The sequence below is a fragment of the Pipistrellus kuhlii genome, unplaced genomic scaffold, assembly GCF_014108245.1.
Source record: "Pipistrellus kuhlii isolate mPipKuh1 unplaced genomic scaffold, mPipKuh1.p scaffold_m20_p_12, whole genome shotgun sequence".
Taxonomy (NCBI): domain Eukaryota; kingdom Metazoa; phylum Chordata; class Mammalia; order Chiroptera; family Vespertilionidae; genus Pipistrellus; species Pipistrellus kuhlii.
In genome coordinates, this window is record NW_023425427.1 from 45,052,599 (window position 1) to 46,206,031 (window position 1,153,433).

Genomic DNA, 1,153,433 nt, shown 5'->3' on the forward strand with positions numbered 1-1,153,433 from the left:
ATTCCTCAGTCTTCTTCATGACTCAGACATAACTGGACAGTTAATTTGTAGAATTTCTTTCCATTTTGGTTTATCCGATGTTTCTTCCTCATTGCATTCAGTATATACCTTTTTAGAAGAAATACCGCAGAAATAATGATGTGTTTTTCTTAGTGCATTATTTCAAAAGGAAAATGATATCTGTTACCTGTTACAGGTTATATTAACTTTGACACTTTGGTAAGGTGGTGTCTGTAAGGTCCTGTGCTGTAAAGTAACTTTTTTCCCATTAGTAATTAATAAGAGTTTGGTGGGAGATACTTCCAGACAAAATAAAATTACTGTTTCTTATCAAACACTCACCCATTGGTTTCAGCATCCTGATGATTCTTGCCTAAAACAATTATTACTATAGTTGTTGCCAAATTATTTCCTAAGTCCATCATTCCTTCCATACTTATTTCCATTATTTGTTCTGTAGCCATTAATTGCCATTCTACTACAAGGAAGAGATTTCCCTTATTTCTCATTTATTTATTTCTGTATTTACTAAGTATGGGCCCATGGATTCTTAATTGTATTCTGTGGGTTATAATCTGTATTGTCAGTATTTATTTTGAGACTCCAAGTGTCCTAGATGGAGTCTCTTCAAGTTGGCTCCTTACGCATATTCTTTCAGAGCATCTCTACTTCCTGGCCCGGCAAGATGTTCCAGGTTCATCTGGTTCTTTCCCAACTCCATTCCTGAAATCAGCCCTTTCTCCAAAGAACCCTGATTCCTTTCCGTGGGGAATGGTATTTAGATTCCATGATCTGGACACTAAATTAGCTTATTTGTACTGGGATGTCCTGAGTAACACTTTTATAAACCTTGCTTTCAGCATTTCACTTCTATGAGTCTCGCTGGGCCTTTCTGCTAGAGGAGACTAGGGTCCGCTCTTCCCATCCCAGGCCAGCCCTGTTGCTGCCTCCTGTCTTCCAGGAAGAAACTCCCTCCTGCTTGTTCTCATTTTCATAGTAACACCCCTTCTCCTGGTGGCTACACATTTGGATGTCAAGTCCTCTGAGTCTTTCTGTACAACCAGTCTCTACAGCAACCTTGTATTTTAAGCCTTAAACTAAGAACATGCAACATATGGCCTCCTAAGCTTAAATATACTCGTGGGGAGAATGAATGGGACAAGTGATTTGAAATCAGGAAGTCTGGAAATTTTATCCATCAACAAATACAAATATCTCACTCTTCTTTAAATGGGGGCATAGGTGTGAAGAAACAAAATGGCAAATGTGGTGAGAACTCAACTCTCCCAAACGTTGCTCCTGTGCCTGTAGCCTGTTCCCTGGTCTACGTTTTCCAACCACTCTTCCGAGAAGGAAGGTCTTTGCCTTTTATGCCTATCTAATTCCGGGAGTAAAGCTCATAAGTTCTTCTCTCCTGTTTATCCTGAGTATCTCAGGACTCAATAAGGCCCCTGTCAAAGCATTTACTCTCCATACAAATTTCCAAATGCTCTGAATATCAGCCCTCCAAAAGAAGACCAAGTGCAGTGAGTGGTGGAGGACATGAAAGGCAACTAACGAACATGCTTGTTTCATTCCTGAAAGTTTTCTTTGGCCAAGTTTGGTATTTTTATTGTCTTAAAGTTGTGCTTTGCTATTATGTTATTGGAAAACACATGGCTTTGTTTAAAAAATGTGTGTCTGTTGACGCAGGGTGTATGTCCGGAAACGTCTTCCTGCAGTGATAGTAGTTTGCATTAATCTCAGAAACCGTGGCCTTTTCTAATGCAGGGGAAGCAGAAGCACAAAGGAGGATTGTCAGAGCTGACTCCCAGCTCAGAGCTTGATTTCATTTTAATCTTAGAAAGTCATGCATCTTGTGCCCCATTTCCACAGCTGCCTGTAGCCCACATAGTTATTTAGCACAAATTAGCAAAAGGTGCCTAGAAGGTCTCATACTCACAAGTAATCAGTTGTTCACTTTTATGCACAATTATACTCTGAGGCAAGCTAGTGTTAGTATTTAGACCCAATTCTGATTGCGACCTGGCTGGACTCTCCCATGAATGTACAACCTTGACCGTACACCTGTTTTGCTCTAGCTGCAAATGCCCTCACTAGCCAGCAAAGCATCCTTTACCAGCTCCCCATGATAATACTGAGTAGGCTGTATTTCCCCCATTCCAGACTGTTAATGAGCTTCTCCTAAGGGAGAGTCCAAATGAGAGAGAGGCTGTCCCTCTTGCTCGATGAAGCTTTAAACACCGTGCAGGGCTTTGTACCTGCTCTACAAAAACAATAACACTCTCCCTACAGACCCACCACAGACATGCTGCCCTTGCACATTATATTCCAGCCACACTAAGCTTCCTGCACCACATGCTCTTCAATGTACCAGGTTCTCTCACGCCTCAGGTCCTTACACAGGTCCTTTGTTTAGAGTATCAGCTGCATCTTGCTTAGTCCAGCTGATTCTTCAATATCAGGTCAAAGGCTGCCATCACTTCCCTCCACCCCCAGACACTTTCCCTGATTTCTTCAGCCTGGCCCACCCTCTGTTCCTCTAAGACCCCGCTACAGTTCAGCCAAGCCAATCTAATCATTGTATCACATTACCGTTGTCTGTCTCTTCACAGTGAGCTCCCAGGAGGCAGGCGCCATGCCCTTGCATTTCTGTCTATCTTGTCTGGAGCACAAAGCCAGGCACATTATAAAGCTCCATAAATGTCAAATGGATATAGGTCTTTGCTCTTGATGAAGAGCATGGTAAATCCATTACCAGGCTGCAAGCTGGAAGGCTCCTGTAGGGACTTCTCACCAGAAGTAGGGGTGATGATGCATGCATTTCAGCTTTCTCAAGTGTAGTGAGGAGTGGGGAGGGACCAGCAGTGATGCCAGGGAGGAAAGATGGACTTCTCTCAGGCTCCAGTATGCTGAGGAAGAGCTGCAGAACCGAGGCCAGAATCACAAAAGCCTCAGCCTATAAAAGACAACTGAGTGGCCACTCTGCAGCCATAACCTCACTGATGAGCACCAGAGCTGTATTCCCAGCTGCCCACTGGGAATCTCCTAGAACCCGTGGGATTGGGATACCCAAATCTAGATCCTTCATCATCACCCTCTCTACTTCCCAGACTTCCTTCTCAGTAAGGGTCCCACCATACATCCAACTGTTTGAGCCAGGAATCTGAGTACCATTCATGATGCTTCTTATGTCCTCAACTTCCCACACCTGACACACCATCAAGACCTATGAGTGTTTTTAACTTAGCATCTTTGGATTCTGCTTACTAAGTGCCTCTTACTTCCATCTCCTTATCTCCATGTTTTAATTCAAGGTACCAACCTCTTCTAGACTTTAACAGACCTTTCTGCCTTTAGTGCCTGCACTATGCTGTGAGATACTTTCCTCCTTTTTGAAATACTTTGGAGGCTACTTATTGTCAACAGAATAAAATCTTATCTCTTTCAGTTGCAAGTAGCAAAAAGTCCTGATGCAAAGCATGAAAACAGTGGTCTTCAGAGCAGTAGACACATATCTAGAATATGTACAAGGTGACCAGCTGGAATACAAGAAGAAAATATTGGAACTTTCTATCCTTTTCTAAAAGTAATAAATCAAAGTTTACTAATATTTAATATGAAAATTGACACTGATTAATTCACTCAGTACTTATTCTATATAATACGAGTGGCACAGAGCTACAGGAGGGGGGCAGAGAGCTACTGGTACACTGATTCATGCGCAGGGCTACTAGTAGTAATATTTACTTTAGCCACATAATAACAATCACATATTTTGTAGATATAAGAGCCTAAGGGAAGAGGTAAATGTAAATCAGGGAAGAGTTGACAAATGCAAATAGTACATGTGTGCCTGGTTAAAAATTCAAAGATCATACTTTTTTTTTTTTTTTTTTTTTTTGAGGGCTGAGCAGGATAGTGAAGATAATGAGATATTTTCTCCATACTTTTTAATTTAAGTATAATTTCTAAAACTGAAATACAGCAGAGATGAGTTTTGCCTTCTATGGAAGTTCTATAACTACTGGAATCAAACAGAATATAATCTTCAGTGTTTGGCTTTTTTCCATTTGCTTACAATAGAATTTTTCAGATTCATGTATAATGTGAATTGATTTATACTTAACTTCCTAAGAAGCTGACACTTTGCTTTCCAAAGTACACTATTTTATACTCCCACCAGTGGTTTATGAGAGTTCAGGTTGCTCCATGTCCTCGTCAACATTTTATGTTTTTAGACATTTTTATTTTAGTCATTTCAGTGAGGTATTCCATGAGGGTTTACATTTGCATTTCCCTGATGACTAATTATGTTAATCACCTTTTCACATGCTTAGTATCCATTTGTACATCTGCTTTTGTGATGTGTCTAAGTCTTTTGCCCTTTAAAATTTTTTATTGACTTGTGTTATTAATTTCTAAGGAGTTCTTTATATAATATACCTAAAAGTACTATATGAAATACATTTATTACAGATACATTTGTTTAGTCTGTGACTTGACTTTTCATTCTGTTAGTAGTATCATTGGAGATCACCAGTATGACATGTTTCCTACCAAGTGGTATGTGAAACAGTGGGGTCATCCAACCCTACATTGGAATCCCAACTCTGTCACATGCTCATAATGGAAAAGTCATTTGTTATGATCTGTGAGCCCTATTTTCCTCTTCTGTCAAATAAGGAAGATGAAATCCCCTTATTTTATAGAGTTGCAAAATGTAAATCAAATAATACATTGAAAGCTCCTATCATATGCAGGTGTTACCTTATAGATTCTCTTTTCCCTCTTCTTTAAATCTATTTCTTTCTGTTAATGTTCCCCCCCCCCCCCCCCGTTTTCATGCCTTGTTTGCCAGCTCATAGACATGTCTCATACTCAGAACAAGGGTGCCCACAGGATCTCAGTTCCAGACCAAGTTTTCCTATTTCAGCATGTCCCAGCTGGGTGGCTATGTGATGCTATACACAATATGTTCTTGTGCTGTAAACAGCAGTGTGCCACACCCAGGGTGTCCTGGAACAGGAAAAATTGATGTTTTATGCAAGAATCAGGATTTAAGATGGTGAAAGCATATTGCCTGAGCCTGAGTAATGTAATCTGTGAGAGACAAGCTGTGTCTGGGCAGAGGGAGAGGGACTAAAAGAAGGAAGACAGCCCTGGTTGGTGTGACTCAGTTGGAGCATCGACCTGTGCACTGGAAGAGCATGGGTTTGATTCCCAGTCAGGGCACATACCCAGGTTGCAGGTTTGATTCCGGTCAGAGTGGGTACAGGAGACAACAAATAGATGTTTCTCTTTCACATGGATGTTTCTCTCTTTCCCTTCCTTCCTCTCTAGTTCAACAAGGAGAGAAAAGAAGGAAGGGAAATGGAAGGTGAATTGGGACTGGAAAAGGACAGGGACAAGGATGGGAATTGAGCCAAGGAGAGGGATGGAAATCAAAAAAGGGAAAGTGGAGCTGAGCTGCCTTCCTCCTGACAGGCCCTGGAAAGCCTGCCTGTGCCTCACAGAGACAGCAGAGCACCTGTCCCTGTGCAGAGTGAACAGCAAATCAGCCTGTACCCTGTACGTCTACCAGACCATTAACATGCATAGAGAACTCAGAAAGCCAACCTGCAAACTAACTGGCTCCTTTTGCTTTACCCAGGGTCCTTTTTACTTCATCCCAAATACTAATATTCTGTCTGCTCCTCATCGTCACTCAGTCTCCTGTTGTTAGCTCTGCTCCTGACCTTGGTGTTCATTAACTGATTTTGGTTTCTATGGCTTGGCTGTGATGCTTGCTAAGAAGGCTTAAAGTTATCCCTCCCTTTAGCTCCTGACAGTAACCGCATCCCAGCTTTAGCACCTGCTCTCTTAGAATGGAGTTTGATCATTAGTCTGGCTACTAAACTATTTCTTTTTGTTGTACTTGATTATATCTCCTCTATCCTTCTATGACTTGGAAATGTCCTTTTTTTTTTTTTTTTTTTTTACTTTAAATAACTTTTTATTTTTCAATTACAGTTGGCATACAATATCATATTAATTTCAGGTGTACACCTCAGTGATTAGAGATTACATAACTTACTAAATGATCATCATAAAGCTTATATCCTTCTGACACCATACATAGTTATTCAAATATTATTGTCTATATTCCCTATGCTGTACTTTATATCTGCATGACTGTTCCATAGCTACCAATTTGTACTTCTTAATCCCTTCACCTTTTTAACCCATCCCCAAAATCCCCTTCCATCTGGCAACCATCAAAATGTTGTATCTATGAATCTGTTTTTGTTCATTTTTTTAAGATTTAGTTGTTGAGAGGTAAATATGTATTGCCATTTTATTATTCATATAATTAATCTTTTCCTTTTTTTAAAAAAATCTTTATGAAGATCCTTTAACTGGTTTTTGGTGGCTATGAATCTTTCAGCTTTTTCTTGTCTGGGAAGCTCTTAATCTGTCTTTCTGTTCTAAATGATAGCTTTTCTGGGTAGAATAACCTTTGTTGTAGGTCCTTGTTTTATATCATTTTGAATATTTCTTACCAATCTTCTATAGCCTTCAAAGTTTCTGTTCAGAAATCAACTAAGTTTTATGGTAGCTCCCTTGTAGGTAACTGTTTTTATCTTACTGTTTTTAAGATTCTCTCTTTGTCCTTAGATATAGAATTTGTCCTTAACTTTTGCATATTAATTCTGATGTGTTGTACTTAGTGCCTCTTTGGGACTCTGTTCTTCCTGGACTTGTATGTCTGTTTCCTTCACCAGGTTTAGGAAGTTTCCATTTCCCCCCACATAGGTTTTCATTTCCTCGCTCTCTCTCTTCTCCTTCTGGCACCCCTATGAATCAAATGTTCATACACTTGCTATCCCAGAGGCTCCTTACACTATCATCATTTTTTTTTAATTCTTTTTTTCTTTTTGCTGTTCTGTTTGGGTGTTTTCTGCTTCCTTAGCTTCAAAATACATGATTTTATCCTCTGATATATTTACTTCACTGATAATTCTCTGTAATGTATTCTTCATTTTAGTTCATATATTCTGTATTTCTGACTGGTTCATTTTTATGTTTTTTAGTTCCATTTTTATATTTCCTACCTTTTTTTTAAGTTCTCACTACATTCATCTACTCTTCCCATAAATTCATCAAGAATGCCTATAACCAGTATTTTCAATTCTGCATCTAATAGATTGCTTGTCTCCATTTTTCTTTAGTGATTTTTCCGGAGTTTTGTTCTGTTGTTTCATTTGGACAAGTTTATTGGTCTCCTTATTCTAACAGCCTTCCTGTGTTTCTTTCTATGTGTTAGGTAGAGCTACTACATCTTCCAGACTTGGTAAAGTGGCCTAATGTATCGATAGTAGGTGCCCCATAGGATCCAGTAGCACAACCTTCCTGTTTACCTGAGCTGACCATTCCATGAGAGGCCCATCTTCCATCTGTGCTGTGTATACCCTACTATTGTAGTTGAGCCTTGATTGCTGATGGCACATCAATGAGTGCAGGCCTATTGGCTGCAAGGACTGGCTGTGACCACCATGGAGGATCATATGTGAGACTTGACATTACTTCTCTGGTTTTGCTGCTTTTCTGGGCCTGGAGCTGAAATATTGTACAACTATGGCTTCATGTTATATCTAGGGAGGAAAGGTCAGGGAGTCCAAACCATATGCCCAGCAATATGCTTGGGAGTAAAGCCACCCTATGAATGATGTCCCACACTACAATTGTCCTTTGCTAGGCACCCAGGATTCTCTACCCTGGTGACCTTCTATACCTGGCCCCTTGTCCTGCTCTGTTCATGTCTGTCTAACTGCCTACCACATCCCTGCCCTCCTACCACTCTTGATGTTGCTTCTTTATATAATATCTTTGGTTGTAGGACTTCTCTTCAGCTAGATTTTAGGCAGCTCTGCATGTTGCTTGTTCTGTAGTATAGTTGTAATTTTGGTATAGTTGTGGGAGGAGTTAAGTACTATGTTTACCTATGCCACCATCATGACTGGACGTTCTGTCCTTACTTTAAAGTCTAATTTTTCTGAATGATACTTTCTTCATTGTCTACATCATCACCATTATGAGAGTAATTACATTAGCATCTACTATTTATTGATCATTTACATGTACCATTCATCATGTACAGCACTTAGAAAAATAATATTGCATTATATAATCAGCAGCAATTATTCAATTATATTAGCTAATCTATCAGTGTAAGTAAGTGAAAAGAGTTCAGAATGTAGATTGGAAGTGAAAAGAAGTTCCAAGAAAGATGACAATTCACTTCATTTAGGAAATTCAGGGTTATTATGTAAGAGAGTGGGCTAGAGATTAACCACAGCTAAGTTTTTTACACAATGTTTTCCTTAGGAAAGGCAAAGTTGAGGGCTGGGGGAAAACTTTTATTTTACTATTGTCTGTTTATTAATGATTATTAAACAATTCTTATTAGCTGGTTATTAAACTATTCTGGATAAGAAGTTCTTATTAACTGATTATTAAACAATTCTCCCAGCTAAGTTACTAAGTTTACTAAAATCCAAGTTATCCAAAATACAATTTGTCTTAAAAATCACTTTTTGTACCCCCAAGCTTCCACCTTCAAAACTACACAGGGGGGAGGGGAGGAGTGAATTAAACCCAAAGTTAGTAGAAGATAGGAAATGAAAGATTAGAGCACACACAAATTAAATGAAAAACAAAATATAGGTAAAAAATCAATGAAAACAAAACTGGTTATTTGAAAAAAATAACAAATTAAAACTTTATCTAGACCAGTTTTTCTCAATCAGGAATTGCTTTGTCCCCCACCCCCACCCCCAGAGGGGCACTTTTTAATAACTAGATAATTTTTTAATTGTCACACTTTGGTATATGTGTGTGTGTGTGTGTGTGTGTGTGTGTGTGTGTGTGTGTATGTATATGTGTGCATGTGTACTATTGGCATCCAGTGGGTAGAGGCCAGAGATGTAACATCCTACAATGCATGGTAGCCCCATCCATAATAAAAGTTGTTGGGTCTAAATGTCAATAGTGCCAAGGTCACAAAATCTATTTAGTCTAATTAACAAATAAAGAGAGGATAGAAATGACCAAAGTCAGGAATAAAAGAGGATACATAACTTCCAGCCTTAAAGAAATTGAAAGGGTTTATAAGAGCATACAGTGAATTACTTTACGTTAACAATTTGGATAATTTAGGTTAAAAAGGGGGATTCATGCCTGGCTTGTGTTGCTTAGTGGTTGAGTCTTGACCTATGTACCAGGAAGTCACTGGTTCAATTCCTGGTCAGGACACGTGCCCCAGTTTTGTGGTGGTTGTGGGCTCGATCTATTGATGTTGATGTTTCTCTCTCTCTCCCTTCCGGTCTCTCTAAAAATAATAAAAACATATTTTAAAGGGGGCAGGGGGAGTCATATAAAGTTACAAATTAATGAAACTAACTGAAGAAGAAGTAGGAACTCTAAATAGAGCCATAATAAAAATAAGAATTTCATTTAAAATGGAAATTTACCCTCAGAGAAACCTTCTCGCCCCCAAGGTAGATCCAAGAGCATGAAATAGGGTGCCAATCTGTCTGCCACCTAGTGGTTGGAAACATAAGTGTTGTAGATTGAATTTCCTGAATCTAGATAATTGGGAAAATTTACATTTGACTATAAGGGTAATAAAAACCCTAGTACTCATGACTAATGGGAAGAATATCTGCTATTTATTAAGCACATTGAAATTCTTTATAGGCATTAACATGTTTATTTCTCAAAACAACCTTTTGGGACAAGCACTGTTATATCCATTTTCTTTCTTTCTTTTTTTAAATATATGTTATTCAGCTTAACAATAACCCACAACCTTCGGACCAACTTTGTTATTAATTTGTTACAAAGAGGAAGGGAAAAGGATAGAGAGTTAGAAACATCCGATGGGAGAGAAACATCTATTCAGCTGCCTCCTGCACACTCCCTACTGGGAATGTGCCCGCAACCAAGGTACATGCCCTTGACGGGAATCTAACCTGGGACCCTTCAGTCTGCAGGCCGATGCTCTATCCACTGAGCCAAACCAGCCAGGGCACTAACTCCCTCTTAAACTGTGATATTTGAATCCCCTAACACACATGTGTCAAACACAAGGCCCGCGGGGCCAAATCCGTCCCGCCAGGCCTTGCAACGTGGCCCGCACCGCGCTGTCATCACTGCACTCCGCTGCGTTTCCATCACAATGACAGTTTATGACTGTTCAGTAAACCATTCGGCCCGCGATTTAGGCTGGATTTTAGATTTTGGCCCCTTCTCTGATTGAGTTCGACACCCCTACCCTAACAGAACAAAACAATAACATCACCTTCCTCTTTCTACTCTCTATACTTCTTTTAAGGCTGCCTAAGCCTCCCTTAGTTTTCGGTGGTCACCTTATTTTGGTTAATTACCTTGCAAAATCCATTTTCATCCCTGTATGGTTCAAATTAAAAATATTTAGAAGTCGCAGCTCAGTACACAGTTCTGGCTTCAAGAAATACTTGTTAAATGATTTAAAATATTCATTTAGTTTCATTTTAGATTAGTTGGTTACCTTGTCTATTTTACTAAGCTTGCTGATTATTTTATTTTTTGATGTTATAATTCAAATTTGGCCAAGAATTTTTGCTGATTTTTGTTTGTTTGCTTGCTTGCTTGCTTTTAATGTTCTTTCCCAGAATGAAAGAAGAACCCAACAGATCCTTCTTATTGTAGAGAGCCTGGCTGAGCCTCATGACTGAGCTGAAGGGGATGCATCCTCTGCTCATTCCTATCCTGACTGATCACCAAGCTGCATTTTTTACCACAGAAGATGCTAAGGGCCTCTGTCCACTCCCAAGTTTAGCCTTGATCTTGTTAAGTAGCAAAAATGTCTCTGTGTCGCTAAAATTCCTAGTCAGACTATCTCCGCTCTGACCTGCATTTTATATCATCTGTTTATTTGTAGTGGGGAGAGATCATCTTGCATAGTGAGCCAAAAGCAGATAGAGTCCATTCTACCCCCTATGAAGGCACAATGATTTTCTAAATCTTCCTGGAGACTCCAATTAGTTCTGGATGCCTTCCTGTCACTTGGGTGGAGGACTCGTCCCAGCATTAATATTGATGGAGATAAAAATTGTTGGTGCCTATCTAGTTTTCAGGCCAGTGCTTAAAGTTGAGCTTTAAAGGCCCACTAAGATTAAAAAAAAAAAAAGAGCAAGGCTTGTCAATTTCTAGAGTTCTTGAAGTGCTCAGGCAGTAGGTCCTCTCGAATGCCCTTCAATTGCAATTGCAGGAACATTTCCCCCGCCAGGCCCTTGTCCTGTAATTCTACCTGAAAGCAACTTAATCTGCATTTGAGGTTGTTGCCTTCTTTCTTAAGGACCAAGGCAGAAGGTGATTCAGTGAGATGAAATCTGAGCTGGGCCTGGCATGCCTGATTTTTAACACATGTCTAAAGCATGCATTTAGCTGTCACTGAGAGATCTGACAGTTTGTGGGAGAGGTGCTATGTACAAAGGACCAGCAGTGGGCATTCCCAGGACACACCCACTTAGAGCATGCTGTGATCTGAACTTCCCCTTTCCCCAGAGCCAAACACAACCACTGTAACCCATTTACAAGGTACCAGAATAAGCCACGGCCATGCTTTTCTTTGGGGGATACCCTACAAGGGCAATGCTGCAGGTAGAAACAAGTATCCAAAAACAAGTTTGCTCATCAAAAGTACATTTTTCCTTCTTGGATTAAAATAGTACAGGGAATGTTTAATTCTAGCCATTGCCAGCGATCCTGTAAATGACTGAATATCTTAGCACTGAAATTTCTCATTTGCTGGGCTGCTTCTAGATTTGGCTCCTGAAATACTTTCCCCTGTCATCATCAAACACTTATAGCACCCTCTAAACACAAGGCATGCTCTTCATTATCTCATTCAGTCTTTACAAATATCCTGTAAGGTAGGCATTATTAGCCTCTATTAGAGATGGGATAAATGAAGCTCAGAGAGGATAAGGATCTGTTCTCAGACCACACAGCTAATGAGTGAGAAAGCCAACTAAGTGGTGAAGTAGCTAAATGAGCTCAAGATCTCTATCTCTAAGGCTCATTTTCTTAACCACTATGACTAACCCCACCCTCACTTCCATCCAAATTGTATTATGATTATCCCAAATCACCTAATGCTACCTCATGGAAACTGAATTCTTGAGCTTAAAAACAAACAAACAAACAAACAACAAACAAAAGACACCTACCATTTTCTTTAAGAAAGGATAGGTCCTATTAGGGGATGGCAATCACTAGCCATCCCAACCTAGGTATTTACCCTAGCCCCAGCCTGCCATCTAACCACAACTGCATGAGAGAACCCAAGTGAGAACTGGCCATTTGTGCCCATCAGCCCTACAACCATGAAAAAGAAAATTAAATTGTTGTCTTAAGCCACAAAGTGTTGGGAAACTTGTTAGGCAGCAAAAGACAACCAGAATACTATAGTCAGTGAACTAGTATTCTCTTTAATTCATTCAATATCTCATAGTACCTAATGTCTAATGCAGAAGCATCTCTCACTAACCATACACATACTGAAGCCAAATGGGTTCCAACCTCATGAGGACCACTGGCCACTCAATTAAATTCTATTGTCATTGAGCTGAAGGGCTAATTGTAGCTATAAAATAAGTCCCCATCAGCCTTTTACTCTTATGTTGTCAAATGATACAACAGAGCAGATCTTGCCAGGGAAAGAGCAGAAAGAATTGTCAAAGCTCAGTAACCATTTGTGTAATTCATTATGTGACTTTTATACTTTTGACATGTATAACGCCCCTTTGAATTTGATTTTCCAAATGATTTACTGGGACTGTGAAGAGTACTTCACATCAGAATGGCAGGCAGGGAGTGAGTAACCTCTCTGAATGACCAGATGGGTCACCAGTAGAAAACAGTCATATTTCATACATGTTTTCTATATGTCAGAGACTATCCATGAATTATCTTGTTAGATCACCATTCAAGTACTCAAGGAAGTTACACTTCTCCCCATTAGGAAAAATGGACTCAGAGAAGTTATAATTTTGTAGTAGCTGGAAGAGTCCTTGAACCTCAGTGTGATTCCAACATCTATTCTCTTTTCATTCAGATATACACAGCCAATCTTGTGACTTCACTGCAGATGTCCAAGCAATGTGAATGGAATCTTTGCTGCCTCCTTCTGCCCCTCTCTGAGTCAGGGGCTGTTCTTTGACTTCTCTCCAGGAGTACATAGCCGTCCTTGAACCAGATGTGGCCTGTGTGGATGAGCTTGTGCTATGTTCTGTTCTCTCCTGGATCCTGCCTGGCAGGGCACAGGTACCCCCTAGTGTTGGTGTTCCCTGGGGTGACATGACTCAGGGTTACTGGCTCTTGGGCCACCATCAGTTTCCAAGGGTTTGGTCATTCAGAGCAGAGTTCTAGGTCACCTTATTTCTTCATTGGAAGAGCACATTATTGTGAATATCCTAATCTTTATCGTGGCTCTAATCTCTGCCCCCTCAAACCCACCCCACACTTATTCATCATAGAAGAAAGGTCCAGTCATAGCTTAGATGGACAGTTAACTACCTATCATTATTTATTTATTCCATAACTGGACTAGAATTTCTCTCAAACCCCCTTTTACTCTGACGATGAAGTATACTTCTTTTGCTACTTTAAGATTATGCAGTCACTTACAATTTGTAAGTAGATAATTTATAAGTTTATATGGCCAATTTTGATTTAATTATTTCCATCAATCTAAATTTGTGGTAGCTTTCATTAGCCCAGAGTAGATGCTCCTGTGCTCTGCTGTCTCACGCACATAGGCAGTGGCCATGGCCTCTGTGCTTTTCACATCCTCTTCTGAGCAATGTCTGTGGCTGGTGTGGTGTGTGGATCTCCTCCTGGACCTCACCCTCTCTCAGCTAAGTGACATTGCTACTTTGAACCTCAGCTCTGTCCCTGTCAACTTGTTCTGTTGTTTCCTCTTCCTGTACTGCACAGTGCTGTGCCTGGCACAGTGCTCCCTTTTACCAGGGGAAATGCATACTCATTAGTGCTGCTCACCAAACATCTCTGAATTAAACTTCCTGGGCCCCCTGTGGGTGGCCATGGGGCCACGTGATTCATTTGAACCATAAGAAAAAAACCTTATCAAAGTAAATTTCTACTTGTCTTGGTGGATCCCCCAGAATCCTCTTGCCTTTGCCAGAGCAGTCCAGCCACTTCCAGGATGGCTTCTGTCCCATCATTCTGGGTTCCCTGGTGTCCAAGAGCAGCTTTTTCCCCTGCCAACTAGTGATGGTCATGTAGTATGGGCAAAATAAATAAATAAAGAAATAAATAAAAATCTGTTAAATGTCTTAGATCTCAAGGCTATGTGTTACAGGAATTGTGTTTCATATTCCCAACCCCCCTTATCCTCTGGAATACTTAGAGTAGGTAAAGGGAGCTCTTTCAGGCCCTTCCTGACTAATATGCTGTTATATCACATTTTCTCTACTCTGACTGCCCCATGACTGAGGCTTCATGAGGTCATTCTGTTCCCTAAGCCTATCTGGGTATTTCTATCCTGACCCTAGTGGTTTGGTTTTGACCTTAAGGAGTGAAGCACAGAGCAGACTCATCTTGGTGCTCCTTTCTCTTAATCCTTTCCATGGCTTCCTCTCAGTCAGGTGTGGGTGAAAAAAGGGCCACATACTAAACCTGACAAACTCAGGGGAGACCAGGAGGGTGGGCCCTGCAAACTCAGAGACTGAAAGTAACCACATAGGATTGTCTGAACATAAAAATTCCTAACTAAAGGCAGGTCACGGCGAGTAGTCATGCCTTAGGCCTGTAGCTTCCTTGAAAAGGTCAGCCTTTACCTCATTGAGTCTTTGAATTGTCCTTTTGCATCTAAGATAACTTACCTTTGGAATGTTAGCGTCATCTTCTTTTCCAGACCCATCAGAACACAACCTCCCAGCACCAGAGCATGAGACCATAGAACCTTGCAATGTTATCTTGTTCCCTGCATTCCATCTCTATGTGCTGTAAATGTTCATTATTAACCATTCTGTACCCACCAATGTAAAAAAAAAAAAAAAAAAAAAGTATCTCTTCCTTTCATTTTTTATTCATTCCCGGAGATTCTATCCCCCTTTGCTTTCTCCTATCCCCTTAATCGACCAACAACAGATTTCCTGCAACCTTCCTTATGTCCCCTCTTTTCATTCTAAATGTATAAAATAAGCTGTAAAACTGCCATTCATTGGAGCATTTTCTCAGTCCATTGAGATTCAGCTTCTTGGAAGTTGTCATTAGTTTGGCTAAACCCATAAAAATTCTCTACAGGTTTGGATGTTTCTTATGTCAACACAAGGAAGGATTTTTACCTCTTTCCTATATGCTGGGAGAACTTACTTTGACATCAATCCCGCCTTCTTCCTACGGCTGATTTTATAAGCCAGCACTCTTGTTATGGGACTAACGGAATCCATTTGCCTGCATGTGTCAAAGCCCAATGAGACACAAACAAGAGATTGCAGAAAAGAAAGGATTTATTTTTAGAAAGTGGCCCACCCCCAGAAACACAGGTGAGCTAATGCTAAAAAACCTGACCCCCCCAATGGCTTCCAGCAGGTGGGTTATATAAGGAAAACACGTTAATCATGGCAACTAAGGGAGTTATGATTGTGGCTGACCATTGTATCTGGTCCCAATGTCAGCCATGGTGCTGCTTCATCTGGTTTCATCACTTTTCTGGGCCGGGAGCTGGAACACAACTGAGGCCTCCATGTTGTCTCTAGTTTGACCAAAACTCTATCTTTTGAGTCAACAGACTTGAGGCTTTTTCCTTAAGATTATTTGATGCCAACCAGAACCTCATTGTCCTGTGGGCTTAATGATTAAGGGAGTGGACGTTCAAGGGAGAGGGACGTGGGTGAGTCAGGATGCTGGATGAGGCCAGTTTGAATCAAAAGGAAAGGAGAAAAATGTCATATTAAAGAAATGAAGTTTCTATGTGGTTACAATTACCCTCTTTTTTTTTTTTCTTTTTTTTTTTTTTTTTTTTTTTTTAATCATTCCTCAATCTTGAGGAATATAGGGCAACCTGGTCCAGATTCAATCAAGAGGGAGGATTAGCTCATAAGATGAAGTCAGATTTGTCTGGCTATTGTGCCCCTTTCATCTGGCTCTTACACCCTCCTGTTCTTCCGTGGTCCCGAGCCTTAGAGGGATATTGTAGGTGTTCTATTTACAAGCAGGAATCACAGCAATGACAGAAAAAGCTGTAAGCCGGGAGCTGTACTGGAAGTAATGACCAGGGCAAATCACAGTCAGCCTCTGAATATTCATGACCACCAGTTGAGGAGACCTCGAGATGAGAGGCTCCGAGATTTATTTTTGCTGGAACGAAGGCAAACAGTGACAATCCAGCAGATTCCCCTGGTCTGACGTTCAAACATCCCTGATGAATTTCCCGACACGAATTCAAACAAGCTCTTTGTGTGGCTTACACAGTATCACTCACCAAAACCGTCCACGTGTGAAGTGTTGCTGAGGATTTCTCTGAAGTTTTCCTCATGTTGTCTAGTTGGGGTCTGCAGTTGCAAGGCTCAGGAAAAAAGTTTTAAAGGATGGGAGGAAAATGAAATGCTATAATAGTTAAGAGGACTGTAGCTAAACACTTTCATTAGGAAAAAAAAAAATCAGGAACCAGTCCAGTCCATAGGTGAAAAATAAGATTTTAAAGACAATTAAACTAGAATCTAATATCCACAATTGGGCATTATGGTTTCTATTGAAAGAATTTTTCCCTTTAAAATCACACTCATATTATCAAAGATGGTCAAATTAAGACTAATTTATTTATAAATTCAGTTTCATTTACTTTAGCCTGTTATATGCATAAGTATGACAAGAAAAGTAACTGATTATATAGGCTCACTTAAATTTGCTTTGCTGGAATTTCATATGGAATATCTAGATTTAACTTTAATTAGACTCTCCTGGCTAGGAAGCCAAGCCACATAGTTGCCATCATCACTTCTTTGCTATACTTATGGAAATTGGGCAACGTTCTCAGGTTCTCCAAGTTCCCCCAAATGTCTTGAGGTTCTTCTTTTGACATCTCTCAGGAAAGCAACCTGCTTTGGACCATCTAAGTAAGGTAGCAGGTGATTTCTCCAGTAGGCTTATATTGCTTGCAAAATCAGGAGAGTCAGAGTGCTGGGTGATAGAAGAAAGGAAAGAGGGTTATATTAAAGCAGTGTTTCCCAAACTTTTCTCATGATGAGAATCACCTGGTGGGGTTGTTAAAATACAGATTCCTGAATCCCAACTAAGAAGTGCTAAACTAGAATTTTAGCTCTATACAATTTTACCTATATGTTCCCAAAAATTCTAGTTTAGCACTTCTTAGTTGGGATTCAGGAATATGTATTTTAACAACCCCACCAGGTGATTCTCATCATGAGAGAAGTTTGGGAAACACTGTATTAAAGAAATAGAGTTTTTACTGGTTAAAATTTCATCTTCCAGGCTTGCCTCTCATCTTTCATCCCAAGCTTTTCCCATTATCAGCCTTCACTCTTACAAATCAAAGCACTCAGCCTTCAAATTTGCCTTAGCTGGGACTTGAGGAGCTCTATTTTGAAACTGAAAGTTGAGTTTTTCCTCTGAGGACAGTGAGTATAGATAGCCACAGCTGCTGCCTGGAAGGTAGAGAGCAAGAGAAATAGAAAAGACACTTAAGAAATATACCATCATTCATTGCAACCTCCTGTCCTACATCTGCTCACTCACACCCCTGCCTCCTTCCCCAGCCTTAGAATGCTGTTCCAGGCCTGGCTTTTCTTCTCCTCCTCTTCTCATATCTAATTTTCACCCTCTTTACTTACTTCTATATTCTCAACATGTAACCACCTTTATGGTTTCCCTGGTAAATTAATTAAGCAAGGAGACCATTAGACTAATGTGCTTCTAATGACTTAGCAACCTACTTAAGAAAAATAAAACCTGGGCTTGTAATATCTCAAGGTTAAGAAATTGAAATCTAAGGACAACTAATTACAAACAGCCATCAGGGTCTTTCCCAAATGAGGCAACTGTTGAAGCCAATCAAATGATTTCATTGCTTTGCCTCTCTGGCTGCTACAGGAGTGTTGCCCCTGCTCCTGTCAGTGGACCTCTCCTGACAGTTCCAGCATGGTGCTGCCCAATTCACATAGATTTTTGCTCAAGTAAAATTTCATATGTCTCAGTTTATCTTTCAACATCTCCTTCAAAACACATTTACAAACAAAAACAAGCATTCCTACCTAATTGCATTTCTTTCTATTTTCTCCAACAGTTTCATGATATCAAGAAAAATATCATCACCATCCACTATTCACTCCCAACTCCTTCCATTTTGGCTCCTCAATCCTGCGGGCATGTGTCAGCCTCGTCTCCCTTAACCTCTCTGTTGGATTGCTCTCAATGACCGCTAGCTTCTTAATGTTCTTTCCTTCCCTGACCCAGGCTCTCCTGGGCTTCCTCCCACTTCTCTGCCTATTTCTTAGCCTTGTTATTATTTCCTCTGCCTCTGGCCATGCCTTGGAGGGTGCTATAACCTGGTTCTGCCTGTGCTCTCTTTTCTGGTTACATCTCCTCCAAGGCCATCGAGATCACCAGATGTGCCCTTTGCATCTGCTTTCCAACCCTTTAGAATTTCTTCTTTGCTCCTCTGGGAACTGGCCCTAGACACATACTTCTTCAGCCTCCCGATGGAAGGTGGGGTGTGGGGAGGGTGCTCCTCCTCTGGACAGGGCCCCACCTTCTGTTTGTTCTTATATCCTGTGGGTTCTGGTGGCTGGGTGGCCTCTCCTTGACTAGAGCACACCTTGGGCCCTGCCTTTTCCAGTCCACATTTTCCTGAAAGAGTAATCTGAGAGTAACAACCCTGCTTTTTCCAACAATGAGAGTTCTCCATCCAAAAAGCTGAAGAGGTTTTGCTTCCTAAGGTCTCAGGGTTGGGATATCTGCCTGGGGGTATAAGATGGAGGCAGAATGCTGCCTCAGTTAGACCCTTCCCAGGAAGACTGGCTGCATTTGGGTGATGAGGATGTGTGGGGTGAGGTTTCTTTCCAAGGACATCATCTCTAGTCTCTAGGAACCTTCGCGCTAGCAGTTTCCTCTGCCAGAAGCACTCTTTTTCATCCCTTCCCAACTTTCTCCAGGTTTCTGCTCAAGAGTCACCCTCTCTCACCACCTGTGTTACTTAACAGTTCTCCGTCACTCCACCCCCTTATCTGGCTATCCCCCTTTTTCCTCTGGGCAGTTGTCAACATCTGACACATTCTAATATACTTGTTGGTTGTCCTTCTCTCTACACATCCATAGTGGCAGGAATTAATACAGCTTTGTTCAGGGCTGTGTCCCCAGTGCCTCAGACAGGGCCTGGCGTGTTCCTAGTGTTTGTTGAATTGATGAATGAGTGAAGGTGATGCCTCTTCCCATGAGAACGGGTGATTTGGGGCAGATTTTAAATTGTACTAGGTAAGCCAGGTCAGAAACCTGAGGTGTTTCCTCTTTCCTCTTCCCAACATCCAGCCTCACTCAGGTAGTTCTCCCTGTTGGAAGCCTCAAAACAAAGTCCCCATCTCTCTGCCCTCATTCCCAGGCCAGATCCACCCCATCTTTCACCAAGATACAGGCAGCTCATGCGTGTTTCCCCGACTTTAGTTTCTCACCATCAAAATCATTTTCACTGTAGCCAGAGGGCGTTGCCAACATGCAGAGCTACTAATGGCACTCCCTGGATTAAAGAACTTCAAAGTCTTCTCATTTCCTCCAGGGTAAACCCAACCTCTTTTGGCTATAGTTTCAGATCTGACTTCCATATAACTCCACAGCTTTATCTCTAATAGATCTTCCCCACCCCCACCCCAACCCCGAAATTCAGTGCTCCACCCACTTGTTCCTCAGTTCTGCACAGCCACCCAAACCCCACCACCTGGTTCTTTAACCAGAACATTCCAGACAGGGAAAGGGGTGTGGCTTGGGTGGGGCCCTTCTGACCTGAGTCCTCACAGATTCCAAAACAGACTTACAAACAAAACAGGCAGCTTCTGCTTCTTCCTACCCTGTGGAAGAAGGCCCCGTGTTTCCCTTTGACAATTTAGGTTAGCATAACACTTCATTTTCATTGCTTATTAATATTTCTTCCTTAATCAGACTGTGAGTTCCCGAGGACAGGGTCTTTTTACATTTTGTTCGGATACTCACTCTCAAAGGGAGGCTAGCACATGGTGGGCCCCGAGGACATGGCTGAGAAGAGGATGAATGAATAGAATTTTATTTGTGTAAATTGGAAGGAAAATGCAATGGTCTTTTGAAATGGGGGGGGGGGGGGAACTCAAATTGTGTATAAATAAACTATCTTCCTAATGAAACAGTTTCATATTTTATATACTACTTTCTCTAGAGGGTGTGGTGCTATGGAAAGCATTGCTTTCCATTTGTGTACCTACCTGCCACTCCCAGTGACTATTGCTGGTACAGAGTTGGGAAAGTGAGGCTGGCCATCCTGAAAGCCCTCATCAACGTAATGAACAGGCACTTAATGTTTGAGCTTTGAAAACCGAAGTGTGTTTAGCGTACTCCTGGTGCAGGTGCGGGGCCAGTGGGGCAGCCCTTTCTCAGGGCCACCTCCCCAGCATTCCTCCTTCCTGCGCTGGGGCTGACGGCACTTGGAAACGGAAGTGGTTGTATGGCCCCCAAGGTCTATTTAGTCTTTGGCCTCATTATTGAATTTGCCAAAAAAAAAAAAAAAAAAAAAGAGGCCAATTAGTTCCAGGTGTGATGCTGGGGTCTCTGAGGTGGAAGTCCCCATTGGGAAGCTGGCTCGCACCTGCCCGTAAATGGCTCCAACATCATTGCCAAGCCCCTCTCTGGCCTGTGAGGTGGGGAGGGAATTCTGTTCACTTGTTTGATTTTAAAGTCAGTGTCCCATATCTCCTTGAAAATAAGTATGCATTTGGTAATGTTCCTTTTATAATGTGAGCATTCAGTGCTATTTAGGTCAGACAACTTACAAGCGAGAAATGACCCTCTGAAAGATTAGACCTCAAAGCTCACTTTCATTGAAAAACGAAGATAAAACAAACAAACACACATTTCCCTTTCACTAGTTAAAAAATAAAAAATAAAATAAAGACATCTGTGCTGATGAAACTGTTCTTGTCCCTCATTCATGGTATGGCTCTTTTTGCCCAAATGGGTGATTTGTCCCCTGGGAGGTGATGTAACAGTTTCTTTCTCCATAAAAGAGCATAGAGTAAAACGTGTGCGGATTTCAACGTACTGTAACACCCTTCGCTTAATGCTTTTCAGTGTAGAGCGGTTATCTTATACACCCCTGCAGTGTTCCCCATTTCAGTGCTCCTTTTCATCCGACCCCTGGGAAACCCACTTTCACTATTAGTCCTCCACTCTTACAGGATCCGTGTTTGCACTCTCAACCAGGAATCGTGGCAAATTCTCAGCAGTTGAGTATATATGGGGAATTAACATTGCTCATTCTTTACAAAGCTCCCTGTGGTATCAAATACAATACAAAATTCATGAGGGGGCAAGAAGGCAGTCCCAACTCCCTACATGCCTGTGGCTCACTCAGTTCATTCCCCAAATACTGCCAGGCCTTCATTCCCTGTGGTTTAAACAGGCCTGTGACCTCAAACTTGAACTTTGGGGAGATTGTCCCCACCCAGATATAAAGAGCATCTATGAGCAGAACATGAGGATTTGATTAGGAAAATCGGGAGGTTGGACGGCTATGTACCAAGAAATATACTCTCATTCTTATGTCATGTATAAAACCAGCAAACAATTTAGGGTTAAGACATATTGCAATTCTGTAGCTTAGAATGTGAACTCTTCAAATGGAAAGAGAGGAAGCAACTTATGTATAGCACTGGAGTCTTACAACTCAGACACATTGAAGAGAAAAATCAGGTAAGTGTGCATTTTCTGCTCCAGAAAGATCACAACTATAAACCAGGTACAGATAAACTCCAAGGACCATATTCTTTTTTTCTTTTTCTTTATTGATTAAGGTATTATATATGTGTCTTTGTCCCCCCATGTACCCTTTCTCCCAACTCATACCCTCACACCCCTGGTGTCTGTGTCCATTGGTTAGGATTATACACATGCATACAAGTCCTTTGGTTGATTTCTCCTCCTTCCCTCCACACTCCCCTACCTTCCCTCTGAGGTTTGACAGTCTGATCGCTGCTTCTCTGTCTCTGGATCTATGTTTGTTCATCAGTTTATGTTTTTCATTATATTCCAAAAATGAGTGAGATCATGTGATATTTATCTTTCTCTGGCTTATTCCGCTTATCATAATGCTCTCCAGTTCCATCCATGCTGTTGCAAATGGTAAGAATTTTTTTTACCTCAGCATATTATTCCATTGTGCAGATGTACCATAGTTTTTTAATCCACTTATCTGCTTATGGACACAGTCTCTTTCCAAATCTTAGCTATGGTAAATTATGCTGCTATGAACACAGGGGTGCATATATCATTTCTGATTGGTGTTTCTAGTTTCTTGGGGTATATTCCTAAAAGTGGGATCACTAGGTCAAATGGGAGTTCCATTTGTAGTGTTTTGAGGAAACTCCATACTGTTTTCCACAGTGGCTGCACCATTCTGCATTCCCACCAGCAGTGCACAAGGGTTCCTTTTTCTCTGCATCCTTGACAGCACTTGTCATTTGTTGATTTGTTGATGATAGCCATTCTGACATGTGGGAGATGATATCGCATTGTCGTTTTGATTTGCATCTCATGGATGATAAGTGACTTTGAGCATGTTTTCATATGTTTCTTTGCCTCCTTATATCCTCTTTCAAAATGGATCTAAATAGATGCAACAGCATGAATGGAATTAGAGAGCATTATGATAAGCAGAAAAGTATCTATTTAGGTCATTGCCCTTTTTTTTTTTTTTTGATTGGGTTGTTTATCTTCCTTTGTTAAATTGTATGAGTTCCCTGTAAATGTTGGGAGATTAAACCCTTATCAGTGATAACATTGGCAAATATGTTCTCCCATGCAGTGGGCTTTCTTGTTGTTTTGTTGATGGTTGCTTTTGCTGTGCAGAAGCTTTTTATTTTGATGTAGTTTCATTTGCTTATTTTCTCTTTAGTTTCCATTGCCTTGAAGACCATATTTGTCTTGGAGCTCTAGTACAACTGGAATATTTTCATAATACTAATAATGAACAATGTAACTATTAAATCACATTCTCAAATTTTTCCCTAGGTGTTTATATTGGGCATCAAATTTTCTAAAATTCCCAAAGATCATTGTAGGAACCATGCTTCTAATAAAATAACTCTTAACCTTTAGAACAGAAGACAACATAAAGCATAAAACAGTATGGCAATATTTTTGAAAGAAAGGAACCCCTGTACATAAAACAAAACAAAACAAAACAAATCTCACAACAACAAACACACTCCAAAACACCAAAACTTAAAGGTAACCAATAATTGATAAGTTGCTAAATAAAAACATGATCTCCTGCTTCAAGATTAAACTTATTCAGGAAATTTAGCATTTGGTCCTTTGCAAACTTTAGATAACTCTAGTTCTAAGTAACACAATAAAGCTATTTTTTTCCTAGATGTTACTGAGATTAAGGGCTTATAGCAGATTGTCAATGTAACTCTGAATCCACAGGAAATACTGGGAAGAAAAGAATCAAAAATAAAGATTCAGAGCCATTGCAACATCCTCTTTCTTTGAAAGGCACATGAAACTTTAATGATAACTCATTGTACTCTTCAACTAATTTTTTTTTTATAATTGCTGTTCAGGAAAGACTTAAAATCAATGCTAAGATACATTTCTACAGTCTTCCTCTGACAATAACAGAAGGCCTGCAATTCAGTCCATAGGGGTTACTGATTTTGAAAACTTGACACTCTGGTCATGTTTTGACACTGTTGACACTCTTCAAGAAGAGTGAGGCCTACACTGTGGGAGATTGCCAATGTCTATGTCACAACTACTTACATTGTGCATATCACATATGTCAGATTCTTTTGGAATGAGGCAGAACATAGCATTTCATAAAATGCATAGGCATAATTGAGCAAAGATTTTTGTTTCAAACACATAAAACTGGTTTTCAGAAAACAAACAATATTTCTAGATTCCTACTTATTTGTAAGCTTTGTTTATTTTGAGATCTTTTTTTTTTATTACCACCTTTCTTATTCTGGCTGGATTAAAACCATCATTACTTGCTTGGGAAATGTGATATGCTATAGTGATGCCCTGTAGGAATACAGAAATTGTCCCAAGTAGTTAAGCTGAAAGATGCCTCATTGGGGGCATATGAGCTCTCCATGGACCATGTTGGATATTCATGTATTTGAGCAGATGTTCTCTTAATTTTAAATGTTCCTATGATTAATATACCAGTAGAAAGCAAAGGTGTTTTCAAAATTCTGTATGCATTGTATGAATCATCCTGTATGCATCATGCATGTATACTTTTTAGTCTCATGAAAGATGTGGACATTTTTTATTTATCCTGCATTATGTACACTTCGTAGTCCAGAGGGATATCCTCAAATTCAGATCTTTAATTGCCTTTTTTCTTCTTTATTAACACATTTCTTTCATTCCTTTTGCTGTATTGTTGGTGCTTTTCTTCCTTTTGCCTTCTCTCTAAATGAGTCTGTCTGACTGTAGTATCTCATTAGCCATAAATCTTCTTGTTGGCCTGTTTGAATATCCACTCACTCCCCTTTCCAATATTTTAGACCCTTCGCCAGGGTTCTCTTAGTCTGTAGAGCCCTTGGCTTCTTGGAGAAAAAAAAAGACAAAGTACACTTCTCTTTATTTTTGGAGTAAACTAAGAATTGTCTTCCAAACACACTTTTGCTCTCAACCTCTTTTTCATAAAGGATCTCCTTTTCAAGTGCAAAAATGTGAGTCCACCATATTTGAGATCCCAGAGTTTTGAGTTAAAAGTTAATACAGTTAATATGGCAAAACTTAACTTAAGAGTTGTTAACCAACATCCCTCTCCCCTGCTGCCCCCTCACTCTCATTTAGGAATTTCTTTCCCCCTTTCCCTCACTTCCATTCAAGAAGCAGATAGCCTCAGAGGAGGGATTCACTAAGGCTGAAAGCTTTCCTGGCTATGGATTCCAAACTCCTAAGCACATTAATAAGACTATGGTAGGAGCCTCTGAGAGGAGAAGGAGCATCATGCAGGAGTCTCAGATGATACCTGCTTCAAGAAACAGAGTGGCTTCTTTCGTTCTGGGTCCCTAGGTTGGAAAGCTTGCCCAAGAATTAGGATGGGGCTAGAGACTGGGATGTTATTGCCAGAGCTTAGAGTTTCCTGATCTGTGCTCAGGGAAGGGAGCAAGATGCAGGCCTCCTATTCCTGTTTGCATGTGTTTATCTACATGTGTCTACCAGTGCTTGCTGGGGGTTCTCTATAGGCTATCTTCACTCTGTCTCCTGAATCTAGAGCAGAGTATCAGGGAGCTGTCAAGATACCAAGAAGGTAACTGTTCCTTGAGGCATTCAGGCAGATGATGCCATGGTCAGCTTCCCTGAGGTCTGTGTTGCTTCATATATGTAATGGAAGAAGAGGAGAAAGCCACCAGTTTACAGGGGCCATGGGCACATGAACCAAGTCCTCAGAAGGACAACCAGCAGAGAGAGATGAATCATAGGTCAGTGTTCCCACCCTCCCCAATACAAAGGCTTTCCCTGTCATATTCTTGTTCATGAAATAATGGGAGGCTGAGAGGGAAATTAAATTTGTTAAATTAAAAATATTTTAGAATTTCTGAATAGTAGATCCATTAAACAATAAATCCTTATTCCTAGCTGCACCCACCTCTAGCCACTACCATTATACTTTCTGTGTCGATGAATTTGACTTTTCTAGCTATCCAATATAATAAAAGCTGAGGTGGTAGCCCTTGTGTGACATTGACACAAGATGGCTGCCACAATACCATCACAAGATGGCCACCACAGATGGCATCCACAAGATGGCCACATGCACAGTGAAGGTGGGGCCTGGTGGCTGCTCCATGTGGTGAGGCCTGGAGGTCCTGCGGTTATGTGTGGCATGGAGGAGGCCGGTCCCAGCATCTCCACTGCCTCTTGTGCAGGAGGTGGGTCCCAGCGGAGGAGTCTGGTCATGGCAGGGGAGGACAGTTGTGGGCAATCAGGTCAGCAGGGGAGCAGTTAGGGCTGATCAAGATGGCAGGCAAAAGCGGTTAGGGGCAATCAGGCAGGCAGGTGAGTAGTTAGAAGCCAGCAATCCCAGATTGTGAGAGGGTGCAGGCCGAATTGAGGGATCACCCCTGCACAAATTTCATGCACTGGACCTCTAGTCTCATATATGTAGAATCATAAAATATTTGGCCTTTTGTGACTATTTTACTTAGCATGTTTTGTAGGTGAGTCCATGTTGCAGCATATAAGACTTTCTTTTCAAGGCTGAATACTATTTCATTGTATGTATATATCACATTTTCTTTATATCTTGAAGAACACTTTGGTTGCTTCCACATATTGTTTATTGTGAATGATACTGCGATAGGCATATCAGTACATATATATAGGTACACAAATATCTGTTCAAATTCATGCTTTCAATTCTTTTGGCTGTATACATAGAATGGAATTGCTGGATCATATGGTAATTCTTATTCTACTTATTTATTAGATATGCTGTACTCTTGTTTTGGTAATCCATTAGTTTCCTGTTAGCTTTGCAGCATGTACTTTTACTCTATAGTTTTGTTTTCTTCCTGTATTAAATTCAGACATTTAAAAAAATGTTATCTCAGAGCTTTCATAGAATATCATTCTGTTTCTTGGTACAGATTGTCTGAGATTGGACTTAACATCTGTCTTTTGTGTTTCTTTGTCGTCATTCCCCCCCCCCTTTGGTATGTTTGTATAGTTGCTATGCCACTTCCCCCTCTTGTTTATAGTTAACATATAATGTTGGTATTTCTAATCAGTCTTCTCTTTGCTCTGAGGGGCTGAGTACATGCCCCTACTACTTTTCCTTCTTCTCTCACATCCAGTTTGAGAGGTAAATGCAGATTTAGGTCCATTTTTCTGTAACCTGAAGACATTGCAATGGGAAAGGTAGGCAAAATGACCTGGTAATAGATGCATTCTTTGTCAAAGGACCTGAATTCTCTTTGTTTTAGGGAAGGCAGGGGAGAGTGGGTGGGAAGAGATCAACTAATGAACTTTTATGCATATATGCATAACCCCCACTGACAATGGGATATTGAGGGCCTGGGGGGGGGACAGGAGGGCGAGTATGGGAGTAGGCTAGAAGAGGTTAATGGGGGGGAAAGGGGACCTATGTAATACTTTCAACAATAAAGATTTTTTAAGTGCATAAAATTAAAAAAAAGAAGAAGAAGAAAGAAAAAAAAGAAAGAGAATCTATTATGCTATATCATTGGGCCCATTTCTTTGGGATTTCATGCTTTTGGGTTGTTCCTCAATGAGCTCAGATCCCAATCAGCACCCTTTGCCTGAGACTTGGATCCTTCAGGCAAGTATGAGATTCTACCCTTTAAAATGAACTTTTCCTGAACTGCCTACTTGGTTCCACAATCTGCTTCTGTTCAAATTGGGAAGTATTTTTACAAAATACAGAACATTGTCAGTTCTCTTTTCTTTAGTATAATTTCTGAAAGGGTGGAGTTCGAAAGCAAGCCACAGGGGAGTTTTTCATTGTCTTTCTTTGACATTTTCTTAACATTCATATCATTGCCTTATTCTCTATTTTCAGTTGTTTCTGTTTCTTTACTAATCTTTAAAAATGTATCTTTTTTGTTCTCTCCAAACCCCCCCCCTCGCCATTCACTCCCTCAACCCTACTCCCATTCCCCCAGGCCTTCCCTGATCTTCATCCCTTCATTGATGCATATTTGCATATAAATTGATTGGCTAATCTCTCCGCCCCTCCCCCCACTCCTCTGAAATACATCGGTCAGTCTGTTACATGTATCAGTGTCTCTGGATCTTTTTAGTTCATTAATGTTTAATGTACTTTGTTATGTACCAAAAGGATATTTTGTGATAAGGATTTGTTCTGCTGTCTTTTCTTGAAATCTAACAAATCTTTTGAATTTCTGCCCCAGGGCTGTAAAGAGCCTTACTTGCTCACAATGGAGAAGGGAGCTTGTGGCTCCTTACCCTGAGGGGGTGTTTGTTAGAATAGGTGCCAGCTACACTGACCTTGCATTTTCACCTAGTGTGAACTTCAGAGGACCTTGGAACCTCTCCATCAGTGGCTCACTGGAGCTCCAGCCTTTTTCTTTTTACTCAATACATGCTGGCCTCTCCAGCTTATGTGGATTTCCCTGGCTGATAACTGAAACTCCACATTTCTGTTGAGGGGGAGAATTGGACTGAAGGTGGAGACAGGAGGAAATTTAGCCTAAAGGGGAGGGAAGAGAACAACCAATGAACTTGTATGCCTATATCCATAACCCATGGACACAGACAATGGTGGTGAGAGCCTGAAGCAGGAAGGGTGGACTGGAGCAGTCTGGAAGAGGTTAACGGGGAGAAAAGGAGGACCCATGTAATACTTTTAATAATAAAGATATTTTAGAAATTAAAATTAAATAAAAATTTAGCCTAAAGTGCTAGAATAGTTGGGACAACTAATCCCCTAGGTGAGGAGTGGGGCAGCTGCCCCACAGGGAGGGAATGCATCGGGGAGAGAGGGACAACTGATCCTCTGCTGGCCCATGTTCTGTTTTACTCGCCTCACATCTGCTGCAGTAGCCTCCTACCCCTGTACTCTACACTTCTGCCTCAGCCTAGGTCCAAGGCCAGGTGAGGTTGTAACACGGCAGTAGAAACAGAATAGATCTCTTTTGAACATCATTACATTGCTCTATTTGTATCTGAACATATACCATTTATATGCATTATTTAAACACGTGACAGACCTTCTCTTCCTCTCTTAAATGAATGGTGATATTTGGATCTGCAGGTCCTGTAAACAAAAAAAACAAGACTGCGTGTTTTTGACTCATGGAAGTATCACATATGCCAAATAGCACCAAGATTTTCATATTGATCCAGAAAGGAATGTTAAAAAGTCTTTCTGATATGTGAGAAAAATCATACTATACCTGGCTGATCTACCATGTTGGTATTATCTATACCTTTGGGGGTCATAAATAACTAAATTTTGAACATACTGGAAAAAAAAATTAGAATCCTCAAAATTCACATAGAACCCTGGGAAAGAGAATAATCCCAGATCCCACATGGCTTGCTCTGCTGCCGCTGGCTGGGGCTTGCCGAATTTCTGCCCATCAGATCTGGCCTTCTGGGATTGCCTTTCAGACTTCCCTTCATCACTTCACTCACTCGACTGCAGTTTGAGACTTTCCCCTGGATGACCTGAGTGACTGCACAGGCAATATGTGCTAGTGTTTCCCTTGAAGCTTGATTCTGCCAGGAACTTGAATTTCAGTGGTATTCTCGCCTCTCAGTGATAGAAGCCTAGAGGTCCCTGATTGGTGCTCAGGGCCAGTAAGGAGAAGGGTCTCGGGCGTTTAGCCACTTACCTGTCCTCTGTGCTTTCTGAGAATTCTCCCAGGCAGATCTGGTGGCCTGGTCAGGTTTAATGGATTACCCCTCACACAACATCATTTTGTATCCGAGGTTCCTTTCTCTTAAAGGCTAGACTTGTGTCATGCCAGGTACTATCAGCATGACCATGGCACAGTTAGTGGTTCGGGAAAAAGTGTTCAGAGCCTCTTGTGTCATCATTAGATGAGTAATTCACCTCACTGTGGCTAATATTTGTAAGCAAATATATATATATTTTTTTGAGAGGATGGACATAGGATAAAGTAAAGGCCTGATGTCTAGACCAATTTTCCCTATGATTCTAATAATTATTATTGTAATAAACTAACCCAGTAAGTAGGGCAAAGGTGTTGGCAGGAGCCTCTCCTGCCTCTGCAGCAGTGCTAAGGATGTCTTAGGCATGCTCCCCACCACTGCCATTGTGCTTTCCACCATAAGCCCAGCTTCTGGCTGAGCGGCACACCCCCGTGGGAGTGCACTCTCTACCCGGGGGCGGCTCCTGCATTGAACATCTGCACCATGGTGGTCAGTGCACATCATAACGACAGGTGGTTCCTCTGTTTGGTCAATTTGCATATTAGCCTTTTATTATATAGAGTAGAATTATATTGTATTATTATATATTCATGTGTTAAAATGCATATCAGATTATATAAATGAAAGCAAGTTACACTTACTAATGATTTTAAATATTATAGTTGGTTTATGGAGTACTATTGATGTGCCAGGTATTACACAGAGCACTTTACAAATCTCTCATTTAATCTTACATCAAGAGTAGAAAAGTAGGTGCTACTATTATTTTGGCTTTATAGGAGAGGTGATAGACGTGTGTGTGTGTGTGTGTGTGCGAGTGTGTGTGTGTGTGTGTGTGTGTGTGTGTGTGCATGTCCGTGTGTGTTTGGTGGTACCTTAAGTATCTTCCCTGCACTCATGCCAGGTTTGAATCTAAGTGTGTTAGACTCCAAAGACAGAGTTCTGATTCTTTAAGCACCACTGTTGTTCTCACCATTTATTTGCTGAGCTGTTCCCCTGGCTGCCAGTTACAAGCTCTTCACCCCCTCCAAGGGACTTGGCTATTGACTGAATGGTAAGTACTTGTCTTCTTTGTCTTATTTATTCCTCTCAACAACTCTGCAAGGTGACTACTCATAATCTCATTTGCCAGCTGAAGAACGGGCTCAGGGAGATGAAATTACACAACCGTTACGTGGCAGACCAAAACTGACCATGAGTCCAACTCCAAAGCCCTTCATATTTGTTCCTCTTTCCCACCCCCATGCCTATCCAACCATTGCCCACCCACTGACTCAGAAACCTCTCTCCTGTGCAGGCAGCAGGACAGCTACTAGGGTGAGGCCATGCCAACAGCCCAGCCTCCTGGCCATGCATGTGTTGGAGTCTAATTAAAGGGGAAGAGGACCAGCCAATGACTCAGTGGCTGAGCTCTTTTGGGAAGCGTGCCTTTGGCCTTTTGCTCCAGCCCAGCCCTTCTGAGATGATGGGGCCTGACAGACACACAGCTGGGGATGTGGCTGGCCTTCAGTGCTCTGATTGATATTTGTTACGGTTCTGATACTGGATGTCATTCTTTTAGCACTTCGTCTATTTGTCTTTAGAAGCTGGTGGTAAACGTTTTCATCGTTGTCTTTTGGTTAACCTCAAATAACGAAGTTAACAAGCACCAAACATGTTTGGAAGGATTTCAACCTCAATTAAGTGTGTACTGTAGCATGATTTGATTTGTGGGAGAGGCATAATAAGGAGTTCAGAATAAATCATATCTAACATGAAGCCAGAACTAAACACAGATACGTAACAACATGGAAAGTGTAGTTGCTCACCCAGGAACACGGCTGTCCCTGCAAATTCTAGCAGGCTGCTTGTGCTGGTTGACTCACCAGATGTTCATGGATATCCTCCAAATATTTTTCTTATCAAACCATGAAGTGGGAATCACTGTTTGGATCCCCTCACTGCCACCACCACTACCATTTGCTAAGAAAATTGTTATAAGGTGCTGCCTCAATGGAAAATAAGTGCCCCATTGAGCATAACCTCATTTCCACCTGGGCCTGGGAAAACAAACTGATCTGAAACTCACTAGTTAGAGAGAGGGGTGTCTATTCTAGTCATCCTGTTTGCACACCAAGTTGTTTCTTTCTGTCTCCCTCCTCCACCATGAGTATCCATACAACATTCACCAAAAGGGAGGGCAAACTCAAATAGCTATTGAAGAGTTTATTTCTTTCCTCCAGTTAGTTCCACTGAGTGACCTGAGTTTTTGGAGAGGTCATAACTAAGTCAGCATTCTTTTGGACCTTTCTATTGCATGTGCAACCAATATCTACTAGGATTGAATAGTTGATGCTGTTTTAAACAATTTTAGTTTTTGGTTATTGCCAACTTTTTATTTATTTCTAATATATATTGAGGTTTTGCTATTCAATGTTCACTTCTTGGCAGTTTCTATCTTACTTTCTCTTCATTCATTTCCTCTCATTTGATGGATTATCACTTTTGCCAGTTTTCAATGAGTTTTCTGCTCCTCTGTATATTCTTACTGGGTATGGAGATGGTTTTCTAAAAATTCCTTCTGGTTGTTATATTAAACTAAAGGCCTGGTGCACGGATTCATGCACATTGAAAGGAAATTAATTAGAAGAAATATTTTAGAGGCCAGGGAGGGACCTGGGAGATTGGCCTTCCAGGGAGGGACTGCTGGAGGTTGGCTCCAGGGTGTATCTGGCTCATCTCACCCAGTCCCTATCTGCAGGACCCCAGCAGCAAACTAACCTACTGGTCAGAGCATCTGCCCCTGGTGGTCAGTGCATGTCATAGCGACTGGTTGAATGAATGATTGGACACTTAGTGTATTAGGCTTTTGTTATATAGGATCATTTTCAAATTTTGGTTCATCCTATATATCTTTAGATTTAGGATTCCTTTTCTCCTTCTGGTATTTTTATAGCTCTGATGTTAATAATTACCTCCCCCTACCCCTTTCTCATTTTTAAAGAAATATGCCATTTCTCAAAGACAATGTTTGTGGTTTTGCCTTCGACCTCATTCATCAAATGGACAACCGAATAGCATGTTAACATGCATAGCTTCTAGACCCATTCCCAAACTCTAGCTGAGAAAGCTCAAATGTTCCTGTTAGATCAACACTTCATCACATCTCACTCTTGCCTGCTAACACTGACCCTGATGGAGATCCTAAAGTGCTATACTCCCAAGTACGCACTGTTCCTGGGGACTACTTTTGGGATGCCACACTACCTGTTGTACCTCAATAATTTACTTTGGAGGTTTGCACCTTCCATACATTTTTCTGGAAATTCCCACCTATGACTGGATATAGAAAAAAGAGTGATGGCCGGGATGAAAAGTGGACTGAGGATGGCACCAGACCTCCAAGAGTATCACCCACATAGGGAGATAGCCTGGGTTATCCAATCAGCACATAGCTTTCATTTCTGAGCTAGGGACTGAATACTGAGAAGGGTCAGGGCTTCTTACCTACCTCTATCTACTCTTCCGGTGAGCAGGGGAAGCGAAGAGAGCTCTGTTTCTGGTAGTTAAAGCCCAAGGAATCATGGCTTATGTGTTTTTTTTTGTTTGTTTGTTTGTTTGTTTTAATATATTTTATTGATTTTTTACAGAGAGGAAGGGAGAGAGACAGAGAGTTAGAAACATCGATGAGAGAGAGTCATCGATCAGCTGCCTCTTGTACACCCCCTACTGGGGATATGCCCACAACCAAGATATATGCCCTTGACCGGAATCAAACCCGGACCCTTCAGTCCCCAAGCTGACGCTCTATCCATTGAGCCAAACCGGTTTCAGCAATGGCTTGTGTTTTTAATATCATTTTGCCTTCTTGCACTTAATAGAAATTGGTCCTAGATTCTGAAAATAAGTTATTTCGTTCCAATTTGGGTAATGGAATGTTTGTATTTTTTTTCTGTGTCTTTATAGGTATTTTGTTGAATTGTTGGGAAAGATTGAATCAGGGCCTCTAAGCCAGATGCCACATTAAACTCGACTTTCTCCCAGTCCTCACTCCTTAAAAGTAAAAAGCCCTTTAGTCTAAAATATGGTTATGTTGATATCCTTGTAGATAACACATCATGTACCTAACAGGAAAGAAAGGTCTATTCAGCTGGGACTAGTTCTCCAAGGGAGGGAGACTCTAATTGAGGAATAGATTTCCTGTAACAAAGTTTCTCATTGTCTGGGTAGACTGCATTGACAAAAAGACTACATTGATGAAACCATCTGATCTTTCAACCCATTCACCTACGGAGGGAGATTCTGTAAATTATAATGACCTAATAGCAGAGCTTAGAAACACCTGAATGGAAAAGGCACACAATCCTGAGAGCAGATTGTGTTCTCCCTGCCCAGGGCCAGTTACTGTGGGATGTGGACCAGTTTCCCTGTCTCCCCCGAGCATCAGCACCGGAGCTCACTTCAAGTGTGTGTGTCCAGGCCTCTGTGCCTTCATGACCAGGGACACTGCTCCCATGTGGGATGGGAGGAGGAGTGCCTTCCTCTGCGCCCCGGGATGTTGACAGAGCTGAGTCTTCACTGCATGGGAGCGGAGTGTGGACAAATATTTGGCACTGGGACAGGGCTTGGCCTCCAGCACTTGAGCTGCTGGAGCCCAGCAGAGTCCTGCAGCCAAAACCGCAGTCCTAACAGCTTCCTTTACAAAACCCAAATTTCACAAGTGTCAGTCTCCTGAGCATTGGTGATTTCAGGATGCGTTCAATTGGGTGGAATCAAAAGATATGTGTCAGTGCATTTGTTCCTTTTGCTCCACTTCTCTTTCACCCAAACATCGGTCCTCTGTTGTTTCAGTGGAACGGCACAGTTAAGAAGCAGGATCAAATAAGAAGTATACAATATGTTACATTTTATTTTTATTTTGCTGAGATCATGGACTGATTTCTATTATTATTTTTTAAAAATATTTCTTTATTGATTTCAGAGGGGAAGGGAGGAGAGAGAGATAGAAACATCAATGATGAGAGAGAATCATTGATCTGGTGCCTCCTACACATCCCCTACTGGGATCAAGCCCTAAACCCAGGCATGTGCCCTTGGCCGGAATCGAACCTGGGACCCTTCAGTCAACAGGCTGATGCTCTCTCCACTGAGCTAGGGCCACAGACTGATTTTTAAATGCATTATAAAGTAATTAGGTTTTGGGATTGTGCTAATGAGAAGTCAGTGGTCATCTGACTGCTCACTGGGACTCCATCGTCTACAAAATTCTCAGTAGAGAATATGGCAGGATGTTAATTAGACCTTGTCATGGTTGGCATTGAGATTGTGTGGCCAATAACTGAAACAATGTTCTCACAGAAATCATTTGTAGGACTGAGAATGTGTATGCTTTATTCTCTCTCTCTCTCTCTCTCTCTCTCTCTCTCTCTCTCTCTTTCTCTCTCTCTCTCTATATCTGTGTGTGTTCAAAAGTATCACATACTCTTATTTAGAACCTGGGTGTCAATTTTATGAACTGCTTAAGAGATTTCCATTTCCTGATATTTTCCTGTCTTGTATCCACCCTACTTCCTCCACACTGAGAACGAGAAAGGGAAAACTCGCCATCAAATCAGATTCTTAAATTTAGTGATGACTGTCTCATCAAGCACATTATCCTCAAATGACATTTAACCTTCTGCTATCTCCCTGGAGGCTGCGGCCTGGACTACCAGGATGGAAAAGAAAGAGCCAAGAATCCTGTCTGATCTGTGTTATTCCTGTCTTGACGCAAGCAGGTTACTTTAGTTTGGTTTTGGAATTTTCTTTGACATCATTTGCTTTTTTTTTTAATGAAATTTTTTAATTTATTGATTTGAGAGAGAGAAAGAAGGGGGGAAGAGACAGAGGAAGAGAAAGAGACATTGATTTGTTATTCCACTTCTTTATGCATTCATTGGTTGATTCTTGTTAAGCGCCTCTGACTGGGGATCAAACCCACAACTTTGGTGTATCAGAACAGCCCTCTATCTAACTGATTGACATGGCCAGGGTTCATTGTTATCGTTTGAGTTTCTCTGGTGACTCTTAGACTCTTGGTTGGTTTCAAATTCTTGATGCCATGCTTGATCAGCTATCAAAAGTCAGGGTTTTCTGTGGTAACAAACAACCTCAAAATCTCAGTCACTTACCACAGTAAATACTTAGTTCTAACTCACATCTCCACTAGTCATTTGAAGCACTGTTGGTTTGACTGTGCTCAGCTGAGATTGCCTCCAGGCTTCAGGTTGGGTTCATACCTGCTCCATATATCTGCTCATTCTGTGATCCAGCCTGAAGGGGCAGCCACTGTCTACAGCAGAAGATGAGGAGTATGAGAAAATTTTGCAGGATATGCTCTGAACTGGCACACTGATATTTCCAGAACAGTCTATTGGTTAAAACAATTACTTTAAAAGGCCAAAGACAAGGTCAATAGGATGGAGATGCTTACTCGAAAGTATAGGCAACTCACATGAAAATTGACATTATCATATTACAGGGAGAGAGCAGAACGTTGAAAACAATAATTCTGTCCTACTGTATCAAACTTATAATGGTTTGAAAAAAAATCATCATTCATACCTATTTTTACTAGTTGTCCTCAGTTTATAGATAGTACAATAATAATAGAGTACCTATCTTAATCATAGTCTCATTCAACTTAATTTTTCTCGAGAGCTAGAAAGGAGTTTTATTCCTCACCCCCAATCTCTCCATCAGATCATGTCTGCACACTAGAGGACATAGTCACTAGATGACAGAAGATTTACTGTCTCCCTCCTCAATAGAGTGTGTAGTGGAAATAGCTCAGGATTTGTTTTCAAACAGACATGAGTTTCCAGCCAAGTCAGGAACTAATTAATTAGCTGAGAGTAACCTTGGGGAATTTATTAAATTTCCTCAGTCTCTCTTTCTCTAGCATGAGGGACATGGTACTTTCTTCACTGAATTATTCTGTTGATGAAATGAGATGACATACTATGTCTCTCATAAAGATTCATTTCCTTTCCCTTCTAAATATCATCTACCATCCAAGGTAAATTTTAAATCCCAGTACCTTTCCTAAACTACATTTAACTTCCTCTTGAATTAAATGAGCTCCTTCTCCTCTGAACTAATATATTTCTTAAGAGAGAGATCCATAAACTGCTCTTGCATTCATGAATGGATTTCAGGAAGTTCATGGACCATATCCCTCCCCTTTGGAATCAATGTGAAATTTTATTTGTATGAACCATGTGCAGATTTTGGGGGAGGAGGGGGTGGTGGTTGGAGGGGAGACGACAGAGCCTTCATCTGAGCTTTAAAGTGCTGCTGAGCCCAGAAGTTCTGAACCATTGATACTAGATGAACTGAGTAACTTGACCCTCATAATATAGCACCTTATGTGCAGGTGTTGCTTCATGCTGTTAGCCCTTTTTCCTATCTTAATTATGAACTTCGCAAGGGGAACAAAAATATCCTCCACGGTTAATATATTTCCTACAACTTGTAGCACAGGCTGAACCCTGGGGGGAATTCAATAAATATTTACTGATTAATTACCCAGGTAAGGGTTTAAAAAAATACCACCACAACCAGCAAAATGAATCCAAAAAGTTCAAATGTTTAACAACAATGCTAAAAGCATGCAGAAAAAAAATAATAATCAATAAAAAAAAAAACCTCTGTTGGTAGCAGTTTGTCTGTGGCTCATTCTATCATGTGAAACATTGCATTAAATATGATTAAAAAACATCTTCTTACTGATTAAAACCCGTCTCCTTCACTGCCTAAAAGAAATGTGGAATATTTCAGTGGTCATGGGTGTGGCTACAGGTTATTGCTGGAAGAGGGAGGCTGTAGGTGAGGTGACATGTTGACAGTATGTTGGATGTAGCACAGTTCTGTCAGAGAACACGTAGCTGTCTTTGCAAGGGGCTCCTGCTAATCTACAGGTTGATGATTTAGTCCAAATATAATGAAGAAAAGGAAGAAGAAATAATTATAAATAATCTTGCTTGTGCTTTTTCTTTCTTGCTGAAAGAAGTAAAACAAATATAGGATTAAGATCATTAGCAAGAACCATAAACACCACTCAAAGATATTTTTAGAAGGCAAATTTCTAGGCATGAAAGAACCTTCAGCCCTTTAGCAGTCCCAGGTAGACTTGAAGGAGAAAGGATGTGAGGAAAGGATGTTAGGATGTTGTCAAAAGTCAAAGAGCTCTTCCTGCTCCTATGGTTCTTTCTTATTGATTATGGCAGTGGTCGGCAAACTCATTAGTCAGCAGAGCCAAATATCAACAGTACAATGATTGAAATATCTTTTGAGAGCCAAATTTTTAAACTTAAAATTGTTCTAATGCCACTTCTTCAAAATAGACTCACCCAGGTCGTGGTATTTTGTGGAAGAGCCACACTCAAGGGGCCAAAGAGCCGCATGTGGCTCACAAGCCGCATTTTGCCTACCACTGGGTTAGGGCTTCCAAGATTCCAATCTTTGATTCCCCCAGATTTGCAAAGTAATCTTAAGGGACACCACCTTCCAGTGCAGCACGGTCATGGAATTCTCAAGACACACTCTCCATATAAAAATTCACAAGCATACATTTTCACAAGTCAATCCTCTCACACTTTCAGAGGGCCAGATTCTGTATGCCTAGCAACAATTCTATTTTTTTGTGTGTTTTATCCTCCTTCTCAGCTTCCTTGCTAGGCTTTAGGGAATTAGCAGGACTTACCACCAATTGGATTGCAGAGCTTCTTGGACCACAGTGAGGCTTGCTATCATCAGGTATGTAAAATCTTGCCCAGTGTAGTCAGAAGTTAAAACCAAACCATCATAAACCTGCAGGACTTATGACCCTTAAAGCCCTGGGGGAGTTTCCTGGATGAGACCTCAATGGAACTTTGCCCAAAACCACAAGTGGGAAATATATATGAACTGATTTTGTGCAGTGTGAAGGCTGAGGCAGCAGCAGAGTGCTTTTCTTGACTGATACAGTGATAGATTAGTACACATTTAATCTTAGGTTAGGGGGTTGGAGGAGTCAGTCTTCAGTTAATGTTAACAGTCCAGAGTTTAAGTTTAATGGTGAGGGGAATTTTTCTTTTGTGACACAATTATTCTATACTTAAGCCAATTAGAAAGTTGTTATATAAAGGAAGAGAAATGCCAATGGGATACCTGTGTGTATTGTGGCTGAGATTTGCTATGAGATTTTGAACTAGTTTAGTAGGGATTTGGGGGATGGGGGAAGAGGGAAGGAATCATGGGTAGTTTAGTAATTATTTAGTGACAAAACAAATAAATAAATTTCCACATTTTAAAGTATTACAGAGATTATTGACTTTATTAAATTATGCTTACATGCAAACTTATAGAACCAATTATTTATGTGTGTGTGTGTGTGTGTGTGTGTGTGTGTGTGTGTGTGTGTTTGCTAGGGTTTCCATAAAGAGTAAGTTTCCTGGTTACATTAAATACATATTTGATTTGTAAACACCCAATGGGTATATTGATTTTCTGAGTCAACTTATTGTGAAAAACAAGATGTTTTGCAAAAGTATTTGAGCAAAAAAATGCCTGTTGGAAAATACTTAGGATACAAACACAATGTTTTTGGCCATAGTTTATGCAGGAGATAAGGGCTGTCTTGTGAAAACCTGAAGAAATAGACCATGTGGCTGAGCTAGTCCTTCTGATGTCTGGTGGGTACACGTAATGAGGTACTTTGATCATGGAAATGATCTAGCTGCACACCCTACACAAAAATCCAGATGACATCAAAGCTGGGCTTATCCATCTTTGTTAGATTCCATATCAGATTCTGCATTCCATCAGGGCTTAAGCAAAAAACAAAAGCAAAAAAAATTTAATTACAAGTCCCTGAATGAGTCTCAGAAATCTTATTTAGATAAAAGATTTGTCTCTGACAATGGAGAGAGTTCCTTGCAGTTTGATATGTGTGAGACACCCAACACACCTTGACTTCTAGAAGTTTTTGGTTATCTGACCTGTCAGAGGCTCTAAATATCAGCAACTGTAGCTGAAGATTTCTACATCCTATTGCCTACTAATAGGAAATAGGAAATAAATATATTTACATATCCAGTGGCTCTGCCAGAACTAGAGGCAATAAACTTTTCTCCCTGAAGTATTAGGGGAAGCTCCTTAATAGAGGACAGTTTGCTGCCTCAAGGTCCATCTACTTTTTTTCTAAGACTTTTCTTCTCATCTCTCAGAATCGCTGTGGAGGGCATTAAGAGGAATGGAGTAAAAATAAAAACCAATGAGGATTTGGAACTGTGCTGTCCTTAGAGCGGCAATGAGATCAGAGTACAGACCCAGATTTCAGCTACTCCTGGCTCTGTCCAAGATCTCCAGTTGTTTGGGCTACTCCTTTTAAAAATTGGGTACAATTGGTTTGAACCCCATGAAATATACAGTGGTACATCTGGTGTTCTTGGTGATGATGACAAATGGTGACGATGGTGGTTGTGGTAAGGAGGAGAGAAAGAGAGAGAGAGAGAGAGAGAGAGAGAGAGAGAGAGAGAGAGAGAGAGAGAGAGAGAGTGTGTGTGGCTTTCTGTTAGTGAGCTTTGATTGTGAATTCTTACGTGCGATGAAGTTTTTAGGCCATCCTGGACTTTCCTTCCTGTTCCTTTCCAGCATCATATTATCCCTCCAGATGTGACCCTAATCTCCCCCCCCCCTTTTTTTTTTTTAAGTATATGGACTCAAAACTGTGCATGGCAGTCTTCATTGAAAGTTTGGGATTAGGATTGTGCAATATAAAATCTAAATGGGAACTTGACATGTTTCTTCTAAGGTATTGTGTTGATTCCTGAAACTACAAATTTTGCTCCCCCATGTTGCCATCTCCAACTCATTAATTGTTCTTCCCTCTCCTCTCCAGATTATGTACCTCTAACATCCTTTCCCCCCCACCAAAAAAAAAAAAAATTCCTATTTATTTTCATACAGACATCAGCTTAGCTCTCTCTATGCCTCAATTCATATCCATTTCAGTTTGCTTGTAACTGTTATCCCAAATAAACCCATTATGCCTAAACAAAGATGGTTCGTACCCTCAAAGGAATTCTATTAGTTAGTAAGAATTAAATAACCATGTTCAATGAATTCTCACTTTACTCCAGTGCTTCACTACACACCTATCACTCAATAAAAGCACCTTTTGAGCACTTTAAACGCTTATTCACTCCCCCTGTGGGCATGTAAGAGCCCCTCTTCATTGAACCACACCAGCTCTGGAGATGGAATTATGGAGGCCCTGGGATTTCTTCTCTGCCAACTCACCCCCTTCTGTGCTATAGGGTAGAACTGGGAAAAATATATAGGCCCTTCTTTTCAACTCTTTTCCTAAAATCTTCTTATATTTCCAAGAGACTTTGTTGTCCTTATAGTTTCCTGTTCCTTCTGCTCTGTCACGCCAAAACTGGGGGCCCAGTACCTTGCTGAGAACTGGCACTGCTCTCATCCAGATTGGGATTGACGTCTGCCTACAGTGGACCATCTCCAGTTATGACCTTTATTAGAGCAACAGGAAAGATGTGAAAGATAGCTTTCATCCATCCATCCAGATACATCTACTTTCACAAAGGATGTGCTCCAAGTGGCTGTTCCTAAGTCCGTCGTGATTAAGAGTTTATTTAAACTTCAAAACCAGGCATGCGATGTTCTTTGTGCTAATGTGTGCTCTATTGGGCATCGTTTTGAAGTAGTAAACCAGTTTTACTCCTATCGAAATTCTGTTGCAGCATGACCATCCTCCATGTATGCCCCACCTTCTCTGACCCCAGGACCTCTGCAAGTGAAGTCAGGAATACCTTAGCAGTACAGTATTCACATGGGCGGCCTTTTCAACACTTATTCTGACGTAGTGCAGACTTGAATAGGCCCGGAAACAATGGAACCGTTGGAAACATTGAAACAAAAAGTTTTATGCAGCAGAATTTCATAGCTAAACTCTCTAAAACCCTCGTGGTCTTTTTCTGAATTAATATTAGGCTAATAGGCTTTTAATATTAAGGCTAACTATTCTATCTCATCAATCACTTTTCCTTGTCTTTTTCTGATTATTCTCCTTTGCTTAGGCCCAGAAGCATACATTTTGCATGATTTGCTGTGTATCCTTCAAAAATGTTTCTACTGATGAATGATTCATCCAACAAATCTGTGGTCATCTGACATCCTCTTGCCACTTTGATATATATATATTTTAACTTTTGAATTTGTTCCATTGTTGTTTTTACCTCTTATTAGTGGTACTTTCAAAGTTCTCAGTGTCTTTGTACTCATCAGAAATTAAGCACTTGTCAGAAATAATAGAAATAGAAACAATCACAGTGTAGACTAACAAACCAGATGGTTGCACCTAAAATGACCAACATGACCAATAACATCATCTGTGGTGGCAGGCAGTATCCACAGTCTTTTGCTTTGGGGCATCACTTTGTGAATTTGAAAGTACAGAAGTTGAAAGTTTGTACTTAGATGATGTCTTTCTTGCTATAGAGGAGTTTATGCTAGTTTCTCCAGAGGCCGGTTCATGGTGCAGTATCAGCCTACGAGACATAAATTCCATTCCCAACTGAATCTCTATTCTGCAATGTGCTTAGTAATCCTATGCCTTGGTGCAGCTAGTCTATTTCTCAGGGACTTCCCTCTCAGGAGCTGGCAAGGATTTACTACTCTGCCTTTCTTTGTTCAAGAGTGAGGAAGGGGGGCCCTGGACAGTGTTGCTTAGTGGTTAGAGCATCAGCCTGCGCACCAAAGGATTGCTAGTTAGATTCTTAGTCAGTGTCATGTACCTGAGTCGAGGCAACCAATCAATGTCTCTCCCACATTGATTTCTCTCTATCTCTCTCTTTCTTCGCCCCCTCCCTTCCTTCCACTCTCTCTAAAAATCAATGGAAAAAATATCCTCAGGTGAGGATTAACAACAACAACAAAAAGAGTGGGTGGAGTTGACATGAGCATTATGAATATTTCTCCTGAAGTTGCTGTTCTGCTCCTATTTTTCCAGGAGGCAGAAATGTCTCATGTACACAGTTTTTTTGTTTGACAAACTCTGTATTCCAGAGTTCTCAGGAAAACTTTACAGATTAAGTGCTTCATCATGAACCTTGCTAAAGAGGTAGGAATTAATATGAGGACTCCTAAAGAAAGTTTTTCCTCTGTTCTCCTCATGGTGAACTCTATGCTGATGATTCAGTGAAAACTTTGCTGTTCCACTGCCTCTCCATGGCAGGGTAATCAGAGAAGGCGGGAGTAGAGGGGCTAGTAGCAGTACCCAAGCCAAAGCGTGGCTTGAACTGCTTGATATACTCAAAGACATCAAAAGAGCTGTGCTCCACTAATTTTATAGCATTCTGCCCTATAACTTAACCCAAAAGATGCCAAGACTTTATAATAAGTGGTTACCTGGGAAACCCAGAATAAACCCAAAGTATGAAATCATTTTTCAGAACGTCCCTGGCCTATTCTTTCTAATTCTCAGTGAACACATTTTGGACAGGCTCTCTGTTGCCAAGGAGGAGGCCTGAAACGGCCTCATATACAGATAAGAGATCAAACTGCAGAGGCGTAGGCCCTTGTTTTGAACACCATCAGAATGTCTCGTTTAGCTTGAATTTCATGCCAAATAAAAGGCAAACCTCTGCCTGTCTTTCCATGTGTAAGTCTACTAACATTCTTTTTTGCTCAGTTTTACTAGATAGTAATAGTGGCACATGCTCATCTGATAGACCCGGCTGCTTCTAGGAATTACTGCACAGCATCACCTCATTAAAAACACAAGCAAGCAAAAACAAATAAGATGTTTTCTGTCATGATCAGGGTTAATGTTTTTGTGGTGTATTCCCCCCCATCCTTTTACATTAATATTTATCTTTCTCATGGACAGTACATAGTTTCTCTTCCCTTTCTTTATTATAAAAACCTTTGCTTTTGTTGTAATTTACATCCTTCACAATTAAGATGATTATTGTTCTGGTTGGTTTTAAGTCAACCATCTTGCTATTTTTAATATATTCATCATATCTCTTCTTTGTTTCTTATTTCCATTTTTTTTCATTAATTGAGGATTTTAAAAATTAAATGTATTGTGGAAACCTTGGTTAATAATATTATATAAATTCATGATTTTATTTTATGGCTGCTATTGGCTTTAAGCTTATTGATTTAGTTTTTAGTGGTTGCTATAGGCTTACAGTATTCATCTTTAAATTTGCACATTAAAAATATACTACTGCATCTATAATGAAAGAAACATATAGCAATTTTAATTTCTATCATTCTGTCCTTTGACTCTTGTGTTGTATTATAATCTCAAAATACATTGTTAGTATTTTACTTTATAAACAGGCATATATTATAAACTCCATAATACATTGTTACTAGTTTTGCTTTATCTCTTAAGTAAAATAAAAATCCATACATTTAAAATATGTATCTACATACTTGCCATTGCATTTTTTGCTTCTTTCCTTTAAGAAGGTCCCAGGTTTTCTCTGATATCTCCCCCCCCCCCCCCCCCCCAACAAGGAAATTCCTCTCATAAATCATGTAATGCAGATTGATTGGGTAGAAATAAATTCTCTCAGAATTTTTGTTTTGCTGAAAAAGCCTTGATTTTTTCTTCATTTTTGAAAGACTCCATCTTGTTTCTTGAGAATCAGAACACCACCAAGCCCCATGTGAGCTCCATGAACCCTTTAGTCCACAGCTTCTGAGGTGCTGCTTGCTGAGACTTGTGAATTTCTGCCCTATGGGTGCAGACCTTAGTATTCAGCTAAGACTCAACGGGACTCTGAAGCTATTTTTCTGTGCAGGTCCTTGCTCCCAGAGCTTTTCCCTGTGCCTTCCAGTCGCTTAAGTCTCCCAGAAATCTGATCTCCCTCCTTGACTGAGCCAGTCTGCCATGCTCTGCCGGGACCGCTGCCCTCCTAGGCAGTCTGCAACATGCGTTCAGGCAGAAAGCAAATATGATCCTGAGAATCATCTCTTATTCCCTTTCTCTCAGGGATTAGAACCTTTCCGTACACACTGGCCAATGGCTGAAAATAGCCATTTCACTCCTCCACTCTCACTTCCTGGTTTTCAGTTTGGGGAAGATAATGAAATCTTTGATTCACCTTCATGGCTGGAAGTAGAGCTGCTCAAATAAGTCTTTTTACACTTACTTTGAATCAGGACCTAAAGGAGGTTCACATATCACATTGAGAGGTTTTATCTCTAAAAATTACTTTTGTTCAGTAACTCATCCCCTCTCTCCCCCCCTCCCCCATGCCATTAATTTCTGAGGTAAATTTAATAGGTTGTACTTGAAATTCTGATTTGCCTGATATCTTCCCTGTCCTTCTGTTTCTAGAGAACTGTAGTTAGATATTAGAAATTCAGTGGTCCCTGTGAAATCTTTTTAGGCAGTAATATTTCAGAGGTTCTGTTTACACTCCTAATACATGACATCATGAGACAACTAATGTCTGGCTTTTCCCTTTCAGTAATGCTAAGATTAATCATGGGGTACAGGTATGACCATTCCAATCATCATTATGCATTTCGTCAATCAGAAAGCTCCCATTTAACTACTATTGGCATTTATTAATGATATTTGACATTACTTCATTGGGATTTTAAATCAGAATGCTTTAATTTTATCATTTGTTTTGCATTTAGTTAGCTAGCATTCTACTTTCTATTAGGTGCTTCTCAATGAAATTTCTACACTGTTCTGTCATTTTGAAGAACATCAAGCTGGAGTTTGGGAAGGGGGTTTGTACAGAAAGACATATATGGTATTATATGAACCAAGCCATTGATTTTAAATTTTAATACCATTTTAGCAGCTAGAAAGGACTGGAAGCAGGTATAGTCAAAGGAAATCATATTATTTTTTTCATTTCTTTTTGCTATCACCAGTGATAACTTAAGTCATTCCAAGGACAACCATGAAGGTTTCATGTTTTAAAGCCATTTGAATGTAGACATAATGATATTCCTCAAACTGGAAAGGACCACAGAGATCACCTGCTCTTTTCCTTTCATTTTTTTTTTCTTTCATTTTTTGCTGTTGAAAAATGAAACCCAGTGATGTTCAGTGAAGTAGAACAAAATAGTAGCAACAACAAAGGCTCTGAGATCATTACAGGTCTGTGTTTGTTTCTTAACCACAACTGACCATGTACGTGACCTTAACCACTCGAGTCTTTAACTCCTTCATTTGGGTTTGAGGATGACTACCTGGAATATCGCATGAACATCTTGTAGTACAGTCTAGAAATATCTTAGACACTTAGAACAACAAAATCACTAATGTTGGCCCTTAATTCAGAGGTTAGAGGCGTTGACTCCTTGTATGTCCAAAAATCCACATGTAATGTTTAACTCCCTAATAGTTTATTTATTTATTTATTTTAAATATATTTTATTGATTTTTTACAGAGAGGAAGAGAGAGGGATAGAGAGTTAGAAACATCGATGAGAGAGAGACATCGATCAGCTGTCTCTTGCACACCCCCTACTGGGGTTGTGTCTGCAACCAAGGTATATGCCCTTGACCGGAATCAAACCTGGGACCTTTCAGTCCATAGGCCGGCGCTTTATCCACTGAGCCAAACGGGTTTCGGCCAAACTCCCTAATAGTTTAATAATAGCCTCCTGTCGACTGGAAGCAACAGGATCAATTAACACATATTTTGTATGTTGTATTTATCATATACTGTACTCTTACAATAAAGCAAGCTAGAGAAAAATAAATGTAATTAAGAAAATTATAAGGAAGAGAAAGTACATTTACACTATTTATTGAAGAAGAAAAAAAGAATCCAGTTTTTTAAGTGGACCTGTACAGTTCAAACCTGTGTTGCTCGAGGGTTAACTATATTTTAAATGTATTTAACGGACATTTTATTGAGTGCTTGTGCTGCACCATACACTATACTACATACTAGAGATATGTATGGGGTGAGGTGAAATAATGGCCCCCAAAAATGTCCACAAAAAACCATGAATGTGAGAAGAGAGAATCCAAGATGGCTGCACAGGTAAATACCTAACCACAGCCGCACACAACAATTTCAATAAAATACAACTAAAATATAAAATGGACATTACCCAGAACTACAGGAAAGTCGACTGACTGGAAATTCTACAATGAGAAGGAAAGAGAAAACCAGAAGGAAAATCAGAGGAGCTCTAAAAGCCTAAGGTACAGAGACACGCTGCTTGCTCACAGAGGAGGAGGAGGCTGAGTGCCTGGCTGGCATTCCCTAGCGGGAAGGAGATAAAAGCTCTGGATTGTGCTGGACCCCAAACCCGAAAGCGCTGAACCCCAGTTCTAGGCCAGACCCTGGGGACCAGGCTCAAACAGAGGGAGCTGGGGCTGTGAGGCAGAATCCCAGGGAAGCAGCGAAGAGCAGAGCCCCTGGAGGTGCGCACATTGCTCGTAGAGGACAGACTGTTGACTCTGCTGCTAGATTGCCCTAGCGGGAAGGAGACAAAAGCTCCAGACTGTGCTGAGCCCCAGTTCCGACTGCTCTGAACCCCAGTTCTAGGCCAAACCCCAGGGACCCAGGCTCATACAGAGAGAGCTGGGCTATAAGGCGGAAACCTGGTAGGGCAGTGAAAGGAGGTCCCGGAGTCACACACATTATGCACAGAGAAGGGAAGGTTGGCTGTGCTGCTGGATTACCCTGGCGGGAAGGAGACAAAAGCTCCAGACTGCTCTGAACGCCACCTCCAACTCCACTTCCAACTGAACTGAACCCCAGTTCCGGGCTCATTGGGGGAGAGCCTAAACTGTTTGGTAGCAGGCGAAAATTGAGGGCACCTTTCTCTCAGAGGTGCTTGCAACAAGTACTGAAAGACCCTGAGTATTACTAAGACTTAGGAGCCGCATAGGGCGGGGCTGAGGGAAGCCAAGGCTGTAGGCTCCACCCTGAACTCAGCCCCATCTAAGCAGAACACAGAGACTTTTAAGGCTACCAACTCAGGGAAGCTGCGAAAATGCCAAGACAAGGAAATAGATCACAAACGAAAGAAATGGAGGACAAAAAGTGACTGGATATAGAGTTCAAATCTACGCTTATAAATTCTTTTCAAGAATTTCCTAGAAAGGGTCGATAAGACCTATGAGGATATGAAAAGGGATCAACTAGAATTAATAAGGGATCAACAAGAAATAATAAGGGATCAACAAGAAATAAAGAATACATTGTCTGAAATAAAAAATATTATACAGAGTCCTAAAAACAGAATGGAAGATCACAAGAATCAAGTCAAAGATTTGGAACAGAAAGAGCCAGAAGACACTCCTCCGCAGAAGCAAGAAGGCAAGAGAACCCAGAAAATTGAAGGTAATGTAAGAAACCTCTGGGACAACTTCAAGCGAACCAACATCAGAATTATGGGGGTCCCAGAAGATGAGAAAGAGCAAGATACCAAAAACATACTGAAAAAAATAGTGACAGAAAACTTCCCCCACCCGGTGAAAGAATTAGACTTTCAAGTCCAGGAAGTACACAGAACTCCAAACAAAAGGAATCCAAAGAAGACCACACCAAAACAAATCATAATTAAAATTCTAAGAGCAAAAGACAAAGAGAGAATATTAAAAGCAGCAAGAGCAAAGCAGGTAGTTACCTATAAAGGAGCACCTATACGATTGTCAGCTGATTTCTCAACAGAAACCATGCAGGCCAGACGGGAATGACAAGAAATATTCAAGGTGATGAATGGTAAGAACCTACAGCCAAAAATAATCTACCCAGCAAAGCTATCACTCAGAATCGAAGGCCAGATAAAGAGCTTCACTAATAAAAAAAAGCTAAAGGAGTTCATCACCGCCAAACCAGAATTATATGAATTGCTGAAGGGGGCTCTTTCAGAAGAGAAAGTAAACAAAGATAAAAATTATGAACAACAAATACGTAACTATCAACAAGTGAATCTAAAAACCAAGGAAATTAAAAAAATCTGATGAACAATATTAACTGGTAATATAATAGAATCAGAGGTTTGGAAGGGGAGTGAACTGATGATTCTTGGGGAAAAGGGGAGAGGGGGGTGTGAGAAGAGACTGAACATAAACTGTGCACCTATGGATGAGGACAATGGGGGGTGGGGAAAGGGCAGAAGGTGGGGTGGGAACCTGGTGGAGGAGAGCAATGGGGGGGGGAGAGAAACATTTGTAATAATATGAACAATAAAGATTTATTTAAAAAAAAAAAAAAAACCATGAATGTGGCACCTTACATGGTAAAAGAGACTTTGCAATTGTGATTAAGTTCAGGATTTCGGATGGGGACACAGCTGTCCTTAAGAGGTGAACGAAGGAGGCAGGAGAGCCAAAGGAAGAGAGGGAGATGTAATGATGAGAGTGATGTGGTTGGAGTGATGTGGTCAAAGGGATGCAGGCAGCTATGGAAGCTGGAAAAGGCAAGAAACATATTTCCTCAGTGGTCTTTAGAAGGAACAAAACTTTACTGACACCGTGATTTTAGCCCTGTAGGACTATTTTCTCACCTACACAATTGTAAGACAGTAGATTTGTGTTGCTTTAAGCCATTAAGTTTGTGATTATTTGGTATAGTCACAATAGGAAACTAATAAAACTTAGAAGAACTCAGAGCCTCTATCTTTAAGGAAACTATTATTACTGCTTAATCATTCTTAATTCAGTGCTCTTTAAGCTACATTAACTTTTCCCAATTGTCAGGCATCGGTGCATCACCATCATGACTTTTTGCTCTAACCTCATATCACCTGACACCTCACCTGTGATTTTTGGTGCTAGCATACAGTGGATTACCATGTTTCTTTTGGCTTCAACCTCTCCCTAAGCAAATAAGTTTGTAAAAATCACACTTGATGTACTAATGATATTCTTTTTAAACATGCATTAAGCTATGCCTATATTCACTAAAATTATTATTTCACCTCCCCTGCACTCTGGCAAATTAATTTACAAATCACCAGTGATGCCCATTCACCATTCAGCAGGATTTTGGGACACCTAGCTGTACTCCATCCAGCATTTAGCAGAATTTATTATTATTATTATTATTATTATTATTATTATTATTTTATCTTGGAGTGTTATGTTGGGGATTGAGGTTTGCTTCAATAAGGTGTGGGTTAACCAGGGTAGCAGCAGGGGTGGAAAGATGCCAGGAACTTGGTTCCTTGCTGATCTATGATGTTCTTAGGCATCAGTCTTTAATACACTCTCCTGAGAGCTTGTAGATTGTGATTTTGAAAAGGAGCAAAGTGGCCTGAACTATTTTGAACATTTCCTTCACACATGTAGCTCTTCTCAGTAATGCCTTTACTGAATGAAGAACATTGAGAGGGAGAGACAGAGAGGAAGAGAGGGGGGCGGGGGGAGATTATGTCAGCATTCAAACCTTTGAAATTTGGTGTTGATTTAGGTAAATTTGCCAAATTTTTATGTGCCCTTAATAAAACAATGAGCTAGCCTGCCTAGTGTGGCTCAGTGCTTGAGCTTCAACTCATGAAGCAAGAGGTCACTGGTTCAATTCCCAGTTGGGGCACAGGCTAGGTTTTCAGGGGCCATTAGGAACTGGCCAATCAATGTTTTTATTTCTCTATCCATTTTCCCTTCTCTCTCTCTCTCTCTCTCTCTCTCTCTCTCTCTCTCTCTCTCTCTCTCTCAATAAAAACAAACCACACAATGAGCTAGGGACTGGGGAAGATGTAGAAACAAATCCTCTCTGAATCCCCTGCAGTTACAGGAATAAATAAGAAGAGCTGGTCTGACCGGGACTAACTGAATTTGGCCTACCTTGGAGGGCTGTGACTTTTTAAAAAATTTCCCCTCATTATGGGATGAGACTCAGACAGTCTCTCAACTGCATATGCACCCTTACTTTTCCACCTCAGGAACACAGGCCTCTTCCTCCTCAGACCGGTGAGGGAGGCATCATGTGTCCCCATCCTGTCCCTCTTGGTCCAGTTTAGCAGAAAGGAGACCGATCCATGCCTGGCTTGGCCACATACTAACTCTGCCACCTCGAGCAAGACCTCAAGTTTTGGGAATCTCTGTTCCCTTATTTATAAAATGCCAATAGTGATGCCTTATGCTGTGGACAGAGGACATGTTCTTGTGAAAGTTATTTGTGAAGTGCTTCTCTTTGCTCCACTTTAGGCCTTGAAACACAGTGTCCCCTAACAAACACCCTAATCAGTCATTCCTTTACTCTCACAAATGTAGAGGAGCAATGGTACCAGGTCCTGTGGTTTCCATCTTAAATCCTTAGAACGTTTAACGTGGTTTCCCATTTTCACTTTGCATCACTGTCATCCGGCCACTGCTTGCCTCTATAACTTTATTTCCCTTTGCCTTATACCGCTCTAGCCACACTGGCTTATGGGTATTCCTCTGCACATACCACGTTCATTTCCATTTCATCCTCAGACTTGCTTTAACTAGAACTCTCCTCCTCCTGCAGAGCTGGCGGCTGGCTCCACACAGGACTGACCTTAAACTCACATTCTCAGAGACCTTTCCTCAACTGCCTTATCTAAAGGGATCCTCTTGCTTCACAATCCCTGTTCACAGTGTCCTCTGTACTTCCTTCACAGAGCTGATCAGAAACTGTAATTGTTCTGCATGTGAACTTGATGGCCAGTTTATTGTCCATTGTCAGTAAAATGTAAGCTCCATGTGGGCAAGGGTCATCTCCTCTTTAGACATAAAGAATAAAGCTGGACAAAATAGGCACTCATTCAGGCAAAATCCATGTCAGTGCTTTGTGTAGGGCCATACGGTTGTGGTGGGGATCAGCTGAGCAGGAAATCTGAATCCTGGGCTTCTGTTCAGGAGGTGAGGTCCTTTAGGAAACACAGCTCAGACTTGGTTCCTCCTCAGCACCCTCAGCAGCTGGCACAGAGCCTGGGACGTGATGAGGCCTTGGAATGCTTTGGTTTGGGCAGTGTGCAACCTGCCTCTTTTTTCTGAAATGAATTGCTGGTTGAACATATGACTGTTTCCTTGACGCAAGAAAGCTGGCATCTCAGTTGACCTCGCCAATAGCCTCAGCAACTCAACCTTTGATTCCAATGATGTTCCTGGAAACACCTTCTGATCCCCTCACCCACCAGCTTGAACACAACCCTCTGATTCTGTTGATAGACAGGAGGGGCTTTCCAACTTCTATACTACTCGCTGAAGGGAACACTTCTGAGACTTGTTAAAAATAAAAATGATTGGTGATAACATTCAACAATATAACTTAAATAATTGATGATAGCACTCATAATAATATGAATTAGCATAACATGCACCAGTCACACTTCCAAGAGTTTTGCATATTAGTATTTGTATGTTAACTCATTTAAGACTTACAATAATGCCCTGTGGATGGTTACAATTATTTCCTCCATTTTTATAGCTGAGGAAACAGATATTGTGGGGCCTAGGAGCTGGTCAGTGACAGAGCTGGGACATGAGCCTGGTCAGTTTGGCTCAAGGAACTCTGCTTATTTGTCTAGCTGTCAATGTGGCAATCCTTAAGTACAGACTTTCTGTCCCTATCATTAGCCTTCCTTAAGATAGATGGATTATTTAGTATTTAATTAATTGTTTGATGTATTCTATAATATATGTCATGTGTAAAATAAATTTAGCAATTAATACATTCAAATAAAGTAAAAGTCCCCCTTTAACTTCCTTTTCTAATGCTGAACTACTTCTCCCTTTTCCGGGGATGGCCTTGTACCCAGTTTTGTCTATGTCTCTCCCATCCATTGATGTATCTGCCTAAAATGGGCCAACTTTCTCATATACAGTGGCAAATATGATCTCTCCATTCCTGGGGGTAGCAACCCACAATCCTTTGCAGCTAGTGCATGTAGAGGTTATGTTACAAATCCAAGGCTCTTGGAATCACCTATCTTCTGGTGATGTTTGTTCCTGAGTTCAAATTAACTATTCTAAAAATGATTAACTAAATGATCAACTTAACTACCATATGTAGAAAGAAAAGAATAAAGTAGAAATGTTAAGTATATAATCAGTCTTTGTATGTGTCAGCAGCAAACATGGAAGTATAAGTAGAGGTTATGTGACATATTTCTATTACTTGTCATAAGACTCTGACTGTTTATTTATTTTTACAATATAAAAGCACCATTTATTCAGCATTTACTTAATGTGTTAAACGTCTTATATGTTTTGCTGCATTGGTTTCTTAAAACAGATCTGTGATGATAGTACTGTTATTCACCACATTTTTACAGATGAGGAAGCTGAGGCTTAAGAGCTTGACCAATACCACACATCTACTAAGTGGAAGGGTCAAGCAGGTCTGACTTCCAAACACTTTGATAATTCAGCCTTACACTGTGTATGGCAGGCCACAATAATTTGGACTGGAAGGGAAGGAAATCAAATGTCTGGCTGGTATTTTCAGTTCGAATAAATTATACACTAAAGAAGCATCCTGGAAAGCCTCCCTTGGAAACTTTTCAGCTTTATAATGAAAATATTAAGGAATCCATGGCTTTCTCATACTTGGGATGCACTGTAATTTGGATTCTGAAGCCATCTTTTTGTCTTGGTTAATAGCTTGAAGAATCACTAATCTTTTTACTGTCTTAGGACCAAATCAACAAAACCTCAGTGATTGCTGTGAAAATCTGTGGTTTATTCCGAGGCACTCAATCAGAAAGAAAGGTGGACTGATCTGACAGAGGAGGCTCCGCCTCCTCTGACCTGTGGAGAGACCAAGCGCTTGAGCTTTACGTTTATGGGGTTAATAAATCAAAGATGAGAATGGGATGAGCATTTAATAAAGATAGAACTTTATTCTTTATTATAAATGAAAACCTGAGAGAATGACTTAAGCTGGCTTTAACATACAGCTCAATGGAATTGTTTTATTATTTACCTATAGATACTTGAACCATATATTTAAGAAGAAAGCAAATTATAAGATAAAAACTTGCACTTAAAAACATTTATAATCTGGTAGTCTATGGAATCTGTAACTTAACCAAGAACTTGAATATAATTTTTAAACATTTACTCAGGCCATTTTTTATTCTGATCATGAGCTGTTTATATACACAAAAATAATATGTTACAACAAGAAAAGAAAGAAAATCCCAGATTGCCCCCACAACACAGATGGGACCAGAGAAGTCTCTAATGAAGGCCAATGTTGTAGGATAAAGTCTGGGCGGAAGTGTTCTTGTTTGTTTTTCCATGAGGATAGAGTGAGCATGGAGTGTGCGTTACATTATTCTAAGACCACATGTGCTTCAGTGACTTGGCACAAGGCAGCTGGCCTACAGGTGCTCTGGCAAGTTGTGACAGGAAGGCTTCTTTTCCTTTTGTATTTTTAATATCATGTGTATTAAATGATTTTAATGTGCTTTTCGGTGCTGGGGTAGATGTTGCAGGCATTCCCTTTGGGCTGAGAAGTTTGTCTTTGAATGAGGTTCCCGGGAATAGGTGACAATCCTAGTTCCTCTCTTGAAAGGATGCTTTGCTGTGGGTTGTGAGGGATTGTTAGCTGGAGCAGCTCAGTTTTCCTCTCCATCAAAATTGAGGAAAGGAGCCTAGGCCGGTTTTGCTCAATAGATAGAGCATCAGCCTGCAGGCTGGGGGTGGTCCTGGGTTCAATTCCGGTTGGGGACATGTACCTTGGTTGTGGGCACATCTCCATTGGGGGGGGGGTGCAGGAGGCAGCTGACCGATGTTTTTCTCTCATTGATGTTTCTGGATCTCTATCCCTCTCCCTTCATCTCTGTGAACAATCAATAAAATATTTTTTTTTTAATTGAGGAAAGAAAACTTAAAGACAAAGTAAAGCAAAAAAAAAAAAAAAAAAAAATCACATTAGGAAAGACAGCTTCAGCAATTTGGCTCTGGTGAGATCAGCCAGGCCAAGGCATGTGGGTCATAAACTATTAGCAAAAAACTTCTGTAAACAAAGGGCAATTATGCACTTTTGTATTAGTCTAGAAGTGCCCCGTGTTTGCTTTTGAGTCAGATGTACACAGCTCTTGCTCCTGGAATGCAATCAGCCTGCCTGGAAGAGGCAGGTCTTATAATGATACAGCCAGGCCTGACCTACTGGGAATGCCCGGGAAGGCATGTGCCTTACCTAGAAGTCTCACTGCCCTGCCGGGAATGTATCTGCTCTTGGACCATAGCCGTTTAAGGGCTGCTCTCTGAGCACATGAAATAAAGAGAGGAGGGAGGGGAAAAACAGCCACCCATACAACTGTGCTGAAATAAAACTGTTCTTCGTTAGATTCTGACCATTCCCCGTTGTGCATTCTCCTTCGATGATGTAAAGTCGTTCGGGTGTGGGAAGCCATACCATGAAGCACAGGAAATAGTTTAAATCTTTGGAAATGTTTTTAAGGTTAAATAAATGGGGAAATGACTACAGCTGAGGTTGCCAACCACTTCAGAGTAATTTTAATTTGTTAATGGTCAGTGTTCCTCTGAAAACATACACAACCAAGACGTGCTAGTGTAGCCTGCTCCGTGGGTGCAGGGCATGTTTTTAAAGAGGCTGTGGTCAGTTCATTATTTCCTCTAGGACTCAACTCAGGCTTAGGCAGACTTCTGGAAATTCTTTGGTGAGTTAGGTACATGTAACTGATGGGATAGTATGACTGGGATTTCTAGGTGGACGATGACAAGCAGATGAGATGTTAAGGTTTTTTTTTGTAAACATTTATCATTGCCTTCCGTAAAACTAGTAGACACATGTCTAAGTCGCTTTCCATTTTGATGGAAATATTGGACCTATTTAGTCAACTGTGCAGATACAATGACTGCAAAGAAATCATGGAATATTGGTTTTGATGATAACATATGAATTTAAGGCAGAGGTTGAAGTTTATTTACAGCTGTGCTGTTCTCTAAAGCAGAAGTAGCTGACACGCTTACTTGACTGAAAAACAGCAGTTTGTATGCATATCCTCATGTCCACCAACTACTGATAGCGTCGATCTGGGAAAACAGGCTTCTTGGCTTCTTGTTTCTCTTCTGTCTCTGCAATTTCCTGACATTTGACTGCTTGATCTCCAAAGACTATGGCAAAGAAGGCAAAGGAATTAATTTCAAGATACCCTTTTTCTACAGATTAGATCCTTAGCCACTCCTCAGTACATATCATTATTATGGCTTATGGCACATGTCATATAGTATTAAAACTGTATGATGTTTATAGTAGCCTCACTAGTCTATTTGTTCCTTAACTAGCACTATAGCATGTTCAACTCTCTATTCCCAGTACTTAGAAGATTACCTATAAATAGCAGACTCTTCATTAATGATTGTTGAAAAATTGAATAATAAAAGTTAAAATATGGTCAAGTAATTATGTCAACCTATTACTGCATCTAAGAATGATTTTTAAAAAAATACACAGCTATATTGAGATATGATTCACATATCATAACATTTATTTTTCCAAAATGTGCAAGTCAGTGGTTTTTAGTGTATTCACAATGCTGTGCAACCATTATCACTAATTTTAGAATATTTTCATCATCTTATAAAGAAACATTAAAAAAAAAAAAAAAAGAAGAAGAAGGAAAGAAAGACAGAAACATTATAGCCATTTAGCACTCATTGTCCAAACCTTCCTCCCCTCAGGTCCTAACAACCACCAATTTACTTTCTGTCTCTATTGATTTGCCTATTCTGGACATTTTATGTAATTGGAATCATGTGATGTATGGTGCTTTCCAGCTGATTTCTTTTAGTTAGCATAATGTCTTCAAGGTTCATTCATGTTATATCATGGTCAATACTTCATGCCTTGTATGAAGGTTAAAATTTTTACACATTCTCATCAATGCCTGTTATTATCTACTACTAGTGGCCTGGTACAGGAAATTGATGCAAGGGGGAAGAGGCCTGCATCCTCTCCAATCTGGGACCCCTTGAAGGATGTCCTACTGCCTGTTTACAGGGATCAGGCCTAAACCAGCAGTTGGAAATCTCTTATAATCTGAGATTGCTGGCTCCAGCCACTCACCTGCCTGCCTGCCTGCCTAATTGCCCCTAACCACTCTACCAGCCTGCTCCCCCACAACTGCCTTCCCTGCTGACCTGCTCACTCCAAACTTCCCCCTCACTGTCCCGATCACCTCCAATTAACCCCCAATGATGGCCTTTTCACCCCCAACTGGCCCCCTCCTGGTCCGCTTACCCCCAATGGCACCTGCCATCCCATCCTGGCCTAATCACCCCCCAGTGGCCCAAGGTCCCAGCCCCTTCTTTTTTTCTTTTTCTTTTTCTTTTTTTTCAGTACCTCCTTGAATGGAGGCCATGGATGGCTAGAAGCAAGTGTCTAGGATTTATTTATCTTCTATAATTGAAACTTTGTAGCCTTGACCGAAGGCCAGGGCTGGCCTGGGTGGGTGGGAAGCTTGGCTTCTTCCATGGCTGGGGGCAACCCACGCCTCCTGCTTAATCCAGTTCTGTGGCCTGCCACCATCTTGGTTGGGTTAATTTGCATACTTGCTCCTGATTGGCTGGTAGGCATGGCTTGGTGTAGTGGAGTGTTGGTTAATTTGCATGTTTCTTTTTTATTAGTGTAGATCTTTTAAAATTTAGCCATGCTAGTGTACTTAACGTGTTATCTCTTTGTGGTTTTGATTTGCATTTCTCTGTTGATTAATGAGGTTCAGCATCTTATTAGGTACTTTTTGACCATTTGTATATCTTTGGGAAAATGTCTATTGTTCATCGGAACAATGAAGCAGAGTGAAGTACATTGTTTAAATTGGGTTGTTTTTCCTTTTATTGTTTAGTCATAAGAGTTCTTTTTATATTCTGGATGCACATTTCTTATTAGATACATGATTTAAAAATATTTTTTCCCAATCTATGGGTTTTCTTTTTACTTTCTTGATGGTATCCTTTGAGGCACTGAAGTTTTTAAATTTGATTGCTTATGCTTTAGTTGTCATAGCTAAGAAACTATTATCAAATTCAAGGTTACCAATGTTTATACCTATGTTTTCTTCTAATACTCACATAGTTTATCTCTTAAAATTAGGTATTTAATCCATTTTGAGCTGTTTTGTAGTTGGTGTGAGGTAGGGGTATAAATTATTTTTATTATTTTTTTTATTTTTTATTTTTTGCATGTGGTCATCCAGTTGTCCAAGTATGCTTTTAACATATAGTGAATGTATAAGCATAAGTTTAGTGGTGTTTGTGAACATAATAAATTTTCAATAGCTCACACTCCATTCCACTCAAAACTAATGATAATTTAGATACTGACTTTTGTATTAGTTGTAAAGAAAGGCTTTATCATTAACTTTAATAAAAAAGGAGTTTATTGGAATGAATCTGCAAAACTATTAGATACTAAGTCTGATACCACATCAAGAGGGCTCTTTGTCATTTCCTTCAAGTTTAAGAAAACAAGGAGGGTTTTTGGTATAATAGGATATAAAAGCTACTTAGGAAGGAGATGCATTCCATATGGTAGAACATCCTCTTTTCTTTAGATAGCTTATCCTGAAACGAGAGTACCTTAATGCCCATCCTCTTCTCTCCCTTCTCAGCAATAAAATAAACGTTCCTATTTCAGCAATGGAAATGGAGCACAGAACGTAAGCAGGACTTTTAGCTTACAAGGTGTGTGCTTCCTGAGACAAGAAAAAAGTGATGAAAAAGACCAACGACTGTTGAGTGGGTCCAAAGATGTTCTTGCTTTGTGAGTGAACATGTGGGATACCTTAAAGACAGAAACTAGAGTGTTAAGTTGTAGAAAAGAAATAGAGCCCTAGGCCTACTCATTTTCCCAAGTCTGTATGGTTCAATATTACTATTTGACACCATGGTACAAATTTGGAGGTTTTGTGTGTGTGTGCCAAACCTGGTTTTTTGTTTTGTTTTAATATACACATAGCTGTGGGAGAGGGCCAGTAGGGTGGGTGGTAATGTACCTTCTTTCTCTGATCAGATTGGATGCTTGACCTACATCATTGGATTATGCAAAAAGTGTCATTTTCCACCAATTAAGCTTTTTGTTTTTCCCTTGGCTATCCTTTTTGTGGTTCATATCACTTGTTTCTGAGTCAACGGGGCACTATGCCAGGTTACACCAAGACATCAGCGGAATTGACTATCCCCTCTGTAGCCTGCATGTTTGATTCTCTCTACACTGCCTCATTTTCTTCTTGCTTCTGACAGTGCCTCCTCGCCTGTCCTCGATGCAATTCCTCTAACTCAGATTTTGCATACTTAGGGTTATTAATTCCTCAACAGCATGACTTGCTATCTGTTGTACTTCACTCTGCTTCATTGTTCCGATGCTTGCTTTCAACTTTGGGTCCCATGGCTTTTTTTTTACAATTCCTGCAAGAGGAAATTGGGTTGGTGCAGCTCAGTCTTGCACCAGACCGCCTCCTGTGTATCTGACCATCTTTGAGATTGTTTATTTTTGGTCTCTTGCCTTACCCTGATGTGGCAGGATCTCAGACTCATATGACTTACAGTTGGCCATCTAAAGGCCATGGGGGTAGGTTAGTCACGTAGAAACCGTGGGCATGGAAAGACCTATGATTTTCAAATCTGGAAATTGCCTCATATGGAATGGAAAATAAAAATGTTTAACTTCTGGGTAAAGTGTGTATGAATAAAAAAAATTCCGTTTTTTTTTTTTTAATATATTTTTATTGACTTTTTACAGAGAGGAAGGGAGAGAGATAGAGAGCCATAAACGTCAATGAGAGAGAAACATCGACCAGCTGCCTCCTGCACACCCCCCACTGGGGATGTGCCCGCAACCGATATACATGCCCCTGACGGAATGGAACCTGGGACCTTTCAGTCCGTAGACTGACGCTCTACCACTGAGCCAAACCGGTTTCAGCACATTCCGTTCTTTTTAAAAGAAAAAAAAAATCAGTAATTTGCTCATTCAAATTCACTGATTCAAAGATTTCACAAAAATTTCAGTGTCACTCAGTATTTTTATACCTTAAGAGCTTTGTAATTTTAAGCAAGCATATTCTTTAATATTCAAGATAACTGGGACTCTGTGTTTTGATATTTTACTCTAATTTTTTTATATAAAAGATCACTTTTCTACTCGCCATCATCATGCCCTCCCTCACCCCCACCCCACCAACCCCATTTTGGGAAGTCTTTTGAGGGGCCAAGGAATGTTATGGACTTAATTGTGCATTCCTGCCCCCTTCATATGTTGAAGTTCAAGCACCCATATGACTGTGTTTGGAGATTGGGCCTTTACGGAAATAATTAAGACTAAATGAGGTGCTAAGGGCAGGGCCCTAACCTAATAGACTAATGTCCTTATTAGGAGAGGAGAGACACAGAGCTCCCTCTTTCCCCATGTATACACAGAGGAGAGACAATGTGAGGACACAGCAAGAAAATAATATCTACAAGCCAGAAAGTGGGTCTCACCAGAAACCTACCCTATGGCCTCCAGAACTGTGAGAAAATGAAATTCTGTTGCTTAAGCCACTCAGTATGTAGTATTTTATTGTGATAGCCCTAGAAGATTAATACAAGAAGTGAAGCAAATAGGGTAAATCCTATTGATTCCTAATATAAAACTCAGTTTTATTTTTGTCTTAGTGCTGTGTGAAATGAGCTTAGATAAGCACTCATTTACATGTTTACAATCTTCTTTTCCCTTTTGCTATGTAATCTGCACAAAGGAAAGACTTACCTGTCTTGTTCACTGCTGTACTCTCGGGCACATAGTAAACAATATGTATTTAAGGAGTAAATGCATTAATGATGAATGCATTAAGATTTGATTTAGCTGATCATTCTTGTTTTTTCATGGTTTTCTCTACATTTGGCTCTTCTGATTTGATCTTTACTTAAGAGCTTCTCCATCACCATCTCCTTTAGTAGCTCCTCTTATTTGTAGATGTAAAGGTTGGAGCTTTAGATCTCATTTTTGTTCCTCCTCTCTTGTAATGGAAGATGCAGTATTGAATGGTGATGAAGAGTATAGATTCTTTTTTTAAAAATATATTTTATTGATTTTTTACAGAGAGGAAGGGAGAGAGATGAGAGATAGAGAGCTAGAAGCATTGATGAGAGAGAAACATCAACCAGCTGCCTCTTGCACACCCCCAATGGGGATGTGCCCACAACCAATATACATGCCCTTGACTGGAATCGAACCTGGGACCTTTCAGTCCACAGACCGTCGCTCTACCACTGAGCCAAACCGGCTTCGGCAAGAGTACAGATTCTTAAGCCAGATTGGCTGGGTTCAAATACTGGCTTCACCACTTAAATAGTAGCATGAGTTTGGACAAGTGAATTAACCTCTTTCTGCCTCAGTGTCTTAATTTGTAAAATGGGGATTACAGGTACCTCAAAGCGTTGCGGCAAGAGTTAAAAGAGTAATACGTGTAAAGCACTGAGATTGGCACCCAGCACATAGAATGTATACTTAGCAAGTATTACACAAGGCGGGCAAAAGTAGGTCTACAGTTGTGAGTATACAAAACACAGTTTATTCTTGTATTATTATTTGTTAATTACTCTATTATTTTTATATGAACAACTCTAAACCTATCTTTTGCCCACCCCTATATATAATTATTTTTAAATTAGTATTTTTTTTTTTTGTCACCTACAATCTCTCTCTCTGGGTGATTTTATATAACCCCATGGCTTTAATAGCCATGAAATATCACCAAACTCCAGCTTACATAACTATCACATAGCCAACTGTGGTACGCAGGATTCTAAGGTGGCCCAAAATTTCCTGTCCCCTGGTATGTACAACCCATGTAATTTTACCCTCTTGGGTTTGGGTGGATACTATGAACATGATGTGATATCACTCCTGTTCTTGGGTTACTTACTTGGAGATCATCAAAAGGGAGCTTATCTTGAGTGGGCCTGACCTAATCAGGTGAGCCTATAAAAAAAGGTGAAGCATCAGAGAGACTCACTCCTGTTGCCCTGGAAGAAAGCAAACAGCTATGGTGTGAGGCCTCCATGGGAGGCACATGGCAAGGAAATGAGAGCAGCCGCTGGGAGCTGAGAGCAATCCCTGACCGATAGCCAGCAAAAAAAAAATGAGGACCTCAGTCATACAGCTGCAAGGAAGTAAATTCTGCCAACAACCAGTGAGTTTGCAAGAGGATCCTAACCCTCAGATGAGAATCACAGCCCTGGCCAACACCTTGATTTCATCCTGGTGAGACCCTGGCTAACTCAGACCTGTAATTCTGACTTATAGGACCTGAGAGATAATAAAGGGGTGTTGTTCTTAGCTGTTAAAATGTGGTAAGTTGTTACACAGCAGTAGAAAACTCATATACCAGTTGCCAAGTTCACTTCGCGACGTTCATGTGGAAGAAGAATCTCACACATTACACATCCAAAAAGCTCTTGATTTCTTTCCACCATCCTGCATTTTCCTGTCCCCCTCTCAATAGGTTGCTGAGGGCTAAAACCTAGAATGTTCTGAATGCCTCCCTCTTTTACATACAATTCACCAGCTAATCCTATAGCTTCTGTCATAAAAGTATAGCCTGCATTTGACTATTTCTCACTACCTCCACTGCAGCCATCCTGGTTCAAGCCACTACCATCTTTTGCCTGGACTCTTGCAATAGCCTCAATCTGCTCTCCCCATTCTATGCAGTTAGCTCTGCAGTCATAGTAAGTTTTAATATAAATCAGGCCATGCCACTCTGTGCAGGATCCACCAATGACTTCTTATAATCCTATCTAATAAAAGAATAATATGCAAATTAACCGTCACTTTGTGATAAAGATGGTGGCACCCACAGCCAGTAAGGAGGGAATGTGCAAATTGATGTGGCAAAGATAGTAGCACCAGCCGGAGCCACAGTGCTGGCTGGAGCAGGTGGGAGGCTTGGCTTCCTTGGTCACCCCAGCCAGCTCCATGTCCACTGCCCAGACAAAGCCATAGTGGCAGGGCCGAGGCAGAGGCAGTTAGGATCGATCAGGCCAGGAGGGGAGGGAAGTTGGGGATAATAAGGCCAGCGGTGGGGAAAGTTGGGGATGAGCAGGCTGGCAGGGGGCAGTTGGGGGCAAGCAGCTTGGTGGTGGGGGGGTGACACTTGGGCATGATCAGGCCAGCAGGAGGGGTAGTTTGGGGCAAGCAGGCCGGCAGTAGGGATAGTTGGGGGTGAGCAGGCTGGCATGGGGCAATTGGGGGGAAGGAGGCTGGCAGGCAGAGTGGTTAGGGGTGATCAGGCAGGCAGGCAGGTGAGCAGTTAGGAGCCAGTGGTCTGGGATTGCAAGAGTGATGTCCGACTGCCAGTTTAGGCCCAATACCTGTGGCAGGTATTGGGCCTAAACTGGCAGTCAGACATCCCCCAAGGTTGGAGAGGGTGCAGGCTGGGCTGAGGGACACCCTCCCATGCACAAATTTCGTGCACCAGGCCACTAGTACTCATAATAAAATCCAGAATCCTTACAGTTACTTCAAGGCCCCACATGTCTTGGTCCCTACCTACCTTTGATATCACTTCTCATCAACATTCTTCAGCTACACTGGTCTTCTGATTTTCCATTATGATGGCAAGCAAGATGGCATTATAGGACCTTTATCCTTATTTTTCCCTGTGCCTGGAACATTCCACTCATATCTTCCATGACTCCTTCACTCACTTTATTAAGATTTCTGCCCAAATGTTACCTCCTCTGGCAGACTTCCCTGATTGTCATATCTAAGAGAGCCAACCTCTCCCTTCCCCTATCATTGCCTGTTTGTCTTCACTGCACTTAGCATTCCCGACATTGTTATACTAGTATACACTGTGTTTTCTCGTGATTTGTTTCCTTATTTGTTTGCCGCCTGTCTCCACTGTTAGATATAAGTTCTACCAGGGCAATACTTTAATTGGATCATCACTCAATCTTCAGGACTTCTCCCAGTGTCTGGCATACATAAGTAGGCACTTATATAAATGTTATTGAATTAAGAGCATAGAGAAATATTTGATAAGTTGCATTAAAAGCAGAATTGAAGCTTCATCTTTCCCAAGAATGTGCTGATTGCGATACCTGTTTAAAGCAGTAATTGAGTAAACATACTTTATTGAATTGAGAAATATTTGTGCTATTGAATTACGTGGTGTTTTAGAGAAGTTTAATGCTATTAGAACATTACCGGCGACATTGCTGATGCCATTTTTTGCTGATGTAAGGTTATGGGAGTTAAACTTCAAGACAATTTTGTTCTCATGATGTTCTTTCTCTCCTTTTTTTTTTCTTTCTTTTTTTCTTTTTGGCAAGGAAGAGGTGATTTTGATAATCCAAATGTTGAAATATAAATTGTAGCCCTGATCAAGACAGACATGAAAATGGGACTGTGATGAGACCATGTCCTGGGTCAAACATAAACCACCTTACTAATCAATGGGGGGGTAAAAAAAAAAAGGTTAGAAACTATCCAACATTTATAACATTTATGTGACATGGAAAATGGAGTTGTTTAGAGCTCATCTCATGTTTTAGATATCTGGATGGATCACAAATTAAAGTTTCAGCACAACAAATAGATGTCATTACAATGAAGTTTGAGACATTGGAAAGATTTTCCCAGTATAAGAGGGACTTAAGTGATCCAAGATGTATTTTAATGCCAATATTTTAGGTTTATTTTACATGTAGAGATATATTTATCCCCTTTCTTCCTTTTCGCAATGAAACTTATATTAAAGATGTTGGTAAATGGTCATCATCAGGCTAATAATAGCTTCTCTGCAATTTAAAATATGACATATTGATTATGAGAAAAGCCAATGCTCTTTTTCATCTAATATGTTAGGTTTCTACTCTTTTAAACAATTTTATCTGCTCAAATAATATATTTGTTACTTTTTCCCTAGCAGTTCATCTCTTGACTGAGTGGATACTTTTTAAGCCAAGTAAATATCTCTTAATTTATGAAAGAAATGTTTATTGTGATTTAGAATGTTTTAATCAAGAAAATAAAATTCAGCTTCCATCTAAATTGTCCTCAAATTAAAAAAAATACAATTTAATAATTATTTAAGATTTAAAGTAGATATAAAAATATTTACTGTTTACTAAAAAGGGCCATTTTTTTAAAACTCTAGACAAGTATGGAAGTATGCTGGGAATTAAAAATATGATATGATAAAATGACACATAAATATTTTAGCAGGAATTTTGATCCTAATGCCCAGGAGATATCTGTAAATCTGCCTATAGTACAAAGCTCTCTCATTTGACAACTTCGGAGAGCCAACTATTAAGGTATTAAAAACTCTTGCCCAGATTACTATTAATGCTAATATGAATGGAATTATTTAATACATATGTTATAGCTGTGTGATTGTTACATGCATGTCTTCACTTTGACTGCATTCTGGCTTCTTCAGTTGTGCACATGGATACAAATTATGGTCTATTTCACATGAAGGTAGCTTTAGTTCTAATTGAATGAATATTAAAAAAATATTTCAGTAAATGTCAGTGTTGTGCCAATGTCCTATAAAAATCCCATTTATTTAGTCAGAGACAGGGCAATATTTTTAGATTACAGAATTCATGATGAGCAGAAACAGACTCAATTCAAATAGTCAAAGCATTAGTCAACAAAGTGATTAAACGGCTTTAAGAACTCTCTCAACTGCACTTACACCACACAATAACAGTTGCTTTAGGAGAGGTGGAAGCGATACAATCTTCCAGGAGCTAACTGGCTGGGAGGAAATGGTCACAGATATACTCAAGAAGATTACCAGTAATTTTCCCCTCATCACCTTCCCACTCCTACACATTTCAGGGATGAATAAAGTAGTGTGCTATTTGTAAAATAAGGAAAAACAAACCAAAAAGCCCTAGTTTGGTCACAGGTCATTCTGCAGATAAATAACCATAGTAAAATATGTCCATATAGGATGAGATACAATGATGGCCATCCACAGTGTTCAAAAGAATCATTGGATCAAAATGCCTCAGAACCCAGCACTTCTCTGTATTTTTCCCATTAGTCTTCATACTACTCCTGTGAGAGGTGGATGCCATGATCTCCATTTGACAAACAAAAACAATGATGTAAGCAGAGAGCTGAAGATTTCCCAAATGTCTCAAAAATATCCAGATGGGAAAATGGCAGAAGAATATAGATTTAAAGACTTCCCAAATATTGTTAGCCCACAATGGCAATCTATCTGAATAGAAATGGAACAGACACTATGGATTTATGTTGTCTTCTTTTATGAGAATAAACTTTTTCTTTCTATTCTTTACAGGGGACCTGAAAGGTTTTTAAATGAAATTTGGTTTTTAATTATGTAAAATGTTAGCTTTTAGAATTAAAATTTGAATAGTTGGGCAATGTCAATTATTAAAGTGCCACCATATGCATTTGTGGTTATCTGAGTCCTCATTCTCACACCTAGACTGATCTCAACACGTAGAGCACTTGCAGCTCCTCCAATCATTCCTCTTAGATAATTTCTGAGCTCAAGGCCTTTCATAGTTGGCTTATTGGAAAATGCCATGTTTTAACTAATACGTTTGGCCATCAGGACTCTTCACTACCTCTCATTCATCAACATCCATTCCCATTCATTCACCCAGTCAGTAAATGAATATTCATTAGCTATCTATGTATATGAGGCACTGTGTTAGTTGCCTGTTATCCAAAGTCATATAAACCACCATCTCTATCCCTTAAGGAACTCACACTCAGTAAAAGACTAAACAGTTAGTTCACAATGTAAACAAATAAAATAATGAATTGAGATATAATGAGAGGGCTGTGTTTATATATAATGAAAAAAAAAAGAGAATTAGAGGTAATTAGCATGAAAGGAATTTAAATATTAAAGAGAAAAGGGATTTGGATAAAGATTTAGGTGAGGGTTATTCATCATAGGCTGTTTATCATAGAAAAGAGTCAAAAATATTTAAGCAAATATCCTAGAATGGGAAATAAGTTAAATAATTATGATACATTCATAGATTGGAACATTATGCAGTTTGAAATGCACTGTTCCTAACCTCTTCATGGCCTCTCTAGGAGTGAGATGGAATCTTCTTCCTCTCCACTGGGTGCAACATATGGAGTGTCTGAGAATGGATTTCTGTGGGACCTCTTCCTGACATGGTAGGTAGAGCCTTTCACAATGCCTCTACTTCCTACTTTCTTCCCAGATGCTTTCTGGGAGTTGTAGTTTTTGATTGGTAGAGAGAAACAGGGGAATCAGACATGCACTGTTCTTTGCACAAAAAGTAACAACCACTTGGAACAAGTATAGTTACTAAATTTTGTGTTTGGAATATGCATTAGAGCAGACCGACAGTAGAAAACAGAAAAGGGGATCTCTTATGGACTCCTAGGTAGGTATAGCTTGATTATTATACCATCTAGATTCATCATTCAGTCTTCTAATAAGTGGAAATCCCCCCCCCCCCCCGCCCTAAATTCTGGCAATAGCTTGAATGATAGTACTGTTTTTCACCATCATTGTTGGAGTTCTACTTTTCCCCTCTTCTGAATCTTTGTAGGTATTTAATGGGAGGTTTAGGATAACCTTTTTAAGGACCCATGCCAACAATATTTAAAACTTACTATTTTATTTGGTTTTCAATTTTTAAAAATTCCTGCAGGTTGGACATTTATTATCCACCTTTTCAAAGTTTCTAGTACTTCCTACTATCTTAAAATGACTTATTCACTTATTTAAATTACCTTCCTGGCCATTGATGTTATCTGTGTTTGCTATCCCATCCTTGTTTTATAGGCCTAACAGAAAAATTGGAGGTGAGTTGGGGAGGATCATCTGGACAGATATTTTTCTGCTTTCAGGGATTTCTAACATTTCCAAACAGTAGAAATCAGTAACAATTAATACAGGGAACTCTTAATGATCCTAGCATTTTCCATTCATTCCTAAATAAAGAGAGGGAACTTCCTCAATACCTGTAGAGTCTGTCTTTAGTCCTGAATGGGAGAAAGGAATGTGAGGCCTTACAGAATCAATGTTTGAAAGGACTAGGAAATGCAAACTGTAAGGGGTGACATGTAATGGGAATCTTGCCAAGTCATAAAATATTTTAGGCCAGGCACTGGGCCCAAGTCAACTAGCTGAATCCTTCATGGTTCAGATCCTCTTCATTTCTAACTCTCCATCCTGCTAGTCAACTCTGATGTGTTCCAAACTTCCTGAAACTGAAATGGAATCACAGAATGCGAGGGATTTCTTATGGGCACCACCCTCATTTTGGAAAGAAGCAAGATTTCAGATTCTACACCCTCTCCTGGAAAGACCATTTCAGATTCCTTTCTAATAGCTTTGGAGATGCAGGTGACATTAGGGAAGACCTAACACATCAAGCAGAGGAATCCCAAACAGTGAACCCTCTGGTCTCTTTTGGTAGAATTCATATTAGATTGAAATATTTTGAGGTATAGAAGAATCTATTTTTATAGATCAAACAATTTGTTTTTACCTAAATTATTAATCCCTTTTGTTTAAAAAATATTAAAACAGAATGGAGATTCGGATCGGTATTTAAAAACACACACAAAGATTGGGATTTTTAGGTATTTGTTAGGATCTGGTAATATGCACTTTCCACAAGCATCTCAGTTTATTCTGATACAGCTGGTGCACTGACCACACCTTAAGAAGCACTAAGACTTTATTCACACTTGAAATGTGTCTGCAGACTTTCCACTGGGAACTTAAAAAAATCTTTATTGTTGAAGTATTACATATGTCCTCTTTCTCTCCCCCTCCCCACCCCTCATTGACCTCTTCTAGCCTGCCCCATACTTCCCCTCTGCCCCAGGCCTTAAGCACCCTATTCAGGCCTTCAGCACCCTATTGTCAGTGTCAATGGGTTATGCATACAGGCATAGAAGTTCTTTGGTTGATTTCTTCCCACTCACCCACCCTTTCCTATCTTTCCTCTGAGGTTCCACAGTCTGTTCTGTGCTTCTAAGACTCTGGATCTATTTGGTTCTTCAGTTTATTTTGTTTATTAGATTCTACATATTAGTGGAATCATGGGACACTTAACTACTTAACTTTCTCTGACTGGTTTATTTCACTCAGCATAATACTCTCCAGCTCTACAGGTCCATATATGCTGTTGCAAATGCTGAGTTCTTTTTTCTCTCTCTCTCTTTTTTTTTTTTTTTTTTTTTTTTTTACAGCCATGTAGTATTTCACTGTGCAAATGTACCACAGTTTGTTTTTTTAATCCACTCATCTGTAGAAGGGCACTTGGGCTATTTCCACATTTTAGCAATTGTAAATTGTGCTGCTATGAATATAGAGGTGCCTGCATTCTTTCTGATTGGTGTTTCTGATTTCTTAAAATATATTCCTACAATAGAAGTGAGATCACTGGGTCCAATGGGAGCTCCACTTTTAAATTTTCATGGAAACTCCATTGTATTTTCCATAATGGCTGTACCAGTGTGCAATCCCACCAGCAGTGTACTAGGGGACTTTTAATTGTCCCTGGTTATAAGGGAACTGGCTAATGTAAATCTTATAATAATTCAGAACTTTTATCTTAGCCATTGATTCCAACATTTTCTCAAATCTCCACCTTGACAGAAAGGGTTCTTCACTTGAACAAGGAGCAGAAGCAGGTATCACTGATCACCTATCAACTGCACAGTCAATCCAAGTTCAATGATGAGATCAGTTAGGCTTCTTCTTTCTTGTTAGAGTTTCAAGGGTACAAAAATTTAGAGAGAAAAATAGTTTATTGAAAGTAATTTGTTATAAAATTAGAAGAGTAATAGCAAGAAATATATTATCTCTCATAAAATTTGAGATAGAGTAAATTAATTAAAATCACTTACAGAAATGTAAATGTGCAGTTGCCAAATGTATTTACATTTCCGTGAAATTTGTATCAGTCCATGTTAAATAAAACAGCATCCTAAATGTATGTATATTGCCTATTAAAATAATATAAACATTGCCTTTATCAAGGTCAGTAAAGGCTGAAGTTTTGAATATATGTGATATCAGTATGATGTGGGTTATAATTAATAGTCATCTTTGGAGATTTTGCTCAGTTTGTGTATTAATTTTGCTTGCAGTCTTAAGGACTGAGTTTAGAAAGAAGTGGAAGGAATCCTGTTCAAATGCATGAGGAAATATTTAGGAAAGTGCAACTGTTGCATAAATGAACAAATTCCTGAAATAATTCACAATTTCCCCCCCTTTATAAGGATCCCTATAAGCCTCATACCTTATTTTCTCAAATAAGTCTTGAATTCACTTAAGATGACTGTTAGTAAGGAGATTTATACTCTCTGATAAGACTGTTTAGACTTTGAAAAGATTCCAAAAATGGCCCCATCAATGACTAAAGTAATGCGCCCTTGTTTGCACAGCCAACACTGTGACTTGCACATGTAGCCGGGTGAATGCATTCATGTACTCTTAAGTAGCAGTATCTGAGGCACAAATGTTTCACAAGGTGCTGTTTGCTCTGCATATTTGCTCACAGTTTTCTTTTCTTACCCGTTTGAAAGAAGATGGAATCAGACACAAGTAGCATTTACTCCCAAAATAAAGTTTTTATATATTAAATAAAGATTGGCAGTTTCATTCTAATGTGTTCCCTCACTATATGTTCAAGTAATTTTCACAAAATGGCATGCAGTAGAAAAGCTTAAAAACAAAAATGAAATCTAGTCTGTTCTCCCTCCTCCCCCAATCTTCAGGCACTTAAATGAAAAAGTTAGACTTGTCCCATTTCTGTGATTTACTTTCTAATTAATTCACTTTCTTCTTATGCAACTAAAAGGTTATAGCTAGTCTTTACCTTCTAAGGTTTAAGGACTTTCTGAGTTCCTGTGCTTTTCCTCTCTCTCTCTATGTCTCCTTCTCTCCATCCCTCCATCTCTGCTTCATTGAATATGACTAAGCATCTACCATGTGTCAGGTACGGTGCTGAGCTCTGGGGATGCAAGTGTGAGAAGCTACAATTCTTGCTTTCTTGCGGGCTTATAGCCTGATTGAGAGTGAAAGGAGAAAACAAAACAATTACAATATAGAGTCTGATGGGCACTATGACATGGCTGGCTTAGGAGGGGAAGTGTGCATTGAGTGGGATTATCTGGGAAGATGCCAAAAATTGTCTTGGGGCAGGGTAGGCCAAATAATGGTTCCTTGAGAATCTCCCTTAAGCTGTTGTTAATTAAAAACTACTTCAATCTTTTAACTTTAAATGACATCATCCCTTGGTCTTTATAACAATGTTTAATTTTCTAAAAGTTCCCTTGACCTTCAGAAAAGGTTTTTCACATATCCTAGCCACCATGTTATTAACCAAAGTTTACCTATTTATCTTAAACAGCTCTTGTGTTGGCTGTTGAGATGTGAGGCTCTCTCTGTTATAGCAGTTACAATTAGCCATCTCTTCCTCAAGCTGTAGGATCCCCATAATACCCCTCTAGTGCTGAACACAGTGGAAATCCTATATGAAGTCCTAAGTCCTAAGCCTCTCGATCCTTTCTATTACCTGTCCCTCCATGAAGTAACAATTTGTATATCTTATTTAACCTATCTACTCCAAATCTTAATTCCGCATTTCTTCCTGTATTCCTTTTAATGTATGGTCTTACCTGTTGAAAAGCTTTAAAGATACAATTTAAAGAAGAAACATACGTGCAGCAAAATTTTTGAATCTTGTAGCAAATGTTTAAAAAAAAAATTGCTACAGGAGGTGAACACTCTGAATCACAGTTATAGTTTTCTTTATTCATTATATCACTGTATCATTTTCTGCTCATAACTATGTGCTAATAAACCTAAGGGCGTATGTCATTTTCTCAAGGCCTGAAGTACTTTGTCTGTGCAACTGGTCTGATTCCCCCCACCGACATATGGGCACTGCAATTTATCAGGTTTCATGACTGCTTGAAAGCTGAGAGCCAAATCTGTGACTATAGCTCTTTATGGAATGTACATTTGTATTAACTCCATCCCTGGCTCCGTTTTAAAGCCATATCCTTGTTTTTCTTTCTCATCCAATTTTTTTTTTCCCTAAACGGAAATATCTTTATCATTTAATTCAATTATGAAGTCAATTCATGCTCCAAGTAACAACACTCAAACAATATTGAAAAGCAAAGTAGAACCTGAAATATCCCTATAATCCCTCCCTGACCCTTCCTCCCAGGGAATGTTACTGTTCTCACCTAACGTTTAGTGAGAAATTTTGATTTCTTTTTAAAACATCTATCTTAATAAGCTGCCTTAAATTCTTTTGGAACATAGCATGCACCACTAAATAAAGAATGGAAGTGCTTTTAATAGTGCTTCACGATTTACAAAGCACTTTCTACAAGCTTTAGTTCATTTAATTTTATAAATAAAGCTCAGCAGTTTCTTTTAAAATATGTTCATTTTATGGTTGCCAAAAATCTTGTTGATTTGACTGAATTTCCTTTATTTGCTAGTACATGGTTTTTGCAAGTCCAGAAAAATAAAAAACCCTGTAAGTCATTTTTCAAACTTTGTTTACATTCTACCCAGTAGACAGTTGTATCTCAGAACAGGAAGGACAACATATATGAATACATTGAGCAAGGGAACAGGTAAAAAAAAAAAATCAGCCATTGATTGGGGGTCCAATGTAACAACTGCTTTCAAATCATGCTTTGTATCACAATTTGTTTTAATTCTGCTTCTATAAGGAATTGTTTTACTAAGTCATTAAGGAGAAGCAAACAGAATTCTGTGTTCCCATGTGTTTATTTTCACTGTATGATTTTCCAGAGCTAACCAGACACTCAGTATTGGTTTTCCAATTTTCCTAGTGAGCTGAAAGGAATCGTGTCCGTATATACATTAATATTTCTTCCAGAATGAACTGAATGGAGTTCTAACTTATACTGCTGCCTTCTATAGGTGCCTCTAGGGAAACTGAAGATGATAACTTTGTCCCCGAGAAAGGGGTCTGCTTTCCGGTGACTATAAAAGGCAGAAACTCTTAATGTCCAGTCATAGGCAACAATAGAAGAGTGGAATGTTGTTTAGTACATAGACGACAGTACTTTGCTTTTCTTGTGTTTGGTAAAGTGATTTTATAAGACATGGAAACCAGCTCTCGGACTTATTTGGGAGGTTTTATAGCACAGGGAACCTAAGATGCTGAGTACAGGCTAAGTACTCTACTTCATCTGCCAACTTTCTAGAATGCCTACAGTGCCTGGGGGCAGAGAGATGACTGGGTGACTATGTAATGAAACAAAACATACCCTGACACACAACATACTTGGATTCCAAATGGCATTATTTTAAATGTGAAACTTTTTTGAAATATATTTCTTTTTTGAAATATATTTTATTGATTTTTTACAGAGAGGAAGAGAGAGGGATAGAGAGTTAGAAACATCTATGAGAGAGAAACATTGATCAGCTGCCTCCTGTACACTTCCTACTGGGGATGTGCCCCCACAACCAAGGTACATGCCCTTGACTGGAATGGAACCTGGGACCTTTCAGTCCGCAGGCCGATGCTCTATCCACTGAGCCAAACCAGTTAGGGCTCAAATGGCATTATTTTATGTGAGCACAAACTCCTATAATAAAATATTAAAAACTGACTGAGAATTACCTACTAAACCACAAGTACTTTCTGTATAGTAAATTATGTTTCAGAGCCTGCCATATCAGCACTTCAGAGAAATAAGGATTCTGATAATCAAAATACTCTGATAAGGGCTGTAGGAAGCTAATTATCAGTAGAAAATCAGTGTTTGCTTCTCATAGTGCTCATCGATATGGTTTGTATTAGAATGTGTTCAATGCAGTTCATCATTTATTGAGTACCTACTGTGTGGCAGGTGGTAGGGATACAAACATGCCTATAACGAGATACCGTGTTTTCAAAAGGCTTATGAAATAACAGAGAACAATTATTTTGGAGATATAAATTTCTTTCATAAATGTATCTTTTTGTGTATGCATTTTGAGAGAATAGGGATCATATTTTTTTCTTTTTTTTTTTTTTTACATATTTTTATAATGGCTAGAACAAAATGGAAACTGAGTATTATTGTTGACAGACTAATTGACTTGTGAAAAAATTGTTGCCAAGTTCAGGTAAACAGTTTCTGAGGTCCCCAGAGAAGATGAATGGAATTAATGTTTGTTTCTAAGTGTAATTTTTTGATTCCTTTATAATCTCTGTTGTCCTTTGCTGTATTATTTGGACAAATCCTTCAACACATGGAGAAAGAACGACAATTTTTTGAAAAGGTTATTATTATATAAGATTTTCTGTGTGATAAAAACCACACCCAGTGGGCCTCACCCGGAGGAGCTCATATATGTTATTAGACTCAGGAATGTTAAGTGTGTTAGTTTCGGTCCCTGTTGGGCAGTCATATGACGCAAACGGTGACTCTGAAATGAAGCCATAATATATGGTTTAACCTCTTAACAGCTTGTGATGTCATTTTTTATGTGGTAAGAAAAACAAATGCTGTCACATTTTATATTTGAGACTCCCGCAAGCCAACATCAAGAGATTAAGTATGTACATTACTAACACACTATCATGAATGCAGTTAGATGTATGCCAGGAAATCAGTGTGACCTCAAGCACTCCTCAGTAACTCAGTGTTATAGAATGGAAAGATAAGTCTGCTGATAAGTTATAACCCTCATGAGACACTGAGTTTTCCCCTTAGAAGGAAAGAGGTAACTTTAAATATTTTGATCTCAAATGTCAATTTATAGAACTCTGTTCATTCAGTTTCAACTAGTTTTAATGCTCATAATTAAAAATCCCAGAAAGAAAAACTTAAAAAATAAAAATAAAAAACAATAAGAAATAAAAGTTTAAAAACTCAGTAGCTAAAACGAAATAAAAATCAAAATGTTCACAGGAAAGACAAAATTAAGACAGGAATTAAATCGGGGCAGGGAATGAGACTGTGGACTTCCAGGGTTTGCTTTCTGCAAATGTGGCTTTAAGTCATTTCTGTGAGATGTAAACATACTACTTTATGTTTCCTATCATTTTTATTATGCACATAATTTAACAGTTTGTAATAGTCAAAGCCACATGTCCCCATGGACTGGAGTACTGTTGAAACAGCTTCGCTCAAGCGAGGAGATGTTTAACTGTATAATTCAGGTATGTGTATTTTCTTTGAACAGAATTTGTGATATTCAGTTTGTCAAAAAACAAACCTTGTGCTTGACTGAACAACTTTGTGCAGCGTTTTGCTTGTCTATCGAGGCAAATAAAGGCTGACAAGAAGGGCATTTCTAGCTAAAGAACAACCAGAGAATGAAGCAGGATGTGAGCCAGTTATCAGAAAGTGCCTTTCTTGCTGGACATTTTAGAATGTACACGCCATGCTAACTAGAACTAATTTAGATCAATCTTAACTCTGCATAACATGCACCTCCCCCTTCCTCTTGTTTCTCGATATTTAGGGGAAAATGTAACTTGCATTGTGGTGGATGTTCTGTATGTATTATCCGTTACTTACTTTTTGATTTGGGGAAGCTTCAAAGTGATCATAAGTAACATACCAGCCCTAATCCAAACTTCATTATATTTTTTAGAAGAAGGAAGGGGTACTGTAAGGTTTTATCTTTTAAATAATTATATGATATATGAATGTTTACTTGAAGTTTGGCTAGGAATTTACATGATTAAGGAGTTTCCGATTCTGTTAATGGATTCTGTCCATTCAGTTAAACGGTCAGCCAGTCATTTATTTTGTTTTTTATTTTTAGTAACTTCTATGTTCCTACCTAGGACATTTGTAGAACTTGGATGAAAGTCAATAACATATGATGTTTGTTCCCAAAGAGTTTGTAGTTTGCGATTACTTGATGGCTAAGTGTCTGAATTGGCTCACAAAAAGATATGGAGTCTGATATAAATTCACCCATATATTAACTCAACAAATTTTTATTTTGTTGAACATGATGTACTGGGCATTTGATCTGGGCAGGCATTGAATCCACAATGGTGAACTGCCCCTGTAGAATTTGCAACCTAGTGGGAAAGGGAAAGACATTTTGGTGAGTCAATCACATTAATGAAAACATGATTACTAGTTAGAATCAGTTTTCTGGAGGAAAATAACACAGATACATAAATAAGAAATCCAACCCAGATATGGGAGCAGCTCAGTAGTTAACTAAATAAGGGGGATAGGAGGGAAGAGGGTGGCATGTATAAGAGTATAGTGTTCCTAAGAGTAGCAGGCCAGTGTCTGAGAAGCATCCAAAAAGGAAGGAACGATTGACCATGACACATGGTTTTGCTAGGTCGGACAAGGAAGAAGAGGACCCACCATGTTTATTGGAGATGACAGTGTGGGGGTAACTGGTGACTGGGGGGAATAGGTTCTATTTCTGGAGAGTGATGGTGGCCAAATTTTGAGATGAATGTGTTAAGGGTGAATCAGGAAGGGAGATAGGTAATTCAGAATATAAATAAACCTTCAAGAATTATGCTTGTGAAGGAGAGAGGTACAAGTGGTTGAAGGAGAGATATTAATTTGTTAGTTTATACATGGGGGATGCCGGAGCATGTCTGAATATTGAAAGATAGGATAGAGTTTACGGGGAGTTGTGGGCCATAGAGCAGAGAGAAGGGAAAATTTAGTAAGTTTTCTAAGTAATTGAAGGCAAGAGAAGATGATTTTCAAGGCATGTGGAGGAACTGGCCTTAGAAAACAGAAGGACAGGATGGTTGCGGATATATTATAAGTAGATTTGTTGGAAAAGGTAAAGTTGTAGTTGTTCCCATTTAGCTGATGAGGTTTTCCCTGAAAGGCAGAGTTCTGAATATCTGATAAAGGGGAAATGAGTAATGGAGGAGCTGCAAGTTTGGAGAAAGTGCAGAAGGTGGGGAACCTTCTTTTTGCCAAGGGCCATTTGGATCTTTATAACATCATTCACAGGCCAGACAAAATTATCAAAAAACTAACTTAAAAATTAGCTTGCTACATTTGGTCTAACATTTAATTAACTTACCCCTAATGCCTTGGCAGGGACAGACCAAATGATTTTTGTGGGCCTTTAGGGCCCTCGGGCCAGAAGTTCCCCACCCCTGTTAGAGGGTCAACAGCAAGATGAGTGAATGGACCAGGGAGATTGAGGCTGGTGAAAATTAAGTTATGGTGACTCTTATCTGCCCTGTTGTGTGGCTCCCCCTGCAGCATTTGGCTCCTGCAGGGCAGGTACTGAGAAAGCACATAACTTGTTTTGAGTTTGACGTGTCAAGAAAAGATCAAGGCACAAGGGAGGGGAAGGTATTGGAACAAGTGTTTTTGAAACGATGAGCTCTGAAAAAAGAACCCAGAACATTCTGGATAAAAAGGGACAGGAAGAGTGAGCAGTCAATGGAGTAGAAGTGCCACCGTGACCAACAGTTAGAGGTAGTCTCAGAATGATGTATTTTAATGTGTCAATTGAATGATTCTTTCACAGGTCTGACTCCCAATGCCAGTCTCAGATGAAAGGGGTGGTGGCCCCAAGCAGAGGCTGTGGCAAGACTGGGCTGGGGTGAAAGGAAGAGCCATCAGTAGTTGTTGGGCTCCTTTGAAACTCCATGTGGATCCTAGTACCTGAGGAATGTGACATTTCTTAGTCCTTGTGTCACAGTGAGGTCATGAAGCTGTTAAGTAAAACCATCTGTTTTAAAGCATCCTCCCTGTATTTTTTTGCAGCATCAAGGAAACTTGATCTTCAGTGGATAATGACAATACTTTCTTTCACCTCATTCATTTAGTTCTTAAACTCTCAGTGATGTATATTATTTGGAAATTAACTTAAGACTGTAGATTTGTAAGCAAACAATGAATAACCAACTAAATCAGACAAATTGCTAACATTTGAATCTGATGCCAGACACAAGGATCTGGAGCTGGACCTCTGGTAAGAAGATGCTCTGAGGTGGTGCCATCTTCCCACATTATGCAGAACAAATAATGCTTTCTTCCCTCTCTCTGGTTTTCCCAGTACCCACTTCTTTAATTGCTGAAGCCCATCTCCAGTAATGAACTGTCATCACCTGGCTGGTTTACAGCCGCATCTTCTTAGCTGGTCTTCCTCCTTTAGGGCTTTCTACCCCTTTTTATCCTACACTTATCTAAGCTTTAAATTCTTTTATTAAAAAGTATATATATTTTATTATTATTATTATTTTTTTTTACAGAGAGGGAGGGAGAGGGATAGAGAGTTAGAAACATAGATGAGAGAGAAACATCCACCAGCTGCCTCCTGCGTAGCCCCCACTGGGGATGTGCCAGAAACCAAGGCACATGCTCCTGACAGGAATCGAACCTGGTACCCCTCTGTCCACAGGCTGACACTCTATCCACTGAGCCAAACCGGCTAGGGCAAACCTTTAAATTCTTCTTTCCTTCTGTTCACTGATTGTTCAAAGAAGAGAAGCTCACTCTTTCCTCGCTGCCTTGAGGTAGAAATCAATCACTCTGCATCTTAAAGTATGAGACATTGGGCAAGTCAGGTAATGCTCCTAGGCCTTAGTTTCTCCACCCATTTGTAAACGAAAAGGTGGCTATTGAGCTATAGATGGAAAAGTTCTTAAAGGTTTGGAGTATGTGGTTGGGCTGGAGTTCCCTTTCAACCCAGAAATTCTGTTACTGTGTTCCCCACCTGGGTCTTACTCCAATTTTGGGAGGATAGCCCTTGAGCCTCAGGATTCTCAAGTGGACCAGGGAGATTGATAAGTAGTGGTGAGAGCCCACTTAAGGCTGGTGAAAATTATGCTATGGTGACACTTACCTGTCCTGTTGGGGTGATCTGTACCTAGGTGAGGGTTGTTTGAGGATTTAATTCAGTTAATACTGCCTAGCACTGACACCTGGCACATCCTTATGGGTCCTTTCTCCCAGCCTGTGCTTTACCTTCCTCCACCTCACCATTTAGGAGCACCACCCACCAAGCCCAGTATTGCCTTTTGTTGATCAATGTTGTGGCTCAAATATCCTAGCACAGTGGTCGGCAAACTCATTAGTGAACAGAGCCAACTATGAACAGTACAACGATTGAAATGTCTTCTGAGAGCCAAATTTTTAAAACTTAAACTTCTTCTAACACTTCTTCAAAATAGACTCGCCAGGCTGTGGTATTTTGTGGAATAGCCACACTCAAAGGGCCAAAGAGCTGCACGTGGCTCGAGAGCCGCAGTTTGCCCACCAAGGTCCTAGCAAGAGGAGCCATCTGCAACTCTCCATAGGAACTCTTGTGGTTTTTGTTTGTACATTTTTGTTTGGTTTTTAATATCTTAGGCTTTCTCCTTTACCAATTCAAAAGGAAAAAACTGGCCTAAAACCCCCTCCAAAAAAATCTCCCTAAAGATTTTGACTTTCCAATTTTTATTTTCTGGGACTCTTAAGATCAAAGGGAGATTTTTTTTTTTTTTTGCCTGCTTCTATTTTTTGTTTGTTTTTGTTTATATCTTGGCAATTCAAAAAATATGCACACAATGAGTAAACAGACTAATTCTGAGAAGCAGCTCCGTTACCATATACAAGAACACACCCCCACTCCCTCCCTCCCATTCTGGACACGAATGCTGCTGCGGGCACATATATTAATACATTCACTTCCTAAAGGCGCTTCTGCCTGGCCCTGCCTCTCATTGTCAGCAGTTTGTGTCTGCTCTGTGGACGCAACTTAACTGAAACAGGCAGGATCCACCTCGGTCTAGGTCACTGATGGGCTGCAACGTTTAAACACAGCCCTTGGCTTCGGGACTCTGGACTGAATGAATGGTTGCTAGGGAGTATGGCGGCGTCTTCATTTTCGGCTGGGCCCGCTCCAATGCTTGCACGTGGGAACTTCACAAAAGTTATTTCACCAGCGCTGCGCTGAATCCTCTTATCGTAGGGAGCTTACTGAAGTGGGGCCAGCTCCCGCCTCTGCTCGCTTCCCTGCCAAGGCTCCAGCGGGGTGGAGTGGCCTGGAAGGCGCTGGAAGAAGGGTGGGGTATCTGCTTTCTTATAAAGATGCTTTGGGAAACCGGCTCCGGAGCGCCAGGTTTTCAGGAAAGAAATGAGCCTGGATCCCCATGGCACTGAAAAGGGCAGAAAGAAAGGTAGGGAGGAAGCTTGCAAGTTCAAGTGTAAGGAATGAGGGCGTGGCCCACACCCGGAGAAGGGGCGCCCTGGCTTGCCCCCAGAAACCCATTGACACGAAAAGACAGCCAGTGAAGTCAGTCTCAATGAACTCATTTCTTGGGCTCCCTGTGCGTGACCCTCACTCCAGGTTCATTGCGTCCATGCTCAGCTGCCCCCTGGGTTCCCGCCGATCTAGAGCGAATCCTCTTTCTCTGAACTCAGGTTGCAAAACAAATGAGCTCCAAGGGAGGATCTGTCTGTGTCCCCAGGGGACGGGTCCCCAGGGACAGGCTAGCACAGGGTAACGTCCGGTGCTGCCCCGCCAGTTTCTTCATCATCGACGACCCTCTCTCCGCACACGCACCAACTCTCCCCTGGTCCTCGGGGGGGACCCCCCCACCCCCCCTCCGTGGCTTCCAGGGCTCCGAACTCCGGGCAAAACGCACTCCTTCCCAAGAAAGCGCCAGCGTCCCGAAGCGCTTTCCCTTCCCATCCAGCATTCAACGCAGGGCGGGCAGGATGGCATTCCAAACGCGAGCAAGATGTGTAGCGCCGCCGGACCCTCCCTTAAAAAAAAAAAAGAATAAATAAATAGATAGAAGCCAGCAGGTAGCCCCGCTCCCGCGGAGGAACGCGCACCGCGGCCGCTGCCCCGGCGGCTGGGAGTCTGCGCTCCCCGCCTTCCCGGGCTGACCCGGGAGGGGAGGAGCAGGAGCCGGAGCGGGTGCTGGGGGTGGGGTGGGGTGGGGTGGGGTGGGGGTGGGAGCGCGAACCATCCCGAGCCAAGACAAGCAGCACATTCACAAATAAGGCCCCCACCCCCGGCGCACGCGCTCCCATTTAAAGCGGCCGGGCTGCGCGGCCGCCGGAGGCTCGGAGGACGCGGCGGTCCAGCACCGCCCTGCCTGCCCCGCAGATCGCGCCGGGAGTCCGTCCAGCCTCCGTAGCCCGCGAGGGAGAGGCGGCTACCGCTTCCGAGAAGGGGGTCTCGCTTGGCACTGCCCACTCTTCCCCGCGCGGGGAGCACCATGGCACGCCCGGCGGCGCCCTGGCACCCGGCGCTCCGGGTCCGCATCCTCGGCAGCACCTGGTGGCTGCTGCTTGTCGCCGGACAGGTAGGGCGGTCTGCGCGCCTGGCGTTCCTCCCTCCCTCTCCTGGCATGTTTTTCTTTCCAGGCTGAGCTCCGGCAGGCGGGGAGCGCTCTCTCCAGCCCGGATCCATCCTGAGGCTGCGCTGCCGCCGCCCGGGCTGGGACAGGTGGCGCGGGGCTGGGGCGAAGGCGGCCCCTCGCGGCGAGCTCGGGGCTGGCGGGGTTCGATCGGCGGGCGCCGAGCCTCAGCCCAGCCTCCCGGGGGCCCTCTCCCCACTTCCCGCCCGCGCGCGGGTCCTGCCTCCAGCTGGGCAGAGTCGGGGCGAGGAGGAGGCGGCGCCTGAGCCTTCTCCCAGGGAGCCCGGGACCCTGCACGCACCCCCTCCTCCCCCCCTTTGGGACGATCCTTCCTGGCGGAGGCTCAGGCCGCATTGGGAGGATCGGGCGCTGGGACACTCCTGTCGTCCTTGCTTTGGCCGGTGAACTTGGGACATCGTCTCGCAGTGGACCCCCCGGGTCCCTGGGGCGCAGCAGAGCGGGGTAAGAGGTGCGGACGCCGGGCCAGGTGGGCTCCCGGTGCCTCTGATTGCGGCGGGCGCGTCCTCACCCACCACGCCCCCTTCCAATGTTCCTGAGTGGTCTCCGGGGCCAGGAGGGGTGTAGGGTTTGGGGACTTCTCCAGGGTGGGTGGTTGGGACCCGGAGGCGGCACGGAAGGGCCCTGGGAGAGGGTCTAAGTCACAGTCAGCTTGGCCACGGTTTATTCCTGAAGGACCTTGGAGGGAGCTACTTAGGGAAGGGCGGGTGTTAGTCAAACCATGCATGGTGCGTGTAGTGTCTTTGGCATTCCGGCTTCCAGAGTCAGGTAACTTTTGATGAAAGCTCAGGATTGAGGCAGTTTGTACATAATGTAGCCTACGTAAATTTGCTCTTCACAGTATTACTTGGGTAATTCTGGGAAAATGCCCAGATCCTCTTGGCCCGAATTATCGCCAGCTAGCCTCCCTTTCCTCTGTTTTGCTTATGGAGACTTGTCCAAATCGGGGGATTTCCTTCTCTCGCTTTTACTTAGACGTTAGAAGCTTGTTTCTGGGTCTTTATTTTAATGGTCACTTCGATTGGGGTGGTGCACTTTCTGGGGATGAGCAAGGGCCAAGAATGATGGCTAAAGAACCGCCCAGGGCAGGCTGGCCAGCAAGAGCTTCCCTACCAACGGGTAGAAATTTTCAACAGGGAACACCTGTTTAGACTGGAGTGTTAAGAAAGGCATTGCAAAAACGTGCCTTAATTATCAGCAAGCTGTGTTCCCAACATGCTTTGCTCCGTGGCTGCACAATTGGGATTGCCTGTGGGAGCTCCTGGAACTCCCTGGCTGGGACCACACCCCAGCAAGATTGCATCAGAACCCTTGGGGGCATGGGGTGAGGCTTGGGTATCAGAATTTATAAAGCTCCAGGTGATTTCATGGTGCAGCTGGGTAAAAACCGCTGTGCAAAAATCTGTTCTTACAGAATCAGGATCCCAAAAGGAAACTCAAAGGAGAGCAGTAAAGAGGGCCTAAGAGGTTCCAGGCCGCATCTTTATCTTGGAGCTTCCAGCCCTGGCTCTGTCTCTCACTAGCTGTGTCATTGTGGACAAGACCCTTAACTCCATTTCCTCACCTGCGCAGGTTGACACCTAGTAACCCAAATCAAGACAGAATGCCTTGTCTTATTTCCAAATATCCGCAGGGGTAGAAATTCTTACCCCTGAAATTTTGGTAAAATATCTGAGAATGTTTGATTCCAGCAAAAATGCATAATGAGTTTCTTTGACTTATGTTTGTTTTTTGTTTTTTTTTATCTGTTTTGTTGGTTGTTTTTTGTTTGTTTGTTTTTATTTTTACTTGCCACTCTGCCTTTTCAAACCTATTTCAAGTCCATTGGTGCTTTTTGGATGTTCAGGATTTTCCTGACATTACACACCTGTTCCTCCTTGCTCTGCTTGTTAACTAATTATCTTCTGGAAGAGGATGATGAAAGCAGATTTGAGCTTGCGCTCGTGGTGCGTTTGTATCTGCGTGTGTATGTGTGCTTCCGCGTGTGCTCGAGCCTATGCTGGAAGTGCTTTATTGTTTAACTCAAAATGACTTTTTCTAGTTCCACTTGGCAGGGCTGCTGTCCACATGTGAGGAGCCTGACTAAACGTCAGGGAAGGGGGAAAAAAAGAGGTTGAAGTGGTAGATGGTCCTGTCTCCTGTTAGAAAGCAATACTTTACAATTAACTTACTCAGGTGTTGCTCAGAAGCAGCTGACCTTGCACCACTTTCTAATGTCCTCACTTAATTTATTTGAAAACCACATGGGCATTATGTCTAATCAGTGAATACATAGACCACAAATTTGAGGGTACATAATATCAAGAAATCATTCTATCACCAATAGCCAATACCAAGTAATTTGAAATTGTTTGGAACTTATACATTCCTTAAACAGTTTTTAAATCAACACTCATCCATGAAGGCATGACTACCAGAGTTATCAGACCATAAAAATATATTAGAGGCCCAGTGTACCAATTTGTGCATGGGGGGGGGGGGGTCCCTCAGCCTGGTCAGCAATGGGGGCCATGGAAGGTTGGCTGTAGGAGCACAATGACCACCAGGGGGCAGCTCCTGTGTTGGGCACCAGCCCCCTGGTGGTCGGTGCATGTCATAGCAACAGGCCCTTCAGTCGCTTAGGCTTTTATATACATAGATGAGCCAGAATAAAAGGAGGACCTATGTTCAAGAGCTTCTGGCTCCCTAAACTGAATTACACCTGAGCTTTTTTCTCCAAAAGTTCAAAGAATGACTTAAATGTAAATGAAAATTATTTGGAAATCCTACCATTTTTTTTTTCTTTTCATGGAATTTCTGCTTTTGGTCTAATTTGCAAGATTGTTTTCTTTCCTTGTGAAACTTGAAGGTAGCTCATTACTTAGGTTCACAATGAAACTGATTACTTTACTGATACCACTTTCAGTTCATCAGCTGAACCCAAATTCATCCCATTGCCCAAATTGCTCCCGGGTAAGGAAGTAGAGTATGGCTGAGTGGTTTTAACCACTAGGAGCTATCATTTACTTATTGATTCCTACTACCTACTATAGCAGTCCCTGTAAAAATAAACAAGATTGTGGCTAGATCAACACAAATCTACTGTTATTGCTTAAAAAATCACTTAATGGCAATTCATGTTCTTTCGGTGACATATCAGTGATAGCTTATTCAAACACTAAGGTTGAATATTTTTATTTACTATGTGTTATAATTGCATTCTTGTTAGGAATTCAGTAGGAAGTAAATAGTTCCAGGATGGCTGGAGAGAATTTGTGCCTTTATGGGCACTTGATTTTCAGCTAAAAGTTTTGAAGAAAAGTGGCCTTGTTTTCTTTTGTTATTCCTTTTGTATGTCCTTGCTCTTGTTTTAATTTTAACATGATAATAATTTTGCATAGTTAAAAAATTATAAAGGTTTATAAGGAAACAGCAACTTCTTGCCCCAGTCTTTTTTTGTTGTTGTAGTTGTGGTTTTATGTTATTTTGAGGTATAATTTACTTACAGTAAACTGCACATCTTTAAAGTATACACTTTGATAAGTTCTGACATATGTGTACACACAACATCATCATTGTAGTTTCCTCATTACCATTTGCAATCCCTCCCTGCCCTTCCTGGCACCAAATGTCACCAGGGAGGCCGTGATGTACTTTCTGTCACAAAAAAAAATAACGTATCTTCTAGAATCTTGTGTAAATGGACTCATACAATAGGTACCCCTTTTATTGATTTCAGAGAAGGAAGGAACAGGGAGAGAGAGAGAGAAACATCCATGATGAGAGAGAATCATGGATCGGCTGCCTCCTGCATGCCCCCTACTGGGGATCGAGCCTGCAATCTGAGCATGTGCCCTTAACCAGAATTGAACCTGGGACTCTTCAGTCTGCAGGCTGGCACATTATATATTGAGCCAAACCAGCTAGGGTGGTACCCCCATTTTTTAAATGTTTTTTTTTTTTTCATGCAGCATAATTACTTTGAATTATCCATGGTGTAGCATGTTTCAATTCATTCCTTTTTATTGCTGAGTATTACATTGTATGGATACACCATGGTTTGTTGTCCACCAGCATTCCCTTGTTGGTATACACTGTGTTTCCAGCTTTGGCAATTACAAATCAAATTGCTATGAAGATTTCTATACAAATCTATATGGAAGTGTTGTTTCATTTATTTTAGGTAAGTGCCTAGGAATGGAATGGCTGAGTCATTGGTGTATTTTTAACTTTTTAAAGAAACTGTCAGTTTTCAGAAGGTTGTATCATTTTATTTTATTTTTTTTATTAAATTGATTGGGATAACATTATTCAATATATATATATATATATCTCAGGTGGACATCTTTATAATATTATATCTATGTACTCCATTGTATGCTCACCAGCTGAAGCTTAGTCTCCTTCCATCACCATGTATTAAAACCCCTGTATTCTCTTCATACTGCTCCTACAATCATTTCTCTAGCAACCATCATTGTGTTGGTGTCTATAAGTTTTTAAAATTGTTTTGTTTGTCCATTTGTTGCTTCCTGTTTTATATCCCTCATATGAGTTAAATCTTAGGTTTCTTATTCTTCTGATTTATTTAAGTTAGCATAATACTCTCAAGATCATATTGTCATGAATGGCACTATTTCATCTTTTTTTATGGCTGAGTAATATTCCATTGTGTATACCAGTATATGTACTATATCTTCTTTAATCATCCATCAAAGGGCACTTAGGTGATTTCCATGTCTTTGCTATTGTGAAAAATGCTGCAACAAAAACAGGGGTAGCTACATCTTTACCAATAGTATATCAAAAATTTTCAGGTAGATACCCAAAAGAGAGATTTCTGGGACCTATGGTAGCTCTAGTTTAAATTTTTTAAGGAACCTCTACATAATGTTTTTCATTGTGGCTGCACCAATTTCTCATTTCTGACAGTCTGCCAGGGCTCCCTTTTCTCCACATCCTCTCCAACACTAGTTATTCCTTGTCATATTGATAAGTTACTCTAACAGGTGTAAAGTGGCCCATTTTACATTCTTGCTGGCAGTGTATGAGATTTCCAGTTCTTCTGCATCCTTGTCAACACATGGTGAGGTCAGTCTTTTATTTAAATAGTTATACAGTTAAGTCTTAAACTCAAGAAGTGTGATTCTTCCTATTTATTCTGTAATTTGAAGGACATTGATTTGGCTATCCCTTATGAGTTTTAGAATCAGTTTGCCAATTAACAAAGATATGTGCAGGAATTCAGTTGGGAGTGTATTAATCTATAGATTTATTTTGAGAGAAGTAGTCTCTTAATGTTGTTTCATAATTCCTGAACATTATGTAACTCTCTGCTTAGGTCTTTTTAAATTTCTCTTAACAATAGTTGGTTGTTTTCAGTGTACAGGTCTTACATATTTTGTCAGAGCCTATGCTAAGAATTTCATATTTTTGATGCTCTTTTAAAATGGCACTATTTTTAAAATATTGTATCTGATCTTTGTTGATTTTTGTATGTTTGTATTTTCTTCAACATTACTAAAATCACTTACTAGTTGCAGTAGCTTTTTGCTATATCCCACCAGTTTTCTACACATATAACCATGTCATATGCAAATAAAGACAGTTCTTTACCAATCAGGATGCTTTTTATTTATTTTTCTTGTTTAATAACACTGGCTAGCATCTACAGTACAATAATGAATAGAACTGGTGTGAACAGATATTCTTGCCTTGTTCCTGATCTTAGGAAATTATAATTTTTAAAAAATATATATTTTTTATTGATTTTTTTACAGAGAGGAAGAGAGAAGGATAGAGAAATAGAAACATCCACGAGAGAGAAACATTAATCAGCTATCTCTTGCACACCCCCTACTGGCTGACGCTCTATCCACTGAGCCAAACCTGTTTCGGCAGAAAAATATAATTTGATGTTTCACCATTAAGTATGATGTTAGGTGTAGGTTTTCTGTAGATGCCCTTGAGGATATTCTTTTTATATTTTTATTTGCTGAGAGTTGTTATCAAATATGGATGTTGGCTTTTGTCAGATGCTTTCTCTAGATCTAATTATTATGTGTTTTTTCATTTTAGTTTGTTAATGTGGTGAATTACATTGATTGATTTTCAAATGTTAAACTCACCTTGCGTTCCTGGGATAAACTCAATTTGGTAATAATATATTATTATTTTTTTTACTTTGTTGGATTCAATTTGGTAAGTTTTTATTAGAATTTTTACATCTTTGTGAAGGCTAATCGTAATTTTTTTTCTTCGATGTCTTTGTCTTTAGTATCAAAGTAATGCTGGTCTCACAGAATAAGTTGTGAAGTATTCATTTTTCCATTTTCTGGGAGAATTTGTGAATTATTTTTTCATTAAATGTTTGGTAGAATTTATTCGTGAAGCCATCCAGACTTTGAACTGGCTTCATGTGAAGATTTTTAACTACAAATTTAAATTCTTGAATAAATATAGAGTTATTCATGTTATCTATTTTGTTTGGAGTTAGCTTTGGTAGTTTGTGCCTTTCATGAATTTGTCTATGTCATCTAAGTTGTTGAATTTCTTATCATAAAGTAGTTCATAATGTTTCTTTATTATTTTTTCATTATATAAAACATATAATATCACCTATTATTCCTGGTTTTGATTGTTTATTCATTCTTTTTCCTGATCAATCTTCTAAGAGGTTTATCAATTGTATAGATCTTCTCAAAGAAATAGCTTTTGGTTTCATGGATTTTTCTCTATTGATTTGTTTCCTATTATTTTCCTCATCTTTATTTACTTTTTCCTACTATATGTTTTATTTGGTCTTATTTTTCTAGTTCATTATGCTGTGGTCATTGAGACATTTAATGTTTTCAAATATATGTGTCTAATGACATTAATTTTTCCTCAGTACTGTTTTAGTTAAAAAAAACACATTTCCTTCTGACTTCCTCTTTTACCCCTGAATTCTGAAATGAGTTGTTTAGTTTCTAAAAATCTGGAGATTTTCCAGATGTCTTTGTGTTATTCTTTTCCTAATATAATTCCAGTTTGGTCAGAGAACTCATTTTATATAACTTGAATCCTCTTAAATTAATGAAATTTGCTTTATGTCCCAGAATATGGTATAATAAGTGTTCTATATATATTTAAAAAGAATTAAATTTTCTACAAATTTGTGTCTTCTAAATTTTTCTGATCAATTTGTTATTAGGTGAATTATTTTGTAAACATCAATTAAGACAAGTTGGTTGAGGGTATTATTAAAATATTCTGTATTTTTACAGATTTTTGTATATTTACTGTATCAATATTGAGAGAGGGGTCTTGCAATCTCTATTTATCATTGTGGATTTGTCTATTGTTTCTTGAAGTTTTTGCTTTATTTATTTTGACTGTAATTGGATGCATAAACATTTAGAATTATGTTTTTGGTGAATTGGGCCCTTTTGTCATTATTAGATGACCTTCTCTATCCCTGGCAATCATCTGTGCTCTAAAATCAACTTTGACTATATTAATATTAGATAATGATTTTGACATTTTTCTTGTTAGTTACTAGTACTTCCATAGATCTTTTTCTTTTGAACTGAGGTAACGTTGGTTTATAACATGATACAAGTTTAAGCTATACAACATTATAGTTCAACATCTGAATACACTATAGTGTGCTTACCACCAAAGTTTCCATCCACTATCACACAATTGACCTCCCTTACTCATTTCACCCTCTTTTATAGTCCTTATAGGATACCTTTTATGTGACTTATTATTTGTCATTAGATTTCGATTATGATATGATTCCCTAATTCTCTTTCACATCCTACTTTGGCAAACTTTCATGATCTTCTACCACATTTTAAAGACTCAGTGGTCAGTATTAATATATTGTAATGGCTACAGTGTGCCAGGTGAAGTATTATTCCATTTTTTTCTAGCATATTTTCTTTTTAAAACACACAAAAACTCATAGACTCAGCCCTGGCCAGTTTGGCTCAGTGGATAGAGAGCATCAGCTTGCTGAGTGAAGGCCCCAGATTCGACTCTGGTCAGTGGCACGTACCTCTGTTGCAGACTCGATCCCCAGCCCTAGTTGGGCATGTGCAGGAGGTAAACAATTGATGTATCTCTCTGACATCTATGTTTCTCTCTCTCCCTCTTCCTTCCACTCTCTCTAAAAATCAATGGAAAATATCCTGGGGTGAGGATTAACAAACAAACAAACAAAACGTCATAGGCTCAAACATGGTATTGTTATTACTGGAAGGAAAGGGGAGTGAGGGGAGGAAATAAAGGGTAAAATGGGTTAAATATATGGTGATGAAGATAAATTTGGGTAGTGGACACAGGATGCGGTAAACAGATGATGTATTATAGAATTGTACATTCGAATCCTATATAATTACATTAACCAATGTCACCCCAATACCTTTAATTAAAAAAATTAACAGCTTTATTGAAATGTAATTCATATATCATACAATTTGTCCATTTTAAGAGCACAATTCAGTGGTTTATTATATTCTCAGATATGTACACCCATCACCACAGTTGATTTTAGAAATTTTTGTTACTCCAAAATGAAACATTTACTCTTTAGCTACTACACTCCTATTCTCTACCCACCCCTGCCCCAAGCAATCACTAATCTACTTTTAAAAAATACATACATATATATATATATATATATATATATATATATATATATATTTTTTTTTTAATTTTCATTTTTTTATTGATTTTTTACAGAGAGGAAGAGAGTGGAATAGAGAGTCAGAAACATCGATGAGAGAGAATCATCGATCAGCTGCCTCTTGCAATCCCCCACTGGGGATGTGCCTGCAACCAAGGTATATGCCCTTGACCGGAATCGAATCCGGGACCTTTTAGTCTGCAGGCCGACGCTCTATCCAATGAGCCAAACTGGTTTCGGCACTAATCTACTTTCTTTATACATTTTAATACCCTGGATTTTCATAGGAATGGAATCATAGAATATGTGAACTTTAGGCATTGGTTTCTTTCACTTAGCATGTTTTCTCAGTTCATCCAAGTTGTAGCCTATAGTCATACTTTATGGCTGGAAAATATGTTATTGTATGGATGTGCCACGTTTTGTTTATCCATTTGTCTATGGATGGACATTTGGATTGTTTTCACTTGGGGCTGTTCTGAGTAATGGTGCTATGAACATTCATGTGCAAGTTTTTGTGTGAACGTATGTTTTAATTTCTTTTGGGTAACTATCTTGGGCTTTGTATGCTCTAGTACTGTATCTGTTGCAGCTACTTAACTTTGCTTTTATAGCACAAAACAGCAATAGGCAGTATGTAAATGATTGAACTTGGCAGTATTTCAGTAAACTACAAAAATAAGCGTTGGGCCAGATTTTGGCCCCGTAGCCATAGTTTGCTGACCTCTGAACTGAAATTGCATGATGATGTGCCTTGGTGTGGGTGATTTCAATACAGCGTGGTAAGTTCTTTATGTACTTGCAATAGATCTACGTCCTTTAGTTCAGGAAATGTTTATTTTCATGTCTGACACTTTCCTTGCCAGCATGTTATGTGTTTGCTCTTTGTGGAACTTGTCAGTCAGTTATTATGCGTCCTGAATTGGCCATCTATCTTTTAATATCTTGTCCTTATCCTTATAGTTTGTTGCACTCTCTAAAATATTTTCTCAGTTTTATTTTTGAAGTGTATTTTGGATAGATTTTCAACCAGTGTTCTAGTTGTAGGCAAAGGGTCACTACCCTCCCCCACTTTTGCAACAACAGGTGCCTCAAGGTCTGAAGCCTTATTGAAAGTCAAGGGCCAACTGGTCTTGCTTCTCACCATTGTCTCCTGTGCAGGCACAGCTCTGTCAGTTACACATCCTCCACCAGTTTTCCAAATTCAAACAATTTGGTGGCATCTTTTCCCTGCTGTTGTCTCTGTTCCAGTTCTCTTGCTATCTTTATTTACTTACTGTTATTTAAACAGACATTTGGGATGTTCAATCTGCCACATTTAACTGGAAGTTAGCACTGTTTATTCTCTCATTCTTTCTATTTTTCTGTCCTGATTCATCTCCAAATCTCATTAGCACTGCGTCTGGTTATTCATCCTTTCCAGCTATTCATGCTTTTTGTTTCTCAGAGTAAATATAAACATTGGTCATTTTTACAAAAAAAGACACTAAACTTGAGGTTTGAAGACCGTGGTTCTAGTTCTGGATTTACTGACCTGAGCAAGTAAGAGAGTCATTTGTTCTTCAGGGAAGGGAATCGATGTTAGCTGACTTCTAGTCACCAAACATGAGATGTACTTCCTCCACCCCCAGTTTTGTATTATGTGTAAAATCTTTCAGTATCTGCTTTCTATTCCCTGCTTCAGTAAATACAGTCTAACCTATTTGCTCACAAATGCAGCACAGACACATTATTTTACAAATTTTGAAGTTAATATTCGGAAACAGTTTTATGAGAGAACATGGAGTCAACATAATGTAAAGATCTGGCCGTAAAATATCACATGTGGAATTAACATTTATTCTCTATGGTGTGATTGAGGTTTAGGCTTTTGTGTGTGTGTGTGTGTGTGTGTGTGTGTGTGTGTGTGCGCGCGTGTGGTGGAGAATGAAGATAAGGTGAAATGAAGGAGGAAATACTTTTGAATAGTTTGTCATTTTTTATCTGTTTTAATATTTTATTTTGCACTAGGATGACCTCTAAGTAGAGAATGATGCATTTTGGGGAGGGGTGGGGTGGGTGGTGCAGGAGCCTTGTATTTCTGTTCAGCTCTGTTCATGACGATGGGGTTCTGTAGCTGGGAGGAAGCTTAGAGAGTTTTTAGTCTTATGCTTCACAAACTTCATTTTATGTAGGGATGTGTTTGGCCCTAACACACAATTCCAAAGGTCACCCAAGATAGAGCTGTCTAGCCCTAGCTGGTTTAGGCTCAGTGGATGGAGTTAGCCTGCAAACTGAGGGGTCCCAGGTTCGATTCTGGTCAGGGGCACATGCCTGGGTTGCAGGCTCAATCCCCAGTGGGGGGCGTGCAGGAGGCAGCCAATCAATGATCCTCTCTCATCATTGATATTTCTATCTCTCTCTCCCTCTCCTTTCCTCTCTGAAATCAGTTAAAAAAAGAAAAAGAAAAAAAAAAAAAAAGAAGATAGAATTGTCCAACCAAAAGCTGAGAAGCTTTCAAATGGCCCCACTCTTAGGGATTTGAACTCAATAGGGAAATAATGGGTCTTAGGATACCCCTTCCCTCATCCACATATCCAAGAGGATTTGGGCACAGTTGGACCAAAGGACACCTTTTGAGAAACACTGATCTGATCCGTCTAATTTATGGACGTGAGAAATAACATGTTGGGAAGCTGAGTGACAACGTCCCAGTTTGTTAGTGGGAGAGGCGGGAGTGGACCACGCGTCTCATAACTCCGCTCGGTGATTTTTCCCTCCAGAGCATACACTGTTATTTTAGTGTCCAGTTACATCATGAACTAAAGATATGAACCACCAGTTTAAAGTGTCTTTATTTGTAGTAACCTCGGGTTTTTTTTTATAAATGGTTTTCAGATGTTTGGGAATCGCCTTAGCTCTCAGTCATACTGCCTTCAGCAGAGGAATGATGGGAGGAAAAAGGAAGGGAAAATCCTCAGCCCGGCCCTCCCCGCCCCTCACATAACCTGCTGGAAGCCGGCTTCTGTGCATTTTCCTCTCGAGTCATCATGCCCCCGGAAGATTAGCAGATACTTATTTAGAACACTGTCCAAGGCGCCGGGGAACTTGACATTTGGTGAAAGGGAGAGTATGTGCTGCTGAACACCTCCTCCCTTCAAGCGTGATGTAGCAATGGCTGCTACGCTCTTGGAGGCGAGCAAGGAGATGTTTGGTGCGCCTGCTATTTAGGATGTCCTCCCTGTCTCCGTCACAATCCAGCCAAACCAAAGGCACGCCCTCCTGTGAGTCATGCACAGGGCACGATGCAGTACCGTACGTGGGGAGGAAAGACACTTTCTTTCCTGAGAACAGTCATCGTTCACCGTGTACACTGAATGAAGAGTGGTCATTGTGAATTTCCTTTCAGTTGCCGAGACATATAGGGTCTGGACTGTTAAAGAGTGTTTATTGACGTGAGCTGAGATTCAAATCCTCATATTGTAATGTTCCTTTCAAAACTATACTAGTCAGGGGAGGCTAGGTTATACTGTGGTAACAAATAGCACCTCCAACTGTACTGGCTTAACAGAGGTGTGTTTCCCAATCAGGCCACACCTTCTGTGCGGATTGTCAGGAGGCCTGGGCTCACTGTGTGTACTAGGGAGTCCGTGTTGACAGCAGCTCCGTCTCCAATGTGTGCTTCCAGGGCTGCAGGCAGGGGAAGGAGAAGGCCGCTGCCTCCCCGGCTGCTAAGCGCTTCCCCTCACAGTGGCAGGTGTCAGGTCTGCTCCCATTGTATTGGCTAAATCGAATTCAAGAGGGTGGAAAGTGTACTGATATCCTCAAACCCAGAGTTGTTATTTGATGGCTATTGTTTCGGTCTTGCAAAATGAAAAGCTCTCTGGAGATCGGTTGCATAACAATGTGAATGCATCTTAACCATTTTACGGTACACTTAACATGGTTAAGATGGTAAAATTTGCTTTAGTTTAAACCTCACTGGCTTTTCCAAACCTCCCAGCTTCCAAGATGTGGCTTAGATGTTAAATTTTTCTGACTCTGTTGTTTATACGTGAATAGAGGTTCTCTGACATTACTGTAAAACCACTTCACATTATCTTTGACTTACCATTTAAATTTTTAAAAAAATTATAATTGGCAAAATACACACAAACTTTACCATCTTAACCATGCTAAGTGTACCGTAAAATGGTTAAGATGCATTCACATTGCTATGCAACCGATCTCCAGAATGCTTTTCATTTTGCAAGATTGAAACGATAGCCATCAAATAACCACTCTCCATTCCCCTCACCCCTGGCACCCACCATTCTACTTTCTGTCTCTCTGAACTTGACTCTTTTAGGCACCTCATGTAAGTGGGATCATTCAGTATCTGTCCTTTTGTACATGGCTTATTTCTCTTAGCACAGTGTTCACAAGGTTCATCTACGTGGTAGCATGTATCAGAATTTCCCTCCTGTTTAAGGCTGATTAATACCCTTATTTGCCACAATTTGTTCATCCATTCATCCATCCATGGACACGTGGGTTGCTTCCACCTTCTGGTCATTGTGAATGATGCTACTGTGAACAGTGGTCTTCCATTTTATGTTGGCTTCTTTTTCTGTATAAAAGAGAAGTAGCATCTTCTTCTCCATACATCTAATTTACTGTTTGAGAGGCCCAGGAAACAGTAAATTTAAACAATGGGCTAACAGGGTCACTTTGGAAATCTTCTGCAAATGGTTACAAAAGCTGAGCAGTATACCACTCACCTCCTCTGCATATAACTAAACCAACAGAGCCAGTGGACTCTTGTGTTTGGTCTTGTATGTAACCTGCAAATTTTTTTTTTTTATAAATATATTTTATTGATTTTTTACAGAGAGGAAGGGAGAGAGATAGAGAGCTAGAAATGTCGGAGAGAAACATCGACTAGCTGCCTCTTGCACATCCCCTACCAGGGATGTGCCCGCAACCAACGTACATGCCCTTGACCAGAATCGAACCTGGGACCTTTCAGTCCGCAGACCGATGCTCTACCACTGAGCCAAACCCGTTTCGGCATAACCTGCAAATCTTGACATTTTCCAAGATAGGAGACAATATGTGGCTAGCACATTATTTTTTCTCTTAGATTCAGGAGCATGGCAAAAATAAATTATTTTCTTTTCATACATCTGACTCAAATACTGTGTGAGGCGAGGTCAAATATGAAACAATATGTACAATGGAGGGATGCAAATTAATTGCATGCATAGCACAGTTGCTTGGAGGGGCAGGGTGGAATTTTGGGAACAGTGTTGAAAGGAAAGGAAGTAGACCAGGATCCAAAAGCTGCTTGCTACTTGCTAATTGCATGATTTTGGATAAATTAGTTACATAGCCTTGCTGAGTTTCATTTCCTTCCCCCCTCCCAACCTCTGGAATGAAGAGCTTGGATTACATGCTCTTAGTGGGTTAATACCACTTAATCATAACTTCTAAAATGAATAGGAGTTTCCAACCTTTTTCTAATTTTTTTTCAACACAGAAAAATATTAATAGTTCTCTCTGATGGATTTTTTTTTAGAAATGAAGTCAGAGTATGGCAGCTCCCTTTCTTAACAAGTTCAGTGGCTTTATGTTGCCTTTAGACTAGTATTTCTGAACTTTTTTTTCATTATCGACCCCCGCCTTCCCCTTCTAGACATTTTCCTCTAAACCAACTCTACCTACATGAGATTTTAACATCATAAACTCTGTATCGGTGCTGTGGCCCATTGAAGGGCCTCAAACCATTGTCGTTATTTAAGTTCTCTTTCCGTTGAACCAATTTTTCAGTGCCTTGGAGCCACGATTGCCCCCATTGAGAATGATGCTTTCCTGGGGTGGGGTACCTTTTTCTGCCAAGGGTCATTGGATATTTATAACATCATTCGCAGGGTATACAAAATTAGCCTGTTATATTTGGTCTAACATTTAATTAACTCTCCCCTAATGCCTTGGCTAAGCCGCACCAAATGATTTCGAGGGCCTCATATGGCCCCCAGGCCAGACATTCCCCACCTGCTTGAGATTAAGATTGAACATCTTTACTGGTCTCCAAGGCCTGGCATGACCCATCACCTGTTTGCTCTCTCCATTCCCCTCCTCAGTCCCTTGCTCAGCACTGTCTGTCCAGTCCACTGGCCTCCTTTGGTCCCTCGAGGGCATCAAGTTTGTTCCTTACTTCTGGGTCTTTGTACAAGCTGTTCTTTTTGCTGGAGGGCATTTTCTGTATTTTTTAATTAATTTGTTCATGTTCATCCATCTGCTCAGAAGAACCAGTCCCTCCAGCTCACCCTGCCCAGTCTGTATTAGATCTCTTCTGCTCTTTGCTCACAATGCCCTCGTTCCTTCCAGCACTGGTGATTTGTAATGATATACTTATTTGTGTTTTTTATTCTATGTCTGCCTTCCCTAATATATTGTAAGCTTGAGGCCAGAGACTGACTTATTTGTTTCTGTACATGTCACATCTAGCTCAGAGCCTGGAATTGCTGTGGGGGGGAAAAAAGTGAATGAGGTGTTTTTGAGAACATAGGCAGAGACAAAACTTCTCTGAATGTGGTTTTGCTTTTCAATGAATACACGCACTCATGGTAAGTGTTCTTAACAAAATAGACGTAAAAGAAAATAAATTTATATATGGCTGCACAGTAGCACCTGCATTAGGTAAGGAAACACTAGCTGCCAAAGCAGTGCAATCCTGAAATATCCGTGTTTTGACAAAATAGTTTATCTCATGGTCACATGGAAGTCCCATTGGCAGCACTGAAGTGTGAGTAGAGGCTCTGCTCCTAAGGGCATTCAGCGACTAGTCTGAGGAAGAGAGTGCTGTCTTAGAGCATGGTGCGATGTTGGGAAGCCAGGAGGAAGAGAATGTTGGCATTGCATGGGAGGTTCTCTTGGGGGTGGGATACATCACTTCTGCCCACATCCATTTTCTGCATTTCTGACCAGACTCAAATCTCCAGCAGGGCTCCAGTTTCCATGATCCCATCATAAGAACTCAGTCAGAGGGCCACAGGTCCTAGCCGGGGAGACTGGGAGGACAGCTGTGAACTCGGGAGATAAGCTGGCCTCCTCCATAATACACACAGAAAGCCACACGTGCAGATGTATCTGGATTTATCGATACTTGGACTCTTGTGGAGTCCAAGACCCAGAGGATGGGAACCACTAAAGGTAGGCACATATGAGTTTTATTTTAGGAGAGGTGTTAGTCTAGTTCATCCTTTCAATATTAAAAGGAGAGAGAAGGGGGACTGGTGTGGGGGTGGGGAATGGGCTGAGCATCGGAAATGCACTATATTTATCCAACGGAACAAACTACTCATTGCCATTAAACAACTAATCTTCCCAGGCTCTTCTGGTGCAGCAGTGTACGGAGTTCTGATTAGCATCTTTCCACCTGAATGTTAGCCCCATTGAGGTTTGCTTGGGCTGCTGGCAGCATTGTCATTAATGAAATGGAGTCTTTTTTTAGCCAGTGAACTGTTTTCAGTTCCCAAATCACCTGATAAGCCTTATTCTTTTGATGAACTACAAATAAAAGTGAGTCCTCCATCCCATGGGGCTGCTAATCAAACAGTGTCTGTTTAAAGATTAAAAAAAAAAAAAAGGCCTCTTGTAGGTCTGGCTTATAGGAACATAAGGCAGTTGTAATTGAGCTACGAGATCATGATACTGAGCTTTTATCTGGGCCGGAGCTTACCTGGCCATCCTCCTGGTTTGCCATTCTTCCCCCCAGCCCTGGGATGGGAGGGGAAATCTGAGCCCGGGCATTTCTTTTCTGCGTACTGTGAGCCTTCTCAACTCCTCTCCTCAGAGAGAGAAACGTTCTGAGCGTGGCTTGTCAGGTGGGCTGGGCTACATCTAGTACTTCATCACCTTGAGGTGCTTTTGAGACTTGGCCCTCTTTCCACTTCTGCCTTCCACCTCTGTAACCTAGTGATCCCTTTGGAAAAGCGGAGGGAAGAAAACAGGGTTTGGTGACCAATGGTAACCTCATTGTCCATTTTATTTTATTTTTTAATACATTTTATTAATTTTTATTTGTTTTACAGAGAGGAAGAGAAAGGGATAGAGAGTTAGAAACATCCATGAGAGAGAATCATCGATCAGCTGCCTCTTGCATACCCCCTACTGGGGATGTGCCCGCAACCAAGGTACATGCCCTTGACCAGAATCGAACCCGGAACCCTTCAGTCCGCAGGCCGACATTCTATCCACTGGGCCGATGCTCTATCTATTGAGCCAAACCGGTTTTGGCCCTCATTGTCCATTTTAAATTCTAACATTTCAAACAGTTAATTGTCAAATTGGATGTTTTGCTTTTCCTTTTGCCGAGGAGGGTACCATGTAAGGTCAGTGCTGGCCAGCTTTCTGTGCTTCTGATGAGGCGGAAAAGTGTTGGGTTGACATTATCTGAAAATTGTGGCCTTTGGGAACATAACCTCCAAGTGGGCGGGTGAGGACTCACTGCATCCTTTTCGGCGCCACAGTAGGATGGGTAAGAGGTTTATGCTAGTTCCAGCCAGGGCCAGGGCTGCCAAAGATCTCCCTCTGCAAGGGTCTGCGGCGTGGCAAATTCCAGAGTGGTGCTTCTGCGAGTTACAAAGCATGGTTCTTATTCTGAGCAAGCTGGCAATGCAGAAGCTGGGGAGAATCCGCTCTGCGGGATCCCTGCTACAGCAGAGCCATCGGAGTTACATTTCATTGGATTGCTCCTCTGAAGGACTTTAGGTGTCCCTGTATCTGGCAGCCTGCCGCTTCCCGCTGGATTTTGTTCTAGGTCTTCCCCCAAGTGGAAGATGGCTGTTCAGAGGAATGCTTAGTGAGTGGGAATGTAGGAGCCTGTCAGCCAAGCATGAGCTCAAGTGCTTCCCTTTCCCTGCAGCTGCAGTCGATTATGTTTTTAGCTGCCACTGTTAATGAGTCAAGAGCAGCATCTGTGGAGAGCGGGGTTGGCACTACCAGGGCGGTCCGCCACTTTGCCATCAGCCGCTGCAAAGCAGGTCAGCGTGTAGAGCCCCTAGAACGGAATGTTGGGTGGGTGGTTCTTGGATACTCTTTTTGAGGGAAAGTGGGAAATGATGGAATTTGACACTGAATGACTTGCCAGTTGCAGTTAATGTCACTTATGCTTCTTGTGTTCTTGTTGCTTTTAATCAGAAGGCCGTCTGGCGGTAAACAGGTTTGGTTGAAGGTGCAGTAGAGTTCTCTCTGAATTTTAAAGGCTCCTCCTTTATTCATGTACTTATGAAGCTGAGACTTTGGAACAGATGACAGGAAGTCCTTCTACTCAATTTATTTCATTCACTTTGTAAATCTTTTCTCTGTGCTGGGTGGGAATAAACGTATTCCCTTTAGTGCAGGCTATCCCAGAGATATTTCCTTTTAAACACAGTGATCTAAGCATTCAGGTTATGACTACAGATTACTCTCCATGTTGTACTACACACACACACACACACACACACACACACACACACATAAACACACACACATACACAAACTCACACACACACACACACATAAAATGCAAGCTCTTTGGAATTTCTTCAGGAATCCATGGTCTGGATCACTCTTTTTGCATTGTAAGCTGATGTATGATCTTTCCCCCTATATTTTAGGATGCATTTCTTCAAGTGGTTTGACTTTATTTTCTGGATTTGATTGATAATTTCATTCAGATCAATTAAACTGGAGAGCTAAACCCCTCAAGGAAAGGACCAACCCCTCTGCATCTTGGGTGCTCCCTGAAGCTCAGCATAGCAATGAGCATGGTAGACACTTCTTAGATTACGTGGCATGTTCTCCTGTGGCTGCGTAATCAAGTGCCACAAGCCAGGTGGCAACTGAAAAAGAGAGACAGTCATTCTCTCTCATTTTAGGAGGCCAGGAACCAAGGTGTCTGCAGGAGCATGCTCCCTCCAGGGGTCTAGGGAAGGGTCTGTCCTTTGCCTCTGCTAGCTTTCTACTGGCTGCCAGCATTCCTTGGCGTCCTCAGCTTCAGTCTCTGCCTCTGTCTTCATATGACCTTCTCTGGGTGTCAGACCATTCTATGCCTCCCTCGTCGTGGCCTTTAGGACACACCTGGATAATCCAGGATAATCTACTCCTCTCAAGACCCTTCATTTAATCACACTTGCAAAGAGCCTATTTCTAGATAGTGGCCCTGGCACATCTTTCGGAGCCATGATCAAGCCTATGGTGCCCATGGTTTCTGTATATCCTTGTGGCCAGTCACTGAATCTTCACCTAGAGCAGTGCTAAGCAAACCGTGGCTCGCCAGCCACTTGCATCTCTTTGACTCTTTGAGTGTGGCTCTTCCACAAAATACCATGTGTGGGTGAACATGTACAATGCGATTGAAACTTCGTGCACAGAAGCCCGTTTTTTGGCTCTCAAAAGAAATTTGTCATTGTACTGTTGATACTTGGCTCTGTTAACTAATGAGTTTGCCGACTACTGATCTAGAGCACAAAACTGCAAGGATATTTGCTTCTGTTTTATTTTTGGTGGCTGTTTACTTCAAGTCACTTCTGTTTTAATACCTTCTTGTTTTTATTCTTTTATCTTTAGGATATCATGATTTGCAGTGCAAATGGCTTTCACTGCAGTGAAAATGGCTTTGGTCTTGGCAGTCTGTCATTCATCTTGAGTTTCACATGCTGTTTGGCACCGAGGATAAAGCATTATAGCTGAAACGAATGAAAAGCTAGGGATGGTGTCCGCAGCAGGGCTGGTTAGAGGACATCACAGTCTTGTCATTAGCAATATGTGTAATTTCCCCATAATCTCAGTTTGGAGCATTTTATTCTCTGAGATACATCCCTATTTTTAAAAATAATTCACTTCCTTTTGAATACCCAACTCCATAATTTTTTTAACTCTACTGGGACCTACAAGTCCTACCTTTTTCACTTACGCCACTTACCTTCTTTTGCTCTGTGGCCCCTTAAGAGCCTTGGCCAACCATTATCCACTCTCTCAAGTTCTTCCTTCCCCTCTCTTTGGTGCCCTGACTTGGCTAGCCCTTAACCCGAGTTAATCCCAACTTGACAACTGACTGCAGTTGCTCTAAGTTCATGATCAGTGTCCTTAGATGGGCTATTATACTGCTCAGCAATCATACTACGTTCTTCTACATCAGTGGTCGGGAAACACATTAGTCAACACAGCCAAATATCAACAGTATGATTAAAATTTCTTTTGAGAGCCAAATTTTTTTAACTTCTTCTAATACCACATCTTCGAAATAGACTCACCCAGGCCATGGTATTTTGTGGAAGAGCCACACTCAAGGGGACAAAGAGCTGCATGTGGCTTGTGAGCCGTGATTTGCCAATCACCGTCCCAGTGCATGCAGTCTCCCTCTCCAAAGAATGTTTTCTTTCTATTCTCTGATCAAAACTCCCATTCACAAATTCCTACTTGAGAAAATGAAAGTATCAGATATCTGCACCTAGTTCACATGCTTGCCTTCTTTACAGTTATGCTAATGATATTCTAAGGATGTTCAATGGCTTGCTATGACATGCACTGGCCAGCAGAGGGTAGATGGTCGACCAGTCACTATGACATTCACTGACCACCAGGAGGCAGACACTCTGAGAGGTAGGTTAGCTGGAGTCTGACTGATCAGGACTGAGCAAGATGGGCTGGATATGCCCTGGATCCTCCTCTAGTCTCTCCCTGGCTGGCAACAACCTCCACCTCCCTCCCCGGCCCTGATAGTGCACTGATGGGGTCCTTCAGCCTGCCCTGCACCCTTTGACAATCCGGGAACCCTTGGGCAATATCAGACAGCTGGTTTCGGCCTGATCCTGGCCAAGATGCCACTGGTGCACGAGTTCATGCATCGAGCCTCTAGTTTACATATGAAGAACCTTGAACTTTATGTTATTTTACAGACTTGTTATCTCTCACATTGCCTTATGCATTTTTTTTTTAAACCACTGTGACTCATTTTTATGATTCTTTTATCTCTAACTAATGTAGTTCACTCACATTGCACCATAGACTTAGAGGACCAAGGGAACCCCTAACATAAATAGACATTCACAGATGACAGAGGCCACGCTTACGACAAGTCTTCTCTGATCCGGGGCCTACGAGGGAAAGAACACAGGCTGGGTGCTGGCTCAACCACATGACTGGTGGTGCGACCTCCAGCAAACGTCATCTGCTCTGTAGCCTTTGTTTCCATCTGAAAAGGGAAGGATGTGGAGCCAGTTACTCTCTGAGGTCTGTAGACAGGGCCAGCACTCAGGCCATAAATACCTGCTAGATTGTATTAAGGTCTTTCCCATTTCTTACATGTTTTTTTTCTTTCTTTCTTTTCTTTTTCTTTTTCTTTTTTTTTTCTGCCAGCTTTCAAGTTAAAATTTTTCACCAAACAGCTCTACCAAAGGCAGAGGACTCACAGAAAGTACCACCCCTGCCGACTGCCAAATATCTCCCCAGCTTAGCCACTGCCTGCATGGATAGACTTTTGCTAGAAGTTGGCCAGCATTAGTCCCCTTCCACAAATAAACTTTCAAGTACTCCCTTGAAGAGTGAGGAGCTGCCAGTGGTACTGGCAGTGAGATTTATAATTATGTTTTGATGCTTTCCATGTGACTGTTGGTCTGAGGGCTTGCGTTTGGTTGGGTGGTACTGACAGATTTCCCATGGACATGCTATACACCTGCTGGCCGTGTGGGTAGCTCCTTGTTCCTCAGGCCCTCCACGAGCCTCTGACTGTCTCTGTAGCTGTAACCTTTGCCAGCCTCTATTCCATTGTGCCTCCTGCATGGCTGCTGCTGAGGAAAGGCTGGGACTACTCAGCTTAGACGTGCTGAGTCCTGTCTGGGGAAGCATTTTCCTGAAAGTATTGTTGCAGATGATGATGATGATGATGATGATGATGATGATGGATAACCACACAAGCACATTGCTCTGGGCTAGGCTCTAGGTTGGGTTTATCTTGAAACCCCTCACAAGAGCCCTTTCAAGGAGCCTTTCTTCCATGTCAGGAATGAGGAAGGTGACCTAGGTATTCATTAGCAACCAGTAAAGAGTTGAGATAAATTGGAACCCAGACCCTTTTGACTTTACAGCAGCTCTCTCTGCTGCTCTGACCTGTCTTAGATACGGCTCGTGCTACTCTTAGGTCCTGTAGGGTTAAGTGGCTTTTGATGGCTTGATCATGAACACAGATCTCCAATCTGTATCATTGTTTTATTGAAAAAGATGAATTCCTATTTTCAAACAAACTTTAAAAACCTGGGTAATATTAACCCTTCTTAGGTTGGGGAGCTTGGTTTCATTGGTGATGTAAGTGCCATTTTTTGTATCTACTTGGGTCTCTCTTCTGCTAAAAGATGAAGAGAGGTTTGTTGAGAATTGCCATACTGTATGTTGTTGTTCATGTTATGTTTTCTTATCTTACAATAAAATACAGAAAAACAAACAAACAAAAAAAAACAAACCTCTACTAACAATCACACAACTAGACATTAGGAAAAAGGAAGACCCGGATGCTTTCTCTTAAAACATGCATCTTGTGGTTTGAATAAAAAAAATGATAGTGTTTTATAGTTTAAACACAGTTTAATTGTGACATGGTGCACCTGCTTGCTTTTAAGAAGAGAAGTCAGAGAAGTTTAAGGAGGAGGGAAAGTGACGTGGATACCCAATAACTCTTCAGTGATATCCTGATGAGTTAAGCATAAATGAATCAGAAACAGATGGATTTTCTTTTCTCTTAAAATACACATAGGTTTAAAAACCAAGGAAAACTATGCTTGGGGGAAAAATGTTTTTTGTTAAAGCCCAAATGTTTGAATTATAATTTGAGATCTTCCTAGGATCCAGCTAGTAGTTGTGTGCACTCATCTCTAATTTGGATGGGTGTGTGCATAAGTCAAGCGCTTAAACTATTCTGTGGGGCTGCTGTCAGGGAGGCATAACAGTCCCGTAAAATGACATCAGGCACAAGGGCCTTATGTGCAAACTCGTTTCACATGGGTTCTTGGATATTGAGTAACACGAACTTCATGTAATTTGACTCTTGAAAATTTCATAAGGTTTACCTCAATCTCTGTGTGAAAGTGGAAACAGTTTCAAAGGGATACCTCCAGGTGCTGTGCTGGGCATCTCTCCTCTCTACCCTTCTGCACGGCCTTGTGTCTAACTGGTTCCCTTGCCTTCAGTTGCTTTGGTTGTTGTTCCAGGTTTAGCTGGAGTCAGGAGTCCCTATGATTTGTTCCACTAGCTTCAGTTGTTCCTGTGAACTTTGACTTGACTTTGACTTGACTGTAAACTGGAACATTGCAGCTAGGTGTCCCTTGGATATAGGGAAACTCCTCTGCCTCACAAAAGCTGAGTGAGGACTGGAAGAGGTTGCCTGTCCTCCTCTTCTGATAAGATCCTCTTTGTTGACTGGCTTCACTTGCTGTGCTGTGTGGGATCCCTTAATACGACCTGCATGGTTCAGGGCCCACGCAGGGTCTGGTTTCTGGAGGAGGCTGCACACTAAAATGAAGAGAGAATTGGAAAAGAGTTAATTTGGGAAAATGGGGGGGGCCAGGTGGGAGTCAACCTCTAGTGGGAAGACTCCACTAGGCTCTGGCCTTGCTATCCCTTTTATTGAGGCTATGGGATACACCCATTACCCTTAAGCAGCTTTGGGAACACCCATAGCTCTTAGTAATAAGTGGATTATCATATCAGTAAGGATTTACATGATTACAAGATGGAGAAGTTGCCTCAGTTACAATTGTCTCAATTAGATAGGAAGTGGTTGGCTCTGTCTTTTCAGAGCTTCAAGGTTGACCAGTCTCTTTCTATTAGTGAGACAATGATTGGTTTCCAGCAGTGCTGTTTTGAGGAACTGTGGGAATGGTGACCTTTTAAGAGCACATTTTTAAAAATTAGGAACCCTTTAAGCCGATGGCCACATCTATTGCTTTCCCCAATATCTTCCTGGGTTTCTTAACCTGGACATGGAGAAGACCCATTCATGTGGCAAATTATATCTCTGCTTAATGCCTCAGTTCCTTCGAGAAAGAAAAAAATATATTCTTCTTTATACTTATGCTTGCTCCACACGGGACTTGCAAATCCCCCCCACTACCTTCCTCTTTCCATCCCCTCCCCACCCCCGCCTCACAAATATCCATCAGTTCCCACTTTTACTCTCCATTTGTAGCCCTTGGTACCTTCTGTATATAGATTAGTGATTTGTTTTCACTAAGACTGCTTGGATTTCCTTCAATCTCTAGAAAATTCTATGTCTCCAAAGCATTTTTATTTTATTTCTTAATTGGTTCCTTTTCTCTGGTGAACCTTTTGGTTTTTCAGCATAAACATATTACTTACAGTTGTAAAGCCTTCTTTCATTAGATTTTTAAGAACAACTATAATCTCCATTTGGTTTCCAGTTAGTTTTTTGGTTCTAATCAAGCTATCAATAGTCTCTTCTTGGGTGCTCTTTATTTCTTTGCTTTCTCTGATTTATGTCCTATGCTACCTCCAATGTCAAGCATACTATTTTTTTTTTTTTAACATCACTATGTTTTCATCTCATTCAGAAATCTTCAAGATTCTTTTTAAAGAATAATATATACTTGACTGGTAACAATCACTCATGACTATTGATTTATAAATTTCCATCTCAAAGGAAGCTTTCGCTTATTTAATGAAAGCATGATTATAGTGTTCAAAATGAATCTTGCTGGAATTCCTATTTTTTCACTTGCTGTTTGATGTTCTGCATCATTCATTCATTTACTTACTTAGAGCACGTATATTGGACACACACCATATTCTCCTACTGTATTAAATACTGTGGATAAAAATGTGAATAATATATCACCTTGCCCTTGGAAAGTACATAATCAGAGGAAGACAGACACATATAAATCTATAAATTACAATATATTGCGGTAGACTATATTGGCTATGATGAATGTGAAATAGAAATGTTTAGGGGTGAAAAAGGCATATTTAGAGAATTTTTAAAATTAAGAGGGTCCATGGAAGAAACACAGGTTACAGAGCCAAGGGAGAGGCAGCAGTTACATTCCATAAGACAAGGGAACTGGGAGTAGCCAAAAGTCTATATTTACAAAATAAAGGAGTGCTTCACATGTCCCGTGTGAGGTTTGACCTTTGAGCTCAGGAGTTGCTGTAGTGACCAAATCAAAGGGGAATACTGACCAATCAGAGGGGATATTGAGGCATAAAACTGCAGTCTATATAAAGAATGGGGGTGTAGAGGGGGAGGGAGAAAGGAACTCCTCCTCCCCACAATGGGAGTTTGTACTTGTTCTTCAATAAATTTCCACCTTTGCTATACAATCTTCCTTCCCTGGATTCATTCTTCGACTCCCACGGACAAAGAATCTGGGGAAGCCATCCTGCCCAGGGGACACTGTGTGTTTGAATCCAAAAAATCTCATATCAAATGTTTGAGCTCTGGGGCACATGGAGGAGGGAGTAAAAAAGTTGGCTGAAGTAGGAGAGAGTGTCAGCAAGAAAGTGACAATGGACTTGAGTCATCTTGGCTGAGTGGAGGAATGGGGAGAACCAGGGTTTTGGTAGAGATTAGCATTATAGAGGCATGGAAGCATGAAAAAGAAGGGTATGTTGGGGTTGCCGTGAAAGCATGAAATAATAAGGGTGACTAAAATGTAGAGTGTAATAGGACCAAGAACAGGACATAGGCAGGGTGGTAGGTCAGACTGGAAAACTCTTTAAACCTTGATAAGGAGTTTAACGTTAGACCAGTGTTATTGGGGTTTGTTCCATGCTTGTGTGTGTTATAGCATAATGAAGTGATCTAAATTGTTCTTAAGATTGTATTGCCTGTACCATCTGGAAGATGGATTTGAGAAGACGTAAGACTCCAAATGGGGAGATGAATTGGCATAAGTATTCCAAAGAATTGGGTAACAGCTAATGAGGGCTTGAGCAATAGGTTGTAAAGGACAGATTTCTTGCAATAGGATTTGGTAGCAAATTGAATTCAGCAGCCAAGTAGAGAGGGAGAAGCAGCTGATGAGCTGATGGCTCTAACACAGTGGTCAGCAAACTCATTAGTCAACAGAGCCAACTAGTAACAGTACAACGATTGACATTTCTTTTGAGAGCCAAATTTTTAAAACTTAAACTGTATAGGGAGGTACATTGTTATTAACTTAATTAGGGTACTCCTAAGCTGGCCTTTGCTAAAAACTCAAGGAGCCAAAGAGCTGCATGTGGCTCACGCAGTTTGCAGACCACTGCTCTAAGAAATATATTGCTTATGTAGATTGCCTGCAATTGACTGAGAAAGCAGTAGAGAAAGAAAAAACAAAAAACAAACAAACCAAGCAAACAATTTTTCGGGGTGGGGTGGGGAGTAGATAAAGAGTTTAGTTGTTTTGTGAAATTGGAATTTGCTGGGGGCCATCCAAGTCCAGCTGCCTGGTAGGCCTGTGGGAATGCAGGATGGACCTGCCAAGAAAGGAGTGTGCAGTAGAAATAGCAACCTGTCCTGTCCTTTGACTTCCACGATCTGAACAATGGCACTTTTTATATACACTCAAAGTTTGTAAGGAGAGTACTGCTTATGCCTACGTTGCTCTTTTTGTTCTCTTGGCAATTTTTAAATTTTCTTGATAAATTGTTCCATGAACATCTCTCTGTGACTCTAGATTTTCATGCTGATTTTTTTTTGAAAATAAGTTGTTATTTTTGGTGCCAATTTCAGACCCTTCGCAAAGATAACAGTTTCATTTCTTTATGCCATTTTGAAGCTGTAGATCTCAGGCCGACCATGTGATTTTCTGTATCAGAAAAGGGAGAAGCCAAACATATTTTTCTTGGTTTACACATGTCAGACAGGTGATTTCCTGGCTGTTGATTCTTGGAAATCTTTCTATTGTTTTCCTTATCTCATTAAGCAAGATGAAAAATTTCAAGGTCTGTAATTTTCAATTTGTAGTTACAGATATTCATGATTTGGTTGCCAACCAAAGCAGCTGGTGCTATACTGGTAGTTAGGCAGGGTGCTTTAAAAGGCTTCAAACATTAATCTTATTTTTGGATACTTGTAACTTATTCCCTAATTGAGGAGTGGCCAGATTATTATTCATTCAACAATCATAATAATTTGGCCACTCACTGTGTGTGTGTGTGTGTGTGTATACACATATATATATCACCTCAACTTCATCATTTTCTCCTTCATTAAACTTTGAGTTTCTTCATAGCTCTTGTTATTAACTGGCATTTCTTTATTTTTTAGTTCTTTTCCTGCTTCAACACACTATAATTTAGGTCTATGACAGGCGTTTTGTTTATTTACTGTTGTATCTTTACTACATAGATCAAAGACTGGCACAGGATAGGCTTTTAATAAATACTTGTTTGAGTGACTGAATAAATGAATATAGCAGCTTTGCTGAATTCTCTATTAGAAAGTCTAAGACAAAATATTAGAGCTCTGTTGACAGTCTGTAAATCATGACAGTATTGAAAGAGACATACTTTTTATTATGGCCCCTTGTCTCCATGACTAACGGTGTGAGCATACATTATAAGTGGGCACATCATGTTTCTCCTCCATGCTTCCTCTCTGAAGTCTTTAAACCTTTCTGTGTACTCAAACCTTTTCTTCCCATCCAGTGAGTTGTCTCCTCTGAAACCCTCAGCACAACGTATTAGGCAATCCCTGGTGAACTTAAGTAATTCCCTTAACTGTATATTGGAGTTTCAGCATCTACTAAGATTATATTCTTTATAAATATTGAGCTTCTTGGCAGTTTGGCCAAGAAACCAGAATTGGCCTTGAGACAAAGCTTTGTCAGATGAGTTGCCACATGGCTAGAAGTTCAGCTTGGTCTTACTGCTGCTATTGATGCTCACAGGACATTTGTCACAATGGACACAAGTGCACTTGTCCATTCATCCATTTACTCATTCATTCATTTTATAACCTTTTATTGCAAGAGCATGCTTAAGGCATTCTGTCTGATGGGGAGGTTGCATGACGACTGTGGCAAAAATATTACTCTTGGGGGGTTTGTACTCTATTTGTTGAAATGTATGTGCTCAAGGATATTGGGGAGTGGAGAAATTCATCCTGCCTGGCAGAGTTTTGGGAGATTTCACAGAGAAGGCAGCAATGGAGCTCAGCCTTGTTTATTAAAGGATGAAGTTGCCAAGGGAGATTGGAAAACTGGCTTTACAAAAGCAAAGTGCTTTTGATCTAGACATTTCACTAATAGTAATTTGTCCTACAGATTTATGTGAGTAAAAGATTTATCCATGAGGATGTTCATTCAGTATTGTTCATAAAAGCAAAATAATGAAAATGATTTAAATGACCCTTATTACAGGACTGGTTAATAAATAGTCTACATGCTTTAACAATGTTAAGAAAGCCTGAGTGCACTGATTTAGAAACATAAAATTAGGGGAAAAATTTCTTAAGGCTCAGAATAGTACACATGCTTATACATGCATAGAAAAATTCTGGAAGGACACTGTTTTATTTATCTATTGCTGCACAAGCACTTCAAGTCTTAGTGGGTAAAAGCAACCAAGTTTTTGTTGTTGTTGTTTGTTTGTGTTTTTTATGCTCTTGACTTTGTGCATGAGAAATTTGTTCGGCATACAGCTGGGAATGCTTACTTCTGCTAGAGAATAATTGGGTCTCAGGTGAGGTAGTTTGAATGGCTGGAGATGGTTGGATTGCTGGAATGAGCCATATATCTGGCTGTTGGTTGGTTCCTTGTTCCATTTCCACATCACACCTATATTTCCTATGACTTCTTCAGTCCCAGGTCTGGTGCCTGGACTGAGATAGTTAGAATATCTGGGGCTAGTCAGGGGAATCTCTCTCTCTCTCTCTCTCTCTCTCTCTCCTATCTCTGTTTCTCTTATCTCTCTTCAAGTGATATCTTCATGTGCGAGCCTGTGGCAGTCTCAGGTAGTAAGACTTACAAGGCAGCTGGCTTCTTCCAGAAGATCCAGGTGGAAGGTGGTAGGCTTCTTACAGCCTTGGCCTTGGAGGCTGCAAACATTATCTCTGTTGATCATGGAAGTCACTAAGACCATCTCAGATTCAAGGAATTGGGTGCCACCTCTCAATGGTGAAACAGCAAAGAATTTACAGCTGTCTTTAATCTTTCTTAAATCTATATAAATTCAGATATATCAGAAGTTAGTTAATAGTAATGACATAAGAAGAGGGACTTAAAGGGTTATTAGGAAGACTTATAATTCATTGTATATTTTCCAGAACTGTTTAATAGAAAAACACCCCACATTATTATATCTATCTGATGTATGTTTTCAATGAAAACAAAAACAAAAACAAAAACAAAAAATAGCCCCAAACCTAGTTATTCTTAAAAAGCTCAGGGGCCATAGCATTGCATGACTTGTGGAGGCATGGGGAGGAGCTGTGCTCAGTTGTTCAGACTGTCCCTTAATGTGTCCACGGAGCGTTTGCTCTCTTGCATACATAAGGGAGTTAGAACCTGAGACCAGGGGAAGCAGAAGGCTAGGGGTTTAGAAAGGGAAAAAAGTCAGTCACAGGTCTGTTTAGGGTTTTCACTTCAAATGGTAATCATTCTGTACAGGAAAGGTTCATGTTTCCTCTAAACTTCCTGAATTCCCTCTCCTCCCACTTCGGCCATTTAGGGGTGCTGGCCCTGGAGTCTGTCAAGCCAAAGGTGAGAAGGTACTGGGCTGCTCTTGAACTCCTGCGGCCCCTTAGGAAGTGTGGCAGTGGCATCCTGGGGTTAGACGCAAAAGGATATGGCCTCAGTCAAAAGTAATGAAGAATGGGTAAATATACATATACATCTGTATATTTTATATCACGTGTGTATGTTGCATCATGGAGACAGAAATTATAAAAATATTTACTCTGCCACCTTGCATATACATGCCATGGCTTTCTCAGAATAACAGAGAAGTCGCCTCTCATGTGACAGGTAGGCCTGTTCCCTGTGGCCCTCTAGTCCTTTGCAACCTTTGAGGCTGTTTGCTCACCAAAGTGGCTCATTTCTTCTTGGGTCTCAGACTAGGACCAGCCAAAGTAAAGGAAGGCTTTCACTTTCTTAATGTGCTTCGTTTGCTGAAGCGTGAGTCTTTTGAAAAAATTCCAAATTTTAGAATTGTGGTTATCATGTCTTGTGGGCGTCTACATTTATGTTTATTTATTCAATTTTATTTTGGGAAAATTTTTTAAAATTTTGAAGCTTTCAAAGGAGAAAAGAACTTGAAAGATATTTGCTGAAGTTCTTACAAATGACAACCAAACACCATGGAAAGTCTAAATATTTTATTTTTTCATTCAAATCTGCAGCTATACATGAGACTAATATTGCATAAATCAAATATTATATGGAACATAAATTTACATTTTTCATGAGTACATTTTAACCTATGTATAAAAAAAAAACAGTTTGAACACGCAATTCTGATCTTGCTTGTTGGGCTGAACTGATTGCTACAATTCATACTGACAGTAATATTGATAGGTCATTGGTAGTATTGCTAGAATTGGCAATATTGTTAGCAGTGTGCTCTTCTTTTGCTATAAAACAATTAGAAACTCTAATGAGTTTTATGTGATGTAAGCCAGTGGTTGGCAAACTCATTAGTCAACAAAGCCAAATATCAACAGTACAAGGATTGAAATTTCTATTGAAAGCCAAATTTTTAAAACTTAAACTTCTAACACCACTTCTTCAAAATAGACTTGGCGAGGCCATGGTATTTTGTGGAAGAGCCACACCCAAGGGGCCAAAGAGCTGCATGTGGCTCACGAGCCGCAGTTTGCTGACCACAGACCTAAGCAAATAAAATACTTAAAGATTGCAAAGAAAATTTCAAATGTATGATGGGAAACCTGATGACGGTAATGGTTTCAGTAGGTTTAGATAAGCGGGCCTTTGTGTTTGCAGCCTGACTCAGTTTCCCTGACCCCTTCCTGCATTTGGATGTGGAAAATCTCTGCAGTGCCACAAGGAGCTGGTGTCCTTTACTTGGCTCAAACATGAAAGTTAAATACTGAGTTCACTGCTTTTCTTTTTATTATTCATCTATAATAATTAAAGTCATCCTACTTTAGTTCCCTTAATTGGTAGCAATAACATGCATAACTATCAGATGATCTAGAACCTATATTTTATTTTCATAAAAATGAAAATAATTAAAAATGCTCCAGTGTTCTCAAGAAAACCAGTATTAGGATTGGTTTAAATCCATAGATCAAATGTGTGTGTGTGTGTGTGTGTGTGTGTGTACATATGTATATAAACCATACACACATATATGTTTAAACATAAAACAATAAATGTAATGTTGCAGAGGAGCTCGCACACGCACCCTCAGTTTAAGAAATGCTGGGATGCCAAAGCCGGTTTGGCTCAGTGGCAGAGCGTTGGTCTGTGGACTGAAAGGTCCCAGGTTGATTCCGGTCAAGGGCATGTACTTTGGTTGCGGGCACATCCCCAGAAGGGGGTGTGCAAGAGGCAGCTGATCGATGGTTCTCTCTCATCAATGTTTCTAACTCTCTATCTCTCTCCCTTCCTCTCTGTAAAAAATCAATAAAATATATTTAAAAAAAAGAAAAGACAAGAAATGCTGGGAGCATAGAGTAGTATACTGTAATCTCCTTAGGAGGTTGTCCTCACCCCCTTTCTGCCTTCCAGATACTGCTGTTGCTTCTTTCTTTAACCCCATCCTTGTTATTATTGCTGATCCCTGTGCCTTAGATCCATGGTCAGCAAACTGCAGCTCACAAGCCACTTATGGCTCTTTGACTCCTTGAGTGTGGCTCTTCCACAAAATACCACAGCCTGGGTAAGTCTATTTTGAAGAAGTGGTGTTAGAAGAAGTTTAAGTTTAAAAAAAAATTGGCTCTCAAAAAGAAATTTCAATCGTTGTAATGTAGATTTTTGGCTTTGTTGACTAATGAGTTTGCAGACCACTGCCTTAGACACTAATGGACTCTGATAGATAATACCACTTGGGCAAGGCTGCCACCATCATCCTTACAGCTTTGGGGTTTCTGACTTCTCCATCCTCAAGTTTTCTCATCAGTTCACTGCTCCCACTGCTGCTCTCTCGCCAACCTAACTATTGCCTCTCTTATGGCCAGTCTCCAAGGGAAGCGAAGCAGATTTGGCCTTGGTTTCCAACTGTAGTAGGTTGAATAGTGTTCCCCCATCAGGTCCCCCTAGAATCGTAGCATGTGGCCTTATTTTGGATGAGATCACACTGAACTAGGGTGGGTCCTAGACCCAATGACTAGTGTCCTTAGAGGACACAGGAGACACATGAGAGGATGGCAGTGAAGAAAGAGGTAGAGTTAGGAGTGAAGCAGTTACAAGCCAAGGGACAGACCTGGGAAGGGACAAGGAGGGATCCCTCCCCTACATCCTTCAGAGTGAGTATGACTTGCCAACACCTTGATTTCAGATTTCTAGCCTCCAAGACTGTGAGAGGATAAATTCCCATTGTTTTAAGCCTCCCGTTTTGCAGTAATTATGGCAGCCCCAGGAAACTGGTATATACCACCTACCAAACGATGTTGATGTCTCACTTTTCTCCCACTGCTTTGTTTCCTAATCCTCCTTTCAGCTGTCTCTTCTTTCATTCTTCCTTTTTGTCTCAAGTCCTTTCTCCTCTTTCCTTCACATCTGCTATGTAAGAAGGCATGAGTAAGATTTCACTACAGAGGGAAAGCCATCCTTTCAAACAAAACTCCATACCTAGATCCTATTATAGACAGTGTAGACAATAGAGCCACAATAAATGGTGTTAAGATTTGTTTTTCCACTAGACATTCAGATGAGATAATAGGGGAAAAGAAGCAACTTGTAGAAACATTCCCTCCTTCTTGGGAAACACTTAGCAGTCTTGTTTTCCAAAAGCTCAAGTTTTGTGAGCAAGTTTATCGCATTAATTTTTGTTACAGGAAGATTACTTTAGCTGATGTTTTGCTTCCAAGTAAAATTCGTGGAGTGCTAACAGTATCTTGGGCTGGATCCTAGGCCAAAATGGTTTGCTTATCCCTAGATGAAGAATAGCTCATTAATTGGGCATTGGACAAAATGTTCTTTCCTTCTATTTGTCCTTTAATTGCATTAATTAGCTGCAATTTCTATGGCATTGTATGCCTGGTGCATAACACATTCCAGGGGCAGTTCAAATAAGGTGATTGAGGAATTGGATTTGTGTATCAAAACCAAAAGCCAGAAACTAAACCCAAACCCACATTTCTGCCATGCCAACGAAGGCAAGAAGGACAATTACATTTGAGAACATATCAGATCTTGTCTGCTATAAACAGTGTGTACTCTTATAGAAAGACAACCCTAGTAAGTTCCGTAAGAAACTTGGGTTTGTCATAATTCCAGGCAGTAGTTGAGAAGAAAAAAACAAAAAACAACATATCAGTTTGGTATTAACACTGTCAGATTTTAAATCAGGGCTAAACAAAATTCTGATAAGGCAGAAATTTAATGTTTTTGGTTTTTTTTTTTAGACCCTAAAAGTATTGAGTTGAGTACAAATAGTTCAAAGTTTAGAGACTTCATTAAAAAAGCCTTTTTAAATTACTCTGAGGTTTTCTGTCTGTGGGAATAGTAACATAAAGTAGTTCTTACTATAGTGCATTATAACATTTAAGTGCTAACAAAAATTGTATGCATAGTTTAAAATGTGAAAAGTAAACTTGAAAGGGTTTCTAAATATCTTGAATATATTTAAGTTCTCAAGGAAGGTAAAGAAAGAGTTAAATTTGTGTCTAGGATTTTGCCAAACATTTGATTTTTAGTTATATAACTAATGTTATTTTTCATTTATATGATTTAATGTCATACTTTTTCTCATCTTCTACTCCAAGGTTTGTTATTTTTGGCTTTTCTGTATGATTATTTAATTAATCTTGTAGAACTAAATGAAGTGTTTTCTTCTCTTTCCCTACCCACAACTTTACTAAGTATTTGAACTATAGCACAGATATCATTATATTTTAAGCTGGCTTGTTCTCTTTTTTATTTTTTATTTTTCCTTTTTCGACCCCAACCCCTGCATCTAGAGTTTGACTTTCTTAGTTTGATTGTCCAAGTCCAACCTAACTAGTTTATGAAATGGGTCTTTATGACTCTGCTAACAATGGTTTGGACACTGCTTACATTGCATGTCTAACACAGAGGTCACTAAGAGATAGAGGGGATGTGCTTGTTAGGGCTAATTTCAGTGGTGACAGAGAAACCCAAGTTACAGAGCAGTAAAGAAGATGTAAAATGCATTTCTCTTTTTCATCAAACACTGATGGTCCAGGCTGATTTCTGGTGTCATGATTCCTGGCTCCCTCTTTTCTTGATGGCCTTTGTATTGGCTTCAACACACCATCTTCAGGTTTGGTCCAACAAGGCTGCTCTAGCTTCGCTCTCATGGCCACATTTCATCCAGCAAGAAGGGATAACAGCACCTCCCCTGAAGGAACTTGCCAGAAGCTCTATGTGTCACCTCTGTTTGCATCCTATTGGGCAAACCCTAGTCACACGAGTACACCCAGCTTTGAGGGAAAATGGGAAATGTTGTCTTTCCTCCAGGTAGCTATTTGCCCAGCTAATTGGAGTTCTATTACTGTGAAAGGGGAGAAAGAAAACTAGAAAATAACTAGTAGTCTTGGCCGGTCGCTGTTCAAGACAGAGAAGTCAAGGGGCTTTAGAGAAGGCTTCATTCTGTCATTGACGAACTGTGTAACCTTCTGTACGACAGCCACTCTGGGTCTCAGTTTCTAATCATTATTTATTTTATAAACATTAATTGGTCTTTGCTTCCTGTACTGCACTGTGCTTAATACGAAGTAGTTAGGAAAGCACATAGAAAGCTGTTCTTTCTTTTCCCTCCCTGTGCTCATCTCAGATTTCTAAAAATCTCCCCTGGCGATGCATCACCACCTCCACCTGTACCTTATAGACTTCCTTTGCATGTTCACGGAGCCCTTCATTTCCATCCTACATCAGGAGCTTGCACAGGGTCTGGCATGTAGTAAATGCGCAGTGAATGGTAGTTATATCAGGTACATGGGCTATTTTCATCCCTTCCCCATTCCTGATCCCAAATTATCATGATTCTGGTTAACTTGTAGAAATCTTTACTAAGTTATATCATTCTAGAAATAAATATTTCAACCAGGCTAGAAAACAGTTTTAAAGTGCACTTTAAGTCTGTGGTGGGCAAACTGCAGCTCATGAGCCACATGTGGCTCTTTGGCGCGGGGGAGTCTATTTTGAAGAAGTGGTGTTAGAAGGTGTTTAAAAAATTTGGCTCTCAAAAAGAAATTTCAATCGTTGTACTGTTGATACTTGGCTCTGTTGACTGAGTTTGCCGACCATTACCTTAAGTCATCTATTTTTCCTGTGTGTATTTTAGGCAACTTAGCAAAATGCATCAAAAGTGACTAGAATTGTATGGTCCCAGGTATGTCCTTGGGCTCTCCTAATTTCTCTCTATGTGAACTTGGACTTATTTTCACTTTCTCTGAGCTTCTGCATTTTCATCTTTCTAGTGGATATAATAATGACTTTGCACGGATGTTGTAACTACTTATAGGGAGATAAGAAAGGATGGCGATGACCTACACTTGCTATTTTATTGTTTTGTTTCAGCAATGATTGCATGAAGCCTGCTTATTTGGTTTCAGCTTTAGATACATTTTGATCTGGAGTGCCCTTTGCCACTGTGTGAAGCGCCAAGTGTGAGAAGGAGCCTGCAGTGGGAACTCCCTCCAACACCCCCTGACCCTTCGGAGGCCATTCGCATTTCTGCCCAGTCTAAGGGGGATGCAGAGTGGAGCAGCATGGGTGTGGTTACTCTGGGTCTAGACCATCCTGAGAGCCCCAAGAATTTGGGTTCCTTTCCAGCACTTCCTGGAGAAATTTAAAGTAAAATTCCCATGCTAATCTTAGAAACACAGCAACTCACTTTCATACAGGGTTTCATGTATAGGGACAGGTCCCCTTGTAATGGGGAGATTGGTCATCTTTCTATTACAGATGACAAAAAGTGAGAGCTGTAGCAGTTAAGGGAGGTAGCCAGAGGTCACAAAAACAACCAGGGGCCTGAGCTGAGCATTGATCCAGGTGCACTAATTCCAAGTCTCAATTTATTAGGTGTGTCTTGATCTTCTGCGGGTGGACCAGGGTGGAAGCCAAAACCTGGGTGAGGTCTTAGCAGCCATAGCTGTTACCTGAAAGGCTATCATGAGCCCACACTCTGGGGGAGGGCAAGGAGAGCTTGATCCAGAAATGTACTCGTCACATGGATTTCCTTCATTATGAGCATCACAGTGATACCTTCTGAATACTTTTCTGTCAGTCTTTTTACGTTTTAACTTCTTCGTCTTTTGTTCCATATCAACTATTACGATCTTTGTCTATGGAAATAAGCCCTGGTTAGCTTCAATGTTGTGACATCTCCCATCTCTTTTAGTACTATGCTTTACCATATACTTCCAATGTTAGAGCAAAAATCTGAGACCTACTTTATATGTGGGAAGAAAACCTCCTCTAGAACATCCTACATAATAAAAGGGTAATATGCAAATTGACCCTAATGGCGGAATGACCAGAACAACTGCTTGAACAGTCACTATGAGGCTCACTGACCACCTCTCGGTCCCTCCCCCAGCCGGCAGGTTTCAATCACCTAATGGTGAATGGAAACCAGGGGTGGGTGGTAGGGGATGCGGACAGTGCCAGTCCAAGGCCCCTGCCCTACTGGTCACCTCCTCGACCTGCAGTGGAGGCGGGGCTTGTGAGTGGGTAGAACAGTTGGCCTCTTGGTCCTTCCCTTCTCTTCCCCCGCCCCCTCCCAAGCCGGCCTGTAGGCTCTGAACACCCGATGGTGAATGGGGAACCGGGGTTGATGGCGGCTGGGGGTGGGACCCACTGCTGGCAGCTGGGGACGATGGCCCTGATCACAGGCCAGGCCTAGAGACAGTGTCTGCACACATTTTGTGCGCTGGGCCTCTAGTGTTATCATAATCACTAATGCTGTAATGGTGACACAGCAGAAAATGAAGAGGTCTTGGCACAGGTAAGTGGTTAAAGTTCAGAAATTCCGACTTCTAGGTCTGTTGCCAATCCTTGAATTAATTACACAATTTTCCCCAGGTGTTATTTTTAAAAATTATGATTCTTGATAGGTGTATATTTTAAAATTTTAAGTATATTCTTATCTTTTTTAAAGAAATATGTTCAGTTTTTTTTTTTGTTTTTTTTTTTCCCCTTTTGAAGACAACCTTGCACAGCATGTAATTTCATTGGCTCAACAGTGATGTCATACTGAAAATACACTGTCTTGTAGCCAAGTTTCCTGGTGAAGTAATGGTTGGTTGGTATTTTAGAACCCACATCAATTGAAACAATTTCTCATGATGTCACCCTTCATCAGGGCAGGGGTCCCGGAGATAGGTTTCCCTCTGACCTTCAGGCCATAGAAACATGCGATTAGCTACCCTTTGGCAAACTATTCTTGGAAATAAGTAAACGATATTAAGAGATCCATTTGAACAATTCCATGAAAGTATTTTTTTAGTTTTAAATTTAGGATGGTATTTCCAATTTCTATCCAGCTTCCTTTTTGAAGCTGAAGATTTTTTCCCCCTTTTATTATAAAACATTTCAAACATAAAAGAAAATACTGTGAAAACCCATACACTCCTGTGTAGATTCTACAAATTTAACATTTTAACATTTTGGCTGTTTGCTTTACCACATATTTTATTCATCTCTCCTCCTAGATAAATAGTGTTTTTAAACATCATTAAATATTAAAGAAGACTAGTTTTTATTTTAGACTGTAGAACTTTGGAAATTAAAAAAATAATTGTTTTCTATTTTTTAATTTACTGATTTTGAAAGAGAGAGAGAGAAAGGGAGAGAGAAAAAGTCACCAAATATGTTGTTCCACTTATTTATGCATTTGATCGAACCTACAACCTTTGGCATATTGGGATGATGCTCTAACCAACTGAGCTATCCAGCCAGGGCCCCTTGGGACATTTTAAGGGGAAAATTAGAGAATGTCTACAGGTCCTTTAAGAAGATATTTCATTAAAGAAAGAGTGATTTAAAGATAATTCTTGATTTTTTTTCTCATCTCTAAGATTGCATTTATTTATTTATATTAAATTATTATCTGTGTACATATCTTACCATTCCCCCCCTCCCATACCTACCTTCCCTCCCCAGAGTTTTGTGTCCATTGGTTATACTTATATGCATGTATACAAGTCCTTTGGTTGATCTATTATCTCCCTCAGATCTCCCTACCCTCCCTGCTGTAATTTGACAGTCTGCTTGTTGCTTTACTGTCTCTATATCTACCTTTTGGTTCATCAATTTATAATGTTCTTTATTATCCATAAATGAGTGAGGTCATGTGATATTTCTCTTTCATTGTCTGGCTTATTTCACTCAGCATGATGTTCTCTAATTCCATCCAGGTTGCTGCAAATGATGAGAATTCCTTCTTTTTTATGGCAGCATAGTATTCCATTGTGTAGATGTACTATAGTTTTTTGACCCAATCATCTGTTGACAGGCATCTAGGCTGTTTCCAAATTCTAGCTATTGTAAATTGTGCTGCTATGAACATAGGGGTGTATATATCCTTTATGATTTGTGATTCTAGTTTCTTGGGATATATTCCTAGGAGTGGGATTACTGGGTCAAATGGGAGTTCCATTTTCAGTTTTTTGAGGAAACTCCACACTGTTCTCCACAGTGGTTGCACCAGTCTGCATTCCCACCAGCAGTGCAAGGGTTCCTTTTTCTCCACAACTTCGCCAACACTTGTCGTTTGTTGATTTGTTGATGTTGGCCATTCTGACAGGTGTGAGATGGTACCACATTGTTGCTTTGATTTGCATCTCTCGGATAATTAGTGACTTTGAGAATGTTTTCATGTGCCTTTTGGCCTTCCGTCTATCTTTTTTTGAAAATATTCTAGTTAGGTCCATTGCCCATTTTTTAATTGGATTAAGGGATAAAACAGGGCAGTGGTATTATTGAAATTGAGATTAAAAGGTGGGAAAAGTTCCGTATGAAAAATAATAGGGAACCAAATGAAATGAATGCATTTGTAGTAAGTCATAATATTCTGATTGTCTGCATGTTTTTTATTGTAAGGTGATAGGATGCATGAGTTCTAATTGCCTCCCTCTTTTTAACAGAAGTCACCTCACTGTGGAAACCAAGTAATCCAGATTGAGATCCAAGTTGAAGGACACTAACTATTGTGGCCCTTTATCCCTCTAGTTTTATCAGAATCCTAGTTAGTAGATCCCCTCAATTTTATTGCTGAAGTCTTCCCAAGAATAAAAGAAGTTTCTACTCTATCTCCTTATTTTCCTATTTATGAGCCAGCATTTTAGGAAAGAAATCCTCAGTGATACCGTGTTTCCCCCAAAATAAGACATCTTCCAAAAATAAGACCTAGTGCATGGAAAGATAAGACATCCTCTGAAAATAAGACCTAGTATAACTTTGGGAGATAAAATTAATATAAGACACTGTCTTATTTTCAGGAAACAGGGTAGCTGGAATAGTCATGCTGGCTCACACTTTTCAATTCCCCTCAGTCATATTTAGCTGTGCCTTTGACATGCTAATAGATATATGTCACACAAATCGTTTAGTGGAACATACAGCTTACAAATTAAACAAACTTTATACAAAGTGTGGTTTAAAACAATTGAAAAGAAAACTGAAAAAACATGTCTCGAGTTTGACTGCCTCGAACTTAGAAAATTGATCAAAAAGCCATAGGTTAATTATTAGTGACACATTATGCATAGGAAAGGTTAATTATTAGTGCCACATTATGCATAGGAAAATAGTTCTCCTAGGGTAGTAAAAGTATTTTGTTGGTTTCTTAATGTAACCCCATATACTCTGGGTGCTTTCAGTTAAAAATGGCGGTCTTGTTCATAAGATATGCCATCCCTGTATCTTTCTTCCATAGATTTTTGCCTATTGTCTTTAAAATGATTTAATGGAACCATATATTCTCCAGACTCTAAACATGGTATTCCATATGGTATAATTCCATTTATATAAGATTCTTGTAATGCCAAACTTTAGAGATGGAGGACAGATTAATAGTCTTCAGGGGTTGGGGAGAGGGAGAGAGGCAGGAGGTGGTGTGGTTATAAAAGGACCACACAAGTGATCTTGTGTGGAAATGAAAGTCTCCTGGATCTTGACTCTAGTGGCGGCAGATGCATGAACACCCACATATGACACAATTGTATAGAACTAAATACACACATACACACAGATGAGTGTGAGTAATATTGTGGAAATCTGGATACATGGATTGCATCAATGTCAATATTGTGGTTATGATGTCATACTATTAAGATAAATTGGTCGATGGGTACAAGGAATATCGATGTATTATTTCTTATAATGACTTGATTCTACAATATGCATTCATAGAGTTAAAGGTATTTGGGTTGGTTTCAATCTGTTGAAATTTATTTTGTTGAAATTCAGATTGACTGAATTCAGATAGTTCTCCCAAAACCACTTTTAGTGTGAATGATATGTCAGGACCATCATAGAGCCATTAAGGGAAGATTATTGCTGCTGGGTTGATCATTTTCTTTAAGATTTTCAGTAGACATAGGAAACAAAAAATTAAAACTCACATACATATTCATTCCTAGAATTGAATTTTTGGGAACTCCTTGTATATTCTATTTTAAGGCATTTTATTTTTTTGTGTGTGCCAAATTTTTTTCTAGACAGCTTATACCAACTTAAATTCCTACTATCACATTATTTATAACTCTATTGTTAATAAGTTTTAGTCCTTTTGCCAAACCAATTTACTGTGATTTGCTATTCTATTCATATGTTCTTAATTTAGTTTTGTTTCTAAGTTGCTTAGTATATTTGTACATTTTTAAAGATGGATAATATCCTACATATAAAAGGGTAATATGCAAATCCACTGGATGCCAGAAAGACTGGTTGCTATGATGCGCACTGACCACCAGGGGGCAGACACTCAACACCAAAGCTGCCCCCTGTGCTCAGTGCGCTCCCACAGGGGGAGCACCTCTCAACCAGAAGCTGAGCTCATGGCTGGTGAGTGCAGTGGTGATGGCTGGAGCCTCTCCTGCCTCCATGGCAGTGTTAAGGATTTCCATAAGGATGTCCCTCAAGGGAAGCAGGCCTAATCCCCTGAGGGCTCCCGGACTACGAAAGGGTGCAGGCCCTCTAAGGGACCAGCGCACCCCCCAACCCCCAGCCGGAGTGCACGAATGTTGTCACTGGGCCTCTAGTTAGTAATAATAACATTGACAACTAACTTTTCTTCAGCTACTACTATGAGTTAGGTAGTCTGCATTAGCACAATCCACACAAATCCTGAAAGCAATCTAATTAGTTAAACATACAGGGTGGGGCAAAAATAGACTTATAGTTGTGAGTACACAGAGTTTATTCTTGTATTCTTATTAATTATTGTAGAATTTATATTATAGCTGTACACCTACTTTTGCTCATCCTTTCTCTCTCTCTTTTCCCCCCCCCTTTTATTGACTTTATTGGGGTGACATTGGTTAGCAAAATTATGCAGGTTTCAGTGCACAATTCCACAACACATCATCTGTACACAATATTGTGTGTTCACAATCCCCAGTCAAGTCTCCCTCCTATATTGTCTTTTTTTTTAATGAGAAAAATGAAAGTTAGGGAGGTTAAGTACTTCCCATGTAGATTAGAAATTTATAATTGGATTTTTAGTTTTCTTGTTACCTACTTGATCCTACAATAGTTTACTTTTTTTTATCTCAGCTTTTTCTTCTTTTAGAGATTTCAGTTCCTGACTCATAGAGATCTTCTTGTGTTCTGTTGAGGATATCAACTGGTTTTCTGAAATATTATTTTAGTTCCTGTAGTAAATAATTTTTAAATGTGTGCACATTCTATATTCTCCCTGATGTTGTCTAATTTTACTTGTTTTGCCCAAGTTTTCATTATTATTTTTATTCATTTCAGGACAATGGAAAAATTTATCCAGACTTGGTATCTGCCACCAATTGGTTGTGTAGTTTGCTCTCGGCCTTGCTCATTGACTGCTCTCGAACTGTCATATCTCCTTTTTTGTGTATAACCTGGGGGCAAGATGTTATGCACTGCTCTTCCTACAATCTTTGTTGAACAGACTTTTGTTTATTATACCTTTGGTTTTTTGAGGAGGGATCTTCTCTTACTCTCTTCCTGGTTCTCTGAAACTAATCTGACTTCATTGAAGATTCCAAATCTTACTGTGTTTTGAGTCCATTGTGTCTCGGTCCTACACTATCGTGTTGTACATGTCAGTTCTATACCTCCCAGAAGGCATGTACCACCAGCAGTTCTGACTTTTTCCTGGAGTGTGTGTATTCTCTGTGTGTATTTCATTCCTGAGTTTCTGAATCCTGCTTCAGTTCTGTATGATAAAACTTGGTTCCTCCACCCATAGCTGCAGGCACTTATCTCCTGATTGAATTATATTACTCACTGAATTATATTATTCACTTCCTACAAATATTTTCCTGATGTGTATATATTAAGCCTAATTTTGATAATTTGCATAGACATTAACTCTGCATGAACATCAAAGAACAAATAAAAATTAACTTTCTCTCTTTTATCAGGAGAATTAAGCTTTTCAAGAGACAGGAAGAAGAGGTGATGTTAGGGGATGATACTTTTTGGATAGTTTTTAACTCTTCCTCAGCATAAAAAACAATAGTGTGACAATGGTTTCAGTGCTGGTAAATGAGACTGAATTATGTGGAAGGAAGCTCTGAGACAAGCTGACTTTACCTTCATGAGGTATCTGATTTCAGACATACCCTTTAGCCATCCTATATGATAAAAGGCTAATAGACTGAACAGTGCAACAACCAGAACTGGAAAACCAGCTGTTATGACATGTGATGACCACTAGGGGGTGTGTGTAGACCATTGGTCATAGTGGGATGATGGAGCAGGTAAGCAGAGGCACCAACCCAAGGTGCGGCGCCAGTTGCTGTCATTGGAGCGAGCCTCTGGTGAATACTTTAAACTTCTTTGCTCCCTCATGCCGTGGTCCCACCTGGTGCTCATACCCACTGCTAGCGCCAATCCCGCTTGTATCTGTGACCGGAGCCCAGCGCTGGTCCCAATCACTCAGTACCATCAGAGGGTGCGAGTAGTGGAAGCTGCCAGGCCCTGATCACCTGTGAAGGCTTCTCTACCTCCCCCTGCACCTAAGGGGTGAGCAGGGCCGGTGCCATCAGTGGTGGGAGCAGCAGTGGGAGCAGGGCTGCCAGCAGTCAGGGGAATGGGGGTTGTGGCAGGAGGGGCCAGACAGAGGTGCAGAGGATAAGGCAAGACCTGCCCCTGTGCCTACCGCAGCCTTGTGGCCCACAGTTCCTTTCAAGGTGCACAAATTCATGCATCGGCCTCTTAGTATTGTCATAAATAAAAACAAATTAAGTCAGTAAATTAATAATCTTTGAAAGCACATCTTTTTTTTTTTTTTTTTGAGCTAAGGCAATGCACATAAAAATTTTCAAGTATTAAATGCTGGTTATTGTCTAAGAAGGAGTTCAGAAAAAATACTTGAGTAGTATATACTAAACAAAGTAGAATGCCTGGTTCTAAAATGTATGTTTTTATTTATACATAAGAAGTTATTAGAGAGTATTTTTAAGAACTGATAGAATTTTCTAAGGCTAATATTTGTAATAGTAACAGAGTAGAAAATAATTTTATAAGTAAGTTATTTTAGCCATATGAAAACTTCTGTTGGTGTTAAGTGTCCTTATTACATGCTGTGTTAAAAATCTAAAGAATTCTTTGTAAAAGTAAAATCATGAAAATCATGTAGCACAGCAGTACGATGAAAAGTCACAATGCTGTATATTGGCTTATATATAATATATATACTTCACCCCATGAACAATTTACATGATTTCTGATAAAGTCCAGTCAGGGCCCCAGTTTTATTTGTTGAATTAAAGGCACAATCACATAAACTCTTGCATATGTACTTCAGAACAATAAAACATTACAATAGAGGATCATACTATGTTATATCACACTATTATATTATCAAGTACTGTTTAAATAGAATATTGTTAGATTTCTATCTCCTCCAAAGTCTTTCGATGAGGAAGGTCATGTTAATCCAAGGATCTGCTTAGCGTTTCCACAGAATAGGTACACATAATCAAAGAACACATAGTTTTCTGGACTATGGAATGAAATAAAGGACATGGGAACATATGAAAACAAAGGACAATTAGGATTTTCAGCAGACAGCATTAGTGGGAATGTGTGTCCACATGTGTATGTGGCTTCATACACAAAAATTGAGTGACATAGGGTTTATCCTTTGTGACAACACACACGTAATTATAAATGTTAGGTTTTTCATTTTCCTGGGGGAAAAGGAGGCATATAGTAAAGGAAGACAATTTTTCCACATTTCTCTCATATGTTCTAGAAATGGTTTACACGCAGAGTCAAGGACAAGGCCACATATTTCTCAAGCAATCTGGCCAGGCTGTGTTTTAGCTGCTCAATTATGTCAATGAGTTCTAAGACCCCCTGAGGTTTAACTTGGTTTCAATTGCAAATGTCCTTGTAATCTGGTGCTGGTGCCCTACTTTACTTTTTACCTACCTACCTCGAGAGAAACAGTGAAATAATATATCACTCTAGGAGCCTTACTCTGCACTTCTGTGCTGATCTCTTTCATCAGCCTCCAGCTCTTGGCTAACCTCCCAGTAGTGTATTCAGATGCCTGCTATGCATTTCCATGTGGGTTTTAAGACTGTTTTTTCTTATTGAATCTGTCTCTATAATCTTTCTCAGCTCCCATTTTAGGCCGTCAGTGTGTTCTACTTCAATTAATAGTCTGCCATCTATCTACATAAATCATGGGAGCCATCTTAGACCCTTTCTACATGGGCTCAAACAAGCCTTCAACACCATCCTCTCCTCTTTACCCTGACTGCCTTGTTAGCTATTACTTAGACAATGGTGATGTCCTCTTTACCTGGTCCTCTTTACCTGGTCAAAATATTCACAGAAGCATCTGTGCCATTTTACTGTTTTAAACCCATCAGTGACTTTTCACTGTCCTCAGGGGGAAATCAGCTGGGCATGGAATATAGTTCGTTTACCTGCCTTAAGCCTCCAGGACAGCCTGTCCCCTTTCCCTTACCGCCTTTAATCTTATGCTGCCATGATTCTGAGCTGTGCAAGTGTTCAGGCTACTGTACTGTCCTCCCTTCTGGCCATGGCTGTGCAAAGAACCAGATTCTCCTCCTCTACCCACATGCTCTTCCTCACCTTTCACATCTCAGCTCCTGGTTCATCTTCTCCAGGATGTTGTCCCTGGTTTCACTCCTCTCCACCCCTGAGATCGGATTGGGTACCTCTGTGTCCCACTGATAACACATGCCTCATTCTGATTTGCAGTTGCCTGGGTGTACTTATGGTTATATTATTTGCTTATGTGTCTGGCCTGTTTGAGTGTTGAAATGAAATCTGGCATGCCTAGTACAGTTTCTGAAACATAGAAAATGATTAGTACATTGAGTGATATGTATAATCTTAAATATGCCATGCTTTGGTTATTGGTACATGTATATCTGTTTGGACACATGCAAATGTACACATCAACAACTAATTCTGTATATATATATATATATATATATATATATATATATACACATATATATATATACACACACACACACACACACACAAACACACACACACACAAAGACTTTGATTTTTTGAAATGTGACCATCAGGCTGTTTGTGAAGGGCAGTCAGGTATGAGAAAGGCAGTCAGGTATGAGAAAATGAAAATATACCATCAGAAAACTATTTTCTATAATTGATTATTTGGGGTAATGGGTAAAGGTGCAAAAATGTAGTCCAACTGTCAAGTATCTTTTGATCATTAAAATAGCCTTCTTTTCTGGGAATAGTGCTTTGTCTTCTCATCTGACAAGAGCACATTCCTTGGGATCCCCAAATCAGTGACTTAAATTTGTTTTGGCTTGTTAGCCTCCAAATGCCCAAGAACTATCAATGCTGGTTTAACTCTGACTTTATGTAGGCTTCTAAGTCTAGGATTCACACAGTCTAGTTAATTATAAGTCTCAAGAGTCTTAGAATTGGTCAAAAATTAGGTTAACCTATGAGTATAAAAGTTAAAAAAAGGAGAAATTTGTTAATTCACAAGATACTTGTGCTGTTACTGGAAATGTAAATATTTATATGGCTTTATTTATTCAAGTAATTTTTCCATGTCAGTGGCTGTTTTTAAAGTGTGGCCAGTCTTAAGTACTTCTACAAATTGAAATGGGGCTTCTATTCAAGTTTATCTTATAAAATTCACTTATGTTTTAGTGTTGTTTTTTTCTAACTGCATACTTGAATCTGCCTGTCCAAAGGATACATTTTAACTACTTAAATATGGACATTAGTCAGGAGAAAAATCATCCTTTTGTAGCTCATTTTATGGGGGAAAAGCCAGTTCAAACTGTTATCAGAGACATTGGGGTATTCCCTTCCCCATTGGATGCTGGAGGTGGAGTCCTTACATATCTTGAGAAAAAGAATTTGTTGATACTTGTACATGAGGACCAGTGATTTTTTATTTTGGAATTACATCTTTGGTTTCCAAAGTCCCATTCCCGTCACAGAGGCAGTGTAGCTGGGGCTTCAGTGGAGCTATAGAAGTAAAGCCAATGTCCAGAGCTTCCATTCCATGTCGCAGCCAGGTGTGTCCAGCATCTGTTGAAGAGCACAGGAAAGCAATTTGCCAACAGTTAATCAGTTACTAGCATACAGTTTTGTTGATTCGTGGCTATTTCTTAGAGGCCCCGAGTTCTTGAGTGCGGAGAGGTTTTCATGGGTGTATTTTAAGGAATATTAGAACACAAATCTCACATTCCCAAGTGTTTCAACTTAAGGTCACTTGGTCGGTAAGAGAGACACATTTCTTGAATTGCCAAGCTTCAGCGACTATTGTCCTTGGAGATTCAACTGCCTGCCTCTCTAGTTGTCCATGTAAAGCAGGGGAGGTGAATGTCTGGCCTGTGGCTGTATAAGCCCCTCAAATCATTTGGCCCTACCAGGGCATGAGGGTTGAATTAATTAAATGTTTGACCAAAGATAGCAGGCTGATTTATAAGTTGATAAGTCTCAATGATGTTGTAAATATCCAAATGCCCCTTGCCAATAAGAAGTTCCTCCATCCCTGAAAAGGCTGAACCATTCCTTCAGGTCAGGTGTCCACATGGCTGTAAGACCAGGAATTTGGGAAGAGATACCCAGAAGAGATAGTTCTGAGTACTTACCCAATAAAGAGGCACCAGACGTAACTGGAAAACTCACAGTGAACAAATATCAGAAAGCAAGAATGATCTGAAATCCACCTGATAGGAACGTCCTTTAGACTTCTTTACTTTCTATCATCTGGAATTTTCAAAGATAAGATACGTGCCCGAGTTAAGACTACGTTGAATATAAAGAGGATTGACAAGGAGAGACATTTGAAATTCTGCTCATTGTCTCTACATGGTTTCAGGTGAGCCCTCCGCTTTGCCCGTGCCAGCAAGCCCTCACTGAGAGAGGGGTATTGCGGCACAGTAACGTATTTCAAACTCCAGGTGTGTGTGCAGAACCTTAAAAAAATTTTATTACAGATGTCTGGAATTGAAGACTTGACTAGCTGCAAACATTACCTCATACTTCATTTGACACTAGCACAGTTGGAGGGAGATTATAAAGGTAAATAAAAATGTGCTAAAATGTAAACGTGTGCTATTTCTTTAGCAAATTGGGTTTTCTTGTTATAGCCATGTTAGTGTTTTATGAGTCAGATAATAGAAATCCTAAAATTAGGTACAGATTTACAGCTTGTTAGGGGAACAGTTCCCATTAATCCCTTGAATATTTGATACTCATACTCTCTTTCCCGGACTTAATGAGAATAGCTTCTTTTATGTCTGTCTTTTAGAGTTTTCAGAGTCTCTGCAAACTTTGATGACAGACAAAAAATGGGCGGTCTTGCATTGAGAAATCGAAAGCAATGGCAGTGGAGGGTGCGCCAGGGCAGTGAATGCAGGCTGGCGATTCTTCCTCCATCCATGTCATGTTTTCCCGTCCTCAAGGCAGGGCCCCAGCTGGTGAGCACCGCATTGCAGTTACTTTGGAGAACCACGGAGGCAGAGCACAGAGAACAGGCAACGCTATGATTATTAGCAACAAAAAAGTGGCTAATGGGGACTAAATGCCCCAGCAATCTGACCCTATGGTCATATTAAACAGGTTGAAACATGACATGGGGATCTGATCTGTACAGCAAAAGCAATCAGGATTTAAAAGAAATATTTATAGATGCAGGAGGTGCTTGGACTATCTGGACCATTTTGGATTTGTAGACTTAGCATGTTTGTAATAGGCTCCTAAGCAGCCTTTTTATAATTAAAAATATATATTATTGATTTTTTTACAGAGAGGAAGAGAAATAGTCAGAAACATCGATGAGAGAAACATCGAGCAGCTGCCTCTTGCACACCCTCTACTGGGGATGTGCCCGCAACCAATGTACATGCCCTTGACCGGAATCAAGCCTGGGACCTTTCAGTCTGCAGGCCGATGCTCTATCTACTGAGCCAAACCACTTTTGGCAACTAAGCAGCCTTTTTAAAGGGCTGGGCTAGGAGTGTATGTCTTGGCCAGGGAAGCCATCCACCTGTTCCTATAGAACAGTATTTCCCAAACTTTTGACATATGTATACCCCTTCTATAATTTTCGTAACACTGAGTAACTCTCATACTCATGAGAACATAGAATTAGGAGCAGCTAAGCACGGTGCAGTGCATATCCCCACCCAACTCCAGTGCAACGCGTACCCCCACCAAACTCTTCCCGTACCACTGGGGGTACGCGTACCACACTTTGGGAAATACTGCTATAGAAGAACCTGGCCATGGAAGAATTGATTAACCATCAGATCCTTGTAGAAGTCGGCCAGCCTTTCCAAAGGTCAGTAGAATCAAATTCCCTAAATGTGTTCCTTGACTGATGGAATTGAGCAGACCAGTCATCAAGAGTTGAGGCAAGTGGCTCTTGCAAGAACTCCAACATTCATGTTAATCTCTGTGACAGTCCAGGGTGTACCTGCTTGTCTGTGCTGAGACTCCATCCCGGGATCCCAGCTTATTTTTGTATCTTTTCTTTTAACGACACAGGCTGTGACAAGTATGCTTTGTTCCACTAAAACAGTAATTGCAAACGTGCACTCTGAATTCAGTTCTGTGGTTTTTGACTTTGCGTTGCCTGGTGTTAATCACCAGTTCCACTATTCTGACATTTATGGCTGCTTTTCATCTGGGAAACCATGTGCAGTTGTAACGGGGAGTTGGCAGGTGCAAGAAAAGTGTAAGTGAAGCTTTATTGGCATTGTTTTATTCTTCAAGATTCCTTTCAGAAAGTGAAATAAGAAATATTGACTGAATTGGACAGACTGGCATATTCGAGCCTGTTAAAAGCGGGGCCTGATTCTGAGTTCATATGTTACTCTCTATTGACGTCATGGCTGTATTTGAAACATTGGGTTTCAAATAATTAGTTTTTATTTTACATAAATAATTATTCTTTTCCATAATGAAGAGTAAATAACCACTTAATAAAGAAATAGAGATCAGATGGCCCTTAACCAAATTTATCGTAAATTTCCCTAGGGATTATTACACTGATGTGAAAATTTACAAGGGTTCACACCAGTACAGGTGTAATGAGTTATATAATTGTTTTATATAAAAATCCCTTATCAGTCTTAAAAAAAAATTTAGTTCACTGAAGGAAATGGCCATCGCTTTACTAGGTGTACTGGTTAATAATGCGGATTTTTTTCAATAGATGGAGTTACACATATGTTGAAAAATATGCGATTTAAAATGTATGCTATTTTGTTATATTGACAACAAGCTTCAAAACTTCATATATCAAATTTGTTGAAGGTGTTAACATCATAGATAATTTTACACTTAAAAATGTCAAATTTTGTGCCAAAAAAAGAGCAATTGTGAGAAGTTTTAATTCATTACTTTGAAGAAAAGAGCTGCTGAGAGTTATCGTATACTTCGGGAAGCTTATGGTGAACATTCTCCATCTTAAGATACTTGTGAGCACTGGTTTAAATGCTTTAAAAGTGATGATTTCAATGTGAAAGACAAAGAACATCCAGGCCAACTGAAAAAGTTTGAAAACCAACAGTTACAAGCCTTATTGGATGAAGATGAGTGTCAAACTCAAAAACAACTTGCAGAAAGATTAAACTTGCTCAGCAAACAATTTCTGGTCATTTACAGCAATGGGAAAGATTTTAAAAGATGGAAAATGGGTGCCACATCAACTGAACGGAAGACAAATGGAAAACCAAAAAGTCATCAGTAAAATGTTGCTTCAATGGCACAAAAGAAAGTCTTTTTGCATCGAATTGTGACTGGTGATAAAAAGTGGATTTATTTTGAGAATCTCAAATGCACAAAATATGGGTTGATTCAGGTCAACCATCAACATCAACTTCTAGACCAAATAGCTTCTGAAAGAAGATAATGCTCTGCGTTTGGTGGGATCAGGAAGGTATGGTGTATTATGATCTTCTAAAACCAGGTGAAACAATTAATACTGATCACTACTGACAACAAATAATCAATTTGAACACACTTTGATCATGAAATGACCAGAATGTGCCAGAAGACGGCAAAGTAATTTTGCTTCATGATGACCCACCATCACACACTTCAAAACCAGTTAAAGACACGTTAAAAAATTTTAACCCACTTGCCATATTCACCAGACCTTGCTCCTTCAGATTACTACTTATTCTGATAGATGGCACTTTCTGAGTAGCACTTCAAAACATACAAAGAAGTGGAAAATTGGGTGTCTGCTTGGTTTGCCTCAAAACAAGAAAAGTTCTATTGGGGAGGCGTCCACAAATTACCGGAAAGATGGGGGAAATGGGCAGTCAGTGATGGGCATTACTTTGAATAAAGCACTTTTGATGTTTCTCTTGAAATTATCGTGTTTTTGATGATAAAATCTGCATTATTAACCAATACACCTAGTAAAGCAAAAGATCTGACTACACCTACCAACAGGAACCAATTTGACATTAAAGTCGGTTAATGATTTAACTTTTACTGATTTCAGCAAGAGTGTGATACTGTTTTCAATGATCAGTGAGATCTTTACTGTTTGTAGAGGAAGAGAATATATATATATATATAGGGCCCAGTGCATTAATTTGTGCATGGGTGGGATCCAGCCATCCTGGCCAGGGGCAGGGGACATGGGCAGTTGGCCGGCCTGCCTGCTGGTGGAACTCCTGGTCAAGGGGACAATTTGCATATTAGCCTTTTATTATATAGGATATACACTGAGTGGCCAGATAATTATGCATTCAGAGATAATAATAATCTGGCCACTAAATGTATATGTTAGAATAATAATTTTTGTTTTTATTATAAACTAGAGGCCCAATGCACGAAAATTCATGCAAGAGTAGGCCTTCCTTCCCTCAACTACTGGCATTGGCTTCCCTTTGGCATCTGGGACCAGGCTTCCTTCTTCTGTCCACCAGCAGGAACCTGGGACCCGGGCTGGCTTTCCTCCAACCCTGGCCTCCTCAGCAAGGACATCAGGAATGACATTGGTCTAATTAATATATTATCCTTTTATTATTATAGTATTTTGTTATTTTACATTTTGGTGGTTTTAAAAATCAATGTGTTGGTTCAAAGTCATTTAAAAAGTCACCACATTTTTTTTTTGTAATAAAACTTTTTTCACATTAGTTTCTTAAGATTCTCAGAAGCAGAATTAAAAGCCATGCACACTTTAACTTTTTTTTTTTGCAATAATCATGCATCAGTTTACATTTCAACCAGCTTTGAGTGCCCATTTTCCTGCACCTTAACAACAACAACAAATTATCAATTTTTAAAATATTTGCCAATTTAATAGGTAAAATATTTTATTTTATTTTATTTTATTTTTAAAATATATTTTATTGATTTTTTTACAGAGAGAAAGAGAGAGGGATAGAGAATTAGAAACATCGATGAGAGAGAATCATCGATCAGCTGTCTCCTGCACACCCCTTATTGGGGATGTGCCTGCAACTGAAGGTACATGCTCTTGACTGGATTTGAACCTGGGACCTTTTGGTCTACAGGCTGACGCTCTATCCACTGAGCCAAACTGGTTTCGGCAAGTAAAACATTTTAGTAGGTATCATTTTATTTCTAGGAAGGATGGTCATTTTAAAATATCTTTTTTGGCCATTTGTATTTTCTTTGCCTTTTAAAATTTTATTTTTTAACTATAATCAATATTATCTTGTATTAGTTTCAGGTTACAGCATAGTGCAGAGATGTTTCACAGGTGTATTTTGGCACACTGGTGTGGTGCAAGAATTTTTACAACATGCAATACCTGACTGTTTAGTTAGGGGCACTGACCTCTTTTCTCTTAGACTTAAGACTGTCAAATAAAAAAATGACAATAGACAACAAAACAAGAACAGACAGGTGAAATGAAGCAAAATTATACCTATTTTTGTGTGTGTGTGTGATCGGAAAAAAAAAAAAATATATATGTATATATATATTTGTGTTAGAATTTTAGTAATTAGTTTATATGTCATGAGATAAAAAAGATTAAGTATTACTGGCATAGTGGTTATGTTTACCCTTTTTCTAACTTAAAAAGTGAGTACCTGATTTTTTTCTTTAGCATGCAAGTGTACAAGATCAATGTAAAATTTTTCTTGTGAGAATAAGCTATTTCTGAATGTAAAGTCACATTAAGGCAAAACAGCTATTTGTATTTAAGACACAGATCTGTTCAATGCAAAGTAGAATTATGTAGACAGGACCTTCTTTGGGATAGGAGATGATTATGGGGACCAAGCAAGAATGACCTTCAGATTTAAGGTTTATTAAGTATTTTTCCAAGATGTGGACACCTTATAAGTTGCTAACATAGCACAGAGAAATTATCTTCTGTCATATGTCCATAAGCCTACCTTTTATGTGACAAGCTTGAGCTTTTAAAAAGTTTGAGAAAGTTCTCTTTTATTTGGGAGATTATGTGCATGGCTACTTATGTAGTTTAGTCCACATCATTGATCTCCAAAAGTTCATATACTTTATCATTCCATTCTATGCTTATTTAATTTGTTTACTCAATGAACTCAATTAATTGCCATAAAACAATAGCTAATTTATCTGACTCAGTGGCCCTGAACTTTATAAGAGGAACCTCAAGATCTATGAATCTTTCTCACATTCTTTGCAGTAAATTTATGTATCAAAATATGTCACTGCACACATTTTATTGACCTCATTTTGAGTTAAACTCATTATACTTAATCTTCTGATTGTCACATTTAATTAGTAAGCCATGCTATCACACACAAAAAGAACCCAGAAAGCCAAATGATTTAACAAATTTTTAAAATGTTTTATTGCTTTTAGAGAGGAAGGAGAGAGAGAGAGAGAGAGAGAGAGAGAGAGAGAGAGAGAGAGAGAGAGAGAGAGAGAGAGAAATACCAAAGATAAGAGAGAATCATCAAGCAACTGCCTCCTGCACACCCTGTACTGGGGATCTATTCCACTACCTATCATGTACCTTGACCTGGAATTGAACCTTGATCTCCTGGTTCATGGGTCAACAGGCAATCACTGAACAACACTGGCTGGGTGCCAAATTATTTTTTAAACGGAAATATTGAATAATGGTTATAACCATTGCTTATTTTTGTAAAACTTATCATTATTGTTGAAAGTATTACAGATGTCTCCTTTTTCTCCCCCATTTACCCCCTCCACCCCAATCCTGTTCCCTCCCCACCATTGTTTATATTTTTATTGATTTTAGAGAGAGGAAGGGACATAGACAGAAAGATCAATGTGAGAGAGAACCATCAATTGATTGCCTCCCACATGAGCCTTAACTGGGTATCAAACCTAACCAGAATCATACCAAAGACCTTTTGGTGTATGGGATGATGCTCCAACCAACTGGGCCACCCAGCTAGTACACAGTTACTTATTTCTTTTTTTAAAATATATATTTTTATTGATTTTAGGGAGGAGGGGAACGGGGGAGAGAGAAACATCCATCGGCTGCCTCCTCCATACCCCCTCCTAGGGATTGAACCCACAATCTGGGCATGTGCCTGATCAGAAGTTGAACCAATTCTTTTTGATGCCTGGGACAACACTCAACCATCTATGCTACACCAACAAGGGCTCACAATTGCTGGGCATTTTCTCTTGATAATACTGTTTTTCTTTTGAAATTACTCAATATCAAAAGATTGGTAATTGTATTATTTCTGACTCAAACTATGACAGCAGTTCTTCACTCTCTGGCACGTTAGATCTTAACTGCTACACCAACTTTAGCTGGTATGAAGGCTCTGGGTAGAAAGAAGCATGGCCTTTATTGAGGGTCAGGACCTTTTATCGAAAATCTCAGCAACAAAGTAGAAGATAATACATTGCAGTCAAGGAAATAATAACTTTTTTATGGAAAATCCCAAATACTTAGCTTCATTAAACATTTTGCCAAGACTCATTCTAGTATATAGTAAAGAGTATAGGCAAAGTGCATATGGAATTCCATGTGCTTTATCTATCTCACTGTGTTAGGAGTTAGCTGAGTACATTTTATGTTTACAACATTATGGCGCCTATTTAAATTATGCGGAATCCAAAAGTTCAGAGAGGGTTAATAGCTTCCTGGCTGCAACTGGTATGGAACAGTAGCGATATCATTGCAAACTTTTCCCCTTGCCATGACTATCTATGTAAATACACAGAAATAGAACATTCTTCTAAAAGCAATGGTAAGTGTTACATGGTTACATACATAGGCAGGTGGGTCGGAGAAGTCCCTGGTAAAGAGGTTCTAAGCCTCTGATTGATTCAGGGGCAATGGAGTGACTACCTCAGGAGCCAGCTGAACTACTGCTGAGGTCTAAGTTGCAAATACCTGTACCTTTCTTCAGAATTTGAAAAATCCAAGTGTCTGAAGGGGTGAATGGTTATGGCCCAGCACATATCTCCCAGAATCCTCTCCAGATGGCCCAATTTCCTACTGCTCTGCCTGAGATTCTTAATGAAGAATGTAGGGAGCAACCTGAAAACCTTGGATTTTACTAATACAGTTTTTCTCTGGTAGGAAAGCTGGAAAAGTGTTCATCATTACATCTGAGTTTTGCAGTTGTCTTTTCTATCCTGAGCACATACATACATACATACATACATACATACATACATAGATACATACTTGTGTGAGTTATGCTAGTTAGCTTCACAGATACCACAGTGTGAACCTGCGTGGATTAGAGGGGAGTACACTTGACATTCATTAAGTCTTTCTCCTCCGCCAGGTGCTTTCATTCTCGGGTACTCCTGAATATGATTTCACATGCATGTTATCCTTTCATGTAACTTCAGGATTTCACATGCATGTTTTCTTTTCATGTAACTTCCTTGACTAAGTGACAGCTGGTCTAATGAATTTCTTGCTTTCTCTTGGAGGTGCTTCCATGGGATCATTGACAGACCTTTACATTTCTAATGCCCTATATCCGTGGTTGGCAAACTGTGGCTTGTGAGCCACATGCTGCTCTTTGGCCCCTTGAGTATGGCTCTTGCATGGCTTGGGTGAGTCTATTTTGAAGAAGTGGCATTAGAAGAAATTTAAGTTTAAAAAATTGGGCTCTTAAAAGAAATTTCAGTCGAAACCAGTTTAGCTCAGTGGTAAAGCGTCAGTCTGTGAACTGAAAGGTCCCAGCTTTGATTCTGGTCAGGGGCATGTATGTTGGTTGCGGGCACATCCCCAGTAAGGAGTGTACAAGAGGCAGCTGGTTGGTGTTTCTCTCTCATCGACGTTTCTAGCTCTCTATCTCTCTCCCTTCCTTTCTGTAAAAAATCAATAAAAATATATTTAATAAAAAAAAAAAGAAATTTCAAACGTACCATTGATATTTGGCTCTGTTGACTAATGAGATTGGCGATCAATGCCCTATATCACCTCTCTCCATACCATTTCTGCTCCCTTTACCCCAAACCATCAAGGGTGCTGTGCTTGATCTTTCATACCAGGAGAGGTCCAGTTGGTTATGATTTCTTCCTTTACCCAGCTTCCAGCCCACGAACTGATGTTGTTTCTTGCTCTTTCTGTGGCCAGAGGCCCACATGTTCACAAGATGAACAGAGCGGGCATAGAAAGCACAAGAAAGACGCCTTTCCTGCACCCTGTTCTAGGCTATCCTTCCCTGGTTATGTACCAGACCCTGTGGAGAGGTGGAGTGGGGGTTAGAGGTAATGGCTGGAGTGGCACCTTCCTGGGGACCAGCATCCTGGGAAAGTTTATCTCTACCTGCTGTGTTTGGATATGGATATGTCATGGTAATTCTCATGTGTTTAAGGGGAAAAAAAAAAAAAAAAAAGAATGCCTTCTAGTATTTGATGCTTGTAAAATACTTTTAATGTCATTTATACGGTTTAATCTCAGGTCTCCTCCTCTTTCTTAAATTATTTAAGAAATTTTCACCAGCAGTGGTTTTGCTAACTTTGTTCATGTCCAGAAAAAATATTAGTACTTGGTTTCTTTAACCTGTGGGAACTACATGCTACTTTCTTGTCTCTTATGATTTATAGACTGAGAAGTCACACAAATAGGGAGTGAAGGCAAGGTTTGTATAATTCCAAAAGTCCTACTGGTTATGTTATCCCTGCTGTTATCCCCCATTATACACAACCCATGACTGAATTTGAAAAATCAAATGGAATGGAAAATGGCAAGTACGGAGGGAGGAATATTTATTTGAATTTACATATGATGATAACGTCACTACAGTGAATGGCCAACTAAAGGCTATAAGTAATATCTTCTCTACGAGTGCTCTATTCAGAAGATGACAGAGGCAAATTATACGTTCTTCCCAGCACGGGCCTTGTTTCTCCAGAGATTTACATAGAGGCTCTCCAGGGAAAGGAAGAAAGATCATAAAAATGTGGGGAGGTTATCTCGTCGGGTGGAGTTGTAAGAATTATGAAATCATGCAGAAGGGTGTAGCACACATCTGGCCTTTTATGAAGTTAGGGGAAAGTGTGACACTCATTCCTATTCAGCATGTTAAATCACATATTTGGTCATGGATTATTTCTCTTTCATTTTAAAGATTTTTCTCCGTGTGTATTTTCTAAGAATAAATGGTTACCTGGAAGACTCTGGGGAAGTAATGACTGAAGTTCATGCTTTTCAGAGTGTCCATAAATAATATAACTGGAGCCTGTCACAGCTCAGAGTACTGTTCAAATAGGAATTCTTTGGCTATTGGAAATGTGTTACATTCATGTGTATTGGTCATAAATTTCCATTTTGGGGAAATCTGTTCCAATCTAGTGACAAATGACAAGATTCCATCACTGTCAGCGATTTTAACTTGGTCACCATTAGCCTTTCTCTTAGTTAATTTTGTGGCAGGAATAACATCGTGGTACTTATTAATGGTGGTAATTTGGGGTGTGGTTGATTCTTGAAGTTTTCGAAATTGAAGTACTGTTGGGCTCCTCGTGTCAATTAATGAAATGGAGTATGGCAAAATTTGTTGTGCATTTTCAAGTTTCTCTCTCTTCCACTTCATGGTTAGAATGGGACAGCCGCGCCTGTGGGATATGGATACTCCATTGTTGAAGAATGGTTGTATCTAAGATATGCCTTAAAGCCTCGTTTAAATGTTATTAGGAATCACACATGATCATCCTATCTTTACTTTCAAGAGCTCAGAGAGGTCTTCAAAACAACTTACATTTGGATGAATTTTTAAAATTTGATATATTTTGGTTTCCATTTTTAGTCCAACTTTGATATTTTTTTTTGCTGTGCTTCCTCACTTGATTATTTCTCCACCATGGCAGAAGTAGCCTTTAAAATTTCTAGAAAATTGTCGTCATTCTATATGGTTGGCAGGGGTGGTACTCAAAATAGTTAGCCACTGGTTCATCAAATCACTCACCAATTTGCACAGCCACTCTGGCCAGCTCCCAGGGATGCTGACTATGAACAGCCAGGGCGGCCTGTGTTCTGCACAAGGACTGGGTAGTGGCTGCTTGAGTATATTTGCGCAGCATCTGTCTCAGCTTTTCTGTCTTTTTTCTTTTTACTCACTGTGGGGTCAGTATCATAGATCATCTAAAATGTTGACCGAGAAACCATGGCAGTAGTCATTTAAAGTGACACTGATGAAAGAGCAATTACAAAATAGCCTCTATGTCATTTTCATGTGGACTGGTAATAATTAGGTCGTTCAAGGCAATTAAAAAATACACTTATTAGATTTTTTGATGTGTTCAGTTTGACTGTTGTTTCATCCTTCTTCTGTGACAGTAACATACTTCACCAATACTAATTTCCAGCACTTATACCCACTGTATGCAAGTGAACTTCCCTGTATTTAAAATAAAGTTAAACAAAGCAGGGAGATTACATCCAAACTGTCAGGTCAGCGGTAAATTCGGGGTCAAGGCTCAAAAGAGAAAGTTCATTCACATCCCTGATATTTCACGTTCCTCTGAAGTCCAGGCCTGGGCTCTTCTAGGTAGACGGGGATGTTTGCTTAAATGTTTGAAAGTGATTTATTAAAGTGGACATATCAGCATTCTCTCTATGCAAGTGGAATCCTTGAGAGATTACACAGTTAAAAAGGAAATAGAGGGGACCTCGCCCTTCACAGGACCAAAATTCCCTTCAGCTGAAGGCACACTTGGAGGAAGAGATTCACCATTTTTAAAGGGGAATGTAATATGTTGATGTTTGTCTCCTCTCTATACCAGAGATTCTTTCTGACAGCAAGAACGTGTTGCTTAGCACTGCCTAGGGAATTGCAAGCCCCTCTCCCTCCAGAGTCTTCTTTACTTAACACAGAATGGAGGCGGAAGTGAAGGGCCAGCAGTACCTTTTAAAAAAAAAATTTTTTTTTTTTTTTTTAGCTACACCTTACATTCGGCTTCTTTCCCATCTTTTCTTCCTGAGAAGATGAGGAGATGAGAAACATTGTGTTTTTCTGTTGGGTCTGCCGGAGGCATGGCACACAGAATGGCATTCTTTAGCTATCTTTGAATACCTGCTCTGACCAGAGATTGCCTGTTGAGAAGAAGAAGCTGTGCCCTCTGTGCTGGCAAAAGGGGGGCAGACAGGTTGAAGTGAAGAGTTAAATGAGCCAAACACTCAGTGAGGTAGAATTGGCATTTTTATTTTATTTTAATATTTTTTAGCAAAAGGATGTTAAGTGCTTAACTATTATAGTAGTACCACAAAACCATTTTATTTTAGATTGATTTGGAATAGTTTGGTCTGCAGAAATGAAAAGACTGAGGATAAAACATTTTAAGTACCTTCAGCTTTATTATTTAAAAACATGGCCATAATGTGTTCTAATTCTAACGTTTTATTCTGCTAATTCCTTGTCAAATTGTTTCTTTATAGAAGGCATTCATGAGAAGGCCTTGCCAGGCATTCTTAACTAAATGAAAGATATGCATTTATAATGAGCAGTATTTATATCCGAGGAGTTGGGGTGCTAAAAATTTAAACATACTCTATCATGGATGGCATAGTAGGTAGAGGTGCCAGTTCTGGAATTAGATGATCTAAGTTTCAATTCTGGCTCTCCACCTTTTGGACGTTGGGCACCGATTTAACCCATTTCTGCCTCAGTTTCCTCATCTCTGAAATGACATAGTAAGCAACTATTATTAAGTCCCAGGGTGGAGTGAGGAAGTGCCTCAAAATAGTGCCCAGCCCAAAGTAAGTGCTAAAAAAAATGTGGGTTGTTATTACTGAGTAAACATCAGCCTTTCTGGACTGCTAATAATTTTATCACTCCCTTATGGGTAAACATTAGTCTCATTATATCAAATTATCATATACTCAATTACCTGTTTCCAAAGAGTCTTTTTTCCTTTTTTTCACAAAATCTTGTGCAAGTTTTTCCACTGTGTTTCGGGACTCTCTCCCACTCCCCACCCACCGCAGCGCCCCCAGCCTTCATTAAGGGACCGAGCACCATATTAATGATGGTGATGAGCACAGACCTTGCCTTGTTCTTCACTCGATTGCTTTGACTTCCCTGGCTCACAAACCAAGATGTTTGACAAGAAGGGTGTGGGGATAGCAGAGACCCTTTTAGTTTAGGGTGGAGACCATACTGATTGCACCACAAAGAAGTAACAGCCTCTTTTGTTACTTGCTCAGAGTGAGCACGGAGGTGAAGATTAAACACAGGGATCACTGGGCAAGGCAGGATTAATTCTTGGAGAGCTAGACAACACGCTGCACCATGGTTCTGGAAGGTCATCACAGTGCTACTTAATATTGTTCATGTTCAGGGGATTGTTTTCCATGGCGAGTCCCAAACTGCTTTCAGCTGCTTGTTAGCTGCCAACCCCCTTTCACCCAGCGTGTTCTGTTCCTTCCCCTCCCTCTCTGCCCCCACCCACCTCCTCCTGGATCTCACCACCACCCCTGTGGCCTCTTCTCTGGTAAATAAAATAATCACCCGCTGGGGTAATGTGACATTGGGTTTTGCGTATCTTTTCTCGGTAACAGGAGCCAGAGAAGGGCGGCGAATATTCTCTTATTTACAAACAATATACACATAATTCCACTTCACTGGAGATAACCGTGGAGGCTGCCTTCTGATTAGCCTCCTTGCAACTCCAGATAAAGAACCTCCACAAGCTTTCATTTGAGCAGGCATTGTGCCTAAACATTGACCCTTTGATAGGGAGCCTGGCAGGGCAGCTCTGCATTCCAGTGGTGCCATTAGCATGTGGAGAAGGAGCTTACAGAGTTGGATTTCTCCCAATCAGTTTAGAGTCTAGCTGAAACTTGCACCAAGTATGAAAGGAAAGAAAGAAAAAAAAAAAATGAAGCCAATGGGTCTAAAAATAGGTTCCCCAGTTAGAAGGTGCAGGTTTGGGTTAAGGGCCTTTTCTTGCATTCTGATTTTAACTGGAACAAACTAGGGTGTCGGTTACAATTTTATAGAGCCCAATTATCTTGTTGAATAAAGAACGGGCTGATACTGGCTGTGATGAAGAATTTTTGTGTCATATACATGGGTGAGAGAACACATTGCCAGATTATAAATGAGAACATTTGTCCCTCCTAAATAGTCTAGCCAGGAAATTAATTCATTGGAAATCTTATTTACACATATGCTGGTGATGTGTACCACTTGCTAATTCTCTGTAAGTGGCTCTATTTTTATTCAAGATAAGAATCCATTGGGAAAGAAAAACAATATTTCTCAGCAGAGTCCTCAACTCGGTGATATCCGCATTACATGGAGCTTTAAAAACAAGTCCTGGCCCTTGAATTAATAAAGAGCAGTTCTGCAAAAAAGCTCTAACCCCTTCAAGGGTTCTCCTGAAGATCATGTGTGTAATGCATGGTAAAGGCTGGCAAGTCACAAATGGTAGTATTATTTTAAGAAAACAGATTTTCCATAAAGTTGAGACTCATGTGTCGACATAAGAAACCTGTAGAGTATTTTTATTAAGAGTTCATTTGAGCCAAACTGATGACATGTGCTGGGGAGCAAGATTTCAAATGCTCTGGAGGATAACAGTTCTACAATTTCTTTTGTGCATTTGAGGTTAGGGAGGCAATGCAAGGAAGATGACATGGAAGTGGGAGAAAGTAAGGCAGGGGTTGCATCACAGGATAACAGGACAGTTAAGACAAGATGTTAGACAAGACTCTCCTGAGGCTGCTCACGGCTTATTTCCAAGGTGTGCTAACCTAGATGCACAAAAACAATGGACAGGACTTGCTTAAGGTGAAGATAATCTGATACTAAAAGAAAAAAAAAAATCACAATGCCTGGAGCATGATTACCCACCATGACCTACCCAGAGAGTAATTTATGATCAGACCACCCTGTGAGGTTAGTTTCCCTATAACCGCCTTGTTTTTTCATCCATACATAGAAAAATCACATCTTTTATTCTGGATCTCTTGTTTTCCAGTTCCTGATGCTTCATGTTAGCTGCTGCCTCCAATTACTATTCCCTACTGAAAATGCCACACTGGCAGCTATGCCTTCATGCTCCATGGAATGACTGGCCCCATAGTATTCTCCATTAGTGATAGAAATAGTATTCATCATTAATAAAAGTTGGACCACTTAAACATCTAAGATTGTCTCAGCCTTTCCATTCTTAACAAGGTAAAAAAGTCAATGTGACCCAATGAATGGAAGTAGATAATTATTAAAAGAAGAGTTATTTAATATATATATGCATGTATGCTTACAAACATAGGCCAACCCACATCCACACAGACTTCTACTTGTGGGAATTCAAGTACCGACACCATTTATTAATGGAGACCAATATCTCCAGAAAAGGAAGGCATAGCACTAAACAATTGGTAAAAATGAGAAAAGATGGAAAGAATACAGCTAGCATACATACTTCAGAAAAATGCTAAGGGAGCCAGGAGCGGTGGGGGGGAGGGGGGACAGACAACGGACACACAAAGCTAGATACAGAGGGAAGGCTGAGGAAACCTGCGTGGCTTGCCAGCGACGTAACCCAGGCTGGTCCACGAAACCAAGAAAAACGTAGGCCTTGTCATGGACTGGCAGATAAAGCCGTGTTTATGGAGTGGCCTATCTAGAAAGAAAGGAAACAGAGAAGGAAGTGTCTTCTACCTGCTGGGAGAATTTCAGTGACATCAGGGGATGCCGTGCTATGTGCTTTTTCCTCTTAATAATAACCTGATATTCCCAGGTCATCTGGGAAAGGAAGTGCTTTGGAAAAGGAAGTGGGCAAAGTCTTAGAAAGTCAGACTGTGGAAGGGGTGGGTGGGTTCATTATAAATACTTAATTTCCGGTGTAGAAGGTCGAGTTCTGATTCTGGGTCTTATGAATGAGGTGACCTAGCAGGCCGTGGCTGTGACGTCGGCTGCTTTCCTGCCTGTTTCATCTCCTGGATGCCTCGAATAATCAGAGAGGAGACACTAGAAAGCAAGCACATGTTTCCTACAAAGGCTTCGTGAAATCTGCGGGCCTGCTGTGCATCAGGGCGATGTAATTCATTTACTTTTTTAAAGGGGCGATGATACACTCTTTCCTCTGGATGACAAATTACAGAGCACATCTGAAAAGCCCTCTCTCTGGGGAAAACATTCTGCTTTTTTTTTTTGCCCTGAATAGCATCTTTATTATGTATGACGAAAAAAAAAAAAAAAAAAAAAAAAAAAAGCAACATTGACTGGGTAGCACTAAAAAGAAAAGAAGAAAAAAGAAAAGCAGTAAGTTTGAATATGTGATTGTAATAACGAACACAAAGATAATACACATACTATGTACATAGCTTTGGGCTAGGAGAAGCGGTCCCTTTATAGTTTTTTGCTACAGTCTTAAATATGAGATATGCTTAAGTCCTTGTGTCTTCTACTAATGGGATGAGAGACTAGAACGTGAACTGTTGTAGCAGGGGCCACAGTGAATGTTTATCTTTGTAGGATCTAACAGATTAGCTGCAAATTGTGATAACTCCCAAGAAATATACCAAGAGAACTGCTTTACTTTCCTCCGAGAACACTTTTGCTAGTTATTACAAAGTCTCTTGTTAGTCACTGTAGATTTCTGTGGTGCTCGAAATGGAATACCTGCCACCACATACTGGTGTTTGTCTTCCAGCTGCCTGGCAGTCCTCATAGGCTTTCATTAGGTAGCGCTCTCCCCAGACCCCATTTCAGATACGTTTCTTGTCTCCTTAAAAACACCTGTATTCCTCTCTCCACATAATTATCTCTTTCTGTAATAAAAATCAAGGTCACTCTCATCTGCTCTTTTCTTTAGGTTAAGTTCTCTCTCCTCTGGGCTCAGAATTTGAGGAAAGGGAAGGCACCTCTCCTCTGAGCCAGGACCCTTTTGTCATCCACATCTTAGGTCCTCTTGCCACCTGTCTCAGGGGTCTTATATGTGCATCATCTTTTTTCCTGGGGTATATACTTCCTTCCAAACTATTATGCTCCTAGGAATTCACAGCTCCCTTTTAACTTGGGAAAAACATTCCTTTGGTTCAAATAGTCATTCAATCATCATCCTCCCAGGAAACGTTTGTTGGATACCTATGTCTCACTTAGTGCTGGTTGTTTCAAAGAGACAGAAATAAATCTCGGTTATCTTGAACAAAGAAGGACCACATTGGAAGGTTATGATGTTGATCCATGAAATGGGCGCAGAAGTGTAAGAATCTGGCTTTGGAGATGACCTGGGTCAGAACATCTCGGGGGGAATTCAGGTGGCAAGGACTTCAGACAAATCTCTTCTTTCACCTCCGCAGCTTTTCCATCACTCTTTCTGAAGTTTACATTCCAGAGAGTGGCTGTCTGATTGGCTTGGCACACAATCCTATCCATAGACCCGAGAGAAGTAGGAAAGCTGGGTTGACAGTCTCACTAGACTGCACTCAGTGCAGGTGAAGGGAGGGGCAATTTCAAGATGCTATTGCCAGGAGAGAGAGAGGATGTGCATCCATGGGCGAAGACAGCCATTGAAGCCTACAGTATGTCAGGCAGCCACCAAGCTGGCCTTTAGAATAAAAAGACAGCTGAAGGAAAACTGGCTTTACTAAAAGAAAGATAACGTGAGGAAAGGAGTAGAATTGAATGTGAGTGTGTAATAATGAGTCTAAAGATGAAAAGATATTGTACACGTATCATGAGATACATAGGAGAGATAGTCCCTTTTTGAAGATCAAGGAATTCAACTGCCAAAACAGGAATGATGGCCCAGTCACACTATCTTGTCCCACTGAGAAGATGAGATTGGAACTGGTCCGAGGTGATTAGAGTTCCTATCCCCAAGGAGCTTAAAGTCGGTGTGGAGTGGAGTGTAGGAAGAGGTAATTTTAAGAACATGTACAAAGCTACTTCTATGGAAATGCTGAGAAGGTGCATCTAATCTTAGGATGGGCTGATTCTGAAGAGGTTGCCAGGAAGAAAATATCTCAGCTAGAATTTAACATCAAGTTGTCTGTGGAAGATGGAATGGTGCAAAGGTGGGAAGGGCATTCGGGAGAGAATAGCTAGAGGAGAGGCAGGCAGGTGAGAAACAACATGTGTGTAAAAGGAACTGTGGTGGTTGTGTGGAGGAAGAATTGGAGGAGAGGTTGGAGGTAGGATCTTTGTGTTACAGGGTCAGCGAGGGACATATTAGAGAGGACCAATGGGATGAAGCTTGGGAAATGCCTGTTGGATTTGGTAGGTAGGAAGCCAGGGGGAGCTGGGAGAGGGCAGGTTTGAGTAGAGCAGGGCAGGTGGAAACCAGATGTGGTGACCTAGGAGTGAATTGGAGGTAAGGAGGTTGACAGGAAATGGCGGCTACTGTGCAAAGAGGTGTAGATGAGAAGGAACAAAGGCAAGTTGACTCCACAGCTGGAGAGGATTGTGGAGTGAAGGCTGTACTTTTATGCACTGTGAGGATGAAGTCAGTAGAGAAGAAGAAATTGATGATGCAGAGGGAAAGTGATACTTAAAGATCAGAGAAAGAGGATGGAATGTTGGCTTTAAATAGAAGAAATGACATCTGATACTAAAGGTCAGAGCATAAGAATAGGTGTCATAAGGAAGTATGTGAGTAGGAGGATGAGGATTTGAGGGAGGCTTATATGGATAGTGGAAATAGGGACTAGATGTTGTTTAGAATTAAAAGAAAACCTGGATTCAAAGTTTGGTTCCAAAACCTAATTGGGTGACCTTTGGTAAATGATTTCACTACTCTGAGCTTCAGTAAGCTCACTTGTTGAATGGAGACATTAAAAACTATCTCACCCCTAACCCGTTTTGCTCAGTGGATAGAGCGTCGGCCTATGGACTGAAGGGTTCCAGGTTCCATTCCAGTCAAGGGCATGTACCCTGGTTGCGGGTACATCCCTAGTAGGAGGTGTGCGGGAGCCAGCTCATCGACGTTTCTTTCTCATTGATGTTTCAAACTTTCTATCCATCTATCTTCCTCTCTGTAAAAAATCAATAAAAATCTATTTTTTAAAAATCTACCTCAAAGGGTCATAACAAAATTAAAACATTGAGTATTGTCCTTGGTATCTAGTAATTATTTTATAGTGGTTATTATTATTATTATTATTATTATTATTATTATGAGTATATATGAGCAGAGCATTAGTGAGTTGTCTTATAATATACATGGTCTCATGTTTAAGAGTACTCTGGAGCCAGTGAGTCCCAGCTCTACCATACATCAGGGATGTGACCTTGAGGATATAACAGTATTTACCTTATAGTGTTACTGAGATGATTAAATAAATTCATTCATATAAAACACAAAGGATTCTATAAGTGTAAACTGTAATTAGTATTTTAATTTTTATTAAAATTAAAACAACACTCCTCAGTACTGTTATCCCTATTTCCTGAGAGAGTGGCTCAAAGTGCATAAGACTTACATGACTTAGCAGAGCCAGATAACTAATGCATGGCAGAGTTGGACTAAAACCCAGATTCTTTGTGTCTCCACATTCTCTCCACTTGGCATTAATGCTGACTTCTGACCTACTCTCTACCTTTGATCTTCAATACCTGCTCATCTGTTTTCTCAATTGCTTATCATCACATACTCTATGAGCTCATCATGAGATTAGCTTCTAGACTCATCCTTGGGTCTAGCCAACCAACTTGTCCTGCCCGTGTGACCTCCTCCAACAACTGAAGGTAAAGAAGCCTGAGGCTAGTAAATATAAATGTGTTTCACCCAAGGGTTTTCTAAAAGTACGCGAGGTAGGTTGCAGATTCTTAGGAGAGAAGATGCCATAACACCTACAAATAGCAATGCTCCATTTGTTTCTGTGAGTGGAGCCAAAGAGGTCTGCCCCTCCAGTCCCAAAGATGGTGCACATCTGTGCCTGCTCTCTGCGTACACATGTCTGCCTCTCTTTCCCAGCAGCACGGCTCGTTGTTTTACTGCAGTACGAGTCAGCACATTGGAGACACCCAAAGCCTTACCATTTGGATTGTAGTCTGACCCTGTTTCTGCTCTTGTAGCAAATCTGATGGGAATCTCGGCTCTAAACGTTCTATAACATCATGCCCTTTCTTTGATGTACCGTGGTGTGGCGGACAGATGTACTTAAGCATCAGCATTCGGAGTATTTTAAACTACCTTCCTTCTTCATAACAGGATTAGGAGGGAGAATGGGCCTTCTGTGCAGTCCAGCTTTACCATATGAAAGAAAATGTATGTAAAAAGCAGATTCTCCTTATTTAGAAATGAGGTTCTTTGAGGGTCAGGTTTTATTTAATTTAAATACACTTAGGTTTTTCCATTCACAATGTACCCCCACTTCATGGCCTGAAAGAGTCAAACATTAAAGACTGAGAGAAGAATTCTAATAGCATTTTAAAACAATTAAGCTGCAAAATGTCAATATTTGGACACCTCAACAGAAATATTTCTTTTAATGAGTGTTAATGTAATCACAATATACTAAAGGAAGGGTTCATAGGGATCATTGAATTCACTAATGTTTTAAAGAAAGGCAGTTTTAGTTCAACCACTGAGGCAATGTTTTATTTCAACTAGGAATAAAGGGTTTTATATACAAATGAAATGATTTTACAATATGGGAAGGATTTGGAGGGAGCAGGAAAAACCCTGAAGGATCAGAAATGTTAAACAGGGAATGTGGAGGAAGGACAAGAATGAGAGGGGGGAAGGGAGAGGGTGCTGCCTGCAGGGGCTTTGCTATAGATCTCTGGCTGCTTCCACAGACTGTAAGTTGGATGCTTTTGCTGTTAGTGGTGAGGGGACTCTCACAGGTGGCTCAGGGCCACTTCACACCTTAGTGTGAACCTCACAAAAGAAGCATAAGATGGGAAGCAGGGCAGGGGACCTGCCCCATGCCTTCAAGGAAGGAGCATAAAGGTGCACAGAGGTAAACCATACATGTACCACACAGAATGTCTCTCTGATACTCAGTTATCTCACACCCATAGGATATGTGCCAGTTGGAGGCCACATTTACTTCGACACTAGGTGTCAAAGTCCTAGGATTTTTCGACACCCTTCTTATCACAAATAGGGAATTTTGATGTTCATTTATCTCAGAGGGGCTATAGAAAGGCCCATCTGGTGGATTACATAGCACTTACTTTTTTTTTTTTTTTAATGTGGGAAATCAGTAACATTTGTAAGAAGAAGAAATATTGAGACAAAAGAACTTATAAAAGCGTTGCCTAAAGGAGAATACAAATAGAAACTTGGGTGCCCCAAAATTGAAGAGTTGTACCAAATGCAACCAACTGTCTAAAAATTTCTAATAAGAGCATTCATTACATAGCATATATTTTTAAAGCACCTACTATGTGCAAGGCACTGAGCAGTGTGCTGGGCCCTTCATAAGCAATGGCAAGTAAGATAGGCATAGTCCTTGACCTCATGGAATATATAGATGAATGCAGATGGTGATAATGAAGTTTGGTCTGTGTTCTTTTATATTTTTAATCTGCGTACTTTTTTTTTTTTTTTAAATATATTTTATTGATTTTTTACAGAGAGGAAGGGAGAGAGATAGAGAGCTAGAAACGTCGATGAGAGAGAAACATCGACCAGTTGCCTCTTGCACACCCCCTACCGGGGATGTGCCCACAACCAATGTACATGCCCTTGACTGGAATCGAACCTGGGACCTTTCAGTCCGCAGACCGACGCTCTACCACTGAGCCAAACCGGCTTCGGCTAATCTGCGTACTTTATTTTCATTTATTATTCTTTTAAAAATCCTTGTTTTTAAGAGTATTATGGATGTCCCACCCCCAGCCCCCCACTCCGCACCCTCCCCCTACTTGCCCTCCTCTGCCCAGTTCCTGACCCAGGGCTTCACCACCCTATTGATTGTGTCCAAATGTCATGAATGTATGCATATAAGATCTCTGGTTAATCTCCTCCTACCCCTCTACCCACTTCTCTCTGAGATTCATCAATCTGTCTCATGTTTCCATGCCTCTGATCCTATTTTATTCACCAGTTTATTTTGTTCAGTAGAATTATTACTTTTTATTTTGATATTTAGATTCAATTGTTGATAGATATGCTTTTATTGCCCTTTTTGTGTTCATATTTTTTAAATCTTTTTTTTTAATGATGGGAAATTACACCATTATGAGGCAAAGAGCTAGAATACCTGAGTTTACAGTGTGTGGAGATGTGACAGTTGACTGGTAACTGAAGGGGAAAAGATGGCCAGGGGAAAACAAGCATACCTGGAAGACTGAAAGGCTGAGGCCGAGAGAGCACCCAAAGACCGCACAGCTCACTAGAGAAGTTGCCAGGAAAGGTGGACCGTAGTTTGAAGAAACGGAAGGGTGAGGTAGCATTTATTGAAGACTCACGATGAGCCAGGTGCTTTACATAACCATATTTAATCTTCAGGAAAGCAGATTTTGTTTTCATTGTACAGATATATATATTTTTAAAAGTATACAGAGAAAAAGTGCCTTGGTCAAGGGCACGTAGCTTAGTGCAATCCCATCTTTACAGCTTCAACCATTGCTGTCATTTAACCTCCGTGCTTACCCTGTCTCCCTTGGAGTTTAAGGAAGCAATAACCTACCACATGAAGATGGCTATTTAAATGACAAACCAAATAGCTCTTAACCTTTAAATAATACCAAATCCTTTTTTTTTATGTGTGGTACACAGTCACACAACAAATGAGTGATAAGAATATGGAATATATGGGTAAAGAGTACAAAGACAGGAATATACTGGAAACCAAATTGTCTTTAGTTTCCTTGGATCTGCAGCTATCGCCTCATCTTTAGGTGAATTTTCTAAATCCAGATCACACAACCTCTTTTGCACTCTGTTTTCTGCCACACAGAATTCATTGCTATCTGCTTAGTACGCCTTGTGACATAGTGATTTTGCTTTTGTATTACCAGTAAGTTTTGCAGAACTCTGTGTCTTCTACAGGTCCTAACAGCTATCTCATAGACTTGGAAGGGTGTGTGGGATTATGAATATGTGAACTCCTAGTCATGTGAACTACACACCACAGTAAAGCAGTAAAGTACACTCCATGCATTAGTTGAACGTAGTGGTGAAGTGGTAAATATGGAACAGCCCACCACCTCTTAGGAAAAACAATTGCTAATTCGTAGCATTTGTGTTCATCTTTGTGTTTCCAGCATTTGATGCATGCCCTGGAACTCACAAGATATTTGGTACATTGATATCTGAGTTTAAAAAAATGAACAAATATAAAACCAAATTACCGCTTTATATAAAAACTAGAGGCCAGGTGCACAGATTCATGCACTGGTGAGGTCCCTCAGCCTGGCCTGCACCCTCTTGCAATCTGGGACCCCTTGGGGGATGTTGGATTGCTGGTTTCGGCCCAATCCAGCAGTCCAACATCCCCCAAGGGATGTAGTAGTGTGTGAAGTGGTAGGTGGTTGGGGAGGAGCCCAAGCCCAGGTCAGGTGCCATGCCACTCCCACTCATCCTGGCACTAATGTGCCTCCTGCTGCAGAGGTGGGAGAGGCGCACACCACCATAGCGGCGCTCATCAGCCATGAGCCTGATGTCTGGTGCTTGTCAGTCAGTTGAACAGTGCACCCACTGTGGGAGTACACTGACCACCAGTGGGAAGCTCCTGCATTGAGCATCTGCCCCCTGGTAGTTGATGCACATAGTAGGGACTGGTCGACTGATCACTTACACTTTTATATATGTAGATATTCTAAGATGTATCTCAAAGCCTCTCTTGGCCTCAGTTTCCTCTTTTTTTAAAAAAAAATATACACTGAGTGGCCAGATTATTATGATCTCTGAATGCATAAAATATGGCCACTCAGTGTATATCCTATATAATAAGAGGCTAATATGCAAATTGTCTCCTCGACCAGGAGCTCCACCAGCAGGCAGGCCCGCCAACTGCCCATGTCCCCTCCTCCTGGCCAGGCTGGCCTAACCCCATCCATGCACGAATTCATGCACCAGGCCTCTAAAACACTCACACACATACTCTCTCTCTCTCTCTGATTGGCCAGATTATTATGCGTTCAGAGATCATAATAATATGGCCACTCAGTATATATTGATTTCAGAGAAGAAAGGAGAGGGAGAGGGAAACAGAAACATCAATGATGAAAGAGAACCATGGATTGGCTGCCTCCTGCACACCCCTTACTGAGGATTAAGCCTAAAACTCAGGCATGTGCCCCTGACCAGAATTGAGCCCTTAACCCTTCAGTCTGCTGGCTGATGCTCTATTCACCAAGCTAAACTGGCTAGGGCTTGGCCTCAGTTTCTTCTTCTGTAAAGCAAGGGGTGTGGATGATTTTGACTGGATCCCCCTGGCTCTCACATCCTACATGTTCTCATGACCAGAAGCAAATTCTGAGATTATGTCAACTATTTTCTTAGCTGTATGCTTATACCATGATGACAACATTATAACTACCTCACTTAGGACCTGAGCACCAAGTGAATGGGACATTCAGAGCTTATTACTTTATCTTGAGCAGAAATTGAAGGCTACTTAATTTGCTTTGGTTTACTGTTGAGTCATTAGGGTATTTGTCTAGAATTGCTGTAATAGCATTGTCATGTGCTTTTTAACATTTGGATATAATTCTAAAAGTGACTATTTGTTTAAATGACAGAAAAATGAAAACAGAAATGCCTCATTTTCAAATGTTTCATAAGGCTTCAGTGCTAACGTTTCAGAGCCGTGAGCTTAAGATTAATTTTGCCAAGCATTTCCTTGAAAGAGGAGATCAGAATAAACACTAAAGATAATGTCTTGAGCAGAGTGTTAGCCCTGTTCCTGAAACTCATCTGATCCTAGAAACCCTGTTACGTGGAAAACACAGCACCACCTCATATGACATTGGCGTTCATGGAACCCAGTTGGAAAAAATGCTGCTCTTGGTGCTTCTCTCTGATAAATAGCCACGGATTGGATCAGAGACACATGCCTTTTTATATAGGTTGAATTATTTATAATTTTGAAGCTTTATGTTTTCGTTTATTAATTTAGAAATCTACCTTTCCAAGTGTCATATTGTCAAAGCCATTAACATGATGTGTAGTACAAAACAACAACTGATGCTATACTCTGATGTCAGAGTGCAGGTAGAAAGACTAAGACATTTCATCCTCCAGGTTTTCTGAAGATGTTCAGCATAATTTGCCACCTCAGTCACCTTATTCATCAAATGAGGCAGGTGCATTAGATGAGCCCCAGGGTCCATGGTTTATGCCATTAGCCCATGTAACCACTGCCTGGGGAGCTCCAGCAAGGGAGAGAATTTTGGTCCTGAAGATTTAAACACATTCACAGAAGTGAAGGGGAAACTGGAGAGGAGGTTAATTAAGCTAAATGTTCTGATGTTTGAATGTTGACACACTCCGTCATACTTAGGTCCAAGAGAATTTTCAAAAATCTCCCCCATGGGAGAATAGACTTGATTTACATGGGAGTCCTTTCATTAAATTCAGTGAAGCCTGCAGAACTTGCTAATGAAGGAAAATTATGAAGTATGCTGGCTCAATTTACTTGCTCTTTCCATAATAATTTGGCCTCAAACCATCTCACAAAGATTCTAAAGCAATCAGATTTCAAGGAAATTTGCCTAATTCTGTAGCTGAAAATTCAGAGAAGTATGTGTTGCTCTTATCAGGAAGATTATGAAGATATGGACAAATGGATATGTAATTTCAGTTCATTATAAGTTAGGTTATGTCAGACATGGGATTTTTAATACATTTTTAGATGTCTCCATAGAGCTATTCAAGTTTTCTGAGATAAGTTAACTGCTTTGTCAATTCTTAGAAAATAAGTCTGGACTCTGGCCAGGTACAGTTGGTTAGAGCCTCATTCCGATACACCAAGATTGCAGATTTGATCCCTGGTCAGCAAATCAATCTCTCTCTCTCTCTCTCTCTCTCTCTCTCTCTCTCTCTCTCTCTCTCTCTCTCTCCTCTTTCCATTCCTCCCTCTTTCCCCTTCTTCTCTCCCTCCCTCCCACTTCCCCCTCCTTCCCTCCTACCTCTTCCTCTTCCCTCACCTCTCTTTATAAAATCAATAAAAAATAAATTAAAAAAAGAAGATAGGTCTGGAAGAGATGGTCTTCAGAAATTAGAGATTTTCATGTTGCCCACTCTAAGACTTTGAAGTCAAAGTGATCGATATGAACATGCAAATTTTATTAAAACTTTCCTTAAATCCCTTTAAAGGGCTCTAGTGCTCTCAGCATAAGATGCAAGCTCCTCAGCACGGCTGGGGTTCTTGCATGGTACAGTGTTTGCCACTCTCATCTTGCATACCTTAGGAAGGCTTTGTTTTGGATGTTGGTTACTCTGTTTTCAACAACCAGCAGACTCAGAAGTTGAGCACACACAGATGCTTTATCTACCAAGAACAACTCAGGTTAGCGGTGGGGGTGTGCTCATTGTCCAGTCAGGGACTCCATCAGCCTGGGCATCTCCACCTGGAGGATGGCTGGTAGTTCACCAAAGGGAAACAGCTCTGGAAGATCCAACCTCAGCAATTAAGCTCTGGCCTGGAAGGGGCACTACTGAGAGCCAGGAAGACTGCCTTGCTGTGTCCACGGGGAGAGAGAGGTGTGTATATTGGTGAGTAGCACGGATGACTACCCCAGCTTCAGGCCCTTGATGTCGGCCCTCCCCTACAGAGCTACACTCCAGCTCTTTTTATGTTGTTAGAGCATCATTCACATGGTCACTCATCCCCTCATTGTGTCACCCAATCTGTCCACTCAGCCATTTCACTCATGCAGGGTTTTTTTTTTTTTAATTTGTTTATTGATTAAGGTATTACATATGTGTCCTTGTTTCCCGTTTACCCCCCAATTCCCATTCATGCCCCCACCCCTCTGTTGTCTGTGTCCAGTGATTAGGCTTATATGCCTGCAGTTTTCTTATCCATTCTCTTTTTCTTTCTCCTTTACTCTGCAATGATGCTCAGAATATTCTCTACTTTTCCTCCCTCATCATTCTCTTCTTTTCCAACTCATTGTTTTCATCGCCTTGTTCAGGAGGTCTCTCTGTCAGCACCCTGCAAGACTGACTGGCGGGGTCCTTTCTCTGGCCTTATGTAAACCTTGGCAAACACATTGTGAACACTTAGGGCCCATCTCTGCCTCGCCTCAGAGTGTAAGCTTCCTGTCTTACTCCCTGTTACAGGCTGAGGATATTGCATGGGGCCTGGCAAAGAGTCAGTCAGGAACAACTTAATTGCTGTTTGCTGTTTGAATGAATTTGCAAGAGCTTCTTCCTAGTGAAAAACCTAGTATCATCTAGATACGAGAAAATCCTTTTTGTCTGTTTTATTTTTTTTATTTTTTGGACTGGTGATTTAGTTTAAAAAATTATGTGACTTTAGGTCTGTGATTGTATTTAATGAGAACAATTCAGAGAATGAGTTTTAGATTTCTAAGTGGCTAAGACTGTATAACTAGCCACTGAGGCTAGTGGTATAGGAAATAAGGTTGAACAGCAACACATAAGACTGAGTTTAAATTCTAAGGAAATGTTCTAACTTAATGGCCTATATGAACATAAGGTGGAAGGTCACCAAACAATTCTGCTTGTTATTTAAAAAACACACAGACACACACATGTGTTTATTAATTTAAAGAAAAATGGAGAAGGATAGAGGGACAGAAACATCAATGAGAGAGACACATAGATTGACTTGCCTCCTGCAGGTCCCCCACTGGGGATCCAGTCTACAACCCAGGCATGTGCCTCAACCAGGAATTGAACTCGGGAGTTCATGGTTCATGGGTTGATGCTCAACCATTGTCCTACACCAGCTAGGCTCTGCTTGTTCTTAAAACCCAGCCTGGCAAATACAAGTATTCAACACAAGCATTGCTGATTTTCTTGAAATACATTATTCTCTTTCTCTGAGCATGTAGAAAATAAGAGATAATATTTAACATCTCCCTCTCTCTCTCTCTCTCTCTCTCTCCCTCCCTCCCTCCCTCCCTCTCTCTCTCTCTCTCTCTCTCTCTGAACTCCACATTCTTTAGGAGAAACTTTCGACCTGTGCATCAATTATATGGGAAATTTAAACTCAAACTAAGTATAATTCTCTCATTCCAGGATGGATACTGTGTGTGGTTAAACTACCCGAGGGGGCAATTCAGAACACCAATCATTGTCCACTGGCCTGTTTTTTTAAAGTTCTGTCCCACAGTTTGCCAGGTTTCTCGGAGGAAGCTCAAGCAGCTCTGAGATTTAACACAATTGTTAAGGCAGACGCTTAAAGTAAAGCAGTAGGGATTAGCTCTGAGCCTTATGTAGAAAACCTGCCAGAAAAATAAAGGGATAACAGCATGCTAGCAGAAAGTTTTCTCACTGCACACATACCCCTGCATAATCATTTGCATATAATATTATATGTCTTAACGTCTCGAGAGATTTTTACTAAAGCTTTAGTAAACCCTCAGGGAATTAATTTTATGGAAAAGGATCACATCCAAATAAAGGCTTAAGCAACAAACAGTCTAATTCTGTTAAGTATTTTAGTCAGACTGTGAGGACCTATACCGGTTTCCCTCAGAACTAGAACTGAGAGCAATTAATGGTAAACTGCAGTGAGTAAGCTTGAGGCCAACATTTAACATCTGCCAAGGAGAGGTGTCCATTCCAGGGGATCCGGTGGAAGAGGAACCCCTGGATATCTCCAATCTGCTGCTCCACTTCCTCAACCCAGGAAATGCACGCAACCCCAACAGAGTGGGTGGAGAGCAAGCTTCGCCAAATAGGACTCCCAGGTCTAGATTTGTTGCATTCGGTCAGCGTAATCCTAGACCTGAGGGTATTCTCTGTATAATTACCAGATCCAAACACCACTTTGCAATGTACCCAGATTCTTTCAACTTTATATGCCATACGTAATAACGCACAATTAACTTTGCTCAAGAATTTTATGCGATCATTGTATCTTGATATGTAGTTACTTTTGTGTCTCACATTTGCTTAGATTATTTTATGATTTCTTTAGTGGGTTCTTGAAGACATGGAACATGTACAAAACGAAAACCCTAACATTTTTTTTATAACATAGTGTCAGATATCTTATGAATGGCAAAAGCATGCTTAAACATAATAATGAGAAAAAAACTGCTGAAAAATGTCATGAAATTGCTGGAAAGTTCTCAAAGAGTTTATAGCTAGCTTAGAGTTAATGTTTGATTTGGGGACAAAAAAGAAACAAGTCAGAAAAAAATATATTTTCTAACTATAAACTTAAATTGAAAGTATTATTTGGGAGGTCATATTTATGAAAAAATAATACCTAAACTTTTGTCTAAATCATTGTTCTAATATAATCCTCATCTCAGTCAAGCATTATGTAAGGATTTCAACAGAAAAGTGTTCAACAATTTAAATAAACTCTTATTGAGCCAGTGAGTAGGACAGACAAATAAGGTTTACACCCAGGGCTGAGAAAGGGTATAGTTACCTCCTGAAGGGTAACTTTCATGCCACTGGGAGAAGGACGGAAGATGGCAGGCAGCTGCCCCTAATGCTGGAACTTGAATTCTCCCAATTTCCAACAGGAAGGTCTAGATGAAGTCACTGGCCCTGGAAATCAGCCTTCTCCCTCTCCTGACTGTTTTGCTAGAGAGGTCCTGAGCCTGCCAGAGGCCAGGAACTAGCTGACACTGTCAAAAAGGGAACATACATCACAAGGCCTCTAAAATTCAGTGTTTTATTCCTCCAAGGAGTAGTAAAGTTCACTGAGCCTGACTCTTTCATTTTACAGATGGGAAACCTGAGGCCAGAAGGGATTCTGTGACTTGCCCAAGCTCACACAAGTAACACAAAAGCCAGACTCTTGACTTCCAGCCCAGTGTATTTTCCGTGACACAACACAACACATGAGTCATCTGGAGAAAGGAGCCTAGAATTATGAGGGTGGGGCAGCAATTGAAGAGCGATTTAGGTATGTAGCTTTGGCAGAGGTCTCCCTCTTAGACAAAAAGGCCATTCTTGAAAACATGTCCCCAGTGTTCACACTCAGAAATATAAAATGCCCATTGGGATCTTTAAGCCATCAGGGTAAGAAGGCTTCCTTCTAGAGAAAGAAACAAGTTTGCCCTGGCAAGCATCCCAGCATTGCAGGTGCTCTCCATGGGCCCACATTCCCGGAAGCTTGCCTTGGCTTGTCAAAGAGAACCCCGCCGTTCAAGGGTCTCCCCAAGATCTCTGACCTGCAGGCCCTTGTGGCAAGCAAGAAGGGTGGCTTTGGGAAGGGTGGTGCCTTCTAACAGATGGCTCCCATCTGACCACCAAGTCAGAGCTGCTTTTGTGAAAAGGCTGCTGCTTTCCAGGGTTTCTAGCGTGTGCATTCCAAACGGGATCAAGAACATCTGCAGAACTTGGAACCAGAAACACACTGAGGTCATGGCCTCTAGGCAAGCGATCAGCAAATTGAGTCACTGAAATCTCTCTTTTATGAAGCATTAGCTGTAGGTCTGGAAACAGCCCATGTGAGTGGAATCGACTTACCTCCGCCCATTTGCCTGGGTTAGGCTTGTACCAGAGCCCAAGTTTCATATGTGAACTTTGCTTTCCAACTAAGGAATTTAAAAGCATGAGGAAGGAGAGTAGTCATGGATTCATGGGAGATTCTGAAACAGGTGGCAGAAGATGGGACCCAAGAGCCCTTACAAATGTCTGTGGTGGGTATTCAGAGTGAAAATGTGGGGTGTAGGTTTCTCCCAAGAGATTGAGAGACCTGTGGAATACTTTGATCTTTCATAGCATCTTCCACAGTTGATTGACCAAATATCATGAAGTGGGAAATTTGTTGTTCTTTCTCCTCGTAATTTCTGTGCCTGGAAAGAAAGGACAAAAGAATGAGAGGAAACGTAACGTGTATAACATAAATTTTACTCAGAGATGGCATTTGTAGAAAAGTATCTCTATGGTTAGGACTTAGAATTCAAGATGGGTATCTTACATCCAAGCCAGCTCCCTACCACCAGCACCATGTACTTACATGCCAGTTCATGTCAGCATATACTTCTTTGTCATTTTTTAGTTTATTTTCTTGTTTCTGTTACCCTTAGATTCTCAGGGGCTTTATTCCATAATCCATCCATCCTGTGTCCCCTCATCACCTGGCATTATACTTATTGAAAGACCGGAATTAATGATAGTAACAGAGTAATATTTGTCCGTGATGGTCACCATTAAATAACAATTATACGTGTGCAGCATTTTATATGTAGCTTGCCAAAGGATTTGCATTTTCACATATATTATATCATTTCAAATTTTAACTGAGCCTGTGAGGCAGAGCAGGATGGTTTCCTTTGAGGAAATTAAAAATTGGGTGGAAGCTCATGGACTCTCCGGTGGAACTTTGATTCCAGCCCGTCTTCTGACTCCAAATCAGATGCTTCTTTTAATGGCCAGGTGGAGATCTAGATTTCAAAACAATGTGTTTATCAGAGTGTAGACTGACCATGGCTGATAATTTTTATGTATGTATCATGAGAGATGGAGTTGTCTACAGTCTTACCTTGAGTGTTTAAGTAAAATTTAAGAGCAACAAAATTTGTAAGTTTTTAAATTCAAGACCTCTATAATGGTAAAGAGCCAATTAAAAAAAAATGAGAAGCAAAGGGACTCTAAAACCTTCAATGAGGAAATTCTTGAGTAAAAAAAAATGTTTTTCAGTCCATACTTTTGGTGCCACAAGCAATTAGTCTGTAGTCATATCACTTTAATTTTCCCATCTGAAAAATGATGGAGTTGAACTAAATGTTACCTCCTTCACTTTATCTTTTTGTGTGTCCAGGCTGATGTAACACAAATATCACAGGCTGGGGGACTTAAACACCAAACATTTATTTCTTCTGGTTGTAGAGGCTGTGAAGCCCAGGATCAAGGCACAGCAGATCTGGTATCTGGTGAGGGATCTGGATCGTAGACAGCCATCTTCTCATTGTGTCATCACACATTAGAAGGCAGGTGAAAGCTCTCTGAAAACTTTTTATAAGGGCACTAATTTCATTCATTGGACTCTGCCCTCATGACCCGATCACCTTCCAAAGTCTAAAGGCTCATGTGTAGACTTTTGGGCAGAGGGAGAGACACACAAACACTCAGTCCATAACACTTTCCATGACAAAATTCCATGCTTCTGTTACTCTAATTGTAAGAGTTGGAAGGCAAGAATTTAAAGCTGCACAAAACATAGCCCTCCTTTCTAGTAGGGGAACTTACCTTGCCACCTGAGCACAGAGTTACTAGAATACTGCTAGTTAGGTCTCAACAGGTAAATTTTTTCATTTATAAAATGGTTAAGAATTAGAAGCCAGTTTTTTTTTTTTTTTTTTTTTTTTTGTGTGTGTGTGTGTGTGTGTGTGTGTGTGTGTGTGTGTGTTTTAAATATATTTTATTGACATTTTTACAGAGAGGAAGGGAGAGGAATTTAGAGTTAGAAACATCGATGAGAGAGAATCATCGATCAGCTGCCTCTTGCACAACACCTACTGGGGATGTGCCCGTAACCAAGGTACATGCCCTTGACCGGAATTGAACCTGGGACTTTTCAGTCCACAAGCCGACGCTCTATCCACTGAGCCAAACTGGTTTGGGCCAAAAGCCAGGGTTTGATTGATCACTTTTTATCAGTACATAGTTATGGGAAAAGAGAAAAAAGGGGGGAAGGGGGCATGTTCCTTTAGTCTAGCATTCAAAACTCACATCTCTGAAAAACTTTATGTCAGCTGCTACAAATTACTATCACTCAAGGACATTTGGTGAAACTGCAGTGAAGTTCATATTCTACAATTAAGAATTTCATTAAATACTAGAGTCCTGGTGCACAAATTCATGCTGGGTGGGGTCTGGCTGACTCACCCCAATGGGGGCCAATCGGGCTGGCAGGAGAGAGGAGACATGGGAGGTTTGTATGCTGGCCCCACCCATGATTGGGGTGAGGGGGCTGATCAGGGGCTAGGCCAGCTGGGGGGAGGGGCATGCCAATCAGGGCCCCTATTGGGCCAGTTTGTCTCTTCAGTGCCTGTCATAGTGACCATTCGTTCTGGTCATTTCATTGATCCAGTCACTTGGAATATATATATATATATATAAATAAAATCTCCAAATGGCTTATATATATATGTACTTTTTTGCATTCTGTTTATGCTGTTGCCTCTCCTGAACCTCAGAAACTGATCCTACAGAGCTGTGTGCCACCACTTGCCAATCACTTCCAGGATGCCACTTCTAAGTAGGACCAGGGCTTCATTGGCATGATGTGGTGCTAATAAATCACATGCAGCACCTGAAACCTAGTGTCATGTAAAAAGCTAGTACTGTTTCAATAACTTCACAGACTGGACTTAGAGCAAAATCAAAGCATAACTTGGAATGGAAACCTTGGTTATTTAGGAAATGTAAGCATTGCAGTAGTTCTTGTTCACTCAGAGTATTTTCTAAAGGGTATTTATTTAAATCCTCTGGTGAGAAAACTCAGAACCTAAAATTATTACAAATACAAAACATTAAAATATCCTAGTGAAGATGAATTCACTGATGGCTCATACCTCGTGTATTGAGAACTCAACAATTTTAAGGCAAGCTGGGTACGCGTGAGAGGCCCAAAACCTGCAGGCTGAGATATTAATAGAGTCATCTCTGTACGCAAAATTGTCTGAACGGTAGGTTCCCCAGCAAAAGCTGTTAATGCTGGAGGATCATGTGGGATCAGGGGGAATTGCTTGCAGAGGAATAGCAGGGAGGCCAAGGCAGTGGACAGCTTGAGTCTGAGTCATCCAGAATGACATCAGCTGATGTACCCAAATAACTCAGAGCCATTTTCTCTGATTTTCAGAGTCATTTCTAGGAGTGTGTGGAGCTTGTAGAAAAATCACTCATTCTGTAGTGCCTTACCTTCTTTATTAATATCCTAATATATAAAATGCCAGAGGCTGTCATAATTAAAACAACTGGACGGATGACTGAATAGCAGGCTGCATGGGGTGACCAGGTCGGCAGGGGGTAGTTTGGGGATGACTAGGCTGGTGGGGGAGCGGGGAATTGGGGACCAGGCCAGCAGGGAGGGCAGTTGGGGGCAACCAGGCTGGTGGGGGAGGTTAGTAAGGGGCAACCAGGCCATTGGGTGTGCAGTTAGGGGTGACTGGGTCTGCAGGAGGTGGGTTGGGGGCCACCAGGCTGGCTGGGGGCAGGCAGTAAGGGGTGACCAGGTCAGCAGACAGAGGCAGTTAGGGGTGATCAGGCTGGCAGAGGGGGCCATTAGGGGTGATCAGGCAGGCAGGTGAGCAGTCCTGGATTGTGAGAGGGATGTCCAACTGCTGGTTTAGGCACAGGGAACAGCCTATAGATGGTCACCAAAAGAATAAGAGAAGCAGCATACAGTGAATATTTCCTATGTGCAGAGAGTTATTTAATTTAATGCTGAGCTGTTATTTAATTTAATGCTAAGCTGTTATTTAATTTAATCTTCACAACATCCACATGGGCTAGGTATGAAGGCTCTAATTTATAGAATGAAGGAAGGGAGATGGGAGAAAAGCAGCAGTGTGCTCTAGACCACATGCAGGTCAAGCTTGGAACCCAGATGTGTCTGTGTTCATGTTTTCTCACTCTCTTTGCTGGGAGGAATATACCCAAAGGAGAGTAAACAGCCTGTGGAATTTTTTAGAGGAAAGTGAGGGATTTACATGATAATGATAATCTCATGTTGATGCATCGGATTAAAGTTTTGCTTCTACTAATAGCCCTCTTTTCTCCCTATTCCTGCCACCGCCTTGGGGTCCCCCAAAGCTTGGGCATTAGCTAAGGAGCAGAGGCATGTTGACCCTAGAGCACATTTTATGTAGTGCTATTTAGTCCAAACTGCTGGTGGCTCAGGTACTTGTCACCCACTTGACCTGCATTGTTGCTGAGAGTCTCACTGTGATCCAGCAAAATGGGTATGGTTCCCATTTTACAGTCCACAAAACAGTCTCAGTTTAATATTTCTAACATCCTGCTGTTTAAGCAGTGATGCAAGGTAAGAACTGAGGGCTGCCTGACCGAGAATTTCCCCATAAGACCGGGCTGGTCTTCTCAATGCAGGCTACACATTAGAAACACCTAGTGTTACAGAAAACAGGAGAAGAACAAAGCAACGCTTAGAGAGATGGAGTTACATTTATTACATGTGGGCCCAGAGGAAAATGTCTCTCAGATTCTGGGCCCCAACATGGAGGAATTTTCTCTATATGTTTTTACCTTCTTTGTCTCCCAAATATGGGGTGTTTCCAGTTCCCTTTGCAAGTTCTTAAAGAGCCCCTATGTGCTGGGGCCTTGAGACCTCAACCAAAGGCCTGGCCTGGTGCCAACACTGATAATTTCGTCCGGGGAAGGTTTACTGGCCTCTCTGAAGTGGGAGTAGTATTATTTTCCTTATTATTTAAGTAAGCAAGCATTTACATAAGCCAAATATCAGGGTTAAAATTTCAAACAGCAGTTTTTATATAAGATGTATGCTTTACTGGGATTTCAATCAGAAGATCAGATGAGGGGGGACCTGTTTCTCAGTATTTCCCGAAAGAGATTCTAATGAGAGTTTGAACTTGAGAACTATTGTCCTTTGCAGCCACCAATGAAGTTATTTTGTAGAATATTCTCATATCTCTTCAAAAAGTACAGTGGATGAATAGTTAGCTTTTTTAATTTTTTAGCTGCTATGACAGATCTAATCCCTTTTGCATTGCTTTGTATGCCAGGTGAACAGTGCCTGATAATTATATTATCTAGTTAATCTGCAACTATTTGAATAGGCAGGCATTTTCCTGGTGTGGGGTAAACACAGAGAGGAGTCAGAAGAGGCACAATGGATGTGCACCCATGCTGATGGCTGTGTCATCTGTCTAGTGGAAGTAAAAGGCAGTTATTCACCACTGAGTGCAGGACTCATGTCCCTGTGAATACCAGAGTATCCAGCCCTCAGGGCAGCAGAGGGAGGGGGGAGGAGGGTTTGTAAAACCTTAGGTGGGCTTAGGAAAGAGTTTCTGTCCTTGCCCTGGCCTTTGCATCAGTTGAGTTCCTATTCTTGATGTCAGCAGACACAGGTAATTCTTGTCATAGTTTCAGTATCAGCCTTCCTTCCGCAAGACGGGCTACATGGTATGGCATAGCATAAGCTCTCTTATACTCAGGAGATTTTTAGAATCATGGAACAAAGAGGCCTTTGGGTAAATAGTGTCCCCCAACAATCTTTGCAAGATATGCAGAGAACCTGATGCGCATAGTATTGCTGTTATAGTTTCCTTCCCATCCCTGACTCCCTTTACAACTCTTAACACATAGTGAGTAATTACAAACTGGAATAAAAATTCTGGGATAAAACTACTCCAGAAGAGACCCAGTTGTGTGTGTGTGTGTGTGTGTGTGGTTAAGTATTATATATGTTTTATTAATTTCAGAGAGGAAGGGAGAGAGATAGAAATGGTGAGAGAGAATCATTGATTGACTGCCTCCTGCATGCTTCACACTGGGGACTGAGCCCATAACCCGGGCATGTGCCCTGACTGAGAATAGAACCCTGACCTCCTGGCTCATAGGTCAACCACTGAGCTACACTGGCTGGGCCCCAATTGTACTTGTAAAGATTCCTGAGATGATTTTCCCATGTCCCATAAAAGTGCCATGTACGAAAAGTACCTCATGATTTCTGTTGTTAATTATGATGTTAAAATTAATTTCAGATTGCTTGATAGTCACCAGAATGCGGTCTCTGAGTTTAAGTGATTGGTATTGTGTGTCAAATTTAAGTCAATATACTCAAACTGTGAAAGCTGGCTTTGTAGTAGAGTTTGTGATTGAAGCAATAATTATGTTTTTCATGAATTTAAATATGCATATGCATAATAACAGTGCACTTTTGCATTTTGTGTACTAGTTGGATAGCAGACACCCAGCATGTATATACTATTCTATTTTCCCCTGCCCCTGAAAGATGCTACCAATTGATCATGGAACTTTATATCCTTTTTTTTTTTGTTAAGCATGAATATGGACGCAGAAATTTTGATAACACAGTGACTGCCAGTCCATCAGACTTGACACAAAAGATAAAACCTATTTTTCACCTCTGTTAGAGCAAGCTACAATTTACAAGTGATATTCTTGCCCACTACCTTGTTAATGTTGCTCTTTGCAAAGTTAAAAGTAGGATATAAGGGGGTGACGATTTTTTAAAAGACACAGAGTTCCTCACAGTGGTTCTGAATGATGGGTAGAAACTACAGGTTTTCTTGCTTTGGAACATGTTCCTAAATCCAGCAGGGGGAGTCTCCTGCTTTTCGAGGCCCTGCTTTTAACACCTGCTTAGTTTCAATGCTGACAGTTTATTTTATAATCCCCTAAAATTGGAAGAGCCAGTTGGGAAAAATCACATTTAGGCCTTACAGAATAGAGCATCAGGGAAAGTGGGGCTCAATCCTCCACAACGCACGGAGTCCTACTGCGACACCTCTCGCTCCTCTCTTGGGTTTGGCACCGAAGTCACATGCAGGTCTAATGAGGTGGGCTGCGAGCATTTTTGTTGGAAGTCCTGTTTTTATAACTGAACATGAAATCATGGTCACATTTTGTCTTGAGTCTAATAGGTTGCCTGACATTCCCCCCAATTCCCCCGCCCCACCCCCTGTGCTGGCTAGATTTCAACTTAGGTAATTATATTCAACTTCCCAAATTCCAGTATAGTTTATATGGTTCTGTTTCTTCACTTGTTCCCATTAAAGCTGTATTGGCAAGGGAAGACTGTGGCATTCCTTACAGGAACCGGCTGGGCTGCCTTTCTCTGGCATGTGAAGTAATGTCCCTTTGCTAAATGGCATCATACCTGTCAGATCAGTGCACAGGTAATGGCATGCCATATAACATAATCGCATGTGGTACAATAGCAGTCTCTGTTGCCTCAAAATTGTGCCTTGATATCAGGAATTAGCTAACGATGGCCCATGGGCTAAATGCTGCCTCTGACCTCCTTTTGTGCAGCTCTCAAGCTAATAATGGATTTTATAATTTTAAAACATTATTTTAAAAAAACACAGTGCACATAAAGAAGAATATGCAACAGACTATATGTGGCCTGCAAAGCTTAAAATGTTTATTAACTGACCCTTTACAGAGTTTGCTGAATCCTACTTAAGATGGCCATCATCATCAAAATATTAGTATGAATAACAGTCCACTTATAGAGCACTTATTATGTACTATCTTAAGCATTATTTTCTTAAAATAAATTTTTTATTGATTTCAGAGAGGAAGGGAGAGGGAGAGAGGCATAGAAAGATCAATGATGATAGAGAATCATTGATTGGCTGCCTCCTACAATCCTTCTACTGGGGATGGAGCCCACAACCCAGGCATGTGCCCTGACCAGGAATCAAACCATGACCTCCTGGTTCATAGGTCAATGCTCAACCACTGAGCCATGCCAGCTGGGCTTAAGCACTCTTTGTTTTAACTCATTTAACCTTTATAGAGACTTTGAGATAGTGTTGGAGGTAGACAACCTTTAAGAATGTCTGCAATATGCCCTAATTGGTTTGGCTCAGTGGATAGAGCATCCAATTGTGGACTGAAGCACCTGGGTTCAATTCCGGTGAAGGGCTCATACCTGGGGTTGTGGGCTCCATCCCCAGTAGGGATTGTGTAAGAGTCAGCCAATCAATGACCCTCTCTCATCATTGATGTTTCTCTTTCCCTCTCCCTTTCTCTCTGAAATCAATAATATATATATATGAAGGATGTCTGCAATAATCCCTTCTTCTACATTTATGTCCTTTTTGAGATCCCTCCCCTTAACTAGGGACTATATTTAGGGACTGCCAGACTGCCTTCTAATGTATAGTGATTGTTTTCTAGTGGAATATGGCAAGGGATAGAGAATATATACTATATAAGCAAAATGTTGAAGATGCTGCCTCATTTCTTCTTGATAATGATAAACTGTGAGAGGAGCAAAATAAATTAGAAATAAGCAAAAAGGAGTCAGTACTTGATGGTTTTGAAAATTCCCAATCTCTTTAAATAGCACATGATGTTCCAGTTAAAAAATGGCATCTAAGCAAAAATCAAACACAGGTCAGGAAATCATCTTCTAAAGATGAAGCTGAGGGTGTGACCGTCAACCTTTTGCTAAGACCTCAGAAAGATAAAAGGTTGTAGCCTCTCCTAAGTGTACTGTTCAGCTTCATGGAAGGCTCCTGAAAGAAATCAAGGGTGTACCTAACACATCCTCTCTATGCAACAATAGATCCTCTGGGAAATTTAAGGTAGTTGTGTCTTAGCCATTTCGGTATCAGCCCAGCATTAGAAAAGGACTAACTTGGAAGAGATTTGTAGGTGTGGCTTTTGTCTCAGGGAGTGAACTCAGAGCCACAGGAGGCTCACTAAGGACTTATAACAGTTACATATGTGGAAACATGGAAGCTTGAACTAAACGGAACAGAGACTAGGCAGAACAAAGAAAAGCTTTTGAGTCCTCAGAATTCTACTGGCAGGAACCGGGATGGGTGAGCTGTTCAGCTGCACACACGTGCTGCCTTCCCTTAATAAGAGGAAAGATGACTCAGAGTAGAGCGAAAAGCCCGGGGGACATAGCTGAGAGCCATGGAGAATTATTCTCAGGCCTTGAGACCCAATTACAACATCATCATTTTTTTTCTGATTATATTAGAATTCCTACAGACCAGTGACCCCCGTGCCTCCAAGTTATCACCCTTTGAACAGGAGTGGGGACCGTGGTTATCCTATGCATGCCTCACCACTGCATTTTGGATGTGTGTGGAGAGGAAACTTTTCTCTTTAGTCTTGCAACTACATTTGAAGAGCTGTGCTCAGGACTATATCTGCACCTGGCCCTGATTTAGATAAGATTCTGGGCTTGAATTGATACTGTCATTAGGTGAAACTTTTGGGGACTTTGGAAAGGGGTGAGGTATAGTTTCCGTGTGGAAAGGACATGAATCATTGGGGGTCAGAGAGAGGGCTGTGATAGGCAGCATCTAAGGTTGTCCCTGACACTGGTATTCATGACTTTGAGTGTGAACAGGATTTAATGACTTTTTAAAATATATATTTGTATTGTTTTTAGAGAGGAAGGAAGAGGGAGAGAGAGAAACATCAATGATGAGAGAGAATCATTGATAGGTTGTCTTTTGCATGCCACCAGGCTGGGCATGCGCCCTGAACAGGAATTGAACCATGATCACATGGTTCATAGGTTGATTGAGCCACTCTGGCCAGGTAGTGACTCATTTTTAACAAATAGGACATCATAGAATTCAGGAGGTGTCACTTTCAGTGGGAGGTTATGGAAAAAGATTGTTCCTTTTTTCCTGGGTGCTCTCCTCTCACTCTCCCTTGCATCACTGGCTCTGGGGAAAGGTAGCTGTTGAGAAGGAGCCCTGTGCAGAGGGACTGAGGCCAGCCAACAGCCATGTGACTGAGTCTGGAAGCAGATCTTCCCCTCCCCCAGGCAAACCTTCAAATGGGATTGTAGCGCAGGTGCAGGAGTATTATACATAGCTAATACAGATAGATACATTTATCATCCACATTTTGTAGAAGAAATTGAGGTGTAGAGGCCTATCCAGTGCCATACCATTAATGAGGGGTAGGACTCAGGTTTGATCCTAGTCTGTCTCTAGAGCACATGTGTCAAACACAAGGCCCGCGGGCCAAATCCGTCCCGCCAGGCCTTGCAATGTGGCCCGCACCGCGCTGTCATCACTGCACTCCGCTGCGTTTCCATCACAATGACAGTTTATGACTGTTCAGTAAACCATTCGGCCCGCGATTTAGGCTGGATTTTAGATTTTGGCCCCTTCTCTGATTGAGTTCGACACCCCTACTCTAGAGTCTGCCTTTTGAATCACAGAATCCATAGAGACTGAAGTAGATGAGACTGTACGTTTGCTAAATGAATGGTAAGCATTGAGTCCTTTTGCTGATGTGTGTATGGGTAGTGAGCTCATGCATGCATGCACACACAGGAACACATATAGACATTCACTGTGAATATTCTTAGAAAGCTGAATATTCTGGGAACTTCCTTTGTGGTTCGGTGATATTGGGTACAAGCAGATATTTTTAAAATGGTCCTTTACTTACAATACTTACTGAAAGCTCAGGCTAGCATTCTGCTGCAACCTGGGGTTCCTGAAACAAGTCTTTGGCCTCAAAATTTAGGTAGATTACATGAGAATAAAAAAGCTTATGACAAAGGGACAAGCCCTATAGCTGGTCTCCCCACCATACCACCATGAACCTTTATAACGTTGTATGCATTATAAGGAAGATATGGATTTCAAATTACTAATTTAAGTAATGTAAGGAAGTCACAGTGTTAATCATTTTTGTGTTTAAACTAATAGCTTTAAATATTTTATCAGTAGGCTTTATTGTTTAGAGCAGGTCTAGATTCACAGCAAAACTGAGCAGAAGGTACAGAGATTTCTCGCTCTACCCCTCACCTAGCTTCCATCTAATACCTTTTAAAACTGAACTTGAGTCACCAAGTTCTCGCTAAGAAATCTCCAGTGGTGCCATTGCATGTGAATAATTTCATCAGTTTATCAGGCATTAATATGCCAGGGACACGTGTATTCTCTTTGGTTCCAGGGCTGCCATAAACTGCTAGGTGATAACTTCAATTTGGAGAATTTAACAAACCACCCTCACTGCTTTAATGTGCACATTCTGTGCGTTTCCTCTTTGTACAAAATACTACCAGGAGTCCCAGATTTTGTAGACATAGCTCAAAAAACACACTCCCATTTACTTCTCTTCTTCTGTAGAGGTTGAGGAGGGGGTGGTGGGACCCTGGATGGGAATCAGGGGCACATGACTGTCTGCTCTGGGAGGCTGTTCCTGTCTGACTTCTGTGTTATATAATATTAAAGGCATCTGTCAGTTGTCAACATGCTTTCCTTGGTTCCTTATAATGCGTGTTGACTGACATAGAACGGACCTCTGGAAATGTGTGTCCAGGGCATTGCTGCTGGAGACAATCTCGTGTGTGTACCCTTACCAGCTCCTGGTGAAAGAGGGAGCGAAGAAAGTATGGGAATCTCTGGATCTCATCTGCACTGTTACTTTTTCAACGTCATTATATTATGGAGAGAGATACAGATGCTCCTGGCAGTGTACTGTGGACCACAGCTTGTCTTCTCAAAATGCCTAGGTATCAGGGTCTAGGTCCTGTGATGCTCAGAAGGGGTCCCATACATTGGAGTGCCCACATCACCCCTGAGATTATTAAAAATGCAGATGCTGGATCCCCACCTCCCAGGTGTGATGAGTTGGGATCCCGGGGTCTGGGCCCAGCAAGCTGAGCTTCAGCACATGCTCTACCCAACAAAGTCTGAGAAGCAAACTAGTGAGTCTGGACTGTCGGATTGATGAGCACTGTCACCGTTCTCTGAAATCGGAAAAGCACAGTTTGAGCTCTTCTGGCAAGCGCTCCTTTGTTCACAGTAAATTTTTATCTTAACACCTCATTTTTTCTCTCTCCTGGTAGTAGAGGGATATGTAAGATGTGGTTTGCAAGACATCATTAAAAAAGGGGGGAAAACGCCTTAAACAAGTGGATACTCACACAGCTCTATTTTCCCCTGTAGACCATCCTATAATTTTTGTCTATCTACGGATTAATTTTTCTTTTCATTTGAAAAAATGCTGCTCACTTCTCTAATGGTAACAGCTTTAGAATTTAAGTTTGTGGTGAGAACTGAACTATCTTATCCTTAAATCCCTTCTTTACAAAACAAGCGATTGTTGTCATGGTTCCACGGGACAAGCATCAACTTTCAGTGCCATTAGAAAACAATTATTAGCAAGCCCTGATAACTGTTTGTTAGTGATAACAAGTTATTTAGTCATCTAACTCCTCAGATGACTCCATTTAAAAGAAAATAAATATCTCTTAATCTATCTGGGGGTCTTCTCATTAATTGTCGGTTGAACCGTGCCAGGAACTTATCCTGCCATTTCCATACTATTTTAAGCCCATTGCAGATGTGGAGCCTCACGCCAAGGCGGGAACCTTCTTAATCTCCCCTGTCTCTTCTGAGCAAGAAGATAATAAACATTTCTGACACACTAATCAGGCCCTGGCCTGGTAGTTAATGAATAGGTCAGAGGTGGCCATCAGGGATGTTTCTTCAGAATGTTCCTAATGAAAGCTTTTGGCCTGGACCTCCGTCTCCATAAAAGTGGTGATAAAAGGTTTTTGGGGGAGGATTAAAGAGGACAGGATTCTACATGGCCTCTCCGAGTCATAGGCTCACTTTCCTCTCCTGTTGCTCCCCTAACATTTCAGTGGGTTTGGGACATGTCTAAACCACCCATCCTACCCGATCACCCCTGTGGAGTGATAGGTTTCAGCACTTCCTCTGTGGCCCTGCAGGAAAGACCACCACAAACCAGGAAAGAATCAGAGGTTGGGTTGGATGTGGGCACTGCCTCTGCCTCAGAGTGAGCGTGGGGGAGTCATAGATGTCTGAGCAGCTGGCTGGGAGGCATGGACGAAGAGCTTAGGCCCTGCAGGGGACAAGAGCATCTGTCCTGTGTTCTCCCTTTTGCAGTCCCCCCTGCTGGTCTCTGAGGTCCGTCCTTTAACAGAGGCATATACCTCCACCATGTTTGCCTCCTTTGGGCTGGGAGGTCTTCAATCCTGCAATGATTCCTGCTCCTTTCCCCACTTCCTCCAAATTGTAGCCTAAGTAAAATGTAATGTTACTATTGAGTTGAAGAAGAGTGTTTGTATGGTTAAGCCTGAGTACATGCAGAATCTGATTTTTACCTATGTCATACAAGGCTTGTGAATTTCAAGCATATGACATAGAAACCAACATTCATTGGCTAAGGGACACCATAACAGAAAACCAGGTTTTTGTATTTTTTGTTTTTAATATATTTTATTGATTTTTTACAGAGAGGAAGAGAGAGGGATAGAGAGTTAGAAATATCAACGAGAGAGAAACATCGATCAGCTGCCTCTTGCACACCCCCTACTGGGGATGTGCCTGCAACCAAGGTACATGCCCTTGACTGGAATCGAACCTGGGACCTTTCAGTCCGCAGGCCAATGCTCTATTCACTAAGCCAAACCAGTTTCGGCGAGGAAAAGCAGTTTTTAAAAAGCTAATAGACTTTATAGCCAAACTGTGTACAGAGCGTGATTTATGTACATGCTTTAATATTGCTCACTGTGAACATGAAACACAATTGTCTCCTCTATTTATATTTAGTCTGAAAAACTTTATTGAGCACCTACTGTTGGACCATTTTGGGTCTGGGATGACCATGCATGATTTGATCCCTTGCCCTTTTGGGAGATGGAAATTGACCAAGGGCACCCGTTTCCAGTCTCCCCAGCCTCCTTGCCCTTCCTCAGTTTCTTTTTCTGGCCCTCTTTCCCTCTGTCTGGGTCACCTTGTGTCCTTAACATTGTTTCCTGTGACTTAGTCAGTCAGTGGTCTGACTGGTTGGAATTCAGTCTCAACTGGCTGCTTCCTAAAAGTAGTTCTGACATTCATGGGTTTCTAGATCTCTCTGTCAGGGTAATTTAATATGTTTATAAACTGGCAGTTTTCCTAGGATGGTGGCTCCCTGTTTGTGGGATGCATTAAAATCACCTGGAGGGCTGTGAAAACAGATGTTGCTGTGTCCCACTCCCAGAACACCTGACTTAGTGGGTCTGGGGAGCAGCTCAAGAATTTGCATTTCTAATAAACTTCCAGCTGATGCTGGCACTGCTGGTCCTGGATCCACTGATTTAGGAAATGACTTTGGGAGTAGTTTGTGAATGTCTCTTTCTTTGTAGAATAATTTTTTAAAAAAAGTGTAGTATGACATTTTCTAAGAATGATTGACCATATGTAGAACAATATGTAGTTAAGACCCCGAGGATCCTCTACTTTCTCCAGACTCCCCTTAATCTCCAGGAAATGCACTATATCTGGCTCATTAACACTTACGTTTATATTCCTGTTGGTGGATCCAGGGTGGCAGTTGGCTTTTAGGTTTTATTTTCGTTGGCTGAAAACGGACTGGTGGTATGGAAAATCATCTCCCCCCATTTCTCCTGCTGGGGGGATTGTGGCTATTTGTGCATAACATTGCAGTTTAGGACACTTGTGTACTTTTTCTGTGTGTGTGTGGTTTTTTTTGTGTGTGTTTTTTTTTTGCATAAAAATTCCAAATAACTGTACTTAGTCTTTAAAGACTATTTTAATTATTTGCAACAAAAGCAATCATGAAATATGCTAAACAATTTGGACATTCAAACATGTAGTAATATAGAGACTTCAGAAGAAGTCACATTTTGCTCTTACTCTGTCCACCTTAGTTCCATTTTGTACTTTGTACTGTGATTAGCAGCTTTATTTGAACCCTTTATGCATGCTCATTAGCTTAAGTTCCTTTAAGGGGACTGTCTTTAAACATGTCTCTATCCTCATGCAACACATGTAGTGGGGCTTCAATATGCTTTTATTAATTATTTTCTTTTATTTTTTTTACTTTCACGATGTCATAAAGTCCTTTTATCCAAATCATGGTTTACCTGTGTTTTCACTCTTTGCATTTCTCTCTCAGAGTGAGAGGCTGAAAATCAAAGCTAATAGCTCTTACAGCGCCTCTCCAGTATTTTTTCCTCCCTCTTCTTCAATTATGTCTTTATTTCTTTCATTTCTTTTCTATAAACATATTTTTGTATTTCCTACCTTAAAACAACCTCAGAAACTTTTCTTTGAATCTCTAACCCTTTCAATTAACACTCCTATTTTCACCCCTTTTACTACCAGCCATCTGGAGAAAAGTGCCTCCCCTTTCTTATTCCTGACCCTCTGGCCCGTCAGCATCTGCCACATGCCTCCACTAAAGCTACTCTTTTTACACACTCTTCTTGACTTTCTCATTCCCAATGCAGACTCTCCCCAGCCTCTTTCTGTCTTTCTTGACACTCCCCTCTCTCAGCTCTCTGGCCAGGCATCATCTTGATTCTGTTCCTGTTTCTATGGACGATTCTGTCTCTCATTTCATTGTTGGTTTGTTTTTCTATTATTTAAATGTAGATATACTTCAAGCTTTTGCCTCCCATCTATTTCTGTTGTTTCTTTCTCCTCTCTTTCTTCTATTCATTTCATATGCCCCCATGATTCAATGTTCACCTTGGTACCAATAACTTCCGCATATTTATCTCAATCCCACAATTTTCTATCAAGTTTCTGTTCTATGCTTCTATCTGGCTTGTAGAAATATCCATTGGAGTTTGTCAACAGGATCTTCACATAAGCATATGTAAACATAAACTCATTATCTTCTTTCCTTTCTCCTGAACCAGTTTTTCCTCTTGACTTTTACTTCTATACATCTATGAATAAACCATCATTCTTTGAGTGACCTTAGCTAAAAACTTCAACACCGTCTTTGACAATTTCCTCTCCCTCTTCATCCAAATCATCAAGTCCTGATATTTTTGCCTCTGTCACTCATGCCTTCACGTTCACTCCCACTCCAGGCTCAGTCCTGCCTTAATTCACACTTGATCTATTGCTACTAAGATTGCATATGTGTTTTTTTCTTCTTCTATCTTTCTCTATGTTATACTCATTTGAGCCATCCTGAAGACTTCTCCTAGTCTTACTTTTTGTATGGCAAAGGTAGAAATTTATTGAAGAACAAGTATAGGCTCCCACATGGGGAAAGGGAAAGAATCTCACAGCACAGACTCCCATGTGGGGAAGAAAAAGAGTCCCACTGAGTTCTTTTCCATCTTTTATAAAGGCCGCAGATCTTTGTGCCTTGATATCCTCCTAGTGTCATTTTTATAAAACGACACAAACATTGTATTCTTTGCTGCTCTGAAAATTTTACTCTTTAAAGACCTGTGTTTAAGTGGCCACCTTCTCAGTTATGCCTGCCAGGTCATCTTATTTAAAATTGCAGCCTCTTTTCCTTAGGTACTCCTGTTCCTTCACTCTGCTCTATATTTTTCCCTATGGTGCTCTTCACCTTCCAACATTAGTTACTGTTTACTTGCTTATTCTATTTATTGTCTGCTGTCCCCACGGATATTTAAGCTTTATGAAGATAGGTGTCATTGACTGTCTTATTATTATCAATATTATGATGCATCTTGAATGATGTGTGACATCTAGTAGGTGCTCAGTCAATATATGTTGCATAAGAAAGAAATGTACTTATTCAACAAATAATTTTTGTCATGCCAAGTACCTGCTAAGAATTATTCTAATTATGGGGACCTATGATGGAAAACAACATAGACTTGGTCCTTGCCTTCACCCAGCTTACGATCTAGTCAGGAAAACCAACACCAATATTACAATGAAATGATATGAATGTTTTGCTCTGAGAATACTGAACTACTGAAGGGACCTTGTTTGGGAGGTTTCCATGAACAAATGTTGGCCCAAGCTATTACCCGAGGACGATTAGGAGTTGACTATGTAAAGAATGGCATTTGAAGGAAGAAACCTATTTTGGGCATAGTTTAAAACATGACTAGCTTAAGGAAGAGCAACAAGCAAATGGCTGAATTATAGACAGTGGAAGGAAGGCTGGTGCTAAAAAGAGAAGCAGGTAAAAGGCTGAATAGGTCTTTTTAAGTTCGTCTAAGGAGTTTACTCTTTTCCCAGAGGCCAGTGGACTCTCCACACACATGCCATTTCCCTTTGCAATAAAATGCATTTCTGAGTATGAATGTCTTCCAGTTGACTTTCCTTGTCAACAAATTGAAAAAACACTTTGTAAAGCAGCATGCACTTGGTCACAGCAATTCTAGGTATAATATTACATTTTTATTTTTAGCATTTGTGACAATAGAAAAGGCACAATTCTGGCCGTGGTATGTTGGGATTGGCATTAGCCATCAACTTGTTTAAGTAATATTAACATCTTGCTCTAAACAGCATAGCACGATTTAACATAATTCTCACGAGTAGTCAGTTCAGTGACATGTATTGGGAAGGCAAATAAAATAGGTTTAGGAGGCATCAAATATCTTTCTTGGTAAATATTTGCTGTGATATAGGTCTCCTCTGATTAATTTTGTGTTAAAATCCTACATTCAGTAGAGAGGCCAAAACCCAGACCATATTATTGACAGGAAATGAGGTTTGCTTTATACTTTTTTAATTGCTTTCCTTTTAGACCCTTTCTCTTCTTTTAGAATTCCCTTATGGACTCATTAGTATCTTTCTCTAACTTTCTGGTTACCTAGAGGGACACTCAATCCCATCAGCACATGGCATTGTTGGTTGTTCACCTGACTACCAGTCTATATCTCTGCCACTAAGAACCTTATACATACTCCTCTGTCCAATCCCTTTTGAGTCTTCCTAGATGATTTGTTAACTGGAGTTGATCCTTGAATAACTCATGTTTTAGGGGTATTAACTGTCCTCAAATTGGAAAATGCATGTGTAACTTAGCCAACCTCTGCTGATCCTGGGACAACATGTGGCTCATGTTGAACTCAGTGGCTCCGTTGGAAAAAAAAAAATAAAAATCTAACATTGTTTAAAGGTCAATTGTAATCTTTAACAATGTTCATTCACTCCGAGGCCTTTGTGGCCACTCTACCTTTTGGAAGTACAATGTTTACACTGCATACGATGAAAGATGTATTAAATCAATTCGTACTCATGAAATTCAAGCTTCAGTGCAGTTGGGCAAATGTTGTTTCTAAGGGAAAAATAAGAATACAAGGTGGGACTTGTTGGACGCTCTTTAATTTGATCCTTGCGTGTCTGATAGTTGGTCTGTCTCTAAGACCTGCCAGTTTCCACAGACCATCCAGGTGATAACATGTCATAAGAGCTTTACTGCTTCCTGAGTGTTTGCGGCAGGCTGCCCTGCACGGGGCGAATCTGCTTAGCTGTGTAGAGTGAGAACATCAGTGTTAAAAGTGGAGGAGCCGCAGTGCCTGACCATCACAGAAAATGGACTTGTTCCCTAACTTCTTGGAAGCTTCTTAATTTTCCCCTCCTTTTCTCAAATGCACTTCTTCCGCAGAGTATTAAATAATTCTTAAATGATTGTCAAAGTGTTTCAAAACAATGAAGTGTATACAACAAGGAGGTGTTATCTAAATGCTTTCTTTTAGAGGTCCCAAGATTTTATTTGTATAAGATTTAGTGTGGCTGTGCAATGAAGAATTCAAACCTATTGAAACTATGTATGTAATAACATTTTAGAGGCTTATATTTTTATTTATTTAAATGGAACTCACAGTTATAACTCCTTATTTGATTGAAGTAAAATTCTTTCCTATAAGAGAAATATACTCTCTCTAAATAGAATGTGCAGAAATAGCATCTGAAGATTTATAACAGAAACAAAACAAATGGTGCACAATGAAAATGTGCGTGTCCTCCAGGAAAAATGTCCCAGGCAGGCCTCAGAACCCTGACTCTGCTTTTGGATTTGTCTGATGTGGCATATGTACCAAGAATTTAAAGTATTTTTGGGTGATATAATCTTTTATTTTAATGATCATGTTATATGAAATCAAAGGGAACTTGGGAGAGTGGGATTCAAAACCTGGTCCAACAAGAAGTAGTGTTCATGGGCGTCAGTGACCTGGCCTGACCCAACTCCTGGGTTGCCACCATCCTGGCATTAATTATGCATATCCATCATTGGATGTGTCAGCCACACCTCTGTCATCAGGTAGACCATCTGCTCATGCTCCTTACCCATGGGAGCCTTGATTGTTCATTCCAGGGTGGTTATTTAATGGGATATTTCAAAATAGTATTTTTGGCTGTTGCCCTTTGCTAGGCTTCTGGGGATCTTAGAATAGTTCATTCTCCATATACACCAAAGCCCAAACCAACATCAAAACTAAAACAATTCCTGCCAGCATTTCAATTAATTAGGAAAGTAAGAAGGCCCTAAGCTCCCTGAAAGATCAACTTGCAAAGAGTTTTTAAAATAAGTCTGATTTCAAAAGTATTAAATGAATTGGTAATTAAATAGCTCTCAACCTGATGGCAATTTAATATTTTATTGTGACCTGTCACTTTTATATCTGATATCTTACCTACAAGATTTCAAAGGGGAGGGTGTAGAGAGATGACAAGAGAATAGAGAAATCTGCATGAACTGGTGGAAAGAGAACTGGCTTGCACTCAGCCTGCCTTGGGTTTGAATCCCAGCTCAACTAGTTCCTCGTTATCTGACTTAAAAACATTACCACTAACTTTTCACATAGAGTTTTAGGAGAGGATTGATTAAGTAAGGAACATAAAGCACTTAAAAACAAGGTGCAGAATACAGGTTACTTTTACTTCTTCATGGGGATAAAAATGTTATGGAGATACCATTGGCTAAAATATATTGATATCATAGCTTTCCACACAGCAGGTCAGATTTCTGACAGTAACTACCAATGACAAAGCTGTGAACACTTAAATAAGTTAAAGAGTACACAGAGCATCTGCTATAAAACTTAAGAACTTCTCTTCATGGGAATAACAAAGCACTAATGCTGTAGCCTAACCAAATACTTGTGAAAAGAAAGTAGAATCCCAAGGCCTCCAGGAGAACAGCAGCAAGGAAAAGCTAACACCAGCTGAGAAATAACTTGACAGAAGAAAATATGGCACTATATTGCCTGGGTGATCATTTTAGGAAAAGATGCTGCTAAACTTAACATAACATAATGGTTATCTCATGTCATTAAGAGAAGACTGAACTGTGGTGTATTTATTTTATAGTATATATCATGCAATGATTAAGATTTGAATACAGGATGAAGCAAAAGTAGGTTTACAGTTAATATGGAAAATATGCAATCATCCTTTCTAATTAAGAGGGAACATGCTAATTGACCTTCACACCCTCACAAAGATGGTGGCACCCACAACCAATAAGGAGGGAATATGCTAATTGATTGTCATGCGTTCAAAGATGGTGGAGCCATAGCCACAAGATGGTGGCACCTAGTCCCCACAGCCCCACTAGGGTGGCAGGCCTGCTGCATGGCCTGACAGTTACAGCTGCTCCACACACCTGCCTCTGGAGTCCCCCAGTCCCCTCAACCCCCCAGCTGCCCAAGGCTGGCCCAAGACACAGGCAAGCCTTGGATGTTGGTTGCCCGGCCACCTGAGATTCAGGTAACCAGAGCCAGCTGAGGCCTGTGTTGCCAGCAGTGGCAGCAGCAGAGGTGTGATGGGGGCATCACTTTCTCCTGATCACTGGGTTGCCTCCCATCCCTGAGGGCTCCTGGACTGTGAGAGGGGCAAGCCGGGCTGAGGGATGCCCCCCCTCCAATGCATGGATTTTCATGCATCAGGCCTCTAGTAAATGAATAATATAAGAATAAACTTTGTGTTTCACATACTCACAACTGTAAATCTATGTTTGCCCTACTCTGTACATAGTTTAATTTATTTTTCTAGAAAATGTCATGATGTATAACATAACATGGACAGACTAATTAGATGTTACTATATTTTATTTTTTTTCTTAATAATAAATAATGTCTTCTTATAGGTTATGTAAAAGAAAATATCTCCCTCAAGAAATCAAGAGAATGTTCCAATAATTTTTGGGGGGTTTAAGAATTAGCATGATAAAAATGGAACTCACATTTGACCCAGTAATCCCACTTCTAGGGCTATATCCTAAGAAATCAGAAACACCAATCAGAAAGGATATATGCACCCCTGTGTTCATAGCAGCACAATTTATAATAGCTAAGATTTGTAAACAGCCTAAGTGCCCATCAGCAGATGAGTGAATTAAAAAGCTTTGGCACATCTACACAATGGAATACTATGCTGGTGTAAAAAAGAATGAACACTTACCGTTCACAATAGCATGGAGGGACCTGGAGAGCATTATGCTAAGGGAAATAAGCCAGTCAGAGAAAGATAAATATCACATGACCTCAACTCATTTGTGGAATATAATGAACAACGTAAACTGATTAACAAAAATAGATCCAGAGACACAGAAGCATCGAACAGACTATCAAACCTCAGAGGGAAGGCAGGGGAGAGTGTGTGTGTGTGAGGATGTAAGAGATCACCTAAAAGACTTGTATGCATGCATGTAAGCATAACCAATGAACATGGACAGTAGGGGGTTAGGGCATGTGCTGGGGGGGGAGTGACATGGGAGAGGTCAATGGGGGCAAAGGAAGACATGTAATATTTCAAACAATAAAGAATTTAAATAAAAAAAAGAATTTTAATAAAAAAATTAGCATGAGTGTATTATATTTTATAACATTTTTTGTTATGGGATGGAGATTTTTCTGTAAAACAAACATTTCTCACAAGGAGCTTTTCTTCTTATAATACATTGAGCTAACTTAGTTCCAAGGATATTTCTGGTGGGAATTTAAAAAATTTATACTGGGAAAACTGTCAAGTTAACCCTACGGAGACACATACACATAAACACCCAGAGAGAAACTTGATCATTCATCCCAATTTTTCTTAATGATTATGATGGATCAAATATTGTCAAAATTAAGATTTTAGGATGACTATTTTAAAAAATTAACTTTATTCCTGAGTCAAAGTAAAGATTAGGGAAGGAAGGCTGATTGTGAGGATATTGGTGTATTTAACTAGCTAATCAGATGTGAGAATCTGATTTTTTTCTCTTCTTGGCACATGGAAACTGGCAATTTTCCTCTTTAGGAATAAGCTGCTACATATGACAAAATATATATGTAAAGGGTAGGGTTACCATATTCTCCATTTCCCAAGGGCAGTCCTGATTTATGCCTCATGCCTTGGCATTTTGTCCGGGTTAGTGTTTATCCAGTATTTACTTTATTTTTTAACTAAGTGTTATTAATGTTATATTAAACATAAACCAGGTTGGGTTCTACCACAGTCTCATTCAGCAGTGCATGAGATGTATTTCTCATGTGGAAGGAGTTCTCCCTTTAAAATGTGATTAATTCTGAAAGACAACTAGAGAGGACCTGCTTCTTTCCCAAAGCTCTTTCAGAAACAGGGTAAGTAAAACCTCCCTTTCAATGACAGCATGATCTCTGATATAAAGTAAAAAAAAGCACTCCTGAACATGAATAGATAGGGAGAGCTAAGGGCTTCTGCTTAAGCTGTGATGGAAGAAATTCCTTTATTTATTTATTTATTTATTTATTTATCTATTTATTTATCTTTTGCTTTATCAAAGACAATGTCAAAGACAATGTATTGGCAAAGTTGAAAGGAAACATTTAAAGTTTTCCCACTCCTTCTGAGTATATTGTAATAAATAGTTTGTCTGTGAATGAAAGGATAAGAGGAAGTCATTCTTTTGTTGAAATATTAGCATACTTTCATACTGGTTTGTAATTATTTTTTAAATAATATTTATGATATTTTTAAAATTTCTTTATTCAGGTATTATATATATCTGTCCTTATCTCTCAATTGCTCCCCCACCCGTTACTCATGCCCTTACACCCGTGGTGTCTATGTCCATTTGATAGGCTTATCTGCATTCATACAAGTCCTTTGGTTGACCTTTATCCCTTTCCTCCTCCCTCCCCTACCTTCCTTCTGAGGTGTGACAGTCTTCTGATCAATGCTTCTCTGTCTCTGAATCTGTTTTTGTCCATTAGTTTATGTTGTTCATTATATTCCACAAATAAGTGAGATCATGTGACCAGCTTATACCCTACACAAAAATATAAACTCAAAATGGTTAAAGGACTTAAACATAAGATGAGAAACCATAAAAATCTTAGAGGAATCCACAAGCAGCAAAATCTTAGACATATGCCAAAGCAATATCTTCACCAGTACAGCTTCTATGGCAATGGAAACTAAAGAGAAAATAAACAAATGGGAATACATCAAAATAAAAAGCTTCTGTACAGCAAAAGCAACCATCAATAAAATAACAAGAAAGCCCACTGCATGGGAGAACATAGTCGCCAATGTTATCACCGATAAGAGTGTGATCTCCAACATCTATAGGGAACTCATACAACTTAACGAAAGGAAAATAACCCAATCAAAAAATAGGCAATGAACCTAAATAGTTACTTTCAAAAAAGGACATAAGGAAGGCCAAGAGACATATGAAAACATGCTCAAAGTTACTAATCATCCATGAGATGCAAATCAAAACAACAATGCTGTACCATCTCAACGTGTCAGAATGGCTATCATCAACAAATGACAAGTGCTGGCGAGGAGGCAGAGAAAAAGGAACCCTCATGCCCTGCTGGTGGGAATGCAGACTGGTGCAGCCACTGTGGAGAACAGTATAGAGTTTCCTCAAAAAACTCCCATTTGACACAGTGATCCCACTTCTAGAAATAAATCCCAAGAAACTAGAAATACCAATCAGAAAGGATATATGCACCCCTATGTTCATAGCAGCATAATTTACTTTAGCTAAGATTTGGAAACTACAGATGAGTGGGTAAAAAGCAGTGGAACATCTACATAATGCAATACTACACTGCTGTGAAAAGGGAGAAATTCTTACCATTTGCAACAGCATGGATGGAGCTGGAGAGCATTATGCTAAGCGAAGTGGAAGAAATTTAAAAACATATATTTTATTGATTTTTTACAGAGAGGAAGGGAGAAAGAGAGTTAGAAACATTGATGAGAGAGAAATATCCATCAGCTGCCTCCTGCACACCGCCTACTGGGAATGTGCCCACAACCAAGGTATATGCCCTTGACCAGAATCGAACTTGGGACCCTTCAGTCCACAGGCTGATGCTCTATCCACTGAGCCAAACTGGTTTTGACTGGAAGAAATTCTTGATGCTGCTGTCTTTGCTGGCCACGTGGTTTCCCAGCTAGTTGTGCTGTGGCCCAGGCATGCAAATTGCACATACTTGTAGGCATATCGGTACTCCAGGGTAGTGGGAAACAGAGTAAATTAGACATTAGGGGTATATGAAATATGTGTGGGAAACAGAGATTGAGCAGTCCTGTCATAGTGCTTAGAGAAAAAATCTGAATACTTTTGCAGTAGTGATTTTTTCTTCTTGCTATGGTACAAATCTATACCTAAATATTTATTCTATCCAGATAGTTAGAATTATTTCAGAGTTATCAGAAAAAGTTCCTACAACCTGAATGGTTCATTGTTTTCATTCTTATTTGGTTGATGTTTCTTTGTGGAAATCAGGTGAGATGGAAAATTAATTTTGGGGATTAGATTCATGAAAGCCTGAAAATGTAATTTCTATGTAGGTGTCAAAGGACTGCCCAGTATGATATCCCAAAAGTCTGAGGTTCAGTTTGAAGTTGTCATTTTGTTATTGTTTTACAATACTTTTATAAATATAAAAAAACACTGTAATTTAAAACATTTCAATAAACCCATTAGACTCATTCATTTTAAGTGTAGTGTAATGAAAATATCCATTTCTCAAGCAACTGATAATGAATGAGATATATTTGGGAAATGATTATTGATAATTACTACCCAGTAGGGTAGTGATATTAGTAACCACATGGAAACCAGACACCAATCTGCTGAAGGGCATTAGAAGCTATAATATTTCAGAAATTCTTAGCTATGCTAAGAAGATTTAACAGAGCTGTGGAAAGTGCTTTTATCATCAGTCTGTGAAGCCTGTGCTGTCATTTAGAATAAATGGCTGTTTACCTAAATTAATTTAGCTTATTTATTTCAAACTTACTTGGGCAAAAAATGAAGAAGAAAAAAAAAAACCACCCCACACAAAACTTGATAATATATGAACTCATCAGCAGGAGAAGACTGTGCAAATATTACATGGTGCAAATTTTATCCCAGTATCACCAGTTGCTTCCAATAGAAAAATATCAAAGTAATTCCAGTAATGGTTTGCTTATTTTTATTTAATTTACTAGAGGTCTGATATACAAAATGCATGCGAGAGTAGGCCTGAGCATACATGGCTACCGTGGCTGGCCCTTGCAGCCCCTGGGTTGTCTGGAAGGCATCTGGATGATCTTTCCAATGTTCAGCCCTCCATTTGATTTTCATATTATGCTTTTATTATTATAGATGGAATAGAGGTAACTATTTGGAAGTCCATTCTGTTAAAACACTTGACACTATTGTAATTGCTGTTGTAGATCCAGTTAAAAATAAAAACATAGTGATGAGATGATTGATTTTTGCCATCATAACACCACTACACATGTCATTGGAGGACTGAATCATCCTCAGAGTGGCCTTGTTATAATCAGAAGCCTATGGAGCAGATAATTACTTGGAATTAGTTGCATGTTTATATAATTTGTAATTATGTCCAAACAAGCTGTTAGTCTACCAGCTGTGAAGGTCTACCAATTGATGTGAAAATTGTAACTATTATGATTTATAAATATTCTGTCCATACGGAGTGAGAATACCTGTTATACATAGGCAACTAATGTGGAATATAAAAATGAAACAAAACATTTGGCATGGTACTGCATGCTTTCTCTCTTTGCTGTCCATAAACTGGATTTTAGGAGTGTTTGAAACTTTGCAGAAGCTCTTTGCATATCAACGAACACCACCTTGACATTTTTGTAAATGAGTATTCTAAATTTGGGTTATATTTTGTTCAAAATCAGTTGAATGAAATATTTGATCAAATTATTCAATACACGAAATGCCTTTTTTTAACCTTTAAAGTTTTTAATGTATTGCCATTATTAAAAAAAGCTTGTGAACAGTAGGAAATTTTAATTTATTTTTCCACAAACCATGAAAGCTTAAATGATGTACAAATTATAAATTATAGAAATAGTTACAGTTTGTAGGCAAAAGTCTACCTCGCTTGATTTAAAGAAAATTGCATAATATAGCAGATACTAAAATATTAGAATTCTCATTCTGATTGAACTTAGCAAAATTAATAAATTGCTGACAGAGGAAATTACAAAATAACATTTACGTACTGATTATTCATGGACCAGCTCATTAATCCTCATGACAGCTCTCTGAGATGGGTTTAAATGATCTCTTCTCTAGATAAAGACAAGGAGGGGTTGAGAAGTCAAGTCACTTGTTCAAGACCATCACTGATATCTGGTGCCTGAGACCGGATGTGTTTGATAGCAAAGAACCTCTCTTCATTATTTCCCTCTAATACTGCTGCTGTGTAGTCAGGATTATATTACAGAAAGATTTTACAACTCCAGTGGTTCACTGTTGCAGCTCTAATTTAGTATGTATTTCTTTCTAGAAGTTATACTATTTTGGAGAGATTAGACTCATGAGAGGCTGGAGTCATAGCCTATTTAGTTGTCAAAGGAGTGGCCAATAAGACATACTTAAAAGTTTTGTAGATCAGTTTAAGTTATGGCTAACATGTAGTAGAGAAGGAGGAGATTGTCAGGTGGCATCTTTCCAAGTTTGTGCTGGTCAAGATCTCCCTAACCTTAGAAATCTGCGAACTGGGAGCACAACCTCACAGGGAACCTGTGTAAATGTTTTGCGATAAGGAGTGATTGAAGCCAACATTCCTAGCTGGGTAATTAAGTGAGAATTCCTTCCGTAAAGCAAAAACAGAAGAAAAGAAAGTCATGAAATGAGAACTTCTCCAGTCTAGCAAATTTGAGAGGCGGAAGCTGTGTGATATTGGCCAGTCTTTTTCAAACATGACATAGGTCAGAATTACCTGGGACACTTAAAGTAGTATACATTCACATGCCACCCCCCCCAAGGAAGATTGTATCTGAACTCTGTCAGTGGAGTCCATGTATGTTTTCAAATGTTTCTAAGGTGATTCTTTCATCCACCAGGACTAGGAACTATTAAGGCAGAATATTCTCAAACTGCTGCACTTTGGTTATTTGAAGAAAAAAAAAAATTACCCTGGGGAAGTAGTTCAGTTCTTCTAAAAAAAAAAAAATGTATAGATTTTGGGGATATTTAGAACCAGAGAAACTTTCTAAACTAACTAGACAATTCAAATTATTTGGCCTCTTTTGCTAGAGCAAGCAAAAGGTAACTTGGATAATTCCAGATTTTAGTTCGTTCGCCCAAATTATACATTAGGATGATAGGTATTATAAGAAAGGAATATAATACCAATACTAATAAACTTGATGGTCATCCTCTTCCTTCATCCCCCTTCATCCAGTTTCTAGTGAATTTTTACAACTCTATGAAGCCTATCCTTATGTATGTACCTCCTCCCATGCAGTAACTTACTTTCTACCATTTCCTTCACTTGTCACCCTTGGGAACCTTTGTCATCTTCATGATCAACAACAAATATTTATTAGGCACCTGCTATGTGTAGGCTATTGCACAAGGTATAAAAATAGGTCTAGTCATTTCCTGTGGAGAGTGGACTTTGATCTAGTTTGGGACAGAGGTTATTCACCAAGACCAAGTGCCAAGTGGCTAAGGACCAAACAGACAGATGGTGAGAAAAAAGAGGTTACAAAGGAGCAGGCAGATGCTCTGTGGAGTAGCTGGGGCTCAAGTTGGGCCTTGAAGGAATTATCAGCTCTCACATTGATGGAAATGAAGAGGGTATTCGGCAAAGACCAGGAAGCAGGGAAATCTATGGTTCTCTATAAACAAATAATAAGCCAGGTGGTAGGATGGTTTGATTGTTTTCCTTAAGGTGAGGGTCTCAGCTAGAGGGTTAGAACTAGGCTTTATAGCTTCTGACCCGTGTTTAGAGGCAGGGAGTTTAAGGTGGAGGACAATGTTAATAATAGATTCAACTAATTGGATTGGCTTTTTTTATTTCTCCAACTATTTTCTTCTTATTACCAAGTAGTGAGAGGACAGGGAAGATGGGTAAATTTGAGTTCAAACTGCCAAGCCAAGTCAAGGTGTCCAGTGAAGTTTCTCCCAACTCTAGAATCAAAGAACCAGAGCATGTTAGGGGCCTTTAAGAACATTATTCTCTCCTTTCATTTTACATTATTTGAATTGATCTAAGTCAACATAGAAAGTCATTAGCCAAGTTATGCCTGGAATAGACATTGAATGGCTCACATTTCAAGGTCTTTTCCTTTGCAAAGTGTGGCTTTCCTCAACTAGGTAACATTAGAATGTTTTATTCTTTTTTAAAGTGCCAAATTGTGACAAATCTGAAAAATTCCAACTCATTTCTACTCATTGGATTTCTTACTTGATCTCAAATGTGAAGCGGTGGGGAGTAGAGGTGTGACATGGGAGGCTGGGTTCCGCAGCAGGCTCTGCCTTCTGCTGGCCTGCAGTACCTAAGGCAAGTTCTTAGAGCCGCAGAGGGCTCATCAGTAAAAAAAAAAAAAAAAAAAAAAAAGGAGGTTATATCAGAAAGGTGCTAAGTACTAAAGTCTTTATTTGTTCTGAATTTAATAATTCTTTCTCATGTTGGAAGTGTCTCTTGCCAGAAAGTCGGACTGCGCCACCATTGAGTATATGCAGTTTAAGAATTGTGAGATTTATTCTCTTGCTAAATATATTCTGATGTGGTGGGTTATTCTACTACTTGTCAAGTATTTCTTAAGTCAGCAGTCGGAGTTGGCATTAATGAATGGGGCACCAACGAGTATGGCTCTGAAGCCTCAGCACAAAGAAAGCGATTTTGCCTCCTTTTGCTGACTCTAGGCAAATTCAGCAAGAAAGAAAAAATCTGCAGAGATGGTTTTGACTAAAACTTGGCATTTTGCTTTATTGGTTCACAAAGATACCCATTCATGATCAATGAATGCTTATTAAATTAGATGAATGGTTAAGTCTAGAGGGAATTTCATTGCCCAAATACAAAAGCTCTACCCTTCTCTAGACAATCTCATGTATAGTGATAGGTTGTAACTTTGTGGAGTAAATTTAACTTTATTTTACCATCATACCTCTTGGTTTTTATATTCTATGAATCAGGCTATCTGCCTTTTTCTAAATTGTATTGTTACTATTTTTTTAAAGTTATATGGTCCTTTGCTACTCTAGGTCCTGGAACCTTTATTTTCTGTGTGATGAGTACAAATATGTTAACATTTCCAACTTAATTAAGACATTTAGAGCTAAAAAATCCTTGTAAAGAGAGGAGAGAATGAAAAAGGAGAGATGGAGATATTGGAGAAGTGGTTTGTAACTAAGAGAGTTATAATACCTAATAGCCATTGTGAAGAGAATCATCTTGTTCCTGGATGATGATTCCTGGATAATTCTTTCTTAGGGTTTAAATCCATGAACAAAACCAACATGGACTTTTAAGGAAACGGGAAATTGAGATACATTCTGGGAGGTGCACATTGTAAAGGAAATGTACTAGTTGAGATACAGTTCCGCTGCAGTAATGAAGAGACTCAAAAAGTGGCTTAAAGTAATGGCTTATTTATGTCTTACATAATAGTCACCTAGATGGTTTCAGACTTCTGTGGTGGCCCCAAAGTCTTGAAGGACACAAGCTTTTTCTATCTTGTTGATCTGCAGTCCTTAAGGAATGGCTTCGATCTAGTGGTTCATGATGGCTGTTCTCATTCTTGTCATCACATACACACTTCAGTTAGCAGGACAAAGACAAAGAGATAGATAAGCTCTTTCCTATAAAGGACATGGCTCAAAAGTTGCTGCTCCTCATCTTAAAACACACAAATAAGCTTCAATATCAAAGATATATACAGGCAAAACATCAGTAGTATTAGGTGCAGACACCCTGCTTTAAGGTAGCAAGAGGTAGTGAATACAGAAAGCAGCTCCCACCAATAGGGCTTCAGAAATAAGTGGAAAAGATCGGGATTATTGAAATTAGGAGATTAGAGAATTGGCTTTGTGGTGCTGAAACTTGGACCTCTGAGGTGGGGGTATTGGTTAGATCATGTCTTGCAGTGCAGGTGGGACCATAAGGCTAGTTTCCCAAGTGTCTGAGAAAATCCGAATTGAATCCAGCTGAACTGACAGAACTAAAACTGGCACACCAGTATATAAACAGAATCAGATGCAGGCAAAGAGGAACGAAAAATGACTTTGAGATCTAACATTCTATATGACTAACACCAAAAGAAGTATTTCCCTAACTACTTGATTTGGGGGGGGGGGGGAAGATGAGTTCAGTTTTCAGATTGCTGATTTCCAAGAGGAATCATCCAGCAGGCAGTAGGAGGACCGTGGAGGATAGAAAATGAAGATAAAGACATGAGTCCTCGAGTAGAGGTCAAACTTGAAGCCCCAAGAGAAGATGAGATCAGAAACTGTGTGGCAAGAGGAACAGAGTGTGGAACACATAATTGTCAGGATTGCTCCATTCAGGAACATCATGCTCCTAGCATCATCATCTTGGAAGAGTTGTTGTATTTTTTTGTTTAGAAATGCTGCTGCTCTGATAATGGTTATTCTATTGTATCATAGTATTTATCAGGGCATTAGGGCTCTTATCTTTGAGTTACTCTTGGAACAAAAGTTTGTTTTTATATCCACCCACATTTTGTTTATTTGTAGTATGTACAGTCTTTTTGTTTCTCTTCTTTTGCTTTTGCAAATCACTAGTAATTTTAGTTTTAATAAATTAATTTTGAACAATTTTATATTTATAAGAGAATTGAAACTATATTACAGATAATATTGATTTTCAGGCTAGTTTTATTTTGTTTCATTTTAAGGCTGATTATATTTTATTACTATTGATATTATTTACTGATTTCAATTTATTATTGATTAATTTTAAATTTTTATAAAAAGAGAGGAAGGAAGAGAAAGAGAGAGAGAGAAACACTGAGTGAAAGAGAAGCACCAAGTGGTTGCCTCCCATATGCACCCTGACCAGGGATTGAACCCACAACCTGGGTTTATGCCCTGACAGGAAGTGGAACCAACTGCCCTTCAGGCAGGGAAGGATATTTCAATCAACTGAGCCCCACTGGCCAGGCCTTTATTACTGATTTCCTTGATGTAAACTTTTTGTTAGTGTGACTCTTTTCTAGGCTCATAGGAATATCTAAAGTGATATTATCACAGGTGGCACAGGTTAGAAGCCCAGGTCACCTCGGCATCAGGAAGAGAACGAGAGGCGAGGGCTGCATCACCATGGGAACATGATTGGGGTTCCAGTTTCCATGTCAAAAAGCTAGTTGCAGTAAAACTAGGAAATCCTTTTGTAATCCAGGTGTTAGTAACATGACCATTGCACATGAAGTGTGATGTGACATTCCTTTCGACACACTGGAACTTTACACCAGTGCTTTTAGAATTCATTCTAATAAGTGAAATCACTTTACTTAATCCTTAAAATATCCAGACTATAAAGATCAGTCGTCATTTACTATGTTGCTTTAGGCTGGAAGCTGATGGACACATGGGAGGGAACAATTAATGAAGGCAAAGGTAGGAATACTTGGGACATCTTACCGGGGGGTGGGTCTCAGGGGGCCATTTCAGTGGCATGTGTCCTGTTGAGCTGCATGGCTTCAGGCCCAGAATTAGGTTCTCCCCAGAGAGTGAGAAAGGTGGAAGGATAGAGACAATGGGTTACTTTTTATTTTTATTTTATTGATTTTTCACAGAGAGGAAGAGAGAGGGATAGAGAGTTAGAAACATCGATGAGAGAGAATCATCGATCAGCTGCCTCTTACACACCCTCCACCGGGGATGTGCCTGCAACCAAGGTACATGCCCTTGCCCGGAATCGAACCCGGGACCTTTCAGTTCGCAGACCGACACTCTATCCACTGAGCCAAACTGGTCCCGGCTACAATGGGTTACTTTTTTTTAAATATAGGAATTTCCTGGATTGAGTGGACATTCTTCAAATATAATTAGGCTTTTTACTCTTTGCATTTGTAATCAAATGGCATGTATCTATGAAATCACTATCAATATAGTATGGCAGAAATAAAATAGATGAGAAGTTCTTGTTTTGAAGCTTTTTGAAAGACAAGGGAACTTGTCAGAATTTTGATTCACATCTATATTCTAAGACAGCTATTCTATTTCTGTCATTTGATTTGTTTATTGTACCTTGTCTGCTTAAACAGATGCTGGGTGAGCCTAAGCAGATTTCTTATATATCATTGGTTGTATCTGTTGATCTAGGAAAGTATATAGAATAGCATCTTTATGCTAAGTGAAAGATACCAATTACAAAGACTATATGTTGTCTAATTTCATTTATATATGTCCAGGATAGGTAAATCCATAGAGACACAAAGTAGGTTAGTGGTTGCCTAGTAGGGAGGAGGAATGTAGAGTGATTGCTAATGAGAATGCTTTTTTCTTTAATATAAATGTTCTAAAATTGATTATGGTGATTATTGCACAACTCTGTGAATATATTAAAAACTACTTATTATAATTGCACAATTTAAAGTGGTGAATTGCATTAACTGGACCTCAGAGAAGCTACTAAAAATGTAAGGTATTGGAAAATAATAAATTAAATACAGGTTATAGAAAAGAAATAGAATAAAACAGCCATTCCCAAATTTTTCTTTTAACAACGCTTTGTCTAAACATCTTACAGGGTAGCTCAATATACAGAGAAATGTGGAGCTCCTGTTTATAGGACAGATGGAGAGCAAGTGCCAGTAGCTCCTCACCTCCACCTGTGAAAATTATTCTCATGCTTATTGGTTTTAGCCTGTGAGTCAGACAACAACTATTTACTTCATAGTTATATTTGTGGACATGGCCCTTGCCAGTCTGGAGCTTAGCGTCTAGATCACAAAACAGGCCATAAAAACATAAGCCCCCACATGAATACATATTTTGCACTGATGTAAATGTCCTGAAGGGGCGAAACGAGGTGCTAAGCAGGAGAATAATGGGCTACTTGCCTTAGGTGGAGGGGAAGGTGAGACCGTGGTGTTTGAGTTGGACATTAATGGATGAGTGGGAGTTGGCCCAGTGGAGAGATGGGGTAGAAGTTCCACAGAAGATCCAGTATGTGTAAAGCACGGAGCGCAAAGTTGCTGGACGTAATAGATTTGGGGTCAGGGGGTCTGGTTTATTAGACTTGGGGTTCTGGGTCTGTGCTCCCAGCTCTGTGATGCTGATGAGGCAGCTTGCCTTCTCTGTGCCTCAGGTGAAACGTGAGACTGGTAAGGCCTCCTTGTAGTGCTGTCCCGAGGATTAAAGATGATCCCATAAAGCAGTTTTCCCAGTAGAAATTGTATTAGCATTCTCATTGTCATCAGTACTTGTTTTACTTCACCTTCAGAGGAGCTCTTTACTTTGTTTCCTAACTAACTCAGTCATGTTTTGTGCTGAGGTTGGGGAGGTGGGGTGTGTGTCATATTCTTAGACATCAGAGCAGGACATCCTCTCTGCATTCTGAAAACGATTAGAATCAGCACAAATCAAAGTAAAAATCATTACAGCTCCGTCATGGATCCCTTTTAGCAGCTAATAGGTTTGAACATGGGAATCTAATTCAGAAAGGAATTGTCTTTCTTCCAACAGCATTGCTTCCGTTCTGTCACTCTTATTATTGCTTTGATTTTGCCCTGGTTACTACATGATCAAAATGAAAACCTATACAGCTAAGGCAACACCACATATGTAATTCTGTCCTTGCCCTTCTGAGAGGAAATGGGATCTCGGACTTCTTGGCTTTGTTGGCCCAGTGAGCAGACTCACCTTGGTGGCGCAGGGTCTGCCGGTGGGCAGTGGCACCGGCTGAGGCTGTTCTGATGAGTCCAGCCCTTGCTCTGGGTTTTGTCCTAGATCTTACAAGGAGATGGGGAGGGAAGGGGAGGGAGGAGGCGTCTACTTCAGTGCTCCTTATTTTGCCCTTCTATTGTTCTAAAATAAAAACGTCTTTTTGGGAATTATATTTTTTTCATGGTCCATCCCAATTAAAGAGATACATTTGCCGAAATTATAAGGATATTGGTTCAGTATGTTTCATATGTGATGCTGTATTTTAAAAAAATATTTATTGACTTTAGAGAGAGAGAGGAAGGGAAAGGAAGGGAGGGAGAAATAGTAATTTGTTGTTCTGCTTATTTATGCCTTCATTGTTTGGTTCTTGTATGTATCCCGACAGGGATCAAACACTCAACCTTGACACATAGGGACGACAATCTAACCAATTGAGCTACCTAGCCAATTCATGGGATATTTTCTGATTTCATGAAAAATTGTACATTGTAATAATCACAGAATGTACTCCACATTTTTTAATTGTCACCCAAGAATACTTTTTATTGATTTTAGAAAGAGAGGAAGGGGGAGAGAGAGAAAGAGAGAGAGAGAAAGATACATCGATGTGAGAGAGAAACATCTATTGGTTGCCACTGTAACATGCTCTGATTGTGGACTGAGCCTTCAACCTGGATATGTGCCTGACTGGGAATTGAACCTGCAGCCTTTTGTTGTACCTGATGGTGCCTGAACCAACTGAGCCACCCAGCCAGGACTCCACGTTCTTATCAACCATTCTAGACTCCTTCTGAATATATTTATTTCAACATTGCTTGTCCAAGGCTTTTTGTTACCAAGAGAAAAACAAAACCCAACAGAAACCATGAAGGCCATTATGATTATCCATCACTCTCATGCTGCATCCATTTATCAGTTCCTTGAACAAATATTTACCAAGCACTTACAATGTGCTGGCTCTGAGCAGGCTTCCAGGGTGAAACCAGGCAAGGCTCTGGTTCCTCTGGTCTGTATCTTTCAAGCCATAACAGTCATCAGACAGTGTTTTTTGAAGTGAAGGTGTCTTTTTACTTTTTCTTTAACTGTTGGTGCTCAGCCCTCAGTATTTATGACATTTGGACAGCGTTCTGATGTGTTAAAAGTGTGGAACATTGGCATGCTATCTTTTTCCCCCAGTGTTTCAGTAGCATATATATTTCCAGATATAAAGGGATATAGATATTTATAATAGAAACTATTTGTCTATGTCTTTTTTAAAATTTTATTTTTTAAATACAATTGACATACTACAATATTATATTACTTTTGGGTGACCAACACAGTGATTAGATATGTCTATAGTTTATGAAGTGGTCTCTCCATTAAATCTAGTAGCCATCTGACACTGTTCACAGTTATTACAATATTATCGACCATATGTCCACATCTTTTATATAGCATATTTTTTTATTGTACAGATATATACCTTGTATATATGTTGACAAATGTATACAAACACACACACGCATTATAGATGATTGAGATACTCTGGGAAATCCCAAGGAATAAAATTACATGCAATCCTATCTCCAAAAGATACCCTCATTTAATATATTGGATTATAGCCTTCACATTTCATTGTATACATATGTGTCTATGTGTTGTATGTGTGTCGGGGGAATGGAACTACTCTTTACTGAGTCTTTTTATATTTTAGGTGCCATTATGCATGCTCAGTGCACAGGTTTTCTCACTGAATCATCCCAGTGACCTTGGGAATAGAGGAACAATTTACAGATGAGTGGACCTTGACTTCCCCATAGTCTTTCAGCTGTTATGTAGAAATGTTGGATCATATTTTATAGAACCCCTTCAGGTCAGGCTGTTTTGTAATATGTGAAGTTAATTTTGCTTTTTTTTTTTTTTTTTTTTTTTTTTTTTTAACCAAGTCTTTCCATAGGAAAAGTAACTATACTTGTTCAATTGTTACTTGGAATTTCCTACATAGTTCTGCTGAAGGATGTTTATTTTGGTATCAGGGTATGTGCCTGGTCCCCGCTGGCACTGCAGAAGAGAAAGGAATGGGTTTGGGGTGTGTGGGCACCATGCATTACTGGGATGGAGTCAGCTCAGGTAACCTGCCTCTCCCTGCCCCTTAGATGCAGCCCAGTGTATCCTGTGAACAGTCTCTATTGCAAAGTTTTGCTAAAATGCGGAATAAAAGGATAAGACTTTTCATATCTCAACCCAAACCTGAAGGTACTAACAGTGTTCTTTTTAGCACCTATTCATAATTAGTTTAGTCAAAGCAGTTATGTAGCTGCTCTTACAGACTGAGTTGTAAACTATAAGACTTTGGACCTCACAATCATAGGCAGTTTTATTGGTTCTATTTTCAAAGCATTTGTGTATCATCATTGTCCTTGCATTTCTTTTCCCAGTGTGCTAAGTGCCGCCACACCCAAGTCAGAGTGTGTAAAAGCCAAGTCAGCCACCTTGTGCTTTCCTGGATTAATGTTTTCTCATGGAAACTCTAAAAGCTCATCTTAAAAACCCTTCTATAAACCATGAACGATCCCCTAAGACCCACTTGAATGACTACACACTAAACGCTTAGTGAAAGCACAAAGGCCAGAGTGGTTTTTGCTTTTTCCAGGGTTCCCATCAAAGAGTCAGCCAGGTCTTTCATAGCTACAACCACAAGGAAGCTAGGTGCATGCTCCCATCATCTGCGCTGTCACCTAATCGCTGGGGGCTGTCACAGAGCCAGCGAGCATAAAGTCAGTGAGTCCACACGTGCCCCTGGCAGCTCAGGGCATTTACGACAGAGAAGAATGAAGAGGTAAATTAGGATGGAGCTCTGGCTTTGGTTTTACATTTCCCAGGTTTTACAAGCCCAAGTGACTCTTTCCCCATCCCGACAAGGTTTACTATTCACATATTAGCTTGAAGCCCTTGTGAGGGTAATCAGATTTTATACCTATGCATTCATGTTTAGTTCTTTTTCTAAAACAAAAGTCTTTTTTTTTTCATGTTTAGTTTTTAAAGAGTTTAAAAATACACCCACTGATCTGAATGGCTCCTGTAGCAACACACAGTTTTTGAGAATTTCACTGCCTGAGCTATTGAGTAGACAACACTGGCAGGGCCCAGGTTTCCCACGAGCAGCTGCACATGTCATCCTAGGAGGGGAGAGAGGCCTGAGGAACTGTTGAATATTTAGGAGGAGGGGGCATTCTTTCCTTCTCAGCCAGAGAAAAAACCCTTTTCTCTTCTTTGCTCTTCTCCTAAAATATCAATATCAGTCTCTTACACTTAAAAAAAAAAAAAAAAAAGAAAAGAAAAAAAGTAAAAGTTTCTCAAAGTGGTGAAACTGGTTTGGCTCAGTGAATAGAGCATAGGCCTGCAGACTCAAGGGTCCCAGGTTGGATTCCGGTCAAGGGCATGTACCTTGGTTGCAGGCACATCCCCAGGGGGGTGTGCAGGAGGCAGCTGATCGATGTTTCTCTCTCATTGATGTTTCTAGCTCTCTATCCCTCTTCCTTCCTCTCTGTGGAAAATCAATAAAATATATTATTTAAAAAAAGTTTCCTCAGAGTTATGACTGCTGATATGGAGGTGGAATTATTTCATTATTTTTTGTTTTTTAAATCTATTTTTTTAATTGATTTTAGAGAGAAAGGGAAAGGGGGAGAATGGTAAAAACATCAATGATGAGAGAGAATCACTGATCAGCCGCCTCCTGCACAACCCCCATTGGGAATCGAACCGACTTCCTGGCCCATAGGTCACTCTGAAGCACCCAGCCAGGCTGGAGGTGTAACTTTTAGTGGGGAAAGTATGACCATCTTCTGTGAGGAATGTGGAGGCGGGCTTGGGCGCATTGAGTGTGCAATGGCCTGGACAAGGGCTTGTTGCAAATCCTTGCCTCCTCAGTGCGGGTTCCATCGGGCTGTCTACAGCATCTCAGAGGTTAATGCTCCCACAGCTCAGCTCCCTGCAGAAAGCAGATGAGTAATTCCACTTTCAGAGGGTGACCTGCTGGCACTTCCTCACACGCTCTCAGTATAAACAATGCGCAGGGAGCTGGTTATTTGTTGGAAGGTATATTTCTGTGGGAGGTAAGGAGAGCGAAAGGAGAGGCAATAAAAAGAGACTTAGATAGTTGAAAACTACAAATCTCCACGTGGCAAGCAATTCAGAGCAGGATCGCTGGCCAAGAGGAGGAATCTTAAGTGCACAAACACACATCTAATCTCTGGGACCCTCCAGGTAGATCTGTAGTGGGGAGAAGTATGCTGCATTTCATCTTGTGTGTCCTCTGGACCCCACAGGGGAACCACGTCTGGGCTGCCGCTCACATTGCTGCCTTCACTTCCTCTCGGCCCTTTCCCCAGTTGCCCCTCTCCACTTTTTATCAGTCTCCCTATACATGCTTCTTGGAAGACTGGAGCCTGACCTAGACAAGCCATTACTTTGTAATATGTCTGACTCTCTTTTTCATCAACCAGGAAGATCTCAGGATGGACCAGCTTTAAGGGTACCTGGAAACACCCAGCTCTGCTTCACACTGTCCTCATGCCTGGGGACCTTTATGTCCATTAAACTAGAGACCCCTCTGTTCCACCCAGTGAGCAGGCATGGCCTCTGTGGAGGGCGATATATTTGAGAACTCGTAGGCTTGTAGACCACAGACTTTGCATTTCTCCACACAGAGTTACTCTGCACTTAGTTATCCTGTGGGTGGAACTGATGTGCTGTATTGGGTCAGGTGATTTCTCCATTCATAAAGGGAAATCTCAAAATATCATAAAGGAGACTTAACTATTTCTCTAAGTCATTTTTGGGGAATTGGCTCTAGGGTGTCAGTCTAAGGAATGGGTTTACAAACATCATGCATGAAGTAATAAATATGTTCTTTTAATATGTTTTATTGATTTTTTACAGAGAGGAAGAGAGAGGGATAGAGAATTAGAACATCTATGAGAGAGAAACATCCATTAGCTGCCTCTCACCCATCCCCTACTGGGGATGTGCCCACAACCAAGGTACATGCCCTTGACCAGAATCGAACCTGAAACCTTTCAGTCTGCAGGTCAATGCTCTATCCACTCAGCCAAACCGGTTTCAGCAGTTCGTTTATTTTTAAGTGCAGAGTTCATTCTCTTCCTGACATGATGGTGAGAAGCATGTTGCTTACATGCCTGGGAAGATTCGGGGAAAGTTGGCTACAGGTAGGTAGCTTTGCAAATTTCCTTACCCCAGCTGAGGGTTATTTGTGATCCAAGTGTTATCTTGGATATTACTGAGTCTACAGCCCTACCCAAGTTTCTCTGTAGCTCAGATTATTTGCACATGCTGTTTCTTTGTCCCTGATGGTCTTCCCAGCCACTCTTCTTTGCCAAATTCTTCCTCACTCTTGAGGATTAAATGTTAATGTCACCTTTTCAAGCAGGCCATCTTCTTTGAACCCGTAGTCTTATTTAGATTTCCACATTATCCATCTTCATTGCTTACAGTATTTGTTCTCTAAAGTATTTATCAAATGTGAAGGCATAGCCATCTGGATGGTTGTTTTTCTTTGTTTACCTTGCTGGGCTATACATTATGATTCCTTGTCCACCAGTGTAGCTTTAGCAGACAACACAGAGCATGGTACACAGAAATATCTAAGTAAACATTTCCTGGGTAGAGGGGTTGAAGAATGGATAGCTGGAAGAATGGATTGTTGAAAGGGCTAATGAATGGAAGCATGGGTGAAAGAATAGGAGAATGTTGAGAACAGCAATCTATCTAATAGAATAATGTTTTTGTTTCTGCCCAATTAGCAGTTTGAATACAATCACCTTAATTACAGTTCAGGAAATACTCTCTCATTCCTAGATGCCAGATGAATTTATCTTTTGGGTGCCTGAATATGACATTTCTATGAGGAAAAGAGACTAATGGGGCACAGTGCGTTTTTGGGAATCTTGGTTTAGTATATATAGGTCCTATATTATTGTCCAGTCATAAGATTGACCATTGAAGAGAGAATACCGCATCTCATTGGTATGCATACCATTTGTTGCATTTCAGCATGTATTGCCCCTACATTATGTATGCTATGAACATGACTTTTTTTTTTTTCAATGAAAAGAACTATAAATGAGGATTTGGGGATGAATGGTCTTTCAATGATACAATATAAATACCAACATTGCTCATGTAAGGAAACTATGTAAAATCCTATACATTTCATGGGTCTCACTGATTCTTTCCAAAACAGAGAACTTGCTTTGTCCTTATTTGTTGTAAATGCACAGAGAGACTATATGAAAACATTTTTGTCTGCATATCTATTGTATTTCTACACCATTTTATTTTATGAATAAGCCAAGGAGGGATGTTGGCCTCTCATAAATCTTTTACAAGAACAATTCCAGCAAAAGAAACTGCAGATGTAACTGCCAGTTTTAAGTTTCTAACAAATTACTCTGCCAGCCCCACATGAGCTTCCAAGTTGAAAATCTGCAATGCTGGGAAATCTCATAGAGATTCCTGCATTTCAGCTTTGGGATGAACTTTGCCAGTGATAAAATCATGTTCTTATTTAAGCCTAAGGAATGACGGAGTTTAATGTTAAGATTAACCTTTCCTACTTTGTCCCTGTCTACTATCTTGCCTTCCTTTGCTTCCATCTCAAACGTCCCAAGTTTTCCATTCAATTCTGTGCTTCCTTCTCTTGGTGGGTATCACAAACACAAACCCTGATGACAAATATAGCACTCATCAGAGAATGTCCCCAAAGTTAATTTTTCTACTATCCTTGCAAAGATAAAATATACATCACCTTTGTACCTCTCAGGCGGGACAGTGGCTGGTATCTTAAGGATGATCAGTAAACATTTGTAGAATGAAGCTAAATTATCTTTTTTTTTGGTTGGGTCATTTATGGAACTAATTTTGTGTCATATATTTTGAAAAATTTTGATGTGTATAAAATTGTTACCTCTTAACATAGTACAGATGATGGTGATATAGAAGCATGTATATTCAAGCCTGGTAACATTTATATACACTGAGTGGCCAGATTATTATTATCTCTGAATGCATAATAATCTGGCCACTCAGTGTATATCTTATATAATAAAAGGCTAATATGCAAATTGTCTCCTCAACCAGGAGTTCGACCAGCAGGCAGGCTGGCCATCTGCCCATGTCCCCTCCCCCTGGCCAGGCTGGCCGAATCCCACCCATGCACAAAGTCATGCACTGGGCCTTTAAAAAAAAAAATAAATATATATATATATATATATATATATATATATATATATATACACACACACACACACACACACACACACACGCACACACACACTGAGTAGCCAGATTATTATGCATTCAGAGATTATAATAATCTGGCCACTCAGTTTATATATTACATACAATATAATTTTTGTTATGACTTCGATAAGCTTCAGCAGAACATGGCCTTTTTTTCTTCACAGACACTAATAAAGAATTGTCTATTTTTTACACATACACGCACAAGACATTAAGTTCAAAGACTATGTATAAAATAAGAACAAGGTCTACTCTTAAATGATTTCTCTTGACCTTGTGAAAACTTACCAAGTGATATTTGTGTCCCATGTTTTTATACTTTGTAAGCTATAAACGTGGATTTCTACCTCACCTCATTAAATTTTGAAACATTACAGTTTGGAATTAAATAAAAATACAGAATTTGGCTTGACTTTTTAGCCTGTATTATAAATCTTATTTTGGTACCATTTTAAGTCCTCTTGATATGCATTTTTTTCCTCCTAACTCAAAGTCCTTAGCAAAACTTCATTTTAAAAAATTACTTCGATTTTATTCATTGAATAGGTAATATAGGTAATACAATCCCATTGCACAAAATTTAAGAGGCTTAAATAGTATTTAATATGTTTCTTTTCCTCTGTTGACCCCCAGCCACCCAGTTTAGCTTTTTTGAATTAACCAATATTGTCTATGACTGTATATCTTTTCAGAATTGGTTTATGCTCACACACACACGTACACATTCCATATATACAAGTGTGCGTGCATGCATGTATGTGTATTTTAAAAAAATGCAAGCTGTGGCAATACCGTATGCCCTACTTTACACTTGGAGTATGTGCTTAATCCTTTTTTTAACCCAGGGTCAAATCTTTGTGTTTACAATGACTTTCCATTTGTGGGTTCATGTGAATGTGTATTGCAAGTCTGTTCAGTTCCTGTTGTGTGTAACTCAGGCAATCTGTAAAATGACCCTGGACTAAACCACCTGCAATGTTGTTTTCTTCACTTCAAAAATGGAAAAGAACCTGGCTTCTGTCCATTGAGGGTCACAGTCTCTGTGATATCCTTGTTAGCTGCTTCAGCTTTGACATGTTGGGCAAGACTAAACACAAAACTACTTGAGTAACCTGCCTATAGAAATTTGTCAAGGAAACAAGACATGCCTATTATTTATTTCTTATTGTAGTCTACCTCCTTAAAAATATCTCCTTTAATTTTTGCCCTGACCTGTCTACCCTGATTTTAGTTATCTGACTAATTCTTTTCTCCACCTTCCCCCCAATTTTTAGAAATTCTAAGGACTTCTCCTTGTGTGCTTAGAATCCCATTGCTAGCCTTTTCACACATTTAGTATGTGTACACATCACCTTATTTATTAACTTCCTGGCTTGTCCTTGCTGGACTAGAAAATGTCAACGACGGAAAAAACATGTCTTTTTTTTTTTTTTCTTCTTCTTTAAATTTCTTTACCACAGAAGTTAAACAAGGCCCTGGCCAGTGTGGCTTAGTTGGTTGGACTGTGATTCTGTACATCAAACTGTCACAGGTTTGATCCCCAGTCAAGGCACATACCTAGGTTGTGGGTTCAATCCCTGGTTGGAGCACTTGCTGGAGGCAACTGATCAATGTTTCTCACATCAATGTCTCTCTCGCTCTTTCTCTCTCCCTCTCTCTCTGAACATGTCTCTGGGTGAAGATTTTAATTTTTAAAGTCAATATTTTAAAAAATATATATTTTATTGATTTTTTTACAGAGAGGAAGGGAGAGGGAGAGAGTTAGAAACATCAATGAAAGAGAAACATCGATCAGTTGCCTCCTGCACACCCCTTACTGCGGATGTGCCTGCAACCAAGGTACATGCCCTTGACCGGAATCAAACCCTGGACCTTTCAGTCCGCAGGCTGATACTCTATCCACTGAGCCAAACCAGTTTCGGCGAAGACTTTTTTAAAACAAAGTTTACAGATGGTATTGTGTCACCTAAGAAAGTGACTTAAACTAGAGCAAAATTCTGGCTATTTAATAATAATTAACATAATAACAATTCTAATTATGCAAACACTTTTGCAATGAGGGCATTAGTATCATGTATCCTAAGAGTGGTTTTCAGATTCCCCCCCCCCCCTTGTTATTGTTCAGAAAATCCAAATCCTGTACCTCACAAGGAAGAGAGTGAGAGTAATAGAGCAATGACTTAACATCAGAGAGTCTTGATGAGATCTAGATCATTGCCCTTAACTAGTTGTGTGATATTAGGCTAGTCACTTAGCATCTCTGACAACTACTACATTCAGAAGAGGGGATATTAAAATGTTTAGAAAATGCTTTGGTGGTGAAAATTGGGTAATTTTTCTTTCATGAAGCCTTCATATATTTTCCATCAATTTTTCATTTTTTAAAAAATGATATTTTGCTTGCACCAGACATTGGGTTAACTTCAGTTTTTACTCCCATATAGAGAGATACTCTGAGCCCTGTCCCTGACTATCTCATGGGATTACTGTAGAGATCAAATAAAGATACTATCTGTGAGATGGTCCCACACTCTTGAAAGTTCTCCATCATATTTCATATATAAAATATTACTGCTGGTATGCTGTCTCCCTACACGTGGACTGGAACTGACTGCTCCGTGCGGACAATCTTGCTTCCTCCATGAGGATCAGTTAGGCGCCTCCAGAGGAGCTGGGATTGTGCTGCATGCACCGAACCCGTTGCGTTCAGTATTCTTTGAAGTGAATTTGTCTGAAGTTGGTGTCATAACATTTGAAAACAAGTTCTGGTTTCCAGTCTCGTATAAGTCATTCCGTTTTGTATTTCATAGAGATCTGTTTGGGGTCAGTCTAGTTGAGTCTGTGCACTACACAAAACGCAGCGACTCAGTACCTCTGAGAGAGAAATATTTTGAATGACCAAGTGGTGTCTTCAGTTTTCAATTGAAAATGACCAATTATTCATGCCCAGAATCTGAGGACCAGCAAAAAGCTACACATGTTTACTCTGCCATTTAGCAGCAGACAAGGCTGAGATGCACAAGGCACAGCGCAGTGGGTCAGGCCAGTCACAGGCTCCACACAGAAGTTCGATTCCCTGTTTTAGGGACACCTCCATGCTCAATGGCAGATTTCTAAAACAGGGAAAGGGGGCATTCCCCAAAGAGAGAGAGGTGAGATAGGCCTAGAGAGAAGCTAGTAATTTAGAGTAACATATATTATTCCATCTTTATTTTCTGAATAGTTTAGCCTAATGACTTTTTTTTTCTGGAACATTTCAGATTTATAACATTTTCTTTCTGAATGAAAAATGTCATGATTGACTTGTGTGTGGATGTTAGAACAGAATACATTTATTTTAGGTAAGTTTTTTCAGCTGAAGTTTGCAGAATATCATAGCATGTGCTTGAATGTTGTTAATGTTTTTGAATAAATACATAATATAATATAAAATAAATAGAATAAAAATATGAGGGAAGTTATATAATAGTTCTTTTATTCTGCAAGTACTTATTAAACATTTGCTATGTATAAGCTACCTAATGTGTCTTAAGCCATCTACTCTTAATTGTAAATGAGTTAAAAAAGAAAATAAGAATCTTAAATATTTGGAATTAAGGAATTACACAAGATTCTAAAAATTTATAGTGCCTAATTGAATAATTGTATTTTAGCAACTCAATCTGTGGTGTGCAGTAATGGCGCCTAAAAGCAGTTCCTATGATTTTAGAGATTCAGCTTTTTTTTAAAGTTGTTTTTAAAATTTTCTTGTGACTAGTGGTTATTTACCCTGATGAAACCTTCCATTAACATATACTTGCTAAAGTTACTTCCTCCTTGGTTTTGCTAATTTTCTTAAATTTAGTATCATTTAGCTCCTTACGTTGCTTACAAGAAACTATTTTGCATGGCACATTCTTCCAAGAAGAGTTCAATTTATTAAACAAATTCAAGTAATATACCTGCATTCCTATTACTTAAGATTTCATATTTTAAAAAAAATAAGTTGATGTGTCCATCCTTTTAATTTGGAATAGTTAACTAAAGGCAGCCTTTACAAACCAATAGGAAAATAATTGTATTCTGAAATAAATAACTTACATCTAATTTCTCTTTTATCTAAACATGTTGGTGAGCTATGTATTTCCAGTCCTTGAAGAGGCCACAGGGACATGCAGTGTTCAAACCAGGAATAATCCATCCTCTTTTCTGGTATTGAAGCCAGTCCAAGGGGAGGGCCACGCTGAGTGGGACATGTCAGAACCATAGGCACATCACTCCGGGCAGGACAGTAGCCCTTGTTCGTTGTGCCACGTGAAGCACTTGTGGGCAGTGCACACAGATTGCATGTCCTGATCTTGTTCACTTAGATAAATAATTGGAAAAAATGAACTGGAATCATTTTTTAGTATCCACCCAGGCATAACCTCTTTGGGCTGAGTGGTTTGGCTGTCACAAAACACCCTCGCTTCTCGCAGTGTCTGCCTCTTGCTGTTGCAGACACACTTGGCTCTGCACCTCCTTTATGAGCGGGTGTTCCTCACCGGAGCCAGGACTCCAGTTTCCCTCCGGGTTCAGAATCAGCAACTGCAGGACTCACATTGTATTCCTCCATCACCTCTCTTCTGTCCTTTCGTTTATAGCATCATGGGATATTTTTACGAATCCTTTCCCTTTTACAAAGTAAAAAAGAAAAAAAGAAATAGGTAAGCAGAGATGCTCTTGCAGTAACTCCATATGGAAACACACTTTCTAAATGAGCAAGTTGTAGATCTAGGAAGTGCACTGAGCTGTCTCAAGCTTTTCGCCCTTGGGAATGTGCAGCTGGAGGGGATTCTTAATTCAAAAAAAAAAAGCAAAGGAGTTGATGTGCGTTGCCGTGGAATGATCAATGTTGTCTGTAGGGACATGCAGGAGAAATCTGCAAAATGTTCACCTCCTCCATCCCACATGGTTCTCAGCCTGTCCAGTTGTAAGTGTACAGTAGTGTTCTGGAGACACTTGGAATTGGAGCAGTCACATTGAAATGAGCTCTGTTTCTTTTATAGTTCACAGTTTATAAGCCCCGTTTCAGCAGCATTGATTCCAAAAGACTACCTGTAGAAACAGAAAGTGAAAGTTGTTAGCACCTCCATGATCTATCATTGCTATGTTCACTTTTAAGAATCCAGTGTATTGATAAGATATAAAATCTTTGAGAGCAGCAACTCTCTTTCCTTTTTATATGCCCTTCAGCATAAACCTAATACTGTGAACAGTCATGAATGAATAGATGGGCTAATGAAAAATTATTATACATTGCTTAAAATGAATGATCAGGCTAGATGTCTGTGAAATGTCATTGGCTTCTTTTCATTTATAGATTCATACCCTTTTTGAGGTTTGTAAGTGCTTAATTTAAAATTATATAATTTCAAATATGTATAATATACATACATAACTTCAAATATTCATACACACACACACACACACACACACACACACACACACACATATATATATATATATATATATATATAAACACTTCAGATATATATACATATATATTTGAAAACTTTGTGGACCATTAGGCTAATATTTTCTGACGATATCTTTGAGTCATGACATTGGAACAAGATACCAAATAGAATTGTTGCTTGTTCTCAGCAGAATCACACTGGTATTCAAAGGTTGATTCGTAAAAGATAATTATTGGCTATTGGCATCATTTGGTGGGTTCAGAATAAATCTGGGAACAAAGAGAGGGTTGATAATAATAATGAGGTTTTTTGTTTTTTTTTAGTAAATATGTTTGAAGAAATTCAGTACCTTGGGGAAAAACAATTTTAAACTTTCAAGAGCTTCTCTGCAGCTGGGAAAGTAAATTCCTATAAAACCTTTTCACAGTTAACTCCAGCACATGGAGGCTGGCTCTCCACACTGCACTGACTCATGTCTTAGCCAGAGGGACAGATTCCCCTCCCTCGCTGTGGAGACATGCCTGCAAGGATTTCCTGTGCACAGAGATGGAATAGCTATTGCCTTTGCTGGCAGTTCTAATCACAGAGTACGGAGACTGTATGACTTTAAGGATTTAGGTTTTCATCTTTAATTACAGTGGGTTAACCCATGCTCTTCATCATTGCCTTCTCAAAGTTCAACCATTTGCATGCCAGCTTTATAATTATTGCTATTTTCATGTACCATTGTAATTTTGATATATTTCCTTAAATCAGATCACTTTGCAAATCAATGAACTTAAAAGTAAACTTTATATCACTACTATAAATGGAAACTCAGAGCCACAGGCTACAGATCAAAGGTAATTATAAAACACACAAAGAAAATAAAATGATGTCATTAAGTTCTATGTGCTGTTGGCTGTTCATGTCTCTGTACTTGAGGTCTGGTGTGTATGTGTGTGTGTGTGTGTGTGTGTGTGTGTTTTAGGATAAAAACATATTTACTAAACAATGAAATGTCCTCTCTTTGTTAAATGTAAGATTATCAGTGTTCGAGAAGTTAATGATTAAGACCACCACAATGACTCATTCAGCTTCATTTAATCAGAATGACCAAAATAGATAAAAAAGAGATGTCTAGCCCTAGCTGGTTTGGCTCAGTGGATGGAGCATCAGCCTGCGGACTGAAGGGTCCCAGGTTCAATTCTAGTCAAGGGCACGTGCCTGGGTTGTGGGCTTCATCCCCAGTGGGGGACATGCAGGAGGCAGCCAATCAAAGATTCTCTCTTATCATTGATATTTCTATCTCTTTCCCTCTCCCTTCCTCTCTGAAATCAATATATATTTTTTTAAAAGAGAGATAAGTCTAAGTGATGTTATTTAATACAGTTTCACAATGTCCTCCAAATCCTCTTGTGCATTCCACAGGACATCCTGAACATGCCTGAAGTCCTGGGTACCATCAGCAGTGTGACATCCCACATCTTGGGGAAAAACCATTCTATAATAAGGATTTCAGCACAGAAACTGAAGCAGCCACAGAAAAATTACTGAGTGTACTTTTCGCATTTTCTGGGATGCTAGCATCATTAGGTAACTAGTTTTGAGATGCATTGGGACCGATAGTTACATGCTCATAAACTTAAGTTTCAGAAGGTAGGATTATTGAAACATGATTAACTTTAAGGTGGCTTAGCATATATAATAATCATTTTATCTTAATCCTTTTATCTATCTATAATCCAAACTTTTTGAAAATCAATATGGTGCCTTTATATAATGTGTACCTATTGTACAGAATGCATATGATTATTAAAATACTAGCTCTTTCTTGAAATGTGGTGTCTATGTTTTTAGGTAATTAATGACCGCTATTCTTAGTAGTTATTTTGTTGAACTATTTTGTTAGTGTTTATGCCTTTAATTTCAACAAGTCCTGGAGATAACAAAAAATTATGGCTTTGAGGCCCTAATAAGTATACAGCAGTAGGGTCAGTAAACAAGTTATTAGAATAGAAATCAAATTGGTTCAGAGTAAGCCAGGCTCTTTAGATTCCAATCCCAGCTCTACCCTTTACTTACCACATAACTTTGGTCAGTTTACTTACTCCTTCTGTGCCAATTTTCTCATTGGTAAGGTAATAACAACAATAATGATTTTAATTGGTTCTACCTTCCTTGTTTTAATTAGAGAGTTAATACATTCTAGTATAATATATGGAACAATACGTGGCCTGCAGGAAACATTAAAAAACTATTTGTTATCACTACTGCTACTGCTATTATTCATCCTAGCTGGCTCTTTTCCATAATATCAGGTTTGAAATATGACAACATAAATGCCACACATCTACAACTGAAACCATAATCACTGTCATCCCATTATTGTCACATTTTAGTGAGTCTAAGCAGCAAGTGATTTAGGTTAAATATGAAATAAAAAAAGTAAAAAACCTGTGCTTTTGAGAATGACTATCATGCTGGTTCAAATTTTCTTGCGGGCATTCCATAATGTGAAGGGATGTTATTCACAGTAGGCTGGAGTAATACTCAGCACATAGAGCTGTCGGCAGCGCTAAGCTTTACAACAGCAGTAGGACATCGGAACTTGGAGAGTCTAGTCTGGAGGCTTGCCACGGTGGTGATTAAAGGCTTGTAAAATAAGATCTATGGAGGAAGGCTAAAGAAATTTGGATTGTTTACCCTGGAGAAGAGAAGACTTAAGGGTGATTTAATGCTTTGTTGAAGCGTAAGAGGGTCCTTTTTCAGAGTCTCAGGGTGAGCTCTTCTGGAGCTCTCCTGAGATCCAAGCAGGAGGAGGTGGGCTGACAGTACAGCATGAAGGAGTTAGGGTAGGTACGAAAAGCTTTTCAATGGACAGATTTCCCCCCCCCCTAATAATCTGAAAGGGAGACTATGAGTTTTTTTCTAGAGATTTTAATAATCATCATCTAGAATGGCTCGGTGTGGTCCTGCCTGAGGCACAGTAGTGGGATATATTTCTAGAGAAGGCGCCTTTTGCAAATCAGTCAAGGGCTGGCCCACCTGACTCTCAGAAATAGCTACTTTGTTAAGATAACTGATCTTCCCCTCAGTAAGAGCGTGAGGAGAGCCAAAGAGTGAAGCCCCCAAGGAAGGTCAGCAGCCCAGGTTTGTTAAGTAGGAATACAAACATATCAGTCCCAGGCACTCTGCCTCTCAGTTCGAACCGTGGCTCCCTGTGTGTTCCTCTGGAACCTTCTGTAAGTTTTCTGTGTTGTAAATCTAGAAATTTGAGTATATTTAACACGTTTTCACTGAACACCATCTGTGTGGCAGTAGCTGTGCTAAGTTCTAAGGATTTTTATAAAACAAGGAAGACACACTCAGCCTTCGGGAGCTCAGACTCTAGGTACGACAGCGTGTAAAGGGGCAGTGGCAGTGTAGTGAAGTATTTACTGTCTTAGGAGCATTTCCCACCAGGATCCCACAGGCGAGAGCCTAGCTTTGCCTTGTTGGGTTGAGACATTTCTAGTGGAAGTGGTCCTTAAGGTAAATCTAAAAAAGTGAGTAAGATCAGCCAGATGGGTTTAAAAATCAAAAGAACAACATTTAAGGAGATTCCAGGCACGAGGAATACCATGTGCCAAGACATGAAGGGTTAGGGAAGACTGGAGGTGACTGTGTCTAGAACCGTTCTATTAGTACAGCACTCACTCATCACATGTGGCTAATGAGCATTTGAAATGTGGTGTCGGAATTAAGATGTGCTTGAAGTGTAACACACACACAGCTTTCAGACTTAGTAAAATAACATATTTCACTAATTTTTAAAATTTATTATGTGTTGAAATGATAATATTTTAGATATATGGAGTTAAAATATGTCATTAAAACTCATTTCACCCATTTCATTTTACTTTTTTTTAATGTGGTTACTAGTGAAATTTAAATTACACATATGGCTCACATTGGTGGTTTGTATTATATTTCTGTTGGAGTGGCCTGGTCTACAATGTAAGGTTTTGGAAGAAGTAAGGAAAGCGGTGAGAGCTGGAGCTGGAGAAGTATCCTTTACTCAGATTACTATAGAGCAGTAGACTGAAATTTTTTTGCTGTATCCTACACTGTAAAGTACTTATTACACCGCAACCTGTTAGCCACATAGATACACATACATACTCAAACACACCCATACACAGAAACATGCAAAAACTGAAAAAGTTTACAAGTTTACCCTTTTATGTTGCAATGAACTCTGATGTTATCTATCCTATTCTGTGTCATATTATTTTATTTTTATCCCCACCTGAGAGAGAGCAGAAAGGGAGAGAGGAAAGGATAGAGAGGGAGAAATAGATAGATAGATGATAGATAGATAGATAGATAGATAGATAGATAGATAGATAGATACCAGTGTGAAAGAGATGTGCCCCCACTGGGGATGGAACCTGAAACCGTTACGGTGTATGGGACAATGCTCCAACCAAATGAATCACACAGCCAGGGCTCATATTCTTTTCACGCTAGTAGAAACCTATTAAATTGATTTTAAAATCCACTACTGGGCCATAGTTTAGTTTAAAAACACTGAAACAGAATCTTACCCACTAATCTGGGTTTTATCTTTTGGTTACTAAATTATTTTTATCACTATTGCGATGTTAATGGATTTATCTCTAGAGTTTGTTCATATATGTAGGGTGTATTGTGTAGAAGTGAGGAAATGACCAGAATGCAGCCATGACATTGGTGGTAAAGATAAGGGGAAAGCTATTTAGAAGGCATATAAATTTCAGGTTTGGTGAGTGATTGGATGTGGAGAGGAGAGCATAGGAGTGTACAGTTGAGTCTTTGCTTTCTGGTTTTGAGTAGTGAGACTTAGGTGGTGCCACTTATAGTGAGAATATAGATAGAGCAAGTTTGGGGAGGGTAAGGAGTTCAGGTTTAGACACATTTATTGGAGATGTCTGCTTGACATCTAGAGTAAACCATTGAGCAAAGTCATCAATGTTTAGCTTTTATATGAGACTGCAGGGATGACCTGAGGACAGTGTGTGGAGTGAAAAGAGACTAAGGTAGAGGACTGAATTCTGAAAAAAAATATGAATATCTGAAAAGCCAGAAGACCCATAAAAAGGACAAAGGAGAGCATGGACTAGTGAAGTTAAGAAGGAGAGAGCACCAAGCAGAAGTGGATAGCTAATCATTCTACAGAATGGCCAGTGTGAGGAAAGGCTGGTCTGACTTGATATAGGAAGCTATTGATAAGAAATGCTACCATAGAGGCATAGCATGGCACTCCAATTGGTTGAAAATTTAAAAGAAGAGATATGATAGACTCTTACATAGTTTTTCAAGAATTTTGGCTAGGGAGGGAATGTGAGATTAAGGAAAGGTGAGGTAGGAAATAGGAATGCATGAATAAGTATAAGAATAGAGAAAGTGGAAGATGCAACTCTGGGCAAGTGTTTTAGCTATTATTATTATTTTAAGAAGGGAAACTTTTGAGAATTCTTATAAGTTGAAATAAATGAATCCATGGAGAAGGAGAATTTGAAGATCAATCATGGGAGAGGATAATGTAGCAAAGCCCCCTCAGAAAAGAGAGGGGTCTTATCATTAAATTAGAAGCAATGGCATTAACTATAATAATAAAAGCTAATATGCAAATTGATCAAACAGCCGAACAGTGAGTGGAATGACTGTCCAGGTCTTTCAGACGACCTTCTGGAAGAAGCCGGGGCTGTTAGGGCCAAGGCAGCTGGGGCTGTGAAACCCTACCTTTGCACGAATTTCGTGCATCAGGCTTCTAGGAGCTAAATGAAGAATGAAGGCAGCACTAGATAGCAAAACATGAGAATGTGACGTTTGTGGGGATATGTGATGGGCTGCTGAATAGAATAGAAGGACCCCACCCCCACCCTTAGAATCAGACATTCTATACAACTGGTGGCACTAGAGACAAGGATGTGCCTTTTTTTTTAAATATATATTTTATTGATTTTTTTACAGAGAGAAAGGGAGAGGGATAGTGAGTTAGAAACATCAATGAGAGAGAGAGACATCAATCAGCTGCCTCCTACACACCCCCTACTGGGAATGTGTCTGCAACCAAGGTGCATGCCCTTGACCAGAATCAAACTTGGTACCTTTCAGTCCATAGGCCACTGAGCCAAACTGGTTTGGCAGGATGTGCCTTTCTTTACAGAACTCATAGCCCAAATTCAGGGCTTGAGAAGAAAGGTGGTGGGTGGATTCAGGGTGAGAGTCATGTCAGAGCTATAGCAGCTGAGCTAGACAGGGCCGGAAGGAAACCAAAGCAAAAAGAGAGATGAGGGGTCAAGGGCCCAAGGTTCTTACTGAGGTCAAAGATCAAGTATATTTGGAAGAGAAAGGAATGGACAGGAGATTGTAGTCAGAGCTTAAGGTTTTAAGATTCATTTTCTGAGATAGAGGCTTTATGGAGAATGGCATGTACTCAAGTGAGCATGACAAGAACCATAGTTTTTGTTTGTTATTGCATGTTTTAGGCCTAAATTATTTAAAAATTTGGTCACTTCAGAGAACGTCCCTGGGAGTATTTTAGAATTTATTTGGATATCGAGAATTGTGATGTGTGTGTGTATGTACTCATCATTCTGTCCAGATACTTGGGATGACAGAAACTTCTGCCTTATACAAAAAATCTCCATGGTGAAGACACAGTGAACTGTAGTTAAGGATTCAGTTAAAAGATAAGTAATGGTTATGTTATTTTTATAAATTCTCAAAAATGACAAGTACCTTGTAAATTATTAGAATATGATGCAATGCAAGGAATGCTAATATCCTCAGAGTAGTAATGCTAATCCTAGTGGCAGGAACAAGTGAAGTACCATTTGTCAGTTGAATTCTGCTGTTATCCATTCACCTAGCAAGAGCACAGATGAACCCACAAAGGGCATCGGTTCTATCAAGAGGTTTTTCTGTATCACTTATCTGCTTCTTTTGCATTTGGGAGCTCAGATGTCAGTGCTGGGGAGGTCTGGTAAGGCGCTAAAGAGTGAGATTCATCAGCCTCACTTCGATGTACTCCCTGCTAGAACATAATCCCCAACTTCATCCCCATTTGAGAAAGAGGACTCTGAATTCTGTTTTAATATAGAACAAGATTAACAGTGCCAAGCCCTGGACAGTGCCAGAAGCTTCCTAAGCCTCTCAGTTATTCTGGCAACTGTTAGAAGGAGAATATTGCCCCGCATGTTGGCAAGCTTGTGTTTTCTGGGTGGTCCAAAAGTCCTGGGCCTTGGAGAGCCCACTGTGGTGCTGTTTTTGTCATTGTTTCTAGTTTTTCAGGGAAATGATAGTGCAAAAGCAAAAAATAAAATAAAATAAATAAAAAAATGACCCAATGAAGATATTTTCCTGAGTATTTTTCATTTCTTGCAATGGCAACTGGTGGGTTTTATGTTTCTGATTACTATTGTGCAAAGCATGATTTCATGTGATAGTCATGTTCCTGAATTTGCAGCAAGAGGAATACAATAAGTGTGACCCCCAAATGTGAGTGGCAATAGAACAACATAAGCCTGGCATATTACACTGTGAGATAATTTGCCCCAGTCATGTAACGGCCGTTGGCTTTCTATTTGAGGAGCTAAGTCATGCAGATCTTGACCCATTTTTCAAAACTAACGCAGTTTGGTAGGGCACAATGTGAGCTGTGTGGAACAACTCAGCTAGAGTATCTTTTGTTTTTAAAGTAGAGAATGTTATTTTCTAGCTTACAAATAATGTGCCTTACACATTGGTCATCCTTTGATCCCTCAGAGTCAACATTGCTTAGACAGGGGGAAAAAATCTGGGACCATCTGTATTTTCATCCAGACATTTGTGTGAAGTCCACTTCTCTTTGGAAGATTGGTAGCTATTAGGCTGACAATTTTAGTCCCTACTAAGGGCTGGGAAGGGTAATAAATAGAGCAGTACCCAGTTCACTTCTCTGGCTTAGATAATATCCTTTCTTTTTCCTGAAGACGAAAAGGTATTTTTCCTTTTTAGTAAAAAACGTTATCCATTTGCAACTTAGGAGTGACATTAACATTATTTTGTGTGCCATTCCGTTCACTGTTTCTTCCCAGTTTAGGAAGTGAGGTAAGGAAGGTGATGTATAGATCTTTCTCTCTGGGTAGATTAATAGAGTTGTCATCATGATCATTGTTATCTTCATCAATGAAGTACACAATATTCATGATATTATATAGGAAGCATAGAATAGGCAAACCTTGCATGTTACCATATATTTCTCTTTCTTCTAAATCCCCAAATTTCTTGGAATATACAGGCCAAATATACTGCCTGTACACATCTTGAAGGTAACTCCCAATGTCTGGAACATACAACAATTCATAACTTGAATTGTATGGAGAAGGGTGACTCAGTCCAGGGGCCTCCCAGATTGATGAACATTTGCATTTCAACTGGTTTTGCTGCCTTCTACTGGTTCCATGAAGTCTTTGGAAGAAGTCCTTTGTCCATCTAGGTGATATTGTTAGAACCATTAGGATCTAAATGGTTCCTAGGTACTTTTCATTTGTATTTTACACATTTGCAAAGGAAATTAAACACCAGGGTGGCATTTACGACTGGGGTATTGTGCGTGTCCAGAAGCAGCACTCTTCTGAAGAATGGAATTGTCTTTTTCCTAAGTAAAAAATAGGAGTGCTTTACCCATATCAAAATTACGCTATTATATTTTTAAAACATGCATGCATTTTTTTATACATATTGAACTGCACTGAGATGTGAGATGGTATGGTATACCTGAACAAGCCCTGGCAAGGAATCAGAAAGAACAGTGCTGATTCCCACTAAGTCAGTGGCATTGAGAAAGTCATCTAACTTCTAGGGTTTGGTTGCTGTCATTTGCTAAGAAAGGTGGTTTTAGTGTTAACTTCAGGATATACTTGGAGACTAAAGATTGTCCATCAGTATCCTCAAACCCTATTCTAGGTTAATGCTCTGGGGTGGCTTTGCACAGGAGAGAGCATGATCCTATCTTATGCCTGCCTCATAAAACCCTGAATTCCTTGCATTAAAAGAGATGAGGCTGTAGCCGAAACCAATTTGGCTCAGTGGATAGAGCATCAGTCTGCAGATTAAAGGGTCCTGGGTTTGGTTCTGGTCAAGGGCATGTACCTTGGTTGCGGGCATATCACTAGTGGGGGCTATGCGTGAGACGGCTGGTCGAAGAATCTCTCTCATCTATGTTTCTAGCTCTATCCTTCTTCCTTCCTCTCTGTGAAAAATCAAATATATATATACATATATACATATATATATATATTCATATATATATATGTATATATATATAATTTTTTTTTAAAAAAAAAGAGGTGAGGCTGTAGGAGGAAGAAGGCTTATTTTATATATATATATATATATATATATATATATACACATACACACACACACACACACACACACACACCCCGTATTTTCCGGCGTATAAGATGACTTTTGAAACGAGAAAAAGTCAACCAAAAATGGGGGGAAAAGACCAAAATTGCACGAAAATTACCTGCAGATCTTGACGGCAAAATAAGTGTTTTCTTTGAAGTGGGGGGTAGTCCTGTAAAATTAGGGGGTCATCTTATACGCCGGAAAAATACAGAGTGTGTGTGTGTGTGTGTGTGTGTGTGTGTGTGTGTCTATATATATATATATATATATATATATATATATATATATATAGTGAATGGTGTACATTTCTAGATTCCTTTCTCATTTCTTGAAGCATCTCATTTCTCTGAGCTCTGGGACCAAGAGATTAAAACTCAAGTCCCTCTGCTCTGATGCAGGTCCAAGCTGCCCACCTGCTGACCCGTGCCACACACACTCTATTGAGAGGCAACTCAGGTTCCCCTTCTGGTTGATAAATATCTTCTGAAGCTTCTGGAGTCGTTTCCTTTTATGACACAATAAACACAACGCAGGAAGCACCATCCAGGATGTCCATGGACTGCCAGAGAATGTGCTGTGGAGATGCTTGAAAATAAATGTGACACGAGTAGAGAAACAAAGAGGCTGTTGTCCATTCTCAGGTGGCCACAGAGGAGAGTGCTCAGCAGTGGCTGTAGGTGGGGGGGAAGGGGTATATGTTGGCCTCTGGAGGCCACATCTCATGCTCCACCCTGGACCTTACTTGCTCTGGAGTCATCCCTGGGCCCTGAAGCTTCTTGCTCAGCTACTTTCATGGCAAAAGCATCAGAAACCCAAAGCTCTCCATGGATCTGCTGTCTTTTCACAAGAAAGATCTAAGTGTGGCGATTAGCTTCCTTCCTCTGTAAACTTTTCCCTCTTTCTTTGGCTGTTTTTTTCTCTATTTTTTGGGGAGGTGGGGCAAATTTATTTATTTCTCCATTTTATCGACTCCATTTTGTGTTCCTCGTCTTCAGAGAGGAATAGTATTCAGCCTGGCAGAATAAACTTATTTGAAATGAATGTATATTTCTTAATTCTCTTCCACCCACCCATTCCTGGCTTCCTTCCTCCATAAAAGTCCTGTGAGGAAAAAAACAAACTTCCTCCTGAACTCTGGTGCAAACATTATATTATGATAGCAATTGGCATTTGTATCATTTCTTACTCTTTTTGAAGAAAATATTTTTTTTTATTGATTTCAGAGAAGAAGGGAGGAGAGAGAGAGAAATATCAACGATGAGAGAGAATCATTGATCGGCTGCCTCCTGCATGCCCCACACTTGGGATCCAGCGTACAACCCAGACATGTGCCTTGAACAGGAATTGAACTGTGACCTCCTGGTTCATGGTTGCTGGTCAGGCTCTTACTTATTCTAATGAAAATATTGCAGTAGCTGTTACTAATATTAAGTAAAAATCCTATCACATGATGAATGATTGTGATACAATTGTATGTATTTTTAAAAACTATGTGCCTAATCTGAGGTCATTGTCAATGCCCAAAATTTTTATTTGATGTACAAGGTCATGTTAGTTTAACCTGAATGTCAGTCTCTAAGGATCTGGGACTCATTCCACCCTACCTCATTCTTCTCAAACTGTGTGGTTTAGTTACTATATAATAAAACTGGTTTAATGTGTGTAGTTTGAAGAAGTCAGTTTCAATATAAAGATTTTTATGAATGTCAACTACCATATTACTTTATAGCCCACCAAAATCATGTAGCTTTGGCATATACCCGACTGACTGCTCTGATTTATTTAAGAAGGAAAAATAGCTTCATTTCTAACGGAAGGAAAAGCAAAATCATAGCCAATATCAGAAAATGGATTAAGGGGAGAGGGCAGCATCCTTGGCTCTGAGCCCACCTTGGGAGGCTTGTGTGACCTCCCCACTCCCTCCCCCCCACCCCAGGAGGCCACAGCTCTGCAGAGCTGAGCCAGCCTTAGAGGCTTTTCCAAGCTGAGGGCTGAGCTAATATGGGAAGTTCCTGCTGAGGGTATCCTGTGCATAGCAAAGGTGCTGATGGAATCTTTATTGATCAAGCTATTAATTAAATTCTAAGAAACCAAAATTGGCACTCAGTCCTTCTGAATTCCAGGGGAAGTAGTACAAATGTTCACACAAATAAACTGACCTAAGTTATGAGCAAATAAAAATGTTGCACAATTTAAACATCACCTCAAGTTGAATCCCCAGTTCAAGAATGAGGCTATAAGGTTTTCTTTTTTATTAGGTTTTATTTAAATGCCTAAACAATGTGGCATTTAATAATTGCAACTTCCTCAAATCCTTCAAAACAAAGGTCTGTTTTTGTGGTTTGGCCTTTTGTTTCCATTTCCCTTCTTTGTGTGGATGGCTGAGTCCTGATAAAATCATTGCTTAAGGTAGGAAATACCTGGACTATTTTATAAGATGTTGACCATGGCCATGCTGATGTGTTGCCAGATCAGTGCATGAATCTGAGTATATCACCGAGAGCCTTCTGTAGGCTGGTATTGTTCTCCTTCTTGGATGGACACAGGCAAACAACACTGACATAGTTTATATCTTCAAGGGGCTCAAAGCTTGTTAAAAAAGGTAAGTAAATATATGCTTGCCTGGGTACATGGTGGTAAGTGCTACAGCAGAAATGGTGAGGACACGGTGATGGAAAATAGTGCCTGGATGCGGTGATTGGGAAAGGCTTCTCTGAGAAGCTGCGTGTTAGGCTGAGTCTTCAAAAAGAATCAGAAGCAGCCTGTGTTCAGACATGAATGCCTTGAGGTATGTTGCAGTCAGAGAACAGAACATTTCAAGGCCTCTGAGGCATGTACAGGCAACTAAGGTTGGCGGTGTGGCTGCATTGTGTGAGCAAGAATCTGGAGTTATGGCTGGAAGACAGCATTTTGTTGAGTAAATTGAGAGCCTTTTCTGTGTGGAGATAAGTTGGAGATATGTATGTTGTTGAATATCACTTGACAATATGTAGAGTGTGGGCTGATGGAGAATAGAAGGAATATGTAGAGAGAATGCTTTTGCACTAGTCCAGGTGAACCATTTGATCTATAACAGTAATGGTCCATGCAGATGAGTGGTTAGGGGACTAGAGTGATGGGTGAAAAGCAGAATGGATAAGAAAGTATAAATTTCTAGTTATAAAAATAATCATTTGCCCTAACCAGTTTGGCTCAGTGGATAGAGCATCAGCCTGCAGACTGAAATTCAGGTCCAGGTTTCGATTCTGGTTAAGGGCATGTACCTTGGTTGCGGGCACATCCCCAGTGGGAGGTGTGCAGGAGGCAGCTGATCAATGTTTCTCTCTCATAGATGTTTCTAACTCTCTATCCCTCTTTCATCCTGTCTGTGAAAAGTCAATAAAATATATTTTTTTAAAAGAAAAAGAAAAAATAATCATTGGACCCTGACCAGTAGATCTGTGGTTAGAATATTGACCCGCACACTGGAGGGTCTCAGGTTCAATTCTCTATCAAGGTTGTGCAAGAGGTAACCAGTCTATGTGTCTCTTACACCCATGTTTCTCTCTCTTCCCCCCTCCCTTTTCTTCTCTTTCTCCCTTCTACTCCCTTTGCAAAGCAATGGAAAAAATATCCTCAGGTGAGGATTAATAAATTAATAAAATAAAAATAGTCATTGGATATAAAATACAGCATAGGGAATATAATAAAAAAAATTTATAACTATGTATGGTGCCAGATGGGTACTCAACTTATCAGGTTGATTACTGTGGTAGGTTCTATAAAGGTCTAATCATTATGCTGTACATCTGAAACTAATATAACATCATATATCAACTGTAATTGAAAAATAAAACAATATTAATAAAAACAGATATACTTGGAATTACCATCTGATAGACTAGCTAGGAAAATGGGTAAACAGGAGAAACACAGAATGACTCCCAGGATCCTGGTGTATATAAATGGTATTGACATTTACTGAGGTGGAAAGTGTGAAACAGAAACGGTCTAAGTGGAGGAGGAAGGTAGAGGATTGTGGTCTGTTTAGGACAAGTAGAATTTCATATGGCAGTGAAACAACCAAATGGAGATATAAGTGGTTGCATATAAAAGTTTGAACTTTGCTGGAGAAATTTGGGATAAATGTTGTAGTTATCATTATACTGATGATGTTTAAAGCCAAGGAGAGAAAGAGAAGACAAAGAACAAAGATACAAAGTCCTGAGGCAAGCTCTGAACTGGACTCTCCCACATTCAAAGGTCAAGTAGAAGGAAGAGGAGTTTTCAAAGAAGACTGAGAAGCATCAGCCATAGGGTGAGCTGAAGAAAAGAGAATGGTGTCATACAGGTGAAGAGTAGAAAGTGTTTTTAGATTAGAGAGAGAATGCTAATATTGAGATATTAGAAGCCTGGTGCACGAAATTCATGCACGAGAGGGGGTGTTCCCTAAGCCCAGCCTGCACCCTCTCCAATCTGGGACCCCTTGGGGGATGTCTGAGACTGCTGGTCAGACGTCCTTCTCATATTTTGGGACCACTGGCTCAAAACTGCTCACCTGTCTGCCTGCCTGATTGCCCCTAACTTCCCCCCCTCCCCCCCACTACTGGTCTGATCATCCCCAACTGCCCCACCTGCTGGCCTGGTCACCCCACACAGCCTGTTGTTTAGTAGTTTGGTCATCTCTCACTAACTTCCCTGCTGACCTGGTTGCCCCATGCAGCCTGCTGCTCAGTCATTTGGTTGGCCCTCACTAACCCCACTGCTGGCCTGGTCGCCCCATGCAGCTTGTTCAGTTGTCCGTCCAGGTGTTTCGATTGCAACAGTCACTTAGGCATATATATATATATATATATATATATATATATATATATATATATATATATATATATATATTTCGGCAGGATGACTTTACTGATGAGTCTCATGACTGAAAAAAATCCCTTGGATTTAACAAGGTGAAGTCAGTCACAGTGACCTTATTGAGCTGTTTCAAAGAAGAGAATGGTGGTCAGAAGCCAGAGGAGAGTGGCTGAGGAGTAAATAGGAGGTGAGGAGTGTAGACATCAAGTAAATGGCACTTTTGTGAGAAGATAAATTATGAAGAAAAGCCAATAAATGAAAAAAAAAAAAAAAAGCTGAGACGTTATGAGGATTTAAAAAATATGTTTGCCTTCAATAGGTAAATGGATAAATAACTTGTTGTACATCCAGACAATGGAATATTATTGAACACACACACACACACACACACACACACACAAAACAAAAACACACACAAAAAAATATAAAGCCAGGAGAAAACTTAGAGGCACCTGAAAGAAGCCAGTCTAAGAAGGTTATATAGTGTGTGACGGGTGGGTAATGTCTGGCCCTGCCAAGGCATTAGGGGTGAGTTAATTAAATGTTTGACCAAATATAGAAAGCTAATCTTTAAGTTGATGATTTTGTATGGCCCACAAATGATGTTATAAATACCCAATGGCCCATGGAAGAAAAAGGTTCCCACCCCTGCTGTATGATTTCAACATTCTGGGAAATCTGAAATTATGGAGACAATCAAAAGATCAGTGTTTCAGGTGGGCGATTTCAGTGTTGTAGGGAACCCTAGAACCCCTTCCTTTGGTGGTGGGTACTAGGCTGAGCATCCCAACAGTTCCCACCAAACATATCCTCTCCTTAAAATGTATTCTGTCTTTTCCTACCTTCCTCAGAGGCATTTAAGTGTCATGAAATCACTTTCCCTCTTTTCTTTGAAAATTTGCATAATGGTTAACATTTCATTCTGGGATTTTCAGTTCTATAATTTCCTAGTACCTCAAGTTGAAGTTCCATCAAGTCAATATTCTTTTTAATCTGCTTGTATAGTGTTTTACATGAGCCTTGGTACGTAACTGAGGAGCACCCAGATTTAGATTTATAAGTAATTAGTGTAGGCACTGAGAGTTGGATATGTTCCCAAAGGGATTACTTTATTGAATGACCCCTGCTGGACAATAAGAACCACTGAAGACATGGGGAAGACTGAGGGGTAGGGAGAAAGTAGATACATTAAAGGTCACAGTGAATTTGAAGACTATTGTAGTGGAAGTATTGGACCAGATGAGCTAGGCAGAGAGGAGATAGTGGTTAGAGTGAATTGTTTACTGTTTACAATAAGGGTCAAACGATGACCCTAGGAGGCATGGCAGGGCGAGAAAGGAGAAACAGGTCAAGCAATGAGAAGCCAGATGACAGATGGCTCATCTTCAGGTTGTTGCAGTTTACAAGAATGCTGAGTTGGAAATAGATGGGAAGACTGAACTGAAATGTCCTATGCGAACAAGGGGTAGTGACTACAAAGTTGGTAGAAGCACCATAGATATACAGAGTGTAGGGTAAACTATGTGCATGAGGGGAGGTTAAAAGGAGCAGCGATTTTTGTAATACTAAAAGGGAGGTATAGTAAACGTGAAAAAGGGAGATACCAGCAAGATGCCTCTGAAGAAACATTTTAAGATGCCACCATGCAATATACATTCTGAAATGAGTACACAATACAACAGAAAAAGGTATACTGCAGTAGCAAGGGCATAGACACAGCCAGGAAACCAAATTGCTACAAACCATACTGTCACTGCAAATAAAACTGGCTCTGTGATCTGGGACAAATCACTTAAAACCCTGAATGCCAAACCCCTACATCGAAAGAGTAGCTTACGGAGCACTTTCACAATCAAGTCATCATTTTGCAGGGATAACTTCCCTATGTGTTCAACTTTACTTTCTCCTTTATCACTGTTAAGAAATTAAGGTACAGAAGCATTAACCAATTTGAATGTAGATATTCTGGTACCAAGTCATGTGCCATCCATTTCTTCTCTTTAGCCATCCTGCATCTTTTACTCTGATTCCAGCATTGCCCATCTGCACTAGTAAAACTGGTCTTTTGAGTAAAAACAAACAAAAACAAACAAACAAACAAAACAAAAGCAAACTTTTGTCTGTATATTGTTAGCCCTAAAAATATTTTAACTGCAGTTCAAAAATATTTATTAGTATTTAATGTATTTGTAAGTGAATCTTTTTATATTCATGATATATCTAGTGATACGGTCCCTAAACCTATATGTGCCTCACACACATAGATAACTTGGTATCTGGAACCGATCACTCTCCTGGAAAAAAAGAAAATGTTGTACAACTTGTTAAAATTTCTACACTTGCAACTTGGAGTGTGAAGGACTTGGGAAGTCTAGTCCACTGGAATGAGTAGGCAGAGAATAAATGTGGTCCCAGAATTTGAACTGAAGAGGACTGAGATGCCAACTAATGGAGTCCTTGTGGCTCTGTGGCCCAAAATATATTTACTATTGTCTTTCCATGTTTAGTTATGCTTTATTGTGAGAGAGTACCTTTTTTTTCAAGCTTGTAATGCAAATAATTCTTTTCCATTGTTTTATTCTGCCTTGTATTACTCTCACTTTATAAAACATTCCCAATCTCTATGAGCAGCTAACCATCCCACAACTGACCTTGCACATAAGAGTGCTCAGTAGTCCTATTAAACATTTAACAAGCCTCTGAGAAAATTGAATGCAGGTGGATCAGATTGAGGCTCTTTAAAATCAGTGTATCTGAATGATAGTTTTGCATATTTTCTTAGATTCGATGCATTGGTCATTTGGTCAAGCTCAATTTCATAAACTAACCAAAATAAGAAATAAAATTAAAAAATGAGAAAATGACTTCCTCATTTTGTTTCTATCTCTCCCAAACTGAAGAACAAAAGTAGAATCGCCATTTTGTTTACTTGCATTTTATCCTTTAGTTTTTAAATATTATGAAATAAGATTAAGTGGTATCTGCATTATTTTAACCAGTTGGTTTAATACAATGGGAAAAAAAATACACATTTGTGAAAATACAAGAGTGTGGTTGTCATTGATAAACTCTAGATAAACTCTGGATGCACTTACTGGGTAGGTACCTGGTTAAAATTATTGATGAGTTTATTATTTGATAAAGGTTACAAATGAGTGGCTTAATATATGTTAAAGTGTTGTTTTCACTTTCTTGTGATCTGAATCACTGTTTCTGAATATATTCACTGAAGAATTTTGACAGTTATTTTAATGTTAAATTTGAATTCACAAATTTTTAGGACAGCAGGCTTATCATAGGGACTAGATATACCTTTATTTTGTCAAGTGAGATATAGAAGAGAAACAGGGTGAAACATGTATATATGTTCATTGCAAGTTTGAAGAAGTAGAAATGCATTTTGATTAATCCTCTTTACCTAGATTGCACCCCCCCCCCCCATTTTTAGCTTCTCGAGTGCACCTAAGACACATACTAGCCTTCACTTGCCCACTCTTGAAGCCTCCCCAAAGCAGATGACCCTCAAAGTTGCCCCAAAACTCTGTACCTCAATATGTGAGGTTTTAGAACCACTGAAATAGTGATAATCTGAGGAGCCTGTGAGAATGGGAAAGACAGTGGTGAGAGTGGGTTTAGGCACTTTAAAAGCAGGTTGTGTGTAGCGTTAAGTCTCAAGATAAGAACTTTCTAATACTGAAATGATATCTCAAGATACTCATCTAAAATTCTCTGAAGTCACCGAAGAAGAAAGTTATTGTGCTACGAAATATTTCAATGCCAATGAGACTAGGTTTTTCTGGATAAAATGCCCCTAAGCTTGACTATGGCATACATCACCCAAGAAAAATCTAGGTCTGGTTTCAATGTTGATATTTAGCCTTTGGCTTGGTTCAAATGCTCTAGGTAATTTCAGGCTTAAATCCTCACTTGTGTAAAGCTCTGAAAAGCTCACAGCACTTAAGAGTTATATGAGAGACAGACCTGTAGTCATCTGGAATTCTCATTCCAAACCTGGGACAACCAGGGCTCTTTATGAGAATCAATTTGCTGTTTTGTGCCTGCTCTTTAGAATTGTGTGAATAACCTTGTCCATAAGACATTCACTAGAAACCATGTTTCTGGATATTTGGAATAACTTGTAAGTATTATTCCTGACATTAAGGATAGCTTCCCTTCCCCCTCCCCCTTCACCTGCCCTCTGCTCCCAATACAACATTCTTGCACTATCCCTGAAAATTAGGTCATTTAATCCTCTTTTGTAAGGTTCATTACCTTAGAGCACATGTGTCAAACACAAGGCCCTCGGGCCAAATCCGTCCCGCCAGGCCTTGCAATGTGGCCCTCACTGCGCTGTCATCACTGCACTCCGCTGCGTTTCCATCACAATGACAGTTTATGACTGTTCAGTAAACCATTCGGCCCGCGATTTAGGCTGGATTTTATATTTTGGCCCCTTCTCTGATTGAGTTCGACACCCCTACAGTGGTCCTGAATTCCCTATACTCAGAGAATTCTGCCTGGGAGTCCATAAAGATGAAATAAGGTATTCTGAAAATTAAGGGGGACTAATTAAGAGATTTATCATGGAAACACACTTGATTCTGATTCCTAAGGAGAAGACTACTCTCCTCCCATTTCCCATCACCCACAAACTCCCCTGTGTCCTACCCACTTCACAGGGTGAGCTCCAATTCCTTGCCTCCCTAACCCCTTCTTTTTGGTGGTGTTTGTTGATTTATTCATGCTGACCATTCTGACAGGTGTGATGTGATATCTCATTGTGTTTTTAGTTGAATTTATTGGGATTACATTGGTTAACTAAATAAATTTCCGGTGTACATTATCTGTTTATTGTAATATGTTTAACACCCATAATCTAGTCTTATTCTGTCACCATTTATCTATCCCCTCCTTTACCCTCTTCTACTGTCCCAAATCCCCTTCCCTCTAGTAATCACTATCCTGATATCTGTGTCCATGAGGGTTTTTTGTTTTGTTTTTTGTTTTCTTAATCCCCTTCACCTGTTTCATCCAGCTTCCAATCTCCCTTCCCCCAGGGACAGCTGTCAGGCTGATCTCTGTATCTATGAGTCTGTTTCCACTTGGTTTGTTTACTTTGTTCATTAGATTCCATATATAATGCATTATATCTATTTGTGGTTCTCTAACCAGCTCATTACACTTAGCATAATAAATACCTCCTAGGTCCATCCATGCTATCTTGAAAGTTAAGTTTTCCTTCTTTTTACAGATGAATAGCATTTTATTGTATAATCTACTTATCTATTGATGAACACTTAGGCTGCTTCAAAGTCTTAGCTATTGTAAATAATGCTGCAATGAACATAGGGGCGCATATATTCTATTGAATCTATGTTTGGGGTTTCTTCAGATATATCCGTAAAAGTGGAAACCCTGGGTTAAAAGGCAGTTCCAATTTTATTTTTTTGAGAAAACTCCATACTGTTTCCACAGTGGCTACATCAGTCAGCATTCCCACCGACAGTATAATAGGGCTCCATTTTCTCCAAATCCTAGTCAACACTTGTTCTTTATTGATTTATTGATGATAGCCATTTTGACAGGTATGCAGTAGTAATAACTCATTGTGATTTTAATTTGCATTTCTCTGATGATTAGTGACATTAAGCATCTTTTTATTTGTCCTCTTTGGAGAAGTGTTTAATCAGTACCTTTTCCCACTTTTTAATTGGATTGTGGGGGTTTTGTTTGTTTGCTTGTTTTTGGTGTTTAGATGTACAGGTTCTCCATAAATTTGGATATTATCCCCTTATCAGATGTATCATTGGCAAATATGTTCTCTCATTCAGTGAGTTGTCTTTTCATTTTGTCGACAGTTTTCTTTGCTATGCAAAAACTTTTTAGTTTGATGTAGTCCCATTTATTATTTTATCTTTTGTTTTCCTTGCCTGAGGAGGTATATCAGGATAAAAATATTGCTACAAGAAATATCTGATATTTTATTGTCTATGGTTTCTTCTAGGATTTTTATGGTTTTAAATCTCAACTGTAAGTCTTTTGTCCATTTTTTAGTTTACTAATGTGTATTAGAGGCTCCAATCTGTGCACCAGGCCGGCTTTGGCCCAATTGCCATAGGGCAGGCCAAGGGATCACACCGTGCACCGGGCCTTTAGTATGCCTATAAGATCTTTGGTTAATCTCTTCCTGCCCTCCCCCCTCTCCCCTTCCCTCAGATAGTCATCAGTCTATTCCATGTTTCCATGCCTGTGCATTGAGTGTCTGCCCCCTGGTGGTCAGTGCACATCATAGCTACTGGTCAAACAGTAGTTCGGTCACTTAGGATTTTATTATATATATATATATATATATATATATATATATATATATATATATGGTGGAAAGAGATGGTCTAGTTTCATTTCTTACATGTACCTGTCTAATTTTTACCAAACCATTTATTGAATAGACTGTCTTTACCCCATTGTATGTTCTTGTCTCCTTTCTCAAATATTAATTGACCATACAGGCATGGATTTATTTCTGGGCTCTCTAATCTGTTCTATTGATCTATATGTCTGTTTTTATGCCAGTACCATATTCTTTTGATTATATAACCTTGTAGTATAGTTTGATATTAGGTAGTATAATACCTCCAACTTTATTCTTCTTTCTCAGGTTATTAATACTATTTTGGGTCTTTTGCAGATACATATAAATTTTTGGAATATTTGTTCTAGTTCTGTGAAATACGCCATTGGTATCTTGAAAGGTATTGAGTTGAATCTATAGATTGCTTTAGGTAGTATGAATATTTTAATTATGTTAATTTTTCCTATCCATAAATACGGTATATACTTCTACTTATATGTATCTTCCTCAACTTCTTTTTTCAATATTTTATAAGTTTCTGAGTACAGGTCTTTTACCTCTTTGGATAAATTTATTTCTAGGTATCTTATTTTTTTGTTGCAGTTGTAAATGGAGTGGTTTTCTCAGTTTCCCTTTCTAATAGTTAATTACTGGTATATAAAAATACCACCAATTTCTGAACATTAGTTTTGTGTCCTGTTACTTAACTGAATTCATTTATCAGTCCTAGTAGCTTTTTTTATGGAGTCATTAGGGTTTTCTATATAGTATCATGTCTTCTGCAGATAATGACAATTTTACTTCTTCCTTTCAAATTTGGATGCCTTTTATTTCTTTTTCTTGTCTGTTGCTGTGGCTAGAATTTCCAGTACTATGTTTACCGGATCCAGCCGGTATCACAGGTCCTGAAGGTAGGGCTAGGAAGTTTAAGAGAAATAAAGACAAGAGAAAGCGGGGCTTCAGGAGGACTGCTAGTCCATGGTGAGACTGCAGCAGCTTTATTAATTGCAGGCGTACATTTATGCGGCCTTTCTTGGCGTTTCTCCAAGTGCCCTTTTCCCAGGACAAGGCCACCCGTCAGCTCCTTAAGGCGTTCTTGGAAAAAGATACATAGAGCAGGCATCTGGCTAGATATCATTGAGAACAGCTTAGCTGAGAACATCCAGAACAATGGGGCTATGGTCCGCCCTATCCCTAGTTGACCCTGAAGGCTTAGGGGAGAGCAGGTAGGCGTCCCTACCCTATGCTCCATCCTTGCCCTCGGGCCCCACGGAACACAGCTTCCCAGATATGTTGAATAACAGTGATGAAAGCAGATACCACTGTTTTGTTCCTGATTTTAAGGAAAATGATTGAAGCTTTTGCCTGTTGGTATTGGCTATGGATTTGTCACATATGGCCCTTATTTTGTTGAGGCATATTCACTCTATTTCCACTTTGCTGAGACATTTCTTGTGACACTGCTTCTCATACAGGTTAGTGTGATCTAGTGATGGGATTTTCCTAGCTTCCCATTAGTATTCGCTTCATAGACACATTGAAGCGGCGAAGAAAATTGGTTAGTTACAAATGTATAGCTCAAACTATCTGCCTTGCTCACTTATCCCTCTCTTCTTTTCTCTTTCTTCCTGCCTTTATTTATTTATTTATTTATTTATTTATTTATTTATTTATTTATTTTCATTCCAAGTGCCAAAGACTATTCTAGGTGTTCTTGACACAAACAAAACATACAAGAATTCTTGCCATCATGAAATTACGTTATGGTGGGTGAGGCAGAAATATACACAACTAAAATATGTATCTTTTCAGGGCATGCTAAGATAAAAACAAAGCAGGCAAGAGGTTTAGGGCATGAAGGGAGAAGTGGACTGCAATTTCAATCGGGTAGTTCACTAATAACTTGACCTTTATTTATATATTTATATTTTTATTTAAAAAATATATTTTATTGATTCTCTACAGAGGAGAAGGGAGAATGACAGAGATCCAGAAACATAGATGAGAGAGAAACATCAATCAGTCGCCTCCCACACACCCCTACTGGGTATGTGCCTGCAACCAAGGCACATGCCCCCAACCGGAATCAAATCTGGGACCCCTGAGTCCACAGGCCAATGCTCTATCCACTGAGCCAAACCAGCTAGGGCATAACTTGACATTTATGCAAACCATTTGGGTTTCTGGAAGAGGATGGTTCAAAGCTGGGGAAACAGCACCTGCCTGTATGCTGACCTAGGAGCATGCTGGTGTATTTGAAAAAGAGCAAGGAGGTGGTGAGACAAATGAATGAGAGAAAAATAATAGGAAACATGTTGAACAAGGGCCCGACTATAGTTTTTATGTTTTTATTCTGAATAAAATGAGAATCCTCTGGAAACAATAGAGGAACTACTACCCAGACTGTCTGGGTTTCAGTTCCAGCTTTGCCACTCATCAGCTGTGTGGCCTTGGGCACAATACTTAACCTTTCTGGACCGCAGTTGTCTCCTCTGGGGTGCTAATAATATCTTCTTCATATAAGTATGATGATGAAATGAGTTCATTTAAGTCAAGCACTTTGTACAGTCCTTGATAGATCATAAGCATTCTGTTTGTGTTAACTAGCTACTTGGCCTCTGTAATCATCAGATGCTGTTTGAAGAAGTGACAGTAAGGGGAACCAACACAGGTGCAGGGACAGCACTTAGGAGACTGTTTGTGTGATACAGATAAGAGATGACAGAGGTTCATACCAGGGTAGTAGGAGGGGGAGTAGTAAGAGATTAGATTCCAGGTATTTTTGAAAGGAGAATCAGTGAGATCAGCTGTGAGATTGGCTGTGAGAGGAAGAGCAGAGTGAAGGAAGGCTTCAGGCTTTTGCCTTCAGCAGACTGTCATTTACTAAAAGGGAGGAAGAATAATGTGAGAAGCCATCTTTTTTTGGGGAGGTGGGGGGCGGGGTGAGAGGGATCAGCTATTATTAAGCAGTAAGATAAGAACATGTTAAGTTTGATGTGCTTCTTGGTTATTTGAGCAGAGTTGATGGGGCAGAGGCTGCCTTTGTTACCAAGCAAAGCAGGCATCGGATAGAGCCCAGACTGGCGGAAGGGTGGATCCCTCAGAGAGAGGAGCCACTGCAAGAGAAAGGAAGCCTTCAAGCATTTTGAGAATTGCAATTACAGTTTGGAGGAATGGAGCCTCACCTTAAGTAACCAGAATGACCAATGGCTTGAATTCTATTGCCTTTGCAAAGCAACTTAGAATGAATAAAAAAGCAAATAAACAGCCAAAATCACTTTCTTTAAGAGCCATCATATAACACTAAGTCTCTTTAAAAGTTAGATCAGAATCTCCCTAATGCTGCCTCTCTGAATCACACGAATTTTAAGATAACTACATTCTTGTACCTTCTCCTTTATTGCTGTAAAAATAAAACAGATATTATTAAGCAGTAAGATAAGAACTTGTACTGTACACTCTGATACACAGCACATTAAATACAATCTTCAGTGATTGGTAACTGTTTCTTAAATGATGTATGTGTATTTTAGAAAGCCTTTAAATACTTTTGTATGATAAGGATAGCTATAGTTGATTAAAATGCTGCATATGACACTTTCTATGAAATGTTGAAAATTGGACCTTGATTAGGGCTAAGTTATGGTTTAATTTTTCCATGTATTAGCTTTATCTTTTTAAAATTTGACTTCAAGCACTTTGGAAACATTGTATATTTACTTTTTTTTTTTTTGTATTCAGGACTCAAAATTTTGATGATTTATAATTGCTGATTGCTTGCAATTTTAAGAAAACTCAAACACTGGCCTATTATATAACTCCATAATCATCTCCCAATCAAAATTCTCTTGGGGTTGAGTTAATTTTGTTATTAGATACTTAATTCTTGCTTTGCTTGATTTGGGTTAGATAACTACTTTGTTATGTAAACATTATTATTTTGCTTTTTCTCCATCACACACTATAGTTCATTTCAGTCATAACTTGCTCTTCACTCTCTTCTTGAATAGGTTTAAAAAAAAAAGAAAAGAAAAGAAAAAAAAAGGCTTTTAACCAGAAATTTTTATGCTTAAATTTATCTCAACACACTCTTTTCATGAAAGTTTTAGCTACATATGTTTAGTAATGTGTCTATTTTATAGAGGAAATAAGCTTTTCTAAACTTTAAAAATTTCAAAGCAATTAATTTTGTGCATGGATAATTCTTGAGTTGATGAACTATAGATTGGAAATATCCATGTGTTAGGTAGTTTTTAAATGAGGAATTGTGGATCTTTTAAAGCAGAATAATTTGAAAGTGGTGAGTTCTACAAATCAGCCTGAAGTCACATACATTTTTTTTAATTATGTGTTTTTATAAAACATGCTTTCTTACTAATAGTTGTAGAACTATATTGTTATGTGGTTTTATACTAGTATTTTTGATAGAAAATTTAAAGGAATGGTAGCATTGCTTTAGAGCATGGTATGAAAGTTTATAAAAGCAAATTAAACATAGAATCACCATATTATCTATCAATCTACTCCTGGGTATATACCCAAAATATTTGAAAGTAGGACTTCAAATAAATGTGTGTACACCCTTGTTCATGGCAGCATTATTCACAGTAGCTGAAAGGTGAAATCAACTCAGTGTCCATCAATAGATGAATGGATAAACAAATAATGGAATATTATTCAGCCTTAAAAAGGAAGGACATTCTGGCTCAGACTACAACATATTTGAAGACATTCTTTGAAAGACTAGAAGAGAGAGATATTATCTCCCTGAAAAGGCAGGGAAGACTTCAGAGAAGTGACATTCATATTTGATCATAAAAGGCTGAGTGGACCTTGTCAAACAGATGATAATGGAAAATCTTCCAGGCAGAGAAAGTGGCTTAAACAAGAGTTGAGTAGGGGAAGTGTGTGTGTGTGTGTGTGTGTGTGTGTGTGTGTGTGTGTGTGTATACATTTATTCCAAAGTCAAACCTGAATAATTTGGAGATTGTCTACTATCTTTGGTCCACACCATTACTTTTTTCTTAATGAATGTCATTGAAAAATTATTTCAATGATTATTAAAATAAGCCTTTATGCGTGGCATTTGCACATTGGGCTTTTCCACTCTTTCCCCAATGCTCATGGTCCTAGGGACTCCGAGTAAGGAATTTTTCACTTGCTCTAGAATCACCCAGTTCCACCTCCCACAAAGATAGTCTGGTCAGAATACTTTGGGGCCACCAACAGAATAGCAAGTTGCCAAAATAAATGTTTTCCATCAAGATTTCACACTTGCACTTAATGAAATAGACATTTTCCAAACAGTTTCTTTAAAGCTAAGTTTTTCTTTAAGATTTGTAATGAAAATATTTCATGACCTGTTGACATATTCATATGGTGATTTTCAAAAGGCAGATTTCGTTTACAAAATGGACTTGGCAACAAGTAGGAATATCTGGGAAGTTGAACAAGGCTGTTGACAGGGAAAATTAGGGCTGAATCATAACTGACATTGTTTTGCAGCTGTGCCATTTTTTAAGACTGACCAATGAGACAGGCTGTATAGAGTCCTCATGGTAATAATGCCTAAATTGGCAGCTAATGACCATTTATAATGGAAATGCATAGGTAGTAGCTGACAAGTACAGAAAAAATTAGTTCCTGCAGCTGATTTTTCTTGGTAAGAGCCAAAGCATAAATTATGCCATTTAGAAGAAAGATAGTAAAGTATAATTTTTAAAGTATTTTTCAGAGGAGCAAATTAAAAAATCAGAAAATTGTCTTTGTATTCTTTGGTATATATATGTGTGTGTATATATATATATATATATATATACACACACATATATATATACATATATATACATACACACACACACACACACACACACATATATATATATATATACACACACACACACACACACATATATATATATATATACCAAAGTAGGCATCCGCATGCATCATATATATATATATATATATATATATATATATATATATATATATGTATATTTGATTGCCAAAATAAATGTTTTCTCATTGTTCAAATATATATCTCATTGTTAGCTCTCTTGGTGGTTGAATATTTGACTAATATATCTAATTTAAATTTATGTTTTCAATACAGTTTTCCCTTCAATAGTTGAAGATTAACAAATAATATTCAAATTCAGATGACACAAAACAGCTTTGATAAAGTTCTAAAATTTAGTTAGTTCCAGCTATTCTTCTAAGTTTATGAAATTTACATTAGATCTAGTTCATTTTTTTAAGTTCCTGCTTTCCATATCAGTAGACTAAGAAGATATAAATATACTTACAAAAATCTAATAAAATTCTTTAGAAACTGAGAAACAGGTGTGTGTGTCTAATGCTTTTAGCCATTTCTGGAAGTGATATCATAGTCTTTGCAAAGAGTGTAGTATTTGAGCTTTGGTCTTGGAAGAGAAACATGGGACTTATTGGAGAAAGTAGTACTTGAGTCAGGCTTTAAATAGAGAGGGTAGAATTTCAGGTCTGTAAGTTGATATAGTATTTTATTTTGTCAGATACTAGGGAATCATTGATGTATAGTTTTCATTGGATAATGTATCCATAATATATTTTAGACATTAGAAACTAGAGGCCAGAAAACCTTTGAGTAATAGTTACCATTTTTGGTTGGCTATTAAATACTACACACTATGATACAAAGTTTGGATGTACTTTTAAAACTCTTTAAAGAATGTAATTTTTATTTTATAGATGAAGAAATTAAGGCCTAGGGAGAATCAATCTCTAGTCTGTGGTCACTCAGCCAGTAGGTGACAAGCAGAGATGACAGCTTTATCTGACCCATCACCATGCTCCTGACTACAAAATACACTGCCACAATGAGAGGTGCTTTGTTATGAGCTGATGTTATACTTCTTGGTCAAGTACTTCTTTCTTCTTTCCCCAGACACTTTTTACCTATACATTTTATTTTTGTCTGTCTCATTCCCCCCCCCCCCCCCCCCCCATCTCTTTTGATATCTAATTGACATATAACATTATGTAAGTTTAAAGTGTACAACATGGCCCTAGCTGGTTTGGCTCAGTGGATAGAGCCTGCAGACTGAAGGGTCCCAGATTCGATTCTGGTCAAGGGCACATGCCAGGGGTTATGGGTTCCATCCACAGAAGGGGGTGTGCAGGAGGCAGCACATCAATGATTCTCTTACATCATTGATGTTTCTCTCTCTCTCTTTCTCCATGTCCCTTCCTCTCTGAAATGAATAAAAATATATTAAAAAATAAAGTGTACAACGTAATTATGTGGCACATATATATTGCAAAGTTATTACCATATAAGATTAGTTAACTCCTTCATTATGTCATGTAATTACATGTGTGTGTGTGTGTGTGTGTGTGTGTGTGTGTGTGTGTATGCTTGTGTGTGTGTCTATGGTGAGGACATTTAAGATGTACTCTCTTAGAAAACTTAAGGATATAATGTACAGTCTCCCTGCTATACATTGTATCCCCAGAATTTATTCATCTTCTAACTGGAAGTTTGTAGAATTTGACTAATATCACCTACATTCCTCAGCCCCTAGCAATCAGGATTCTACTCTGTTCCAATGAGTTTGGTTTTAAATTTTTTTTTATAGAATTTTGAAAGCAACTTTATTTACAATAATCAGAAACTGGAAACAATACAAATGCCCATCAATCAGTGAAAGGATAGTCTAATTGGAGTATGTGCATACAATTAAATATTCTTCAGCAATAAAAAGGAATAATCTATCTGGACACACCACAACATAGAAGAATCTTAGAAATATGTAGAGTAAAATAAGTTGGATAGCCAAGGAGATTAGGGTAGAGTAAGTGTTCTACATCTTTTTTTTTTTTTAATTTGAATTTATAGAGGTGACAATGTTCATAAAATTATGAACCAATGGTTCATAAAATTATGTAGGCTTCAGTTGTATAATTCTAGAATACATCATCTGTATATTGTATTCTGTATTCCCCACCCCAAGTCAAATCTCTCTCCATCACCATTTGTCCCTTGACTCTCTTCTATCTCACCCCATCCACTTTTCCTCTGGTGATCACCCTACTGTCTGTGTCTATTATTAATTTTTTTGCTTAATCCCTTCACTTTTTTTGCCCAGCCTCCCAAAACCTCCTCTGACAATTGTTAATCTGTTCTCTGTATATATGAGTCTCTTTCTATTTTTTAGTTAATTTTGTTTCTTAGATTTCACATATAAGTGAAATCATATGGTACTTTTCATTCTCTGACTGGTTTATTTCATTTAGCATAATACTCTCCAGGTCCATCCATGCTGTTGCAAAAGTAAGATCTTCTTCTTCTTCTTCTTCTTCTTCTTCTTCTTCTTCTTCTTCTTCTTCTTCTTCTTCTTCTTCTTCTTCTTCTTCTTTTTCTTCTTCTTCTTCTTCTTCTTCTTCTTCTTCTTCTTCTTCTTCTTCTTCTTCTTCTTCTTTTTCTTCCTCTTCCTCTTCCTCTTCCTCTTCCTCTTCCTCTTCTTCCTCTTCTTCCTCTTCTTCCTTCTTCCTTGTTACTCTTACTCTTACTCTTACTCTTATTCTTCTTATTCCATTATGTAAATGTTCAACAGCTTTTTTATTCACTCATCTGCTGATGGGCACTTGGGCTGCTTCTAAATCTTGGCTATTGGAAATAATGTTGCAGTGAACATAAGGGTGTACATATTCTTTCAAATTAGTGTATAGAGTTTCTTCAGAAATATCCCTAGAAGTGGAATCACTGGTTAAAAAAGAAGTTCCATTATTAATTTTTTGAGGTAACTCCATACTGTTTTTCATAGCGGCTACACCAATCTGCATTCTTACCAACAGTGCACAAGGGTTTTATATTCCACACACAAGTGAGATAATTTGTATTTGTCTTCCTCTGTTTGACATACTGTTCTCAGCATAATACCTTCATGGTCCATCCATGTTGTTGCAAATGGCAGAATTTCCTTCTTTTTATGGCTGAATAATATTCTGTTGTATATAAACACATTTTCTTTACATGTATATTCATTGTTGATGGACAATTAGGTTATTTCATGTCTTAGCTATTAGATTGTATTTCTTGTGCTTTTAAAACCATATGCAAAACATCATTTCCAAGACCATGTCAAGGTGCTTTACCCCTATTTTGTCTTATAGGGGTTTTGTGTTTCAGCTATTACATTTAAGCCTAATCAACTTCAAGTTAATTTTTGTAAATAGTGTTAAGTTAGGAGTCCAATTTTATTCTTTTGCATGGGATTATCAAGTTTTCCTATTGAATATCCTTGGCTCTCATCAAATAAGTAGGGTTTTATTTCTGGGCTCTCAATTCTGTTTGATTAGACAATGTGTCTTTTTTATGCCAGTGGCATACTGTTTTGATTACCATATGCTTGTAATATATTTTGAAATCAGAAAGTCTGATGCATTCAGCTTTGTTCTTTCTGAGGATTGCTTTGGCTCTTCAGGTTTTTTTGTGATTTCATATCAATTTTAGTATTATTTTTCTGAGTCTTTGGAAAATGCCATTGGGATTTTGATAAAGATTACATTGACTGTTAGAGGCCCAGTGCACAAAATTCATGCACAGGGGCAAGGGGGTGTACCTCAGATTATATCCCTCTCATAATCCAGGACTGCTGGCTCCCAAACGCTCGCCTGCCTGATTGCCCCTAACTGCTTTTGCCTGCCAGCCAGATCATCCCCTAACCACTCTCCTGCCAGCTTGATTGACACCTAATTGCTCCCCTACAGGCCCAATTGCCCCTAACTGCCCTCCCCTGCTGGCCTGGTTGTTCCTAACTGTCCTGCTCTCCCAGCCTAGTCACCCCTAACTACCCTCCTCTGCAGGCCTGATCACCTCCAACTGCCCTCCCCATCTGGCCCAGTCCCCAAGAACTGCCCTCCCCTGTACGCCTGGTTGCCCTCAACTGCCCTCCCCTATTGACCATCTTGTGGTGGCCATCTTGTGTCCACAGGGGGGGCAGCCATCTTGTGTGTTGGAGTGATAACAATTTGCATATTAGGCGTTTATTATATAGGATACAGATGGCTTTAGGTTGTATGGACATTTTATCAATATTAATTCTTCAATGTATATATACAGGGTATCTTTTCACTTATTTATTTTCAGTTTCTTTTATCAGCATCTTATGGTTTTCAATGTACAGGTCTTTTATCTCCTTGATTAAATAAATTTATTTCTAGGTATTTCATTTTATTGGTGATATTCTAAATGAAATTGTTTTCTTGATTTCTTTTTTTAGATAATTTATTTTTAGTGTATAGAAACACAACTAAATTTTTTATGCTGCAACTTTGCTGAATTTGCTGAACTCATTAATGATAATAGGTTTTTTTGTTTGTTTTGTTTTTGTTTTTTGGTGGAGTTTTTTTCATGCCATCTGAAAATAGTGACAATTTCACTTATTTTTTATTATTTTGATGCCTTTTCTTTTTTTTCTTTTTTCCCTAATTGCTTTGGCTAGGACTTCCAGTACTATATCAAATAAAAGTATAAGAGTGGGCCTCCTTGAGTTGTTTCTGATCTTTAAGGAGAAGCTTTCAATATTTTACCATTGAGTGTGTTAGCTGTGGATTTGTCATACGGCCTTTATTATGTTGAGGTATAGTCCTTCTACATACAAGCTGTTGAGAGTTTTTAATCACGAAAAAATGGGAATGTTCAAAAGCTTTTTCTACGTCTAGTGAAATGATCATATGACCTATCTTTCATTCCATTAATGTGGTGTATCACACTTATTGGTTTGCATATGTTGTCTCATCCTTGTATGCCAGGGATAAATCCCACTCAATTATACTGCATTATCTATTTAATGTGCTGTTAAATTGTGTTTTCTAGCATTTCATCAACTTTTCGAATTTATATTTGGCCTGTAGTTTTCTTTTTTTGTGGTGTCCTTATCTTGTTTTGTTATCCAGCAATGCTGGCCTTGTAAAATCAGTTTTGGAATATTCTGTCCTCTTCAATTTGGGGGAAGAGTTTGAGAAGTATTGCCATTAATTCTTCTTTAAATATTTGGTAGATGGGAGGGATGTAGGGTGCAGGGGGTCATTGGGGAAAAGAGGGGACATCTGTAATACTTCCAGTAATAAAGATAAAATGTTTTAAAATGTTCGATAGAGCTCACCAGTAAAATCATCTGGTCCAAAGCTTTTCCTTTTTGGAAGGGAGTTTTTAATTACAGATTGAATCTTCTTACTCATTATTGGTCTGCTCAGATTTTGTATTTCTTTGTGATTTAGTCTTGTTAAGGTGTATGTTTCCAGGAATTTATTTAAGTTATCCAATTTGTTGGAGTTTCATTGTTTATAATCTCTTATGATTCTTCGTATTTCTGTAGTATCAGTTCTATTTCCTCTTTCATTTCTGATATTTATTTTAGTCTTCTCTTTTGCTCATGAGAACAGTAGCTCATAAGATTTTGTTAGGATTCATCTTTTTCTGAAGATAACATATAAAATGCCACATTAATACTTCACTTTAATGGGTTTTGACAAATGTATATATTAATACTATGTAATAAAGAGGTAATATGCAAATTAACCCTCACAAGATGGCTGCCTACAACCAGGCTGGCAGAGAGGTTAGAGAGGGACAACCAAAGGACTGAACAGCAGGCTGCATGGGGTGACCAGGCTGGCAGCGGGGGTGAGGGGCAGTTGGGAGCAACCAGACCAGCAGGGAGGGTAGTTAGGGGCAATCAGGCCAGCAGAGGTGGGCAGTTGGGGGTGACCAGGCCAGAAGGGGGGCAGTAAGATGCAACCAGGCCAGCAGGGGGGAGCAGTTAGGGGCAACCAGGCTGGCAGAGGTGACAGGGCATTTAGGCTGGCAGAGTAGGTAGTGAGGGGTGACTAGACCAGTGGGGGGGCATTGGGGGTGAACAGGACGGTAGGGGGGGCAGTATGGGGGATGACCATGACAGCAGGGGGGAGGGCAGTAAGGGGCAATCAGGCTGGTGAGGTGGGGGGGGGGGGGGAAGGGAGGAACAGTTAAAAGCAACCAGGCAGACAGGCAGGTGAGTGACTAGGAGCCAGTGGCCCAGAATTGTGAGAGGAATGTCTGACTGCCTTGGATCAGGCCTAAATCAGCAGTTGGACATCCCTGAAGGCGTCCCAGATTAGACAGGGTGCAGGCTGGGCTGAGGGGCCCCCCCCACCAGGCCTCTAGTATTGTATAATCACCACAAAATCAGGGTTAAAACATCTTTGTTACTCTAGAAACTTCCCAAGTGCCTCTTCTCAATTAATTTTCTTTACATTTGCTCCAAATAACCACTGATATTATTTCGATTACTATAGATTACTTTTATCAGCTCAAGGAGCTTATATAAATGGAGTAATAGAGAATGTACTTATTTTGTGTCACCTTCTTTTACTTGTTTGTAAATCAACTTTGTTGAGGTATAATGTATATATAAAAATACACTCATTTTAAGTATACATTGTAATGCATCTTAAAAAAAATATGTTTTATTGATATTTTAGAGCAAGCATGTCAAACTTAAAGGCTAACATGGGCCAAATAAGTGATGGGGCCTGTGGGCAGGGAGTATGACATGCTTGTTTTAGAGCGAGATGAAGGGAGATGGATAAGAGATAGATATATCCATGAGAGAGAAACATCATTGATTTGTTGCCCCTTGCATTCTCTCTACTGTGGATTGAGCCCACAACCTAGGCATGTGCCCTGACTGGAAATCTAACCTGTGGTCTCTGGTTCCTGGGTCAACTCTCAACAACCGAGCACCCTGGCCAAGCATTGAGATGAGTTTTAGCAGATGTATCTACTTGTGTAACAGATATACTATGAAGATGTGTAACATTTCCAACATCATTCCTACCTAAAGCAAACACTGATATGCAATTTCATTCTAAACTAGATGTGCCTTTTCTTAAATTGTGTATACATGGAATCATGTGATATGTCTACTCTTTTAGGTCTGGCTACTTGGGCACAGCATAACATTTTGAACATTTTGTCTGTCAGTATTACTATGTAGTATTCCACCGTAGGCATATATCACAGTTTGTTGATCCAGTCACTTGTTTGTTTTCTAGTTTTGGGCTATTATAAGTAACACTGCTCTGAACTTTCCAATATTTTGATTGACATATATTTTCATGTATATTGAGTAAATTCTTAGAAATAAAACTGCTGGAACTTATGAAGATTATGTATTTAACTTTATGAGAACTCCCAGACTATCTTTAAAATGAGTGCACCATTTTATGCTGTTGTCGGAAATGTATACAAACACTGCTAATATTCTTACTAACACTTTATGTGGTAACTCTTTAAATTTTAATAAGGGCTGTGTTTTGGTATCTCATTGTGATTTCAGTTGTCATTTTCCTGATTAATGATGTTGAACATCTTTACAAATGATTATTTGCCATTCATATATCTTCTTTTGTGAGTCCTTTACAGCTTTTGTAAAATTTAGTTGTTTTCTTCCCATTACTGAGTTGTAAGAATTCTTTACATATTCTGGATATATCCTTCATCAGACATATGTTTATAATTTTAATTTATGGTTAGAACATTTTTGCTTACTAAGAAATCCCTGTATCATTTCAAGATAGAGAAGAATTTATCTTATACTTTTTTCCAGAAGTGTTAAAATTTTAGCTTTTAGATTTAGGTCTATAATCCATTTTGAATTAATTTTTGTATGTGATGTAAAGGTCAAGGTTCATATTTTTCTTAAGATTGATATCTAATTTTTACTGGGTTTATTTAAAAATTATCTAATCTGTTATTGATTTGTACTAGTACCTTTGTAAAAAATTGTGTGGGTCATTTTTGAAATCTATTTTGTTCTATTTATGTATATGTTTATCATTCTAATAATAAACTGACTTGTTTAATACTATTTTACAGTAAGTCTTTAAACCAGGTATTATAACTTCTCCAACTTTGTTCTTCCCTTTTTAAGATTATTTTGACTGACCTAAGTCCTTTGCATTTTCATATGAGGTTTAGTATCAATTTATCAATTTATGTAAGTCCTGCTGAGAAAATAATTGAGATTGTGCTGAATCTATTGGTAAATTTAGAAGGAAAGTTGATGTTAACAATTTTGGTTCTTCCAATTCATGAACATGATATATCTGGCTTTTAATGTAGGCCTTCTTTATTTTCTTGTAGAATTATATTGTAGTTTTCGGTGTAGAGAGTATGGATATCTTTTGATAAATTTATTCTTGATTATTTATCTTCATCGATGCTTTTATAAGTGGTACTGTGTTTTAAATGGAATTTTCCAGATGTTGTTGCTAGCCTGGAGACATGCAGCTAATTTCTGTATATTGACCTAGTATGATGCAGCTTTGCTAAGTTAGCTTATTAAATTGAATAGCTTATTTTTATAGATACTTAGTTTTATTTATGGAGACTGATGTTATCTGCAAACAGTGACAGTTTAACAATGTCTTTTCCTATATCTGAGCTTTTTGTTTCTCCATCTTGCCCTATTGCATAGGTTAGATCCTCCAGAGTATAGTGTTGAATATTAATGGGGGGAACAAATAATTCTTGCTTTGTTCTTTATTGTAGGGGAAGGCAGTATTTCATCAAGTATGACATTAGTTGGTGGTTTCTGTGAGATGTATCAGGCTAGAGGAAATTTCATCTATTCCAAGTGTGCGGTGGTGTTTTTCATAAAGGGACATTTAATTTTTGTTACGTTTTCTCCTCTGCAACTGTTGAGGATACTCTTTTGTATTTTAATATGGTGAATTATCTTAATTTTTAATTACTTTAATTTATCTTGCACATTCCTGAGACAAACCTAATTTGGTAATGATGTATTATATATATTCTCAATTCTATTTACTAATTTTTCAAAGAATTTCAGCATTGATGTTCATGAGGGATATTGGTCTGTAATTTTATTTCTTTGTAATATCCTCCTCAGATTTTGGTATGGGGATTTTTCTGCATTCATAAAATGAGTTGGGATGCATCCCCTTTCTGTTTTCTGGAAGAATTTATATAACATTTATATATTTGATCACATTCACTATTAAAATAATCTACACATAGAGTTTTCTGGGGGAGCTCTTTGATTATGAATTCATTGTTTTTAGTACCTGGGGTTCTTGACATCTAAGTATTTTGTGTTTTCTCTTTTTTTAAATTAATCTTGCTAAGGTTTATTAATTTTATTAATATTTTCAAATGATCCACCTTTGTTACATTTCTGCATTGCTTTCCATATTATTGAGTTCTGCTTTCATGTTTATTTCTTTTCTTCTTATTTTAGTCATAATTTGCTCTTTATTTTCTACCTTTTTAAGGTAGCATCTTAAAAAATGAACATAAAGGCCGAAACCGGTTTGGCTCAGTGGATAGAGAATCAGCCTGTGGACAGAAGGGTCCCAGGTTCGATTCTGGTCAAGGGCATGTACCTTGGTTGCGGGCACATCCCTGGTGGGGGATGTGCAAGAGGCAGCTGATTGATGATTCTCTCTCATCGATATTTCTAACTGTCCCTCTCTCTTCCTCTCTGTAAAAAATCAATAAATATATTTTGAAAAAAAATTACATAACAATCATTAATTTAAAGCTTGCTTTTCTAATGTAAGAACTGAAGTAGTACATGTTTTTTTTTTTGCCTGGCTAGTGTTGTTCAGAGATTGGGTGTTGACCTGTGAACCAGGAGGTCATGGTTCAATTCCCAATCAGGGCACATGCCCAGGTTTTGGGCTCAATAATGATTCTCTCGTCATTGATATTTCTATCTCTCTCTCCCCATCTCCCTTCTTCTCTGAAATAACAATAATAATAATAATAATAATAATAATAATAATAATATATTAATAAAGCAGTACATTTTTCTACATACGCTTTTAACTGTGTCTTATAAGACTTGATGTTTTTCATTTTCATTAAGTTGGAATATTTTTCAGATGTTCCCAGTGAATTCTTCATTAACCCATAGTAGAAGTATGTTATTTAATATCCAGACATTGAACATTTTCTAGATACCTTATTTTTGTTGTTTTCTAATTCAGTTCTATTGTGATCAGAGAATGTATTGAGATTTATTTTAAGACTCTGGTCTATTCTATTATAGTATACACTCCTGGGCAAGACTCATATAGTTTCTCTCTGCACATACATAGTCTAGTCCTTAGTGAAGAACTCTAGAGGACCCCCCTCCAACACACACACACACACACACGTACACACACACACACAAACACACATACACCACATTTACAGAATCCTGGTCACCCTCTGTGCCTCTTTCTTCTTTCTGGTGTTCTGCCCTATGGATTTCAGCCAGTTCACCTGCTTTATACTCTGATCCATGCCTCCTAATCTCTGCAGGCCCACAGTACTCAGTTGGGGCTCCAGCTCACTGAACTGTAATAGGGAATTGAGACGTGTTTCTAAACAGAGTCAGGTCCTCAAGGATCACAGTTTTTTGCTGTTTGCTGATAATATATATTAAAAAAAACACAAAACAGTTGCCTTATATATTTTGGTTCTGTTTTATCATTTATAGTGGAAGTACAAATTCATTTATTCCATCAAACATGGTAGTAGTTCATTCATGGATGTTAACAATAGTTTTTCTGTGTGCCCTTTATATTTGGAAGTCAGTTTTGCTGGATATGAAGTATTTGGCTCATATTTTCTGTCCTTGAGTACTTTCATATGTTACTCCACTTTCTTTTGGCATGACATGTTGCTCTTGAAAAAGGTCTCATGATAATTTAATTTTCTTTCCCATGTAAGTCACTAGATGCTTTTGCTTCGATGTTCATTTACCAGGAGGGGCTAACTTGAGCAAAGGTACTAAGGAGGGAAGCGTAGGGCATGCTCAGGCAATACCAAATGGACAGTTTGGCTAGAATATAGGTTGTATATAAAGAATCTGTGAGAACTAGCCTAATATTCATATTATCAAGGGCTGAATGGCAGGTAGAGGAATCTGTACTTAATTTTGTAGGTAAAGGGATCCTTCCACAGTTTTTAAATAATAGATTTATGTGATCAGAACTGTGTGGGTCAGAGAGCAGAGAGAACAGAGGTTAAGAGCCCTCAGCTCTGATACCTTTGGACTTGATTATGATCAAGCTGGTTGTTTTGGTTTAAATCTGAATTGATGCCCATGACTCAGTGTTCTCTTCTCCCTATGCCTATGCACATATGTCACTTTTATGTCTGAAAAGTTGACTGTTTAGTGAGAAACTGTTTCTCTATATTCCTGGGCCATTCTGTAATAAGTAGAGATGCCAAAAAATTTCTAGGATAAAGAGGTCTTTAATAATATATAACAAATTAGATTGTGGGAAGGTCAGGAAAATACCCTTTTTTATCATTGAGAATTAAAGACATCTGGGCTTTTCATTGTAAATATTTTACATGCTTACGACTAGACTAACTGATGATTTGGGGGACAATTTGAGGTAGCTCATGACTTTTAAGCTCATTACATGCTACATATATTTTAAAAAATCAGAATTGGATACCTATAACTATGTCCTCTCAAGAGATAATCTTCTCTGAGGATTTTTATGATGTTGAGAACATGAATGTATTTTAAGAACGAATCTTAGAAGAAAATAGAGTTCAACTTTTTTTTTCTGTTTTCCCTCAGGTCAATGCTATGAATTTCTGAAACAGATACAAGACCATTCTCAGATTTCCATGGAATGTGGGCATTAGTGGAATATATTATCATGCTTGACGAGTAGTTTTAAAGTGGGAGAATTGCATATTTTAGACTTCTCAGCTAAAAAGTATTTAGCATTGTAGATTTATAGTAGCATATAAGTGCCCATTATAAAAGAGCAATGCTATATGGGTGTGGGCATTTTTAAAAAAATGAAATTTAGATTCTTCAACCTACATTACACAGAATCATATTTGAGAATTGGTATGATCCTGGCCAATAAGGCTGGGTTGGTGGAGCATCATAGCATCCACCTAAAGGTCGTGGGTTTGGTTCCGGGTCAAGGCACAAACCTAGGGTTTGGGTTCAGTCCCTGGTTGGGGTGCCTATGAGAGGTAACCAATCCATTTTTCACTCTCACGTCGATGTTTCTCTAACATCAATAAATATAATCTTTCTCGAGTAAAGATTAAAGAAAAAAATTTAAGAGCTGGAAGAGACATTATCGTCTAGACCAGTGGTCGGCAAACTGTAGTCAACAGAGCCAAATACCAAAAGTACAATGATTGAAATTTCTTTTGAGAGCCAAATTTTTTAAACTTAAACTTCTTCTAATGCCAATTCTTCAAAATAGACTCACCCAGGCCATGGTATTTTGTGGAAGAGCCATACTCAAGGGGCCAAAGAGCTGCATGTGGCTCATGAGCCACAGTTTGCTGACCACTGTTCTAGACCATTGTGTGAAATACCATTCCCATAGCCTAATAGTCTGTAAACAAGAATTTCTGAGAGAAATTACTACAAACTACACCCCTTAACTGGGAGATGAACATGCTGAGTGGCATATTGAAGCCTCCGGGATTTTTCTAGTGATGAAGCCAGTTTGATTTTTATAATCTAAAAGTTCTCAGTCTTACTTGATTTTGTTTGTGTGTGTGTGTGTGTGTGTGTGTGTTCAGTAAATATTAACATCCTGTGGAACTTATATTGCCTAGAAGAATAAGCTTCTGGAAATAATTGTTAAATCTATTCATTCTGGGGGAAACTGAAACCTAGGAAGATTTATTCACTCTGCAGGTCACACAGCTCTTTATAGTGCTGTGCACCATCTTTCCCAATTCCCATACAACCACTTCTCTCTCTCTCTCTCTCTCTCTCTCTCTCTCTCTCTCTCTCTCTCTCTCTCTGATCTCATTGATCCATATGTGATGTGCAATTAACAGTGTTATAATTATCCTTTTATATATTTTTAAATCTTTATTGTTGAAAGTATTACACATACCCTTTTTTCCCCCCACCCAACTTTCCCTCCCTTCCCTCTGAGGTTCGATAGTCTGTTCCATGCTTTTATGTCTCTTGATCTGTTTTGCTCATCAGTTAATTTTCTTCATTAGATTCCACATATGAGTGAGATCATGTAATACCTTTTCTCTGACTTGCTTATTCTTTTCACCTAGTTCAGTGGTTAGCAAATTGCCACTCTGTTGACTAAGTTTGCAGACCACTGATCTAGACTCTCCATTCCAATATCAGGCTGTTGTTGTTTCTTGTGATTAAGCTCCTATCCCAGTGGTTGGCAAACTCATTAGTCAACAGAGCAGCAAACCGAAGCTCGTGAACTGCATGTGGCTTGTGAGCTGCAGTTTGACCGACCACTGCCCTAGTTCATATAAACGTACCTTTCACAGATAAATTTTTCACTTTAATAGATAACTGGATTCAGGGATGAGCAACTCCATCATAATTACACAGCCTTTGGCTTGATTCCACAGTGCTTAGTGCTAAGGATATTGGAGTCTTCATCATCTCCATTTTGTTTTTTTCCATGATTTTTTCCCTCTTCCAACTACCACCTGTATTCTGCATGTGACCTCTTTCATTGCTGAAATTAAGGATTCATACCTTGCATAACCCCTTTGTGAATTACTATTACTCTATGCCTTCTTTATCCTACTGCACCTCTTTGTCATTTTGTTACTTACATGATGCTTCAAACTAAGGGAGAACAGGAGCAAACTAAGGCAAATTAGATTAAAAAGGGTGTTTAGTGCCGACTCAGCAGCTATGCCCCTAAGAACTTTTATTTTTGGGGGAAAGAGGACAAGGTTATATGTTAAAGTGAATGAGTGACCTGTAAAAATAATTAATGGGGGAACATGAAAAGAGAGACATGAACTGAGGCAGAAACTCTGTTCTTTTCTAGGCTCTACCCCTAATTAGGTATGTAAATTTGTTCAAGACACATAACTTTTTTGTTCTTGGTTATCCCACCTTTAAAACAAATAAATTGGACTAAATGTCCTCTGACTTCCCGTCTAGCTCTAAATTTCTATGAGCCTATGATCTGCAAGTGTTAATTAGCCATGACTTGATTACTATGGATAATCAAGATTTGGCTGCCCTTGTTCAAACTGACAGCATCCTGATGGAATGGTCTGGAAAAAAGAAAGAAAAGTAGAATCTGTGTTCATGTTCTCACAGCCTTCCAAGCGACACATTTTGATATTTCGCTTAATATTACAAAACTAAAAATCACCTCCATGTGTATGATAGACTATTTCAAGGCCTTTATTTTATAAGACATCATCTTCTTCATTGGTCTCATGTTCTAGCCTAGAGGGACAAATCTGGTACTTGAGAGGATATTGTTGTATTGGCGAAATCACATAGCAACAAAAACTGGCCTTGCGGAGAGTTCTCTGCAGACCTCGCCCATAATGCCAAATGCAATAAAGGACATGGACTGTTTCCATGGGGAAGATGTTGTAGAAAGATACAACCCTATTAGAATGTATACATAATCATAATTCTATTTAAGTTAGTGACATCTTATACTGCATAGTAATTTTTTTTTTTTGCGGGGGTGGGGGTTGGGGGGGGAACTACACTGACAAATTAGTCAAGCAATCCTCCCTGGAGATCAAAACAAAAACACAGGCCCTCTGGACCACATCAGGGTTCTTACAATTGGGGGAGTTCATCAAACCAGTTGGCTGGGGGACAGGTTTAGTATAGCAGTTGGATGCTCATTTCCGTAACCGAACTCATGCTGGATTCTGTAACATCCATCAAGGAGGTTGTTGGCTTATTCTCTGTCCAGATATTGCTTATCTTTGAAGTCCTAAGGTGATGCTTATCACCTCTTTTTTCCCCCACAGGAGCTCCTTGAAAGCGCTTGTCCAAAGCTATCCAGTCTGTCGCAGGGCAGGCCAGTGGGGAGAGTCTTGTGCTTGAATGGGCCTGGAATCACACAGAGTAAGGCTAGCATCTCACTCCACATGTAGTTTTCCCAGTTTCTGGATGAAAGCAACTAATTAGGAGAGAGAGAGTCTCACATGAATAGGCACTTGTTTTCACAGAGAATGCTAAACTGGAATTGCTAGCCCAGGCTGTTTTGTATCAGCAGATGCTGTAAGAATGCAGTGAAAACATCTTATAAAGTGAAAACCTATCATTTGTAAAGCTGCAAAGAGAGAGCTTTGTTTGCCCACACAGCATTTCTCAATGGAACCCCCGAGGCCATGAGTTTTGCAGGGCAAGTTTCAACTCTGCTGAGCGCACACTCATTGTGCTCAGGAGAAAAGGCCAAAGAAGCAGGGCTACTCTTGTGAATGTTGTAAAGCCTGCACGAGTTTAAGATCTCTGACTGTCTGTCTTTGAACTAAAGCCAAATTATAATTACCTGTGATCAAAAAGAGTGGAGACAAATTAAAATGGAATCCACATAATCTCGTCTTGACTTTGCAAGTGCCACCCTCCCCTTCACTTGTTTCGTTATTTGCAACAGAGGAGCTTGCAGGTACTAGTAGCAACAATTGCACATCTGAGCTTTTGGATGAGGTTCTAGCCAACAGGGAAAAATGGTTTAAATTTAGATAATAAGAATAGGTCTGGGTATCCAATCCAAATATAATCAATTTGAATGTATATGGCCTTTTTTTTAAAGGAAGAAATCTCACAAAGGTCTGATAATATCCACATTCAAATGTTCTTGATTGACAAACAAAAATAGGCTGTAGACTACATAGATTTGGGTCTTTTTAATGCAACATCACTTTCTTAAGCATTTCAATACTACCTTTTCTTTTAAAATGTAAATTAAAAAATTATTGAATGTTTACAAAGCAACTCCTAAAAGATTGGCTTTCCCAGAAAATTGGCTCTGCAATGCATTGTGTCTATCATGTTAAAACACACATTAGATCCCATTATAAAAGTCATAAACAAGCCACCACTCCTCAACAATCTGAGCATAGATAAAATTCCTATGGAATACTGTGGATGGCCTGCAAAGGATATACTCTTTACTTTAAGAACCAATTTAAAAATAAAAAAAAAGGAGCACAAATGGATCAGTATGTTCAGTTATATACATTGATTTAAACATTTGGCTCTCGGAAGCAGAGCATTTTGTCCCATAGCATTAACAAATATAAAAGTGTGCAGTGTCAAAGGAATAGGGCCACTAGCATTCAAAAGCAGCTTTGTCAACGAGGCAATAGAAGGCTCCACGGTATCTCTCCGTTGTTCATTAATATATTGGTAGCAACTTTGAAAAGGAAAAGAAAAGGAGCTGTACCCCCCTCTTTTATTATCTGCTTATAAAATCAAACAGAAAACAAATATCAAGTCTTTTGTAAAAGAGAAGGACTAAGAACAGAACTATGTTACAGAGATCCAAACTTAAGCGTAAGTAAGCGCCTCATACAACTTTCCAGCGGTGCTCAGGCGGCCCACTTCATAATCCCTAGCGCCTAAGTTGTAGAATTCTTTGTCAGCTATTTTAGGAAATTATTAAGTTAATTCAGTGATACAGTACAACTCTTCTCACCCAGGGTTTTTTGGGCCTGCATCACTCCATTGGGTACAAATAATCCCAGTAGATGTGGCGCTCCATGCATCTAGGACAGGGGGCACCAGGATGATCTCCAAGGATTTCAGTTTACTGCCATCTCTCAAATTTGTAGAGAAGCTGAGTGCTCAACATTGTGTTGAAGTACTGCTTTATCCCTGCTACAACTTTGTTAACAGCATACCCCTTATTATCTGCCTTTCCTTCCAGATTTCTTTTTAAAAAAATATTGTTCATTGATTTTTTTACAGAGAGGAAGGGAGATGGATAGAGAGCTAGAAACATCAATGAGGGAGAAACATCGATCAGTTGCCTCCTGCACACTCCCCATTGTGTATGTGTCTGCAACCAAGGCACATTCCCTTGACTGGAATTGAACCTGGGGCCCCTTAGTCCACAGGCCAAAGCTCTAGCCAAACCGGTTAGGGCTCCTTCCAGATTTCTTATAATTTGCATAATCCTCCAGAATGAAATTCACATTCTTCTTGGCAGGAAGATAAAAGAGCTGTTTCTGTCAGGTAATTAAGTCTCAGCCATCAGCAAGCCATGGTTCTAACTTTAACTGTGCTCATGAATGTTTCCTCTTTATCAGCAGTAAGACCCACCAGAGCTCTTTTCTTGAGAGGAGGCTGAGGTGTCTCACAGGTACTGCCACCAGTTCCATTTCCAGGTGCTTTTTGTTTGTTCTTGTATTGTTTTTGCTTCAACATTTTTCTGTTGCAGGCCAGATGCTTCTTTCCTGGGTAGCCCCTCTCAGTCTCCCCTCTGCATATTGCTCCTGGCTGGCTCTTAGAAGTTCTTGCTGTTTCTGCAGCTTGGTGTCCAAGTATTTGAGTACTCAGCACTTGCAGTTTAACTCACAAGTAGTTATCCATGGATGCATTGGTATGTGCAAGTGGGTGAGGGGATACATTTTCTTTTTTTTACCTGAAAGTGGTATAGAATTATTCAAAGTTTGGAGCCCCAATTAATTGATAGACAGTATTCAACCTAACAGCCTTTTTACAACCCACCATCAATCTCATAAAATGACTTAAGAGGAAGTCTCATGAAAGACTTTTCTCAATTGGCTACATAGATACCAGTTTAGGGCTTATTGAACATGAAAAAATATTTTTGGGCAAATTTCTATCCCTCACTTAATTTGTAATTTATTGAAAGAAATAAATTCCCATTATAATTGTCTCTCCCTTACATTCTTAGCTGTTTATTCCTGTGCTTTGTACCTTTGTCTCTGTTCTCCTTTCTCTTTTTTAATTGCAAGAGGCCAGTGATTCTGTAGATGTGTAGTGATTAGAGGGACTCTGGTGCTCCAGAAAGCATGGCTAAGAATCCCTTGGAAACAGTTGTTTCCTCCTACACAGCAGGTCATCCAGGAAGAATTTGGACCCAGGGCACATTAGCCCGGGGCACATTTGAGTGCTGTGCTTACTTGGATCATATGGTTGGTCAATTTGGGGACATTTCTGAATAATGGTGGCTCCTCGGGCGATGAATCTTCCTTCTGCCTTCTTTCAATTACGCCACTTAGAATTCATGCGTTTCCTCTTTTCTGAGAATAAATTTAAGGCATAGCTAGGTGGTCTCTTGACCAAGTCTTTAAAATTCAAAAGGTGTAAATAAAAGGATGCCTTTGTCTCAGAACTTGGAGTCCTGGGACAAACAGATCCATGATAATAACATTAAAAAAATACATTTGAAATTTATACTGGACAATCTTTTTGCCCCCTCCCCCCTTTACTAAAAATATGTTGCCAATTCTTAGGCATGGTGAAGCCCAGGTCCCTCAGAATTCTTAGCTATTGGCAGTGTGGTACCACTCTTGCAATTGCACAGTGCCCACATTCCTCTGACATGTATGTGGGAGTGACTTATAGTTACACTTACTACCACTTGTCCTGTCCATAAAACCAAAGAGCAGAGAGAGTGACAGATTGATATCATGTTCTTTCATGAGCAGTTTCACATTCCACTGCTCTGTGCAAATTAATTTGGTTTATGAAAGGAATAGAGAGTGATCTTGAAGAGAGAAGGAGGGACGGGGGCAAGGGAGAAGGTTATGCTGTTCCCTACTCTCAAGGCAGACGAGGAGTCTTGGCTACCAGATGATTTTTCTGTATTCATTAATGCTTTCCTTCCCTCTTTCCCTAAAGACTACTTACAGTTACTCGGCTTTCCTTGAATTGTGTTCTCCTCATTGGTGCCTGAGGGCTCTATTTCTTTGAATGTTTTCCACAGGCATCTGTTGTTTGTTTTTAACCTGGATCTGAGGGCAGTTGGCTATAGAGTGTCTAGTTCTCAGCTCTCAGGCATCTCATGGATGATGTTGGCTATCCACAATCTTCAATCTTCTTCAATTCACATTGAATCTGGATTGGTCAGGGGATCCTGAAGAATGAATTAGTGCTGAGAACTATGGCCCAGAGAATGCTGAAGATAGGGAAGGCATAAGACTAAGGCAGTGGCTGGCAAACTCATTAGTCAACAAAGTGGCAAACTGACCTAGACTCTCGATTTCAATAATTACAGGCTGTTATTGTTCCTTGTGCTTAAACCCTTATCCCAATGGTTAGCAAACTCATTAGTCAACAGAGCCGCAGTTTACCTACCACTGGACTAGGGCGATGTAGAAAATCTTTGAAAAATTCAGGCCACTAGGGTCTAGGACTAAAATTAAGATTCTCAGTTCAAGGGATGAAGCTTAAAGGTAGATGATTTTCTTGGACTCCCTTCTTTTGGGTGTTTTTGAAACAGATACAACTCCAGCTGGAACATCCTAAGTCAGAAGCTTTTAGAGGCCCAAATTTGAGCCAGACATTCATCGTGTCTTTTGCAGGAGAAACACTGATTGAATTGTGGCAGTGGCCATATTTTACCTGGTGACTACAGAGCTTTAGCTCAAACATGAGGAGTCTCCAAGGTAAATGGAAACAGGCTTTTTATGTTTACTGAAAAGCTACCAGTTTACACAAAAGCCACTTACCAGTAGATAAGCCCAAACCCCAGTTTCTCTTTTGATCTTACTTTGGTATGTTTACTAACTAGTATAGCTGATAGTTAAGGTGCAAACTGAGTCTGGTTGCACATGAGCGGGATAAGTTAGCCTAACCCAACACTCCCATAATATGTACCAGTTGACTTGGGGTGGAAGGGATTAACACCTAGTTTTTGTTCAATTTTATTTAACAAACTTAAGTGAAGACAATCCCCCTTTCATCTGCCTCTCAACAATAAAGTGAAAAGGGTAGCAGCAATAACAATTGCATTCTCTAAAATGATGCCTTTCCATGTGTTCATTTTTCAGAGTGAAGTACAAAAATATGTTCCTTTAAGCCTCCCTTGCTAAAAATAACAGCAACAAAATTGACCTTTTTGCCTTTAAATGAGACTGAGGAATTTTCTCTATCTTAGGTCAAGGTTGAATTCTCATAACTGTCTATTGATGCTATCATCCCAATCATTATATGACAGGCATTTTTTTTTATTTTTTATTTTTTTAAGAAACCGAGAGCTTATACTCATGCTAGACACATTGAATTGTAATTTGTTTTAACATCCAAAACTAAAAATAAATTTGCAGTGGGCAAAACCCCAGATGTGTTTTGTCAGTCTCTTTTTCACTTAATGTCTAAAACTTTATGTTTTTAAGGAAAATGTTATCCATGTGTTTCTCATTTATTTACACTTAACTAATCAGTATGTTTAGTATGAGTTATTTGATGTCCAAGAAGCCTTTTTAACTATTTTATGTGCTTATTTTATACACCTATGAAATGGGAAGTTACTTATGCCAAGAAGGCAAACTGTACAAAGCCTATTACCATCATTGTCAACAAATATTTATCCTTAAAATGTCAAGATTTGTTTGAAAATCTGAAAAAGAGATTTCTTAGAATTTCTAGACAAATCGACATAACTTAGAATTCTTTCCTGATATCATTGGTTGGTCACTTCACTGGAAGCAAGAATCTTTTCAAATGTGATTGTCTCAGACAGTTTGGGCTGCCATACCAAAAGTTTCCAGAATGGGTGGTTGAAACATCAGAAATTTATTCCTCTCAGCTATGGAGGTTGAAATGTCCAAGATCAAGGTATAGCAAGATTGGCCTCTGATGAGGACCTTTCCTGGTTTGCCAATAACTGTCTTCTTAGTGTGTTCTTACAGCTTGGAGCTTACAGTGAAAGCTCTCTGGCATCTCTTCTCATAAGGAGGCTAATCCTACTGGATCAGAGCCCACCACCTTTATGACCTCATTTAACCTTAAGTAACCTAGAAAGTTATCATCTACAAATAGAGTCACTTTGGGGGTTGGAGCTTCAACATACCAATTGCACAGGGAGGAGGAGGACATTACACAAATATTCAATCCGTACCAGTAGTCAATGATTAGAAAGAAAGAAAGAAATATTTTCAGGCTTATAATGAAGGAGTTTCATATCTGGTTATTTCACCAAGAAAATTGTTCTCTCAACTGGTGCCTCCTCACTTGTACCCTCTTAGCCTTCAGTGTTACAGAGCAATAGAAAAACTGTTGAAAAGATTTATTTTACTCATTCATGTAATGAAGATTTGTCTTTTTAGTCAATACACTTTCTGATTGGATACTCTGCCCTGGGCACTCTGGAAAGTCCTATGATTAGGAAGATGGGTAATGTATACTTGCTGGGATGCTCAGGTTGGTAGGGAAACTGGACAGTGTAGTAGATGCTATTGAGGTCTCACCCACTGTTGCCTTGGCCCATCTCAATTGACCCACATGCAAATATAACCTGGAAGTGCAGTGAAGTTAATGTTTCCAAGGGGCCACACTGTAGTGATAGTGATGAATAAATAAGTTATCACTCCATCTGGTGTGATGATTCTGAGATATGCTCCACACAGTTCCTCAGAGAGATTTCAGGGCATTGCCCTTAGTAGCTGGCTACTCATTAACATACCCCTTATTCTATCTCTTCCCTTTTTTATCTTAATTATCTTCATCTGTGCTTCCTGAGTTCATCCACCAGATAAACCATTTGCACTTACATTCTTATCATTTTTTTGAGGACAAACATAAACTAAAACCCACAGAAAACCAGGGGACTTGCAGTATAGTGATATGATCTGTAACAGAAGTATATACAGAAGGAAGAGGCAGCATCAGAACACAGACCAGTTATTTCTTTGGTAGAGATTTGTGGGAGTCATAAATCTAGCTCAGAGTTAACAAGACAACATTCCCCCTTCAGTATAAGACTTACAAGGGCAGGAGTACCATCTGTTCAGTGCTCTATCCATAAAGTCTAGAGCAGGTCTGGCACAAAAAGCTTACCACTACTTTGTTGACTCAATGATCCTTCTTTGACAGAGTTTGGAAAACTGAGGGGTTTAAAAGGTGTTGGATCACACTTGTTCTAATGTCCATTTCAGGGCTTGTCCCTCAAAACAAATTTAAAAGGAAAAAGAGTTATCTAGAAAAATTATGGGGATTAGGAAATGGGGTGATGTGTACTAATGCTGAGTTCTAAGAAATTATGGTATGCTTGGGGAAATAGAAGTCATTTAGATATGGTTGGATTGCAGAAGGTGAATGTTTGCTCAAAAAACAAAGATGAAGGACAATAAATAGGTTAAACAGGAAGATATGATTGACCATGCTAAGGCACTTGGGGTCTTACTGAGAGATGATGTTGATGGAGGTAGGATACCATGGAAACATTGCCATTGGGCACAATATCTGATCAGGAAGAAATTCTGGAAACAAAGTTCTAGGTTTTCTTTTCTGCAGTGAGGAAGATGTGTGGAGTTGTGCAAGATTGGAGATACCAGGATGGAGCCCAAATATGTGTAGGACAGTGAATTCACAGCATCGATGGTGAGATGTGTAGGTTGAGATAGAAAATATAATCAAGGACCATGTCCTGGCATGGGCAGTGGGGTAGTGCCAATTCTTGAGACAGAGCAGTTGCCAAGATAGAGCTGATAGATCTTGAAGTATTCATGGAGCCTCCAGATGAGACTATCTGGCTTCTAAAGAAGAAGATCTTAGGTGAAAATATAGGTCTGAAGAGGCAATAGCTCATGGGAGATAATTTGAAGTCATGAGATTTAATGAAAATAAAAATTAAACACTTAAATAGTGCTTGCTACATGCCATGAGTACTTATAAATATCAACTCAAACTATTAAGTATATTTAATATTAACATTAATATGAAGTATAAAGTAGCTCTACTTAACTATTTATTGGTATATCTATACTTCAGGATTAAATTACTAAATATTAAGTCAGTATCTAATTCTACCTTATGAGGTAGATACTGTTATTCCACTTTGTAGGTGAAAAAAACTTAGGCACAAGGAAGCTAAATATAATAACTTTCTCCAAGTCACACAGCTAATGAGTAATGGAGCTGGGATCACCCAGCACAGTGAAATGAGCAAGAAAAGACAAATGTCATAACTCTAAGGCAGGGGTGGGGAACCTTTTTCCTACCAAGGCCATGCAGATATTTATAGCCACACAACATTATCAACTTAAAAATTAGCCTCTTATATTTGGTCAAACATTTAATTAATTCACCCCTAGTGCCTTGGCAGGACCAGTCCCAATGTTTGTATAGCCTTATACAGCTTGAGAGCCAGATGTTCCCCACCCCTGCTCTAAGGAATGAAATAGGAACTTGAGATCAATTATGACCAACAAAGAGCATCAAGATAGCTAAGAATAATACCAGGGAAAAGGTGGAATTTTAGGAGCTTGACAAGGAGAAGGCTTTACTTGGGTCAAATGCCACCGGGCAGTCAAGTTACAAGAAGGCTAAGAAATATTCATTGTTTTTCACATTTAAAAAAGTCACTAGTGATAGAATTTTTAATGAAATAATGCAGGTTAGTCTTTCAACTCAATTACTCTTCCTAGAGGAATCAATTCTAGAGAATGAGTTTGCTCTGACAAATTTGTGCTGCAGATATTGAAGGAGGAAATTTAAAAGAGCCAAACTTTCGACCTACTCTGATACCAGAATGGGCAAGTCTTAAATAGCAATAATGCTAAAATAATAATAATAATAATAATAATAATAATAATAATAAAGGAAGGAAAAACTTTAGTGAAAAACACAGTAAAATATGAAAATTGAAGAAGATCCCCCCCCCATAACGAATATTCTCAAAATTAAGATTTTGAAGACCCATTTTTTTTTTTTTTTTTGCATTTGATGTTGCTCATATGTGAAGAAATAAAAGTGTTACATCAGACTCTGGAACTCAAACTATCAAGAATACAAAGAAGATTCATATTAAATCCCTTGCTGATGGATATTGGCAGCCTGCGAGAAACATGTGGGAGAGAGTTTTCAAGCTTAGAGTACAAGTGGAATGACTTTTGCACATATCATTTGTCAAGCATGTCCGAAGACAGTGGTGAAGGCTGAGGGGACTGTGGGAGTTGGATCAGTGTAGGCAGGCCTAATGAGGTGGAGACAATTCTTTCTTCAGTCATGTTTTAAGGTAAGTCAGATGTGTTCGGATGTACGTTGCTGCGGTCAAGTTTGTCTGTAAGGGACTTTTGCTGGTACCTACAGTGAATTCATTAGTTGTCAATGATAATTGAATCAATTTGGAGTGTTTGCCTGGAAGAGACTGTCTCCTTTCATTCCGACTTGCCAGGTTTTAAAAAACGCAGCTTTACATCAGTCAGCTGAAATTGGTTTATGAATTGCTGGAAATCCCTCGGTGAATTTCCATCAATTCAAAACATCACAGACAATCCTGTATTTGCAGTGGGCTTTGAGTTATTCATGAAATCCTATTGAACATCTTTTTTGCATTAATTTAGTGATATTTCTCACTGACGTCAAGGTGATGAAAAATAACACTAAACCTTACTTGGCTGACTGCAGAGAACTTGGAACCCCACCAGGCATGCTGCAGGCAATTTCTGGAAGGCAGGCAGCGGACCGGCATGCCTCAGAGAGGAGGCGTGGAGAAGAACGAGTCTACAATTATGGGAATAAAATGCAAAAGTATGTGACTGCTGCCGGCAGTTTCTGAAAACTTACAAAAATTATGAAAAACATGCACCAATGGCAGAGGCAAGCAGAAGGAAGTATACTTTAAAAAAAAGAAAAATCAGCACTTTACCAAATTATCAAAAACTTCTTTAGGGTTTACTATTTCCAGGAACTTTTTATTTTATTTTTTCAAAAAAGTTTAACCATTTTAGCTGAAGCCGGTTTGGCTCAGTAGTAGAGTGTTGGTCTGTAGACTGAAAGATCCCAGGTTCGATTCCAGTCAAGGGCATGTACATTGGTTGCGGGTACATACCTGGTAGGGGGTATGCAAGAGGCAGCTGATCAATGTTTCTCTCTCATCGACATTTCTAGCTCTCTATCTCTCTCCCTTCCTTTCTGTAAAAAATCAATAAAATATATTTTTAAAAATGTATAACCATTTTAAATAATTTTATCAATATTTTTCATCTAATATTCCTTTAAAAAATTATATATATATATATATATATATATATATATATATATATATATATATATATATATATCTTTATCCCTCTCCCTTCCTTTCAGAAAGGAAGGGAGAGGGATAAAGAGAGCTAGAAACATCAATGTTGATAGAGAACCATTGATCGGCTGCCTTCTGCATGCTCCACTCTGGGGATCAAGCCTAAACCTGGGCATGTGCCCTGACCGGGAATCCAACTGTGGCTCAACCGCTAAGCCATGCCGACCAGGCTCATTTAATATTCTTGACAACATGTATGAGATAAGAATACTGTGATTACCTTAATTTTGCAAACAGTAGAGACAGAGAGGTTAGGTAGCTTGCTGATGGTCACACAGCTGGTATTGAGCTGGGATTTAAACATAGGGAGTCTGGCTGAGAGTCTCTATTTGTCGCTACCATGCATGCTCCCTCTCATTCAGGAAAGCAAAAGAAACAGCTTTTCCTTTCAAGAGTCTAAAACTGTTTTCTGTAATAACATTCAGAGTGACTTTCACGCATGGTAGCTTCCCCTTGATTGCAGTTTTACTGCGCTGTGCCTTATAAAACTGTCTCTTCACCATCCATGATGTCATACCGGCACGGTTACAGGCAGCAGAGGCATGACGCTGATACTCCTGCATAGCAGGGTTTGGGCCTTCCTTCCCTGTGCAGTTGAGATCCTGACTATAGCACATGTGGTAAGATTATAAATAGGAATAATTTCCCCTGCATAAACTGTGAACACAGACATTTATGGACCATTTATGGACTACATCGTTCTACCAGATTGCCTTCAGAGGGTCGGAAGCTTGAAGAAATGGTGAACAGCAGAAATCGAGAGTGGAGAAATGTAAATAGCTTCTGCACAGCATTTTTCTCTTGACACATACATTTTTTCCAAGCACAATCACTACATTTGCATCAGTTCTATTGATTATTTTGAACAAGTTTTGTGTTTCTGATGTAAAGATGCCTGGTTACTGGGTTTTTGTTTCATACACACATCTGGCCATCTGATGGGAACATGGCTGAGAAACTTGGGTCTTTCCATGTGTTTATGAAGTCTATCAATTCTATCCAGCGTGGTTTGCCCAGGAGTCATGTGACTTATATGGAGGAGACTTACGTTTTTCATGGTAGATGTTTTATTAGAATAGCCTATCTCCAGTCTAGATTTTTCTTCTCTAACTATGACATCCAGCTGTCTATTTAATTCCACGTGGACTTCTAATTTATATCTCACATTTCAAATGTCTAAAAGTGTCATCCTTCTACCTGCAGCCTTCTCCAAATATACTTACAACATTAAATGCTGTTATATTTACTACATTATATGTGAACTTCATTTTTTAACTCCATTGCTGAAACCTAGAACCTGAGATTATCTTGATTTCTCTTTTTTCTCACACCCATCAGTCAATGCTGCCTCTCCTTTCTGAATGTCCAAAGCCTACTCAATCTTTCCTCTGCCTCGTGTACCACCTATTTTGAGTCACTGTCTTCTCCAACATTGATTATTGCAATAGTGTGCTAATGGTCTCTGTGCTTCTTGTCCCTGCTCAGCAGCCACAGTGATCCAGTAAAAATATCAGTTGGCAAAACCCTGTAGGAAGTCCCCCTTCAGAGTGAAGGTTGAAGTCCTTTGAATGACCTCTGTTACCTCCTCTCTGACTGCTTTCACCCTCGCTTCTCTGCTGCAGCCACTCTGGCTCACTGCTGGTCCGCATACAGGAAGCACACCCCTGCCTTGAGCCTCGAATTGGCTGTTTGCACTGACTGGAGAGTTTTTTTTTCCAGCTATCCCTATGAAAAAATGCCTTCAGCCTCTTAAATCTTACCTGAAACGTCACTTTCTCAATGAGGCCCACCCTGACTATCTTATTAAAGATAGGACTCCCCCCCCCCTTTTCCCCCATGGCATTTGTCACCTAACAAGTGGTAGGGTGTACCTATTTATCATTTAGTGTCTGTATCATCTGACTAGAAAGTAAATTCCTGGGGGCAGGGATCCTTGCTGTGTTCACTGAAACCACCAGTGTGTCTACAATAGAGCCCATTAGTAGATATTCAATTATTATTGCTGAGTCACTCAAGGAAAGAGTGAATGTGAAAATGTGTACTATGTGGGACCTCTCCGATGAAACCATCCTTGGCTACCCGGCTTCTGCGTGCCCCCATGGTGAGCCACACCAGCGTTCCAAATATGCACCAACCATACATTTTTCTTTAAAACTTGACTATTTAAAACATTCCATTCTTTAAACTTTCATTTAACGTGTTTACTTACAACACAGTCTTAAAATAGCATCCACAATTTTAATTAAATCCATCATGAGTGTATCATTATCGAAAACACAAAAGTAAACTCTCAGGGAAACATCTGGTGGGGAGGGCTGGGTTTGCTATCACTACATGAGTTTCCGAAACTGTCTTTCCATTCTCAGAGTCAAAAAGGATCATTTGCCCTTTGATTAAAATAAAAAAAAAATAAAGAGAGAGAGAGAAAGAGAGAGAGAGAGAGAGCTGAGAGCTATCACTGTTGTTCAGAAATGGAGAAGATGGGCAACAGTTCTGGCTCACTCAATGATTCTTATGTTTTATTCCTTTTTAATCCTCACCTGAGGATATTTTTTCCATTGATTTTTTTTTTTTTTTTTTTTTTAGAGAGATTGGTAGGGAGATAGTGAGTAGAGGAAGAGACATCGATGTGAGAGAGACACATAGAGTGGTTACCTCCAAAATGACGGATTGAGCCTGCAGCCCAGGTACATGCCCTTGATCAGGATTCATACCCGAGACCCTTCAGTGCATCAGTAGACACTCTAACCACTGGACAACACCGGCCAGGGCTCAGTGATTCTTACTAAAGAACAGATTGGCTGCAACATTATTCTCCCTTGCCTGAGGAGATGTGCACTGGAAACAGAGGACCCAGGGTGAAACCTCCTTCTATTTTGATTTAAGATGTTGAGCCATAAACAGTCCTTGAAGCTACCAGTATCCAAGGACACAGATCTAGTGTTTTCCACCTTGTTTGAATGTTCCGTTTAGGCAACCCATGGCAGCTGGACTCAATCTTGTCGTTGGGAGCATCCCTAAAGGAAAGTGCCCAGTCATTATTCATGATGCGAGGGATATGCTCACAGAGGTGGGCCAGCCAGTTTCAGTCTGAGATCACCTTGGATGGGGGGCGAGGCAGAAAACAAAGATAAAAACATAGAAACAGCGTGGTCAAGTGTTAACACCCCCAAATGCAGGTGGGGCAATTTTATCTTTCTCTGCTCAGCAGTTGGGATTAGCGGGATTCAGAGAGCCGCAGGCAGTAATTGCTCATCAAGCCCTCTGGACCCATGTCCCTTTACTCCACATTGCAGTTGATTTGAAGGCAAGATGTCTGGAATCCCTGAGTTTCTTAACTAAGAGGTTTAATAGTGAAAGCATGTCCCTTGGTTTTGGAATTCACAGCTTTTCGTGTAGTAAATATATGTGTTACTTCTGAGGGCCGGTATACAGGGGTGGAGGGCATGGTCTCTGAAGCCTGACTGGCCCCATCACCTAAACTGGCCGAGTGTCTTTGAACAAGTTACTTCTCTATTGTTTCCTCCCCTGTAAAGCGGGAATTTTCACTGTCCCTACTTCATGCCTTTGTGAGAATGACAGGAGTTAATAATATATACAAAGGAGTCAGCACTTAGGGAAGCAGCTGCTGTTATTCCAGAGAACAATCATTGCCATCACAATGCTCTTACTTTCAGTGTAGGCTAGCCATCATTTTTACCCAAGACTTAGTTCTTGCCTTTCTGGGTAATTTTAACAAGAGGTGGTTTTCTTTCCTCGGCATGATATGTTACAGATACAGCGGAGTGCTGCTTCCTACTTCTCTAACTGTTGAGCTTCCCACAGAGTTAGGCCTGGCTGCCGAGTTGGGAGACTGCACAGTGATAGGGCTGCCAGGTATGGAGCTCAGGGCATGTGTGTGCGTGCATGTGTGTGTGTGTGTGTGTGTGTGTGTGTGTGTGTGTGTATAGAGGGGCTGGCTTCACTCTTGCCTTCTTCCAGCACTGCTCTGCTGTGAGGGACAGAGACAGATAGAAGGAGATTGATGATTCATCCTAAACCATTATACAGTAGTTGGTTGTTTTTAACCATGGGAGGTCAAAACATCATGAAACAGAAACAGACCAATTTTCCATGGGTTCATTACTGTATACATAATATTTGCCCATGTGTTTGTTAGCGATTGCTATGTATGCAGCCCACAACTTGGTAGCTTAAAACAACAAATGTTCATGGCCCAAAGAAGTAACTTGTTCAAAGTCACACAGCCAGTTTAGGTGATGGGGCCAGTCAGGCTCCAGAAGCCATGCTCTCACCCCCTCTATACTGGCCCTCATAAGTAACAAATATATTTACAACATTCTCTGAGGGTCCAGAATCTAGTAGTAGTGGGATGACTCTCAGACAGATGGTCTCTGTGGTTGCAGCCAGGATCAGGCTGGGGCTATAGCCATCTGAACCCTTGACTGGCTGAAGGCTCTTCCTTCAGGTTCCCTCACTGGCTATTGGCAGGAGATCCTGGTTGCTCAGCATGTGGGCCTCTCCCTAGGACTGCTCACACCAAGCCAGCTGGCTTTCCCCAAGGGGCGTGATCCAGAGAGTATGCAAGAGAGCCCAGGATGGAAGCCACCGCGACTTAAAACCTAACCTCAGAAATGACAAGGCAGCTTTGCTCAATTCTAGTGATCCTATAGCAACCCTGGCACAGCATGTCAGTGGACTACAGGAGGGTACCAGAGGCAGGGGTCATAGGGGGCCATTGTGGAAACTGCCTGAACCAGCCACATTTAACTTTTGAAGAGGCAATTACCATATTTTTCGGACCATAACACGCTCCGGACCATAAGACGCACCAGTTTTTAGAGAAGGGAAATGAAGAAAAAAAGATTCTGAAACAAATAGTGTCCTAAAATATTTTATGTGCATTAAAACCCAACATCACAGTCATAAACACATGTAATCAACCCTGTAAAGTAAACAGCAGCATTTAGAACCATTTTAGAGCCGGGCAAGCACACAGACCACACAGAGCCGGGCAAGTAAAAAAACTTTTTTTTTAAAGTATATGTGTAGGCTATATTTGGACCATAAGACGCAGGGACTTTTCCCCCCCACTTCTGGGGGAAAAAAGTGCGTCTTATGGTCTGAAAAATACGGTATATCTCCTTTTTTCATGAAGGAGGCTATAGCCAGAGAATATTCTGCATTAAACACAAAATGGCAAAAGTTATATCTAATACAGGTATTCTACATTGGACATTATAACCTTGTCTGTATATGTATGGCATTATGTATGCACACACACAGTCACACAAATTAGGAATGCAGATTAGCCCTGCCCAGACTGATTGACTCAGAATCTACATGTTAACCAAAGCCCCAGATAATTTATAAGCACATTACATTTGAACGTAATGTAATTATACATAACACCGTATAAGACATATATATATTGTGTGTGTGTGTGTGTGTGTGTATATATATGTGTGTGTGTGTATATATATATATATATGTGTGTGTGTGTATATATGTCTGTGTGTATATGTGTGTGTGTGTGTGTGTGTGTGTGTGTTTTCAATCATAAAACCTAATATATCCTAAAAATTAGTAATGTAATGGAGCTAACAAAATTATCTATTACATCAGTTTTTGATACTAGTGCTCTCTGTTTTCTCTCCCCTCCACTCAACCTTGATTTCTTTCTAACACACACTGTACACAGAAATGCAGTCTGGCTCTCCAGAATGTGGAGTCAACCAAAGCTTTTCTTCCTCCCCTCACAAGAAAATAGGTGGAGTACTGCAATGACAATTTCAAACAACCATGTTTTGAGATAAGGTTTGTTTTTATTGATGGCAGATGGGAACAGACTTCCAACGAATACAGTTGGCTCTAGGAAAAAGAAATAGTTTTGAAAATCATCAACTTGTTTTTTCAAAATGTCATCAGACTTTCTTTTCCCCTTGCCTAAAACAAATGCAGACAATTCTACATAAAGAGCAAGCCTGTGTATAAAACTCAGCCATGTGTTTGAAATGATTCCATTATTAGAAGACAGCTCGAAGTATTATGACATTTGTGCAGACAAAAAACTTAAACTAATTTGTTTTTTGTGGTATTAATGAATTTCTATTTGTCTTGTTGCCATTGGTGTTAATACCCACCCACTAGTAAATTACAGGGTTGGTCTTTAAAAGGGGAAACCTTGAAGTAAGAGTGATTATGCATCCTGAAGCTTATTTAAAAAAATCATTAAGGTATATTTTTCTCAGATTACAAAAGCAATACAAACTCATTATAGAACATTTGAGAAATACCAAAAGCTATAAGGAAAAAAACATTTTTTTTTAAATCCCACTGAAAGATAACTACCAGAAAAGAGATAACTTCTGTCCTTATTCCCTACAGTCTTTTCCTATAAAATACTACATATATCATATGGATGACATATATACAGTATATACACATATCATATAAGAAGGAAATAAATGTATAAGACTCCTGCTATGGGGCTGGAGGGGAGAGGGTGGAGGGAGACAAAAAGGATAGTATATTTTTACCTCTAATACTGTGGTGAGTTGTGAGTGACCATTTCTTGTTATCTGCATGCTGCCAAACTACTACAATGTTTGCAACCATCACCACTCTAAAAATTCTTTAGAACATTTTTATCACCTCAAAAAGAAATCTCATACCAACTCACAGTCATTCTCCATTTTCTCAACTTCCCAGTTCAAAGTAGCCAGTAACTTACTTTTTGTCTCTATTGTTTTGCCTATCCTGGTCATTTCATTTGAATAGAATGGTATCTATAATAATAAAAGCATAATATGCTAATTAGTCTGGATAGCTGAACGACTATCCAGACAACCTTCTGGATAAAGCCACAGTGGGTAAAGGTGGGGGTAAAGGTAAGAGGCTGTTAGCAGCAATAAAGCAGGCAGGTGAGTGACTAGGGGCAATCAAGTAGGCAGGAGAGTGGTTAGGGGTGACCAGGCAGGCAGAATGGTTAGGGGCAATCAAACAGGCAGGCAGGCGAGTGGTTGGAGCCAGAGATCCCAGATTGCGAGAGGGTGCAAGCTAGGCTAAGGGACCACTGTCCCTCCTGTGCATGAATTTTGTGCACCAGGCCTCTAGTATATGATAAATGGTCTTTTGTAACAGGTTCCTTCAATTAACATAATGCTTTCAAGGTTTATCCATGTTGAACCATGAATCAATACTTCAATCTCTTTTTTGTTGTTATTGCAATAATAGTATGCTGTTATATGGATATACCACATTTCATATGCCATTCATGAGTTTGTCGACATATGAGTTATTTCCACTTTTTGGCTATATAAATAACAATGCTGTGAACATTAAGTTATAAGTTTTGGTATAGACATACATTTTTAATTCTTATATTTCTGTAAGTATAATTACTATGACATATTAACTCTATCTTTAAAGGAACTCCCTGTTGCCTGGCCAGTGTGGCTCAGTGATTGAGCATTGATCTATGAACCAGGAGGTCACAGTGTGATTCTGGGTCAGAACAAATGCTGGGGTTGTGGCTAGATCCCCATAGGCAGCCAATCAATGATTCTCTTTCATCATTGAAGTTTCTATCTCTCCCTCTCCCTTCCTCTGTGAAATATATATATAAAACAAAATTAAAAAATAAAGGGACTCACTGTTAAACTTCATTTTTAATTTTTTAAGAAACTGCCAAATTGTTTCCCAAAGTGACTGAACAGTTTTGGTATATGAAGCTTCCTGTTTCTCTTCATTCTTGTCAAGATTTGTTATTGTCTGTCTTTTTTATTTTAGCCATTCTATTGGGTGTGATGTATCCTATTGTGGTTTTGATTTGTATTTTCCTAATGACTAATGATAGCTAACATCTTTTCATGTGCTTATTAACCATTTGTATATTTTCTTTGGAAAAATATTGATTCAATCTTCTGATGAATTTATCTTTTCATTGTTGACTTGTACTAGTTCTTCATACTCTTTTTTGGATACTAGACCCTTATAAGATGTATGATTTGAAAATATTTTCTTGTATTATGTAGGTCTTTTTATTTTGATAGTGTCCTTTGCACATTTTTAATTTTGATAAAGTCAAATTGCATTTGCCTGATATCTGTGATATAGCATATGGATGGCATACATACATGTGCTGTGCATATAAATTTAGGACCTTTCAGAAAAGTATTTATTAGAATTGAATTTCTGAGTGGTCAAACTTATTTCAGAGGAAAAAGTAGAAAGCTATTATAAGGCAAGCAATACTGGAATCCCTTGTAATGCAAAAGGCAATTCAGAAAGTTCAAACATTTCCTAATGATTTCAAAAACTAGTTTTCTGAACTTCTCTCTAAATATTATCTCCTTTGAATATAAGTACTAATTGTTGTTGTCCAATGCCAAAAACAGTTGAACTCCAGATAGGAAATAGGACTTCCTTCTTTCTTATGAATTTGTTGGAGGGACTCATTATCCAGTTTGGTATTACTCAGAGAGAAAAATGTTTCTCATTCTCAGAGTAAGCTCTATCTCTTGTGTTTATTTTATTTATTTATTTATTTATTTATTTATTTATTTATTTATTTATTTTATCAAATGGAAGTGCAATTTATTTATTATTTCTTTGGTTGTTTGTGCATTTGGTGTCATATCTAATAAATCCTTGCCTAATCTAAGGTCATGAAGATTTAAACTGTGTTTTCTTCCAAGAGTTTTATAGTTTGGATTTTTGATCCATTTGAGTTAAATATTCTATATGATAAGGCAGGGTTCCAAGTTCATACTTTTGCTTCTGGATACCCAGTTTTCCCAATACCATTTGTTGAAAAGACTGTTCTGAACCCATTTGTCTTGACACCTTTGTTGAAAATCCATTGTTCATACATGTAATGGCTTTTCTATATTGAATCTTTTCTTCACTCTATTGCCAGTAGTTATTCTAAACTGTAGATGTGATCATGTATTTCTGCTACTGAAATGTTTTCAATAGCTTTCACAGGTCATAAGAAAAAGACCAAATCTAGCTGTGTGCAGTGTGCTAGAGAGAATATGGATATGGAACAGGCATAGTTCATTTTGAATCTCGCTCAGCCTTTTATGTAAAGTTAAAGTGTAAAACTCACTCTGGCAGGGACCTTGCCTGAACTGCTCACCACCAAAGTCTAGCCTGATCACAGAGCCAAATACATTGCCAACATGCAGAAAATATCCATTGAGCAGTGAATGAATCTCAGTTTCCTCATCTTTAGAATCAAGATTATTATAACTATTTCATAAGGTTCTTATCAATGTTAAATTACATCAGTTAGCCATTATTGTAGGTATTCCATAAACATTTGGGGAGTGAATAAGCTGATGTCACTTTGAGCCTTGTGTGACAAAAACCACTTAATTTTGAGCTATTATCATAATACTAGATAGAGGCCAGTTACATGAATTCGTGCATGGGGAAGGGGGGGTCCCTCGGACTAGCTGGCAATAGAGGACAATCAGGGCTGGCTGGCCGGGGCGGGGGGGGGGGGGGGGGGGATGGGAGGTTGGCCTGCTGCAGGAGGTTGGCTCTAGGAGTACACTGACCACCAGGGGTTGGGTCCTGCGTTGTACATCTGCCCCCTAGTGACCAGTGCTCATTATAGCAACTGTATGACTGATCATCTGGTCCACCAGTCGTACTGGTTGCTTAGGCTTTTATATATACTGGTATAGATTTTAGAAAATGTAAAGCAAAGGCAGTTTGTCAGAATGACCTAGGCATGGAAGATGAGTGGATGAACTAATTATTTGGGTAAATCGAATATTAATTAGTTATCTCTGAATCTTCAAAAAATGTATCTATGGCGATGTGTCTGGGTGCAAAAATAGCATGTTGAAAACCCATATTGCAGCAAATAGTTGTAGTGTGAGAAGATGGAGGGAGTTTCTTACACAAGCAATTTCAGTTTATCAGCCCTGTGGTTTTTGCCAACCTAGGTGGAGATGGAGGAGTGATAAGGGAGATCTTCTAAACTGTGTGCTCACCAAAACACAGTGCAGCCAGCAGGGCGGTCTCTCTGGGTTGTAAAGGCAGTATTTCAGTGCATAACCATCACTGTGCATGATGTGTGACACCTGACACAGCGGTAGCAGTTTTGTGCCAGGCAGCGTGGGTTAGTGGGAAAGTGTGTGGAGAGGCCTGGAGAGAATCCCATGCCGTTTGTAGGAAAAAGCGGTGGTAAAGCCATTTGCCTGGATAATATGACAAAATCATGGTAACTCCCTATCTGGGCCACCAGGCAGTGCGTGTTGTCCTTCTTCCTGAGACAGCATTTTCTGATATAAGAGCAATGTGAACAGGGTGTGGGTATATGTGAATGAAGTGGGAGTGGGTCGAGGAAGAACTAAAGGGAATTCTTAACAAATGAAGGGTGTGGCGTATGTGAAAACACACACACACACTTTAATAGAAGGGGAATACAAACATTTTCACCAGAGCCAAAATGTTCCTCCAGCTTATGGGCTTGAAAAGTAGTCCGCCCGCCCGGGTTAGGTGCTTGGCATGCTGAGTGTGGAAAGCTTTTATGTTGAGGAGTCTTCACTGTCAGCACCAAGAGGGTGAGCGAGCTATTAGCTGGGCAGGGAGAAGGGAGAGGTGCCTGTCGTTTTGTCTGCATACAGAGAATATGGAAATCTCAGGAGTGCAGTTTAAAGCAGAGTCTAAGCACACCACAGTTTCATTTTCTCTGCCCTCCTCCCCCTCACATCATATGTTCCTCTCAAGTTTCTATGGCAATAGTGTAGCAATTCAGTATGTTAGAATTGGACCTTTACCTTTGTTTAGAAAAGGCATCTGCAACCGGATTAGGGCTGCAGTAGATGATCAGGCTGAGATGTTTTCATTAAGAGCTGACAAGGTGCCTGATGATTGCTGGGTTTTATGTAAATTTGTGGTCTAGCTAATGACTAGATACATAAAGTTGTCCAGAGGTTTGTGTCATGGGAGAGGTTGAGTTCAGTAGAAAGACATCTAAGTACACAGAGTCTCAGATAGAGGTTAAATTTGGGGAGAATTCTGTTAGGCTATGATTTTAGTTGGTTGTGATCATGGAAAGTCAGAAAAATTGCTTTATATTTCCCATTAAGCTATTAATGGGCCCCGGGGTAATGAGATACGCATTTATAAACACAGCACCAATGATAGTGTTTCTGGATGTCTTCTGTGATAGTAGAAACACCCTCACGTTGTAGAATTTGAATTAAATTATTGAACGTATTATATAAATCACCATCTCATGAAATTAGGAATCACTAGGATTCCACAAATTAAGCAATTCAACTATAAACAGAAGTTAAGAATCTTGATCTCTCTCTCTTCCCCTTCTCTACCTCCCCCTCTTGCTTACTCCCTACTCCTTAATCCTAATCTCTCTTCCTATATTGCCCCAGAAAATGACTAAAAAAGTAGATATTTTAAGCTATAGGGTAACCATAACATAGAGATGACCTTGACAAACAAGAGCAGAAGGAAGGTAAGCCTAGAAGACTGTTGGATCTTATTTAAAAATACCAAGGTACAAAATTATTTTTAAAAAGGAGAGAGCTATATTTTGCACGTATTATAATAAAAACATAGAGATAATCTATAAAAGTTTTTATAAATACATCAGGATTATAAGTATGTCTCCTTATTGTTTTTTCCCAAATTTTGTGAAGAAATTTCTTATTTTAATAATGCATTATTTTACTAGTGGTATAGCCTGTTTTATATCTATATCTGGGGAAGAACAAACTCTGGTCAGCCTATCATAGCATTATGATTAAAGGAGATAGGCTCAGCTGCTAAATGTATTTTTTAACGTAGTTCTTAATAGTTCTAAGCTATGAAATCCAAAAAGCCTCTGATAAAAATATGCTTTCTGGAAGTTCATGTCATTACAGGAGTGAGGTTCAAAATCATAGACTAATAGGGCTGGAGGAGAATTCAGGAGCATTTTTGCTCTACACCCATTTTACAGATGGAAATGTTGCAGTCCAAAGGAGAATAAGGGTTTATCCCAGGTCACATCGTTTTCTGGGGCAGAGCTGGGACTGGGCAAAAGTTACCTGAAAGAACTCAAGACACCCATAGAGATCTTCTGTCCTCACCTCATGTCTTCCCTCCTCACCTTTTCAATTCCATCCCTTTTCTGAAGGCATTTGTCTTTTGTTTGTATCAATTCATAGTTGAGGGCTGTGCCCATAAGAAGAAGACGTAGGATGGGTACATTTTTAAAAAAAAATTCTATATTTTTATTAAGTTAATCATATTTATAGTAAAACCACGGAGTAGTAAATGCATCATAAGCAGAAGAGCATCTGTCTTTCTTATAGCACCAACCTTTTATAAGATAGAGTGGATGACTCTGAGTTCCTTTTCAACCTTAAGATCCTGAAATTCTGAGTCAGAGCAGGAAAATGGCTCAAGTACGGGATGGAATCTGGTGTGTGGCTCACAGCCAGGAGGAACTAATTTGGGGTTTATAAACCTTTCCTATTTACCCCAGGAAACAGAGAGGAACTTGACATTTATCTAAGCAGGTACTTCCAGGAACTGTCTCTTGTCTACACTCATTACTCTCAGTGACCCCTTTGCAGGCCCACTGTGGCTACTTCAGGTCCCCTGCACTGGGCCTTTGACAAGGCAGTGTGGCCCTGAACTTCAGATTCAGCACCCTCATCCCACTGCGGGACACTGGCTCAGAGAGGAGTGTAGGGCCCCACCTCCCATGGAACCTACGGTTTCCTGCTAACTCCTTGCCATCACAGTAATCTCTAAGCTCCCATCTCTCCTTGCTTGCCAGGCCTCCTGCCTCCTCAGCCTTATCTTGACTTTGTGTTGCCTCTGGGAGAGCAGGAAGCACCATGGCCACAGGGAAGCTATTGCTTTCTGAAATGGAGAAAAAAAGGTTTTCAAAGAGAACAAACGGAAAGTAATATTTGATAAGTGCTGCTACTGCATTCTCTTATTCTGTGGCTTTTATTTCCGTAACCCTTTTAACCAGTTGTCCTGCTAATGTTTCTTAGGAAAGCTTAACCAATTTTATATGTAGATACATTTTTCATGCTCTACTGGGTGGAGAGGGGCTGACAGGAGCAGGAATAGAATGTTCATTCAGTGGTCCAGTAAGGGTCCAGACTTTATTAGGCCTCTAATTGCATGGTGTGTGTGTTTTTTTCCTATTTCACAACTTATGTTTACAGAGAGAAGTTAGTAATTTTTAAAATGACATTGCTTAGGTGACCATTTTAGATCACTAGGAAAATATATTATTAAAGGATTTAGAGCCCAGCTGATTGGTTGAGTGTTGACCCATGAACCAGGAGGAGGTCATGGTTCGATTCCCAATCAGGACACATGCCTGGGCTCGATTCCCAGTAGGGGGCATGTAGGAAGCAGCCGAAAGATGATTCTCATCATTAATGTTTCTATCTCTTTCTGTCTCTGAAATCAATAAGAACATAGTTTTTTTAAAAAGTATTTAAAGAAATTGAGGAATACAAACTACGAAATAAGATATGAAAACCAGAATTACCACCAGACACATGGGGAATTATCCCCCTTCTCCCCCCACTGCCAATAGACAGTGATCTCCTCCAACTCCCTTAGGCACAAGGAATGGTCAGTTTCTCTACCACAACCTCAGAACATGAGCAGAGATAGCATGAATAAGGGCAGTCCCCCTATAGCAGCTTATGTGTCCATCATCAAATTTTTTGGACTTCCTTGAAAAGTAGTTGACATTCCTGGCTCATGGTTTTCCTCAGTTTCATCAGAAACTAAAACCTGGGTGGCCTGGAAGCCTCCTGAGCATGATAAGAAACCAAAGAAACCAACGTGGCCAAGGTGTAACCAATCATAGAGCTAGAAAAATGCCTTCCAAATGGGAGTTTGGCTGGAGCCTTGCTATCCTCAAGAAAGGCCCCATTTGGCTCTAAATCCTGTGTGCTTTCCACAACACCACTCTACCTAAGGCCTAAGTCTTCATGTCTGGTCATTCTAGGGTCTTATTTATTTTTACTAAGTTATTTAAGAACGTTTTGATGAATTATTTTCACTTTTCTCCCCACATTTTATGGTGCAGAGGTCATTTGGGGATTCTCCGGGAACAAAACTCAAAATTATACCAGTATTTCTATGGGAAATTGGTCTTTGAATAATATTGTTTTACATAAACTGACATCTCCAAGAACATGACTGCAGCATTATTGAAGTAAAGATTGTATGAGAGCTGAGGGATCCTGAGCAGAGGTGTGGTCATCCTTCTTGAAGGCTTCTTGGAGAAGGTCAATGTCACGTGATGTGGGCAGGCTTCAATTGACTCAGGCGTCTTCAAACTACGGCCCGCGGGCCACATGCGGCCCGCAGAGGAGTCTGATCCGGCCCACCAGGTTTTTTGGGCAGTGAGCGCAGCCGAGGTGTTACAGTAGGAATTAGTAGTTCATATAGTCTGGCCCTCCAGCTCTCTGAGGGACTGTGATCTGGCCCCCACTTTAAAAAGTTTGAGGACCCTGGAGAGGGTTAGTAGAAAGGAGGCAGGACGTTCTCTTCTGAGCTTTCACTCTGAGCTGCCAGGATCACTCTCTTCTTGATGTTCTCTCTGCTAGTTCCCCATAGATTCTGTAGGGCTTCTTATTTCTTTTATTTCAGGGGACCCTGCCATGGCCATTCTGTATAGTAATTGTCACCCCTCTCATCCATTCCCTTTATCATCGTTACCAAGGAGTTTATGTTTTGGGCAAATCTGAGATGATCAGTCCTGAGTAAATAAAATGAAGTAGAAAGATCAGTCCTGAATAAATAAAATGAAGTAGAAATACTATAGAGTTGGGCTTCAGAAAGCCTACTTTAACCTCTGGGTGGACTTGTATGAGCTTGCTCATGTCCCTCAAGTTGGTTTCTTCACCTACAAAAACTGAACAGGTGAGATTAGATGATCACAGTGAGTTCTTTAGAAGGAAAGTGAAGCAACACAATCTTCAGGCTTGTGTTTTTTAACTTCAGTGATAATATCTAGAACCACTTCTGGTCCACATTTTCATCTACTAAGGAATAGGCACCCTTTTCCTATGTGTCTTTCCAGCCCTAAAGTGCACAAAGTTCACCTTAGCAATCATGGTCTTTCACACAAAACAAGATCTTCCTATTTCATTTCCCATTCCCCAAAATTGCTGCCTCCAGGCACCCAGCATAAATCCTTATGGTCTTTTCTATACCATCTTTTTCTTTTATCAGCCGCATACTTTTTTTTTATCAGTTACCAAGTCTGTCATATTTTCTTTTAAAATATCTCATATGTTTATGTTTATTTGTTTCTATTTACTGTGTGTGTGTGTGTGTATGTGTGTGTGTTTGCAAAAAATATACATGACACAAAGTTTACATTTTAAATCCTTTTATTATTTTTTGTATTTCAGAGAGGAAGGGAGAGGAAGAGAGAGATGATGAGAGAAAATCATTAATCAGCTGCCTCCTACACACCCCCTATTGTGGACCGAGCTCACAATCCAAGCATGTGGAATCAAACTGCAACCTCTTGGCTCATAGGTCAATGCTCAACCATTGAGCCACATTGACCAGGCTTAATTAACCCTTTTTAAATTAAATATACAATTCCCTGGCATTAAGCACGTTCACACTATGTGTAAACCAAAAGAGCTACCCACCTCCAGAACTTTTCCATTGCCCCAAACTGAAACTCTGTGACCATTAAATGATATCTGCATGTCTATTTTTAACTTGCATGTTAGAGCACCTTAGAATGTCAGAGCAAAATGGATTCTTTAAGATCATCTACCACAGTCCTTTATTTGACAGCTGACATATGGTAACCACAGCCCAGATGGGCTAAACCACACAGCACTAGGCTTTTATTCTACTCCCCCTGGATTGCATAACTCCTCTCCTAGCTGGCTTCTGTGCCTCTGCAACTCCAGCTTCCCATCTATCATGTTCATTACTTCAAACAGATTGTACTTACTACCCTCTTTTTCCCGCCCTCTCCAAAACAAAAGCTGCAGAGTCATATCTCACCCATATATCCAGTCTCATTTCCAACAATTTTTGTTGCACATCCTCTACTAGGCAAGTTAGTGGGTCCTCCACGTGTGCACATGCATGCATACACACACACACACACACACACAAATACACTTTTTTTTTGTGCGTGTGTGTGGACATAACCTGTTTGTTTTCTGTCCTCTTAGACTCAGACAGGTTCAGGAACTTGCCTGGGACTTCAGATCCAGGGCTCCAACTGTCTCCCAGAGGCCCCGGTTAGGTCAGTACCTCATCTGATGCAGTCAGGTCCAACCTAAGATAGCAGAGCAGGGCCAGCTCAGCCAGCTTTGCTCTCCCTCCAGATGGTCAGTCCAGCTCCAGCCACTGCTCCTTCTCTATCTTCTGCTCTAGCAACAATTACTATTGAGCTAGGGGTCCATGCTAACCCTTTATCAAATATTTCATTGAATGCTCATAGTTTTCTCCACTTTGCAAGTCCAGCCACTAAGTATTGCACTAGTGATTTTCAGTCCTGCTGCACATTAAAATCACCTGGGGTGATATTAAAAATCACTGATGGTCAGGCTTCATTGCTTGAGCTTTTGAATCTGTTAGTCTGGGATGAGACCCAGAAGCAGTGTAACTTATTCAAGGTCACACAGACAGTACATGGTGGAACTTGCATTCAAACTCAGGTCACACTATGGCTTCAGAACTCAAGCTCTTAAAAAAAAAAAATAAAAAATAAAAAAAATATATATATATATATATATATATCAGAGAGAAAGGGAGAGATAGAGATAGAAATAATCATGATGAGAGAGAATCATTGATTGATTGCCTCCTGCATGCCCCGCACTAAGGATCAAACCCATAACCCAGGCATATACCCTGAGGAGGAATTGTACCATGACTTCCTGGGTCATAGGTCAACAAGCCACTGACCCACACCAGCTGGGCAGAACTCAAGCTCTTAATCCAGGGTTCTCAGCCCTAGTTTGGATCAGAACAACCTATGAATCTGTAAATTGCATATATTTGGGGAGATTTTGATGAGGGCAGGATTAGAAATACTTATAAGATTAAGAAAAGAAGCAAATTGGCAAAAATAACTCCTTAGGTGACTCAAAAGCTCAACTAAAATTAAGAACTTGGCCATAGTCATGATGTAATATTACATCTCTTTGGATCTGATTCAGCAAATGCATGATGCCCTCATCTATGAATAAAAAGGCATTTGTGTGCAGGGTGGCATGTTGGAAATGTTTGGAGAAGATGGAATAACAGTATTGATGTTGTATTGTTGAATATTAAGGAATGAAAATGGGACATGCAATTCTTGAAGTAATCTACATTTGCAAGCCATTATTTGAAATAAACTCCCATTAAACCATATCTTTGCAAGTCTAATTTGGCACAGCGCAATTCTGACCATTTACTAGGAACTTCACATATGGAAGTAAGTATCCGCAGTGAAAGGAAATAGGTCTATGACCATAGAGCTTTAGTGTAAAGATTTGTGACGCTCAGAATGCAAGAACTGACAAGGACACCCAGTGTCCAACTACTTATTTGAACTTCTACAGAGGCAAGTTTGTTGCTGCTGCCTGTCATGGGTACCACCTGAATATTAATATCATTAAGCTGATGTCTTGGCAGCTCAGCCATTATCCTATTTTGGCTTCACGTTCAATTGTGGTCATTGACGAATGGTGGGATGGGAGCAGAGATTGACTTTGCTGCAAGAAACAGGCTGTAAGAGTATGATGTCTCCAAAGGCCCTGTAAAAAGGGCAGTTACATAGTTTGTTGAGATGAATTAAGTGGTAGTCATCCTAATGTTTGGCAATTACAGATTCTTCCCTTAGTACTAGATATTCATTTGAAGCACGTACTTGACACTGAAGAGGTACTGTTCTATGTAATGTACTCAAAGCTTGTCAGTGGGTGTGGTGGCTTTTTCCTTAAAGTAAACAAACAAACTGAGATTTACCCAAGTCATTATAGAATAGAGGGAAATGAATTCACTAGAGAAATGAAGCCAGAGCATCAGAAATAAGACCTTGGTCCTCAAAATAGGAAGCAGAGAGACAGGGTCTGTTGTGGAGACAGACACCTCTTCCAGCAGAGACAGCAAGGACATCAGAGAGAGACTTGTGGAGGGCGGCCAGAAAGACTAACCATGCCACTGCCTCACCAAAACCTGTAGGGAAGAAGGCAGTGTCAATACAAAATCAAACCCCTACTTCACCTAGTAAATCACACTGGGTTTTGTATTTGTTTGTTTCAGGGGAAGCAGTGATGTTTGTTGTTGCCTTTGCTCTTGTCATGGTTGGGAACACCTGGTTTTCACCTGGGCACGTTCTGTCTCTGTTTCTTGTCTGGTTAAATGAGATATTTCAGTATTGCTGATTATAAACATCTGACTTGAAAGGCGGCCTGCATGTGTAACTCCATATATGGCATCTGCTCTGGTTCAGTGATGAAAATAAAACAGCACAGGAGGGAAATGGGTCACAACTGAATTGTTTTAATGGAGCACTTCATACATATTATACATTCAGATCAAGTTTTTTTTAGTATAAGCTTCAACACAATAATAGCGTTTAATAAGATTCTTGAGAATATCAGGAAAGCAACTGTTGCAGAACACATGACCAGCGACTCAAAGTATTTTAAAGTGCCTTAGAAAAAAAATCTGATTCTCTAAGGAACCAGACTCCAGGAAAGGAAGATGAGTAGTGCTCACGAGTGAGGATCTTACTAAAACAGTCAAACAAGCAAATACTTGAAATCAGTTGTTAGCGAGATGGTTAGAAAGGAAACCTAATTTTACAACAAAGTGGTGAACATTTAAACATGGACCACAGTTAAAAAATGCATTGCTTTTTAACAGAACCTTACTTGATTTTTTTTTTCCATTGAGGTGCAAAGCACTGAGTCATTGTTTATAAAATTAAGATGTATTTCAGTTTGATCCAGGTGGTTAAATTTCAACTTGTCATGTGGAGCCTCCACAGGTTACTGATGTGTGTTTACTTGAGCCTTGATTTCCCTGCAGTCTTAGCAGTAACTGTGCCAAGATGTTTATGCACAGGCTGGGGACAGTGGCAGCTGGGAGACGGTGACAATATGGTCTTCCTCTCCCTCCTTCTTGTCTCCCCCCACCTCTTCTTTCTCTTCCTCTTTCACCATTATCATCACTGCCTTTGTTCCTTCCAGTATTGTATACAATTTTGTCAGATGTTACAGAAAACATTACAGAATGAAACTGTCAGGAAAGCAGCTATTATGGGATATAAGACCAGTGATTCAAAATTCCATGCTTTTGGAAAATAAAGTATTTACTATGAACAGTAATGCAGGAAGGAAGTAGAGCAGTGCTCATTGGCCAGAAGGTGCACAGAGGTTCATTGGTTACTCATCAAGAACGTAGGGCTATCTTTTATAGAGAGAGAGCTTTCATATAAGTATAACCAGCACCCATCTAGGGAGCGGTGGTGGGCACAGCTGGTGCTAAAGTAGCATATCTCTAAAAGGTCATTTGCAAAGTATGATGAAATAATACATTTGAAAGCTCATTATGTTTATCCATTGGAAAGGTTAAGGATATATTGTTGAGTAATAACTTCCACTCTCTCTAACTGTAGACATGTAGTGCTGTCAGCCTAAGGAGGGACAAATATTGTCACCACAGCTCACCTGTAAGCAGTGTCCTCCATTCATGAGGTGCCACACTGCAGGCCATACCTCACAGTCTCCTGAGAGGGACAGCATGTCTTTCTTTAAAACAAATAATCAAAGGCAAAGATTAGTTCCTTTATTTGCCCAGGATCATGTAGCTGGGATTGCAGAGCCAAGATTCAAATAGTCTTACTCCATGATGCATGCCCTACTCTGCCTCCCTCTCAGCATGTAATACTGATGTGGAAGGATGTAATAAGAGCATACAAGACTGAATCAAGTAAGCTGCACAGTAGTTCACAAATCTGGCTCCATCTGAATCACTTGGGTAGCTTATTAAGAATAAAGATTTCCAAGGAACACCCTTAGAGAGTCTGATTAAGAAGATCAGACATATGCCTTGGGAATCATTTTCTTAACGCCCCCAGGTGATTCAGATATAGACTGTCAACAACGGTCAGAAAGCACTGGGTGAAATAGTACACATATACAAAGTGCATTTAGACAAGAAGCTTCATTCTCTAAAAACATTATATTCAAAAGGTATGTTGGTATTGGTGGTATAAAGTGAATACTGAAAACAGTCCCTGACTTGATGGCATGTAAAGAGAGACAGGTAACCTGTCTCTGAACAGGTAACCAGAGTGTACAGGAAAAGTGCTTTCACAGAGGAAGGCAACAGGAAGGAGAAGGGCAGCCTCTAGGTGTGGAAGTCAGCAAAGGCCTTGCAGAGGAGATAGATACCATGTAAGTGGAACTTTGCAATGTCTCTCTAAAAAGAAAAAGGGGAGGACAAGGGATGGCATTCTGAGCAGGAGGCTGTGAGATCAAAGGCTGGAAAGCAGATATTTGCAGTTGTAGTTGCCCCTGTGGTTGTGGCCAGGAGTGAGAACTTGTTGAAGTAGCTGCCAACCACTGGTACAGTTAAACAAGGTTGTGAACTTTTGCTGTCTATGGTTTCTTCTAGGATGTTTTATGGTTTCACTACTTACATTTAAGTATTTTATCCATTTTGAGTTTATTCATTGTGTATGGTGTAAGTTGATGGTCCAGATTCTATTTTTGCATTCCACTGTCGAGTTTTTCAAACACCATTTATTGAAATGACTGTCTTTACTCCATTGTATGTTCTTGCCTCCTTTGTCAGATATTCATTGAGGGTAATGGCTTTGACCGATTTCTGGGACCTCTGTTTTGTTTCATTGATCTACCGTATTTTTCAGACCATAAGACGCTCCGGACCATAAGACGCACCAGTTTTTAGAGAAGGGAAATGAAGAAAAAAAGATTCTGAAACAAATAGTGTCCTAAAATATTTTATGTGCATTAAAACCCAACATCACAGTCATAAACACATGTTATCAACCCTGTAAAGTAAACAGCAGCATTTAGAACCATTTTAGAGCCGGGCAAGCACACAGAGACCACACAGAGCCGGGCAAGTAAAAAAACTTTTTTTTTAAAGTATATGTGTAGGCTATATTTGGACCATAAGATGCAGGGACTTTTTCCCCCCACTTCTGGGGGGAAAAAAGTGCGTCTTATGGTCCGAAAAATACGGTATATGCCTCTTCTTGTGCTAGCACTAGGCTGTTTTGATTACAATGGCTGTGTAGTATAATTTGATATTTGGTATTATGATCCCTCCAACTTTGTTTTTCCTTCTCACAATTGCTGCACTTATATAGTCCCATATAAAATTTTGGAATATTTGCTCTAGATCTGTGAAATATGCAATTGGTATTTTAATAGGGATGGAGTTGAATCTATAGATTGCTTTGAGTAGTCTTGACATTTTAATGATGTTAATTCTTCCAATCCATGAACATGGTATATGCTTCCACTTGTTTGTATCTTTCTTTATCTGTTTTTTCAACATCCTATAGTTTTCAAAGTACAGATAGCCCATGGTCACAGGTAGTGGTGTGGTGAAGGCCTGTATGGGGTGGAGGAGGGCAATGGAGGAAAAAGAGGGGGACGTCTATAATACTCTCAACAATAAATATTTAAAAAATAACTATTTTGTTTTTCCATGTCCAATAAAACATTCATAATAAAAGTAAAACAGAAATAAAAATAAACAAGATTGTGAAGCAGAAGGGCACATTTGAAAATGATCACTGGATGAAGTATGAAGTGGCTTAAAGGTGGTGAGGAGAGGCAAAGCAGTAGTTAAGGTAAAATAGGATAAGGCTCTAACTGAGGCAGGATGAATGAATGTAGAGAGAAGGGAGATGGTTAAAGCGACTTATATGAGACAACATATGCAGATAATGAAAACAAATTGGGTGGGGTGGGAAGTGGGAAAAATAAGAAGGAGTCGAGGAGGAGGCAGGGATTTCCAGATGGGTCAAGGCAGTGATTTTAGCCCAGGTTTCTGGGAGGCAATCCTGTTTTTGGAGATGCTAAGTCTAATCTACTTTATTGGCCAAGTCCATAATTTTAAATAGAAAATAAGTTAATCTGTTTGAAGACAAATGAAAAAAAGTAAACAATTTTTATTATAGAAATAATTATTAGAATTATAGAAAGAGAAGTGTGGTTCTTTTAATTTTATTCATGCTAAATTGGGGCTGTCAAAGCCTTGGCCTTTAATATTCATCTTTGAAAAACACATGGAGATCATTAAAAAATTTAAAAAATATTTTCTGATAGATTAATATTGAAAGCCCAGGCTCCATTAGTCCCAGTGGTCAAACTTAAAATCTCTTAATGTATAAGCCTTTCTGTAGTTGCTTTCCAGTAATAAAGTGGGTGATGGAATTTTTAAGAAAACACTTTATGGCTCTGCAATAGATGAATTTTTCCACTGGGGTTTATATAATGACTTTGGAGAAAGCTAAAACAATGTATAAAATAAAACCCTGTGGAAGAAAAAATAATTATAAAGAATTCCCACCTGAAATGATGGAATGCCTATAGTTGTAGAGTTCTATATTTTGTTTCAATATCTATTTAATAACAAAAGGACCCTTTAGTAACCAAAGTCCCATTTTAAAGCACTTTATTCTAGGGTGCTAAGAATTCCACTGGTGGAGAGCAGTAACTCTTTCCAAATGTTAAAAAACATGCAAAAGAGAGAAGCATGCAAAAGAGAAGTGTCTTTGTTCTGAGACTCACATAAGTGAATAGAGATTGGGGGATCTTTCTTATTAGGTGGAGGATTTTTGAGGTAGGATCACTTGGACAGCTAGACCAAAAACCAAGAAGTTCTGCCTGACCAGTGTGGCTCCATGGTTGAGCATCAGTTTATGAACCAGGAAGACAAGGTTCAATTCCCTGTCAGGGCATATGCCTGGGTTGCTGGCTCAATCCCCAGTGTAGGGGATGCAGGAGGCAGCTGATCAATGACTCTCTTATCATTAATGTTTTAATCTCTCTTTTCCCTTCCCTTCCTCTCTGACATTAATAAAAATATACTAAAAACCAAACAAACAAGAAGTCCTGACATGCAAAATCTATGGCTCTGTTTTGAAATACTAATGTTGGACTTGAGTCCCTGTTGTGCCACTTGCTGGCTACATGTTCTTAGGCAGCCACCTTAAATTTTCTAACCTCATTTTCTGCCTCTGTAGGATAGGGGAGATAAAACTTAACTAATAGAATTATTGTTAAAACTATTAAATGGAATGAGGTAATGTGTTCAAAATGCTTTGTAAATCATAGACTTAAGTAATTGTAATTATTATAGTTTCAGAACTTTCTTAAAATCAAATCAAATCATGTGTTAAAAAAAGACACACAACTTACAAATATTTTTTTTCCAGATAGATATCTTTCTAATTATTTCTTCTTCACCCATTAGATAACAGCGAATGTGTTAGAAGGATATGCTACATTTAGGGAATAATGAAAGTGAGCAGGCTTTTGGTTTGTGTTATTTGCAATTTTAAATACAAATAGCAACTTCCAGCATGATGATATACAAACAACCAGGTGTCTGGCTACTAATGCGGACCATAGCTTCTCCTGTGAGGCCCCACCTATGGAAAACTGACCTTGAGAACAAGTGTTCTTATATTATGTTTTCAATGCCCCCCTAAAAAACACTGGAGGTCACAGCAAGCCAGTTAAGGGTCCCAGAGAAAAGAGGAGTGTGGGATTATGCTTTCTGCAGTATCCTCATTAACTTGCCAACATCCCAGTGAGATGACTTAGTTCTGTGGTCAGCAAACTGGGCTCGCGAGCCACATGCAGCTCTTTGGCCCCTTGAGTGTGGCTCTTCCACAAAATACCACGGCCTGGGCGAGTCTATTTTGAAGAAGTGGCATTAGAAGAAGTTTAAGTTTAAAAATTTGGCTCTCAAAAGAAATTTCAATCATTGTGCTGTTGATATATGGCTCTGTTGAATAATGAGTTTGCCAACCACTGATTTCATTTAAAGTGATCTTGCTTTGGGTGGTCAGATCGCCAAAACCTAGATCTAACACTCTGCCTCAGATAGTTTACACCATAGCCATGAGCCTCTTCTATATCCCCATGAGTATGGCATGTGTGTAGTTGAGAGTGTGTATGTTTGCATGTGTGTGTATTTATGAACATGTATGTGCATGCATTGGAAGGCTGAAAATCTAGAGACATTGGTCCTACTCTAATACCTGTCACTATGGAACTATAAGACCTTCAGGGAAATCACCTCACCTGTCTGAATCCCATTTCATCTCTCACCTAGAAGATAAAGGGCAGGATAAGATGCTCTAACATTGGATGGTCTTGTGACCAACCGACTGGCTGACTGATTCAGCATGCCTTGCACCTTATGGTATTTTCTTTCTAAATATAGAGTTGAGAGGGCAAACGTCTGTCAACCTGGTTTGGGTTGAGCATTTAGAAGGCATAGACTGTTCCCTAAAGGTATTAGAGCCTGTGTTTTCCCTCCTAAGGCAGTAGCGGTCACACCAAGGCATATATACCTGATTCTACACAGCCCCCTACTGTAAAGCAAAACCAATGAGGGCACTTCTCAGGAGATTTAAAAGCATCAACAATGTGTGCATTGTGGTGGTGGAAAGCTTCCAAACTTGGCAATGGAAAGTAGGATCAAATAATGGTGAAGCCAACTTTGTTCTGTTGCCTTCTGGTCATCGCCCCATATTTTGATAAACTCCTTGAAAATTCACAGAAGAGATTTCAATGTCACTAGGTCAGAACCCTCCTAACAAAGGAAATTCTGTCCACCTTTTACATGACCAGGAAATCACGAATTAATACATACAGAATATATGTCACATAACCCTTGTACAAAATGAGAAATATAGCCATCTTATGTAATTGCTATGTGTGTACTGCCTTAATCTAGTATAGCCTTCATGACTCAAGAAAAGTTCTATGCATGAAATCACAATTTTTGCACATTGAGATTGGATTGAAGTTTAAAACTTGAATTCTACATTAGAAAATTTCAAAAATATATCCTGCTTTCCTTCCTCTACATTTAAATGTGGTTCTTCCTTGTTGGATTTTTATGATCTTCAGCCAATTACAAAAGTTTGTATCTTTCTCCAGAGACTTATGGAATTTTTAGTCTTGGAAGTTTAGGGAATGTTAATGATCTCACATTCAAACAAGATCAAATAAATATATATGTTATTTGAACCAGGCATTGTAATTGAGAGAAATACCTAAGTGGCATTTATCTATTCATGTGCCAACTTTTTATAGGTATATTCTTTGTCTAAGGCACTAGGTGACACAGAGCTAAATCAAGCCCAGCCCACTCTTAAGGAATTAACAACCTTACAGGAAGGTCAGACTTGGACAAAAATGACCAAAATACAAAGAAAAAGTGCTGAGGGCCCAAGAGGAGCATAGTTGACTTAGGAAAAGTTTCCAAGGTTTTAAAAGAGAGTTTCTTCACCCTGTGTATTGGGGATTTCCAAGACCACTCTCAGATTTGATGATTTCCTAGAGCTCACAGAACTCGGCATTTGGTCATACTCAAAACTGTACCACATGTAAAATTAACAAGGAGAGAAGGTACACGCGGCAAAGTCCAGAGGAAGCCAGGGGCAAGCTTCCAGGAGCACTCCTCCAGCAACAAAGAGTGAAGCACGTGAAATGCTGTCTGCCAGGAAAGCCCAGTAGATACTCAACACCCAAGGATTTTTACTGGGGGCCAGTCACATAGGCTTCCTCTGCCAGCACAATCTAGAATTCCAGATTCCCAGCAGAAAAGCAGGTATTCAGCATTAATCACATTATTTGTACAAACAATTGGGGCACAGTACGCCCTTTTTTTTTTTTTACCATGGTGGGGGTCTAGCCAACGACATGGTGAAATCTTGGATGGCCTCACTGTAGATGTAACTCTTCTCCATCTTGCAGACACTATAGCTATGGTGTTCTCTATGGCTCCCATCCCACACTCCCATAAACTGCTGGAGTTGTTTTCTGCCCCACTTACCGCCAACATAACCAGCTGTCCAGCTGTTACATGAGCCGGGGTGTTAACAAATGATGCAATCCTAGTTCATTTTCCCTCCAGTGGTTCTCTGCGTAACCCGGAGAAGCAGGTTGGATCCTTCAGAATGGTTCAGGGTAAGCATTCTTTTCTTCTTTTTGTCAATCCTCACCTGAAGATATATTTTCCATTGATTTTTTAATTTTTTTTTTTAGAGAGAGTGGAGGGGGGAGATATATATATCAGTGTTAGAGAGACACTTCCATTGGTTGTCTCCTGCACCTGCCCTGACCCTGACAGAAAACCAAACCGCAACCCATGTATTAACTCTTGATGGAAATCGAACCCAAGACCCTTCAGTCTGTAGGCTAATGCTCTAAGTACTTAGCAACACTGGCCATGACTCTGTGTAAGCACCTTTAATCACAATTGTTGTTTGATGCAGGGAGGGTGTTGAGGTGTAGATGGCAAAATGTAGAGCAAATACTAAGTTAAAATACTGGTAATATTTAAGAGGCTGCTTGGATGTTTATTTTGTCTTGATTGTGGTAAAATAAATTAATAACAATCTTGCATGAATTGCTTTTGGTTCATCCTGACTCAACAGGTATATTTTTATGGAAAAATGTTCCCTTCCCCTCCCCGCAGCGATTTGAAGTGTGGCTGACTGACTGTTCTCAAACATAGCTCGGAATGCAGTCAAAAGAGAGGCATGACTCAAGAGGAAGAGGAGTGATTGAGCATTGGGAATTATGGGTTGTGTTTAGTCTAACTATTGATTTAACCTCTGAGCAAGTTACTTAGCCTCTTGTCCTCGGGAACTCTTCCCCATCTCTTGTATAATAATTCTTGACAAACAGATGTTTTAACAACAACATAAAATAAATTGGCAAGAGGATTGACTGACTCCAAATTGACTGGCTCTGTCCACAAGCACAGCTCAGGACTGTCAGCCCTTCAAAGCAATGTCATGACAGGACTCAGAGCTGATGCTAGTTTTTTCCAACTTTCTTGATGAAATCTAGGCTTTCTTTGTAATACATTATGCTTCTCTCTCAAAAAGCTCTGAGCATCAGGAGTGATTTCTCTGCTTTGCTTTGACATGTCCCTTCTTCAGCAGACTCATGTAAGGCAAACAATAAGAATAATCACTATGTGAGTACCTTCTGTATGCCAAGTGCTCATCCAATAGCTCACAATTTAGCCATTCATTCCAGCCTCATATACAATTTATGAAATAGGTGCAGCTAAGGAAACTGAGGCATAAAGAAGATAAATAACTAGCCAAGATTATTGTGAGAGAATATAGCTAGTAAGAGGCCAAGATAGGTTTGAAACAAGGAAGTCTGGAATCTATAAACTTACAACAAAGTCACATCACAAAGTCACCTTCCCAACAAGTGACCAAGGCTAAGTGTTGATGCTATCTATATAATAAAAGCCTAAGTAACCATTACAGCAGAAAGACCAGAACAACTGGTCACTATAATGCACACTGATTACCAGAGGGCAGATGCTCAATGGTCAGTGCACTCCCACAGGGGGAGCGCTGCTCAGCCAGAAGCCGGGCTCATAGCTGGCGAGTGCAGTGGCTGAGTGGTAAGAGGTCAGCAGGTGGGCGGTAAGGAGTGAGGGGTCCAGGACTGTGAGAGGGATGTCTAAGGAGTCATGGACTGTGAGAGGGCACAGGATGGGCTAAGGGACACCCCTTCACCCCACCCCCACCCCCGCTCGGTGCACAAATTTCATGCACTGGGCCAGTAGAGTATACAAGTGCAAAAAACTCCAACCTTTGGAATGAGATATGCATGAGTTCAAATCCTGCCATGCCCAATTCTCACCCTAGATTTTCTGAGCATCAATTTTCTCATCTATGAAATTGGGTGAATAATGAATACTTTCAGTACCATTTTTAAATGTATTTTTTTATTGATTTCAGAGAGGGAGAGAGAGATAGAAACATCAATGATGAGAGAGAATCATTGATTGGCTGCCTCCTGCATACCCCACACTGAGGATTGAGCCTGCAACCCTGGCATGTGCCCTGACTGGGAATCAAACTGTGACCTCCTGACACTCAATCACTGAGCCACACCAGCTAAGCCCAGTACCATTTTGAAGATGAAGTGAGCTAAGGTCCATGAAGCACTCATCTGCATTCTGGAACCTACAGGGGCTCAGTAAATACCGGCTGGGATGAGGATGAGGATGGTCTGTAAGTGGCAGTTTCACTTCAACTTTGGGTGGCATTGAGCCTGGATAATGTAGAACTGACTGTGGTCAATCAAGCTTGCCATTAGAGGGTTTAACCACCATCCACCCTCAGCTGCCATCTAGGAGAATGTCGCCAGAGCCACAAGGACACACTCATTATTTTAGTGCCCCCAATTCGATTCCATCTCCCACTTACAGGGTGTGCCCAGAGGAATCCGGAGGTCTCTGGAGCAAGTCCCCTCCTCTTTCATTTAGCAACTACTTATGCATTGGGGTCAGCTGGCTCTAACTGAAGGATTGTAAAGAGCAGGTTTGGCCGAAACTGGTTTGGCTCAGTGGATAGAGCATCAGCCTGCAGACTGAAAGGTCTCAGGTTCGATTCCTGTGAAGGGCATATACCTTGGTTTTGGGCACATCCCCAATGTGGGGTGTGCAAGAGGTAGCTGATCGATGATTCTCTCTCATCGATGTTTCTGACTCTCTATCCCTCTGTCTTCTTCTCTGTAAAAATTAATATATACATATGTGTGTGTATATATATATATATATATATATATATATATATATATATATATATATATATATGAGCAGGTTTGCAGCTTATCTCCATCCTGAATACATCTTCCTTTCCCAGCAGTAACTTCCACTTCACTTTATTTTTATGGCAGTGGGGGACAGGGGCTGGGGGAGCAGGACAATGTTGCTTAGCAGCGAATCTCGGAGCTGCCAGGTGCCTTTGTGTTTTTCCAAGCCAGGGTTTTGTCACCCCGGCTGATGGAATTATATAGGCGTTCTCCCATGTCAGAACCCAAGGGTCAAGTGTAGGCGTGTGCATGCTTTAGAGAAGGGCCCCATTCCTGCCGGGTGCCTGCTCAAGAGGATGGTTGCTGCTGGTTTTGTTTAACAGACACTTCATGCTGCAAATTCTCAAGTGCAAATCACCTTTTGTTTCTTTTATCCCCGGCAATAATGAAGGGCTGAACTGGAGCTTAAATAATTCTTTCAATGAATACATTAAACAGACTCTTTCATTATAGAAGTTAGAGGAATGAAAATAACCTGCACAAAGCCACATTTCCTTCACAGAGTTTTAAAAGAAGCGAGGGAACTGCCATTGAGGGAACAATTAATTTTGTTTCTGTAGGAAAATGGGGGGGGAGGGGGTGTTGAAATATGTTCCAGGACTTTCAAAAAGATTTCTGGTGGGAACCTTTAACAACTGAGTCAAACATTCCCTGGGGAAAGACGATGCTGTTTGGATCTGTGTTTGGGGGCAGTTTCTTCTTATCTTGTGAGCACACGAAGAATAGAATCCCTCCCGCTTTTGAGAGTTAAAACTTAAACAAAGACAAATTTTGAGAATGGTGGTGTTTCTATAAAGGCTGTGGGAGCAACATGTCAAAATATTGTATGTATCTCTTTATGGTTGCCCTTAGGTGAAGTTGACTGCTGAGTCTCTTTTTCTTATTTTAATGCTGCTTCATCCTTCCTACTCTTTTCTTACTCCCTGGGTGCTTTCCCATTATTTGCTTTTATTTTTAACTGATTTAAAATGAATTCTTGCAAGTTTACAAGCTTTTTTTTTTTTTTTTTTTTTTTTTACAAACAGAATTTGAAAGCTTTATCCTAATGAATGAATTAAGACACATAGGGATAAATGACTGCCATCAAATCACCCAGCTCAGACTGGGATCTGGGTATCTTTCGTTTAGTCAGTGCTCCTTCCAACCTTCCAAGGTACCTGGCCAAGGATGTTCTCTGTGTTTAAAAATGATGGGACTTTGGTGGCATTGCATGGAGACAAACTCTGACTCAGTATGATAATGAAGGTATCCCCTCCTAATATTTGGAGCTGTCAGGTCAGCAGGAAACAAACCCATAAATAATGGGGATGTCCCAACAGAGGCTATGAGAGCTGCTCTTTGAGTTAGGGAGGGCATGAGCCTCATTCTAGTTATGGGTTTACAGTGCTAAATTATTTAGGTTTATCCTGATTATTCCACCAACCAAAGAGGTTGAATGACTCTCAGTGGTATGTGTATGTTAAAAGTGAACTGTTGAAGACAGAAAAGATTCTAGACGCCAAAAGAAACCATAAAGTATAGTAGTAGCAAAAAACTGGAGCCTTTTTTATATAGTAGTCTATAGGTATTATATATTATGCACAGTTAATGCCACCATATTTTTAGGTTCTTTGGGAACCAGGTGTGGCTGACTTTAGTAAATTACTATATGTTTCTTTGAAATGGCTCATGTAATGCCTCCTAGTGCTTTATAAACTCAATGGCATTTCATCATGTTAGTTTTACTTATTAATCTATTAATAATCACGTATAACTTACAACAATTTATTCATTCTACTGAGGCTAAAATTGCATGATGTGGCACTATAACAATTATATGTTCTTATGCAGTCAAAGGAACCCAGATACAGACCTCACAAAAAATTAACGCTAAAAAGGGATTATAGACCTAAGTGTAAAAGGCAGAACTGCAAATCTCTAGATTAAAACTTCTAAGAAAATCTGTGTCCTGTGTTTGGTGATAAGTTTTTAGATATAACACAGAAAGCGTGGTCCATGAAAGAATACATGAATAAGCTGGGCTTTGTTAAAACAAAAACTTCTGCTCTGCAGAGAATACACTGCTAAGAGAATCTAAAAGGAAGCCATCGACTTAGAAAAAATTTTTGCAAAACATACATCTAATAAAGGACGTAAACCTAAAATATGCAAAGAGCACTTAAAACTCAAAAAATAGGAAAACAAATAAATGAGCCAAAGCTCTAAAGAGACAATTCATAGAAAACATATACAACTTGCATAAGCATATGAAAAGATGTTCAACATTATTTGTCATTGGGGAAATGCAAATTAAAACCAAGGATGTACCACTACACACTTATGAGAATGACTAAAATCCCAAAATTTGTCAAGACCAATTGTTGAGGAGGATGCAAATCAATAGGAACTCTCATTCTATGCTAGTAGGAATGCAAACTATCACAGCAATTTTGAGAGAAACTGGCAGTTTCTTAGAAAGCTAAAGAGTCTTACTGTATGACCCACATATCATACTCATAGATATTTACCCAAACAATTTGAAAATGTATGTTCATATAAAAACCTGCAGGTGAATCTTTATAGCAGCCTTACTCATAATTATCAAAAAGTGGGAGCAACTGGTAAGTCCTTCAATATGTGAATGGAAAACATTTCAGCAATAAAAAGATATGAGCTTTCAAGCCACGCAGAAGCATTGGTGACTCTTAAATGCATAGTACTAAGTGGATAAAACCAATCTGAAAAGGTTAAATATTGTATGCTTCCCATTTTATGGCATTCTCAAAAAAAAAAAAAAGTGTAAAGGCTGGTAGACAAATCAGTGGTTACCAGGGGTTTTGTGGGGAGAGGGGGGGTTGAGTAGGTGAAGCAGAGGGAGTGTTTTAGAGTGGTGTATTCTATATAATACTGTAGTGGTGGGCACATTACATGGAGAGCAAATATTTTTTTTGATCACATGTTATTTGCAAAGCATATGCTCAAAAATATTTATTGAACATTTTGGTTTTTAGGGAGTGTGGTGTGTGCCCTTATAATGAAGATATAAGATGCAAGCCTTGAGGAAACTTTCATTATTTACTCTTTAAATGCTTCTATATTATTGAAAACAACTGATAAGAATGTCTTCATATAGTATCTATATTGAAACATAAAATTTAATCTTTAGCTTTTTATGGTGATTTAGTTGAAATGGTTGTGCTTGACTTTCACAGGTCTCATTTTCCTAACTACCCAGCTCATGGAATAGGACTTTCCATAGAGTCTATACACAAAGTGGAGGTTTAGTTGGTATTTGTTGATTGACTCATAGCTGAGATTGTTTTAAAAGACCAAAGCAACCAAAGAAATTGTTACTTAGAGGCTTTCTACTCATTGTTTGGGCTCCAGGCCTACTCATGATCAGGACTGAAAATGACCATTAGTGGTTGGCAATTCTCAGAGCACATGTCATCATCCTTTAAATTAGTATGTTTCATTATTTTACATAGATCTAAGGCATGGTGCTTATATCTCCATATAGCAGACACGCCCCCCCTCCCCCCCCACACACACACCTTTTTTTCTGACATTTTGTTATTACTACTCCTAAGGGAATGGAAATGAAAACCAATGAAGTACCACTGTGCACCTGCCAACTATGGTCACCTACCATTCTCTTTCTTCTACTAGACTGTAAGGTTATAAAGATCATGGTCCACCCCCTCTAGCGCCTGGCATAGCTCTCACAACATAGAGGAAGCTAAATAAATATTTGTTGAAATAAAGTAAGGTAGTAAAGAACCAAAAGCTATTTCATCAATGGAATGAAGGCTTAAAAATCTTCCGAACTAGTAATATTTTCACAACAGAAAACCTGACACACTTTGAGTTTAAAAAATAGTTTTCGAAATGAAGGGAGTGGGCTTTTTGAAACTAAAAGGGGAGAAAAAAGCTCACATTTTTTCATGTTTACATAGTATAAACAAATGGAACATCCTATTTTCAGTTTGCATTTGAAAAAGAATGTTTATTTAACATTCAGTCACCCACACTTCACTGACAGAGAAAAAAATGATTAACAGAGCACAGGAATTTATTTGGTGGTTATAAAACAAAAATGCCTCTTAAAGTCAAGATCAGATATGAAAGTTAAGTCAAATGGGAATCTGCAAAAATACAATTAAAATATGCAACATTTATGAAGAGTGAGCAAAATGTTGGAAGCATCCAGGAGTTTCTTCTAGGAAAGACAAGAGGGGCAAGTCATGAAATTCTAAGGAATCTTATTTTAATAAGTAAATAAATATTCCCCCCCCCACTTTTTCCAGGGTATTGATAACAGTTGATGGTTAGGTTCCCGGCAGTGAGGCTATAACAATTAATATGCAGAACCTCCAAATGACTCATTAGCTAATCCTTTATTATTATCCATTTTGTAAAGGGTGACACATTTAACACATTTAGTAATATACTCAGGGGACACATTTAAATGAAAGAGTTTGGTGAAGCAATTTGAAAAACATGAAGGTATTTTTATTAGTGATAAATTTGTCTAAATTCCAGTTGATTTAATGTAAGATAAGATGTAACTCTGTGCGCAATGTGTAATGTGTGTTTATATCATAGACCTTTTCTTCAACTACTCCCACTTTAGAATTTGTTTTAACATCGAAAAGGAAAAAAAAATTATACTTATCTCATTGGGGCTTTTGGATCATGACTATTAGCCAACATGTTCTCGACTAAGAATTATTTAAGGAGCAATGGGAATTTTAAGAGGCTTCTGCTGTATACAAATAGATTGAGTAATGGAGACTCATGCGTTTGAGTCAGGATCTCTAGTAGGTTAGGACCTTGGATATGAACCAGACTCCTCTCTCAAAGATTTCATGATCTGGTGGGGAGATAGACCTGCCAAGTTAGAGTTGAACTAAGTAGGAATTAACCGATGACTATAGGTGTGCATGCAAAGCAGATGGAACAGACAGTGTAGAGGCATGGAGGAGCAGATGATCATGGTGTGTTTGGACAGCCAAAAGCCATTCAATAATGCTGGAGTATCAAAGCAAAGAAGAAAAGGCATGGGGAAGAGGCTGCAGTGGTAATGAGAGGACCAACAAGAAGGCTTTGGGACTATAAAAGGAGGTTGTGTTATAATCTGTAGAACCTTGCTACTGAAAGTGTGGTTGCTGGACAACAGAATCGGCATCATCGGGGAGTGTGTTAGAAAAGAAGAATCTCAGACTCCACCTCAGAGCTCCATGAAGCTCCTATATTATAATGAGACCCCTGATTAACATTAAAATTTGAGGAACTTCATGTAGAAGGTAAAGAATTGTGAAACATGACATGCCAGAGAGAGAGATGCTTGGAATTGTGTTTGTTTGTTTTTTGTTTGATTCTTTGTTTGTTTGAGTGTGTGTGTGTGTGTGTGTGTGTGTGTGTGTGTGTGTGAAAACTCACTCTAGCAGCAGTGCAGATGTTGGACTGAATAAGGGATAAGATTATAAGCACAGAGACTACTGAGAAGAGTGCTGTGGTAGTATAGAGGACAGGGGACAAATCTGGAGATGGAGAGGCCAAGTAGGGAAAGAAAATCAGATGAGAGCAATGTCAGAGTTTGCTAATCAATGTAATATAGGGGGGTGAGGGGCGCGGAGACAGATTCTAGGCAGACTCAAAGGTCTCGGGCTTGGGACATATGGGAGGAGTGTATTTGGAAGAAGTGAACACAATAATGAATTCTCTCCAAATGTACTGGTGGTACATTTGGTTGAAGATTCTTAATTTAATAAGTAAAAGGTGCATGAGTCTGGAGTTGGGTGTACAGATATATTTAAAAGTTGTCATCTCATTAGTGCTGCCTAAATTCATGATCATGGAAAAGATTTCCAGAAAAAATTTGTAGAATAAGTGGTGTAAGGTCAGAGCACTAGAGAACACCAGGGTTTTAGGGATGGGCAGATGAATATCAAAACATGGGGGAGACCGAGAAGACCTTGAAGGGTGTGTTGTCATGGAAAGTAGAGCAGGAGAAAGTTTTCGTCTAACTAGGTCATGATTCTTGAATGTAAGATGAAGACTGGAAAATGCCTGTAGTATTTGGTACCTAGGGAGTCATTGATGAAATTAGTTGCATAACATCAAAGGTCAGGGTTACTGTTTGTAAAGCTTGTGGAACCATTAAGTGTAGTGAGGATTTATTTATAGAAAAGTGGTTATGAGAGGAATTAAAATCTTGGATACTACATATAAGAGCACAGAATCAAGAAGAGACATATTCCTTCCTCTTTCATTCTCCCTCTTTTTCCCTTTCTTTCACTCTCTCTCTCTCTTAAAACAAACAAACAAACAAACAAAAAATATATATATATATAGATGTGTGTGTGTGTGTGTGTGTGTGTGTGTGTGTGTGTATGTATGTAGAGAGAGAGAGAGTCAATTGGAGAAAATAATGACAACATATGGGGAATAGGGAAGAGGAGAGAGTAATAGCTAATGAAGCACAATCCCTAAGGGGACATCAGTAGATGGAATGAATTCAGAGTATAGGTGGAAGAGAGTCCGGTTTAGCCAGTAGGAAAGGGATGTGAATATATGAGACCAAGGGGAGCATGGGGACAGAAGCATGTAATTGTGGGAAAGCAGTCATTTTAGAGTAATCACATCTAAGAGACTTAATTTTTTTCTGTGAAATAGGCGACAATGATATTCACATAGAAGGGAAAGAGACTGGTAGAAATGGGAGCCCCAGAGGAGAATAAGATAAAAAGCTTATCAAAAATGAAATGTGGGCTTAGGTGTCAGCATTAAAATCACCCAATTCAGATTCTTTGAGTATAGAAAATGTATTATGGTAGTGTCTGCATTATTTAGTCCATGCATTTCATGGATAAGCAGATTCAAATGTATATGAATGATCTGTGATACTAACGCATGTTTAAAGAGGCCATTATTGAGATGCCTCCAAAGATGCAAAAAACAAACAAAAAGACTTTTGCACAACTCCTGTATATGGGAAATAAATGTTGCCACCAATTGCTGAACATCTATGCTACTATTATAGAGGAGGTGGGGAAGGACAGCAGGAATAACAGCATACATTTTAGCTAATTTATCCACATATTCGCAGAGGTAGAATTCATCTGAATGATCTCTTTAGCTCCTGAGTGGATGCTTACAGTGTGAGTCTTTGTTACCTACTAAGTAGCCAATGCCATGCTCAACACAATATTTAATTGTTTGAAAAATCTATTTATTATGCTAAGTTATGACTTAATTTCACTTTTCCTGAAACTAGATGTGCCAAATTTATTTTCATTCAATTCAACAAATGGTGTGCACATACTAAATTTAAGGTATTGTTCTTAGACTTGCAGGATGCTCAATAGGTCAGGATCCCTGACCTTGATATCTTTAGCCTTGGAGAGGATGTAAGATAAGTTCCCAAATGACCATAAGAGAGATGAAAATGCATGTCATTACAGAAGTAATAATATGCTTTTTTTGTTTAAAAATGAGGTGCCAGGACTCATATCTCAATAAATTATGACATGTGTCTCCTACACCCCCTCCCCACTCCTGTTTATATTGGAATGTCCACATGTTTTTCCAGCCAAGTGAGTCAGTCAAGATGAAAATATTAATTTATTTGATTGGACATACTCTGCTAGTTCATACTGTCAAAAAGAAACCAAAAAAACTCCCTTTAGTAATGATACTACCAAACTCTGTACAGCAATTTATAGTTTACAAATCATTTTCCCATGTAATCATCACAATTCTGTAAGGTAACTAGTAATGTTCTTCCCTTTTTATACATGAAGGACCTTAGTTCCAGATTAAGTAATTTACCCAAATCATATAGCAGAAGAGTTAAGCTAAGACATCCAGGCCCCATGATTCCATATCTAAACTACAAGAGCAGGACCTCTCTAGATTCAGTGGGATTATAGGTATTTAGAGGGGATGACTCCATAAAAGAGTGAGTATTTAAGGATTGATGCAATTTTAGTACCAGGAAATGGAAGGAGGGCATTCTGAGCAGAGGGCATGGCAAAGTTTAAAGTATAGCATGCAGTATGGAACGTGCTTATGTAACAGCCATATATGGGTTTTAGAATCATCTGTCCAGAAAGGATGGCTGACTCTCTGAGAGCTAACCAGAATCCCAGGATAAGAAACAAAAGCGAGAAGAAGAGATACCCATGAACAGAGCCCTGGGACCACCTATGACTATTGGGTGGGAGGCACAGAAGAAGCCAACAAATAAGAAACCAAAGGAATGGCCAGAGGGGTAAAATCATTCCCAATTATTACAGAGACCAAAGGAAGAGAGTTTCAGAGAGAACATGTGATCATTTGAGATGAGGACTAAGGACTAATGGATGAAAGACCAGTCTTGGTGAGCTTGGTGAGAGCAGGAAGTCTGATGTCGGAATGTAAGGAGCAAGTGCATGGGGAGGAAATGAACCTCAGGAAGGGGCTGAGGAGGGCTGGACCTAGGCAAGTAAGTTGCCTCTTTCTCAGCAGTCACCCTTCAAGTACTTGATGACAGCTCTCAAATCTTCTCCTTCCCTTTCTCAGGCAAAAAGCCCTTAACTAACTCAGCTGATTGTCATATGCTTTCCAGATAGTCACCACCATGTACTCTTTCTGAAGGAATTGTTGGTTTGTCAGCTGTCCTCTTAAATTTAGCATCTAGAAATTAACTCTGTACCCATTTTTAATGGTCGGTTGAGTATGCATGGGAAGAAAAATATCATATGTTTTGTTTCCTGTGGTGTATTTTTATTAGCAGCCCACATTTGAAGTCACCACATTTCACTGCTGGTTCATTGAGCTTGCAGTCAGTTTTGATTCTACATGATTCCAGTACGCGCCAATATTTAGGGAGACAACTCAAACAGGGGAGAAGGACACTGGAGCCATGAAAGGGATAGGGTGCCAGTCTAGCATCCGGAAATCTACAATTTTAGTCTGGGCTCTGACACTTACTAAATAAATGTTCTTGGGAAAGTCAGTTTGCTTCTCTGTGGGCTCCAGAGGGGGTGAGATTGGATGATTTCTAAGCTGCTTTCTAGCTCTAAAAATTCTGAAATTAATAACTTTTTTTTAAAAGGCCTTCATTAATTTACTACTCAGATATTTATAGAACTCAATGCTGTGCCAGGCATGGCTAGGATTTCAGGATAGAGTAGAAAATAAAACAGAGGTGGTTCTGATCTATGGGGCTTAAATGGTGACATTTTCAGGCTGAAAAGTACTTGGTTAAATACAGAGAAGAATGAATGAAGAATGAAGGCACAGATAGTGCTGTCAAATTATTATCTGCCAAAAGGTGTGTGGAAGGGCAGTGGTCTTGAGGACTTTGAAAATATGGAACGAAAGATAAAGCCTCTGCAATTTGTAATATATCTAGAAGTAATCACTTTATGTCATTTCATAGCTATAAAAATATGTGGAATAACACAGTGAACAAGAGAATAGAAGAGTATAGCACTAAAACTTTTCCCAGGGACCTAGTATTTATAAGAACTATAGTTATTTATATTAAGGAATAAAGTGTTAATAAATATACTACCCATGATATGGCAACATCATTATATGGTTTTGATATTATTGACTCTAAACATAAAATTAGTGAAGCATACAAAAAAATGCTAGCAGAGAGCAATTATAGCATCAGACACAAAATTAGACGGGTCTACTAAGTGATCATTGTTTTTTTTTAAATATATTTATTGATTTTTACAGAGAGGAAGGGAGAGGGACAGAGAGTTAGAAACATCAATGAGAGAAACATCGATCAGCTGCTTCCTGCATACCCACTACTACTGGGGATGTGCTTGCAACGAAGGTACATGCCCTTGACTGGAATCGAACCTGGGACCCTTCAGTCCACAGGCAGACTCTCTATCCACTAAGCCAAACTGGTTAGGGCGATGATTATTATTTTTCCCAGAGAGTGTCACTGGTTATCAACACCTATGATTATCTTAAAATTCTATTTTCAACAGATATGGGCAACCTAAAAGGGAAAACCACCTACTTTATGTGCTTCTGAAAGCAAATATGGGATGTGAAGATTAATTTCTCTCTTTCCTCTTCAAACTATGCTACCACAGAATTTAAGTTACCTCCTGTTAGTATAATAAAACTAACTCAAAAGTTAATGTTTTAAAACAACTATGTCAATATATCTTCTCATAATTTTGTGGATTGAGTGGCCTCAACAGGATGCTTATTCAACTCCATGTGACAGGAGCTGGGGTGGTATTTGTCTGGGAGCTTAATTGGACTAGAATGTCCAAGATGGTTTACTCACATATCTTGAAACTTAGCAAGGACAGCTAGAAGGCTGGGCTTAGTTGGGACACTGGAACACCTAAGTCTTTCTACATACAGCCTTAGAACTTTTCCAATTCCATGTGGTCTCTCTCCTTGGTTGCTTCATGTAGCCTTTTTAACTGGGTGCTGGAAACACTTTCTGCTTCATGCCACTGATGCTCCAAAACTTGAGGAGTCAGAGCTCCTACCTCATGAAATGAGAAAGCATTCTTCCATGCTCCGTTACAGGGGTTTTTACCTTAGGTAGAATCTGAAAAATAATCACTATGCTGAGAGGGTGATTTTGATATCCAAGGTTTTTGGACTAGACCACACTGGTATAACTTCTCTGTTGAGGATCCTTCTCATAATTTAGGGCCACATTGGAATTTTCACTATTCATACAAACACACATATATATATATTCATGCATCTATATATATATATATATATATATATATATATATATATATATATAGACACACACACACACGTGCCTATAATGTTATTTCATTCTATACAAAGATAATTTTTCTTTAATAAAACAAATTATTATTAATGTATTATTAATATACTAGTAAAATAATGACTAATAATACAGAAATATATTCAGCATTCCACTTCTCTTCCCCACTCCACCCCCCCAAAAAAAATACCTGATCTAAATTTCAGAAATAACTTGGGAGTTAAAAGATAAAAATGTCTTAAAGAACTATCTGCCATCTGTATGAAATACATTGAGAATGACAGAAATGGGTAAGGAGAAAAGAATGGACATTTAAGAATGCTTGCTATGCTTTAAGTATAAACCTCCCCACTTCTTGGGAATTTTCTTGAGATACTGAGTAAATATTTGAAATTCTTTAAGTTACATATGAAATTTAAATACTGATTACATTTCTCCCAAGTTTTTATGTTTACATTTTTCAAAGACTGGGTCATGGGGTATGTGTGTTAGGGGAGGGGCAGTCATGGTGAACTTAAACATATCTGAGTAACACTACCGATACTATTAAAGCACTCTCTATATTGTTGAAGGGGGAATAAATTTTCAAGGGCCCAAACTATCCTTTTTTTCCCTCTCTGGAATATTGGCACTTGTTGGTAAGATCTAGCCAGGAATAAGAGAAACGTCTAGAGTTTGTAAAACAATAAAAGCTAACTTGCTAACTTGCCCACAAAATGATATAAATTATTACCTTGGTTCTTTTGTATAAAACCATTGAGCCAACTGAATAGAGTGTGTGATGGACCTCTGCATTTCATTGGTACTCTGAAAGGGCATGCTAGAATAGGGGTAAACTTTGATCTAGGTTTGGGCAGTCTTGGTGAGAATCATGGGGCATAATCAGAGCCATCTGTCATCCATTAATTCTTTTTTTAAAATATATTTTATTGATTTTCTATAGACAGGAAGGGAGAGAGAGAGTTAGAATCATCCATGGATTCTGATCACCATTTCCCAGTACTGTGGAGATTAACTGATACTTCAGTGCAGAGAGAGGAGAGAAAAGCCCTAAGGGTGTTCCCACTTCTTTGACATCATGGAGACTGTGTGGCCCACATGCCAATTATGCTCTCTGCAGCAGATCTCATTGGCACACCATTTTGGCCCTGAAGGAGCTAATATATACTAATGAAAGGTGATGGGAAAAGGCTCAGCCCTCATTAATTTCCATTCTAATTCAGAATATGAGAAATATCCTGATTTCCAATTCCTCTTACTAAGTAACTCACTTTGGAAAAACATAAATAATAATACTGATCTATGTAAACGTTTGCCAACTGTACAATAAAAAAAAGTTGATTTCTACCACTGCCTGTGTGCCTAGACATCTTTTAAGTCCTTCCACTTTTTTCTTCATCTTAAAATGTTCTAACTGCATAACTCTCTTAACTTTTGACATTAATGAGCGTTTTATGTGAGTTTTAAAGCTCCCACACACGGGAGCGATTTAAAGACCATTTCTGTTTCTCCTTGTTAATGGAACACGTGACAATAATGTGCTCATCCAACTACAGCAGAGCAAAAGGGATTCTACCTTTTTTGTTTCATGTGTTCCTTCTTTGTCTACGTGGGGATCTGAACCGCAGCTGTTAGCCGCTTTCCCAAGCCGAGTGTCTTTAGAACTTTGGAATTGTACTCTGTTCCTCTCTTAAAAGGAATGGTATAAAATGTGTCCTAAAATATTTGAGGAAGATAAGGAAGAAGAAAACTGGCTATATATTTTTGGTAAAGTTGCCGCTTTCCTGGATTTAGTTGGCTGTTTTGCTATCTTATCAAGGTTGACGTCTTAAAACACATATGTTTCTCTGCTCTATGCCTAGGAAGGTGTTTTTTTGTTTTCGCTCATCTGAAAACATCAGAGCTTGGTGAAGATGGCCTCAAAAGTTCTTCTGAGCCTGTGTTTATAACAAGCTATGGCAATGCCACAGCTTATCTCTCATTAGACACAGTGCATACCCTTTGATAGAATTCATTTTGCTACCTTTTCTTTATACATTGTTCTGCTAGGGTAAACTTCTCTACATGTTTTATTTCATTTCATTTTTTTAGTATTTTTAAAAGAATATTCTTTCTTGTCCAGGTAGGTCAATCTACTTTGAAGATAAAGTAGATATTTTTTTTTTAGGCATGACTCCATAAAGGTTATTTTGCTGGGGTGATGGCATTTCTTTTCATTGACATTCTGGGACATATCTTTAAATTCAGCTACATCTGGTCACCTTCCCTGAAACCATATTATAGCTGTTTCTCTAAATCAGATCTGAACTAAGCAGGAACATCTGTACCAAGAATTATGAGGCCCAGCTGAACATTTTGGACCAGCATGTTCCATCTCACTTCTTTCTGCTCTAACCTTTTAGCAATTATCTTTACAATCCTTAGAAATGGTAATTAAAGTTGGGAGGAGAACAAACAGAATGCTGAAATGTTTTCAAGCTCCAAACACCAGGTATATAAATGTCAGTGGCTTAAATATGGTTATAAGCATGTTTTTATGAACAACCCCCACCCATCTTCTTGAGGATCACATTTAGACCTTCCTTCGGGGAGTCTAACACTGCTAATCAGCTCGCATAGTTGGCAGCCATTAGGTGGAGGTAGCTGAAGCTACTTCAGAAATCGTTTTATTATCCCAATCAAGCCTGCTGAAGCAGTAGGTAAGGCTAGGTGTACTGGCATTGCATTGTCTCTGTCAAGAAAGGTTTAGTCCCTCACCAGTACAATAACCAAAAATACTTTCATCAGTAAGCAGAAAGTCTTCTAAGTGGATCCATTCAACATGGGTAGCAGTTTATTCAGAGGATCTGCTTCCTAGATCTCTCTAAATTTGTGAATGTGTGCAGACAGATCTGCTGATTGTCACACTTGATAAGCTGATTGAACCTCTTCTGACTGGTGACTGAGTTTGGACACATTTATAAATATTATTTTGATACTTATTTTCATAAAGCTCTGACATACTTCTCTTTTTCCATTATGAAGACATTTCTTTTATAGGATTATATGCTCATAATTGTTTCCTGTCATTTACAACTGAAATGCTGTTCGCTTGTTTGCCCATCTCTCTACATTAGAATATTCCAAGCAGGAATGGGGTTACTGAGAGTAGACTGGCATTTTGTTTTTGTTTTTTCATAGCATTTAGATTCATTAAAAGTATTCTACCAGGAACAGGCTATTGATATGATTAATTCCCTTCTAAAAACTAGAGACCCCTTTTTATTGCCAAGTATAATTTACTAACTTTAGGCAAGTCATTGTTGCCACCAAATATTAGGGCATTTAGTAAAGTAAAAAATATCTATATGTATTATTTTTATTTAGACTTTATCTTTAATTGACTTAGGTAATTTTTTAAATTTCATTTGGGACTATTCTCAGTTTTGGTTTAGCATATAATTATTTTAAAGGGCTAATGATAGCATATTGATTCTTTGGCTTGCATTCCTTCAAACCAGAAGTTACTTGTGCTTTCACCTTGGAAACTGATTTTTCTCTTCCTTCCCTTGGTTTCTGAGTCACTTTGATTGTTAGGATCAGAAGATATCGAATGTTAGGGCTACATAATTCTTTGAATCCATGTAAGTTCTCCTCAATTCCTCTTTTTTTAAAATTTTATTTTATTGTTTAAAGTATTACAAATAGTAGTACATATGTATTCCTTTTTTCCCGATTGACCATTTCCTCTTATTAGTAGCAATTCTCAGAACTGGAGCTAGAGATTTCTTTTTTTTCCCCCCAAGAGAACTTTATATTCAGCAATTTACTCAATAAACATTTGAGTGTTCTCTTGAACTCATAACTCTGACATCAATCATTCCAATTTCACTTGTATTTAAATATAGATTTATAGTCAGACTAGAGGCCCAGTGCATGGATTTGTGCACTGGTGGGGTCCCTCAGCCTGGCCTATCCTCTCTCGCAGTCCAGGACTCCTTGGGGGATGTAGCAGTGTGCGAAGCCACAGGTGGCTGGAGAAGAGCCTGAGCTGGAGCCAGGAGCTGCTCCCATTCATCCTGACACTTTGGTACCTGATGCTGCAGAAGTGGGAGAGGCTCATGCTGCTGCATACTCGCTAGTCTTAAGCCCAGCTTCTGGCTGAGTGGCGCTCCTGCTGTGAGAGCACACTGACCATCAGGGGGCAGCTCCTGCATTGAGCATCTGCCCCTGGTGGTCAGTGCTCATCATAGCTACCAGTTGACTGATCTTTTGGTCTTTCAGTCATTTGGTCACCTAGGCTTTTTTTATAGATAGATGATAGATAAATAGATAGATAGATAGATAGATAGATAGATAGATAGCACAATGGCCAATTATTTAGGTTGTTAAAATCATTTTTCTAATCTCATGAGAATTTGCAGTTTTAGTGTCTTAGTACTTAGTAAACTATGAACCAAAATATGGGTATAAATATACCTTTCAAAATCCTAAAAAAAAATTAATGATGTGATTTTCAACAATACACTTTGTAAGTAATATAAAAACTGAAATCCTACCCAGGATTTGCTACATTTCAGTTTTCATGGAAAAATTAAAGGAAAAATGAAGAACAGTGAAATCATTTGAAGGCAAATTTGTTATGTTTAAGTTTCTATTATTTCTACAACCCTTTCACTCAGCCTAGCAGTCAGTGGTCATCTCACCCAGAGTAATAAGAACATTGTAGCTGCTTGAAAGAGCCAGCCATAATCCACTCCCATCATCAGAATTACAATTATGACTCTTCTCTAATGATGGCAGAGATTCCAAAATATGAACCTGTTGCTTCATATTTTAACTTTCCAAATTCTAGTCACGGAGCAAACTTGTAAGTGGGAAATTCTGAAGAAATATTTTTATCCTTTTTTGCATCAAACAAGTTCATTGTGAGCAGGTGCATCAGAATCCTAACCAGCAATCTCTGAAGCCACTGAAAGTTGGATCAAGGAGGGAGCCAGTGTGAAGTAGAAGACCATATTATAGACATAGTTTGAGGTTCTGACTCTCCTGAAGGCCAAATGCAAAGGTTTTTCTTGTTATTCAGTGGATTTTGTGTTTTGTGTGCTATGTGTTGTGGGGTGTGTGTGTCTTTTAGTTTTAAAGTACTTTTTACTGCTAATGGGAAAAAGAATAGAGAATTATTTTAAAGATTCCCTTGTTTCCTCTACTTACATAAGACTCTCTCCAAAATCTCTATATGGCTGATCACTTTGCTCCATTAGAGAGAACATATACAGTACAATAATTTGCTCCCATGCCTTCCAGGAGCTGATGAGATTTATTCTGAAACTGGGTATTTCTTTATTTCTGGGCTTTCTAAGGAGCATTTTTGGTGTGCCTACCATCAGGAAGAGGATCACTGGTTGAAGCAGGACATCAGACAATAATCAGAGAAGCAATCTTCATCAAGGGTACAAATTCTAGCACTTTGGTCTGTGATTCTTGGAGAGCAGGCCTTCTCAAATCTAAGAATCCTGTAGGAGCAGATAGGTATCTCAGTAATGACTACTTGATTCTTGCCCTGCTCCTGTAAATGAATATTCAGGTTTGAATTTAGCAGAGATATGAGTTTTTAAGAGACATTGTTTCTGGTCCCAAATAGCCACTGGCCATGTACAGAATTCCACTAGTTTCTCTTTTCCTATCTGCAAAACTAAACTCCAAAACAAAAGACACAATTGTGAAGTGTCAGTTTTGATGCATCTTTATGATATACTAAGTACCATATTAACTGCAAGGGAAGTTTTGATGTATCAAATGTAAAGTAACCATGTTTTTCAAACCAAAAGTCAGGAAACCAGGGAAAAAGTTTTTGAATCTGAGTTATCCTGGAAAATTTCAAGTTTTAGTCCAAGTTTAATTGAATTCAGAGGCTGGGACTTGATAGCCCGACGAGCTGTGGTTTCTGTCTTCAAGGAACTATTTGTCTGTAATAAACTTGATATAATGCTGTCATAAATGTATTTTCATAGAAAAACAATAAAAGGAAGACTAAAACTGATGGAAATCAGTATAAGTCTGGGTTCTCCTTGTTAATATGTTCTGTTGGCATAAATGGGTCATTAGAGATGGCTCCATGTTATGTGTTAAACATCAATGCTCCCCAGGGTTCTTATCTCAGCTTCCATATCTTCTTATCTTTTTCTTTTTCTTAGCAAACTTATTCATGCCAAGTATCATCTACTTCCCATGTGTTGTCAATACTTACATATCACTTCCACATTCATCTCTTTTTTTATGCATGAAACTCATCTTTTTATGCCCAGGACACCTCAGACTCCACTTCTCTGGAGCCAAACTCCTTATCTAACCTATATACTTGACCTTCCTCCTGTATTTTCTTTTTTTCTTTTTTCTTTTTTAATGTTTTTTGTATATTTTATTGATTTTTTACGGAGAGTAAGAGAGAGGGACAGAGAGGTAGAAACATTGATGAGAGAGAATCATCGATCAGCTGCCTCTTGCACACCCCCTACTAGGGATGTGCCCCCAACCGAGGTACATGCCCTTGACCGGAATCAAACCTAGGACCTTTCAGTCCGCAGGCCAACGCTCTATCCACTGAGCCAAACCAGTTTCGGCCTTCTTTTTTTAATATATTTTATTGATTTTTTACAGAGAGGAAGGGAGAGAGATAGAGAGCTAGAAACGTTGATGAGAGAGAAACATTGACCAGCTGCCTCTTATACAACCCCTGCCAGGGATGTGCCTGCAACCAATGTACATGCCTTTGACTGGTATCGAACCTGGGACCTTTCAGTCCACAGACCGACGCTCTACCACTGAGCCAAACCGGTTTCGGCTCCTCCTGTATTTTCTATTTTGTTGAATGCACTACTCTTCACTTTGTTCTTTTCCTCAAATCAAGGCAGACATTATAGACATAGCCTGAGACTTGTCCCCTGCATTCAGTTGGCCACTAAATCTTATAATTCTCTTCTTCCCTGTCAGTCCCTAGGGTCTTCATAAATTCTCATCTGAATAATTGCAGTGATCTGAAAACCAGTCACCTCATCCCCAATCTTACTGCCTCAGAAACAGAGTATTCTTCCAAAATCACAAGTCTAAGCAAGACTGGTTAAAGTCTTTCAGTGACCAGGATTCATCATATAGCTCCTTCCACTATGCAAATTCAGTTCCCATCACTTGTTCTCATGCACTCCACACTATTGCTTTTTTTTTTCTTCAGGCTGTTACTTCTTGATCACTCCACAGTATTAGGTAAATCATTTATAGGTCATGGGATGGCTTTCCTGTGTGCAATTATTCAGGGAGCCAAGCTAATGGAGCCTCTTCCACCTATAACAATTGATTCTAGAATTTCCCCGAGGCTTTTTTTATTCCAACAGACCTGGGGGCAAAAGAGGATGCAGGAGGAGATATCTGAGATTTTTATGGACCAGGCCTGGTGGAAGCACCAGTTATTTCAAACAGCTAACACTCAGTCTTGAACACCTTAACTGGCAAGGAGGCTTAGAAATTTACTCTAGGTGTATACCAAAGATGATGAAAAAAATAATGGCTTTTGGTGAACATGTAGAAATATGTCCTTTCCTGAAGCTCCTGGCAATTGATAGGACTTGAGTAAATGTGTATACATAGGAGTATAAAAGAATGAATGAGTAAAAGTACTACTTTGGATTTAAATAGTTTTTAAAAGCAGCTTGAGATAGAAGTATAAGATTTATATATTTATGTATCTTGATATGACACCTCCATTGTAACAGTGTTTCTAAAACACTGTACTATTCCTGGTTGATAAATATAGATATTCAAAATTAATGTAAAGTTGACCAAAGCAATTTGGGTATTTTAAATTGCCTAATTAGTAATAGTGTTCATGGATAAAAATTAAATTAGAAAGATATGTACAGATATCTAAAGGGGTAAAATGGTTATAATTATATTCATTTAACTTTCACATTCTTATCTGTTCTCAGGAGTGAGTTGAATTTTAGTTTAATTAAAACCTTCTGCTTGATACCACACAAAAATATTTGATAAATTGAGCATCTTGATGAGAATTGTAAGATTTATGTCAACATTCTTGAGAAAAACAAAAGGCAGAAAAGTATTTTTTAAAGCAAATACACAGTATGATTGAGAATTAAAGTATATATTCCTTATATTTGACATCTTACTGTCTCTTCTGGGAGAGATTTGAATCATTTTTATCTATGTCTCTAACTCAACAAAAGAAGTTTCTTCTGTCACACAAATTTTCACAAAGAAAACAAATAGAAGTTTATTAGTCTGTTTTTCATGCTGTCTCTTCAAAGAACACCAGGACTGGATGACTAAAGGTAACCACCATTTTGACTAATAAAGTTAGAATTAAAAATAGCCTAGGATTTTTGGAGAAATGATTCATAAAATGTGAGATTCAGTAGCAATCACTACACATTAGTTCTTTTGAAAACAATAAATTAAAACGCATCAATTCCAGATCACTTTAAACTCAGTTCTTGGTCATTTTCAGAGTTCCACAAGTGCAACTCCTCCTCATTTAGGACTGGAAGAGCTGTGAGTGGTTTGACTACCGAGCCCCTGAATGTAGAATGTATTCAGTGGAAAGGAAAATCCTGAAGGTGTCTGAGCAGGGAAGTAACATGTTCTAGACAGGTCATGAGGTGTATTTAACTACACACTTAAGGGATGATTGACTTTGATGAGAAAGAAGAGAAAGTTAATTTTAAATGTAACAGGAATAAGTTAGGTTAGCTAAAAGGATACATTTCCAAAAATTAGTTTTTGCAAATTCTACCTCTAGTTGTTTAGTGCTAGTCAATTTATAGGAAACTTAATGTAGGAGAAGAAACAAGATAACCTCTGTTACTCTGCCTCTTGGTGATTATATCAGTTTTCTGTTGTTGCCATGACTACCACAGATTTAATGGCTTAAAACAAGGTATTATCTCACTGTTTCTGTAGGTCAAAACTCTATCAAGGCCTGGCTAGATTCTCTTTTCAGAGTCTCATTGGGCTAAAAGCCAATTAATGGCCTAAGGTACAGTTCTCATCTAGGGCTCAGGTCTTCTTCCCCATCGGCAGAACTCATTTTCTCCTCACATTTCCGCATGCCCTACTCCTTCTTCAAGCCAACAACATAGTGATTCAAGTCTTTCTCATTGTACGAATATCTCTGACTTCCTCTTCTGCCCTTATCTCTTTGAAATTTCTGCCTTTAAGGCCACATGTGATTATACTGAGCTAACCTGGATAACATAAGAAATTAACCCTATCTTGAAGTCAACAACTCGGTAAATGTAATAATATCTGCAAAGGGGGCCCAAGGTTCTATGTACTACAATGATGCTGAGCATACTGTATATCTATCAGCAGAGGCCACTTACATGTGAATTAAAGAAAATTATAATTGTTTCCAAAAGACTTAGGGCTTAATATGATTTTCATTATTATGGAGAAGTGCAGACTTTCAAGATAGTATAAATTAATGTGATAAATACCCATATAGTCATTACTAATATTACCAATACCATATAAAGTTATAAAATTTAAAATATGTAAAAGTTAAAAGTTAAAACAATAGAAAGATCATGTGAGGGTAATATAATACCCATTCGTAATGTCTATTACAAATATAAATATTGAAGTATTTCACGTATGTTAAAAGGGCAGATTTTTCCTTGAGCAGAATGTGCTTTTGTTAATGATGACTGTTTATTGAATGCTTACTATATTCGAGTCGCTTCATAAGTACTTTGCATATATTATCTCATATTTTCTCAGCAATTCAATAATACTGATATCAGTCCTGGGCGAATTGATTACTCTTTGAATTTATAGGAGTTATTTGATAGTTTGTCCCACGCCGGAGGAGGTCTGAGTGGTTCAGTAGTAAAGTGATATAATTTAAAAAAAAAAAAAGGGTTTTAGAGTCAGACCTGTATTTGAGTCCTGATTTCAACACTTACTAACTTGGTAGCTTCCCGAAATCCTTTGTGTCTCCAGTTCCTAATTTGTAAAGTGTGGCTACTAACAGACACCTTCTGGGGCTGGTACAAGATAGTAAGTGTAAAGAACCTGGTATGTGATAAGCTCTAGATTAAAGTTCTCTGATACCTCCCTCCAGAGTAGCTTAAGTGCATTTTGGTTCTAAAGCTCTTGATTAACTCAGGAAGTCAGTCCTGGGCTCAGGCCAGCTCCTATACCAGACATTCTGTCCTAGGTATTTAATAGGCCATCAGGATCCACCTGATGCTCAGATTGATGGGACTCAGATCTGTGGCACTAGGAATAGATCCCTGTGGGTCCAAAACCCTGAAGTGACACAAACATACACATGGGTTGCCCAGTGGAATGAGTCTAGGAGCCTGACCACACTGGAGCTGGCCACAAAGATAAGCTATAATCCCTGAATTCTGACATGTGCACCGGTCAACTAAGAGGCACCAATTTAGTGGGGGACTTTCTGGCATTCAATCAAGACTTAGCCACATGTCAGAATATTTTAGTGTCTCTCACATTAATGTGTATTTGTGTGCCTTGTTTTTGATGGCTCTAATCAGACTTGAAATGAATCCAAGAAGTTTCTACAACTCAGAGATATTATTCCCTCTGTGCCCCCACCCTCCAGACTCTGTCTGAAGCCTTAACTCAGCTCTCTTATCTCTGTAGGTATGCGGAGACCAACATGACGGGCTTGTTTTCCTGAGGGAATTTCCCCTGGTTCGAAGAGTGGAATATTACGAAGATTTCCTGTCTGACCTCCTGAATAGTCACAAAACTGAAGACCCGGTACAGTGTCTCTCCTATTTATTCTTAGAAACACAGAGGTTTCATTGCTAATTCCCATTTGCCATGATTGTTGGTTTTAGCAAATCTGAAGAGGATTGGATGGCAGTTCTCATATCTGTGAGAAGGAGAGGGGAGCAAAGTGATAGATAGGGCAGGAGACAAACTGTACGGGGCAACTTTCTGACTTTCTCTGTGTCTGGCAAGCTTCAAACCTCTTCCTCAAGCGTTCATGTTTGTTTGGGGCAGCATGTGAGGATTCACATGAAAATAACTGATGTTTTGCCAGCCAGTCCAAACATGAAATGGTAATAATTTAAATGAGTGAAGAAAAAAGGAGGTTTATATTTAAAGCTCAAATTGTTTTATGGGTCAATGGAAATTCCACCATCTTCCAATCCTAGCTTCTCTGTGGATATTTTTACTTCAAAGTGTTAGTCATATTTATGTTATGAACGTTTGTTTCTCTGGTGGTGGTTTTGAGGGGGGAAAATCTAGAAAAATGAGCTCTCAAGTGAAAACAAGTAGTATCATTGACAGGAGAGGTCAAGTTGCAGGTTCCTTTTGCTTGCAAATCAAGCTGTGGTTGGTAATTGTACTTTAGGTGAAAATTAGACTGGTGACTTCAGAAGGTTCTAAATGTGGCTCTTCACGGTGATGACCTTGTGCTCAGGACTCACATTGCAATTAGAGGATGCTATATGCCCAAGACCATGGATTTCCCGTCCAATCCTAAAATGGTAGGATCACAGAAAAGAATGCCTTCGATCACCTTCAAAGTGAACATATGTGTCTTTATTTCTGCCTTCTCCACTGCCTCCTGGAAGAGTATTTGTTTGCATATTTGTCTCATAAACTTCTCTTGTGGACATTGAGTAAATTAGCTTTCCAAGCCACTCACAGGCCCCTCTCACTGCTTTTGTCATTCCCATCCTCTCTGTGATGAACATCCAAATCCTTCTCAGAGCTTGTGCCCCAGTCCTGGCAGGAACAGGGGCAAAGGTTCCAAGGGAACTATAATGAATTTTCATATGGTGTGTGTGTGTGTGTGTGTGTGTGTGTGTGTGTGTGTGTTTCTCAGTGAAATCTGAATAATGCAGAGCCTACCTTTTAAACTTTGTTGTTTGCTCGAGCTTTTATTTGTGCGAGTGTGATCACACACATTGCCACCTAAATTTTATTCCTCCTTTCCGTGAACAATATTTTGTAGGTGTATTTTAATTTTGACCCATTTGATGTTATGCAAAATCTGAAATACCTATGTTAGCTGATTTTGGATTTGGTTTATTCAAAGTCCTGGAAAGTGCTGCTATGTGGATACTGCATTCACATTTCATAAGCAAGTCTAATTATTACAGAATTTATACTGTAAAGGAAATTGACTAGTATGAACTCATTATGAACATAATGGAATTGTTATAGTAGTGTCACTAAAAACAAGTTCTGTCACTTGGCAAGCATTGAAAGTGTCATGAACATCATCATTACATGGCATTACATTGATTTACATCATAATAAAACGGGTGCATGCTGCTGAATTTCCTGAAACCTACTGAGCACATGAGTCAGGAAGTAGGTTGAAGCACTAAACCTGGAAGAGGAATTGCCTACCAACACTGTCAGAACCTGGTTTACCTGAGAAAATATGAGGGGGAAAAGAAAAGATCAAAGCTTCCTCCTAAATACCAGAAGCTAATTCAGTCTCAAAATACATTTGTGAAATTCTAACAGTTTCTGTGTAAGGTGTTTCTTGCTCTGTGTGAGCACTTCCTTTGGGCCAGAGGACATAAAACCTTAAAGTGTAACTTTATGTTCTAAATAGACATGAAAAGGTGAAATCACCATCATCTCTGTATTTGTCTAAGGTGAAAATTTTAAACATGAGTTGTTGCATTAATAGCCAGAAAAGTAGAAATTCCTTTTGTGCCCCTTATTTGTGAGTTTTTGCTCTACTGGGAGGAGGCTCTTCAGCAGAATGGGAGAATCCTCCAGAGAGCTTCCTGGTATAGGTCACAGATACCACTTGGCAAACGCAGGTGGGTGAGAGGAAAAATAATTGAGCAACATAATCTGTTTGTGTAATTCTGTTTGCTTTCAAGTAAGTCCTCTCTAGTATCCTAAACATTTATTCACTTATTTCACCTCTCCTACTGGACTTAGGAAGGCTGCTCCTTGAGGTGGGGATTCATGTTGATTCTCATCTCCCAAGCATCCAGTCCTGTCCTTGAAAATAATAAATGCTCAGTTATTATAAGAGTTTGTTGATGGGGAAAAAAAAAACCCACTGTGACTATTAGCTCTTGCTCTGTTGTTAGTATTTTATGTTGAAAACATTGACTATGCATGAAAAGGGCCTTATAAATGTGAAAATCCTTCTAAATGCAAATTAATGTTAAAACAGTACAAATATCTTGTTTTTAATGAGGTGAGGAAAGAATATTGAATAGTATCTTCATTAGATCCGTTTAAGTCAGTGTGTAGGTTTATAGTAAAGAATGTAAATTTGTAATTGTGGAACTAACAAATTCATCCCCAATACATATAACATTTTGAACAGAAGTAACATTAACCACAGAATACATCTTGTTACATTTGAGTAAAACTATTGTTATCTTTTTAAAAATTTTTCTTCTTTATAACCTTTGTTCTTTCAAATAGTTTTTGTCAAATAGAACAGCCTAACTTATTTGTAGAAACTCTTTCACCTAAACCTTTCATTTGGGAGTGGGGGCTGCTTTTTGACCTTTAAGTAACATTTCCTCAACTCCCTCTCAATTAGGGCCTTCTGGCACAATTAACTTTTACATTGCATTCGAGAAACTCTCTAGTTAGCTTCCTCTCTGAGGGCTAATTCCATTCATTCACCAGGCTGTGAACAGCAATCCAAGGGAGCCATTTGTCTAGGATCCACAGCAGGCAACCAAACTTGGAATCATTGCCTGCAACTCTGCATGTATATGATTTGCATTGTTTACAGAAATAGGATGTTTGTAAAAGGCTGCTATTCATTCTTGGAATAGTCCGGGAACAGATCACAGTTGTTTTTGGTTGTCAGCCAGACACAAAAATCATGATAATAATTAACATGAAATTCATTACAGAATGGGGAGTTTCTTCAGTATGTAATTAGTGCACACCTCATTTGTCAATAGCTTTGTGGTTCACAAACCGGTTATTGAAGCCACTATTGTGCTGTGGTAGAAAAGAGAAGTAATTTAAATGTTTATTCCAATTGAGGATAGAATGGTCCCTTTAATGCCTGGTGTCCTTTGTAGAAGAGAGGTAAGCTTTCAGGCAGGCTCCGCAGAAAGGCTTGTCTGTAAAGATTGCCTGTGAAAAGATAGAGTTTGTTCTCTAGGTCAAGTCACTAATTTTCTGAAGCTCAACTAAAAACAAAACATGCAATTTATTAGGAATGACTCTGCTTTTAATCCATTTTTTTCTCTCAGTTTGGCAGGGGTTGAGGAAGGTTGGGGGCAAGTATTATTTCCATGAACTGAAAAATTAGTTCACTCAACACACATACACTCATGTGAAATGGAATATAACTATTTCCATATATTTTCAAGGTGTTCACGAACTTCCTCTCCAATACTGCCAATGGAAAGGAAACATTAGAATTTAATTGATAAGATCTGAAGATAATAATTTAATTAGCTTAATTATACTTCTATGTTGGCTACTACTGTGGAGTATTGAATGGACTTAAATACAAGTAACAGTGTGTGGAGAACATTTATATTACTAAAGAATGACCTTCATGCTCTCTCATTAGCATCTTCTCATCTGAATTCAATAGCACACTCTTGACAGAATTACACAACAGTGTGATCTACTTTTCTTCCTAAGTGTTTGTGGCATAAAGAGAAGAGGGAATTAACACTTAATTGCAGAAGCACACTTGCTCAAAATTGCTTATAGCTTCATAAAACATCACTGATTAGTAACCACTGTATTTTTATTTATTGACTAGAGGCCTAGTGCATGGATTTGTGCACCAGTGGGGTCCCTGGGCCTGGTGTGTGCCCTCTCACAATTCAGGACCCCTAGGGGGACGTCAGAGGGCCACTTTCAGCCCGATCCCCTCAGGCCAGGCTGAGGGACCCCACCTGCTGGAGGGACCGCACTCACTCTGCAGACACCAGGGCCCTCCCTTGGGAGGTTGGCTTCAAGGCATGTTCAGCCCCATCCCATCCAGTCCTGCTGGCCAACTTCTAATTAATTTCCTTTCAATGTGCACAAATCTGTGCACCGGGTCACTAGTTATCTATAAAAATGGGTGGGGAAAATATGTTCCAACTTAGTAACATTGATTACTTAATGGACTGGTGGAAAAGAAGGGAAGTTGGATTGGGGAGATGGACATAGTGCACTTTAACCATATCTATAATATATATGATTAAATGTTAATATGTGCTTACATAGCTACTGGGTTACAGGAAAATTTGTTTACTGAACTTTTTATGATGGAAACATTCTTAAATACATACCAAATAAATGCTATTTTTATTAGCAATGATTGAATTGGCATAAAGCAACAAAGTCAATGCCCAAGATTTAATATATACACTCTATGCATTTTTGCCTCACAGTATAATTAGGAGTAGTCAAACGTATGACAACAGAACACATGATCATGGGGCCTCCTATCAGTTCATGAACTGCGACTCCAGTAAATAATGTCAGGATGATGAATCTCAGTCTTTAAGGAGAGGGACTACTTTTTTACACTTGACCTTTGGAATTTACAGAGAAAACCATTATCCTTTAAGGGTGGGGGATGTGTGTAACATTTTTTTCCTTTATCAAGTTCTAATTCCCTTACAGCTTCTACAGTTCCTATCTGTTGTTTATGAGATGTCCACTATTTGCTAAGATTCTGTCATTTATTCCAAATAACAAATAGATATCAAGATTAATTATTTAAAAGACACTGGAAGTAATAAAATGTGAAACATTAAAAATTCCAGCACTCATGAAAACAGATCTTTAAGGTCAAACAACCTCTCAAAACATATAATTCTGTTTTAAAAAATTTAACATCAGTTAGAAATATTTGCAAAACACATGAATTTAAGGACTCTTTCTGAGCATATTTCAGGTTTCACACTGTTAGGTCCTGCCCAAAGAGAACGTTGTCAGTAATGGTGAAATCTCAATACCAAATAAATTCTTCTTAGGCATGAACTCTGACTTTGTTCCTTTAAGTTACCATTTACATTCCTGAGATAGTCTCCACTTATAGTGATCCTAAAGTAAACTAGCATACTTAGAAATGAATGTCAAATATCTTTAGCAAAAGTTATAAATGTGAGGAGCGGACTATTTGCTGCTTAACTTTCAAACTTTCCTAATAAGCATAAACTAACTCTGCAGACTGATTTAAGACTCATGCATGTTTCTCTCTGCTTGTTATCCTTGGATAAAAAGTCCAAAAGGTAAAAAAAAAAAAAATTAAAAAAAATTACACCTCAGAAAATCACTTGGGGCACCAGAGAATAACTTATTGCTTCCCTGTGCTAAATATTTTTAATATAAAGAACTAACTCATCTCCTGGAAAGACAAATAACTTTCAAAGCAACTCCTTAGTTGTTTGTAAGGCAAAGCTGAACAGATCAGCTTCCGTGAGAAATTTAAATTCCGTGAGGAGTTTAATAGGCATCTATGGCTTAGGTGTGTATGGAGGTGCTGACCATCAGTGGTTGAGGCAGATAGAGAGAAATGGTTGCCCACAACTCCAGCCAAAAACCAAGGTCATTTGGCACTGAACTCTTGTAACTTGAATTTAAGAAAATGTAAGAGAACACTATGGATTGTAGGCATGGGCACAGTGTACCTTTGAGGCAGCACATCCTCTTAGAGTTTATTTTTTAAAATCTAATTTGGATAGTAACATTTTTTAGATTAAGTGTTATTTCAAAGTAGTAGAAATTTAGGCCTTTAAAATTGAGGTTGTAATCAGATTGGCAATTGAAGCAAAACATTAAAAATTCATATATACCAGTATAATATTATCAAGTGGATATAATATATACTAATACAAGGGTAATATGTCCTTCTGGACAAAGTCGAAGCAGCAGCAGTGTGATGGGGGCAGCCCCTTCCCCTGATCAACTTGGTCACCTCCTGTAGAGGGAGGCCAGAATGTGGCTTAGGTCATCCCCTGAGAGATCCTGGACTGTGCAAGGGGACAGGCTGGGTTGAATTTTCATGCACTGGGCCTCTAGTCCCTAAATATTGATTTTAGAATTATGTATACTCTCTTACCTTTGTTAACAGTAACTTTTAAGGAAGAAGAAAAATGTCATATTTTGGTTCAGGTTAAAAAGTAATAGGATTATGAGCAATGAAAAGTTTTGAGAAGGAGCACTTTTTAGTTGTTTTTTTGTTTGTTTGTTTTGTTATTTTATTAAGTTTGATTTCAACTTGATGTTGGCAAAGGAAAATGAATATCAAAAAGAAAGACTAAATATCTAGATTACTTAAACATGCACATGTAACTTTTGCTAAGAGAAGATATATTTATCTACAATGAAAAGGTTTTGCCAGTACTAGGACTGTGGGATTTGATGGAACAGTGTCCTTTGTATAGTCTAAAACCAGGGAGGGTTGGTGTCAGGTTGAGGCTTTATCCCTAACTGGCTGGGAGACATCAGGCAAGCCATGCAACTTTCTGAACCTTGTTTTCCTGAGCTTTAAGATAAACATGTTCTAGATGATGTGACAGACCTAGAATACTGTTTCAAATTAGATATTTAGTGAAAACTCAGATTCCTTATTATTTGATGAACTTTTTAAATTTCTATTCAAATTATGTTTTATGTTAAAACCAATTTTGTGTTTCTGAAGTTAGGTCTTCCTACCTATAGTAGACTCACTTTCCTTTCCAATTCTTCACAAACATCAATTGGCTGCACAATCATTCTATCTGGACCTGTGTTAACATAATATTCCTAAAGCTCCACTTGGCCCTTCATTCAATGAGTATGTGTATGTCAAAGCCAACTAGGTGTTTCTGTAAGATCATATCCCTCAACACAATTTACTTTAGTCAAAACCCCTTAATCTGGCCCCTCCTTAACTCTAACCTTGTTTCTGACATCCAGTTAGATCTTCTTCCCTGCAGACTGCTGAAAGATCACCCTTTGTTCCCATTTGAAATTATCAGGTCACAGGGCCTGGTCTCTTCTGCTTGGCAGGTCTTCCTTTTCTCTACAGGCCCCAACTCAAGACCCACCTGTTCCAGAAAGCTGCCCTCAGGCTGGTCCTTAGAGTGAGCTTCTCTCTTTGAGCAGTCACGGGCTTTGCTCATGGAAGCAGTCACTGCCCTGCCTTTCCATGCTGCTCAGAGGACCCACCACAGATGTGGAGAGTCCATGACTGGGCTCTAAATCTGCAAGAATGGCAAGCGAGGAGTGGAATATTAGAGAAAGTATGGGAAAAGAAGTGAGATCTCAGAGGCTGGAATGGTGAAGGGAAGCTAGGCAAGTAAGGGCGTGGATAGAGCTACAGTGTGGTATAGACAGTAAAAAAATCAGAATAGGAGTTAATTCTGGGATTCTGTTCCAAGAATGCTTTGCATTTCTTGTGGCATCACTCCTACTTTGTATCTTTATTTATCTTTTTCTACATATTGTAGACCATCTGCAATAGCTATTTTAAACAAAAACTATGTTTTATGATACATCAACAACGGTAGTAACAAGAATAGCAACTCTCACATATTGTCTCTCTTCTGTAACAGGTGCTGCTAAGGTACTTTGCATACATGTCTCGTTAATCCTAACAAATGAAGAAAAAAAGAAAAAGAAAAGGAATTTCCCAAGGTCACAAAAATGATCTTTTACTTAAATGATTAAAATGATATACATTTCAAAAATACTGAGTCATCTCAGCAACAATTTTCTGAGCACCTACTATATTCAACATACTAGTCCAACTTAAAGATGAGTTAAGCAATCCTTGAGTTTAGAATATTAACATTTTAATTCTCACTGTCAAAATGTGTGTGTGTGTGTGTGCGTGCGTGTGTGTGTGTGTGTGTGTGTGTGTGTGTGTGTGTGTTTAATGTAAGATTACCAGGGGAATGGCAGAGTATTTAGATTGTAAGTATCATTTTTGGATAGCTCATTCTTTAATAGGAAAGTCTTCAAACATAGCACTTGATTTATTTTGTTGTGGGTGTTTTTTTTCTCAGACAAATTCGATTACACATGAAGCAGGTTCAAAGGTGTTGCTAAATACATTTCAGGTGGACTTTACTTTAGTTTTCAATTAGATTCCCACATGAGTTGTTGCTTTGTACACTCCATTCAACTTTAAGGAGTTAAGTGTGGGTATATGTGTATATAAATTATACTAGCTTGAAAGTACAATTTAGTAGATTGTTTTGAAAGTATGATCAGTTGCTCCTGTAGGTAAGTGTCCGGAGTTTCTATGGAGATGATTTACTTTCATGTATTGCATGTACCCCAAATTATAAATGAGTGAGTGTGTGGAGTATATATGTAGAAAGCTAAGTTAAATAAGTTGCTACAAACTATGGTGTTCTGTGATGGACTCCAATTTGATATAATTCTCAAGGTAGTAAATTGGTATCAGCTTTTCAAGTACTCTGCCTTCTTGGCAACTCAAAATGCATGGCAATGATGGGAATATGGCTGCAAGGTTATGCTGTTTAGTATTAATTCCACTGTATGTGACTGAAACCTCCCCAAATGATGACACAAACAGAGACTGTTGTCTTGCTTCTATGTAAAAGCCACTTTCTAGAGATGGAAATTTCAGGGCCAGTATGATCAAAGGTGCCCAGGACTAAAGCTCATTCTCATTTTCTCCTAAATCATTCTGGCCTTTGATTCCCATTCTCAAGGGCTCCTTGTGACCCAAAATAGCTATGAAAACTCCAGCCATTGCAATCCATGCTTTAGGCAGCGGGATGGAGAAAGGGACAAGCAATAAGGTTAGTAATGGAGAAAAAGGCATGCATCAGTTGGTTCATAAGGAATGTCCCAGAAGCTGTCATTCAGTATCTCTTTTAATAGTTTATTGGCAAGACCTTAGTTACAGAGTCATGACTAGGTTCAGGGTATCTGGGCCATGCAGTTTTTATACTGGGCAGCTACTTACATAGTTTAAGAGAGAAAGCAGAATAAATTTTGGAGCTAACAGTCTCTCCCATAGGGATAACAATAACTGCCCTAAATCCCCAAAATGTGTATGCCGAATACAACATTCATTTCCCAGTGGTTTTAAGATTTGATATACACATACTCATTGAATGAAAATGTTCTAGAAATGGATAGTGGTAATGGTTGCACAATATACTATGATACATTAAAGTATATATTATAAAAGGGTGAATTTTATGGTATATGAATTACATTTCAATTTAAAAAAACAACAACTCTGTAGTCTATGAGGTGTCCATCTAAGAGAGGACAAAGATGCAAAAATCTTTATTACCACTAATGTAAGGAGGGTAGCTCAAAAGAGAGAGTGAAAGTCATCACAACATATCTCAGTGGTTCTCTTTTATATGAAGAGAAATGCCCCATACCAGTGCCTCTGATGTGAGGGGAATGAAGAATAACTGGTTGAACTGTGGAACAGCTGATGACAAGCATTTATAATCTACCTAAATTTGTTGCATTGATGATAATGATAATGGCAATATCAGATAATATCAAGGAAATTTTATGAGAAAACAGAGGCATAGATCAGTTAACTAACTTTTCAAGCTTACACCCTTTGTATAATAAGTAGTAGAGCCTGGTTTTGAATCCAACAGTCTGGCTCCACAGCCCATGCTCCTACCTGCTACAGTAACAGGCTTTCTCTTGCTATCAAAAGTGATCATCTGGTTTGGAGAAAAAAAAAAGTCATCTATAAAGGATTTTGTGTTTTTTATCCTATATAATAAAAGGCTAATATGCAAATTGTCCCCTCGGGAGTTCAACTGGAAGACCAGAGTTCAATTGCTCACTATGATGTGTGCTGATCATCAGAGGGTGTGCAGAACATGGCAGGGGACAAGCGGTGGCTGTGGGGCACTGAGGAAGCAAGGGAAGGAGGAAATGGAGAGGCAAGAGGCAGGGAACCTGATATGCCCTGATCGCTGGCCAGGCCTAGGGACTCTACCCGTGCAAGAATTTCACGCACTGGGCCTCTAGTAATACATAAATTAAGTGTGACTATAATTATTCATGTCATTTTATGGAGTAGGACTGGGTTTCTTCTGTTTCAGGACTGCTTCTGTCATTCATAAATGCTTTTCTATACTAATTGAAAACATGATGTCCATTATCAAGACACACCCACATCCACACGCACAGCTAAAGAAGGTGACCTCCTTTATTAAGCTTACTTTTATTTAGATATTTAAAGCACATATTTCCTTTGTGAAACCCAATGGGATATAATAAAACAAATTTATTTTCACTTTTCCCTCACAGATGATCCCATATGGTCCTGGTAAGCATATGGCTTGCTTTAAGAGGGGTAGCATCTTTCTGAAAAACTGTATTGAAATTATTTTCAGTTTTTGACCATTTAGGAGTATAGATGTTTATTGTACTCTTACTGTTATTATTAAACAATAAATATGGATCTAAAGAGTTTATTTTTCAAGGCAATTAAAAACTCAGGCAGAAATACTCTCTTTCAAACTGTGTGTGCATGGAGCTCTGCTGTGCATGATCAGTGTATATGATATGTGCAACATACATTAAAGCTGGGCCACATTTACATAGGGTTTGTCTGAGTTTCCTCTTTAAACAAGTTCTGACTTATACCCATGAAAATAGAATGTTTTGTGTATTTATGGCATATCTGATTCTATACTATAATTTTACCTACTCTGTGACTATATTACAATAAATATTGGGGCAAAAAAACAAAGAAACAAACAACTCCAAATCTCTTAATTGCAAGACCAAAATTCACACAGAGGAACATGTGGTCTCAAAAGAAATATAGAAAAGGCTGGTTTTAATGCTAAAACAGTAAGAATCTACTTTGCTTCTTAAAGCTTCTTAAAGTTTAATGAATATCCATTATCTCCAATGAGATAGAACTGTTATTATACAGTTTAAAAAGTACTTTTTAAATTTGTGTTTCATAGATATGGTCAATATAAATGTCACAGTCACACACTTAGGTGATTTTTAAGTGACTTTGGTTCTTTTTTGTAATTGAATATATTTTTGTTTTATATCACCCCATCTCATTTATCCTGATGCAGGAAGTTACTTTAGTTCCCTCCAGATAAATTTAATTCATTAGTTATTCGTATTTATGATTGTTTATTGTATGTGCTCCTCACTGTCCTTTGCCCCTTTCCTCCCCATTCTCTGGGAAGCATATGTAGATGCCACCTCAGAGAAGAGGGGAAAGCTGTATAGTTTTAATCTGGCCTCTCTACCAGGGCTCTGGATCCTTGTTATTACCCACCTGCCAAGTAGCAGTCTCTTCTATCAGATTCCGGCTGGGAATCTGCCCAAGCATTTTCAGTGATGAACATTCTGGCAGACAGACCATCATTTTTCTCTTTCTTTAGTAACTGCAGAGTCCCTCTGGAATCCATAGACTACTCTCAAGCTAAGGGAAACCAGAGCTGAGGGAATAGACATGTGCGTTTGGAGTCTCTTTCATGCTAGACTTGTATGTCATGCCACCAGGATACCATAAAGGACTTATCTCTGAAGCTTGATTTCCCTTTCCACTAAGACAACATAGACAATGTCTTTTCTTCTCTAAGATCCCAAGACATGAAACTTAAGTAGAGGTACATGCTTCCTTTTTTTCCAAGCAAGACTCTTTCTGGTGATAAGGGCATGCAGTTTCTAGTCATGTCCATCATGAATTCTCTCCATTCTCTACCTCCTCAGCTTCTGTAAGGTCATCTACTCTGGAGGTAGTTAGGAGAAGTGTGCATGAGAAAAAATGGTATGCTATCAAATCATGTCTACTATAATATTAAATATGATTTTTTAACCTTCCTCTGCATTACTGAATTATCAACTTCTCTGTACTCTGGCCTGGTCTGATAATCTCTCACTTGTGGTTAGTGGTGACAACCCCATATCTTGTGGAAAAAATGAAAAAAAATCAGTTTCTCTCTCAAACAATTATTCTACCAAACTAATTTATGTACTACATTCAGTAAATTATACAAAAATGAATAGTCCAGGCTTTATTTACAGATTGAATGAGCTTGGGCATAATTTCATTGTTGCAGTTTTGAAGATTCATGTACTGCGAAACTTTTTTATTATTTTGAATCTGCACTACAGAATTAAATTTTACATAGTTATAACAAGCACAGGGTCATTAAATACCATGACTGGGCAAACAAGTTTTCATTGTGATTTAAAATAAGAACTGTTGTCTTCCAGGCAGGATTTGGTCATAGAATAATTTGCCCCATTGCCTTATTTCCCAGGGCTGTCTAAAAGAGAGAGAGATTATTTCATCACCCCAAAAAACAATTCCTAAATGTAACAAATGCTGACAGAAGTGACAAGCATTTGATTTCCTTTGAATGAATTCCAAAGTTCATTCCACTTGCTGCATACATTTTTTGTTCTCCAAACAACGGCTCAAAAAGAATTTAAATTCTGATTGCAACTGCCTATGACCCCTACTTCATGGTACTGAAATAAATTTAAACAAGCTCCAGACCCGTGGATATAGTAAGGACATGACAATTACGTTCAAGTTTATCTAGGATTATGGAAGTATTTTCTAAGTAGAACTTTTACAAGGATTTAAAAGCACACACATCAATATCAAACAGCACAGGGCTTCAGAAGATAAGCTTCCTCTCTTCCTGGAGTCTCTTTCACTTTGCCCATCATCATGGGAATTTCACCAGAGAAAATCCATAGACCTGGCCTTCTCCAGGGGTTAGGCACTCCAGTTACTGAGCAGAGACAGTTACTTAATAACAAACTGCTTTAATGCAGTAATGACAGTGAATTGACCAGCATTTTAATTCTTTTCTTTTAATCCTCATTTGAGGATATTCTTTCCATTGATTTTTAGAGAGAATGGAATGGAGGGAGAGAAAGAGGGAGAGAGGGATGAAGAAAGGGAGGGAGAGAGAGAGACATCAATGTGAAAGAGGTGCACTGATTGGTTTCCTCCTGAATGTGTGCCCAAACTGGGCCCGGGATCAAGCCTACAACCAAAGTATGTGCCCTTGTCTGGAACTCAACCCAGGGCCCTTCATTCCACAGGCCAACACTCTTTCCACTGAACAACACCAGCTAGGGTTCTAGTAATTCTTTGAAGTGGAATTCATTCCTCATAGAAGATGGTAAAAATATGTTTTTTATCAGTGTCTCTGGAGTCTTGAAGCTAACTATCATTTAAAAAATTGTTAACTTCATGAAAAACTGCATTAGATTTTAAACAAAGAACAACAATTTAAACACAACCTGTCCATATGTTCATATTGGGGATTATTTATTCCTTAACTTATTTATTTAAAGATCTAAAGGATTTAAATAACAATAAGAAAGAAAGATGGATGGATAGAAAAAATGAAGAGAGGGAAGGAAAAAGAATAATCATTCTCACAGTTGACATGGTCCTCATTTGCTAACTCAAAAACAATTTATTTTGTTTGTCATTATGAAGAAAATAAGAATATATTGTGTACAATTAGGCAGTGTCTTTATCCTGTACATCAATACATTTGCTAAATGTCATACATTTTCTGTGATATCTATTGCTTGTGTTACTGAACACGAGGTTTTAGTGGGTATTGAGGAGTATGTCAAATGTACAAAAAGCCATTCATTCATTGATTCTTGCAGCCAGTTGCAAGGAATACAGGCTGAACACAGTACAATCCCAGCTTTGGGTGGAGGGGCAGGGAAGACCTCGAAGAGCTCATGGACCTTTTAACAGGGATTGTGCATAGTTGGCACTCTTACCACCTCCGCACCCCTTAGCCCTCACATAAAAGTCTCTAACTGACTCTGTTCCTCTTCACTACTGAGCCAGAGCATCCTTCTGGTTCTTTGTCCCCCTGGGCAGGAGGAGCCATTAGGACTTGGTTGGCATCAGCATTCACTCTGTTGCAGAATTTAAAGTTCTCTCGAATTTACTAGTAAAGTCTACAGCATCTTTCTATTTGTCTTCTCACTCGTGTTTTCTCATGGGCACATGAAAATATAAACTATATAAATGGTCTTCCATGAGAAGATATCTGGGAATGTAACTGTCGACCACATAGCTGTAATGTGGAAGAATTTGACATTACTGGATGAAATGAGGATGAGTGGGTAAAAGTCAATGGAAGATTACTTTTAGACAAATTTAAGATTTTTTTTTTAAAGCAAAATTGTGAAACACTTAGAGCTGGCCTGTGAGGTAGTGAGGTATCTTTTTTGTTTGTTTGTTTGTTTGTTTGTTGTTTGTTTTGTGTTTTCCCCAAAGCTATTCTAATGGATTCTGGTGGTGAACTGCCAGGGAAGTTGTAGCGATGACTCATGGCTTGACCCTCCTTGGTGCTTTCCCTGTATCTGGCACATGCCCCTTGTGGTTTATTTTCTTGTTTGGTAGTTAATTGCTTATCTGTTTACTCCACTATTACATGATAATGATTCATTCATTAAACACTCATGGCATACTTCTTTCACTTAACATTTATAGTAGGAATATGAAACAGAAATGATTCCTAATTAACAATCGAGGAAACTGAGGCATAAGATAGTTAAGTAACTTAATTAGCTCATGAAGTTGGCGGACTCTGTGCTCTTGAACACCATGCAGTATTGCTTCCCAAGACAATTAGTGTCTGAGTGATGCTTGGATGAGAATGGTAACAGGCTTGAATAAGTGGGAAAAGCTGTCTCTTAAGTAAATCATTTCTATTTCCCACCAGCTAATTGGAGACAGGCGTTAAGAGGAAGGAATTAGTTCCACTCCACAGTTCCAGGCTGAGCCCTCTATTGCCTCCAACAGAGGGGGGTGGGATTGGGGGCATGAGAACATTGTTCTAATGGAGATCCTAGAGGAAATTGCTTTAGAAATGGCTGTGAATAGCAATATTGAAAACTATTTTGGTATAATTTTGTTAATTTACAAAACATAATTATTAGGTAAATTTTGCCATTGTAAATCACAAAACAGCAAACTTCCCCATTGATCTGTGCTTGCTGTACAGTAGGCCAGGTGATGTCTATAGAGGATTTTCCTCTAGATGCCAACCAAATACCAGTCTTTACATCATTCCAGATCCTGCAAACTAAGGAATCTTTTTATACTACTCCAGAGGGCAGGATTTGAAGGTGTTTCCCCCCCAATTTTATTTTATAAATCAATAAAAAAGGTTATGGATATGACATAGTTCAAAATATGTATGCCCTGCTCATTCCCCCTGAACACAGGTCCCTGCAACTGGACAGAGGAAAAGCCTGAGGGAAACTGTTTTTTTTAGGAATTAAATTTTGGTTCCCAGAAGTAATTTCATTCTATTATAGAACTGTTTGGCAAGATAAGTTTGTTTGTTTTTAACTTCTCAAGTTACTGTGTGTGTGTGTGTGTGTGTGTGTGTGTGTGTGTGTGTGAGTATGTGTGTAATACAGGCTAGTTTTGCGGACTTTTAAACTCTCAGAGACCTGCCCTTTGAAAGGGTTTGTACTTTCTATCAAGTATTATTCAATAAATCATTCTCAACAAGTAAGTCAAATAAGCATAGTAGTCTGTGTGTAGCACTGAACTGGGCCTGTTAAACTTGTTGCATTTTGGCAGTTTGCCCAATTAAAGGCTGTCATGATGCATCTACCTAGAACAGGAATGAGCCTGGTCAGGTTTCAAATGAAATGTACATTATTGGGTAAGTAACCTGCGGTGGGGGGCGTGGGTGGGTGGGGGAAGTGGCTCCAGGGCTGCAAATTGTAAAACATGATACAATAGTCACAGAAGCTCAGAAATCCAGGGCAATGAAGGGCAACATAGTCTTCCAACTATGTCATATATTAATCACAATGGTTTAGTGTCAGCTTTTGCTTTCAAATTCCAGTGACTAAGAAGACAGCTTATTTTCATAAGGATCTCATGATGTGTATGTGTATTTTAAGTGGAATGTTATATGAATAAGTTAAGCTTGTCCGACCAATTCCTTTTAATCCTCAACCATTTAAATGGACTATCCATCTAAGCTGACTTTATTACATGGAAGTCGCTTGTCAGTGGGGAGGATTAGGGACTGTCATTGTGACCAGCATAGTTTTGCACTTTAAACAGAGAGCTGTTACTTTGCTTGCCTGAATTTTATCCTTTATTTTGTTCATTAGAGCAGCTATTTTAACCAGATTTCAGGCCAGGCTTTTATTGATTGTTCCAAAACAGGGAGAAAATCCAGCTATTTACAAACTAAGAATTAATTTCTGGCTCAAAGATAGCAACAACTTTCTCTAGATGGGACCTCATTAAATAAATTGCGGGGGTCCGGATGAAGAATTACAATAGTTATTTGAAATTTGGCCCAAAGAATTTTTATTGAATGTTAATTTTTTAAATTAAGCTTACCCTATTCGGTTTTCCCAACCCATCTCTTTGGTTTAAACAGACTTCTGGTTCTCATCAGTGTTCTCAAATTCCATGGCCAGACTGAAAAGAATAGTTCTGATAACCTACCACGAGGTGGCGCTATGTCTTTGCCATTCCAGGGAAGTGGGTTTTGCTCTAACATGGCCCCTAGGGCAAATGAGCCTTCCTGTTTTCTCATTAACCTGCCTGCAGGTGTCAAAATAACCCAGATTTCCACATGAAATCTGAGATGATGTTACAAATAAGCAGATGAAAATTATCCTCTTATAATCGTTTTTACAGTGGTAAAGGAAACAGGAGAGGACTCCAAAAGAAATATTTAGGTCATCTATTTCTGCTGGAAGGTGCCAGTTGGGGAGTGGGTTCCTGTGAGGAATGCTCATGAGTAGGCCCTGGTAGTTTGCCTGGGTGGCTGCCCGCCAGGCGGTCATCTGGCCTGACAGATGAGGGTGAGAGGAAAAATAAATTAGCTTGTCCCTGCCTCCCATGAACCCTCTGAAAATTGCTAGAAGGAGCTTCTGTTGATAGGCCTTGGAGCTTCAGATCCCCCGCCCCTAGAGCCCCAACTACAAGACTGGAGATGGTGGCTTCTCTGGCAACAGAGTGCATTCTTCCAAGGCCACTGTTTCCCTCCATCCCTAGTGACACAAACCTCCTGAGGGAGTCTGGCAGGTTAGCCCACAGCCTGGAGAAAGTGGCCTGCTACCTGGGACAGAACAGGTGCTATATCATATTATATTAATTATATTATATTAATTTATTATATTATATATATTTGATTTTTTTACAGAGAGGAAGGGAGAGGGAGAGAGAGTTAGAAACATCGATGAGAGAGAAACATCCATCAGCTGCCTCTTGCACATCCCCTTCTGGGGATGTGCCAGCAACCAAGGTATATTCCCTTGATCAGAATCGAACCTGGGACCCTTCAGTCCGCAGGCTGACACTCTATCTTAAGAGGAAGGAATTAGTCAGGTCAGGGCAGAACAGGTGCTCTTAGCTGAGCATCAGGTCACCTGGATCTGGAGTTTAAAAAAAATAGCTCCTTCAAGTCTCTGCAGGAAGGCTTCTTGCTTGAGTCTAATTATCAGCTGAAAATACACTTGCCAGCCCGAGACCAGCTTTCATGAGTTTCCAGGACTCTTATTAAGATGTCACTTCAGACTGCAAATAACTGTGGTAACTGACATCGATTCTTAGAGGGCTTTGTGAAGATTATTATTCCAGAGACTTGTCTTACTCTGTTTCCTGACAAATTTTATTATGCTCATATTCTCTCCCCATTTCTTTAGGTTATAACATACCATTTCAAGGGAGGCTTTGAAAGAGAGCAATAAAGAGGATTCTTAGGCTCTTGCAATGAAAACTTTATTGTTATTTTAGTGGTAATTGCATACCAGGCCTCTATGATGACTGCATTAAGGTTTGCTTGTGATGAAGCAAACTAGTATGTGAGTCAGGTTATTTGATATTGATAGTTTAGTCTTTCCTGAAAAAGATATATTTGTAATGATCATTTCCTTTTCTTGCTGTCCTCATGCTTAACATTAATTAAATCTGCTTCACTTTTCTAATAGGAATATTTGTATTCTTGGTTGCTGCCCTTTATACTCTTACCACGATTTAGTCTATAACATATCATCCTTCTATATTTTAGTAATTCAATAATGGTGTTCCAATAAGATCTGTTTCCTTGGACTTTGTTTTATGCTACCACTGGGTGCCTGTCAAGGAGACTAAATTCTAAACTGAGTTGCCCTCTGATCTGGGCAAGTACTGTTTATACTTCAGTTTCTTAGGTGCACTAAATAAATAGTATCAAGTTTACTGCCTGAGTTATGATTACTAACATAACTCATAACTAACATAATGTAATACAACTTGAGCATATCAATGGGGGATGCCCAGAAAGTCATCTTGTTAAATGGGTCTAATGGTCTACTGTTGAGTATGAACTTGCTGAACCCTTTCCAAATGTAATCTTCATAAAGAGTCTTGGAAACAAGAGGTAAGATTTTGGAAGCTATCATATCCTCCTGTGCTCTCCCAACCATACATGACAGCAATCCATGGTTCTTGGATAAGACATTTCTAAATTCCTTTCATGGTATAACTTATGCTTTACTTCTCAAATATTCAGTGCTACATGTGTGGTGTTTTTTTTTTGTTTTACAAGACTAAGAAGATATTTAGAGTACTGTTTGGAAGACTTGATACTGAAGAAAAAAATGGAAAGAAATAAAACTACTCCTTATAGGGTTTTAAGGAAGGAGGAAAGCTTGACCAACTTAAAATACTCCTATAACTCCATTTCTAAGAGCTTTATTCATTCAGTGTACATTCATTGAGAAGCTTTTACCTCAAGCACAAACTATAAAAGTAGCTTATTCCTGGTTTATAAGGTTCTTATTTTAATGTTACATATAATAGACATGAAAATTGTCTAACCAGAGACATAAAAGATATAAAGAATATCTAGACAAAATGTGCCAAAGAAACTACACTAAAAGTGTACCAGATCTGGACCGGCTTTTCCAAGTTTTTATTGGGCAAAATAAATAAAGCTACTGTTGTTCAGGTTTCCTATTCCTCTTACAACACATTTCCAGTGGCCAAACTAATGGCAAAACTGTATTCTAACCTCACCAGTCACTGCAGACTTCTCAAGTCCAGATTAGAATGATTTTAAAGGTCTTAAAAAGGCTTTTAAAGGTTGAACCTGCCAGCCATGAGATGAAGCTAGACCAAGAATTGATAGTGATCTTTCTCCAGTGGGTGAGGATAGTGGGGAAGAATCATATATAGGTGGGGCAACACCATTGAAGAGTTACTGGAAAGCTCTTACCCTTTGAGACAGCATGGAGGGACCTGGATAGTATTATGCTAAGTGAAATAAGCCAGTCAGAGAGACAAGTATCCCATGATCTTACTCATATGTGGAATCTAATGAGCAAAATAAACTGATGAACAAAATAGATCCAGGAACATAGAAGCATGGAACGGACTGAGGAATCTCAGCGGGAATACAGGATTGGGGGAGGGAAGAGATTAACCAAAGAATTTATATGCATATATGTAGAACCCATGGACACAGACAATAGTGTGGTGAAGGGCTGGCAGGGCAGAGATCAGGTACAGGATGGAGGGAGTCAGCGGTGGAGGATGGGGAAAGAGGACATCTGTAATACTTTCAACAATAGGATGCACTTTTTAAAAAAGAGTTACTTGAGAAACGGAAGGAAAAACAGAATTGCAATCTGTCACACACATCAAAAGAAAAGAACAACAGGCCTAACTATCTGGACAATCCTGTTGCACAACTTTCACAGGTTCTCTACTGTTGCCTGGGGACCCCCATATGGGATATGAACAGCAGCTTGCTCTGTACCATAACCCTACGGCCAGTGATAATGTTGATGTGTTTTTGCTTTCTTGCTCTGCCTATCCCTGTCCCCCAACCCAAGTGCATGGGGCATGTTGATGGGGACAAAGCATTAGTTCAAGGAGGTCAGAGATTGCTGAAGCACAATAGTGTTGCTGTCCCTGCTGCAGATGTTACCCTCTCTGTGTTCTTTCTGCCCCAGGCTTTTCCATCAGCCCTGGCAGTGTATACTCCTCATGGCCCAGCTGTCAAGGATTGTACAAAACCGATGTTACAAAACCCTGACACCTGAGCCCAACTGGTAAAGGACAAACAGTGATCCTCTTTGTCCCCCACCCCTCTCCCATACAAGGCTGCCCACTCAGACTCACCCAAGTTCTCCGAATTGTACTCTGATTACTCCCTGCCAAGTCCCAGTTTCCTATGACTCCCTCCGTGGGATGTTATCTGACACTAGGGAGTGAATGCCATCTTAATCTTTTTAGCAGTGATTGTCTTCAGGAAAAAAAAAGAAAAAAGGCCATTGCAATCTCTTCACAGTGTCCAATTTAAAAATGCATGGATTACTAGTAACCAGTTAGTCCTTGTTTAACTATTATACCTGTAAGTTGCGAGGATTCAGTTAAATAACATATACAAACACCTAAACTGCTGCCTGACATATAGTAAGCACTCATAAAAAGTTAGCTGTTATTATTTATGTTATTTTTTTCATTTATTTTTGAAAGGGAGAGGGTTTTAGCCACCCATGTCCTTCAAGGAGTAAAATACCCAGAATATTTGAGTTCACCAGTTCTTCACCACTGAATTGGTTAGCCCATCTAACAGCCTGTCTCTAGTCCTTTCTGTAGTTGAGATAGACAACATTCAACCATCTTCCTGGGGATGTCTCAGAATGGTTCCTACCATCACCTTGTCTATGATGATCAGGATCAAGGTCGCCCCTGGGAAGTCTGCCCATGTGCCAAGCTGTGCACCAGGCAATTGCACCCTCATGATTTCATTTCATCCTCCTGCCAACCACAAAAAAACAGGTCATCTTAGCCTAATTTTAGGGATGACGAACTAGGGTCAAAGGGCTAAGTGGCATGCTAGTAAGTGGCAGGGCTGGGAACAAACACAAGTTCTGACTCCAAGTTTGATGCTATTTCTAAGCACATGGTTAAAAGTTTGAAAATGGTTCTGAAGAAGTAATGATGCATTCTCATGGATACATTTGTCTTCGCGGTGTTTACTTTGGCTTCATAATCTCAAAAGGGCTGGTACATGTGGATCTTTGTTTGATAGTTTAAAATCCATCACTGTGAGACAATTTATGTACAAGCAAATGCCATGAGCCGTGGGCCTTATTTGTAATGGGCATAAGACATTAGCTTCACACTTGAAAACTTGTTTATCTCAATACCCTTTTAAGTTATTTCTATTTCCTTTGCAGAAATGGAAGTCATATGTTCATTTGTCAAGATGTTTAACAGATTTTTAATTGGATCTCTATACAGGGTGATTTTTCCCATATATTTTTGTCTTTATTCTTGGAAACAGTTTTAGCTGATTCACATTGTGCCATAAAAAAAAAAAAAAAAAAAAAAAAAAAAAGTTAAAAGCACATTTTTGAACCTTGGGAGAAAAAATAATTCATAGCTTACTTTTCATTTTCTATTTAGGACCAGACAAGTACATTTGTGTATTTTAGGACATTGAATGGAACATGCTCCGGGTGGAAGTTTTGTTGCAAAACCCCGATCTCAGGGACATTGCCTTTCATCCTAGTAGAGCATAGAGCTTTGAGTTGCATCGTGTGTGAAGTTGGAGAGCTCTCCAGGTTTGCATTCCTTTTTCCATAGCCTACCCACCCTTTTAGGCCAACTGCTTTTACATAAATTCAGCAGCTTGGGAAATAAAGGAGCTATGGATGTGAATAATGTAAGAAATAACATGAGTTTATTTGCATTTTCAGGGGTGTGTGTGCATGGGTATTATTTTATTCTTTACTTTATCATGAAAGAAGAGTTTGTGGAATTAGACTTCTGGGAAGCTAAGTTTAGAGATGTAACTGGAATAGAAGTAGTCAAGCTCAGTTGTAGAAACCTGGCTGTTAAAGCAAACCAAACTGAGTAGGTGGGCCTCCTTGGGGATTCATTGATAAAATTTTAGGAAAAGCAAGCTGGTGGGACAGAGATGCTGAACTCTAAGATTATGGAAAATATCTGCATGAGTGATTGTGAGATGGTGTTGCTAAATCTTTTTTATAAAACATTAGTGTATGTTTAGCTTCAACTTCTTCAATGGTCAACATCTCTTAGGTTCTGCTTTTTAAAAAGTTTGACAGATGTCATTGAAATATTGGTTAGTGTTTATATATTTTAATAAATTTTAATTTTATGTTGGGAAGTTAACCATGCTGAGAAAAAATGATCAAAACCCCTAAAAGTTATACTAAGGAAAACACGCCAATATGACTTACTTGGTCTGGACTAGGATTTCACTGAGAAACAAAGATGGCTTCATGTGCACCTCACTTGACTTGGAGTGATACGTTCTGGTAATTGTTCACTCAAGTAATATAACTACTTCTCATGCTTTTGGTCTTCAGGGGAACATTGCAACATATAAATAAATATAAATTAATACAGTATTGCTTCAGGGCACAGTTTCCAACTGAGTTATGTTTAAGTTGAAAACTAATAGATTTAATATATATAAGTATTCACATATCTCTTTTTTCTCTTCTTCATGTGATCCTAGCAATAGAATAAGAAAGTAAAATGGAAGAGCTAATTAAGGAGGTGTTGCATGATGTCTTCTTTTAATATACTTTCCTTATTCTCCAGAACTAATCATGATGGCCCTCAGAACCACATAATTCACATGAATTAGGAACTGTGCTCTCTCTGATGCTAGATTTCTAGTCGTCACCTCTGCTGATATTTTTCAACACTGAGGAACTTTATCAAACTATGAAATATTTAATCTGGAAAAATTCCTGATTATGTCCCTGGGAAATTTCATCTATGTTGCTTGATGTACTATAACTTAAGATGCCTTTTTTTTTTCTTTTTACTGAAAGCATAGACAGTTTATCAAACAATGTTTTGGAATTTGAGGAAAGACATTGATTTCCCACAGAGAGTAAAATTTGTTCCAGAAATGAATTCAGCACATTGGCCTTGTTAAGGAAATGCTTGGCTGTATCCAACTGGGAATTTCCCTGAGCAATAAATTTGATGATTTAGCCATGTACCTTCCAGTATGTCTACTGTGCTGGATGATGTTGAGTTATCTCTGATTAAGGGGAACATGCTTCGTTATGCTAAGTTGCTTTCATAATCATTCATTTTTTAGCTGCTTTCATGTATTCTCTTGACGACATTCTCTCATTAATAATAAGATTCAACTTGGATTTCACCAGACATTTTTGGAAGGTTCCTAAGAACATTCCTCCTTCACTTTTTCTCTGCCCCACCTTCTCTACTGCAGAATATACAATATCATGTTCTTAGAAAGCGCGGTGGGCTAACAAACTTTTCATCTTCCTTTATTGAGATCAGAACAGGAATTTAAGGAACTAGTCCAGGGCTCTCCTATATAAAACTAATAAAAGGAAGAAGACAAATTTACTGTGCCCTAGACTTGTTCTTATAGTGTAATAAATATGTAAATTTATGGGATTTGATATCTTGAAGATATCAGTTTGAATTCTGGCTTTGCAACTTAATGATTGTATGTTTTGGGAAATGTCATCAAACTTAATGATCCTTAGTTTTTAGGATCTGTGAAATAGGATTAATAATATACATATCACTGTTTTGATCTGCGAACTTATTGTGGAAAATATAAAAGTACCTAGGAATACCTGACATATTAATTTAGCAAAAGTGAATTTATATTTTTTTACATCTCATACATTAAATTGATATAGTTTCTAAGAATATTTTATAATAAAATCATTCAACATGATTTGTTGTTACCTTGTTATCAGGACTATGATTTTGATTGTTATGATGGCTGAAATAAAGCAGGTTATAAAAAATTTGATAAAGTCCATCTGTTTTCCAGACAAACATGAAGTTATAGAAGGAAAACATGACTGTAGATAGAACTAGATTAAATAGGTTTATTGAAAGAACAACAACAACAAAAAAAGATAAAGCCATATAAAATTCAAAGAATTGGTTCAAAGATAACATATGTTAAATACTCAATATTTGAATGATGTTTGGGACTTTACATAGAACTCAGTTAATACTACTATCGTTTCAATACACCTACTCAATCTTCAGTGGAGCCAGAATTTGGTCCTACTGATCATAATCCCTGAAATAGTTTAATTATCTTTCAAGTTGGTCTCATCATTGGACTTGATATATTGCTTTAAACCCATCTAGATGCCCTCCAGAATAAGTTCTGTCTTCCAAACCTTTCTTCATTCCCAACCTTCAGACTAAGGCTTTCCTGACTCCCACTGGAATGATGTCTCCTCAAGGCCTTCACTGCACCCTGAACACACCCATAATTATCCTAGCACTTTTGTCCCCTTATTCATTTGCATATATGCTTCCCTCTTCAGGGCCAAATGCATTCCTTGGAGGCTAGGGTCATGTTTTGTCTGGTTTTCACTCAAGTGCTTAGCACAGAGTAGACATTCACTCTTCCCTTGAGTGTGTTAAGAGGATGAATGAAAAGAGAAATAAACAGGTTGTCAGACAAATGACCCCGGGAGCTCTTTTTAGAGTGCTTAAGAATTAGCTGATTGGAGCTAATTCAGGATGCAGCCTCCCAGCAGGAGTGGTTATACCCAAACTCAGTTCTCATGGTACATAAAGTTCTAGGACTGCCAAGGTCTCCAGCTGTCAGTTCTCCCCTAACCAGCTTATATCTAAGCTGAGACTTTGGTTCTAAAGCAGTCTATGAATTTCAAAAGGCCTTACCTATTCTTGCCCTATACAGAGAGGGCAGTGAACTCAACTGGAGGCCCCTTCTTGAAACCTAGTGCCATGGTGCACCCAGTGCTCCTCAGCCCCAGGCACCTCTAATGCGAGGCCAGAGAGTAGAGGAAACAATATTTTCACCTGCCAAATACTTCCTGCCAGACATGAGTTCCAGGCTTTACTAAGTGATGCTGTTTGTGCTCTCGCCAAGTCACTTTAAAGATGGGCAAGTTGGACATATCACATTGGTTGAAAGACAATGAAAGATTATAGGGGGTATGTAATTAAGGAGTTGAGGGATATAGACAGGCAGATAGATAATTGTACTAAAAATTTGCATAGGCTCAGGATAAAAAAAAAAAATGGATTGGAATAGAAATATGAGCATTGGGATTCCTAAAACATAGCATCCAACACCTGAGCCCTAAAGAAAATAAAACATATTAAATTATATACTTACTGGAGGCTTGTTGCCCGAAATTCGTACACTAGGGGGAGCAGGGGAGAAGGGTCCCTCAGCCTGGCATGCACCCTCTCACAGTCAGAGAGCTCTCAGGGGATGTCTGACTGACAGTTTCCCATGGGGAGCAAGCCTAAGCCAGCAGTCGGACATCCTTAGTGCTGCCTCGGATGTGGGAGAGGCTCTCCACCACCAGCGCTGTGCTCTCCAGCCAAGAGCCTGGCTTATTGCTGGGTGGCAGTCACCCTGTGGGAGCACACTGACCACCAGGGGGCAGCTTCTGCATTAAATGTCTGCCCCCTGGTGTTCAGTGTACCTCATAGCGACCTGTTGTTCTGCCATTCGGTCAATTTGCATATTCGTTTTTAATATTATATAGGATGCATATTCATATGTATTCACAAAGAATTTGAGGAAGTTCACAAGTTCACATAGAATAAGATAAAAAACCATGAAATAATAGAAAACCAACAGGAAAAGTACAGACTGTTCTGAAAGGTAAATCTGGAAGAAATAGATAATAAAGTTAGGCAGGCCATAGAATCAGAGGTGGTTATTCCAAGTGTGTGTCATATTTGGCCCAGCATCACATTGTCAGAGAAACAGTCTGGTCTACAAGGAGACATTGTCTACACTTACATGCTAGAAACACAGTAGAGCGGGAGGAAGACCTGTGTGTCCTCCCTGGTTGCCACATTAGCAAAAGAAACACGGAATTGTTTTGGTCAGGAGGGAGGGAGAGAAGCATGACTCACTGAAGTGTTCCATAGATGTAAATAGGAGAATCTGAAATCCTGTCATCTTGAGATGGGCACAAGTATTATGTCCGGTTATTTCAAAAGTTATTTAGAACTTTTAAGGACATTAATAGTTACTATTTAGTGTTTACTTCAAGCTACCTGCTCTTTGGGATTTTCCTCATGTATTCCCTAAGCAGCCCTATGTGATTGATATAAGATCAACTTGAGAAAATTGAGAAGTCCAGTGACTTCCATGCATAGCAACTAGATGTACAGAGATCTGCAAGACTCATAAGCCTTCCTGTTCACCATCATATCATACTGCTTCCAGTATCTGAATATCTAAAGATTGATTTGCCAGAAGCCTTATATTGCTCAGCATGATGAATTTGGGTTCACCCAGAAATTCTCAAGAGAGGAAGAATCTCTGGGCTGTGGTAAAATAAATGATGTACAAAGCCAGCAGTCTAATTATTCTGGGCAATAACTTTAACATAAGAATTGTGAAGCACCATCTGTTCAGAGTTGTTGGTTCTAGAACAAGCTTAGGAGATCATATCTGGTCGTTTTTATCTACTGTGTATTATGGCACTGGTAAGAAGTAATGAATGTGATTAGGTTGAGATTAGAATCGGGCATCACAACAGTCAAAGTGTCACAAGCACAGCTACACCAAAATCTTCTTGTGTGAGGTTTCCACAGGCTGAGGAGAGGACCGGATCTGCAGTGGGGCCACTGACATGCGTCTCGGACCTGCCTTGTGTCTCATCACAGGGCTTTCTTCCAAGAAGAGATCAAGCTCAGTCCTGTTTTGCTAATGAGGTCTGACAGAATCATTGCCTAGGGTGACATATAAACACTGATTTTATTCTTTTGAAACAATTAAAAAGTCATCAAAAGACTTTAAGCATTAGTTATAATTATATACACTGTAATGCTCTTAGAAATATGAATTACCAGTTTAATTGATCTCGGAACGGAGGAAGGTGAAAATGAAAATACACAGTAACTTCTGAGGATATGACTTTATAGTTCCCAGAATTTGTATTTTCAAAACAAACTTATCTTTTATTGCTAGTTTTAAATAAATACAATAATGGATTTATGTTTGCCTTTTCTGTTTTGAGTCAGCCTCAATAAAATGTTCTAGCGTCTCTTACATTTCATCTCTATTAGATGATTTAGCATTCCTGGGCTTAATTTAACATCAACCTTGAGAAATCTGCGGCACAAAGGGGTCAAGAAACATGGTCAAAGTCCCACAGGAAACAAACAAACCCACTTCTCTATGGTTCCAAAGCTTGTCCTCTCCCTAGACTCTGTTCTCTCTTGTGTAAATTCACTCACATTTTTCTAGAGCAAGTAAATGCTAGCATTCACTTCTGAAGTCATAGTCTCATGAGACTTGGGATCAAGAGGCTTCCTCACGTAAGCTAAGTTCTCACATTGTCCCATGGAAATGTCCCAGCATTAGTTTTGTGACACCTCAGTTGTCCGCTAAGGATCATCTTTACAGTGCAGAAGCCACAAGTTGGGACCTCTGTCCAGAAAAGTGTTTGTTAGAACACACTTTTTTGTCCTTGACCCCTGCCACCTTTGTCTGGAGGAATTTTCCATGTACATTATTTTTTTTTCCCTTTCTCAGAGCTGTGTGCGTGATTGACATGGAGCCAAGGGGACTGGGAGTCCTGGATGTGTTTGTGGGTCCTGTGTTACCCTCTTCCCTCCTCTCTTAGTTTCCTTCCCTCCTTTCCCTTTAATGAAGTTCTCAAAGAAAATGCTATTCTTTGTTCTCTGTTGAATTCATTGAGTTCAAGTTACTATATTTTATTATTACTTTATATTGCCCCTCTCATCTCCATGGTCCAGAAACACTGTGTGCAGAGTCCAGCCTGTGTTCACCATATTGTGCTGTCAGAATGGTCCATTCCCTGGGGAATCTCTTTACACTGCTGTATCCATTCTCATGTCCCCATATTTAGGTTGTTATCCCCACTCTTTGTTAAGAATGTTAATTTTTTTTTTTTTTAAAGAAGCCATGTTTGTTTATTTTGCATCCCAACTTTTCCTTAGCTAGCACTTGGCTGTATTAGGTAGCGCTCTAAAGTTGGTCCCTAAAATATCAAGAATCTCTTCACTTGGATGGAATTAAAATGAGTACTGTAGGTGAACAGCCAGGAAGAAAATGGATGTAAAAGGGAGAGAAAAGAAGAGGGGAAGAGAGGAAAAAGGAAGGGAGGAAAAAAGGAATTGCAAGAATTATCATGGTAACAATAGCTGTCAAGCATTGATTTATTTTTTATTTTTTATTATATTACTTGTTAGAAAGTGTACTTTACAATATGGTATCTCATTTAATGCTCCCAATCACCATGTGAGATAAATACTATTTTACAGCTGACAAAAAAACTAAACTTTAAGTTCAGAAACTTGCTTCCCTTTTTACTAACCAACTTAAGATTAGAACTCAGGTTTGTTTGGCTAATTAATGTTAGTTTCTGAATAGTGCTATACCACTCTACTCAATAGTAACTAATATGTGCCTAAATTACAGTGGGGCTGTGCATAATCTTAATATTGTATGATTTTCCTCGGGTATTTAACAAGAAGTTAAATACATTAGTGTTGATGAGAAGTTGAATTCCTGGTCCGATGCTAGTCATTTTACATCCCTTAGAGCATGTGTTTCTTTGGTTAACTTTTTTTTGTTGCTATTAATCCCCACCAAATATATTTGTTCCAATGATTCCATAGAGAGGGAGAGAGAGAGAAAGAGAGAAACATCCATGTGTGTGAGAGAAACACATTGATTGGTTGCCTCCCTCAGGTGCCCTATTGAGACTGGGACTGGGGATTGAACCTGCAACCCAGGTACATGCTCTTGACATGGAATCAAACCCTTAACCCTTTAGTCAGCAGGCCAGTGCTCTAACCACTTAAATACACCAGCGAGGGCTTTGGTTAACTTTTTATCGGGCCAAAACTCTATTTTCTCTTTCCTGTTTTTTGTTCCCTTAGAAAATTGTTATTTCGTTTATATATTTAAGAGGTCTCAGTTTGTGTTGAAACAATATAGAGCAAAACAAACAAAAGATAAATCAGGTTTTGTTTCAGGCTAAAACACTATGGGATAAATAAATATTGTATGAATGGGTCCTAGGAGGCAGCACCCTGTGATGCCATGGACCCAGGTTTTGGAGTTAGACAGCACCTGTGAACCATTTGAATGTTGCGTTTGCAACTTGCTCTGTGTCTTTAGATAAACTGACCCCTCAGAGTCTCACTTATTAAATGGATGTAATGATTCACACTTTGTAAGGAGTACAAAATTTGCTGAAAATACTAAGCACAGGGTTTTTGCACATAGTAGGTGCTCAATAATTGGCAGCTGCCATTATTTACAATAAATGGAAATGTAAAAGAATGTAGCTTCTTGAAATATAATATATAATTATTACCTCAGGTTAGAGAGAGACTATGACTCCCAGAGGCAGAGTTTCTCTGTGTCCTTGGGTAAGATGCCAGGAAATTGCTCTGTGAAATGGAGAGAAGGGAGCTCAGAGACCCCTGCTGGCAGGATTCCCCGGGGCCTGTGCGGGCATGGGTGCTGGAAGCTCTGTCCTAAGAAGTGTGGGTTACACCCGCAGCCCATGAATCATCGGATGCATGGCCATCAGCTAGTGCCGAGGCCAGCAACAATGCCCTCAGGGCCAATGTGTTACTTTGCTATGCTGTAATTTGAAGGATTTTACCCTTATTTACTGTGTGGCAGACAATGATTCGTGAATATTTAAATCCATATGACATTGCTATGAGAGGTGATGTTAGTATCTCCAGTTCATAGCTGGTGAAGCAGTCACAGAGAGCTTAGGTAACATGACGAAGATCACAGAGCCAGTAAGTGGTGGAGCGGGGACTCTTTTTCAGGCTGTGTGAGTGGTTTTCACTGCAATAGTGGGTAACATGTCATAATAATTTTTGTTTTACCTGGATGAGTTGTATTTAGAGAATAAAACAAGAAAAACGGAAATGGAAGACCTTCATTGATGTTTAACTTTTGCTCCTTTTCAGTTCTGTGGTCACAAACCAGACTCCTAACTTTGACTTTATCATCTATAAGATAGGGTTGATAACAATGAATGGATTGCTAAGGAAGTGAGGAAGATAATGTTTTAAAACTAAAAAATGTTTTCTGAATTGTGACAAGCTGTATAAAGGAAAGCATTACTTACTACATATAACTTAGGTTTATGTTATGCAAAGATGTGTGTGTCTGTATTTTATAAATTCAAATATGCATGGTGTAAACTTGTAGGAACTTTGTACAAGTTCCTTATGCATTTTGAAATGTTTGTTGTTTTTTTCCAGTTGAAAAACATCTTTGAGATAAAAATGCATGTAAAATTCATGCCAGGCAGACTTGATTGTGATGACTGTGAGAAACCAGTTCAGTTACTGTCATGCATTATATCATCATTAGAACTTCACTATTGTTCTGCTGAATACGGCACACTTCAGTATTTATGTTACTGTTGGAACGTGCAGCATAAGGCCTTCTGTTATTGAATCAATTCCTATTACTGACAGGTATGTGAATACTCATTTGAGACCTCTTATAAGTATTATATTTAGACCGTGGAACCAAAACCAAACTGCTCACACTCTGTGTCCAGATTTAGTACATGAAGCTTCATTTTATAAAGCTATAGAGCAGCCCTGATGAACTTAATTCTTGAATCTAAATAAACCACCCAAATTCACTTTAATGATCTTAGCCATTATAATTAAAATAGAATAGTTTGGTGATCTTTAAGAAATGCAAGTTTTAGCTTGCTGATGTAATTTTTTCTTATTGAAAGATATCCTTGTTTATTGAAACACACTTGCAACTACTTTTTTTTGGCTGAATAATGCTGATCTTTTCCACTCTATTACTTCCTCTTTGCACTACTTGAGTGACATAAAATGGATAATTGGTTCATTTTGTTAGTTGGTGATTTTGATGGTAACTGCATAGGACATGCCAGTGTGCATGTAGGCACTGGGAGAAGTGGAACCATCCTGTGAATTATCTCTCTGGACTTGTGTCAGGTTCTCTAAGCTGTGATCCTAACGATGAAAAGTCCTTGTCAGCATGGAATCTGTGGAAAAAACATGGATCAATTCTTACATGTTATGTTTATGTCTATATCTCTGTTTAAAACAATCTTTGTTTTTAAAGAATGCTCTGTTGCCAACTCACCTTAGGCTTTCAAAACAGGTCTTCTTTCTGATGTCTTCCTTCTCTTCCCTTTGTCTGATACTTTCTCTTAACATAACCACAGCCCAGTCGAATCAGTCCTCTGGAATGGGGCTCCATTTTCTTTCTTTCCTCCTATTAAGATATACATTTTTAGAAAGATAAAATCATGATCCTTAAAAACAATATAAAATTAATGAGAGGAACTGGTTTTTTTTTTGGTTTTTTTTTTAAATGTTACAATTGGTTTAAAAGAGAGGACTTCAAAATGCTATCAGGAATACTGAGATGAATTTGTTAATAGATGCGAAACTGCTCGATGTCCCTGGGAGTAATAATTGCTTATCCATCCAAACCATTTGCATTTTATGGACGAGACTCATTTACAATATATCAGTTTCTACAACTTATAGAGCTGAAAACAGTGCAGACACTGAACCGCTTAGAAAACCTCGATGGTGCCCTAGACACAACACCCAGGACTTTCTTTGCTCACCTTAAAATCTTTCACAAGTTTTTCTGACTCTCTGTTCCTTAAATATTAATAAGTGCCTGGTCAGGCATGATGGAGCAATCAAAGACAGAAGTATAACTTGCTACTATAGAGTCTAAAGCCAATCTAGAGATAGAGAGAACACTAGAGAAACAAACACAAATAGATAAAGACACATTGTGGTAAGTGTTATCAAGAAAAAGTGAAGGACAAAATGAGAGATTATAGCAAGAGGAGTGCAAGGAAGGTCTGTAGGAGCCACTTGAAAGCCACTTTTAGGGTGAACCAGATTTGGCTGGGCAGAGCCAGACAGAGGTGAGTACAGCCAGCTTCATAGCCCAACACTGTTGCATCAACTCCAAATGACACGTCTGAACCCTGAAATAGTACTTAGTGGTCCAAATCTTTAAATCATCTTCAATTCGTTTTTCTCTCTCCCTTTTTTCCCCAAACAGTGAAATGTTCATGGCACCAATATCGCTTTATTCTTAAAATGTCTTTTACTTTCTAATTATATAGCTTTTTTTTTTTTTTTTTTTTTTTTTTTTTTTTTTTTTTTAGTTAACTTCTATGTCTATATTTTTTCAAAAAATTTAAGACCATGACCATTCACACAAATGCATTGCTTCCCTAGCCTCTACACACACAAATTGAAATAGGTATTTCACAAAATGACACCCTTAGTATGTGGGATATTCTCAGATACTTTCTTTTTATTTTGTCCCCACCCCGACTATATTTCATTCTAACCATGCCAGTTTAAAGACCTACCAAATTGATTTAATAAACCAAATGGGCAGCCATTTAAATTTTGAAAGCCACTATTCTAAAATAAAAGTTTTATTAATGTAGCTTCAGAATCTCTGTCGGGTAATGTCTTACTAAAAAACAGCAAACAAAACAAAAACCTCTAGGATCCTATTCAAATTCTGCCCTCTGGTTCAGGAATTGAGAATCTTTTGATCCTTCATTGGCTGTTGTTCAGCCAGGATTTCCAAACTGAACATTGAGGTATACATCAGTTTTATACCCTGAGACTAAAAATCTAACCCTGATGTTAAAAAAACCCTCTTTTAACTTTAATTCCCTAGTATCCATGTGTATTCAAATATCTGTGCTTTTGGACATGCCCTTCCGGTCTCCTTGACCCTCTCTACCTGTCATTCCACTGGGCAACTATTCCATCCTTCAAGCCCCAGCTCAGGAGACGCTCCCAGCAGGACTTGGGGCTCCCACCCGGATGCTTGTTCTGCCCTATTGTAATAGAACTTCAGATTCACCTAATCTTGTACCTAGAATGTCTGTGGACAAATTGTCATCCTGCTAACAATTCAGCATTTCTGAGGGCAAGAATCAAATTTTTCTCCCAGTATCATGGGAAAGAGATGGGATGAAGTACCCATTTTCAGGGACTGAATTAGAGTTGATGCCTGTCAGATGGAACACTGGGTGTTGTTGGCTGTAAAGCCTTTAAGTTGCAAACTGCGGGCGCCCTCTAGTGTTACTTTCTCTCAGAACTCTGCAAGAACTGAAACTTGTTTTGAAAAGATTCTGAAAAGGAGATTCAGGCTCCAACACTTGTTTGCAGAGATTTGACAATAAAACGTAAAAGTGTCTTCTAATTTTCTGCTCCTCTCTGTATACGTATGCAATTATAAATGATGATATTCTCTGTCCACTTTTTAGCAATGTTAATGAGTAAAATAGTCATTATTTTACTTCTACAAAAACTTAAAGGTTTTAAAGAGAATAGATAGGAGAACACCACAGTTAGAGAAGGTTGTCCTTGAGAGATCTAAAATATAGAATCTGGGTCCAAGGAAATTTAATTGTAATTAAAAATTTTAAATGTATGCAATATATTTAGATAATGCTATAAGAGACATAGTTTGCTTTTAGTGATCTATAGGCTAATTTTTCATGGTCAGATTATCAACCCATACTTCCTTGTCCTCTTTATAACAACCAAATTATTCTGTTATTTTCATCCAACAACCGCAAAGTATATTTACAAAGCAGATTTTAAATTTTCTTTTTAAAATGAAATTAATGTTAAGCCATAGTTATACTGGCTTAAATAAAATATATTCAAACACAATTTATTTTCAAGTAGCTTATTTGAAATTTCTTAAGGTATTTCTTAATGGGAGGTTTGGCTCCTAACATGCTCATAGTGATATTTTTTGGAATAATATGAGATTATGTCTCATATTCAAATACAGAACACCTTGATGAAATGCATACCAAAGTTGACTTTATAGCCATGTTTGGACACCTGATGTCTGCCAGCACAACTCAGTGTTATTAAAATATTTACATTAAATCAAAATATTTACATTAAATTCAGGAATGGTACACTGGGACAGTTATGTGCCATCACAAAAATCCATAAAAGAATAGTGAATCATGTTCTTTTATAGAAAGCAATTTTGAATTTGTACTGCCCATGACAATTTGGTGTGAACTGTTGCTTGCTATTAATAATGTTTGCAAAAGTTTAACTTCATGAAAGCCCATTAATGTCAAAGTTTGGTTACTTTATTTGATAAAGGACTTAAATATTTTAAGACATTTTATAAAAAATGGTTTTAGTAAGTAAAAAGAAATTGGGAAGTAAGCAACAAAAGTGGCATTCCAATGATGTCATAAACACTGGAAAGGAGACCATTTATGTGTATGTAATCCTGAAGCTAATTTCTGTAGGTATGTTTTTCTGCCTACCATGGATCAAGGGGTAGTCTTTATTGAAAGATGATTTTAACAAATTGAGTAATATACTGCTCTTTTGGTTTTCATTATAATAATTCCTCATTGAAAAATTTGAAGAAGTCCTAAATGCTTTCCATATCTAAATAATGCATTCAGAGGTAGTGAAAGTTGAATATAAGACAGTGATTTGAATTATGAAATTAAAACACTGTTTTTCTAGCAATATAAAACATTTTTATATGGGAGTCCATTACATTGTTTGAACATTAAGGTAACATGTAAAATTAATGGGGCATTTTATGATTTGTTTTACTTTAACAATTTTATTGATAATTGTAATACTTATTGCCTCAGCAAAAGGAAGTTTGTCTAAATTAAAAGTAATGACAAATATATAAAAACTATGATGATTTAAGAAGAAAGATGATCTAATTTAATATTACTGTCAATATAAGAATATCGATGAGAAAATCTTAACTATATTATTTTACCAAAATGAAGGCAAGGAAAATTACATTTTATGAAATAAACATATTCTGTATATCAATTATTTATGTGTTTATTTTATGGGTCATCTAAACATTGTAGGTCTATCAACAGAACTCTGAGACATTCACAATTAATATTAGTCATCTATGGTTCATTAAAAAATAATAGCTTTATACCTTTTTCAATTTTGTTGTCATGGGGGCTTATTTATCAAGATGAGAAGGTAGAATATTTTATTTAATAATTTATTAGCTTGACTTAAAACTTTTGGACCATTTACATTTCTGATATTTCTGATGTGAGAGTGCCCATGAATTCCTTTCTTCCTCCTCTTGCAAATGCCAGAGAGGGAGTTATGACCCCAAGGTAGGGACACCTGCACCTGCTGTCTCCACAGAGAATTTTGATTCACAATTTTCTGCTTGGGAGAGCCGTCTCAAGAATGAGAGAGACCCACAAGTCAGTGTTGTTAGTTCACTGAATGTTCAGGATTGTGAAATATTTTCTTTCTGAATGAGGGAATGTTAATCATGAGAATAGAGTTAGGGCCTCAAACCTTCATATTTACTAGGAAAACTCTCTGGCAATGTTCTATGATAGGTCCTCTTATAACACCACCACTCCTGGTAGCACATCCTAAATTGTATTGAAATGCATTTCCCCCCACATATTCCACTGATTGCTTGAACCAAGGTTTATCTCTCTAGTAAAAGGATCTTCAATGCAACCACTTTAAAAAAAATAAATACTAGGCTTGTGCTGAGTGGGGAAAAAAAATGAGATCCAACTTTGGTTGTTCCTTCTAAGAGCTCCACACACACCCTTAGGTGTGTCCTGTTTTGAAGAAAAGGTTGACTTTACTCTGAGATGGGAACACAGCATGAGGTATAGTCCTATAGTATTTCATTTTAAGTAATTGGCAGGTGGGGCTGGAAATAGAAACTCTGCCAGGTTTCTCTACTTGTTGATGGGGCAGGCAGTTTTCCTCACTACTAATTCTTTTAACACTTGAGTCACATGCTTCTAAAAGAAACACATAAGTATTAATAGGAGATGATATTAGTGAAGGCTCGAGAGAAGTACACACCATGCTGATTAGAAAGTTGGCTGCAACATCAAGTTCACTTTGACAGTTAAGACTCTAAATCCAAGACAGTGAAGCTGGGACAAGCCAGCACTCCCCCAGACTGATTTGGGCATGAATCAGCAACACACCACGTATGCCCACAGGTGCTGAGTCCTGTGTGCCCTCATTTTCTAAAAAAAGTTTGTTTTCTTTCCAGAAAAGTGTTTCATAATTCTCTTCCTTTTTCCTTTATTCAAATTCTACTCACTTCTATCCCACCCTCTCGTGAATGATGAGTTCAGATATTGACATTTGTTGTTGTTATTAATTGCCATTTTTAATTCAAATTCTAAATCATGTAGTGTAGCATGGGGGTTAAGAACAGGGTGCTGGAGCCATACTGACTGACTTCAAATCATGGCTTTACTTACCCCTTGCTAGATGCATGCCCTAACTTTTCTTGGACTCAGTTTTCTCACCTGTAAAATGGGAGTGCTATAGTACCACCTCATGAGATTGTTGAGAGTTGAGATAGAGCAATGTGAAAAACAGATAAAATGCCAGGTAGAGAATAGCAGACACTTATTCTAGGTAGGTGATTAGGAGGACTCTAGGGAAATGACATTTCAACTGGGTCCTAATGGGAGAGGAGAGAGGCCAGTTACTAATCTTTCCTGAGAGGCATTCCTGTCACCTCGCTAGGGTTTTTAAAATTAGAAAGTTATTCATTGAGCTCCACAGTCATGAAAGCTATTAAGGCGTGTTTACATATTATACCTGTGTACCATTTGTTCTTCATGACCATCCTGTGATGTTTACAGAAAGAAACTGAATCTAGGAGTGGTTCATTGTTTTGCTCATGTGTTGTTTCTATGACATCCCAGTGGTTCCTCATTGTGAGTGCTCTTCTGCAAATGCTTCTTCAAGTTCTAAAGAAGCAGCCCCATCCTCACTCCCCCTCTGCTTTCTCTCACTTTTAAAATCTTGGGAACTTGCCCAGCCAAGGTGGCTCAGTGATTGAGCATTGACCCATGAACCAGGAGGTCATAGTTTGATTCCCAGTCAGGGCACATGCCATGTTTGTGGCCTTGATCCCCAGTAGGGAGCATGCAGGAGGCAGCCAACCAATGATTCTCTCTCAGCATTGATGATGCTATCTCTCTCTCCTTCTCCCTTCCTCTGTCTGAAATCAATAAAAACATATTTTAAAAAACAAATCTTGGGATTTTACATTCTCTTTCCAGTTTGGGGGAACCAGTGAGGGATCCCTTGGGTTCATTATTTCAAAAGACTTAGTTGATCTCCAACACCCTGCTTCTCACCATCACTCTGAGGAGATCTGTGGACATGACTGATGATGTCTAAATTGTAGTTTGGGTTCATAGTCCTTCAACTCTTGCTTTCTTGCATAACCATTTGCACCTGACCCTTTGGTCAGTGCACCATGATCTTAGCCAAGATGGATGTTGGCTTCACTAGAAAAGGTGAGTTTTCCAGAAAATGTGGCTGATGACTAAGTTCTTCACCACTGAAAACACTTCCCTTTGATATAGACCCAGGAAAGTTGTCTTTCCTATTCCCTGAGGAAATGCAGTGCTAGGAAACTTGTGGAGACCCTCAACTTGTGGAGATCATAATTGTGAATGGCTCGAATTTGACCCTCTTTTAGCAACCAGCAAAGTAAATCATAACCAGCTCTTATTATTGAAATGGGCAAAGGAATATAGTTTGAAGAAATTAGAAAAATTAAGAAAGTTTCACCTTGTCTCTTTCCTGATATTTTAAAAAAGCTGGCTTAACAGAAATTGAACATATGGTGTGTGTTTTTCTTTAATCTGTTCAGCTACAGTTGTCTTACAATTATTCATGTAAGAAAAAGATTCTTATTTTCATTTTTTTCTGACATATCTAATTTTATAGAAAATACAAAAAGTCCTCCAAAATATCAGTGCCTTTCTTATTTCATAATTATAATCTATCAGGCATCACCACTTCATTTAATTTTGGATATTAAGTTCATGCTATTTGGATGCTAATTTTATAGTAAACATTTTTTCTGTCACAAATATATTGAGTACTTGCTAATTTTGTGATCAAATTAATGGTTCTTGCCATTTTAAAAAAGGTCCAAATATTATAAAAATGACATGAAATGAAAAGTGCCACTGTAAAGACTTCCTTTGATTATATATGATTTGGGAATATATACCCCATTTCCATTTCCCTTCTTATTGATTGCTTTTTTGTATCTTTTGCCCATTTTTAAAATTGGATTGGAGGTCTTTATCTTATTGAGTTGCATCTATTCTTTAAATATTCTAGACATCAATCATTTTTCTATATATGAAAATACCTTCCTTTAAGGCTGTAGCTTATTTACTTTTGTCTTTGTAGCATTTGGCTATGCAAATATTTTTAAATGTATGGATTCCATTTGTCATTTTTTTCTATTATGATTTATGCTATTATGTCTGGTTTAATAAACCCTTCTCTGATTTGGCTCATAAAAATATTGCGAATTTTCTTAAAGTAGTGATTTTCACATTTTTGATGTTCAATTAATCTAGAATTTGTTAATGAAAAATTTTGATATAAAGGTTTAATTTTACCTCTCCTAATATGCATAAACACCTTTCTCATTAATTGCCCAAGTTGATATGTGATTCTACAGCTATCAACAATCAGTTTTATATATATATATATATATATATATATATATATATATATATATAAATATTGCAATTATATAAATATAGCAAATATATATATATATATAGCAATTAAAGCAATGTAATTCTGATACAAGTATAAACTAATAGATTAATAGAACTAGAGAATATAAAGTCCTGGTATATATTGTATATATATTTCCCCCTCAAAGTTGACTCATCTCTTTACTGTTCAAAATGGAGTAGATGTGGCTTTTCAAGTCCCATAAAAAACCTATATGGATAATTCATATCTTAATGACATTTATCTTTTTATCTATTAACCTAGCATGTATAGTCCATTAATAAAATAATTTTGTATTTTATTAACATTTTTTGTTTTTTCCCTGCAATGACTTTGAAGGACTGATTATTTTGAAAAGAAGAAAATAGGTTGCATTTGAAATGTCAATTCCCAGAAATAACCATCATTTATCCTCTGATGAGGTCCTCTCGCCTTCTGTCCTGTGTGTTCCCCAATCTACATATCATTGACCTCTTGGATGAGCAGAAGGGAAGGGAGAGCACTTCACAGAGCAGGCTGAAGAGATTACTCAGAGCTCCTGTCAACTAACAAAGGGCACCAGGAAATGGAGCTTCTGTACTTTCTGAAGCCAAGGTTCTTTCCAGAAAGCAATCATCATAACATGTACAAGTTAATGGGAAAATAATTCAGTAGTAAACTATTATGCTGGCAGATTAAAAAGTTCTTTTTATATTTATTTCAAATTCTCCAGCTTTCTTACATCATTCTTTGTAGTCTACATAAACTCCAAGATCTTCCCCTAGAATAGGCTATACAGGACAATCACTGCCTCATTTGCATATCATTTTTCTCTTTGTAGTATGACCATAGGTTGGAATACAGTGCATGCATGGTCACATTCCTACTATTGGACACTGGATATAGTTGACATTTTACAGCACGATAGTCTTTTAACCTATTTTTATAATTAAAAAAAATATGACCTAAGACTATTATATAATTATTTTGACAAACATAGCATTATGCTATATTGCTGTTCTGTAATTTATTTTCCTCTTTCTTTTTGTTGAATTCCCCCCATTTTTTTTTTTTTTACTATTTTAAATACCTCATTTTGAACATGTCCATGCATACAGCTTCCTCTAAATTTCTGATCTGTAGAAAAGCACATAAAACAGTTCCTATAAACTACTCATTTGTAGTTCTAAACTGCCCTGGGATAGGAAAGCTGATGAAGAAGCTTGTTAGAAGTAAACCTAAGTAAAAGTTAATAGGCTTTGCAAGAAGATTAAACCCATGAACTTTGTGCATTTTGATGTCACAGAAGCCGTGTGTGTGTGTGTGTGTGTGTGTGTGTGTGTGTGTGTGTGTGTTTTCCCCTGCTTTCAGCCTTTTCCACATGGTGAGTGTGTCCTAAAATATCTTCCTGAAAAAGGAGACACTGAATTGCTGTACACCTGGTTGAAAAACAAATGATATTTTGTAGTTTAGATTGTTAATTTAATTTAGTAGAAATGTACACATAAAGTTAAACCTCATTTGTGGAGATCCTATTAGGATATATTTATATAGCATTATGCTAAGCAAAAATGTGTCTGTCCTAACAAATATCTTCATCATAGAAATTGATATTGTAAGTAACCATTTCTAAAACTTGGCATTTGCAAAAGGTACATACTTATCTCTTAGATATATCTTTGATAAAAACCTTCTAGTAAGCAGTTATTTGTTAGCACAATTTGAATTATTCTTTGTATTTGAGAGCAATAAAATCACATTTTCCTAAAATATTAAAACATGCTGAATTATAACTCATTCAGGTGATCCTCAATTATACTAATTACTGAGTTTCTATAGTATGAGCTCAGTAGTAATATTACCTTGTTCCAAACCAGTTTTAATAATGTTGAGAATAATTAATGGAGAAAAAAATCTGAGTTTGGCTCCCAGGTAACGTTAAATTTGATAATTTATGGAATAATTACTATCTTGCATAGTTTAACTAAAATCCCTAGATACTTAAATTGTTCCATTCTTGCATGAGGTATATATAAAAATATATATTTGTGAATTGGAGAAATATATTTCAGTTCTGTTTATGGCTGATTAATCTGCTTTCTCTCATTTTCTCTCTGTAATTACTTACTATCCCAGACAGGTAGGTGCTGATTTTGTAGTAAAATTTATGTTTTGAGAGTAGAAGTTGATGTATGGTAGGCACAGAGCTATGTTTTCTTTAGTTGTGCCTGCATTTTATAAAGAGAGTGGCAGAGAGGTCAAAGTAAAGTAGCAGCTGAGAGCTAAAGAGGGTTTCAATTTTAGGGCAACATAAAGTAATACTGTTTTGGATTTGAGAAATAAATTTGTGCCCTGTATCTTAGCAGATCCATCAAATCCACTCATCCACTCGTCTGTCCCGTCCTGGACTTGCCATTTTTCTGGTCACCCGGGTTTTAAATGACAATTATTTTCTGTCCCTCTGCCCTTCCTCCCCTCATTAAATTGAGCTTCAGTTCTCTCAGATTCCATTTCCTTCAGAACTTCTGTTCAACCCCTTCATACTGTCTGCCAGTGAAGAGTCTTTTGCATCTTTCCTGGTGCCTGCAATCCTATCCTCGTTAGTCTTTTTGTTTCCAGAACCTCCTATTTTCTTTATTCTCTTTCTATATATTTTCATCTTCATCCTTTCTTCTCATGGCTCTGATCATTTCACTCTCCTGTAATTCTTTACCTGCCTTCTTTTGACCATAAGTGGCATTGGGCATTCGGCCTTTCCCTGTCTTTCCAAATTTATCTTCTCCTGATCTATTACTCACAGGGCCAACTTATCCACCAGGTACAATAGCACAGTGCCTGACACCCCAGATATTTTTAAGAACTTATGAAAATATTTTTTACTTTAATAACTTTAAAATCAGAAGGAAAAAGTGAATACAATGATAATAATGAATGATTATGAGTCCAGCCTGAATGTATATAGCTTTATACCAACGCAATTTTTAATATGTTTTAGTGAAGGAAGGGACTTACAAATAGGTTATAATGCATCTCTACTTCCATATGTTAAATTCGAGCCAGTTAGATTTCTCGCTGTTATTTACACATCTTTCCTGCTTCCTTGTTTTCATCCCTGTTGCCCCCTTTACCTGGAAGTCATATCCAGATTTAGCCTATCAAATTTTTCCTTATCTCCTCTAATCTCTTTCCTGTTTTATATCTATCCTAAATCACATATATTCTTCGTTGTCATCCATTTAACTCTGCAATTATTTCTTGAGCACCTACTATGAGTCAGGCTCTACGCAAGACTCTGCAGTCCAAGAGGAATCAGCCAGCCAGTTCTCAGAGGTTCCTCTCTAATGGGAGCAGAAGGACAAGAAAATAGATAATTATTAGATCATGGGATAATGCCAGAGTAGAGATATGTTCAAGGTGTTCCTCTTATGCTGTCTGTAGATTGTAAACTCACTGGAGGTGAGCCTATCTTATTCATTTGTGTGGAGATGGTCCTTACCCTGAAACAAGCTATGTTCTAGGTTACTTTTAAGACCAGGTCTCACTCACCTACTAGGCCTGACTCTATGCAAGGTGGCCATCTATCTCTTGAGTGGGCAGCAAATGTTCCTATGCATTCAAACCAATGCGTCTTTTTTTCATGCAGGAATTTATACCTAAGATACTCTTTAGGTCCTTTGCTGCCTATTAAAGACTTAGCTTGAAAGTCTCTTTTGAAACCCACCCTAGAACCCCAGGTAGCAGTGATTACCTCCTCTCCTTTATTCTCATAGCATATTATACAGCATGTATTATAATACAACATAACAGAACTGCTTCAGAACGAGGAAGCAAAAGGAGTGGTTAGTAGTTCCTTGGGACTAGTGTGTCTTCCTTCAGCTTTGAATCACAAAGCCTGACCTATAGAAGGTGCGCAAGGCATATTTATTCAGTTGCCTAAAGAATAATAAGATCAGTTGTTTGGAATTCAGAATGTATTTTTTCATTTATCCAAGGAAATGGATATTATGCAAGGAGTTAGCTCTTTCAGCCCAGTTTACAAGCAACTAACCAATAAAATAAAACTACTGGAAATATCAATCCAGTAGTCACATTCCACCTAGATACTATGGATTATATAATAACTAGAGGCCCAGTAACCAGATTCGTATGCTGGGGGGGCCCCTCAGCCTGGCCTGTGCCCTCTTGAAATCTGGGACCCCTCAGGGAATGTTGGACTTTGGTTTCAGCCCGATCTCCAAATGGGACCTGCGGGGGATCGGGCCTGAGGGATGTAGTAGTGCTCGAAGCAGCAGGCAGCCAGGAAGGAGCCCAGTCCTGGGCCTAGCACTCCACTACTCCCCCTCATCCCAGCCCTACTGTGCCTGCTGTGGGCTCATACCCAGTCAGTCCTGATTGGGAGAGGCTGGTGCTGCCACAGTGGCGCTTGCTAGCCATGGGCCTGGCATCCGGTGCCCACCTGTTACCTGAACGGTGCTCCTGCTGAGGAGGCATACTGACTATCAGGGGGCAGCTCTTGCATTGAGTGTATGCCCTCTGGTGGTCAGTGTGCATCATTGCAACTGGTTGACTAGTCTCTTATCCAGGTCAAATCTGTGTTCTCCTATAGATGTTAATTCTATTGCTTCCATCCTTATTTCTCTCTCAAGAAACAGATGTATAATGATACTTGAATAATTTTTATATATTTTTTCCATGCTTGCCTTAAGATTAAACCAGAATGCTTCAAACAGAGAGCATTTGCCTCCTTACTAGGTTACTTCCTTGACCTCCTCATAGCAAATAAAAACTTTTGAGTGTTCTTAGCACATTTTTTGCAAATCTTAGTCCTCCTTATGGGCCTCTAAATTGATGTCCTTTTTTATATATTCATCCTTGATTATGCAACCCACCTTCTATCTTAGTAATGTCCCATGACAGTAGGCAGTGACTGTCATCATTGTGATCACTATTAGAGCTATCATTTATTACAGTCTGCTAGATGCTAGTGCTTAGCACAGTGCTCCAAATGTATCATCTCATTTAATCCTCACTTCAAAGTACAGGAAGTTGTCAATTTCCCAGACAGATGTCAATTTCCCTCCAAACTTTCCATAATCCCTCACCTGCTTTCTAAATTGATTTTTATTGAGATGTAGTTGACATATAACATTATATTAGTTTCAGGTGCACAACATAATGATTCATTATTTGTCTATCTTGAGCACCACAATAAGTCTAGTTAATATTCATCACTACATGTAGTTACAAATTTATTTTTTTTTGTGGCAAGAACTTTTAAATTTTACTCTTTTAGCAACTTTCAAATATATAAGATGTACATTACTAACAGTAGTCACGATGATGTACATTACATCTTTAGCACTTATTTACTTTGTAACTGGAAGTTTGAACATTTTGATCCCATCCTCTGCTTTATATTTATCCCAATGCATTTATAATATTCTGCATTGTTCTCCATCTTTGGAAAGCCTTCCAAATATTAAGATTTAATGTGGTCTGGATCTCAAGCTCTAGAAAGTTTGGTTATGGCTATAGAAGGATAACTAACTCCAGAGCCTTGGAAAGGAGGAAATAAAGGAGACCAGGGCCTCTTGTTGGCTTGTACCCTCATTCCTCTTCTCTGTGCCAAGAACAAATTCTGTCATCCTGAATGAAACTTTCCCGGGTGGGTGATGTTTTTATAGAGTCCAGAATGACAGCTGGAAGCTCACTGGGAGAAGAAGGGAGAAAGGGCTCCCAGGGCTGAAAAATGATGTGAGGAAAGGTCCAGAAGCCACAGAGATAGCATCGTGCTTGGGGAGCTGCCCTCACATGGACAAAGGTAGAACCCAAGGGAGAAACAGATGGCTAGAGTTTTGGCACATAATGGGTACTCAGTGACTATTAATATATGAGCATGGATATATGAGCATATGAATGAGAATGAAGAGCGACGACATACCATAAAATCTACCTTCTAAAATCTCAAGAGGAATTATTGCAAGAGGAATCCTTAGAGTCATATGCATACCAAATTACAGAAAAGATAATACAGAATGTCTCAAACATAGATAGACTACTTTTTTTTCCCAAACAGCATTGTGTTTAATAAAACACAAATTCAAATGGGATTACTGACCTTGAAGTAGCTTTTGCCATAAATTTTTAGGCAAATGATGTCAAAATTATATCATTTACCCTCAAGTGACTGGGGCTATATTCTGTGCTAAATGAGAGTTGAAAGGCTGAAATGACTAATCTATCAAAATAATGTCCTTCTATTGCTAGTTTGTTGAAGGTTTTAATGGTGAAAGGATGTTGAATTTTTGTCAACCATTTTTCTGCATTTAGAGATTATCATGAAGTTTTTTGGTTTTTCATTCAGTTGATTTTTGTATTTTGATGAAATTCGTTAACCTGGAGTACACATTTGTGTCTAATACTTTCCTTCGTTGGGACATTTTCTTATTATTCAATAGGACATTATTTACCAATTTTTTTAAAGTTGCTCTCTGCTTAATGTACCACTTCCTTTCTTAAACCTCCTCATGATCCTGGGCAGAGCTTGCTCACATAAGACTTCCCATCACCAGCTCTCCCTTCCTTTATGCCTTTTTGTAACCCCCAGACAACTCTGTTGCTTTTTCTTCTTCAAGAGAACTATTTGGAATCTACCATGGCCCACTCCACCTCCTGTCTACTTCTCTATACCCTTTGATACCAAACCTTCCAAACATGTTCTGTACTCGCTATTTCCACTTTTGCTTTTTCCCTTTTCTCTTCATCTCATTTCAGTCAGGCTTTCACTCCCACCATTCCACCAAAACTGTCCTTGTGGAGTCACCAATGATCTGCATGCTGTTAACCCCAGTGGTCAGTTTCAGGGCTGTGTCTTCTATGACGAGGAGGCACCCTTTGGCCAGTTGACCAATAATTCTTCCTCCTTGGAATCCTTTCACACTTGGCTTCCAGGTGACACTTTCTCAGGGGTTTTCTCCAACATCTGGCTGTTCGTTTGAATTTTCCATTGCATTTTCCTTCTCATATCCAGGGCTCAGACTTGGATTGTTTCTTTACTCTATATTGGCACTCATGCCTTTGGTATCTCAGCCATTCTCATGTCTCAATATGATCAATATACTGAGACTTCTAAAATGTCAGTCTGTTCTGGACCTCTCCCCTCAACTCCAGACTGATATATGGACCTGCCGACCTGCCTGCCCATCTCTGCAAGCTCTCCAGGTAAGCCAAACCTGAACCCCTGGACATCTCTTGAGGCCAGTTTGTGGCTACTTCTTCCAGTTACTTGGGCCAAAATCTCTCAAGTCAGCTCTGGCTCTTCTTAGCCAAGGCCATAGCAAATCCTATTAGTTCTACCTTCAAAATATGTTCTAAATCTTGCCATCTTTAACCACACCACTACCACTCTGGCCTAGGTCAGCATCACCAGGAGGCAATAGTGTCCTAACTGATTTCCATGCTCCTACCCTCACCTTTGCCCCTAAAGCTTGTTCTCAGTTGAGCAGCCAGAGAGTAACAGAGAGCTGTTGTCAAAATACAAGTCAGACCATGGCTCCCTGAGCCTCTCCAGTTCAATCAAAGTAAAAGCCAAAGTTGAAACAGTGGCATTAGGGGCCCTAAGAGGGATCCCTTTCCTATTTTCTCCCTGACTATTTTGCCTTCTTGTTATTCATCTTGCCATGTTTTGGGCAGCAAACATGTCGTTGTTTCTGAATTTACATGATAGCACTGCCGTTGGTATTTATTTAGAGAAACAACATTTTGCTCAAATGATACAAAAAGCTAATATGTCTACAAAGAAAAAAAAAACTGCTTTCTTTATATTTCAGTCTATGGATCTATTTTATACATAGAATGTCTTCATATCTTCTGGGAGGTTTTGGTAGCACAGACTGGACGAGAGGAGGATTGTAACCATGCAATTTTGTTGTATTTTATGATTTACCAGAGACATAGATAGGGTGGGCATCACTGCTGTTATCTCTATCTCACATTCAAGGACACTGCAGGTTTCTGATGGTCCAACACAGAGCTGGTCAGTGGTGGGAAGTGCTCTGTGGTGGGAAGCCCAGGGGAACAGCACTCCCAGCAGAGGGAAAGGCACTTGAGCCTGAGAAAGGTCCTTGTGGCACCAGATGGTGAGCGGGAGGAAGTGAGCTGTGCCAGGGTGCAGGGGTTTGACTTTATTCCAAAAATAATGAGAAGTCCTTGAAATCTGTTAAGAGGGGAAATGACAAGCCCTGGTGAATGTTTGTAAAGCTGTGCCCTGGCCAATGTCTGGAAGATTGATGGTGAGAGCAGAGTGGAAAGGAGCCCCGAGAAGGCACCCATTATATGGAGTCAGCTGGTGGCAAGGCAGATGGAAAGAAGGGGCAGATCTGAGAAATATCTCCCAGATAAAAAGGGCAAGGCTTACTGAGGGGTTGGCTGTGGAGGGTGAGAGTGAGAAAAAGGAAGGAGTCAAGGATGACTCCTACATCGCTGGCAAGAGCATCCGGGTGTCTGGTGGGCCGGTGGTGCCACCGAATTGGGGAAGTCAGGGGGAAAATGTGTTGGCAGGAGAAGGAGTGTGTGAGGAGGTGTAAGATGAATCAGGGGTTTAGTTAAAAATGTGTGAAATGTGAGATATCTGGAAGACTTCCAGGCAGAGAGGCCGGCGGAGGGTAGCAGCTGAAAATAGAAGTGGAAAGGGAGGAAATGGACATTTTTAGAGCATCTGCAATGCTATAATAGATAGTGTGTGTGTGTGTGTTATTGAATACTCCTCTGGACCCCGGCAGATAAGTAAACCTGTTTAATAGACAGAAACTGAAAATCAGAATGGTTGACTTAACATGTATAAGTGCCAGGGCCAAGACTTGAATCCCCATGTTCCTAGGTCCAAACCCACTCTGATTCCACCCTACCAAGATTGGCAATTGTTTTTATTTGATTAGCATTGACTTTAACTAGAACTGGCTATAGATGGGCATTCAACTAACCTTGCTTTAGGAATCATTAAGAATACAGCAGTGTGTTGACTTATTTCCTACAGTGGATTAAAGGTCTGCCTGGGGATGACCTAGAGACAGACTTGTCCTTGGGCAATCTCATCATTGTATTTTCTGCTCGTCTAGATGGCAACTATGTTGCTCCTATAATTTGAGAACCAAATTGTCCATGGACTCTATTTTAAAATAAATGCTCTAATTTAGAATAGTTTTACATTTGTGAAAATATTACAAAGTTCACACACAGTTTTCCTCTACCTCACACCCAGATTCCCCTACAGTTATTGTCTTACATGAATCACTATGGTGCGTTTGTCACCAATAAGGAACCAACATTGGTTTATCATTATTAAACTAGTGGCCCAGTGCACGAAATTCATGCACCTGGGGGGGAGGGGAGTGTTCCTCAGCCTGGCCTGCATCCTCTTGCAATCTGGGACCACTGGCACCTAACTGTTCACCTGCCTGCCTGCCTGCCTGATTGCCCCTAACTGCTTCTGCCTTGTTCCCGCCACCATAGCTTTGTCTGGAAGGACATCTGGAAGGTCTCCCAGAAGGTCTAATTAGCATATTACTCTTTTATTAGTATAGATTCTAAACTTATTTAGCTTTCACTAATTTTTCACTATTTTGTTTTTCTGATTCAGAAACCCAGCCAGAGTACCACATGATGTTCAGACATCCTATCCCCTTTGCCTTCTCTTGACTGAGACAAACTCTCAGACTTTCCTTGTTTTTATGACCTTCTAATTTTGAGGAGAAGAGTCAGGTATTTCATAGAATTTTGTCTGATGTTCTTCTCATGCCTAGACTGGTGTTGGGGTTCTTGAGAGAAGCCCACAGAGGGAAGGGCCCTCTTCATTACATCATATCATGAGGAACCATTATCAACAAGACCTTTCATGGTGATGTTAATCTTGATCACGTGTTCCAGGCTGTGTTTTCCAGGGTTCTCCCCTGTTAAGTCACTACCCCCAGCCCACAGGGCATATGTTTATTGTTTTTTGGATTTTCTTCATGTGCTTCTGGATGAATTTTCTGTTAATTATTAGAGTTCCATAGGTATTAGCTCTAATAGTTAATAGGATGTTGAGTGCTTGCCAAGTACCAGGCATCAAGATAAGGACCTTAGAATAAGCCCTAGGTGGTATTAATATTTTCATTTTGTACATGAGGAGAATTACCCACCCAAGCTGGGAGAAGCTATATAACTTGCTCACAGTTGCTCAGCTCAGCTAGTGGGACTTTGTACCGTCTTGCAAGGGTGGGGCTGGCCCCTCACTCTGCCTCCTCCATTGGTCTTAACAGAGCCCAGGACAGCATGAAAGGATAAAGCTGCAGGCCCTGATGACTTTACCATCTTCCTGTTGGGAATTTCTCCTATTGCTGGGGATGCCTTAGCATTAGTTGTTCATGGGCACATGGATAGAAAGTAACAAAAAAGTACACCCATAGGGGAGGTGGTACTTCTGCCAGGTTACTGCTCTTGGTGATTGTTGTCTTTCTATTCAAATCCCTAAGAATCAGTCTCTTATCCAAAATTAATCTGTGGTGTTTTGACGTGTTACTGACAGTCTTGTGCATAGCTATTGAATATATCCATACATGCCCGATTTCAGGGCCCTGTCAAATGTCTATGAATGAATAGGCTCTGCTATTCACACCAATGCTATTTCACCCTTAGCAGCATGCAGCCCTGCTTCCCTTTCCTGTGAGAACCATGGAAAATGTGTTTGCACTTTTCATCAAACACAGGGAGAAATTCCACCCATTTGTTATTTTTAGGTTGCTAAAAGAGATAAGGTGTATAAGACTCTCTATTACATTCAATACCTCCCTCATACGGCCAAGATTGGATCTATTAATTTAATTTATCTCAGCAGCACAGGAATTAAATTAAAGCTCTGACATGTTTTCAGGGTACTATGGAGACAAACACATCTCATTTATATATACCCTTTTGGAAAATGCAACGCAAGTAATCAATGGTCTTGCCATTCCAGTGCTATTCAGTTTCTCATAATGTAATAAATCTCTTATCTTAAATCGTGATAAAGGATGTGGTTCAGAAAACTTCCAGGTTTACATGCCTCTACAATTACAGAAATAATCAAGTGTTGTTAAATCTTTCATATCTTACTCCCATGGGAGGGGTAGAAACTTCACACAGTTTATCTTTCTCCCAGCTGCTGACTCGTGCCTATACATTTTTTAGCTGCCTAATAAATGTTTAGTATCATTTCTGTTGTCTCCGAGTGGATATAGATCCAGAAAATAAACAAATATTGCTTTATGTTCACCTTTGACTTTATACCCCTCTGTCATGTGTCAGAAGGTATATCCTGCACCGCAAACTGTGCGCCCTCTGAAGTGAGTGATGAGTCACATGCCCATTTAGGTCCTTGGAAGTGCACCATTTGTCCTGTATCACTGCACAGCCAGGCAGAGTTATCAGCTTGTAGTATCCATTTACTAGCTCAGGAGTGACAACATGACAGTGGCATTCACAGACACGCGGAGCACCATGTGTGGAAATGGTTCATTTATTCCCCGTTGGCATGGTCAGATCTATTTGCATCCACATTTCTGTTCTCGTTTTCTCACTGTTCTCATATTACGGGCTCTGCTGTTTACCTGAGTTGCTTTTGGCATTTTGGGAAATTTTTGGTATTCTGTATGTAAATGTTATGGATAAAGAAAGCACTTTGAGTTCTTCAGAGGAAAGTCACTATATAAATCTAATAAGTCTAAAATAGCCTCTTATGCAGAAACCTAATACAGACCACCTCTGAGATGCATATATTTGATTTACTTCTTCTATGTCATATCAATGAAACATGGGTATTTAGAAAAAAATAAGTAATCAACTGAATCTTTTTTTTTAAAGATTCCATAATCCCAATAACTTGTTCTATTCCATTTTACATAGAGCTTTGATACTTAATGGCATACCTTTTACTTCCTTTATTAATAGTTCATTTTTATTTGTGCTTGATGAGTCCTTTGGTTAAGATAAAGCAAAGTTAAATGTAGTTGTTTTGCTAAAATCATGATTTCCCCCCATTCATTCTTTGAACCTTTCATGCAGGAGGCTGTGAGCCAGGCACTAAAGCATGTGCAGGATGTAGTTAGAATGCAGGATTGGGCTGCAGCTCGCACTGTACCGCCCTCTAGGGGCCAGAGGAAGGAGCTTTAGTCACCTTCCCTGAAGAACTACTTTTTAATCTAGGTTCTAAATTATTTCTCTGAAGAAAATTGCTTTTTGTCTACAATTCTGATTTACATTCAGAGGTCTGGGAAATGGTGACGATAGCCCTGCAAGTGAATAAAATTCACATCTTTTCTTAAGGTATGTAAAGTGAATGGGTTTTAAGATTGTGTGGAAATTCTCTGAGATAGTCAATATTTTTACATATAATTTTGAAATAGGGTGAATGTAATAGAACAGAAAAGAATTAGGACCCTGTCATTACACCTACAGTGATTCCATGTTCTATTATTCTTAGTAAGCGGACCATGTATAACACAGAATCTTTGGGTGGAGGGGAGGAACATATAGAACCACACCCCTTAGTGCAGACAGCAGGGTCCAGTGGGAAGAGCTGGGCTTTGGGGTCACACCTCAGTGCAACTCCTGTCTCTGCACTCTGTCTGGTACTCAGTCTCTCTGAGTGTATTATTCCATCTGTAAAATATGGGGATGGAATTGGATTATTAGGAACGTTAGATTAAACTGGTCAGTACAGTGCTTGACTTGTGATAGGTACCAAAACATTGATAATTTTTTCCCCTTCCCTTTTCTAATATTGTAGAAAGAGGAAAGTAAAAGAAAGACAATGATATAACTCTATAGTGAAGAGAAACACGAAAAAAGGGGGCAAAAAGCCCCGTAATGTTTGTTTTGAAATTACCAAGCCTAGACGTGTCCAGTGAGAGGCAAGTATTTGGAAAGAGGTTTTGATTACCTCAAGTGATGGAAAATATTTGTTCCAGAGGGATTAAGTTTATCAGAATTGTTTCCTGATAACTTGTTTGTGTTTCAGAACCGGTCACATAGTGTGAAATAATGAAAGAATGCTTTGAGGAAGTTTAGTTCTTTAATTCATTGAAACTTTAACATATTTGACTTATTAAAATGGAGGCAATATTTGCTTATAACATTATATAAATTGCAGGTGTACAGCCTTGTAATTTGGTATCTGTAAGTACTATAGCACGTTCAACACCAGAAGTCTAGTTTCCATTATTCACCATACATTTGACCCCCTTTACCCATTCTTCCTTCCCCACACCTGATATTTTCATTCTCAATAGAGATAAAAACCAGATAGGAATAAACTAATATTCTAACCTAAAGGAGACATAGAGGAATGTTCTGATTGGATTTAGAGGAACATTCTGAACATTGATCATGATTTGGTAATTGTTAATGGTTTTTAATACATGAGTATGTTCTCCAGAAGAGCCAAACAGTCACAATAAAGTTGGCTTAGTGCCACAACCTGCACAGCGGGTCCAGGAGGCCCTGTAGGAGGGCCGATGCACAATGAAGATGTTGCACAAGAAATAAGTTTTTAAGCATGGGGGCCAGGTGGAACCTCTTTTGGGATGAAGAGGAACCAGGAGTCTAATATTGTAGAAATAGGAGAAGAGTAAAATAAAGACAATGATATATTAATAACTCTATAGTGAAAAGAAATATGAAAAAAGGGGGCAAAAAGCCCCACAATATTTGTCTTGAGATTACCAAGGCTAGACGTGTCCAGTGAAAAGCAAGTATTTGGAGAGAGGTGTGATTACCTACTTTTATTCAACTTGGTTACATGTTTGCCCTTAGCAAAGCAGGTGGGCAGAGCACATAGCAAACAGATAGTATCAAAGGTCAGTAAAGCTCAGTGAACATTTATTCAGAAATTATCAGGTCAGGAAATGTATCAAGATCTTCAACCTCAGCAAGAGCAAAAGGTCCATGGCCTTTCAAGTCCCTAGTTGCAATTTCATGCCAATGCTGTGATGAGGTGGTCTCCGGCAGTTTAGGTTGGTCTTAAGCTTTACTGGAGTTAGTGATAATCCTAATAGTAAGATTTTAAGAGGACTCGATATGGCCTTTTTTTCTATTATCTCCCCAACTTAGGTATTTGAGTTATTTCCATTAGAGAGGAATTCCCAGAACTTTTCCCTTTTGAGCATACATTAAAAATGCAATGGTTCTCATGGGCATTACTAAACTAGTTTATAGTCAGATGTTTGTATTGGTAAGGATATTTCCAACTCACCTTCTTCTACACAGTGAGATAAGGGTTGAGAGTGGTGCACAAGAGAAACACTTTATCAAAAGGGAGAAAGACATCAAGATATCAAAACCAGAGTTCATTGTGAGGCAACAGAATGGGTTCCATATAAACTTACCTGTAAAAAATATAGCAAATGACTTCTTACTCATGCTTTACACAATGTTTTTACTGCCAGTGAATTTTGTTGTTTTTACTATGAATAAAATAGTGTTTTGTTCCAATGCTGTTTGTAAATAGAAAATACTTGGGAGAAGAATTAAAGAAAAGTCATTCTTCTATAATGTTTTAATTAAGCACTATTTAAAACACTTTTTAACTCACAAATTTTCATTTTCACCATCCACCCTTAGAGAGCTGTATAACGGTTTCGTTGGCATGAAAACATGGTTAGTTACTGATATTGAAATAAGCTGGCCAAATAAATACAGTGGTGAAGGATAGATGTGCTGAATGAATATTGAGCCTTTTTTTTTTAATCCAAATTATTATTTAGTATTACAGACAGTACTTTAATGTCATATATATATTTTTAAAGTTCAATAAACTAGTCTATCTTTTTGCCACACTTTTAAGCCCAGGCATACATGTCTTTTAATGTAATAAAAGAAATTCAGTAAGTGATCATATTAAAGGTTTCAGGGAACTTAGAACAGAGAATAATTACAAGAGAACTTGGCCAAATCTTTAATTCATTAGTTGACTTTTAAAGGAAGGAAGGATTCATGGTCTTGAATAACTACTTATTTTTGTTGCAGAGGTACATTTATATATGATTATAAGTCAGATTAAGGGAAAAGAAAAGTCATTAAGGGAAATGGAATTTTTTTCTAACATTCCTTTCTTCCTCCTATCCCCTCCTGTGCAAGGGAGTGAACAATGTCACCTCCATAAGGACAAATAATGTCTGTTCTGTTCTTCACTAAGTCTCTGAGGACCAGATCAGTGTCTGGCACAAATAAGAGAACAACCTTTAAAAAAAAAAAATATATATATATATATATATATATATACACACACACACACACACACACACACACACACACACACACTAGTATATATAATAGACTAGAGGCCTAGTGCATGAATGCAGGAATTTGTGCACTAGTGGGACCCCTCAGCCTGGCCTGTGGGAGTGGGACAAAACTGGCTCTCCAACATCCACTGAGGGTTCCTGGGTTGTGAGAAGGTGCAGGCCAGGTCAAGGGACCCATCTGATGCACGATCGGGGCCAGGAAGGGACACAGGAGGTTGGCCAACCAAGGAGAGACCCCAGGAGGGCTTCAGGGTATGTCAGGCCCTTCTTGGTCAGTCCCAATCAGCCAGACCCCAGCAGCAAGCTAACTTACCAGTTGGAACATCTGCCCCTTGATGATCAATACATGTCATAGTGACTGATTGACCAGTCAACTATCTGCCCCCTAATGGTCAGTGCACATCATAGCAAGCAGTTATGTGGCCTTTGCATATCATTAGCATATTACACTGTGATTGGATACTTAGTGCATTAGGCTTTTATTAAATTAGGATTATAGATTGTATAATTATATATAATTTTTTCAGTGAATGAAAACAAAGCAAAAAATCTGGCCTAACATTTCTCCTCAGGACACATTTTGACATTTTGAATAGGCTGCATAATTTATCATTCTGGGTTTTTAAACTGTGAATTGAGCATCTGCAAGCAAAACTTCTCTTTCTTGTCCTTTGACATTAATTAGCACTTACCTTAGAGACCTGACTGTCACCATTTTTTGTTGATGTTTTACATGGAAATCTTAAAATCTCTTTAGACTATAATAAACCCAGACTTGTGTTCTGAAAAAGAATGGCAAATTATTGATATTACCATAAATTAAACTGTCTTTCACTCCTGTGTCTTTCAATTGGTTGCTGTGGTAAATTACAAATGCAGATTAGACACAGATTTTGCCCTTGGGGAAGCTATAAACAATTGGGACTTTATTATTTTTTTAAATAACCATGTCACCCTAGAGCCATCTGGTGTATATTTAAAGTAATGTAATTTCTACTCTTGTTTGATGATACTGATGTTATGCAGCAAATATATTGCCATTTTGAAGGATAATTGGGTTAATTTCTGCATGTAATCCAACAGTGATTTAATCTTTCATTCTGCGTGAACTGCAATAAATTCTGAATTAGTTCCATTTTTAGAAAAGTCACGGAGAAGAGGGTACACTGACAGGCCAATGCATATTACTATATGGAAACACAAAATGATTTTTAAAATATGTTCACTTAGTAGGCTGGTCTGAGGGTACCCATGTAAGAGGGAGATGAGAATATGAGATAGAAGAGAAATGGAATTAAGCAAGAAGAGTAACAGTTACCTTTGCTGTGTGCTCACCTGTGTCTGCTGCTTTACCTGTGTGAAGAGACTTTACCTGTGTCTTCTTTTTTTCCTTATAACAGTGTTGTCATGCATATGTTATTTTCCTCTTTTTAAAGCTAAGGAAAATGAATCAGAGAGAAATGAAGTTACTTGCCTATAGTTTGACAGCTGCAATGTGACATAACTGACATGCCATCCAGTTCATGTTACAGAGTCCAGCTGCAATATGACATAACTGATATGCAATTCACATATGTTTTAATATGTGGATCCTGAACACACACATACCAGCACGCACTATCACTACCAACACCGCTGCCACCAGCAACATCCACAGCAGATTTAAAATAAGACCTCCAGAAAAGGAATGAGTAATCCAGCAGGTTCAGTGTAAGGAAGATATGGTTGTGGAAGAAAACTTTCTAGTTGATAACTCTGCAGGACAGTACACGGTGGGTAAAAGTAGGTTTGCAGTTGTTTATATGGAAAATAATAAAATAATAATAATACAAGAATAAACTCTGTTTCCTATACTCACAACTGTAAACCTACTTTTGCCCTATCCTGTGTATAGCTCTTTCTAAAGTAACAGAAACTTCTTACCTAAGCAATGAGTTCATGAATCCACACATTTTCTAGAGAATGTAAGTGCGGATGCATTTTTTTGAGTTTAGAATCCTATAGATGTAATCAGGTTTTCAAAAACATACAGGACAACAAAAAGGCTAAGAACAGCGGTATTCACAAACATAAAGGATAGAGAGCATTATAGGCATCAGCTGGCTTGTATAGCTTCTTCTTCTTCACAAGTAATAAAATATAATATCAGGTATCCCATGTCATATTAGTAGTAACTAGTAAAAGCAGCTGTAGCATGTACAGCTAAAGCTGACATTTATAAAATCTATTAAGGTGCTCTAATGAGAAACAAGATATAATAATTATATTACTCACCTAAGTTTTGAAGCAACAGGAAAAAAAATGCTTTTTATTCATCCATATTTCATTATTTTAACAAACACACATTGAGTGCTAATGTCCTAAGTGTTTGGAGCACAGCAATACTCTCAAAGTTCTCTCTCTTGTGCAGTTTCCTGTGGAAGAAAGGACAGGCTAAAATAATACCCAACTCATACTCATGTGGTGAAAACTGGACAGTGAAGAGCAGAATGCGATGGCTAAGAGTGGCTGAACCATGGTGTGAGGCCTTGCAGGCTTGGTGATAAATTTGCATTTCATGCTGAAAAGACAGGGGATGGAGAGCTCTGTACAGAGGATGACCTGACCTGTCAGCCTAGGTAGTAATTTCATTTTTCTTCTCCACGGACATGCAATTCACAGGGGAAGGTACTCCAAAGATGATTTTCTTTTTGTTTAAAAAAATATATATTATTATTGTCAGCAGAGAGGAAAGAAGAGGGTGGGAGAGATAGAAACCTAAATGATGAAAGAGAATCATTGATCAGCCGCCTCCTGCATGCCCCTAATAGGGATCGAGCCCACAGCCCAGGCATGTGCCCTGACTGGGAATCGAAACATGACTTCCTGGTTCATAAATCAACGCTCAACCACTGAGCCAGGCTGGCCAGGAAAAAAAAGGTAATTTTCTTACAGGTGGGTCATTTCAAAGGTTTCCCATGTGTTTTGGCTACAAGTGAGAATCTCCTTAATGTAAGCCTCAGGTTAATTGGTAGGAAATCTGAGGGAGGCAACTTTGAAAATCTCTAGATGCTGTAATTTCAGTATTTTCAAAAGTAGCAAATCCAGGCACTCACAGGGCTCACTATGGTGGCAGTGCCACAACAGAGCTACCACTGCAGCCGCTGGGCGGGCGGAGGCCAGCAGTACCCAGTGCCTTCCCTCTCAAAGCACACCAGGCAGGCAGAGATGCAGGACCATGGGTTGTGTCATATATCGCAGCTGGGCTTCCACGCTGGCTGTTCTCGGTGGTGCAGTGGGACCAGTAATTGCAGGTGCATCCAAACAGCCCAGGAGCCTCCAGGCAGTCTCTGCCTTACATTCAGCAATGCCACGTCTGAGCATGAAGTAATGGCCTGAGTGACTGGCGTGGTGACGTTTAGTGTACAAAAGACAACAGTGGCCTTTAAACTCTTTCATCAAAGAGAAGGGAAGGAATGAAAGTGAAGCAGTGGAAGGTAAATCTCAGTTCTCAGTCAGAAGGTTTCAGAGCAACTACAGGGCTTGGAGTCTGAGCATTGCTAGGTCCTGAGCTGCAGCAAACTCAGCCTCTATTAGGGGGTCTCATAACCCACTTTGATCAGTGTGCCTTGTCATTACAGAGATTGATATTCATTCTCTCTCTCTCTCTCTCTCTCTCTCTCTCTCTCTCTCTCTCTCTCTCTGTCTCTCTCTCTCTCTCTCTTCCTCCCTCCTTCTCTCCTCTCTCCCTCCCCCCCTCTTTCTCTCTTGCCCCTCCCCCCCATTCTCCCTCTCCACTTTCCAGTTTCTCTCTCTCCCTTTTTCTTATTGAATAATTAGGTTAGGAATGTGTTATGTGTATGTTTTTTTTTCTTTCTTTTCTGCATGGTTGTTTATAAACTTTTGAACAAAGAAAAAGTACAATGTGGTACAGCAAGGATAAATTGTGAATGTGCCACCTTTACACAGTCTAAACCAGGTGTCGGCAACCTGCGGCTCCGGAGCCGCATGCGGCTCTTTTTGTTAAGTGAAAAAATCCTTTTTCTGCACGATCTGGTATATAGCATTAAGGTAAGAAACAATATATGCAGTGTTATATTTGTTTTAAATGTCGCAATGGTTTTGCGGCTCCCAGGTTTTTTTTTTTTCCTTCGAAAACAGGTCCAAGTGGCTCTTTATGTCTTAAAGGTTGCCGACCCCTGGTCTAAAGAAACATTGATATCTTCAGCGTTGGCACAGTTTCTATGTGGATTGAGAGGTGATGACCTACGCAGAGGGTATAAGAAGAGAGCTCCTTGTAGTTAAGGAAGAGAGCTCTTGGCCCCTGGAGAGGCCTGTTAATAAGATTAACAGGGCCTACTTTACTCCTTCCCCACAGAACAGGCAAGCCTACTAAGTGGCTGTTTCATTAACCCTGAGATAAGAAAAAATAAAGGAAATGATAGAGGACAGGCAGGACACTGAAAATATCCCTATTTGCTTACATCACAAATGCACGTTCTAGACTTGCCGAGTAGAAATTAGCAGCTTATAAATGCATTTCTAACAGTTCGATCTCAGCTTATCGCTTGGTTCTACAGAAAGGCATCACTTCTCTCCATACTGGCCTTCTAACTTTAATACAAAACACTTTAAACCTACAGAATAGTACAGAGGGACATTGCAAGTGCCAATCTGCCTGTCCTTAAATTTAATAAACCTTAGCATTTTGTCATATTTGCTTTAGGTTCTCTTTTAATAAGGCATGGTTTCCAGAAAAAATTGAGGCCAGTTTGGCCTACTATTAATGTTTCATGCCTAGTTAGAAGATTTTATATTTACTGGAAATTCTTATGTGGTATTGCTAAGGCACTGCGAATCAAGAGTAATCGAACATGATATTTCTTGAAAACCCTAAGGATATATAGGTCTCAGGGCTCCTCATGTTACCCTTAACCAAAAGCCAAAACCAAAACGCATGCCTCAGAAACTATTAGACTGAAATATTCTTTGGAAGGAACAGTTCAGGCAGAGAGGTTGGCTTGGACTCAGGGACTAGCGAGGGCGTGATTCACGGTCACGGACGGATTCTCTCAGGGGCAGTTGCTGAGCTATTTGGAATCTCTGATATTTTCCCTGACAGAACCATGTATTGTGAGGCTTCTAAAACATATACATTTCTTACCACTGAAGCAGCACACCCAGGTCTATCTACATTAAATACTTAGTATCCACTCTCTGCCCCTTTGCATAGAAACCGTCCCGCAGTGGAAAATGTTACCAGCTTAGACTTTATGAATTATCCTTCCCCTTCCTATTCTCTGAAACTGGAAGACAAAGACAACCATCTGACAAGTAGTAGCACAAGTGTTCAACTCCATGCTCTGTTCAAATCCAATACTGGGAAGGGGGAGGAGACAAGTGAATGCCTGTTCCTGCCTCTCTCTCTCTCTCTGCAGGAGGGCACTTAGGAAGGTGTGGTTTTCTTAGGCTCTGCAGAGACTAAGTAGGTAAGGAGGGACTCAGTTGTTCCTGTTGCCTACTGAGCACTTAAAAGAAAGGATGCAGAAGAAAAGGTTGCCCTTTCCCAAGACAAATAAAAAAGAACAGCTTTAGACACTACCTCCTGATTCCCATGAAGCCTGAGGATGCCTTCCCTTCCAGAAAGATCCTCTGTTCCATGTTGTCAATGCCAGAGGTGACTCCCCCTGGCAGGCAGAAGTGAGCCCAGGCCATGCCCCTGGAAAGAGGGCTGCTTGCTTGGGGAGGGTGGGGCCAGCGTGGCAACTCTTTGTGCCCCTCACAGGGTTGACAGTTTGAGAGCTGATTCACTAACAGAAAGTAGGGGAAGAAGCTACCTGTCTTCCAGACTTTGGCTGGTTTGCCCCTGCTCAAGAGACTTTAAAAACCCGAGTCCTGGAGAGCTGAAAGAGCTCAAAACCCTGGTTAGGAGAGAGAAAAGTGGCAACTCACCAAAGAGAAATGGAATCTTGAAAGCATGTGACCATCTTAGGACTGCAAGTCTCAATGAAAGAGAACTAACGGGAGAAATAGAGAATCTTAACCGAAAAACAGCAGAGAACTGTCACTGGAAGATATAATTAGGACACCAGAATTAAATGTTAAAACTGAAAAATAAACACATAACCTCATAAGGAGATTGATTAGATGATCAAAAGGCAAAAGTAACTTGATATGGAGTGAAGACCGAAAGAAATTAAAATCATGAGGAAACAGATAGAAAAACTTGGAGGACATATTTAAGGGACATAACATGCAATGATAGAAGTTACGGAACAAAAAGTGGGGGGTAGAAGGAGAAAAATAATAATCATGAAAAGGTTTTCTGAGCTGAAGAATGTTTTGAACGTCTAGACGAGAGAGGTTTTGTGAGTCCTTAAGGGAGATACGTTTAAACATTTGTTAGTAACTTTCTAAACTCCACAGAGCATTAAAAAAAAAGTCAGAGTTTTCCAGACAGAAATCATAGGTTACTACCAATAGATGTATTCCTAAATACCTGCTTAAAATTATTGTTTAAATTGAATTCGTGTTCTAGTAGTATATCAACCGGAGTTTTGTTCTGTTTTCTTTGTAGAAAGGGACTAAATGATTTCAAGGCTTGCATAAAAGAAAAAGGGTTTAAGAAGAACCAAGAAGTGAGAGAACTTGGTCTTACTGGACAACAAATGTTTCTGTAGAGCTACTAAGAATGAAATGGATTTGGTGCAGGCATAGACAGAGATGTTAGTACAATACAGTAAATGTCCAGAAATAGACACAAACATATGTGAGAAATTATTTTTGACAACGATGGCATTTCAGTTCAGTGTGAGTAGTTTGGTTCAGCTAAACAAAATTGGATATCATTGCTGACATAATTAACTATCCAGCACCAGAGAAAACAAAAGCTAACTGTCAATCCAATTTATAAAATGAATTCCAGATCAATTAAAAATATAAATATAAAATAATTAAAATGTTAGAATTTTTTCCTAGCAAGATGGGAAACAATAAAGCCAAAAGGAAAAAAGAAAAGTAGGCTGTATGACTTTCATATTCTCTGCTAAAAGCTATTATAAGAAGAAAAAAGAAAAATGAGAGACTGGGGGGAAATGTTTCAATGTATATGAAAGACAAAGGGTGAATATTACTAGTATTAAAAAAATTTCTAAAATTAAAAAAGTCATATAACAATAGGAAAAATGGTCACAAAATAAATGGATGCAGAATCCAAAGTCTGTAGCTAATAGCATGCCCAACCTTGTAGAAGAAAAGAAAATTGAATAAAAATTGAAATACTTTAAAGTCTATCACTTTGACAAAACTAAAGAGTAAAAATTATCTATCACTGTCAAGAATATTAGGAAATCGCAGTCTTACACAGTTCTGGTTGGAGATTCGGTTGTCACCATTTTTGAGTTACCATGCAATATCAAATAAAGTTTAAAGTATACATATGCTTTGATGAAAGCATCCAACTTTGTAGAATCTCCAGAAAGCAAGAACCAGGCGGTAAAGATCTTTGCTACATGTCAATTGCCTCAGTGTCTTCCAGTGCTATAACCTGGGAACAAAATCAATTTCACCAGCAAAGACATATTAGAACTACTTATGGCATGTCCATACTGTGGAATATTGGTCATCTATTTTAAAAGTGTCTTTTATTGATCATTGTCCACTCGGAGAGATACCCATGATGCAGTGATGAATGAGAAAAGCAAGTTGCACATTGTGGACTGTAAGTGCAGTTAGCGAACACTAGGGGGCGCTGCTACATTTTTTTACCCTGTGCTGTGTGCCTGTTTCAGTTCCAGTTAGCTAGCATCTCTAAGCTTCAGGCATGATGTGTGCACACACATTCTTAGACAAAAAGAATGGGGCTTTCAGAGTAAAAACAGATGAAACTCTCAGCAGGTTTCACATGTCAGTACTTAATTTTTGCAGAGTCAGAAAGAAGGCTTTGTGTTTTAGGCTGTCCTCCTGTGACCAACTACTTATGTTAACTTCTCCTAGAAAAGCTTTGAGCTTTGCTGAGAATCCCCAGTGCATTTAGCATTTCCTATGTAATAAGAAATAGGCCTTTTACATTACAGGATATGTATGAATAAAGGTGTGAAATATGAACCAATCCTAACTACCATAGTTTCCCCACTAAAGGAAATATCTATGTTTGCAAATCCAGGGACAGGTGAAAATGAACACTTTGTCTTTCCATATTCTGTTATTATGTCTTATTTATTTGGATGCAATTCATTGTTCTGTCAAAACCCCACCATCCCCCTGCCCACTGCCTCACACTCTCTGACTCTTTCCTGATCTCCACCAGGCCCTGGGGAAGCCTGGCCATCTACCGAGTTTGTCAAAAGACCCCTGGACTCTTGGACAACAAAACTGAGGAGAAACAATAATCTGTTTCTGTATCTGCTTGTGGACCCGTTTCTGAGATTTCACTGACTTTCATTTCAACAAAGGGCCCTGCTTTTGATTTTTCATGTCTGGAAGTCTGTAACATTCTCTTTGGCAGCCTTACTTCTCCCTATGCTAAAGTGCTCTTCCATCTAAAAATAAGATTTGTTTTGCTCTTACCACTAGATTCTATTTTTAAATCTTTTCTGGTGATACTATACTTCTCTGAGCACAGTCTATCAGGGGTCAGCAACTGGTGGTCCACAGACCACTGGTGGTCTGTGAGCTCCGAAAGGTTGGCAACCACCGGTCTACATGCTGCACTTTCGTAATTGAAGGTCCTGCCCCCTTCCAGCCTCTCCCAGTTCCCATGACATCTCATAAACGGCCTAGAGGGTGGTTTTGTTGAGCTGGGACAAGGTCAGACTGCATCATGCAGGCCAGAAGGTTTAGCTGAGCCAGGGGAGCCTGATAAAGATGGAAGACACTAGACAGGCAACAGATTAGTCCTAATAAGAAGGAACAACTTGAGCCCTTAAGATCTTGACAGGCTTTCTAGGAATTCCTCAGAGGCAGGATGTGCATATAAGAAGGAAGCCAAGTGCTAGGTCAAATGTCAAATGGGCCCTAAGATTGGAGTATATAGGTGCTGGAGAGGGCTTCCAAAAGTTCATAGAGGACCCTCTCTGCCCAAAATGCTCTTCTAAATGGTGGGTGATGTAATGAAAATGAGGTGGGTACAGACATGAAGAGAACATGGTCCCTGACTTCCAGGGAGTTAACAGCCCAGTGGGGAAGACCAGAAAGTCAATATCAATACAGTGTGTGTGTGTGTGTGTGTGTGTGTATAGCAGTGGGGATGGGACGGGGAGGGGGGGCAGGGTGGCTTAGAGCTGATTCTGGAAGTTACCAACCTCAGGCAGTTTTACTTCTAGCCCCAGGATTCATTGCTCCCATGTGCACCAGATGAGCCAGCAGAGTTGCCCAGCAACCACAGTAATATACAGCCTGGGGGCTATGATGGTGACATCCCCTGCCAGCACTGCCTATTCCCTGGGAATATTTTCTTTGATTCATTTTCCCAAGAAATTTCATTAAGGCATTTTCAAAGTAAAGGATCTAACCTCCCACTGACTTTAACCCACTTCTGATCTTATGCTGTATCTGCATGAGAAGTCCCAGAGACAGCTGTAACCCTATGACAAAGCATTTTTTTTATTCATTAAAAATTGGTAGAAAGAACTTAATAGATTGTGAATAGGCATGCGTTAAGAAAACTTAATAAAATATTAAGTACAGAAGCCAGGTGTTAGGTATAGTGATGTTTACAATGTACTTGATTCAACTTTTCTGAATCTCTGAAATTTTTTATAATGTCTTGGGGAAAAAATATTCTTTAACTCTTTCATTTATCAAGAGCACCTTGCTATGGACTTAAAAGGATTCAAAAGAAAGTGCAAAAGGCAAAGATTTCCACACACACAATTTAATTCAAAAATGGGCAATGGACTTAATAGATATCTCTCTGAAGAAAAGATATGCGAATAGGCAATAAATATGATAAAGATGGTCAGCATCATTAGCCATTCAAGAAATGCCACATGAGATACCACTTCACACTTAGTACTATAGCTACTTTCCAAAATAATATCTAACAATGATGAAAGAAGTTTTGGTGAGGATGTGCGGAAGTTGAGAGTTTGGTGAGAGTACTCACACATTGCTGGTGGGAATGGAAAGTTGGTGCAGCTACTATGGAAAATCATTGAATGGTTTCTCACAGAGTTAAACAGAGTGCTCCTAGAATCCAGTTGTTTCCCTCCTAGGTGTATACTCTACAGAACTGAAAGCAGAGATTCAAACAGATACTCTACATCCACAGCCATAGCAGCAATGTTCATAATAGTCACAAATGGGAACATCAGATGAGTAAAGAAAATGTCGTGTAGGCACACAAGCAAATATCACTTGAATGTAAAAGGAATGAAATTTTGATATATGCTATCATATGCATACAATTTGAAAACATGATGCTAAGCAAAATAAGCTTGATATAAAGGGACACATATTATACGATTTGGTGTATATGAGCTGCCTGGATTAGCCACCTTTTGAGGGACAGAAAGTAGAATGGAGGCTACCAGGGCCGGGGAGGGGGAAAGGGAGCTAATTGTTTTGAGAAATTTCTGGAAATAGCGGCGATGGTTGTCCAACACTTTGAGTGAATGTGCTTAATGTCACTGAATTGTATACTTAAGAATGGGTAAAACTGTAAATTTTATAGTATGTATATTTTACCACAATTTGTTAAAAAGGCAAAGAGTTCCTTCCTCAAACTTAATATATACAGAAGAAAAAAGTTAAAAAAAAGATAAGGCAGTATGTTCTTATGCAGAATGAGGTAAATGAGTAATCACCTGTAAGAGAGAGAGAAAGTAAGTTGGAGACAAAACAGAACACCAAGAAGGAGGCATTCCCACGCCAGATACCTCAGCACAAGGACGGGCTTGGGAAATGCAGGGAGAGCCGTGCCAAATAAGCTTTTCATCTGCAGCTCTCCCAGGATGCTGTTCTCCCCCTCATCTGCCATCCGTGCCTCTTGCCATCCAGAGCAGTGGTCCCAGCTGGCAGACAGAACATCCTTCATGTGTGGCCTGGATCTCTGTCCACCTTTTGTAGGACCTTGGACCCCAGCAATGCTTTCCCTCATCATCAGTCTCTCCCTGGCTCCGGGATTCTTCCAACTGAAGCTTACTAAGGTTACTCTCTCAAATGAACAACCCAGCAAAGCCCACACATCCATCCACATGGTTCCCTCATCTTACCCTCCCCTTCTTAATGAGGCTTGCCATCTATACTTGCCTAATTTTTATGTAGTCCTTAACCTATTCTAATTTGGTTTTTTCCCTGATCATCCAGTGGAATACTATTGCCCAAGTCAGCAATGATTTCATTTCACTAAGTGCCATGAAGACTCCTCAGTCCTTATTTTATCAAAACTGCCAAGAGGGGTCAACACGGTTGATAACTTCCCTGCCCTTGGCTTCCTGAAAAGTCTCCTCTCCTTTCACTCTGGTCTTCTTTGCTGACTTCAGTGTTTGCACAATTCTCCTGGCTCAGTATAATGTCCTCTTCTTTCTATTGTACATTCACCTCAAAGGCAATTGTACCCCCTCACCTGGGTTACAGTACATCCATGTGCCTGCCGAAGTCATAGTCCCAGACCAAACCTTGCTAGGATATGAGCCCAATCATCAAACTGTCTGCTGCGCATCTCTCTTTAAATTGCTCCGCCAACACCTCAGATTCCGTGAGCTCCAACAACGAGGTTATGGGGCTTTGTGTGAGCACAGTCCTACCCTTTCAGCCCAATGCCTCCTTTGACTTCCTGAGCTTTGGCTGCCATGCCCTCTCTACTTCCCAAATGTGCCAGACTCTAGTTTTCTCAGTAAACAGGGTCTAATAACATCTACATTGTGAGGTTTGTAAGATGAAATGAGATAATCTGAGAGGTGCTTGGAGTAGTGGGACACAATAAAATCATTACTAGTAGTATTCATGCTGGTCTATTCTGGTTAAAAAAAAAAAAAAGAGGAAAGCAGAGAAATTAGCATACAAATTCATAATTATGGGTTGCTTTCTAGTCACTGAGAGAACAGATAAGCTTTATAATTACTTGGCATTTTAACCCATTCAAGGAGTTGGAAATAATTCGTTCATAGTACCCCTTCTGGAAATCTTGGAAATAAGATTTTATCCATACTTTAAAATTCAGAAAACGGAGGGTGGCAATTAGGCCATCAAAGGAACCAGCCAATGCAGGGCAAATAGTCACGCTATTATGTATTGTCTAGCCTTGGGAAAGGCGCTCGTTCTGTTTCAGCCTTCCAGCTAGCAATGCTGGCATTGTGCAGCCACCGCCCCAGATGCTGCAAATGGGGACTGGCCAATGAAAGCCCCCCGCTGAGGCTCCCACCCACTGCACTGGATTCCTTCCTCTTTCATGCAGCACAAAGCAAGAATGTTTCAAGTATCAAATCATTTTGGCAGTCTTCAATGGCATAAAAAACAACAACAACTGTTTGTATAGCCAAATATTTTCCAGAGCTAGAAGCCCATAAAGATTATTGCCTTCTTTTTAGTACACAGAAATATTCCACAAACATAACTCTCTCGGCTTTCTGCAATATGGCACCCAAAAGGGGGAAGTCCCTCTCCCCCTGCCCTGTGGCGATTCTCTCCTTTGTCATCAGCTCTTGGGCTATGTGGGTCCAGGACCCTCCACGCTGCCTGCTCGCTCTCAGCCCATCCCCCACCCCTTGGCCTGGCCTTTGGTTATCCCAGCTCCAGGGGAGAGAAAACCCAAGTTGGCTAGGCTGGCCCCTCCCTGCTGGTGCCGGGGCCTTGGCACTGCTTTTGCTGCCAGTCTGGTTGCTTCCTTGTTGCCTTTGGAAGCCTGTACTTTCTCTGTGGCTTTTGTGGTCGTTTCCATCCGCCAGTGTGGTCCCTCTCAGAGGCACTAGCGTGCCAGACCAGCCTATTTGAATTGGTGCCAGGCCACTTACTGGGGAGGTGAAGCCAAACCCCATATATTTAAACTGTAATGCTTTGCTTGTCCACCTAGCTCCTGTCTCCTGAAGCCATTAGTTGTGGTTTTACTTTACTGTTAAAACACTCTTCTCTTTTTTTTCCTTTCTCTCAGCTCTGGCTATTTTCAGCTCTATATATTGAGCAAGTTGTATGTAGGTAGAGATTCTGCTGTTCTACTTAAATCTCTTTATTTTTTTCCTTTCTTTCGTGTGTGTGTGTGTGTGTGTGTGTCCTAAGGAAAAAGAATGTGTTTCTTATTAAGTGAGGAAGGGAGGGGGCAGAAGATAGAGAGAGCTGATGCTGGACTGGAATAGAAAGTGAGACAACAGGGGCAGCCTGTCCAGTAACACAGGAGTGGGGGAAGCCCATGTTTATGATCACGGGACAGATGTCACACTTTCTCTCGAATGTCTTCAGGAAAATCAACTGTGGTTGCTTGAGAGAGAAGTCGTTTGTGCCTCATTGTGCTCGGCGTACTTTAAGACCCTTAAGATGTTCCGGGATTTCCTTTGCATCATGCCATGTCTGAGGCTTTGCAAAGATTGAGCATGATTGTACACTGGAAGGCAGATAAATAATAACATGTCCGTTCTGCAGCTGAATGAGGGAAGTTAAGTGATTTTCCTGAAATCCCCGAGGAAGCTAAAGATACATCTAACAACACACCATGTGAAGTCTAAGTCTCAGACCTTTCAGCTGTGGCCCCTTCTCCCTGTCTTTATTTACTCTAGAAATCAGCACATATGTTTTTTCAAGTAAATATTTGGTTCTGGGGAGACTTAGGGTGGAACAATCCCCTAACCTTCGCCAGTGAAAGGTGCTGGATTAACAGTGCTGGAGACGCGAGTCTGCCATCCATCAATCTGTAGCTGCAGTTTGACTCGCAGCTGTCCCCGCTCTCCGAGGGGCCTACCCTGCAGTCCAAACAGAACACACATTTACCAAAAGCAAGACGCGTTTTCTGGAAGCACCACAATCAAGAATGGAACTCAGAGGGTGAACAATCTTGGATTAAAAACAACAACCCAACGTACCCAGGATGGGCAAATGTGAGCATTCCATGCAAGAAACCTGGATTCCTGGGTCTATAACATAACACCTATGAAATCTACCATCAGAAAAGAGATGTGAATTTTCCATCTTGCTTGAAAGATGCCATTACAATATATATATGTGGCAGTTTTAGACATGCCAGAATTTGTGAAAAGTGAGACTTTGGCTAATGTGTTGCATGATAGATATAGTCTAGCAAATCCTATAACTTCATTTTGGATGAGTCCTTCTAGAATGAGCATCACAAATCCAAGTAGGGTAAAAGTCCAGTGAGAAACGACATGAGCGTGGTGGCTGGTGGCGTCGAAAAGAGCTGTGAGCCTGTACTAGGGAGTGGAGAAGACCGTGGCAAACAGTGTCCACAGTTCTAACCAATGCTTGCCAGGCAGGACTGCAGACACTGTGTGGTCAGATTGTTTGATTTTTTTCCCCCAAAAGAACATAGAAATTAGATTTATATGTTGATAGTAAATTAGATTTCTATGTAAAAAGATCCCAACTTTTAAATGTTAGCAATCCAATTTTCAAAAAATTTACACCACGGTGTTGGCCAAAGAAAGCATATTCTACAAGACACAGTCAGTGAGTAGGCAGCCAGTGAATTTCTTTTTACTCTGGAAGGTGACGATTTATGTGATGAAATACGGGAGCTTGGGGAAGGGGTTAGTAGAGAATCTGCAAGGCAGGGGGGAAATGGATGCTTTGATACAAACCAGAGATTCTCATTTGACGCCTATAAGAGCAGCACCTTGGCGCACAAATAACAAGTCCACAAAAAAATATTTTAGGTGGAAGAAGAGAGGAAACGCAGGAGAGCTCATCAGAGCATGCAGGCTCAAAAGACAAACTGGTTTCAGGTCAAGTTCCACAGGTGGGAGGGTGAGAGACCATATGTAGTATTCAGGTGACTACAGAGGGAGCACTTTTAACTTGGGTACACCTGGGACCCATACTGAAAGCATGTTTTATTTGAGCAGGTTAAGAGCGAAACTTGGAACTAGGAAGTGAAATATTAGTAACAGCTTGTTACACATCTGATTAACGAGTTAGGCTGTGCCAGCCTAGTTAAACCAAAGGAACTGGGTACACATAGTGCACCAGCACACATGGGACACGGCGCCCAGAGCTTTCTGATACCAGTGAAGAATTAGGTGTTTCACTATTAAGATCTTTGAAGGCAGATGGTGTTGACCTTTTTCATCCCCACCCCAGCACAGTGGCTTGGACAGGAGTAGCTCAGGAAATTTTTTTTTTTTTCCAGTAAAAAACCATAACCACATGTGCTGAAGGGGACACAGATTACTCATGACTCACTTGGTACCAGATTTAGCGGCCACTTCTCATGCACATCCTACTCAGAGGAGTTTTAACATGGTTTAGTCCCCAATCATCTTCTCCTTGGATGTCTTAGCATCCCTCTCTCCTGATCTTACCTTCGCCTTGCTGGGTTTTAAAATGTTTTCCCCCTTAGTCCAATATACGGGCTCCTGCTTCTTCCTCCATGTGCTTCTTCCACGAGGGTGTCACCTGAGGTTGTAGCATTTATCGGCCTTACTCTTCCTACCGTGTGTTTCAGGAATCCCATCAACACTTAGTTTGGTTTCCATGTGAATGTTGACATTCCACATTTCAGCCTGAACTCAAATTTCAGGTCCAAAGTTCTAACCCCAATGCGGCTGTTTTGGGAGAGGAGGCCTCTAAGAGAGTAGTTAAGGCTAAATAGGTCATGAGGTGAGTCTCTGATCCAATAGAATTAGTATCCTTATAAGAAGAGACACCAGAGAGCTTGCCCACTCATGTGTGTTCACTCTCTCCCCATCCCCTGCCCTCTCCTCCTCCCTTGCACACATGAAGGAGAGGCCAGGTGGGCATGAAGTGAGAAGGTAGCCACCTGCAAGCCAAGAAGAGAGCTCACCAGAAACCAAACTTGCCGTAATATTGATTGTGGCCTTCTCACCTCCAGAAGGAGGAAATAAATGTCTGTTGCAAGTGCCACCCAGTCTGGTATTTTTTTTCTTTTTCTTTTTGCAGCCCCCACTTCTCCCATCTATAGTTCAGGTTTCATTACTGCTAGTCTGAGATTTCTCTAAATTGTTCACTAAGCTCCATTCTCTTCAGACTCAAGTTTGTCTTCCACCTTGTCTTCAGAGGAACATTTATAAAACATCTGGTCATCTGCCAGTCCTCTTTAAAACACTTCCATTTCTGCCTAAGTCTTCATCCCTTGGTGCAATTTAGGAAAGCCTTCAGCTACAGAGGTGTCACCCAGAGGGAGAAACTGTGGGGGTGGAAGTGACATCCACAGATGGGATGTAGAGGGAGTCAAAAGCCGGGAGCACTGCCTAAGAAGTCCCCTTACCAAAGACCCTGGGAAGCTGAACATTCCCCATTTCTTAGCCAATGGGTGTGAGGTGACAGACGTTAGAAAGTATGGCAGTTGAATAACATGGAGAATTTCCACGTCTAATGCAGTGACAATATTTGGGGATTTAAAAAATATATATTAATATTACAATATTTTTTTGGTATTTCAAATAAGTAAAACTTTTTACTAACTTTAAAAAAAAGTGTATTTTGTTGTGATAAGAACAATTATTTGTCAAGAGATCTAACCTCTTGACAAATATTGTTAACTATAGGTACTATGTTGTTCAGTAGATCTCTAGAGTTTATTTATTTTGTGTAGCTGAAAATGTATGCCCCTTGATTAGTAACTCCTCATTCTCTCCTCCCCCAGCCCCTGACAACCACCATCCTAATACTTGGTTCTGTGATTTTGACTATTTTAGAAACTTCATGTAAATGGAATCATGTCGTTTCTCTTTCTGTGGCTCCCTTATTTCAGTTAGCATAATGTCCTGTAAGTTGATTCATGGTGTTGAATATTGCAGAATTTCTTTCTTTTTAAAGGCTGAGTCAGATTCCACTGTATGTACCACATTTTCTTCATCCATGCATCCACTGATGGACATTTGACTTAATGTTTATTACAACTTTTTTCATGATGATTAGAAAATATACATACCAAAATTGGCCTTGGAATAAAAGGTAGAAAGTAAATTTTGAAACCTCTCTCTCTCTCTCTCTCTCTCTCTCTCTCTCTCTCTCTCACACACACACACACACACACACACACACACCACAAACAAACACACACACACTTACGTATAGGATATTCATTAATTCAAATTAGAAACTCTGGAATCAGATTCAGACTACCTAGGTTTAAATTCTGTCCCCAGGACCCAATGTGTGAACTCAGATAAGTGGCTTTATTTGACAAACCTTTCCTTCTCTATTAAATAATTATTATAATAATATGTTTGATAACAGTAATAAGAATTAAATAAAGCAAAGTACTTAGCATAGTACCCAGTTGATAGTAAATACTCAGACATGTTAATGTGATATTAGTAGCAGCCACGGTAATACTATTTCCTAATAATCCTTTAGTAAAAGTGCTGACAAGAGACATGTTGTAATTCCAGTGCTTAAGGAACCTCGTTTAAGAGACATTGACTTGAGCTCCTCCTGCCCTTTGTCTGTGCCAGATCCGTCCTCCCTCAGGGCCTTGCCTCTAGCTGTTCCTTCCTCCTGGATGCTCTGCTGCCAGCCTCTACATTCCTTCCTCTCTCACTTCTTGTCTTTACTCAAGACTAACCTTGGGGAGACCTGCCCTGACCATCTCACCTGAATTGTAATACCACAGTCCAGCATGAAGCTTTACGTCCTCCTCCTCCTGGTTCATGTCTCTTGAATACTCATTATTAGCACATCATGTATTTTACTGACTCATCCTTTTTGTCTCTCCCACCACAGGAAGCCAGGAATGTTTATCTGTTTCCTTCCCCAGCATGAACAGGTTCTTGGTCAATATCTATTGAATGAATTAATAAATAAGCTCTGGTAAAATATTTGACATAATTTTGTATACTCTGTGAACATGATATCTTCATTTAACATTCTGCTAAAATGAGGGTTTTTACCACTTATTTTTTTAGAAAGAATATGCTAGCTTTTAAATTTATATGAACATTAAGAAACTTTTGACAAAATGCCTTTTAAAATAATCTAATAGAGACTATTTTCACATACATCATACACAATTCTACAGGGAAAGAGGACACTTAAATGTTTAAGAAAATAAAATGATGGGGGAAAATTAGATTAAATTACAACTTGTGATTAAAAGTTTTTAGATACGGCACAGGACCAATCATGCCACCTGAACCATAAGCATCAGCCAGAATGAAAACCCATACTGTGAAAGCTAGACCTGCCTGCTGCCAGCTAGGCGGCCAGGGAGCTCACTATATTTTTAGAGCAATGTATTTGACATTGAAAGGAAATAATTTAAATTTAAAATAAAAAATAATTAAAACTTAAAACAAAAAATAATATACTCATTTTATTATTAAAAATTTTTTAAAAGAAAACAGCCCTAGCAGGTTTGGCTCAGTGAATAGAGCATTAGCCTGTGTACTGAAGGGTCCCAAGTTTGATTCCCAACAGGGCACGTGCCTGGGTTGCTGGTTTGATCCCCAGTAGAGGGCATGCAGGAGGCACCTGATCAAAGATTCTCTCTCATCATTGATATTTCTCTCTCTCCCTCTTCTTTCCTTTCTGAAATAATAATAAAAAAATTAAAAAAGAGAGCAGCTTGGCTTATCACATTATTTTATTAGGCATTGATATTGCGGAAACATAATTGAAAAGGAGAGTGTGAGCCACTGCCGTCTCCGGTTGTGCACTTCTGATTATCTTGCCTTTTGCCTAGAAAGCATTGTTCGTTTGCTCTTTGGTATTTCTTTGCTGGCGTCCTTTTACGTAGGTCAGTGGTGGTTTGGTGGGAAGGATATTACAGTGAGAGGCCAGGGCTGACTTTAGTGAGGTGACCTGGGACCATACTCTGATCCTTGCTCCGAAAACAATTGTTTCTGGTAAATAATTGTGTCTTGGAGTCCATCATCCAAGAGAACTGACTGAGGCTCCCTAACCATACGGACTTAAGTAGACAGAGATGAATGTGGCCCTCTATTCAAAATAAACAAATGATGCTTCCTAAGTTCCTGGTGTCATATAAACTATCAAGTGGAGGTTAAGCTCTCTCCCTGTGGGTGAGCTCTGGGAATGCTGAAACTAGAATGGGGAATTTTATTTGTGTGCCGAGTTTTTACAAACTAAGAAGCCAGAACAGAAGAATCAGTTCTCGTGAGGGAGGACAGCGTGCTCCTCCCATGGTAATGAACTCTTCTGGCCATGGCTGAGCAAACATGACCATCCTCGCCTCTTTGGAATTTTTTCATTTCTATGCTCCACATCACAGGTTCCTCTTCTTTTCTTTTTTTCTTAAATCTTTCTCTAGACAAGAGGAAGAGAGCTGATTAGTCTTGAGTTTGCCAAATTGCTCTCACACTCCAGACCCAGACTCCTGGGTCCTCACCATCAGAATTGGATTGCCTCTATCTTTTTTCAGTTCCTCACCTGCAGACACTTTGCACATCAGAGATGAGCTTGCTCAGATATGGGATGGTTTGCAGGCTGTGGCATCTTGCCATTCCTTCACTCGATCTGCTTCCTACGTACTCTGCCTAAAAAACCGCAATGGCATCTAGCAGGCCTTCCATGCAGGGCCTGTGATGTCACCTTGTAACATTTGTCTCCCAAGGGCATTGGAGCGATTTTGCATCATGTCTGGGCTCCCAAGGCCAAGTTAGGCGCAGTGTCATTTGGGGACTATTTTCAGAGGCAATATAGTCAGTCATGCAGTGATTTCTTACCTCATAGTATGGGTATCAGCCAAGCTCAGTTCCAGATGGTATTTAAAAGGTAACGTTTTGAGCTTTTATCTTTTATGGTTCTTACAGGTGAGAGAGCCGGTAAACAGGAGACCCGAGTCTATCAAGTGGCCAAATTGAATTCAGATTAGTTCAGACTCAGAAATTTATCAGAAACACGTTTTTTCTTGCCACCAGAAGAGAGGACAAATAGCAGGAAATGTAAAATTTGTGCATTACCATGCTTCAGCGCATGGCTTGTAGAAATGAACCTGTCATTGTATTCAGTTCCACAAGGGTTCTTAGTTAAGGGGCAACATTATATGAAAGCTAACAGAAAGGATAGACAAAATTCAATCTATAAATGTTCTAGAAGAACTCAATTCTTAAACCATCTTTGTAAGCGTGGAAAAGTAGTTGCAAATTAAGTTATGAATTATAAGGAATGTCGCCTTTTTCAAATTATTCAAAAGCTATCTGCCTCCCCCTTTAAAAAAAGTCTTAATTCTTGAAAACTAAGATGCTGAGTCCTGAAGCCAAGATATTTCTTGTGATGTCTTTGATACATTCATTCCTCTTTGAATAAATTCTTTAGAAGTTTTTTTTCTTCTCTGAGTTCTACTTTCTCATAATCTCACTCATCTCTCTGAAAGTAAACTCTGGAATCAATTTTATTTTTGAACAATTTAGACCTAGCAATTTCTAAGCTGTATTTTACAAAACAAATGTGCAGATTCAAAGAATGTACGTATTGTGCTGAGAACAAAAATCCATTTCAATAGGAGAGTTGTGATTTTATTAAATAAAAAAGCCAAAAACACGTGAGCCTTCTGTTGGCATAACTTGCCATGTTAAATTATGTCTCTGGCCATAAGCTTTGGAACTGAATATTTGCTCAACATTTGCCATGTGGATTACCAGATGGGGTTGGTCACTGTGTTTATTTCGATCTCTCTTATTTCCTGTCATCGATATTTAAGAGTTTCAGGTTGGAGTCCCTGGTACCTGTACTGGTTATAAGATCGTACCTAATGAACCAAAAATTTTTTTTGGTGTGTTTTAGTCCCAGGATTACTGATTTCCCCCCCTCTTGCTAGTTTCTTTCTACTTTGATTTAATCAGTTTCAAATGACAAAATCAGAGCAGCTCCACAAAAATATATAAGAGAGGGTTTCAGAACTGCTCTTTCATGTCATTTGGTAAGGTATCAGTCATTTTAAAATATTTGGGGGGAGGAGGTGGAGCGGACATGGGCATTGAAGCTATGATACACGTGTGAAGCATTCCTCCCCTCTCAGGGCCAGCAATGCCTCCATTCACTTCTCTGGGCCCTAGAGATATGTTCTTCCTTTTTTTTCCTGGGGCTGTGGGCTGGCCAGAGAGAAAGAGGAAGAGAGGAAGGCAGCTGAGTCATCCCTAAATCACCAAAATACCTTTACAACTGACAGACCAGCTCATTGTCAGCATGTACTTCAAAAGAAGGAATGCTGAAATCGGTTCTTTATACATAGCACACGCTGATGCCTCTGCTAGTTATGTCTTTTGTCTGTTCTTGACATTGGAATAGGAGGCAATTGGGTGATAGTTCACTGGATATTTTCTTAGGCTCTTTTATTCCAGTGGTCTATAAAATTGAATATCAAAGTCCTTCAGAATGAACATCTGTCCCTCAATAAGCGAAACTTTCAGTACCACTTAAAATTTCCAAAGACCCCATAGTCAGAGATTTTTCACCTACAGAAATGGTATTCTTTATTTTTCTGAGATTATATAATGCACTGTAATATCTTCTAGGTTGTTTATGTTATCACATACCATGTTTCCCTAAAAATAAGACATCCTCTGAAAATAAGACCTTCTTACAGGTTTCCTTCTGCGTGAAATATAATGCATCCCCCGAAAATAAGGCCCCCCTAGGCTAAACATGAGAAATTTGGTCCACTGATTCTGAAAGAAATAGAGTCACAAGAAATTCACCAGGAAATTCAGAAATTGGATTGTTATGATGATGTTCCAGATGATGATGACATGATTGTCACTGAATAAATGAGTAAATTCTTGATACTGTAGGATTCACAGTTTGTCTGGTTTGTGTTGACAACTACCGTACTACCGTACCGTATACAGGTAATAAATTTCCTTTATTTTCATTTAACAATAAATGTGTACCGTATTCTTCATGGAAAAATAAGACATCCCCTGAAAATAAGACCTAGCGCATCTTTGGGAGCAAAAATTAATATAAGACACTGTCTTATTTTGGGGAAAACAGGGTAGATGTAGGAGAGGAAGAAAACTAGATATGTGTTAAAATGTTTCAGGTCAACATTTATATGACAATGATAAATAACCCTTCTGTGCTGTGGAAAATATCCTATAGAATGAGGTAATGTGATAGGATATCATGCCAAATAAAGTTTGTAGACTCTGCTTCACAGTTATTCCTATAAATATCACCGCTCTCCAGCTATATTGTAAATTTCTTGAGAGAAGGGGGTCAAGTCAGTTTTGTTATCTTTCAGAGACCTTAGCATAGAGTTTCTGTCCTAAGTGCTCAATAAACAGGTACCGAGGGAAGGGATGAAACTGTAGGATTCCTCTGCATGGATTTCTTGAGACCTTCTCTATAGGCCCTTCAAATAAACTTGAAACTTGGAGTTCTAGGAAAGTACATAAAACATCAAATAAAAATACCTGACAATTTAATACCAGAAAGACACACCAAAGGGAGACTATATTATGGTTTTCTAAGAACAGATAGATGTGGTCTCATTATTGATAAACTTGGCAGTAGTTTTCCTTTAAAACATAGAAACAATTAGAGCATAATCATCTTGGTCACTAATTGGTTTTGAAAAATGTCTCTTTTCATTTTATAATTGAGCTACTTGAAAACGTGGTGAACCATAAATGGCCATTTCCTTGGAAAAGTGTATGGACAAGCCCCTTGCAGTTTTGTTTGGGTGCCTTTCAAAGCCAAACCTTAAACCTTTCCCAGAATTTGAAACAAATGTAAGTGCTGGCACAAACCAAAGTGAGAAAATTTGAGAAGAGATCCTTTCTGCTTCTCTCTCTCTCTCCCTCTCTCTCTCTCTCTCTCTCTCTCTCTCTCTCTCTCTCTCTCTCTCTCTCTGTGTGTGTGTTCAAGCTGCTTATTTGTATGTCTCTTGCTTTCTCATGGATGTGCTGCTAGCTCAGGGATCAGGATCTCAGAGCAACAACTTTGGGGCATTTTAGATTCTGGAGCCGTCTGTAAGAGACTCCTTCCCATAGGAAGCCAGATGGACTTTCAATGGGACAGTTCCACTGAATTAATAAAATCGGCAAGCTCGAAATTATCTTATTCTTTGCTAAGATCTTTATAGGGTGTAGCTGAATAGAATGAATGCTAAGAAATATGAGTGTTAATCTAAGAATGACTGACTCCTACATAGGCCTCATTATTATTTTTATCACCCAGTTGACCTGTTATCTTATTGGGCCTTTTATCCAAAACCACAAGGTCATTATCATAATGACCTAAACCAGTGGTCAGCAAATTCATTAGTCCACAGAGCCAAATATCAACAGTACATTTGAAATTTCTTTTGAGAACCAAGTTTTTTCAACTTAAACTTCTTCTAACGCCACTTCTTCAAAATAGACTCGCCCAGGCTATGGTATTTTGTGGAAGAGCCACACTCAAGAGGCCAAAGAGCCGCATGTGTCTCGCAAGCTGCGATTTGCAGACCACTAACCTAAACCATATATCCTTTGTAGAGGGACAGCATGGACAAGGAGCTGACCATCGAGTTTATGGTTCTCCTTCCACGCTATGGAGTTAGAATTCACTGTCTGTGGAGCCGGGAACACATTTCCCAGCTTCCTTGCCCCTAATTATGACACCATGCCTGTTCTACTGAAAGGAAATGTGAGTGGAAGTGACACCTGTCATTTCGGGAAGCTGAAGAGGCAGATGAATCTTTCCTGTGGTCTCTTTCTCTGTTCTGAATGAGGAGGACTCCAAGACCTAGAAGGGGGTGGGGGCCACAAGATGGATAGAGCCCAAGTTTCAAAATGGCATGTGGTGGATGTGGGGAAGACCGTCCAACTTGGAGCATTGTAAATAAGACATAAATGTGTATTGTGTTAACATTTGGGGGTGGGGGGCACATCTTTTCCAGCATCTAGCACTACTTTAACCAACAGAGGAGATAAATAAACATGTCCCCAGAAAAGGTCATTATAAAATGGCAAATGTGTTCCTATTCTCTACTTATGCTTAAAGTTTAGGATTGGGTTGGGGCGGGCTGGAGGGATCAGTGCGGGGCAAAACAGAAAAAAAGTGAATAAAAAAAAATAAAAATTTAAGATTTGTGCAAGTGATGGCATTTGCTGAGAGTCCTATCACAACTGCAGGATTCATAGACAGAGGAGGCACACTCATTCCATGGATACTGACCTATCCCTATCTGCCCCTTCCCAGAAAATGGTTTTCCTGGAAATCTGTAAGGCCAGCCTAGATGCCCATCTGGCTTTAACGTACCTGTCACCTTCTTACCCATATTTCCACTCAATTCCCATCTCCTCCATGAAGCTTTCTCTTACCAGTAAATGGACTGTTCCTTTCTTTGAGCTCATAGCAATTAAAATCTAGACAGATCTTTGTATTGCCTCATACGCTGCCTAGGAAGAGCACTTATTTTATTATTAATGAATAAACACATCATTTGTCTAAATTGTAAGTTAATGGAGGGGAGAGATAAATAAAAATTTTAAAAGCGGATCTAGGATATTAAAATAGATTACACTTCTCTTTTTTGTTTATAGCAAGATGATTGTGTGTGTGTGTTGGGGGGAGGTTCCAGGACATATACCTCACTGTAATATTGACCTCCATTGGAGAACACTATTTGTCTTATATTCCAGAAAGGGATAGAGCAGTTACTAAGCCTTTGACTTTCCCACAAAAATTAAGACATTTATTCATAAACAGAGAAGTAGAAAATTGCTCAGCAGTAGTGTAGGCATCTCTAGTAATTTTGGTTCTGCAGGCCCCCTGGTCACAGTCATCTTACAAATTTGAGAGCATATTTTTAGCTAATTTGGTTCTTGGCATCAATCTTATTCTACTATTGAGAGTGTCAATTGCAATACCATTAGGATGCCAAGTTTTATGTGTTGATCCTACCTGAAAGTTGAAACCAGATTAATTCTGCCCACAGTGCCAGCCATGTGGTAAGCCCCATCAGTTCCTTATATGGGACCTAGATTTTAATGGACAGAATGTAATGTGAACACTCCACATCCTATTACCCAATTCTGGGTAATCAGTCCTCATGGTTGAGTATCAGATGTCTACATTTATCATACCATATCTTAATCATTGTCAACTGTGCAGGGAGACCCTTAGAGATTTTCATACGCACTATGTTCAGGAAGTTCTCAGGTACGCTTCTCCCAACAGTGTAAGCCAGGCCCCTTGTGTGCACACATACAAATTGTAATTTCAAAGGCAATTTTACACTTAGACTTAAATAATGTGGAGGAGGGTGAGTCCAAGATAAAGCCATGGAAGAGAAACTTGGAGTGGAGGGTTTAAAGTATCTCACACTTGTATTGCAAAAGTAAGAGCAATGCCTCACTGGTGTGGCTCAGTGGTTGAGCGTCAACCTATGAACCAGGAGGTCATGGTTTGATCCCTGGTCAGGGCACATTCTGGGTTGTGGGGTGAATTCCCAGTAAAGAGGATGCAGGAGATAGCCGATCTATGTTTCTTTCCCATCAGTGTTTCTTTCTCTTTCTCCCTGCCCCTCCTTCTCTCTAAAAATCAATAACGTATTTCAAAAAAGCAGTAAGAGCAATTAATTCTCTTCATGCTGGTCCCGTTTTTTTCAAGTAGTTATGGAAAACTTGAATTGTTAATCCTATTTCTAGGCATGGTTTATTTGAGGCATTTAAAAATGTACATATCTAGTGCTCTTTCCTCTCACATAGTGAGCTTCAGTTTAACATATGGTAATAATGCAGCATTGTTTAGTCATCCAATTCTTCATATAGCATGAAATATGGAGTACAAAAGCACATATGTGCAAACCGAGCTAATATTTCTTTCCCTGAAATAAGTAACAGTTATTCATCTAGATTATTTTCAATTATAGAAATTGATGATATCTTCATGAAAGGAACTAGTAGTTTAAAAAGAATTCTTCAGTGTTTGATTTATTTAATAGGACAACAAAAATGGGGCAAAATGAAAAGAAAGTTTTTACTTGATGTAAAAAAAAATCATGCCAATGTAGAGAGAAAAAGTCAGAAAAGTTTCAGCCCCAAGGTTAATTTTGATTATATAATGCGTGCATAAAACAGAGTTTGGAAAAGATGTGATTTTTCAGCCACTTTTCTAGTATAGTTCTGCTGTAACAATAAGAAGTAAAATGGGTTGAATTGTTGCAAAGGAAAGACACTATCATAGAGATAGTAAGGAGATTTGCTCACTAGTTATTCTCTCATTCTGTTTTCAGTGCTACATTTCAGATTGTGTCAGTACTTCCATTATAAGCCTGCACTTTAAGGAATTTGGAATCTGGCCAGTAAAAGATCATTCTGAACTAAAAGTTGGCACAGAAAGTTTCCTCCCATGAGCAAAAGTTGTTTTCATTATTTCTTCATTGTTGTCTTCTTCCCCCCTCTTTTTACCAATTCCATAAAGCTTCATCTGGTTGCTTTTAAACCTGGATATCTGAGGAAAAAGTTAAGTATAAGGAGCCAACCCAGTGGTTTGAGGACAATACATCTTTTGTCCATCTGGGCAGAATTTGTATTTGGTATTTTATATGAAGGAATCGATACTATTCAGTTGGGAGTATTTAGAAAAAGAGTAAAAATTAATTTTAAAAGACCTCTTAGTCTCTAGTAGTGAAGTTAAAAGCAACGAAATGAATGTAAGAGAGGGCTTAGTCATTTATTCCCATCATTGTATATATTACTTTATAGCTATTTATAAAAACCGTTCTTCACAGCACTCCTGCATAGTTTCATATACATTTCTTTTATTGATGTGTAATTTATGTAAAATAAAATTAGCCCATTTTAATGATAAAGTTCTGTGAGTTTTGGTAAATGTATGTAGTCCTTCAGTTACCACTGACCACAATCATTTTTCAGAACAATTCCATCACCATCATTTTCTTGTTCCACTTGGCAGTTGTTTCCTACCCCTAGCCCCCCAACCCGTCCCAGACAATCACTTCTTTCACTATAGATTTGCCTTTTATAGAATTTTAAGTAAATAGAGTAAAATGATATATAATTTTTATATTTATAACTGATTTTCACATAGCATGATTATATATATATATATAATTGATTTCAGAGAAGAAAGGAGAGAGAGAGAGAGAGAGAGAGAGAGAGAGAGAGAGAGAAAGAAAGAGAGTGAGAGAAAGATCAGTGATGAGAGAGAATCATTGATCAGCTGCCTCCTGCACGCCTCACACTGGGGATCAAGCCTACAACTTGGTCATCTGCCCTGAACAGAAAGCAAACCATGACCTCCTGGTTAATAGGTCACTCAACCACTGAGCCACACCAGGCTGGCCGCTAGATGTTTTTCGGGGCCATTCATGTTCTTGCAAGTATTAGTAGCCCATTTTTTATTGCTAAGTAATATTCCATTGTATGGATATACCAGTATTTGTTGGCATTCTTTGTAGTTACTTAGTCATAGTATATTTTATTCTTTAATTCTTTGAGCATATTTTTCTTTCTTTAAGTCTTCAAAAATATTTATAACAGCTACTTTAAAGTTTATGCTAACTCCATCAAAAGGGCCAGTTTGGAGTCAGTTTCTATTGACATTTTTTCCCAATGAGTATGAAATGTTTCTTATGTTTTCTTTAGAATATATAGTGATTTTTGGTTGGAATGTGGATGTTGTGGGTGATGTGCTATGCAATTCTGAATTCTACTTTTGAATCAGTAGGATGGAGGAGATGGGTGGTTTTGCTTTGCTTTGTAGGTACTTAAATTTCCTGGACTGGAATATGTCTGAAATGAAATATGTCTCCCACATGGTACCAAGTTGTTGATATCTTTACCCTGTTTCTTTCTTTCTTTTTTTTTTCTTACTTATTTTTTTAGCATGATTTCCTCAGCATCTCCCTTATAAGTGTGTAATTTAGTAGTCATCCAACCAATAACTGGGCATAGATTACATTCACACGGTCAGTCCAATAATGTTTGCATCCTTCTTATGAAGCTGTGGGTGGGTTGGAGAACACACTTAGTGGCACAACATATTCTGATGTTTTCCTAGGCGTTTAATTTTGTCAGGCATGTATAGTTCAGCAGTCAGCCAAGTATGTATGAGAGTAAATTATCACAGCACTTCAATAGCTCTCCCACTTATAAAATCTCCTTTCCTATAGATTTCCACCTGCTGTGTCACCTGCCCTAACTCAAATCCATCATCTTCAACTAGTAAAGCTAGGGACTTTTAGCACCCTATGGTATGCTAGTCACTGTTTTAGTGGAAGATACTAGGGATTATCCTTATCAACTACTATCTTGAAATATCTACTCCAATGCCGAGTACCTTGACCCATTTCATGAATAGCTTATGTGGACTCCCTGTTTCCTGTCTTCATACTCACAACTAAATATCTGTCTGCTAGATTCTTGCTACTGGTGTGACCAAGTTCAAAAGACAACCTCTCCCATCCTCAACACACGGTTGCTTCATCTCTGAGGAAATTTGTTTAAATTCTGTTTCATAGCCCCAAACACATACCTCTAGAACAGGGATGGGAACTTTTTTCTGCCAAGGGCCATTTAGATATGTATAGCATCATTCATGGGTCATACAAAATTATCAACTTAAAAATTAGCCTGCTGTATTTGGTCAAATATTTAATTAACTCACCCCTCATGCCTTGGCAGGGTCAGATCCAATGATTTTCAGGCCTTTTATGGCCTGTGGGCCATAGTTCCCCACTCTGTTCTAGATATGAAGAATTACTACTTTTTACTTCAAACTCTTGTGATTCACACAGGATGGGCCTTTATTTTTTATGGACAATAAGTATTGGTCATACAAGATCTTACACTCATATTTCAAGATACACATACACAATATAGTAGTAAGAACTATGTAAGGTAAGATGTGAGCCCAGAGAAACTGGAACAAATAAAAGAACAGTAGGGCTGAGAATCATTAGCAGGGCTTGGTCTGCATGGGTAAATAGCCTGGGCTAGGCCAGTGCAAATGACCAGTACCCAAAGCAGGAACTGGTCATTTGATATGGGCTGTTAATATAGAGGGAGATCAGGATTTAGGTAATTGGTCTCTAAGGAAGCTTTAGGTAACTCCCCAAGAACCATTAATTTAAAAGTTCAAACCAAGGTCAGATCTTGAGCAGGGCTAGAGCAGGTGAACAGCAGGTCACCAGCAGAGGTCTTGCCTAGCTTATTATCTTCAGGGCTAGAAGTAGGATGCATAGCAGTATCCTCAAATGGTAAGCACAGCAGTTAGCAGGAAACGAGGGTAGCAGGCAAGTGCTCAGTCTGAGGAATTCAAGGCCAGTCATGGTTTCTGAGGAAGGGAAGGTGTCAGGATTAGAGCAGAACCAGCTGGGGAAAGAAGAGAAAATGTACTCACTGAGAGAATACTAAGTGCCAGACATTCACTCCTAATTTACCTACCTTTTATCTCTCAGCAACTCTGTAAAGAAAGGGCTATGTTACTTTTACACATCCTTTCTCAAAAATGGCGTAACTACTGCCAAACACTTTCTTTAGGGACCAGCAAACTGAGGCCCAGATAGGTTAATAACTAGCCAGCAGAAAATGATAGAGCCTGGAATAGAATTCTGGTCATTATGACCCCAGAGTCAGTTTTTGCCAGTAGGTTTCTCATTCTGCAGAAAGATGAAAACAGGTACTGACTACCCCATGGATTCCCATTCTAGATGGATGCCAATGGCACCCAGAAACAGGGACTAGATCACAGGTGCAGTGGGTAGGTTCACAGGACTACATGGTCAGGAAGCAGGCTGGTTATTATAGTCCTGTTATCACACTAGCCTTAGGAGATGCCTACCGTTTCTACCACTGGAATGACACCTTTGAGTTGAGATATGGCAGGTGGTACACAGATATATTAATGGGAAGGATGTCCCAGGGAGGACAGAATCAGCTGTAAGGAACAAAATGACAGACAGCTAGGGTATACCATAAAGGAAGAGAGGCTGTTGTTTGGGCCACGATCAACAATTTCTTTTTGTAAAGGAGTACGGAATTGGTATTTTAAGTTTTGTAGGCCACATGATATGATCTGTGACACTCATCCCTGTCACTGTAGTGTTTAAGTAGCCACAGCCGAAACCGGTCTGGTTCAGTGGATAGATCGTCAGTCTGTGGACTGAAAGGTCCCAGGTTCAATTCCTGTCAAGGGCACGTACATTGGTTGCAGGCACATCCCCAGTGGGAGGTGTGCAGGAGGCATCTGATTGATGTTTCTCTCATCAATGTTTCTAGCTTTCTATCCCTCTCCCTTCGTCTTTCTCTCTCTCTCTCTAAAAAAAAAAAAAAAAAAATCAATAAAATATATTAAAAACAAAAAATAAAGTAGCCACAGACAGTTTGTAAACAAGTGGGTGTTCCAATAAAACTTTATTAAAAAAAAAAGCTGAAAGCTGGATTTGCTCCACACATGGTAGTTTATAGCTTCCTAATCTAGAAAGCCTACAGTGTCTGCCACAGTGGAAATAGACACGGTTAATAACTAGGGACTAGTTAACTTGTAAAGTCATATTAATTTACTAGACAGGCAGCCATCATCTTAAAAAAATGGTTGAGTGAGCCAGGGACCCCAGGGACCCCAGGTGCCTGGCTCAGAACGAAAACACTGAAACCCACACATAAAGGGCTCTGGGGCTGAGAAGATGAACTCTGCTGACCTCACAGTTTTTCTCAGGTGGTGCCAGAGCGAGCAAATAAAGGATCATGGGAAAATCAGATACTGAGAACCTCATGTGGTATTTGATTTTTCTTCCCCACTGCAGGACTGTAATATGGGCTCTGGTCCATGTAGGAAGGGAAATAAACCTCTGCTTAACTAGTTATTGTCAGGAGGCATTACCTTTTGCCCAGAGGGTGGGTCTCAGTTCTAGACACTGCATGAGTTACTTACACAGACTATATAACTGAAGGATTTGCAAGTACTAAAAACGGAATATGGTGCTTCTAATCGGCCCAAAATGGGTTGGGGGTGGAGCGGAGGAGGTGATATATTGTAATAGCCATATTAAACTGTACTAAACTTGAAATAACAGAGAAAATATTTCCTTAAAGCTAATAGGAAAAATCAGTTCCCAGACTGAGAACAATGAATCTAAGTTGTCATCCAGCTGCATGGGCTTGGAGGAGAGTTCCTGTGCTGAGGTTTCCATTATAAAACACAGAGGCATTATTGGGGATAAATGAACCAATATGAATGAAATTCCTGGAATTGCCAACCTGAAATTTCACGCCAAAAATCCTCTGATTCCCAGGTTGATGTGGAATGGTGATTTTTTTTTTCTTTCTGAAAGTTCAAAAAGAATCCACTTTATTAGTGGAATGGGAAACTTAGCAGGAGTATGTTTATAAACTTGGATTCTTCAGGTTCCCTCTAATATTGAAAACAGAAGGAAAGGGAACTTCTTCCTTGAATTTCCCCCCTGAATCTACTCAATGTGGCCTTTGGGTAGGTATGCTAAAAATAGCAGTAATGGCGTGTAACCTCCCAGGTAAGGAGAGCCAAGATCCTGCCAGGATGTGGTGGCCAATCTGGGAGCCAGTGGGACTGTGCCCAGAAGGGTTGGCTTTCTCCACATTTGCACGAAGGAGCCTCATAGTCACATGGTAGCTCTGCCTGGTGGTGACTGTTGGAAGGCCCAGCCCATCTCGGACTTGTTGGGAAGGGAGAAGACTGTGGGAATGTTTGAGGTCTTTGGAGTGAAACTTCCAAGGAATAGTCAGCTAGATCCAAAGGGGGATCAGAACTGAGCTCTGCACCTTCTACTCCAGCATCCCAAGAACAGAACCTTGCAGAATGGAGTCACAGGATAAATAAGACCCAATGGAAGACTAATGATGGGATGAGCTAAATAAGTATGTTTTGGGTATCCCCTTCTCCCCTTTTCCTCTACTTCTCCCTTCCCCAATCTGTACCAAGATCAGCTTAGATGACAATATTTGGCTGACTGTCTCTCTTCCCAATGCCCTCTTTCATGCACTCAGATCTCCTATTTCCCTTTGGTGCATAGTGTGTCATATTCCTGAAAGTTTTTCAAATGTTGTTGTAAAATGTCAGCCAAAACACTGTATTTATCATAGTCACAATATGAATGGGTCACATAGTTTATAGTCCAAATGTGATAAATTCATTAATTTGGCCATAAGGCCACATCAGTAAATCATTAGCTCTATTGAAAGGTCCCAGTGTAGGGAGCATCAAGTTGCCAGAGGAAGGAGAGGGCAAAATGAATGGACGTAAAAATGCATTCAAGAAAGAAGGTTTTGACTTAGTCATTCTTAGTTAACAATACTTTTGGGTTTTCACCCTTTTGAAAACTGCATGGATTTTATTTTTCCTAGGCATAAACATATACCCACATAACATTTTGCAAGCAATTTTAAAGAGTTCATGTACGATTCTCCAAGCTCATCCATGGATTTGAGGTTGAAGATTCTTGAGCAATATGAATCTATAATGACTTATGTACAATGTATTAAGTCACGTCAGAATAGATACAGATTTTAAATGTAATAAAAAGGAGATAATATACTTATGGGGAGATCTGTCACTTATCACTTAATTAAATGGTTAAATTTAGCATCAATAATAGTGATTCAACCTGACATTATGTGTCTCCTGATAACAATGCAATATAAAGGCTATTGCACAATTGGTGGGGAATCCCAGCCAAAACTGTTTGTTTATATCTAACCAAGCCTTTAGACGTAATGTCTAGTTAACAGGAAATAAAAAAGTTAAAGGATATTTATCTCAAGGAAACAATCAGACAAATTCAAAATGTGAAACATTCTAAAAGACAACTAGTTTAGTGTCTTGAAACAGTCAAGATCTTTAAAAACCAAACAAATAAAACATCTGTGAGGACTGTTCTAAATTAAAAGAAACTATAGAAACATAACAACCAAATACAAAATATGAACTTTGATTGGATTCTGGTTGAATAAATAAGCTTTAAACAAACAAATAGTTGGATGATAATTATGAAAAATTTAATATGGCTATATATTAGTTGGTATTAGGGGTTATTATTTCCTTAGGTGTGACAACAGTATTTAATATATCTTATATGTATTAAATATAAGTATGCATATTTATATTTTTAGTATATATTTAGTATATGGAAGCATTTACAGGGTGTGGCAAAAGCAGGTTTACAGTTATTCATGTGGAAAATAATATAATAATTGATAAGTAAAATAATACAAGACTAAACTCTGTGTTTCATGTACTCCCAACTGTAAATCTCCTTTCTCCCTACCCTGTACATAAAAATAAAGCACATATGGCAAAAATCTTAATACACCATGTCATTCTTTCAACTTCTCTCTATATTTGAAATCTTCAAAATAAAAATAGAAAGGGAAGATTTAGCCCTGGCTGGTGTGGCTTAGTTCATTGAACATCGCCCTGTGCCCAGAGATGCCACCAGTTCAGTTCCCAGTCACCACACATGCCCAGGTTGTGGGCCCAATTCCCAGTAGGGGTCTTGCAGAAGGTAGCCGATCCATCTTTCTCTCTCTCTCCCTCCCCTTTCTTCTCTCTCTAAAATCAATAAAAAAAAAATAAATAAAAGAAACGTGTTTTTTTAAAGTAATATCACAGGAAATATAGTTCCTAGTCATGTACTTTATCAACTTAAAGTTTTCTGCAGGAATAGCTGGTCCCAAAGAGCTTGGCCTCACCAAGCCAAGACCAAGCATTTCACAGAAGGTCATCCTTGACCACCATGTCCCCTTGAAGCCTCCTCTTTATTCCTCTCAGTCTTACAAAGGGAAATGTGATTAAGAATCTGTATGTTTAATATAAAAGGCAGCACTGCTTTGGGGAACTTTGTACCTCAGAGGCTCAAATAATGCTTTCTGGCAAACGTTGAAATTGAGTACTTTTTAAAAGAAAACATACCAGAGCTGCCACTGGCCACCACCTCCACCACCAGCACCAGTCTCCTCTGATGTAATAAAGGAGATACGGTATACATAAAAGTCAAGGAAATGTTATCACCTGAGATCATATTTTCCAACTGGAATTCATTGAGAAGTAAGGAAGTTGGACTTACAGAGTCACGATTTACCGGCATCACCAAGTCCAATTAAGTCAGTCCATATTATCTCATGTCCCGTCCAGTGCAGAACTGTGTAAGGCTGCAGATTACTGGGGATTGCCAAGAACTTACTGCGCAGAATTAAATTGTATAGATAATAGCTTTTGGCATTTTTGTTACAAGGGACTGGTTTCAATATAAAAATAAGGAAACATCGTTTTACTCTCCAATGGTTAGTTCATCACCAGCTTTTTTTCTTTTTCTTTCCTTCTTCTTCTTTTTTTTTTTTTTAAAGTCCTGAAAATAGCTTACCAAAGATTTGTCATTTCCTGCCTGGAGAAAGTTCTGGAGCATTTATAAATATCAGATGTATAATCTCAGACATGAACTTATTATAAATAGCCCCAAGGCATCATGAGCTGCAAGTTGCCACACGAAAATGAAAGGGGTAAAGTTCAAAAGGGGTGTGTGTGTGTCAGAAGGCTCTGGAAAAAGGGCAGGAGCTTAATGAGCATCCCTGAGATGAACCTGTGATGGTCAGGGAACCTGCCATCTGTCTTTTGCCGTTGGTTAGACTCCCAGGTATCTTTTATAGCCCCCCAAAAGTGAAGAGGGTCCCCTGGGCTCAATTGGGAGAAAAACATATTAAGTTGGCTCCTGTTAACTGAAGGGGAAGGGAGAGAAGTGTTTAAGTGACTTACTATCTCCTGGGCTCTATTTATTCTGTTAAAAATATTGTACCTAGTATTTCAGAAATGGCAACTCTTTGAACCTCCGTGAAAGTCTTGTGGGGGTCATTGGTATCCTTTCAGAGCAGGAGACTTGATGCTATTGTTTTATTGGCAGCATTTATCATCCTGGGCCCCACTTACCATTTTACCTTTTTTCTGCAACAGGGGATGATAAAGTAGCATCATAAAACCAGACCTGCAGGTTTGAATTAGTCTCCATTCAGCTAACCCATTGTTTCTCAGTTGGAGTCTGCTCCAACCAGGGGCAGGATATATTCCCAGGGGAGTGAAGAGAGATGATTTAACAAGTAGGTGATTAGAATAAAAAGTAAAGTCCCCAGGGGTTAGAATGGAAGTCAGAGCCTTGAGAACAGCCATCACTTACATGAAGGGAAAGGAGAGGCCAAATGCCGAAAGGGTCAAATACAAAAACTATAAAAATAAAAATAAAGACGTATTATAGATGACTCATTGAGAAAAACAGATTCCTCATTTTAAGGAAAGGGACACCAGAAAAAAAAAAAAAGATGACAAAAAGGGGTCTTATCCAAAATAAAAAGGAAGGCAGAGATATTCTGAAGCCAGTAGCAATGACCCTGGGGCACATGGCACAGAATTTAGACTCAGAAGCCCAATCTCAAGTCCAGGTAGGTCAACTCAAAACATTTGACTGAGGAGTGATGTGTGGGTGCATGCAAGCAGGTAGAGCTAAGTAACTTTCACTAAGAGCTTACTAAAAGTGCAGGCACTGAGCAAGTGCTTTATGATCATTTAAATGTTTGTTCCTCAAAATCGCCTTTTGAAGCAAGCACTTTTAAACAGACTCATTTTCCAAATGGAAAAAACAAACACACACACACACATACACACACACACCCCAGCATACAAACAGGGGGCAAGCAATTTGCTCAGTTGTGTGATTAGTAAATGTCAGCTAAGGACAATGGTGATAGCTTCTTTTTGTACATACTGACCTCTTTAGTCCACAGAATATTGCATGGTAGTAAGTACTATTATCACCATATGACAGATGAGGAAACGGAGGCTTAGGGGAGTTAGTAAGTTTCATGAGATCCTGCAACTAGTAAGTGTGAAAGTCAGAACTCAAACCCAGGAAATTTGATAAGAATGCCTGGCCTCTGAGCCACCACCCCATCCTGTGTCTTTCTGTAGCTTTAACTGTATAAATTTGAACTCCTTCCCCTCCCCTAGCAATATCTGTGTCTTCTCCACTGATAGAGAAAATGACTTTTGAATAAGGGTGTTGATATTTTATGTCTCAAATTACTTCAGTTTTAAGGGAATACTATGAAATAACTACTGTCATCATTTGGAATGGAAATTAATGCTGCTGATCAGATCAACGTATTGATAAGTATTAAAGGTATTAACAGTCTTCATTATTCCTTGGAAAATAACTTTGAAAGTTCTGAACTCCATAGATGAGAAAAAGGATTTCAGAGAGAGTGTACTGGCTTATTTCTGACTCTTGCCATATTCATAGTCTCTTTGGGAAAGACAAATCAGGGGAGCCAGGGTATGTATTCATTGTTGTTAAACTTGGAATTCTTTGTTTGCATTAAAATCGGCTGAAAGCTGAGGCTGCCAAACCTGGGTGATGGCACAGAGGCCAAGTGTGAGCATCTCCAAGGTTCACGGAGGACTGACTAAAAGCTGCAAAAACAGGTCTGTGGACCCAGACCCGGGCCAAGAGTCTGAGAGTCACAGAAATCTAGAACCCGGGAAATGGGAAACAAATCCCCAGAGAGACACACTATCCAGTGATATTTCAAGATATAGAGAAATGGGAACAACCATAAAGTACTTTACAAAGTGGGAATCAGAATTATTTCGGTCCTCTTGTTGACAACATTAGAAACTAGAAGACAGCAGAACAATGCTTTCAAAACTCTAACTGAAAATGATTTCTGAGCAAGCTACTAGTGTATATATGCCACCAAGAAAACTGACATGAGTCCATTGAGCAGATGACTTAACACAGGAGAAAGGCAAAGAAAACTTTTCAGATGAAGTCAAAGAGAAGTCCCCAGATGAGAGTGGAATAGGTAACTCTTGCCCAGGTTGGAACAGAAGTGTACAGGGTTCCAAAGGGAAGCTTACCAACCAACCAATCAATCAATCAACCAATCAATAAATAAACTAAAAGATTATCCTGATAGTTTGGGGCCACTTAGGAAATGATATTGATGGACATTTTATAGTTGTTTGGGGTTACTTAACTGTAGGTTAAAAATAAGGGAACAGAAAAAAAAATAGGACAATTATTCCACGAGGGAGAAAGTTATAGAAGACACTATCATCAGGTCACTACTTAGCTTCATAGCAAATACTATTTTTATAGTCATAATAAAGAAGGACTGAATATGGATTTCATCAAAAAGTATTTTATCAATCCAACACACCTTGTAAAATGCACCATTATTTTAATGTGCATATTTTATGTGTGAAAATATATGACACACATTCTTTATAAACTATATATCAAGTTCAAAGATATTAAAATGTAGAAAAACAATGCATTGTAGAATTGATGAAATGCAGTTTATTAGAATAATAAGGGGAAGGAAGTATAAACTCTTCCTCATCTACCATGATCAGAATCCAATATATATTATTTTAATTTGATGATTCCTGGAGATTGCAAAAATGCATACCATTTAGAAAAATAGAGCAAATATCAGAAGAAATTGTTTAAAAATAGTGGTTGCCTTATTTGGGGAAGATGGTAGATGAAGGGAAACTATATGGTTTCAGGTTTGGGTTATAAGTCTTAGAACACTTTCTATCTTTTTACATGGTGTGCGTAGATTATAATTATAAATATAATTTAAATATTAATTGCTTTATATTCCACATATCTGAAAAAATGTTTCTTGCTCTGTGGGCTCTAAACTTCACACACATGATCACAGAGGCCTCAGATGATATTCCAGAGGGAAAATATGGAAGGTGGCATTCATTCTCAACGAGTTAAGGCTGTACCCATCTTTGAAAGTTTCATGGAAGTCCAATTTCATTAAAGTTTGTCAAAATGTTGACATCATGTGACCCCTTCATTTTCTGAGTCCCTGCTGTACCTGGGCCATTCCAGCAATTCTCCGGGGCAGTGGGGGAAGGGAGAGTTTGGGCAAAGGCAGAGGGAGCTCATTCTGCTGGTGGCAGCTGTCTGATTGCCCAGGGAGCATTTTCAAATTATAATACTACCTGGATGAGATAGTAATACCGGTACTTTCCAAGGGGAGACTCTCCACCTCATCCCGTCAAGTGCCTGTCTGCAGGCACTGCCACCGTTACTGATAAAAGTGTCTCCTATTCCTTTAGTAGGTTAGGGTGGAAAAAAAATTGAGAACCATACCACTTAGCTCTTCAGTATGTGGGTTTCCTTTGTATATATAGGAATAGGGAATTATTTCTACTTTTTCCATATGTTGAGGTCTTACCTCTGCAACAGAACAGTAAAGTACTTGAGGGCCCAGACTCCTTAATGCTCTGATGCTAAACAGAGTGGTAGCACATAGCAGGTACTCTATAAATATTTACTGGTTGATTTTAATATGATTTCAAACCCCCCCCCCCCTTTTTTTTTTTGCTTGAGGCTGATAACAGTTAACTGCATATATAATAGTCTAATAAACTATTTACTTATATTGCCTTTTAATGCCTTTGTATCAAGTTTATTGCTAATAATTAATGATGCCTTAGTTTTTTAGGCATATTCTAAATCCTATATTTGGAAGGTTTGTAATATGAAAATGTTCTTTGAAACAAGGCAATTTAGTTTTTAACTTGAGAGCTCACCAAAGACTTTTGTATTTGGGTTCTCACTTTTGTAATTGAGTTTGTGCTGGGTATGTTAAGGAGATAGATCCAAGTTAATGAGAGGTCTTGGGCATGAAGTTCTTCAAATACTATCCCCATGGTAGAAAGTTGAGTTAATAGGGCAATTTAATACATGAGGAAAGATATGTAGAAACTCACACTTTGTCCTCTCCATTCACCAAATATCCTCAAACAATTAAAAAGGATAGAGCATGGGAAGTGTCTAGCATGATCCAGGTAGTCAATAGGACTTATTTAAATAAAAGCAATAAAAGCTGAAACTGGTTTGGCTCAGTGGATAGAGTGTTGGCCCGCGAACTGAAAGGTCCCAGGTTCGATTCTGGTCAAGGGCATGTACATTGGTTGTGGGCACATCCCCAATAAGGGATGTGCAGGAGGCAGCTGATGGATGATTCTCTCCCATTGATGTTTTTAACTCTCTATCCCTCTCCCTTCCTCTCTGTAAAAAATCAATCAGATATATTTTTAAAATAAAGCAATAAAATAGATGTTGAATACCTGGTTTGACATCTAAAGGAACCAAAAAACAATCAAGGAATGTTCATGTGCAAAGGTTAAAAGAAAAAAAAATGTTCATTTCTTCTTTTGGGAGAGTTACCCAGTTGCCAAGGTCAAATCCAATTGCTTACTTTAGAGACCTTCTCATATTCACTCCTCTCAGGAGGCAGAGCACTGGCATTCTAGCCTCTGCCAAAAAATGATATAGGCACCTCTCCCTAACTATTTCCTCCAGAGCCTCCTCCATCTGGGACGGTCCACAGTGACCTGTGAGGATTGGCTGCTCCTTTTTGCAGCTTAAGCAGTGGTAGTTTGTTCTGCTCAGCTCAGCCTGAGGCCCAGGACAGATTTCTCCAGTTAACAGGGTTAACTAACAGTCACTAGTAGAAGATTTTACATTTAAGCACCTCTATGTACTTCCTGAAATGTCCAGCTGAGGGCGCAAAAGAGCCTATAGGACCCAGTGAATGAGGAGGAGAGACAATATCAGAAGAGGAAGAGAGAACTCCAGAGACAAATGGGGGCTTGAAAGAGCTGACATTGCTGATACTAAGGAGAATAAAGAACGATCCTGCAATGAGGAGAATTGTGATGTCTTTATGACCATTAATGGATTTAGCAGCAAGTCTTTACTTTTTAATAATCATGGGGTCCGCTTGCAATTTTGACCTGGGCTTGGAATATCCAGCTCTCCTCTCCCGCCCCCTGCTGAGCTGCCTTCCTTTCATCCCACAGCTTTTCAGTTCTTCCTTCCTCTGTGGCCTTCTAGGGGAGATCCATGGAGAGGTGACAGCCCGCTTCCCACAGCTCTCCATTGGGTCAGACATTTACATTGCTCCACACCAATAAAAGGCATTTAATCATGGCCTGGGGGGAATGTAAATCTTTCAGGATCTATTTATGTATCAGTTTAATATTTTTATTTTCCTGTCTAGATGTCCACTCCATATCTGTCACTGTTGTAAAGCAGCGGCTTTCCAACTCTTTCCCGTTATAGAACACGTTGTTCCAAGTCGTTCTCACAAAGAGCCCACTTTGTTTGCGAAGGGATGCTAACCTAAGATTCCCTGGTGTGATGGTGGGAAGAAGGGAGGCTGGATGTTGACCCACTTCTCCCACTCCCACCCCTACCTCCAGCAGGTCCTGAGTGGCAGCAAGGAGCAGAGTTTTATAAAACTGCCATTTTTTAAATAGACAATCTTACGGTTCCTGGACACTGGGAATGTCTTAATATCACATCACAAACAACTATGCCCAGGGTTGTTTGTGATGTGATATTAAAAATAGTGAAACCTTGCCCTGGTCAGTGTGGCTCAATTGGTTGAGCATTATCCTTGGCCTAAACTTTTGTTTTTGAAGACTCTTTGGTATGCTCATTATAAATATTTTAAAAAGTGAATAATATAATTTTAAAAGACTTGTCTTTATCGCTTATGGGGATTTTATAAATATTTTGTAAATCATATTTGCATTAATTCAAAACTATTTTCTCATGAGTCTAAATTAGTGAGTTCTAGTGTAAATTACTTTTATAAGAAAGATTCAGGAAAATATTTATCTTTTATACATAAAAATATACATACTAAAAAAGTGTAATCCTCCAAGGATATATCAGTTTTATTGGTCTCTTCTTTCAGAACTGCTGAAATCAACTAGCATATCAGTGTGTTTACCAATGCAAAGTATCAAAGTACATAGGGTAACAAGTACTGTACCTACCATTGTGCCGGGAAATAGAGGATGCTTTCAAATGGTAGCTCCTGGCTTTCCCCTCAGTTCCCACCTAACTCAGTGCCCCCATGTTAATTCAATGTTGATCTGTACCCCAAAGTTTCCCCAGCTCTGAATTGCTAAAATACCATAGCCAGTTCAGAATCTTTCTGAGTTCCCAGGAAGACCACAGACCGTAGAATCATAATGGAATCCCATGCTGGAGTCATTCACTTGAAGGTATCATTTTCACAAAGAGTTGGTCCCTGCCTTCAGACCCTCCCAGTCCAGTGAAGGAGATTAAAATGTGAATAGGTATAATGAAGCTGCAATAAAGAGTTCCCTCTGCCTACAGTGGGCTAGGAGTATGATCTAATGGCCAAGAAGACATTGGTCAAGTGGGCCAGTGAACAGAGTGCATTCCTGGGGCAGAGTCGAAAGTGGAAAAGCACAGAGAATTGCATATTTATTGAGTGCTCTAATACAGAGCAGCCATTAAAACCAAGCTTTAGCTCAGGAGACTCATGCCATACTAGAATGAAGAATGTGCAGTGTTCAGGTGGTGGCAGGTTAGTGTAGCTGAGGGAAGTGGTGAAGATGAGGTTGGTGATAAAGTTAGCTTCCATTTGAAGGGTCTTCAAGGACAAACTTAGGAGTTTGAACTTTAAGTTATAGGTGGTTCCACAGGGTGTTAACCAGTTTAGCCTCTGGAGGACAGGATTGATGATGACTTCCCGTGGACAAAATTAAAACCACATGGTGTGTCTAAAAACTCAGTAGTCTTCAACCTTGCATTTTGCTTGAACAAAAGTCCATGAGGTTATTTCATATCCTTTCTTGGGTGGGTACTAAAAATGCCACACCATTGCCTATAGGAGGATTTAAAAAGGAGAAAAATTAAAGTGAGAGCATGAGTCCTAGGAAATGGCTTCAAAGTGGTGGCCTTATGCACTGGCCTTGGATTTGAAATTGCATTCCTGTTGCCTGCCAGTGAACTGGAGTGTACACAGGGTTTCACCTGAGGTAGCCAGATGAGTAACAGTGAATGCTATGCCAAGATGTTCCCTCTGGTACTTTAAAGGTTCCTGGAGCAACAACACAAGGCTTCTGTGTGAAGCTTGACAATGTGTAACCTGGGAACCCATTTTTCACCCTCTGTTTGAAAACAGGACTCAAATCTGTTACTCTCTTCTGCCCCCACACTGCAGCCTCTCCTGCTGCCTTAAAGTTCTTTGAAAGTGCCTCGCATACAAATTTTGCAAGGATGATTGATTTTTTTAAAAAAAAAATGGCAGTCACTCTAATAGGCTAGCCTCTAGAGAAAAGAGCATTTTTAATGATGTTTATATGAGCAGTGTACTGCTTCTGGCCACCACTCACCAACGCATGCACTTCCTTTCTTTAGAGTAGCAAGAAGGAGCACTGATTCATTCAGACTGCTTTCCATCAAAAACCTGGATTAAGAATATAACCTTGGCTCAATTGGTTGAGCATTTTCCTATCCACCAAAAAGTTGCTAGTTCAATTCCCACTCAGGGTACATGCCCAGATTGCAGACTAGATTCCCAGTAGGGGGCATGCAGGAGGCAGTTGATCAATGTTTCTCTCTCTCTCTCTCTCTTGCTTTTCCTTCCCCCCTCTCTAAAATATACATTGAGTGGCCAGATTATTATGATCTGTGAATGCATAATAGTCTGGCCACTCAGTGTATATCCTATATAATAAAAGGCTAATATGCAAATTGTCCCCTCCACCAAGAGTTCGACCAGCAGGCAGGCTGGCCAACCGGCCATGTCCCCTCCCACTGGCCAGGCTGGCTGGAGCCCTCCCATGCGTGAATTCATGCACCAGGCCTCTAAACACACACACACTGAGTAGCCAGATTATTTATGTGTTCAGAGATCATAATAATCTGACCACTCAGTGTATATATTTATATGTATGGAATATAACCGATAGCAGCATAGTGAAGGATCTTGTCTGTTTTGTACAGATTGACCCCATGACTTTTACCTGACACAGCTCCCTAACAGTGGGTCTCACATTTTTGGTGTGCATCAGAACCACATGGGACTTTCTAAAACAGATTGCTGGCTATACTCCCAGAATTTCTGACCCAGTGGGTCTGGGGATATGGCCTAAGACTACATTTTTAACAAGGCCACATGCTGATGCATTTCTATGTGGCCTCAGTCTACTGATTTTTGGGATGAATTTATTTAAATTTAAAATAACCTAATTATTTTATCAATAATCTCACTACTATGATTTATAACAGTAATATTTCTCTAACTTTAAAACCGTCAAGGGAAAGGGGAATTTCCAGCCCTGACAATAACTGACTCTTCCAAAGATAACTATATAAATCAACAAATATTTTTAAAACCAAGTAAATAGACTCCCTCCAAATTATCAAGGGTTTACAAGATTTGATCAACACTATCAACCACACATTTAAGGAATACCAATCTTGAAAAAAAATCCTTCAGAAAATAGATGAGAGAATATTTCCCAATTTGTTTTGAGAACAGCATATCCTTGATATTAAGACCCGAAAAAAATGCATTATAAGCCGAAGCCGGTTTGGCTCAGTGGTAGAGCGTCGGACTGCGGACTGAAAGGTCCCAGGTTCGATTCCGGGCAAGGGCATGTGCATTGGTTGCGGGCACATCCCCGGTAGGGGGTGTGCAAGAGGCAGCTGGTCGATGTTTCTCTCTCATTGACGTTTCTAGCTCTCTATCTCTCTCCCTTCCTCTCTGTAAAAAATCAATAAAATATAAAAAAAAATGCATTATAAGAAATGGAAATTATAGATAAATACTTTTCATAAATATCCATACAAAATTCCCTAACAAGGTATTAGCATATCAAATTGAACAATTATCAGGATGATTAATATAATATTAGCATGCCGAAGCTGGTTTTGCTCAGTTGATAGAGCGTCAGTCTGCGGACTGAGGGGTCGCGGGTTCAGTTCCGGTCAAGGGCTTGTACATTGGTTGCAGGCACATCTCAGGTGGGGGTGTGCAGGAGGCAGCTGGTCGATGTTTCTCTCTCATCGATGTTTCTGGCTTTCTATCCGTCTCCCTTCCTCTCTGTAAAAAATCAATAAAATATATTTTAAATATATATATATATATATATATATATATATATATATATATATATATATAATATTAGCAGGTACATTTATCCAAGTAATAAAAACATTTAAAATGAATCAATGTAATACACCACAATTACAGAATATATAGAAAAATTATACAATTGGCTCAATAAATTCAGATAAAGCATTTAACACAATGCAACCTCATTCGTGATCAAAACATTTAACAAAATAGAGAGAAGGAAACTTCTCTAATCTGATAAAGGGTATCTATTGGAAACCTAAAATTAGCATAATTCTATATCCCAGTAACAAAAAAATTGGAAATTAAAATATAAAAAATAATTTACATAATAGCATTAAACATATGAACTACATGAGATATATTTAACAAAATAAGTCTAAAAACTGTATACTTAAAACTGCATGTATTGCTTAGAGAAATAAAAATGGCCTAAATAAATGAAAAGACACACTATGTCCATGGATTGGAAAATTCAATATTGTTAAAGATGTTGACGCTCCCCAAACTGATTTATACAGGGTGGGACAAAAGTAGATTTACAGCGATAACTGTGTGAATCAGTACAACCACTTTGGAAAAGGTTAGGCAGATTCCTATAAAAATCAACACACGCCTACCCTATGACCCAGTGATGTTACTTCTGTGTATAATATTTACCTGAGAGAAATTAAAATATCCACAATAAGGTATGCACAAGAATGCTCCTATCAGCTTTATTCAAGCTCACTAATATTGAAATCCTCTCAAATGTCCATCAACAGTAGAATGGATAACCAAATTGTGATATATTCAAACTATACAGTACTGCTTAACAATTTAGAAAAATAAGTCATATTACATACAACCATGTGGATGAATCTCAAGCATTACTTGAATGAAAGAAGTCGTACATAAAATAGTATCTACCATGATGTACAAGAATAGGCAAATCTTATCTATTGTCATAGAAATCAGAATAGTGGTTACCTCTGAGAGGAGAGGACAAATGCAAGGAGGCACAGAGGACTTTTCTAGGGTGATGGAACTTTTTATATCAATTGTGATGTTTATATGGCATATGTTTTTATCAGAACTTACCAAATTATGCACTAAAGAAGTGTGCATTTTTCCTGTATGTTATTTTATATAAAACAGAGAGAGAGAGAGAGAGAGAGAGAGAGAGAGAGAGAGAGAGAGAGAGACAGAGAGAGACAGAGAAAGCCAACAACATGAGACTGGTTGCTAGATAATTACCAAAAAAAAAAGTTCCTAGTGTACTTGAAATTTTACTGGCTCTAATAAAATACATTTTATTGCACATTGGCTATTTAATATAAGTCATGCATCTTACACATTAATCAAAAATTGGTTTAGAAGCATTAGCGTGTTAGCACATTCCTCCTGTGTAATGCATTTTCACACATTGGCCCTACCTGGTTCCACTCATGCCTTCCACTTTGGTAGTAAATAAGGGAAGGCTATTGAGGTATTTTTCAGCTTAGAGCTCCACTTGCAATATACTACTTGATCTCTTTATGGTGGTCAATTATTTCCCAGAATGCATTTTCCCTAACCTGCAATGTTTATGTAAGAATGTTTCTAATATAGGGCTACCTGTCATTATTTAAGTGAAATATGACCTGTTGCTTGCAGTTGGGTTTAAATGCAAAATCAACCTTGAACACAAAAAACTGAGACCAGTTACATTTCTTTCAAAAGCCCTATTTTTGCCAGTACAAAGGGGATGAAATGAGCCAACAAAATGATATATTTAAGATCTGCTTAGTAAATAAGGAATCTTTGTTTGGTTTGGAGTAGAGAGAAAACTTAGTAAAAACTGATTAAAAAAAAAAAAACACACACACAAAAACAAACTTCACGTTACTGCTCCTCCGCTTTTATTGAGTTTCACAGTAGGTCATTTTTAATTGTATGCAGCTTCTTTCTAAACAGCAGTGACACTCCTGTTTCTGTAACAACTGATGGGGCAAAAACCTTTGCTGTCCTGGTATTACACTTTACAAAATTGACTGGAACCTAAATACAATTAGACTTATGGGTGTTTAGCATGATGTCATAGTGTGGTTGTGTTATTCTTGACTTAAGTGACCTGTTCCAAAGAATGAACCGAAGAGACCTGTTAATGACCCCATGTAGAGTTGGACCCTGTGGGCATGCTTTCTCTTTTTATTCTGGGGATTTAGACACTAACCCTCCAATTCAAAGCATGGGAGTTGGGGCTCTTTGTTCGGCAGAATTGAAAGTCAGCCCATGCAAGTGTTTCCCTCCATCTATGGGAAGTAAGAATGTGTCAGAAGTTATCTTTCTGTTTTATAGATGCACATACTAAGGGGCCGGCTGACAGTGAGGGGTATAAAAAGGCAACAATTGCACTTTATCTTCCTGGTTCTTGTTCAATATTTCATTGTTCATTTTCTTAGACAAATGTAATATAGTCCATTGATAGGAATGCTTTTAGGCTAATCTTAGAATCATTATAAAAGGTTCTGACCCTGAGACTAAAAGCTAATGAAAAGAGGTGTATTTCTATCCAAAGAACTCCAAAGCAATGCAATTAGAACAATACATGATAGAAAGAAAGAAAACTTTCTTACCAATCTAACCAAGTTGACTTCTCATGCATTCATTCAGCAAGTACGTATTTCCCACATGGCTTTAGATGTGGGAGTTCACAGATATTTAAGATGATTATTCTGTTTTAAGGTAGAATCTAGTTGTAAGCACAAAATATACACACTGGAAATCTTGAATAAAGTAACAGTACAAGACTCAAATAACAGAACACATATGTAAAAAGAGGTGTTCCAAATGAATGCATGTGCAAAAGATAGTCACTGGTTAAGATGATCATGTGAAATTTGAGGAGGAATCTGAGTATCTGGGAACAGTTGAATCTTTGTATCAGCAACTCTCATCTAGTCATGATCCCAAGGGCTCTGCCCAAACCAAAGCTTTGTGCATTTCCTTTCAATATGTTGATCATTAATTCATTTCCTTGTTTGTATATATACATTCACTCCTTCAGAAACCTTCCTGTTCTTTGCCTCCTGTTCACCCTAGCAGGCCCTGGGCAGGGTACGCAGTGGTGAACAGTCTGGCTCAGGCCATGAGGTCTCGGAGTTTAGAGTTTAATGGTGTCAATATATAAACGTGTCTTAGTGAATATACATCTATGTCACATGTGATTCTTAGCCATGTAACTACGGAGTTCTGCTCTCTCATCTGCATAACAGGGTTAAAAACTGGGCCTGGCCTTTCTCACATGATGAAATGAGACAATGTACACGAAATCCTCATTTTAAGTGTAAAATTTAACTCCGAAATAGAATGCAATTATTTGGTCAGTTAACAGAAATAGATGATGGTGACAGCTGGAGCAATGGAATGTTCCACAGGCATTTGGAGGCAGTCTGATATGGTGCAAGGGGCCTGGATTTCCAGGGAATGACAGTTGAGTTTGAATTCAGAGGTCACCACATACTAGCCATGACTCCTTGGGCAAGTTACATAACCTTCTTGGGCCTCAGTGTCTTCCTCTTTAAGAAGAGGCAAATCAGACCTATTTTGCAGCATACTGCTGAGGACCAGCAAGAGTTTGTAAACCACCTGACACAGTTCAGTCTTCAGTAAATGCTGGCTGCTATGTTCAGAATCTTGAGCTATCCAATAGTCCATTATGAGGACACATTGCTTTCCTTGGTGTCCTCCTTTCCGTTCCTCTTTTCTCCATGGTCCTGCCACTCCCTGCATCCCTTGCCTTACTGTCACCCATCACAGATCAAAAGAGGTGTGCCTTCCCAGGTAGTATTCCACACTCCATCAGTAGCCTTTTTGATTTTTCCAATACAAACCAATGTCTCTCATTCCACCCGCTTGGAGTCCTATTTTCTTTGTGGGTGGGGAGGCCTGATATTTTTATCCAGAATAAACCCTATTGGTTTATTTGTTGAGCACCAAATACACACCAAGTATTTTATCCCCACAATAGTCTTACAAGGCAAATGTTCTTTATACTTTATAGACAGATCTGATATCTTATGTGGTGAAACTGGCATCTGAACTGTTTCTGTTGAATCCAACATCAAGTGACTCACTGCAAACAAGGTGACCTGGTTATAAAGAAACACAACTCTGAGTTGTAGCTCTAGCAAACAAATTATTAGGAACTGTATTTTAATAAATGCATGACTTTTCTAGAAGTAAATTCATAAAGTCAACGATTAACCGGCATCTACTGAACACCAGTTGCATGCTGATGACTGTTCTAGATGTTTAGCATACGGAGATGGATAAGCATGATCTTGCCCAAAAGTGTTCATGTAAATGAGGAAAGGAAAGTAGGGGGAATAGCAGGTGATTATGAATAGAAGGAAGAAATACTGTATTTTTGGACTGTGGTTGGGAATGCAAGTACGTGGAGGGCCAATTTAAGTTAGAAGTGGATTTTATACCACATGGGTGGTCTGCTTTCACGGATCAAGAGTCAACCATAATTAGTTCAGCCTGGAAGAGGATGGCATAGTCAGGACATATTTACATGTAGGTTTTGAGACAGTGTGCTCACAGGCAGATAAAGGAGGAGAGGTGCATCACATATAAACAGCATTATGAGGTGACAATGCTATGAGAACATTGGAGTTATTTGAAGGACTGCAAGAAGGAAGGAGGCCTAGATAAAACAAAATATTAATGAGAAGAATGAAAGATGAAGCTAACAGTATTTTGGGGTGAGGCAAGATGGTTGAAATACCTTTGATGCTATTCTAAAACATCTGGACTTGAGTCTATAACCGGTGAGAAGCCATAAAAAGTCAGTATTTTGCCCAGCCAGTATGGCTCAATACTTGAGCTTTGACCCATAAATCAGGAGGTCACAGTGTTAAATTCCTGGTCAGGGCACACGTCTGGGTTGTAGGTTCGATCCCCAATAGGGGATGTGCAGGAGGCAGCCAATCGATTATTCTTTCTCATCATTGATGTTTCTTTCCCTCTCTTCCTTTCCTCTCCTCTATGAAATCAATAAAAACATATATTTTTTTTAAAAGTCAGTGTTTTCAAATAATGTTTCTGGTGATGGATATGCTAACTTACCTTATTGTGGTAATCATTTTGTGATATATATCTATATCAAATCATCACATTGCATACCTTAATGGTACATGTCAATTATAGCTCATAAGGCTGGAAAAATAAAATGAAATAATGACTCTGTGTAAGTATCATTTATCTTAGTTGTGTTAGCTTATGGTTTCTAAGATATCACAGATCAAATCATGCCTTTCTCTGGATCTGCCATAGGTGAAAGCTTGGGATAACTCTATCCAAATGAACTACAGGACTTAGCCTGAACCATGGGTTAGTGCTATAATATACTACATATGTTGATAAAGAATATCTCTCTGAGGACCCATAAATAATATGAATGAATTATTGAGGTCCCCGTGCTAATTTTATCTATGATATAGAGGTTGAACTATCCATTGAAACAGTCCTAGAAAGAAAACCAAGAAAGCCTCCTTTGCCACAAGACACCAAATTTTCTCCCACAATGCCATCATTTCCCCCCCTATGATGAGATCTATTTTAAGCTATAACATTCCTAAATCAGATGCTAGAGTTTTAGGAGCTGAGCATCAGTAGCTCTGGCATGGCTTGGAGTCTTCCTCCATCCAGTAATGGAACTGAAATGAAAACAGAATTATGGAAAGGGCAGATACAGTATCTTATATCACTTTTATTACATTATATTTTAGCAGCTGAAACAGGAGGGGAGAATATTATAGAATCAGCTTGCTGCAGTCGCGCCTATAATTATATTTTTCCTTGATAAGGCATTGGCAAGGAGCCCACCAAAATATTGGTACGAAACTTGATCTCCCAGTGCTGTGGAATTTCTCCAGGCCTGGGATGGAGACTGAGAGGTTTTGGAAGTGTTTGGCAGCTGTAGTAAATTCAGGAGCTGGAGGCAAGGAACAATTCCTCTAGCACAAGCCCAAAGTCAATATATTATATAACTCCAAAAGGCACATTCCTCACTCTACTCTTGTACTCTTGTTTGGCTCTTGTCCAGCACATGTATCCTATGTAGGTGTAAACATACACTTTACACAATATTTGGGGAGAAGGTTGGGAGCCCTGTAAAGTTTTCATGGTTTTATATTCAGGGGTGAGTGTGTTCCTTATAAATAGAGATGCTTATTCAAAAGATCTCCAAAAACAGGTGGCGGTAATACCTGCATGTCCCATGCCTTCACTTATGTGGAGTTTTTCTCTCTTTAGCTATTTTTTTTTTTTTTTTTATAAATACCAGCCCAATTGAAAAAAACCACCATATTTGCTGTAATATAGACATAGAGCATGGTGTTTGCTGAAGGCTACATAAAGTTATTTTACATTAGCGCCTAAACAGCTATTTTCATAGGCAAAGCTATAAGACATTGTATGCTTATGACATCATCTGACCCGTAGGAATACCCGAATTCATTGTGACTGTCAGGAGGACGCTGGCAGAGTGAAAGGAGTGTAGCTTAAGAACCAGACATGCCTGGATTTAAAATCCTGACGCTGGCACATCTGAACTGCCTGAGCCTAGTGAATATCTGAGTCTCTTTCATCATCTGTGAGAATGTGTGAGGAATAAAATAAAATTATATACATGAAGCACCCAACCATAGCTGGCACCTAGCAGGAGCTCCATAATACATTATTTCTACCTATCCTCCTTTTTTCCCACCTGAAGATATAATTACTTGTGCATGAGTGGACAATATGCCAGGAAATTTACATCACAAATTATCTAGCAAGTAAGGGACTTGGTTCCTATAGTTTATAATTAGCTTCAGGTGTGACTTTTTAAAATGTTGCCATCTAGTTATACCATGCCACCTTTGCAAAAATGACTCGAGACAGCTTTTCAAATAAGACACACAATGAACTTGATAAAATAATAGTAGAGAAAAAAGATAAGGAAGCACAGACCAAATAGTCTAATCCTGTGTACAATATTCGGCCAGGAAAATCCTCGGAAATTTCCATTGTAAGAAAAAAGAAAAAAAGAAGGAAAAAAAGAAAAAAAAGGAAAGACGAGAATCCATTGGAGAAGACAGAGTTTCGCCTGGCATTTAAAAAAAAAAAATATTTGGGTAATTATATTGGGACTATTTGGAGCCATTATTGATTTTAATGTGATAGCTGATCATCTTAATCCATACCTTTGAGACCCCAACTAGTGCAGTTAGACCAAACCAAGGCAGCAGGACCTGTAAGTTCTATGCATATTAGAGAATCAATTAACATCATAACTAACTGAGGGAAGGCACAATGGTGGAGTGGAGATTTCCTATGCTTTGAAGTGAAACCTCCTATGTTCAGATCCAGCTCTTGAAACCTTTGGCATGTTTGCTTAAGCTCTCAAAGCATTATAAACAGGGAATAATAATGCCTACTTCTTAGAATGTTAGTGAGCATTTAATGAAACAAATTATATGAAAGGGACAGACTGTGCGTACATGATCTGCCTTCTGGTGTGGTATGCCTTATCTGCACTTGTATCAGAAAGCCCTGAAGGAGGCTCCATATATCCTCCTGTTGGAGATTCCTCAAGACCAGTGCTTCTGAGCTATCGCCTCCTTAACAAATCTGTGTGCATGCATGCACACACATGCTCAGGACTAGTCCTTGTATGTTCATGAATCATGAAAAATGTATATCCTGCCTGTTTAAAGAGCTGCTGTTTCTACCTTAATTCTGAGGTTATACCCTACGACGTTATTGGCTAGTTTGAAGTTTCAGGTTCTCATAGCGGCCTTATCCAGTCAACATTTTGTTTGCTTGCTTGTTTTTTCAGCATTTAACAAACTTGCAGATTGTTTTCTAAATAAATGAGTTCATCTATCTAACGTCTGCATTTCTTCTAAATTCACAGGGCAGACTGAATAATCTGTAACAAATAGAGTCTATTCTCAATTTAGGTCACAAGACGAAGGGTTGGAAAAACTGAAATCCAGTAGAATTATATGACCCCGTTCTTTTATTTTTATTGATTTATTTTGCTTTCATTTCAAGTTACCACTGCTAAATGTTCTTTTCTCTAATTCTTTATTTTTTATTGTTCCATTAGCTAAGACAAGTCCTCATGCCTAGAATAGATTTTACAGAATTACTTATATATAATATATAATAAAAGCTCTTGATAACTTAAATCCCTTAATAACCTCGAGGTTGTATAACACGTTGTAAAAATATGTCAGCATCTCAGTGTAATGACAATCAAAGGGACAAATGCCATAACAGAACTATGGAAGAAAAATTGTATTCCTGGAACTCTGGTTCTAATGGGAAAGGGGGTATATATTTACTTTTTTTTTTGTATTGATCATATCTCTAGAATTGTTGGATTAAGATGGGTTACTGCAGCACAGTGAAAATATTTTAAACAGATATTCAACTCATTTTACCCTGCTTCTTTACTTATTAAAATCCTACTGGTTATTGATTTGTTCCAAACTGGGAATGCAGTACTGTATTTTTCTGTATATAATACACTTTTTTCACCTAAAATAATTAGACTGAACATCGAGGGGGCATCTTATACACGGAAGTCAGCCAAGGAGGGAGCCACATGTAGGTCCATAGCTGCCCATACCTTGTCAACAGGCTTCCTCCAATCACGAGCTTTATTGTTATTGGAGGTTAAGGTGGAGAGTGTGCAGATGCAGCAGGGACCAGAGTATCCTGAGTCCATAAAGATGTCAAAAAAAAAAAAAAAAAAAAAAGATAAAAACTGGTAAGCGATTGTTTTACTATGCAAAATTCAAAGCTATGAATAAGCTACGCAAAAAATCAAAGCTGTAATAAACTATGGAAAAGAGCATGGGAATAGAGCTGCAGAGAGACAATTTGGACCTCATCCCACTAAGTGTATGATCAGACAGTGGAGAAAACAGGAAGAACGACTCCTTAAGATGTCAAGAAAAAGAAGGCCTTAAGAGGGAAGCTAGCAAAATGGGCAAACTTGGAGCAGAAGCTTACGACTTGGATTATGGAGCAGCGCCAGAGTGGCTTATGTGTGTCAACCAAGCTTATTCAATGTCAGGCAAGAATGTTTGCAAGCAAAATGAACATTATTGACTTTACAGGAAAGGCAAAATGGTGCTTCAATTTCATGAGGATAAAAGGGTTGGACATGAGAACACACACAGTTAGCTCAGAAAATACCACCAGTTTATGAGGATGATCTCACATATATAGACTGCAGTGATACAATAGAAGTTGAAGAAATTAATTATGTCTGGAACTAATAGTTGAAGAAGAGAGCAGTGATGCAACAGAGGCTGAATAAAGTGATATGCTGCATAATATCATATTAAGATATGTAAACATTACCCGTGGTAATTGCTAAAAAAAAAAATGTGTTCTGTTTTATGTCTAAAATATTGATTTCTTAATTTTGAATTGGAAAACTGGGGGGTGTCTTATACATGGGGTGTCTTATACATGGAAAAATATGGTCATTCCATCTTCATAATGGAGTTGTAATCTATGCAAAAGTGTTGTGTAGGTTTGGTTAATGTGACCAAATTTTTAGAGGGCAGATGACCCTGTAATAGAAAGAACACATTCTGGACCTTTTACACATTGTAAGACATAGTTTAAGACAGCCTTCCTGTTCACTATCACCGTTAAATGCTCTCATAGTTTTCCCATTTTAGAACCAAGTATTCTAAAGACAAACCTTCAGCCTGGCCTGTATGGTTCAGTGGTTCAGCGTCAACCTATGAACCAAGAGGTCATGGGTTTCGTTCCCCAGTCAGGGAACATGCCCTAGTGTGGGTTAGATCCCCAGTAGGGGGCATGCAGGAGGCAGCCAATCAATGATTCTCTCTCATCCTTGATATCTCTCTCTCTCTTTCTCTCTCTCTCTCTCTCTCTCTCTCTCTCTCTCTCTCTCTTTCTCTCTCTCTCATCTCCCCCTCTTTCCCTCCCTCTCTTCCCTTCCTCTCTGAAATCAATAAAAATATGAAAACCTTCAAAAATGAAAATCTGAATGATTTACGAACTGATAATACCTCTATTAATGGGCATAAAAAATGTTACTGCTGTTAGACTTTCAAAGTATTTAGATGTACTGCCATGCTTTTAAATATACATTTTTAGTACCTTCAGACTTTTCTACAGTACCAGAATAGTTGATGGGAAGGTTTGCTTAATTAAATTTGGGAAGCTACAGAAATTTTTCCACAATGAGAAGAGAAAATTCTGGTCCCCTGATTTCAGCATCTGCAACAATGACTAAATTGACTATAGATGTGTAGTCGATATGGGAGACTAATCAACCTAGCGTTAATGGGAGTGTCTCTGAAGTAAGTCTTCAGGCACAGTCTCATGTGATAAACAGGTTTGGGTTTTATTACCTCTTACATACCACAATTAACTGGAATTTAACAATTTACCTAAACCTTATACCAAAAGTTATGTTATAGAGTTTAAATAAATTCTTGTGAGATGCCTAAAAAATTTATGTTCCAGGTGGCTGGACCTGGGAAATAACTTAGAGTTGCCTTTGGAGAGAGATTGTTTTATTTTTTAAGACAGGCTATAGGAAATTTTAAGCAGCTTATGTGGATTAATCACGATGTTTAAACATTTGCTTTTAAGAGGAAGTCATAACTTCACATATTTTACCATAAGCACCAGTTTTTCTGCTCAGAAATCTCAAAATCCTTCTGGCCAGGGCAAAGTGCTCCTTGGTTGGTTTACCCAGGGGGCACTGCAGTGCTGCTGTTACTCACCATCCCTTCATGTTGCTGATCACTTCCGTCTTGAAATTTATCAATGACCTTGTAGGATAGACAAGTAAACGGGAGTTTTAGACCTAAGCTGAAATGGAAAACAAGTAGTCTGGATAACTGAAGTTACTCAAGAAAGATACTTAGATAGTTCAAATTTTTTTAAAAATAAAATGGCTCTAGAATTATTTTCAAAAGTACAGTATTCAAGAAATGCTCTGCAGGGCTAAATATTTGAGAGCAGAACCATGTGGTTTATACCATCGTTTACATCATAGGAGTTTTAATTTTTAATGTAGTCCATGACCTGTTTTTATAGATAAGTGAAGTGATTCCATCCAAGTTGCGAGTTAATGCAAATATTGGACTAGCTTTTAGATTTTTCTTGGTCTATTTGTTCACAAACAAGTTGAAGGCTGTGTTTGTAGAGATGTCCATCTTGTCAGGAATGTGTAGGAGCAGAAGAAACTCGGATAATGGTTAAGATCACACCACCACTTACATAAAATTCACTTGTGCCAGGCACCATTTCAAGCCCTTTATTTATAGCACACCTCTGATGAGTTAATACAGAGGTTATTATCCTCATGATTTCTCCCCTATTAGTGTCCTCATTTTACCAGTGAGGAAATTGAGACACACTGGTTATATGGTTAACCCAAGGTCACACTGCTAAAAAGTAATAAAATCAGAATTTAGACTCAGACCTGCAAATTCTAGAGTCTTCTCTACTCTGAACTACCACACAATGAGCCAAAGCTTAGAAACTTTGCTTTATAGAATGAATATACTTACCAAGTAGGTTTTAGTATGGTAGCAATCACTGGTGCTGCAGTTCATAATATAACTTCCCTCTGGGTGATGTGCTATGACTCTAGTATCTTAGAGCGTCATCTGAAGACATGAATGGGAGATGTGCTGAGTATATTATTGGACCTTGGGAAGTGGCCAAACTCCTTTCCAGCCAAAGGGGAAGGTGGACTCCTTCTGGGCTGGGGGCTCTAGAAGCTCTGATAGGTGTGGGAGTGGGTAAGACTGATCAATTTGTGGATTGGGGCAATGGTGAAGCGACACAAGAAGAAAGATTCCTCAGGGTACGGAGTCCCAACAGCAACAACCATACAAATATGTGATTACTTTCCCTAGCACTGTGTGGTCGACTCCCTCGGCAGGGCCGTCAGTGCTACCTAGTGACTCTCGATTTCCATCTTTGGCTTTCCCTTCCTGGTGTTCCACAGTGAATACTTTTTTCTTTTCCTGATCTCTTCAAACTACTGACCCCAACTCCTCTACTTTACTCTCAGCACAGAGACAATAACCATCAGCCCGAAACTCCCTTGGTCTCACACCACCAACCCCCAGATTTCCTGCAAGAACATTCACCTTTGGCTACTCCCCTGTCTCATTATCCTCCCCCGTCAGCACCTGGCTTTCGACTTCCACTCGGGATCCTACTCCTTCCTGCCTCCTCAGAGACCTCCTGTAACTGATTATCCATTTTTTTCTTTTATCCTAAATCTCTACTCTCTGCTGGCTCCTTCCCATCAGCATTTAGTGATGTTCATGACTCTCTGGTTGTTTAAAGAGCCATTCCTTCTTCCACTGCACAGGTTCCTCCATTGTATGCCCCAAAGCTTGTGCTCCACATCAGACATCATCAGAGAATTGTCCTCACCCACTGTCTCCACTCCCCCATTTCCTATCAATCATCAGCCCTTTGAAATCTGGGTTTTTTCTCTCCCACATGACTGAGATCCTCCTGGCAAGGGCAGCAGTGCTCCTGGTTGATTAACCCAATTCAGTGCTTCTGTTACTCAATGTCCCTTCATTTTGCTAATTACTTCAATCTTGAAATATATCAGTGACCTTAGAGGATAGATAAGTAAATTGGGGAGTTTTAGGCTTCCCTAGCATCACTGTTTTTTTTTTTTTTTTTTTTTTAATTCGGGCTTTCTGGCTGCTTTTTTCTTTTTCTTTTTCTTATCTTATTGGCAGTATTTTTATCTTTGCCCATTTCTGGAAGAGTTTCTTATATTTTTCCTCCGGTCAATTTTCATTATCATCTAGATGCTGTTATCCTTGAATCTATATCTTTAACCAAGATAAGTGTCCTGAATTACAAACCTAAACATATTTCCAAGGGACTCAGTTCTAGGTATATACCAAACTCACAAATCCCAAGCTGAAATTGTAATCTCTTACCTTTTTAAATCTTCTTCCTCTTCTGTGTTTGCTATAACACAAATATTCAGCAAGTCTGTCAAGTCTACTTACCTATATCTCAAATATGTTCACTTTTTCTTTTTCTTCATATCCCTGACTCTGCTGCAATTACCCTAGACCAGACTCCAACCATCTCTAAAGTGACTGACTACTATAGTCCCCTAACCAGTCTGATATGGTTGGAGTCCATTCCAACACAGCATCCAAAATGACCTGTCTGAAATACAAAATTGAGCACTTCAGTCCTTATATCAAACATGTTAGAAGCTCTAGGTTGTCCTCTTAATTAAACTCAGATCCCTTATATAATGTGCAAAGCTTCTTACAAGTTGGTCTCTGCTCATCTCCCACTTCCATTCTTAATACTCTTCTCTCAGACTCTGTGGTCCAACTTTCCATCCTTGAAAGTTACATTCTGTTTCTCTTTTCTAGGCTTTTGCTTGTGCTGTTCCCTTTGCCTCTGCAACACTCTTCCCCATACTCTTTTATCTTCCAAATTCTCACTCATCCTTCAGGCTAAAGATTCCAATGACTTCCTTTGAAAAGCATTTCCAGGCCTTCTACATTCTCCATAGCCCTTTTGACTTCTTGTATCTTGGCATTGTGCTTCAATAAATGATTTATATATTTAATAAATGCTTAGCATACCCTTTGTTGATGCCCATTTTGGTTCAGTTAATATTTATAGAGCATAAAACCATGTAATCTCATGTTCTTTATACTGAACTTGTTAGCGTGAAATACATATTGTATAACAAATAATGAATTAGGTAAAATTTCATGCTGCCATACTTTTCTCCTCACTGCCTACACTCAATCTTACCTCCATTTGCTTCATTCCTCTGAAAGTGGTGTTTTTTTTAAATTACAGTATCTATACATAAGGCTAATCCTCAATAAAAACAAGAGAGGGGACAAAGCACAGACCTAGTGAAATTATAAGCTAATTACAACTTGGAAAAAATAGGATTTTTTCCTTTGATCTTCCTTTGAATGATTTTTATAACAATATAGGCAGTATATAGATCATTCCCTTTAACTCTTATCTCATAACATTTATGATGGTATAATAAATATCACCTCAAATGGTAGTGACCATTAGGACTATGGAAATGCATAGGAATTAGAGTTTTATAGCAAAGGGGACCCAAGGAGGGGCCATTCATTTTTGTAGTTTATCTCATTTTCTTTACTTACTTACTTACTTACTTACTTACTTACTTAATGAACAACAGAAATTTGTGTTTCACAGTTATGGAGGCTGGAAGTCCGAGGTCAGGTTGCCAGTATGGTAAAGTTCTGAGGAGCCTAGAACTTCTCATTTTACCCTCATATGACATGTTGTAAAAGAGGGAGCATGCTCTCTCCTGAGTCTCTTAAGGGCACTAATCCCATTCATGAGGGCTCCACCTCTTGATTTTATCTAATCCTAATCACCTCCCAAAGGTTCTACCTTCCAATATTTTATTGAGAGGTCAGTTTTCAAAATAAAAATTCTGTTAGGGACAAAAATGTTCAGTCCATAACACAGATGAAGTCTGAAGGCATTCTGTTGGCAGAATTCTCTCATGCCTTTTGGGGAAGTTCTATTCAGGCCTTCAGCTGATTGGAGGAAGCTTATCCAATTTGATTTATTCAGAGTCCAATTTAAATATAAATCTCATTGGAAAACACCCTTATAGAAACATCCAGAGTAGTGTTTAAGTAAATATTGGCATTATGGCCCAGCCAAGGTGACACATAAAATTAACCTTTACAGTTGGGAAGAAATTATGGGATAAAGCTACCATACAGTCTATAGTTATTTAACTTAAATATTTATATTAGCCAAAAACCATTACTTTTTACTTACTAAATTATTTTTATAGACTTTATAGACTTTAAGCTTTTAACCTTTAACCTTTAACAAACCTGAACTATGGTTTAGTAAGATATTTTGTGGGATGGAGGGGTGGCAAACATGACCAGTCCCAACTAACCATTCTCTTACTGATATTTTTTTTTCTGAGCCTTCGTTTGTTTTAAGTTAAAATACTTGAAAAATTCTCAGGCCTTGACCTACAAAAAGTTCAGGACTGAGAAAAACTGAGCATGAGAGAAAGAGCTGCTGTCTTTTAGGATTTTCTAACCCTAGTACTATGTCCAGTATCAACTAAGGATCAACATCTTCCCTATCCTGAGTTTAAAAAGAATTGGACTCAAGGAAGATAATATCCCACACTTCTGATCTCTTAACTTCTCTTTAGCATATCAATTACTTTCTGTAATGTCCTCACTGGAGCAGAGATAAACTACATTTTAATGAAAGTGAGTATAATTCTTAGTAGAATGAACAACATTTTTCATTCTTTTTTTTTTTTAAAAAGTTTCTTCTTTAATACATACATTAGCAGGGTGGATGGATTTGTAGGTCTTATGAATTTTGGTGCTATATTAATAAAGTTGCCCCCATATAGATTTTTAAAAAAATGTTCCTTCTCCTTTCATGTTTCAAACTTGATCCTAAGATTTATTCTTTGCCCTCCTTCCTTTTTCTCCATCTCTCCTTTGCATGTTAATATCTAGAAATGAGGTTTCCTGCTCCTCAATCTGAACCCCAGCGGTGATCAATGAAGAGAGTATCAATTACAAGCACTCATCCAGCAGGGAGCCAATTTGGCTTAAAATCAGCCTCCCTGGGTAAACCAAGACAATATATAATCCTGATTGATTACTCCCAGAGAATATATTCGTGTCACCGATAGTCTGTGTAGTTGAACTAAAATCATTCTTAATTCTAAGTCCTCCCTTGGATTTTTACCTTCTCACATGTCTATGCCACAGATAAACAGTTTGGGTAAAGAATGAGGAGATGAAAGTTTATTTCAAAGCTTTGTACAGTAGTGAATAGGTAACACCCTCTGAGATCCTTAAGCTTTTGATAATTTGTCTTAAAATATGTAATAAACTGTAATGCATTCTATTTGACCCAGGATCCTTGTTCATTGATGCTTGAAAAAATCCCATTTGTTGAGACCTTGTCTCTAATTCAGGCATTTCCAGCTCAATTTGTTACTGAACAGCTTTACCTCTGAAGAAAATAAGTATGGTTTCTCTTTGGGGGAACAATGTTCATAGTTCCTTGTATGGAAGCCTTTCTTGATGTCCAGCAGAGAATCTCTTACTGTCATCCAACTTTATTTCTTCATCTTTAGTACAGAGTACTAAACTATCAATTTCTGCCTAGAATTATTTCATATATTTTAAGGAAACATTGGTAACACTCTTAAAGAGTATGTATGCAATGTAGAACCTACCTCTTTATTATGAGAACAGAAGATGTCTTAATTATGAAAATTTAGGATTTTTCCTCAAAGCACTGAAGTTATTTGATTCAACTAAAATCTATTAAGCTATAATGATTTATTTTTCACGTGTTTCTTGCATCTTCATGATAACTCTTTCGATCCTCAATGGAAAAATCTAACCTTTCCTGACTTCTATTTTATAACATTTTAATTATTTCTATTAACATCTTCTGGACCATATCTGTATACCGTATGTCTTAAATTTGGAACCTTTTAAGTGCATGATGTACATGTGAGATTCAAGATAGGTTTTGTTGATGTTAATCATAAAATAAATTCTGACATTTGATATGGAGGGAACCAATGCTGAATACTTGGGATGATGAGAAATGGTTCAGCTTGTTGTTGAACCCTAGACTTCCCTTTGGCCATTAAAACTGATAGAGAGGTAGCAAGATGAGAGCCAGGGAAAACAGAAGTGGATTCATAGCTCAGATAAATGAGTAACAGTGAGGTAGGGATGGGAACTATACCAATAGCAGCAGGTGCCAAGTTTGAGCACTCAACATACTTGAAAACTAACATCCAAAACTTGATCTGAGTTCAGAACCCAGGCGGTTGAGGAGGAAGCTTAGCAGGGGGGTTGGAAGTTCTCTAGTCATGCTGATGGAGTTGTTTGGACAGAGTTCTCTTCTGAAGGACCTCTTTTGAAGGCCTGGAGAACATGTCTTCTCTAACCTCAAAGCCATGGTCCTGGCTCCTGACAGCATGATGAGAGTGGCCAGGTGACTTAGACATTCTTTCCCCATCCCTGAAGATTTAGTCTGATCAGCCAAAGACCGTGCTGGATTTCCTCACGTACAATTTCAACCTGACCTAGATTCCTATATGGATCTGGGTTCCCATCAATAATATTCATGGGTCAGGTGGCATATTGGCTACTTCTTAAATAAGGAGGACACAGAGGTGAAAGAAGCTGCTTCCATATGGGATGTATGCATAATTGGCCCCTTACTATATCTACATACAAGTGGCAGATGATACTACAAGTCAATGATGAGGAAAGAAGCAAGGAGACCCATCCAAGAACTACATATCCAGAAGGAAAAAAAAAAAAAAAAAGTAAGTCAGGGACTTCAGACCATTTGATAGCAGTCTGGCTGGTCCTCTCACTTTGCTCCTATCATAGCTGCCTTGTCCTGCCCTTTTCTTGCATCCATCCAGCTTCCAATTCCCTCCAATTGCTCTATCCCCTTTGGCTCTTTAAGCCTACACATCATTAGCCTTCTCCTTCTTACTTACTTGATCTAATTCAATAAAAACACATCTGCAGTTGTTACCATGTGCAATACCCTAATCTAAGTTCTTTACAAATACGTACTACTACATTTAAAACAGTCATCCTATCATTGCCCCACTTTATAGGTTTGTTCTCACTTTTAGTTTTCATGTTCCTGGGCATTGCATATGGCTAGCTCATTGGGGTCCCAGCTGGGCCAGGATCAGCATTATCAATACCTTGTCAGTGCCTCTCTTAGAGCAGGGGTGGGCAGCGACCATTGTCTGGCATCCAAAGAACTTGAGCTTTGGAGATGGACAATTTGTGTTTGCATCCCAGGTCTGCCACTTACTAGCTGAATGTTTCTAGGCAAGTTAGAGTTTTCTCATCTGTATCATGGGGACCGTATCTACTTCAGAGAATTATTGGGGGTTAGAGATCACATAGGAAACTCTAGCAGAGTGCTAGAAACAGATAGCATTTGGGAAGTAATAGCCACTGTTCATCCCCCTGATTTCCCTAAGAATATAGGAAAGCTCTACTTGATGAAACTGCATCCAGAAAAAGCTTTAGAAGTGAACATCATCTTCAATTTTGGCCATTTGAGTGAGGAAACTGAATTCCAGGAAGCTTCAGATTATCCTGAAGTCATCTAGTTCATTAGCAAAAGAACAGTCAAAGAACTGACACTGCTTGGTTGCTACCTGAGTCTTTAACCACAACCACACCCTGCTACTGCCTAGGTACTTAAGAAGCTCGACCTAATGCTGACAGAGTCTGAGACTGGAGATGATCTGTCAGGACATGGAGGCCCCAACACATTCTTCTACTTCCAGTCACTTCCAGTAGAAGCAACTTTTTCTCTCAACCCCCTCCCTTAGGCTTTCTGGAATAAGAAAGCTATTGTTCAGAGGCAAACACAGAGGCCCTGCTGTAACAGCCTGCTTTTCAGCACCAGTGATTGCTTTGATTCAGTTCTTCCAAGCTTTGCAGAGGGTCATCTGATTTGAAACAGAAACACACTCTAGGCTCTCCTGTCTTTCCCCCACAACCTCTTGTCTAGGGCAACAGGGTACATTCAGTAGAACATATTACATTAGCTTAGATCACATCGATTCTCTTCCGATAATGTGGAGATTGAAAGTTACTTCTTAGAAAGAAGAAACTATCCCTGGGAGTGGGGCTGAAATTGAACTATTTGATGTCTCTGGTAGCAGGAATTCGGTCGCGGTGATATTGTTACCATATGGATGGATGTGTAAGTATTGAAAACGGGGATGAGAATTCCAGGGCATTTTCCTGGGACCACCAAGATGATGAATGACACATTTGATTCTAAGGAACTAAGGCAAAGAAGAATTTCACATTTTCAATTGAAGTATCATGTCAAAATGAAAACCTTATTATAAATAAATGCATAGGAACAAAACCTCTTTAGTTCTGGGAAGGATCTACATGACACTGTCACAGTTAGAATGTTTCAGAATTATAAAAAAAAAAAAAAAAAGAAAGAAAGAAAGAAAGAACGAAAGAAAAGAACCGGCATAGCTGTCACCATCATTTATTCTTTTCTTCCTCTATGTTGTAGCACTGTTCTTTTTCTTTCCCTAGATGAAAATCAGTTGGCCCTTTCTTGAAATATTGGACAATTTGGGGGTTTTCAGGTCGTTTTGCTCATGATATTTATCATCGGGGCTACTGATTGGTGAGCTGGACCCATCATGCTCTGAGTAGCTTTTTGTTTCAGACCTGCTTTGTTTTAAGTTAGGTGTTGAACACAGCATCAAAGGTAGGCGAGCAGACATTCAAAGGCAGATGTGGGCACATTCCCAAAAGTTCAGTGCCAAGGGCCTTGTGTTTCTTAACAGAGGTGACCTGGAAAGACTCCAAAAACAAGATGAAAAATACAAAGTTGAATTTAGTTAAAGGGAAGGAGAAAGGAAAGCATTGAAAGCTCGAATCCCGTTAACTTGAAAAGTTGAATTCTGGCCTTTTAAAAGCTTCCTTCCAAAACAGACCTGTGTTAGTTTAATCTCTGGCCAATTGTAGATTTAAATTGAGCTTCTCACACTTATTAATCTTTTAGGAGTGAAAATGGCCGTTATTGCTAATAGGGAACTGATTTAGCATTTTCTGTTTATAATGGACTTTTACTTACTTGGATGGTTAAAACAGGGACCATTGTAATTGTTTTATTAATGGGTCCTGGCCAAACAGATCAGGAGTGGAGCGCAGTGACTGGGGCCAGCACCTACAGCCAGCAAGGCCTGAGCACAAACTCCAGCATGGCCACCTGGGAACCTGGCATGGCAGGCTAGTTGCTTACTATCTCCAAACCTCACCACTGTTGTTATCTGTAAAGTGGGAAAGTTTTGTGACATTTAAGTGAGCAGATGAGTATAAAGTATAATGCTTGCTATATACTAAATTCTGTAGGTCATGGACACATTAAATTGCATATCATTAGAAAGATTTGGAAGTAGTACCAAGTCCAGGGCTTACTTTGCCCTATGAGAAAGCTGAGAGAGAGAAGGCTGCCTCTCCTGGTCTGATGTGGCCCATAAGTAGCAGAGCCAATGCCAGAACCCAGATCTTTGTCCTCTCGCCATTGAAGCTACTCTGTGTAAATAGAAAAGGCTTTTTAAAACTTAATTACTATAAAATAATTATTTCATAGCTATAAGGCTATTTTAAATTTAATTACTATAAAATAATTATTTTATAGCTATATAAAATATACATTATAGCTATATATACTATAATAGCTCTATAAAATAATGGTCTTATTAAGCATGTATTGTTTGCCAGTCATTCCATTAAATCTTTACATATATTATCTCTTAATGAGGTAAATGCCACGATTGCACCTATTTTTCACAGCTGAGGAAAGCCTAGCACAGAGAGTATAAATCACTTGCCAAAGTCCTGCATTTGCCAGTGGCAAAGGCAGGGCTGGAGTGAGGAATTCTGTCTTTGGAGTTTGCCCTCTTACACCCCATGGTGACAGTGCTTCAGATAACTGTCCTAAGTCAACGAGACACACATGAGCAGTTATTGCTCCTCTCTTCATTGGCAACTTGAACATTGATGAGACCCCATCACAAAGGATGCTGAACTTGGACGGCCACATCTTGTTCATCACAATTTCATAGGTCTAGTCAAATGACTGCCTAGAACCGTGGTCAGCAATCTGTGGCTCAGCCCCTTGAGTGTGGCTCTCCCACAAAATACCACGGCCTGGGTGAGTCTATTTTGAAGAAGTGGCGTTAGAAGAAGTTTAAGTTTAAAAAATGTGACTCTCAAAAGAAATTTCAATCATTGTACTGCTGATATTTGGCTCTGTTGACTAATGAGTTTGCCAACCTCTGGCCTAGAATATATGGGTAGCTATAACTCATAAGAAAAACCCTAAGTTTTGGTGTCAAAAGCTGTGTATTCAGGTCCCATCTCTGTATCTTTCTAATGACTGAATGTGCACACTTCCCCTTGCTAAGCCTCAGTTACTGATTTTGTTAAATGAGAGGGATGACCCTCAAGGTATTATTACTTGGTTGTGAACATGTAACTACCTGGTGTATAAGAGGCCCTCACAGGAGGCCTCCGCCTTGGTGGGAAGTACAGATCGTGATTTTTGGTACACTTTTCTAATTTCCTCTTCCAGCCTTAAAAAATTAAACTTTGCAACACATTTGCCCTTTCCTTCAGGGTAGAATACATTCATGGTAAAGTGGTCCCTGGGTCAGCCTGCCCTGTGCGCAGGCCCCATGCACAGGACTGCGGACCTGGAGCACTTGCTTGGTTGACTTAACTCGGAGCATTGCTGCCTACAACCTCCTTGGTGCATTGAGCTCCCAGGAGGACACTGGGCCCAAATTTAGTCTGGAAGAAGCTTTTGAACTTTCTTTGAGCTTAAACCTCTGAAGACAAAAAAAGCACAACGTGGGTGTTAGCTTGCAGTAACCTGGGCCCCAGCACAACCTGAAATGGAAAAATACCCCCAAAGAGTTGAAAGGGGAGAGCAGATTTGCAGAGGGTTTTAAACGAGTGTGGCAAATGGTCCGTCACACACTCTCCTCTCCTGGTTTATTTTGATACATCCCCACCTGGACCCCAGGTGTGCCAGAACCACACAGCGCTGTGCATGGCGCTCTCGTGGACAGACTTGTGCGATGGAAGCTGGGCTGTGAATTTTGCAACAATGGCTTTATTCTTTCACATGCCCGAAGGACCTGCTGCTGCAAAGGAAGAGGGGGGAGGGGAGAGAGAGAGAGAGAGAGAGAGAGAGAGAGAGAGAGAGAGAGAGAGAGAGAGAGAAAGAGAGAGAGAGAGAAGACAGAAAGAAAGAAAGAAAAGAAGAAAGAAAGGAAGGAAGGAAGGAAGGAAGGAAGGAAGGAAGGAAGGAAGGAAGGAAGGAAGGAAGGAAGAGGAAGAAAAGGAATTGTATACTTTGAGGAATTGCTCTTGATGGGGGAAAATCAGAAAGTAGACAGAAACTCTACTGGGAAAATGGTGGGGAGACAATCCTTACCATTTGTCCCCTCAACCTGCGCTGCAGGCCTGAGATGAATGTCAAGGTGAATTGGCTGCATATTAAGAAAGGAGAGGAGCAGGGAGAAAACTTTTTTCTTCGAAACCTAGGAGTGTAAGTCTAGAAATACAAGACATTTGCCAGAATGGAAAGTTGGGAGTGCTCTTGATTACACATATGGATTTGTAGGAATAGAGAAAACTCGGGAGAGTTTGTTTTGGCGTTAATTATCTCACACTGGAAATGATCGTAGCAGAATGGTAAACTCTGGAATTTCCACTTTCTCTTTACCTGAAGAGGGTATACATTTTTTGCTTTGGCCAGACAGAGACCTCACATTATTAGAGACACGAGTGAATTGGAAAGAACAGTTTTCCACCTCACTCTTTTATGGAATTGGCAGGAAAACTTTATTAGTCTCCAGGCAAAAATGCAGTCTGTGATATTCTCAAATTTTTCTATAAGGAGGAAAGGTGGTGAGAACTTCATAGAATATTGTCTGAGGAGAATTGGCAAGGAAATTATATATATATATATATATATATATATATATATATATATATATAATTAAATTTCTTATATGTGATTTTTAGCAATGGAGAAACAGGTTGTATATTGCTCACATCCATGGGATGAGATTTATTAATCCATTTGTTACTTCATTGCCTTGAAATAACTAAATTGTGGAAAGACATTAAGTAATAAGCATCCTGCCTCTACACAGATTTTCTGGTTTGAATTGAGTGCCTTGCATCGAGATTAATAAGGTGATGCAAGACACTACATCATCTGGCAGAAGAAGATTTAAAGCAGGTCAGGTTCCTTGAGAGAAGGGAAAAATAATTTTTAAGGTGAAACACTGAAAAAAAAAAGATCTGTGTGTGGTCTAAAACCACATCTATCTATCTATCTATCTATCTATCTATCTATCTATTTAAAATAATTTGCCAAAGGTGTTTAAGCTTCATGGTGATAGTTTTCTTAAAGTTTTAATGATTCACTTGTAATGTGTGATTACTCATATCTTTGACCAATTGTAAAAGACATAAGAACTTCTTTATCATTATTGTTTGCTTCTAAGAGTATTGGAAAATTTGATAAGAGAAGCTATACTTAATAATGCTTATTCACTAAGCAGGGGCAAGGGGGTGTTGGCATGAACATTATACTTTTAAAACATTTTAAATACTTAGTAAGGTTAGACCAAAAGGAGAAAGAAATCTGGCTGAAACAGGGGTCAGACCTTCCTGAAAACTTATTCTTCCTTGCCTGATCTTTTTAGATATAGACTTCAAATGGCTATAGTGGCTAAGACTTAACCTGTAGCTCAGTCAAATCTTCTAAAATATGTGTGGTACCCTGCTGGTGTAGCACAGTGGTTAGAGTGATAGTCCATGTACCAAAGGATTGTGGGTTCGATTTCCAGTCAAGGTCACATACCTGGGTTGTAGGTTTGATCCCTAGTCCTGGGCAGGGCTGGTTCAGGAAGCAGCTATTCAGTGTGACTCTCACATCAAAGTTTCTCTCTCTCTCTCTCTCTCTCTCTCTCTCTCTCTCTCTCTCTCTCTCTCTCTCTCTCTCTCTTCTCTCTCTCTCGGTGTCTCTCCCTCTGTGCCATCTGCTCTCTCTAAAAATAAATGGGAAAAATATCCTCCAGTGAGGAATAACAAAATAGAAATAAATTTTAAAAAATTATGTGTGCTGATCTTCCTGACACCACATTCTTTGAACAACGTAGTATAGCGTATCTTTGTCATAAAAAAAACTAGTGAGATTTTTTTAAAGAAAGAAATATATATAAATATTCTTTTATATTTCACTTGATAGTTCAGGGTAATAGACAATGGCTTCAAATATCTAGGACTATCTACCGGTAGTTATTCAGTTATAATCATTCTGTATTCATAGCGTCTGTGAGAGCTGTGGAAAATAATGGATGGGTTTCTTGTCCTAGCACCTCTGTACTTGGCAGGGTTTAACAATGTCTTTTTGTTTATTAATATGGTAAGAACATTTAACATAAGATCTACCCCTCTTAAAACTTTAAGTGCGCAATACATTATTGTTGCCTATTGGTGTAATGTTGTAGAGCAGACTTCTGAAACTTACTCAGCTTGCTTAACTAAAACTTTACTGATTAGTTACTTCTCATTTTGTCCCACCCTGGTCCCTGGCAACTACCCTGTTTCCCCGAAAATAAGACAGTGTCTTATATTGATTTTTGCTCCCAAAGATGCGCTAGGTCTTATTTTCAGGGGATGTCTTATTTTTCCATGAAGAAGAATACAGTACACATTTATTGTTAAATGAAAATAAAGGAAATTTATTACCTGTATACAGTGCGGTAGTACAGTAGTTGTCAACACAAACCAGACAAACTGAATCCTACAGTATTAAGAATTTACTTATTTATTCAATGACAATCATGTCATCATATTCTGGAACATCATCATAACAATCCAATTCCTGAATTTTCTGGTGAATTTCTTGTGACTGCATTTCTTTCAGAATCAGTGGACCAAATCTCTCATGTTTAGCCTAGAGGGGCCTTGTTTTAGGGGGGATGCCTTGTATTTCACTCAGAAGGAAACCTGTAAGTAGGTCTTATTTTTGGAGGATGTCTTATTTTGGGGGAAACATAGTACCATTTCAGCCTTTGATTGTATGAATTTGGCTATATTATTTTTATTTCTTTCTTATTGGATTTATTAGGGTGACATTGGTTCCTCATGTACGTTGAGTCAAGCAGTAAGTACCTGTCTTTCTGTGACTAGCTTATTTCACTTAACATCATTTCCTGAAGTTTCATCCATGTTGTTGCATATTGAAGAATTTCCTTCTTCTTAACGCTAAATAGTAAGTACTCTGTTGTATGCGCAGACCACATTTTCTTTGTTCACTCATTCACCAATGCATATTTAAGTTGTTTTTACATCTTGGACATTTTGAATAGGGCTACACTGAATATGAAACCATTAGAATCTCTTCAAGAACTTGATTCTAATTATTTTGGATAAATTAAGAGTGGGATTACTTTATCATATGACAGTCTATTTTTTGAGATACATCTATTCAGTTTTCTATAGTTGCTGTACCAATTTTCATTCTTACCAACAGTATGTAAGGGATGTAAGGTTCCAGTTTCTCTACATCCTAACCAGAACTTGTCTTTTTATTTTCTTTTTTCTAAAAGCCATCCTGACTATTATATGCTGATATAGCATTGTGGTTTTGATTTATATTTCTGATCATTGGTGAAATTGAGCATCTTTTCATATACCAACTGGCCATCTATATGCCTTATTTAGAGAAATGTTTATTCAAGACCTTAGCCAATTTTTTAACCCAGTTATTAGTTTCTTGCTATTGAGTTGTAGGGGTTTCTTATATATTACGAAGATTAAACTCCTTATCTATGTATATGGTTTACAAATATTTTCTTCTATTCCATAGGTGGACTTTACATTCCATTGATTGTTTCCCATGCTGTACCAACAGATTTTACTTTGATGTTAATCCTACTTATTTAGGCTTGCTTTTACTACTTGTGCCTTTGGTGTCATATCCATAAATTCATTGTCAATATCAAAGTCATAAAGCTTTTTCTGTATGTTTTCTCTTAGGAGTTTTATGGTTTTAGTTATTATGTTCAAATCTTTAAGCCATTTTTAGTTGATTTTTGTGATTAGTATAAGGAGAAGATCCCATTTCATTCTTTTGTTTGTAGATATTGGTTCAAATGGTTCAATTTTCCCAGAACCATTTGTTGAAGAGACTAACCTTATCATTAATTATTATAAATGTAAATAAATTAAACTTCCCAGTCAAAAGAGATAGAATGGCTGTATAGATTTAAAAAAAAAGAAGGGAGAAGAACCAACAAATAATTTTTTAAAACCTCAAGTTCAAAATATATAAAATGAATTTATTCTCTTTATTCGTATTTTCAAGTACATTTATATCTACTATGTTATTGTCTTTAGTGCTTCCTTAGAGAAACAAGTAGCATACTATAGAGAATGATGCTAACCACATTCTCTTTTAAAATTGTAAGAAGTGTTTGGAAGAGGAAATCACTGTGATTTGATGAGATTGCAGGTTTTAATATGTGGGAGAAATGGCTCCAAAGGTACCTACTGTAAGATTATGAAATTATTTATAAATACTCTATAAGGGTATGGTTCTGTTTCTTCTGTCTACCCATATCACAGATCAATATCCAGAGAACAGCATCCAGGTGCCCAGTCAGGTGGTTCTTCAGCTGTACCAGCCTGGCTTTCTGGAGCATAACTATCGCAGTGTCTGCCTTCCCTCAGACGGCCAATTGCTTTGGTCAGAAATGATGTTTAAATGTTCTCTATATCCCAATACTTGGGAAAATTTTACATGCAAGTGTTCAAGTCCCTTTTGCCTTTGTACTTTGGTATTAGATTAGTTTGTTGCTGGCTATATCTAAAAATGTACTTCATATTAAGCTGTTTCTATTTGTTCCCTTAGGACACCTTGAAAAGTTTCTATTTTATTTTTGAATGGTAATAAATACACAGGATTAAAAAAAAAAGTTACAAAGGGTATACAGGAAAAATAAGTCAGCTTTCATCCTATCCCTCAATCACCTAACTTTTTTAGTAGTTTAGTTTGCAACCTCTGTTGGATGTCTCATTTCTTGGGAATATTTCCATGAGACATTTTATGTATACACTAGAGACCTGATGCACAAAATTAGTGCAAGAATAAACCTTCACAGCCGCAGCACAGGCATGGATCCCCCCCTTGCAGCCAGGGCATCTTCCTAAGTCTCAGCTTCATCTGGAAGGTCATCTGGAAGGACATCCAGTCTAATTAGCATATTATGCTTTTATATTATTATTATAGACTCGTGGCCTATAATAGGTGCACAAAATTCATGCAATGGGGGGGGGGGGGATGGGTAGAAGGGGTGTGCTCCTCAGCCGAGCCTGCATCCTCTCCAATTTGGGACCCCTTGAAGGTTTCCTACTGCCGGTTTACAGGGATTGGGCCTAAACCAGCAGTCAGACATCTCTCTTATAATCCAGGAGTGGCTTTAGCCACTCACCTGCCTACCTGCCTGCCTGATTGCCCCTAACCACTCTGCCTGCTGGCCTGCTTGCCCCCAACTGCCCCCCTGCTGGCCTGCTTACCCCCAATATCCCCTGCCATCCCATCCTGGCCTGATCACCCCCCAGCAATCCAAGGTCTCAGCCCTCCTTTTTTTCTTTTTCTTTTTCTTTTCTTCTTTTTATTTTTTTTCAGCGCTTCCTTGAACAGAGGCCAGGTCTAGCTGAAAGCAAGTATCTAGGATTTATTTATCTTCTATAATTGAAACTTTTTAGTCTTGATCAGAGGCCAAAGCTGGCCAGGGCAGGCAGGAAGCTTGGCTTCCTCCATCGCTGGAGGCAACCCATATCTTCTGCTTGCTCCAACTCCGTGGCCACCACCATATTTGTAAGGATATATTTGTCTTCTATAATTGAAACTTTGTAGTCTTGAGCGGAGGTCAGAGCTGGCCAGGGCGGGCAGGAAGCTTTGTTTTTTCCATCTCTGGGGCAACCCAAGCCTCCTGCTTGTCCCAGCTCCATGGCCGGCTGCCTTCTTGGTCGGTTAATTTGCATACTTACTCCTGATTGGCTGGTGGGCATGGCTTGTGGGTATAGTGGAGTGATGGCTAATTTGCATGTTTCTATTTTAGTAGTATAGGTAAGCAATACATATATTTAAAGTCTATGAATAAGCACATGATAGGCCTTTAATGCAGGGAGAAATAAAACATGGAAAGCTAATATTTCTTATATGGATGTGGCATTTACCCTTGAGTATTAGCCTAAAGTGTCCACCAGGCATTCTAAAGGAAGTGAGTCTTCTATTCTAGGTTCCTCTGATGTAGTGACATTTCACTCATGTGGTCATCCTTGACCACAGACTATCAAGCATGCTTATATAGGGGGATAGAGATACACCAAGGAACTCAACTCATTTAACTTATCTCATGGAAATCCTTTGCAGTGCTTCTTGATCAGAGAGGTAAAGATAGTAGTAGTAGTAAAATGGTTAATAGTTACATAGCACTGCTATATATCAAACATGGTTCCAAATATTTACTTTTTGTTAACTAATTTAAACTAAAGTAAAATGAAACTTAAACCTGCATTCAGGTGTTCTTTCTCTTCTGTGATCAAATCTGAAGTAGACCTGAAGTTCTAAGATGCTTGCTATAAAGAATTTACCCCCAAGTGATTAGGATGAATAGCTTCGCATGAGTCTTAAGTTAGTTCATGGATATTCATAATTGTTCATTGAGGATAAGGGTTAATCAACCTAATTAGGTTAGGATGAAAATGGGCAAGCATGCCCTTGGTCATAAAACTATCACTTATCTGACTTCAGATTTTAATATTTCCTTGGTTAGCTTTAGCTAGTAAGGATGCTCATAAAATTATTATCTTGCTCCACCAGGGGGCAATGGAAAGTCATAGTCATTGCTTATATTTTCAGTTTGTAAAGCATAAACCAGTGGCTGCCATCTTTGTGTGTGTGTGTGTGTGTGTGTGTGTGTGTTGTGTGTGTGTGTGTTGTGTGTGTGTGTGTGAAATTCAACCTCCTTTTCCTCTAAAAAAGAACAGCCTTACTATTTTTTCTGATTGTAAAAGTAATATATGCCTATTGCAGAAAAATTTAGAAGGTGTAGCCAGAGATAGAGAAGTATTATAAAACAGTGATGACTAACCTCATAAAAATAGAAATCACTTTAGTAGTTTAGAGTAGCTATGTTTTTCCAAATGTTTTTCTGCACATATCTATACCTATAAATATTGATTTCTCCTTTGGCTAAGATAGAATTAGATTTTTCATTATTTTCTTTTATAGCATATATCACATACATCTGTTTCTGTTATAAATAAATATTTACATCACCTTTTAATATAGTTATATAGTGTTCCCCTGTATGGATGTACCATAATTTAATAACCAATCATCAACTTTTAGATATAAAAGTTTGATAATATAAATAAGTATTGCGATTCATACATTTTATCCATATCTCTTGTAGTTTTAAATGCACTTGGTTAACTTGTTAGGTAGGTTCTTTAACAATGGCTAAGCAACCTTTCCCGTAAGTAATTTTGTATTTCCATTTAGAAAGGCAGTTCAGAAACTTTGCTGCTATGATGAATGGTTACTTCTTTCTGTTTTAAATGAGAATCCATTCCTCCTGGCACAGTGAATTATTGTTGTGTCATAATATTCAAGATCTCACTGTTCCTGTCTCCATTTTTGAAGAGGAATATAGAGGATCAAAAGATATCTCAAAGAGGAGGCAACACAAGTGTAGAAGGTAGAAATCGTTGTGTGTCTAACCTGATTTGGAGTTATAAATAGTATTTAGAGTAGGGAAAGAGTCAAGCCCCTTGTTATTGCTCCCCTCTCCCTGCCTGGCTCCCCAGAACTCCAGGAAGACCAGGTTAGGAAGTCCCTGGGTTAGAAGTTGGCCTGGGGGACCCTCACTGGGGAGATCCCTGAATCAGCTGTTTTGCCTCTTTGAGATTGCTTGTCTCTTTTAATATAGTAGCACTTTGTCATCTTTCCCTGGTGGTGCCATAAATAAGAACTAAAATGCAGTTATTTGAAGATCCTTAAACTTCTAGAAGCATTTTTAATGGTAGAAAGATGAAATGTGAAATATATACACATATACATTTTTGTACTTTTATAAAAGGTCTAAAATAGGTTCATCAAATGACTTACTACTACATCTCATGTAGAGTTTAGGAGTTCCAGTACAACTTGAAGTTGCCTTGTAAATTGGAGGTGATATATTCATCCCTCACAGTTGTCATCCCATTGCAAGAAAGATTCCTAAAATTATAAAATCACTTTTCAAGTATAATTGATAAGATTGACCCACAGTAGGGTTAGGAGGCAAGGAATAAGCTCCATCATCAGAGAGATAAGGCAGCAAAAGTGTATCTAAATGGATGAAGAATTTGGTACAGCTACTAATTGACCTAATAGAAGTTTTCACAGAGTGCATACATTGCAGACATCTGAGCTGAGATGTACTCTGGCTTTAAAAATCCACCGCTTATAACAGAATTTGCCTTGGTGTTTCCTGCAGCAAATTCTTAGTAATGTTTATATGGAGCTCTTTGAATACCCATTAAACACAATTACCAAAGCTAAGAGACCTTAAATTTGTCATTGCCCAATCTCCCCAGCCTAAAAATATATCAACCATACCAGGTTGTTTTCTATCCAAATTAACCAAAATTTATGGGGTGTCTGAAATGTGTGAGGGAATGTGTTTTAAAGAAGGGACTCTAGAGTATATGCTCTAATGAGAAACCTCACCTTTGGAGACTTTTGATTGAAAATATAAGTAGGGCCACACAGAGCAAAGATATTTTTGGCCAGTTAATTCAGAAGAATCCTGTTGAGAAAACGGAATGTTTTGATTAAGAGTATTAATTAAGAATATGTTGAAGTCCAGCCCAGCTGGCATGGTTAAACATCCACCTATGAACAAGGAGATCACGGTTTGATTCCCAGTCAGGGCACATACTCCAATTGCTGGCTCCATCCACCGTGGGGGCATGCAGAAGGCAGGCAATCAATGATTCTCTCTTATCATTGATGTTTCTATAGCTCTCTCCCTCTCCCTTCCTCTCTGAAATCAATAACACACACACATATATATATATATTAAAAAAATAGATAAGTAAGATATGTTTTGAAGTCCACAATTGGTAATTCCTGTGGTAGAATTATTATTAATATATTCCACTTTACTTCAGCAGAAAATTTTAAAAAAGGATGAGGATTGAGTTCCCATGCCCTACAGATTCCCAGAGTAAAGGAGTTCTAAATCAGGGTTTTCTTAACTAGAGAATATGGTAAATGCTTCCCAGAGTTCTTTGGGGTATTTTGTAACCAGATCCTATGACATTACTGGATTTTTTTTTTTAATATTTCAAGTTTCCATAAGTATAAAATTTCAGAATTTGATTATAACTTTCATTCTTTTGTCCTTAAGTTATGTATATGTTCCTAAATTTCTACCAAATATAATGATAATAGCTCAAAATGTAAGTATTTTCAACTATAGGTAGAATATACATTTCATTTGTTTTCCCATAACCTAGAATAGGAAACACAACAATGAAGAATTGTCCGTACAATGTTGCAACTTTCATCTTTAAATTTGTTAATCTAGTAGAAGAGTATTGCTATCATCCAGTCCCTAAAGCCTCTTCGGGCCCTACCGTTGCCCACCCCCAACCCATTAGACTCCAAAGAACATATTGTCCTTTATGGTTGCTCAGTCTAAAGCTCCCTCTCACCCTGTTTTCCAAGGAAGATGTATTGAATAGTGAGTGAGAGCCTTAGGCATGGGATCAAACAGACCTAACTGATACAAATGCTAGCTCTGCAATTTACTAGACATATAACCTTGGTCAAATCAGTCCCAGCTTTTTCATCTGCATTTTGAGTGTTTGCAAGAATTAAGTGAGAAAGGTCTTTGGTACATTATAGTGCCTGGCATAAGAAAGAGCTTAATGAATGCTAGTTAACCCCAGAACAATTTTTCCCACATATTAAAGAATAGGATATGGAAGAAATGATAGCTGATTTCAATATTTTTTTTTTCTTTCTCTCTGTTCCTGGTTGGGGAAATTAAGACCATTAAAAATATTTTTTACAATTTTTTATGGAGATAAAATTCACATAACATAAAGCTTACCGTTTTAAAGTATGAAATTTGGTGGTTTTTAATATATTCACAATGTTGCATAACTGTTACCACTAACTAATTCCAGAACGCTTTTATCACCCCACAAAGAAACCTCAGAGCCATTAAGCAGCCACTCTCAGTTCCTCCCCTTCCCATCCTTCAGCAACTATTAGTCTGCTGTTAATAGCCTGTCTCTAAGGGTTTGCCTATTAGGACATTTCCTTTAAATAGAATAATGCAATATGTGGACTTTAGTATCTAGTTTCTTCCACTTAGCAGAATGATTGCAATGTTCATTTATGTTAGATATAGCATGCATCAGTACTTCATTCCTTTTTGTGCCTGAATAATATTCTATTGTATGCATGTACTACGTTTGTTTTTCCATTCATCATTTGATAGACATTTGATTTGTTTCTATGTCCTAACTATTAAGGGGGAAATGCTGCCATGAACAGTCATGTACAAGTTTTTATGTGAACATGTTTTCAATCAAGACCATTACGAATGTGCTTCCCAGTGTCACATGCTTAATAGTGCAGTTTATTGTAATTGTCTAAAGCAGACAGTTAAAGATGGAGGGGAGGTATATTAAACTTCTGTTACCTCTCAATCAATATAAATTGGTAAAGTCCAGATCACTCACTATTTAATTTTTATAATAATTACATACAAGTATATGGAATATGTACCCCTATACACACATCTATTAAGATGTAGCAACCTTTCTAGTACAAAATAAGGCTGGACTTGGGCTGAGCTGCTAAGGAGTTTCCTATGAGAAAGCATCCCCTTCTCTCAACTCCATCTTTTCCCTTCCTCCACACCCATAATCCAATGCTGACCTAAGAATGTTTGCCCTCCTATAGCCTTTGATGAAATGGTATGTCATTAAAATGGCCATCAGTGATTTATGGCTTAACAATGTGCTTCTTGCCCCAGACACAATTCTATGTTAGAGGGGAACAAAGAGTAGGAGAGTATTTAACACGAAAGATGTAAAGCAAGGTTGAAATAATAGTAACTTGAAGAAGTATGATCTAGGACACACACAAAAGCATGTGGAAGAAGTCAGCCCTTTTATTTTAATTTTATTTTATATTTTAATTTTAAATATATATATTTTATTGATTTTTTACAGAGAGAAAGAGAGAGAGATAGAGAGCTAGAAACATCAATGAGAGAGAAACATTGACCAGCTGCCTCTTGCACACCCCCTACCAGGGATGTACCCACAACCAATGTAAGTGTCCTTGACCTGAGACCTTTCAGTCCACAGACCAACGCTCTATCCACTGAGCCAAACCGGATTCAGCTATTTTATTTTTTAAAATATATTTTATTTTATTTTTTTACAGAGAAGAAGAGAGAGGGATAGACAGTTACAAACATCGATGAGAGAGAAACATCGACCAGCTGCCTCCTGCACACCTTTTACTGGGGATGTGCCCACAACCAAAGTACATGTCCTTGACTGGAATCAAACCTGGGACCTTTCAGTCTACAGGCCCACGCTCTATCCACTGAGCCAAACTGATCAGGGCAAAATAAGCCCTCTTAAAGATCCCTCTCATAGTATCTATAAAACTTGGGTTCCAGTCTGGTCCATTTCCTAAATAATAAGGTTCTGAGCAAGATTTTTAAACTCACTGTTTTCAGTTCTCACTTCTGTGAAATGGAATTAATGCTATTGGTACTAACTACTTCATGTTTTGGCATTGGTGAGTGAGAAACTCTATATTAATAATAATCAAAGGGAGGCAGCTGTAAAATGAGTGGGAAGATTCTGACTAACACTGTGATGGGGGAAGCATCACTGGCTAATTTAGGGTGTAGGAACAGGAACACCCAACACTCTGCAGTGGGTCAGTCCCATGAAGCAAGCAGTTGTCCCATCCAAATGTCAACAGTCCTACTATTGAGAAACTCTGCACGTTATGAATATGTTTAGAAAAACATAACACAATAAGGCATACCATAATGCCCATTGATTGATATGTGGATTGGAGTGGCAGGAAATGAGTCCCGCTTTCTATGTTCTGTGACTAGCAAGTCTTGGGCATAATCCTAAACTCTTCATTTTCCCTGAGGGGGGAAAAAAAAAAGGACAAGAAAATATCTGTTCCTACATTTCCCATATTCTGCTTTCTGTACCACCAAATAAATAAATAAATCTTAATCTGGGTAAATCATAGCAGTTAAGAGTTGGTAAGAAATGTATCATCTCAGAAAAAAAAATAGTGATTGGAATTTTAAAAGTAAGCTTCTTGAATGTGTGTTTTGGCCTTTGTAATGCAGAAGTTTCAGAAAATACAAGATGGTATTGTTTCCCCCCAAATTTAGTTGCCTGCACAAGTCATACTGTCGACAGGTTTACATTTTACAGCAGTATGTGAATGGCATGAGAAGAAACAAAACCATCTGTAAAGTATCTAGAGTTCTTTTCCAATAAATGTATGTTTCTATTATAAAGAATATTAAAGTCACTTTAGAAGATTTGGAAAATAGAGAAAAGAACAGAGAAATCATCTATAATCAGTCCACTTCCAAAATAACCACTATTAAAATGTTGGGGTATTTCCATTTCATGTTTCTTTACTTCATGTATTTTCCATTTTTCACCGAACATTATATCTAATATTTACACAATTCCTTTTACATTTAGAAGTTATTTTTGATAATTTTTTTGAGGTTGTAAGTTTTAGGGAGGAATATGGTAGGTTCTCCCATTTAGATGACTTTGAACTTAACACTGTGCTGCTCCTTGAAGCAAATAATAAGAGAAATTTAATTTTTCAGCATCTAGAGTTGTTTGTGTTAGACTCCAAAGCCACTTCTTTTTTCCAACTTTTAATCCCCTAGAGTACTTCAAGGAGCATAACTCTGAAGAGCAACATCAAACTGATTTAGTTTTCGTGCAGAGAAAGATTCTAGTGCTGGATTCAGATATTTTTGTGTGCAAATAAAAGCTCCAGAGACTTTGTAGCTTAGCGAATAAAGGATTGGCCTTCAACCAAACTCAACTAAATGATTTTGGTGGTCTCAGCTGAGTTTCCAGCAAGTTTTAGCCGGTATTACAAATTCATCATGCACAATTATGTGCAATTTGGCACAATTTCCAATCCCTGCTTAGGAGAGGCCCTCTGTTTGGGGCTGAAGAGGAGAATAAAATATTTTTTGTGCCTAGAGGGAGCAGTTCTCTTAGGTCAAGGTTATGTTACAACTGGAAAGGAGAGGGGTAGACGTGTGGTCAAGCCCAAAAATTTTAGGGATAAACAGGCACTGGACGTCAACTGTACTTAGCATTGAAATTCCTCACTCTAAGAGTCTTCATTCAAATGGAAGATTTTGATAATTCCAACACTGATGGGCACATGGATTCTCTCCCACCCGTAATTGGCTCAGGTGAGTTAAGATCCAGGAAAATGTTCTACTCTCTTAACCCTGGAGCATAGGGAAGGATGAAAAATTAGTTTTGAAGTTAGTTTGGGGGGAAATTTCACAGACTTGATGAGGTGCCTAATAAGTTGGAACAAATACATTATGAACCTCTAGAAATCTCAACTATGTCCAGTATTGCAGTAATGCACAATAATTGTTTGATTGAACATAGGCCAAATCAGGAAATGAAAATTCTAGCAATTAACTTTTTCTTTCCATGGTCCATTCCTCTTACATTCCATATATTCAACTTGGATTTGTTTTAATTATTTGGAGGAAAGTATGCTGAACAGCAAAATGTGCCTTGCTTTGTATTCTAGTTGTTAAGAAGTTGGCATTTTACTGGCAAGACCAGTATGTATAAGACTAAATAATTGGATTCCTGAACAATAATTATTATCCATAATCACAGATTGGGCTATTATAATCCATCCAGTGTTATTCAGTAGTTAGGAGTGGGCAGCAAGGTAAATACAGCCTGGTAGTTGTGCTATTGATAAGATAATTTCCTTGCCTGAATAAGTCCTGCATTGGTGACTAAATTAATAAAAATGCTAAAACTAGAGTTTGTTCATTGTTGCATATAATCTAAAAGAGCCCTGAGTTATTGCATTATCACTAATTAAAACTTAAATAGTAAAAGCCAACAAAAGGTTGATTAACCTGAGCAAATAAATCCAACGTAGTAGTAGCCAAAAGAAAACAACCCAACTGGGCATGATGTTGACATTTCCACTTATTTCAAGAAGCTCTGGCGTGGATGCTAAACAGATTGTCTTTCTAATTAAGAATCAAAGGACTCAAGTTAGCCTGGGATGCATAGGTTGCTAACAGAGCTTCCTCTCTTCAGCCTCCCAACTGAAAGTAATATTGAAGACACAGCAAAGGAGGATGGGAATATCCCATCAAGAATATCCCAAGGCAGTTGGTTGAATGAACAGAGCCCTAGCCATCTTCTTCAGGGAAGTCAGCACCCTTCCTGTCTAGATGAGGTGTTGACTAAGGGACTCACACCACTCTCACCAACTCACTCCTCAGGCATCCTGCCACAAATTGTTGGCAAAAGCTACTGTGATTCTTCTGAGGTCTCTCCCAAGTAAATGGTCATAAACTCAGTTTTGTAGGCACTCCAGTTTCTTATTTGCCTGTTAGAAGCCAACCAACATATACAGGAATTAATTAATTTTTTTGGAGGCAGCATAGAAAGAACCTGGGCTTAGAAATCAAATTAACATTTCAGTTCTGATGTGTTTCTTCCAAGCTGTGTGATTTTAAATTAACTTAAGATTTGTGGTTTGGTTTATTCATTTGTAAAGTAGGAATAGATAATACCTCATGTTTTTAATATGGCATGCTGATGAACCTATAACATAGAACTTGGCACAGGGCTGCAATTAACTACGGATTTTTAAAATCTTACTACAGTGCTTGTGGGAAATCTGCGTTATAGGTAAGGTAATATGTAACGAAGTCCTCCCAATTAATGTTTGCAGAGAAGATAATCAGAGTTAACAACTCCTTTTTGGTAACATGTTACACCTCCAAGTAATACCTAGCTGCATTGGTTCAAGATTAAATGAGAAAGGAAACTTAAAGAAGGAAGATGTGAAGACATGTAAAAAGCAAGGTAAAGAGTGCAGTGCTGTCTTCTAGAAACCACAGATAGAGGAAAAGCAGAATCAAAACCACTAAAAATAGGGGGGAAAGTAGTTTCTAGCAACATGGTGATTTAGACAACCTAGATAAAGAATGCCCAACAACACTAAAATACTAAAATGACATTTTTAAAAGCATATTTGACCTGGAATTAAAAGTTTATCTATAAAAAAGGACACTCTTGCCTTACTTGATTCGGCTCAGTGGATAGAGCATCAGCCTGTGGACTGAAGGGTCCTGGGTTCAATTTCCATCAAGGGCACATGCTCAGAGTTGTGGGCTCCATCCCCAGTAGGGGCATGCAGAAGGCAGCCAATTAATGATTCTCTCTCATCATTGATGTTTCTATCTCTCTTTCCCTCTCCCTTTATCTCTGAAATCAATAATATATATATATATATATATATAAAATAAAAAGGACACCCTTAGAGGTTAAAGATGAAGATAAAGCTTTAATCCAGAGAGGAAAGCATGGGCTATCCTCTGGCAAGTGCTGATGGTCATATAGCTCCTGGGAGGCAGGAGAGAGCCTGAGAGGAGATGGAGGTGGAAATAGTCTTCAGGAATCTGAGCTCCCCCAGCTCAATCCCCAGTATGGGTCACGCAGGAGGCAGCCAATCAACGTTTTTCCTGTCTCATTGATATTTTTATCTCTCTAGCCCTCTCCCTTCCTTTCTCTCAAAAGACCCAAAAGAGCAACAACAATAAAACTCAAGTGACAATTTAAAGTGGATCTATGCTGCCCTAGCCCATTTGGGTCAGTGGATCGAGCGTCAACCCTGGAACTGAAAGGTCCTGGTTCCATTATTGGTTGAAGGCTTTCAGAGCACATGCAAGAGGCAACCAATTGACAGTTCTCTCTCTCTCTCTCTATCTCTCCCCCTTCCTTCCATTCTCTCTAAATATCCTTAGGTGAGAATTAACAAAAATAAAATAAATATATAAAGTGGGTCTGCTGATAATTCCCCAGAGGTAGAATCAAGGCTAAATTCTCTCTGAAATGATAAAGTATAGTCTCTGATCTTAAAGAGTCTCTAATGAACAAACTCCAAGGAATATGAGTTCATAGGCAAAGCTCCCTAAACCCATGTATGTGTCCAGCAAGTATAATAAACAATAACAATCAACTGTATGAACAGACCCTTAAAACCTAGAGATATTGGAAATTATCAGGTGCAGAATAACCGGCCCATACTCTGTGACCTAGTTATATACTCTGGATAGGCACTGACATATACCCCCAGGATGTCCAAGAATATTAATAGCAATTTCTTTAATAGGTTTAAACTGGAATCAATCTAAATTTTCCATCAACAGTAGACTAGGTAAATAAAATGTGGTATATTTATTTAATGGAACATTTACCATGAGAGCCCTTAAATATGAATGAATTATAGTTATGCTTATCAACATAGTTATATAACACATTGAAAAATAAAGGCAAGTCATAGAAAACTATTATATATCAAGTATGTTTCTATTAGTATACATTTCAAGAGCAGAACATTATGTAGGAATGCATTTATATGTATGTTAAACAAGCAATGGCTTGATTTAAAAAATGTTGGTAGGGTAGAAGACAATCTTGGAGAAGCCTGTAGGTCTGAGTGGAGGTATAGGGCTGTTCATTTCTAAAGCTTTATTTAAAACATACACACACATTATATACATTCTTTGGATGTGTACTAATTTCAAAATAATTAGCAAATGCAAATAGCAATTAGAGCCAATAGAATCAAGATTTAGGCTGAGTTTGAGGAATAATGAGAATCTTGAAATGAAAAAGGAAAAAGAGTTTGAGAGAGGAAAAAGTGGGGTTTGATTTAGGGTATTGCTATGTATTTTGAATGTAATTTATTTTTAGCATTTTCTTGGAAAATAATAATAGTGATGTAATCTACTCTTTATTTATTTTTGGATGCCAGATTGAAGTTGCTTTGAATGCAACCAAGTAAGAAACAAGGGATTCAGATTTATATGGATTTCTTTTTTGTACTTTTTGTTTGCATAAATGTTTCATGATAGGAAAAAATTGAGCCTCCATCAGCTACTTACATACACATGGCTGAAGTCATCACTATGTTCCCTCATTTATCATGTTTCTTTTTCTTTTAAGTCTCATTTCTGTTCTCTCCTCTCAGCCATTCCATGTACTATAAGCTTACATTATATCCATTCTGAGTATTATCATCTACTATTTCCTCCTTTCTGAGACACAGATTTTTCATATTATAACTCTTCAGAATGTTGGTGGCACTGCCATGGCCACCGTGGCTCAGTTGGTTGGATATCCTCCCATGCACTAAAAGGTTGCTGGTTCCATTCCTGGTCAGGGCACATGACTAGGTTTTGGGCTTAATCTGTGCAGAAGGCAAAGGATTGATATTTCTCTCTCACATTGATGTTTCTCTCTCTCCCACTCACTTCTGCTCCCTCTCTAAAAATCAATAAAAAAATTTTAAAAAATTAAATAGAGAAAGTTTTTGGCACTGTCTAATACACACATACTTTAATTAAGGCATAGTGCTTTTCCTTCAAAAACAAAAAAAAACTCTCTCTTTTTAAAGTGATGATTGTGTCTTTTAAATCAACAAACATTGAGGATAGAAAAAAATAGGAAAATTAATAATTAACTCCTATTCCTTTGTCTGATTCAAGTGTAGATAGATGTATTTCTCTCCCTGGATTTACATGAATTTCATGCACCAGGCCTCTAGTCCATTTATAATGAAACATAATGATTGTGTTGTTGAATTTAAACTATTTTGGATAACTGGATCTTTGATATAATAGAAGATGAGTTGTTGTTGTTTTTCAAGGAGAAGGCATTACATTATAGGAAGAAATAAAACTTGGCATGCAAAATGCTCCCGGGTCTTTTGAATTGCCAGTTATTAGCAGTGAAACTCTGGGAAAACCAGAATATCTGAATATGTGTTTAAATCTCTGGTAACTAATACATTCAAACATTAATAACAATGAATAGTTACAAGATACCAATCACTATTGTTCTAAGCACTTGGCATACATTAACTCTTAATTCTCAAAATATTCCTAGGAGTTAGGCATTATTATTAGCCCCATTCTGAACAGATACAGAAGCAAACTCACAAAGAGAGTAAAAAACAAAAATTTCTAAACACAGGTGCTAGTTTAGTGTCAGAGCCAGGTTTCATATCTAGGCAATGAGGGTGGGTGGGTTGGTGGGTCAAATTATGTATGGATGGATAGAGGATGGATGGATGGATGGATGGATGGATGGATGGGCAGGCAGGTAAGGGGGCATTGATCAGAGGAAGTCTTTCTAAACGGTATCACATGCATTTAGATGTGAAACATCAATGAATTTTTAATTTATACCTTCCCAAGACTGTCACTATGAGGCATGCTATTGCACACTGCTACCATAGCTCTGCTCTCAATGGGGGCAAGATGGGAAGGGCCTCCTAATTCCCTGCTCTCTGCTGTGGTTCTTGAACATGTCTTTGTCGTGATACCTGCAGACCACGACTTGGAAAAAGGGCAATGGAACTTATAGTTGTTGCATATGTACAACATATATGGCAGTGTGACCACTTTTCTATGTATTTTATTTGGGCAGACTTTATTATCATCATATTATACAAGAGGAAATTGAGATTCAGAGAGGCAAAGAGATTTCCCCAGGTTTCACTACTGTTAGGTGGTGGAGACAGGATTGGAGTGCAGAATTGGCTGCCTCCAAAGTTTGTCTCCACTCTTCAGACACACGTGCTGCTTTCTGGGATGAGGCCAGGCCTGTGGATAGAAAGAGAAATTCCAAATGACGAATGTGTTTGATTCTACTAACGATCAGTGTGTGAACCCCTGCTGTATAGTATTTCAGTAACATTCATTTTGTACATATATAATAAAATTATACACTTCAAGTAGGATGAAAAAATAATTACTACTCAGACCTTAGGATACTACTACTTGGCCCAAAATTCTGTAGGGAAACTCAAAACAATATTTCATTAAATGGTTGAAACTGGTGTGTGTTCTTTGTACTATGCCTCTTGACTAACTTTGTTTATTCCCAAAATAACAATTCCACTTTATAGTTGTTGGAAAAAAATGTCTAAATATGATTATGAGAAGAAGTGAAACTGTGTAATGTTACAGGGTATTTAGAAGCTGATCAATTAACTATAGGTTTTGTAGAAAAGAGATTTGCTAAATTTAGTGTTTTGTTGTTGTTGTTGTTGTTGTTTTTTAAAGAGAGTTTACATTTCAGGGAAATTTCTTACTCTGTTCACCAGATAGTAGCTGGGGCCTTTGAATCAGATACCATGGTTGAATTCTTACTCTATTCTTGAGTCCTTAAGCAAGGTAATTAGCCTCACTAAACCTCAGTTTTATTATCTGAGGCACATGTGTCAAACACAAGGCCCGCAGGCCAAATCCGTCCCGCCAGGCCTTGCAATGTGGCCCGCACCGCGCTGTCATCACTGCACTCCGCTGCGTTTCCATCACAATGACAGTTTATGACTGTTCAGTAAACCATTCGGCCCGCGATTTAGGCTGGATTTTAGATTTTGGCCCCTTCTCTGATTGCGTTCGACACCCCTAATGAGGAATGGATATGATAATTGTATCTGTGTCACAGGGCTGTTGTATTAAATGACATAACTGATGTAAAGCACTTAGCACAGTACCTTCTACATATTAAGGGCTCAATAAATGATAGCAGCTTATACATACACCAGTCGCCCTGCGCACAAATCCCTGCACCAGTAGCTCTCTGCTGCCCTCCTGTAGCTCTCTGCCTACTGCCCTGCCCTCCTGTAGCTCTCCTTGCCCTCCACCCCCCTTCCCTGTCATAGCTTGCTGCCCTGCCCTCTCCTGTAGCTCTCTGCTGCCAGTTTGTAGTTCACTGCCCCACCCTTCTGCAGATCCCTGATTCAATCTTTAAGCGGTGGGTCGTTATGCCTCAAAGCATAATGGATAATTATCATATCCCCCTCTTGTTATATAGGAGGATTGATAAGGTTGATAAAAGAAAGTATAATATTCTTTGTTTTATTTGTTATTACTATTATATATCTCAGCAATATTTCCTCTTTGTGTGTGTGTGTGTGTGTGTGTGTGTGTGTCAGACATGAATGAGGTGTGTTTGTAGAGCGTGTTTGTTTCAAAGAGAGGATAGCACTTTCACATTGAGTCATCAATGCCCATGTGAGTCAGACACCGTTTTCTAATTGGATAGATGCTCTTGTTTTTATTTTCAGATGGAGAAATCAAAGTAGAGTGATCTCAACTTATGTCAAGTCATAAATTTAGCATGTGAGTTGAGGGGACTATTTAGATATAAATATTCTAGATAGGGCCTTTTTAAATGGACCTTGGTACATGGTCAGGTTGGTACAGATGCTACACTGAAGGCATTGCTTAAGAGAGCAAAAGCTTTTTATAGAAGTTCCTGGTTGACCTTCATATCTGAGTTTTTTCATATTTGTTATACTTGGGTAACAACATATCTAAATTTGGAAAAGAATTTCTTGCTTTCAGCAATACATTTCTCAGATGAAATAAGAGCATTAGCTTTTCAGAGCTCATAGAAATTGTACTCATGTTCTGATGCTTTGTATTTGAACTATATATCTCTGTATGTTCATTATCCACTCAGACCTTCATTAAAGGTCTTGATTTAGGTCTGCTTTTTGATATAAAACTCAGCATAGCTATCATGCATTCCATCATTAGAATAATACTTTATGATTATACAACAAATCTCTTTCTCCTGAAGTTAGTGTTTTAATAAGGGTGGAGTGCATCTGAAACTTATATCACATTGCAAACTGCATATATTGCCAAACCTTAAAAACACACTAGGCACAAGAGGGAGGTTTTTCTTTTTAATAGAATCTGATATTATCTGCGTTGTTACTCTTAGGTTGACTGGGTATTTTTATTTGCTCTATAAATATATGTTTGCTAAAGCATAATAGTCTTATTATTGTAATAGGTTTATATAGTTCTTTGAACATACATTGTTAAACGCAAAAGGATAATAAAGTTATATTAAATAGGGTTTGAGAATCTGAAATACATATAAAATTTATCAAACTTTTTGTATAATGTTCTGAATTTTGGAAAATGTATCTCACAAACACAAGTACATGTGGCCCTTAAGATGTGAGGGGCAAACCTTATTCTAGTTTAGAAATCTCTCTTCGGAGCCAGCTGCAGTTTTGACAAAATCCTGAATTTGAAGGGTAGGTTATGTAAATAAAGCTAAGTTCTTTCCCATCAGGGCTCTGAACTCAGCTCTGAAATCTGGACATGCATGACCCATTCTCAACACCAGGTACCACATAGGGAGTGAGATCACAGGTAATACTAAGATAGGCAAAGTTACCTATTAATTACAATGTAGAATTGTAATCAGTGCAAGAGTAGGCAAGGACAACAAGGCAACTTAAAAGTCAACAGACTGTGGAATCATAGAGGAACTATGGAGGTGGGTTGGTAGGTAGAGATCAACCAAAGATCTTGTATACATATATGCATCCCCCATGGACACAGACAATAGGGTATTGAAGGCCTGAGGTAGGGAGCAGGGATAGGCTAGAAGAGGTCAATGGGGGAGAAAAGGGGACATATATAATACTTTCAGCAATAAAGATTTTTTTCAAAAAAGAAAAGTACAAAAAAAGTCAATAGCAAATCCTTTAACTGCACTTTTCCAATGACTGATTCAGAGAGCAAGAGTTGAAAATTTAGAAGTAGCAAAATAAAATGTATCTGTCAAACAGCATCTAAAACAATAGAGCATGCATAATTAACCAACCTGGAAACTGATTTAGAAATGGCAGCTCAGAGGACTAAGGAATGCCAGCAGGAAAATTACTAAACTTCATCACTGTCATGTTGCAAGGATAATAATGGATAGACCAAAGGATAAATAACATGCCATGGCCCAGACTCTTTTGGAATAATAATATTGCATGTGTGAATAGCTCTTTGTCGTTTACAAACCCCTTTAAAGTAAGTATCTCATTTGATTGTCATGATTAACTTAAGGGAAGTAGAACACATGAATCATCCAGATTTTAAAGCTGAGGAAAATATTGAGGGGGGGAAAGAGGTGATATAGGCTGGCTCAAGGTCTTAATAGTGAACTTAAACCTAAGTCTTCAGTCACCCTATTCCAGGGCCCTTTCCATTACCACACATCCAAATTTCAAATTTCACAAGTCTCATTTTCCTATATTTAATGTGTGTTCCCCAACATTATAAAAACACATAATCACTAAGCTCTATTATCAAGGTTTTTTGGTTTGGCTCTCAATGGAAGGCTTGCTCCCATGTATTACAGATATAATATAGTATGGAAGGGTTCAGTTACATGTGGAGTTCTCCAAAATATATGCTTTCTGTACCCACAGCCACTTCCTGATTCCAGATTGAAATATGGAACAGGTCACAATGAAACTATAACCATAAAGAAATAACAAAATGGGGCAAAACAGAAAACTACAGAACCATCTCACGTCTTATTCCTCTTGCTTGGGTCAGGAGCACATGCTAACTAAGGTCCCATATGGACGTGTTGTGGCTCCTGAAGGGAGAGCGGACCTTGCGTCAGGAGGACCCTGGAGGCCATCTGCATGGTCCTCAGGGATCCTTTACCTTCTGGACTTGCTGCCGTGATTTCTAAAATCCCAGGATTAAGTTGGATTTCTAGACTTCCTTTCCATCCAACGCGAGGATTCAATTACCTTTAGTTGAGCCTCTCATTCCCCCCAAATTGATCATTATTTACTATGTCACAACATGACTTCTGAATTAACCGTCTCAGCTGCCATTTATTGAGAACTGGCTGTCAGCTAACTACTGGCCGGAGACCTTTCCCGTTTTGTGTGAGGTCGAGATTTTAACCTAGCGTATCCATGTGAAGAATATGTAGCATCATTTTATAAAATTATTTAACCTTGGTAATAAGTCCCTCAGTCTGTTGGACTGAGGGAATATATATGTGCCTTATGGTATTCTAGTCATCTTTCAGTTTACAACTTTAATATCTTCTCTCTTTTTCTTCCCCACATCATATCTAAGTGCAAAATAATTTAGCTCTGTCTTTGTGGGATTAGCAGAGGGGTCAGATATTCAGTTCCCCAGAGTCTTTTGTTAGCAACCTCAGCTCTGCCAACAGGAGTTGGTCTTCTAGACACAAGGGAGAATTTGGAGGTCAACACTCAACACGCCTCCCAACTCCTTTATACCCAGGTGTGCATGGACACCCTAGCCATGAATTCCATCCTTGTGTTCATAAGATAAGGTAGACAAGATATTTCTTAGCACCCTGAAGGCTGCTGGGGGTGCCCCCAACAGCATTATGGCACTCGGTCTGCCCAATTGAATACAAACAGGACTTTGCAGCAAAGAAAGTAAAGATTAGTTAAGGAAATGGCACCGAACCCAGAGTTACAGGTGAGCTATGGCTGTAACACTTGGCTCCCCAATGGCTTCTAGGGTATGGGTTATAAAGGGGGGAATCATTAATCATAGAGACTAAGGGAGTTAGGGTGGTGGTTTCTACTGATTGGTTCGCACAAGGGTAGGGGACTGTTGATTAATGAGTGCATCTGGTCCTGATGTCAGCCATGGTGTCACTCTATCTGGTTTCACAAGGTTGCGGTTGGTGGGCTCATTCCACTTTTCTGGGTTGGAGCTGAAATACAGCTAAGGCATAGAAGTTATCTTTAGTTTGACTATAGCTCTCTTTCTGTGACCTACAGACCTGAGGCTTTGTTCCTAAGATTATTTGATGCTGACCAGGACCTCATTGTCCTGAGGGCTTAATGATTAAGGGAGTGGCTATGCAAGGGAGAAGGAAGTGGGTGAGTCTGGGTGCTCTTAGCCTGGACAAGGCCAATTTGAATCAAAAGGAAAGAAGGAGTAAAGGTCAGATTAAAGATATAAAGTTTCTTCACCATTACACTCTTCTGAGTAAAGGTGGTGGGAAGAGGTGATAAAGACTGCATTTGTATACTTATATCTGCTGGTTCTGCCATATCTGCACAAAACCACTCCATTAAAGGCGAAAGGATCTGCTTTGAGTTCTGCCTTTTGCCTAGGAAATAAGTCTTTAACCAAATAAAAATGTGAGGCTTGTTATTTGAGGACTAAAGGAAATAATGTGTATGAAGCTCAGGTGTCAGACACGTAGTAAACACTCAATAAATAGTAACTATTTTGAGCTATTTTTTTTTTTAAATAGAGCAAATAGAGATTTTGAATAAAGAAATCTTTCCAGAATCTTGGCAATACAGCCAGAGAGGGATGTAGGATCAAGGAGGCTTAAGTGTAACTCTGTGGAAGCCACATCTCACACACCAACACATTGCTTGTTTTATGTCACAGGGAAAAACAAAAAACAAAAGAAAAACACACATCCAGAGAATTATGTCTTTCTTGACATATTTTCCATAATGCTAAAGCAGACCCAAATCACTCCCCTGGTGCTCTCTCATTTCTCACTCCTCATCCTCTTCAGAATAAACGTCCCTCTCTCTTCCTTTACCTTCTCCTTTAAGACTGTTTCTCACTTTCCTTTCTCTCCCCTCTTCCCCCCTTCCCCTGTGCTTTATTATGTATATAACCTTCACCTCTTTTTCATAAAGTCCTTCCCTCCTCTTCCTCTCTGGTCAGGTCATCCTCTGACCAGTCCCTATATATTACAAAGGCTAATGGGATCAAGACAAGGGGGGAGGGGAAGAAATGGATGGAGCAGGGTCCTTGGAAAGGATGGGATTGGGAGTGCTGTGTGGGAGGAGGAATAAGCTTTGTCTGCAGAACACTTGATCCTCTGAGACAAGAGAAAAGCAGGAAGTGAGGTACCAGCTACTCATGAGGGGGTTGGCAAATTGAGGGAGCCCCCTAACCAATACCTTTAGTTTTTTTTCTGTGAAGTTAGAGGTAGACTCATCTTCTGAGAGTCACGATGGGGGTCCCTGAGGTGAGGATCTTGATGTAGATGAGTTAAAAGTAAAGTACAGCCAGATAGAATGTCATGGAACCAAAGAGAAAAGGCATGGTTATTACAAGGAGATGTTAATGTGAGCGAGGAAATGGGCAACATTGCCCATTCTTGGGCCATTTGTAGGTTAGCTTGCTGCTGGGGTCTGGATGATCAGGACTGAGCAAGATGGGCCAGACAAAACCTAAAGTCCTCCCACAGTCCTTCCCAGCCTGGCCAACCTCCCACATCCCTCTCTGGCTCCAAACCCTGATCCTGCACCTGAGGGATCCCTCGGCCTGGCCTGTGCCCTCTTGAAATCCAGGCTGATCCCTTCTTTCCCCCCTCCCTTCGAGTGCACAATTCTTGTGCACCAAGCCTCTAGTAATTATTATAATATTATTGACTATATAACTTATCCTGTACTTTATTTACATCCAAGGACTATTTTGTAACTACCAATTTGTACTTCTTATTCTCTTCACCTTTTTCACCTGATCCCTCTGCCACCATCAGTCTGTTCTCTCTATCTATGAGCCTTTTTTCGCTTTAGATTCCAAATATAAGATAAAACATGTGTTTTTGTCTTTTTCTGTCTGACTCATTTCACTTAGCATAATACTCTCTAGGTTTATCCAGGCTGTAACAAATAATGAGTTCATTTTTTATAGCCAAGTGTTGTAAAACAATATAGGTACTGTTATGTTCACTGCAACATTATTTACAATAGCCAAGCTATGGACACAACCCAACTGCCCATCAGTAGGTAAGTGGATAAAAAAGTTGTGGTGTATATATATAATGGAATATTACTTGGCTATATTCTTACTTCTTTATCCATTGTATCTGTTTTAAGATTTTACTATTCATTTCTCTAACAGTTTTTCTCCATTTACTCATTCCCTAAGCTCCTCTTTTTACTTGAATTTGTTAGTATTAGGATTCAGAAAGAGAATATGGGGAAGAATTATTGCAAAAGACAAAAGTTTTAAGAAATTGTCTAATTGAGAAATGGGAAGTTTTAGAATGAATGCACAATTTACAAAACAGAAAGTAGGTGTATACTGAATTGGTGTAGAATTAAAATGAGTATAATATATGAAATAAAGGTAGAAATAAAAAATATATTAGGAAAATAAAGAATGAAAAAAATTAAAGAATATGTATGTGTTAAATGGCTACTATAAAGCAAATTTGGGTTTTATGTTCCTTTCCTCCATCTCCTTCCAATAAACCTAATAGTTATTTTTGAGTTATAAATACTTTTTAACTTGTGGACTTTACTTTTCTGGTTATCCCTTCTGGGAAAAGAACATAAATGTTGTTACTTTTTACATTAGGCAAAGAACAGTTTAATGAAAAACTTGGGAAAGGAAGAAAGTGTATATTTTCATGTATAAACTTCCAAATGACTTAGCCAATGTGGAAGGTTCACATTTTATATATTAGCGCTTCATTTAAAAATAAAAAGAATTCTCATGTTTTTCTCATTAAGGCTAAGTTCACCTCCATTACTATTCATCCTGTTTTCCTCACTTATTACAGGGCTTCAGGTGAACACACACCCCAAACAATGCAGCCTGAGCTGTTACAAAAAGGAGTGAGGGGGACTGTTATTATTTCCACCAAGAATAACCTTTATTCTGTAACAGCTATAGATACCCCCGCCCCCCTCAGACCTGAGGGAAAACCCAGGTGGATGGCATGTGGTTCCTGATAGTCCAGCTCCTTTGTCCCACAAGCCGTGCTAGCATGTTTGCATATTTACTTGGCTTTCTCTGTCAGTGTTTCCTAAAGTGTGGTAGGCGTACCCCAAGGGGTACGGGAAAAGTTTGGTGGGGGTACGCGTGGCACCGGAGTTTGGTGGGGATATGCACTGCACCGTGCTTAGCTGCACTAATTCTATGTTCTCATGAGTATGAGGGGTACTCAGCGTTACAAAAATTATAGAAGGGGTACACATATGTCAAAAGTTTGGGAAACACTGCTCTAGACCATTCAGCTCTCCACCTGGCTCAGGTCATGCCAGTGGAATGCATTTGCATGGGTGGAGATAATTGAAGTGAAATGATAATGTGCATATGTTGACCTAAATAATGAAAGCTTACACTAAGCTTAAAGTGGCTAAACGTTTTTCCAGAGCTTGACCGTCAGGTCCCCTGCTGACCAAATGCCAATTAGACCGCCTTCATAGAAGTAATTTTAATATGTGTCAAGGACAGAATAAGTGTTTAGGCTGATCAATAAACTGTTATTTTTGTTTATCCATTCATTTTCTCCTCTTAAGTTTAAAGATTAATTTCTGCTACAAAAAATTGTTAATAGCACTTTTTAAAAGTACAAGAATAGTATTAATAATAACTACAAATTATTGAGTGCCTATTTTGGATGTCTTATGTTTACTTTTTTAAAGCAAATTTTTAAAAGGTGTCATTAGTTTTGTTTTATAAATTATAAAGCTGAAGCTTGGGGAAGTTAAGGTCCTTGCCCAGGTCACCTGGAGTATAGCCATACTGAATCTAGAAGATTCTCACTCCTCTCCATGCTGCTGCTCTCTGTGGAGAGGGGAGAGAATCTTCGCTGGGTGATAGTGAGAATAGGGCATAAGGCGTCAGGTGGAGGAGAAAATATGTTCTTTTCTCACAGAGAATGAGGAGTTTTCTTTAATTCAGTGTATGCAGGAATCTGGAACTTAAACTTGATGAAGGGCCATGCTCCCATTGGCTCTCATTTAAACGGAGCCCCTTTAAAAACAAACAAACAAAAGCTGTGCATCACAGAGAGCTTATGGAGAGCAGGGGAGGAGAGAAAGAGACTTGGACTCGCTTTCCGTTCTTCCGGTGAAGTATTCCTCCATAATCGGTGAGGATCTTTTAAAGACAGCCAAAGGATGAAAGCAAAGAAAAGACATCAGTGTTTGCACCTTTTATTTAAAACGTGGTGGGTTTTGGATGTTTCCGTTTTTCCCTCCCGTAGCCTGTAAAATACTATTTCTAGACAGCTCAATGAAATATTTTTTCTGCTCTGGACCTTGGCTGCTTCCTGAGGGCCTCTGCTTTTCCAGTGATTGCTGGCGTACCGAGGCGATATACCAGATTGAGCGATGACTGTGCGGATTCTCGACCCGGCTGCCAGAGATATCTGACAGGTGGCAGGTGGTTAGCTCCTCCTTACCAAAGGGCTTGGGAAAGGACCAGCTTTTAAAACCAAGAGCTTGCCATGACCACGTTTTCTAGGCTGGAGAAGACTAAAGAGGTGCTCCAATTCAAAGCTCCATTCAGAGCTTCTTTAAGAAGCTACTGAAGATGTCTCCCTGCTGTGACTTCAGCGATGCTCATGTTACCAGTGGCCATGCATCCTGCCACATAGCTCAGTCTTCCCACACGTGGCGCTCTGATTCAGAATTGTTTGGAAATTTCAATTATGCCGGAATCCTGGCGGGTGACGCGACTACAAAACTTGTGTCTAAATTTAGCCACTTTCCCTTTCAACTGTGGTAAGTTACTTTCGCCCTTTTTTTTTTTTTTTTTTTTTTTTTTTAATAGCAAAACCTGCTTTAGGTTGGGAAGAGCAGGAGGAATGTTTGTTTTGGAGAACCGCTCCAGGCACATGGAATTTCACAGTGCTGAGAGGAAAGAAATATCAGTATCTCCAAACACTCACAGGAGCCATAAAACCCAGAGCCTGTTTAGTGATACGTTAATGTCAGGAAGGAGACCAGTGCTTCAGGACATATCCTGGATATGTGTGTGCCCCGGTTGTGAACAGCATCCCAGTGCACTTCCTGTGGTTTCCTTGAAATTACCTCCCAGCTCTGCTGAATACCTACTGGGAAGAGATTCCTGCTAACGAAGTTCTATGTTATGATGAACAATGCTCATAACACAACTTCTGATAGGCTGGCCCTATTGGTGGGATAGGTTTCCAGAGGATGGTCAGGTGCCAAATAAAAGAATGGCAAAGGCAGGGAGAGAGTATGTGAGGCTATGGTGGGCATGTACCAGAAAGGAAAAATCAAGCAGTTGAACATGACTGTAGGTAAAAGCACAACGATAACCCTTGTGTTTTATCCTTTAGTATGTCCTTAAATGCAGTAGAAAAAGACATCTCACCTAGGTTTTGTTTCTGGTTCCACCGTATCCATCCTGTTACTGTGGGAAGTTATTTAGCTGCATGGAGAGGAACTTTCCTCATCTGTTAATACCTACAGAATAAGGAAGTTTTTTTGTGAGTTTGTGAGTATTAAATAAGATGACTTAAATTACAGATTCAATGAGACATTTTTAAATATTAAAATATTGATGCTCTCCTATGCTTTCCCTCACTCTTCAGGCAGCTTTCTGTAGACACTGCTCTTGAAGGGCGGGGAGGGCTGATGAGAGGCCATAACCATCTTAGAATAAAGACTTTTTTTTTTTATACTTTGAGAGCCTGCTTAAGGCCTTGAAATTCTCTCAATTGCAAGGCCTAAGCCCAGGAGGAAGAGGTATTTCTCTGACCATCAGTTAAGCCAGTCTAGACCAGAACTGCCCAGTTGACTGAGAGAGTCATTAGAAAGTATTGAAGAGTAATAGTTATTTTAAGCCACTGAGTTTCAGGGTCATTTGTCACTGAGCAATAAATAATGGACGTGAGATTTTGAGACAGTGGAACTACCCTGATTGACGGCCCCATTTAACTGAGGTCACATCTTGTATTAACCAAATATTTGCTGCCAGGAGGACTGTTTTCAACTGGAAAACACTGTTCCAAGTGGAAATGACACATAAACAGTAGTTATTGTCCCCACCAAAGGGAATTTGAGAGCTTGAGATGCAGCTGAGTTCATGTATGGGGGGAAAAAAATTACGTCCCTGAGCTCCTCAAACTTTAGTGGGCACATGAGTCACCTGGGATCTGGTTAAATGCAGATTTTGTTTAAGTAGTTCTTGGTCTCTAGGTCACACTCCAGATTCCACAGTTCTGCCAAGTTGCCAGGCAGTCTTGAATGGAATTTGAGTAGTAAAGCTTTACATCACCAAGTGCCTGATCATGATAAATGATAGTCAAAAAATGTTAGCTCCTCCCTCTTTCAGTGCTGTCATCTCTTCCTATCTTACCTTCCCAGGAAGTCTTAAAGGAAGATAGCTGACCCCTGGACTCCCTCGTGTCCACTGGGAATGGGTTTCCACCACTGCCACGGGTTTCCTTCCTCCAGCCTCTGGAATCTTAGGAGCTCACTTGCCATCCCCTGACCTGCTTGGGTCTCTGATGTTTGTCTGGTCACACCCAAAGGATTATTTTCCCACGTCTCCCTCTCCTTGACATTTCTGCTCCATTTGTCACCACTGACCATTTCTCTGCCCTTGGAATGTTCTCCTCCCATTGTTGGGCTGTCTGACATCTCCTGTTTCTGCTCACACATCTCCAGGATCACATTACCCTCTCCTCATCTTCTCTGCTGTCTTCCCTCACTCTTTGTAAACATGTTGCAGAGAACCACTTAGATGCACATCTCTAAATCTTGTTTGGGGCTTTTATCCTCAAAACCCCCCCCCCCTCCTTTTTTTTTCTGCTCAGCAGCAAACATCCATTGAATCCCTCCAATTGTGCCAGACCCTCTGGGAATACAGACACAAATCTTGGAGCACACGGTCAGATGGGGACAGTCTGTAGGCAAGAGTTGGAGGGACAGGTTGTTTAAGTGATGCTCTTATGGAGATGCTGGGCTATTTTTCTCTTTTACCCACCATAGAAAATATAACCCAATACATCTCCACCTAAGTCCTTCCTCAAAATTGACCCCTTGCCCGCATTTCTTGGCCAATTCCCTAGGCCTCTGGCTTTGTCATCTATCCCGATTCCCACATTTGCCTCCAAGATGTAGTGTTGCCAGACATCAATTGAGGGCAGGATGGTATGACTCGCTCTATGGTGAAATGAATTAAGTGTCTCCTCTGTAAGTAATGAGAACTTCTCTTTCCTGTGCACCTAAAGGATTTTGCCTTATTTTTATGCTACTCTTTGAATGTATTTTGAATCATGCATTAGTTGTAATGAATTTTTAAATGTTCAAATATCTTATTTGAATAATATGCAATATTAAAGAACGCCGCTTCTTTAAGTCCCTCCCTTTTACAATACCTTTTCCATACAAGAATCCCCAAAGCTTTGAGCAATGTTAACTATAAAATAAATGTTAAGTTTTAACTTCAAGTATGAAAAGAATAATAACCTACCTTTAAAACTTAAGCCCTCTTTTTAAAAAGCACAGAATTAATTGTTAAATCCTTGACAGATGATGAATTGTGGTTTTTCCCTACCCCAGTCCTATTTGGCTGACATTTCACTTTATGCTTGTCACATTTATAGTCCCAAACCAGCAACACATGCTGCAGGAAGGGAGTTATAGGCGATTGGTGGCAGGATTTGTTCTAAATGATGTGAGAATGTCAGTTACTCATTCTTATTTCTCAGGGAGCTTTCCCCCACCTGCATCCCTTCTATTCCAGGCTAAAATGATAATAATAATTTTATGGCAGCACATAAATGCCAGGGAAGTCAAAGAATGTACCATAAAACAAATGTCCGAAAACCATTAATTTATAATATATGTGCCTCGCTATTACATTTTTTAAATCAGAGAAATGTTATTTTAGTTCTACATGCTGTCCTCTTTGTTAGAGGAACAGTCTTCTTATAAGATTCACTGGTCTAACATGATTGTTTGATAAAGAGTGCTGGAAAATGTTATTTTAAACGAAGTTGAAAATACCACTGTTGGCTCATGGGAGATGATCACTGGTTCTACCATTTCACAATAACGGCAAAAAAAATGACACATTGCTGAGTGTTGAATCCTTGATTTGATATGGTTCCGTTTTTAGCCCTCAGTGATTTCTCAACTGTGATGGTTAGTGGTGAGGTAATTACTGGAGCCAGGCATATGTAGGGACTATGTCACATTCAAGATGCTGGGATGCTGGGGCTCCGAGTTCTTTCTCTGTTTCAAGGTAGCAGTGCTCCTCCCCACAGATTTCCTCAGGCTTGCTCAGGCCAAATTTTAAAATCTTTCTCAACTTTCAGAGAATATTTGGATTCTTGCATTTAAGAAAGGGTCTCTCTTTTCTCTTTTGGCTTTTTTTTAACCCTTTGCACTCCGAACCATTCTGGACATTGGCTACCAGCTACTCGACGCTACTTTGTGGCGGACACGTGCGTTGAATTAACTCAATTCTCCGTAATCACTAATAAACTGCAATGTCCCCCCTGAGAGGGGACATCCGAGTGATATGCTAGAATTCCGATGTCCCCTGAGAGGGGACAGCGGAGTGCAAAGGGTTAAATTTCTTTATTGGTTAAGGTATCACATATTTGTCCTCAATCCCCATCCCAATCTCTCACCCCCCTATTCATGCCCCCACCCCCCTATTGTCCTTGACTACTGGTTAGGACACTCATACGTATGTGTGCACATAAGCCCTTTGGTTATTCTCTCCCTTTTGGACATGTCTACTGGAGCTTACCTAACTTTATCTGGAATTGCTTTCATTTCCTATGTGCCTAGCTCGCAACCTGATCTAGTTCAACACTTCTTCTTCACTGTCTGGCATTGTACAGTGAATGGTAGTGTACTCTGCATGCTGTCATTTGTGTCTCCTTTTACATTTCCCTTGTAATCATTGTGGGACCCTTCCAACCGACTTCACAGGATTTCTTTGATATTTCACATTTCTTCTCAGTAATCTTTCTCACTAATGCTTGAGTATGATGAGCTGAATTTATTTGAAATTATGTTCTTTAGTCCTCACCTTTCTTTCTCATAAGCCACAAAGCTACCCAAAGTTACAAGAGTGGGATTCCTGCATGGCTGGTGGGAGTGAGGTTCTTGGGAACCCCTGGAATGAGCTCTTCGGGAGGCCCCAGGAGAGGATGCGACGTGGTAAGAGCCCTTGTTTTTGTGGAGTTATGTTTCTCGGGTTGTGAAGTCCCATATCCCTTATCCCAGTCCTGGAAAAGGGTGCAGCCGGGGCTTTAGTAGGGCTAAAAGCAAAGCCAGTGTCCATGGTTTTTGTTCCATGGTTAAACTGAGTCTGGTCTAGCTTTAGGGTAATCACAGTCCATTAGTCAGTCCATCGTGTGGGGATCACATGGGCGAGTGAAGAGCGTGCAAGCCCCAGATGCCATGAGTCCGGGAGAACAGTACTAGGTAAGAGAGAGCAAGAGGGCTCCATTGTTCAGGAGTTCCATATGGCATTCAAATGGATAAATATACGGTCGTGATTTATCAATTATCTCCTTGACAAGCATTTGGGGGCCGTTTCTAGTATTGTGTTAGTTGTAAACATTGCAAATGAGGTTTGTAAATTTCAATATGCATTTTAATGATCTTTTTATTATTGATTTTGTGTTTAATTGCATTGTGGTCAAGAGAACATTATCTGTACGATAATAATTCTTTTGATTTTTTTTGAGCCTTGTTTCATGATGACTTCTGTAATTATTCACTGTAGGCTTGAAAAGAGTCTGTTCAGAGTCTACAAGTTGGGTGCAGGAGTACAAATCGGTTGTACACATATTCCCTCTTCTAGTTTTTTTGTTTGATCTGTCAATTAATAATATGTTTTTAAACTTTCTCCTAAAATTCTCAGTTTCTCCTTATAATTTTGAAAACGTTTGCTTTATATTAAGTACTTACACAGTCAGCATGGCTGTATCTTCCTGCTGAAAAACTTACGCTGTTTTTCATGTGTAATGATCCCCTTCATGCTTATTATTGCCTTTTGCTTTGTTTTGTCTAATATTTAACATAACTCGGCCTATCCTATTTTGGTTAATATTTGCCAGCTAGTTTTTCATCTCTCTACTTTCAATCATTCTATGTCCTTGAGTTTTACATATGGTTCCTGTGAACAGATATCAGGATTTTGTTATTTTTATCTAATTAAATAACCTGTCTACTTAATAAATTAGTTTGTTTGCATTTACTTCATTAATGACTTATCTGTTTCTATCTGTACATTCTTAATTTGTGCTTTATCTCTCACAAGCTTTTTGCTTTGCTTCCTTTTCGCTTCATTTTCAGCCTGTTCTTTTTTCTGCATTTTCACTATTCTTTTTCCTTCCCCATTGCTTTAGAATTTACATTTTTTATTTCAATTTTTATTGAGAAACCTTAAATTTTAACACTATATTTTATTTCAAAAGTTAAAATTAATCACTGTTTTTACACTTTTCCCAAGCAATATGAAGACTTTACCCTAAACTACTGCTGATCTTTTTTGTTCTTCTCTTTCTTCTTTTTAAGAAATTGAACATAGTTGTGATATTTTTGCTTATTTACTGGAGTATAAATACCTTTTTTAAAAAAATAAAAATGTTATTCCCAAAAGTGTCTTCTATGCATCTTCTGTTTAATTTATATAACCCAATTTTAATCCAGCCACCAAATTAATCATTTTTTATTGAGGAAGTGTACCAAGATATGAAAAAAAACAAAACAAAAACTACCCAGTTTCCTCTTATATGCTGTCACGATAGTTGTCCTACATTTTAATTACTGAAATAATTTCACACAGACTTATTACAGCCAGTTAGTATTATAGTTCTTTTATTAAAATATATTTTATTGATTTTTTTTTTTTTTTTTTTTTTTTTTTTTTACAGAGAGGAAGGGAAAGGGATAGAGAGTTAGAAACATCGATGAGAGAGAATCATCAATCAGCTACCTCTTGCACACCCTTTACTGGTGATGTGCCAGCAACCAAGGTGCATGCTCTTGACCAGAATCCCAAAATTGAACCTGGGACCTTTTAGCTCTATCCACTGAGCAAAACCGGTTTCAGCAGTATTGTAGTTCTTGTTAGGAATCTTAGCTCATAATTTTTATGGTTTCCCTTGTGTCATACATCCCAAGTCTGAGAGGTTCATATGCACTCAGTAGCAATAAAACTTTGATAAGCCACTCATAGGAAACCATTCTATATTATACACAAGAGGCCTGGTGCACAAATTTGTGCAGGGGTTGGGTCCCCCAGGGTGGCCTGCAGGAATTGGGCCCCAGCTCACACCCCCAGGCTTGCAGCCCTGCAGTCCCACCTGACACCCCACCTTGGCCTGGCACAACCTGCTCACCTGCTTCACCATCCCACCACAGTCCCACTCTCATTGGGGCCCATTGGGGCCAGCAGTGCCTCCACTGCTGCCCACTGCCAGTGCCACGTCAGCCATGCCGGCCATGTTCTACATTGCATCACCCACACCCCCCATGTTCCCCTGGTGGTCAGTGCACGTCATCGTAAGCGGTAGAACTCTTCCTTGAACTCCCGTTCAGACAATTTTCATATGAGGCTTTTATTATATAGGATTCTCCTCATCAATAGATTAGCTTTTGAACATAGGATTTAGTTTTTAGTGAGTACTTTGTGAACATAGATGGAGATGAACACCACATCATTATAAGAATAAGAAGTACATACTCAGAGGAGAAAACAAAATGAAATTATAATCCCATATGAAGTGGTTTTAAGAGCATGTATTTGGAGACAGATATAACTAACGACTGAGAGGCACAAATTGATTCTTCATAGCGATCGCTCTGATCTTTCATGTTCGTGCAAAGCTTGCATTGTTCCAGAAAGGGCTTTTGAAAAAGAATTTAAAGGAATATATGCAGTGAGATAAAATAAATGATGAATAAGTAGTATTGAAATCTGGGTAAGTTAAACATTTATTAAAAAGCATTTAAGCCAGAATTTAGTAGAATTTCTGCTATGGGCTCTTGCATATTTATTTGAGGTGGAATACAAGTGTGGCCCTCTGCTTCTTAGCAGCTCATATACAGTGGGGAAGGCTGATGGTTCTCTGATTCACAGTGTCCAAGAGATTTCTTTTTTAAAATTGCTCAAGGGGAGCAGATCATTTCTGACACAGAGACCAAAATGTCATGTCCCTGCTGGACAGTCACTGAGCCTGAAATGCAGGGCTAATAGTCGTGACAACAGCACAGTGCGTTCTGTGATGAGATGCTCAGGCATTTCCCGAGCAGACAGGTGTCATCCTAAATCAGCAAAGGCAGTCTGCAGTATTGAGTTCTGAAGCGATCTCAGTTTTTTGAGCTATTGTTCGTGCAACCTAAACGTCATTACTCTGTCAGCCTTTGTGCACGTTCTGTACAGCAGTAAGCCTGGGTTCTTTAGCATCTGGAGAGCAGCTAGTCCTGCCTGTTAGAACTGCATGCCGTAGCAATCAGCCGCCTGGGTCTGGTCAATATCCTCTCAGAAGTGTTGACAAACTCCCAACAAGAATGCCTGAGAAGTCTTCCTCACTACCCCCTGGAGAAAACCCATACCTGTGTTCAGGACCAACATTTTCTCAGGAAGCAGCTTGGCGCTCATTTTAGCACACAGGTAAACATAGACAAACTTAAAAAAATTCACATGTGAAGCACCCACAGAACTTTAATCTTCAATGCAATTAAGCCAGTCCCAGGGAGCTCAGTGAGATAAACAGGACTGCATGAGGGAGGTGTTGATATGTTTAGAGTTATTAACCATGGGCTAGATGTTGGGGTCATCTAGTGAAAACGATTGCTTTGCCTATGAAATGAGTGATCTACATGAGCCCTTCTTCCTGGCACTTCTGAATGAGTGGACTCCTTCATCCATCCACACCGTAGCTAATTAATAACAGCAAAACCATGCCCTGAGCCCTGGATGAGGGTCTCATTTATTCTGTTGGATCTAAAACATGTTGTGCCCTTTTGATATTTAGACTCATATATAGCTTTTCCCTAACAAAGCTCTGATATTTAAAAAATTTTCCTGACTCAGATTTTAAAAAGCCCTTTCAATATATAATATTTCTTACCAGAAAAAATAGAGAATTTCTTTTTATTGCAAATGGCATCTTTTTTTTAACCGTAGCTTGCTAAATTTTATAAAGCATATTGTATTTATTTACTTTATAATTCTATCATTCAAATTAGTCCAAATTATTAGTACTAAGCAAGTTGCTACATAGTATAGTTGGTGTTGTTGTTGTTTTTTTTTCCAACAGAGATGCTGAATCCTTAGAGTTTTTAATTCCCTATGAGAAATTATTATTCCTCATTATTTTTGCGTGATTCATTGTTAATATTTTATTTATACTTGGATGAACAAAATGGTTTATTAGGGCACCTCTATCAAGATATATATTTCACATATCACTATTATAATTTAATGAAACTTTTAAATTATATATAAATAAATTAATATAAATTATATATATATATATATATATATATGTATGTATAAATTTATTTCAGAGAGGAAGAGAAAGGGAGAGGGAGAAAGAAATATGGGTTTCTCTGACCAAAATATTCATTGGCACGGGTATTATTTGCATATTTAATCTTTATGCCTCTTCCCAAATGTATTCTTGGAAATAAATTTCTGTCTTATAAAACAATTTTCTTTAGTTCTTAAAAAGAACATGTGATTAGTAGGAGTTTGGTTTAGCAGAAAAGATGGTGACTAAAGACTCAGGTGATTTTGGTTCAAGTTCTACATCAGCTACTTCCTACTTACCTTGGACACGTCCCCACAGTTTGAGTCTCAGTTTCTTTATCTGATAACATGTTGTTGGTGATACTGGTCCCACTAACTTGCAGGGTTGTTGCAAGAACCAACGTGATGCAGAGTGGGTGAAAACAGTTCATCTATACAGCGCTGTCCACATGTCACTCTAATAGCATGTAGATTGTAAGGTGGGGCTCACTAGGCCAGTGTTGTGGTACAGGAATAAAGAAAGTGTAGGAGGTTATTTAAAAGCCTTCTGAGATTTAGGACTTCACATGCAGACAATGACATCTTCGTGTCTGCTCTCAAACAGGCATCGCTGCACTTAACCTACACCTTGGCTTGGCCTGGAGTGCCCTGCAAAAACACAGTCAGTTTCCTTGCTTTTGCTTGTTATGCTGACAACAGTTTTCCATGCTGTTTGCCTTTATCTTCATCTCTGCTATTCACTAGTTTTGAAATTTACATCATTGGCACCTGCGTTATGAGCTTCTACTCCAGGCTTATTGTGTTTACAAAGCTACAAAAATAGCATATATATGTTAGATTAACTAAATTAAGCAATGATCTAATTTGCAGAATGATGCAAAACAATCTTCACATTTTAACCTTAAAGAATACTATAAATTTAGTCCTATTATTTACGAGTCAAAGTGAGAAATATCAGCCTTCTTTCCTTTTTTTTTTTTTTATCTGCCTGAATGCTAGTGCCTAACTCTTACCTTTTCCAGTAAAAACAAAACAAAACAAAAAACACTTCCAATATTTTTTTCCAGAAGAATAAAAAAACTTTCCTGCTACTTTTAGGCCACATCAGGGATGGTTCATAGGTAACTCAAGGCAAGAACATGGTTTACCTTTACATCTGACTGCTCAATTCAGGACAGTATTTACTGAGCCCTTGTCATGTTCTAGACTAGGGGTGTCGAACTCAATCAGAGAAGGGGCCAAAATCTAAAATCCAGCCTAAATCGCGGGCCGAATGGTTTACTGAACAGTCATAAACTGTCATTGTGATGGAAACGCAGCGGAGTGCAGTGATGACAGCGCGGTGCGGGCCACATTGCAAGGCCTGGCGGGACGGATTTGGCCCGCGGGCCTTGTGTTTGACACATGTGTTCTAGACCTAAGACTATATGCATAGGACACTTATTTGCTCTGAGTATTCTACTCAGTTTGTTAAATAAAAGAAAGAGTGAATGAATAAATGTGTGGGAGAATAAACAAAGAATCTCTAAAGGTTATTCCAAGTCACAAAGGCTATGAGTCTGTGATATACATACAAAATATAAATATTATTACAGACTAGAGGCCCGGTGCACGAAACCAGCTCTCTAACATCTCCCAAGTGGTCACAGATTGCGAGAGGGCCCAGGCCATGCCTAGAGATCCCACTAGTGCATGATGGGTGGCAGGGAGGGCTGCAGGAGGTTGGCAATCCAGGAAGAGACTGCAGGAGGGCTCCACGGTGTGCCTGGCCCGTCTTGCTCAGTCCAGATCAGCAGGACCCCAGCAGCAAGCTAACCTACCAGCCAGAGCATCTGTCCCCTGGTAGTCAGTGCATATTTTAGCAACCAATTGACTAGTCAACTCTTTGTTCTCTGGTGGTCAGTGTATGTCATAGCAAGCAGTAGAGCAGCCTTAGCATATCATTAGCATAATATGCTTTGATTGGTTGAATGGCCAACCAGACAACCAAACATTTAGTATATTAGACTTTTATTATATCCTATACACACATATAGGATGCTTTTTATTTTTTACTGGAATTATAATGTGAACATTAAGAAGTGCTGTTGCTTTTGCATTCCACTTAAATACCTGGGAGTATATTATTTTCTTTACTTGTTCAGGACAGGTCATGTTGGCTTGAACCTGGTAGGAATTAAAGCACATGTGAAGCAGTAGCAGGGCATCCAACCATTTTGGCTTGCTCAGGAATCAGCCATGTGTAGCATTGAAAGCCCCACATCTTGGGAAACCCCTCAGTTCTGGGCAACCTGGGATGTCTTATCCTATAGGTAATTGTCTGGGTCCTATTTCTCTTTGTATCTTAATCATTCAAACTTAGTGACAATATTAGGGAAACAATGAGGTTGACTCCCAATATCCATTTCACCCCTTTTCCAGTGTTCGGTTAGAGGTGGAAATGTCTAAGCCAATTTGGATCAAAGAGACATTATGAAAAGTTTGCTGTGGGCTTCTGGAAATGGCAATGTCTCCCTTCTAAGGGAGAAACATGGAAAAGTAGTCTCCTCTGTAAATGCCCCAGTGTTCCTAGCAGCCAATTATCACTTGAAGTTTAGACAGATGAAATGGAACTGTGTCCTTAATGATATTGCTATGTTGTCAGATAAACCAGCTCTATACCTATCCTACCACTGTCTACTGTCAAGCAAACACATAAATACCCTAATGTATAAGCAAGCATGAAACAGGTTTCTGGTTTGTTTTTGCCAGCTGAAGGAATTGCATATAATACTCGAGGAAAGTAATACAACCTTTAATTAGTGGCTGCCCCAATTAGATGGATGAACAAAAATTAGCTCATTGTAAGGAAACAATCATGCAGGGAAAACAGAGCAGCCATATAGAGGTGATTTCTTCAGTTTTAAATGTACCACTAGGACAAATTATTAAAAAGAAGAAGAAAGTGGCTGAAAACAGTTTGGCTCAATGGATAGAACATCAGCCCGCAGACTGAAAGGACCCAGGTTCGATTCAGGTCAAGAGCATGTACCTTGGTTAAGGGCACATCCCCAGTAGGGAGTGTGCAAAGGCAGCTGATCAATGACTCTCTCATCGATGTTTCTAACTCTTTATCTCTCTTCCTCTCTGTAAAAAATCAATATAATATATATTTTTAAAAAAGAAGAAGAAAGTTAAACAATTGGATAGACCACTGAACAATAAAAATCAGCTGGTGTTGCATTTTACATCTGCAAACTGAGTGCTAAAAAGAAGAAAATGCTTATAAAGTTTATATGCTGGAGCTAAGATTCCGAGTCCAAGAGCAGAATCTATCGACAGCATTCTTTTTTAGTCCCACACCTCAGTATTACATTGCTTCTCAGATGTTACTTATTGAATGGCTATAATATCCCTGACATCAGAAATATAAGACAGGATCAAAAAAGATAGAAATATAAATGAAGGTGCTCATAGTGTTTGTGTGTGTGTGTGTGTGTGTGTGTGTGTGTGTGTGTATGTAAAAGAGAGAAAGAGAGAAAGAGAGAGAAAAAGAGCAAAAATGAGTTTATAAACTATCCTGCTTTAAGCTTATCACAGGAAATCCATTTTATATTTCAAGCTACCAAACCAATAGGCTAAAATAATGGCATGTAGGTAAGTGAAAATTGACTAGAAAGTCAATATGAATCTAACCATTCTATATCTCTAGATCACATTTATCACAAAGACACACAAACCCAGAAAATAGTTACCAAATCTTTTTTTAGACAGCATGAGACAATAGGAGAACAGCAGTCTAAAGCTAAAGAAAGAATTCTTTGCATTACACTATTAAATGGAACACTTAATCAGCTCTTTTGCCAAGAGAGAACTTCCCATTATGTTCAGTTATAAATAGGACTGTGGGAAAATATCTACAAACTAAAAAGATGTGGACCTGTGTCTGTTAACATTGGTTGTTTCACAAAGGATTATAGACTCCATACTTGTCAGAAAGAGTAACACGCAAAGACTTTTGGAAATCTTCGTTAAGTAATTCTTTTCATCACTGAGTCTAAGGTTTGATGCACTGACTTGGTAAATAGTGCATTTCCCAGGTCAGGTCTCTCCGGATGTTCCCTCTTACCACCCAACCCCATCCCTCCACTCCTGCTTTATCCATAAGCCATTTCCAGCTTATGTGTGTGAGTATTATTTCAGCTCTACCGCATTATGACATAGAAACGAAACAGCAAGATTTGTAAAATGCACCTCAATGTAGTACTCTCAGGAAGCCAGATTGAATTTACTGAGGTAAAAAAAAAAAAAAAAAAAAAAAAAAAAAAAAAAAAAAAAAGGAAGTACACTTTCAACCAGTTGTGGCTTTATATCCTCCTTATCCACTATAGGTAAAATGAAAATGAAAAACATGAGTTTGGTTGTTGGTAGGCCGGATCTTGACCTGAAGTGTATTTTGTCCAGGATAGAATTAACTTCCCATGCTTTATTCAGAAATCTTATCCACTGTGGAATGAGTGGAGTTAGTAACAGGACTGGTGAGTTATACCCATTTCTTCCTCAAAGGAAGACTGGCGTTTGCACTTTGAGGGACATAATGGAAATGGACTATTTTTGACAGGGCATTTATTTGGCAACGTTAAATAAATAGATGGTTAGATAGTCCATGCAGGATCAATTCTGGAATTTCTAAAGTAGCCCTAGACCAAATGACATCCTGAATTGAATTCATCCAATTTGGTCACATTTCTCAAGGGCATGTGACCAAAGAACTCTGAGCCTGACTCATGCCGGCTTATACATTAGGATATTTATAGGTTTTCGAATGGTGGTGAGAAGGGCAGTTTCACTTGTCTCAATTCAGCCTGCTTTAAGTGGAACACATTTTAGTTTCTTAGGGTCTGTGACACAGATGCCTGTTAGATGCATGATATGTTAGAAGCTACATTAAAATTTACAAATGTGCCATTTCTCTGAGGAGGTTATGTGTACATCAAAGAGGAAATGCAAGAGCCCAATATACTGTCTTCTGCTCTCCAGATGTTCCTGAGTGACTCCCTTTCACAGTGGCCTTTCTCTAGAAGGAAACCTTTGATACTAATCAGCATCAGAATTAGACCGTTGAAACTGAGAACTCCTAAAGCTGGATCTTGCCTCCGAGGAGGTCACTTATAGGTCATCTACTCTAATCTATACTGCTTTGTCCAATCCTGAGAACACTACTATTATTTTCATTAAGCTATTGTCCTGCTTCTTGCAGGATCTCAGGTGCTGCTAAGGCAGTTGGTGCCTATGGCTGAGAGAGTTTAGCTCAATATGGCAGTAGCCAGGAGGTTGACTGAATCCTAGAATGCCACCTTAGTCCCTGACATAAAATTAGATTCTGGCTTAGATAGAGGAAGTTTGCTTTTATTCCTTAAAACTTAAGCCTCTAATGCTGCAGTGTTTAGTTTTATGTTATCACTGGAGGCCCGATGCACGAAATTCGTGCAAGAGTAGGCCTTCCTTCCTCATCCTGCTGGCACCTGCTTCCCTCTAACACCTGGGACCCGGGCTTCCCTCTAGCCCCGGCTTCGTCCAGAATGATGTCTGGTCTAATTAGCATATTGCCTGTTTATTATTATAGATTGCTCTGTGAAAATACAGTCATGCTCCACATAAAGACATGTTGGTCAACAATGGACTGCATGTACAACTGTGGTCCCATAAAGTTATAAAGTAGCTGAAAATTTTATATTGCCTAGTGACATCATCATAGCCATCATAATAGCATAGCAAAGTGCATTGCTACGTGTGTGTGGTGATACTTGTGTAAACAAACGTACTGAGCTTCCAGTTGTATAAAATATACAACAATATAGCACATATGGTTATATATAGAAAATAATACTTGATAATGAATGACTATATTACTGGTTCATATATTATCTATACTATACTTTTTTATTGCTATTTTAGAGTGTACTCTTATTTATAAAATGTTTGCCTTAAAACAGTGTGCAATGTTATTCCATCAGCAACCTCATACATCACATCCTCCCCCAAAACTCCACCTGTGGGGTGGAGGGAGTTTTGGGTCATTCTTGGCAATGGTTGCTTCTATATTTAGTTGTAGCTTTGGTGTGTCCATGGGAAAAGGTGAGTTCAGTTTCTTCCTACTCCACCATCTTGACCCCTCCCTCCTGCCATAATATTTAAACTAATTGACAAGGTTTTAATCATTCACATTTTTCAAAACTTTTAGCTTACTTTGTCATTCAAACTCTAAGCATCAGATCTCAGCACATTTCTAAAGCAGGGTCTTAAGAAATACATGTATTACTTCTCCATGCACTATGCCTATTTGTATCTTTTTAAAAAACTCTTATAAGTTCTAACAGAATCCCTGATAATTTTTATTTTCTGGGCATGTCATTCACTGTGATATTGGGATCTCTTCTTTTTCAACCAGATGAATAAATTCGACATTATCACTGGGTTCAGGTTTGTTTAGATTTCTTATCTAATATTTATTTCTCTCCTCTCCCCAATGTTTTACTCTTATTCATAAATGTTGTTCTTGAATGATTTCCCAATGGTCTATGAGGTTAAATTATGAACTTAGCCCATGTTGTGAGTGCCTTGCTTCCTGTCCAATATGATGTTATCCTCCCAAAAGGAAATCCTGCCTTTGGAATTACTCTTTCCAGGAGGAGAAAGGAGAAAATTTCCCTGAGATTTTAAAATATATATATTTAATTATTTTTTTTTTTTTTTACAGAGAGGAAGGGAGAGGAATAGAGAGCCAGAAACATCCATGAGAGAGAAAACATCGACCAGCTGCCTCCTGCACACCCCCTACCGGGATGGGCCCACAACCAAGGCATATGCCCTTGACTGGAATCTATCCTGGAAGCTTTCAATCCACATGCCAACACTCTATCCACTGAGCCAAACCGGTTTTGGCACCCCTGAGCTTTTTAAGTATTATAATCCATGATGTTTTTATGAGAAATACACCATTATTTTGTGTGCACACCAAAAGATAAAAGATCAAGACAATGGATCTAATATTAATATAATATACTAATCTAAGAGAATCTAATCATACAAAGTCTATTATACATGAGGGATACATCCTTACTGTGTAAGTAAATGAAAAGACAAACAAATAAGCAAAAGCTCCATATAGCAAAGACTAGATAAAAAGCTTGCATTTCTCCATATTAGCACTGAATGGGAGAAGAGAAAAGTTTCCCCTTGATTATTTGAACCAAAACACAGTGCAAACACAGTTTTGCCATCTGAGTTCAGAAAAGTGATGGGAAGTTGCTATTGGTTTATAAGACATGTCTCAATTTCAAATATGTTAAAATCTGTTTCAAATGTTTGTTGTTGAATCAATGAAAGGAATTCATTTAAATTGTTTAGAAATTAGTGTTGTTTATAGACTTGCCTGTATTTTCTTCTAAGAGGTTTGGATAAGCATCTATATCTATACCTCATTGTTATACAAATTGAATTTCCAGATGGCTCAAGGTCATTTATCACTGGATAACCCTCTCTGGGTTCAACTTGATGTTTTCTCCTATCCTCCATAAAGATGGAACATTTGAGAGGCTAATGTCCATAATGAAGTGTGTATATTTTAAAGACCCTTAGAGCATTGCAGTATTGTCTTGCTCAAGGTAGTATACATCTAAATGCAATTGTCAGATGTAAAATAACACTGAAAATATCTTCAGTTTAACAGCTGGCTTTATGGCATTGGTTTTCAACACTCTATTTCCATCAGATTCACAGTAGACTATCATCTTACTAAATATCTCAAATTGAGTAGCATCATACTTCTCATTTCCATTGAGTGGTTGACTCTCAAGGAATACCCTGATGCTTCCTGTGACATATGCTCAGTGGAATTACATTGTTAATGACTCATATATCCTCCCATGATGTAAGAAAAAATAATGTTATGATAAAATAGGAGTTTGAGATTATATAGTTAAAATAATTTTAAAAAATTCTTTTTGTACACTAAAGTGACCTGGAAACTATGTTCATATGCAGAGTTTTCTCAAATTTGATTTTGATTTCTAATCTGGAACATATTTGGAAAATTCTGCACACCCTGTCCCCCTCTTTAAAAACCACAATACAGCCCTAGCCAGTTTGGCGCAGTAGATAGAGCATCAGCATGCAGATTGAAGGGTCCCAGGTTTGATTTTGGTCAAGGGCACATACCTGAGTTGCAGGTTCGATCCCCAGTAAGTGGCATGCAGGAGGCAGCCGATCAATGATTCTCTCTCACCATTGATATTTATCTCTCTCTCCCTCTCCCTTCCTCTCTGAAATCAATAAAAATATGTATTTTTTAAAAAGTCACAATGCACATTTGAAAATTAAATGCTATGAGAAGCCTGGGCAGTGAGAAAACGTAGTCAAATTTTCACAGCCATTTACCAAGAAACCACGTCTTTCATATAAAATATATTCTCCTTTCCATTGCACAGTTTAAGATGCTAGAGAGAACATTGTCATTTTAACTCTTTAAGTGCTGATTAAAGAGGCAGATAGGACACAGAATGGACTTTATGGGCTGTTTTAATAGTAAGCTTTTAAAAGGTTTTAGGTAAGAGAGTGATCTAATCTGATGTGCTATAAGGCTAAAGAAATCAAATCCTCTGTGTCAATAATTATTCATTCATTCATTCAAAAATATTTAATGAGTGTCTATTATAAGCTAGATATTGTGCTAGATGCTAAAGAGTAATATTCAAGAGATAGAGTAGAGCTGAAATCGGTTTGGCTCAGTGGATAGAATGTCGACCTGCAGACTGAAAGGTCCTAGGTTCAATTCTGGTCAAGGGCATGCACCTTGGTTGCGGGCACATCCCCAGTAAGGGGTGTGCAAGAGGCAGCTGATCGATGACTCTCACCAAAGTTTCTAACTCTCTATCCCTCTCTCTTCCTCTCTGTAAAAAATTAATAAAATATATTTTTTCTTAAAAAAAGAGAGATAGAGCAGATGTTAAATTGTAAATGTTAAAATGATGATCATCTTCAGGGCCAGAATATTAAGATACTGTGTTGTAGAAGTATCATGGTAGGGAAGTATTATAATTCAATTAAACACACATTCACTGACCACTTATGTGTTAGATAGCTGTTCCCTCCTGGCATTTCAGAGGTGAATCTAGTGCATTCCACGCTGCTGGGGATCCTATAAGCTTCTGGGTGCAGCCACCTCTCTTTGGTTGCCAAGGGTCAAACATTTGTAGAACAAGATGTAAAGAAAGCAGAACAGTCTTTTCTTTGTCCTGAGATAGTTCATAAACTTAAGGATGGAAGGAGAGTCTGGTTTCACTGTCCACTCACAATTGACCTCATATTTTTAAGTTTCCATTTTAGAATATCCTGTGACACAACTTTCAAAAATAAAGTAATATATTCTTAAAGTTTATAGAAAAAAATACATCAAAAAAAGAAAGTTTAAATAAGTCATAGCTGTGGAGCTGGCTTGCTCCAGGACAGAGAGACCAAGATTCCCTGGGGGTGTCTTGCTTCCTGACAGATTCTTAGTTTTGGTCCCAGTCCACTTAGGTTGTTACAGTAGTCTCTTTAATAAAAGGAGAAAGGTCTCTATTCATGGCAATCACAACCACAGCAGCAAAACCGAAAAACCTAACTAGTTGTGAGGGCTGATCAATAACAATGCTTTACTTGGGAACGTGTTGTTCAGTTATTAGTGCTCAAGATGGTGTTTTCCACTATGTTCTTTTACTTAAGTCTAACCCTCGGAGCCCCCTCTTTTCAAAGCCTTTAAGTAATGACATTTTTTTATGACAAAGAAGTAACAATTTTATTGTTTATTGACATATTTTTATAAGACTTTTCCCTAAATGTGTGAGGTATAGCTTCTTTGATCACCATATTGTATTTCAACGAGTTGGTCATATCATTTTTTATAACAAGCGCAGAAACATGACTTAGTCTTTTCCTCAGTATTGGTCAATCAGAACAATTTTTATGGATATTTTTAAAAAGCTTCTTTTAACTTTAGTTCTCAGTATTGGTAATGCCATGTAAGCTTTTGGGATTGCTGTCAAATTTGGAAAACCTTTATCAAGTTTCTTTTATATTATGCTCTTTACAGAATACTTACTATAGCTTTCTGCCCTCCAGGTACAGGAATTCAAATAAAGTCTATTTTGTATTTCTCATTAAAAATATATGATGTATTTTTAATTGTGTGTAGAATGTATTTCTAACAGGAGTGAATTTTCATTTTGACTTGCTGTCAATGAAAACCAAATTCTTACCTTAAATTTTTATATGTCTCATGAATGGAAGAATTTTCCATAGACAAGCTTCTTGTTGCATACATTCCAAACCTGTTTCTACTCATTATCCACATATTTCTGGTGGTGAGTGCCCCTTTCATGAGAGTAAATCCCAGTAAGGCCTCTGGCCTTCAACTTATGTGTCATGAGACTGAGTGAGTCAATACAGTGAGTAGTCAGAGTATTCTTGGAAGCCACGCTTATATCAGGATAGCTAGCAAGAAAGGAGCAATAAACAACACAAATACTCCTCACTAAGTACAAACTAAATCTACCATAATTTCAATTTCTCCTTAACTGAATCTCAAAAATGCTCTTGATCACTCCAGTGAAATTTGACCAGAGAGAAAGTATAATGAAGGGGAAATTGAAGCGGAGGGAGGCAGCAGGCTTAACCAATTGTGGTTTAAATATTTTATTTCTGTTTTTTGTTTGTTTGTTTGTTTGTTTTTGTTTTTTATAAAACATAAACTCATATGAGCACATTGGTAGGGCCCCTCCCAGGGTCTTGGAAGGGGCTTATGAAGCTGAAAAGTCTGAGACTTAAATTTCATTGGCTTTCCACATCTGAGTTTTAGTTTTCTTTTGTTTCTAACCGACTTAAGTCTTTTTCTACCCCATTATACCTTCTTCTATTGTTAGCCTTCCTCTTACAGTTTGTGTTGACTTCCATGGAGCCCAGTTCTACTTTGTAACTTCTTTTCCTGCAGCCTTTCAGGTCTATCGTTTTTATTTCCTTTCCCTCCAGATGTGGTTGCTTTTGGTTTAAGTAGCAATGCCTAGAACTGTTGCTTATACTGGGTTAGGGAAGAATGGGAAACAGTAGGACATGATTTAATGGGACTGCCCTGTGGTATTAACAGATTCTAACATCAGGGAAGTAGAAAGTGAGTCAAGGAAGTAAGCCTGCTGAGTGGTCTTGATTGGTGGTGGATAGAGCACAGTTAAAAGAATACTACTACTTGATTATTTTGCTTCATCCATGTTTTTACATGTGTCAGTAGCCCAGTTTCTTTTTATAGCTAAGTAGTATTCCTTTGCATGTTACACACCATATTTTAGTCATTCATTCACCAGTTGATGGACATTTGGATTGCTTTCACTTTGGGAGTGTTTTGAATAATGCTTCTATGAATATTTATATACCAGTCTGTGTGATTATATGTTTTCATTTTTTTCTCTCTCTTTTTTTTTTTTGCAAGTACAAAAATACATAACATAGAGTAGTAAAATTTGTCAAGGTATATCATACAATTCAAAGCATTTTAAGTAAAGTGTCAGTCTAATATGATATAGGTTAGCAGTATAATAAAATGACATTCTTCACATCATGCAACTTAATACTTTATAGCAATAATAACAAACTACTCACATTATTACAGATGTATCTAAGGGAAAACAGAGCATAGAAATAGTTATTCAAGAATCTCAACATCTATTTTCTTCTATCCTTCAAATTGGGTGCGTACTTTTCTACTCATCAATATGGGAGGCGTGGGGATGCTAGAACTATTATTTTGTTGACTAGAGAAGAAATTTCTTCCTGACAGGCACTGCAGCTTGAGAGATTCATTCACAACTTGAGGTTCAGACAGTAGCAGTGCCCCAAGGATAAGGGAAATCCCTGTGGCCTTTATAAGCCACAAAAGATGCATATGGACACTCAGGAATCTAACTGTAGGAGTGGTCGGTTACAAGTTGACATCTACTTCGCATCTGTGACTGAGATAGCCAGGCCATGAAGGAGTCCTTTGGACCCAGAGTTCTAAAAGCTAATGACATGGGGCAAAAAGGTTGGGCAGCACCAATAGCTAATACCCAAACACTTACATCTCACCGAAAACATTACTCCCCCCCCCCCCCATTAACTGAAAAAATGCAACATTTAGAACAACAGGGAGAGAACATTTGACACAAAAGTTTCCTGGTGGCTCAGAAAAACAACTTGTAATAAGCTAGTTTGTAGGAGAAAGGTCCCTCTGATGGTGGGCAAGCGAGACCCAATGGATTCTAAGCAACTTCGTTTTCTTTTTTTTAAAATATATTTTATTGATTTTTTACAGAGAGGAAGGGAGAGAGATAGAGAGCCAGAAAGGTCGATGAGAGAGGAACATCGACCAGCCGCCTCCTGCACAACCGGTAGGGACCGGGGATGTGCCCACAGCCAACATACATGCCCTTGACCGGAATCAAACCTGGGACCTTTCAGTCCGCAGACCGACGCTCTACCACTGAGCCAAACCGGTTTCAGCCTAAGCAACTTCTTATAAGTTAAAATGAAGGAAGATATATATCCATTTCTGATGTTATCCCTTCCTAGTGCTTGGCAGGTGATCATCCAGGAGATGTACCAGTGAAACCTTTAAGGTAAGAGAGGAGAAATGTCCATGGATATAAAACAAACTTATGGGGCATAAACTATCTGTAAATCAAGAGTCATTGGGAGGAAATAAATGCACAAACTTCTGGAGGTGAGGACATTCAAATCCAGTGATTGCAAAGAAGGCCGGCCTGACAACAAAGACACCTCCTCTCTCTGCTAGTATCTGTACAATCATATGACAGGACCAATCCCATCTATAATACAGTAATAGAAGCATAATATGCTAATTAGACTGGATGTCCTTCCACACGACCTTCCAGACAAAGCCAGAGTCCCATGTCCCTGCCAGTGGCCCAAGAGATGCCCAGTCCTGGGTGCCAGAGGGAAGCCAGTGCCAACAGCCAGGGGAAGGAAGGCCTACTCTTGCGTGAATTCCCTGCATTGGGCTTCTAGGCCTCTAATAAGGAAAAGCCTCCCAAACACTTAGGTGATGCAATTGTTTAGTTGAAACATTTTGCCAAATGGTCTCAATAAAGAGAATCATTTTTGCTTTCCTAATTATTAGCAATGATTAATTATCTTTATGTTCCCTATCCCAGGTATTTTATACCAAAAAAAAATCAAAATTATTATCTTGATGTCATTATTAGCCCAATTTCTGTTCTTCCGGGCACCAGCTTTGTGTGGTTAAATGGCTTTGGTTGAACGTCTGTTCCCAACATCACTAACTACTGTAGGAGCTGAGTCTGGGCTGGACACACCATTCACAAGCCAAGAGCTGGTGGGGATCCCCCGCATGGTGGAGTGCCAGGAGGGCACAGCCTGCGATGCTTTCCTTCCTGGTGGGTCTTCGTACAAAGCGTGAGGCCGGCTTCCTCCAGGGGCAGGTCTTTCTGTTTCTCTCGCAGGGAGCTGGCTTCTGGAACACCAGAAGGTGGGGGAGGTGGCTCCGGGGTTCTTTCAGAGAAGCTGTTTTCTTTTCCTCCGATCTGGATGCCCTGGCTTTCTTCTTGAGGGGCCAGTTTTTCAAAGTGGCCAAACCATTTCTCCACCACGCGCTGGGTGAAGAGCTGAAGAATGCATTTGTGAATGACCTTCTGCAGTGTCATTTTCTGTATAAGCTGGGCAGCCACTGGGCTTTTTTTATAAGTTGGGCTCCGAGCAGTGCTGCTGCCTCTTTGAATTCTCGAGGGCATCCGGGCATCCGCTGTGTGCAGAAGGGCATCTCCAGATGTATCTGAATCGAAGAGCTGCCTCCTGGGATGATCATGTGAGGACATGTGACTGCAAGATGCCACACAAATGTCTGTTGGCTTGGATTCAGGGAGAAGCTTCACAGGATTTCCACCATTACCAAACAAGTTTTCCTTCTTAGCATTTGTGTTAGTGGCCCTTTTCTTGATATCGGTGCCTGTAACTAAACTGTTTAAAATGCATCTTACTCTGTTCCTGTAGGGGATGATTCTGCTTCAGATGGCCCTCCTCTTTTTGTGAGAGATGAGAGAATCGCATCCCAGCTGGACTTGCATAGCCTTTCCTGCCTGAGAGAGGAAAGTTTTTAGTCTAGATGGCTGGTGTGGGCTCCAAGCAGTGCTGGTGCTGCCTTGGGCTTTCTGGAGCATCTGCTGGGTGTGGCAGTGCCAGACAAAGGCCCAGCAGGGGCCTGCAGTGTGGGCTTTCTGTGCAGTGCCATATGGTGATGGGCTTGGATTACGGAGGCCGAGGCCATTCCTTTTGAATGTCTTCATGTTTAGAATGGTCTAAGTCAAAGTCTCTCAGAGTTAAAAGACCAGCCCTCACAGGCTGGTCAAGGTCATTATCACCAGGGGTCCAGGCAGAGTCCATGCTTCTACTCCCCTGACCAAGGTTCGTCACCAAGTCACCACACTCGGGGCCTCAGCATCCGCATCCGCTCACCTCCCAAGCTGGCATTACAGAACTCAGTCATTTGTAAGCAAGAGATGTGGGAGGCATTCTGCTTAGTATCACATCTCCAGGAAACCTCTCCTGGAAGAAGAGGGAAGTGGTTTCTTCTCCAAATATTTGACAGAAATTTTCAATCAGAAATGGAATAAGCAGAGTAACCTTAATATATTTATTTATATACATATACATATACATATACATATACATATACATATACATATACATATATATTAAGGTTACTCTGCATATATATATATATATATATATATATAATAAGGTTACTCTGCATATATATATATTGTATATATATATATATTATTGATTTTTTTTTTTTTTTTACAGAGAGGAAGGGAGAGGGATAGAGAGCTAGAAACATCGATGAGAGACAAACATCGACCAGCTGCCTCTTGCATACCCCCTACTGGGGATGTGCCCACAACCAATGTACATGCCTTGACCAGAATTAAACCTGGGACCCTTCAGTCCGTAGACTGACGCTCTATCCACTGAGCCAAACCGATTTTGGCAGTATCCTTATTTAAAAGTTCATTTTCTAGTTCTAGGCTGGAGGAGATAAAGGCCAATGGATGCTAGTAGCGGGCACACTGCTAAGTTAAACGCTGTCACCTGATTGCATGAGGAGTGCTGCTCAATGTTGTGTAAGATCCCGAAAAGGTACCGGAGAACAACATTGGCCCTCGGAAGCTGGTCGAACAGCCTTTGAGTTGTATTTATTTTCTCTTCATCATTTCCTTGATCCATGACCCAGACCTAATGATGACAGAGATCTGATGAGAAAATACTACCGGGAATATTTCATAGAAAATCCTTTAAAACGGATGCTATCTCAAAAGTAGACTCAGTTTCTCCTTTAGCTCTGCAAGATTTCACGTGGGCTGACAGACTGAAGATGCCTTTCACAAGGGGTTCTTTTTGATCAAGAATGAAAAGCATATCTGAGACAGGTGTGGGCAGATTGTCCATTCTCACAGATACTTGGCAGAGACACTCCAAAGAGCTGTCCCGGCGTAGGAGAGGTTGGTGACATGAGCAAGTTACCCAGGCGAGTGCCAGAACCCCGCTGTATGCTACACCTTCTCCTTTTATTTATTTTAAATATATTTTATTGATTTTTTACAGAGAGGAAGAGAGAGGGATAGAGAGTTAGAAACATCTCATTGATAAGCTGCCTCTTGTACACCCCTTACTGGGGATGTGCCCACAACCAAGGTACATGCCCTTGACCAGAAACAAACCTGGAACCTTTCAGTCCGCAGGCCAATGCTCTATCCACTGAGCCAAACCGGTTTCGGCCTTCTACTCGCTCAGCTGGTGGGCAGCAGCCTGGTGGCTGGGCTGCAGGGTGAACTGGCTCTCCCGGGGCAGCTGTTCCATGAGGAGGAGCTCCAGGAGGAAGTGAGGGCTGAGTTCCTTGTGGTTACAGTTTTAGAATAGGCACAGTCCCCAATGTCCTAGGTGATAATTTTGAGGGCAATGCTCCTCAGGCAAATAGTGAAGTAGGAAGGCAGGATTCAGTCCTAAGCCAAGCGCCCTCCCATCTGTTTTCATTTCTTTTGGGTAGAAATCTGAAAGTGGAATCAGTGGGTCTTATGGTAAATGTATATTTAACTTTTAAAGAAATTTCCGAAATATTTTCCAAAGGGATTTACGATAAAATCTGAAACTATATGTTGGCAATGATGGGGAGCCATTAACAAGATTAAGATGGGGATTATCACAGCTGATTAATTCTTAAATCATCTACTTACACAATGAAGACTGACTTCTAAAAACCAAGATTAGAAAGGTCCCAGTTAGAACATTACTGTAACCTTCCAGGCTGGAGATGTAGGCGTGAACCACGAACTCTGAGAGGAAGGATGGACTCAGTAACTATCCAGGACACAAAATAAACAGGACTGTGTGAGTGGTTTGATAGATAGTAGTGAAGCAGAGAATTCTGTGACCCTTACGTTTCTGGCTTTAGATGAAAACTAAGGAACAGAACTCTAGGCTGAGCACTGAGCGGTGCACATTCTGCTTCCACCTGAGCTGGGAGGTCTGCTGCCTGCACTGCAGCCAGTTCCCCCTGGACACTCAGCTTGCAGGCTCATGCTGAAGTCAGGAAGGAGAATAGGTGAAAGCACATCCCTCACCCCAATCCTGGCCCGGCCCATTCGATAAAGTCCGCCTTCGCTGTTTCACTCACAGTCTGGTCCTCAGCCGTTAGGACCTCTCTGCCCACAGAGATGTTTGTAACAGAAAAGGCTGCTGCAACCCCTGGAGCGAATATTCCAGGAATGTTACCGCAGCCCACACCATGGAAGCGCTAACTTGCTTCCTTCCCAGGATGCTTTCAGGGTGTGCAAAGAAGCCACTGCCTTTCCCATTCCATTTCCTGTGCCTCAGTCAGCTCTGTAACAAGAGCTCTATCTCCCACTCCTATGCAGATATACGGAGCATTTGATAAACAACAGGTACAAGTTCTGGCTTTTCTGCAGGCTTAGCGTTGCTCAAAGTTGTGCATTAAGTTAGGGACAGGTTCTGTATATGATTCTAGCATCATTCCAAACTGGCACTAATGGCTTCCTTTGCCTTCAAGTTTCTGTCTAGCGCTTTTCAACCATGTGGGAGACTTGCTCTTGACTGACTTGACTGCTTGCAAAACTGGAATGAAACTATGTCAAAATATAAAATATGGAAAGAACACAGGAAAGAACATTCTCCTTTTAGTTCTGCACAGGCTTGCTAATGCGCTGCTCATGAGTAGGAGGTGGTGAATCCAAGGAATCTAAGAGGTTGTCCTCTTGTTTGTTCAAGTTGGACAAGAGAGGAAGGAATGGAGGAGTGCTCAGAGGAGATGGACTTTTTTTTTTTTTTTTTGAGAGAGACTTTTACGAAGAGGTGGGTACCTTTTCTTATGACAAGGGAATGGTGGAGTCCAATATGTACCAAGAAGGGAGTCCAGTGACAGCTGTTTCAAATTCATTTGTCCTCAAGCTCTGGGATGTAGAGAAGAGAAGAATGAATTAATTTTAACAATTTTATTGAGATATAATTACTATGCCACAAAGTTTACCCATTTAAAGTACCCATTTAAAGTTTACCCATTTCAATGATTTTAGTGCATTAACAGAATTATGTGATCATAACCTTAATGTACTTTTTGAACAGTTTCCTCATACCACAAAGGCACTGTGCACATTACCAGTCCCCTCCCACAATTCCATTCAATGCTCCACTCCCTGATAACCAGTCTCCTTTCCATCTCTCTGGATTTATCTATTTTAGACCTTTCCTATAAATTTAGTCTTATAATTATGTGCTCTTTTGTTTCTGGATCCTTCCACGTAGAAAAATATTTTTAAGGTTCATCTATGTTGTAGCATTTATTGGTACTTCATTCCTCTTTTCAGTTGAGTGACATTTCATTGTATAGATAGAGTATATCCTGTTTATCCATTCATAAGTTTATGAACCTTTTGTGCTGTTTTCCAGGTTGGATAATCTGGGACACATCATTTTACCTCTTAAGTTTCCTGACTTAAGAGGTTGATCATTTAAAGCTACCTCACAGGAAAGTTGTGAAGAGTGTGTTAGATAACTGAGCAGGTGCTTTGTCAACTGTAAAGTACTTCACCAACACAACACTAGTCATTTCTCCACAAGCACTACTGCGTGACCCTGTTACGGGACAGTAACAGCGACATGGAAAGTCATGGAAGTGGTGACTATAAGGTGGAGGCTTCCAAATTGCTTCTAACCAGGAACAAATTGTAGCAGAAGGAAGAAACACACACAAGTTCTAAAATCCAGGCTGGTTTGAGGTCCAGTAACATATGAGACATCATTCCAGATGAGGATCTTTAAGAGCAAAACAATGTACCTGTGGTCACTGTTACTCCTTAAAGATGAATTCAAAGTTTACATTTCAAAAAGCAATGCTATGAGGTTTCCAGAAGTGACCTCTTAAGTTTTCCTATCAAGTCAATTTATGTTAATAGAATTGTGAGCTAGCAAGAAAATGTGTGAAGAAAGGGAAAACAACTTTGGCCATGTTGCTCAGTGGTTACAGTGTTGGCCCATGCACTGGGGTAGTGGATTTGATTTTTGGTCAGGGGCACATACCTGGGTTGTGGGTTTATTCCCTGGCCCTGTAAGAGTGTATGTGGGAAGCAACCAACTGATGTGTTTCTCTCTCTCCCTCACACTCTCTCTCCCCCTTTCCTTCCTCACTCACTCCCTTACATTCCTTCTAAAAAATAAAATCGATTGAGAAAGTATCTTCAGATGAGGATTAACAAAAATACAAAACAAAACAACAACAACAACAACAACAACAAAAAAGGAATAAAAAAAGAAAAGGGAAAACATTCATGAACCTATGCAGTGTAAATTTCTTTCTTTTTCTTTGTTCCTGCAAAATGAGGGCTTCCAACTCAGATTTTGGGTGGAGATTGTAAGAAAGGAAATCTGGTCACCCATCAGAAGAGAATCACAAGAGTAAATTTGTTTTTGATGAGAACACACTATCCAGTGGGTACCTGTGTGTGCTGGAGAGCGGGGAGAGGAGCAGTGATGGGAACACTGAAGAAGTGGGGCATGAACACAGGTGATGGTCACACAGCCCGGGGGCACCAGAGAAGGACGGAAACCCAGGACCCTTAATTCTCAGTATATCTTCCTTTCCCAGGAAAGGGTCTTCTTGGGCTGGCTGTGACCAATAGATGTCAATCAGCAGCACTGGGGGATACTTCAATGTACACAGATTCCTTAGAATTTTTAACTTACTTTCTATAACTCTTTACATTGCTAAGAATTATTGCTAAACATTTTTGGTAAATAACAAGCACTGATTAAAATCCATTAAGCTTCAATAATAAATCCATTCCTTTTTTTCTCTGTCTATATGTCTACTGAATCCTATTTTCTCTCAGTCAATGGTACTATTCTCTGTGAAGACAGCCAAACCCCTCTGTGCTCCCACAGCTCCTGGGCCTAACTCTATTCAGATATCTGTTGGATTGTATTTTGCACTAGCATCATTCATTTTTTTAAAATATTTCATCTTTTATTTTTATTTTTTTACAGAGAGGAAGGGAGAGGGATACACTGACAAGAGATAAACATTGACCAGCTGCCTCTTGCACAACCCCTAATGAGGATGTGCCCGCATGCCCTTGACCAGAATCAAGCCTGTGACCCTTCAGTTTGCGGGTCGACACTCTATCCACTGAGCCAAACCAGTTAGGGCAGGATCATCCATTTGAATGTCTCTTTAACTTCTCAAAGTTCCTGAAAAGCATTGATTTTTATCTTATTCATCTTTATTTCCCTGTGCCTAGTTCCATGCATAAGAACTTTCATTAGATTATTGATGTGTTACCCTTAAAATGCTTATAAATATACTATGTCAGGATCATGTGGTTAAAGAGAGGATCCTCAGCTATGTTTCTGAGGAGCTTCCCACAAATGACAGGTAAAGGAAGGGTATTCTCGCATAGAGGGAAATGAGTGGCATTTTTGGAACAATATTTATATTTTTATTTTTTTTAAAATATATTTTATTGATTTTGTACAGAGAGGAAGGGAGAGAGATAGAGAGTTAGAAACATCGATGAGAGAGAGTCATCGATCAGTTGCCTCTTGCACACCCCCCACTGGGGATATGCCGGCAACCAAGGTACATGCCCTTGACCGGAATTGAACCCGGGTCCCTTCAGTCCCCAAGCCGACGCTTTATCCATTGAGCTAAACCGGTCGCGGCTGGAACAAGTAAATATTTAAACATTAAGTGTGCTCAGGTAATACAGAACTCATTTTGCAGAGTTGGTTACATTAAATGAAATCAGTATTACTGTGAGCTAACTGGTGCTAAGTGAAAAGTAATTTTCTTCTTGTTCATATGGCTCATCACACACATCTTTGCCTCCACCAAGATCTTCCTCCTCTGAGCTTCTCATGAATCCATCCCGAAAACTCATTTGTCTGAAACCATGCTTATTCCAAATCTGCTTTTGCTCCACTAATTATTTTTACAGTAAGTAACACCACTTTTCCCCTATGCCAGCTACCCAGGAAAAAAAGAAGTTCTTTGACCTTGATTTGCATGTTTTCCTTCTCAATTAATTAGCCACTAAAATTTATCAATTCTAAGTTTGAATATCTCTCAAATCCATCCACTTATCTCCATCTCACTCTCATTAATATGGCCTCATTGTTCCATGGTGAATGAAGGTGTCAGCCCTCTAAATGGCCACTCTTTCACTCATCTTACCTCCCTCATTTATGGTCTAAATCTTTTTAAGTTACTACCTACATCATGTCTCTAAATCACTAATTTCTTCTTGTCCCTCCTCTGCTTAGGGTTTCTCAGGATAAAATTTTAATCTTTTTATGATCTCTGTGATACCTCTCATTCCTCCCTTACCAGCATTCTCCAGCCATTCTTAACACCTTTCAATTCATTAAGCATGCCATGCCCTTTCTCATCTGTAGGCCTTTGCATATTTTGCCTATCTCCCTCCCTCCCCCAAAAAACAACAACTGCAACAACACTTTTCTGTCATTCATTACTCAGCGGAGGTGTCTTTTCCAGAAAGCCTACCCTGACTTTAGACCTCATCTAGCAGTCTGATGTAGAGATTCCAGACCATCCCTATGCTTGCCCATACAATGACTGCCATTGAGCTATAATCACCAGCAGAATTGTGGTGTCTATTGGCAATAATACTTAGACATTCACTAGATGCTAGTTTCTATACTTGATAGGCATTCTTTCATTGATGCCTCACAAAATGTTATGAAGATTACTTCATTAATTTACCTCCTTTACAAGTGAGGAAGCTGGGGATTTGTGAAATAATGCACTTTCCCAAGATGGTACAGCGGGTAAATAATAAGTGGTAGAGCTGTGATTTTGGCTTGTGTTGATTTAAATAATCCAAAGCTAATACTGTTAAATTCGGCCTATCTCCTGCCCATTCATCACATTTTCTTGTAATAGTTTTTTAAAAGTTTTATTTGTAATAGACTATATTTTAGTTTTATGTTCACAATGAAATTGAGGGGATGGTATAGAGCAGTGGTTTTCAACCTTTCTAATGGTACGACCCTTTAATATAGTTCCTCATGTGGTGACCTCCAACCATAAAATTACTTTTGTTGCTACTTCATAACTGTAATTTTGCTAATCTTATGAATCATAATGTAAATATCTGTGTTTTCTGATGGTCTTAGGCGACCCTGCTAGCGGGGTCTGGACCCACAGGTTGAGAACGACAACCCACAGGTTGTAGAGCCTAAGACTATTGGAAAACAGATATTTACATTACGATTCAGATTAATTAGCAGTAGCAAAACTACAGTTATAAAGTAGCAATGAAAATATTTTTTAGGTTGGGGGTCACCACAACATGAGGAACTGTATTAAAGGGTCGTGGCATTAGAAAGGTTGAGAACCACTGTCTTATAATTTATTTTTTTTCATTAGAAGGAAGTGGTAAAAGGGATCACTGTCAATAGGCCTCTCATGGTGTGGGGAGAATAATTCTGTGATTTGTCCCTGTTTTGGTGAACCAGTGCCTTTGCACCCCAAACTTCACAAATGCTGCTCACCCCTCCCCTACTTCATGGGAGAGGATAGTAGAGTGGGTGGAGCTGGGTGTTTCCCTTCCTCCAGGTCAGTTAAGCTCTGATAAAACCCCAGTGGGTTAGGCTCTGATTAAATAGTCCCTCCTAAGGGCAGAATTTATTAAGCACAGAAAAGATGCATTTTTAAATGGCTTCTTTTTGTTATTCTCCCACCTATATAAGCATGAGATTTTTTTTTTTTCCTCTTCATTGTGAGAACCTAATTAAGCTCCTGGAAAGAAAATGCACAAAAAATGCTGGGACCACCCCATGTCTACGTCTTCTTGGGGGTTTTGACTGTCAGACTTATTCACATGGAGGCTGTAGTCATTCATCAGTTCCAGTTCCGGTTGGTACTGGTTCCCAAGGAGGTTTCTGCTAACAGAGTGCTGTCCCAGTCAAGTGTGATTCTCTGTGTTCACCCGCCTCTCTTTACTTTGGGGTCAGTGTTTGCCCTGTGACTGCATGTCTCATGCATATCTAAGAAAAGTTGTTGATTTTTCCATTTGTACATCTTTTTACTTTTAGGATGGAGTGCCAACCTCCAAACTCCATACTTTGAGTTAGCAATACAATAACCCAACACATAGAAAGCTATTGCTAAACGTGCTTAATGCCCGATTGGTAATAATACATTAAGGAATTGATGATGTTTGTATTCTAATGATGTTGGCTTATTAAACATGGAGATCCGTAGTAGGTGCAGTTTACCTCTCTTTACCATGCTGTCCCTCCACCTCAAATTTCCATTTTCCAAGTCCCCTGGCACAATTTCACCGTTGTGTTGCTTTTGCCAACTTACTTTCTTTACCTAAAGTTTAAAAATACTTATTAGGTTACTCAAAAAGATTTTTAATCAATACTTTTATTTTTTACATATATTTTTACATGTATTAACTTAGAGCGGTTTAGGTTTTTGTTGTTGTTGTTGTTGTTGCCATTGAGAGAGTATGGATGGCTGTAATATATGACCCTTTCATGTAGATATAAACTTCCAAGGAATTTCTTGAATGCAGCTCCACATGAAAAGATCAATAGAAAGGAATAATGATGAGGTTATGGCCTTCTGTTCCATCATTTTATGGGTTATAATAAAATACTGCCATATACTTTTCATAAGGGTGAGGTTATTTTATTCTGTTTTTTTCTCATAGGAACTTCTTTCAAGAATACTATTTTACTCCACCACAGTCTAGTTTCTCTAAATCTTTAGTCAACTAACTTTTTTTTTCAAGTATCTGAGATGAGTTTATGATTTTTTTTTTAATCGTTATCATTTTATAGAAACGTTTTATCTTTTTGCCTCATCCTTCTTTTTTTTTTTAACTTGGTATGATTAACTCTTGAATATTTCAAAACCTTTTTTCCTCTTGTCCTACCAAACAATGAAGTATAACCATGACAGCAGTTGTGACTGGTTTTATGAATATTTGAATCTAAAAAGCTTCATTCTCCCGTCGCTCAAAGAATGCAGATTTAGTGTGTTTCTAGCTGCGGGACCTACAGGAACGTAGATCTAAATCATATCAGGGTTTGGTTCGTCAGGCTCCTCTCGGCCTTTGAGGAGGTGCCCCGGGTAACCTTGATCTTTCAGAGTGGCTGGAAATGGATGTACCCAGGCTTTCCTTTGAAGCCACGTTTCTTCCACCTGAGTGTTTTTCAACAAGTGGACTGAGTATCTTCATCAGGTTTTTCTCCTCTCTCGTCACGTCTCCAGCCAGGATCCTGGAAGTGTGCCTAGCAGAGGAAATAGCAGTACATTTCTATGTAAGCTCATCCGTGGGATTTCCATTAGATGTCTAGGTGCCACCACTGGGAGTCACCAAGTGTCCTGTTACAGAAGCTGAGCAAACTAGGTGTTTTCGGCATTCCTGACTCGCTGGAGTGGAAAACCATCACTCACCTCTTTATTCCATTTTCCCTTTTTCCAGACTTTCTCCCCATTGTTCCACCGTTCCCTCTCCTGCCCTCTTTGATTCATCTCTCTTCCTCTTTCCCTTTGGCTCCTGGATTTAATCTGCCATCAAGTCTTGCCAGCTACTTTCTGGACTAGACTTTCCTGGACCCTCCCGGACCCTTTATTTCAAGAGCTCGACTTTCCCTCCAGCCCCTAAGTGCCTATAGAGTTTGTCTCCTCCTAGCCTCATGGTGAAATAGTTAAAACTCAACTTGCAGAGGTGCATGTTTTTTTCTTATGGTACTGTATACTTCCAACTAGGTTCAAACCATGGCAAACTTGTTGTTTTCACCTGAGGGCAAACATGTCACCTGGTTTTCCCATCGTGTCAGGTGCACCAAACACCTTCTAGTCACTCTCCTTCAGCATTTTTCTCTCACTGGCAACAGACCTTCTGTGTTTTCTTCATTTGTTTAGGGAGGCAGCAACTCAGGTGTCTTCAAACTCAGAAACCCGTGAGAGGATGGGTATGGAAGAGCATAATGGTGACACAGGAAGGTCAGGCAGCAGGTGGCAGGGACACTTTTCCAAACCTCTGTGAACATCTACTACAGTTTAAATTCCAGAATTAACTTCAGAGATTTGGCCTTAGAACACCCTGTGTGCTGGGAGTGCAAGGGCCAGTCAGGCCAAGCAAAAGCTGAAGTGAGAGGGGGAGGATTCTTCTCAGAAAATAGGGCAGAGAAAGGAGTTACATGTTACTCAGTTTTCTTTAAAACTGTAGAAGGGTAAACAAAGATCATTTATAGCAGTGGCTAAAATGTTTTAAAAGAGTGCATTATGTTTCGATAAAGGAGACTTAGAAAGAGAGAAAGAGGCAATATAAAACTGTATCAATTAATATAATATTGTGAGTATTCTTTGTTGCCTAACAATTTCATGGCCTTGAATAGCTTGGTTTGGCTCTGTTTCTTCTTTTGAAAAACAACTTTTGGGAAATGTTTCTGTGCTTTCTCGAAAGGATAATAAGCAGGAAAACTTACAGGGAAGTTACCCAACTAATGTATCATAAATATCTTTAAACCTGGTTGTTTAGCTCTTATTGGGAATGTTAAGTCTTGAAAAAATTATATATCCATTATCAAATTGGCAAGACATACAGATTGAATCCAATCCAATCATGTTTTAGATATTCCCCGAACACATCTTTTCCTTGCCAACTCATGCAGGTTTAGGTCTAAAGAGCAATCCCCTTTTCCATTTCTGAAAGCGTGACTGAGGAGAGAAATCTGACAGCCTTTGGTGGAGAATATCCTATTCAAAGAACTTGCTCATGAAAGTAAAAGTAGAACCGGCATGGTCCACTGTTAAAAGGAACTTTTCCATCTTTAGTAAAAAAAAAAAAAAACCCAACTCATTTATTCCTATAAATTAATAGCCTTTACTGATCCAATAGTCAAAAGTTGTTAACATGAGTGACTCTGGTATTCTATTCAGAGTGCTCAATAGTATGCAGACTGAAGATGTGGTTTCCTATACCTGAGTCTGTCATTTAGTGAATTCATACTTTCATAGTAATGGGAAGGTGTTTCTTCTTTGGAAAACAAGAGTCATACAATAGTAGCTACTTCTCAGGGAGCTGTAAAGGTTGAATTGGAGGAGGAAAGTGAAAATCAGATTTAAAACAACAGCAAAAGTTTTATCTATTTTCCCAACATTCATATTTAATGAGTTCCTAATAAGTATCCAGTTTTGACCTAGATACTGGGACTATCAACATGGAAATTGAAACCCATTGGTTGGACTCTTGTTCCTACAAAAGAGGCCATATCCAAACATCTAAACAAGGAGACACCTGCTTTAATTAAAGTGCACACAAGGCACAGGAAGAGCAGAGGAAAAACTCAAGTGTGACTGGGGGCATGAAGAAGGGCTTCACAGAGGAGAGAAGCATTCAGGCTAACTTGAAGCCTGAGTAAAATGTTGAAAATTGATCAAGGAAGAAGACCATGTGCAAATACAAAGGCATGAGGGAACATGTCATATTAATCTGGAGCTGAGGGAAAAGAGCTTAGCTGCAAAGATAGATTTAGGAGTTCTCATCTATAGGGAATAATCAAATGAGAAGTAGCAGCCAGAGAAGTAGATGGAAAATTAGAAGAAACTAATGTTTTAGAAATCAATGGAGGAGATTATTTTAAGAAGGAAGTATGGTAGCAGTGCCACACACAACCGAGAGATTAAGCAAGAAATGGACCAAAAGGTATCCACTGGATTTAAAACCCAGAGATTCTTAACCTTAGCAAGTACCAATGAAGAGATAGATGTGAAAGCTGTATTGCCATGTTTTGAAAAGTGAATAGTGTTTTCTTCTCAATGGTTGAGAAGATGATGAGAAGAATGAGAGGGTCAAGGATGTTAGGGAATGTTGACTCTTATTCCTAGCAACTAGGCTATAACTATTATATATAGAGTTGTAACTAGGGAAAACAGAACTTTTGTAGGGAATATTTTACTTCAGATATAAAGACTGGAACATGTCTTTATGTTTTACATATATATATATATATATATATATATATATATATATATAGCATATATATCTATATAATTGATAAATTTTTAGGGTTTTGATTTTATCAATTAAAATGTGAGTATACTTATCACAGGATATAGCTAAAATGTAAATTCTAAACATGGGTAATTGTCTTAAGTTGGGATGAATAGCTGTTCATTTCTTCATTTAATAGCTAAATTGAGTATCTATTATGCTTCATTCACTGCACTAGGCCCTTGTGACACAATGTAGGCAAGGAAGCCATGGTTCCAGCCATGCTAGAATCAACAGTCTAATGGAGGAGGCACGCACCAAAATTATAAAAACAATTAAGAGAGAACATATTTGCCAGTGACACATCTAATAAGAGATTAATTTCCTCAATATATAAAGAACTCATACAACTCAACAAAAGGAAGACAATCCAATAAAAGAAAAATTGGCAAAGGACCTAAATTGACAATTCTCCAAAAAGGACATATGAAAAAGACATATGTCAAGAGACACATGAAAAAATGCTCAGTCACTAATCACCAGAGATGCAAATTAAAATGACAATGAGATATCACCTCACTCCTGTCAGAATGGCTACTATCAACAAATCAGCAAATGACACATGCTGGTGTGGAGGATTTGGAGAAAAGGGAACCCTAGTACACTGTTGGTGGGAATGCAGACTGGTGAAGCCACTATAAAAAACAGAATGGAGTTTCCTCAAAAATTAAAATTCAGACTCCCATTTGACCCACTGATCCCACTTCTAGAAATATATTCTAAGAATCCTGGAATACCAGTCAGAAAGAATATATGCACCCCGATGTTTTCAGCAGTGCTATTTACAGTCACTAAAATCTGGAATAGCCCAAGTGTCTATCAGTATGAGTGGATAAAAAAAACTGTGGTACATTTACACAATGGAATACTGTGCAGCTGTTAAAAAAGGATCTCTTACTGTTTGAGACAGCATGGAGGGACCTGGAGAGTCTTATATTTAGCGAAATAAGCCAGTCAGAGAAAGACAAGTATCACATGATCTCACATATATGTAGAATCTAGTGAACAAAATAAACTAATGAACAAAATAGAAGCATGGAACAGATGGCAAATCTCAGAGGAAGTGGGTCAGGGGGCAGGAAGAGATCAACCAGATCAACCATATATGCATAACCCATGGACACAGACAATAAGGAGGTGAAGTGGGGGAGGAGCGCAGGGAGGGGGAGGGGGAAAGAGGACAGGGTGGAGGCAATCAATGGGGATAAAGGAGGACATCTATAATGCTTTCAACAATAAAATAAATTAAAGCAAAATGATTATTGAGACATAATTGTGTTTAATTCTTTCCTAGATAGGCAACCTCATGATTTAACCTTTCAATTTTCTAATACCATAGCCATCCACAAAATTTTCTCACTTTATTCCAACAGGCATTTATTGGGCATTGAATGCAATTGACTAGGCATAAGAGGAAAAACAGGGCTTTGGAAGGGCTACATTCTGCCATGATGAGTTTATAATTAATTTTACAAACTGGACCTAAACCTTTCAAGAATAAAACATGATAAAACAACACATATAAGTTTAAATGATGGATAAAACACTTTTTATAGTAGTTTTAAATTTGCTTTAATTAATTAAAATCATATGAAGTTACAACTATAAGGAATGCCCATTACCAGTAATCCATAAATTTATTTTATTGTACAAATGAGAAAACTAAGAGCCAGAGAAGTGAGTGCCTCATCTAAGACCCCCACAAACCTAATTTAAAAATTGTAAGTCTAATCAAATGCTTCTTTGTACAGTCATTAAACATGAATCCGAAGATATTTATGATATAAGATTAATTTTTTTAACCAATTTGCTGCAATATTCCTGGTCCAAATATGTTTTGGTGTTTTTTTTTGTTTTGTTTTGTTCTTTGCTATTGTTTGTTTATTATTGTTTTTGCTGTACTCCTAATATCTGTGGCAGCTAATTTGGCGGTTTTCTAAGTAGAGAGTGATAATATAGCACATAGACAATAAGAATTTATTTATTTCCAATTCTGTATCTTCATTTACTCTTTTCAAATTGTAGTAAGACATGTATTATAAAAAAGTACTAATAACAGGAACCCATCCATGATTATTGCCAATATGTATTATTTCAATAATGATGATCTATTTCTATCAATATTTTTGCAGTTGTTAACTAAAGTATTTTTCATAGAAAATTTTCTTATCAGCCTTTTAGATACAATTAAATAGAGATCATACCAAAAATGTCAGGCTTTTTAACTTTATTTATGTATCAATTTTGAGACTTGGTCTTAACAACCACTATTGATGATCAATGGGATAGATTTGTTTTTGTTTTGATATTTGCAGTGTCATTGTGGATCTCTGGGTTTTGTATTTTTGAAGTGTTTCAGTCTAATATGGTTATTGTCTTTATTCTGAAATTGTCCCATATCAGACCAGAGAGAGCCCTCCACATTTTGCACTTTGTCTTTTTAAATATATTTTATTGATTATTTTTACAGAGAGGAAAGAAGAGAGAGAGAGAGTTAGAAACATTGATGGGAGAGAAACATCAATCAGCTGCCTCTTGCACACCTACTACTGGGGATGTGCCCGAAACCAAGGTACATGCCCTTGACTAGAACTGAACCTGAGACTTTTCAGTCCACAGGCCGATGCTCTATTCACTGAGCCAAACCAATTAGGGCACACTTTGTCTTTTTCTGTCATGATTCCATTCATCTTTAAAAGCCTCCTTGCTTTCAGTCCCAAGATTTCCCAAACTAAGCTTACTTATTTCCTTCCCTACACATTAAATTAGCTATTTCTTCAAGAAGCCCTGGTTCCTTCTTCTGGGTAAGATTTGTTAATATTTTGAGTATGATTTTTGCATCCATGTTCAGGAGTAAAATTGCTCTTTTTAACACATGCACACTACCTTGTCTTATTTTATTATAATTTTAGTAGGCTCACAGAAAATTGAAGGAATGAGTTCCTTTTTTTTTTTTTCAATATTGGGAAAGAATTTGTGAGTTATTTGTTCCTTAAGTATTTGGAATACCTTGCAAACCTTCTCAGGATGGTCGTTTCTTGGTAAAACACATTTATCTACTAATTCCATTTATTTGATAATTAGTTTACCACCAGTTCAACTGTGATTTAAAGTAAAAGAAGTGTAATTTTTACTATTTTTTCATAGAATTTTTAGATATTTTCTATTGGCAACATTATCTCAGCACATCTAGCATAATATATTGACTCATGATTTTTTTAAGGTGAGGAAAAGATGGAAGAAAAAGTTTCTATTACCCCAGAGTCTAATTCTTCATCCCCTTTTATTATTGAATTGTTGTGGCTTCAAAGTACTGGTTGTAAAGTCTCTTTCCTCACACAACTTCCCGTTCCATTTTTCTTGCTTTCCATTATGGCAGAATTATTCAGGACATGTTTATGGGATTTCCAACAGAGCTTTAAAATAGAAGATTGGCCACAGTGTGATATGTTGGCTAAATTTTCTGTTTCTTAGATACTATTAAAAAAAATGGCACAGTTCTCTCCAACCTACTAAATCTTTTGTACAATTATAGAATCTGAAATGTTGGAACATTACAGTGAGTGGCAAAAAAGCAGAAGGAGTTGCCAGTGGATCAAAGCAGTGAGATGTGGATACAGTGGGTATTTTTAATTGGTTTTACAAAACATGTCTTCTCTGCAGTGGACTATTCAAGTATGAGTGCAATAAAGTCTCCAAAGCTTGTATCATAAAATTCTATCACTTCATCAATTTCAAATTCTATTTCTTTAAAAGAACTTTCTACTTCAAAGAAGCCAAATCTGAGATGTCACATAAAATGTGCTGATTCATGCATTTATCGACATCTGGAATATATTGACTATTCTCCCTATTGATTGGTTCTAAAGAGTTAACTGTAGTCAAAACATAACTTTTCACTGCAATGAGAAATTTCTTCATTATATTCAGATAATAGATTGACTTTAACATATTTCTTTAATATAAACAGCTCATATTAAACATTAAAAAAATATGGGCTTCCACTTCTGGCCAAAATGAAATGATAGAGGCTGATTTACTCTCATGCCTGTAATAACCCCAAAACAGACAAAATATATGAAATAACTATTTTCAAGACTGAATATCAGATAATAAAGGACAGTCAAGTCTCAAAGATGGTAAACAAATTAGTTTTATTGGAAGGTGCTCTGGTTACCTCCTTGAGACAATTTCTAGGCTGAAATGCAGGGAGGAGGAACCAAGGCAAAACCTGGGAAGTCCTCTGACTCGACAAGATGATCTTTGAGTTGGGAAGACAAAGTTGAAGTGCACCAGACAGAGCACTAAGGAGGAGAAAACTACACAGAGAAAGAACTCCAGAGACCTGTAGAGCATCCCCCTGGAGTATCCAGCAGAGTAATGATCAATGCATGCGTGTGAGAAAACTGCTCGCTGGTGGGAAAAGAACTCTGAAGGGATGAGAGAGAATCCCTGGCACTCACATAAAGCAGTTATTAGTCCCACAAGCCACACTGAGAAACCTCACCCTTTGTAAGGTTTGGGGTAGAGTGCTAGAAAGGTCGTGTCTCAGCAATGGAAATAATTAGCCTTCATCTGAGCAGAGCTCTGGTTCCCAAATCTTAAAAGCAAGACCCAGAAGGATCTTAAACCCAGAACAAAGCCTAAGGATGTTTGTGTAAATACCAACATTTCCAGCAGCCAGCAAGGTAACAGTCACAATGTCTGGTATCCAATAAAAAATTAGCAGGTGTGGAAAGAAGACGAAAAATATAACCCATAAAAGGGGAGCAAAATCAATCAATATATAAACCAACAGAGAATTTACACAGATGTTAAAATCAGAAAAAAAAGTCATTACAAAGGTTATAATTTTATCCCATGTGTCCCAAAGATACAGCAGAGACACAGAAGATAAAAATGAACCAAATTAAACTTCCAATGAAAAAGGCCATAATGTTCAAAATATAAGATTCCCAAATGGGATTGGTAACAGATCATATATTGCAGAATAAAGAATTGGGTAGAGGTAGGGTACAGGGAAGTGATTAACCAAATAATTTATATGTATATATGAATAGCCCAATGACACAAACAGTAGTGTGCTGGAGGCCTTGGGACGGGGGCAGAGTGGGGAAGAGAAAGTCAAGGGGAGAAAAAAGGGGAAACAACTTCTAATTGATTTCCCCTATGTATATGTTCATCTATGCATGTTTCACAAAATAAATGGGATTAAGTATAGGTTATTTTATAATCTGATAATGCAACAATACATTGCCAACATCTTTGCTTATACACACTTAGCTATCACAAAAATATTTACCAAATTGTAAATGTTAAAAATGTATAATGTCCCTAGACCTCAGAAAAGCTACAACAAAGAAATAAGACTAATGCCATAGCTAGATATACGCATGATTCAAAGAATGATGCAATAACATTTTTATTTCCCTTCCCAAATGAATGGTTTAGATCCCTGATTGGCAAACTGTGGCTCCCAAGCCACATGCGGCTCTTTGGTCCTTTGAGTGTGGCTCTTCCACAAAATATTTTGAAGAAGTGGTGTTAGAAGAAGTTTAAATTTTAAAAATTTGGCTCTCAGAAGAAATTTCAATCGTTGTACTATTGATATTTGGCTCTGTTGACTAATGAGTTTGCTGACCACTGGTTTAGATGTAGCACATAGAGAGGCACTTATCCATATGTGAGATGATAAGAACTAGAACTAGAGTAGTATATTGACCATGACAAGAATACTGTAGACTCAGGATTGGCATTAGACATATGTGGGTAGGTAAGGAATCATTTATACAGGGACAGGGTGGACTCCTGTGTGCTAACCTGGCCTCTCCATAAACCTCGGTAAGAAAGGCAGCAAGCTGCTAGCTCTGAGTTTCTCTAACTTGGAGGGTTTCTTCTCTCTCTCAGGCTGTCAGAATCCCCCTCCTTTGGACATGCCTCTGCAAGGAACCAGGGCAGCCCTCAGCATGCATCTACTCACCTGTGTTATTTGGTGTATGTTCTTTCCTTGCTTTTTGCTGGAAAACATTGACAGCGATGGACATGTTGAGTGGTTGAGTGGGAGAGGGTTTGAGAGAGAGGATGTTGGATTCAGCACTCAGTACACAGGAAGTTCTTTGCAGTTTGCTGAATGAATGGAAGATTGAAACCTTTTTTAGTTACTTAGTAGTATAATGGTGCATTCTTTAAGCTGCTTCAAAAGAAAGGATAGCCTCAGGAAAACAACAACAACCACAAAACCCCCTTCTCATCCTGAATGCCTACTCTGCCTGGTAATGACTGCCTGGAGCTCAAGACTGAGCGAGAACTTGAGGTTGTGCCTGGGTTCTATAAGAAAATCTGCTGAACATAATCATCAATGTCTACCTAGCTCAAGGGAGAAAGAATGGCCCAGGGGGTGAGAATAGAAAGGTAAGCAGAGGTTGAGGAAGCAGTTAGACTGGGGATAGGGACTTATCAGCAGAGGTGAGGCTGAAGTCTTAGCAACAGATGAGCACCTGGAAGAGAAAATGCAGGGAGTGGTCACACATCCTTGAGGCCCTTCCCCACCCTCCTGCCCAATTCCCAGCCACCTCTCAGCTGGGAAATGTGGCAATAGCTTTCTGTATTTAGACATTTAATATTATGAGCACAGATTGCCATTGATAATAGAAGGAGCGTGAATTTAGCAGTCCCAGTTTTGAATCCTAGCTCTACCACTTAACTAGCTGTGTGATATCAGACAAACTCCTTAGCCTGTTGGAGCTGGTTTTCTCACCTTTAAGAATAGAATGACAATAACCTGTAAGGATTTTGCAATAACACAAATGAAGTATACAATGAAATCCGTGTTCAATAAATGATACTTATTACAAGTACCCTACTTACCATTAGAATCCTGCTTTATTATGGAAGTAGAATATTATATGTGGTCAATGATTTAAGAAGGCAACATTTACAAGATGTTCCTTTCATTTGAATTTACTATGCAATACCAGCAGGGTAATTTTAGTATTAATTAGCTGAATGCTGGGACTGGTGATCGCTTTGTGATATAGAACTAAGCATAGTAACGGTAGCCATTTAAATGGGATACTGCCTCTATCTATTACACAGTGTCATTAAATTGACAACTTATAACTGCATCCGGCTCATCTCTATTTCATTTCTCCCTGGTCTCCTGTAAACTCTCCCTGGTGGATTTTTTAGTTAAAAGAGCAATATATTCTGTCTATTTAATGAAATCTTATATACATACAAGCAACCTTAAGCACTGAAAAATGCTTTCAGAATATTTGCCATTTTCTGAGTTTTGGTGAGGGTCCTAAAATCTTCATTCATATCAAAATAGTCTCTCCATTTCTCTCTCTCTCTCTCTCTCTCTCTCTCTCTCTCTCTCTCTCTCTCTCTCCCTCCCTCCCTCCCTCCCTCCCTCCTTCTCTCTCTCCTTCCTAATTATCTGCCATGAATTCTTCACATATATCATCAAATTCCCTTCTTCTGGATCAGGAAATACACATTTACTTCTCTCTGAGTAATGTTAGGCCATGTTCCTATGACATTCAGATGCATCCTTTCTATGGTTTCTTTACTATCCCTCTATTTAATCTATTTAATAAGCTAAGCCACTATCTTTCCTCTGCTTTCCTGAAGCTCATTTCTCATCCACATGTACCAGCTTGTCCAGCTACTTGGACCTCATGTGCAGTGTGTCCCCTTGTTCTTGGGTGCCATTTCTCATTTTTCCCTGCTACAAAGAGTGTCATTGAGTATCATCATGTGGCTGGTCTCCCCCCTGGGAAGCCTTCCTGGGTGTTCATCAAAGGAATGAATCTTTCTTTCCCTCTGTTCCCTTAGTGTATGGTACAGCCTCTATCATATTGCTTAGCAACTGGTTGCTTTCTTGTCTTCCTTTCCTTAAAGATAATCTCCTTGTGACTAAAGGCTTTATCCCTAGCACCTATGCCAGTGTCTTGCATGGAACAAATAGTATTTACATGCTCTTGAGAGACCAAATGAAATACCTTGCCCCCTAATAGTTATTTCTCGGGGTTGACAAGAGCGTGAAGATGTTAAATAGTGCTAAGTGGAGAATCTTCTGGAAGATCCCACTTGTGCTCTATAGACTTTGATGAGTCCTGAGTGTAAGACGTCTATATCAGATACAACATTGCTTCATGTTGTGGTGGCCAATTTCTCTCATTTCCCCTCCCCTTCCTGGAAATCTCTTTAATTAAATTTTCCGAGTCCTTTTGCTAGTGACCTGAAGGCCCCAAGGAATTACATACACAGAAACTAACCTGGCTTTGAGCCTAAAAATGGTTTATTACTTTCAGGGAGAGAAATTACTTTCCAGACAATTTAAACTGGATTTTCTTTCTTGTGTGTGTTTTAAATAATAATGGAAAAAAATCCTAAATTACCCAGAACTTAGCTACAAGGGCTTTTAACTTGTTGCCTGGCATAAGTCACCTGTGAAGGAAATGTGCATTTTTAAGAGATGCCGACAAAGAATTGATTAGTGTAAATGTGGTCTCTGGTTTGATTGACACCTCCTGAAGTCCTTATTTCCACTCCCATTAATAATTACACAGGTAAATGCAAGCAATCTTCCTCTTTCTGACATTTCTTGAGAGAGAAGTAGCATATGTGAATACATTATTTAGTCATTCAACAAACCTTAACTGAGAACTCGTTAGAGGTAAGGCCCTGAACTAGGTACTCAGAGGACCTGTTAGAGGTAAGGCCCTGTACTAGGTACTCAGAGGAGTGCAGTACCTTGAGCTAGACACAGTTGTAGGGCAAGATCAGAAATGTTAAAAAAAAAAAAAAATGGTGGTATGCCTTATGAGAAGCAAAGGGATCTGCTTTTAGAAGTCAGGGCAAGAGAGAGGCTCATTTATGAGTTGCATCGTTGGAGATGAGACGCCAAAACCAAATCTTGCAGAATGAGTAAGAGATCCATGACTTATTTGCAGTATAGGGACAAAATCGGATGGTTTCCATGGCCTTTTAAAAGAATTTGAAGATTTAAAATATATACATAGCTCCAGTATTAAATATCCTATCTTCATTTTTTCAGGATAAGGTTATGATAAGCATATCCTTAAAGTGCATTTATCCTCAGAGTCTTTATCCCACAGGCTATGGGTACAGTTTTGGTATGTTGATAACGCTTCTGAGTAAAGGGCAAAAATGTGGCTCAACATGAGAACATTTGAGGTCCTTATTCAAAGATTTGCTAAATTTAACCTCAAAGAGGTTATTACTTCATTGGTATCTCTGGATGTCTTCTAAAATAAGATCAATTTCCCTCAGTCTGGGATGTCTGCGATATGGCCTTGCTTAATGGTGAGGGAGTGAACAAGCAAGTGAGCTATTAATGAATTGCATTTCCAAGACTCTCTCATGACCCTTTCATCCAATCAAAGCACAAGCAAGAGAGGCTGAGAACAATTGCCCTGTTGAACTCCTGTTATGAGAAAATTCATGCAGCGCCCAGCGACACATTCAGTGACTACTTGGAGCTGAGTGCTGTGCCGAGGGTCTGGAAAGATGAATCTTGTGGTCTCCATGAGAGCATTTAGAGCCTAGTGGGGCACCAATGAGCATACATTACCATAATCGAGAAATAATTCAATAAACTCTCAAGAAAAAATGAAACAATTACTGTACGTTGGGCAAGTCTTTGGGAAAGTTTGCACAGAAATGATATCATTTAATAATATTGAATAAGGAATCTTAATGTCAGAAAAAAATGGAAGAACCAGAACACCACATTTGTATCAGGGAGGAAAGTGCTACCCACATTGCTGTACTTAGCACAAAGAATTAAGATGATTCTTTCACTATGGCCTTGAAAGAGGTACTTTAGGTCTTTCTAGTGGTAGTTTTCCTGGAGCCTTTTGGACACACCTACGCAGTCTCAAGCGGGGCCAGGGTGGGTCCTTCTTTTCAAGCAGCATCTGGAGGTTTCTGTGAAGTGTTTTGCAGCTGTCCTTTTCTGACCCATCACAGTTCTCCATCATTCAAAGAGTATGTCTTGTTCTTCAGGTGAATTCATATCTTAATTTCCCTTCAGAAAGTACAGTCAAACCTTGTTGCTCAAAAGTCTCCCATCTGGAACAATTCACTTCTCCATCAAGTTGTTCTGTTCCAGGAAAAAAAAAGTCTCAGTTTTCTGTTTTCAAACTGACAACCCTTTCAAGCTGATACCTCAGCATGACAAAAAGCATCTCTCAGGCAGCAAAGGGCAGAATACTTTTGTAGATGGGGTAGTCAAGGATTAGCACAATTTTAAAACATAAAGAGGCCATCAAGAGTGCTAATGTTGCCGAAACCGGTTTGGCTCAGTGGTAGAGCATTGGTCTTAGGACTGAAAGGTCCCAGGTTTGATTCCAGTCAGGATGATGTACATTGGTTGTGGGCACATCTCCGGTAGGGGGTGTGCAAGAGGCAGCTGGTCAATGTTTCTCTCTCATCGACGTTTCTAGCTCTCTATCTCTCTCCCTTCCTCTCTGTAAAAAATTAATAAAATATATTTTTTTAAAAAGAGTGCTAATGTTGCTAAGAGTATGAAAGAAACAAGGATAACAGACAATGGAAGAGGCAGAAAAACTGTTGTTGATTTGGATAAATGAAAAGCAGTTAGCCAGTGACAGCATTTCCCTGCAAACAGCTATACAGCATATGAACAAGGGAAGATGCTGCATATTACTTGAAAGACACCCCTGGAAAGAGTGCTAAAAGAAATTCCCTTAGAGCGAGTAGGGGTGGTTCAATGAATTTAAAAAAAAAGTGTTTATTTATAGATTAATCAGTACATTAGACATGTACTGTATATAGGAAAGGTTAAATCAGAAAATCATTTGAGGGTCTGGAATGGATTAATCCGATTTACATTATTTCTAATTGGAAAAAAATGATTTGGCTTTTTCACAAATCGCTTCTTTAACGGCCTTCCAGAACGGACGAAGTTTGAGAACCTATGGTTTGGATATTAGTAGGCAACTACCTGAAAACAAGGCTCATGAAGACAATAATATTAGAAGAAGAATTGCAACCTTTAAAAAAAATCACTATAGTGTACACCTGAAACTGATATAACTAACATACTATTGCATGTCAACTAAGTAATTAACAACTGTGTGCACTGGGTTTAGCTGGTTTTATTTAATTGCAAGTTTTTCCAATTTCCTTCAAAATATGTCAGAGATGACTGGACTAGCAGGGAGAAGAAAGCCATCAGGGAACAATAAAATAAATAAACACATTTTTTGCTCCTGAGGTAATATCAAATGATGAGAGGTTAGGTAACCTGCCCCAGGTCAGAGTTAGTGCAGGTACATAGCTCTGAGCCCACACTCAGTCACGCAGCCATGCTGTCTCTCCTGAGGAAACAGAGGCCCAGAGACCCACTTGCCCCAGGTTCCTTGGCTAGCTGGTTTCATTCTCAGGTCTCCCCCCCCACCCCCCGCCCTCTCTCTCTCTCTCTCTCTCTCTCTCTCTCTCTCTCTCTCTCAAATATATTTTTATTGATTCAGAAAGGAAGGGTGAGGAAGAGATAGGAACATTAATGATGAGAGAGAATCATTGATCAGTTGCTTCCTGCATGCCCCTACTGGAGATTGAGCCGCAACCAGGCGTATGCCCTTGACCGGAATCGAACCCTGGACCCTTCAGTCCGCAGGCTAAGGCTTTATTCACTGAGTCAAACCAGCTAGGGCAAGCCCACTTTCTTAATTTCTGTGCTTTTAGTCTGTAATGGGCAACCCCAGAGCCTAACCAGATGAAGAATAGAGAACGATTTTTCTCTTCATTGTTTTCAAAGAGGCTATTCCTTAATGAACCCCATTAATGCGACAACAGGTTTTATTACTAGGCTTGGGAAACTGTAGTGTTTTGGAAACATTTTTATCACTTGATGTATATATCTCATATATATCCCTTGCACTGAAATTACAATTCTCTTGAAACACTTTAGCAGAATGGCCCTGTTGATGCTTCCATGGTTATTGTTCCCAAATGAATATCTTCCAGCCATCTAAGCCATATTTTAAGTTAGCTAAACCCCAGCACACACAGTTCTTAATTACTTAAGAATGGATTTGATAATGATCGGTTTTGGTTAGTGAAATTTCAGTTCAGATTTGCATCAGTTGAGATGCTGAATAGGGACATACTCAATTAACTTTGCTTTCAATGAATGTTCTGTGGATCATTTTAGGGATAATTTCTATGTTGTTGGATGAAAGCAATCTGATATGCAGCAAAAGCAGGTTATCCAGATATTGCATAAATGTATGTTGCTAAAATATTAGAGATGCTACTTTTATATCAAAGTAAATAATAACAGTCACCACCATCAACAGCTATGAATGATGGAAAGTAAATGAGACAGTATACAGACAAGAGAAAGGTGATTTTTAAAAAAACCTCCACAATTTTTGTGTCTGTGGTCTTAGAAACCTGTTTCTTTTGGCGCAGTTAAGTGAGGGTAGCTAACTGGCTTTGCCCACATTCTTCTCTTCTCTTCAAATCTCAAAGGATGTTTATGCTCTGGCAGGACCCCAGGACCTGCCATGAGGCTCAAGGCTTCAAGAGGTAAGCCTTCCAGGTGATGTCTCTGTTAGCTGAAAAGTTTTGCTTAGGCTTTGGGTAAACGTTGGCTCTCCATTCTGAAGCAGGGGTTGGGCCTGCTATGCCATTGCAAACACATTCAGAGATAATGAAGCCTTCTCATTTGAGTCCCCACTCATTTCCCATGACTGTGTTCAAGGGGATGTGGCTGGCACGTAGAACATTGTAGTACATGGCAGGAGAGCAGAGCCCCTTATTCGTCTTCTGCGTCTCGTTCAAGTCTTTGATGTCTGACATCGCAGGAGCTGTCAGGCATGTTGCCATCCTTCTCTTCCACCTGCCTGTCCCCCACCACACTCCATTGCTTCCTGAGGCTTACCTTTTGTTTTCAGCATCTTACAGTCATCCAAGCATGGTAAAGCAATTTCAGATCATTATATAATTTTTCCACTAAAGTCAATAGGCTTTTCTAAAATCTGTTCTGTACCTGGCATTGTATTTGGCTAAAGAAAAATACATAAAGTTATGGAACATGGTCCCGGCAGATTGCAGGGATTTCTCATTTGCAGAAGAACAAAAGGCATATGTACACAACAATCGTTAGACAACGTGAGTCAGAGCACAATCAAACAGTAGCGTGTAGAAGGTAAAATGTGCTAAATCTAAAAATGAGGCAATAGACATGATTTTTTACCGTTTCCACTGTACTTTTCTCTAATGTGCATAAATAAAAAGCCTCGTTCTTTTGAATGCCTTCTTTCTTACTCATTCTGATCTTTAGCGTGTAATCCATAAAAGGCCATTGCTCTCTCCATAAATCTTCTTTAATTCAAAGCATAACTCTTAGAGTTCCAAAAATGAGCAGATTAGCTATTGCTGCTCCTCACTGAAATCGTCGGTACATAAACATCTCCCTGGAGTCGCAACTACAGTTGGCGTAAAAATAAATCAAGAGTCAGCTCTAAGTTCCAATGATTTATCAATGAGTTTTTTAATGGTGTGTGTCTGAATTATAGCATTTTTGCGAACCTACCACCAATTGCTGTTTTCATTACTTCATAACGTTTTTAGAGTTTACGTATGTACATAAATATACACACACGTGTGTACTTGCATCTGTAAACTTTGCATTTCATAATGGCATATTCTTTGCCACTAGATCAGCTGTGCTATTTTTGGAAACATTACTCTCTTTGCTTGGAAATCAGAACTTCTTAGTCAATCTAAACATGACTTCATAAGTTTTATAGCTTTCACCCCATGCTTTTGCAAAACCTTTGTGTGTGTGTGTGTGTGTGTGTGTGTGTGTGTGTGTGTGTGTGATTGCAAAAGAGCTCTATGTGGTTAAGAAAAAAAGGAGGAACCTCTCACAAGATACTCTGGGTTTCTGTTAGGTGTTGGGACCCTAATGTAGATGATGTGCTCGTGTATTCGTGTGTGAGCAGATAATCTAAGAGGTTAGATAAAGAAATGTGTTTTTTTAAAATATATTTATTTATTGAGTTTTTACAGAAAGGAAGAAAGAGGGATAGAAAGCTAGAAACATCGATGAGAGAGAAACATCAATCAGCTGCCTCTTGCACACCCCCTACTGGGGATGTGCCTGCAACCAAGGTACATGCCCTTGACGGGAATCAAACCTGGGACCTTTCAGTCTGCAGGCCAAAGCTCTATCACTGAGCCAAACCGGTTTCGGCAAAGAAATGTTTTTAAGTGAAACTGGCATTTTGACTCTCTTGCTTCTTCAACCACTAAGTACATTAAAGTTGAATCACCCAGAACAATGCTTCCAGGATCCTCTCTACCCTGGAAAATATATTAACATTAATTCAAAATGCAGAACCTCATTAATTTTATTCATTAGGCATAAGTAATTCTCTTACTAATTCATCATTTCACTTTAGGGGGAGGAGGAGGAGGTCTAAAAGTTCTGTTTCTGTTTTGCAAACACAAAGGCTGTTTTGTTTTTAAAGAAAATGGAGTTCATTTCATTTAAATCCTCTATTGATCTGATTGCAGTATGTTTTAAACCAGGGCTTCTTGAAATGGTATATACATGGAAATCCTCTGGGGATCTTGTTGATATGCACATACCTGTTCTGAGGGTCTGGAGTGGGCCTGAATCCTGTGTTCTTAAAATCCCCATGGGATGTGTCCCTGTGGCTTTTTTGTAGACAATGCGGCAAGATTTTACTGTATCGTGAGCATGCATCATTGCAAGGAGTCATCAATAGTGTTGTTTTTCTATAAACCACAATGGAATCCTAGGGTATAGTTGCCTGGGTTCTCCTCTGAGGCCAAGCTCAGCATTTCTTATTCTTCACAGTGCTCATATTAGAGGCTGCCAGTCCAGAAGGACATTCCTGTAAACTTCTTAGGAACTTGGGACTGATCTGGGTCTAACCTTTTCCAGGTGTGCTTTGGAAATGTTCTAGTTGCGTGTAGAAAACGAAAACAAACTTCAGACATAGGACATTTCAATGAATTTAATGTGACACCCACAGTCTCATTCCAATCTGACCTCTGCTGTCTCCCTGACCTCCACGCATCACAGAACTAAAGGCAGCTCTGCAAACTCCTCTCTAACAGGAAGACTGAGACTAGGCCAGTCCATCCTCTTTAGCTGCCCTAGTCCCCAGAAAGCCCCTTGGACCAGATCACACCCCTCCGGCTGAAATGAAAGCTGTACATATCAAAGGAGGGAATAAATGCTTGTTGAATGAACTTGAATAAGAGAAGCAAGAAGTTGATGCCACTTGTGCCACTAAACAATACTTATAAGTACTCTGTGTCAAGGAAGGAGATAGGTTAAAATTGTGGTAACCCTGTGGTGACTTAACTCTAAATTATCTATACAGAATGGATCATGTGACATTTGCATATTGTAGATCCCCACCAGGAAGGTGAGGAAATGGTGCCAAACTATACAGATGGGTGCACTCATCATTGAATGCCACAATGGTGTGGGCCAGAGATGCAAAAACAATGTAACATGTACTTGAATGGGTGTCACATCTAGGCCATTGTCCCCTAGTCACCTGTTGGGCAATGTCAAAGAAGTAGATTTCAATCAAGACAGACTTAAGGGACCAGCTCAGGTTCAGAAATGTCCTGGAGGTGTTTTTATTTGTTGAAACATTAAATTTATAAGTTCAGAATACAAACACAGAGGAATGCTGCTTAGATGACTTTCAAGAGTCTGGCACTGTCAGAGGCAAATCCCATAAAATATCCCATTTGTGGAAGAAGCCAAAAGTGTATCGATGTGGCTCATTATTCACAGTCTCTTTTGGATTAAGCTTGCATATGTTCATTCAGAGACCATTATGAACATGCTCTGAGATATTTAAAGACTCAAATTCCTGCAATTTGGAACAAATTTCACCGGGTATAAGAATTTCTGTATAAGACACTGTTCTAAAAACTTCAAATCTTAGAGTTGGAAGCAGCATTAGAGGTCATTAGTCCAAACTCCCACTCAAAGTTGGACTCCTCTCTGCCCCATTTCTTGGCAGATGGTCACCTAGCCTCTGCCTGAATATTTCCAGGGATGAGAAACATACCACTTTTAGGGAAAAACCATCTCCTAATGCTCAAGCATTCTCCCTAATATAGAGCTCAAATGTGATTTTCTTAAATTTCCACCCATTGGTCCTATTTTAGCTCTATGCAGCCATAAAACACAAACCTTGATGAAGAAAGGTTCTCAGCTGCCCCAGAGTGGTCGCTGCTTCATTTTAACAGCCCTTAGACCAACCCTTGACCAGCCCTTACCCGCCCAAATGAACAGATTATCAACATGCTAAAAATGTGACCCCTAGATCTGAACACAGTATTAAAAAAAAACAATTAAATAAGTGCAGATACAGCAAAAGTAATGTCTTTATAAACTGGAGTTTTATTATTATTCACATGGCATAAAATTACAATGTTTTTCCACAGCCACATGACCCTGACATACTGAGTTTATAGAGAACTAAAAATCAACACTTCCACATAAATAATGAATGGTAAAATACTGGTCACTTTTCCATTCCATGTTGGATGGTACATTTTTCCTTTTAATTAAATTTAGAATTTAGCATATGTCCCTTTAAGAAGGCCAGCTCAGTAACTTTGGTCTAGTTGATCAAGATTTTTTTATATCTACTCATCACAGCTGGGTATTAACCACAGATTACATAACAAATATCTTCAAAGCATTGATGAAAATGCCAAAGATGACCATCTTTCACATCTCTTTTTATACTGGCATTGGTTTACTAGTTTCACACCTAGCAGAACACCCAGTACATAGTAACAGCTCAATACATGTTTGTTAAATTGAATGTATTGGTTATCAACTATCTGTATATGCTTCCAAGTAGAATCTCATATGGCCCATGTTGTTCAATCTTGCCCACTGAAAATGATCAAAGATTATCAAATGTTTTGCTAAATCAAGCACAGTCATGTAACAGAAACAGGCACAAGACTGAGTAAACTTGATTCTAGTACTGGCTTGCTGTGGGCCTCAGATAACCTATCTTTGTCTTTGTTTCCACTTTGTTTTTAGATGGGAATTACTATTATCTGCATTGATACTCATACAATAATTGTAAGGTGCAAATGTAACAATATACATGAAAATAGTGTATAACTTACTAAGTTCCAATTACACAAATGTTAGGGCTCGTGATTATGTACTATCATTCCTTTGATTTACTAGTCTCTCTAGTATTACTTAAATAAAAGAAATAAGATTTGTTTAATGTCCCTTGTTCTAAATGTGCTAGGGATCATCATTTTATTTTTCTACATGCTCTCAAAGAACCCTCAGATATAATAATTCTAGATCTGTAGCTACTTGTTATTTTTGCCTCAAGGCTAATTTTGATTCTATACCTTTTCTTCTTAGAGTCCTCCACTGATTTTATCCTTTTTTAAAACATGTGGCGAGGCTGACAATTAATGTGTATACTTATTATTTATTTCCTCTTCCCTGACCTAAAGAATTTAACCCATGGATTATAATGTAAAATTACTGGGATTTATCAAGGACAGCAGTGAATTGATTTAATTTAATACTACCATTTAAGAAACAAACAAACAAACAAACAAACACGTTTTGAACTTTCTTGATGGTGCTACAATTGGGGAAGCCAAATCACTTTTAATAGATCTGGTCTGGATGTGTGTAAAGATGGTGATACTCCTCAGGAAAAAAAAAAAAAAAAAAAAAAAAAACTGGGCAGCTACTCATACAGGTCAAATTAAAGTCTCAATTTGAAAAGGAAGCCATGATTTTATATAACCAGTTTTATATTAATCCCAGAGATCTGAACAGAAAAGTCAGTATATTCACACAGAGCTAATTAAGCCTAAATTCTGGCTTGAATCTGAACTACACACTTATTAGTAGGCTAGAAGAACTTTCACAAAGTTCCACAAGTTTCAACAGAATAACTCATAAAACTTGAACAGACCTGGACCATAACTTGTGTTATGTCCTAACATACAGAACACAGAATTTCCACTAGATTCCACATGAAATGTGTCCACATCATGCTTGGCTGTTTACAGGAATGTTAATTGCAATTCTCATCTCTTTCTGCCATACAAAGAACTGTTAGAATTTATAAATGTTAGTGTTTCACACAGGTTGGTTATGGCAAGTTGTCTGGCAAGAAGACTCGGGGCCTTTATGTAACTTTTCCAATGCAGGAAAGGTAGTTGATAGATCATCGCTTCCGTAGCTTAGAAAAACTTAATCACAGAGGAAGAGTAAATTTATATTTAGTCCCACTCTTGGTTCCATAAAGATAGAGCTATTAAGAGGTTTGCAAAATCCCCTTGTTTAAAAGAGGTTAGTGTCATAAAAGCTTTTGGCCAAGGTGCTATAAGCCCATTTTCATGGAAAAGAAGACAGAAGACTATGATAAGTTGGTCAAGAAGAAATGGTATTATTACCAGAAGCCTGGCACATGTCTCTTCTGTACCTACTTCCCAACAACAGAAATAAAAATCAAAATTGCAAATACTCATGGACATATGTGCCAGGAACTATTTTTCACATTCCATAGTAAAGAATAGGATAAACAGCATTCCTGGCTTGCATGGAGCCTTCAGCCTACTGCATTAGTAGGCAGATGGGAATATGAAATTAGAAGAAAAACAATATGTTCACTTAGTGATAAAAGGTTTTGTTGTAAATGTAAAGGGTAATATGATGGGAATGACTCGGAAGGTGGTCAAAAATATTCTGTGAAGGGGTATGTCATTTCCAATCTATTCTCCTTCCTGAAGACAAAATGATATCTTAGAAATGCAGTTGGTTAATGTCACTCCAACCCTGAATCAAATGATTTACCTTTCTTTGTTCATAGGACCAAGTCTATATCTTAACATGACCTTTTGGATCTGTAAGGTCTTATCCTACCTGCCTCTTCCATCTTATCTTGTCTGCTGCCTTGGTTTGCTCTCTTCACTCCATTCTGTACTCAGCTCTATGTGTTTTCATAATCACACAGTTGGAATTTTTCATCTGTTGGCATGATTCTTTGATTGGTATCAGAGTCCACTATTAGATTTGAAAACCCATGAAGACTGGGGCTCACCACTGTATCTCCAGAACCTGGCACAATTTATGGTACATGATAAATGCTAAATACATGTTTTGGAATGTATGAATGCATGAGAGTCATACAGGTTTCTCATATATCCTGGCACAGCCATTCTCAGTATCAGTCAGCTCCATGATCACATAGTCTAAGGATGCTTTCAAGTATAGCTAAAAACTATTGATTGTTCACTCAGCTAAGGTATATTGAGTAATTACCTATTATATATGGGGACCTGCACTAGATATTTAGGAAGTAAAAAGAGATGAAAATGCATGGCCTCTGTCCTTATGGCATTTATATCTTGTTCAGTCTTTAAGATAACCCTAATGTAGACTATAATAAGCATTCATTTATTTATGCTACCAAAAATAATGTGCCAGGCACTACTCCACCATTAGTCCCTGACTTTGCAAAGTTATAGTCTAATGAGGAAACCAGACTTAATCATATATTCACTTAAATGTATAACTGCCACTGTGGTATGTGTTATGAAAGAAAGCACTACTATAGAATGTATACTAGGACTTGGGAGTAGAGGATCTGACCCATTTGGTTAGGTAGGGGAATTTGGTTAATCCAGGAAGGTCTGAGGGGGAGCCTGTTAGGCAGAAGTAAAAGTGAATTTTGACATGGGAAGAGGTCTAGAAGACCAGGACAGAGAGAAAAGAGGGGTGTGTTAGATAATATTTGATCTTCTCCTTTAAAGAATATGTGGAAATTTAAAAGTAGATACTTGTGGGTAAATCCAGAAGTGCAGGCTAAAAAAAGGGCAAGAACAAGGTCCAATGGTAAAGAATTTGGTGAACCTTGAAGGATTTGCAGTGTGGACTTGTGGAGAATTGTAGGTCTGAAGGAAATTAGTAGGAGATAAAAAGTAGAAGTTGAGATTGTGCGGGACCTTAAGCACCAAGGAGGGAATGGGGATGTGATGGTGTAGGAAAATGCTCACCTCTTTATCCTCCTCCACACCTCCCTGTAGCCAATGTCAGAGAAAGATGTGGCCCCAGATCTGATCCTACCCCACCTCCTCAAGTACATCACTCTTTTAAGGTTCTGCTCTTTCCTCAATATCATCATCCTCTTTCATTCCATTGGCTGTTTCCACTCAGCCCAGTTCTTTTCTGTTCAGAGGGCTTTGGTCTTATACCCTTCTTCAAACAATAGTCTACATGGACTCTCCACTTCCCCATGCTGCACACTGAAGCTTCAGCCCATTGAAGTCTATGCTATCACTCCTTTAAATTGCTCTTGTCAACATTACCAGTGGCCTACTTCCTGGTAGTTCAATGGACACTTTTTAGCCCTTATTTTACTATGTACCTCTCTGTGGCATTCAACACTATTGACTCCTGCCTGCTCCCAGGAACTTTATCTTTTCCTATTTTCTTAGCCATCCTCATGGAATCCTTTTCCTCTAACCCTATCTTCTATTTAGAGTTCCTTGGGAACAGACTGTGGGTTGAGAGTTGCCTGAAGAAGGTTTGTTGGGTTGTGCACTTGAGAGATACACAGGAAGGAAAGAAGAAAGGAAGGAAGAAGGAAGGAAGGAAGGAAGGAAAGAAGGAAGGAAGGAAGGAAGGAAGGAAAAAAGGAATGGGCAAAGGGAAAAGCTGACCCACAATGAGGCTGCAGCTGAGCCTAAGCGGAGCTCTAGAGTCAGAGTAACCCTTCAGAGTTGTACCAGATTGAAACCAGGGAGCTGGGCCTTTGTATCTGGGCCTCAGCCAATCACTGGCTCTGGGCCACCATCTGGGAGGGTTGTAATCTTGGACAAAGCAATTCCCTGTGGCTGAGAGGGATTCCCATTGAGGGACATTGGCTGTTATGGGGACCTCACACTCTGCATGTCAAAACTGAACTCAGCACCTCTACTCCGGTCCTCTTGCAAACCTATTTCTTAATTCCCCAGCTTTTTTTTTTTTTTTTTTTTTTTTTTTTTTTAATGGCAGCAGCATCCACAAAGCTAGGTTTCTAGATCCAGAAAAGTTCTCCTCCTTGTGTCCCATTTCCATATAGTCGTCATGTCCTGTAAATTTTACTTCATGATTTTTTTTTTCAGTTTCTGCTGCTGATACTTTAATCAGACCCTCATTTCTCCCTCTCATTTCTCCCAAGGGACCTCTTTTTGCAGTCATGACTGCCTGAGGTCTATTACTCTGTTTTGTACAAAGCTTAAAACCCTTTAACTGCCTTCTCACTGCTACAGGATCAAGTCTAAGCTCCTTAGGATGTCACAAAAGTCCTTTTGTGATCTGTACTCCCTGTCTTCTCCATCCCTCTCTGAATTCTCCTTGAATACTGTTTGCAGCTCCCTGGTTCTAGGGTCTGCCTTAGAGAAACGACTCTTAAGAGTTTGGGAACGCAACGCACAAAGCTAGATCACATATTTAGCAGGGATTTTGTCTCAGTCAGAAATAAAGCCCTTGGCCCCGAACAGTGATAAGCAAGGCATTTCATTAAATGCCAGTATTCATTCCAGGGGGGTCATGTGACCTTTTGAGCTGCTCAGCCTTGGCAGTAAGAGAGTGCCCGCCTGCTGGCTGGGCTAATCTGAGACTGAATGTTGCCACTAAATCCTTATTGAGCATGATTTATCCACCCAGCTGTTAACACTACGACTTGGCAATGCTGAGACCAGGCCCTATTCTGGGACACTTATCCCCCCTGCATGCTAACGCAGCCTGCAAGCCAGGGTGGGGAGCCGAGAAGCAAGGTCACCCCCAAGTCAGTAAGGGACAGTGGCACTCCTGCTACCATGCGCCTGGCGGTGGCATGCTCTGTCTTGTTTATTCCCCACATCACGCCAGGCAGCATGAAGCAGAAGATAAATTCTCTACGTTGGCTTGATGTGACAGGAAAGCATTCCTTGCACATTGCTGGTCTTAATTGTGGGTGGAGAAAACAGGAGGGGGTGCATGGGGGGGGGGGTTGTGGGAGAGTGGGGGGAGAGAGAAGAAATAGGCTATCACTCCAAACTTGCTATTGTTGAAAAATAACTTCTAGTGAAAACAGACCCCGCTTTGAGAAGCGCATGCCAAGTTTCGCTGCTGGAGGAGTAGCAAGCCCTCCTTTTGATCTTCTGTGAGGAACCCAACACCGCCAGGGCAGCCACCCCCGTGGACAGCTGGACTCGCCTCCCAGCCCCTGGGGTGGTGAGGGATGTTTTTGCTTTGGTGTCAGCAGGGCCCAACAGCAGTCTTTGGGAAGCAGGGCCGGCTTCCTCCTCCTCTCTGCGTTGCAAGGGGTCCCTTCCTAGCTGCCCTCTCTTGCATCCACTTTCCCCGGGAGCTCCTGAATGTTACCCTAGAGGGGGCTGCAGCACCGCAGGCTTCCTCCTGGCCGCCACCCGCTGCTGTTGTTGGCTGCACATCCCGCGCCTGGCGCCAGCGCCTCTGCAGCCCCAGGACCTGCGCTCCGCTTACCCAAACAGACAGGCCCGACGCGGCCAGTCTGTGCACTCGGCGCCCCTCGCCCGGACCCCCCTCCCGCCCCCGACCCCCCCTGCATTCTGAACCCGATATGTGCATTTCACCAAATGTGCGTTTCACCGAGTGTGCTGATCCGTGGCACCCAAGCAGCCATGCAGCCGCCACGGCGCCCCGGGGACCCCAGCCCCCGTGCTTCCTTCCTGCATCCGTGCACATCCTCCTGCTGTACGTGATGAGGGCTTGGCAGGTCTTGTTCTTCTTTCTTCTTTTTAAATGGATCCATATTGTTGTGCTGCAAAGCTCCTTTTGGAAGCTCCATGGGCAAGGCGTTGGGGAAGCATCTTTAAGAAACACAGCGTCTTCCTCACTAGGTCATGACCGCCCCCCCCCCCTCCACCCCTGTCCAGCACTGGTGAACCCCATGTCCCTTAGGCGACAGGATCACTGGGGAGGAGGGGGGAAGGGGGGAAGGCATTTTCCTTTTCCTTTAATGATCTAGTCCAGCAAAGCAGGAAAGAATACACTTTCCTAATGGTTAAATTTGCTCCTGGCTATTTCTTACTGAAGAAACTCAGTTTTTAGAGATATATACCAGGCATTCGTAAACGAGAAACACATCATAAGAGCTAACTTTTTAGGAAACTGAAGAGCTACGCTGAGCTTTGTTTGAAGCTGTCTATTCTCAGGCTCTCCCGCAGTGCTGGGCTCCCAGGCATTCCATCCGGGCTTTCAGAAAGGAGCCAGGCAAGAAGTGAGGCACTTGATGCTATTATCCAATCTCATCTCCGTCTGCTGGGCCTACGATGTGATAGACAGTGAAATGGAGATGAGGAGAGGAGACTCTGTGTGCCCACGGTTGTATCATGAGAAAGCGGTCCACCCTCGGACCCCCAGTGTGGTTGGAGCCTAGACGTTTAATCATTTCCATGTGCTGCTTCATACCATCCTGTGGCATGCTATTTGTATTCCATCGCAAAGCTTCCCTCACATCCTGAGATATCGTCACTGGAGCATTGGCTCGCTAACCACTGCCAGGCATGCTCAGAATCCTATTGTTCATAATATATTCAAGTGGCCTTCTTCCCCTTGCACTTGTTATTATGTTCTGACATTTACAGGCAGTTTTACTAAAGAGTGATCGACATTTCTGAAAAAACCCTGCATCCTTGGAAACATACACTAAAATGAGCACAATTTATAAGAAAAATGTGATCAGGCCAGTCACTCAACACCCAGGGAAGGTTGTGATCAGAACACCCACAAAAACAATAACAAACCTGTAAAAACACTAACACCATTTCAAAGGTGTGTTAGATTTCTAACAAATACTCCTATAAATATAGGCCTTTACCAAAACAAAAAGTGAAAGTAGTTGAATGGAAAGGGAAATGTGGAAGGGTTGAGGCTGCTGAGTAATGGAGAAAAGGCAGAAGGCACCAAGCTGAGGAAACCAGCAGCAGTCGCTCCCTAGCAGAGCTCATGGCCAAATAGCAGAGAAGAGAAAATGAGGAGAGTGGCTTGAAACGCTGACCTGCTGCCCTCCCGGCAGGCCAGCTGCAGCTGTGCTGGCACACTGTGGATAGCTAGGGTTGGGGAAATCGGGCATCAGTCAACCCATGTCCACGTCATCCTGACATCATTCTTCCTCCAAGCAGAGAAACATGTCTTACAGCAGAACTCCTTTCCTCTCCAAGAGGATGCATTATTAGAGGGGCACAGAGCATATCTTATTCTCCCCATATTCCCAGTGGCTAGCACTTACTACCTTACTAAAACTTGTTATTGTGCATTTTCCTCTATCATTGAAGAACAAGTGCATGTCACTTTTATATAATGACTAGAGGCCCAATGCACTAAATTCGTGCGAGGGGCTAGGTCCTTGCAGCCCAGGCTGCCTCGCGGCCCCGCCCACTGGTCATTCTGGAAGGTTGTTCCGAAAGGTTATTCTGCCATCCGGTCTAGTTAACATATTAGCTCTTTATTATATAGGACTAGAGGCCCAGTGCATGAAATTTGTGCATGGGGGAGGGGTAGGGGAATAGGGTCTCCTCAGCCTAGCCTGCACCTCTCCAATCCAGGACCCCTTGGGGGATGTCATCTCTCTCACAATCTGGACTGCATTCCTAATCATTCACCTGCCTGCCTGATCACCCCTAACTGCCACTCCCCCCGCCCCCTCCCTGGCCTGATCACTCCCTCACTGCATCTGCATGCTGAGCTTATCGCCCCTTACTGCTTCCTCCACTGACCTGGTCACCCCTCACTATCCCTCCTGCCAGCCTGGTCACCCCCAACTGCCCTCCTGCCAGCCTGGTCACAGCTCACGTGCCCAACCAACCCTGTTGGCTGGCCTGGTTGCCCCATGCAGCCTGCTGTTCATTTGTTCATCCCTCACTAAGCCCCCTGCCAACCTGGTCATAGGCAGCTTTCTTGTGAGGGTTAATTTACATATTGCCTCTTTATTATATATGGATAATAAAACCATATATACATATTTTACCATATATAATTTATATAACTGTCTCTGATAAATATTTGAGTTCTAGTTTCAGAAAGCATACAAGTGTTAGCAGTAGAATATATTTTCCTATATATTTTTAGTGTCATATTTTTTTATATAATGCTACTTAAAATATATTTCAAACCATGACAGAATGTATTTCATATTATCACTAGAGATTACTTAGTGTTAGAAAAGGACATAGTTTGATTTTTAAATCATTATCCATCATGTATCCATATATCCATCCATTCATTCAACAAACACTGACTGTGGGCCAGACACCACACTGAGAATTAGGATATAGTGATCAGTTTAACAGACTTCATCAAAAACATTTTAGGTTAAAAGTTTTAATGAATAAAAATGATAATTTATGTTAGTAAACAATAGATTGTTTCAAAGACATATCCCTTTAATTCAAAGTCAAATATTTCTTACTTATTTTGTAATTAGAATTTCCTAAAAAATACTCAAAACTTAATATTATGCATACCACTTTGAAGAGATTATCATATTTTGGAGAATTTTCCAGTGAAAAGTTTTTTTTTCAAATGGTCATTATTGAGAAAGTTCAATCAAAAGAAAGTTTGATTTTTATTTACCAGAATACCAGTAGTTTTTAACTTTAAAATAAATTTGATTGAACTATTAATATGTTAGCATATAGTTTTAATATTCTCCTTGAGACAATTCAGATACCCAAATTGGCAATTACTCATGGGCAATTAGAAAAGAAAATGTTGGAATATTAGTATTGAGACATGAAAAAGGAGAAAGTACTGATTATGCTACAGTATGAAAACACTGTGCTAAGTGAATAATGCCAGACATAAAAGGCAACATATTGTATGATTCCACTTACATTTAATTAGAGGCCAGAGCCCTCGGCCTTACAGCCCCTTTACCTCACGGCCCTGCTCCCCATCTTGGCGTGGCACTGCCCATGTCTGCCACTACACACACCCAGTTCTGCAGAGGCCGCCCCCCCCCTCCCCCCAACTATCGCCCCATGATTGATCGTGCCCCACAGAGGGAGGTCCTGCCCACCTGCTGCAGCCCGCTGGGCTAGTCCGTGGCCTGAGCTTTCCTATTTGGGGCAATTGTGGAGCCCCCAATTGATCACCCCACTGGCCGATGGCCTGGACCTCCCTCTGCCGGTAATCATAGGGCGATGGCCAGGCCCCCAACCAATTGTATAGCACCCACCTTGGATGGCCTGGTGCCAGTGAGTGTCATAGTGTGGGAGTCTGACCTTCATTCTGCTGTTGGGCCGTTCAATCTGCATACTACGCTTCTATTATTATAGATGTCCAGAATAGGCAAATCCAGAGGGACAGAAGTACATAATGGGGTGGGTGGGGAGGAATGGAAATAAGTGTTCATGTGTATGGGGTTTCTTTTGGGGGTGGTGGAAATATTCTGGAATCAGATGGTGATGATGGTTGATCAACTTTGTGAACATCATCAAAACTAGTGAATTATATGCTTTAAAAGAATGAGTTTTATGTGTGCAAATGCTGTCTCAATCTTTAAAAAGAAAAGGGAATGCTGACTCCATTCATTCTTCTAATAGTTAAACTTTTCTGTGGGGAATTCCAGACTAGAAAGAGGCTCGTGTGGGCTGGCAGATATTAGTTCTTAGTCACAAAGATGCTATACATGCCTGACTTCTCATTAGTTTTAAAATAAGACAGCATTTCAGATCCAGTCTTTTCTTTCTGTTGGGGATAGAAAGGAAGATCTGGGAAATTCACTATGGACTGGAAAGGAATTCAGTGCAGAAAATACAAACGAATCTAAAGCCTCATGTGTAGTGTCAGAAGATGAAGAATGGCATGATGCATCTTCAAAGACCTGCTTAGTTTGTAAAAGAAACCTATTTTTTTCTATAATAGGAGATGCTCAGAAGACCAAAAAATAAATAAACTTGAGATATGCGTGTCCCATGAGGCTTAGAGTGGAATGATCTCAGCCTGGGAGGGGTCGCATTTGGAATACAATTTATCCAAGTGGTTGAACATATAAAGCTTTGAGCTAAGTTACCTGAAACAAAAGATCCTCAGTTCAATTTTTAACTAAGATTTTGGTAATGCTCAATTATATAAAACATCACCAGGCAAAAATATAATAACAAATGTTGATTGCACATCAAAACTCACTCCAGTAAATGGCTACTTTGGAATTGCTGGGCCATAATGAACATTATGCTAATATATACCATACACCAGTTGTGAATGAAGGTTTTGGTATAGGAAAAAAAGTTGCTGGCTTTTGTTATGGCCTTGGGTATTAAAAATGTCCCTTTCTTTCATGCCCTTCAGACATAGGACTCAAGATATCCTTTGAAGACATAAACTAGAGTTTTATTCTAAAAAAAGCATTTTATCCAAGAGCTTGGTTTAAATTTTACTGGGACTGTTATACCTGTTAAGATGTGTGCACTTTTTTTTTATCTACATAGCAGACTTTGAGCTTAAGTCTTTCAATAGTAAGATTTCCAAAGTTTGAGGAAAATATGAGAGGGAGAAAACAAATATAATTTGCTATTCTCTGAAATCTCGCCAAGTGTTTATTAAAGGTTTAAGTCATCTCTTCTATGGAGATTTTCAAAGGAAGTTATTAAAGTTCAAAGTTGGGAGACACTGTGTTTTCAAATGACTACAGACATTTAGCAGCTCTGTTGAATATGTGCTTTGTACTCTCCCAGAAGGAAGAAGAAAAAAAAACAAAACCCTCACTTTAGTTATCTTTTTTTTTTAATATATATTAAATCTCTCAAATGTGTTAGATATTTGTTTTTACAGTCTCAGAAGAGGAACTGAGCTACAGAATTCCAAAACGGGTTTAATAATGTACCTCTAGCTGCTGTGATAAGGAGAATAACCTGACACTTGGTTCTTTTCTTTTTAAACATTTTAATAAGTTGGAGCTTCTGACAGGTGGCTTTGCCATCACTGTAAACTTGGTAATACAAAGGCGCGCCCCCTAGTGGCCTCCCGTCATTTGGTTGTTGCTGTCCTACTGGAGAGAGCTCAACCTGGGAGAAACAAATAAGAATTGAGCTTCTACTGGGCTTTCCACTATATGCCACAAGTCAGCCAGAGTACCTGGTTTTATAGAACCCAGTGGTGGTTCCGGCTGCCTTCATGCCAGCCCCTCCCTAGTCAGGCTGGTGTTTAACAGTGTCTTTACAAGCCTGCGCTTGCAATTTCTAACCTTGCCGTTGACACGGCCATCTGCTTAAAATGAAGGCTTTGAGGGCCTGGATATACCTCTTTCCACATAGCCAGCCATGCAGGGCTTTGAAAATCTGGCCTTTGATGTATTTTATAGGGATAAGGAAACATATATGAAAGTCAGCTCTGCTCTACACACTAGGCCACATAACTGAGTCAGTACTAAACTTGTAATTTCATCTTCAGTATTTTGTGGAGCTTAACTGTTCTAGCTTTCCTGTGGCTGATGACCTCATAGGAAGTCACTGATGAGCTGACAACCCTTTATGATCTATCTGAGGATATATTTCTTTTGTCTTTCTCCTCGGTGTATAATGAATACCAGGGCCTGCATACATGTTACAGAATTATCTGCAAAAGAAGGCTGCGCCTTCCTAGATTGACGGGAGAGCCATTGGGGATTTCTTCGTGGGGTTTTTGCTTTTGCTGTATAACCAGCCATGGAGGTTCTAAGTATAGAACTCACTCAGAGTTAGAAGGTGACTTGAGAGAATGTTAGTAAGCAGATGAAGACTGGAAATAGCAGGAAAGAAAATGACCTTATCAATCAGTTTGGGTTGAATCAAAGGTCTAGTTGATTTGAAGGTTTGGTGTTATTTTTTTCCCCCCAGCTTAAGTGTGTACTTATTTTGAGTTTGCATGCCTTGTAGCTCTCTATCATCTGAATGGAAAACTACCACCTTAGATAAGAAAAGTTAGGACTTTCTCTATATAAAGATGTCTGAATATCACCAGCATTCAATTAAATATAGTGGTCTCTATATGCTGCCAGTAGATATGACTCTGAAGTATAAAGTAGCAAACAATTTTATTTTCATTAATTGATTGTGGAGTAGAAATAAGTGGTTGTGAAATGGAGGTCATTTTATGTTCTAATGGCAGAGATATATTTTCAATTTAAGTAAGAATATAATTGTGTGACCTCTACTATAGAAATGATATTCTAATGGTCTATGTCCAGAAGCTATTCTACTAAGAGAATGAAATGGACTAATGAAAGCTGGCAAGGTGTTGCCTATGGTATCAATAATACATGAACATGGCTTCTTGATTTTAGAGAATCTTAGAATCTTTATTTTCTTCGTTATACATTTAATACAGGAAGAAAAATTATTAAATATCTACTAAGTGTCAGGTACTCTGCTAAATGCTTTGCAAATACCATTACCATTCCATGTAACATATATATATATATATATATATACATATATATATATATTTCTCACAGAAAATTAGAACACAAAGACTAATGAACTAGCCCAAGTTCATGTGGTTACTAAATGTGGAGATGGGATTTAAACTCAGTTCTTTCTGGTGCCAAAATCTATGCTCCTCTAACATTGACATAAAAGCAAACAAAAGAAAAAAAACAAAAGAATAATACTAGATAGATAGATAGATAGATAGATATATGTAAAAGTTGAACAGTCTTCACTATTTTGAATTTTAGCCTTAAAGGGTAAAAAAGCAAGCAGATTCCCAGAATTTCATCTGTTGAAATAATATTCACTCCTTGAGAACAGGGTTATATATTTTGATTTTCTTAAATAATTGATTAAAATAAAAAAGAATAGATGTAGATAATGATCTGAGTGATGGCCAAATGAGGATAGAAAAATATCCTTAAAATTTTCATTCAAATGCTAAAATGCCATATTTAATGTCTTTCCTTGTATGTATATACTCTACTTTTCCTTAGTGGGGGATAGTTTCTTCTCAAGATTGAAATTCTGATGGGATTTCTCTGACAGTTGGTAACCAGATTCCTTTTTCACTGCCTCAGTTTGATGCTTCTTGAAAGTAGAAATTTGGTTCCTAAGCTCACCAATCTGTCACTACCAATAAGCATTAGATGTTTTCTCCTCAGAAAAAAATAATTCAAATTATTAATAATGGATGCTTTGACCATGCTTCCTAATATGCAAATGTGTAAGTTGAAGGTTGGAATTGATAAGATGATGTTTTCATTCTTTTACATTTTTAGATACAAAAAGGTGCCCTTGTAGTGCATCTTTTAATCAGTTTATGTAAAATAGTTCTTCAGCATCCCATCATTTACAAAATGGACATTTAATAGTAATCTTTTGGTATTGCTTTATTCTAAGGTTTCAAAGTCTTTCTGTCATTTCATTGTAATGATGAAGAAACTGAAAAATTAAGATTTTTTTATGAACAAAGAGTTTACCTCATGATACCAAAGAAAATACTAACTCAGAGTCATATATTGAAAGTACTTGATGCCCTATATGATTAGAGACATTTTTAATTTTTTTTTTGCATCAGTTGAATTTTATTAAAACATTGATTGGCCATTATCTTCATTTATGTAGAAAGTTAAATGTTTTCCAAAATCTGCATTAAAAAATACTTTTATCAAAATGATCCAAACAATGTACTACTACTAATAATAATATGCCTTACTGTACACCCAATACTGTGTCAAATGCTTTTAAACTTTATTTCATTTAATTATTTTAGTTGCCCTTGTGATATAGATATTATTTTCCTTATTTCATGGAAGAAACTGGTTTGGGAAGGTTAGTAATTTGTTCAAAATTATACAACCAGGGAATGTTAGAGCCAGTGTTTGATTCCAGATCTGATCTCAACGTCCAAAATGTTTTTCTCCTAGTGTACAACACTCAGATTAGCAAAAGTACCTCTAGCAGGAAGGCTGAAGATTTATGCTAATGTCCTATAAAGTAAAGTAAGGAAAAAGCAAGGCCAACGTGATCTGTTGGATTAAAGTTCCAGAATTCTAGATGTGGGCTTAAGTCTAAGAAACTAAATCTCACTCCAAATTCTCAGTGGGAATGTATGTCCTAGGGTTGAAGCGGGAGGGAAAGGTTGACATAATATTAATCTGGATTTGTGCTATGTAACATGATTATCTCAGCATTTAAAGATGTTCTGCTGCTCTGAATTTATTTTTCTTTCTGTAAAAATAAACAGATACAAGGTTTATAGGTGAGATTTAAAATCCATCAAAAGTCAACCAAATTACCAAAAGTATTAATCACAAAATATCAAAGGGCAAGGGTACAGATGCAGACATCCTGGACTGACATGTTTTTATAATGTGAATATGCATGCACTAGCTCTCACAGAAGGCCAAATGGGTCTCTCTTAAGTCTGGACAACCTTTCAGAGACCATTTAAGTACACACAGGGCAGGTTGGTTCTGGGACTAAATGTAATCAGCAAAGCCGGTATCATATATCTCCAAATAGATAAATGCATCTGGGTGCACACATATTTCCACCAGCACATGTTCTTACCTATGTCATCTAAAAAATAGCACTCTTGATATTTGGGGCAATACTATTCATCTTAGAGCAGAATTAGGCTTGCCTTGGACCTTCTCCAAAGAAAAGGTTTAGTTCCAGAAGTACCTTGAAAAGACTGCATTGTGAAATGACTCCCCATAAAAGGCAATCACCAGAATGGACTCAAGACAGCACTGAGAGGGGAAAAGTGGCTTTCAAATTTAAAATTGACATGCACTTTAAAAAAAATTTTTTTTTTTTTCCTTTTTGCTGGAGAGGGAGGTGAGGCAATCACAAGATCTGGGCCACACAATCACTGCGCTGACTGTTTACATAGTTTTTGACCAGTTTGGAACAATGGTAGTAGAGAGTGTTTTTGAACTTTGTTTACCGCAAGTAACAAAAATCAAAATAAATATTCAGTTGGCTTCATAATGAAGCAAATATTTTCTGTATTATGTAGTAATAAAAGCCAGTGCGCACTGTAAATAAAGTTTGCTCAAGGGCTCTGTGAAAAAAAGCCAAATGTCTAATGACAGCCAGAATTCTACTACACAGCACAGAGAGCTGAGAAATTAGTCACCATCCCTGAAGCTGAATGTTGCCGCGTGTTTGGTTTGGTTCTTTTTTATTTTGTGAAAAAAAAGGGGGAAAGTGTAAGGACCCGGTAGGATTGGCTTCATGCCCTTGGTGTCATTACTCATTGAAATAATGGGGAAAATTAGAGCCAAACCTACGGGGAGGAGGGGAGGACGGAGACGCCACACAGAGCTCAGTTCGATATTTAACAGGAAGGGGGAAAACACAGCCCAGGAAGGCAAGAAAGCAGTGGCCTTGTCCTGGGGACCATCGGTAGAGGGAAGAGGCTGATGCAAAACAACATGACCTGTAATCCTAAGTGTATGTTGGGGGGCTTTGCACGTCACAGGGTGCATGTGCCCTCATGAAGTGCTTTGCTGGACCCTGTCTGAATGTCTCTCCGCTCATTCCTTCCTGAGATGGAGCGCCTTGCTGCTCTGGGTCTGACACACCTCCCTGCCAAATGAGCTTGCTGCCTTTCTCTACAGTCATGCCCTTCGGGGGCTTGATGACAGGCGCTCTTTGAATGTAGAAAAGGCCCAACTTTGATGTATAAAAAAATTGCAGGTGTTGAGTACACATGGTTGTGCGTTTGGGGGTTGTGAGCAGTTCTGTTTGGTTTATAGGTTTTAGTCCAAAGCTTTGAAAATTTTGGGGGGAAAATTTTCAGGATGCCAACAAAACAAGATCTCTCTCTCTCTCTCTCTCTCTCTCTCTCTCTCTCTCTCTCTCTCTCACACACACACACACACACACACACACACACACACACATGCACGCACACACACACAATTTGACACCAAACAAGAGAGAATAAAAGTCAATCAATAAACAAAACTCCAAGCGCTTTAGTTGAGCTGCTTGGGAGGAATGTGAGGACTAAGCTCTGGAGAAAGGAGTTTGGCCGTCGTTCAGGGTCTGCTGCCAGTCCACGTGGGAAGGACACAGGGCACTGGATGAGCTGGCCATCCTCTCAGTGTCCAGGGAAATTATTGCTATTGTAATTGCAAACTGAGAAGCTTAAAAACTAGAACAGTGAGATCAGGGCCACATGTCACAATTGCCAGGAAGAAAATGGAAAAAATTATAAAGTTCGTGACCTATCTTTCAAAAATGTTACTTTCAAACTCCCTAAAAGAATTTAGGAAAAGGACATTTTAAATCAATATTTAAAATTTGTCAGCATAAGTTAAAATAGTTGCAAAATATGTAATATTTGGAGAATTCTAAATATTGGCAATTCTATACGTTTCTACTGGAATCTTTATACTAAACCAATTAGAGATTCATAATTATCCATTAAAATACACACTGAACATTTATTTCATTTTCTTTTGTCTTTGAACTCATATTATTTTAATGTAATATAGTTTATGAGAGAAAGTTTTCCCTTCCTGCAAAGTAAAAAAGTACTAAAAGTATGGTCATCAACAATCATATTTTCTGCAAACAAAAGACGTATGTTAATAAAATGAAATTTAATTTTTGTTAAATATTTATGTTCACATGTCTGAGTTTTTAAAAAAAGTTTTTCTAGGTGATATTATTTAATTTACTATCAATACTTTAACAATGACACAAATAACATGAATTTTGATAAGTAATACACTTCACTGAAATTTCTTCTCAAAATAAAACATAGGGGCTTTTCCCCCAAAGTAGTCATCTATCATGCATAAATGTTATTTATTGCCAGAATGAGACAGAGTTACTCATAAATCCTACTTCTAATTTTCACATTTATTCATGTAACTGCTAAAAAATGGTGATTACATAAAAGAAATGAATTTGTGGGTAAAGGGAAGAAGTTTTAAAATAGTGTAACTCTTTAACTTCTTCTGAGTTACATGCCAAAAATCACTTGGTGATTAACCATCAAAAATTATATTTAATAGTTCATCAGCTAACAACTCAATTATATCACTTAAAAGCAAAGAATATAAATGGGTTGGCCAACAAAATGATTTGTAACACAATCATTAGAGCCATTTATCCTCTTGGTTTTTGCTTTACCAAAACTTACCAAATGTCTACTGATACCTCACTTAATGTTTTCAGGAAGATTTAGGAAAATTGGAATATAGTTCATTTAATATACCTTTGCTAATACAATATATTTCAATAAAATGGTATTATAAATATATTTTTGTCAAAACCTTGTAATTGCAAAATGCATATCTGATAAAGGACTAGTGTCCAAAATACAGGGTGTCCCAAAAATGTATACCCACTTTGAATAATTATAAATGTTTATTAAAATACATTTCATTTTCAAAATGTAATGGGATCTACAGACATTGTGTGCATCCATTTTTGAGAACCTTATATGTATAAGGACCCCTCACAACTAGGTAATAAGAAAATAAACAACTCAAATAAAAATCAAACAAAAGATCTAAATAGACACTTCACCAGAGAATAGGTACAAGCAGCAAACTGGCACATGGAAATATGTTCGACATCTTTAGTCATTAGGGAAATACATATTAAAACTGTAATGTTATATTACTTCATACCCAGTAGAATGGCTAACATTGTAAAAACTGACAATATCAAGTACGACAAAAAAAAAATGCAGAGAAACAAACTCTCTTACATTGTTGTGAGAATGCAAAATGGGGCAATCACTTTGGAAAACAGTTTGACAGTCACATGTGTTAAATTAAATATACACTTACCGTAAAACCCAGCAATTCCATTCCTCAGTATTTGTAAGAGAAATGAAAATGTATATCTAGACATATGCATAGGAATGTTTGTAGCAGTTTTATTCTTAATCATCAATAACTGGAAAAAAAAAGCAAATTCCCCCCAGCCAGTATATAAACAAATTATAGTACATTCATACAATGGATGGATATTTAGTGGTAAAAAGTGGGGCAAGGATTAACTACAACGGGACATAAGGAAACTTCATGAATGATGGAAATAATTATATGTCTCTAGTTGACACGATGGTTACACAACTGTATATATTTGTTAAAACTTTTAGAATTGTATATCTAAAATGCATAGTCATATCTCAACAAACCCAATATTTAAACACACACACACACACACACACACAAACATTTTGTAGTTGCAAATTTAACCCAATTAATGGAAAATATTTGCCATATAATTTAATCAGTAAATAAGTCAGAAAAGGTCTGGCTTCAGTGTGTGTGTGTGTATGTGTGTGTGTGTGTGTGTATAGAAAGAGAGGGAGAGAGAGGGAGAGAGAGAGGGAGAGAGAGGGAGAGAGAGAGAGAGAGAGAGAGAGGGAGAGAGAGAGGGAGAGAGAGAGGGAGAGAGAGAAGGGAGTTGTTGGTATGGAAAATAATATAATTAATAAATAATAATACAAGACTAAATTCTGTTTTGTGTACTCACAACTGTAAACCTACTTTTGACCTACCCCGAATATATATTTTTTAACCCAGCTCATCATCAGCTAGAGGTGATTTTATGTTTGTGATTTCCATTCGATTTTACACCTGTGAAATGAAGTACAGCTTTAACTGTCTAAATAAGTTTGTGCACCATATGATGGTGATATGAATGGGTAGAAAAGAAGAATTATATTACTGAAACCATTATTTGTGCTACTTTCAGAAAACCTATTGCCACTTAGATAAGTACTCGCTTAAAATTTGTATGATTCAAACAGCTCTTGTGTAAATATATTTGTTTATCTAGCCACCCCAGAAATGAAACCTTAAAATTTCCAGCTCCATGTGTTATTAATTTACTGTCTGAACTGGTTGTTTCATTGCATGCAGTTCTTCAAATCTGAAAAAAATGGAGTCCAAAGAGTTGATGCTAATGCCCCAAATATGCCACGAGAACATGCACCTATCCCCTCGATTATCAGTCTGTCAACTCAGCCTGGCATTCTGTGCTGCAGGCCAAGAATCCAGAGAACAGAGCTGTAATCCCATTTTCTCTCTCCTTGTTTCTGGCTGTCAATTTTACCACTGGTTTGCTCTCTTTCCCTTCCTTTATAATAATGAAACCAGAACTAATGATAATTTAAGATTCCATTGTGTTTTAAAGGAATAATTGCATACAAATGAAATGATTACTGATGAGCAAATAAGAAAAACCTTTGCAAATTTATGCAAAATCAACTATATTTACTCAATAAAGATCCAAGTAAGTTTTTAGACTTTACAGACTTTCTACCTTTTATCACTGATTGAATCATAGTGATAAGAACAGAATAAAATTTTGTGTTTCACGAATGCTACAATTTTCCTTGTTGGCATAATTCATAGGGTGTGGATGTGTGTGGATATTATCTATATGCCCAATTGATTAGGATTTTTATGCTATCGCTTCCTGTGCATCTCTGAAATCTGTACTATATTGAAAACTGTTTAATCCATCAGGTTAAAATTACTGTTCATTGTAAAGTAAGCTTTGGGTAAGAGAAATTTAATATGGGACCTGATAGCCTCCTACTTATTAACATTATGATTTCTTTCAGTGTTTTACTGCTTGCTTATAAATACATTTTTGTTAAAAAACACACAAAGAATAGTGCATTCATAGTCACGATTGTATACAGGTACAAGTTGTTCACTTTTTTCAAACATTTGGAAGAAATACAAACAAAAACCATATGTTTTAAATATTCCACAGAATACCTTTCTCCCATTTGTTCATATGTTGCAAGTGTTTTTTTCAGTTGGTACTATTCCCAAGGAGTACCACTTACCCTCAAGCTTTATGACAAGAGGAGATATATATATATATATATATATATATATATATATATATATATATATATATATATATATATATTCATAAGTGCATTTTTCACTTAGAGGTAATTTTTTAAATAACCAAACATTAAACTTCTAGTATACATTTTCTTAATCCTTAGAGCAGGTCTCAAAGTCTCCTAAGTAATGTATAAGATACTAGGCAAACTTGAAAGGGTGTCTAGTCCATTCACCTTCTTTAGACCAAAGTGTTCTTCAACTGATCCAGATAGATGAAAATACAGTTGTTTCTTAAAAGCAGCAATTTTAAAACATTTTTTAGGCATGGACCCAATCTAATAAAAGTTGCCAGTTTTCTTCCCAGAAAAAAAAGTACATGTATCCACAAAATTCTACATTGAACTTGGTAAGGATCATGAAATCCATCCATGTGGAAGGGGTCCAGAGATCTTCATAGCCCCTGTTTTTAAGTTTAAATGCTTACTAGGTAATTCACTCTGTTTTGGATACTTGATAATCCAAAAATTCTTATCTCTAACTAAGAGTCCTCCCATTTCAACTTCTTCTCTTCATGGAGGTCAAAAAGAACAGTTAGTCCCCACTACCTTTCATATTCTTGAAGGCCATAGTAAGCCATGCCTTGGATGTGTCCTCACCAAGATAAATAATCCTAGCTAAGTAATTCCAGTTTGGCTATACCTTTTCTCAAAGGCCCTATTATTCAATTCTTAATCATCTTTGTTGACTTCCTCTGAATAGTCTTCAAGCTTTCTATCGTGCTCTGAGGTTACAGAGCCTATAATTTTTCCTTATAATGCAACAAAGGTCCACCAAAGTAGCCTTACAGCTTAACAAGCCTTGTGTAACCCATAACCTGCTTTTTTCCTGTCATATTGGAAATCCTGAGCTAACAAGTTGCTGCACATTTTGTCACTCTTATTCTTTTTCTTAAATATTTTTATTGATTTTTTTACAGAGAGGAAGGTAGAGGGAAACAGAGTTAGAAACAGCAATGAGAGAGAAACATTCATTAGCTGCCTCCTGCATACACCCTACTGGGGATGTGCCCACAACCAAGGAAAATGGCCTTGACCAGAATGGAACTTGGGACCCTTGAGTCCGCAGGCAGAGGCTGCATCCACTGAGCCAAACCGTTATTCTTGAATGCTTGGTCTACCAGATTTTCCTTTGAGACATGCCATTCCCAGAACTCCACGGCTATTATTTACAGCCTATGGGACAGTAAGTGGAGGCCCTTTTCTTAGTTCCTGATGGTAAACTTTGACTTTCCTGGATTGCTTTTTCTTCAGTTAATTCATCTTTATTTCATTTTCTTTTCAAATTAGGAGATTTTTAAAATAACAGCTAAGTAAATACCAGTGCTCATGCCAATCTTTTTTCTTTATTGATTAAGGTATTGCATATGTGTCCTTATCCTCCCATTCCCCCCTCCCCAGCCTCCTGCTCTCCCCCCCTGCCCCCCCCAGTATCTGTGTCCATTGGTTAGTCTTATATGCATGCATACATGTCCTTTGGTTGATCTCTCCCTCTTACCCCCACCCTCCCCATAAGCCACTCAGAGAAAGATAAATATCACATGATCTCACTCATTTGTGGAATACAATGAACAATATAAACTGATGAACAAAAACAAATCCAGAGACAGAGAAGTATCAGACCTACTTGCTTTTTTTAAAAAAGAAAGTAATATTTTTATTGAATTTATTGGGATTATATTAGTTAATAAAATTATATCAGTTTCAACTATATAATTGTATAATACATCATCTATATATTATAATGTGTGTTTACCATAGTCAAATGTATTTCCATCACCATTTATTCTCCCTTTACTCTCTTCTATCTGCCTTACCCTCTAATAATCTTACTTTTTGCTACAGCATGGATGGCAATGGAGATTATTATGCTAAGTGAAATAAGCCAGTCGGAGAAAGACAAATACCATATGATTTCACTTATATGCAGAACAAAATAAACAAAACAAAATAGAAACAGACTCATACTAGTAGATACAGAGAACAGACTAACAGCTTTGGGGTGAAGGGTGGGAGCATTGGGGTGTAGGTGAAATAGATGAAGGGATTAAGCAAAGAAAAAAATACAGTCACAGGAAATGCCAACATGTTTTAATTTCCCTGGAAACTCGGTTACTTTCTTCCTTTTTTTTTTTTTTTTGAAATATTGGTTCAAAGGCTACCAATATTCAGTGACTACCCCAATCTCATTTTGTACCTCAACCCCACCTTGAGGTCACTCCCGTTTCTCTTTGTTATAATACTACTATCTGAAGTTACCCTGTTCAGTTATCTGTTTAATTTTTCTTCATACCTTACCCCCAACTAGAGGAAGCACCACAAAATTGGAGATCTTATCTGCCTCTCTCATTCATTTCTGCCTTTTTAGAACAGTTCCTGACATGCCAGCCACTCAGTAAATGTATATATTTTTGTACCTGGTTTTTTAAAAACAAAAACAAAAACATCTTATCTCCCATTTATCAGACTTCAAAACCTTTAAATCCCATATCCTTATGGGAAAAAATTCATTTTATGTACATCATTACTGATTATGATAGAGTGCTGTGGACTATCCAGTTATTGAATTAACTGTCTTGATAAATAAAAGAAGACGGAAATATTGATTCATCAGCTAAAGTAAATTCAAATTACTTTGGGGAAAAAAGTTTTATAGGCATTCTCCAAGAAGAGAGAGGAACTTTTATATAAGGTGTTTCCACTTCTAGAATATCCCCTTCTGTCCTCCAGAAGCCACAATGGGTCCTGAGAAATCCCTTAGTCAGAAATTAAGGCGGGATTAAGACAGGAACCCTTTGCACAGGGTGTCAGAGGAGAAAGGAGTTGGAGAAAGCTGCAGTGCCTCTCCTTTCCTCTCAGGACATACTATACTTGAATATTTTTTAATCCCTTGCCAGGCCTATATTCTGTCTTAGTTCAGGCACAATCTCACTTAGGTGTAACTGACATCAGGATCAGAACAAATGATGTGCCTGTGTCTCCAATCAGATTCATTACATGGGCTCAGTGATCTTGGCTTCTGCTGATCAAAATCAGTAGGTGAGTTTGTTGCTGCTTTCCTTTGATGAAAGAAACACTTCCATTCATACCCTATCTCTTTTTTGTAGTTGGATAGAATGTCCATGAGGTCTTTTGGATTTCATAGAAGGAATTATAAAGTTTGAAGGGATTTTGAAAGGTTGTTTTAATTTTAACCAATGGTTTTCAAACTTTTTTGAAAGTGTCCCACAGTAAGAAATAGATTGTTCATGGTGAATGGTGACCTAGTATGTGTACACCTACACTGAAACACACACATACATACATACACACACACAGAGACACACACACACACACACACACACACACTCCTGAAATAAAACTTATGTCAAACAATATTTACCCTTACTATGTGATATACCTCAATATTTTCTATCCTTCCTACTGTTTAGGGACTATTACCTTTTTTTCCTTTTGTTTTTAATGTTAGTTGTTATTCACTAAATTGATTTCAAGACCTGTTAGCAGGTGACTACCTGCAGCTGAAAAATAATGCTTTAACCATTTCACAAAGTGGTGAATGTGAGAGCTGGGAACTTCCCTCATTTTGCTCAAACCTCCCAGGACACTTGGTCCCTTTCCTCATTGAGGCATCAATCCCCAAACTCAACTATGGTTCATGATAAGCTCTGTGAGGCTTATTTTGCAAAATTTCCAGAACATCTTTACCAGAAACAGACTTTATAGAGGCTTACTACACTATGAACAACATTTAGCCCGAATATGCTGAATCAGTGAGAAGTCTCTGTCCAATGGCAGTGAAAATTCTGAGTTACAAAGACACTGCTTCCCCATGGATAGATTTTTTTTTTTTTAAAGCCAGAGTCATAAAATTTTAGAGCCAGAAGAGACTTAAGCAAATCTAGTTCAGCCCTTTGATTTGATGTCAAAAATATTCCCAGGCACTTTCTGAGGAGTTCAGAGCATGAGTCTCGCTCCCTTATCAACAGTATTTTTAAAAAGAGCATTTGCTGCCATGAACAGATATATTTTAAACAAACAAAATGTTTATGCTGTAAGAAAGAAAGAACACAGGACTAAAGATGTTTAGCATTTTAGAAAATATTAGAAATATTATTTTTAGTATTTAAAAGGGAATAATGTTGGTGTCTTGGCTCTGTGTTTTAGAAATGGTCATAATAGCTGAGTTGTAGAAGCCTTATACTTATGATCCACACATCTGCTTCAGAAAAATACTACTATAGCATGGATTTTCCATTATTTAGACATTTAGCAAATATAATTTGAGAACCTAGTATCTGTTCTCAAGCAGCTTATATTATAGTGAAATATAAAATGCTTGTTTTTTATATTAAAAATTATGTTATCCAGGAAATAATACATCATAAACAGTGTGTATTTCATGGTCAGACTTTATGGGTGTTTTATTTGACATATTTGATCTACCACTCTGGATCCTAGTTTCCGGGCCAGGATCTAAACTTTTTCATTCCAAGTCCTCTTGTACTCAGCGCCCTATCTCACTAGTTATTTTATTTATTAATCCAACAAATACTTTTTTACTACCTTAGATCTATCAAGCACTATTCTAGATCCTGGAATTATAGAAGTGACCAGGAAAAACCAAAGTTTCACATTCAGGGAATTTACAATATACTGAAGTGGCCCGTCATGAGTATAGAACCCCCCACCAACAAGCTTAGTTAATCAGACACTTTGGAAAGTGTTGAACTATGTCAAATTTTACAAATATTGATGCCCCAATCTCCAACAACACAATGAAGATGTGTTTAACGAGTGGAATTCATTAGGTTTTTTAAAAGTGAGCACATTAGCCTACATTGCTGGATGTTTCAGAGAGCAATCCCTAAATAGAATTTTTCCCATTCGATTTTAACCACCACAGTAATAATGTTATTCACCAACTGTAACTGGCAAAGACACGGAGATGGAAAAATGGATAGAAGGAATGTGGGAGGAAGGTAGGCTACAGGGAAGGAAGGTATACTCAGAATGAGGGAGCAAGCAAGTTTAAAATTCAAGATGTACCCATATCATATTCAGTGTCATGACTAGACAGAATAATGACAAAATCAAATTTTCCCAACTCCAGTAAGTAGAGTTGCATCTAGCAGAAGTGGAAAAAAGAAAAAATAACACCACAAAAACTGTTGGCACTCTGCTTCCAGAATTGCATTGTTTTTGATGTTCTGACTCAAGTCTTAAGCATGACATTTCACGATGGGCTAAGCTGTGGAGCAACCACACCCTATTCTTGGCAAAAGTATATATCATATTACATTACCAAGGAGAGAACAATGGAAAGTTTTTAAAATAATAAACAAACACCAAATCTTATTTATAAATCTTGTCAAGATATTCAAGGTCTTGCCTTGCTCCACAGCGAACCCACTGTTTGTTTGCTGCATAAGACACCACATGCAGAGTAAGTGCTTGAATAGCAAGCTCCTTTTCCATTTCAGCTTCTTCAGCCCTAGCCATGGGGGGACCATCCTCTTTCGCAGTAAAAGTAGATCCAGGTTTTATGGCTGGACAGGGTCCAGGGCATTCAAAGAGAAGCAGACGGTTGTGAGGAGTTATTTATGGCAGATTGTGTGATGCCTGTGTCGTGCTCTGATTTAATGGGGGGGAAAGTGAAATCTGAAGCAGAGTGAATTCAATTTCCAAATTTTACTACGTGTACACACAGATTTTTATACTGGGATACTGTCGCTGCCCCCAGCTTCTTTTCAGGGATTTCATTCTTTGCAAAAGTGAGTCGCTTCTTGAAGAGAGCCATGAAAAGCCAACATTGGATCATCCACAAGAAGTCTTCCAGCTAACACTTTTCAAGTCCACCCAATGAACCTTTTCTCCTGTGACACACAGTATATGACATCTCTGTCTATGATGAGCAAGCTCACATTTCAATGGAAATCACCCTTCCAAATGAAGAGAAAGTAATTGTAGAATCCTTAAGCAAATGACATCACAGATGACTTTTGCTGGTTGTTCATAAAAACAGTATATTGGCCTGAGATAACATGGGCCATTTAAGAACATCACATCATTGCCATTTTGCAAGGAAAATTAAGTTCAGTGTTCAGTCTAATTTTAATAAGTGTAACTATTAAAGCAAGTCTTCATTATATTTTGTACCTCATCTTTAAAGAATATCCAAGTCGAACAAAGTTGCACAATTAAAGAATAAGCAATATAAATCTTAGTTAAGAGACATAATACATGACTGCATAGACAAATAAATACCAGTATCAAATTTTATTATGTATCCTATTTGAACATATACCCAAGTATATTATTATTGATAAGAATATTTTGTGTGCATCATCTCTTTCCCAAATTATATCATATGGTTCTTAAATCATTGCATATAAGTATTTGAAATATATCACTTTTGTTCATATGTGAAGTAGATGTGGATGCATTTCCCTGGCATTTTTACTTAATCTACCCAAACTCTGTCATTATTAGACTGGTATCTCAAAATAACATTTAAAGAAGAAATGAAATTGCATGTACTTGCAGAAGAATAAATTGCTTGCCATTATCTGTCTACCATAGACCTTTGGAATGAGAGAAGGGAAAAATAGAACAAGATGCTGAACCAATAATGATCTTTGAAGAAATAGGCAGGAAAAGGATTAGACATGAGGAAATAACATTTGACTTCCTTGGTCCATTCATTAACAGTTGGGATATGAATATAAATACTATTTATAAACATATATACATATAATATATGAATATATATAAATATTGAAGTATTTAAGGTATACATAATACAAATTATATATATCTGTATGTATATGTATAAAGTATTTTAAAAATAACAAAATGGCTGTGTATTACCCATTACCCAGCTTAAGAAATTGACTGTTACCAAAGTCTTTGAAGACTTCTGTTTAGATATTAATTTATTCATTCAACAAATATTTATTGAAAACACACTATGTGCTTAGTTCCTGTGCTAGATATTGTATACAGTGGTTAACAAAACTAGAATAGTTCCTGCCTCTATAAATCTCCAAGTCTAATGGGAGAGAGAGAGAGACACTGAGTATGTAATCATACAAATTATTCATAACTATGAGCTAGGCTTGATTCTGTACAAGAAGGCACTGAAAACAAATAACAGGAAAGGCCAGTTTAGATGGACAGATCTGGGGAGCCCTCTGTGAGGAACTCCTAAGATGAGGCATGAGCCGGGACTGGTTTGGCTCAGTGGATAGAGTGTGCCTGCGGACTGAAAGGTCCTGGGTTCGATTCCGGTCAAGGGCATGTACCTTGGTTGCGGGCACATCCCCAGTGGGGGGTGGGGGGTGCAAGAGGCAGCTGATCAATGATTCTCTCTCATCGATGTTTCTAACTCTCTGTCCCTCTTAATTCCTCTCTGTGTAAAATCAATAAAATATATTAAAAAAAAAAAAAAAGATGAGGCATGAGGCACTGCCAGAGCATCGTCAGTAGAAGCATGAGAGGAAGAGCATAGCAGACCGCAGGAAGAGTGAGTGCAAAGGCTTGGGGAGCACAGCCTCATTTACATTTAAGTTGAAAGAAAGACATCCAATCTACATATGTGAAAACTTAACCCAAGAAATAATTCTCTAACATTTGTTCTCCTTTTGCACGAGGGTGGCATGTTGACATAACATGGTAAAACTTGTGCTCCCTGTATTTATTTTTAACTGGTAAGAAATGTAGTAATCAGACGTGGCAGCATGTCCATTATTATACTGAGTCCCACGGTTATTTGGCACAAGAATTAGGAGCTCACATTCGGGGCTTTCACTGGGATTGCTTTTACACAGGTAACTTATTTTTTTATTTTATAATCTTTTTTCCCTTAAAATGTTGTACTGTGTAAATATGTAGCTCATAAAATTTTACCATTTTAACTATTTTAAGTGTACAGTGCTGTGGCATTAAGTACATTCAAATTATTGTGCAACCATCACCACCATCCATCTCCAGAATTTTTTAAAAATCCCCCAACTGAAACTCTGTACACATTAAACATTCATTCTTCATTCCTCCTCCTTCCCCAGCTTCTGGCAACCACCATTCTACTTTGTCTCTATGAATTTGACTAATTTAGGTATCTTATATAAGTGGATTCATACATGTCCTCAAGGTTCATGCATGACATTGCGTGTATCAGAATTTACCTCCTCTTTAAGGCCTGAATAATATTACATTGTCTGTAAATCTACATTTCATTTATCCATTCATCTGTCAACAGACTCTTGGGTTGCTTCTACCTTTTGGTTAGTGTGAATAATGCTGCTGTGAACAGGGGTATCTAAATATCTGGTTGAGTTTGTTTTCACTTCTTTTGGTATATTTCCAGAAGTGGAAGTACAGAATCACAGGGTAATTCTATGTTTAATTTTTTTTAAGAAATCAAGCTTGTGCTTTTTCATTCATACTTGCAACAAATGTTACATGTCAGGTGGCCATGCCAAAGGTTGGGAAGGTACAGACAAGACACAGACACTGCCTTCAAGGCTTCCAGGCTAATGTTTCAGTAGTTTGTTGTTCTTATTTTTGATGGTAGTGATGATTTATAACTGATTCATTTACTCCTTTTCTCAGTCTTCTTGAGATAGTAATATATGTGTACAGTATACAGCTAGAGTGCCCTCATGACCCCAAGCTTCAGTAACTTGAGGCTTTGAGTAACTGAGTCAATTAGAATCAGATGGGAACAGTACATATACGTTGTCCTGTAAATCAGATGACTCAGGAAATCACCAACCCTTCTCCCATGTATACCTTCTGTAATAGTAGCTTGAAGAGAAAATTATTTCAGCTAACTTAGAAACTTGATTGCTAGAACCCATACAAACAAAATTCTAGCATTATATGTAATCATTCTGGTCACAATAAGGAGGAAGAGGACATACCCTCTTTTTTTTGACTTGGAATTGCACCTAAACCTTCACTTAAATCTCCTTAGGAAGAACTTTGTCACAGGGTCATCATACATAGCTGCAAGAGAGGCTAGAAAATGTCTCTTTTTCTGGATAGCCATCTATGTTTGTTACCCAAACAAACAAATAAACAAACAATGATAGATATTTGGAGACCTTTAATATTTCTGCCATGGGTATGTTGTTTAAATTTTATTGCCCTTAAAAATGCAGGCATGGGTTTAAAAAACCAAGCTATTGAGAGCAAAAGTAAAAGCATATAAGTAAACATTCTAGGTACAAGGCCATTCTGAGGCTGACAGGATCATTTCTGTCTCAGTCTTGGAAAAGTGAGGCTGCACAGAGGGAGAGATGGGGAGGTGCAGAAGGAAGATAATGTAACCAAACATTGAAACCAAATGTGAAACCTGTGATCTGGACCAAGGTATACTTCTCTAAAGAAGACCATGAGAAAACCATCATAGTCACGTGCCTTGGACCTTACTGCCTATTTATTTTGTGCACTGCAGACATGCCTCCACTAGTATTCATCCTAGAAGTCTGCTCAGGTGACACATTGAATTTAGCTTGCTGAGTTTAAATGCAAGAAACCTCCAGGCTAGGATTGTATCCCATCCAGCTGCTCCCAAAGGCTTTTGTGATTGGCTCTGCCCATATAATCAGATATAGGACCAGGGGTCCCTTCATCATTGGGACCTTCTGAATTCAATAACTACTAGTTTCTGTGCTATGAAACCAAATTAGATGTTAACTTCCAGGAAATGCACATGTTAAAAAAGAAATCTCTGCATTCTTTTACCTATTTCTCCCAATTGTACTCCATATTTCACTGTCAAAACACCTGCATATTGGTAATGTTCTTGTTGTTATCTAATTCTTTATGTTTTTATTCTGTATAATTTTTCCCTTTTGCCATACTTGCTAATTTCAAATTTTCTTCATGAAATTTTTTTTTTTCAAAACAAAGGCCCACCACAGTTTTGAGTAGGAAAGGTAAAATATCCAGTTTTACCTACCAACTCCATGTCCTTTTATGAAATCTAAAAAAACCCAACCAAACAAAAAAATCAATATAAGTTATTTTTAGTTATAGGTTTATAGGTGTTTTTTTTTCAAGATTTCATTATTTGACAGTGTTTTATAGTTTTGACAGTATTTATAATTGTGATATGAGATAAACTTTCCAACTTAACAGCGAAACCATTCTTCCACTTGGTGTTAACAAATACAACCAACATATAATGGGAATAAAATTACAGGCTCACAATGACCTATTTTATTTTAGAGAAAGAGAGAAAGAGAACTCTGGTTTTCCGTGATTTAATTGCTATTTTGAAATTCAAATTTTATTCCATTTTAATTTAGATTTGCCTCCGTTTTCAGAGGCTATGTTTTCTTTTGTAACTCTCCTGGGTGCTTTTTTTTTTTTCTTCTGCTGCCATATTGGTAGACATAGCATATGTTCATTAACTCCTATGTTACTTTGACAAGTATTTATCTAATGTCAATTAGGTACTAGGCCTTGTGGAGAAACTGACATTAGGGCTCCACTTTTGAGGCAGTAATGAGAGAAAGGGCCTTCCAGGCAGAAGGGACAGAAGGGACAAATGTATGGAAGTGGGGGAGCTGGGAGTCCTGGGCAATAACAGGTATCTCACTTGGGCCGGAACATGGCTTTCTGTTATCCTGGGACTGGAAGCAGAGCAGGACATCTTTGAATGCCAAGCTGAGGAATTTGGCTTTTGCACGCTAATCCCACTTTCTCTGTATTGTCTATAAATCTGTTAACACCCCTTCACCTTATTGTCTGGCTCTGGTATAATTATTTTATCTGTAGAGGATGATGTCATGGAAATTGTACTGAACTAAGAATCAAGGGTCTTGGATTTATATATTACATTTGGGTTTAATATATGAATATTGCAACCATAATTCAAATGTCAGCCATTAATGTGGTGTCTCTCTATGTCAAAAAGGCTACAACAGGCAGTCTCCCTATTGCCAGGTTCTCTACTTATCATGCCTTGCACACAGTAGGTGCTCTATACGTGTTTGTTGAATATAATTCGACTAGAGGCCCATTGCATAAAAATTTGTGCACTCGAGGGGAATCTCTCAGCCTGACCTTCACCCTATGGCAGTCCGGGAACCTACCATCTACCATGGTAATAATTTTTTTTTTAGCTCTTTCTTGGCATCAGGCTCTGAGCTAGACTGCAAATCCCTCACTCCACTGCCCATAACAGCCCTATGGTGCTGAGTGCTACTCTCATCATTTAACAGCTTAAAACAAAAACAAAACAAACACAACTGAGCTCAGATACTTTAAGCAGCCTGTTTCATTGATGTGTTTTTGGTAATCAGTGGACAGCTCCAAAATCTGGGTTCTTTGCACTACACCAATCAGTCTTTAGAATTCCTCTCTGCCACTGACTGGGGTCACAGATTCAAACCATGTGAGAAGCCCTGAATTAAGCATTGCAGACAAATAGGAAAAAATGTGAGCTGAGGCTCAGTGTTTTGGGTAGCTAGAAATAAATCAAACCAAATTTTAAAATGTGCTATGTTCCTTCCATATGGAACATGCAGTGCTAGACACTTTGTAGGGGAAGGGAGACTGTGGGATAAAGAATTTAAAAACATGTTTTCCCCCTTTAAACAGTCTAAAGTAGTGTAGGTCAGGGTCAGTAAAAGCCTATGTCTCACATGTTCCTGTCTTCTCTCTACGTACTCTGTTCTCACCTGCAAAAGGCCCTTTTCTTTTCATCTCTTAAAGGACTCTGTATCTCAAGGTCTTTTTCAATTTCTATTTTTTCTACTTGGGTACTCCTCACTGAGTACTCAAACTGGCAATGACCTCTCTCTTCTCTAAATTCCTATGGCCCTTTGATCTACAAAGGGGCTGTGTTGCTTACTGGTTAGGAACACTGATGGCATGGTTTAGATTTTGGCCTTTCTCCTCTCTGGATATGTGATCTTAGGCAAGTTATTTAATTCTATGGGCCTTACTCTTCTCCTCTGTTAAAGGGGATATATCAGTCAAGGATTCTGTTCCAGAGAACAGAGTTTATCCTTGCTAATCATATATAATAAAAGGGTAATATGCAAATTGTCCACTCAACTGGGCATTTGATCAGAGTTAAGAGGGGGCGGGGCTGGTGGGCCTACCTCCCAAGTCCCCACCTCCCTTTCCATTCCCCTTCCTGTCCCCAGCCCCAGCCAGCAGATCAGGGTGGCCAGCCAGACCCCACCCATGCAGGAAATGGTATTCTGGGCCTCTAGTCTAAGCATAAAATGTTATCTTATGGGTTGTTAATCAGCTAACAGAAAATTGGAAAAAGTCTCTGGTTTGAACTTTCTGAAGACTCCCATGCTACCTACTCTACAGCCACAGATCACCACAGGAGCAGCTGCCTCTTTCATAACCAGGAAGTCCCCTACTGAATGGAAATGCAAGGGCTTTAAGAACTTTGCCCACATTCTTTGATCCATCTAGAACTACCTCTTGCCACCTACAATTGTAGTGAATGGCTTGCATGGCTGCAGACAAAGCACATTACTCTGTAGTCATTTTTCAAGCAAAAGAGCAAAGTGTGGTCTCTACCTCCCTCACTCCCACCTTCCAAATCTTATGGAAGTGTTTCTGAGTGGCCAAATCTAATGTAGTACATCCAATGCCCTAGCTGCAAGGGAGTCTGGGAAATGTAGTTTCTTGGTTTCTGGCCTCTGTTTTAGGTAGGCACTGGTTGGGATGAATGTGGATGCTGATCTGCCATAAATAACATCCATATGAGGATAAAAAGTTATAATATAGAGTTGTTGTGAAAATTAAAAGAAATAATAAATATAAAATTACAGCAGTGCCGGGCATGTGAAAGACCCAATAAATTTAACTGTTTTCATCAACTTCTCAGAGAGTTGTCCAGGGCAAAGTCAAACCACTCAGATACAGTCCAATTTTTCACCTGCTAATAAGTAACTTTGATGAACCTACTTATTATAAAAGCACTAGTTTCCTCATCAGTCATTGAAGGTAATAATTACTCTATCTTATAGAGTTTCTGCTTATATTACTCTAGGTTATGTGTGAAAGATGATTTGAAGATTTTTAGCATACACTCCAATTGCTAACTGGGTATTAGGTGAATTAGAGAGCTATAGTCACCCACTCAAATTCTAGCTCTGTCCCTGAGACCAGCAGTCAGCTTCTTGTAGTTTTGTCTTATTCATTCACACACCATTTTTCCTCCCTTTAATTTTCAGAATTAGCTAGGGACATCACACAACTTCCACACTTGCCCGTGAGGACAGTAAGGCTCAGGTGCCACCATAACCACCTCTTTCAAGAGGGTAGATGAGGCCTTACCCAGGTTGTCTATGCTCCTACCCCTGAGTTCTTTCCAGAAGACCCTCTGCCCTTTTTACCCCAGTTCCTGCAACTGGCAGGCCATGCGAGAAGGCCCAACCTCAGGAAGAGACAGGTGGCTCCAGCATGAACACTGTAACCTACTCTCCCCAGGGAGAGAAATTCCGAGAGTTTAGCTCACTCTTTCCTGCCATAAAGCACACTGAATGTTAACAGCTTGCTCCTGTCCAAGCCGGTGTTTTTTAAATTAAGTATTGTTAAATCCATACCATTTGGAATGATGCTTCAGACAGCCCTGACACTCTTGCTTCTGCTTTCATTTCACCTAATATATTGTGCAGGGAGCCGGTAACCAGTATTACAGCAGCCGGGGCTGCCGCTGCTGCTGCTGCGGCTGCTGCTCAGACACTGGCAGACGGCTTTAATTTAGATACCTGAAGAGGAAAAAAGGAACGCAGCCAACGCCCTGCTCAGATGCCATAAGAGGCCTTTCCCAGGCTGCCGTCAGCATGGATCTAGGTTACCCAGGGTTTGATGTCATTTTTCCTTAGCTTGGATAAAAGCTTTAGAAATGACGCAGATAGGAGGCAGAGAAGTTGTACACTAATATGAGACACTTTCCACTGTCAGGTAGCATGTACCTATAGTAAACCTGGGCAGCCTGCCTCCTGCTCCTTTGCCTTCACTATAAACAATTCCCTCCAACCACTATGACACCACTACCAACATCTGAAAGTGTGTATGTGTGTGTGCATGCACGCACGCGCGCGCACACACACACACACACACACATATATGGATGAGTATATATAAATGATGAGAGTAAAAGTCAGAAGACCTCTTTCAAAGTCCAGTTCTAGCCAGTGGTGCCTGAGGCAAAGTCACTTCACTTCCCTGAGCCTCAGTGTTCAGGTAGTTAAAATGGGTGAGTTACTTAACCAACTTCACAGAGTAGTCATAAAGGTCAGGTGAGATTGTGGGTATAAAATAATTTTGTAAACTTTAAAGATATCACATAAACTTAACTAGTTATCAAAATTAGCTCATGCCAAAAATTCACCTCCATCACTCTAACCCATCTTGGCTTTGTTCTCCTGTTTCTGAAGTTACAGTAAGCTTGGAGTTTGTTCTACAGTGCTTAACTCTTGACTATGCAACTACTTTTTCTCATTTTTCTGGGCATCCCCCAACAGGAAAGGAAATGATACAAGTATAGGGACCAGAAGCATGGGACACTATGGTGGGCATCCTCCTGACAGTCAAGAAATGGTTTAGAACTTGACTTAAAAATATTGTGCTATAACTATAAGGTGAGTGTTGTGGTAACCATTTTGCTCTACATTGACACGTCCATCAAAGCTTCAAAGAAATCTCTGACTCAGCCATCGAGACAATATTTATTTCCAAAGCAGGAAGGCATCTAGATTAGCATATGTGGCTACCAGTTATTCTCTTATCAGACCAATTTTTTTCTATTCTTCTACAAATGGTATTGTACCTTTCCCATTTTTGCTATTATTTCTTTTCTACCGCCTCCTCTTTCCTATTGACCTGCCACATGAGTGAAGTTTAGGTGTGAGATAAAAGATTCCTTTTTTTTTTTTTTTTTTTTTTACAGAACTAGTTGGAACTCTACAACTAGTAACTCTGATGAAAGAAAAAACCTGGTGGCAGAAAGCTCTAATGTGTAAAAAGAGAGAGATGTAACACAGCTTCATAAATGAAAGGTTTATTTCAATCAATCCATTTGTAATACGATAAAGACTTCAGATCACACCCTTCAAGTATTATTACAGTTACTCATGAGTACTCTTCAGCATATGAGCCTTCACTGGTTTTTGAGAGATTCCTGAAGCGAATGTTTGTAGAAGAGAAAAGCACACTTTAGGAACAGGGCCTCTGTGGTATGGATTAGTATTATCCATTTTCCCAGGTGAAGAGAAGGTGGATCCTTGTATGCCCTGGACTTTCCTCACAGGTTAAAAATGGGAATTGCAAAGCTCTGCTGTCTTTAATTGATATATCATACGGAGTCAGTAGCCTGAAGTTGAACAACCTGCTTTTCCTCACCTTTCTGAAAAGCAGCACTGCAGACCTGCCTGTATTCACATGCCTACTGTGGCTTCATCAGCTTTTCCATATTTGTGTGTTTCATGCCTCTTGTCGATAAATTTTTTTTTTATTAATGAAAGAAAAGAACATTAGTTCTAAGTGTCTTCTCCCATAAATAGCCTATCAAGAGATCTACAAAGGAAAAACTTCCTGGCGACACACCTATGGGAATGTAAAGCAAAGTTTGCTATTTCATTCCCTCAAAAACCTGGTGATTTCCTTAGCAGATAAGAGAAAGACGTCCTTGTTGGACACTTGACACTTTCCTAAAACTGTAATAAAATCCCCTGGGGTAGAGAGGAACCTGCTCACTGGTGGATTAACTGGACTCAAAGCTTCCTGCCCTGCCCTTGGCCTTGTCACCATTTCACTGCTTGTTAGCACTTCCTCCAGGCGGTGATGGACCTGGAGGGTCATCTCTCCATCCTCTGCAGGAGGGAGAGAAAAAGGAGGCAAGACTCACCTCAGCCTTTCCTGCTGCATCCCAGCAGCTCTGATAAAGGACGCGAAGGAGGAGGCTGAAGCTGTCTGTCGGTTAAAAGGTTTGGGGATTAACTGAGGATTTAATTCATCCTTTTTTTCTCTCCCCTCCTAAGGCAGACAGTTGAGCGTTGGCCATGTGTCAAAAACAGGCAGTTCTTCAACCTCAAATTTCAGTGCCAGTCATCCCTGCCTTTGTTAAGGACTTCTTTTTAAAGGAGTGGATCTACATTTCTAATTGTGCCTTTAGCCTTAGTAAATCTTGGGTGTTTTAAATTGTCACTTTACAAAGAACCAACTTCCTTTTCTTTCTTTTTTTCTTTTTTTAATCAAGTCATTAATACACTAAGTAAAGTATGCCACTCTTTAGGTTCCGTGAGTTAACTTCCAAAAATTTATATAGTCTTCCCTTCTCCAAGTCAAGGGGAAAAATAAAGAACAACTTTATGGAAGAGGAATAAAGCCGTTGTACAGCACACATTTAAAGGGCACAGCAAGTCAGGTTTTGTCTGGGATTCTCTCTCCCTTCATGGCATATGTTATATATTGACAGGGATTAAGTTTCTCTCCTGAATGAAACAATACAGAGTCACAGGGAGCTACTGTATTTTACAAAGCAGCAGGCATCGGCACAGGCAAGTGGCAAAGAGCAAAGCATCTCACAAAGAACTAACCAGGTTAGCTCCTAGCACGGGGCTTGGCATCATCGGTTTGCAGTTCTGCATCTTTTGCATTTCTCTCCTGGCTCTGCTGCGCGCTCTGCTCTCCTTTCTTTTTCGTGCTTTTCCCCTTCTTCTTCTTCTTCTTTTTTTTTTTTTTAACTAGCACTGTTGCACTTTCTCTGTCCCCCCTGGCTTTGTTATTCAGCATGTCTGATTAGCAGGAGCCTGATTGGCTGGCTGCCTGCTCCAAGAGAGATTCCATTCAGCTTACCCCCCACCCATCCACCTACCCACCCACCCCTAGTCAGGAAATGTGAGCGGGGCTGATGGAAGCTGATAGGCAGGGCTGGAGTGTGAGCACCGGGACTGGATGTGACAGCAGGCAGAGGAGCACTTAGCAGCTCGCTCAGTGTCCGAGATCCAGATTCCGGCAAGGATCCAAGCATGGAATGCTGCCGTCGGGCAACTCCTGGCACACCGCTCCTCTTTCTGGCTTTCCTGCTCCTGGTAAATGCCTTTTCCTTTTTATACGTTGCTATTGCCATGTAGTCTGGGTGCTGCTGGGGTGCCGTGTGGTGTGTGTGTGTGTGTGTGTGTGTGTGTGTGTGTGTGTGTGTGTGTTTTGGGGGGGGGGGTGTATCTTGATCTTCAAACGCCAGGTAAAATCATTTACGTGATAAAAAAAAAATTCTTTCAGAACTTTAACCCCAACTTCTCAAGCAAAGTTAAGTCTGCCAGACGGTGTGGGATCAGTGAGAAGTCTGTCATAATATCGAGTCACGGACTTTGGGGTAGACTGCCCAGAGTTTGCGAGCTGGGGACTGCGTGAAGAATTGTGTGTATGCTTGGAATTTGGATGACAGGCATCCTCAGATCAAGCTCACTCACCGCCATTCCTGGAATTTTGTGAAGGATGGGCTCTGAGGGCTTCCCCCGCTGCTTTTTCAGAACTCTTTCCCCTCCGTGGCCATGTGCTGGGGAGCCAGGTAAAAGGGAATGAGCGCCTCTTTGCAGCCAACCCAGATTATAACTCATAATTACTCCACGTCATGTATGGATACACGTTAATGCCGCTCTTTATGAATTGGGGATTATGCTCTTTGATCTCAGATCTGCTTTTGAAGAAGAAGAAAATGCTGACTTTCCGTACGGCTGCTCCCCACAGCCGCGGTGATAAGATGCTCTGCTCTGGAACATCAGCACACACTGCATTTTTGACTCAAAGTAAATGTTCCATTGTGACTCATACTTGGTTTTACGGGCAGAAAATGAACATTTACTGTCCAAAAAAAATCTACACTCAAAATATTAATAGCAATGCACATTTTTTAAACCAGAGTGTTCTGGGCAGGCAGCTTAGTAAACCTCATCTGAAGGTTGGATTCCAAAATGTGCACACACTGGTTCCAAACGAACGTGAGTGTAGCTCTCTCCGTGACATTTATGGATGCCCGCACTTCCTCAGGAGGCAGCAAGGCCAGGGGGGCACAAGGTAAACAGGCAGCGAATTATGGGGGTTGCACTGATTTGTCGATGGTGAAGGAATGTTTTGTTCTGATTACACTCTGACAAATTTGATCTGCACTATAATTATGAAGGAGGGAAGTAAGCCATTTGGTACAAATTGAAGATTCATCAGATAATCAGACAGCGATTAACCATTTTATACATTTCCACTTATTTGCATCATTATAGCCAGGAAACCATAATGCTACCTTGCAAAGGCTGTACATACAGAAATGTATTTTTTAAGATTTCTTGAAAATGTAAAGGCGAACTGAATTTTAAGCATGAATGCACTGTAAGTTTTAGCTGTGTGGAGGAATATAAAAAGCAGAATGTCTAGGTGTGCTTTATGACTACTGAAGCAAGCAATTTATGAAGGTGTCTCATTTTTTCCATATGGGAGGTGTTACTTACATACACACCATTAGATTGCCTCATCTTTTTATTTTATTTTTTTCTTTGTGATTTTTTAAAAGCATGTGTCTGTTCCCATCTAATTATATCATAAAGCAAATTACCAGTACACATTACTTTTTGGTATCTTCCATATGAAGTATGATCTCATTTCACATTGGAAAAAAACTTTCCCATTCAGAAGTAGATTGTTTTGCTACCCATTTGGTAAATGCATTATATCCCTCTTTGATATCTTGACTATTCATCTGTATAGTTGAGCACATAATGAGGCTTATTTCAGGCTTAAAACATAAAACATATTTTGTTTCAATTGCAATAATTGTATTAAGGATAAAATGAAATCAAATCCAGGTTTGTTTCGTACCTGTATTTAAATGAGGGTACAAAATCCAGGGCTCCTTAGAGTTATGGTAGAAAAAAAGAGAGAACTGATGAGTGCCAAGATATGCCCTTGTGCCGGGTACGGTGTGTCTGAAGGGGTCAAACTCTAGGCCGGGTGTTTGAAAAACATTACAAAGCATCCACACAGTCACCTTGCCAATAATACATTTTAAAACCCACTTTAGAGATAAGGAAATAAGCTAATATTTGAGTCCCCAAATCAAACACATAATGAAGAGAAAATAACTTGTTTGCTTTCTACTGTGGTGATAAATTATTTAGTAATGATGGGATCAATGGCATAGGTTAGCCTGGGGACTTTGAGATATGTAGGCATCTTGCGTCATCTTGGCCATTAAGGATGTGTACAATATTATACATCGTTTTTACATTTGCTCATTAATTGCCCCTTTAGCTTTGTGACCAAAATTAAATTACTGGCCTAAGAGAAAGTGACCTTTAGACTGATCTTTAGTTGACTTAGAACTAGAAGTGTAACATCGTCAACTCAACCTTCAGTCTAGATAGAGAAATTGAACTGGTTGCCTTGTGTGTTGTTGTTGTTGTTGTTGTTTTCTGTAGTTCTTTTATACAAGAGTCTGTCTACTCTTAGAATTCATTTAAGCAATTTTGAAAGATGCCTTTAACTTAGTTGGAGAACACTCTGTTTTAGCGGCTAGCCAGTTTCTACTTCAAAACAGCCTTCATATCACTGGCAGCTGAATCACCCGTATCATGCTGTGGTTTGTGACTGTGTACAAATCTCCAATGTGGCTCACCAAAGCCCTTTTTATCTGGAGCATTGTTCCTGAGAGAATGCAGTCCCTGTGTCTATTGTATCTAGTTTAGGTTACCACCCACACTTTCGTGCGAAGCTCATGCACCATAGACTTCATTTTTATTCTGGACACAATGGGACAGTGGTACTGACCAAGAGGTTTTCATCCTGATATTCAGGTCAAATTAAGCCACATAATCCAACTTCCCACCTCCTCCCACCATGCTTCCCCTTTTGCAATCTCCTTTCTCTATCACAATTGTTCAGCTCAAAAAGAATGTGGCAGAAACCATGACCAGCCATTGACATATGTGTCCATCCAAACTCGAAGTCAAATCACTCCTTGTCAGAAAGGCATTTAGCCAAATTTGCATTTGCTTTTTGTTTCTTTTAAGTGGTTTTAAGCACTTTCGCCTGCTATTGTGGGAGTTGCAAGAGTAACACTCAGAATTATAATAAAGTACATGTGTTTTTCTGCTGAATTTCTTTCTCTTCTCAGCGCTAATTTATACATGGAAACTAGTCAAACACAATAGCCCATTCCGTTCAGTCACTCTGGCACTCTCCTCCACTATTATCTAAGTGGATCTATCTTGGATGGCGAGAAGCACCATTAGCCTGTGGAATGAATGTTAAAACCCTTATTTACAGCCGACTGTGGCTTGCTTCAATAAGAAGTGTGTGTGTGTGTGTGTGTGTGTGCGTGCGCGCGCGCGCGCGCACGCGCACAAACACCTTTTTATATCTATTGTTTATTATCATGTCTAGATTATCTTTAAATTAAATGTAAGGATTTTTTTACAAAAATCTGCAAAACAGTGAGGCATTTCTTTTCACATTATTTTCTTCATGTTTTTGCAGAGTTTCTTGTCTAGACATGGTCAGCTGCATTCTTGTTTTCTCAGGCTTCTGTTTTTAGTGTCTGGTCTGTTCAGGACCACTTTCTGGCCTCCGTTATTATTTTCATGTGAACCAGTCCGATTGCTTTATATAAGCTGAGGGAAGTATGTCCAATAGTGGTCACTAGTGAACTACAAAAGAATCCTGTTACACCAGGAATTTTCTCCCTTGAAAAAAAAGCCGACATGGATGTTGAAGGCTTGAGAGAATGAGTACATAAATGTATGTGCATTTCATCAAGTGTTAACACACATTGATTCCCCCTTTATCCATATGCATGACTAAGCCAGAAAGCACTTCTCTAGCATGTCCACGGGGCAGGCTGTTACTCAAACTTAGGAGCAGCACAAACTTCATCCTCACATCCTTATAACAAAATTGAAGTAGATTTAATTTGTGCAATTTTAATCAGCAAAGTGTGGTTAACCCTTAGACTTGGAACTCATTTTTTTAACTCGGTTTTCATTGGTGCATTTGGCACAGGGTCTATATTTGGATGAGACGTGATCTGGTGTTTTGATTCTCCCCTTTATAATAGCTTAATCAAAATATAATTTAAAGCTATTTCAGGAAAAAATACAGTGTCCTGTGAATCTCTGCATTTTCTGCAACAGCTAGTCGAGTGACTCCTATATACAGGCATTCTAACTGGTTTTGAACTAAATTCAGAGAAGAAAGAACTTATAGAGACTATCACACAGACCTCCAATTCTCCATACGTATGTGGTGTTTTCTAACTTTGTATGTATAGTCCAGTGACAACTCTGCTTTAAATGTGTCTATTTCCGGTTCTGGGTCTGATTATTTAAGTTTCTACCATCTAATTACTTAAGTTTTATTCTACCCTTCCCTCATTTTGCATATTCTGTGGGTTCTTGTGTTCTCATGAGCAGAGTGACTCAAAGAGACCTCTTCATAGCATGAAAAGCAGTCTTTTTTTTTTTTTTTTTTTTTTTTTTTTAAGTGAGAGCATTCCTTGAATCATCATGAGTAACCTACTGGTTAATTGTGTTGAGATAATCACAGGAAAATGTGTCTAAATTGAGTTTTGCAGCCTTCTCATTTTCACTGGCTTCAGACTTTATGTTTTCCCCAGAATGAGACAAGTCCATGTCATTTTCTGTCTACATCATAACAACCATACCATGTGGTTGAATTTGGGCTTGATTGGCAGTACTGGCTCATGAGTGGCTTAGGACTGGCATACCAGGGGTGATCTCAGTCCTAAAGGATCCTAATTGAAATAGGCCAGCACAGCTGTGTGAGGAGCCTGTCTGCTAACTGGGGTGAGCTGTCGCTATCAACCCCTTCTTTCCATGAGCTCAAGAATAAATGACTAAATCTCCCCCAATTCCCAAACTTCATGCTTGAAACCTACATTGAATAAAGCTTAGCTGTTCTGGTTTCCCCTCCCCAGGACTTTTCTAACCGGAGGAACCAGCATGTAAGCCCATTAGACGTTTTCTGGCCATGTCATAAAGATGTCCCGACGATAGGAGTCTGCAGCCAGCAACGACCTCTGGCTTTTTATTTGATGTATTTCCAGAAGCTCCGTATTTATAAATCAGTTGGAATATGTTCCTATATTTATTAGTAGTCTCTATTTCAGTCATAGGAATAGGTCTTATCTCATTTAACCTTCTTTAGAAGAAGTACTGTACTTTCTCTATTTGACTACCCGCACCCCAAATTCCACCAATATTTAGCTGCATGTATAGACAGCATTTAATAATTGTTTTTCAGAGGCATAAATACTTAATTACATTCTCCATACTATTTTTAATTGTAACTTCTAGCTCTTGTGCTTCCTTGCATTTATCACTGACTTTCTGAATCTCATATTGTACTTACATGTCTGTCTACTCCACAAAGATGTGAGTGACAATGGAAGGGATGACTTGTTCCTCCCACTCCTCTCAGGATGTCTGGTCATTAGATCCTAATAAGTGTTTTTTAATGAATGAATAAATGGATGAATAAGAATGACTTGGCAAAAGAAGGTGAAAAGAAAAGAAAATACATGTAAAAAGAGAAAATGTGAACATCCACCTCTGATACGAAGCACTTCACTAGTTCTGATGTTGGTAGGACCAAGTCAACAATCGTAATAAATGCCAAGGTGAAGATGTCTATTTTGTTTCTCTCTCTCTCTTAAATACACGAATAGCAATGGAACAAGAATCTCTTCTGCTGTTGTTAATTAGAATGAATGTTGCATGTTTCATATCTTCTATAATTCATTTAGTTTTCAAATATTTTTTTTTAATGAAATTGATCCTCAGGAAGAAAATGACATTTACATTAGCCACAGTTTTATAAAACTGGAAGGTAGTTATAAACTCTAATTTTAGCAGAGATAATGCTATGGAGTCACAAAAACTCATTTCTTTTTACTACTTGGCACAGGATAAACTGTATTTCCTAGCCTTCTCTGTGAGTAGATGGAGCAATATGACTGAGTTCTGGTCTACGGATTATAGTTAGACATGAAATATGGCACTTCTAGGCCTGGCATCTCTCATGTAACCCTCTAAGCACCAAACACTTTCTCCTTTCCTGCCTGCTGGATGCTGAGAATTCAGTAAAGAACTTCCAGAGAGTAGGGAATGGCAAAGCCACCAATCGAAAGCCTCAGTCCCTGAATGACTACATGGAGCAGAACCCCAAACCACCACCCCGATAGAGGCACATCTATGAACATTCATTTAACCAAGAGCAAGAAACAAACCTTTGTTGTGCTAAAACATGGAGAATTGCAGGAAGGTGTTATTTATTAAACTAAAAATCTGTTCAATTAACATATGCTTCTAATTTAGATGATAAGCAGAATAATACTCATTGATATGTAAGTACTAATACTACTTTTGATATATTATGCAGAAAAATTGAAAATAAGATGCCAAGTCATCCTAATGGTGATTCAGTCTGTTTAGCTTGCACCTTATTACAGACTCAGAATGTTCTGAGTACTTGGTGGTGTATATGTGCCAGTACTGCAGGAAAAATGGGTTCACATCCCTTTTTAAACATAGGATCCAGGAGCGAGTGGAGTGGTAATAAATGAGGAGAGGAACCAAGACAACAGGACTGTGGTCAACAGTTGGGGTCTGGCCTCCTAGAGCAGAGCAGAACCAACCAACCTGGTCCAGGACACAGAGCCACACAGACTCAAGGGGCAGTCAAAGGGAACAAGGAAAGGTACCAAGATGCAGACACAGGCCTAACACCAAAGCAGTTCCAGAGGCATGTGTCAGAAACTCAAGGAGTGCACATGTGACAGAGAGGAAAACAGACATATACACCCACAGAAAGCAAATGTGTCACATTGCAGCATAGGAAGTAAAATGTAGTTTTGATGTATACTTGGCCTCAAACTATCTTGGGTACATTTTTCTAGAGGTCACACTTTTTCTGTGTGTAACCATCTGGGCTGTAATGCTGATTCCATCTCTGTGATCCAGTCACATAACTCATTCCAACTTCTGTCCACTCATCATACACTCTTGCCCATCCCACCAAGTTCTCCAGTGTGCCACCAGAGGCAAATCGGCATTAGATGTTGAAGTGTTTTGTAAGCTTCGAAGTACTATAAAACTTTAAGCGGTTACTTTAATTCATGTAAAAATCATTTATCTGTCACCAGGCATATACCCAACACAAAGCTAAGCTCCATGGAAAACAGATAAAGGCACACACAGTCCTTGCAATGAGGAGCTTGGTAGTTAATTGGACATTGAGTTGTTAGAGTTATTTTTTAACTATTTCAAAAAACTTCCACAGGCAGTGGTCCTGTGATGAATATTATTATTTTCAGTTGTCCCTCATAAAGGCTCATTGAGTAACTTGTCTGTTACTGCATAAACTCTATCTTTTTAATTCTCTTATCCATGTGTAATTACAAATTATGGCTTCCTACAGATTACTAATGTGTTATTTTTATGGATATTATCAGTCGCTATTTGACTTCAAATGTTATTTTCCCCCAACTTCCATAGTTGAGAATAGCAATTTGTGCAATAGAACACATTAGAATAGTTTCTTTATTTTACTTCTTTTATTTTTGTGAGTTTATTTGAGCTAAACTTTTAGTCAACAATTTCTGGGAAGCAAAATCTCAACGGATTGAGATAATGGTCCTAGCATAGTTTCTTAGGTAAAATAAATTACTTAGGGAAAAATTATTCTCAAAGCAAATTCTTATCATTGTGAGAATTACCATTAATTATGTGTGACCAATATCTAGAAAGTTTCCATCTGCTCCATTATCATTGGAGCATCGTGCTAGCGGACTTCAATCTGACATAGTAGTTTTCGCTACATCGTATGTACTTTGTAATAACTGAACCATGAAAAAGACCACGCATTTTCCATTTGACATCATATTTCTGTGCGTGAAGTTACTACAGTAGGTTGCATCTCCCTTCCTCGAGTACATTTTTCTCTACAGTTCTCATTAAAAATGAATTAATTACAAAAAAACCCAAAAGGCCTTGTGCATGGAAAGGGGGATAGCGGAGAGAAAGGAAATAGTAGAAAAATCACACATCTGAGCATACGCCATTTATAATGCAAGAGATTTATTCCACTTCTGAGGCAAGAAATTGCAGGACTCTAATAGTTTCACCACCTGTGAATTATTTGGGTGCACCTCATAAGCGGGTTCTTTCTTCTATTTGTTTAAAGAAATAGGTGGTATGTTCGCCAATTCTACACTACATTAATTTTCACAGAGTTTCCATTTTCATCTTCATTGCTTTTTCAGATTTTTTTCCAAACCTTCTGCCATTCTTCAACTAAAGCTTTGGGTATTTTCCCCTTCAATTTTTGTCCGGGGATTCTGTCTGCGTCAATTCAGTCTGTTGGCATACATGTTGGGGCAGAGGAGGGAAGGATTGTGATAACCTAAGAGATCCTGACATAAACTCCAAGAGCCCTGAAGAAATGAGACAGGAAATTATGAGCAACCTATCATAAATTCAAACGGTCCAATAAAATAAATACACCTGACTTTGTTCTCAGAGTAAGGTATGGTAGGGTGTCCGATTTCTTAATCTACTTTGCCACCTGTAATCTCAGTCTTTATTTGAAGTCTGCCAGCGTATTGTTCAAATATTGTACTTCATCAGTACAACCAGAACTGAAAAAGAACAGAAGTGGAATAAATCTCCTGCATTATAAATGGCGTATGCTCAAACTATAAGCACTCTTACTATTCAGGTGCTGAAGTGAGACTTAGAGGAAAGTTTCTTAGAAATAGTCTGCTTTTTTCATTCTGTTTGTTATAACCATTGATCATTCAGATCCAATATAATTTCCCTCATGTGCCACACACTTTTATTTGGGGGCTTGTGGCTGGTCTGAGATAACAAACACACACTGAAATTACTGTTACAGAGTTAGTGTAGTTGACATTTGGAACTCCATATATAGATTCATAGTGTTTCAGAAGTAAAAAGCATATTCGAAGTAGCATAAAATGTGGCCTTAGTTGACTGTGATCCCTTTGAAGGCAGGAGTTTGGTTTTAATTTGTCTTGGATCTCTTTATATTCCTTGTACCAGGCAAAAAGTTGAATATGTGATTTAATTGCCTGGTCCAGCCCCTTTCTTTTGCAGGATAAATTGAATTTAAAATATAAATGTATGCAAAAAAAAATTGAGATGTATTTTCCTGAAACACCTGCTAGGTAGCATCCAGATCCTGGAAGCTGTATCTCTTTCCTTGGAGTCCATACTCCCTTGAAAAAAAGAGTTTATTATCTTTCATTTATACTGTGTGGACTCTGTAAGAGTCAGGCGAGCTGGCCTTGGTAGAGCAAGGTTGCAAAGTTGAAATGTCACACACAGAAGAAACAAAGGAACCAACGAAGCTGATGAAAAAATCATCTTAAGTTAAAACTCGGCGATCATTGTTGGTTTATAAACCTCAGAGTGACCTAGCAAAACAGGGGACTCAAGTATATAAAGCTTGTCTCTCGCCCTAGACTTTGTTATGTCAATAGGCTTTGTTTCTCTAGCTTTCCATATCAATGAAAAATATGAAAAATCTTGGTGATATGTATGTGAAAATAACTTCATGCAGGATATTGCACATAATAGGTCTCCAAGAAGTATTCACTTCGTTCCAGCTGTGCAAAATAGCATATTTATTGAGAATCTGCAATGTTTGAGGCACTGAGTATACCATGTTGACTAAAACAGGCAGGATTATAAAGACAGGTCTTTTATTTAAAAATATGTTTTTATTAATTTGAGAGGGGGGGAAGGAGAGGGATGGAGAGATAGGAACATCGATCAGCTGCCTCCCCATCCCCAGGGGATCAAGCTCACAACACAAGCATGTGCCCTCACAAGGAATAGATCTAGTGGCCTCTTGGTTCATGCGTAATTGCTCAACCACTGAGCCACACTGGCCGGGCAAAATGGGTCTTTTCTACATATAATATCAGAAAGCACTTGGGACAGGGGAGGAGGGAGGAGGAAGAATTAATTGGCCGGTACTTTCCATTGGTTTTATGTTGCTGTCATGATATTATTTTCTTTAAACTGTATATTTAACTATTGCTGATGTAAGGGTTCTCTGCCTAAAGAAATAGACACATTAATTCCTTATTTATAGTGATTCAAGAAAGAATGTGTTAGAAAAACTCTAAAACTCTAAAGATTTATATTTAAGGTCACTCCTTCAAGTTATGCCCTTTTTTCTTTTCTTTTTTTCTGGAATCCTCTTTTTCAGCAACACTGAAATCTAAGCTTAATGAATGTATTACGTTGCCTCTGTTTATTTGATACTTAAACACCTGTCTTTTCTATTGTAGTTTGCTTAAGCAGTGAAACCTTTAAAACAGCCCCTCATTCAAGAGAATAAAGGGCCTCAGTAGCATATGGAACACTGGTGAAAGTAGGGTTTTCCTGAAAAGGTTTAGTTCACTCTGTGGAACCATTAGTATGTAGGACTTTTACAATCTTTGAGCATCATCATGGTCACCGATCTGCTAAGAGAGACTCTGATTTTCCAACACTTTTGCCAGGTCTCTGTCACCAGCCCCAATGTGCCTCAGTCCAAGGCAGACGTATTTCCCCGGAAGTTCCACTTGGCTAACTTCAGTCCAGCAGTGCTGGGACTCACACTGGTGGGACTGTTTTGGCTGTGGACTCCTGGATCTTGATTTTTTGTGAACCCCATTTATGTTCAGAGTTCTGGATTATTGAGAGCAGTGGCTCCTGGACTTTTGGGTTTAGCAGGCCATTAAATTTTCAAAAGTAAATAAAGACATGTTTGCAAGTAGATAGAGAGTATGGAAAACAGATACGAAGCTTCGTGTGTTTTTTTAATATTATGTTGAGACAGTAAAATACAGTTCTATTATCATAGTCATATAAATCTATCTGTAATAATAAGAGCATTATATGCTAATTAGACTGGATGTCCTTCCAGATGATCTTTTGGACAAAGCCGGGACTGCAAGGGAAGCCTGCTGGTTCCAGGTGCCTGCTGGTGGCCAGAGGGAAGCCCAGGCCCCAGAGAGAAGCTGGGGCTGACAGCTGGGGGAAGGAAGGCCTACCCTTGCATGAATTTTATGCATCAGGCCTCTAGTATATATATAAAAGCCTAAGCAACTGAATGACTGGTTGCTATGAGATGCAATGACCACCAAGGGGTATATGCTCAATGTAGGAGCTGCCCCCTAGTGGTCAGTGCACTTCCACGGCCCCCGATATTATCCCTATACACACACATTGGCCCTGATCACAGGCCAGGCCAAGGGACCCCACCCAGGCATGAATTCGTGCACGGGGCCTCTATTAAAATAATAATAGTTAATGCTTTAGAGCACATGTGTCAAACACAAGGCCCGCGGGCCAAATCCGTCCAGCCAGGCCTTGCAATGTGGCCCGCACCGCGCTGTCATCACTGCACTCCGCTGCGTTTCCATCACAATGACAGTTTATGACTGTTCAGTAAACCATTCGGCCCTCGATTTAGGCTGGATTTTAGATTTTGGCCCCTTCTCTGATTGAGTTCGACACCCCTACTTTAGAGAGTGCTTGCTTCAATGTGAGGTGCGCTCTACATATATAAATTATCTAATTGTCATTACAATCCTGTGGCATTATTATAACTATTCTCCTCATTGTGCAGATATGGAGACTGAGGCACAGAGAGACTGCCTAACATGCTGCAGGTCTACCAGCTAGTGCCGATTCCAACCCAGGGAGCTAGCATTCATTCTGATCCCAGCTCTGCCATTTTGTTTCATTGCTGCAAATGAAAGGCTATTTGAATAAGCCAGAAGTTTCAAGTATGTCATGTCAGAGGAAAATCTAACTTTATGCATCTAGCTTTATGAGAACTAAGTGGTATCCTTATTTTCCTCTTTATTTCTTCTTTGTATCAGTGAAAACTTTGTCACGGTCTGGTATGCCTGATACTTTCCTTGGGGCACAAAGAGATACGACACTGTCACAAATAACACCCAGGAAGCTCAGCGATTCTAAACAAAGTTTTAAAAAGATAGCACAGAAGACGAGTGGAGGAAATAAGATGCTGGAGTAGCACAAAGAAGGATACAGGGGAGGGAAGCTGGCATCTATTATCTGCAGTGTCCTGGGCTCTGGGCTAGGCTCACAATAGCTTGGCCTTGAGGTGGGTCACTGGAGGTAACACAAAACAAGGGATATCCAAAGTGAGTCTCACAGGACCCATGGAGATTCACCCAGCAGACACAGAGAGAAAGGGACCTTCCAGGCAGAGGCACAGAAGAAGAAAGGAAGGGGATGGCGGATTGCTGAGTAAATCCCGGTGGCTGCACCCCATGCCCGGGGGCTTTGTCCCGAACTTGTGTTTAGAAAGATTGCTGTGGTGAACACGTAGTGGAGAGGCACCGAGATCGGAAGGCCAGTTAGAAGATGCTTGCTCCTCTCCTGGCCAGGCGCCATGAAGGCAGCAGCTCTGACAGAGAAGAGAGGACAGGCCTCCATATACACATGGCCACAGAGTTCTGGGCAGGAAAATTCCTTGGTGTTACATCTCCCAGCCTCAGAGACTCTCCAAAAGCCAGCTGTGTGCTGGGCCCTTCAGGCCCCACTGCTGGGCACACAGCCTGCTCCTGGCACTGAGTAGGTGCTCCAATATTTGCTGACTGAATGTGTGAAGGAGTGAATCCTTTTCTTGAAGGCCTCCTTGTTTGAAATTGTGACATACAGTCAGAGATTTTGTTCTTTCCCCCACATCATGGCAGCATATGGATCACTATCCTAAAGAGTTAAGAACTTTTTCTCTCTCTCTCAGGCCCAACCCTTCTACAGAGATTGCCATAAGATGTGACCTAACCTTTTAGTAAATCTTTCAAAAAATAGAGGCTATTGCAAGTAGGCACTGCTGTGCTTTTTGGGAAACTTTGTCATCCCCAATGGAAAGCAGACACAGAGCCCATACACGGGGTCATTTGGGGACCTTGAGTGAGTATTGTGATCAGAGAGTGTGGTGTTTTCCTATGGTTGTTTATCTGTTTTCTCACCACACAGTGCCCTATTCAGCTCTTTAGATTCATGTCATGGTTATGACTCTTTCCACGGGAAGCCAGCAAGGAGTATCTTTGCCCCAATTCTCGCAGCCCACCGCATGATCTAATATGGACTCCACATGTCACGTTCCCTTTGAAAGCAGCCGAAACTCCAATAAAAGGTGCAGCCTTGAAGGTCTAAATTTGAGTGAGCTGCCCCGATGAAATATTAATTGCGGTCTTCTTCAGAAAATAAGCCATATCTAAAATTCATAAATTCGATATTTTATATTAAAAAATACACTGTGACCCCCCCCCAAAATAACCCCCAGGTTTATTAAAGAAAGTGTGAGTTAAATGCCACATATCTAATTTTTAGTATTTTCCTTTATGAATCCAAATGCTCAGGTCAGATTTTTAATCAGGCATGGGAATCCTGTGGGTCTCTGATTTCTTCATCCCCTAATTATACGAATAGTCTCCAATGTGCACGTAGCTCTTTACTCAGCATTAGTACCAAATTGATTATAGCTTGGCCTCACCTCATAAAGTACATTTGCCTTGGAACAGCATCAAACAGGTATTTGTGTTTGAAATCATATGGTCCTTCTGACTTTCATTCTAATGTTGGACACCTACCACTTTAACTCTCTTCCCTCCATCCCCCAAGTGAACTGCGCATAAACGTAGAAATTCCTCCAGACTTAGTGGAGGGCTGGGGAGGGGGATGTGATTTTCAGACTTTCCCTATGTGCCAGGCACTGAGCTAGTTATTGATGATGGATGTGACCTCAGATCAGCCTCACCACAACCCATTTCACAGATAAGAAATCTGAGCACCCAAACCTGAAGGGCGGTGTGAATTCCTCTACTTTTAGTGTATGTGTGTATTCAATTTTCTTAGCAAACAAATCATATTAAAATATGCAGCACAGACTATTTTCCATGTTTGCTGGAACTATGTTATTTGGACTCTGTCAGCAGGAGCCTCCCCAGCGTGCTGAGTGATTTCCACAGTTTCAGAACCAAGTTCATTAGAGTTCACTGCTTGTACCGTATTTCATCGATCCTAAGACACACAATTCTCTTCTGATTTAGAAGTGTGGATGCATGTTATAATCGATAGCAGGGCACAGTTTCATGGGTGGCTTTTGCTATTCTTCGTGGTACATAAAATAACATAACTTCATTCTATGGCATCTTGGATTCCGTGAAATACTGCGTCAGGGTCTTTCCCATATCTAACCAATGGGAGCAAAGGTGGCTTGAGATTCAGATGTGAAGTGCAATTTATGGACTTCTCTTCTTTCTCCTCCAGCCAATCACCATCCACTGATACAGCTGGCCTCTCCCTTTGTTTACCAATCTGTGGCTTTTGGGAATTTGTACGTTGAGCTTGCTTACCTTACTTCCGGTCTGTCCCATACCAAGGTCAGGACTCTCTTTCTCCTTCCATTTGTGTGTGTGTGTGTGTGTGTGTGTGTGTGTGTGTGTGCACGCGTGTGCATGTGTATACAGCTTTCTTATCTATAAGCAACATAGTGGTGGGCAAAAGTAGGCTTACAGATGCAAAACAGTTTACTCTTGTATTATTATTAATTTTTACATTATCTTCCATATAGATAACTGTAAACATACTTTTGCCCACCCCATATATTGTACTGCAGTGGTCTCCTGTTTAGGGCAGTATGAGAACCAGCTGAGAGCTTGTTACAAGTAGGAAGGCCCAGGCTCCTCCCACTTCGCAGGCTGAGCCCTTGGACTTTATTGGCTCTCCAGGTGACTCTGATATTCGCCAGGTTGAGAGCGTTACTGGTGTGGTTGTTAAGAGCAGGAACTCGAGCCAGACTGCCTGGACTCAGATCCTGGCTCCACCAGTGTAAACTTTGTGTCTCAGTTTCCTTGTCTGCAAACCAGGGACCAATAATAGCATCTACCTCAAAGGATTATTGTGAAATTTAATAAAACGAGTCATGCAACATACTTAGCACAATAGCTCACACACGCAGCAAGTGCCCAATAAACATCAGCAGTTATTATTACTCCCCTCCTACAGCCTGACATTCCTCTATCTCATTCCCAGAAACCCATCTGTTGTCTTTTCCCAGATTCAAGGCAGCCGATAGCCTTGCCGGGGTCCCTTTAGTCTCCCATGCAGCCCCAAACAAAGGGGCTGGGAAGAAAAATGGGGGTTTCTCTTTAATCCGGGTGGGTGGGAAGGATGGTCAGGAGCCTGCTGAAGTCAGGGACCCTAAACAGATAAAGGCTAGTCCAAAAAAGTCATCCGGTGAATTCACTCATAACCATTGTCTAATTCGGGGTTATAACTGTCCTCTGCATCAAAATCACCCTTAGAACTCAGAACTAAAAATGTCTGGGCAGCACCAACCTCCTCCCACAGCACAGGCCCACACTGACAGTTTTCCTTGAGTTCCCAGGTAATTTGAACATGTAGCTACAGTTAATACCACTGATAGGATAGAATATTTAAAAGATTCTATGTACCTCTCACCTGGTAGAGATTTGTCTTATCTTTGAAGATGATGTATAGAACCCTTCCCACCTAAAAACAAAACACAGGAGCCCTTTTTTCTTATAATAGAAATACTACTATGCCAGTTCTAATAACTCACAGTTGATGTGACTACACTTGTAATTTTAAGTGTGTGTGTGTGTGTGTGAGAGAGAGAGACAGAGAGACAGAGGGACAAAGACAGAGAGATGGAGAGAGACAGAGACAAAGAGAGACAAAAAGAGGAATAGAGGAGAAAGGGAGGATCATAATGCCTAAAGAGAAGGTGATTATCCTATTTGTTAGGTAACATTCACAAAGGGCCAGGAACTCTGCCAGGTAATAGGATGCAATGTAACCTGAGGTATAATCTACCAGCCATTTACATGTATAAGGTTTTTACTTGACAAGAGGAACCATGCACATTTTATACAAGATAGGAATTAGAAGCTTTCTGAGCCTGGTTTGAAGAAACAAAATAAAACAAAACAGATACTCTGAGAGTGTCCGGTCTTCTGCATATATGAGTCATCTAATCTTTTATTTTCTTTACTCTCAATTCTTCTGGGTGGCGATTGTGTCAGATTGAAAATTTGGCCTTATTTCCCCGTTTGCTCAGTCAGCCGAGTTTAATTTCTCTCCAGATGACTGACGCTCATCCCTCCTTATCCCATTACTTAATTAGACATAAAGAGATTCTAAATCCCTCTTATCTGTTGGGAAGTGGTTGTAAGGTGAATTTTCTCTTATCCTTTTTTACAGCCACACTGCATCCCCCATCCTTACTAGCCCCCTTTTTTCTAAAATGCCCATAAACCTGCTGTGCTTCATGGAGATCTCATGGGGATCAGATGAATGGGTGCAAGTATTTGAAAGCTGTAAAACTCCAATCCTACCATGCCCTGCTCCAAAGCCTTCATAGGCTTCAGGTGTCCTTCAACTCAGCTTGAACTCAAGCCCTGATCTTTCCAGCCCAGTCCAACCTCACCTGCCGCTGTCTTGACACAGTGAGAGCCATGCTACAGAGGAGCATACCTCCCCAGAACCGGAAGCAGAGGGGATACCAGTTGTGTATCATGTAGGTGAGACTAAGAAGAGTCCGATTTAGGGGACCAGGTGGAATGAAAACGAGGGAACAGGAAGCATAGCCATTGCAGAAGTAAACTACAGTATCTCCTACAGGCCCTGGGTATGTGTGTATGGATGGATGGGGTGGGGTCAGCTGGGAGGACAGAGAGGTTGGAGGGAGGGGAAATGTTTTCTAGAAATGTTTTTATTTTTATGACTATGCTAAAGGAAGGACAGCTGAAGGGCTGATGGCCCAACTATTGAGTTCGGTTTTGGAAATGTTGAGTTGAAGGTTCTAACAAGGCATTCAGGCGAATGGATGTAGAAGTCTGGAGATTGGGGTTGCGGTGTTTTTGTACATCATCTACAAAGACAAGCGTTCAAGCCAGGGGGAGAGTAGGTAAGATCAACCAGACAGCAGAGAGGAACAGGAGCCCACGGATAGGACGTGCAGGATTCCAGCTCGTACTAGTCAGGATGAGTAAGAGAAGGCAGGGGCGGAACAGGCCAGGAGTCACTGCCAGAGAGGCCCGGGAAGCACATCCCACAGCAAGGTCCGAGGGAGGTCACGGGATGTGGTGAATGACAGGGTCCTGATGAATTTCCCAGGAACCGTGTCATTCAAGGGCTAGGGCAGAAGTCAGATTGCAAAGCGTTGAGGAGTTTGGGGGCATTAAGGAAGTGTGGGTGCAGGGGACATGGATAATCATCGTCCTGTTATGTACCAGATTTCCAGGTATATTTTCAAACTATTAAGTCCTTTATCAGTAACATTTGAGGGCCAGTTCTGTTAGTAGCATCGCTTTTGCTGTAACTACAGGAATCAGCGTAAGAATTCTCAAGAGGTTTAGAAGCTAAAGGAAAGGAGGCAGGAGACAGTTTAACCTCACCACTGACAAAGTGGGAAGTGGAGGCAGGAAAGCACAAAGCAGGAGCTAGGAGATAAAAATAAGTGAGCTTGGTTTTCAGAAAAAGAGGAGAAAGTGCTCTCTTCCTAACAGCTCAAAGAATGCTGATAGCAGCCGTGTGTGAAATTGATTTCTGAGGCCCGGCACCAGAGACAGAGAGGCAGTGAGGCAAAGGAGGTAGTAAACCATGATTTAGCACCTCCACTTTCCCTGCTTATTACAAAACAGGCTTTAAAAAAGACCCCTGTGGCGTGCCTCAGCAATCTTGATATTGTCTGTGGCCAGGATTCACTTTCATAGATTCCTGAGGCGTTTCAGTGATTATAACATTGCTCCAAACAGCAGTCAGTTCACTTTTCTCCTTGCTAAGCTTGGTTAATGGGATGCACAGAAATAGTATTCCTACCGATAATATTGAGTGATTCTGAAAGAAACATTGTGGAGTTTGTCTGGGACAGGATCAGACTAGTGAAAGAAAACAAGATTATTTCTTGCTAAAAACAAAAAGGAGACAGACTCAATAAGCTTGCACATTAAAAGCAAAAATTAAGTTTTATCAATTCTGGAAGAAATAGTATTTGATTCTACTTTATCCAGCACTGAGAGTCAAAGAAGAGCTCACCAGAATCACAAGAAAGTATTATATTTCATATGCTAATGAACTTTTAATAAGTGGTTTTTTATAATGGCTCTTTAACATTGTCATTTAATCTACAAATGGATGGAAGATCATATTACTGCTCATATGTACAATACTGAGTGATATTTTTCAAATATGATTTTTAAATGCTAACAGTATAGGAAATTTAGCAAACTCAAAAATATAAATATTTCTCATGAACTTGACTGAGAGATAAGAAGAGATGACTGGTGATACATATGTCTCTCTCTCATCACCAATATTATTTCTTATCCCAATACAAGTAGATCTGGACTGTTCACAGTAATGATGAAAAAATATAATTGACCAGGAAAGATAAAATGTTACTAGAAAACCAAAGTCTTTCTTATAGTGCTTTAAAATAAGGAACTTATACTACAATTTATGCTGCACAATATTAAAGAAAAATTGTAGGCTATTTTATTTGTGAAATGAAATAATTTAACTAGAGAATTTTTACGCTGATTCCTGTAGTTACAGCAAAAGCATTGCTACCAAGGAAACTGGCCCCCAAATGTTACTGGTAAAGGACTTGAGAGTTTGAATATATACCTGGAAATCTGGATTTTAAAAAAAATAGCTCCTGTAAGTTTTATAAGAACCCTATTAGCAGAGTTTCTGTTTTGATACAAAAGAAATTACACGATGGTCCTGGTCAGGTAGTTCAGTTGGGTGGAGCATCATCCTGATCTTGTTGGAAGCGAGGTATCCTTTTCCCTACTGAGTGCTGGACATCAGGTCCTTATGATATCTCGAGAAGAATTTCCTGAGACTGGAAAGGGAGCATGAGTGATTTTTATTTGCATAGAATTACAACTCTGCATTTCTCAAGTTCCACTTCCCTTAATCCAGTCCTGGAAAATGTGCAGCTGGGGATTCACTAGGCTAGAAGCAAGCCAGCATCCAAAGTGTCCCTTCTATGATGGAGCTGGTCTGGTTCATCATCAGGCTAGTTGCAGCCAGTTGTGTGGGGTCCACATGGCTGTGAGCCAGGTGGGCAAATACAGGAGCACGAGGGCTCCACAGGCCAGGAAGGAGCCACGAGCACAAGAGGGAATGCCTTTCTTTAGGACAGGGGTGGGGAACACTCAGTCCACTGGTCTTATAAGGCCCATGAAATCATTCGGCCTGGCCCTGCTAAGGCATTGGGAGTACGTTAATTAAATGTTTGACCACATACATAGGCTAATTTTTAAGTTGACAATTTTTTATGGCCCAGGAATTATTGTTATAAATATCCAAATGGCCCTTGGCAGAAAAAAGGTTCCCCATCTCTGCTTTAGGAGCTTAAATATTCCAAATCTCCCATGCTTGCAGTGGCCATGCCTCTTCTGGCCAGTGACTGGTTTCCCGGTGTGACTGACACACAGTACCTTTCCTCTGTTACCCAGACTTTACTGGGCATGTGTCCATTCTCTCCCTGGCCAGTCCCTTACCCCAGGGGAGTGTTAAACTGCAGCTCCCTGGCAAAGCTGCCAAAGGCATGCTTATATTATTGTTCCTTCCCTGTAATAACTGGGTTAGATAGTTGGCTATCGGTCCCATCCACCAAAAGGTTGTGGTTTCAATTATTGGACAGACCACATACCTGGCTTATGGGTTCACTCCCTGGTCAAGGCATGTAAGGGAGGCAACTGATCAGTGTTTCTATCTCACATTGATGTCTCTCTCTCTCTCTCACTCTCCCATTCTTTAAAAATCAATAAAAACATATCCTCAATGAGGATTTTAAAAAAAGAGAATTCTGTCATGAAAATTACTGATATACCTATTAGTATAAACATCATAAGAAGGTAAAAACATTCTTAACATAAGATAGGAAAATAAGCTAATAAAGAAATTGAAAACAATCATATAAAGTGAACTTTTATTTATCTCTTGATAAACTGTTGCTTACAAGTATTTGCCCTTTTTCAAAGATTTAAATAGTACACACTGATCAATAAAAAGTACAGAGTATAATTTAGCATTTCTTTTTTTATTCCTAAATACCTAGAATTTGACAGAGCTTCTGGATGCTGGCAATTGTTTAAGTAAAGAAAAAAAGAGTCCTGCCCTAACTGGTTTGGCTCAGTGGGTAGAGTGTCAGCCTGGGTACTGAAGAGGGATTGAGGTTCCATTCTGGTCAAGGGCACGTTCTAGGATTGTGGGCTTGATCCCCAGTTGGGGGGCATGCAGGAGGCAGCCAATCAATGATTCCCTCTCATCATTGATGTTTCTATCTCTCTCTCCCTCTCTTTTCCTCTCTGAAATCAATAAAAACATGTTTTAAAAAAAAGAAAAGAAAGAAAAAGTTCCAATAGAGAATCTCTGTTTCTAGAATTTTTTTTTTAATTAAACAATTTTTAGAGCTGAAGCAATAGGATCATCTCTACTTGAATTTCACTCAACAATTGTACAGGTCAACCCTTTCATATTTTAGCACTTTTCTTTTTAAAATAATTGGCCCACCAACCTTATGAGTTAAAATTAAGCAAATGTTCATGTCTCATTTTATAGGTTAGAAATTGATATGTTAATATGCTCTAATAAGATAGGGTAATTTAGAATCATGGACTTTTTATGACTAGGGATGTCTTTGGAAAAGATCAGGCCAAAATTTCTCCTTGTGCAAATGAGTGAATTGAGCTATAGGAAACTCAGTGGCCTAAAATTCCATGATGGCCAAGTCCAGCCTGTGTTCCTGTTTAGAAGTTTTTGCCATTAATATTATGCATGTCCATTTAATGAAACATTTTAAAAGTAAAAGTGCTCACAAAAGAATAGGTTAAACACTGAACATTCATTGAACAATGATCTCTATCCGGCCCACGTTAGCCATCAAGGGTGTAAGGGCTAATCATCACATAGTCCCTATCTTCCAGCTTTTGTCAACATTTTGCCTCCATTAATTTCTTTCAAACATCAGAGCACTATGATTTGATTTTTTAGATTTATCTTCACATGGGATCTAATGAAAATATACTCTCACCAGTCCCACACACTTACTTGAAAACCTGAATCAAAACTTGTTTCTATCAAGTCATTTTTTTCCTAATTACTTAAAGTTTTCTGTGATCTGTGAGTATCTGTTCTGTTCTTATTTTTTTCATTTATGGGAATATGGTTTGATAATATTTGACAATTTTATTGTTAGTGGTCTATGCCTTTAAGTCAGGCTCCTTTACCCACTTATCTTCATTCCCTCCAAATTGTAGCACACACATCTCCACAAATCATGCTTTCCAAATATTGCAGAAGAACTGACTATTGTTTACTCAGTGATGAGGGCTCTTTGGCAGATAGACATATAGGACTTGGGTTAGGCTAGATTAAGGCAAGATGTGACAGGTTAATAATCATTTTTCAGCTTTAAACAGTTGGACAAATTTAAAGCTGGAATAAAAAGACATGAATCAGCAGAAATATGATCTTTTGATCTGATGGATCTGATTAATTTTTTCTCTTCCATCTCCTGCTTATCTGCATCTTATATATCTATATATCCATATCTATATCTATATATCTGTATCTACCTATATTGAGAGATATATAAATATATGTACATATATATACATATAGATATATACAAAGGATATATATATATATGTGTGTGTGTGTGTGTGTGTATAAATATATATATATCCTTTCTGTCTTTAGAGAATCCGAATGCATATGAACTCTTGAGAGTGAAAGCTGACAGCCATTATGAATTAAGTTACAACTTGCCTGAGCCTTTCTGTGTTAATTATTCATTCAGTGACTATGCACTGAGACTGATTACATATCCGGTGTTCTACAAAGCTCTGAGCACATCTTTGTCATGGCCCCCAAGAAACTCACAGCCCATTCCTCAGCATAGATGTGTAAACAAGTAACTTCAGTACAGTGGCTGACAAATTATAAAACAGCCATGTATATAAAGTCCTAGCTCAAAGTACACAAAGATGACTTTGCAGCTGCATCTTAAAGCAGGAGCAGGGGTATACAAGTCAAAGATAGTAAAAAGATGTGAGGAGGACGGAGAAGAAGGAAATCTAGGCAGTAGCAGGATCAGAATATCGAAGGTCTCCATGCAGGCTGTTTTTTCTGTTTGTTTGTTGTGTTTTTTTGTTTTGTTTTGTTTTGGTTTGGTTTTTTAAAATGTATTTTATTGATTTTTTACAGAGAGGAAGGGAAAGGGATAGAGAGTTAGAAATATCCATGAGCTGCCTCCTGCACATCCCCCACTGGGAATGTGCCCACAACCAAGGTATATGCCCTTGACCGGAATTGAACCTGGGACCTTTCAGTCCACAGGCCAACACTCTATCTACTGAGCCAAACCGGTTTTGGCCCTATGCAGGCTGTTTTGCTGAGCAGTCCCCCATCACTGGAAAGTAGAGGACATGAGTGATCGGGAGCAGCAGAGATGAGTTTAAAATGTTAATTTCAGGACTGGTTAGGAAGGGTGTTGTATGCCACACTAATAACTTGGACATTATCCTCTACTCAATAATTCTTAACCTTTTTTGGAGAATCTGACGAAAGCTATGACTCCTCTTTTCAGAAATATGATAATAACACACATACGCCCAAATGTTGCACACAGTTCCTGAGTCCTCACAGTCCATCTGGAATCCATTACTAGATGCTACCAGCTATAGGGAGTGGAACCATGGAGAGTCTGTTAGGGAGTGAACAGGTTAGCTCTGTAATCTATTGTAGAAAGATAACTGGCAGCTATATGGAGGGCAGACTGGTAGAAGGAGAGGCTGGAGGTAAAAAAAAAAAAAGTCAGATGGAAAGCCTAGTCTGCGAAATTCCAGCAGGAAATCCCAGAACCAGAATGAAGGCAGTGAAAATAAGGATGGAGAGGATGGGCATGGAAGAGAGAAGCATTTTGAAATGGCATTGATAAGACTTGGTGTCTGATTAAAGAGAGAGGACACTGAGCAGTCAACTATTTTATTCTTCTTCCCCCATTAAATTATAAACTCTCTGAGCAGCATTGCTGCACCAGGCAGGACTCAGGGGAGTGAGCAGAAGCAGAAACATAAGCATTGAAGTGTGAGACCTTAATATTCACAAGAAAGCAACAGACAGGTCCCCCTAAAAGCTGAGAAGGAGACTCTTTGGGGCAGTGAGCTCTGGAGCTGATAGACAATCACTAGTAGAAACCGAGAATCTAAGAGGAGAGCTATTCAAAATAGTAAACCTGGATGGGAGATCATCCTTTCAAAGCAGCAAGTCAACTTTCTGCTTGTCTTTTGTGCCTTTCTTACAAGGCTTTCTGCCCCGGAGCATTTAGCAGGGTATAGACCCTAAAGAAATCTGTTGGTTATCAGCCTGAGTCTATGCTAGACAAGCATGGTGCTGCTGGATTCCTGGGACTCTTGAAGGTTTGCTTCACATTGATGAAGGAAAAGTATCAGGACCAGAATAAATCCTCAAAATGATTTCCTGCCTAACTTCAAAACCTGGAAAATGGTTTCAGTTTGTCAAGCAGTAGCGTACAGCTACAAGTTACAGGTTAAAACTACAGGGAAATGTTATCTACGGAAGAGACTCAGATATGGTAATCGAAAGAACTATTGCTTTTTGACAAAACTGATATCCTAGTAAGAAAGGGGGAAGGAAGGGTGATACAGGTTAGAACTGGAGAAAAGAAGGAAATTCCAGAACTTGAAACTACTTGCTTCTTATATAATAAATAACTAGATTTCTCTCCCTCCTCCTCTTCTTCTAGTCTCTCTCTCTCTCCCCCACCTTTTTTTTTCATTGCCCCCCTGACCCTACTACACCCATGTGTATTCCATGCCCTATATATATATATTTGAGAATCAAATGACAAACCTCAAAGCATTTCACCATCTACTATATGCAGGGGTGGGCAAAAGTAGGTTTATAGTTGTTCATATAGAAAATAATACAATAGTTGATAAGTAATATAAGAATAAACTCCATGGCATACTCACAACTATGCCCTACCCTGTTTTGTCCAAATCTCTTCACTTTCTCTTAAATGACATACATAGGAGTTATTTCAATTAGACAAGAAAATTCATGAGAAAGCAACTATAAGGAGCTCAAAAGTAGAAAGCATCATCCTTTTCCTCATAGTTTGCAATGTAGTTGGGGAGATATTTGTTACTTGCAATGATAATTCTGGAGTGCTACAAAGTGTTATTCTAAGTTTCATTTACTCTGGACTAAACCTTGCACATTAATAATGCATGGATATGACATCAAATGACTACAGATTAGACAAAATATTGAGAAAGTAGGAGCTAACTTGAGATAAATGATTTTTTAAATTATTGCAGATTCTATAGGATACAATTCTCCTATTGCACAATTTGCCTTTGTGAAAGTAATGGAATTACTGCTTTGAGCTTTCTAATTGAGCAGCCCAGCCCCTAGGTACACATGTTTGGCTGTTATTGTTGTTATCATTGAGCAAATGATTCTAGAAAAGAAAAACCATGCTGACAGGCTATTTCTAGTATAAATCTTCTAAGATAGAGAGATAGATAGTCTATAAGAGGTACCCCACCAATATGTATATGTATACACATATATGTATATATGTTTTCATCCAAACTTAAAATTTCTATCAGAAAAAAATGCATGGTGATATTTTTATTAATATCCTATTAGCATTACAACAAAGCAGAGTATTTCTATTTGTTAAGAGTATGCTTTTAAAGTAATACAGACAGTGATAGAATGTTTTACTGTGCCTTTCCTTGAGATAAGCTGGCTCAAAATATTCCACAACCAGTCGCAAATTTCCTGAATTCTAATCTTTGCTTATATTAGCAATTATAGATTTTAATTCAGCTGGCTGTGAAATTGTATTCTGGTGGAGTGCTCCAAAACTGCCCAGAGGTTTCTTAGCACTTTCCCAGATGAGCCATAATCCAGCCTTGCCCTTGGATAGAATGCAAAAAAATCAATTTATCAGCATTCTGAAATGAAAACCTTACTGAAGCATTTGACACTGAGCAGAGTCAGGTTTTTGTTTTCTAAAAAGTCATGAAGCTGTCTCAATTCCATGTCCAAGTTGTTATTCCTAGGTTTGGAAAGAATTCTGAGGACAAAGTAATTTTTAAAAGAAAATCAGCAACGTTGGTTGTTGTTGTCCTTTAAAAAAAAAAAAAAATCCATGCACTGATAAATACTGTTTAAAATGGAAAGGAAGGTCAAAATTTGAAGCTAGACAGCATGGAATGTTATCAGATATGCATATAAAATATGTTTGCACCAGGTACTAGCTATGTGACAGGTGTGTGTGTGTACATACGTGTTTGTGTGTGCATTTGCAACTTGAGTAGAGAGAGAAAATAACACTAACATACTAGAAACTATATACTACATGTGCTTTATATACGTTCTCTTGGTAAACCTTCATAAATCACCTTGGTATTTCTCTTTCTAGTAAGAGAAATATCAATGTTCCCATTTTACAGATGAAGAAACTGACTCAAAGAGATAGGATGATGTACCTAAGTTAAGTTCACTAGAACCGTGGTCGGCAAACTGTGGCTCTCGAGCCACATGTGGCTCTTTGGCCCCTTGAGTGTGGCTCTTCCACAAAATACCATGACCTGGGCAAGCCTATTTTGAAGAAGTGGCATTATAAGAAGTTTAAGTTTAAAAAGCTTGGTTCTCAAAAGAAATTTCAATCATTGTACTGCTGATATTTGGCTCTGTTGACTAATGAGTTTGCCGACCACTGGGCTAGAATATGACTAGTCTGTCTGACTCCCAAGTCTGTGCTCTTTCTCCTGCACCACAATGCAGGTGGTTCAACTTCTGTGAGCCTCAATTCTCTTATTTGTAAAGGGGGGGTGAGGGTTGGGGGGAAGGGGGATTCCTAACTTGACATGGCTCATTGTGAGTATTAAATATGATCATTTGTGTAAATTCTGGCATCCTTCCTGGCACATAGATACTGAGTAAATCCCGGCATTTTTCCGTCATCACCAATCCTCTAAGCTTTGGTGCAAAGTAGGTGCCCTACCAGGAATGTGAAAGGGCTGTGTGTGTGTGTGTGTGTGTGTGTGTGTGTACACACTCACAGTGAAAGGAAAAGGAAGACAGGTACCCGAGAGGCCTCCAGTGCCCAGATAGCTTTTACACTGTGTTACGGGATTGACTTTTCTCCTCGGTAGCCAGGGACAGCTTCAGGCAGTGGCCTCCGAAAGACCGTGTGCTGTGTCACTGGCAGTTCATCATATTCCCCAGCAGTGCAGCTGTGATAAGAACCAGATGATCCGAATTTCCTCAGCAAAGCCAGCAGCACATATCTGGGAAGGCTCATGCCTCAGTATCCACACACCCCGCTCTTTAAGAAAGTACATCAAAAAGCTAATGGACTTTTACAAGAGCCCGGTTACTACTTAGCGTCTGTGAGCCCTCAGGAGCAGGGAAGCACAACCCCTACCACGCACGGTTGGCGGCAGAGCCAGTATTCCGCATCGTTGGAGAAGCCAAGGATTAGATAAGATTTATGGAGACCTGATGTGTAGGGGAGCTAAAAATGGCATCTGCACATTCATTTCCAGAGCCTGGTCCACGGACAGGATGTTTCTGTATATAGATTTCTCCACTTTGCACGGTCACATCAGGCGAAACACGGTTCTCTCACCCATGGGGGCCTCGCCCCCTCTTTTTAATGTAGAGGTGTGTGACATCCACTTTATACTGTCCCATACACAGCTCCAGATGGCTTATGCTACATGCTGTCTGTCTGGGAGGAGAGAAAAGCCAGGGACTCAAGTGCCTTCTTGCTGATCTTGAAAACAGTAAGAACCATTCCTTGCCTCTTTCCGTGATGCATGTTGCTACCTTTGAGGATCTGTCGATGTCTGAAAAACACTTTGCTTATAATAGAACGTCATCTGTTGTATGATTTCAGTTTTACAAAAACCTATCATCCATTTCCTCGGCACCTACTTTCGTTTTCATTTAGCTCTGTGCATCCTGACCTCTTGTTATAACATTTGGAAAAAATATTTTTCCAAGATCTCTGTGTATGTGTATGGGGGAGCAAATATAACTCTAGAGTCTTTTTATTGCTAATTTGTGCTTCATCCTACAACATCTTTCATACGTCCTTGATAACCTGTCCAGGTCCCAGGGAAAGCGGTTTCTGGATAAAGTGGTTCAGGGGAGGTCATTCTAAGGTTAAGTGTCTGCTGGGCAGCGAGATGCAGGGAAACTATAGCTTCATGTGATTACTCAACGTGTTTAACTACTTGTAGCTGTCAGGCTTGAAGCTGATCACCTGAGACTTGGTTGCTACATTTGGCCCTGAAGTCAACCGCAAAACTATCAGCTGCAAACCACATTTAGATAAGCCAGTAATGGCGAGGAAATGACACCATTCTGAGGTCGATGGATTTAGAGAAGCTCTTTTAATTTTCTTCTGATATTCCTAGGAGGTATTTAATGACCTATGGCCACAATCTAGAGGCATACCTCAGAGATATTGCAGGTTCTCCTCCAGACCACCGCAGTAAAGAGTGCATGGCAATAAAGCAAGTTGTAATCTTTTTGTTTGTGAAGGGTTTTTTCTTCCATTTGCAAAAACACGTCTGTGAAGTGCAATAAGGCAGAGCACAATAAAATAAGGCATGCCTGTACATTGCATGCAATTGGCCTTGCCTGAGGTGTAGAGCCACTTAACTGACCAGGAGCAATGGATGGATGGAACTGGGGAGTTGATGACTTTTTAATAAGTAGTTGATTTAGAAGTCGTCATCAGTACTACATTCGAAGATCATCATGTGGCACCAAAGATTTAGAAATAGCTAGAATTTTTTTAAATTGAGTAACTGGGGTCTGTTAGGAAACCTTAGAAATTTAAGCTCAAAAGGAATCATCATTGCTTTTAGGAAAGTCATTATTTCCCTCTGCTTCAGTTTCTCTTGCTACATGCAATTCAAAAATTTTACTCTTTAAAACTGCTTACTGTGGAAGGAAGAGGACTGCACAGTCTAAAGTAAGAGAGAAATAAGCACAGGTCCCACCTGAAGCAGGCACAGACATTGTTTCTATGGAAGGCCCTCTTAGAACTGTAATAAGCAAATACTTCTGGGTCTTAAATGACCTGAAAGGCATTGCTGAGATGCCATTTTGGATTATAGATGTAAAAAGCTAGCACAGCTAAAGATGAGAAAAACCACTTTACATTTTCTAACATGGAACCTGGGTCCAGTTGAAATGAATCGTTCGTTTCAGCTTGAGAAATAGGCTCATGACCGGCTTCTGGGATATTGTGCAATCTCTTTCCAAGAAATGTGTGCACTGGGCATGTCTAGTCATGCTGAAACTTGTGATGAGGGAAGATGGTTAGCCAGTGAGATCTCACCTCCGTGCTCTTTAACAAGGCACATGAAAAAGATCAAGCAACTTCCCCACAGAGTATGAAACAATTTGCTTATCTAGAAAACCAAAATCTCAATTCCACATTATTTCCTAAATATCTTATACACAGAGCAGCCAAAGAGAAACCTCCCCAAGATTTGGCATTCTGGTGTTCTTATCTCACATGGGAATGGAGTTCACAAGGGAATGTCTCATGTGGATTTTTTAAATGTTTATTTATTTATCTTGCAGCTGTAGTAATTAGACATTATCATTCATCTTGGTCATTTTAATTATTTCATGAATCCTAGCATTTGTGATGATGGTTTTTATCTCAGTCATATTTAATTTTAATAAAATGAGGGAAACTGGCTTGTACGAGGTATGTTTGTCACACAAATAGTTGCTGTATCAGGCAAGTATTGTCTCAGCAGAGCCATGTTCCAGTCACACAGAGCAAGCAACCAAAGAGTGAGGAGATGCAGCACAAACTTTTTTAATATCCGAGGGATGATTTAATAGGTGTATGGAGAAGAGGCTTGGTATACTTCAATGGCCAAAAGCTTTCTTTGCCTCACTACTTAATGAAGCTCTGGAAACAGAGTACCCCACATTGCCAAGAGTAGAGACTGATTTTATTAATCCTAAACCTCAATAAATACTTCCTTTAGGAAGGCCAGGCTTTGCAATAACCAGTGTGTTTCTGCTACCCATTCTATGCCACCTCAAACTCCTGGCAGGTCAGGTTTCCAGGCCAAGCAATGTGGTAGGTCTCTGGGAGGTTCTGCTGCGGGAAAGTCAGGATTTTCAGAGATGATCCCTTAGGAGTAGTGTCTCAACTAGACTCAGGAAAAAGAAGAAAAATACGTATACCTCCTAGAGCCTTTTTGAGCCCAAATATGTTTATAAATTATGTGAATAAGTAATATATATATATATATATATATATATATATATATATATATGCCTAAGCAATTGATACAACTGAATGAATGACTGATCGGACAGTCGCTATGACACACATTGACCACCAGGGGGCAAACACTAAATGCAGTAGCTGCTGCTCAGATTGTCAGTATGCTCCCAAAGCCAATCTTCCATGGCCCCTCCCACTGCTGGCCAACCTCCAGCAGCCTCCTCACCCCCTACTCCCCACTGGCCAACCTTCCTCGGTCCCTCCCCCCAGCCCACTGGCCCTCTCCATAGGCCCTGATCTGGGGGCCAGCTGGCCTACCTCCCGGGGTCCCTCCCAACACTGGCCAGCTCCCCCGCCCCCTATAGGCCTCAATTGCCAGCCAGGCCAAGTGATGCCACCCTTGTATGAATTCATGCACCAGGCCTCTAGTGTCAAATGATAATAGCATCCAATGCTTATACAGTGTTTATTATTTAGTTCCCATGAGCTTTTTAAAATATATGTGTGTATTTGCTTTTTTGTTTTGGTATAATATGCATAACATGAAAGTTACAATTTTGATCATTTGTATATAGTTTAGTGGCATGAAACTACATTCACATTATTGTGCAACCACCAAGACCTCCTATTTCCAGAATTATTTTCATCTTTTCAAACTGAAACTCTGTATCCATCTCCTTTCCTCCATTTCTCCATCCCCTAGCAACCACCATTCTAATTTTTTCTCTATGAATTTGACTGCTCTAGGTACCTCATATAGGTGGAATCATATCATATCTGTCCTTTTGTGTTGGGCTTATTTTCACTGAGCATAATGTCCTCAAAACTTCAATCATGTTATAGCATGTGTCAGAATCTCCTTCCTCTTTAAGGCTGAATAATATTCCATTATATGTTTATACCACAATTTATTTATTTATTTATTCATTCATCTACCCATGGACATTTGGGTTGTTTCCACTTTATGTGCTTTTTATATATTTTTTAAATGTATCTTTATTATTGAGAGTATTACAGATGGTCCCCCATTTTTGCCCCATTACCTTCCTCAACCTGGCTCCTTCCCCACCCCAGGCCTTTAATGCACTACTATCTGTGTCCATAGGTTATGCATACATGCATATAAATACATATTAACTATTTTAATCCTCATAATGTTTCAGGGATGTGAGTATCTTTATTATCTCCATTTTATGATTTAGAAATAACTGAATCATAAAGAGACCTCAGGATTCTCTAGATCAGTATTCTACCCCAGGCTGAGCAGGCCCACTATCCCTGCTCTCAACCACTATCTATCGGCCCTGGAAATGACTTAACAATCTAAATAAAGCACATGCCAATTAACCAACCCTTGATACAGCACTCTAAGGCCATGTTCTGGCTTAATTTGAAACAGGTTTAAAACTTACAAGAAGTTATCAAGTTGGCACCTGAGCCCCACAGCAACTGATTTAGTTTTCTGGAGAGGAGAGGATATTCTTTGCTTTTTCCAGAGGCCTCTCCTGCATACATAACCCTAAGTATGACTAGGCAGGGCATGAGAAAATAATTTAAACATGCTAATAAGAGCTATCATTTATGAGCTTGCTGTGTGCTGGTGATGTTGACTTACATCATGTCAAGTTTTCAAGTGCTTTATGAGCAGTTACCCTTCTGTCACTCTCTGTCCCAGGCTTTCCCAGTATTCTACACTCTTTCTTAAGGGAGAAAAAAGAACATGAAATTGCCATATTGCCTGACATGCACATTTTCTTAATGATTTGGTTTTTATAAATATAGTTTTGAAATTTCAAATATTTGTCCTATGTATGTCTTTGATTAACATGATAAGCTACCACCTTTAATATTCAGTTATCAAATTTATTCAGTAAAATGATTTGGCCACAATTTACATAGCTATTTGTAGAACTGTTGCTATGGATTGAATTGAGTTTGGTCTCACCCCCTCATATGTTGAAGTCTCAATATAATGATATTTGGAGATGGGTTCTATGGGTGGTGATTAGGGTTAGCTGAGGTCATGAGGGTAGGGCCCTCATGATGGGATTAGTGCTCTTTTCAGAGGTAACACCAGTGAGTTTGCTCACACTCCATTGTGTGAGCACACAGTGAGAAGTCAGCCATCTACAACCCACAAGGAGAGTTCTCACCAGGGACTAACCATGCTGGCATCCTTGTCTTGGGCTTTTATCTTCCAAAACTGTGAGAAAATTAATTTCTATTGTTTTTAAGCTACCCAGGCTGGTATTTTGTTATTATAACCCAGAAGACTAGCATAACTATGTAAATACATATGTGACATTCTCAATTTATAATAACACGGGTACTATTTATAATTGATTGCTTTACTCTGGAACTAATTCTAGGCTAAGTTCATTTAGCTAATCTTCCTATTGTGTGTGTGTGTGTGTGTGTGTGTGTGTGTGTGTACATGGGAGGTAGTGTAGTTACAACATTATCACCCTTTTCTAAAAAGAGAAATTGAAGTGTAGGGAAGTTCAAGGACACACAGTAAAAACCAGAATCCATATTCAAACTGAACAGTTTTAACTCCAGAGCCTGTTCTATTTACCATAGCGCAGATTTTATCCTTGATTCTTCCGTGTATGAAACGTGAAGCACAACATTAGGCCTGTGTGTAACAACTTTCCTGACAGCAGATGAAGCTTTCATGGGGAAGTTTGTCAGTAACAAGTGTCAATCTGTCTGAATCAGTCTCTGCTAAAGTCACTGCATGCAGTTACTTTCATGAACAAATCTGAAAACTGAGAATAACACTGCTTCTTTAAAAAAAAAGACAAAAAAACACACAAAACAAACAAAAAAAAAAACACTGTCAGTTGCATAAACAGCTGTTCTGGAAAGCAGTGCTGGTATGCACATGCCCAGTTTCCCAGAGCAGAAGCCTCCCTGAGAGCAGCTTCTCTCCTCACAAAGAGATGAAAAGTTGACTCATGAACTCTGGCCAAAATTGTGACTTTCTTGCAATTTACCTCCCACTAAGCCAGATTCTTCTTTTTGGCCCCCTTTTCCATGTACTCTATTAGTCATTACCTAGGGTTCCTAAGCTGAAATAGTCTTCTCCCCTAACATACATACATTACTACGTCGGAAAGAAGCAGATGCATGCTTTCCTCCCCAGAAAGCCCACCATGTACAGGCGTACAGGCCACCAGCGTGTGAGGTCATGTGTTTCAAGGTTCGTTGGGGACCTGAGACTGATCATCCTCTTGTTTCCCACAGAGCTCCAGAACAACACGCTCCGAGGAGGACAGGGACAGCCTGTGGGACGCCTGGGGCTCATGGAGTGAATGTTCACGCACCTGCGGTGGGGGCGCCTCCTACTCATTAAGACGCTGTCTTAGCAGCAAGTAAGTCCTATACCCACCGGGGGCCTTTGTAAGGCCCAGAGGCAGCAGGCTCAAGACCTGCTCTTGTGGTTGGGGTTACGCAGAGCTTCTTGTTGCAAACAAATCCAGATGAAGGGGTGGAAAGAATGTACAAATAATTAAATATGTCTATCTTCAGCTAGGTATTTTATGCACTCATATAATAAGCAATACACAAATTATCCCGTTTACCAAGCAAATTTTGATAATGTTGAAGGTTAGAACTAAGAGGAGAACTTAACAGAAATGGACCTAGTACCTTTAGCTCTCTATTATATTTTTTTGCTGTTTTAATCATAGTGACAATAATAGCAACGATATGAACATAAATAAAGTGTACGTTGGATTCCAATGTTACCAAATTTTTTGCAAATGAACGGTATATTGGTTTAGTGTTTTAGATATTGGAATGGCCAAAAATTTCCCAAGGTCATTCATTTTCATGGATTTTGACTACACGGAGTTTTGGAGGAATAAATAAGCAGTGGGAGTCGGGGCATGCATAGTGAGAGTTTGGATGAAGGTGGAAGTGAGAGTGGTTAATGGCTTCTCAACTGAAAAGAAAAGGCCCAAGGTGTTACAGTGGAAAGTCTTTACTTACAATAATAATTCATAGCCACTTCTTGAGTTGTGTGGTCTGTGAGTAGATTTTTCTCCAAACTCTAAAGTATAAAGTACGTATCCTGGTAATATTTTTCAAAGAAAGGTTTTATTCTACAATGAAAAGTGTTATATGTGGCAAGCAAAAGGTGGTCAACATTATTACATATTATGAAGCATGAAACAGAAGAAGGAAAAAACATACACCTCTGTTTCTTCTAGACTTTTCATAAACAGGAGAAATTGGTGAGGTGTAAGTTTAGGAAAACGTCAACTTATTCTAGCAGGAGTAAGAATTTCTTGAAAAGCAGGGTCTAGTCTTATTCCTTTGTAGCCCCCAGTCCTGCACAGGGTCTGGCAGATATTAGGAGCTCAACAGATGTTTCTTCACTGGATCCAATGATCACTAAAGACTATTTTAGTTCTAGACACAGGTCCAGTGGACATGATATACCCTGGAAAAAAAAAAATGGCCAAAGGGGCTATGTTGAAGGAAACCAGAGTTATTCTGGTCTTTAGCTCTTCTGATGTTTGGGTCTGCATGGAAGATGGGTCTATTGGGTTGTAGCCAAATTTGTTTATCTTCTTTAGAGATCAGCTTCATATCAAACCAGATCCCTGAGCTGGGAAGAATAGACCTTTCCTTTTTTTGTTTCACCTGTTCTCTTCATCTGCACTACATGATGCTACGTGGTGATAGCACTCTGAGGCATAACTGATAATAAGCATCCACCAGCAAGGCCAAAGCGTACAAATTTGGAATGTTCGTATTATGCAGCTTTATCAAATTAGCATGCTTGAGTGTTCTTTAGGGATGAGCCAAAACATGTGTCTTACAAAGCTAGGAAGAAATGCATGGGAACGTTCATGTTGGCTCAGCGAATGTAACGCTGTGAGAATATTTTATTGAGTGAGAGGCTGAGAAGCCACTTAAGGAATAAATTAATATCACAAGTAAAACTCTGTCATTCCACATTTTACCAAATATTGGTGTTATGTGAAATGGAATATGAATTCTAGAATTATAAATTTATGGAATACATATCTCTAATTGACTTTCAAATTACATCCATTAAGCACATACTGGGCTAGAAAGGAAGGTATAAAATGGGAGTGGAGTGGACCACCCATTTTCTAGGGACTTGATAAAGGGAGGAGCCGCCAAACAGATGGCATTTCCAAATCCAGTAAGAACATAAAGAAATACGAAAAGAACAGACTGAACGACTGAATTGACATATGTGTCGTTTGACACAGGAGAGACAGAACCATACAGCTGAGTGTAAACTGACCTCACAACACAACCCATATTGAAGAATGGTGTCAAAACATGTGCTGGGTTACAGATAAATAATCCTGTTATGATTTGTTTAAATGCACGTTGGTCAAATAAGTCATCTGCCAAGACTAGAGTCAAAGCGAGAAAGCAAAATTATTACATGGAAAGCATGCCATGTAGGGAGGGTGAAGGATTGAGATCATTTTTGCAATCTACCATGATGGTCTATGGCAAGCGTGTCAAACTCAAAGGCTAACACGAGCCAAATAAACGAGGCATGCAGCCCGTGGGCCATGAATTTGGCATGCTTGGTCTATGGCTTTCATATTTGTTTTATAATGGCTAATGAACTTAATAGCTTTTCGCTCATCTCTGCTCCACAGATGTAGGCATTTAAATTTAGTTCAGTCAACTTATACGAATGGGAAAGATCAGAGACTATGAATGTATGTGTTTCTAGAACCCAGCAGGTAACTGGGTTATGTGTGTGCCGTAGTCTAATGGTACGCAATCAACTTCAGCTGAAATAAATCCCATCCATCTGCTGGCCAAGTTTCTTAGCCCTGGTCCTATGCTCTCTTAGGGCACATTTAATTGTAATATTTTTAACTCTACCACCTAAAAACTATTCTACTACCAACATGGTAGAATTGTAAAGAGAGCTACAATACCCAATTTTATTCAATAGATAACTGCTCAATTTCTGGAGTTCATGATGTTTCCTATGGACTGGGAGCTTGTAAGGAGGCTTGATTAACCTTCTGAGCAGATAACATCTTCTCTGATTGTTCTGTGGATACAGGGATACAAAAATCAGTGGAGGAAAAACAGAGTGAAAATGCAGACAAGCGTTAAATATTAAATCCTTCACTCTCAACGGGCAGTCTTTAATGCTGAGGAAACCTCTGACCCGGGAGATACTGAGCAGAAATCTTCCCTTGGCATCTCCCTCATTCTTTCCCCAAGGCTCACAGAAAGTAAGCAGTGCTTGATATTCCTAATTTCTGATTTTGAAGCTTTGCTAATTCTCTTTATATGAAACCCTGTATTGAGCACTGAAGAAAGGCACTGTATCAACTTTTTTCTACAGCATATACTAATTTCTATAAGATTATATTATGTTTTATTGAGTAACTCTGCTAATGTATAACCAAGTGGCACTATGTAATGTCTGCTTTTATTTTAATTGGAAAACAGACTCTATCTACTTGTCCTTTATGATGGTTCTTCATTTTATTTCAAGTGAATTAAATAATGTATCCACAACCAGAAAAGCTGCTTCTTCTCTTTCCAGTTACTCACCTTTCCCATTAAATACTCTGAAATAACAGTTTTAGCAAATTCATTTCCCTCGGTGACCTACCTAGTGTATGTTCTTTAGTGGAAACAATCCTCCTTCAACCTAAATTACTTAAGCATATTTTTTAGAATTTGATACTGGAGATCTGTCTCTGAGAGCTCTAGGTTTGTCTTCAGCCAGTTAATTTAGTTTTGCCCGTAAGGAGTTCCAGATGCATAAGGCTCTTAAGAACAGTGTGTTTTAATGTGATATATACCACTGTAGTAGGTCTATGCCAAGACCAAGGTCAATGGGGGAAACTGCTCCTTATCTGAGATGGCAGTGGGTCAGATAGCTGATGCTCTTAAATGTGATATCATCCATTGCACTGGTGACTGAAGAAGATTTAAAGGTCTTTTATGACCTTTTTTTATTTTATGAAATGCCACATTGATATGCAGGTTAGTTAGTAGGGTGGCTTAATGAATGAATTAATATATTAAAAATGTAAATATTTTATTAAATCCCAACGGATTAAAGGAAGGGCATGTCGAATTCCTATATATCCAAAGAAGCAGCCTATCTAGAAACTATGAAAGCACTTTTTAAAAGTTAATAAATTTTGAGTTGAATAAAGTTGTTAGATAAACAAAAGATAAAATCATCACACCATAGAGGTGCCTAAAAAAGTAAGATTATGATGTTATTCCAAAGGGATATGGCTGCTACAATGGTCTCAATATAAACACAGAAAATTAAAATAAATAACTTCAAGGAGTCTTATCTCGCAGGAATGAGGAAGATCATTCTAATCACCTCATTTCACAATAATTGAGCTAAGGGAGAGAGGGCTAGTTTTTTTGGGTTGTTTTTTGTTTTTTGTTTTTTAATTGCAAACCATTTTTCTCCAATAAAAATATTGATAGTTAACACTAACATAAACATTAGTTAGCAATTAATTTCTATACCACCTAATAATAAACAGCAAAAGAAAAAAGTTAATGTTAAGTTTAGCTTCTTAAACAAATATTTTTTTTCAAGTTATCTCATCTCTGTCATACATCTAATTAAGGCTTGTTTCAAGACATTTCAGAACTTTCAGTTCAAGTGAGGCCCAAAGCAGGATTAATCTGTTTTTCTTCATCTAGTATTGCATGTTATCAGCCTTGTTTTCCTTGGAAATGTCTGAGTTTTTGTTTAAAGGAAAGATATACAAGTTCAGAGTGGGCCTGACTCTTCATGTCTTTTATACGAGGTGGTCTTTTCCTTGTGTTAAAGGAGGTTTCACATTTTGGGATTTATGTTTGAGAGTTTGCGGTTGCCTTCCTTTTACTTTTTGAGGCCAAAGCCTATTCTAAATGTATTACCAAGACTTCTAATATTCCAGGTCATATATCTTAGAGGAATGTTTTGTTCCAAGATCTGATCTTCTTTCAAGGGGAGAATCCACGAAGGCCAATGACTGAATGTTTGGGACCAATTTATGGCTTGGTTTATCCCATAAACCTGTTTGTTGGAATAAAAAATGTTGAAAATGTGTTTGGTGTCCATACCCTTTCCTAGCCATGCTGGGATTCTGTAACTATTGGCTAACTCTCTTTACTTAAAAATTCTTTATGTGGTTAGTTCAATTGCCTTTCTGAAGTGTTTATTCCTTCACAATTTTCTTTCACTGCTTTGTTGTGATATCTTTGAAATGTAAAACATATATATTAAAGGTATACAACTTGATGTTTTGATATGTGTATACATTGAGAAAAGATGAACACAATCAAGCTAAATAATTTATCTATCACCTCTATATAGTTACTGTGTGTGTGAGTATATACTGAAAAAAATTAATTTGAAATCTGTTTGTATCCCCCCACCCCGCAAATTTCAAGTATACAATACAGCATTGTTAACTATTGTCACCATGCCATCTGTTAGATCTCCAAAACACTTTCATCTTCCTTTGACCAGTATCTTCTAATTTCCCTGGCAAACCACCATTCTACTCTCTGCTTCTGAGTTTCATGATTTTAAATTCCACGTATAAGTGAGATTATGCAGTATTTGTCTTTTTGTGTCTGGCTTATTTCATTTAGCCCTCCAGGTTCCTCCATGTTATCACAAGTGACAGGATTTTCTTTTTCATTAACACTACATAATACTCCTTTGTGTTTCTCTCCCTCTCTCTCTCTTCCTCTCTCTCTCTCTTCACACACACACACACACACACACACACACACACACACTATTCTTTATCCATTCATCTGTTGTCAAAGTACACTTAAGCTGCTTCCATGTCTTGGCTAATATGCATAATGCTGCAGTGAACATGGGTATGGATACCTCACTGAGATAAAAATTTCATTTTCTTTGGACATATTTTGCCAGAAGTGAGGTTGCTGGGTCATATCACAGTTGTATTTTTAGTTTTGGGGGGAATTTCCATACTGGTTTTCATAATGTCCTTAACCAATTTATATCTCCACCAACAATATACAAGGGCTCCTTTTCCTTTACATTCTTACCAACATGGGTTACCTTTTGTGTGTTTTTTATAATAGCCATTCTAACAGGTAGGAGCTTGTTGCTCATTGTGGTTTTGATTTGCATTTCCTTGATGAACAGTAATGTTGTGCACCTTTGCATGTGCATATTGGCCATATGTACGTATTATTTCGGAAATATCTATTCAGGTCCTTAACCTATTTGTATTGGATTATTTGATTTTTTTTATTATTGAGTTGTAGGATTTTTTTTTTTTATATTTTGAATACTAAGCCCTTATCAGATGTATGGCTTGCAAATACTTTCTTCCGTTACGCATGCTGCCCTTTATGCTGTTGAATGTTTTCCTTTGCTGTGCAGGTTTTGGTTTGATCTAGCTCTGCTTGGTTATTTTTGCTTTTTCTTGCCTATGCTTTTAGTGAGTGTCATAATCAAAATAATCATTGCCATGACCAATGTCAAGAAGCTTTTTTTCCTCTTTTCTTCAAGTAGTTTTGCATTTAATTTTTTGTCCATTGTTAGTTCATTTTAGTATTTGATGTGAGATAAGGGCCCAGTTTCATTCTTATGTATGTGGATATTTAGTTTTCCTTACATCGTTTATTGAAGAGGTTACCCTTTCATACACCCTTGTCAAAGATTAGTTAATGGATTCATAGTACTTAACCTAAACATATTTCAGGACTCTCTAATCTCTTCACTGATCTGTATGTCTGTTTTTACATAATACCATACTGTTTTGATACTATAATTTTATAACTTAATTTGAAATCAGAAAGTGTGATTCCTCCAGTTTTATTACTCTTTCTCAGGATTGGTTTGGCTATTTGGGATCTTTTGGAGTTCCATATGAATTTTAGGATTGTTTTTTTCTATTCCTGTAAATAATGTCATTGGGATTTTGAAAGGAAGTGCATTGAATTCATAGATCACATAGGGAGTATTAACATTTTAACAATATTCACTCTTAAAATCCATGAACACATTATTTATTTCTATTTATGTCTTTTTTAATTTCCTTCATCAGTGTTTTATAGTTTTCAGGGCAAAAGTCTTTCATCTCACTGGTTAAGTTTATTTCTAAGTATTTTTAAAAAAATATATTTGTAAATGAGATTGCTTTATTCATTTCCTTTTCAGGTAGTTTATTGTTAGTATATAGGAACACCACCAATTTTCTTATTATTACTGTTATTAGGCTGAACTAGGAAAAGAAAAACAAACAAATCTCACAGATAACAGAAGGAAGAAAATAATAAAGATTAGAAGAGAAATCAAATAGAGATTAGAAACATACTTTAAATCAACTAAATGAAAAAAATTGAGGGTTTTTAAAAAAGATAAACAAAATTAACAAAACTTTGGCTAGACTAAGAAAAAAAGAAAAAAGATTCAAATAAATAAAATCAGAAATGTAAAAGGAGACATTGCGATGGATAACTCAGAAGTTAGAAGGATCACAAAGGACTATTATGACAATTTTACCCCAACAAATTAGATCACCTAGAAAATACTTAGAAACACACACTTTCTAAGATTGAATTATTTCAATGTTTTGTTTATTCATTTAATAAGTATTTATTGCACATCTACTATGTATTAATTGAGTTACTAGTTATGTAAAGATAAAAGTCCAAGGGGCAAGCTTCTGCTCTTGTGAATTTACCAAATTATTAAGTTTTGATAGATTTTTCTGAGTTTCTACTAATGATAATTACAATAAATTTTAAGGACTAAAAGAGTTTTCTTCTGCTCTCTAAATGGGTAACACATCTATAGCAGTGGTTCTTAACCTTAGCTCTACTATAGAATCACCTGAGAAGCTTTTTAAAAAATCAGTACAAATATCTGGGTGCCTCTGAAAACCAATTAATTGAGAATCTCTGGAAGTGGAGCCCTGACATCCAAGCTTTTTAAAAGCTCTCCAAATTATTTAAATGTATATCCAGTGTTAGAACTACAGTTCTATTGAAGCAGATAATAGTGAAATGATAAGGTTTGTCTCCAGAGATTTAGAGGTTGAGATAATGAAGATAAAAAGAAGCTTTCTGGTTAAAAAAAAAATTGACATTTAATTTCTCACTTAAATGATTTCTGCTAAAATGATCCAGTCCACATCACGGAACCAGCATGTCAGGATATAGAAGTGGCAATTGCCCCCGCCCTGCAATGAGCCAAGGCAACAACTTTTCTGCATAATAATCCAGTTACCCAGTATTAGTCAAGATCAGCCCTGCCCAAAGTGGCCAATCGACTGTAATTTCTGAAGCTTTCTTCCATTCCGTTATTAAAGACTATATACAGGGATTGGTAAAAAAAAAAAAAAAAAAAAAAAAAAAAAGTAGGTTTAAAGGTGTGAGTATGTGAAACACAGTTTATTCTTATATCATTATTAATGTATTCATTATTGCATCATCTGTGTTACAATTGTAAACCTACCTTTGCCCACCCCCGTATATGACCCTTGAAGCCTCCATGTTGTTAGTATATGATTAAGTTAATGCCCAGGATCTGGGGTGTTTTATGCAAATTCTCTGGTATTCACTTCTCTTCAAATGTATTAAATTTCTTATCCACAGAATAAAGTTTAACTTTTCACCTTCAATTCAGCATCTGCCATTGCCCCTGTCCCCCTAAAAAAAAAAAAAAAAAAAAAAAAAAAAAAAAAAAAAAAAAAAAAAAAAAAAGAAGAAAGAAAGAAAGAGGCTTGTTAATACTACTTGAATTCTGTTATTTTCTCTGTTAAAGCCCAACTTGTATAATAGAAGAGGAGATTTTATCTAACCTAACTGTGTAGCTTGGTTTAAACCACTAAGGTGGATTATGGTGTGTGTAGGAAGGTGGAGGTGGGGAGGGGGAAGGGTGTGGAGATTGAAATTCAAAATTAAAGGGACACCAGATACTAAGAGCAAAAAAATGGAGGGATACCAGAATTGCATACATTAGGGGGTGGGTCCTTTACCTGGAGGCAGAAAGAGTAAGTATAGAATGCTAAATAACATCCTATAGCTTACCTGTGCCAACCTCAAACAGCTGCAGAGTCAACCCCTGCCTCTGGGCTTTGGTGTAGGACTCACTGGTCAAGAGGGCAGCGCCTAGGACACAATAGGTGCTCCCTAGATATTTATATTGGACAGATATTTAAGGTGCCCTTCAACTCTACAATTGAATGTGTGACCCTGAGGGAGAGGGGTCCCTTCTCCTCCATATGTGCACTCAAAACCCATTCTGCTGCCAGATAGGAAGAGGACCAAAAGTTGCTCTTCATGTGAATGGTTTTAAAGAAAAAGTGAGATTCTCCAGGCTCCCATTTTGCAACGGACATCTGGACGCTATGGGCGGATTGAAGAACTTTTGTCTCTAGCCAAAATAATTCATAAATTCCCAGCTCCAGGGTTGTACGGGGTGAGGTTGTGAGAGTCCTAGAGTTTCATAATATACATTTTCCTCATGGGGAAGGAGGAAAAGTTGGACTTGATGTTGCTAAAGCACATTTGTTTTTATTCTCATTCTTTGCCTCTTTTGGCTACCGAGCAAATGTAAGATCATTTGCAGACCTTATGGCATGTGTGTATGTATTAGAGAGTGCATGTCCTTCCTGCTCGGGGATCTCAAGCCAAAGGCAGCAATCTCTGGGCCCTGACTCCTCGTCAGCTTTCAGAGGGACCAAACACATTGCAATGACAAATACAATTTTGAGTAAATATGGGAAAATAAACACGTTCACAGCAAAGAACCAAGGTTTTTTTCCTTTGGTGGCTATTTGGTTTCATTTTAAACTTTTCATCTTGGGTTTATTATAGAAAGATTTTAATCCAGTTTCAGGGTTTAAAAATTAGAGCAACTGGGAGACCAACGAGTCTTCGTGGCCTGAAATTATTCTTAGAGCGTTTTCTTCTGTTCTACTCCTTCCTTTCTTCCTTTGACCCTTCCTTCTTTCCCTCTCTCCCACCCCTCCTTTCCCCCTTTTCTTCTTTTCTCAGTAAATGGTTGTGGAGGGCTAAAAGGCACTTTGCTGGGCACTGAGGCTCAAAGATCAAACACATAGACCAGTGGTTGGCAAACTCATTAGTCAACAGAGCCAAACATCAACAGTACAACGATTGAAATTTCTTTTGAGAGCCAAATTTTTTCAACTTAAACTTCTAATGCCACTTCTTCAAAATAGACTCACCCAGACCATGGTATTTTGTGGAAGAGCCAAACTCAAGGGACCAAAGAGCCGCATGTGGCTCTCAATCCGCAGTTTGCCAACCACGGGTATAGACTATAGGAGAGAAGAGCAAATAAAGAAGCAAAAATATGTTTTCTAATAATCACCATTCTTGGCAGGGTGGCCTTATGTAGTAGGTGTCCTGTGGGTGCTCTGGAAGTCTGTTGTGTGAACTGTGACCTTCCTGTTGTAGTTGAGCCTTGATTGCTGTTGTCACATCAGTGGGTGGGGTTGACCCTCAGGCTGACTGACTGTGAATCCTGGCCATGACCTCAGTAGATGTGCTGCTGTGCAGAGGCTGACCCTACAGAGCAGGCTAACACCCCCTACCCCCAGCGGGACTCTGGCTGCCTAGACCAGTGTTTTTCAACCTTTTTTTGGCAAAGGCACACTTGTTTCATGAAAAAAATCACGAGGCACACCACCATTAGAAAATGTTAAAAAATTTAACTCTGTGCCTATATTGACTATATATAAAGTAATTCTCTTGAATAGGAATCAAATAAACACAAAGAAAGTATTTTATAATTACTTTATTATGAAATATTAAGTAAACAAAATAGTGAAAAATTATAAAATTCTTGTCTTGTCTGCACCTACGGCACACCAGGCAACATCTCGCGGCACACAACAGCGGTTGAAAAACGCTGGCCTAGACCACCTTTAGGTGTGCTGTTTGTGAAGCTAATTGGGTAGTGCTCTGTAATTGAAAATTTTTAAAAAATATATTTTATTGATTTTCTTACAGAGAGGAAGGGAGAGAGATAGAGAGCTAGAAATATCGATGACAGAGAAACATCTACCAGCTGCCTCTTGCACACCCCCTATGGGGGATGTGCCCGCAACCAATGTACATGCCCTTGGCCGGAATCGAACCTGGGACCTTTCAGTCCACAGACCAACACTCTACCGCTGAGCCAAAAACGGTTTCAGCTGTAATTGAAATTTTTAAAAAATTAAATTAAAAATCTATAGCTGTCAGCATCAGATGGCATGAGAAGGGTGATGAAGACCTATCTATACATTCTGGCCTAAACTGAATTTTAAAACTCATTGTTGTGTGTGCTCACACACATTTTGCTAAGTGAAATAACCCTTCCACAAAAGAAATAAAATGTTTGCTGAAAGGGAAGAGTCCAGGGCAGCTGCTGGACTGTGTCTTAGTCTGTTAAAGCACCAGCCATCTGCAGACTCTGCCTCCTCATCTACAGTGGCTCTCGCTGCCCATGTCCCCCTGTCAAAATCCTAGGTGTCACTTAAACTTATATCCAGCAGCGGCCCTTAACGTCACTGTGCTGTGTTTACAAGGCATTATAATCACATTTACATTGTCTGGCTTATGTTAGAATTATTTATATGACACCGGCCCCATCAGACTATCAGCACTGTGGACCAAGGTTTTTCTTGCTTTGTTTTTATATCTTCTACCTTACATATAATAAGTCCCCAGTCAGTGTTGAGTGAATTAATTGAAGTGACTATTAGAGCTAAGAACCTGATGTAGTACTTTGGGAAGCAGGAAAAAGGAGGGAAGGCTATTTTTTTGAATTCCCCTTTTTTCTATCCCAGGCTTGGATACCCACCTAAGATACATCTTCATAAGTTACTTCCCGCCATATACCTGCCTCTTTCCTCAATTCCTTCTGTAATTAGCATCCAGACCACATCCATTAGTTGTTGACTCTGCATTATACTGTTGTGTGTGGTGATTTTTTTTGGACTCATGTAAACTTTTTCAACTAAATTTTAACTTTGGTAAGGGTCATGGAAGTCATAATTTTTGCATCTTTCACAATGCCTTGCCTAATACTGGTTCAGATTGGATGCTCAATAAGTGTAAGTGACTGTAAATCAGAAAGCATTATACAAAACCTTGTTCACCAGGAAGCCCTGCCCAGGGTTCATTTTCACTTCTACATTGTGTACTATGCTTGTCTCGGTCGATTGTTCGAGCGGGATACTCAGAACAGGTTCTGGCTTCCTTAGATGCTGGGCATGAACGTGATGGTTCACCAGGTCATTGTTCTTTCTTCTTTCCTTTTTGATTCCAGGAGCACGCTCCTCTTTTTCATAACTCCAGTCCATATTTATGAAAACACGAGGCTTTGTTGCAGCATGTCTGTCTTTGAAGAACAGGCAGAGATATGTAAAATCATACTTGTTTGGGGGGGAAAATTGGCAGCGAGTTTTCTAGTTGTAATTTAAAACATACCAAACACTCATAATAGCAAATAAACCACTCTGAGACTTGCAGGACAAACTCCAAAATCCAATATGTAATATCCTCACATGGGTCTAAATTTTAATTTAACAGCTCCGCAGCCTCTTAGCCAATGCAGAAAAATCTGTAGAAGTACAGAGACACTGTCTTCGGTGACCTATGGTCGAGAGAAGATCAAACAACCAGAGGAGATGTCATCTTAGAACATTTTCCCTAAACCTACATCATTTCCATTTATATTGAATTTGGGCTCCACATTAACTCTCTCTGTAGACATAAATCAGAGCCTCCAAGCTGGGACAGAATTGAGAATGTTTTTAAAATAAGATATTAGTATAGAACAGAGGTGTTGAATTATAAAACTGGGGTTACAAAAATAAGTTACCTGTGCCAAAAAATCACTTTTAAGTCAAGGCCTCAATTCATGGCACTGTTTTTCAACATGGACCGCCACTACCTCATATTCTGTTTAAATTGCTTTGAAAATGCAGCTTTAAGGCTCTCTCTCTCTCTCTCCCTCTCTCTTCCTCTCCCCCCACCCCCCTTAGGCCTCTGGCATATTACGAGGAGCTAGTGTGACACCAGGGCTGTGTCTGTTCCCAGGCAGCTCACCTACTGATGGATGAGGCCTGGCAGCATGCCTCCTTGTTGTTTGTTGTATTATTACAACAGAAAGCATTTTCAAAAGCTACATTTATCAAGTTGTCATAATAATTTGGCTTGTATATCTATCTACCCAGAAAAAAAATAAATCTCTCCCTCAGCACTAATCTGAGCCACGTGATGCATCACATGCAGAAGAGGCCGTGCGAAATGAATGGGCATCCTGCTCGGGGCCCAGGGTCCTTTTGACTAGACGTTTAAGGAATTAGAGATATTTTTATGTGCACATTGGAGGTCCCCTCACACCAAAACCCCTGTCTCCTCATTTCAAGCTGTCTTTCCACTGGCGGTTGTGTGTTGGGGGTGCATTATTCCTAGAATTTTGGTGTCTTGGTCTAAGGAAGGAGATTTAACTTCAAATGGGGAAAACGGTGAAGTTTGCCAAGAAGAAGACACCTTTTAATATTAAAGAGCAGGTTTAACAAGGTTGAATCAAGTGTTACCAGATTCAACATTGCTTGTTATGGATAATATTGGAAGCAATTTTGCTTGTTATTTATGTTAGGTGCCTGTCTGGTAGCACATGGCTATGTTGGGGGTTGGAAGGGTAAAGGAGAATTCAAAGTCATCATCCATAGTAATATATACTCATTAAATTTTTGTTTAAAAAATTTTTAAATCTATTTATGTTAATAAAGTTAATACACACTAAAATATCTCCAATGATATAGAGACTAGAGGCCCAGTGCATGAAATTCATGCACTGGTCGGGGGGGGGGGGGGCGGGGGGCCCCTCAGCCCAGCCTGAACCCTCTCCAATCTGGGACCCTTCGGGGGATGTCTGGATGCCTCTTGTAATCTGGGACTGCTGGCTCCTAACCACTCATCTGCCTGTCTGCCTGCCTGCCTGATTGCCCCTAACCACCTCTGCCTGCCTGATTGCCCCTAACTGCCTCTGCATGTCTGCCTGATTGCACCTAACTGCTCTCCTGCTGGCCTGATCACCCTTAACCGCCTCTGCCTCACTCCACACCTGGGACCCAGGATTCCCTCCTCTGGCCAGTCACAAGCAGCTAGGATCCAGGCTGGCTTCGCTCAGGCCAACCACAGCCCACAGGGGACTTTGGGCAGGAGGTGGCACCTGGCTGCAGCTGCAGGTGCCCAGGATTGTGGGGCAGGTAGCTTGTCCCTCTCTTGGGCCACAACCCCAGCTGCTGGTGCCCAGGATCTCAGAGTGTTCAGCTTGTTCCTCTCCCAGGCTGCAGGCGCAGGTGCAGCCACTGAAACCCAGGACCACATGATAGGAGGCTTGTCCCTCTCCCAGGCCGCAGCCTGGCTGGTCCCCATTCATTTCTCAAGAGCTCATTTGTGCCTGCCTGGTCCCCATTCCTCACTCTCCAGTGTTGAGTGAGCAGTTACAGTGTGAAGGTATGAAGGCATGATGGCCATTTGCATATTAGCTCTTTATTATATAGGATGTAATGAATATATATATTAACATTTTTATTGAGAAATAATCGGCATATAACATTCCATAAATTTAAGGTATACAACATGTTGATTTGATAACACTGATATATTGCAGTATGATTATAACTTTAGTATTATCTAAAACCTTTATCATGTCACATAATTATCACTTCTATTTTGATATTGGTAACAATTAAGATTTTATCAACTTTGAAGTTTATAATACAATATTGTTGTCTATTATCAATGCATTAGGTCTTCAGGACTTATCAACTAAGAGCAAGTTCATTTAAGCAGCATCTTCCCAATTCCTGCCACCCCTCACCCCTGGTGACCATGCTGTTTTTATGTAGATGCTTTTTAATAAAGGGACAGTGGTGAATGGACTGCTCTTGTTAGGACCAACAACCATACAAGTAGAATTTCCACATGAACAAGGCTCATTTGATTCTGATGAAAGGCACACTAAATTAGAATTAAAGAGTAACTATTTTAAACAGGGAGAGAATTAAATTAAAATGCAGAGAATTAAAGAATGACCTTTTGGAGCAAACAGTAAAGCAGAGAGCTAAGGGAAAGATGAGAACAAGGGACTTATGGAACCCACAGGGATGGCATGTCATTTAGCTCCTCTTTCTCCCCCACGAGCTAGGCAAGACCACCATCACTAACCATCTGCTATGCATGGATGCCAGCTCTCGCCCCTAGTTTCTCAGCATTCAACCTGACCCTGGGATGAGGACAGTGAGCATCTGGGGATAGCTTTACACTCAGGGTCCGGAGGTTTATATAACTTCCTTTTTGATGGCGAAGTTGATTGGCATCAAGTGTTGTTTCCTGAAAGAACTTCTCACAATAATGTGTCTGTGGAAAATGAAAAGCGGCCCAACAATGTGTTTGCATTTGGTTCGCTCAGGTGTTCTCAGAAGTCACTATTTCTCTTGAGATCTTTGTGAAAAGCCCAGAAATGTAGACGTGTTTTTCCTGGCTCATTGGGGACGTCCTCCTGCTAGATCACTCCCCTGAGGACTGAGCCGCTCATGTGAAGTGAGGGAGGAAAACAGGGCTCCCGGGCTGCAGGGAGGCCTGGCTGTGGCTACAGATGCATTTGTCTTGTCTAATCCATGGTCGTTTCAGGACCCACTTTAAAGGACTCGGTGTCCTGACACAAATTGGTGCTGTGGTTTTCTGTCTCCTCTCTTGCAAAGAATTCAGTTTCCTTTTGGATGACTAAAATGAGAGAGAGATATAAGCAGATGGACTGTCCTATTTTAAAATCCCTTGCCCAATGATTTATATTTAAGAAGTAGAAGGTAGCCCTGGCTGATTTGGCTCAGTGGATAGAGCATCAGCCTATGGATTGAAGGGTCCCAGGTTCAATTCTGGTTAGGGGCACATGCCTGGGTTGCAGGCTGAATCCCCAGTGTGGGTGTGCAGGAGGCAGCCAATCAATGATTGTTTCTTATCATTGATATTTCTATATCTCTCTCCCTCCCCCTTCCTCTCTGAAATCAATAAGTATATATATATAATATTTTTTAAAGTAGAAGGTATTCAGCCCAGCCAGTGTTGCTCAGTGGTTGGGCATCAACCTATGAAGTAGGAGGTCATGGTTTGATTCCCAGACAGGGCACATGCCTGGCTTGCGGGCTTGATTCTCAGTGTGGGGCTTGCAGGAGATAGCCAATCAATGATTCTCTTTCATCATTGATGTTTCTGTCTCTCTCTCCCTCTCCCTCTCTTAAATCAATAATATATATATATATATATATATATATATATATATATATATATATATATATATATTTAAAACGTAGGAGGTATTCAGAGAAATACAAACCCCATTCTTACTTAGCTACACTAAGTTGCTTTTCTGAATCAAAGGCAAAACTTCCTGAGCCTGATGCAACTGTGGGCTGAAGACCTTCATGGTTCAGGTATTCAACCCACAGTTATCAGACTTTCTTGGAACCTTTCATTGACACCCACGATGCGTCTGGATCTGTCACCAGGAGAATGACAGGAGATGAGAAGAATGTTAAGGTAAAAAATGAATGCAGTCGACCCAAATTTTTTATTCCTAATGGGAAAAAATTTTTTTAAATATATATATTTTTATTTCTTACAGAGAGGAAGGGAGAGGGATAGAGAGTTAGAAACATCGATGAGAGAGAAACATTGATCAGCTGCCTCCTGCACACCCCCTACTGGGGATGTGCCCGCAACCATGGTACATGCCCTTGACTGGAATCAAACCTGGGACCTTTCCATCCACAGGCCATGGCTCTATCCACTGAGCCAAACCAGTTATGGCCCTAAAGTAAAATTTTTTTTAAATATGCCTTTCTCTTTTAAAGACTTAAATTATATAAGCAGAGAGGGGAAGCCAACACATTGCTAAAGCCTGGAAAGCGAGCTTTTAACTTTCCACTCATGTCTTCTCAGGCCGTCACATTACGATCATTGAAATGGAGATCATATCAGGATCTGGGTTTGGGTAGCTCATTATGTGCTCACGAGAGACAAAGAAAAGCATGCCACAAGCCTATGCCAATCTTATCAAGAGTGAATTAAAGTCTGAATAATTTGGAAATAACTTGTGATGGAGGTGATTTCCACGTCTGAGAGAAGGAATTAGTCCACATTCATAAACAACGGGCCCGGCGTAAAGGGCTGAAATAAATAAGGAACTTTCTGTACAAGTTTGGTTTGGATATATTTTTGTTTATATCTTGCTCTTTCATACTTGGGCCAGTTTCTGAGTCCTTAATTGGCACAGTACTTACCGCCCTTGGCACGGGCCTCTCGCTTCGTCGGAGTTTTCGTGGAGAGGATGCATTGACCCGCGTTCTCTATGATCAGGGCTCTATAGCTTTCCTCAGACACCCTTGTGGACTAAAAGGTCTAACATTTGTTTTTATCCCAAGAGGCAGATTTCATTTTGTTTGAATGTGAGGGGAACTATTCAGCTGTTTTATATTAACAAACTATTTTTTTTAAAAGGAGAAAAAGAAAGTATATTTTACTGTTTCATTCTCAGACTAGGCTTCTGTGCCCAGACAGGTGCCTTGAATGAAGAAATTCACACTTGGCAAGAATTAAAATTGTTGTGGTGGAAGAGTCACTTCATTAAGTAAAATTTACATTCAGGTTTAGTAAATTTGAATTTTTAAAAAAACGCAAGGTGCTCTGCCCTGAAGTTCTTTCACATTGCATTTAACTGACAAGGGTAGTTGCCTTGGAGATGTTCCAAGCGTACAGTGTGTGTCCAGGTACCCTGTACTCTCTAGAAGTGGATTTACCAGAATTGAGATTCGGCTGATGTGTGGGTGTAGTAATGCTAAAGCACAGTTAACCCCCAGGCCAACTCTCTGCTTGGCTTCCCAGCTTTAATCTCCTGTTAGTATTCTACGCATCTTAAGCATATCTGGTTCCTTTACTTTTGTTATTGTTTCATATGCTTTGAAGTGAGACAAACCTGGGTTTCCATCCCTAGTTCTCTCTTTTCTGTGTATATGACATTAAGCCTCCTAATCTTTCTCAGCCTCACTTTCCTCATCCATCTATTACAGAGTTGTTGGAAAATTAGTGATAATGTACACAAAATACCTAACAGTGAGCCAGATAGCTATAGCAGACACACAATACATAAGTAGAGGCTGGTATCATTCTTATTATTCACAACTTGATAATGTTTTTCAATAGTAAGGATCTTTCCAAATTCAGGGCTTAACCACCTTAATAGCATATTTCAGTCAATTAAACTAAAGAAGCTCTCACTAAGTAAGTAGTAGGTTATACAAATGGAATACTTAATTCAGGGATAGAATTAAAGTATTGGCAAATTAATATAATTGATATTAGATGATCACAGGATAGTCATTGGAAATTGCAACAAGTGTGTTTTTTCCCCCCCTGAAGCATTTTAAATGAATGTTTTACAGTATGTGCTTACATCTCCTATTATCCGAAGGTGCTTTTAAAACATGTGTGGGAATTTAAATTTGAAATACTTGGAAAAGGCTCATTTAAATTATTAACGTAAGTAATTTTCTGCTTTTTGTTTTTTTGTTTTGTTTTGTTTCTAGCAAACAATATCTCTATAATAACCCTTTGGCATGTGGACAGAGCTTTTGTAAGTTATCTCAGTTGGTGATCATAACTGATCACTGCCATTCCAATATCTATTTGACAGATGGAAAAGTGAAGACCCCCAGAGAATATAAGAGGTGTACGCAAGGCAATGAGCAAAGTCCAACATCCCGAACTCCAAATCCCAACTTCAGATGTGTTTCCATTCTCCCGTTTAGGGAGATAACGTTAGGAAAAGAAAATAAAAGGAGATGAAAAACAGTGGTTTTTAAGGTCTTAAAGATTAACACCATATTTCACTTTTTAAAAGCAAGAAGTCCACATTGTATTCTCTCTGTTTTAAAACCTTCAATGAGTTCTCTTTGCCTGTTGCCAAGTTCAAATTTAGAAGGTATTTATCTCATCTCCTACAGTTCCTCACATCAACCCAAAACTTCAACAAAATAAAACTGCTTGAAAATTTGCACATATAACATATTTTTATATCTCTGTGCCTCTGCCTACAGTTTCTTTTCCACACATCCTTATCTATTATAGATTTGGTATCTATTCTAGTTACCCCTATTATGCATTTAATTGATTTATCAAATTTCTACATCGTTTTTACTTATGTGCTAGGCATTGTTGGAAGTGCTTCATAATATTAACTGATAATCTCCATGATAATCCCAGAAGATAAGTAATAATATCCCAGTTTACAAATGACAAACTGATATATAAAAAACTGAGGAATAAGGCCAGGATTCCAGAAAGAGGATTCTGGTTTCAAATGGGGTACTCTTATCCATTACACTATATCACATATGCACTTGGAATTTCAAAATCGAAAAACATCTCACATTCTGCCAATTTTGATGTCTCAGTGGCACACTATCAAAAACCTCTGGGTTGTAGAATTCATTACCTTGTAAATGTACCATCAACTGGAGTCTCGCTCACATCTTTTTAGACCCAGAAACCTGATATTTTTCAGTGATCACACCAAGAACGGATCCTTGTCTGGGAGGTGGACTCAGTGACTTGACCCAGGAGATTAATGTCTGAAACTAAAATGCCAATTTATTAACCTACAACTAAAAATAGAACTGTCTCTCACATGGACCGGAATACTCATGTCAGCATGACCAGCACACTGCGCAGTCATGAAAAACCAGATCACTCTTGGCAAGATGTTTGGTCAACATGGCATCAGATCCAGGGTAATTCCTGGGAGGAACGGAACATTCATTGGCAGCAGCTTGGTTAGTGGGAGACATCCACATTGTGATGGCAGCAGCCTTGCCAATGGGACATGCAGGTTTTCAAGTTTATGAGTCCTTTCCCTGGGACATTGTGAGGCTGGGCACCGACAATCATGTCTCTGGCATTCTCCTCTTTTCTGTGATTCTAATGCTTGGCCAGCTCTTTCTTTTCTTGGCCACATTTTCTTGTTAATTCATATCAACACAGTCAAGTGTTTAAGTCTAGGACTATTCTGTCTCTTTAAGAGAGTCTTTGTGTAATTGTATTTTCAGATGACATTTACTTCTTGATAACATTCTCAGACCCAGCACATGCTATTTATCATTCCTTTCACTAAATTATAATTGAATGATTTTCTTAGTAGCAAAAACCAAGTCTTCTTTCTTCCCAGAAGTAAGTGCATTGCCCACCACATAACAAGAGCTCATTGGACATTTGTCAGACAAACAAGTGAATTAGGAGGCAGTAAAGCATCATGGTTATGAGTGTAAGCTCTGAAACCAGATGGCCTGGTAGCAAATCTCAGCTCTATTACTTAATAGTTGTGCAATTTTGGCAAGTTAGTTAACCTCCCTAAGTTCCAGTATTCTCATATGTAAAAATGGGTAAAATGATAGTATCCTGACTCCCAGGGTACCTGAGATGATGAAATAAATTAATATAATATTTGTTAGTTATTAGTATAATCATTCTCTCAGAATTTTATATTATACTAGAGACCTGGTCCTCGGATTCGTGCACTGGTAGGGGTGTGGCCTGCGGGGATGGCCTACTGCAGGAGCACTGCTCATCATCCTAGTCAGCCAAGTTGCTGTGGGCCCACCCTCTAAGCGTTTGCTGAATGAGGAAATTAGTCTGAGCTGATTATTTCGGGGTAATGTCTTGAGTAAAGGTGTGTTCTGTGTCCTGGAGGAATCTGGCAGAGAGCTAGCTTTGTACCCGAAAGCCACTGGGTGAATGTCCTTGATGTATGATGCCAGGTCGGTGACATTACCAGGGATGTTCCTGGCAGCCATGCTCCAGGATCCTCAGCCATCAGGACAGCCTCCCTGGGAGGTCCACAGTCTCGTCCCCTCTTGCTATCCGTCTATGCCAGCTCCCCGAACTCTTTCTAGAACATACCCTAGAGGGCCTGCATCTGCTGGTGGGGTCAGGCCAGAGACTGGATTGTCTCAGGTATTTGATAGGTGCAGATACTCAGCCTCACCCTGGGCCTGCTAGCAGTTATCCATTTGCTGGGCTTTTATATAGAGAGATTTTTACTTTTTTTTTTAAGTGTGACTTTTTTAATGAATTTATTGGATTTTATAGGTTTCAGATGTACATTTCTATAATACATTATTTGTATATTTTATTGTGCGTTCACCACTCCAGGTCAAGTCTTCTTCCATCACCATTTATCCACCCATTATCCTCTCCTCTCTCCCCCACCCCCTTTTCCTCTGATAATCAACATACTGTTGTCTGTGTCTATGATTTTTTTTTTTCTTAATCCCTTCTTTTTCATCAATCTACATTCCCACCAACAGTGCATGGCTATTCCCTTTTCTCCACACTCTGGCCACCACTTGTTTCTTGATTTATTGATGATAGCCATTCTGACAGCTGTGAGATATTTCATTGTAGTTTTAATTTTTATCAGTCTAATGTTTAGTGACTGAGCATTTTTTCCTATGTCTATTGGCCATCTGTACATCCTCTTTGGAGATGTGTCTATTCAGATCCTTTGCCCATTTTTAAGTTGGATTGTTTGTTTTTTGGGTTTTGTTGCCTTGTATGAGTTCTTTATGAATTTTGAATATTAACCACTTGTTAGATGTATCATTGGCAACTATGTTTTTTTTTACTTCAGAGGGTTGTATTTTCATTTTGTTGATGGTTTCCTTTGCTATGCAAACATTTTTTAGTTTGATGTAGTCCCATCTGTTTATTTTTTCTTGTGTTTCCTTTCCTTGATGAGATATATAAGAAAAAAATCCTGCTACAAGAAATGTCCAGGATTTTACTGCCTATGTTTTCTTCTAGGAATTTTACTGATTCAAGCCTAACATTTAAGTCATTGTGACTTATTTTGAAAAGAGCAGAGAACCGCTGCTCTTGTGTCATCACTGAATGCTTAATAAAAAATGGATTATTTTTGTCCACAAGAGTTCAGTAACATGAAAACTCCCATGTATTGCTAATGGGAGTATGTAATGGGACAAAGTTTATGAAATGTAATTTATCAAGAACTTATAAAAGTTCATTCCCTTTAGTCCAATAATTCTTCTAGAAATTTATCTACCCTAAAGACATAGTCAGAAATTTAGGTAAAGCATATATGCATGGATATGGTTCATTACACTCTTATTTATAAACCCCAAATTGGACATTACTTAAGTAATAGAAGAATGATTATACAAATTATATCATTTGATGGAATTTTATGTAGCTCTCAAAATGTTGTCAAATTGTGGAAAAATACCTTCAAAAATTTATAAGTGGAAAAAACAAGCTGCAAAATAGTATAAGTGATGTGATTTATTTCCTCACTGGAAAGAAATTAATAAATCAAAATAATAGTGATTATCTTTAGATGAGGCAACTATGAGGGAATTTTTTTACTTTTAGGTAATCTTTCTTTTCTAAAATCTCTGCAATGACCATATATTTTAGAAATAAAAACAATTCTTTAACCATTATGACTTTTTATATCCATTTTATAATTTATAAGACACGTTAAACAGTAAGTACAAATTTTATCATATTCACAATTTTAAGTTTTTTTTCTGTGAAATATCTCGTGTCATACCAGAAATAATTAAGATCGGATTCACTTAATATTAATACTTTACAGAAAACCTTGCATTTATATTTATTTGGTTAAATAAGAAGTATAAGTACTTATTTTAACAACCAAATGCTTAGGTACAATTCTTAAATGTACAACTTCTTTAGTTCTCCTCAATTTAGTATTTGAGTCTAACTCCACTAAGAATATACTCAAAAAAAAAAAAAAAAGAGAGAGAGAGAGAGAGAGAGGCTTTTATATGAGTATTAAAAGAGAATTATTTTTATAAGGAAACTAGAGGCCTGAGTAAATGAAAATTTGTGCACTCGGAGGGATCCTTTAGCCTGCCTGCACCTTCTCACAATGCAGGACCCCTTAGGGATGTCCAACTGCCGGCTTAGGCCCACTTTCCAAGGGATCAGGTGTAAACTGGCATCAGACATTTCTCTGGCAGCCCAGGAGCCCTCAAGGGATGTCTGACTGTTGGCTTAGGCCCACTCCCTCTGGGACATCCTTAGTGATGCCGAGGAGGCGGGAGAGGCTCCCGCCACCACCTCTGCACTTGTAGCCATCAGCCCAGCTTGTGGCTGAGCAGAGCTCCCCTTGTGGGATCACACTGACCACCAAGGGGCAGCTCCTGCATTGAGTATAGGCCCCCCTGATGCTCAATGCATGTCATAGCAACCGGTTATTCTCAGTTGTTCTGCCATTAGGGTCAATTTGCATATTACCCTTTTATTATATAGGATAGTTCAAATATTGAGCCTTTCATAGGTAGTAATGAGGTGTTTGTTTTTCTTTTTGTCTCCTAGGAGCTGTGAGGGAAGAAATATTCGATACAGAACTTGCAGTAACGTGGTACGTATTGAAATTATGTGACTGTGATTATGTAATTATTAAGCACTGAATACTGCTAAGCAGTTTTATGTATCTTGAGCAGAAATCTATCAATTATAACTTGACAGAAAGTGATTTGTCTCACACCACATGGATTTTGCAGCATTGAAAAATAAGTATTTTTAATGTTCCTCAATATAAACTTTTACAAGTGTGGCCATATTGAAACTTACTAGACTATTTCATATCTAGTAAGTTTTTATATCTAGGTCTCAAGATAACAAATAAAAGGAATGACAAAAGGGAAATCACCTGCAGATCATGAAATAAATATTAACCAACTCAGGTTTAATAAATTCATTTCATTCCTTCATTCAACAGATACTATTCAATGGCATCAATGTGAGGCATTATACTAGTACAAGGATAAATAACATGGTCACTATCTTAAAACACCTCTTGATATAGTAAGAGATATAGAGAAGGAAGACAAATCAAAATATGACAAATGTTGGGAAGAAGTCCTTTGTGGGTTGAAAACAGAGAGAAATATGAAGGGTCTTCAAGGAAAAGGTTATTTGAGGTAGGGCTAAGAGGGGTGTGGAGGAGACATAATGGGGAATTTTGGAGGCAGGAAATTCTAAGATGGCTCTGAACATTAATGTGTTTAGCAGTGTGGAAGAGAAGTACTGTAAGATATTTTGAGGTTACACCATGAACAGATTTTAATGTTAAATAGTTCAAGGAATAATGGGGCGGTGCGGGGGTTGTCACTAGAGGTTTTGGAGCAAGAGTACAAATTATAGTTTTACTTTAGGAAGTTTAACTGTGTAGTGATACAAGGAATGCATTGGAAGGTGAAATAGATGGAGAGTGAGAAGTAATGAAAGTTTAACCAGGAGAAATAGATACAAAAGAGATAAAAATTGAGGTAACTCTCTAAGACTTATGCAATTAAAATCAGAGTGATGCGTTGAAGTGGGAATAAAGAAAACAGGCATGTGCTCATTTAGAGCTCTTGCACTGGCTGATCTCAGGTTAGAGGATCTTTTCCTTCAGTATCTGCATGACGGTCATTCTTCGTATTGTAGTCTCATCTCAAATGCCATCTCCTCAAAGAGGTTTCCTGGACCATTTTATCTACAGCCCAAACTCATCCCTCACAATAGTCTATCAATTGCATTTTACTTTTTAAATATACATTTTTACTAGAGGCCCAGTGCACAGAGTAGTGCACTGGTGGGGTCCCTCAGCCTGGCCTGCGGCGATCTAGTGGGCTCTCTGACATCCCCTGAGGGGTCCTGGATTCAGAGAGGGCAGTTCTGGGGTGACACTTTCCAGAGTCAGGCTTCCTCCTCTGGTTCCTTGGTGAGTCACCCAAGAAACACTGGTGCCAAATCACCACAGCTTGGCAACTCCTGCATTGAGTGTCTGCCCTCTGGTGATCAGTGGGCGTCATAGCTACCAGTCCGAGTGGTCTGCCACTGTTGGTCATAGTTACCAGTCGAACAGTCAGACCATCCCGTAGGCTTTTAAATATATAAATTAATTTCATAGAGGAAGAGAGAAATAGAAACATCAATGATGAGAGAGAATCATTGATTGGCTGCCTCCTGCACGCCCCCTACTGGGGATCAAGCCCATAACCCAGCATGTGCCCTTAATCGGAATTGAATCTGGCATCCTTCAGTCCAAGACTGATGCTCTATGCACTGAGCCAAACTGGCTAGGGCACATTTTACTTTTTAAAAAAAATAGCATTTGCCTCTACCATATTTATTTTATTTAATTACTTGTTTGTTTTCTCTTTTCCCAGAATAGAAAGTAAATTTCACAAAGACAGGAGCCTCATTCACCCTGTGTACTCCTGTATCCCCAATGCCTAGAACTTATGACTTACATATTATAACCATACAATAGATATTTGCCAAATGCAAAAGGGTTTTTGGAAGAATGGTAAATGTCATTATCAAAAGTAAGAAAGTTGGGAGAAGAATTGGGAAAAGACAATAATAAATTTGATTTAGGGACACCATTGAGTTGGGCATGAAGGCTAGACTTGTACATGGTATGTTCAATGAAGCAGTGGGGGTTTGATCTAAGGAAAGAGATCAAGATTCAAACCATAGAAACACAAAGTAAGAAATAAAAAATTTGAAAATTTGGTAGCAGTTTGTTTGGTAGAGTATACAGAATGATGAGAGAAGAGAATCTCAGATCTTTGGTAAATATCTGTATTCAGGTAGAAAGAGAACATAGTAGCAAGTAAGCAATCAAAGTCACCATGAGAGAAGTAAAAGAAGAAACAAGAGAGAGTTTCTGAAGGTGTTCAGTAGGATAAGTGCTGCCAAGAGGTTGAAATAGGCAAAAAGGCTAATGGGGAAGTAATTTCTATAGTGTGTTAGGAAATCAAGATTGCAGGGGATTAGAGAAATATGTTCATATTTGGAAATGGAGTCTGTGGGTATAAGTTATTCTTATAAAATGTTAACTGAGACATCTCATCATTTGCAGAGTCCCAAAACGAGTGGGTGGTTTATTTGTTTACAATGAGGGACTCTTGAAAGGTGAGTTGATCTAGAGGGAGAGATGGGTGATAAGTGGAGATCAGGATATATTTTATGTCAAAGGAGACAGTGGATGAAAGAAGAAAAGGAATCTTGATTAAGTAAAAGGACGTGTATTTTTTCTTAGAAAACAGACACAAATTGAGAAAGAAAGGATGACAATATAGAGAGATTTCTGAAAAAGAGAGTAGTTGAGACTGTGCATGAAGAGCAGGCTCCAGTGTCTCTGCAGAGATGTGTTCTGAGTCATCTGCTGAAAGTGAAGGAGGCAAGCTGGACTTGGGAAAATGAGCATAAAGGCCTGGAAGAACCACTGGGCAAATTGAGTGGAAGCCAGCAAAGCCAAAGGAAAGGATTTTGGAGTAGCAAAGAGGGCTCGACTGAGGTTAGAGAGCTTGATCTGACAGAGGTCAGCAGGGGTAAGAACATAGTGTGACAATTTCTGCATTGAAGCAGTAAAAGAGAAAATTTACATTGGAAGTGCCTATATTCAGAATACAGATGAGTTGAGACAGACTAAAGTGAATGAGAAGTATAAATTTTTAAATGCCTGACCAGGTAGAGTATAGGAACTAGAAAGCATGATCATTGGAAATTAAGAGTAATTATTCAATGGAAAATTTTGCCTAATTCATTTCTCCATTTTCATTAAGAACAGAAGATGCCAGATATTGTGAGTTATAGCATTGCATTTAAAACACACACACACACACACACACACACACACACACACACACACACACATACTCATGTGCACATACAACTGCTATACGTGTGTGTGTGTGTGTTTTAATTTTTTTAAAATGATACTGACTAAATGAGTTTTAGAAATTTTATAAAATTTTTTTCAGTGGAAATGTACTTTAGATTATTGGTTTTCTTTACTATCCCTTTTATTGTAGTGATATCGTATATATCAGTTAAAAACAAAAAAAACAAACAAACATGCACCATGATGTTATTAAAGAATTTTCTTACCTTACCCTTTTCTTTCTAATTTTTAGAATAGTGGAAAGGTCTATCCCAAGTAGATGAATGCCTAAAACAACATGAGCAGATGTCTGCTTGCCCTTTCCTTAAAGCTTTTCAGAAACAGCCCACAACTTCCTTGCTGTCATTATGAGCATTTTCACGGACAGATGCAGACTAAGACTCTGACCCAAAATGACTTGAAATCCAGAGCATTGTATGAGCCAGCTTTTTATAGCTTGTAGAGAATCAAACTGACACTGAGTTTTTTATGAGAACCTAGAGTATTCAAATAATTTGAAGCTTATTCCCCCCCCCTCCCCCTTTCTGGCTTTTGGCCATGACAGAAGCAACATTGCCAAGAAAACAAATAAAAACATCTCATAAGAAAGGATCTTTTCATAATCACATCCCAATTTTTTTTTTCAAACTAACAAGTTCAGAAATATTCAGTTAAGTCAGTTAAATATTCTCCTTTCAGATACTTGTTTTGGAAAACTTGAGGGTCTCTTGTTAGCTAACTCTGCAGGGTCACTCCTTAAACCCTGGACTGCTTCCTGGGGCTCTTCTGAACCAGGTCTCTTCCAAAGGCGCACACTTTTTCTATTCTTTGTAGAGCTGCTAATATAACATTTCTTTGGGTTTTTGTTCCCCACGGCCAAGGAAGAGAAACTGTCTCCTCAGTTTCCCAATTTTTCTGGCTTGCCTGAAAAAATTAGTGCATCAACAGCAGTAGGAAAGTTCAAGTTCCCATAATGTTTGCATAGTTCTCATAGCCAGGATACCTTCTTACACTAATTCTAGTGGGTCCCAGTAGACTCTTTTCATTCTTAAGGACATAGTTCATCTAACCTTTCTGTATTCACACTCCCTGCTTTTCTTCCAGGGAAGTTGTAAGGCTCTCTTTCTGGAAGGAAAGACTAAGGATACTGTTAGGAGTCACAGTAGGTATGGACTGGCAAGCCAATCAAGTGAGTCATTTTGGGCTCAGAGCTCTTCCCTGCGGCCCCTCAAAAAGGTCTCCTTGGGTCACATCATCATGTTTATTCAAATTAAACCTCTAACCTGAACCCCTTGATCTTAATTAGGCATTTTAAAGTGTTTAGACCAGTGGTCGGCAAACTTCGGCTTGCGAGCCACATGCAGCTCAGAAGCCATGGTTTGCTGCTCTGTTGAGTTTGCCGACCACTGACCTGAACTCTCGATTCCAATAATTACATGCTATTGTTGTTCCTTGTGATTAAGCCCCTATCCCAGTGGTTGGCAAACTCATTAGTCAACAGAGAGGCAAACTCGCAAGCCGCAGTTCGCTGACCACTGGTTTAGACTAATGCTGTTATTCATAAACTGTTGTATGTATTTGAGGGTGTTTTGGTTTGTTTTTTTTGTTTTTTGAGTTTTATTTATTTTTTATTTTTTTGTCACTATCCTTAATCTTAACAACATTTGAGATTGAGGAGATAGTGACCACAATTAGCAACACAATAGGCCAAAGTGCCTGTGGTAGCTGATGGTGCTCTTAAATCCTTTATTAAGATATTATTGCTCCACTGCCAAATGTTACTGTTCTAAAGAAGAACAACAACAACTGTAAGATTAAAGTTGTGAAGCTGTTTTTCTGTATCTCTCCTAGAACTCCTAGGGAGGTGAGTGGGCAAGGGATTTCTGTCTTCCAAGGAACGATTGAAACAACTAAAAATGCTTTTAGCACATGAAGGCAAAACAACCTCCATTAATTCAAAAAATAATTGAGCGCAAGAATTGTTCTCTGTCCTGGGATATATATACTCTGGTGAAGAAGACCAAGCTCTGAAGCTTTATTCTAATGAAGGAAACCAGATTATAAACAAACATGAAGCTTTTATTCTAATGGAGAAAATCAGATTATAAATAAACATGCAAACAAATCATATAAGTAGTCACCAATCACCAATTCTCTGCAGAGCACTGATCAGATGGTGCCTTCCTTGGTCAGAATTTGGTGGGGGGGGGGGGGGGGAGAGGGTAACCACCCAAAAACTTAAAATCTGCTGGAACAACCTTCAGACTACTTTGGAATAAATGGTCTGGGAAGTCCACTAGCAGAGTGACATTTGAGAGTGACCGAAAGGAACCAGCTCTGTGAAGATCAGAGAAAGCCATCCAGATCGAAGGGACAGCTAGTACACAGGCTCTCAACTGTGAAGGAAGTTGGTGTGTGAAAGCTCAGTGTGTCTAGTGGATAGTATGCATGGGGAAAAGTATTAGAAGATAAGAAGACACACAGCTGGAGGCAGACTGGAGTGGATCATGCAGATGTTGTAGAGTATTACAGTTTCAGGGCAAAGGGAAACTACTGGAGAGCTTTCAGGAGTGGAGATGAGAGTTGGACTTGTGAGGATGAGCAAAGATAGGTTTGGCTGCAGAGTTAATCTGGAGATGGGTGGCAAAGAATGGAGTGGAAGTAGAAATGCCAGGTAGGAGGCCATTGCAGTAGTTCAGGTGAGTGCTAATGGTTCCTGGACTAGAGTGGCACTGGTGGGAAGATTTGAGGTACATTTTAGAAGTAGAATCTCTTTTCCTACATCACCTTGCTTCATCCTCAATTTAATTCATTTTATGGTCTAGTATTGTTACTATGGAACACCTTAGGTCTAGCATTTCAACAAGACACAAAGGCAGTGGCTATATGATGAGTGGCTATATGAGGCAGTGGCTATATGGCCAGAGAGAATAGAATGATTCTGGGCAAATTTATAGTGTTTTGTTTGTTTGTTTGTTTATTGGAGGTGGAAGGGGAGTAGTTTATGTACCCAGACAATGAAAGGGTTGAACTGAATGATTTCAAAGGTCCCTTCCAGCTCTAAAATCGTGTAATTTTCAAAAGCATTATGTGTAGGCTATACTGGATTTGGATCTGAATGCAGACCAGTGAAGAGAGCTATGATGTTTAGCAGTACTTAGTAAAAAGATTTACAGCCAGCAATAACATCCAAGTGAAAAGAGCCAATGAGGACAGTAGAAGCAATGTTCCCATCCATGCTACAAAACTTGCCCATCCATCTTAACCTGTAATTCTCATCATCGAGGTTGTAAAGGTTCATGGCATTCATTGAATTCATCACATTGTTCTGAATGGTTGATAACAGATAAATTCCCATTTGCCAGACATGTCCATTTTTCTCATAGGGCCTTTGTGCAGCATAAACTCAGGGCACATTTCTGCTTTATGTCAAGAGTGAAATAGAAACAGGAACATTCAGCTACAAGCCTTCCTTGGTCAGAATTTGAAAAAACAAACAAACAAACAAACAAACAAACAACCAGAAAACCTTTTGGAACAACATTCTGACCAGTGAAAATACCCCTGGAGTCTCGACAGATGCAGTAAATACTAATAACAGCAGGAAGCAGTAAGGGAGGCTGCATTTGGGCCGCTTTCCAGCCAAGAACCACGGCTACAATGGGAAGGAGGTTAACTTTCCCATAATCGAGCCTTTATTCTGATAGCTGAAAATAAGCCATTCTGCTACCTGTCAGGGCCATTTGTTTGTTCACTTGTTCACTTATTCATCCTCCTCTTTATTTCTTTTCAGTTATTTACCCAACACTTATTGAGCAATTCAAGTCTTGTTCTGCTTTCAGGACGTGAGGAACAGCTGTTGGTATCGATAAAAGAACAGGGGACCATTCTTCAGGGGAATCAGAGTCTAGGAGAAAATACAAATACACATCACATAATTAATTAAAATGTTGTAAACACTTTCAGCCAAGCACAAAGTACTTTAAGCCAAGCACAAAGTACTAAATTACAGACGGACCACGCCTGATTATCTTACTCCAGGACACCCAGTGCCTGTCACCAAGTGTCTGACACTGTGTGTCCAGACTGTGTCCTGGGAAATACAGCAAACACACATGGCAGCTGTGGGATATTTTAAATAGTCAAAGGTAACACAACAATACTTGCATCTGTTAGACACTATATGAACTCCTACATCATGCCTGTGACACCTGTATGAAGTTGGGTTTGCTTTAGTAAAAAGGAAATACTCTGAGAAAATCTTTCTGGGCCCTAGCTGGTTTAGCTCAGTGGATAGAGCATCAGCCTGGGGACTGAAGGATCCCAAGTTTTATTCTGGTCAAGGGCGCATGCCTGGGTTGTGGGCTCCATCCCCAGTAAGAGGCATGCAGGAGGCAGTTGATCAATGATTCTCTTTCATAATGGTTTCTATCTCTCTCTCCCTCTACCTTCCTCTCTGAAATCAATTTTTTTAAAGTATATTAAAAAGAAAAAAAAGAAAATTGAGGGTGGCATTGTTCAATCTGATTTCATGAGTAAGTAAATACGGTTACTTATGAGTAAAAGAAAATATCATTTTTCTCTCAAGTTATATGTATTTTTCTTTCCAATTTCTGCTAAGTTATTAGAACACAAATACCTATTAAACTCTTTGGACCTAACTACTTGATAAATGATAGACCGAGGGGTGCTGTGAGAAAAATTACTGAGACATTAAAGGGCTGTGAACAACTGAAGTGAGTAACCTCTATCACAGGTAAGCACTCGGCACATATGATGAATGCATGAGTGACATCCTAAGTCAGGTGACATTTGAGACAAGCCTTTTTAAGTTGATAGAATTTTTTTCCAGGCTGCATTGAGAGTGTGTGGTATGAACAGTAGAAATGGAATTCATGTGACCTACTATGTACCAGGCACTTTTTCTAAGCACAGGGCTAATGCTGTGGTGGAGAAAGAGAAGGTCCTGAAGAAAGTAGTTTATGTTCTAGGGACAGAAGGAAAATAACAAACAAGAAAAGTACGACAATTCAATAGCGGACAATTATGAAGGAAATAAACCAGGATAATGGGGTAAAAAGTGACCCAGGAGAGCTTGCTCTGTATGGGGAGGTCAGGAATTCTCTCTGGGGCCACCTTGGGTCCAGTTAGTATGTGTGGAGGCTGAGGCCATGAAGCAGTCTGGCTTACTTTAGGCCCTGGTGGATCAGTTTATGAGGTGCAGTGTAAGGTACGTTAAGAGGAAAGAGGTACTTATGTATGTCGAAAAGACTGAACTTAACCCCAAGTGCTATTTTGTAAGGGGCATTCTCAGCCTCTCCCTATGGGGGGATGGGCATTGTTCTGTTTGTCTTCCAGTCAAAAGGCGGGACTGCTCCAATGGCCCCCTTCTGCGCATTTCTCTTCTCCCAGTTCCACAGCCAGTGGGCCTCAGACTGAAATGTGTAAAAGGCAATAGAGGGATTTCTTAACCTTAAGTAGGAAGTCTCTTAAATGGGAAAAAGATTCTGAGGGAAAGACTTTGGTTTCTTCTTACCACATGTTCAAAAACCCCCAGCTACCGAAGGGGGCTTTAAAAGGGAGCCTGGGCAGCCTGGTGGTTCTCCCTGAGGATGATTTAATTCTCTGTTAGAGAACCAAGGAGATGTGCTTCTCCCCAGTCCCATCCATGCTTCTGTCCGTATTGACCCATCCAGCTGAACAACATGAATTTTTCCTATACTTTAATTTTCACCGAGAAAGAGAGTGTTCTCCTTTTACTGTCTGGTAGGACATCTTTCCCAAGTAACTTCATTAAGGCTTCATTTGCACATCCCTAACACTCATTCATGGAGCAAAATTGGGGCCAGGCTCTCCTCACTGAATTCCAAGTGCACTTTGATGCAGGCAGTCTCTGAGAGGCCATCCAGGCATGTGATGGGAGGCTGAGTGATTAAAAGGGCACACTCTTCATCTTCAGTCCTGGACACGGAGGACTGAAAGCAGTATCGTATGGCAGAAGGAACATAGGCTAATCTGAGGCCCAGAGCCGCCTGTCAGTAATCATGTGCTTTTAAACAAAATGTATTCACCTCTCTCAAGCTCAGCTTTCTTACCTGTAAAAATACCCTTTTCTTATATATGTACGAAGAATGTTTGATAATTGCATATTTATGATAGTTTAAAAACGGGAAACAAATAGAAGGGGACTGGTGAAATAAATAGTGGTATGTCCATATCATGAAACACTCTACAATCATTAAAAAGAATAAGGGATCTATATGTATAACCTGTAAAGTTCTTTCAAGACATATAAAATACAAAAAAGAGAGCAAGTTGTGGAGTGATATATTTAACATTATCTCAGTCTGTTTTTAAAAATCCATAAAAAGAAGTATGAGTGGCTATGTGACATATAATGGATAATATTTATTTTTTAAATTGAAATGAAATACCACCTGTCTGGGTTTTTATGTGATTAGACAATAGATGATAGATAGATAGATAGATAGATAGATAGATAGATGTATATATACAGATATGAATATGTATTTGTATATGTACATAGTGTTAGGTCAATCTGGTGACTGACTCAGTCCCTTTCTTCAACGTCCCCCTTTTTATGGCAAAATACTCTTTCCAAGAGAATACACTATTTTTTTACGTGAAAACTTGATTACTATATTTCTGAAGATCAGCCTTACTGTGTGGCACCCTAGGGCACCTCTCCTGACTGTTTTGCCAAAAAGCAGATTGCAAGTATTCTGGAACAAGATATCATCTCTGGCAGACATGCAGACTTCTAACAACCCTTCCTTTGGGTGAACTATAGGAAAACAGACTTTCTATCCAATGCCTGGTCCGTAGGTCTCTGCAGCTACTAAGTTTCGCTGTAGTTTGGCCAGACAAATCCTTGGTCAGAATGGCTGTATATTCTCAGAAATGTCCCAGGGGCCCAATCAGTGTGCCCCAGAATGAATCTAACTTACCACGCAGCCAGACTGAATGAAGGTAGAGTGGTGGCTTCACCACTGGGAGAGCTTTGTGGTTTGTGTGCGTGTTTCCCCTTTCACCTTGGAGAAGAATGGCTGTTGCTGAAACCAAAGGATGTGCTTAGGGAAGACATATTCAAAAACATCCCAATGTCCCTGACTTGGGCCACGATTCTTTTTAATCCATGCTGAAACTAGACAATAAAGGGAAATAATCCGTAGGAAGTAGGAAAGGACAAATGAGTAATTGTTTGTCGGAGGACAGAGTTCCTCGCCAACCTGTGATAGCACTAATGCTCACGAAGCTTGAACCATCTCGCAAATGAATTAATCACAAAATGCAAGGACACAGCATGCCTTGTGGATAATGGGAGGTTGATTTTGGTTCAAAACCTATTATTTCTTCTGTAATAGCTCAACACTGAGTATTCAGAATAATGGTTGAAAAATATTTCCAGCAATTATTCTGGGAAAACAAAAACCCTCCTATTTTTATGACTAACTGTTTTATCATTTGTGGCATAAAGAAATAAACATTTTTTTAATGATTCACAGATTCCTGCATTTGGTGGATCTGGTGGATATAGATCTCTCTCGGCCGTGCTGGCTGCCAGGCAGTGGGCCAAGATCTTTGGGTTTTTCCTCCCCAGTGGGTTGGGCCCTTCTGCTTTTCTTCTCCCCTCGGCCTTCTTCTGACTGCTGCCCACATTTCTGTTTTAATGCTTTTTCTGACATGTCTCTATCAGACCCCTCCTATGTCCCTCTACTTTTCCTTTCTCCTTAAAATGTTCTCAATTTCTTATCCTCTGCCTCTACATCTTATTCTCTGGGAGTGGTGCGTTGTGAGCATGATTCTGTGGAGAGGACGCAGGCTTGCAAGGTCTGCTGCTCACTCACCTTGTGGTTGGGCATGCGCTCTAACTTCTCATCGCCTCCATTCCCTCCACCGTGAAGTGCAAGTAAGAGCAATACTGACATTACAACATTCCTGTAAAGCAGTGTTTCCCAAACTTCTCTCATGACGAGAATCACCTGGTGGAGTTGTTAAAATGCAGATTCCTGAATCCCAACTAAGAAGTGCTAAACCAGAATTTTGGGGAACATATAGGTAAAATTGTATAAGTATACAATCTGTAGTTTAACAACTCCACCAGGTGATTCTCGTCTTGAGAGAAGTTTGGGAAGCACTGCTTTACAGGAATCGGGGCAGTAGTGCAAACACCTGGGGACACAGTATCTTTTCGTTTCTTCTTCTGCCTCCTTTTGGCAAAGGTGAGCAAGCGATGGTCTTCCAGAAAAGCCAGCTTCCCCAGCTCAGGACAGTTCCACCCGTGTCCACTGCTCAAAGTAATATGAAGAACTCCAAATTGTTGGGGAAGACAGAAAAGGAGATATACTAATACAACTAGCATCTGCTCATTGGCATCTTTTCGGTATATTTAAAAGTTCACAGGGAACTTTCCCCCCCTAAGCTGATCATAATTTTTCCTAAGCACACATCACCCCATGGAGAGTGACTATCACAGGGCATGTTGCAACACTGGGAAATGGCCTCTGAGTGATGTGAGCTGACCTTCCTGAAATGAAGAGTTACATGGTCCAGTTCACTCATGTGTTGCCGAGTGATAAGAGATCAAATTGTCTCACACAGCAGTTATATTCTTCTCTTGTGGGTTGTTAGCTAATGTCCAGCAACTGCTTTCCTGAGGCTGTTAATATGATGGGAATGCCTAAGTGGTCAGCCCAGAACTGGTTTTCTTTAATGTCATGACCATGGCTATGTTGACACTCTGAAGAAAGAAGCTCAGCTAGACCTTCACTGAGTGTGTCTTCTTATTAATGGCAAAGCATGAACTTGGTAGACTTTTGAAGAAGAAAAAAAAGAAAAACAACCCTTCACTGATTCAACTGATAAAGATGATTAAGAATGAGTCTTCATTAATTCAACAGATAAAGAGGATGAAGAATCATTTTTTCGAGTGTTGGGACTTATTCGATTGAGAAAAGCTGAGAGAAATCCCATCTCCCAGCTAACTCCATGACCTTGGGCAAACAGCTTGCACCTCTGTGTGCCACAATCCCCCTTATTGAAAATGACTAAAACACTGGTCATATATCTCAAAGGGATCCTGGCAAAGTCATGGACTTATAGAATATTAGATTTCCAAAGGAACTAGTATATTTTGGGTTTCTGACATGTGCCAGGCATGGTGCTAATGACTTTTTAGTCCCTAATTCATTTAATTCTTACGACCAGCTTGAAAAGTGAGTATTACCCTGACTTTATAGATGAATGAATGTGTACATTTAAAGAGATGAAATATTTTATCTAGGTTACACAACTAAGGAGTAGTGTTGCGAGACTTGTGTAATACCCAACCAAGGTCCATACTCATTTCTCTATAACACAAGAGGGTGTGTAGATGATCTAAACTAGGGGTGTCGAACTCAATCAGAGAAGGGGCCAAAATCTAAAATCACGGGCTGAATGGTTTACTGAATAGTCATAAACTGTCATTGTGATGGAAACGCAGCGGAGTGCAGTGATGACAGCGCGGTGCAGGCCACATTGCAAGGCCTGGCGGGATGGATTTGGCCCTCGGGCCTTGTGTTTGACACATGTGATCTAAACAAACCCCCATTAGCAAATAACAGAACTGAGATACAAAAAAATGTTTAAGGCTCAAACATCTTTAAGGCTTTTTTATTTTATTAATTTTTTATTGATTGATTTTAGAGAGGGTGTAGGAGGGAGAAAAGGAGAGAGATGAGAGAGAGAATGAAACATTGATTTATTGTTCCACTTATTTATGCATTCACTCATTGGTTGATTCTTATATGTACTCCAACTAAAGATAGTACCCCCAACCTTGGCAGATGAGAGCGACACTTGAACCAACTGAGTTACTCAGCCAGGGAGACATATGCCTTTTTAAAGAAATGAGATACCCATGTGAGTTTACTGTAGCAATTATACTTCTTCACGTCTAGAAGTACATGAACTGCTGAAATGTTTAATTGTGCAAATTAAATACCACAGAAATGCAAGTATCCTTGCTCAAAACATCCCAAATCCCCTCCCCTCTGAGCTTCTTCACCTGTCAGGAGGATGTAAATATACTGAGTTCAAGAGTCCTCCAAAGCTATTTACCCAAGCCCTCATTTTTGAATTGCATAAAATGTACGCTGGCCTTGGTGACCCAGATGGAAGCTTGAAGCAGGCATCTGACAGTGACTTCGAAAAAGAAATTACTACTGCCGATCTTCCCTTGGCAGAGCGCCTCCTGGAATGAAACCAAACAAGCTGCCTTGAATAGGTTGCTAACGTGAAAATACTTGTCTACGCACAGCCTTTCTTCTATGAAATTGCTAATGATCAGCAGCATCAAATTGTCCGATTAACATCAAGATGTGTTGAAACTCAGCAACATAAATTCTAGAACCTCTCTCTCTCCCCCACCCCCCGACATACACACTTCCTTCCCACCCTCACGAAATCACTCCCAGATCTTTGTGCTGAGGCCTATGAGCTGGAGCCATTATTGGAGCAGTTAATGCACTTTTGTACTATAGTGTACTTCTAGGAATCTGGTTCTTCGTGTGTTTTTCTTTTCATTCTAAACATTCTCTTCCTTCTCAGGGAAGATTGTAAACTGTAAAAGAGGTTATCTTTGAGGTTTTGGCTGTATTTTCTTTATAGTTTTACTATGAGCAGAAGCTACACATGACTCAGAGTATATTCAGTTGGGGTTTCACATTCAGTTTAGAGTTTTGAGTGAAATATGGTCATCACAGAAAGAAGGGCAAAGAGGCATCGTTTAGGTTTCTTTTCCTTTGAATCTTCATTGAGCAAATATGCTTCAAACTCATTCCAAACCTGCCTTATATAAGTAGCATCATACTGATCCTGAGCCACATATTCATCCCAAACACTCTTTCCCAAACAGCAGTTCTTAAATGATAGATTACTACAATTCACATGTAATTTATAACTGGTCAAATTTTCTTTTTCTTCTTTTAAAATGTTGCTAGGAATTACTGACTCTGGATTTTTATAGATATTAAAATTATTCAGACAAACCTCTCAATCCTTATTCGACTTAGTTTGAAAACCTTTTTCAAATGACTCTGCGGAGCCACCCTGACATCATTGCTGGGTGAAGATTGCCAAGCAGCCAGGTGTAGGCATACCACTGCTATTTCACCCAAAACAGCTCTACTTTTACCTGATTTATTAATTAACATCCATTAACAGTATTTGGGGGAGAAATAGTTTGGCAATAAAAAACTTTTTTTAAAGTTTGAAAACCCCTGCTTTATCTTATCCCTTCTAAGGTCTTCTAGGTTCTGCCTAAATATTTCTAGGGAAGAAAATTCTCCACCTTATTTCTTAGAATAAGTTGATGTATTCTTTCCTCTTACTATTTAATTTGATTAGGCAGTTATTGACTATATGTAAGGCAAATGAAAATAAAGAGATTTGTATAAGACAGTTTCTACTCTCAAATGTTTTGCAATTGAAGACAGGAAAACAAGAAAGAAAAAGTAGCCCTAACCGGTTTGCTCAGTGGATAGAGAATTGGCCTGCCGACTGAAGGGTCCCAGATTCGATTCTGGTCAAGGACATGTACCTTGGTTGAGGGGTGTGCAGGAGGCAGCTGGTCGATGTATCTCTCTCATTGGTGTTTCTAAATCTCTATCCCTCTCCCTTCCTCTCTGTAAAAAATCAATAAAATATTTTTTAAAGAAAAAAAATACTACAGATATTTCTAATCAAATGCAGGATCTATATGCTGGGGTGGGGTGGAAGCATAAGGAAAGTACCAAGAGGACTTTTAATCAATCTATGATTCCTCTTTCTATTTCTCTATTTCTAAACAAGCTGCAATGTCAGATAAAGTATAAAATGATAAAAATCAATGACATAGCCAAGTTCAGAAGCAAAATTAAAATATCCAGGAACCAAAAATGGAGCATAAATGCAAGATGGAGAGCGAGGCAGATATCATGGGCTTTTTGGCTCCAGAACTGGAAGTAAGCAAAGATTACAGCAGCTCAACTCCTGTGGGATCACCAGTGCTAAACTTCGGGGCACCTAAGCCATGCAGAAAACTCATCTCACAGGCTTAGATGGGGCTCTCTGTGAGGAGAGAAGCTGAAGGTTGTTGCTATTGTTGTTTAAATAATGACCTTTTGCCTGGAATGAGAGCTTTATCTGAAATTGGGACTAGGGAGGCTGGTGGACATAGTACATTATGGACTGACAGACTTGCAGTTTCCTCATTATGAATTAAAAGTCAAAGTTTCAGTGTAGTAATCTGATTCTGAACTGGGAGCTATGGGAGCCACAAGGACATCATCACAAAACTATTAGATGAGAGACGTTAAGACAGGGAGAGAAGCCTAGATTACTAGGAGGGCCCGATCAATCTTGTGGTGCCTTAACAGCAGAGAACTCTCTGCAGCTGGCAGCAACAAGGTGGTAAAATAAGTTAGACTCTGAGCACAAGAAGACTGTCAGGCACTATTACTGGCTAGAAGGGCCATGGCCAAGGAGGACCAAGAGGCCTGTAGGAGCCTGGTGGTCTCCAGCTGACAGCCAGCAAGGAAAGAGGTCCATCATCCTACAACCCCAAAGAACAGAATTTGACCAAAAACCCAAATGAGCTTGGAAGTGGATTCATCTCCGGACTCCAGGAAACATCCTCGCCCTTCCGACTCCTTAATTTTGAACAGCCGTGTAAAAGAAACACTAGGGGAAGGACCTAGTTGAGCCAGAGTGTACCTGGACTTCTTTCTGTCTTTCAGTATTGTGAGGTAATCTATTTAGCACCTAAGTTTATGGTAATCTTTTAAGACAGCAATAGAAAACAAACAGTGAGTAGTAAACCAACTACTGACCATAACTTCGTTTTTATCTGATGTATATACATTAACAGCATCTCAATGTTTAGAATGTATTAAGATCCATATTATATTTGGGAAGAGGGTAAATGATAAAATTAGATTTTTAGAAATTTTAAAACATGTATTTAAAATTTTAAAGTATCTATTAAAGAATAAAAACACAACCTATAGTTTGTAGTACAGGGAATACTAGAAAGTAAGGACAATCTTACCAATCCTATATAATAAAAGACTAATATGCAAATTGACCTAACGTCAGAACTACTGGTTGCTATGATGCCCACTGACACCAGGGAGCAGACACCTAACGCAGGAGCTGCCCCCTGGTGGTGAGTGCACTTCCACAGGGGAGTGCCGCTCAGCCAAAAGCTGGGCTCATGGCTAGTGAGTGAAGCAGTGGTGGCAGGAGCCTCTTCCAGCAGCCTAAGGATGTCCTACTGATGGCTTAGAAGGCTTAAGCCATCAGTCCGACATCCCCCAAGAGCTCCCAGACTGTGAGAGGGTGCAGGCTGGGCTGAGGGACCCCACCAAGTGCAGAAATTTCATGCACCGGACCTCTAGTTTACTAGAAGTGGACAAAAAAAGAAATAGGATCGTAAATGCAAAATAAAATATTGTGTGATCAGACTTCACAAGGTAATGCCAAAGTTTTCTACAGTGATTGTTTCAATTCACATTTCTACTGGAATTATACCTGTTCTCTTTGCTCAAGAATTATACCAATGCTTGACAGTATATGACTTTCTACATTTTGTCTGATCTTGTTGGTGCACTATTGGAACATACTCCTCTTGGTCATATATATTATATTATATTTTTTTCATAAAACTGGTTTTGGTTTGCCAATATTTTGTTTAGGACTTTTGCAGTTGTGTTGATGAGTAATTTTCTTTCTTGAACAATCCTTACTGGTTTTGATAGGATGAACTCGGCAGTGTTTTATCTTTCTGCTAGTCTTTGGAAGACTTTAGATTGGTATTATTTAGTGGACTTTGCTTATAAAATCATGAATGAGGTTTAATTTATTTTTGTTTTTGAGGAAAACCTTTTAATTACTCACTGGGGTTTTTATAGGGCTATATATACACAAAGAATAGCATAGTGAACAAGAGAATGAATTTTGAGGCCAAATTAACTACTTCAACCTCAATTTAGATTTAGTCGCTGTGTGAAAGTCATTTAACCTCACTATGTTTTAGTTTTCTCATCTGTAAAATGGAACACATAAGGTTGTTGTGAGGATTACATTAGTTGATATATACAAACCATGTAGCACTGTGCCAGGTATGTAATCACTTCTATGTATACATTAACTTTTATTATGGTTACTTCTGTTTCTTTTTTAATAGTTTCTTACTTTCTTTTGAATAGTTTTTTTTTTTTTTCCCTAACACTGTTTTCAAATGCATTGACAAAAGCTGGTCATATTTTCTGTAACTATCTCTTTAACTCTGACTATAGCCTGCCGATGTCTCCTCTTTTGCATCACTAGTAGTATTTGGGATTTTTTCCCCTTAATATTATAATTCAATAAAGTTTGTCAGAAGTTTATTTTAATAGCCTTTTCAAGTATCCAACCATGGGCTTTGTTGAGTCTATGATTTCTGTATTTTCTGTTTCATTGATATTTGTATTATTTTCTTTCATCTACTTAAAATTTATTTAATTATACTTTTTTTAATTTGTTAGGTTTGATGCTTACAGTATTAAGTTTCAGCCTTTTTTTTTCTTTTTTTGCACATGTAAATGTTCAACTAAGTGCAGCTTTGTTTGATTCCCATAGTGTGATAAAGAGCATTTTTTTAAATTATTTAGTTCTAAGTATTCTAAAATTTTCATCATGATTCCATCAGGTTATAACTTATTTACAAGTCTGTTTAGTAATATTAAAATAAATGGCAGTTTTAAAATGACTTTTCTTTTTTAATCTCTAACAATTGCATTGTGATCTCTTAAAAAAGGATCTTTCAATTCTGTTTCTTTGAAGTTTGTTGATGCTTGCTTTATGACCTAATAGCCATGTGTTCTTGGAGAGAGCATGAGTATAGCAAGTGTTTAAATGTGTTTTCGAAACGTCCTACTTCTTCAGTGATTTTTTTTTAATCTGCTTAAGAAAAGCATTTAATTTGCCAATTTTACTTTGTGGCCTTTTTTGAACTATTTAAGCCTTATTATATAGACATACATTCTTAAATAATTTTATATTCTTGGAGAATTTAACCTTTATTCATAATTTAGTGACCATCTTTGTTAGTAGCTTTTTGCCTTAAAATCTGTTTGATCTGATATTAATATAACTAATCCACGTTTCATTTGGTTAGATTTGTTTAATACATCTTTTTGTTTTTATTTTCAATCTTTATCAACTTTATGAGTATCTAATACAAACATTTTTTTTATTGCTCTCTGATAATCCTGACTTTCTTCAACCTGGTTGCAATCATGATAATGATAAAACTAGATTTATTTTTACCATTTTATGTTGTGATCTATATTTGTCCTGTTTCTTGCCTTCTTTAAACTATTGAGGCTCTTATTTTCTTATTAGACTTTTCCCTCTCCTAATTTTAAACTTATATATCTGCTTCTATTATTTTAGTGTTTACTTTAAAGACTATACATAAGTAATATCTATACTTGAATATCCATCAATTCAAGCCTGTTAAAACATTTTAATTCTGATTACCTTCCTCCAGACGTATGTGCTTTTATTGTCAAGTGTTTTAGCTTTATTTTTATTAATCCCACAAATTATTATAGATATTTCACATAGTCAATGCTTTCAGTATTTTAAATAATAGAGGCAATGGGCCTCTAGTATTTTAAATAATTTCTTCAATCTTTATTCCATTTAACAATTGTATTGTCCCACTTCTCTAGTATGCTTTTCTTTCTACCTATTAGTTTCTATGGACATTTATATGTTTTATTCATCTAAGTTCTATTTTATTCTTTTAAAAATACATCTGATTAGACTTCTTTTTTTATTACACTTTCAACATGCTCCAGGTTTGAATTATCTTCTTTTTTTCTGTAATCCTATCATTAGAATAATATGGTCTCAATACCTGTCTTTTCTCTTTAAATTGTAATTATCATGATGGCGGAGTATATCTGACTTTGCACTATAGCCTAGTATTTGACAGTATGTGTCTCTGTTTATGAACATCCTTCCTATATAATAAAAAGGTAATATTCAAATTAACCATCATACCCTCACACAAGATGATCAGCCCCACGTGGTTACAAGATGGCCACCACAAGATGGCCAGCAGTGGAGGGCACTTGAGGGCGATCAGGCCAGCAGTGGAGAACAGTTAGGGGCGACCAGGCCAGTAGGGGAGGGCAGTTAGGGGTGATTGGGACAGCAGGGGAGAGCAGTAGGGGGAAACCAGGCCTGCAGGAGAAGGCAGTTAGGGGTGACCAGGCAGGCAATGGAGAATAGTTACAGGTGACCAGGCTGGCAGGGGAGAGTAATTGGAGGCAACTGAGCCCACAGGGGAGAGCAGTTGGGGGTGACTGGGCTGGCACAGGAGTGTTTAGGGGTGATCAGGCTGACAGGCAGAAGCGGTTAGGGCCAACAGGCAGGCAGGCAGATGAGTGGTTGAGAGCCAGCAGTCCCAGATTGTGAGAGGGATGTCCAACTGTCAATTTAAGCCCAATCCCACAGGGTTCCCAGATTGGAGAGGGTGCAGGCTGAGCTGAAGGACACCCCACTCCCCAGTGCACGAATTTCATGCAATGGGCCTCTAGTATATAATTAAAACTGAATAAGTAGAAAGCATTGTTAGTCATTCAAACCTTGTTCTAGATAAGTTGAATCAGTGTCCTTTCCTCCCTATTCTTACCTGGTGCAGCCCTCTCACTGGAGGAAATGGATGTTTTATAGGAACAAGAAAAGAAAATCAACTTTGGAGCAAAACGCTCTTCAGAATGAGGCTGGTGCTCAGAGGCTGTGTGTTAAGTTTCAAAGGACAACCTGAAAACACTGAGTTTCAGGAGTCAGAAAATATATTTCTCTAATTCTGTTTTGGTTTCTTAAAATATGTCTGTAGTCCAAGATCAACAAACTAAGAAGTATGAGCGCATATGAACTAAGTTGAGTGTTGTCATCCATTAAACTTATAACCCAGTAAATTTGGCACATGATCTTGTTTGATTAGACTCATATGGTAAGACATTAATATAAGTCACTTTAATTAAAAATATGTTCAGACAACCAAGTAAAGTAGTTCTGGAGGCAGCAAGGCAGTGGGAAAGACGAAGCAAATACCGTCTCAGGTTCCTCTGCAGCCCACCAGAGCTGTATAACTCCAACTCCCCCCTCTATGGTGTTGGTAATAATAGTAATTCCTAACATTTATTTTATTGAGTGTTTACTACGTGCCAATTCTGATTTGAACATGTTACTTACATTAACTCATATCCTATTTGTCCACAGAGCCAGCATATGACAATACCAGCCACCGTTAGGTCAGGATGACTGTAGAGGCCCTAGAGAGGGCTTTTTGTTTTCTTAAAAGTTGACTTCTTTTGCTGTGTCCAGAAAGTAATGCCCAGCAGTCCAATTTATCGCTGTTGGTTGAAAGCTGGTAAGAGAAGCATTAAAGGAGCAGTTATGGATCCATGCCCTTGTGCAGGGTAAAGTGGAGGTTAGGGATGTGGAAAAAGTAGGTCCTAGGCCCCTAGGAAAGGAAATTTAGAAATGGAACTGGGAAAAGGTAGCAAACAATGTCTAGGTCCTACCCAACCAGAAAGCATGAGTAAATGGAAAGGGGACTTCTTTCTCTGGTTTTATAAAGGAAGCTTTTACTCTTTCCGGCAACAAACCTATAGAGGGTCTTCATTAGACCCAGGGCTACAGCCTGACCCCATTGGAGAAGAAGCTCCCTCCACTACTTCTTTGTTTTACTTGCTGCTTTGTTCTGGTTCTATGGCTATCAGAGTTTTCTAAAATAACCCAGTTTTCAACTATTCTTCTGAGGTTACCATAAGTAACCTCTAATTTATCAAACCTGAGTTCTAATGTTTGGTTTGGAAAGGATCATCGCCATCCCCATAATGACGCGTCCAAAACCTGAGGATACTTCTTTTACAGGATCGGTTTATATAGAATTAACAATTAAGTTGGTTGTTGGAATAGGAATTTGATCTAAAAGTTGAAAAGAGATGAGACAAGAAAGAGAGAGGAGGCCATCTCACTCTCCATTTTATCCACGGTAACCATACTTCTTTCCCTCATTCTAAAGTCTCTGAAGAAATACCCAGCAGATATTTTCTGATACCGTGGACAGTCTGAGAACACTTTATTTCCTCTCTTTGGAAGATGTCACACAGAGAGCATCACGTGTCCTGCCAGGGTGACTCGCATTCATAGTCATGGTCAGAGTCCTCCATCCAGAGAGGAGTCCTGCTAAAAGGAGAGACTATTCCATTCCATTGATTGAAGAACAGATGGTTTTCTCCTTCACTCCCTGACCTGCTATCTTCTCCCATTGGAGAGTGCCTTCAATCCTAGTATCATTCTTCAGGAAACTGCCTGGATAATAATTTAAGTAGAAGCTTGACCTCTGCTTTGCAGGAACTAACTGGGGTGAACCTTAAATATGGTACCACAAAGATCTTCCCAAAATAGTGCTCAGATGTATCTCAAGTCATTCATGGGGACTATATTGCATGCCTCCAAAAAGGAACATTAATTAGACACAGTGCCAGGAAAATAGACAGTTGTCAGGATTCAGGGAAGTTAAGCCTACAGGCAACATCGGGTGGTTAGTTATAGACTAAGGGGGAGGGAAGGTGAAGAGAGAATGCTGGGATCCTCTCTGAGTTGTTTGACATGGTATTTACCTTTGAATTGCTCTAGACAGTGTCTCTTTCCATATTTCTTCTAAGTGATTGGCATCAGCACCTCATGTTCCAGGAGACAACTTCAGTCTACACATTTGTCCTTTTGTAATATGTCCACCCTTATTATCCTTTCCCACGTATAAATGGAAATATAATGAACTTGTTATGCAACAGATCTAAGCAGTAATAACAGTTTAAGTATGTATGCACTAAAATGTTTTTCCTATACTAGTCCTTCCTTCTTCCAACCTGACTCTCCACAAATACTTTGGTAAATGCAGTCTGAAAACAAACAAAAAAAAAGTGTATAATTGTGTGTTTATAAAATGAAATCATATGCCATGTTCCAAAAAGGACTACAAATTACCACTTTAAATATGCTAATTTGGGGGAGGGAGGCAAGGGGATTTCTTTAAGACTAGGATTAAAAATAGTGAAAAGTCTGAAATGCTGATTTAAGAAAAGATATTGCTAAACTGGAGCCAATTCAAAGAAATGGACTAAAAATAATAAAAGGCCTCAAGGAATGAATATTTTCAAAATTGAGAGAATTTAAGATTCTAACATGACAAACTACAACCAGTCCTACAAATACCTCTGGGGAATTGGATTCCAAAGTCCGCATTGTTCAAAGGGGAAAAAGTAAGAGCTCTGAAAAAAAAGCTACCCAAAGAAGAAAAAAATGAATTTTTAAATGAAATGTTTTAAATGTTTTTACTTAGACCAATTTCAGATGCCTGGAGACATTTAAAAAAAAAAACTAGCCAGGCAAAACATTTGTTTTCACATAACAAGCTTATCGAGTAAGGAGGGTGGGGTCAATGATTTATTATATCATGCATTTTGAGTCTCTGATGTCTGGACCTGAATAAACATATTGGAATGGTCTGGAGCTGTTTAATATACCTGTTACCAGTGTTCACTTAGTAGACCAAATTAGGACACCCCCAAAGCCTGAATAAACTAGAGAATTCCATATTATTTCACAGGGTCACAAATCTGTAAAGACGTTATTTTATTGAGTGTGAACCTGATCCATAGTCGAGTGTTAAAATGGCTAATGATTAATTTTCATGGGCACTTATTTCCCTTCAACATATTAGTTTCCAAAAGTATTGAAAGTTTAGAAGGAAAATTTGTGAACCTCTGATACCAGGAGAAAATAAAGCAGGAGAAGGACTCTTTCATATGTCTTGTAGACATGAAAATGGAGTGTCCCAGAGAAGTCTGTGGGCATCTTACAAAAAGGAGGATAACTGAGCCAAGAATGACTGGCACCATCCTCCAAAATCGACCCCATTTTCTGTTTCTTTGCACTCATAGTGATGTGTTAGAGATTTAAATATTATGTTCTTGAAATATAATAGAGTTGTCTACACACAGACTGTCTAGACAGGGCAGGGACTATGTCTGTTTAATTTCATTTTACATAGCAGCTAGCAGTCTTGCACAAATAAATGCTTTTGATGATGATGTTGATGTTAGCATAAGCAGGTGGCCAAAATTTGGGGGGTGGGAGTGGGGATAAAGCTTGATACCTTAACATTAGTGCTTTATAGAGCATGCATGCACTGAGTGTTACATAAAATTTACAAATGTCTGGCTATTTATTGAATAATAAATTATTTCAGCACATTTTATGTTTCTTAATATTGCCCTGTTAAATTTGTTTACATGGAGGAGGAAATATCAATCTGCCTATTCAGAAAGTAGGCAAGAATCCCTACTCAATTTTCCTAGTGTCTGAAATGAAAAATATTCTTGTAAATCTGCATTTTAGAAAAAGTAGAAAAAACACTTAGATGCTCCATTAAGATTTTCTAAGATTTCTTGATTAGAAAGCTCTCAAGATTCAGATTTTCCTGCAAGATTCAAGGAAAACAGAATTATACAATGGAAACCATGACTTGTGTTTTATTTATTCAATGTGTTCATTGTTTGTTTTCAAAAACAAGTATTTGAGTCCTTGTATATAATAGCAAGCCAAGCAGCCACAGATCCCTGACCTTCTTAGCTTATACTTTAGTGGAAGGAGACAGACAATTTTTTAAGAGAGAGAGAGAGAGAGAGAGAGAGAGAGAGAGAGAGAGAGAGAGAGAGAGAGAGAGAGAGAGAGAGAGAGAGAGAGAGCATTATAAGTAAATTATATGGTGTCCTTGAGGGTGATTAAGTGTTATGGAAAAAAATAAAAGTTTAGAGGATAATAAAGAATCAAGAGTGGGAGTGGTGTTGCAATTTTTCGTGGGGCAGTCAGGGCAGGTCTCACTGAGGAGGTGATGGTTGAGCAAAGACTTGATGGAGGTGAGGCCATTAGCCTCTTGGATTCTGAGCAAAAGAAATCCCAGGCAGAAGGAAAAGATAATGGATGTGTCCTAAAGTGAGTATACTCCTGGGATGTTTAAGAAGTAGCTGGGAAGCCAGCGTGGCTGAAGCCAAGTGAATGAAGAAGACAAAAGGCGGGAACGGGGCCAGGTCTTTACCTCTACTGGAGATGAAGGTTTTGGCTTTTCATCTGAGTGAACTAGAGAGCATTACTGAGTTATAAGAGAAAGGTGACAAGATTTCTTCCTGCTTTAATTAGATCATCCTGCTGCCTTGTTGACAGAAGTCTATAGGAGAGCAAGGGCAGGAGAAGGAGGATCAGTTAGGAGACTTGTAATAATGCTGGCGAGACATGACAGTGGCTTGGACTAGATTATGGTCAGGTTCGGCACAGTTCTGCATATAAAGCCTACTACCTTTTTTGGTGGATTGAACATAGAAGACAAGGATCACTCTATGGCAGTGGTTTTCAAAGTGTGGACCCCAAACCAGCAGCATCAGCAACATCTGAAAACTTGTTACAAATTCAAATTCTTGGATCTTTCGCCATGTCTACAGAATCAGAAACTGGACTCTGGGGCCCCAGCAATCTTGTATTTTTAACAGGCCCTCCAGGTGATTCTGATACACACACAAGTGTGAGGACCCCTGCTTTAAGAATTGGGGCCTGAAAGATAGAGTTGGCATTGACTGTGTTGGTGAAGACGGCAGAGGGAACAGATCTGGGTGGAGGGAGAGGAGCAGAGGTTCAGATTTGGACAGGATGAGTGTGTGATGTCTTAGATATCCAGATGGTGAGGCAGCATTTGTGTATTATATATGAATCTGTAGCTCAGGATAGAGTCTGAGTTGGAAATAAAAACGGAAACATCACTTACGTTTGTACGAACAAAACATTACATCTGTGAATATTGACTCGTCACTGATTTTGTCTTCACTTTGAATAAAAGAAGCAGAAAGACAAGTAATAAAGACCAAAATATATAAAAGATATATTATAGCTACCATCTATCTATTCCAGTGTGCTAAGAGCTTTGAGAGCTTTAGGGAGTCTATATTCTAGAGCCCTCTTTTATTTATCGCAAAGGAACCTTTTATGGTAACCTTTTTTCTATTTTGCTGTCCATACATTGAGGTTCCTAAAACTTTGAAGGTAAAATTTAGAACTAATAATATTTGATAAAGTCACCAAATAGCTGATAAATTTCTACACATGTTTACATCATAAAGTGGCAATCCAGACTTGCCGAAGGTACAGGCCTCACTAAATTATTCTAATTTTATTTTCTTTCACAGTAACTTATATGGAGGGAGAGTTATTAAGATAGGGAGAAAGATAGAATTTAGAAGAACAGTTGCAAGATATGGAAATGCACTGAGAAGGACATATTCTTCAGTTACTACATGTGATTACCTAATATATCATTCGCAGTGTTTTCTTAATACTATCATATATTAATATTGACTCTACAAATAAGACTGTAGAATCAGAATATGACATTTAACCAAGACACTGATAATAATTTCAATGAAATGGCAAAATTATCAGAAAAGGCAAACCACTGAATATTTCAGAAGAAAGGTAAAACAGAGGGATGTCCCTCAGGAAGCAGAATGGCTTTTTTAAAAAGGGTTTCTTCTGACTGGAATTTATATTTTGTATATTTTTTCAAAATCATTTGAAAGGCCTTTCAGATGCTGCCACCTTAGCTGCTGAGATATAATCTTTTGCATTTCACCCTGTGAGTCCCCTTTTTGTCCCACGGTGTAATCTGATCCACCTGTCACCATCAGGGGACATCTGGGATCCATCTTATCTTTCCCACTAGCTAGCTGATTAACCAGAAAATGTTTTGAATTCGACTCTTATATGGCAGGACTCCATGAACTTTATGAATTATAATAGAAACATATAAAAGGCCAGATTTTATTTTTGTGCTTTTAAAGAAGAAAACTCTTAACACTGTTAGGACTGAATGCTTAAAATTGGAGAGAAAAAATATATTGTATTAAATGGCAAAATACAGTAATTCATTGGATTATCTATTTTTAATAAAATACATTTTTTCAGAGTGAGAAAGTCTTAGCTCAGTAGCCTGACCCAGAGTTGCCAATCCACAGATATATTACTGTTAGTTGAAATAAACAGAAGGACAATAAACATAATTTTGCTCTCTCTTGCTTTATTTCTGCTGGATGGTACATCTGGAGATATATGAGAGGCTGGAAGGTGGGGTCTTTAGTTCAGTGCATCCTTCCCAGAGCATGTTTTGTGCCAGGTCCTTGTGCAGGGGGGGTGTGAGTGGGGGAAGTCAAATAGCCATTAGACTTCCAGAGATTTTAATTGTCTTCATCATTGTTACGTACTAGAGACCCATTGCATGAAGATTTATGCAAGAATAGGCACTCCTTCCCCTGGCTTTGCTCCAGGCCACCTGGGAGCCTACAAGTCCTCACTCCCAGCTGAGCGCTGCTCCTGTAGCTCCCTCCACCCCTGCCCTCTCCCTCATAGCAGGCATCCCACCCTGCCTGGCTGCTCCATGCCTGCATATGTAAATTAACCCACCATCTTTGCTGGGTTAATTTCCATATTCACTCCTGATTGGCTGATGGGTGTTGTGGAGGTATGGTCAATTTGCATATTTCCCTTTTATTAGTATAGATGAGCCAAGTTCAGTGCTTAAACATATACATAATTATTTGTTTTAATTATCCAAATTGAAAACTCTTGATTTCCTACCACTAAGGTTTTATTGGAACAGAAATCTCACATTGTATATATTCTGTACTTTCTACATTCAGTATACCCTAAGGGAAACCAGCTGTCTTGGTCAGAACTAATGATTTGTGTGATCATAAAGCATCTCTTCAGAAGCTGACATTTCAAAAGTGATGCCCATGATAAGGTGCTAAATACTTTTCAAAGCAGTTAGAACATCAGCTTCTAAATCTGACTTTTAGGAGGATCAGGAAGCACATTGTTTCCACGGACTACATTATAATTTAAAACTTTGTATGTGGTGAATCTGTACAAAGAAATTCTGCTGTGATTATACCTGTGGGACAAGAGTCTGTGATGACTGCTTGGGTTTCCACTTCTGCAGCTGGGTGATCCCAGAGGCATTGGGAGTTCAGCGAGTGTCTTGAACTATGCTTGGGATGTTTTGGATTCAACAAAAGAAACTTTTGCCAAACCCTTCTTTCCTTAATTTTTAAACGTGTATTTCAAGGGAAATTTGATTCATATGTTTCTAATTCATTTACACTTAAATCATCAAAATGTTATTTTGTAAGAGCCACTTGATGTCCAAGAAGCTTTCTAAACCTGTTTTATAAGTCTTCTCAAGTCCTTTTTCTTAAAACAGGAAGTAGCATTTTGCCAAGTACAAATAAACTCAAACATTAAAAAGGTTCAAGTTCAGTTTCTAACTCTGAACTCCAGGCTTTAAGTGCATTCTCAAATTAGCAAAATATAGTTACCCACCCCTATGGGAAAAAAAAAAAAAGAGGTAGAAAGAAAGGCAGTAGTGATAAAAATTAAGAAAAGTTATTCACATAAATTATTCTCAGAGATGTATCTTCAGTTGTGAAAGTTCATAAAACCTATAAAAACAGGTTATGGCTAATATATGAATAGGTGCAGGTGAGTTGTGAACAGGAGTCATTGTCTGCTTGTTGGTTCTCTGTGATGTGTCTAACCAAGTTTACTGCTTCTGTCACAGAAAAGAAAACCTAAAAGTTCAATTATTTTAATTTCACTTTTTACTAATTATACCTTTGAGTCTTATGTATTTTAGTAAAGGTGGGAAGACTCACATATTTTGTTGGACAAAAAGGACTCATGAGAGACACTATGGGTGTTTTATGTCTGCACTAAGATGATGTAACATCAAATTAAAAATGTAATTGATACTGTTTTCTTGGAATTGGATAAATGCAGAAAATTCTCTTTGTGCATATCAAGACATCTCTTAATTAGAGATTGTCCATATTACTGTAATGCAGAGGTAATTCAGCCTAACCCAGAATTCCCTGTAGTTGATTCACTTGTATTTATAGATAAAGAAGGCAAAGGTAATTATGAGAGGGGCTGGGGTCCATTCTAAACAATTTCCTCTATGTTATGTTTTATTGGGGCATTTCAGTATTTCTTCTGTGCTACAGAGTAGTCAAGTGATTCTTGGGATGAGAGGTAATATGCAACTGAAAACACTTTATTTAAACACTAGAGGCCCAATTCTTGCAAGGGCCTTTTCCCCCCCTCCACGGTGGCTGTCTCTGCCTCAGCCCCCACCTGCTGCGGCTCTGTCTGGAAGGAAGGATGTCTGGGAGGATGTCTGGTCTAATTAGCATATTACACTTTTATTATTTTAGATTATTAATTAAACTATCAGTTCCCCGTGGAAGCTCTCATGCAATGGCCACCAGGGAAACTTGCCGACTGTACGAAGTTGGTTTTATTAAACTTGCAAGGCAAGGGGCCCTGTAGTGTCTCAGATGAAAATTTGGGGACAAGGACGGTAGAGTTTGGGGGCTGTAGTTAATCATAGGATTCCTTTAGGACAAAAGCTAATAAGTGATGTTTAGGCAGAGACTGGTAGGATTTGTCATCTAAGAAAGTTGCATTCTTGTTGTTGGAACATCAATCCAAAGAGTTAATGTTAAATCCTTTTGTTTGTACTTTTATCTTGGAACACATAGTCTGAAAAGAGTTGGTATTGAAACACTGAAGTTCAGCTAGTTGTGTTACTTGTCGTACAAAATACCTGTGTTGTGACTCAGAGCATAGTTATGCAGGTTGTGGTTTTCATTTTATTTCTCACAACAAACAAGTAAATATCACACAATGTGTAACACACATTTATCTTTTTTAAACTTTTAATATGTAGATCATCCTGTATGAAATTAATAAGTAATGAATTTTAATTTTACTTTTTTCAGGCAATATTCAAAATCATATATACCTTGTTGGGTATCTATATCTATATTTATACTTATATCTATATCTATATCTGTTTCTATATCTATGTTTAAGAAATTCTCTTTTAATACTATGTATTAACTCTGAGAATTTATGTAATACTAGCAATAATATGCCTTTGAGAATTTATATTATATTTTTATCTATTTTTGTTATGCCCCCCTCTTGTCAAAAAAAATTATGCTTCCCCAAATATTACAGCCTACTATGCTATTTAAATACCACTAAAATGTGTTTAAGTGTCAAAAATCCCATTTTATAGATTAATGCGAATCTCAGAATGCTTATTTAAATGTGAAGAGTTTTTCACAGAAAGAAAACTTGTGTAAAAGAACTCTCAAAAATGATAAAGAGCACATGCTCATTCTGTATTTCAGATACAAACTGGGATAAAAGCCTTTCCACAGATGGATAGTCTGTGTAGTTCATCCTATTCTGAACACAAGGTGAAAAAAACGGAGCTATCAAAAATCCTGTACAAGAGATAGCCAACATTTGCCTTAAAGTTAAATCATAGTTGCTTTCAAGTTTATAATTTACTAGATAATAGGGATTGCTATAGTTTTACATTTTAAAATGCCCTTTATAAAATGTATATTGAAACATTCTTGTTTTCCTCTGGTCTTTGCCAGCATTATTTAATACTCAAATTCAGAAAAATCTCATTCTCCAACTCTTTCTCTTCAGTGGCTTCATTAAATAGTATTAGCTACCATGTACTCTTCCTTGTGCCAGTACTTGAGCTCATGAAATGCTCACAATGAATGACCTTGAGAATTGAGTGCTATTGTTGCCTCTGCTCTGAACACAAGGAAACCTAGACTCAGACAGTCCCATGCTATGTAGCCACATTCTCATCTGAAGAGGCAATCTGTACTTTTCCACTCTGTCATGCTGTCTTAAGCTAAAGAAATCCATGTATACATGCTAGTTTCGCTTTTTTGTCCACCATGTTCAACTGTAGATACTGTGCACCCTAAGTTTTAGAAAGAAAACAAAAAACAAAAAACTCATGAACAACCCACAAAAATTTTTGAGTGAAATTATAACTTTTTGCTGTTTTTGAGCTAAAATATTGTCATAGCTCTTGATATCAAGAGATGCTTTCAGCTAACTCTCTGATTTTACTAAATCCTAGCTAAGTTATAAGGAAATAAAAATGATATTATAAGATAGAAGAATCCATGGGACCACTAAATATCTTTCCGAAAATGTTTCAAGGTGGTTACTTTCCCAACTAATATCAATCAGATCTATTTCAAGCTGGTTTCTTTCCCATTTAACTTCAGTCAGAAAATGTATTTCAATCTGATTGCTTTCTCAAATCTACACATTCTTAGGGTCAAATAATCATATGACCTTTTGGATGATATAACCAGAATATTTGCTTTGTTTTCTAAGACTTTGAAAGACCACATGTGTGCCTTTCTCAGCCTGTATTTGTCCTTTTCCACTGTCTTCTCCAGGACTGCCCACCAGAAGCAGGTGATTTCCGAGCTCAGCAATGCTCAGCTCATAATGATGTCAAGCACCATGGCGAGTTTTATGAGTGGCTTCCTGTGTCTAACGACCCTGACAACCCATGTTCACTCAAGTGCCAGGCCAAAGGCACAGACCTGGTTGTTGAACTCGCACCTAAGGTCTTAGATGGGACTCGTTGCTACACAGACACTCTGGATATGTGCATCAATGGTTTATGCCAAGTAAGTACTGGCTTCTTTTCATTCTTTTTCTAGAGGGTTTTAGTGTCTTCATGTAAATACATTTTCTATCGCCCTGCTATCTGGATCACTCAGCGCTGCTTTTTTATTGCCTTTATAAAGACTGACAGATTTGAAAATTGAGGTTTAATTTCAGTTAAACTACCAGTGTATTTTGTGTTCAGAAAACATAGGCTAGAATTTTGTTTATTTCTTTGAGTCTCACTTGAATATGGAAGAACAGAAATTCTTTAGTATTGTATATCATTTTTGGACTAGACTCTGAAATTGTCGATACTTTGGTTGTCCCTAAAATATGTTTCATGTATGAGTATTTGGAGGCATCTATTTTCATTGACTTAGAGCTTCAGAATAACGCAGATGAAGTGGACTCTATAATCTCCAAAATGTAGAAAACCTTGTTTCTTTATTGTAACTGTAACTTTGTTGAAAATTCAGGCAAACTGTCCTGAAGAGCTTGGCAGTGTCAGCTAGGTCAGATGTCATCCAGGTAAATCTTTAAAACAGGATGGCAAAGGAGTTTGATTTCTGATATTGATGTGTCAATGTCTACTTTAGGAGGGGAGTTAGGCAGGTGAAGGAGAGTTAGTATGAATGCCATCTCGATTTTAAAAGGTGACTCTTCGGATTAGGATGACCAGCCTACTTTTTGGACAAAGCAGTTGCTGTATTGTCTTGTGTGATATATATACTTCACTATACAATTTCATATCTCACAATATAGACATTTTGAGAACCTTTATCTCTCTCTCCCAGGAAGACATGGGTGGGAATTTTTACTCTTCAGAATCTCTAATATCACAAGTAGCAATACAAGAATTAACATAAAATATGTCTCCTTAGTCATTTGTTGTTTCAAATTCACAGGTTTATTTAAAACTTAAATCTATATTCAGATACAAAAGGAATAACTGTAGTGTGAATTACTACAAGAGATGTGGAGTGGCCTGCAAGGTATCATGTCTATGGGAGGGAAATAGACAGTCCAAACCTTCATGAGGTCTAGAATCCTGAGACAGGGATATGTTGGCATATCTAAACACTTCTCAGGAGATGGGGGTGTTGTTTATATATTTGAACTTTTCTTTATATACAAGAAATATGTAAAATTCAGATATAAATTTGAATATAGAACCTTACTATTTTAAAGCTAAGAAAAGCCTGTAAGTTTATCTAATGTAAAAGGCAATATATTTGAACATCATTTCTTATATTTGGTGTTTGCTTCCTTCTCTAGAATTCTCAATGTTATTGAAATGAAATTATGCTATCTAATAGAAGAGTAATATGCAAATTGAACATCACTCCAACACATAAGATGGCTGCTCCCATGTGGACATAAGATGGCCACCACAAGATGGCCAGTAGGGGAGGGCAGTTGGGAGGGAACAGGTCTGCAAGGGAGGGCAGTTATGGGCAATCAGGCCAGGACAGGAGGGCAGTTGGGGATGATGGAGCCTATAAGGGAGGGCAGTTAGAGGTGATCAGGCCAGCAGAGGAGGGAAGATGAGGGCGAACGGCCTGCTGGGGAGCACAGTTAGTGGCAATCAGGTTGGCAGGGGAGCAGTTAAGAATCAATCAGGCTGGCAGGGGAGTGTTTAGGGGTGATCAGGCTGGCAGGCAGAAGCAGTTAGGGGCAATCGTGAAGGTAGGCAGGTGAGCAGTTGGGGGCCAATAGTCCTGGATTGTGAGAGGGATATCCGACTGCCTGTTTAGGGCAGTAGGATCTCAGTAGGATCAGGCCTAAATGGACATCCCTCGAGGGGTCCCAGATTGGAGAGGGTGCAGGCTTGGCTGAGGGACAATCCCCTTCTGCCCCTGTGCATGAATCTCATGCACTAGGCCTCTAGTGTGGTCCATAAAAGCTTTGAGAATAATGGAGAATTGAAAAGCATATAGAAAAGGAGCTATGTTGTAGGGAATGGCAAATAAAATAGTGACAATTCCTTATGTATGTATATTGTTTGAATAAATCAAAACAGATTCCAATTTTGTAAATAAAAAAAATGAGGACAAGAGAAGTTGTATGATTTTCTGAAAGTTACATAGTTGGGCATGGCAGAAATGGGACTAAATGTTAAAGATGTTTGAGCTATATTATGCTGAAGAATTAACCAAAATAAACAAGACAGGTCAGTAAACTAGGTTTCATTTGTTTCTATTTGCCTGGGAGTTCAACGAGGTATGTCTTTCCCCTAGTCCAGTGTTTCCCAAAGTGTGGTACACGTACCCCCAGGGGTACGGGGAGAGTTTGGTGGGGGTACGTGTTGCACCGGAGTTTGGTGGGGATATGCACTGCACTGTGCTTAGCTGGGAGTGATTTTACGTTATCATGAGTACGAGGGGTACTTAGCATCACGAAAATTATAGAAGGGGTACACATATGTCAAAAGTTTGGGAAACACTGTGCCTAGTCTAATCCTGCCAGCTGGCTTCGTTAACCTTGGCAACTGAAAGAAAATCTTATATCAGCAGCAAAAAGAATGAATTTTATATATAGTAAATATGAAATGATAGTGCTGGACTTTTGGTTATAAATATAAGCATACCTCCTTAACTTAGATTCTTATGAGTGTGACTTGTTAGATTTAGAGGAGAATGTAAACTATACAATAACTGTAAAGAATTGTGACATACATAGTATTTATATTCAGTTATCATTATTGTCTTCACTTGTCTTATTAGAGGTGATGAATGGTGATGGAAAACACAGGTTTCATTGAGTCACTAACAAGCCTTTTGGCTAGGGAGCAGGGTGTCCCCAGGTACACCGGGAGAGGAGAGTTGGGGAGGAAATCGAGGATGCACACAGGACTCTCATACAGTGTGCGGGCAGGAAAGAGTGCTAGTAGAGAAAAGACATACTCATAGCTCAGCTTTAGAAAAATTAATATAGCTGCGTTTATGGGATGCTTGAAATGGAAGGCCCTGGAGGACAAGTGAGCAGCTGAAAAGGATGCTCTGAGCAGCCGAGGTGAAAGCAGGCAGGAGCCTCAGCCAGGGCAGTGACAGCAGGTGCAGAGAGGAAACTAAGTCTCAGGACAGGAAGGCATTTGCCTTTTGATCATATCTAGGGTGGAGGGTACAAAGCAATACATAAAATCAATCATGCTCAGGGGATCAAAAATTACAACTGTTATGAATCGGTAATGGACACAATTTTTAATCCTTGATCCCATTACCATAATAGTCTTGTGTTTTAGTTATTAAATCATACTTGAATTCTATAAAGTGAAGGAATAGAAAACAGCAAGATGATTGTGGAATAAAGGTATAATTTTGAGGTAGAATACTGCTACCTCAAAAGAATTTAAAAATGTCCTTTATTTAAATGTTATCTGTTTATTGGTAATTAGTATGTTCAGGCTTTGGTAAGAATTATTAAGAAAAAGCCATATTTTCATATTTTTAAACAGTCAAAAATCGTAATGCTGTCTTAAATATGCAGTTTTTATAAACAGCTTTTCCTAGTTCCCTGAAAAATTCATTTTCCTGAGCTATTTTTCCATCTCTTCCATTTCTACCCCATTTTTTTGCTCTTTCTGGTTTTATTTTAGTCGTATAATTTTTTGTATATTGCCTCAGACATTTTTTAAGGAGTATACAACACAGTTTTTCTTTTATGAATAATAAGTGATTGAACACACTCATAAATTAGCACAGATTGAAACTTATGGGAAAATTATACTAGGCTGTTTGTTTGTTTTGATTCTTTATAAGAGTATAATAACTATGGAAGACAGTTGACCTGTTGACTTTGATAGTAGTACTTGAAGAATACCATGGTAAAATACATGTGTTAATAAATAAATAAACAAATAAAGCACATGTGTTTGTGTAACTACACATAGAACAAAATCTGGAGGAAGATATTCCTGAGTGTTAGTAATTACTTCAGAGGCATTTGATATCTTACATTTATTCATTTTAATACTGTTTGCATTTTTTTTTTAGGCTAAGTAGATAAAAATTTAAACTGTAAAGAAGCAAGCATTTAGCTTTGGACATAGTCTGACATTGATAGAAAATGACAGCATAATTGTAGATATCTTTCATTTATAAGCACCAATTATTTCAATTATACCTGTTTAATACTCAACTGAGAACCACTTTTTCAAAATTGGGCTTTTAACACAACCAAAACTATGGAATCTTAGCCGTTTTGACACTTTAGCAGTGATCAGATATAGCTATTTCACAGAGAAGAAATTGAGGCGAAGAGATACCCAGAGTCATGAATGAGTGTATTACTTATATTTTGTTGTGAATGTGCTTCAGGAACATTATAGAATCATTCTTATTTATAATTTATACCTTATTTATTATTATTATTATTTTTTTTTAGAAAATCATACTAGACAGTAAAATACCACCCATTTTGTTTTTATTGACATATCCTATATAGTAAAAGTGTACTATGCTAAGGGTCTGACCTATTGGTTGACAGTTTGGCCAACCCCTCAACCAGTTGCTATGACGCACACTGACCGCCAAGGGGCACACCCAATGACCGGTAGGTTAGCTTGCTGCTGGTGTCCAGCCGATTGGGAGTGGGAAAAACGGCCGAAATCGGCACCTATCGTGGCCAGGCCAAGGGACACCAACCATGCACAAATTCATGCATCTAGCCTTTAGTAACATTATATTAGTTTCAGATATACAACATAATGATTCAATAAATGTACATGTTGCAAAATGATCACCACAATAAATCTAGTTAATTCTTCGCCACACATAGTTGCTCATTTGTTTTTCTTGTGATGAGAATTTTAAGATCTACTCTCTGAGCAACGTTTAAAATATGATCAAGTATTGTTAGCTATAACCATCATGCTATACATTACATCCTCAGAATTTACATATTTTGTAAGTAGAAGTGTGTTCCTTTTGACCACCTTTATCCATTTTTGCCCTACCCCATCCACCTCTAGCAGCCTCCATACTGTTTTCCATAGTGGTTGCATTAATTTACATTCCACAAATAGTGCACAAGCATTCCCTTTGCTCCACATCTTTGCTAATACTTCTTGTGTTGAGCACATTTTTATGTACATGTTTGCCATTTGCATGTTTTCTTTGGGAAAATGTCTGTGCAGCTCCTCTGCTCTTTTTTCAATCATATTGTTTGTTTGCTATTGATTTGTATGAATTCTTTATATATTTTGAATATTTACCTTTATTAAATATATGATTTGCAAATATTACCTCCCATTCTGTAGGTTGCCTTTTCATTTTATTGATGGTTTCCTTTGCTGTGCAGAATCTCTTTAGTTTGAAATAGCCCCGCTTGTTTATTTTTGCTTTCATTGCCTTTGCTTTTGGTGTCAAATCCAAAATATCATCACCAAGACCAATGAGCTTTTCCCCTATGTTTTTTTTATTTTATAGTTTATGGTTTTAGGTCTCACATTCAAGTATTTCATCCATTTTTATTTTATTTTTGTCTATGGTGTAAGACACAGTCTAGTTTTATTCTTTTGCATGTGGCTGTCCAATTTTCCCAACCCCATTTATTGAAGAGACCATCCTCTCCACATTATATATTAATACCTCTTCTGTTGTAAATTAGTTGACTGTATTTATGTAGGTTTATTTATGGGTTCTTTATTTTGTTCCATTGATCTATATGTTTTTATGCCAGTTTTTTTGCTTTGTATTATTATTGCTTGGTAATATAGTTTGAAATCAGAGAATATGCTGCCTCAAGGTTTATTCTTCTTTCTCAAGAGTGCTTTGGCTATTCAGGATCTTTTCTGGTTCCATACAAATGTTAGGCTTGTTTGTTCTATTTTGGTGAAAACCTCTATTTTAATTTTGATAGGGATTGTATTAAATCGTAGATCACTTTAGGTAGTATGGACATTTTAACAATATTAATTCTTTCAATCTATGAGCACAATATATCTTTTCCATTCATTTGTTCCTTCTTTGAGTATTTTGAGTAAGGTCTTTCCAGTGTACAGGATTTTCACCTCCTTAGGTATATATTTTTTCTAGGTATTTTATTCTTTTTGATGCTATTGTAAATGGGATTGTTTTCTTAATATCTCTTTCTGGTAGTTTGTTATTAGTGTATAGATTTTTCTATATTAATTTTGTATTCTGCAACTTTACTGGATTCATTTATTAGTTCTAACAGTTTTTGCTGGAGTCTAGGATTTTCTGTATATAATATGTCATTGGCAAACAATGATAATTTTCCTTCTTCCTTTTAGATTTGTATACATTTTAAATTTTTTTTTTTTGCCTAATTGCTCTAGTTAGAACTTCCAATAACATGTTAAATAAAAGTGGCAAGAATGTGCATCCTTGTCTATTTCCTGATCTTAGAGGAAATGCTTTCAGCTTTTCACCATTAAGTATGACGTAGCTTGTCTTTTATGGCCTTTATTTATGTTGAGGTATATTTCCTCTTTACCCACTTAGTTGAGCATTTTTATCATAAATGTATGTTGAATTTTGTAAATGCTTTTTCTGCATCTATTGTGATGCTCATAAGATATTTATCTTTCATTTTGTTAATGTGGTATATCTCATTGATTGATTTGTGGATGCTGAAACATCTCTGTATACCTGTAATAAATCCCACTTGATCATGATGTATGATCCTTTTAATTGTATTGTTAAATTCAGTTTATTATTTCACTGACATCTTTTCATGTACTGTATTTTCCGGCGAATAAGACGACTTTTGACAAGAAAAAAAGTCAACCGAAAATCGGGGGCAAAAGACCAAAATTGCACAAAAATTACCTGCAGATCTTGATGGCAAAGTAAGTCTTTTCTTTGAAGTGGGGGGTAGTCTTATACAGCAAATATAGGCCTAAACTGTAAAATGTTTTAACTGTAAAATTAGGGGGTCGTCTTATACGCCGGAAAATACGGTATGTTCATCAGAGGTATTGGCCTGAAATTTTCTTTTCTTGCAGCATTTTTGTCTGGTTTGGGTATCAGAGTAATCTCGCCCTATAAAGTGAGTTTGGAAGTGTTCCCTTGTCTGTTTTGTGGAAGAGTTGGAGAAGGGTTGATATTAATTCTCCTTTAAATGATTGGTAGAATTCACTAGTGAAGCTGACTGGTCCTGGACTTTTGTTTTTGGGGACAAATAGCTTCCAATTTGAATGACTACCATATGTGGGACCTCTACAAATATTTTTTCTAATACTTACAACTCTCACTTATTAGGCAACATTATCCTCATCTCAGAGATGGAGAACTGAAGCTCAGACAGATTATAGGACTTGCCCAGAGATACCAAGTTCTGTCTGATTCCAAAGCTTCTATTCCTCCTACTGAGGCTGGATGGACAGAGTAGTGTTTGGTGTGAGTAGTGGTCCCCAAACATGTCTGCATACCACCTGGAGAACTGTTAAAACTTTACCCCATCCCCCAGAAATCAGATTCATTAGTTCTGTGTTTTTCCAACACTTACCTTATGACCCTTCTGTATGGCCCAATTCATGAACCACTTATAGATTAAAAGGCAGACAGGATTTAAAGCCAAATGACACAGATTGGAATCTGGCTGCTCTTTAATAATCTGTCATCTTGACCAAGTTACTTAACCTTCCTAAATTCTGTTTTTCAATCTCTGAAAAATGAGACTGTTTTATAAACTATAAAGCAGCAAAAGAGATAATCATATGCAAATGCTTAAAAAAAAAAAACTGTAGTGCACATATAAGAAAAGCCTGATCATTTTGAGTTCCAAAATATATTAAAGTAGTGGTTCCCAGTGTGGGATTTCATAACCCTGTAACAATTCAAAAAAGTTTATAGAATGAGATAAAGTTACCAACTTATTCCAAGTAAGGACATTGGAAAATAAAAAGACCTTCTACCAAGTACTTTCACCATCATCATTTTGTTATTGAAATGTTGTCAAGAAAGTAGTGAGAGCCTGATTGCAGCATAAAGAACAATTCTTTACATTGGATATAGTCCGCCTAATAAGAAAGTTGCAACGCTATACTTATTTACTCCCCCCCCCACCCCCCCACCCCCCCAGAGCACAGAAATTGTCACTAATCATGTTTCCCAGCATTTGGAAAGCAGTACCTTTGTGATCATCTAGTCCAGCCACAGGAAATATTGCTGTACCAGGTTGTGCCATTTTCCCAGACTTTGCACCTAGTTAACGGCAGACTCAAGGTCAGAGGATGTCAATGTTCATCAACACTTTTTAACTCTGCCCCTACATTATTTCTTCAGCAGTGCCCATGGGATGAAATTTTGCCCAGCTTTAACTCTGTCATTTACATATAAAAACAATAGGTTTGGTGAATATATCTTTTCAAACTGAATTCTCTCCTTTCTCTCCCTCTTGGGATCTGCTCATTGTTCCCAGAAGATTGTTGTATTGGTTTCTTTCCCCATCACTAGCAGCTCAGACTAAAACACTGGGAGTTTCATTTGCTCACTAGGGGCCCGGTGCATGACATTCACGCACAGGGGCAGAGGGGGTGTCCCTCAACCCAGCCTCTGCCCTCTCACAGTCTGGGACCCCTTAGGAGATGTCCAACAGGGAGCATGCCTAAGCCAGCAGTTGAACATCCCTCCAGAGGTCCTTAGCACTGCCACAGAGGTGGCTTCTGACTGAACAGCACTCCCCCTGTGGGAACGCACTGACCCCAGGGGGTAGCTCCTGCATTGAGCACCTGCTCCCTGGTGGTCAGTGTGTGTCACAGCGACCCATTGTTCAGCCAATTTGCATATTAGCCTTTTATTATATAGGATTATGTTGTCTAGAGTAGGGAAGGTTGGAGACTAGGTAGAGTGAGGGAAGCATGCATAATTAGGAGCAAAGGCTCTATAGCCACACTACCTGTTTGGAACCTAAGCCCCACCACTCATCGATAGGTGATAGGTGACTTTGAGCAAGGTCGTAGGCATCAGTCTCCTCGTCTTCAAAAGATGGTTAATATTTGTAACTACCTGAGGATTCATGTGAGGGTTAGGTAACCAAATGCATTAAATTGCTTAGTATGAGCTTGATAAATACTAGCTTGTAGTAATAGTAGTACCCAAATTACTTCTTCTCTTTGTTCCTCTTTATGGCCTTTTTGAGTGAGTGGTTTAATGTGGTTATACATTCAAAAGTGGATATTGGCTTCTCAATGAATGAACAGACCTTCTGTTAATTTCCTATTGAAACCTTCCTTTGCTAATAGCTCCATGATGTATCATTATTAACCCCTGATCCAGAGTAGAATTGCATCCTGTAAAGTTAATGAGCCATCACAAGTAGGATCAGCTCTATTAGTACTGCTACTATTCATTTATTTTCATTATCCAAATTGCCCCATTTATATTTGTTGTAAAGCACAAAGCTGGTTTCTGTCTTATATGTATATGGGGAGAGAGAGAAAAGCATACATTTATAGATAGAACATGTGCTGCTGTTAAAAGTAATTTTGAGATTACTTTGAAGCCAAAATACAGAATAGTGTGTTTTATTTTTATAATTAATGAAACTCATCAATTGATAGCTAATATACATTGATGAAAAAGACCAAGTAAAATTATAAACCAGCTGTTTTTTAATGAATCTGCATATTTGTAATATTACTTACTGCTATTTCAGAAAATAAGACATTTCAAAAAAAGGAAAAGTAGAATGCCTTTCAAGTAATTATGTAATATTGTTTTTAAATGAATAATACAATAAAGTAATAAGCAATAAATTGGATCATGGAGTTTTGATGTTAGTACTGTGGAAACATTAAAATGAACCATACTACTAACAAAGAAGGTCTTTCCATTTTTAATAATTTCTGTGGTGAGTAGCTTGAAAGGAATTGAATGGAATGATTATTTCTCCATCTCTGTCTGTGACTTAAGTCACTAGTATCAAATGTCTACCAGTTATTCTAAAGGTGGTGATGTCAGAAACAAGGAGTTGGCCATTTTTCCTCCTGTGTTTTGTAATCTAATTCCACATGGAAGCCTGTGTTGCTTAAAAGATTTAATGCACAGTCTTTCTTTTCCCCCTCTTTGCCTGATATTGTAAAGATGAAATGAAGTACAGCTGAATTTTGGCAAGTTAGTTTCTAAACATTGTTTATTCTCTCAACAATCTGTTATGTGTTGGATACTGAGGATACAAAGTAGAATAAGATCTCTTTTGTCAGGAATCATACCTTTATTATGAACGAATGAATGAATGAATTCATTCATTCATTCAGTTAAAAAATATTTACTTAGGGATTAGCAGTGTACTAGATACTTACACTACAAGAGTGAAGAGAAAAATGCACAGTCCCTACCCTCTCAGAACTTAACCTCTGAGGGAATATCTGGCAAGTATAAAGGAAAGTATACTATCTTCATTAAACTACATTTCCTCACCCTAATAAATCAAGTACACAGTGTAGTCACTATACTGTATTCTCCTTACTGTAAACAGGGTGTCTTTTTTCTAAAATACAGATTTACCTTATGTCTTATCTGCTTGAATCATTCCAGTAACCCTCTTTTGGTTCAGTGTAAAGAAAACCCACATTTCTTTATATGATATGTGGGATGACTTAAAACAACAGACATGTATTCTCTCACATTCTGGGGGTTACATGTACAAAATCAGTGTGTCTTCAGAGCCATGCTTCCTCTGGGACTCTCACTAAGCACTTTCTTTGCCTTGTTTTAGCTTCTAGTTGGAAGCATCAGTCTCTACTTCATCTTCACATGGCTAGCTTCCCTCTGTGTCTGCATTGCTATGTCTTTACATGACACTTTCCTGCCAGTATCTCTCTTTTCTCTTCTTATAAGAAAACAGAGGTATTGCATTACAGTCCATTCTAACTAAGTAAAACCTCATCTTAACTTGATTATGTCTACAAAGACCCTCTTCCCAAATGAGATCATATTCACAGGTACAGTGGGTTAGAATTTCAACATATCTTTTTGGGAGACACAGTTCAACCCACAATAGTATGCATCCCTGTTTATTTGCATATAGTACAAACATGTGTGCGTGTGTGTGTGTGTGTGTGTGTGTATTTCAATATATATATACCCTGTTTCCCCAAAAATAAGACAGTGTCTTATATTATTTTTTTCTCCCAAAGTTGCACTAGGTCTTATTTTCAGGGGATGTCTTATCTTTCCATGCGCTAGGTCTTATTTTCGGAGGATGTCTTATTTTCGAGGAAACATGGTAGTTGTATGTAGGAGTCACAGTGGGAGAAAGTTAGACTGTGTTAAGTCATAGGACAGTTTAACTAAAACCTGGAGTCAAAAATGTTCAGAGAAAGAGAAAGCTGGAAAAACCCAATTAGTTCATGAAATTGAAGAAGAAAGTGAAGAGAGAGAAGTTGTCAGGGCCCATATTATGAGAAGATAGTAAGAGGGTTGGTGACTTATAATATTTATTGAGGTCAAAAGAGTGCTGTAGAAATAATTCAAGAAGTTGAATCTAGTAAAACCATTGAATTATATGCGTTAAATGCATATAGTATATAGCATATGAATTTTATTTCAAGAAAGTTGTCTTTTAAATGAAGTACAAACTCTGTGAACTAAATTAAAGACTGTGTTAGCTCTAAGAATGGCCTGATCTCACCCTTTGACAAACTTAATGTGACTAACCCATTAGTCTAGTTGAGTGTTCCCTTCATTTATTATGTTCTAAGAAGTCATTTCTGACCCTAAGTATCTGTATGATTAAAAGCAATTGGAAACCAGCACACAATAGATATTCAATGAATATATGCTGAATGAATGGATAGTGCTATCAGGCGGAAAATTGAACATGTCTCCTTTTCTTTTTGTTTAAGGAAAATAAGTTTGAGTTTGAGAGATCTTTTCCCAAGTATAGTAAATGCTCAATAAAGCATCATTTATTTAGCCACAATATATATTAACTCTGCACTTCATTCATTGAGTGATTTCACAGAAGACTGTTTTAAAAGAGAAAACGGAATTTGAAATATTGCAATTTAATGTTATCATTTTATGTTTGAGATATATGAAGCCAAGATAGTTTTAGTCAATTTTTAAAATAGGGCAGCCATGTGGTACTGAATTGGGCTCTATGGGGATCTGAAAGTAAATGTCATGCTCACTGTCTTTAAGAAGCCTGCAGGCTTAGTACTATGGGGTTCAAACACAAGTAACTCCATATAATCAGCAGCAGCATGAGATGGAGAAAGAGTTTGAGTTTTGGACTCAGTTTGAAGTCTGACTTCTAAACTTATTGTGTGATTATGGACTATTGGATTCTTTAAGCCTCATTTTTTTAATGTGTAAGAAATAGAGATAATAATGCCTAATAATAATATCTGATCTTTATTGAGCACTTATGTGCCAGGCACTGTGCTATTGCATTCTACAAATATCATCTCCTTTAATCCTCACATTAATCCATTTGGGATTGTTATCATTTCTTTAGAGGAGGAAAGGTAGGTTTATAGAATTTAAGTACTGTAGGTTCATTCATTCAACAGGTATTTATTGAGCATTTATTTTGAGGCATTATGCAAAATACTAGGAATACAACCGATAGGAAGGCACTGTGATTTGGTTGTGGGGAGGTTGGAAGGCTTTCCTGTCCAGCCCTCAGGTCTCCCTCTTCCCCTGAAGGCACAGCTTTTCAGTGAAACTCCCAGGGGAACTCATATTCAATTCCATCTCTTGTACCTATTTTTCTCTGGTTTCCTTTGTCTTATGTTCATTTTCATAACCATCTAGCCCAGTAGATTGAGATGTCCTTACTAGCAGAGACCATATTTTACTGATCTTTAGTTTCTTTACGTTGAGTTGTGTATTAAGACTATTGTATGTATGGATCAACAAATTAATAAATCTCCCTGTTGACTTTTTAATCTCTTAATGACTGATCTCTAAATCACTTAAAGTATTCATCCTAAATATCTTTTTAATCATTTTATCTATTTGGCCTTGTTCTCCTTTCCTTCAGTCCATTTAAGTGAGTGTGATTTTGTTGTTGTTTTTTTGTAGTTGATACTAGGCCAGAAATAATTTAGAAGTTGGGATCTCTTGCCATCCACTTGTGTGTGTGTGTGTGTGTGTGTGTGTGTGTGTGTGTTTAATTTTATTTTTCAATTAAAGATTACATTCAATATTATATTGCATTAGTTTCAGGTGTACAGCATTGTGATTAGACAATCAGATTCTTTACACAGTGGTTGCCAAATATTTTAAGTACCTACCTGGCACCATACATAATTATTGCAATATTATTGGCTGTATTCCCTTTGCTGTACTTCACATCCCTGGGACTATTGTGTGACTACCAATTTGTAGTTCTTGACTTACTTGGCATAGCAAGTGGTGCAGATTCACCCAGAACCTTCTCCATCAAGATAGCTGTTGGTTTGCTCAGTATATCAACCAGATTCTCTGGATGAACTCTCATTGCTGATGGTTGGATTAAACTAGCAAAATGAAAGGTTTCCAAAGGCCATAAATATCAATCAGTATTCCAGTGTGATGTAGTTTCTTTCTTAATTGTATATATTCCAATGGATCTGGAAATTGTTTACTCCTTCAGGATGTTCCATGGTTAAATTAGATGATTTTTCAGACATATTTCTAATGAGTTCAACTCACTCCATAATTAATGTGGTTATCAAGTTTGGGGCCATAGAATGCTAGTCTTCCTAGAAACTTAAAATGAAAGATTTAAATGTATCAGAAATAGGAAAGATTTGAAACTTTGCTTTAGGTTTAAAAATAAAATTGTTCAATTAGCATGATAAAGTAGAATTGAGAAAGCCTCTTTCAAATTGATTATCTTAAGTCACTTCACATAATTATTTTAACATGTTAAAAATCAAATCTAAAAATGAAAAACAATAGTAAGTAATTATACATTGGCTGATTGGCATATTTCAAAGGGACAATCATTTTAAATGTAGCTACTTTCATTATCAAAATTGTAATAAAAACAATTTAAAACATCAGGTACCTACCAGATTTTGAGCCATGAGCATAATTTTACCCACGTTCTAATACATTTCACGGTTGCCAAATTCTCTCCTGGAACACTCTGAGGAAGGGCCTCTTGCCAGCATCAAGAAAATCTACCAAGCACCTAAAATAAGTATACTAAACCCCACCTGTCCTTTCTATTGCCTTTTGGTTAGACTCCCCTGAGGAGCTAAAATCAAAAAGGAACAAAGTGTTTTTGCTGTGGGTTCACTACTTGTGATCCAAGAAAACACTAAAGAACCTGAGACATCTAGAGAGAAAAGCAAGCATTGATCTGTGTGGTTAATAGAACACAGAGGCCAAGACAAATTCAGAGGCCTCAGGAGATATTTTGAACCTCTTTCAAAGCTAATTCTATATAATAAAAGCCTAATATTCAAATTGACTAAATGGTAGAATGACCTGCAGAACGACCTGTTGCTGTGATGTGCATTGACCACCAGGGGGCAGATGCTTAATGAAGGATCTGTCCCCAGCCCCATCGCCCCACAGTCACCCCACAGAGGGAGGTGACCGACAGCACCAGGTAGTAGGAGGCGGGGCCAGCCATTGGTCAGCACCAGGCCAGCCAAGGCAGGTGCCAGCGGGGCCTCCCAATCACCCCACTGGTTACCCTACAGATTGGCTTTGATCACCAGCCAGGCCTAGGGACCCTACCCATGTACAAATTTCATGCACTGGTCCTCTAGTCACAAAATAATGGCTTTGAAGGGACCTCGAAGATCACCAGCTGAGTCTCCTCATTCTATTTCTGAAGACCCTGAACCTAGGAGCAGGTACTCAAGGTCTCTCATTAGCAAGTTGCAAAGCCAATAAAACACAAATTCAGCTCTTCCAGTGCCAAGTCCCGTGCTCTTTAATCTGTAATAAGTGCAAATGCTTTTTGTATGTGTGTTTTTAAGAACTTTTAAGAGGAGTTTTAAGTTATTTTCTCTTGATTTGGATTATTTATTCATTTTGTTGGTCTCTTTCACCATTACTAAGTGCATTTAAGTCCTTGAGCTAGATTCTCCTCCTCTGAGGCTAAATTATCACAAAGCATTCCATTAAAAATAGGTGTCCTATACAAGAAAATACAAGTGAAGAACCTTGCCAACAATAAACATTCTAAGAAACAATGTACACCATTTCCATTCCTGCAGAAATGCCAAGTGCAGTTCTACTGCACCTGCAAGCAGTAGGGATCACACAGTGGCAGGAGCTGGTGGCTGGCTAGCCAATGTGCACTAGGTGCATACCTGCCCTCAAGTACCAGTTAAGTTTCTTTGCTAGAAGAGACAGGTGATTTAAAGAAACAAACAAATATTTCACAGAAAGGGGGAGAGCATCTGGAAGCTGAGGAATAAGTAGCCAATCATGTTAAAATGAAAGAACATAGCCAATGTTTTGTTTTTCTAGTTCTCAACTGTACTTGACTGCTGTCCCCCTATCTGTCCTCTAGGTTCTCCTGGTGGGGGAGAAACTCTTCCCATTGGGTGACTCTCAGCTCTTCAGGCAGAAAGCTCAGTATTGCTGTTGACTGACAGAAAGATATGTCCATTTGCTTATTCATCCATCTACACAATGTTCTTTTATTGAGCTACATGATATGATGTCTATGCAGCTAGATCCACTCTTGATTTTTATGTGATCTAGTTCGGGTGTGATTTCTCTTTACTTTTTTTTATTATTATTATTTCAGGGAGGAATAGAGAGGGAGAGAGATAGAAACAGCATTGATGAGAGAGAATCATTGATTGGCTGCCTCCTGCATGCCCCACACTGGGGATTGAGCCCACATGTACCCTGACTGGGAATCAAACCATGACCTCCTGGTTCATAGGTCAGTACTCAACCACTGAGTCATGCCAGCCAGGCTTCCCTTTTCTTAAAATAGGGGTAGCAATCACTTACTTTGCTTGGGTAAAGGATATAATCTGGCTAGTTAAGGTGAAGACACCCTCAGTGATGAAACAGGGGCAGCTCTTTTGGCACCTGCATTTCCCTTCCCGACAGTGTGTCACGAGTCAGCTGTAGCCACATGTGGTGGTGTTGAAGCCAGGGATATTTGGAAGGGGTAGAATAGAGGAGCGCCGAGTCCTTTTGTACATGGGCTTCTGGTTTAGTTCAGAGAAATATTTTTATGCTCACTTAAAACATAGCCTCTTAGGCAATGTATATGTAGAATGTCTTCATTGAGGCTATGTAGGTCTTAGTTTCCCAAACTAGTCTTCAAGTTTCTCTCTCTAATTCAGAGTATTTTTTTTTTTTAGCTTTCTCCCCAGATGTCTTTCATGGCCCTAAAGCAGAGGTTACAAACTAGCAACCAACTAGCTAAATACATCCCAGTGACAACTTTTGTTCTGTACACATAGTGTGTGCTTTTGTAAAATTTTGAATTAGTTACTAGTATTTAAAAATAATATTTCTAGTAACAATTCATATTTATGACATATCCTTTTAAAAAAAATCAGATCTGCAATATTTGGTCTGCACTTCAATACAGCAATCATATGATAGAGCTGAGTAGAGTCGCTATGGCCTTAAGTCGGTGTAAACACTTACAAACCAACATCGTTACCTACATAGCCTGGACTTTGTAGCTATTCGAATTTCTGACCCTTCTCCAAAGGATGTGTAGGAAAGGTATTTCTCAGGGAAAGGAGGAAGATTTAAAATTATCATCACAGTAATAAGAATAATAAAATAACCCACCTCATATATTGAACATTAATCATGCCAGGCACTTGATATACCTTTTAAACCTCACAGGGATTTCATCTGCAACCTCAAAAGTTCAATTTGTTTGCCAGTCTGATATCTTGTGACTGGCTGAGTTAGAAATTGAACTCCAGGCCTGTCTGATTCTAAAGCCTATGCTTTTTGTTTTATCATCCTACCTCTCAGAATCAGACATCCCTCCCACAAAAACCCTCCCTGAGTGTTAGGCCTGTAATAATCCATGCATGCCAAGAACTAGGGGCCCTATTAGCCATTGGTGTTTCAGTTTCTCTCAGGAGGAGGAGGAAGGCAAAGCTTGGCTTTCATTGGTGAGGCTGCTCCTACTGCCTTATCCTCTGGCTGAAGACCTGCTCTGGGTGCTGATCATATAGCCACGTTTCTGGGGGAAAGGAACTCACCTGAAAATTTGTTCTAAATCAACTGGATGCCACATAAAAGGCTTCTAAAAGAACAGCTGAACAAATATCGGGCTAGGAGTAACCACTCCAATTTTTGTAAATCTTAAGCTCTGTAAATATAAAATCTTAATCTGTGCAGGTGGTTATAATAAAAGGAAAAAAGTGAAGTGCTTATTCTTGAAATTACATCTCCTACTTATGTAATCTTTCTTTCCGTCGGGCCCTGCCTCATGCCATCTTTCAAGCCTACTGCTTTTCAAACCCAGACTCTTGTAGACTCACTGTTGGTTTCCCGTGGCATTCCCTCTTTCACTTCTGTTTCTTTTCCTCCAGATTTCTCAAAACCTTAAACTAACTCCTTTGGTTTTTTGGTGTGTTTTTTTTTCTATCTCTTTTAAAAATGCTGGGAATACAAATAATAACAGAATAATACAAATAATAATAAAATAATAAAATTTTCTTCTATACATGTAGTTTTTAGGGTAGAAAAATAATTTCTCCTCCTGGCAAAATACATGTGCCCTACTATGTTAAGATTCTTGTGGTTGAAAGCAATAGAAATACACTCAATTCAAAGGGGGAGATTATTGAAAGGATAGGGACCAATGATAGGAACATCAGCTAATTGTTTAGAAAACACTTATTGGGTGGCTGGACTCAAGGAACAAGCTAATGAACCAGGCTTTGGGAGGAATAGGAGCTAGGGTGGCTTTGAGGTCCTCAGCTACAGAAGAGCCTAGGTCTCCAGTAAAGAACTTTGCTCCAAGAATATTCTGTTTATCTCTGTCTCCAGTCAGCTTTCAAATCCCAGGGGAGACAATCTGGCCAAGTTTAAGTGTCTCTATTATTGAGCCTATTAGCCTTGGCCAGGGAATGGATCAACTAACACAGTCATGGCCCCTGGGGACTTCTCACTGCTATGCATGACTATGAATATGGTGACAGGTTTGCATTTTTTTAATTTTCTTGTATGTTTATTCCTAAATCAGGCCTTCAGTCCATCTAAAAATATTCAGTGTATGTAGCTTCCATGAAATATAGTAAAATTATTTGACAGAGGCATTTAGAACTTCTAAAAGTCCAGAATTTTCAGTTCTTTGGAGATTTAGTCTGAGAAATATCCCAGATCTCTTTCTGTAATAGGAAATAATTCATCATGGCAATGTTTTGCAAGTTGCATTAAAGTTCTAACATCTTTATGATTATTAATAATTGTAGCAAGGCCAGTGCAGTATGGGCTCAGGCATAGGACATGTCTTCCTGGTTAATAAATGGAGATGATTCTGCCTGCTGCCTATGAGAAAGTGCTCACATCTTGAGTGATTCTTCTGTTCCCTGGACAGGGAGCAGCATCTTTCATCCTTTGGTGGGTGAATCCAATGGCCTGGAAATGCTCAGAAGTTAATGCTGATAGACAAGCCATGGAGAACCTCTGTCTTGGTTCATACTAAAATCTTTTTGTACTAGGACAAGATGAACCTTCTGCTGCAAACATGAGCCTCCTCTCTTCTTCAGCCAAAAGTTCACCAGGGTTCAAACAATGCCTTAATGGATTCCAGCAAGACTTTGTGGGGCTGTAAGGAATCAGTTTCTGGTTTGCAAGCACAGTACCCGTTCTAAAATGAGGACCCACCTGGATTCAAGCCCCAGGCCAGCCTCCTAGTCTGCTTCCGATTTGGGGTGACTTGGCAGCCTGCCTTTATTGTTCCAAAGTATTGCTGCCGTGCTTTAATTGACAGCTCACATCTCACCTCTTCCATCACCCCCTCCCCAGGCTGATGAGAAATCAGCCCCATCTGTACCCCAAATCTACTCCATAAGACCCTTTCATTCTTCCATTCAAGCAAATAGAGGCAGACAATGCTCAGTTGTTCATATTGATAAAGGAGTGTGTTCTTATAGATAATATGTTATTATATCTAGTCTGTCAAGACTTTTCTTCTTCATCAAGAGGTGTGTGATACATGGAGATAAGTAGTTCAGACACTGAGAAGTGGCAGGAAGGCCAACTGAGGGCTCAACCCATGTATTCGTGATGGTGAATTCTCGCTGAATTTTTTATGCCTACTCTCTGAGGAATCTCATTTTCCTCTCTTACCTTATATCAGTGGGCAACTTCAGAGAGGGCAATTAAGTTATTTAAATAATGAATAATAATTTTTTATAAAAATAAGAATTCCACTTTTGAGTCTCGAAGAACAGCAGAGAACAATTTTTAAAAATATATATTAGCATCCACTTTCTTTCCTTTTTCATTTCTTCAACTTGCACAGTTGTATTTTTTGTTATAATTAGAGTAGTAGTAGCTGTTCCCATTAGTAAACCTAAGAACATTTGCATTCTCACAATGAATCTCATAACATTGGGAGATATGCTTCATACTATGTTACAGAAGAAGAAACCAAGACATCGAAAAATGTGGTAACATGAACAACGTCACTCAGCTAATAAGTAACAGAGCTTGTATTCAAATTCAGATCCATCTGACTCCAAAGCTGTTCTACTCTGCTATGCTATGCTATGCTATGCTATGCTATGCTATTCTGTGTTATGCTATGCTATGCTATGCTGTGCTGTGCTATGCTGTGCTATGATATGCTATGCTGTGCTATGCTATGCTATGCTGTGATACACTACACTACACTACACTACACTACACTACACAATGCAGTATGGTCATAACACTATCAATGCTGGCTCAGTGGAAGAGAGTTGGATGTGTAAGCATTGCCATCATGCATATTCATCTCCAGGGCACTTTGTCCACGTCCAGATAGAAGGAGGCCATAGGAACAACTGGTAGTAGAGTGATGATGTAACTACAATAAAAATCAGAGCATATGTTTACTTATGTATTTCTTTATCCAATTTCATCTATGTGTAAATTATTGGTATCTGTTGCTTTACTACCTCCTATTTTTTATTATAGTAAAATATTCATGACATGAAATTTAGCATTTTAACCACTTTTAGGTATACAGTTCATTGGCATTAAGTACATAGACATGGGTGTGTAAGCATTACCATCACTCATCTCCAGAACTTTTTCTTTTTCCTAAATGGAAAGCCATACCCATTAAGAAATAATGCCCAATTCCTGCCTTCTCTCAGCCCCTGGTATCTATTTTCTGTATCTATGAATTTGACTATCCTAGGTATCTTATATAATTTGAATCATGCAGTAGTTGTCCTTTGTGGCTCATTTATTTCATTTAGCATAAGATCTATGCCTGTTGTATTATGCACCAGAATTCCATTCCTTTTTAAAGCCTGAATAATATTCCATTGTATGAACTATTAAAAGACAAACTGAGGCATATTACAAATTTTAAGACAAATTTGAGCACTTGTCAACTAGAAATGAGCAGCATCAAAATGCAATGGTTAAAAATAGAGCCAGAGAAAGAACAAAGAAAAAAAAAGAAACAATATTTTAGGATAAAATAGGAATAATCCTGTTATTTGCAGATTTTTAATATTTTCTACAACTTTTGTGATATTATACTATGTTTGTTCAGTTTTGGTAATATTATTATATTTAAAATCTTGTTTTCCTTGAAATATTAATGTTTATTGCATATACATGGCTAATTATTTTGTATCTACAATCTGGTAATACACTTATTTTGCATATGATAAATAAAATGCAATGGTTCCAGGAGAAGGACTTAAAGTGCAGAAGCAAGGAAGGAAAATTATTTGATTGGCAATAACGTAAAGCCTAGTTGGTTGGTTGTGATTGGTTGTCCTTACTGTTTTGATTTTGTAACCTTGAGGCATTTACAGGCTTAGATTTTGTTTGTTTATGTAGACCACTATGGCATTAGAGCCACATCAGTCTAATGACTTCCTGTTTAATATAACAGTATGTGACATATTTTATTCATCTGCTGATGGACACTTGGGTTGCCTGTTGTGAATAATGCTGCTATGAACATGGGCCTACAAATATCTGTTCACGTCCTTGCATTCACTCCCTTTAGGGTTATAGTCAGATCTGGAATTGCTGGATCATATGGTAATCCTTAGTTTAATCTTTTGAGGACTCTCTATACAATTTTTCCCAGCAGCTGCACCCTCTTTCTTTCCCACCAGCTCTGCCTCCTACTCTTACAGCCATACTTCTAGGTTATAAAGCCAGTTAGAGCCTGGCTGTGACTTCCTCAGTCTTCTGTCCTTTAACAACTAGTACAATACCATTCACGGGAAGGGTGTTGAGTAAAGGACTTGCTCATTGTGATGGAGATTGTGGTGCTGAAACCTCTTCAGCAACTTGCAAATGTTTGGGCATGAATTCTTTAGCCTGTATTCTTCCCTACTCTTTCTCCCTCTGCTGCTCCCAGCCTCAGAGAAGAGCCATGAAAATAGTGAGGTGCTGTGTGCAGGAAAGAAATAAAAGTATCCCTGTGCCTCTTTGCATACCAATGAGGTGTTTCAGAGAGTGGCAGCCTGGTATTCGAGTGCTGATTCATGACTGCAAGTACATGCTTGGCAAGCTGAACCCACATCTGCAATTTAAATGACCATCTACAAAATAGAGCCTTTCTTTCCTTATTATCTAATTAGAGCCAGTGGCTAGCATTGTAGTTGAGAAAGCAGTTGTGTCTAAAACAAAGTTCTTATCCCTTTGCAAAAGAAGTTGTCACTTTCAGAACTATCAAAACATGCTTAGTCCCAGAATGCAGCCTTGACAGTATACACACTGCAAAGCGACGCATGCTTGTGTTTGGCAGTGGACTCTGCCCTCACTGTAGGGAATCTGAGCAGAAGTGGGTAGGCTGCTTTTGGTTCAGGCTGGAGCCAGAATAACACGTTCAAGGATGCGAGTTTCTCATGTAACTCTTCCCATGATCCTCAACCTTGAACATTTTTTTGGAGCTAAAGCTGCCAGTTTCCCTGCTTTTTGGTATAATGTGTTTCTCAAATAAAAACTAATATGAAAATATTCTGTTCACATGCTTTCCAAAAGTTTTTCTTTTACTTTTTAAAAAATATCCATAGTTTTATTGTTGATAGAATTACAGATGTATCAATTTCTCCCTACCCTTTTAAACTCTTCCTCACCGCCCCCACCCACCCTCTCAAGTCTTCACCACCCTATTGCTCACATCCATGGGCTGTGCATAGAAGTATATATTGTAAGTTCTTTGGTTAATCTCTTCTCATCCCCCCCAACCCCACATCAAAGTATTTCACTCTTCCATGCCTCCATGCTTCGGGTCTTATTTTGTTGGTCAATTCATTTTGTTCATTAGATTCCAGAAATAAGAGAGATCATGTGATGTTTGTGTTTTTAAGACTGGTTTATTTCACTTGGTGTAATAGTTTTTAGGTCCATCCATGCTGTCCCACAGGGTAAGAGGTCCCTCTTCTTTACAGCTGCATAGTATTCCATTGTGTAAATGTCCCACAGCTTTTTTTTTTTTTTTTTAATCTATTCATCTACTGTTGGGCACTTGAGCTATTTGCAGATCTTAGCTATTATAAATAATGCTGATATGAACATAGGGGTACATATGTTCTTTCCGGTTGGTATTATGGTGTTTTTAGAATATATTCCTAGAAGTGGGATCACTGGGTTAAATGGAAGTTCCATTTTTTAATTTTTTGAGGAAACTCCATACTGTTTTCCTTAAGGGCTGCACCAATCTATATTCCCACCAGTAGTGAAGTAGTGTTCCCTTTTCTCCATATTCTAGCTAACACTTGCTGTTTTCTGATTTTTTTTTATGATAGCCATTCTGACAGGTGATGTCTCCTTGTGGTTTTACTTTGAATTTCTCTGATGATTATTGACTTTGAACATTTTTTTCATATGTTTCTTGGTCATTTGTATCTCCTCTTTGGAGAAATGTCTATTCATGTCCTCTGCCCATTTCTTAAAATTGGAAGGTTTGTCTTCCTTTTGTTGAGTTGTGTGAGTATTGATGGAGAGGTTCAGAGCTGAGTGTAAAGGTGCTTAGATATTGGACCACACATTTACTGCCACTGGCCCTGACCCTTGACCCAGGCTGGGTGGGGAAAGCAGAGGCAGGTACTATTGGTGAGAACAGCATGTCCAAGTCAGCATGCTTTGTAATGGAATTGACAGTGTGTCTGTCATTCTGGGTTTTCTTCTCCTTCCTGACAATGAGTGGTACAAATCAAAAGTTCACATGGAGGTCATGATCACAGGCCACTGGCAAGGTTTGTGAGGTCTCTGCAAGGTGAGGCTGCCCAGATGTGAGCTGTGCTTGGGCTGAGTTCAATTTGTGTCCACTCTTTCACTCTTCCCTCCTCCTTCCTCCCTCCCTGTTCCCTCCTCCTTCCTCCTTCTTCCCTCCTCCCTCCTCCCTCCTCCCTCCTTCCTCTTCCCTCTTCCCTCTTTCTTCCTCCCTCCTCCCTTCTCCCTCCTCCCTTCTCCCTTCTCCCTTCTCCCTTCTCCCTTCTCCCTTCAACCTTGCCAAATGCTACTGGGGATGCTTATTACCCTCTGCTTAAGGTAATAACTGACACCAAGCTACAGGCAAGCAGTGAAAATAAATTTGCATGGGTGTTATTTTCCTATTAGAAAAAGTCTTAGAGACTTTTTTGGAAGTTCTTATCTCCCAAGAAACTGCTTCAGGAGCATCTTTCTCTCTTGAGTGTGCCTAGATGGATACTAAGACACACGTGGTGAGAACATGATTGAAGTATGTTTGTAAGCAGAGTGGTACAAACAGTCCCTCAAAAACTATTTCTTCCAACAGTGTGCTCTCAGGAGAGTAGCTGCTGCATATATGTAGTGTTAACTCCACTCTTTTGAACATCATACTGTTCAAAATCATCTGGTGTGTTAGGCGACTCAGAGTAATAGGGATTACTATGGTTACAGAGGTTAGAATTTAAACTATGTCATTTTTTAAGTAGGTGACATAGGAAGTGGTTTTGGTGTTGTCGTCTGTGCAGTTAGAATTTGTGTACAGACTGCAAAACACTAATAGCACCTGGCCCATCGTGAGTGCTTTGGCAGAGTCACAATTCCTTTCCTCTTCACTGTTTGTTTATTCTTGCCTCTTGTTGACATCAGATTTGATGAGTGAGAATTGTCCATTAGCACAGCCTATAATTTCCTAATACAATTTCCCACTCTCAGGATATCTGTGACTGACTGAGAGTATCTATTTTACACCTTCCTGCCAACTCAGGTACAACTGTGATTCACTGGCCACAAAACTGGAGGCTCCGAGGACTTCACCTGGAAAGAGCACACCTCCCTAAGACTAGCAACCAGTCCTTGCTTGATATATTCACTAGAAAATTAAAAAATCATGGTTGGATATCAACTGAGAACTCAACACATGGATTTCTGGGGAGCACTATGTTCATAAAAATTCTCATGCTGATACTAACAAATGTTTTCATCTTCTGTTTTCATTGTATCCTAGAAGGCAATTTCTTGTAACACACCTACACCAGCAGCAAATAGTTCAACTTTAAATGGTGGAATTTTAATGTAGAAAAAAAATGGCATGAAGACTCGGTCAAAACCATGCAAAAAAAATACATTTGAAGTGACAACACTTAGTAAACCTTAAAATTAATAGTTCAATCATGTTTTTCTAGCAAATGTAGTGTTGATAGACTCAGCCTTATAAAATTGGGAACTTTTCTGTTTAGATTTACAAAAATTCTAAATTTATATTGATAAGGACATGTTGCATATTTTAAAAATATAAAACACTTATCTCCAATTACAGCCTTATATATAACTCATGCAAAAAAATCAAATTTGCTTTAGTATGGCCAATTATGATTCTTGCATCAACCATAAAAGTGTCTTCTCTTTTTTGCTTATGGTAATTTGGGTTGCAATAGAGTGGTAGAAGAGAGTATATACAAAAGCTTTCTGAGTTAACTCTTTTAAGTAGTTTTAGAAAACTGACTAAAAGCCAATTATCCTATCTAATAAAAGAGTAATATGCAAATTGACCATCACTTCAACACAAGATGGCTGCCCCCATGTAGACACAAGATGGCTTCCATAAGAGGCCTGCAGGGGATGGCAGTTGTGGGCAATCAGACCATCAGGGGAGGACAGTTAAGGGTGACTGGGCCAGCTAAGGTGGGCAGTTGGGAGAGATCAGGCCTGCAAGGGAGAGCAAATGAGGCAATCAAGCCTGCAGGGGAGGGCAGTTAGGAGTGACCGGGTCAGCAGAGGAGGGCAGTTGGGAGAGACCAGGCCTACAGGGGAGGACAGTTGGGGGAGACCCAGGCCTACAGGGAAGGACAGTTGGGGGGGATCAGCCTCTAGGGGAGGAAAGTTGGGGGTGACCAGGCCAGCAGAGGAGTGCAGTTGGGTGTGAACAGGCCTGCAGGGGAGGGCAGTTGAGAGCAACCAGGTCGGCAGGGGAGGGCAGTTAGGGGCAACCAGACTGGCAAGGAAGGGCAGTTAGAAGTGGACAGGCCAGCAGGGGAGCAGTTAGGCATTGATCAGGCTGGCAGGGATGTGGTTATAAGGTGATCAGGCTGGTAGGTGGAAGCAGTTAGGGGCAATAAGCAGGAAGGGAGGCGAGTGGTTGGGAGCCAGCAGTCCTGGATTGTGAGAGGGATGTCTCAGATTTTGGAGAGGGTGCAGGCTGGGCTAGGGACACACACCTTGCACCATCCTCTCTCCCCCATGCACAAATTTCATGCACCAGGCCTCCAGTATCTATTATAAAAACTTGAATTTTCAAAGATTTTTAAATTTAAATGTTAACTTAATTTTATTTCTAAATGAGATATATACTGAGTCTTAAATTCTCTCAGATTTGAAATTTGTAGTTTCAGCTGGTTTTTAACTAGGACTACAGTAGGGAAGAATAAGAATTCACTTCTATGTATGTGAGTGGGTGGCTAGTGGAATTTTCTCATCTTTCTGAATGAGAAAAAAATGTATGCAGTCTTTGTCTTTTATCACAGGGCCTTTGAGTGAACTTGTTGTTGTCTAAAATGAAGGAAGCAGCAGTTCATTTTGCCACTGTCAAGATTTCAGTGATTCAGCAAAATGCAGCTGGTTATTCTGCACGCACAAGCTTGGAGATTGAAAGGGTAGCCAAGTTCATCACCATTAGCCTTCCTCCAGCCAAGTGCAGTCACCATGTTCAAAAACTAACCTTTCATCTGGCTTAGGAAATGGTTGGCCCGGTAAAAATCATCCAGCCCATTTTTCTGTTCGGACTTTGTGACTTGCTCTGACTGGTATATTGCTAATTCTGGTTAATAAGCAATTCAGGTTTCTGTTTTCAGGAAGGCTACTTTTCCTCTTTTAAAAAAGAACTAACTGATTGATTGTTGGCTTACACATTCAAATTCAAAGTTTCTTCCCCATTAAAAAAAAAAAAAAAGATTTTGAATATTCCCTCTAAGGAAGATGGATATACTGAATACTAATTTAATTCTTTAAATTCATCTATCATATCAACATATTCATATGGGTTCAGGCACCCAGGGAGAAAACAGGACCCCAAGTTCTTGCTCCAAACCTAGAAAGATTATATATATCTTTCCTTGGATTTCAGATTAGAAGAATGACTTTGAGAAATCTTTATCTTGTGTTGGCATACATTTAGTGATTGTAACTCACTTATTCATATTTGAAAGTGGCCCTGAATGAACTCTGGATCAGTGGTCTAGAATGGGAGCACTAAGGAAGGACCTTGTAAGAATCCTGAGCACTCCTCTCTCATCTGAATGTGCTACAGAGGAGATGACTTGCTAGCACATAGCAGTTTCAGAGAGGTTGTTTTTCATTTCTAACAGAATCCTCAAAAACTCATGGCTATCATTTCCCAAAGAGCACACCAGGTGAACTTCTATTTCACTGGCTACTTTAGCAGAATAGAGGGAAGTTAAAAACCATTTTCCAATGAGGCTACATCTGCTCTGCCCTCTAAAAAAGTCTATTTCTTCCCTGGGACTGGGATTATAATCTTACTTCATATTTGCTGTTGTAAAGTCCAGAGGAACTGAAATGGATCTGAGCTTTTGCAAACTTGACCCTGTAGTAGCTGGAGCTGTGAGACAAGTCTATAGGTACTCAGATCACGAAGGCTTCCTTTATAGATTCAGAGACATTTTCATGCTTAGGGGGAAATACCTCCGATTTGTACAATAACCACATATCCCCCGAAGTAATCAGCATCTAGTTCTGATAATTATGGGAACTATGAAGTAGATCTGAAATTAAAAATTCCAGAGTATGTGGTGAAAGTTGTTATGTGCGAGGCCCTGTACTAGACTTCTTATATAAGCTATCACATCAAATTCTTACAAGAGTGTATAAAGGAGACCTGATTATCCTCTTGTAACCCATGAGAACTAAATTTCCTTCTGAGGGTGTCTAATGCATTCAAGCAAGTGATGATAAATCATCACATCCAGGTTGAGTTGTTTGTTCTGCCCACATTTCATGTGGCCTCTTTCATGGCCTAGGCTAGGGCTTTACAGCAGGCAGGTTCTTGGAGTGAGGAATGTCATGCCAGGTTGAGAAGTGGTCAGGGAGGTGAATGTGTGGTAAAGGCAGAGATGGGACACTAGTTGGTCTTAAGTGTAACATTTGCAGAGGGAGCAAAAAATACTTTTAACAAATATAAGGCTCTTGACAGAGCCTAGGATCATATCTGGCTTTGCTTATTCTAGGGCGGGGAGGGGGGGTGTCACATTTTTTAAAAATAAAAGACCCATCCAAATATTTTATGATATGACTTATTCCTCTGGGAATAGTGTTGAATTAAACCTTTAGTTTCTCAAGTTGATGTGAAAATGTTCTGCTTTGTGCAGGCATTGGAGCCATATGGAACAGAAGTTTGGAGTTATTTTACAGATGATATTTTTGCATAAATTCTGTTTTGACAATTTTTTCAGGCTGTTTTCTGAGACAGAAATGGCAGTAGAGAACCCAGAAAAAGAGAAGAGAAAAAATATATATCAACTGAGGACATCTTTGACTGACTGAATCAGAATAATAATAGCATCACTAGCTTTATTAGTATAAACTGATCAGTTTTGGGAAGTCACCAGGAAATGACTTTGGAGCCAGGCAACAACAGAAGTCCTTCTGACTTGGGGATCTGAGACACTTGACCAGTGATAGTGGGAGGAGAAGTGTCTTGGGACAGATAATCCCATTTCACCTTTCCTTTTTCTTCACCTCTGGCCTTGGCATTCACATGCAGCCAGCATACTACTGCTTTTGGAATATTGACTTCAGATGATATATTCAGACATGTAAGTGAAAGCTTTACTGTACACATAAATTTGCTGACTTTTGGCCCATCTCTGAATTTTGAACTCTTTAGATATAAATTTTCCCAAACTTTTCCAGGGCCGTGCATGTGAATGAGTTCTAGCCATTGTAGCAGAATGGTGACTTTGTGGTAACTTACCAGACACATTCCGTACGATCCACGTTCATACCAGGGCAGAAGACCAGCTGCTATCCTTTCTTCTCAACAAAGGACTCTTGTGTTTGAACAAAAACGATGTACTGTATGCCCAGGAGCAGAGGGGAGTCTGAGCAGTGATGTCAAAGTATACCATGATGTCACCACAATTCACAAAGAATTACAGTTAATGCCATGTGAAGTAAGGCCAATTTCAACACTTTCCCTCTTGGGTACTTCACAGTCTGAGAGACAGAAGCAAGGCCAGAGGTCAGGCCTTTGTATAATTTTGTTTCACATTCTCCAGACACCCTAATTTTGGAAGCAGGGAAGGGAGAAGACGGCTTGTTAAAGAAAAGTCCCCGGATCACGTGCTGAAAATGAATTCCAGTGTCTGTGTGCACACTTTTCTATACTAGGTTAATTCTTAGGATTTCTGCTGAAGACAACCAGACAAACACATTTAACTCAAAACAGAGCCTGAAATAAATAAGAAAGGCAAAGTAAATCAGGGTGGGAGCACCTGAGAAATTTCATATGTGTTGGAAAAAAGAGCCATTCTCTTTTTCCTTTTCTGGGTGTTTATCCAGCCATTAATACATTATTATAGATTCTTCTTTTTTTATAAACAGACATTGTCTTTTAAAAAAAAATAGGTTTTTATTGATTTCAGAGAGAAAAACAGAGAGATAGAGATAGAGATAGAGATAGAGATAGAGAGAGAGAGAGAGAGAGAGAGAGAGAGAGAGAGAGAAACATTGATGAGAAATATCAATCAGTTTACTGGGGATTGAGCCTGCAACCCTGGCATGAGCTTACCTTGCTGGGAATGAACTGATGACCTCCTGGTACATGGGATTTCCTTCAACCAAGTGAGCCACACCAGCCAGGCAAACAGATCCGATTATTGATGCCCAGAAAGGCAGCTCAGGAAAACCTCTTAAAAATGTTTGCAATCAAATAAATTCACCCCTTTTTTTTATCAGCTGTCTCATACCCTAACATTGATATCTCCCTTCCCTTCCCTTTGCTTTGTAACATAAAGAGATAAGCACCACAGAGCCCATGGCGATCCCTCAACATCTCCAGAACTGCAGAATAAGCACGCTAATGCAGAACACAAGAGACCATCTCTAGCTCAAACACTAAAGAGGATAGAAATGGGGCCCTTTTAAAAATCGCCTGACCAAATCTCATTCCAATAGAAACAGGGCCTCCTTTAGACTAACCATGGAGGTGCCTGAAGTCCACGCTTTGATGGTGGTGGGGTTAGGGATGGGTAGGTCCGAGATGCAGGAAGAGTCCAGCTCTGGTCCAGCCCAATGACCAGCCAAAGGGCTAGAGCTCACACAGAGGACTGGGAAGACTCAGGCCAGGGGGCTATCTAAGCGAAAGTCCCTCAGGAGGAGCCAAGACTCAGGAGCTGAGGAGAGCATGTACAGAGCGCGTTTCCAGGCCCAGGGTTGGTGTCAGGCCTGGGCGTGATGCCCAAAGCCCTGTGCCCAGTGGGAAAGAGGTCAGAGGGAGACTTGCTTGGAAATACTAAGCAGTTATGCCCCAAGGCACTTCTTAAATAATGGATGAAGGACTGGAGATGTAGCAGGCAAAGTGACAAGTAGAAAGTAAACTCTCAGATTAAAAAGTGATTTCAAAGTGATTCCAACAGAGAGATCCTTTTCCCTTGGACAGAGCTCTGTTTTGGTCTTTGGAACTAGAGGCAGAGAGTTTAAGTGGTGGAAGCTGTTGTTATGTGCTAGGTTGGGACAAGGAGGACAACTTTTGAAATCATAATATATCCCTGTCCCTTATAGCCTGGCCTACAGAGTAGTGCCCCCCTTATCCAAGACCCCACAGTGGATGTCAGAAACTGCAGATAGCAACCATCCCTATATGTACAATATTATGTTTTTTTCCTACATCTGCATACCTGTGGTAAAGTTTTATTTATAAATTAGTCATAGTAAGAGATTAACAACAGTAACTGATAATATAATAGCATGATTATAACAATACACTGTAATAAAAGTTATACAAATGTAGTCCCTCGCTGAAACCGGTTTGGCTCAGTGGATAGAGCATCGGCCTGTGAACTGAAGGGTCCCAGGTTCGATTCCGGTCAAGGGCATGTACCTTGGTTGCGGGCACATCCCCAGTAGAGGGTGTGCAGAAGGCAGCTGATCAATGATTCTCTCTCATCGATGTTTCTAACTCTCTATTCCTCTCTCTTCCTCTCTGTAAAAAATCAATAAAATATATATATTTTAAAATGAAGTCCCTCCTTTCAGGGGATTCCTTGCTGAAGTCCTCATAGAGGCTCAGTGCTTTCTGGCACAACATTGTCGTCAGTCAAAACACATTTTCCGTTTTCTCTTCTATCCACAAAGTTAATGCCTTTTCCATCTTAACTGAGCACTTATCACACTCTAGGGTCATAACTTCTGCAGTCTGAGGTGCAACAGCAAAATGAGCACACAGTTCTTTTTCCTCCTTCAGAATTTCATGAATAAAAGACTCGTTCTTATCATGGATCTTATCAAACTCAGCCTGTGATTTTTTTTTCTTTCTTCTCCTTATTAAGTCTAGAACATTCACCTTTTGTCTTAAAGAAAGCACTTCATGGCTTCTCTTTGGCATTTCTGAGTTGCTAGCGTTGCGCTTTGGGGCCATTATCAAGTGAAACAAGTGTTACTTGAACACAAGCACTGCAATATCTGGACAGTTGATCTGGGAGCTGAGATGCTGCTAAGTGGCTGATGGGCAGGGAGCACTGACAGCTCAGAGACACAGGACAAAGGGATGATTGACGCCCCAGGCAGGACAGAGCGGGTCCACATGAGATTTCATCACGCTACTCAGAACAACAAGCAATTTAAACCTTACAAGTTGTTTATTTCGGGAATTTTCCATGTATTGTTTTCAAACCACAGTTGGCTGCGAGTAACTAAAACTGCAGAAAGTGAAACTGCAGATTAGGAGGAGCTACTATATACTTCATTCATTCACTCAACACGTTTATATTAACTACTTGTTATTAGATACTTTGTGGTTTATGTCCTTTTAGGAGATATAAAATAAACATCAAACTTAATAAATAAGTAAATCATACTGTATTATAAAAATAAGTGTCATAGGATAAAGGGAAAACATGGGACAGGGTCAGAGAACTTGGCTGTGGGGAGGGAATCAGCTTTAAATAGTCTGATCAAAATACACCTTATTGAGGAGGTGGAAGTTTCCAAAAGGCTGAGAGCTGCTGTAGAAGTGTCTAAGGAAGAGCGTTCCAGTCAGAGGTAACAGATGTGCTGAGGCCAGAAAGTGCTTGGTGATGGCAAGGAGAGTGAGCCAGAGGGACCTGAGGTCAAGAGGTCATTAAGTCCAGTGACACCGGTTCTTGTGGACTATTGGAAGGACTCTGGTGGACCCAGGAGAAAACTGAGCAGCCCCCCAGTGATAGGCAAACCCAGTGGGTAATGCCATATACGGGAAGCATTCCTTTAAGAAATCTTTGCCTAAGGGAAAAGGAATTAATGCTTTCACATTTTTTTCACATAGTTGTACATTAGAATGTAACAGAGCTACATCTAATCATCTATGATAGCCTAATAATCTAAGGTGTTTACCAGAATTTCCCTGTACCATGTGTTTGTAGCTATTGAACAAAAGTAACTGATTTTTTAAAAAAATATATTCATTTGCCCTGGCTGGTTTTCTCAATGGTTAGAGCATCAGCCCTTGGACTGACAAGTCTAGGGTTCAGTCCAGTCAAGGGCACATACATGGGTTGTAGGCTTGATCCCTGGCCCCAGTGAGGACAAATGTGAGAGGCAACCAGTCAGTGTGTCTCTCTCACATGGATGTTTCTCTCTATCTCTCTCTCCCCCTCCCATCCACTAACTCTAAAAATCAATGGGGAAAAATATTCTCAGGTGGTGAGGATTAACAATTCACTTGCTTCTTAAAAGAGAAGAGAAACAAAACAAAACAAAAGGCTGGTGCTCACTCTCAGTACTTAGAGCTGCAGTCAGCTGTTGTTTTTGGCAACAAGGTGTGGCTGACAATAGCATGTTCGTCCTCCTCTCCTTCTTGTCTCTTCACCGTCCTCTAACCCCCAAGAGAAACATAACTCATCACATAATTGAGGGATCACTCATCTATGACATTGCCTGGATTGCGACTCCAGCAACACCAATTCCTAGCAATGTGATCTTGGCCAAGTTGTTGAGTCTTTCTGAGTCTGTTTTATTTTTGTACAATAGGCATAATTTTAGCTAACTTTCAGGGATATTACAAGAATTAATTAGGAAGCTGTATGCTGAACCTAAATACGGTAAGCATTTGGCAAATGCTAATTTACTTTCCCTTCCCCAGGTGGCTTTCCCATCTGCTTTCTCCTCCTCCTGCCTTTTGACCTTTAGTTGGAGTGATTTTACTCCCTTTCTGTTCTCACCTGTTTTGAGGAAATGATTGGATTAAGCCCTTTCACCCTAGATGGGGACCATGCCTACTACCACTTACGTGTATTCCCCACAGCGCCATAATAGCCAGCACAATGCCTTATACTCCATTGATTTGGTTTAATTTAGGTATAATCAACAACTTCATGTGTTAGTCCTCCCACAGGTATGTAACAACAAACAAAGGACTACACCAGTGGTTCCCAACTTTTTCAAACAAAGGGGTCCTTTATTATTTCCCCCACTGTGGGCCTTGTGTTTTGGAAGTTTCCATTGACGCAAAACACTAACTGTATTAAGTAATAATTTGTTTTTCCCTTTTATGACTTAAAGACCTGAGTACAATTAAGAATAAATGCAATAAATATCAGGATTCAGCTTATTTGTATAATGAGATGGTTAGCATTTGGGGTGACCTTATGTGGTTTTATTGCTGGTAAATATATTTCCATTAGGCTTTTGGAATTACTAAACATAGCTCATGGACTGCTATTAGCACCTTTGTGAGTGACCAGGGATCTTGTTTCCTCATATTGAAAACCATAATTGAAAAGAAAGAAGTCTGTAAAGGAGGAAATTTGGGCCCCGTAGCAAGCCACGGGAGGTGTTGGGTATGTACACGCATATGTATGAAAGGCTGGGGGAGGGGATAGTCAAGGAGGTGTGAAGCAGAGGTATAAATGGGGAGTCGTTATTTTCTCATTTCTTCCAGTATGTGCTCCTACATCACATAGTAGTACAGATGAAGGCATCTGTTCATCTCCGTGCAGAAGTCTGCCTCTACTGGTGGAGATCTTGCTAGAAATATTCAACCTTGTAATCATGGTTCATTGTTGCCATCATAAATACTCTATAGTGTGTATTTTCCTGGTTCGTAGGAAATTTCCTAGCTTAGGAATCCCGAGTTGGAATTTTGGTTTTGTTAGTTACCAGCTATGTGACCTTAGGTTAGCTGTTTATCTTTTCTAAACCTCAGTGTTATAATCTGTACTCGAAATCACTCAACGCTTAAGAGAATGCTAATCTTAAAAGAAATATCTGAGGAGAATTTCCTGAAAGATAGTCAGCCAACTCTTTTCTCTGACCCTGGAATGGTAAATTGGTCTAGTCTCCTTGCATAACAGCCATCGTCGGCTATTGGATTTGGCTTCCTAAGCACAATGTCGTAGGGGATCTGGGACCACATGAAATCTCAGTGGCAAAGAGTACTGCTCTTGATTAGCAATGTCTGCTGTGGATCCTGGCAGGAAAAACAGCTGTACATGGGCCATATTTTTGCCAGCCCAGCGCTGTTAAATCAGACCATCACAGTGCTCTGTGCCTGGACTATTTGTTTTGGCTCCTTAAATTTGCTTTTACCAAATGTTCCCTGACCATTAGAGGTCATCAAAGGTAACTGAAAAACCACTTCTTTGAAACTCCTTGTATTTATGTGCGCAGATGTCATGGGGACATTGTTACACGGCAGTGTCTTTCAGAAAACTCACAGCAGATGTATATGTAGGATTTTGGTACTCTGAATAATTATGGTTCTCCGAAGGCAGTTTGTCCTTCATTTATTATATAAGTATTTAATATGTATCTATAATACTACCAGGAATGCATTAGCCCATGCATTTTCTAAAAGATTCAGTGGATGCTGTCACCCTTGTAACTTCTCGTGTTTTTCTCATTTCTAAGAAGCTCACATTCAGCTATGTGACCCCCCTCTAGCAACTGTATAGGACTTTATAGTGTGCATTCTATGTAGTTCTCTCATTCCTGGCTTTATTCATCTTTCTTGTCTTCCTGTTTTTCTCTTTGCCCCATTTCCCTTTTTTTTTCCAGCCATTACATTGTGTTGTATCATATGTATATGCTAGACATCTTCTTCTAATAAGCAAACGCATAAACAAATCAATCAATATCTAAATCTTTTGAAGATAATGTTGGAGATATCCTCTCTTCCCTGTTAACATAAATAGTAAATGAGTTATAATGTATGTAAAAGCACACCCTTCCCCATAAAGTTCTATCTGAATTAAATAATTATAAATAAGACCAGCTGTGATCAGATTTGCAGAGTTTAGTTTTCCATATTTGTCTTTCCCAGTGCTGAAAATAAAGGGATTTAAAAGTTTCTTACCTCATGGTGTTGGATCAAGAAAAGCTTGACATCACTGGCTCAGTATTTAATGCTAGAAGTTGAGGTTCTTATGGGAAACCATTTGAAACGTGGCCAGAATGAACCCATCTAAGCATGTCAGTCTGGGGCATGGTATCTGCTTATGGATTGTGTTTATTTACATTCTCCCAGTTATTTACATGGTGATGTTTTTTTGGTTATTCTCCTGTGGCTCCTGGTGAAGACATTTTATTGTACGTATTTAGGTGTCCAGAGAGTTTCATTCGTGTTCTGCCTGCTCACTTGCTATCAACTCTGAGAAGTGAAGGAAGAAGCCCCTATCAGCACACACTCTAGGCTGGATGCCTAAAATCTGCACGACAGGCTGCTAGTCCATGAGCCAACTTGGACTGGATGCTATAGTCCTACTTTTTTGTTTAGAAAGAGGTTTTTCTCCTATATTTAGGGAGCCCTGAAGGAGACTAAGGAAAATCAGCCCTGCTGAGCGTGTGCATTCTACTCAGAAGACGAAAGACTGCATGTCTGTATGCATGTATGCATGGGTGCCTGTATGGATGCAAGAGGCATATATTCAAGACAGAAAAGCAAAAGATGATGACCTCCCTCGTGGTGTTTAAACAACAAAAACATCTTGGAGTTTCTCACTCTTTATGTCACCTGAGACAAAAGCTTTATTACAAAAGAAGAAAAGAAAAAAGAAAAGAACACAAGAAAAGAAAGGAAATGAAAAGGAGAAAAGAAAGAAAAGCAACACTGTGGAATCATTTTAGATGGTGGGGGCACAGGATTGAGCTGACACTTCATAGCAGCATACTAATAAGCTGCTTTAGGCCAAAATGTCCAGTTAGTTTTCCATCCCTTACAAAAAATGCTCTGCAATTGCCAAAGTTATGAGTGGCCATTATCTCACTTTAATATTTTGTCCAGAATGGGGGGTGGGTCTGGGAACTGAATGACCGGAACATTACCTTCTGTGACATTTCGCTAATAAGGAGCATTGATGTACTGGGAAATAGTCTCTTTAGAAGGATAGCCCATTACAGTAATTCTTGTTCATACATCAGGACAGGCGATTAACAGTATATCTGTTCCTCTGTGTACACATATAAACACACACATGCACACTTTGTATATATGTGGGTCATCAATGACTGCAATCTCAAATTGCTTCTCTATAGCCTGCTTTTTTTTTAATCCTCACCCAAAGATATTTTCCCATTGATTTTTAGAGAGTGGACGAAAGAGGGAAAGACAAAGAGAAATATCAATGAGAGAGAAACACATAAATTGGTTGCCTCCTGCACGCACCCTGACCAGGGCCTGGGCTGGGGAGGAGTCTGCAACAGAAGTACATGCCCTTGATCAGAATCAAACGCGGGACCCTTCAATCTGCAGGCCAATGCTCCATCCACTCAGCCAAACTGGCTAGGCTCTATAGCCTACATTACAATATTAGCAAATCATGTTTGGTGTTACGTGTTTCACTGATTCCCTAATATTCATTGTCCATCTCAAATGTCAAACACTGTTAACTGGCAGAAATAACAAAGACTACTAAAACAGAGGCCCTCAAATAGCTCACGATCTGGTGAGGAGACAGACATCTTTAGAGTAAACTCAATATAAGGTATATAACTATTTGAATTGAGAACATATAAGAGAAACCCCAAGATAATATCGGTTAAGCACATACGGGATTTACTTGCTCACAGGAAAAACAAAAACAAAAATAAGATGTAAATCAGTCCAAGTAGGATCCGGAACCAGCTCTTTCTCTTTCTGCTCTGCTTTCCTTAAAGCAAGGTTCCCATCTCAGAACTGTCCCTTCTTCAGGACAGCAACTGGGGCCTACAGGATGGCAGGAAGGCAAAGACAGAAGGGACCTTCCCCGGCTAAGTCAACTTGTTTAAGTAGCCTTCCCAGGCGCCCCGCACACTTCCACTTTTATTTCACTAATTATAACTTGGCTACATGGCATATGAGAAATGTATTCTTTTCACTGGATATATTGCCACCAAAAAAAATTTGAGAAAACTAAGGAAGATGGATATTGGGTGGCAACCAGTTATCTCTGCCCCATGGAGTTATGAACAAAAGGCTGAGGAAGCAAGAAAGCAGTTAACTCTGGAACCTGGGAAAGGCTTTTTTTTTTTTAGAAGGAGACAATTTGGTTTTTGAAGGATGAATAGGAGTTTGCCAAATAAAGAATTGGGAAAGTTTGCCAAATAAAGCTTGCCAAATAAAAAATTATTTCCAGGCAGAAATAACAACATGTGCAAAGACACAGAGGGGTCTGACATTATACCTGCCAATGAAGCCCATTTCTTATTCCTAATTTTCCTCTGTTATTAATAGAGCTCTTAGAATAACAGTTTAACTAGTTTTTAATTAATCAAATAGTTATAAGAGATCAACAGGTTAAAGTATGTCAACAACAATTTTCCTGATAACTGCAAATACTTTTCCACTTGGACCAAAATAAGAACATTTATCTGATGATAAAGTATTCCACATTTTAAAAATAATTGAGTTAGAATACTTTGGCATCTTAAAAAGGAATTGATACGGAGAGAGGGAAAGCAGTTGTGTCAGGGCGATGTTTGTCTTTTCAATTCTGAAGTTAAACAAAGCCCATTTAGAACTGACTCGGTTCATATCTCGGGGTCCATAAACGTACACCGAGAGCTTTTGGTGGTCTGCCCAAGTCAGCCTGAAAATATGTCACCTTCCATTTAGCTATTCCTAACATCACTGTTATTTTGGATGTATGGAGCTGGACTGTTCTTTTCTTTAAGTGGCTGTAGAACCATAAGAAATATTTAGGATTAGGGAGATTTTCATGATTATCTTCTTTTTGGCCCCTTGAGAAACATCAGAGCCTATTAAAAATTTTCCCAGAGAAACTTAAATCATTTGAGAAACCTGAAATTTCTTTAATTTGAGAAATAAACCTATTTAGCTTTGAGATACCTGAGAGTGTAAATTCTCATGCCCACTGCCCACCTTGTCCTTCCACCAAGCTGAGTATCTTCCCAAATCCAAACAAAAGCAGCAGAGGCAGCGATTCTTTGAATACTGCTTAAATTAAGATTGCCATGTTTCCTCAAAAGATTCAGCCCTAAGGAGATCAGATGATTTCATCTTCTGATATTTGGATGTGTGGTTATAGTTTGTTTGTTTTGTCAACTTTGCTTTTTGCTTACTTTCTTTTTTAAGTTTTTATTTATTTTAGAGAGAGAGAGGAAGGGAAAGAGGGAAGAAGAGAGAGAGAAAGAAAGACATTGATTTATTGTTCCACCTATTTCTGCATTTCATTGGTTGATTCTTATAGAGGCCCGACCGGGAATCAAACCCACAACATTGGTATATTGCAGAGGTTGGCAAACTCATTAGTCAACAGAGCCAAATATCAACAGTACAACGATTGAAATTTTTTTTGAGAGCCAAATTTTTTAAACTTAAACTTCTTGTAATGCCACTTCTTCAAAATAGACTCACCCAGGCCGTGGTATTTTGAGGAAGAGCCACACTCAAGGGGCCAAAGAGTCGCATGTGGCTTGCGAGCCGCAGTTTGCCGACCACTAATATATTGGAACAACTCTCCAACCAACTGAGCTACCTGGTCAGGGCCTACTTTTTGCTTACTTTCTAATTAGCTAGTATCTAGGCAAGACTAAAGTATTCTGTAAACCCCACAGCAACACATCCCCTTTTCCTAGTTAATCTGAGTCTTTATTTTTATCTCAGCTCAAAAGATGCTTCCTTAGGGACATCATCTCTGGCCTCTCAAACCAGATCAAATTCTCCATAGTTTATGCTCTTGCAGTCCTTGTATCTGTGTTTTATAGCTTGTATGGTGATTATCATTGTACAGTATTGTATTTGGTAATTTGAGTAATTGATGCCTCCACCACAAGGCTCTAAGTCCCATGAGCTTGGACCCCGATGTGCTTAAACTCCCCATTGGATTTTGTTCCTCACACTGGGCCTGGCCCATAGCAGATCTTTGATCATTGTTGGCTAGAATGATTAAATGCCTTTTTGATAAATAAATTACGTCTGCACTCCCATTGCACACTGTGCTCAGACATGAGAGTGAAGACAGAAGTTGTTCAGCTCAGGTGTGGGTTCCTTTGGAAAGTAACTTTGCTGCAGTCGAATAGAAGCACATTTAAGAAATCTTAAGCCAGCATGTGCTTGGCTCTGCATGGACGGCAGTTGGTGGAATGCTGACAGGGTCTCCCTGCAGCCTCTGAAGCTACTGAGGATATGGCTGCTTCACAGTGAACCCCTCCAGATGGAGTTAGCCTACCTTTGCTTCCCACGTAAGAGCCCAGCACTATGTTTTCTAAATGACATCTTTGCATTTCAAAAAAATGTACAACTGTTGAAGGAGTTGGTGCTTTGTCATCTATTTTAAAAGACACCTGTGTGGCCTGGCGGAAGTGGCTCAGTGGATTGAGCATAGACCCATGGTTTAAGACAGTGGTCGGCAAACTCATTAGTCAGCAGAGCCAAATATCAACAGTACAGCGATTGAAATTTCTTTTGAGAACCAAATTTTTTAAATTTAAACTTTTTCTAATGCCACTTCTTCAAAATAGACTCGCCCAGGCTGTGGAATTTTGTGGAAGAGCCACAGTCAAGGGGCCAAAGAGCCGCATGTGGCTCTCGAGCCGAAGTTCACAGACCATGGCTATAAGCTATCCCCTGTTCGATTCCTGGTCAGGGCACATGCTTCTAGCTCTCTCCCTCTCCCTTTCTTTCTAAAATCAATAAAAATATATTTTTTTAAAAGGTGCCTGTGTTTTTAATAAAAAAAATACACATTAACACCTTTAAAAACATAGTATATTTATAACACAATGTTAAATAATTATATTTTTCTAGCCTTTCCCTAAACATGTGTTTGCTATTATTAATTAAAGGTAGCATGGGGAGAGGTGGGCAAAATGGAAGGATAAGAACACATACTGATACTTTAATCAATAAAGAAAAATAAATAAATTTAAAAAAAGAAAATTGGGCCTCAAAATAAAGTTTTGAAAGACAAGACAAATTGAGGAGACTGTGGAGATAAGCCCCTTCAAATGTCATCACAGTTCTCATTTGAGTTTGTCAAAGACTGAGGTTGCAATCATTTGGGAGTGGAATATGCCTTTTGATATTAGATCTACTGAGAACTATAAATATACAATGGTGGAATTAAGATTTGAATCTTTTTTTTTTTAACTTGAACATTGGAAAGGAAAGAGTAAAAATACAAATGAGTTTGCCATATACTTGATAAATGTTTGTAATTTTGTTAAACCTGACATGGACTAAGCATAATATTTTGATAGATACATTTAAAACTGGGCTACTGATTGACTAAGTGACCTTGGCAAGACTCATGACCTCACCTATGAAATGGGGCTATCTCGCGTGATTGTTTGGAGAATTACTGAGTTATGCATATTGTGCCTGGCACAGGCCAGGCCAGGCACACAGCAGGCTCTCGGTGCTGGTTATCTCTGCTACCCTGCTGTCAATCTTCCTCTCCCACCACTCACACACACATGAGCCTTGTTTCTGTCGGCTGATTCTGTGATTCCCCTTCTCTTCTCATAGCTAGAAAAATAAGGATTTTCATCATCATTCAGCAAGTATTTATTGAAGTCCTACAACTTGCCAGGCACTGTTTTAGTTCCTTAGAATACATCAATGAGCTCAAGATACAAAACCCCTGCCCTTATGCATCTTACATTCTAAGGAACATATGGAGCATATAGATTATTCGTTATATTCCTCTTGTTACAGTAACCTCATGGTTTTGTGTGTGTGTGTGTGTGTGTGTGTGTGTGTGTGTGTGTGAGAGAGAGAGAGAGAGAGAGAGAGAGAGAGAGAGAGAGAGAGAGAGAGAGATTTAAGGGAATCGTAATTATTGACAGTGAGAATTATTTTTGAATGAAGGTTCTGTAATATCAATAGTGCCAGATCATCTTCTTACTCACACCTTTCCCCCTTCCTCCTTCCCTGCCTCTCTCTCCATCCCGCTTATCTTTGGGTTTGTTTATTTGAGCTATACAAACATCTTTACCCATGTTGTTTTTTTCTTCCTTAGCTTGATTCAAATTCCAGCTGAATTCAGTTCCCTAAATAGGAATCATGTTTTATGCCTCCCCAAAGACAATGGGGGATCCAGGGTCCAGCAGTAGGTACCTGATTAAATTATACATCTCTCTTTCTTGTTAGATTGTTGGCTGTGATCATCAGCTGGGAAGCATTGCCAAGGAAGATAACTGTGGAGTTTGCAACGGAGATGGGTCCACTTGCAGGCTGGTCCGAGGGCACTACAAATCCCAGCTCTCAGCAACCAAACGTAAGATGCTACAGAGATGGGGCAATCTGTGGGCCTTTCGACTTGTTAGCTCCTCCCCCTCCTGCTCCTGCTTAGTTCTCCTCAGCAGCTAATGAATAACACCTTCCCCAGAATGAAGACAGATCTGAAAATATTGTGAAAAGATTCATGATCCAGCTCTGTGGGTTAGTTCAAGTGGGAGAAATCAGGTCACCCATTGCAACCCCAAGGAGGAAGCCTTCCCTTTTGAGATACCTTAGGAGCATCTAGACATGAGTCTAGATACATTCTATGCACAGGCCTGAGCTTGTTGCCCAGCCTGAGGACAGACTGCATCCCTGTTGTTCCCTCACATAGTCAGATGTACAAGATGGAATATAGCAGCGAGCATGAGTAGATCAGAGCAAATCCACTCTCACATGGTGAAATCACATGGTCTTCATTTACAAAGTGACTTTTGATCAATGTTGATCACAGGTGGGGTTTTGTTTTTTTTTTTTCTTTTCAGAATTAACATCAGGCAGCAATTATGTGAAGCCATTCGTTGCCTTTTTGTCCTAATCTCTCTGCACCAGCCCAATAAATGTATGCTTACTATATACCTGTGTGTGCTGGGAACTTTACATGATCATCTCACTAACCCTTACAGCAATCTCTTAGCATGATGCTGTTTGTCTCCATGTTGTCACCTGAGGCTTAGCCATGTTGTGTGACCTGCTCAGAGTGACACAGCCATAAAATAGCAGAGCCAAGAGCCCAGGGTCTGATGCTAAAACCTAAGCATGTATTCATTCCTCTGCACTGTCCCATGGGACACAATGAGACCTTTGTAAAGCAGTTAGATGGATCAAGACAAGGAGCCTCAGATATCTGCCTCGCTGGGTCCTGCTAGGGGAGGTGGTATATGTTCTCATAATATCTAACCCAACAACAGAGTCACACATCAGTGTCATTCTGTGACAGTCATTCTGCTTAGTACTGCAGCAGAAGTTGACATAAATAAGACAGCCCTTGGACCCAAGGGCATGCCATGTTTGAGTAATTTGCCCTTGCTTGGCATATTGTTTCCAGAGTTTGCCCTTATCCAGAATCCTTCAATAGACCCTTGATCAAGTCCCCTCTGGCTTGGAAAATGAGAATGAATATCTTTACTAAATGTGGTTTTGCTCGCTTGGTGGAGGAAAACAATGGACATATGAGAGGCTTTAACTGGACTTGCAGGTCAAGAAGAAGGTAGTGGGTACCAGAGAACTATTCCGAGAAGTCGGGAAAAACCAGCTTGCCAAAGACTTAAGCTCTAAAGGAAAGATGGTGGCCAGAAAAAAAGCTAGGGCCTTTAAACACATGAAACGTTGGAGGTGCCAGCTTGGGGAACTCTCCACATTCTAATACCCCTGCAGGCAGTGAAAAATGTGATTTTGAAAAAAAAAAATTTTTTTTTTTAATATTCTGGCAGAGAGAATGAACGATGAGGTAAGTTAGACATTGATATAGTACATTCAGGCAAGATTTTTTTTTACTTTGGTCATGTTTGGTAGCATTTCTATAAGTGAAAAATTAAAGCATTTAGACGATGAAAACCAGAGAAGAATAGAAAGGTAGAGGCATAATTATTTTGTAAATCTCTGAAATCACGATGAGATACGTATATATTGGGGGGAGAGGGGGGTGCGAGAAGGGAAGGTACATTTAGAAGGTGCCTTTAATAGAACTCTAAGGAATACAAAAGAGTTAAAATCCTTTTACTTGAGTCACACCACTGAATCATGCTCATTCTCTAGGAATCTAAACATTTCTATTTGGCACAAAAGGATGGCAGGCATGTGTGCAGTACCTGCTGTATCACAGCAGCTGAGGGCACGTTTTCCCTCCCTTCCTTCTTGTGTCCCAGCCTTCCCGTCTCACAGAGGAGCTTGAACACGCCCTGTGGATAGATGTTCCTCTTACCCTCCTGTTAAAAGGTGACCCAGGGCCTCTGGGGCCAGAATCACCGAAGGTAGAGAGACTCCGAAGAAACAAACTGGAGCAAAATGAGAGCCATAAGTCATCTTGAGGTCTGCAAACAGACACCTTGGTGCAAACCGCTCTCTTCGGAAGAGGCAGCGGGTAAATTACATAATGCACAGCCCGATGATTTCCCATAATGACAAAACACAATTGATTCGTTTACCTTAGCGCTGATGATGCCTCCTGACAAAATGATTTATATCAATAAAGCCCAGCACATGCGTGCACCTCACCACAATCTATAGCAGATGCGCAGCAAACTGCCTCATTTACGTTCTCCCCACCCCAGAAGGACCTTCCGCCCAGATTTACAGGCTGCGGGGTGACCCCCGGGCTGGGAACAGGAGGCCGCGCGGCGGGGCCAGCGCACTGGCCAGGTGAGCAGCTATCCACCCGTGATGGCCCGCACCCTGCTGCCAGGTCTCTCTCTGGGCTCTGCCAAAAAGCCCTGGGAGCCAGCCGCATGCTCTTTCGAACTCCCAGCGCGCAGATTCCCCACATTGAACTCATTTTCTTCTGAACTTACATCCAACTTTTATTTTTTTTTCCTTGTGTTATCAAGCCCCGGGGGAACAAAGCAAAAAACAGGAGAGGGAGAAAGACCATGGTGGAAAGGGCTAGAAGGAAAGGGAGAGCAGGAGGAGCTTACCAATGGCTTCCCTTAGCTGGCAGGTAGAAAAGAGACCATATGTGTACTAGGAGACATGATTTTTATTTTTCATTATTATTAATTTTTTTGCCTAATACAAATGCAGGCAACAGGGAAGGAGCTAGGTCAGGCTCTCCTTCCCCCTTTTCAGAAGAGAAAGCTGTCCCCTGAGACATCCTGGTCACTTTGCTTCTATTTCCCCAGCCCAACCAACAATAATAAGAGTTAGCTCACACTAACTTACCTTTGGTTCTTGGTATTAAAGACCCATTTCCCCCAAAATTTGACTGGCTCGTGCAGTATGATGTATTTCCCAAGACTGTTCAGCCTATTGGCTATCAGTTTGATGTCTCCAGCTTTGCAAACCTCTGATATGTGTCTGCGTGTTTTGAAATCTACTACCCATCTACTACTATCCTAAAGCTCTCTCCACTTCTCTTGAGTGGCAAGAGCTGGATACACCAATTTATATCAAGATCAAATGAAGATCCTAATGCTTGGCTTCGCTTCTCAGACTGTGGCTTATGCTGATTTATGATAACTATGGGTAAATGTTTTCCTGGACTGTTATTTTGGCTCAAAGATTTTGAGGTAAAGGATGTTCATAATAAAACACAGATCTATATATTTTCATGTGAATAATACATAGGAATGTTTTAAAGAAAGCCCAGATTTTTAAAGAAATTTCCACCTTGAACTTCAGGTTATACTCACAACCTACTCATTCATTCTTTCATTCATCATTCATTCATTCAGCAGAAGTTCACTCATTTATTCCACAACAAATATTTCTTGGATACCTGCTATGTGTTAAGGAACTATTTTAGTACTAGAAACATAAGAAAGAACAAAACTGATGAAAATCCATTTTCCTCAGGGGGCTTATATACTAATGTGAGGGACAGGCATGTATAGGAACAAAACGTATAATAAATAAAATAATATATGTGTCATATGGTGATAGGAGAATAGTAAGGCAGGAAGGAGATTGGAAATAAGTAAGGCAGGGAAGGAGAAGAATTGGAGATTGGGTTGCTAGTCAAGGGTGCTGGAAGGTTAAAAAGGTTAGTAAGAAAAGATTCACTGATAAAACAGCATTTGAGCAAGCATCTAAGGTAGGTACAGGTGGCACACCACACACAAGTCAGGGAGGAGAGAATTCCAGGCATAAAGAACAGCAAGTGCAAAGGCCCTGCGGTAGATGCATTCTTAGCATATTCCTTGAAGAGCCAAGAAGCTTGTATGTGGTGGAGAATTGTCACCGATATTGCAGGATTTTATAAGGACTCTGGCTTTTAATCTCAATGAAATGAGAAGTCACAGGAGGATTTTTAGAAGGGAGAAGATTTGTTTTAAAGGGATCCCTCTCTCTACTATGCTGAGAGTAGATTAAAAGGAGTCCAACTGTGAAAGTAAGGAAAGCAGTCAGGAGGCCACTACAGTGAACCAGGCCAGGGATGATGATGGACCATGGTAGTAGCTATGAAGGTGCTGAAAAGTGTTCCAATTCAGGATAATTGCATTTCTTTGAATATAAGATATCATTGCTTAAAAGATGTGCCATTATTTTATTTTAAAATATATTTTTATTGATTTCAGAGAGGAAGGGAGGGATGGAGGGAGGGAGAGAGAGAGAGAAAGAGAAAGAGAGAGAGAGAAATCAATGATGAGAGAGAATCATTGATTGGCTGCCTCCTGCACACCCCACACTGGGGATAAAGCCTGCAACCCAGGCATGTGCCCTGACTGGGAATCGAACCACAACCTTCTGGTTCATAGGTCGATGCTCAACCACTGCATCATGCCAGCCAGACTGTACTATTATTTTATATATCACTGAGAGAGAAAAAAAGCTGCCATTGAAATTATGAAACTATGACACTGCCTTCTGCCCACTTAGGGCTTTTATTTCATAGCTACTACGAGGTCTATTTTAAACTTAGATATATTTTAGCCTATACTATATTGCACTTATACATTTGGAAAAGGAAAATAAAACTGAAATACATTAATAATTTGATTTTAAAAATTAAACTTTCTCTCAAACTTCAATTATTTTTAACCCCTTTAGACTCAGTCAATTTCCACATTATCAGGGTACTTGTGATTCAGTATTTTTAAAAGAATCCAAAAAGGAAATAAAGTCTATTAGTATCAGGCTCTTTTATTATAAATGATATATGATAAACTAGATATTTAAAGCATACAGTTTAGTGAGTTTTCACATGTACATACACCTGTGAGACCAGTACCATGAGCATACCCATCATCTCCAAAGTCTTCTATCAATAGTTCTCCTTGTAATTCATTCCTCCTTCTTCCTCCCATCTCATTTCCATCATTAGATTTCATTTTGTAGAAATTTATAAAATAAAATTATACAGTACATACTCGTTTTCCATCTGGCTTTTTTTTTCTTTTCATTCAACTTAATTATTTTGAGATGCATCCATGTTGTAGCAGGTATCAGCGGTTTATTTTATTTTATTGCTGTAATAATTCCACTGTATGGTCAAATGCTTTCATTTCTCTGGGGTAAATTCCTGGGATTAGAATGGCTGGGGTTATATGGTAGATGTATGCTGAGCATTTTAAGAAACCACTAGACTGTTTTCTTGAGTGTCTTGCTATTTTGCTTTTCCCACCAGCAATATGAGAGTTTCACTTGCTAAGCACTCTTACCATAGCTTGACATTGTTAGCATTTTTTATTTTAGACATTGGAATAGGTGTGTCATGTTATCTCATCATTGCTTTAATTGGCATTTTTCTAATGACTAATGATGTTGAACCTCTTTTCATGCTGTATTCCAGTAGCTGCTGCAATAAATTGCCACAAACTTAGTGGCTTAAAGCAACACTCTTACAGTTCTGGCGAGTCAAAGTCTAAAATGGGTCTTGCTGGGCTCAAATCAAGGTGCTGGCAGAGCTGTGTTCCTCCTAGAAGCTCTGGGGAAGAATGCCTTGTCCTTTAATTTGATGTTGCAACTTCTGGAAGCTACCTTCTTTCTTGGCATCTTCAAAGCCCAGCAGTGGAGCATTTTCGGATGTTAATGACTCTAACCTCCTCTTCTGCCTCCCTCTTTTATTTTAAAGAATGCTTGTGATTCCCATTGGGCGTAACCAAATAATCTAAGATAATATTTTTATTTTAAGGTCAGCTGCTTAGCCACCTTAATTTCATCAACAACCTTAATTCCCCATTTCCATGTAACATAATATGTTCATAGGTTTAGGGTACATCTTCGGCAGGAGGAGGAGGGAGAGTGGCAATTATTCTGCCCATTACAAATGTGCGTATTTCCTCTTTGATGTAGCGTTAAAGTCTTTTGCCAATTTTTAAAAATGGTTGTTTGCTTTCCTACTGTTGAGTTTGAGAGTTCTTTTTAAAAAAAACAAAAACAAAACAAACCATATATTTTATTGATTTTTTACAGAGAGGAAGAGAGAGGGATAGAGAGTTAGAAACATCGATGAGAATCATCTATCAGCTGCCTCTTGCACACCCCCTACTGGGGATGTGCCCACAACCAAGGTACATGCCCTTGCCCAGAATCGAACCCGGGACCTTTCAGTCCACAGGCCGACGTTCTATTCACTGAGCCAAACCGGTCCCAGTGAGAGTTCTTTATATATCCTGAAAATAAGTCCTTTGTCAAATATGTGATTTGAAAATGTTTTGTCTCAGTCGGTAGCTTTTTGTTTTATTTTTTTCCAAAATTGCTTAATGTTATCTTTAAGATAACATTAAAAGTTAGAACAAAAGCTCTAACTTTTTATGAAGAACAGTTTATCTTTTTTTTTTCATTCATGAATTGTATCTACATTTAACGTCGTGTCCAAGAATTTCTTGCCTAATCCCAGGTCACAAAGTTTTCTCCTGTTTTTTTCTAAAAGTGTTAGAATTCTACATTTCATCTTTAGATCTATGACCGAGTTCCGGTTAATTTTTGTATAAGGTGTAAGGTTTATATCTATAATAGGTTGATTTTTTTTAATTAGGATGTCCAATTTTTTTCAGCTCTGTTTGTTGAAAAGATAACCTTTTCTCCTTGAATTGCCTTTTCAAATGTCAGAAATTCATTGGCATTTTCTGTGTGTGTATGTTTCTGTATCACATTATCTTGGTTACTAGAGCTTTAAAGTAAATCTTAAAATCAGGTAGCTTGATTTCTCCAACTTTACCCTTCTTTTCAAACTTATTTTGGCTATTCTAATTCCTTTGCCTTTCCACATAAATTTTACAACCTGTTTTTCTCACATGTACCAGAAATCTTGCTGGGATTTTGACTGAAATTATTTTAATTCTACAGATTGATTTAGAGAGAATAGACATCTTTACTATGTTCAGTTCAACCAATGAACATTTCATGTCTCTCCATTCATTTAGTCTTCTTTAATTTCTTTCATCAGTCTTTTTTAGTTTTAAGCATACATACTCTTTATGCTTGAGTTGGATTTATACCTCATAAATGACATTGTATTTTTTATTTCAGTTTTTGTAGTGTTGCTAGTTTATTTTTGGCCGCGTATTTTGTGAACTTGCCAAACTCATTTATTAGTTCTATGACTTTTGGGATTTTCTATATAAACAATCATGTTATTTACAGATCAGGATGATTTTACTTCTTCCTTTTCAATTTATAAACCACTAGTTATTTTTATGGCCTTACTGCACTGGCAAGGATGTCAAATTCAATGTTGAACAGAAGTGGTGAGAGTGAATAGCCTTACCTTATGTCCATTCTTAAGAGGAAAACATTCAATCTCACTACAGAGCATGATGTTAGCTGTAGGGTTTTTGTGTGTATGTTGTTGTTTTCATAGATGCTCTTTATTATTTTGAGGAAGTTCTTATCCATTCCTAATTTGTTGAGAGTTATTATCATAAATGGATGTTGATTTTGTCAAATGCTTTTTTCTGCCTCAATTGATATAATCAGTGTTTTTTCAAAGACTTTTGTGATGGATAATATTGATTTCAAAAAGTCTTGCATTCCTGGAGTAAATTCTACTTGTTCATAGTGCATTATTCTGTCTATAGATCACCAAGTTTCATTTGCTAACAGTTTGTTTGAGGGTTTTTCTACATCTCTGTTTATGAGAGATCATTATCTGTAGTGTCATTTCTTATGCTGTCATTGGTTTTGACACAAGTGTAATATTGGCCTCAAACAATGAGTTGAAAGTGATTTTTTTTCTTTTCTGTTTATGGAATAGTTTGTATGGAATTGATGTTATTGCTTCTTTAAATTCTAGGGAGCACTCACCAGTGAAATTCCCTGGGCCTGGACTTTTTTGTTTTGTTCTGTTTTGTTTTTACATTTAATTTTTTTATATATGGAATATAGTTATAGAAACTATTTTAATGTCTTTTCTGTGTTTTGATTCTATCTTTCTCTTCTATATAGATTGTATTTTGTTGTTGATGTTATTGTTTAATTTTCATGCATGGTCTTTTTTTACCTGACTCCGGATATTGCAAGTTTTATCTTGCTGGATACTAGGTATTTTTGTATCCCTAGAAATATTCTAAATTTTGTTCTGGAAGCAGTTCAGTTACTTAAAATCAGTTTGATCCTTTTAGATCTTAAAATTTGGTAGCTGGGACTAAATCCATGTTTGGGCTAGTGCCAATTGTGCCCTGGCATTGAGGCAAGACCCTCATCAGTGCTAACTGTCCAATGACCCTGGCATTGAGGATAAGACCCTATTCAGGCCCTAGATGTGTGGCAGATACTCATTCCTATACTTCTTTTACCAGCCTAGTTCTTTTCTTGGCCTCAGGAAGCTTCACATCATGCAAGTCTGATTGATTGGTATGAGTGTGCTGCTAGAATAACTATAGGGAGCACCCTTAAATCTCTTGAGTCATCTCTCTGTGTAGTTTTCTTTCTCTGGTTATCTATCTGTCCTTCAGACTCTCGCCGCCTTGATTTTGAACTTTCAGCTTTGACTCCTCAACTCAGGGAATCCAGTGGGCTCTGAGTCCCCACTTCCTGAGCTCGCTTAGAAAGTCTCTTATGGCAGTAAGGTGAACGATGTTCTCACTTACCTACTTTGTTTCCTGACTCTCAAGGATTGCTGACTTTCTTGTTTGATATCCTGTATCTTGAAAGCCATGGTTTCTTTTTTTTTTTTTCTTTCTTTTTTCTTTCTTTGGTTGTTTCAGACAAGAGATTGAGCCTGAGCCCTACTATTCCATTTGGTGCTGGGATCTTAATTCAAGGTCCAATTATGTACGTAGAACTGGCCAGATTTTGACTCCCACTTTGAAGATGTTCTTTGGCCCTTCTGATTCCTCATCTCCCTACTACCTTCCTAACCATTTGATTCCCAGAGGGTAAATGAATGTGTTCAACTATTGGAATTTTCTTTTAAGCAGCTGACACTCATTTTGCAAGTTTGATACTGGCTGTTTTGATATGAGTGTCTGTGCGGACAAAGTATGGCAGATGACTGCCTCCCTCGGGGAGAATGAATATAAGGCACCAGAGATTGTGAAATACATTCTGATTTCATGTAGATTAAAATATGAAATATTGTAGAATCCATGAAATATGGCTTTTTAACAATAGGACTTCCTAACTGATTGGATGAAAGCATAAAATCAAGGATAGCTCCAAAGTTTTTGACCTAGATAAAACAAGGGCAGGGGAAGGCCACATCTTGTTTGGCCTGTCCAGTATATACCCCACATTGTGCAATCACTGATAAACTATGGGGAGGAGGCATAAGAAGGGCTCATCTTATTTTATTGGGTATATGTTGTGAGTAATAAAGTTGGCATGAAGATGAAAAATACACTATGAAAACCTCCTCAAGACTGGCAGACTATATGTAGCCAGCTGTATTAACAATGGCTCTTTCAACAAAAAAATAATAATGATAAGATTGAGTGTCAGCCCCCAAAGGCTTAGAGCAAAGAGCTTTTAAAAATATGCACTTATCAACAGGTCTAAAAATAAGATAAACTCAGATATCAGAATAGGAAATCCTGTCTTTTCAAAACTTATCATTTTTATTATCACCTTTCTCTGATATAGTAATGAATTATACAGAAAAATTCACACATGAAAGGATTAAAAATTAATCTAAAATGCTAGAAATGTGTAGAATATAGATGTATATGGCTATTATTTATTTGTTTTTAATCTTGACTGGAGGATATTTTTTCCATTGATTACTAGAGAGAGTGGAAAAGAGGAAGGAGGGGGAGAGAGAGGGAGAGAAACCTGGACAAGAAAGGGGCTCACTTACATTAATTAATTCACATTAATTAATTAATAAGTCAATTAATTAATTGACTTATTAAACTAGAGATTCTTCAGTCCATGGGCTGACACTCTAACCACTAAGCCAAAAGGGCCAGGACTAGCTGTAATTTTTTTTAACTTTTAAACTAACCCAAGGATATGTGTGTGTGTGTGTGTGTGTGTGTATGTGTGTGTGTGCTTTTTGTTTGTTTGTTTGTTTTTGTTTTGTTTTGTTTTAGAGAGAGAGAGAGAAAGAGAGAGAGAAACATTGGTTGGTTGCCTCCTGTATGCTCCCCAATCAGGAATAAAACCCACAAACTAGGTATATGCCCTGACACAACCTTTAGTAGTATAGGCTGATGCTCCAACCAACTGAGTCCCGTGGCCTTAGCAATAATTGTAGGTGGGGTTTTGTTTTGTTTTGTATTTTTACAAAATCTTTTAGGTACAGTTCTTGAGAACAATTTTCTTGGAAAAGGGTATTTATAACCCACTTATGAGAAATAATAACACTTGTGATTTCCATGGAAACCTTGTTAACCTAATGGGGAAAGAGGTTGCCTGATCTCTGAAGCAGGTCTTTTAGAGCTGTTGATTAATAACCTGGAAAAATGTCCTGAAGACCAGCATCGTGGTTGGGTCAGACGAGGTTAGGGCCAATGCACTTGATGATAGAGCAGTGTGCCTTTGGAGGAAAGGTCACTGCCAGTGTTGTGCAAGGAGAGGATATAGCCACTGGTTCACCAGCCATACCCACTGAATTTATCTCTGAGGGGCCGGTGATGAAACTGACAGCTCACACATTCTCAGAAGTCACACCTCTCTGGGCCCAGTACTATCACAGATACCAAACAGTAGCACCCCCCAACCCATCCCTCATCATTGAGAATGTATTGTAAAATGAGACAAATATTAATACATTAACAACTCAAAGACTGGCTTTTTATCAACATGCAGAAAATGAAATTAATTTTTTTCCATCTTGTTTCTTATCAAATTAAGAACATCATGTATTAAAGTGTATTGTGAGATGTAACAGATAAGACATAGCAAAAGCTTCCTTGCATGAACACATTGGGGACACACTGGGTTACACACAGAGCGAAATGGGCTTCTCTGGTCCAGGGCTCCTAAGAAACTAACCAATGTGGGTATTTTCCACACTTTTTTTAATTTTAGATCCCATTTTCATGGACCATCACTGAATCTCTGGTACCTAGCATGGAACCTGGCACTAGGACACAGTCAAAAAACATTTGTGTAATATAGTAATTAATTTGCTGGGTGCCTGATAACCTGCCAGTTGTCTTTTAGCCCTTGACAGAACCGTAGACTAGGCCATGGTGCTCCTATCTCTCTAACTGTGTGCTGCGGACAGTTCAAGTTTGCACCCGCCTGAGTTGTCCACATTTCTCTTTGACCAGGGAAGAGCAGAGGGGAATCAGCTATTCCACTCTAGTCTGTACTCTCCACCTTACCTTCTTCCCCCAACAACTTGGAGGTCCCTCTGCACCTTCCTCGGGGAGCACACAAAAGTTACCGCATCAGCCGAAGCTGGGCCAGTGCCCCAGCACGAGGAATGTGAGTCACTTCTCAGCAGAACAAGAGGGAGGCCGCCGGAGCAGTGTGTGGGTCAGAAGACTGCCGCCAACGGAAAGCTTCTCTTTGGCTTGCACTTTATTTGACCTGTGGATAAACAAAGACTTTCTATTTCTAGAAATCCCATTGTTTTCACTGCTTTGAGTTTCTTTTGTAAACTTAAACATCCATGTCTTTATGTGAGGCGTGGAGAGCTCTGGGGGCCCAGGCTGAACATTCTTTATTCCTTTTCTATATTCCCTCATATTGTTTTGTTCTTATAAGCCACAATCTTGAAGCTATCCAAAATTCAGTCTTCTCTTTAACAATATATGACATTAGAAACAACCAGAAAGCTGTAGTGTGAGTAGAATATTCAATATTGCAGAGAACTTGATAATTGTAACCTCTTTGGGGAAGAGATTGACGGCTTGTAATTCTTTCTCATTCAGATGAGGTAGGGGCTTTGAGGCATTTAAAACCATAAAAATAAAGAGAAGGAGCAATCAGGCTTTTAAACCTCAGAGGGCAAGTAGAGGAGGGTGGGGGTAAGGGGAGATATCAACCAAAGGACTTGTGTGCATGTATATGGGCCCAGCCAGTGGCCATGGACAACAGGGGGGTGGGGGCATATGTGGGGAGGGGTTTGGGATGGGAATGGGGTGATGAGGACAATTATGTGATAACATAATCAATAAAATTTAAAAAAAAAAACCTACAAAAGAAAAAGAAAACATAAAAATAAACATGTTTTATTCATGTTTTTTAGGAGATTTGTAATAGAGGGAAATGAATTATATTCACAAAATACTGTGTTCTAGCCTATACATCTGTATATCTATATCTATATCTATATATCTATATCTATATCTATATCTATATCTATATCTATATCTACCTATTCACAACAATATTATAGGTAAGTGTTGTTTTCCCAACAAAATAACTAAGGATCAGAGAAGTTAGGGAACTTCTGAGATTCATTTACTAAAATTAAATTAACCCAAAGACAAGATGATATGTTGAAGTGCAGAGAGATTGGCTACCTTTTGAGCTTCTTTTATTGAAACTAACTTCTTCCAGTGATAGAATGATAATGTATAATATTGAAACAGAGAATCCCACAGAGCTTCCGACTATGCTGCTGAGTTCAAAACACCTGCTGTCCTTGTTTTCTGCTCTTTGACCTTGAGCTACTCATACTTCTCAGAGGCCTCATTTCGTCGTCATAATGCAGGGGTGGTGACATCTTCCTGGCCTATGTTAACAAGTTTTGGGTGAAAGAATAGGTAGTATAATTCAGGTGCAAGTGGAACTCCTCAGTGTTGTGTAAATATAAGGTGTTGTTGTCACAAGTGAAGTTCTAAATAAGAAGGCCAGTGAAGTGTTTGTACCATGTATTGTACCTTCAATTTTTTAAAATGTAGATTTTGGCACTGCTTCCAATGAGGTTAGGTCCAATTTCAAGCAATGTAAAAAGTAATCCATTTTGCTGAAACTGGATTGGCTCAGTGGATAGAGCATTGGCCTGCGGACTGAAAGGTCCCGGGTTCGATTCTAGTCAAGGGTATGTACCTTGGTTGCAGGCACATCCCCAGTAGGAGGTGTGCAAGAGGCAGCTGATTGGTGTTTCTCTCTCATTGATGTTCCTGATTCTCTATCCCTCTCTCTTCCTCTCTGTAAAAAATCAATAAAATATATATATTTTTAAAAAGTAATCCATTTTTTAAATGATCTGTAATTAAGCCTTACAGAGAGGGTGTGGGGGAAATGTGAAGACCATTGCTGGAACACTCAGTATTGCATGCAGAGAGAGTAAAGGATATTGAAGATCTGCAAGGCCTGGTTTCTGCCCTAGAGGGGCTGAAAGAATGTAAACAAACCTTTATTTCCCCTATTCTTCACTCTGTTTTGCTTATCCAAGACAGTTACGTTGCTGGAGAGAAATCCAGATTTTGATATAATAAAGTCACCCTGGGTACATTAGAATTTATTTTTCTTTTGGAATTGAACACAATTGCTCTAATATAGGGGGGGCAGGGAATGGCAATATAAGACCAGGATTTAAGATTAGAAATGAAAACTTGCAAATTCATTTTTTCATATATCAAAACTCACATATTTTTTAAAGGTCATATCCCTGTGAGTTAACAAGTCAGTAGCTTTTTTGTCATATTTTATTTTGAGGAAAGTAAAAATTTTGATTTCCAACTATTGGTGTTCATATTTCAAAGATTTAAAAAAAAGAGAGAGTGTGTCATTTTGCCAGGAGGTGGCAGGGGAATGTAAGTTTGTGCCTTAATAGGAGACAATCAGTAATTTTGTATCAAATTATGTGCTTTTAAGACCTTGTTTTGTTTCTCTCTAGTGGATGACACTGTGGTTGCCATCCCCTATGGAAGCAGACATATTCACCTTACCTTAAAAGGACCCGATCACTTGTGTAAGTAAACTTCATTGTTTTCCTTTGGGGATTGGGAATTTTAGGCATTATTATTTATTTTTTGTTCCCAGAATAGATTAAAATACAGTACAAATCTTCCCACTTTATCATAATATGATATTTTGAATGCTTCTGTTTATCTTTTGGTTGCCTAATTAGATAGCAAAAAACTCTTTGGTAATCATCTCAAACCACAGTCATCCTGAAAAATACAAAATAGATGCTCCCATAGTTTGTTCTTGAGGTAAGCAGATGTTTATGCTTTTGTGAATGTTATTTCTCATTTTCTGCCTTCTTTATTTCCAATAAATTCTTATCTTTTTCTTACCTTGCCTGTTGGTGTTTTTTCCTTCTTCTTTCCAAACTTCCTTCTCTTTCCTTCTTTCTCTTTTTTATTCTTCCTTTTCTTGTATTTCATTACTGTATCAATTCAGAGGAACATAGAAATCCCAAACAGCCTTAACTCTGTGGCATTTAAAGAAAACCATTTTGGGTAATTAAGCATCCCATGTATTAAAGACAATATAAGGCCTTAATATCTTGAAGATACCAATTGGATTCAGGATTGCTAATGGGGTGATCATGTACAAACTTCTGGTGGGACCAAAGATCAAATAGTAGCATGGCCCCAGTGTTTGTACAGAAACTAACCTTTACACATGCCATGTCTTTTTTTTTTTTTTCCTTTCTTTTAATATCATTTAGTGCTGCTTAGATGCAGACCTCTAAGTTACAAACAGAAAATGATGGGCTGTGAATCAGGGAACAGAAAGAAGCAGATATACTAGTGTTTTCTGCAAAATTCAATTCCCCTGGAAGATTTCACTTCAGTTGACCCCTCAGGCATTTCTGATCTCCACTTCAATTGTTCCCTGGTTCCTACAAAGTCATCTATCATTTTCTGCTTTTTCTCCCCACCCACACATATGCCTAAGAAACTAATTTAGGTAGCAAGCACTGTCTTTTGGCAATTGGATTATGGCTGAAATCGTTCCAGAAAGACAAACAAGATGAAGACAAATTGGAGCCTGTGAAAGTTCAGATAGCCTACTATAGTCTTTCTAAAAATAAAAATAAGTACATTTTATGGGAGAGGCGGGATTTGAAGGGTCATGTGAAGTAAAGGTACAGTTCAGGCAAAGCCAAAAGATGCTGATAAGACACCTTATATGGGTCCAAGTTCTTTCCCTTGCCCTGAACAGCCCCCAAAAATTTAGTGTTCACATGTCAAAGGATGATATATATGTGTTCACATTACCATTTAAATGATTTGTTTTTTCCTTTGAGACAGAGGTAACTGCTGGTGAAACAATCCCACTCAAAAACAGTATTTTTCTGAGCAAGGATAGGCAAGAATTAAACATCAGACCAAGACCATCACCAACCTGGGGACTAACTCCTCACTGTGGAAGAAAGAATCCAAAGGAATATAGTCATAAGAGGAAAATATATTTTTATAAATGTATTAACCTCCCAAATTCCCTAATTATGTGATCACTAAGAAGAAGCTGATGAATTGGCCCTTGCTTTAGCTGTCCCAAGGATTTGGTGGATAAAAATTGCAAATGATATTTATGGATGATGAAAAGCAAAATGGAATCTTCATTATCCCTTCCCCACCCCGCAGTCAGTATACTATTGATAACATATGTATAACTAATGAAGTTTTTGCTTTGTTTTGTATTTGGAATATAATTCAAAATGAATATGTGAGTAAACGATGCCCTATTTCTCTTGCAACCCTTTGCCTTTCACTCCCAGCAGCTGCTCCAATATGAGATCAACCTTAAAAATGTGGGGCCAAACTAGAACAAGACTAAGCAGTCTGGTCCAGCCAGCTCATCTTTCATCAGAGCACCTTGAGAAGGTTACTAGGAGGCCTGGTGATAAAATTGAACCAGATGCTCACATTAGGCTTAGAACTCCCAAGATTCTTCCAAAACTAAATGAACTTACATCCTGGAGATATCTCCATAAATGCATGTAAACACATGTAAGGCAGCTGGGAGAATGAAGGCTAGAGGAAGGAGATGCAGTGCTATTACTCTCCTCTGATGACAACTGTGGTTCCCACATTCACGTATTTTGTTGGGTGCCTTATGTTCTTCTGTGAGGGCCTCTTCATGCTGAGATAGGGGAGGGCAACCTGACCTACTTCCAGAGACTTCACCTGAGGGTCATGGGCATTTAATTGGGCACCAACATTTCCCCCTATTGGTATTCCTGTAGTACAGAACTTGACTGAAACAACATCTAGAAGAACTTAGTAGAAATACTTTAGGCACTTTAGTATATCCAGGCAGCTTCAAATTATGCTTAACCACAGAACCCCAATCTGTAAAACTTTCAAGAGAGGAATTGGTCTGGTGGAATGTAGGGTAGAAGACCTAGAGCTTCACTCAGGCTCCCCATCTTTCTTCTAAAGAACCTCTGCCCAAACCAAACCTTCTTGTTAGATTTAGCCTATCTATGTTCGCTTATGCAGCGGGCAGTTACTCCAAATCCCTCTCAATCATGTAAGAACTTCCCCTGCTCTGAAATACATGTCATAATTACCATCTTCCCCAGCAGGCTTTGATTTCCTACAACAAAACGTGATTCACAGACTTGGTCATTGGCCAGATTCAGGTTGGAATGTTCCAGGAATCAAGAAGTTCTTCTTCCTGGCCTAAGCTCTTACAAAATATCATATATAGTACACAATACTAACCGAAGTACCAAGAAGGATTTTAAAAAGAAAGAGAAATACAAAGGACAGTTAGTTCCCTCTCCTTAAGTCACTAGGCTTTCTTCATTTTTAACAATAGCACACATAAAATAAATAACCAGAAAGTATATAAGTAAATACAAGGTAATTCGTGAATATAAAGTCACACAGGTACTGCAGGAACTCAGTGAGGCACCCTGGATCTTATAGAGTAAAATCAAAAGTGGTAGGGTATTCTAGGCTGAGGGCCATGGATACTGAAATCAATGAGTATGCATGGGAGATGGATTAGTAAAAGGAATAGGGTTGTGATAAGGTAGAGTGCCCAAATGAGGTCATCCAGGGAATCAAAGATTGTTTTGGAGGGAGACTTGGATGTTTGAATAATGAGTTTTAAAGTAATTTATTTGCAGCACAAACTCCTATGTGATCCAAGGTGCCTATATATTTTGTTTATATTGTAATTGTAATTGTGTCAGTCATCTAAAGAATGATACTTCCCCCTCATCTAGCTCTAGGCTCTGTTCCACGGAAAGTACTTGCATGTGGTCTGCAGCAGCCCTGGGAACATCTTTCTCTTCTCTTCATGTGTTTGATTCTGTAGATCTGGAAACCAAGACCCTCCAGGGGGCTAAAGGTGAAAACAGCCTCAACTCTCCAGGCATCTTTCTTGTGGAAAATTCTAGTGTGGAATTCCAGAAATATCCAGGCAAAGAGAACCTGAGTATCGCTGGACCGCTCACCGCAGATTTCATTGTCAAGGTAAGCCCATTTAGGTATCTTGCTTTCAAGCCCCCTCCAAACTGATGATATTTACAATCTCCTGAAGAGAGAGACTTTAGGCTTTGACAGAGATTTGGAAGGCCAATTATCCAAGAGATGTTTAATTCAACAGTGTTGAGCTACATCCTGGACTTTATAAGAACATATGATTTTTTTTTTTTAAGAAAATCGTGTGTGTGTGTGTGTGTGTGTGTTTAATTTAATAAAAAGACCCCACTCACAAAGCCAACACATCATTAGTTAGAGGATGTAAACTGTTTTTGAAACAAGTTAAAATATAGTCACTGAATCATATAAGGTGCCCTTAGTCAAAGAGAGAGACAAACTAATGATCCATAGACTTGGTCATGCTTCCTTCCAATTGCAAGTTCTGTTTTGCCTTGTACTGGCAAGAAGACTAAGTTGTTTCCTTCTATCAGAGCTTCCCTACTCTTCCAGGTAATATAAAACACATTGCTGGAAGCAACATACACATTCTGTAAGAAAAATGTACACACTGGAAGAACATTTGGGAATCACAATAAAATAAAACATATTTTTTCCTTCAGTAGGTCAGAAGGACCTGAAGGATTTCAGCTGTAAAGCTGTAAAACTTGTAATGTGTCCAGGACTCCATAAATTTTTCATCATGGGACCTGGAGCCAGAGGACATTTGATTTAAGCTAAGGCTTCGTGACCCCAGGGCAGCTGAAAGTAAGAATGCATATAGGAAAATGTGATAGGCAGGGAGGTTGGATGGAAGAAGGGTTCCAGAGTACTGTGCTCTCTCCATCTGCATGGTAGCTTTCTTAAATCCAGTCCACCTGCCAGCCACATGAACATGAGCAAGAAGCTATAAACCATAAGAGATAGCTCACAATAGAAATGATGCTGTAAGTAGTTAAACAAGCGAATACAGGCATGCCTCAGAGATATTGCAGTTTTGGATCCAGACGACTGCAATAAAGTAAGTATCACAATAAAGTCTTAATCCTTTCACTGAGGGTCTTGCCTTCCATTTATAAAAAAACAAAAACAAAAACAAAAACAAAAACGCAACACCTGTGAAGCATAATAAAGTGAAGCGCAATAGGACAAGGTATTCCCGTACAGTAAAAAATGGAGAGATATCTTTATATTTTGAAGATCTTAGAATACTGTTGAATAAACCATTTATACGAATTTCCCTGGAGGCGTTGAAGAGTTAATACACATACTGAAAATATAGACTATGATTCAAGTAATAGTCACATTTGAATAGTTCACGACATTGTTGAACGCATTTCATATGTCCAGCTGCCTTCTGCACATCACCACTTGGATGTCCAACAGAGACAGTGAGCTCAATGTGTCCAAAACTGGACCCGTCTATCACAAATCCTGCTTAAGCTTCTTGATTTCTTATCAAAAGAAATAATACAATGTTTTCCCAACCCACTTGGAAAACTTTAATTCATATGAATTTCCCCATCTCCTAGACCTCTCATTAGACATTACACTTTGTTAGCTCTACCTCTATATCATTCTTTACAACTATTCTTTCTTCTCCTCCTTTAGTCCTTTGAATTTCTCACTTGAAGTAATATCATTGCCTCTGAATTAGTTTCCAATCCTCTGATTCATTACCCATGTTGCCTTCAGAATGAGTTTTCTAAAACCAGAACCCCTCTCTTCATAATGCTCCATTGTTCCTCACCACCATCCCCATTGCTTTGGGGTTAAATTCAGACCCATAGCATGTGTAACTCTCAATAATCTGGGTTCATCTACCCTTCCAATTTCACCTTTGAGTTTTGCTCTTCTTTTTCAACCAGCTGAAAGGCTCACAGGTCCCCAAATCTTGCAATCCCATAACTGATTACCTTTGCTTAATGCTGTTCCCTCTGTCTAAATGCTATTATCTTTTCTTTTTCCATTCACTTCACTAACTTATAACTGTTCTTCAGTATTTTCTCCAACCAGAAGCATTCTGTGATACAACCCAACATTCCTGTTTACATTACATCTTCCTACTTTGTATTCCTTGAGGGCCAGGGAATTAATTATATGTCTTCATATCTCCATAAGAAAACACAACAAACCCTACCAAGAGTTGGGTGAATAAAAGACTTTAGCCACGTGGCAGTAGCTGAAGTGGGACAGATGCTGACATCTTCATGTTACCTACAAGGAAACTGAGCTTTAGGGAAGTTGAAGGATGTAACTAAGCTCACCCTGATGACAAACCACAATAAAAAATAACCTCTTTTCTTCTGGCCCAGAACCCTTTTCAGTATTCTCTGTTGTTTCTAAGACTATTTTTTTTCTTCTACATGTAAATACACATATTTAAGGGGGAAAATGGACTTTAAAGAAGTCTTGATATTTTCCTAGATGCCTACAATCTATAAATGTGTTCATTTAGAAACAAACTAAGCCAGTGGTTGGCAAACTCATTAGTCAACAGAGCCAAAAAGATATCTAAAATACAAAGATTGAAATTTCTTTTGAGAGCTAAATGTTTTAAACTTAAACTTCTTCTAATGCCACTCTTCAAAATAGACTTGCCCAGGCTGTGGTGTTTTGTGGAAGAGCCACACTCAAGGGGCCAAAGAACCAAATATGGCTCTCGAGCCTCACTTTGCCAACTATAGAACTAAGCTATCATTTCAGTGATTTTTCCATTATATATCCTATTTGCAATTGAGTTTCGGTTGCAACTGAGAGAAAATTTAGGTTTTATTAGAAAATATCAGGATCAAATAAATGTCAAGTTATTCTAAAATAGATTATGTAATTTTTAAAATCAGCTTATTTAAACTTGAAAATGAGTCATATAATTTAAGAAGATATAGAGAAAAGAAGAAAATTAGTTTTTTTTCCAGTGACTCATAATGAAGAAACTTTTCTTCCCTAATTTTCCTCTAGGAATAGCTGACAACAAAAGGTTGCCATTTTATTTTTATCATTTTTCATTATTTAGGTGCTTAAAAATTATACACATAATTTGTCATTCATCCTCAGTATCATTCAAAGTGCAGTCTCTTTTGCATTATATATTTAAGCAATGACTTCCTTTTTGAATGAGATACATAGGAATCAAAATGGAAATGGTTGTCAACACCTTTATGGAAACTTATTGCCAAAACAAAAATTTTGTTTATTAAAAAGAAGAAAAAAAAATATTTTTTTGCATGGAAGGGAAATTTTCTCACAGTGAGAATCATCATGGATTGCCATTGGTTCCAAAGTTATATTTTGAAGTCTCTTTTAAAGGTTAAAACCAGACTGAATTATCACCTTGCTTCTTAGGGAAGCATATCTTCCAAAAATTTAAACCTTATGCATTGGCTGTACAACATTTTGGCAATGCTCGTGTAGAGTGGTACAAAAGATATGCTTTCTAAAGTTTGGTATAGTCTCCTACTCATTGGATACACAGCCTCATTCTGTTATTTGACCTTCTCAAGCCTATTTACTCATTTGAAAAATGGTAATAAAATACTCTCCATAGTCTTTGTGAGGAATTGAATCAGATAGTGTGTATAATAGCAGATAGATCCAAATTACTGCCTTTCCATCTTTTTAAAATGCTTTAACTTCCGATACAACTTGCCCCAATAGTCTGTATACTCAGAAAGCTGCCTTTCTGAAGATGGTCAATTTACAAATAACTGGTATACTCAGGAACAACTTGGCAGGTGTAGCTATTAAGACACATGGATGTGAGAGCAGACTGGCTGTGACAGTAATTGTCAGGGACAATTGACTATTGGCTAGATGGCTGCCTGGTTTAATATCCCCTTCCTCCTACCATGCCATTTGCATCCTTTCTCAAGCTGCAGACTCAACAGAAGATAATGACTTTCCCAGATACTAGATGGTCTTTTTCACTTATGGTTTATCCTTTACTAGAGGCCCAATGCACAAATTTGTTTGGGGGGAGGGGGGTAGTGGAGAGGGGCAGCGGGGTATCCAGCCAGCCTATCCTGATCAGCCCTGATCAGGCAGGCTGGCCAGGGGAGAGGGCACGGGAGGTTGGCCAGCTGGCCTACCTGCTGGTCGAGCTCCTGGTGGAGGGGACAATTTGCATATTAGCCTTTTATTATATAGGATTAGAATTTACAACTTAGTTCTACTTGTACAAGAAACTTAGTTATATTTATTCATGTCAATGTGTGCTCATTTTTAAAATTTAAGAATAAATCCATATTAGATAAAAAAGAGACTGATGAGAGTGCCCAAGCCACCAAAAGGGCAGAAATACACAGCAGAATAGTAAACAATAAGTGCACTTAGAGCTAAGAACACTGACTCACAGTTCATGCATTGATAACTAAAGACCAGTTACTTTCTACAGAGGATAATTTACTAAATGCATTACATTTTTATAGTTGGAGAATTTGGGTTAAGAAGATTGACTTCATTCTAATTGCAGCCCAAGAAGCTTGTTTGAGTAGTCTAGGAACTAGAAATACCATGGTTTCCATTTGGAGTATTAGACAGAGATAATGCCTTCATATTTCTTTCTGGACATCCTTGAGCATAACCCTGTACATAATTCCACACCCAGATGTATTATCAGCCCTTTCCCAGGTTATAATGTCATTTGAGAGATAACACACTGGATAGGAAATGTTGAAATAGTGATGCATATAATGAAGTACTAAACTAAAATGGACAGAATAAAAGCTGTAGTTACTTGCTACCGGCTAATGTGATTAAGGAAGCCTTTGTAGCCAACATTATACCCATTATTCCCAGAGAGGCATCTCTGTTCTGCTGCCTTACTCAAGGACTGTGGGCCGCCAATCCATAACCGACATCTCTCATGCAACCTTGGTCCAATATTGAGGACTGGAAATGTAGGAGGATTAGAGAACTCTATAAGAAGTGGAAAGGTAAAGTTGGAAGCTAATAATTTTTTATCATTATTTTTACTGAGTAATTCCTAATCTTAGTATTTCCAGTTGTTGAAGTTGTCAGGTATTTCCAACAATGGAACGATTGAATTTATATTTCACTCCAAATGCTAATAATAATTAGCCTTTTTGCAAGTCCTTTGCACTCTGCCATATTACTGTATTATCAAAGGACAGTGGGGAGTGCTGTTGGGTAAGGGTTGTGCTATAACAATACTGCTTCTTCTCGTGAACTTTAGCAACATTTTATCAACATACATTTTGTTAACAAGAAATGATCAATAACATCTTCAATAAAACTGGTCGATATACACATATAATGATAATTATTCTAAGAATTTACCACAGAGAGAATCTAAAACAATCATGATCATTATGTAATTCATTTATTTGTTCACTCATGCATTCATTTGTTCAGCAATTGGTTGGTTGCTTAATATGTGCCAAGCGTTGTAGATGATGCTGAAGAAAGAGTGCTGAGCAAGATAAATGGTGCCTGACTGCATGGCATTTATAGCATATGGAGGAGAAAGGCAATGAAATAACAATTGCATCGATATCAAGTGCTTGTAAGCATTTAAGTGATATAAGGAAGATCTTGTTGCATATTTAGAAAGCCCAGAAAAGCATTTTAAAGTATTTTTACAGTTCCCTGAGGATTCACTATCACCATTAACCAACAGAACAGTCCAAAATTGAACATAATAGACTGAAACATTTAAAAGATAGAGTTACCTATTTTTCATTTTATTCCCTTCTTAGCTGACATAGTGATGTGTTTCTACCACTTTCAAGCACAGCCTTGTCATGATACCCCTGGCTGCCCTGAGACTAGTGTGGCCAAGTTGAATGCCATTGTGGGTTCCAGCTCAGAGGCTCATGGGAACAGGCCTGCCCACGGCTCCCTTTTGTCCTCCTCTCCTCAGGCCAGAACAACAATTCAACTGCAGCCAAGGTGTGTGGGGGGACTCCTGAATGCCAGCCCCCCTACTCATCTGTCCGGAGGAAAAGTTTTCCTACAACATCATAGAAAGAAAGGAGTCTAGTTGAGGCACATTCCAAGGCTCACAGCTAACCCTCCTCCCAAATGAGAAGCAAGTGGTGTGGCATTTCTCAGTGCTTCATCTGGGAAAGACTTTGTGTATCTGATGTCTTTTATTTATTTGAAATTGCTCCTAATTCTTTTGATTTTACAGGCACTTAAAACTCAACTGCTACCCACATGCCATTTGTACTTCCCTGCAGCTCTATTATGACAGTGCAATCAGTCGCTATGGCAAGTGTCCAGTTTTGTCTCCTTTACTTTCAGTGTGAGAAGTCATTAAATTGAATTAGAAACACCGAATCATTGTAATTATCGGAAGAAAAGCATGGTTCAGAACATTCTTTTTGCTTATTAACTTAAGGAGGTCAAAATTACACATGCCAGATGTATTTAGCTCCTTTAAACGAAATTCTAATGTGTCTCACTGAAGCGTTCATACTAAGACCTGAGTTTTAAGGATTTAGGGTTTATGACGCTTTAGGGCAGATGATAACAGTGATCCAAATAGCCTAGAAATAATAAAACCAAAAAGGAACACAGTGGTTCATCTCTGTAAGCAACAGTTAGGCCATCAAACAATTAGGACATCAGGTTAGCCCCTTCTTTTTATTTGAAACATTTTTTCCTGCTTTAAAATGAAAAAGTAAGAAGATACTGAAAAGAGAGGTATAAGAATACTGCTAAAGATGAATACCTGTATCTTCACAGCACTAACAAAGATTGCTTGATTCCATGAGAAGAATGGCAGCTTTAGGACCAGGCACACCTGAATTCAAATCCCAGCTTGGTTTTTTTTCCTAGCTGGGTGGCCTTGACAAAAATACTTAATCTCTCTGTGCTTCCTTTCTCTCATTGTGATGCTAACGTGGAAGATAATGCAGGAGGAGTTTTAAGACCTACCTGGTACAGGACACATAAATAAAACAGTGTCCTGCACCAGGTAGGACTGTAGTACTGATTGCCTTGGGAATTGTACCAATTCAATGACAGAGCAGAGAGAAGCAGGAATGTTATCAATATAAATAAACAAAATACCCATCTAGGGATGGAACCTCTTCCCCATTTCTTCCCGTTCCTGTTCTCCTCTGGCATCCTAGGTGTTCAATCCAGTTATCAATCTCTTCTCAAATGTGGACATACAGTCTCGGCATTTTTTGTCATTACATTTTGTGCTTTCATTGAATTCATTAAGGACAGTATTCTTTCTAAGCTGCTTTTTCCCCCTTCAACATGATGTTTAGTAACCCTCTCACTTGACACCAGATTGCCTTGACACCATGACATCAAAGTGTCCAGGTATTTTGATGTTATATTCCACTAATCTTGATTCCCCAACCCACCCCCTACTTACTCGGTACTCAGATTAATCTCTAGCATCCCAAAAGGGACCCCTGCAAAACAATTCATTTCTCAGGATCTAAACAGATTTTCTGGCCTTTTTATTTTTCATGGAGTTTTTGTTCAAATCAGAGCCTTCTTCTAATAGCTTTCCAGCATGATAACCGCACATCCCCAGAGAACCATAGGCTTTTGTGAGCTTAAAAAATAAAAATAAAACTTTCCAAAGAATGTGATTAATACTGCATCCCTAAGCAAGCAATTAAATATCCTGTATTTGACACACTGGACTGAAAAATATTCATCTGTAGGCCATGCTCCCCATTTTTGAAAGACATTGTATTGCTTCAGCTGTTTTTGCTTTAAAGTAGGGAATCATATCACTGTTTATTCTAATCAGGAAAGACCTGGATGCACCATGGGTCAGAATCCCAGCATGACATGAGATAAATGATAGTTTTTCTCTTTTTCTTCTTTCTCCTTTCCAGCTCTTCCAGATTTTCTGAGGAACATTCCCAAATTCTCATCCAAACTCCAAACACCCATCTGGGGGTCAGGACCTATTCCCTGTTTCTTCAGTGTTCTTGTTACCCTAGATGTTTAATCCAGTTAAATTCAGTAGCAGAAGAATAAGGCTCTTTTTTAAAAATCTGAAGGCCGAATCTATCCACATATCTGAATTACAAGGTAGTAAGCCTTGAAAACATTGACAAAGACTTTGGCCACAAGATTCACCTGATGACACTCATCATTCCTGTAATGGAGTTGGAGTAAGAGGTGATCCTCTCAGTTGTCCATAGAACTTCTTTTACTATAAAAACCAGTCCAAGCCTTGCCCTCTAAGTGTTGTATCATATGTCATTCTGTCTTCACCAAATCAAGGCACCATTCCTGTTTGGTACCTTTTTCTTCTCTTTCAGTGTGAGTATGTTCTCTCAACCTTATACTTTTAAGAACCATTAAGGAATGATTGCCTCATATTCTTTCTTTTTTTTAAAAAAGGGGTGGGGTGGGGTGGGGGAGTTGTCATTTCCATAAGCACATATTTTATTTGATGTATTTGCTTTCAATTCTGTAAGTTGGTGTTTTTCAAAGTTTTGTTCTTGGACTATGCTACATTCGAATTGCCTGGATCTCTGGGCTTGAGCCCAGGAATTTGCATTTTAGCAAACTTCCAATTGGTAACTTTGCACATTAGAATATATAAATCACCAAATTGTCAGGAAACTCCATGTATGTCTCTGAGTGGGAAGAGCTACTTAGTACTTTGACTCTTATTTTTCTTAACCAAAGAAGTATCTTTCTGTCTTTCTTTTTTTGCAGCAAATGACATTTAAAATTTTCTTAGAACAAATTGTCTTTTTGTGATCTTACATTTTAAAATTCACATAATTTTACCCATTATACCTGAGAGGATGGAAATAAAAGAGAGTGAGGGACTAAGTAGCTTTGGATAAGATCCTATGGCACTTACAAGGGAACTGGGAAAGTGATGATTGACAGTGGGTATATGCAAGAAGCATTCGTTGGTTAAATGGTAAGACGGGCGATGGTAAGTGGCTGTTGCCACTTCTCTCCCAATGCAGCCCTTTACACAGCCTAAGGCCATCAGCACTCCCACACTTCCTTGTTCAGAGTGGCAAGGGACCCAGAAAGCACCTGCCTGTCACACTAGCACCTCTACATTGCTGTTGTCTCCCACAGATCCACAATTCGGGGCCTGCTAACAGCACAGTCCAGTTCACCTTCTACCAGCCCATCATCCACCGATGGAGGGAGACGGATTTCTTTCCTTGCTCAGCAACCTGTGGAGGAGGTAACAGTGTTGTTCATCTAGCCTAGAATCCCCTGGCGTCTAAGAGGGAAGACTTGGCTATTGGAAGAGTAGAATCACTTCAGCAAAGAAGAAATGTAGTGCTGTGGGGTCAGATCCTTTCTTCTAAATGGGGCCAAATCCTGAAGCCCTCCCACAAGGCAGATGCTCTCGTTTCTGACTATGGAGTCCCATTAGAGGAAACGCTCTTCACTCCTTTCCTTGAATCCATGGAAGGCCAGGGCAGGAAGTGTCAGAACTTGGCATCAGTGTGGTCTGAAGGCGATTCTTTTCAGTTGAGGAAAAACTATTCATCTGGTTGGAGTGAACTTATTTATGCAGGAATCAAGTGAAGAGTATTCATGTGGCCTATTTGATAGCATGATGTGTCCAAAAAGAGATTAATTTAATTAAAGGTAGTAGTCTATTGGGGAGGAGGGGAGAGGTAATCACTGGACTGCAGACTTTGGCTCAATTATTTTTTATTTTATTTATTTATTTATTTATTTATTTATTTATTTATTTATTTTAATATATTTTATTGATTTTTTTACAGAGAGGAAGAGAGAGAGGGATAGAGAGTTAGAAACATCGATGAGAGAGAATCATCGATCAGCTGCCTCTTGCACACCCCCTACTAGGGATGTGCCCACAACCAAGGTACATGCCCTTGATTGGAATCAAACCCAGAACCTTTCAGTCCACAGGCTGGCACTCTATTCACTGAGCCAAACAGATTTCAGCGGCTCAGTTATTTTTTTTAGCTCTACCCCATAATCTGTGCAGTAAAAAGAATGTCACTGCCTTATCTATATACATAAAAGCCTAATATGCTAAGTGCCCAACTGAGTGGTTGACCAATCGGTTGCTACGACATGCACTGACCACCAGGGGTCAGATGCTCCAACTGGTAGTTTACCTTGCTACTAGGTGAGATGGGGCCAGACACGCCCTGGAGCTCTCCTATTGTCCCTCCTGCAGTCCCTCCCTGGCTACTGGCCCCAATTGGCCCTGATTGGCCCCAATTGCAGGTGGAGGGACCCCCCCATGCACAAATTCATGCACTGGGCCTCTAGTTTATTCATAAAAACACATCTCTTTTGAAAAGTCAACAAATGAATGTCTGTCTTTGCCCCATCACATCTGTAGTGTGGAGCATTTTGTGCCACTGGAAAAGGTTTTTCTGCTCTTCATAATTATACGGGTTACATAATAATTTCTTTGAAATATTTTATAGTTGATTTAGCCATATCCCTTTAGAAGAACATTTAATCCATTTAAAATTCTCTATTATAATGTGATGGATAACTTGATACCCAAGTATTTTTTTCTCCTTTGAAATTATTTCCTTGAAATAAATTCTCCAGAGTGTGTTTCAGAATTTTTGTGGCCATTGGCATGTATTACCAAAATTCTTTCCAGAATATCTTAGTTCCATTTCTGACTGGGCCAGCCATTTGTGGATTATCACTTTATAAGCTTTGGTAATGTAATGGATGTAAAATTGAATATATATATATATATATATATATATATATATATATATATATATATACTCCTTTAAAAATGAGGACATCAAATACATTCTGGCCCTAGCTTCATGAAGCCTGTTAATTGGTTGGCTTTAAGTAACTAATCCACAGAGGTATTACTAGATTATTTTGACAAGAGAAAAGAAGGATGGTACCTCAAAATGAAGACAAATGACTATCCATTAATTTTTGTAAAACAGTTAACATACATAATTTATCTTTGTTTCTGTTATCTACGTCTACATAATGTGAACAAATCGCTGAATGTGAGGTTCCGTAGAGTAAAGTTAGATTTTAGTTTAAAAGCAATTAACCAAAAAATACATAAAAGTACTTTTAACTTGATTATTAAAGAACTATTCTCTCAACATCTTAAGCATTTTAATAAAATAATCTTTGCAGTTGCTCTATACGCCCTGAATAGAAAATTACTTGGTTTAAAAAATAACTGCCAATTTTGTTGATGTTTCATGGGGAATATGGCATTTTGATTTACCTGTTAATGACTAACATAGAGAGTGGTTTTAAGTAAAGAAATCACAGGGGGGGGGGGGGGAATTCTTTTTAAATTAAACTGGGTTTTTAGAGAAGTAGCAATTCAATAATATGCCCACTTTGTGTTTCACATACAACTGCTTTTGGAGTAACCTTGACAGTGGCTCCCTATATGAGTCAATTAATGTTAGACTCATGTCTTTTCCAGCCCTTTGGCCTATTTTCTTTACATCTAAGTGAAGAAGTAGAACCATCAGTGGTTTTCAAATGTTTTGAGCTATCAAAGCCTTTTACAAAAAAAGAAATCTTACTTGGAAGTAAAAGGAATACATACTGCTCAGAGCAAAGTTGTGAGGAATATAGAAACCAGCCTTCATGGACCACAGTTTTAAAATTACTTAAGAAATGATCTCTAAATTGCCTTTTATGTTTCTGGCTCCAGATTCAACTGGTGAATCATTGTGCTAAGGGTAAAGAATTGCTATTCCAAAAACCTTCTGAAACTTTAGAAAATACAATTATCTGGCCATTTTGGTCATTCATTTAATTTTTTATCTAAACTTCCATTTCATATACTCTAGAAAGTTTCACAGCAACATTTTATGCTGACAAATTATAATTTTTAAAAATCATAACCTCAGATTTATAAGTTGTTTTTGCTTGTACCCACACCTTACTATGTGATAAAGTCTGTACTTGAGTAGAAATTATTTTTTGAAAAATTATAAAATGATTATCTTGTCATAAACTTATCAACTTTTGAGTATAACATAATTGACTACTAAGATATATTTACTTGAATAAAAATTTTGCTCTTTGATTTTTCTTATAAAACAAAAGATTAAATGGAACATGTGCTTTTACCCATTAACTCAAAGTGCTTTTCATCTTTACAGTAAAATTGTTAAAAGATCTTTTTTTAGGTCTTAAATGAACAATTAATTTTTGTGGGTGGTCTGAGAAAACAGCCTCAAGCCAGGAATTCTGATTTATAAACCTCTGTCTGATTTCCTAAAAAATTTTGCAAGACTTTTAAGTACTCTAAATCTGCTTTTCTAACATGTATTTAGCAACAACAATATTCAACCACTGCCAGAGAGAATATATTTTGGAGTTAGTTAGGGTTAGAATGATGCAAAAAAAAATCTAATTTTTAAAAATTCTCTATGTACATTTTATTTCTAACCCCAAGAATCTACTAGTAAGTCCTCATCAGAACTGTACCAAAAATTCATAGGTCAAGAAAGAGGCAAGTTAAAAAAGGTAAAACACATTGTCAGTAGAATTTCTAGTAAGTAATACTCTGCACCACTTTTTTTTTTTTTCAAGAGGATTCTCTAAGAGTGGAAATTTGTACATAGAACCTAAGAAATATTGGCTAGAAACTTAAAGAGAAATGACAATGGATTTGAGGTGAAGCAAAAATTATACAGTAGGAGGCTTCTTGTTTTTATCTGCAGGAAACCTTGGAATTCACAATAGCCACTGTTAAGGTTTTAATCATCCATTTACTCCATTTAACCCAGCCAGATTGATGATCTCTTTGGGATACAGAATCTGTGTTAGAATTTTAGATTATGTGAAACAAATAAATAACAATAGTTCTTATGACAGAATCTTATAAACTGTAACAAATAAATAACAATAGTTCTTATGACAGAATCTTATAAACTCAAATCTTATGCCCTCCTGTAGTTTAGGACCTATAGTATGATTTAACTATTAAAAAAGTTAATGAGCCTTCCATTTATCTGTCTTTGGTCCTGGAAATGACTGGCACATCGGGGAAGAATTTCCTTAACACGAGGATGGCTAAAAAGCCTGAATAAATATGTTATACTGACCTGTGCCTTTAAACTCACCCATATGGTTTGATACTGCAGGATACCAGCTGACATCGGCTGAGTGTTACGATCTTCGGAGCAACCGCGTGGTTGCCGATCAGTACTGTCACTATTACCCAGAGAACATCAAGCCCAAGCCCAAACTTCAGGAGTGCAACTTGGATCCTTGTCCAGCCAGGTCAGTGTATTGACCAGTTCATCTATTGTAAACATAAAGTTTCAAATAAGTTTCCTAGATTAAGATGTATTACTTAAAAATAAGTAAGAGTTGCTGTCCAGTATCCATTCTTAACCTGGTGTTATTAGTGCCCAGGCCCCTTGTTCTTGCTACTATGATATCCCAGGGTCTACAGATTTTCCATTCATAGAGCTACACGTGAAGCACTCACAGTCACTTATTTTCTCTTCTGATCTTTGGTTCATCATTGTTACTTGTTTCTCTCCTTAACAAGGTCCAGGTTAATAGCCCTAACAAATATGATGGCACAATGTTCTAAGTATTCTTTCTGTTTCAACTCTGTTACCTAATCAGTGACATGATGATAGCATAACCATTCAGGGTCCCAGCTGACCCATTTTCCATCCTGATTGACTGGACTCAAAACCAGTCTTACAACAGTCTTAATCCTATATTTGAATAAACTCAGCCCTTATTAAAGAGGAAGCAGGACTTATTTCCAATAGTCAAATATTTTCAAAGGTCTTTTTTAATTAGTAGCTTTAAAGAGACATTTGATGCTGTCACATATCATTGTTTGCTTTTTGGAAACCATAATTGGCCCTCAATTACTTGCAGGATCAGAAATGAGACTGACAAATGAAACATCTCAAATGAGGAGTAGTCATAGAAGTGCAAGCTATAGGTGTAGTATTTATAGTTGCAACACTTTATATTCAATCTACTTATGAACTTACTCCCAATATATGAGGAAGGACATAAGGAAACTCTTCTACAAAATTAATCATGAAAACCGAAAGACAAAGAAGTCTTTTGCAAGCTTCTTCAATTTCTGAGAACCACCTCGTTGTTACTTATTAAAAGCATAGTTTACCAAATATATGTGCATAAAACCAAACTTTGAATACTTAAAATATCATATGAGCAATGTGGATGAAAGTCATCCTATCTTTGAATTGGAGGCAATACAATTTTAGGTTTTGCTGTTAACTTTTTAAAGTTTACTTGGACTCTTTCTGCCTCATATTCATGAATTCTAAATGCTACATGTGATTTGGAATTGCCTATTTCATATACCTAGCTTATAAAAGTAAACTCAGAATGACAGGTTTTTATGTAAGAAACAGAAATAATAGTATTTTATAATTATATCATTCAGGTGAAGCTTAGGGTAGCTTCATATTACAGCAGAAAATTCTATATTAAAAATTATATATGGCATAAATTTGAATGAGGTGTCAGAATTTTGCTTGGACGTCTTTATTTTGGAAATATTAAGGTATGAAGTATTATTAGCCAAGATAATTATACCTAATGTAATTCAACCCCATTTTAAAATTATTCTATTATTAAACATCTTTATCCATATCTATACCAGAAATTCCATTCCATTGAAAAGCATAGTTAACCTAATTCAGTCAAGTTGGCTCAGCCATAGAGAAACTTTGAAAATCTTAAACATATTTCCATAAAATATATATATATATATATATATATATATATATATATATATATATGTATGTATTTCTAGGAGAAATGAAGGATTCACTCCCATGACTACATAAAGCTTTTCCCCACTGGGAAAAACTTGAAAAAAGATGGCTGTGGAAGACAGTTGTAAAATAAAAGTATTACGTTAACCGTCTTAAGAAAATGTTTACAATCAGAATAAATTTATGCAATTTTTTTTTCTGGCTTCTAATTTTTACCTACCTCCTCTGTTGGAATCATATTCATGGCCTATGTCTTATTATCCAAAAGCAAAAGGTCATTCTATATCAAAAGGCATTTGCCCATGAAATGTGTGCTTTTTCTGCATCGTATGTTATTTTAAAACACCTAATACAGCACATGTTGGGACAGGTGGCTATTTAAAAAAGAAAAGGAGGAAGAAAAAGTAAGTTAGAGGCACATACCAGGAAGCTTCTTTTTTTATTCCAGAAGTAATTAAACAAAGCTGTAAAATTAATACTGAGCAGTAGGAGAGGTTTAAGAGGAATCTGCTTTAGGAACTGTAGATACGCTGCTCCAAGGTTAAGATACTTCGGATTGCTGGGAAACTTACTGAACTCATTTGCATGCCTAGGATCAAAGCAATCTTTCTGAATTCAAAGAGAAAATAAGAAGTGATGGTCTGAGTAAGAATAAACAGACTGTAGAAGAGCTTTACCCTCCCATCAGACAGTGGAACCCATCCTAAAGGAACTGTTTCCTAACTACAGACTTAACTGTCCAATAGTAAAATCAGGAGTGGCACAATAATATTAAACCGATGCCTTTGTGTGCAAAACTAGCAACCCACAAAAGGGAAAATAATAGACAATCTTAAAGTCACAAGTTTTTATTTTATCTAGCCAATGAGATATTTGTTTACTTTATGTGCCTTAGACTAGAGTTGACCTATTGTATATTATTTGAGAACAAATTCCATTCAGATAGCCACATTTATTCCTTATTAAGATTGGAAAGATAGTGGACAGCAAAAAGATCACTAAATAAGTTTGTAACCCTAAGCTTATTACTTTACCCTCTGGACCTCAGTTCTCTCCCCCACAAAATGGGAGTGAGATGATTATTTGTTATATTAAATGAGTAGTTTTCAAACTGTGCCTACAGACCTGTTGCTTCTCATAGTTGCTTTGTTAAATTTCATTTTCTATATTTTTAACTATCTAAATAATAACTTAAAATGTATTTAAACATGTCAAATTAATTTCAGCTTATTTGAACTAAGCTAAGTTATAAAAATGTGGTAACAGTTGTAAAAATATTGTACCACCAAAGTAAATACTTTTTGCACTCTCATTCATTTATTCAATTATGCCAGCTTAATTGGAAAATTAAATTTCCTAAGATTGCAAGGTGAGCTATGAAAGCTGTTACCATTAGCGACTACTTCTCTGTGATGAGGAGAATTTTTCATTTCTATATGTCTACAACCAAAACAAATAGGATATGACAACCATTAATCATAATACATGATATCCAATTTAGGATTTGTTCTCCAAAGAGCATCACTGTTGTCATTAATTTGCTTTAAAATAAGTAATTGTTATATATTTGAATTAATGAACAACATTACTTGCTCATTTCACTCACCAACAGTATCTGCTGGCTTGCATGGCTGAGCAGTGGATCTCAACCTCCTTAATGCCGCGACCCTCTAATACAGTTCCTCATGTTGTGGTGACCCCCAACCATAAAATTATTTTCGTTACTACTTCATAACTGTAATTTTGCTACTGTTATGAAACGTAATGTAAATATCTGTGTTTTCCAATGGCCTTAGGCAACCCTGATAGCAACCCATAGATTGAAAATCGCTACTGTAGAGCCTAAGACCATCGGAAAACACAGATATTTACAGTACAGTTCATAACAGTAGCAAAATTACAGTTATGAAGTAGCAACAAAAATAATTTTATGGTTGGGGGTCACCACAACATGATGAACTGTATTAAAAGGTCACAATATTAGGAAGGTTGAGAACCACTGATTTAGTGGTTCTTGGGGTTTAAAAAGATCATTGGCATCTAGCCTGTTCTTTTCAAAATAGCTTTTATGTTTTTAGGGCTCTTCTTCCGATTCTTAATATTAACTTAGAAATGTTAATGAGTTAAAAAGCTATGATGAAAAAATGAAACTCACTAATAATCTCTAGTACTCTCAGATAACTTTGTTAATGTTTTTGCTTTATTATTTTATCTTGCCTATAGCTCATAACACAGATGAAATCATACTATATACAATAGACACTTGGATATCAGTGACTTAATGTTCTTGGTGTCTACTATTCTCAAGGAAGCTTGAATGTCCATGACTTGTAGTGACTTGACATTTGGCTGAGACGGGAATTAGCATCCCTTACACTATAAGTGCGTCTACCTGGAGGCCAGCAATTCCATCCCGAGAGAGCTTTGTTGCTCTTTGCTGGTGTCATTTATGCCGTCATTTTTATGAAGTGATAAAATGCTTTGTGTCCTAGCCAAAAGTGCCCTCAAGAGGAAAACAAAAACTTAATAGTTATAATGGGAGGAAAGATGTATTGGCTTTCGGCTAAAATTAAGAATGTTTTTCACAGGTGACTTGGAGCTATGACATCACTAATCCCATCATATGCTCCATATACACAGGACAGTATATATTCTGGTGGCAGTGCCAATGTGGGCACTCCCAGAAATCCAGTGGCAAGCCCCTCCTGGATGTCAGGGATCTACTGCATGCTTAACTTGCTTTCTGCTTCATTCATTTAACACTGCAGGAGAAACCCTTTCTCATGTAGCTGAGACACTTGAAATCTAATCAAATGTAAAATTCTCTTGCGCTTGCCATGCTACAGCCATAATTCTGTCTTACTCTTTGAGATTTTTTTTCTATGCAGTGCCTGCTGGTTTGTGCATTGATTTGTGTCATCTTTGCCTCTTGAGTGAAGGGTAAAGGCTATCATGTGACCAAAAAGTCTCAAAATGTATGCCTGTGCTTCACCAATGACAAAGGAGGCATCGTTTTGGGTTAGCTAATGAACACCTTGTATTTCTGGAGTGAAAATAGGCTACATTTGGCCTTACATGTCTCCTTCTATGAGATTAGTAAGACTGTTAAGGCTTCCTGGGAGTAATTGTACAAGACATTATTCACGAGAAGATCACAGAACCAGCTTTTCAGACTTGGTTTGAAGAAGCTTACCTTGGCAAGGCTTGGCCTAATGAAAAGAGCTCTTGTTAGTCACACTGTCATGATCACAGTCGTTAACACACAAATGTGTTTGTAGCAGGAACTGCCTCCAGGTTCCCCTGCCCTCAAGGAACTCAGAACAAAGGTCCTAAACAAATGTCCAAATTTATATGGCCCAAGTAGCAGTCATTTGGGAGTTCCAGCAGACTATGATTGTCCAGCTCCATTTAATTTGACAGAAAGTTGTGTAAATCATCCTGGCCAGGCACCAACTTGTGAACAAGATCTCAGAATTGAATCCAACACAACTGTAAAGAAATAATCTACAGCGGAGAGGCAGGATGTGTAGTGGGCACATAAAAACCTGGTCACACTACCTTGGTGATGAATCCAATAGCCATGCAGCCTGGTGGGGCAGCAGGGAGCTTTGGAGCACAGCAGCCTGGCCTGGATCCTGGCTCAACCACTTACTGGTTGAGTTGCCTTTGGCAAATTACTTCTTCACAGGAAGCCTCCATTTTTTTTTTTAATCCTGTGAAGTGAGGATAATAACAGTACTTACCTCATATAGTTGTCATGAGGAATAAATGGCAGAATACATTTAAAGAGCTTAGCAGAGGGTCTGACATAAGTACTCAATACATGTTAGTGACTGCAACTATTACCACTAAGATCATGACTGTGATAATGTTAAAATTGCATTAAAGAAACTCTTAAATTCTAGTAATCAGTTTTCTCCTCCATGAAAGAAAAAGATAAAACTCTAGAATTATCCATGTATCTGAAAAGGTAATTCTTTATTTCTTATCTTTACAATAAAAGATACAAATCCCTAGGAAATATCTTCAAGAAAGTAAATCACATTTGTCAGATTTTTAAAATATAATGACCATAAGAAATTAAGATCATTAGCATCTCCTGATCCCAGCATGCAGTTGTCTAATATCCCTCTTCCCCCTCCCACACCACTCTCCCTGCTCCAAGTCGCTTGGAGACACTGTCATTTAATTCACACGGGATCTATGCCAGGTACATCTCCAAAAAAAAAAATGAGAATGCAATATAAGAACTAGAAAATGTTTTCAATTAAAGTGTAATACAATGTTTTCCTAATCACAGCAGCCTTTTTGTTTTATTATAATTATAATAGGTAAATGATTTAGAAAAGTAATAACTTCCTCCTTTTGATCAGCCTCAATATACTGCTTTGAGCAGCTAGTGAGCCAACAATTAGAAAGATCACCACAAAACCTCATTTCCACCTTCATGCGTTATTTATAATGTGGTAAACAAAGCAGAGTTCTGGTGCTTTGTAGAGTGCATGGTCATATCTTTCCCACTTTTATAGACATTTCCTACAGTAACCGATATATAACTCAGTTATTGAGGCAATTCAGTTCTTATACTAAGCCTCTCATCACTAGTAATAATAATCACTTGCTAATTCACATTTAAATTTTTACATTTAATTAACTGCAATTCTTTTAATGAACTTGTAAGTTAATAGAAAGGTATTTATCATCATCCTCATTTTTTAAATATAGTTTATTGATTTTTTTACAGAGAGGAAGGGAGAGAGATAGAGAATTAGAAACATTGATGAGAGAGAAACATCAATCAGCTGCCTCCTGCACACCCCCTACTGGGGATGTGCCCACAACCAAGGTACATGCCCCTGACCGGAATCGAAACTGGGACCTTTCAGTCCACAGGCTGATTATCCACTGAGCCAAACCGATTTCAGCTCATCATCCTCATTTTTAACCTTAATCTATCAGTTTGATTTTACTAGCTAAGTAACTTCTTTTTTTCTTCTTCTTCTTTTAAGTAACTTCTCTACTTGACTTCTCTAAGCCTGTGCCTCGCTTTTATAAAATGAGTCAGAGAGTAGCTATGAGAATTAAATGAGATAATGCGTGTAAAGCTTTAGCAAGATGCCAAGCACTCAACAAAAGCCAGCTATTAGTCTTCCATTAGAGTCAAGCCTGTAAAATGGCTTTTCCAATGTTGCTTCTATCTGAAGCTTCTAAAGGGCTTTTGCATCCATTATCTCAGTTTAGTTTTATATTCCCTAGGAAGTTAGCAGGACAGAGACCATCCTGCATAAGTATAGGTGAAGATACTGAAGCCCAAAGAGGTGAAGTGACCTGCCCCAGGTTCCGGTGGACAAAAGGGATCTGGGCCATTAATCCTAGAGCCTCCAATTCAAGAATATGTCTGATGCTACATGCACTTCAGGGTACTTTATCCCTAGTGCAGCATTTGTGCCATCACTGCAACATGTACCCTTGTTTTTCATGATGGCTTCAGCAGCCTGTGAGATCTGATTTAGACCCCTCCATGGCCAGCACAGAACCATATCAATGAAAAGCTGGGGCCCTGAGTCTTTGAATTGACCACACACCCAGGTTAAGCAAGCCCCTTTCATATAAGTATAAATACAGTTGTCTACTCCAACCAAGCAATGACGGAAGCCCAAGGACACCTTCATCCCAGTTATTGGAAAGCAGTTCAGAAATTGCATTCATTAGTATCAGGGATGTTTGACTTCAGAAACACAGGTGTGAGGACATTTTAATATTTTGTGTCAGATTATCAAAAACTCTCCAGTAGTTAGTTTCATAGCAAAAAAAAAAAAAAAAAAAAAAAAAATGTGCCTTAAAAATGTTTTCAAATTCTAGACAATGACACCGGATCATTTTGGTCTGGTTCCAAAAGATAATGAATGTTGCCCAGTAGGTACTATGGTTTGAAGAAAAAAAAAAAAGTGTGACTTATTTACAGAATATTTTCTCATTTACTGGATCCCAACTTGGCTCTTTAAGTAACAGGGAAACTTACTGTTTCATCAAGTCACCAAATGTTAGAGCTCCAAGTCCCTCCCTTAGCAGCCCCTAGGAAAGTGTCATGTAAGATAGAGCTCCAGGAGGTTGGGTTCCAGGCACCCATTCTTACTTCATCTTAAAACTCCTGATTCCAGCCGATACTTGCATTTCGCAGTAGACCAAAGAGAAAGTCCCAATGCACTATAAGTCACACAGCAAGGGAGTGGCAGAGAGGAGAACTGACCTTCCATCTCCCAGGTCCTTGGGGGGGCCTGTACTCATTATGCCATGATCCTCTGTGCTCTGCCCCTCATGGAAAAGGAAATGCTTGTGTCTCTTCCAGCTTTTTCTTACCGATCTCTTCCCCTTTCTGACTGTTGCTTCGGAAGAGTCTGGTTCCTATTGCTTCGGAGCTGTCAAGAGAAGATGAACTACTCTCTCTGTACCTGAACTCTTTCCACCACCCAGTTTCATTCACTTTTTTATTGCATATATAACCTGTGCCAAGTTCTGTCCTTGGTACCACGGCAAAGGCAAAGAAGAATCAACTTGAGTCTCAGCCCCAAGACTGCCCTGGCGGCATTGAGTTGTACACCTACAAAACAGCATGGTATCTGAAAAACTCATGAGACAGAAAGGGAAGAGACAATTTTTTAAAAGCCATCGTGGCTATTTCTGGGAGATGTCCAGTGGAAGAGATGCAGAGTGAAGCTGAGCAGGCTAGAAGCACAGCTGCCATTAATCTGCCTTTCTCAGCCTCAGATCACCCAGTCACCTCTACCTGCCAGAGCAATCTCCCTACACTGCCCAACCCACTCCCCTCACACAGATGGCAGAGATAGCAAAAGGCCAGGAGGGGGGCTAGGAGGTGCACATTGAATGGCAGTTGGGGGGTTTCTTGAACCGTGTGTTTGTGTTGGTTTGCTTCAGTTCGGGTTGGTAGTAGTACTGCTGGCTTTGCACTTGCACACTAATTGCATGATTTTATGGAACGAATATTTCCTCATTGCCTCTGTGCAGAGCAATGTGTTATGAGATATGGTAAAGAATCAGGATGGATTCTGTCCCTTGATGTTTTAAAGAACACGTATGCATGCGTGAGCTTTAGTATAATATATAGTTCAGAGTGATGAGAGGAGGTGGTGCTATGGGTATTTGGAAAGGGAAGAGAGCGTTTCTGGCTAGCTGTTGAAAGGGAAAATAAGGACAGGCTTTCAAAGAGGTAGCACTTGACTAAGACATTTCCTTGGGCATTATGGAGCCACGGAAGACTTTGGCGATGGGAAGCGAGGTATCGGTTGCTATAACAGCAGAAAGTGAACTAGATTGGAGGCAGCAGTGCCTGCAGGTAGAGAGACCTGTTAGGACACAGCTGCAGAAGGGCCCAGACACGGGGCAGCTAGAAGGGAGTCAGGGCAGATAAAAGGCAGGGATGTCCCACAGTATCTGGCTGGCAGTGCTCTGAACAGTGCAAGTGACCGCAGGAGAAGCAGCAGTTTGCAGGGGGAGATGATGAGTTGGCCGGATGCTTTGAGTGTGACCTAGAGAGCATCAAGCTGCCAGGAAGTAAGGACAGAGGCCCTGCAGCCCGGAGGAGAGGCCAGGGGTCCTGAGAGAGTCACCGAAAGGGACAATGGAAACCAGGAAAGGGACTCCTTATAAAAAGAACCCACATGTCAGGCAGAGTTAGTTATAGTGAGATTTTTTTCTTGGAGAGACTTATCACTCTATGTAAATTCCAGCTGAGGAGTGTGAACCTGCATATGGCTAGATTTTTCAAGTCCAGGAAAGTGTCTAAAGTCACTTCGATGATATTAGGACAAAACCTCAATAATCTTTAAACAATACCTGTGATTTGAGGTGATGAACTCATTTATATTTATATTACATTTTCCAAGGGTCTCTGACTTGTTTTGTTTTTACTTAAATGTTCTAATTCCTCTGACTGTACATTTTTTTTTAAAGTTGGAAAACAGAGAAACGTTAAGAAAATAAAAAACAAGAAAGAAAGGAACACCAATAACTTAAGCACCAGAAACAAATAACTTTTTGGTATTTTTATTATATATGTGTGTGACATATATGCACACACATATGTACTCACTACTCACAAACCCATACACTTTATGAAAATGATTGTATAGATGATATATGAACTCATGAATTTTTTTAGTATTATGGATCCCATTGTACATACTATTTTACATTGCATTATTTTTTAATTGACATTACATTTGAACATTTTCCGTGTCTTTAAACATGGTTCCAAAGGCTCCAGGTTCATAGACTGCTTAATATTTCATGACGTGAGCCTATCAGACTCTGAAGCACCCTCCTATTGTTGGACAGTTCTGCAAGAGTATGCTTTGTGTACTCTGACAGGATCTGGTGTGATGGCTTTCTTCACATGAGTCTAGAATGGCCACTTACCCTTCCTCATCATCTTCTCTTCTTCCCACCACAATCCCTGAAGTTGGGGTTTTAGGAGGGAGTCAGCTTACTCCCCAGGAGAAGAGGTACTTAAGGGGTCAGAAGAGTTAATGCAACGGAAAATGAACAGATTTACCCACAAACCAACTGTTTCTTATGTCTTCTCTTCGTGATTCTTTTTTAAATCATTTTTTTCTCCATCACCACACCCAACACATTCATACACATGTAAGAGTACATACATGTGTATACACATACTATAAATCAAGGCCTAAACATGGGAAGTCTTTAACATCCCTAACTGAGATCCTTTTTCATCCTTCTTCAATATATACACTTTGTCTAAGATAAAAGTCCAGTGTCTCAAAGGTGAGCAATAGAAAGTTAAGTTTCGGCAACAGAGCCTGCCCCTCAGTGACAGTGTGCTGAAAGGCCAAGGCCATGGCATGAACCCCAAGAGAGAGCAGAGCCCCTGCACAGGCATATGCATGAACAGGACTGGACAGAGCACCATTGTTTTGATATCCTTCTGTTTTCACAGGTGCCATAGAGTCATTTTATGAGTCTTCACTATGACCCATGCCATAGAAAGACAAATATAGCTATAGTTTTGCTGAATCCAGGTTTAAAGCTCCTTGTTTAAACAAAAACGTAATTTCTAAATCAGTTGAAAGCAAAGCCTAACCTCTCAAATTCTGTACATTCCCCCCTTTTATTCCCTCTTTTTCATTTCTAGCCTGTCTCCTGCAACATTACTGCCTCCGTTTTAAATATCATCAGCTGATAAATCAGTTGGCAAAGAGCTGCAGCAGCTCATTCTAATACTGAAGAAGACAAATTACACCTATAAATTTTTTCAGGAGAGAAGGCAGCGATATGCATTTCTGCAATTAGAAGTTGATGTGGGCATACTAGGGTTAGCTAAAATATTACTGCAAAGTCAATTTAATTTATTTCCTAATTACCTACTATTAGATTATGTTCCAAGTTATTAGAAGAACTTTGGAAGGGTGCATTTCATTAAAATACAGTTCTTTTAGAAAGAAAATGTCTAAATTATTGGACATAAGATTTATTGTAAAGATATCACACTCTTCCAACAGCAGGCAGGATTAGCATTTCATATCCAATTCCTTGTATATTAGAAGGCAGAAAACAATAGGAAGTTTCTCTAACTTGGAAAAACAGGGAGAAGAGCTTGATTTTGACATTCATTCCATTCTTGTGTTACATCTGTGAGATTTTGTGCTCCCTCAAAAGGCAACATTCAGTTTCATGAACACTGTTACTTAAGGGTACTACATATCCATACACCATGAAAATTGATTTATACAAATGAGTTTTTAAAAAAACTTCATTCATGCAAATAAAAATAGAAATGTAGTAATGTAAGATAAATGAGTAAATTAGTACCCCAATTGTTGTCTCTCCTGGGAATAGAAATCTATCTTCATAGCTTTGTTTCTCATTTTCTTTCAAATTTAAATTATCTCATACATTCCCTTACTTTTCAGTAATTTCTTTAGCAATTACCTCTTTATTACTTCCTCTTTGTTCCTTATAATATTCATTTCCTCATGATTGCCATTTAGTAATTTTTTTAATATTCCTGATCCACAGTATAACCAGTTCACTTTTTCTACCCAGAAGCTTTGCAAGCCATATATTTAAAAAAACAAAAACACTACATCATTCCATTTGAATATTTTCCATGTCTTTAAACTAAACCCTCAATTTATTTATTTAATATAAATATAAACATGTATATTGAATGTAGATATAAATATTTACATTGAATACAGATATATAAATATATACTCATCCATCCAGGAATACATATAGAATACATGAGTTCCTTCAGGATTAAAAAAAAGGGATTCTCTGTCATTTGTCACTTGCAAAATAAGCACCTGCTGCTCATATCCAATCAAGCTCTTCCCCAAGGTAACTCTGTCTCTCACTCTTGATGGAGGGTCTGTTATACTTGCTCTTTCATCTAAGATCCATGAGTCATATATCTTCCACAAGCTAGGGGACTCAGGAATAAAAAAGTCTTGCTAATTGGAGACTTGAGTTGAATTCAGTGAGGTAGATTAGTGTCGTTTCTTGGAGTCCTGAAGGCCTCTGGGGCCTTCCACACAGCCTATCATATCATTCCTTATAAACCTATTAGCCATGCAGACTATTGTGTCATTTCTCAAGGCTTCTTTAGTCTCTATCTGTAAGCCGCACAAGGCTCCTAGGGCCCTAGCTATACTAACAACACTCGTCACAATCGCAACCACCACTATAATAGCAATTAATACTATATCACACACACACACAAAATCTTTCGTACTTATTATCTCATTTTAACTGTCCTGCCTGGTTTGGTAGGGATCTTGCTTTTGTTGCTAGTTGCCTACTTTACTCACTACTTCTCCTCCCCTTTATAAAGTAACCAAGTGGCTACTTTCTAGACATTACTAAAATCCTTAGATCTGCCAAGAGAAGAAACCTATTTGCTGGGTTATGTAGCACATTATACAGCATTGTCAACTCCCAGGTACATACTGTTCTATACTGCTTTCTCTTTCCTCATAAGTGATACAGTTACTGAAATTGTTTGGTGAGCATCTGGAAGTAACATTAATAATGATGATAATAATGACCTCATAGGATGTATAATTTGGGGGATTAGACAACATTTACAAGCTTATTGTGTCATAGTTAATGATGAGGTGCCAAGTTTTCTTGCCACCACCCTTCCCCATGGTATTTCCTGCTTGGCTCAGAGAACTAATTATAGTCAACAGTACCCTTTCAAAGAACTTGCCCCATTCAAAACCATATGGTAGCATAAAGATATTGAACTGTTTTTGTGTTGTTTTCAAGACAATTTATTAATGTTGTTTTGCATTTGTCTTAAAAATGTGTATAATGTAATTATTTAGTGTTTATTTTATTGTGTGTACCTTCTACTCAGAGGGTTGGCATTATTGTTCCTAACAGTGGCGGATACAAGCAGATCATGCCTTATGACCTCTACCATCCCCTTCCTCGGTACGTAAATCAATCATCCTGCTGCTAGAACTAGTCAATCCATCTGCTTCTTTCATATGTGCATAGATATTTTGTGTGGTTTTTTTTTTTCCTGTCAAAATAAAATGGTAGATAGTATGTTTTGCAAGCCATCCTGAGCTCTGCTTTTGAGTAATCCTGGCCTGCTCAGACTGAAGCCTGTCATTCAAAACCATTTTAAGATAGGCTCATGTTACATTAGAGTGGACACAGTAAGTCACTCTGATTAGGTTCAGTGGATGGGTTTATGTTATGTCTCTCTTTCACTCCCTTTGTCCTTTTATGTATTTCCTCTGCAATTGGACCCTAGTCACTAAAGCCCTGTTGCTAACTGCTGCACAAACACTGCCTGAAGTATTACACAATACCATCCATGTGGAACTCCAGATGTGGTACTTCTCTGAACAGGGGCTTCAGATATCCTCCTTTTGATTCAGAAGAATTATAATTAAGTTTTTTTTTAAAAAAGGCAGTTTAAAAAAAATATTCTTATTGTTCAGAAAACTTGATGGGACTTTGTTTTTCAAAACATTTTAAAATCCCATGTTCTGTGTTGCTTTTTTGAAGCTATAGTAGCTCTGGAAAACTAGGAAAAATAATGAAATTTTTAAAAAGAACTTGTTCTCTTTATTAATATATTTATAAGAAAACAGGAGAAGCTGAAAAATATGCTAACCACTGAGGGTATTATTAGCCACACTGGAACCAGCTTCCCAGACAGCAGGAATTAGCACTGGGTTTGAAATACCCACCGTGCGAGGAGAGACCTGTGCTCCATTCTTGGGGCTCACTGGGACTTCAGGGAGTCAGCCACTTTTTAGAACCCAGATTGCTTAACACAGATTGCAAACATAGTAGTTGAAAATAATCCACAGTAGTTTGCTCAGTCTCAAACTAAACAAAACCTGGAATATAATTTTATTGTGAACTATGAAATAATAGACAAAGTTTGCTTGAAAATCTCCAAATACTTCATGAATTGGATTCCCAATAGAGGCATTTAGGGGCATCTAGTCCAGCTCTCCAATGATGCCTCATTCTCCCATTCCTTACCCAAAATCACACCAATCGTATATAGAGGCATATGTTTACACAAATATGCATATATGTGTATCTAATGCATATGTATTCACACATGTATCTACACACCAGTTGTGAAGCTACCTCAAGAGTACACCAGTTTCTCATACACCAGTGCAAGTGGTCATCCAGTCTCTACATCAGAACTTCCCGTGATTGGCAGGGAACTCACTTTCCACCATTTAATGGTAGCAGGAGAGGAGACTTTATATTACATATAATTGTTTGTTTGTTTTTAAGTTCTTCCACTTACTAGTCAGCTCTCTCCCACGTTCCTATGACTATATTGATAAAGATGATAAATGACTTTAGAATGTTACCAATGTATCATTTTTGCTTGTTTGATCCAGAAACTAACTTATATAGTAAATCTTCTTGGGAAAAAAAAATAGAATGAAAATATAAAAATATTAATTTAGCTGAGCCAAAACTTCATTTTATTTCAATTTCTGTATCTGTAAAGCAAGACACATGCATGTGCTTATGTGAAAGCTGTCTATTTCACGATAAAAGCAATGTTGGGAGTCAGTGAGCAACATCAAGTTTATATTTTCCCTGTAATGGCATTCCTAAATTTCTTCAATATCTATGATTTCTTTTGTTTATATTTTTCTGGTATGCCTAATACCTGTCTTAGGTTAAACTTGATTTCTTCTGTATTTGGCTTTCCTCCAAACATCTGCAGCCAGCAGCCTCAGTAACAGCTTCAGATGAGGCTTCCTGATGTCCGTTTGCACCTGCCCTGTGCACACATTGGCCTGTCCCTGCATCACAGGGAAAAGACAATTAGCAAATGGACTCTAGTTCTCATTTCTTGCACTTTGGTTACTGAAGTAATTCTAAAGTTAGATATTCTGCTTTATTTATAAAATCTTAGTAAATGGAAGTAACAGTGTGTTTTCATTTCATCAGAAGAATTGAGGCTTAGAAAAATCTCTCAGATGGAAGCAGAAGGCCTCACTTATTGGAATTATTTAAATGGGCTTAAGACCACACTGTAAACACAAAACACAGTTAATGAATTTTTATTGTTTTGTTTTTACTTTCAGTCTTTACTATAACACGTATCTGAGCAGAATATAAAAATGTAACCTGGTAAATTATTCTTCATTCATAATTACTATGTACAACTTGCTCACATCATTCTTAATGTTGAGAATTTCTTAAACTAAACACCCTGTGTGTTTAAAAATTAAAAGCCAAAGGAGTTAAAATATATGATTTATCAAAATTCATTTCTTATTTTTTCAGGAAAAGATTCTTGGACATGCTTTTCTTTTTCTTTTTTAAATATATTTTTATTTATTTAAGACAGGAAAGGAGAGGGAGAAAGAGACAGAAACATCAGTAATGAGAGAGAGTCATTGATAGATTGTCTCCTGAATGCCTCCTCCTGGGGATCAAGCCCACAATCCAGGCATATGCTCTGATCAGGAATCAAGCCATGACCTCCTGATTCATAAATTAAAGCTCAACCAACTGAGCCACACAGGTCTGGCTTTTTTTTTTTTTTTTTCTCCAAGCACTTAAATGGTCCCTGTATACAAATACCTCTCTCACCTATTGTTATATATTCTTTAAAGCACCCAGACATGCTTTGCTTTGAAATTCCTCCTAATACTATTGTTAAGCAAAGATTCATTTGATAATTTTTCCCATATAGAACTACGGTTGCATGCTGTAACCATACTATAAATTCTTAGAATAATATCAGCATCATTTGTCTTTCTGTGACCACTGACATGGAAAAGGATACTTATGACTGTTCATGAAATTACACTCTGGATCAGGCCCCAGGGCTGAGACAGAAATTAATCACTCTCTCTTTAGAAGGGTCAAGTTTAGGGATGTTGAAGTACCAATTAAAACATGTGCTCCTTTTATGGCATCTTAATGTTCTAAGAGATTAAAGTACATTCAATAACATATTCTCACTTCACTGTCAGGTCAAATCCAAGGCGAGCATGTACTTAGATATGCAACCCAGTTTCAGTCTGAATCAGACCTGTTTCTCACCTCCTGAGGGAAGCTCTCCAGAGAGCTGTGGAGACAAATGAGGATCGGACTTACCTTTCTGCAAGAGAAACACTCCACAGCGTTGCTTCATTCTCTTGAAAGGGATCAGAAAGTTTCCTTAAAGGCTAGACAAAGGGCCTCAGTTTCCCCGTAACAACATTTTCTTTTGAGTCTCCTGGGGAAACGTGCATAGGAAAATATTGTATTTGGCAACAAGTTTAGGCTGTTGGCAGTGGAGATAATAGTTGTTGCCTAGACTTGAGCAGTACAAAGAAGATGTGGAGGGAAATTCTCTAACTGTTAAACACACATTATACAGTCTCATGCACAAGAGAAGTCAGGATCGCGATGTGTGTGAAATCCTACTTAGAGAGTGATTTCTGTCTCCAGAATGTACCTGTGCAATATTTTGTATTTTTTAAAGAAGTTTTATTTATTTTCAGAGAGAGGGGGAGAGAGAAACAGTGGTGTGAGAGCAAAAGATTGAATGGTTGCTTCCAGATTGACCCTTCGGTGCACAGGACATCACTTCAACCAACTGAGCCACACTGGCCAGGGCTACTTGTGCAGTATTTTTAAATTTAACTATTCAAGTGGATTTAACTTGGTGATACTTTGTGTTGCTCTCATTAAAATGATCTCTCTCCTAATTCTAAGAGAAATCTGAAAGTTCCTCAGCAATCCTCACCAACAAGCAGAATACATGCAAGAAAGACAAGCTCAGTTCCAATGTTTTTATTTTATTTTTTTTTTAATTCTATACTCTCTATGTCTACAGGAGGAGAGAAAAGGATCAGGCAGATACCTCTCTGCATCTGCTCCCAAATGCTTCAGAGCTTTGTGGAGATCTGAAGAATCAATGAGATTCTCTTAAATGTTATGGATAATATTGCTATTTTCTCCATTACTGAAGTACATTTCTAGATTCCAATGCCATTAACCTTCCAACCAAAACCAAACTTCTTCACAATTCCAGGAGTTCTTTATTGGGGGAACACTAACTGCTAGTATCCCTCAATGGGACAAGTAGGTAATATCTGTGCAAGCACATTTGCTTCTTACTGTAATGATGGCACAGTTTGGACTTCAGAATTGTGCTGAATCCATGTACAAGGTAGTCCCAAAGCTGATGATTGTAGAAGTAAGGTGGAAAAGTGTTCATTTTACCTTGATTTTTCATGAGCTTCTCATGTAAAAGAATCTGGAAGCTAAGTAATAAAGTATTGCATTGAAAATAAAAAGTATCAGCCCAGGTGCAAAGTATTATATATATTGTTAATTGATTACCCAATTTTAATCTTGACATAAATATTTAATGATTTAATAATACTGGTATATATTTATATATTTAGAATATATATTTATAAAACATAATATACACACATATAAAACATGTATATTAAAACTAGAGGAAGAAAGACTGAACATCCCTCTTTTCTTTAAAAATATATATTTTTTTATTTCAGAGAGGGAGAGAGAGAAACATCAATGATGAGAGAATCATTGATCAGCTGCCTCGTGCATGCCTCCTACTGCGGATTGTGTTGCTCTCATTAAAATGATATCTCTCTTAATTCCAAGAGAAATCTTTAAAGTTTCTCAGCCCTGACCAGGAAGCGAACCATGACCTCCTGGTTCATAGGTTAACGCTCAACCACTGAGCCTCACCAGCAGGGTGAACAGCCCTCTTTTGAGTAAGTTACAGACAACACAGATATCTCCGTGGACAGGTCTCAGAACAGTAATGTCTTACATTTGTGTGGGGCTTCAAGGTTTACAGAGCACTTTTGCCAACATTGACTCCTTTTCTCTCACTTATCAGATTTCAGGCCACAGATGGCTTTTAGCTCTTTGGACCATAGCTTCTCTGAGCCCGATGGCCCCCATAGGCGCTGGGAATGGGGTTGGTTCAGAAAGGTCACTAAGGAGGTTTGGCAATGTGCATGTCTGCCCTGATAACTCCCCTTGTTCTGTAGGTGGGAGGCCACCCCGTGGACCGCGTGCTCCTCCTCGTGTGGGGGGGGCATCCAGAGCCGGGCAGTTTCCTGTGTGGAGGAGGACATCCAGGGGCATGTCACCTCAGTGGAAGAGTGGAAATGCTTGTACACCCCTAAGATGCCCATCGTGCAGCCCTGCAACATTTTTGACTGCCCTAAATGGCTGGCACAGGAGTGGTCTCCGGTAACTGTGCCTTCTTTCTTTGTTCATTAAGAGAATAAGTCCACTCTTCCCTCTCATCACTGTGCCTTCACCGGGCTACCCTGTGCAGCTCCCTACTTCTCCTCTTAAGGTGTCTAGAAATCTACTAATTTTCTTCTGGAGTAGGCATGCGCCAAAGCCAAGGAATGAGTAAATCTATATCCATACCTTTCTTCAAGTTTCTTCAAAAAGCCTCTACCACCTCCATGTTCCTTCAAGGACAAGGAGGCACATGTTTGTCAAGAGTAAGTGAGGCCAAATGACTATTTCTGAATCAGCGAAAGAGCTCAGTAGACCTAAAGTTTGGTTTCTTTTTTTATTTCTTATCCTTTCTCTATTACTCAAAAGGAGATTGAGTGGATTGAAATTAAAGCTATGTATATATCATCCATTGAAAAAAATACAGTAAAAATCACAAAATAACTGGAAGAGATAAAAGTAGAATAGCTAAAACAAATACATTCTAGATGTTAAGAAAGGTGCTGCACCAGCTTAAACAAAATTATTTGGATTTAGGGTTTCCTGGCTGCCAATGCCAAAAGGTCTGAAGTAGCAAGGGAGATAGAAAGATGGGGGGACAAACCATTATGCCCTCAGCCACAGAGATGGCAAAAGACTTTTCATTTTAACTAAGTGGCTTCATGGCAGCAGATCCCAGCTGTGACATTTCTCTTTTTCTGTCCTTGCTCCCAGGCATAGAACCACTGAGGTGTTGCCTACATCTGGCCATTGAATCCGTTCCTTTAAACACTTTTCTCCATGTCAGTATAATCAATTGGATCAGCCATGCTGCAATATAAATCAGCAGAGATGACAGTTAAAAAAAAAAAAAACTTTCTATGTCTATGTTAGAGCTAGCATTTCCCATATTTCGGACCTAACAATCATTAGCAAAGGGACTTACTAATATTAAAATGCATTGTTAGTCATCAAAATTGAGCACACTCTCTACACTTCTCTAGTTTCTTCTCTCCTTTTTGCTGCTTGGTTCGGGACTTTGCACACAGTGGGTGTTGAAGGAATGCTGATTGAGTAATCCAAAGCTAAGTGATTGCATTTTCAACCAGCTGCACCCTAGATAGCCCAGTAGCATAAAGACCCCATGATGGGTAAGAAGTGGTATAAATTCATCAGGAGTCCTTATATATATAATATACAAGCAGCCCTTTGAACAACCTCAGTGGGGGATGCAGAAGAGGAAACAAAGCTTTGCCTGTGAGTCTTCTCTCTCTCTTGCGTTCTCCTTTCAGTGCACGGTGACATGTGGCCAGGGCCTCCGGTACCGCGTGGTTCTCTGCATCAACCCTCGAGGAATGCACACGGGAGGCTGCAGCTCCAAAACCAAGCCCCACATCAAAGAGGAATGCATCATACCCACCCCCTGCTATAAACCCAAAGGTAACTTGGCAGGTGCTCTGTAATCAAGCTTTTTAGTCTGTGTACTCGGCTGCTGTCTTAATCTCCTTAGAATATTGTTAAGTATCCCACGTGTTCTTAGTAACTATGCTTTGTAACTTAGACTCTACTAAATGGGCTTAACTTAAAAAAAAAAAATCTTTCCAATAGTCTTGCTTGCAAATTGTTATAAAGCACTACATACTTATATAATGCTCTCCTGAGTCATAGGTTGTTTGAAGACTGTTGCTGAAGAATATCAGATAGATCTGCATGCAAGGAGATATTATAGAGATATTGTAGAAATATGCGTCTTTTACTGTCCACATTGTTGGCTGTTAAAAGCAATGCAGTGAATTCTAAGTGTCCATTGTGCTAAGCAGAAAATACATTGGGAAGCCTCAGACTTCAAACAGATGAAACAGAAAGCTATTGCTTTTCATATTAAAAAATCAACACATTATTAATGTAATGGACTTCAGAAACATAATTTGAAATGAAACATTGAAATAAATTAGAATTTAATAGATACTGCAAATAATTTTAAAAAGTAGGCTTTAGAACAGTTCTACCTAGTGAGCAAGATTTATTACAGTTATGCTGGGCTGCTCAGATTAGCTTGAATATTAATCTTACTTCTCTGCCAATATTGGTAGAGTCTATGTCAATGAAGTAGACAATTCCAAAGTCACAAACCATTCAGAAGTAAAGAACTTTTTATTGCAAGCTTCCTCCTATTTTTAATATTGAATAGGATTCCCATTTTCTTCTTAATTTGTTTTCTTAAGCCATTAAATTTCTCCAAAAATCAGCCACTATAAAGCTCTTTATTATACTACAGTTTGCCCTTGGTAGGAATGAATGGCATAGTGAAATCTAAATTAATGATATAAAGGAAAACCAAAAAGCAAATGCAACCTGGAAATCCTGATCAGTTTTAATTTATCACCTCTCTCTGTAAGCCTTAGTTTCATCTGTAAAATGGGAATAATAACAATAACCCCCTCAGGATCATATGGAGATTAAATGAGATATAGTGCAAACAGGATGCTTAGCTCACTGCCTAGGATGTAGTAAGTGTTCTATAAATGTTATCTTGACTATCATTAGCATCCTTATATGTGGGAGGATGTGGCCACTGGTACATCTGACAGGATTCAGTTCAAATAGGCAGTCAAGTATAACAAGCCCACTATTAGTGCCAAGCTGAATGCTTCATTATTGAAAGACAGGGATGGCTCATGCTGTCAGAGATGGCATCATCGAGTCAATTAGCTGGAAGATTGGACTGGTTGTTAAATGATGGTTAAACCCTCAATTTTGCAGACCGCCATTTAAGAGACAGAATAACAGTCTGTAAGTCATATGTGAAATTAACAAACTGTTAATTTAAAAATGTTTTAAATCAATATTTGCTTATATTTAAGTTAACAGGTTATTTTTTGCTATTGTTATTCACTGTTACTTTTAACAAATTTTAAAAATTTGTTGGGGGAAAAACGCTGTAGTAATTTCACCAAATGTAAATAAATATTACATATCTATAACTGTAGTTTACATATGTGAATGCAAGGATCACCGCTCATAAACAGTGTTTGGTAAACAGTTAGCATGTGATCACACCGTATCACACAGGGTAATTGGTTCTGTTGCCATGTGGCGTGACTTTTGCAGCAGTTTTAACTGGTGCCAGCCCAGGTGCCCACGTGTGCTAAGTCACGTCCCAGCCGTGTGCATTCGTTAACTCACAGTGACTGGTGAGTGCACACATTTACTAGACCTATTCAGAATACATTTAAAATTACAGTAATACATATAGAAAACTTTTCTGTGAAATTGAACTTTTCACCCATACTGAATTTTTATTACACAGATGTATCTACATAACTAAAAACAGGTAAATTAATTGGCCAATTTTTTAACAGACAGATTCAGAAAAACCTACTTTATTATATTAGGGGCTTTTTGCTTTAACAGACACCCCCTTGCCCGAATTAGTCTGTTATATCAACGTTTTAGGATATATAGGTACCATATTTCAGAATCTAAGATGTTAGCCAATCTTTTGGGCTATGAAGGTTTATATTTCTCACTCGCTTTGTTTTCTGACCATAAACAATTGCTGCACAAGAGGACAAGAAGGGATGCCCTAACTTAAAATAGTCAATTAGTCACTAGCTCTGTCTTTACCAAACCACTTCAGAAAAAGAAAAGCAGTTTGTGGTTAAGTATCGAAAATAAAATCTGGATTTTCACAGCTAAGTAGTGAGTCTGGCTCTACTTAAGCATCATTAAAATGCTATATAATTCTATGGTGTATGCCCATATAGACATTTCTTTCATCTTTGCAATTATATGTTATAAAATGGTGATAGAGCTTCACTGGCTTATACTATAAAGCAAATATGCCTATAAATGACCCTAATAAAATATGTCAGAATGGAAATCTTGGCAGTTACTTCTGTAGGAGCAGTTTTAATCTTCCTCTTTCTTTTTCTCCACAATTTCTCCCCAGGAAGTAGTTAGGAAGCTTGTTCTGGATTGTTTGGCCAAAGCTACAGAAATAGGTGAAACAAGTCAAAATTATGGGTTATTATCCTTCAGCTGCTCATATTCCAATTGTCAGTGAGCCTGGGGGTGTATAGTGAGTGAATCGGATAGCTAAAGCAATGGTTTGTAAATATCAGAGTGGCAGTGCTGTTTGGCTTTGACAATATGGCATAAATCACACTCAGACAAAGGCAAAAGAAAAGCAAATTAGAATATATGAAAGTAACACAGTATAATTTTTTGTAGTTTATTTTGTTTTAAAAGGTAAATATTGGCCAAAACCGGTTTGGCTCAATGGTTAGAGCGTCGGCATGTGGACTCAAGGGTCCCAGGTTTGATTCCAGTCAAGGGCATGTACCTTGGTTGCAGGCACATCCCCGGTGGGGGATGTACAGGGGGCAGCTGGTCAATGGTTCTCTCTCATTGATGTTTCTAACTATCTCTCTCTCTCCCTTCCTCTCTGTAAAAAAATCAATAAAATATATTTTTAAAAAATAAATAAAAAATAAAAGGTAATAAAAATAAAAGATATTGCTCTATCTTTTCAACGGAAAATAGTGAATAGATACTTTGATGATATATTGAGTTAGTGCTCCTAGAGTTACAACTTTCATAATTAAAAAAAAAACACTTTTTTTTTTGCTCTTCATAATAAGGAAGAAACATACACAGTGTTATTAAACGTGTTAAAATCTTTTTTTCTTGATATAATCATCATCAGAGGCAGAAATTTACCTAAAAACATTATTTGCCGTTATCAGCAGAGCTTGTGGGTAGTGCAAACTCAAGAGCTAGTGGGGGGCAGGGGAATGCATTTCCCTGAAATCCCAAATGGGTTCTAACCTCTTCTCTTTTATGTTCATACATTTAATTTTCAGAGAAAGTTCCGGTAGAAGCCAGGGCGCCGTGGTACAAACAAGCTCAAGAGCTAGAAGAAGGAGCTGCTGTGTCAGAAGAGCCCTCGTAAGTGTGAAAACCACAAGTTGTTTTGCTCTTGAGGCCAGTGGGGGGGAAGAAGGCCATGCCTGGCTGGCTGTGGCTTTCACAGGTTCTGGACTAAAGTGCAGCCCTCTCACCAAGCGTGAAATGAGGCTCTGGGCCTGTCAGCTTGGGGAGCCATCAGTTTCAAATGCTTCTCAGAAGCTCTATATACTTTCCGTTTTGAAGAAAACAAAAGAGTAGTGCCTATGCTATTCTCCAAAACCTGACCTCCTCTTTCCCAAGAGGCCAAAAGTGACAAGGCCCAGCTGACGATGACATAGATTTGAGGTAGAAGCCTGGGCTGCTTTCACACTCCTTATTGCTCAGCTTTGCAGTGTAACCACTCACAAAAAATAAAAGGCCAAGTGACATGTATCTGAGAGCACAGGAAGTTTATTAGCATTTCCTTTCTTTTTCCTGCTATCAGATGGATACCAGCTCTTTGCCTCACTTGATCACAGTGTCATTCCTGCTCAGTTTTATCAAGGCCATGACATTTATGAGACCACTAGGCACAGATTTTTCACAGAAAAGGAATGGCTCATCCATCGGTTAACACATTTCATACTTCTCAGGACAATAAGCAAAACACAGATTCCTTCTGTACTACAGAGTTACTACAGCACCTTTTTCTTCTTCTCAGAGAAAAGCCTATAAGAAAGAATGCCTAGCCATTGTAGAGTTTTGGAGAAAAGGCAAAGGCTAAAGGTCACAGGGCCACGTTTTTATTTTCCTTTCTCTCCTGCCAATACCTGGCTTGACAGGCCTTCTTGCTGCTGAAGAGGGAGAGAGCAATTCATTTTAGATGAGTATTAAGTCTTTAATCCACGAAGGTCCTAGCTAAGACTCCATGTAATTGGAGCCAGTTACTTTTTAAATATACTCTTCTGTTAAATGTTGAAAACCAGGTATGTATTATTTTACATAATAATATCTGCTCTTCTATTCACTCTATTTTGTCACTTAGACAAAATAGAATACATGGAATATTGCATCATGACCCATGTTAAGTAGTACAACAAAGTTAAAATTAAATCCAGACGTCTTGCATCAGTAATTAAACATCCTTCTCATTATTAGATACCTCTCAAATGCAGGCTGTAAGAAGCATTACCTATGGTCAACCATATTTTGTAGTGAGTATTTTCCACTAAAGGCCTGTTTTAAGATGCATTACATTTAACTTTCATCTTAATAAAATTCCTAAAGTAGTTAAACATATACTTTTAGCCACTGGAACTCCAGCCATATATTGGATTATTAAATTTTACTCTCAGTGTAATGGAATTGCCATATTGGCATGATTAATCTGAACTGAAGTCGATTGTAATTGGAGTGCTGGTGCCAGGTACAGGAAATGTATACTGTTATGCTCAGAACAATTACTTTTATGCCAAAATGAAATAAATGACAGCTTTAGGATAATGTAGTGAAAGGTATATGGTTTCCACACTTTAAATACTTTACATGTTCAGTGCCCTGAACCCTAGGAAAGGCCCAATGTGTCACATTATATTTTTTTTATTGATTTTGAATTTAAAAAACATAATTTTGCATGGGCTTAATTCTTTCTCTCTCTTTTTTGACCACATGACTAGTTTCTAACTGTATGTAGCAACCTATAATTACTCTCCATAGTATAATGAAAAAATGACATACTGTCAGCAAGTCTTCCCTCCCCACACCAATGAGACTCGCATTGCTTAAATTAAACTGTAATGTTCAGAGGCTGTGGCTGTCACTTCTGCGACAGAGATACAGGAACAGTGGCCAGAACTATTATCTCTCACACCGGCTCCAGTTAACCTAGACAATTCTGTAGTGAAACAGCAAATATCACTTATTTCCCCTTATTTAAAATAAAACCAGTATCACTAGCCTGTCTCATTAAATAATGTAGGGAAAGTCTTCAGTATATGAAGATACAATTATTGAATGTTAGATATTTTGGGTAACCCCCAAATGAAAGAAAAAAAAAATTGGTTAGCACTCTGGCCAGAAATATGTTGGAAAGCAACCACTGTAAGATATGACCTGCCAAGGAATAACTAAAATTTTCTAGAACAGAGGTTTGTGCTGGTGGTGCTATTTCACTAAACTGACACTCTGCAAAAGATGCAAATACAGATGTCAGTCTCCTGGGAAGGCTGAACTAAGTACTGAGATTGGTTCACATTGTGGCAACGTACTTAATATATTGAGATCCCTGTTGTCAAGCTGCAGCCTCATTCAGAAATTCTTTCAGGCATTGATTGCTTTTTCTTCAGCAACAAACTGGTTTATTTATGCCGCACTTGATTTATATGGTCCCAAGGTAGGAGTGTAGTAACGAATGCATTGCCTTGACAGAATTGATTTCCTAACCCACTGTGGGAGTCAGACCCTCTAAACTGATTTTTCACTGGTGGCCATGGTTTCCCTTGCCTCAGGCACATGTTTTTATCAGGTTTGCCTGGCAAACATCAGCAAGCATGTTTCAGCAAGGTAGTTTTGATTCTCTCCACTGAACAGGACAGTGTGAACAAAGTCCAACCCAAACCAACCCTAAGCAATGTGAGATGTGAGCCAATAAAGTCGGTCAAGCATAGACGATCTTATAAATAAGACGTTTTTGCTTCTGAGGATGTCCGCTGGAGAATCTATAGAAATCCCTGCTACCCGATTCACACAGAGAGAATTGTGATTAGAGTTCTACAACTAAGCAGATTTGGGAGTGTTGCATTTTTCTGAAGAGCAGAGGGTGCCATTCTAGCACTAGAAAGAGGGAGATGAACTATGACTAATGGACTTCTCCTCTGCTGTGATTTGAACTCTTTCTGAATTTGCGTCCAGCTGATGAGAGTATTGTTAGGTTTAGAAGCATGTCGTGTAAAATACCAGATTGAGCCCAGCTGATGGCCTCCTCTGACAAACATGTGGGAGTTGCCTTCTAGGGATATTTTTTTTCAAATCCTCAAAATTTTACTTTTATTTGGTGAGGGATCCGAACTACAGATCTACTACTATGTGGTAGAAGAGTTATATTTATGAATCAGATTGGAGATAAATAAATTATCGACTTAAGTTCTGACCTTTTTTCCCCCTTACTTTCAGTCTTTGTTGAGATGGAAGTGTAAATTTCACAACCACCTCAAGCCAAGTGAATGTTATGAATATTTTGACAGCTTAATTTCTTTTTCCTTATTTTTAATCCTTATCCAAGGAGTGAGGATATTTTTTCCATTGATGTCTAGAGAGAATGGAAGAGAGGGGGTCGGGGAAAAGAGAGAGAAAGGGAGAGGGAGATGGAGAGGCAACACATTGATTGCCTCCTGGGTCTGTGCATTTGACCAGCAATCAAACCTGTGACTCTCTGGTGTGCAGGATGATACTCTAATTACTGAGCAATGCCAACCAGGATGAGAGCTTAATTTCTTGAGCAAAAATGACACTATGGTGACCTCTAGAACATGAAAAGATACAGTCGTCTACTATTGCTGTACAGGGAGTTAATAAACTGGCCATTTTAAAAAGCATAATATAACTAAAAGAAATTATTCATTTCCTTAACTCCTCAGGCCACTAAGGCCACCAATGCCCTACACAGTGTCATCTGTTAAGGAGGCAGATGTAAGGAAAAGGTATGGCCTGGATACTCCAGATGCCCAGCGTTCTCTCTCCAGGCTTTCTGCTCTCCCAGCAAAGAGGCAGGGAGGACTGACTAAGTGGGCCACTAGGTATCAAGGTTCCTCCAAGAATTACTAGTATTTCGATGCTGGGAGTTCTGCTTAGGTGGCTCAGAACAAGCAAAGGTGATTCCTTTGGGCACTACATGATCAGCACAGCCATTTATCCAGCCATCCCTCCAGCAAACCCTGGTACACAGGTAGAAGGCCATTAACGGTGCCATCCTCTTGAAAGTAGGATTGAGTGGTCCCATGTGCCTTGAGCTTGCATTTAAGAAATCTTGAAATTAAGAAATCTTGAGTTATCTTGCTCAATTTTCAGTTAGCACTTTACTACATGTTAGGAAACATTCAGCACAGTGTGCAGGCCTTACACATATTTCCAGAAATAACCGTAGTGTGAGCCATTCCAAAAAAGCAGAGGAAGGAGGCAAGTGAGCAGGCAGAAGGCAGCAGTAATATCTGGATGCCAGATGGCATCAGCTTAGCGATGGGGCTGATTCAGTAAGAAGCAAAGGGAAATTCCTGCCATGCTTCTGTATGAACAGAACCCACAAGGAATTGGGCCCAGAAAGAAAAGCTGATAGAGTCACCATGGTGATCCTATAGTCCTGAAATGCCTTGTTTGCCTTTTTAGAAATACATTTAGATGTATAATATTTAAGCATATGTTTATATTAATCTGTATTTGTATCCGGTGAGTTGTCTGAGAGTGTGGATGGTTTAACTCGGTAGTTGAGAATGTGAATTTATATTTTAAGAGGAAAAAAATGTGCCTAGAAATGTTAATTATGTGACATGTGTTTTTCCCTCAAAAAATATTTAGGGAATCAAACATCCATAATATATCCAAATAGTTTGGTTTTTTTTATATCCTCACAAGGTGCCTGAATTACATTCTCTTTGTGGATCTCAGGCCACAGAAAATAAAAGGACTATTTTATATATATTTCTTAGGAATCAAGAGTCATCTCACCTAAGATCGAGAAATTTAAACACTATTTGCAGATCATTAAACCAACATAAAGTAGGCTTGAGCAGTACAGTTGTGCATTAGAATCACAAGATTAAAAAAGCACACAAAACCATTTTATTTTGAGGACTGGCATGTGGCAGAGCTAAAGCCTCCTCCTGGCCAGACAGAAGCAGCCCTTACACCTGCAGTAGTAGTGACCTCTCACTTCCAATTCCTTCCTTCCTCACTGGCCTCCTCCCCGTCTACCCAATCTTTCTCATCCAGTATATCCTCTGCAGCAGTAGAAAGTTTAATGTAAGTTTTCTGGCTGATTATGTGTTTTAGATGACTCAGGAGAGTCACTGGACCTGCTAATTGTTCATACCTCCTGATTCTGGGGTGCATCATCCGAGAACCACCCTCTCACCATCCTGGAACCCTAGAGGGATTTGGGAGAGCCAGTTTTGGCTTAATTCCCACAGGCCAGGCCGAGGGACACCACTGGTGCAAGAATCCGTGCACTGGGCCTCTAGTTTGCTTATAAGTCACATGCTCTCTGCCATTATTTGTGCCAGGTGCAGATCCTATCAAAATATACCCAATAGTCCTTGTCCTCAAGTGCATTCTTACCACAGAATAAGAGGGTTGTGATCAAAGTGTTGATTGTTGGCCAGTTATCTACAGATTGAACAAATGAGCTAGTTGTTTTTCAAGAAATGCCATTTGATGTTTGAGTATGCACAGTGTGATAGTGTTATGGATTTAAAAAAGAATGGTGGTGAATTATTTATTAAATTCCCAAATTACATTCTTCATTACGGTATGTCCTTCTGAGCTAAAATATCAGAAAAGTCAAGCTAGGACATGGTAATTCATGCATATGAGAAATAAATGAAAGTAGAATGTAATATATAGTAAAAGGGCTTGGAGAGGGGATGTTTATGAGAACTGATGTTGGGAAGATTATGATAGAATTTATTTGACTCTGACTTTGACTCCAAAACTAGAAAAGTTTTTGAGGAAAGATTATTGGATCTTGTTATATGTAAATGACCAGATATTTTGTGTAAGTATATGTACCACAGTGATTCCTACCTTTATGTTGATCACAAAGACTTTCCTAAAATGTGAATTTTTTTTTCAGATACACCATGCTGCCAACTCTAGGAGTTGGTGAGGGATGAGTCTGTGTATTTGTGTGCTCAAACAAGGATACAGCCTTACCGGGATCAAAGTAAAAAAGCAATTTAATTATTGGTCATACTTCCATGCAGAGCAGCAGTGAGTGCAGTGGTGAGAAATATGGTTCCACCACCCAAACTCACTCCTGCCACCACCATACATGGCAATATTCAAATGATGTGTCATCAAATTGTGCACTTGCAACGTATATGATTTTATTAACCAATATCATCTCAAAAAAATTTAATAAAAATTTTTAAAATGATCATATGCAATATAACTAAAGCATTTAGATATATAATAAATTTCTACCTAAATAAATTATTATTTTGCTTGGAAAAAGAAGTGTGGGCTCCAATGACAGACTGCCTGGGTGTTAATCTTGAATCCCCCACTAACAACAGGGGACCCTGAGCAAGTCACTTAACCCTGTAGGCTGCAATTTCCTCAGCTGTGAAATGAGCATAATAATACACATATTGTGAAAATTAATATATGTAAAGTTCTTGATTTGGAGGAAGCTCTCTATATATGTTAACCATGGTTATGATTGAGCCCTTTTCAGCATCATTCATCTTCCTAGAGAACTTTTAAGGGAGTAAAAATGTACAATAGTTACCATTTACAAATAGCTTCATACATGTCGTATCTAATGGTTGGTGAGAGCAAGAAGGTATAACTTAACTCCACATTAAGCTAGTGGTTTCCCAGCTAATACCACCTGCCTCTCTGCTATACTTCTGAGGTTCTTTGAGGACTTACTTTTTAAGCATCACACTTCGAATTTAGCTCATGATTTATTCTAAAGGACAAAGGTTAGTTGCCTTTAATTGAATAAGAAGGGATCTATAGGGAACAGCAAACATTAATAATAAAAGTTTAGAAAATTCTTAAGTGGAAAAGCATCCTCTCAACTCTGAGTGAAATGCAGTTGATTTCTGCAGATTGCTCCCAGCATGCACCAAGACAGAAAAATCAATCACAAATTCAAGAGAACAGACAGAGCCATTTTTACATAGTCACTGAAAAAGCCTTTAATGCAAACCAAGAAGTTCTACATGTGTCACCTCGCCTACTGTCTCCACTTATTGCTCATTCTTTAGCTACTTTCAGAAAGCTAAATCTGAACTATTGCTCAGCTGAGCCCTAGAGAGTGACAAAGACAAATGAATGGGATCCTTGTGTGCCAAAATAAAGTATGGACCCTGTCACCACCAATATATGTTACGTCCATTAAGGTCATTTTTAATGAACTGAACTTTTCATTGCAACGCTTTGCCAAACTTGTTGAATTAAGGGAAAGAAACCTTTACAAAATTGCAGAATAAACTAATTTCACTACATGAGAAGAAGAAATGGTTCGTGAAAAGATTTCTGAGTGTACAATATTTTAGATTTTTATCCCCAAAGTCAGAGGAAATGATATGCACCTAAAAACTACATTGTGGGTTCAGAAGATGGTGGTGGAGTAATTGGAAGTTACATTCGCCTCCTCCCAGAACAAAACTGGAATTGCAACTGAAATATAGAGCAATCAACCTGAATAACCAACTGAAGCCTTGCTGAAGAGAAGTCTTATAACCAAGGATTATAGCTGAAGCCACATCGAGAATGATAGGAAGGGTAGGGACATGAAAAGGGCTGGCCCTGCACCAGGTGCAGTGGTAGAGAATCCACAAGGATATCTCAACTGCAAAGGTTCCTCCTGAGGAGCAGGGGGTCTCAGTACCACACTGGGCACCTCAGCCGAGAGCACCAGAGCCAGGAAGAGGTGCCCATATAACATCTGGCTGTGAAAAGCACATAGGTTTCTGTCTGCCAGGGAGAGACAGAAGTCTATTTGAGATACAGGTAACCTCTTAAAGAGCCAGTGCACAAAATTTTGTTTGCAGCCACTCACCCTGGGCTCTGGTAGAGGGAGGGTAGAACGAGGAAAGATGAGTTTGTGACTCTAGAGAGAGAGCTGCAGGTACAGTCACCAGGATCCCTGGGCTGAGTGCCTGCTCCATACAGCAGATACCATCATTCCCTTCCTTACAGCATCAGCCTGGGAGAGCACAATACACCTACCCAGCAGACTCCCTATCACCCAACCCTGAGGAGCTCACACCTTGCTGAGCTAGCTGTCTGGGCCAGGGTGTGGAAGTCCTAGCAGTCTCAGGAAGTGTTAGTGACTGAATTGTATGGCTCTGTAGCAGGGGCCATCACCCCCACTTTCCTGTAACCCTGACTGGCTCCTCCCCTTCATGGGAGATCATCTAGCCCCACCCTACAGACTCAGGCAACCCTACCCCCTGTGTCCCCCTCCCCCCCACCAGCTGAACTTGGGCCCTCCAGGAGGTTTAGGCAGAATCCAAGACAGAATGAGCTTGTGGCTCTAGAAGAGAGCCATTTTTCCCTCGCACACCATTCGCATGGCTAAATATTGGTCTACTTACACCTGATAAACTCTTCCGGCTTCACCCTGATGATTCTGAGAACCAACCCCACCACAAGTCTATAAGCACCTGGCAAATGGCAACTAGACTTGGTATGCTCTGGAACTTTTGCTGAGTGGCATCAGACCAAGCACTGGCAGTGAGTTTGAACCTGTATAAGTCTGGTGAACACCACTGAGAAACTCTCATGGAACTCTAATACCACCAGAGGCTCTTTCAGTGATGGAACCTAAGAGGCAGCCAGCAGGCAGAGGCAGATCTCAGGGTGCCTTGGGATTTCTGCTGTATGAATCAGTGCTGGTGGAAGCTGGTCTCTGTACACAACTTGGTCCTTCCCACACACACCCAGTCCCAGCAGAGGCAGCCACAACCTGTGGATCACATTATAGGTCTAAACAGGTTGCCCAGGGCCAATCACAGGCAGCATCTGATATCAATATGCTCCAGGAATCCTCCCAAGAGGCCCCAGAATCAACATATCCAGTGGTGATCTTCAAACAACATCAGAGAAGGATTCAGTAACCTTCACAAGCTGCCCAGCCAAAGGGAGATTTTGGCAGGCCTCAGATCCTGCTGAGGCAAATTCCGCTTCATGTGGTCAACACTTGGACAGCAGCTCATATGCTATGGTCATGGTTAATCCTCACAGTCAGCCAGCCTGAGAATTGACCCCATGCACAATGGCGAATAGCAATCAAGACTCGATTATAACAATACTGCTATGGGTGACAACATGGGTGCTAAGTGAAATAAATCAAACAGAAAAAGTTAATTACCATATGATTTTACAAATGAAGAATAAAAACAATGAAAGCAACAAATGAAAAAAACAAATAAATAAAAACTCATAGACACAGGCAAACATGGTGGTAACCAGAGGGAAGAGGGGTGTGAGGGGGTAGTAAAGGATAAAAGGAGTCCAATATATGGTGGCAAAATACTTGACTTTGGATGGTAGGCAAACAAAGCAATATACAGATGTTGTATTATAGAAATGTACACTTGAAACCTATATAATTTTATTAACCAATCTTGGGCCAATAAATTTAAATAAAAATTTAAGACTTAATTACAACAGGATGGCTTACATAACCCAAACAAAAGACATTCCTGGAGCACCCAGATCAGGTGATCAAAAATACTGCACAATTGTGTCCCACATAACACCTCTGCATGACGTCACTCTACCATGGTTGGGAGATTTCAGATCTATCTCGTACAAAGAAACAAACAAAAAGAGGCAGCCAAAATAGGGAGACAAAGAATAAATGAACAAGGAGAAATCTCAACAACAACAAAAAATAGCTAAATGAAACAAATGGAGGCAAGTAATCAACCACACAGATTTTTTTTTTTAAGTGATTGTAAGGAACTTAATGAGAATTTCAACAGCATGAAAAAAAAAAGACATAGAAACTATTAAAAAAAATAACCAGGAATAAATAAAGAATAAAAAATCTGAAATGAAAAATATACTAGAAAGAATAAACAGTTAGGCTAGATGAAGCAAAGGATTAAAGAAGACAAGGTATCAGAAAATACCCAGTCAGAACAGCAAAAAGAAAAATGACTGTTTAAAAATTAGGATAGTTTAAGAGATCTTTGGGATAACATGAAGCATAACAACATTTGAATCATAGGTGTACCTATGAATAGAAAAAGCAAGAGATTGAGAATTTTTATTTAAAGAAATAATGACTGAAAACTTTCCTAACCTGGTGAAGGAAAATAGCACACAAGTCCAAGAAGTGCAAAAATCCCAAGTAAGATGAACTCACACCACGATATATCATAAATAAAATGCAAAAGTTAAAGTCTAAGAGAAAAATCTTAAAAGTGGCAAGAGAAAGACAGTCAGGTACCTACAAGGGAGCTCTTATAAGACTGTCAGCTGATTTCTCAACAGATACATTTCAAGCCAAAAAGGATTTGCACAAAATATTTAAAGTGATGAAAAGCAAGGATCTACAACCAAGATTACCCTACCCAGCAAGGCTATCACTTAAATTGAAGGAGCTAAAAAGAGCTTTTCAGACAAGAAAAAGCTAAAGGAGTTAATTACCACCAAACATATTACAAGAAATGTTAAAGGGTCTTCCTTATTAAGAAGAAAAAAAAGAGGAAAACAGTTATAAAGAATTAAAAGGCAATAAATATCCACTTATTCTTATATAATAAAAGCCTAATGTGCAAATCAATGGAATGATGGAATGATGGGTGGAATGACCAGTCGCTTAATCACATTGACCACCAGGGGGCAGATGCTCAATGTAGGATCTGTCCACAGGCCCCAGGCCAGCCAAGGTGCATGCCAGCACGGGAAGGGGAGTCCAGATTGCCCCACAAGTCACCCCACAGATTGGCACTGATCACCAACCCAGCCTAGAGACTCTACCTGCATATGATTTTCATGCAGTGGGCCTCTAGTCAATAATAACTTTAAATGTATGCCTTAAAAAATATAAGGTAGCTGACTGGAGAACAAAACAAGACACATTGAATGAAAGACACAGACTAAAAGTAAAGGGATGGAAAAATATATTTTATACAAATGGAAATGAATAAAAGCTAGTATAACAATACTTATATCAGAAAAGATAGATTTTAAAACAAAGGCTATAAGAGACAAAGAAAGACACTACAGAATGATAACAAGATAAATCCAACAAGAGAATATAACCCTTATAAGCATTTATGCACCAAACATAGGATCACATAAATATATAAAGCAAATATTGATTGACATAAAGGGAGAGATTAAAAGTAATACAGTCTTAGTGCGATTTTAACACCCCATTGACATCAATGAATATGTCTTCCAGACAGAAAATCAACAAAGAAACAGTGGCCTTAAATTACAAACTAGATCAAATAGATTTAATTAATATTTTCAGAGCATTTTATCCTAAAGCAGGAGAATATACATTCTTTTAAGTGCGTATGGAACTTTTCTAGGCTAGACCTCATGTTAAAACACAAAACATTTAAGAAGATTGAAATCATGTCTAACATCTCCGACTCTAATGGTATGAAACTAGAAATCAATCATGAGAGGGGGGGAAAAAACCCTGAAGAACACAAAGACATAAGTCAAAATAACATGTTACTAAACAATATAAACAAGGAAGAAATCAAAAGATAACTTGAAACAAATAAAAATGAGTACACAACAACACAGAATCTTGGGGCACAGTGAAAGTCATCCTAAGAGGGAAATTTTTAGCATTACAGGCCTACCTCAAGAAACAAACAAACAAAAAATCTCAAATAAACAATCTAACCTTACACTTAAAGGAACTAGGAAAATAAAAACAAAGCCCAAAGTAAGGAGAAGAAAGGAAATAATAAGTATCAGAGCAGAAATAAACAAAATAGAGTCTTAAAAAAATAAAAAGATAAATGATACTAAGAACTGGTTCTCAAAAATAAATAAATAAGATTGTCAAACCTTTAACCAAACCCATCAAAAATAAAAATAGAGGGAGGACCAAAATAAATAAAGTAAAAAATGGAAGAGGATAAGTAACAAATGACTACAGAAATACAAAGGATTATAACAAAATATTATGAACAACTATGTGCCAACAAACTGGGCTATCTGGAAGAAAGAAGTTAAATTTCTAGAAAGACACAATCTCTCAAAACTGAATCAAGAATGAAAAGAAAATCTAAAAAAGACCAATTACTACTAATGAAATTGAAATAATAATCAAGACACCCAACAAATATCTGGACAGGATAGTCTTATGGGTGAATTTTATCAAATGTTCAAAGGACTAAAATTCAACTGGAGACAATACTCTCAACCTTATTTTATGAGGCCAGCATTATTCAATTACAAAAATCAGATAAAGACACGACAAAGAAAGGAAATTATAGATCAGTATCCCTGATGAACGTAGATGCAAAAATCCTTAACAAAAAGTTAGCAAACCAAATCCAGCAATACATGTAAAAAATCATACACAAAGATCAAGTAGGATTTATTCCTGGGATGCAAGCTTGGTGCAATATCCATAATCAATTAACATGGTACACCACATAAACTTACTGAAAGATAAAAATTATATAATCCTATCAATAGATACAAAAAAAGCTTTTGACAAAACCTATCACCTTTTTATGATAAAAACTCTCAAGCAAGCAAAGTGGGAATAGAGGGAATATAACTCAACATAATAATGGTTTTATATGACAATCCACAACTAATATACTCCATGAGGACAAACTAAAAGTATTTCCCTTAAGATCAGAAACATGGTACTGGAAGCTCACCACGGCAATCACATAAGAAGGAAAAATAAAAGGCATCCAAATAAGAAATGAAGAAGTAAAACAGTCATTATTTGCAGATGACATAGTACTGCAAATAGGGAACCTTAAAGTTTCCACCAAAAATGATTAGAACTAGACAATGAATTCAATAAAGTAGCAGAATATAAGATAAATATCCAGAATTTGGTTGCATTTCTATATGCCAATAATGAACTATCAGATAGGAAAACTAAAACACAATCAATTGCATAAAAAAAATAAAATAAAAAAATAAAAATAAAATAAAAAAATAAAAAACCTTAGGAATAAACTTAACAAAGAGGTTAAAAACCTGTACTTAGAAAATTCTAAGACACCGAAGAAAGAATTTTAAAAAGATACAAATAAATGGAAGCATATCCCATGCTCATAGATAGAAGGAATTAACATCATTATAATTTCATACTACCCAAAGCAATCTACATTTACAACACAATTCCTATCAAAATACCAATGGCATATTTCACTGAACAAGATCAAATAATCCACAAAGAAAAACCTTAAAATAGCCATAGCAATCTTGAGAAAGAAGAACAAAGTTGGAGGGATTATTCTACCTGATATCAAACTATACTACAAGGCCATAGTAATCAAAATAGCATGGTACTGCTATAAAAACTGACATATAGTCAATGAAACAGAATAGAGAGTCCAGACATAAACCCACACCCATATAGGCAATTAATATTTGACTTTGGAGGTAAGAACATACAATGGGTTAAAACAGTCTATTCCCGATGGTGTTGGGAAGATTGAACAGATATATGAAAGAAAAAAAAAAAAGAAAAGAAATTAGACCACCTTCTTACAACATATACAAGAATAAACTCAAAATAAATTAAATACTTAAATGTAAGACTAAATACCATTAAAACCCTACAAGAAAAGATGGGCAATAAAATTTCAGACATTTCTTGCAGCAAAATTTTTTTCTAATATATATCTTTGGGCAAGGGAAACAAAATAAGATAAGAACAAATGAGCCCAGCTGGCATTGCTCAGTGGTTGAGCATCAAGCTATGAACCAGGATGTCACAGTTTGATTCCCATTCAGGACACATGCCCGGGTCGTGGCTCGATTCCCAGTGAGCATACAGAATGCAGCTGATCAATAAATCATTGATTTTTCTATCTCTCTATCCTTCTCCCTTCCTCTCTGAAATCAGTAAAAAAAAAAAAAAAAAAAAAAAAAAAAGGTTTTAAAAAAGAACAAATGGGACTTCATCAAACCAAAAAGTTTTTACATAACAAAGGAAATCAACAAAATGAAAAGACATTTCACTGAATGGGAAAACATATTCACCAATGATAGATCTCAAAAGGGGTTATATCAAAAAAATTTTAAAGAACTCATACAACTCAACACCATAAAATAATCTAATTTTAAAAATGGGCAAAGGGTCTGAGTAGACACTTCTCTAAAGAGGGCATTCAAATGGTCAATAGACATTGAAAAGATGCTCAATGTCACTATCATCAGAGAAATGCAAATTAAAACCATAATGAGATATAACCTCACACCTATCAGATGACTACCATCAATAAATCAACAAACAAGTTCTGGCAAGGATGTGGATTAAAGGGTACACTCATGCAACTGTTGGTGGGAATGCTGATTGGTACAACCACTATGGAAAATGGTGAGTTTCCTCAAAAATTTAAAAATGGAACTGCCTTATGACCCAGTGATTTCACTGCTTGGAATATATCTAAAGAAACCCAAAACACTAATTTGAAAGAATAAATGCACCCCTCTGCTCATTACAGCATTATTTACAATAGCCAAGCTGTAGAAGCAAAACAAGTAGATTAAAAAAAAGTAGTGGTACATATATACAATGGAATATTACTCAGCCATAAAAAAGAAGGAAATTTTACTATTTGCAATAGCATGGATGAATCTAGAGAGTATTATGCTAAATAATATGTCAGTCAGAGAAAGACAAATATCATACGATTTCACTTATATGTGGAATCTAAAAAACAATATAAATAAAACAGAAACAGACTCATAGATACAGGGAACAGATTGATGGTTGCCAGAGGAAGTGGATGCTGGGAGACTGGGTGAAAATGGTGAAGAGATTGAGAAGTACAGATTATAGTTACAATATAGTTACGGGATATAAAATACAGCATAGAAAATATAGTCAATAATATTGTAATCTATATATATATAAAAGCCCAATCAACCATTACTACCAGTTGCTATGATGCGCATTGTCCACCAAGGACCAGACGCTTAATTGACCACTAGGGGGCAGCTCCCACAGCCAGTCTCTCCCCCTGGCCAGCTGGGTGGTAAGTGTGTTCTAACAGCCAATCTCCTGCAGTTTCTCCCCCCAGCTGACCAGCCCCCATCAGCCTGATTGGGACTGGGCGAGAAGGCCCCAATTGGCCCTAATTGCTGGCCAGGCCAAAGGAACCCACCAGTGCACAAATTCGTGCACTGGGCCTCTAGTATGTGATAACTATATATGGTGCAAGTTAGGTACTGAAATATCAGGGGAAGATTTAGTAGAGTATATGATTGTTTAACTACTATGCTATATATCTAAAGATAATACAAATTATTAGTGAATGTAAACCATAATTGAAAACATTTTTAATTTTAAAAAGATTACTTTCTGGTATTAAGCTGAAGGCTACAAATGTACTAATAGTATTGTAAGCTATAAAGGCATTTTAGTCCATGGGCTATGGCTACGCATTCTTCATTTGTGAAGAGAGTAATTTGGCTCCATTTCCATCTGCTACATACTATTAGTGATCTATCTTCACTTTCTCCCAAAACTCTGTGATGTGGAGTTTTAAGGAGTAGGCAGAAAAATAGCTCTCCTCAGGCATCTCTAACCTGGAAGCAACTCCAAACTCTCCCTAGCCTTCACTGCCTAGTCACTGCTGGCCTGATAAGGCAACGTTAGAATAGTCACATATAAATTACAGGAGACAGCCTCTGGCTCAAAGTTGTCCAAAAATCATTTTCTTTTCTAAAATATCATTTTTACAAATATTACATTTAAGTGTGATATACACAGAATTTAAACTTTCACCAAGCTACAGATTAACCCAACACCCCATCACGATATAAGAAATATAAAAGGAATGGTGCCCACTGCAGCCACTTAATTCTTGCATCAAAAGAAACTCCTACAACAGGAAAAAGTTTTTGTTTTTTTTCATGTCAATACCTGGAACTGAGAGGCATGGTTTAATTTCTTTGAGTTTCCAGGCTATTGCCTCCTTAGCTAAGCAAGCTTTCAGTCTTCAAGCCCAACAAGAAGCCCAATACCAGCCACTCGTGTCACCAACTCTTGCCCTACTATTTATCCTTTTCAAAAAAAAAAAGCATTTATTGCTTTGGCCGGGTAGCTTAGTTGGTTGGAGCATCATCCTGCACACCAAAAGTTTGTGGGTTTGATCCCCAAACCAGGTGGCAACCGATCGATGTTTCTCTTTCATATCTCCCTCTCTTTCTCTCTCACTCTCTCTTCTACCCACCCTTCCTCTCTCTAAAAAATAAGTAATAAAAATACTCTCAAGTAAGGATTTTTTTAAAGTATTTATTGTGTATTATGTGAAATTCTGCCTTCATAGAGTGTTTGTCCAATGAGGGAGACAGTTCTTACAGAACTATTCATACGTGATTCTAAAGGCTGATTACAGCTATGAGAAAATTAAAAGGTGTTTTAAGCGAGTCTGACAAAGATCTCAAGAGGTGTCAAGGTCAGGGAAGTCTTTTTTGAGAAGAAGCATGTCAGCTAATACCTGAAGGAAAAGTAAGAATCATTCCAAACTGCGAGCAGGGAGGAGATGGACCTACACCTGACAAAATCTTGAGTCAGGGGAGAATGACACATATTTCAGGACATGAAGGAAGACTAAAGTGGTTGGAGGTTAGTGATTAGAGTAAGAATAGTGGGAGACATAGATGGAGAGTGGCATAATGTAACTTTGGGAAGAAGTTTGGCTTTTTTTTCTGGCTATAGTAGGAAACAATGAAAAGCTTCACATTTTAAGACTCCCCTGGTTCAGCATGAAGAATGGATGGACAAGGGCTAACAGGAAGAACAAAAATGGGCAGCTGTTGTAGTAGTCTAGAGAGAGATATGAGCTTCAAGGATCACAGCTCATGTGGCACCCTGAGAGCCAGGACGGTGAGGTGGTGAGGAGTTCAGATGCAGAGCCACCACAGTTAGAGTCTGATTCTGCCAGTGTGACCTTGGAAATCTTTATATCCCAATTTTATCACCTAGAAATTGGGAGGAAAGTAATAATGTTAAAATGTAATTTTCAAAAAGGTAAAATTATGACTCAGAAATATAAAATAAACACAGGTTATAATTTTTATTTAACTCATGAATTATTGAGGGAACCAGTAAGATGTTAAAACTAGCTCATAGGAGAATTGTATTTAGAAAAGTGTGTATTTTCCACCAGACAAAATCATATCCACTGGCATGCACAGAAAAACATTTCCATCACTATTGACAAGGAACATTTGTATCATCACCATCCCACTGCAAGGAAACTTCTTTCTCTATGGAGCTGCAAAACAGACTAGCCAAAGGCAAAGACTTACACTTCCATGGGTCTGGACAAGCCTGAGAGTCTGCCAGGCAATGCCAGCCCTCCAGTGTAAAGGACAATTAATCATCTCTTTTGCCCATTTCAGGATGTTTCCGACAGTACCCACTCCTAATAATGGTATAATATATAGGAAGTGCTTAAAACACATCAGTAAACATTAACTTTTATTGTTGCTTTTTTTTTTTTTTAATCGGTGTGGTGGTAGTGAAGATGGAGCAAAGTAAATGAACCTCTGATACATTTTTTAGAGAGAATTTATAGAATTTAGGAATCATTTAGAAGTGAGCAGTCAGGGAAAATGAGGGGTCAAGAATAACTTCTAATTTTTTTACTTGAGCAATTGGATGGCCAGTAGAGTCATGTGCTGGAATACAATACTGAGGAGGGAAATCAAGAGTTCAATTTTGGATATTTTAAGTTGGAGAAACCTTTGAAATATCAAATTAAGAATGATAGGCAAGAGAGAGAACCATGTGTAGTGGTTAAGGGCATGAAACTTTACTAGCTGCGTGATTGACTTATACTTCACTTTCCTCATTTATAGATGAACTGGAGATAAAAATAGTTCTTATCAGGTTGTAAAGCTTTAACAACTTTTATTTATAAAGCACTTAAAATAGTACCTGGCACATAAGAAGCCCTATGTAAGTTTTTGATAAATAGAAAATTACATTAGATTAGTGTTTACTCTTTTTCAAGAGTAAAAGAGCTTCCTAGCCCAATCTTAACAACAACAAAAAACACACAACAATAACAACAAAAAGAATGTTTGGGTATAAAGCTCAGACAAAAGGTCTAGACTAGATATTAAATACAGTTACCCCTCAGCATCCATGGAGGATTGATTCTAGGGCCCCTCACAGATACCAAAATCTGTGGATGCTCAAGTTCCTTATATAAAATGGCATAGTATTTGCATCTAAGCTACAGATATCCTTCTGTATCCTCTAAATAATCTCCAGGTTACTTATAATACTAATACAATATAAATACTATGTAAATAGTTGTTATACTATATTAGTTGGGGAACAAATGATAAGAAAAAGTCTGCACATGTTTAGTACAGACATAACCATTGTAGGCCTAACTACATAATACATGTCAGTAAAACTTAACTTTTTTTTTTCAAATATTTTCTATCTATCCTTGGTTGAATCCATGGATACGGAACCAGTGGAAACTAAAGGCTGACTATACTTAGAAAGTTACCCTGCCTTGGTTGGATGGCTGTGTTGGTTAGAGCATCATCTCCTGCACCACAAGTTTGGGGGTTTCATCCCCCATCAAGTCACATATGGCAGGCATCTGACTGATGTTTCTTTCTCTCAGATCTATAAACATATCCTCAGGTGAGGATTTTTTCTTAAATGTTACACTCACATTGATGGTAGTTGAAGTCAAGAATCATTGATGAACACATCAAAAGACTATACCAAATTGTGCTCTGGGCACTGAAATATTTAGAGTTTGAGGATGGGAGAAAGATCTAGAAAGGGAGGTTGGTAAGGAAATGACCAGAAAAGAAAATCAAGCAAGTTTGGTGTCATGTAAATCAAGAGAGGGAAATAATTCAAGAAGAAAGGTCAGGTCTGTGGTGTTGGATACCACTGGGAACACAGAGGACTGGATTTGTTGGGGATAGTAGACAACGTGGGGCCACTACCCTTAGAAACTGACTATCAGCTATTCTGTCACCTTTTCTCTTACTGGTAAAATATAACAACCTTCTGATGGCCAACTCTTTTCCTACTAATATCTTACCTGGAGCTAGATCAGAACTGAAAGGTGAGTTTAACAGAGACTCAAATATGAAGTGCTGGCCCTTAAAAGAGCCAGTAGTCTGACTCATTAGAACTTTGAGAGATCTCTGAACCCCCACAGCATTTCCTGCAGGGATAATATCTCTTTGAAAGGAAAATGTGGTCTTTAAGGCATTCTGCTTTTCCTCCCTTATTTCTAGCACTGAGCATTCTGCATAAAACCACTGAGGCATTCTTGCAAAGGCGAGCTGCCCCTCAAAGGACACAAAAGAGCATCTCTACCATGAGAAAACGAAGTCTGCTTCTTGAAAATGCCACTAAAATATAGCTCTTCCAATGCTGCCCTAGTGGGTTTTGGACTTGTGTCCTTCCTTCTCATTTATTTATTTATTCATTCATTCATTCATTTGTTACTGGTTAGTGGCATTATACAGGGCAGTCAACTAAGTTTTTGTTTTTGTTTTTTTTATCAAATAGTTATGTTGGTGGCTGCATCAAAATTGTCATTTGTTTTGCTACTCTAACTCCTAGGATCATTCTGTTCTTGGTTAGATTAATAACCAAGGGCTCTCAACAGTGCTGAAGACTCGCATAAACCGGCATGATACTTAAGGGTTTGAGAAACCTATGAAAAAAAAAGTGGTATTATCAGATATCTAGTGCCATGGTGTCCTGGATATTTTTGAATATTTTTTTTTCTTGAAGACTTCAATGTGTTATCTAACTAGCATGAATTGTTTGCAGCTCCAGAGAGTTGTTAGCTAACAACAGCAGTTGGGAAATATGTTCATAATTCTGCATTAAATCAAGTATCTTTGACTAAAGATCTTCCATAATAAGTGAGATTCTCATTTATTTGGAATGATTTAGATGTTGTGGAGGCATATTTTGGATCAATGTTCTCTGGAAACTTGAATGCTTTTGTCATATTTTTAATCATTTTAAGGTCGGCTTGGTATGATGGGTTTTACAGTTCTAAAATTTCTCAAGGGATTCAATTAAAGAGTTGCTTTCCATTTGTAGCATTCCAAAGGTTTTATTTGTTTTCTTATTTTAGAGAGATTTTTAAATCTTCCCTTTTAATTTCATTGAGAGACATTAAATAACTAAAATGTTTTAGCTATTCAGGATTTTGATCTCCTATAAAACTGATACAGATGGGAGATGTTTCCCTTGCCCTTTTCTAAGTTTCTTTCCCACACAGCAGCAGATTTCTTTCTCCTGTCTCCAAATGCTCTGCATTCCATAGGCCAAATGTCCAACTTGATTTTAAGTAACTGCCCCTTTTCCTAAAGATTTTACTCATTAATATCTCAAGGATGTCTCAGAACCAGAGAACCAACTTTTCAAAACTAAAGAAAAAGAATAAAGAAAGGAAAATCAAATTAAAAATAAGAGAAGGCAATATGGAATAACATCATTACCAAAAAGTATGGTGATTTTTTTTGTCCCCAAATAACATATTTATATAAAAAGACTTTCTGTTTAATGTGAGGTGCAGTTACTTACATAATATTTTACTTTTCCATTATGCTATCTTCCAGATACCTCCGTGGCCACTAGATAAATGATAAAATTTTATAAAGAGAGAGGAAAAAAAACATCATTCTCATGCAGATATAAAATAAACATCTGTTGAAGATTTTCTTTACCTCATTAATGTTATAACCAATTCAAAGGAAATTTAAAGAACCATGTGCATATAGGCAAATAAGATTACAGAAATAAATTTACAAATAAGCACAAAATGGGTCAATCCACAGAGCAACAATAAATTGCATTTCACTAGACATAATTAATCTGCATTTCTATGGGAAAATCAGTCTTTTGCAATTTGTAGAGTGATAAAGTAACTCACAGTCAACAAATGATTGGGGAAAAAAACTAGGAAAGATCCACTTAAAAAGATATCTGATAATCTTTTGGGTCCATTTTAAAGTGATTTTTTCTTTATTTTCTTATTAAATCTATTGAGGTAACATTGGTTAATGACATATACATTTCAGTTGTAAAGCATTATCACACAATATATCAACCTGTATACTTCATTGTGTGCTCACCACCCGGATTCTAGTCTCCTATAACTATATATCTGACTCCCTTTATCCTCTTTGTCCTCCCCACACACACTCCCCTTCCCCTCTAGTAACCACCAACTGTTGTCTGTGTCATGAGTTTGTTTTGCGTGTTTGTTTGCTGATTTTTGTTTTATATCTCACATGAGTGAAATCATACAATTCTTGTCCTTTTCTGTCTGACTTATTTCATTTGGTGTGATACTCTCAACACCCATCCAGTTGTGGCAAATAGAAGTAGTTTCTTTTTATATGGCTGAGTAATATTGCATTATATACACATCACATCTTTATCCAGTCATCCATCAAAGAACAATTAGGTTGTTTACATGTCTTGGCTGTTGTAAATAATGCTGCAGTGAACATATATATATATATATATCCATATATATAATATTGTTTTAATATTTCAAAATTTTTCAGGCAGATACCCAGAAGAGGGATTGATGGATCCTTGTACCTATATTCTTAATTTTTCGTATGGAATATTGTACCTATATTCTTAATTTTTTGTATGGAATATCCATACTGTTTTCCATAGTAACTATACCAATTGACATTCTCACCAGCAGTGTGCATGAGTTCCCTTTTCTCCACATCCTCTCCAGCACTTACTTCTTGTCTAATTGATAATAGCCATTCAATCAAGTGTGAGGTGATATCTCATTGTCATTTTTATTTGCATTTTCCTTATAACAAGTGACATTAAGCATCTTTTCATATATTTGTTGGCCATCTTCTGTCTTCCTTAGAAAAGTTTCTACTCAAATCCTCTGCTCATTTCTTAATCAAATTATATGTTTTTTTGTTACTGAGCTGTATCAGTTGGTTATATATTTTGTTATATTAGCCCTCATCAGAAGTATCATTTGTAAATATTTTCTCCCATTTAGTTGGTTGATGTTTTGTTTTGTTATTGATTTCTTCTGCTGAACAGAAACTTTTTTGTTTGATGTAGTCCTATTCATTCTTTATTTTACTTTCCTTGCCTTTGAGATGAAGTTCACAAAAACCTGTCAGAATCAAAGGTCCATAAGTTTACTGCCTATGTATTTTATTGTTTCAGGTCTTATATTCAAGTCTTTAATCCGTTTTGAGTAATTCCGTGTATGGTGTCAGATAACCATCTAATGTCATTCTTTCACATGTGGCTTTGCAGTGTTCCCAACAGCATTTATTGAAGGGACTTCCCTTTCTCCATGATATATGTTTTTGGCTCCTTTGTCGAAAAATAGTTGCCCTCATACACGTAGATTTATTTCTAGGATCTCAGTTCTGGTTCCAATGGTCTATGTGTCTATTTCACTGCCAATACCACATGTCTTTGATTATTGTCACCTTGTAGTATAGTTTGAAGTCAGGGAGTGTGATACTTCGGTTTTATTCTTTTTTCCCAAGATTGCTTTGACTATCTGGGGTCTTTTGTGGTTCCATACAAATTTGAGGATCTTTTCTTCTGTTTCTGTGACGAAGGCCATCAGATTTTAACAGGGATTGCATTGAATCTGTAGGTTGCTTTAGGTAATATGGACATTTTAAAAGTGTCAATTATTCCAGTCCATAAACACAGGATGTCTTTTCATTTCTTTGCATTTTCTCCAATTTCTTATAGTTTTCAGAGTACAGGTCCTTCACTTCATTTGCTAAGTTTATTCCTAAGCATTTTATCCTTCTTGTTATATTGTAAATGGGATTGTTTCTTCCTTTGCTTTTTCTTATATTTCTTTGCTATTATATAAAAACACAACAGATTTTTATATATTGATCTTGTATCCTGCAACTTTAATGACTTGTTTCAAATAGTAGTCTTATAATTTTTAACTACAGTTTATTCCCTCCTTTCTCCTCACTCTGATATGTTGCCACCACTTTTATACTCAAACATTTGCCAACAGAGAGAGGGCAACAAAATCCACAACCTCTTAAAATCTAAATGTAATAAGATTGAAAAGTAAACCAAAATTAAGTATTCCTAATGTGATTTCCTGCAAGTTTCAATTTGCATTTTGAAACCAGAGCACAAAGCAAGCTGGTCACAGCATCAAAATGTATACTTTAAAGCTACACTTATTTTGAATAGTCCCAATTATTTTTTAAACAAAAATATATGTGAGAAAGAAGGAGAGAAGCAAAAGGAAAGTAAGAGGAGAAAAGCAGGTCAATATCTTCACCACAAACTATATAATAGTGTATCAAATTCAGAGCCTACCTCTGGCTAAGATTTGCAGTGACATTTGACTAATTAACTAAAAATGAATTGGTTCTGTTTAACTGAATTAATAAAGCAATTTCTTTTTTATTGTTTTAGTCCATGCTCTGACTCCATAATAGCTACTAATAAACTAAACCACTTTGGGATTTTACAAGTGAGTTTCATTATCACTGTTTTTTATTCCATGAAAAGGACTATGGTAATAACTATAATAAAAGACTAAGCTTTTTGTTAATAAAATGAACAATTAAGCTTGGAAATCAGTGGAAGACTAGACAGAAGCATAAATCATATATTCGTTGGAATTCTTTTTAATTTTCTGGAGATGGCAATATTAAATGTGAAATCATATCAGTCCTTCCCGAACTTAAAGCCTATCTTTTAAGAAACTTACCCAGCCATTTTTTATTCATCCCACCATAGTGCTGCAAACAAAAAGAATTTTTTAATTACCCAAATTAAACTTCAATAATAAGAACTTTTTCGTTGTACATTTGTACATCAAAATGACTTTTTAAATGCCTATTGACTCTGTTCTAAAGATCCCACTTTAAAGGTTCTAACTCAACAAGTACAATTCTAATTGAGTCAGCCACACATGACATTTAAACCTCTTAGCTCACTTGCCTGCCCTCTCACTGACCTTGCTTCCTCCCACTTGTGGCCAGAAAGCTCAAGATAGTAAATGCAGAGTTGAGAAATCTAGGGGTGTGGGGGAAAGGTTCGTATGAAAAAGTTATTATTCATTTGGCCATTTGCACTATTATGTATTTTTCTTTTGAAATATAATCTTCTGCCTTCAACAAGAGAGGATATATTATATCATACAGTGTATGCATTAGAGAAATTAAGATGACTGCTAGAAGACAGCACTACTTAAAAGCCAAATTGTTTTTAATTGGTGTGAACTTGATGAAGACCTCAGGATAGTGGGTTGGGAGATAAGCCAGTAAAGCTATTTGATATTTGATAAGACTCTCACTTGGGAGATATAAAATAGATGTTTATTGGTTTTGCTATTAACCCTAAATGTCCAGATAGTGAAAAATACGCACACGCATACATGCATACTTATTTTCATTTTTCATTTGGTTGCTGCTTTAAAATAAATGTTTCCGCTATTTCATAGAGTTCATGGGGCATCAGTAGCAATGCCCTTTCTACTCAGTGGGCTTCTTGGTCCTGGAAAGAGACCAAATGCAGAGTGATCCACATTATAGGCAAGGAGAGTTGAATGTTTAATTTGCTCATCATTTATATTCCCAGAATTCATCTGGGACTCACTTTGGAAGATAAAACATACATCAATTTAGCTACTTGTCATTCTTATAAGCTTTATATATGTGTGTGGGGGGGGATAGAAAGTAAGGCCTAAAATAACTTTGGAGATTATTTGCGAGTCTCAGTGTGTTTGGTATCTTCACTAAATGTTCTGCAGCAGGAGTTAGAAAACTACAGCCCACAGGCCAAATTCAGACCCTTTCACTACCCTGTCCACCTGATCCCCAGTTTTTATAAAGTTTTATTGGGACACAGCTGAACCAATCTGTTTGCATGTTGTCTAGGGCTGCTTTCATACTATGTTGGCAGTGCTGAGTAGTTGCGACAATAAAGACCTACAAACATAGCCACAAAATCTAAAATATTTTTTATCTGGCCCTTTCCAGAAAAAGCTAGCTGATCTTGTCTTTTCACAACGGTCACTGCAGAGGGCTGTGACAGGTGACAGCACAGTAATCCTCATTGCATAGGGAAAGCTAATAGGGTGCCATTCTTCTTGGGAGCTTGTCATCTTTTCGCATTTGAAAACAAAATTCAGCACCACATTATTAAACAAGCATTATTCATTACATTATGCTCCAGTTGGCAGACTTACCATTTGCTTTTGGGTTTTTTCCCTGTATATGAAATTGTTTAGCATCTTGCATTAGTTTTGCATTTTCCATTATGGCTGCACCTGGAGTGCAATATTCAGTGTCTGTGTATTTGCTGTGATGCTTGAGTCAGGAGCCAGGCAGATGTATAGGAGCATGAAAAAAGATGGTTAAGATTATTTTGAGTTCAGATTATAGTTTTATTTTTCTAAAGAGTCTCCATAGGTAGCATTGTTTAAAGACGGAGAGACTTTTTAATCTTTTAGGACACTGTTTTCCCCCCAGCTTCTCTAGGTGTCAGAAGATGAACTCAAGAATTTGAAAACAAGAGAGGGAGGGAGGTAACATTGAGAGGAGAATTTCTTGGGAATAATTCTGGGTGGCCCTTCCTCCCTCATCCACCTTCCTGACAAGGTTGCATGTGACTTTCAATCTTTCCGATGGGGGAGACTCCTTAAGGATAACAAATGTCCCTTCCTAAAGGGACTCCTTCCAGGCCTGAGACACCATGCCAGGTCCCCCTACTCCGTGCACAGCCCAGGCTCAGGCCCAGGATGCATCCTTGTTGTGTTCCTTCCAGTTAGAAAACTTGGATTGTTTTACTGTGAGAATTTCAATTTCCCTTAAACTAGATATGAACCATTTGCACTCCTAGAACCTTCTTATCAGTTCTTTCCTTTTCTGCCAAAGTCAAGGTTAAGGAGCCAGATTTGCATGCCTCCTCAGCACAACTCCCTGTGAGAAAGCAGTAGGATTGTGGAAAAATAAAAAAATGTTTATTCCGAAGTTCTGGCTCCAGATTATTTTACTAAGTTTTTGAAAATGTTAGCAGTTCCCTCTGGGCTTTTTTCCCTAGGCCCCTCTCAAGGTCATTGCAGGCATAGCCATTGTTGATTAGTGGAAAGGGGGAAAAACTTTTAAAAATGTGGATCTTGTTCTACATTCTAGAGAAACTCGGAGATAAATCAGGTTCTGGCTATTGCGGCTTCTCTCTCAGGAGCTGAGGGGTACAGGACACTCTTGTAGCAAAGCACAGCCTCTTTACTGTCACATGCCTGTGGATTTAAATTTGTAGCACAGATTTTTCTCTGTGATATAAAAAGAACTGCAGTCCAGACTAATTCAAAGAATGTGTGAGCAGCAAGACGGCTCCATTCTTGGAAACTTACAAAATACGAAAAGAAAACAAAAAACTTTTTCTGCATATAAATAAATCTTGGGAAGCACATTTGTGCAGAAAAGCAAAGAAAATTAAAGAATATGAGATCCAGACTAAGAGAAATACTTCCTTAAATATCTCCACGGGCTTCCTTTGTTAGAGTTTTTAGTATCAGAATTAGCCTGCTGTAAGAATAGCCAGCATCCTGCAGCAGGCACAAGTGCTGGGATTTAGAGCCAGAGAGAAGAAACCATCAATTCCCTCCCTGTTCGGAATCGCTGCCCCTGTGGGTGCAAGGCAGGCAGAAAGCAGGTGGTCTGCGGCTGGAATGTCTTCCAGCTGGGAGTTCATATGACACTGGAAGAGACCAATCCAGAAACAGTGGCAAGTGAGCTGATGAACTAAACGGAAGCGCCCGTCAGAGGACAGGGTGGCAGGGCCCTGAGCACATCCTGAGAGGGCACTGGGCCATGGCGGCAGGTGGGACGCGGCCCCTCCCGGTGCCCAGGCTCTGCTGCCTGGGGCTTCTCACCCTGTCCTCTTGTTTGCTTGCCAACTGCAGGTTCATCCCAGAGGCCTGGTCGGCCTGCACGGTGACCTGCGGTGTGGGGACCCAGGTGCGAATAGTCAAGTGCCAAGTGCTCCTGTCTTTCTCCCAGTCCGTGGCCGACCTGCCTGTGGACGAATGTGAAGGCCCCAAGCCGGCCTCCCAGCGAGCCTGCTATGCGGGACCCTGCAACGGGGAGCTGCCTGAGCCCCACCCGGGGGAAACCGGTGGCCTACAGGACTTCGATGAGCTGTATGACTGGGAGTATGAGGGCTTCACCAAGTGCTCGGAGTCCTGCGGAGGAGGTAAGAAGGGGGGATTCTGGCTCAGATCCCCACCCTCTTCTTGTCCTTTATGTGTGCCCTCTCTGCCTGTGTGCAACTGTGTCACGTGACTGCCTCCGGTCCAGGAATGATAAGCAGGGGGAGGAGGGGAGGGAGCCCTTCTAAACAGAAAGCGAACTGAATGAAACCCAGAGGTGTCTCTCCTGGGCTGGAGGAGCTCTGAGATTGTCAGCTGGGAGCTCTGAGATTGTCAGCTGGGAGTGGCCAACACAACTTATTCTCTTACTTTCCATTGTCATTCTGATGTTTTTGCACAATATCCTGGTGGATCCGCCTGAGAAACACGGTGGACACGGACCCAGCAATGCCCCCAACTTTCAGTTTTATTTATCTAGGCCAGTGTTTTTCAACCTTTTTTGGGCAAAGGCACACTTGTTTTATGAAAAAAATCACGAGGCACACCACCATTAGAAAATGTTAAAAAATTTAACTCTGTGCCTATATTGACTATATATAAAGTAATTCTCTTGAATAGGAATCAAATAAACACAAAGAAAGTATTTTATAATTACTTTATTATGAAATATTAAATAAACAAAATAGTGAAAAATTATAAAATTCTTGTCTTGTCTGCACCTACGGCACACCAGGCAACATGTGCCGCGGAACAGCGGTTGAAAAACGCCGATCTAGGCCCTTGCCTTAGGGCACATGGGATGAACCAGAACCCAAGACCACAAAACAGCCTGCAATTCCCGAGAATAACTTGTAGTCCCTCTGATTTACTCAGCGGATTTCCCAAAGTAATATCTGTTTCCAAAGGGAAAAGGTGTAATAAAGGACAATTAACAGGGTGGTTACCTGTAACTGGAGGGGAGTTTAAAGATGGGAGTATGATCCCACCGCCATTTTACAGATGAGACAATGAAGATATATAGAAGCTGAGTGACTTGGGCAAGATCACACAGCCTAGTGCATGACAGCTGGGACAAGGCTTGCCATTTATTTATGTCTCTGTCTGGAGTGCATCATGCCACACTTCTTTAAGCACCTAGAGAATTCCTAAAGCTTCTTTGTTATGAATATGATTGAACTAGTGTTAAATGGCCCATGTATATTGACCTGGTTCCTAGGTGTATTTCAAGGTGATCAAATAAACTCAGGGATTCTTTATTTCAGGTGAAATTTGAATGGGATTGTGGTGGGAGAGGAAGGCATTTAAATCAACAGCTAATTCATCGAGATTACAGTCTTTCTTACCATTATAGACAATACATTACATTCCTATTGCTACTGCCTGCTAAGCCTACTCCCAAATGGGATTTTGATAGATGAGGAAACTGGCTGATCTCCTGCCAAATCTCCCTCTCTGGCTATCAGGACCCCTGGTGGCATGTTAAGGTTTTGCATTGCCAGCAAAGTTTCTTAAGTGGTGTGTGTGTATATATATATATATATATATATATATATATATATATATATATATATATATATAAAGATTATCCCCCCCCTCCCAACTGCATTGGAAACCATGACATTTTGAAAACTCTTTTTAAAAGGCATGTTTTGTCCTGGCCTGCATTGCTCAGTGGTTAGAGTGTTGGCCTGAGAACAGGAGGTTCGAGGGCTTGATTCCTGGTCAAGGGCATGTACCTGGGTTGCAGGTTCATTCTCTGGTCTCTCTCTCTCTCTCTCTCTCTCTCTCTCTCTCTCTCTCTCTCTCTCTCTCTCTCTCTCATTTTCTCTCCCGCCCTCCCCTCTTTCTCTCACTCTATAAAAATCAATGGAAAAAATATCCTCACTCCTCAGGTGAAGATTGAAAAAATAAGGCACTTTTGGTCATCATTGAAAATGTAAGGATAAATGTGCCCAAATTGTTCCCATAGAGCTGAAAAGGAATGCATAGTGAAACAAGTACTAGCAAAGAATCAATTTTCTCCAACACAATTTTTTAATAAGCGTTTAATAGCTTTGACCTTGAGTTTTTGTTTGCTTCTAAGCCTTCCAATTTGAAACTGTGAAATTCTTAAGCGGTTTAATGGAGTGCCCTCTTCTTTTAAAACATAAGTTTTTCCATCTGATTCTGGAAGAGTTTCTTGGAACTCAACTAATCTATGTTCTTATGGTGTTCTTCCCTCACACTGCGTACATCTTTACGTCCCTAACGAGGGAGAAGTGTTAAATAAGCTGATGATCTCTTAGCCTAGGAAGGAGCTAGGAGGTCATGTGGAAAGGCCACCGCCAATGGCTATGGTGGCTTCTTTCCAATATAAGGAATGACTCAAGAGTTCAGAAGGTGTGTGTTTATCCTCAATTTCCATGATCACCTGAATTGAAGGATCATTATCTCTAGTCTAAATCAACTGTGCTTTGAAAAAAGATTACTTATGGTCTCTCAGTGATGGCTCTCAGTTACAGGTCATGCCTGGAACTTGAACAGATGGAAAAAATAGATGCAGTAATGGAATATATAAATAAGCAGATACCTTTATGTTTAAGAGTCTATTTTGCGGATCAACCAAGGGCATAAAATTCAAAGTGGAGCGAGTATATGGAATGTTTTTCATGTAAAACGTTTTCAGGAGATATTGAGTTAGAAATAAGATTTGGATGTTTGATGTGCCATTGATCTCTGCCTGTAGGAACCTGAGCGACTTTGTGTAACATAAATTGTACATCCTTTCTGTCCAAGGCAGCAAAGTTAATGAAATGCCTTAGTTCTTAACTGTCAACAACTGTGCAGACTTACCTATAGTTATGTCCCTGTGCCAAGGTCATATATTTTCGCCTAAAATGTTCGAGTTGAAAACTCCAAACTGGTGAAAATAGGCTGGGAATATATGGGCCCATATGATGCTCATATGCACTAAAAATTATTTTGTCATATGGGACAGGTACATTTTGAAGTCAGGGTTTGGCAATAACATTTTATTGTATTATCAACTTTGATCTTTCACCAAAATATAACCCACAAGGTTACATATATATTTGATCATTCTTGCTGAAGGCAACCAAAAACATACAAGATTAACAGGTTTTGGTCTTGTGTTTTTTGTGTGTTTTTTTTTAAATTAATTGTGGGCTGTGAGGCCAGTCGAGCTAATTTTATTGTTTTTGTAATCTCAAGGGAGGAAATTGGATAGACACAAAAGTAACCTTTCACCTAGCAGAGGTAGTGACCAGAAGGAACTAGTTAGTAATTTAGGCGATAGTAGGTGACTACGTTTCCCCAAGCTGTCATCAAATATCATGTAACAATTAAGCTATTCTGAGAAACAATGAAAATCTCATTTTCTGGAAGATTCGAAATGAGCCTAACCTGTTTGTGGCTGTGTCCTGTGCCCCAGTATCATCTCCTTGTTCTATTTTAATTTCCCTATGTGCGGTATTAGGTGTGGTCAAGGATTTGAACCTGAACAACTTTCTGACATTGAACTCCTAGATGCTAAAAATCAACATTGAACTCTAGCTGAGGGAAAACTAGAAATTTACTTCAGCAAGAATGAGGACATCTTATACCTGCTGTACCCTTTTCCTTATGAGTCCTCTCTCCTTTTGCTTCTGTCAAGAAAGGAAAACTCAAAATCATAAACTACTGTAATTATGCATATGTTCTGTGTTGGTTTAAAATGTCCTTCTCAGGGCATATATTAGCCTGTTTGGAAAGAGCACAAACTGGATGAGCTAACTTCTCACTTCCTGGCCTGACTCCCCTGGGCCACGGATACTGTGAACTTGAAGGTGAAGTCCTCACATTTCCTCCCTCCTCCAACTTCCCGCACTTCCAGGTCCAAGGCAGCTCCCTCACTCCATGTTCCTCCCTCCAGGCATCCCATCCCCACCTCCCCTTAGCTGTAATTGCACACTATGCTTAGAATGCCCTGCCCTTTAGGCATTTCATTCCATTCATCAGGCCACAAAAATTTATTGTGTGTTGACCACAGGGTTGGTCCCAGATACTCCTTTCTTATGACAAAGCTCTGTCCTTCCTTTCCCCCACCATGCCGAGCCCCACCTTAAAATGCCGAGGCAACTGGCCACTATCTTTAACTCATAGTGTGGCCCTGTACATTGTTTTAGAATACGCTAGATTAGAATCAGGTAACTCTAAAATGCTGCTTAGTCCCAGCTCTTAACATTCCAAGAGGTGATTTTGATCTTGAGCTATGATTATTGGTTTAATGTAAATTTGTGTTCCACATATCCAAGAAAGGAGACTACAGATGTCCTTGTGGAATCTTAACCTTTATTACATCTATTGTTTGAAATCTTAGAAGGACCTAAATTCTATAAACAAGAAGTTCACACAGTGAAAACAGGTCACTTTACTTATACACGCCCACCCCCCCACACACACACCTGAAATACTTGCAAATAAGGCAAATGATAATGTATTTGTAGCTGAACAAAGCCAAAGTATATTTTATTTTAGAGAAACATTTAGTATCTCTTAAATAAATTGAAAACTTAATTTCTAAATGTGTTTCTTAATATAATGTAAGCACAGCTCTGGGTTCTTTATGGAATTGTTAACCTCATCCAGCGCCTTGTTGTCAGTACCTCAATAATGCCAGACTATTCCAGGGGGAAGGCTCAGTGATGATATCAACCATTTCTTGTGAAATGTGTTGCTGAATCACCATTCCATGGATTTCAAATGGCTCATTCCAGCTGGAACCAAGAGAAACACCCTGTAGTCAGCATTACAGAATACGATGAAGTATCTTGAATGTCCCGTACAAATCCCAAATTTTCCTCTCTGAACTAGCCATGATTTATTTAAATTAAAATTTTAAGTTTATTAAAAACTCAGGGGGGGAAAAAAATTTACATTCATGACCGCAGAGTAAATATTGTGACTGATTTTTTTTTTTTTTTTTTTTTAATATTTGATGTATGAGACTTACTGGGAAGGAAGAAATGTGATACTGATTCTGGCTTTTAAATGTCGCTTTTTGACTGATGGTCTTGTTGGGTGACCTAAGCCAGTATAACATCACCCTAGGAAGCATTAGCCTGTTGATTGGGGTGATATCTTCTTGGAGAAATATAGGGTAGATAGGAGGAGGGAAACAACAGGCCTAAGAAGCGATGGTCAGTGCCCTGGCCAGTGTGGCTCAGTTGGTTAGGTGTCATCCTATGCACCAAAACATTGCCCATTCGATTCCTGATCAGGACACATGCCCTGGTGGCAGGCTCTCTCCCTGGTAGGGGGTGTGTAGAAGACAGCAGATTGATGTTAAGCTCTCACACTGATATTTCTCTCTCTGACCCTCTCGCTTCCCCTCTCTCTAAAAAAATAAAAAAATAAATCAATAAAAATATGGTGGTTGTTTTTTTTTTTAAAGAAATGCTGAGCCAATTGAACTACATCAAGTAATAATTGCAAAGCAATGCAGAAAATAAAAATAAGAAATACAGGGGTGGAAAAAGGAGGCTTGCAGTTGTAATACAAATAAATAATACAATAATTGATAAATAATAATATAAAAATAAACAATGTTTTGTGTACTCCTAACTACTATAAACCTACTTTTCCCACCCCTGGATATGTGTATTTATATATAACACTAATTCAATGGATTGTCACACATTCTGCTTTAACTACATACAAATATTTAACTACAGATAGGTATCTTTAGATATACAGATCTTTATATACATAGCTATGTACGACTGGAAGCTTATTATCGAGAATGTTTGGTCTCGCCTGTTCTTTAAACTAAACCCTGCTGAAATGAATCCAGACAAATGTCTAGGCTATTCCTGAAGATTACCAGCAGATAGAGCAGCCTCTCAGTATTTTTAAATGTTAACGCTGTCAGCATTAAGGCTCCAGTGCTGAGGCACAGCTTCATGTTTGTCAACTGTGTGCCCTTAGCAAGTCTTTGACCCTTCCACGCTTCAGTTTTCTAAGCTATAAGCTGGGCCTCCAACTAGTGCATTCCTCACGGAGTTGTTGAGAAGACTGAATGGTGCATGTAACTCTCTGAGCCTCATACCTGGCTGACCATGGGCAACCAGTGGATTTGAACTATTATTATGACTGTGGGCACCAGAATGAAAAGCCTGGTCTGGGAAGATAATGACCTTACCCAGTTCCATGCCTCCTTGCTCCGTGAAAGTCTCCACGACGGGTCCTGCCCACCACCTTGGACCTGCCAAGTCACCCGTGCCCATCGCTGCTCAGACTCCTGTTCTACCAGCCCTGCGTCAGGGGCATGCAGGCGTTCCCGGGAACACTGTTTCCGTGGATGCAGTCATTTTGCATCTTGTTCTCTTTCTGTTTAAAGAACTGCCCTGGCTCACTGAGGAGAGGAAGCAGCATCAAAAGAAACCAACAGAAACTGGAGCCCTAGATGTGAGGCCCCAGGAGAACAGCAGGCTACAGATCGCTGGATATTAAAACGTGGCTCTGGGCCTCCCTTCCAAACACAACAATCTCCCGTTGATTAAAATGTAACGTGCGAAGGTCTTGGGGCCCTTTTTTTTTTGTCACCCTGCTCTCTGTCTGCATTAAATTGTCATGTCTCCTCGTTGGCAGCTATAGGGCCTGGTGGCATTTTTTTTTTTTTTAAAGCCTTTCAACATCCTGGTAGCAGCCTGTCCCCTCGGGGGACATGCCCGGAGACACGAGCCTACGTGTACTTTCTTTCTCGCAGATCGAGCGATGCTTGACAAGATGAGACGGGCAATCCCGGGCTCTGCACGGCTGTCTCTGACATGCGGCGAGCATCCCTCCAATCCTAGAGCCCTCCCACCGGCTGCCTTGTCCACACTTCATCGCCCCCACACGCCCACTCGGCCTGACAGTGTGATTTGTACACAGGTGTCCAGGAGGCTGTGGTGAGCTGCCTGAACAAACAGACGCGGGAGCCTGCCGAGGAGAACCTGTGCGTGACCAGCCGCCGGCCCCCGAAGCTCCTGAAAGCCTGCAGCTTGGAGCCCTGCCCGTCAAGGTAACAGGCATGTGGCCTGCCCCGCGTACCCTGGAGCTGGGTGCGTCCGGCTGTGGGCAAGGCCAGAACGACTTATTGTTACCCAGTGTTTTGAAAAGCAATTAGCATCCGTTCAAACTGTGAGTCGAATCCACTTTGGTTTAATTGAAACCAGGGCTCTGGCATTCCAGCCCAGCGGTCGTGCTCAGGGCCCAGAAGGCTCTGTGCGCTGGAGTGGTCCTGTGGCGAGACCACTATGTGCACATGCCACATGGCAGCTTTCTCCCAGAGGGAATACGAACGGACCACAGACTCCGTGGTCTCTGCCACCCTGTAGCCTGTGTCCCCAGGCCTCACACCACAGCGGTGGGCTGGCTCATGGGGCATCTGGGTGGTGTAATTGACCCACGGTAAATCTCATGCACACAGCATGTAGATTCATTAGAGCATGCTCTGGGGTGTCTGTGTGTCATTTCACATGCATCACATCAATTAGAGCGTTTTATTGTTCAGCCCTGCCTGGGTCCTGAGTCTCAGTCAGTCAATCCAAATCACTGCCTTCGTCCACACAACGTGACTGTGTCTTGAGAGACTTGCCTCCTGACACTTTTTTTGAGCAAATCTCTGTAGGAGCTAACCCGTCTCATCTACTAGTCTGGTTTTAAAGGGACATGTTTACGGAACCAAAGCCAGACTTTCAAGACGGCTGATGGGATGCAGAATGTTACCAGATAAGGTCATATCCTAGGCATGCAGGGGAATGCTGTTTCTGAATGGTGTCTCTTCTCTTTCTGCACAGTATCCTGTAAGAAGCCATGTGTTGCTTTCAGGAATTAGCAATGATTTGCTACTCAAGTTGATGCTACTTGTCTTGGGATGTAGAGGGTACGGATCATAGGCCTCCTCAGATCAGATCAGGGCAATCTCACAGTGACACTTCTGCTGGTCACAGAATCACCCCATGTATTGATCTGAATGGTGAGCCTGGCTTCCCCTTTCGAAGGCAGAAGTGAGGAGGGCCACGAGGGCCATATTCTCCAAAGGAACCAGAAGATCAGTCGGCCGCTGCTTAGACCCACACTCCACTCGGTAGAGTGGTAGCCAGGGAAGCAAAGCCGAGGGCTGGCCCCACTAGAGTTAGACCCAATGCATGGACTGCTGGAAACCTTTCTATTTCTACCCGACCTCACTTTACATCTCCGTCCTAACTTCGCAGCTCTCCAGTTGGGTGAATCGAAGACCTAATTGCATGGGCAGGGGATACAAACCTCTTCTACTTGACAGTATTTCCCCCGTGTAGGAAGAAGCTGAGTGGTTTCAGCATGAACAGCCAACTAGGGCCTTGGCTAGGAGGCCCAGAGGCCTGGCTTCCCATCCCAGCTCTGTCACTACTAGCTGTGCAGTATTGGGCAAAGCGCCCGCCCTTTCTGTATTCACATCTGCCAAATGATCGGAGGGCCCCACCTCCAGCTCAGATATCCCCTGACTCTTCATTCTTCTGGTTCTTCTGTAGAGTGAAGACTACTGCTGCTGCTTTACTGTGCTGATCATTGCTGTCACTCTGTCTGCTTATTTACCCTCACTTTAAAAACAAGCAGAAATGTCTCCCTAACCACATCCAGGGCTGTAATGACATCCAAATGCTGCGATGAGCTGAGGCAATGTCCAGGAGGCAGTACCTGGAACTAGCTGGAAGTCTGGGATCTGCAGCCACTAAACCCGCCCCTCCCTGGGGCCGCAGAGGGAATAAGACCACAAGATGTTACTTTTCATCCTCCCGAGTATTAACGATGGTTAAAGTAGATGAGCTTAATTTATACTGACTTCAACAAGGACTTATGTTCCACTTAATTTTATTTCATTTGCCCCAGAGACACTAGGGACCTTGATTTTTTTCCCACTAGTCCGTGGTCAGACTGACAGGCCAGACCTCTCTCGTTGGGCATAGCCAGGGGTTTCATAGGCCAACCACACACAGATGAGCATTTGTAGTTTGATGCTTATTAAAACAACAATGTGGACACGTGTACAGTGGGCTGGTATGACTCGCTCTCTTCATCCCATCAAAGAGCCAAAGCAGATTTTTATCTTTAAAAATGAGAAATGTATGAAGGTAACTCATATGGAAGATTTCACTGTGACATCCGGGGGGGGGGGGGGGGTCTCTCTCTAAAGGTTGGTGTAAAATGTATATGAAAGAGGAAGTATGTTTGGCAGGGGCGTAATGGTGTGGTGGTGCTTTCTCAAGCACCTGTGTTCAGTGGGAGTAATTTAAATCTTTAAATCACAGAATTCTTATCGTGCATAGATCAGTGTTTCAGGCACACTTTAGGGTGTCCTCTCCTGGGCCCCAAGTTTCTGTACATTGTCTTTTGGGCTTCTTGGTCTGTGTTACTGTCCATGCATTCAAAAGGCCATAGCATTTTCTGTGGGATGGATAGAAATGACGTTTCAAGTCTGGGCCACTGGGCCGATGTCTCTGAGAGGAGGCCGCTGGTTAAGCAGCTTTCCTAGGGAATTGTCAGTGCTACTGAGCTCCAGTTAGGAAGCCAATTTGCTCTTGTGTGTGCTCAGAGTTATCAGATCTCAGGGTGTGTACCAAGGCCACAAGACATGTCCTATCTGGGCAGTCTCCCTAAGATTATACCTCCCTTCCCCTGACTTCCTCTATGTGGATGGCAGAGCTGATACAGAGGCAGGTGTCCAACTTTCACCAGGTCCGGGCAGATACGTTCTCACATCCAGCTGTTCGCAGCAGCCAGGCTGTATTCTCAAACGAGAGATACTGCCTGCTATTCCCACTTTCGTGTGTGTATATGTGCATGCACACGAACTGCCTGCGTTTTGAGGGGCACTTTAAAAAATAGTAGTTGTCTATTGAAGAGAACTATATTTTGAAGTCCTTGCTGTCAGGTTTATGTCTTACTCTTCCTCTCTCTGCAACAATGCCTAGCATAATGTCTGACACATACCAGGGGTTTATTAAGTGTTTACTGAATAAATGTGTATAAAGGACTAGGAGGAATTTTATAAGTGGTAGGGTTTATACCCTATTATTAATGCTAGCTGGGAAGATCCCAGAGCTGCCTACTCTCAATCCACCTATCCCTTCCCTCCCACGTACCAAATGGCACTTAATTGACATTATTTAGAGTCCCTTCCCTACGTTAAAGGCTTTAAATGTCAATTTAAAATATAAGTAGCCTTAAGATAAGTAACCCTGTATGTTAGCAATTACATATGGCAAAGTATCCTCACAATAAGAATAGGGTCCTAACAGGTTTGGCTCAATGGATAGAGTGTTGGCCTGAGAACTGAAGGGTCATGGATTCGACTCTGGTCAAGGGCATGTACCTTGGTTGTGGGCACATCCCCAGTAAGGGATGTGCAGGAGGCAGCTGGTCAATGTTTCTCTCTCATCAATGTTTCTTTTTAAAAAAAAAAAAAATATATATATATATATATATTATTGATTTTTTTACAGAGAGGAAGAGAGAGGGACAGAGAGTTAGAAACATTGATGAGACAGAATCATCGATCAGCTGCCTCCTGCACACCTCCTACTTGAGATGTGCCTGCAACCAAGGCACATGCCCTTGACTAGAATCGAACCTGGGACCCTTCAGTCCACAGGCTGACGCTCTATCCACTGAGCCAAACTGGTTTTGGCTCTCATCAATGTTTCTAACTCTCTATCCTTCTTCCTTCCTCTCTTAAAAAAAATCAATAAAATATATTTTAAAAAAAATAAGAATAGGAAGGCAAGCTTTGATACAGTGGATGTGGATATGGCTGTTGAATGAGTGGTTTGCATTGTCCAGAAAGTAATTTGCTCATCGGAAGAGAGAGAAGGTAGTATGTATCATGAGGACAGGTGTTAATCCCTTAACAGTCTTGCCTAAAATTGCCCAGAAGAAATTAGGATTATTTTTGCTTGTGAGTTTGACAGTGAGAATTTTATATCAAAGTTGGTAGCAAAAAAAAGTTATTATTACAAGGCAGAAATATCACTGTAGGTTCCTTCACCGTCATCTGAGTAATTTGTGTCCTGAAGCCCCACCACCTTGCCAACCTTCACTGGTGGCTTAGACCAGCTTATGGCAGAAATATCCAAAAAGGGCTAAGCTAGTCATTAGGAAAGAGGTCAGCCTGCTGCTCCCAGTGAGAAAACTTTCCGAGTACTATAGAACCTGTACAGGTAACACATGAATAGTCTCATTCTTTAAAAGGCCAGCATAGCAGAAGCGATCCAGAAAGGCATACGCTTCTCTTTCTCCATCATACTCTCCAGTTCCACTCCATTCTTCTCCCCAGAGATAACATGGTTTGATGCATGCCTTTCCAGACCTTGTTCTATGAATTTATATGCACATATGAACACATACAAATATACAAGGTTTTCTCCCCTTTGTAAATGAGATCCTATTTATATGTTTTTCAGCAACTTGTTTCTCCACTTAATTAACGTGCAGTAAGTATGGTCCCTATCCCTGAGACCACCAAAATGAAAACCCGCGGATAGATGGACCCTATGCTCCAATCTGCTGCGTCACGTTTAGCTGTGTGACTTTAAAGAGGTCACACATCTTTTTGGATCCTCAGATTCTTCATCTCTAAAAGAGGATTGCTGTAAGCACTCAGAAAAAAAAAAAAAAAAAAAAAAAAGAAAGAAAGAAAGAAAGAAAGAAAGAAAGAAAGAAAGAAAGAAAAAATACTTTTCTTCTTTTTTTCCCTTTTATTCCTGGTGAGAAATACTTTATTTTTTAATAAAGCAATGTTTTGCATTCAGGACTTAACTCAAATTTGACTAGTTTTTTCTCTCTTATTTGAGAAAAAGGCCTCACTGGCCATCTCCCTGGGTTATACTAGCAATGACATGAGCAGCCCAAGGAAAGCCAGAAACCACTACCTTAAAGAAAAAAAAAGGGGGGTATGACTGTTATTAATTATAAGCATTTGATAGCTCGGCCAGTGTGTGTTGAAAAGATTTGGTAAACGTACCTGGAGGAGGGGCAAGAAGTAAGCAATGAAAGCCAGATGGCTGAAAATGAAGGAAATTCCAGGCAATTTCTGCAGCTTTGTTCTGACATACTTTTTAAACTAAACTTTTATTTCTCTGCAACACAGAACAGCTGAGTGGTACTGAACAGATAAACAGTAAAGCAGGGGGTGGGAGGGGGCTTATAATTCCAGGGACATTGCTTGGTTTCTGCCCCCCACCCCTCGCCCCCAACGCCCACCCCAACTCCTTTTCTCAGACCTAGGGTGGTTCCTAGAGCCAGCAAGACCCACAAAAGAAGTGTGAGAATCCCTGTTTGAGATGCGAGAGTTTGAGAAAAACATCTCAAAGGTCACGGAGCCTCCTCTTTAGAAGCACACTGCAGAATGCCAATTTTATTGTACACTAACAAAAGCCATGCGCACCGGCACCGAATGATTTCCAATTTCTGATTCTCTTTTATATTGGCCTACACTGGCTCGAGCAGAAGGTGTTGCCTTTTTACACAGCCACGCTTTAATTTATTTGTTGGAGCTTTCAAAGCTTTGCAGCCACCTTCCCCTTTGACAACTTACTTTAAGGTTTCTGTTTCAACATGCTCTCTAAATATTGGTCTATCTTCTGCTAGGTTCCCAAAGTTTCCATATGCTGCCTCTTGGCTCTGTCCATACTAACTCTTTAAGTGCTTAAAGCGAAAGCACACCAAAGCTCACTGGCATTCCCAGAAATTAAGTCCAGATCTGGAGGCCATAATCAGGCGCCTTCGGAGAACTAATGCTATTACTGTTGTCAGTCTCCTTGGTAAACCCAGATGCGTAATTACTCTGTCTCTCTTTTCTTCCACGGATGGACAAGTTACAACAGAGGAACCCGCCAAGACCTGTTTCTTCACAATGGGACCCGATTGGCCTGGTGGCAGGCTCTGATATTGCTCTGCCCAGGAATGTGTTGGCCCAGTGATCAGAATTGTCCCCAGCAGCATTTTGACATCAACAAGAGTAACTGTCACATGCATACTTGCCTTGGGGCTGAAATGTTCATGTCTCCTAAAGACAGCGCTTCCCCTGGTTACACATCACCTGTCCTATCCACCTCGAAACTAGCTTTGATCATATTCGAAATCACTTTGCATGCATAAATTCAGTTGTGGCATGAATCTGGGGTAAAAATCAAAGGACTGGGTCTACCTTCCCATTATGTCACCTGTTCTATAAAGGTAGGCACATCAGCTTTAGGCAAATCCATTCAGTGAAGTCCTGACAGGGCAGCTTTCCTGGTGTTTAACAACTATGTCATTGGACGGACCCTTAAACCACATATTTCTGCCTGAACTCTGGGAAAGTCCTTCTATAGACCATTGACTAAAGTTAACCGTATGCACACACACAAAACAAAATGGCAGAAAGTGTTTTATTCAGTAAAAAATAAAAATGCACTCGGCATTTTCATGTACACAGTCTGCATTTGGTCCTCAGAGATGACTAGAATACAAAACTCTGCTCTAAACGAGTTATTATTTAATGGAGGAATGCGATTTCAAAACAGTAGCTACTGTAAATGAGGCAAGCACAGGCTCTGGGGTAGCGTGAGGCCGAGAGAAGACTTCTTGGAGGAGGCAAGCCTGTACTGAATGGTAAAGCATGAGTAGGAGTCACCCAGGTGAAGAGAGAGCAGACAGATGTTGCAGGAGAAAGGAAAAGCATGAACGCAAAGCAAAGGACAAGAAATGGAAGATAGTCTTAGAGGGTGGGTGAAGGCCAGATCAGGATAGCCCAATGTGCTAAATGAAGTTGTGGAGTTTATGTCCTGCAGTCAATGGGGAACCATTGAAGGGGGTTAAACAGGGGAGTGGACAAAGTATATTTGCTTGGAAAGTATATTTGCTTGCCTCTGGCTGCTCATCCAGTAGAGCTAAAGTGGTAATGATGGCTAACATTTTTATATTACAGGCATCTACACTTTTTTTCACGTAAAGTCACAAATAAATAGTGTGCTCTGTGGGTTGTACACCATTATATTTTCATTGAAATGAATAATGACTCTTGCCCTAGGTATGTTATCACTTTGTATGCTCCCACGATCAACCAGTGAGATTTGGACTTATTGTCCTGGCAGAGAATAGAGCTGCACATATGGTATCATAAAGAAGTCATAAGAGGTGACCCCTGAGGCCTTTCTAGCTCTAACATTCTGTGATTCTTTGAAGGTTATAATTATCCAGAGTTAAAGCTTTTCAAGAAAGAGATAAAAAGTAAATTCTATTAAAAAAAACAACAACAAACTACTGAATTAGATTTAAGTCCTAAAGACAAAGCACATCTATTCGTCACAAAACAGGAACTGGCTTTAACTATAAATCAAGGAACCATGAGAAGTCTACAGGACTAGACTTACATTTTCATAAGAAAAATTTAAATGAGAATATTCAGGCAGCAAGAATGCTAAAACACTGAAATGAAGAACCTATTTATATATAATACCTTACTAGTATTTGTCCATGTGTAAGAGGATACAAAATTGTCTGCATCCCTCAATTTAGACTTTTATAGTGCCCTTTAATATGACTAGAATTTCTCTTCATCCAACCTTCATTGAACAAATACTTATTAAATGCCTGCTTTGTGCCAGGCATTGTACTGGGGATTCAGTAATGAAAAACCTTTGTTCCCTGAATTAGGGTTTGGGGAATGTCATTACATTTTTTAAATATATATATATATATATATATATATATATATATATATATATATAATTGATTTTTTTACAGAGAGAAAGGGAGAGGGATTGAGAGTTAGAAATATCAATGAGAGAGAAACATCCATCAGCTGCCTCCTACTGGGGATGTGCCCGCAACCAGGGTACAAGCCCTTGACTGGAATCGAACCTAGGATCCTTCAGTCTGCAGGCCAAAGCTCTATCCACTGACCCAAACCAGATAGGGCCCACTACATTTTTTTTTTAATCTTAGATACTGCCTCCTAAAGATAGTTATTAAATCGAACAACCCACTGTGTTCCTCTCACTGTTCCAAGTGCTAACATAACTGCACCAATCATGTAAGCACCAGGGGAATGGAAACACACCACCTGATAGCTTTATGCTGTGAATCTAGTGAGAAAACACTGGAGTTTTACAGTTCAAAAACCTTCCAGCTTACAAATAAATCAATAGAAGTGGAGTAGAGATTCCCAAAATAAATCTATTGTTTTATTTTACTTTCCCCATAATCCAATGTTTTTCAAAAGTCCTAACGTAATGAGTTAAGGGCAAGCAATGATTTGGCCGAAGCTTTGAGATGAAAATTATTGCTGCCTAAGTGTACTCAGTGACTCCTTTGGAGATTTTGAAAGCCCTCATGTGCAATTTGAGATGAAGAGCTTTTCTCTGACTATAGTGTCAGGAATCCGCCGCGTTACTATGTTCCTTAAGCTTGGAAAACAAAGAAGTAAGAAAAAGACTTGAGAAAGAGCTGGAGAAAAAAGGAAGCAATGGGAAAATGAGGGAGTGAAAGGAAATGCTCTACAGTTCATCTTTCCAGAGACAGTATTACTGTCCTGACACCAGCCCAAAGTCAGGCTGCTCTTAGGTCATCTGCCACAGCAACAGAAAGATCTGTCACAGAGCATAGCCTGGCCAACCTCTGCCTTTCCTGTGGTGAATTAGTGTTGTTCCTGACTTTATTGTTGTTTTATCTTCATCATTCTGTCTAATTATCTTTCTCAGAGCTACAGGACATTTTGGTGTTTGGGTTAGTGACACAATGAAGCTTAGCGTGATTGCTATTCAATGAGCACAGCTCCTAGACCCACCAGATGCTCTTGGCTTTCTCATGGAGCTGTGATGTCACTTGGGGAGGGACTATCCTTACAGCCCAGACAGACACTCTGGCCAGAGTCGGTGTGCCAGGGCAGGGGATGCATTTGGTAACCTCCTGCTGTTGGCTCTGGTTCCTGAATGGACAGACATAACTGCCTTTCCCACTGACCAGAGATACACATAGGACTCAAGCACCAAACAGGACCCTCTGCCCAGGAAGCATAGGACTTGACATTTATTCCACTATCAGCAAGAGTGTTAGGTGCTGAAGCCTCAGTTTACTTTGATGGTGTGCATGCCTCTGGGAGAGGGAAGTCATTATCATCTTAGTATGATTTTTTTTTAATCAAACACCATATATTCCCTAACAGAAATCTTGGCAACACTTGGAAATGGGGAGACTTTAGGTTAAGAGCCTAAAGGAGACTTGGCAATGACAAACCTAAATATTTCTCACCAGGTATAGGAACACTGCCTGGAATAAGGGAGGAATTGTGGGCTTTGAAGTCACAATTAGGCTGTCTACGTTGGCCTCTTTAGGACTCAGTTGTCCTCAGCTATAGAGCAAAGATAATTGTTCCAACCATAGAAAGGGTTTGTAAGGGTGATCATATACAAGGTGGGGCAAAAGCAGGTTAACAATTGAGAGTACATGAAACACAAAATTTATTCCTGTATTGTTATTAATTACTAGTGGCCTGGTGCATGTATTCATGCACATTGAAAGGAAATTAATTATAAGAAATATTTTAATATTGCTATTTGCCCTCTCTATTATATATATAGAATAAACTTGCTTAATTAGACCTTCTTTGTGATTTAGCTAAACTTTTTCCAACCCAGTGAAGCACCACAACTTCTCTTTCAGGTGAAGCAATACAGCAGTAAATATCAACATGAAACAGATTATTATTGTAGATCACGCAGAGAAAACAAAGGGTAAAATGGTTGGAACAATTTAACTGCAGCAGTGTTTGACTATATTCTATGCAGTGAGAAGACCTAAAGTCACTTTCAAGATTCACCATTCCTTATTTCTTTTCAATCTGGTCAAGTTTCTAAACTTTCTAAATCTCTGTTTTCTGGCTAATGAAAAGAAAATAGGATTCCATTGAGTCTCCTATCTACCTACTCCAGGATTTCTGTGAGCATCAAATGAGATGAGACACAGGGAAATGCTTCACAGACATTTGGTTACAGTGTGACTATAAAGCAAGTCGGGTTCCTGGGCTGAAGAAACTACAAGGAGGCTAGTGGTCACTAATGAGAGGAAGCTGGGCATTGCTATGTGATGTCATTACCTGGAAGACACTTAGCATATTAGCCTTTTATATATATAGATTGTATTATTTTCCATACAAACAACTATAAAACTACTTCCACCCCATCCTCTATGTAAAGCACTCAACCATTTCCTACCTCATATAGTAACTACTCCAGAAACTAAGAATCGGCCATCCCTCTTAGTTCCCTCTGCAGGAAACCACATAATATAAGAAAACGTTCATATTTATTTCATAGTCATTGCAATTTATTCCTGTCTTTTTATAACAAGCTAGTGTGGGAGCAGAGCAAAGGGGAGGCTGTGGATAGAATCTAGCTTCAAGCCAGCTTTCTGTCCAGCTGGCCAGATCCCTTAGGCAGTTCTAGAACAGGAAGCAGAGCTTCCTGTCTCATGGATCCACCAAGTCTGCAAAAGGCAGCAGTTGTTGGGATGTTCTGTTTGACTTTAGCACCTAATCTAATAAGGTGTGTTGTTTTAAGAAAAGTAACAAGATGATGAAGTGGGATCAGGGGAGACAGAGTCCAAATATTCCTAAAAAGTTAATATCCTGTGTGACATGACTGACGGAAGTAAGACCTGTGGGCAGGGGAGGTGTAAGGTGTGGAAGTGAGCGGCTGTGTCATGATGGTTAGAAAAGCCTGTGATAAGTCAGGAGGAAATCAGAAAGCACATAAATAATGTTATTCCTGGCCAGTTGTCTCCTCAAATGCTTGTGGGAGAGAGGAGGAAAGGGAAGAAGGAAGGAAATAAAGAAGAGAGTACAAGATAGAAGTAAAATCCAACCCAGGATGTAGATAAAGCATGGGCATCCTGTGCCCTAATCTTGCTAACCCTCACAGGCCATCTTCGAGCAAGGTAGGGCTTCCCTAATAGCTTCCATTTGTTGGGAGCTTACAACATGCCGGTCACTGTGCTCATCACTTTACAGGCCCTGTTTTGTTTAATCTTCCCCACAGTTCTGTGAGGATTTACTATTCCTATCCTAACTTTATAGCGGAGGAAACTTAGTCTTTAAGGGGATCATGTCATTAGCCAGTGGCAGGTTCAGATTTGGAACAAGGTGTGTTTAATTCCAAAGTTGTTACTAAAGAGTTTGTGTTTCAGTCTTGGCCTCTGTTAATGGTGTCCATATATCTACCCACCCTTCCAACATCCCTTCCACTCTTCCTCTCCCATCCTATTCCAGGCACTAAACTCCAAGCGTGGGAACTACCACAATGAAAAGAACAGTCCTCCTAGTTCCGTAGAAGCTTATAGCCTGGTGAAAATCACCAATAGGTTAACAGGCTTCTTTTCTATCTCCAGCAGATAAGCTCCATCTCTTACTCTCAGTTGCCAAGGGCAGAACTAGACTCTTGGCAAAAGCTAGTGCAAAAGGAATAGTAGGGGGTGGAAATCACTCATATACACACAAAACCAAACATACAGGAAACGAATCATGCTAAAATAGAAACCAAGTAGACCTAAGTGAATGTCTTCAAACCTAATACTGAGTCATTAGGTAAAGCATTCAGTTCCTGAAAAGACATTTTTATAAAGAAATACTAAGTCATCCAGAGAGATGCAATCTGGGCTTACAAATCTGGAAGGCATTGGTGGCTGTCTTGAAGCTTTGCATCTTTGCTCTGCCACTACTGACAGCCACTGGCTTAGTTTTTGCTTATCAGATAGCCTAATACCATTTCTCCCTTATAGACACACACACACACACACACACACCTCTTTTCCCAGTTGCCGCAGTGCAGCCCTGGGTCCCTGTCCCTGCTTCCTTTACTGTGCCACTCTCTTCTCTAACTCTTTCTAGTACCTCCCTCCTCTATCCCCTACCCCCAGACTTAATCTGAATTACCTTGCTGTCTAACCACCCAAATTCCCAGATGACCCTTTTCTGTCACTTGTGCAGGATCCAAATCCTTTCAACCCTTTTTCTCCCACCTGCCCCCCATGTATTCAGTTCAACTCAACTAAGAATTAGAAAAATAAAACTACCTAAGCAAATTCACACTAAGGTGTAAATGACTGATCCCCAGTCCTTCATTCTGGTCTTAAGAGCATGGGCTTGGAATCATCCAAGCCTGGGATAAAACCTAGTTCATCCAACATACAGATAGACTAACTTTTCAGAGCTTCAGTTTCTTCATCTTTAACTCTGATCAGTCTTGTGAGGATCTGTATGTTATGTGCTTAGCATAATACATAGTACATATTAAGTACTCAGTAAACAATAATAGGTATTAACTGTGATTTTTGTGTGATTTTTGTTTAATTCTCTAAAAAGCTGTGCCTGGGTTGAAGGATTTGGGTGATTTGTGTGCATTTAGGAATCTTTGGCTCTCACCATTTTTCCTGAAAGAAGAAGACAAGTTCTGTTACAGAGGAAAAAGGCTGCCCAGTCTAAGCCAAGAATACCTCGTTCCTAATTATCTCCTTTTATAAGCTCTAGCTCCTGGGCAGGACAGGGGGATGAGGGCATTTGCTACTGGCTACAGGAAAATCCAGCTCAGTTCAGGAGACATTTATTAAAGTATTGCTGTGTTTTAGACTCTGAAAAAACAAACAAGTCTAGTACACAAACAGATCACCACAGTGCACAGTCCAAATGATCACAGTAGTTATAAATGACTCTCTTCTGGGGACACTAAGAGGAGCCACCTAATCCAGATGAGAGGTGACCTAGAGAATCTGAGTCTTGTTCTTATAGAGGTCAAAGTACTCTTCCCTAAAATTCCAACCAAACATGTTATTGGTATACTACTTACATATTCCTCCGAAGGTATCAATCCAGGCATTGAAAAGCCCTTGGGACAAATTTGTGTCCTGCCTTTTGTTCCCTTACAATTTGATGAGCCTGAAAATGCTTGATTCCTTTGTATTATAATAATATATCTGCTAACTCTTAATTAATTACCAAGGAGCTGATACATTTGCATCCCATAAGCATGTCATCCAATAACAATTATGACAACTATTTTAAATGGGTCAGATTCATTAACTGCCAGATTTATTGAATCTGTGTCCCTTCGGGTTACACTAGAACTTGAAGTCTGAGTATTTATCTGTGACTTCCCTGCCCTCTTCAAGGCTTAGGAGATTAAAGAGAGGGACCTAGAATACAGGCACTGTGTTGTGCTGCATCTTCAGGCAATGGTGGAGAACTACAGAAAACAGAACTACTTGGTTCATACATTCCCCAAATCTGCCATTTCCCTCAGCTGTAAACTTAGGGTCAACAGCTCTCAGATCAGTTTCTGATAGGTCGCTGTGAGACTTGGTGTTTTGTAAATATAAGATATTGAATTATTACTTTCTCTTTATTTCTTCTTTTAAGCTCCTGCTTCATCTCTTTCCACATGGAATACTTCAGAGGGTTGGTTTTCTGGGGCCCCACTATCTAATCAGTTTTCTAAATACTTGATTATTGTGCAGATGTCATTGGAAGATCTGCTTAACACAAAGAGACAACATTGCAGAGAAATCTGAGCTTGTGCACTGACACTCAAGTTGTTTTGAAGTTAGGGAGTAAACAAAATGGAAATTTATACTCTGGCCTTGTTAAAAGCCCCAAATGTCAAATCTAGCTTTCTCTTTTCTTAGAGATAAAGGGTTTGTGGGAGGACTGCGGATCACTGCTGAGTATGTCCAGGGTGCTCTTTGAGAAATTGAATTAAAGTTCTTAATGATAGAAAATAAGGCTTATACATCACAGATGCATTTACTGGGGAAATTTTCTGGAATAAACGTATACATGTTTGTGGGTGGTCTATTGCCCAACCCCCCACACCACCCATCTATGATACTTTTCCTGCCCCACCTCCTTTTCCACAATAGCAAGCCAGAGAAATCAAAAATTGTGATGCCCAGAGCTTATACAATTTCAAGCTTCTCAAGCTCTGGAAAATCACAGAAGGAAACTGTTATAAGCAAGGTATTTATTGATGTAAAATCCACCACAACTAGACAGATACCATTTATCAATGCTCTTTTTGTGAGGGAAATGATGCCAGAATTATGATGTGGGAGAGGCTAATATGGAGCCAGATCTTCTTCCCAAGGTGCACCCCACCGTCAAGCTTGATTTTGTGGCTTTTTTTTTTTTTTTTTTTTTTTTTTTTTTTGCACTAATGGTAGGCTGTTTATTTGTATCTGTGGGGAGATGGTAAGAAGACTGTTTGTGGACCAGAAACGCTTCCATTTCTTTCCACTTTATTTCATGTTACCTGCGAGGCACTTTCACCATCCTTCTGAAGGCCCATTCCAGGCACACCTAGAAACACCTTGAGTGAAAATGGGCATGTCATGTGCTTTATCTTTCGTTTAATGGAGGTTGACGATATAACTGACCCATGGTGGAGGGAAGTGAAACCACATGTGGGCTGAATTGACCTTCCCTTGATCTAGCAAAGAAAAGTGCTGTTTCCCAGCTCACCCCTGCATACATAACTCCTCCAAGAGGGTAGGCCTGCAGAACAAGGTTGGCAGGAAGTAGACTACTTCTCATCACACATGGTTTTGCTGCAGCTGTGCATCTATCCGGGTCTAGAAAGTAGGCCCATTGATTGTATTCCTTTCTCTTGACATTTAGAATGGCAGCTGTGTTAAAGTCTTAGATACTCCATTATATCTTTCTGCATCTTTTCACCCTCAAATTTATAAAATTTCCTTCCCGTTGTGTCTCTGAGCACAGGTGATCTCTAAATGTAAGCCTATCCCAACACTGATGCCAGTTCCATAAGCGTTTGTTTGTTATTTATCACATTTGGGACCCCCGAGCCCTTCTCTGTAGACAGACTAGCATCTGAAAAAGATGGGTTCTGAATATCAAATGTACCTATTTGTTCAAGGGAACTATCTCTACTTGTAAAGCCAATAAAAAAGTGAAGCACGAGGTGATTTCCAGTCCAAATCCCAATGCTTGTGCCTGTTGAAAGATAATGCTGATAGGTCAAGAGACTTCACTGTCCTCACGTGGCATCGGAAATCCGTGTTTGCTGTGAGCAATAATTTTGCCAACCATTTCCTGGAAGCTGGATTTCATTCACTTCTGGTGCTTGAGAGATCCTGGTCACATGAAGAACTTGGACACCAAATTCTCACCACTTCCAGTCAGCTCTTTCAGCCCTTTTAGTACTGTCAGCAAACAGAGCTTTATTCTTTACACTAAAAATCCAGAGAGTGGCAAAGAGTTTGGCTAACAGACTTGTCTGGAATCTCCCTCAGTGTCTAGGGTTGTAGAACCTTAGGGTGTAACTTTGTCAAATTTCCTCATATTTTCTGTGAAGAGAGGCCAAAGGTATTAAGTGACTTGCTCAAGTAGCCATGTCTAGCAGAACTCAAGCTAAAAGCCTAAAAAGTAATGTTTCCCAACTTCAGTGTTTATCATAAACAGGTAGAGTGAATCAGAATGTGGGATCTAGAGCGAATTTCCTGAGTTCAAATCCTGGCTCTAACAGTTACCAACTGTGTGTCCTCGAGCAAGTTACTTAATTCTTCTTTGTTCTTGGTTCCTTATGTGTAAGATAAAGATGCAATGATACTTCCCTCATAAGTATTCTGTGCATATTTTGAGTTAATATATGTTGGGCACTTACCTGAATGCCTAACTGTTGAAGAACATGTTCTATATAAGAGTTTTCCAGTGCTAAGGATGTACTAAGAGCTGGAATCAGGTGACAGAATAGGGGATAAAGATGGTAAAAGGTACACATAATATACTCTTAACCAGGATTAAAAATAATTTTATTACCAAACTACTGAAAGAAGTTTTTATTCTTTCTCTATACCTCATTATCACTAGAGAAATGAATTGAGTATTTTATGTACAGCTGGAAAGAGATATCAGTTACCTCAGGTAGGAAATATTTTATCCTTTCCAAAGATGTGCATATTGATCAATGAGAAAAGCATGCCTTACTCTTTGAGAGAGAAGAGCAGGGGGTAAGAAGGCTAGTGGGACATGAAAGGGAAAGAAGGAAAATAGCTACATTCATAGAGCATGAGGATTGTTCTAGTAATTACTGTGAATGAATGATAGTCAAGAGTTAGAAATCCAGCTGACTTCCATGTGGCATGGGTAGAAACCCTCTCCACAGTTTTGTGGAAGTCAGATGGATTCCAATAAATTAAGTGTCTGGGTTGCCCCACTGTTTCTGGTTTACTAACTAGAAAAACGGACAGCATGCTCTGAGGATCAGGGGGCAGCTAGAAAGTTCTCCGTGGCCTGGGGAATGTTTGGCTGCATGAGACTAAACTGTTCATTAATGTAAGTGTAATATAAAACAAGCAAAATGTACTCGCAAAATAGTTGCCCTAATTTGTGTATAATCGTAGTAATAATTCCAAGGAACCACAAATAGGGGGAAAGGAATCCCAAAGACCATTCTTTCTGTTGGCCTCTCTTGTGTCTGAGAACTAATATTATAACAACAATGACAGCAATAATAATGATGGCAGCTACCATATGATATTTTTCTCCCAGCACCTGTGCAAGCTAGATGCTAGCAGGTAAGGACACAGTTAAGAAGTCTGGAGGCAGACCACTTAGGACTGAATCCAGGACTCTTCCTGACTCACTATGTGACCTTGGTCACATTACTCCAGTTAACCCATATGTAAAATGGCATCATAATAATACCTCTACCTTGGATTGCCATGAGAATTACATGAGTCAGTACATATCAAGTTCTTACCACAGTGCCTCAAAACATAACAAGCATCCAGGAACTATTGGAAGCTGTTATTGAATTATTGTCCTGTATTACAGATAAAGAAGATAAATCAGACCTTCAAAGTAGGTAACTTGCCCCAGGTTACAAAACACAGGTAGGAGTAGATTGTGGTTCTGGTCTGCTGGAATCCAAAGTTCTGGGTCAGTGTGATTCTTTGATGTCATGCTCCTGTGTCTCCGGCTTGATGAACACAGCTCAGGGATTTAGGACAACTCATCAGTCCTGTTCAGATCCAAGTGTGTTTAAAAATAGCGTTCCAGGGTTCAAAGTGCTAGCAATGAGTGAGCATCATGGATAATCAAAAACAAATGAGAGATTTAATAAGCCAATGTAAATGGTAATGTGAAGGTTTCAATTTATTCAGACTTTAGCCTGGCAATAATCCCTTAACTCACCCTGAGATAAGAAAACATCAAAGAGTAAAACAGACATCTACTTAAAGAGATCTTTGAACCCAATGTGAAAAATAATGGCTGGTCATTTTTGTGTAGTCACATATGAAGACATTTGTGAGAGGCCTCTCTCTTATCCTCAGGACTAGAGAGTACAGGCTTCTGCTCTCTATGGTCTGTGGATAGAACATCTGCCTGAATAGAAACATTCCTGGTCTGTGAAGAGCAGCGGGGTGTGTGTGTGTGTGTGTGTGTGTGTGTGTGTGTGTGTCTCGGCACGGATGGAATTAATCACACCCCACTCCAATAGCTGGCTGTTTCCTCTCCTGACTCCACATATCAAACTCTGGAGACTGAGACAGGACAGTTTCTCCAAGAGAAACAGCTCTATCTTTTCTTTTCCTCTGCCAAGCCAGGTTTGAATTAAATTCACGGCCTGATTAAATGTGGTAGAAGACCTGCTTGGAGCATTGTGTCACCCTGTGCCATGGGCCTATTGGAACTCTCACCACCAAAGCCTGGCACCCCTTGGGATGGAGAGAAAGAGAGCATGCTGAGCATTCAGCCCTCACCTGATGAGGGGTGTGCCATTCAAAAAGGCCCTGGGGGCAATGAGTTTGAACTGTTAGTGAGCTTATGTCACCTTTTTCATTAGAGCTCGGACTGCCCCCAGTGCCTCTGTTTCCAAGACCCCCTTACATTAGAGAACACAGAGAGGATTGAGAACCAGAATTTTCCAAGGACTTACTGGGCTTTCTATGCCTCAAGCATGGAAATAGGTAAATTAGAGTACCCAAATTTTCCATTGTTGGTTGTTGTGGTCTTTAGAGAGCAGCCAGGAGGGAGGGAAAAGTGAGGAAGAAACATCCATGTGAGAAAAAAAAACTAGACTAGTTGCTACCCACACACACCCCTGCCAGGGCCAGGGATCAACCTTGCAGCCCAGGTATGTGCCCTTGACCAGAATTGAACCTGCAACCCTTTGGTGTGTGGACCGGCACTCTAACTACTGAGGAACTCCAACCAAGGCCTGATACCTTCTTTTTACTTCTTTCTTTGCCCAGCCACCTCCTAGTTAACCTTCAAGACTCAACCCAGACCTTGCCAACTCCAGGAAGGCTTCCATTGACTGTATCTCCTCCTCTTGACTCCCAGCCCATGTTTTTATGCCCCCTAACAGCTGGTACTGATCTGTCTCATAGATTAAACTGTGAGCCCCACAGGAATGGGGTCCATATCCATCTCATTTACTACTCTGTTCTTTCCCATAGAGCAAGGGTGGGAAATGTTCGTTCTGTGGGCGTATAAGGCCTACAAAATCATTGGGCCTGGCCCTGCCAAAGCATTAGGGGTGAGTTCATTAAATATTTGACCAAATGTAGCAGGTTCATTTTTCAGTTGCTAATTTTGCATAGCCCACAAATTATGTTATAAATATTCAAATGGCCCTTGGCAAAAGAAAGATTCCCCACCCCTCAGATAGCATCTGGCCACAAAAAAATTCTCAGTAAACAGTAATGGACTGAATACATAAATGAATAGCACTTATTACAGTGTCTTGTAGTTATCACTGAAGGCCCTTATAGTCAGGAATTCTTTTCAAATCTCTTTAAATCTCTGTCTTAGAGCACTAGTTAAGTATACAATTTTACCTATATGTTCCCAGAAATTCTAGTTTAGCACTTCTTAGTTGGGATTCAGGAATCTGTATTTTAACAACTCCACCAGGTGATTCTCATCATGAGAGAAGTTTGGGAAACACTGATCTAGAGCATCTGTGATGTGTTTGCCAGGCACTGGAGTGGGTACTGGAGATAGAAAGAGGAGTAGGTCAGAGCCATTGCTGCACATTCTCCCCTAGATTGCAGTCTAATGAGAGAAACAGACAAGGAGACACAAGTAACTACAGTGTAATACTGAAAGTGTGCCTGAGGGAAGAGAAGAATGACCTGGGAGGAAAGAGACAGTAGGATGCTGCAGAGAAAGGTCTAGCTCTGCCTGATGGCAGGGGTATCAGAAAAGTATTCAGACAGGAGGGGGATGTTTAGGCTCCACTCTGTGAGGCAGAGGAGTTCACCAGCTGGAGAAGAGGGGTACGCTCGCTGGGTACTCAGCCAAGCTCAGTGAGGGGATGACCTGAGATTAAACCAGAAAGATACGTCCAGCCTTCTTTGTGAAACACGGTGCAGGCCAGCCAAGGATTTGAACCTTTTCCCACGGCTCACTGTCTGTGGTGTTTTATAACCTCTATTTTGACATAATTTCAGTTTTTTAGTAGTTGCAAAAATAATACACAGGACTCCCTTATACTATCCCCTCAGTTCCATAGTTGTTAACATTTTGTGGCCATTTGAGAATAATGTCAGGAGATATCCCATTGCATCTTAACGTGTCAGTGTATACTACCTAATACAAGGCTGCTGTCGTAAATGACTACAGTCTAACCATCAGAACCATAGGTGACATTAAAATATCACCATCTCACCCACAGGCTGTTCAAATGTTTCCAGTTGTCCCAACAATGTCCTTTATAGGTCCAAGATGTGGTTGTCATTTCTTTTTAGACTCTTTCATCTGGCAATATGTTCTTGTCTTTCAGATCCTGAATGGTTTTGAGGAATATAGGCCAGTTATTTAGTTAAATGTCACTCCGTTTGGGTTTCTTAATGTTGCCTCATGATTTTTGAATCTTTGACAGAAATTATACTATATATTTTAATGTATGTGGCAGAAATATACTATATTCTTTTAGTGCATGTGGCAGGAAACAATGAATGGTTGTTGTGTTCCACTCATTACTGGTGATGTTAGCTCTTATTAATTGGCTAAGGTGATGTCAGCCAGGTTTTCCACTGTAAAATTATTAAATATGTTGCCCTTATTAATAGTAAGTAACAAATAAATAATTTATGGGGAAACCCTATTCCTCATCAGCCTTTGACCCACCAGTGTTAATATTCACTGATGATCCTTGCTTGGATCCTTTTTTTATTATTATGGTTGACAAATGGTGACTTTCTAAATTGTATCATTCCTTCTAGATTATTAATTGGCATGCTACTGTAGGGTTGCTCTTTCTCTTCTTGTTTATTTATTTATTTATAAATTTATAAATTTCTATTTTTCTCAAAGGATTAAAATCCATTACTATCAAATTATCCCAAGCATGGCCAGTGGGAGCTCTTTTAAACTGGCCCTGGTGTCCTTTTGACATATATCCCATCATTCTTTGAACATTTCCTAGCTTTGGGGTACAAGATGTTCCAGGGTCATGTATCATTTTCCCAGCCCTTGCTGGAGTCTTTTCTACAGGAGCTGCTTCCTGGGTGGATAATGGTATTTGGAATCAAGATCTGGACACTTGATATACTTGATACACCTGGGATATCATTGCTTCTAGGCCTCTCAGCAGAAGGATCTTGGAAATCTTTTATACATATGTGTTTACTTATATACACTCATTTTCATCTGTTGATGTATCTGTGTCTATCTAGGTATCTGTCCATCTATTAAAAACCACAAGTTTAGAAACCGGTTTGGCTCAGTGGATAGAGCGTCAGCCTGTGGACTGAGAGGTCCCAGGTTCGATTCCGGTCAAGGACATGTACATTGGTTGCGGGCACATCCCCAGTAGGGGGTATGCAGGAGGCAACTGGTCAATGTTCCTCTCTCATTGATGTTTCTAGCTCTCTATCCCTCTCCCTTCCTCTCTGTTAAAAATCAATAAAATATATTTTAAAAAAGAAAAAAAACACAAGTTCACAGAAAAAATGTAAATTAAAATCACAATGAGGTATTACCTCACACCTGTCAGAATGGCCATTATCAATAAATCAACAAACAGCAAGTGTTTGTGAGGGTGTGAACAAAAGGGAAACCTTGTGCACTCTTGGTGGGAATGCAAATTGGTGCAGCCACTATGGAAAACAGTGTGGAGGTTCCTCAAAAAATTAAAAATAAAACTGCATTATGATCCAGCAATTCCACCTCTGGTGATATATTTGAAGAAACCCAAAATACTAATTTGGAAGTTATATGTACCCCATGTTTATTGCAGCATTATTCACAATAGCCAAGAAATGGAAGCAGCCTCAGTGCCCATCAGTAGACAATTGGATAAAGAAGACGTGGTACAAATATGAGTGGAATATTACTGGGACATAAAAAATAATGAAATCTTACCATTTGTAGCAGCATGAATGGATCTAGTGGGTATTATGCTAAGTGAAATAAGTCAGACAGAGAAAGACAAATGCCATATGATTTCATTTATTTGTGGATATAAAGAACAAAATAAATGAACAAACAACATAGAAACAAACTCATAGTATAGGGAGCAAACTTATTGTTGTCAGATGGGAGGGGGTTGAAGGGCTGAGTGGAAAAGGTGAAGGGATTAATAAGTACCAATTGGTAGTTACAAGATAGTCATAGGAATGTATAGTGCAGCATAAGGAACCCTATCTAATAAAGAGGAGATATGTTAATTGACCATCATGCCCTCATAAAATGGCATATGCTAATTGAATGGGATATGCTAATTGACTGTCACCCTTAAAGATGGCAGCACCTACAGCTACAAGATGGCAAAATGGTGGCACCCAATCCCCTCAGCCCCCCAGCCACCTAGGGCCAGCCCAAGGGACAACCAAACGACTAAACAAGCAGGCTGTGTGGGGCAACCAGGCCGGCACAGGGGTTAGTGAGGGACAACTAAAATGAACAGCAGGCTGCATGGAGTAACCAGGCCGGCAGGGGGGGGCAGTGAGGAGTGACTATGCCGGTGGGGGGAGTTAAGGGCAACCAAGCTGGCAGGGGGTCAGTTGGGGACAACCAGGCCAGCAGATGGGGTAGTTGGGGGTTACAAAGCTACCAGGGGGGTAGTTAGGGGTAATCAGGCAGGCAGGCAGATGAGCAGTTAGGAGCCAGTGGTCCCAGATTGTGAGAGGGATATCCGACAGTTGAACATCCCCCAAGGGGTCCCAAATTGGAGGGGTGCAGGCTGGGTGCTTGGACCCCTTCCGCCCCGCACAAATTTTGTGCACCGAGCCTCTAGTCTATATATATAAAAGCCTAAGTGACCAGCTGACCAGCCAACTGTTTGACCGTCCAGCCAATAGCTATGACGCGCACTCACCACAAGAGGGAAGACACTCAATGCAGGAGCTATTGAGCTGCTGTGACTTGGTAGCTGCGGTTCTCGTTTAATGCACCCAGAACCAGAGAGGAGGAAGCCCAATTCCAGGGTGCATTACCCAAGAACCACCCTCTCAAAATCCAGGACTCCTCAGGGGGTATCAGAGAACTGGTTTTGTCTGGTTCCCTGCAGGCCAGGCTGAGAGATCTAACTGGTGCATGAATCCTTTAGCTCATGGGCTCCCCACTTCGGGTCTGCTCCCCACCGGGCTTCAAGCCCATTGCAGAGGTCGTGGGTCTGGCCCTCACAGAAACTTTTCTACTTGATTAGCTTAATGACGAGACTTGCAGGACCTACTGGCTGCAGCCCCAAAATCTGGTGCCCGCACCTGCCCATTTGCTTAATATTAATTTTCAGTGGAGGCAGCAAATTTTCCTACTATCGATACCACTCTCGGCTGGAAAACTGGCTGCAGCTTCCCTCCTTCTGGGGAACAGTAGCACCAGTGGGCAACCTCTGAGGAGGAAAGGAGGCAAAGGAGCAGCTCAGGTGGGAAGAAGGAGGTTCCCACCACCACAGGACTCCATCTGGGAAGAAGAACCTGAGTGGGAGCCTGACATCGAGCAGGGTCTTGCCCTAGGCTGACTAGATTCCAGGCTAAGTAAATCCTGTTTGCTGGATAATTGCATTTTGCAGCCAAATGCCCACAAGTCATCAGTTATCGCCAAATTTAGGGTAAAGTAGATGAAAGAAGCAAGATAGATACAAAGAGAAAGTGAGATGATATTGGGAAAAGAGAGGAAGGAGCCCAATTCTGGGGTGTGTCACCTATGATCCACCCTCTCACAGTCTAAGATCCCTCAGGGGATGTTGCAGGCCAGGTCCAGGGATCCCACCAGTGCATGAATCTGTGCACTGGGCCTCTAATATCCTATATAATAAAAGGCTAATATGCAAAGTGTCCCCTCCGGAGTTCTACCACTTGCTATGACATGCACTGACCACCAGGGGCTGCGTGAAATGAAGAAAGGCTCTGGTCCACAGCTGGGGGAAGGAAGGCCCCGATCAGCCCTGATCACTGGCCAGGCCTAGGGACCCTACCTGTGCACAAATTCACGCACCGGGCATCTAGTAGTCAATAATATTGTATTATGTATGGTGAGAGGTGGGTACAAAACTTCTTAAGGGGGTCACTTTGTAAATTATATAAATATCTGACCACTATGCTATACACCTGAAACTAATATAAAATAATATTGAATGTCAACTCTTATTAAAAAATTAGAAAAATAAAAAAGTCACACGTTCACACTATTTTCTACCAATCCAATTCCACTTTCTGACAGTAAGACATCTGATTCTCATTCCTCTTCATATATTTATGTATTTGTTTAATCCTCCCTGAATGTTCAATTCCCTTGGCCAATGCTGAGCCTTGTCACATGCCATGGACCATTCCTCATCATAGCTCAGGCTAAAATTTAGCTTCTAAAAAGGGGAAGAGGAAGGAAAGGGAGGGAGGAATAGCAAGTTAGAAAGTTCAGCTGCAGTCATGCCATGCCCTCTTGCCCCCAGTGAGTGCACTGGACCAAAGCTGAGCCCTGGACAGGCCCCTCCTCCTGAAAACTCTCTTGGACTCCTATGGGGGTTGGTAATCAGAGGAAGTAAAGTGAGCAGATTTGTATTTTGGAAACTTCGGGCTATGGACAAATTAGAAAGTGGGAGATGTAGAGATAAATTGGGAGCTGCTAGTAATTGTCTGAGTTCCTTAAAGTGGGACAGGATCCTAGATGGTGTCCTGTCTCAGGCTTTCTGGAGGGCTGTGCTCGATGGGGATTGGCCATTGCCTGATTGCTGTCTGCCTCCTGACCTCAGAGGCATGCTTAAGGAAACAGACATCTGTGAGGAACTTGAAAAAGTCACAGATAGAAATGTTGGGCAGAAATGGCAAGTTGAAGGGTTAGACACAAGGTTTTAAAGAATGCTTCTAACAAATAACTGAAATTTACAATGGTGTTTTGCCTCCTAACAAAAACTTTATTTTAAATTTTTGAATAAAGAAACAAGCCCTAGTTTGCTGCAAAAACCAAGGTAAGGGTTGAGTATCAGGGCATAACAGCTTGAGGTAGGGAGAGTCTGCCTTTAGAAATTATGTGCATTTATACCAGCAACAAGCAATGAGTTACTGGAGACAGTAGGCCATTCATTACCTTCTTTAAAAGAGTAAGGGAGAAAAGCCGTGGCAACTCACCTAATGAGACCTCAGCCAAAGGAAGGTGAACATTCCTCCTGTGGGTAGCTAATACAAACACAAGCTGCTAAGAAGGCCAGCCTCCATAAGTACTTGATTGACCACGTTATCTCTGATGGCCACCTTTACAAAAAGCAAACCTGTCCTTACAAAGATTGCAATCTGCCTCTGCCCATTGGACTGCCACATACCACTGCTATGTTATTAAAATACCTCCAAGTATATTTGTAACCCTGGGTGGCATCAGTTGTTTTTTCATTCTTTAGGAATAGGGCTATCATTTTGCCATTTGTCATTTTCTGAAGTTGTACGCATCAGGGATCCTAAAGTGTGCATTTCACATCTATTTTGTTCTGCTGTATCCATTATTTGTCCCTAAGAAGTAGCAGAATATAATTAAGCATATATGAGCCAGACTGCCTAAGTTTGAATTCTGATTCTCTTGTTTACTAGCTGTGTGATTTGGACAAATTACTTCTGAGAGCCTTTATAATGTTACCCTGTGGGAACTTGTAGTACCTTCTCCATAGGATTGATGCAATATGTATCCCACGTCTTGGGCGACCTTAACCTTGAGTCCTGTTGTAATTCTGGGATGTGGAGCTGGGGCTTATACATCCATGGTGCTGGCCTCTGTGATAGGGAGCAGCCCCAGTCTCAGCCCTCTGTGTCCAAGTCTTGGTAGACTTGGATGTAATGCAAGTGGCATTGACATCTGTGTGAGTGTTGGCAGGAGGAATTGTGGGCCATGACTAAATAATCATTTAACTTCTCCAGGCCTCAGCTCCTTGATGTTAAAATGCAGATAATATTAGTATCTCTCTCACAGTGGTATGGAGAGGATTACAGAAGACAAGACACATAAAGCAACTAGAAAGTGTCTGGCTCATTGCAAGTTCTGTGTAAAAATTGTTATTAGCAATAATGTGTGCTATCAGCTAGATTTCTGTCTCATTATGGCTATGTCTCATGGCTCAGGGTCTCTACCCAGCCCAAGGCCAGGAGCTGACCAGATCTAGACAGAGTGACAGAACAACAATCTAATAGACTGGGCTTTGGGCAGAACTCCGGCATCATCAAGGAATTGGGAAACCAAGGCTAAACCTAAAATCCAGTTTAAAAGACAGGCCCATTTAAGTATACCTGTTGCTGGGCAGAGGGCAGGAAAACTAATTCTAGCCTTGGAGGTGGGAGGTAGCCCTCTGTCGCCTGCCTGCCTGCCTGTGATCAGGTGTCAATCACTCAGAGCCTGGGCAGGGTCCAGCCCAATGCTACAGAGCATCAGCTCTGACCTGTCAGCTCTCAGAACCTTCCTTGAAAGCAGGTTTTGACAAAAGGCACAGGAGTGTGGAGAAGGACTGAGAGGAAAGAAAGCCAGAACTCTGAGGGAACTAGAGTCTCCCAAAGGCCTAAACTGAAGCCCAAGAAATGAAAGAAATCACAGTGATTGTGTTTACCATCCTTTTTATATAGACCAGGGTCCTTTAGCCAAAATCATTGTGGCTCATGTGTTTGCAATTCAGAACTTTTTATGTTTTTAGGATTACTAAGACATAAAATGTATAACACCCCTAGTAAATTCTGGGGAAGTCGGGAGGGGGGGCATAATTCATCAGACTAATACTGTTGTAGTAAATTAATATTTATACCAATTGGGATGTGACCTATAAAAGCATTATGTCAATTCATGTCTAGTGTTGTCACCAACAGTTTATGCCACACTGAAGAAAACTCTATGGTGTTCAGAGCTTCAGTGTCTTTGAAATTGGTGGTGGCAGTTCTTTAGTGGACACAGTTGAATGGTTGACTAGCTGAGTGACTAACCAAAGGTACCCACACAGTTGACTGGGGCTCCATTCACCTCGTACTTACTGAGCACCTGCTGTGTCCCAGGCACCATGCTAGGCACTGAGGTTACACGGGTGTGTTGGTTTCTAAGGGCCGCTGTAAAAAATACCCCAAACACGATGGTTTAAAACAACAGAGATTTATTCTCTCATAGTTCTGGAGGCAAAAGTCATGCCCCAAATCAAAGTGTCAGCAGGGCCATGCTCCCTCTGAAACCTGTGGTGGAGAATCCGTCCTTGCCTCATGTAGCTTCTGGTGTTTGCTGGCAATCTTCGACATTCCTTTGCTTATAGATGCATCACTGGCTCTCTGTCATTACACGGCATTCTTCCACAGCCATGTTGGATTAAGGGTCCACCCTACTCTCGTATGACCTCATCTCAAGTGATTGCATGTGCAATGACCCTACTTCCTAATAAGTTCACATTCTGAAGGACTGGGGGTTAGTATTCTGATGGGGGATTCGTACCAACCCATAACAAGTGGCAAACCAGAATAGCCATACCGCCATACTCTCATCAAGGTAATAGATTACAGGTACTCAATACCTGACCACAATAAAGAAAATAATCAACAGGATGAAAAAGAAAATCATCTATCTGGTAAGGCGTTAATCTCTAAAATATATAAAGAACTCCTAAAACTCAATAGCAAAACAACAACAACAGCAACACAACAATTAATCCAATATTAAAATGGGCTAAAGTCTTAAATAGACTTTTCTTCAAACAAGACAAATAAATGGCCAGCAGATATATGAATATTGCTCAATACCTCTACTCATCAGCGAAATACAAATCAAAACCAGAATGAGATATCAACTCAAACTTGTCAAGATGGCTATTACTTTTTAAAATTCCATGAAATATCACAAGTGTGATATTTGTGAGGGTATGGAGAAAATGGAACCCTAACCCACCATTGTTAGGAATGCAAAATGGTGCAGCCACTATGAAAAACAGTACAGTTTCTCAAGTGGTTCCTCAGAAAATTAAAAATAGAGCTACCATACTATTCAGCAATCCCACTTCTGGATATTTTATTCAAAAATGTCAGGACCTTGAAGAAATATGAGCACTCCCATATTCACTGTAAACTCACTATTCACAATAGCAAAGATGTGGAAACAACCTAAATGCCCATAGAAAGATGAATTGATAAAGAACATTTGGTCTCTACATAGAATGGAATATTATTCAGCCTTAAACACAAAGTAAATTTGCAACATGGGACAACATAGATAAATCTTAAGGACATTATGCTAAGTGAAGTAAGCCAATCACAGAAGGATAAGTACTCCATAATTCCACTTATATGCAGTATCTAAAATAGTCAAATTGATAGACTCAAAGAGTAGAATGGTGGTTGCCAAGGGCTCAGGGGAGCAGGAAATGGGGAGTTACCAAGCAATGGGCATAGTGTTTCAGTTGTACAAGATGAATAAGCTCTAGAGACCTGCTATACAGCATTGTAAGTAAAGTCAGCAATGCTATATTAAGCTTTTTATGATTTAGTTTTAGAAGTTACAAATCATCACCCTGTCTCATTCTCTTCATTACAATGGAGTCATTGATTTCAGCCCTCTCTCAAGACCCCATCTTTAGAAGGGCAGAGTGACAAAGAACATATGTATGTATTTTAAAACCAATAACCCCACAACATATTAAAGTGTGGGATTCACCCAAGCTAGGAACTCCAAAATAAGTTTATAGAAATTCATACAGAAGCTAAAAGATATATATTCAACCCGGCTTCTCCCCTTCTATTCATTTAAAATTTAGTGAATGTTGATAGGACAATTTCCAAGGTATTTTCTGGAGATAGCATGGTTCAATAGAAAGCACAAAGTCTTTGGAGCCAGATATGCCCACATTTGGGTAAGTCAGCCTCTTGGCCAACTGTAAAATGAGGAAACCAGGAGAGCTTGTCTCATATTGTTATGGAGGTAATTAAAGACATGACATGTGTAAAGTGCCCACTGTGATGGTAGATCCCTTCCATTGGCTAATTTACCAGGAAATAATTAACAATATACATTAATTATCTAGAAGGTGCTGTTATGAACCTTGTGAGAGACACAAAACTGGCTCAGACATAGACCTTGCTTTTAAGAGGCAAATGCTCCCATAGAGCTCTTAACAGGCAGAATAACTATAATACAGTTGAGAAAATGATATGTGTCTACCACAGGTATAATCCTTTAAATGTGAATCAAATTTGGATATATAGAAATGGAATAAATTTTGAGGGGTAAGGAAAAGACCCAAAGTATTCCAAATTAGAATTAACAATTTAAATAAACACAGCTAGAAAATACCGCAGGGAGCTGGGGGAGGGGGCATGAATTGAGAATAAGAAAGTAGTTTACTACAGATAGATATAGCTTAAACGTAGAGTTGATGGAAGGAGGTCATGGAAATAAGGATTGGAAAAGTAGTTACATATCAAAGTAGCAGGAAGAGATTGAGTATACACTCAGTTTTACAGTCTGACAAAAAATATTAAGGCTAAAGAATTTAAACCAATTTTTAGGGCTGGCTGTGGAAGGTAGGGAACCTAGCTACTGATGCTTTTCTTGGCTAAGTCCTATTGCGGTATTTTTCTGCCTCGCATTGTAAACAGAGCTTTCTAAAAGTGATCATTAAAGAGCACTTCTGACTCAAAGCCCAAGCAACTGAGCTTTATCCTTATCATTCCCATTTTGGAGGCCACAACAGCAGGGAAATGCAGTGGGAACATGTTTATAGATCCTTGGCTCATTATTAATGCACTTCTTGAGACGTGGCCATTTGGAATGGCCCATTTATGCACTCAACTCATCTGTGGTTATTTGACTTCCACCCCCAGATAATGAGGAGTTCTCTCCAGTTATTTTCCCTCAAGACGACTGATCCTACTTAGCAACCTTCACTTTTGTTACATTCTCCAGTCCCAGGCAGGGATGAGATTCATACATAGGACAGAGACATTTGTTCCTATGCTGTGATGGAAGTTTGAAGGAAGTTGGAGCCAAAGACCTTTCACTTTGAAGCCAAGGAAAAACAAGCACAACTTTTTCAGTGCTGCTAAGAATGGGAGCGGGAGAGATGGACATAAAGGCTTCTTCTAGGCCCACTCTTCCTTACGTGGTGCCCAAAGCCTTTACGTCTTACCTGGCACACCCTCCTTATGTTGATGAAGTTTATGTTCCATCAAAACAAACATGATTGAGATCATTCTTGATGGTTTTGTGGGTAAAAGTGAATGTCCCATTTTATCACTTTCTTTGCTTTATTCGTAGTAAATAAATGCAGGAGCATAAAGGGAAAGGGTGGACTTGAGGCAGGGGATAGAATTCCTAGCCAATCTTTGTGCTGGAACGTCTCACATTCTCAGGTAGCTGTTTTTACTCCGTTAACAACATTTCACATCATGGGCAGTGTTCTCTGCACAGGTGCTCAGGGTGTCCTCTTCTCCGATTCCTTCCCAGGTGGGAAATTGGCAAGTGGAGTCCCTGCAGCCTCACCTGTGGGGTTGGCCTGCAGACCAGAGACGTCTTCTGCTCCCAGATACGCTCCCGGGAGATGAATGAAACAGTGATCCTGGCCGATGACCTGTGTCGCCAGCACAAGCCCAGCACCGTGCAAGCTTGTAACCGCTTCAACTGTCCCCCAGCCTGGTACCCCGCACAATGGCAGCCGGTGAGTTCTGAGTATTGGAGTTTGTGTTTGCATCAGGGATTCAGGACAAGGGGTCACGCTCTTCGAGTCGTTCTGTTCCTTAAAGGAATGTTCAAGGTCAGCTCATCTTTTCCCTTGTGAGTACTCCCCCGATCTTACTCAACTCCAGCTCTTTTAATTACATACCACGTTCTTTCTTCTGTGCCACACCATCTAATCCCCAAAAGCAACTCAAATGAGCCATGGAGTAAGTAACCTGGTCATATTTGTGACAAAGTTATCACCATGCTCATGAAAAGTCTTAGAAATAAGGACCTACAATGTGGTAGGTTTTCCATAAAGCTCAATTTATCCTGAATCTGTAGCCTTTCTAGTTTTTTTGCTAATTAAAATTCTAAAAGATAAAGAGACTAGGCAATGATGTTCCTTTTTTTTTTTTTAACATAATAACTTAGTAAAATAAAAAGTTCGAAATCTTGAATCAATTCCAGACATGTTTTTCTCCTGGTCCTATGAATTCCAAAAGTCTGGGAACCGTTGCTTTAAAACGGGGCTTAGCAACTGCAGCCTGAAGCCAAATCCAACTCACAGCCAGTTGTTGCCACTAAAGTTTTATTGGAACACAGCAACACCCATTCTTTTATATGTATTGTCTATGGCTGCTTTCGCCCTGCAAGGACAGAACTGTGTGGTTGTGACAGAGACCATATGGCCTGCCAAACCTAAAATATGTGCTCTGTCCTCTTAAAGAAAAATGTTGCTGACCCCCCTCTAAAGCATACATTACAATAATAGAAACAAAACTATTTTATCACAGTATCTTATCTAAACTTACATTTATCAAAGTTTAAATAATCTTTTTGCATGCTTTTAAAACAGCACAGAAGAATTTTAATGATTTTAATAGACTCCTATTTTGCGATTTCCACCCCATTAGGACATCAGTCATAGCTCCAGGCCCAGGACCTTGAAGTGACAGCAAAGGTCACAAAAAGTAAGCCTGAAAGGTCAGGGGGACATACATCCTGGTTTTACTGAAACAGCTTTTTATTCTCAAATCTGTCCCAATTAGAATGATAAAGTAGAGGGTTACATCTGAGAAGGAGAGAGGGTAGCAGCGTCGAGCATACCCAGGCTGTTTCCACACGTTCTCTGTGCTACTCACAATCAGGTGCCAGAGGGCTGTGACTTAGCAAAATGCTCAGAGGATCAAGAAGTAATGAGTGAGCAAAACACTAAAATATAAAGCATCAGGGAATAGATATTGACTGTACATTTTCTTTTAGAGCTTAAAGGACTATGGCTAAGTTCATAAATTCCATTTTTGTGTGATGGTTTGTGGAAGGCAAGAGGATGTTATACATTTTTGGTGTCTATGTAACAGTGTTTGGTTAAGAAATATATACCATATTTTTCGGACCATAAGACGCTCCGGACCATACGACGCACCAGTTTTTAGAGAAGGGAAATGAAGAAAAAAAGATTCTGAAACAAATAGTGTCCTAAAATATTTTATGTGCATTAAAACCCAACATCACAGTATAAACACATGTAATCTACCCTGTAAAGTAAACAGCAGCATTTAGAACCATTTTAGAGCCGGGCAAGCACACAGAGACCACACAGAGCCGGGCAAGTAAAAAAACTTTTTTTTTAAAGTATATCTGTAGGCTATATTTGGACCATAAGACGCAGGGACTTTTTCCCCCCACTTCTGGGGGGGAAAAAGTGCGTCTTATGGTCCGAAAAATACGGCAGTATTACACATCTAATTGAATTTTCCCAACTATCCAGTGAAATGTAGGTTTTGTTATCTTCATTTTGGGGCTTGAGGAAACTGAGGCTCACAGAGCTAGCAAATTTAGGGCTGGCCATCAACCAGTGTTATGGGATCCTTTCCATTGTTGGAGACCACTGTGGCCAAAAGGGCCCTCGGGGATTATGTAAGAGCCCCTTTGTTTTACAGATGATGTAAGCTTGATGTAAACATGTCCTAGATATAGCCTTACCCAAGATCTTAAAGGCTGCCCCAGAACCCAAAAGACTGCTCCTGGTTTCTAGTGTATTCATACTTTTACCTTTAACTAAAGTGAATTCAGGACCTTAAACTATACCACTAACCTATGCAAGCCCTCAGATAGGACAAGGAATCAGACCAACTCAACCTCCATTTTTGAAACTATTAAGTCGCCGTATTATTAGCTTGTTTTGCCATTAAGCACATAGTAAGTTCTGGATAGAATGTTTATTGAATGACAAAAGGGATAAATAGATCAAGAATACTGCCACACAAGCCCTGAAAATTCTGACTTTATATCTAACTGTCCTGTTTGCTACATGGTTATAGGTCATGTTGACCTGCCAGTAAAGGTGAGTGAAAAACCAATCCCTTTAGGTTATTAAACAACCACAATAACCTACGGTGTTTTTAAGGTTTTAGAGCACTTCCAAGTACAGACCTTTTTTTGGTCTTTTGATACCACCATGCCCAGTCTCCCTATTAAAAAGAGTAGATTTCCAAGAAGTAAATATTCTTCCATTTTCCACCTACCTTGGGCCTGTTCAGACATGAATTCATTTTGAAAACTTTCTATTTCCTTCCATTAGGGAAAAGTTTTGGGGATAACTCGAGTACAGATATGGCTTGCTTTATTGTGCTTCGCAGATACTGCAGAGGTTTTGGGGTGTTTTTACAGATTGAAGGCAAGACCCTTCACCAGCAAAAAGATTACAACCTGCTTTATTGCCGGGGTCTGGAACCGAATCTGTAATATCTCCAACGTATGCTTGTATAAGTACACTTTTCAGATCAGGAAACGAATAGTAAACAGCTCTTTAAAGTCCATCCAATGAGCCACTGACTATACTTTATAAGGACCTTTAAAAATATCCTATTTCATACTCAATACATAATAATTGTGGAAAATATTAAAACATAGTAAGAAGTAAAGAACATAGAAAGTAAAAGCCACCAATGATTCTATCCTCCAGGAAAGAAAAGTACTGTTCAAGCATTTGGTGAATGGGGTCTGTTTTAAGGATTCTTGGTCACTTCCAGGAATCTCTCTGAACCTAGTGAGAATGATAGACTGTTTTTGTTACATTATTTCCTAGAGTCCTACTTCTTTGATTAAGTTTGTAAGGCAGAACCAGCTATTACTGACCATTTATTAAAAGAAAGGAAGTCATTGTTTATATGATATGGAATAAGTCGAGAGTAACATGTGTCTCCAGGCTAATTGGCTGTTGTCTTCAGGGAGTACTTAGGACACCAGCTGTTGATCATCCATTTGTCTGGTGAGCCCTGGTTCTTGGCAGTCCTTTTGGGACAAGGAAACCTGCTGTGTACTCTCAAGGTCTGTCCCAATTAGCTGCTTGGATCTAACAAAGGATAGTGCATAGGTCTCTAATCCTCCAACACCCAGCTCACTGTCTGCTGTGTTGGTGGTGGTGGTAATGTTTTTATTGGGTTTTTTTTTTTTTAGAGAGAGGAAGGGACAGGGAGAAATAGAAACATCAATGGGAGAGAAACATCAACATCTATCGGCTGCCTCCTGCATGCCCCCTGCTGGGAATCCAGCCCACAACCCAGGCAGGTGACCTGCCTGGAACCTAACCTGCTATCTCTTGGTTCATGATTTGATGCTGAGCCACATCAGTGGGGCAGTGTACTGTCTTTATTCGTGTTAAAGAAAGGGATATGGGGGGTAAAATGCTTCATTTTAAGAAGGTAACTCCAGGGATGATGGTTCGTAGCTCATTTGAAGGGAGAAACTCCTCCTCCTTGCTGTTTGAACACTGGGCTATATGGCCTCATGCAATATGCTTTTCTTTCAGGGGGAGCACAAGTTCAGTTCATCTTCATTTGCCTGCTAAGAATGCAGCCTTCTTTGTACCTTGTAGAGCATTTGCCTGACAAATGGCAAATAGCCAATATTTACACATTCTGCAGGTCTGGAGGGACCTCGAATGGAGTCCAAGTATTTATGTTAAAATTTTAGTTTAGAAACAATTAGGCAGATGTGAAGCAGAAATCTAGCTCTACATTTGTTTTTTAGGGGGCCTTTTTTATTTCAGTTCTGCCTCTCAATGCAATACTGTGTGCCTTGGTTTTTGTCTCTGGTCTTCTTGAAGGATTCATTTAATATTTCTCTTTATCAATTTAGCTTTAAAATCATGTTGGTTTTTGTTTAGTTGGTTTTTGAAGCACATATTTAGTGCACCAGTCTTCTCTAATTTTTTTTAATATATGCGCACATCTTCATCAACTTTGGTGTTGGCTGTATATTAATGTAACACATACACCTCCTAAGAGACCATATAACACGGGTGTGTTACAGCACCATGGCTGAGAACCCCTTTGTATGAGCCAAAAGTCAGTCTAACACACCTTGATCATAATGGTCTTTCTAGAGTTTGTCTCAGTGATTATTGTTATGTAATAAAGCCCAATGGTCTGCCCACCTCCAGCTTTGCTTCTCCCATCTTAGCAGGTACATTGCTATCTGCCCACACTTCTTCCTGCCCACATACAGTTCCCTCTGCCTGTCTGTCAAAGTAGGGCAGGAGTCCTACCTCTCCTGCCAGGACCTCTACCGCCCTCCCACACTAAAGTCACATGCTGTTCATGACCAGTGCTGTTCATTTAACAGACAGATACCACCTTACCTGGACAGGTGCTTTCCTGTGACTTCTGAGTTAGACCACCAGGTCAATGACAGCAGAGACCAGGTTTCAGTGAGACTCCTCCACTGAAAAGCACCGAGGATGGTACTGAAAAGGTCCATGGCGAGTCTGCCAGCTCATTTGTTGAGCACCTGCTTCATTTCAGGAGAAGCACTTATTAAAGAGAGGCACTCGCCGAAACCGGTTTGGCTCAGTGGTAGAGCGTCGGCCTGCGGACTGAAAGGTCCCGGGTTCGATTCCGGTCAAGGGCATATACATTGGTTGCAGGCACATCCCCGGTAGGGGGTGTGCAAGAGGCAGCTGGTCGATGTTTCTCTCTCATCGACGTTTCTAGCTCTCTATCCCTCTCTCCTCCTCTCTGTAAAAAAATCAATAAAATATATTTAAAAAAAAAAAAAAAAAAAAAAAAAAAAAAAAAAAGGACTGAAAGAGAGGCACTCACTATGTATCAAGCACAATTCTAGGCACTTGACACGTTTAACCCATTTTCATCCTCACTGTCCTTAATGTGGTAGTTACTACAATTATCCCCACTTCACTGATAAGGAACCTGTAGCACTGATAGATTACCACGAATTCACACTGCATGTGGAAGAACTCATTCTACTGCTCTTGGATTTACTCCTTTTATTCCTACACCAGCCCTGTGAGGAAAGGCTCAGAGAGGCTGTGCTTCCTCTGGGTCACACAGCCAATAAATGAAACGGGGGCCTGTAGGTTTCCAAACCCATTTTCTGTTCCCTATGCAGTTCAGCTTTCCCAAGACTTCTTTGCCATTTGCTCAAGCATGAAATTGTGATACCAATTCACATAACATTTGGTATGTGTTGCCTATAACAGAGTTCATCTGTGTATTAGTTTCCCACTGCTGCTGTAACAACTTACCACACATAAAGTGGCTCTGGAGGTCAGTTCCACTTGGCCAAAATCAAGGTGTTTGTTAGCAGGCCTGCATTCCTTCTGGAGACTCTAAGTGAGAATCTATTACCCTGCCTTTTCCAGTTTCTTGAGATCACTGTTTCCTTGGCTCCTGGCCCCTTCAAAGTGCTTCACATCAACCTCTGATTCTGTCCTTACATCTTCTCTCTCTCTCTCTCTCTCTCTCTCTCTCTCTCTCTCTCTCTCTCTCTCTCTCTCTCTCTCTCTCTCTCTCTCTCTCTCTCTCCCCTCTGATTCTGAACCTCCTGCCTCCCTCTTATAAGGACCACTGTTACTACATCAATCCCACCTGGATAATCTCCCCATCTCAAAATCCTTAATTTAATCACAACTGCATGGTAAAAGTCTTCTTTACCATGTAAGGTAACATATGCATAGGTTTCAGGGATTAAGATGTAGATATCTTTGGGAGTCACTTACTCAGCCTACTACAATCTGCTATTTTGTGAGCTGACTATAAGCATCAATCTCTATTATAATAGCACAAGGTACTTGAGATTCAAAACTTGCCTTCTACTTCCACACTCCTCACCATTGTCTATGAGCTTTATATGCATCAATCTTCTCTCTGTATTCATTTTTATTCTTTAAAAAAAAATCTAAGAGAAATGAGGGAAAAAGAGAAAGGTGATAGACAAGTTAAACCAAAAAAATCAGACAGTTCACTCTAAAACGTAATTTATATTTCACTATGTTGCCTATATCTTCTTATAGTTAGGATTGTTTCCACCCAACTGTACACACATATTGTCCACATCTGTGCAGAGACTGAAACATTCACCATAGCCCATATTTTCATCCTTGCTTAAAGTTGTAATTATGCAATAATTTCTCTGTATACTCCTTTCTTAAAAATCAGAATTGCAATCCAAAATGCCTGTAGTTTAACTGCATAAAAAGGTGTATGAGTGAAGAGTCCTTGCTGGTAATATTAAGGGGGGGAAAAAGAGAATTTTAAGGATAACTACAAATGCTTGGAGTTAAATTTTTCATTTTCTATATTTAAACACAGAGAGACAAGAATAACTTTACTCTGCAAGAGTCCATTTAGTCATCAGTTTTGTTATACTCCAGTGATTAAAATAAATATCCTTACAAGTTAGAGACAATGTTTATTTAAAATGTTGTGTCAGGAGAGGAAAAATCTCTCAGGATGTTTATCTCTTTCGGTGGTATATCTCATAAGAAAATACACCTCATTCTACCTTTAGAATCAACAATAAATGTAAGCAAAACCGAGATCAGAGGTCAAATCTCACATGAGTTGTAGTACTTTTGTTTGTATTAGCAGAAAGCTCCTTGTAATAATTCCTCTGGATTTTAGTGGGTGTGCAACTTCATGCTTCACTCAGTACTTCCAGGTTTAAGAAACTAGATGATTGAAGAAATTCTAATACACAAAATAGTGGACTAGGAGTTCTATTCCCATTTTTATAGTCTTGTTTAGTAAGTGAGATTCAGTCCTCATTTTCTTTGTTTCTATGGGCCCTAATGTGTTTTGGCTCAGTTTCTACCTCTGTTGCCTCTAACTGCCTTTTTAACTCTCATCTCAAATATTGCAAAGTTACAAATATCAAAGTTCTAACACCAAGCTTGATAACATGCCTATCTGCCACCTTCCCCAGACCCCCTTCATGGGTCTTGTGGTTTGGGTGATACCACCATCTAGCCTGTTCTGTAGCTGGTAACTGGAGCCTTGTCTGTCCTTCACACTCAGTCAACATTACACCTGAAACTTGTGGATTACACCTCCTATAGCTTCCCAAGCCCAACTGTTCTCTTCTTCTTAATCCTTCTCCTACTGTGCTGGTTCTAGTCCTCACAGTTCACCAAACCATTACAATCAGCCTTTTACTTGGTCTCCCTGTGTTGTCTCACCTTAATTCTCATCCAGTATTTCCCAACCTGGTATTAAGGGTTCCCAACTACAAGACCCTTGTTAAGCCTTTAAAATAGTCATATATAATGTATTACTATTACTATTTGAGAAGGTGTAAAATATGATGTGTTGTTTAGTTACTTGACCTGGAAGGCTCTTCTCCATGGCACAACTATTAACATCTCAAAGGGTAGTTGTCTTTGGAACCCATTGGCCTTTGCTGCCTGAGTTATTTTCTACAACTGGATCATGTTACCTGTTACTTTAAAATCCTTAATGATACCGCATGGTCTTGAGATTATTTTTAAGACCCTTCACAGTCAGCCCCTCATCTGCCTTCTCTGTCTCACTTACCAACCACCCTTCCTGTGAAACGTAAGGTCCACCCTTTCATGACCCTTAACAGATAATGAACATGACATGTCCTTCATACCCTGATCAGTCTATGAACACCTGATCTCCCTCTGCCAGCACTCCTCTGAGGAACCTTTCCCGACTCTTTTAAAAATATACTTTTATTGTTTTCAGAGAGGAAGAGAGAGTGAGAGAGAGAAACATCAATGCTGAAAGAGAATCATTGATCAGTTGCCTCCTGCATTCCCCTACTGGGGATCAAGCCCACACAACCCAGGCATGTCCCTGAATGGGAATCTAATTGTGACCTCCTGGTTCATAGGTTGATGCTCAACCAGTGAACCACACCAGCCAGGCCCCAACTTTTCCATAAAGACTTAATAATACTCTCCCCTGTATTCCCTCTTTTGTAAAACTAATCACATTTTATAGTAATTTTTCTCTCTAGCTGGACTACAAATACCTGAGGCATAGTAACCATTTATTGATCTTCTTAAATCCTAGCATCTAATACAGTGCTTGGCACTCAGCTAGTGCCCACTAAATGTTTAATGAAAGAATAAATTAGTGAATGAAAAAAATGAATGAAATGAGTTAAAAGCTATACGCAAGAGCACATTATGTTAAAACTGGAAAGTTGACCCTAGAAACAAAGCGTAAATGTCTCTTTGTATTAGGTTCATGACTTGAGGTATCAAGGAAATGAACTCAGCTCTTGGTAAATTAAACTACCAAGATGAAACTAAAAGTGTCAATATGGGCAGAATTTATTAATGTGATGATTATGGGGAAATCTTAAAAAATACAAGACCCTTGAGCCATTGTATTTTTGTATAGTATCATAACTTTTAAGTATCCCCCTTATTGTGTATTTTTTTTTTACTTTTCTTATAAAACTAATGAATCCATGACCTTATATAATGAAACATATTGTATATGGCAGTGAGGAAAAGCAATATAAATACTATTTTTTGTTATATATTCTGTTTATAGCATATATTTAAAAATAATGCCCCTTACCAGAGGTCTACCTTTTCATACCATAATATTATTTTAAATGATTTATAAAGGCAAACATTTTTCATTTAGTTCCATTAAACTTCTCTGCCGATTCTTACAAAGTGTTTTCTTCTTTGCAATCTGCCTCTCACTTCAGAACTGTCAACCCTCACCCCCCACCCCCCAGCAATCTCAACATGTTCACAAAGTCATCACAGACTTTGGAACCTTCCTTTATTTAAAATTTCATCTTCTGCAATTAAAAAAAAAAATCTAAAAACACCTTTTCGTCAATACAGGGTGGAGCAAAAGTAGATTTGCAGTTGTTTGTATGGAAAAATAATACAATGATTAATAAATAATAATGCAAGAATAAACTGTGGTGTGCATACTCACAAGTGTAAACCTACTTTTGTCCACCCCTATATAAATAGACCAGGGAAAATTTTTGAGCAAAGATGAGGCAGGCTTTTATGAAGCCCCGACAAATATCCCTGACCACTCAGTTAAGTGGTCGTCTACCATACCTGGAGGGCTGGGCACCCAGCAGAGCACATGCTGCCATGGCTAAACCCGCTGCTGACTTGCTAAGAAGCAGCTCCTGGCTAATGATGAAACAACCCAATAAAAGGTGGATGTTCAGCCCATCAACTGGATTTTGTTTTACATCTTTTAAACATCTGGATTTGGGGCCCTTGTATTCATCCAATCATCAATTCAACATACATTTATAAAGTGCATGCTCTTTGGCAGACACCATGCAAAGCACTGGGGAATTGAAAGATGAATACATTCCCTTTCTTCAAAAGATGCCTAGTCCTGTGAGCCTGCAGGGAGGCAGAGGGAAATGGTCCTCATGGGGGAGCGGCACTGCCCTTCCAGGTCATCATGGGCAAGAGGGGACTCGTTTACCACAAAGCAGAGGCTCTAGTGGAAGCTTTCAGGAAAAAGTAGCCTCTGAGTTGGCCTTCAAGGATGTCTTAGAAATTTCTAGATGGACAAAGAAGTGAAGGGCATTGCTTGCAGTTAAGGCCAGAGGAAAGAATGCATCTGTGTGCTCAGCAGCAGGCAAATTGTCCATCGTAGCTAAAGCACTGGTCTTCGGCAGGTCGCAAGGATGTGGCAGGGAAGTCAGTGCAGGATTGAGGATGAGGGCCCTGCTTGGCATTCTCAAGGGCCTAAACCTCATCTTCTGGGCACTGAGAATTTTCTAAGAACTTTATGTGTATAATAGATCTGTCTCGTTAGTAGGGGATACGTTCCAAGATGCTCAATAGATTCCCGAAACTGCAGATAGTACAAACCTAATATATACTGTTTTTCCCTATACATGCATATTTATAATAAAGTTTCATTTATAAATTAGGCACAGTAAGAGATTAACAGCAATAACTAATATTAAAATAGGACAATTGTAACAATATACGATAATAAAGGTTAGGTGAGTGTGGGGGCTCTCTCTCCCCCTCTCTCTCTCTCTCTCTCTCTCTCTCTATCTCTCTCTCTCATCTCATTGTACTGGTCCCACCTTTTAACTTGAAAGAAACACTTCACAGCTTCTTTGGCATTTTCCAATTGGCAGCATCACTACTCTTATGCTTTATAGCCATTGTTAAGTGAAATAAGGGTTATCTGGATACAAGCACTGTGATACCGCCACGGTCGATTTGATAACCCAAATGCTACTGAGTGACTAATGGGCAGGGAGTGCATATATCACGGAGATGTTGGACAAAGGGATGATTCACATACCAAGCAGGTCCAAGTGCGATGGTGCTTGGTTGTATTATGCTACTCAGAACGGCAGGCAATTAGAAATATACGGATTGTTTATTTCTGGAATTTTCCACTTAATATTGATGAGTAACTGAAACCAGGAATAAAGGGGGACTACTGTAGATCAAACTTCAAGTTAGCTGAATTTTTTTAAGAACCATTTTTGGCAGTTGTTTTGTCATCATAGAGTCACGGACTTCTATACAGAATTGGGAACAATTATTTGAATGTCTGTCCCTTAAATCAGATCCTATTTGCCATTTGATAACCCAGCTATGTTATTTAAGTGAGTGGTCACACGGTATAGCACGAGTTTATTACATCGCTACCCTTGAAATAAGAACAATTATTTTCGTCATCTACTTCCTCAATTTGAAAGAGAAAATTAACCTCCATCTTTCCTTATTGCCCCATTTGCTAAAAAGCTCTAACTGACAGCTTGAATTTGAGAGCTGTTTTTATTGAACTACCTGTTTATTTTTGGAGCATTTATTCAAATTGAATAGAGGCCCATGTGCCTCAGAAGATATTTAGAAAAAGAAAATTTTGGCCATCAAGCACCGAAGAGAGCTGAACTCCTACAAATCTTACATCACTAGTTAAGTGTCCAAAATGTCAGTCATAAGTGACAGAAACTTCAAGAGCATGTTTCTTATGCCTCACAAACTCAATAGGACCCATGAGGAATCTGTCTCTGAGTTATAATCAAAGGATTAAGAGAAAAGTGGTTTGATGTCATTTTGAGGTTTAGGGGATAATGATTTTATGAACCAGCCATTACTTCTCTCATAGAAAAATACACAGCATTTTCACTAGAGTGTACATATTTATGGGTCATACCAAAGCATCACATACCTCCAGTATCTGTTATAAAATGTCAATCTACGGCTTAGCTCATATCCTGACCACTACTTTACTAGGAAACAAACAGATCATTAACTTTGAAGGAGGGAAAAATGAGAAAGGATGTGGATTTTTTAAAAATCAGAGATGAAGTCATCTAATCCTAAGGTCTCCTAAAAAAGGTGTAACAATATGATGCTGAGGAAAGTTTTGAATACTAATATGAGCTATAAGAGAAGAAAACTGCTTCTTTTGAAAAGAACTAGTAGTTGATAATTTATGAGAGGAATGAGAGTACTTAAAAGAGCTGTTTTAAAAATAAAGTAAGCCCAGTCAGTGTGGCTCAGTGATTGAGCATCAACCTATGAACCAGGAGGTCATGGTTCTATTCCAGTCAGTGCATAGACCATGGTCTCTCAATCTCTCTCTCTCTCTCTCTCTCTCTCTCTCTCTCTCTCTCTCTCTCTCTCTCTCTCTCTCTGTCTCTTTCTCTCTCTTCCTCTGAAATCAATAAACATTTAAGTAAAATAAGGTTTATAGTATAGAGACTGCTTTGGCTACTCTAGCTTAGGAGGTTAAGGATGGCTTCTCTAAACAGGTAAGAATGGAAATGAACTTGAATGATTATAAATTCTCAGACACATGGAGATGCAAGAGAAGAATAGTCCAAGTAGAGAAAAAATCAAGTGTGGAGGCCCTGTGAAAGAAGCAGGCTTGCCATTGGAGGAGCAACAGCAAATTCCAAAACAGTGCGGCTGGAATATTCAAGGAAGGAGAGTTGTATGAGGCGAAACTGGAGAAAGGTTATGTGATACTTCTTATTCCCTGCTAGGACCTAGAACCAGGCTTGGTCCATGATTGGTACTTAATAACTTTGTGTTGAATGAATGAATGAAGTTGGAAGGATTTGAGTTAGACAGTCTCAAAGTTTCATCAGGGTGGGGATCAGAACATGTAGGGCTTTGCAAGGCCAGGTTAAAGGAGTTGAAACTTTATTCTAATCACCAGAAGAAGGCATTGGAGGTTTTTAAGCAGGGAAATTGTGTGAGCTGATTTATGCTTTGAAAACATCATTGTTGTGGGGAATAGACGGCAGGAGAATAAAGTGAAATGCCCAGTATCTTCCATTGCTCTTCTAGATCCACTTTCTACCTTCTGCACTGAGTTCAGGAGGCTGACATAGATAGACTCTAACTTCTGGCTTCAAGTTGTGTTCAACCAATGGGGTTTTCAGAGACCATCAGAGAGAGAGAGGAGCTCTCTTCAACTGACTTTGCTATCTATATCCTTCTAAGAGCTAACTGAGAAAACTAGAAACTGGCAAACCAGTTAGGAAGCTTAGTAGTGGGCTAGACAATAGATGATGGTATCCCAATTTATTATTTATTGTGGAGGTCAATTTTCCTATTTACAGGTAAATCTGAACGTATTTGCTCATGGATTGGGTGTCAGGATAGAGGTGGTGAGAAAAAAGAAAAATCAAGAACTTTTCCTAGTTTTGTCTTGGCTATGGCACCATTAAATGAGTGAGGAAGACTGAGAAGAGAGCAGAATTGGGGTGATATTGGAGAGGCAGAATCTTAAGTTCCATGTAGACATGTTTAGGTCAAGATACCTATTTGCATTTCAGCAGACATATTGAGTAAGAATAGCGGAGAGATTAGAGCTTAGGATTTAAATTTTCAACTCATCAGTATAAACTTTTTTTAGACAATTATGATTTGAACAAAATTTACATGAAGTTTATGAAAGAAATTTAATAATTCGCAAAATGGAAAGCATTGTGGAGAGCACAGTCCTTAAGTCTGGCACTTAAGCAGTCTGGCAAATGCTCAGGAATCAATAAAGCACATGGTTTGTTGTCTAGATATAAAAGAGTTCTGAAGACAGCCTGAACAATGAAGGTTATAATGAATCTGGTGATAGAATAACTGGTTGGTTAGAAGTGATAATTGGAAAGAAATAGGAAAAGGCTGAATATAATTAGTCACACAAAAGACTTTAAAACCTTAGTTATCCTCAGTAACAAGAATGTTTATTCAGAATAAATTGAATTCTTAGGTGCTAATTTAAAATTAAAAAAAAAAATCCCCCAACCAATAGATTCAATTTTATTCCACAAATATTATTGAGGATTTATATTCACAAAAAGCACTTCACAGTACGGTGTGGGTACAAATGCATTCAAGAAGTAAAATACTTCAAGACTTTATTGAACTACTACTAAACAAGAACTAAAATAAAAGTTTGCTTCTCTGATAAATAAAAAGGCCAGGGAATCACCAAAATGAGCCAGAGAAGCCAAAGGCCTGAGCCACCTCAGGTTGAATCATTAGCTTCGAAGCCCTAGATTTTTCCTTAAGACTCAATGATGACATGCTAGGCAAGTCTTGGAAGAAACTGTTTAATCTGTGATGAGTAACAATTGGCTGTAGACCACCATATGTAGCCTCCCCCACCACCCAGCCAGTGGCACAGCCTAGAAGCTATGCTCAATGTAGCCTTTCAGCTCAGAAATCGAAGTGTCTAAAGAGAATACATTTCCAGGCCTACCATAGTGCAGATGAGCTGCTTTAGAATGTTGGTCCCCAAGCTGGATCATAGGCTGCTTCCTGCTGGTTAAAAGCAGTCACAGAGTGGAGGCTGAGGATTGACTTTCAAAGCACAGCCCCTCCAGTGGGGGTGAGGGGAAGACCAGGCTCGTAGCAGGCTTGGGGCTTGCAAGGGCTAGGCCCTCAGCATGAAGCAGCAATCAGAGTACCCTTCATACAAACAGAGCAGTTCCTACAACCACAAGGAAGAGAAACCAAGCATGGGCTCATTCTTCAGTTGTGTCCATCACCCCAGCCCAGAGAACATGCTCAGTACGGGGCCTGAGTTAAGTCACTTCACCTGTTTAGCCTTAGCATTTTCACCTGTAAAGTGGGGACAAGACTTACCTCATTGGATGGATTCACCTTTATCCTAGTCTTCTTTTATTCACTAAGTAGTTGAATCCAACCATAAGAAAGTACTTTTTTTCCCCCCAACGGAACTCAATAGGTCTTTCTCATTTCAAAAACTTTAATTTTTTGAAATGCAAATGAAGGTTGTTTACCACTATATTAGATGGTCTGAAAGGCTCTCGGGTTAAATGATCTAACAAGACCTGGCCAGTGTTGCTCAGTTGGTTGCACCATGCACCAATAGGTTGCCAGGACGATACCCATTCAGAGCACATGCCCTTGTTGCCAGCTCTATCCCCAGTAGGGGGTGCGCTGGAGGCAGCCAATCAATGTTTCTCTCATGAATTATTTCTTTCTCTTCCCCTCTCCCTTCTTATTTAAATTAATAAAAACATATCAGAAAGAATATATGCACCCCTATATTCAAGCAGCACTAGGCACAATAGCTAAGATTTAGAAACAGCCCAAGTGCCCATCAGTAGAGGAGTGGATAAAAAAGATGTGGTACATTTATACAATGGCATACTATGCAGCTATAAAAAAGAAGGATCTCTTACCCTTTGAGACAGCATGGAGGCACCTGGAGAGTATTATGCTAAAGGAAATAAGCCATTCAGAGAAAGGCAAGTATCACATGATCTCACTTACATGTGGAATTCTATGAACAAAATAAACTGATAAACAAAATAGATCCAGAGACATGGAAGCATGGAACAGACTGAAGAATCTCAGATGGACGGGGGCAGGGTGATTAACCAAAGAATTTATATGCATATATGTATAACCCATGTTCACAGACAATAGTACTGTGAAGGTGCTCAGTGATGGGGGGGGGGTGGGGGGAGAAAGAGGTGGGAGGAAAGGTGGGGAGGGAATCCAGCCATAAGAAAGTACTTTTTCTTATGGAAGTACTTAGATGAGTAGAAGGACTCAATGGGGGAGAAAAGGAGGCATATGTAATATTTTCCACAATAGAGATAAATCAAAAATAAAATTAAAAAATAAAGAAACATAGCAAAAAATATAATAAAACATTTTTTAAAGGGCCTTGACCTGAAGCCATTCACAACTCTAAACAAAGGGCACTTTTGTTCCAGGGGGATCCAAACAACCACTGGTTCTAAGAGAGGCCTCTCTGGGTCCCTGGATGTCCCCTCTATGGTTATCTCACTAGCATTCCCATTGGCAATGGCAGAGGGGCATTCTTTGAGAGATGGTTCTCAACCCTGGTTGCAGAATGACCTGGGAGAATTATTTTTTATTTTTGTTTTAAAAACTGATATCTGAGACCCATCTCCCAGAGTTTCTGATTTAATGATTAAATTTCTGATTAAATGTAAGACCTCAGTACTTCACACACACACACACACACACACACACACACACACAAAAGCCATTTTACAAAGCATCTAAGGTTGGGACCATTGAGGAATGGATGGCAGCTACAGTCTGCTAATTATGCTCAAGGACATGTATCACCACTCTACTTTCATCTGGGGCACAAATGTCCCTTGCAGTTCTGAATTCAGTGCACTGAGCACAGACCCCAAATGCTAAGTGGCCACTGAGGGAGCAGGGGCAGCACTTGGTCACCTGGCCATTCCTACCTTCAAGGGAGGTGGCCACATCTAGGCTGTCGGCTAAAAAGTCACATGTGCAGTTACAAATTGCGGTCCCCTTTGCTATTGCAAGGGAAGGGCAAAGATTTGCAACCACAGCCAACACTCTGTGTCGGTGGGGTCCTTTCTCCCTTCTCGAACAAGTGGATTAGAACTATGAGGTTACACATAGGCAGTGTGTTTGGGGTCCTGCTAAAAACCACTGAAATAAGGCTATTTTTCTTGTATCTCAAAGTATCAGTGCCTCTTGCTCCCATGGCCCTAAGAAATCACAAGTCCAACAAGAAAAGTGTTCCCGGGGAGTTCAGCACACCAGGCCTCACGTTTAATGCCCCTCCGATGGGGTGGCATGAGCGCTTACACTCAGAAAGGGCTGCCTTCTCTGCAGATGAGTTCCTCCAGAGCAGGCACGCTCTCTTGTTTCTTCAGGAAGCAGCACAGATTATTTTCACTGGATCGTAAATATGCTTAACACTCTATTGTACTAACCTTTTAAACCAGTTGTTTGGGGTGGCTACAAATCATCGTTCAAAAGCAAATTTTAAGATTTAAATGCTCTTGGAATTCCTAGGCGCTCCAGTTAAATACTTGAAATACATTGCTCCAAAATGTATTTCATGGAGAGGAAGCGAAATCGTTTGGGCTGGTTCCTGGTTTTTCTTCTTTTTCTGTTTTGTTTTGTTTTTTTCTTTTTTCACTCTTTACTCAACCAAGGCCAAGGCAAAACTTGGCACTCCAACACACCACTCTTATGTTGGGTTGACTTTCCTTCCCTGCCCAGTGCTCCAGGACCTGTGGAGGGGGCGTCCAGAGGCGTGAGGTGCTTTGCAAGCAGCGCATGGCCGATGGCAGCTTCCTGGAGCTTCCCGAGACCTTCTGTTCAGCCTCAAAACTGGCCTCCCAGCAAGCCTGCAAGAAAGAGGACTGTCCCAGCGAATGGCTCCTCTCTGACTGGTCAGAGGTATGTGTGGTAGAAGGAGATGATGAAAGAGGCATCAATAAGGAGGAAAGGGAGGCAAGAACAGAACAAAATAATCCTCCTAACATTATGGAGCCAAATTATTGTAACCATTTACACCATCCTGTGTGACTAACTTTTAACTAGTCTACAGGGATGTGAGCTAAGCAGCCGGCCCTTGTTCAGCAATCTGAAGCATGCAATCAAAAACAGGTTCCTCATGGAACAAGACCAGGCCTCACTCATGCTGTTTGGGCTCAGGATTCTTCTCAGAACATAAGCTTCTTCTCCCTCTGTCTCCAAACGTGCCTTCCTGACCTCCCCACACCTCCTACTCCAGGATGTTTCTAGTCTCTACATAGGAAGGGCCAAGGCTCTCAAGTTCTTCTCTTCCACGTTACTAGGCAATCAGGAACATAACTTATTTAGAAAAGAAGGCCAAGGAAATCTTGCCTCTTTCCTGGCCGTTTTCTGGCTCCAAACTTCAACAACTTCCCAGCAAGATAACTTGATTTCCCCTCTTGTCTTGCTTTTACGGAGATGATTGCATCAGCCTTCACCCTTCCTGACTTGCCTCAAAAGTTAAGGATATGTCCCCAACTAATCTGTCTAAATAATTCCTATTCTAACACAGCATCAATTCATTCATTTAAACCCAGCTCAACTGATCCGTTTTCAGCCCCGACATCTTTCTGAATTGCCTACAACAGACCAGTGTGTCTTCCATAGAGAAGGCCCCCTTTCCCCAAATTGTTGCCCCTCGGGCAAATTTAGCCAAGAATCACTAGGCCTGAAGTGTTATGTCAAAATCAGATTCAAGGCCCTCTCCCTCTTTTTTTTTTTTTTTTTTTTTTTTTTTTTTTTTTTTTTTTTTTTTTTTTTGCATAGGGCAGCATTTGAATTGGCTTTGCTGACTCCTTTGCCTTCTTTGCTTGATATACAAGCTTCTGGCTGAAATACATCACAAGGCACTTGCTTCCACCAAGGGGGAGCTGCCTCTGAAAATTAAGATGCCAGCTCTATCAACATAGGTGCTTAGAATTCTTGTCCCACATTTTATCAACCCATATAGAGTCCCATCAGATGAGGCCTGCTAAGGACATTGCGATTGAGAGTTAGCCTGCATCATCGTAAGTTTTATAATTTAGCAGTAAAATTGCCTTCTGGTGGTTTCTTACCCCTAAATATCTCAGAACAATAAAATGTCATGTTTTAGAAACAGGATAAAGGGAAAGGTTGTGTAAAATATATGCATTTTGTGTGTGTGTGTGTGTGTGTGTGTGTGTGTAAATTTTCCCATGGAGTGATGATTTTGGGCATGATATTAGATATGAAAAAAGTCGTGATAAATATCGCAGTGCAGGAAAGAGCCCTGGTATATTTGCCAAGTATGAGGCTCCAGATGAAGACCTCCTCCCTGGGAGAACTGCACAAGGCATTGCTCTCCTACGTCCATGGGCGATAGTCTGCCATGAATGGAATGCTGATTCTGTGATTATAATTGTTCTCCCGTGTTCCTGGACTTCGTAGTCCCTGAGCATATAGGACACAGAATCCAGAAAATGTCCTTTTTGGCCTGCAGACTTGAAGGAGGAACCCTTGTGATTAGGCACTAGGGAAAGGAGACTGCTGAATTAAGGTCCCATGGCAACCACTAAGTAGAGCAGACCTTTACTTAGTTTCTATTGCTGCCTCTACTACTTCCTGGTTGTATTTGACATTCCCACCAATAATGTATGAAAGCTCTGATATCCTTGGGCTAGTTACTTAACCTTTCATGGCCTTAGTTCACTTATCTAAATGTTGGAGATAATCATAGTGTCCACCTTTATGATTATCAGGAGGCTTAAACTAAATGATGCATATAAAGTGTTTTGTGCCTACTGAAAGTTAGCCATAGTTATTGTCATGATTATCTTCCATCCCTGCACATTGTCGGGAAGAGAGATAATAAAAGAAAAGACTCACCTTGACTGGCTAGAATAGGGATCATGACATAAACCTCCCCAGCCTTTTCCAGTCTTCCTAGGAAGAGGAAGGTGCATTGTGGGAACTAGAAATCATTCGTGATTATCGAAGGGATATTATTAGATTCTGAGCTATTGGGGTTGATGAATGGAAATTCCAAACATTGAGGAGGGGCTGAGAATGGTGGGAAGTGATCAAGGGGATGAAACTCACACTGGTGCCATAGAAAAGTGCCCTGCAGGTGTTCACAGAGGCTCCAGTTGGCCCTGTCATTCCTACTCTGGGCCCCATGGTTGAGAAGCATTCCACACAAACCAGTACATCCCATTGCCCCCAGGAGGAAGGAAGCCCTGGATGATTTATGAGTGTCTTTATCCCTCACTATCTGCCTCAATCTCCTGGTTACTGCACAGAATCCCTCAGAGGCAGAATTAAGCCAAAGGTTTAGACACCGTAAGTAAAATTACTCTCAGATTCTATTCTGAGAATAAGACCCTCAAAAGGCCTTATCTCTTTTATGTAAAAGAAACCCTTCCATCTCCTGAAAGAGTTAGCTAGTGAATATTTTTAAATCTTATTTTTAGGGAAGTTGTTCCCCACCCCACCCCACCCCCCAAAAAAAGTTTAAATAAAATAAAGTCAGAGTGGTATATTTTGAAGCTAGAGGGAACTTGGAAGAACCCATAGCTTAGTTGTTCTTTTAAAAATTAGTCACAGCACTCTAAATTTCTAAATTGAAATGTTACTATGAAGCCAAAAATCTAAAACAGATCAAGTTGGCGCTGTTTTTGTGGAAGTGTGGGTAGTGGTCCCAGATTTCCAACGGATGGGTCTTCAGTTCATATGAGAAGCCCCTAAATCACTCACTTAACATAGTTACAGAACACAGTTTGAAACTCCCTGCTCTAGCTTAGTCTCCCTATTTTAGCAAAGTGGAAATTGAGCCTAGAGAAAGAACTAGACTTGACCAATATCATAAATCGATCGTCTGACATACAGTCTATTTTTCTACTAAGCAGCACTAAAATGGTCATGCTTTCAAATTTTCCATGCTCTTTACCTCTATTCTACCTGATCCCTGGATTTGGTGCTGTCATTTACAATGAAATAAGGGATGAGTGGAATCTGGAATCTATAATCATTGGGGGAACAAAACCAATAGGTTTGACTCTCATCCCCATTTTTTGCATCTTAAATGTCTCTCAGAGTAGTGTGGATCATAGAACTTTGCATGGAGTAGTTTGTTTCAATGGGCTAGCATATAATACTTGAAAAGATAAGATAATATATTTTTGGCTTTTACTGTCATTTTTTAAGTTACCATGGCACACTGCCATGACCCTAGTTCAGGCCTTTATCATCTCAAACCTGGACTACTGTGTCAGCGTCCTTAACTGATAGCCCTACCTGCCATCCATCTTCTACTCCCATCCCTCCTGGACACTGTTGCCAGATTAACCTTCTCAAAACACCTCTTTCATCATTTCACTCCTCCCTTCTATGGCTCCTCTTTGCTTTATGGACCAATTCCAAACCTCCTGTCTGAAAAATTAAAAGTCTCCCAATGTCTGGCCTTTTGAACTCCTGACGCTCTCGATAGGATCCTTCTGCTCAAAGCGGTTGAGCTCTGCCCCCAAACCTGCCTTGGACTTCTGCACTGAACGGTTCTACCTTTGTTCTGGTTATGTACCTGTCTCCCATGCTAATCCCTGGTTCTCTACACCTGTCTAGACTCTATCCACATTCAAGGTCAGGAAATCCCCAGTGTACCATAAGCATTCAACAATTGTTAGAATTAACTTTATAGTGCCTCACTTGTCCTTTAGGTTTGTATTTTTACTAAAATTTTATTACTATTTGACTCTTTAAACAGCTTAACTGAAGTATAATTTGAATACTACAAATTTTAGTTTAGCATAATGTTTTCAAGGTTTATTCACGTTGTAGCACATAGAACTAAATTTCTATTTGATAGAATAATATTCCATTTTATAGATATACCACATTTTGTTTATCCATTTCCCAATTAATGGACATTTGACTTGTTCACTTTTTTGTCTGTTATGAATATGCTGCTATGAATATTAACATACAAATCTTTGTATGGATGTATTATTTTCATGTCTCTTGGTTAGATACTTAAGAATGAAATTGCTGGGTCTCGTTATAAATTTATATTTAACTTTTTAAGAAACTATTTAAAAAAATTTTTTTAAATGTTTTCCAAGAGGACTATGTTATTTTATGTTCCTACTAGCAATATATGAAGGCTCTAATTTTTCCACATCCTCACCAATACTTATTATTATTACCTGTTCTTTTTTATGATAGCCATTTTAATGAATATGAAGTGGTATCTCAATGTGCTTTTGATTTCTATTTCCCTAAAGTACTATTTCATTTTAATAATGTATTTGTAATTTTTCCTTCATTTGATGACAGCCCCTTGGCATTAGGAACTATCTTGAATGGTTTTTTTTCTATAGTATCTAGCACCCTACCTCAAATGATGTAGATATATAACAATTATCTGATGCTTGCACTGGAGTGATGGACATACAGTCTATTTTTCTACTAAGCAGCACTAAATGGCCATGCTTTCAAAATTCCTGGGGTGGGAATGGCTGGGAGGAGGGTGTCGCTTGGGAGAAAATGAGACATGTAAAACTTTAGACAGTAAAAAAAAAAAAAAAAAAAAAAAAAAAAAAAAAAATTAAAAATGTTATCTGATGCTTGACATTAAAAATATTTTAACTTATTTGTGAAGAAAGGAGAAATGAATTAGCATTGAATGCCAGTTCTGTGCATGACACTTGAAATATATTACCTCATTTAATGCCCAACCTTGCAAAATGAGCACAAGAAGTGGAAATAGCCTCAGACAGTTTAAATAACTTACCAAGTAATGAAATACTGAGATGGATTTGAACACTGGACTCTAACTCAGTAACTCTAAAGCCTAGGCCACAGATCTAAACAGGTGAAACGCCTACAGGAAACCTTACAGTAGAAAACGTTATGTAGCTGCAACATGTCTTTACATGTTGTCAAGTAATCTCTCTCTCTCTCTCTCACACACACACACCCGCTCTCTCTCTGTCAGAGTTGCAGATTTCAAATAACTTTTCTCATGTGTTGGTGAGTTTGAGAACTCATACAAAAGCCCTTTTGCCCATAGTTCCCTACATTCACATGCATTTGGCCTTTCTCTCCCATCAGTGCTCCACGAGCTGCGGCGAGGGCACCCAGACGCGGAGTGCCATCTGCAGGAAGGTGCTGAAAACCGGGGTCTCGGCTATTGTCAACTCCTCCCTGTGCCCTCCCCTGCCGTTCTCCTCATCCATCAGGCCCTGTATGCTGGCAACCTGTGCAAGTGAGTACCTCGGAGCTCAGGGGTGGGGAGATGAGCCCCATGTGGAAGCACGCAGTAACCTTCCCTAAGCCCAGGCTGGTGGGAGGTGGTGGGGCCCTGGAGGGCAGCAGGCTGGGGAGCTCAGCTGGAGATGGAAAAGGAATCTTAACGACTGCTGGCCAGGTGAGGTTCTCTCCTCTCCTGGAAAAAGTTTGCAAGAGGGAGAGCAAAGGTCACTGGCGGACATAAGGAGATCTGGAAGCCGGAGGCAGCCTACTGCTAATGAAGTCTCATGTTATCCTCTCTGGGGTTTTAAACTGCTCAGAACAGATTTGTTCTCTTTAATATTTATCCCTGGAGTTGTAACACTTCTAGGCTCTCCTCCCCCCGGGCCCACAAGGGCCCAGGTGCTCTGCGGGTGCAAAGGATAAACATGGAAACAGGGACCTTCTCCTTCCCTTTGCCCTCTGTCTCTTTGTAACGATGTTCATTTCTAAGTCCTTCTAATGAGAGGAACTGCTTTCCCCTGAAGCCCCCTGCATCTAGAACCCTGCATCCCAGCCCCTAAAGACAGCAAAACACAGCAGGGCGAGTGCCCGGCTGCAGCTCATTTGTACTCTGGTTTTTATTGTGGCGGCAGCTTGAGGATGCACAGCTGGTAGCCAGTTCCTCCTATTCTGCCTAATGCCACTCTGAAGCACTTTCCTCGCCTCTTCTCTTCCTTCTCGTCCCTTCCATTCTTCTTCTCTTCCCTTCCTACTCTCTCTTTTTCCCCTTCTTTCTTGTCTCTGCATCTCACTCTCATGTCTCTCTGCTCTCCCCTTGTCCATCTACTTTCCCTTTCATCCCAGGGCCAGGGCGGCCGTCCACCAAGCACAGCCCGCACATCGAGGCGGCCCGGAAGGTGTACATCCAGACGCGCAGGCAGAGGAAGCTGCACTTCGTGGTGGGCGGGTTCGCCTACCTGCTCCCCAAGACCACGGTGGTGCTGCGCTGTCCCGCCCGGCGCTTCCGCAAGCCGCTCATCACCTGGGAGAAGGATGGCCAGCACCTGGTCAGCTCGGCCCACGTCACCGTGGCCCCGTTCGGCTACCTGAAGATCCACCGCCTCAAGCCCTCGGATGCGGGCGTCTACACCTGCTCGGCCGGCCCGGCCCGCGAGCAGTTCGCGATCAAGCTCATCGGGGGCAACCAGAAGCTTGTGGCCAGGCCGCCGGGGAGCCCGCGGGGCGAGGAGGAGGCGCCCCGGGTGAGGAAGGCGCACCCCAAAGAGCCCCTGCAGCCCCACAAGCACCAGAACGGCATCTTCTCCAACAACGGCAGCAAGGCCGAGAAGCGGGGCCTGGCGGCGGACGCGGGCAGCCGCTACGACGAGCTGGTGTCGCGGCTGCTGGAGCAGGGCGGCTGGCCCGGCGAGCTGCTGGCCGCCTGGGAGGCGCAGGACTCGGCCGAGAGGAACGCGTCATCGTCCTCCGAGGAGGAGAACCAGAACGCCGAGCAGGCGCTCCTGCACCTGCCCTTCACCATCGTGGCCGAGCAGAAGCGCCTGGACGACATTCTGCGCAACCTGTCCCAGCAGCCCGAGGAGCTGCGCGACGTCTACGCCAAGCACCTGGTGGCCCAGCTGGCCCAGGACGTCTTCCGCCGCCACGGGGAGCCCCGGGACGCCCTCCTCCAGCCGTCCGAGCAGCGGATCCGCCCCGTGGCCATCCCGCCGCGAAAGCCCGTGTCCAGCTTCACCAGCTTGCTCCGCGCCGCAGCCTCCTCTTCCGGGGGGGAGGCGGCCGGGGGCTCCCGCCGGCCGCACCGCAAGCCCACCATCCTGCGGAAGATCTCGGCGGCCCAGCAGCTCTCCGCCTCCGAGGTGGTCACCCACCTGGGCCAGACGGTGGCCCTGGCCAGCGGGACGCTGAGCGTGCTTCTGCACTGCGAGGCCGTGGGCAACCCTCGGCCCACCATCAGCTGGGCCAGGAATGGAGAGGAGGTGCAGTTCAGTGACAGGTGAGCCTTGTAATTTCTGGTCCAGGGAGGGATGGGGGCAGAGGGCCACATCTTTCCAAGGTGCTCCCAAGGGTGGGACTTGGAGCACTCAAGGGATCCCTGGCTCAGGGATCACACCCAGGCTTCCAGGCCCTCTGTCGGCACTGGTCGACTGTTGGAGCAAAGTCAAGGCATTTAATTTCTCTACACTGTACTCTCTCATCTTTATAAGGTAATAGCAACAATGGCTCTTCACCGGGATCCCCAGAGGATCCCAACAGGTAATGAAACGCTCACTGGAGAGCTTTGAACTTCGGGCAGAACGCCGTGGTTTCAGGACAAGGCATTATTTGTGACATTACGTCTTTGTGAGATGAGCTATTACACACCCAGCCATTGACTCCACGTGTGTAGGTCCGAGGGCTGGGGAGAGAGTGCAGGCAGCACCTGCTGCTCCTCGCCAGCGAGCCTGGTCTCTCTCGGGGCTGGACATGGCTGTTTGTTCCAGAAAGCTTTTATCCCTGGTGAAAACTGTGAATAAGTACCCTTGGTGACTCTGTTTTGGTGTGTCATTACTGGAATGACAGCATGTATTACTTGTTTGGGCCTTAGCCATTAGTAATGTACAATCAAGAGGGGTATTAGAAGCAACAATGCCCAGCTGGTGTGCCTCAGTGATTGAGCGTCGACCTATGAACCAAGAGGTCACAGTTTGATTCCTTAATTTCTATAAATATTAAAAGAGACAGTGCATATAGAAATTCTGGACTACCTCTCTGAAATCAGTAAAAAATAATATTTTTTACAAAGGAGGGGAGCTGAAAAAAAGTAATATTTTTTGTACACCACCTATGTGCCAAGCACTGTCATGTGATTTCTATATGCACTGTCTCTTTTAATCTTTATAGTGCCCTTGACAACAGCAACGATAGCCACATTAATGAGTAGTGGCTCTCTGCCAGGCATGTATAAACACTTTATGGGCTTTATCTCACTGAATTTCAACAGTAGCCCTGAGAAGTGTGCACAATTCTTATCCACAGTTTACAGAAGAGGACACAAGGTCATATTTATTAGGTGATAGAGCTAAGGTATGTGGCAAAAATAACATTGTCACTTGAAGAATCATAGACTATGTATGGGAGAGGTAGCCCAGAATCCTCATTTTAACTTTTTATTATCTCTGAATCCATGTGGAATGCTCTTCTCATCAAATATACTTCTAAACACTGTTGTTTGGCTACCCCTCTATGGTATGCTAGCTTTGGGAAAGGAAGGAAAGAAACCAGGATGTATGTAGTGTGCTAGGTTTCTTTCTGTGTAACTACATTTGTTATTCTAACAGTCCACAAGATTGACCTTATCCCCAAGTTAGCACAGAAAATCAAGGTTCAGCAACTCGCCCAAGATCACATTAGTAAGAGCCAGACTGAGGAATTGTTACTGAGTTCATATGATTCCAAAGAGTAGTCTGTCCACTCTTTTGTGCTCCCAGTCAAGGAACTTAATGTTAGATAGCTCGAGGAAGGCAGAATTGAGAGATCAGATTCAAAGCCAGTTCTGCCCAGCTCAAACCCATGCTGTTTGAGGGAATGAGGGTGTTTATGCGTCTATGTATCTGTTCATCACTGAGGATCCCAAGTTGCTGCAAGACCCTTACTATTTTCTACTAACTGTTTCCAGGGTCCCTCCTTTTTTTTATATAAATACATATAATTGAGGTGAAAACCCATGTGCTTGGCAGGGAGAGGGGAGAGCCTTAGGTGCAGTAACTTCAGGATTGGTTGCACAAGTTGTTTCTGTGTGCTCCACAAAACGGGCTCCTTGATCACATGAGTTGGGACGTGCTCACTTAAAGCTAAGCAGATGTATTTACTACTCGATTTTACTTCTCTTTTTTTAATTTAGTGCTTGTTTTTTTATTATAAAAGTAATAAAAGGGCTATAAAGCAATTCAAATAATAGCTAAATCTATAAAGTAAAAATGGAAGTCTCCCTCTGCCCCCCAGCCCTGTTCCTCAGGGGCTGTCATTCTTAATAATTTGGTATACATCCTTCTGGAATGTTTATATATTTTACTGTATTGCATATAAAACATACGCACAGAGAATTTGGAGGTATTTAATGGGCTATTATTCATGTTTAGAATTTTGATTTAATTTTTATTCAACAACATGTCTAGGAGACATTTCAGAATAGCATGTAGAAATGTATATCATCTTTTTTTTAAAACAGCTGATTATTGTTCTTGAATGCATTTAACTATCCCCCAATTGAAAATTATTTTTTGTTTCACCTCTTTTTTAAATCCTTTAAGCACTCCAGCGTGTGTTGCGACTTTCCAGGTGGACAGTATAGTATATGAGTGTTTTCCAAGTACTCCTTTGATCAATGAACAATTTTTTGGCCCAGTAATTTCAGGAATACCAATAATTCTTGAAATACGACTTAGAAACACTGCTTTAGTCTTTTAATTTTTACTTTAATGGGTATTGAGAGCTTATCCCTAATGGTTTTCAGATTTAAAAGTTGCATCAGTGTTTTGCTAGAGAAAGACACATGGCATCCAGGTGTTAACGATACTAAAGGTGTTAAGGCTGGGACAGCTGAGGGCAAATTCTGTATCTTCAGTCACTAGAACCTTGGTGCAGTGGGGCGCAGTATTAAGAGGGAAAGCACATGTTTTTTTCTAGATCTGGCCTTGACCTGTTCATGCAGGTTAATGGCATGAGGTAGGGAAAAGCAAAAGATTTCGATTTCTGATCTTTGGCATCATACATTTTCATTTGTACGTAAATGGCGAGTGAGAAATACGGCTGGAGTTTAGTTTCTGTACAGTTTCCCAGGCGCTTTTGAGAAAAGAAAGGGAATGTATCTGCCCAGAGCAGGCGGGAAGCATGGAGCCGCCACTGGGACTGCTTTGCTCTGGGCTGTGGGTGACCTCTTTTGTGTTGGGTTTCATTGCTTGTCATCATCGCTGTGTTCGGTAGCGGTTCAGAAATGCTCATTTGTTTTCAAATAGAGACGTGCTGAAATGCCCAGTTTGTAGTTCGGTTAGTCTGTTTTTGCTTAGTGCCCAAATCCATCTTCCTGGAAGAGTCTGCGAGATTCAGCTGGCTATTGGTCTCTAGGATACTGCAGTGTACTCAAGGACTCTCTAAACAGCCTGAGCCAGCAAGACAGGTCAAGGGAGCATTAGGATTTAGTCTGAGTACCTCGGGGACATTTTGGAGACTATTAGACAAGAAAATAAAATGACCTGTTGGCCCTGGCTGGTGTGACTCAGTGGGTTGGGCATCCTCCCATGCACCAAAAAGTCACCGGTTTGATTCCTGGCCAGGTTACATGCCTGGGTTGCAGGCTTGATCCCCAGTAGAGGAGCAGTAATGGAAGCTGGGGGCAGGGGAGGGGGGGGGGGGGTAGGGACTAGTAAGGGGTCCTTTGCACTCATCCCCTTAATTCCACAAATATCTGTTGGGCATTAAGTACAGTGACAGGCAGCCAACAGTGAGATGTTAAATAAGGCAAGGTGACTGCCCTTCAGGAACTAAGAAACACACACATGCTGGTGTAGGATAAAATAACTTAGTCCCCAAGTTTGTATTAAACTCCAGTGGGCAGAACACTTCTCTTCAGATTTCTAAACTTTTTTTAAAATATATTTTTATTGATTTCAGAGAGGAAGAGGGAGGAGAGAGAGAGAGAGAGAAAGAGAGAGAGAGAGAGAGAGAGAGAGAGAGAGAGAGAGAGAGAGAGAGAGAGAGATTGGTAAACTACAGTGAGTGCTTTTACATATCTTAAAGGGTTATTAAAAATGGCTTTTAAAGTGTTATTAAAAGAACTATTGAAATTGAGTCCAGAGCAGTTAGGTTAACTTGCTCAAGATCTCACACTTAATAAGTGGTAGAGCTAAGATTTGAACCCAGGTTATTTAAAGTGTTATTAAAATAATGGTGTTTACATTTTTAAAAACAAACAGAACACAGACTATGCAACAGAGACCACCGTAGGTGGCCCTCGAAGTCTAAAATATTTACTCCCTGTCCTGTCACAGAAAAACTTAACTGATTCCTGCTCTAGACCATTTGATGTGTTACTGCCAGAGCATCTTTCTAGGGAAAACTTTCCATGCTTAAAATTCTTGTAATGGCTTGCCATCACTTGATAAGTTCCAAATGTCTTAGAATGATAAAGAACACCTGACCTCTGCCTGCCTCTCTCTCTTCATCTCTTGCCATGCCCCCAACCTCATCCCTCTGAGCTCTGCCCTTCGGCAGTACCAGATTACTGGCTGTCAATGAATTTACCTGGGGCCTTCTGACCCACTTTGTCTGCCTTAGCCTACCCTTCCTTATAGACAGCTGGGTCAGAAGACCTCCTCCACCATCTACCCAGTATCCTGTATATAGTACTCTGGCACTGTGTATTAGAATTAGCTAGATATTTTTCCACATTACCTTCTGTATTACATTCATCTTTCTCAAGGACAGGTGTTTAAGAAAGTCTTATTTTCTTGACATTCCAAGATCATAATAAACACTCAACACAGGATAAACTGATGAATGGACGAACAGAGGGATGATGGATAGAGATTTCTAATTGCTATGTAGTTCGCATGCTTTTGCATAATATGGATTTTTAGTATCTAATGTGCAATTATGGCAGAGTTCCAGGGTCATTCCCACTCCCAGCTAAACATCTCTGCCTGGCCTAAGTGGTCTCCACTACAGAAGATTCAGAAAACGGAGGATCTGTGGCTCACAACTGTTCAATGTGAAACACATGCATCCAGGCCAATGGAGAAACCATCTTAGCTATTGCTAACATTTAGTGAGCACTTGCTTTGAGCTAGGCATTGTTCAAAATTTTTTAAAATATATTTTATTGATTTTTTACAGAAAGGAAGGGAGAGAGATAGAGAGCTAGAAACGTCGATGAGAGAGAAACATCGACCAGCTGCCTCTTGCACACCGCCCACAACCAATGTACATGCCCTTGACCGGAATCGAACCTGGGACCCTTCAGTCTGCAGACCGACGCTCTACCACTAAGCCAAACCGGTTTTGGCTGTTCAAATTGTTTCACAGGTATTCATTTATTCTTACAATAACCCTTTGAGTTACTATCCCCATTTTACCAATGTTAACATAGAAGCACAGAGATGCTAAATTCACTTCATCAGTAGCGGAATTGGGATTTGAACCCAAAGTAAGTCTGGCTCCAAGAACTATTTCTTTTTATTGATATTTTTAACCTCAGTTGAATACATGGGCTTGCCATTGTTTTGAAAAGAAGCCATTGGGGTCAGTTAGGCCAGCATAAATTAACATTCAGTCTTCTGCCAGCTGGCTTCCATCTATAAGGCTTTTGTTTTATTTTGGCACTTCTGAAGGAAAGCCTTTTCTATCTGTTGTTCTACCTTTTCATATACATACCCAGCTATACGCATGCACAGTGCTAGGCACATAATAGGCACTTATAAACATTATGACTGTTAGGTCTGTGTTTGTGTCTCTTACTCTGTATGTTTACAGTATGGATGCCCTGTGCCTGTGTGTGTGTGTGTGTGTGTGTGTGTGTGTGTGTGTTTAGAGCCCTAGATCACAAGCAAGATGAAACAGTTTCTTGCCTTTAAGTTACACTGAACATGTATTGGGCCATCTTACTCTCTACCACATTTTGAGGTGAAATTCAGACAAAAGCTAATACCAATTAGCATTTGGTTAGAATACAGCACTAGCCAAAGGATCTCTGAAGTAACTCTTCCCCACATCTAATACCAGTAGTACAGACAAATATACAGGGTGGGGCAAAAGTAGGTTTAGAGTTGTGAGTATGTAAAACACAGAGTTTGTTCTTGTATTATTATTTACTAATTCTTGCTTTATTTTCCACTAAAGGCCCAGTGCATGAAATTCATGCACTGGCTTGTGTGGGGGTTAGGAGGACCTTCCCTCCCCTCAGTCTGGCCTGCACCCTCTCCCAGTCTGGGACCTCCTGGTCCTTGCCGTTGGGCTCACTGCTCCTTAGCATTTCTACAGAAATGGGGCAGCTCCTATGTTGAGCGTCTGCCCCCTTGTAGTCGGGGTGCATCAGAGTGATCGGTCGTTCTGGTTGTTCTGCTGTCATGGTCGCTTAGGCTTTTATTACATAAGATACTAACAATTATAAACCTACTTTTGCCCCACCCTGAATGTCCAGTGTTCCTATATCTGAGTCCAACTCTGGAGCAATACCTGTAAGGACACTGCTGACTTGATTACAAAAAAAAGAAAAGCCAAATTCCTCCAAAATTGGCACTAGAAACCGGATTATAAATTGGGAGGGAAATCTGAAAATGGAGATTGATCCTTTCCTCCCAAAAGTTCTGCCTTTTGACCCTTAAGCCTTTTCCTGTTTGTTTGTGTGTGTGTTTGTGTGTGTGTGTGTGTTGTTTTTTGTGTGTATTTTTTTTCTATTCTGAGCCTGCTTCATTCATGCTATGTTCACCTAATGGTAGGTGTACAGCAATTAGCACCAAGGACAGTCAACAGTGGTAGATGGACAATGAGGCTGGAATCATAGTCACCTAGGCTCAAATTTCAGTTCACATGATCATACTTGCCCTGCAGATGAGCAAGGGTGTGAAGAACAGAAATACTAGTGTCTGTAAAATAACCAGGGCCACAATGGGTACTCATTTGTCAGTATCGAGGTAATGTCATGTGGATAGAGGGCCAGTATATCACACTATCTTCAAGGACATCACAAAATAGGGAGCTTTATTCTTATTTACAGGTACAGGTACACCTAGGCAGTTGTTCAAAGAGTTGAAATAGAAGGGTGTCTAGGAAAACAGTGTGATGAATAATTGTCAGCCTAAATCCAAGCAACAGAAGAGGAGGCTTGTATTGCACTGACAATTCTTTTACTACCAGTTCTGATCTGGTAGGAAAGAAATCTGTATGTTTTAAATGCTTATACTTTCCAGAAAGCTTTGGACAATGTTCCAAAGTGGTGTTGAATAGGAGATGAATTAAGGAGTGTTTAGAGGCTTGGGCAACACAGAGTATCCACAGATGGAAACTTCTCAGACTAGAAGAGAGCATCGGATGGGAATTGCCCCCAGGGTCAATTTCAGCACTGCAGTTGTGAATAATGCTAGATGGATAAGTCATAAGCACACGAAATGCAGTTCTCAAGTTTGCAGATACTATAAATTTCGCAGGCAGGGCAGATAGGGAAGGAAGAAGAAACAAGTTTCAATTTGCTTTGGCTTGTTTCCTTTATAGAACTAAAGGAAATGGGGATGACAAATGTTTTTCCCAGCTGAAAAGTGTAAGAATAGCAATGGGGGGTGGAGGGGGGGGAAGGAACCATCCCAGTAAATAATAAGCTTCAGCAAAAAAAAAAAAGGAGAGAAGAGTGAAGGCAAAGGTCACAGAAATGACCAGGGTTAACCAGGCATCAGAGAGCATCTGAGGACATGTGACAATCAGTGGCCATTGGGCAGCACAGGTGGAGCTCAGAGTCAGGCACTAGCTGGTCTCTGAAAGCCTAGTAGGTCTCCAAAGGTCCCCTAAGCAGTTCACTTATTCTTTCCAGAAAAAATGGTCCTAGCAAATGGCAGCATTCCGAAAAAGTCATTAACATTTTTGTCATAAATGAGGAAAGCACTGAAATAAACCACAAGTGGAAATTCCTCCATGTTCTAGGTTAGGGACAGCACATTTTTCTTGAAAAGAGCCAGAAAGTAAACATTTGAAACTCTTTAGCCGTCCTATCTCTAGCTCAGCCACTCAGGTCTGCCACAGAAGCACAACAGCGGCCAGAGAAAATACTAACACTGGCCTTGGCCAGGTGGCCAGTTGAGTGGAGTTTTATCCCATGCATGGGAAGGTCATGGATTTGATTCCCCGTCAGGGAACATAACTAAGCTTGCAGGTTCAAGCCCCATTGGGAGTATCTATGGGATGTTTTGATATTTCTTTCTCACATTAATGTTCCTTCCTTTCTCTTTCTCCACCTCCCTCCCTCTCTAAAAATCAATTAAAATATCCTATATAATAAAAAACTAATATGCTAAGTGTCCAGGGTGCCATTCAACCGATCAAAGTAATATGCTAATGATATGCTAAGGCCACCAGGGATCAGACAGTTGACCAGTTGCTATGATGTGCACTGATCACCAGGGGCTAGACACTCAACTGGTAGAGTAGCTTGCTACCGGGTCCAGTCGACTGGGACTGAGATGGGCCAGACATGCCCTGGAACAGTGTTTCCCAACCTTCTCTCATGATGAGAATCACCTGGTGGAGTTGTTAAACCACAGATTCCTGAATCCCAACTAAGAAGTGCTAAACTAGAATTTTTGAGAACATATAGGTAAAATTGCATACCTAACTTAGTGCTCTGTATATAAAATCTGTCTTAGAGCACTAGTTAAGTATACAATTTTACCTATATGTTCCCAAAAATTCTAGTTTAGCACTTCTTAGTTGGGATTCAGGAATCTGTGGTTTAACAACTCCACCAGGTGATTCTCATCATGAGAGAAGGTTGGGAAACACTGCCCTAGAATAGTGGTTCTCAATCTTTCTAATGCTGTGACCCTTTAATACAGTTCCTCATGTTGCAGTGACCCCCAACCATAAAATTATTTTCGTTGCTACTTCATAACTGTAATTTTGCTACTATTATGAATTATAATGTGAATATCTGTGTTTTCCGATGGTCTTAGGCAACCCTGCTAGCAGTTCTCAACCTGTGGGTCACGACCCTTAAGAACTGCTGCTATAGAGCCTAAGAACGAAAATAATTTTATGGTTGGGGGACACCACAACATGAGGAACTGTATTAAAGAGTCGGGGTATTAGAAAGGTTGAGAACTAGAGCCTCCTGCAATCCCTGCCTGGCTGACCAACCTCCTGCATCTCTCCAGGTCTGGTCATGCACCTGATTTTACCAGGTGTAATCAGGGACCCCTCAGGGAATGTCAGAGAACCAGTTTCTGCCTGATCCCACAGGCAAGGCCAAGGGACTTCACTGATGCACAAAATAGTGCACTGGGCCTCTAGTATATTATTTAAAAAGAGAGAAAATACTGAAACTAATGTGGCTGCATTCTAATAAAATTATTTACAAACACAGCTGACAGCTGACTGGAGTCTGATGATCCATGCCCTGCATCAGTCATTTTATGCAGAGGTTTGTAGTTTGAAATGAACTACCCAGTAAACAGATAAAAACCCATATTAGCAAATCCAAGACTTCATGAATTTCTGAAGAGAAGGAAGCTGAACAGTTTGGCAAGCAGTATTAGGACAGGGTTAAGAATGTGTGGTCAGGTGGCCTTTCCCATTCCAAAAATATTTTCTATACTTCCACCTGGAGCAATCATGAAGCTTCCGGCATTAAATAACTTTTAGTTGGCGATTACATTAAAAACAGCCAAAGTTGTAAAAAGTTGCCCTAGCCAAATGGTGATATGAAACTCTTCCTGAACCTCAAATCTGTTCCCCAAAATATCTGCACAAAAGAAAACTCTCCCTTGCAAGTCTCTGGGCTACTATAATTTCTGGTTTCAGAGAAAAAAAATTCTTGCTTGTAGAGGAGTTCTTCTCACAGCATTTTTTCCCCTTCAACCTCAAACTATTTAAAATCTACAATATTCTTTTTAGTGATTGTCCATTTCCCTAAGTAACTACAAACCTTGGCACAAATTGCCCCCAACCAAAAATGAGGCCAAACCACATGCCTTCCAATCATTTAAAATCCAGAATATTCTTGGTAGTGATCGTCCATTTCCCTAAGGAGCTGCAAACCTTGGCACAAATTGCCCCCACCAAAAGTGAAGCCAAACCACATGCCTTCCTATTAGGCCCCAATGGATGCCTGGATGTAATCAGTTTTGTTTTTTTTAAAGGTCAAAGGTCATTCCTGATTCCTGATTATTCCACCCTGTGCACTAGCTGAGCAAGTTATTTCTCAGAGCTTTAGCTTCCTCTCTGTAATGGGAGGATAATGTCACCCTAGTATCATGATAGAATAAAATTATCTAAAGCTTGTATACACTGGTCTAACAAATATTGGTTCCTACTCTCTTTCCTGTGGCAGATTTGATTGTCCCTACCTAACGAGTCCCTAAGCAGGAAAAATAAATAAATCTGCATTTTATTGTAAGGAAAAGTCCTCAACAGCACCTCCTAGGAGTTTGGAACTGATGTTCTTTGCACAGCCTCCCTTCACTTTGCTTATTTGCTTCCAAAATTACTTTTTTCCAACTCTTATTTTTTAACACTTATTTATGTACATTTTTGCAATTACAGGATTCTGGCTTTTTCTCTCTGTGTTCTAAGATTTCAGTATTTGGTTAATAATGTTAATACAGTTATGGAAAAAAGTAGTTGTCCTTATTCAGAGATTCCTGAGTCAAGAATAGAACTGAGGCCGTTGCCAGCCCAGTCAGTGTGCCATGTGGCCCCAGCCTCTGCCCCACTTTTTCCACTCCCAGTGCTACCACCAAGGTAGATGCATCATGTCTCCCCCTTCACTTCCTCCCACAGCAAACCCCTTGTCCCCTGCCCACTTCTGCATTTGCCAGTTTTGTCCTTGGAACCCCTACATTTCCCAAGTTTTACCTATGTCAAACAGTTTCTTCCCAGCTAGTGAAGCTTAGTGGTTGAGCGTTGTCTGATAACCAGGAGGACACAGTTCAGTTCCTGGTCAGGGCACATGCCTGAGTTGCGGGCTCCATCCCTAGTGTGGGAGGTGCAGGAGGCAGCCGATGAATTATTCTCTCTCGTTATTGATGTTTCTGTCTCTCTCTCCCTCTCCCTTCCTCTCTGAAATTAATTTAAAAATACATTTTTAAATGTTTCTCACAACAGCCAGCATACATAGGCTCAGACATGAAGGGTGAATGGCAGTGCTGATGATGACATCAACAAGAGAATAATAATAACCTGCACTTCTACATTTTTTAACCATAGGTCAGACACTTTTTTGTGTTCTTAAAATACCTGAAGTCATGTAGAATATTCCCAGCAACCCTAGATAGGTGCTATTGGTTTCCACCTTCTATGAATGAGGAAACTGTCTCTCTGAGAACTTAGGTAAATTACATGCCCAAGGTTACACAGCTGGAAAGTGGTACACCTGGGGCTGGAATTCAGCCATTATGGCCCTTCAGTCTGCTCTTAGCCAGTATGCTTATATTGTCAGTGTGATTGTTTTAGCTCCACTATTCTGAAGGTAACCAAACCAGCATCCATTGAGTATTTATTCAGCATGCCAGAATTTTGCTGAATACTAAAGAAGGAACTATGAAAGAAGTAAAATAGCTCCAGTCCAGGGGCCTTTAGTTTACAATCTAACTGAAGAAATGAGACATTGTAGAATGGAAAGGGCTCTGTATTACAGCTCAGAACAACTCTGCCAGATCAGGAAAGGGAGATATTCTTGTGGGCTATGGTAACACAGGAAGTAGAACTTGAACTTGTCCTTAAGGGATGGAAGAATGTGAAAGTATAGACAGGAGAAAGAGCATGAATTCAACTCCAATCTAGTTAGTAACAAGGAGAGTCAACGGTGCCATTTTGACTAGAGAGATAAGTTTGTGTTGGACTATAGGGCAAGTAACTTGGAACTGATGAAAATAGCTATAGAGAGGAAGGATATACCTATGATTTCCAGCTTCCAGTCCTGTACTGAGGCCTAAAATTTAGAATGCTTACTTGTTAGGGGGAGAGGCTTGAGATGGTACAAAATCATGGCCCATGCAGCAGATGGGTATTTCTGGGTCCAGTGTTTGAAATTTTCCTCTGACAACTGGAAATTTCAAAGAGAAATTCCAAGATAGTAACATGGGATACCACGACCTGTACCACTAAGATATATTATTTTTTAGATGCATCTGACATTTAAGCCTTTTTACTTAGAAAGCAGTAAGAATGAGTCTGTGTACTTCTTTGTTTGATCCTCATGAGATCTCTTTGAGGTCAGTATTATTCTAAATCTGCAGAAGGGACTAAGAGGCTCACAGAGTTGACAGGCTTACCCAAGATGAGGCCATGACTCCACGTCTCTTGAGTGATGTCAGGAAGGCTTCCCCTCCAAAGCAGCTTCTGTGGTTGGTCATGGAAGCCACATGAGAAGTGGGCCTGCCCAAGACAGCAATGTTCACAGTTGAACCAAGGGTTCAGAGGGTATCATGATGCCACGCCACTCACAGAATGTTTATAAACTTTCCTTTGGACACTCAGAGCTGCCTTCTTTTCAAACAAGAGCGCTTTCTCGTTGTACATTACAAATGCAGAGGAACAACTTCACCCCAAGGATCTTGTACTTGGTAGGACTGGCCCACAGGCTCTTTGCTCATATCCTACTCACATGGAGAATGAGGGTTTTACTTGTGTAACTAAAACAATTCTTTGTACTCTCTCAACAGCTCCTTATTTAGAGTGTTTGAGAAGTCGTGCTTAGAAGCTTACTAATAAAAGCCACTAGAGAAGCAAAACGGCTCCAGAATTTTCAGGTTAAAAGGATGACCAAAGAAATGAAGCATTAAGTTTTAGATCAGTAAACCAAAAGGAACGTGTGGTGTGGGGATGGGAAGAAAGCAGCGAGTATTAATATACTTAATGTGACCACAGTACCATTTGCTATGTAGGTTTTAATTAGGCCCCATTCCATGACCCCTCATTCTCTGATTCCTTAAATTCCAAAACAACCCCAGAGAAATCTTTTCTGGTTTTGCTTGGAAAGCGGCACCACATTTCTGTGCCTGTGCGTTCTGAAACAGTCCTGTAAACTCAAAGCCTAAACACAAGCTGACAGAAGTCAGCTACTAACAAATTAAGTTAAATTAATAGAGTACATGCCTGAAGTATAAAGGAAATGTATGTTTTTTTCAGGAAGCTCTCTCCGTAGATGCCAGGATAGATAACCTACAGCAAACCTCACTCTCACAACAAGCCCTTTCCTTTGCCTTGTCATGTTTCCTAGAGAGCCCTGCATAGATACCCGCTTCAGAACTCTTGCTCCCACTAGTGGCAGCTTCCAAACCCCCATCTATCAGTTTTATGGGAATGTTAAAGACATGATAGATTGGAGGAAAAGTGCTGGTCCAAGAAACCTTATTTCAAATCCTGACTCTGCCATCAAATTACTACGGACTCTCGAGCTAATGAGTTCAGTTCTGTGAATATAAATAATTTGAGTATATGCAGTACATGACAAATTTAGATTTTGTCCCATGTAGATTTTGTCTTAAGACAATATTTAAAACTGTTTTTATGAAGACAGATACTTAAGCTTTTTTATCTTTGTATAGACAGTTTACAGAATAAAAGAATATACAAATGCTGGTCTCAAGACCCAGATTCCTTTCCATTTCCGCTATTCCCATCCTAGCTCAGACACTTACGGTTTTGTGCCTGGTGTCATGGATCTCCTTCCTTCTCCTTGCCAACAATGCAATCTTCTCCAGGCATTAGGCAGAAAACATTGTGGCTCACCCAGTAACATGAGGGCCTGGAGGAACTCATGCAGCTACAAATGCTAATACCCACTGAAAACCATAATTGGTTCAGGCCCAGTGGGGGAGAAGGGTTTACATCCTCCTCATGCGATCACGCAAAGTCAGTCATTCTATGGGAAAAACCATGATCTATGAATATGAAGATCTAATTAGATGTCCAGGGAGAAATTGGCCAATATCATGTGCCTCTCTTGCTCCTTTCTCAAAAAATATCCTCATCTCCAGCCCCTCCCCACTGGTAAGCCTCCATTCAGAGTGTCCGACACTATCAGTGGAAGGGTCATTGAAATACCAAAAGATGGTCTGGAAGTACCTTATCAAGCTCATTTTAACAGTTCCCTCTGCTGAGTAGGAAAACATACTTCAACTGGGTTTTAGACATTGATAAACTGAAATGCGGGAAGGTGAAGGGATTTGCCAATGGTGATTACATAAATCATAGCTGGACCAAAATAAAGTTCAGTAGACCTGCTCTGAATGTTTAGTTCAAGAACTCTTTCTGTAGTGGAGAAAGAGAGTGCCAGTTTGGGGGGGCGGGGGGTGCAACTGTCCTGGCGGACTTGGGAATTTAACGAATTTTAATCCATGCCTTTCGAGTGTGATAAAATTGAACCATTATCTACTAAGTTCTATTATCCTGAGTAGTCAATCATATTTAAATTTGCCTAAACCTGCCAAAACCGGTTTGGCTCAGTGATAGAGCGTCGGTCTGCGGACTGAAAGGTCCCGGGTTCGATTCCGGTCAAGGGCATGTACATTGGTTGCGGGCACATCCCCGGTAGGGGGTGTGCAAGAGGCAGCTGGTCGATGTTTCTCTCTCATCGATGTTTCTAGCTCTCTATCTCTCTCCCTTTCTCTCTGTAAAATATCAATAAAATATATATTTAAAAAAATTGCCTAAACCTGCTGTCTGTATTTTATTTGGAAATTGTTATGGAGGCATACATGTTCCTGGGACATCATAAAGTTTTGAATAATAAAGTCAATTTGTAATTTTTCAAATCTAAGACAGCCTGAACATCTAATGAGATTTGGAAATAATACACTATTATATCTGTTAGGATACCTTTAGGACACAGTGATATTATTACTTAAATATTACATGGCTTACCAAAGATAAGTAAATTGTATAGTCACCTTTCTGTTATTAGTTCCTTTGAAATAAACTAACAATGAATATGTGATTCTTTGAGACAAAACACCTAGCTGATGGATGAGTGACGAATGGCTGGATGAGTGCTATCACACTCTCTTCTGGCCTCTCTGCCATCCCTCAGCTCTGGTTCAGTGCCGCAATAGCTTGACTGCCCCCAGTAATCACAGTGATGGTCTGGAATGGCGCTAAAGCAAACACAAACCATCCACGGTTTTCTATTGATATTTCCTTCCCCATTTTTTTATTGCAGCTGCTGTAGGTAACTAGATTGAAAATTGATGTAAGCCTTGCTTTTTCTCTTCCCTGCCTTCCCTGAGATAGGAGGCAACAATAAGCAATGCAAAAAGAAAGAAAAAAGAATAAGCAATGCAATAGGCCCAAAGCCAAAAGTAGTTCTGAGGGGGCCTGATTTGATGCCAGACTTTTCAGCCACCTCAGAAAAATTAGGAGCTCACTAGAGGCTGTGCCAAACTGCAAATGACATAGAGTCTAGAGCAATACTGAAGAAAGAAAAGAATTGTCAAGCGGGGAGAATGTGTTGCTAAGGCAGGAGAGCCAACTCCTTGTCTTCATTTTATCACCAAGACTTGTGAGTTCTCCTGAGAATTTTATGGGGTTTTTTTCCCCTTTCCTGAAAAACAACCCCTGTTACCTGCTTGTATTCTAAGGATGGATATTAATTTATTAGGCAACCATATCTTTGAACTTTTTGAAACTGGGGAGTTGAAAATAATCATGAAGGTAGAAGTGACTGACTCTAAGAGTGCAAAATCAAACTCTAAATCATTTCTGTGCTGTTGAATGATTTATCAACCTAAGGCCCTGCCAGGTCTGAGTACTTGATCTCTGAGCTTCCCACAGTGTCCTCCTCTACTGCCCTCTGGATCCTCACCTCCACAAACACATTTCATCAGTTATCATCAGTCTCACCAAGTCACCAAGATATCAGCTTTAAGTCATCCTTAATCATTGATCTGCCTCACTGCCATGATGTAGTATTTTTTGTAAGTGGTCTAATTCAAAAGAAGAAAAAGTAGGAGACTGAGGTTGGAATGGGTTTTGAAGTCCATGGTACACCCACAATTTTATTCTTTTCAAGTAAAGCAAAGAGTCTGAACTAGTGATTATTCTGGAATGGTCTACGTGACCCCAAAGGGCAGGCGTTGCCTTCATTCTACTGGGCACCTTCTCTACAGAGGGCCCTCTGCCAAATGTTGTGGGAACTAAAATAATAAGTAAGATCTGAGTTTTGAGCTAATAATGTTTGCAGACTAGTGAAGGCAATAGATGGACATAAGACTACCTGAAACAGAGAGGTAATTACATATATAATTGCCTTCCAAAGTACACATCAAGATCCTCTCATTGATATTTGATTTTTGCCTTCCTCTCTCCCTTCTCCAAGCCTTAACAGATGCCTTTCTTCATATCTGGAAGCTCTATCTACTTTCTCCCATCCAACTAAGCCCCATTGCTCCTTTGTAACACTTCCTTTTCCCTAATACTTCCCTGGACCCATCTGCAGCATTCATTCTCCCTCCCCTCTTACCCCTGAGGTGTATTCTGTATACCTGGTAGGGGTGTGCAGGAGGCAGCTGATTGATGACTCTCTCTCATTTATTTAGTACATATGTGCTGACTGCTCCAACTGGTAGCATTTAGATCAAGTAGTCAACAAGTAGTGCAAGCAGTCAAAACCTCCTTATTCGGGGTTGCTACCAGAATCACAGCAATCACAGAGGAAAGAGAGCCTGGGTTCCTGAGTTCCATTTTGTTAAAACAGGATTCTGAATGTTCCTTGGGTTCCCTCCTGCTTTACCAATATTTATTTCCAAAAAGGACTCTACTGACCTGGCCTGCCTTTTTCTTTCTGCTGTTCCAGGATTCTTCTACAACCAGATGATTCCTTGCAGATTCTGGCACCAGTGGAAGCTGATGTGGGTTTCTACACTTGTAATGCCACCAATGCCTTGGGATATGACTCTGTCTCCATTGCCGTAACATTAGCAGGTAATGTGGAAATCCCTGTTCAGTTCAATTCAGAAATCGTTATTGGGTGGGTGCCTCCAATGTGCCAAGCAGAACCAGGGACACATAGATAAATGAGATCCGTGCCCTGCCTTCCAGAAGCTAATAATCTGTAATTATAGTTAAAGGGGGGTGATGTATAGTATGAGGTAAATGAAAATAAGTATTCTAAGTGATAACCAAAGAGTGTGCAAAGACACTTCATTCCATCCGGGAGGTCTTAGAGTTAGAACGAGTGGAATTTTTATAAACAGAGATAGGGGAAATGTTCCAGACAGAAAGAACATGAGAAAACAAGATGTGCACAAGTAAGTAGCATGTTGGGAAACGTAATTGTGACCTAAGATTATTGACTGCTCTTTTGGGATCCTGTCATTTCTCCTTGTTACACCCGTTGCAAAGAAGACTTTAAGACCCACGGGGGATTGGAATTCTGTGGTCACAGTGTGAGCCAGTAGTGTTCTGATTCTGTTTTGTTTTGTGTTGTTTTGTTCAACCTCTTGCTCTAATGCACCTGCCAATGCTCTTCCTTTGCCCACCAATGTTATGCAAAACATTCTAAACAGGGTGAGTTAAGAAAATCAAGATTCAGATTACAGTGTCTTCAAGATTGTGGTCTTACAGTGCACTTCTATAAAACCTCTTTTATATAAGACAAATCCTTGCCTTTGAAACTAAAGAAAACTTTTGATTCAGACCAGTTGAACCAGTGTCCTCATTTCTCAGAGGCCAGGCAACCTGAAGTCACCCAGCCACTCAGCCAGAGGGAGAGAAGAAGCAAACTGAGGTCTCCTAACTCCCAGCTCATTGCTCCCTCCATCTCCCACCTGATCCTACCCAAACTAGATCCTTTTTCTCAGACATGGGCCAGGCAGTCTTCGTGGCCGGATGTTGCATGTGTTTGTTTTTATTCTTTTCAATTGTTGCTTCCAACAGATGATTCAGTAGATGCTAGAAAAGCCAACATCACCCCACACTGATCTCAGCAGTCCATGCTGGGATTATGTTGTCATACTGTTTTCCAGTCACACATGCTCCTCCCTGGCATATCAGTTCAGCAACAGTATTTCTGCCCCTGTGACCTAAAGCTGATCTGAGAAGGGCCCTTTTGCAAGAGGCTTTGCAGAGAAGATGAAAGTCAGCAATGAATAAGGCAAGCTAAGGAGCCTTGAGTAGATTAAAGGCTGATATTATGAATGCCAATTTGTGTATGTGTGTGTGTGTGAATAGAACATTTGCGTTTCTCCTAATGTATTCCAGTCACAAGCTTTATTCCCCTCTTTAATACAGAGTCCAGATGCTCAGCACCAGTCTTGTTAAATCTCTTCTGCCTCCCACCCTCCAACCTCCCTTAGCAGGGGCACTGCTGACATCCTTCCAATTGAGGGCAAACAGTGGCTCTTGGGGGATTACCTCTCTTGTTTATGTTTATCCAGATACCGTTCAGCTCTGTCACAAACTCAATGCCCTTTGTTCACCTGCATTTAATACGATTAATGGAAACCTGCCTAGAATTAAGCAAGGCAATTGAAACATCAGGCTTGTCTTCAGCTCTTTGAAGAGGAGCTATTGGAGGCTGCCAAAAGGTTCAAAGCCAAGGAAGTGAGACAGCAGCCAGAGAGGCACCAGGGAAGGGGGAGAGAGGGGCTGCCTGGTGAGGTAAATCACAGACCCCACCCCAGGACTTGGGGCGCTGCATCCTGTGCTGCAGTGGTGGGGTCTGTGCAGGTCTACTGGCAAATCTGCCTCACAGGGCCTCAAAAAATTAAGGCTCAGACGTATACTTTGCCTTAAGCTTGTATTTGTATCTTTACCTGGGATTATCATCTATCCCTGTGTCAGTGTCTACACTCACAGTATTAAGGGGCTCACCAGCTACTGTTCTGAGCATACTCTCCACCAAGTATTATTAACATGTAACAATAAGTAAGACCCGAGTTTGCCCCATAATGCTTACAGACTAGCGAAAGCAATAGATGCATTCATGGCTACTGAGAATCAAGAGATTATGATTTCCTTCAAATGACATCAATATTCTGCATAGCACTGTATAACATATAACCTAAAATAACCCAAATTGGGGAGAGGGGAGTGTCGATTTTTAAGTTTGATTACCAATTATAATGCTTATTAGCTGTGTGATCTCGAACAAAGTGTAAAACCTCATTGGGTCTTTGTTCTCATCCATAAAAATGAAATTAATAATATTTTACAGGATTGTTGTGATGTTAAATAAGGTTACACGTGTGAAAAGGCACTTAGCCCAATGCCAGGCACATAGTTCACACTCCATAAATGTTTTCTGTTTTTTCTCGAGCTTTTCTAAAATGAAACACATCCTGAGAGCAATTCTAAAATGTGTAAAACATTAGCTCAACTTCGCTTCCACGTATTTTTCACTAGAAGCCTTCACACTGAAATTTTTCAAGTATGAACTTAGAAGCTGGTTTCGCTCACTTGCAATCAGTTCCTCATGGTAAATCTCTGTGCTTCTGTGCTTTTAATGACATTGCAGAGTGTTTTTTGTTGTTGTTTTTTGTTTTGTTTTGTTTTTTACCTTCAGTTCATTGGGAATGTAGACCCAAAGGAGCAGTGGGGGGGTTGAAGGGGGGATGTTTTGAGGTTCAAAGTGCTGAGGTGTCCCCATGATTTTGTAAGGAATGTATGGACTTTGGTCTTGCCAATGCACCTGAGTTGACCAGATGCAGGGAAATTTGTTCATAATAATTCACAGGAGCAAGCATAGCATGGCAATTAAGCCTGCGGGCTCTGGAGCCTCATAGTCTGGATTTGAATCCTGGCTCTGTCACTTCCTAGCTATGTAACCCTGAGCAACTTCTTTATATTCTCTCACTCGGTTTCTTTATTTGTAAAATGGTGATAATAATAGTGCTTGACCTGGAGAGTTCTGATGGAGACTTAATGCATTCACATGTAAAATGCTTGTAATTGTGCCGAGCCTATAGCAAGCACTCAATATTTATCAGCTATTATTATTATTGTGAGAATAATGAGCAAACAAAAGCCAAGTTATTTTTGCAGTAGGGAATATTCTTTTCAAGAGCCCTTTGTAGAGTGCCTATGTAGTGTGTGTCTCTCAACCTCTCCATGTCTCGGTATCAACTGGAAGATTGAATAGCCATCTGAAAAGTGGTTGGAGTACCTGGATTCAGAGCAAGGGAGGTGGCTAGTGGCAAGGCATATTTCACATGGACCACAGAAAGGGAGGCCTGGTGAGCTCTCCCTGGTCCACAGCTAGACTTCTCCTCTGCCCCATCCTCTGACTTGAGTGAATTGACACTTCTGCCTCTCCAATGCATTGTAGGGCCAGTGCTACTCTCTCCACAATTTTTATTTAAACATTTAAACGCCATTTCATTTCAGACTTGCCAATGCAGTCAAACCTTCCTTTCTCTACTCTCCTTGGACCTGTAAGATATTGTCTTTTGTGCCTTTTACTTCTCCGCAAACTCATCCATTATGTAATGATTTTATCTTCTAAGTCTCAGCGCTTTGAAAGTACTTGGCGAGTGTTCTCGACGTGGAGATGTTTCCCTATCTATCTCCCTGGTTCAGGACACTCACAGCCATGCAGATCCAGTGGCCCAAAATTCCTTTCTGTCCTAAACTGACTTAATGGAATGCCCGTTTCACTGCTCAGAATATAGATGAGACTAACATACAGTAGAGTGGAGGAAGGGGTATAAGAATATCATCAAAATGTCACCTACCTAACATTTTGAGGTATCGATTACTTTGTGTCCAGGGCAAAAACAGTACTAAGTAAAGGAGAGTTTCTGGTGTGTACAAAGATAAGCACAGTGGAGAGCCATCTTGACTAGTCAGATCCAACACTCGACTAGGTTGCTCAGAAATCTTCCCAGTCTGAATGGTGTGGGCAGCGTTTTGAAGGAAAGCAGGAGTATCCTGGTAAATTGCTTCAGTCTGGATCAGTGGAGTTTAGCTCTACTTACCAATGCAGATGAGCCTGTGCAGGTGTGGGACATTGATGAAGTCATGCCCAGAAGGGAAATGTTTTTGGTTGTCATTGATTTTATAAGATCACAAAAAAGATACCATAAGGCCTGCCTGACATCATCAATGGAGAATGAGGAGGAGATGGAGGGCTGAGGGATGAGCATAGCTTTCATTGAAAGGAGAGAACCCAGATGAGCTCATTCAAAGTTTTCACAGGAAGGGAGAAACAGAAAATATTTCTCCTTTTCCTGGCATGTTTCGCTCCTTTTTTTATGAGTTGAATAGCTGACACATATTGTGTCTAATAAAGAGATCACAGAAACCTCTCTGGGAAAATAAAAATTTAAGGCAGTTGTTTCTGAAATTCTTTCTCTTGCCCTTCTCCGCCATGATTTAGTAGCTGCAATAAAAGACAAGCCAGTTTGTAAGCTATTCATAATGGAAGTCATTTCGAATTGGCATTTCTGGATTTTTTATCCAGCAATTCTGTTAACCAGAGGGGAATTTTGCTTCGTAGGGAGTTGTAGACTCAGGGAGGACCTTGTCACCAGTGGCAAAGGAAGGTTTACTCTGGCACTCTAGCTCAGAGAGAGAGGCAGACAAGTTTGGCTATGTTCCTAATGGTACTCTGAATAACAGGCTAACTAATGGCCATTGACTGATTCAAGCTGCCATCAGTTAACCTCATTATCTGATAGAATACCGAGTAACAAAGGCCTTTAAGTTTTCCTCAATACATACACATGTGAAGCATGCCCACTAAAGACTAGCTATTATAGGACTTGGATTAAATGGATAAAATCATAGCAAGAGGATCCAACTAACTCTATTTTCCAGTAGACTGCAGGAGACAAACAGGAAGTACAAATGGTACAAGCTAGCTCATCTCAAATTCTGAAAGAGCAATTCCCACAGCTACCCAACGGAATGAGGGAAGAGTGGGTGGTTAGACAGCTGGTGGGAATAATATATCCTCGGTGAATTGTTTCTAGAAGAGGTGCAGCATCCCACAGCTGTCCTAGGTATGGGGTCCCTGGCAGTTATGACAGCACCACTTGCTGCCTTAGTCTCTTGAGGATTCATCAACTTCACTTGAATAATTAAAAGAAATAACCTGAGTAACCTGATGCATGACACTAGCAAAGCATATCTTAGTAAAATGATGGAGAAGAGGGAAGCAGTGCAGCTGGGAGCTAAGCCCCACCCACCCCCTTAGGTACTAAGGGCCCTGATATACACACACACACATACAACACACACACACACTAGAGGCCTGTTGCACAAAGATTTGTGCAATAGACCTTCCTTCCCCCGGTTGCTGGCACCAGTTTTTCTCTGGCACCTGGGACCCAGGCCTTCGCTCTGGCTGCCCCCTTCCATTTTCTCTCCGGCAAGAGCCTTCAGTCTTCGCTCTGCCAGAACATCACTCCTGTAGCTCCCTCCTCCCTCCCCCTCATGGCAGGCATCCTGCCCTGCCCAGACGCTCCATGCCTGCATTTGTGCTGGCCAGAAGCTGAGGTGTGGGGTTGCTGCCACCTTTGTCAGCTTAATTTGCATACTCACCCCTGATTGGCTGATGGGCATCATGAAGTGACAGTCAGTTTACGTGTTTCTATTTTATTAGTGTAGATATACACTGAGTGGCCAGATTATTATGATCTCTAAACACATAATAATCTGGCCACTCAGTGTATATCCTATATAATAAAAGGCTAATATACAAACTGTCCCCTTGACCATGGAGTTTGACCAGCAGGCAGACCCACCAACCACCCATGTCCCCTCCCCCTGGCCAGGCTGGCCGGATCCCACCCATGCACGAATTCATGCACCAGGCTTCATATATATATATATATATATATATATATATATATATATATATATATATACACACACACACACACACACACACACACACACACACACTCTTAGTGGCCAGATTATTATGCGTTCACAGATCATAATAATCTGGCCACTGAGTGTATATCCCAAAAAGACACTGACTAAAAATTACAAGGGCAAGGAAATTCCAATTCCTTCTCAGTTTCTGTGCAAAATAATTAGTAGTCACAATGTTGATCCTGAATCATTAAAAAATGGTTAAGTCAGGTTAAAAACTATTATACTTTTCTGCTGTATCCAGGTATAATTTAGATACCATAAAATTCACCGATGTGAATTTAAGTATGCAATTCAGTGGGGGTTTTTCCAGCAAAATTTTTAAGTTGTCTAGCCATCACTACAATCTAAGATGCTGTGTGTTTTTTAAAACATTATTAAAGTATAGTTCACATACTATGACAATTCAGCCATTTAAAGTATACAAGTAAATAGCTTTAGTACATTCAGAGTTGTGCATCTAGTGCCATACTTAATTTTAGAGCATTTTTATTATCCCAAAAGTAAACTCCACTCTCCTTAGCCATCACTCCCCACCCCACCCCACTTCCACCAGCCCCAGGCAACCACAAATAACACTACATCTCCATAGATCTGTCCATTCATCATGCATTACATGGTCCTTTGTTACAAGTTTCTTTCACTTAACATAATGTTTTCAAGGTTCATCTGTGTTAGAGCATGTGTGCTACATTCCTTTCTATGGTGGAATAATGGTCCATTGTGTGACTATACCACATTATATTCATCACTCATCAGTTGATGGGCACATAGGTTGTTTCCACTTTTGGGCTGTTAGGAATAATGCTGCAATGAACATTCACATGCAAATATTTGTGTGGACATATGTTTTCATTTCTTGGGTATACAGGGATAGGCAAAAGTAGGTTTATAGTTCATATAGAAAATAATATATTAATCCTGTCTAATAAAAGAGTAATATGCAAATTGATCAACACTCCAACACACAAGAAGGCTGCTCTGTGGTCAAAGATGGCTGCCCCCATGTGGACACAAGATGGTCACCGCAAGATGGCCAGCAGGGGAGGGTAGTTGTTGGCATTGAGGCCAGCAGGGCAGGGCAATTGGGGGGGACCAGGCCTGCAGGGGAGGGCAATTAGAGGTGACCAAGCCTGCAGGAAAGGGCAGTTGGGGGTGACCAGGCCTGCAGGGGAGGGCAGTTGATGGGGGGACCCAGGCCTGCAGGGGTGGAGGGCAGTTGAGGAGGGTGACCAGGCCAGCAGAGGAAGGCAGTTAGGGGTGACCTGGCTGGCAAAGGATGGCAGTTAGGGATGGCCATGCTGGCAGAGGAAGGAAGTTGGGGGTGACTTAGGCCAGCAGGGAAGGGCAGTTGCAGGGGGACCCAGACCTCCAGGGGAGAGTAGGTAGGGGTGACCAGGCCTGCAGGGGAGGGAAGTTAGGGGCAATCAGGCTGGCAGGGGAGTGATTAGGGGGTGATCAGGCTGGCAGGCAGAAGTGGTTAGGGGCAATCAGGAAGGCAGGCAGACAAGCAGTTGGGAGCCAGCAGTCCTGGACTGTGAGAGGGATGTCTGACTGCCCATTTAGGTCCAACCCTACTGGAATCAGGCCTAAACAGTCAGTTGGATATTCCTCAAGGGATCCCAAATTGGAGAGGGTGCAGGCTGGGCTGATGGACACCAACCCCCCTGACCCCGTGCACGAATTTCATGCACAGGGTCTCTAGTTACTAAATAATAATATGTGAATAAACTCAGTTTCACATGCTCATAGCTGTAAACCTTTTTCCTACCCCTTGTATAAAACTAAAAGTTGAATAGCTGAGTCGTGTGACACATTCATGTTTAACTTTTTAAGAAACTGCCAGTTATTTCCAGAGTGGCTATACACTTTTTACATTTCTACCAGCAATGTCTGAGGGTTCCAGTGTCTCTATATTCTCCCAACACTTGTTGTCTATTTTTTTTTTATTCTGTCCATCCTCATAGAAATGAAGTGATAGTTCATTGTGATTTTAATTTCTATTCCCCTAATGACTGACAGGGTCCAGCATCTTTTCATGTGTTTGTTTGTCATGTATATATATTCTCTGTTATAACTTTGGTGACGTAGAGACAAGGCATATAGTATTAGTTTTTTATTGTTGCCGTAACCAATTACCAAAAATGTAGATTGTTAAAACAACACAAATGTGTTATCTTACAGTTCAGTAGGTCAGAAGTCCAGTAAGTCTTGCCAGGATAAAACCAAGATGTCAATGGGCTGATTCCTTTCTGAAAGTTCTGGGAGAATGCTTTTCCTGCTCATTTGGGCTGTTGGCAGAATTTAGTTCCTTGTGACCTATGACTATGGCCCCTGTTTTCTTGCTGGCTATAAACTGAGCTTCTAGAGAGGGCTGCATTCCTGAGCTTTGATCCTCTTCCCCATCTTCACTGCTAAGAGTGGTGGTTGCCTCTCATGTTATCACTCTGACAAACTCTTCTGCCTCTTGCATACTCACTCCTGATTTTAAAAGTTTAAAATAAAATAAAAATTAATTTTTAAAAAGATCTTATGTGATTATTCTAGGTCCATATAGATCATCTATACCCGTGGTTGGCAAACTGTGACTTGCAAGCCACATGCGGCTCTTTGGCCCACAAAATACCACAGCCTGAGTGAGTCTATTTTGAAAAAGTGGCATTAGAAGAAATTTAAGTTTAAAAAATTTGGCTCTCAAAAGAAATTTCAATCATTTTACTGTTGATATTTGGCTCTGTTGACTAATGAGTTTGCCAACCACTGATCTATACTAATAACAGACAAATATGTAAATTGATCATCTCTCCATGACACTTCAGCCAATCAGGGGTGAGTATGCAAATTAATCAATCAAAGATGGTGGGCCTGTGGGCAGCAGGCATGCGTGCAGCAGGCATGTGTGCAGGTGCCAAGCAACCAGGGGTGGGGTGGGGTGTGGTGTCCCAGGGACGCTGTCCCCGCTCTGATCCTGTGGCCACCATGCACTGGTGTCCAGTGGCCGGGGTCCTAAGGATGGCCCCCCATGTAGCTGGGGCAACATGGCAGGTATCCCTGGGACCCCACCTGATGCCAGCGCCCGGGGACACCACTGGAGTGTCCGGTCCTGTCAGCTCGGCCTGGGGGTGGCTCGAGTTCAAAGTTTCTTTTGGATTCTGCAGCCCCTGGACCAGAAGTGGAAACCTAGAGCACAGGGAGCACCAGGAATTCTGGAAATCATAGTTCTGATGGCAGACACGTTGCAGGACCTTCTAGATGCTAGAGCAAAGTAAGCCTGGAGCACGTTACTGTTGTGGGTGGAGGATGGAGGGAAAGCAAAGGTGAGAATCATAAGTAAAGTCAGAGTGTGGAGGAAAAATTAAAAGGAAGATATCCTGCAACTTCTAGGAAATCTTCACCAATGAAGCAAAGGAAAAAAAAAGACCTCTATTATTCTGATAGAACCAAACCAAACTGGGTTGGGGTATCAGACAATTCGCTCATATGATTGCAAAGACAGACAGAAACTCCCAGATTGGACAGGGTTCAGGTTGGGCTGAGGGACCCTCCCCCATGCACGAATTTCATGCATCAGGCCCCTAGTGTAAGATAGCCTTTTTATTTTAAAGTCAGCTCATTAGCTACCTTAATTCCATCTGTACCCTTAGTTCTCTTTTGCCACGTAATCTAACATAGTCACAGGTTCCAGGGATTAGGGTGTAGACATCCTTGGAGAGCCATTATTCTGCCTGTCACACTCTCCATCTTAAAGGCACAGCTTACTTTCATCTGACTATTGCCAAACAAAAATGCAAATCTAATGTTGATAGACCTTCCAATTTTTCCAAATAAGCTAAACCAAAACACACACACACACACACACACACACACACACTTTTTTTTTATCACTCCATTTTTAAGGAAACCCAATTAATTTTAAATTTTTAAGAATTCTTTTCAGGCTAACTTGTTTGTGTCCTGAACATAAACTGGAAGCTACCAATGCCCTCTGGTTAAATCTTCCATTTTCTGTGTTCTTGCTCATTTATTCCATCTCACTTCCTAGATATGGTCAGAGTATTACTCCAAGTATAATAAAAATCTATTTTATTCGATTACACTAACTAAAACCATGTAAATGATTTGAATGAGGGAAGAATATCTATTTTTACTATTACTAAAAAAAAAAAAAAAGAAAGAAAGAAAAAAGAAAGATTGTTATAAAATAAGTAAGATTCTAGAGAAAGTATTCACCTTATTGGAAAATTTAAAAGCAGATTTAGAACTGTAAACCTGTGTCCTTACCATAAAAAAGAGGGGTTTTAAATCTATGCACACTGGAGTCTCTTTCAGACCTAACAATTCTACAATCTCTAACATGCAAATAAGGTACAGCAATCCACACCCACCACTATCAGCTGTAATCTCCCCTTACCTCAAATTTTAACATTTGCAAATGCACTTTCTTTATATTTGGGAAAATAAAAGACTAGATGGCCAAGTATAGCATTGGCAATATCTTGAAAAAAATAACAGCTGAGAGGAAAGTTCTCAGCAGACTAGTGGGAGAAAGAGGGCAGAGTAAATAGAGCTGATTGAAAGGGCAAATGCTGACCTAGGAGCCAGGAGGTGGAAGTGAAGGAGACTTGGCAAGAGCAATGGCAGGACAGGATGGAGTTAAAATTTTTCTGAGCTACAAAATGTGAAAGGCATTTGGAAGGAGAACCAGACTTTAAAAAAAAAAATCATGCATTTTAATATGACTATTATCTGTAACAAAGCCACTCTTGTTGAAATTGCCAGGTAGCCAGATCCTGAAAAGTATCTGGCCAGTAAGAAATGGTAATTATTAGCAGTATCCATCATTAGTGATTTCGTTGTATTAGATGTTTTGTTGTTATTTATCAGTGTTTCATAGGTTCACGATGATCGTGGTCCCCTAAACTTGACTTAGCTCAGGAGGTTTTAAATTCTTTGAGAATTCTCATTTCAGGGAGTTTTCACAGCTTTAACTCCAGTGGCCCTTGGGAGGGACTGTGTTTATTAATTATGTTGTAAGCAGAGGCCAGCATTTCTTTAGGCATTGCTATGATATTCTCACTGATTACAGAGCATTTTCCATTGATTAAATCTGAATTTATACAATTTTATGCAATTATATAATATATATAATATATATTATTAAATCTGGATGTATATAATTTCTTAGTTTGGGGCATTGAAGGTATGTGAAATTTATAATGCCTCATTGCTTATACTCAAATATTTTCATTAGTGAGCATTGCTAGCTGATTCACCTTTCTTTTGAATTGAGATTTGGGTCTGCCATGGTAACACAACTGTTTTCTTGAGCAGTTTCATGAGAGTCACCAGTAAGTCAACCTGGCAAGCATTGAGTTTTGAGTCCTTAAAACTGAGTCCTGGCCTCAGTGAGAATTTTTTAATTGATTTGAGAAAGAGATATCTATAAATTTGTTGTTCCACTTATGCATTCATTGGTTGATTCTTGTATGTGCCCTGTCCAGGAATCAAATTCAACAACCTTGGTGCATTAGGATGATGCTTTAATCAAGTGAGCTATCCAGCCAGGGATCCCATGTGACTTTTAAGCTCTCTGTGGCTGACCAGTTGCTGGTTCCAGTTTGGGGAAAATGCATTGTATTTAAATTGGGGTTTTTTTTCCCCCAATTATTCTGAAGCCCTCACAGTTCTTCAATATAGAAGCCATTAAGTTCCTACTCATAGATTTGTTCTCTCTCCTTTCCTATCTTTTTCCTTTCTTTAAAGTTTTTATTTTCTGTGAGTTTTCTTAGTTTATTAGAAGTTCCCTACACTGTTTGTTCCTCATAGCATTTTCTCTCTCATAGTGTTAGCATTATGATAGCCACCATTTATTCAAACAAACCTCATGCTGAGCTAAGACACCCTTCTAAGAGCTTTGCATCCACTGTGCCTGTGGTCGGCAAACTGTGGCTCTTTGGCCCCTTGAATGTGGCTCTTTCACAAAATACCATGGCCTGGGCGAGTCTATTTTGAAGAAGTGGCATTAGAAAAAGTTTAAGTTTAAAAAAATTTGGCTGTCAAAAGAAATTCCAATTGTTGTACAGTTGATATTTGGCTCTGTTGACTAATGAGTTTGCCAACCACTAGATAAATAACATTTCCGAGGTCATTCAGCTATTGAGCAATGAGTCCAGACACCTGACATGTAGGCTGCCACTTCTCATGGCCAGGCTCACTGCCTGCATCACTAGTTTATCATGTGTGCCGCTATCTATGCTGCTCTAACCCAGAATCTGTGCCCAAACAGTACTCCCAGAAGACCCTGCAATCACTTAGTGTCGGTGTCACAGTCGCAACCTGTTTGCCATTGATGCGCTCTTTCTGGAGCTCTCAGTCATTGCCAGCCCTGCCTGCTGCAATCCTTGTTCCTGCCATTGCCCCGTGTCCAGGCATCTGCAACACACGCACACATCCTAGCACAGATCGCCTCGAACTGAACAGTGAGAATCTGGAATTCCTGAAGTGCAATTCATTTTTTATGGTTAAAGATAGTAAAGAACCTTCTTAACCGATGTTTGTGACACGTTCAGAGAACTGACCCGTCTGAGTCATTCCATCAATAAGTTAACAAATATCCATTGAACCTGGATCAATTAGCATTTGATAACTACTGTAATAAGCAAAATCATAAATACATCCTGGCTAAAACATGATAGATTATTTCTTGCTCACATGAAGTCTGAAACCAATGATTGCATGGAGGGTGTTTGTGGCTCGGGTCCAGAAGTGGCACACTTCATTTCTGCCCACATTCCATCTGCTAGGATGCAGGACTGTTCCCACACCTAAGCAAAGGGGCTGGGAAATGGCCTAGCTGTGTGCCCAGGAAGAAGCAAAGGGTTTGGCGGATAGAAAATCAGTTTCAGGCATGGCATCCAACATGGAAGGCCCCATGCTGTTGAAAACAAAGTCTTTATTAGCAGAGGCCTGGACTTCGTGCCTTAAGAAAAAGTTCCTTAGCCGAGGCCGGTTTGGCTCAGTGGTAAGCGTCGGTCTTCGGACTTAAAGGTCCCAGGTTCAATTCCGGTCGAAGGCATGTGCCTTGGTTGTGGGCACATCCCTGGTGGGGGGTGTGCAAGAGGCTTCTGGTCGATGTTTCTCTCTCATCAACGTTTCTAGCTCTCTCTCTCTCCCTTCCTCTCTGTAAAAAATCAATAAAATATTTTTTTTAAAGAAAGAAAAAGTTGCTTATAATGCTCTCTATTCTTAGCTGCACTCAAAGAAACAAACCTGCCTGGCTCCTCTCTCAGTCACCTGTATCCTGGGCCAAAGGCATTCTTCAAGCACACATGTTCAGTGTTCCCTGCCCCCCCCCCCCCCCCCGGGCTTCAGTCTTACCCAGAGCCACACATAAGGGAAAGAGGTGGGAACCAGATCCCAGACTAGAACAGGAACATATTTCTGAGCTTTGCTTCTGGGGCTTCATCTGTCCCTGCCTGTCTTACCATTACTCAGCCCTCGGGGTCAGGACAGTGCTGGGCTGACTCAGTGCTTCTGCCAGCAAGGCATCAGGAGATGGCACTTCTTTGCATCATTGGATATTGATGCCCATTTTTAGCTGCATCTCAAGTTTTCCTTGCTTACTGGTGAGGCTCTATGTCCCCTGTTCCATGTGACTTCTAACAAGAAGCATAATCCGAAAGCTAATGGGTACGGTATGATGAGTCTGAAGGAACTGAACGAAAATGATTCTCTTCATGCTTCCATTTCTGTGTCTGACTCTCAAAGGGCATGATTTCACCTATGGAGCCTGACGAATTGAACAGCTTGCCTTTTATCCATTTCCTTGTGTTTCTTAAATTTATACAGTTATAAAATTAGACATAATCTTCTGTGTATAGCTCTCACTCAACTATAACACAGATTGACAGATTAATAAAAGAGTGATCTACAAACCCTGTCAATTTCCAGAAATTAATTGAATCTGCTGACTCATAATGATTTGTACTTTGTACGTGTACTTTGTCCTAATGGGGGAGGCATGCCCTCATTTTTTTGTTTTGTCTGATCTGAGAGCCTTTTTGGTGGGGCATGTTTAAGCATTCTCTTAGCACAAAGATACAGTTTATCATTTCACTCCTCTGGGTATCTATTTTTTGTTCTTAGTTAACTTCCATAATTAAAGTGATACTAGTTAATATAATTATAATCAAACACAGGCAGGTCCTTACATGGCAGTACTCATTAGGTGAACATCCACGTGATCTGCTATGGGCTTCTTTTGTTTTTGTTTTTAGTTGACCATTAAAATAAGAGTTTCAACTTGAAATTGTCTAATAGAGAACTAGTGGTCTCTCAAAATAAATCTCCTCAACTCCCGCCAGGAATGAGAGAAAACCAGTTCAAGGAAAACTAAAACAATATAATTCATTGATTATCAAACATGGGCTGCATATCAGAATCACCAAGGAATTTGTTAAAAAGAGAGACTACAGCTTCCATCCCACCACCTGAGATGCAGGTTTAATAGGTCTAGAGTGGGACTCAATAACATATACAAGTTTTTTCTAATAAATGTGCGAGGGCCAATTGATTACCAAACATTGTTTTCATTATAAGTTGCTATTAATTATAAGTACTTGGATAACTTTGCGCTTTGTCTTAACAATGGATCGTGTAGGAATAAGGAGGAATAAGTAGCCTGTGCTAACACCAGCACCTCTAGTGACAGGAAAAAAGGCCATTACTTTTCAGCAAAAGCTCAATATAATTAATTAAGGGCTGGATTTAATTCAGTGACATTTGAATTTTATAGCTATACGCTTGCAGCCATAAAAACCACCTTTATTATTAAAATTCCTATAGGAAAAATAACTTGGTAATTGTGAGTCTAAAACTCCCTGCTTTTCCCCATTGGCACAGTTGTTTTTATTACACAGTGAAGCAACCCAGCCCTCCATCCCCTTCCCTCTGATAGCTGCCATACTGTTGTCTGTGTCTATGAGTTTCAGTTTTATATCCCACATATGAGTGAAATCATATGGTTCTTGGCTTTTTCTGACTGACTTATTTCACTTAGCATAATGTTCTCAAGGTCTATCCACGTTGTTGTAAATAGCACGATTTCATCCTTTCTTATGGCTGAGTAGAATTCATATATATATATATATATATATATATATATATATATATATATATATCGCATATTCTTTGATTGGCTGACAAGCAGCCCCTGAACGATGGGTGAACAGATTACTCAGCCACAGTTTAACTGTGAAAGAGAGGGCTAAGGGGCCCCTGGCTCTAGTGGCCAGGGTAGCCTTTATTGCCTGTCATGTTAAGCCTTTATTGGAATTTTTATCTTTATATGCAATCAGTAGGATGGATAATCTTGGGAAGATATATGTTTACATTGTACTTTAGGATAGGGCATTCAGGGATTAAGCATAAGGATTCCAGTAAACACCCGGGTGTCTGCACGTACACAGACTTGTTTGGAAAGGTCAAGGAATAATTAGGAGCACCTCCTTCAATACTCCCTTAAGTCTCCCCTAAGTCAGAATTCAATAAATGGGGCAGGTAGCCTTCCACATACGTCCCTTTTATCAGAATGTCCTCCTTACAAACTTCCAACCAAGTCTCTTGTACTCCCCAACACTTCTTTTTATTTTTTAATAAACATTTATTGTTCAGATTATTACAGTTGTTCCTCTTTTCCCCCCCTTAGCTCCCCTCCACCTAGTTCCCACCCTACCCCATACCCTTATCATCCCCCACTGTCCTTGTCCATAGGTGTAAGATTTTTGTCCAATCTTTTCCCGCACCTCCCACACCCCTTTTCCCCTGAAAATTGTCAGTCCACTCCCTTTCTATGCCCCTGATTCTATTATATTTACCAGTTTATTCTGTTCATCAGATTTTTTATTCACTTTATTTTTTTATTAAATTATTATCTGTGTACATATTTTAACATTACCCCCCCTCCCATACATACCCTCCCTCCCCAGAGTTTTGTGTCCATTGGTTGTACTTATTTGCATGTATACAAGTCCTTCGGTTGATCTCTTATCTCCCCCAGATCTCCCTACCCTCCCCGCTGTAATTTTACAGTCTGCTTGTTGCTATTCACTTGATTTTTAGATTCACTTGTTAGTATGTATCTGTTGTCACTTTGTTATTCATAATTTTTATATTTATCTTTTTCTTCCTCTTCCTCTTCCTCTTAAAGAATACCTTTCAGCATTTCATATAATACTGGTATGGTGGTAACTTTAGCTTTTTCTTATTTGTGAATCTCTTTATCTGACCTTCAATTCTAAATGATGGCTTTGCTGGGGTAGAATAATATTGGTTGTATTTTTTTGCTATTCATCTCTTTGAATATTTCTTGCCACTCCCTTCTGGCCGTCATAGTGTCTGTTGAGAAATCATCTGACAGTCATATGGGTGCTCCCTTGTAGGTAACTGTTTTTCTCTTGCTGCTTTTAAGATTCTCTCTTTGTCTTTTGCCTTTGGCATTTTAATTATGATGTGTCTTGGTGTGGTCCTCTTTGGATTCCTCTTGTTTGGGGTTCTCTGCACTTCCTAGACTTGTAAGTCTATTTCTTTCACCATGTAGGGAAAGTTTTCTGTCATTATTCCTTCTAATAGGTTTTCAATATTTTGCTCTCTCTCTTCTTCTGGCACCCCAATAATTCTGATGTTGGTACACTTACCTTCACTGGATAGTAACAAGATGACACCTCCCTGCTCCCTCACATGAGTGGTTTTAGAGAAGACCATATAACACAGAGGTTTAAAGAAGATCCAGTGTTGCTTAACATACTATGAAAATGTTCAGGTTTCAACTGAAAATCATTCATCATACCACTCTTATTCCACATAGTACTGGAAGTCCTATCCAGGGAAATAATGCAAGAAAGGGAATACAAATCAGATAGGAAGAGATAAAACTATTGGGTCGGCAACTAAGTACTTGCGGATTTTTTAAAGAAAATCAAAGACAATTTTTTCATGGAACTAAATAACTTTATTCTGTAATGTATTGCCCATTTTGATCAATGACCTTTTACCATCTTTCAGGCAGCATCATAATCCCACGTTCAAAAAACTTCTGGTTTTTATTAGCAAAAAACTGAATCAGGTACGATTTGACATCATCATCATCATTATTGAAATTTTTACCATTCAAGGAGTTTTGTAAAGATCGAAACAAAAAGTAATCAGATGGTGCAAGGTCAGGACTATATGGTGGATGTGGCAAAACATCCCAACCAAGCTCCATTAATTTTTGCCGAGTGACCAAAGATGTGTGTGGCCTTGCATTGTCATGATGGAATACAACACCTTTTCGATTTGTCAATTCGGGCCGCTTTTCTTCAACTGCATTGTTTAATTTCGTTAGTTGTTCAATGTAGACATCAGAATTGATCGTTCGGTTGGGTGGTAAGAGTTCAAAGTAGACAATTCCTTTGTAATCCCACCAAACTGATAACAAAACCTTCTTTTGATGAATATCAGCTTTTGATGTTGTTTGAGTTGGTTCACCTGGCCTGCTCCACGATCTTTTCCGCTTGATATTGTTGTAAACAACCCATTTTTCATCGCCAGTTATCAGTCGTTTTAAAAATGGATCATTTTCATTATGTTTCTTTAGCAAATCGCAGCTGCTAATGCGTTGCGTTAACTGTGATTCTTTCAGTTCGTGAGGAACCCATGTATCGAGTTTTTGAACATAGCCAAGTTGTTTTAAGTGATTTTCAATGCATGTATGTGATACATGAAGCTTCTCTGCAATCTCACGTGTTGTACTGTGACAGTCCGAATTGATTATTGCTTTGATTAGGGCGTCATCAACTTCAACTGGACGACCAGAGCGTTTTTCATCTTTGAGTGAAAAATCACCAGAACGAAATTTGGCAAACCAATTTTGACACTGCCGTTCTTTTAAGGCTTCGTCACCATAAACAGCACATAACTTTTTATGAGCTTGCAATGCGTTTTTCCCTTGTGGAAATAAAAAAGCAAAATATGACGAAAATGTTCCTTTTGATTTTCCATTTTTCAACGAACGCCAAACGAAAACTACAAAACAGATCAAAAAACTTTTTTCACTGATTAACAGCTGAATAGCCAACTACCAAATAACAAAATGTGTTTTACATTTGTACTACGTCTGCAAACCTAAAAATTCAACTGAAGCCATATGTGTGTGAAACCCGCAATTACTTAGCTGCCGACCCAATATTTGCAGATGAAATGATTGCCTATTTAGAAAATTCCAGCAATCTACCCAAAAAAAGTCCTAAAACTAGCATGTGAGTTTAATAATGTCACTGGATATACAAAAATTAATGGGTTTCTAGATACTAGCAATGAACACACGACTACTGAAATTAAAAATACATCACAGCCCCTCAAAAAATACAAATTAACTAGGTTTAAAGCAAAGAAAATATATATATCACTTGTATGCTGAAAACTACAAAACTCTGATGAAAGGAATTAGATATAAAATAAATAGACAGTGTTCATGGGTTGGAAGACTCAACACAGTAAAGATATCAGTTCTTCCCAAATTAATATACAGGTTTAAAGTAATTCCTATCAAAATCCAGTATGATTTTATAATTGTAGACAAAAAATAATTTAAAATTTATGTGCAAAGGTCAAGGCAATAGAATATCAAAAAATTATAAAGTAGAAAGAATCAGCCTACCCAATTTCAAGATTAATTATATAGCTATAATAATTAAGATCATTGATAGAGACACACATAGATCAATGGAACAGAAGAGGGAACCCAGAAATACATCCTCAAAAATATGTCCAACTATTATAATTTTGACAAAGGTGCAAAGCAATTTAGTGACGGAAATATAGCTTGTTCAATAAATGGTAAGGGAAGGAGACTTGACTTGGGATGGTGAACATACAATACAATATACACATGCTGTATTATAGAATTGTACACCTGAAACCTATATAATTTTACTAACCAATATCACCCCAATAAATTCAATTTTAAAATGTTTAATGCTAGAATTAACCACAGGCATACATGTAGCTTAAAAATAAAAATCAATAAATGGTGATGAAACAATTGGACATCCATAGGCAAAAGAACAAATGAACATTGATCTAAATATCATACATTATACAAAAATTAACTCAAAATGCATCACAGAGTTAAATGTAAAATGTAAAACTCTGAAACTTGTAGGAAAAAATCTTCAACATCTAGGTTTAGGTAAATAGTTCTTAAACATAACCTCAAAAGCATGTTCCATGAAAGGAAAACTTGATAAATTGGACTTTATCAGAGTTTAAAAACTTTTGCCCTGTGAAAGATCCTCTTAAGAAAATGAAAAGAAAACCCTGATAGCTAACAAAATATGAGTATCTAGAATATGAAGAACTCTGTCCATCCTGAGTGGCTCAGTTAGTTAAGCTTTGTCCTGTGCACCAAAAGGTTACCAGTAATTCCCGGTCTAGCACATACCTGGGTTATGGATTCAATCCCTGTTAGAGCACAAAGATGATAGATCATTGTTTTTCTCTCACATCAATGTGTTTCTCTCTCTCTCTCCCTCTCTCTCTCTCTCTCTCTCTCTCTCTCTCTCTCTCTCTCTCTCTCTCTCTTCCTACCCTCTCCCCATCCTTTCTCCCTTTCTCTCTCTAAGCATGTCCTAGGATGAGGATTTAAAATTAATAAAATAGAATATGAACTCTCAAAACTAAACATAAAAAAAATTCAATTAGAAAATGATCAAAGGACATGAAGATACATATTACCAAAGATATACAGATGGCAAATAGGCACATTAAAATATATTCAACATTATTAGTCATTAGAGAAATGCAAATGGGACATCACTACAGCTGAATCACCAAAATCTGGAAACAATCCAGATGTCCTTCAACAAGTGAATGGCTAAAACATTGGTGGTACACCCATGGACTACTACTCAGCAATAAAAGGGAACAAACTATTGACATGCACAACATGGTGCCATGTAACACCTGGCAGAATCTATGGAGTATTTTTCTGAATGGGTAAAAAAAAAAAAAAAAAAAGATTACATACTGTATGGTTGCATTTATATAATATTCCTTACATAATAAAAGTATAAAATGGAGAACAGATTACTGGTTGACAAAGATGAAGGTGGGGTTGGGGATAGCATGGGGAACCCTTGTAGGGATGGCAATGTTCTTTAGCTTAACTTCATCAGTGTCGATGTCCTGGTCATAATAGTATAGTTTTATAAGATATCACCATTAGGCGAAATTGGGTAGAAGCTACACAGGATTTCACTGTGCTGTTTCTTACAACTTCATGTGAATCCACAATTATCTCAAAGTAAACAGTTTAATTAAAATAACCAAGCTCTTAAAAATTGAATGTATAGGATTATTTGGGAATTTAATGATAAAAATGTACAAACCATCTGAACTTGTTGGACACCACCCTCTATCCTCATATGCTTCAATCCTTGTTCTTTTCTAACAGTTCTGTGATAGGTGGTGGGTGGGTAAGTAGATGGTTTTTATATTGTGCAGTCACAATTTTTTCAAAGGAAAATATGATTCACAGAAAAAGCCTGGGTGTACCAGTAGATCAGTCTTCATTATCCCATGATTCAGGGGAATGCCTCAAGTCTATAGTCATTGCATATAAAATTTCACATTTCTCCCCATCTTCAGGAAAGCCATTAGTGAAAACATCGCGAATGACCGTGATCAACACTAAGGAGCCTGCCATCACAGTGGATATAGGAGGCACCATCAAAACAGTGCGGGGAGTGAATGTGACCATTAACTGCCAAGTTGCAGGTGAGAAATTCACTTAGGTGTTAATTCATTTGCTCAACTCTTAATGGAGCCCTTTGCTAAGGTGGGGATACAGAGATAAACATACACTCTGTTCTCAGGGATTCAGGGGTAGTAGGAAAAGCATGAACCTCCGTCACTCTGAAACTGGAAAGTGCCATAGAAGTTTAGAGGAGGAAAGAAGAATTCTGACTGGGACAGATGAGATAGAAGAGGTGGTTTTTCTCTCAGCCTTGCCTATTGATAGAATGTGAGTGTGCAAAGAGCATTCCAAGTGGAAAGAGAGAGAAAAAATTCACGGGAGTAAGAAAGCCTCGGGACTGTAAAAGAACAGTGTGTGCTGGGGTCTGACTGGAGCCCAGAGTGCAGAAAGGGTGTGGAGGGGCTTACACTGTAGCAGGGTGGGCTGCAACTGCACCATGGGAGACTTCGAATGCTTGGCCAAGGAGTTTAGACCAAGGCAGACAGTGATGTTAGAGAGCATGCTTCCAGAGGAGTGAGCTGCCAGCAGTGCACACAATGGATTAAAGAATGGAAATACTGAAACAGTGAGCCCAGTTAAGAAGCCATCATAGTAGTTTACAGGAGAGGTAATGGGGGCCTGACCTCAAAGCAGAGGTGGTAGAAAGCTAAAGAGCTCATAGCAGACCTGGAACTTACTCCATCAGAAGAGAGTAGGAGTCATTAACGAAAGTAGCCAGCACGTAGGAGTTGTGAGACAGGCATTGCCCTTGGGTTGGCTTTGCAAACTCAGAGGCCAATAGGGACCAGAAAGTCACAGTGAAGCCGAGGTATAGTGGACAATGGGGCATGGTGGTATGCTCTGTATAAAGGTATTTACTTCAATTAAAAGAAAACAAACAAACAAACAAACAAAAAAACACCAACAAACAAAGCCCAGCTACTAATTGCCTCTCCTTGTGGCCTAGTTTGTGCCGACTATCCTAAAGATTTTCATGCCACAATGCAAAGAAGGAATGAAAGGCTCTTGTGCCAGGGCCCAGCAACAGTCCCCTGATTGCTGTCCTCATCAGATATCCTCTACCGGCATACCCTGACCCAGGCTCCCTGGTCATATCCTGTCTGCAGAGTAGAAACCAGTTAAAAAAAAATTTTTTTTTTTACTCATAGAATGATTTGTGTTAAAACAACTTCTTTGTAAAGCTTTCCTTTGGTCTGCACATCCAACCTCATCAGTGAAACCTAGAACCGAATCCCTTCAGGCTCAGGACTCCCACATGCGGAGCAAGATAAAACCCCTGGCAGGGCTTCCCATGAAAGAGGTGTCCCCTGGTGACGGTGCAGGTGAGCTATAGAGCCATCACTTCCCACCTGCTATAGAGCCATCACTTCCCACCTGAACACAGTCCTTGGAGACAGAACAATGACTATAGATATAATGGACAGTGTTGGGTATTCTCTTGAGAGTTCAGATCAGTACAAGAAAAAGAATGGGAGCAGCCCAGCTGGCATGGCTTAGTGGTTGAGCATTGACCTATGAACCAGGAGGTCATGGTTTGATTCCTGGTCAGGGTATATGCCCGGGTTGCAGGCTCAATCCCCAGTGCGGGGTGTGCAGGAGGCAGCCGACCAATGATTCTCTCTCATCATTGATGTTTCTCTCTCTCTCTCTCTCTCTCTCTCTCTCTCTCTCTCTCTCTCTCTCTCTCTCTCTCTCTTTCTTTCTTTCTCTCTCTATTAAAAAAAAATTTAGCCGGGACCGGTTTGGCTCAATGGATAGAGCATCGGCTTGGGGACTGAAGGGTCCCGGGTTCGATTCCGGTCAAGGGCATGTGCCTTGGTTGCGGGCATATCCCCAGTGGGGGGTGTGCAAGAGGCAGCTGATCGATAGAGCGTCGGCTTGGGGACTGAAGGGTCCCGGGTTCGATTCCGGTCAAGGACATGTGCCTTGGTTGCGGGCATATCCCCAGTGGGGGGTGTGCAAGAGGCAGCTGATCGATGACACTCTCTCATCGATGTTTCTAACTCTCTATCTCCCTTCCTCTCTGTATAAAATCAATAAAATATATTTTTAAAAAAATTTAAAGAAAAGAATGGGGAGCACTGGAATTAGTCCCTGGAAAGAGACTGAGACCCAGGATTCAGGTGGGGAAGTATTTACCACAGGGAGCCCAGGACACTAAAACCAGCGTTGGCCAACTCTCCCTTGCCGCCTGGAGCCCTTCCTCCCCAGCTTCATCCAGAGACTGACTCTTATGAGATCTGAGGTTGTCATATCCAGTTTTGGCCTGGCCATGCACATTAAATTCTTTATTTTTACTCATAGAACCATTTATAGTAATCATGGTTAACTAAAATAAATCTGTGTCGCTGTCATTATGCCTTTTAGGGTGGGAAAGAGCATGCTATTTTTTTATTTCCAATTTTTTTTCCAACTACAGTTGACATCCAATATTATTTTGTATTAGTTTCAGGTGGATAGCATAGCGGTTAGACAATCATATACTTGACAAAGTTTCCCCCTCCTTATATTTTAAGTACCCACCTGGCACCATCCATAGTTATTAAAGTATTATTGACTATATTCCCTGTGCTGTACTTTACATCTCTGTGACTATTCTGTAACTACCAATTTGTACTTTTTAATCCCCTCACCTTTTTCACCCAGCCCTCTACCCCCCTTTTGATTACACAGTTGTTCTGTGAATTTACTGAACAAAGAAATCATCCTTAACCTCAATCTCCAGTCAAAATGCTTTCAGCTGTAATGCTAAATGGCAGAAGAAACTACTTTTACTTTGCTGCTACAAGTGACTGTTATGACTCTCTTATGACATAATTTTAATGGCCATATAATAGTCTATTTTAAGAATATTACCTAGTTTACATAGAGTGAGTGACTCATGTCCTTACATGTTTGAGTTTTTAGTAGTTTTTCATTAACTAGCTTTTTGCACACATATGCTTTCAACTTGTAAAACTCAGCCTCACAAATTCTTCCCAACCCTTAAACATAAAAAGAATTAGGCAATGAGCATGCAGAGGCTTTTTCTTGAAAAGTGATCCAATTTATTGTACCACCCCTATACTTATTCTCTGTTTGAGAAGAGTGCAGAAAACTGAGTAGGTGATAAAGGTTTGGGGAAGAAAATAGTGTTTCGTTCATTGTGAATAGAATGTGCAAAGGGCCTGAGGTAGAAAGAGCATGCTACATCTGAAGGAGTGAAACATGACTGGTGTGATTGTAGAACAGATAACCGAGAAAAAAGTGTCATGACATGTGGCTGAGAGGTTAAGGGACAGTTGACAAGAGCTAGATCTTGCAGACTCTCATAGATTATAGTACAATTTGGTATTTTTACCCTACGAGCAAGGGAAGCTTTTAAAGGATTTAACAGATAAAATTGTCAGGACTAGTGATGCAGAAATAACTAGTTGAGTCATTGATTGGGCAATTTGTTAGAGTAGGCTAGCCTCTGGTAGCACATAAGCCCCCAAATGTATGCATGGCCAACTCTCCCTTATGTATCCACATAAGTCCTTTGGTGGATCTCTTCCCCTTACCCTCCTCCTCCCTTACTTCCCCTCTGAGGTTTGAGAGTCTGATCGCTGGTTCTCTTTCTCTGGGTCTGTTTATGTTGTTCATTATTTCCTCTAGATGTGTGAGATCATGTGATCCAAAAAATACCCTTGTAAGAACCTAAACTGCAACAAGCCATAATGGTTATGCTGAGAGGCAAATGAATCAGTCTGTAGTGAGTTCCTTTCTGGGCCAACAGTTCTTTTGAGTCCCAATTTCCCTAGAAGACTTCTTAAAGGAGGTATGCAATCCCAATTCATATGTGCACACTCCCCATCTCTTTCTCACAGACAGTGAACTTGGACTGAGGAGAGAACAGAGTACTTCCTTTCTGTCTTTCTTTTTTCTGTGCTGCTGATACCTTAGTTCCATGTTCTCTTGTTCTAAGAAAATACACAGGTTTCAGCCATGTTCTCTACATGTGTCCTCAACTCAGATAAGGATCCAGCAGTTCTCCTTTGTCTGGTTCTTGAATGTATTAACTTTTGTGGCTTTTACTGAAGTGTAATATCTCTACAGAAAAGAGCACATGTCATAAAGGTGCCTAACTCACCAAAACCAGCTCCCAGGTCAAAAAACAGAGCCTTACCAGCAACCATTACCCTGACTACTAGGTTGATGTTACCAGTCTTTGTTTCTTACTTAGAGAAAGGAAATCGTGCATTATATACTCTTCTGTGTCTGACTTCTCTTACTCAACGTTTTGTTTGCTTCACATAGCTGTCTATCGTTTATATTCACTGACAGACCTAGGTTTGGTTGTTATATTTTTATAATGTTTCTTCAAAAGAATCTTTGTATTTTCCTCCCACCTTGGAATTGCCCTTTACCAGCTGCATACTTCTTCTTTGACTGGCTTCTCTCTTCCTGCCTCATCAGTGTAAGTTCAAAAATCAAAAGACCTCCAGACAACGGAGAGGCCCAGGGCATTATTTAGTTTGGCCAAAGGCTGGTAGAAAACGCTCAGGAAGATGCTTCCTGTGGAGTGCCCGCCAAGAGGCTATAACTGCCTCCAGAATCACCTGAACATGTTTGGCTGATGAGTTTACTTATTTATTTGTTTGTTTGTTTGTTTGTTTTTGCTTCCTAGGTGTGCCTGAAGCTGAAGTCACTTGGTTCAGGAATAAAAGCAAACTGGGCTCCTCTCACCATCTGCACGAGGGATCCTTGCTACTCACAGACGTGTCCTCCTCAGATCAGGGCCTCTACTCCTGCAGGGCAGCCAATGTGCATGGAGAGCTGACTGAGAACACCCAGCTTCTGATCCTAGGTAAACACCTCGAGGCTGGCTGTCCCTGATGAGCCCCATTAGGGGTGACTCACTCACCCTCCACCTCCTCTTTTCCATGGTCCAAATAAGTACATAAAGATGAAATCAATATCCCTCCCCTTCTCCCTACCTTAGGGCCTTCCAATTACAAAGAATACGGACTTTGGGGCCAGGCAGACATCAATTTGAACCCTGGCTCTACTGCTTACTCACTGTGTGACCTTGGGCAAGTCACTTAATCTTGCTAACTTTAGATGCTGGTCTTGTGTGGAGATTAGCAAAACAAAGATTGCCCACATTGGTGGATGGGGCAAGAGATAATAGAAGTAAAGTAGTAAGTCTTTTTTTTTTTAATATATTTTTTATTTCCAAGAAGAATGGAGAGGGAGAGTGACATAGAAGCATCAATGATGAGAGAATCATTGATCAGCTGCCTCGTGAACACCCCACATTGGGGATCAAGCTAGCAACCCAGACATATGGCCTGATCAGAAATTGAACCATGACCTCCTAGTTCATAGGTCGATGCTCAACCACTGAGCCTTGCCAGCCAGCCTAAAGCAGTTAGTCTTAACACCTGTGTCAAGGACTTCTTTAAGAATCAGATGAAACTAAATTACCCTCTCCAGAAAAATTTATACATGCTAAAACTTTTATGTTCTTTAAAGAAGTTCATAATCTAGTCCACATGAAATCCACACATACGCCTTCCTGTTTTAGTCCACTCCAGCCACTATAACAAAACACCACAGATAGTTAACTTATAAACAACAAAAATGTATTTCTTAGATTTCTAGCTGCTGGAAATTCAGAATCGGGGTCTGGTTAAGGCCCTCTTCTGGCTACAGACTGCCTGGTTCTTGCCATGTCCTCATTCGACAGAGGGATAAGACAACTCTCTGGGGTCTCTTTTATAAGGACACTAATCCCCTTATGGCATAATCACCTCCCATAATCCCCCCTATCTCATACCATCACCTCAGAGTGTGTTTAGGGTTTCACCACATGAATTTGGGGGGGCACAAACATTCAGACTAGAGTACTCCCTAACATAAGAACTCCTGATTGAAGAGTCTATCACAGCTCCTGGCATAAAGCAGGTATTTAAAATGAACAGCAGTTGTTTGGACACCACCATCCTTTGCTGTACCCATTGCAGGACTCAGCATGTTGTGATCTGCAACTCTTGTCCCTTGGACTAGGGATTCTGTTTCTCTTCACCACGGAGGCTGGGAGTTGGTAGAATAGAATAAAAAATGCTTGCTTTTGTCCTACTTTTTTTTTTTATAAAGGCTATTATTAGATCACTTTCTCTTGGTGAGAAAGGTATCATTCTGGGGAGGGGGGGGAATATGGTTAATTATACACTATGACTTCACCAGGGAAAATAATTAAAAGTTATACTTGTATCCACACCCCAAGTTGATGATATACCAAAGCCCAGCATCTCCAGCCGCTGCCAACTCAGAGAGGCCCATATGGCTTTCACCTCACCAGTGGCTACATAAACCTCCAGTTGTCTTAGGAAGTCAGAGAAGCAGCTCGTTGAAGGATGTCATTTGTTTTGGGTTGGGTTTCATCGTCTGAGCTGCTAGTCTGGAGCCGGGGCCCAGAGCCTGTTGCCCCACACTGAGTTATGGTGCTTACTGTGGGTTTCTCCTCCCTCATAACCTTTCCCTGTTGCCTCTGCTAACAGCGATGAAAGCCTAGGATGTGTAGCTACTGCTGTAGCTTTGCCAATGAAGTGTGTGTATTCTGGGAGCCAGTCCTTGCAGCATTTCAGCGCTAATATGGTGTGACTGGGACCATGGGGCTTGAAGAGCAGAACGGCTTCCCGTATTAATTAAAGTTGAGGGGGGGGGGGAAGGGAATCACTATTTTAGGCTCTTAAGTTTAGAGCTTTTCTTAATCAGAAGCCTTGATTTATTAATCAAAGTTTGTTAGCTTTATAGGTACTTTATGAACTTAGAAATAGTGCTTCCTTTTTTATCAGCCAAAAATATGGCTTAATTTTTAAATCAGGCATTTCATGTAGAAAGCTGCAATTTTATGCCAAGTTCTGTGATTTCACCTGTAGCCAGGAGACTTGATATATAATGAGACAGAATATTATTCATTTATTCACATAGCCACTGGATGATTATTCATTAAGTGCTGCCTCTAAGTTCCATGTAGGACAACTATCAGGGGTGACCTCTTACCTTGGAGAAGTTACAGTGTCCCTGAGAAGATCAAATGGACATATACCAAAAAAGAAAAATGTCATAGAAGCTGGGAGGACATGAGAAGGTGTCGACATTTGGCCCAAGGAGATCTGATGGGTTTTACCAAATAAGCAGAGGCTTCCTGGTTTCAGCATTCTTAAGGAAATATTCAATTGCAATATTGAGGGAAACTCAGTTTCCCTCAATATTCGATTTCAGTGCTCTTGAGGGGATATTAAAAAGGGGGAGAGGGGGAAAAAGTGTGGGTTTGAGTAAACAGCCACCATCAATTCCTAAAACCATGGTGTTTGAGAGTAGAAAGAAATCTTGGAAAAGATGAGGTTCCATTTAATAGATGAGGAAACTAAGGCTCAGAAGGATTTAGTGACTTGCCCAAGTGAGTGAAAGACAGAGCCACAGCTCAAACTGCGGGTTCCTGAACCCAAGCCAGATGTTTTCCCCTAGATCATATAAAGAATACTTTAAATTACTTATATGTATATAGTATATAATGTCTTTGCAATTTTAAATTTTATATATCTCAACCTAATCATTGTTTTCTGTACACAATGGTCCAAAGCAGAGTAGACAGGAGTATGTTTCTGAACTAGGCTCTGGCACCATCATTACCTAACAAGTACATAACAAGGTGGCAAGCACATAGTAGGCCCTCACTAAACCCTCAATTACCTCAATGAAATAACCATCAATTACAAGAACAGCACTCTTGTTTCTCTTTCTGCTCCAGCAAGGGCTGGGGAGGAAAAGGCAGGAGTCAGCCTTGGGAGTGTGAATTGCAGGGTGTCAGGAGATGCCAGAAGGGGGGGAGCAGGTGTCCGCACTTTCCCAGGAGAACCAGGGGTCATCCCACCACTAGGTTCAGTAGCCACTTGCCTCTGTATTTGTCCAGTGGAAATGGCAAGCAAACCACTGTATTTCCCATTGCTGTCACCTTGTCTCTGCTTAACTGTGACCCCTGATAACTTCAGCCCTGACTCCTTATCAGAGTTTAAATAGCAAATGATCCCTGTCCCGCTTATCTGTCCTATTGAGCATGAGAAATTCACATCACAAGCAAGTTAACTTATTGACTTCATAGATGGACCCTTTTCCTCATAAAAAAGGCCATCATAGGCTCCTTTTATGTAAGAATTCCTGTAGCATATCCCTATCTGTGGGGACAAGAATAAAATGCACCCCCCAAGGATGTTATAAATTAAAGCTCTTTAATATAGGACTTGTCATGTAGTAATTGCTGAAGAAATGTTAGCTTTTCCAGAGTGTCTTTACAATGTGCTTTAATGTATACCCACATTTATAGGGACCCAGTGGTACTGTGGTATAAAGTGGTATTGGTCAGGAGCTTCTGAAATCTCCATACCCGATTCTTATAACTGTCCTTATTGGTCCAAGTGTTGTTTGAAAATCAGACTCAATTTGATAGGCACACCTTCTCAACAGGAAAAATTATGTTAAAAGGCAACAAGAGTGATGCCTGCCTTACAGACACAATTGCACGCATGTTCACCTCTCATTCCCCCCTTAATATGGCCTTCATGCTTTAACCTGTCTGATTCTCCATCTGCCTCCTCACAGATCCCCCTCACGTCCCCACGCAGTTGGAGGATATCAGAGCCTTGCTTTCAGCCACTGGACCAAACCTTCCTTCAGTGCTGATGTCTCCTCTGGGAACACAGCTGGTCCTGGACCCTGGGAATTCCGCTCTCCTTGGTGAGTCCAACCCTCTGGAACATTGGGCAGCAGTCCAGGGCTGGACAGGATTTATGGGTGGGTGACTGCTTGCAGGTGGGAAGGAGGCAGCAGTGGGGGGTGGCCAACAGGAAATCACTAAATTGCCTACAGAATCCAGACTCACCAGTGGAAACTTGGCTGACTTTCCATATGAGGTGAGCGCAGTTCTTAGTCTGGACTCTAGCTTGTCTAGATTCCAACGTGGCTCCTTTCTGCATCCTCTTGGGCTGATTCCACAGTCCAGATCCTCTATATCAGACTGACTCACCAAACGATGAGTAAGGAACAGCTTCTGTATCTCCTCTTCTTGCCAATCACATCCCACGACTTCCTCCCAACTAAATGAGAACTCGAATCAATTTTCAAAGAAAAAGATGAAATATCAGCATCCCCCAAAAGCCAGACAATTATATTTACACCAGCCTTATATTGGTAGGCCAACACCCAACTCAGACAGATTCCTCAAAGCATGTGTTTAAATAACTTCACCGGGTACAACTTCCCTGGCATCTGTCTTTAGGACCTTCCCCAAGTTAATGCCCACATGGCTGGTGCCCTCTGGTAGTAGAGAGTTGTTCAAGGACATTCAAGTCCTGGGTCTCTCTCTCCTGAATCATGGAGATGCCAGAGGAACCTCTGCATTCCCAACATGACCTCTGGAGATAGTCAAGGTGGAAGAGAAGAATTCTGCCTTCAGAAGCCTAAAAAAATAAGGTCTATAAATGAAAGAGAAATGTCATGCTAACTCTATATGGTTCCAAATATTGGTAATGGCAGCTAGAATTATTCCTTTGGCTCAAATTTAAAAGTTTCTGTACCCTTAATTCCCATCAACTAGCAAGAACCAGGAAGCCAATGAATTTCCAGTCATACTGCTGATTATGTATTGTCAACATGGCCATGGGGTCAGGTATCTATAGGATTACAACACAGAAATATTACCTTCAGTTCTCATCATCTGAAATTAGCAAATACTCCTCACAGCATATGGGGAAAAGCTGCTGATTTCTCTGTTTCTGATCTGGGTAAGAATAAGACACAGATAGAGGAATGTGTGGCCCTTTTCTGTTTCCCATAACTTATACAACTTGGCATTGAGTTTTTCCACATCATTTTGATCAGAGTTGATAGAAGTTGTAAACTGCTTGTTTTCCTTAGCTTATAAATGGTAAACTTATGCTAAATGAAGTGTGTACATTGTAAAGTTTTTTATTTTAGACTCGCCATTATGAGAAATTGTCATAAGTATTCATCAGAGCCCAGTCACTAGCTGGGGGTACAGCAATTGCTTATTTTTAAGTTCAATAACTCTTGGGTCACACAGGTGCCATCCAGCGTGCTGGAAAAGTTAACCTGCTCATATTTTTCCATGAGAGCTTTACTTTCTCCCTTATTCTGGGACAATATTTTGTCTCATTTTAGCTATGGGCAATAAGAATTTATTGTGCTTTCTTCTGCTGCATTTCATTTCTAGTTTATAGTGTTTTGTTACCGTAGACTGGTATTTAAATCTAACAGTTAAGAGACACCTTAATACACCAGTTCACATCCAGACTGCCCCATTTGAAGGAGACAGTGAGTCAGTTACCATAAAATCTCTGAATGTAATTGCATGGGCAGAAATGGGCCCTAGTGGTGAATGTCACTGTCTCGCCAGCACTGTAGATCTATATGGAGTTATGGAGATGAATTAGGGAATGGTGTGAAGTTTAAGGACTCTGAGAAGCAGGTCATTTGAAAAATACCAGGGCCTCACTGTGATGGTTTGGAGCTGAGCACCAGGACTCCAAAGGCAGAAATGAAGGAAATAGGCACTCAGGGTGAAGAAGTTATAAGCGCAGAGATTAAGGTGTGTGGGGTGTGTACCGGGTGCCTATTCAGTAACAGCTATAAAATACCACTGCTTTAAAACTGATAACGGGCAGCCAAACGGGGATAGAAACTAGGCTATCAAAAGGAGCAGGCCTCAGCTAAAGCTTGTCAACTCAGATTTGACTTGGATCCCTCCCCAAGATTTTTGATACCCTCCTTCATCTCAAATCTCCCAGCTATTGACTTATCCTGATCTCTTAATCCAGCTGCTCCCTTTTGGACCAATTCCCATCTCCTCCTACCAGTGACCCTTTTAGATCAGAGTGTGTACTCTGAGTACAAGAAATAGGTCACGCCCAGCCAGTGTGGCTCAGGGTTTGAGCATCGACCTATGAACCAGGAGGTCACAGTTTGATTCCTAGTCAGGGCACATGCCCAGGTTGTAGGCTCAATTCCCAGTGTGGGGCATGCAGGAGGCAACTGATCAATGTTTCTTTCTCATCATTGATATTTCTGTCTCTCACCCTTCCTTTCTGAAATCAATAAAAATATTTTTTTTTCAAAAAAAGAAATAAGGGAGGGAGGTGGTTCTGTGTATGGTTGATAAGAATATTAAATGGTGACAAACTGTGAAGAACCTTTATTATGAGACTAAGGAAGTATATTTACTATGTGGGAAATGGAAATAGACCTTTAGAGGCTTATTAAGTAGGAGAGCGATGTAGTAAAAGTAATATTTAATTAATCTGACATTCTATAAGGGTAATCAAGATTAGGAGAGATTTAATGAAGAAATCTATTTAGAGGGAAACACATATTCTAAGCGAGGCTAGAAGCAGGTAGCAAAGATACTGTTAATTACCCCTTTCATAGCCAAGACATCCCTGACCAATCACAACATTCTTTTCCAATTAGTCCAGGCACTGCCTTGGAATTTATTTTAACACTAGAGACCGGGTGCACAAAAAATCGTACACTCGGGTGGGTCCCTCAGCCAGTTCTGTGCCCTTTCCCAGTCTGGGAGCCCTCAGGATGTCCGTCAGTCAAACATCCTTAGCACTGCTGCAGAGGCAAGAGAGGCTCCTGCTACAGCTACTGCGCTCACCAGCTGTGAGCCCAGCTTCTGGCTGAGTGGTGCTCCTGCTGTGGGAGCACAGTGACCACCAGGCGGCAGCTCCTGTGTTGACCGTTTGCCCCCTGGTGGTTAGTGCGCATCGTAGTGACCACTTGTTCCACAGTTCAGTTGATTTCCATATTAGGGTTTTATTATATAGGATTCTCACCAAGCATGGTGGCAGTTGGCATATAGGTCAAGATTTTAGCTTTTTTAAAGCCATAGATCAAAACTAACTCTCCTTTATTAAGGCTCCCAATAGGTGAGTCTACTCCAGAAATGGGTATTTAGTTGTCAGACACTCTGGCATTTATATCACTTCAAGCCACTGCTGTAACTTTCAAGAAGGAAGGTGAATTGAGCAACATGCGCCCATCAGGCCTCACTTTCTAACACTATAAACGAAGATCTGGGACTAGTGGGTCCCTTGTTGCTCTCACACTCTTTGCTATATGACTTGGACATGAAAAATGCCCAGTGGAGGTTCAGCCATGCATAGTGGACCCAACCAGCTTGGCTCTATTGTCCTAGGCAATACAGGTGCTATTTTTTTGTCCTTGTGTTACAGTGGTCCTTTTTGCAGGGAGACCTAACCTGTGCCAACTATTGGAGGCAAAGCCCTTGCCTCCATCCTTAGTGATCCAAGGCCTGGTCACAGGGCTCCATTTGAAGAACAGTAATAACTCGGGCTTTCCTCCACCTTTTTGCATCCTTCTGTTAAATATTATTAGCCACTGAGGCCCAAGGCTAATATGTCTCACAGTATCATTTATAGGGTATTAGCATTGATATATTTTTGAAAATAACTTTTGTTGGAGTTTTATTATACAAAGAGTAGTACATGCCCATTGTAGAATAATTAAGAAAAGAAAAAAATGAAAATTAATTTTTTAGTTTAGAGATAACCAGTGCTAATATCCTTTTCTAACCATTAATATACACATTATACGTATCTTTTTTAAAAAAACAAAATCATACTCAGTATACTGCTTGTAACTTATTACCACTGAATGGTAGATAATAATCATCTTTCCATGCCTTTAAATATTCTTTTACAGTTTTATTTTTGATGGTTGCATTGGTAGGAGGCACTATGTCTTATTCAACCTATTCTCTAATGTTGAACTTTTAGATTTTTCTTCTACTCACTTTGGGCTTTGTTCTTCTTTGACTCACTTTATGTATAAGGTTTGATTGTTTATTCGAGATTTTTCTTATTTCTTGGCTATGTCCCATAGATTTTGGGGGTCATTCTGTTTTTATTTTCATCTTTTCAAGGTATCTTTTTATTTCTTTCTTGATTTTATTGTTAATCCATTCATTGTTTAGTAGCATATTACTTAGCCTTCACATCTCTTGTGTTTTTCAGTTTTCTTGATTTTTAGTTTCATACCATTGTGATCTGAGAAGATACTTGATAGGATTTCAGTCTTCCTGAATTTACTGAGACTTGTTTTATGATGTAACATGTGGTCTGTTTGGAAAATGTTCTATGTGCACTTGAAAAGAATGCATTCTGATGCTTTGGGGTGAAATGTGCTGAAAATATTAACTAAATGCATCTGGCTTAATGTGTCATTCAAGGCCACTGTTTCCTTGTTGATTTCCTGTCTGGATGATAGATCCATTGATGTCATGTGGTGTTAAAGTCCCCTACTATGCCTGTATTACTGTTTATCTCTCCTTTTGTATATTTATCTTATATATTTAGATACTCCTATGTAGGGTCTACAAAAGTTTACAAGAGTTACAGCTTCTTATTGGATTGATTCCTTTATATTATAAAAACTAGAGGCCTGGTGCACAAAATTTGTGCACGAGGGCGAGTGGTCCTTCAGCCTGGCCTGCATCCTCTCACAATCCAGGACCCCTCGGGGAATGTCCAACTGCTGGTTTAGGCCTGATCCTGGAATTGGGCCTAAACATGCAGTCAGACATCCCTCTTGCAATCCGGGACCACTGGCTCCTAACCACTCACCTGATCTCCCCTAACCACTCACCTGATCTCCCCTAACCACTCTGCCTGCCTGCCTGCCTAACTGCCTCAGCTCCTGCTGTGGCAGCTTCATCTGGGAGGTTATTCGTCTGTCCAGTCTATTTAGCATATTATGCTTTTATTATTATAGATGCTTTTCTTTGTCTCCTTGTGCAGCCTTTCTTTTAAAATGTAATTTGTTTGATATAAGTATTGCTACCCTTTTTTTTCCTTTCCATTTGGGTGAAATATCTTTTACTATCCCTTTGCTTTTTATCTGTATGTCTTTCCATCTGAAGAGGGTCTCTTGTGGACACCATATGTACAGACTTGTTTCATTTATTCATTCAGCCACCTTATGTCTTTTGGTTGGAACATTTGGTCCATTTACATGTAATTACTGATAGGTGTTTAATTTTTGCCATTTTATTAATTGTTTTTCTATTGTTTATTGTAATTCTCCTCTGGTCCCGATAATCATCTTCTAGAATTAGACAGAGGGACCAACTTTTAAGAGATAATGTCTCTTGTGGTTGGCAACCTAAGACCTCTGGGCACAATCTATTATAGTTCACTACTTGCTTTTGTAAACAAAGTTTTCTTACATGTAGTCACACCCATTTATTTACCTATATATGGTCTATGGCTTCTTTCTCACCATAATGGTAGAGTTGAGTGCTTGCCACAAAAACCACAAGACTAAACTATTTCTATTTAGCCCTTTACAAAAAATGTTTGCCAACTACTGATTAGTTCATCTACCTCATTATGTAGAAAGGATGCCAAGGTCTATGGTGGTGACCACACATCTCCCACTTCTGAGGGGGAGCACACTTTTCACTGTATCACTCTGTCCTTTATTCTGTCACTGGGTAAGGCTTTCTTCATGAAGCAAAAGAGCCTGAAAATACACACACACATACCCCCACACACAATGTATAGGAATAAACATCTTTCTCAGGAAAAAGAAGATCCATATTATAAAAGTCATGGATTTTTGTCAGAACTAGATGATTCCAGGTGCCTCCAGTAACCACATATGTAACCATATGTGGCTTAAGAGAAACAGTTCAATACCTTTTCTCAACATATTCTATTTAGGGACAGACCTTGTGTGAATATTGTACAGAATATGCACATAAGGTTGGCTCCACCCCCTACACTGAGTCACAAACTCTCCTTTGTGAGCAAGCAAGCTTAGTGCCTCAGTCAGAGGGACTCCTCATTATATTCTGCCAGAAACTCGTGTCATGCTTACCCCACAGAGAGCCAAACAGCACAGCCTTCCTCATGTCATGTGATTTACCAGGAGGAGAGAGATCTAGCCTTCAACCCTGTATTTGCAGAGTCAAGTTTTTCCATGAAAGAAGTCATTGTGCCTGGGCCCGCTCCCGAGCCGGGGGCTCCAGGGTCACAGCCAACACACATTCAGCATCTCAGCAGCACCAACACGCTCCCCAGGGCCCAGCATGCACAACAACAACACTTCTCAGAGCCCTTCCAGCCCTGGAAAAGCCAGGCAGGCAGGCCAGGGCCCAAAGTCAGCAGTGGCCTTTTCCTTATTGCCACCTGTCTTGCACATTTTCTTCTCTGCTTATTGAAAATACTGAGCCTCACAGAGCTTGGCCGGCATGAGCTCCAGTTCCAGATGTGTCTGCTAAGAGCAACAATGGTTTTGTTGACCCCAAATCTCATAGTAAAAGGTGAAAAAAAAATGTTTTTTTCCTAACACTGAAATTGTGACTGGACTGCTCCTACAAATCATATCACACTGATGGGGGAACTGTGGCTGGAATACACAGGACCCAGGTCTGGAATCTCAGGTGGAGCTTACAGGCAGTGCTAACATATAAAGCGCTCAAGGTGTATCAGATCACAGTTGAATAAATATTAATGTTCAAAGTTGAAAGACTTGGTAAAGGGCAATATCAAAGATCGATTTAGTCATTCATTACTATTTGTTGAGTGTCTGCTATGTAGTGTTGTAGGCACTGTGCTAGGACCAGAGATGCACAATAAATAAGATAGATAAACCTAGGCCTTCATTCATTAAAAAAAAAATTGCACATTTACTGTACACTATTCATGTTGTCTAAATACTGAGGATATATGAATGCACCAAACAGATTAATATACCTGCCCTTTTTCAGTTTGAATTCTAGTAGGGTTCATTTTAGTCTGGTGGGAAAAGTAATTCAAATAAGAGGACAGTGATAAAAAGAGAAAGAAGTGCTGGATTGGGGGCGTGGGACAGGACACGGTTTCTCTGAGGAGAGGATATTTGAGCTGGGATTGGGAGAGTGGGTGGAAATTATCTGAATGAAGAGAGGGCATTCCAAGCAGAGGGACCAGCAGAGGTAACAGCCAAGGCAAGAACGGCTTGCGGTGATGTTGAAGCCATGTTGAGACTTTTGCACTTGGTGCTAAGTGCCATGGTAAGTCTTTGAATGGTTTCAAGCAAGAGAAAGAAATCTGACTTGTGTTTTTCAAAGCTTGTTTTGGCTGCTGTGTAGAGGATGGATTCCAGAGGAACAGATAGAGTATACCATTTAGAAAGTGGTTGCACTATTCCAGTTAAGAGATAACTGTGGCTTAGCCTAGAGAGTAGGAGATGCTGAAAAGAAGTGAATAAATTTAGAGGAATATAGGAAGTAACATCAGCAGGATTTGGTAAATAGACTAATGGGGGAAAGAAAAATAGTCCATACAACCTAAAGGTTCTCAAAAGCATTAGATTTTTAATGCTTTTCTCAATGACATTGATGTATCTCGTATGTGATAATGAATCATTTCAGACCACTCAAGTGAAAATGCTAGAATAAAATGGAGAACTACACATATGTGCAACTACAGAAGTGTTGTTACAAGGAAAAGACTAGTCCAAAGCTCATGTCGCCACATGCTGGCTCATTTCCTGAACATACCCCTGTTCAGTCTCTACTAGATTCTAGGTCCTCTGCCCTCTCCCAGCCTTGAAGGAGGACAGAAGCAGGAGGGGAGATAGAAAGTCATTGATGTGTGAGAAACTTTAAAGAGTTTTAAAAGAAGCCAAAGTGAGCAGAGCAGGGAAGACTCCTTTCTTCATCAAAGGGGAAACCAGGGAGAGTTTATTGAGGAACTATTCAAGCTCAGTCTTAAAGGATAAGTAAAGGCATTCTGAGCATGGGTACAATAGGCACATACCTTTTTTTAGTTCCTTCTGTGTCCCCAACATGAATAGTGTACAATACTATTGGAGGCACTGGGGATGCAACAGAGAACAAAACGGATAAAAGTCCCTTTTTGTAGAGCTTACATTGCAGTAGGAGGAATAGAAAATAAGAATAATGAAGTAAATGACATAGTATGTTAAAAGGTAATAAGTGCTATGAAGAAAAAGTAAACCAGAGAATGGATAATACCTCTGGGAAAGAGGATGTGATTTTAAATTACATAGATGGTTAGGAGAAGGCTCACTGAGAAGATAATCCTTGAGCAAAAACTTGAATGTGAGCCATTGAGCCTCACCTATGTCTGGAGGAAAAGAGAAGAAGAGCATCTGGGGCAGAGGAAAGCTTGTGTGGAATACTTAAGACGGGACATACCTCAGGCGTTCAAGGAACAACAAAGAGGCCAGTGTAGTGGCAGGAGTGGAGTCATCGGGTTGGATGTGGGAGAGAAGATCAGAGCAGTAACAAGGCCAAGGGCAAATTGTGTAAAGCCTTGTAAATGGTCATGTTAAAATAACAGTGAAAGAAAAATCTATAAATGCCTAAATGTATACACAGATTCTATATTGCTCTGAGCATCGTGGGCTTTTCCAAGATTCAGCCAGGGCAAGCAGAAGTGATTTCTTTTATTGGAAACCATGTGACCAACTTAATGTATATAGCTGACTCTAGTCAAACAGAGGCCATCAGGCTGGCTCTGGGACAAGCCAATATTGCTGGTTTAATGTGACTCACATGTGCTGGGCACCTGCTGATTTACCAGGCTCTGAACTGGGCTTCTGCAGGCAGGTCCTGGCTACTTCCTCCACTTAGGAAGTGGTTCCCAACTGCACAATCTAGTTACCTGGGAAGAGTTTCAAAACAAACAAACAAATAAAACTCAATGATCCACCTGAGACCAATTAAAACAGATGGTCTGGGGGTGGGACTAGGCATCAGTACTTTTAAAAATGGATTCTTAGAGCTTAAACGGACTTTAAAAGTCATCTCTCTATACCCTATTACCCATGTAGTAGCTGGTATGGGAAAATGTATGTTTTATCACTTAGAGCACATGTGTCAAACACAAGGCCCGCGGGCCAAATCCGTCCCGCCAGGCCTTGCAATGTGGCCCGCACCGCGCTGTCATCACTGCACTCCGCTGCGTTTCCATCACAATGACAGTTTATGACTGTTCAGTAAACCATTCAGCCCGCGATTTAGGCTGGATTTTAGATTTTGGCCCCTTCTCTGATTGAGTTCGACACCTCTAACTTAGAGTATTTTAGCCTGGCATTCAAGGCTTGTTGCTATTCATACCTAACCTGTACTTCCATCCTTCCATCTTATTCCTGTTTAAGAATCCTACTCCTGTCAAACTTTTCCCTGGTAATTGCCATGACCTTGAGACTTCCTTGCCTGGAATACCCTCTCCTGCCCCATTCTCTATAGACAAGCCCTAGAAGTTTTCGAGACATAGTCTAAGCCAGAGATTGGCAAACTCATTAGTCAACAGAGCCAAGTATCAACAGTACAACGATTGAAATTTCTTATGAGAGCCAAATTTTTTAAACTTAAACTTCTTCTAACACCACTTCTTCAAAATAGACTTGCCCAGGCCATGGTATTTTGTGAAAGAGCCACACTCAAGGGGCCAGAGAGCCGCATGTGGCTCATGAGCCACAGTTTGCCAATCACTGGTCTAAGCCCTTATGTGAAGCCTTCTTGCAGTGTTCAAACCTGGAGTGATCTCTGCCCGCTGACCCTCTGAGGCACCCACTAAACCAGGATTGAGCACACTTTGTCTGTGAAAGGCTGGATAGGAAATATGTTAGGTGTTGAAGGCCATATATCTCTGTTGCAACTGCTATACAGACAGTGAATAAGTGAATGGGTGTGGCTGTGTCCAATAAAACGTTACTGACAGAAACGGGGTCAGATTTGGTGTTCAGGCCACAGTCTGTCACTGCCTGCTCTAGACCACCGATGCGATACTTAACCTACCACAGCCTGTGTTATTAGAGATCGTGCCCATCTCTGTCATGTCTCCCAGATTCTAGGTCTTAGGGAGATCAGAGGCTGCATCAATATTCTCAGATGATTTAAAACAGGACTAGGTAGTTGGGCTGTGGCTCAGAAGGCCTCTTGAGTCATTTCCATCTTTCATTTCTATTATAATTGTAGATTTATCATCTGTCCCATATATTTCCACCATAACCCCACCCTGTACACTTCCTTATTCTTCTGATGGGATAGGGTGGGATACTTCCTGAACCCAATTATGAGGAAATTCACACAGCAACCCTCAGCATCAGCGAGTACCCTCAGCCACATCTGTTGGGAAATCACTTTTCATATGCTAATTTGGAAGACTAAGATCATCACTACTTCCTCTCTAACTGTAGAAACAGCAAGTTCTGATGGTCAAAGGTTAGGTACAAATTCATCCAGAGCAGTGACCCACCCCTTCAGAAATTGCAGGCGTGGCAAGGAAAGTGATGTGCACAGGAAAGAAAAAAAAAGCGTAGAAGAGCGCTAGCATACTGATGAGGGGAAAAAAGAGGAATTTATCAAAGACACATCAGTTGGCATCCGTTTCCTCATTTATATTGGACACCGGAAGTTTTATGTCACCAGGAAAAGGCTTTTGGTTTCCTAGTTTTGACCACAAAGAGAATATGATTTGTTATTAAGAAGAAAAGTCAGCATTTCGTGGTTGTGTATGGCACATGTTTATGTACTTTTGTCCTTTTTTTTTTTTTAATAAAACCCAAAGTAGAGAACAAAGACCCCATAGGGACTGCAGGAAGCTCTGTAGTACCTAACAGTGTAAAACTAAGTTAGTATTTCAGCGGGCATTTATGAGGAAGCCACAGGAAAAAGTCCCGAGGTTCTTTGGACTGGAGTGAACATCCATAAATTTAAAATGACATCAAGGCATCAGTGACACTTAAAATAATTGGACACAGAAAGCAAGGCGGTAAATCTCCCTGCCTCACCACTGTTCTAACCCATAGCAAGCAGCTAGGCACAGGCTTATTTTAAGCCTTCAAACCATCAGGAAAGGGGACTCGAGAAACTCCCTTCCATGGCCCCTGCCCTTCCCGGCACCAGGACACAGTTCCCAGGCCCCTCCGTCCTTTCCACAGGAATGACGTGAATGAGGCAGATGTCCCTGAAATAGACAGGTATTGAGTCCCTCCATGGGAAAATGAGGAACTCTACACTTTCCCTAATAAATCCTTCCTCAGCCCCGTGTCAGCACTTGAAACTGCCCAGTCTGGTTCTGCGTCTCCCTGAGTCTGGGTGGCACCAGAGGCGGTGGGACCAGGTGCCAGGGCCAGAGGCAGGCGGCCAAAGGAAAGGCAAGATCGTGACCACTTTGTAGAACAGGGAAATGGGGGTACCTTGGGAGACTGGTTTCTAAAGCCTCGGCATCTGCTTCCTCATTTGTAAATAATTATTTTAGTCTGTTTAGAAGTGTGTTTCTCACGGCTCTGGAGGCAGCAGCGTGGTCGCATTCTGATGAAGTCCCTCTTCCTCAGTCAGCCCCTGCTCCGTGTCCTTACAGGGTGGCATGGGCGAGGGATATCTGTGGGGTCTCTTATCTGAACACTAATCTATTCAAGAGGGCTGCATCTTTATGACCTAAGCACCTCCCCAAAGCCCCCTGTCCTAATGCTGTCACATCAGCACTAGGATTTTAGCATAGGAATATAGGGGGACACTGGCATTCAGACCACAGCAGTCATGCCCACCTCACAGGATTGATTACACAAAGGGTTACGTAAGGTATCATAGGCAGTGTGCCCAGGCTAGCGTTTGGTGCAAAGTGGACTCTTAATATGTGTTAATTTCTTGCCTCTGTTGCTTATTTCCCTGTTGAATCCACAAACCAAGAAACCCATTCATTCTCTTCTTCACTCTGATCGGCTGTGAGTTCTTCCTCACAGGACCAGAACTTGTTGCCCGAGTGAGTATACATCACTGACGGAGAAATCACCCAGGAGATGGGTGCCTTCTTGAAGGTTCATTCTGTGCCATGTCTGGATGGAGCAGAGAAGAGGTGTGTCCTCTGACATCAAGGAACTTATCGTTTACTTGGAGGAAACATCAACACAGAAGAGAGAGAGCAGAGATGAGGAGGGAGGGTGAAAAGAGAGAACTGATTGGCTGCTCTGTGAATTTATTGATATATTAAAAGACATGGTTTCAGTCCTCCCCTGGAAATCCTATTGCCATCTATCCGGCTAAGTCCCATGCTGTGTATTGGGCCCCCTCGCATGCACTGAGGGCTTGCATAGTACAGTGCTTAGAAGTGTAGGCTTTGCAGCCAGAAAGCCTGGCTCTGTCTGCCATGTGCTAACAGCTACACTACCCTGGGCAGGTTCTGGAAGTTCTCTCTGCCTTTGCCTGTAAAGCAGAGGTAATAACTGCATATACCTTCAGGGATTTTGAAAGGAGTCAATGAGGTAATATATGTGAAGTGCTCAGAATGGTGCCTTGGCACACAGCAAGTGCTCAGTTAATGTCAGTCATTATCATCCTGGTAGTACAAGCTCTTACTCCCCCCCCCACCCCCTCTTAAAGTAGAGGAAGCAGGGAAACTTGGGAATGCCCCTGGGTGCTGTATTATATACTTGGAAGTTGCTAAGAATGTAGATCTTAAATGTTCTCACCACACACACAAAAAAAAGAAATGGCAATTATGTGAGATGAGGGAGGTATTAGCTAACGCTATGATGGTAATCATTTTTGCCACATATCCGTATATCAAGTCAGCACGTGCACACCTTAAGCTTACACAATGTTATACGTCTCCGTAAAGCTGGGGGGGAAACAAAGAACGCCTAGAGGCAGGGATAAACTTCCCTCAACCCAAGTTTTCATTAACTTACCATTTTTATGCTATTTATACTGTTATATGTTTGCTAGTTGATTTAACATTTTCTTGAGTCAAGTTGCCTTTGAAAATGTTAGCCTATCTCACATTAATTAAGCAAGAAAAAGGAAGGGGCTTTTGCCCACTACTGACCCAAAAGCAATAGGAGTTGCACTGTGGTCACGCCTCATAGCCTTTCTGAGCCTTCCTTTCTGAGGAGTCAAATGTGTTGATGATAAGGAACATTATAAACTGATGAACAAAAAGATACAGAGACAGTAAAGAAACAGCAGGGAGGATAGGGAGATATGGGGGAGATAAGAGATCAACTGAAGGACTTGTATACATGCATATAAGCATAACCAATGGTTGAAAAACTCTGGGGAGGGAGGGCATGTATGGGAGTGGGGGGTGGGGATTGGTAAGGTATGTACACATATAATACCTTAATTTAAAAAATGAGAGGGAAAAAATAAAAGTGGAGATAAAGCAAAACAAAACAATGCATTGATAACCTGTCTCTGAGGACTGCTTTTAGAATCAAATGAGAGGGAAAATGCAAACGCATTTTGTAAACTCCAAAGCGCTGTACACAACTGAGTGGTTGCTTTATTCCTGGGCTCAGAAGCAAGGATGGCTGCAAGGCTAGGATATCTGGGACCCCAAGGAGAAGGCAAACTCTCAGAGGAGATTCTGGATCTTTTGTGAAACCCCCGTCTAGCCAAGAGCTGTGTCCCTACTGTTCTTCTTTGCTACGCGCTGGACTAGAGATTGAGGTATTGTTTTCCAAGGAACCCTTGGGGAGGGTGCTTCCTGCCTGAGAGTCTCACTCAGAAAATAAGAGAACTCGCAGCATCTGAGGAAACTTTGTGGGCAAATGAGACCCAAGTAGCACCAAGAAGGATCCATGGGGTTAGCCGGGGCAGGAGAGGAGCACAGATGTGAATTAGACACTGGCTCCATGGGAGACAGGGAGGGATGTGGATGAGGACAAGGTCCTGTCCTCCATCCAGTGCTTGACCGATAGAGTCTAGATGCCTGGATTCGAGTTTTTTGTGCAAATAGATAGCTGCAATGGGATAAGAATGCAAATGGTATCTTGTCTCAAGTCAGTTACCTATTCCCGTTTGTGGGGTTTGCACTCTTTCCCTTTCATGCGCTATGCACCCTGCTGTGTCTTGGAGTTGAGTTTGGCAGTTACTGTGGAAAGTTTGTTTAACCTCCTATCATAATTAGCATCAGTGTCTTCTGTGTTTTGTGAAGCAGAATTCCTAACCAGCTTCTGCTTTAAGATACCTTTTTGTATTCTGGATAAGAGTTTTGAAGCCAGACACACCACCCACACACACACACACATACACGCACGCATGCATGCACGTAGGAACCTATCTTAGCTTCCTCTCCTTGCTCTCCAGGAGTGTTGGCATTGTTAACATTATAACTTTAGGACTTCCTTAGACCTAAAGGCCTCCAGACGTAAAATGCTAGAGATGCTGGTATTGTTTCAGTATTTTTACTAAACTAGATTTTACACTTGAAAAGAAAAAGAAAAAGAAAAAAAGAAGAAAGTGTGAGAAGGTGTGGTTTTCTTTGGGGCATCAGCTTCAATTTCCTTTTTTTATGCCCAAAAAGTACCTTCCAGACATACAAGAAAGTTGTCAGTGAAGAGAGGAACCAGGTGGTTGGGGGAAAAGGGGAGAAAGGAAGAATTTCACAGCATTCCTTTCGTTACCTCTCAGATTTTGATCAAGTTTATGTATTAATTATTCAAGAATGAAGGAATAAAATTTGGATTGGACATCTAGTTCTAGTCCACAAATATTTCTTGTACTTTCACTGTGTGCCAAGCGCCCTATGATATCTTGACCGTCACGTGGCTTACAGCCCACAGAAACAAGCTAACACTTGGGAAAACACCTCCCTTTGCTGGTAGGAAGGGGAAAGGAGAGTGAGTCAGAATCACATTTCAGACCCTTCAAGTCATAGTACGGAGAGCTCACTGTCTTTGGGGTTTGGTTTTGTCTAAATGTTTTTGTGAACATTCTGGGAGAGAGATTTTGCCAGGACATCCCCATGCTAATAGGATTGCAGGTAACATTGCTGAAAATAGAAAATGATTTGCACTGTCTCTGAAAACTTACACAGCTTAAAAGGGATTTTTTTTTTTTTGATTTTTTTTTTGTCCATCATCCACCAGAGCCTATTAAAGCAAATCTTAGAAAGTAGGTTGGGCCAGAGGTAAGTTAGGGAAAAAAAAAAAAATGATGATGAGCCAAAACTGGTTTGGCTCAGTGGATAGAGCATCAGCCTGCAGACTAAAGGGTCCCAGGTTCAATTCCAGTCAAGGGCACTTACCTTGGTTGTGGGCACATCCCCAGTAGGGGGTGTGCAAGAGGCAGCTGATGGATGATTCTCTCTCATTGATGTTTCTAACTCTCTATCCCTCTCTCTTTCTCTCTGTAAAAAAATCAATAAAATATATTTAACAAAAAAAAGATGATGAAAATAACTGAACTGTTATTCTAGAAATATAACCTAGTAATATGTCCGTATCTGTTTAAAAGTTTAAGCTCTTTTATCCTTCACCTTCAGTGCTTTATCTTTAAAAGGTATGTAGAAAGACAAATTTCATTTCAAAAACATCATTCTGTCAAGAACCTTTTTATGTGAAAATCCATTATGATTATGAAATTCTCCATTTCTCTTTCGGCAGTTGCCTGCTCAAAAATAATGAGCTCTCTGTACCTTTGTTACCAAGGAGATAAGAGCAAAAATTAATTCAAAGCTCTTTCTGGGATGTGGCAGGGACCATGTGTCTAATGTGTGACTCTTTGAAGGGCTATCGAGAGAGATAAGCCTGTGTGTCTGTTGTCCTGCCAGCTTCCTAGGCCCAGAAGAAAATGACCACAGTGTTCCTCCATAGACAATAAAGATTGTACCTCCCCTTAATTATTCTCCTTGTAATCCCGCTGCTCTCAACTTTAATGAACTTTTTGCGGCATCTCAGTTCCTTGCTCAAAGCCCTGGTTCGGAGACTGACTCATCACAGTTGAGAGACCCAGAGGGCCCTGAGACTGTGCTGAAAGATGTTTCTGCTAAGCACCTGAAATCATTTAATAAACAAAAAAAAACTCACTCTGGAAGGGTCTTTTCTTTCTTTCTCTACCCAGATTCTCTGTAAGTGGCTTCTCTGTCCATTAAATACTGCAGACAACTCAGTCTGTACCCCAGTAGCTTTATTTTATTCAACTGCTGATGATTTTTATTCTCGGATCTTTAAAAATACTTAAAATCTGCCGAATTTTGCCAGGACATCCCCATGCTAATAGGATTGCAGGTAACATTGCTGAAAATAGAAAATGATTTGCACGGTTTGGCTCAGTGGTAGAGCGTCGGTCTGCGGACTGAAAGGTCCCAGGTTCGATTCCGGTCAAGGGCATGTACCTTGGTTGCGGGCACATCCCCGGTAGGGGGTGTGCAAGAGGCAGCTGATCGATGTTTCTCTCTCATCAACGTTTCTAGCTCTCTATCACTCTCTCCTACTCTCTGTAAAAAATCAATAAAATATATATTTTTTTAAAAATACTTAAAATCTGATTAAGCTTGTGTGAAATGAAGTTCTAACAAGCCCACTTTCTGAGCCATCAGCAATTTTGCTGCTTTGGTTACTCACATTTCTCATTTCCCCAGTCCTCCGAATCCTGATATCTTGATAGATGAAGCAGGTTTTTCTCTCCCCTTTTCTCGTTTTATTTCCTAATCTGCTATAAGAATTTATTTATTTATTTACCATATTTTTATTTTGAAATCATCTCAATGATACAAAAATTCGAAAGTATAATGCAAAAACTTCTTCTACCTGAGCCATTGACAACTGATACCCTATCACCCAATGTATATTTCCTTCATGTTTTGCCAGGTGTCCCAAAATGTCCTTAATAGCATAAGAATTCAGACTCAAATCACATATTGTATTATAGTTGTCATGTCTCTTAAGTCTTCTTCAATTTGGAACAATTCTTCAGGCTTCCCTTGACTTTCACAAATGACCTTAATAGTTTTTAAAGTTTGGGGCCTGTTGTTTTAAAATATGCCCCTCAATATGCATTGGTATCATATTTCCTCATGATTAGATTCAAGGTAATTCATCTTTGGCATAAGCACCACAGCAGTGATGCTGGGCTCTTCTCATTGCACCCAATTACATAACCGTGATTTCTATTGTACCCTCACGATTGATGTTTATTCCGGTTATATCTGCCAAACTTCTCTGTTGTAAAGACATTTTTCCCCTTTGTAATGAGCATTTTGTAAAGAGGTACTTTGAGACTATGGTAAATATCTCATTTCTTATTGAACGTTCAAATTATTCATTTATTTAATTATATCTTTATTGCAGTGGTTCTCAACCTTTCTAATGCTCCAACCCTTTAATACAGTTCCTCACATTGTGGTGACCGCCAACCACAAAATTATTTTTGTTGCTACTTCATAACTGTAATTTTGCTACTGTTAGAATTGTAATGTAAATATCTGTGTTTTCTGATGATCAAAGGCAACCCTGCTAACGCTTCTCAACCTGTGGGTCATGACCCACAGGTTGAGAACCACTGCTGTAGAGCCTGAGACCATCGGAAAACACAGATATTTACATTATGATTCATTAACAGTAGCAAAATTACAGCTATGAAGTAGCAATGAAAATAATTTTATGGTTGGGGGTCACCACAACATGAGGAACTGTATTAAAGGGTTGCAGCATTAGAAAGGTTGAGGAATACTGCTTATGGTCTCATGGATTCCTGTCTTACTCAATGGGCTGTAATCTGTTGCTACGCTTTTTTTTATGTAAAAAAAAAAAAATTCTCAGATTCAGCCAATGAGAGCTCCTTAAAATGATTTATATACCCCTTGACATGTCTATATAATTCTTTGAGAACTTCATTTTCTGCCACAATAAAGTATTTCAGGCTCGTCTCGAACTTTCCCTGCCTCAAAATTAGAGAATAGTATTTAGGAACCAAGATCTCAATGTCAGGTCTGTTCACTGGTGTAGGAGTATCACTACTCTGAGGCTCGCTCAATGCAAAGAAGTAGAATATATATCTGTATATATGCATAAGCAAACATACAAACATGCTTGGTATATTTCTAAATGTATTTATATATTGGGACCCATGAATCCACCCTCGTATCTCCAATTCTTTTTGAACACCACAAGATTTATTCTATTTTCCACCCTTTCAATATTATAACTCTCTGGTTCCCACTATCCTTAATATATTTACTTATTTGATAAAGCCCTCTCTAAATAGTCAATCTTCTGTCACCACTGCCTCTACCCCCACATGATGTAGTGCTTGTGCCATTTAGCCTCTCACAACCCTCACCAAGTCATCACCACGACCTTGGGGATGGATACCTTCTCCACTCTTCAGGCTCAATGCCCAACTCTGTTTTATTTGACATCCACCTTCTTCCTACACACACTGCCTTCTTTGGCCTCACATAATGGCTTTTGGGTTGAATTGTTTAACAAGGGAAGGGGGGAAGGAAAGGAATTGGTAGTATGAGAATTTTTAAACAGAAACCAAATTGCTTCTAGGCTTAGAAGCTAAAGGGTGAAACAGGTGAAAAACAAGAGAGGGTGCTAGGCAGCGCCTAGCCTTTGTACTCTGTGTTAGAAGGAGAAGGGTCTGATTGCCCTCTAGGCCAAGCACATGTTTACAACATTAAATGTTATAATAGATGGCAAGAGACTTGGACATGGACCCTGATCCTCTATCCCCTCTTTGTAAAGACCTTTGTGATTGCATTGGGCCTATCTATATAATCCAAGATAATCTCCCATCCCAACACCCTTTCTTAATCAGATCTGCCAAGCCTCTGATGCCCTGAATGGTAACCTAGTTATAGATTTCAGAGATGAGGATGAGAATATTATCGGGGGCCGTTATTCTGCCTGTCAACCACAATATCCAAGAATTGGATGTGTACTATCAAGCACTGTTGCTCAAAACATAAATTAGTATAATGCTTCTGGAGGGCAATTGGATTGACCCAGCAATGCCACCTCAGTGATGTCACTTAAGGAGATATCTGAATTTGGAGATGTATATGCTAAGAAAGTCACCATACCATATAGTTTACATGAGTGAAAAGTTGGAAACAATGTAATAATCTAGAGAATTGATTGAACAAATGTTCTGACACATTCATATGCAAAATCTTAAACAGCAATTTAAAAGGATGATATAGATCTTGATGAGAGACTATCCAAATAAATTTTGCTGCTATGAACCTAGGGGTGTTTATATTCTTTCTGATTGTGTTTCTGGTTTCTTGGGATATACTCCTAGAAATGGGATTACTGGGTCAAATGGGAGTTCCATTTTTAACTTTTTTAGGAAACTCCATTCTGTCTTCCATAGTAGCTGCACCAGTCTGCATTCCCACCAGCAGTGAAGGAGGGTTCCTTTTTCTCCTCATCCTCTCATCCTCGCCAGCACTTGTCGTTTATTGATTTGTTGATGATAGCCATTCTGACAGGTGTGAGATGGCATCTCATTATTGTTTTGATGTGCATCTGGCAGATGATTAGTGACTTTGAGCATGTTTTCATATGCCTCTCGGCCTTCTGTATGTCCTCTTTCAAAAAGTGTCTATTTAGGTCCTTTGCCCATTTTTTTTAAATTGGATTATTTATCTTCCTTTTGTTAAGTTGTATGAGTTCTCTGTAAATTTTGGAGATTAAATCCTTATCAGTGATAACATTGGCAAATATGTTCTTCCATGAAGTGGGCTTTCTTGTTGTTTTGTTAGTTTCTTTTGCTGTACAGAAACTTTTTATTTTGATGTAGTTCCATTTGTTTATTTTCTTGTTAGTCTCCATTGTCCTAGGAGCTGTGTCGGTAAAGATATTTCTATGACATATGTCTGCTATTTTGCTGCCTATGGAGACTTGTAGAATTTTTATGGCTTCCCATTTTAATTTAAGTACTTTAGCCATTTTGAGTTTGTTTTTGTGTATGGTGTAGGTGTAGGCTGACGATCTAGTTTTTTGTTTGTTTGTTTGTTTGTTTGTTTTTTGCATGTTTCTGACCAAATTTCCCAGCACCACTTATTGAAGAGACTTTCTTGACTCCATTGTATGCTCTTGCCTTCTTTGTCAAGTATTAATTGAGCATAATGATTTGGGTCAATTTCTGGGTTCTCTCTTCTGTTCTATTGATCTACTAGTATATGTCTGTTCTTATGCCAGTACCAGGCAATTTTAAGAACTGTGGCTTTTTATTCCAGGTGAATTTTTGGAAAGTTCATTCTAGGTCTGTGAAATATGTCATTAGTATTTTAGTGGGGATTGCATTGAATCTGTAGATTGCTTTGGGTAATATAGACATTTTAATTATGTTGATTCTACCAATCTATGAACATGGTATGTTCTTCCATTTGTTTATGTATTCCTCTATCTCTTTATTCAATGTCCTGTAGTTTTCTGAGTACAGGTCTTTTACATCCTTGTTAAATTTATTCATAGGTATCTTAATTTTTTTGGTGCAATGGTAAATGGGATTTTTTTTTTTAATTTCTCTTTCTGTGAGTTCATTATTGGTATATTAAAAGGCCATAGGTTTCTGGGTGTTAATTTTGTATCCTGATATATTGCTGAATTCATTTATTAAATCTAATAATTTTTTTATGGAATCTTTGGGGTTTTCTATATATAGTATCATGTCATCTGTGAATAAGGACAGTTTTACTTCTTTTCCAATTTGGATGCTTTTTATTTCTTCTTGTTGTCTAATCACTATGGTTAGCACTTCCAGTACTATATTGAACAGGTATGCTCAAGGTTGGCATCCTGTCTTGTTCCTGTTCTTAGGGGTATTAGTTTAGTTTTTGCCCATTGAGTATGATGTTGGCTGTAAATTTGTTATATGAGGCTTTTATTATGTTCAGGTATGATCCCTCTATTCCCATTTTGCTGAGAGTTTTTATCAAGAAAGGGTGTTGGATTTTGTCAAATGCTTTTTCTGCATCAATTGATATAATTATGTGATTTTTGTCTCTCAGTTTGCCTATGAGATGTACCACATTTATTGATTTGCAGATGTTGTACCATCCTTGCATCCCAGAATAAATCCCACTTGGTTATGATGTATGATCATTCTAATGTAATGCTGAATCTTATTTGCTAGAATTTTGTTGAGGATTTTAGCATCTTTGTTCATCAAGGATATTGGCCTGTAGTTCTCTTTTTTGTGGTGTCTTTATCTGGTTTGGGGATTAGGGTAATGCTGGCTTCATAGATATAGCTTGGAAGTGTGCCTTCATCTTGATTTTTTTAAAATATATTTTATTGATTCCCTATAGAGAGGAAGGGAGAGGGACAGAGAGTTAGAAACATAGATCAGCTGCCTCCTGCACACCCTCCACTTGGGATGTGCCCACAACCAAGGTACATGCCCTTGACCAGAATCGAACCTGGGACCTTTTAGTCTGCAGGCCAACGCTCTCTCCACTAAGCCAAACTGGTTTCGGCTTCCTCTTGAATTTTAGGGATAGTTTGAGGAGGATAGGTTTTAGTTCTTCTTTGAATGCTTGGTAGAACTCTCCTATAAACCATCCAGACCAAGGCTTTTGTTTGCTGGAAGATTTTCGATCACTGCTTCAATTTCTTTGGTAGTTATCAGCCTATTCAGGTTTTTTTATTTTTCTTGATTGAGTTTTGGGAATTTGTATTTTTCTAAGAATATGCCTATTTCATTTAGGTTGCTGATTTTGTTGGAATAGAGTTATTCACAGTATTTTTTCATACTAGTTTGTATTTCTGTGGGGTTGGTTGTTACTTTAACTGTTTCATTTCTGATTTTGTTTTTTAGGGTCTTCTCTCTTTGCTTCTTGGTGAGCCTGGCTAAAGGTTCATAATCTTGTTTACCCATTCAAAGAACCAGCTCTTGGTTTCATTGATCTTTTATATTGTTTTTTTGGTCTCCATGTAGTTTATCTCCACTCTGATCTTTATTATTTCCTTCCTTCTACTTATGCTGGACTTTTCTTGTTGCTCTCTTTCTAATTCTGTGAGTTGTAGAGTTAGATAATTTTTTACCATTTTTTCTTGTTTTTGAGATAGGCATGTAGAGCTATGAACTTGCCTCTCAAGATTGCTTTCACTGTGTCCCATAGATTTTGAATTATTGTGTTTTCATTTGTCATTTGTTGCCATGATGCTTTTTATTTCTTCTTTGACCTCTTTGGTAACTCAATCATTTTATCTAACAGCATAATATGCAAATTGACAGTCACACAAGATGGCTGCCCCCATGTGGTCAAAGATGGCTGCCCCCATGGGGACATAAGATGGCCATCTCAAGATGGCCTACAGGGGAGGGCAGTTGTGGGAAGTTAGGGAAGGACAGTTGGGGAGGACCCAGGCCTGCAGGGGAGGGCATTTGGGAATGACCAGGCCTGCAGGAAAGGGAAGTTGTGGGCAATCAGGCAAGCAGGGCAGGTAGGGGTGACTGGGCCATTGGGTGAAGGCAATTGGGGGAGACCAGGTCAGCAGGAGAGGTCAGTTGTGGAGGGGACCAGGCCTACAGGGAAGGGAAGTTAGGGGGGCAGCCCTGCAGGGGAGAGCAGTTGGAGGGGAACAAGGCTGCAGGGGAGGACAATTGGGGGACCCAGGCCTGCAGGTGAGGGCAGTTGGGGAATACCAGGCCAGCAGGGGAGGACAGATGGGAAGGACCCAGCCCTGCAAAGGAGGGCAGTTGGGGGGAGGGGGGGAGGGAAGGGCCTGTAGGGAAGGGCAGTTAGGAGCCAGCAGTCCTGGATTGTAAGAGGGATGTCTGATCACCCGTTTAGGCCTGATCCCACTGTCCGAAATCCCTTAAGAGGTCCCAGATTGGAGAGGGTGCAGGCTGGGCTGAGTGACACACACCCCTGTGCACAAATTTTATGCACCAGGCCTCTAGTTGTTTAATAGCATGCTATTTAGCCTCCAGGTGTTTGATTTTTTTTTTCATTGTTTTTATTGTAGTTGATTTCTAGTTTTATGCCATTATGATCTGAGGAGATGCTTGATATGATTTCTATTTCCTTGGATTTGAAGAGACTTTGCCTGTGTCTCATATGTGGTCTTTGAAAATGACCCATGTGCACTTAAGAAGAATGTATATTCTGTGGCCTTGGAGTGAAATGTTCTGAAGATGTCAATTAATTCCATCTATCTAGTGAGTCATTTAGGATTGATATTTCTTTGTTAATTTTTTGTTTAGAGGATTTGACCAGTGGTGTTAGTGGGGTATTAAAGTCCCCTACTATGACTGTATTGCTGTCAATCTCTCCCTTGATATCTTGCAGAAGATTTTTATATATTTGGGTGCTCCTATTTTGGGTGCATACATGTTTATCAGAGTTATATCTTCTTGTTGAATTGCTCTTTTTAGTATTATGAAGTGGCCTTCCTTATCTCTTGTTATGGCCTTCATTTTGAGGTTTAATTTGTCAGACATAAGTATTACTACCCCAGCTTTTTTTCCCCCATGTCCATTTGCCTGAAAAACCTTTTTGCATCTCTTCACCATCAGTCTGTCAGTCTTGTGAGTTTTTGTTCTGAGGTGGGTTTCCTGTAGACAGCAGATATATGGATCATGTTTTCTTATCCACTCAACTACCCTATATCTTTTGGTTGGGGCATTTAGTCCATTTACATTAAAGTTATCATTGGTAGTTAGTTCTTTGTTGCCATTTTTATTCTTTATGCCTGTGTTTCTTCTTCCCTTTCTATTTCTTCTTTTTACAACAGACCCTTTAGCATTTCTTGCATTGCTGGTTTGGTGGTAATAAACTCCCTTAGTCCTTTTTTACCTGTGAAGCTCCTGATTTCACCTCAACTTTGATTGATCGCCTTGCTTGGTACAGTATTTTTGGATTCAGACCGTTGCTTTACATGACTTTGTATATTTCATTCCATTCCCTTCTGGCCTGATGTGTTTCTGTTGAGAAATCAGTTGATAGTCTGATGATATATCCCTTGTACGTAACTTTCTGTCTCTCTCTCTCTGGCAGCCTTTAAGATTCTTGCTTTGTCATTGGTGTTTGCCAATTTAATTATAATGTGTTGTTGTCAGCTTTTGGGGGGTTTATCTTGTTTGATAATCTGTGAGCTTCTTGGACTTGTGTGAGTTTTTTCTTCCCAATATTAGGGAAGTTTTCTGTCATTATTTCTTCAATCAGGTTTTCTAATCCTTGCTCAGTTTCCTCTCCTCTGGCACCACTATTATGCAGATATTGTTTTGTTTCATGTTGTCCCAAAGTTCCCTTTGGCTCTCCTCCTGTTTTTAATTTTTTTTTCCAGTTGCTGCTCTGCTTGGGTATTTTTTCCTACCTTGTCTTCTAGTTCACTGATGCAGTCCTCCACTTTTTCTAGTCTACTGTTGATGCTTTTTATTGTGTTTTTTATTGCAGCAATGTCTTCATTTCTTTTTGGTTCTTCTTCATTCTTACACATATTGTTGAATTTGTCTTCCATTCTTTTCAGAATCCTTATGACCATTGCTCTGAATTCTTGCTCTGACATAATTGCTTGACTCCATTTCATTTACTTCCTTTTCCCATAATTCCTCCTTTTCTTTCATATGGGGGCTATTTCTTTGTCTCCCCATGTTCCCTGCTCACAGGGTGTCTGGTCATGTAGCTCTCTCTAGGCGATCTCTGACCCCTCCATCCACTGATTGTCTCACCAACTGTGTTTAATTTGCCAACTCCAGGTGGATATTATTCTATTCAGCTGTTCCTTCTATCTGCTCTGTGAGAAGGTGCAGGACCCAACTGCTTCTTTGGCTACCATCTTGTCTCCTTCTGGACAAACTTTTTAGGCACCCACAGCCAGAGAGGCTGGAGTCTCAGTGTTCGTGGGTTTGCAGCAAAGGCAGCTGGTCCCTGGGTATTGTGGCTGTAAGGTCCCGGGAAGTATCTGAGTTCTCCCCAGGTAGTTAAAGGTAAGGCTGGGCTTCCAATCACAGCTGCTCTTCCCTTTAAGATAGCATGGTCTCTGCAGCAGAGCTAGTCACTCCAGGAGAGATTTCAGCAGTAATAGAGGCTTCCTGGCCAGGAGAACCTGTCTGCCAGTCCCCCAACAGGCCTGTGGTATAACTGTCCCTCCCTCACAAATTCAGACACTCCCTGCATATCCATACACTCTCCTTTAGATGTCTCACTCGCACATTATCTTGAAGCCTGCCATCCCATCGGCCGCCATCTTGGATCTCCAGTTTCTTTCTTGTTCACTGCTTAGTTTTTAAGACATTGTTTTGACAAAGCAAAGAGCATTTAACTGTAAATACTGTTCATGCACATTCCCCCCTCAAAAAATCATAATGCAGAAATGCATTATAGTGGGGGGGTAAATCTTATTGCCATAGGAAAAAGTTGTATTTTCTGTTTTCTGAGATTTCTCACCTTTAATATTTAGAAGGCTCTGGGAGGAAAAAAAAAAAAAACCTATGGTAGAGTGCTAATTGCATATTTTAAAGTGGCATACAAGTTCCCAATGAGTTTACTAACTAACAGGCATAACTGAGTGTTCTTGCTCTGCCCAAGTTTGGACCTTTAGGCTTTCAATCTTTGCTATACTTAGAGTGCTTGGGAGCTTAGTAGGAACATTAATTCTCACTTCTGTCAGGTATACAGAGATTAGTTAAACATGCCTGTTTCAAAATACATTTTCCATCCTAGACCTTCTACCTTCACCTGATGTAAGTGCTTTGGAGAATCCCAAAAAGAATGAATTTGATAAAGAAGTCATCTGTTCCAGCAGAATATAGCATGTGCTGTGTCTCACTTGAAGACAGCTTTGGTTTTAGGGCCTTTAAGTCCAGGTGATTCTTTCAAAGGTCAGCATGGCCCTGGAGATCTGAACCTACTACTTCTCCCTAAGCTTTCAGGGAGCCCACTAGATGCACCAAGGAGGTCTCTGAAATATATAGGGCCAGGCAGATCTGGGAACCACACTCAAGGAGGATTAGGAGCCAAACAAACCAGTAAGAGAAATGTTATGTTGCAAGACAAAGAGCGGGCACTTGGACAGCTACTCTCCTTGGACAGCACGTCTCATTGCTGCAGTGGCCTCTCCAGTCATAGTTGTAGGTTTCTTTCCTCCTCTTTGTAGAACATCTCTACTTATGGCCCCTTCACAAACCACCCACTCTGCAGGGTTGGCTGCCAAAGGCCAGACCATCACCTGCCAGAATATATGATTCCCCTAGCAGAAGCCAGCCAGCAGCATCCTTCCACTAACCACCACCTCCTCTCCTCACTCCTCATTCTCCCTCCACATGGCTCACATCCCCCTGCAATTGGCCTGCTTAACTCTCCCCCTTATTCACTTCACTCACATTGTTTATTATTTTCTTTACTTTGTTGAGAAGTTTCTAGAACCTCAAGACCCAGGAGATTTCCATAGGAATAATAAATTCGGGGAAGGTCTTCGTGCTCCCCGCTCCCCCGCCCAGCTCCACCCCTGGCTCACTTTGGAATTCCTCGTCAGCAGTTGCTCCTTCCTGTGACTTGCCGCTGAACTCTGCGGCATGCCCCCGGGAGGCCTCTCAGGATACCTGCTATGAATATTAGCCATTCTTCATATCCACTGCTGTTCTGTGGCTTTGGTTCAACAGAAGAGGACTGAAATGGGGTGTGTACAGGGCTATGAGCAAAGCCTCTTTTTTTTTTTTTTTTTTTTTTGCCCATGGGGTTTTTTTTATTTCTTTTGCAAAGGCTCTGGCCCATAAACAGAGCCAAACCTAGGCTGAGTTCATGAAGGCATGTTGGCTCTGAGCTGCGGCTGGCTTTTGTTTTGTTTCCCCAACCTAATCTGGGTACTTTCTAGCTGGCCTCTCCATTGGCTGGAGTGTGGGGGTGAGAACAGCTCTATTACTCACGGGGAGAGAATAGTCATAGGATCCACAGCTTTTCCTCTGAACTGTTTCCTTCTCACAGCAGTTGCACCTTCATTATTACAGATCACTTCTTAAAAGTCCTGAAATAGTGTTCCATTTCGGACCAAATGGGAAAGAATCATCAGCCTCTTTCCTTACAGAATCTATATTCAGTTGGGCGTAATCGCTAAACTTCCACACAGAGGGGAGTTCTGACCTGGGACCTCAGAAGTATGGTCTGCCCCGAGCATGAGCCACATTCTGGAGTTCATTAAAAGGCCATCTGGTCAGCGGACTGAATCTCCTTCCTCAGCCCCAGGCAGCCTGCAGGCCAGGTATCACCTGCCAGAAGCCTGAGGGTAGTAGAGTCAACCAGGGCTTATAAACCCAGAAACTTGAACTTAAAAAAAATGCTGGGGTTTTTTTTATTTTTATTTTTATTTTATTTTATTTTTAATAAGTTTTTATTGTTCATATTATTACAAATGTTCCTTTTCCCCACCACCACCATTGCTCTCCTCCACCAGGTTCCCACCCCACCCTCTGCCCTTTCCCCTCTCCCCATTGTCCTCATCCATAGGTGCACAGTTTATGTTCAGTCTCTTCCCACGCCCCCCTCTCCCCTTTTCCCCAAGAATCGTCAGTTCACTCCCCTTCCATACCTCTGATTCTATTATATTCAACAGTTAATATTGTTCATCAGATTTTTTTAATTTACTTGGTTTTTAGATTCACTTGTTGATAGTTACATATTTGTTGTTCATAATTCTTTTCTTTGTTTACTTTCTCTTCTGAAAGAACCCCCTTCAGCAATTCATATAATTCTGGTTTGGCGGTGATGAACTCCTTTAGCTTTTTTTTATTAGTGAAGCTCTTTATCTGGCCTTCGATCCTGAGTGATAGCTTTGCTGGGTAGATTATTTTTGGCTGTAGGTTCTTGCTATTCATCACCTTGAATATTTCTTGCCATTCCCTTCTGGCCTGCATGGTTTCTGTTGAGAAGTCAGCTGACAATCGTATAGGTGCTCCTTTATAGGTTACTACCTTCTTTGCTCTTGCTGCTTTGAATATTCTCTCTTTGTCTTTTGCTCTTGGAATTTTAATAATGATGTGTCTCAGTGTGGTCCTCTTTGGATTCCTTTTGTTTGGAGTTCTGTGCGCTTCCTGGACTTGTAAGTCTAATTCTTTCACCAGGTGGGGGAAGTTTTCTGTCACTATTTCTTTCAGTATGTTTTTGATATCTTGCTCTCTCTCATCTTCTGGGACCCCCATAATTCTGATGTTGGTTCGCTTGAAGTTGTCCCAGAGGTTTCTTACATTATCTTCAATTTTCTGGATTCTCTTGCCTTCTAGCTTCTGTGGAGGAGTGTCTTCTGGCTCTTTATGTCCCAAATCTTTGACTTGATTCTTGCGATCTTCCCTTCTGTTTTTAGGACTCTGTAAAATATTTTTTATTTCAGACAATGTATTCTTTATTTCTTGTTGATCCCTTATCATTTCTTGTTGACTCCTTATTAATTCTAGTTGATCTCTTTTCATATCCTCATAGGCCTTATCCATCTTTTCTAGGAAATTCTTGAAAAACCTTATAAGCGTAGATTTGAACTCTATATCCAGGCGCTTTTTGTCCTCCATTTCTTTTGTTTGTGATCTGTTTTGTTGTCGCATTTCGCAGTTACAGATGGGACAGGGTTTCAGGGTGGAGCCTGCAGCTTTGGCTTCCGTCAGCCCCGCCCTATGCGGGTCTTTCAGTACTCGCTGCAAGCACCTCTGAGAGAAAGGTGTCCTCGATTTTCGCCTGCTGCCAAACAGTCTATGCTCTCCCACAATGAGCCCGGTATTGGGGTTCAGTTCAGTTGGAAGTGGAGTTGGAGGTGGTGTTCACAGCAGTCTGGAACCCCAGTCTGGGCAATCCCGTGGCACAGCCAACCGTCCCTTCTCTGCGCGCAGTGTGCACGCCTCCGGGACCTCCTTTCGCCGCTCCCCTGGGGTTCCGCCTTACAGCCCAGCTCCCTATGGCTGAGCCTGAGTCCCTGGGGTCTGGCCTAGAACTGGGGTTCAGAGCAGTCTGGGGCCCAGCACAGTCAGAGTTTTATCTCCTTTCCGCTAGGGAACGCCCGCCAGGCACTCGGCCTCCCTCCTCTCCGGCTCCGTCCTCTCCGCGCCTTGGGCTTTTCCAGCTCCTCCGCGCCTCCTTCTGGTTTTCTCCTTGCTTCTCGCTGTAGAATTTCCAGTCAGTCAACCTTCCTGTAGTTCTGGGCAATGTCCGTTTTATATTTTAGTTGTATTTTATTGAAATTGTTGTGTGCGGCTGCGGCTAGGTGTTCACCTGGGCGCAGCCATCTTGGATTTCAAAAATGCTGTTTTTTTTAAAGGTGTGTTTTATGCCAAGAGCCTATTGGCAGGAAGGACACCTGGGAACGCTGGGTATTATCCACTTGAGACACCTTCAGTCCCAGTCAACACGATGGTGAAGTTAAAGAAACCAGACCAATTTCCTAGAGCCCCCTCCTCCCAACCTTACCCCAGGTGGCCCGTTTAACCCTGGGTACGCATGTTGGTCAAGACTGCCCAGCTCCAGTGTCCACAGTGCAGTCCTCTTTTCACAGCCAGGATTGGGTATGCATGAGCATCATAAGAGGCATCTCACCTTCTTCCCTGTGAGAGAATAGCCAGGTGCTCAGCTTCTAGGTGAGGGTAGTAATCAGGCCACAACCAATTCCCTTTGGAGGAGACCAGGCTTTAATCAAGTCATAAATCTGGATGGAGCTGCTTTCACGCTGAGAAATATATCAGGTTCTTCCACCAGATGCCCAGGAGCATGGAGACATTCTCGCACCCCCTGCCAATGGAAACCCAGAGCTTGCCCTGGGGATAAAAAGACATTTGGGGAATGGAAAATGGGCTTGTTATGGTTCCTTTTTTTTTTTTTTTTTTCCAGGAATGTGTTAAAGTTCGTTTTCTTTGGGCAAATACGCATGGGAAGAGTGTTGGCCTGGTTATTTGACCAGCTTTTTGGGAGGTCCCAGGAATCGGAGTGAAAATTAAAGCTGCTTGTCTTCTCCACAGCCTTCTGGGGCTCAGCTGACAAATGGGGGGGGGGGAAAGGAATTGTTTTTTCCGATGTGAATTAATTCTGGCTCTCGGCTCCTGCCTGGTGCCAGTCCCCCCTCATTCAGTGCTGCCTTAGAGACCATCTCTGTCACCCAGGGGGATACCAGACCTGAAAGGAGAGGGAGCTAGGGAGCGCAGAATCCCTGATTCCATCCGGTCACCCCACAGCCTCAGCGCGAGGCCCCTGCACACCACATACCACGCGCAGAACGGAGATCTCTCCATAAATTTTAAAGAGCTGCGTGTTTTCCAGTTTTGTAAAATTAAATTAAGGAAAGGACTCCCAGACTGACTCCGCCAAGTGCCAAGTTTCATCCCGGCACACATCATTTTTATAGTCAGTTTTTAAGTCCGTGAAAAGCACAGGATTGTAATGGCAATGCTGCCAGGCCCAGAGCCAGCTCCTGAAGTAATAATGCCACGTCTCGATGTTTTTCCACGGCGTCCTAATCCACCACAGCTTGAGATAGCAGTGAAGGCCTGAAAGCCCTCGCCACCACTCTCTCTCCCTTCCTCTTCCCGACTGTGTTTCCCCATCTTCCAGCCATCCTTCTTGGGAAACCCTTTCAGTCCGTTTATGGGTTTTTTTGCTTCGCATAATCCATGCATCCAGCTCAGATGCCTTTTGGCTGGAAGGGAAGAGGGGAGGCAGCATATGCACTCTGAACTCTTGCCTTCTGCTCCTTAAGGCTAAGAATTTATGAAAGTGAGCTCCGGATGTGCAGCTCGCTCCAGTGGTGAGCAGCTGAAAGAGCGCCTGCGTGGGCTTGCTCTACCCTCCAAAGAAGCCCACAAATCAAAGTGCTTGCTTGTCTGGTAGCAGACCAGAAATCTCGCTGCTTTTCAGCCCTTCAGAGGAGCAGCAATATCCACCAAGTAATGATCATGATGAGCTCAGAGCTTCTTTCTAGCCAGGGGCCTGTAAGGTGAGCCAGCCTCTGCGGCACTGCGGTGGCAGCCAGGGCGCCAGGCCTCCCGGCTTCCCACCCCCACGTCTCCCTTACCTGCTGAACTCGGGCTGTCTCCCTGAGGGACGCTATTTCGGTTCCAGAACCCCATGTGAAATAGGAGACAAAAGTGAAGAAAATCACTGTGGTCCATTAGACTTAATCAGGGGTGTCAACTAGTGGCAGCTTAGAGCTGAGCTGACTCCCAGAAGATACCATTTCACATATAATTTATTTTTCTTATTGTACACATCTCCATTCTAAGTTTTTCCCACCCTCCAGCTCATGTGATTTTTTTTTTTTTTTTTTTTTTTTAAGGAGGTGAAATGAGCAGGAAAACCCTCACACATATGTGAATCAGACCTGGCTTTGGCTCCATTTGGAGCCACGGTGGACCTAAGAACGGAGGCCTAAGGGCAATATTTTCTTTCACTGGTTAGGAAGAGTTGATAGAGAGAGGCGTTCTGCTGCCAGAAATCTCATTAACAAAGCTCCGCTCCCTCCTCAGCTGCCGATCCAACTTGAGACCTATACTAACAGAGGCTGAGGGGAGACAGAAGTCAGTTCCTGCTGACGGACTATTTCCTGGGGTGGGCGTGGAGGCGGGGAGGGTGGACATGGGCAGCACCATGCGGCTGGGAGGGAACCAGCAAAGGGGATTGCATGAAACACTATTAACTTCCTCCCTGAAGCCATGGGACAGGGGAAGAGTTCACCACTTGGCTCCTCTCGATGTGTGGAATACGTTAGTTTTTGATGTTCTTGAACCTGGCACTCACGGAGTTTGCTCACCTTTGAGAAATGATTGATATTTCTTGTATTTTGACAAATGAGAAACATCCATGACAGAAAGGAACCCCTGTAAACAAGCCAGGTTTTCTCATTAGCAGTGAAACGTGGATAATTATTCACTGGGAGCATACACTGTGGGAATTCATGCGAGAGTCCTCATTTTGACTATTGCTGTTGGCAGACCTCAGAGACCACTGTGTACACACAGAGACACACACATAAACATGGACAAAAAGCACAGGGCTTGCACTGCATGTGCCAAAGAGGATACGCTTCTAAGGAAGAAGCTATGTACCCAGTGGAAAGCATTGAAAGACATACTAGCGATAGAAAAGGCAACTTGTTCATTTGCTTAATTATAATTTGTTTTGGTCTTTGCTTTTATTTTATTGTGGAAAGTAGACGTTCCTAGAACATTTCCACTGGAGTCACTGTGCACATGTGAAGGAAAATACAATAACTTATTGAGTAGATGGACACTGCCTCAGTAAGGAAGTGATACTTAGGATGGTCATAGTTAGGATATACATTCAGCAACCTCCGGTCAACACCTGAACAGCAGTCAACAGGCATGGTGGTCCAGAGGAAAAGGGTCCAGCCATGGTCTGGCAACCTACTGCCACCAAGGAACCCAAGGCAAAAAATTGTTAAAACTCCGTTGCTCTGACATCCTGGAATCTTACCCTTACCCACCTAGGCCAGGATGGTTTGCTCCACATACACATTCGCAATAGCAGGCTGGAGAAAGGGGCGAGAAGTGCAAGTTCTTGTCTTTTAAAGACATGTCCCAAGAGGCATACATATCACTATCCCTCATTTCACTGAATGGCCCACACCTTACTCCAAGGGCATATGGTAAATGTCTCTATTCCAGGCAGCTATGCACCTCAAATTCAGGGGCTCTTTCACTGTGTGAAGGAGAGGATGGATATGAGGGGATAACTAGCAGTTTCTGCCATATAGGACAACCAGACAAGCTGTCAGAATCAAGGGTGACAGATGTACAAGTGAAAGTGATCTCCGACTTCAGCCGAGACCGGTTTGGCTCAATGGATAGAGCGTCGGCTTGGGGACTGAAGGGTCCCGGGTTCGATTCCGGTCAAGGGCATGTAACTTGGTTGCGGGCATATCCCCAGTAGGGGGTGTGCAAGAGGCAGCTGATCGATGACTCTCTCTCATCGATGTTTCTAACTCTCTATCGCTCTCCCTTCCTCTCTGTACAAAATCAATAAAAATATATTTTAAAAAAAAAAAAAAAAAAAAAAAAAAAAAAAAAAAAAAAAAAAAAGAAAGTGATCTCCGACTTCAACAGAGCTGAAAGAAGGCCAGTAGGAATTTTTAAGTTTGGCAGGTTATGAAATATTTGGGGAAACATCTGCAAATAGCAGGCTGGAACAACAATTTTTTTGTTGTTCTTAAACTTTATTTTTTTTTTTTTAAAGCATAGAGCTGAATAAGCAGAATATGTGAAAAGCAATTCTTTGGACTCTGAGTTATTCCTGCCAATAAATGACTAGACGATGCAAACAAGTTTCTTCCTTTTCATTGTGAATAACTTCACACAGGTGTGAAGTAGACAGAATAGCACGATGACCCCCATATAATAATCACCCAGCTTCAGTAATCAGTATTCTGCATTTCTATTTTATTAGTACTTCCACTTACTCTCCAACCCCTTTCTACTAATTATTGTTTTAGGTAAAAATTTCAGACATTAACATGTACAACTCTTGGACTCTTGACAGATGCACCTGTATAACTATATCCTTATCTAACATATGTTTGATCACTTGATTTTTTTCAAGTCTTTTTTTCTCTCTTTCACTGGATAATTTCCATTACTAAATCTTCAATTTCAAAAATCTTTTTTTCTATAGAATTCCGTCTTCTAGCAAGTCTATCCAGTGTTTTTTTATTTCATAAAATGTTTTATTTCTAGAAGTTTTTTTTTATTCTTTTTATAACTTCCATGTTTTCCTTTAAATACTTAGCATGTTTTCAATAGCTTATTTTCATACCCTTGTCTACTAATTCCATCATCCCTATCAATTTTTTTTTTTTTTTTTTTTTTTTTTTTTTTTTGTTAATCCTCACTTAAGGGTATTGATTGGTTGCCTCCCATACGTACCTCTACCAGGCCAGGGATGAAGCCTACAACCAAACTATGTGCTCTTGACCAGAATTGAGCCATTGACTAGAATCGAACCTGCTACCCTTCAGTCCATGGGTCTAACCACTGAGCAAAACTAGGTAGGGCCATCCCTGTTGATTCTTGATTTGTTTCCATTGACTTGTTTTGTCTTGCTTGTGGGTCACAGTTTCCTCCTGCTTGACTTAACAAGTAATTTTTTATTGAATGCTGATAGAGTGAATTTTATATCATGAAGTGTCTGAATTTCATCTTTTTCAAAGATTGTTGAATTTTCTTGTTGTTAAGCTATTCTAAGTTTAATCAATCTTTTAAGGCTTGTTTTAAGCTTGATTAGGGTAAGTCTAGAGTAACCTTTAGCCTAGGGCCCTTTGGAGTCCCTGCTGAGTATTCCAGATGATCGTAAAGGATGTGCCACTTTGGCTGTTGAGAACATGATGGTCTTCCAGCCCTTTTAGAGCTTTGGGAAATATTAAAACACAGGCCCCTGATTGGTCTTTTCTCAGTCTTACCAAGTTTGTCTTATGCATGCACATCTTCAATCAGGCAAAGACCAAAGAAGAAGAATGCAGATTTCTGGAGCTCTCTTTCTATGTAGCACCCATATCTCCAGAATTCTTAACTACTTCCACTTGCCTCACCCTCTTTGAACTCAGTTCTGTCTCATCAATTCATCCAGACTGCTATGTTCTCATGAGATAGTCTTCTGCTTTGGGTTGAATTGTGTCCTCTAAAAAAATGTTAACTTCCCTAACCCTCCATACTTTGTATGTCATCCAGTTTGAAAATAGGGTCTTTGCAGATGATCAAGTTAAGATGAAGTCATAAGGGTGGGCCTTAATATGATTGGTGTTCTTACAAAAAGGGGAAATGTGAACATAGAGACAGACACTCATTTAAGGAAAAACTCCACGTGGGCATGAAAGCAGAGATCAAAGTGTTGCATCTGTAAGCCAAGGAACACCAAATATTTCCATCAAACCACCAGAAGATAGGAAAGAGGGATAGAACAGATTACCTTTACAACCCTCAGAAGGGAGTAACTCTGTCAACAACCTTGATCTCAGACTGCTAGTCTCTAGAACTTAGACAATAAATTACTGTTTAAGCTGCCCAGTCTGTGGTACTTTGTTATTAACAGCCTTAGGAAGCTAACATACCCTCCATGCTTTGCAGTCTAGAATGTGACTCCAGGCAGAAAGCCAGGGAATTCATAGGGCTCACCTAATGTTTCTCTAATTTCAGACATCACAGTCCTCTACAGTCTGTGCCTAATGTCTAAAAGCAGTAATTTCATACATTTTTGTCCAGTTTTCTAGTTATTTAAGGCAGGAGAAAAAAACCAGTCCTTATGGCTCCTTCATGACTTTCAAGTTTTTATCCTTTAATTTCAACAGTTTGACTATACTGTTCGTAGGTGGTTTGTCAACATGCTTGGAATTTTTTTTTAAATATCTTTTATTGATTTTTTACAGAGAGGAAGGGAGAGGGAGAGAGAGTTAGAAATGTAGATGAGAGAGAAACATCGACCAACCACCTCTTGCACATCCCCCACTTGGGATGTGCCTGCAACCAATGTACATGCCCTTGACCGAAATTGAACCTGGGACCTTTCAGTCCACAGACCAACGCTGTATCCACTGAGCCAAACTGATTTCGGCCATGCTTGGAATTTTAGTTTTCCAAAAATTTGAGAGGTTTGGTATTTTTATTTCTTCCCAATATTTTTCTGTCTCATTTTCTTCTTTTCCTTTTGGACTTTAATTGTACATATATATTATACATTTTAATATTTAATTAATAAATCCATAAGACTGGGTTTATTTTTCTTCAATCTTTTCCCTCTGTTCTGCACATTGGTAATTTCTGCTTAACTATCTTCAAGTTCACTGGCACTTTCTCCTGCCATCTCTAATTTTATAGTAAACTCTTCAAATGAATTTTTCATTTCATTTTTGTACATTTTATCTCTAGAATTTTTCTACATTGTTTCAACTTCACTACTGAGATACTCCATCTGTTAATTTATTATGAGTATATTTTTCTACATACTTATAATTGCTGCTTAAAAGTCACTGTCCACTCATAACATTTGCATCATCTTAGGATCAGTTTCTACTCACTGCTATTTCTCTTCAGCATAGGTTACATTTTGCCTTGTCTGTTGGGTTTTTATTATATTATGAATATTATAGATGATATATTGTAGAGACTCTGGATTCTGTTGTTCTCCTCTGAAGAGTGTTCGTTTTTGTTCCAACGGATAGTTAACTTAACTAGGCTAAAATTCCAACCTCTTTATTTTCCCTTCAATGCACACAGACTAAACTTTGTACTCTGTTAATTCAGCTTAGTTGCTGATCTTTTTCTGAGTCTCCAGGGGTCTTCCCATTAAGAATTTGTCCAAGAATTGTGAATATTTTGAACTTTATCATCCCTGTGACTCTGCCAGGATTTTCCCCTTAACTTTCCAGCTGTTATAAAAGCCCCAAAACTCTATCCTCTGACATATCAAATCAGTAAAGCTATAAGTTTCCCAGCTCCCGGAGCCATGTAGAGATTAAGCAGTTTTCTCAGGCAGAAAACCACAAGCTAGAAAATCACACTTGTTGTACTTGGGTTTTTTAAGCTCTCCTATTTCTGCTATTGGTTTTTGTCACACCTTAGTACTTTCAAAGAGTTTTTGTTTGATGTCTTTTTTTTTCATTTGTTTATATTTTATGATTGTTACCCACAGGAAGATAAGTCCAACTATCGATATGTTATCCACCATTCCTGGACACTAGAATCCTCAAATAAATTGTTTTTGAGAATTTTCTGACCAAGATCTACTCTGTCCCTGTTTTGCAACATTTTAAGCATTCTCATTCACTCTCATTTTTAATTCATTTTCTTAATAACCCAGTTGTTGGGCCACTTCTAAAGTTTTAAGACTCAGAGATAAATTCTCTCTCAAATTAAATAAATGGGTGTGCAGAGCATAAAATGGGATGTTTTGATTATACAAACACTTTTATTCGCAATTTCACTAACTTGGCAGTACTGACTATTCAAAGATAAGTTATAGTAAATTTTACCATTTATATTATCTAAAAGGGGTGGGGGTTGTTCAGTTAGTTATTTTCATAAACTAGTGAAACCACTCATTCATTTCACAAGTTATTAATTTCTTATTTACTAACAACTTTTTCTTAGTCAATTTCCTTTATGTATTTCCATATTACATACTCTCAATTTTCCTCCCATTTCTTGTATCACTTCTTCTAAGTCTCCTCTACTACCTCCTATTCCTTTTTTAATCACAGAATGCCAGAATTCGTCCATTGATTTGTTCTAAGGCCTGATCTCTCCTCACTGAAGATTTCTTCTGCACACATATATGAGACTGGGTCCCAAAATCTGTGTCTTCAGCTCTTACCTCTGACTTATACTTTTATCTGTACCACCTCAATAGATTTTCCATCCTGAATTTCCATAACAACTTTTTTTTAAATATATTTTATTGATTTTGTACAGAGAGGAAGGGAAAGAGATAGAAAGCTAGAAACATCGATGAGAAAGAGAGTCATCGATCAGCTGCCTCTTGCACACCCCCCACCAGGGATATGCCCGCAACCAAGGTACATGCCCTTGACCGGAATCGAACCCGGGTCCCTTCAGTCCCCAAGCCGACGCTCTATCCATTGAGCCAAACCGGTCTCGGCTCCATAACAACTTTTAAAATCTTTAAATTTATCCATCTTTCTTGACTTATCTAATTCTATTAGTAGTCTCTCTAGTGTTTCAGTATCTTTAGCTTCCCTTTATCTCCACCTCTCTCCTTCTCACATCCTTTCAGAGCAACCTTTACATATATATCTATTTCTTGCCACATCTGAACTGAAATCCTAGAATCTCCTTTCTCTCAGCCCAGTGCATCTTGCAAATAATCACCTTACTGATTCATCTAAAGCCCATTTAGATTACATCACACCCCTTCTTCAGTTCCTAAAAGACAATATTTTGGCCTTCAACATCCTTCCCATTGCAGCTCCAACCATGCCAACTTCATCTGTTCCCCATGACTTAGTCAACTGGTATTTTCTCCCAGCCACAACATCTGTTTTCTCATTTTTTTGCATCTTTGCTCATACCATTTCTAAACTGCCCTCCCATTCCTACTCTATACCTTTGATCTCTGCTTATCTTAATCCTTAATAACCTCCATATATATCTCTTCCATGAATTCTTCATTTACATAGTTCATTTTCACCATATATTGATCTAAGTATAGATTGAATATAGATCTATTTTGCCCTTGGCTACTTGGGTAGGGGAGAAGATGAGTCTGAGATAATATTGAGGAATCTTGGAATCTAAAAGCACCTTAAAGATAATTTAATTTAGTGGTTACTAATGGAGGAATCTCTCTTTTTTTTTTTTTTTTTTTTTTTTTTTTTTAGGCAAGACCTATTTTTTTAAATTGATTTAAAAAAAAATAGGAAGGGAGAGGGGGAGAGGGGAAGAAACATCAATGATGAGATAGACTTAACAGTCAGCTGCCTCCTGCACACCACCTACTAGGGATCGAGCCCGAAACCCGGGCATATGCCCTGACCAGGAATCAAACCATGACTACCTGGTTCCTAGGTCATCTCTCCACCACTGAACCACACTGGCTAGAACAAATGCATGGAAGGAAGTAGGAATGAAGCAAAATGAATGAGAGAGGGAAAGTTTCTTTGTTTGGGATTTGAACTAGGAGCTTAACCAATGAGTCCTTCAGGATATTGCATGCTTGCAGTTGCTCTACCTCTCTAGTCAATTCATGGTTCCTAGGCTAGACTGACAGACATCTTCTACTTCACCCCGACTTCACTCCTCATGCACCCATCTTCCTCTTTGTTGGACCCCTGGCCCCAGTTATTTGCAGGGAATGGACCTGTGGTTCCCTGGGGAGTGTAAAATTACAGCTTCCTGGTTAAGATGCCCATATTACTATGCTTACAATGTCTGGCCTCCCCTTTGGTTTCTTCCTATTATTAACATTAATAAACCAGCCACAATGGTAAGACGTGGATCAAGGAGAAGAACTGGGAGGATTACTTTCTCCCTGAGTGCATCAGTTAACTATTGCCATGAAGGAGAAGCAGCATTTTTAATAAATAAATAAATAAATAAATAAATAAATAAATAAATAAAAGAAAGAAAGAAAAAGAAAAAGAAACTGCATTTTAAAAAAGGAGAAGGAAAAGAAAAACAAGATTTTCAGTGGCCTAAAATAACAATCATTTATTCTTACTAATCTTATTTTGCTCAGCTTATCTAAACTGGGTTTGTCCAGCGTGACTTGGCTGTCCTCCATGTTTCCCTCATCCTCCTCTAGGGATCGTCAGGCCGGTCCAGGCATGTTCTTCTGCTGACAATGGCAATGGCACAAGAGCACAAGCAAAAACTCGCAAGGTCTCTTGAGGTCTAGGGCTTGGAGCTGGTACACCAGTACATTTGCCTCATTTCTTTTATTGTGGTAAATGCACACAAAATGAAGCTTACTGTTCTAACCATATTTAAGTGTGCTGTTGAATAGCATTAATGACATTCGTATTAATGTGCAACCATCATGCTCTGCATCTCCACAACTTCTCTATCATCCCAAACTGAAACTCTGTAGCCACTAAATAATAATTCCCCATTTTCCCTTCCTCCAGCCCCTGCCAATCACTATTCTATGAGCACAACCACACTATGTATTTCATATAAGTGAAGTTTATACAATATTTATCCTTTTGTGTCTGGCTTCTTTCACTTAATGTTGTCAGGGTTCATCCATGTCATCAATTGTATTTGAATTTTTTTCTGAATTGCATCTGAATGTTTATCCACCCATTGATGGACATATAATTGTGATGTTGTACATGTTCAGTGCAGGCTTGGTAAGAATTATCTGAAAGCCAAGGTTCTTGACTTACAGAGAAATGAGATTAGTATTTAAAATTATTTTCCTAGTCTCTGTTTAAAAATTTGGCTTGAAAAAAATCATATAAAGAGTAAAATGGAGGCAGTTATTAGACTTTTACCAATTAAAGTTCGATTCTTAGCTATTACGATATAGTATGTACTTTTTGAGCTCACTGCATTTGAAGAAATGATTTCTTTCATCGTAAAATTGGTGTACGGACTAATTAACTGCAGTAAAATGTTCAATGAGTGAATATTAATTGCTTCATCTTTTTAAGTCAGTATAGGGCTATTGGTGGAAATAGGCACTCTGTGTCCTTCAAGAATGTTTACTTAATTGAATGAGTACATCACCTTCCCAGAACCCAGAGTACAAAAACATCTCCTGTTTGCTCGGGAAGGGCAAGCAGAAGAAAAACACTTGCTCGGGAGGATCATGTGGTACCCAGAGCCCCGAGAGCCACTTACACACTAAAACAACTCATCAGGAATGTGCCCTTTTTGGCTTTACCAGTAGCTTACCTCTCCTCTCCTCTCTTTCTAGGCTGCCCCATCCAAGGTCACCCTACCCCCAATATCACCTGGTTCTATGGGGGCCAGTCCGTTGCCACTGTCCCAGGATTGACACATCACATCTTGGCAGCTGGACAGATTCTCCAGGTTGCCAATCTGAACGGCGAATCTCAGGGGGAATTCAGCTGCCTCGCCCAGAACGAGGCAGGTGTGCTTGTGCAGAAGGCCTCTCTCATCATCCAAGGTAAGACCCCTTGGGACTTTGGGTGCTGGACTTATTCCTTGAACAAGTGAGTCCCCCTGGGAATCTAGTTCTGTAGTGAACAACATGACCTGCGGTCTCCAGCGGTCTCTAGAATGTGAAAACTGACGCTGAACCATGTTTCTATCCCATGAGGCCCTTCAGCCGAGCCACCAGGTCCCACAGCAGCAGAACCTGGAAGAATCAGTGCTGCTTTCATAGGTGGGACCAAGGAAACAACCTCTTGTAGCAAAGTCAAATGCATTTCCTTTACGCTGGGCGACTTTGTAAGGAAAACACTCAGTTGGGTGTTAAGTAGCCTGTTAAGAAAAATGCAAATTTGGTCTGTTGGTTTGGTTCCAAAATAAGACAGAATTTGAACCACTTGGCTATTGCCTCCCGCCCTGGAGAGTCAGAGCCGGTGCCAGTACCTGCCCATCACCCTGGAGCCTTCAGCTGTGCCACACACTGAGTGCTCTCCATGTTCCTCTCCCGTGGCCCAGTCAAAGGCCAGACTGAAAAGCCCGTGTGGCTGGCCCACTCAGCTCTCAAGATCACTGGCGGGTCAGAAAGCCCTCAGGCAGGGCCTGCCTGGTATTTGCTGCACCAAGAAAACATAGATAAGCCCAATCCAGCGAGAGAGGAGCCATGACTGGCCTTATTATAGAAACTAACAGAGGCTCATGAGTTTTCCCTGGGCTGGGTGTACCTGTGGTCAGTGTGTGACACTTTCAGGGAAAGCAAAATTCCACTGTGCGCTCTGAATGGAGGATGCTGTGGGAAGGGACAGGCTTGTATGTCAACACAGCCCATAAAAAGGGAGACCTCTGAGCACATCTCCCCTTTTTCCCCTTAAATATCCTCCCCCACCATTTGGCTTTCCGGACAAGAAAGGGAGGATTCCATTTCCTTGCCAGCCAACCATTCTCTGGTGAAAACCGGGCCTGTCTGCAAGATCTGTAACACGCAACTTCGCAAAATAGGCGCTCATGGTTTGCCAGCCCACAGTTATTTCCACAGCTCCCCTCCCAGCGAGTCCCAGACCCCCAACCAGAAAAGGCAGAGAAATTGCCTTTCTCGGTGATGGGGTACATCAGTGACTCACGCAATCGGGGGCTCTCTGGATAGGCCGGTTTTTCGTAGCATCTACAATGTCAAACTTGAATCTGCCTTTTTAAATATTTTCATGAAATACCCCTGATATTTTCATTGCTCTTGTTGAAATATATGGTCACTTTCTTGTGAGCCAGTTGGAAAAAAGAGTGCTTTAAGAAGTACGTTTCAGCCGAAACTGGTTTGGCTCAATGGATAGAGCGTCGGCTTGGGACTGAAGGGTCCCGGGTTCGATTCCGATCAAGGGCATGTACCTTGGTTGCGGGCATATCCCCAGTAGGGGGTGTGCAAGAGGCAGCTGATCGATGACTCTCTCTCATCAATGTTTCTAACTCTCTCTCTCTCTCCCTTCCTCTCTGTACAAAATCAATAAAATACTTTAAAAAAAAAAAGTACGTTTCAGCCAAAACTGGTTTGGCTCAGTGGATAGAGCATCGGCCTGCAGACTGAAAGGTCCCAGGTTCTATTCCGGTCAAGGGCATGTATCTTAGTTGCAGGCACATCCCCAGTAAGATATGTGCAGGAGGCAGCTGATCGATGATTCTCTCTCATCAGTGTTTCTCTCTATCCTTCGTTCTTTCTCTCTATACAAAAATCAATAAAATATATCTTTTTAAAAATAATAATAAGAAGAAGTATGTTTCAGCTGAAACTGGTTTGGCTCAGTGGATAGAGCATTAGCCTGTGGACTGAAGGGTCCCAGGTTCGATTCCGGTCAAGGGCATGTGCCTTGGTTGCGGGCACATCCCCAGTAGGGGGTGTGCAGGAGGCAGCTGATCGATGTCTCTCTCTCATCTATGTTTCTAACTATCTATCCTTCTCCCTTCCTCTCTGTAAAAAAAATAAAAAATAAATAAAATAAAAATATTTTTTAAAGTATGTTTCAAAAGAATAAGAGCTACAGCCGCTGATTAATACTCTCTCTGTGCCAGGCCCCAGGCAAGGATCTTCACCTTCTTTATATCCAGGCCTCATAATAGCTTGACCTATTGTGTTGTTTTCTTGGTGAGCCAACTGAGGGCTCTGGAGGCCACATAACTTGCCTGGATAAACCCAGGGGCAAGGCTCCTTCATAACCACCACATCCCTCCTCCCCCGGAGCCCTGTTCAGAAGACATAGAGAGCATGGGCAGTAATGGCATTTACTTCTCCCCTTCCGTGACAGATTACTGGTGGTCTGTGGACAGACTGGCAACCTGCTCGGCCTCCTGTGGGAACAGGGGTGTTCAGCAGCCCCGCCTGAAGTGTCTCCTGAACAGCACAGAGGTCAACCCCGCTCACTGCGCGGGCAAGGTCCGCCCCGCCGTGCACCCCGTCCCCTGCAACCGGAGAGACTGCCCTTCCCGGTGAGTGTGGCAGAGGCTGCTCAGGCCTCCCCACCCCCCAGTAAGGACCCAACTTTTAGCCACATTGGTGGCCAGCCCTTCCTTGCCTAGCACTGTGCAGGGGGAGACTTCAGTGCAGAGGAGGGCGTGTCCTCCAAGGAGCTGTTCTTTCCTGCAAGCACAGCCTTGTCTGGACTCTGCACTATGCAGACACTACCACACACACACACGCACACACACACACACACACATACTCTCTCTCTCTCTCTCTCTCTCTCTCTCTCTCTCTCTCTCACACACACACACACACACACACACGCACACACCTGTCAGGGTTTTCGGCATTCCAGTGCCTAAAAGGCTCTGTTCAGGGAGCAGGCACATCCCAGGTGCTGGCCGGAGATAGCTCACATCCTGCAGTGAGAAACGGGCAGAAATGTGTTTGCAGCTGAAGTGCTCAGGGATGGGGATCACTGCCTAGGCCTCTGTCCTACCTCGCTTCCCCTTCCTTCGGACTTTAAACACCTATGCTAATCAGCACTTCAGCTTAGCTGACAAATCTGATCCCCTCCTTTTCCACAAACGGTGGCATCCTGCTAGCGTTGAACTACATCTTCATTTCCTTAGTTGCCTCGGTGTTGGACATACTAGTACGTTCTCTGCATCTGGGTCCCTCACGGAGCCCAGACTGACACCCGCAGCCTCTGCTGCTCCCAGCCTCCTCGAGCTTTGAGAAGCTGTGAGTCCCACTGAGCGTGCCCGCCGCAGGCCTCAGTCAGTAGCTGAAGGGATAATGGATGGGCCTAGAGTTGGCACCAGCATGGTGCCCTGAGCCTGGGGGGACTTGGCTGGTCCCTGAAATGCCCCTCCGCGGCCTATCTGCAGGACGTTCGTACACCACTCTAGGCAACCGCCTCGTGTTTTGCCAGCTGAGTCATGAGGAGCAGCTGAAACCAGGAGAGACTCAATGAAATATGAAACACGCTCATTAATATCAGCAGCTTGACTTGCTGACGGGAAGGTTTCCACGGGAATGATTAATGTCCTTTTATACCCTTCCTGAACTGTAATGTAGCCCGTACCTCTCCTCTCTCAGAACCCCTCGCCCCTGCTCCTGAAAAATTGCTGAAATGTATATTTGGAAATAAAAGTTGATTGAAACGCAGGCCTGACATTCACCAGGGATACGAGAGCCTGGAAGACTGCCCTTGCCAAGCTGTGTGAAATGAAGACGCGGTCTCGGACATGCCAGGGGCTCTCTGGTTTGCTGGGGTGACGGTCAGAGTCAATCAGCCTCATTGGCGTCTGTGGATGCAATAATGGCCCCGTCTGCTTGGGTTTCGGGCCCCCAGGAGCTTTCGCACGCCCCGCGCCTGCTTCCTAAGTGCCTCTGCTTCTGTGGGCTGGAACTCTGCACGCAGTCCTCTCTCTCCAGGGCAGATGGAGCAGGGAAGTTCCACCAAACTAAATAAATCACAGATCCAGACGCTGGCGGGATTGGCCTCCTGTCCCTGCTCCTGGCCTCTCCGGAGAGCCAGACGTGGCACCATGCTCTAGGAAGTGGCCACAGGTTCACCTCTGAGTGGCTGTCCCGCCTCAAGCACTTCAGCCTTCCTTGCAGATGCAAAAACAAAAAGGGGGGGGGGGGGAACCTTGGTCATCTCTTTGAATAGCTGTGGGCAGTCCTGTTTTGGTCCAAGCAGGACTAGTTCATTTAGATAAACTTTTTCTCAGGCAATAAAACCAAAGAATGCTTTCTCCCACCGCATCCAGTTCAAGCGAATTGATTGGAAAGCACCATATTTTCTCACTGTTTTCCCCAACCTAATCCCCCTCCCCTCTTCCTCTGTGAGATTTACCCCAGGGTGTAAACATGCAGAGAGCCCCTGCATGTTTGTATATGGACCAAGGACCTCAGCGTTTGCCAGCTGACATCTGGGCTCTTTGAAAATGTTTCAGTGTTGGCCAGTCTCATTTGCAAGGATCCGAACTATAGTTGGAACCAACTGTTCCAAGAACAACTCCTTTCAGCTAAAAGGTGCAAGATCCACGGACCATGACTCGGAAAGGGGACGTAGCTCCAGAGAGCTGAAAGGAGCTTGTGTGTTCCTGGGGGACTGAGCAAAGTCAGAGACAGGTTAAGGCGAGGTAGAAAACACGGTACTAGCAGAAAAAAATGTGGGCTTCAGGAAGACCCAGGGTGCTCCTGGGTCAGGAGGTGACACAGGTCTGGATCGGACTTCCCTAGGAATCATCTCTCCTCTGCTACACACCCCGTGCCTTTAGGAAATACAAGAACCGCAGAGCCATGTGACTACCTCAAGGCTTTCTGCGGGCTCAAGGCTTTGGGGCCAATGCCAAGCCGAAGCAACTGATCTTCAAAATACGCTTTCAGGATGGACCTTTAAAGTCAGTTTCCAAAGGGTATTTGTGTCCTGTGATGGCTCTAACAAATGACCACAAACATGGTAGCTTCCAACAACAGGAATTTATTCTCTCTCGGTTTTGAAGTCCGGAAGTCCAAAATCAAGGTGTCAGCAGGGTTGTACCCCCGCCAAAGCCTTCGGGGAGAATCTGTTCCATGGCCCTTGCAGCTGCTGGTGCCTCTGAGCATCCCTTGGCTTGTGACCACATCACTCCTTCTTCTGCCTCTGTGGTTACACTGTCTCCTCTTTTTGTGTGGAATCTCCTCTCTCTCTCTTGTAAGGATACTTGTGATGACGTGTAAGGCCTAACCAAATAACGTAGGATAATCTCAAAATTCCTGATTATGTCTGCAAAGACCCTCTGTCCAAATAAAGTAACATTCACAGGTTCCAGGGGTTTTCCATAGGTTTCTTTGGGGGGGGGGGGGGCATTTTTAGCCTATCGCTCCAATTACACACAGTAAGAAAGGCTCTGGCCCCAGATGAGCAGCTGTGTTGTGAGAATGTGGGGATGTGTGGGGCTTTTTTCCTGAGAGCACACAGCCTTGTTCCTTTCCCTGAGACTGACACCTCCTCCCCTCCGCAGGTGGATGGTGACCTCCTGGTCCGCCTGTACCCGGAGCTGTGGGGGAGGCATCCAGACCCGCCGGGTGACCTGCCAGAAGCTGAAAGCCTCTGGGATCTCCACTCCCGTGTCCAACGACATGTGCACGCAGCTTGCCAAGAGGCCTGTGGACACCCAGGCCTGTAACCAGCAGCTCTGTGTGGAGTGGGCCTTCTCCAGCTGGGGCCAGGTGAGAGGAATTTACTTGACAGGTAATCTAAAGGTGCTGACCCTGCAACAGTAAGTGGTGCCTCGTATGTGATCTATCCTGGAATATGTTTCATGTGCACTGAGGAAAATGTGCAATCTGCGGTTTGGGGATGAAATGCTCTATAAATGGTTAAGTCAAACTGGCCTAATGCGGCACTTACAGCAGTTGTTTTCATATTAATTTTCTGTCTGGATGACCTGTCCATTGAAGTAGTGTAGTAAAGTCCCCAACTATTATTGTATTACTGTTCATTTCTGCCTTTATGTCCATTAATAATTGCTTTATATCCTTGGGTGCCCTTATTGGGCTGCAGAGGTATTTACTACTTTTACATCCTCTTCTTGGATTAACCCCTATAAAATTACATAATCTCTTTGTTTTGTTTTGTTTTTTACATTCTTTGATTTAAATACTATTTTGTCTGATATGAGTATTGCTACCCCAACTTTCTTTTCATGTCTATCTTTTCCCATGTGTGTCTTTCTAAAATGAGTCTCTTATAGGCAGCATGTGTATTCAGTCATTTTCTTAATCCAACATGTCACCCTGCCTAGTCCATTTACATATAATTATTGATAGGTGTGTCCTTATTGCCATTATGTTGTAGTTCTCTGTGCCTTTATTCTGCTTTTGATTTCTTTGATTTGTTGGTTTTCTTTAGGGTTTGGTTGGATTTCTTTCTCTTAGTTTTGTGTGTGTTTTTTTTATGGTGTTGGTTTATATTTACCATAAGTTTCATATATATTCATCTGTAGCTACAGCAGTCTATTTTAAACTGATAGGCATTGAAGTTCAATTGCATTCTAAAAGCACTATATTTTTACACCCCTTCCATTCTTTATTTTTGACATCATGTTTAAATCTTGTTTTGTGTATCCTGATTATTTATTGTATTTATAGTTAATTTTGCTACTATTAAGTGGTTGATTTACTATAGTTATATATTTGCCTTTATCTGTAAGATTTTTTTTCTTTCCTGTATTATTTCTGGTTATGGCCTTTTATTTCTGCATAAAGAAGATCCTTTAGCATTTCTTAGGAGTTTGGTTTAGTGGTCGTGAAGCCCTTTAATTTTTGCATAAGCAAATTATAGGTGGTAAAATTCTATACTTTCAGTACTTTGAATATTTCCTGCCACTTCCTTCTTGCCTGTAAAATTTTTCCTGTAAAATCAGCTGATAGCCTTATGAGTTTTCCCTTGTGATTTCATTCTTGCTTCCTTTAAGACAGTCTTTATCTTTACTTTTGCCATTTTAATTGCAATATGTCTTTATATTTACTTTTGCCATTTTAATTATAATATGTCTTATGAGTCTCTTTGGGTTCATTCTGTTTGGCAGTCTCTGTGCTTCCTGGACCTGGATGTCTGTTCACTTCCCCAATTTTTTTTTTTTTTTAGAGAGAAAGGGAGAGAGTGAAACTTTGATGTAAGAGAAAAACATCAATTGGTTATCTCCCGTATGCGCCCTTCCCGAGGACTGAACATGCAACCTGGGCATGTGCCCTGGCTGGGAATCAAACCCGCAACCTTTTTGGTGTATGGAATGACATTCCATCAACTGAGCCTCCTGGCTAGGGCTCTTTGAATTTTTTAAGAGGCAAATTACTTCGTTTCACAAGGGAGTTTCTCTGGAGTTTTTCTAGTCCCTTCATTTGGGGCATATTCTTCTGTATTTGTTCATATGGGTTGGATGGAATAGCTCTCTCTTCCAGACTTGAAAAAATGGTCTCTGTGTAGATGTGTGTCAAATAGTTTTGTTGGGCCTTTGTAGTCAGGGCAGGTGCACGTGATGCCTACTGTGCTGCCTGGCCTGAAGGAGTGGGTTCCAGGCAGCCTGGTATGTGTGCTTCCTGTCCCTCTAATCTGGGTGGCTGTGCCCTGTTGTCTTAGTTATCTGCTGTCAGAGCAGGGTCTGTGTGCTCGCCTCTCAATGCCCTCCTAAGCTTCACTCATCCTCTGGGTGGGCAGCCTGTGTGCGTGCACACAGCTGCACTCTGCTATCTGCACTCTCTCCCAGCAGCCCTGCAGGTGGGTACCATGGCATTTTACTAGCTCCACACTCTCTCCAGGAGGGCAGCACCACATGGCACGTAGTAGCACCCCACTATCTCTGCACAGGGTGGCCCTTCTAATGGGGACTGCAGCATTTTTGTCTCGCCTATTGTGTACTCTGTCTAAAAGGGAGAGGATAGACAAGTTATTTGTGTGCATGTACAGCATCACCCTGCCGTACCTGCTGGATCAGTGTCTGGGCGGAGGGGCCTCTTGTATGCATGCTACGGAGCCCTCCTGTTTCTGCTGGATCTATTATAGCTTCAGGAGGAGTGGCTGTGGACACACTGTAGCACCTGCATGGGTGCCCGAGAACCTGGCTAGAGCTCCCGCCCACTATCCACGCGCAGGGGGAAGCAGCAATGGTGCTCAGCCATTCCTCTGGTCCCGAGTTTTTCCCTCAGCTCCGCAGAACGCTCACAGTTCCCCAAACTTCTCTACACAGTCTCTCTCTTGTTTATCGTGCAAAAGCTGTTCAGTTGGCTCAGGGTTGTCTCTTAGGAAGAAGTGCTATAGGTGCAGGTGTGCGTTCGATGTGTTCTTAGGAGGGAGCGAGCTCGGTGTCCACTTAAGTCTCCATCTTCAACCTGGTAGAATGTTGTAGCATGTGTGTACTTTGTTCACAACCGATTTGGAGACCTACTGATAATCAGCTGTGTGGTAACAACTGTGGTTTGTTGGGGGCTGGAGCTACTTGGTAGCCTCATCATTCTATTGATTAGGCATAGTTTCTCAGTGATTGTTATCTGAACATGCCAGTAAGCTTGGCCAACCCAAAACCACCACAAGGCTCTTAATTCTTTGTGTTATTGTCTGAACTCATGTGACTGGATGCTTTGGACCAGTTAGCCACTCAAAACTCGTTGGAACTAGCTAATCCACACATTGCTGCGTTCATATCCCTCCACCCCCACCCCCACATACACACACACCTGGCATGTTCTTTGGAGAACAATCACTTGGAATTTCCTATCTAGTTAATACACTGTGCCATCTCTAATGAAGATCAGATGTTATTTGGGGAAATGTGGCCACAGAATTTACTTGTAACACATAAGTCATTTGTGTCCCAGGTGAGTCCGGGGACAATGTTCATGCTGGCCAGTCAACACATTCCACCAGGTGCTCCTTTTTGGCACCTCTACCAACCCCCACTTACTTCCAGTGACCTAATGTGTGTGCTTCATAATCAAAGAGGCATGAGCTCCCCCTTGCTCCTACGCTTGGGGAATATCATCTTTCTCTTACCTGGAAGAGTCCACTCACTTCTGATAGCTCTCATTCAGCCCAAGGCAGCTCTGCTTTTAGGCTCTCACTTATTGGCAGCTTGTGAAATGACTGTTGGGAACAGATCTGGCTACACATGGGAGAAATTTCTGTATTGTATCATTGAGGTCCATCAAGGGGACATACAGTGCACATTGATCATTCTAATTATTTTTCTTAAAAGGGAGGAAAATGGGTCTTTCCCATCAAATACTCTCACCCCCTTCTCATTTCTTTTAAAACCCTCTAGGCAAATAATGTCTCAGGCTTTAATGAAAATCATCTGTGAATACTGTTAAACTTGCTAATTCTGTTATAGCAGATATGAAGTAAAGCTTTGGATACTGATATTTTTTATTAAAGTACAATGGATATATAACATATTAATCTCAGGTGTACAACAATGATTCCATTTTTGTATACATTGTGAAATGATCACAATAAGCCTAGTTAACATCTGTCACCATACATAACTTTTAAGATCTAAGCAAAGAATATACAATACAGTATTATTAACTACAATCACCAAGCTGTACATGACATCTCCATGACTTTATTTACTTACTGGAAGTGTATAACTTTTGACCCCCTTCACTGATGTTGCCCACCCCCACCTGTGTAAAGCACCAACCTGTTCTTCAAGGTTTTCTGAGATTCCACATATAAGTGAGACCATACAATATTTGTCTTTTCTCATCTGCTTATTTCACGTAGCATAATTCCCTCAAGGTCCATACATGTTGTTGCAAATGGAAAAATGTCTTTTTATTTTATGGCTGAGTAATATTCCTTTTGTGTGTGTGTGTCTCATTTTCTTTATCCATTAATTCACTGATGGATACATAGCTTGTTTCCATGTCTTGGCTATTGTAAAGCTGCAATGAACATGGAGTGGCATATATCTTTTTGAGTTAGTGTTTTCAGATAAATACCCAGAAGTGGAACTGCTGGACCATATAGTTCTATTTTTAATTTTTTCTAGAAACCTTCAAACTGCTCTCTGTAGTGGTGGCACCAATTTACATGCCCACCAAAATTGCATGAGGGGACTAATCTCATCATTTTGATAATAGACATTCCAGCAGGTGTGAGGTGATAGTTCAGTGTGGATTTGATTTGCATTTCCCTGATTATTGGTGATGTCCAGCACCATTTCATGTACCTGATGTCGAGCACCATTTCATGTATTATACTTGTTGGGCACCTATAAGTCCTTTTAAAGAAATACCTATTCATATCCTCTACCCTTTTTTAAATTGATTTTCTTTGGGTTCTTTGCTATTGAGTTGTATGAGATATATATAGATTGATAGATATATAGATATACCCCTTGTCATATATATGATTTGCAAATAATTTTCCCTTATTGATTAGGTTGTATTTTTTAATGGTTTCTTTTGCAGGGTAGAAGCTTTTAAACTTTATGTAATCTCACTTGTTTATTTCCTTCTGCTGCCTTTACTTTGGTGTCAGATGCAAAAAATTATTGCCAAGACTAATCTTTAGGAGATAAGATTTCAGGCCTTACGTTCAAGTCATTTACCCATTTTGAGTTAATTTATGTCTTATGTAAGTTAGTGGTTCAGTTCCATTCCTTTGCATGTGGCTGTCCAGTTTTCCCAGCACCATTTATTGAAGAGACTGTCATTTCCCCATGTATGTTCTTGGCTTCTTTGTTGTAATTAACCATAGTTGTGTGGCTTTACTTCCGGACTCTATTTTGTGTCTGCTTTTATGCCCGCACTAAACTTTGTTGACTACTATAGGTTTGTTGTAATATATTTTGAAATCAAAGAGTGTGATTGCTCTAGCTTTTTTATTTTTTTTCAAGATTGCTTTATTATTTGGGTCTTTTGCAGTTCCATAAAAATTTAGGATTGTTTGTTCTATTTCTTTGAAAAATGACACTGAAATTTTTTTCATTTTTTTAATTAAGGTGACATTGAAATTTTGATAGGGATTGCATTAAATCTATAAATTGCTTTGTAATAATACATTTTAACAATATTCCTAAATACATGAGCATGTAATATCTTTCCATTTATTTTGTTAATGTCTTATAGTTTTCAATGTACACATTTTTTACCCCTTTAAGTTTATGCCTGGGTATTTTAAGTGGTGAGAGTGGGCATCCTTGTTTGATTCCTGGTCTTACAGGAAAAGATTTCAGCTTTTCAATCTTGAGAATGATGTTAGCTGTGGGCTTGTCATATATGGCCGTTATTATGTTAAATTTTGACATACTTTTTCTTCATCTATTTTATCCTTCATTTTATTAATGTGATTATCACATTGATAGATATTTGGATGTTAAACCATCCTTGCATCCCTGAAATAATTCCCACTTGGTACGATGTATGATCCTTTTAATGTATTATTGAAGATTATTTGCCTGTGAAATTGTATTTTCTTATGGTGTCTTTTTCTGATTTTGGAATCAGGGTAATACTGGTCTGGCAAAATGAGTTTGGAAGCATTTGAGAAGGATTGGTATCTTTTAAAATATTTGGTGGTTGAATTCCCCAGTAAAACCATCTGGTCCTATACTTTTGTATTACTGATTCAATATCCTTAATAGTAATCAGTCTATTCTAATTTTCTATACATGATTCAATCTTCATAGGTTGATGCTTCTAGGATTTTATCCATTTCTTCTAGGTTGGCTCATTTGTTGGCATATAAGTGTACATAGTTTCTTGTGATTGTATTTCTTTGGTATCAGTTGTAGCATATCTTCTTTCATTTGATTTTGAGTTTTGGGTGAGTCTAGCTAAAGGTTGTCAATTTTCTCTTTTCAAAGAACTAGTTCTTAGTTTTATTAACCTTTTCTATTGTCTTTTTAGCCTCTTTCATACATTTCTGCTCTAATCTTTATTTCCTTCCTTATACTAATTTTGAGCTTCATTTGTTCTTTTTATAAAATAGTTCATTAGGAAATAAAGTTAGTTTGCTTGATATTTTTCTTGTTTTTTTAATATATTTTTATTGATTTCAGAGGAAGGGAGAGATAGAAACATCAATGATGAGATGTTTGGCTGCCTTCTGCAACCGGGCATATCTTCTGACTGGGAACGAACCATGACCTCCTGGGTTCATGGGTCGACATGCAATCACTGAGCCACACCAGATGGCTCAGGTTTCTTTTTTCTTTTTAACCATAATCCCTACTTTATTCAGATGTCCTTAGTTTATCTTTAGTGTTAAGAATATTACAGATATCTCCCATTGCCCACTTCCACCCCAGGACTTCACCACTCTATTGTCTGTGTCTATGGACAATGTATATGCAAATAAGTTCTTTGGTTACTCTCTTCCCACCCACTCCCTTGAGATCTGACAGTCTATTCCATGTATCTGGTTCTATTTTATTTATCTGTTCCCACATATAAGTGAGGTCATGTGCTATTTATCTTTCTCTGACTGGCTTATTTTGCTTTGTATAATATTCTCCAAAGATCCTTTTTATGGCTGCATAATAAGTATTTCATTGTGTAAATGTACATCTTTTTTATGCACTCATCTGATGGGCACTCGGGCTGTTTCTAGATTTTAGCTATTGTAAATACTTCTCCATATATTCTTTCTGGTTTGTATTTTAGGATACATAGGAGTGGGATCACTGGCTCAAATGGCAGTTCCATTTTTCATTTTTTGAGGAAACTCCACACTGTTTTCCATAGTGGCTATACATTCTCACCAGCAGTGTACTAGGGTTCCTTTTTTCCACATCTTCACCAGAACTGTTGTTTGTTGATTTATTGTCATTCTCTTAGGTAGCTCATTGTCATTTTAATTTGCATCTCTCTGATGATTAGTGATGTTGAGCATTTTTTCAAAGGTCTTTTGGCCATCTGTTTGGAAAAAAGTGTCTATTCAGGTCCTCTACCCATTTTTTTCCTGTGACCTTTCCTCTTAGAATTTCTTTTATTATATCCCATAAGTTTTATTATATATATTTTCCATTGGTTATTCAATAGCATGTAATTTAATCTCCACATATTTGTGAATTTTCCAGTTTTCTTCTTGTAATTCATTTCTAGTTTCATACCATTGTGGTCAGAAAAAATGATTGATATGATTTCAGTCTTTTTAAATTTAGTAAGACGTTTTGTGGCCTCACATATAATTTATCCTGAAGAATGTTCCACGTGAACTTGAGAAGTGTAGACTGTTTTGTATATATTTTGTTAAGTCCAGCTGGTCTGATGTATTACTTAAGACCAATCTATTCTAATTAATTTTCTGTCTCATCTACTCATTGATGTAAGTAGCGTATTAAATTTCCCTAGGGTTATTATAATGTTCTTTTCTCCCATTGGGTCTTTTAATATTTGCAATATTTACATATTGTAATGATTAAAGGGGTCAATATAACATTCATAATGTCCTTCTTAATCAGTTAGTACAGTCTGTGTTTTAAAGTCTATTTTATCTGATAAAGGTGTAGAAACTCTTACTTTCTGTTGGTGCTATTTAAATAGAATACCTTTTCCCATCCTTTCAGTGTATGTCCTTACATCTGAAATGAGTTTCCTATAGGCACCATAGCCATCCCACCACTCTGTCTTTTGAGTGAAGAATTTGCCATTTTATTCATTGTTTTCTGGTTGTTTTGTAGTTCCTCTCCTTTCTTCCCTTGCTCTATTCTCTTGTGGTCTGGTGACTTTATTTAGTGGTATGCTTAAGATTCCTTTCTCTTTATAGTTTGTGTAACTATTATAGGTATTTGATTTATAGTTACCATGCGACTTACATATAATAACACATTTAGAACAGTCTATTTTAAAGTTGATAAGTTAGAATTTGGAATGCAATCAACATTTGTACTCTTCCCACACATTTTTAACATATTTTTATCTTATGAATCCTTTATTTTAGTTCTATTTACTACTTTTAATCTGTGACATTTATACTTTCATATGTTTTCTTACTACTAATTAGCACCGTTTCCTTTCACCTTAAAAAAGTCCCTTTAACATTTCTTATAAGGCTGATTTAATAATGGTAAACTCCTTTAAATTTTGCTTGTGTGGAAAATATTCTTCTTTGATCCTGAATGCTAATGTTCTTGGGGTGGGGCAATGTTATCCCTTAGACATAAGCTGCTTTTAAATTTTTGACTGTGTCTTTAACTTTTGACATTTAATTAAAATGTAAATTAGTATGGTTTCACCTTCCTTGGAATTCCCTGGGCTTCCTAGGTCTAGATATCTGTTTCTTTCCCCAGGTTAGGGAAGTTTTCAACCTCTTTCTCTCTTTTTCTGTGATATTTGGTCTGCTTGATGTTGTCTCATAAGTCTCCTCAAGTATCTTCACTTGCTTTGATTCTTATATTGGCTGCCCTGTCTTTGGGGGTCACTGAACCCCAAACCCTGCTAGGGTATTTTTCAGTACAAGTTCTATTACTTATATTTAGTACTTTCTTATATTTTCTCTTTATTGACATTCTCACTGTGTTCATCTGCTGAATTTCCAGGAGCTCTCAGGTGATTCTACTGGTCCAAGGATATTTTAAATAGCAGCAAGGCTTGAGGCATTACAGGGAATTGCTTGATCTCACAATCCTGTTGATAATTTTCTATCAGTGGTATTGTTGGGATGTGCTACAAACTATAGATGCCCCTCAGTCTTCTGCATTCTATTCCTGTGAGAATAAAAACAGTAATAGTTTCTGATGAGAAAGTCCTTTTAGAATAATGTCATGTAAATATCTACTCCTTCATTTGCCTACCTCTTTGAAAAACAAGCTTAATTTATTCTAAATAGAACTAAAACTACTTGCGCAGCTCAAACAATCTGTCTTCATGTAGTAATTCAACTTTCTTCTTTTAACCCAACATACATTTATGAGGCAACTATCTTGGGCGGGGAAAAGGAATGAAGACAAAAGCAGCCCCGGAATGTTTGCAGAATTCAGTGAGAGGTAGAAATGTGGCTGAAAAACAGGTGCAAGATCATGAAGAGTCTGCTGTGCTATACTGTCCAAGGAGTTTGGACTTTTTTGTTAATGCCATTTGGTTAGGGGCGAGGTATGGGGGCACCTAGGAAGATTTTTAAATAAGAATGCCATGAACAGAGTTATACTTTGAAAAGATTATTCTGTGGCAAGAGAGAAATCTATGTGAGAAATTTTCTGATCAGAATGAAGGCATTGGCCAATGGAAATGGAGAAGAGATTGTATGGAAGTGTAATTCACATGGCCTCAACGACCTCTTAGTCATTCAATCCATAAACCTGAGAGTCATCTTAGCTTCCTCCTTGTTTCTCTGATATCTAAGAATACAGGCGGGGAAAAACGGTAATTTGGAGTGACAAAAAAATTGTTTTGGGTATGTTTACTAAGCAGTTGGCTATATAGAGCCTGGACTTAAAGCCATGCTAAACTCTGTCAACTTGAAAGTCGTCAATAGACAACTGATATCTAGGAGTTCAGGATAGGATAACCCAAGGGAAAACAGATGACAAAAAAGCACAGAATGGAACCCTAGGGGACACTAATGAAGCTGCAGGATAAAGAGGGGGAGGAAGGAAGATAACCTAATGATTAGGGGAAAACTTAGAAAGCATATGTTCACAAAGGAGTTGTTTCCAGAAACAACAAAGAAAATAATGTATCGGTCAGTACCAAGTGGAACATGATGGACAGGCAATTTTAGTGTGGCAACTGGCACTAAAGTCAATGCAGTGGAAAAAATAGGAGTGGGATCATATCACTCCTTCATGAATTCCCAATTGTGGTCAAAGGATATCAGCAAAATACCTCAATAGCAGACTAAGAAGCTCTAACTGCTCAGCATTTCCCCATGGAAACACCAAAACAACCAGAAACTGGATGAACTACCCCAGTGGTCAGCAAACTCATTAGTCAACAGAGCCAGATATCAACAATACAATGATTGAAATTTCTTTTGAGAGCCCTATTTTTAAACTTCTTCTAACGCCACTTCTTCAAAATAGACTTGCCCAGGCCATGGTATTTTGTGGTAGAGCCACACTCAAGGGGCCAAAGAGCTACATGTGGCTCGCAAGCTGCAGTTTGCCGACCACAGAACTACCCTAATAGGATCTCTGAAAAACAAAGTTTACAGCAAACGCCCAATAAAAAATACCCACCTTCAAAACAGTGGTAACTACTATTTTATTTTCACTCATCCTTTTCCAAGTCTGCATTTCACAGACTTGGTCTAGAGGCAGCAGCAGCCCATTCCCCTCCTTTAATCTGGGAGCAGAGAAGATCCTATTTGCAATATGCTAACCTGTCAGGTGGCTATCTGAAGGACTGGTCTCTGTTTCATCTAACTCAGATCTCAAGTGGCAACCACTACTTGTGAAAGCTTCAGGGGGACTACCAACCTGTAGGCACCTAGGGCAAAAGATTACAGATGGACACATACAATAGACATTAGAAAAACTGGAATGAGACTCTGACAAATAAGTCATTCAAAAGTTTCCATGTATACAGGGGAGTTGAGAAAGCCACATGCAGGCCTAGGTAAGACATGTGCTCATAAAAGACCAGAAGCTTTCACCTAGCACTGATCCCTAGGCTCAGAGAACATCCAGCTAATCAGTAAAGAGTGTGCAAAGACGGAGAGATGGCCGTGTCCTCAAAACCCAATTTCCAAAATCATAAGCCATACAAAGAAACAGGAAAATATGGTCCATTCAAGGAATAAAATGAAGTGGCAGAAACCATCCCTGAAGAAGCAATGCATCAGATATATTAGACAAAAAGCTTAAAACAACTGTCCTCAATACACTCAAGGAGCTCAAGAAAGACACAGATTTTAAAAACTGAAGGAAATCAGAAAAACGATATGAGAACATTCCAATGGTATTTTTCAGAAAACCAGAACAAACATTCCTAAAATTTATATGGAATAACAAATTTCCCCAAATAGCCAAAGCAATGTAAGAAAGGACAAAAAAGCTGGTGGCATCACATTCCCTAATTTCAAACTATACTCTATTAATCAAAGCAGTATGGTGCTACATAAAAACAGACATCAATGGAACATAATAAAAGCCCAGAAATTAACCACAATTATATAGTCCATCTATGACTTTGGAAGGGATATACAATGGGAAAATGAGAGCCTCTTCAATAAATGGTGTTGGGAAAACTGGACAGATACAAGCAAACTCGGGGTGGATTGAGACTTCTATATAAAGCCTGATATGATAGGCAGTAAACCCTGTGACTTTGGTCTTAGCAATACTTTTTTAATATATATTATTGATTTTTTACAGAGAGGAAGAGAGAGGGATAGAGAGCTAGAAACATCGATGAGCTCTCTTGAATCATTGATCAGCTGCCTCTTGCACACACCCCTACTGGGGATGTGCCTGCAACCAAGGTACATGCCCTTGACCGGAATCAAACCTGGGACCTTTCAGTCTGCAGGCCGACACTCTATCCACTGAGCCAAACTGGTTTCGGCAACAATATTTTTTTATATATCTTCTCAGGTAAGGACAACAAAAGAAAAAACAACTAATGGGTGTAAATCAAACTGAAAAGACAACCTACAGATTGGGAGAAGATATTTGCCAATGATATATCCCATAAGATTAATAGCAAAAATAATTCACACAATTCAACAACAGAACAAACTGATTTTAAAATGGGCAGAGCACCTGACATTTCTCCAAAGAACATATACAGATGTCCAAAAAACATGAAAAGAAATGCAAATCAAAATCACATTGAGAACCTCACACCTGTAAGAATGACTCCTACCAAAAAGTCAGCAAACAACATGTGTTGCTGAGGATGTGAAAAAGAGGGAACCCTTTTTTTGCATAGCTAGTGGGACTATAAATTGATACAGCCATTATGGAAAACAGTAAAAATAGAATGACCTTAGTACTCAGCAATTCCACTTCAGGGAATTTTTTTTTCTGGGGGGGGGGGGGGGGGGGAGAGTGAAAACACTCAAAAACAAATATGCACTCCTATGTTCATTGCAGCATTATTTACAATAACAAAGATGTAGAATAAACAGATGAATGAATAAACAGATGAATGAATAAAGATTATATACAGAGTGGCCAGATTATTATGATCTCTGAACACATAATCTGGCCATTCAGTGTGTGTGTGTGTAAAAGAGGCCTGGTGCATAAATTTGTGCATGGGTGGGGTCCGGCCAGCCTGGCCAAGGGGAGAGAACATGGGCAGTTGGCCAGTCTGCCTGCTGGTTGAACTCCTGGTCAAGGGGACAACTTGCATATTAGCCTTTTATTAAATAGGATATACACTGAGTAGCCAGTTTATGCATTTAGATCATAATAATCTGGCCATGTGTGTGTGTGTGTGTGTGTGTGTGTGTATATCTCAGTCATAAAAAATGGAATCTTGCCATTTAAAACCTGGATGGACCTAAAAGGTGTTATGCTAAGTTAATAACTTTGTATGGTGGTAGATAGTTACTAGACTTATTCTAGTGATAACATTGTAAGGACTATAAATGTTGAATCACTATGTTGTAGACTTGAAACTAATAATATTGTATGTCAACTATAACTTGAAAAATTATAATAGCAAAGACAGAAATTTTGGATCTGAAAAATACAATATCTGTATTGAAATTTTTCAACAGCAGGTTTAAGTAGGCAGAAGAAACAATTAGCAAATCTGAAAAAAAGGATTATTAAAATTATCAAGTCTAAGGAGCCAAATGAAAAAATGGTACCAACACACACACTGTGCAAGTCCCAGAAGGGTTCAATGTCTGCTACTTCCATTTAATATATAATAGATCAGCGTTTTTCAACCGCTGTTCCGCGGCACACTAGATGTTGCCTGGTGTGCCGTAGGTGCAGACAAGACAAGAATTTTATAATTTTTCACTATTTTGTTTACTTAATATTTCATAATAAAGTAATTATAAAATACTTTCTTTGTGTTTATTTGATTCCTATTCAAGAGAATTACTTTATATATAGTCAATATAGGCACAGAGTTAAATTTTTTAACATTTTCTAATGGTGGTGTGCCTCGTGATTTTTTTCATGAAACAAGTGTGCCTTTGTCCAAAAAAGGTTGAAAAACACTGTAATAGATAGTATTAGGCCAGAAAAAGAAAAGTCAACCCATCCAAGATAGATAGGAAGAAATAAAATTATTTTTGTTCATAGATGACATGATCTCATTTATAAAAGAAAAAAATTTTAGAGCTAATAAAATCAGCTCTATTTATACATAAGCAATAAGAAAATTTAAATAATTCAATTTATAATAGCACCAGAAATAACAAATACTTAGGAATAAACTTAACCAAAGGAGGCAAAGACATCTTGTGTTCATAGATTGGAAAACAAGATTTAAATACTGCTCAAATTGATTTATAGATTTAATTCAATTCCTATCAAAATCCTAATGACTTGATTTGTAGAAAAAGAAAAAATCCTATAATTCATGTGGAATCTCAAATGGCCAGAACAAGTTGAAGATTTCACAATTCCTGATTTCAAAACTTACTACACTAAGATTCAGTAATCAACACAGTATAGTGCTGACATACAAACTCAGACATATAGACCAACAGAATGGAATAAAATAGAAAACCCAGAAATAAACTCTAGCACATATGGTCAAATGAAGTGTGTCAAGATCATTCAATGGGGAAAGGACAGTCTTTGCGACAAATGGTGCTAGGAAAATTGTATAGCTACATGCAAGAAAATAAAGTTGGATCCCTACCTTACACCATACACAAAAATTAACACAAAATTAATCTAAGAGTTAAAAGTATAAAACCCTTTAAAGAAAAAAGGGAAGGGAGACAATAATAATGCTTTGGCAATGATTTCTTGTATATAACACTAAAAGCAAAGGCAACAAAAGAAAGCTTTTCTTCATTAAAGGACACTATCAACAGAGTAAAAAGGCAACAAACAGAATGGGAGGAATTTCAATTGACCCTTGAAAAACATCAGGGTTAGGGATGCCCACTCCCACACAGTCAAAAATCTGTTTATAACTTTTGACTTCCCAAAAAATTAAGTTACCCCTCAGTATCCACAGGTATTTGTTCCAGGACCGCCCCAACCCTGCAGATACCAAAATCTACAGATCTTCAGGTTCTCTACATAAAATGGCATCATAGATCAATGCATACAGTTGGCCCTCCACACCCAAGAACTCTCAACCATGGATGAAAAACAGTATAGTATTTACTGAAAAAAATCCACATATAAATGAACCAACACAATTCAAACTTGTGTTGTTCCAGGGTCAACTATATTTGTAAATCATAAATTTGATAAAGGATTAATATCCTGAATATATAGAAGATACCGATAAGTCAACAACAAAACACAAAGCCTTGAATAGATATTTCTCTAAAGAGTATGTATAAATGGCCAATACACAAATGAAAAGATATTGAACATCAATAGTATTTAAAGGAATGCAAATCAAAATTACAATGAGATACCACTTATCCATCAGGATTGTTATTTTTTAAAAAAAAAAAAAAAAAGGAAAATAACAAATGTTAACCAAAATATGGAGAAACTGAAACCCTTAAGCACTGTTGATAAGAATATGAAATGGCATAATTGTTGTGGAAAATAGTATGGAGGTTCCTCAAAAAAGTAAACATAGAATTACCTTATGATCCAGCAATTCCACTTCTAGCTATATTCTCAGAAGAACTGAAAGCAGGAATTTGAACAAATATTTGTACACTAATATTCATGATAGCATTATTTACAGTAGCCATAAAAATAAAGAGCTCATATTTTCATTAGTAGGATAAAGGGAAGGATAAATAAAATGTGACTGATACTTACAAAATAGAAGGACAAACAAAATGTAGCATATACTTACAGTGGCATGTTATACAGCCTTAAAAAAAAAATCTATGTTAAAACATGGATGAACCTTGAAAACATTTAAGTTAAAGAAGCCAGACACAAAAGAACATACACTGCATGATTTCACTTAAATGGAGTACCTGGAGTAAAGTCATAGAAATAGGAAGTAGAACAATGGATACCACAGCCGGGGAGTTCAGGAGATGGAAAAAGTTCTAAAGATGAATAATGTTAATGGTGTACAACAACATGAATGTACTAATGCTATTGAATTATGTAAAAAAAAAAATCATAAATTTTAACAAATTAGGTATATATTTTATCACATTTTTTAAAACTCCCAGTTGTTGGTGACAAGGGGCATTTTTACATTTTCCCTAACCCTCCTGTGTCTTTGTGAACAACAGACCCTTCAGAGCCCATCTCTTCCTGCTCTCTGAGTTCGCACCTTCTACCATCACTTGGTCCGACAAACAAATGAGATTTGATTGACAAGACTCTGGTATACTCAGCTATGGCAGAAGGAGCAGTAACTGATTTGGGACACAGTTGCCTGACCTAACAGACTATCTTTACCTTGAATCCTTTCCTTCGGTGGTTTTAAACTTCTGGAATCCTTTGAGCATCTGATAAAAGTGAAAGCCTCTTGCTAGAAAAATGTCAATAAACACAAGATTTCTGCTTATAATTTTAAAGGTTAACAGCTCTCCCGGGGTCCCTTAGGAAGTCCAAAGACCCCCCTGCCCCAAGTTAAGGACTTTGGTTCTAAAGTGACCTCTAAGGGATGTCTGGCCTCTTACCCAAATAGCAGATGTCACCTAAGGCCTGCTGCCTTTGTTCTTTACAGACACCATTGTTATGGGCATTTCCTGTGCCAGACTCTGGCTCGGCTAACTCTAAGAAAAGCTTACCAATCTCCATGAGCACAGAGCAAGAGAATATAAGCAGGGACTCGTTGTACATACCTAAGTCTGCTTTTGTTCAGCCATCCTGGGTTTAACCTGGAGAAAATGAAGCCAAAGGAAGAAAAGAACTCATAGACTTGGTTACCTGGGTGAATTTAGCAAGAAAACAATATATCAAATAATTCTCAGGAGTAAAGATGGGACTGAGGGGCTTTTCTTAATGTCTTCACCTCTAAAATCGCAGAAACAGGATGTAGAGAAATAAAGGTTACCAACCCATTCCTGGACTGTTATGCCAAGCAATCTTTCACCTGTTTAATCTGGGAGAGGTTGACATTCTCTGGTTGGCTCTACAACTGCCATTAGCCATTTGCTAGCAGGATGCTCACAGACCACAGGAAAGCTAATGCTTCCACTGTGGCACAGAGGAAACATGCCATGGACACCTGCTAGTTGCCCCAAAGAGGGGCAAGATGAATGATCTGACCCTGCACACGTGTCCCATGCGGCCCGAATACTGCAGCCTCCCCTGGCTTGCCTAACGTTACATGTGTATGTCACCTTTCTCTGCTTGCCAGTGCAACGGGCCTTGCATCGGGCCTCACCTAGCTGTGCAGCACAGACAAGTCTTCTGCCAGACACTGGACGGCGTCACCTTACCGTCAGAGCAGTGCAGTGCCCTCCCGAGGTAAGAGAAAACCATGGGCCTCCTTTCCCCAGCCCCCGTGTCATAGCACAGAAAGTTGGTGGTGAATGAATGGTTCTCCTCCAGTCTCCCACGTTCCCAGGGGTCACATGCCCTGTCCTTTCACCTCAGTTCTCCCCAGGCCACTGGCCTCTCCCGAGGTAGAAGGCTCTGTGGTGGCCTTGTGTTTACTCAAAGGGCCAGGCTGGGCTCTCCTTTCTTGGAGATGAAGATGTGTAGGTTCCTCTGAGGAAAGCCTCATACAAGAGACCTGACTAGCCACAGGGTGGACAGGAGGTGAAGTCCACAAAGTGGCCACCAGATCTTCAGGGCTCTAGCAGCCCCCTCACACTTGCTGGCCTCCTACTAGAAGTTATGCTGACATGAGGACCTTTGTCCTGGAGTCTCTACCTGTCATCCCTATCTAGCCCCCATTTCCTGTCATACCTCCTTGGGGTGATGGCTCTGCTTCTGCAAACCTGCACCTTGGGTTGAGCCCATTCTCAGGTCCTGCCCTGAGGCAGGCGTTGGAGAGATGAGCAGACAGAGTCCCGGTTAGAGGAGGTGGCCTACTGAGACGTGAGAGCCTTTCAGTAACAGAGCAGAGATCGGAGCCCAGATCTGGTAGCACTGGAAGCTCTTCATTGCCCAACATCCTTGGGTTTGCAGTGTTATTTTCACATCTGTCCCCACCCCGCCTCCAGCTCCAGCCCCCCACAGAGGCAGAGTCTTACCCTGCCCCCCTCCTCCTGCAGGCCTGTGAGCACCCAGAACTGCTGGTCAGAAGCCTGCAGCGTACACTGGAGGGTCAGCCTGTGGACCCTGTGCACAGCCACCTGCGGCAACTACGGCTTCCAGTCCCGGCGCGTGGAGTGTGTGCATGCCCACACCAACAAGGCGGTGCCGGAGCACCTGTGCTCCTGGGGGCCCCGGCCCGCCAACTGGCAGCGCTGCAATATCACCCCGTGTGAAAACAGTAAGTTCCAATCCCAAAGAGCCTTCTGCAAATCCCCCCCAGGACACCCAGTGCAGAGGGCAGTCTCTGGGCCCAAGCCTGAACACAGGGCACTGGATCCGGCTTCCCAAGGACTGTGAGCTGGGGCTAGAGTTAGGTATTTTCAGAAGGGAGCATGGGTGTGTGCCCGAATGTGTATACACATATTCAAGCCACAGAAGATGGCTGAGTGCCCTAAGAGAGCCAAGTGCCGGATGAAATCAGCCTCCAGCTCACCTGCATTCCTTTGGCAGGTGAACAGGGGACAACCGAACAGTGCCCTTGGGGGAGGGCTACTAAGGAGAAAGCACTGTGCACACCAACGCAGCATGCAGAGTGTCTCTGCTCAGCAGGCTTGGTGCCCATCACAGCTCTGCTTCTCACAGAACAAGGCTCTGCTGACCGCCTCCCTCCTCCCCTGCCCCAGAGCACCGACCACACTGAGCCCTGCCCAGGGAGCTGACACACACTCACTCCCTCCTTCTGCAGATCTGGTCCTCCTCTGCCTTTGTAGCCCCGTTGGGTGGGGATCTGTTTTTTATTCCTCTGGTCGGCAAACTGTAACTCGAGAGCCACATGCGGCTCTTTGGCCCCTTGAGTGTGGCTCTTCCACAAAATACCATGGCCTGGGCAAGTCTACTTTGAAGTGGCGTTAGAAATTTAAAAAATGTGGCTCTCAAAAGAAATTTCAATCGTTGTACTGTTGATATTTGGCTCTGGTGACTAACAAGTTTGCTGACCACTGCTCTAGACCCAAAACAAATTGGAGGTGCTTCCCCACAGGGAAGATGACAAAGCGTGAGGCACAGACTAGGAAACTTACCTGGTGCAGTGCCGCTTCCTCCCAGCAGGGCCTCCCTGAGCATCCGATTCCTTCCAGGTAAGGGGACCTGGAAGCAAACAGTCCCCTTACCTCAGGCCTGGTGGCTTTCTCTACACTGGGGAGGGGTGGCGTGTGTCCTCCTGGGTGGGGCTGACGCATCTTGGTGGTAGGAGCTCACCACACTGAGGACCAGTGTTCAATGAAAGGAGTTTGGACTAGGTCAGTTCGAGATGTCCACAACCCAAATCAGCACCAGGGCTGAAGGACCGTGTGGTCTGTGCCAGTACTGGACGAGAAGGTCGTGGTGTCCAGTAAGGCCTGATGATGAGAAGTAGAGAGGCATAGGTGGAGAGAGAATATGCCCAGACAAAGCTGCTCAGGGGATTGAGGCCATCAACCAGGACCTCACTCACATGTCACCTTACAGTGAAACAAAATATAGTCCTTCTGGAACCCATCTCAAGGAGGAGAGTCACTTACTAAAATACTAAAATACTAAAATACCATGGGAGACAGCAACTTGGCTGGGAGGTGAGGCCAGCCAAAGACAGGGAGCCCACAGGCACCAGCAGAAAGGGGGGCTCTCAGAAAGGCCCGTGTTGGCAGCCAGGGGCAGGAGGGGTGGTGGCTGAGCTCACAGGAAGCACAGCAGTGGCCCCTCCAGCACAGGAAACACCCAGTTGGCCAGAGCCATTAATCTCTGCTTCACGTTTCCTTTCTGCCTCTCCCCGCCCACCCCCCCCCCCCCCAGTGGAGTGCAGAGATACCACCAGGTACTGCGAGAAGGTGAAACAGCTGAAACTCTGCCAACTCAGCCAGTTCAAGTCTCGCTGCTGTGGAACTTGTGGCAAAGCGTGAAGAGAGGGCCTAGGGAAGACCGACCCTGGCCGCACAAAGGACTCACGCAACCACCTTGGACAGAACTTAAGCTTTCTTTGTTTTATTTATTTCCCCCTCCCTGCCCCCAACCACGCACACCCCCATCCAATCCCCACCGTCTCCCCCAGACCTGAGGACCTCAGCATGCCTTCTCTTTCAGTTAGATGGAGGACAGAATGTTGGGAATGGACAGGACAGAGGTCAAAGGAGGTTGCAGAGCAGACCGGGCCAGACAGTGGGAGCTTCTTTGCAAAGCTGGCTCCCTCCCAAACCTGGGTCCTAAAGAGACCTGGGAAGAGGCAGGGATAGCCCCTGGGGACAGCGTGGAGCCAGAGCTCCCAGCAGGCAGGTGGGCAGGTCCCAGATGGTTTGTAAAGCAGTGGTCCAGACTTTGGACACCAACTGGGTCTTTCCCACGCACCATACTGCAGGAGCGCGCTGCTCCTGTCTTCTCCTCTGCCTCTGTCCCTTAGCCTCAGAAAGGGCAAGGGGGACGCCATGCTGAGGAAGAAGCAGCCCAGAACTTATTCTTCTGCTGGGGAGGGGAGGTGGAGGGCCCAGAGCAACAGGAACTCAAAACATGGACACGTAGGGGTGAAGGAGGAGACAGTCCAAATAGGCCTCAAGGACATGATGCAGAAAGAGGAAGTAGAGGGGCAGGAGGACAGAAGCAAGAAAGCCGGTGCATGTCCCTCAGGGGAGAGTAGAGGGAGACAGGGGAGGAGTGAGTAGCCAGGAGGCTCCCAGAGGGGATCTGAGGCCCCTGGGCATGGGACCCCGGCAGGCTCAGGAGAAGGGCTGCTCGGAGCTCTGCTGCCCTCACAGAGGGCTCAGGCTTTGGTATGAGACATGCCCTCCATGGGGTGGAGGGGAGTCTCTCTCCCCACGCTCTCAGAGAACCTTCTGCCTGTACACCCGCAGCAAAACCACCCCTGGCATCTCTAAGTCTAGAGTGCCCCAGCCTGAAACTCACAGCTGATGTGAGCCAGTGGCATCTGAGCATGTATGGCCTTTGCTGCCCCACTTAAGAGTCAAGGACTAGCATCAATTTGCAAAAACCAATTCATTAATCAACTTGCCCAAGAGCAGCCACCAGGACATAGAAGCCACTTCATTCCAGAGCTGATGGGGGCCTGTGGGAACAGTAGGTTTGTGGGAGCCCTGCCCAGACCACAGTGAGAGTTCCCTCCAGTTTATAGAGCAGGTTGGGGCAGGGTGTGGGGTGCAATGGATGGCAAAGCCAAAAGATAACTAAAGCTTCCAAGACTTTCAACCCATTCCCCACACACAATGAACTACCAGGAGTCCACCTGTGCCAGTTTTGGTGATCGGGCAAATTGCTTATTCAGCAAGTGGCTTTGGACACATGATTTTGGCCACCTCTAGTGGCCCCAGTTCAGTCGTCATGGCAGGGCAGGGTGGCGAGTCACTCACCTTCAGAGGAAAGCACCACTCCCTCCCTCGGGGCCGCCACTGACATCAGGGCTGTTTTCCAGCCTGCAAGGAAATTTGAGGGGAGGCACCGTTACTCCGTGGCCTCCCCAGGTGAGCTGTGGACAGTTAGATGGGTTTCCTTCTTCCTCACCACAAGTAAGAAATCACGTTACTAAAAATCAGTGTAATGTTTATTTAAAATAAAAGAGAATGTTTTCTATGGCTGTATATCTTTTGTGAATATTTATTAGGATTTCTTGTATAAAAAAAAGTGCAATATTAATAATTGTACATTGTCATCCAGAAAACCAAGTATTTGGGGGACTTTTTAGTAACTTCTCGCAGTTGTGTTTCTGTAAACTCCGTGGTGATTATTGTATTGTTTTTTTTTTGTTTTTTTTTTTAATAGAACCGGATGTTTAACTCTGGATCCATTCACTGTGTACAGAATACATTGTAAAAACTAACATGGGATGATGGGGCAATGAGAGGGAATTCATTTGTGACACAACAGTTACACGTGGGGTGAAGAAGACAAATTCTATCCTACTACGAATGTGGCTGGTTATTTCTAGTTTGATAGCTGTTGAAAACCACGGGGCCAGTATTCACATTTCCTACAGAGCAGGTGTCCTCAGCTCCCCCATGTCAGGCTGGAACCTCTGAAGCGGGTTGCAGAGCCAGCGTGGAGGACCTGGGTTCGGGGTGGGAAGCCGCGTGCCCCTTGCATGACATGAATGTTCATTTACTGTTTGTTCTGTGAATTGTGACTCAGCGGCGCCCCAAGATTCTTTGGGCTGCTGAATAATGTGGAAAGGAGGCACTTCCTCCTCTAAAACACAAAACTGTATTTATATTTTTTTTTTTGTACAGATAATACAGCTTATTTATTTAAATCGTGTCGTCTGTGTCTCTCTTCAGCTCACCCCTCCCAGCTTGTGTTGTGTCGGGGACAGGGTGGTTCCCAGCCACTCATCAGTGTCTGGCTAAACAGGGAGAAGTGCAGTTTTCAGCTTCACAAGGGGTGTTGGGGGCCCAGGCCTGGGAGGGCCAGCTCTGCGAATGAAGCCAGAGGGGCTATGGCTGTGGGTGTGCATTTACTCCGTCTCAGTGCTGACCTTAACAATCATCTTATTTCTGGCCCTAGAGAGTGGGAAGACGAGAGCCACAGTACCTTTGGGCAGAGAAGAAGCAAGGCATCTGGGGGTAGGTGCAGGCCTGAGTGCAGAAGGAGCCTCACTCCGGGCCAGGCCTCCTGTGCCATTGCAGTGTGGAGTAACGGCATGCTGAAGTTGTGTATGTTATACTATTGGCAGGGGCAAACATTTCTAGATCCAGCCACATTTAATACTCACATCTACCCTATAATTATCTCCATTAACATATGAGAAGCCCAAGGTCATCCAGTTGGTGGAACCGCTCCAAACACCAGTAGTCTGGCTTCTTAGCCAGACCCTGGCTCTTACCCGCTGTGCTGTCTCCAGCTCTCCCGTGTGAGCGCCGACCATGCGTGGCCACCTTGGCGAGTGCCCCCTTCTTCCTTGCTGCTTGGAGGTTTGCTAGCGATGACAGTAGCACATTTTATGGGGGTTAGGTTATCGTCCCCTAAAATCAATTATGGCATTGATTTTATAGCTCCCTCTTTTTAAATAAAGCTACTGTGGGAAGTGTCAAAACAAAACAAAACGGCATAATTAGCACGCTCTCTGTGAGCAGGCTCTGGGGGACGTCAGCGCATCCCCAGGCTCAGACGATGGCCAAGCACAGAGCTCGGGGAGCCTCTCCAGAGGACCCCCGGCCAGAAAGCCAACCTCCAGCCCGTTTGCCAGCACTGACTTCAGCGCATCACACTCTGGTGAGCAGCATAAAAATACACCGGAAAGCTCGTCTTGAAATTCCAAGCATTTCCTAAGGCATTTTAGATTTTTGCCAATGCTAGAACTATAAATACATACCAGCAACCAAATAATGTGCTACAGAAACTCCAGGAGAGGGGGCAGGAGTCAGATGCCAGAGCAAAAACCCAGGCAGGCGAAACCATGGAAAGGGCTTGAATAGAGCATATGGAAAATTTTCCAGCCAAAATCACTGAGCACAGCGGGGAGTAAGAGAGACATCCCTTCCAAGATACCAACCAACCACCGTGTGAAAGTTTGGGATGTTAACCACAGGCAAGCTTTGGGGCTGTAACTCCTCACACTCGAGTCCCCTGCTCGGCCTCAGATGTGTCCAGGACTTTGGCAAGATGAGCCCAAGAAATCGGTGAGTTCACCGAGACCAGAATGGTCAACAATCACCCAAGCTCATTTATGCCACAACTTATTCACCTTTCAAAAGACAATACCCAATGGGACAGGACTGTGGTAAAAAAAATAATGACTAGTTACTTCATGTTGAGGAAATATATTCAATGATATGCCTGTCATATCATTGACACACTCACTGAATGCTAACTGCTATTATCACCATCCAACTTACTCAGAGAGATAGGGAGATGAAGGATAGGCCGGCAGAAGTATCACATGACTTCCCACGATCAACACTGGGTTCCCCTGTGTTTTCATTCTTGATTGAGAAGGGCATCAGTCATTCATCCAGAGTTCACTACTGCACAATAGGTAAACACCAGAGGCATTTGTTAGCAAACCAAGCTCTGTGTCTTGGAAGAAAATAGATCTGCCCATGTAGCTAAATCAAAGACTCACCAAAATACTGACAAACTTCCAGAAATACCTCCCAAGATTTTATCTTATGATCCAAATGTACAGCCCAGTCTCAATTCAAAAGACCCAAATGGCCTGGCAAATGTGGCTTAGTGGTTGGGCATCAACCTATGAACCAGGAGGTCACAGTTTGATTCCTGGTCAGGGCACATGCCTGGGTTGTGGACTTAATCCTCCAGTCAGCAGGAGGCAGCCTATCAATGATTCTCTCTCATCACTAATGTTTCTATCTCTCTATTCCTCTCCCTTCCTCTCTGAAATTAATACAAATATTTTTTTAAAGATACCCAAATCTGCACATAAGGGCTATTTCCTTTAAGTTACTTTTAAAAATGAAGAAATGTTCATTCATGAATAAACAAGTAAAGTAAAAGCTAAAATTAAAGATATTTCACTTACCAGATGGTAGATTTTCTCATATACAGCAAGTCCACTCACCTCAGGTATTATCCTGTAGTTAAACCCAAAGGAAATAATCCAATTTTATTGATGGTTCTCAGCTAAAATTAGACAAGTTAGATCTCACTAATCTATCTGTGGGGCTCTCCAAACTAGATAAATTCATCCCCAAAGGGTAAGAGTTAGGGTTGGGTGGGATAGAGAGAAGGATGACCCTTTTGGAGAAATTACCCAGTGAAAACTGATCTGTTGGTGAAGAAAGGATAAATTAGGAAACTAAATAAGATGACACCTCCTTGCTTATGTCTCTTTCTGTCCCTCATTTACTGGGTCAGCTATGATTTAAAAACCTCAGGATTCAGACCCAGAATGCATTGAATGTAAGTTTAATCAAGGAAGCTTCCCTACCCAGGTCACAGACTGCCAACTAGGAAAACATTGGTGTGAATGCAAACCTTGAAATAGACAGTAGAAAACTAAATACCCAATCAATTCTACCAATCTCCTAAGCTTCTCCTATAATTGCTGTCTTTCCCTGTCACCTTGGAGCTGCTTTGACAGGTCAAATGTATATGGGTGGACCAGTGAGTGTTATCCTTGGCCAAACCTTAGCTTCATGTTCATAGCACCGCAAGGTTCTCAACTGTGCTTTGCCACCCCTAAAGGGGAGGGCAGATATCGCTAACCAAGCCTTTGCTAACAAGAACTAGGCTGTCACCTTGCCTGTCAACTGGAGATTTACCACTTCACTCCGATGGATCCTGTGAAGCACCTGGTCCCAATCAGCCACGTGTTACGCTTCTGATAACACAATATACAGATGTCACTCACCTCTGTGTTTTCCAAAGGCAAAATCCATCCTCAACTAAGGATTTCCCAGGCTGCTCCTAAAGACATGGTTTATATACATGTAAACAGAAATTAAATGTGAAGGTTTAGGTAAGTGTAGAGCAAGCAGACAGTGGGGAACCATTCTCCTGCCGAACATAAATAGTGTTTGTTTGAACAGAAAGCTTCGGAGGGCCTGGGAGGTTGAACAGTCATCATTTAGACCCGAAAGCATGCCTGTGAAACGTGCCTCCTTCTTTAAGATGACATAAACAGCCCTCCTCCTCCGGGTCTGCGCGATGGCCGGGGTGACCTCGTTACAAATCCCAGGAAGAACAGTAGACAAGCTGTGAACAACTTAGTTACTGGGAGAGAGCAACTCTAGGAAATGTTTAATGATCAAAGGCAAGGAGTGGGGTGGTGGAGTGTGTCATGGGCTTGGTTTTCTCCTCCCACCCCCCAATCCACTATCATTTTTTAAATTACAATGGAAGGGCCAGGCAATGACTTAGCTGAGGTACGCTGAAGAATGATGAAGTTTTCCAGTTGTCCAGGTAGCTCTGTCCCATAGCACGAGCTCAGCAGTCACAGCATCAGGGCATAAAGCAGGTGCCAGGGAACTGAAGATACTCAAGGTAACTCTCAGAGAGCAGTAGGCTTGAGCGAGCCTGTGAAGAATTTGCAGAGTTGCTTAACCTCTCTGAGCCTCAATTCCCCACCCAGATGGGAAGGTAACATGGAGAAAAGGTTGTGTGTGGATAAGTGAGAAAAGGTGTGTGGATAAGTGAGATGACACGTGCTGGGATGGTCGGAACTTGACAGAACACTGCACAATACACTGCATCTAACTGTCCAGCCAGGGAGCTTTCCCAGGCTCCCTGGGCCCTGCACTCTGACTGTGCCCTAACCTCCCATTTATCAAGCAGCCAAACCATCTCAACCACCAGTGACCAGGATATTTCAATGGAGTCCACACCGAGGCACTGCAGGATCCACCATCAAAGAAAGGGCCAACCACATGTTTGCATGCATGTGTCTTTTATTGTATTCTGAACTTATTTGAAAAAATGTATGACGAGCACTTGGCAGTGTTTCTCCATGTGTGTTCCAATAGGTTTTACACAATAAAAGGGCTGTATTGTCAGAGTTGGAAACTGTTGTTTCTGCCTGCTCAGCATTCATCCCTCCCTACCCCTGGAAACTATACCTCAGTTTTCTTTTAGGGACTCTCCCCACCCCCCCAGCCCCTACAGTTCATGTAGCTCACATGAGATTGACCACACACACACACACACACACACACACACACACACACACATGCACACACACTGCTCTGGCCAAGCGGAGCCCCAATTCAGGCCTGGATGATGCATATTTTCTATCACCCTGGCCATGGTAATCAATGTAGGGATCAGTCCAGGCAAAAGAGACACAATTAAGGAAATTTTACTAGAACCACTAGAAAGGAGAAGCCCTTTAGTTAAAAGAATGTTGTCTGCTCAAAATTGCTAGAGCCCTGACTGGTATGGCTCCATTAGTTGGGTGTCTTCCCTGCACTGAAAAGTTGCTGGTTCCTTTCTCAGTCAGGGCACATGTCTGGGTTGCAGGCTTGATCCTCAGTAGGTGTGTAGGAGGCAGCTGATCTGTATTTCTCCTCTCTCTCTCTTCTCTCTCTCTCCTTTCCCCTTACCCTTGTCTCCCTTCTCTCCTTCCCTCTCTCCTCTTCCTGTCTAAAATCAAAAAGAATTTCTAGTAACTACCTATGAAGGCAATGCTGAAGAAAATAAAGCCAGAATATCAAAGGTCAAGCCTTATCCCAGCACTCAAGCCCCTAGATCCAACCGTGCCTAACTACCAGTTCATACTGGCAGAAAGGTAAGCAAAGTTCCCTTACTAAAGAGCCTTCAAAATATTATATTAGCGTGCATCATGAAACACCAGCAGGAGGATATAACAGCCAGCCTTTCCCAAACTGCTGTGTCCAGTGAACTTTTTTTGAAGACCATTTCACAGGGCTGGTTTAGCACAGGGAACAACTGGGGAAAGACTGATACATGTTACCTATACGTTAACTTCCTATTAAAATACTCCAAATCCCCATTCTCTTATTATTCCAGATAAATGAGACAAGTGGGAATTTATTTATCCAGCACTGTTGATGCATTTGTCCAGACTTTATAAATGTGTGTATAATTTTTTATTCTCTTTACTAAATTGAGGTCAGAAGCGCAAACCATGGTATTTTTTCCAGTCTTAATAAAAAATGTATGTGTGTGCGTGTGCACACAAGTGTGTATGTGTGTATTCGTACTGTTTTATTCTGTCGGGGTCATAATTCCTGAGCTGCCATACTCCTTAGTTCTGCATTTGTTTTCATTGGGGGGCCTCTAGTCCCGCCGAGAAGCTATCGGCTGTCACTCCTTTCTGTTCTGAATGTGTCTGCCTCTAGCTACAGCCCCTCCTACTCTTCTGTGGCTAATAAACCAGATAATAGGAGTTCATTGGAACTGTGTGTTTAAAAAAAAAAATGTGGAGAGGGGCCAATGTGCTAAGAGACAGCGCCAGGGTAGGGGGTGTGCGCCGAGTAAAGTACCTAAGTTTCTGTACATGAACTGCATGTCAATGATTCTGGCAACTTAAAGTCTGCTGATTTCCAGGTTCTTGCCTCGGTTTTGGACGGCTGAAGTTTCCAAATAACTGACCTTCGACTATGGGAGGTGTTGGGATACTTAGCCAAGGAAAGAGCCATTCCAAGTTGATAGTAAGCACTGAGCTCCGCTTAGAAACTCAAATGAAAAGTTTTGTTGGTGGTTTTTTTTATTGTTTTTTTTTTTTTTGTGTGTGTGTGTGTGTGTATGTTTTGTGTATGTGTGTGTATGTGTGTGTGTGTGTGTTGTTGTTGTTGTTTTAAGCCCAGGAGAGCCTACAGTCCAAAAAATTCAATTTCTTAGTTTATAAGTCATTCCCTGGCATCGATGTCAAATTGCAGTCATTTTTCAGGCATTCTGTCTGCCTGTAACCCTCAAGTAGCTGCTTGCCTGTGTAAAGGGTATGTGTGGACTCCCTTGTTGTATGATCCTGTGACATGAAATGGATGGGGATTTGGGAAATGGTGAGGTAACCGAGCCTCCCCCTTGTCACTGAAGGAACAGCCTTGGCCCCAAGTAGGTAGGCAGCACGCAGGTAGGCAGGCTGACTGCTCTGGGCAAGAAAAGCCCAAGAAAATCAGTGTTAGATTCATTCCCTGGAGTGAAAGTTTCCAGGATCCTTTTGATTAGCACCAAGCGAGTTTGTTGCCACACTTAGAAGTTGAACAAGGAAAAGCCATCATATTGTGTCCAAGGATGCAAAGGCAGGGACTGGGGCACCTGTGGCCCAGAATTGGCTTAAACAGGAGCTCAGCCTAGCATTGCCCTGATGCCTTTTCCAGAATGCAGAGCATGTGTTTTGGAAGGGTCAGAGGCTTCTATGACCCTTTGTATCCCCCAGAATGGGGAAGGGCCCTGCACCTGCCCAGCCCACCATGTGGAAACTCTGGGCCTGCTCTGCCAAAGAAAACACCCCTGCCTGCCCTTCACCCCCAGTCCTTATGCTCAGAGGGCCCCTGTCTTCCCACGTCGAGGCCTGCCGACCAGATGTGGGCCTGGATGATGGCAGGCAGGCCCAAGGAGCCAGGGGGCCATTTAATCTGCAATTGGGCCCTGTGCACACCCCACCTGCCCGCCTACTCCTCCTCGACAACTGCGCGGCTAAAAAGTACTTTTAGAGGAAACAGATCCCTCCGTTCCTCTCCATGCCCTGAATCACAAGATCCAAAAAAGGGGCATCACTTTGGAAAGACTTTGTTGTGTGGGGTCCATTGCCTTGAGCAGTTTGCTTCACTCCTGCTTTAGAGGTAGGACTGGGGCAGGCAATCATTCTAACTCTACGTTACTGCAAGCACATGTAGAGCAATGAGACGACAGTGAAAAGGTATTTGGAGGACACCACATGAAAGCAACCCCATGACACAGAGCAGGGAGTGCTTGCTCCTCAGCCGCCTGAGCACAGGCCCCAGACAGGACAGCTGCTCTGATGTCAGAACTGGACTGTGGTCTCTGCTCAGCTGGGGGCTGTCTCTGGACCCCGAGGCTCTCTTCCCTGAAATCGCAGATGATGGCTGACAGGGTAGGAAGGAGGATGGGTGGAGCCAAGGATGGAGGTGGAAGAGCCCTGGCTGACACTGTCTGGACAGCCTTGGGAAACAGCTTGGGGTTCAGAGGCTAATGGCCTGAAGCCCGCAGCTCCCTTCACCTGCATGCACTGGTTGGCCTGGTACTTATTCTTCACTGTCCATTGGCCCTTCTGTCCAATCAGAAGAAAAAGTCACCTTCCAGGTCTGCATTCCAGTTGAGAAGACGCTAATGAAATCCCATTAGTGCTTTATCATCTGCACTGGCTCTATCCCAGGCCAAGTGGGGCTGCTTACTTGTCTTATCTCCTCCCTACCTCCTCACATACTAGGTGTACCAGTTAATAATGAGGATTTTTTTCGATAGATGGAATTACACATATATTCATAAATATGTGTAATTCTATCGATTTGTTCAATTTGATGTGTATGCTATTTTGCTGTATTGACAACAAGCTTCAAAACTTCATATGTCAAATTTGTTGAAAGTATTAACATCATAGATATTTTTACACTTAAAAATGTTGAATTTCATGCCAAAGAAAGGAGCATTTGTGGGAAGTTTTATTTTATTATTTTGAAGAAAAAGTTATTATATACTTTGGGAAGCTTATGGTGAACATGCTCCATCTCAAGATACTTGTAAGCACTGGTTTAGAAGCTTTAAAAGTGATGATTTCGATGTGAAAGACAAAGAACACCCAGTTCAACCGAAAAAGTTTGAAGACCAACAATTACAAGCATAATTGGATGAAGATGCATGTCAAACTCAAGAACAATTTGCAAAAAGACTAAACAATTTTGATCATTTACAAGCAACGGGAAAGATTTTAAAGGAAGGAAAATGGGTGCCACATCAACTGAACAAAAGACAAATGGAAAACCAAAAAGTCATCAGTAAAATGTTGCTTCAACGGCACTAAAGAAAATCCTTTTTGCATCGAATTGTGACTGGCAATGAAAAGTGGATTTATTTTGAGAATCCCAAATGCACAAAATCATGGGTTGATCCAAGTCAACCATCAACATCAACTGCAAGGCCAAATCGCTTCAGAAAGAAGACAATGCTCTGCATTTGGTGGGATCAGGAAGGTGTGGTGTGGCAGGTGATCAGGAAGGTGTGGTGTATTATGAGCTCCTAAAACCAGGTGAAACCATTAATACTGATCGTTACTGACAACCAATATCAATTTGAATCATGCTTTCATCATGAAACGACCAGTATATTCCAGAAGACACAGCATAGTAATTTTGCTTCATGATAACGCACCATCACACACTTCAAAACTATTTAAAGACATGTTAAATGATCTTGCCTGGGAAGTATTAACCCACCCACTGTATTCACCAGACCTTGCTCCTTCAGATTACCACTTGTTCCGATCGATGGCATACGCATTTTCTGAAAGGCGCTTCAAAACTTACGAAGAAGTGGAAAATTGGGTCTCTGAATGGTTTGCCTCAAAACAAGAAAAGTTCTATTGGGACAGTATCCACAAATTACCTGAAAGATGGAGGAAATGTGTAGCTAGTAATGGACATTACTTTGAATAAAGCACTTTTGATGTTACTCTTGAAATTATAGTGTTTTCTTTTATTAGAAAATCCTCCATTATTAACTGGTATACCTAGTACACCATTAAGTTCTAATAAATGATAAAAATGTCACAGTGAAATAGCAGGAGGGTCATCAATAGACAAGGGTTTTCACGAAACTTGAAGAAGGCAGGGGGTAGGTAGTGGAATGATGACTAACAAGTACAGAAGTGAAGCCACAGCCTAGAATAAAAATACAGCAAGAATTCTGGAACTGGTAGGGAGCAGTGCTGCCACACATAACCCAGAAGGCTTTCCAGATTTGAAATGCAGATAGCATAGAAAGCAGACTGACAACTGATGCTAAAACTGGGGATTGCTAAAAGAATCACTAACAGTGGACCCCACCTTCCCCATCCTCCAGCCATTACCTTGCAGAAGATCCAGGCCCAAAAGGAAGGGATCATCTTTAAAGATGTAGACACTTGTGAAAATAGCAGTAGAATGGAGAATCCTTTCCGCTGTTTTTGATGCTGTGTTTGTACCTCAGCTGGAGGACAAAATAGAGATGGTTCCTGATCACAAGAGAGTGATGTGCCAGGGCCCATGCAGGCGGCCCCACTGTCAGGGAATCGAGGAACAAGACCTTCCCTGGTCACCTGCCCTGCTGGCACAGGGGCTGCCCTGTGCACAGCACAGGCAGGGGGACACCATCATCAGGACCTCACCCCAGGAGATGCCCCTTGGCAACACATCATAAGCCAGTAGACCACATCCACCCAGCCCAGAGCTTCCAGGCCAGTAACCCCAGAAGCTGCAGCCCATCGGCCTTATTGGAAACTCGGCTTCCCTCTCACAAAATGCTGTGCCATTTGGGGGCTTTGGAAGCCTTCTCTGTTTTCTTCTGCAGAACCTCATCCACAGAACAGGCTGCATTCTGCGCTGTGGCAGGTTTCCTAGTTTTGACATACAACCTTTCCCTTTGTGTCGCATTCTTGGTCTCTGCTAACTCTCTTTTATACATGTCTAAAGCCTTGAGAACCCTGGGCTGTGGCAGGTGATTAAGCTCCCACTTCAGTCTCACAACTGGAAACTAGGATATCAATCACGTGCAACATTTCAAAAGAAGGCAATCTGTTTGGAGCCTTTCATCGTCAGGGTTTATGGAACGGGGTCATATCAGGTGTTACAGCAGTAAGTATATGCATTTTAATAGAATGGATCTTTTCTCCAACTGACTCTTATATGGAAGTCCAATACCCAGAATTGATTAACAAGCTGCTGCTTATGACAGAGCAAGGGGGGCTCAGGGAAACCAAAGCCCCATCCGCTCGGCTCAGCTTCTCTTGCCTTCCTCATGACCCAGGTTACCTCCTAAAATGGCATTTCCAGGGAGAGCAGTTAGCAATTCCAACTCAGAACAACTAAAAAGTACGTTAATTATAGGTAAAAAAGGTAAATATGTTACCTTGTAAAACATGTACAATGTAAAACACAAGCAGTTATCCTTACCTGCATGCTTGTAAATACCAATAAAATTATAAGTAGATTCAACCAGGCAGAACTCAGCAACCATCTTCATCACCACCACCATCATCCTCACCTACATTTAATGAGAGTTAACCATGGGTCAAGGATAAGTGATTGAAATATATTCTATCACTCCAAACAACAAAATCATGCAGCCAGTATTGCTAGTGTCCACGTGTTAAAGAACTTGACCAAGATCCCCTAGCTACTGGGTAGGAGGGGCTAAGATGCAAGGCCAGATCTGCTGCACAGACTTCTAGCATGCTCTTGGCCACTGAGTTGTACTACTCCCCATAATAGGTACTTGTGTCCTTCTTTATATATTTTCTTAATTTTTTACTTGAGTTAACCACTTCAATAATAATAAAGGTATTTTCATTAGAGACCAAAACAGGACAGAGAGTGGGGGGTGAGGGGAGACCCTGTGCCTTAAGTTCAGAAGTGAGCAGGGCAGAGATGCCCGGGATAGCTCATCCAGCTGGGGTCACCATGGAGGTGACCCTGCATGTCACAAAGGAAGGGCTCAGAGGACATTCTTCACCCTGAAAAGGCTCAGCTTAACCAGGCAGGTTCATCCTTCTTCATCATCTTCTTCCCTTCCTACTCATCAGAAACGTTAGAAAAACATATTAGTCTTTATATAATCAAGTATAGTCAGATAACCATTGTGAAAAGAAGGGAAGGGGAAGGGGAAGTATAAGAGGACTAAAACTCCTAATTAACAAAACAGACCATGACTAAAGTCGATGAGTCAACAGACAGCAGAATAGATGCATTATTTAGGAATATGATGGAAAATGTTAGCAGAAACAGATCAAATTACACTGTTCTCTTGGGAAGGGACAATGGAGGGGGCCAAGAGGCTGGGACATGAGAGATTGCTGAATTTTTATAAGCCTTTTAGCACTGCTTGGCTTTTCAAATCAAGTGCAAATATTTCTATAATTTGTAAAATAAATAAATAAATAAATAAATAAATAAATAAATAAATAAATAAAAAATGACAAAACAAAATAATAAAACCTACCCTCCTCAGTAATCTCCTTTAGCTTAATGGACTCCAGGAAAGACTTCAGACAGAGAGAATGTGGTTTGACGTGGCTTGTGGAGCCTTGAGAGCTGAGGCACAGCAGACGGGAGATGCCTGGTGTTTGGGGAAGAACACTGGATCTTGAATCAAAAGACCTAGGTTCCAACCTTGGCCTTGGTGCTCCACACTCTGTGGCCTTGGGCAATATGTGTAACATCTCTGAGCTTCTCTACCCCATAAGGGCAGGCATCCAGACCCCATGGAACCAAAAAGAGGATTAAATGATGTAAATCCCAACCCAATGATGCAAACTAACCTCATGGTGAGGCTACAAGGGGTAGGGGCCTGAGCAGTCTGGGCCAGGGAGGACTGAGCCCTGGATAAGAGATGCAAGTTGCTCACCCATGAACCAGGCATTGAGCCCACGCTCGAGTCTCTGGACTTGAGCTGAAATTTTCTCCCCCCACCACCATGTTACCAAGTTCTCTGAGAACATGGAGTATGTTTTAAGTTTTTGTGGATTCAAGAGAGAGGTGATAACCCAAGTGTCCATCTGCATCCCTCTGTGAGAAGCTCACCTATATCATGAGCCCATCTGACTCCACATGGGGATTCTTGAACAAAGTCCTCCCTCAAGTCTTCGAACTTAAAATAATCTCCAAATCGCTTAGCTGTAGAATCAAACTTCGTGAAACCTTAGGCCCCAAAGAGAAATCTCCAGCCCTTTCTCCAGGCCATGGTCCAGATCACCACCAAGTCAAGCTTTGTCACAGATCTGGCCAGAGTTACCATTTGAGGACAAGAAGATGCAGCTCCCCAGGAAGTAGCCCATGCTGGCATGGAGCCATATTTTCCAGGGGCTGGCTGCTGAATGCCTTGGTTGCCAGGATCCCTCTTTCCCCTCCTCCAACTGGAATCACAGCCAGCACGGGTTAGGGGTGGGAGAGGTCTGGCAGGTCCATACTCCCACGGGTCGGCTATCTCCTGTTATCAGAGAGACCCACGTACCATCAGACAGCACTGTTCTTGATGGTGTGTCACAATATGGAGAGGTAGGAAGACACCCTGGGAAAAACGAACCCGAAACAAGACTCCAGACTGAGCCCAACACACTCCCCCCAGGACAGGGATAAAATGGGGACTGAAGTCTAAAATCTCTCCAAGGTCCTGGGAACACAGCCTGCTCTTGGCATAGGCAGCAGGTGGGGGCTGATGATTCGGGCCTGCAGATTCACTCCCCCAACCCCCCCAAAAAAATAAGTTTATACTTTGGCACTTCCTACTTAGCAAGCATTAATCACAATGTCAATTAATGCAATGATTACATTAATAAAATACCCCTGGTTCAGAGGGAACCTCCTAGAGACCAGCTTTGATTCCATGAACACCAGGTAAGGGACCCGGGAGGGAACTCTGCAGAGGGAGGGTTCGAGGAGTAAGTACCAGTAATTACCAGTGACTAAATGTCATTTTCCTTGAGTCAAGTGATTCTCATTTTATTCAAGTGTCCTGGAAACGATGATGCTGATTTTTTTTTTTCCATTTTGGGGAATTTCTTTTCTGTCCAACAAATAACTTTCAATCATCTGCTTTTAAAAGTATTTTGCAATTTCTAAATAATTTTTTTTTTTTTAAATCAGGCCGACACTGCCAACTCCTGAGGGTTGGGTTTTTCGGAATCACCTACAGAAAGAGGGCTGTTCCGCCGAGAGCCCGTGTGGGAAATTGGCCTGTATATCCTGTGCCCCGCAGCATCTGTTTCTTCAAAGATGTAGCCAGGGGGCTCAGGGTAAGAAGCCAAGCACCTACCTAAGTCCTTGGGGGTAAAGCTGATGGTGTATGTGGTCTGGCCTTCCACAGGGACATTTGCTCGGGGACTAGACCAGAGGGGCTTACAGCTTTTGGTACTGGTGGGTGGGTGGGGCACATAGTGGGCCCTGGTGGTGGTCAGGCAGTCCAAGGGCTCGGTGGGACGAAGCAGCTGGGGAATGGGCTTAACTGGCTCCATGCGCCCGCTGACCCACTGCTTGTAGTGATCCCTGGTGGTTGTGGAGCCTTCGAAGGGGGGACCTTTCTTGATGCAAACCACAGGTCGGCAGGACTGAGCTGGAGCCCCCTTCGGGTATGTGTAATGGGATTGCGTTGTTGTCAGAAGGTCCATCTTTTCTTCAGGAGGGACGTAGGGGACAAGAGGTTTGTAGAACAACTGGGGCGTTGGCCATGCTTGGTACTTATCTCGAAACTCAGTGGTGTTACAGAAAGGTGCGTCTAATCTGCAGGAACTGACTGGCGGTTTCGTGCTCTTGGCGGCCTCCCCCATCAGGCCCCGGAAGGACTGTCTGTGGGTGGTGAGGCTTTCAAAGGGGATCTCACAGGGCTTGAACTTCTCTGCCTCATACACAAAACGCTTCTCTATAGGGTGGGGCACGTAGCTCATCTTGTAGTTAGTCAGATCCTCCAGGGGGATGTTACAGACCTTGGGCATGGCTGGAGGCTTACAGCTCATGGTGTTCACTAGACCCTTTAAAGCGTAATCATCCTGGTGTGTGGTTCTATAGTCAAACTTGGCAGATTCTGGCCGGTAGGTGTGTTGTGGACGAATTAGATCTCGTCTTGGTTGGTTCCAGGGTAAATAATCAGCTGAAAATAAAGCAGAAGTCAAGTAATTATTCATAATTCAATTCACTCAACCTGCATGTATTCCAAGGGGTCTTCAAAGCCATACACCAGTCTTCAGTGAGACGTTCTTTGTGGCAAAAGAACAGAGTGGATCTCTACCATCACTTCACTCAAGGGCTTGATATTTCAACTTTATGGTATCTGGAGTTACTGTGCATAAGAGAGAAATTTATATCACACCCTGCAATGCTGTACACAGGTATTTTAGAGGGTCTATGGCCGTGGGAAGATCCAGGGAACCGATTCTAGCAGAGCTGTCACACCACTGACTTACCCTGGTCCAAGAAGAGTTCCATCCCTCTGTGGGGAAGGTGCATGTGATACAGTGAGACAGGAGAGGCACAACCCACTACTAATGGGCTGCCAGCCAGACCAACCAGGCCTGCCTGGTGTGCATGGGAAAACTGCCATTGTGTCCCTCACCCATACAGCTAATCCACACTAATCCAAGAAAATAAGGGCATTGTATTGGCTGGTGAGAGAATAATAGCAACTGCCTCTTATATAGAGCTTATTATATCACAGACAGTATTTGAAATGCTTTCTGTGGTACCTCTTTTAATATTCAGACTTCCCTAATGAGGTGGGTACCATCAAATATGCTCATGTTACAAGTGCAGAGAGACTAAGATATTTGCCCACAGCCTATTCTGCCCAGATGGACCAGGGCCAGGGGGTTGGGGGTGTGATGGAAACCCCAGGATAAAACACCACAAACTCACATTGTTCGTAACAATGGTTTAGTAGTGCTTCTTAAATAAATACTTTTCAATTTTCTGTATGCCTTTAGTTTCCTGAGCCCTAAAATAGTTGATTTTTTACTGTTTTGTCCAGTTTTATTGTTGCTTTTGGGACAGAGCATTTGCCAAGTTCCTCACTCCACCACTTTGGAAGTTCTGACATCCCCTTCCCCTCCTCCCCCCAGACACACTCTTAAGTTTATTTTAGGCTAATAATACTACCAACTATTTATTTTAAATTGGCTTCATTTTAATTGAAAATCTAATCTTTCTCCAAGAGCCATTAATGGCTCTATCAGCATCTTGAAAGCATTAGGGGGCCTCAGAGAGAACCATCTTGCTGAATATAAACCACATGTTTCCCCGTCAGACTTCAGGCCTCCCTGATATGGGGCTATCTACCTGTAGATGCCTACACTCTGCCTCAAGGTCCGTGGGGGCTGAAGGACAGGGTTTTTCTGGCCCTCTTCCATGATGGATGAAGTGATAAGCAAACAGGTTCCTAAGCTGAAAGTTGCCTCATGTAATTTCTGATACCCAACAATACAGTTTAAGCCACATTATTATCCAACCTTCTAACTTCCTCCACCCAGCATATATTACAAAAAAAAAAAAAAAAAAAAAAAAAAAAAAAAACAACCTTCACAAGACCCTGAAAAACCTCAGCATTTCACATGACAAACTGTTCATAAGCATGAAAACCATCAGTAAAGCCCTTCAGGGCCAGGGTGTCATGTGGGTAATTGGCAAGAACCTCTTTAAAAGGGATTCCATTCAATAATGTGTCTAAAAAAAAAACTTAGCTAAACCTAAAGCTGAGCATCAAGTAATTACACTCTCAATCTTTCCAATTGCACAGTGTTTTGAAAATGTCAAAATTACAACCAAATGCTGCTGGAGCATATTTTACTGGTGGTTTTCTAGTAGAGGTGCTGGCCATACGAGTGGAAAGGGGAAAGTTTGCATATTTTCCCTGTAGAACCATAGTAAGTGGAGCATATAGATATAATATAGATGGAACCCATTGAAATACACATATTTAATGAGCTTGGTCTTTGGTTGTTTTTTCTTCTCCCTCTTTGGAAGGAAAATCAATGTACAGCCATAAAACCATAAGGCTGCTATGGGGAAAAAAAAAAAATTACTAAAGCAGCAAATTTCCACAAGAGACAAACAAGTCATCAAAAGGTGATACTCCAGACTGGCCAGCGTGGCTCAGTGGTTGAGCATCAGGAGGTCATAGTTCAATTCCCAGTTGTGGGTTCATGCAAGAGGCAGCAGATCCATGTTTCTCTCTCATCAATGTTTCTATTTCTCTCTCCCTTCCTCTCTCTAAAAATTAATAAAAACATTTTTTGAAAAAGGTGATACTCCAAGAGATAAGACAAGAGCCCCTCACACATACAAGAGGTTGTGCAGGACTTATGCAAGGGCAGAGTAAATGCCATGGGTCTTCCCCAAGCCTTCACTCCAGCTCTTGGTCAGGACCCACCGAGTAATCAGCTAAGTGAGGATTTGTACAAAGCCAATGCCACACTGTCACTGGAGCCCTTATAAACAACTAGAAGCCCAGTGCACAAAATTTGTACATGGGGGGAGGGGGGTTTCCCCGTCAGCCCAGCCTGCACCCTCTCCTATCTGGGATCCCTTGAGGGATGTCTGACTGCCCATGTAGGGCCGATCCCACTGGGATTCACAATCTGGGACTGCTGGCTCCCAACTGCTTGCCTGCCTGCCTGCCTGATCACCCCCTAACCACTCCCCTGCCAGCCTAATCAATGCCTAACTGCTTCTCTGCTGGTCACCCCTAACTTCCCTCCCCTGCTGGCCATCTTGTGGTGGCCATCTTGTGTCCACATAGGGGCAGCCATTTTTGACCACATGGGGGTGGGCATCGTGTGTGTTGGAGTGATGGTCAATTTGCATATTACTCTTTTATTAGATAAAATGGTCCAGAACTGCTCATTAATGCCTTTTTTTTTTTGCTAAGCACACCTTGGTAACGTCATCCCCTTTGTAATGTGCTAAATGCTGGGAAAACATGTGCTGTCCATTCAAGGCCCAGTTTTGGCAGCCATTATATATGATAGGGGAGTAAGGGAGCAAAGCAACAATTTACATTAATAGAATATGTTAAGTATATACTATTCCAAAAAACTACTAAGACACATAGATTTGATTGATAGGTGCCTGTAAGCAACCTAACTATAAGAACATTTCATTGGCTACATATTGATTTGTTTGCTTTCACATCTGCATTTCAAGGGGAAAAGGAGAATATCAGGCTTTCTCAATTTTAACTTTGTCAGTAAGGAAAAGTCAGCCACTGTTTCATTTTAGCAGTGGAACACTATTCTCTGGTTTGCAGAGGGAAATTTTAGATGTGGCTGTTTGGAGAAGGTGAGGAATATGGGAGAGCTGGAGGGGAAGAGTTTAAAGCATATGTATTAGGTTGTTGTTTTTCTGTGTGTTTATTTTGAGTATTTTGCTGGAATAAAGAGGGAGGGCAGTCTTCAAATAACAACAACGGCCTACTGTGCTCTTGCCAAACTTTTAAGGCAAGCAAGGAGCATTTCTCACTCCCAGACCTGTCCTTGCACCTAGGAAAGGGTGGGAGGGAAACTGGGTTGCTCAAGCAGTTGCTCTAACCTAAGCAAGCCAAGATTCACAAATCTAGGAGGGCCATAGAAAGGGTGTAGAGGAAAGGAGAGTTTGAAGCTAAAAGTGCCTGCTCCCTCCCCCCTCAGAAGGGCTCTCTCCTACTTGCTCAGCGTCCATGGTACCCATTTTTGGCCTTCCGTAAACACTGAATGAAAAGGAATCAGGAGGCAAGAGTGCCACGACCATGTACCTGTACTACTGACTGCTTTGTAAACCATCTACTACACTGCCTGCTGCCTTGTTGGGTGTAACTGGCAAAGAGAAAGATGGATCCTTGCCCTCTTGGAGTTTACAGTCGGCCACGGAGACAAATGTTAAGAGGGGCGGAGGTGGAGAAAATTATGAATGAATTACAAAACAGGGGAGTACAGGGCACTCTTAGAGCATCTAACAGGATGTGTCTAGTCTGGCAAGGGGTCGGGGTAGGTATGGAAAGGCCTTGAAGGGTGTGACATTTCCGCTACTCACTGAAGAACAAGTACTAAACAGGGCAAGGGAGGAGGGCTCTGAGAGAGGAAATAGCATGAGGGACATGTCTTGAGACAGAAAAGACATGGCGGAAAGGAACTGAAAGGAGGTCCTGGGACAGGGCAGGGGGGCGCTGGCAGGAGGCGCCAGAATCCACAAGGCATCAGAGGAGTTGATAAAGGGTTAGGGTTTTATCCCAAGAACCATGATAATTATGTGAGGACTTTTAAGTTGAGAAGAAATCAAGGAGATGGCCATCTTTAAAAAAAAACAAAAAAACAAAAAACAACCCTCCTCCTCCTCCCCCCTCCCCCTCCGCCACCCCCAGTTCCTTTCCAAGGAAAATGAGTAACTGCTGACAAGGCCACTGACCAGAGCTCTGCTCAGGTGTATGCCCAGAGAAGGCAGGACTGGGGCTTTGCTAGGAAGAAATAACTAAAGAACAGAAGAGAGAGGGTGTAAAAAGACAGGCCACAAAAATACAACGTGGAAGAGGCCACATGGGGGAAGGACACAGGCAGGGCTGATGAGGAGAAGAAAGACTAAAGTATCCGTGGACTGGAGGTCCCAGTGAGGCCAAGGACTGCGGTGGGAGTGGGTAAGAGAGCAAGCGGAAGGACGATGGTGGGGTGCACAAAGGCGGAATCATTTCTGGCTATTACAGTGTCCAGAATGTGGCTTGGCAGAAGGTGGTTATGGAAAAGTGGACAAGGATGATAGCAATGATAAGAAGGTAGAAAAACAAAGACCACATTGCTGAAGAGGCACTGAGTCGAAGCTCCTAGGAGAAGCAAGAAAGATCAGCCACAGGTGAAGTCTTCTAAAATATAGATTTAGAGCTCCTAGAAGGGCTTCAAGAACATTCTACACTCCTCCCAAACCCACCCACCCCCCTCCAAGCCTCCTGACTCCTTTTGCCTAAGTGTTTGGCTTGATTACATAAAAGCAACTATTAGCACAGTTGCTCAGAGATTCACAAACGTGTTACATGTACAGTTCAGCATGTATTCCTAGGGAATCTATGTGCATCATAAGCAGAAAGGTTACTGATAAGCCTGGCCTCCAGTCCCATGGCCTCAGCCTATGGCTTGTGCTCGTAGAGGATCTGCTACACTGCTTGCACCACACATATGACTCCATGTCCTGTGTCCCTACCAGACTCAAAAGTCACAAAAGTTCACTGTGCTTCCTTCACAGTCCCTAATGCCATAACTAAGATGTATGTAGTAGATGCTCAATAAAGAATGACACCCTCCCATTTATATAAAATTCAAAACTATCAAAACTAATTTATGCTGTTAAAATTCAGCATAATGGTTCTATCCAGGGTGGGGAGGGTAACTGGATGGGAGTACCAGTATTACATTTCTTGATTTGAGTGCTATTTATATGGATGTGTTCAGTCAAAATTCATTTTCTATGCGCAGCAAAGAAAACCATCAACAAGAAAAAAGACAACCTGCTGAGAGAGAGAATATATTTGGCAATGATTCATCCAATAAGTTCTTAATATCCAAAATTTATTAAAAAAAAAAAAAAAAAACCTCACACAAATCAACACCAAATAAAACAAACCATACAATTAAAAAATGGGTAGAGGACCTAAATAGACACTTTCTATAAAAATGACATGCATATGGCCAACAGACATATGAAAAGATGCTCAGCATCACTGTCAGAAAAAGTACAAATTAAACCACAATGAAATATCACCTCACACCTGTCAGAATGGCTATCATCAATAAGTCAACAAACATCATGTGTTGTTGAGCATGTGAAGAAAAGGGTACATTCATGTACTGTTGTTGGAAAATCAGTAAGGAGGGTTCTCAAACAATTAAAAATTGGACTGCCTTAAGACCCAGTTACTCCACCTCTGGATATAGATCTGACAAAACCCAAAACACTAATTTGATCAAAGATATGCACCCCTATGTTCATAGCAGCATTATTTACAATAGCCAAGATAGGGAAGCAAACCAAGTGCCCATCAACCCAGTGGATAAAATTGTTGTGGAACACCTTACCTGTGGGCTATGAGCACCGAAGAGGGTTGTACAGAGAGGAAAAAAAACTTGTGGAACACATATAAATTGAACATTACTCAGCCATAAAAAAAAAGAATGAAATATTAATATTACCATTTGCAACAGAATGGATGGACCTAGAACGTATTATGCTGTGAAATAAGTCAGTCAGAGAAAGACAAATCATCTGATTTCATTTATTATGCAATCTAAAGAACAAAATAAATGAACAAACAAAATTGAAACAGACTTTTAGACCAGAGAGCAAACTAATGATTGCCAGAGGGAATGGAGGTGGGGGGACTGGGTGAGAAAGGTGAAGGGATTAAGAAGTACAAATTGGTAGTTACAGAATAGCCAGGTAAAGTACAGTTTAGAAAATATATTCAATAATATTGTAATACCAATGTATGGTGCCAGGTGGGTACTAAAAATATTGGCGGGAACACTTTGTAAAGTAACCATATGATTGTCTAACCAATAGTGTACACCTGAAACTGACACAAATAATACTGAATGTAAACTATAATTAAAAATAAATTAAACAAATAAGAAAGAAAGAAATGGCCTGGCCTGGCATCTCTGTTGGGTGGAGCATCATCCCAAACACCAAAATCCCTGATCAGGGCCCACACTTAGGTTTTGAGTTTGATCAGCCAGGGTGCCTATGGGAGGCAACCAAATGGATCAACATTTCTCTCTCTCTCTCCCCTTTCCTCTCTCTCTAAAATCAATAAAAACATATCCTCAGGTAAGAATTTTAAAAATAACTAGAAAAACAAAAAAAAAAATCAATACTTGTTAAATGCAGTTTAAAAATTCATTAGTCTTTATAATTATTATTTATACATTTTTTCTGTCTATATGTTATGTTTCCATATTTTTTTTTTAAAATGAGAAGTAAATCAATCACTCCACTGAAATGCTTCCACCATGTAGGATTTCAACAATAAGCTAAAGCAGGCGCTGGCAAAGACGTTCTATAAGAGGCAAGACATGAACTGTCTTAGGCCTTGCACGCCCCACGGTCTCAGTCACCACTACTCGGCTCTTGCTGTAGCACAAAGGAGCCACAGAGGATGTGGACATGACCCAGCGTGGCTGTGTTCCAACGCAACGTCCTTATGAACACTCACCTTCGAATTTTGGATCATTTTCACCCATCCTGAACCAGTCTTGAGTTTTCCTAAGCATTGAAATTTTAAAAACCATGCCTAGCTCTCCAGCTGTACACGAATGGGCTGCAGGCCCGAGGTGGCCCACAGGAAATGTTTGCCCAACCCCGGCGCGAAGGGGCTGTGCATGTAAAACACAGCTCCTGGCCTGCGTCCGCTCAGCCTTTCCCTTGTCCCTCTCCCACGCTGCCCTCCAGCATCTCCCACCTTTGTAAGTGGGCAGACTCTCCATTCTGTCGCCACGTGGAGGTTTACTGTCCCGAGGTTTGATGGGCTCCACTCGACAGACAGAATAGGGGTTGTAATCTTGCTTATACGTCGTGAGCAGATCCATGTTCTCTTCACTTGGGACGAATGGGTCATGCTGGTAGAGCTTCACTGGACACACTTTGTGGGGCCCAAAATCTCTCCTGTAATGAAAATAAGTGCGGCATGGGCCCCTGGCTCAGGGACGGCTCTTGGCTTCCACTCAGCCCAACTCCACAAATGTCGGCTAAGAATGATCTACTCCATCCCCGACTGCTCTTCCTCCTCTGTTTCCCACCTTCGAGAAAGACACCTCCATTCCCTCCTCACCCACGCCAGCCAGGCTCCTGGACACCATCTGGATCCACCCCCCACAGCTCCAGTCACTCACCAGCGACGGCCCCTCCACCTCATCAGTCTGTCTTCCCTCCAAGGCTCAGGCCCTGAGCATTCCTCACTTGATCCGGTGACAGCTTACCACCTGGAATTCCTGCTTTCTTACAGCCACTTCGACTTCAGTCCCCCGAGTTGGCCAGAATAAGCCCTCTAACCTGAAAATCAGACCATCTCACTCCCCAGCTTAAAACCCGCCCAGACAAAGCCCAACCTTCTAGCATGGTGTGTAAGCTTTGCTGGCCCTGGCCCTGCCTTACTCCCCAGCCGCATCTCCCACCTCCGCCGGCCCACATTCCTCCTCAACCACCCTGGCCACTGAGAAGGCCTCTCCTCTGGGCCTGCTCTTCCCGCCTTCCTTCCCCCCCGAAGCCCCCTCACTGTGGAGCTAACTTCTGTTTTTTCAGACACCACCACTTCCTTCTCTGTACTCCTTATAGCTTCTCCTGCTAATATTTATTCCCTTCCTCTACTCGACCTTACAGAAAACCCAAAAGAGCAGAACAGTACAATAAAGGGAGACACTGGGCCTTTCATTTCCCTGCTCCCTGCCCCCAGTGCCCTCATCATTGCAGGGAGCATGACACAGTGGGATGAAAAAGCGTGATGGCCTTCATTCAATAGGAAACGCTCCCTTCCCTAAGCATGCCACAGCTACAGAGAGGCCAAAAGCTCACTCACTGTCCCTGGATCCCCCTGGCAACACCAGGGCTGGGCTGGGGCTTCCAGTCCCCACCAGGGCAATCCTGACTTCCAACTCTCATGCAAACCCTCCTAACCAAATACCTTCCCTATCCCCCCTCCCCCCAAGGCTCTGCTTTACAGGACAGCCTGGTTTTGCCTGGAACCCATTTATTAACCTGGACAAGGGGAGGTAGATTGGCCCTGATGGTGCTTGCCAAAGCAGCCTCGCCAAGGGAGGGGGGAGGTTTCCGGACAGGAAAACATCAGGCCCAAACACCAATAAAACCTACTTCCCGGCCGAAATCTGGAGCAGCATTACTGGGCCACGCATGACTGGCAAAGGTAACACGCTCCGCTGTAACCTGTCTTGCATGAATTATATACATGGTTGTCCATAAATGCCTGAAAATGCTTGGTAGGGTAGGGGCAGCGAGTGAGGAAGCAGGAGAGCTGATCTCCCCAGGGCTCTACGGAGGAAATGGGAGATGGTTCAGTTGAACTCCCAGGAACACCCTCTGGGTAGATTTAAAAATATCTCTGGGCAGCAGTTCCAGGTCTTCAGCCTGGGCTCCCTTCCCCCGAGCCCATGTGGGTAAACAGCGAGAGGAAGCTGAGTGACCTGAGGCCGCTGGCAGCTGACTGTGTACAACTGGGGCTCCCGAAGGAGCAGCTCAATGAGAACCCAAGGGTCAGTCCACACTGGCATCCTTCTTAGTGTAGCTCATGCCAGGGTCTGCTTAATACACAGCCAACTGCAGCAGCAGGGGGCTCGGGGGGGAGGGCCTAAGCGGCACAGAGAAATGGCAGTTTCCAGAAAGCCCTGTGTGAATAGTGATTACTGCAAAGCAGCTCTTATCAGAGAGTTTGTGTTCTCAGGGGAGGGCTCCGAAGGTACAGGTGAGCTCTCCTCCTTCCCTAAAGGGATGGGAAGGCCCTAGCCAGTTTGGCTAAGTGTTGGCCCTTGGTCTGAAGGGTCAAGGGTCTGATTCCAGTCAAGGTCATGTACCTTGGTTGCAGGCTCCATCCCTGACCCTGGTCAGGGCTCGTGTGGGAGGCAACCAATTGATGTGTCCAATTGATGTGTCTCTCCCCCTCCCTTCTCTAAAAATCAATGGAAAATATCCTTGGGTGAGGATTAACAAACAAAAGAGGCGGGGAGAAGTTTGGAGGCAGCGGAGAACACACACACACACACACCTGCCTGCATAAACCCATGTTCATCAATGGCTACCCCAGGGTTCAGCCCTGTTCCAAGGAGGAAGATCAGGAAATGCCAAAGGCAAGTGGTAAGAAATAAGGCCCAAAACCCAAGCTGTGCCCCACCCAACCCCAGAGCATCCAGGAGTGCTTTCCAGTCACGGGACCCTGCACACAGGTCATGGCATCCTCTTCCTCCGTTACTCCCCCGAGGGAGCCAGCTTCTCCTTTGAGATACTGTGACAACCTTCCTTCAAGGGCTTCCTTCAGTGCACTCAATGCCCTACTTCCTGCTGTTTCTACAGAAAAAGAGCAGAAAAATGCCCAGAATCAAACACGGGTTCATGGACTGCCCTAAAGCTGGTTGTTCAAAAGCAAAAGCTGATTCAGCACAGTCCTTGCTCACTGTATTGAGGGAAAGAAATTGTTCACGAGCCTCCTTCTCCAGTACAAAATGTAAGTCCCTATGAAAGCACATCTATGATTGACTATCCTAGTCAGCTATAACTAAGAAAAACGATCTTGAGGGGGGAAATGATCTATTTCTGAAGAGCAGAAAGGTTTTCAGTTGAGCTCATTTATCCCCCACCCAAAAATACTTGCTGTGGCCTAGAGTGGATTTAATCTGAATTTATGTCCCTCATTATGTTTTTATGTTGAGGACATTCACTGAAACCTATCAGTAACCACAACGCAACTGCATGTCCCCAATCTCACATAACCCAACATCCTTTAAGGTCACATAAAAGAAAAGACTATTTTATCCTTCCCAGAAATTGCTCACATTTAGTAGCTTTTTTTTTTTTTTTAAGAACACTCCCCTCTCTTCCTGTGTTGCATTCCCTAGTCCCTGTGCCTATTGTGACTAAGAACCAAGAAAAAAAATGGTCAAAGATGTTAGGTTTCTTTCAGGTGTAAAGTCATAAAAGTTATATAGTAAGGAGGGTGGAGAGAGAGAGTCTGAGTTAAGTCAAGGTTAAAGTGTCCTGCTGGGAAGGTCATAGCAACTTACTCCCAATCACAGGAAAGTGTTTGACAAGAGTCTGACAAAAGGAAAGAAGAAATAACAAAGCCAACAGCTCGGGGGCCTGGAAACAGGGCAAAGAAGATTTCCACAGTGATAAAAGGGCCATAAAAAAACTGTTTTTTAAGACCTATTATTAATGTTTATCTATGAAAACTTCAGAATTTGTTAGTGTACCCAACTAATCAATCATATTAAATGGAATCCATTTTTAAAAGAGTTTCTCCTCACCCTGGCTGGTGTGCCCAGTGGTTAGAGCATCAGCCTGCAAACCAGAGGGTCTCAGGTTCGATTCCCAGTCAAGGGCAGATACCTGGGTTGCAGTTGCATCCCCGCCCCCAGTCAGGGGGTATGTGGGAAGCAATCAATTGATGTGTCTCTCTCACATCGATGTTTCTCTCCACCCTTTGCCCCTTCTTTCCACTCTCCCTAAAAATCAGTGGGAAAATATGATCAATCCTCCAGTGAGGATTAAAAAAAAAAAAAAAAAAAAAAAAAAAAAGAGTTTCTCCTCTTGCCCAAAGCTAATCTCTTCACCCCTACCCTAAAACCACTCCCTCTTTCATGGAATCCTCATCTACGGACCATCTCCTGGTCTGTGCTTAAACCTTTTCCTTTACTGCCTTTTTTCCGTCAGTTTTTAAACATGCTCCATCCTTTCTAAACTTTAAGGGGTGAAAATAAAATATGACACAAGCCTTACTGGAGTGCATTCCCCTCCAGTCCTCTCTCCTTGCCTCTCTCTCCTAGGATAAAGACAGACTTGCCTTCCTCGCCTCCCATCACGCTCCACCCATCAACTCTGATTCTACTCCTTCCTTGCTCTAGGTGAGGCTGAAAGGATCACCTTGTTTCCAAATCTAGTCACTGCTCTGCAGGCCTTATCCTCCTGCACCATCTTCATACTATCCATCCTCTCTCATTTTTAAACACTCTTTCTCTTGACTTCTGAGATACTCCTCATGATTTGTCCTCTCTCTCTCTCTCAATATGGGGTTTTGCTCTTTGTCAATCAATTGATTTGATTTCATTACTTCCATGCAGGATTCTAAAATTTCCCCGAGTTAAAAAACACCCTCTAAGAAAACCATTACACCATCCCGGGAAGGGTGGGGAGCCCATCAGAGGAAGGTCCCTAGGCTGAGTAAAGGGCTTCATTCTTGTCCTGATAAGAACAAACAGCTCTCCTCATCTTCACAATGAAAGGCCGGGGTCCAAGTGCCTGCCTCCAGGATTTAGGCTAAATAGTTCTGTCTCCTGATCTTATCACCTTGACCCCCACTAAAGCTAACATCTGACACTGCTTCATTTAAGTGCTGGACAAAAATATAAAAACAACTACCTGTAAGCACTAAAGAGCAACCAAGATAGGAAGATTCTGGAGCAGAATCAACAGGTGAAAGAAGGGAATGGCACTGGGTAAGCCTCTGTATGAGTTCCCACTTTGTTTCAAGGCTTCCGTCTGAAGGCAGGCTCCCGTCTGTGCTAGGAAAGGCAGCTAAAATGGGAATAGAACACCTTCTCCCCCTTTCCCCCCCCCCTCTCTCTCTCTCTCTCTCTCTCTCTCTCTTTAAATATATTTTATTGATTTTTTACAGAGAGGAAGAGAGAGGGATAGAGAGTTAGAAACATCGATGAGAGAGAATCATTGGTGAGCTGCCTCCTGCACACTCCCTACTAGGGATGTGCTGCAGCCAAAGTACATGCCCTTGACCAGAATCGAACCTGGGACCTTTCAGTCTGCAGGCTGATGTTCTATCCACTGAGGCAAACCAGTTTCAGCTTCCATCTCTCTTGACTGAAGAACCAGAGGACCAAACTTTGAGGCAACCACAGGTACCACCAGAAAGTGAAGAAGGAATCCTGGAAAGGAGGGAACCAAAGACAAGAAGCTCAAATTTTATCTATCACTGGGCCCAAATCTCTAGCTGACCTCACATACATATCAGCCTTCAAGCAACAGGCTAAAGGTAAAGAACTGACTGAGGCCCAGCTGGTGTGGCTCAGGAGTTGAGCGTCGACCTATGAACCAGGAGGTCACAGTTCGACTCCCAGTCGGGGCATATGCCCGGGTTGTGGGCTCCATCCCCAGTGGGGGGTGTTCAGAAAGCAGCCAATCAATGATATTCTCTCTCTCTTCTCTCTCTCTCTCTCTCTCTCTCTCTCTCTCTCTCTCTCTCTCTCTCTCTCTCTCTCTCTCTCTCTCCTTTCTTCTTTGAAATCAATAAACAATATATATTTATAAAAGACTACAAATAAACTGAACTGAGATTTAAGCTGCCACCCAAGACAGAGTTTGCATTTTCACTCAGTCCAATCAAGTCACCGCCTATCTGCTCTAAAAAGAAGAAAAAAACATCTTCAGAAGGGAATATAGAAAAATCTAGTCTCCACTGTATGACATTAACAATGTACAGGATCAATCCAAAACTACCTGGCATACATACAAATGTGACCCACTTTCAAGGAAGAAAAAGATAAATCATGAGGACCAACCAACCCAAGCAGACCCAGATGTTAGGACCAAAGCAGCTATTTAACGATGCTCAATTACAAAAGGCAAAAATGAGGTCATAATGAATTAAAAGGAAACCACAGAAGGCAAGCAGTAACGAAATAAAAAGAACCAAATGTATACCCTAAAACTGAAAAATACAGTATCTGAAATAAAACATCCGCTGGATGGGCTTAACATTAGAATGGAGGTGGAGGAAAGATTCCGTAAACTTGAGAACAGATGAATAGAAACTATCCATGCTAAAGAACAAAGGGAAAAGAGATTGTGGGGGGAGGGATGAACAGGGACAGAAAAAAATAAATACTTGAAGAAATAATGGGCAAATTGTCCCCAAATTTAATCAAAGACACACAGCATCAAAGGGTGTGAAATTGCTCTGGCAAGTCTAGTGCTGAGACCTAATTCTGCATGTCTTCATTAATTCTCAGGCCAGTGTACAGAGGGGGGTAAGTATGTCCCTTGGGGCACAGGTCTGAGTAGAAAGCCAAGTATGCATTTGAACAGAAAATGTGTAAAATTCCATGGGTGGGGAAGGACTCAAGCCTACTAGCAACTTTCTTGCTTCTTTCCTGGCTTTTGAAGAGGGTACCAAACGCCCTTTTTCTTTTTAGCTCTTGCCTCCCTGCCTCTCCTCAGTTTACCCAACGTCTTGTCAATAAAGGAAGACAGGAGCACCGCCAACTTCCTGCCCTCCGCCCTGCAGCCAAACCCACCAAGTCTGAACCGGCAATCTCCCCACACACATGTGCATCTGCAATTCTCCCTTACCGTGGTCTCCCTTTAGGAGAAAGGTCTCACACCATCTTAAGGACTCACTTCTTTCCTATGACGTTATCCACTTCACCCCTCTTAAAGGATCCGGCTTACCTAACAGAAATCATGTCACAAAATGGGGCCCGGGTGTGTTTTACAGAATGACACGCCTCGGGGGAAATGAGGTTTGAAGTATAAACTTCTTCTTCATAAACTGGTCAGAGGCTGGTCCTTTGTGGGAGAATTACCAAGGGCTGTGAGAAAGCATCATAGGAAGGGGGGAGGGGGGACTGGAAATCACAGACCCTCTCCTTACGGCACCTGCGGTAAATCCTTGAGATTTACAGTCAGCAAGAGTTGTGTGCAGCTGTGCTCACGCCTCATGCTGGGATGATAACCTTTCCAGAAACCAGGTGTTTTTTGTGTCTGGGCTTAATCACCAAACCCAGCCAAGCCCTGGGTCACATGATTTTATTATGCAGCAGGTGGCAGCCCCACGGCCAATCTGGGAAACCAAGCCAGGTCAGTCTTCAGACAGCGACGTGGGTGGGACATTCTGGTAATAAGGGTTCCAAGGGCAGAGGGATGATAATCCATGCAGACACCGGGGTGTGCAGATACAGGGCTGACCCATCCCATCCCCCAGAGGTCTCTTGGAGAAGGGGGGACATCCAGAACACAGTTTCTCTGCATTCCTTGACAGGGAATCGTTTTGTATATGTCCAGATACATGAATTAGAGTCTCTGATGAGTTTGTAAGGCTCAGAAAAGATGGTTGACAAAGTCGTGATTTCTGCTCGTTTATCTCAATAGGAACTCACTGGAACTCAAAAAAGAAAGCATCCTGATAGGGACATAGTTTTGTGGGTCTATGATCACTAGTGGCCAGCATGGAAGATGCGGGGATGAGAAATGATTATATTGATGTAAAGGAGTGAGAAGAGATGTCCTCTGCTTATTTCTCCCTTAGTTCTCTTTCTGGGGAAGAAAACAAAGGACAGGGGAGAAGCAGTTCCGCTCTTTTCCCTTCCCCTGGGAACCCTGCTCCTCCCCCTTCTTCGTTTTAAGGCCCCCAGGATCACGAACAACTTGTTTTGGAAAACCTTTCCGTTCCTGCATTCCTCCACTTGGGCCACGTCTTGACATGAATGATATTATTACTCTGGCCCTGACCAGAACAGAGGGGCCTTCTGGGTGATATGTTTATTGTTGTAAGTGACGTGAGGCGAGGGTGATTTAGGACAGGTCAGAGGGGAAGTTTTTGTTTTGCAGAGGGCCTGTGGGGCTCCATCCTGGGGCTCAGCCAGGTGACAGAGCACGGCTCCTGCCCCAGAGAGAGGGTTTATCCTCCTCTCCTACGCTTGTGGGCAACAAACAGAAATGATTCCTCAACACGTAACCCTCAGACATCCTTTTCCATATTTCCAGGACATGAAGCAGATCCCTAATATAAGATCATCTGAAGCTATGCTATCCTTTGCATTCTCAGGGAGCTCTTCATTTCCTACAAATTGGGTATAAACAGATGAGAAAACCAGTATCTAAAGCCTGCATGTGATGTCTGCAAGCCCTTTCTCAACACAGCTCTTATCCTTCACTCCCACTCACATGTCTCTTAGGAATAAGCCAAGGACTGTCCATTCGTGTTAATCAGGGTTTCTTAAAAGGAAAAGCAATGCTCCGAAAGGGCCCACAGCTCTGGTTGTGGTCTTTAGACTCCTAGAAACTAAGAATGCTGTATTTTCTTAGTAAAGTGAGGCCAAACTTTAAGGCTCGTATTGTTTAAAAAGCCATAGGCTGAAAAGCAGGTTGCATAAATTACAATTTTTTTAAGAGGGACCTGGAAACCTTGTGCTTAAACCAAATCACTTAAGAAACTGCTCTGTGTGAGAGTGACCTGATTCAAGGCAAGTGTCAGACCGGCGCTGGAGTCCCTCCCTTTGTCAAGCTGCTCCATCCAGCGGTTCCCACCAAGCTCAGGAACCCTTCACATCCTTTCTCCGGTCTCCCCTCCTGCGTCTTTTCTGCCCCAGAACCCAAACGTGGGCTTCTTAATGTACAAGACAGCAGCTTTCAGTAAGAACCCTATGCCTCCAGCCCACCATCAGAGGGTGTTCCCAGGCCCATCCTGGGGGACCCTGGGGACAGAATGAATTCGAGCTCTTCGCCTGCATCCTCTGGGGCCTTCACCACAAAAGCATGGTCCCAGGCTCAGGGAGGATTTCACCGGGTCTTGAGCACCTGGAATGCGCAGGCGCTGCGCTAGGCCATTTCCTCTCTACCTCGAGGCAATCCTGCTGCCACGAGGGGTGGCACAGGCAGTGAGCATGTCCATCTGTCAGGCCTCCTCTGAGACTGATCTACACCCAGCTGCACTCAGATGTTTCTACTCCTCGGGGTCGCCGGCCGCAAGGTACCACCTGGCAGTAACTGAGGGGCTGAGGGCAGATTCTGCTCGAGGCCTGCAGCCTGTAGAACAATCCTGAGGCTGATCCTCTCCCCACAACCTCTCAATACAGACACCTCTGCAACCCAGATACACTGAGCCCAGGGGTTCAGTCTCTGCAGGGCGCTGGAGCTAAGAATCAGAGTTTATTAGGCAAGAGTCATTTAAAAGGAAAGATTCCTCCTTGAAGAACATTCAAGGGGGGGAGGGGGGCCAATTCAAAGTCTGTAGCGTAATTTCAAAGAAGCCCACTCTTCCTCTGTGATCAAGTTCTCCTTCACCACAACCAACATCACATCACCATCCACCTAAGCCAGGGGCTGGCAAACTCATTAATCAACAGAGCCAAATATCAACAGTACAACGATTGAAATTTCTTTTGAGAGCCAAATTTTTTAAATTTAAACTTCTTCTAATGCCACTTCTCCAAAATAGATTCGCCCAAGGCCATGGTATTTTGTAGAAGAGCCACACTCAACGGGCCAAAGAGCTGCATGTGGCTCTCGAGCCGCAGTTTGCCGACCACAGACCTAAGCTGACCCGGAGCTTAGCTGCCAAAGCCCAAAACCCCTTTTACAGCAGCTGCCCCCTCTTTCCATCCCTTTATTATTTTACTTAACCTCCAACCCTTTTTATGTAGATCAATTTAGTCTTTCCCCTCCCCCGTTTCCCTGCTCTCAACATGAGAATCCTTTCTCTTTAAGAGGAGATTGGGGAAAACTGAACAGATTAACCCATGCAGGATTTTCAGAAACACAGCAAATTAACATTAAGACAGTAATAGCATATGTCAATAGTGCACATTAATGCAGTATTGAACATTATTACATTACATTATTACATCAATTGTACATTAGTCTCACACATTACCCCATTAATTATATGTTCACACATGCATACCACTGCCCTCACCTCGATGTGCTCAGGCCTTCCATTGGCACGGCCCCTTTCTGGTACTCCATCCTGGGCTTGAAGGACTCTCTGGGCAGGTATGAGTGATAGATAGGGTAGTTCTCGGCGTATTCGGAGAAAAGACATGGTTTCTCTGTTTTATCATAAATCTTGGTAGGGAGATGTGGACAATGATGCCGCCTATAAAAACACATGAAATTAGGGTGGTTACCTTCTTGAGAAGATCATATCCAGTTTAGTAATGCTACCTTCTCAAAATGTGACCCAGACTATGAATCCATGACTGCTATCTTTGAAGACAGAAATTTAACCCTTTTTTTTCTACTGAACTATGTAAAGACGCCAAATTTTTTTAATGATCTGTAATTGCAATTGGTTAATTGTCAAAATTCCTTGGATCATAAAGTTACACATAAGCACCCGGCCAGTGTAGCTCAGTGGTGAGCATCGACCTATGAACTAGGAGGTCACGGTTCAATTCCTGCTCAGGGCACATGCCATGTTGCAGGTTTGATACCTACTATGGGCATGCAGAAGGCAGCCTACCAATGATTCTCTCTCATCATTGATGTTTCTCTCTCTCTTCCTCTCCCTTCCTTTCTGAAATCAATAAAAACACATTACACACAAGCATGGCTGATGTTCAGCTGTTATATCTACCCTATTGCTTGTTCAAATACTTCTCTGCATTAATAGTTAAATGGTTGTGGCCCCTGAGTCCTCTGAGTACCAACTCGACTGGCCCAGGCCCTTCCCTGAGGCCTCCCAATCACCCAGCAATTAGGGCTCAACATCTGACCTAACAGGGTACTCCAAGTCTGTGCTCTGGGGTCAGGCTACTGTCTTTCCTCAGTGGTTCCTGGGACAATTCTGAATGTCATTTTTGCACACAAGTGGTATACTAAATGCCATTGACTCCGTGAAACCATATTCTCATTTTACATCTGGCCTTTATTCTGAAAGGTCTCACCTCAATTGCTGCATCTTTAGAAAGACTTCTGCTGATCATTTATTTCTAAAATACACCCGCTCCCCTCTCTCTCTGTTTCTCTCACCACACCATATGCCCTTCTCATTACTTACCGTTACCTGTAGTTGGCATTGTCTATCTCATCTATCAAGTTCACGACCTTCTCTGTCTTGTTCACTGCTACATCCCTAGTACCTCATATCCTGCCTGGCACACAGTAGGCACTCAATAAAAATTTATTGAATGAATGACTGAGTATATAAATGAATTAAATAAACTCTATGTCTCATTATGCAGGTGATAAATAATAATTTGCCATTATATTTTATAGTGAGCTTTTCATTTTACATGTTAGTAATAAATGAACCCTATTATTCTACTAATTGCTGGACAATAGGCAACTATTTTGAGCTCTCAAAAACTAAGGAGTGTATCAATTATTTGTGTGCCCATATACAATCCTTACAAACCAGTGGGGCACCTCTAGTCATCAAACACTAGCACATTGACAAAACTCCATGAGTGATTACCAACTTGGTTATATGAAGGAATGGCATGGAATTATTGTAAAATTTTTACACTGAACTGATTTTAATTACAGAAATTAAAACACACAGCACTCTGGTGCCATGCATAGGGAAGGAGAGAAAGAAAAGAAAAGAAAAGAAAAGAAAAGAAAAGAAGAGAAGAGAAGAGAAGAGAGAGAGAAGAAGAGAAGAGAAGGAAGATAAGAGAACCGAGAAAAGAGAAAAGAGAACAGAAAAGAAAAGTAAAACGAGAAAGAACGAATACATCAAGAAGCACGATATAGAGAGAGAGAGATAGAGAGAGAGAGAGAGAGAGAGAGAGAATTCATCACCCTCTACTCTAAAGCTATTTTCAAGGCAACAGTTAGTTAATAAGTTGAACCATCTATGTAAATGTTTCTGCCAGAACATTTGTTGTTACTGTGTACCTCTCGTCAACTCTTCAACCCCCAAAAGAAAACAATCGACACCTGTATTGTTCACATGAATACAACTGCATATAAACAAGTTCCTTTACAGATATCTCTATTTTCATTTATAGTTATCTATCTTGAAAAGCCATAAGACATAAACTTGTCACATTTATGTTTTACCTTTGTGACCATAAAAGTAAATTCATGACAAATATTTTAGGTTTTTCTAATTATTTACTAAGAAATATTTCATAAATATTTTGTCCTTATAGTATCAATATCTAAATTTCACAGCATTAAATACGCTCAATAATTTTTTTTCCTTTCTCAAAACGCACATTGTTGGCATTTAATATTCAAAGATTAACATGTATTTATATCATATATATTTAATAAAGTAGCTCCTAATTATAGGGACATAAGTTGAGTGCTTTAACTTTTCTGTCCACTTGAGATAACTTTTTGTTTCACAGTAAACAAATAACCATCTCCTATATGATAAAAAAAAAAAAAAAACATTAGCTACTATTACCATTGCTGTGCTCACAATCAATCCAATTATCTGAGATCTCAATCCAAGCCAATTAGTGTCCTATTATTTTAGGATTCCTACAAACCTCAAATAAAAAGGCAAGAATTGTGTTGACTACCAGAAATATCTCTGCAGATATATTTTATTCACCCACACTCTGACAGAAAAGTCAAGATTTTATTAAGGATAAAAGATTCAGGCACTTGCAATGAAACAGACTCTACAGACCTAGCAATATTTTTCTTCTCCAGTGCCTTTGTTTTTTAAATCAGTAAAAACTTTGCTTTTATATAATAACCCCTTTTCTATATTGTTACTTTTTAAAACTGTAATATACTGTAAAGGCTTATTCCAACAGAAAAATAAATTTAATGGCAAAATACTACATTGTGATTGGTATCATGAGAGGGGATTTTAGTATAGAGAACGTTTGCATCCAGACATTGATGTTCCATTAAATGGAATTACGTCTAATATATATTTATAGGGCAGATTTTATTCATTTAACTTGTTGCTAGTTAACTAAAACCTTGTCTTACTTTGAAATATCAAAACTCCTATTTCAAAGTAAATATGTCATTGCCTGAGTTCGCTCAAGGGGTCACCTCCTTTCCTTACCTGTATACACACACACACCCTAAAGATCCCTCTCAAGCCACCAAACACCATGGCATCTCCTTGTTGGTCTTTATCCAGAAGTTGCTCAAGAATAAATACCAAGTCTGACATCTGTGTTCTGGAGGTTAGCCCAATGCCTGACATATTTATTTAACAGACAGATGAACAGTTGGGTAGTGTACAGGAATACAAACTACTGAAAGAAAGATATTTACGAAGAAAATTAGTCGTTCTAACATTAATAGAGCAAAAAGGGGAAAGGTTGATTCTCGGTTTCTATGGACCTAGATAGCATCGAAGGGAAGTCTATGGAACCACCATACTTGGGGTATTTAAAAGTAGTCATAACAGTCATGAACCGAAGAAATGAGACCTCTCCAGCTCTCTGACACGTGTATCATTTTAGGAGCTGCTTTGGCCACCTTACTCAGGACACTGATACAAACCTAGATGGGCCGATGGGCAACAAAGGAGAAGAGGAGAAGGTGCTTTAATCTCTCAGAACTCTCTCAAGTCTTTCCACTCCAGGATACAGAACCAGAAGTAAAAGGAAATCATCTTGATGTTTTCTGATATATGGTAATAGAAGTAGCAGAGACTTTTTAATGGAACCCAGAAAAGTAAGAGTAGTTGACTCCAAACTAGAATCACAGAATTTTAAAACTAAGGATCCAGAAGAATATTTGACCTGATGTCCCCACTATGCATATCAAAAGTCTGAAGCTCAGAGGACAATGGAACAGAACACAGAAATCAACCCAAGCCAATATGCTCAATTAATATTTCACAAAGGAAGCTAGAGCAAACAGTAGAGTCAAGACAGTCTCTTCAATAAATGGTGCTGGGAAAATTGGACAGATAAATGCTAAAAAATGAAACTAGAACACTTAACTTGCCCCAGACACAAAAATAATTTCTAAATGGATAAGACTTAAATGTAAATCATGAAACCATAAAAAATCCTAGAAGAAACCATTGGCAGCAAAATCTTAGACATCTCTCATAGCAATATGTTTGCTGACACATCTAGGGCAAGGGGAACAAAGGAAAAAATAAATAAGACTACATCAAAATAAACAGCTTCTGCACAGCAAAAGAAACCATCAACAAAATGAAAAGAGATCTCACTGTATGGGGATACGTCTAATAAGGGGTTAATTACCAAAATATATAAAATATGCATAAGACTTAACAAGAGGAATACAAACAACCCAATTAAAAAATGGGAAAAGGTCCTAAATAGACACTTCTCCAAAGAGGACATACAGATGGCCAAGAGACATATGAAAAAATACTCAGTCACTAATCATCAGAGATACAAAATTAAAACTACAATGAGGTATCACTTCATACTTGCCAGAATGACTACTATCTACAAATGGCAAGTGCTGGAGAGGATGTGGAGAAAAGGGAATCCTAGTACACTGCTGGTGGGAATCAGACTGGGACAGCCACTATGGAAAACAGCATGGAGTTTCCGCAAATAATTAAAAATGGAACTGCCATCTGACCCACTGACCCAATTCATGGAATATAACCTAAGAATGCTGAAACACCAATAGGAAAGAATATATGCACTCTGTGTTCATTGCAGTGCTGTTTATAAGTGCCCATCAGTAGATCAGTGATTAAAAAAAAAAAATGTGGTACATTTACACAATGGAATAATATGCAACTGTCAGAAAATAAAGATCTCTTACCCTTTGATACAGCATGGAGGGATTTAGGATTATGGTAAGCAAAATAAGCCAGTCAGAGAAAGACAAGTATCACATGATCTCATTTATATGTGAAATCTAAATGAACAAAATAAACTGATGAACAAAATAGATCCAGAGACATTAAAGCATGCAACAGACTGATGAATATCAGAAGGAAGGGGGTGGGAAACAGAAAGAGATTAACCAAAGAATGTGTATGCACATATGCATAACCCATGGACAGACAATAGTGTAGCAACAGTGAAGGCCTTGGGAGGGGACAGGAGAAGAGGGGGTCAATGGGGGTGGAGGGGGAAGAAGTAGTACATCGGTAATATTTTCAACAATAAAGATAAATTTAAAAATAAAAGCTGGATGTGAGGGGAAAATAGGCTAGGTTTATTGACAAATTACATCACATGGGCTAAGATTTTTATACATTATCCAATCTACACCTACAGCAATCTTGTGAAGGAAGCACCATTATTATTCCACTTACAAACATGTAAACTGAGGTTTAGGAGAGGTTATCTCATTCAAGATCACATAGCCAGAGGATGACAAAATCAGGACTAGCATCTCAGATCTTTTGCCAGATCCCAAAACCTGTGCTCCTTATCATGGCCATACACTGTGTGGCTTGATGGGATGCCAGCCTGCACCGTACACCTCTGTTCCTGGCTACTTTATAAACCTAATGGCCATCAACAAATTGGCAGTTCTTAAGCCTGAGTCTTCCCATCCCCCTGGGTACACTCAGAGTCTTCCAGGGCAGGGTACAGACCCACAAATATAAACAACTCCAAAAACTCTTTAAAATTCTCATCTTTCCACAGAACTTTGTTCACTGTCTAAACAAAGGAGTATCAGTAGATAAATTAATAACAGCAATAAACAGGAAAACAAAGAAAATGGAGTGCTGAATGCAGAAGAACCCTAGAGATCAGCCGGCCCTACAGCTTCATCACACAGATGTGGACACTGAGAGCAAGAGATGTGAGTTACTGCTCAAAGACACGCAGCTGGTCAGCAGCAGCATTCACCCCAGGTCCCCTCTCACCTCCCATTAACAATCCAATTTAATACTCAAAGTTCAAAATCTTAAAGGATTTGCAGCCTGCTTTTCCTTTCCTTTCAGTAGTTGGAAATCTGTGACACTTAGAACAAGAAAATGCATTCTTGGTCTAGAAAAGGGGAAGGTGCCAAGGATTACCAAACTAAAGTCTTAAAGGTCATCATTTAAGCCAATCGCTTAAAACCTTTCCAGGGTGTCTGGAGATCCTACAGGCATGGGAGGACCCATGTCTCAGGAATGGCTTTCTTCCCTTACAGCTCACAAAGTCAAGCCAATTAGCCTCTGGGGGTGGGTAAAAGCCAATGCTTTTCCTGAAGTGTGTTGTTCTCACATATTTATAATATACCCAAGAGGCAAAAGGACGAGTGAAAATGCTTTCTATTAACTGCAAATCAAGACCTTTGGCGGGGGGAGGGGGGGGATATATATATATATATATATATATATGTATGTATATGTATATGTATGTATGTATGTATGTATGTATTCAATATATGTATGTATATGTATGTATGTATATGTATATGTATGTATATTAATGCCAATCTTGAGACAAAACAACTCAAGTTTTCTACCTATCCTATGTAGATCTTTTTAAAAAAAAAATCAGACAGCAAGAAATCTGAATAACTCAAATTTATACTCTGCCCCTGGTGCTAGGGAACTGAGCAGGGATTACAAACTAGAACTTTTGGTGGTTACTAATCCTTCAGGGGACCTGATCCTGGGTAACAGAAAGCTGGGCCAAATCTTTAAATATGCGAGGAGAAGCAGCAATCTAAAGGAATATCAGGTACTAATATGACAAATAAATATCGTATGCAACTGATGTACCAGTTAGCAGTGGCTGCTTGGGTTGAGGGGTCCACATTGAAGAACTTCATAAGAAAAACCATCTAGATTGATTAGCCATGTCTGTCAAGGTGCCAGATTAGAGAAATGGGGGTGGGTGATAAATATATGAATTTTTAAATCAACAAAATGGAAGCAAAGGAATCCTGGTAAAAAATGCCAACACAATATTGAAAATGGCAATTTGCAGGAATCACACATTTGGAAAACATTTAGAATAACACAGAACCATAAAAATATGAATAAAGTTGCTGAGTAGAGAAAGGAAAAACCTTGAAGAACATCATATTTAGGAAGGAAGACAAAGAAGTTTGGGGAGGCAGGGGGGAGGGCTAACAACTAGAAGAAAATTCCATGACAGAGAGGTCAAAGAAATGAGTTTAAGTTAAACAGTTAAAAGCCACAGAAAAATAAAAAGAAGATAATGTCTCATTTGGTGACAAGAAAGCAGGATCAGTCGTGGCTGGGCCGGAACCAGGGGTGGAAGCTGCTGAAGAAATGGAGGAAGAGAGAAAGAGACTGCCATGCTGAAAATCCGGTGGCGAAGCAACAAGAAAAGTCAAGCAGGCGCTCATAAAGTTATTCAGGGAGTAATTACAATTATGTGACTATCATTATGGGGTAGTAGGTAAAAGAAATGAAATCAGATCCTCTTTGTGCGTAGAAAAACTGATTGTCAGATAAGGATTCTTTGATGAGCAAAAATAACTGATGGTGCCAGAGCCTGGACTACAGAGGAGACATATTAAGGAGGGGAGATGGGTGGAGTTAGAGATCATTAGAGAGGAGAGATGGGAATCTAAGCAGCACCTGTCTGATGGCTTCAACCAGGGCATAGGGGCATCTAGAGGGAGAGAAAGCAGAAGTGCCTGGAATGGCAGCAGGCAGAGAGGTCCAAGAGATGCACAGAGGACTCCAGCGAGTGTGCTGAAGGGGCAGCGAGAAGGGAGTGTGGGCTTCCTTCCAGAGGTGGTGATGCTGTGGGAACCTCCCAGCAATGCTCAGCTCTGAGGAGAGATACTCTGGTTCCGCAGAATGAGAGGCTCAGACACTGGCAGGATGGCAGGCACCATGGAGAGCAGCTCTGTTGGGACTGGCCTCTCTCAGGCGGAGTGGGCAGGAGGGAAGCCAGCAAAGAATGGTCCTTGGAGAAACTGAGAGGCTGAAGAGCAGCAAAGAATGTTCAGGACTTTCGGAGAGACCTCTTGGAGGAAGAAGTATATCTTCTATGCAAAAATTTTTAAACGTACAATAGAAACCTCTTCAAGAAAGTACAACTGGTCAAGAAGATAGAAGGTGGGCATTTTGACAATGGCCCCACGGAAGCATCTATCTTATCTAAAAACTGCTGTTTGAAATTTTAACCCTGCTATTTGGCTTCTGTAAATGCTTGCTTGCTTGCTTAAATAATAAGGAAAATAAGACTAATCCCACTTCAGAGAGGCCATTGTACTTTCCCTGGATGAAATTATCAGTGCTGGCACCAGGCCAGGCCTTTGGTTGAGGTCTAGAGGCCCCAGCACATAGGGGCTCTTTAAGAAGTTTCAAAGGGGGCCAGAAGTACCCCATATTTGGGAGACAAAGAAGGTAAAAACGTATAAATAGGGAAAATCCCTCCATGTTGGGGCCCAGAATTTAAGAAACATTTTCCTCTGAACCCACATGTAATAAATAACCCATCTCTAAATATTTCTTGGTTCTTCTTCGGTTTTCTGTAACACCACCCGTCTTAAAGAGACACCCAGAAAGAAACATGCCAGTCACCAAGGCACCTATTTGTTCACTCTGCTCTTCCCCTATTCACACACCACATGCTTGTAACCCCTGTACATTCTGATTACCTGTAGACAGCTCTTGGATACCACTATCTCATGCATAGCACATGGTGGGCACTCAATATAAGGTTGCTGAAAGCATGCAACAACAGGGGCAAGAATCACATGTGCACATGTTCTGTCCACTGTGCCTGATCACACATTTTCAGAGTGTTTAAAAAGGAACCCAGCAGCAGCTAGACTCGTATGTGTTTACCCTTGCTGCGTGGCACTTCCTGTGCAAACACAGCCTAGAAATTGGTTTAAATAGCAAATCCTTGAATCCGATATCAAATTACATGCATACATAATTTGAGCTAGATCACAAAGCTAGATGTGAAAGCTAGAATTATAATATTTTAGAGGAAAGTACTAGAAAATATCTCTGTAATTCACGGGAAGACGAAGATTTCTTAGGCCAGAGAAAGCAATAACCATAAAAGAAGGAAGTGGCAAGTTAAACATCATCAAAGCCAAAAACTCCGGTTCAATGATACCATTAAAAAAATAAATGAGCCACACACTTAGAAACAAAATTCTAGCTAAGGACTGGTATCCAGGATATATAAAGATCACCCATAACTCAAAAGGACAAAAAAAAAAAAAAAAAAAAAAAAAAAAACTAGAATCAAAAGATTTGGACACATCACAAAAAGACATACAAATGGAGAATAACTTGTACCAAAGTGCATACCATCATGATTATGATGCAAGTTTAAATGCAAGTTTAAACCACAGTGAGAGCCACATACACACCACAATAACTAAATTTAAAAAGACTGGCAACACCTTCTGTTGGCAAAGTGGAACAACTGGCATTGTCATCCATTGTTGGCAGACACGTGAAATGGCCCAAACAAATTTGACAAAATATGTAGTATATGGCAGGTTTTACATGCTGGACTATCTCCTAGCCCAGCAATTCCGTTCCTAGGAATTTATCAAAAAATAAATGAAACCATACATGCATTTCAAAAAGAGAAGTTGAATAAGAATGATCATTGAAGCTTATTCAGATAATCCAAAACTAGCAATAGCCCAGGCATCCATCAATGGAAGAATGAACCATGGTATAAGCATTCGATGGAATACTACTTGGCGATGAGAGGAAACTACTTGCAACCACACAGGATCCGAAACACAGTATCAACAGCGTGGATGAACTCAGGAACATTTTTCTGAGCGGAAAAAAGAAGCAATATGAAAGCATGTACTTTATGGTTCTATTTATAGGAAATTCTAAAACAGAAGGAATTAATTAGTGCAAAGAAAAAAAAACAGATCTGTGTTTGCAGAGAAGGGATTGATTGGGAAGGGGTGTGCAGGAACCTTCTGGATGTTACCCTGTTTCCCCAAAAATAAGACAGTGTCTTATATTAATTTTTGCCCCCAAAGATGCGCTAGGTCTTATTTTCAGGGGATGTCTTATTTTTCCATGAAGAAGAATAAGGTACACATTTATTGTTAAATGAAAATAAAGGAAATTTATTACCTGTATACGGTACTGTAATACAGTAGTTGTCAACACAAACCAGACAAACTGTGAATCCTACAGTATCAAGAATTTACTCATTTATTCAATGACAATCATGTCATCATCTTCCAGAACATCATCATAACAATCCAATTCCTGAATTTCTTGGTGAATTTCTTGTGACTCCATTTCTTTCAGAATCAGTGGATCAAATCTCTCATATTTAGCCTGGGGGGAAGGGATTTATTTTCGGAGGGATGCCTTATATTTCACTCAGAAGGAAACCTGTAAGTAGGTCTTATTTTCGGAGGATGTCTTATTTTCGGGGAAACACGGTAGTATGGTTCTGTATCTTAATGAGATTTGGGTTACACAGGCACATGGATTTGTCAAGACTCAGCCAACACACTTTCAGATTTGTTCATTCCATTGTAAATGTACCTCAAAAGAAGAAAACGGTATCCAATATCAAACTGTTGTTAATGATATGAAGGCTGAACTATGTAGTAGGGGAGAAGTTTACTTATCTCAATGACTTACTTTGAAATATATAAAAAAGACAGATTAGGGGCAATGGTAGAATAAGTACACATATAATACCTTAATAAAAAATTGAAAAGAAGGGGGGGGGGAAAGACAGATTGAAGGGTGAATGGGTAATGGGAATGAATAGATGGAGAGATGTGCTGATGTTGATGATAGGATCCAGGCAGCAGAATCACAGCCATTCACTTTGAAATTCTTTCAACTTTGATATATGCTTGAAATTTTTCATAACAAAATGTTGGGAAGAAAAAAAAGCATGAGGAAAAATTTCTAACAATCCCTGATCATAGAAAATGTCTGTACTTTCAAAGAAGCACAATGAAGTTAGTAGGGGTGAAATGATGTCTGGAATTAATGGATGAACAAATTTGGCAAAATCTTGGTAATTATTGATACTGGGAGATGTGTTCATGGGGATTCACCACCCTATTTTCTTTTTTTCATTCTTTTTTTTGCAGATTGAATTTTTTTTTAAATTAGAGAAATGTTCAAACAAATCTGTAAGAGGTAGGACCGACACGAAACAAGCGTGTATCTGCTTAAGCAAGAGTTCCCTCCAGGCTAATACGGCTCTAGTCCAACCACCTGGGACAAAACAGGATTTTGATTTAAACTGATGATAACTACAGAGCCAACAACCAGAGGAAGCTTCTCCGCTCGCTCACATGCGGAAGTTTGTGTCAGCTGCACTGGGCTTGTTCCCACATGGCCTGCTAGCGTCCTCCAGCCAAAAATCAGCCAGCTCCCATCCTTAACTGGAGTTTTGCTCTCTTCAAGAAATCTAGTAAGTACCTTGTGAATTTCGGATGAAACCCAACAGCTGTGCTAAACAAATCTCTCCAGGGTGCACTTCCAAGCTATGCAAAAAACAACCAAAGCCCCTTTATCTTAAAGCAATAGCTGTCTTTGACCCACCCACCTCACTCAGACCCAAGACTGGGTTGCTTGCACAGCACTCAGTAATTACTTTTATCACAGCATTTATCCCACAGTATATTTTTTATGTTTTATCCCATAATACTTTTTAAATATTTTCATTGATTTCAGAGAGGAAGGGAGAAGGAGAAAGAGATAGAAACATCAAGGATGAGAGAGAATCATTGATCGGCTGCCTCCTACACACCCCACACTGGGATTCAAACCTGCAACCCGGGCATGCGCCTTCACCAGGAATCGAACCATGACCTCTGCACATGTGACACTCAACCACTGAGCCACACCGGCTGGGCTCCCATAATGTATTTTAAAAGCTTGTTTATGTGTTGCCCAAACAGGACTCTTTGGGCGGGGGTATCTTGTTCACAACTATTATAGAAGACCAGTCAGCACAGGGCCTGTCACTCCTACATGCTCACTAGGACGTTTTTGGATGGCTACACGAACAACTGGTGAAACATGGACAGTTTACAGAGCTTTCCCAGATGGTCTCGTATTATTCTTCCTGCAACCTCAAGAGCTAACTGGGGCAGGAATTATTAACTTCCCTCCAATATCCCAAAAGCGGAAGAGAGGCCTGGGGGTTCCAGACTTGCTCAGTCCCACAATCAGTGGGTAAAACCAGGACGAGCGCCAGTTCAGCTGATTGAGGATGCAGTACACCTTAGCCCATGGCCCGTGTTTATTTATAGATTCACCCAGGACTTCCAGTTCTTTCCCCAAAGCTGAAGCGAAGAGGAATTGTCTTTTATGAACTACTCTTGTCATCCTATCCAATTCCTCTGCGAGGAAAACTCAAGCGCATTGCTCAGGATAGGAGACACTTCTCTTCCCACAACCGAAGAGCATGGAGTTGGGGTGCGTGGCCTCTGACCTAGTACCTTCAAGAGCAACCAGGGCCCGATGAGCATGGATCTTACTTGGAAAGCAAGGAGAGTAAACAGTTGGATAAACGCCACCGCCCATAAAAAGCCCAGATGTCTGGCTTAATGTTTCAACATGTTAAATATATCAGATAATTAATTAAGGTAGAAAGACAACAATTATGCTATACACCATGTTCATTTCCACCAGCCAGCTGACATCAACCACTCAACATGTATTAATTTGTTTCGTTATGTCTCCCTCCACACATGCCTCGTCCCTCAGTTCACATAAATAACCAGGAAGGCTGTGTTTCCACAGCCTCCTCCAGGGAAGTAATCGGGGACTGGCTAGGATTTGCCGGGGCTGTCATCTGCATGCTCAGATTACCCCAAGCGGTAGTTCATAAAAGACAACTCCTCTTCGCTTCAGCTTTGGGGAAAGAACTGGAAGTCCTGGGTGAATCTATAAATAAACACGGGCCATGGGCTAAGGTGTACTGCATCCTCAAACCTGTCAGCGTGCTCGCCCACCGCAGCATGGGTGACAGCCTGGGTGACAGCTTGCATGGGACCGAGGGGCCAAAGAGCAGGAAGAACCCCAGGAGCAACGGCACTCCGTCTTCTTCAGCAAAGTGTCCCAGTGCCCTGACATCCCACCTCTGGGGTGCAGTCACACTTTTTATGTCCAATAAGGAGTTCCTGAAATGCCTGGGGCTGCCCGGAGCTTTGTGAATTGCTGTGAATTAATTCAGACACCTTCCCAGTGTTTCTAGAGGTCCCAGGGCCTTGAGCCCCAAAACTTGGTGCCGGGTATTTTAGCCATTTTCAATGTCAAGGTCTCTCTATGTCCACATTGAAGGGGGCCTTTCCATCTCTAAACATGGACCGGTCTCAGGCTGTGGATAATGGAGAGGAAGTGGGGTTGAATCTTCCCCAGCCCTCCTACCCAATACCACTTCCCCCCTGACTAGCCACAGAGAGGAGCACTTGGGTCCTGCACAGCAGCAAGTAGCAGCACCAGTTGTGCAGACAGAAACTCCGAGCCCAGGAGCCAATGCCTAGAACATTCTCCACCGCTCGCTCCTAAGCTACCGGTTTTACCATCATAACCTGAGCCCTATTCCCCCTGGCCCTCCGCTGCTCACTTCAGTCCCCGAAACCTTCGGAACTTCAACCCACACAAAAACTACCACAACTCATCGTCGCCATCAAAAAAGATTTTCCAATGCTAATCCGCTTTTTCTTTTTCCTCTGCCTCAAACAAGCTATTCAAAATTTGAGCCAAATCTTTAATGTCATTAAGGTAAAAGAAAAATAATTTACACAATGAGTGGAATGATTTTTAAAAAATAGCCTATTGCACTAAATGTATTCCTTCACGTACCATCAGTATTTTAAACAAGCAGTTGATTCTTAGGGGCTGATGTCACTGTTACAGGAGCCCCTCAACCCTAACCCACTCCCCCTGCAAAAAAAAAAAAAGCAGGAGGGCTGCATTTCAAGTTTAATTATTGCCACAACTGAGCAGCTGAAACAAAATTACTTCACCGGGCTGTGTGTTCATAATTCAATATATAATATCAAAGCAGTCTCTGGTTTCCTTAATAGTTTTTCTCTATTTCTCATCAGATGTTTAGCTTAAAGGGAACATTTGTACATGACCTCTTTCCAACTGTACTTTCAATATAGTCTTATCCCTAGAAACTAAAGTTTACTGATAGTAACTTTATACTCAGTGTGAAACCCACTCTTTCAATAAAATACACTATAAAATATTAAAGGCAAGGCACTCTCTTATCTCTGAACAAAATCTTGCTTTATATTGATTGCCCAATAACCACTAACAAAAAGATCCAGGTTTTGCTTCTTTATTTGACAAACACACAAAGATTTCTGGCATGAAGAACCAAGTTACAGAAAGTGGGCTTTTTTTTATGTTTTAGCTAAAATCAGAACTTGCTAAACCCCTTGGGCTTCTTAAAGAATGCAGAGGATTAAAGAGCATTTCTTACTAGACCTCCCAGATGCTGGCAAAGGCCTAGGGAATGAGGAGGTGTTAGGAGAGAACAGGCAGATATATGCACACAATGGGTGTTAACTCCATTCTTGATTTCTGGTAGAAGAGAAGCCTTCTTCAAACACACACAAAAAATGAGAGAGACCCATGAAAATCAAATTGTTGGCCCCTATCATCTTTGAAAAGTAATCCTCTTCCTTCTCTCTTCTCAAATCCCTGAAGAGACAAGCACCAGACATTTCCATTAGACTGGCCGAGAACTGTTCTCTGTGGTCCTTTGCCTTCTGTTCATAAAGGTATCAAATGTGTACACCAATAGATTTGTACTTGCAGAGCACAAATTCAAAGCAATATGAATAGTTAACAGTTATTGGGCACTGACTATGTACCAGGCACGTAACTTTTTATGTGTATTATCTCACTCAGCCTGCACAATAACCAGAGGCATACGGAAATCTCAAAACCTAAGGTTGTCAGTCACACTGTAGAAAGACTGGGGCTGCAAAGGACTGTCAGGGAACCAACCTCAGCTGCAAAAGTCTCACACGGGCATTCATGAAGGAGTGGACAGGGGTCTTAGTCTCTGAATCTCTAAGCCTGGGATATTGTCAAGAGTAGGAATCCTCCAGCTTGGACCAAATTCCATCTCTTTCCTCATGCTCTTCCCTTTGCTCCTCCACCACCTCCTTCTCTCCTCTGGGTGCCTACACTAATCCTCCAGTCCTTCAGAACCTAAGGCAGAAGTCACATTCAACCCATAAGCCACTCAAGGAGGCTAAGTTCATTGATAGACCACAGCATCAACAGCGCCAGGTCCTGGGGATCCTACTCTCTGCAACCGGACAAAGGAAAAATGAAAACCACTTCCCATAAGCCCTCTTGCTGACTGGAATCAGGTCATAAAGCCACCCCCAGCTGCAAGGGGAACTTCAAAGTCAGGGTCTGACAGTTTCAAGTCACCACAGTGGACAATAGGCAAGAAAGATGGGTTTGGCCCAGCCAATGTAGCTCAGTGGTTGAGTGTCAACCTAGGAACCAGGTCTCGGCTCAGTTCCCAATCAGGGCACATACCCGGGTTTCAGGCTTAATCCCCAGTAGGGGGCATGTAGGAGACAACCAATCAATGATTCTCTCGTTGATGTTTCTTTCTCTCCTCCTTTCCTCTCTCTGAAATCAATAAAAACATTTTTAAAAGAAGCTGCATTTTATTGGCTTTTATTTTTAATTTTCTACACATTTGAGCTGAGTCATGAGAGACTTAACTTCACCTTCCTCCCTTCCTGTGACACCCCCACCCCCACCCCACTGGGCCCACCCATGCACAGGCTCAGGGCCCTGGAATTCTGTTTTCTGATTTGTTTGATGAATTTTTTTTTTTAAGATGTTACATAGTGTTTTGAAGCCAACAAGTTACTGCCCTCCGGTATCTCCTCTCTCCACATCTGTAAGTTCTTTTTCATGTTTTATTTTCTGTTTTAAATTCCCAGGGAAGAGAAGGTTCCTGTCATTCTCTAACATATGTCCCTGGAAAAGGCCCCCTGAGCAGGGTCCAGGCATTCCCACTCCTCCTGAGAGGATTCAATGGCCACATCCCTGAAGGTCAACAGCATTTGTTAGACTTGGTGACATAACGATCTCAGTGACTCCAGAAATTTGGAGCAATCCAAACTCAAAAGAGACATGGAAGTTTGTAGGAGTCTCTGCTATAGCAAAAGTGATGGAATTAGAATTTGGCTCCTATCTCTCTGATAACATTAATAAAATCCCCTGCTCCAGGGACATGGCTGATTTTTACCTAAAACATCTCCATAAAGGTCCCAGCATGAGCATTGGGGTCTTCCGGGGACAGATGTGTTTGGAAAGAGTCATTTCTGACTCCTCTTTCTTCTTCCTCTAGGCTTCTTTCTCAGGTAAGATCATATATATATATATATTTGATTTCAGAGAGGAAGTAAGAGGGGAGAGAGAAAGAAACATCAATGATGAGAGAGAATCATTGATTGGCTGCCTTCTGCATGCCCCATACTAGGGATCGAGTCCACAAGCCAGGCAAGTGCCCTTGACCAGAATCGAACCTGGGACCTTTCAGTCCGCAGGCTGACACTCTATCCACTGAGCCAAACCAGGCAGGGCAGATAAGATCATTCTTGACAAACCAATCCCAAATGTGTCTGCCATTCAGCTCAATTCACTTTCAGGTCTCTGATAGGTGATGTTTTTATAAGGAACAGGATATTCTTACAATACAAGATCTTCCGATATTAATCAACTAAAAAGAAAAAACGGTGGCTGTACAGTGGAGACACCTGGCAGATCCCAACTTGACCATGTGAGTAAGGTTAAAATCCCCATAAGATGGGTCATTCATCGTGATTTAATGCACCAAGAGGAGCTCAGCATCCTGTGTGTGGTTTCCTCCGCACAGCGCACGGCCTGAGCTGATCAACAGGAAACACCGGACCAGCGGTCGGCAAACTCATTAGTCAACAGAGCCAAATATCAACAGTACAATGACTGAAATTTCTTTTGAGAGCCAAATTTTTTAAACTTAAACTTCTTCTAACGCCACTTCTTCAAAATAGACTCGCCCAGGCTGTGGTATTTTGTGGAAGAGCCACACTCAAGGGGCCAAAGAGCCACATATGGCTCTCGAGCTGCAGTTTGCCGACGGCACTGGACGAACCCAGGTGGGAGGTGGTCCTACAGGAGGCAAGGCCTGTCAGGGGCATGAGACACTGGGGAAAGACAGAAGAACAGTTCCAGATTAAAGGATACTGATGAGATGTGGCTACTAAATCCGGTATTGTTTCCCAGGTAGGATCCCGAGCCAGAAAGGAAAAACAGCCCCTGTTGGAATAGTTTGAGAAATCTGAGGGGGGATGGGGGGGATGTAGATTGCACAGGGAGTATTGTCATGTCAGTACTGATCCCCTAACAGGGAGGACTAACAATGATAACGCAAGAGAAATCCTTGCTTCGGGCAGTGGTATTAGGGGTGATGGATCATCATGTATGAAAAATGTGGGTGTTGTGTCCCTATGCATATTGAGAGAGAGAAGGAGGGTGACCAAATATTGAGATGTATTGACAACTGGAAAATCTGGGTGAGATGAAATGTATACAGAATTTTTTGTACTGTTTTTACAAGTTTTTGGTAGGTTTGAGACTATTACTATTTTTTTTGTAAAAACATGTATGAGAAAGAGGACACTGGCCCCAAAGTCACACAGACCTGAGATTAATTTCTAACTAGGTAATTTATTTGATCTATGACCCTATGGAAATAATGTGAGGCTCAAGTGCAATATTTAAAAATATTCCTACTGTAGCTCACAGAACTGGTCTGAAGATAAACTAGCTAACCAATAATAATAGTTTCCATTTATTGAGGACTTACTCTATATGCTAACATTTTAGAAATACTATTTCTGAACCACTCAACAACCTGGCATGAGAATTATGATTCCCAATTTACAATATGAATTGCCTGAGACTCAGAGAAACGACATTTCGTCTCCATTGGGAAAAGAGCAAAAAGTGAGCTTCCAACCCCCGTTTCCACCTGGCTGAGCTTCCAGAGGGGCAATGCCGCCCAGTGCGTTCAGTTCAGTGGTCGGCAAACTCATCAGTCAACAGAGCCAAATATCAACGGTACAATGATTGAAATTTCTTTTGAGATCCAAGTTTTTTAAACTTAGACTTCTTCTAATGCCACTTTTTCAAAATAGACTTGCCCAGGCCGTGGTATTTTGTGGAAGAACCACATTCAAGGGGCCAAAGAGCTGCAGGTGGCTCGTAAGCCGTGGTTTAGGACATTGAAGGGTCTCAACCAATATTGACTTTTTCTATGCAGTAGTCTAGTAAGAGAGCAAACATACGATTACATGGTTGTAATATAACATGTCAATTAATATTGTGTATATACAGAGTGCAACACTAAACTAAAGAAAGAAGGAAGTGATTTTGTGAAGTCTAACTAAGGGGCAAAAGGTGAAGGGGCTTCACGGGCATTCATACCTGAGTAGGGTGTTGAAGGACGAGGCAGCAATGGACAAACAAGAGGCAGGGGGTTTCTGGGAGAAGTTCGGCGGATGAGAAGCCCCAGGCCGCGTGCCGAGTAGTGATAAATGAGTCTGGACAGGTGGGCAGAAAGCAGAAAGGGTCTCGTGTGCCACGCTCAGAAGTTCACACCTTGTCCTCTTGGCTAGGGATGACGTGGCACCATCTGCTCCCACTGCCTCTCCCACGCACGTCAGACGTTACAGTTCCTAGCACTTCATTACCCTTCAGACAGCCCACACGTCAGGCAGCCACCCAATCACCTGGACTTGGCGCCTGAACTAGAACCACTTGCCATCCCTGCTCCAGGCGACGGGAAGCTGCAGGCTTTTAACAGGCGGCGGGGAAGACGGGCTCCATGCATGACAAAGCTCAAGCCTGACAGCAGCGAGGATCGGTCCAGGGACAGGCGGCAGGCACAGTGGCCAGTGAGAAGGCCACGGCCGCAGTCCCGTGCATGTGTGCGTGAGAGGCGCACATCCAAACAGGGTCAGATCTGGGTGCAACTTCAAGCTTCTGTCTACTCCTTGCCAGAGGCATATTATGGTGGGAAAAGTGCTCAGAGTGCTCTCCAAGCAATAAAATCCAGCAGCCAGGGCAAGCTGACAGGAGCGCTCAGGTAACAGGAAGACCCAGGAGACAGGACTGGAGTGGGAGTAGAGCAAGCGAGATGTGAATGTGTCCGCTGACCTTGAAATTCTCCGGGCACACAGGTGCAACTGGCCACAGCAGTACCATCCCACCCCAGGCCAGTGGCTCTCCGCCTTTGTAATGCCCCAACCCTTTAATACAGCTCCTCATGTTGTGGTGACCCCCAACCATAAAATTATTTTCGTTGCTACTTCATAACTGTAAATTTGCTACTGTTATGAATCGTAATGTAAATATCTGTGTTTTCCACTCTAACCGGTTTGGCTCAGTGGCTAGAGCGTCAGCCTGCAGACTGAAGGGTCCCAGGTTTGATTCCGGTCAAGGGCATGTACCTTGATTGCGGGCACATCCCCAGTAGGGGGTGTGCAGGAGGCAGCTGATGGGTGTTTCCCTCTCATCAATGTTTCTAACTCTCTGTCCCTCTCCCTTCCTCTCTGTAAAAAAATCATTAAAATATATCACGACCCACAGGTTAAGAACAACTGCTGTAGAGCCTAAAACCATTGGAAAACACAGATATTTACATCACACAATTCATTAACAATAGCGAAATTACCGTTATGAAATAGCAACAAAAGTAATTTTATGGTTGGAGGTTACCACAACATGAGGAACTGTATTAAAAGGGTCATAACATTAGAAAGGTTGAGAACCACTGGCCTATGTGCTATCAGACTATTAGTTGTTTCCTCCAACATTTAGGTGCTCAGTGGAGGAATATTATTAAAAGGCAATCAGACCCAGTTTCTACATCATGAAGAAGATGTATGATATTTAAGGGCATAAGTTAAAACAAACACATAGATATACCCATGTGTGCACAGACATATGATACAATTAGGAAGCATTTCAACCCAGAATAGTGGGCAAGAAACTGGTTTCTAATGTTTGAGGAGTAGCTGAGTACCGGGTGCAGTAAAAAAATACAAATAAAAAGTTCTAGACAGGCCTGGGTTTTATCTCTTCTCTCGGCCTCAGTTTCTTTGACAGAAAAAGAGAACCTCTTCTAACGTCATCATCATGCTCGCTCCAAACCCTCCTGTCATAAGGAAACCACAGTCAGGCTACATCCTTCGGTGTGCGGATCCGGGGAGGGTAGCAACATCAGCCCCAGGAACATGGTAATACGATTGAGAAAATCAAACACACACTGTAAGGGAAGGCCTGGGGAGCGTACACAGTCTGCTTTAAGATGCTGGCTGTTTTTGAAATAAAACTTTAAAACGTGTCATAAAAAGCAACTATTCCTCCGGGGGAAGAGTGGCCTAGAGCGTCTTTGATTGTAAAGATGGGAAAGGCTTTCATCTGCGCTCTTTACGAGGTTAATTGTAACTCTCCCGGAGCTCAGAAACCCTTCTCCAATCTGCGGTTGTAATCTGACACGTTGCATGATAAACCTTCATTTTTCACCAGGCGCATTCCAAAACGCTCTACATAAGGCTCAGAAAGCAGTCAAATGAGTGAAAGCTGATAAGAAGCTGTTTCTGCCAGCCAGTGTGCGCGTACACACGTGCACACACACGTGAGCGCACACAGCCTGCAGACCTCCCACTGCATCTGGTGAAAGCCCGTATCTCAGACTTCTGCTCTAGGTGATTAAGCTTCACCAGAAAGGACAGCAAAATATCCACAGAAATATAGGGTGGGATGAGGGGGTAGTAAGAATAGACTTCCAGTCGTGAGTACACATAACACAGAGCTCATTCTTAAATCATTATTATTGCATTTATTATTTATTAATTAATCCATCTACTTTTGCCAGCCACTGTATAAAGCACATAGTGCAATGCCCGGCACATGGTACTTCCTCAATAGCTCATCACTGTTATCGTTTATCCTCCTTTTTCTTCATTACTGCTCATGAATCATAACTCTGCTAGTACTCAGCAGTCACTGAGAGAGATTTATTCCCTCCGATGAAGTCACCTTCACGGAATATATAACCGCTGGACCACCCCCCCAAATGCTATTGGGTTGCCTTCTTTTAGGAAGAGGCATGAGACAGTTGCCATAAATTCGTTGTCTATACAGACGGCAAACTGCATCGCGCTGTTTTTCACAATTCTTTTAAATGCAAGATCTCAATTGAAAACCGTGGTTCCTGCTTCCTTCCCAGATACTAATAGGAATTAATCTCCTGCTCTACTTCCAAGACTCCCTCAGAGCAGGCTCATTAATAATAATTACAGGGTAGCATTTATTGATCATTTACCACATGCCAGGTCTAGTGTTAATAGCTTTTCTGCTTATTCACGTCTTTCACCTTCCTGACACCCCCGTTAGATGCTGCTGCTAGTATCCTCAGCTCTGTGAAATGTCTGTGACTTGGCAATGTAAGTTATCTAAGATTCATTCATTCATTCAGGGAGGTACATAGCTAGTAAGGACTGGGACACAAACCTGAATCCAATGTGCTAGTATTTTCCACTAGATTGTAATCCTCCTATCTAATAAAAGAGTAATATGCAAATTAACCATCACTCAACACACAAGAGGGCTGCCCCCATGTGGTCAAAGATGGCCACCACAAGATGGCCAGCAGGGGAGGGCAGTTGGGAGGGACTAGGTCTGCAAGAGAGGGTAGTTAGGGGCGATCAAGCCTGCAGGGGAAGGGGGGCAGTTAGGGGGACCAGGCCTGTAGGGGAGGGCATTTAGGGGCAATAAGGCTGACAGGGGAGTAGTTAAGGTGTGATCAGGCTGGCAGGCGGAAGCTATTAGGGGCAATTAGGAAGGCAGGCAGGTGAGCAGTTGGGAGCCAGCAGTCCTGGATTGTGAGAGGAATGTCCAACCACCCATTTATGCCTGATCCCACCAGGCAGTAAGACATCCCTCGAGGGGTCCCAGATTGGAGAGGGTGCAGGCTGGGCTGAGGGACACACACACACACACACACACACACGTGCACGAAATTCATGCACCAGACCTCTAGTTACTAAATAAAAGGTTCTTAGCTTGGGGTCCTTAAATGAAATTCAGGGAATCCCTAAGCCCTGGGAAATTATATATAAACCAGTTCCAGCTTAGAGCTGCTGGTGTGTGTGTGTGTATCTACACATTTTCCTTCTACCATAATTTGAAAAAGAGTTCAGGACTCAAAAACAAACAAAACAGACAGATTCGGGTGGAACAGTCAGGCTTGAGTGGGACTCTCTTATCATCTTTATATCCTATACTTCCATCACTGCCTGCAGAACCCAAAGCAGTGCCTTATGCATGCCAGATACTCAACCACCAGTTATCCAATTGACTCAGTTCTCTTCTCTGGTTCTTTACTTTTCATAGCTCTACCCCCAAAATGGAGATGCCATGAGAGTGATGAATTTTTTAAAGCTCTGATTTCAGCCACGCACGTGGGAGAGCTCCGCCTGCTCAGCTCCAGGGCCCAGCCTTTCACACTGTGGCGCCTCACACGTGAAAGAGCAAACAAGACCCCATCCTGCCCCTTTTCCCAGGAAACCAGACATCTGCTTGTTCAGGCCAAAGAGCTCACCTGCTGAGGAGGAGATGCCCAGCATGGCCTAGCCTAGCACACCTGGCCTTTCCTGCCTGTGCTCCAGCTAAGTTTTCAGACTCAGCTATCATGTAATCCTCTGCTTTATAAACAATCTCACATTTTAATAAAAGCCATTGTGCAAGGTGAGCTTTTGCAATACATGACTTCAGTCTGCAGCTGCACGTACAGATGGACCACTTTCTAACTGAACCATGTGCAATGGCTATGAAAATAATAACCCATTATTGCACTTGTGGCATGCCTACTGTGTGCCAGGTGCTATTCTAGATGCTTCCATTCATCATCCTGCAATCCACACAACAGCTTAGACAGATATTGTCAACATTTTTTCAGATGGAGAATGTGAGGTTCTATCAGAGAGGCTAAATTTGCTCAAGAGTTGAGATCTGACTCCAAAATCCTTATACCTCCCTCTCTCTCCACACCTCTTCTTTCTCATGGGTTCAAAATTAGTTTCTTTTTTTAAAAAGGAAAATAAAGACTTCTGCACCTCAGCATCTTAAGTAGCTGCAAAACAATATCATTTCACAGCATTCCACTAAAATGGAACAGTTATCAATTCTTCCTTTTCACTCTTCACAAATTAAAGTATGGAAAACTAGTATATTTCTTAAACCTATTCTAGATGCTTCATCAAAGGCCATTTTGAATCCCAATACACTGGATAGTAAGTAGAAGCAGTGTTAATTTAGTTGAATCTTCTCTAGGGTATTCTTTTTTTCATAATTACAAAGATGATGGTAAATTTAGAAACACCAGAATTTTATTCTCTCCCAATAAATATATATTACATTTTCAACTAGTAAATTGAATCAATATACCAATCCTACTTGGTTTGGTGAACACACAATACAATATATAGATGATGTATTATAAAATTGTACACCTGAAACCCTATATAATTTTATTAACCAATGTCACCCCAATAAATTCAGTAAAAAAGAAAAAAAAAGATTTTGTAATGGTTTTGGATCAGGAGAGTGACCTAATAAACTCTATTTTCCAGGAAGATTAATCTGACAGTAAGATATGGATTAAAGGGAAAAGAGTCTAGAAGTGAAGAGACAGGTTACAGTTGTCTGGCTATGAGATGAAGGTTTAAACTAGGGGGCAGAAGACAGCAAGTGAAGAGTTAACTCAAGAGACATTTCATGAGAACTCAGTGAGAGGCTGCATCAGAGGAATGATAGAAGGGAAATTCCCCACCAGATAAACACTCCTTCCAATGGGGTGGTTAGAAGGGAAATTGCTTAAGAAAAAAAAAAAAAAAAGTTTTTGAACTTTCTAATTGGCCCACATGCTTACACTGTGGGATTAACAAATTAGAATAATTACAAAGCTTAATTTGCCTCAGGGCCCTGAAAATCCAGGTATTCTGGAGTCATTTTCAGGCGTTGAGTTTGCCGAGGTCGTTCATAACGCTGTTTTCTGGCACAGTTGGGTTTAAACTCTCGGCATCAACAGTAGGAACTGAGGCAGTTTGGGAGTGTGTGTTTAAGCATACAAATCACAAGTATGGTGGGAGGGATGAATAGCTGTGGTAGGTCATATTTGGAATCTGTAGTTTGAAAGGAAACTTCAGGAGATGAAGAAGTCAAGTTTTAGCAGCTCATTAATCCTCCAGACCCGCGGCAACTGGTATGCGAGCTCACTAAACGCCAAGCCGCTCATGCTCATAGGAAGGCTTCACCAGGAGAGAGATCTTGTCCCCAGTCCCTGGCTCTGAGCAGCTGAGGGAGAGGCAGGAGGTTGTACTCTGCTGGGGATCCAGGGAACCTCTCCCTGGCTGGGCTAAGCTCTCTTTGGGGGAATTTTTCAGATACTTGTAAGCAAACCGAAGATGACTAGTGGAACCAATTTCAAAACCTGTATTTTTTATGATATTAAATAATAGCACTACGTATAATTCCTTTGTGGGAAGGGAATGAGAATCCTCATCCCCTGATTTTATTTTATTCTGAAAACAGCACCCATTGTTGAAAGGTTGGAAAGTACAGAAGGGTATAAAGAAAAGAAAAACTCCTATGCACCCATCAGTGAGCATTATGGTCTATTATTTTCTGGTCTTTTCCACCTGCATTTTGAACATAATCAAGAGATTTTCGCCTTTAAAATGCAGTTGTCCTGAAGAGCATTATCTAAGAGCTGAGTAATAAATTGACTCATGGACTTGGGAAATTCAAATCAGACCAGCCGCTGGCCCAACACCTGACAGCAGAGCAGGTGTAAAGTGTTAAAACAACTTCAAAGACTTTGCTAAGGACTCCAGAAATGGATAGAATGACACCCGTAAGAAATTACTTTAACAGAAAGGCTTCTCTTGGACTTCGAAGTTATTTCTTGGTGATGGTGTTAATTAAACAGCCTGTTAATGGAAGAAAGGAAAGAGAGAAAAAGATGGCCCCCACTCACTCCCGTTTTCAGTCATAAAATACCCTGTAGAAATTTCATAGCAATTTCACATCTACATGATTTGAGGTAAGCGAGACTGGTCCACAACAATTTCCAAATAGTCTGGAAACTGAGGCAAATAGAGGGGACATGACTCATCTAAGCTCATAAGGTGGTTGGAGGCAAAGCCAGGACTAGAGCTCAGGCATCCTGTCCTCCCTCCTGCCACCCCCGAGGGGCCGCCTGAGCACATTCTCCTCACACAGTCAGGCGCCCTCTTGGAGTCACGGTGATCTAGTCATTTTGCCATTTTACCTGGCCAGCAGGCAAACACAAGTACCTACACTCCCTTTCCGTGCCTCATTGTAGTTCTCAAATATTTTGTCAGAACAGATGCAAATAGGAGCCCTGACTCCTGAGCTCCGGGCACATTTCAGGAGCACTACCAAAATGCTAGCACCTGGATCCTCACAGCAACACGCAGGAGCATGGGCCCTGTTGTGTAAGTATAAAAGAATAAAAGGGACTGAGCAACTTGACTCAGAACCCATAAATGCCAGGCTCCAGACTCTAATTCAGCTCTACACAACTTAAAACCTTTCTCCTCAGCATGCTGCCACACTCGTGACGTTTGGAGGCATTTGGCTCCCTAAGGCTGAGCTGGAACTTGTCACCAGGAGAGGAGGAAACACCATGATTGGACAGGCTCCCCACTCAATGGGGGGGTCTCAGAACTCACAGGGCAGGGGAGGGAAGTGGTAACCATGACAGCCCCCCTTCAGGCCTCACCCCTTTTCCTTGCTGTGGCAGGAAGGCAATGGCTACATTCTGAGGAACGAAGAGCCTCACTCACAAGGACAACCTACAGGTTGGGGACACGAAGCCCTATCCCCTCCGCTCCGCCTAAACTGGCCACAGACCACAAATATGAAGATGCCCAAGCAATGAAGACACAGATGTAGAGTAATGTGAAGCCTGAAGGGTGAGACACCTAGACAAGAAAATCTCTATCAACGGAGACCAGTTTGGCTCAGTGGCTAGAGCACATGTGTCAAACACAAGGCCCGCGGGCCAAATCCGTCCCGCCAGGCCTTGCAATGTGGCCCGCACCGCGCTGTCATCACTGCACTCCGCTGCGTTTCCATCACAATGACAGTTTATGACTGTTCAGTAAACCATTCGGCCCGCGATTTAGGCTGGATTTTAGATTTTGGCCCCTTCTCTGATTGAGTTCGACACCCCTAGACTAGAGCGTCAGGCTGTGGACTGAAAGGTTCTGCGTTTGATTCCAGTCAAGGGCATGTACATTGGTTGTGAGCACATCCTCGGTGGGGGGTGTGCAGGAGGCAGCTGGTCGATGTTCCTCTCTCATGGATGTTTCTAACTCTCTCTCTCCCTTCCTCTCTGTAAAAAATCAATAAAATATATTTTAAAAGAAAAAAGAAAATCTCTATCAAATGGAGCCTGATGGGTTGAGAGGTCACATGTCTTGGGATTCTACGGCAATTTTTACTGAGTAATGAAAATGCCCCCGCCCAGAGGGAACACACCAAAAAGCCTGAATGTGGGGCCCTGGCATGAGCTGGGGAAACTACCCAAAGTACATTGCAACACAGAAGGTGGAAGTCCCAGGATAGGAGTGCCTGTGCTGACTCACGGCACTGGCTGACCACGGTCTGGGGGTGCCCAGGGCAGAGCCTCCCCTCAGTGATGTTGTATTTCACATCAGTACAGGAGAGAAAGCAACAGGTCCAGAGGTAGACAAGGATGCTGGCCTCACGTAACTGCGACACCTGAACTTTGTCACCGCAGCCATTCCATTCTCCTACATGAATGCACTGGGTTTTGAGATTTCTAAAGGATCAGCTTTGGAAGCTTCGCTGGTTAGTAACTTGGCAACAGTTCCCTACTTCATTCATAGAACATCTATATACCAAGTTGGTGATACTTTATGGAGATCCAAATTAAAGACTCTATAGTCCTTGACCTCAAGGAGTTCAGAGTCCTGTCAAGACCAACAAGTATGCTACTAACTAACAGCTTTGATGGCTGTGTTTACTCAAAGCTTCGAGGGAGACCAGCACACTGAGCACTCAAACCAGCAAAGGAAAGCAGGGTCAGGTGAGGTGGCCTGTAAGCAGATGGACCGTTAGCAGGGAAGACATCCAAGGAAACGAGAAAAACAAGAGCAGAGGTACAGAGGGATGACCGAACAGGTACATTTCCAAAGTTACAAATGGTCCTCTATTCCTGGAACATAAAATGACAGGTGATGCCGAAACTGGTTTGGCTGTGGATAGAGCGTTGGCCTGAGGACTGAAAGGTCCCAGGTTCGATTCCAGTCGAGGGTATGTACCTTGGTTGAGGGCAGATCTCCAGTGGGGGGTGTACAAGAGGAAACTGATTGATGTTTCTTTCTCATCGATGTTTCTGACTCTCTAATCTTCTCTCTTCCTTTCTGTAAAAAATCAATAATATATATATATATATATATATATATATTTATTTTTTATTTTATTTTTTTTTAATGACAGGTGAGGCGTGTTGGGAGATTAGGCTGGACGAGGAGGTAGTGGCCAGATCTTGAAGGGCCTTCAACAACACGCAAAGGGCTGTCATTTTATGCCGCAGGTGATGGGGAACCCGGGATGAGCTCCAAGCAGGGAGAAGGAAAGGCCAAACATCTTCAGAAGATCGCTCTGGCCACTCTGGCCACCATGTGAAGGGTGGATTAGCGAAAGCCAGGGGCCTGTTAGGAAGCTACTGTACCCATTCCGGCAAGATTCCTGGGATCCTGAAGCAGGCAGGGGGGTCAGTGGTGGAGAGAGGGACTGACAAGAAATGTTAGCAAGTAGAATTGTCAGGACTTGAAATGCCTGCACACTCCTCAGTGTTCACTGCTGTTAACAAATCCGGACAGGCATTTAGCAAGTATTTCCGATGGAAACGGGGGTGTTGGAAACTTAATTACATACAGTAGAACCACTGTAGCTGGATCGCACTGAGAGATGAGATTCGTTTTGTTACTTGGCTGGTCGGCTACACAGAGCAGCCATGGGCTTCAGTTACCCCGACTGCACCTCCTGGCACTGTTGCCCGAACCAGGCCTGAACCGCTGCAGCTCAAGAGGAAGCCCAGAGGCCTCCAAGGAGAGAAGGTGAGCTAGTCGCAGCCACTGCTCTCCGTCTCTGCCTCCCTTGCCCTTTCTGTTCCGGCAGCTGCATTCCAGAGACTAATGAGAACAAGGTGCAACGGGCTTTCACAATTTTGATACATTCCTTAGCAAAACACAATTTCTTCAGGAGCACATAGGCTGCACTACAGTGACTCCATCAGGCAAGACACATGTCAGGGAAAACGCACGAGAAAGTTTGGCAGGTATGTATAATGTGTCAATAAATTAAAGTGAGTTTATTTTCACAAAACCAAATGGTCAGGCTCGCTCGTGGTTTCCTACCAAGGAATAAGAATTACTCCCCAGAGAGAGCAATCAAAGGGCAATTAGACCGTTCCCGGGATTTTTTTTAACATGCTATCCTTTCTTCACACATGATTGCTCCTTCGTGTTTAGCAAGGATCCTTCACTCAAAGAAGCAGAAATGGGCTTTCCTAGATCTTGGTCCTTCTGTGATAACATGCAGTTGGAAAACAAGTTTAAAAAAAAAAAAAAAAGCAATTGGCTTACTGTTAAGACTAACTGACCTTCACAATGCGTCCATTCATTTGTTCACTTTACGAAATAATAGCACTGCCTGTTGGGTTGTTCTATTTCCAGTGCTGGCAAACAGAAAATCAATTTTCCTAATAAAGGCAATACTTTTTAGCCCTGGGCAGGAATTTATCACTATGAGGTTTTTTTTAAAAAAAAAATTGAATAAAGAAACTATTGTACTGGGGTGACCCCATATTTTCAAAATATAACAGATGGTCAAAGAACAGAGGCACCAACAATAGATGAAGGCATGTACAGTCTGAAAACAAATCATACTAAAGACAGATATCTGCCTCAGAATTCCCCACCATATTTGCAGAGACTGGAAAGATTTGTACCTGGGACTCTCTGAAGAACTTCAGCAAGATTGAACCGTAGGAAGGAGGGGGAACAAAGCTGCCATGTATAGTTGAGCAGGTTGGGTACACACAAGGGAGATGGGGTGGTATCTAACAGGGAATAGATGTATTCATTCTTTTCAGATGTATTTTGACAATTTCTCAGGAGACAGTAATGGGGGGAACTGTCCTAAGAAACTCAGCGTGACGATTTTCTGACAGATGGAAGTTAAATGCAGTGAGAAGGAAGGGGGCCTGTTTCCGATGTGCACAAAGGCTTCCTATGGACTAGCGGTGGCCCTGAAGTGAAAGCTATGATCACTGCGTGAAACACCAGTCAAGTGATTCTTTGGAATCCATTGCTGCTTTAAATCAACTTGCCAGTGCAATGCCTTGTGCACAAGCACTCATGAATGGTTAAAAAACAAATAAAAAGCCACCAATAGGATTACCAGGCATGGTCAGGTGAGGTGATTAAGCAGGATGTTGCTGAAGACGGTCTCATGATTCTGTTGCTGTAGAAGTCAAGAATCCCAGCACAGAGAACAACAGTTGATCATGAGACCACACACCAGGGGCAGAGCAGACACGTTGCTTCCCCTCTTGCTCATACCTGGAAAACAGAAACTCCAAGATGGTGGAGTTGCATGAGGGCAGTAGCCCGGTCCTCTGCACAAAGAGTTTCTGACTTTGATTGATAAACCTTTGTTATAACTGAGACTTTTTTGTTACTGCAGCTTTGACTAGTATTGCCTCACTAATACACTAAGGTAGGGGTGTCGAACTCAATCAGAGAAGGGGCCAAAATCTAAAATCCAGCCTAAATCGCGGGCCGAATGGTTTACTGAACAGTCATAAACTGTCATTGTGATGGAAACACAGCAGAGTGCAGTGATGACAGCGTGGTGCGGGCCACATTGCAAGGCCTGGCGGGATGGATTTGGCCCGCGGGCCTTGTGTTTGACACATGTGCACTAAGGCAAAGATGAGTGATCCCGCTCCCCCATCCATGTACACTCCTCAGGTACCCAGCCTATCGAGACCACCTGTATTCAGTAATGTTACTGGAGGTGAGGAGGTCAAGGAAGAGATAAGACTCAGCAGAGTCCTCTTGAACCCTCACAGCTGTAGTCTTCGGTGAAGAAGACTTAAACACTGTGCTAAGATCCCTGAAATAATTCTGATAGCATCTGCTTACTACCAGGGAAAATGTCAGGTTCTTATGGTGCATTTCAAAGAGCACTGAATGAAGAGTCAGAAATAACAGGCTTTAGTTTGGATTTTGCAACTTCCTAGGGATAAAGTGGCTCTGAAAGTGTATTTCTTTTCTGTAAGCATCAGTGCTCTTCCTTTTCTTCAAAATGGTGTCTTTTCTTAAAGGTGATCGTGAGAATTACATTCCAAAATACACGTACACACATTTTGAAACAAAACAAGCATAAAGAAATATTCGCTCCCAAAATAGCATCCATTCAAACTTCTCTATTTATCCCAGCTCATGGGTCGCCTGAACTTCTAAATTCTAAGGAAAGCAAAAATACTGCTATCTAGGCATCTAAGAATATCTTACTGCACGTGTATTATGTTAGGCTATGCGCAAGGCTAATAAAATGTCAGCCTACATCTGTGTAGCAATCCATAGTTTATTAAGTTCTTTCATGTATATTAAATCATGGCAGAGCTGTGCGTTTTATGTGTGAATGTATGTTTTATACAGCACTCCGGCCTTTGGACAATCAATGTCTACACCATACACAGGCCCACAGTATGTATATAGGAGTATAATGCTATTATTACAGTTATTACATGCTCTGCATTGCTATATCTGTACTTTCCTAATATGTTAATGGCCATGTTTATTACTTATATGATGCTGAGCTCTTTGTCAGGGATAAAATTTCTAATTAAAACTAGACTCCTACTGGGAAATAGTCACTGTATGATGACTCACTTCACACTGGTTTCCAGATTGTATAACTGCTCAACCCAGGGTCCTGCCTGAACCCAGTTTGTGAAGATAATTATTAATCAGAGGAGCAGGTAAAGGCCTTGGGGAATGTTCTGTTTTGAACTTGCCCCTATAGAATGTATGTCTTTTTTTCTTTTTAAAGGGAAATAAGATCCTTTGTCTTTAAGTACACAAAAAGCAGTTACAGAATGGAAGTTATATTGATTATAATAAGTTATAAATAATCTCTCACCCCCATCATCTGTCATTACTTTCCTGGAAAATGGCAACTATCCCACCTCCTTTTAATAGAATCATCTGAGAATGGCTTTGAGATGAGAAAACTAGTAAAACAAATAAAACGATGCTGAAACATAATGTTCTGTGCCTCTTTCTTTCCCTACCCCAATGCTCTTTCAATGAAACCGGAGCAAACTCCTCATCCAATACCAAACGACTAACTCAATTAAGCTCAAACTGAAGGCCTACTTTATATGGATATTAATACAGTCTACATTGGTGTTTATAAAGAGCTTAGAGATTTTTAGGTTATTGATGTTATCTGAACCCTAAGTGCTCAAATAGCCATCATTATTAATGCAGATTTACCTTAGAGAACTTCAAAAATATACACTTAATTTATGGAGAGGACCAATTCATAATTAAAATTAGAAAATTTTACTTTTTCAGCCATCGTGTGCACCCATGCGTACACGTCTCATGATACCTCATTCTTCAAATGTTTTGTACTTTCAGACTTTATAAAAAATAAACAACTCAGACGTTACCCGATTACCCGAAGAACTATACGTGGAATTATCAGATCCACTTCAGACCATGCTGAGTCCAAGTTCTGAGTCTGAACTATGGTACTCAGGGGTTCTCTGCATGAAGCTGGTGGCAGCTTTCTAGGGAGGACAGCCCGAGGGGCACAACAAGCTCTCACCTGTCCCAAAGGACCCTCTGAATCATGTCTGAGTGACCAACATGGGAGCAGTCACAGACTTGGAATGGGAGAGATGGGAAGAAAGGAGCTGTGTTTGCATATGTGCCACATGGAAAAGTCGTTTCTTTACCTACATTATCTTACCTAAACCTTAAAACAGCCACCTGGGCAGGTAACATGACCTTGGTTTTACAGGGAGAGCAGACGCTCAGAAAGATTAAGTGCCTGGCCTGAGGCCACACAGCTGCACGTATCAGAGTGAGGCCCACAGCTGATTCCAGATGCCCTCCACCCCCTGCATGCCACGGAGGATGGCATGACTTAAATTCACAGATTTTAATTTTGCTTCTAACGACTCCCAAATAAACCAGGCCCTACTTCCTCTAGCCTATGATGACAGGCTTTTAAAAGTAAGGAAATCAATGGGCACTTAAAGCGTATCGCATATAACAAAGGCTCCCAGTGAAAATGGTTACCTGAGAGGCGGAGGCCTCGGCCTGTTAACACATCCTAACCTGTTATGGTGGATGGCTGTGTGTTGCCGAGGACTTGGTCAGGAAATGAAACCCCCATTAAACTGGATTCCCATGGGAAAATAGGATTTGCTTTACATGAACGCTTCAAGATCAAATGGCTACTGAAACTAGAACTTGGCTGAACACCTTCTGGACAAGTGCAACAGAGGGTGGGCGGCTAAGATCTAAAGTGGTCCAGGGCTGAGGAGGGCCAGGAGTCTGTGAACCATAAAGAGATGCCTCTAACAAAGACCTTCCCAACATCCAGGCATTGTTCACTCCTCAGAAGAGCCCTGTGGCCAAAACCGGTTTGGCTCAGTAGCTAGAGCGTCAGCCTGTTGACTGAAGAGTCCCAGGTTGGATTCCGGTCAAGGGCATGTACCTTGGTTTTGGGCACATCCCCAGTGGGGGTGGTGCAGGAGGCAGCTGATTGATGTTTGTCTCTCATTGATGTTTCTGACTCTCTATCCCTCTCTCTTCCTCTCTGTAAAAAATTAATAAAATATATTATTAATAAAAAAAGGAATCTGAAAGCACCGGTTTGGCTCAGTGGACAGAGCGTCGGCCAGCGGACTGAAAGGTCCCGGGTTCGATTCCGGTCAAGGGCATGTACCTTGGTTGTGGGCACATCTCCAGTAGGGGGTGTGCAAGAGGCAGCTGGTCGATGATTCTCTCTCATCGACGTTTCTAACTCTCTATCCCTCTCTCTTCCTCTCTGTGAAAAATCAATAAAATATATTTAAAAAAAAAGAAGAAGAATCTTATGAGGCAGATAAGATTTGTCACATCATTCCACTCTATAGCTACGAAAATGAAGCTCAAAAGATGAATCGAACTGGCCTGCTTCACAGTGTGTGTGTCCCCTGAGGCTGCCATAATACAACTGGGTGGCTTAAAATGTATTGTCTCATACATAGTTGCTTCTGAGGGCATGAAGAGGGGCATACAGCTCCCTCCTCGCTCCCAGTAGCCTCAGGCATCCCTTGGTTTGTTGATGTTGTTCTCCCTACACATCGCCTTCCCTCTGTACACATCTGCCTCTGTGTCCAAATTTCTCCTTTTACTGGGGACATCAGTCATATTTGCCCACCCTAATGTCCTCATGTGGCCTTGATCACCTTATCCTATCTAATAAAAGAGAAACATGCAAATTGACCATACCACAACCCATGCCCACCAGCCAATCAGGAGCAGGTATGAAAATTAACCCAACCAAGATGGTGGTTAATTTGCATATCCAGGCACAGAGCAAAGACTGAAGACAGCGTAGAAGGAAGCCAAGTGCTGCAGAAGGGAGCAAAGCTTCAGAGAAGCAAGCAAGCAGGGCGGCAGAGAAGGAAGGGAAGCAGGCGGGGTGGTGGAGACCACCACAGGAAGCCCTATTCCAGGAATCTTCATGCACCAGGTCTCTAGTTTCCAAATAAGGTCACATTCTGAGGAATGGGGGTTAGAACATCAATGACTTCTGAGGATCACAGTTCCCCCTTTAACACACAGCTATTAGGCAGTCAGGCTGACCCCAGTTATCCAGCACTCCATACACCTGACCTCTCAGGGTGGCCGAACTTGCTTAGGGACGAACAGAGGCCTCCGGGCCGGGGGCCTGGAGAGAGAAACAGGCATCAGGAGCAGCAGGGTGTGGGATGCAACCACCTCGTGATCATGTACTATTCTGATTGTTTAGAAACCACACCCACACAGCTGTTGAGTGCTTGCTTATGATCACACCTGCTGTCCGCAGACAGCCTCCATGCAGTGGCATGGCTGGGGTATAGGGTGGCGGGTGCACAAGCAAATCCCCTGTAACCACCCTAATGTAAAGCATCACGTCAAAGACCACATGGAGAGGTAACAAGGGAATTGCACCATGAAAATACAGAGCAGGGTGTATGCCCACTCAGGGTGGCTTCAGGAGAGAGCAGGCTTTGCTGTGGGCACAGTTTTCACACAAGGGGTAAAGGTAGAAGGCAAAGAGGACCAACACCGCTTAGAGCTCTAAACGGGGAGCCCGTGCTGGAGGCTCTCTCGGGAGCTGCCGCTCTCCATTCTTAAAACAACCCAGAGCAATTAACTTTTAATATAGCAATTAATTATTAATCCCAACTTGCAGGTGAAGAAGCTAAAAAGCTTGGGACATTTCACAGAAAGGACAAGGCCAGAATCCTAACCCCAACTCAGCTGGATAACCAAGGTTTAGAGAGCCCAGGAATCAGGAATCTGTCTCTCAAGAGGTTAAAAAAAACAACTGCAAAATCAATTCCTCCTCTTATCATTTCTGACGCTAAAACGCAGAAGTATGCCCAGCATGCAAAACCGAAGGGATTTTATTCCAAAAATGTTAAATCTGCTCAGATTCGCCGCAGTATAAAATAAAGGTTTCCCATCGCCAAGTAGAAGGAAAACTCAGGAAGATATAAAATAGGTGATTTCCAGAAACAGAAGTTATCATGTAGTCCGCTAGGCTGGCTCCGCACATGTGGGTGTGTTTGTGTACGTGTGTTTTTATGTGTACATTCTTTTCCCCCCTTAAGCCATTAAAACCTTAGGAAAATTTTATGACAACAATGTGCCACGTACATAAAAGGTGGATGGGTTAGAGTTACTGTTTTCTTAGGATCGGTCTGGCATTTGACAGCCACGTACCAGCGCACTATCTGGAAAGATTTAGGCCCGCTGCTGTAAAATTATTTATTAGTTGTTATTTATACTCCGTGCTCACTGGCAGACCACCCAGTGCTGGAACAACAAGAACAGTCACGCTGCATCTCTCCAAAACAAGCACAAGACCGCAGGGGCCGCCCTGGGGTGTCACTGCTGAAAGATGTGGCTTCCGGCAAGGAAGTAGGTTCCCTGTTTTGAAGGTGCTGCCATTGGAACAGAGGCCGGGATCAGCGTGAGGGGGCTCTGGCTCGGCCATCCCACTCAGGCCCCCGTTCTGTCATCTGTACAAGAAAGGGCAGCACCCCGGTCTCTCAGACCCCTTCCCCTTTGCATGCTGGGTTTTCTGAAGCCTGGGATCTGCTAGCTGTTACACAGTAACCTCTGAGTGCGATCTGGGACCAACCTCAGGGCCTGGGGGCCCCCCGGATCCGACAGGCTGCCAGCATTGTGCTGACCTCCAGTTTGGCTTGGGTAAGCTAACAAGGCATACCGGAACACTCTTATAGGCCTCAGAAGGAAAGTTTGTTGGACAATGCTGAACTTTATTAAATACATGTATGTCAACGTTGCGGTTCCACTAGCACATCCAAGAGATGGGAATTTTTCTTTTTGAAATGTAGATGGTAACTATAGAATGCCACGTTTCTACAACATAGGCTGATTTAAATAAATAAGTATAAAATAAACTAATAAAGCAGGCTTCTCCTCCACCCCTACCCCCTACCCAAAAAGCCCTTGGGAATTTATAGTTATCTTCCTTGCGCAACTAATATAGGTACACAAACATCTTCTCTTTTGGTGAGCAGGATTCTTCCACATCATCCCCTCCCTTCCAGTGACCAGCCTCTCTCTCCCAGGCTGAAGCTGGCAGCAGCCAGATCTCCCCATGGGATAACTCACTCCTTCAGGGAGCTCACCAGTGGCATAGTTCAGTGCCCTCTTTTACCAAGGGCAAAGTCAACCTGTTCAATCGAGATCCTCTAGGTCTGTGGTCGGCAAACTGCGGCTCTCGAGCCACATGCGGCTCTTTGGCCCCTTGAGTGTGGCTCTTCCACAAAATACCACGGCCTAGGCGAGTCTATTTTGAAGACGTGGCGTTAGAAGAAGTTTAAAAAATTTGGCTCTCAAAAGAAATTTCAATCATTGTACTGTTGATATTTGGCTATGTTGATTAATGAGTTTGCCGACCACTGCCCTAGGTCTACTGACTGGACTGGACCTTCTGATTTCAAGACCTGCCCTCAATGGCAAACATCTCCTCAGGTGAGGATTAACAACCAAACACCAAAAAAAAGAAATTGGGGGGAGGGGGTTGCCACATTTGAAGAGTTGAAAATGCTAGCTATCTAACCCAACATACATATTTCCCTTCTTCCATGATAGCAGAAGTTCCATGTTTGGCTGGGCCAGTCTTGTATGATACTTCTGTGAGTTCTCCATGAAGCATGTGCGTGCTGTGGGTGGGAGAGAAGATGGCTCCTTCTCGCTGCCTAGAGTGTGGATACAATGCCTGGAGGTAAAACAGCCATTTTGGCATAAAGCAGAGCACGAGAAAGGTCAAGACAGATAGAGCCTGGGTCCCTGACATGGTAAGCTGCCCTCTCAGTCCTGGACTTCTATTTAAGCGAATGAAAAAAACATGTTCATCTTTGTGTAAGCCATTGTTATTTTAGCTTTTCTAACACATGCAGTCAACATTACAGTGATGTAAAGAAATAAAGGTCTAGGAGAGACACCAAGATGGCGGCATAGGGTAGACACCCGAATGCAGCCTACCACAACAAATTTGAATTTAGAACTGAAAAACAGGGGAGGCATTGCCCTGAAGCACCGGACGGATAGCTGAGAGGAGGCTCTGCCATCTGGGAAGGAGAGAGAAGGCATGCTGAACCTCAGGAACTGTGAAGGTACGGAGAACTGTGTGCGCGAAAAGGCGCTGGCTTACTCCTGGCACATGGAGAGGAAGGGCCAGACAGAGATTGCTGCTGGCGGACTCCAGGAGCGCAGAGAGGGCAGACAGCTAACGCGCAACTGGCTTTCTTGTTCAAGAGGAAAACAGAATCACCCTATTGCTCTGATAGACGGCCCCAGACAGGGAGAGGCCAGACTGTCAGGCAGTGGGCAGAGATCTCTCAAAGGTGTGTGAAGCCAGAGGCCATTATTGCGGGACTTGGGGAGGAGCCCAAGGGAAAACAGTTTGTCTGCACCAACCCGAGACTCCGCCCTACCTGTGGCTGAGCACAGAAGCTCTCCCAGAGGCTGGCTTTCTCTAAGGAGGGACTGGCAGGAACCCAAAGCTTGTTTGTGCCTTTACCAAAGAGGTGCACGCGCCTGCAACCAATCTTCCAAAACTCTCCGAGAACAGGTCTTTTCTAAGGCGAGACTGACAGGGAACCAAAGCTTGTCTGCACCACCCCGAGACCCCGCCCTATCCAAGCAGAGTACAGAAGCCCTCCTAGCTGAGACTCTGCTGATCCTCACAGCCAATTGGTTTGGAGATCAAAGCTTCCCAGTGATACCAACAATAAGCAAGACTTAACAACAAGACTGCACACACAGCCCACAAAGGGCTACAGAAAGACTGTCCACCGCAGGTAACTGGGAAGGCTGTGCTACTGGGCTCTACCAGAACACCTAGAACACAAAGCTATTCCATCAAATCAGGGAAACAACTAAAATGCAGACAAGAGGAAGGAGTCAAAGGAAGGAGATGGAGGAAAAGAAAAGATTGGACATTGAGTTCAAAACTACAGTTATAAGGTTATTCAACAATATCCTAAAAAAGGCCAATAAAATAAATGAGACCTATGAGGATATGAAAAGGGAGCAACTAGAAATAATAAGGGATCAACAAGAAATGAAGAAAACATTGTCTGAAATAAAAAATATTATACAAAGTCCTAAAAACAGACTGGAAGATCACAAGAACCAAGACAAAGATTTAGAACACGAAGAGCCAGAGGACACTCCTCTGCAGAAGGGAGAAGATAAGAGAATCCAGAAAGTTGAAGATAGTGTAAGAAACCTCTGGGACAATTTCAAGCGAAACAACATCAGAATTATGGGGATTCCAGAAGAAGAGAGAGAGCAAGATACAGAAAGAATATTGAAAGAAATAGTGACAGAAAACTTCCCCCACCTGGGGAAAGAAATAGACTTACAAGTCCAGGAAGCCCGCAGAACCCCAAACAAAAGGAATCCAAGGAGGAACACACCAAGACACATCATAATTAAAATTCCAAGAGCAAAAGACAAAGAGAGAATATTAAAAGCAGCAAGAGAAAAGCAGGTAGTTACCTATAAAGGAACACCCATACAATTGTCAGCTGATTTCTCAACAGAAACCATGCAGGCCAGATGGGAATGGCAAGAAATATTCAAAGTGATGAATAGCAAGAACCTACAGCCAAAAATAATCTACCCAGCAAAGCTATCACTCAGAATCAAAGGACAGTTAAAGAGCTTCACAAATTAAAAAAAAGCTAAAAGAGTTCATCACTGCCGAACCAGAATTATATGAATTGCTGAAGGGGGTTATTTAGGAAGGGGAAGAAGATAAAGATAAAAATTATGATCAACAAATACGTAACTATCAACAAGTGAATCTAAAAACCAAGGGAATTAAAAAAATCTGATGAACAATATTAACTGGTGAATGTAATAGAATCAGAGGTATGGAAGGGGAGTGGACTGACGATTCTCGGGGAAAAGGGGAGTGAGGGTGTGGGAAGAGACTGAACAAAAACTGTGCACCTATGGATGAGGACAATGGGGAATGGGGAAAGGACAGAGGGTGGGGTGGGAACCTGGTGGAGAGGAGTAATTGAGGGGGGGAAGAGGATCACATTTGTAATAATCTGAACAATAAAGATTTATTTAAAAAAAAAAAAAGAAAGAAAGAAAGAAAGAAAGAAAGAAAGAAAGAAAGAAAGAAAGAAAGAAAGAAAGAAAGAAAGGTCTAGCTCTGGCCAGTGTTGCTCAGTTGTCAGGCATCCTCCCATGCATTGAAAGGTTGCCTGTTCGATTCCCCATCAGGGCACATGCCCAGGTTTCGGGCTCGATCCCCAGTCAGGGAGCAGATGGGAAGCAGTCAATCCATGTTTCACTCTCACATGGATGTTTCTCTTTTCTCTCCCTTTTCCTTCTTCTCTCTCTAAAAATAAATTTTAAAAAAAAGTTTTTCAAGAAATAAAAGATAACAAATACATACCTATCAACAAGTGAATCTAAACATCAAATGAATAAAAAATCTGATGAATAGAATAAACTAGTGAATGGAATACAATCAGGGGCATGGAAAGGGAACAGACTGATGACTCTCAGAGGAAAGGGGGGTGGGGTGCAGGAAGCGATTAGACAAATATCTTTTTTTTTTCAATATAGTTTATTGATTTTTTACAGAGAAGAGGGGAGAGGGATAGAGAGCTAGAAACATTGACCAGCTGCCTCCTGCACATCCCCAACAGGGAATGTGCCCGCAACCAATGCACATGCCCTTGATCGGAATCGAACCTGGGACCTTTCAGCCTGCAGACCGACACTCTACCACTGAACCAAACCTGTTTCGGCAGACAAAGATCTTATATGCACATATACATTACCTATGGACACAGACAATAGGGTGGTGAGGGCCTGGGATGGGGTGGGAATCAGGAGCTAAGGTGGGGGAGAGGGGGAAAGAGGGACATCTGTAATCTCAGCAATAAAAATTTTTTTTTAATTGAAAGATAAATTTTTTAAAAAGAAATAAAAGATGAGGTTATCCTAAAACACAAAATTCTGAATGAGATCTTTTTAAGACAAATATGTGGCTTATTAGGGGATGGCTAAAGGGGAAGAGGCAGGTGGTCAATTTGGTCAGGGCCTTACATAGCAATGGGTAAGAAAATGGGCATATTATGTCTCATAGTATTAAAGTCTGTTCCAGTATGTAAACATATGCTGGTATATTTATAGAAACTCTCAGAAAAGATACATAAGAAATCTAAAACAGTAATTGGTGTTGGTAAAGGGATCTGGAGGACTATTTGAAGTTTTTAACCTTTTAAATTTTTTTCTTGCTGAAATAAATATAATAATGCTGCAAATTCAAGCATAAATTTTCTGTAATGCCTTGAAATAGCATTGATGCAAGATTTGAGAGAGTCATTTGTATTTTAATATGGGTTAGTTTAGTCAGATTGCTTTCCATCAGTAGACTAAAATAAATGTTCATTTACACATTCAGATACTTGACAGTGTTATACATTAAATTTATTTAATAAAAATGTTTAAATGTTATTGAGAGCCTAACATGTGCCATTGCCCTAGTGATTGGGGATACAACAAAATCAGTCATCAAACAATTAAAATACAATTTGCAACTGGCCAAAAAGGGAGTTTGGAAGTGAGGAAGCAAGAAGTAATCATGAAGCCTGGGACATGAGGGGCAGGCAGGGCTGGGGTCTCAGTGGGGGTCCTTAACCAGCCACAGGACACTGAACTCTTGAGGGATGGGGGAGCAGAGAGCCAGCAAGCGGGAGATGCAAGGATCAAAGCAAGGAGCTGGGAGAAATGCTCCTGGATCCCACATCTGACCTCTCAGAGCCCACTTCACTGACCTTTCAGCCCGTCAAGGCCATCACTCCCACCCTCCTTAGCCTCTGCAGTGTCCCTGGGTGAAGGAGAAGAGAGATCAGAAGGGAGAGGAAGGGTGCCCCAGCCCCTTTTTCAAGGACCGGCCAGTTCTCTGGGTGCATTTTTCAGCATGCACACAACTTAGCCACTTGGGTAGACAAATGCTGATCACAGCACCCAAAATACAGTATATCCATCTAGATTGAAAGCAATTCATCCAGCTAACTGATGGATCAATTCAGTCAAAATGGCCAAACTCATTCATACATGCAGCAAACCGTTATATTTTTTTTAAATCCATATTTTTCTTTCAAATAAACAAGGATGCTTCATTTTAATCGGTGCCACACAGCACTGGCAGACAGAAGCCAATCCATCTTTATTGCCTATAACTTTTCTTCTCTGTGTTCAGAGAATTGAAGACTGGTACTGGCAAGATTGCGCTAAAGCAATTTTCTGTATCTGTGGGGAAAATAAAGCAATCTTTACATGTGAAAAAAAAATCTGCCCAATAAAGAAAATAAATCCCAGAAGAGATGACAAGTAAAAAAGAGAGCTTCAAAATGAAGTCACCCCAAACTGTCACAGCAGAAACTCGCCAAGATGATGGTTTTAAGCGTGGGGAGCACCGCCACTTCTGAGATTACAGCGTCAGTGGAAACTAAAAACTCAACTAGGAATACCCAGAGATGCAGTGATGATGACATAAACAGCTCAAAAAGAGGTTACACAATGTGGCAAAGGGGGTGAGGGGGTGGAGATGCTTTTTTGGCTCTGTGCAAACTCCTGAGACCACAGGTGGAAGCTATGAAGTAATAGAAGCAATTTGGTATTTAAATCTGCGAAGGGAGGCGTACACAGAACGAAATGGAACAAACATCAGGGGAAACTGAGATCGCTTGTGGTGTGATTCCCCAAGTGGAAGGCCGCTGCCGACTAAAACAGCTGTGAGAAGCCCTCGCATTCTTACGCTCCTTCATGGCCAAAGCCAGTCAGGTTTTCCTTTACTCGCCTCAGAGAGAACAGTCACTTTCTCAAGAGGCAAAGTCCACTCAAACTATTGGTGTTTTGTTTTATTTTTACAAATAAACATTTTCACTTAAAAAAAAAAAAAAAACTTATGTTTCAACCTAGGAAGCTCATTTTCACTTTCCTCTTCCCAGGGGGTCTACAGCACTCCTGTAACTGAGACCTCCTCCAGGGCTGGAACCCGCATTTCCTACCTGCTTATGAATTACCTGCTTATGGATTAGTCTCCATCAAGCTCGATTTTTTTTTTCCTTTTTCTTTTTTTTTTTTCTTTTCCATCAAGCTCACTTCTGATGGGAAATAAAGATGATCCAGGGGTTACTCGTTGCTTCTTTATACCCTGGTCCCATAAACAAACTCCCTCTGGCCAGGTTCCATGCTTACAGAAACCCCCATCTTTTAGCACGTGGCCAACAAGGTGGGAGCAAAAGGTTTTGGAACATCCAAAACTTTGAGGTTGTCCTTACTTACTAGTCCTAGTCCATGCCCTTTTCTTTATTTCTCTCTAAATATTGTTTGGTTGGCTGATGCTCCAGAATAGAAGCAGCTGATACAGAACTGGGGTCTGGAAAGGCAGTTACAGGAAGGCACACTGGCTTTTAAAAAGACAGGATCAATGGGTCCCCTTTTCTGTTAGGGAGGGGCATAGTTTATAAAATAAATCAAGAAGGTATGTAACTTTTAGGAAGTTTTCTTTCAAAGACAATAACATAAGCAATGGACATGTGACACCCTTTCTTTCTCCATAAAATTATGTATAAAAAGGAACATTTTATCAGACCCCAGTCACTATGATTATCTACCAAACATTGAATAGTTAACCACATGCCAGGCTCAATGCTATATACATTATTTCATACAATCTTACAATAGCCTCGTTTTACATATTAAGAAACTAAAGCTGAGAAACGCTTACAAATGTGAGTCTGTCTAACCACAGCATGTCATCTAACCTAATCACCACACTGTGGTGTCCTGCGTTGCTATCTGTTTTATGCCTGTGTTTCAATTCTACAGATATTTTAAACTCCCTAAAAATAGGAATTAAGTATTCTGCTTATCCTAATAGTGCTATGAAACTAAGCCAAATTCAGATAATTAGAAAGGCATTTAAATATATGCTGACTAGGCTTCAGTACCAAATAACTTACGTGTTTGTTTGTTTTGTTTTTTCTGTGTGTTGTTTTTTATTTTTTATTTTTTTTGGGGGGGGGGGGATCTGGTTACCTCCCAATTTCTTTATTTTTTTTTATTTCTTTATATTTTAATTATTATTTTTACATAATTATTTTTATTATTTTAATTATTATGTTTTTACATGTGTCCTTATTCCCCCACTACCCCCCACTCATGCCCCACCCTCCTGTTGTCTGTGTCCATTGATTAGGCTCATATGCATGAATATAAGTCCATTGGTTGATCTCCAAATAACTTCTTAATTATCTGATTTCTCCAAGTCCTATAGAACTACCTAATGAGGCATTTGAACCCATTGCCATTCTTTCTGCTGGGAGAGGCAGGTATGGGCACAATCACAATAGCACCATGCAGTCCAGTCTCCCTCCCTCCCTTTGCATTTGGGAACCCAGATCCATGTGATGCTAAGAACAAAACATAACTGAAGAGGATACACCCTGGAGCACATGGAGGTTCCCCTTCAACTAGATCATGTACATGAACAAAAACTGGCAAAAATTTCCCTAATAAGCACTCGTGTTCCTTGTATTCTACCCACAGCTAAGTCTTAGATTATAAGATTCATGTCGGAGTCAGCATCTTTTATGATTGTAGGCAAATTAGTGGAAACTTGAGTCAAAAATAGGATACAGAGGCTTATATATATACTAGAGGCCCGGTGCATGAAAATTCATGCACTGGAGGGGGGGGTGGTGCTCAGCCTGGCCTGCCCCCTCTCACAGTCCAGGAGCCCTCAGGGGCAGAAGGACACCCGGCCATCAGGGGAAGACAACACCCCCAATCACACCTCTGCTGCTGCCACTGCCAGCAGCACAAGCCTCAGCTGGTCCTAGTTACCTGAGCCTCAGGTGGCCCTGGTTAGCTGGGCAGCCACCATCCAGGGCTTGCCTGTGCCTCGGGCCAGCCCTGGGCAGCTGGGGTGCTGAGGGGACTGGGTGCTGCCATCCTGTGGCTGTGGGTGCTTCCATCTTTGAGGGTGGGCAGTCAATTAGCATATTCCCTCTTTATTGGCTTGGGTGCTACCATCTTTGCAACAGTGTGAGGGTCAAGTAGCATATTTCCTCTTTATTAGATGGGATATATTTAATTCAGTATTAGCTTTACCTAATGCAGTGGTTGCAAACTCATTAGTCAACAAGAGCAGCAAACTACGGCTCACGAGCCACATGTGGCTCGAGAACCAGTTTGCCAACCACTGACCTAATGCAACATGAATGGTTATTCAACCCAAACTGATACAGGAAGAAGAAAAGAAAAAAAACTTACAAAAATTTTTAACAACCAAAGCCAGTTTTTTCAAAAACCTAAGACCCAACTACACCATTTATTCTTTTTCTCTTCTTTTTTTCCCTATATCCCCACATTCTTATTAAACCATTTCAAATCTTATTAACATCAAGGATGGATTCAAAATGAAAAATGAAAGAGAAAAAAAATGAGTCAATGAGTTGCTTTGTTTTAAGCAGAGACAAAAACCAATACAGAGAGATTTGCAACCTTTGTTTTCACATATTATGTACTTGTCACCATACAGGGGATAAGAGCTACTTTCGTTTTCTTAAACACTGAGATCTCTTCAGATGTTGGATGTGCTAAGGGTCCTCATCTCTAACTAACCCTGCCAAATCCTTAGGCCTCAGGGATTAAAATCATCTGTGATAGGAAAGATGTAAAGAGGACCTAAAGTGGAAAATGCTGCATGTTCTTATAGTCTAATTGGTGGCATTAGCTATTGACCTGTAATGTGGTATGGACCATGGGGGTGAGGGGATGCACAGACGGAGTCTGAGAGGCAAATAGGGCAAGACACCCCCCCCCACAGCAAAGTTCCCACAGGAGGCCTGACAGAGGTGCTGCACCACCCATCCCTTACCACAAGTGGGTGCCCTCAGAGCTCCAAAAATGCAAACCATAGAGTGCCCCCTGCACAAAACTCAGACGAGCAAACAGAAGGCTATATGTTGGCTTCTACTGTTAACTTTTCTTAAAGTACACCCTGGCCAGCAAAAATGTAGGCTCCCTCATAGGTCTCATTCTTTTTTTTTTTTTTTTAATATATTTTATTGATTTTTTATAGAGAGGAAGGGAGAGGGATAGAGAGCTAGAAACATCGATGAGAGAGAAACATCGACCAGCTGCCTCCTGCACACCCCCCACCAAGGATATGCCCACAACCAAGGTACATGCCCTTGACCAGAATCGAACCCAGGACCTTCCAGTACACAGGCCGACGCTCTTTCCACTGAGCCAAACAGGTTCTGGCAGGTCTCATTCTTTTTTTTTTTTTTTTTTACATTTTTTTAAATAAATCTTTATTGTTCATATTATTACAAATGTTCCTCATTTCCCCCCCCTCCATTGCTCCCCTCCACCAGGTTCCCACCCCACCCTCTGCCCTTTCCCCACCCCCCACTGTCCTCATCCATAGGTGCACAGTTTATGTTCAGTCTCTTCCCACACCCCCCTCTCCCCTTTTCCCCAAGAATTGTCATTTCATTCCCCTTCCATACCTCTGATTCTATTATATTCAACAGTTAATATTGTTCATCAGATTTTTTTAATTCCCTTGGTTTTTAGATTCACTTGTTGATAGTTAGGTATTTGTTGTTCAAAGTTTTTATCTTTATTTACTTTCTCTTCTGAAAGAACCCCCTTCAGCAATTCATATAATTCTGGTTTGGTGGTGATGAACTCCTTTAGCTTTTTTTTATTAGTGAAGCTCTTTATCTGACCTTCGATTCTGAGTGATAGCTTTGCTGGGTAGATTATTTTTGGCTGTAGGTTCTTGCTATTCATCACCTTGGATATTTCTTGCCATTCCCTTCTGGCCTGCATGGTTTCTGTTGAGAAGTCACCTGACAATCATATAGGTGCTCCTTTATAGGTAACTACCTGCTTTTCTCTTGCTGCTTTTAATATTCTCTCTTTGTCTTTTGCTCTTGGAATTTTAATTATGATGTGTCTTGGTGTGGTCCTCTTTGGATTCCTTTTGTTTGGGGTTCTGTGTGCTTCCTGGACTTGTAAGTCTATTTCTTTCACCTAGTGGGGGAAGTTTTCTGTCACTATTTCTTTCAGTATGTTTTCGATATCTTGCTCTCTCTCTTCTTCTGGGACCCCCATAATTCTGATGTTGGTTCGCTTGAAGTTGTCCCAGAGGTTTCTTACATTATCTTCAACTTTCTGGATTCTCTTGTCTTCTTGCTTCTGCGGAGGAGTGTCTTCTGGCTCTTTATGTTTCAAATCTTTGACTTAATTCTTGCGATCTTCCATTTCGTTTTTAGGACTCTGTATAATATTTTTTATTTCAGACAATGTATTCTTTATTTCTTGTTGATCTCTTATTATTTCTTGTTGATCCCTTATTAGTTCTTGTTGATCCCTTTTCATCTTCTCATAGGTCTTATCGACCTTTTCAAGGAAATTCTTGAAAAACCTTATAAGCGTGGTTTTGAACTCTATATCCAGTCTCTTCTTTTCCTCCATTTCTTTTGTTTGTGATCTATTTCCTTGTCTTGGCATTTTCACAGCTTCCCTGAGTTGGTAGGGTGGCTTTGTGTGCTAAGGTGTCCTATATGGTTCAGTGAGTCAGCCTCCCAGTTACCTGAGGTGGACAGTCTTGGTGTAGCCCTTTGTGGGATGTGTGTGCAGTCTTGTTAAGCCTTGCTTGTTGTTGGTATCACTGGGAAGCATTGATCTCCAAGCCAATTGGCTATGAGGATCAGAAGTGTCTCAGCTAGGAGGGTTTCTGTATTCCGCTTGAATGGGCGGAGTCTCGGGGTGGCACAGACAAGCTTTGTTGAATCCCGCACAATTGGTTGCAGGCACGCGCACCTCTTTGGTATAGGCGCAGACAAGCTTTAGATCACATGTGTCAAACACAAGGCCCGTGGGCCAAATCTGTCCCGCCAGGCCTTGCAATGTGGCCCGCACCGCGCTGTCATCACTGCACTCCGCTGCGTTTCCATCACAATGACAGTTTATGACTGTTCAGTAAACCATTCGGCCCGCGATTTAGGCTGGATTTTAGATTTTGGCCCCTTCTCTGATTGAGTTCGACACCCCTACTTTAGATTCCTGTCTGCCCCTCCCTAGGAGAGTCCTATCGGCAGTGAACGAGAAAGCTAGCCACTGGAAGGGCCTCTGTGCTCTGCTTGGATGAGGTGTAGTCTCGGGTGGTGCAGACAAGCTTTATTCAGCCCCTCCTTACGAGGGTCTGGTTTCTGAGTCCTACAGTAATGGCCGCTGGCTTCACACACCTCCGAGAGATCCCTGCCCACTGCCTGACAGTCTGGCCTCTCCCTGTCTGGGGCCGTCTATCAGCGCAATAGGGTGGTTGTTTTCCTCCCGAACCAGAAAGCCAGCCGCACATTAACTGTCTCAGCGCAGGGAGTAAGCCGGTAGCGAACTCAGCCTGCCCTCTCCGCACTCCACAAGCAAGCTGGCAGCGAACTCTGTGCGCTTTTTCACACGCACAGTTTTCCGTACCTTCACAGTTCCTGAGGTTCAGCGGGCCTTCTTTGTCCTTCCCAGAGATGGTAGAGCCTCCCCTCAGCCAGCCGTGCGGCGCTTCAGGGTGATGTTTCTCCTGTTTTTCATTTCTAAATTCAAACTTGTTGTGGTAAGCTGCATTCGGGTGTCTGCCCTATGCCACCATCTTGGTTCTTCAGGTCTCATTCTTAATAAACAGGCGTTTCTGGCTAATATATCAATGCCCACTGGTCTAGTTAGGGTTAAGCATGCCCAGAATGACTGCTCTGCTCTCAGGGTGCTGACAAGAAGCACCACCAGGGAATGGTAAGCTGTGAGGCTGACTCTGCCCATCAGGCAATCCTGGAGGGAAATGCTGCCCCATCAGGACCCCAGCAAACTTCTACAGCCTCCCCCCAGGCTGAAGGTAGCCGAGACGCTCTGTAGGCCCCTGCATTAGATTCCCTCCAACTGGCTTTCAGTCAGGTGAATTGAATCAGGATCATGGAGGGAAAACAGCAAGCGAAAGGAATTTGTTTAAGTGTGAATAACAACAGCACACACCGTGCTAGACACCCGTTCAGTACACAAACGGGCTGACGCCGAAGTAACTTTTCACTTCAGTACCAAAGTCAAGCTGGCAGCCTTTGTAATTCCAGTCCCTTAGGCGTTTTGAGAGATTCTAATGCCCTCTGGTGGGAAATAGAAAGGTAAAGTTTCCCCGTATTTCCCCTGACTTCACTCAAGGACACTCGGGATACAACAGGCCCCGTCTCGGGGCAGGAGCTGACTGCTCCCATTTGGGAGCGTGGGCACAGTGCTATCACATCTTTTGATTTGTCAGCTGGAAGCCCACGCTATATTATAAAATCAGGTTTTGCCTAATGTTAGCAACCAATTCCGTTCTTTGGACAAACTACTGGACAAGGCACCCAGTTTGTGAACTGGAAATTGCATATTCATCTGTAGAACAGGCTGGTGAGTCTGGAATACGGGAATAGTATAGCTAGCACACAGAGAGTACTTAGCATAAAGGGTGTCAGCACCGTTTGGGGAACCTGGACTGCAGGGTGTGTGGTAGGGAATAGCTGGAAAGGTAGGGTGGGATCTTGTCTGATCACTAGACAACTATGAAAGGCTTTGAATCAAAGACACAGGGTCTGGGTTTTATTTTTTTTTAAATGCTGTTGGAAAGGGCATTGTGACTGGTTCCAGCTAGTGCAGGAGTGAAAGCAGAACCAAGGAGCTCAAGTAGGAAACTACAAGATACTGTGTTACTGGATGGAATCTTCTCGCTTAGATTTAAGACTTTGAGAGGCATAGGAGGAGGCTGCTCAGAAAGGCCTCAGTTTTGTCACAAGTGTACCGGATGCCACCTCCACCCATGCAGTTGGAATGGAGGCTCCCAGCATGGAGGCTCCTCAGGGGAAGTAAAGCCACTGATGCTGAGAGAGAGATGTTCTCTGCTCCTGGGGAATTAGGGAGTCAGTGATCAAGACCACAAAGCAGACCAGTGGGAACTGGGAAGAATTAGAAATTTCCCCTGCAGGTTTTCACTAATGCTTGGGATGGGTATGTAGAGGAATGAGAGGTGCTTTTTCTGAGAAGAATTGAGAGACAAGTCAGAGCCCCAAACAGAAGCTACTTCTCAATGACGGGATGGAAGGCAACGAGTGCCGGCATCACATGTCTAGGCTGGTTCCAAACAGCCCGCTACCTTTTGTTTTTGAGATCAGTACTCAATGAAGCAGCTACATACATGTCTCTTAAAGTGGGGTCCATATCCCTCCTGTGTCAGAATCACCAGGGCCACTTGTTAAAACGTGCAGATTCCTGAACCTCAGAGCCAGAGAGTCAAACTATGTGAAGGCATGACCCAGGAATTTGCATCTTTCAAATCGCTTTCCAGTTCATTCTTAAGTTTGAGAACAGTGGAATTTCAGATCTTCACTTGCAGGGGAAGGGCACAGTGGGTGAGGGGCGTTTTACTCTCATAGAAAACAGTATGAAACTCACTCCTGTGACAAAGCCATTGTTGCAAGGCTATCAAATCCTAATCCATGGTTTGAGGAAGTCTCTAGCCCAGTGATTCTCAACCGGAGCTATTCTCTCTCTCTCTCTCTCTCTCTCTCTCTCTCTCTCTCTCTCTCTCTCTCTCTCTCTCTCTCTCTCACACACACACACACACACACACACACACAATGCCCAGAGATCATCTGGGAGTACCTGAAAACCTTTTTTTAAAATATATTTTATTAATATTTTACAGAGAGGAAGGAAGAGGGATAGAGTTAGAAACATCGATGAGAGAGAAACATCGATCAACCACCTCCTGCACACCCACCACCAGGGATGTGCCCGCAACCAAGGCACATGCCCTTGACTGGAATCAAACCTGGGACCCTTCAGTCCGCAGGTCGATGCTCTATCCACTGAGCCAAAACGGTTCCTGCTGGAAACCTTTTTTACTGTCACAACTGGGTGGTGCCACCAGCATCTACTGGTCAGAGGCCAGGAAGGCTGCTAAACATCCTACAATGTGCAGGACAGGCTTCCACAACAAAACTAGCAGAACGTGCCTCCGCTGGAAAAACCATGCTGCAACCCGAGCTCAGCCTTTTAGCTTCATAAATTAACGCAGAAATTCAAACATAAATTTTTAGCCATTTCTTTTAGATGCCTAACATGTGAAGTCCTTCCCTGGAGTAATTCCCAACCATATTCCTTTCGTGAGAGGAACTCCCTCCCACTACAGAAACCAAAAAGACACCCAGTTCCATTGGGAGGATTGACCAAGGCCTGGCCAATCAGAAGCCCCATCTGAAAATGTTAATGTCAAATAAGTGATGTAAAGCAATGAAAGTGGTGACAGGGAAGCATTCATTCCAAAGGTGGGAACAGCAGCAGGCCCAGGGCTGTGTCCAGGGGCCCAGGGTTACATCAGCAGCATCCTCCCCAGAGGGCCTCCTGAGAGGGTTTTGAGCCCTGACTCCGGCTTCCTGACCTGCCCTTACATTCCCATCTTCCAACCTTGTCTCTCCAGCCCTCCCCAAAAATTCTGTGAGCTGTCCTATACCTCTTCATTTATTGAAACCCACTTAAGCCAGGCAATGTCCATTTCCAGGCAATGTTATTTCAACCAAGAATTCTGAATAGCATAACCATTCTAGAAACTTTCCTTCATACCAACATTATCATCATTTCAAAATATCCACACCTAGCCAAAACCGGTTTGGCTCAGTGGTAGAGCATCGGTCTGCGGACTGAAGGGTCCCAGGTTCGATTCCGGTCAGGGGCATGTACGTTGGTTGTGGGCACATCCCCGGTAGGGGGTGTGCAAGAGGCAGCTGGTCAATATTTCTCTCTCATCGACATTTCTAGCTCTCTATCTCTCTCCTTTCCCCTCTGTAAAAAATCAATAAAATATATTAAAAACAAAATATCCACACCTAGTTCCTAAACCTTCTTATACAGGAATAGAAGCTTGAGAAGCTAAGGACAGCAAAACAGAAACCCCAAATCCCACAGGATGATGACTCGGAGCAGGCGCACCGTGTAATGTTGGGACAGGGACATGGAACTATTTCACCATGTTTCTCTTTCTAGTTGAATTGTGCTATCTGAAGTTTTTTAAGATTCTTCTAATTCCTTCTGGGGAAGAAAGAACCTTAGTAAAATCCATTTTTAGCCAAAACCGGTTTGGCTCAATGGATAGAGCATTGGCCTGTGGACTGAAAGGTCCTGGGTTCAATTCTGGTCAAGGGCATGTACCTTGGTTGCAGGTACATCCCCAGTGTGGGTGTGCCGGAGGCAGCTGGTCAATTTTTCTCTCTTATTGATGTTTCTGGCTCTCTATCCTTCTCCCTTCCTCTCTGTAAGAAATCAATGAAAAAATTTTTAATCCATTTTTAGATAGAGTAATGGAAGAGAAATGAGAATGCTTAAGTAATGGAAGTCTCAGGATTTTAGGAGCTGCCGTGGTTGGCAGCAAGGAGCAAGGGGGGCTTCCAAGCCCAGGGCCCCGTTTAGAAAAGGCTCCCAGGTGGTGCGAAGTGGGATGGATAAGGGAAGGAAGAAACATTCCAGCTTTGCAAAATGAGTGTTTCAAAAGCCTGTACACTGGTTGTTAAAAGCTTGAAATAAAAGCACTGCCTCAGTGGTGGCTAGAGTCCCAGGCTAGCCCACAAAAGCCTCCTATGTGAACTACTACATGTAGACATGATCAGGAAAGGTCATGGAAGCAACAGATGCTTTGTTTATACACTACCCAAAGGGTACCAAAGGACTCTCAGCCGAGCAGGGACACCAAGTGAAAAGCAGGTTCAGCCAAAACCGGCTCAATGGATAGAGTGTCGGCTTGGGGATTTGAGGGGTCCCAGGTTCGATTCCGGTCAAGGGCATGTACCTTGGTTGAGGGCAAATCCCCAGTAGGGGGTGTGCAAGAGGCAGCTGATCGATGACTCTCTCTCATCGATGTTTCTAACTCTCTGTCTCCCTTCCTCTCTGTACAAAATCAATAAAATATATATATTTTTTTAAAAAGAAAGAAAAGAAAAGCAGGTTCAGTGGGAACAGTGGAGACAGAAAGGAGGCTGAAGTCTACACATGTGCTTTGTGTGTTAAATACAAATGCCTTAAGACCCCTCTTAATTTCCTTGGTTTTTCAGGCACATATGGATCTTCGCTTATCTCCATATCACGTGTACCCATAGTTCTTTGCTCTGTAGTAGTCTTTCAAGTTCAATCATCATAGGAAAATAAATGCTCTTCCCCTTTTCCAGAAATCTGGGTTTTCAGTGTTGAAAGGGACCCTAGAGATCATTTTGTCAAACCTGCTGTCCAAGGCAGGAATCCTTTCCACAGCGTCCTGGCAGGCACACAGCCTACGGTTCTAACTGCTGCAACATTCTTCTTTATTTGTATGGACTCAAAATCCATTTTTAGGAAGGTGACCCTCGGCGGTCTTAATTCTACCCTCTAAGTAACCCGGAACAAGTGCAGGCCCTCCTCTGCAGAGTCCAGCCTTTCAAATGCCGGTGGACTATCTAACCCCTGATCCTATCAAGTTCAAGTTTTCTCAGCTCCAGAATACATTCCCCTTAACCTGGCCCTCCTGGTCACTGGCTGGTATCCCTGAAAAATGACGTTTCCAAATGGGAAAGCATCCTTCAGTTGTGGTCTAACCAAACCAGAACCCAATGAAGTAATTACATCTCTGACCTGGCCACCCTCCTTCCATCCAGCCTGAAGCAAAGCTAATGATTCTTAGCAGTCACGTCATAGCATCAGATCATATTAAACTGTGGTTAAATAAAGCCCAAAGACCTTTTCACAAACTATGGCCAAGACAAACTTCTCCCATTATGAATATGTATAATTGATTTTTCATCCCAAATGTAGAACTTCATGTTTACTCCTACGTTTCTGCTTGGTTTTGGGCCCGGCATTCCAGCCTGTCAAGATAATTTTGAATCTTGATACTATCATCTATCATTCTTGCTCTATTCTTCCCGTCTTGTGTTTTCAGTACATTTAATAAGGGTGACTTCTACTTCTTTATCCAAGTTTTGATAAAAATCTTGAACAAGACAAAGCTAATGATGAAGTCCTGAAGCCCCGTGCTCGTGATATTTTTCCAAGCAGACAAAAAGCCATCAAATGACCCTTTATGAGCCTACTTGTTCAATGAGCTGGGTACTACCTGGTTATACTATCATCTAATCCATCTTTCACCAACTTTATCTACAAGGATGTTTTAGCAAGAGTCCTGAAGAGGCCAATCATTTCCTCTTCTGATCATTTTTCCCTGCCTGTAGCCCTATTACACAAAGCAGCCCCCTCCCCCAAAGGCCCAGTTTGTGTAACCCCGCAGCCCCCAAACTCGGTTGATTGGACCCTATGAAAGGACCCTACAAGCGTTAGCAACCACATCATAGGCTGTCCCAACAAGACCCCTCCTCCTTGAGATGTGGAAATGGTGACTTAACTCTAATTAATCTCCTTCGTTACCTGAAACGAGAAGTGGTGTAAAGCTAGGGCTGGGCAGCCATACATGGCCAATGTGCAGAGGAAGTCAGGGTGCTGAGAGGAAACTGGATCAGACACGCCCCCAAGAATCCAGGGGGCCCAAAAAGGACATTCATTCATTCCATGTGGCCATTCAATAATTTTTAGGAAATTCAGAAAAACACCTGTCCATCTTCAGCTCTGGGACACTTGTCCACTTCTCCCTCACTTCTGAGGCCATCAGCAGAGGCACCAGAAGAACTCTGCAGACACTATCATAACCCTAAGATGGAAACTTTAGGGGCCTAGGAAAACACCATTATAGAGTTCAGGGGCTACCTCATCATCTGATGATCATTAATTTTTTTATTGTTGTAAGAATAAAACATGAGAGCTACACTCTTAAAAGTTTCAATGAACAATATAGTATTATTGACTCTAGGTGCAACACTGTACTACAGATCTCTAGAGCTTATTTATCTTATACAACTGGAACTTGATACTTATTATGGGTAACCCCCCATTCCCCCTGCCTTCAGCCTCCAACAGACCGCCATTCCACTCTCTGATTCTATGGATTGGACTATTTTAAGTAACTCAGGTGAATAGAATCATGCAGTATTTGTTTCTGTGACTGGCTTATTTTACTTAAGGTTCATCCATGTTGTCATATGTTGCAGAATTTCCTTCTTTTAAGACAATATTCCATTGTATGCATATACCACATTTTCTTTACCTATTCATCCATTAATAGACATTCTGGCTGTTTCCACATGCTGGCTATTGTGAACAATGCTACAATAAACATGAGAATGCTAATATGTCTTCAAGATTCTGACATCAATTCTTCTTATAAATACTAAGAACTGGGGTTATTGGAACATATGGTAGTTCTATTTTTAATTTTTTGAGAAAACACCATACTGTTTTCATAGTGGCTGCACCATTTTGCATTTCCACTAAAAGCAAGGGCGTGGGGGGAGGGGAGGTGCAAATCAGTGATTCTCTCTCATCATTGATGTTTCTATCTCTTCTCCTCTCCCTTCCTCTATGAAATTAATATATTATATATGTGTACATATATATATGTTAAAGTGTAAAAAGGCAACTTCAGAATGGGGGAAAAAATATTTCCAAATTATATATCTGATAAGGGGTTATTCTCCAAAATATGTAAGGAACTCATATAGCTCTGTAGCAAAAAGGAATGACCTGATTTTAGCCTGGCCGGTGTAGATCATTGGTTGAATGTTGACCCATGAATCCGGAAGTCAGAGTTCAATTCCCGGTCAGGGCACATGCCCAGGTTGCAGGCTCAATCCCCAATAGGGGTGTGCAGGAGGTAGCCCATCATTGATTCTCTCCCATAATTAATGTTTCTATCTCCCTCTCCCATCCTCTCTGAAATTAATAAAAAAAAATATTTTTTAAAAGAAAGAACCTGATTTTTTTAATGGGCCAACGACTTGAGCAGACACAGGTATGTGAAAAAATATTCAATGTCACTAATCATCAGGGAAACAGAAAACACCACCATAATGAAATACCATTTCATACCTGTCAGGATGGCTATTGTCAAAAAACAAAACAAAAAAGAGATGGGTGATTACTGCTTTTTTTAAGTTCAGAGATGTTAAAGTACCTGCACAAGTTCACAAAGCTTACAGTTAATCAAAACCAACACTCAACTCAAACACACTAACTCACTGCCCATGCTCTTTCCCTGGGTTTACCCATTTGAAGCAGGACAGAAGAACAAGGTATTCATCTAATTCTTTGCTTTTCATTTTGAGCTCACGTTCACAGATATTATGCACACTTTTATTTGGAGAACAGAGTTGAAATACATCACACTTGAAAGAGAAAATGAACAAGTAAGGAGAAAAGGTTTGACTTTTCAAAATCATCATCACATAACGGATAGTTTTCCTAAAAGTAACTAACTGACCAGCACGGACAGAAATTAACTTACCCCTGACATTATAAACTCAGTTTGTTAACATTAGAAATGAGGGACTCTTGTATATTCTCAATGTCCAAAATAGATGGATATGTTTGGCTAAGGGGTTAACTTGACCGCTATTTAGAAACTGCCCTTTCCTTTTAGAGAAGCAATCCTAGGACTTCACAGGAACCTTGAATGAGCCGGCGAAGACAATTGAACAGATGGGAGAGGATGCTGGAGTGTGCTAGGCAGTAAGGATGCCTTTAATCCCAGGTCATTGTTTAATACTTGGAAAGCTCTACACTGAACAGAAACATAGCCTTCATGTTTGTTTGTGTCCATCTGACCTTGAGAAGTATAATCATTGCTGGACTCAAGTGCAGAGGCTCTGGGAGGGCCAAGGGACCCCTCGCTGTGTGAAGAGCAGATTAAGTCTTTAGGAGTCATCCTCAGCCCCATTTAACTAAGTCCCCAAGCACTGATGGGTGTCACCCTTTTTAATTATCTGCAGAGCATTCATGATTATCTGCCAGCTGGTAAACTAAATTAGGACTCTCCCCAGCACTGCAAGCTCCTCATGACAGCAGAGACCTTGTTCAGCCCTTTTAGGGCCTCACTACCTAGAACAGACTGGCATCTTTGTATTTTACTTGTTCAAAAACACGCATCAGCCTTACCATGGACTGTTCTATTGGTTAATACTGACTCAGTCCTCACAACAACCCTGTGGACTGGGCTCTATTATCTCCATTTTACAGATAAGAACACCGAGGCACACAGTAGACTCTGATGTAAAAAGGTTCAACGTGATACAGCTGGAGAATAGATCGGCTGGGATTTGAACCCTAGTGATCTGGCTCCAGATCTGTGCTGACTTCTATAGTCAGCTCCCTCTAGTGATAAATCATCAGTAAATTATTTATTGAATAAAAGAAAGAAAGATCAGTGATTCTCTCTCATCATTGGTGTTTTCTCTCTCTTTCCCTCTCTGATTATTTACTGAATAAAGAAAGAAAGAAAGATCAGTGATTCTCTCTCACCATTGGTGTTTTCTCTCTCTTTTCCTCTCTGAAAAGTATATTTAGCCCTAGCTAGTTTGGCTCAGTGGATAGAGCATTGGCCTGCAGACTGAAGGGTCCCAGGTTTGATTCCAGTCAAGGACACATGCCTGGATTGTGGGCTTGATCCCCAGTAGAGGGCGTGCAGGAGGCAGCTGATCAATGATTCTCATCACTGATGTTTCTATCTCTCTCTCTCACTCTTTCTTCCTCTCTGAAATCAACAACAACAACAAAAAAATAAGTATTTTTTTTAAAGAAAAATGTAAGAATGGAATAAAGCCAAGACCGGTTTGGCTCAGTGGATAGAGCATCCGTCTGCAGACTGAAAGGTCCCAGGTTCTATTCTGGTCAAGGGCATGTACCTTAGTTGCAGGCACATCCCCAGTAGGGGGTGTGCAAGAGGCAGCTGATCAATGACTCTCTCTCATCGATGTTTCTAACTCTCTCTCTGCCTTCCTCTCTGTACAAAATCAATAAAATATATTTTTTTTAAAAGAATGGAATAAAAATTAGATACTTTTAAGGAAATATTAACAAACTACAAATTCATTCAGAAGTTATAATTGACTAACAGACTTAAGTTAGCCTAATTCGAATCATGTATATTTATTTTAACAGGGGGGGGGAAAGAGAGAGAGAGAGAGAAATGCTACTTCTTTTGGGAAGAAGTCTGTTTTATCTTATTTGCCTGATCAAATTCAGAGTTCACGTCCGGGGACGTTTAAGGGTCCCCATGCAATTTACCTCCATGGAGCTTCTGGCATGGCTCAAGCGCTCATGTGGATGAGCTGTCTCCATGTCTCTAAGAGGACCAGCAACTGGTATGGGCCCTGCAGCAGGTATGGGCAACCCTACCCCCAGCATAAGCTTTCCCTTCGGAGGTCACCGTAAATGGCAGATCTCTGCTCCTCTCCCACCTAATCCTCACGCCTACCCAAAGGATTATCTGTTTCACAGAAAGACTCAATGACCTGCACAAGTGCACACAGCTAAAATGTGGCCGAGCTAGGCTCTGGGACTGGGCAGTCTGACTCTGGCACTCACTTTCCTGATCACCCCAAGCATGTCATGCCCCTCCCACAGCGCTTCCTCGTCCCCACTCCCACGGGGATCTCTCCCACCTCTGAAATCCAACCTCATTTATTTTATTGGTCTCATTCCTTTGAAGCTTAGTACCTTTCCTCCACATCACAGTGTTTCCCAAACTGTGGTACGTGTACCCCCAGGGGTACGGGAAGAGTTTGGTGGGGGTACGCGTTGCACCAGAGTTTGATGGGGATATGCACTGCACCGTGTTTAGCTGCGCCTAATTCTACGTTCTCATGAGTATGAGGGGTACTCAGCATTACAAAAATTATAGAAGGTGTGCACATATGTCAAAAGTTTGGGAAACACTGATCCACGACAATGTCCCCTATCCAAGTAAACTATAAATCACCTGAAGGCCCATCAAAAATATTTTAGTCCCAGTGGAGGGAATGATGTTGAACCTTCCCAAGCAAGATGCAACAGAGCAGGGGTGTTCCAAACTGGTGAATTTGCAGACTATAAGACTGAATACAGGCAATCTTTGGTTACTTTGGACTCGACTTACATGGTTTCATAGTTACATCGCCATCTCCCATCTATTTATTTAAAAAAATAAAAAAAAAAAGTTCCATCATTTTGACATATGTACATATGTGCTTTATGTTTTTTATTATTTATTGACCACAAGTAAAGGTCAGGAATTGTTATCTTTCTTTTACATTTTTTGTTACTGTGTCACTGTATTACTGCTGTGTATGTGTTCCATGTGAGTGACGCAGGTGCTTATGTAGGTGGGTCCTGACGGATCTCCGACGTAATCCGAGGACCTACTGTAGATCACCTTAACTACAGTAATTTCAATTACTACTAAGTTGTCCTCTGTAATTTTATAATATCTGAAATTTAATTATACACACTAACATACTCATTTTATTAGATGAAAGGCATATATGAACAACTGAACATTGATTCTTATATCACAAAAATGCAATCATTTTTAAGGAGATGTAATGTAACAACACAACTTCTACAACTATATTCAATGTTAAAGTGAAAGGGATTCTTTCTTTCCCTTCGTTTCTCTCTCTGGAATCTGCTAAAGATAAAAAGTCACTAGCAAGCATCTATTTAAAAGCTGTGCTTTTTTTTTTTTTTCTTCTTTCTAAATCAGAATTTATGAAGTCAATTTTATTTAAATTAAAAACAAGAATTCTTCTTGAAACATGTAATATCAAACCAATGCCTCGATTTTTTTTCCCCCCCTTCCTCTTAATTTGTAACAGAGACTCTAAGAAAATAAAATCTAAGGTTAAGGAAATTTCCATCAATGTGAAGAAAATATTTTCCAAAATTAAAATAACAAGTTCCTCCTGGTTAACATAACTGATTTAAGTTGCAGATACATGGCTGCCCCTGAGATCACCTTCCTCCCCGAGCACCGCGAAGGGGCCAAATCCACATCCTTTTCAGCAATTTGCAAGCCCTCTATGGGACTACCTTTTTATGAAATGCTGTGCATACTACCAATGCTACATAAATATTTCATGATACATTAGCCAGTCCTGGAATTTCCTGCAAGATTACACAAAGTCTCTAAAACAGTGCACTGCTAGCCGTAAAATAATCAGATATAAAAGTAAGCTATATCAATCCCTTGATTAACTACTTTTTTTTTTTCCTTAAGAATTTTTTAAAAAAGGGGGGGGGGAGTGTTGCTACGTGTTAATCTCAGGGGAGATTTGCCACTTATATTACCTTATTAAAAGGCTTTTAGAGTCACACTTTTTTTTTTTTTTTACATCAGATACTATTGATTGATTGGAGGAGAACCTTCATATTGTAATCTGTAGTCAAAACTGGCCCCGTGAGACTAGAAACCAGACCACAGACTATAAATTGTAAGATCCAGTCCGGTGTCTGATACACAGGAGAAAAATGAAATTTAATTGATTGACCTAAATGGTGCCTAAATCTTAACAATATGTGTTCCTGCGTGTTAAAATGACTCTCAATGCTTTCATTTCCTTATCTGTAAAATAAAGGCACTGAAGGCCACTAAGATCCTTTCAGCTTTAAAAGCTGATTAGCATTTTCACTTATCTATGGCTCCCCCCAAAACCGCTCCTCATTTCCAAGTTAGTAATTTGGGACAAGAACAGCTCAGTAAACAGAAAACGTCCCCGGGGGAAAAATGGAGGCTAAGATTAAAGAATCAAATTTCCAAACTAAGCAATGCTTCCCCATGTTGAGGGACCCCCCAGTAAGATAATAATATGTGAGAAAGTGCTTTTAAATTTTTCAAGACACTACAGAAATGTACGGTGGTATAATACTGAAAACTGTGAAGGGCGGCATTTTTCAGTAATAGGAAATGCTGGTGGTATTCAGATATAATTGGAAATATTATTCTCTCACACAAAAGTAGAGTCACCCCAAACCACCAATATAGCTTTTGTGTCAAGATAATTAAGTGGTAGAGTTTGATTTTTTTTTAAAACTGCTCACTTTACCATATTTCTACAGCTCATGAATATGGTTGCTCGTTGGCATGGATTGTACTGAACAGAGATTATAACATTTTCGGTAAGTTTTCAATTGCCAGATTTTGATTGTCAAATGGAGTGTTGTTGTGGAGGGAGCCTTGAACTTGATACAGTAAAAAAATAAAATAAAAAAATAAAATAAAATAAAAACTGTCTGGTTTTTTTTATGCCAGCAAAGCTCATTAAAAAGTTTTATGAGTGGTTGGAATCTTTTGAAACATCTTCACTTTGTAATCTGTGATCTACTCCTCAAGATATATGACTTCCTGAGTTCTTCTGGGTCCTAAACACTGACTAATTGCTTGTTTTAGAAAAATTAATAAGGTAAATCTATAAAAGATTAAACTAAAGGAAAATCCAGAACTCCAAGGGTGGGTGGGTGTTTTTGTTTTGTGGGGGGTTTTTTTGAGGGGGGGCGAGGCGGGAGCAGGCAGGGTTGTGTGTTTTGTTTCCATTTAGGATGGTCGGGTTTGAGAGAATTTGTTGGGGAAAGGCTGCCATCTGGTGGCAAAAGTAAAAACTTGCTCCAGGAGCATTAAGGGTTCCCAGAGTGACAACTGCTCCTACTTTGAAGCCTTCCTATCTAATCCAAGCTTAATCCTGTGCATCCCCAGCGTCCCCACTAGCAACAAAGTCTTCAAAATTAAAGTTGAAAAGGCATTAAAGAACTCTTTGCTCAAACAAAGCTTTAGGGGAAAGAGGAAGTGGGTGACAAGAGGAAGAGATGTGGGCTTCCCTCCCTTCCTGGCAGCCCCAAAAGCCTCCATTAGTTTTCAGTTCATTTGCAGGAACTGAAGCCCAGAGATCAACAGACTCGCTCAGAAAGCGTCTCCCCTCTCCTACTGCGGGGCTCTCTCTTCTGACCAGCAGACTTCTTTCCCGTGCTTTCCCTCAGGCTGGAAAAGTCAAAAAGCATCGACGTCTGGAGCTTAGAAAATAAAATTCTTTTCATTCCATCCCAACCCACCTCGGAGCAGATTGCATTGGGGGGTGAGGACAACGAAGACTTCCGAATAATGAGACCCTCCACCAGGGTGACTTTCTGCATGATGGAAATGGTCCCTGTCGGTACTGTCCAGTAGAGTGACCACTACACACACTGAACACTTGAAATGTAACCAGTGTGACCAAGGAGTTAGCATTTCAATTTTTTATTTTCATTAATTTACATAAACTTACCACAGGAGACGAGTGGCTAACCTATGGGATGGGACAGGGCAGTTACAGGCCTTGCCTCCCTAATCCATTCTGATATTATCACCTTCACAAACAAAAACCTATTCGTTCAAAAAGATGTGTCTTGACTACTATATGGAGACCAATGGGTATTCTGCAGCACCCACACAAGAACAGAAAATACTATCTCTGCTTTCCAGGAGAATACAATCAAATGTGGGCAACAGAGCATGTAGACACAGAACTAGAGGCAAGAACACTGGGAGCAGGGACCTCTCTGATGAGGGGGTACAGAGCTGGGTTAATGGGAGATTTGTGACTGAAACGGGGCCTTAAAAGGGCATGCTGCAGAAGGAGGGGACACGGGCATTTTAGAGAAAGGGCAGCAAGGACGTGGAACAGAGGTGGGAGGTCATCAGGTTTGCCCAGAGGACCCCAGAGAGCACAGTCTGCCTTGAGGGGTAGTTGTATAATATGTCAAGGACTCACGGGAAAGTCAGAAAGTTAGAACCAGTTTCCAAACATAAAACTGAGAGACCCAGGAAGGGACCAATGGAAATGGAGGTGCGGGGAGGGGAGAGGGAGGAGAGGACCAACTGAAAGATTTCAAAGGAGCGGGGGACCGGACTTGGGAAAAGAGTAAATGTTGGTGATGAGAAAAGGTGAGCGATAACTGGGTGGAAGACTGTTGAACCAATGCAGAGGCAGATAGCTGGGGGGGAGCGGGCCAGGTGAATGAAGGCTGTTGAAGTTGAGGTTAATGAGATAGTCAGATGGATCCACAAGCACTTTAAGGAGTGAAATGAGAATGAGAAATAAAAATAGAGGCTGGTGGATGTGGGAGTCAAACCAAACTGTTTACTGAAACCTCAGAGCACAGGGGCAGACGCAGGAGGAGGAGGAAGGAAAGGAGAAGAGGCCTGAGGACAGACTGTGCCTCTGATGGCAAACAGTCCCTTCCCAGGGAGGAAAGGGGAGCAGAGCTGGGGAGGAACATCCAGAGGAGTATACCTTCCTACAGGGACGGAGGGAGTCGCCTCACTGCCTATGCCTGTGCCTCCTCAGCACGCATCTCTGCCTTCCTCACTAGATTGTCAACTGTGCAGAAATGGAGATGATGCCCTGTCCTTCAGTCTCAATGCCTACAACATAGCAAGGTACACCCAGTCTGAACACCTCCAGGAGGCAGGAGAAGATGCATGGGCCCCAGAGGAGGTTGAGCCTTGGAGGTTTTGCTTCCATGGCATGGAAAATCAGCCCTGGACTAAAACAAGGTGCTGGTCCCGCCTCACAAAACTGAAAAGCAAGACCCGTGCTTGTAACGTGAGCTAGTCCAGCAGTTCCCAGTCCTGGGAAGTGGTCAGAATCCGCTGAAGACTGATGCTTGGCCTCACCCTCACTCAGTGAGGATGATTTAACCACCTGGGCCACAGATAGAGTTTAAAAAGCTCCCCAGGTGACTCTCATGAGCAGCCAGGGTTGAGAACCATCCAGAAATTAGCGAGGTTTCTAGCCCAGTATTGAGTGCCCTTTCAGTCTCCTGATTGCTGGTGTGACTGTTTATATTCATTGTTTATATTCATGTAACACACTACAGTTAACAAGCAATTTTTGCAGTTTTCAAAATGCTTACATATATTAAACACAATCCATTAGCAGGAGCCCCACACACATCAACTCATTTAATGCTTAGAGAATCCTGGAGCAGTTCAGTTGCCTGCCCAAGACCCCGCAGTTAGTAACAGCCAGGGGAGCCGACCCCAGCGCCCATTCTCCCATCTGTTCCCAGACCAGCAGCTCCCGGATGTCCTGGAAAACAAGTGGGGTGGAAGGGGGGGCCTCTCAGACACTGAGGCACAGGTGGGGAGCCAGCTACAAAAAGTGACAAAAACCGAGGACTTGTCCCCGGGACCACCTGCCTTGGCCCAGCTTCACCCAGGCATGGCCCTCAAGGAGAGTGGACCAGGAGAGACACCCAGCCCGGCCAGGACAAGAAAATGCAAACATACTCTCTGTTCCTTACTCTTACTCCACGCCACACCCCCGTGGGAACAAATTTTACAAACACCTTACAACCTCCCTGACAAAGGAGCAATCCTTTCTGAGTAAGAAGCTCTGTTACAGTGAAGGTCACCTCTTCCCCATCCCATCCCCTTCCAAACGCCCAACAAAAGTAGCAAGACTCATCCCCCGCAGGCCAGGGGGTTCCTAGCCTTGTCCTTTACTTCCTGGGCTGCGGGCAGGGGCCGGGACCATTTGCAAGCTCAGCGCAGCTCTTGGGGAGAGAGAACAGTGGGAGCGGCCTGACTGCCCCCTTCACCAGACGAATGCAGGCTCACAGCGCCGCCGCCCAGAAAGGCTGACGAGTGGGTGAACCTACCACGACGCTGCCTGACGCAGTAGCACAGGGTCAGAGCTCAGCCTAGCTCCGCTGTCAGGAAAGCCAGGCTCCAGGCCCGGAAGCGGTCACCTTACCCGCAGGAGCACAGGTCGCAGATGCACTTCCTCTTCATCGGGGCCATGAGGAGGCCTGAACGTTAGCGCAGAGCATACCCCGCCGTCGCCGCCTCGGAGACCCCAACCGCCTCGACGACGGGGGTGCACAAGGTCTCAGGGGGCCTCGGCAAATGTTCTGGATATTTACGCCAAAGAGGACGCAAGTGGCCTTCGTGCAGAATCCGGCTGTCTGTTCCCTTTCCTGAGCTGGCCTTGCACGAGAGAAGCACGGAGCGTGGGCAGCGCCAGCCCCGCGAGCTCCGGTGCATGCACCTAGCCGCCGGCCTCTGCAGGCCCAACTGCGCCCGGAGCCGCCCCCGGCCCTGGAAGCCACAGCGCGGGGCCGCGGGGCTCTGTGACGTCACCGCGGCCAGGAGGCTCGCCTCCGGTGGCCATGGCGTCACAGGGGCCCTTTGTGACGTCAGAAGGCTCCCAGCGCCTCGGCTGGCAGGCCCAGCGCAAAGGCTCATTGGAACTTGGAGAAACCTGGAGAACAGGGAAAAGCTTTGGAAAGCTCGTGGGTGAGCAAGTCAGCAATGCTGTGGTCGCCTATGCCAAAGGGCTGTCACTTTGGGTGGCATTTTCTAAGGACCATAGAATCCTTTCTTAGAGAAAGGCATCCCTTGACTTCCGGAAGGCTGGCCTTAAATACTATTTCCAGGTCTTTCTTGCGGAAATCAATGCCCTTGGCTCCACCCATAGACCTCGCACTCTTGGGAACAGGGCATTTTAGGGCAGCTGGCCTTTGTCTTTTAGGTGGGTGCTCAATCGCTTCTGCAGGTGCTAACAATGATGGGACAGAGGGACGGTGGTTAAGTGTTAGTTAGTTAGTTAGTTGCGCATCAGAATCAGCTGGCTTGATAAAAATAAGATTGCCAGGGCTCACCCCTGAGCTTCTGATTGCGTAGTTCTGGAGTAAGAAGAGAACTTTGTATCTAACAAGCTAACAAGTGCTATTGATGCTGCTGCACCAAGAACCACACTTTAAGAAACACAGCTTTTTAAGATTCTTTTGCCCTCTCTAAGGAGCCTTCCCCGTATAGTATTGCAGCTTACCAGATCCTCCCAGAAGCCTCCAGCTTCCATATCTCTAGTCTGGGACCCTCGTTTACACTGCTCTGCTAGGTTGTGTGGAATTAAACATTATGACTTCCTGGTTAGTGAAAATGGGAGCTTAAAGTACTGATCATCCGCCAGGACCGGTTTGGCTCAATGGATAGAGTGTCGGCTTGGGGACTGAAGGGTCCCGAGTTTGATTTCGGTCAAGGGCATGTACCTTGGTTGCGGGCATATCCCCAGTCGGGGGTGTGCAAGAAGCAGCTGATTGATGACTCTCTCTCATCGATGTTTCTAACACTCTATCTCTCGCCCTTCCTCTCTGTATAAAATCAATAAAATATATTTTTTTTAAAAAATAAGTTCCTGATGGGAGGCGCTGGGGATTAAGAAATTAGAGAAAGAAAGAGACAAGAGGTAGAAATAGATTCATAAAGCTGGGCGCTAGGTGGGTGCCATCTCTCTGATGGAGAGACAGTCGCACACACCACAGACAGCACAGCATATTTATTGGCTTCCAAAGGGGAGTTTAAGTCAAAAGGAGTTTCGGGTGTGCCCAGATCCTATTCATCAAAATCTGGGTAAGCTCCTTATTTTTTGGTACAAGATTTAGCATATCAAGACCTGGGTGAGTCAAGGTCCTATTTGTTCCTCATTCCAAGCACATGGATTAAGAAATCAGTACTTGCCGTTTTTCCGTGCAGGACGTGGAAAAAGGAGAAACACCACAGTTTACTATATAACTTTTTATTGAAAATGTTTGCCAACCCCAACTCGAGAAAGTAAAAAAGGTGGATCAGAGGGGGAGCAAGCTTACTGATTGTTCTTAAGAACAGTGAAGGGGCCCTAGCCAGTTTGGCTCAGTGGATAGAGCAAAAAGTCCCAGGTTCAATTCCAGTCAAGGGCACATACCTCGGTTGCAGGATCCTCCCCGGTCCTGGTTGAGACGTGTGAAGGAGGCAACCAATCAATGTGTTTCTCTCACATAGATATTTCTTTCTGTCTTCCCTCTCTCTTCCACTCTCTCTAAAATTCTATGGGAAAATATCCTTGGATGAGGATTAAAAAAAGACAAGAACAGTGGAGAGTGAAGCTGCTCCTGGCCTTCCTGGTAGTAGGTCAGAGTCCTAAAAGGGAGAATGGAAACCTAGTGGAGAAGATGGCGAAGTAGGAGCTAGTGGAAAACAAGGCAAATCATGAATGCAATCCTACCCACTGCCAGGGAGCACCAATCACATGACCCTTACAGAGGAACTATCGTACTAAGCACCAGCCTTCTTTTGGCAGCTGACTAAACATTCTCCATGAACCTTCCAGAAGAAGAATGTCCTATTCATGCCCCTAGCCTTTGATGAGAATCACCCCCAATCAAACTGCTCTTGTGGATAGCAGCCTTGTCGACAACCCATCACACTCCCAACTTCTCCCATCCCTGCCCTCAACAGGAAGTGGAGATTTTGAAAGACAAAGGTGGTGTGGATAAATAAGCCTCAACACTAATTTATCTTGGGTATTTCTGTAGAGCTGGTGCTAGGCAGGACAACTCCCCCTGCCACCCTCATTACACGTACTGCCCATGTTTAGTTCCAGCCAACTCTAACTCATTTAAACACCTCTCTGTGTTCCAAAGGGTCCTTGCCTATATACAATTTACTGTCACTTGCCATGCATTATATACTCTGCTACTTTCCCATAAACTCTCTTAAAATTAACATAAATCTATCAGACCCATATTACAAGTAAGAACACTGAACCTAGGAGGTAAGCTCACTCAAGATAACATAGGTAGCCCTGGCCAGTGTTTTCTCAGTGGTTAGAGCATCAACCCATGCACTGAAGGGTCTTGGGTTCAATTCCCAGTCAAGGGCACATAGCTGGGTTTCAGGTTCAATCCCTGGCCCCAGTTGGAGCTTGTATAGGAGGCAACCAATTAATGTGTCTCTCTCACATAGATGTTTCTTTCTCTCTTTCTGCCCTTTCCACTGTCTCTAAAAATCAATGGGGGGAAAATATTCTTGGATGAGAATTAACAAAAACAAAACAGAAAAAAGATGACATAGCTATTAAGTATGAGAGCTGGGATTCAGACTTTCCCAGGTCTTTCTTTTCAAACGGTTCCACCCAAGAAAAAGACTAAGAATGAACAGGTAAGCTGGAGATCTTAAAGACCACTATAAATGGCATTTGATCTTAAAATTTTACATTTACCTTTCTATATGGCCATCTTTATTTACTATTTTCCGCAAAATGTTTTCATAAAATTTATATGCTGTGAAACTACATAATTTTTATTCCCCAAACTTTTTGCTATATACTATCTGAAAATCTACTCTTTTAGAAAATTGTTGAAAATCTTTAGTTACTCCTCTCAGCATAAAGCACTTTAGCAAAACACTGTTAGCATCTTTAACTATATTTTAGATTTCTAAACTTATTGGCACCAAATGAAGATTATCTCTTCATAATACACAAACTGGACCTCTACCATTTGACCATTCATTTATTCTACAAACACTCTCAGAGGAGCCAGGGTACTGAAGGATAGACACAAGAACAGTGCCCTCACACAACTTAATCTAGAGGGAGAAGCAGATGACCAAAATATTGCCAAAGTATATCACTATAAACTATTGTATCAAGAAGGAAAAACAAGGAACAAATAAATCCTATCAAATATTTGAGGAATAAATAATACCAATCCTATGCATACTTTTTCAAAAAATAGAGAAGGAAAACTTCCCAACTCATCCTATGAGGCCAGCATGAATTCCAAAACCAGATAAAATTGTCACAAAAACTACAGCTCAATATCTCTCATGAATATAAATATAAAAATCCTTTTTAAATACTAGCAAACTGACACCAAAAACATATAAGAAGGATTAAATGCTATGACCAAGAGAGGTTTATCCCAAGAATACAAGGTTGTTTTGAAAATCAATTAATGTATTGATAATATACTACATCAATAGAATAAAGGACAACAGATATTTCATCTTCTCAATAGATATAGATTAAGAAAAGGCATTTGACACAATCCAATGCTCATTCTTGATAAAAATCCTCAAGAAATTAATAAAAGAGGGGAATTTTCAAACCTGAAAAAGGCATTTACAAAAACACTACAATTGCCATCATGCTTAGTAATAAGACTGAAGGCTTCTCCCCTGATGTAAGGAACTAGACCAGATGTCTGTTCTCACCACTTCTATCCAGCATCCTACTCGAGGTTATTACCAGTCAAGTAAAAAACAAAAATTGAAGTCATCCAGATTGAAAAGGAAAAAATAAAACTGCATTTACAGATAACATAACCCTCTGTGTAGAAAAGACTAAACTCTATTTGCAGATGACATGATCCTATACGTAGAAAATCCTAAAAATTTTATTTAAAAAAAAACAAACAAGAAAAAAAGTTAAGCAAGGCTGCAGGAGATAAGATCAATTGAATTTCTGCCAAGACCGGTTTGGCTCAATGGATAGAGCGTTGGCTTGGGGATTGAAAGGTCCCGGGTTCGATTCCGGTCAAGGGCATGTACCTTGGTTGCGGGCATATCCCCAATGGGGGGTGTGCAAGAGGCAGCTGGTCGATGATAACTCTCTCTCGTCGATGTTTCTAGCTCTCTATCTCTCTCCCTTCCTCTCTGTACAAAATCAATAAAATATATTTTAAAAAATAAAAAAAAGATCAATTGAATTTCTATATACTAGCAACAAACAATCCAAAAGTTACATTAATAAAACAATTTGATTCACAATAGTATCAAAATGATTCAAATATGTGGCAATAAATTTAACCCTATAAGAGCAAGACTTTTATTGTGCAAGCTATAAACCACTGCTGAGATAAGTTCAGATCTAAATGAATTGAGAGAGATATCAGATCCAAGATGGCTGCGCCCAGGTGAACACCTAGCTGCAGCCGCACACAACAATTTCAATAAAATACAACTAAAATATAAAACGGACATTGCCCAGAACTACAGGAAGGTTGACTGACTGGAAATTCTACAGCGAGAAGCAAGGAGAAAACCAGAAGGAGGCGCGGAGGAGCTGGAAAAGCCCAAGGTACGGAGACGCGGCGCGCGGAGAGGACGGACCTGAGAGGAGGGAGGCCGAGTGCCTGGCGGGCGTTCCCCAGCGGAAAGGAGATAAAACTCCGACTGTGCTGGGCCCCCGACTGCTCTGGACCCCAGTTCTAGGCCGGACCCCGGGGACTCAGGCTCAGCCACAGGGAGCCGGGCTGTAAGGCGAAACCCCGGGGAGAGGCGAAAGGAGGTCCCGGAGGAGCGCACACTGAGCGCAGAGAAGGGACGGTCGGCTGTGCCGGGGGATTGCCCTGACGGGAAGGAGACTGGGGCTCCAGACTGCTCTGAACGCCACCTCCAACTCCACTTCCAACTGAACTGAACCCCAATACCGGGCTCATTAGGGGAGAGCATAGACTGTTTGGCAGCAGGCGAAAATCGAGGGCACCTCTCTCTCAGAGGCGCCGGCAGCAGCGAGCACTGAAGGACCCGCATAGGGCGGGGCTGACAGAAGCCAAAGCTGCAGGCTCCACCCTGAAACCCCGCCCCATCTGTAACTGCGAAATGAGACAACACAATAGATCACAAACGAAAGAATTGGAGGACAAAAAGCGTCTGGATATAGAGTTCAAATCTACGCTTATAAGGTTTTTCAAGAATTTCCTAGAAAAGATGGATAAGGCCTATGAGGATATGAAAAGAGATCAACTAGAATTAATAAGGAGTCAACAAGAAATGATAAGGGATCAACAAGAAATAAAGAATACATTGTCTGAAATAAAAAATATTTTACAGAGTCCTAAAAACAGGAGGGATGATCGCAAGAATCAAGTCAAAGATTTGGAACATAAAGAGCCAGAAGACACTCCTCCACAGAAGCTAGAAGGCAAGAGAATCCAGAAAATTGAAGATAATGTAAGAAACCTCTGGGACAACTTCAAGCGAACCAACATCAGAATTATGGGGGTCTCAGAAGATGAGAGAGAGCAAGATATCGAAAACATACTGAAAGAAATAGTGACAGAAAACTTCCCCCACCTGGTAAAAGAATTAGACTTACAAGTCCAGGAAGCGCACAGAACTCCAAACAAAAGGAATCCAAAGAGGACCACACCAAGACACATCATTATTAAAATTCCAAGAGCAAAAGACAAAGAGAGAATATTAAAAGAAGCAAGAGCAAAGAAGGTAGTAACCTATAAAGGAACACCTATACGATTGTCAGCTGACTTCTCAACAGAAACCATGCAGGCCAGAAGGGAATGGCAAGAAATATTCAAAGTGATGAATAGCAAGAACCTACAGCCAAAATAATCTACCCAGCAAAGCTATCACTCAGAATCGAAGGCCAGATAAAGAGCTTCACTAATAAAAAAAAGCTAAAGGAGTTCATCACCGCCAAACCAGAATTATATGAATTGCTGAAGGGAGTTCTTTCAGAAGAGAAAGTAAACAAAGATAAAAATTATGAACAACAAATACGTAACTATCAACAAGTGAATCTAAAAACCAAGGAAATTAAAAAAATCTGATGAACAATATTAACTGTTGAATATAATAGAATCAGAGGTATGGAAGGGGAGTGAACTGATGATTCTTGGGGAAAAGGGGAGAGGGGGGAGTGGGAAGAGACTGAACATAAACTGTGCACCTATGGATGAGGACAATGGGGAGAGGGGAAAGGGCAGAAGGTGGGGTGGGAACCTGGTGGAGGAGAGCAATGGTGGGGGGGGGGGGAACATTTGTAATATGAACAATAAAAACTTATTTAAAAAATAAATAAATAAAATAAAATAAAATAAAATAAAATAAATTAAAAAATGAAAAAAAAATGAATTGAGAGAGATATCATGTGCATAGATCAAAATATGCAATATTGTTAAAAAGGCAATTCTCCCCAAATTGATTTATAGATTCAATGCTATACCCATCAAAATCCCAGCAAATGTTTTAAACAGAAATTGGCATGCTGATTCTAAAATTTTATATAGAAAGTCTAAGGTCCTAGAAGCCAAATAATTCTGAAAAAAAAACTTAAAACACCCAATTTCTACACATTATCAAAATTATAACTAAGTTAATCAAGACAGTATGATATTGACTAAGAAAAGACATATAAATCAAGGAACACAATGACTAAGTCACAACTCTTACAGTTATGGTCTATTGATTTCAAAAAAGGTAACAAGGCCATTCAATGAGAATGAGGAAAGGATGGTCTTTCGATGATGCTGATATAATTGGATATCCATATGCAGGGGGGAAAAAGAAAATTTATACTATAACATCACTTCATACAAAAATTAACTAAAAAATTAATCACAGCCTGCCCAGTGTGTGTGGCTCGGGTTAAACGACCTATGAGCCAGGAAATCAGAGTTCCATTCCTAGTCAGGGCATGTTCCCAGGTTGACGGTTCAATCCCCAGTAGGGGATGTGCAAGAGGCAGATGATCAATGATTCTCTCTCATCATTGATGTTTCTATCTCTCTCTCTGAAACAAAAACATTTTTTAAATGTTTCAGACACTTAAATGTAAAATCTAAAATTATAAAATATTTAGGTGAAAGCAAATAACTAAATCTTTGTGAAACTCAGACATAATCCATAAAACTAATAATAATTAATTCTTGAAAATATCCTGTTAAGAGAATGAAAAGATAAGTACAGACTGGGAGAAATACTTGCAAATCACTTACCTGATAATGAACTTTTATCCAGAATATACAAAGAACTCTTACAGCTCATAATAACACAACCCAATTAAAAAAGAGCAAGAGATTTTAAGAGATTTCACCAAAGAAAATATATGAATGCCAATAAGCACATGAAAAGATGCTTGTGCAGAAAAGAGTTAACATAGCAAGCCTGAAACTGCTATCCTTGGGAAAGTCCTGCTTGCAAGGATTGCCCTTGGCTAAGAACTTGGATTTGGAGAGTTCTGGCCATTCCCTGATAAAAATGGCTCGCTGTGCCTAAACTGTTCCAGCAATGTGGTTTATACTGACCACCTACTTTCCTTCTGGGAACCTGGAATTCTGGTACATGCTAGGGTAAATGGTGCCGGTGTGGCCAGCCCCCAATAAAAACCCTGGGCCATGAGTCCCTAATGAGATTTCCTTGTAGATATTTCACACGTGCTGTCACAACTCATTGCTTACGAGAATTAAGCACATCCTGTGTGATTTCACTGGGAAAGAACTTTTGGAAACCTGTGGCTGTTTTCCTCCAGATTTCACCCCATTTGCCTTTTTCCTTTGCTGCTTTTGCTATGAGTCCTTTCACTGTAATAAATCAAAGCCATTAGTATGACAACATACTGAGTCCTCTGAATCCTCCTAACAAATCATTGAGCCTGGTGGTGGTCTTCAGGACCCCCAACAAAATGCATGACATTAATAATCATTAAGGATATGTAAACCACAACCCTAATGAGACTCCCTTTCAGAATCATTAGAATGCTATCAGTCAACATTGTTGCCAAGGATGTGAATAAAGTGGAACTCTCATACATTGCTGATAAGAGTGTAAAATGGTACAGCTGCTTTAGAAAATAGTTTGACAATTTCTTAAAAAGTTAAGATATTCTTACCAGATGACCTAGCAATTCCACTCATAGGTATTTACCCAAAAGATATGAAAACGTATGTCCACACAAAAACTTTAACATGAACATTCATAGAAGCATTATTCCTAATAGCATAAAAACTGGAAATAATCCCAATTTCCATTAGCTGGTGAATGAACAAACAAAATACAGTAGTGTATGGAATACTATTCAGCAAAAATATTTGGAATTTTAATACATGCTATAATATTGGATGAACCTCAAAAACCTTTTGCTAAGAGAAAGAAGCAAGTTTTTCAAGTATCGTATTTTCCAGCGTATAAGACAACTTTTGAAACGAAAAAAAGCCTGCTCAGATTGGCCAGTCAGAGAGGCGGTCTATTAAAAAAAGAACTGGTGTTGCCTCGGAAGTGGAGGGTAGTCTTATACAGTGAATATAGGCCTAACCTATGTTTTAACTGTAAAATTAGGGGGGTCGTCTTATACACCGGAAAATACGTGTGTGTGTGTGTGTGTGTGTGTGTGTGTGTGTGTGTGTGTGTATTATATGATTCAACTTACATGAAATTTCTAAAGAAGACAAATTAATAGAGACAGAAAGTAGAAGAGTGACTGCCTCAGTCTCAGGGTGGGAGCAGAGACTGGTGGCAAACAAAGGCAAGGGAAGTTTTTATTTTTTAATATATTTTTATTGATTTCAGAAAGGAAGGGAGAGGGACAGAGAGATAGAAAATTGCACATCATTTATGTGATAAGGGTTAATATCCAAAATACACAACTCACTAGGAAAAAATCAGATGAAAATATGGGCAGAGAAATTGAATAAACATTTTTACAGTGGAGACACACAAATGGCCAACAGATACATGGAAAGATGTTCAACATCACTATCAGGGAAAGGCAATTCAAAACTACAATGATAGTGCTCACTTCAGCAGCACGTATGCTAAAATTAGAACGACACAGAGAAGATTAGCATGGCTCCTGCGGAAGGATGACATGCAAATTTGTGAAGCGTTCCATATTTATAGAAAAAAATGCCTACTATGATATATCACCTGTTAGAATGCCTATCATCAAAGACGAGAAAACATGTTGGTGAGGATGCGGATAAAAGTTAATCCCTGTGCATTGTTGGTAGAAATGTAAACTGGTGCAGCCTCTGTGACAAACAATATGGTGTTTCCTTAAAAATTTATAGTCCAGCGAAGGTCTGGGGGTGGAGTTCTGGTGTGGGGTGAAGAGAGTCAATGAGGAATAAAATGGAACATCTGTAATATTTTTGACAATAAAAACAATTTTTTTCAAAAAACTACCATATGACTCAGCAATCCCACTTCCAGGCATATATTCAAAGAAAACAAAATCACTATCTTAAAAAGGTATGTGTAGCCGAAACCAGTTTGGCTCAATGGATAGAGCGCTAGCCTGAGGACTGAAGGGTCCCAGGTTCGATTCCAGTCAAGGGCATGTAACGTAGTTGCAGGCACTTCCCCAGTAGGGGGTGTGCAAGAGGCAGCTCATCAACGATTCTCTCTCATCGATGTTTCTAACTCTCTATTCCTCTCTCTTCCTCTCTGTAAAAAAATCAATAAAATATATATATATTTTTTTTTTTTAAGGTATGTGTAACATCCTTTCCCCCCCCCTCCCATGATCATTGCAGGATTATTTATAACTAGAGGCCCAGTGACCGAAATTCATGCACAGATAGGGTCCCTAGCAGCTGCTGAATGCTGGCCGGGGCCTCCTTTCCCTGGCTGACCTAGGCCTCCCTTCATTCCGTGCTGCCCCCTGGTGGTCAGTGCATGTCATAGCGAGCAATCAAACTCCTGGTAGGTCAAAATCCCGAGGGGACATTTTGCATATTAGGCTTTTATATATATATATAGATATATAGATAGTCAAGATATGGAAACAATGCAACTGTCCATAGATGAACTAATGGTGAAGAAAATATGAGAGATAATTTTTCAGCAATAAAAAGGAAAGAAATCTTGCCATTTGCAACAATCTGGATGAATCTGGAAGGCATTATGCTAAGGAAATAAGTCAGACAGAGAAAGACAAATACTGTATGATCTCACTAATAGTGGAACCTAAAAAATAAAATGAAAAACTCATTGGCACAGCAAACAGATTGGTGATTGCCAGAGGCAGAGGTTGGGGAGTGAGTAAAATGAGTGGAGATGGTCAAAAGGTACAAACTTCCACCCTGACCAGTTTGACTCAGTGGGTAAAGCATTGGCCTGCAGACCCAAGGGTCCTGAATTAAACTCCAGTTAAGGGCATGTACCTCAGTGCAGCCTCCTTTGCAGCCTGGGCCTGCCAGGCCCTTACAGGAGGCAACCAATCCATGTGTTTCTCTCACATCAATGTTTCTGTCTTTCCCTCTCTCTTCCACTTTCTCTAAAAATCATTGGAAAAATATTCTCGGTGAGAATTTAAAAATTATAAAATTAAAAAAGGTACAAAATTCCACTTAAAGATAAGTTTTAAGAATATAATGTACTACTTGATGGTTATAGTTAACAAAACTGCATTTTACATTTAAAATTTGCTAAGAGTAGACCTAAAAAATTTTCATCATAACGAAAATAATTTTAAATATGTTGAGGTAAAAAAAAAAAAAAACTTATTGTAGTAATTATTTGGCTAAATATAAAATCATTATGTTGTACACCTAAGATGAATGCAATGTTATATGTCAACTATGTATCTCAATAAAACTGGGGGGAAACATCACCATAATCCAACATATATACTAGAAGAATTTCATAGCTCAAATGCTAAAAATAAAAAAAAATGTTAACCTATCCATGGGACAGCAGGAATTCTGCTATTGATATATTTTAGCCAAAATCTGTTAATATCTCATCTATTTATATTGTAGAATATGCTGTTAAAGAATATTCTAGATGACTTACTCAAAGTGTATTAACTTTTAAACAGAAAGTAAGCTTTTTACATTAAAAGAGAAATGATGCTTTATATGAGCAAATGTAATATTAATATTATTCAGCTTTTAAAAAGGAGAGCCTGCCATTTGCAAACAATATAGATGAAATAAAACCAGACACAGAAAGGGAAAAAAGCTTGCACGGTCTCACTTAAGGATAGAATCTTACATATATAGTAGCAAAAAGTAGACTGGTTAACAGAGGTAAGGGAGGTAGGGAAAATAGGGGGGTGCAGTTAGTAGGATAGAGATCTAACCTAAAGCATAATGACTATAGTTAATATTGTATTAAATACTGGAAATTTTCTAAGAGTGGATTTCAGATATTCTCACCACAAAGGTGTGTTCATTAGCTTGACTGTAGTAATCATTTCACTGTGTATGATCAAATCATGTTGTACACCTTAAAGATTAAAGATATTTATATTTTTTAGGTAAAATTGCATGTCATCACTTAATAGATGTATAACTTGCCAATGCTACTTAACCCCCTCCAAGCTTCGATTTGAAAATCGGGTTATTTATTCATAGGGTCATTGTGAGAATAGAGCTAAGGCACAGGTTCCATATTATAGTTTCCTCAAGCTCTGGAGAGCTGATGGTCAATTCTAAAGTCTGAGATGACAGGAAAAGGGGGTGTGAGAAAGGAACTTCCAAGGAGAAAAAGCACGAACTGGGAGTCGGGATATTGCTCAGCAGACATTTACTACCGTGCAGCTTGGCAGCCCTGGGCCATCACTTAACTTCCCTGGCCTGTTCAGTAGGCGTTTGCCCTGCCCTGGTTCTTAGCAAACAGGGGTCCTGGGAGGCCTCCCACCCGGGCCCACCATCACCCAGACACCCCGGCATCCCGTCTTAGGGGCGGGCTGGCCGCGAGAGGGCAGCATTCTCCCAAACGACCACCCGCGCGTACACCTCTGCGACCCTAAACCCAGCTGGAACAAAAGAACGGGACACTAGAATCCTGGGTTCCCCTTCCATTTCCTGGTCCCGAGGCCTTTGCTCTGTCTCATTATTAAAAAGCAGTTTATCAGAGCTCCTCAGGCTGGGGCGGCCGAGCGCGCGGGCAGTTATCGCGAGATCGCCGCCGGAAGTGGGTGGCAGCCGAGACGCAGCGGCTTTCCTCACCGGAAGGCGAGCGGTCGGCGGAGCAGCTGCAGCCGTTTGCTCCTCTCTCCCGCGGCAGCGCTCACCCCGCCGGGCCTTGCCAACCGCAGCCCGCGCTCTCGGCCTCCCTGCCTGCTCCGCCGCAGGGCCCAGCCTGCCGAGCCCTCCGAACGTCCGGCCGCTCGCTCGCTCGCTCCCTCCCTCCATCCGCGCTGCAGCGAGGCCGCGCCCTGAGGCCCAGTCCGCGGCGGCTCCCGGCAGGTGATGCCCAATACGGCCATGAAGAAAAAGGTGCTGCTGATGGGGAAGAGCGGGTCGGGGAAGACCAGCATGAGGTCGATCATCTTTGCGAATTACATCGCTCGCGACACCCGGCGCCTGGGCGCCACCATCGATGTGGAGCACTCCCACGTCCGATTCCTGGGCAACCTGGTGCTGAACCTGTGGGACTGCGGGGGCCAGGACACCTTCATGGAGAATTACTTCACCAGCCAGCGGGACAACATCTTCCGCAACGTCGAGGTGCTCATCTACGTGTTTGATGTGGAGAGCCGCGAGCTGGAAAAGGACATGCATTACTACCAGTCGTGCCTGGAGGCCATCCTCCAGAACTCTCCCGACGCCAAAATCTTCTGCCTGGTGCACAAGATGGATCTGGTGCAGGAGGACCAGCGTGACCTGATTTTTAAAGAGCGAGAGGAAGACCTGAGGCGTCTGTCCCGCCCGCTGGAGTGCGCCTGTTTTCGAACATCCATCTGGGATGAAACGCTCTACAAGGCCTGGTCCAGTATTGTCTACCAGCTGATCCCCAATGTGCAGCAGCTGGAGATGAACCTAAGGAATTTTGCCCAGATCATCGAGGCCGATGAAGTTCTGCTGTTCGAGAGAGCCACGTTCCTGGTCATTTCCCACTACCAGTGCAAGGAGCAGCGCGACGTGCACCGGTTCGAGAAGATCAGCAACATCATCAAGCAGTTCAAGCTGAGCTGCAGTAAGCTGGCCGCTTCTTTCCAGAGCATGGAAGTTAGAAATTCCAACTTCGCTGCTTTCATCGACATCTTCACGTCAAACACGTACGTGATGGTGGTGATGTCGGATCCGTCGATCCCGTCCGCAGCTACTCTGATCAACATTCGCAACGCCAGGAAACACTTTGAGAAGCTGGAGAGAGTGGATGGTCCCAAGCACAGCCTCCTTATGCGTTGAATGTTGCCAAATGCTCTTTCTGAAAATGCTGAATTGCCTTCCCTCTCCCCCCGTCCCTCCCGCATCCTTTTAGTATTCATAATGTGGTGTGCTTAAAAGTGGGCTTTGAATTGTGTGCTGCTTACTACTTCCATCTCTTCCCTACTCCCCATTCTTTAAATCTCGGACGCTATTTACTCAGCTATCCAGTAGAGCTTTAAGATGGCCTTTCTGAAAAGTTGGTATGGTGTAACACTAAAGTAGGTGGTGTGTGTGTATGTGTGTGTGTGTTCTGATTACCTGGTTATAATAGATATATACATCAAAGCCTTTACAATATCTTCCTGTATTCCTTGCAAGGTTGCAATGATGGAATGTTACTATTTTATCAGCAAGATATTAAAATGCATTTATAAATTCTTCTTGGCTTCGGTCATAAATAAACATTTGCTGTTAGCAATTTAAAACATGGTCTTATTTGAAATAATTTGAAGGGGTTAATATGTAAATCTAAAGATTCTGACTGGCCACAGTATTGCTTTACCGGTAAGTCTGATTTTGTGATCTTAGCCCCCATCACCTTAAGGATGTTTCATAGCAGCTGTAACAGTGACTGAACATTGAATCTGGAGCTAGACCACCTGAGCTGAGTTAGTATTCTTTCTAGTACCTTCACTTACTAGCTTTGTAAACTGGGCAAGGTATTTAATTTCGCTGTTGGGTTTTCTCATTTATAAAATGCAGATAAGAATAGCACTACAAAATAGGATTGTCAAAAGGATTCAGTTAAAACATAGAAAGCATTTAGAATGGTGCCTGGCATATACTCAGTACTGTGTCAACTAGCAATACCACCTACTAAGCCATTCTTTTTGCCCCAACCCCACACACATACTCCGAAATTACTGGACATGAAGCCTAGCAACATTTATTTGAACCCTTACTAAATGCTAGGTATTCTTAAATACTTGATGTGCATTTTCTTATTAATCCTCACAACCTATGAAGGAAATTACTTTTATCTCTACTTCAATAAATGAGAAAACTAGTATGGCCTTAATAGAACTGAATCTAGACAATATGATTTCAGATCCTCCCCCTTTCCTATTACATCCCACTGACAGAAGTGTTAATCATAAAAATCCTACCTTTTTAAGTGTATATTCATATAATTCCCCTAATTTTACAGATGAAAGAAACAAGCCCAGTAAGTTAAGTAACTTCTCAATAGTGGTTAAGTAACTTTTGGGCAAGATCACTATCCCATCTGCATTTGTCTGGAAATTGGATAATATTGAATCAAATTCTTAGATTAACTAGTTTGAGGGAAAGATAACATTCCTAATTTGGATTGGCAATGTGGTATGGTAAAATCAGAAAAGAGATCTAAAATGTCCTTTCCAGCTGCCTTAAAGCAATCTACATATTTTGGAGCCAAGAAACCTCTGACCAACTCCTCTCACCTCTTTTTACAAATGAGACATTAGCTCTGTATACAGATTAAATATAAGCAATAAACTTTACAGCTGTATGTGGATGACAAGGTCCCCTACCTGTGAAGAGCAAGAAGCTAAGGTGATGCAAGCAATTAAACTCATCTACTTGGAGCCTTTGGCAGTAAGTTACTATAAAGGCTCCAGATGAAAACTTTGAAGGTATAGATGTACTTTTTAAAATACTTCATTAGTGACTCTAATAATTAAATGGCAGTAACAAAATGCTCATATCTGAATCTCACAAATTTCTGTTGATAAGGTTACTGGTATAACTGATTTTTTTTTTTTTTTTTTGAAGGGCATGTTTTTGTTTTTGATATATATTTTATTGATTCTCCACAGAGAGGAAGATAGTTAGAAACATTGATGAGAAATATCAATCAGCTGCCTCTTGCACAATCCCTACTGGGGATGTGCCTGCAACCAAGGTACATGCCCTTGACTGGAATTGAACCTGGGACCCTTCAGTCCACAGGCCAGTGCTCTATCCACTGAGCCAAACCAGTTAGGGTGGGCATGGTTCTTTTGCATATAAAAATCTAGCAAGTTCCAGAGCCATGTGATATAATATTGAATGTTTATTCAATACTAGAGCATGTAGGACATTTACAAATAGTCTCATAGGGGACCCACAAATATTTTAAATTTAGGATGCAGATTTGACATTCACTAGAACTACTCATCTGTTAACATTACATAAAAGAGAATTTTAGTTTAGCATACACTTGCTTTACATTGAGGAAAATGTCCTTAAACATATTTTAGTTTACTCAGAGTAGGAAAAAATAGGGTTTCCTTTTATACAGGTCTCAAGAATTTGTTTTTCCTTAAGATAAAATTGACTGCCCTCGTGGGGTAGCTGTTGGTTAGTCTGGAATTGAACCCTCAACTTTAGCATATCAGGATGATACTCTAACCCTGTGATCGGCAACCTGTGGTTCGCGAGCCACAGGCAGTTCTTTGGCCTCTTGAGTGTGGCTCTTCCACAAAATACCTCGGCCTGGGCAAACCTATTTTGAAGAAGTGATGTTAGAAGTTTAAATAATTTGGCTCTCAAAAGAAATTTAAATCGTACTGTTGACATTTGGCTTCTGTCAACTAATGAGTTTGCCGACCACTGCTCTCACCAACTGAACTAACTTGGCTAGGGTTAGCCTTAAGCTTTTTGGTGTGATAATTACCAAGAAAGCATATTTAAAAAGATTCCTAATCCCCATTTTAGACCTATATAATCTAACCTGTCACAGGTGATTCCCGAGTCCATTTTAAGACAAATCATTAAAACTCCCTGGCTTCAGCCCATCTGCAAAACAGGTATAATCACTATCTTAATAACTATAAAAATTAAATTATATGTATTAAGTAACTAGTAAATAGCTCTGGTGATGATGCCCTATCCTCCCTAACATTAATTTTGGGTTTATAGAGTTTTCTTTAGACTAGAGAATTTAGTTTCCCAGTTATAGAGTCCCTTATTGGTTTACTAATAAAGGAATATAGCAATTTAGATTTTTTTTCCACTGCAAGTATGCTTTTTACCATCTTTTCTCACAGAGTGGCCTTTAAACTGGGATTGAACAAATATCTTAGAGAAGCCCAAAATGAGTGAAAGATGATTAAGCCCCCACTTCCAGAATGCTTCCTTCCCTTTTTCTCCTCTCCCTGCCAGTTTTCTGGCAAATGAACATGGTTTTAATGGTTAAGAGTTTGGGCAAGAGAGAGAGGTACTGTTTGTGCTATTGCCTTCCAGTGTGTACTCATTCCTCCTGATTCAGAGAGCGCCATGGGATGTATTCACTCGATTCTAGAGACAAGCGCTTTTCTTGGCCAGAGACCATGACTGAGTGAGGCAGGATTTTGTACAAGAGGCCTTACATCTGACTCCCATCTCTACTGTCCCCGGCCTTTTAGTTATTTGTAGTTTATTAAGGAAGGAAAATATGCTCAAATCCTAGCTTTACCACTGACATAACTGTATGACGCTGAACAAGTTATTTAACCCCAAATTCAGTTTTCTCAAGTTATGAGACTATTCTGTAGGCTGTGGGAAACTGGAAGAAAGCAATATAATCAAAATTAGCTCCTTTCCCACAAAACAGTGCCCTTACCACCACCACCCTCCCTCCCCCCCCCCCAAAAAAAATACAAACACACAAATTTTTTAATTTGCATTCTTTTCTGTTCAAATATAAAAGTAGGGTTAAATTCTCATAGTCTAAATTAGACTAAATATAAATCTGCTATACAACCCAATGAATGGATTTATAGTTTGATAGTGTTCCTTAAGTGCCTAGTCATCTTCCATCCTTTTCCTTTTTACTAAATTCATTCTGCTCCAGTCTTCACATATCACATGCACTTTATTCCATAAAACCATTTTCCAGCATCAACCTACTTGAATAATCAGTCATGAAGCCTGTTTAGAGCTTTCCAAACTTAAACTTTGTCCTTTTGACTACACAGCTCAAGGCACTATTTTTCTTTTATTTTTTATTTTTTGTTAGTACCAGAATGTTCTATTAAGAAATAAAAGTTCTATTTCCCTAAAATGAAAGATCCATGTATTCAATAGCTATTATGTTAACCATGTAATAAATTTGCACCAAAAACTACTCATCCTTATGTTAATTAACTGAAATTATATCAGTAAATTTAACTACTACATTGCCATTTTCTTAATGCTTATAAGATTGTTCAAGAAATCAAAATGGCTTCCTATAACTTGATGTTTGCTTTCCAAGTACTTCACATTTCAACTCCACTTACCTAAAAAACATTAGGAGAGGCTAAAGGGAATAATTTAAGACTTTTTAGACCTTGAAAAATGTTTTTTTTGGGGGGGGGGGGGGGCCTTTTAAATTTTTTTGGCTTTTTTTCATCACCATTTATCCCCCCCTATAACTCCTCCACCTCCACCCACCCCTATAAATCTGGTGTTTTTGTTTGTTTTTGTGTTGTTGTTTTTATTTATTTTAGCGAGAGGAAGGGAGAGGGAGAGAAACACCAATGTGAGAAAGAAATATCAACCAGTTGCCTCTTGCACAATTCCTACAAGCCAGCAACCTGGGCATGTGTCCTGACCAGGAATCAAACAGGTGACTTCTCATTTCATAGGAGGATGCTCAACCAACTGAACCACATCAGGTAGGGCTATAAGTCTATTTTTAAATAAACTTGCTTCAATTGAAGTGTGCAACGTAAATAAATTATTTCTTCAACTCAGATGGCGATTCTTTTGCATCAAGGCTCTTATTCAAGATTTCTGCTTCTGCAAAATTGATTTTAAAGAAAAGGATATGCAAACATTACCAAAAAAATCAAATAGAACAGATTCCAAGTAGTAGCAAACAAATTTCGGTCTTATTAAGAAAAAAGTTCACTTATAGATATTTAACTATGATAAAATTACCATCATTCTCACTGAGGTATTCTCCAAAGAATATTAATATATCCTTCTTAGTATACTTTTTTTTTTTTACCCTCTTAAAATACTTTTCAATATACCAGTGTTTAATTATCATGGGCAAATCAGAGTGACATATAATGAATTATCACCAGACCCATATCTGTTCTAACATACTTTAAGGGCAGTTTTTATAACTCTTTACCATGAAAATTTTCAAACATTTTTTTAAAATTATGATTAACCTAATATAGTTAGCTTTAATAATTCAATAATTATTTAATACTAACTGTTAATGAGTTTAATGGTGTCTCCCAATCAGATATGTTGAAGTTTTAACCCCAGGACTTTATTGGAAATAGGGTCATTGCAGATATGATCAGTTAAGATGAGGTTATTGTAAAGTAGGACAAGCCCTTTATCTACATGACTGGTGTCCTTATAACAAAGTGCAGACACACACGGGGGAGAATGCCATGTGAAGAGGAAGGCAGAGAAAGTATGGCGTTTTGCTGCCACAAGCCAAAGAACATCTGGGGCTACCAGAAGCTAGAAAAGTCAAGAAGGATCTTCTCTAGTGGCTTCAGAGAACATGGTTCTTGCCAACATCTTGAGGCTGGTTTCTAGCCTCCAGAACTTATTGTCTGTAGAGACAATAAATCTCAATTTAAGCCACCCCATTTGCTTTGGCAGACCCAGAAAACTAATATACTGACCTTTCTTGTTTTATCATCCCACCCACACCAAATTTATTTTAAAGCAAGTCACAGATATTATATTACAAAAATGATATTTAACAGTTTCTCAACTTTTTTAGAACCATCTTCCACTAGCCAAAAAGATTTTGATGAAATTTACCTTTATTAGTTTATATTACAAAAGCAATAGGTTTCAAGTTTTTGGTTTTGTTTTCAAACCATCCCAGACTAATTATAAACTACATACACATCACTAAAGATTCTGATAGTATCCATAATAGTGATGGGTACACTTTTCTCATCCTAGCCAAAACAATGAGCATATTTTGTCACATTAACAAAGATCATGTAGCATTCATTGTATACTATTCTTATGAGAAGTTGAGAGAAAACTTTAGCAAGTTAACATGCACAGATCTATTTAATCTTACCTTTTAAATAAGGTGGAAGTTCTTCAAGACTACATGGCCTTGTGGTACTCAATCTTTGTTCCACTGGAGAAAACTTAATTAGTGGTGAAAGAGACCATTTTCTTTCACCAACGGACATTCGTAAAGATGATTTTGTATAGTCAGAATGCAAATCTTGAGTGTCCAGAAGGTTAAGCATATCATCTGTTTGCATGGTTTGAGGAGCAGGGCTCAATTCTAGTTTGTATCTTTCAGGTATTTCAGAATTAAAGTGGTAAGTTTCTTCCTTTTTCTTTATAAAAGATTTTTTCAGAGCCTCATATCTACTGTAAATAGCCTGTACATGGGAGTCTGATTTTGGAGTAGTCTGTCTTTCTCCCAAAACATCTTCTGGGAAAATGCTACTGGGCATAGGGCTATTTGGATCCAGTTTAAAATTGGCCTCTGTACTATTGGAGCTATTAAGACTTAAATGACCAACATCTTCTGGAAGAGTTTCATGTAATATGCCAAAATCAATATCCTTAAAACCTTCTGTATGTTCAGTATCCATTTGAATTGATTCTGTACTTCTGTTATCTTCTATTTTAACTGCTTTTCTCCATGAGTTCCTAATATCACTGACTAATTAAAGGGGGAGTAGAAAAAAAAACATAATTTACCAATATTCCCAAACACAGCATGCAAATAAACATTTCATTTCTAAGGATCAAGATAAAGCTACTGAGTATATGTTCCACAGATATGCTAGTTGAATGATAAGGCTCCACAATATACCAAAGCCCAAAAAGATCAAAGAACTTATCTCCAACTAATCACACACAAATAACAAAATCTATTCCTGAAATGTGCACAGAACATACAAATTACATGAATCAAAAAGATATTTTGGCCAGCATTCAGCAAACCTTTTCTGCAAAAGGCCAGATACTAAGTAATATTTTAGGCTTTGCGGGCCATCTTGTCTACATCAAGTATTCAACTCTGCCACTGTAGTATGAAAGCATCCATAAACAATATGTTGACAAATGAACAAGATTATGTTCAATATAACTTTACAAAAAACACAGGACAGTGTGTTAGGCTTTGTGATTCAATTCAACCTGAAGTGACCAATTTAAATTTGAATATATAATTTCTAGCAGCAAAATGGGAATTATATTTAATCAGTCAACCAGGATGATGTGCCTACATAAGGACAATATTAGAACTTTATCTACACAAATTGTAGGTTATTAAAAAAATATATTGGCCCCTAGCCAGTCTGGCTCAGTGGACAGAGTGTTGACCTGCAGACTAAAGAGTCCCAGGTTCGATTCCGGTCAAGGGTACATGCCCGAATTGCAAGTTCGATCCACATTGAGGGGCATGCAGAAGGCAGCCGATCAATGATTCTCTCTCATCATTGATGTTTTTTTTATCTCTCTCCCTCTCCCTTCCTCTCTGAAATAAATAAAAACATATTTTTTTAAAATGTACTGTGCATTCTGGCTGGCTTTGGAGGGATAGGAAAGATCTCTGAGCACACAGTTTTTGGCTGATGCTGCTGGTTACTGCCTGGGAGATCACAACCTCTATACTCTATAAATATTGATTATAGATCAGATGTGAAGGCAGAGGATTTAAGTGATCAACTAAAATATTTCCAGGAAAAAGTCAAGTAAAACAAAAAACAAAATTGTACAATATCAGGGCAAAATAATTTTAATGAAAAGGACTGCCATATAAGTGAGAGTGCTTACATGTAATACTTCAATAAAAGTCCCTTATGTCAAAACAAAGACCCATTGCCACTAAACTTAAGTAAAAGCGTTTTTGTTTTCGTTTTTTTAATATATTTTTTATTTCAGAGACGAAGGGAGAAGGAGATAGAAACATCAATGATGAGAGAGAATCATTGATGGCTGCTTCCTACATGCCCCCTACTGGGATTGAGTCCACAACGCGGATATGCGCCCTAGACCAGAATCAAACCTGGGACCCTTCAGTCCGAAGGCCAAGGCTCTATCCACTGAGCCAAACCAGCTAGGGCAGTAAAAAAGTTTTAAAGTGAGCTTCCAAAAAGATTTCTCAGACCATAGTAATGTATAAAAAATAAAATAAGTGATAAAAGACAATATTAACTTACTCAAGTTTTCTGGAGTTCGGGGAATTTGCTTCCTAGTTAAGAATGGGTTAGAAACTAGACAGTCAATCAGTTCCTCTAATTTTACTTCTTTTCCTGTAGAGGGCTGTGGTGAATCAGATAATACTGTCCTCACAACCTAAAACAGAAAGAAAGAGGTAAAGCAAAAATTATCCTAAAATTAAGCCCACTGGTAGAATACAACAAAAGCCTGATAATAGCAGAAAGCACTTTACAGTCAGCAGTCCTTCCCCCTGCAGGTGGCATAAAAGTACCCTCAACAGTGCAGCTCCCAGATACTCCTTACAGACTATCTAGGCACAATCTTACAAGGCAGCCATTTTCAATCTTTTTCATTTAAAAGCACTCATAAACTAATTACTATTAATAAAATTCTGCAGCACTAAAAAATATATTTTATGCCAATCTGACAAAAAAAAAATAGGTATAATTTTTTATTAATTCATACCAGATGGCTATTGTTGTACCAGCTGTTGTCCTTTTTTTTTTTTTTTTTTGACAATCTAAGGGAAAAGAGGTCAGTAGCCTGATTAAATAGTCAGTATTGCATGTTTTAAAAATCCTTTCAGCACACAGGTTGAAAATTGCTGCTATAAGGTAACACAAAACAGTTTCCTCCCTTATCTTAAATGGATACTCCATTATAAAGGAGAGAACAGATAAGACTCTTTATACTTAGGAAGATTTAGAGGTAGTTCTGACTACACAGTGACCTAAAACTCAACTACCATCTGCTACACCATTGAGCTTGACAATTCTGTATCTAAAATGACACTTTTAAAGCAAGCAGGTTTTTAATTATAAACCATTTGCACAGTAACACTTCTATTAATAAGTAGAATACATTCTGACAATGTATTTCTTTGCCAGAAACCTCATTATCAAATATAAATTAGTGAACAAGGCATAGATGCTTTCTAAAATAAAGAAAACTAATTTACAATATGAAAATAGCACTCTGGCTGAAACTGGTTTGGCTCAGTGGATAGAGCGTCGGCTTGGGGACTGAAGTGTCCCGGGTTCAATTCTGGTCAAGGGCATGTACCTTGGTTGCGGGCACATCCCCATTGGGGGGTGTGCAGGAGGCAGCTGATCAATGACTCTCTCTTATTGATGTTTCTGACTCTCTATCCCTCTCTCTTCCTCTCTGTGAAAAATCAATAAAATATATTAAAAAAAAAAAAAGAAAATAGCACTCTGGCCAAAACCGATTTGGCTCAATGGATAGAGCGTTGGCTTGGGCACTGAAAGGTCCCGGGTTCGATTCCGGTCAGGGGCATGTACCTTGGTTGAGGGAATACCCCCAGTAAGGGGTGTGCAAGAAGCAGCTGATCGATGACTCTCTCTCATCGATGTTTCTAACTCTCTATCTCTCTCCCTTCCTCGCTGTACAAAATCAATAAATAATATTTAAAAAAAAGAAAATAGCACCAACAACTGATGCTATTAATGGTTAGCTCCAAAAATTATTATTTTTATACTTTTGAATATTTATAGGATGGGACGTGAGCTCTAAACCATGGAGGTAATCTTAACTAAGTAAGTTTATATGAAATCTATTTCTACTTTTGGGAGGAACAATTTTGCTTTAACCATGACTTTTATTATGTGATCTCCTTCCCCAAATTTCCCCCAGTAAATCACTAATTAACTGTACTTCATTTTCAATCACAACACTATAGAGAAAATAACAGATATTTCAGTATACTTTTTACAATCTTTTTCTAACCTCCTCTGCCAAGTGATCTTGCTCTTTCTGGAATGGATCAATTTTTTTAACCGGCAGAGGCCCTCCTAATGCACTACTCTCTATTTTCTTTGCAATATATGACGGTTGAAAGTCTTCCCCTTCACACTCTGGTGTTTTCTTAGACATTGTTTCAGTTTTTTCTCTAGATGTTCCAATCTTCATGTCCTGAAGAAGACAGACATATGTTAAAACCTTAATAACTGCACCTGATTTTCATTAGAGGTTCTTGAGTTAACATGAACCTATAAAAGTTTATTAACATTATTGTGAAATTAATTATATGTTCACTGGCACAATTAAATAATTCCAATATTCCCCTATAGAAGCAACAGGGAATTGTTAATAGAAACGGTACATAATATGCAAATACTGAGAAATGTGAAAATAAAATTTTAATTTAATTGGGGCATCAATAAAAATGAATATTTTATCCTAAGTATGATCAGAATTAAAAATTGTTTTAAAATTTACCTTTTCAAATATTGTAACACTGTTTCCATCTGATGAAACTGGATGAAACAGGGAAGAAGCAGGGCTACAGGAAAAATAAAACAAACAAATCCAAGTTATGAGTATGAAAGAATCCCATACACTTTATATATCTGAATATTCTTAAAAAACTGTCTGCCCCGTATCTGTCCGTTACGATTTCTCTCAATTCGTCCCGGTCATCAAAAGGCAGTTTATTCTACGGAGGTATAGTGACAATTAGAGCAGTACTGCAGCTCAATTTGTGTATCAGCCTCCCAAATTATAAATATTTGCATTACCTGCTACATATTTTAAGTCATCAGCATTTTTTACAAGGGTTAAATTATTTAATGAACACTCAAAAACTTGAATAAAGGGTAAGAACAAATTCAATTAACTAGATTGCCATTATTATAACATCCTCAATCTTTAGATCACAGAATTTCATTGTAACAGAAACTTTCAGATTCTTTTGATATTTCATGACCAAAATCAATATCTCTTACGCTGAATTTTGCTCTATAGCAAGTATGTTATACTAACAATAGTCATAAGGTTATTCACTTTGTTACATTCTACACATTGTATTCTTTAATCTCTTAAGATTTCCTTGCTCCTTTGACTAAACATGAAAACCTTATGATCTTGCCCAGCCAGTGTGGCTAAGTGATTAAACGTTGACCCATGAACAAAAAGGTCGCTGGTTCAATTCCCAGTCAGGGCATAAGCCCAGTTTTTGGCTCAATCCCCGGTAGGGGTTGTAGAAGGGAGCTGATAGATAACGTTGCTCTCTCATTGATGTTTCTATCTCTCTCTCTCTTTCCCTTCCTTTCTATTAAAAAAAAAAATTAACATTTTTTTTAAAAAACCTTATGTATCTTTTTATTATAATTATAAAATAAGTTATTAAATTTCTAAAGCCTTTAAGCATTGACAACTTTATCTTCATCTTGAAAGAATTTTCAAATTCATTCATGGACTGGGTCTTCTTATGTCCAAAAGCTTTCTATTCTAGGTTATATGAAAGGCAGGATTACAAGAGACCACTTTTCAACATCAACCATGTCAGTGCACCTGGCTTGCATGACTCAGTGGTTAACCATCAACCTATAAACCAGGCGGTCAGGGTTCAATTCCCAGACAGGACATATGCTCAGGTTGCAGGCTTGATCCCCAGTGTGGGACATGCAGAAGGCAACCAAACAATGATTCTCTATCATTGATATTTCTTTTTATTTTTTTTAATATATTTTATTGATTTTTTACAGAGAGGAAGAGAGAGGGATAGAGAGTTAGAAACATAGATGAGAGAGAATCATATTATCACCTGCCTCCTGCACACTCCCTACTGGGGATGTGCCCACAACCAAGGTACGTGTCCTTGACGGGAATCGAACCTGGGACCTTTCACTTCGCAGGCCGACGTTCTATCCACTGAGCCAAACCGGTTTCGGCTATCATTAATGTTTCTATCTCTCTCTCCCCCTTCTCCCATCCTCTCTGAAATCAATACAAATATATATATATATATATATATTTTTTTTTAATGTCAGTGCTTTACTTTCTGTTCATAGCCAGAAATAAAAATGAATACTTGCAAGTATTTTATAAAAAAGCAAATATGCTCCTTCCAAACAATTCAAAATCACTGAAATTGCTCATTTCAGCTTCATCTAAACAGAATATAATCTATATATCAAAGGCAAAAAATTTACTATCTACTGCAATTTTATCTTAATTATTCCAAAAACTCAACATTAAAATGACCAAAAGCCCTGTGAAGAAGGTCCAAAAATCTATGCACCAAGGCCACCAAGATGCCAAGACGAGATGGTGAGCTCCTTGAAGAAAAAGACTATGTCTTTCCAAAGGCTCCTCCCAAGGGAGTATATCTGTATTTGATTGCTATTTAATGCTTAATTCCAATTAAAAAATATATATATATCCCCCAAGTACATTGTGGAGAATACATTTAGTTTAAAGATTTCTGCTTATAGCCCTAGCTGGTTTGGCTCAGTAGATAGAGAGTTGCCTGTGGAATGAAGGGTTCTGGGTTCAATTCGGGTCAAGGGCACGTACCTCGGTTGCAGGCTCAATCCCTGGCCGTGGTTGGGGCACAAGCAGGGGGGCAACCAATCAATGTATCTCTCTCTCTTCCTCTCTCTTTCACTCTCTCTAAAAAAAATGGGAAAAGATCCTCAGGTGAGGATTTAAAAAGATATATACCGTATGTATAAATATTATTTATCTCCCCCCCACCCCAACTTACATAATCTGGCATCAGTTTTAAGGGCCAAAAAGGAATAACAGAAAAAACAGGCATTAAAAACATAAGAATACTCCTGAAGTTACAAACAAATTAAGTAGGTTCAGTTTTTCATATGTTAAATTATGGGATTTGAATAAATCAGAAGTTTTTCTTTGTTTAAAAGAATGAACTTTTTATCAAATGGCATATAAAAATTCCAACATATAATAGAGATAAAAGAGCAATCTGCTCAGGTTGAAGTGGGAAAGGTGGGACTGCCAACAGGCTGAATTAGATTCCATCACAGAACCAGAGGTGCTTCAGAATACAAGCTGAAGACTACGAAGTGGATGATCTCAAAGATACTTAAACTCTTGGATTTAGTCAAGAGCTAAAGTGGTTTCAAAGAAGTTCACAGACAAAAAAAGACAAAAATTCAAATTCCCAAACTTGCATTAGATAATCTCCACATATGTTTTTCATAAAAAATGAGATGATTCCCATGAATCCCAACATTTTTATAAAGAAAAAAAATATGCCTATGTATCAGAAATGTTGAATCTTTCCTGAAAATATAGACTTGAAGTAGAAAAATACTGTCTGCTTAAGAAAAGTATGGACTCTCGTACATTAAAAAAGCTTGGAAACTGGCTAAAGATGGGACTATTAATTAACAAAGGGGGAAGAAAATCAATATGAAAATCATTTTGTTTTACCTGTTGGTTAAATCATATACAGTTCCCAGTATATCACTGGCTCTTCTACAATCATTTTCCTGGTTATGCTGTTTAGGTGTATCTAAAGGAACAGAAAAATAAATTACTATTTATGTTTTTACATTCTAATATTCAAGGATCTCTTGAAATTTTACAACTTAAACAAAAATAACAAAAAAAATCAAAATAATACATATTCTAACAAGAAAACACAACTATTCAGCCGGGACCGGTTTGGCTCAGTGGATAGAGCGTCGGCTTGGGGACTGAGGAGTCCCGGGTTCGATTCCGGTCAAGGGCATGTACCTTGGTTGTGGGCACATCCCCAGAGGGGGGTGTGCAGGAGGCAGCTGATCGATGACTCTCTCTCATCAATGTTTCTAACTTGCTATCTCTCTCCCTTCCTCTCTGTACAAAATCAATAAAATATATTTAAAAAAAAAAAAAAGAAAACACAACTATTCAATTGTCAAGTATAAAGTGATAGGACAGTGATAGAGAATATCTATTAATAGTCTTTTCTAAAAAGATCAATAGTTTATACTGTTTCCAAAAGGGACAGTCTATATTTCTCCAGCATTATTAGTCATGCTTCACATTTAAGTACACAGACTATGCAATTACCATGTAAACCAGCAAAGCAAAAAAGATAAAGTTCTTAGCATATTTCAGCCCAGCATCTATGATATTAGAAGTACATTTATTAGAAGAATATTTATTCTTCAACAAGCACCAAGAACTACATGCCACTACTGAACTAACAATGGAAGAAAGAAATGATGGAGGCCTGCCTTCAAGGAGTTAGTATAGAAAAGCAAATTGATGGCCGGGACCGGTTTGGCTCAATGGAAAGAGCGTCGGCTTGGGGACTGAAGGGTCCTGGGTTCGATTCCGGTCAAGGGCATGTACCTTGGTTGCGGGCATATCCCCAGTAGGGGGTGTGCAAGAGGCAGCTGATCGATGACTCTCTCTCATCGATGTTTCTAACTCTCTATCTCTCTCCCTTCCTGTCTGTATAAAATCAATAAAATAAATTTAAAAAAAAAGAAAAGAAAATTGATGAGCTGAGAATTGTGGTATATTACTACGGTATTATGACAGAGTATACACAGGATGCAGGAAAGCAGAAAGGCATCTGACCTAGACTAAGGAAACATGAAGAAGGCACTGAAGTGCTAGGAGAATAAGATACAAGTTTGGTATGCAAGAGAATCGGGTTTATGTAGTGGAAGCATGGTAAGAAATGAAACTGGTAAGAAAGCCATTGCTAGATTACAGAGGATGATATTCCAGGAGCTCCTCTTCTTTCAACATGTTAGATCCTGAAAGACTATTATACACGTGTCCAAAGTGTTACTATATAAGAGCCAAAATGCACTATATAAACTTTTCCTTTTAATCCATCATAATAGTATACCAACTTATAACATTTTCATTATCTCTGCTTTTATAGCTACTAATTATAATGAAACTAGAGGCCCGGTGCATGATCCTGGTAGGATCAGGCCTAAATGGGCAGTTGGATATCCTTCTCACAATCCAGGACTGCTGGCTCCCAACTGCTTGCCTGCCTGCCTTCCTGATTGCCCCTAACCGCTTCTGCTTGCCAGCCTGATCACCCCCTAACCACTCCCCTGTCAGCCTGACTGATTCCTAACTGCTCCCTTGACAGCCTGATTTTCCCTAACTGCTCCCTCCTCTGCCAGCCTAGACACCCCTAATTTCTCTCTCCTGCAGGCCTGGGTCCCTCCCAACTGCCCTTCTCTGCAGGCCTGGTTGCCCCCAGCTTCCCTCCTCTGCTGGCCTGGTCACCCCAAACTGCCCTCCCCTGCTGGCCTGATCTCCCACAACTGCCTTCCCTTGCAGGGCTGGCACCCCTCCCCAACTGCCCTCCCCTGCTGGCCATCTTCTGGTGGACATCTTGTGTCCACATAAGGGCAGCCACCTTGTGTGTTGGAATGACAGTCAATTTGCATATTACTCTTTTATTAGATAAGATTATTCATTTTTAGGTGTGATATTATTATGGTAGTTATATAGAATATCACTCTATGGGAAAGCAAGCTAAAACACTAAAAGTATTTTTTTTAATATATTTTATTGATTTTCCACAGAGAGGAAGGGAGAGGGATAGAGAGTTAGAATCGTCGATGAGAGAGAAACAACAACCAGCTGCCTCCTGCACACCCCCCACTAGGGATCTGTTCACAACCAATGTACATGCCCTTGACAGGAATCGAACCTGGGACCTTTCAGTCCACAGACCGATGCTCTATCCACTAAGCCAAACTGGTTTCAGCTAAAAGTATTTTAATTGTCTAGAATTTACTTGGTTTAGCAAAAGCACAAATATATACATTTACTAGTAAAGCAAATATGATAAATGTTCATTGTTAAAACAGACTGTAAGTATTGAGGTAATTACTATACCATTCTTGCATGTTAAAAAATTGTGGGTTTCTACACAAAAACTTGTAAACGAATGTTTATAACAGTATTCTTCTTTTTTTTAATTTTTTTATTTTATTGATTTTGTAGAGAGAAAGGGAGATAGATAGAGAGTTAGAAACATAGATGAGAGAGTCATCGATCAGCTGCCCGCAACCAAGGTACATGCCCTTGACCGAAATCGAACCCAGGACCCTTCAGTCTCAAGCAGACGCTCTATCCATTGAGCCAAACCGGTCCCAGCTATAGCAGTATTATTCATAACTGGAGGCCTGGTGCACGAAATTCACAGTCCAGGAGCCCTCAGGGGATTTCCGACTAATGGCTGTGGGGAGTGGGCCAAGGCCAGTGGTCAGACATCCTTAGCACTGCCAGCTGTGAGCCCGGCTTCTGGCTGAGCGGCACTTCCCCTGTGGGCGTACACTGACCATTAGGGACAGCTCCTGTGTTGAGTGTCTACCCGCTGGTGTCAATGCACATCATAGTGAACGGTCATTCCACTATTTGGTTAATTTGCATATTAGACTTTATTATATAGAATAGCTAAATGATGGAACAACCCAAATTTCCATCAACAGACAAAAAAAGCAAAATATGACTTAATCATACAATAGAATTATTCATAAAAGTAATTAAGTACCCCCTCGCCGGTTTGACTCAGTGGATAGAGCATCGGACTGTAGCTGAAAGATCCCAGTAAAATTCTAGTCAAGGGCATATACCTCAGTTGCAGGCTCCTAACTCTGGTCAAGGGTATGCAGAAAGCAACCAATCAAAGTTTCTCTCTCATATTGGTATTTATCTGTGTCTCTCCCCCTCCCTTCCACTCTCAAAAATCAATGCAAAAAATGTCCTCGGGTGAGCATTAAAAAAAAAAAAAAAAAAAAAAAGTAATGATGCTACAACTTGGAAGAACCTTGAAAACACTGTGCAAAGTGGAAAACTATACAAATGAGAAAAGCCAGACTCTACTTATACAATATATCCAGAATAGGCAAATGCATCTATACTAATAAAAGGGTAATATGCTAATTAGACCAAACATCTTCTGCATGTCCTTCTGGACAAAGCCACGATGGCAGGAGTGAGGCAGAGGGGGTTAGGGGCAATCAGGCCAGCACGGCAGCAGTTAGGGGATGATCAGGCCAACAGGTTGAGGCAGTTAGAGGTATCAGGCAGGCAAGCAGGTGAGCAGTTAGAAACCAGTGGTCCTGGATTGCGAGAGGGATATCCTACTGCCGGTTTAGGACATGGGTCCCAGATTGGAAAGGGTACAGGGCAGACTAAAGGACCTCCGCCCACACCATGCACAAATTTTGTGCACCAGGACCCTAGTAGAGACATGAAATACATTAGTGGTTGTTAGGAACTGGGGGAGATGGAAATGGAGAGTGACTTTTCATAGATTTCCTTTTGAAGTATTATAATAAAACTCCTTTGGAACTAGATAGTGGTGATGGCACAACTTTGAATTTACAATATACCACTGAGATACACACTACAATAGTGAAATGACGTGTATTTCATCAAAAGGAAAAATAACTGGGAAAAAGAATGTAAAGGAACAATTATCATAGTGAGAAATATTAATGAGAGGGAAATTTAAAAGAGAAAAAATAACTAACCTGGAAGTGAAGCAGGATACTGCAAAAGAATACTTTTTGCATATACTTCCTCTGAGGCAGGATCAAATGAAAGAGGAGACATAGGTGGTAAAAGATCCACAGCCTTAAAACAAAGAATTCATAATTTGGAACATATACATTTTACTCACTACCATGTAACAATATTAAGTTAATCTTTGACTGGTTGATCCCAACAAAGACAGAATTACTATGCATATAAATTATCCTATAATTATTTTTAAAACAAGGAGTACTAAAAAATAAATAAATAAAAAGTAAAACAAGGAGTACTATATTAGGAACAAGGAGACTACTTTGTCCTTCAGCTATATTTCAAATTTAATAGTATTTCTAACATCAAGAGGAACATCTCACTTTTTAATACAATTCTCTGAATCTAAAAATACTATTATAAATCACAACAGCCACTCTACTACTCTAATATGTATTTAGAATTACAGAAACCAAATATTTGATCTTTAAGCTCAAATGCAAAATGACAGAATGATACACACAACATTTCTAGGTTATTCTGTAACATGATAAATCAAGAGATTGCATTATATTAAACTAGTCTTCAAAAGCCAAGTCAATCCCAGACAAGAAAAGGCTAAAAGAGTTTATTACCACCAAACCAGTATTACAAGAAATGTTTAAGGGATTTCTTTAAGATAGAGAGGGGGGAAAAAAAGAGGAAAAAAAAGACAGAATAGTAAAATGACAGTAACTACATATCTATCAATAATTACTTTAATTATAAATGACTTAAATGCTCCAATCAAAAGACATAGGGTAGTTTAATAGTAAGAACAAAAAGACCCTTACATATGCTGCCTATAAGAGACTCATTTCAGATAGACACACACAGACTGAAAGTAAAGGGATGGAAAAGAAACTTCATGAAAATAAAAACAAAAACAAAACAGCTGAGGTATCAATACTTATACAAGACAAAATAGACTTTAAAACAAAGGCTATAATCATAGCCGGTTTGTCTCAGTGGATAGATAGAGCGTTGACCAGAGGACTAAAGAGTCCCAGGTTCGAATCCGGTCAAGGGCACAAGCCCAGGTTGCAGGCTTGATCCCAGTGGGGAGTGTGCAGGAGGCAGCCAATCAATGATTATCATCATTGATGTTTCTCTCTCTCTCCTCCTCTCCCTTCTTCTCTGAAATCAATTTTTTTTTAAAAAGTAGTGCATATATGACTTAGTCATAAAAAATAATCAAATCTGCCGAAATCGGTTTGGCTCAGTGGATAGAGCGTCGGCCTGTGGACTGAAAGGTCCCAGGTTCAATTCCGAGCAAGGGCACGTACCTTGGTTGCGGGCACATCCCCAGTGGGGGCTGTGCAAGAGGCAGCTGATCGGTGTATCTCTCTCATCGACGTTTCTAACTCTCTATCCCTCTCAATTCCTCTCTGTGTAAAATCAATAAAATATATTTTTAAAAAATAAAAAATAATGAAATCTTACCATCTGTAACAACATGGATGGATCTAAAGGGTACTGTGCTAAGTGAAATAAGTCAGAAAAAGATAAATGCCATATGATTTCATTTAAATGTATCTGAAAAACCAAATGAACAAACAAAACAGAAACAAACTCTAAGATATAGAGAACATTTTGATGGTAACCAGATAGGAGGGAGGGTTGGAGAGATGGGTGAAAAGGGAAAGAAATTAAGAATTACAAATTGGTAGTTACAAAATAGTATTGGGGATATAAAAGACAGCATAAAGAATATTGTCAATATTATAATAACTATGTGCAGTGTCAGATAGATACTAGATTTATACAGATGATCACCTCATAGGTCATATAGATGTCTAAACACTATGTGTATACCTGCAACTAATATATTGTATGCCAACTATAAAAGAAAAATTAAAAACAAAACACAGCAAAAGAAACCATCAACAAAACAACAAGAAAGCCTGCTCACTGCATGTGAGAATATTTTTGCCAATGTTATCATCAATAAGGGTTTAATCTCCAACATTTACAGGAAACTCATACAACTTAACAAAAGGAAGATAAACAACCCAATCAAAAAATGGGCAATGAGCCAAAGCCGGTTTGGCTCAGTGGTAGAGCGTCGGTCTGCGGACTGAAAGGTCCCAGATTCGATTTTGGTCAAGGGCATGTACATTGGTTGCGGGCACATCCCCGGTAGGGGGTGTGCAAGAGGCAGCTGGTCGATGTTTCTCTCTCATCGACGTTTCTACCTCTCTATCTCTCTCCCTTCCTCTCTGTAAAAAATCAATAAAAATATATATATATATAAAAAAAATTTACTCATTTATTAAAAAAAAAATGGGCAATGGACTTAGCTAGAGACTTTTCAAAAGAGGAAGGCCAAGAGACATATGAAAACATGCTCAAAGTTACTTATTCGAGAGATGAAAATCAAAACGACAATATGGTACCATCTCACACATGTCAGAATGGCTATCATCAATAAATCAACAAAGACAAGTGCTGGTGAGGATGCGGAGAAAAAGGAACCATCCTTCGCTGCTGGTGGGAATGCAGACTGGTGCAGCCACTGTGGAGAACAGTATGGAGTTTCCTCAAAAAACTAAAAATGGAACTCCCATTTGACCCAGTGATCCCACTTCTAGGAATATACCCCAAGAAACTAGAAACACCAATCAGAAAGGATATATGCACCCCTATGTTCATAGGGGCACAATTAACTAATATCTAAGAATTGCAAATAGCCTAAGTGCCTATCAGCAGATGAGTGGATTAAAAAATGTGGTTCATCTACACAATGAAATACTATGCTGCTGTAAGAAAGAAGGAATTCTTAACATTTGTAACAACATGGATGGAACTGGAGAGCATTATGCTAAGCGAAATAAGCCAGTCAAAGAAAGGTATCACATGACCTCACTCATTTGTGGAATATAATGAACAACATAAACTAATGAACAAAAACAAATCCAGAAACAGAGAAACATCAATCAGACCGTCAAACCTCAGAGGGAAGGTAGGGGAGAAGGAGGGTAAGGGAAGAGATCAATCCAAGGACTTATATGCATGCATATAAGCCTAAGCAATGGACACAGACAACAGGGGGGTGAGGGCAAAGCGTGGGGGGGCCATGGGAGATAGGATACATATGTAATACCGTAATCAATAAAGAAAAGAGAAAAGACACATCCAGACTGGGGCCTGGAGATCAAACCTGCAACCCAGCCATGTAGACGCCGCATGCAATGGACTGATAGACTGCAGAAGGAAAGAGCTAAGCTAGCTGATGCTGGACTAGACTCGGCTCTAACATGGAAAGGAAACTGGACACTGGCTCTGATTTTAGCTCTGCTGAACCCCCAGCTACACATCTCCTATGACTGGACTAAGGAAAATGGAACCTTGAAATTAAAAAAATTAATTCCATGCAAATAAAAAAATCACTAATTTTCCCATGCAAAAAAAAAAAAAAAAAAAAAAAAGAAAAGAGAAAAAACACTAAAGAAGGCAAAAGGCAAGTCAATATTACTTACTGGAGTCCAACCTTTAATTAAATTAAAAGGAGACAAACCAAGAAATTCTTTCCACTTTTTATGCCATTTTCCTTGTTTTTCAACAATAGAATGTTTTACAGTTGTAAGATCTTCTTCTAATTTATGCCTATAATAGAATAAAAATAACTATTCAAAACACAAATACATAATAAAAGTATTGAGTAAAATTTAAGAAGTTTGTAGAAAAAGGAAAGAAAGCCCTAACTAGTTTGGCTCAGTGGACAGAGCACTGGCCTGCAGACTGAAGGGTCTCAGGTTTGATTCCAGTCAAGGGCATATGCTTTGCTTGCGGGCACATCCCCAGTAGGAGATATGCAGGAAGCAGCTCTTTCTCATCGATGTTTCTAACTCTCTATCCCTCTCCCTTCCTCTCTGTAAAAAATCAATAAAATATATCTTAAAAAAAAAAAAGGAAAGTCAATATAGCACATATAAGTTGAATGAACTCTCACAAACACTCAGAACCTAAAATACTTTTCTTTTTAAGACTAGAAAGTAGCTCTAACTGGTGTGGCTCAGTGGATAGAGCGTCGGCCTGCGGACTGATGGGTCCCAGGTTTGATTCCGGTCAAGGGTATGTACCTTGGTTGCGGGCTCATCCCCAGTGGGGGTTGTGCAGGAAGCAGCTGATCAATGTTTCTCTCTCATCCATGTTTCTAACTTTCTATCCCTCTCCCTTCCTCTCTGTGAAAATTAATAAAATATATTAAATAAAAAATTAAAAAAAGACTAGAAAGTAATAATAGCCCAACTGGAGTGGCTCAGTGGATTGAGCATCATCCCATAAACCAAGAAGTTCTGAGTTCGATTCCCAGTCAGGGCACATGCCTGGGTTCTGGGCTCCATTCAAGACTCCACTGAATAACTGAATAACTGTTAGGGGCAGCAATAAATGTGTTGCTCTCATCAATGTTTCTATCTCTCTTCCTCTCTATCTAAAAATAATTGTGGACATAAGAAATGGGGTGGTGAGGGCCTGTGGTAGGAGAAAGGCAGAGTAGCCAAAAGAAGTTATGGGCAGGGAGGGAGGGTGGAAGACCTGTGTAATACTTCCAAAACAAAGATTTTAAAAAATAAAAAACAAAACAAATAAATAAAAAAGCAATAATACTCCATTTATCTTTAAAATACAATTTTTTTCCAACGCTGGGTGGTATGGCTCAGTTGGTTGACCATAGTCCCATGTACCAAAAGGTCACTGGTCCCATTCCTGGTCAGGGCACATGCCCAGGTTGTGGGTTCAAACTCAAGTGTACAGAGGCAACTAATCAATGTTTCTCTCTCGCACCTATATGTCTTCCTTTCTCTCTCTCCCTCTCCCTTCATTTCAGAAAGAAAGAGAGAAGAGAGAAACATTAATGATGAGAGAATCACTGATCAGCTGTCTCCTACACACCCACTACTGGGAACTGAATCTGAAATCTGATCGGGAATTGAAAGGCGACTTCCTGGTTCCTAGGTTGGCACTCAACCATTGAGCCACAATATCCAGGCAAAAACATTTCAATCAATAAATAAAATACAATTTATTTCCTAGTTTTGAACTCGAATTGAAATTCTATTCCCCTTATCTGTCCTGTCCATGCCTAAAGATAGCCCATACCTCTTAGTCACTCTGCTCAAATAAAACACTTTTCTGAACCCTAGTTTTGTTTCGTTTTTTAATTTAATTTCTCTAGATTACTTTTTTTTTAAATTGATTTGAGAGAGGAATGGACAGGGAGAGATAGAAACATCAATGATTAGAGAGAATTACTGATTGGCTGCCTCCGGCACACACCTTACTGGGGATTGAGCCTGCAACCTGGGCATGTGTCCTGGACTGAAATTGAATCCGGGACCCTTCAGTCCACAGGCCAATGCTCTATCCACTGAGCCAAACCAGGTAGGGCCTGAGCCCTAGTTTTATTAGTAGATCCCACAAAAGAAAAGCGATAGAAAAGTTAAAATTATTTCATAAAGCCAAAACCGGTTTGGCTCAATGGATAGAGTGTCGGCTTGGGGACTGAAAGGTCCCGGGTTCGATTCCGGTCAAGGGCATGTATTAATATTATATCTTGGTTGTGGGCATATCCCCAGTAGGGGATGTGCAAGAGGCAGCTGATCGATGACTCTCTCTCATCGATGTTTCTAACTCTCTATCTCTTTCCCTTCCTCTCTGTACAAAATCAATAAAATATATTAAAAAAATAAAATAAAAATTATTTCATAAAGAATTGTCACTCACAGCAAATAATATATTTCAGACATAAAGAAAATTACATTAATTTTCCTTTCTACTTCATGTGTCTCTCTGAAAGCTAATGACAGGTTTTTGAGTACTAGTAAAATGTTCAAACTTGTTTGCCAAAGCTAAAGAGTTGTTAAACTACATGAGCTGTGCTGAGAATTTATTAAAACCATTCTACTCCTCACCTAATAAAATAACAGAGAATCTTACTAGTGTACCTCATATGCTGCAGATCCAATAATCTTTCTCTCTGTAATTTGGTCTCTTTTTCAAGGAAGCGAAGGTCCATTGTCAGTTTTGCTTGGTCAGCCTGACAACATTCATATTTCATTATTTTCAAGACTTCATTTAATAACTGAATAACTGTCAACAGGTTCAATTTCCCAGCCTCATAAACATTTCCTATGTGCAACTAAAGGTAAAAAGGGGGGGGAAAGTAGTAAACTATAAGTTCTTAGCATAATAAACTACTCTATAAACATACTTACATGTTTTACTATTATAATAAAAGGTTACCTTATAGAATAAAAAAAAGTTAAAAGTCTACCCCAAAATAACACTATGTAAATAATTTTGGTCCAAAGAAAAGTGTTGTGGAACAATTAACATGCCATACTACATGTAAAAAGTTGAAAACTAGAATGAAAGAAATGCAAATAAATAAAAGCAAGATTAAGGGGGAAAAAGCAGATTTGGAGAAAGATTACAAATTCATGTCTTGTTTTGTTGGGTTTTTTAACACTGTAACTGGCTTCAGTTCCTGCAGCCTAGAGGCTGAGGCCAGGCAATGGTCCAAGGCCACAGTTTGCTCTGGCATGGGGCACCATGAAAGACCCAAGGGAATGGGCCTGCCATAAATCCAAACCCATGTATGATAAATTATGTTTTAACAATAGCTGCAAATTGATGGTACCTACAAGCTAAACCCAAACTTAGACATGATTTTTGGCCTGCACAGTTCCAATTGTTTTAAAATCATTTGGCCCTAGCCAGTTTTGGCTCAGTGGATAGAGCATCAGCCTGCAGATCAAAGGGTTTGATTTCAGTTAAGGGCATGTACCGTGGTTGCAGGTTCCTCCTTGGCCCTGCTCAGGGCTCATGCAAGAGGCAAACAATGGATGTGTTTCTCTCACATCCATATTTCTCTCCATCATTCCCTCTCTTTTCTACTCTCCCTAAAAATCAATGGAAAAATAACCTTGGAGGAGGATTAACAACAAAAAAATCATTTTAATTATTTGCCAATATTTTTAATCATAGATTTCACATAAAAATTACTATTTCTCTACCCAAAACATGGAGGTATGGAACAGACTGACATACTCGATGTAGAGTTTGGGGGATGAGAAGAGATAAATCAAAGAACTTATATACTTATAAGCATAGCCCATGGATATGGGCAATAGGGTAGTGAAGACCTCTGGGAGGGGGAGGGTAGGGGTACCAGCTGAGAGGAGGTTAAGGGGGGAGGGGGGAGAGAAATGGGAAATACTGTAACATTATCCACAATAAAAAAATATATTTAACAAGGTTTTTAGAAATTACTATTTTTCCAAAGACCTCATCACTTCCCACTTTATCCTGTTACACACAATTAGTGTACTTCATTTATATACACTATCTGCCTAGTCCTTCTAGGACTCGCAGATCCCAATTTTTATGTACTCTGAATGTGAAGTGCCTGTCATGTTACCTATGAAAACTCTTCAGGGTCACAATATTTTATCGTACTATAATCAATACCTGGCATATAGTAAATCCTTAATAAATTGTAAGTTTCATTTTTTTTTAAAGTAGGCTATCCAGATGGAAGTGTCCCATAAGCAAGTGGAAATAATTTCTTTTAACTTTTTTTTTTTTTTAAATCCTCACCCAAGGATATGTTCATTGATTTGAGAGATAGGAGGAGGAGGGAAACATCAATTGTTTGCTTCCTGTACCCACCCACCAGGGATCAAACCCACAACCTAGGTATGTACCCTGATCATAAATTAAATCTGCAACCTTTTGGTGTACGGGATGGACTATGCTCTGAGCCACCCAACCAGAGAGCAAGTGGAAATAATTTGATGTAGCTTGGATTAAAGGAGAGAGGCTGGAAATACCAATTTGAGGATATTAATATATAGGAAGCTGATAAAGCAATAGAATTGGTTAAGAAAATACACATGAATTTATAATGTGGGAAAGGAAGAAGGACATTAAAGGAATCATGGGAGCACTTTGATTTAAAAGTCAAGCAGAGGAAAAGGAATCAGTGAAAATACCGAAAACAGCAATCTGAAAAACCAGAGGAGAGCAGAGAAATTGAAGTCACAAAAGCTAAAGGAAGAAAAAATTTTGAAATACTAATAGCATCAAGATGAAAGAAAAAGCAGAGAGAATAGAGCCTTTTTAAGAAGACAGTTAGCAATCAGGAGACCATTGTTGTTCTATGTGAGAATTTTAAAGAACTAAAAGTACCATATCATCTTCCTAAATAACTTCCTACTCTCCACACTATGTATGATGTAACACCATACAAGGTATGGACAATTAATAAAAGTTGATGGATATAGATAGGATAGAGGTCGACCTGTGGATTGTAGGGTCCCAGGTTCAAATCAGGTCAAGAGCACATACTTAGGTTGCAGGCTCGATCCTTGGCCCTGGTTAAGTAAGGGCAGGAGGCAACCAATTGATGTGTCTCTCTCACATCAATGTTTCTCTCTGTCTCTCCCCCTTTCTTCCACTCTCTTAAAACTCAATGGAAAAATATCCTCGATAAGAATTAACAAAAAATATATAAATAAAAAATAATCAAAAAAAGAAAAAAAAAAAAAGATAAACAGCTTTACCAGAACCCCTGTTTATAAAAGTTTTACTATTATAGATATACTCAAAAATAAATTTTGAAAACACTATAAGGAAAACATTTAATATATAAAAATAACTGCATGAAGGGAGTCATCTCAAAAGCTTCTTTAATATCAAATGCTTACCTGACACATTTGTTTCTCAATTTTATCAAGTAAGAGCCTTGGAACATTGATAGCAACATTAGTTCCATCTAAAGTATATTGGTTAGCAAGACTAAGGACTGAACTAACAATTTCTCTTTCTTCTTCCAAAAACAGGAGTGTTTCATTCACTGAAGCCCACAAAGACCGAACCTTTGAAAACAGACAAACAAAATATAGTCTATATGTAATCTGTACATACATTAAAGAAATGTAAAACACAAACATATACTCACTCCCAAGAACAAATGAAGTATTCCTGGAATGGCTTCTGGTGAGAAAATTAGCTAACTGTATTTTACTTTTATTTATTTAACTGTATTTTAATAGTCTGAAATCACTGGTAGTATTTCCAATGGGGCTTTTTTTTTACATAGGAAAATACTTATTAAACTTCAATAAGTTATGTGCACACAGCTTTTAGAAAAGATAGCATTTTGTAATGAATATATATTTAGATATCTTAGAGTTGTATTTTTTTATGCTGACCCTTAAATTGTCATCTTTTTTCAAGAATTAAAGATTTAAAGCTCTTGTAAATGTTTACTAACCATTATCACCAAGCATCTCAAAGAAAAGGAAGAGGAAATTTGAAATATATTTCAGGCAAAATGCCCAAAAAATTCAACTAAGTAAAATTAATAAAATAATTTAAAATTTTGATTCCCTAATTAAATTAGTTCCTTCTGTTTATTCATTTTTTAACATTCTCAAAAGGTTGTCAATAAACACTCTAAATATCTCTGAAGCTGTTTTAATGGTTTATTTGTCATTATTATAATCCTAAAATCCCAATATGCATGCAGCAATACAGCATGTAGCTGGCATCTTTTCTTGAGGTAAATTCAAGCATTTTGACAAACTAATAAAGTTTAATAATAATAATCTCCAGCAGGGCTTTAAAACTAAAAAATTTCTCAGGAGAATCGAACCCACTGTAATTTTCAAAACAAATCTAAGAAGCCTTATACTACCAAAATGCAAGTAGTATTTCCTATACTCGGACAAGCTAGCAATCTAAGGAAGACTTTTCAGGAAGAAATAAAAGATTTTCAGGAAAAAAGAGAAACAAGAATACTGCACATTAATCATACATCATTCAAGTTTCAAAAAGGTAAAAGCTTTGAAAAGCCATGCTTCTTAAAGGCATCAAAGATGCAGTTAAGCCCTAGCTGGTTTGGCTCAGTGGATAGAGCCTCAGCCTGCGAACTAAAGGGTCCCAGGTTCGATTCCGGTTAAGGGCACATGCCCAGGTTGCTGGCTCAATCCCCAGTAGGGGGCATGCAGGAGGCAGCCAATCAATGACTCTCTCTCATCATTGATATTTATATTTCTCTCCCTCTTCCTTTCTCTCTGAAATCAATAGACCTATTTAAAAAAAAAAAAAAAAATGTCATCTAGCTCAACCAGCATAGCTCAGTGATTGGCATCAACCTATAAACCAGGAGGTCGCAGTTCAATTCCTGGTTAGGGCACATGCCCGGGTTGCAGGCTCGATCCCTATGGGGGGGGTGGGGGGCATGCAGTAGGCAGCCAATCAATGATTATCTCTCATCATTGATGTTTCTATCTCTCTCCCCCTTCCTCTCTGAAATCAATTTTAAAAAAAAATTTTTTTTAAAGATGTTGCATTCAATAATAATATTCACATGCACTAAACTGGAAGTTTCATGAAAAAAGTGATGTTGCCTGTTTTTTTCATTCCTATAGTAGCTGTAATATCTAGAAGAATGCCTGGCAAATGGCATTCTTCTAGATCAGTGTTTCCCAAACTTTTGACATATGTGTACCCCTTCTGTAATTTTCGTAACGTAGAATTAGGCGCAGCTAAGCATGGTGTAGTGCACATGTGTCAAACACAAGGCCCGAGGGCCAAATCCGTCCCGCCAGGCCTTGCAATGTGGCCCGCACCGCGCTGTCATCACTGCACTCCGCTGCGTTTCCATCACAATGACAGTTTATGACTGTTCAGTAAACCATTCGGCCCGCGATTTAGGCTGGATTTTAGATTTTGGCCCCTTCTCTGATTGAGTTCGACACCCCTAGTGTAGTGCATATCCCCACCAAACTCCGGTGCAACGTGTACCCCCACCAAACTCTTCCCGTACCCCTGGGGGTACGCATACCACACTTTGGGAAACACTGTTCTAGATGATCAATAATTATTCAATGAATGAATGAACAATTATTTCCTGAGGATGGTACTTACCTTTTCTAGGAACAAAGTGCCTGAGCAGCCAAATTAATACCCAAAGGAGCATGATGGTCATAGAATCAGAACGAGCTTGAAGACAGATGTCATCTGAACACAGAAGCCTAAGAAAATATTCCTACCCCACATCAAAGTCAACCTCTAAAGCAAGCAGGTCAGCCGAGACCGGTTTGGCTCAATGGATAGAGCGTCGGCTTGGGGACTGAAGGAACCCAGGTTCGATTCCGGTCAAGGGCATGTACCTTGGTTGCGGGCATATCCCCAGTAGGGGGTGTGCAAGAGGCAGCTGATCGATGACTCTCTCTCATCGATGTTTCTAGCTCTCTATCTCTCTCTCTTCCTCTCTGTACAAAATCAATAAAATATATTTTTTTTAAAATAAATAAAGCAAGCAGGTCAAACTCAAAGGCTAACATTGGCCAAATAAACAAGGTTTAAGTTTAAATGGGCCACACACAAAAAAAGCTTCAATTTTCACAGGTTGAATGTGAAATAATGGCAAGTAAACCATTAAAACAGCTTAATAGGTTTATTTCAATAGAGACATGCTGAATAAAAAGGCTGAAGTAAATGAGTAATCATTAACATAAAATAATAAACATTTTAATAGAAATTAATATTTTTTCTTGAACATTAACTTGACACTGAATAACTGCACAAATTAATAAGCGTAACACAAATAAACCCATTTTTCTTGTTCTTTGAAAGTGAAATATTTCCTGTTGCGCACACCAAACAAGTCAGTACAAGAGTAATGACATGGAATTGGCTGCTAAAATACTCGCTGCTAGTATTAGTGGAGAGAAATGGTGCGCTGTGCATGAGGCACACAGGGAAATGAATGCAACACGATTATGGTAATCTGTCAATAGCAAATTTGTAGTTTGTTATTAATAATTATGTATAACAGGATATTGTAAAAATTAAGTTACAAAATTTTTATTAAAATGTTTCTTACATACTGTTATATTGGCTGGGCCGCAAAAATATTTGTTGTGGGCCGCATGCAGTCCTCGAGCAATGAGTTTGACATGCTTGTTCTAAAGCCTTAGATCATTTATGTCTGCCAGATTACTCTCTACTACCCAAGCCAATCTCAATTTTGTTTCTCACTTTTCTTCCATACTTAACATCTCCCTTCTATTAATATATTTTATTTTGATAAATACTACTGATTATGTCGTTACAATCAAACTGAACTTTTCTTGCTGGCATAACTTTAAATTAACCATATTTAAAGCTGCTTTTGTATATATTTAGTATGATAAATTATAAGCTATTTTTCCCATCATATCCAAACATTTTAGAGGCACCCTCTTGATACCTTTACAAATATAATACTCATAATAAGAATAAATACTATCACAAAAAAATACTACCACAAAAGTAAGAAAGAGCACATTTCCCTCTTCAAAAGCTGTCTCACCTTTTGAATTTTTTCTTGTATATCACTTTGGTCATCATAAGGTTCCATGCTAGTTAAAAATTAATCTCATTAGTCATATTTTTAAACTTTATTTTTCTAGTTGACACTATTACAGATGTCCCCATTTCCCCCGTCATTTTTCCCCAGCTTCCCCTTCCTCTGGTCATCACATTGTTGTCTATGGGTTATGCATATAGTTCTTTGGCTTCTTTCATCCAGCCTTCCCCTCCCCTCTTCCCTGACAGCTGTCAGTCTATTCCAGATTCTATACTTCTGCTTCTATTTTGTTCAGTAAATTCCACATATAAGTGAGATCATATGGTATTTGTCTCTCTGACTGGCTTATTTCACTTAGCATAACAACCTCCAGGCCCATTACTAATTTTAAAAATCATATGGTAGCCCTAGCTGGTTTGGCTGAGTGGTAGAGCATCAGCCTGCATACTAACAGGTCCTGGGTTCGATACCAGTCAAGGGCACATACCTCAGTTGCAGGCTCAGTCTCCAGCCCTCGTTAGGGTACATGAGGGAGGCAACCAATCTCACATCAATTTTTCTGTTTTTTTCTCCCTCTCCTTTCCACTCTCTCTAAAAATCAATGGAAAAATATCCTCAGATGAGGATTAAAAAAAAAAAAAAATCACATGTTAATTTACTATCCAAAGTGCTAACTGATCTGCAAAATTACCCACTAATAACCATTCCACTTAAAACAAAAAATAAAATTCTAGCTCAAAGCAATAACTTATTAGAAGAACTGGTCTAGGAATCAGAATTATATTCTCTACCTATCATTATCTAGCTATTGCTATTATTTATGTTTCTGAGACTCTCAGTTTCTTACCTGTAAAATGCAAGAGCTAAACTAATATATAAAGCAACTTCCAGCTCTACAAGTCACTTACTTTTTTATTTGGTTTTGCAGTCCTATATATTCTGATCTCAAACTTTGTACTTCTTCATCTAATACTCTGTAAGAAAACATATAAAATGAAAACTCTACATATGCTTCTCAACTTATGATGGGATTACATCCCAATAAACCCATCACAAGGTGAAAACATCTTAAGTTGAAAATATATTTCATACACCTAACCTACTGAACATTATAGCTTAGCATAGTCTACCTTAAATGTGTTTAGAACACTTACTTTAGCCTACTCTTGTGCAATTCTCTTGAATTTTGTCTTAAGAGTAACTGCCTTACCCTTCTGCTTACAAGAAACAAGAGACACAAATGGGCATCTTATAGACATGGCGGGATGTGAAAACATGTAACACAATATCCAAAAAACGCTGGCAACACAATTAATGCAGAGTATCAGTTGTTTACCTTGTGATCATGTGCAGGTGTAAGAGCTGTGGCTCGCTGCCACTGCCCTCACAATAGAGTATATTACCACATATTATTAGCCCAGGAACAACCAAATTCAAAATTCGAAGTATAATTTCTAGTGAATGCATATCACTTTCACACCATCATAAAGTCAAAATATCTTAAGTCTAACCATTGTAAATCAGGGTCCATCTATAATTCCATTAAAATTAAACAGTATAGTTATGTTACTATTTTCACCATTTCATATCTTTGCTCAAGGCCTCTGAGGACTGTTCTTACAAATACACCCAGCAGCCAGCTAAAGGCTTCTATACTCCTTTTAGAGTTCCAGGATTTAACACACAGGTTACTATTAATATGGACCAAGGACTTTTTGACTCGTGTACTCTCTGACTTCACGTAAAAATATTGGAGGTCAATAAAATTACCCTGCCCTCTTATCCTTGTCTCACATTCCTAGGGGATAAATTTTAATGTGAGCTAAGACAGTCAAGCAATATTGCAGCTTTAAGATAGTATCAAAAGCCAAAACCGGTTTGGTTCAGTGGATAGCACGTCGGCCTGCGGACTGAAAGGTCCCAGGTTCAATTCCAGTCAAGGGCATGTACCTTGGTTGCGGGTACATCCCCAGTAGGGGGTGTGCAAGAGGCAGCTGATCGATAAATCTCTTTCATCGATGTTTCTAACTCTCTCTCCCTCTCTCTTCCTCTCTGTAAAAAATCAATAAAATATATTATTTAAAAAAAAAAAAAAGTGTCAAAAGATTTCATAGTGCCCTAGCTGCTTTGGCTCAGTGGCTAGAGCGTCTGCCTGCAGACTGAAGGGTCCCAGGTTCGATTCTGGTCAAGGGCACATGCCTAGGTTGCAGGCTCGAGCCCCAGTAGGGGGTGTGCAGGAGGAGCCAATCAAATGATTCTCTCTCAATGATTTATGTTTATCTCTCTCTCTCTCTCCCCCTTATTCTCTGAAAATCAATAAAAATATTTTTAAATATATATTTTGTAGCTTTAATAATAGCACAGCATTTAAAAAGGTATCTTACCAGAAGAAAAAAGGTATCTTACTGAAGTTGTTAATAATTGTAAAAATTAGACACAAACTATTTTGAAACTAAGAATCTTGCCTATCTTGTTTAACACTGTAACCTAAAACCAAATCTACTGAAGAGATGGCCCTAAACATAAAATTAGTATAAAATGGTTAAAGAAACTATGGAACACCTACATAAAGGATTATCTACTTAATAGATACTCAGCAAACTATAATATAGTCATTAAAAGTAGTATCTATAGGAATATGGAAAAATTTACAGAATGAAATATTAAGATAAAAAAGAATACAAAATAGAATGAACACTATACATCTTAAAAACATATTTCCAAGTTAAAAGAAAAAACTCCTAAGAAATTAAAATTTTAAACTATAGTGACCTTTTCCTTCTCTAAACTTTCATTTATAGTATACCTAAAGTTTAAAACATTTTATTCAGAAGTTATCTGGCTTTAAAATGGAAAAATAACAGCACAGAGTTTTGAAGTAAACATGGATTACTATCACTGAAGGCATACTAATGACATTTATACATAAAAGAATTTTCCATTTCTAACTATCGAAGTATTACTTACTGTGAATTTTCTTGATACTTCTGGAAAACAAAATCTTCTCTTTGTAAAATCTGTAAAAATCTGTTACGTGCTACATGGGACCTGGCAATGCACATGTGTAAATCTTGTGGCTTTGAATTAAATGTCTCTGCAACATGTTTGAATGAACCTACATGGAACAGAAGATCATCAAAAACTTAGACTTGTAAGCTAAGAAATATTAAAACTGCTGGCCTTTATTAATTATTACTTATATATTATTTATTTTTAAAGAGATTAACAACTTCGTATAACAACTCTTTAAAAGCTGGCATACCACATACACAATATATATATTTCTGGGTTTTAATTATTTTACGTATTCAAAATAATTAAAACCCAGAAATATATATACATATGTACACTAAAAATAAAAATAAAAAACTAAAATAAAATGAACCAAAATGTCAGCAATGGTTGTCTCCAGAAATTGAAAGATTGATACGGTTTGCTGAATCAACTTTCCTGTATTTTCCTACCCATTTTTTATAGCATAAACCAAATAAACAGAGCAGTATATTTAATACGCTACAAGTAGCAGTCTTTTAAGCCTCAGCTTAAAAATCCAATTTGTATTTTGTTTCTATGAATTTGCAAAATCCCTTTAAAACTGCAACTTGTAACAAAAAATTTTCACACATTACCAATAGCCAAAATAAAGCTCCCACACATTCAACACAACATTTAACAGTGTATTAGAGGCAAACTATAATTTGCAGGTCTTATTTGGCCCACTGGCTGTTTTTCTGAGGTCAGCAACAAGCAAGGAATACTTTCCACATTTTTAAAGGGTTGTATTAAAGTTTTTTACAAAGTAGACTCAGTGAATCAGTGACTAAGCATTGATCTATGAACCAGAAGCTCACGGTTCAATTCCCAGTAGGGACACATGTCCAGGTTGCAAGCTGGATCCCAAGTGTGGGGCATGCAGAAGGCAGCCAATCAGTGATTCTCTCTTATCACTGATGTTTCTATCTGTCTCCCTCTTCCTTCCTCTCTGAAATCAATAAAAGTATTTTTTATTTTTTATTTTAAATATATTTTAATGATTTTGTACAGTGAGGAAGGGAGAGAGATAGAGAGCTAGAAACATCAATGAGAGAGAGTCATCGATCAGCTGCCTCTTGCACACCCCCCACGGGGGATATGCCCGCAACCAAGGTACATGCCCTTGACCAGAATCTAACCTGGGACCTTTCAGTCCCCAAGCCGACGCTCTATCCATTGAGCCAAACCGGTTTCGGCAAAAAAGTATTTTTTAAATTAAATTAAAATTAAAAAATAAAAGAGGTATATATGACAGACCCTGTCAAAACGTTCTCAACCCCTGTATTAGAACATAAAATAATTGGAATTGTTACTCACATTCATTATTTCAAACTATAGTTCTAATAAACATTAACTATTAGCCTTCTGAGTTACTTGACATTTTTATCTTACCCTTGATGATTTGCAAACTGCAAAGAGTAAGTATTTAAGAAACAAAACAAAAAAAATTCCCACTATAAGTTTAACTTACTTTTGGATGTTTTTATATATTTTATTGCTACAAATCTTGCAAAATGATACATCAGGTGAATAAACTTAGGACCACCAGGAGAAAGAAATAGTGAACCAACAACTTGAGGAAAGTTATTTCCACATTCCACCTAGGAAAAAGATAAATAATTTGAAGTACTTATCAACAATAACCTTTATATTCACATCAAACTGTTTTTGAAGCATAGGACTGATCAGGATTATTCCATATGAATCCAAAGTTTAATATTTGAATCATTCTAAAATTTTGGTGGACTTGACACAAAAAGGTAATTACAATATAACCCTACAATTATTGACACTATTTGGGGACACAAGCTAAAATAATCTATAATCAAAATAGTTTTCTTTAAATAAAAACTGCGATATAAATTCAAGGAATCAAAAACTTTTTTCTAATGTATCTAGCTAGCAAAGCTGCTTTTCCAGAAATCCCATTCAAAAACGATAAAAAAATATTAATCTTGCTTACACTGTTAGCATAAAAGCATTAGAAACATTTCACCTCTAAGCTCTGCTAATGTAGCTCAGTGATTGAGATCCAGGAAGTCATGTTTGGATTCCCAGTAAGGGCACATGCCTACGTTGCCAGCTCGATCCCCAGTAAGGGGCATGCAGGAGGCAGCCAATTGATTTTTTTTTTTTTTTTTTTCGTCACTGAAATTTCTCTCTCTAGCTCCCTCTTCCTTCCTCTGTCTGAAATCAATTAAAAAAAAAAAAAAAAAAAAAAACACCAATATTTTTTTTCACATCTAATAAAGACACAATTGTACCTCAGAAAGCCAGAAAAAAAAACTAATGTATTTTTAAACCTCTTAAAAGTTTTCATTTTCCAGAAAGAGAATACTTACAGAAATTTTTTTTAACCATTCACAGCAAAGTTTCCGGAATTCAGTATCACTTTTTTGGTCAAATGGAGGCCAACAAACTCTTAAAAACAGAAATAAAACCATTAGAATTACTAACGAAGACAACAACAAAAATTAAAAACAAATTTGCCTCCCATATTAAAAACAGTAATGTTAAATGAATCAAGGCTAACATTCACAGATTTCAACTAATGAGAGACACCGACCTGTGAGAAAGTAGGTCTTTTTCTTTATAAATATTTATGGAGTTAAGTTCAGTTTCATGTGAATAACCAATAAATATATATATTAAATAAAGGAATTAATCACTCTTAAAATTACTAAAAAATCAGCTAAAGATGAGAATACTCTTCAATGGATTCATTAGACTAACACATAAAGATCGTATAAGTAAGTTAGTATGTGAAGCCTAGAAAAGAAAGAGAAATATCAATGGTTATACGTGAAGAGCAGGAGAAGAAATGCCATGAGAATTTCTGACTCCGAAAGATAATCTATATTACAGTGAGTGGGTACTACTGTTTTGTGGATAAAAATGACATAAAATTATTTTTTAAAAAAAGAAAAGCTTTGCCAGTGTTTTAGTTAAAAAATAAAAGACTTAAATTTACCTACTGCTTTCCCTAATAATCAATTTTATCTAAATTTTTATTCTGAGGTATTCTAGGACCCCATGGTTTTGTGTGTTTTTTTTTCATTTCTATAACATATCATACATTCTATATTAATCAAAAAAAATTAGTATGCATAGAAAAAAAGACTGAAAGGCTGGAATGTCAACAGGTATTCTCTGGTTGGTGGGTTTCAGAATAATTTCTACATCCTTTTTTACATTTCTCTGTATTTTCTGAATTGTCTAAAATGAGCTTTATTTTGTTTATAATTGGAGGGAGGAATCAGAAAATCTTTTTTTTTTCTTTTTTTTTGTGATATAGCAAAGATGGATATTTATTGAAAACAAGTACAGACTCCCACGTGGGGAGGGGGAAGAGTCCCACAGAATGGACTCCCAAGTAGGGAGGGGAAAAGTCCCTGAACTGACTCCCACATGGGGAGGGGAAGAGCCCCCAGAAAATCTATTTTGAGCAGAGGAAGCCCTATACCGTAATGATAAAAATGTCCAAAAAATGTTTCAAAGATATCTATTCTCCTGATCATTCATAACCCTAACTGAAGGCAAAATATTAAGAAAAATTTATCAAAAAGAAAACAATGCCTAAACCCGTGGTCAGCAAACTGCGGCTCTTTTGGCCCTTGAGTTTGGCTCTTCCACAAAATACCAAGGCCTGGGTGAGTCTATATTGAAGAAGTGGCATTAAAAGAAGTTTAAGCTTAAAAAATTTGGCTCTCAAAAGAAATCTCAACTGTTGTACTGTTGACTAATGAGTTTTCTCACCACTGCCCTAAACAATGTATTTAGTTGTTGCTTTTTTATGTTGAGGATGATAACAGAAATACTGAAACAAATGTGAACACTTTTTCTGACAAAAGAAATCACATGCAAAATAACTTGGAACCAGGCTAGTGGGTATTCACATTTTTATCTCCTTCTGAAACTATTTAATATTCAACACTATATAACAACTAGAGGCCCAGTGCACGGATTTGTGCACCAGTGGGGTCCCTTGGCCTGACCTGTGCCTCTTGCAATCTGGGAGCCCTCAGGGGATGTCGGAGAGCCGTTGCATGGATTTGTATACCACTGTGGTCCTTCGGCCTAGCCTACAGGGATTGGGCCAAAACTGGCAGTCCAACATCCCCTGAGGGGTCCTGGATTGCGAGAATGCACAGGCCAGGCCAAGGGGCCTCCAGTATGCATGTAAGATCTTTGGTTAATCTCTTCCCACCCTAACCCTGTCCCCCACTTCCTTCTGAGATTCATCAGTCTGTTCCATGTTTCCGTGCCTGTGCGTTGAGTGTCTGCCCCCTGGTGGTCAGTGCATATCACAGCTACTGATCGAACTTAGCATATTAGCCTTTTATATGTATAGAGAGAGGCTAAACTTAATAGAAATTATTTTTGCCTAAAGCCCTTGACACTTTAATACATATATCAGGAACAAAAATAAGAAGGATTTACAGAAACTTAGAAAGTAAAAATAGACAAAACAAATAACAGTGTTTACAATAAAAGGAATAATGCAGGGGATAATTGACAAAAAGAAAAAAGGCAAAACTGAGTATATAAATTGGTACCAGTTCATTGTTTTGCCTAATAATTAAGACTATGAAGCCCTAGCTGGTTTGCTCAGTGCACAGAGTGTGACCTGCAAACTGAAAAGTCCCAGGTTCAATTCCAGTCAAGGGCACATGCCTAGGTTCTGGGCTTGATCTCCAGTGGTGGACTTGCAGGAGGCAGCCGATCCATGATTCCCTCTCATCATTGATGTTTCTATCTCTCTTTCCCTCTTTCTTCCTCTCTGAAATCAATAAAAATGTATTTTTTTTTAAAAAAGACTAAAGAATGTTAGGAACCAATTTTATAAAACAAAATCTAGCTTACCTATGAAGTATATGATTAATACGATTAATACCAAAGATTACTCAGGTTTATAAAGGTTAAGCACCAAATTTGTAAGACTCAAACCTGATTTGTCAATTCAAAATAATACTGAAAAGCCAAAGTTGAAATCCTAGCTTTTATCAAGGCATAGTCCCCTTTCAAATTTGAGAATGACTAGTTACAAAAAAAAAAAAGTTTTACTCACTTGAAAACTTCTTTGGTGAGAGACTGGTCCAGCGTTTGAAACAAGAAATAAGACACTATTTGAAAGGCATCACGGTTTGGCTTGTCAAACATGTTCCTATTGGTTTAAAAAGAAATAAAGCAGGGAACAAAAAGAAAAATAGTTAACAGTGACAGATAGTTATCAGATTTATTGTGATCTCTTTGTAAGGTATGTTAATATTGAATCACCATGTTGTACACCTAAAACTAATATAACACTATATGTCAACTATAATTGTAAGTAAATTAATTTTCTAAATAGAGGAAAAACATTTTTTTAAGTTTCCATGCTTACTCATGTCAAACAACTTTTAGTCCTTGAAATGTTTGTATTCCTCCACACAAATCTTACCTCCTTATTATCTCACATTTAAATTTTTTTACAAAGTATCCTGCTTCCTCTATTTGACATTTTAATTTTTAATAATATCTGTTGAAGATATTTTTTCACCCACTAGACTAAAACTCTGTAATGTAAGTCTGCCTATTCTGTTCACTACTGTATTCTGTTCACCCAGTCCCAATACTGTGCTCAACTAATATTAGTACTTGTTGAATTAACAAATGAATAAATCACCTTTTCTTTCCATTCCCACTGCTACTTTGATTTAGGCCTACCTAACTCCAATGCCCTGAGTCCCCCTTTAATCCATTCTCTGTAATGCAACCAGAATGATTTTTCTAAAATGCAAATCTTTTGGGCAAATACATGACAATGAAATGGCTGTATTATATTATTTTTAACTTTCTAAGTGGCTACACAGCTACATACAGAAACTAGAAACAGACAAAACTGCACACCAAAAACAATGTATTTTACCATAAATGAATACATATGAACTAGTAACCTAGTACATAGATTTGTGTACATTGAAAGGAAATTAATTAGTAGGTGGGGGAGGGAGGGGGGAAGGGACTAAGCAAGACAGGCTGAACTCACCCTGGAGCTCACCTACGGTTCTTCCCCGGCCGGCCACACCTGGGGTGGCACCATGGCTCAAAGGGTGTCTGCAGAGTAAGCAGGGTCCCACTGGCAGGTGGGGTACCTCGGCCTGGCCTGCAGATATCAGGCCAAAACCAGCTCTCAGACATCCCCCAAGGGGTCCCGAAGTACAAGAGGGCCCTCTACAAAGTTGCTGTCGTACAGGGTGTGGAACGCAAACGCAAGTGTGCAGTAAACCAGATTAAGACCAACAGTACCCCAACAACAACATAACCCTCGGTGGACTCCCACGGCCCTGAGAGGAATCGGCCTCCTTCCTTACTGCAGCTCAGCAGCTTCAATCGGCAAGCATCTGCCCTCTGGTAGTTAGTGCACATCACAGCTATCAGTCAGACACTTAGCATATTAGCCTTTTATATATTTATAAATATTTTTCAAAATAGTTTAATGCCACCTTCAAGCTTAAAGCATTTCTAAGGGAACATCTGTTTCCAAATAGCTCACTGAAATCACTCTCAAGACCCAGAGGGAGGAAAAATCAATGACAGTGTTGAAAAAGAAAGAAAAACTGCCATCCCTGGACCAGACTTGACAGATTTTACTAATTTTTTAAAGGCAAAAGCAGATTACAATGGACCAAACCAGAGCAGAGCAAACTTAAGATTGCTAAAACACTCGCGAGAAGGATGTAGTGGCAATGGGAACCATTCTCAGTGGAGGCCTGGAGAAGCTGTAAGCTTCTTTGACAGCACAGAAAAAATGAGACTGCTGTGGGGTATCAAATCATGCAAAACAAATGATTTATTAACACATAATCATAGCCTGATAAATGCTATCTACTACTATCAATTCTTAGAATAGACTCCTAAACAAAACACTTCTACATGGAAATAGCAGTAACTTCTAAACAAATCGTTACCAAACAAAACTTAATTACATCTCTAAGCCTTGACAGTAAAACAATTATTGTATAATACAGCTGAAAAAAAAGTCAAGAGGGAGAAGGCAGAGGGGGGCAGGGAAGTGTAGGTGAGCTAAATATCTTATGGATAATAGTTTCCTTCCTGGTGAAATTACACAATAGGGAATCAAGAGACATTTTTGAGATTGATACATCAAGAAGTAGAGGTCTACACACATACTAAAACACTGCCACTAGAAGCACTGAAATAACATAATTAAGTCACGAAGATTTGAGAACAGGGGGTAGCCAGTGTAGCCCAAATTTCTCCTGGCCGATAGTGGGAAAATCAAATAATGTCTAAAATTGGTAAAGTAAGCCGTAGCCGGTTTGGCTCAGTGGCTAGCGCATCCACCTGTGGACTAAAGGGTCCCTGTTAGATTCTGGTCAAGGGCACATGCCCAGTTAGCGATCCCTGTGGGGGGCCTGCGGGAGGCAGCCAATTGATGATTCTCTCTCATCATTGATGTTTTATCTCTTTCTCCAGCTCCATTTCTCTCTGAAATCAATAAAAACATAGCTTAAAAAAAATTGGTAAGTTAAGACGCAAAAATACAAACAAAATACCTAGATTTACAATTACAACCATAACATTAGGGGCAAAGTAGGGAAGAGGCTTTTGCTTTTCATTTTCATACCTTCTGTTTTTTTGCTAAGCGTGGCGTGCCTGTTTGCTAATTCTAGAGTAAAAATGTATAAACCAAACAGCAACCAGCTTGAAAGGCTCCTTGGAGCGCTAAAGGCTTTTGCTACACTGTTCTCTGGTCCCTGCACTACCTCCTTGGATCTCACAGACCGCGCCGCTCGACCACCAAAGCAGGGTTAGGGGGCCCCTCCAGTTGCGCCCCAAATGCAGAGTCTATTCCCCTACAAAGCGCTCCCAGCTCGGCTCGGTTAAAAGGTCTCAGCCACTAGGCGGGCAGCCCGGAGGGCAGAGGCTTAGTAGCCGGTGCCCGGAAGGGAGAACCATCATCAGCCTACAATCGCCCATGAGCCCAGCGGGTCCGCGCAAGGGCGGGTCCTCCATCCGCCCGTCCAGCCTCCGGCTCCCCCGCCCCGCCGCCGGGCTCCTTACACTCCGAGGTGCGCGTGCGACGCCACCTTCCCGCAGGCCGTGGCGGCTGCGCCCGGCTCGAAGCCGAGCGTCTGCAGATACATCCAAAGATGCTCCTTCTTGAAAGAGGGGCCGCGGGAGAAGCTCATCCTCGTCGTAGGCGCTGTCACGACCAAGGAAGAAAGCAAAGGCCCCAACGACCCCGAGCGCCCTCAGGCTCCTTCCCTGCAGGCAGCCTGGGGTCGCGGCGGCCCCTCCGGCATTGCCACCGCCCGGGCCTCTCTAGTCCGGGACCATTTCGCCTCGCAGAGGCCGTGAAGTCTCGCGGAAGTGGAGCCTCTCTCACTGGACAACGGCACCGCTTCCTGAGCCGCCTCAAAACCAAGACTCCCGCGCTTCCAGCAGAGCGGTCCGCGCGCGCCCCGCCTGGCTTCCGGGGGGAGGAGGCGAGGCCGCGCAGCCGACTCTAACTCCCGCCATGCAATGCGGTCTTCCCTCGGGTCCCTTCCCGCCAGGCCCCGCGGAGAAACTACAAGACCCACACTGCATTGCGTGGCCAGCGACCTTTCCGGCGCCTGCGCAATCGCAATAGGTCTCTTCAGCAGCTTTTCCGCTTCGCGCTTTATGAACACAAGGCTTTGTTTGGGGCTCCTTTTGTGCCTGTAGACCTAGTTCCTCGGATGGAAGCTGGAGGCGCTGGACTGTGTGGCCCCTAGGAGTGAAAAAAAGCACTGGGTTCCATCCTCAGCTATTCTCACTGGCTTTGTGACCCTGAACAAGTCACCTAACCTCTGAGCCTAGGTCTAGGCTAGGTTAACACCCCTTTAAAAGGCCACCTTTTCAGGCGCCCTCAGAAATGCTACTACCATGGACAAAGCACACCTCTTAACTACTCAGTAATCCAATCATAGGGATTTCCCGGCCTTCCTTTTTCCCCCACCTTCGTGTAATCTTCTTTAGGTTCCCTCCTTAATTCCAGATATATAAAAGTAACTACTTAGGATGCCTGGATTTCATATTATCTCAGGACTCTAAATACTCTTAACAGCTGTCCAAGTGTTGGTGATTCCAGTGGACTGTATCTCTGTGAAAAACACAATTTTGCCTTTTTGTAATTCTATTTGAGCATGTTGGAAGTTTAATTAGCTTTCCAACCAACCAAATTTCTGCGTTCGAGTCTTAACAATATCTAAGTGTTACTGTGGCTTCAAAGAAGCTATTGATTCTGAAGTAGTGGGTTTTGACTGAGTTGACTGTTTTTAAAAAACTGTTTGGATTTTAATTGTGATGCAGAAGTTACAGTAACAAACATTTGGTTTTGTACAGACATTATTTCCACTCTGGTGGATAAGCTCAATAAAGATCAAATCCAAAAAAACACAAACTGTCACTCTCCTAAGTCTTTTCGATCTTGCTTTCCAGCAATGTTATCACTTTATCTCAAACTCATAAAAAGTCTCTCCAGGTTTGGACATTCCTTACGTTGACAAAATAAAACTCCAGTCCCTCTGCCAAAAAGTAACCATTATTGTCAGTTCTGTAGAAATCGCTTACTTTCCTTGTCTTGTAGTTTTACCGTCCCAGTGTGCTTCCCTACACACTATAATTTAGTCTTGCTCTTTTTATATTCGTCTTGGCTTTTGTTTTTTGTCTTTCCAAGGTTTGTTGGTTTGTTCTAATAATTTAATAATAAGAGAGCATCCTCAAAGTGCAGTTCAACATGTCCCACTCTCTCTCTCTGTCCTCCACATTTTCAAATTGGAACCTGGATCCAGAGATTGTTCATACTCATCTATGATGCCTTTGGCAAGATTAGGTGATGGTGCAATCCCCATCAAAATCCCGACACCCTAGCTAGTTTGGCTCAGTGGATAGAGTGTCAGCCTGCTGACTGAAGGATCCCAGGTTAGATTTCCATCAGGGCACATCCCAGATTTCTGGCTAGATCCCCAGTAGGGGGCGTGCAAGAGGCAGCTGATCCATGATTCTCTCATCATTGATGGATGTTTCTGTTTTTCTCCCTTCCTCTCTGAAATCACTAAAAATATTTTTCTAATAAATACCTTAATTCACTGGGAATTGCAAAATGATGCAATTTTAATTTGTCATTTGTCATGGACTGCATACTTGTGCCCATGTCCCAAATTAATGTGTTAGAACCCAAATATTATTGTATTAAAAGTTCGGAGGTATTTAGGATTAGATGAGATCACAAGGGTGGAATCCTCATTAATGGGATTGCTGCCCTCATAAGAGTCACAAGTCAGTATCCTTCCTTGCTCTTCCCACCATATGAGGCTAGAAAGAGAAGTTGACTGAAAAGGGGCCCTCACCAAAAGCCGACCATTATGGCACCCTGATCTCAAGCTTCCAGCCTCCAGAACTATGAGCTATAAATGTTTTTTGTTTAAACCACTTGGTCTAAGGTAATTTGTTGTAGCACCTCAAACTGACTACAGTATCATTTATTTTTCATTTGTTAGCGGCAATACTTTTATGACAGAAATTTTCCCTCATTTTCCATTTGTTTACCTAGTGGTAAATATATAAAGAAGGCTAAATTCTTTATTCTTTTCTTTTAGTTACCAGTATTAAGAATTGGTTTGTTATCCTCCCCTGAAGGTGACCAATTAGATTGAATATTTGAAGATTATGTGGGGTTCATATTTGATGGGGTTCAAGCTATTGAAATTATTTCTTTATAGAAGTTCAAGATTGCTCATCTTTGGTCAATGGGAATCTCTTCAACTTGGCTTCCTTGCTATCTGCAATAACAAAAAGCTCAAAGCTCACTTTGTACATTTCTTCAGACATGGAATCAGCCATTTCTCCAAGAAGCGCTGATTTCTTTTAGTGGGAAAAGGTATTTTGAAACTACAACCTGGCCTGGCTGATGTGGCTTAGTGGTTGAGCGTCAAACTATGAATCAAGAGATTACCAGTTCAATACCGAGTTAGTGCACATGCCCAGATTGTGGGCTTATTCCCCAGTAGGGGCCATGCTGTGGGTAGTGAATCAATGTCTCTATCCCTTTCCTTCTTTCTTCTCTCTAAAAATCAATAAGGACATATATATATATAATTTTTTTTTTAAACTACAACCTGGACACTAGGGATGCTTATTGCTTCTTGGTTGGCCATTGTTTCTACAGTTTACTTAACTAATACTTAAGTAATGCTGCTTTATGTCAGCCATTGCTCTGGGGTGGCTTTTTATTTTTTAAAAAATATATTTTATTGATTTTTTACAGAGAGGAAGGGAGAGTAATAGTTAGAAACATCGAAGACAGAGAAACACTGATCAGCTGTCTTCTTCCTGCAACCAAGGTACATGCCCTTGACCAGAATCAAACCTGGGACCTTTCAGTCCACAGGCCAATGCTCTATCCATTGAGCCAAACCAGTCAGGGCTGCTCTGAGTTTTTTTGTTTGTTTGTTTGTTTTGTTTTTACAAATTTCAATTGATTTTTGATTCTTTATGATAAACCTACTATTATTCCCATTTTACAGATGAGGAAATTGAGGTACACAGGAATTAAGTAACTTGTTTAAGGTCACTAAACTACTAAGTGGCAGAGCCAAGATTAGAATGCTGAGTCTAATTAAAAGTTCATAAATCTTTACCAATCATGATATGCTTTCTCCCAGTTGACCTGTTTCCAGTCATGTGCCCACACCTAGGCTAGGGAAAAGCAAAAACACTTGACTGAGGCACCCTCTCCCAATCCAAAAGGTACAAAGATTCTGGCCTGGCCAGTATGGCTCAGTTGGTTGGACATCATCCTGTGCACCTAGCAGGCGTCCTCAAACTTTTTAAAGTGGGGGCCAGATCACGGTCCCTCAGAGAGCTGGAGGGCCGGACTATATGAACTACTAATTCCTACTGTAACACCTCGGCTGCGCTCGCTGCCCAAAAAACCTGGCGGGCCGGATCAGACTCCTCTGCGGGCCGCATGTGGCCCGCGGGCCGTAGTTTGAAGACCCCTGATAGAGGTCATGTTTGATTCCCGGTCAGGGTACATGCCCGGGTTGCAGGCTCAATCCCCGGGGGGGGGGGGGGGGGGGAGGCGTGCAGGAAGCAGCTGATCAATGTTTCTCTCACTTCAATGTTTCTCTCACTTTCTCTCTAAAACCAATAAAAACATTTTTTTTAAAAAAGATACAAAATTTCTGATACCAAAAGAAGCAGAAATGAATACTGGGAGGCAAAACAAAACAAAACACATACACACAAAAAATGTTCACTCTATTAATACAAACACACACACACAACAATTCCTGATTATACCAATTTTTATTGCAGGCATTTTTTTTTCTTTTATCTTTTTGTGTGTTTTTTTTATTGCAGGCATTTTAATAATTAAACTTCATAGGTTTCTATTAAATGATATATGATACAGACTAGAATCTCATAAAAGTTTAGATCCAGGTTTCATTACAATTAAGCCCTATAATAATAATAAAAAAATAGACTAATCCCCAAAAGATTAATCTCCAAAGCCACAGGGATAAATACATAAGCAAACATGAAGTTTAATATGACACAAATTTTGTCTTCAGATAAAGAAATATTTTCTTGTTAGTTTTTCAACATTTCTCCCTGAGAGGAGTCAGGGTTATTAGCGTGTGAATGATTTGATCCTTCCTCTTCTTCCAAAGCTATAATATCTGGAATTTCATCAGTCTCCGATGCCAAGTCTATGATAGTAAAATCAAATGCCTGTAAAAAAAGAATCTTGGGTAGTAAAATGAACACTAATGAAGTAAGCTGTTAGGTTCAGATGAGTTCATGGAGACATTACTTAGTACATGTGGATGAATCTTACTTTGTCCATAGTTGTGTTTTCTGACAAGGTGATGTAGTCTTATTTCCCAAATTCACTCATATTATAAGAAGTACTTAGGATACTTCTCTTTAAAGGAACTTGACCAGTAGTGGACTTATTAAATGAAAGCTTTTTGAAAATATGAGATATAAAGCATTTCTGGTTTTTCATCTATTAAACTATTATTCTTTTTAAAAATATATATTTTTATTGATTTCAGAGACAAAGGACAAGGGAGAGAGAGACATAGAAACATCAATGATGAGAGAAAATCCTTGATCGGATGCCTCCTGTACATCCCCTACTGGGGATCAAGCCTGCAACCCAGGCAGGTGCCCTGATCAGGAATCAAACTGTGACTTCTAATTCATACATTGATGCTCAACCACTGAGCAACACTGGCCAGGCTAAAATGGTAAATTTGATGCTATGCATCAAAATAGTGAGAAAAATTACAATTTCTAAAATAGTAAAACAAAAACAAAACACACACACACACACACACACACACACACACAAGGAATCTTGCTTTGGTCATTGGGACCCCTTATCTGGCTGTGGCTTTACTGCACTTTTCCCATGTGCTCAGAGGATTGTCTGGTCTGAGGTACAAACGTCCACCATTTGTTCCTGAGGCTTTCACTTTGGAGAGATCAAACTGCATTCTAGCTACTCGTGAATGTTCGTTTTGCAAGGATGATATCCAACCCAACATCCACAGAAGTGAGCAATATTTACACTAATGGATCCAGAGCATCCAGCGAGGCAGGTCAACAAATGTAGTTTTAGTCTTTTTAGGTTAAAAGCTCTCCAATAAATGTATATTTTAACATCCCATATCACTTTGTTTTTAAATAAATGCAAAATACAACAGGAAGCTACAACACAAGAAGCTATGAGCAGAGGGATTTTCTGGGCTCCAGACAAGAAAGCAAGCTGTGGTTTTCTCCTAGCAAAGGCCTAGAGGCTAGAACAGAAAAAATACACACACTTCGACACCAGTAAGACATTGTGCTAAATTTCCACCCGGCCCCGTATCTCTTTTCTACTTCTTTCCCCACCTCTCAAGTGAGGCAAATAGCTGAGTGGATTGAAGGTGAATAAAGGTACTATGAACCTGGCTTACAAAAGGTGTTCAATAAACACTAGCTTTTCTCATAAGTTCCTTAAATGCCACCACACATACAAACCTTCACAGTCACCTATAGGCCAAGTAACTGTTGACCTAAAATAGAGTTCTGCAATTGCAAAGCTTGGAAATTCCACACCTACAGGAGAAAAGTTTCCATCACCACCACAAAAAATGTACCTCCACCCCGAGATGATTTAGGAGAGACATATGAATAATTCACCTTCCATATAATCAGAATGATTCTAAGTGTCTCATTTCCCTCAAATTCAAAGCCAGTGGAGGAAAAAGGGGGAAACGGAGCAGCTTAGAGATAGTCACAGCCTACCAAGTTTCCATGGTAAGTTTAAAATGTAGCCGAAACCGGTTTGGCTCAATGGATAGAGCGTCAGCCAGCCTGCTGACTGAAGGGTCCCAGGCTCGATTCCAGTCAAGGGCATGTACCTTGGTTGCAGGCACATCCTCAGTAGGGGTTGTGCAAGAGGCAGCTCATCAATGATTCTCTCTCATCAATGTTTCTAACTCTCTATCCCTCTCTCTTCCTCTCTGTAAAAAAATCAATAAGATACATTAAAAAATAAATAAAATAAAATGTAGTGGTTGTGCCTGACAATCGTCACGGGGTTTTCAGAAATGTGGCAGAAATCCTCTCAGATTTATAAAATAGATCCCTTTTTCATTGACCTGAACCAATACCAAAGGAGTGTAGGAGTCGCTTGCTGTGAATGCCCATCCGTGATGGAGGCCAAACTCAGATGCTTATTATGAAACTAATGAGATAATCATAGTCCCTCTCTGAAAAGGACAGGAAACCAGCAATACATTCTTTTCAAGAAAATCAGGTGACCTTGCTAGGACTCCCTGGACCCTGGGTACCTTTTGCAGGTTGTTCTCCATACAACCACAGAGGGCACCTTTCCTGTCACAGACTTCATTGGTTCGCATATTTACTATGACTTTCCAGAAGGTGGCACTACATGCATTGAGGATAACATACCATCTTGTAATTTGCATGAAGTTAAACTAGTGGTGACCTGGGGCCCTGGATTGGTGAGACTAATACAGAAATAAAAACATCATTTTTGGAATTTAACTTGCTAGCAACGCTGGTAACATCACACAGAATGATGATTTATTTTGAAATAAAGAATAATTATAGAAGAAATAATGAAAAGAAAAAGTATGCCCTAGCCAGTTTGGCTCAGTGGATAGAGCATCAGATTGAAGGGTCCCAGGTTCAACTCTGTTCAAAGGCACATGCCCTGGTTGTGAACTTGATCTCCAATAGGGGGCATGCAAAAGGCACCTAGTCAATTATTCTCTCTCATCATTGATGTTTAAATCTCTCTCATCCTTTCCCTTCCTCTCTGAAATCAATAAAAATATATTTTTAAAAATAAAGAAAAAGTAAAATTTTTGTTTGTATAAAAAGAATTCCTATGTTCCTGGCTATCACCCTTCATAATAGTTTGCATTTATAGCTTGATTATGTGCCTGCAGTTAGAGAATTAGTAACATCATGATTCTGCTTTACTCTCTCTTTACCCTTCACTTGAACAATTTGATACAGTTTGAGAGAGGGCACACCCCTGCCCTACAGTAGGAACACGCTCTTATACCATTGGCTAAAAAGAATCTGTGGAAGTAGTTAGAACTCTCAGGCTAGAAAAAGAGTTGTCACTAATCACGACACAATGCAAGTGATTCTTGCTACCCATTGAATAGCAATGAACTAGTCAATGCTAAACCTATGTATTTGAATCATCTATATTAATAAAAGAGTGATATGCTAATTAGACCAGGAGACCTTCCACACATCCTTCTGGACAAAGTCATGGTGGCGGGGCCGAGGCAGAGTTGGTTAGGGGTGATCAGGCTGGCAGGGGAGAGCATGGACACAGACACTAGTGTGGTGAAGGCCTGGGGCAGGCTAAGGGGGAGTAGTGGGGAGAGAGTCAATGGGGGGGAGGAAAAGAGGGCATCTATAATACTTTCAACAATAAATTTAAAAAATTAAAAAAGAACATGCCCTCAGGTGAGGATTAAAAAAAAAAAAGTTTCATCCAAGAAAGGGGGGAAAAAAAAAATATATATATATATATATATATATATATATATATATATATATATATATATATTTTTTTTTTTTTTTTTTTTTTTTTTAAGAAGTCTTCATCCCTCACCAGCCATAAAACATGACCTGGGCCTATCCCACTTGACAGCATTTCTTCCAGGAATCAGTAACTTCTAAAACATGGGAGAGCGACATCAGAATTTCAAAAGGTAGGCAAGGAGAACAGAGAAGACACCATAAAACATGTCTTTAGCTTAAGCTGATCTTATGCCTGTAGAGACTTCTCTCTGAACAGATGCTATTACCTTTAGACTAGTAACTTAGTTACTCAACAGTGGGCTGATTCAGTATCTTTTCTTTACCATATGGTTACTGTGGGATCATAAGATATCTGCTGGGAAGGTGGACACCTAGAGCATAAAGGTGTTGCCCTGAGACATAATAAGAAGTACTTTGGTTTACAGAGCAGGGATATCTTACAAGATCCTCACTATGCAGGCCTCAGTGCTCGGTCACCCCGAAACTGGGTAAGGCCCCACTGACCCACACCCAAGTCCATGAAGAGGCCCTCCTTGCCCTCCCCCACACCGGATAGGTAAGTGCACAGATATCTCCCTGCTCCTTCTTCCTTCCCTCACTACCACCTCCATGAGCTGAATGACAAAGAGATAGCTCGGGCAAACCAAACTTTAGTTTTCCCCTTTTCATTTTTTTAGTCTTTCAATATCTATCATGCCTTAACAAAATAGAAATATTTGACTAATCATGACCTCATAGTATATACTCGCACCCAAACTAGCAAGATATTACATGTCACTGTCCCACAGATGGTTATCCCCACACCTTTAGTGCAAAAATAGAAAAAGACAACCCATCTTCAAACACTTCACTTCCATCTGGGAAGGCATCATTAATTTTATGACAGATGGGAAAACTAAGGCTAAGAGATTAATGACTAGTTAAGTAATCTCAAGCGTCCAGTAAATGGGCAAATGAAGGCAATGTCACCCAATAAAATTCTTAAATGCCCATTAGCTTTTCACTTGTTTAAAACCTATCATCCAACATTCCATTTTTGATATTAGTCAGCCAGTGTTATCCCACTTCCAAATTCCCTCTAACAGGCCAATTGGAATTCATGTATGTGTATGAATAACCCTGTCATGCAAGGCCAAGCTGCTCTGCGAAAGCAACATACAAAGCACATGGGACACACACAGCATAAAACTGATCTATTCTGCAGTGAATTTTATTGAACTCACAGGAGACATCCCTTTATGAAAAGTTAAAAAAAAACTAAAGTACAAGCATGCATTGTGAGACAAAACAATGAGGAGGCCTGCTCAGATCAAACGGGAGCAGACGCCAGTTCACACGCCAACCCACGGGAAGGTGTTTTTATTCAGTACAGACAGACAGCAACAGTGGCAACAGAATGAGACCATAAATGCAGTGTAACTTTTTGTGACCTCTGACTAGGCTCTGACCTATCATTTCTTTTCTTACCAGCCAGGTAAACAGAATGACTCATTTGCTAAGGCCAAAAACTTTCAAGATCTTAATCCAGATCTTAACAGACAACAATGAAGAGGCCCTTTTTTCCTAGCTAGCTGTTTCCCCAAAATGTAGTTGTCTAGCAGGTTAATTGCAACATAACAGAAGATGTCATCTGGCTGGCCGCACCATGCGCTGGTGACAGGGACAGGATTACTGTGTTTTGTGCTCAGGTTGCTGGGCTTGCTGGCTGGCTGTGTCCTTCTCTGCAACACGATGCTGAGCATTCTGAGACTCGATTATCTGAGGATAAAAGGGACCTACCAGCCAGTTGAGGGGGGTGTTGTTAACAAGATAATCCATCACATTATCTAAAGACTCCTTCATTTTCTGCAGCTGCCCCTTGCTAGAAGTGAGGAAGCCGTCGGACACTTCTGTGAAGGAGGACGCATTGCGGAACACTGAGTAGATGTCGCCAGCCATCTCCCCCAAGTGACTGGCCTGGTCTTGGATGTTCTGTGGTAACCCTTGGACGTTGGACAGGAGGGTGGAGCACGTGGTCTGCAGCTGCTGAGTCAGGTTTCGTGCAATAGCAAGAGTACGTGACTCAATGTGCTAAAAATAAAACAAGTTTAAAATTAGCAGGGACCCAACAGCGCTATGTATGAACTCATGCAATAACCGTAAGTTATGTGTCCACCACACACATGGATTCCTCAACTTTTCAAAATCCTCATAACAACCCTGAGTGCAGCAGTGTTTTTAGTCACATTTCTACACATGCATACCAGCTTTGGGAACCTGAAGAACCACTTTTAGGTATTGCAACATGCTAATTCTTCTGTCTGAAACATTAGTCCCCTCACTGCCCTTTCACCTAGTTTATTCCCCCGTTCAGTCCCTGCTTGGCATGCACCTCCTCCAGAAAGTCATCTGACTCACCACCCTCACTCCAAGACCAACTTAGGTACTTTTTTTTATAGTCTCATAGTTTCATAGTTCCTGTTTCTATGCTGTCAGAAACACCACCACCTAAAAATGCCAGCATCCCCTCTTAGTCAGCACTGAGGTTAAGGCCCATGTTCTTATTTAGCTGTATCCCACTACAGCAATAGCTGTAGGTTATTCAAGTTACGCAGTTCTGCTTTTTTGTCATGCAACTTTGCTTTGCTTTTCAAACTTTTGCTGGAAAAGAGTATTCTAAGAGGAATAAGGGGAAATTTTGAATAATAAAAGTCTGGTAGAACTTTTAATTCTTAAAGGATTGTGGATGACTTACCTCAGCACAGTGGGATTCATCGGTGTCATCATAGCCGATGCTTTTCTTCCACTCCACCCAGGAGAGAAAGAACTTATCGTGAGCATCCTGAATCCTCTGGTTGGCACACTGCACATTCTCTCTGGCAAATTCAATCTAGAACACATTGAGATAAAACCAAGGAACCAGTCAGACACTCGTGTCAGTCTGTTCTCAGATCTACGGTGTAAATCATAGAACATAAAAACCAGGAATATCCATAAGAATTTAAGGACAGCAATCCCTGCCCTCATTGTTATTTATTATCGAGCAATCGAACTTCTTTACTGCCTCTACTTAAGCTATTAAGCCACTGTCTCCATATTTTCCTCCAGTTTAGCATAGGTAAGGCAACTGAAATGTGACATTAATGTGTAAAGTATAAGGAAAAATTATAAAAAAGGAATTCAAACTTCCCCTTCCCTGTTGTCAGCCATCATTTCCCTTCCCAAGAATGGCAGTGCAGTACATACTGTTCTGGGACTTGGCAATCTTCAATGGCTACACAATACTCTTTTGTGATATATCAATTTAATTAGTTCCCTATTAGTTGCCATGCAGTGTTTATAACCTTCAGCAACTCTAAACATACATAGCTTTAGGATCAATTTCTACAAGGAAAACTGCAGAGGAACAGGTGCGCTTATAAAACTGCTGAGAACTGTCCCCCAAATCCTCCAGAAGTCCACAAGTACACCTCTTTCTCTGCACCCCTGCCCACAGCATCACACTCTGCCCGTGTGTTCGCAAAAGAGAGGCATCTGTCATTTGACCCCTTGGAGTACGATTAGCATCACTTCAGATATTTCAGCTACTTATACTTCCTGTTCTGTGAGTTTCTGTATACTCTCTGCCCATGTTTCTATTGGGTTGTTCATAGGGTAAAGTTTAAAATTCTTGGATTTCATAATTGCATTGACTCTCATCCCTTGAGATAAATCAACTCACTCCAGCTACCTTTAAATGAGCTTTTACCCACCAGGTTAACGGTGGAATGGAGCTGGGAAATGGTCTCCTGGCTTTTTTGCTTAGCTTCCTTCACCCTGCCCAGAGCCTGCTGGTAGGCGCGTGCACGGAGCTTGGTAGACAGCGATCCCAGCCTAACGTAATAACTTGGCTTCTGAACAGACTCAAATCCTTCCACCTTTTTGGCTTCTTTTTCTGAAGTTAGAAAGGGGAAAAAACAAACAAACAAAAAAACATAAGGGATCACAGCTCTAAGTGACAAGGCCTGGACTCTTAATCTGGATCTTGATTTTGGCGCTTCAACCCACCCACCAGCAATTATGCACTCCTTTTCCCAAGACAAATCATGTCTACTGCTAGGCTACCCAGAACATATCACTGCATCTGAAGGTTCATCTACACATGTCTCTGTGAGCTTCTTGGGCAACACAGTACCTGGCAGACAGTAGCCACTAAATGTTTAATGATTCTGTAAAGCAGCCCATTAAAAACTATCCATTTTTAGAATATATTTCTCTAGGTTAACTTCTCTTCAAGTTTCAAAACTTACTAAGTAAAATTCAATGTAAAACTTAATATTGTTTTAAGAAAGAACATCTACAAAGACAGAAAGAGTAGTGGTTGTCTGAGGGAGATTCAGGCATGAGGATCTTTTGGGATGACAGAAATGTTCTAAAACTAAACTGAGGTGATGGTTGTGCAGCTGTAAATTTAGTATGAAAAAGGTGAATTTTTTGGTGTATAAAGTATATCTCGGTGAAGCTGATTTAAGGTAGGCAACACTATTTCAAGACACAAAAACATTTACCTAGTTCTTCCTCGGTGAGAGGGAGGTACTGGTCTACCAGCAGCTCTGATGTGCTGAGCGCATTTTCCACTCCACTGCTCACCAGCTGCATCATCCGACTGCCCATGACCGTGTTAATGCTGTCATTCACCACAGACTTGGTCTTCTCCACACTGCCTGTAACGGCTTCTTTGGTCTTGTCCACCACCCCGGTGATCGTGCTGGTCACGGAATCCTTGGCTCCAGTCACGGTGGTCGTCACAGCATCTTTCGCCCCAGTCACTGCACCTCTGGCATTGGCAACAACCTACGCACGGAAAAGGAGAGCACTTGGCTGATGAGAAACAAGGACATGAATAGATATTTAAGGTTTTAACTAAGGCAGCATAGTTGAAGAGTTAAAGAAGGACTAGGAGACCAGCTAGTGTAGCTCATTGGTTGAATATTGACCTATGAACCAGGAGGTCACAGTTTCATTCCCGGTCCGGGAACATGCCCTCATTGCAGGCTTCTTCCCTAGAAGGGAGTACGCAGAAGGTAGCTGATCAATGATTCTCTCTCATCATTGATGTTTCTCTCTCTCCCTCTCCCTTTTTTTTTTTTTAAATCAATAAAAATATATTTTAAAAAAAAGAAACTAAAAGCAAAGTTTAAAAATTTGTCAATATGTTACAGGCAGATGTGCCTGTTTCTTCATCTTATTGGATATGTTCTCAGACACCAAGGAGAAAGCTTCTATATATCACCTGTGCATTTACCGAACACCACATGGGAACCAGTTATGCTAAACAAATAGAACATGAAAATATGAGATGTAAAGCCTCAACACTCTTGTCCCAAGCTCACCTGCTTTGTTGGCTGATTCAGTATAGGCAGTTTCTCCTCAATCCTGTCTAGTCCCATACAGGCATAGTTATTGGCAACAGCAACTAAAAAAAGATCACAAATGGGGAAAATGTTATTAGTGTATGTATAGAATGAATACATATTATTATACCATAAACATTTAGTTATAAAAAAAGCAAAATCACTGATCTTCATTTATCACACTATGCATTGCCAATGTCTCCAGCTCAGACAGGAAGAGGCTCGGGAAGCTGGCAAGTTCTCCTACTGACAGGGAAATAAGGGGGTGGGAGAGCAGCAGGCAAGCCAGGGAGGAAGCTGGCTAAGAAGTTTCTTCCTCATCCCCTGGCTCCTGAGATTAGAGCCCAGAGGAGCCAGGCTTCACCTGAACCCTCATTCTGAGAACTCTCAAAATCAGCATTGCCATGCTGGTTTAACACTACCTACACTTAATTCAGTATGTGGCAATGGAGAGTGGTATGCTGACAGCACTCTGGATCTCCTTAGTAAGGCCTAGATTTTAGTCCAACCTTCCCTCTAATGATGACCAAGCCAAGCGCTAGTCCTAAATTCATTTGGGAAGTAGCAGAGCTGGAAAACTGGTCTCTAAAGGTTCTTTATATTCCAGAAAGCTCATGACTTAACCATTTGGGGGAATGATTTCATTCAAAAGGGTTCATGTGGAAAATCTTAATATACTATTAGTGGGAAAACAAAATTATAAGCCATTTTGGAAAACAGCCTGGCAGTTTCTCAAAAGCTGAAATAGTTAATGACCTAGCAATACCACTCCCAGGTATATTGATAGCCCAAGAAAACTGAGAACATGTGCCCACACAAAAACTTACACACAAATGTTCACAGTAGCATTATTCTTACCGCCAAAAAGCAAAAGCACCCAAATGCCCATCGACTGATGAATTTAAAAAATGTTTTAAAAATAAATAATAAATATTTATTATTTAATAAATATTTTATCTAATCACACAATGGGATATTATTCCACAACAAAAAGGAATGAAACACTAATATAATGTGCAACTATCACACCTATCATTCCCAGAACTTTTTCATCATCCAAACAGAAACTGGCATAAGATTCCTTTTTGGGGTGATAAAAATGTCCTAAAATTTATGGAGGTGATGCTTACATTACTCTGTAAATATACTAAAAAAACATTGACAATATATGTTAAGTGGGTGAATTGTATGGTCGTTAATTATATGTCAAAAAGATGTTATTATTTATTTTTAAAGCAGTTCATGTACACTGTCAGGTCCCAAAGAAGTTAATTTCAACTGACAAACTGGCTCTTCTTGTGACCTCAGTTGCCAACACAGAAGCATGTGTGGAGGATTTTTAAAAATTTATCATGAGTCCCAGCCAGTTTGCTCAGTGGGTAGAGCGTCAGCCTGCGGAGTGAAGGGTCCCCAGTTCCATTCGGGTTAAGGGTGCATGACCAGGTTTCGGGCTCATTCCCAAGTAGGGGCATGCAGGAAGCAGCCAATCAATGATTCTCTCTCCTCATTGATGTTTCTATCTCCCTCTCCCTTCCTCTCTGAAATAAATAAAAATGTTTTTAAAATAAATAATAATAAATAAATAAAGTGATCATGAGCATCTGCCATTGCTAGGAAGCAGACGTTCTATAACAAAGAGGGTCACCTGGCAGCGTATTGACAAAGGCAGTACAAGCCTCAGGAAAGGCTAAAGATTCTCTGTGTGCTCGGAGCATTCACCATATTCAAACCAGCTCCAGGCTCGCTCCTAACAGGCCCCTTGGACTAAATCTGGAGTGGGAATCACAACTCACTTTGTGGCTCTAGCTTCTGGATGATGGGCTGAGCACTCATCACTGCCACAGACGTGATGGTCTTCACACCCTTCTCCGCCATCTCACACACAGACTTCAAGCAAGGATACTGATCCTTTGTAGTGACATAGGCCGAGGAGACCAGGTCGTATGTGGAGCTCACCAAGGGCAGGTTGGCCACCCTGGTCACCACACTCTGCAATCAAGATGGGGAAGGGGATTAACTTCCCAAAACACAAGGGGAGGGAAAGGAATCAAGAAACAGCTGTCCAAAATTCATACCGGTTGTGGGTCAACTGCAACAGAAACCATTTTTCTTCCTGGGGAGAGGAGAGATCTGTGGAAGAGAAATTTATTTCAGGTCACTAGGATAAGACTCTCCCAGATCAATTCCCCAACTCAAGCACGTGCTAATTTCAAGCAGAGAAAAATTCAAGATGAGGTAAGCATAGTCTTCTGTACTTTTTCCCACCCTCTAGCTCCGAGAGCTCTCCCCTGGCAAACACTGGGCAAAGTTTCAGAGGTCCTGTGTGAACTTCCAATATTAAACAGGCTCTGCAGGGAGAAGTTGCAGATATTTTTGTCTCGTTTCTTCAGCAGGATACTAAAAATGCCTTTTGAAGTGGGGGATATCTGTTCACAGAAACGCTAACTAAGTTAAAATACATGTTAAGGCCAGCCAGTGTGCTCAGTGGTTGGGCATCTACCTATGAACCAGGTCAGGGTGGTCAGGGCACATGCCGGGTAGGGGGTGTGCAGGAGGCAGCCGATCTATGATTATCTTGCATCATTGATGTTTCTTTCTCTCTTTCACGGTGAAATTATATATAGATATAGATATAGATATATTTTTTAAATCCATGTTAAGCCCTAGCTGGGTTGGCATAGTGGATAGTGCGTTAACCTGCAGACTGAAGGGTCCCTGGTTCGATTCCCATCAAGGGCCCTTGGCTAGATCCCCAGGGGGGGCTGTGCAGGAGGCAGCCGATCCATGATTCTCTCTCATCATTGATGTTTCTATCTCTCTCTCTCCCTCTTCCTTCCTCTCTGACATACATAAAATAAAAACGAGCGTGATAATCACTTAAATAAATAAATAAAAATCCATGTTAAAACTAAGGAGAGATTTCAAGCGGAAGGCATCTTGGACAGGCAGGACCGCGTGGGAGCACTTCGCCGGGGATTCGCTCCTTCCCTGTAAAGAAGAACTAGTTTGGTGGTGACTAAGCAGAGGAGGAAGGATGTGCTCCGGGGAACTGAGAAACGTTACAGGAGCTTTAAAATGTCGCGTTCCCAACGACCCACACCCGCACAAAACTGCCTCACGGCCCGGCCACAGGGCTGGGACGCTGCAAGAAGCTGCACAGCCCACTGCCCACGACCCCCAGGCCACTCAGCTCCCCCTCCGCCCCCCCACCCCACCCCCGGGTCCCAGGCGGACCAGGACAGGGGAGCCGCGCCGAAGACGGAGGGAGGCGCCAGCACCCACGGCCCCGCACCCACGGCCCCCCACCCACGGCGCGCCGCATACACCTCGGTTTTAAGACGCAGTTCTAATACATTCCTCTTAAATCCTGTCCTTTCGGGACAGATGAGAAATGTTACCCCGCAACCACGCCCAGAAGGTCGAGTGGCTGGCAGAAAAGAAGACTCCAGGAACAAAAGCAAGTGCGGAAGGCGCAGGCCCAGGGCCCCTCCCAGCCAGCGCCCAGGCTTGGGGGGACCCCGGGCCACCACCCCGCCGGCCAGCCTAGAGCCCGCGGGGTGGGGGGAGGAGGGACCGGCCAGCCCGCAGGTCTCCGAGGGGCGCGCACCCACCGACGACAGCAGGGAGGAGGCGAGGATCGGACGAGTCACGCACTCAGGGCTCCAACGACACCTAGGACGTTGGGAGAGCGGGGCGCGGACGCCCCATTAAATACCCGCCGGCCCCGCCCCGCCCCGCCCGCGGCACGTGACCCGCGGCCCGAACCCGAGCCCCGCGGCCCCGCCCACTGGCGCCCTGGGCGGAGACCCGGCGCCTTCCCCCACCGCCGGCCGGGGGGCCGCGCCTGGGTGGAAGGGGTGCCCGGCCCGGGGAAGGGGTGCCCGGCCCGGGTGGGGGGTGCCCGGCCCGGGTGGGGGTGCCCGGCCCGGGGAAGGGGTGCCCGGCCCGGGTGGGGGTGCCCGGCCCAGGGGAGGGGTGGCCGGCCCGGGTGGGGGGTGCCCGGCCCGGGTGGGGGTGCCCGGCCCGGGGAAGGGGTGCCCGGCCCGGGTGGGGGTGCCCGGCCCAGGGGAGGGGTGGCCGGCCCGGGTGGGGGGTGGCCGGCCTGGTTGGGTGGCTCAGCCGGAGGGAGGGCTCGAGCTGAAACGCGTGCGGCTTTTTGCAAAAGACTACGGAGGAGACACAAGTAAACACTACCCTGATTACCGTTGATCCTCAAAATAGAAGAGTGTGTTTTTAAACAAAAGTGAGCAATGATTCCACACTCATTTTTAGCAAGCAAAAAACGTCCAGTTTTGTGACATTCTAACCCGAATTGTGACCAGACCTACAGAGATTTGGTTCACTGTTCTTGGGACTTGAAAGTCAATTCCTCATACAGGTTTCCATTTTATTACATTAAAAAAAATGTTTTTACTGATTTTAGAGAGGAAGAGAGAGACAGAAACATCAATAATGGGAGAGAATCACTAATCCGCTGCCTCCTGCACCCTCCGCCTCCCCCACACCAACTAGGATGGAGCCCCAAACCGGGGTACAGTATATGCTCTCCACCAGAATCTAACCCCGGGCCCTTCAGTCCTCAGGCCAACGCTCTAGCCGCTGAGCCAAACCAACTAGGGTATATGTTTCCATTTTAAAGTTGAATTGGAATTTCCAAATGGGGCCTTGAATACTTTAGATTGGTCCCCGTTTTGTTTTTTGTTGTTTTCTCAGCAAAATACTCCCAACATCTGTCTATGTTATGCAAGATGACTAATTTTTTTAAGTGGTGGGTTATGTATTATTTTATTTTTAAAAAGAAACTTAAATCAACATCTGAGTCTCAGGATTTTCTTGTGTAAAAATTCCTGACTTCAACCTGATTATTTGAGCAAACAGGTTGTGCCACTGGCCGGGACCGGGGCAGGTGTTCCGGGACTTCTGCCCCAGTGAGTGTTGGGGAACCTCCAGGTGACGTGGCCGCAGGTGTCCCTGACCCCCGGGGGCAGCCCTCCGCCTCCAGCCTCCGGGATGGAGAGCCAGGGGAGACAGCGAGTTGTGAAAAGCCTTCAAAGGTCTTCAGCTCAATTACTCAACTAATGTTGCATGCACATAGATACTGTTTATCGTATTTAAAGCTCCAAACTGACCATTAAAAACGTGTCAGATTACATCTGCAGGCTCTCAGCAAAGAAAAACAATTACGGCATTTCTCTTTCTCCCTCCCCATGTAGCTCAAGATTAAATATGAGACTAAACTATCAAATAAATGTTGGGAAGTCCAAAAAAGTTGTTCCCCCCTCACCCCCATGTGACTGACAGCTTCAATGCTTTAAGCAATCAAATGACCACCTTTTTCTTTTCTTTTCGGTGCTCTGGCTTTCTTGGTGCTCTGAGCAGATGTTTGGTGTGCCTATCATTATTTTACCTCTGCCCTAAGACACAGGAATGTACGGAATGGTGGGTGTGGTTTTGTGTGTGTGTGTGTGTGTGTGCGCATGTGTTTTACTTCTCACTGATCTGACCTATTTTGCAATAGACTCTTGCCCTTTCACCTACAAATTCCCTTGCCCTTTCACCTCCATAGCCCCCACCCCTCTTTTTCTCTTTTTTTTAACTTGTGAGTCACTTGTCCTCTTTAAAGGATGAGCAATGTCCTTTTGCTTTTCTGTTACATCACGGGGGATGAAGCCCCAAATTCTCCACTTGTAGCTCTCATCTTCATGAGTCTGTGAGAGGGTGGAGCTGGTGGCAAGAACGGTACCTAAGTCCTCAGGGCGATTTTGATAGTCTCTAGGACAGCAATTTTCATCCTTTTCATCTCATGGCACATATACACTAATTACTAAAATTCTGTGGCACACCAAAAGAATTTATATTTTTTGCCAATCTGGGGGGAAAAAAAAAAAAAAAAAGAGGTGTAATTTTGTTTTGTTCATACCAGATGGCTATTGTGTGGCTGTTGTCATTTTTAAAAAATATATATTTTATTGAGTTTTTAGAGAGAGGAAGAGAGAGGGATAGAGACATCAATCAGCTGCCTCCTGCACACCTCCTACTGGGGATGTGTCTGCAACCAAGTTACATGCCCTTAACTAAGGTGACCAGACGTCCCGCTTTTGGCAGGACAGTCCTGATTTCTAACAATTTGTCCCGCGTCCCGTATTATTTTAAAAAAGTCCCGATTTTTTGAAAGAATGCACGACAAGCTAGAGAACAGCAGGAGAACAGGAAGGGAATATACGGTTTTCGGTGGCCATGTGGCTATTTAGTCAGGATGAGTTTTATATTATTTTTCTTAATTTTTATAATGTTAAACTTTAATAATAACAAATAATTGTTGAGAACTGATTATCGAGAACTGCTTATCAAAGTTCGCATTGTTGATCAGTTGTTAGAATTCGACCACCATTGTTTGGACTTAATGAACAATGGCATTTTTTGGGATTGGCAACGACAAAAACATTTTGTAACTGTCTCTCAGATGATACATATCATACTGTGTGCTAGTAAGCTAGTTAAACAAGTGATGTCATTACAAATCAACTATTCAGATAATTTAGGTAAGTAACTTATGTATTTATTTCATAAATACATAAATTTTCTTGAATTTAGCAGACAGTACTCATATTATTTATATTTTATAGTGGAGGCAAAAAGTCTAGCGCTGGCCTTGAAAGTGACACCACTATACATAATTTTTATTTATTTATTATATTTGTAAATTATACTTATGTTGAAATTTTTAAAAATATATTACAATACTATTTTTGCGTTCTATGAAAATTTTTGTTGCTCCATATAGACCAAATTGTGTGTGTGTGTGTTTTTTTACTTCTCACTAATCTGACCTATTTTGCAATAAGACTCTTGCCCTTTCACCTACAAATGCCTCCATTGCCCCCACCCCTCTTTTTTCGAAATGACAGAACTTTTTTTTTTTAAATAAATAAATGGGAGATAGCTACGTAACCAGGAAAAGACATATGTCAAGTCCCACGTAACCTGAGGCCTGCCTGTATATATAAAAGCCTAAGTGACCAAACGACCAGTCAGCCTGTTGCTATGACATGCACTGACCACCAGGGGATATACAATCAACACAGGAGTTGTCTCCAATGGTCAGTGTGCTCCCACGGCCAACCTCAGCCGGTGAACCTCCCTCAGTCCCCTTTCCCCCTCCCCCTCCACCAACTGGCCCCAATTGGCCCCAATCGGGAATGGGAGGGACAGCCCCTTGGTCCCGATCCCTGGCCAGGCCAAGGGACCTCACCTGTGCACAAACTCATGCACCGGGACTCTATTTGTTATACAATATCCTCAATCTTTTATTTTGAAATATTTTAAGCTCCACAAAAGTTGAAAAGTAATACAATCATGGTTCTATTCCCAGTCAGAGCACATGCCCAAGTCAGAGCATATACCCAGTGTGGGGTGTGCAGGAGACAGCCAATTCTCTCTCATTGTTGATGTTTCTCTCTCCCTCTCCCTCTCCTTCCTCTCTGAAATTAATTTTTTTTTAATTTTTTTAAAGTTATTTCTGGAGACAAATCTTATTATGGGCAAGGTCCCTAATTTAAATTCTTTAAGGGAGATATAAAAGTTTCTAATGAGCCTGCTGTCTGCTCAAAAGAATTCACATGCCACAGTGACCCATTTGGAAAGGACTGTTCTGAACCCTCACACCATCTGGCAAACTCTGCTCACTCTGTTCGACTCAGGTCTTCATGTCTGTAAGGTCTTCCTCAGCCCTAAGCTCACAGACAAGTAAGTGGCTTCAAACCAGGCATATATGACAATTAATGCTGCACACTTCTGCATGGCGTTTGCTCTTAAGTGATAAATACAAGTGACTCTCATAGGCCTCAGAGCCTGGAAGATAAAGGAGTAAGAGCATATCTAGGGTTCCTTCCAGTTGTATTATCTTATTTCAAAAAATAATACTTGCCTTGTTTATAGCTTTACAATGCCCTTCTTTAAACATTATCTCAAATGAGACAGATGCCTTTTCCTACTCCCTTGTCACAGCCTCATGCAAACGCAAGGGAAATATTACTATGTCCATTTCCTCTTTTTACCTGAGCTAGGAAGCTACCTTTCTCATGGATCAGAGACAAAAATAATGGGTCACAAGTAATGAGTCATGAGGCCAGATGACATCTGTTTTGACTACTTCAAACTCCATGCAAACTGGTCACCAGCAGGAAAAATCTCTTGGATGACCCACTAAATCTACCTTCCTAATCACCCCTGAACCTGATTCTCTGCCATTCTAGTTTTTATAATCCTCACCTGAGAATATTTATTGATTTTAGAGAGAAAGTGCCAGGGCTGACCAGCAGACCCTGAGTAATGGATGAATGATTACTCTGGCACAGGATTGCTGTGAAAGAGAGGGCTAAGGGACTGCCTGGCTAAAGGAACCAGACAGCTCTATTGCCTGCCTCTTCAGGCTTTTATTGTAATAGTGATTTGAGATAAAGTTTATCTTTTAGATATAAGCAGTAGGGTAAGTAATCTTGGGAGGACACATGTGTCTGCAGTGTCCTTTAAGCAAGGACAACCGAGAGGTTAAGCATAAAGATTCCAGTAAACACTCAAGGGTCCACAGACTTGTTTGGAAAGGTCAAGGAACAATTAGGGGCAGCCATCTTTAGCCAAACTCCCCTAAGTTGGAATTCTGATAAACAGGGCAGCTGCTTTCAGCCCACTCCTTTTTTGGGAATGTTCCTCCTTACAAACTTTCCAATCAAGTCTCCCATGCTTCCCTATAAGAGAGGAAGGGAGAGTAGGAAGAGATACTATTGATGGTCCCATCTGGTGGGTCCCTGTGTGCATGATAGTGGCCTGGGACACTTGTTAAACATATAGATTCTAGCCCTAGCTGGTTTCACTCAGTGGGTAGAGCATTGACCTGTGTACTGAAGGATCCCAGGTTTGATTCTGGTCAAGGGCACGATTGCCTGACCAGATGACTGACTGCGGGCTCGATCTCCAGTGTGGGCTGAGCAGGAGGTAGCCATCAATGATTCTCTCTTATCATTGATGTTTCTATCTCTCTCCTCTCGCTTCCGTACTCTCTGAAATCAATAAAAATATATTCATATAGATAAACAGATAGATATAGATATTTAGAATAGATAGTTAGATATACAGATATAGATAGATAGCTAGATAGATAGATAGATAGATAGATAGATAGATAGATACAGAGGTATATAGATTCTGGGGCTCATCCCCTGAGACTCACCTGATTTAGGAAATAGTCCAGGACATGCTGATGCAGATAGACCAAGAACTATACTTTAATAAACACTGCGTTTACTAGACTCTTCTGATGGACAAAGCAGCTGAGTGATTTGCATTAAGGCAGCAATTTTCAACTGGTGCGCTACAAGAAATTTTTAAAAAGGCAATACCTGACTAGTCAGGGGCACTGACCTCTTTTCCCTTAGATTATCAAATAAAATATGATAACAGGCAACACAATGTTGAATTGCTGCATGGTGTGAATGAATAAAAATTATACCTATTTTTTTCAGATCAGCAAAAACATATATACTTTATGGTGTGCCACAGAATTTTAGTAATTAGTTTACATATGCCACAAAATGAGAAAGGTTGAAAATCCCTGACCTAAGGCACCACTGCTGGCAGAGTTTAAATCAGAACCTAAGATGCCTTTCCAGAATGTATAAAAAATATATACCTCAACAATAAATCCGTTTCATCTAATTATTAGTCCTGTATAACATAGACATGAATTTACTGGCCAGCCTAGCACTAGAAAGAGAACCAATTCCCAATGTCAAGGCCCAGAACCCCACCTTGGTATGATTTGGGAGTTGCTTGAGCATGGCCTTTGTACCTGGGTAACTAAGCAGCTGGGCCTGGAGGCCACAGTGCACTGTGTATCCAGGTCACTGACAATCAGGCCTGACCACAGTAAAATCAAAGAGGTCAAAGTACTACCTGAGGCCCCTTCAGCTACTCTTGCAGCCGCTTAGCTCCTCCTTGGAGGATCCTCCTTTCCCCTGGTGCTCTTTGCCTGCTTTGAGTCTCCTTCCTGCAGCATCCTCCCTAATGTACTCCAACCCTAATAAACCTGTGCTCTAAACTAACAATGCAAATAGACTTTATCAACAAATTCAAGCCAGAATGCTAAAGGCTAGTTTATTAACTCTCCTCTCATAGGGGTATTAAATTTTTTTTCCCCAAAATATATTCTCATACAAAGTAAGAAGGACATTATGCTATTCCTATTCTGTGCACCAACTCAAACTCTCTTGTCCAAGGTTACTGGGCTTGTATGTGACAGAGCTGGGTCTATAGCCTTTGAAGGCAAAGTTCTTTCAGCTATATCATGTTTCCAAAGGATAAATGTCTAAAGGTTCCCAGTAAATGTTTGTTGAATGAATATTAAAATAAAGAGCAAGGGGGAATGGCTCAACTGGCGTGGCTCAGCGGTTGAGTGTGAACCTATGAACCAGGAAGTCACGGTTCTATTCTGGGTGAGGGCACATGCCTAGGTTGTGGGTCAATCCCCAGTAGGGGGAGTGCACAGGAGGCAGCCGATCAATGTTTCTCTCTCGTCACTGATGTTTCTATCTCTCTCCCTCTCCCTTCCTCTCTAAAATCAATTTTTTTTAAAAAAAATTTTTTTTTTAAAGATTAAGAGGGAATGAAGAGATATGAAAGAAACAGAAAAAAAATGTTAGGGCATTTCCTTAGGTGAACAGAAAGCAATTTTGTTTGGTAGGTGGGCAAGAAGCCTATGTGAAGTTAAGAAAGTCACACACACACACACACACACACACACACACACACCTCCCATATACTACTTATGTATCAGTCCTCAGGCTTGTGGACAACATGTTTATTTCTTTTTGTACTCTTTCTCAAGACTTAGGATCATAATTAGGTCAATTTGATTTGAGGTCAAAAGCAGTAGAGTTTAAGAGCAGGAGGAGACCCTGGTGGTTATTTACTAGTAACCCAGGGAGTTGCTGCATGCTTCTGTGTGTGAGGGAACGGCCTGGGCACAGGCCCTCAGCCAAGCACCTTCTCCTCAGATGGCTGCTTCAGCAGTTTTGTTAGAGGCAAGAGCTGTGGGCAGCCACCCTCGGAACCCGTCCTTTTGGCCTAGTTTCATTTTGTGAATATGCCTGAAGCTTCCTTTCTCTGAGTCCTCTTACAGGTCCCGAGCAAGGTGGGAGGAGAGATTTGTTTTTGGTTTTGTTTAAGTGTGCTAATTTGGAAAGATGACTGAGCCCAATGTTTCAGGAGTGACTTAGCTATTCTATTTACTGTCAACATTCACATTCCATCTCTGGAACTGGATTTGGCAAAGATTCCTTTCCTAGGTTGGCTTCTGACAACCTTAATGACTCAACAACTGAGGAAGTTGGGAAACATGACTTTACTAACCAGTACCAGGGCCGTTTCCAGAATTATCCCACTCTCTGAACTGTGGAATGAAACCCTCAAAGTCAGGACCAATTTTTGTCATCCCCACTATGAATCATTTATCTGAACCATTTCAAAGTTCCATATTTTGATATTTAATTTTTATTTATCTATTTATTTTTAATAACTCTTTATTGTTCAGATTATTACAATTGTTCCTCTTTTTTCCCCCATAGCTCCCCTCCACCCAGTTCCCACCCACCCTCTGCCCTTACCTCCCCCCCACTGTCCTCATCTATAGGTGTACAATTTTTATCCAGTCTCTTCAGGCATCCCCCACACCCCGTTGCCCCCCAAGAATTGTCAGTACACTCTCTTTCTATGCCCCTGATTCTATTATATTGACCAGTTTATTCTGTTCATCAGACTTTTTATTCACTTGATTTTTTTATTGATTTGTTGTTCATAATTTTTATCTTTACCCTTTTCTTCTTCCTCTTCTTAAAGAATACCTTTCAGCATTTCATATAATACTGGTTTGGTGGTGATGAGCTCCTTTAGGTTTTTCTTATCTGTGAAGCTCTTTATCTGCCCTTCAATTCTGAATGATAGCTTTGCTGGGTAGAGTAATCTTGGTTGTAGGTTCTTGCTATTCATCACTTTGAATATTTCTTGCCACTCCCATCTGGCCTGCATAGTTTCTGTTGAAAAATCAGTTGATAGTCGTATGGGTTCTCCCTTATAGGTAACTAACTGTTTTTCTCTTGCTGCTAGTAAGATTCTCTCTTTGTTTTTTGCCCTTGGCATTTTAATTAGTCTATCTTTGATGATCTTCAAATGTTAGGACACTAAAATGCAAAAAAGTCACAAAGTTATGGTTGTAAGAATGACATCTATGATAACAACAAGGCTCCAGAAATTTTCATGTTTATCTTTAGCAAACTAAAACCACCCAAGGTTGCCATTAGGATTGAATAAAAATAATTCATGGTCAAATGTTTTTGAAAAATATAAATTAATAAAATATTTCTGTAAAGAGAAACAAGAAAAGAAACATCATAGCTATCCCTAAATAGAAGTAAAAGAGAGAAAAACTTTCACACATATCTATAAAATATCTATTTATTGAAAGCTTATTAAAGTATGGGGATTTTAAAAGGAAATGTACAAAAATGTTCATTATAGTTATATAGAGGAATTATAGCTCATTTCTTATTGTTTCTCTCTATTCTCTAAAATGAGCATATATACTTGTGACAGAATAAAAAGGAGGTTTTTTTTTTTACTTAAGCTTCTTATTAAATTGTAATTAATGCTCAAAAACTAAACAACTAGCCAGATGAGTCAATCTTGATTGCTAAATTCTACCTCACAGCCTGATTACAGGTGCTGTTCACTTGTTCTAGAAACTCCAACTGTGAACTTTCACACATATACCTGAATCAAGAGTTCCCACAGCTGCTTAGAGTTGGCCAGTTAGGGTGTTTCAGAATTGCAAGTCTAATTGATGAACCAAGATATAGTTTCTCAAATGTTCTGAAAAAGTGAGGATGGGGATCTTGGACCATACACTGAACAGTGTCAGCTATAGTATCACAGGACCCATTCCTAGTCACCTGCTGGGCCCGCTGCAATTGTCTTCCCTAGGACATGCCTGCCAAACTAGCCAGGACCACTCACTGAAGCTGCTTGGTGGGTAGTACATCCCCAAAGGGACACAGTTTCACTTTCATGAGTGGTTCTAAGTTTAAATTGCAGGTTCCCAAACATTTATTTACAAATGGAATTCTCAAGCTACCATTCCTTCCTGGACACCTAAGATATGGCTCCTTTTCTTCATGTGCTCATAGATCTACAGAAACCATACCTAACCACCATGTTCTTTTTTTCTTTTTTTTTTTTCTTTTTTAATATATTTTATTGATTTTTTACAGAGAGGAAAAGAGAGGGATAGAGAGTTAGAAAGATCGATGAGAGAGAATCATCGATCAGCTGCCTCTTGCACACCCTCTACTGGGCATGTGCCCGCAATCATGGTACATGTCCTTGACCGGAATCAAACCTGGGACCTTTCAGTCCGCAGGCTGACACTCTATCCACTGAGCCAAACCGGTCTTGGCTAGCCACCATGTTCTTGACAGCTCTCCAACAGGTGAGTGCATATGTGGCTCATAACTCATAATCAGTCTTTTATTTTATTATTTCTTGGATAATTCTGATAAGGACATTCTGGGATTGAACTAAATTTTAACATATTAAAGAAATGATCTGACTACACAATTTCCTATGAAAGATAAAAATCAAGAACTGAAGAGCATTTCCCAGAAAAGAAGCAGGGATGATTTCATAACATTTATTCTCTCTCTCTTTCTCTCTCTCTCTCTCTCTTGCATACACACACACACACACACACACACACAACCTGGTACATATACTCTAAACTGCCAAGGAATCTCAGTTTGTGGTATAATTTTTCTTGGAGGGGTGAGAGATAGTGTGTGTTAAGACCCAATCTGCTTCAAAATCATGAAGTATAGCATCTTGAGAGACATGCCCAACAACTGGAAATGGCAACTTAGGATAGGTGAGCACAGATTGTAAAAAAAAAAAACTTCTACTTTTCATATTATATATTTCTTAAAACATTTGCAAATGTTTAATGAGCCTCTATTTATTTTATAAAAAAATAATCTTGTTTTATTAATTAATTAATTAATTAATTAATATATATTTTAATCTTTACCCAAGGATATTTTTCCATTGATTTTTAGAGAGAGTGGGAGAGAGAGGGAAAGACAGAGAATAATATTGATGTGAGAGAAACACATCAATTGGTTGCCTCCTCCACTTGGCCAAACAGGGCTGGGCCTGGGGAGGAGCCTGCAACCAATGTACATGCCCTTGATTGGAATGGAACCCAGGACCCTTCAGTCCACAGGCTGATACTCTATCCACTGAGCAAAACTGGCCAGTGCTATTTCTACTTTTAGAAGCAGAAAGTATAACAGAAAATTTAAAAAGCATCATAATGTGAGAAACTTGAAGAGTTTCCACTAAGATCAGGTACAAGGTAAGGATGCCCCCTCTCACCATTCCCTTTTAACATTGTACTTAGAGTTTTAGCTAATGCAATAAGACAAGAAAATAAAATAAAAGGTATACAGATTAGAAAGAAAATGTTCTCCATTCACAGATGACATGATAATCTATGTAGAAGATCCAAAAGAATTGACAAAAGAGCCGAAACCAGTTTGGCTCAGTGGTAGAGTGTCGGTCTGCAGACTGAAAGGTCCCAGGTTCAATTCCAGTCAAGGGCATGCACATTGGTTGTGGGCACATCCTTGGTAGGGGGTGTGCAACAGGCAGCTGGTCAATGTTTCTCTCTCATCGACATTTCTAGCTCTCTATCGCTTTCCTTTCCTCTTGTAAAAAATCAATAAAATATATTTAAAAAAAAAAAAAGAATTGACAAAAGAATTCCTGGAACTATTATAACAAATGATTATCGCAAAGATGGTTGCAGCTGTGGGGGTTCAGAGCTAGTCACCACAAGATGTGCTTCTGTAGTACGTGGATTGTTTTGAGGTAAGGGCAATTTGATCTTCAGGCTGTAGAAACTTTTGCCCCCCCTTTAACTACTTAAAATAATTTGAATTAGGGACCTTGCCCATAATAATTGACCCTCTATACAGCAGGGCAAACTTCTATTTACTAAACATCTGCTCTTCTTATCATTCTGCAGTCACCTTTTGAAGCCCCCAAGAAACATTACTTTATCTGTAGCTCAGAATATTCCTCAACCTCACTTTCTTATCTCTGAACCTTTCGTGTATGTGGGATCTCTGACTATCTCATGCATGTGGCATTCCCATACATATGTACATATTAAATTGGGTTATTTTGTCTCCTTAATCTATTTGGTTATTAGAATAGCCAAAAGAATCTTAAGAATAGAGGAAAGTTTGTCTCTTCCCCCCCCCCCCTTCCACACACACAAACACACAGGATATAAGGTTAATATAAAAAAAGCAGCTTGCATATCACTTAACAATGGATAACATATTACCATCATTAGTTTAGTGCCAGACTTCCTTGTGATATTCCTACCTTTGAGAATCCCCAATACAATTTCCAAGCAGCTGTGAGAGTCCCTGAGAAAATCTGGCAGCTCTTTACCAATTCTCTGAATAGGTAGGAAATTGCGCAGATATAAATCTTGGAAAAAGTAGAAGCCTCCTGGTCTTCCTTTTCTAGTGACTCATTCCCTTGGGTGTGCTGGTACTGTCTTCAGCCATCAGAATGAGCAGTTTTCCTTCAGGTCCTTGCCTACCCCCACCTCCAAACACCTACTCCCACTCCCTACCCTACATCTTTTGTTTACAGTTGACTCCCCAGTCCTCTCAGAAAGTAGCTAATGGTGCCCTAGCCGGTTTGGCTCCGTAGATAGAGCATTGGTCTTCAGACTGAAGGGTCTGAGGTTTGATTCTGGTCAAGGGCACATGCCCAGGTTGTGAACTCAATCCAAGTAGGGGGCATGCAGGAGGCAGCCGATCAATGATTCTCTCTCATCATTGATGTCTCTATCTCTCCCTCTCCCTTCCTCTGTAAAATAAATAAAAATATATTTTAAAAAAAGAAGAAAGTGGCTAATGGCCACAGGGGATTTAATCTAATATTGGTTGTTGGCAACAACAAACCGCAAGCTTAGTCAAAGGCACAGGGTAGAACTGGACTATTGGGCAGAACTCTTAAAATATATGGAGGAAGATTGTTAGAGGTAAGGTGGGGAACTTTGAGCTCCTGGGGATACAAGGACATATTGCCAGGAAGCCAAAGACCCATTTTCTTTGATACCCAAAGGAGCAACACACTACACTGATCTAGAACACATAATAATCTGGCCACTCAGTGTATATGTATATATTAGAGGCCCGATGTATGAATTCATGCATGGGTGGGGTCCGGCCATCCTGGCCAGGAGAAGGGAACATGGGCTGTTGGCCGGCCTGCCTGCTGGTCGAACTTCTGGTCGAGGTGATAATTTGCATATTAGCCTTTTATTGTATAGGATATACACTGAGTGGCCAGATTATTATGCGTTCAGAGATCATAATAATCTGGCCACTCAGTGTATATTAAAGGAGGCCCTGGCACACATGCAGCTCTGAGCTGGGACAAAACAGAGAAAAAAAATATATGATTCCTGCTCTTGAAGAGCCCAAAATATAGTTAATATCTGAGGATTTGACTGTTACAAAGGGACAAGGTAATATTGTTCCTTCTTTCCCTTCATTTCCACTCCCACCCTTCACTCCCTGTGTGTATGCATACACAAGGATAAACGTGCTTAAGGTACTGATTCCTGCTAATCACCATTCTGCTTATATACACAGTTCTTTTTTTTTTAATATATTTTATTGATTTTTCACAGAGAGGAAGAGAGAGGGATAGAGAGTTAGAAACATCGATGAGAGAGAATCATCCATCAGCTGCCTCTTGCACACCCCCCACTGGGGATGTGCCCGCAACCAAGGTACATGACCTCAACCAGAATCGAACCCGGGACCTTTCAGTCCGCAGGCCGACGCTCTATCCACTGAGCCAAACTGGTCCCGGCACACAGTTCTTTTTATTTTTTTATTTTTTGAAGTATAGTTTGTTGAGAGGAAGGGAGAGGGAGAGAGAAAAACATCAATGAGTAGCCTCCTGTAGAGTTGAAACCCAGGCATGTACCCTTGACTGGGAATGGAACTGGCAATCTCCTGGTGCATGGGACAATGCCCAAACAACTGAGTCACACTGATCATGGCTACACAGTTCTTTAAAGATATTCTTCACCAAATCAAGAATTGCTGGCCAAGCTCTCAATCTGGCTCTGGCTTGGGTACTCTCCTCCTACCCTCCAGCCACACCTCTTGTCTCCATAGGAACAGATGACAGAAAATAAACATTACTATGAATAGTCTGCTGTCAATGAGGATGGTTCCACCGCCACAATTTATTCTAGTTGCTTCAAATCCTCTCCACTCTCCTTACTATCCAGCTTTCTTCCACTCATCGCTCAAGGGTCAATCACTCCCAGAATATTGGCCCCTGAGGGTTTCCTGCTTTCTAACTCAGCCAAGCACACTTTAGGAATGAAGACCTAATTGTTCTGACAATTACTCTGTTTATTCAGAATGAACTCCAGATAGAGTCCTGGGAACTCGGCAAACAGCCAACCAGATTGCGGACAGCCAATTCCAGGAAGGACCTAGAAGAGCCTGCCGGTTCCTCTACCTCCTCCCCACCCGATGTTAAATGGCATCCTGCTCACAGCTGACAATGCCGCCATTCTTCTGCTGACACCAGTTCAACAGATTTAAATAGCTTCCTCCTCAGACTAGCATTGTGAGCTTCTGATATTTCCTGCCAGAGTATAAGGGCTACCTACAAATGTTAGTTCTTCTGGTCTACATAAATTCCTAGAATCTCTAGGTTGGCCAGCATATAAGGACAATAAACACTGAAGCTGGAGAATGGTAGAGGACAAATGATTAAACAAAGAACAACAAAGAAAACCTCCAGTCTGCATAAATAGCAAGCACATAAACAGCAAGCTTTGTGAACTGTTGTTTTATAAAGTTAGTTGCATAATTTAATAAAGCACAATTACATTTTAACAAGATAAAATAATTTCCATTTATATACCTATGGAATATGCCAGACATAATCAAATACACATAAGTATTTTTAAAATATATTTTTTAATTGATTTTTTTTTTTACAGAGAGGAAGGGAGAGAGATAGAGAGAGAAACACCAACCAGCTGCCTCTTGCACACCCCCTACAGGGGATGTGCCCACAACCAACGTACATGCCCCTGACCAGAATCGAACCTGGGACCTTTCTGTCCGCAGACCAACTCTCTACCACTGAGCCAAACTGGTTTCGGCCACATAAGTATTTTTAATAATAAAGTATTAAAAATGATAGCAAACTGGTAGAAAAAAGGATGTTGCCTATCTGGGAACTCAGGTTGAAGTTCATGAAAAGAAAGAAGCACAGCCTGGAATCACCCAGATCTATATTTTATGCCAAAACAGTATTAACTCGCAGGACGTGCCTCTAAGAGGAAATGGGGCAGAGCCAGGAGAGGCTGGAAGAACCCTCGGACTGATGCAGGCCTCACCAGGAGTGAAGAAGAGAGGGAAGGAAGGAAAGTTGGGTGGAAGCTTATTGGATTGCAGTGTTCCAAGGAACTCTGGGGCAAGTCCAGCAAGGCTGTTGGGGAGCACTCAAGCCAGCAGAGGAATCCTGCATTTCCAAAGAATGGGCCTGCCTTAATATTCCTAATATCCCTGCTACACTCCCTCTGACTGGGAGCAGCCCATCCATGGGTAGCATGGCCTCAGCCAGACACAGTGATGGACTTAAGGTGTTACTGAGAGGGCAGGGCAGGGTGAGGATAAACTCCCAACTCCACTGTGGGGCAGGGCGGAGTTATCCTTCATTTATGTAACTGGACCCTAGCCCTCACCCAACCAATCAGGGTCAGCCGAAGCAGTGACATCACCACCGGTGTAAACCCCTGGGCTGGGCGAAGTTCGCTCTCTCGTCTGCCATATGGTCGGCGTGAGTGGGACAGAGCCCATGTTAACATGGAAGAGGCTCTCTTGTTAATTGCATCGAACTTGGCTCCCTGGTGGTCTTTGGGGATCACGGAATCACAGTACAACATTACAAAACTCAGTCCGTTGTTTCATGGAATTGGAAGGATATCTGAAAGACGTATCTCACAGTCATCACACGTAGTTTCCTCTTCGTTAAAACAGGATGAAATTCATGCGTGCTTATCTCCTAGGACAGATGTGTGGCTCAAAGGAGGCAATGCACATAAACACTTTGTGAACAATAAAATTTGGAGTATGTAATCTTTTTTTAAAATATATATTTTATTGATTTTTTTACAGAGAGGAAGGGAGAGGGATAGAGAGTTAGAAACATTAATGTGAGAGAAACATCGATCTGTTTCTTCCTCCTGCATACCCCCTTCTAGGGATGTGCCTGCAACCAAGGTACATGCGCTTGATCAGAATCAAATCTGAGACCCTTCAGTCCACGGGCCAATGCTCTATCCACTGAGCCAAACCAGTTAGGACTGGAGTAGTATGTAATCTACCGTATTAGTTACACAGGACCATGCCCACGTCATGAGGTATAGTTCTTCACTCCCTGTCTCCATCTGCCTCCTTTAAGGCAAGCCTGCAGCAGTGGCCCAGACCTCCAGTCTACCTCCAAACCCCTCGTTCTTCTGGGCTTCCCAACCGAGTTACTTGCTGAGCAGCAGAAATGGAAACCACCGTCCTTTGGCTCATAGCTCAAAGCGTCCTCACGTGGACAGAGCCCGCGTGTTGCTGCTGGGTTGGTCCAGCCCCTCGATGCCCCAGGTCACGAAGCTGGACACTGACTTCCTTGCTAACCCAGAGCCACACACAGCACATTCTGCAACTTAACACCTAGTTGGAAAAGGGACAGGCTCTGAGAGCCCCGTTTGTTTTAAATTTACTTTTGAATAGGCGTCAGCAGATGATTGGATCAAAAAACTATGGTATATCTAACACAATGGAGTACTATACTGCCATAAAAAAGAAGGAATTCTCATCATTTGCAGCAACCTGGATGGAATTGGAGAACATCATGCTGAGTGAAATAAGCCAGTCAATGAAAGAGAAACACCACATGACCTCACTCATTTATGGACAATAAAGAGCATTATAAACTGATGAACCAAAAGATAGATACAGAGACAGTAAAACAACAAGCAGAGTGTCAAATTACAGCGGGGAGGGGAGGGAGATCTGGAGGAGATAAGAGATCAACCGAAGGACTTATATACATGCATATAAGTACAACCAATGGACACAAAACTCTGGGGAGGGTGGGTATGTATGGGGGGGCGAGGCAATGTTAAAATATGTACACAGATAATAATTTAATAAAAAAATAAAATTAAAAAAATTTACTTTTGAATAGGTATTGTATACTTTTCATCTGTAATTCAAAACTCACAAAAGGGAACTCAGTGACAGGCTCCCTACCTTTTCGTCCTCTAGCCAACCAATTCCCTTCCCACAGGTATTATATTTTATGTATACAGGGTGGGGCAAAAGCAGGTTTATAATTGTTCATATAGAAAATAATACAATAACAAATGATACAAGAATAAGTTCTGTTTTGTGTACTCACAACTGTAAGCCTACTTTTGCCCCACCCTGAATTTATGCTTATAAAATAATTTCTAAAACTGCTAAGAGAAAGTCCCTCAGAGAGTATGCACTGTTTAAACTAGGCTAACGTAATTCAGATACATCTACTATGTTTGAGCTTCTCTCATTTCTACCTATGGAAACCCTCAGAGGTAGGAAGCATATAATTTCTTCCAACATTTTATTACAAAGATTTTCAAATATACAGGAAAGTTGGAAGAATTGTTCAGTGAACACCCATACAATCACTACTTAACATCTACAATTAATAATAATTTGCTGTATTTGGTAGTTTAACTAAATTCACTCAGTTGACACTGGTACTTTTTCCAACACATCGCACTGCCTTGCTATAGGAGCAAGGCATCATTGGTTTGTTGCAAAAGTCCTACATGCTGTCTCGCCTTTCTATCCCAGGAGTTCAAGCAAGACCCAAAGAGATTAAAGTCCCTCAAGAAGCATTTACATCCAGGTCCTTGTGTCCAAATATGATCTGTCGATAAGCCCAGGGAACTCCCGTGCTCTGTTTTAATTGTAAATTCCTTGTCCTTTGGTCCTATCATCCCATGTGGTGCTGCTCTCCCTGACAGACTTCAGCCTCCCTTAGCTGGCCTCTTCCTTCTTGAAAGTTCGGGAGTATTTAGGCATGTGAGAGAAGCAGACCAGACAGCCCCGCAGACCCATCCATCTTTCTTTCTCTCAATACCCTACTTGGATGAGCACCTCGTTACTCACCGTGTGGTTTATGGACCAGCAGCATGACATCACAAATGTCCATTCTCAGGTCCACCCAGAATTTATCCACGGAATAAGAATCTGCATTTTAACAGGTCCCCAGGCGATTCCTGGGCACATGCCAGACTGTTACACTCTCACTTCAGCCACAGGTTAGAAAGGAGGCCAGTGAGGTTTTCTGGATAAATCCCAGGTGGGAAAAAAGAAAAAGAGCAATTAATGACATTTATCTTAAAGCCTACCCTTTTCTCTTTCTCTTTTTTAAAAACTATATTTTAGCCGAAATCGGTTTGGCTCAGGGGATAGAGCGTCGGCCTGTGGACTGAAAGGTCCCAGGTTCAATTCCGGTCAGAGGCATGTGCCTCGGTTGCGGGCACATCCCCGGTGGGGGATGTGCAGGAGGCAGTTGATCGATGGTTCTCTCTCATCGATGTTTCTAACACAATATATATTTTATTGATTCTTTACAGAGAGGAAGGGAGAGAGATAGAGAGTCAGAAACATCAATGAGAGAGAGTCATTGACCAGCTGCCTCCTGCACACCCCCCACCGGGGATGTGCCCGCAACCAAGGCACATGCCTCTGACCGGAATCGAACCGGGGACCCCCCAGTCCACAGGCTGACGCTCTATCCACTGAGCCAAACCGGTTTCGGCCCTTTTCTCTTTTTATTCTTAGCTCTTCTTTGCCTCTTCATTCCCTTCTTTACAACCTATAATGCCACTTATTGAGCCCCTTTTCTGTCCCAGAGAGATTTCTAACCCTTAGAAAAATTCAAAAGATGTATTTATTCTTAACATGCAGATAAGGCTTAGAGGGTGGCACATCCACCCAAAATTGAAGAGCTGTAAATTTTAAGCACAGGTGTGTCCATTCTCAAGGCTCGTTGTTCTCTCCCCACTGCATGACATTGTCTCTCAAAACTCTGGCGAATGTTCCAGCCTGGACCTTGCCCTCCTGGGCCAGAGGCCTTCTGTCTGCCAATCACCTAAGGCTTCTGGACTTTTCTTTCCCTCTCAATCCCTTCCTTTCTCATGTTTCTTTTCCTGCAAGTTTACCTGCATCTTATTCACTCAGCTCCCAAGCATCAACCAAGTATTGTCTCAGAACAACGGGGAACGCCTATGCACTCTAGCTGTGGCCTTCAGTGGGCGGTGGGGAGGGGAGAAGTGAGAAGATGTCAGGTAGATAAAGACATATTTGGGCAGGTAGGATTCTCTTTCCATCCAAATAAAGAGCTTTTATGGCAGAAACCGGTGTGGCTCAGTGGATAGAGCGTCGGCCTGCTGATTGAAAGGTCCCAGGTTCGATTCCGGTCAAGGGCATGTACCCTGGTTGTGGGCACATCCCCAGTAGGGGATGTGCAAGAGGCAGCTGACTGATGTTTCTCATCGATGTTTCTAATTCTCTATCCCTCTCCCTTCCTCTCTGTAGGAAATCAATAAAATATATTAAAAAAAGAAAGAAAGAAAAAAAAAAAAGAGCTCCTATGGCCGCCAGGAATGTGGTTCTGATCTGTGCGTGTGCTGGGTGGAAAGATCTGTAAAAGGTGATTTCAGGCCTATCAGGAGCATATTAACCCAGCTGGGGAACTGGGGCCTGGGGACATAAAAGCGGCATGCAAACATTACACAGGAACAGAGAGGGGGCTGCTTCTGGGTACTGAAATCATAGGTGATCCCACAGAGCAAGTGACAGGGAGGGGCACGTAACAGAAATAGAATCGCAGCTGTTTGTAGCTATTCACGCAGAAATGAGGTTCTTCTTACAGAGCCTGGGAAAAGGGAGGATGAGAAGAAAAACAGGGCTGTGAAGATAAGGCGGCCTGAAGCCCAGATGGGTCTATTACTCAGAAAAGAAGATACATTTTAAGGACAGGACTTATCTGAAGAAAGGCAGTGTCCCGGGTAATCTTTGCAAGGACAATGATAGAAAACAGACCCTGGGGACGCACGTGGTTTTAAGTTTTTCTCTTTTTCCCCACCCTATATAAGGGCTGGCTTGAAATGCCAGAGCAGCCGAGACCAGTTTGGCTAAATGGATAGAATGTCGGCTTGGGGACTGACGGGTCCCAGGTTCGATTCCTGTCAAGGGCATGTACCTTGGTTGTGGGCATATCCCCAGTAGGGGGTGTGCAAGAGGCAGCTGATCTATGACTTTCATCGATGTTTCTAACTCTCTATCCCTCTCCCTTCCTCTCTGTACAAAATCAATAAAATATATTTTTAAAAATTAAAAAAAGAAGAAGTGTCAGAGCAGTTTCTTTCAGGGTATTAAGCTTGATACTCTCTTGGACTTCTGGCCATCTGAAATAATAACCCGTCCAATGTGACTCAGTGGTTGAGCATTGACCTTGAAGCAGGAGGTCACAGTTCAATTCCGGGTCAGGGCACATGCCTGGGTTGTGACCTGATCCCCAGTAGGGGGTCATGCAGGAGGCGGCCAATTGATGTTTCTCTCTCATCCATGTTTCTGTCTCTCTATCCCTCTCCCTTCTCTCTCTCTAAAATCAATTTTTAAAATATATATACTTTTTAAAAAAGTGCAACATAAAGATTCAACCTTGTCTCTATGTGACACGGGTAGCGACAAGGATAGACCATTTGTCTGATTTCACCAAGTGGAAGGGTGGGGTGGGAGGGAGAGGGCATCCTAGTCCAGGGGAGAACATACAGGAAGACAGCAGTAAAAGCATCTTTTCTGAGTGTCAGACATAAAGCCCCATATGACTGATCTAGATGGTATGTTAGGCGCAGGAGGGTGAGATGAAGGAGGTGGGTAAATTAAGGAATGGCTCACAGGAATCACTGAAGTTTGAGAAGCGACATGGTCTGAAGTGGGCAGCTGTGTTTGGAAACATCTCATCTGCATGTTCTCTGAAGTTCATTCTAGATATTAAACTGTCATCTTCCTCAATCTAGCCACTGTCTGCTTTGATCCATCTTCTCTGGCAAAGTAGTGACATAGGGATACTATATACACTGGAAAGCAAGGGCATCATATATCTTGTATCATTTAACCTGGATTCCTAGGATGCAAACTTTTCCAGGGTTTGGAGGAAATAAAAAAAATTTCAGAATGTTTGATCAAACATTCATTATGTTTGGTTAAACATACTCAGCTATGTAAACAAAATGGATTAAAATTAAATTGCTCTGATTGGAATGAGTGGGAGGGAAGCACTCTGTTCTTCCCAACCCCTCATTCCTTTCTTTCTCTCCAAGCAGATTCTGAGGGAGCTTCTTGCTCAAAAATCAGGGATCAACCAGAATCAGCGGACTATAACTACTAGTTAATTCTGCCTGTCGCCTGTTTTTGCAGGTAAAATCCTATTGGAACGAAGCAATGGCCATTCAAGGACATATTGTCTGTGGCTGCTTTCATGCTACATGGTCAGAATTGAGTAATTAGGGCAGAGATGGAATGGCTACTCAAAGATGGTCCTTGGACCTATTGTACTGGCCTGCACACATTGTCCCCATAGCCACAGAGCTCAGCATGGGAAAGATGATTCAGTAGTCTTTACCTTAGAGCAGTGGTTCTCACTCTTTCTAATGCCTCGACCCTTTAATACAGTTCCTCATGTGTGGTGACCCCAACCATAAAATTATTTTCCTTGCTACTTCATAACTGTAATTTTGCTACTGTTATGAATCATATGTAAAATCTGTGTTTTCCAGTGGTCTTAGGCTCTACAGCAGCAGTTCTCAACCTGTGGGTTGTGACCAGGGTCACCTAAGACCACCGGGAAACAAAGATATTTACATTACAATTAATAACTGTAGAAAAATTACAGTTATGAAGAAGCAACGAAAATAATTTTATGGTTGGCGTCACCACAACACGAGGAACTAACTGTATTAAAGGGCTGAGGCATTAGAAAAGTTGAGAACCACTGCCTTGGAGGGATTATTGGGAACAGGAGTTGTGTGATATGGCTAGGGGTCAAGGGAGACAGGCCAGACAGAAAAAAAGAGGGTCTGAGAAAACCGTGAGGAATACCTGGATTTAGGGAGTGGGATGAAAGAGTGAGGAGAAATTGTTGGGAAAAGTGCTGACTCTCACTGGTACCAGTAAGTTATGACCCACTGAGAGACTTTCTTATTAGTTTTTAATCAAACACTCTGGAAATATTTCTGTCTTCTTCAAAAGCCTGGAAAAGTCGGAGTTCTGGGAATCCAGGTTAAATGATACAAGATATATGATCCTCTTGCTTTTCACTGTATACAATGTCCCTGTATACACTTCTCTTTACCTTCTTCAAAGCAGTGGTTTTTAGGCCATTAATATTAATGCTTAAATTGTGAATTCTTCTCTAAAAAGAAATGTGCACAATGATGTGTTTATCAAATGTTTGAAAACATATTGTAAATTTCCTCTTATTTAAAGGCATATCCTTGCCTATTTTGTAAGTTGACATACATATCAGGAAAATTACAATACAAACTCACAAATGAATGAATGTCCTTTTACAATCCCAGGCTTTATATGCCTATTTTTTGCTCTGTATATATTGCAATAAGGCCTACAGAGATCTGTTTTTTGACAATTATTAAGTTACTTTTAAGATTCTGATTGCTGAGGTTTTCCTCAAAGCAATTTCCAACATGTTTTACCAATACCTTTTTTTTTTTTTTAACAGTAAACCTGGGCCATTGACCAAAGGTTGACTATCCAAACGTAAAGCATTCACAGATATTCTCTAAGATGAAATTATTATCAGTGTTATTCTCATGTGCTCACAACAATGGTTTCTGAATAGGTAGATAATCTTTATTTTAACTCCACTGATCTGTACCAATAATCATTCTAGATCAATGATGTCCAACAGAACTCTCTGGAGTGATAAAAATATTCTATATCTCCCGAAACCGGTTTGGCTCAATGGATAGAGCATCGGCTTGGCGACTGAAAGGTCCCGGGTTCGATTCTGGTCAAGGGCATGTACCTTGGTTGCGGGCATATCCCCAGTAGGGGGTGTGCAAGAGGCAGCTGATTGATGACTCTCTCTCATCGATGTTTCTAACTCTCTATCTCTCTCCCTTCCTCTCTGTACAAAATCAATAAAATATATATATATTTTTTTAAATGTTCTATATCTGAGCACTTGCTCACTAGCAACCAGCCACATGTGGCTATCGAGCACTTAAGTGTGGATAGTTTGACTAGGGAAAAGAATTTTTAAATAATTTTTTAAATTAATAAAAATGTAAATAGCCATAGGTGGCTATGATTACCGACTGCATGGTGTTATTCTAGATTCTTCCAGCCACATCTGAAAGCTATAACTCTTACCAAAATGAGAAGAGTATGAGTGATATCATCTGTTGCTTTTACTTTCCAGTACCCAAAATACAAATGATTTAGCAAATGTTGCCTGGCCTTTCTTTTATTCATAAGAAACAGATTATTCAGGGCTTTTCCAATGAACACTACCTAGGTGCCAGGTGCTTGGGATATAGAAACGAAATAGATACAGTGTCAGTCACCAATCTCAAGGAAAGAAGATTGTAAACAACTGAATGTACTACATTGATGATGCAATGTGATCTAAACAGAGAATCATGAGCCGCTCTCCAGCCTGTGAGGATTCTTGCTTTTCCTCTCCCCCTCCTTTCCCCCTAGGCAGGTCGGTTACCTTTACCCTTCCTCTCGCCTGAGCTCCAAGGATCTTTCTTTTGCCTCTGCAATTTGTTTCCTGAATCTCTGTAACTTTCTTCCTCTCTCCCTCTCTCCCTCCCTTCCTTTCTTTCTTTCACCTCTATGACTTTATTTTTCTTTTAAAAAATATATATATTTTATTGATTTTACACAGAGAGGAATTGAGAGGGATAGAGAGCTAGAAACGTCGACGAAAGAGAAACATCAACCAGCTGCCTCCTGCACAGCCCCCACTGGGGATGTGCCCGCAACCAAGGTACATGCCCTTGACTGGAATCGAACCAGGGACCTCTCAGTCCGCAGGCCGACGCTCTATCCACTGAGCCAAACCGGTTTCGGCACCTCTATGACTTCCTAAGTAAATTTTCTCTTATAAAAAAAACAACAACCAAAAAAACAGACAAACATAGAGAGAATCTTGCCCCAAAGACAAGAGCTGAAGGTGCAGCTCATTCAAATGGGGGTGGAGGCTCTCATAAAGGAGTTGGCTTTGGAGCAGGGCTTTGAAAAACAGTTGAAAACTAGGAATGAGAACCATATCATGCTTGATATACTTAGGAAAAGCTTGTTGCCCAAACAATGGAGTCTCTCCCCAGCCCGCATTGCCTGCTTTCCCCAGGCCTGTAATTCCTACCTCCCCACGTAACCTTTGTCCTGCCCTATATAAGTAGTTGGTTTATGGGGGACTGCAGAGCAGATTTTTGTGGATGACCCGCTGCTCTCCCATACTGCCGGCAGTATTGGAATAAACGGCTCATGTAATTAGCTCAAGTAGAGACAGGCAGCCCATACCCATTAGCTGCCCAGTTTCAGGGGCAGAGACCAGATCATCAAGGCTTGGTGAGATGAGCTCAGGAGTTTAACCTTTATTCTGAAAGTGATATTGGGAAGTCGATGGACAGTTTACAGTGGGATTATGTGGTCTCTGGTAGCAAAGCAGAGGATGAATTAGAGAGAGATCAATAAGAATTTTAAAAAAAATACTCAGAAAGCACAGCTCTTTTGGAAAAGAAGAAAGACTAATTTTGCCTGGCTCCTGTGGAAACCCTGAAGAAGTTTGAAATTCCTAGGAAGCCAGGGGTGGGAAAACAAGTATTCCACAGCTGGTGTACCCGAACATCACATTGAGGGTTGAATCATATATGAGTGTTTATTCTAATAATGCAGCAGTAGGGGAGAGCAGCAGCCCATCCATGTAACATGAAAAAGTTACATGAGGAAGTGGGCAAAAGGAACAAGAATGGGTATATGGTTACAGGTTGCAGGCAATTGTGGGCAATGTGGGCTGGGGGGTTGCAAAGGGAACGAGGAATCCAGGACTCCACTATTTCCTTTCCTCTACAGGTGTTACTCTTTCCAGGATAACAGGCAGCTCCCAGATGGGGAGGATGGGCAGCATTTCCAGGTGAGCTCCCAGGTCCCCTGCATAACTCTCAGCCAGATTAGAATGTGCTTTCTTTAATCAGAACAAAGGAATCCCAGTTAACAGAGCATGAGTATTAACATAGCTTATAATTATTTCTTATAACTAATGAGGGGCCCAGTGCACAAATTCATGCACCTTGAAAGGAACTATGGTCCGCAAGGCTGTGGTGGGCATAGGGGCAGGTCTTGGCCCATCCTCTGTGCCCCCACCCGGCCCCTCCCACCATGGTGCTTAGTCCCCTGTCTGCCAGCAGCCTGGCTCCTGCTGCCGCAGCTCCCAAGCACTGACAGCTCCAGCCCCAATTGTCCCGTATTGTCAGTGGATGCCGGCGTGGATGCTGCCCCAAATGCCCCCCAGGAGCAGGGGAAGGTGAAGAAACCCTCAGAGGCAACCAGAGCCGGCAGCTGCCACTCACACCCACTGATGGCACTGAGCAATCAGGACTGGCACTGGGGCATCAGCAGAGGGTGTGAGCAGGGCTGGTGCTGGCAGCAGGTGAAAGCGCCCAGTGGGACCATGGCACACAGGAGCAAACAATCTTCAGTAACCACTAGAGGCTCACCCCGAGGACAGTGACCAGTGCCCCACCTTGGTCTGACGCGCCTGCTCACCTGCTCCACTATCCCACCATGGCCGATGCCTGCCATGTTCCATACTCTGCCTCCTGCTGCTGACACCAGCCATGCTCTGTGTGGGCCCCCTGGTGGTCAACACACATCATAGCAACTGGTTGTTCCGCTGTTTGGTCTTATTTGCATATTAGGGTTTTATAAGGTAGACTAGAAGTCCCTTGCAGGAAGATTCCTGCAATAGGGCTTCCTGTTGAGGTCTCCCCTGTCTTGCCTGCTTCCCTCCCTTCTCCGCCTGCTTCCTGTCTTCTGCTTCCCTCCCTTCTCCCCCACCCCACTTGCTTGCTTCTCCGCAGCTTTGCTCCTTCTGCAGCGTTTGGCTTCTTTCTACACTGTCTTGATATGCAAATCAACTGCCATCTTGGTTGGGTTAATTTGAATATGCACACTGATTGGCTGGTGGGTGTGGCGTGGGCCTAGTGAAGGTACGGTAGATTTGCATGTTTCTTTTTTATTATGTAGGATAGCTAGTCCCCAATATTCTATTTCTGCCCCTAACAGATTGACTTCCTTACCAGCATTTTGGTCTCTACACAAGACCTACGGCACTCTTTGAAATGTTCTTCACTATTGTTGTGGGCAGCGGGAAAAGCAACAGGTGGTAGACCAAATCTGAGTTCAGTAACCTCAGGACTTCATTCTGGCTAGGAAAGAATTCAGAAACAAGACCCAAACTGTAAGAGAACATTTATTTGGTAAATCACAGAGGTAGCCGAAGTAATTCCTATAAAAAAAAAAAAAATGGGCTTAGGAAACAAGTTACAGAGGTAAAGGAAGGGCACTTGGAGCTTGGGAGTAAGAAAGCTAATGGTGCCTGGGGATTGATGGGAGATGTGGGTAGAAAATGGGGCATGCTCCCCAGGGGGAGAGCACACTGGGTTCTTGGTCCTAAGGGTTTCAGGGTAGAGATTTTAAGGGAGGTCTCAGGAGAAGATCTTAATAAAATATTAGCCGTTTTTCAGGTGTGTCCTTTCAGGTTGTGGTCTCCACTGATTGATTGGTTGGCACCAGGGTAGGAGGTCATTATTCAATGATGCTGGTCCTGAGGCTGGTTTTGTTGCTTATCTGGTCTAGAACCAAAATACAACTAACACATAGATGTTATCTAGGGAGGAAAGGTCAGGGGGTCCTGGTCCAGACCACATGCCCAGCAATAAGCTAGGGGAGGAAAAGTCACCTTGGGGACAAAGTCCCACCCTACCATTGATTGTCCTTTGCTAGGCACCTGGGACTTTCCACCCTGGTGACCTTCTTTCTGTACTTGGCCAATCGTCCTTGCTCTGTTCCTGTCTGTTGAACTGTGTACCATTTCCCAGTCAGAGAATGATGACATTCTGGCACATCATGGGATTTTATTCTGACAGTTGGTTCTCCAACTCAGCTTTGCCAATGTTTGGCTAAGAGTGGAGAGCAGATGGTTGTTTAAAGTAGAACAAAAAGACAAGAAGGGAAGGTAGGAAATGGCAGTAGCAGTAACATAGATGGAGGGCTTTGTGTCCTAAAAAGTTCATGGCAGAGTGGTTAAGAGTATGGGGTTCAATGCCAGATGCCAGGGGGTCCAAGTCCCAGTTTCCCTATCAGAGTAGTTATCTTAAGCAAACTACTTAACTTCCCTGTGCTCTAATTTCCTGGTTATAAAATGGGGACAATAATAATAATAGAACCCACCTCTTGTAAGTATTACCTAAAGGGTTTACAACAATACCCAGCTTGTAGTCAGATCTCAATAAGTAATAATTATTACTATTACCAGAGTATGGGCAAGGTAAGCAAGTGCTGTTTTCTATAGCTGAGATGGAAAAGTGGTTTTAACTTCAACAGTACATGCTAATAATGTTTATGTATTATTTATATATCTCAAATATCAATAGATTTAAAAAGGATTATTAAGTCCACTCAAAGTACTATTAATAATTGCAGGGAATTAGATATTTAGGTAAAAGTTCACCGAGGACTATATTTCATTGCAGCACAAACTAGACCAAAGTTCAGTGTTACATAGCGTTGCTAAGTTACTCATCTACCTTATCATAAGACTGGTACCACAAAGCAGAGATAAGTCATTTAACAGGAAATGACTGGAATCTAGAACAAAGTTAGTCCCATGCACTGTGAAAAGTTGTGCAAGACAAAAGCAACGAGTGTTAAGTGTCATGCACAATGTGGTGACTCTGTGCATTGCTTAACGTGCTGGTGTGCAGTCAGTCTTGGCTGTGGTCAGATTGTCATCTCACTTTAGAAAAGGTTTCCCATTTGCCCTATACACTTTCACTCTGTGGGTTACTTCCCAAAGTATTTTTACTTTAAGCCAATAAGCAAAGAGAACCTTTCCAATACCCGGAGTTCATTATTTCCCTTTCCTAGACTCTGTCATCAGGGTCATGTGAGTATGGTCAAGTCTCCCAGGGAAGATCCCCGGAGGAGATTCAGTGTTTAGGAACATAAGAGGTGATCAGGAGTGGCTATGCCTGGGGCTGGAAGCTGAGTGTCCCAGGGGTTAAGACATAAAGTATTCTCGCCTGGCCAGCATGGCTCAGTGCTTGAGCGTTGACCTTTGAACCAGGAGGTCACAGTTCAATTCTCCATCAGGGCACATGCCTAGTTTGTGTGCTCAATCCCTAGTATGGGCAGGCAGAAGGCAGTTATATAAACATCATTGATGTTTCTATTTCTGTCTCCCTCTGCTTTCCTCTCTGAAATCAATAAAAATATATATACAAAAAATATAATTAAAAAATGACATAAAGTACTCTCATAAATTTGAGTTAAGGAGAATCATCCTCTAAAATCAATCAATAACATATCGGGAGGCAGTGTGGCATGGAAGCAAAGTAAGTCAGACATATATCCTATATAATAAAACCTAATATGCAAATTGTCCCCTCAACCAGGAGTTCGACTGCTTGCTATGATGTGTGCTGACCACCAGGGGTGGTGCGCAACATGGTGGGTGTTGGCAATGCAGCACTGGCAGTGGGTGGCAGTGGAGTCAGTATTGTGCTTCGATCACTGGCCAGGCCTAGGGACTGCACCTGTGCATGAATTTCGTGCACTGGGCCTCTAGTTTATTATAATAACCAGCTTTGCAAAATGGTATATGTACAAAGCAATTCACCTCAGTACTTTTTATGATAACAAATAACTGGAAATATACTAAATGTCTATCAACAGGGAACTAATGAAATAATTTCTGATATAGCTATGTAGAAAGTCATCCAAGTGGAAAAACAAAGTATAGAGCAGTGTATAAAGTATGTTACCTTTTGTGAAAAAACTAAAGGGGGGAATCTTTTCTATTTTGTATCTGCTTGTTTATAAAGTAAAATATCTCTGTAAGAATATTCAAGAAACTAAAAGAATGATTGATTGCCTGGGGAAGGGGAAGTGGGTAGTTGAGGAATAAAACGTTAAGAAAAAATCATTTTTTTTCTATTTTAAACTACATGACTTTGTCACCTGTTGAAAAATTAAAGCAACTGTTTTAAAAGAAAAAGTAAAAAGCTGTACATTTAGAGAAAACAGAGAGAATAAAGAATTTCCATTTTCCTTTTTACTAGCTATACAACCATGAACAAGTTCATTAACTTCTATAGGGCTCAGTGTCTCTATATATAAATGGGGATAACAATAGGACTTAATTGATTTGTGTAAGGATTAAATTATTTAGAGTGTACATTAAAGGAATAAATTTACATTTACATTAACTATACTATGCCTGACATGTAAATACTAGATACATATTAGATATTAACATTATTATATTTGTTGGGATCTGATTATAAAGTCACTACTAAGAGGAGGGAAAGAAACAGAAGATACTGGCTATGCTGAGAAGGAACTCACAGATATATATTACACATTCCCCTCTTAGTAATCAGTAACTCCATTCTTCTAATAGTTTAGGTAAAAAATCTCAGAGTCATCCTTAAATCATTAGCTCTCCAGAATCCAGACCCTTCTTACCTCTTCTTCCCATACCACATGGTCCAAATATTATCTTCTCTTGCCTGGCCTTCTACAATAATCTTTTTAGTTCATCTCTTACAAAACGCCCCACCACTACATCCCCCTTTTTATTCTCAACTCGGTGTCAGTGTAATCCTCTGATCAGAACTCTTCAAAGATTGCTCAATTCACTCACAGTAAAATCCAAAGCCTTTAAGACATGATCTGGCCCTACCGCTTCTTTGATCTCAACGCCTACTCCTCTCCTCCTTACTGCCTTTGAACCACCCACTGGTCTCCTTGCCATCCCACAGGCATGCCAAGCAAGAAGATTGTTATATATATCTTTTTTTTTTAAAAATGAGAGGATTTAAGCCAAAAAGACATTTCCTAAGAGTATGACATTTGTACAACACAAAACACTTCCTCAAATGATTAGTATAGAACTGTTGAGAGCAAAACAGCGCCATGTGTCGGACCTGTGAAGTCCAATCAGAACTCAGTTCAGCAACCTCAGGACTTGAGTTCTGGCTGAGGAAGAATTCAAAGCCACGACTCAAATACAAGCAAAAGTTTATTAAGAAAGTCACAGAGGTAAAAGACATGAGCCATAGAAGAAATGGGCTCAGGAAACAAGTTACAGAGGAAAAAGAAGGGCCTTCGCAGCTGAGGAGAGAGAGGCAAGGGAAATGCACCTGGAGAAGGTGTGGAGAGGCCTGGGTGTGATCAAGAGAGGTGAGGAACCCTAGTCAGTTTTTCTCAGTGCTTAGACGTAGGGGTGTCGAACTCAATCAGAGAAGGGGCCAAAATCTAAAATCCAGCCTAAATCGCGGGCCGAATGGTTTACTGAACAGTCATAAACTGTCATTGTGATGGAAACGCAGCGGAGTGCAGTGATGACAGCGCGGTGCAGGCCACATTGCAAGGCCTGGCAGGACGGATTTGGCCCGCGGGCCTTGTGTTTGACACATGTGGCTTAGAGCGTCAGCCTGCTGACTGAAGAGTCCCAGGTGTGATTCCGGTCAAGGGCATCCCAGTTGCAGGCTCCAATCTCAGCCCTGGTTGGCGCATGCGGGAAGCAACCAGTTGATGTGTCTCTCTGACATCAATGTTTTTCTCTGTCTCTCCTCTTCCCTTCCACTCTTAAAATCAGTGGGTTGGGGGGGTTGGGGAGTGGGGAGGGAAATGTGGAGAGGATTAACAAAAAAAAATTTTTTTTTTCATTTTTAAAACAAAATATATTTTGTTAATTTTTTACAGAGAGGAAGGGAGAAGGATAGAGAGTTAGAAACATCGATGAGTGAGAAACATCGACCAGCTGCCTCTTGCACACCCCCTACCAGGGATGTGCCTACAACCAATGTACATACCCTTGACCGGAATAGAACCTGGGACCTTTCAGTCTGCAGACCGATGCTCTACCACTGAGCCAAACCGATTTCGGCTACGTGGACATTCTTTTAATTCTTATCAGCTGAGCCCAAGGGCACTGGCAGAATCCTGTTATCAATACTGATTTCTTAATCCATGTGCTTGGGGAATGAGGAACAAATAGGACCTTGACTCACCCAGGTCTTGATATGCTAAATCTTGTACCAAAAAATTAAGAGCTTACCCAGATTTTGATGAATAGAATCTGGGTACACCCGAAACTCCTTTTGACTTAAACTCCCCTTTGGAAGCCAATAAATATGCTTTGTTGTCTGTGGTGAGTGTGACTGTCTCTCCATCAGAGAGATGGCACCCACCTAGCTCTCAGCTTTATGAATCTATTTCTGCATCTTGTCTCTTTCTCTTTCTTTCTCTAATTTCTTAATCCCCAGCTCCTCCCCTCAGGAACCTGTCCTTTTTTCCGTGCGGGACGCGGAAAAAGGAGAAACACCACACATTACTTAAAGAGAAATCACATAACTATTAACACTCTGAAATTCTGGTGCTGTGTTCTTTCATCAGTACAATGATAAGAGGTTGATCTGCCCCAGTGGTCGGCAAACTCATTAGTCAACAGAGCCAAATATCAATAGTACGACGATTGAAATTTCTTTTGAGAGCCAAATTTTTTAAACTTAAACTTCTAATGCCACTTCTTCAAAATAAACTCACCCAGGCCATGGTATTTTGTGGAAGAGCCACACTCAAGGGGCCAAAGAGCCGCATGTGGCTTGTGAGCCGCAGTTTGCCAACCAAGGACCTGTCCCATCCTATCTTTTCAATATTACTCTGTACTGATCCAACTAGACTTGGAAGTCAGATCAAGCTAGTTTCTTCATTGTCCTGTGGGGAATACATTTCTACCTCTTTGCCTACCCTTATATTTTTTCTCTCTACTATAAGTCCTTCTTTTTTCTTGCCTGCCGGAATCCTAATCAAATTAGAAAGCAAACCCCCAAGTCCTTACCTGCATAAAGCCTTCTCTGCTCTAACAGAGAACCCCACTAATGTCTGTACACAGATGGGGAAACTCAGCTCCTTCCCAACCTGTGGGGGACATATCAGATTTGCAAGCTCTTAAAACAGTAACCTGTTTATTGGATTGCAATGATCATATTAGGCACCAGAGTTTCACACACACAAAATTTTTTTTTTAATATTTTTTTAAAAAGAGAGGTAAGGAAAGGAGGGGTGAAGGGAAGGAGGGTGGGTGATAGAGAGAAGGAGAAAGAGAAGAGAGAAGAGATTGCTTCTCTGGGTCCTTTAGGCCTAAGGGCTGGGATTTTAATATATATATTTTATTGATTTTTTTTTTTTTACAGAGATGAAGGGAGAGGAATAGAGAGTTAGAAACATCGATGAGAGAGAAATATTGACCAGTTGCCTCCTGCACACCCCGTACCAGGGATGTGCCCGCAACCAATGTACATGCCCTTGACCGGAATCGAACCTGGGACCTCTCAGTCCACAGACCAAACCAGTTTCAGCAAGGCTGGGATTTTAGGGAAGGTCCCAGGGGAGGATCTCAATAGAATATTCATCAGCTTTCCACAAGTGTCCTTTCAGGGTTTTCGTCTCTACTGAATGGCCAGTGTCAGGGCAAGGGGGTCATTAGTCAATACAGCTGGTCCTGATGACAGCCATGGCATTGCTTGTCTGGCTTTGCTGCTTTTCTGGGCCTGGAGTTGAAACACAACTGAGGCCTAGATGTTATCTCTAGAGGTTAATGCTCAAGGGAGTGGTCATGCAAGGGCCTGCATAGAAGTTGCATGAGGCCATTCTTCGGCCCCTTGTTCCTCCTCTAAGGGTTCTACTGCATGACTAGCAACATGCTGGGGAGGAAATGTCAGAGGAGGGTCCAAACCAATGACCAATAATATAAAAGGTCAGAGGTTAAAGTGCATGACTAGAAATATGCTAGGGGAGAAAAGGTCATCCTGGGGGTAAGGTCCTTGTTTTCCCAGTTTTGCCTGTTGCTAGGCACCCAGGGCTTTCTGCCCTGGTGACTTTCTGTACCTAGCCCATTGTCCTTGCTCTGCTCATGCCTAACTGCCTACCGCAGAACTCTGCAACCAACAATTAGAGAAAAACCATACGTTTGAAGCACATAAGGATCATTTAATAAAACTAACAATGTACTAATCCAAAAGGAAGGTGCTCTAAAACAAAATGGCCAATATTATATAAACCAAATCCTCAGATCATAACATGATAAAATGAAAAACAAAAAAGATACAGGCCTAAGCTGGCAGTCAGACATCTTTAGCACTCCTGCGGAGGCAGGAAAGGCTCCCACCACCACCACTCTGCTTGCCAGCCGTGACCTTCAGCTTTTGGCTGAGCGGTGTTCCCTCTGTGGGAGCACACTGACCACCAGAGGGCAGTTCCTGCATTGAGTGTCTGCCCCCTGGTGGTCAGTGACCAGTCATTCTGCCGTTCGGTTGATTTGCATATTATTAGTCTTTTATTATATAGGATTCTATTTTTATTTTAGCCCACTATTGTTTTAGGTCTATTGTTGAAGCAGCAAGGAATATTCAGGATGCTACTGTGTTCCTCATTTTCTGGCATCAACCAGAAGCAAATGAGAGCCTTTTGCTGAAGAGCTTTTTAAATCTGTAACATGAGAACAAATATTAAGTAATCCAATTTGTGGCTAAACAAAACCTCAAAATGTTGACATTCAGTCAAAATCAAGTTCACAATGAAACCAAGATTACATTCATGGCTCTGTGCAGAGATATGGTGTTAGGCTGGAACACTTTGTAGAAAAGTCTCAACTGTGCCTCAGTTTCCCTGTGCAGGTTGCAAAATACACAACCAACTAAAATGGTTTTGAAGAATGTCTCAAGTATAAACAGCAGCATTCTGGAGAAAGAGGGAGGTTGGAGGTGGTGAACAGCAGGACATTTTTTTCCCAAAGGGTAGAAAAAGATACTACAGAGGATGCCAATTTAATCCTCTTGGGGTTGTAGGGATCACCCATAGGTACTGATGGTGTAAGTGATGCCAGCTGTCCTACTTACCACCACCCCTTTCTCCCTCAGGCCAACATTCCCTTTCCCCTACTCAAGTTTGCCCACAATGCAATCTTGCTACTGTTATTCTTCTTCATCCCAAGTCTTACCAGTTTGTTAACCTGGGACCTGTAAATCACTGACCTGGTGTGAACTTTTCTTCTGGTTTCATGATGTGTATCTTATTTTCCCTCCCTCCCCCATAGAAAAGCCTTTACTGGAGTTTTCTGGAAAGCCCGTCTTCAGCTGTCTTATGCCAATAAAAGAGAGAACATAATTGTGACTGATGAACTTAAATAATTTCTGAGATTGTTTTATGTGTAAATTTCTTAGAGTGTTAGAAAATCAGCTCTTCACTGCTCATCCCGGTCTGCCCAGTGGCTGTGCACCCACCCTCTGAGCAGCTGCTTCCTGGTTTGGCATCTTCTGTGGAGCCGAAGCACTCACCTCTCCTGGGGACCTCTTCTGTGGAGCCGAAGCACTCACCTCTCCTGGCCCAGGGCCAATAGCACTGACAGACAGTGGAGTAGGCCTCAGTCCCATAGTGGCCATGAGCCCACCTCCTAGCCTCCAGGGTCAGCTCTGTGAGCTTGGTGGTGGCAATGCTGTGCAGTCTCCGGGAATCCGGAGGAGGTGGCATGGAGTGAGGAGGAGGAGCCTGAGGCAAGGAGGCAATGATTGCAGCCCAGGTTCCTGCCCACCGACCTGGGGTTTTCAGTGGGAGCAGCTGCTCATCCTGGTCATCTGAGCAGTGCTCCCACTATGGTAGTGCACTGTCCACCAGGGGGAAGCTCCTGCATTAACCATCTGCCCGCTGGTGGTCAGTGCCATCATAGCAACTGGTCAACTGGTTGTTCTGGTCATTCCGCCATTTTGTTGCTCAGCTTTTATTATATATTATAGGATAATGATTTGATATATGTATTGTAAAATTATTGCCACAATAAATTTAATCAATGTTCATCAACGTAAAAAAAAATCAGCTCTTTTGTACTATGAGATCACAAAGGTGCTTTTGTGTGGAAGTGATATGATGAAGGTGGGAGGAATGAACATAATATTAAATAATTTTGTTGATCACTATTTTAACAAAAAACAGATAGAGCTAATTTTTTTTTATTATTATATTAAGAACATTTTAGGCCAGAGAGGTTTTTATATTATTGTAGGAAATAGAATAAACTCACTTAAAGATTTTATCAAGCTGAAACCAGTTTGGCTCAGTGGATAGAGCGTCAGTCTGCGGACTGAAAGGTCCCAGGTTTGATTCTGGTCAAGGGCATGTACATTGGTTGCGGGCACATCCCCGGCAGGGGGTGTGCAGGAGGCAGCTGGTCGATGTTTCTCTCTCATCGACATTTCTAGCTCTCTATCCCTCTTCCTTCCTCTCTGTGGAAAATCAATAAAATATATATATTTTTTAAAAGAATTTATTAAGTCATGAGTAATATGTCAATTGAAGTGTATATATTAAGGATTTAAGGCAAAAACATAAATGTTTGGTTTTTGCTAAATAACAGTTTAATACACCAACTTTTAGGAAGGTAATTTTTCACACAATAAAGAAGCTATGTCAACAAGGAAACAATGTTCTGCAGAACCTGCATCCTAAAACAATGCTCCTGTGTGAGAATCTTTTTAAAGTAACACTATTGTTCAAAAAAAAAATTTTTTTTTTTTTCCAAATGGTTACAAGAAGGTAACAGGCGTCTTCAAACTACGGCCCGCGGGCCACATGCGGCCCGCAGAGGAGTCTGATCCGGCCCGCCAGGTTTTTTGGGTAGTGAGCGCAGCCGAGGTGTTGTAGTAGGAATTAGTAGTTCATATAGTCCGGCCCTCCAGCTCTCTGAGGGACCGTAATCTGGTCCCCACTTTAAAAAGTTTGAGGACCCCTGGAAAAATGGTTCACTTTACATTTGAATCACCTGGGAAGTTTTGAAAAGCCAGTGCATAGTCCCTCTTTCCGGAAATTCTCACTTAATGCACCAGTAATGTGCCCAGGCAAACGTATTTTTTCAAGTTCCTTGTGATTCTATTATGCATCCAAAGCTGGGAGCCACTGGTGTAGAATGGAAACTTTTCTTGGCCTTTAGCCCCAATTCTCCTGCCAGACCCAGCTACCGTTACCAAGCTGTTATGAATCCAGATATATATGGAGCATATAATATGAACTTTATACTTATATATCACCTACACTACTACACATAAAGGCATTGTAATGATTAAATCAAGATTACCTGAAATTAAATATCAGTTCTTCCATACAAGGGCTAGAACTTGGACAAATTATTTTATTTATTTATTTTTAAAAATATATTTTATTGATTTTTCACAGAGAGGAAGGGAGAGGGATAGAGAGCTAGAAACATCAATGAGAGAGAAACATTGACCAGCCGCCTCTTGCATACCCCCCACCGGGGATGTGCCCTCAACCAATGTACATGCCCTTGATTGGAATGGAACCCGGGACCCTGCAGTGCACAGACTGACCCTCTATCCACTGAGCCAAACCGGTTTTGGCTGGACAAATTATTTAACTCCTCTCTGTCTCCGTTTCATGGGCAATGTGGTGATTATGCAAATGCCTACTTCTTAGGGCTTTTACAAATAGTAAATGAGAAGCTCCATATTAAAGTGCACCATAAATGTTGACTATTACATCTTCTGGGAATAACTCACTGTAAGGTGTACGTTGATGGACATTTAGGTCTTGTCTAGTCTTTTCTACCACAAACAATTGTGCAGTGACTATCTCTTTACATGGGTACATGTCCATGTGAGAAAGTACTATATATCTTTAGGGAAACGTCTAGAAGAAAAATTGCTGTGTTTAACATTTTGATGGGGGATATTGCCAAATTGTCTTCCAGGAAGCATAAACCAGTATACATTTCCAAAGATGGATGAGAAACCCTGTTACCCTAAACCAAATATATTACAAAATTGTGGCTATTTGCCAAACTCTAAGTGAAAATGGCTTCTCTTTGTAGTTTTAGTGTGCATTTTCTTTATTATGGAGATTCAGATCTTTCCCAGAATTTGGAAAGACATATTTGTAAATACACACAATACAACAATACAAAGAAGTATTGTGACAAAAACTGTTCTCCAGTGCTCTGGGTTTGAAGGGAAGGTGAGATAAGGTTCCTCAGAGGAGGTAGCATTTGAGCAAGGTCTGGAAGGATGAGTGGGGATTATACTATGGAGGGCCTAGATCCTAGTATGTAGTAAGTTGGGTACTCAATAACTACTAATATATATTGATTTAAATGGCAAAATTAAGTTGTTACAAAAACACATTTTCTGGTGGCTGAGGCGATTTTTGGTTTCAAACAGCAAGACACTGATGCACAAATACTATCATAATACATGACTAAGCAAACCACAGATTCAAACAGTGGGAATGGGGGGTGGGGGACGAGAAGAGTTGGGGCAGGACCAAACCAGAGTTTTATAACGCATGCTTAGTTTATTCCACTTCCTGAATGTTTAGCGACATCTAATGGCCAAATAGAAAAAAGAAGTCTATATTTTCAGTATTTTATTTTCAAGGAAAAGTCCCTTACAGTCACAGAAGCACAATAAAAAAGTTTACCTCAAAAAGAGAAAGAGAGAGAGAGAGAGAGAGAGAGTTGTAGAAAAACAGAATCCCTTTTTCTCTGTGAACAGAAGAGAAAAAAAATGAACAAAAATGAATCTGTTTGGTCTGGTGTATTGAATGATACAAAGGAAAAAAGATGTCAGAATTAGAAAAGAACTTAGACCAGAAGCCAAGCAATTCATTTTATCAATGAGGAAATTTACTTCCAGATAGATACAACTTATCCAAGGCTACACAGCTAATGAGTTATTGGTGTTCTAATATAGTTATGATTTTGGTATAACAAAGAGAAGAGTGAATATTTACCCATCCATTTGCAAAGCCCAAGATGAAAGAGACAAACACTTTTAATTACACTAACACCTATTAATTCACAACATGGGCATGTATGAAATTTAATACATATAATATTTGAGATAATGTAATAATTGATTACTGACTAGTAGGATCTTGATTTTTCAGACCAGTCATGGATAAACAGGCAAGCTCCTATGGATGCCAGATTATATTTTTAAAACTCCAATTTAAAGATTTGACCTCTATAACCTAAGAGTTGCTTCCCTAATTTTTTTCTTTGTCTTGTATTTGACATCAGGTAAAGTTGGGTATGAGATGAGGATCAATCCACATCATTCAATCAACCAACCCCTAAGTTCTTATTGACCATAATGTATATGTACAATCATAGGAACACAATACTGTACAAAGCCAAGATAAAGTCTCAGTGAACTTACTTCTCCAACCTGTTGATCTGAGTTAAATCAAGAGCAGCTTCAAGATGGAAAAAAATTTACAACAGTACAACCACAGCTCTGGAACATATATTTATTAATTCATCAAATACATATATTTTTAGCCTCTATTTAAAAAAAAAAAAAAAAGGATACAGCAGGGGATCCAGACTCAGACTCTTATGAAGCTTATAACCTGGTAATTATATGCTAACAATTGTGTTGAGTGCTACAAAAAAAAAAGTACAGGTGCCATCATTACAAAACATAGCTAGTATTTAGTGAGTGCTTGCTATGTACCATGCACCGTTCTTAGCATTTAACACACATTAAGTCCTTTAGTTGTCAAAGTAGTGCTATAAAAGTCCTTTATCCTTATGTTAGAGATGAGAAAATTGAGAAATAGAGAGGTCTTTTTTTACTTGCCTAATTTCACATAGATGGATAAGTGTATCCTTGGCTGTGTATCATTGGACAAAAAGAGAATATCAGGAATATTTTAACTAGTTTGGAGAAGCATAATTACTATACATCTCGCCTAAGGAAGACTGATTATGTGTATGTCCAGTTCAAAATTCTTTGCTGAGCTCCAGAACCATGAATGCCTACATACTAATTCCATCTGAATGTCCCATAGGCACCTCAAATCAACACACCTAGAATCATCTTCCTTTTTTTATTTTATTTTATTGATTATGGTATCACATAATTGTAGTCTTCCTTTTCCCTTCAACTATACTTTCTATTTCATTCCTATCCACTAAGTACCCAGGCCATAAATTTTACCCAACATTGATTTAAAAAATGTATTTTTTAAATTGATGTCAGAAAGGAAGGGGGAGAGAGAGAGAAAGAGGGAAGGAGAGAGAGAGAGAGAGAAAGAGAGAGAGAGAGAGAGAGAGAGAGAGAGAGAGAGAGAGAGAGAGAGAGATATCAATGATGAAGGAGAATCACTGATGGGCTGCCTCCCGCACACTCCCTCCTGGGGATCAATTTCACAACCCAGGCATGTGCCCTGATTGAGAATCGAATCGTGACCTTCTGGTTCATAGGTTAACACTCAACCACTGAACCATACCAACCAGGTCCAATATTGATTTTGGATAATGAGTGCAAAAGTCAACACAGGAAAAAGGCAAATAAAATTTTTGTGTTATTATAAAATACTTTTGATCTGGCAGACCCCCTGAAAATTCTCAGAAACTCCATGGGTCCAGAGACTACACTTTAAAAATTGCTGTTGTAGCTGAAACTGGTTTGGCTCAGTGGATAGAGTGTCAGCTTGTGGACTGAAGGGTCCCAGGTTCCACTCCGGTCAAGGGCATGTACCTTGGTTGTGGGCACGTCCCCGGTGGGGGTGTGCAGAAGGCAGCTGGTCGATGTTTCTCTCTCATCAATGTTTCTAGCTCTCTATCCCTCTCCCTTCCTCTCTGAAAAAAATCAATAAAATATATATTTTAAAAAATTGCTGTTGTAGCTAGCTAATAAATGTGAGTTATAGACATTGCAAGTATCTTCTCCCAATCTATCATTTGCTCCAGGCTCGAGGACAGGAAACAAATGATACCCTAAAGTGTCCCCAGATCCATCTGCATTAGAATCACTTCAGGTGCCTTCACAAATGCAGGTTCCCAGAGCCCACACTCCACCTCCGAAATTAGAGTGGAGAAGGATGATTTGCATTTTTAGCAAGCTTTGTGAAAGATTAAGCATTCTGGTCCATTGTTTTCTAAAAATCAGTCCTTTTAGAAATGCCTATTTCTAAGGCATTTGTGAAATCTTTTTTTTTTTTTTTTTTTTAACTGGGCTAAGTGGCGTTTTCAGAGAAAGCCAAGATTACGAGAGTGGCACTGCAGCCCTTCTTCTTGCCAAAAGTGGGCACAACACTGACGAAGCATCTGTTGTACTGCACAGTCTGTCTTCTCCTTTTCCTGTGCGGCCACCTTGGGAGTCTGACCTCCCACTTCCCCTGCACAGGCCAGGGATCCGGTCCAACACCAGCACAACCAAGAGAGAACATTGCTCTTTGCTTAGCTCCTAGTCTTTCCTCTATTTCCTTCTGCAGCGACCATGCCACAGTTCCAGAAAGAGCATTTTTGGGGAGTTGGACAAGGAAGGAATAGAGAGGTGAGGACAAGGCGGGGAAGGCATTAGTGTTTCTCTGCCCCGGGACTGTCTCCATGGGCATTAGCAATGAAGGCTTGTGAACTCCGAGTTAGCTGAGTTAATTTTGTATATAAAAACGAATTGCAGTGCTTATTAAAATCACAAATTATTGGGTCTTTCTCCAGAGATAATGATTCCTTAACCTTTAGGATTCTAAGTAGCCCTGAGGCCATACTTTGGGTTAAACTGGGCAAAGAAAAACCACAAGAAACCTTGAAAACGTGTGGTCTCTTTTGAAATCTAGAGGTTGGCTACTGAATTTAGATACTTCATTTTCCCAACTATTGAAAATTGTCCCTGCTGGAAGGAATGGATTCTTTTCGTAAAAAGTGTGCTCAGTAATCTCTGAAGCACAGAAACATTTTTTCCATTCTTGGTGAGCAAATGAACTGTTGGCCTTCGGGGAGGCAGGCCCAGACAGTATCTCAGCAGGCCCTCTGGACAGCATTTTTTCCACAGATGAAAATTAGGTCAAAGAGTAAACTCAGAGCAGTTTGAGAAGGGGGGAAAAAAAAGTCCCTGAAGAGCAACGTAAAGGGGGGAGGGGCAAAGAAATGCCCCACCTGCTTGGTTTGCCCTGGTGAAGGCACATGGTGTGTCACATGAATCTCAGGCCTTCCTGTTATCTGCAGCTGCCTCCTGAGTCACTGTGGGCAGCAGGGGAGGGCCCTCTAACAGTCAGGGAACATAAGACCGACCGACAGACCAAAATACTTTTAGGTGAAGCCACTGGGCGGGGCCAATTTAAAAATTAAAGAGCAACTACATCACTGACTACTTTCATTTATTTTAAGAAGTTCTTTAGTTTTGTCTATTGCTGCAAATTAGCAGAAGGCACACACAAAAAAACAAGCTGGTGAGTGGAACTCGCATCTGGTAAGGGAGAACTGGTGCCAGTCTATTAGTCACTAAGATCATTTAAGGGTGGAGTGCAGTATTGGCATAAACATCAACCAAAAGCAACACTTCCTTGTAGCAGTTGGTTGGGGTTTCCTAAGAAATCTTGAAAACAAAAACCTAGATGCCTAAGAAGGCAAATACAGCTGTTAGAAAAGTGGACCTTTTTCTACTGTCCTCAGTTGTTGCAGAATGGTGTTGTGTATAGTATACTCTGTGAATTAAGATTTCTTTATTAAACATGTTTACGTTATAAGAAAGCCTCCCCAAATTTTAAAATATTCAGTCTTTTAAACAGAAGCATTCAAGAATCACTCCCATGTAATAGAAACACCATCAAGATACAATGTATTTGGACTTGAAGTCCTGTCTTTATCCCCTCAGAGCAATACCTAGATGAAAGAAGTACTAGTACTTAATAAAGACGTAATTGATGGTGTGATCATCTTGTTAGCTGTAAAACAATTGTAATGATTGATTCATTTCTCTAAGCCTCCATTTGCACTTTCTGATCAGGAAGGAAACCTCTTCTGCCTAGATTACAGAATTCTTATTAGGATTACATTTTTTAAAAGTATATTGAAGTTTAACTTTATATATACACAATATCGTATAAAGCATATATATGTTTAAAAATCAGGGACCAGTGTCCTAGCTGGTTTGGCTCAGTAGATAGATTGTAAGCCTATGGACTAAAGGATCCCGGGTTTGATTCTGATCAAGGGTACATGCCTGAGTTATAGGCTCAATCCCCAGTGTGGGGAGTGCAGGAGGCAGTCAATCATTGATTCTCTCTCATCATTGATGTTTCTATCTCCCTCTCCCTTCCTCTATGAAATCAATTAAAATATATAAAAAATGAACTGCCTTATGACCCAGTGATTACACTTCTGGGTATCCGGAGAAACCAAAACTCTAGTTAGAAAGAATATATGCACCCTTATGTTTATTGCAATGTTATTTACAATAGCCAAATTAGAGGAGCAACCCAAGTGTCCATCAATAGACAAGTGGATAAATAAGCTGTGGTACATGTATATAGTAGAATATTACTAGGGCATAAAAAAAAAATGAAATCTTAACATTTGCAACACCATAGATGGCCCTAGAGGATAGTAAGCTAAGTGAAATAAGTCAGACAGAGAAAGACAAATACCATATGAACTCACCTGTATTTGGAATCTAAGGAGCAAAACAAACAAAAACGAAACAGACTCAGAGATACTGAGGTCAGACTGATGATTGTCAGAGGGAACACAGTCAATAATACTGTAGGGTGCCAGGTCAGTACTTGAAATATTGGGGAGACCACTTTTTAAAGCATATGACTATCTAATGACTATTCTGTACACCTGAACTAATACAAAGTAACTAATACAAAGATTAGTATGAAATTTAGGCTTTAAACAAATCTTCATAAAAACTCAGAAAGAAGCATGTTATTTCATTTACATTTAGATTTGTTATGTTGACTGCAATGCCTTGTAACAGAGTTTGAATTAGGTGTGCTCTATGTGAGAATTAAAATTACATGGTAGAAGGCTGCATACCTTTTAGAGTTACATTTCTTGTCTTACGAAAGTCAATGTCCTTAAACTATTTCATACGATGGAAACATTAGTTCAAAGACACATGAAAAGGTGAGATAGAAGGGTATGAAATTTATGTACGGGAATCTGATACAGTAATTATAAAACTAAACATTTTTTATCCCGGGAAAGTCTGAAACATAGGGAAAACAAGACTACTGTAATAACCCAATAGAAAATATACCATAACCTAATTATGTGTAAGAAATTCCACTCATTTAATATTTTGACATATTTACAACTTCTTTTTTTATTAGAGCTTTGAAACTACATCAAAAAGTGGCATCATCTGAAATATATAAACTTTACCTAGATGTTTCAATAATACAGCAATAACTACTCTAAATCTTTCAAAAATTAAATCTGATTAGAAGTGATGGTGAAATTTCGCCTTAAGGTCCTCTTTCTCAATAAACTATCATTCAGTTTAAGGATTTGAATCTTCAGTTACCCAGAAAAGGATTGGGTAATAAATGTGGTAATCACAGAGTAGACAGTCATCAGCACTGTTCAAAAGATCACGTATCCCCTTGAAGAATTCAAGAGGAAATTAAGAAGCAAAAATGTGGGATTTGTTTCCCTAAAAGCAAGACACAAGAATGTCCGTAACCATTACTGAGCATTAATCATATGAGGACCTCTTTCCCGTTAACCTCAAGAGATTATCGTGTCTCTTCCTTACTGTCAGGAGATGCAGAGCTGTCTTGGCTTTGTGCCTACAGTCATAAGTTGATCTTATCCTTAAAACTTTAACACCCTTGTCTTTATTTCAAAACCAGACTGACAGAGGGACACAGTGCTATCGTTGCAAAAATCACAGAACCTTGAGCTGAAAGAAACTTAAAAGACTATCTTGTTATGTAATTGTTGTTATTTTTGAGAACTCTTATTCAAACAAAAATATAAGAAGTAAAATAAAATCGAAACAGCTTTGCTTAAGGAGAATAGGATGCCTGCCTGCTTGTCTCCCATGCCCTCCTTCTAGTCCTTCTGAGGAGCCCTGGAGCTCCACCATACAACTTAAACCATTTAACCTAATTGGTCCAACTCCATTTCACAGATAGGTAAAACTGAGGAACCTTCTGAGTTTTTTGCAAATTAAGAGCAGATTCAGAATCCCTTGTTCATTATTGTATCCATATTCATAACAACAAACATTTATTGAAGGACATATTTGGGCTAAGCACTGATATAAGTTCTTCAACTGCATTGTCTCACATTCCTTACAATATACCCTCTGAGGTAGAGGTACTGCCAAGATCAATTTGATAGATAAGAAAAGGCAAGGAGAAAATAATGGCCCAAAGTCACACAGTCACCATGTTATCTTCCCAGGTGTTGCAGCTGTTTCATCTGTAAGGAGCCGGATAAGATAATTTCTGAATTGCACACTAGCACACTGTGCCTCTAAAATTCTATAATCTTACAGTTCCAAGATCTAAGACGGATTCTTCTTCTATGAATTGTTCCTTCAGATTTAATTACATTTCTCTGAGACCCTTAAATATCTGAGGCTCACAGAAGGACATTTTATGATGCAATTGTTTCAATTCACCAGTCCAGTGAGTCTGATAATCTTCTACCTGTGAGCACCTGTGAGCAAGTACTGCTGTTGGCCCAGCGTGTGTGGATGCAATAAGTAGTATTATGGTGGTACTCTGTTCTGGTCTTGGTCTTTGTGCTCAGAGAACAATGAGGCAGTGGGAAGAGGTGAAACAGAAAGCTTCCTTTCAGATGATTATTTGGCAGTAGAAGTGGCAAAAAGAAAAGAAAGAAAAAGAAAGAAAAAAAATTGCAGGTGGGGCCAGTAAACAGGGAATTGTAAGAGAAGTTTAAAAATAGGCACGTGGCAACAACAGCTGGTAATGACCAAATCAATGTGATAATGGAAATTGGGGAGCAATGTTTTTTAATGAGTGCTCAAGTGTGTGTGTTTTTTTTTAAATATGTTTTTGTTGATTTTAGGAAGAGGGAAAGGGAGAGGGAGAGAGAAACATAGATGAGAGAAAAACATTAAAATTATCAGTTGCCTCCTGCAAGCCCCCTGCTGGGGAGTAAGCCTGAAACCCAGGCATGTGCCCCAACCTGGAATCTGACCAGTGTATGGTTTGACAGTCAACCACTGAGCCACACCACCAGGTGGGGAGCAATTGTTATTACGTAAATGGACATAGTTCATATGGAAAAAATATTTACAATCATCTTGGCTAAAAATGGCACTTTTTGCATGGGAAACAAAACTTACTAATTCTGGAACCGTTGTGATGACCTTGTAAAGAGTAATATTTTTTATAAAGATAACCAGTTCTTGAACTTTCACCGATGTATCTGACATCAAAGTAGCATGACTCATTAATCTTCCTTGTTTTATTGTTTCAAGTAACATTTATACTTAAGGATAATTCACTACTTCCCTTGGTTTGAATTTCCTGCAAACAGGGTTAGATTTCTCACCTCTCTGTGTATACACGCCAACCTAAAGAATGTATTTTCACTCGAGTAAAATTATTGTGATTTTTAAAACAGGAATTAAATTTTGTTCTGCCTCTGACCTTTTCCTCCTTTCCAGCCATGCTCCCCCGCGCTCCCCCCACCCTCCATTAACAGTGTATCTTTTACTCGAGTTATTCCCAATTTCTTATAATTCCTCCCTGCACCAGACTCTGTCCTATCTCTGTACCTTGGTACACGCTGTTCCCCATAGCTGGAACACCTTCTCCTCTTTCTGCTCCCTGCCCAGTAAGCCTGGCTAATTTCTACTCACCCTCTAAGGTTCAGCTCAGATATCCGATATCCCTTCTTCTTAAATTTTACTGTTACAAAACTGCAACGAATACCCTTGCATAGCTTTTTGTTGTTGTCCTTGTATATGTCTTTTACTCACATTTCTGATGGTGCCCTTAGTGGAAATTATTAGAAGTGAAATCACTGTGACAGAGATTATTCATGTGTATAAGGATCTTAACACAAACAAGAGCTTTTTCCTTTAATAGTCAGGAATGGTACAACGTTTATAAAGTCAATCAGTTCCTGCCTGGCAGATGACTGTACAAACAAGTGGCCCTTAAGTGCTCCGGTGCTGATATTGCTTCCCTTTCATAAATGTCCCCGTTTCTATTTCTGGGGTGGCCTCTAACATCAGGCCAGCGCCTTTTCTTGTGCTATAAACTTCTCCCTCTCCTCTGTTGCCCGGGAGCTGTCCATCTGCCTTGTCCATCTTACTATTCATGCCAGAGGAAGGCTTCAGGCTGTAGAAGAACAGATTAAAAGGAGCCAAATGGTCAGAGTTCAGGGACATCTGGGGCCCTGAGGCCATGATTTACTACATCAGTGGCTTCCAAGGTAATGCCCTAGGATTTTTCCGAAATGCTTTAGGGGCCTCTACGGGGAGAGAGGGAAAGGAAGACAGGGCCAAAGCTCCAAGTGCAGCTTCCTGCACATCAACCAGGGACTAGTTTGTTTTACATGCACTGTGCTCAAGGAAGGTTTCATTTAAAAACAACAAACAAGCCAACAAACAACTCCAAGGCATAAAAAAGTTTTAAGAAGCCGAAACCAGTTTGGCTCAATGGATAATGCATCGGCCTGCAGACTGAAAGGTCCCAGGTTCCATTCAGGTAAAGGGCTGCGACCTTGGTTGCAGGCATATCCCCAGTAGGAGGTGTGCAAGAGGCAGCTGGTTGGTGTTTCTAACTCTCTATCCCTCTCCCTTCCTCTCTGTAAAAAATTAATAAAATATATATTTTTTAAAAAGTTTTAAGAAGAGTTATGAGTTTGCCAAGCAATGATGGGCTGACCTAGGAATATTATCTCACTGTTATATTTCAACTTTGGTCTCTTTTAAATTATTATTATTATTATTATTATTATTATTATTCCTCACCCAAGAATATCTGTCCATCGATTTTTCTAAGAGACTGGAAGAAAGAGGGAAAGACAGAGACAAATATCGATGTGAAGTGCAAGAAATACATCAATTGGTTTTCTCCCACACTTGCCCCAACCAGGGTCCGGACTGGGAAGGAGCTTACAACATGCAGGACCCTTCAGTCTGCAGGCCGATGCTCTATCCACTGAGCCAAACCAATTAGGGCATGGTCTCTTTTGGAGAATGCATTAATACACTTATTCCTAATGTGACCAATTCATCCTGTTTTGCCTGGGAATTTCTTGGTTTAGCACTGAAAATTCTGTGTCCTGGGAATCCCAACTGGTCCCAGATAATGTCATCCTATTCCATTCATTCTTTCCACCCATTTTTTTTTTTCAATCCTCATTGGAAGATCTGTTTTATTTTTTTTAGAAATTGATTTGAGAGAGAGGAAGGAAGAGGGAGAGGGGGAGAGAGAGAAAAAAAACAACAACGCGAATGTGAGAGAAAAACATTGGTCTGTTGCTTCCTGTGCACGCCATGACCAGGGATCGAACACGCAACCTAGATATGTGCCCTGACTAGGAATCAAACTTTCAACCTTTTTGGTGTACAAGATGATGCTCCCACCAACTGAGCCAACCTGCCAGGGCCACCCATTTATTAAAAAATAAAATAAAAATCACAGAGCCTTGGCTGGTTGTTCAGTGGTTAGAACGTTGGCCTGCAGATCAAAGGGTCTCAGGTTCAATTCCTGACTAAGGGTACGTACCTTGATTACAAGTTCGATTCTTGATCCCGGTCAGGGTGCGAGTGGGAGGCAACCAATTGATGTGTCTCTCTCATGTTGATGTTTCTCTCTCTTCCCCCTCCACCTTCCCTTCCACTGTCTAAAAGTCAATGGGAAAAAATATCCTCAGGTGAAGAATGAAAAAAAAAAAAAATCATGGAACAGTTACCACGTGCCAGGCACTGTATTAGGCATTGGACTATGAAGAAAACCTTTGAGCATGTCCCTGACCTGGAGGAATTCACAGAGCAGTGGATTCAGAAGAACACTAACACTGAACCAAATGACACTGGAGAGCAGTCTTCAAGTGTTGTGTTCTCCATCATAAAGAAAAATGGAGTACACACCCAAATATATTCTTTCCATAAATTATATTCATGTTCATAAAAAAAGGAGCTAAAACTATATGGCACAACTAAATACTTAGCATTGTTCTGAGCCCTTTACAAGTCCTAAAACAACCAATCCTCCCAATAACTCCCAGGCAGGTAGTATATTATACCCATGGTGGATTAAAAATGACTGCAAATTCTTTGACCTGCCTCCTATCAAGAGGTCTTGAAGTATGACTGACAAGCCTGGGTAACCAATTAGATAACAGGAATATGAGAGAAGCCACCCTCTAAGATGACTTAATGTCTCTAGCTTGGCTGACTGGTTGAAGCTTCACCTGTAGCTCAGCAATGCTTCAAGAATCAGCATGTCACCTCCTTTTTGAAGACAAACAGGTGTTCAAAGAAAAACAGGTATTGAGAACATATGTACAACTCAAAGTGGGTCTATGAGCCAAATTATTTATGGAAAGACATCCCATGTTCATGGATTGGAAGATTTAATATTGTTAAGATAGCAGTACTCTTCAAACTGACCTACACATTCAACAGAACCCCTAACAAAATTCCAATAGTCTTTTTTGCAGAAATCAACAAGCTGATCCTAAAAATAGTTTGAAAATGCAAGGGATTCAGAATAGCCAAAACAACCTGAATAAAGAACGAAGTTGGATGAATCACATCCTGATTTTGAAAATTAATACAAAGCTATAATAATCAAGACAGTGTGGTACTGGCATAAGGATAGACAGCTCAATAAAATAAAATTGATAGTTCAGAAACAAACCCTTATATTTATAATTAATTGATTTTGGACAAGGATGCCAGACAATTCAGTGGAGATAGAAGAGTCTTATTAACAAATAATGCTGGGACAAATGTATATCACATGCAAAAAAATAAAAAATAAAGGTGGACCCCTACCTCACACTATACATAATAACTCAATTATTATTGAGCTGAAACCATAAAACTCTTAGAAGAAAACATAGGTGTAAATTTTCAGGACCTTGGATTAGACTATGATTTTTTTTTCTTTTTTTTTAGATATGACACCAAGAGCACAAGCAACTCAAAAAGAAATAGATATATTGGCATATAGATAAATGTATAATTTTTTTTGCTTCCAAAGAAAATGAGAACACAAACCACGGAATGGGATAAAATATTTATAAATCATATGTCTGATAAGGGCATTTCTTATATATCCTAGATATGTGGTAAGAATGTGGAAAAATTGGAACTCTTGTACATTCTTATTGGGAATGTAAAGTGGTGCATCCACTGTGGAGAAAAGTTTAATGATTTCTCATAAAGTTAAACAGAAAATTATCATATGACCTACAAATTCTATTCCTAGATATTTACCCAAAAGAATAGAAAACTCGTACTTACATAGTTGTATGTCATTGCTCATTGCAGTATTATTCACAATAGCCAAGAGGTGGAAACTCAAATGTCCATCAATAGATAAACAAAAGATGTAAAATTTATATTTTCATAGCATGAGTTAGTGACTAATATAAAATTCCATTACTGAGTATTTAAATATTACATTTAAATGTTTTAAGTGTCAGACTTGCTTTCCTTAGCTTTTCTTCAGATGTAGAATTTTAGCCCTGGCTCAAACTCTACTATTGAAACCAGAATACAAAACTATGACTCTCTTAAACTGTAGATATGAAATTAAGATTCATTTGCAGGCAGCATGATGAAATGGTTTAATTTTTCTGGTAGATTATAAAACTCATCCTTCAAATAAGACCTATGTTGGGACAGACGAAAGCATTAAAAACGGAACTCCTCTGGCTGAGATATGGGAGGAAGGAAGCCTCCAGCCCTCCAAACACTCAGTGCAGCCAGATCTAAGCAGCTCCTCAGTGTTCCCTGGAACACAGGATAAAGGTGTGGGACTCAGCATCCCAATCTTTGGCAAAATACAGAAACTCCATGGGCTTCTTTCTGTTTTCTATCTGTCAGATGAAGGGGATGAACTAAAACTGCTGAAAATCCCTTCCTCTTCTCAAAGTCTACAATTATGTAGCCTGAAAACAGCTAACACAAAACCTAGTAGGGACTGGCTTCTAAAATGTTTACCAATAGCCCCCAGAGCTTAAGGAATTTTGAGATCAAAACAAGCCTTGAGCTATCACCACTTTCCCCGTAAAATAAACAGCAAGTTTGGATGAAAAGAGAGTCCAGGGGAAAGGCTTATTTATATCAAAGCCAATGAAATAGTCTGAGCAAAGGGCAGCTGGTTTCCAAGGATCTCCCTTATCTTTTAGATAAAGGTAGCTAATGGGCCATAAATACAAACAAAGAATCTGGTTTCCCAGGAAGAGGGAGGGGAGACCTTCCCTCCCTGGGTGGCAGCACCTCAATGAGAAGCAAAACAAAGGGCCTCTACTGGGACCAAGAACTGGCTGCAGGTCAGACAGCTGTGGGTCCTGCACTTGAAGTTCTAAGAACTAGAACCCAGTTGAAGAGCTGAGGTGGGGATGGGAGGGATTGAGGGGGTGGAGCAGTGATTGTGCTGCCAATAGGGGGAGAGGAAGCCTTCACACAAACATCTGAGAGAAAAAGCAGATTTACTCCTAGACCTGTGGTCTCTTTAATAGGCAACGTGGGGTCCCAGGACCAGTGGCGTGGGCAGCACTATTGAGTTTATTAGAAATGAACCTCAGGACCAATCCACACCTATTGAATCACAGTCTGCATTTTAACAAGATCCTTGGTGATTGTGTGTCCAACTGGCACCAAATTCATACACTCATAATAAGATGAGAGTATTTGGCTAAAGTCATGCTAAGTAAGCATATGCTGATGCCTCATGCATTCGCTTGTTCTCAGATATATGTTTACGTGGGCTGATGTGTGGTGACAGAAGCAGAAGTGTTTTAACAGTGAAATGACACCAGAACAGAACTAAGGTACAAGAAAATCAGCTCATTCTAATAAACTAACCATGAAGCAGGCAGCAAATGCCTGTGTCTGGGCGGTAAATGAGGAGATGAACATTAAATGAAAGACAGGTCTCCAGCGTGTATCACATGGATGCTTGCCTTTTCTAACTGAAAGATGGCAACTAGTCTAGCAGGTTCTTCTTGTTCTGTTGGGGGAAAACCTGTACAAACAGATAACTCTTGCACAATGTGTTTTGGATGAACACATTTTGGTTTTTGTGTGAGGACCCTCCATCTCAGAAGAGATTATATTTAGAGATCATCTTTTCTAGCTAAGTTAATATTTCCCATGTGGTTTCAGTTTCTAGGAATCAGGGAATAATATCTCAGTTTAAGAGGTGTGTACGTGGAGCTTGGGGGTGGTGGTGTCAAGTTCAGGAATTTGAGTTGAGACACAAGTTCAGGATGGAACAACAGTTAAGGAACAGCCCTGACTGGTTTGGCTCAGCAGATAGAGCATTGGCCTGTCAACTGAAAGGTCCCAGGTTCGATTCCAGTCAAGGGCACATGCGGGGTTTGTGGGCTCTATCCCCAGTGGGAGACTTGCAGGGGGCAGCTGATCAATGATTCTCTCTATTTTTTGAAAAAATATATTTTATTGGCCGAAACCGGTTTGGCTCAGTGGTAGAGCGTCGGTCTGCGGACTGAAAGGTCCCAGGTTCAATTCCGGTCAGGTGCATGTACGTTGGTTGCGGGCACAACCCCAATGGGGGGTGTGCAAGAGGCAGCTGGTCGATGTTTCTCTCTCATCGACATTTCTAGCTCTCTATCTCTCTCCCTTCCTCTCTGTAAAAAAATCAATAAAATATATTTTAAAAATTATATATATATATATATATATATATATATTTTTTTTTTTTATTGATTTTTTACAGAGAGGAAGAGAAAGGGATAGAGAGTTAGAAACAACGATGAGAGAAAATCATCTATCAGCTGCCTTTTGCACACTCCTACTGGGGATATGCCCACAACCAAACGGAATCAAACCCGGGACCTTTCAGTCTGCAGGCCGATGCTCTATCCATCAAGCCAAACCCGTTTTGGCTCAATGATTCTCTTTCATCATGGATATTTCTATCTCTCTCTTCCTCTTCCTTCCTCTTTGAAATCAACATAAATATATTAAGGGAAAAAAAAATTAAACATGCCAAAGGTAGGCTCCAAAATAAGGGAAACCAAATAAACTAAAATTAGAATCCAAAGCTAAATTCACAAATCAGTGTCATGGCAGAAAAGGCCAACAGTAAGATTCAGAATACAAAGAAAGTACAGGAGAACTGGTGTCAAATAATAAGCTTCTATATATTTTTCTAAAGAGGGATAAAAATGTAAACTGTTTCCTACATGAGTGGATCTGGCCAGCTTTGAAGGGATGAGGTTAATTCATCTTTGGTGAGGCCAAAGGCTCATATCTGGCAGCCAACCTTGACTATATAGTACATTTTTATCAATTAAATCAACTAGTATAAGCATTTAGCAAACAATGTTAAGCAAATAAATTAATATACCTTACATTTGTTTAAATTGTTATAATGAGAGGAGGGCCTGAGGATTACTTTGCAGTTATGATGTCTTCCAGTAGAAAAGATTGTGTGACTCACTTGAAAAGTCATCACTTACAAATTTATCAGAGAATTATAAGTTGTATGCTGTTATGCCCAGATTTCATGATCCCCAAGGACCACCAGGGAGCGGAGTTCGATGCAATAGCAGAAAGCCTGTATTCCATGCTAGCATGGGCTCGGTCCCACTTACACCAACAGCAGCGTGGCGGAAGAGCGCGAGCTTCAACAGATCAAAGGGTTTTATAGGGGTGGTGATGTCACTGCTTTGGCTGACACTGATTGGTTGGGTGAGGGCTAGGGTCTGGTTACAAAATGGAGGATCAGGAGTTAGCCCCTCCTTTCATATGCTATAATAAGCTATTGCCAAACAATCTAAAAATAATAGCCCAACCTTACAAAAGTCACTTACCCACTAATTGTGGGCTTAATAGTTTTGTTGAGTTTGATGTTCCACTATAGCTTTAGGTTTCAAATTCAGCCTCCTGGTCACTGTTCCTTTGGTTTTCACAGCTATCAGTTATATGTGGTGCTATCTTGATTAGGGTCACATTATTCAAACAACTGGACTTCAAGAGTAGGAATGATTAACCAAGAGGCAGATTAACACATTTTTATATTTCTCTTCTCTCTGATATAAAAATATATATAAGACTATTGCTACACACCCTATTTAGATATAAAATCTATCAGGCAAGATTTTATTGAAAACATACCCCATAGGCTAAATACAATGTTTTTACCACATTTCAAAACACATCACATCTTGGTTTTATGCCCAGACCGAATAGGAAGGCTTCTTTGTAATGGACCCTAAAGGTAAGTCTTAACAAAAAGTCTTCTGCCAAGATGGTCTCCACAATTCAGATCAATCTAGACTCAAAATTCCTCTGGTAATTAGAGCCCAATGAGGTTTTTCTTTAGCTTCATCAAGTCCAGACTATGCTCTTGCTACAAAAAAAAAAAAATTACTTCAAGAGTTAATTGAGGTTTAGTTTCCTTAGTTCCCTTGCCCCCATCCCCCATCTGTTAAAGGTCCTTATCAGTTTCTTTGAACTGCTTTGTTCTCTTTCCACTTGGCTTAAGAATAAAGACAGGACAGTCACAAAGACACATCCTTATATCCACAGAGAACACTACAATCCACGGGGAGCCATTTGCTATTCTCCAAAATAGAGAGCAAGCCTTCCTTTCCAGCAGCCATCCAGCTGCTCTGTTTGCTTTTGTTTCCTTCACAGTCTACTTCTGAAAGACTGCCTTATTTTTTAACTTATACCAATGCATACTCTTTACTGAACAGTTTGTAAGAGCTTTCACTAGATGACTGTAGTATGCACTCATTGGAAATAAGATGAAGCAAATTGAAAATAACTTCATTACCTCACCAATCTTAGTGGCAGTATTTTTCAATACATATATGTAGGCGTATGCATATTCACAGTAATTTGAAAGACAATCATCTGTGCATATAATTTATTACACTGCACTCTTCCATATGTAAATATTTTTCAATATCAATCTTAATATGATGCATGGCAGTCCTTCTCACAGATGTCCTAAAATTCAGTTGTTGAGTATTATTTTATTTCATTTTATTTTTAAGGGCGAAATTTAATATTTATTTACTGGAGGCTGCAAGATATGAAATTGCACACAGGAATAAGAAACCTATTGGGAGGAGAAGCTTCATATAGTATCTATAGTTTGGAGCTGTTCAAATATAGTATTATTGTAAAAAGTGCTATAATAATCAACCACATTTAAAACAGAGCTCTAGTAGAGAAACAGTAAGGCAAACTTTTACCAAACATAGTCCACAACTCTTAGTCCTAGTAAAGTTCCCAGGAGTGCCACCTGAACTTGGAATGTACAGCCTTCAGAGGTGGTTTCTGGTACAACACTTTGATTTTCCTCTCCTCTACAGAGAACACTTCTCATCCACAGACTCATTTTCATGGTTTTGCAGAGCTTCCACTTTGTCCAAATCTCCACATTCTACAATCATTACCTAAGTTTCTCAGCAGCCTGCAAGACCTTTGGAATGGCATCCAGAATAATTCTGATGTCTTTCACAGTTAAGATATCACTGGTTCTATAATGCCACGACGAACAAGGTATACAATCTGTTCAACCGTTCCATCACTTGTAGAGTTGGTCACAGCCCACACAGCTCCCTTTTATGCCTTAAAGCACATGTGTCAAACACAAGGCCCGCGGGCCAAATCCGTCCCGCCAGGCCTTGCAATGTGGCCCACACCGCGCTGTCATCACTGCACTCCGCTGCGTTTCCATCACAATGACAGTTTATGACTGTTCAGTAAACCATTCGGCCCGCGATTTAGGCTGGATTTTAGATTTTGGCCCCTTCTCTGATTGAGTTCGACACCCCTACCTTAAAGGCTGCCTTAGAGAGAATCCCAGGGAGGAATGGGACTAATCCATGATTCACAACGTGCTGTATCTGGTCCTGGTGGCCAGCTGTGATTTTTGACCTTGTCCACATAGCTTCTGGAGTTCATTAGGAGGCTGGGAAAGACAGCCATGTGCTCTCCTATGTCGTAGTACAACTTGAGTCTGTTCATTTGCCCATAGGTAACATTATTTCCTATGGCTCTTAATCCATTCATTTGGACATCAATAAAGCAGGACATGGCCCCACAGCTGTCGGCTAATACCTCTGGATCATGTTGCAGGAGACAAATTAAAATAGGAAGAATTTGCTCAGCATCATCTAACACGGCTACAGATTCCTTGTTGTGTCAAAGGTATGAAAGTGTCCAAGTAAAGTTACTAAGTAACCACATGCTAAAGATTACATACCAGGAACTATAAGAAGAGCCAACAGTGGGTCCACTGCACCATATGTGATAAGGAAGTCTTGGAAAACAGAACCATTACCTGCAATGCTTCCTGAAGCTCATACAGCTTGTTCATGGATGTGAGCATGGGGAGATGCCAACAGAGAAATGAATGCTGGGATAGCACCTGCATCTACTACAGCCTTGGTCTGTTCTGAGGTCCTGGAAGCAGTGATAGCGAGGGCCCAAGCAGATGCAAATTGAATAGGACTACAATTAGTTTTTTCCAAGAAGAACAGAGATTTGGAATCAAACCAGCCTGGATTATGTTGTCTATGGGTGGCTGTTTTTCCCTAGAAAGCAGTGTCCTAGCCGCTTGAGTAGTTTGGAGCTGGTTTTCCAAAGTGTTGCTATTTTTGCCTTTGACAATGTTCTCAACAGACCAATTTACAGTGCCCTAGTTGTTGCTGATTTTTATTTTATTTTTTAAAATATATTTTATTGATTTATTAAAAAGTTTTTTTTTTTTACAGAGAAGAATAGAGAGGGACAGAGAGTTAGAAACATCGATGAGAGAGAATCATCGATCAGCTGCCTCCTGCACACTCCCTACTGGGGATGTGCTCGCAACCAAGGAATATGCCCTTGACCGGAATCGAACCTGGGACCTCCCAGTCCACAGACCAATGCTCTATCCACTAAGCCAAACCGGTTTCAGCTTGTTGCTGATTTTTAGAGCGAATGGAAGAGAGAGGGAGAGACACAGAATGAGAAACATCAGTGTAAGAGAGACACATTGATTGGTTGCCTCCTGGATTGAGCCTGCAAATGAGTATGTGCCCTGGACTGCAATCGAACCCAAGACCCTTTAGTCCAAGGGCTGATACCCTATCCACTGAGCCAAACCAGATAGGGCATTGCTGAGTTTTGTTTTCTTTTGTTTTTCTCTCTCAGTGGAGAAGTAGCATCATCAGGAAACGAGCTTACCTATCTCCTATTTAGCATCTGGTCATCCTTCTTAGCTCAGCTTCAGACTTAACTTCTATTCTGCACCACCTCATGGCTAGACTGTCTTTGGCCTTGTTCTTGAGTCAGTGAAGGTGGGCAGCTGGTGAATTAGCATTCCCCTTAGTGGACATGGTTATGAGGCAGAGAGAGAAAACTACCCAGCTGGCTCAGGTTTCACAGGAGACCGTGAGGGGTGCACAGTTTGTGGGTCCAGTGCTCTGAAAACATCCACCATGGACTAGCCTGAAAATGTTGTGCAAATATTTGCTACTATAAAGTATAGGATTTAAATAATTATATAATGGCCTTAATTAAAAATTAACTAAGAAGTATCCTGAGTTATTAGTTAAAATTTCTATAGATGAACTAATTGGTTCAAAAGCTATGCATAGTTTTAAGGTATTTAATAAATTCATACTGCACTGCTGAAAGTAGGTATGAAATAACTCTTCTAGATTACTTTATAATATTTCTCCCCAATACCAACACTTCCTCTTTTTTTCATTTTTTTTATTCCTCTTTGCTGATCTGCTAAATAAAAAGCAGTATCTCAGTTTGCA

The 1,153,433-nt window shown here is 40.0% G+C and overlaps 5 protein-coding genes, 2 long non-coding RNA genes, 3 other non-coding genes and 1 pseudogene across 15 annotated transcripts; 4 read left to right on the plus strand and 7 right to left on the minus strand.

Moving 5' to 3' along the window:
* The first annotated feature begins 80,649 nt into the window (after positions 1 to 80,649).
* ADAMTSL1 (ADAMTS like 1) lies at positions 80,650 to 929,977 on the plus strand. Of its 3 annotated transcripts, XM_036434136.2 has the most exons (30): positions 80,652 to 80,944; positions 307,181 to 307,300; positions 577,934 to 578,061; positions 601,157 to 601,202; positions 631,997 to 632,233; positions 673,518 to 673,644; positions 687,481 to 687,555; positions 690,867 to 691,024; positions 700,013 to 700,124; positions 704,032 to 704,170; positions 717,091 to 717,141; positions 722,232 to 722,436; positions 723,705 to 723,852; positions 727,278 to 727,362; positions 754,167 to 754,456; positions 761,265 to 761,394; positions 791,296 to 791,506; positions 808,307 to 808,486; positions 813,671 to 813,824; positions 814,655 to 815,804; positions 832,341 to 832,468; positions 853,049 to 853,177; positions 857,806 to 857,985; positions 861,786 to 861,920; positions 902,330 to 902,542; positions 904,818 to 904,998; positions 907,990 to 908,197; positions 924,845 to 924,954; positions 925,707 to 925,927; positions 927,520 to 929,977. In XM_036434136.2, exons 1-30 carry the CDS (start codon positions 80,858 to 80,860, stop codon positions 927,624 to 927,626), a joined length of 5,445 nt encoding a protein of 1,814 aa, XP_036290029.1. In that variant the 5' UTR covers positions 80,652 to 80,857; the 3' UTR covers positions 927,627 to 929,977. The 3 variants fall into 3 exon arrangements, with proteins under 3 accessions (XP_036290031.1, XP_036290029.1, XP_036290032.1); XM_036434138.2 differs by lacking the exon at positions 717,091 to 717,141 and having other exon boundaries at positions 80,650 to 80,944; XM_036434139.2 differs by lacking the exons at positions 80,652 to 80,944; positions 307,181 to 307,300 and adding an exon at positions 545,083 to 545,310.
* Positions 808,313 to 834,983, minus strand: LOC123652156. Its single transcript, XR_006741322.1, has 3 exons — positions 834,944 to 834,983; positions 827,821 to 827,923; positions 808,313 to 808,434 (listed from the first exon to the last, which is right to left on the minus strand). It is a non-coding gene; the product is annotated as an uncharacterized LOC123652156 (long non-coding RNA).
* Positions 929,978 to 942,838: 12,861 nt separating the features above from the next.
* On the minus strand, positions 942,839 to 1,025,523 carry SAXO1 (stabilizer of axonemal microtubules 1). Its single transcript, XM_036434287.2, has 4 exons — positions 1,024,841 to 1,025,523; positions 961,222 to 961,401; positions 951,256 to 951,458; positions 942,839 to 943,938 (listed from the first exon to the last, which is right to left on the minus strand). Exons 1-4 carry the CDS (start codon positions 1,024,885 to 1,024,887, stop codon positions 942,935 to 942,937), a joined length of 1,434 nt encoding a protein of 477 aa, XP_036290180.2. The 5' UTR covers positions 1,024,888 to 1,025,523; the 3' UTR covers positions 942,839 to 942,934.
* An 8,912-nt stretch (positions 1,025,524 to 1,034,435) lies between these two features.
* Positions 1,034,436 to 1,034,542, plus strand: LOC118716815. Its single transcript, XR_004987273.1, has one exon. It is a non-coding gene; the product is annotated as a U6 spliceosomal RNA (small nuclear RNA).
* Positions 1,034,543 to 1,037,548: 3,006 nt separating this feature from the next.
* RRAGA (Ras related GTP binding A) lies at positions 1,037,549 to 1,039,231 on the plus strand. Its single transcript, XM_036434140.2, has one exon. The coding sequence runs from the start codon at positions 1,037,844 to 1,037,846 to the stop codon at positions 1,038,783 to 1,038,785; it is 942 nt and encodes a 313-aa protein (XP_036290033.1). The 5' UTR covers positions 1,037,549 to 1,037,843; the 3' UTR covers positions 1,038,786 to 1,039,231.
* Positions 1,039,232 to 1,043,427: 4,196 nt separating this feature from the next.
* HAUS6 (HAUS augmin like complex subunit 6) lies at positions 1,043,428 to 1,080,053 on the minus strand. 3 transcript variants are annotated; one of them, XM_036434147.2, is made up of 17 exons: positions 1,079,671 to 1,080,052; positions 1,076,672 to 1,076,767; positions 1,073,946 to 1,074,024; positions 1,073,075 to 1,073,204; positions 1,071,538 to 1,071,685; positions 1,069,479 to 1,069,544; positions 1,068,574 to 1,068,622; positions 1,064,918 to 1,065,088; positions 1,062,155 to 1,062,348; positions 1,059,686 to 1,059,812; positions 1,056,176 to 1,056,278; positions 1,052,103 to 1,052,184; positions 1,049,139 to 1,049,202; positions 1,048,647 to 1,048,832; positions 1,046,900 to 1,047,035; positions 1,044,793 to 1,045,395; positions 1,043,428 to 1,043,528 (listed from the first exon to the last, which is right to left on the minus strand). In XM_036434147.2, exons 1-17 carry the CDS (start codon positions 1,079,796 to 1,079,798, stop codon positions 1,043,467 to 1,043,469), a joined length of 2,424 nt encoding a protein of 807 aa, XP_036290040.1. In that variant the 5' UTR covers positions 1,079,799 to 1,080,052; the 3' UTR covers positions 1,043,428 to 1,043,466. The 3 variants fall into 3 exon arrangements, with proteins under 3 accessions (XP_036290040.1, XP_036290042.1, XP_045436229.1); XM_036434149.2 differs by lacking the exon at positions 1,064,918 to 1,065,088 and having other exon boundaries at positions 1,079,671 to 1,080,053; XM_045580273.1 differs by lacking the exons at positions 1,073,075 to 1,073,204; positions 1,079,671 to 1,080,052 and having other exon boundaries at positions 1,073,946 to 1,074,022.
* Positions 1,049,286 to 1,049,416, minus strand: LOC118716844. The gene has a single exon (XR_004987294.1). It is a non-coding gene; the product is annotated as a small Cajal body-specific RNA 8 (non-coding RNA).
* On the minus strand, positions 1,062,674 to 1,062,807 carry LOC118716846. The gene has a single exon (XR_004987296.1). It is a non-coding gene; the product is annotated as a small nucleolar RNA SNORA42/SNORA80 family (small nucleolar RNA).
* A 179-nt stretch (positions 1,080,054 to 1,080,232) lies between the features above and the next one.
* LOC118716616 lies at positions 1,080,233 to 1,096,734 on the plus strand. The gene is made up of 3 exons (XR_004987214.2): positions 1,080,233 to 1,080,969; positions 1,088,273 to 1,088,276; positions 1,096,724 to 1,096,734. It is a non-coding gene; the product is annotated as an uncharacterized LOC118716616 (long non-coding RNA).
* PLIN2 (perilipin 2) lies at positions 1,084,169 to 1,096,778 on the minus strand. 2 transcript variants are annotated; one of them, XM_036434151.2, is made up of 9 exons: positions 1,096,700 to 1,096,778; positions 1,095,164 to 1,095,218; positions 1,094,882 to 1,095,077; positions 1,093,068 to 1,093,150; positions 1,092,243 to 1,092,528; positions 1,091,448 to 1,091,629; positions 1,090,451 to 1,090,585; positions 1,089,496 to 1,089,786; positions 1,084,169 to 1,084,368 (listed from the first exon to the last, which is right to left on the minus strand). In XM_036434151.2, the coding sequence occupies exons 2-9, from the start codon at positions 1,095,191 to 1,095,193 to the stop codon at positions 1,084,228 to 1,084,230; spliced, it is 1,344 nt and encodes a 447-aa protein (XP_036290044.1). In that variant the 5' UTR covers positions 1,095,194 to 1,095,218; positions 1,096,700 to 1,096,778; the 3' UTR covers positions 1,084,169 to 1,084,227. The 2 variants fall into 2 exon arrangements, with proteins under 2 accessions (XP_036290044.1, XP_036290046.1); XM_036434153.2 differs by lacking the exon at positions 1,084,169 to 1,084,368 and having other exon boundaries at positions 1,089,280 to 1,089,786; positions 1,096,700 to 1,096,777.
* A 53,332-nt stretch (positions 1,096,779 to 1,150,110) lies between these two features.
* Positions 1,150,111 to 1,153,004, minus strand: LOC118716725 (annotated as a pseudogene).
* Between the last annotated feature and the right edge of the window lie 429 nt (positions 1,153,005 to 1,153,433).

Excerpts from the sequence above, each read along its gene's own strand:
- PLIN2 (XM_036434151.2), bottom strand. The coding sequence starts at position 1,095,193 with ATGGTTTCTGTTGCAGTTGACCCACAACCG. Across the intron at positions 1,095,078-1,095,163 it reads TTGCAGTTGACCCACAACCG|AGTGTGGTGACCAGGGTGGC; the intron begins GTATGAATTTTG and ends TCTTGATTGCAG. Across the intron at positions 1,089,787-1,090,450 it reads ATGAATCCCACTGTGCTGAG|CACATTGAGTCACGTACTCT; the intron begins GTAAGTCATCCA and ends TTTTATTTTTAG.
- HAUS6 (XM_036434147.2), bottom strand. The coding sequence starts at position 1,079,798 with ATGAGCTTCTCCCGCGGCCCCTCTTTCAAGAAGGAGCATCTTTGGATG. Across the intron at positions 1,048,833-1,049,138 it reads GTGTTACAATATTTGAAAAG|GACATGAAGATTGGAACATC; the intron begins GTAAATTTTAAA and ends TGTCTTCTTCAG. Across the intron at positions 1,047,036-1,048,646 it reads AAGATCACTTGGCAGAGGAG|GTTGTGAGGACAGTATTATC; the intron begins GTTAGAAAAAGA and ends TTTCTGTTTTAG.
- RRAGA (XM_036434140.2), top strand. The coding sequence starts at position 1,037,844 with ATGCCCAATACGGCCATGAAGAAAAAGGTGCTGCTGATGGGGAAGAGC.
- SAXO1 (XM_036434287.2), bottom strand. The coding sequence starts at position 1,024,887 with ATGGCCCCGATGAAGAGGAAGTGCATCTGCGACCTGTGCTCCTGCGG. Across the intron at positions 961,402-1,024,840 it reads TGCGACCTGTGCTCCTGCGG|GCGGCATCATTGTCCACATC; the intron begins GTAAGGTGACCG and ends GTGTTTTTATAG. Across the intron at positions 943,939-951,255 it reads GAGTCTGCCCACTTACAAAG|CTGATTATTTACCCTGGAAC; the intron begins GTGGGAGATGCT and ends CTTTATTTTCAG.
- ADAMTSL1 (XM_036434136.2), top strand. The coding sequence starts at position 80,858 with ATGGCACGCCCGGCGGCGCCCTGGCACCCGGCGCTCCGGGTCCGCATC. Across the intron at positions 857,986-861,785 it reads CACCCAGCTTCTGATCCTAG|ATCCCCCTCACGTCCCCACG; the intron begins GTAAACACCTCG and ends GCCTCCTCACAG. Across the intron at positions 861,921-902,329 it reads TGGGAATTCCGCTCTCCTTG|GCTGCCCCATCCAAGGTCAC; the intron begins GTGAGTCCAACC and ends CTCTCTTTCTAG.